This window comes from Schistocerca piceifrons, chromosome 1 (assembly GCF_021461385.2).
Source record: "Schistocerca piceifrons isolate TAMUIC-IGC-003096 chromosome 1, iqSchPice1.1, whole genome shotgun sequence".
Lineage (NCBI taxonomy): Eukaryota > Metazoa > Arthropoda > Insecta > Orthoptera > Acrididae > Schistocerca > Schistocerca piceifrons.
This window is the reverse complement of record NC_060138.1, coordinates 836,161,077-837,314,509: the sequence shown is the minus strand read 5'-3', so window position 1 is coordinate 837,314,509 and position 1,153,433 is coordinate 836,161,077. Positions and strand designations below refer to the sequence as shown.

The 1,153,433-nt window shown below is 42.2% G+C and overlaps 6 protein-coding genes, 1 long non-coding RNA gene, 1 other non-coding gene and 1 pseudogene across 16 annotated transcripts; 5 read left to right on the top strand and 4 right to left on the bottom strand.

The window, feature by feature from the left end:
* Positions 1–47,371: 47,371 nt before the first annotated feature.
* LOC124775519 (23 kDa integral membrane protein-like) lies at positions 47,372–57,931 on the top strand. The gene is made up of 5 exons (XM_047250355.1): positions 47,372–47,422; positions 49,536–49,715; positions 49,839–50,009; positions 52,876–53,079; positions 57,866–57,931. Exons 1-5 carry the CDS (start codon positions 47,372–47,374, stop codon positions 57,929–57,931), a joined length of 672 nt encoding a protein of 223 aa, XP_047106311.1.
* Positions 57,932–69,052: 11,121 nt separating this feature from the next.
* On the bottom strand, positions 69,053–114,474 carry LOC124714857 (ubiquitin-conjugating enzyme E2-24 kDa). 4 transcript variants are annotated; one of them, XM_047243056.1, is made up of 6 exons: positions 114,417–114,474; positions 113,608–113,742; positions 111,970–112,020; positions 111,767–111,899; positions 93,934–94,081; positions 69,053–70,883 (listed from the first exon to the last, which is right to left on the bottom strand). In XM_047243056.1, the coding sequence occupies exons 2-6, from the start codon at positions 113,736–113,738 to the stop codon at positions 70,786–70,788; spliced, it is 561 nt and encodes a 186-aa protein (XP_047099012.1). In that variant the 5' UTR covers positions 113,739–113,742; positions 114,417–114,474; the 3' UTR covers positions 69,053–70,785. The 4 variants fall into 4 exon arrangements, with proteins under 4 accessions (XP_047099012.1, XP_047099013.1, XP_047099014.1 ...); XM_047243057.1 differs by having other exon boundaries at positions 114,381–114,469; XM_047243058.1 differs by having other exon boundaries at positions 114,421–114,444.
* Positions 114,475–175,645: 61,171 nt separating this feature from the next.
* On the top strand, positions 175,646–323,968 carry LOC124775508 (probable cytochrome P450 49a1). The gene is made up of 11 exons (XM_047250344.1): positions 175,646–175,840; positions 193,222–193,312; positions 202,016–202,259; positions 209,189–209,305; positions 229,162–229,238; positions 238,531–238,732; positions 251,022–251,193; positions 284,157–284,326; positions 300,407–300,485; positions 319,416–319,625; positions 323,855–323,968. Exons 1-11 carry the CDS (start codon positions 175,646–175,648, stop codon positions 323,966–323,968), a joined length of 1,671 nt encoding a protein of 556 aa, XP_047106300.1.
* A 9,944-nt stretch (positions 323,969–333,912) lies between these two features.
* Trnal-caa lies at positions 333,913–333,987 on the bottom strand. The gene has a single exon. It is a non-coding gene; the product is annotated as a tRNA-Leu (tRNA).
* Positions 333,988–348,391: 14,404 nt separating this feature from the next.
* On the top strand, positions 348,392–440,935 carry LOC124714841 (RING-type E3 ubiquitin-protein ligase PPIL2). The gene is made up of 12 exons (XM_047243053.1): positions 348,392–348,526; positions 348,634–348,844; positions 348,974–349,117; positions 349,262–349,427; positions 371,990–372,126; positions 377,298–377,421; positions 377,752–377,900; positions 423,177–423,328; positions 423,543–423,732; positions 429,451–429,587; positions 440,553–440,639; positions 440,684–440,935. The coding sequence occupies exons 1-11, from the start codon at positions 348,495–348,497 to the stop codon at positions 440,635–440,637; spliced, it is 1,527 nt and encodes a 508-aa protein (XP_047099009.1). The 5' UTR covers positions 348,392–348,494; the 3' UTR covers positions 440,638–440,639; positions 440,684–440,935.
* Positions 440,936–442,725: 1,790 nt separating this feature from the next.
* LOC124714830 lies at positions 442,726–478,603 on the bottom strand. Its single transcript, XR_007005643.1, has 4 exons — positions 478,370–478,603; positions 477,853–477,928; positions 457,296–457,708; positions 442,726–442,998 (listed from the first exon to the last, which is right to left on the bottom strand). It is a non-coding gene; the product is annotated as an uncharacterized LOC124714830 (long non-coding RNA).
* On the top strand, positions 478,591–974,781 carry LOC124714763 (leupaxin). Of its 6 annotated transcripts, none has more exons than XM_047243050.1 (10): positions 478,591–478,730; positions 813,446–813,711; positions 964,449–964,620; positions 964,779–964,899; positions 965,184–965,331; positions 966,186–966,455; positions 966,552–966,725; positions 966,825–967,055; positions 973,650–973,770; positions 973,921–974,781. In XM_047243050.1, the coding sequence occupies exons 1-10, from the start codon at positions 478,718–478,720 to the stop codon at positions 974,064–974,066; spliced, it is 1,662 nt and encodes a 553-aa protein (XP_047099006.1). In that variant the 5' UTR covers positions 478,591–478,717; the 3' UTR covers positions 974,067–974,781. The 6 variants fall into 6 exon arrangements, with proteins under 6 accessions (XP_047099006.1, XP_047099005.1, XP_047099007.1 ...); XM_047243049.1 differs by lacking the exon at positions 478,591–478,730 and adding an exon at positions 535,640–535,739; XM_047243051.1 differs by lacking the exon at positions 478,591–478,730 and adding an exon at positions 670,673–670,694.
* LOC124723464 lies at positions 586,666–586,783 on the top strand (annotated as a pseudogene).
* A 52,852-nt stretch (positions 974,782–1,027,633) lies between the features above and the next one.
* LOC124790676 (X-box-binding protein 1) lies at positions 1,027,634–1,031,328 on the bottom strand. The gene is made up of 4 exons (XM_047257802.1): positions 1,030,945–1,031,328; positions 1,030,655–1,030,751; positions 1,028,144–1,028,478; positions 1,027,634–1,027,759 (listed from the first exon to the last, which is right to left on the bottom strand). Exons 1-4 carry the CDS (start codon positions 1,031,205–1,031,207, stop codon positions 1,027,675–1,027,677), a joined length of 780 nt encoding a protein of 259 aa, XP_047113758.1. The 5' UTR covers positions 1,031,208–1,031,328; the 3' UTR covers positions 1,027,634–1,027,674.
* Positions 1,031,329–1,153,433: the final 122,105 nt, after the last annotated feature.

Below are 1,153,433 nucleotides of genomic sequence, written 5' to 3'. Positions count from 1 at the left end.
GTTTAAGTGAAACTATTTGCAGTAAATGCAACCTCGTTGATACTGTACCTCATCGGTACACATGTGGAGATAGGATCATCAACTGTAAGAGGACCATGGAAAAAATTGCTCAAATAACAAGAACTTCAGCAAACAATGTAACGACTACCATTTTATTCAGACAGAAGAAACTTACTACTCTCAAGCAAGAAATAACACAGTGATTTGGTTAATGGGCAGATATAAAAGTTACATTTTTAACAACATCGGGAGTGATGAACATATTGAATACAAGACGTATATGGAAAATGAATTCGAGAAAACACTTAAGTATCCCAACGACAATAAGAAATATGGTAACATGCTCCAAATTTCAGAATGAAATTTTCACTCTTCAGCGGCGTGTGCGCTGATATGAACTCCAGAGTTCGAGTCTCGGTCCGGCACACAGTTTTAATCTGCCAGCAAGTTTCATGCTCCAAATTGTCTTCAACAGAATGGGTATAGGTTAGGGACACGTGGATTCCTCGTGGAGAGGCGATGGGTTGGGCCACGAAGCACAGAGAGGCCCTCTACTTCTGCGGCGCGTTCCCGACCCCAACCTCCCCTACAAGCCACGCATGAAAAATAAATCAGTAGTACAGCAGATACAAGAATATGAAGGCAAACATTTGGTGTCTGGTATAAAGGAATATATTGAGCTTCTTAATGGTACAGTTAGAAGACTAAAACTGACATAAATGACAAGGCAGTGAAGGACTTTGCGACGTTGCCGTTTGAGACTGTTCTTCTGTCCACGTAACTTACACTGGAGGAGACTTAAGAACATCTATCGAGTGTTTGCTGAATAAGTTGGGTCTGGGAAGTGATGAAGAGGAACCTCAGGCTGCAAAAGTAGAAAATGTGCATGCTGAACTGCCACCAGTTGTAGGTGGCAGTGAAGATGCTACATGTGTGCTACTGCTCATTCTATGAATGTTGTAATTTATGACTGCAATTAGCTGTCACCCTATTTATTAGTCATTTTTGTTACTGTTTTTGTGGAATAAAAAAATAAAAAAAGTGGTAACGTGTTTGCCAACCAGGTAGTGGGCCCGGGTTCGATTCCCAGCCGGGTTGGAGATTTTCTCTGCTCGTGGACTGGGTGTTGTGTTGTCCTTATCATTTCATTTTACAGCTATCTTTCGAGAAATATATGCGCACATAGTGTACAAACTGCCAGCGGCTGGCACAATTTTCTTCCTCTTATTGTCCGTACTTTCTAATGTATGAAGTACTTCCAAAGTTCCAAAATGTACTAGAATAAATGAAACGTCTATAAAACGCTGCACTGCACAATGTACTTGCGGTGAGACAGTCGCAATTCCTGTAATCCATCGCCCACGGCGTCTGACCTGCAGAGAAGCACTGCAATCCTGGGTCCATGGATAAATCACGAAAATCCGCCTCATTAGGGCACACGCAAACAGACCCGGCCTGCGGGCAGATCGGTGAGACTATATCCGACGGGCAGGGCCCACACGTTAGTGGGAAACGAGGGGCTTCAGATCGGCAGGTCTGATCCGCTAGAGATACCCATTCATGCGGCCAGCTATTCAGTTTCACAGACACCATGTTGATGAATTTAGACCAAGGTGCTCAATCCATGCAACAGATAACTTGCGCAATTACGCTGAGAACCAATACAAACGAGGATAGGTAACAAAACGAAAGCTGAAATTTTAAATTTAGCATTTGAGAAATCTTTCACGCAGGAGGATCGTACAAACATACCGCCGTTCGAGTCTCGTACAGATTCCCGTATGGAGGGCATAGTGATAGACATCCCTGGGGTTGTGAAGCAGCTGAATGAGATGAAAATAAATAAATTGCCAGGTCCTGATGGGATTCCAATTCGGTTTTACAGAGAGTACTCTACTGCATTGGCTCCTTACTTAGCTTGCATTTATCGCGAATCTCTTGCCCAACGTAAAGTCCTGAGCGACTGCAAAAAGCGCAAGTGACGCCTGTATATATGAAGGGTAGAAGGACGGATCCTCAAAATTACAGACCAATATCCTTAACATCGGTTTGTTGCAGGATTCTCGAACATATTCTCAGTTCGAATATAATGAATTTCCCTGAGAGAAGTTGCTGTCCATGCATCAGCACGGCTATAGAAAGAATCGCTCCTGCGAAACGCAACTCGCCCTTTTTTCACATGATATCTTGCGAACCATGGATGAAGGGTATCAGACAGATGCCATATTCCTTGACTCCCGGAAAGCGTTTGACTCGGTGCCCCACTGCAGACTCCTAACTAAGGTACGAGCATATGGGATTGATTCCCAACTATGTGAGTGGCTCGAAGACTTCTTAAGTAATAGAACCCCATTACCACACCAGACAGGTCAACATATGAGTGGACTTAGGCCTTAGACTCGCTTAGCGATTTTACGTATGACCAGAATTTTCTCGGGTTCTCGGCTAGATCCCAGCACGTTGTCCTCGACGGTGAGTGTTCATCGGAGGTGAGGGTATCATCTGGAGTGCCCCAGGGAAGTGTGGTAGGTCGGCGGTTGTTTTCTATTTACATAAATGATCTTTTGGATAGGGTGGATAGCAATGTGCGGCTGTTTGCTGATGATGCTGTGGTGTATGGGAAGGTGTCGTCGTTGAGTAACTATAGGAGGATACAAGACGACTTGGACAGGATTTGTGATTGGTGTAAAGAATGGCAGCTAACTCTAAATATAGATAAATGTAAATTAATGCAGATGAATAGGAAAAAGAATCCTGTAATGCCTGAATACTCCATTAGTAGTGTAGCGCTTGACACAGTCACGTCGATTAAATATTTGGGCGTAATATTGCAGAGCGATATGAAGTGGGACAAGCATGTAATGGCAGTTGGGGGAAGGCGGATAGTCGTCTTCGGTTCATTGGTAGAATTTTGGGAAGATGTGGTTCATCTGTAAAGGAGACCGTTTATAAAACACTAATACGACCTATTCTTGGGTACTGCTCCAGCGTTTGGGATCCCTAGCAGGTCGGATTGAGGGAGGACATAGAAGCAATTCAGAGGCAGGCTGCTAGATTTGTTACTGGTAGGTTTGATCATCACGCGAGTATTACGGAAATGCTTCAGGAACTCGGGTGGGAGTCTCTAGATGAAAGGAGGCGTTCTTTTCGTGAATCGCTACTGAGGAAATTTAGAGAGCCAGCATTTGAGGCTGACTGCAGTACAATTTTACTGCCGCCAACTTATATTTCGCGAAAAGACCACAAAGATAAGATAAGAGAGATTAGGGCTCGTACAGAGGCATATAGGCAGTCATTTTTCCCTAGTTCTGTTTGGGAGTGGAACAGGGAGAGGAGATGCTAGTTGTGGTACGAGGTACCCTCCGCCACGCTTCGTACGGTGGATTGCGGAGTATGTATGTAGATGTAGATGTAGAACTCACAGTGAAGATGATCGCTGAGCCCCACACAATCACACTGTCACAACTACGTTTTCGGGCATAGTCAACTTGAGCACACGCACTTTCACATACTCACTCAGACACAACTCAAACAAATATGACCGCCGTCTCCGGCTGCTGCGTCAACAGTCTCTGAGAATCAGATCCAAACAAACCACTCCTCACGCCTTCCTGACTCTCGTTGGCAGCTGCTAGGCTAGCGGCAAGAAGTGGTGGCAGCAATGACATCAAGCTGAGGGAAATGGTAGGAAGGGGAGAAGCAGTAACAATGATGGAATAGGGAAGCAGTGCACATATTCAGCTGCACCATTTCATCTTCTGAGACAGAAATGAGGTTTTTCAGTCTTTTTTTTCCAAACTTCCCTGATGTTTCCCTGACACATCTGAAATTCCCCAATTTCCAGAACTTGTGGCAACCCTGAATTACGACGAATAAATCATTAAACCATCACATGGGCGCAGTGAGACTCTCTAGCACCAGCACGAGTGAAGTGTTGACAATAGGGTAAACCCTGGTTGATGATATGAGTAACTTCATGTAGAATTAGTTTTATTCACCTTTGTGAATACTAAGTCTTTCTTATCAATATATAGTCTCTTACATTGAAGTTCGTAGAAGTTGCATGCTCCCTAGTTACATACAATGGATGTAAATGGGTCTGTTAATTTTTCTGATTGGTACAGAATCTTGAGATAATGCGCAGATGTGACCAAAGGGATGGGGAAACCTGTCCTTGCCTATAAGGTGAAGTGTAGAATTATACAAGGGTCATTCAGTAATTAAAGGGACAATTTGGTCTGGAGAAAAAAGTGTTTATTATCACAAAACAATACTTTTTCTACTTTTCAACAGAATCTCCTTAAACATTTATGCACTTGTTCCAACGGGCAACAAGCTTTTTTTTCGGCTGTAAAGAAATCTTTATCTTAATGTTTGAACCAATTTCCCACAAACTTTTTCACGTCCTCATTGCCCTGGAACCTCTTTCCACGTAATGCCTCCTTCAGTGCACCAAAGAAATGGAAATCATAGGTGCTAAATCAGGACTGTAAGGGGGATGTGGCAGCCCACTTTGTCGATGGTTTCACGAGTTAGTTGAGCAATATGAGGACGTGCGTTGTCTTTCTGGAGAATCACAACTCTCCTCTGAGATCCACAACGTCTCTCTCTCATGGCTGGCTTCACCTTGTTTAAAAGCAAATCCGAGTAATATTTACTGTTCATTGCACGGTACTCTTCGAGATAATCACAAAAAACTGGACCTTCAGCATCCCAAAACACCATCAACATGACTTTTCCTGTGGATGCTTGAGTTTTGAAATTTTTTCTTGACAGGTGAGTTGGTGTGCTTCCACTCCATGCTTTGTATTTTTGATTCTGCCTCATAATAGTGAATCCAAGCTCCACCACAAGTAATAAATTTTATTGAGGAAGTGCGCACCCTCTCTTTCATAATGTTCGTTTAGCTCTGTGCACACTCTCAACCTTGTTTCCTTGTGTAGCTGCGTCAACTCCTTTGGGACCTATCTTGCACATGTTTTGCAGTACTTCAGCTCGTTACAGCCAATGTTTTGAACTGTACCAGTACTAACTTGAACCTTATCAACTATCATTTCCACAGTCACACGGCGGTCGGCACGAATAATGTCATAAATTCTACTTTCAAGTGAGGGAGTTGAAACTGCAACTGGTCGGCCAGAACGGTGTTCGTCAGTCACTGAGTAGCGACCATATTTGAACTGCTCTACTCACTTGTAAAAATTTGCACGATTCATACAACCTTCACCATAATCTTCAGACGTTCTACAGTATACACTCCTGGAAATTGAAATAAGAACACCGTGAATTCATTGTCCCAGGAAAGGGAAACTTTATTGACACATTCCTGGGGTCAGATACATCACATGATCACACTGACAGAACCACAGGCACATAGACACAGGCAACAGAGCATGCACAATGTCGGCACTAGTACAGTGTATATCCACCTTTCGCAGCAATGCAGACTGCTATTCTCCCATGGAGACGATCGTAGAGATGCTGGATGTAGTCCTGTGGAACGGCTTGCCATGCCATTTCCACCTGGCGCCTCAGTTGGACCAGCGTTCGTGCTGGACGTGCAGACCGCGTGAGACGACGCTTCATCCAGTCCCAAACATGCTCAATGGGGGACAGATCCGGAGATCTTGCTGGCCAGGGTAGTTGACTTACACCTTCTAGAGCACGTTGGGTGGCACGGGATACATGCGGACGTGCATTGTCCTGTTGGAACAGCAAGTTCCCTTGCCGGTCTAGGAATGGTAGAACGATGGGTTCGATGACGGTTTGGATGTACCGTGCACTATTCAGTGTCCCCTCGACGATCACCAGTGGTGTACGGCCAGTGTAGGAGATCGCTCCCCACACCATGATGCCGGGTGTTGGCCCTGTGTGCCTCGGTCGTATGCAGTCCTGATTGTGGCGCTCACCTGCACGGCGCCAAACACGCATACGACCATCATTGGCACCAAGGCAGAAGCGACTCTCATCGCTGAAGACGACACGTCTCCATTCGTCCCTCCATTCACGCCTGTCGCGACACCACTGGAGGCGGGCTGCACGATGTTGGGGCGTGAGCGGAAGACGGCCTAACGGTGTGCGGGACCGTAGCCCAGCTTCATGGAGACGGTTGCGAATGGTCCTCGCCGATACCCCAGGAACAACAGTGTCCCTAATTTGCTGGGAAGTGGCGGTGCGGTCCCCTACGGTACTGCGTAGGATCCTACGGTCTTGGCGTGCATCCGTGCGTCCCTGCGGTCCGGTGCCAGGTCGACGGGCACGTGCACCTTCCGCCGACCACTGGCGACAACATCGATGTACTGTGGAGACCTCACGCCCCACGTGTTGAGCAATTCGGCGTTACGTCCACCCGGCCTCCCGCATGCCCACTATACGCCCTCGCTCAAAGTCCGTCAACTGCACATACGGTTCACGTCCACGCTGTCGCGGCATGCTACCAGTGTTAAAGACTGCGATGGAGCTCCGTATGTCACGGCAAACTGGCTGACACTGACGGCGGCGGTGCACAAATGCTGCGCAGCTAGCGCCATTCGACGGCCAACACCGCGGTTCCTGGTGTGTCCGCTGTGCCGTGCGTGTGATCATTGCTTGTACAGCCCTCTCGCAGTGTCCGGAGCAAGTATGGTGGGTCTGACACACCGGTGTCAATGTGTTCTTTTTTCCATTTCCAGGAGTGTATATTCACTAGTTTCTCGCTTTCAGCAAATAAAAACGAGTAACACAATGTTGTTCAGCTAATGTGGACGTTTCAAGCGGACTCGCCACCTTGAAATGTATTTTTGAGGTTATAAACAAATTAATGTTGATATTTCAGCTGATCAGGGCTCATCCCACTGATGCCAACTTAAAACCATATAAATACCAAACTTTCCCTGCTAACAGTTTTTTCCTCAGACCAATTTGTCTCTTTAATTATTGAATGACTCTCGTTGCACTGTTTTTACGTGACTGTTCATAAGTATAAATCTACACGTAATTGCGTTGAAAATATTATTTTGGTTGTAATTACTGTACTGTATATGATACATTGTAGTGTGCTCGTGCGAAATTAATGTTCCAGAATCACGAAAAGTGCAAGTGATCGAAAGCTGTAAGCAAATGTTACGTGAAAAGACAATGTATAAAAGTTGTAGTGCTATGTCAAGTGAAAAATGAGGGTTGTTAAAAAATCAACAACGAACGAATACACATTCTAAGAAACTTGCTGAACACAGAAGACAATCATTAAATAGGAAGAGGATGGTCTGGTTACTTACCAGACAGAATTCTGCAGCTGGTACGCTGGGCGTTGGGTCTCTTCGACTCTGCAGCCCCACGTAAGCCATTGTACGTCTCAAGACGGAATATTTGCACCCGCTGCCGACAAGGCACAAACTCGTATAAAATGTTCACTGTTAGTGACTGTTCTCATCGCTGGCTGCCGAGGTGACCAACATTGAGATCAGAGAGACCACACGCAACAATGAGTGTTGGGAAAGCAGCGCGGAGAACAATAATCCAGAAAGCGCTTGCAAAATGAAGAAACTTCTAGGAAATAAATATTGTATTAAACATGCTATGTAAACGTATGATGTGAGTGTTTAAACTCGGAAACGGACGAAAATGTGAATAGACAGTAACATATGTTCGTACTTAGCGTTCCTAATACCTGTATTTTTCTATATTTTTCTTTAGTTACTTATACGAAATTTTTGAACGTACACGTATTCTAAAAGGAATTGTCCCTAATAAAGGATTCGTCCCCAGATCAAATGATAAAAAAATTTAGATACAAATAATTTTTAAAATATCCAAAAAAACCGTAAATGTAACAGTTCAAAATCTCAATGAAGTGTATGTATATAACAGACATACCTGCTGTCTGCCGTAATCCGGAAGAACGCTAGTACAGTAGCGTCCCGTTAATCCGAACTAATTCGGACCGGACCGTATTCGGATTACCAATTAGCTCGGATTAGCTGGAATTACGGTGACGAGTTTCTAGAATGAAGTATACCAAGCAGATAGGTAGGTACACCATGGTAAAGAATGGGAACAAGTGTTGGAACAATGGCTCACTCTCATTCCCTGCCCTTATTGTTGTGCATTGTTGAGACCTTTGTAGTGCCTGAGGTCAGTGCACTGCCAGTTGGCTCGCAAAGCGCTTTTTTATGTTAGTTATCGATCGCTGGCAGGCGTAACAGTTGTATTGTATTCGTTCAGGTGTAGTGGTGTACGTATTTTCGTCATGAGTAAACAGAAACATGCAACGTTAACTCTCAAAGAAAAACTTGATGCTTTGAAGCGGATAGACAATGGTGAAACCGTATCTAAACTGGCAACGGAACTGGGTGTTGGTAAAGCAACCATTTGTGATTGGAAGAAGAACCGAATGAAGCTTGAACAGTCCTGTGCAACGTCTTCTGGAAAAACACTCGAAATTCGGCAGACTTTGAAACAGTCCTAGTTTACACAGGCAAGAGAAAGGGGAACTCTTTGAGTGGAGCACTGGTTCAGGAGAAGGCTGTTTACCTGAACAAGTTAATGAATGGTGATGAGTCTTTTAGTGCGATTACGGGCTGGTTGGACAGATTCAAAAAAGTCATGGAATACTTGGGTGAGTTTCAAAAAATGATAAGGGAGGGGAAAGTATTCTTCCCAGATGAGACTAGCCTTAATTTTAGGGCATTGCCAACAAAAAGCCTGGCATCAGAAGCAAAGACCATGCTCCTGGTTTTAGAATATCGTGTGACTTTAATAGCGTGCTGCTGGTAATCACAAACTGCCTTTAATGTTGATCGGCAAATCTGCTAGGCTCAGAGGTTTTAAAAACTGCAACATGAAGTCCCTGCCCGTATATTATCGCAAGCGAAAAAAGCATGGGTAGATGGTAAGCTGTTCAAAGAATGGTTTCACAGGCAGTTTGTTCCCTCTGTTCGACTGTTTTCTAAGGAAAATCATTTATCTCCCCGTGCAGTCCTTTTGATTGATAACGCGCCATCTCATCCCAGCACTGAGGAATTACGTGATGGAGAAATTGTGGCGAAGTTTTTGCCGCCGAATGTTACACCACTTCTACAGCCAGTGGACTAGGGCGTACTGAAAACATTAAAACTGATTTACAGGAAACAGTTACTACGAATGCTGATAAAAGATGATAGAATTCCTTTATTGGACAAAATAAAAAGGACCAATGTGAAGGATGTTGATTGGGCCGCAGGGGCATGGCAGAATATTTCAGAAAATACTCTGAGAAAATCGTGGAGAAAATTGTGGACATCTCTTGAATTTCAGGACAACCTAGTTGAAAATGAAGAATATCTACTACAAATGATACAGACAGTCCCTGTATGTGAAGAAGCTGGTGAAGGAGATGTAAAAGAGTGGATGACAGCGGATGGGGCATGTGTGGAGAACCTTACTGACGCTGATTTAGTTGCTGCTGTGACTCAAGACCAGGAAGAAGTGGACTGCTGTGACGGAAGTGACAATGAGCCTGAAAGCGACAAAATGGTTCAAATGGCTCTGAGCACTATGGGACTTAACATCTGAGGTCATCAGTCCCCTAGAACTTAGAACTACTTAAACCTAACTAACCTAAGGACATCACACACATCCATGCCCGAGTCAGGATTCGAACCTGCGACAGTAGCGGTCGCGCGGTTCGAGACTTAAGCGCCTAGAACCGCTCGGCCACACTGGCCGGCTGTAAGCGACAAAGGAGAGTTGGTGCCACACAGTGATGCAGCAGAATAGAGATGGGCAAACTGAAACACGCAACTGTTTCGAAACAAATGAAAGTAATGTTCCGATACGCTGTTTCGAAACAGTGAAACAGTTTGTGTTTTGTAATCTAATAAACCTACACATTTTATCATCTTGAATGTCTACTGTATAAGTATGTCCATATAAACACAAATGAGGTGCGAGAGCGCTAATCATGTCGCAGAAAGTATGAAACTATTACTTAGGCGTCTTGGCAGTTTCGTATTTCCTGCAGCAAATGCGCTGCTTTCATGTCGTGTGACTTTCATACTTTTCAATTGGCTGAGGACAGCTATAGCCGAAGATAGGAGAACCACCACGAACGGAACTGGAGGTGGGAGCAAACTGCAGAAACAACGGATATTCTACTGGGACTCCCACATTCCGTTAGTATCCTGCTAATTTACATGCACACAAAGGGAATCATTGCGGATAATAGGCACAGTGACTATAGACTCACAAATAACGCCAAATAATTCGAATAAACAACAAAATATAACAGAAAAAAATTTTGTCTTTCAAGGTGTTTCGAACCGTTACTATAAATTCACCGTGCTTCTCAGCCTTTCCCGTTCACCATTACACTATCAGTGATATGTCACAGAGACTGCTTGCAATTATACCTGCATCACATTTATGTATATGTCTAATAACTGTCACTTTACGCCATTTTTTATTCAAAATGTCGTAGTCTTACTTGTGTTTCTTAATATGATTACTGTACATGAACAGAGAAGAGTACGTTATAAAAAAAGTGTAAATTAACTGAATGATTTCACATATTTATTATTTTGAATGTGACTAGTATTCGTTGTTTTATTGTTTGTTTAGTGTTTATAAATCAGATGTTACGCCATTTCGGAATAGGACAGTCAGCTAGAAACGAAGATTTATTTTCGGATATCTTAAGCTTCATGCTATTGCTTGTCAAAAAGATTTCGAGACTCTTGAAAGAGTTTCATGAAGTGGTATGTTGTGTTTCAGTACCTGTGCCGAGCCCGAATCTCGTCCGACACAGAGCGGAATGAAACATCGCTGTTTCGATACAATTAGTCCGTTCCAAGCACAGGTGGACTGAAACAGCCTTATTTTGAAGCAACGATACAGTTTCTGTGTCTAGCTCGAGATCGAATCTGGTCCGGTTATCCGAGACAGGGGCGGAATGAAACACCACTGTTTCGAAACAGTGAACCACAGCCGTTCCGAAACACTGAAACAGTTCCACGTATCGATACACTGTATCGAAACATAGAAACAGTGGCCAAGTCTACAGCAGAAGCCCTTGATCTCGCGCTACGTTATTTGGAGCAACAGCCCACTGCTAACACCTGCTGATTTAATGTTTATGAGATGATGGCACAGCTGTGCGTCACATAACAGACTGTTTTGGTTACGCCAAAAAGCAATGACTGAGTTTTTGTCATCTGAAAAGTAGGGATAAAATGTCCGCTGTATTTTAGTAAGTTTGACAACTTTTCTTTCATTGTTATGCATTGTTTAAACCTTATGTTTTCTTACCAATTTTTGTAATACATGTTTACTGTATACTGTGTAACTTAAAACAGTGTGCGTGTACAGTAGTTTAGCGCACAGTGTTCCATACTTAGACTAACATTTTTCCTGTCTGGATTAACCGAACGTTCGGATTACCGAGGTTAGGATTAGCAGGACTCTGCTGCATTTCTTACGGCAGACATGGGGCAGATATAACGCCTCATTTACGCGTACGACGCCTGCTATGTGCTGACGTTTAAAATTATGAGATTCGATCTAACGAATGCTAAAAGATCCCAAATGAGAAAGAAAATCAAATAAAAATATTCTAACTTTATAAAATATGGAATTTCTTATGCATTCAGAATAAACCTTCCCTGTGAAAGAAAAATTATTGAGAGACAATACATTACATTGTAGACTGTTGCCCATTAAAGACGTGTTGTTACATGAAGTCTTATAAACTCTACATTGCATTATTTGAGTTTTACCGTGAGCTCTAGTGAAGATGCTAAACCAAAAGTCATTTCTGAATAATGAACAAAAGTTATTTTATCACGAAGGTGATAAATGCGGCGACTGCAGCATATCGCAGCTGTGCTAATAGCAGGAATACAGCTGCAAATGAAAGAAAATTAAGTTTGGTACATTTCGTGAAGCAATGCAATGAGAAGAAAAGTCCATTACTTTAAAATCTAGGCGATGCGGTCAAGAAAAAAGAGCTATAAAAAGGCATAGGAAGAAATTTCCTCCCGCGCTAAAGTAAAATCACTCGCAAGAACTTGGTAAGAAAATATAAGAAACTCAACACACCTTTAATGAAATATGCGGATTCCGAAACTGACTCGGCGTTTAACTGTAATGATTTTTGTAATTACAAAAATCATTTCAATGGACCCGTGAGTCAGTTTTGGAGTCCCTGTACTTCATTAAAGGTGTGTAAAGTTTCTCATATTTTCTGACCAAGCTCTTGCGCAGTGATCTTACTTTCGCGAATGAGGAAAATTCTTCCGACGATAGTCACGGTGTTGTTCATCTCCTTTCTTGGCCTTGTAGTCTCGATTGTAAAGAAATGAATTTTTCTTCTCAGCGTTGCTTTATGAAAAGGACAAAACTTCATTTGATGCCGCTACGATAAAATAATTTTTGTTTATTATTCAGAAATGACTTTTGGTGTAGCGTCTTCACTAATGATCACGGAAAAAACTGAAAAAGTGCAATGTAGAGTTCGTAAGACTTCATGTTAACAACAAGTATTTAATGTGCAACCGTCTACAATATAATGTATTGTCTCCCAATAATTATTCTTTTACCTGGAACGTTTATAACAGCAAATTTTATAATTTATAAAAGTAAAAGTTAAAATATTTTTATTTGGTTTTATTTCTGATTTGGGATCTTTTAGCATTCGTTAAAATGAATTCCATAATTTTAAACATCAGTCTACGGCAGGCGTCGTACACTTAAACGATACGTTATGATGTGCTCACTCTTGCCCGTCTAGCTACTGTGTGAATGATACCGCGTGCGACGCAGTGTGGCTGCTTCGTTGCGCCTGAATTTAGTTTCCGTTCGGCTGTTGTTTTCTTAAAGCTAACCAGTGGATCTCCCGATACTTTCGGACATTGCTTCTCGTTTGACTATTCATTTATTTGTTAATTCATTCGTCCATTGACAATTTGGTACAATAACATCGGACATGTCAGAAACATGCTGAAGTAATACTTACATATAAAATATTAACCAAATAGGGTAGGATACGGTAAGGATAGAGCAGGAAATCGGCCATGGTCTAATCAAAGAAAACACCCCAGCATTCGCCTTAGCACCAAGGGGAAACTACGGAAAACCCAAGTAAGGATGGCCAGACGGGGAATAAAAGTAAATGTGAGTCCAGTACATTAAAACCGGAGCAGCCACCTCGTTTGGTACATAATTGTAAGGGGAATCATAAAATACACCGTCCACATTGTGAGAGCTACATGCATAATAAGCAAATAAATGAAAAAGAAATTTTGAAAATAAAAATGTTACTGAAAAAATGAAAATACATCAATAAATTACGCAACACTGCACTGCAGAAAGTACAAAATACACAGAAAATCGACCGATGATGTTGGTAAAACCTGAAACTTTGATTCAAAACACCCCTCAAAAAATAAAACACTGGAGCACATTATATAGCGTTGCTAAAAGGTATAAACCACGAGCACACGAAAACCTGCCGACAACGTAACCATCACGAAAAGGTTAGCACCATATCCTTGCACAGCAGACTGTCATACTACATCTGAAACACAGGAATTGAAAGCCAACGGCAGAAACATTCTTTTCGAAGACAAAGACAGCACCGATGGTACATCAGTTAACAGAATCAAAAGAACGCAACAATGGATGAGAGCCTAGTAATCATATAAGCTAGCATATGCATTTATGATGCAGAATAAGAAATGGTTTTAACTCTGGTCTGAAAGCCTTTTCCATTTTCAAGCTCTTTAAGTACGTTGGTAGCGCATTATAGAGAATGGCACCAAAGTGAAGCACATGTCTTTGGGATGTTCTAACATGTTCTATATGGAGGAACCCACAGTTGCTTGTATTATAATTGTGGTAATCGGAGTTGATTAGCAGGTCACCAAGTCTAGCTCTTATCATCAATACGTAATTGTATATGTACAAGGAGGGAATAGTAAGCATACACAGGTTTTCAAATAGGGAGCATACACAGGTTCTTAAATAGGGGCTTGCATGAGCCCTAGCAGAGCTGTGTAACAAGATTGGAATAGCTCTTCCCTGTAATGTAAAAATTTCATTTAATCGCCTATTAATTTTACCCCATAAAACTATTCCATAAACTACAAGAGACTGGAGGTAAACAAATACAGCCATTCTAGCATAATCTGGGGAGAAAACTTCAGGAATAATTCGCAGAGCAAAACATGCAGAACAAAGTTCTGGGAAAGGTAAGTTACATGGTCTTTCCAATTTAAGTCTTGGTCAACATACATTCCTAAAAGTTTTGAGCATCGTACCCTTCTAGACATTGCGAGGGTCAGTGAAGCGAAATGGAAAGAAGACAATGATTTCTGTTAAGACAGATGTAGGGTAATATCAACAGCAGCAAAAAATTGTGTAACGGGAGTAGGATTCCTCATGAATAGGGAGGTAGGGCAGAGAGCGAGTTACTGCGAACAGTCCAGTGACAAAAGTTGTTCTTATCAGAATTGACAGCAAACCGACGCCGACAACGATAGTTCGCGTATATATGCCGACGTCGCAAGTGAAAGAGAAAGAGATAGAGAAAGCATATAAGGATATTGAACGGATAATTCAGTATATAAAGGGAGATGAAAATCTAATAGTCATGGGGAACTGAAATGCGTTTGTAGGAGAAGAAGTAGAAGAAAGGTTGCGGGAGAGTATGGGCTTGGTACTAGGAATGAGAGAGGTGAAATACTAATCGAATTTTGCAGTAAATTTCAGCTAGTAATATGAATACTCTGTTCAAGAATCACAAGAGAAGGAGGTATACTTGGAAAAGGCCGGGTGATGCAGGAAGATTTCAGTTAGATTACATCATGGTCAGACAGAGATTCTGAAATCAGATATTGGATTGTAAGACATACACAGGAGCAGATCGCAGTTTACTAGTGATGAAAAATACTTCCAATATGTACAAGAGCCGAAAGGGAGCAGTAAGAGCGGAAGCCCAAGAACGAACTGCGCGGATTATAAAGGGTGCAAGGCAGGGATGTAGCCTTTCGTCCCTTCTGTTCACTCTGTACATCAAAGAAGCAATGACGGAAATAAAGAAAGGTTAAAGAGTGGAATTAAAATTCAAGGTGAAAGGATATCAGTGATAGGTTCGCTGATGATATTGCTGTCCAGAGGGAAAGTGAAGAAGAATTACAGGATCTGCTGAACGGAATGAGCAGTCCAATGAGTACAGAATATGGAATGAAAGCAAATCGAAGAACGATAAAAGTAATGAGAGTAAGTAGAAATGAGAACAGTGAGAGACTTAACATCAGGATTGGTGATCACGAAGTAGGTGAAGTTAAGGAATTTTGTTACTTAGGCACCAAAATAACCCATGATAGACCGTGCAAGGAGGACATCACAAGCAGAGTAGTACTGGCAAAAAGGGCATTCCTGGCTAAGAGAAGTCTACTGGTGTCAGACATAGACCTTAATTTGAGGAAGAAATTTCTGAGAATGCATCTTTGGAGCACAGCTTGTATGGTAGCGAAACATGGACCATGGGAATACCGGAACAGAAGAGAACCGAAGCATTTGAGTTGTGGTGCTACAGAAGAATGTTGAAAATTAGGTTGACTGGTTAGGTAAGAAATGAGGAGGTTCTCTGAAGAATCTGTGAGGAAAGGAATATACCGAAAACACTTACAAGAAGGAGGGATAGGATGGCAGGACAACCAGTTGTAGAGGGCAAAACCTTTAAAGGAAGACAGAGATTGGAACACATCTCGGCTGAGGACGTAGGTTTAATCGCATTTAGGCTTAACCTGTTGACACTGAACCATAAATGCACGGACTTAAAGGACTTTATCAGTTGTAGTAGACAGAGATTCCTTAACTCTAACAGTATTATATTTGAAGCATACCAGGTCTCTGAATTCCGTGCAAGGCACGGAATGCCCTGGCAAATTGTATGTTGTACGCTTGACCGGTAATAAGCATGGTATAGCTCCGTTCCTTTATACAACTGCGTATCTATCGAACCTGGATAGTCGCGTTCTCGCTTCCCACGCCCGGGTTCCCGGGTTCGATTCCCGGCGGAGTCAGGGATTTTCTCTGCCTCGCGATGACTGGGTATTGAGTGATGTCCTTAGGTTAGTTAGGTTTAAGTAGTTGTAAGTTCTAGGGGACTGATGACCATAGATGTTAAGTCCCATAGTGCTCAGAGCCATTTTTGAACCTGGATTCTTATACTCTCCATTCTCGGATTCACATCCATTGTGCATACTGCTCACGCACTTTCAAAGTTCTTCGACGTACGTCCCGACATTCCACAATCATAACATTTCACAGATTTATTACTAAGCTTATCATGATACTGCGTACTGCTAAATGATTTAGGTGAAGGCTGGAAGTTACTCTTAATTTTTTTTTTCTTTTTGTGGGACACAATTTTACTTCCCTCTGCAGACATGATATCTATCACCTCTGACATGGTGGTATCCTCTCCCCTGGCCCTGACTATGGTTTTTGTATGCTCATGATGTAATCCCTGTATGAATACAGTTTGACCCAGCTTCTCAGTCCACATGTTGCTTGATTGTAAATCAGAGCATTTAGAACACTTTGAGTAGCTTCCTTGAGCTGATATTCCAATTGCCAAGTGATCCACCCTCGAACCCCATTGTACCGTAGTTTCCGATTTTCCCTGCTAACTAGCAAACATATGTTGTTGTTGTGGTCTTCAGTCCTGAGACTGGTTTGATGCAGCTCTCCATGCTACTCTATCCTGTGCAAGCTCCTTCATCCCCCATGGGCCTACTGCAGCCTACGTCCTTCTGAATCTGCGTAGTGTACTCATCTCGTGGTCTCCTTCTACGATTTTTACCCTTCATGCTGCCCTCCAGTACTAAATTGGTGATCCCTTGATGCTTCAGAACATGTCCTACTAACCGATCCCTTCTTCTAGTCAAGTTGTCCCACAAACTCCTGTTCTCCCCAATTCTATTCAATACCTCCTCATTAGTTATGTGATCTACCCATCTAATCTTCAGCATTCTTCTGTAGCACCATTTTTCAAAAGCTTCTATTCTCTTCTTGTCTAAACTAGTTGTTGTCCATGTTTCACTTCCATACAAGGCTACGCTCCATACAAATACTTTCAGAAACGACTTCCTCACACTTAAATCAATACTCGATGTTAACAAATTTCTCTTCTTCAGAAACGCTTTCCTTGCCATTGCCAGTCTACATTTTACATCCTCTCTACTTCGACCATCATCAGCTATTTTGCTCCCCAAATAGCAAAACTCATTTACTACTTTAAGTGTCTCATTTCCTAATCTAATTCCCTCAGTATCACCCGACTTAATTCGACTACATTCCATTATCCTCGTTTTGCTTTTGTTGATGTTCATCATATACCCTCCTTTCATGACACTGTCCATTCCGTTCAACTGCTCTACCAAGTCCTTTGCTGTCTCTGACAGAATTACAATGTCATCGGCGAACCTCAAAGTTTTTATTTCTTCTCCGGGGATTTTAATACCTACTCCGAACTTTTGTTTCCTTTACTGCTTGCTCAATATACAGATTGAATAGCATCGGGGAGAGGCTACAACCCTGTCTCACTCCCTTCCCAACCACTGCTTCCCTTTCATGTCCCTCGACTCTTATAACTGCCATCTGGTTTCTGCACGAATTGTAAAACAATGGTAGGCGTAATAACCAGTTGTCCACCTACTTTGATAATGCTCAATGATATTGTACGGGCTTTTGACCAGGTTGAGTCCTGTCCCTAAACAATATTTTTCCTTTGGTGGTGCCTACGATTTTCACTTTTACAAATTTTGACAGTAAATCACGCAAAGTGGAATCAAGAACCTCAACTATGCTTCTCAGTTATCCACGAACACACTAAAGCGACCTCGTCTACAGTCATAATTCTGCAGTAACAGTTTTAAAGCACCAGGTAAACTTACACACTGCGTGTGGAAGGCTGACTGCGTGGTTACCTTGTGCCATTCTCACAACTGCCTCTCTCACTGACTGCTAATATCGGTCGGCTGCTTTTCCTGTTGCTGCGCGCCACACACAGTGTTGCTGCAACGACTGCCCTGGTGGGGCACCTCAGTCATCCGGCCATGCAAGCGCCCTGACGAAGCTCAGGGCTGCCACTCGTGAAGGTCTGCGTTGTTACTCATGAACGCGAAGATTTGCGCTGTTACTCGTAATGTGGACTTCTTCTTCCCTCCGTGCCCTCCTTCTGAGTTCTTATTCTCAAAGCCGTTATCTATGCCGGACTTCGCGCTGAATTTTCACGGAAATCTCTTTCTCTGCCTGTTCCACTAAATCAAAGGCTACAACTGACTGTAACTGCGGGTCGTTGTATATTAATAGAATCAACTCTATGACCAATCTACTGTATCTGTCATAATGGAGATAGGTAATTAATTGCCTCAAAACCCCACAACTGGCACCAAAATTGGGTATACTATGTCGTGTCCTGTAGAGGGAGCTGGAAACAGGGCGGTTACCTGCGATTGTGGATCCGCGTGCTGTACTCCTGGATCCCTCAGGAGTTGCTAAAATTCTGAAAAAGGAAACAAAGCAACTACTGATGGAATGGTTCAAAAGGCTCTAAGCACTATGGGACTTAATATCCGAGGTCATCAGTCCCTTAGACTTAGAACTACTTAAATCTAACTAACCTAAGGATATCACACACATCCATGCACGAGGCAGGATTCGAACCTGCAGCGGTTCCGAACTGAGGCACCTAGAACCGCTTGGCCGCAGCGGCCGGCTGTGATGGAGAATCAAATTTTCACTCTGTAGCGGCGTGTCCACTGATGTGGAACTTCGTGACACATTAAAGCTGTGTACCGGACCAAGACTCGAACTCGCGACCATTGCTTTTGTGGGCAACTGCTCTACCAACTGAACTATCAAGGCACGACTCTCGACCGCTCCTCACAGCTTTACTTCTGCCACTACCCCGTTTCCTACCTACCAAACTTCACAGAAGTTCTGCAAAGCTTGTGGGACTAGCACTCCTGGAAGAAAGGATAGTGCAGAGAATTGGCTTAGCCATAGCCAGTGGGATGTTTCCAGAACGAAATTTTTACTGTGCAGTGGAGTGTGCGCTAATATGAAACTTCCTTGCAGATTAAAACTGTGTGCCAGCCTGAGACTCGAACTAGGGACTTTTACCTTTCGGTGGCAAGTGCTCTACCAACTAAGCTACCCGATCACGATTCACGACCCCTCCTCACAGCTTTATTTTCGCCAGACCGCGTCTCCTCACCTCCTAAACTTCACAGAAGTTCTCCTGCGAAACTTACGAGACTTGCACTTTTGGAGGGAAGGATATTGCAAAGACATGAGTTACGTACAGCCCGGGGAAGTTTCTAGTATGAAATTTACTCAGATGAAAACTGTAGGCCATACCGAAACTCGAACTCAGTTGGTAGAGCACTTGCGCACGAAAGGCCAGGGTCCCGAGTTCGAGCCTCAGTCCGACACACAGTTTTAATCTGCCAAGGAGTTTCAACTACCGACAGATTTTGTAAGTTAAGGAACTCAGCATGTTACATTCAGGGGACGGACATAAACTCTTGGACAAGGTGAAATGTTATAGAAAGAACATCTGAGGCACCCTGCTGAACTGCGTCTATCATCTACTTCTACCTGATCGTACGGAGCGACACAGAGGCTGCACTCCAATACTCTGAACACTGAAGATCTCAACAACAATTATTCTCCTGCGGCCGCTACAACACCCAGTGTAAAACTTATAGTGCCGTGCACTTCTTGCATCGCATTCCAGACTTCAAACACTTATTTCTTCTCGAGAATGTCCCACTGCACTCTCCCGTCACCTGTAAGTTGTCCTTTGACCCCAAATTGTAGTTGGACCTTGTGCTTTCCGCTTTGTTTTTGTGTGTACATGAGCGGTGGCCGCTGGTGTCCAGCAAGCATCACGCGGGTAGCATAAGACTAATATTTGCCAGTACTCTGAACACATCCGCTGTCTCTAATGCCGCCTGCCAAGCCGCACAGTGGGCCAGCTCGTATCAAAACCTGGGTATAACAGAAAAATGGATGTAATATAGACTTATATGAATCTATATGAATGTACAAAACTGTATTCTTTTCTTGATTCTCTGGTCGCTGATTAGGAATCCGATGCCGGAATTACAAAATTCAAAATGGTGCATCCAATTTGGCGGTTCGAAAATTAGAAATGAAGCTGATTCCAATAAAACTTCCGATATAAAGTATTTTGGGTCACTGATAACGAACTGGAAGTCTAAATTACCATATTGAGACGTTTTGTGCGGTATTTTACATTTTTCAATCGAAAAAATAGTCAACATTCGTCGCTTGCGCCGTTATTGCGTGCAGAAGGATTGCTATCGGGTTGTCCAGTGGGAGATGGTTCGGAAAGCAGATCTTTTACATCGGGTACATCTGTTTGTCTTCTGTCATCTGGACTCTCGCGATGAATAGTTCCGAAAATGCCGGAAGCCGATGGAATACGACGTGCATCGTTCTCTCACGGGAATATGTGCGAGTAAAATATTCCCAGTAACGCTGGGTACCCTTATTCGGAGCTTCCTACGCATCTTCATATACAAATGAAAGACGTTAGCTGCCAGTGGGCATTGTTTTGAATCAATAGGGTGAGTTGAAAATTTGTGTCACACCAAGACTAGAGCCCATGCCTCCTGCATACTAGGCAGATAAGCTAACCACTACGCCGTCTGGACACAGTGGTTACAGCAACTGCATCGGGCTTTCCTGCAGAATACGAAGATCATTCAACAACTAAAGAGACAATTTGCTCTGGAGAAAAAAGTGTTCATTTTTACAAAACAATACTTTTTCTGCTTTTCAACATAATTCCCACGATCACTTACGCACTTGTTCCAATGAGAATGACGGAGTAAGGAAGCAATGCACATACTCAGCTGCACCAGTTCGTCTACTGAGACAGAAATGAGGTTTTTCCAGCATTTTTTTCAAACTTCCCTGATATTTCCCTGACACATCTGAAATTCCCCAATTTCCAGAACTTGTGGCAACCCTGACTTAATGACGAATAAATCATTAAATCATCACATGGGTGCAGTAAAACTCTCTAGAACCTGCACGAGTGAAGTGTTGACAATCAGGTAGACCCTGATTGTTGATATGACTAACTTCATGTAGAATTAGTTTTATTCTTCTTTGTGAATAGTAAGTATTTCTTATCAATATATAGTAACTTATATTGAACTTCGTAGAAGTTGTATGCTCCCTAGTTACATACAATGGATGTAAATGGGTCTGTTAATTTTTCTGATTGGTACAGAGATGATGCGCAGATGTGACCAACGGGATGGGGAAACATGTCCTTGCCTACAAGGTGAAGTGTAGAATTATACGAAGGTCATTCAATAATTAAAGAGACAAACTGGTCTGAAGAAAAAAAAAACGTTTATTTTCACAAAACAATATTTTTTCTACTTTTCAGCAGAATCTCCTTGAACATTTATGCACTTGTTCCGACGGGCAACAAGCTTTTTTATTCCGGCTGCAAAAAAACTCTTCATCTTGATGCTTGAACCAATTTTCCACAAACTTTTTCACGTGCTAGTTGTCCTGGAACCTCTTCCTACGTAATACCTCCTTCAGTGCACCAAACAAATGGAAATCACTAGATGCTCAATCAGGACTGTAAGGGGGCTGAGGCAGTACTTTCCAGCACACTTTGTCGATGGTTTCACGGGTTAGTTGAGCAATATGAGGACGTGCGTTGTCTTGCTGGAGAATCACACCCCTCCTCTGAGATCCACGATGTCTCTCTCTCTCTCTCTCATGGCTGGCTTCACCTTGTTTAAAGCAAATCCGAGTTGTACTGGCTGTTTTGTGCGCTGCTCTTCGAGATAATCACAAAAAAATGGACCTCCAGCATCCCAAAACACCGTCAACCTGACTGTTCCTGTGGATGCATGGGTTTTGAATGTTTTCCTCACAGGTGAGTTGGTGTGCTTCCACTCCATGCTTTGTCTTTTTGGTTCTGGCTCACAATAGTGAAACCAAGTTTTATTGAGAAAGTGCTCACCCTCTCTTTCATAACGTTCCTTTAGCTCTGTGCACTCTCAACCTTGTTTCTTCGTGTAGCCGCCTCAACTCCTCTGGGATCCATCTTGCACATGTTTTGCGGTACTTCAGTTTGTTACAGGTAATGTTATGAACTGCACCAGTACTAACTTGAACCTTATCAACTATCATTTCCACAGTCACACAGCGGTCGGCACGAGTAATGTCATCAATTCGGCTTTCAAATGAGGGAGTTGAAGCTGCAACTGACCGGCCAGAACGGTGTTCGTCAGTCACTGAGTAGCGATCATTTGTGAACTGCTCTACCCATTTGTAAAAATTTGCACGATTCATACAACTTATACCATAAATTTTAGACATTCTGTAGTATATATTCACTAGTTTCTCGCTTTCAGCAAGTAAAAAACGAATTAACAGAATGTTGTTCAACTAATGTGGACATTTCAATTGGCCATCTTGAATTGTATTTTTGAGGTTATAAACAAAATAATGTTGATACATCAGCTGATCAGGTCTCATCCCAGTGATGCCAACTTAAAGCCATGAAAGTACCAAACTTGCCCTACTAATACTTTTTTCCCCAGACCAAGCTTTCTCCTTAATTATTGAATGACCCCTTATTATGAGTCCAGTGAAGTTGGCACCCGACTTTCGAAAAAACATACATTGTTTCAAAGTTCTTGATTGATATGTTTTAGTTCTGGAGTTCTCTGTAGAAAGTCTTAATAGTTGTGCAGTATTTCGCGAAAAAAAAATTATTCAGGTTAATTTTAATTTTGCAAAAAAAAGAATTCTCAAATATTTGCGAAAAAGATTATGGCCACAATTCAGAATAACTCCCCAAAAAGTGCTAGAAAACTCTAATGACATTTTTTGTGGAGGTAATAGTTTTGGTATAACTGCAATACACCTCGATAGCTGAGTGGTCTCTCCGGCACGGTGCTCTGCGTGTTCGGTCAGAGGGATAGCGCCCTCTGTAATAAGAAAACTGAGCGAATGGATCAACGATGAACTTGAACAAGCATCATGGGACGTCCGCCCCGAACAAATACAACGACCAGTGACGAACAAAATGAGATTTTTTAAGAAGAAGAGTGGTCAGCGCGGCCGATCGCTCTGCAAAGAGGCTCGGGTTCGATTCCCGGCTGGGTTGGAGATTTTCTCCGCGCAGTGACTGGATGTTATTTTGTCTTCATCATTATCATTTCATCCTCATCGACGCACAAGTCGCCGAAGTGGCGTCAACTCAAAAGACCTGCACCAGGCGACCGGTCTACCCGACGGGAGGCCATAGCCACACACATTTCATGTCATATAACTGCAAAGACAAGGGTCCCATTTTTGCTGTGTAGCACTGCCGCACAGTAGAAAAATGGCCATCCACTAAAAAAGTGCAAATACGTGCATGCAAACACATTCAGACCCGTTAACTGTATATTAAGATCGTGGGAGAACCATTTACGAAAGTGGGGCCGAGCAGAGGGATTTTGTAGAATTTCGGATAACATATCTGAAAAATGCGTTGTCGTCCGAGTCACTGTCTACTGTTAACTGTCACGCCACGTGCCATGTCAACTTGAGGCTGGAATGGCACCGCAGCACTGGGCAACTGTACACCAGTGCAATGTACACAAGATGTCGCGAACTGAAGTCAGAACACGCACCTATTTTTTTCTGCTCTGTCCAGGTTTTGAAGCTAGTTGGCCCAATGTTCGCCGGTGTTACAGATTACACATCCCCGGCCTGTCATAAGCCACAGCTCCAGTGCTTTTGGCTTAAATTCTCACAAAATACCCTTAAGCTTTTTTGCCTATACATGACACGTCACATTCGAAAGAACAGCAAAATATTTGTAAGAATCAAGATTATAAAAAAAATTACTACTCGTTTCACTATCAAGCATTTGAGCTATGCCCTTACATTCTTGTCTAATTTCATCCTCGAAAAAGTGACACATTAGAAAAATTGCCAAATAATTGCCAGAAACAATATTATAATTACAATCGTTGTTAGTTCTATTCGCAACAATGTAAGCTTTGCTCTTAGGTTTTTCTATGGTTCCTGCCCAACATTACCTTCGTGTCACATACGAGAAGAAACAGCCAAACATTTACGAAACCCAAGATTATAAATATGATCGCTACTAGTTTATCTAACAAAAATTTAAACTGTGCGTTCTGATACCTGCCTGACTAAACTCTCGTAAATCACAATATGTTTTTAATAAATAGAATAGTTTACACAATTTATGCAGTTTACTTAGACAACCACAGATAACTTTTGTGACAGGCCGATTGCATCATTCGCATAGTCAACTCATGACATCACCCAAGACGTCACTGATAAAAGCAGAAGAATGAAATCAGACCGTGCTCTCGAACCATGGAGGTAAAAAAAGAAGCGTAGTCGTACTATACAGGGTGGTCCATTGATCGTGGACGGGCCAAATATCTCACGAAATAAGCGACAAACGAAAAAACTAAAAAGAAAGAAACGCGTCTAGCCTGAAGGGGAAAACCAGATGGTGCTATGGTTGGCCCGCTATATGGCGCTGCCATAGGTCAAACGGAAATCAACTGCGTTTTTTTAAATAGGAACCCCCATTTTTATTACATATTCGTGTAGTACGTAAAGAAATATGAATGTTTTAGTTGGACCACTTTTTTCGCTAAGTGATAGATGGCGCTGTAATAGTCACAAACATATGGCTCACAATTTTAGACGAGCAGTTGGTAACTGGTAGGTTTTTTAAATTAAAATACAGAACATAGGTACGTTTGAACATGTTATTTCGGTTGTTCCAATGTGATAAATGTACCTTTGTGAACTGATCATTTCTGAGAACGCATGCTGTTACAGCGTGATTACCTGTAAATACCACATTAATGCAATAAATGCTCAAAATGATGTCCGTCAACCTCAGTGCATTTGGCAATACGTGTAACGACATTCCTCTCAACAGCGAGTAGTTCGCCTTCCGTAATGTTCGCACATGCATTGACAATACGCTGACGCATGTTGTCAGGCGTTGTCGGTGAATCACGATAGCAAATATCCTTCAACTTTCCCCACAGAAAAAAATCCGTGAACGTCAGATCCGGTGAACGTGCGGGCCATGGTATGGTGCATCGACGACCAATCCACCTGTCATGAAATATGCTACTCAATACCGCTTCAACCGCACGCGAGCTATGTGCCGGACATCCATCATGTTGGAAGTACATCGCCATTCTGTCACGCAGTGAAACATCTTGTAGTTACATCGGTAGAACATTACGTAGGAAATCAGCATACATTGTACCATTTAGATTGCCATCGATAAAATGGGGGCCAATTATCCTTCCTCCCATAACGCCGCACCATACATTAACCCGCCAAGGTCGCTGATGTTCCACTTGTCGCAGCCATCGTGGATTTTCCGTCGCTCAATGGTGGATATTATGCCGGTTTACGTTACCGCTGTTGGTGAATGACGCTTCGTCGCTAAATACAATGCGTGCAAAAAATCTGTCATCGTCCCGTAATTTCTCTTGTGCCCAGTGGCAGAACTGTACACGACGTTCAAAGTTGTCGCCATGCAATTCCCGGAGCATAGAAATATGGTACGGGCGCAATCGATGTTGATGTAGCATTCTCAACACCGGCGTTTTGAGATTCCCGATTCTCGCGCATTTTGTCTGCCACTGCTGTGCGGAATAGCCGCGACAGCAGCTAAAACACCTATTTGGGCATCATCATTTGTTGCAGGTCGTGGTTGAACACTTCCTGTTTCCTTAAATAACATAACCATCCGGCGAACGGTCCGGACCCTTGGATGATGTCGTCCAGGATACCGAGCAGCATACATAGCACACGTCCGTTGGGCATTTTGATCACAATAGCCATACATCAACACGGTATCGACATTTTCCGCAATTGGTAAACGGTCCAATGTAACAGGTGATGTATCACGAAGCAAATACCGTCCGCACTGGCGAAATGTTACGTGATACCACGTACTTATACGTTTGTGGTCCCATTAAAACATTCATATTTCTTTACATACTACACGAATATGTAATAAAAAATTGGGGTTCCTATCTTTAAAAGAAACGCAGTTGATATCCGTTTGACCTATGGCAACGCTATCTATCGGGCCAACCATAGCGCCATCTGGTTTCCCTCTTCACGCTTCACATGTTTCGTTCTTTGTAGTTTTTTCGTTTGATGCTTATTTCGTGAGATATTTAGTCCAGTCACTATCAATGGACCACACTAGACACGCTGTACGTCGCTTCGAAGCAAGAGCGGACGCCATTATAGGTAGCCCAAAATGTTAGCAGACTACTGTTCACGAGTGCTTCTTTTATTCGTTATTTCTGTCACGTGAGCGCAGTAACTGTTTTAAATATTAAAATCTATAGAGATTAAATGACTAACACATTGTCAGGAAGGTAATTTCGAACGTTCTTCTGTTCTTGAACGCGTGTTTGGCCTAGTAATACGACATACTCAGAGTGACGTCAAGGGGGAGGTGTCACCGAGGTGAACTATAGGGATGTGAATGCGGTGAACCTAATGTTTTGGGCTAGTTAAGATGGCGGGCATCGGCTTCAAGTTTGTGACGTAATGTCACCTCCCATATTTTTTACCTCCATGGCTTGACCTGATAGCTGCAAAAATAACTGAATCCTCAATTTGCACGATGCTGTGTAAACGAAAATTCTGGTAAACATATGCAAGCACGAGTTTAAACCGAAACTAACTGCCAAGGCCATAATTCAGTGCAAAGAAAACATGATTCAGTGACAGCTACAAAATAACAAGAACTGCTAAATAATGCATACCTTTGATCTCTCAGAAAAAAACAATATAAAAGAACAACTGCATACAAAACATCGGGCCTTCTGGTTCGAATTTTCGTGACATGAACATCCCGCATGTATCAACTAATCGGCGACGTGAACCAAGCTGCAGTTAAAAACATGTATGCTTAGGTAGCAGACTTGTGCAGCTTTGTATCGTATACAAGGTTTTACGAGCGGTCCGCTGTCACCTGCTACACGTCGGCAGGAGCCAATAAGTGAAGTGCCAGTATAGAACAAGAACGTACAGAATTCCTCTCCTTAGCTGCTCATGACGCTCCATCATCACCATCATTTTCCAACTCGAGTTTCCTGGGTCTCGTCTACAAGTGCTCGCCATCTCCTTCTGTCTACATACTTCCTCTGTTCTAGGATAACTTCCCATTTCTCCTCCACATCTGATCTTACAGTCTCCATCCAATGTTTTCTTGGTCTTCCCCGTGGTCTTCTTCCTACGAGGTTCAGGTTCAAATACTTTTTGGCAGGTCATTCCCTGTTCATTCTCATTATGTGCCCATACCACTGAAGCCTGCGTTTATTTATGACACTGGTAACAGAAACCTTAACACTAGTTACTTTTCTATTCACCTTATCCCTAATTTTGTCCGTTAGTTGTTTGTACATAGTTCTAATGAATCTCATTTCTGTTGCCTGAATTATGCTGATGTCTTTCTTTAGTAGGATAATATTTCTAAACCATATGTAAGGATTGCTACAAAATGGGTGTTGTACATGGTCGCTTTTGCTTTTCGTGGCTTTTTATCGTCCAAGAGAAGATTTCTGATTTGGCTGTAAAAATTGGATGCTTTCAGTGTTCTGCTGAGTACTTCCTGTTCAATGGTGTTGTCTTTCGAGAGATTTTAAGTCCTATAGTTCTCAGAGCCATTTGAACCATTTTTGTCTTTGTCATTGTCTTTGTCTTTTGTACTTGAAAAGGGAAACAGATTCTACTTTGACTCCTTCTAGAAATATACACTGAAGCGCCAAAGAAACTGGTATAGGAAATACAGAGACATTGAAACGACCCCTTAGAATAATTATACATGACTGTGTTTAAACTGACACACAATATTTTTAGCGCAACGCAATCTGACTTTCAAAAATCCCTACAAAAGAATGGCCCTGACTAACATTAACCTATACCTTTCACAAATCACTTACCTCACAAAAATCTTCGTTACTCGAACTACTGCAATACAGCGAGCTCCACTACTGCTAGCTAAATAAAAGATTCAAACTACTGAAGGCACTAACTACTAATAGGCATAGTTAGCAAATGAAAGATTTTGATAGAGAACAAACAATGTATTTACCTCAATAGTGTTCAAAAGTCATAATGTATATAGCAGTTCATGACATCCAGTCTTACAAATTTCAAAACTCCGCCATCTCTCTCCCCACATCCACCACTGCTGGCGGCTCACCTCCAACTGCGCAACGCTACGCGCTGTTCACATCCAGCTGCCCAACACTACAATGGCAGACAACAATGCAAACTAGCCACAGACTGCACACAGCACAGCCAGTGATTTTCATACAGAGCACTACGTAACGTTGCCAATAAGAAAACATAAACAGCCTACTTACATAGCCCCCATGCTCCCCACAAAAAATTTTACAAATTGTTTTGGGCACTGGCCAATACGTATTTGTTAAAATTTTTTCACAATTACAATAACAAAGAAATCAAATGCACACACTTATTGATACAATGTTGGTCAAAAGCTTTTCCCATCGTTTATAAAGACAGTCCTGATCGTTCATCACAGTAAAATTGCCGTTCCTTTTCTCAAAGTCTGAGCAGTAAAAGACAATGCACACGGAAGTAGTGGATTTCCATGCAGTCTTGAAGAAGTAGTGTTGTCCTTCCAACGGAAAGACAGTGCTGACTCTTGACATGCTGACAGGTAATGGGCCACAACAGAGCAAACCCACAGCAGAGTCATTCGACGTTTTGAAGAATATTGGTAGGTAGATCATCACAGAGCAGACCCACTGTAGTCCTGGTAGAGATTACGGTATTGGTGGGCCACCAGAGGTGCAGACCCACTGCAGTCCTTGTAGAAACAATGGTACTGGTGAGTCAGCAAACGTGTAGACCCACTGTAGTCCTTGTAGTAATAATGGTATTGGTGGGTCATCAAAGATGCAGACCCACTGTTGTCCTTGTAGAGATGGCCAGCAGCCATCTGCTGCGACTGTGCAGGTGCACAATCACCATTGAAGAGTCTTGCAGACAATATAGCAAGTCCATAACCACCACTTGTGCACTCACAAATTTTTTTTTTTGAAATGTCCTTCGAACCAGCAATGATGTTATCCAGTCCCTTGCTCAATTATTAACACACGTGCAAACACTATCAGTCCCTACTTCTCACATATTGTCCATATACTATGACCAACAGAAACGTGTGCAGTGAAATGTAACTTACAAGTTACTTAAATTGATGAACTGGTGTCAATTACAATTTTATAACATAAGAATACAATAACAAAGGTACAAAATAAATCATTAAAAACATAACAATACAGATAACATTTGTAGTACAGGCTCTACAAAAGAATCGAAATAACATATACATCAGTGTTACAGGAATTATGACATAAGTAAATACATAACAGATCAGAATAACTTTTGAAACATCAACTTCACACATGAGCATTAAAACAGAACAGAATAAATAATGTCTAAACATCTTTACAAAGTAAATAACACTTTATCAGAAAAATTCTACAACATATCTCTTATCAGATAAACACATAAAGACAGGAAGAACACAAATACACAAGGGTACACAAACACATAAAGGGATAAGACAAAAGGAAAGGACAGGGTTTGTTTTACTGCAGTATTTTGCATGGAGATCTCCCTTCATTCATCATTATTCTCAAAAAGTCCTATCTAAGCCTGCTTTCTGTATTCTGTTCACACCCTCTTTAAAAAATAGTTTTTTTCCACTGTACACTACTTTTTTGGCCAAACCATTTTCTTATAGATTCTCAATGCATTTCTTCCAATTCATCATAGTTAGTTTCTTATATAGTCTACCCCCTCTTAAGCTAACTTAAATCTACTGAGCTCAGATATATATACCAATTGACGAGGCAATGCAGCAGCACATAACAAATTAACACAAACCACAAGGACAAAAAAATGCAAATTGGTCAAAGCAAGCAGCAGTATTACAACTAATATAAGGCAATGAGCAGCAAACAAGAAAAATAAATCAGTAGTAAAACTGGCTTAACAGAGTAATGTAAAGTGAAATTTAGTAGCACTATGCCTGGCAAACAGCAGCAGCAAACGCAATAACTTATATCTAAACATGACAATGCTCAAGCAGAAAAAATATTACAGTAAAAATGGCCATGTTTAATACCTATGTCACATCTTAACACTAGGGTGATGCATCACCTTAACTTACACTACTAAATAAGTTACCCAGTCATTGACAAAAATTATGTATGCAATTCCTGTGAAGGGAAATGTCTTTTTGTGCTCCCTCGTTTTTTTGAAGTAGATTATAAAATGGTTATTTACTGGATCTGTAGGCATAAAATATCTATATTAGTACATCTATTAAATTTTATTTTAACCAATGCTGCAGTGCAGCTAGAAACTAGATATTAAACAAAATGAGTAAATTAATACATAAAGCAAGCCATATGGCATTTCTCTCAACTAGCAAGACAATAGCCATGAAATGTTTCTCATCGTTTCATTAGGCATTTTAGTAAATATCTTAAATTAAGAGCTCCACAGTATAATCATATGTTTTCAAGTTTGAGCATGTCGTATTTGCAATGCTTTCTACAAAGGAATGTCAATAGCGAGGATAATGGCCTCTTTTTTTTTCTCCACCTGTGCCTCTAAAAGGCACACACTAATGGCTTTTTTGCAGGCGACTGTCGTGCAGCTGGGTGCCCATGACTCATTACGTGAAGGTGGTCACTTAACTTTCTTACTGAAATATTTACGACACCAGTTTGCATTACAGTGACAGTCTCATATAAAAAATTTCACAGGTCCAGAATTTTGCGTTGCAAATGTGTAGAAACAAAATCCTATGAATATAACAGTGTTCAAAAAGTTTTCGTCGGCATTGTGATACATTCACGCATTTACACACATTTCATAACTCTTAAAGTACGATTCTTGGTTTCCAAAATCCTTTTCCACAAATCAGAGTCCCTAAACACTACTCATTATTCATATATGTATTCGTCGACACTTCTTCAGTATTTCATCATAATAAATACGTAACATAATCAAATTCCTCATATACGGTAGCATCATCTTATTGATAATAAACATACCTCAACAGCATAATACACATCGTCATCGTAAAAATAACATCATAACACCTCAGTCAAATCTCAAAAACGTCGTAGCTTCCTCCAACAATTTCAAACCCCAAAAAATATTCTCTGCTCATTTCAATAGTGTCATCTAACTCAAACATACTTTAAAATCATGCTCCCTTACCAAATACATCATTCAACGCTCTCATAGTATCACAATGGTTCCGAAAAAATATGAACAGTTCACAAAGTACAGACAAAATACAATCTCGTAAGTGTGAAGTAATCCAACTCTGTAATTACGTAAACATGTGTCACTGACGTAGTAAAAAAATGTTTATCTCTCAGTTAAATGATCAGATAGCTGCGTAATTTGTGTGTTAGAGAAATATGGTACCGATGTGTAAAGTTGTATAAGCAAATACTATATTAGCTAGGGCTCCTTGTGCTTGCCAAACACATGGTACACAAAGTAAGTGTGTACCCCCCTGAGGATTAATGTAATTATACCCTCAGGTGTTACAGATTACAGCAATGGAATGAAACGTATCACGGAAAACCTTTGTATCATTGTACTTCAAATATCTTTAAAAATAAATGTTTTAAGTACAAAATTAATCACTCAAATATGTGTACTGTAGCGCTAAACTGTGCATCTTGCTGTAAGATAATCTCTGTGGAAGTGTCGTAGTTATTTTCCTCCGAAAGCTAAGTTCTGCAGAAGCCAATGTACTTACCTCATGATAAACAAAAGTGAAATGCTTTGTGTATAGATACCTTAGTTATTACGCTTATTGCCATGATGAAGAAAGTACTGTGCTGTAACGTATTGTTGTGCTACAGAAAAGGCAGTCTCATTGTAGCTATACCACAAAAGTTACTACTAAAACATGTTTTACTTTCCAGAAGAATTCAGAAAAACTGTGCAGATATAAAACTGAAACACCGCAAAAGCAATTGTAAATTGTCACTCATTAGTAGCGTCGTGATAAAATCGTGTAGCTGTCACATGAAATATCCACTGTGTCATCTGATATCTCGCAGGAAGTATTTTAAAACCAGAATGTATTTTCAAGTAAACCAAAATGTTGCATTAAAATCTCATTAGCAGTACCAGTATATGTTCTAAGTATGTAAGCCTTATAGCCGTTACATAATCGTGCAACTAACAGGCAAGAATGTACACACACAATAACACTGTGACGTCTGTTCACTATACAAGGTGCATTCCTCCGATTTTTTTTCTCCGGACTGGAAAGAGATAGATCCATGCGCATTGTTTTAAAATGAGGCCGCCTTCATTGTCAATACATCCCAGAGATGGCAGCACTGTACGGTAGATGGAATTTTACCGTCAGCGGCGAGAAGGAGAACTGTTTTAAATACTTAAAATGGCGACGTTTTCCTTACTTGAATAGCGTACAATCATTTGTTTTCTGAATTTGCGTGGTGTGAAACCAATTGAAATTCATTGACAGTTGAAGGAGACATGTGGTGATGGAGTTATGGTTGTGTTGAAAGTGCATTCGTGGGTGTGACAGTTTAGTGAAGGCAGAACATCGTGTGACAACAAACCGAAACAACGTCGGGCTCACACATGCCGGTCTGACAACATGATCGAGAAAGTGGAGATAATGGTTTTGGGGGATCGCCGAATGACTGTTGAACAGATTGCTTCCAGAGTTGGCATTTCTGTGGGTTCTGTGCACACAATCCTGCATGAAGACCTGAAAATGCGAAAAGTGTCATCCAGGTGGGTGCCACAAATGCTGACGGACGACCACATGGCTGCCCGTATGGCATGTAGCCAAGCAATGTTGACTCGCAACGACAGCATGAATGAGATTTTCTTTTCGTCGGTTGTGACAATGGATGAGACGTGGATGTGGATGCCATTTTTCAATCCAGAAACAAAGCGCCAGTCAGCTCAATGGAAGCACACAGATTCACCGCCACCAAAAAAATTTCGGGTAACCGCCAGTGCTGAAAAAATGATGGTGTCCATGTTCTGGGACAGCGAGGGCGTAATCCTTACCCATTGCGTTCCAAAGGACACTACGGTAACAGGTGCATCCTACGAAAATGTTTTGAAGAACAAATTCCTTCCTGCACTGCAACAAAAACGTCCAGGAAGGTCTGCGCGTGTGCTGTTTCACCAAGACAATGCACCCGCACATCGAGCTAACGTTACGCAACAGTTTCTTCGTGATAACAACTTTGAAGTGATTCGTCATGCTCCCTACTCACATGACTCGGCTCCTAGTGACTTTTGGCTTTTTCCAACAATGAAAGACACTCTCCGAGGCCGCACATTCACCAGCCGTGCTGCTATTGCCTCAGCGATTTTCCAGTGGTCAAAACAGACTCCTAAAGAAGCCTTCGCCACTGCCATGGAATCATGGCGTCAGCGTTGTGAAAAATGTGTACATCTGCAGGGCGATTACGTCGAGAAGTAACGCCAGTTTCATCGATTTCGGGTGAGTACTTAATTAGAAAAAAAATCGGAGGCCTTAGAACTTGAATGCACCTCGTAACAATGCATTCGTAATTTCTGTTTAAATAAGTTCTCTTGGATCTTGATTGGATATTTAGCTTCAAACATTGTTGCATGGTAACAGTTTCTAAGTGTGACAATGCATACTAGAAATGTGAAGTGAAAAGATTTATGGCAAAGACAAAGTTAAAAAGCAGATTATCTTTCAATAAACGGTTTTACATGTGAAATGTGGTGTAAACCTTTACTCTTCCTAGTACGCAGAGTTTCAGCTTCAGTGGAATTATCATGTGGTATATGGTACATCGGTAAAGAATGCTAAAATTTTTCTCAAGGTTAGGGTCTATGTAATTTTTCTTGGAGCCAGCCGGCGCACGTGTCTGCCTGCGGTGCGAGTCATTGTCTGTCTCTTTGTTGCCGCGCGTCGTTACTGGGATTTGGAGGTCTAACATCTACAAGTTCACCTTGTCGAGAGGGCCCTGCCCTGTTTGAAACCCGCCTGTTCTGATTAAATTCTGGTCTGTTGTTACGATTATATCGTCTGTCGTCATAGCGGTAGATTCTGTAATTTCTTTCTTGTTGGTCACATGGTCTAGAATGTCTCCCTGAATCGTAACTGCGCTCTGAACTGTTGCGTCTGAAGTTATTCTGTCTCCCTTGATAATAATTGTTTTTGTTCCCATATTGTCTGTTTCTATGGTAATCTCTGTTGTCATATGGGTGGTGTCTCTTTTGGTCACGATTTGCGTTGTAAGAATAGACTTGTCGTGTCCAGTTATTGTTTCTGTCGTCACAGAATTGTGACGGATGTGACCTGTAGTGATTGTTTTCCTGTTTTCACATCCCGCGACTGTCTGTGTCAATTTCTAATTCTTGTAAGAGTCCCTGAAAAGCTTCAATAGCGTCTTTGCAATGTCCTGCCAAAATAATATTTCTTAAATGTTCAGGCAATTTCATTAAGCAAATGCGGATGAGTTCTGAAGGGCTGTATGGATTTATGCAACATGTCTTCAAAATATTTGAAAAGACTGGAAAATTCAGATTGTTCAAAGTGTTTCATCATCATGATGCTATGTTTTACTCGGTCTTGTGTAGCTTGAGACCAATATGCGGAGAGGAAGGCATGATAAAATTCTCCTTCACTGTGACAATCGTCAATGACCGGTCGCATTCTTACAGCTGGTTCATTCTCCAAGTATCCACACATAAATTCTAATCTGTGCTCTAATGACCAGTTGGGAGGAAAACAATGAGAGAATTGATGAAGCCCTGCTTGTGGATGAATGTCGTTGTCAGAATTCTTAAATGTTTTGAATTTACGTGTAGCAATGAACAGCTTATAGTCAAAATCATCGTGTCGGCGAGTCGCACATCGCTCATTGTTACTTCGTTTCGGCGGTTTCATCTCAAAATCCAATGCGTCTTGCCAATTTCTTTCATAATTTCCGAAGTGTCCTGTGTTATTATTTTGTGGTTGTTCCATATTTCTATGTCCCTCTTCCCGTACTGGAGCGCGAGTGTCCTCTGAAATACGTAATTCTTGTATTACTTGTGCCAACTGATCTTGTACTTCCTGGATTTCTCTTTTGTACTGTGTATTGATTTGATTTTGATTTTGTTTGAATTTTCTAATTTGTTCATACTCTTCAGTGTCTGTGAAGGCTACAGGTCATGTGTAATTCAGATCATCATCTACCTTTCTAAATAAGTTAGTGAACTGATCCGAAAGTTCGGCTACTTTCTCCGATAGTGAACTGTTTTCCTCAGTGTGTTTTTCTGAACCAAGTTTCAGAGGGTCCATTTGTGTTGAAATCGTATCTACTGTGTCCTTTAAGTTTTCCTGAGTTTTTGCAAGTTGCTTAACCGAATCGGTAGATGCAACTGAGTCAATTTTAGCTTGCAATGTGTCGGGATTTTTATGAACAATAGTTTGCAGTTCTTTTATGGCTGCTTCGTGATTCTGTAATGCATTTTCATGACGCGAAAAAATAGGTTGGAAATGCTCACAAATTTGTGTTTTTACGTCATTACAGACTTTTTGACATTTCGATTCAATGTTATGTAACTCAGTAGTTAAATCTTCACGTGTTTGTTCAAGTGTGGTGTCTAACTTCCAAAGATTTTGTTCCATTGTGTCTAACTGTTGCTGTGTTTGTCTCTGGTGTTGTTCCATTGTGTCTAACTTTTGAAGCTTTTGCAGTGTTTGTCTCTGATTTTGTTCCACTGTGTCTAACTTTCGAAGATTTTGTTCCTTTGTGTCTAAATTTTGAAGCTTTTGCTGTGTTTGTCCCATTAGTTGTATTAATTGTAATAACAATGCACTAGTGTCTGAAACATATTCCTCAGTGCTTTTCGGCAGTGAATTTGCACCGGCAACATTCACATTTTGACAAGCAGAAAATGTGTCTTGACTTATTTGAGAAAACGGTGAGAACCCAAAACCTGAATCTACAGTATTTGCGAGATTGTGTCCTGTCATTTCGGATTCCTGAGGTGAGCTATTGCCGACCGATCGATCGATAATGCTTCCCTGTTCACTAATTGTTTCACTGTCTACTCCATTATTTGCCGACCGCTCAATTTCCCTATGCACAATTACCATATCACTAGTTTGGACATTAGTTAATTCATTACACGGTGGCGCTAACACACTGCTTCGTCTTCACTGTCATTTCTCAGTTTACTTTGGAGCCTAGTATTACGTTTTTCACACGCCATTATTATCACAATATTTCACACGACAACACAGAAAAACACAATTTGAAGAGCAAAAATAAGAAAACACATTAACATAGCACTGAAAATAATATTTAGTTAATCGCAAGCGCAGCTGCGAAATACTTGGTGCAAATCTACATGCATGCCACAACTGTTTTACTGTACAACACTGAAAGACTGCAACTACAAAGGAGATTCTCTCTACAATTACGCGCTAGCAAAAAACAAAAGCTACACTAATTACACAAACTACAAGAAAAAAATCAGAAGATTCCAGTGAGGTATCCTCGGCTAAGGGTCGACATGAAACGTCCCCTTAGAATAATTATACATGACTGTGTTTAAACTGACACACAATATTTTTAGCGCAACGCAATCTGACTTTCAAAAATCCCTACAAAAGAATGGCCCTGACTAACATTAACCTATACCTTTCACAAATCACTTACCTCACAAAAATCTTCGTTACTCGAACTACTGCAATACAGCGAGCTCCACTACTGCCAGCTAAATAAAAGATTCAAACTACTGAAGGCACTAACTACTAATAGGCACAGTTAGCAAATGAAAGATTTTGATAGAGAACAAACAATGTATTTACCTCAATAGTGTTCAAAAGTCATAATGTATATAGCAGTTCATGACATCCGGTCTTACCAATTTCAAAACTCTGCCATCTCTCTCCCCACATCCACCACTGTTGGCGGCTCACCTCCAACTGCGCAACGCTACGCGCTGTTCACATCCAGCTGCCCAACACTACAATGGCAGACAACAATGCAAACTAGCCACAGACTGCATGCAGCACAGCCAGTGATTTTCATACAGAGCGCTACGTAACGTTGCCAATAAGAAAACATAAACAGCCTACTAACAACATATAAACAGGCAGAATACGGCTGCAACGCCTACATAAGACAACAAGTGTCTGGTGCAGTTGTTAGATCGGCTACTGCTCCTACAATGGCAGGATATCGAGATTTAAGAGAGTATTAACGTTATAGTCGGCGGGCGAGCGATGGGACACAGCATCTCCGAGACAGCAATGAAGTGGAAATTTTCCCGTATGACCATTTCACGAGTGTACCATGAACATCAGGAATCATCAAATCTCTGACATCGCTGCGGCCGGAAAAAGATCATGCAAGAACGGGACCAACGACGATTGAAAGGAATCGTTCAACGTGACAGAAGTGCAGCCCTTCCGCAAATTATTGCAGATTTCAATGCTGGATTATCAACAAGTGTCGGCGTGCGAACCTTTCAACGAAACATCATCTATATGGGCTTTCGGAGTCGAAGGCCCACTCGTCTATCCTTGATGACTGCACGACACAAAGTTTTACGCCCTCGCCCGGGCCCGTTAACACCGACATTTTATTGTTGATGACTGGAAACATACTGCCCGGTAGGACGAGACTCGTTACAAATTGTATCGAGTGGGTGGACGTGTACAAATATGGACACAACCTCATGAATCCAGGGACCCTGCATGTCAGCAGAGGACTGCACAAGCTGGTGGAGGCCCTGTAATAGTACGGGGCGTGTGTAGTTACAGTGATATGCGACCCCTGATACGACTCTGACAGGTGACACGTACGTGAGCAGCCTGTCTGATCACCTGCATCCATTCATTTCCATTGTGCATTCCGACAGACTTGGACAATTCCAGCAGGACAATGCGACACCCCACACGTCCAGAATTGCTACAGAGTGTCTCGGGGAACACTCTTCTGTATTTAAACACTTCCACTGGCCACCAAACTCCCCAGACATGAACGTTATTGAGCATATCTGGGATGCCTTGCAACGTGATGTTCATAAGAGATCTCCACCTCCTCGTACTCTTACGGATTTATGGACAGTCCTGCAGGATTCATGGCGTCAATTCCCTCCAGCCCTACTTCAGACGTTAGTCGAGTTCATGCCTCATCGTGTTGCGGCACTTCGGCGTGCTCGCGGAGGCGCTACGCGATATTAAGCAGGTGTACCAGTTTCTTTGGCTCTTCAGTGTACTTGATGTTGTTCCTTGCCTGTTGATGGTCGTTTCGACTGTCTTTATTTATTTTTAGTCCGAAATTTTTGAATGTGTTGATGCAATCATTAAGTTTCTTCTGTGCTTCAGCTTCTGTCTCTCCCCATACTATCAAATTATCAACAAAAACCAGGGAATTTGGTTCACTGTCTGTTTTCTTGATAGGTTTTATGATCTTGTCCGTTACTAACACAAACAGAAGTGGCGATAGGGCACTTCCTTGTTGGACACCTCTCTTTGCTTCAAACCATTATGTTGTCCATTACCTATCTAGACACAGCTGTAACAATTTTGGTATAGCGTATTGATTATATTAGTTAGGTACTTTGGTACGTTTAGGTCTTCTAAACATTTCCGTATCTTGTTTCCAGGAACACTGTCATACGCTTTTTCAATGTCCACAAATACAATCACAAGATTTCTTCCATATTCCTAGTATTTTTCTGTCAGTATTCTTACTGCAAAAATAAGATCCGCAGTATCTCGGTCTTTCCTGAATCCAAGACTCTCTTCCTAATCCAAGGTTGTACTATCTAAGCTTCATTCTATGATCTTTTATGACATCTTCAGGGTGTGTGACAGCAGCGTAATGCCTCCGCAATTTCCACATTTTCGTCGATTGCCCTTTTTGAACAGAGGGGTGATGATTCCATTACTCCAATCTTCTGGGATTTTGTTTTCGTCCCAAATCACTGATGACACTCTATATAGCCAGTTTAAACCTAATATTCCAGCTGCCTTTATCATAGCTGAGATCATCAAAGTCTGTCGAATTTCCATTCCTCATTCTCTTTAATGGTGTTTCTGCCTCACGCCATGTTAATGGGTGTCCGTTGGTTGGACTTCATTAATGACTTGACAGTCGTTGATGGCTGTGTTGTCCCCATCTCTGTTTGGCAGCATGTTGAAGTGCTTTTTCATTTCATCCCTGATCCCTTCCCTTTTCGTATTAAGTTACCGTTGTCTGTTACCAGTGCAGGGATATTTACATATTCATTTCGTTTACTCTTTAGTACTTTGTATTGTAATTTCCTACTGTCCTGACAGTCTTCCTCTCTCCTTGTAGTAAAGTGCTCCGAGCACTTTTCGTTTTCTTCCGGGATCAGTCTTATTTACAGCTAGTTTCTTTCTCCAGTAATCCTGTGCTAGATGTTCACTTGCTAATTCATTTCGTCTGTCATTTTTTTCTGTTTTCCGTGGTCTAATTTTCTTTTGAGTACGTTCCTTTGTTTTACTGCTGTCTTCACCCGATCATTCCACCAAGGTGTTTTCTTTTCTTTTGGTGTGGCACTTGTTCTTTCGCAGATCTCCATGGTTTCTTTAAAAAGGGTTTCTTTGAATAAAGACCATTCTTCTTCTACTCCCCCTTTCTCAGTTTTGGATAATTTGGCTGTTATTCGCGCTTCATAGTTTCTTTTCCTTTCCGTGTCCTTCAACAACCACGTCTTAATCTTTGGCATTTGTTTAAATTTTGGCACTTGAGCATATTTTTGGTCAGCAATTAATAGCAGGTGGTCGCTATCTAGGCACGGACTGGATACTACTTTAACATCTGTAACATACTGACCAGCTTTTCTGTCGATGATGATGAAGCCTATCATAGATTGGTTCAAATGGCTCTGAGCACTATGAGACTTAACATCTGAGGTCATCAGTCCCCTAGAACTTAGAACTACTTAAACCTAACTAACCTAACGACATCACACACATCCATGCCCGAGGCAGGATTCGAAACTGCGACCGTAGCGGTCACGCGGTTCCAGACTGAAGTGCCTAGAACCGCCTATCATAGACTTGAGCTTGCCATCCCAGCTGTACCTCGTTATTTTGTGACTTTCTTCGACGCATCATGAATATCTGGTGGCCAGAAAAAATATGTAATGAGGAGCTCTGGCGAATAACAAACCAGATACCTATAGAAGACCAGATACGAGAAAGTGGGGATGGTTGGGGCACACCTTAAGAAAACCAGATGGAGCCATCGAGAAAAAAGCATTGGAATGGAATCCCCAGGGATCAAGGAAGAGAGGAAGACCATGGGGCACATGGAAGAGGACAGTGGAAGGGGAAGCAAAAAGAGTTGGCAAGACCTGGGCAGAATTGAGGCAAATGGCCAAAGACAGAGACGAATGGCGATTTCTCCTGGATGCCCTATGCCCCCATAGGGGCCAAAGGAATTAAGTCAAGTAAGTCCTCTTCTGATACCACGTGTTCTGTGTGGTTAAGTTGTTTCGCACACAGAAATGAATTACATTCTCTCCTTTCGGGTTTTTCTTCCCTTAACCATGAGGACCGATGATGTTTTCACATCCTAGTGTTTCTTTACCAGATTGAGTATTCAGATCGCCCATAATGACGGTGTCCTCCTTTCGTATTTGTTCTTTATGTTCATTAAGGAAGTGCTCTTTATCCTCCGCGCTACATCTTGTCTGTGGTGCATATACTTGCAAAACAGTGTGTGTTCTACCAGCCCTTAGTCTCTTCCGGATGACCCTGTCTCTCGCGTATTTGACGTCTGCTGTATGTCTATAACTTTAAGGAGGACGAGGCAAATTCCATTTTTGGAGTCACTCTTGTTACCGCTCCAGTACAGAACATATCCATTTCTGACTCCACTGGCAATGTCCGTAAAACTACATTCCCCGCTGATGCAGCTACTTCCACAGCATTGTCTGTTGATTCGTTGTCTGCTGTTTCTGTTGCGGATCACAATGGCGACTTTTTGTTCGGATTTATCCCAACTGATTTTACTATTTTCTCAGTGCCCTCGTCCGTCGAAGAACCCCACTTCCTTAACATTGTTTTTAGGCGTGATACATGACCTTGCAATTCTTCTCGTCACCACAGCAAAAACTAATACTATGGCACCAAAGCCAAACCGGCCATGTGGTGCAGCGGTTTGCGATTTTTGGCTAGTGCTGCTGTGGTCCCATGTCCCTTTTCCGGCGACTACATAAATCTTTTGCGCTTGTGGAATGGTCCGGAAGGAGTTCACTCTGTGTTTGTGTGGCTATCTCAAAAGTTGTTCTTCTTGTTGTGGTCTTCAGTCCTGAGACTGGTTTGATGCAGCTCTCCAAGCTTCTTCATCTCCCAGTACCTACTGCAGCCTACATCCTTCTGAATCTGTCTAGTGTATTCATCTCTTGGTCTCCCTCTACGATTTTTACCTTCCACGCTGCCCTCCAATACTAAATTGGTGATCCCTTGATGCCTCAGAATATGCCTCACCAACCGATCCCTTCTTCTGGTCAAGTTGTGCCACTTCTCTTCTCCCCAATCCTATTCAATACCTCCTCATTAGTTATATGATCTACCCATCTAATCTTCAGCATTCTTCTGTAGCACCACATTTCGAAAGCTTCTATTCTCTTCTTGTCCAAACTAGTTATCGTCCATGTTTCATTTCCATACATGGCTACGCTCCATACAAATACTTTCAGAAACGACTTCCTCACACTTAAATCAATACTCGATGTTAACAAATTTCTCTTCTTCAGAAACGCTTTCCTTGCCATTGCCAGTCTACATTTTATATCCTCTCCACTTCGACCATTATCAGTTATTTTGCTCCCCAAATAGCAAAACTCCTTTACTACTTTAAGTGTCTCATTCCCTAATCTAATTCCTTCAGCATCACCCGACTTAATTCGACTACGTTCCATTATCCTCGTTTTGCTTTTGTTGATGTTCATCTTATACCCTCCTTTCATGACACTGTACATTCCGTTCAACTGCTCTTCCAAGTCCTTTGCTGTCTCTGACAGAATTACAATGTCATCGGCGAACCTCAAAGTTTTTATTTCTTCTCCCTGGATTTTAATACCTACTCCAAATTTTTCTTTTGTTTCCTTTACTGCTTGCTCAATATACAGATTGAATAACATCGGAGATAGGCTACAACCCTGTCTTGCTCCTTCCCAACCACTGCTTCCCTTTCATGCCCCTCGACTCTTATAACTGCCATGTGGTTTCTGTACAAATTGTAAATAGCCTTTCGCTCCCTGTATTTTACCCCTGCCACTTTTAGAATTTGAAAGAGTGTATTCCAGCCAACATTGTCAAAAGCTTTCTCTAAGTCTACAAATGCTAGAAACGTAAGTTTCCCTTTCCTTAATCTTCCTTCTAAGGTAAGTCGTAAGGTCGGTATTGCCTCACGTGTTCCATCATTTCTACAGAATCCAAACTGATCTTCCCCGAGGTCGGTTTCTACCAGTTTTTCCAGTCGTCTGTAAAGAATTCGCGTTAGTGTTTTGTATCCGTGACTTAGTAAACTGATTGTTCGGTAATTTTCACATCTGTCAGCACCTGCTTTCTTTGGGATTGGAATTATTATATTCTTCTTGAAGTCTGAGGGTATTTCGCCTGTTTCATACATCTTGCTCACCACATGGTAGAGTTTTGTCAGGACTGGCTCTCCCAAGGCCGTCAGTAGTTCTAATGGAATGTAGTCTACTCCCGGGGCCTAGTTCCGACTCAGGTCTTTCAGTGCTCTGTCAAACTCTTCACGCAGTATCGTATCTGCCATTTCATCTTCATCTACATCCTCTTCCATTTCCATAATATTGTCCTCAAGTCCATTGTCCTTGTATAGACCCTCTATATACTCCTTCCACCTTTCTGCTTTCCCTTCTTTGCTTAGAACTGGGTTTCCATCTGAGCTCTTGATATTCATACAAGTGGTTCTCTTTTCTCCAAAGGTCTCTTTAATTTTCCTGTAGGCAGTATCTATCTTACCACTAGTGAGATAAGCCTCTACATCCTTACATTTGTCCTCTAGCCATCCCTGCTTAGCCATTTTGCACTTCCTGTCGATCTCATTTTTGAGACGTTTGTATTCCTTTTTGCCTGTTTCATTTACTGCATTTTTTTGTTTTCTCCTTTCATCACTCGCAGCTTCAAATGAATCCGTGGTAGGAACGAAACTTATATAAAAAAAAATAACAGTCATTCCTTGTAGCAACGCAGATGGTACCCACAAGTTCCCCTTGTTCGTCACTGGCAAATCTAAGAAACTAAGGGCATTCAAAAATACACTCCTGGAAATGGAAAAAAGATCACATTGACACCGGTGTGTCAGACCCACCATACTTGCTCCGGACACTGCGAGAGGGCTGAACAAGCAATGATCACACGCACGGCACAGAGGACACACCAGGAACCGCGGTGTTGGCCGTCGAATGGCGCTAGCTGCGCAGCATTTGTGCACCGCCGCAGTCAGTGTCAGCCAGTTTGCCGTGGCGTACGGAGCTCCATCGCAGTCTTTAACACTGGTAGCATGCCGCGACAGCGTGGACGTGAACCGTATGTGCAGTTGACGGACTTTGAGCGAGGGTGTATAGTGGGCATGCGGGAGGCCGGGTGGACGTACCGCCGAATTGCTCAACACGTGGGGCGTGAGGTCTCCACAGTACATCGATGTTGACACCAGTGGTCGGCGGAAGGTGCACGTGCCCGTCGACCTGGGACCGGACCGCAGCGACGCACGGATGCACGCCAAGACCGTAGGATCCTACGCAGTGCCGTAGGGGACCGCACCGCCACTTCCCAGCAAATTAGGGACACTGTTGCTCCTGGGGTATCGGCGAGGACCATTCGCAACCGTCTCCATGAAGCTGGGCTACGGTCCCGCACACCGTTAGGCCGTCTTCCGCTCACGCCCCAACATCGTGCAGCCCGCCTCCAGTGGTGTTGCGACAGGCGTGAATGGAGGGACGAATGGAGACGTGTCGTCTTCAGCGATGAGAGTCGCTTCTGCCTTGGTGCCAATGATGGTCGTATGCGTGTTTGGCGCCGTGCAGGTGAGCGCCACAATCAGGACTGCATACGACCGAGGCACACAGGGCCAACACCCGGCATCATGGTGTGGGGAGCGATCTCCTACACTGGCCGTACACCACTGGTGATCGTCGAGGGGACACTGAATAGTGCACGGTACATCCAAACCGTCATCGAACCCATCGTTCTACCATTCCTAGACCGGCAAGGGAACTTGCTGTTCCAACAGGACAATGCACGTCCGCATGTATCCCGTGCCACCCAACGTGCTCTAGAAGGTGTAAGTCAACTACCCTGGCCAGCAAGATCTCCGGATCTGTCCCCCATTGAGCATGTTTGGGACTGGATGAAGCGTCGTCTCACGCGCTCTGCACGTCCAGCACGAACGCTGGTCCAACTGAGGCGCCAGGTGGAAATGGCATGGCAAGCCGTTCCACAGGACTACATCCAGCATCTCTACGATCGTCTCCATGGGAGAATAGCAGCCTGCATTGCTGCGAAAGGTGGAAATACACTGTACTAGTGCCGACATTGTGCATGCTCTGTTGCCTGTGTCTATGTGCCTGTGGTTCTGTCAGTGTGATCATGTGATGTATCTGACCCCAGGAATGTGTCAATAAAGTTTCCCCTTCCTGGGACAATGAATTCACGGTGTTCTTATTTCAATTTCCAGGAGTGTATAAACTTATCTTCCTGTTCGTGCTCTACTGCTGTTGGATAACGTACCATCACACCATCTGAGGAAGATTTGGTGAAAGGGGACATAAAAGCTCTCTTTCTGCCTACTAATGTGACCTCACTCATCCAACCAATGGATCAGGGCGTTAACGAATGGGTAAAAAGGCGATATCGCAGAAAGTATATCAGCTCAATTTTGGAAAAATCTGAAGGAGGTCATAACTTACTTGAGGCAATGAAATCCCTGAACGTCAAAGATGCTATTTACACAACCGCAGCAGCATGGGATGAACTGAAACCAGACACACTATGGAAATCGTGGCGTAAGCTTTGGCCACAAGTTATGACTGAAAATGAGCATACTGAAGATGAGCAAAACAGCGATGCACTGGAAATCGTTAAAGATCTACAAACTCTGGAGCCGAACGTCCCTGCCAATGAAGTTGAAGAGTGGATCAACGAATGTAACAAAGACTGTGACACTTTTGAAGAGCTCAGTGACGACCAGATTGTTGCCACTGTTAGCCGGGAAACTCTGAATGTGAACTCGGACGGCGAGGACGAACCCCCACTCGGATTTCACACAACGATGCAAAAAACGCTTTAGATATCGGCCTTCAATACATCGAGCAGAATCCAACTTCAACTCCAATGGACGTTTTGTGGATAAAAAAATGGAGGGACACTGCAGTTAAATCTAGACTAACATCTGCTAAACTTTTTTTCCAAGTAATTTCTTCGTTTTTACTGTGAAAACAATGCATACAGTATAATCATTTCTTAGTTTATACATACAGTAGTTTATTTCTTTGTAAAAAATTTCTTTTTGTATACACTGCTATAAAAAATTTTTAGTTTACACTATTTATCGTTTATACGTTATTAAGTACAGTACAGTACCGTAATTTGTTTGTCGTTTTTCCTTTCAAAACCAATACATATTATAGTGTGTGTAGACGTTTTTTAGTTAATATATTGTTTAACACTGTGTAAAAAACATCTTTTTATATGACTGTAGACGTCTTTTAGCTCTTAAATCGTTTAATTTTTTGTACTAAATGTCTTTTTATATTTTTTGCAATAAATATTAGATTTTTCGGATAATCCGACGTTTTTTTCTTTCCGACCTTGGTCCCGGTCCCGAAGGTGACGGATTAGACGGGTTCTACTGTAGTTCGTTGCGTTTGGTCTGGGCGGACGTCACAAGACATCCGTTCAAGTTGACCGTTGATTTCTTGACTCAGTTGTTTTATTACAGCGAGAGCGCAGCCCTCTGACCGAACACGCTGAGCTACCGTACCGGTTATCCGCTCGGCCGCAACGGACGGCAAGGCGCCCCACATACAATATATCGTTCATTCTGACATCTTTTAAAAATCAAATTTTATAGATAGAACAGCTTTTGTCAGAGTTTCTTTGGTAGTCTGGAAGTCCAGTTCTATGGGACAAAAGCTGCGAAGTTTTTGCAAATATTACCTTTATCGTCAATCAAATGTTTACCGTGTACATTTTACTAAATTTGCTTTGGGGCAGATACCTGGATCATGGTACACTTGGCAGCATGCCCCTCCTTCAATAATTTGCGCACAATTGACGTAACGAACAGCTGACGGTCGACATTTGCTTGCACCTTCCATTACATTCTCTATCGGCACAATCACATCTTTCTCGGTCTCATCATCAGCGCAATTTATGGCGCTAGGAGCTAGCTGTCGCGGCTTCCCGCGAAGATAATTTCGGCGATAGCTTTTTGTCATCACGTTGCAGGCTCGCACTGCGAGGTAACAACGTGCGCTACTTTGAACTGGTACGTAACTGCATCTACTCACGTGAACAATTTATTTCCTGCTGCAGCTGTATTAGCAATTTATCTTGTTGTTAATTCGTGTAAGGATATGTTATTAGGTTTCCTTGTGTGAAAACTAAAATAAAAGAAGCGCCCTGCTCTAGTGATGATACGAAAGCTGAGAACGACAGCAGCACTCCTTTTGGCCCATCAGTGGACTTCGAATACGGGAAAATACGACGCGGAAATACGCATTCTTCCTTTTTGAAACACGCATAATCATGACTTGGAGCCAACCATGGTCACGTTACCGATGGTCCCACTCCCCATCGCCCCGCCCCTTTGCTCTGGTGAAAACTGAATCACGGGATAGCGACACTGACAGTTCGCAGTTGACCGCGTGTGGGATTCTGTGACTGCACCTCTGAACTCCTGAAGTAAACAGCGTGTTAAGAGTTGTCGATTCGCGGAAGGATAAGTCGTCCAGATTTTATTGTGAACAGCTTCGCAGGAACAGCGATCCAGGCACTGGTTGGCGGCCAGCAGTGGTCGACGGCGTGTTGGGTTGCGTGGTTGTGTGTTAGGGCACATCAGGTAAGTAAGCTAAAGAAAAGTATGTTCTGTTATGTACCGTACGTGTAATTATTTTTACAGCTGCATAAACACTGTTTTTCTTCCCTACAGAAAGAAAAGCCAACATGTTGTCCTGTGGGATGTCTTGCGTGAAGTATTTACTGTTCTCTTTCAACGTGTAGTTCGTGGTTCGTAAGTTACTTCTAAAGAAGCTGAGAGATTGGAAAAGCTGTTTTACTCTTTTTGTGTCTGATAACACGTGTGAAGAACGTAACTGTCTTTTGCATTGAGAACTCGAGCATTGTTAGTCTTTGTTCCAATACATATAAGAAGCTAAACACGTATTTGTACGCAACAAGCTATATTTAAAGGTAGGTAACGATTGTATATACCGTCATCGCATTTGCTGCCACTATCAGAATAAACCCAAAAAAAACGGCGCGTTTCCGTTTTGGAAGAGATCACGTGCCCTGTGATGTGATTGACAGGAGAAAAATAGAGCATTAGCGATGACAGTTTTAGTGCTTCAGACGCTAACATGCAATATTTGTTGGTTTTTCGTAGCTATAGTTGCTTATTACGAAATCATACAGTTTCAGTGCTACTTCGCATTAAACATTTCTGATAAACGCATCATTTTTAGAACGGTTTATATTTATTTATTCGTCGGTACACCATTTGCTAAAATTGTATCGGACATGTCAGAAACAGAGAAATAATATGTGCATATAAAACACATACAAAATAGGACAGAATAAAGTAAGGCAGGAAATCGGCCACGGCCTAATCAAACGAACCATTCCAGCATCCACCTTTGTAAAAAGGGGAATCCATGGAAAACCGAAGACAGGATGGCTGGATGGGGAACAAACCCCAGTACTCTTCAATGCAACGCGAGTCCAGTACTTAAGACTAGAGTAGCCACCTCACTCGGTAAATGATTGGAAGAGGAATAACAAAATACATTGTCTACATTGTGGGTTCAACGTGCACAATAAGTAAATAAAGGAAAAAAATTGAAAATAAAACACTACTGAAAAAGTGAAAACACTTGAACGAATTACATGATACTCCATAAAAGTAGAAAATGCGCAGTAAGTCAATCAGTGATGCAGATAAAACGTGAAGATTTGATTAAAAACACAAGAGTGCATTATACAGCATTGCTAAAAGGTGTGAAGCACGGGCACATGAAACCAGCAGACACTAAAAAACACAGTTCGTGTGCTACAGAGACAGGAAGTGCCATAACGGTTTTAAAACATGTAAAATTGTTACAACTGAGTGACAAGCATTATATTTACAAGGAGTGAGGTTTGATTCTTCACCTAGCCATCTTTACCTGGGTTCCCCGCCCTCCTCATGAAACGTGACGTGCCAATTCTGGGAGTGTGACGGTAAAGAGACTCTAACAAATTCCTTTTTCTACCCTTTACAGTTTAGTGTTTTCTGTTGACATTGATGCAGAGCCATCAGTACATCCTGGTGGGATAATGCTAAGATTAGTCCCCGAAGCAATGACTGAGTTAACCCTGCTGTTTTCTTTAGCTTTTCACGTTTCTAATATTTGTTGTTTCCTGTAAAAATAAATGGTATTATACTACAGGCCCTTGCATGATTGGAAAAAGGACACTAAGGTAGACCATAACCGCCATCAACGTAGTAAAATGCTTAAGGTCACAAACAAATTGTTAGGCAACATATATGACACTATTTCTATTCACGGAAAATTTCAATCTGTTGATAATGGAAACTGGAAATGTTTAGTTTCCTATTACAGTTGATTTTGATATCAATAGGCGGAGCAAAAAATTGTGTGCTGCTTACAAAAAAACTCGTAGTGTGCCCACTTTATTTGGTCCTCAGCTCTGTGCACTTGAATCTGTAGACATTGGGAAAACATGAATCTCCTTTGTGTTCTTTTTGATTGCTGACAACTATAGCAGTCACACTATTTAGTGTAATGTAAAAACTGGTAAATACTTTTTGAATTATTAATTCTAAGACCACATCCAAAATACTTTCTGTATAGTTCTTCCGGTACTGCATTTTTAAGACAGGAAAGTCGCAGTACATAGTCATGTCTGTTCTTGCAGTAAAAAAGTGTTGATATAGATAATTCACAAGCTTTTGCTTCTTCAGTCCTATGTAGGCATGTGGAATATAGCACTTAATTATAGGCAAAAAAAAAAAAATGCCTAGTGCCTTGATGTAATATGTAATGTTGTAGCTATTAATCCAAGAAACAATTAAAACAACACTTAAATGATGATTAATTTATTTTTTCAGATTTCTGGTATGGTAATTGCTTTATTTGCTCTTCATGATATATCGTATTATGATCTATTCTTTGGTGGAAGTGTTCTTGCTGGATGTATGCTGCTAGTTACGGTTGGAGTCATTGTTTTTATAGTTGCATTCTTTGGTTGCTATGGAGCACTGAAGGAAAATCGTTGTATGGTAATTACAGTAAGTATATTTATGAACATAATGAATCTGATGCTTTCAGATATAAAGGGAATCAAAAGCTTGTACTGACAGTTGCTATGAATAGTTGCATACGTTAAGTATATAATTATTATTTCTATTCAGTTTTCAGTGCTACTTTTCATCATCTTCATTATGGAAATAGATGGGGGTATAACAGCTTATGTCTTGAAGGATGTTTTGAGAGATGAGATAGATACTCAGTTAAATAGCACACTTTCTACCTACAAAAACTATGAAGATATTCGAAGATCATGGGACATCTTGCAAACAGATGTGAGTAAATTTCATACTGACAAGCGCGGGCGCGCACCCACCCACCCACACGCCCCCACCCACACGCACACGCCCCCACCCACACGCACACGCCCCCACCCACACACACACGCCCCCACCCACACGCACACGCCCCCACCCACACGCACACGCCCCCCCCCCCCCACACACACACACGCCCCCACACACGCGCACACACACACACACACACACACACACACACACACACACACACACACACACACACACACACACACACACCACCCACACACACACACACACCCCACCCACACACACACACACACACACACCCCACCCACACACACACACAGATATATATAACATGCCACATGGGAAAAATATATTAAAAACCGGGAGTGGAAAGACTTACATTAGGGGGAAAAAAGGACAGGTATACACTAGCGCGCCCCCACCCACACGCACACGCCCCCACCCACACGCACACGCCCCCACCCACACGCACACGCCCCCACCCACACGCACACGCCCCCACCCACACGCACACGCCCCCACCCACACGCACACGCCCCCACCCACACGCACACGCCCCCACCCACACGCACACGCCCCCACCCACACGCACACGCCCCCACCCACACACACACGCCCCCACCCACACACACACGCCCCCACCCACACACACACACGCCCCCCCACACACACACACACGCCCCCCCACACACACACACACACACACACACACCACACATGCAAACACACACACACACACACACCACACACACACACACACCCCACACACACACACCCCACACACACACACCCCACACACACACACACACACACACACACACACACACACACACACACACACACATATATATATAACCTTCCACATGGGAAAAATATATTAAAAACCGGGAGTGGAAAGACTTACCTTAGGGGGAAAAAAGGACAGGTGTACACTAGCGCGCGCACGCATGCACACACATCCATCCACACATATACAGACACAAGCTGTATATATATGAGCTATATATATATGACGGGTGTGTCACATGTAATAAACTGAATAACATAGTTTTAAAACGTTGTTTTCCACTGAAGCAACTTAAGTAGTTATGGTCAACATGCCACCCCCCCCTTCCCCAACTCTCTCTCTCTCTCTCTCTCTCTCTCTCTCTCTCCTCCCCTGTATGATTGTTTTTATTTTGGTCAGAAGGCTGTTGGTTTACTTTGTGTGCTTTCACTCTAAAACAAATAACAGGAAACAATATAAGAATAATATAATAAAATAAATAAATACAAGAATGTTTTTTTTTCCATGCATGCTGCTACAACTCTATGGCCGACCCCTGCACCCCGAAAGGGATTATACGTTATGGTAGCCTTCCAACCCTTACCCATAAAGAAGATTTTAGTTTGGAACTGTGGGAGTGGCGTTTGAAGATATGGGTGTCAAAAGAGGGCATAACACCGATGAATTTCTTATGGGAAGTCAGAGAAGCAGCTGGGGAAAATGCTGAAGTGGCCAAGGCTGGCAGCTATGTTCAAGAATGTTCCAGGAGGTTCAAGAATGTTCAATGTTCCAATATTCTGTTGTGGTCGGAATATGTTAGTGTTCCAAAGACCAAGCAAATCTGGTCTTGTTTGGGTAATACTTCATCTGCATAACTGCATTTATTGTAGAGAGATCTCGGCAATATACATTTTGTAGTAAATTTACTTCTCGGTGTTTCTGTTGCCAATAATAACCCATTTCAGAAGCAAAATAAACCATACATTTTTTGTAGACTCCGCGTACTTGTACTGTGTGAGTGGCACATGCCAAGACAGTAGATCTGCATTTGGAGAGATGGCAGATCAGATACCTTTCTGGCCATTGAGATTTAGGATTTCTCTGGTTTCCCGAAATCCCTCAAGGAAAATGCTGGGATTGTTATGTCAACAAGGACACACGTGATGGTTCAAGTGGCTCTAAGCACTATGGGACTTAACATCTGAGGTCATCAGTCCCCTAGACTTAGAACTACTTAAACGCGAATTAACCTAAGGACATCACACACATCCATGCCCGAGGCAGGATTCAAATCTGTGACCGTAACAAAAGCGCGGTGCTGGACTGAAGCAGCCCAGAACTGCTCGGCCACAACAGCCAGCGACAAAGGTGATATCCTTCCCCAATCTCAGTTTGTTCTCCATCTCTGATGATCTTGCCATAGACGATATCTTAAACATAATCTTTCTACCATTCCGTCTTTGAGATGCTTAGAAGAGATATCTTTACACCACAACCTCCGAAATCTTAAGATGTTCGGAAGAAACAAGCAAAATGTTTTGACTTAATAAATTGTCATCCTATTGGCTATGTAAAACTGATGCATTGCCAATCTGTGAGCAGTGGAGAAATACCATTGTGATTGCCACTGGCTCTGATCTACACTTTAGCCAATGAAAGCTAATAAACACCCCTGTATGTTAGATAAGTTGAACAAATAATTGAGCAACAAATGATTTTCTATTAAAAATGTAACCTTTGCACTGTATTCATGTATTCTCTATTAGTTTTGTCAGTATATGGAATATCCAATATTTTTAGGGGTATGTTTGTTCTCTTGACTGTTCTTACCTCAAGAGCCTTTGCTTCAAGAAATATTTTCATGGCATTTGTTTTGTGCTTTACCCCATGTGCCGTTGATAAACATGTCTTTTTGTATGTTGCTTTATTTCTTAGAAATATTAGTCATATTTAACAACTGTACAATCCACACTTACAAAACTGCAGTTTTTGTATAAGCCCTTGCATCTTTTCAAGTACAGTTGAAATGTTTCAAGATTACTGTTACAAAGAGTAGAAAAAGAAAAACTTAAATTTTCATACTTTCAGTTCCATTGTTGTGGTGTCAATGGACCTGATGACTGGGCTAAAGCAAGTTTGAAGATACCTACCTCATGCTGTGATGGCCATGATGTTAATGAGCCATGTAAAGAATCAGTATATCAGAAAGGTTGCGTGGACTTCCTTGAAAAGTTCATCAGTCAGCATGCTGTAATTGTTTGTGGCGTTGGAGTAGGAATTGCTTTCATTCAGGTATATCTCGCATATTAAACTGTTTCCCATATAATTTGTAACAATTTTGCCATTGTACCAGTTAAAAAATTTAGTATTCCAATAGTGATATGACATTATTTGAATGCCACAAGAACCTTAATACATAAGTTGCATTTAGTGAGTAGATAATGATTTATCGTAATGTATCCCAAACCTTCTAGATCAGAATTAGACAGTAGATGGTCTTAATCTAGTATTTTGGAATAAGAAACCAATGGGTGGTTGAAGATAAAGCATATCTTGCAATCATTCATTTAATGTGTGATGCAGCAGGATGTACTGGCCAGAAAGCCAAACAAATGCAGAGAAAAGTTTAACGTGAGCTTGTCATCCTATCTGGTAAGTCTCCCCTGACCTGGGGTTCTGGGTGACTTCTCCAAACTCTACCCCTGTCCCTAAACCTCACCAGTCCTTTTCATTCACCACTCTTCCATTCTCTTCAAGAGGAAGCCACTGGCTCTGAAGGCTTGCAAACTTTAATACTTTTTACACGTGTGTTCTCCCACCAAGTGCTGAGTAGATTTTTTATCCATTCACTTACATTATAATTCATCCAGAATAAATGAGACAAAATTTGTTTCACTTATCTCCATTCTAATTTTATTCATGAGCATGTTTGAAACAGAGCAAGTCATTCTGTATTAGATTTGACACTCCTGTAAACACCGAAGAATGTTCTAAATGATGATTCAGCTTTTCATCAGATTCTGTGAGAAGCTGTAAAAGTTGGGCATAATTGCCTTTATTCAGAGACCCATGTGACTCATCACGTGCTCTGCATGTTATCTCTTTCACTGACAAGTAACATATCACATAAGTGTTTCATTATGTCCCTGCTCTTTCACATGAGATTATCTTGTAAATTAAAAGCTGTTTTATGATTATCCAACACGCAATAAATTCTCATCTGCATAAACATAATTTTGTTTTCAATTGATTACGGAGAGCAAATGGTTTTGAGACTGGTGGTGTTTTCTAATAGCTTTGTAAATGTTACCCTGCCACAGTAACCAACACTTTTCCAAAGGGATTTTTCATTTACGAACGGGACATGACATATGACATACAGCATTTGCATGCTGGGGAACCACTCGTTGCTGTTATACAGTTAGTATTGAATGTATAATTTCATTTTAGTTGTGATGCATATTTCGGGTGTAGGAACCCCCCCCCCCCCCCCCCCCACCAATTCTTGTCTCTTGGAAACTGCAAGCAGCAGAGCTGTCAATCAGAATCCAACAAACTGCACATTCACACTGGCATTGCTCTGCTAGAGTTTCCATGCCTTCTGCGTGGTATGCTTACCTTCCCACCAACTAGAGAATACCTGCGCAGTGTTTATTCCAAACTGTTAGAGCATTTTACGGCATTGAGATAACGTACAACTTTCTACCATAGAAGTAATTGTTATTCACCTTAACCAAAAGCACATTTTCCATATCACCAGAAAATAAAATAATTATCATCTTATATCCTCACACCAAGACCGCATTCTGCTCACTGTGGGACCTAGCAATGTGGAGAGTAGCATGTACCAATGCTCCATGGAAGTCACACGGCCATTTCTACAGCCCACCCAGATAACATTGGTCCACACGTGAATCCTAAAGGTGGGGTTTCACATGCAACAAAAATGATGCCACTTGGCCACCACTAATGGTGGCACCAAAGTTGCACGTGGAAATGCCCAGATTCCAGTGGAGCCACTCAGGTTACTCATTTCTAGCTAAGCCACAAAAGTTAAGGATGCTTTAGGCACCACTTTCCTCCTCCCACCACTGATAAGTTAGAAGGGACTGTCATATTTGAAACTAATGTGCCATATTTGATTTTTTTTCATATTTATACAGGTATGTTATAAAAATGTGTACTTTCAGTGGTACATAATATTAAGAATCTCTCCGAAACAAATTTGTTTGTGGCTACACAAGTATTATTTCATTAAGTGAAGGATGGTTTGTGGTTTTACAGCAGCTCATTTTATTCTAAAAACAGTGAAAATAAATGCAATCCTGGCGGTACATTCAGATAATAAGAATCTAGTACTGGAAACTTCAGTGATCTTTAAACAATTGCCTAGGGGATTTGAGAAAGGAAGTAACAAGATTTCTGTTGGCAGTAGTTTTTCATACTGAGTGTACCTGTTAATAAAGGAATTGACTATATTACAGTGTCTCTTAGTGTTTCACGGAGTGTAGCTCCAATATTAGTTTCAGAATAAATTTAATATTTTGTAATATTCAATTGATGTGGTGGGCAAGAGTGAAAATAATAGCATTTACATTAGTTTTTAGGGTGTCGTAAAGGGCATCCAACATATCACATAAAAACTTTGAAATTGTAGTTTTGAGAACGTGGTATAGGCCTAAATATTGGAAAGACGTAGTCACCATATGTAAAATATTAAAGTGACAGTTCTAGTTTTATTCGAGCTGGGACTGCATCTTTAATCAGAATATCAGATTTTTTAATAGAGCTTGAATCACACCTGTGCAGGTACTCGAAATTAGCTTTCATTATCCAAAAGTGTTTCATGTGTCTGTCTTCATTTATGGGTGCTACATCCATTACTTTGTTTGATGCTTCTGTATTATTTGTATGTTAATTCCAATTCCAAATCCAACATTTGTGTGTACTCTTCTTCTTGTTGGATTCTTGCGTTGGTTCTTACCTAATACCATAACCTGAATAACAACACAAATGTCCGTACGAATAATCCAAGCTGATGTCATATTGAAAATAGTACCATGACAATTTTGAAAGGAGCGTGTGGAAACAGAACACAGCACTACTGCTGTATCAGCTGTCATGTTACAGCTAAAGTGGCTGCAAAGGTCAATAGGCATCTTCGAGACTTTGTATCTACTGACACTGTCTGCTGAGAAATCCATAAAGCGAATATTCATGGATGAACTGCTATACCGAAACCATTAGTGATGACAACCAATGCAAAGAAGCTTAAAACATGGTGTCAGGAGCATAACTTCTGGATGGCTGATCAATGGAAATACGTCATACTGTCTGATGAGTCAACGATTTCGTTATTTCCAACATCGGGTTGGGTTTATATCTGGAGAATGCCAAAAGAAACCTACAATCCTGATTGCTTGATTCCAATGTTTAAGCATGGAGGTGGAAGTGTGATAGTGTGAGCAGTCATATTATGGTATTCTGTTGGTCCAATCATTGCTGTCAAAGGCTGTGTTACAGCCTGATTATGTGGACATTTTAGGTGATCAGGTGCACCCCATGATTCGAATGTTGTTACCCAACAATGACACCATATTTCAGGATGATGATGCACCCATTCACACAGTCAGGATAGTAAAATCATAGTATGAGGAGCATGCAACTGAACTGCAGTGCCTTCTTTGACTAGCACAGTCCCTGGACTTCATTATCGAATCCTTTTCAGCAGTATTGGAGCACAGACTCCAAAGCAGATTTCTGCCCCCTCGTCATTACAGGAGTTAGAAGAGGTTCTGATCGAAGAGTGGGGAGACTATACAATCATTATATGCCAGTATTCCAAGAAGAATTGCTGCTGTATTACCGGGAAATGGGAGCCAGCCCCTCATTAATAAACCATTCCCAAGTACAGGTTTTCACATTATCTTGCCTATCCCCTGTATCATTGGTGTAGTACCCCTAGATGTGCAGAACTGCGTATGTCGCGTCTTTTTAAAATTGAGGGCGAGACCATTTGCAGATAAACAGTCAATGATAGTTTTAAGAACCCAGTCAATTATAGTTTTAAGAACATCGTTTACCATTTCTTCTGTTTCTGCATGTATTCTTGGAGTGATTGCAATACTAGTGTTATCCACAAAAAGATCTAATTCTGCTTGTTGTGTATTAGATGGAAGATTCCTCGCATATATGAGGAACAATAGTGGATGAGGAACAAATGGTGAACTTAAGATGAGCCATGGGGAACCTCATATGTGATTTCTCCCTAGTCAGAATTATGCCCCCAGACTTCATTGGTTGAATTACCAAGTAAACGTTTCTGCACTCTTTTTGCACTCTAGATATGACCTAATCCATTGGTTGGCTGTACCATCAGTCCCATAAAACTTCAGTGTATTTGCAAGAATATTTATTGATGGAAAATTTGGTGAGTGAAGATGTTAATGGCACCCAGTAGAACAACTCTTATTTGTTCAGTATATTATTGTTGCCAAGCAGAGGTACTATTCTAGAATACATCACCTCAAAGATTTTGGAAGATGATCTGACAGTGAAACAGGGCGGTTGTTATTGACACCTCTCTTTATCACTTTTGTTAAAGAGGGGTTTGGCAACGGCATATTTCAGTCTCCCTGGAAAAATGCCTTGAGTTAATGATGAATTACATATTTCCAGTAAGTCTGGGCTTATTATATGGGAACAAATCTGTGGTACTCTGTTGGAAACACCATGGAAACCAGATGAGCTTTTACTGTTGAGGGAACGTATGTTTTTCTTAATTTCAGGAGGAGAAGTTGGTGATACAATCAGATGACTGAATTTTATGAGGGTTACTTCTTCCACGTACTGTTGTGATTTTTCTCTTGAACTGTGTCACTTATGTATGTAGTCATGTAAGATATGAGTTACATCACTCATTGTAATAGTCACTTAATAAAAAGAGGCCACAGTGAGTATAATCTGAAAGAAACTGGCACATTTGATCAGTAAAACAGCAAGTTTCTGTGTGTACCTTGTAGATGTTTCGATTGTGTCCTTGCTATTGGAAGGTAATCCGATTCACTTTTTTTTCCAGGAGGTTGGCATAATTCTAGCATGCTCCTTGGCAGAGTCAATTAAAAAAAGATACCAGGCTCTGTGAAGTGAATGGTCCTTTTAAGTATGTTTTAGTGATTATTGTTATTTGTGTGCATATTTATTTAATGGTACTCTTAAGTTTCGCTCATCTTTAAGATAGTGCTTTTGGAATCTCATATTTTGAATCTAAATGTAATTGTGAAGCCTGAATGGATGTAATTCTTACATGCACTGCTACTTCATAAGACTGTAATGTACATATCTTGATTAATATTTAGTATGGACAAGCATTTAGAAGATTTCCACATGTATCTTCTCATTGGCCATATCTTATTTTATATGCAGTGTTATATTTTTGACAATGTTTCCTATTTACTTGTATTAATTTTATTTCATTGTTGTAATACCTGTAGAAACAGGAGTCACAGTTTTACTGGATGCTCAGTATTCATGGGCTGCTTTCACAAAATTTAAAATAAATGTCAGATTTATGTATTTGATGAAATAAAGAATTTAAAAGCACACTTCTGGTCTGAATCACTTCAGTTTTGATGTCTCCTGCATTGGAACACCTTAAAACATTAATCAATCAAATTACAAGTGGAGGGTTTTGTTGTAATACTACCCATAATAATAAGTGTGAACACTCGAGTCAACATTTGCATTTCGAACTATTATGATATTGTAGTTAAAGTATGAAGCTGAAAAAATCAAAGTAGTTAAAGACTGACATAATGCTCCATACAAAGTTTCGTTTTCACAACAAAAACCTAAATCATAGGAAACAATAATTTTCAATGAGTTTATTCACATTTGTAAAATTTCAAATACATTCGCACTTTTGAATGGACTGGTTTGCATTCTATGTTATAACTGCCCAAGAAATGTGTGAAAATTAATTAGTAAGTAGCTCCATAAGTGCTCCATGTTTATGAAGGTGACTTTGATAAGATCAACATTTACTACATACAATGAGTAATTTCACAGAACATGAAACCGGCTGTTTCTTATGACGATATCCACAAACTACAGTTATTTAGATATCATTTCTATGATTGTAACACAAACCATTTATTAACACATTGACTTGTACTATGAAATAAAACAACCCTTTTGTTTTACATTCCTGTTTTGAAAGTTCCGTAATTCCAATGGTAACTAATAAGCGATTTCTCGTAATACATTAAATCTCATAAAATTTATTATGCCATTTGTTTACTAGTAGGTCATGCTTGTCCAATATATGTTCGCAATATTTTGCATTTACAAATGAAGCCATAATTAAGAAAATTTAGGCTAGCAATGTTATGTTTCAGTATTTTGTATAATATGATGTATGTCCTATGTAAAAGTCATTTTTATTGTATACGCCACTGTCAGCATAAAATAACAAGGTTTTGTGGATAGTTACTCATAAAAAAGTTAAACTTTTAATTGTTAATTTAATAAATTTACACTTTAGTTTTGTTGACCTGATTGTTAAAAAAACACACAAATAGAAGGAGAACAAGGCCCAAGGATGGTCAGTTGGAGACAGTTTTAAGACGCAACCACTGTGTCGCACGTCTGTGCAATAATCTAACTGTTGTAATGCAGTATTGTGACTATGTAGCTCATTATGTGGAGTAGGCTCCCATTGACAAGAAAAGGTGCAGCTTGTCATAAATAACCCACTATAAAACAACATGGTACCTGGATTATTTCATGGAATTCACGTAACTTGATCCAGATAGCAGATGAAATAGACAGAGGCAATGACTACTTCAGCAGCAGTAGGAAGCAGATTACTAAGAGTTACACCGAACAAAGATATGTGTAAGAAATCAGCTGAACTATGTGTGTCACTGCAGAACTAATTACTCAAGTGTAATGTTTTGGAAACTGTTCTAGCAGTAAACATTTGCATTTGTCTCAAAGTAATTTTTTGAGTGGTGGAGGCCAATGTGATCAATAAGATACACCCCCATGATCACACGTTTCTTGATGTCTATGGAACACAGGAATAACATTTTTTTTTTTGTTTAAATCAAATAATCTTTTTTTCGATGTTGAAAATTCTCGCCCCTGCAAAATGTCACTGCCTTCCCCATGTAAAAACAGTTACGTTACAACTATCTGTTCATAATACATGTTGTCATTACAGAAATTATAATGCAGAAAATAATTCCTGTTTTTTCAGGAATATGATTTGAAATGTACTCTTTTGGTTGAAACCTTCATCTGCCACAAAAACGGTAGTAGGTGTTGTACAAGTTGCTCTTATAAAATAAAATTCATGGGTTTGAGGAACCTGGAACCATGAATATAGCACATTCCATTATCAAATCACATAATTTGTTTTTAATATAAATTATAGTTGACTTCATCATTAAATAATATGTAAGGGGCAGTCAAATGAAAACTGAACACCCGCCACAACGGCACCATGAATGCTTCTATTAAATAATAAAATAAAATTTGCAGTGATACAAGTGGGTTTTGATTATGGCATACTGTGTTACATCATCTATCCTACTGGGAGATGAGACAGTAAATTCCTGTAGACTGCAATTGGCCACTGATGGATCCACAACCGCACCCACTGTTGTACTTCCCTGTTCGACTGAAACAGATGGCCATGTAAGTCTTTCTTCAGGTTGCCAAAGATGTGAAAATCACAAGGTGAAAGATCCGGCCTGTATGGAGGATGTTGCAATGTTTCCCAATCAAACTCTGGAAGTGTAGCTTTCATTCGATTGGTTGTGTGGGGGCGGGTATTATTGTGCAGCAGGGTGATTCCGCCCAACTGCATTCCAGGACGTTTTGATTTTGTGGTGCATCACAGTTTTTGCAAAGTGTCTTCATAACACTGCACATTCTGATTCCACGTTTGAGTAACTTTACAAGCAGAGGGCACCTGCAGTTGAAGGAGGTTATCATGACCTCACAAACAGCTTTGGATTCCTTCGGTGGGGGAAATGTATGTTTCCACTGTTTTCACACTGCATGCTTGGCCATTACATTCCGGGCTAGGCAGTGAAGCACCAGGCTATCAAACACATTGTTTAGCGTTGTGGTGTTCCCACTGGCTGATGGGTCATGACAGGGCAGCAAGAGCCATGCCAGCGATATTCAGTAAGTTTAATATTTGCAGCGTTTGCTGGCAGCCAGTACGAGACAGCAAGCTAGTAAATTTATCACATCTCCCATTGTTTTCACCGGAAGTTTGACTGCACAAGTTACTTGTTTTGTAAAAAATGTTCCTCTATTTAGTGAGGAAAAATTACAAGTTTTGTAATGATACATGCACAATTACATACTTCATCTATATTTATCAAATCCATGTATTTTCATACATCTAATAATAGGAAACTAAAGAGCCCTGTTTCCTTACATCCTTTTCATATTCTTCAGATTAAAGTGGTGAAATCCAAACAGAAAAACCTTGGATAGGTACAGAGAACAACTAAAAAGAAAACTTGGCAAAATGTCAAATGGCCCAGGGAAAAGTCTATCAAAATGTAGTTCCACTTGGCCTTGGTTTAATCACATGAATTTTAAAGATACCTTAATTCCAGAGCTATGCACACAGTTCCTTGACTGTGGAAACAGAATCATTGAGCCAGATGGCATTACCTAGAGAATTTTTGCTATCGGTCTGTCTGTCCCAAAACGAACATTCTGAGAGACCACCATCGATTCCCGTTGCCGTTTAGTGCATTATCATCAAAAAAGTTACAGGAAAACTTTTGCAACTAAGAAAGGACAAAATACCACTGATGAAGGCGAAGCACGACAGTCCTAAGATTACACTAATTGCTTGCTGATACGTGTCTAGAGGCTAATAAAACCTCTACCCATTCAGAGGCAAACATTTGTAAAACTTATTAAATAACTTTTTAGTATAACACATTTTTAAAACAGACTAAAAATAATTTCTCTTCACCCCACAAATGAAAATGAAACATGTGGAGCACATGCAATAGGTAATTTATTCATGAATAGTTCACCCAAGTCACTAACAATTTTATTGCAGTGCAAATGATGTGAACTGTCGTGCGATTTTCCTTGACGAAAGCTACTCTCTATGCTCATTATTATCTACTGCATGAAATATTACCGGTAATGTCACAAATTCATAAGCACATATTTTCAGGACTATACATGTGAGATTAGGAATCTGTATGGAGCTACAAGGAAATATTTTATACTTTTGAGTCTGCTTTAAAATGTGTTGTACTAGAAAAGTTTTAAATATTTTTTGTTTTTATCTCGCATGAAATCTTTTCGTAGATTTTAAACATTTTCATGAGATTACAAAAAACCTGTAAATTTCAGGTTAACTTCAGTTCCTCCTTTCGAGTCAACCAATATACTGGTATTGCATCCTCCTACGTATATCTTGCGACAAGATCATGAAAATAAAAATCAGAATAGAGCTCACACAGAGGCTTGCCAGCTATCATTTCTTACCATCTACATATACACTCCGCTAGCCACCAAGTGATTTGTGACAAGGGCACTGTTTGTGCAAATGTCATATCCCCCCCCCCCCTCTCTTCCACTCGCGGATCGCACGAGGAAAAGACAACTGTCTGAACAAATCAGTATGAGCTCTAATTTCCCTTATCTTTGAATGGTGGTGATTGGGCGATTTGAAACTTGGCGGTAATATTATATCCTCTACATCCTCGGAAGGCCAGATTTTGGAATTTAGTGAGCAGCCCCTTCTGTTTAGCACGTCGTCTATCTGCAAGTGTGTCCCACTTCAAACTTCTATGAGACTTGTAGCGCTCTTGCAATGGCTAAATGTACCAGTCACGAATCTTGCCACTCTTCTTTGGACCTTCTCAATCTCTTGAATCAGAAGACAAACAATACTCTAAGACTGGACAAGCTAAAGAATTGTAAGCAATTTTCTTAGTTGAAAGACTGCATCGCTTCAGGATTCTACCAATAAACCACAATCTATAGTTTGCCTTACCCGTTACTTGTGTATCTGATCATTCCATTTAAGATCATTCGAATAGTCACACGCAGATACTTGACGGATGTTACTGCTTCCAAAGACTGGGCATTTATTTTGTACTCATACATTAATGGGGATTTTTGCCTTGTTATATGCAGTAGGTTACACTTACTAATACTGAGAGATCTGCCAGTCATTACACCACACATTTATTTCCTGCAAATCCTCAGTGATTTGTTCACAACTTTCCTCTAGACAACAGCATCGTCGGCAAACAGTCTAATGCTGCTGTCAATACCATCAACCAGATCGTTTATGTAAATCGTAAAAAGCAACAGACCTATTATGTTGCCCTGGGGCACAATTGACGTTACACTTGTTTCCATTGGAGTCTCCCCATTCACGCTCTGTCTGTTAGAAAACTTTCTATCCCAACCGCATATGTCATTGGATAGACCGTAAGCGCACACCTTTTGGTACGAGCAATAGTGTGGAACTGAGTCGAATGCCTGTTGAATGTAGAGGATTATGGCATCTGCTTCCTAAAATCGTGCTGTTTTCTGCAAATGAGCCTCTCAGAGTCTGGAAAGGTCATTATGTCTGAACACAAAATATGTTCCATGATTCTACAGCAAATCAATGCCAGTGAAATTGGCCGGCAATTATGTGCATCCGATTTTCTACCCTTTTTATAGATTACTGTGACACAGGCCTTCTTCCAGTCCCGTGGAACTTTCCCCTGCTCCAATGATCTCGGGTAGATGATGCTTAAGAATGGTTCTATATTTGTACCAGTCAACATAAAATATCACAGGGGTACCATCAGGGCTAGATGCCTTCCTGGCATGTAAGGATATTAACTGTTTTACAATCCCAGATACACTAAACACTGTCAACCATCCTTGCGTTTGTTCAATAATTGAAAGGGGGAATGGTGCAGCAGTCCTCTACCATAAATGAGTTTTTGAAAGCTTGGTTTAGAATTTCGGACTTCTGTTTATCATCATCCGTTACATTACCCACACTGTCAGCAAGAGAAGGTACTGAAATATTTGTAGCATTCATAGATTTTACGTACGACCAAAATTTTTTGGGGTTATTTTTAGAATCTGCAGATAAAATATTGCTTTCAAATTCATTAAAAGAATCTCTCATTGACCTTTGGCAGCTGCTTTCATTTCGCATAATTTCTGTTTCTCAGCAGTGCAGTGACTACATTTAAAATGACTGTGCAAAATTCTCTGTTTTCTCAGCAACTTTCTAATATGTTTGTTGAACCAAGGTAGATTCTTCCCTTCCCCTATATTTTTGCTACACACACATTTCTCTAGCACGGGGTGGACAATACCTTTAAATTCCAACCAAATATGCTCAATATCTTTGTGTCCCACGGTGAATGCTTGGAACTGACTATGAAGGTATTCATTAACAACACTTTTATTTGCTTTCTCAAACAAGAAAACTCTACACTGTTTCTTTGGTTTTTTGCAACTTCCACTGGCATAGAAGCCATGACATTATGGTTGCTAATACCTTCTTCTTGATTAACTTTCTCAAAAAGATCAGGTCTATTTGTCACCAAGATATCTAATATGATCCCATCTCGGGTGGGTTTTCTAACCAATTTCTCAAGGTTGTATGTTGAGAGTGCTCCTAGAATAACTTCACACGAGTCTTTGCTTCTGCCCCCTGTGATAAATGTGCAATTTTCCCAGTGAATGGATGCCAGATTAAAGTCTCCATCTATAACTAAAGGATAATTTAGATATGTATTTCCTAGATACTCAAAACTTTCACTGAAACGTTCTGCGGTGTTGGTTGCGGATGCTGGTGGTCTATAAAAACATCCTAATACAATGGTCAGTCCTTGTCTCATTGACAGCTTTATCCAGACTATTTCACAGTCCAACCCAGTATCAATCTCAACTGCGTTTAAACAGCTTTTAACTGAACAACATGAAACAATCTTAACTGGAAAAGGGGATATAGTAGTGGTACACAAGTACCCTCCACCACACACCAGACAAGAAAGTGAGTTGATACTGCACTGTCATGTAGTTCTGAACCATGTTGAAAATTTCAAATCTCTAGCTCATTGGGGAGTTAGTTCAAAATCAATTGCAAAACTTGTACCAAGCATACAGGCAAGAAAGCGACCTAATAAAACCGTGGTAAAATACAGGGTGTTTCAAAAATGACCGGTATATTTGAAACGGCAATAAAAACTAAACGAGCAGCGATAGAAATACACCGTTTGTTGCAATATGCTTGGGACAACAGTACATTTTCAGGCAGACAAACTTTCAAATTACAGTAGTTACAATTTTCAACAACAGATGGCGCTGCGGTCTGGGAAACTCTATAGTACGATATTTTCCACATATCCACCATGCGTAGCAATAATATGGCGTAGTCTCTGAATGAAATTACCCGAAACCTTTGACAACGTGTCTGGCGGAATGGCTTCACATGCAGATGAGATGTACTGCTTCAGCTGTTCAATTGTTTCTGGATTCTGGCGGTACACCTGGTCTTTCAAGTGTCCCCACAGAAAGAAGTCACAGGGGTTCATGTGTGGCTAATAGGGAGGCCAATCCACGCCGCCTCCTGTATGTTTCGGATAGCCCAAAGCAATCACACGATCATCGAAATATTCATTCAGGAAATTAAAGACGTCGGCCGTGCGATGTGGACGGGCACCATCTTGCATAAACCACGAGGTGTTCGCAGTGTCGTCTAAGGCAGTTTGTACCGCCACAAATTCACGAAGAATGTCCAGATAGTGTGATGCAGTAATCGTTTCGGATCTGAAAAATGGGCCAATGATTCCTTTGGAAGAAATGGCGGCCCAGACCAGTACTTTTTGAGGATGCAGGGACGATGGGACTGCAACATGGGGCTTTTTGGTTCCCCATATGCGCCAGTTCTGTTTATTGACAAAGCCGTCCAGGAAAAAATAAGCTTCGCCAGTAAACCAAATGCTGCCCACATGCATATCGCCGTCATCAATCCTGTGCACTGTATCGTTAGCGAATGTCTCTCGTGCAGCAATGGTAGCGGCGCTGAGGGGTTGCCGCGTCTGAATTTTGTATGGATAGAGGTGTAAACTCTGGCGCATAAGACGATACGTGGACGTTGGCATCATTTGGACCGCAGCTGCAACACGGCGAACGGAAACCCGAGGCCGCTGTTGGATCACCTGCTGCACTAGCTGCGCGTTGTCCTCTGTGGTTGCCGTACGCGGTCGCCCTACCTTTCCAGCACGTTCATCCGTCACGTTCCCAGTCCGTTGAAATTTTTCAAACAGATCCTTTATTGTATCGCTTTTCGGCCCTTTGGTTACATTAAACCTCCGTTGAAAACTTCGTCTTGTTGCAACAACACTGTGTTCTAGGCGGTGGAATTCCAACACCAGAAAAATCCTCTGTTCTAAGGAATAAACCATGTTGTCTACAGCACACTTGCACGTTGTGAACAGCACATGCTTACAGCAGAAAGACGACGTACAGAATGGCGCATCCACAGACTGCGTTGTCTTCTATATCTTTCACATCACTTGCAGCGCCATCTGTTGTTGAAAATTGTAACTACTGTAATTTCGAAAGTTTGTCCGCCTGAAAATGTACTGTTGTCCCAAGCATATTGCAACAAACGGTGTATTTCTATCGCTGCTCGTTTAGTTTTTATTGCCGTTTCAAATATACCGGTCATTTTTGAAACACCCTGTACAAGGGTGTACCTATACTGAACTGGAGACAGTGAATTCTGTACAAAATTCTACTAAAAATTGTGTGTTTATCTTACCTCTATCATTACAATTTTTCTTCTGCTGTTAAAAAAATGTAAATGCCCTGTGACTAGGGCCTCCCGTTGGGTAGACCGTTCGCCGGGTTCAAGTCTTTCGATTTGATGCCACTTCGGCGACTTGCGCGTTGATGGGGATGAAGTGATAATGATTAGGACAACACAACACCCAGAGAAAATCTCCAACCCAGCCGGGAATTGAACCTGAGCCCTTAGGATCGACATTCTGTCATGCTGACCACTCAGCTGCCACGGGCAGACCTCTTCTGCTGTTACATTCTTCTGAAAAAATTATTTGTTTTGAAATTTTGTCTTGCATGTTCTGCAGCATACAGTTAAATTTATTGATTCACCCTGCAACACAAGTAAAATTTTTCAGGAATGTTTTACTTTTCCACATGAAGAAACAGAATGCCTAAATGCCTCTCACTATTTAAGGGATGAGATCAGCCTCGTATTTCTTCTGTACTTAAAGGTTCACTGCACTATCACAATGATACCAATAACACAGGCTGCACCTGTGTTATCTACGACTTTGTATGTCAGCTGTTCGAAGAGAAGGGATTCCTCTGCTGATGCAGCTCAGCTCGGCAAGGTAAAGAAAAAGCAATGCACACCTCCACTGATATGTAGGAACTTATTTATCTGTCCTCCAGTGTTTTAGGGTGACCTGAAACTGCCCGTTCTTTCTGTTTACAGTACCTAATGACCTCTATGTCTCTGGATGTTAAATTCTAATCTTGCTTCCTTCTTTCTGTTGCAATAGAAAACATGAAACAGAAAATCTAGACAAATTTGGCAAGGGGAAATCAAGCAATTGAGGGTAAAGTCCATCATATTGCAGTTCTACTTGCTCTGTTTCCTCATATAAATTTCCTAAAACAAACCTATTCCTAAGAGCTGTCCACAGTTCTTTGAAAGTGAAGATAGGGTTGATAAAAATAATTACAACTTCTGATACTACACTCTCTGTGTAACACGAAAGTGAAAATTTCAAGAAGGAATATGTTGCATATTAGTCAACCTAGCTGTAAAAGCATTTACAAAAGTAATTCTATTTTTTGGCATCTGCATTTTGCAATGCCACCTAGAAAGCAACTCAACTATATATAGTCCATCCACAGCAAAGTCTCAGATTGATTCCTCTCTTTTAGTTGCAAATAGGTGATGTACATTCTAGTAATTGTAGGAAGTGGACAACATAATTTCTCGCCTTTTATAATGTAATTATAAAACCATAACAGATGATTGCCCAGTGTGATCTGTCATTGCTGAGGGAAAACCCCATATGTAGAGTTTTTTGAACGTGGATGATTAAATCGCATGAGAGCCTGTAGGATTACACTTATTACTAGTAATTCTTTTTTGTATCCTACAGTATTCGCCAGTACACCAAATGTGTGCAGACTCCATCAGCTTGCAGTTGTGGTACTGACAACTCAGCAACTCTCTTGTGAAGAGAGACATGTCAGTGTCATTGCCATTTGAAAATCCCATCTGTACTTTTAGCAATATTTCACTTGCAATAATTAAGGTTCTAAAATATATCCAAATGTGAGCTTGACACTATAAAAGACTTTTTAAACCTAAGATTTGTAACTCAAGTGCATGTGCTTGACAAATAGTGTCATTTCATGACGACTGTGAGAATGAAAGTGTTAATGGTTTATTAACAAGTGAAGACACTACACTGTAGTTTGTACCAAATCTGATTTTTTAACTGTACACTTCCTTCAAAATTGAGAAATGTTACAGAACTGAAAAACCATACCAAAATAGAAAACAAGAATCTTTTTTTAACAAGGAAAGGACAGCTTTTCATGAAAAAAGTTCATAAATATGTGGGGGTACTCTCATATACTGCCAGATTTTTACAATGTGAAACTCAGAGAAGTGAGTTTCTGCTGTCACAGCCCAGCAACTGAGCGACGGTCGGCAACGTGTGCCTGCTAAGCAAGGCAAGTCCAGTACATCCCATCCTGGTGTGCAGTATGAATGCAGTCTTGAGCTGTGGTGAGCTACCTCACAAGCACCATTTTGGTAAACCACAGGTGTCTCAGAAGAAATCACCAGGAAAATTTTACAGCATTTTTTTTATTGTTGGATCCAGCCTCATCAGAAGGAGAATGAAAGAAATTGTGCAGAACTTTTGTACAATGTCTGATAATTACAAAATTTAATTGACTTTTACATCATTCTCCCTTAATTGTTAAATTCATTAGCTGGCTGTGTAGGGAAAATGAATCAGATCCTTACATTAAGGTAAGACGATACATTTAAAAAAAGATATGAAACACTACTTTTATGCATTTTTGAAGGGTTTGCAAAGCAGACTAAAGATGTTAGGTGGTCCCAACACGTAATAACAATTCTGAATTATGACAGAATCCAAAACCAATAACAAAATTCATGAACATACTGCCAACCACATAATTGACATAAGAATACCACTTTATTATCAATTTAAATTATTGTACACAAATTTCAACTACCTTACTTTGTTTTCAAGTTTACTGTACACACCAAAAACATTTTCAATATCTGGTTGCAATCATGCACACTGACAGGTATGTGTGTTGTACAAAAATTCTGAACATATAATAATGTAGAAAACACTTCATGCAGTGTAGTGTCCTTTCACACAGCAGTTTTTTTCCATGGAACGCTTATTGAAACAATATATCAGCAGTCAAAAAAATTTTGTTTAGCACCAGAGATGAGGATTACCAGAAACAGTTTGAGAAAAGTATGCTAAAAGAAGAAATTGTATGGTATATCTTGTTATTGTTCAAGCACTTCACTGATAAAAAATATTAAAATAAGTCTGAGCAAATTATTTCTTGTTTATATTGCAGGTGCACTACTGAACCAGCTCATTTATGGTGCTGTCAAGAATATATCATTCAAGAGATTAGGAACTATTCATAGTGCAGTGTTTCTTAAAAATCATTACACCACTCACTTCCATGAAACCAAAAATAAGTGATTTGCCTCACTCATACCATGGCATTACAATTCACTGCCTGTCAGAGATATACTGTACAGTAAGTTCCTGAATATGAGATTCACACACACTATGACCAATTTTTCTTATGAAGTACACGATTTTAATACAAATACTAACACATTTAAGCTGTTTACTGAACAATGAACACAACAAAACCCTGGTATACAAAATTATAATTAACTGTTGACAGCGAACAGGATAAAAAATCCATTCATTTGAAATGCTCTTTACATGTGGAACTGTGACATCATTTGCTCTTCAGTAATACATTAGGTGCAGTGGACTAATTTACACTGATGAGTGGTTGCCACCACCAGCATTGTTCTAAGTTGGGAGACTTTCACAGATTAATCACACAACACTAAATAGAAAATTTGAGAATGTTTCCATACTCTTGTCAGATTTTTTTTAAAAAAAGAAATATGACAAAACCAACCCACTTACACTTCAAAAACTGAATTTACAAATACACATTTTTCAAATTACAACAGACCATCTGATTTCAGAATCAGTACCATAATATGTAGTAATTCAATTACCAACAAAGAAAGTAATAAAGATTACAAACAAAATTTATTTCATCGTTGACTTCAACACGCACACCAGCTGTATGCACAGGCAAGTTTACACCTTTGTTATTTGTTTTTAATATTAACTGCTGTCCTCAAGTGAGCACAACAGACACTCCCAATAGAAAAGTCAACAATAACAGCCAGATCTGCACAGAAAGAGTTGCACTCAATGTTTCATACTGAATTATCTCAGATGGGAGCTAACCACATAAAAAAGTAAATTACTGTAATGAGGTACAGGTTTGAAATTTCGCCAGGTTACCCATCTGAATATTACTTCCACAACACATTTAACAGGAAACAATCCACAGAAAGCTATCTATTCTGAAGCCGCACATTACATTTAATATCCTTTTCCCTATCTTTGTTTTGATACTACATTATGAATAAATGATTATCTATGTTCAAAACATCTCATTTTCACAGGAGTTCCAAACAGTGAGAAAAACACCCATACACTGTGGCATACACACAATTATATTTTTGCCAATGAAACACAAATGCTGCACTGAATAAGGGCTGTTTGTCATTTATCACTATGTCTTTACAAAAAGTCATTGGAAGAGCAATATTTTTTTTTTGACACATCACGTTGCGTAACGTTTGGTCCAAAGCCTTGCAATACGATCATGTTCTTCTCTGTTCTGCAAATACTGTGTTGCTATGCTGCCAACAAGAGGGTCAGCTGGAAAAAAAATAACCAAATTACATTTTAAAAATGTTTAATATTAGGGATGAAATTAAGTGCAAATGGTGAGCAGCAGAATTACAAGAAAAGCATACAATTAACTAAAAATTCATTGAAGCATCAAATTATTCTGACAAAAATTAACATTTTGGCATTTAAATTTTTTCAGCAAAAAGTGGCACAAATAAAGTGATTTGGCTCATGGAGGAACAAGTACTGAATAACTGCATGCTACATTCATTGCTAAAGAAAAGCTATACATCAGTAAACAGTGGAATGTCAAATGACTCAAAAGAATCAAAGAAAGTCCTTGTAATTAAAACAAACATGTTAGCACACGCATACCTAGCAAAAGATGTGACAGTACAGATATGAATCGACTGGCCCAATTGCATTAAGTAGATTAAAACTGAATTGAAGTAGTACGTTGAAACAACATTTCTTAGTAGGTGCTTGGTCCAATGGGAAGAATGTTAAGTCGTCATAGGAACGGAGGGAATACTAGTGCTACCCAGTTTTACAAAATTAAAATGTTATTTAGCAGAAAGAGTGATGCACATTATAATGGACCACTATCATTTCTGATACAAAGTTGACACACAGTAGTTAATGTGTCTGCTAACTTTCTAAGGATCTGATTTTAAAACTGCATGCATTCATAGAAAACTGAACATAATCCCAGATTCATTCTTTCTTATGCCTGATGGGGTGTACAGCAACAACTTGCAAAGCTCAGATAGTAAGAAGTTTGCAGGAACAACTTGAAAGGATCAGATGGTACAACATATACAATTGCATAAGAGAAGTAGGTCACATAAGCTACATCCATGAATTAATGTTAAAATACCTTCAACTGTGCTGAATACACAGTGCATCCCACTACTTCATCAAATGAAAAGTAATGATGGTTTAACATCCTGCTAATGAAAAGACCACTAGAGAGATGGAGCACAAGCTCAGACTATGAAGGAAATTAATTGTGTGCTTTTCATGGAAATCATCCGAACACCTGCATTAAGCAAATCACAGAAAACCTGAATCTGAATGGCCGAACAGGGATTTTAACTGTCACGGTCTGAAATGAGAGTCCAGTGTCTTACCAATATGCTACTTTGCTCAGTGGTCACTATGGATTTTCAGCCCCACTGCAGAAGTAAACTGGCAGAAGAAAGCATATACTGGCCGCACCTGAACTGTCTTCCAAATAGTTTCCCCTGAGAAAATCTACTACCCTTATAATGGTAGAAAAGCTTACAAAAAGATAATTTTAATATGATGCATATCCAAAAACTTTTGAATGGCATTAGAGTACTATCATCTCGTGATCGTAGGGAGATGCTCACTAGTAAAGGTAAGGGCAGACAGTTACAGCCTGTGATACCACACGGCAAAACATCACATAGAGCAAGTAACTGCACAAATACATAGGATGAGCAAACCCTGTTACACTGAGATTAATGAAATGATAATTGTGGTCAGAATAAAGATATCAAGAGGTTATCTGTCAGTAATTGGAGTGTATGCCTGGAAGAGGGATGGGATGCTGACTCTGGAAACTTCTACTACATCCTGCAAAGAGCCCTCTGTACAAACAAAGATCATTGTCTGATAATAGTGGGGGATTTAAATGCAACGGTAGGTAAAACCCCCATGGCAAATGTTACTGATTGTGAAGAAAAAACAAAACAAATAATAATGGATACAGACTGAAGGCGTTCTCATTAAATAATGAGCTAAGCATAACAAACATATTCTTCAGGCATGAAGTGATCAACAAATGTAACTGTTAGCTAGAAATTCTGCCACAATTACAGACTATATAATTGCAAATAAGGAGGCTTGGTCTCTAGTGCAAGGCACAAGGGTCTTCAGAGAGCCAGATGTCTCTTCAGATCATTTCTTGCCAGTCTCAAAAATAAAGCTACTTAGAAGATATCTTCCAAACAGAAACAAAATAATGCCAATACAGCATTTAGGATACATTTACTTCAAGAAGAGAGTATCTGGTTACTAAATCAGAGAAGGGTTGAAGAATACACAAGTTTCATTATAAAAGCAGATAACATCAACCAGGAATGTAATAACATAAAAGAAGCACTTGGTAGAAGAAAGAAAAGTTTTTTTTCAAAAGGAGCCCACAATACTGGGATGATGGAATACCTAATGTAATGGAAGGTACAAAACATGCCTACTTAAAAATGTTTAATTCCCAACACAATCATGACCTGAGACTAGATTATAAAAGTAAATCAGCTCTAGTCAAAAGGAAAGTCAGGAAAATTGAAATCCTTAATTGGGAAAATATAACACATACTGAACATAATGTAAGAGGAAGACAACACAAAGTATAGAAAATAATTCAACATTTAAACAAAGAAGATAAAGACAATCTGCAAATAAACACAATATCTGGAACTAATTGGTTGCAACACTACAAAACACACTGGACAGATGTGCACGATAAACACTTAGTTCTGTCGGAACCAGACAGGAACATAGACCTAATAATGTTGGAGGAAATACAGGGTGCATTAACACCTAGCATGAAGAGCAAGACTTCAGGGTGTGACAAAATCAATACAGGGCTCATCAAATATGAAACAAATATGGCAAAAATAAAGAATATTTGATTTCATTAATATGTGCTGGCAAAGTGGTTGTATACCTGAAGAATGGAATATAGCCCAGATATGCCCAATTCATAAGAAAGGTAACACATATGAATGTCTGAACTACAGAGGTATTAGCCTTCTGAAATCATGTTATAAACTGTATGTTACAATTGAAAAAAAAACTACTATCCAATAACTGAAACTGTATTATCTGATGCCCAACACGGTTTTCAAACAGGCAGATCATGCTGGGACTGTATTTTCACCATGATGTAACTAATAGAAAAATTCAATTTTCCACTTTTTCTTGCCTTCATTGACTACAAATGGCATTTGATAAAGTATCTCAAAACAAATCATGGGAAATTTTAAGAAACAGAGGGATTTCATCTCATAAGAGCTGTACAGGATTTACAGAGCTGTACAGGGTTTATTTATGAAAAACAAAACACAAATAAAGGTAGCAGGTAACAGACATGTTATGGTTGAAATAAACAATGGGGTTCACAAGAGTGCCCCCTATCACTCACTTTTTTTAATATGTATATTGGCGAGGTAACCACAATTCGGGTACAGACAATGAAACATTTTAAAATAAATGATAGGGATGTTAGTGTACTTTTCCCTGATGACCAAGTAACTGTTAGTCTTACAAGAAGCTGTCTATAATTTAAGTAAAATAGTCAGGCAATACAATCTGAATGTCTCCATTGCAAAGACAAAAGCAATAGCTTTTTTAGGACACCCGCCAATGCGAATTAAGATTGAAATTGACAGGCGTACTATAGAGCAAGATAATATTTAGGATGCCTATTACACACAGGGTGAACAATGGAATACAAAATAAGTTACACCAATTTAACTGGGAAGGAAAGTCAACAGCGATACACTACTGAAGTTCAGTGAGGTTGTGGCTACATCAGCACTGCTCTATGGATGCGAAAACTGGACTCTTAACAAGAGAGATGAAAAGAGAATAGAAGCATATGAAATGAATTTCTTCAGGTACTTGGCTGGATATACTTTGATGAACAAAAAGAGATATGATGATACCTGAGCAGAACTGAATATGCAAAATACAATTGATACAATATTAGTTAAGATAGAAAGAAGATATATGAGGATTGCCCAGAAAGTAATGCACTGCATTATTTTTCTCAGTCAAAAATAATTCTACGAATGTGAAACATTACATATGTATTATATGAAGTCTCCACAGTGAGCACGCCAATTTTCTGTCGCTTCTGACAGATAGCGTGCCTGCAGGACACTTTCAGAACGGTGACTGTAGGTGATATATGTTACAAGCAATGTAGCCACAATTTCTCACTGCAGAGAAAGAAACTGTGGGGAATATTCTCAATGCTTGTGCAAAGGTCATGGATCACCGTGTTCTTACACTGTGAAGGTGTCATTCTCATTGATGTGAAGCCAAGAGGCGGTACCATTAATTCAGAAGCATATATCAACAAATCAACAAAACTCAAGATGCGCTTCCTGCGACTTTGGTGCCAAAGCAACCAAGGAGATGTTTTGCTGCAACACAATAATGCTCAGGCCACGCAAGTCTGAGGACTGCTGAACACAACGCAAAAATGGGTTGGACTGTGTTACCCCACCCACCCTATAGCCCTGACCTAGCCCTCTCGGACTTCCACTTGTTTGCGCCATTGGAAGACGCCATTCATTGAAGACACTTTGAGGATGATGAGAAGGCGATTCACACACTGAAGCGCTGGGTCTGCCACCAGGACAAGGACTGGTACTGACAGGACATACACGCCCTTGTTTCGCACTGGAGGAAGGCCACAGAATGGGATGGAGATTACATGGAAAAATAAGGTGTGTAGATAAAACACCATTCTGCCATGTGCGTAATTCCCATTATGTTCAATAAAGAATTGTTGAAGAAAAAAAATGTGATTCATTACCTTCTGGGAAACTCTCGTCGATTGTTTGCCAGATGCAGGAATCATTAAAGCCATATAAACCCACAGGCAATGAATAGCACCCACTGAACAATTTTTATATCTCATGCCTTACATGTATACTCAGCTTACATCAAGTGAAATTTTGGTAGAAGAGGAACTAGATGTCATTTTCAGAAAATGTATACTGGGCATGCTATGGGAAAACAGGGTTCAAGTAATAGAGAGAAACACTGGAGGCAAAGCAGAATTTAAGAAGAAAATACACAACCAAACGACACTCTCTAAGAATTATAAAGTTAACAACATTGTGCTGGTAAGAGTACATCCAAAATTGAGCAAGCCCACGTGGATGTCAAAAAATCCAGTTTGTCAAATTGTTTCAAACTAACAATGATACAATTTATTTATTTGTGTGTGTGTGTGTGTGTGTGTGTGTGTGTGTGTGTGTGTGTGTGTGTATTCAATGTACTGGGGATTGTTTTAATCATCAAAAGGAACAAGATTTTCTAAAAATCGTAAAAATTTGTGCAATTACAATAAGGGACCATTTTCTAAAATTTCATTTGGGTTTATTTCGTTTTCTCAAGTAGGGATAGAGTTAACCTGAAGAGATGTGGATTCTCACAGACTCCTAGTGGCAGACCAATATTGTTATGCAGCCAAACTCCACTTTCTTCACAGGCATGGTAGGGCACAGAGTCCAGTCAACTAATACTACTAGGGTAACAAGCAGACCAAGAATTTTCTACCATTTACATAGATTTTTTTGCTTCCTCACAATAGTAATGGGTAGTAATCATAAAGGGAATTATTTTGTTGTGGCACTTTATTGAACACTTACATCACACCACTATCTGTAAACTAAATCATGACTTCCCCAAAAGGAGAAAGCTTATTTGTTAAAAATTGTGAGTGAGTAGCAGAGAGGACATTTCCTTACAGATGGAGTGTCTCAGACACAGCCAAACAACTCGGCACATATTTAGCAAGTCACTTGTGTACAACCTAAAATGAAATGCTCTAAGTTATTTGCCCTTCCCCCCTTTCCTACAAAACCAGCCCTTAAGTTCATGCTGCACAATCATCTCAAAATACAGGGTGTATATGCCCAAGGACAACCGAGAAATCCAGGAAAAACTCAAGAAATTTTTTAGAATTCCAGCAATGTTTCATCGTTTTAGTTCTCAGTCAAATTTCTGTAATTTTGGCTGGTAAGAACTGATATCCTAATACAGAATTTAACATTAACCTGCTATTGCAGAATAACACTGCAACAATGAAATATATAGTAAGAGAATAACGCCAAAACAAAGCTTTGCTTGCAAAGAAAATGTGCCATTTACAAGAACAAAACACAGTGCACACACAAGCGTCTCCTGACACCAAATGTGTCAAAGACTTTAGGGTGAAGACGATGTAATATTTTGTAACAAAAAACTGCTTTTGATGAGCGTGATGTTACAACTGTTTAAATTTCTAACAGGTTGTATGAAAATATTGTGAATGGTGGTTTGAGAAGCCTTAATTCTGTGGCTTGGTGCTGAAAGGGCCAATGCCCAAAATCAATGTTTTTCAGTTATTGGCTCTACGACACTGTCCGTAAGGTCATTGTTTTGGTGTAAAAAAGGCCAATGTCCAGCTCCTTTATTAACAGAGATACACAGATTCATTTCGGGCATATGTCCACACGGAATGTCAGAATAGCATTAATGGGAAGAAAGGCCAATCTATACTTAAGCCAATTTGAAATATATTTTTGTATAAATAAAAGGGCCAAAGTGCACATTGGCCCTTTTAACCCATGTGTGTTTGTGACATTGGGCCCCGTCAAACAATGTGTATTGACATTGTTGTATAACCATGTGTTGACATCGTTGTGTAATTGTGTGTTGACAATGTATTGAAATCGCTTGTCGAGATTGCTTTGTAGTGTTTGTTTGAACGCCAGTTAGACCATTGTTACAAAGGTTACGAGATGGCAACAAGCGGGAAAAAGCTGCTACAAATGGGTTTGAGAGAAACTCCAAGCCAAGGTAATGAAAACTTGTATTATTCCTTTACTTTATTACACTTGACTCTTAAGCATTAGTTTTGTTTGCTTTACACTGTAATAATCAGTATAAAATTAGCAATTGTTAGTACATTTGTGTTTTAAACAAATTATTAGCATACGCGTTCTCTTCAGGTCTATCTCAGGAGCCCCAGCAACAGGCACTGCCGTGCACTGACGAAGAATTTTTACAACTTAGTAATGAGATTAATGTCACCAGCTAACCACCTGATTGTGGCGATGTAAATGACTTTTCCTCTGATGAGTATTTTCCCTCGGAACGTAATTCAAGCGATACAGGCAGTAAAGTGAATGGACAGAATGAAGCGAATGAACTGAATGTCATGAACACAACAAATGGAATAAATGCTTTGAGTGAATTGAATAATGATGAGAACGAACAGGACAATTTATTTCAGGAACAAAATGCATCGACAACGAAAAAACATGGAAGAAAGAAGGCTGAAGGATATATTACCAGAAAAAGGACGAGGAACCCAAATCCGTGGGCAAAAGAAATAAGGAAGAAAAGAAGAAATGCAGGGTTAGAATATAAAAATGCTACAGGAAAAACGGTTAAGGCCAAAGCTCTTAAAGCAACCTGTACATGTAGGCTGAAGCATTCCGAAAAATTCAGTGAAACTGAAAGACAAACTACATTTGCTCATTAAGTAAGGAAGCAAAAAACCAATTCATAGCAGGATTGGTTTGTGAAAAAGGTAAAGCTCGCCAAACATTACGAGATGGTAGAGAACTGGAGAGTAGGCGAAAATTCACTCGCCTCTATTCACTCCCTAAATCTGGTGAGCATACTGCAGTTTCTCAAAAAATATTTTTAAATACACTTGACGTCACTTTAAAAAAATCTGAGTTGTAACGGAGAAAAAAAGGAAATCGAACTCAGGTATGTGTGCTGAAGGTCTGTGGGGAAAGCATGGGAACCAGCTTGTCTCAAGAGGCACGGAAGATTATTCTCGATCATATACATATGTTTCCTGCCATTGAATCTCATTACTCTCTTTCACATACAGCAAGAAAGTACCTCTCACCCGATCTGTCAATTTCTAAAATGTAGAAACTATATGTGGACTTTTGTACAGAGATCATCATCATATCTCAGAGTAGGTCTTTCTACAGGCAGATGTGTGTGAAAAATTTCAACTATCAATTTAAAAAGCCCAAAAATGATACTTGCACAAAATGTGATAAATCTGATATGATTATTAAATCTACGGACCAAGAAGAAGAGTGAATAAATGCTGAAAGGTTGAAAAATGAACACCTTGACTTTGCCAAAGCTGTGTATAAACAAAAGGATATAGACAAGAAGTTGTCTTTGAAGGATAAAAAGCTAGCTGTCGTTTCCTTCGATTTGCAAAAGTGCCTAGCTACGCCGTTTTCAGTGAATGGAGTATCTTTTTACAAGAGGCAGCTCTGGACTTATAATCTCACACTATATGAGACAAGATGTAATCAAGCTAATCCAAAATGAAAAATGTGCTTCATTTGGGATGAAACCATTGCCAAACGTGGTAGCCAAGAAATTGCTTCGTGTCTGATGAAGTACCTAAACAATGTGTTAGACAGAGATGTATCGAAAGTAATATTCTACAGCAACTGTTGTTATTTTTACAACCAATACTATATGTGAAAGCTTACTTTTCACTGTATGTATTTTAATTTAAACTATTAACTTTTCCTGTTTGTGTGTCGACACTACTTAATAGTGATGTTGCTATTGGCTGACTACATCACATGTCCTAAGCTCTGAATATCTGTGGTCATTGGCTAGCGAGATCGCATGAGAAGCTATGACTGGCTGCCAAAAATGCATAGCAATCTAGATTTCAGTGCTTCGAAAGCAACCATGCTGTATTTGATGAAATCCGTATTTACACTTTCGTAATACCAAAACATGGAGTGTGCATGCTGCCACGCATTAAAGATCTTTCCAAAACATGTTTTTTGTTTTGCTTCATTGCCTGAAATGCTGGGAAGTTCTAAGCCAGTGTTTATAACATTTACCAATCAAAGGATTCACAAGCTTTGCATCTCCAAGGAAAAGTATATTGTCACTTAAAGTGAAAAAAAAATTTATTTTTAACTGGGAAAAAAACTGCATTTTTTTGTTTTGTTCACATTGTTGTTGCGGTCTTCTGTTCACATTATTGTTGCGGTCTTCAGCCTGATGACTAGTATGGTGCAGCTCTCCATGCTAATCTATCTCGTGCAAGCCTCTTCATCTCTGAATAACTACTGCAACCTACATCCTTCTGAATGAACTTATTTTATTCATCTCTTGTCTCCCTCTACAATTTTTAACCCCCATTGGAGGGAATCCAATGGTGATCTCTCGATGTCTCAGAATGTTTCTTACCTGCCGACTCCTCCTTCTAGTCTTCTTTTCTCCCCAATTCTATTCACTACCTCCTCTTTAGTTATGTGATCTACCCATCTAATCTTCCTCACTCTTCTGTATCACCATATTTCAAAAGCTTCTACTCTTTTCTTGTCGAAACTGTTTATCGTCTATGTTTCACTACCATACTTGGTTACACTACAGACAAATACCTTTAGAAAAGGACTCCCTAACACTTAAATTTATATTCGACATTGTACTGTATCGTATTTTAACCGGGGACCTAGAAACGACGGAGAGGCTCCGTCCCTTCGCCGCCCCACACCGAACCCAGGGTTATTGTGCAGTTCGGCCCCCGGTGGAATCCCCCCCCCCCGGGAACGTCTCACACCAAATGAGTGTAACCCCTATGTATGCGTGGTAGAGTAATGGTGATGTACGTGTACGTGGAGAACTTGTTTGGGCAGCAATTGCCGACATAGTGTAACTGAGGCGGAATAAGGGGAACCAGCCAGCATTCGCCGAGGCAGATGGAAAACCACCTAAAAACCATCCACAGACTGGCCGGTTCACTGGACCTCGACACAAATTCGCCGAGCAGATTCATGCCAGGGACCAGGCGCTCCTTCCCGCCCGGAAAGCCGCGCGTTAGACCGCACAGCCAACCCTGCGGGCTTATATTCGACGTCAGTAAATTTTTATGCTTCAGAAATGTTTTTCTTGCCATTGCCAGTCCACATTTTATATCTTCTCTACTTCGGCTAACAGTTATTTTCTGTCCAAACAGCAAACCTCAACTATTACTTTAAGTATCTCATTCCCTAACCTAATTCCCTCACCATCACCTGACTTAATTAGATGCCATTCCTTTATAATTGTTTTGCTTTTGCTGATGTTCATCTTACATCCACCTTTCAAGACACTGTCCACTCCACTCAACCACTTTTCTAAGTCCTTTGCTGTCTGACAGAATTACAATGTCACTGACAAGCCTTAAAAGTTTTTATTTTTCTCCCTGAAGTTTAATCACTTCTCCAAATTTTTCTTTGCTTTCTTTTACTCCTTGCTCAATGTACAGATGGAGTAACACTTGGATCAGGTTACAACCCTGTCTCACTGCCTTCTCAATAGGTGCTTTCTTTCCAAACCCTTTGACTCATTATAACTGACATTTGGTTTCCATACAAGCAGTAAATAACCTTTCACTCCCTGTATTTCACCAGCATCCTTCAGAATTTTCAAGAATGTATTGCAGTTAACAAGCTTTCTCTAAGTCTACATATGCTATAAATGTAGGTTTACCTTTCCTTAACTTATCTTTTAAGCTACGATGTAGGGTCACTAATTGACTAGTGTGTGCCAACATTTCTCTACAATCCAAAATTGATCTTCCCCGAGGTTGGCTTCTATCACTTTTTTGATTCTTCTGTAAAGAACTCGCGTTAGTATTTTGTAACCATGATTTATTAAACTGATAATTCGGTCATATCTAAAACTGTCAGCAACTGCTCCCTTTGGAATTGGAATTATTACTTTCTTCCTAAGGTCTGAGGCATTTCACCTCACTCATATCTTGCATATCAGATGGAACAGGCTTTAAGTATGTCTGATGGAATGTTACCTTGTTTTGACTTAGGTCTTTCAATGTTCTGCCAAATTATTCTCACAGTATCATGTCTCCCATCTCCTCTTCCATTTTTATAATATTGGATGCAAGTTCATCTCCCTTCTACAGACCCTCTACATATGCCTCCCACCTTTCTGCTTTCCCTTCTTTACTTAGGGCTGCGTTTTCCACCTGAGCATTTGATATTCATACAGCTGCTTCTATTTTCTCCAAAGGTCTCTAATTTTCCTGTTGGAAGTATCTATACTTACAATTGTCATCTAGCCATTCCTGTTTAGCAATTTTGCACTCCCTGTCAATCTCATTTTTTACACATTTGTATTCTCTTTTTCCTGCTTCATATTCTGCTGTTTTATGTTTTCTCCTTTTATCAATTAAATTCAACATCTCCAGCATCATCCAAGTATTTCTACTTGCCCGTCTTTTTACCTTCTTGATCCTCAGCTGCCTTCACTATTTCATCTCTCAAAGTTATCTATTCATCTTCTACAGTAATCCTTTCCCCTGTTGTTGTCAGTTGGCGCTCAATGCACCCACTGAAAATTTCAACACCTCAGGTTCTTTCAACTTATCCTGGTCCCATCTACTTGATTTCCAATCATTTTCCAATTTCTTCAGTTTTAATCTACAGTTCATAATCAATAAATTGTGGTCAAAATCCACATCTGCCCCTGGAGATGTCTTACAGTTTAAAATCTGGTTCCAAAATCTCTGTCTCGCCATTATATAATCAATCTCAAACCTTCCTGTATCTCCACGACACTTCCACATATGCAACCTCCTTTCATGATTCTTAAACCAAGTGTTAGTGATGATTAAATTATGTTCTATGCAAAATTCTACCACATAGCTTCCTCTTTCTTTCCTTTCACCCAATCCACATTAACTTACAATTTTTCCATTGTTTCTTTTTACTACCATTGAATACCTGTCCCCCATCAAAATGTTAAATTGTCTGAATAATTTCTTTTACCTTATCATACATTTCTTCAGTCTCTTTCATCATCTGCAAAACTAGCTGGCATACAAACTTTTACTACTGCGGCGGGTGTGGGCTTTGTGTCTATCTTGGCTGCAATAATGCATTCACTATGCTATTTGTAGTAGCTTAAACGCATTCTTATTTTCTTATTTACTATTAAACCTACTCCCGCATTACCACTATTTGATTTTGTAATTATACCCCTGTGTTCACCTGACCAGAAGTCCTGTTTCTGCCGCCACCAAACTTTACTAATTCCCACCATATCTAACTTCAACCTATCTATTCCTCTTTTTAAAGTTTCTAACCTACCTGCCAGATTAAGGGAGCTAACATCTCATGCTCTGTTCTGTAAAATGCGTTTCTCCTGATGATGACATCCTCCTGAGTAGTCCCCACTCAGAGATCCAAATAGGGGATTATTTCATCTCCACAATATTTATAAAAGTATGGCTGTAGTTTCCCCTTGCGTTCAGCCTTTCACAATACCAGCACAAGGCTGTTTTGGTTGGTGTTACAAGGCCAGATCTGTCACTCATCCAGACTGTTGTCCCTGTAACTACTGAAAAGCCTGCTGCCCCTCTTCAGGAACCATACATCATTTATGTAGCCTCTCAAGAGATACTGCTCCAGAGTAGTTGCACCTACAATATGGCTATCTGTATCACTAATGCATGCCAGCCATCCTACCAACAGCAAGGTCCATGGTTCAGGGGGGGGGGGGGGGGGGGGGCTGGTCTGCGTGTACGTCCTGAGACTTACAGGATCAACAGGCAATAGAAAATTGAGCATTTTTCTTCATTGTATGTGGGGTCTGCAATTGCATATTTTTCTAGAAATCAGGGGAAATAACTTTCAAGACACTCACTCACATACCCATAACATAAAAGCTGTTTAAGAAAAGCACTGCTGGCATAGCGACCAAGGCATCTGGCTGTGGAGCACAAAACCTGTGTGCGATTACCAAATCCAGTATGCATTTTTTTTAAATATATTTTTTTGTTTTGATTGTTTTCAAAGTGGTAGAAACAGAGAGGTTAATACAGTGAGTAAATCAATAAGGAATACAGAATGGCACATAAATTTCTCCAGTGACTGCAGTTTTTAAAGAATTAAAAACTTTAATGCTGGTCACTTTACAATTGTTCTTTCGGACACTGTTAATGTCCTCAATTTCCTTTGAACAGCTAGATGAATGGTACTTGTTAGGCAAACATTCAAAGCAAATATACTCACGGTACAAAAATCACCAATTAAATGCAATCTTCGTACAACTACATGATTTCTTTCGAGTATTTCATCGAGTGATCACCAATTTAGTATTGGAGGGCAGCGTGGAGGGTAAAAATCGAAGAGGGAGACCAAGAGATGAATACACTAAGCAGATTCAGAAGGATGTAGGCTGCAATAGGTACTGGGAGATGAAGAAGCTTGCACAAGATAGAGTAGCACGGAGAGCTGCATCAAACTGGTCTCTGGACTGAAGACAACAACAACATTTCACTAGCCATAGTTTGTTGTGAAAACACATCCCTTCCTGGACTTGAATCTTTTGTCGACAGAGATGTCATCGCCTAGAAGACCTGGCATTGTGGAATTGACATGAAGACTCAATGTAGACCTAGTTATGTTTATAGTAATATGCCATTTACATTGTATACACGCTCTTGTAGAAAAGTTTCTAATGATGAAAAATTACATGTATGGATGAAAGGACTTTGTGTACTTGCTGAAAATTTAACTGTAACTGGAGATATTGCTTTGTACTATAATTATTAATAAAGTGTGGTCCTTGACAATGAAAAATATTTCTTGTTGACAGATGAGTTTTGATTCATACCGTACACATAAAAACACTGCCTGATGTGCTGAAAGGTGATAATGAATTATACTGTGAATTGTTACTGCATCTGAGGCATTTTTAATTCCAACTGGTTTTCCAGAATCAAATGCAATTTTGAAGTACCGAAATAAAACTTTTAGCTTGGCAATAATAATAAACATCATGACTGGCATGTAAGTGACCAGTTTGGTGATGCCATGTAGAACGTTCCTGCAGTCAGCTGAAAATAACTGTTCTCTAAATTTTCTCAATAGCGTTTTGTGAAAAGAACACTGTCTTCCCATCAAGGATTCCCCATCTGTCCAGGAAGCCTCTCTATAACACTTGCGCATTGATCAAAAATACTGGGGACAACTCTAACAGCATGCCTCTGAACTGCTTTGATGTCTTCTTTTAATCTGACCTGGAGGGGATCCCAAGCACTTGAGAAGTACTCATGAATGAGTCGCACTGGTGATCTAAAAGTGGTCTCCTGTCACCACAGTTAAACTTTCCTAAAATTCTCCCAATAAACTGGAGATGACCACTAACTTTTCCTACTACTCATTCCATTTCATACTGTTTTCCAATGTTACATCTAGATAGCTAATTATATGACTGTGTCAAGCAATGCTGTATTCAAACACCACAGGATTGTTTTTCCTCCTCACGTGCATTAACTTACATTTTCTATATTTAGAACAACCTGGCATTAATCAAAGCAAATATAAATTCCATCTACGTCATCCTGTATCTTCCCAGTCAGTCAACGATTATACGAGGTGCATTCAAGTTCTAAGGCCTCCGATTTTTTTTCTCCGGACTGGAAAGAGATAGAAACATGCGCATTGTTTTAAAATGAGGCCGCGTTCATTGTCAACACGTCCCAGAGATGGCAGCACCGTACGGCAGATGGAATTTTACCGCCAGCGGCGAGAATGAGAACTGTTTTAAATACTTAAAATGGCGACGTTTTCCTTACTTGAACAGCGCGCAATCATTCGTTTTCTGAATTTGCGTGGTGTGAAACCAATTGAAATTCATCGACAGTTGAAGGAGACATGTGGTGATGGAGTTATGGATGTGTCGAAAGTGCGTTCGTGGGTGCGACAGTTTAATGAAGGCAGAACATCGTGTGACAACAAACCGAAACAACGTCGGGCTCGCACAAGCCGGTCTGACGACATGATCGAGAAAGTGGAGAGAATTGTTTTGGGGGATCGCAGAATGACTGTTGAACAGATCGCCTCCAGAGTTGGCATTTCTGTGGGTTCTGTGCACACAATCCTGCATGATGACCTGAAAATGCGAAAAGTGTCATCCAGGTGGGTGCCACGAATGCTGACGGACGACCACATGGCTGCCCGTGTGGCATGTTGCCAAGCAATGTTGAGGCGCAACGACAGCATGAATGGGACTTTCTTTTCGTCGGTTGTAACAATGGATGAGACGTGGATGTGGATGCCATTTTTCAATCCAGAAACAAAGCGCCAGTCAGCTCAATGGAAGCACACAGATTCACCGCCACCAAAAAAATTTCGGGTAACCGCCAGCGCTGAAAAAATGATGGTGTCCATGTTCTGGGACAGTGAGGGCGTAATCCTTACCCACTGCGTTCCAAAGGGCACTACGGTAACAGGTGCATCCTACGAAAATGTTTTGAAGAACAAATTCCTTCCTGCACTGCAATATAAACGTCCGGGAAAGTCTGCGCGTGTGCTGTTTCACTAAGGCAACGCACCCGCACATTGAGCTAACGTTACGCAACAGTTTCTTCGTGATAACAACTTTGAAGTGATTCCTCATGCTCCCTACTCACCTGACCTGGCTCCTAGTGACTTTTGGCTTTTTACAACAATGAAAGACACTCTCCGTGGCCGCACATTCACCAGCCGTGCTGCTATTGCCTCAGCGATTTTCCAGTGGTCAAAACAGACTCCTAAAGAAGCCTTCGCCACTGCCATGGAATCATGGCGTCAGCGTTGTGAAAAATGTGTACGTCTGCAGGGCGATTACGTCGAGAAGTAATGCCAGTTTCATCGATTTCGGGTGAGTAGTTAATTAGAAAAAATGAACTTGAATGTGCCTTCTACTTCCACACACTATAGCGTCATCACCTGCAGACTGCTTCTCAGCCTTTTCGTTAGATTGGTAATTTATATGGAGAACAAGAGCGGTCCTATCACACTCCTGATGATACCTTTATGTTTGATGAACACTCGCCATTCAGGACAACATACTGGGTTGCATTCCTTACAAAGTCTTCAAGCCACTCACGCACCTGAAAACCTATTCCATGTGCTCAGATCTTCACAGTGCCAAACATTTCTTGATAATCTAGGAACAAGGAATCTGCCTATTTTGTATCATCCACGGTTCACAAAATATCATGCAACAAAAAGGCAAACAGTTTCACATGAGCAGTGCTTTCTAAATCGATACTGATTTTGGACAGGAGCTTTTCTCTCGCCAGGACATCTATTATATTTGATCTTAGAATATGCTTCAAAACTCTGCAGCAAACCAATGTCCGTAATTTTGTGGTCCATTCTTCTTGTCTTCTTATATATGGGAGTCACCAATGCATTTTACTAATCACTCGAGGCTATGTTGGATGAGATATTCGTGATAAATGAAAGCTCAGTATGTAAGGGACCAATGTCAAAGTGTAGTCTCTGTAAAACCGAACTGGGATTCCACTCGGACCTTTGAACTTACAGTGAAACCCCACTTTTACACTTTTCAAGGACTTCAGAAAAAAATGGTGTAAAATTCAGGAAGTAAGGTTTTAAGCTATAAAAGTTGTGTATAAGATATCCCCTTGCACTTTATGTACAGGCATCAAATCACTTGTCAAGGACTTTTTTATTATCTAATAAAAACCGCTGATGTAACTGGAATTGATAACTGTCTCGGAAGTGAAAACGTTTGACTTAATTTCAAACGTCATTCATTACTTAAATAATGAAACACTGCACTAGTTACGTATTTTGTCATGCTTAATGATGTGTTTAGATAATTTTCTCTCATTGTCAAGTGCAAATAAGTAAATAAGTATTTTGTATCGTGTTTGAATGTGTGTTATTATGGATCTCTTGCACTGTGCTCGTCTTTTTGAGGTTATCGGGTACTGTGCCTCATCAGTTATGTAGACCCCCCCCCCCCCCACTACACACACACACACACACACACACACACACACTATTTTTTTCTGTAACATCACAAAAAATACATACGTAATTACTGAACTTGACAACGAGAATTAATTCTCGAAACACATTTTGCTCGCTTGAATACAATACGTAACTGGCACTGTGTTTACACGCGAAACATTTGAGCAACACAAAGTGAATGATGCTGTCAACTAGTGCTCCACGTGGCCATACGCTGTAACACGCTAAATATGGTTTGACGTAGGTGTCACGATGATCACAATGATCACAAAACTGCATTTGCGCATTAGAGACACTTTGGTAATGGTTGTGATTTATCATGATATCTTCATTCGAACGAACCTTGTTACTCCTATCAGCCACCAAGCCACATAGAGCTTGGCAGCGGTGGGAGGTACGGCACGAATTGTTACAACTTTTACTCATTTACCCATTCAAATCCACTGAGTGAGTGGCCTGGTGTCAAGAAACTTAACCACTTAATATTTGTAAACACTACTGGACAATCAACATTATGACATCATCATACTTTCTCCACAAACATTTTTTCAGAATGCATAAATCGGGGGAAAATTATAAATACGTTAATGCAAAATCAGGTGCAAATTAACATTGTGGGCACAGGAAATTTGACGGGATCGATAAAAAATGTCATAAACGGTGGGAAAACGTTAATTCTGGGAACACAAAAGCGGGGTTATACTGTATTGGTTTTCTGCACAATGGTAAAACAAAGGTATGCCTTTAGAATACTCCTACATGAATCATCATTAAATGCAAGATTTAAAACCTCTGCTTTCCATTTGCTGTCTTCTACTGACACCTGACTGGAGGATGAGTGACTGGACTGAAGCCTTCAACTTGCTAAGCGATTTTATGTGGTACCAGAATTACCTTATGTTCTCGGCAAGATATTTTCCTAAGGTACAATGGTGGTATTTATTTGCTTCGTGGATCAACTCTTGATAGACAGAGGAATTCCTATAACTTTGGCTGCTGACATTTTCGCAGTCTATTTTGAAGTAACAATAAAACAGTTTCCTCAGCATTTTCGGAATTTTGTCATTAAACCATGCTGGGCCTTTTCCATTTTTAATTCATGCACTTGGCAAGTATTTCTCCAAAGTGTGATTTACTATCATTTTAAACTTTGTCCCCAATTCCTCTATGTTCATCACATTGGGACTAAATTACGGCCGTTCACTGTATAATGCTAACAACTGTTTATAGGCTCTTTCCAGCTTCAAAACCTTCTTATCTTTCTTAATTGCTTTATTAAATTTAGAAGGAATTAGCATTATTTCATCAAAATATAAGAGATATTAGAGATAAAATTAGTGAACTGTCTGTAGATGTTGACTGACATCATACCAGGATACAGATTAGCAGGCTGTTTTTCAAGGAGTTCCTTGCGGAATGGAGGAGTGTCCAGTAAGTAAAAAACAGTATTCCATATGAGTCCATAGACATATCACAGCACTGAACAGATATTTGAATGTTGTGCAGGGGCATTTGAATTTAGTGAAACAAAACTTCTATTGTTGTTGTTTGTAAGTTCCCTAACTCTGACTTCAGAGCATTTCTGCTCAAGCTAGAGAGGGTTCTTGTTTCACTTTATACGAAGTACCAAAAATTAGTTACATGTTGTGACATCCACATTAATTTTGTACATAATTGTGCAAGAAAAAGGATGTTGGTAGATCTCCTAAACTCATAAGATCTGATGCAGACTGTATTTTTTCCCACTAGGGTGCACAGGGGACCAGTTGCACAGCCATAGACAATATTTTTATTCATTCTTCATTACTAGATGGGCATTCTGATAGTAGAAGGGTGATTGGCCTTTCAGACTATGATGCACAAGTTTTAACACCAAAATGCTTCGTACTCAAACAAATGTTACATATAATCACAAATTATGTAGGAAAGCTAAACCAACAGCAATAGAGTTTTTTAAACCTCGTTAAGGAACAAGAGTGGCAGGATGTTTATAGTTCCGATAACACAGATGACAAATATAAAGCTTTTCTTAACATATTTCAACTCTTTGAGAGATGCTTTCCATTAGAATATCCTAAATAGGGTACTAGGAGTATAATGCAGCCTGGGTGGCTGACTAGTGGGATAAGAATATCACGTAGAACAAAGTGGGAATTATGTCAAAAATGTTAGAAGTAGTCACAGTCAACCTACAGTAGCCCGTTACAAACAGTATTGTAAGGTGCTATTACAAACAGTATTGTAAGGTGCTTAAACATGTTATTAGTTAAACAAAGAGTGTGTGGTACACAAATAGAATAAGAAATGCACAGGATAAAATTAAAACCATATGGTCAGTTGTGAAGGAAGTGTGTGTCAGCAGCACAAGGTCAACAATATAAAGTCAGTTCGTAGTAAAATTATTTCTGTTACTGGTAAGTCAGATACACGTACAGTATTTAACAACCATTTTTTGAACATTGCTGGTGAATTAAATAAAAACTTTGTTTCTACAGGGAATCCTAACTCTCTTGAAAAATGCCTTTCGGAGATTGATGTCTGAAATACTCCTCTGTGATGCTGACAAGGGGGAGATTGAGTCAATAATTAAAGCACTGAAGACTAAGGACTCTCATGGATATGATGGAGTGCCTACCTGAATAGTAAAGTACTGTGCTGCACATGTTAGCCTTGTACTTAGCCATCTTTGCAATTTTTTTCTTTAATAATGGTCAGTTTCCTGAATAATTAAAAGTATTCAGTAGTAAAGCTGCTTTATGAAAAAAGACAAAGGGATAAAGTAGACAATTTTAGACCTATGTCTATGCCATCAGTTTTGCTAAAGTTACTGAAAAGGCTGTGTAAGTAAGGATAATTGATCCTTTTATATCACATAATTTGCTATCAAATGTACAGTTTGGCTTTAGAAGAGGTTTAACAACTGAAAATGCTACGGTCTGTTTTCTCCCTGAGGTTCCGGATGGATTAAACAGAAGGTTTCAAATACCAGGCATATTTTTTGATTTAACCAAGGTGTTTGATTTAGTTGATCATAAAAATATTGCTCCCGAAGTTGGACCATTACAGAATATGGTGAGTAGCTCACAATTGATTCACCTCTTACTTTAACAAAAGACAGCAAAAGGTCACTGCTCACAGTGTTGAGAATGGCTGTGATGTGGGGTCTGAGTGGGGACAAGGCACAATCAAATGGGGGGGGGGGGGGGGGGGGGGGGTGGGGTTGTGCACCAGGGATCTGTGTTGGGGCCACTCCTGTTCTTTATTTATATAAATGAAATGCCTTCTAGTACTACAGGTAATTTTAAAATATTTCTGTTTTCTGAGGACACTAGCTTGGTAGTAAAGGATGTTATGTGCAACACTGGCTCTGTTTCAAACAGTGCAGTTCATGATCTAAGTTGAAGGCTTGTAGTAAATAAACTAACACTAAATCACAGTGATTCAGTTTTTAGTTTCTAACACACAATTCAACAAAAACCGACATTTTAACTCCACAGAATTAGCATATGTTTAATGAAACTGAACAGTTCAAATTTCTAGGTGTTCAGATAGATTGTAAACTGTTGTGGAAAGCCCATGTTCAGGATCCTGTTCCAAAACTTAATGGTGCCGCTTTTACTATTCAAACAGTATCTGAAATAAAGTGATCGTTCAACACGAAAATTAGTTTACTTTGGTTATTTTCATTTGTTTATGTCATATGGTATTCTATTTTGGGATAATTCTTCCCATTCTCCAAGGATATTTTTGGCTCTGAAACAGGCAGCTAGTGCAATAAAGTGGCGTAAGTCTGCGAACCTCTTGTCGACTCCTATTCACTAGTCTGGGTATTTTGACACTGAACTCTCAATATATATATTCTTTACTGTTGTTTCTTGTTAACAATATCAACTTATCCCCAAGAATTAGCAGTTTCACTCAGTTAATACTAGGCATAAATCTAATCTGCATTTGTATTGCACTTCCTTAACTCTTGTACAGAAAGGCGTGCAGTATACTGCTGCGTCCATTTTCAATAAGCTACCACAAGAATTCAAAAATTTTAGCAGTAAACCACGCACTTTCAAATTGAAACTGAAGAGTTTGCTCGTGAGTCACTCCTCCTATTCTGTTGAGACGTTACTTGTAAGCTGATTCCTACATTATATTGTTGATTGTGTTTACTCAAACTAATGGCTAGACTTTTTTTGGGTTCATAAACATCTTCTTTTATCTGTTATTACTTTTATATTGTAATTTCATGTACTGATACTTTCCACGGCCTTTAAGATTTGCTCCTCAATTTGGTCCTACAGAACTAGTAGACGTGTAAATAAATAAAAAAATAATAGTAGTCATTGTCCCTATGATGAAATCATGATACTTAGCTTGAAATCATGATTACTAAGCTCAGCCGCTATAATGATAATGTCAATAAAATCAGGCTAGAAGGTCAAAAATTTTCTCATTGGATGTGGGTTGTTGAACTAGATGCTCAAGAGATTTTGGAAAACTGTGTTCAGAACTACTTTGCAAGACTTACTGCCCATACCACCTGCAACAAATCCATTGATATCCCAGTCTACACACAATAGCTATGCTATTGCCTGCAACTAATACGGCTTGATCAGGGTACTTCCATGCTACTGTGTGTAGAATTTCTTTGAATCATTCTATAATTATTACGACTTCAACGGATGGCTGATGAAAGCAACTGATGATTAAATTGAGTCACCTAGGCCACTTACTTGTTTCTATATAAATTTGCAATTTCGACCTCAGAAGCTGCAATATTTTTATTGACTGCAAAGAACACTTCCCCTCTTATGAAATTAACATCTCTTTTTGATGTACATTCCATATACCTCATTAGGTATTTAAAAATCTTTCTACTTCAGGTTTCATCTGGCTCTCAGTCACGAGCATAATTTGAGTGCAACAGCTCCCTGGAAGGGTTAAATCTGACTTGGCACAAAAATCTCTGGTCATCTACCGCATAGCAATAAAAGTTTGACACTTAAAAAAAAATAAAATTAAATTAAAAGAATTTCTGAATGGCAATTCCTCCTACTCAATGGATGAATTTTGAGATATGAGGTAGTAATTGAAAAAAAAATTATATTACGTAAAGAAAATTTATGTTAAACTAACACTTTCCACAGCATTATGAAATGTCGTTTCCATAATCCAGGGAACAAGTATTAATGTGAAAGGGGGGGGGGAATTGCACTCTCAGTAATCTGCTACCCAAATTGCTGCTTCCTTTATAATGCACTCATGACTTTATCTAGGTGATTCATAAAGCTCCCCACGTAGAACACAGGTACAGACATCTGTAACCAAAATAGTCACAGAATCAATGGAGTCTCTAGCTCAGACCTTTCACCAGTTCCAAACCAAAAACCCTGGTCAATACTGGGACTGACACTGCAAATTCTAAGCTCTACTTGGACCCCACAAACAAGGCCAGCAGTCTTCACCACTCGCCCTCCCCCGTACAAACTGAGGTCGGTCTCGGACCCCCAACCAAAAGGCATCATTGGTGCAAACAGAACCTCCAACTCGCACACTGTATAGCTGCTGGCAGGGCTGCCTGAACATTTCAGATATGCCACCCCCCCCCCCCCACCCCCCACACACGAGCAGACATACAAAGCACATGTTTGGCTTTTCTCAGTTCTGGAAGCTATTTTCCTAAGTGATTCCATAACATGCCTGACATTGAAGCTACCAATAAATAGCTAACCCATCCGACCATATACCTGCACAGACTCTGGTGAAGGAATGCCATTTGTCAACTAACAGGGGGAATGGGTGAGACCGGACAGTTGGGCAAAAGAAGTGATGTCCGAGGTGTCCTATGTAATGTATCAGTTTCTCTGCCACTGCTACACCCCAAGACAGCAGCCTTCAGAAGACTGAGCATTATCAGCAACATCTTCAGCTGTTCGTTAACTCCGACCAGCTCCTCCTGTGTCTGCGCACATCATGCATGTACCCCATCCACCCTACTGCACTAACACTGAAGGAATTAAAGAATTAAACTGTAGAGGTACACATAAGGAACTACATAATGGTGTTCACACCATTATCTATACCTTTCTGTATCCTAAAGTGTTTTTTGGGCCACTGACCATAAAACTTGTAACTGGCGTCCTTTGTAAAGATGATCTCTGCTACCAATTCCATATTACTGAATCACATTGTACTCAATATTTAAGATACTTCAAAATGAGACGAGAACAGTCATTTATATACTGCCTGATGTACTTTACAATGTAAATGTAATCTGTAGGTTTTACTTTGTAAATTTCATACCTGTCTTAAAAATGACTATTCTAGCATATTACATCGACATTCTCATTCTCAGGTACGTATTCAATTTCAAAATTGTCTACAAATGTATTAAACAAAGGAAACATGACGGTAGTCTAAAAGCTTAAACTAGTTATCACAGAGAGGACATACTGCATTTCAAAATGTAAGGAATTAAAATTTGCTTTTAAACTTACCTGGGTTGCAGTCAGTAAGCAGTGAACAAATGGATAGTAATACTTTTGATATTGTAAGAGCAGGTGACCAGTTGTCCTTCAATATATCTAAGCAGATAACCCCCTGGCTATTAATATTACAGTGATAAATACGAGTGCGAAATGTCACCTGAAAAAGAGGGGGAAAAATCTTTCAAAGAGTGTAGCAAAATGTTGAAGTTCCTACAAAAATAAGTAATATTCTCTTAAAATTAAAAACAGAAGTGCAATTACATTAATAACATAAGGTAATCTGTTCCAATTCACACTCTTTAATGAAAGAAACACTACAACTGTTGGGCACACTCAGTCACAAAAAGTAACTCCGTGCACTCTTTGTACACAAAGCTGTAAGAGCTCATCAAACAAAAAAACTAAAGCTGTAAGAGCTCATCAAACAAAAAAACTATCTTTTTTGTAACCAGGTCATGCTTCTCAGCCTCACTGTCTATCACAATCAACCTTCCAACACATAGAGCTGTGTGCAAACCACATCTAGTTCTAATGACTTTATAAGCAAGGCAATATAAAAAAAGATAACTTACAGTAAGGTACTCTACCAAATGCGAAAGCAAATTGTTGTAATGAGATAAAATTGTTGAAATAAAAACTTTAATGGTGTTCAAATATTTCTGTTTAAGGTTACAAAATATACTGTAAAAAGTGTATGCAACTGCAGAGAAACATTATCTGCAAACTAAGCCTAGTGGGCCACGATACAAACTACTGATTATTCCTCCAACAAGACTAAAAGGAAACTGTTTAAGTGGTTACGAACATAAGTGAAGTGGCAGTGGCTTGAAACTTCCTCACAAATTAAAGCTGTGTGACCAACCAGAACTCTAATCTGGTTTCGCAGACAATTATCTGACTGACAGTTATACAAATAAGACTCGTGGTGCATCTTCCCATCTTCAATTTTGTCACTACCTCTCTCCTTTATTTTGAATATCACCTTGAGAGAAGGGATTTGGTGGCAAACTTGCTTAGTCACAACATGCGAGTAGTTTGCAAAATGAACCTTTCATTCTGCAGCTGAGCACGCAATCACAAATCAAGCTTGCATAACAATGTGCAAATGTTATTTAATAGCAGCTACAGCTGTATATTTAAAAAAAAAAAAAAATTATATATCATTGTATGCCTGGAGTTACAATAAGCTTTTTCTTCTCTTTTTTCCTTTTTGATACAACAAAGGCTGCTACTAAATAACACTGACAACAGCTGTGGATGCCTTTTGTCTAAACTCTTAGACTACACAAGGGAAAAGGAATTTTATGGCATTACAGAGTACCTATTAATTAATATATATTGTTCCTTATAATCAACTGTGTTAGAGGATGCAACCAAAATGATTGCTCCTTAGAAAATAAATGATGAATATTTTCTTTTTTTTTTGTATGTTCTGTATTACATGAACACTTCCTATAGTCTGTGTAATCCCACATGATTTTGGTTCCAATAAGATGAGCATGCTGAACAAAACAAACAATCCTTAAGAGCTGACAAAATGCAACATGCGCAGTAAAGGTTCCAATGTGGCTCACAATTTGAATTCTTAATGAAGCCTCCTTACAGGCAAACACACCACTGAAGAGTGAAACTTTCACTCTGGATCATTTTGTTTGAGTTTAGAACTACAGCCCAAAAGGTTACACCTCAAAGCAGTTTCAGTCACAGAATGGATTCCTTAAGTATATCAGACATGTATGAGAATGAAACAGCTCAAAGGCTGACATGTAGCAATGCTTTAGAGGCATGACATTTAAGTTATACAGAATTCCAAAGGTGGGCTTGGCTTCTAATGGTTCAAATGACTGAGCACTATGGGACTTAACTTCCAAGGTCATCAGTCCCCTAGAACTTAAACCTAACTAACCTAAGGACATCACACACATCCATGCCCAAGGCAGGAGTCGAACCTGTGACCGTAGCGGTCGCGATTCCAGACTGTAGCGCCTAAAACCGCTCGGCCACCCCGGCCAGCACTTGGCTTATAAAAAATACTTTGCTCTCTCTATTTGTGGGATCTTATTTTTAACTTCCAATTTCTGCATGCTCTCTCATGAATTTCTTTCTACATCATTTGAATTTAAATTTTGAGGTATCACTGCTTCAATTACCAGTTTGTTTCCATTTTCTTTGTTCATCTTTTTGCTCCTTACATATCAATAGAAAATAAATGAAATTGTGTGGATTACTGAGAACACACTTGTCGTAACACATTAACACATTAGTGCACAACAGTTTCTTGACTTGATCCTTACAGTGTCCAAGTTACATACATAAAATTCATTAACTCAATAAAAGTAAACGAGTGGCTTTCTACAGGCGAATGTTTAAGCTCAGCTGGAAATCAAAACCAGCTCAGCCACTGTGCAGCCTCACACTGAAATGTTTTGAGCATAGGTGGAAGAAATGCAGACACACATCTATGTAAGTAATTTAGGAGCAAAGGAGCCACCTACCGAAAAGCAGAAGTGTTAGGCCATCAACAGACACACAGAAATAGAAAGAAAACTTGGTCTCCATTATCATCCATAGTTTCTTTGGCGAAGTTAGAATATGCCATTCCATATTCAAAATTCTTAGAACTTGGCGGCATAATATTAACTGAAAGTCTGGTACTGGAATATCGATCTTACGACGCAGCTTGCCATAAGCCAATTTGCCAGAGTTCATTCCTTGGGACACCACTATGACTCGGGGTCCAGACAGAGACCACTGACTATTCACACTATTTAAGACCAGAAAGGGAATCCTGGATAGTCAGAATCATGGGATGATGAGGGTAACACTGGTCTAGAGTTTGAAAACCACTCAAGGAGTCATTCCAGATAAGGAAGGACTCACCAGTGAAGGAACGGATACACTCAACAGCACAATAGATGGGTACCAACAACACAGTGAAAACACTCCAGCCATCCACCAAGGAGTGGCGTTCATTACATCCTGCACAAATATAAGCAATGTCAGTGAACCAGCAACTGTATAAACTATATCTGAACCCTGAAACACACTAAGAATGGAGCACAGTTGGCGGTGGAATGCCTCACACGCAGCCAAGTCTTACAGACTTGTAGGTCAAGACAGAGCTGTGGACGGGGGATGCACCACAGAGGTTTGTGAAAGCAAGCCAGAGAAGAGGTAATGGAGATATGAAGAAAAGGAGCGGTTGCAGATGGCGATCGTAAGCCCCAACCTGGGCTGGTGTGTGTGTGTGTGTGTGTGTGTGTGTGTGTGTGTGTGGGGGGGGGGGGGGGGGGGGGGGGAATCTCAGTACCTGGAAAGAGACTGGACCAGTGCTTCGCATGGCCTTAGCAGAGAAGAGCAGTCCACACGCCAATTGGTACTGCTGAGACATCAAAGACCACCAAGGTGCGGCCGATATATCTGCTTCAGTCTATGATGATGCAATTAAAATCAAATTGCAATGTCAAAATTTTTTTATTTATTTGAACTGTATCGAAAGAAAGTCAACAGAGTAGTGTTACGGAAACCTCTATAATTATGTCAATAAGCACAAGTGTAATGTCTGTGATAAACATTCACTGGAAGGAGAGAGTATTTTGCGAAAAATTAATAATTTTATGAAAAATAAAACAAAGAAATGAATGTAAGTTATAAATGTACTGACTAACATTCTAAGGGTATTAGGACACGTAATTAATTTAAACAAAATGAAATATAAAGGTGGAGAATCAGCTATGGGTTTTTGACCGGCAGTCTTTTGGGCGACCCTGGTGTGAGCACCACAAGGCAGGAAAGAACGGAAAACCAAAGCAGCCGAGCTTTAACAGTGTACAATCGGGCATGCCATGTTTGGCAATGTGATCCTTAAGCAATAACAATTTGTAGTAAAAGTGCATCTCCAGTTTATTTTGTGTCGAAAAGCAAGAAAATCCAACTGGTTTTATATTATGGAATATGAAGCCGATGATACAGCAAGTTAACATGGTTACCGCAAGTCGGTAGTAGTAATAAATTAATACCACCACTAGAGACATGAAGACCCCACACCAATTTCAACATCGACACAACTTCAATGAACGAGGCAAGACATTTTCGTATTAACAGTCAGTAACAGTGTATCATAATGTTACAGTCAACCTCACGGTTTGCTAAAGTTCTAATATAGTTTTGTTAAAGGTATATGTTAGAATCACTGTTCCAAAGTCTTATACCGATCAGTAGTTCCCAGTCCATTTCAATAAGGGTAAACTTTGTGTCACTCTGTACTGTCAAAATATTGTAGTGATTGATGTTATAATGTTCTTACAGTTTCATACAAAAGTAACTTCCAATAATAACTTTACTTTCAAATCGAAGAGACAAGAACTGTGGTGACTTTGATAAATCATTGTATAGTTCAATTTAATGAGCTTTCTTAATTTTAAATTTTCTTTATCAAAAAACTAACTTATCTAATTATTCAAAGTAAAGCTGGCAGCCATTAAGCCACATAAGAATACCTCAGTCTGCCTCCATCTTGTTTCCAAGTAAAATTGTTGCCACAAATCATTAAAGTAAATTTACTTCTGGCACATTAAAAGAACATAAACTGAAATAAAGTATCGAAATTGCTCCTTCAAAGCTGGCAACCACAACAGTCTTCATAGATATGGCTTTCTTTCAGTGTATCTGTCGCACGGTTAGGACTACATAGCTACAAGCTGTTTGCTACAGGGATGCAGATAAAACCAAATACAGGTACGCCATATAAAGTGTTGTGTGTATAGTAACTTGTGTGGTGCACAAATTCTGAAAAATCTAATCCCCTTATCCACACCTCACTTTGGAGAGAAGTTTAAAGCATAAATAGGTGCCTTGCAAATAATAGTATTCTGTTAGGTAACACATGTCAAAATTTGTGTTAGATTGTTGTTAAAGTTAATAATGATAGTGCAATATTGTGCAGTTTTTAAGAAAAATGTTCTACTGAATGAACTAAAAGCTGTATTTTTCTAAGATGCAACGTATGGTCAGCATGGGAAAGATGAAGATTCTTTTTATTGTCAGTCAGTCCCAGCAGGTAGCGGCACATGCACAGGGGGCTGTAAACCTGAACATTAAATGGATTCACTTTCCGTAGTGCCGCCAGCTCTGCAGAACAATGCAGAAATTATTCTGCACATTATTACTTGCGTATTATGCAATATTAGTGATCCATACAGCTAAATTTTGTCACATTCATAGTTAAAAACCATTCCTTTCCCTGCTATGTAATGTTCAAAATTGGTTTGATAACATGCAATTCAGACATTTAAAATACAAAGATGAATTGGTCACACATGGGATAGGCGGGTTCAGTTACAAGCTGACTAAGACGGGGAACCCGTGTCAATCAAGCATCAAAGACCAGTCCCAAAAAAATAATGAGAGTCCACCACATTGGAGGCCTGGTCGTCAAGGTACAGATCCCAATGGGGAAACACTGTACGGCAATGACAGAAATGCCTACCACAAAGTTTGGCAGCTGGAAATTGGAAGCTATGAGTAACAGCCCAAGACTGCACTCTCTGTATTACTTCCTGCAGTCTGCTTTCAGCAATGCTCATCGTGGATGACCAACAATAAATGAAAAAGTCGTCAGCATACAAAGAGAGGGACACCATAGGTCCCACAACCGCCACCAGACCACTGACAGCAACTAAAAAGAGAGGGAACACTCAAAACAGAACCCTGCAGAACCCTATTCTCCTGCAGATGGGAAGTGCTATGGGAAGTGCCAACCTGTGTCTGAAAAATGCGAGATGAAAAAAGTCCCGGATAAAAATTGGAAGCAGGCCATGGAGGCCCCATAACCTTTATGCAGATCGAAGAAGACAGCAACAAGGTGTTGACAACACCACGCAAAAGTCATTACGACAGCAAACTCCACGTGGACTAAATTACCTGCAGTAGAACAGGCTCAGCATAAACCACACTGGGTCAAAACCAAAAGTTCCTGGGATTCAAGGATCCAATACAGCCTTCGACTAAGCATATATTCAAGTGACAGAGGGGGCATTGGTTAAAATGATCAGATGATAGCTGTCCATCTGAAGCAGGGGTTTACCCGATTTCCGAACAGGCATAATGACACCTTCTTGCCACAGAAAGAAATTCCCACTCACTCCAGAAACGGTTGAAAAAGCAAGTGTATGATGTTGCGTAGCCACCAGTAAGTGTTTAAGCATTTGGTTGTGCACCCAGTCTGGTCCAGGAGCTGTATTGGGGCAGAGATCAAGAGCACTGGCGAACTCTTACTTAATAAAGGGGCGTTATAAGACCCCAGGCGACAGGAAACAGTAGATAAAGGAATTTGTCCAGATAGTGTTTCAGAAGATGGAATGCAGGTGGACAGTGGACTGACACAGATCTGGGCAAAATGCTAGGTGATAAGGAGTCCAGGCTGGCGGCAATAACACCATTCAAGGAAATTGTCGGGACACCTGCATGAGAACGGCACCCAAAATGTGCCCCATCTTTGTCCACACCTATATAGCAGCGTATCATCCCCAACAAATCCACTTCTGGCATTTAATTAGATAACGAGCTTGGGCACGAAAGCAATGCCCACCTGGAAGGGCATACAGGCAAGTGATGCTGAAGAAAAGACAACTGGAAAATGATCGCGTAATACTAATTGTCATGAACTCCCCACTAACAGAGAGGAGGAACCCAGGGCTATAGATGGAAACATCAATGGCCAAGGTAGTGCCATGTGGCACAATAAAGTATGTGGGAGCTCCACAGTTGAAGTAGAGATCAAGCCTTAATAACAGGTCCTCAACAATCCTGCCCTTATCAGTTGTTGCAGGGCCATGCCACTGAGGGTTGTGTGTGTGTTAAATCCCCTTGGAGCAGGAAGGGAGGTGGGAACTGTCAAAGGAGGGCAAAAAGAGCACAAAGTGTAGGAGGTCGGTCTGGGGAGAAGAACGATTGCGTATTGTCACACCAAAGTGTAAATGGTTCCTAACAGCCACCACTTCCAGTGTGGTTTGAAGAAGAAGCCAGGAACTAATAATGTCCACGTGGTTCAACGTAAAGGCACTAGCAGACAGTCGCAATGGGCCAACATGACTCCTACAGGAGGCTCGGAAACCACAATGGATGAGTAGCCACAAAATGAGATTCCTGCAATACAACACAAGCTGCAGAGTACAAAAAGAGAAGAGACTCCACTTCTGGAAGGTGATGACGGTAACTATTACAGTTCCATTGAAGGAGAGTAGTACAAGAGCCCAGATAGATGATGTATGGGCCAGAACTGACTGTTGTTCTGAGCAGTGTGCATCACCAATAAGGACGAAGTGACATCCATGAATGTAAGATCAGACCCTGATTGTAAGGGAGGGGTTGACACTCCCTGGGATGTCAGGGGGGCCTCATTCTGAGACTTATGAATCTTCTCCTTCTCCTTTGGAGGAGGAGAGTAGATGTGGTCACGAAGAGAGAAATTCGCAGTAGTATTAGGATCCAAAATAGAATGAGTAGCCTTGAAGCCCACAGAGCATCGGTCGTACATCTGACTAAATAAAAGGCTTCGTGTTCTGAAGGCACAGGGGATAGGTACTCCTGGAGGGAGCCCCATCCCCGACGGAATTTAGAGAAGGGGGCCAACAGAAGGGCAAGCAGCAGCTCCATGAAGAGAGGGAACCAGAACTGCCAGGGAGGAGGAAAAGAGAATGGAGACAGGGCGGAGGTAAGGAGGCATGGGGAGGTGGAGGAGGAAAGGACAAAACAAATGCAAAGGTAGGTGTTGAAGATACGGGATGAAGACAGCCAAATTTCTGTCAGGCCACAGAGAGTACAGACGGTAGAGAGACTTAAATTCCTTAATCTTCCTTTTAATCTAGTGAGTGAAGAAAGTGTGAGCCAGTATACTGCACACACTTGGGCAGTGGGGTGCAAGGACTCCCCACATGGGAGAGTTAACAGTCGCCACAAGTAGGAATCGCCTCACAGTGTGAAAACATGACCAAGACAGAGAAGCCAGGAACAGCACATGAGAGATGGGTTATAGGGCTTCATGTCACAACAGTAAACTATGACTCCCTCCAACCCTCAAAAACCAGGATGAAAGTGCCAGTATCAACATGATTGTCCTTAGGAGCTCTCTGGACTCGCTGGACGAAATGAATGCCGCACCATGCCAGATTAGTCCAGAGTCCCTCATTAGATTTAAGGAGAAAATCACTGTGGAAAATAATGCCCTGGATCATATTTAAGTACTGGTGAGGAGTAATGTTCACTGGCAAGCAAAAAGGGAAGCCGGCTGACAGACAGATGATGTTTTAATCAGTACGGAACCACATCTTACTACAAGAGTGAACTTCACCAAACTTATCTTCAATGTGTTCTACAAAAAAGAAAAAGAGTGATTTGGTAGCAGCGAAAGTCTGCACAAAGCCAACTGGGTACTCCATACAAGTGGGACTCAATGTACTTTTGCCAGTATTCACTGGAACATGGGCAGAAGAACATATGCCAGAATATCGTGACACAAAGTTGCAGACATCAAGCACTTCACATGAAATTTCATGGGAACAGATAATAGTCGTCGTCCTTTCGGTATTTACAGCCTGAATGACAGATCTATTTGACTCCTCCCACACATCAATGCTGGCATTTCGTGTTCCTTGTTCAACATTCTGATGACAGCTACTTCTCCTTTGATGTTAGTAGAAGTTGGAATGAAGCATACACAGCACACATTCACTGGATTCATTTTCTCCATGACCTTTTGTGCCAGCTTTTTTGATAATTCTTGATTTGGAACTTTCTGTTATTCGTAGTTCATGTAGTGTCTTCGTGGATGATTGCAATCTGCAATCAAGACTGTGTTGTCTTTTCACATGCTTTCCTCTGTTTTTGGAATAGTGTCAATGACCACATTCCTAAGAGAAACTTCTCCCAGTTTATAACGATCAAAAGAAATGCTGCCTATCATAATGTTTACAGTATAACCACTGGAGACTCTTCAAACTCAGATTTGTGTCTGACATATTAGCTTTTCAGTTTTCAGTTCACTGCAGACACAAAAAGGAAAATACTTGTTACAGTTATTGATTTATTATGTTTAGCCAATACTCAGTGCATCTTAGTATCTACACTGTGGTCTCCAAACCTAGTTACAGAAACACGAATAAAAATAACTGACATTTACTCTTGGTATTCAGGCCCTCGATGGCAGTGTATTTCATATTGAAGCTGTAGTGACTTCCACGTCTGCTCAAGGAAAATATCAGCTGTTGAAATTAATTCTTCCTGCTGGTAAAATAACTTGGCTACAACAACAAATATGTTCTTTAACTGCACGACCATAGAGTTACTTCCTTGATGATGCAGAAACATCCTGCTTAACTCACTTGATTTTTGCTTGTCATTTCCTTTGAATAATCTGAGCAATTTTCACTAAAGGCATGAGAGCGAGTCATCAATTTACGGTTTTGAGACCAAGGAAACCAACCCATGCAGATATTGCAGTTAAATTCTTCTTTTGCATTATGATGTTCTAGCCAAAAATTGGGCTAACTCTAGGGTAATAAGGTCACTCTCTGAAGTAAATTCTGTGTTTGGTTTCATTTCCAGCTATTCAGTGGCAGAGCTTCCATCAGATAAGATTGAAAAACAATACATAAATCTTAAGACCTCTTGCTACTTCCAGTAACCCAGGATGAGAAACTTATGATACTGCAAACTTGATAATAACGTCTTTTTCTACTTCTACTGACATTTTTGGTTTTTGTGAACGTACAATTTTATTATTAAGTGGTGGTACTGAATCACTTCTTAACTAGGCTTATCTGAGGGTCTACTCCCATTGCTGAATCTCCACACTACTTGAGTATGGCACAGAACACAAACACAGACCATTTCATAGTGCAAAACGATTAATAACTTACTAATCCATGCCAATTTTGGGGCACACTTGTGTTAGTATATAATTAACATTTTGTTTAATTACACCTTCATCTCAAGGTTATCACAGTGACTTGGCATTCACTTGTATTAGTACAGTGTGTATTTTAATGGTGAAATTAGTGTATTGAAAATAACAGTAAACATAAGAGACAAATTAATTACGAACAGTATGTTCTTTAACTTCATCTAAGACTGACAACATACAAGGTAGTCTACTGATTCCATTCCTGTAGAAACATATGCATTCGAAGTTAAGATGTCAAGCCAGGTTTGAAGTGCACTTTCGTCTGCAAATGTATTTTCTTGATGGATGTTCGATGGGAGAGAGAAAGATAAACATTTGAGGATGGAAGATCAAATGTATAAGCAAATGAGGGATCTTTCCAAATATGAACTCCTTGATAGTTTTCCTTGTGAAATCAGCAAAGTTATGGTGTAATGGCAACGCCTGATGCAGTTTTGTTGGTCGATTTCTTATTCTACAACCAAAAGGTGTCTCAGTTGTTGGCAAAAAGGCCAGTTGCAATGGAAAAGACACCAAAGAGGACTTTGTAGCACACAAAGTTTTTGTGCCACAAAATACACAATATTGTATATTCACACTGCCCTTTTCTTGAGGGCATCTCTTCTTGGAACTCAGCTGTCATTTTCTTTTTAAGAAGTTTAACATGTGGGCACTATAACTTGCCGCCAGTAACAATACCGCAGAGGAATGCTCAATGAGCAAACTGCTGATGTTTAGGCAAAAAGTCAGTAATAGGTACCCCCTTTATTTTTGTTGCTCTGAATTAGAGCATGGCTGTACGTACTACTACACCTAACTTCTGAACGTTGCAGTTCGTCCCATCAATTTTCGAGACATCCACATTGTAGAAGATCACATACCAGGAGGATCTTCACTGAAACAAGAAAATCTTTTTCTGACTTTATTTGTACGATAGCACTTCCATCACAAATGACACAAATGTTTCAAGCTGCTTCAGATGTCTGGCCCATTAAATTCACAGTGAACAATATGTCACATACAACTTTTGGAAGACTGAAAAATGAGAATTCAATATGTAACTGCATATCTGAAACTAAATCTTTACATGAAAAAATGACACTTCTTAAACTAGTGCGTGTTCACACTGTTTATTGATGTTATTTCAAATAGAAAATCAAAATGCAGTAAGAAGCAATTTGATGCTAACAATACAACAGCAGAAACATGCTGAACTGCATTGCATTCACCTGGTTGGATGGCATCAAAGTGCCCTGAGGTGAATGACTGCTATAGGGTTAAGAAACTCTCAAGCATAAACTGTTCCAATATTGAAGCAGCTGTGAGCTCTTTCATGGAAGGTTTTGCTATTACTAGTCCGTTAGAAAGTGAAGCAAATTAACTTTGAGTGTTAGATATTCACTTTCTAACGGACTAGTAATAGCAAAACCTTCCATGAAAGAGCTCTCAGCTGCTTATATGATAGAGGGAAACATTCCACGTGGGAAAGATATATCTAAAAACAAAGATTCTTTAACGTGCCAAACGAAAGCGTTGGTACGTTGATAGAAACAATAACAAACACAAGCGCACACACAAATTTCAAGCTTTCGCAACCCACGGTTGCTTCATCAGGAAAGAGGGAAGGAGAGGGAAAGACGAAAGGATGTGGGTTTTAAGGGAGAGGATAAGGAGTCATTCCAATCCCGGGAGCGGAAAGACTTACCTTAGGGGGGAAAAAGGACAGGTATACACTCGCACACACACACGTATCCATCCGCACATATAAAGACACAAGCAGACATATGTAAAGGCAAAGAGTTTGGGTAGAGACGTCAGTCGAGGCGGAAGGAACAGAGGCAAAGATGTCATTGAATGACACGTGAGGTCCAACTCCAAATCCCATGCCACTTTCCTCGACGTTGACCTCCATCTGTCCAATGGCCACACATCCGTCCACATCAAACCCACCAACAAGCAACAGTACCTCCATTATGACAGCTGCCACCCATTCCATATCAAACGGTCCCTTCCCTGCAGCCTAGGTCTTCGTGACAAACGAATCTGCTCCAGTCCTGAATCCCTGAACCATTACACCAACAACCTGAAAACAGCTTTTGCATCCTGCAACTACCCTCCCGACCTGGTACAGAAGCAAATAACCAGAGCCACTTCCTCATCCCCCCAAACCCAGAACCTCCCACAGAAGAATCCCAAAAGTGCCCCACTTGTGACAGGATACTTTCCGGGACTGGATCAGACTCTGAATGTGGCTCTCCAGCAGGGATACGATTTCCTCAAATCCTGCCCCGAAATGAGATCCATCCTTCACAAAATCCTCCCCACTCCACCAAAAGTGTCTTTCCTCCGTCCACCTAACCTTCGTAACCTCTTGGTTCATCCCCATGAAATCCCCAAACCACCTTCCCTACCCTCTGGCTCCTACCCTTGTAACCGCCCTCGGTGTAAAACCTGTCCCATGCACCCTCCCACCACCACCTACTCCAATCCTGTAACCCGGAAGGTGTACACAATCAAAGGCAGTGCCAGTGTGCCAGTACCCACGTGATTTACCAACTGACCTGCCTACACTGTGAAGGTTTCTATGTGGGAATGACCAGCAACAAACTGTTCATTCACATGAATGGAGACAGGCAGACAGTGTTTGTTGGTAATGAGGATCACCCTGTGGCTAAACATGCCTTGGTGCACGGCCAGCACATCTTGGCACAGTGTTACACCGTCCGGGTTATCTGGATACTTCCCACTAACACCAACCTAACAGAACTCCAGAGATGGGAACTTGCCCTTCAATATGTCCTCTCTTCCCATTACCCATCAGGCCTCAACCTCTGCTAATTTCAAGTTGCCGCCACACGTACCTCACCTGTCATTCAATAACATCTTTGCCTCTGTACTTCCGCCTCGACTGACATCTCTACCCAAACTCTTTGCCTTTAGATATGTCTGCTTGTGTCTGTTATGTGCAGGTGTGTGTGTGTGTGTGTGTGTGTGTGTGTTTGCGTGCGCGCACGTGCGAGTGTATACCTACCTGTCCCTGTTTCCCCCCCCAAGATAAGTATTTCCGCTCCCGGGATTGGAATGATTCCTTATCCTCTCCCTTAAAACCCACATCCTTTCGTCTTTCCCTCTCCTTCCATCTTTCCTGACGAAGCAACCGTGGGTTGCGAAAGCTTGTAATTTGTGTGTGTGTGTTTGTTATTGTTTCTATCAACGTACCAACGCTTTCGTTTGCTAAGTTACATGATGTGACTCACCAAACGAAAGCGCTGGCAGGTCGATAGACAAACAAGCAAACACAAACATACACACAAAATTCAAGCTTTCGCAACAAATGGTTGCTTCATCAGGAAAGAGGGAAGGAGAGGGAAAGACGAAAGGATGTGGGTTTTAAGGGAGAAGGTAAGGAGTCATTCCAATCCCGGGAGCGGAAAGAGTTACCTTAGGAGTAATGTCTGCTTGTGTCTGTGTATGTGCGGTTGGATATGGGTGTGTGCGCGAGTGTATACCTGTCCTTTTTCCCCCCTAAGGTAAGTCTTTCCGCTCCCGGGATTGGAATGACTCCTTACCCTCTCCCTTAAAACCCACATCCTTTCGTCTTTCCCTCTTTCCTGATGAAGCAACCGTTTGTTGCAAAAGCTTGAATTTTATGTGTATGTTTGTGTGTCTATCGACCTGCCAGCGCTTTTGTTTGGTAAGTCTCATCTTTGTCTATATAAAGACAATTTTCACAGATTGGTCATATAAAACTGAATGGCTGAAGGCTAGATCAGTGTCAGCAGCATGCTCAAGGATTGACAACACATCAGTTTTCCCATAACCAACAGGATTATGCTTTCACATAACCAATGAGTGAGAAAAGAGGCAATGTACTTCTAGTGGCGAAATTGAAGTCACTGTCCTGTTCGTTGGTTTTCGGTGCGCATTCATGAGAAATTTTTTATTATTACTGCATTGAATTCTATAAAGTGGAATGATATAACTGACTTGGATCTGCAATGTGATGTCATCTGTTGGTGCATGTCTTGTGGATTAATTGTCAAAACACGAAAATGTATCAAATGTGGGAGTGAAATGACTCAAAGAGTTGAAAGTTTGTGCGAAATGAAATAATTTGAAAGCACAGAAAAAGCCTCCAATTTTTAAGTGTTCTATCTGAATTAATTTCTGGTTTTCTGAAAGATATGAAAATTAGTATCTTTCTGCAGAACACATATTTATGGGTTTACGAGTGTAAACAAAAGTTTATATACCAAGAACTTGATTCAGCCAAGCAAACTATTGTCGATTGGGGATAATTTTGCACAGAAGTTCTAGTGGAAGTTCGCACAAGACAGAACAAGAAACTTGGTGGCGAAGGGCAGACTGTTGAGATGAATAGATCTCAGTTTGGCAAGTGGTAGTCAGGGAGGGAGAACAAACATGAAGAGATGTTTTTGGTGGTACCCAAAGAGGCAAATACAACTTATTTACATATTTTTTTGCTTGTGTCTAGGTTTCCAAAAGCTGTTACGCTGAAAATTCTTAAAGGGAATATTTTGCCCAGGATAATAGTATCATCAGACCACTTCTCCAATACACATGTCTAAAAACCAAAGGTTTCCAGCACCTTACTGTAAATCACAAATTGAATTTCAAGGATACAGAGACAGGTCCCATATAAATATCACATAGGGCACACGGAGTGCCATTAAATGGTCCCTACATGGCACAAAACAGTGGAAAACATTTTTCAATAGTGACCTCTGCGAATATGTGGAGGAAAGAAATGAGTCAGACCTGTTTTTATATTTTTGTGGGCTGTTGGATTGGTGTATACTTGAAGAGAATAAAATCTGTTTTAGTTTCATCTTTTCTTTCTTTTCAGTGGTAACTTATTTCTAACTATACAAACAGCAGTTCTATTAATAATATTGGTTGCAACAATGATTATGTCAGTTACTACAAAATGTTTGTTAATTCCAGTGGTAAAGACTGCTTTCCAGTTGGCAAAGACACTGCATCTATAAACAAACCTGTTTTTGTAACAGACTGATCTGTAGCTTACCCTGAGGTCGAGGTTAGGCTGGGATGTGACAGTATGGTTGTGACTTGGCAAAGCCAACAAATGTGAAAACTAAAAGACCTGGTTGCCGTGACAACAATTACATTTACAATATTACTATTCATGAATATTTCACTGTGTCTCTCCCCCCCCCCATGTTGTGAATTATGACACTGTGTTGAATAATGGAACTTATACTGCTTACTGCATAAAGAGAATTACATTAATGAAACTCACTGTGACAAATATTCCAAACATATTAAAAACTAGTAGGCTGTGCTTACATAAGCATCTCTCTAAGCATTTTCATTTTCTGCCAGCGAGCTGTTCACTTATTATTTAATAACCTTTGTTGTGACAAATATTTCCTACTTTTCTTAATGTGTCAAGAATTACAACGTTGTGGTTAGGCTGTGTTCTAATAGCACGGCATAAATTATTATGTGTGAAATTAGTAAGAATTACATTAATAAACTACACTGTTACAAGTATTTCATTGGGCCTTCTCAAATATATAAGGAATTAGGAGGTTGCCGTTAGTTCTGGAGATAAATGCACAGTTCTGAAACTAGCAATTATTATGTGTTTTAAAAACATTTTACTTTTTTCCCTTTGAGTGACTCAAGCATTACAATAGTGTCTGTATGGTAGCAGATACTACCACACTTCACATAGCCGCAAGTCACACAACAAGGAATTAAAATTTAAATCCTCATTACAGCAATATTTGACTCTTTTTAGGAACGTGTCAGCATTTCCGATATTGTGGTAAATTCACACAAGAATTTGAGTTTTCTTAGTGCCTTACATCCATGCACGTTCCTGCACACTCTGCTCTTGCATCTGCAATTAAGGAGCAACAGATGACACACTCCACTTTATTCCTATAATACCTAATGGCAAGAGCTGACAACATTGCTGCACAAGACACAGAAATATGCCACTGGTCCCATTTACAGCAATATTTCACTCTTTTTACAAATGTTTGATCACTTCTGATGTGGTAAATTCAAGTGAGAAATTTTTACCAAGTTACATACAGCATTTACCTTCTAATGGATGTATATTACTACTAAGACAGCGTCACTGATTTCAGTGAGATCTCCATTTGATACTGATTATGTTATGTAGTATGTTACACGAGAATAGCTTCTTCCACAATTGGTTAGTAATGCATAAGTCTAGGTTTTGGTCAAGATGAAGCACAGCAAGCCAGCATTTTGGGGAGGGTTGATGGTGGAGGCTGGGGTGGGGACATCCATGAACAGAGCAAGACTCACCACAGCCACATGTGGGGCAGTGGAGGGTGAGCACACTTTCTCAACTTTTGGAATCTGATCAGTGATTATAAATTCATATGATTACTAAGCATTAAGACTTTCTTACAGAAATATTTAAACTATCCTTACACGATATGGAGATGACGAAAATTTGTGTCAAGGTTCTTGACTGGTGAACAAAATGTGAATCGTGTGCAAACTTCAATGAAAATTCTGAAGTGTGTTCAAGAAAACCCACATATTCTCAACAACGTGGTTACCAGAGACAAAACCAGGTATTTCCAGTATTACCTGGAGACGAAAAAAGTTCGGAACACTGCACGAACATGTCTCCTTGTATTGAGGCATCTTCTAAATGGGGTCTGTACCCACTGCGCAATTGGTGAATGCACAGTTTTACATGGAAGTGTTCAAGAGGCTGTGAAAATGAGTCAGCTGCATGTGAACAGGCATCACCTATTCCTGGAAGCTCCACCACAACAATGTGCCATGCCACATTGCACAGTTGAGGCAGTAGCGGCTGGCTCAGTACAGTGTTGCCATACTGCCTCACCCTGCTGACAGATGAAATATGACTCTGCTAACTTCTTACTCTTCCCTCACCTGAAACAGGACAACATTTAGACTTCATCGACAATGTCAAGGTGGCTGTAACGAAGACTCTCAACAGCATTCTCGCCAGTGACCTCCAGAAGGTGTTTGCAGATTGGCACACACATTACACTCAAGAGTGCTGAAGCCCAAGGGTCCTACTTCGAACAGTTTTACATGAGGTGCGCCAATATGTGTAATAAAATCAGCTCTACTACTTTCTGATTGCACCCTGTACATTATGTTATTCAAAGAGAGTATCAGCACCCTCCAAAACACTATCCTCTGTTGCTTACTAATAACCAATATGTATCTAATATTTAACATTCCAAACCCCTGCAACCTATATGCAGTTTTAAGTTGTGTGCCTTTCACTTAAGCTTATTTATATCTGACGGAAATCAAACCATGATTAATCTTTATTTTAACAGGAGACAAACACTTCATTGTTTCAAGGTACTCATCTATCTTCTCAAAACCCCATGTACACCTGAGGCTACGGTCATGTGTGGAGAAGTATTCCACTAAACACAATCCATGGAGAACACTCCGCCCCAAATATCTATCACAACTGCACTATAGCTCCATTTTCCTGTAGGGATTGCTAATATACCTAACTGCTAAGTAACAAATCCATTATCATCAACTTTTATCAATGCTGCAGATTAACCTATTAACATGACCTTTATTCTGCAATCACACTGACTGCCAACTAACAACTAAACTGTCACTTTTCAGCCTAATCTACATTGAAGTGTCACCACAAGCAACATTTCGTTGTACTATCCCATTAATGACTTTTGCTCTGGCACAAAGCATAATAATTCCAACTAGGCTTCAAACTTTAGAATTTCTGTCTCCTTTATGGCAGTTGAACCTTGCCACACTGATGACATTTTAACTTCAACAATCTAAACACAAGATCAACTATGTACCAATTTATTTGAGTTTTGATAGGCATAGGATTATTAAACATGTTCTACAAACCTTTGGAGGTTTGAATGGGTATTCTGGAGAAAAATGAATATCCAGAAAAAATACGCCCCCTTCGTAGACTGATCCTGGTGGCCCCAATATGGTTGACACCCATTCATACAAATTATCACCTTTTGGACCAGCACTGGAAAAATAAAGTTTTGTAAAGCAAGCAAAACAACACAAAACTTGGCTTCTTAGGTGCATGTTAATACCTGCAGTTCGGTGGTGGATCCAGTGTGATTTCCGCTAATTCTTTCTGAATCCTGAAACAGTGAACAAGAATTAGAAACCACTTAAAACACACTATTTTTGTGGCTTAGCAACTAGAGACAACAGTGGGCATGTGCACATGTGTCTTTTTTCCCCCTAGTCTCATGAAGGACTCCATTCAATAGCTGGTAGTATCTAGTGATCTGATCACAACGTGCCTGTCTGCCACTGATTGCGTCCTCTATTCACTGAGTAGCCATTTATCCTCGTCATATTATCATCATCACTGAATCTATTCTGACAAACTAACTATTCAGTAAGGCTCTTCTCAAATATTGAACTATGCTGCAATGCCTGATTGGGAAAGTCCAGAATATGAACAGCAATAGGAAATTAGATTATGCATCTTCTCTTAAATGTTTGGCTGCAACACTGTTCAATATGAAAAACAGAAATATCTGTGGGATTAGTAATACTGATTACTTGGTAAATGATACTTAGCCTACTTTTAAATAATCTCAAATACTGAACAATACTTGGTTCTCTTTTGTCTCTTGGCCACCAGTAAAATCTTTACGGCCTACTCATATGAGATCTGTAATTACTTTCCAAATATCTTGCCACTGCAACTCTCATTCTAAACAACTTACTGGTTTTGAAGAAAATAAATTTTTAAATGTTGTCACCAAAGTTGCCAATTATTTATTGGCTGCAAGTAGTTTTGGGCTTGGCCCATTTTCTCAAGCCACATATGTTTTATTTACGATATGTTTGTTGCAAACAGTTCTGTTTATATCATCACAGATGTGTTTCAGATCTTTATTATTCAGCATGATACAATCCACCTGATATTTCATGTACAATGGAGAAATTTTTTCTTACTGCATTACACAGAGTACCGCACTTGCTTATTTTTTTACATTTTATAACCTTGACACTTGTTGATACAAAGAATGTTATAACACTCTTTGCATCAACATATGTAAAAAGTTACAGTAACACCCGGAGAAAAAAAAAGAAGCCAGACACATTGTAATCCAACTAGGACAAATTCTCCAATGTATATAACATATTGCTGTCACACAGACCACATCATTCTGGTAATGAGGCTCTGCGATACTTGTAAATGTGATGACATAAATAGAACTGTTAACAACAAACATTTCCTAAATATAAAATACATGGCTTGTGAAAATTGACAAAGTTCAAAACTAACCGGGCAATATATAACTAGCAGCTTCGGCAAAAATTAACATGACTTTTCTTCATTGTTTCAGAATGGCAAGCTAACATACTTAAAACCTTTATACTTAACAGTTAGTTTTAATCATTCCTTGCTTTGCCCACAGAACGAGACTGCACATGAAATACATAGTACTATTCTGCAAAACACTGGGGAAGACTTAGGCTTCGAAACTATGCAAAGAGAACTTGGCATATAATCACAATGGCCCAGCAATATAAATCTGTGGTTTAAATTACACTTCATACTAACGAGTTTCCTTAAGCTAGAACACACATGCCACAGCCTAGCAAGAGAACCTAAACGAAATAGAAGTTCTTGGCTCACATAAATTACAGGCACTCTTGCTGTTACCTCCAGTCCCCCTATCCCACAGAAACATCCTTACATCACTTACCTTTTTGCTGAAGTACTAAGCGCTTTCGACATCTTTGGATTTGGCTTAGTATCTTTATTATCAGTCTTATTGTCAGTCAATGAGGCTGTGCCACGGCCCCGCCCTGTTCCACTAGATCCTGCCCCTGACATCAGTCTGAAATGAAATGTATGCTTTTAAAGAATGAGACTTTGTATAACTATTACCAATCTTTACTGCAATACAAGTTATAAAGATGCTAAAAAGAAACAAAAACCCGAAAAATAAATAAAACAAAGCAGAATCCAGGGGTGCAAACATCTATCAGCAACAGTTCAATACCACAAGGATTACACATTATCCGCCATTTTGGAGAAATTTTATTAATACACCTACTCCTTCGATTTTCTCACGGGCTTTCTCTGATAACGAAGAACTGATGTCTCAAAATCAGAGCACGCAACTTAGTTACCAGGTGAATTGAAGCAAAACGAACAAAGATACGAGGCAAATGACAAGAGGGCTACCGAACCTAGAGGGAATTAAAAAAAAAATCATTATAAAGTCACTCAACTCTTTAGCACTTACGACGATTTTCTTTTTGCTTTGAATACATAAACTGTTACTGTTTTAACAACCCCAACAAACACACAATTTACACAAAATAACCGAAACGTGAGGTACAGTACGCTATTTCATTACACTAAATTTATCTACAAAAAAGTATTCTTCCCCAAAAAGAAAGTATCTCCTATACAACACTTTACTATACTAATAGCGAGAAAGAAGAGGCAGAGGCTATAAAGATCATGTACTTTTGTTGCAAAACACAAATTACAAAGTATATCTACCAACAGGATCGGCTTGCCGATCACAAAGCTTTCGGCCCAATCGCTGTTCAAAGATATCTTTGACTAGTTTGAAGGCAAAGTTCTTCCGTCAAAGATGGCAAAACATAGGGGGCAGATAATTTTTATGTAGTTGATGTGTGAAACTAATTAAAATACAATAGTATTTTATAAGGAGCACATTAATATACTCTAAAATGAAACTTTTTTCCAAGTTATTCAGCACTTGTTTGATATCTTTTGCAGCCACTTTGTGCATAAACAAATGGTTAAATTGAGTTAATAACTTTCTACAGTAAAGATTAACACAACACTCATGTCTGGAATTTTCAGTCATCTACTATTAGTAAGAGCAGCATAAAGCCGCCCTTCCATAGGCAACCACAAGTCGTACATGAATCCTTTCACTATTTCCCTATTTTCTACTGGCAGCGTATTCAGTAGAGAGTCAATTGAAATAAGACGTGTAGGTGTAAATTCGTAAAAACGTTAACAGAAAAAAACACACCCTTAAATACTGTTTATGCAAATAGATTTCTCGTAGAAATAATTTGAGAATATCAAACACGTTAATAAAAGCATTGTTGAAAAAGGACAAAGTGTTCTTCAATACGTATTCGAATGAGGAAAATAACTTAAGGAATTTTTTTCTGAGCTAGTCAGGTGCATATACAGGGTGGGGCACAATAAGTCACCCGTTGGAATTTAGATCCTACATGTATATTACTGGGGCAAAAGTTTTCAAATTGTGCGCTCAACTTCGTGCACTTCATGGAAATTACGCCAGATGTCGTTGCGAGTTCATCGCTTTTGTTGTGAGCCCGCCATTTCAGTTTTCCGCGATGGCGGACAAAGGACAGTTGACTGTCGCACAAAAGACAAAGTTTGTGTTACTGTTCGCTACAACGAACAGTGTTACATTGACACAGAGAAGGATTCGTGCTCTTTTCGGCGCACGGTGGGCTCCCAGGCCACAGACACTACGCAGATAACATCAAAAATTTGAAGGTACTGGATCTGTTTCGGAGTGTCAGCGGCCAGATGAACTACTGTACATTTGCCGCAAAACATTGAAGCGGTTCGAGTGGCTTTGAGTCATAGTCCGATAAATCAACAAGAAGAGCCAGTGCCGAGTTGGGAATTTCACGCCAACCTGTACAAACAGTGATTCAATCCGACCTTCGCTTGTATCCACAAAAGATGACTGTGACGCATGAGCTTATTGCGAGAGGTAAGGAGCGGAGACTGCAGTTTGCAAGATGGGCAATCGAGCAAGACCAAGAGGCAGTGCTACACCACACATGGTTTTCTGACGAACCTTATTTTTATGTGAACGGAGTTGTGAACAAACAGAACGTGATTATCCACGAATAATGCACACGAAAGACACCAGGAGAGGGTGTGGGGGGGGGGGGATCACGATGTCAAGCCATGGAATCATCAGTCCGTTCTTCTTGTATGCTACAGTAACCAGTGAACACATGCTGCGAAACCAGTTCTTTCCTCAACTCATTGATTCATGTCTTCTATTGCAGACACAATAGTTCATGCAGGATGGATCACATCCCCATACTGCCAACATTGTGCTTTATTTACTGCACGAAAGACTTGGCCTCAGGGTATTGTCAAACAGATTTCCAGAACGTTACGCTGGAGGAGAAATGTGGCCACTCCATAGCCCAGACATTAACCCATGTGACTTCTTTGTTTGCGGGTTCCTTAAAGAGTATGTGTACCGCAGAAAACCCGAAAATGCAGCGCAACTTAGGGCCATCATTGTGGAGTTATGCCACGCCATTCCAGAAGATTTGTGTTGCAGAGTCGTCACCAATGCACGTCTGCGACTTGAAGAAGCTGTAAACCAAAACGGCAGTCATATTGAAGATGATATTCATTAGGTTGTATTTCCAAGCTACATTCGTTACTTCTACATTAATAAATTACAAATCTTGTCAACATCAAATGTGTTATTCATGAAACAAATCAGGTGATTTATCTGTATATAAGATGACATGGCTGTTCGTCTTAAGGGGTCCTCATGCATTCAATAATATTGTCAAATCGTCGATATACTGACTGTCTGACAGCACATATTGACTTATTGCCAATACTAGAAGGATTTACAAGCAGGGTGATGTCTGTATAAGTATTCTCAGTATTTCCAATACATACTGAACATTTGAGATCAAGTATGGATGGTTTAACAATACTCTCCATTCAAATGTTTACGGAGCTTCATGAACCAGCCACATAGCGTTATTGTGCACTGTTTATGTTTTCAATTCACAGTTGTGTTTATTATCCTACAGGTTCAGGTTTTAGTAGTCTTTTGACACAAAACAGTTTTAACAGGCCTATGCAAGGACAATCTTTGTAAATAACATTTTAGGATGTCAACAGAGCATCGTAGAACCACACTGGTGAAATTATTAATTTGAAAATATAATACAGGTTGATGAACTACATAGCAGTTTGGAAAAACGCTTCTGCTTCGAAAAATGCGTTTTACATCTGCAATGAAAAGTAAGAGGTCGAAATGAATTTCAGTTTCACAAAATTGCCACAAACATTAATTGTCTGAATATATCCTTGTTAGTTAGATGTAATTGCTTCACAGGCTTCTGTAGAATATAACTAATTGTGTTTGCTGATATTAGAGATATAAACTTAGATCACTTGAACAGCCTTCTGTAGCCAGGAATCTCAAAGTAACTTCCAATCTCTAATCAGTTGGGACTGCCCCTCTCATTAACGTGTTTTGAATCTCTGTATTATTTGATACCAGCATTAACAACTTGTCAATGATGCACGACTCATCACAATGTATGTCATAAAATCTTTCAGGTCTGTGATTCTAATTTCAGTCATTAAATTAACATGTGATGAGCTGCTAATTTTTTTCAACCATTCTCGGATCCATTTCCTCTTTTTCATTATTTTCTCTTCCTTGCAATCTCTAGCTAATATAATTGCAGCACACACTTTCTCTTGGGCATTCGACGTCTTAACCCTGTAAAACAATGTTGTCAGCTGACAATTTTTGTCAGTATTATTGATAATGTGATGTTACTTCAATATACTGAATATTTAACAAACCAGTGTTGTAAATAAATATTGAACATGTGCAGACCTCCTTCAGTTACAAGTAACACTGAGATACCTGCAACTGGAAACTTCTTTATTATATCTGCAGAGGGTCTAGGCTTACTGAATTCTACAAGCATGTGGTAGATTAGAATGTAAAGCTTTTATCTCAACAGTTCTGTAGCATTTCCTTTTTTTAAAAAAAGTTTCAGATTTAGGAATATCATACTAGCCATAAACAATTTCTTCTAATCACTTATTTATAATAAAGTAACACAAAATCGCCTGAAGTGACGCAACATATTCCAAAAGTATTGTAACTGAGAGTGTGGACTTGCTTAGGTGCTTGTTACTGCAGCACAGTCGATATTGTAAACATTTTTAATTTCAGTACAATGATAATATTTGGATTAGTCATTGAGTGTAAATATTATGATAACATGGAAATATAAAATCTATTTACACCTTCAGAGATTTAAAGCTACTCTTGACTTGATTGAAGTCCCATGTAAATAAAATAGTGTTCTCAATGGTGTAATAACTGAATGATAATTGTTTTGTATAGCAGTCAAAAGTTTGGTTGATAAATAAAGTAAATAAAATGTTATATTTGAAGTACTCATCACCTATCAGAACCTTGCAAAAGTAGAAATGTTGAGATAAAAGCCTTAATCCAGGTTTCCACAAGTATGAATTGTTGTACATAGTCCTCCCCTTCGCCCCAACCATTACCCTTTCATTCAAACAAGCTTTTCCACATGCTGAAGTTGGAAAAGCTACTCACATGACTTTCTAGAGGCCAACAAGTGAAATAAAAACCAATTCACACTTGCCATCACACCATGTCAGATGATATCAAAACATTCCACAATGAGGTTCAAATGGTGAAATTCACACAGGCCATCAACATTATGTCATGTCCCATCACATCACATCAAGGTACCATGAGAAGAAAGTTTTGATGGTGTAGTTGGTGGTGGAACTCCAATGTCGTCTGCTAAATTGACCTATTTTTCTCGGTACTTACTCCCCTTGCACCAGTGTATTTCATGCTCTCATGTCTTCTTAATCTTTATTTTATCAGTTTTCGTTGTTTTCAAGACAAATTGCAAATGTCCCATGACGACTTGTATATTCTTTTCATTGAATTGAAAAGTGGAAAGTCCTTTGGCTCGTTTCTTTTCATTCATTTTTGATAAAATAAATCGATCACACACAAATTGAGGTAGACAGGGTCTGTTAATATAAAAGTTTAGATGGATTGATGAGGTCACAGTGGTTTTACATGCTGATTTCATTCCCCTTGTTAACATCCTTTAATTCACCCTGGTGCAGGCTATTTCAGTTACTCTCTGGGTCAACTTCAGAAATAAGAAGTACTGAGGATGGAGGATCTCAAACTGTGGCTCACCAAAGAACAGGGAGCTGTTAATATCGTTTGACAACCCTAAACTGGTGCAGCAATACTTTACCCTTTCACCTTGATTCAGGTGGCAGCAGAAAATGGAATGCTGTGAGCGAGGAAGGGCGCGCTGCAGCAGCTGTAATGTTCTTACGCCTTCACAAAAATTTGCAAACTATGCCGACTGATATCCTGATTATTAGAATGCGGGAAACTTCTCTATCAGAGCCCTGAAATTCCTGCTGATTTTAGTGTGGAGTGCACCTGTTCGCCGGTCTGGCCAAATCAATTTGACCCACAGGCTGGAAGAGCAAGCCTCTGCTCTGCATATCCTGAGAGGAGCCAGGCAGCGACTCAAACTATCTTGTTTGAAAAAAAGAAGATTTTAACTAGGGAGGCATTATTCGGTAAAAAACGTCTACCTAGTAGGGACCACAGTCCCTCATTTACGGAGATATCTAGTCTTTCCAGACTGCCCATTTCCAGTTTCAGAAAGCAGCAGCGCAGCTGGCCAGGCGGGGTGTAGGGTAAGTTCCAAGATCTAGTTTCGCATATTTTGCAGTTATGAGCGTGAAAGGATGGACGTGTTACCATCTCAGACAGGGAGTGGGGAGAGCCGGCCCCAGGTGACATGGCAGCTGACACCCAGCCCAGCTGGAAGGGCTAATGGAAAAACAGCTAGCGACGAGTCACTGTGGCTCATTTACTTTCACTTTCAGCTGAAGAATGAAAGGTGGAACACTGGGACAGAGGCTTGGCTGGAGGATGATCCCAGGAGAGTTTGAGCTTCTGCAGAACAGAGAAGTGGCTCCCATCAAAACACAGAGCATGCTGTAACTCAGGACACTGCAGCTGTTGATGTTTACTCTGGAAATTTGACATTACTTGTACTATTGTCTCTCTGTACAACAGGAAATGAACATTTCCCTATAGCCCTTCTGGTACAGAGAGACTACATTAAAGTGATCGATAGACATACCTTTTTTCCTTGTGGAAGATACGTTGCACAACCAGTCTGTACCACTTTACAGAACTGCATTACAAGGCAGCTGTTAGATTACCACAATCTGCTGTATTAGGGAGAACACCCAGAGTCTATTAACCAAGGTAAACAGCATTGATCAACACACCCACTTCAGTCTAAACCCATGGACAAAAAAAATGGCTCTGAGCACTATGGGACTTAACTTCTGAGGTCATCAGTCCCCTAGAACGTAGAACTACTTAAACCTAACTAACCTAAGGACATCACAACCATGCCCGAGGCAGGATTCGAACCGTAGCGGTCGCGCGGTTCCAGACTCTAGCGCCTAGAACCGCTCGGCCACTCTGGCCGGCTAAACCCATGGACAGTAAGGACCTACCTGTTCACGCTACTCCACAACTGAAATCTGTTCTGGACTCGATAGACCCATTACCACATCACTGTCATTGTAAAGTCGAGTTAACAATCTCGGACTGACCAAAATATATTCGTAATAGGTCGAGCTTCGAGAAGGACTACAAACAGAGTCTTCCTTCAGCAAAAGTGCATGTTGAGTTCGAGACTATACAGAGGAGAAGCCATAGTCCTGTGATCATTTAGACACCTAGTGCCACCACATTGATAGACTCAGTCTCACCCTGTTCCTAATGGTTCCTGGCCTGGGAGACGACGGTCTACCAGACGTCTCCAGCCAGAGATGAATCTGTCACATGCACCACACCCACTGTATGAACTGAAGCCACACTCACACCCACCAAGATTAACTGCACATCTCTCCAGAATAGTTGTTGTGATAGCGCATCCCCACCACTCCTGTGTGTCAATGTGATCACTCCACATTTCTCGTGTGACAGTGTAAAAACCTGTCACAGATCAGGTTATAAATCAATATTATTATTCATTTATGTCTATTATCTTCTTTTTCAGACGATGTATGTACTTAATTTTTTTTACTGTAGCAGTGAATAACGCCATGTACTCAACACTTTTCGTTATGATGCCACATGTACATATTATTTTTTACTATTAATTATGGACCTCAAATTAGGACATGGCTCTTTTTCTTTATGCTTACACTAATTATCACACTTGGCACTATCAATATATCGCATGTCTGTCATATGATTTTTACTTAAGAATAATATTCCGTGTTCAGTGCCTGTTTATCTTTTACTTTATGAATGTTGCAGCAAAGTAGAAGCACATACCATGTTTTCACATACTTTTTAGTGATATTTAGGTGTTGGCGTGTTGTTTGTCGTATGAGAATGTTGAAAACATACATCACAGTCACATGGAACTGGGATACTTCCTAACACATACATCTGTATTCAGTGTTAACAAATTTCTCTTCTTCAGAAGCATTTTTCTTGCTATTTCCAGTACACATTTTATATCATTGCTACTTCAACCATCATCAGTTTTTGCCACCCTAATAGCAGAACCATATACTACTCTCAGCATCTTTTTTCATAACGTAATTTCCTTGGCAACATCTGATTTAATTCGACTACATTTCATCATCGTTCTTTTCCTCTTGTCGGTGTTCATCATATATCCTCCTTTCAAGATGCAGTCCATTCCATTCAAATGCTTTTCCAAATCCTTTGCTATCTCTGACAGAATCACATTGTCATTCGCACATCTTAAGGTTTTTATCTCTTCTCTCTGGACTTTAATTAGCACTCCTGTTTTTTCTTTGGTGTCCTTTACTACTTGGTCAATTTACAATTTGAATAACATTATCGATAGGCTACAAATCTCTCACTCCTTCTCAGCCACTGCCTTCCATTTCATTCGTACCCTTCGACTATTACAACTGCCCATTCGTTTCTGTACAAGTTGTAAACAGCCTTTTTCTTCCCTTATTTTACTCTTATACCTCCAGATTTTCAAAAAGACTGTTCCAAGTCTCTGCCCACACCCAGGACTCAAGGAAGGATGGGCGGTCCCTGCCCCCCCTCCCCCCTCTGAGCTCACAGAGAAAGGAAAAAAGTATAATATAGTCACTTGTTTTTCTTTCAAGAAAGTCGATATTATCAGATTTAACAGGGTTGGAACTGGAACTTGGCTCTGAGCACTATGGGACTCAACTTCTGAGGTCATTAGACCTAGGACTTAGAACTACTTAAACCTAACTAACCTAAGGACATCACACACATCCATGCCCAAGGCAGGATTCGAACCTGCGACCGTAGCGGTCCCGCGGTTCCAGACTGCAGCGCCTAGAACCGCACGACCACTTCGGCCGGCAACTGGAACTTCTTTATGGTTTCTTACAAGTCATCATTTGGCTTCAAAAACATAAAAAATACTCAGTACCCACAGGTCTAGCCCCCCTAGAAACTATTCTATGGGTACCCTTGGAGTATTCCAGTCAACATTATCAAAAACCAGTTCTGTGTCTACGAATGCTATAAACATAGGTTTACGTTTCGTTAACCTATCTTCTAAGAGAAGTTGTAGGGTCAGTATTACCTCGCATGTTCCTACAATTCTCAGGAACCCAAACTTGTCTTCCCCTGAGGTCAGCTTCTACCAGTTTCTCCATTCTTGTGTAAACATTCGAGCTAGTGTTTTGCAACAACGATTTATTAAACTGATATTTCGGTTACACACACATCTGACAGCACCTGCTTTCTTTGGAATTGGAATTACTGCAGTTTTCTTGAAGTCTGAGGGTATTTCGTCTGTCTCATGCTTCTTGCAAACGAGATGGAATAGTTTTGTCATGGTTGGCTACCCAAAGCTAACAGTAGTTCTGGTGCAATGTCGTCTGTTCCAAAGGCCTTGTTTCGACGTAGGTCTTTCAGTACTCAGTCAAATTCTTTTCCCAGTGTTATATCTCCCATGTCATCTTTCTTTACTACCCCGTCTCTCTCTATAATATTGCCTTCAAGTTCATTTCCCTTGTATAGACCATCTACACAGAATAAATCACCTAAAATTTGCACCGCAAGTGTTGTGGAAATGGATATTGCTATTGATATGCGGTTTTCACAGAATGGACTGGCAATCAGAGGCTTGTATTGTTAGCCAATTAACAGATGGTGATAACACTATCAAAGCGTGTTTTTGTGCAAACATACACTTTTTAACATGGAACAATGCCTGTTGACATTAACAGATTAAATGTAAGGTAAATTAGAATGTCATTAGAGTTTGTTGCAGGATTCTAGTATGAGTCGTTTACGAGATATCGTATTTTGAAAAGTTCCTACAAGATGGTTCAAATGGCTCTAAGCACTATGGGACTTAACATCTTAGGTCATCAGTCCCGTAGACTTAGAACCACTTAAACCTAACTAACCAAAGGACATCACACACATCCATGCCCGAGGCAGGATTCAAACCTACAACCGTAGCAGCAGTGCGGTTCCAGACTGAAAAAGTTGCTACACTGACTCCTGGATACAACACCTGTAGTAGCATGTACTAAAGAACAACACGAGGGCATTCACTAGTTATGTGCGTTCTCACCAGTAACACGGCAATTGATCATCACAGGTTGTGTTTAAAATGACCATGGCAGTGGCAATATACGCTTTCTTAGTCTGGTATGGAACGACTACTGCACGTGTGCTAGCATTTCAGCAGGATGTCCGTGCAGGCTGGAGTAATGCGTCGTTACATATCATTGGGTGTAGTCGGTATGTCCTCACAGACAGCATCTTTCAGCTTCCCCCACAGAAAAAAGTCTACAGGCGCCAAATTCAGGGCAGGGGCCGACAAAGGTACACGTCCCCTTCATCCAGACCAATGACTGGAATACAGTTTATCTAGACATGCTTTAGTACTTCGTGCACTATGGGCTGCACACCCATTATGTTGGTAGCACAAGTTCCTCCTAGCCTGCAGCAGAATGTCTTCTACTACTAATGAAGATGGACTGTTAGGAGGCTGCAATATGCATTCAGGGTTCTGTCTATGAAAAACAGGCCTATGAGCTGATGGTTCACTATCCCACATCATATGTTTACACTCCATGGACGCTGACGTTCAACCTACGAAGGCAACAAAGATTGCCATCAGAACAATAGTGCATGTTTCGGTGACAATGACTGGTAAATGTGGTTTCATTACTAAACAAGATACATAGTACATATGGAGTATCCTGTCTTAATGCCCATGTACAGAAATTAAAAAGATTCTCATACTTGTTTCCATGCAGCTGTTGATGGAGAGATATGTGACTGCGATGGAACCTGTATCAGTGGCAAATGCGTAGGACATTTGCCTTACTCATGCCACTTTCTCTTGTGATTGTGCAGGAGCTAACGTGTGTGTCAACTGCAACAGTCCAACTGCAACAGTCACTTTTTTCTTTTGTTACGATTCTCATAATTGTTTCCATGCAGCTCTTGATGGACGGATATGTGACTGGGATGGAACCTACGTCGATGGCAAATGCGTAGGATATTTACCTGACTCATGCCACTTTCTCTTGTGATTGTGCAGGAGCTAATGTGTGGTGTCAACTGCAACAGTCGCTTGTTTCCTTTAGTTACGCTGTCTAGGTGTTACACTGCCACTTTCACGTAAATAGTTGAATAGATTGATGAACAATTGTGGAGGCAGTTGATGTCTATTGGGATCTTGCACCATACACCGTACAAGAACGAACTGCGTTCTTCCTACATTCTCCATACATCATGAACAGTCGGCCGCAGTGGCCGAGCGGTCCTACTCACTTCAGTCTGGAAGCACGCTGCTGCTACAATCGCAGGTTCGAAACCTGCCTCGGGTATGGATGTGTGTGATGTCCTTAGGTTAGTTAGGTTTAAGTAGTTCTGAGTCTAGGGGACTGATGATCTCAGATGTTAAGTCCCTTAGTGCTTAGAGCCATTTGAACCATCATGAATATGTCGGCTTTTTTGTGCACCGGTAAATCCCATCATCCACTCACGAGCTACTACTTGAATGTCATATTCTAACTGACTAATGAGTCGTAGTACACTCAAGGAACACGCAAGCAGACTGTAAGCAAACATAACAGTATCATATCAATAGCACTTAGCGTTTTCTGCAATATTCCCAGTCCAAGTTATAGATAATTCGCCCTGTATACTCCTTCCATCATTTAGCTCTGCCTTCTTTGCTTTAGTACTGGTTTCTCATCTGAATTCTTGATATTCATACATCTGCTTCTCTATCTTTCCCCTAGTGCAGTATGCTTCTAAACGCTCACATTTGTCCTCTAGTCATTCTTGTGCACCCATTTTGCGTGTTTTGGCAGTCTTATTTTTTAGACCTTTATATTCCCTTTCGTTACTTTATTTGCTGCATTTTTATATTTGCGTGTTTCATCAGTTCATTCATGATTCCTACTGGATGTTGTCTTTTTACTTTTCTTGATCCTCTGCTGCCCTCACTATCTCATCTCTCAAAGCTACTCATCCGTCATATACTGTATTCCTTCCCCCTGTTTCAGTCAATCGTTGTCTAGTGCTTCCTCTCATGATATAAGAATGTAATAATCACTAACCTTTGTTTCCGGTAACTCTTGATCTATAATGTGAAACACATACTCCTTAATAAACGTTTACTCTGCAGTAGTGATCAATATTGTATATAACTGGTATGAATGGACTTTTAGTCCATTGCTGATTTGTCATGTCACTTAGAGACTAATCACGGAACCAAAGTTTGAAAAAGGGCAGAGTAACAGAACAATATTGTAACATAATTTCAACTCCAGCCTTGGTGAATGGGTGAATGATTATAGCAGCTGGGCATTTGATGACTAGTTTGTAAAGTTGTAGATGAGCCTCAATCTGCCATAGCACCATGTTATGACTTTCAGCAACATGGCGAGCTTAAAGGATGAATGTGTCAGGTGGTTTCCCTGTAGATGAATGTGTGTTACTTTTTTTTGGACCTTTATTTCCTTGTTCTGGTTGACGAAGATACCTTTTGTTTGTTACCTTCTTTTCAGATGTTGTCAATGAGAGTAATCTAATTAAACTCGTCCATGTTACTGGGAACTGCTCAGTCAAAAGTTTGCTCATTTATGCCCCACTACCTTTCTTCTGTGAAGCCCCTCCTGCACAAAAGTTTTGTGCAAACAGGATGTGATGAAAAGTGGCAAGCCATTTGGCTGGTATATTTGCATTGGTATTTTACAAAATAATTCGATAGTACACAAGCTGAGTCAGACAGGGTCTGATAATATAAAAGTGTACGTGGATTATTGAGATTACAGCGGTTGTATGAGCTGATTACATTTCCTTTTTTTACATTCTTTAACTTAGCCCAGTGCTGGCTATTTCAGTTCTTTTCTGGGTTAACATCACAACTGAGAAGCACTGACGATACACGACGGAAAATCACAAGCGTGACATGGCAGAACCACCCACCTCTGGGGAAAGGGGAATTCGGCGTTGGCAGGGGATGCATGGGTAGAAGCTGCCCCTGTGTTTTCTTGGGGAAAGTCACCTCAGCTAGAGTCATACTGGCACCTGGCTTTTTGAGCAGCTTATTGCACATATCCACTTAGGATGGAGGAGCCGAAAGCTTTTGTTGTGGACGATAGAAATCTACCAGCAGGAAGTAAGCGTTAAGACCATGCTACAAAAAAATGTATTCAAATGATAAACATCTCCTGGCTGTCCAGAAAACATGGCAAAACACCTCTGACTTGTTGCAGGTTCAGAAGAAACCGGAGAGTTGATGGATTGCCTCGAGCACTGTTTCCTAGCTTTTCTCATGGCCTGTGTTGCAAGGCTAGCTACTGGTTGCGAGGGCACTGACTGATGAAATTGATGTGATGGCAACTGGACGTAGCACAAAAGCGAGATTACTGCTTTTTAACGTTTCACATCTGCTTGACAGAGATTTTGTTACTAGGAAAAAATTTCTCCATTGGCAGACTGATATACCTTTAACAAGGTTAATTGCCAAGATTCATGGCAGGAATAATGGTGAAGTCAATTTTGTGCGGATTAGAGATTTAGACTTCGTCTCTGATCTTGGCACTAAACGCATTGGTACTCTGCAAGCTTCACTATCAATTGGAACAGCAGACTCCATTAAGAGAGTGGGTCCAATGTTGAAGTCTTTGGTAGAGCAGTTCTAGCGACTTACTTGATGGCAGCCAGACACAGTATCACCAATCTACTCATATCACAGCGCCTATAATTGTGAGCATAACTGTAAGCTTCGGCATGTTAGGACAATCGTGAGCTTTAAGTTCATAATGATGTTTGGATTCCCTTTCTCATGTTTATCAGCACATTCTCATTTGCATGGGCTTCTTCGTTTCTCTGATCAAACAAACATCCACTGCAACTGATCTGTAGGCAGGTCCAGCTAAATTTCACAAATTCACATATGTGATTATGAGCTCATTCCTACATCACTGTGTAAGGTTGCCAGCTGACAGTTAACTTACCTACTTCGCATAGTTAATTTTGTAGACTTGTAACTCTTGTGATTTCATGACTTATTTAGATGCTTATCCATTCTCATGTCTTTTTGCAATGAACTAAAGAGCTCATTCATAGCATGCCTTTGATTTGAGTAGATGTTGCTTCCTTGACCATATTTAAAATTTTTCAGTGATAAAATGTGTATTCCCCACCTTAAGATTCACTGCTGAGCCACAATCTTTTATAGAGTCAATCGTTTAATTGTATATATTGATTACAGCACTGGTCTTAAAGGTGTGCTGACATCATGATCAGGCCTGATTCAGTTAACTTCATTTTCTCATACACTTGGGGTTATGCATAGGTTTCTTCCAAAGGTGAGGCCACACATCTGAAAGTGAAAAATGGTTTAGTCTTTACAATAACAGAACAGAGCTCATGCATACATTATGTATGATAAGAACATAAATTGATGAAACAATTTTCATTAAATAACCTTTCATAACTGAAAAACTCAGCTCTACTGAGGAAAAAGATGTAGATGTTTACGATGTTATTGGCTATATACAAAAGAAGTAATGTGTAAGATATACAGGCTCTGTGTAGCTCCCTATAAATATTGCTTGATAGGACTGTATGTATATATTTTCGCTAGTAAAAAAATGTCGTTGTTTTGAAATGTTGTATTACTTCTCAGCAACTTATCATATAAAATTGATCAAGAATATCCGTTATGAGGTTTGCTTTGGCCATTAATAAACTTTAACTTTGTTAGTTCCTCAGTTCTGATACTATACTCTGGTTTTTTGTTACACAGATAACCTCACTTTCACTGTTCAGCACTGTAACTGACAGTCTTACTTTTATCACTCATTACTGGTCTAAACGAATTGCTGTGACATGATGTGACTACAGAATACACCCTGTAGTTGACGTTACATGATGGGTTGTTGCATGACAGTCTAGTGTGAATCACCTGTTACTTATACAGGAGTTAATATGGTCTCACAACTCTTAGCTGAAGAGCTTGCTACAGGCATGGCAGAACTTGGATCACAAACCATTCCCCTTCAGCAATCACTTCCTTCTCCAACTCTACATGCTAGGTGACTTGATGGCCACGCTACAGTCTGTGGTTCACTTGTTTATCAGCAGTCAAGTGGGGTGGCCTCTCTTCAACTGTTTCCTCAAAGCATAGGCTCTTGCGCGTTCACTGGCTGTCCAACTTCGAAGAGGCATCACTGGTTCGTTAGTCTAGTTGCTTTTGGTGTTGTGTTCAGATTTACTCTCCTTCACATTGTGCTTTCGTTGTGGGCACCATTTTGGTTATTACTACGGCTATTATTCTGGTTTTGATTCTATCACTGTAGTTATTTCCTATTACAGTAACACACAATGTCAAAAAGGTGGAATATAAAAATCTGAGTTTAGAGCGAAGAGTGGGAGATTAACTACTTATTTGAATACAGTTTCGGTGAAAAACCCCATGTTTAAAAATCCTTAATTCAAAAGAAAGAAAGTGATCTTGTATGACATTTCTCTATGCTCCATGAAGTGCTCCATTAGTGCAATAAGACAACATGTTGACACAACTGGTGTTTCAGAAAAGTTGTTCTGCAGTTTGCACAAATGGTGCCCCAGTTATACTCGGTACTGCTAGCAAAAATAGTTTCGTTGGTCAGTTAAGTAAAAAATTGAATAAATTGCTTAACTTTTGATTCTATTATTCATTAGGAAGCACTATATTGGAAAAGTATAAGAATTCTATCTGCAATGAAATCTGTTACGAAAATTACAAATATAATGAGGAGAAAAGTTTACTCAGAATACAGTGACATAATCGTTCATTCCGAAATTCGTTGTTTGCGTGCAGAAAAATGCTTAGCTCTTTTTTTTGCACTTAAAAAAAGAATGTTTCAATTTTTTGAATAAAAATGTACATTCAGATACTACAGAATTTGAAAATAAGCCGAAAGATCACTTGCTTTATCAGAATTACAATTTCTAAGAGATTTTACAACTAATTTAAATGACTTTAATTTACATTTGTAAGGAATGGAACATGCTACTTCTGAATGTTTATGAATATTAATGGATTCTGGTGTAGGCTTACCTTGTCTAAATTGCAACTTATCAGCAAACATTTGTGCTGTTTACGAAGTTGCTGTCAAATGAAAAAAGAATACATGGAAGCAAACTTTTCAAGATTTACTTGCATTATTGATGAAGTCTCCAACGAGTTTCAGAGTAGTTTTAAAGATTACAAGTCTCTCAAGCTGAATGTCATTTTCTTTAATAATCCACTGAAAATTTGGCTTGAAAGTGTTAGGAGCGATCTTCAAGAGTAAGTGTGCAGTTTACAAAATGATCCATTCAAGCTATTCAGAACAGAAAGAGATGCAGCATTTTTGTCATGCCACAGGATCAGTATCCAAAACTTTGATTTATATTTGCTTATTTGTCTCAAATTCTTATACTTGCATCAATAAGGTGTTTAAAAATTTAGCTTAGTTTTATTTAACTGTAAGTTGACAAGTTCTGTAATACCAAAACTGTTGTTTCAGCAACTCATTGGAACGAAGGACGATACCTCATATGAAAGAGATAAGCACTACGATTCTGCCAGTGTGCAGATCTATTTGTAGTCATTTCATGTACGAAGGTACAGAATTGAGAAATCTGCTTGTGAGTGTCAATCAGCACCAGTATAATGATTTTTTACTAATTAATATACAATGAAGATCAGACAATCAATTTGTAGCTCTTGGTGAGGTGTTTTGTCTGGTACATTTGCACAGGTTATGGCATATTAATTCAGCAGTGAGACACACTTTAATTGGACATTCATTGACAATTGATGTGAAATCTACCGCAAAACAACTATACAAACAGCAAGGCAGTATACATTGGAGGAGGTCATACACACAGTTTATAATAATTAGTTCTTAAGATTTATTATTTTCATTGTACATTTTTATTTGTTTATGACTTCGCATATTATCATCCATAAGTAACAAACTATTAGATGTAGGTAAATTATGAGTAGTGGGATGGAAAAAAAGCTATAAAGGAAGTGATGCCAAATTAATGATTGTAATAATATTTAATGGCACAAAGTGAAAGAACCCTTTTGGAGAATTGTAACAAAGTTTCAATTTCAGATTTAATTTTTGTACATACTGTTACACATACAGCTTAATATATCATTTTAGATTAGGATTTCAGTGTGCAGCTAATGGCGCAGTCAAATCGTTCGTAAATACTCTGTATAGAAAGATATAAGTGAGTCTGGTGAAACTGCAAACCTCATTAAGTGAGAAATACGGAAATTTTGTGGAGGGGTTGGACTGTATAAGGGTGATGGCTATTATGATGTGAGGAGAGTTCAGTACAACCTGGTTGTGGCTGGACCTGCGCTGATCAGGGAGTGTTCTGTGTGAGCTCACTGAAGCAATATCTCGGTCAGGCTGAGCAGTGTTTCCAGCTGTGCACACTTTAGGAAGAGGAAAGTCTTACGGCTAGTGCAGTAGATGGAATAGAAAACTCAGGACCTAATCAAGTGCCTGATTATTTTCTGGCAGGTGACTGTGAGGACTTGTGATTCTCATGTGAAGTGCGTTTTGGTCTCTGTTTCTGAACATTTAAGTTGCACTTCGTGTCAGTGTTACCTGAGAGGAACGCTAGTGATTTTTGCTACAAATTAGCACCAACACTTGGAATTGAGCATTGTATGTCAGTTTGATTCTCATCAGGTGTAAGTTAGTCTTTGATTCGTTCCCCTTTAATGATTAGCAGTGAATATAGTTAAGCCATTATCTCCAAGTGATCTAGTTTATACTGTTTTTAGTTTTATTACTATTATTGGGATAATTTATATTGAATTCCATTGATTATGTTCTAAATTTACATTGTTGGCAGTAATTGTTGTAATTTTTTATTAGTGAACATACCAACAATGGGATTTTTCTCGTATTTTAAAATGAGACCACAATAGCCACAAATGTAGCATGTTACTTTTTATATCCTCTCTACGTTTATCAAACACTTCTTAGTACTTTTTGACTCTGGTTCTGTAGGAAAAGGTTTATACAATAATACTGTAAATAAATAATTTGCCATTAGTAGGCAATACTGTTGTTTAGCAAGTGTAAAGACAAACAATCTGTTTCTAGATGACTGGGAGGGAACAGCATTATCTGCTGACACCCGTGTGTTTATGTATGGCCAAGCAGATGGAAACGATAGAGAGGCAGAACCCAATCGTCCAAACCTGGTGTAAGCACAGTCTGCCGAAATCCTACACGTTTGTGCATCTGGAAAGATCTATGGTCATTCAAACGCCCAAAAAGGGATTGAAATGTTGTGTGACGTGGCTGGTGTCTGTGAGCATACTTGTTTTGGTATAGCCATGCTGCATCTCGACCGTTTCCATCTGCTTGGCTTTACAAAAACAACATCTCCAGTTGTTCCTGACATGAATACCGGACCCTTCTGCTGCTTACCATAGGCTGTCTCAGTCACACAGCCTGCAACACACAAGGTACACATGTCACTTGGTCAGAGGAACTTTCATTCGTCAGCACCCTCTACCGTGGCAACGATACTTTTCCAGATATGTGTTTCATTTTCAGTCAGGAATCCGTCCCTCTAGTTTGTTGGTTTTATTAATGTCACCCTGTATACAGGGTGATCCATTGATTGTGACCGGGCCAAATATCTCACGAAATAAGCGTCAAACGAAAAAAACTAAAAAGAACAAAACTTGTCTAGCTTGAAAGGGGAAACCAGATGGCCTATGGTTGGCCTGCTAGATGGCGCTGCCATAGGTCAAACAGATATCAACTCGGTTTTTTAAAATAGGAACCCCCATTTTTTATCACATATTCGTGTGCTACGTAAAGAAATATGACTGTTTTAGTTGGGCCACTTTCTTCCCTTTGTAATAGATGGCGCTGTAATAGTCACAAACATATGTCTTTCAATTTTAGACGAACAGTTGGTAACAGGTAGGTTTTTCAAATTAAAATACAGAACGTAGGTACGTTTGAACATTTTATTTCGGTTGTTCCAATGTGATACATGTACCTTTGTGAACTTATCATTTCTGAGAACGCATGCTGTTACAGCGTGATTACCTGTAAATACCACCTTGATGCAAAAAATGCTCAAAATTATGTCCGTAAACCTCGATGCATTTGGCAATATTATGCATATTATGCCGGTTTACGTTACCGCTGTTGGTGAATGACGCTTCGTCGCTAAATAGAACACGTGCAAAAAATCTCTCATCGTCCCATAATTTCTCTTGTGCCCAGTGGCAGAACTGTACACCTACTTGGGCATCATCATTTGTTGCAGGTCGTGGTTTACGTTTCACATGTGGCTGAACACTTCCTGTTTCCTTAAATAACGTAACTATCCGGCGAACGGTCCGGACATTTGGATGATGTCATCCAGGATACCGAGCAGCCTACATAGCACACGCCTGTTGGGCATTTTGATCACAACAGCCATACATCAACACGATATCGACCGTTTCCGCAATTGGTAAATGGTCCAGTTTAACGCGGGTAATGTATCACGAAGCATATACCGTCCGCACTGGCGGGGTGTAAGGGGATACCACTTACTTATGCGTTTCTGACTATTACAGCGCCATCTATCACAAAGCGAGATAAGTGCTCCAACTAAAACATTCATATTTCTTTACGCACTACACGAATATGTAATAAAAAATGGGGGTTCCTATTTAAAAAAACGCAGTTGATATCCGTTTGACCTATGGCAGCACCATCTAGCGGGCCAACCATAGCGCCATCTGGTTTCCCCCTTCAAGCTAGACGTGTTTCGTTCTTTGTAGTTTTTTTGTTTGATGCTTATTTCGTGCGAAATTTGGCCCAGTCACTATCAGTGGACCACCCTGTATACTGAAACTCCTAGAAACGATATTTCATCAGATGAGGCTCTATAAGAAAGGAAAAACAAAGTTAAGCATCTCACACCATTTGAAGTTGTAGAAAATATCTTGAATTTCGATAATCCATTAGATAATATCCTGAGAAAATCAGTGTGATCTGTAAGTTGTTCTAAAAACATATACAATATCTCTTTCAATATGGAAGAACTGAGAGTATGCCTAGAATTACTGCTTGTTTCAGGGTTCCACAGACTTCCATTAGAAACCCATTATTGGTCTGAATATGATGGCTTAGTACTGAAAATCGTCGAGAAAGCTATGTCACGAAATAGATAAATAAACAAGATAAAATATTAAATAAGATAGAAAATCTCTTATTTACTTCAATAATAAAGACCAAGCTCAAGACAACAAAAGTGGTAGAGGGTTCAAGGCTAGGCAAGTAATTAGAAATATGAACAAGTCCTTCCAGCAGCTTAAATGTCGATGAAATGTTAGTGAAATATTATGACCATCAGACACAAAAACAGTTCATTTGAGGAAAGCCTAAAACAATGGGCATTGTGTGCTTTTAATAATTACCGCTTCAATTTTGGTTTGTACTGTGATGAGGAAGTGACAAATAAAAGTACTGAACTTGGTACTGGATCTAGAGTAGTGTTAAATATGCTTGAGTGTTTTGGACATCCTCAGGATGATACTCGTATTTACTTCACTAAATATTTCGCTAGTCGAGATGTTTTGCTGCATCTGTAAAACAGGCATATTGTGAGAAAAGAGAACTGAATACTTCTTTCTTCAAGAAACAAAGCAATTGGAAAAATTTCCTGGTGGCACTTATGACTTTGACAGAAGTGGTAAAATCTTGTTTGTCAAATGAAATGATAATAAATGCATCTGTATTAGGACCAGTTTGGTACTGTGGAGCCACTCCTTTCTACAAGTAAGTGGACTAGAATAACTAAGTAGGAAACTAACGTTCAACAGCCACAGCTTGTAAAGAAATAAAATATAAATATGAGAGAAGTAGACCATTATGAGTGGCTTATTGGCCACTTCCTTATGCAACAAGAAATGGTATTGGTCTTTCTTTACAAGAATAATTGATATGGGTGTTGGGACCAGATGGGGCATATACCGTATACTACATGGAGCAAAGATTTCTAGATTTATTAGTTTGACGGCGATTTCTTGCCGTCCAGTATCTGAAAATTGCTGCCAATTGCAGAACGAGATGTCCCTTATCAACACCAAGAAGACCATTCCATGATGTATCATATAATGGAAAGGACTACGTTATGTCAACAAATGATCCCCAAAGGTGTTGCCAATTTGCTGGTTGCAAAGGCAGACCACTGACATTTTGTAAGAAATGTAACGTTAGGCTTTGTCACAACTGCTTTGAACTTCAGGACACAAATTAGACAGAACAATGTAGAAACAAAAAAGGTGGTTAGAAATGAAAACTATTGGTTTTTACAATGATAACTGTATCTAAAGTAAATTTTGAATGTACTGTAACAAAGCTTTTTCTTCTAAAACTGAAACATATTGGTAAGACAAAAATATATCAACAACGAATAACATATTTAGTATATGCAATTTTGTTTTGTACATGTAATTTACATTTACAAATAATAAAGCTGTAATAATTTACTTATGAAAATGGACAGTCGACAGAAATACCAAATCTAAATGTTTGAATAAAAATCAGGCAATTCTGTTTAGGATTTATTTATGTTACCGTATTGAACATCACTGCTATTATATAAACATTGGGAAACATTGTCATTTCCCAAAAAAATAAGTTGATAGGTAATGGGTTAATGTTTCGTAGCAGTTTTTCAATTCATTAAATTTTATATAACGATCTTACCTGCCACTACATTGGGGCTCAAGTCACTTTTAACCACAGAAAATTTTAAAAACAATGAACGTTTATTAGTGAAAACTGAAATACTGTAGTTGTGGGTCATGATTTAACATAATTTGAACCTGATAATGACTAGCAATTAATTGTCTTACTGCTTAATAGCATCATGAGCAATATTATTCCATCATTACAATTACTAATGTGCATCGGAAACGGAAGCTGAATTTGTCATCCCCAGTTATGTCAACAATAGCCATCAGTATTCAAATAACTTACGGGTTTGTTGCCGGGTGACGTCGTCGAACACCGCCGATATTTCGACAGGAGCACACCCTGCCATTCTCAAGGCACTAATGCATGGAAGAAGAAATGTGCAAGCAAATTTAATACCTCGGTTCACAGAGGAGAAACAAGGTAGACACCACACACAGAACAAGTGTCAACACAAACAAAGATAACCAACATCAGAAATATCGATAGTTACTATTAATCAACAGATGAGGTAGCACTAATTCTGTCCCTCCGCTTTTTGATGAGAGACAGAGCCGGATTCCAAGCAGCATTTGAACAAAATCCACCATCTCTGTTAATAAGGTTGCTTGATAGTCTGATTTCAACAGCTTCCTTAATAACACTCTCCCAATAGCTGGACGTGCAAGCCGGAATCTCTGTGTTGTTGTATTCCATAGGATGACCGCTGTCAAGGCAATGTTCTGCAATAGTGGATTTGCTCGGCTGTTGTAAGCGTGTGTGACGCTTATGTTCAATACACCGGTCTTCCACAGTCCTGATTGTCTGACCAATATATGACATACCACAACTGCAAGGAATACGATAGACCCCAGCCTTACTCAAACCAAGATCATCTTTTACGGACGCCAACAGGTCCTTAATTTTATAAAGTGGTCGAAAAACACATTTCACATCATATTTCCGCAAAATACGGCCAATCCTGTTGGAAATGCTTCCTGCGTAAGGCAAAAAGGCTGTAGACTTAGGTGCCACTTCGTTGCTATCGTCACTTACCCGTTGCACAGAAGGCTGATGGCGCAACGCACGTTTGATCTCCCTCTCACTATAACCCTTCTGACGAAAGGTGACTTCGAAATGTGATAACTCAGCTGCCAAACTTCCAGGGTCTGAGATAACGTGGACCCTGTGAACCGAGGTGCGAAGTACTTCTTCACGCTGAGCTGGATGGAGACAACTATCAGCTCACAGATACAAGTCAGTGTGGGTAGGCTTCATTTTAACAGAATGTCCCAACGTACCATCAGTCTTCCTTTCGACCAACACATCAAGGAAGGGAAGGCATCCACTCTTTTCCACCTCCATAGTGAACTGAATATTCGAGTGGGTTGAATTCAGATGTTCCAAAAACCGGTTTAAATTCTCACTATCATGAGGCCAAACAACAAAAGTATCGTCTACATATCTGAAAAATGCACGTTCCTCAAAGTCCTCCATAAACAAATTGGCCACAATAAGTGACAATGGGCTTCCCATTGCAACTCCATCAGTCTGTTCGTAGTACTGACCATTGAATAAAAAGTAAGTGGAAGTCAGCACATGTCGAAACAAATTTGTTAACTCGACACCAAACTTAACCTCAATTAGCTGCAAGGAATCAGAGAGGGGACATGCGAGTGAAATCAGAAACCACATCAAAACTGACTAAAATATCAGAGTCATTCAAACGCAATCCCTGCAATCGACGTAAGAAATCTGCAGAGTTCTTAATGTGGTGTTCACACCTACCTACTAGTGGGCTCAACAAACTAGCAAGATGTTTAGCTACACGATATGTCGGAGCACCAATATTAGAAACAATAGGCCTCAACGGGACATCCTCTTTACGGACCTTAGGGAGGCCATATAATCTAGGTGGTACAGCACAGTAAGAATTAAGTGTCTTGACAGTCTCCTGTGACAAAGAACTTTTCTTCAGGAGGTTATTTGTCTTTCTCTCAACATTCTTAGTAGGGAGAGCACCGATTTTGCGATATGCCGAATCAGAAAGCAGACACTGCATCTTTTGAATGTAATCGTGCTTGTTCAACAAAACGGTGGCGTTTCCCTTGTCCGCAGGTAAAATAACAATATCAGGATCATTTCTAAGTGAACGTAAAGCAGCCGCCTCAGCTGCTGTAATATTACACTTGGGTGGACAGGCCCCAGTCAACACACGACAAGCATCCCTCCTAACCTCTTCCGCAGCCTCGGAAGGTAGTTTATAAACAGCCTGTTCGATAGAACTAATAAAATCAACGACTGGCAAACTCTTAGGTGTCGGTGCGAAGTTCAAACCTTTCTCCAGCACAGACAAAGCTGCGTCGTCAAACGTTTTCTCCATGAGATTGATCACAGAACGTCGAGAATTAGAATTAGACACTGAGCCAAGGAAACGTTCAAACTTCGCCGAATGACGAGCAGTTACAGATTGAAATTCCCAGTCAGACTGCGACCAAGTGGCACAGTCCACCCAATCCCAAGAAAATTCAGAAACATTAGACGCCATCATTAAATGAAGGAAATAATTCCCACGAACAAGAGCTAAACCAGTGTCTTCCTTGTTTCTCCTCTGTGAACCTAGGTATTAAATTAGCTTGTACATTTCTTCTTCCTTGCATTTGTGCCTTGAGAATGGCAGGGTGTGCTCCTGTCGAAATATCAGCGGAGTTCGACGACGTCACCCGGCAGCAAACCTGTAAGTTATTTGAACATTCAGTTCGCTGGGAAAAGTTAAGGTCTCACAATAGCCATCAGTTTTAATTTTCAGACCAACATCAACATTTTATTTCTTTCCCATGCCATTAAAGGGTTTTGTCTCAACAGCTCTACCTTGCTTTTATTTTTAGAGCTAGTCAAACTTCTGATAGTTCACAGATGCTGTAAATGTAACATTTACTATGCTAGTATGGTACACGATTTTCTCTATAGCTGAAAAATTCATAAAGAAAGAAATCAGCAACTATATTGATCTTTATCATGACGAATATCAACACACAAATACAAACGATTTAGTGCATGCATACCTCTCAAGATGCTGATGAGGCATTTCAAGGAGATAAAATGGGTCATACTTTATGTAAAGCAAGAACGTAATTCAGTACAAAGTGGAACAGACAGTAATATGTATATCCAGGGAGATGTCAGTCCTGAAGAGAATAAGAATGTACTTAATAAAATAATTTGGAAAAGGGCCCATATCTCTGTAAGCAATAAGGAATGCTTATAACTGTTAAAAATACTTTGTTTTGGCATTCAGTTGCCTTTAAATATCAAATCATGGGAGTTGTTTGAATATTCTCTGTTCCCAAGCACATCTTGACAGCCATGGGTCGTTAAAACATCAGTTCAATTAGAAACACACCAAATTATAATACTTGCATTTCAAAGCAATAGGAACTCAAATATGAAGCTCGATGCATGTGAAATAGATAATTTAAAATTTAATGCATACTGAAGTATACCTTAATTTAGGGTTGTACCCAGAGGATAGTTTACAGCAAGATTGGTCTGATACTTCCTACAGCCTGGTTTTCAATATGTTTGCAAGGTTTCGTCCTGCATACTATGAAAGTGAAGAGAATGGGGTGTGTTTGTTGAACCCAAAAGAACTAAAGAAGTTTGTTCCAGGTGTGATTATAAATTGCTCAAAATAGAATGAGAGTTTTAAGACATGACATACGTGTTGAATTTGAAACCTGTGGAAACTTTTCACCAAATGCTGCTGCATGATCGCATCATTAACTGCTTTCTGATCACCAGAATTGTGAAGAGACTCCTAAAAATTAACAGGTGCAGTGTCGTATCTAAATCATTTCTCCATGGCACCTCCAACTGCAGACCTCATAATCAATGCTCAAGCCTTCCTCAACGAATATGGAGAGAGTTTGTATTTAAAGATGTTATCTTCACCGCCTTCATAATTGCTGGATGCATTACCAGAACAGTCTCCACAACTGTAGCTTCGAGAAAAATTTTCAGAGATGTGAGATGCATCAATAGAAGTAAAGTTGGGCTATGGTTAACTCATAATTATCACAGAGTACACTGGGATGAAGCTGGAACGACTTTCGAAGATTTGGTGACATTACTCTGAGATTTTAATCATAACAAATCGTTATAGAAACATGATATTTACAAGCCTGCAGTTACAAATCTAGAATCACATGAAAGTCTGCAACACCTCCATGGAATTGTTATGGCACAGAATAGTATGAGGAATAAATTTAAAAAGAAATTCTTAAAACTCATTCATGTTGCTCCAGTCAAGTTCAAGTCATGGCAGAGATACAGACAGAAGCAGGAAGCGACCCATATGTTGTAAGTGGGTCAGATCAGCAACACTTTCTGTTGAGTAAGGAATGAGTATTTAGCACAAAAGAGGATGGAAAATCAAAGGATGCGAGACAAGCATATTTTTTAGCTCATAAGGCATGTTGCAAGAAATTGATCTGTTTCACAAGAGTAAATAACGAGGGACCAACACACCAGTTAACAGCATGTTAAGTGAATGTAGCAGAACAAGGAACGCACTCAGTCATTAAGAACTGAACTTCGTGTCATAGCCTCATACTACCGTTCCTCTTTCCTTAAGCACTCCAGCTCTCCATCTCTTGACATAACTTGATAATTGGGATTGATGGTATTCACAGTAATAGCAGTCAATACCATGATTACAGTAGTGTAGTGAATCTATGTCCCAGATGCTGCAGCACAATCTATGAACTAGCCAGAGAGATACTCAAGATGATAGTCTTTACTGGGTGAACTCCATGCTGCTCACTGCCTACCATCTACTGTTGGGGAAACTGACTGTCTTCCAACAACACCACATCACAGAGTGCTGCCAATAGCTGACTTGAAAGTGGGAGCCAGGAACAGGGCCTCTTAGGCCCACACTCCTGTTCAATACTGAGGTGCCTTCGGCTGCTGAAACTTACCTGGAGTAGGGAGATCAACTGACCACATGACTACTGACACCAGGTGTCACAAATGGGTCATCAAGGTTTATCATAGAATCTGGAGTTGGACCAAATACACACTGCAGCCAGTGTAAGAACCACTTCGTGCGCTGGGCAGCCGTTGCCCCACTCGCCGGCAGCTGCCGCGCTGCAGGGTCGCTGACATCACCTCCTTGGCATGCTTACACTGAGCTGAGTCAACAGTTGTCAGCTAGAATCCGACATGCAGATGAATTAGCAACAGCCGAGGCTGCTGCATGGAGAACAGGGACTTGTAAACATTTTGAATAAGTACCTGAACTCTAATAATGTTTTACTGGTGTCGTTGATGCTTCACAGACTCCCAACAACTATAATGACTTCACACAGATATCTCTGCTCAATGCTCTGTAGTATGAACGAGAAGAAGAAGAAGAAGAAGAAGATGGAGATGTTTGCGTTAGATAATATAAACTACTACTAAGTTGGATGACAAATAAATGACTTTTTAAAACAGCCTCTTGTTTTACTGTTTCAAACATGCACTTCTATAGCTCGTGTCCTGAGCTGCAATGCACAGCCACCCCCAGAACTACAGAGTCCCACATGCGTGGCAGGTAGAAGCTGGCTTGTGACTGGCCAATTTTCACACCCACCACTTCTCCACCTAATCCCCTGTATTATTTCACTTTGTTCGTAACATCAGTATCATTGGCATCATAACCGTTCCGACAGCAGTAGTAGCAGCACCGATAGAAAAAATTGCATCTCAAGGGTAGCAGTAGCATGATATCCCACCTGGTGGATGACACTACAGTTGCATTTTTAATGCAACAGATAGCCACTTAGGAAGATGAGTGATGGCTTGGTATTTGAGAAGGAGGTCTTATGTACAAATACCAGTTATTTCTTAAATGAGCGAGTGTATGGCTGTATACATACACTGAGTACTTTTTTCTAGAATTGTTATATGATGCTGGTACCATAGACAATTCTCAGTATCAGCCTTGTCAGAGGGCTGGTGGCCAGACATGAATAGGTGTAGTGACACGTTGGCCACATCATCTCAGCGCATATATCATATACATACATAAATATATAGATAGATTATACAGGATGGTCCATTGATAGTGACTGGGCCAAATATCTCACGAAATAAGCATCAAACGAAAAAACTAAAAAGAACGAAACTAGTCTAGCTTGAAGGGGAAAACCAGATGGCCTATGGTTGGCGTGCTAGATGGCGCTGCCATAGGTCAAACGGTTATCAACTGCGTTTTTTAAGTAGGAACCCCCATTTTTATTACATATTCGTGTAGTACATAAAGAAATATGAATGTTTTAGTTGGACCACTTTTTCGCTTTGTGATAGATGACGCTGTAATAGTCACAAAGATAGAAGTACGTGGTTATCACGTAGCATTCCGCCAGTGCGGGCGGTGTTTGCTTCGTGATATATTACCCGTGTTAAAATGGACCGTTTACTAATTGCGGAAAAGGTCGATATCGTGTTGATGTATGTCTATGGTGATCAAAATGCTCAACAGGCGTGTGCTATGTATGCTGCTCGGTATCCTGTACGACGTCATCCAAGTGTCCGGACCGTTCGCCGAATAGTTACGTTATTTAAGGAAACAGGCAGTGTTCAGCCACATGTGAAACGTCAACCACGACCTGCAACAAATGATGATGCCCAAGTAGGTGATTTAGCTGCTGTCGCGGCTAATCCGCACAGCAGTGGCAGACAAATTGCGCTAGAATCGGGAATCTCAAAAACGTCGGTGTTGAGAATGCTACATCAAAATCGATTGCACCCGCACCATATTTCTATGCACCAGGAATTGAATGGCAACGACTTTGAACGTGGTGTACAGTTCTGCCAATGAGCACAAGAGAAACTACAGGACGATGAGAGATTTTTTGCACGCGTTCTATTTAGCGACGAAGCGTCATTCACCAACAGCGGTAACGTAAACCGGCATAATATGCACTATTGGGCAACGGAAAATCCACGATGGCTGCGACAAGTGGAACATCAGCGACCTTGGCGGATTAATGTATGGTGTGGCATTATAGGAAGAAGGATAATTGGCTCCCATTTTATCGATGGCAATCTAAATGGTGACATGTATGCTGATTTCCTACGTAATGTTCTACCGATGTTACTACAAGATGTTTCACTGCATGACAGAATGGCGATGTACTTCCAACATGATGGATGTCCGGCACATTGCTCGCGTGCGGTTGAAGCGGTATTGAATAGCATATTTCATGACAGGTGGATTGGTCGCCAAGCACCATACCATGGCCCTCACGTTCACCGGATCTGACGTCCCCGGATTTCTTTCTGTGGGGAAAGTTGAAGGATATTTGCTATCGTGATCCACCGCCAACGCCTGGCAACATGCGTCAGCGCTTTGTCAATGCATGTGCGAACATTACGGAAGGTGAACTACTCGCTGTTCAGAGGTATGTCGTTACACGTATTGCCAAATGCATCGAGGTTGACGGACATCGTTTTGAGCATTGATTGCATTAATGTGGTACTTACAGGTAATCACGCTGTAACAGCATGCGTTCTCAGAAATGATAAGTTCACAAAGGTACATGTATCACATTGGAACAACCGAAATAAAATGTTCAAACGTATCTACATTCTGTATTTTAATTTAATAAACCTGCCTGTTACCAACTGTTCGTCTGAAATTGTGAGCCATATGTTTTTGACTATCACAGCGTCATCTATCACAAAGCGAAAAAATTGGTGCAAGTAAAATATTCATATTTGTTTATGTAGTACACGAATATGTGATAAAAATGGGGGTTCGTATTTAAAAACACGCAGTTGATATCAGTTTGACCTTTGGTAGCGCCACCTAGCGGGTCAACCATAGGTCATCTGGTTTCCCCTTTCAAGCTAGACAAGTTTCGCCCTTTTTAGTTTTTTCGTTTGACGCTTACTTCGTGAGATATTTGGCCCGGTCACGATCAATGGACCACCCTGTATATACAGACGTCAAAGAAAGTTTTGCATCACCTCGGTTCCGAGAGTTCTTGAACCTGTACAGAAAACTGGAATAGAGATCAACATAAATATCATTTCTGCCCTTTTTATTGGTCATGAAAACCACACGATGCATATTGTATCACCATACAACGAGACTTTCAGAGGTGATGGTCCAGGCTGCTGTACACAGCTGTACCTCTGATATCCAGTGCAAGTCCTCTTGCATTGATGCATGCCTGTATTCGTCATGGTATACTATCCACAAGTTCATCAAGGCACTGTTGGTCCAGATCCTCCCTCTCTTCAATGGCGATTCGTTGTAGATCCCTCAGAGTGGTTGGTGGATCACGTCGTCCATAAATAGCCCTTTTCAATCCATTCTAGGCATGTTCGATGGGGTCCATGTCTGGAGAACTTGCTGGCCACTCTAGTCGAGCGATGTTTCCTGAAAGAAGTCATTCACAAGATGTGGACGATGGGGGCGCGAATTGTCGTGCATGAAGACGAATGCCCTGCCAATGTGCTTCCGATGTGGTTGCATTATTGGTCGGAGGATGTCATTCACGTATCATACTGCTGCTATGGCGCCTTCCATGACCGCCAGCGGTGTACATCGGCCCCATATCATGCCACCCCAAAAGAGTGGGGAACCTCCACCTTGCTGCACTCGCTGGACAGTGCGTCTCAGGCGTGCAGCCTGACCGGGTTGCCTCCAAACACGTCTGCGACAATTGTCTGGTTGAAGGCATATGCGACACTCATCGATGAAGAGAACATGATGCTAATCCTGAGTGCACCATTTGGCATGTTGTTGGGCCCATCTGTACCCCGTTACATGGTGCTGTGATTGCAAAGATTGACCTCGAGATGGACGTCGGGAGAGAAGTTGTGCATCATGCAGCATATTGCGCACAGTTTGAGTCATAACACAACGCCCTGTGGCTGTACGAAAAGCATTATTCAACATGGTGGCGTTGCTGTCAGTATTCCTCCGAATCATAATACATTGGTAGCCGTCATCCACTGCAGTAACAGCCCTTGGGAAGCCTGAGCGAGATATGTCATCGACAGTTCTTGTCTCTCTGTATCTCCTCCACGTCCGAGAAATGTCACTTTTGTTCACTCTGAGATGCCTGACAGTTCCCTCGTTGAGAGCTCTTCCTGGCACAAAGTAGCAATGCAGACGCCATCGAACCGCTGTATTGACCGTCTAGGCATGGTTGAACTACAGACAACATGAGCTGTGTACCTCCTTCCTGGTGGAATGATTGGAACTTATGGGCTGTCGGAGGCCCTCCATCTAATAGACGCTGCTCATACATGGTTGCTTTGCATCTTTGGTTGGGTTTAGTGACATCTCTGAACATTCAAAGGGACTATGTATGTGATACAATATCCACAGTCAACATCTATCTTCAAGAGTTCTGGGATCAGGGGTGATACAAAACTTTTTTTGTGTGTGTTTTATATATATATATATATATATATATATATATATATATATATATATATATATATATATATATATATAATGTTTGTGTGTGTGTGTGTGCACATAGTATTTTTTTAGGTGAAAAAACGCCAGCTTACACCCTCTTTACATTGTATGCCACAATGTCTGGGTAAGCCAACTCACACCATCTCAGAGCTCTGATGAAGATGATGGTGTGGCACCATATGTTGTTGATGGGCACATGTGTGTGGATCACTGCCTTTCTTGGCTTTACGACAGGGTTAACAGATACGTCACAGCAGGCAGATGCAAGAGGCCTCAGAGTAAAGGAGACAGAAGCCGGCTAGGCATTCTTCACAGGAAACTGTATGTGGACTATGGTGATACCGAAAGAGTCATTGTCCAGGCCACACGGTATGTGAAGTTACTACATGTTCATGCCATTGACGCCACAACCAGAACTGTAACTCCACTGACCCAGTGGAAAATCGGAAGGCAGATGACGATGTTGACCTTTTTGCCACATGACAAAAAGTTGTGGCCTATGGGATGGAAATTGCTGTCTTTTCCAAACAGTGTTGGGACAAGGCCCTCAAATACTGCCCATTTTAGCCATCCAGCATCACTTGCCACATAGGCTTACTTACCATAAATACTCCACACCATTCATTGTCCCCCAATTGGATTGGATCATCCAGCTGCCGCTAATAGACGCCACCTCCACTACTTGCTACAGGCTGCACCTGAGCCTAATGCAGCAGTGAGTTGAACTGGTGCCTTCCAGCTGAGGGGCCACTTGCTGGCTGATCACTGCCGACTTTGGGACACCTAACTGGGAATTTAGGTTTTGCACCTGGGCCTGACGAGCTACTGAGTTGCCGCTTGTCTTGTGTTGCCATACTCTACTGCTGTTGGCTCGCACTGTGTAGGCGCATTCTGCTTCTGCAGGTTACTGTTGCTGCTGCTCATGATGAGGAATGTTGTTCAACTCCACATGCTCACTGTATTGAGCCATGCCCCCTCGCTGCCAATGTGATCAACTTCAATGGACCCTACAATAGCAACCTGCTTCTAGCTCTTGAGCTGAACTTGACGCTTCCACACCTGCCGAAGTGCTGACGTCATGTCTCCATCTCGCTACTTCCTACTAACACTGTGAGCACAGCCACAAAGGCAACTTGCGAAGGTCAATACCTTCCCTACACTCCAGGGTCGATGTCTGACTTTGTTCACTGACAGTGACAATACAATCACTGTATCTAATGGAATAACTAAAAAAGCTGTATGTGCTCACTCTACTGACATACCAGCTTAACAATTCACCCCATCACCATAACTTGTGGCAGGGCACATGAATTAAATGCCATTCTGATGGCCTGCTACAACTGGTGACAGACGTGTTTTCCTCCTGCTATTGTCGAAAGAGGCCAACTAGATTTTGGTCTACTCCAACAGCTACAATGTTGATCGTCATCACCACAGTAGAGTTAGCGTAGAGAGTTGTCTCTTTTCTCCTTCTCATTACGTCTTGGCGAGTACATTGGTAGGTCACTTCGACTGTCACAGGAGTTTGAGGATTACATTTGTTACCCTAGATACAGAGTTAGATGTTACTCAGTTTTGGAGCAATACTAGATGGAACAGGACAACGAATGCTATATTGCCAAAGTTTCATGTGAATCGGTGCATGATGCTAATGAGCCTGCATACCCCTAAGGGTAAATCGAAAAAGTTTGTCACTTGGCGCCAGGGTCCATGTCAGGTTGCTGAAATGACCTCGTTCATCAGTGTTAAACTACAACTACCAACTCGCACAGCCATTGTACATATTGGGCAGATTCGTCCTCTTGGAGGTAGACTGGTCGATTACCAACAGTGAAGTCGGCACCCCATAAAGAAAGAGGAGGGGCTGAGGGAAGCATAGAGTAGCTACTTTGTGTGAATGGAGAAAACTTCCTCTAAACATATTGTGTGTGGTAGAACCACTGCAGAACAGTGATGAACTGGCTATACCAAGGTTCTTGTATGCAGGAGTGCTGTATGGTTACTGGAAATAGAGGTTTGTGCCTTTCATTGTGGATATTGCTACTGAGTACTTAAGGTTGTCTAAGGTTTTCATAGACGAGGATAAGCAGTACAGGATAAATTCAGACCATACCTATGAGCAAACCGCCAGTATAATTGCAGCAAAAGCAAAACTGGAACATTTAGAAGGAACAGAAAGAGAAGAAATGGAAAAATTACTATCGGGATTTTAAGATCTATTTAATCCATGGGGACCGTTACCAGAAACCCCCGCTATGCAGCACTGGGTTCCAAATGGAAACCAAGCATCTGTGTATCATAAGCTAGATAGGGTACCCAGCACCTAAAGCCGGTAATGGAAGACTTCATTATTCAACAATTACGTGTGGCATCACTGAGGAAACTACTGGTCTGTGGGGTGCACACATCATAGTAGTGGCTGAGAAGCCTTCACACATGCAAATATTGATTTTGTTGCAATTACAAGTATTTCAGTGCACATACAGCTACAGATGCATATCCAATACGAAATGTTATGGAAACCCTGGATAATTTGGGATGATGTAAATATTTTCCACAATGGATGTAAGGAGTGGATGTCATTAATTAGAGGTAGTACTAGAGGACCAAAAAGAAACTGCATTTGCAGTTCCTTGGGTTCATTACCAGTATACCATATGGTGTTTGTTTTGAAAAAATGCTTCAACCACATTTCAGCAGTTGTTGCACGGAATTTTGAGAAGGTTAAAGCCAAAACAGTCTATAGTATATCTTGATGATACTATTGTGTTCATAAAAGATGTGTAAGAACACGTGCAATAGTTGAAAGAAGTTTTTGAAAGGTTGTGTTCAGCACATCTGACAGCTAGAATAGAATTTTTTTTTTTTTTTTTTTACATTGGAAGGAGTGAATTACATGGAACATATAATTAGTGATGATGGAGTAAAAACAAATCATTTTACCATGACATCCGTTACTCCAGCAATCTCAGTCCTGGTGTCCCAATTTTCCTAATTTATTACAGCGTGCCTCATGACATTCCCTCCATATGTGCCCCAAGCATCCACACAGACCATATTTCACATTATTAGAGTATATATTCCACATGTCGCTGATTTTCATCGCTCAATTTATTTCTTCCAGTCTAGTGCACATTCTCAAGTTCCTCAAATGTCAGTGCGTTAGTCAGTCCCTTGTGGGAACCTAACATACGTCTTTGATTCTCCTGTTATGTACAACTTGATCATCTGTAATAAGTGCTCATCTGTCCAGAGTCCCAGCCTTACAGCCATTAACGGATTGTCTACAAATGCCACCACATCATTTCCTGCCTTGCTGGAAATTAGGATTAACTAGTCCAGTGCTAGTGGAATCTAATATGGGAACAGTCAACAGGACAGGGCCCTATCCTCCCTTACCACTTTCAGCTGTTTACATAGTTCAATACTATTTGCTTTTAATTGAGCTACTTGTTCTAATAAGGATTAAGCTGCTTCCTGAGTGATAACAATCTGGTTTCATGACTCAGCTATTGTGTAGCGTTTATAAAAGAAAATAGAACCAAAAAGGGAAGGAGAAAACAACAAATACAAATGTGGACAACAAAAGTATAGCCAATAATAACAGTGAACACTGCTTCTGATCCCTACATCTAATAGTCAGCCATTTGGACTCACTACCCTTCCTCGCACAATGGCCGTGTCTACAGCATGTACCACATATCATTGGGGTCGATTCTATACAGGGCGCACTATGATCTGATAAATTACATCTTACTGGACGCATGCCTACGTAGTCCCGCTGGTATTCCTTGAAACTGATTGTAAGTTTGTATCGAAATTCCAATGACATCGTACTTGCCAACACAACATACGAAGGAGAAAAAAAGTCTCTACACTCACCCTACTGCGGTGACGACGATGTACATTGCAGCTGTTTATGTCTCCCAAATCCAGTTGACCTCTTCTGATTGTACTCAGCAGAAATCATTTCTGTCACCAGTTGTAGTGGAGTGTCAGGATGGTGCTTATTCAGATCCCCCACTATGAGTCGTGGTGATGGGGTGATTTTTTCAGCCACACATGTTGGACTGATGTCTGTTATCTGTCAGTGGAATGAGAGAAAGACTGCTCCATTTAGTTATTTCATCAGACAAAGTGGTTATGCTGTTGCTCTCAGCAGCCAGTGTCACATGCCAGCCAGCAGCCTTTGCAGGCTTCGCAGATGGCTCACTGTGTTTGTAGGTGGCAGCGAAGTGGAGACATCGTGTCAGAACTTCAGCAGGTGAAGATATCAGGCGTCTGGGCTAGAAGCAGGCTGCTACAGCGACATCTGTTGAAGCCAGTCACATGAACAGGGGGGGGGGGGGGGGGCACTGCTCAGGGCAGCGAGTATGCAGAGCTGAACCAATGACCCCAGCCTCGGCAACAGTGGCAGTGACCTGCAGAAGCAGTGTATGTCTGTGCAAGGTAAGCCAGCAGCAGCAGAGTGTGACTATGCAAGACAAGCAGTGACACGGCAGCTGGTCAGGTCCAGGTGGGAACACTGGACACTCGTACAGGTGTCCCAGTGTCATCAGCAGTCAGTCAGTTGGTGGCTTCCCTGAATAGAAGACACCAGTTCGATATCCTGCAGTACCAGGCCTAGAAGCAGCTTGCAGCAGCTAGAGGAAGTGACGTCTAGTAGTGGCAACTAGATGAACAGTTTCAGGATGATGACAAGCTTACAGTACTGCTGGTACGTGGCTGCAGGTGATTACTGATACTGAATGGCCAAAACGGGCAATACTTACTTGAGCCTGACCCAACAATATTTTCAAAGGTCATGACTTTCCTCCACATGGGCCACAATAGAATTGTGGCGCGAGATTTGGCCGTGTGGCAATCAGGTCAACGTCGCCATCGCCTGGCTTCCGTGGCTGTGGCGTTGGGGCTTGAATGCATAGTAACTTCACCTCCCGCATGGCATGGGCAGTGAAGCCTGTGATGTCAGCATGGTCGGCATGGAGTTTCTTGTGAAAGAACGCCTATCTGGCTCCTGTTTGCTTCACTCCCTAACGCCTCTTGTGTTAGCCTTCAGTGACGGTATCTGCTAGCTTCGTCATGGGTCTCCATGGCCAAGCCAAGAGTGGCCATGGTGCAACACCACAAAGAAACCTATTCAGTACTTACTAGAGTTCAAAAGCTGAATGCTGTAATGGAGGATAGGGCACCTCGTCCAGATTCATCTTATATTCAGCTATAGCTGAATTCACTGAAGTGCCAAAGAAACTGGTATAAGCATTTGAATTCAAATACAGAGATATGTAAACAGGCAGAATACGGCGCTGCTGCAATGGCAAGTTATCAAGATTTAAGTGAGTTTGAACGCAGTGTTTAGTCGGCGCACGAGCGATGGGACGGAGCATCATAGTGGTATCGATGAAACGGGGATTTTCCCTTATGCCCATTTCACGAATGGACAGTAAATATCAGGAATCCGGTAAAAAGCAAATCTCTGATATCGCTGTAGCCGGAAAAAGATCCTGCAAGAATGGGACCAACGACGACTGAAGGGAATCGTTCAAAGTGACAGAAGTGCAACCCTTCCGTAAACTGCTGCAGATTACAATGAAGGGCCATCAACAAATGTCAGCATGCGAGCCATTCAACGAAATATCATCGATATGGGCTTTTGGAGCCGAAGGTCCACTCATGTATCCTTGATGTTTGCACGACACAAAGCTTTAGGCCTTGCCTGGGCTCGTCCCCACCGACATTGGACAGTTGATATCTGGAAACATGGTGCCTGGTCGGATGAGTCTCATTTCAAATTGTATCGAGCGGATGAATGTGTATGGGTATGGAGACAACCTCATGAATCCATGGACCCTGCATGTCAGTAGGGGACTGTTCAGGCTGGTGGTGGCTCTGTAGTGGGGAGTGTGCAGTTGGAATGATATGTGACCACTGATACGTCTAGGTACGACTCTGACACGTAACACGTACGTAAGAATCCTGTAAGATCACCTACATCCTTTCATTCTGACGGACTTGGGCAATTCCAGCAAGATACTGCGACACCCCGCAAGTCCAAAATTGCTACAGAGTGGCTCCAGGAACACTCTTCTGAGTTTAAACACTTCCGTTCACCACCAAACTCCCCTGACATGAACATTATTGAGCATATCTGGGATGCCTTGCAACGTGCTGTTCAGAAGAGATCTCCAACTCCTCGTACTCTTACGGGTTTATTAATAGCCCTGCAGGATTCATGGTGTCAATTCCCTACAACACTACTTCAGACATGAGTCGAGTCCACGCCACGTCGTATTGCGACACTTCTGTGAGCTCGCGGGGACCCTACACGATATTAAGCAGGTATACCAGTTTCTAAGGCTCTTCAGTGTAGTTAATGCACTTTCCAGTAAGGCAGGAGAGGATGTGCTGGCATTTGTGGTCAGTCTGCTAAAGGTTTCAGATGCTGTAGTTCTGGTCTGATGGGAAAATGTTACAAATGACCGAGTTCTGCTTAAAGGGAAAAGCAAAGAAGAATATTATATACCATGATGACGTGATGAATGTGTTGAAATTCGAAGAACTCAAAGATGACCTAGTTCAACGTTTAAAAAATCAGAATAGCTCTAGATTCTATCGTTGGCGACTGACTGATGTATCGCAAAGGCAGGATGAGTTTGTCGAAAACTTTGCTGACAGAATACAGATATTCAATGCAAATACCGACCAGTTGTCAGATAATGACGAGGTAAGTAGTGTCATTCAGTGGGAGGGAGGACATAGGGCATCAGATACGTTCTTAAGGGGGCTGCCACCTAATTTTTCATTTATGAGACCACTGTGCGCGCTGTGTGAAATCAGACCCAGTGATGTGTGATACATGCAGTAGGTATGGCCATTACGTGGGGCAATGTAGTGAGTCCACATGGCCGATGATTAAATGTAAAGATTGGAAACGGTATTCAGTGCTACAATAGGCTATATTTTTGTTGTTTACATTTGTATTTGTTATTTTCCCCCGGTTTTTGTTGTTGTAGTTATTTGGATGTAGGTTACACAATGGCTGAATCAGGAACACAAGCTGTTGTCGTTGAGGAAATTGAGCTGTGAGGCGTGGTCGATACCTCGTGCCCAGTGAGCTGTACACAGTCTTTGTCCACCAGAGGGTCTTTGGTTGGCGCACTCTGGGCAGGAGAGACAGATTCCAATAGGGGGATGGGAAGTCGAAGCTGTGCAGCCAATGTGAGCAGGCGTACAAGGGCCAACATGCTTGTTTCTTCGGGAGGCGTGGCCAGCATTTTTCTAATGGAGTGCTGAGAGCCGGCCTAGTGGGACAGAGGAGTGTGGCGTTTGTCACGGTGTGTTTGCCTGTGCAAGTGCTGTCCTTGGCTGCATCAGGTCTGTGTCTTCCTAGTGTTCCCTGCTCGGGAACAGAGATTGGCGCCACTTATTCCACCATGAGAATCGTTTGTGACAGTTCTTGAAATACCATGTATCATCGGCAGCTTGTTGTGTTGGAGCAGCTTGGTGCCTGTCGCACTGTGTGGTTTGAAATTGGTAGGCATGTGACTGCACGTTGATGGATTGGTTCTTTGCTAAACGAACCACTAATACACACTCAGCTCTCTTTGGTATAGTAGTTGGTCTGTCCGTTATAGTTTATTCCTCTTAAGAAAACTGTGAGCGCCATATTTCAAGTTCAGATTTAATGACTGTGACTTGTGTTTTGATTTTAAGGCCTCGTGGGCTGGGCTCTGCTGCAGGTGGGATCTTACCTGACAACTGTGTTGTAAGGACCTTTCATCTTAATACAACTGTGTTGGATTAAAATGAAAAGTTCGCTTTGCCTTATTGTAACTATCCTATTTCTACCTCAGAGCATATCCTGTGTTTTAACATACCACAACCACCTTGTAGAACTGCCAGAACTAGATTCTGTTTAATGCTCCGAAGGTATCAACAGTTGCTATATTTCTGATGGAATTGTTCCAGCAGTTCTTTTCTAAAGATAACTGAAGTGTCTCAAATTCGTCTAGACTATCTGACTGGCCGATAACCGTTCATGTAGAGACGGTTAAGGTGCTTGGTGGCTTGTGGACGTTATTTTCTGAAGGCCACTCTTATGTTCGTTCAGGTGTTTTAATACTTTCTATGGTTAATGCTTTAATAATTTTTGAATTTTTTTGTACCTCTGTTTGCATTTGCCCAGGTTTTGGTATCCTTGTGGTGGGCCAAAGGTTTATTGTTGTGTCCTCGCATAGTCTAAGACAACTTTGCTATATGTGTTGTAGTTATATAAATACTTTGTGTTGTTGGGGCCAGGGACTGGTGCCCAATGTCTACCTCTGAGTCTATTGTGGCACATGCGGCCTGACCTACTGTAATTTATTCATGTTTGATATACTTCCTTCTTGAGATAGGAAAATCTTGAAACGTGGTTAAAGATCAAGATTAGTCTCAAGTAAAATTGTATTCCTGAAAGTAGTATTGTTATAAAGAAAGGAGACATTTATGCATGACATTCTTTAAAGTTTTTATTCTTCTACAGGAAAGAGACATTTATACTTGGGTCTTGTAACAAGTTAGTAAAGCGTTTTGATGTTCAATAATTTGATTATAAGGATTGCTAAGTAACAAGTGATGTACAGTAAGTTTCCCAGTTTTTCTCTAGGACCTGAGTGTTGGTGTCTTTTATGTTGGTATACATCCTTATCGACCGTTTCAGAAATATTCCAGTATTTGGCATTTCAGTTAGCTGAGCTGAGAGCAGATAAAACAGGTATACATAAACTGTTGAAGGCTGTGTGAGAGAACAAGACTTTGTCCAGTTCAGCAGCTCCCATCCTAACTTCAGCTACCAGTGGCCTAGTTGGAGTAGTGAGGCACTGCCAGCATGAACCCAAACACGTTGACATCAGCACCAGTGTTTTGTGTGGTGTTTTATTACAGATGAGTCATTTGAATATGTTATTTGTTGCTGAAAGCAGCATCAGCATTTCCTTATCTTCAACGCCATTCCAGGAATCAAGGTCATGGAGAAGGAAGGGGGAGGGGACCAGGAATCATGTCATATAAGCATCAGCACTATCTCCAAGAATCATGACTCAGCAGCAGCATGTCCAGCCATGGGCCAGGGGTAGGAGAGGAGGAAGACCCTACACCTCCGTCATCCCCACCCTCCATACCCTGTTCTGTAGCCAGATGTGATACAGAATCTGACCTGCCTAAAATACCGAAAATTTTGTCAGCTATGTTTGCATTACTAACTTGCAAAATTTGTTTAAGGACTGGTTCACTGGTCATATTGGTAAATTTCATTTGAAACTACATATTATTCACCATGCGATACTGGAATGAATAGACAGCATATTTCTCTATAAACAACCAAAAAACACACATCTCTTATTAGGAATTCATATTTGTTGAAAATTACTTTTACGTTAAATACTATCCCACAAATACTGAAAACGCAAAATAAAATCGTGTTTCACAGTCCAGATCCTCCTGTCACCACCAAATGGCCGAACTGTGGAAAATGAGCAAAGTTCTTTCTTTGTAGCACGATTTACTTTGAGATTTTACTGCTTCTAGCAGATGGCTGCACTGTAGAAACATGGACAGTTCGTTCTTTGTTCCATGAGCAGTTGTCACTGTCGCTGACAGGTCTGCATCATAAGATAGCGCAATAAATACGATGTTTACACCGATTATGTAGGGCCAGTTGAAGTAAAGTATATGAAAAAACGCTGTAAGACTCAAATAAATTAATGACCTGTCACTTCATTACAAGATGATGTCTCTAATATAAATCATTCTATTCGCCAAATTACTAAGGTAACCACAAAAGTAAGGTATCCTATTTTTTTATAAGTACATAGACCTTTTTATTTGTACAATAGTTTACATCAATTTACAGATTGGACATTTAGCTATTTTTCGATGTAATCACCATTTATGTCGATGCATTTTTGTAAACTCTGTGGCAGTATTTGTATGCCCATGTCATACCAGCTCGGCGCCATGCTGTTCAGAAAGTTAAGAACCTCTTCTGTCACGTCGTCGTCGGAGCTGAATCGCTTTCCGGCCAAATGTTCTTTTAACCTAGAGAACAGATGATGCAGGAGAGCAACGGTTTGCCGAGCGATGTGTGGACGAGCGTTGTCATGGATAATGTGTACGCCCTTGCTCAACATTCCTCTTCTCAGGTTCTGAATTGCCCGTTTGAGTTTTTTCAGTCTCACAGCACCTGTCAGCGTTAATTATGGTCCTAGTGAGCATAAAGTCGATTAACAGTACTCCTTACCGATCCCAGAAAACGGTTGTCGTAACTTTACCGGCACACTGTCTTTATTTGAATTTCCGTGGCTTTGGCGAAGGATACTGTCACTAGCGTGATTGTTGCTTGGTCTCAGGTGTAAACTGGTGTGCCCTGGTCTCGTCACCCGTGACAATTGAGTCCAGGAAGTTGTCCTGTTCGACTGCAAGGCGGTGAAGATATACTCGGGAAGCATCAACTCGTTGCCGCATCTGGTCCTCAGTCAGCATACGTGGCACCCATCTTGCGCACACCTTCCGGTAGTTCAATGTTTCCGTTAAAATTCTGTGAGCGGTGCTTCGGGAAACCTCAGGAAACAACGTGCAGAGATCATCCAGGGTGATCCGCCGATCTTCATGCATGCTTTGCTCAACCTTCAACACTGTCTCCTCAGAAACTGACGGTCTCCCGCTCCTTTGTTCGTCGTGAAATTCGGTCCGACCAGATGCAAACTCTCTACACCACTTACAAACATTTTTGATATCCATGCACGACTCACCACACACTTCCGTCAAATGGCGATGGATTTCAATCGGCGCAGTGCCCTTTGCGTTCAAAAACCAAATAACTGCGCGCACTCGCACTTGGCGGTAACATCCAACTGGAGCTCCATTCTCAACGGCTGCGAAGCCATGACTGACCGCCTCAGCGTGGCGTGTGCATGTTTACACACAGGGCGTGAAGCACTCTTCACAAGAGTGTGACCAACTGCCACACAAACAGAGTTGTGTACTTATAAAAAAATAGGAGACCTTATTTTTGGGATTACCCTCGTAGTACCCAAAACTCTGTAAGTATGTACAGTACCCCAATACTAGATTTTCATGTCTAACAATAGTTGACATTTTAGAATTCGATGTTGTAAAACAAACCACACCACGATTGTAACTGCAGAAACATATGTGTTAGCTCAAACACTACGCCAAGCAGATGGGCGTGCAAGAAAATTTCCAGTCTGAACAAAACTATGAGGGTCATTCAATATGTAATGCCCCACATTTTTTAAAAAAGCCACTAATATACATAGACAAGGACATTCGTTGGTGCTTTACATTTGATGTCTGTCCTGAGCACCGGTGAAGTTCCGAACCGTTCTGGCAGATGGCAGAGCCGTAGTACAGCGTCAAAATGGCGTCTACATACGATTCACGTTACAAGCAGTGTGGTGTTATTGAATTCTTGTGTGCAGAAAAAGAAACCGTGGTGAACATCCTTAAACGTTTGTGTGCAGTGCATGGCAGAAACAGAGCTCCATGATCAGCCACACTCGGGCATCCTGTAACAGCCACTGCTCCAGACGTGCTGAATCATGCGGATGCCATTATTCGTGCCGACCGGCGCTTCGCGACTCGACAATTGACTCTACAGATGTCGGTAAGCATTGGAAGCCCGTCTGCAGTGATCGAGACTCTCGGATATTCAAAGAGGTGCTCACGATGGGTTCCATGAATGCTCACAGCGGACCACAATATTCAGAGAAAGGTTATTTCATCTGAATTGTTGGAGCTTAAAGACTTTCTATGGGGAACACACTTTGAAGATAACAAGAGTGTCAGTCACGCAGCGAAAACTTGACTACGCTTGTAGCACAAGAGCTTTTATGAGCAAGGAATACATGTTCTTCCGCAACATCAGCCTACGGCCATAGAACGTGATGGAGACTATGTAGAAAAATAGGACATGTTGATGAACATTTTCACCAAATTCTGACTCTTAACAATAAATATGTTCTGAGAAAAAAATGTGATGCATTACTTTTTGAACGACCCTCGTAACTGAACTTGCTCTTGATGTATGTCGCAACATATCCTCCAGTTAAATATTTAAGCATTTAAATTGTTCTCAAGCACTATTTTAGGAGGGACAAAGATCGTTTTACTGACTAGAAAAAATATAGCTAAAACTATTGACCGCCAATTATTGCTATTATTACAAATGACAGGCCAACTGAAGGCTATGTACAATAATAGCAGTTTGCAGTCGGAACTATGGTGACAAGGCTCTCTAACAGCGTTATATGCTGTATAATTTTCCACAGCTGTGAAGTCATATATCCCAAAAATGTCTGCAAAATACGCCGACAGTGCGAAAAGTGCGATGTTTACATCGAGTATTTAGGGCGCACTAGAGACTAAGTACAAGTAAAAAACTCTGTACCACTGAAGTCAATACCTAGGATGGCACAATATTCTAAAATGCGTCGAAAAATGTGATGTTTACATTGCAGCAATATCTAAATATGTAAAATGTATATTCAATCTTCGCAGCTGCATTGTGAGATACCATGGCACACGAAAATAAAAAAAGTTCTCAATTACACCATATACACACACAGACATGCAGGCATAATTCTCTTATTAGCTAAGAATGGAATAAGGTGCTTTATTGAAATATATTACTTATACTGCAGAACGAAAGGAACTGTGTTTACACTAGCAATGATGGTAAGACTGAGAAATATTTCCAAAGACTATGGCATAGCCGGTATCTCGGATGTAAATAAAACTACTTTAAAACTACTTACCGTAAGTTATGCGACGTCTCACGCTTTGCAGACACAATGAAACTCCAAAAATTAACTGCAGTCGCATGTAAATTGTCTGTAGAACTCATTAGAATGCATTGGCATCGAATATCTGTAACACCTAATGCAAGAGTTTGTATGACCACCACCCACTGCTATAAATGCTAAACAATTGGTGCAACACGTATTAAAGAGATGTCATATAGGTAGGAAAGGGGGGTCGCTACGCTTTCATGCACCTATTTGTGACTATTTTTAAGGTCACCTAAATACCCACTTCCCCATCTGAAATACATGCACATAGGAAATTTCTTAGAATTTCTGTCAGATTAGCGGATAAGGCAAGCAAATATTCTTGCAAAGAATTCTTATTAATTTCTACATACACAATTAAACATAGAAAACAGCCCTTTCTTTATGTTTCTTAGGTGTGTTATAATAACATTCAGCTCCATTTTTAACTTATAATTTAAATTTATAGTGAAAAGTTTCCAACCAGTAATTTGACAAATGCAGAAAAAGTGTGCTCACGAATTCTTATACATACCCGATATTTTTCCTGTAAAATGTTCGTTTTGTGACTTTAACATTTAGTTCCGTTCCTTCCAGCAAATATTTCAACCAAGACCAATTGGGGAGTTTCATTTATCTCTTATTTCATGGATGACGCTGTTGTTCTAACACTTTAATCTTACTGAATGTATGTTACGTACAAGCTCTTCTACTGCTCATTTTTGAGGAATTTCCGTATAGGACGTAAGGCTTATAACTTATGCAAACGAGTGTACCTCGGCTGTAGTTATTATGTTTATTTTAATCTCCATAAATGGCTGCTCAACAGTTAGATGCACGACATCCAGTCTGCCACATTTATTTACAACGTAACCACTCTTTTTAAGGCAATCCAAATGGGAATGGATGCCTATAAAAACATTTCGTGTATCCTTCCATTGAATTCGGCCAGTACACCAACACGTGGCCAGTTTCCATTGCTGTTTACCGTAAATGCATATATTTTATATTCCCTACCCATAGGCAGGTTTCTCCAAACATTGTGTTTAAAGGAATATGAAAGCCTTCTCTGCCCTTCTGCAATAGCTTCTTCTTTTTTCAGTAACTGGTTGTGTTCTTCCTTTATGATAACTACACTCCTGGAAATGGAAAAAAGAACACATTGACACCGGTGTGTCAGACCCACCATACTTGCTCCGGACACTGCGAGAGGGCTGTACAAGCAATGATCACACGCACGGCACAGCGGACACACCAGGAACCGCGGTGTTGGCCGTCGAATGGCGCTAGCTGCGCAGCATTTGTGCACCGCCGCCGTCAGTGTCAGCCAGTTTGCCGTGGCATACGGAGCTCCATCGCAGTCTTTAACACTGGTAGCATGCCGCGACAGCGTGGACGTGAACCGTATGTGCAGTTGACGGACTTTGAGCGAGGGCGTATAGTGGGCATGCGGGAGGCCGGGTGGACGTACCGCCGAATTGCTCAACACGTGGGGCGTGAGGTCTCCACAGTACATCGATGTTGTCGCCAGTGGTCGGCGGAAGGTGCACGTGCCCGTCGACCTGGGACCGGACCGCAGCGACGCACGGATGCACGCCAAGACTGTAGGATCCTACGCAGTGCCGTAGGGGACCGCACCGCCACTTGCCAGCAAATTAGGGACACTGTTGCTCCTGGGGTATCGGCAAGGACCATTCGCAACCGTCTCCATGAAGCTGGGCTACGGTCCCGCACACCGTTAGGCCGTCTTCCGCTCACGCCCCAACATCGTGCAGCCCGCCTCCAGTGGTGTCGCGACAGGCGTGAATGGAGGGACGAATGGAGACGTGTCGTCTTCAGCGATGAGAGTCGCTTCTGCCTTGGTGCCAATGATGGTCGTATGCGTGTTTGGCGCCGTGCAGGTGAGCGCCACAATCAGGACTGAATACGACCGAGGCACACAGGGCCAACACCCGGCATCATGGTTTGGGGAGCGATCTCCTACACTGGCCGTACACCACTGGTGATCGTCGAGGGGACACTGAATAGTGCACGGTACATCCAAACCGTCATCGAACCCATCGTTCTACCATTCCTAGACCGGCTAGGGAACTTGCTGTTCCAACAGGACAATGCACGTCCGCATGTATCCCGTGCCACTCAACGCGCTCTAGAAGGTGTAAGTCAACTACCCTGGCCAGCAAGATCTCCGGATCTGTCCCCCATTGAGCATGTTTGGGACTGGATGAAGCGTCGTCTCACACGGTCTGCACGTCCAGCACGAACGCTGGTCCAACTGAGGCGCCAGGTGGAAATGGCATGGCAAGCCGTTCCACAGGACTACATCCAGCATCTCTACGATCGTCTCCATGGGAGAATAGCAGCCTGCATTGCTGCGAAAGGTAGATATACACTGTACTAGTGGCGACATTGTGCATGCTCTGTTGCCTGTGTCTATGTGCCTGTGGTTCTGTCAGCGTGATCATGTGATGTATCTGACCCCAAGAATGTGTCAATAAAGTTTCCCCTTCCTGGGACAATGAATTCACGGTGTTCTTATTTCAATTTCCAGGAGTGTATATCCTCCAGGCACTTCAGTTTCAGTTTTTTGACTTCAGCCTCCTCCAATTCCAGTTTCCGTTTGCATGTATACAACACACTGGCTGCACTTAAAGCTGTAATTTCTCTAACAGGGAATGTTTTAAATGTGTTCGATACATTTACTCTTTTTCTTATGGTTTGGGGAATATCATTGTTTGTGGGTACCAGTCCAGTTCAGATATGTCTACATTAAGACACAAAGGAATTACAAATATGTGCTGCGAGTGGGAAATGGAAAGTGGAAAATTTGTGCCAGACTGGAATTCAAGCCTAGGTCTCCTGCTTATTGCCTATCATTGCCTTAGTTATATATGTGGTGTCTCTTCTAAGGCTCTGTGGTCTCTTCAGTGCAAATGCACACCGAGCTCGAACTCTTACAGGAATAGATGTGATGCCGAGAGTAATGAGGCTACTGAGTGTAGGCACTACGTCAGTAGTGGGTGGATAATTTGAGAATTTGGGTCTGACGGGAGGTGTGCTAGAGTCGTTCGTGCAGCTGCAATAACCACTGGGTCAAGATGGCTCAGTGGTCAGAACAGCTGCCTAGTAAGCAGGAGGCCTCGGATGGAATCCCTGTCCAGCACAAATTTCCTACTTTCCCCATCGATTTCAATCAATACCCGCTTGCAGCGAGGCCTGTATTACCTTTGTGTCTTAATTCCTAATGCCTACTGGATCAAAATGGTGTCTTGTTCTTTTGGATATATATATAGGGAAGGACGAATGATCCATGCTGCGGTTGCAAATTGTAGCTTCCTGACTGGTGATACCATGTTCTTTAGCAAAGGAGAACACAAAAGTTTCTCGTAGTGGCGTCTCACGGCAGTTCATAAAATCGGTGATATGGTTACCGATATTTTTGTGCACTCCCGAACTTGTGATTTGACATATAAGTTTATTACATATCCTTACCCTATATTTGGAGCTCAACCACTTCATACAGTCGATCCCAACTGCCTCGTCGTTGATCACAGTCACATTGCTGTTTCCCTGCCAATCTCCTTCCATGCAGATGTCGTGATTTGATATTGGATAGTCACACATCTCAATTTTATTACACTGAAGAGCCAAAGAAACTGGTAAACCTGCCTAATATCGTGTAGAGCCCCCGCGAGCACACAGAAGGGCTGCAACACGATGTGGCATGGGCTCGACTAATGTCTGAAGTAGTGCTGGAGGGGAACTGATACCATGAACTCTGCAGGGCTGTCCATAAACCCTCAAGAATACGAAGGGGTGGAGAACTCTTCTGAAGAGAATGTTACAATGCATCCCTGATATGCTCAATAATGTTAATTTCTGGGGAGTCTGGTGCTCAGTGGAAGTGTTTAAACTTAGAAGAGTGTTGCTGGAGCCACTCTGTAGCAATTCTGAACGTGTGGGGTGTCGCATTGTCCCATTCGAGTTGCCCAAGTCTATCGGAACGCGCAATGGACATGAATCTATTCGGGTGATCAGACAGGATGCCTACGTACGTTTCACCTGTCAGATTCGTATCTAGCTGTATGAGAGGACCCATATCATTCCAACTGCACTCGCCCCACAGCCTCCACTAGCTTGAACAGTCTCTTGCTGATGTGCAGGGTTCACGGAATCATCAGATTGTCTCCACACCCGTACACTACACGTCCATCTGCTCGATACAATTTGAAACGAGATTCGTCCGACCAGAAAACATGTTTCAGGTCATCAACAGTGCAATGTCGGTGTAACGTACCCAGGCGAGGAGTAAAGTATTGTGTCATGCAGTCACCATGAGTACTCGAGTCGCTCTTTGGCTCCAACGATGACGTTTCGTTGAATAATTCGCATGCTGACACGTGTTGATGGCCCAGCATTTAAATCCGCAGCAATTTGCGGAAGAGTAGCCCTTCTGCCACGGTGAATGATTCTCTTCAGTCGTCGTTGGTTCTATTCTTATAGGGTCTTTTTCCGGCCACAGCGATGTTGGAGATTTCATGTTTTACAGTATTCCTGATACTCACGATACACTCGTGAAATGGTCGTATGGGAAAATCCCACATCATCGCTACCTCGGAGATTCTGTGTCCCATCGCTCGTGCGCCGTCTGTAACACCACGTTCAAACTCACTTAAATCTTGATAACCTGCCAGTAAACGATCTAATAGCTGCGTCAGACACTTGTTTCGTTATAATGCCGTTGCTGTCCGCAGCGCTGTATTCTGCCTGTTTACATGCGCGCTTCAGTGTAAAATTCTTGGTAAAATTTTGTGTTGTGTCCTAGTACAAAAGGCAATGTTCGTCTATACAAAGATGCTGCAATATTCCAGGTAGTTCTTCCGTTAGAACATGCATTTTAGCGTCAGTTAATTCCACTTTATATGATATAGCCACAGGATTCCCATATTTCTTCGAAATGGTTTCCACTGCTTCCTTGTCAATTTTTTTCCAATAATCCCCTTGTCGTCACACTGCCGATCTCATGTATCAGAAATAATATGTATGTCTATTAGTGATGAACTTGGAGAATTTACTATTTAGATAATAGTTCGATGACCAATATATCTCCTTCTTTAACATTACAGACCTTTCCTTTTAGAATTGGTCATGACAGTCCATTTCATCACAGACTTTTAACTACCATAACATTATCGCAAAACGGTTCTGTAATGGGTGTAAGCACATTTAAATTCTTCTTGCTAAGGGACTTACCATTTTCGGTGTAATTTTTTGTTTCCAATTTCAGCAACAACATTGCACACGTTCTCCAGAGCAACCAAAACCCAAAGTGTATATTGGTTGGTCTAGTCTTCCTTCCTAATACCTGATGGATATTTAGAACTACCTAACATCAAATACCGACTTCTGCATGGAGGGCGATTGCCAGGGAAATAGCAAAAACATTTGGGATTAACTGTTTCACGTGGATGACTTGCAGCTGAAGGGTAAGGATGTATAATAAATTTATATGTCAAATCAGAAGTCCGGGAGTGCACAAAAATGTCGGTAATCACATTATCGATTTTTATAAAAGTGCCTTGAAATGTGACAACGAGAAACAGCTTGTAGGTGAAGGACAGAGTTCGAGTGTGTCTGTCACTAGTTTCGGGTGGTATTGTGAAATTTTTTTCCAGCTGGATAACACCAATTGTATGGTATCGTCGGTTTTTTGGTTGGTATTGCGATTTGAGGCCGTTATTGTGTAGCACTAGGCATATAGTTGTGTAATGAGGCCCTATCTCTATCATTAATTACATAATTAGGACTTACCTTTACTTCAGTTTCCCAACCAAAATAAATAAAGTACACTAACCTAACCTTCACGTGTCGTTATCCGGGACCGGGGGTGGGCGTGGTCGGGGACGAGGGGATTAATTGATCAATTTAATTAATTTTGTATATCAATTTGATATCAAAACTGGAGTGATGGCCCTGTCTCCCCGCTACTCCTATATTCACCTGACCAGAAATCTTGTTCCTCCTGCCATCGAACTTCACTAAAACACTATATCTAAATTTAACCTACTCATTTCCCTTCTTAAATTTTCTAACCTACCTGCCTGATTAAGGAATCTAACATTCTACGCTGCGATCCGTAGAACACCAATTTTGTTTCTCCTGATAACGACTTCCATCTGAGCAGCCCTCGCCTAGAGATCCAAATGGGGGACTATTTTACCTCTGGAATATTTTACCCATGAGGTCGACATCATCATTTAACCATACAGTAAAGCTGCATGCCCTCGGCAAAAATTGCAGCTGTAGTTCCCACTTGCCTTCAGTGTCCGCAGTACCAGCACAGCAATGCTGTTTTGGTTGACGTTGCAAACCCAGCTCAGTCATTCATCCAAGCCTTTTCCGCTGCAACTACTGAAAAGGCTGTTGTTCCTCTTCAGAAACCATACGTTTGTCTCGTCTCTCAATAGATACTCGTCATTTATGGTTGCACCTACGGTACGGCTATCTGTGTCACTGAGCGTCCCCACCAACGGCAAGGTCCATGGTTCATGGGGGAGTTTAATACATATGGTATATAAATATATACTGCATACTACATTTCCCCTTTATGGAGTATATACATTTTTAATACATGTATACTGCGTAAAGGGAAAATGTAATTAGCAAAAAGCTCCAAATGTTCCTGAATGATTTGCTTCATATTTTACGTGATAGTCTAATAAATATTCGGACAGACATAGATTACACATCTTTAAAAATATATGGAGTATAAAAACCCACGGTTAAAGGCGCTGCAGTCTGGAACCGCAAGACCGCTACGGTCGCAGGTTCGAATCCTGCCTCGGGCATGGATGTTTGTGATGTCCTTAGGTTAGTTAGGTTTAACTAGTTCTAAGTTCTAGGGGACTATTGACCTCAGCAGCTGAGTCCCATAGTGCTCAGAGCCATTTGAACCATTATAAAAATCCATAGCTATACTACTATACTGTATAGGTGGTCGTATTATATTCCTAGCGGCATATTTTAAAACCCATCCTTGAAACCATGTGAGCAGGCTTTCTCTGGGTAGTTTACATATATTTTCAAGAATCTGCCATTTCAGTTTCTTCAGCATCTCTGTGACACTCTTGCACGGATGAAACAAACCTGTGACCATTCGTGCTGCCCTTGTCAGTATAAATTCAATATGCCTTGTTAGTCCTATTAGGTAAGGGTCACACACACTTGAGCAATATTCTAGGATGGATCGCACGAATGATTTGTAAGGAACCTTCTTTGCAAACTGAGTGTCTTTATATGCAATTCTTTGACTTTTAAAATATGTTTTTTTTTTCCATTTCTTGCTCAGATCGTCATTCGTGGATTCTGCCCTTTTCCAAGGCTGCTTTGGAAACGTGTGAGTGTGTTTATTTGTGCCCTTGTAACAGACTACCAACGAACTGAATGCGAGTCCATTGTGCTTAACCACTGCACCACTTCGGCAGGTCAGTTCATACTAGAAACTGAACAAAATCAAAGCACCCGGTGAAGCCCTGTAGCCCTACGCGAAAAAAGGCCTGCAAGCTTGCGGCCAGTTTTTCCTAGTATGTAAAAGGGACTATTCTCAAAGAGTGTCTTTCAAAGAATGGCAGATGCCAGATTCTGAGCAAGTCCTCTGAAGAGTAAAAATACATGAAAAGCAAAAAAAAACATGAAAAAAACAGAGGTCAATGAGCCTGTGCACAAAACCATCTAGCCAGCTGAAAATTTAATGGACTTTAAGTACATATTCTTAAACATACCCTCTATTCACTAATTTGGCACCCTTCGGCTTTCCCCTATTTCCACACACAAACGTAGTTTGTGGCTGGGAAACCCTTTTAGTCCAGTTAGGAAATTGTGGCACCCTTTGAAGGATAGTCCGTGGACTTCCCAGAATGGTTCTTCATGGATGGAGGACGAAGGTCAAACCACACTCTCGTAAAACGGGACTGCCTCAGAGAATAAGTGTGGTTTTACTCAAAAAACAGTCCTGTCATTGCCAACCCAAGAAATCTCCAGCTCCCCCTCTGAAAGCCTTCTCCACTAATTTGGTTGCTGCTTTGAGCCTTCAACAATCTTTTTTAATGCTTGAGCCCACAGCAGCTATAAATTCCTTGAAAGAAGTATTTTCCAGCGTCACTCTGTCTTTTATTTGAAATAATCAAGTTGATGGTAAATGCTTCTAGCACGTCATGATAAATGCAGCACAACATGTGTGTTTCCTTTTCAAGAGATACTCTGACCTATTTCAATGTATAATGTAAGTTGGTACAGGGACTAAACCCGCATGTTGGTTGTGCACTTACAGTCTGGTTCGAAAGTCCTGTTACCCCCTCTTTTTTGGTCATGACGTGTATTTATTTGTTTATTTATTTCGAACATGTGACATCAGATGTCTAACAAACGTTGATACTTTAAGTTCCACCTTATTTAGTGATGCAGAATATCAGTGTGGATATCATCATTGTCAAGCACAAAATGGTAACCCGCCAGGTCATGTGTGCAATTTTCCGAAGGATAGACAGTGCGATTTCCTCGAATGCCTCCCTAACAGCTTGCCTCTATTCGTCAATTCTCTGGTGTCATTACATCGCAACATACTGCTTAATTAAATGGTTCAAATGGCTCTGAGCACTATGGGACTTAACGTCTGAGGTCATCTGTCCCCTAGGACTTAGAACTACTTAAACCTAACTAACCTAAGGACATCACACACACCCATGCCCGAGGCAGGATTCGAAACTGCGACCGTAGCAGTCGTGCGGTTCCAGACTGTAGCGCCTAGAACCGCTCAGCCACCCCGGCCGGCGCTGCTTAGTTATTCCCAGCAGGGAACTGTCGCATGATGTCAGTTCTGGACTCCTCGGAGGCCACTTGATCGGCACTGGCAAATGCACTAATACTCTCCCTATCCACCTCTGCGGTAACACGTCATCCAAGAATTCTCGAACACAGAGCGTAGCAGGCAGTCGATCCATCTTGATGAACCCAACTGTCATGAAAAATGTTCAGTCTCTGGAGCTCTGGAATAAACTATTCACGCAACATTTGCAAGTAAGAATGTTGATTCACAGTACCGTCAAAGAAACACGGTCCTTTGAGGTGTCTGCTGGCCATTCCAGTCTATATAATAACACGAGGGCGATTATTTTCTAACTCTTCACAGTCATACGGGTTTTCTTTGCTCCAGAAAAATATCCGTATTCCAACAAGCTCGATAAATTGCACATTCATCTCAGAAGAAGACTTTGCCCAGCTGTGGGTGCGTCACAAACGCATCGAGTAATCTTGAGCAAGCTTCATCTCTTCGCCGCATGTTCTCATCATTCAACTTATTTGTGGTTCAAACGGCTCTGAGCACTATGGGACTTAACATCTGAGGTCATCAGTCCCCTAGAACTTAGAACTACTTAAACCTAACTAACCTAAGGACATCACACACATGATGCCCGAGGCAGGATTCGAACCTGCGATCGTAGCGGTCGCGCGGTTCCAGACCGTAGCGCATAGAACCGCTCGGCCACTCTGGCCGGCAAAAGCAAGTCTTCTGGTCCAGACTGTATACCATTTAGATTCATTTTGGAGTATGCTGATGCATTAGCTCCATACCTAACAATCATATACAACCGTTCGCTCGACGAAAGATCCGTACCCAAAGACTGGAATGTTGCACGGGTCACGCTAATATTCAAGAAAGGTAGTAGGACCAATCCGTTAAATTACAGGCCCATATCGTTAACGTCGATATGCAGCAGCATTTTAGAACATATATTGTGTTCGAACATAATGAATCACCTCGAAGAAAACGGTCTATTGATACACAGTTGGCCGGCCGTTGTGGCCGAGCGGTTCTAGGCTCTCCAGTCTGGAACCGCGCGACCGCTACGGTTGCAGGTTCGAATCCTGCCTCGGGCATGGATGTGTGTGGTGTCCTTAGGTTAGTTAGTTTTAATTAGTTCTAAGTTCTAGGGGACTGATGGCCTCAGAAGTTTAGTCCCATAGTGCTCAGAGCCATTTGAACCATTTTTTGATACACAGTCAACATGGGTTTAGAAAACATCGTTCTTGTGAAACACAACTAGCTCTTTATTCACGTGAAGTGCTGAGTGCTATTGACAAGGGATTTCAGATCGATTCCATATTTTTGGATTTGCGGAAGGCTTTTGACACTGTACCACACAAGCGGCTTGTAGTGAAATTGCGTGCTTATGCAATATCGTCTCAGATATGAGACTGGATTTGTGATTTCCTGTCAGAGAGGCCAAAGTTCGTAGTAACTGACGGAAAGTCGTCGAGTAAAACAGAAGTGATTTCTGGCGTTCCGCAAGGTAGCCTTATAGGTCCTTTGCTGTTCCTTATCTATATAAACGATTTGGGAGACAATCTGAGCAGCCGTCTTCGGTTGTTTGCAGATGACGCTGTCGTTTATCGACTAATAAAGTCATCAGAAGACCAAAACAAACTGCAAAACGATTTAGAAGAAATATCGGAATGGCGTGAAATGTGGCAGTTGACCTTAAATAACGAAAAGTGTGAGGTCATCCACATGAGCGCTAAAAGGAACTCGTTAAACTTCGGTTACACGTTAATCAGTCTAATCTAAAAGCCGTAAATTCAACTAAATACCTAGGTATTACAATTACGAACAACTTAACCCTCTAGGGGTAAGGTTGCGGTTGGATCCGACCCCAGCGAGTCTGTTTTGTTTATAACTCCCCACTCCCTTTTCTGAGAGCGCTGTGGTTCCAGCTACCCTACCAGACAGTCGGCCCGAGAACGCCGAGGAGCCCACGTCAGTCTGGTGAGTGACCAGCAGCTACCCTCTCTATCCGAAACCTACATTACCCGCGCTCCAGTTGGATCCGACCCCACCTTACTGTTTACGTCACACTTATTAGTTTCTTTTGTGGGGAGGATTCAATTCCATATTGATGTTTATATTAGATCTAAGTTTTGTTTTCTCTTCTAGTATCTTACTAAAATGGCGCATCAACTCCTTAGAACTCCTGAGGAGATATGCAACGAGTTCCTCCGACAGGAGGCTGAGTCAGACGATGGCGACAATATCGATGCAGAAAACTGACGCCCTCCTCCAAAATAAACTCACATTTGTAGGTACATTGAGGAGGAACAAACCGCAAATGCCACCATCAATGCTGCTTTCCGCTCCAATAGGCTCTGCAACAATTATGTACCAGGACGACAAAACTTTGGTGTCACTTACCCCAAAGAAAAATAAAAAAGTTTTACTGATGTCGTCTATGCACTTCTCTGGAGAGATAAATGAAAAATCAAATAAGCCTGAAATTGTGGAGTTCTACAATCTAACTGAAGGAGGGGTCGTTGTATTAGATATACTTTGCCACAGCAGGACCACAAAAAGAAAATAGAGAAAATGGCCCATCCGGTACTTTTATGCTATTTTAGACATCGCTGCTATAAAAAGTTTTATCAATTACAAAAGCAATACCAAATGAACAGCTTTTAAAATGATGCGAGAATATCATTTCTCAAAAATCTTGCGCTATCTTTGACAAAACCTCTTACGGAAAAGAGGTTGAATAACACACATCTTCCCCGTGAGCTTCGTGCGTCTACTGGAAACTTTTAGAAAAAGAACTAATCGAATTAGACAAGCCTACCCAAGCACAGCCACTAAAGAAAAGAAGACGTGATTTTTGTGACAGATCATAAGATAGGAAGGGGAATGCTTTTTGTGGTAAGTGTAATCGTTCTGTATGTGGGGAGCATAAAGTTATTATATGCCCTGGCTGTAAAGAAACTGAGATGTGATAAATTGAGCCAAATATGTATTTTCAGGGCTGTATGTGATCGTTTCCAGGATAATATTATACATTTATTATTTGTTCCTGTTACATTATGTGTGCAAAGCCATTTATTATTGAGAACTTTATATTTCGAAACTGCTGACACTATAATTATTTTCTACAATTAGTAAGAGATGTTTCTCATTTAGTTCCTATCTTTAGAATTTCTAAAGCACTCAAGTTCCTAGTTGATGACTGAATTTATTGATTTTTACTATGTTTTCAATAATTTTATAGAGAATATTTCTATTAAGGTATTTTTTTGTAATCAAGTTCCTATTTTTTCCAAAGTACTTTATATTCTTACTTATTGACCATAAAAATAAAAATAAACTTGTTGTTATAACAAATATTATATGTGTTTAATTGATAACAAAACTTTTTCCCATTATTCATTTTTTTTATTTTACTCCGAAAAATCGATATTTGGAGGGTGGGGTTTGATCCAACCCCACCTAACCGTTTATGTCAGGAAACTTCACCTTACTGTTAGAGGGTTTCATTGGAAGGAACACATAGAAAATGTTGTGGGGAGGCTAACCAAAGACTGCGTTTTATTGGCAAGACACTTAGAAAGTGTAACAGACCTGCTAAGGAGACTGCTTACATTACACTTGTCCGTCATCTCTTAGAGTACTGCTGCTCGGTGTGGGATCCTTACCAGATAGGACTGACGGAGTACATCGAAAAAGTTCAAAGAAAGGTAGCACGTTTTGTATTATCGCGAAATATGGGAGAGAGTGTCACAGAAATGATACAGGATTTGGGATGGACATCATTAAAAGAAAGGCGTTTTTAGTTGCGACGGAATCTTCTCACGAAATTCCAATCACCAACTTTCTCCTCCGAATGTGAAAATATTTTGTTGACACCGACTTACATAGGGAGGAAGGATCACCAAGATAAAATAAGGGAAATCAGAGCTCTTAGAGAAAGATATAGGTGTTCATCCTTTCCGCGCGTTATACGAGATTGGAATAATAGATAATTGTGAAGGTGGTTCGATGAACCCTCTGCCAGGGTCTTAAATGTGATTTGCAGAGTATCCATGCAGATGTAGATATAGAAATATTTTTTCCGTCTGCTACAATTACAGATTAACAGTTTCCTTATTTTTTTTTACTTGTACTGTAAAACCTCTATTGTTCCAAACTTCATAATTCTAGGTCAACAGAAATTACCCTATGGGTTTTAATGAGTAGGTTTGCGAGTTTCAAAATATACGACACAAATGGCCACATGTTTTGAGGAAAAAAAATAAAAAACAGCTTCATGAAAGAAAATGACTTCTTTTCGGATTAATTTTCCCACTCTGCAGCAGTGTATGCGCTGATTTCAAACTTATTGGCAGATTAAAACTCTGCAGTACGCGTGTCCACTATAGGCAAAGTTCCCAGGGTCGCTTCCCGGTCAGGTACACAGTTTTCATCTGCCAAGAAATTTCAAATTACTTATTTCAAGACTGTGTCATGTTTCATAGTGCAGAAAGGAGTGCAGGTACACAGTTTTCATCTGCCAAGAAATTTCAAATTACTTATTTCAAGACTGTGTCATGTTTCATAGTGCAGAAAGGAGTGCAGCAGATTGGGTCAGGCAAGAAAAATGCTATCAGTTTCGTCGCAGTGAAATCAGTAACGGCCGATACATGTCAGTTCTGCGGAGGAAAAACGTAAAAGTGTATTCGAGTACAATGGAGCTCACTTCAGCATCTTCGCTTAACGCATCAGACTCCCGTTGTAAACCTTTATTTACATTTACTTGTAGCCAGGACACAGTACATGCAAGGCACACTTATTTCCGTCGAGAGCTTTGCCAGTTATGTAAGTAATAGAAGTGGCAGACGTTCGCGGCAGGAATTTCGTACCGGTGTGTCGATCGAATAGAAACGCACACATTGCGAAAGCGAACGGCGGAACTGCGCCGCTGAGTGTGACCGAAAGCAGCCGTTGACTGGCTTCGCAACTATTAGGAGCTTTCACGCTAAAAAAGAAAAGGGAAGTGCCAATAAGGCAAAGCGTAACAGCAAACAATCTCTCCGTTCAAATGAGACAACAGCGGTGGACTCTCTCTTGTCACTTATTCCTTTGCGTTCTTCCTGTTTGTATCTGCTGCGCACTGAGCCTGTTGGCATTGTATGGAACGGCACCGTCTAGAGCGTAGCGGCGAGTACAGGTAACATACGATAAGCTCCCGTCTTCGACGTACGTAACGTGCAGTAAATGTACCTCTTTCCAGCTGTTCGGGAGTTGACTATGCGAATCTCACTTGTGTTTCTTAATGTGTGTATGTGCGTGTGTGTGTGCGCTCGCGCGCTAAAACGAGGAAATCTAGAATTTTTGATAGTTGTAGCACTAACGCGACGCATCGACATTCATATGAAAGTAACGAATGTACGAAGGTGGAACGGTAAGTCTGGTAAATCTATACGAACTGATGAGCAAATTTGCTAGCGGCATGCCTGTTACGGTGTCTGACTGACCTAATCCCTCAGACTAAATGGTTCAAATGGCTCTGAGCACTATGGGACTTAACATCTATGGTCATCAGTACCCTAGAACTTAGAACTACTTAAACCTAACTAACCTAAGGACAGCACACAACACCCAGCCATCACGAGGCAGAGAAAATCCCTGACCCCGCCGGCAATCGAACCCGGGAACCCGGACGTGGGAAGCGAGAACGCTACCGCACGACCACGAGATGCGGGCAATCCCTCAGACTGCACTGTTTCATTATTATGCTTCATATTACGATTTAGGTACATACTTCCATGTCATATATGCCCTAAAACTCAAATACATCAGTCGAAAATGATGTGTGACTATACTAAGGGTAAAAAAGACGAACAAATTAAGGCTTCAGTGAGATTTGGTAGCAGGTTTGAAAATATTGTCGAAAGTATATTGTGTAAGCGAATAAATAGATTTAACATACGAGGGTTGGAACTTTAATAGTGGCAACTACTCGCACAAGATAGATACTTGTTTCAAAGTTTTACTGACCTTCGCAGAAGTCACCAGCATTGTGTATAACCCGTTGCCAGTGATGTGGAAGTCGTAGGATGCTCTTAGCAGCCCCATCAGTCAAACAAATCAGTAACAGCTTGCATCCACACATTGTCCTGTAAAATAATTTTCAGATCCTGCAGAAAGTGTCATCACTTCTTTCGCTATGCTGTTCGTTTTTGGAACACAACCTACGACCAGGTTATAGACAGAAGTGATGACACTTTCTGCAGGACCTGACCATCATTGCTCCAGCACCTACAGTGCAAGTTGTTACTGATTTGTTTCACTGATAGGGCTGCTAAGTGCTGTACCACCTACTGCACTCCCCTGACTTAAGCCCTCGTGAGGTCAACTCGAATTCTAAACCGAAGGAAACACTTCACGGAATTCGCTTCAGAAATGCTACAGATTCGTCAGGCAATAGACCTTGCCACTCTGTCAACACAACTGGCACTGCTAAGTGTGTCCCACGACTTCTACACCGCTGGCAATGGGTTACACACAATACTGATGACTACTTTGAAGGTCAGTAAAACTTTGAAGAAAGTATCTATTTTGTACGAGCTGTAAATACGTAATTGCCACTATTTAAGTTCCAACCCTCGTATATTAAATATGTTCGTGTCCGCTTATGGCTATTAAAAATTATTTTATTTTTTAGTTATTGTGGTTGCAATTTTGTATATTACTCATAAGTCCCAAATACAAGTATACACGCAGGAATAAAACCGTTAGACCAAACACTAAGCTATTATGAACTATGTCTACGTCACAGAGTACACAAATAACAAAAAACCACGTAAAAATGACGACAATGACATGATGTTCAGCGATTGTCGACTGAAACACTTCCATCGAATTGGCCACGTCACATTAATCCCCTTTTCCTATTCCACTCTGTCCTGTTCTTTCTTAAACAGTAGGTCCAAGTATCTATTTTGCTTTAATAATGTTACGAAAGTGTTTTAGTTAGGATCAGACAATGATGTGGACAAAGAGGGCTGTCATTTGAACGGTCAGCCATGGGTGACATTCTTCGCGTTTTGTTTTTTTTCTTCTTTTTCGTTTCGTCTCTGGCGAATCTTCACATCATTGAGAAGTGACTGCTAGAATGAAAAACTGTGATAAAAGCCCGGGGTCCGACCGGTTACCAAACAAGCGCTTTACTGCTAGACCAAAAAAAAAAAACTAACCTAAGGACATCACAAACACCATGCCCGAGGCAGGATGCAGGATTCGAGCCTGTGACCGTAGCAGCGCGGTTCCGAACTTAAGCGCCTACAACCGCTCGACCACAGCGGCCGGTTAATAAGACTATCAGGCTCGGCTTAGGTTCTACTATGAAAAAATGAGACCTATAGTTTAGCATGGAAGCCGAACCACGGTTAGCTTCTGGAGAATGTCTGCAACACTGAGAGGTGAATATTAGGTTAAAAAAAGTAAAAAATCAGTGTACTGACCGGAATTCGATCCCGTGACTTTGGGGTTTTCAGTCACACGCTTCACACTAGACCACCAGGCCCGACTCGCGTTCTTCTCAAGTTTCGTTGCTGTCTGGAATTGCCACAACTATGCCGCTTTATTAGTAGAGGAATTTAAATCATCATAGTTCAGCGCTTTTTCCACGAAATATTTATAACTTGTGTACATAAAGCTTTCCTAGAATCCGACCGCTATGGTCGCAGATCCGAATCCTGCCTCGGGCATGGCTGCGTGTGATATCCTTAGGTTAGGTTTAAGTAGTTCTAAGTTCTAGAGGACTGATGACTTCAAATGTTAAGTCCCTTAGTGCTCAGACCCCTCTACCCTAGAATTAACCTTCCTATTAGTGAAAAGCGGATCAAAATCCACACGGTAGTTCCTAAGATTAAGCAGAATATGAAGACAGAAGCTGGGTGTTGTGTGCCGTCCTTAGGTTAGTTAGGTTTAAGTAGTTCTAAGTTCTAGGGGACTGATGACCATAGATGTTAAGTCCCATAGTGCTCAGAGCCAAGACAGAAGCGAGCAGGGAATAAGCAAAACTTGGTTCCGCCAATAATAGAAAATGCAGTTTAAAAACAAGGCTCTGGCAAGGGTGTAGCTGCGTGCAGCGCGGGCCAAGAACACGTAACATGAAATCTGCACTGTGCCAGCGCTGCCACATTAGCTCAGCAGTTTGGCTTTAGAAGCCGAGCAGCGCGGACGCACTGGCCAACCGCTTCAGGAAAGAACACTTTGATTCTCCTATAACAGTCAATATACACGATCCAAAGCGCTGGAAATAGAACTCTTTTTCCGAGGTGAGGTTCAGATAACACCATCGGACATACTGGGAATATACCTTTCCATTCTCGGCAGTGTCGTACATTTGAAGGTCGTTGAAAAAAAAAATGGCTCTGAGCACTATGGGACTTAACTGCTGAGGTCATCAGTCCCTTAGAACGTAGAACTACTTAAACCTAACTAACCTAAGGACGTCACACATATCCATGCCCGAGGCAGGATTCCAACCTGCGACCGTAGTGGTCGCGTGGTTCCAAACTGTAGCGCCTACAACCGCTCGGACACCCCGGCCGGCTGAAGGTCGTTGAAAATGCGGCCGGTGGCAGGATCTTCAAACCTGCTCAACATGGTTTACGGTTTTGTCACGTTGACGGAAACGTCGGCGAGGAAACGGTGGCACATGTGAGCTTCAGCGTATGGCATACCATACGCGTGTTTCAGCTGCTTTTCGAGCCGCCGAGGGAAGAGATCATAGCGGCCTTCCGGCTTTACGATCACACCGTAGAATGCTGGGTGCAGTTCAGTACGTACCTCACTTTAAACGAGGTGAATCAGATCACGATAGACCTTCGATGTCACGTGCTGTCCTACGGAAACTGCAATGGGTGTCGCGCGAACGTTACATACGACGGTCAGCCCAAGACCTGCTCTGGGTGTCGCAAAGAGGGTCATCTACGCTCGGAGTACCTACAACGACGCATCACTACCAGCCAGCCGCCCGCTGAGACGCCTAGAGAGACACCACGAACAGTACTGCCTGTCATCTATGCGACGGCCCTCACTTCGCCGCCTACTGGTTGGCGACGGCGACCAACAGAGCCAATGCCGCCAAGTATACACCCATATGCTGCGACCGAAGAAACGGAGGCGCCTGCGTCCCACCCAACTCCTACAACATCGACACCTGCTGACGCCGCGTCGGACGCTCCCTCAACACTCATCGTTCCTACGACGGCTTTTGTGCCGGAACTTCGGGAATCTCTCCTGTCTTCCGATAATGAAGCAAGCAGCGATCACCAAAGAAGCTCAAGCAGCGGTGTTGCACGACCTCTGACCGGTACGCCTCACATTCCATCTGTGATTCAGTGACCGATAGCCCTGATGACACCTTGGTGACATCTGAAGATGATGAGGACTGCGATGTTACTTTGAGACGGTCAAACAGTGACAAGAGCGAAGCCTGCCACCATAGGCAGTGCTTGCGATGGATAGTATGGACAAATCTGAGGCGCCGACGACATCGGCCTGTAGCGGCCTCGTCGAGGATGCATCGGACCCCGCGCGCGTGCCTGCGCCAGCAGCTGTGGATTCCAGGGACACCCTGCGAGCGGCGCTGTCGGCAGACCCTTCTGTTGGCTACCGGCGAGATTCCTCCACATGGCGGGCCACAGCTTCAATCGTAACAACATAGTACCTTCACCTTCTACGGGAAATGATTTGGCCTTCAGACATTGACGTCACGCTGCTCCAGGAGATGCATTTCGCCGCCCTGCCGGATGTGGCCGATTACACCTCTTACGCCTCTCCTGGTGACGACCTTGGACGCAGAGTGGCGTTCGTGAGGGCATATCAGTTGAAGACGTCATGTACCTGCCATTTGCGAGTGATATGGCATTTGCCATTATGGGCACTCCCATTGTACACTACTGGCCATTAAAATTGCTGCACCACGAAGATGACGTGCTACAGGCGCGAAATTTAACCGACAGGAAGAAGATGCTGTGATATGCAAATGATTAGCTTTTCAGAGCATTCACACAAGGTTGGTGCCGGTGGCGACACCTGCAACGTGCTGACATGAGGAAAGTCTCCAACCGATTTCTCATACACAAACAGCAGTTGACCGGCGTTGCCTGGTGAAACGTTGTTGTAATGCCTTGTGTAAGTAGGAGAAATGCGTACCATCACGTTTCCGACTATGATAAAGTTCGGATTATAGCCTATCGCGATTGCGGTTTATCGTATCGCGACATTGCTGCTCGCGTTGGTCGAGATCCAATGACTGTTAGCAGAATATGGAATCGTTGGGTTCAGGAAGATAATACGGAACGCCGTGGTGGATCCCAACGGCCTCGTATCACTAGATGTTGAGATGACAGGGATCTTATCCACATCGCTGTAAAGGATCGTGCAGCCACGTCTCGATCCCTGTGTCAACAGATGGGGACGTTTGCAAGACAACAACCATCTGCACGAACATTTCGAGGACGTTTGCAGCATCATGGAATATAAGCTCGGAGACCATGGCTGCGGTTACCCTTGACGCTGCATCACAGACAGGAGCGCCTGCAATGGTGTACTCAACGACGAACCTGGGTGCACGAATGGCAAAACGCCATTTTTTTCGCATGAATCCAGGTTCTGTTTACAGCACCACGATGGTCGCATCCGTGTTTGGCGACATCGCGGCGAACGCACATTGGAAGCGTGTATTCCTCACCGCCACACTGGCGTATCACCCAGCGTGATGGTATGGGGTACCATTGGTTAAACGTCTCGGTCACCTCTTGTTCGCATTGACGACCCATGGATCTACCCTTCATTCGATCCCTGCGAAACCCTACATTTCAGCAGGATAATGCACGACCGCATGTTGCAGCTCCTGTGCGGGCCTTTCTGGGTATAGGAAATGTTCGACTGTTGCCCTGGCCAGCACATTCCCAGATCTCTCATCAATTGAAAACGTCTGGTCAATGGTGGCCGAGCAACTGGCACGTCACAATACGCCAGTCACTACTCTTGATGAACTGTGGTATTGTGTTGAAGCTGCATGAGCAGCTGTACCTGTACACGCCATCCAAGCTCTGTTTCATACAATGTCCAGGCGCATCAAGGCCGTTATTACGACTAGAGGTGGTTGTTCTGGGTACTGATTTCTCAGGATCTATGCACCCAAATTGCGTGAAAATGTAATCACATGTCAGTTCTAGTACAATATATTTGTCGAATGAATACCCGTTTATCATCTGCACTTCTTCTTGGTGTAGCAATTTTAATGGCCAGTAGTGTATATACGTATGCCCTGTCCGGCTCTGGCCATAGAAGGGACAAAGCTAAATTTTACTCTGAGAAGACCACTCCGCCCTTTCTTGGCCGCTATGAACTTTGTCTGCTTGGCGGTGACTTCAGTTGTGTTTTACATTGGAACGACCAACAACAACACTTCAACTCCTGCCAGGGAAAGCGTTTTGTCGTCCGAGACCTTTCCCTGCGTGACACGTGGGAGATTCGCCATGGTGATGCACAAGACTATACATATCAGACAGGTCACTCTGCGGGTCACCTCGATTTACGTCTTCCAGGGTCTTATCGATGCTTAGCGTTGCCCCTTGGCGTTCTCAGACAACTGTGCATAGCAGCGCGGGATTAGCCGAGCGGTCTAAGGCGCTGCAGTCATGGACTGTGCGGCTGGTCCCGGCGGAGGTTCGAGTCCTCCCTCGGGCGTGGGTGTGTGTGTTTGTGCTTAGGATAATTTAGGTTAAGTAGCATGTAAGCTTAGGGACTGATGACCTTAGCAGTTAAGCCCCATAAGATTTCACACACATCTGAACATTTTTTGAACCACTGTGTATACGTCGGCACCATCCTCCTCGCACAGAAGGTGGTGTGGTGCAGTCGTGTGCCATATAAATTAAACACCACACACCTTAGTAATCCTGACTGCTGGCAGCGTGTAGCGGAGGTTTGGACAGTGTGCGAACGCCGGTGTCCAGTATATATGACAGTGATGGCTCGGTGGCTGTACTGCACCAAGCCTGTGATGCGGCGAGTCTTGATGCAGTGTGGTAGGGAAGTGTCTGCACGGAACTGCCATACAACAGACTTCTGCTTCACTATGCTTCGTGACCTTGGTATGCAACCACCCTCTCCAGTTATTCAGTTGAATCACAACAGAATAAAGGCTCACATAATTGCGCTGACCCATCGCAGATTGCAGGCAGTGGTCCTCAGGTCTCTCACTGTCAAGATATGGCTTGGCAGGGAGACTCCTCAATGCACCAGATTGTGATTGAAAGGAAGCACCACGGGCAACATTTGGTCTTGGAACTTGTCACTCGTGGAGGGCAATGGGCCACCAACCAGGCTGGTATTGTGGCTGGCTTTGTGAAACATTTTAGCCACATCTACCAGTACAAACAATATGACGTTCATGATTTGGAGGCGTTTTTGACCCAAATCACTAGCACTATTTCAGGCATCGAAGTGGAAACGCTGATGGAGGACTTCAACTGTGATAACGTTAAGGATGCGACAGCGAAGGATGCTCCAAACAAGTCGCATAGGATGGATGGTCTTCCTGTGGAATTTTACTGGGCATTCCAGGATTTGATGGCGCCAATGCTGACTGCGATGTTTCATCAACTGTTGTCGGCAGCCGCCACAGCTCCACTGCCATTTGTTGAAGGCATTATCATCCCAATTTACAAGCCATCACAGAGGAATACAGTTGCCTATTACCGTCCCCTAACCTCACTTTTTGCCGACTATAAGATATTTGCACGTATTTTGGCGACACGATGTCGTTGGCTCCTTCCGAATATAATATCCACATGACAAGTGACGCCAGGTGGAACCATCAACGCCGAGATGACCACTTGTGAAAGTCAAGACATGACTGCTCTAGCAGCTATGTGCAGTATCCGTGCAGCATTGGTGGCCATCTATTTTGACAGTGCTTTTGTTCAGGTGCGATATGGTTACCTCATTGCTGTCATGGAGCCGATGGGTTTCCCTTCACTGGTACTCTACGATGTCTCTAGACCAGCGCCCACTTCCTTGTCCAGGTTAACAGTCATATTGCTGGGCTGGCACTGATCCGTCATACCTTACATCAGGGATGCCCGCTATCGATGTTCCTCTATGTTCTCGCCTTGGAGCCACTTATTGGGAGTCTTGTGACGCAGTTGTTGGGATTCGCCCTGCAGCAATACACGTTCCGCTGTCAAGCGTATGCAGATGATCTTTTACTGTTGGTCCATCACTGGGAAGAGAGCACACGTGCACTTGATCTGATCTCCACGTACGGCGACGCGACAGGCAGTGCTTTGGTGTTGCCAAGGCCATGGCGATGCCAATTGGCCATGGACTCATTCGAGAAGAACTGGCGCCTCTATCTTGTGTCCAGTGCTTCTGATACTTTGACATCATCTTTACGTCCACCATCTGTTGCACCGCAGCAGAAGACTTCTGGTGCGCCTTCCAAGATACATCACCTCCATTGCCTTGATGCTTTGCAACAAGTGGAATATCTGAACGTGCATGTAGTTTCCAAGAAGGCGCACCTAACAAGGTCCTTCCGATGACGCCAGCAATTGGTCACAGCCTGCAGGTCGCGTTGGGCTACTTCGTGACAACTGGTAACATTTTTAAGATCAAATATGACACGCTCACCCTTCCCTGGAAGTCCGCAGCTCGTGGACTAGTGGCTAGCGTTGCTGCCTCTGGATCACGGGGTCCCACGTTCGATTCCCTACCGTGTTGGAGATTTTCTCTGTCTGGGGAGTGGGTGTTTGTGTTGTCCTCGTCATTTCATCATTATTTCATCATCATCATTCGTAACAGTGGCTAGACCGGATTGACAAAAAAATTAGGCTGTGTAAATACTGAGACATTGCATGGGTGCTGATGACCGCACAGTTGAGCGCCCCACAAACCAAACATCATAATCACCTTCCCTGGAAATGTGGGGGACGTGAATACCAACGTCCAATGTAATGCGGCGGCCTTATATCTGAACATCATGAACAAACGGTGATCTCGGACAGGGAACTCACTCACGCAACACTTCTTGGATCTTTGTAGGCCAGCATCCACCTCCCCACTGGTGTCAGTAGGATATGTTGCGCCTCATTTTTCGCATCTGTCTGTCCTTCTTGTGGACCTTAGCTATGTCCGCACTGGCCTCCCATGTAAGCGCATCCCACGTCCTATGGATTTCTACATTCAGTTACTGTGTGGCGTACCTCGTAACAACGTTGAGATCAAGTATCAATTAACGAGGTGGACGGTGGTGTGGCGCAATCTTCATCAGCCGTCCTACCAACATGAGTCCGAGCGACATGGTATCACGCCGCCTGTGGAAAATTAGCCACTAACCAGCGTTTACATGAGATCGATTTAATGGACACTCCTTTATGCTATTCCTGTCTCTCGGTGGACGATGACGCCCATCGCCTGACCTACTCTGACGCTCGTGAAGTCTGGACACTGAGACAGCAAATGGTCGCCTGTTTCCTCCGCACCCCTCCATGTGTTGTCGAACCATACGCTTTCATTCGCCTGGAGAACGCGTGTTTCTCTGCATCCAAGACTCACACGACAGTCTGGGTCAAAGAACTGACAGTCGCTTACCTTTAAGGAGTCAGGGACAAATCGTGTCTCGATCTTTGGACCCTTCTACAGAATGAGCGTTCGGTGACTGAACAGCGGGCACTCTGCTGCGCTTATTTTACCAGTTAAGCCTGTGGGATTTTGCGCGAACCCCGCTCAGCTGGAATGTGTCTGTTGTGGTTGGCTCGACTGCTGTCGAAATGCATGTTCTTTCATGCTCCTGGCGGGGGCAGCACTGATACCGCACTGTCCTTTTTTTCCATTCCCATTTACCCTACCTGCCACGGCTGTGTCACATGATGGAATTTCATGGTTACAGTTAAGTATCTCTTCCCTTGACTGCCCATTCTTGCCGTCTTCCATATCAAGTTATTTTTAAAATGTTAGTTTCCTTTCACTTGGTGGAAAAGCTATTCACAAAACTGTATTCGTGAATGCAGTCTTCTGGCCACTGGTGTTGAATTAATGTGGAATGATATGGATGCAGTTATTCATCTGCAACACTTGAACAACAAATCTTCGAGATATCAGGAACTGCCTTGCAGCATCACTCGTACTTTGCCGAGGTGATTGGTGAATGACTTCAAACAGACGTCCTCTGTTCGTTGAGTCCATCTAGTCCTTGGATGACCTCTGTCCATTATTTGTGGATGAAGGTTATTCGTTTCCCAAAGGCGTTGTTCCAGGTGACAAAAAACATCCTTATCGAAAAGATGCCTCTGAGACTACCACAGACAGCAGCAGCAGCAGTTTGGCTATCGGATGCACCCAGCATCAAAGACATAATGACGTATTTGTCACTTGTGTGTGCCACTGGGAAGCCACCCAACAAGAACTTGATAGGACCAGCTATAGTTTTGCTCTTTGCTGTTAGTAGAAACATGCATGCAGTTTAATGCATTCTGCTGTCATGTGATAGGCTAGTGTCATGTACCAAAACTATGTCCTGCTTATAAAGGACCGGGAAATGGACGACTAAAAAATAAAAAAATTAACCTGACGGGGATTCGAATATTAGCTCCATGGTGGATGTGGGCGTGATGCTTCAGCTGTCTATTCAGTGAACTACGACAGCTGGTATGGTAGTGTGGAATGATACTTGTTGCTCTGTACGTTCTGATACGATGCTCGATTTGACAGTATTGCCAGCTCCTCGTTTTTATAAATGTGTTTTCAAAACGTAACCAATTCGACTTCCCTAGATGAGCTTTTGCCTTGAATTTGGAGGAGGAATCACATGAAGATTACAAGTGTGGCATTTTTTTCTTCACCCTTAATATAATTATAGAGATGAAAATAAACAATGTGCTTCTGGGTGTTTTACTGAATGTAGACTCGCTGCTTACAATTGCTATTTGCAGCTGTCGATACGCTACTACTACTGACTCATTGAGAGGTGATTACTAGGTTAACAGACTGCAGTAAAAATCTGTAGTCTGGTCACAAGGTTTATGGGTAATACTTGAAACATCAATCGTTATTAATAAAACATAAAACAGAAATACCAGGAATGGAGAAAAGTGATACTATAGAGAGCTTAAAAAATTTAAAAATGTTATTACAGAATTTTTAAAAATGACTGTATCTCAGGTAACACTAAACAATAAATTTGAAGTGAAAGTGTGTGAATTGCATGATTTTCAGTCAGTTATTTTTATTCAAATACAAACTGATACAAAATCATCATCTTCATAAATATTTAGCTCTAGTTTTTTAAATTATGTAATCTACGTTTTTGCATAAATAACTCACTAACTAAATATGCATTCATATTCCAAGATTCAGCACAACAAATTTTAAGTGAATAATTACTTGAATTATATTATCTGTTATTCATTGATAAATTTCAGTGCCATTCTCAAAGCACAAAAGTATAATATTAAGAAAAAAATGAAGATAATATTACATGAATGAAAATACTTTGTAAGTCTACTATGTACCAGAACTATGTAAAGCAGAAAAGGAAATATACAAATGAACTGGTCACAAATGTATATAAAGGATTACAAATGTTAAATATCCATATGTACAGTATATACAAATACATATTTTGTTCAGAGATAAATTCAGAAGATGACCGTTTTCGTTTGGCTTGACATTTATACAAATACTTGGGAACATCCCTTATGACAATCCAGCAGTAATCTGCAAAAATAATAGAGCTCCACTTTCTGGCATACTTTTCAAATCCGGCAATATCTTGATGAAATCGCTCCCCATGTTCATCACTTACTGCACCTGAATCTTTGGGGAAGAAGTCAAAATGACTATGTAAGAAATGCATTGTCAATGACATGTTGCAACCAAGTTTTTCATAAGATGACAACATGTTATCTACAATCACCTTGTAATTTATTTCTCGTTTGGTCCCTAAGAACTGTAAACATACTGTCTTAAAAACATTCCCATGCGTGCTTCTCATCACTTTGTATGATACCATCAAAAGTATGGTCTCTAAAAAGCCCTCGAATCTGTGGGCCTACAAAGATGCCGTCCTTTACTGTGGCATCACTTAAGTAAGGGAATTTTTGCCTTAAGTACTTAAATGTGTCACCATCTTTGTTCAGTCCCTTAACAAAGCTTTTCATGAGAGCCAAGTTGATGTGCAAGGGTGGGAGCAGATTCTTTTTAGGGTCTACTAGAGGTTCACTCTTAATGTTCTTTATACCTGGTTGAAGAGATTTTCTGGTGGGCTATTCATGTTTACTGTAATGAGATGCACGAGCTCTGTTACCCCTTCACAGAGAGAGCAGCAACATTTAGTATACCCTAACTGCATACCTAATAGCAGTGCAACCACTTTCAAGTCAACACAAATCTGCCATTGAGAGTCATTATACTTGATGGTTTCTAGTAAAATTTTCAAGTTTTGGTATGACTTTTTCATATGCACACTATGCCTAACAGGAATAGAAGGAAGTTCATTACGAATATGTAAAAGCACCGCTTTTAAGCACAACTTTGACGAATCAATAAAGAGTCTCCACTAATAAGGGTTGAAATTAATTCTGAGAGCCTTCATAAGACCATTTATGTCTACACATGCCACAAAACTATCTTGAATGTTAAAAAAAGGAGTGAATTGTTGCTCTCTTTTGCGGTAGAATGAAACAATTACATTGCTTTCCAGAAAATTGTGCTGCTGCAATCTTGATGCTAAAATCTCAACCTTAGCTTTAGAGAGCTCCAAATCTCTAATGAGATCACTTAACTCATTCTGAGACAATTTTTGTGGACCATCAGTGGATGATATATTTCGAAGAGACTCTGGATCTTGTGATGTACGTCGTTCAGGACATTCAGAATCCCCATCAGAAGTAATCTCGTGCTCTGTCGATGGTTACGGTATTGGCAATCCTTCCCCATGTAAAAACTAGACGTATGGCAGATGGAATGTTAGGATAGATCACTGTCCGCTTCTTCTTCTTAGATATTCCCTGCTTGATAGGAGAAACCATACAAATGTAGCAGTCACTGACATGGTTAATTGGCTCACGGCAGATCATGGGCACTGCAAAGAGCGTTGAACTTCCTTTCCCATGCATCCAATTCCTGAGGTTACTGGCAAAAGTGTTGCAGTCACATGTGGAGCCCAGGGTCTATCCTGATCACCTATTTTTCACCCAAAATAACGACTGTAAGCTTTTTTTATCAAATGAGCTATTTACTGCTTTTGTGAAGCAAATGTCACTTCCCCACACTCATAGCAAAATGTGTCAGCACTGTTAACACAAACTCATGGCATTTTTGTTCACTTCAGTAATAGTCAACTTGAACAACTGGTAGTTAATCTGGAAACAAATGTGCAAAAATTATTACATGCACTAATAAAGTCACTGGAGTTGAGGGAGACAAAAAGATCACTAAAATTGGTATCAAAATGTTCATATCCAACAATTTGCGTACAAAGTAAGACCAGGGACAATAATACAATCCATTGTTACTAGTTATTATGACTTTGACAAACCATTATAATATTTTATTTTAAACTTAACATAAAAATCCATATATAATTATCTCACCATAATAAAAGAGTGTAAATGGAAACTAGAGCTAATTTTAAATTGTCTTTGTGATATTCACGATCAGCACATTGGAATTGATAGGAAATGGCTATTTTCATTCGATTCACATTTGCATTGTTGCACAGTGATAATATACAACCTTAAAATTTGATAAAAATATAAACTATTTAATACTTGACTGCAATTTTACTAAGTGCAGTTTAGGTTCAGCATTTAATCACCACATTGTAGTTTGCCTACTTCAGGGCAACCTTGATTGATTTATAGCTCCCTCCTACTCCCCTTAAGCTATTGTTATGCTAATTGATTTATGAACCCCTATGGGTTGATTTATGACCCCATAGGGATAATCCATTCTTCTGAGAAATCTTCAACCTTTCCCCTCAACCTTGTCCTCCCTCAGCCCTCTGTAAAATCCCCAAACCTCTCATTCGCCGATGCAAGCACACTTTTCATATCAAATTCCTTGACAAATTAATTAAATTGATAAATTAATTGTCCCCTCACCCTCTGAGAAATCCCCAAGTACTCCCCTCCCCTACACCACTCCACCCCTCCCCTACCCCACTCCACCTCTCCCCTCCCCCATATCGAACCTGGTGGGAGAAAGACTCAACCTCTGCTGGAAAGGAAGTATCTCACGATACGAAATTGAAATCAAAGTCAATTACACAACAGAGGATATATTGTTTATTTATAAAATTCAATTTGCAGAGGAGGGATCTCTCTTTCAATTGGTGGGAAAGGCTCACATTCAGTAACTACATATCCTAATTACATAATTACACTGCAGTGGATCCACCTACGAGATCTATCCTGATCGTATCCCAAACCTACCCTGTTCTATGTTAAACAATTTGTGTTAGGTTAGCCAATGTGTGGACTACCGTTTATTTACGTAATTTATGGGATACAAAGCAGAGTACAGGATATAGTTTATTTATTTAAATAATTTGTCAGGAAATTAACTGCAGTGTGTGGAATAATGTTTATTTAAAAACTTTGTGGTTGCTAGGCATTATGGAATATTAAACAAGTGAGATGCTTTTTGTTCTGATCATGTAAGGAATACTGTCGTGATACACTCACCACAAGTAATTACGCTGTCACAGATCGCGCTAAACATATCTGGTGGAGCAATCATATCAGACTGCCAGGCCGAACACATCACACCATGCATGCCACTGGTCAGGGACCACTACAACTGCTGGACACCGCTAATCCTCCGAAAATAAAGCATCAGGAAGCAGCATGACTTTGAAATTTTGTACTAGACTCACTTCCTGAATCTATATATCCCCCCACTCTCTTTCTCTCTGTCTCAAGTGGTTACTTCTGTTTATGTGAACCAATTTCTGCAAAAACACATAGACAAAAATGCCGTCCCAAACTGTCTTCGATTCCATCCCCCTCCCTTCCCCCCTCCCTCATAGCTAATGCAGACAAGGCGCTGGTAGTCGGTATATCCCTTCGTTCTCACACTTCTACTGCTATAGAAACCTGTAGCAGATGAAACTAAGACACTCGACAAGGAGTAGGTAGCGTCTGTCAAGTGCCATACTAACCCCTCCTTTGTCCTGAACAAAGCAGCAGATATCTGGCAAATCCCCAGCCTTTCAGAAAATGCAAGGCTGTGGACGTCTTGGAAATATTCCCTCACTCTATCAGCTTGAGTGACTAATTAATTAACTTGATATCCTCTGTGTGGGATGGTTTTCCCTGCCTTTCTATAGGTGGATTAAAGGGCTGGAATATTTGGTGGGATTTGATTCTGAAACTGCTTGGTTTCCAAACCTTGCTCTTCCCTCTTCGATACTCTATTTCCCTTGCCTCCTATTGGTGGACACTGGCACAGTTAGCTCATTTGGTAGGAAGTCCATATGCTGGAGGTAGCTGAAAATTACAGGTTTCAAAACAGTTGCATGCTATTGTCCTTAAACAATCTGCGGAGGGGTTGGACTGTTGTGCGTTCATACAATACCACTACATGCAAAAATAAATTGGTTATTCTGGTATTTGATATTGCAATTGGGTTTTTAAAGCACTGTGTGATCCCTAAGTTGGTCTCACGGCTACACCAGGACAAAGATGGGAGGAAGAGGAAGGGTCTACCACATGACAGTACAGTAACAACAACGAATACAACTTCCACCTTTCCAATGTAAAACAGAGTCCACTGGACTGTATTCAAAAGCAGTAAAAATCACACATTTAAACCACATTCCATTCCATAGTTGTAGTCGCCACGGTTAGACGTCAGAGATCACTGAAAGACCCATACATCCCAAGTGCTTATGTTCCAATGTCCACACGCAGCACCCTAGGCCAGAGGTCGTGTATTGCTAGTTAATTCCTTCTGAACATACACACACACACAATCTTGATCCACACACTGGCTGCCAATAGGTGGGTAGCTGTGCACGCGCCATCTGGGAGAGAGCTGCACCAGCTCCAGCCATGCTGGTAGCTGCATGTCCAACACCTGGCATCCACACACTCACTGTACCAAACGCTCAGAGGTCAGAGGGGCTGTCACCAAGCAATCAACCGATCAATTTACATCAAGGGAATAACCACCCACTGCAAACATCTATCATATTGAATCTTCTCAAATATCCAAGTAAAATTCAGAGAATAATCACAACACACACGACCACGAGGGTTGCCAAACACATGCTGAGTATTAGTTCACTATTCAACAACCCAGAGGATGCTGTGATGGCCATCACTGGGACTTGTCCCATGCGATTGTGGACAAGAGCCGACTACTTGGCCAGCAGGAATATTTCTTTGTACCTGCTGCTCGTGACAAACATAAGTCAGAAATGTCCATTCGATTGGTCACTGGACACCTCCGCCATGCACCTGTATGTGAAACGTCCTCTTAGAAAAATTAATGAATTACTGTGCTGTTAAAGCCCTTACGTTACTTGATTTTCAAACAGCTGAGCAAAACTGAACATACTCAGACATTTCTCTCTTTACTTATTCTGATCATCACTAAACTGACACACAATATTTTTAGCGCAACGCAATCTGACTTTCAATAATCCCTACAAAAGAATGGCCCTGACTAACAATAACCTATACCTTTCATGAATCACTTAGGCTACCTCACAAAAATCTTCATTACTCGAACTACTGTAATACAGTGAGCCCCAATGCTGCCAGCTAAATAAAAGATTCTAACTACTGAAGGCACTAACTACTGATAGGCATAGTTAACAAATGAATGATTTTGATAGAGAACAAACAATGTATTTACCTTAATAGTGTTCAAAAGTCATAATACATATATCAGTTCATGACATCCAGTCTTACAAATTTACTCTCTCTGATGGACACACATCCAGATCATCCGCTTTCATAACCCCACCATCTCACTCCCCACATCCACCACTGCTGGCGGTTCACCTCCAGCTGCGCAACACTACACGCTGTTCACATCCAGCTGCCCAACACTACAATACAGAATATTTCAACAATACCAACCAGCCACAGACTGCGCACCGCATAGCCAGTGATTTTCATACAGAGCGCTACGTCGCGTTACCAACATAAAAACCTAAACAGCCTACGTACATAGCCCCCATGCTCCCCACAAAATTTTTACAAATTGTTTTGGGCAGTGGCCAATACAGATTTGAAGAAATGTTTCATGATTACAATAACAAAGATATCAAATGCACACACTTATTGATACACTGTTAGTCAAAAGCAAAGATTTTCTCGCAGTCCATAAAGACAGTCCTGATCATTCATCACAGTATTAATTACAATTTTATGCACAAAATTCTGAGCAGTAAAAGAAAATGCACACGCAAGTAGTGGATTTCCATGCAGTCTTGAAGAAGTAGTGTTGTCCTTCCAACAGAAAGATAGTGCTAACTCTTGACATGCAGACAGGTAATGGGCCACAACAGAGCAAACCCGCTTCAGAGTCAGTCGAAGTTGAAGAATATTGGTAGGTTGGTCATCACAGAGCAGACCCACCTTAGGCCTGGTAGAGATTATGGTATTGGTGGGCCACCAGAGGTGCAGACCCACTGCAGCCCTCGTAGAGATGGCCAGCAGCCATCTGTTGCGACTGTGCAGGTGCACAATCACCATCGAAGAGTCTTGTGGACAATATAGCATGTTCATAAACCACCACTTGTGCGCTCACAAAGTTTTTAGAATTGTCCTTAGAACCAGCAATGCTGTTAACCAGTTCCTTGCTGAATTATCAACACACGTGCAAGTGCTAACAGTCCCCTTTTTTTTCTCGCATATTCTGCGTGTACTATGACAAACAAAAATGTGTGCTGTGAAATCCAACTTATTTTGAAGAACTGGTGTCTATACAATTATAAATTTACAACATAAGAATACAATTACAAAGGTACAAAATACATCGTTAAAGAACATAACAACACAGATAACATTTGTTGTAGTACAGGCTTTACAAAAGAATAGAAATAAACTGATACATCAGTGTTACAGGAATTATAACATAAGTAAATAAATAAAAGAATGAAAATAGTTTTCGAAACTGTCTCGTTCACGATTTGCGTTGTAAGAATAGCCTTGTTGTGTCCAGTTATTATTTCTTTCATCGCGGAATTGTGACGGATGTGACCTTTAATTGTTGCATTCCTGTCTTCGCGTCCCGCGATTGTCAGTGTCAATTTCCAATTGTTGTAAGAGTCCCTGAAAAGCTTCAATGTCGTCTTTGCAACGTCCTGCCAAAATAATATGCCGTAAATGATCAGGCAATTTGATTAAGCAAATGTGGATGAGTTCTGAGGGGCTGTATGGGTTTGACAGGTACTGATTCTTGTACAACATGTCTTCAAAATATTTCACAAGACTGGAAAATTCAGATTGTTTGACATGTTTCATCATTATGATGCTATGTTTTACTCGGTCTTGTGCAGCTTGAAACCAATATGCTGAGAGGAAGGCATGATAAAATTCTCCTTCACTGTGACAATCGTGAATGATCGATCGCATTCTTACAGCTGGTTCATTCTCTAAGTAGCCACACATAAATTCTAATCTGTGCTCCAATGACCAGTTGGGAGGAAAAGAATGAGAGAATTGATGAAGCCACGCTTGTGGATGAATGTTGTTGCCAGAATTCTTAAATGTTTTGAATTTACGTGTAGTAATGAACAGCTTATAGTCAAAGTCATCGTGTCGGCGAGACGCATATCGGTCATTGTTACGTCGTGTTGGCGGTTCCATCCCAAAATTCTGTGCACCTTGCCGATTTCTTTCATAATTTCCAAAGTGCCTTGTGTTATTATTTTGTGGCTGTTCCGTATTTCTATGTTCCTCTTCCCGTATTGGAGTGCGAGTGCCCTCTGAAATATGTAATTCTTGTATTATCTGTGCCAATTGATCTTGTACTTCCCGGATTTCTATTTTGTACTGTGTATTGATTTGATTTTTATTTTGTTTGAATTTTCTAATTTTTTCATACTCTTCTGTGTCAGTGAAGGCTACCAGTCTTGTGTCATTCAACTCATCGTATACCTTTGTAGATAAATTATTTAGCTGATCCGAAAGCTCGATTACTTTCTCTGATAATGAACTAATTTCCTCCATGTGTCTTTCTGAACCAATTTTCAGAGTATGTACTGTGTCCTTTAAGTTTTCCTGAGTTTTTGCAAGTTGCGTAACCGAATCGGTAGATGCAACTGCGTCAATTTGAGCCCGCAAGGTCTCGAGGTTTTCATAATTCATAAACAGTAGTTTGCAGTTCTTTTATGGCTGCTTCGTGATTCTGTAATGCATTTTCATGACGCGAAAAAATAGATTGAAAATGCTCACAAATTTATGATTTTACGTCATTACAGACTTTTTGACATTTAGATTCGATGGTAAGTAACTCAGCAGTTAAACCTTCCCCTGTTTGTTCCATTGAGTCTAACTTTTGAAGCTCTTGCTGTGTTTGTCTCTGATTTTGTTCCATCGTGTCTAACTGTTGCTGTGTTTGTCTCTGATTTTGTTCCATTGTTGTGTCTAACTTTTGAAGCTTTTGTCCCATTTGTTGCATTAATTGTAATAACAATGCACTGGTGTCTGAAACATGTTCCTCAGTGCTATTCGGCAGTGCATTTGAAAAGCCAATATTAGCATTTTGAAAAGCAGAAAATGTGTCTTGACTTGATTGAGAAACGGGTAATGATGCAAAACCTGAATCTACAGGATTTGCAAAATTGTGTCCTGTCGTTTCGGATCCCTGTGGCGAGCTGTTGCCGACCGACCGATCGACAATACTACCCCCTTCACTAGCTGTTTCACTGTCTACACGATTATTTATTGCCTGATCCATTCCCCTATGCACAATTACCAAATTACTATGTTGAGCATTAGTTAATTCATTACACGGTAGCGCTAACATACTGCTTTCGTCTTCACTGCCATTTCTCAGGTTAGTTTGGAGCTTAGTATTACGTTTTCCACACGCCATAATTATCACGTATTTCACACGGTAACAAGAAAAGCACAATTTGAAGAGCAAAAACAAGAAAACACATTAGCATAGCACTGAAAATAATATCTCATTAATTGAAAGCGTAGCTGCGAAATACTTGGTGCAAATCTACATGCATGCCACGACTGTTCTACTGTACAACAATGAAAAACTACAACTACAAAGGAAATTCTCGTTACAATTACCCTCTAGCAATAAACAATAGCTACACTAATTACACAAACTACAAGACAAAATCAGAAGATTCCAGTGAGGTATGCTATGCTGAGGGTCGACATATGAAACGTCCTCTTAGAAAAATTAATGAACTACTGTGCTGGTAAACCCCTTACGTTATTTGATTTTCAAACAGCTGACCAAACTGAACGTACTCAGACATTTCTCTCTTTACTTATTCTGATCATCACTAAACTGACACACAATATTTTTAGCGCAACGCAATCTGACTTTCAATAATCCCTACAAAAGAATGGCCCTGACTAACAATAACCTATACCTTTCATGAATCACTTAGGCTACCTCACAAAAATCTTCATTACTCGAACTACTGTAATACAGTGAGCCCCAATGCTGCCAGCTAAATAAAAGATTCTAACTACTGAAGGCACTAACTACTGATAGGCACAGTTAACAAATGAATGATTTTGATAGAGAACAAACAATGTATTTACCTTAATAGTGTTCAAAAGTCATAATATATGTATCAGTTCATGACATCCAGTCTTACAAATTTACTCTCTCTGATGGACACACATCCAGATCATCCACTCTCAAAACACCATCTCACTCCCCACATCCACCACTGCTGGCGGTTCACCTCCAGCTGCGCAACACTACGCGCTGTTCACATCCAGCTACCCAACACTACAATACAGAATATTTCAACAACGCCAACCAGCCACAGACTGCACACAGCATAGCCAGTGATTTTCATACAGAGCGCTACGTAGCGTTACCAACATAAAAACCTAAACAGCCTACTTACATACGGCAGGCAGTAATTCCTACAGACCATGTTTTACAATGATAGAAATTCTTCTACGGAATAGAAGGAGTTGTCAAGATGAAACTTTTTCAGTTTGTTTTCGAATTTTACTTTCCTGTCTGTCAGTGATTTTAAATCATTGCGTAAGTGATCAAAAAGTTTTGATGCAGCTTTGTGCACCCCTTTTGGTGCTAAAGACAATCTCAACGTAGACCAATGAATGTCATTTTTCCTTCTGATATTGTAATTATGTACATCATTGTTCCATTGAACTGTAGTGCCTTATTTACAACAAACTTCACGAGGGAATAAATATACTGTGAATCAATAGTCAGAATGACCAACTACTTAAACATATGTCTACAAGATGATCGCGGATGAGCGCCACATATTATTCTTACAGCATATATTCGAGCAATGAAGACTTTCTTTCTAAAATATGAGTTGCCTCAGAACATTATCCCATTATGACATTACTGACATATGCAAAATATGTAATTTACTGGGTTTGTCTCTCCCCAAGATTTGCAATGATTCTAAGTGCAAATGTGGCTGAACGAAGTTGTTTTAGGAGTTCCAAAAAGCGCTTTTTCCAGTTTATGTTGACATCAGTAAGGATACCTAAGAATCTTGATAATTCTACCGTATTTATTATTTCATTGTCATGTGTTATCATTGGCATATTACCGGTAGATATACAGAACTGAATACGTTACGTCTTTTTAAATTTGAGGGTGAGACCATTCGCAGAAAACCAGTCAGTGATACTTTTAAGGACACTGTTCACCGTTTCTTCACAGGATAACTGCCACGTGAGTGGAGGAAGGACGCAGCCTAGCGAGGCGGCTGTACTCGTCGGCAGAGCCGGGTTGTGCCTGCGAGCGTCTCGGCGCGTCGGCATGAGTTCCAGAGCGTCGGCGCAGGCGGTGGTGGGGGCGGCGGGGGCGGCGAGCGCGCAGCTGGGCGGCGGCGCGCGGCCCTTCGCGCAGATCCCGGGGCCACGCGCACTGCCGCTCGTCGGAAACGCCTGGCGCTTCCTGCCGCTCGTCGGTAAGTCGCGGCGGCTACAGGCAGCCCACCCACTCCAATCCTGAGTCGTCCTATTACGGGACGAGGCTCGGTAGCTTGGCACCCGGTGCAGAGTTTTAACTTGTCACCTCCCCCCTTACCCCCACTAATCCCACACAAACATCAAATAATTTTTTTTGGTGAAGCAACTTTTAGACACAAGTGCTTGAGTCAGCAAAGTATAATGTTAACAATTTTATAAACCTTTTTAAGAATCGAAACAAGTAAATACGAGGTTTCTTGCATACGAGGTGCGACAAAGTAATGAGACTGATGTGAAGAAAAAAAAGATTGCTTACCGTTTTACTCAAGTTTAGTGTTGTCTCCTTCAAAGCTGTTCCTTTCTGATTGCACACACTTTTTCCAGCGATTCTGCCATTGATGGTAACATTTCTGGAACTCATCTTCAGTAATATTCTACAAAACCCTCGTCACAGCTTTTCGGACATCTTGTGTTGTTTGAAAATGGTGTCCCTTGACCGCCGTTTTGACTCTTGGACATAGAAAAAAGTCTCACAGAGCGATTTCTGGCGAATATGGTGGCTGTGGTAGTACTGGAATTTGTTTTGGGGTTAAAAATTGCTACACTGACAGAGCAGTTTTGGATGGCGCATTATCGTGATGCAGAATCCAATTATCAGCAATTTTGGCACACACACGAAGAACTCTTTTACGAAGTCTTTCTAAAATTTCTTTGTAGTAACATTGGTTAACTGTTTGTCCAGGAGGCACCCACTCTTTATGAACAATTCCCTTGGAATCAAAGAAGCACACAAGCATGCATTTCACTTTTGACTTTGACACGCTAGCTTTTTTTGGTCTGGGTGATCCCTCTGAGCAGCATTGCGAACTTTGGCGTTTTGTCACTGGATCGTACTGGAAAAACCAACTTTCATCGCAATTATGGATTGATTTCCATTTGCTCTAACATATCGGCTGCCACATTTTTCCGTGTTTCTCGCTGTTGTGGAGCGAGATTTTTGGGGACCATTTTTGCACAAATCTTTCTCATACCAAGATCTTTGGTTATTATTAGACGAACCGTTTCTCGATTGATGTTCAGTTCTTTTGCAATCATTTTCATGGATAATCTTCGATCAGATCGTACGAGTTCAAGCACCCTGGCCAAGTTGCCATTCGTCTGTGAGGTTAATGGTCGTCCACTGCGGTCTTCATCTTCAACATTTGTTCTGCCTTCACTAAACATTTTATGCCAACGAAAAACACGAGCTCTTGACATAACCTCCTCTCCAAAAGCTTTCTGAAGTTTACTGTAACTTGTCGCGTTTTCACCCAATTTAACGCAAAAAGAAATGGAATACCGTTGCGCAATATTATGCGATTCCATTTCCGTGATGAGAGACACAAACACGTGTTAACTTATCACAGCACAACTCACGACTGAGCAGTTGCATCAATTTGCCGCTTGGACTAGAAGCAGCTTATAGGCCAAGGTCAAAGATATTGTGCCTACGCAAGCCTGCAGGGTTGCCAAATCTTGCAAAGAAAATCTGTCTCACTACTTTATTGACGCATCTTGTAAGTCATAGCAACTGCAGTATATCCTGCAATGTTGTGACAACATGGGAATTCCACAACGTGCATTGAACCAATGTGTGGAACACACACAGGATTCCAGTACAGGACGTCAAGGCAAAGGTTGCAATAAAACACACACATTGGACTCTGTGTAAATTTGTTGTGCCTGAGTACAAATCGAACAAAAATCAATCAAAATCAACTAACGCTCTTGAGAATACTCCCCAAGTGCATCACACAGCGTTGCCAGCCACCGGGAAGGCGCTGAATACCATTGTCATTGCCATCAATGTGTGCCACATGTCGCTGAAATCTCGTGACGACATCCGCCCTGTTTACGAAGCATCCCCACGCAATGGCTTCTACCGTTGTGCTTTGAGTTCAAATCACACGGATTGGTATTCGGTGATTGGGGTAGGTGGTGGAGAATTTCCTACCCCCACCACTGTACACAGTTGTTGATGACGCCTGTGGCGATGGCTGTAGTGTTATTGTGGAGTATGATTGCATTATCCAGCAGTGGCGAACGCTTTTGCTGAAGTGTACATGTCAGATGGTTCAGCAGAAAGTTGTGCTAGTATTGGACATTGACAGCATGGCTGTCCCTAACAGGGTGACACTCCAGAAACTCGTGGCTGTCATATGCCAGAATGAGTATGACTTCCACAGGTGATACTCTTGTTTCCCACAACTGCTCATAGTTCCGCATGACACTGAGTAGCATTTCTAACAGCGAGAAAGGCAATTTTCACGTATGCTCGCTGTTCCACTCTGCTTACATCCATTTCGTAGTACGGCCAAGCTCACACTGAATGTTTCAGGCGCTGGTACCGAGCCATCCTCGTATGTGGTCGCAATCTGTTGGTTGATTTCGGTACTATTTGACGCGGGCTTTCGAATTTAATTACTGCGATTACGATACACCATAGTTGTCACGACAAACACTATGTAAAGATCGGCCTAAAACGCATATTTATACATAACACAGTTTAGTTGGTTATTAAGAAGCTTTACAGATAACCAAAGATCTTCTTTGTGACTTTAACACTTAGCTGAGAACCGCTTCCTCTGAACTTTTTCTGCTGCAAATCTTAAAGTTGCGCCATGCAAATCAATACTTTTGGCTATACTATTTCCGATTGACAAAACTGACACAGTGGACCTAAGATAATTCTTGATTAGTTTGAGTTTTAAAAAATTCTAATCAGATAACGCTAACGAAACATAAAATTAAGAAAAATCTTACCACCAAAATGAACAAATCTGGAAAATTCATACAGAACACAAACTGTAAAAATCTTAAAAACCTCGAAACAAGAGGCTCTTCTTTTGGAACTATGTCCCTTATGACTGAAACTTTTGCAAGAAATCTCAGTGTAACTGCCAACTACAGTTTGTACAATATGAGCTTTTAACGACACATTTTATATCAAGAAAACGAAATCCCTAAAAACCATCCTTGACACTACGAGAAGAAAAAATGAATTACAAAGAAACATTCGTAAGTAATTTCATTTACTTATGTACAGATTGATAACTATTTTATACGATCTTCTGCAGCCTATATGTTGTGGTAGAAAACTCTCTCATGTCGGACCACGCACGGTAACTCACGAACACTCGCGTTGGGTCAGATGTCTAGTAATGGAAGTTTTAAGTGAAACCATAATACCAGCAATGATTCAAATTACACTATTTCAAACATGTTGACAATACAAGAAAATACACTACAGAAGGAAGTTTCAGAATAGGCAAAAGAAAAATCTCTCGGGGCATTTTCATGTGACGTGAATACTCTTCTCTTTGCATTAAATAATTAAAAAACGTAAAATAGTTTTGAAAAGAGCACCGAATCCAAGACTGTTCTATTGCAATTACATAATTTTACAAGCGAAACAGCTGTGACTTTGTTGTAAACTCATACGACCGGCTAGATAACCTGAAGAAAATATAATTTAACGTACTAAGGTCGATAGATACTCGTATATTCTGCCACACATTTTGTGGAAAACCCTTTTTTGAATCCAGGAGACCCTAAACCGGATATCTCCTTCATTCAGAATCTCATTTCTTTTACGATCGTGGTATCGTCGCTACTAAAAAAAAATCAATGTTCTTTACTTTCCGATCTCAAATTTCCACATTCCTCAAAATACGCCGAGGTGTCAAAAGTCGTGGGATACTTCCTAATAAAGTGCCGGACCTCGTTTTGCCCTGCGTAGTGCAGCAACCGGACGTGGCATTGGTTCAGCAAGTCGTTGGGGGAGAGGGGGTCCTTGCAGAAGTATTGATCTATGCTACTTTTATAGGCATTTGTAACTTCGAAAGTGTTACCGCTGCAGCATTTTGTGCATGAACTGATCTCTCGATTATGTTCGATAAATGTTCGATGAGATTCATGTCGGGCGATTTGGGGGGCCAAATCATTTTCTCGATTTATCCAGAATGGTCTTCAAACGAATTACGAATAATTGTGACCCGGTGACATGGTTCATTGTCATCCATAAGAATTCCATCGTTGTTTGGGAACATCAAGGTCATGAATGACTGAAAATGGTCTCCCACTAGCCGAAAATAACCATCAGTCGGTTCAGTTGGACCAGAAGACTCAGTCCGTTACATATAAACACAGCCCACACCATTACGGAGCCATCACCATTTAGCACAGCGCCTTGTTGACAACTTGGGTCCATGGCTTCGTGGGGTCTGCACCACACTCGAACCATACCATCAGCTCCAACCAACTGCAATCGAGACTCATCTGACCAGCCCACGGTTTTCCATTCGTCTGGGGTCCAATCGATGTGGTCACGAGCCCAGGAGAGGCGCTGCAGACGATGTCGTGCTGTTAGAAAAGGCACTCTCTTCGGCCGTCTGCTGTCATAGCCAATTAACGCCCAATTTCACCGCACTGTCCTAACGGAGGCCATTGCCTTCTCCTTGGTGAGAGATAGTGCCAGAAATTTGGTATTTTCGACATATTCTTTACACTGAGGATCTCGAAATATTGAATTCCCTAACGATTTTCGAAATTGAATCTCCCATGCTTCTAGCTCCTGCTACTATTCCGTGTTCAGAGTCCGTTAGTTCCCGTCGTGCGGCCATAGACACCTGAGTACAAATGCACTGCCCTTTCATCCCTTGTGTACGACGTACTGCAGCTATCGCATATCGCTATCCCATGACTTTTGTCACCTAAGTGTATACTGAGGCACCATTGTACTGATATGTATGTGGAAAAATGGCTCTGAGCGCTATGGGACTCAACTGCTGAGGTCATTAGTCCCCTAGAACTTAGAACTACTTAAACCTAACTAACCTAAGGACATCACAAACATCCATGCCCGAGGCAGGATTCGAACCTGCGACCGTAGCGGTCTTGCGGTTCCAGACTGCAGCGCCTTTAACCGCACGGCCACTTCGGCCGGCATGTGTGGAAACCTTCAGTGTCCAGCTTTCCCTCCAGTGATGATAGTTCCGTGAACGGGAAACAGGTATTGTTTCAGCTGGTTGTTTACAATGCTTATTTCAAAAGTATAAGCGACTTTTTGAAAGAAATTTCCGCCATTAAACTGTAAATTGCTTATTCAGTAATTTCACACAATCATGATTTAGGCTTTATAGCCATTCTAAAGTGCAATTTGAATGCCATAAAACGTCGGAGCTGCTTAAATGACAGTAGAAAGTTACATATCAGTGAATTTTGTTATGTTTATGCATCCATTTATATAGATGAAACTTTTTCGAAGACTGCTGTAATTAACCGAGCGGTCTTGGGCGCTGTAGTCATGGACTGTGCGGCTGTTCCCGGAGGAGCTTCGAGTCCTCCCTTGGGCATGTGTGTGTGTGTGTGTTTGTCCGTAGGATAATTTAGGTTAAGTAGTGTGTAAGCTTAGGGACTGATGACCTTAGCAATTAAGTCCCATAAGATTTCACACACATTAGAACATTAGAACTGCTGTAATTTCGTTTTAATATTTAACATCTATTCAGAGAATATCTAAAAATTACGTCGACACATGCAAACTTTTGATGTGTTATTGGCTGTATAGTGGCAGTACCAGAAAACATGACATGAGGATGAAGTGCAAGCTCAAATGGTGATTAATTATTAAAGTAAACTGAAGAAATGAACGATAAGCTACACAGCTCATTGTTAGCCCATAAACGCAAGATGCCTTTACCAACTGAACACAGAAACAGCACGCTTTTTTGTCGCAAGGGTATAACAATCACATTGCTCTACAACCAGCTTTCTTTCGACACAGTTCGTATGTTTTATCATGGTGGAGCTGCAATAAACAAGAATACAATGATCTTGTTTGCACTGGACTATGTTTTCGTCTGAAGGGTGGATTATAGCGTGCAACTTACTCCAGATATCACTCCTCCTGTAATGGAACACATATGCCAATTTGTACTTTGTATCAGTTAATTTTTGTGTTACATTCTCCACAGTCTCAGAAAACATAGATTCATTAAAGGCCACCTGATCCCGACAATCGGTTATTTCACCATGTCAGCGCTACTTTACAACACCAATTCGTGTGCTCATATTCTATGTTAACATAATCACGACTAGCCTTCCGCATACTTCAGTAAGAGAGAACGAGTCGACGATTATGATGCGAGCGCAGAGCCACAGATCTGTAGAGGATACCCGTGGTGCTAGCTGTGGCATCTTTGATGGTTCTAGCGCTCTCTCGTTCGCAACGACGACACTGTTAGCTGCCTTGACGCCACCTTCTAAGCAGGGCTGTATCTCAACTATGTCGTCATAATCACGACACAGTGGACACTCCCATCGCTCAAGACAGCAACAACTGTTCAGTGAGCACTCAGGCACCCTATAGTATATCGACTGGACAACGATTATCCGATCTTAATACTGTAAGAATGTGTCTGGGACTATTTGGACCAGTGGGTGAAGCACTGCAATCAATATCCCTGAAGTTTCGTAGCTCTGTGGAATCTAGCGACCAACGAACAGCTTCTGCTGTACTCTGATCAGCCAGAACATTATGACCACCGACCTACTATCGATATAAAACCACCCAGGCGATAGCAGCGTCACCTGGACTCGAGTGACTGCTAGTCAGTTGCATGCACGGTGCATGTAGTACCAGTGAACGTGCTGGCCGAGTGGAGAATGGAGACGGCGCACGATTTATCTGAGTCTGACTGGGGGCAGATTGTGATGGCCCAGAGGTCTGGCACGAGCATTTCAAAAACTACACGACTTGTCAGGTGTTCGAGGAGTGCTGTGGTGAATGTCTTCAACACTTGGCGAAACAAAGGTGAAATCACATCCAGACGTCGTGGGGTTGGGTGCTCACCCATCATCACAGATGTTGGACGTTGAAGGCTGGGCAGAACGGTAAGGCAGGGCAAATGGCGAACTGTGCAAAACTAACATCAGACTTTAATGCTGGGCAGAGCACAAGTGTGTCTGAACACAGTGTTCCGAACACTCCTAATGGTGGGACTCTGCAACCAACAAGCCATGCATGTGTCAATGTTAACACCACAATATCAGCTACTACAACTGAAATATGCACTCGACCATCAGCACTGGACACTGACGCGGCAGCCGAGCGTTACATGGTCTGATGAATCCCAACATCTTCTTCATCATATCGATGGGAGGGCACGAATCCGTCATCCTCCAGGGTAACAGTTCTTTAACACTTGTACTGCAGGATGGAGAGAAGTGGGTGAAGGCTCCATTATGCTTTGGGGAACATTCATGTGGGCATCCGTGGGACCAGTGGAGCTCGTGCAAGGCACCATGACGGCCAGGGAGCATTATACACTGGTTGCACACCAAGTCCACCCCTTCATGACAATCATGTTCCCTGATGGCAGTGGCATTTTTCAACAAGGTAATGCGCCATGCCACAATATGATGGAATGGTTCGAGGAATGCAGTGGCGAGTTCCAGTTGATGTGATGGCTCCTTGACTCGCCAGATCTTAACTCGATCAAACACAGTTGGGATGTGATTGAATGTGGCATCAGAACTCATTGCTCCCTCTCCGAATTTACGGGAATTAGGTGACTTGCGTGTGCAGATGTGGTGCCAGCTTCCTCCAATGACCTACCAAAGCCTCATTGCTTTCATGATTGGTGTAAAGAATGGCAGCTAACTCTAAATATAGATAAATGTAAATTAATGCAGATTAATAGGAAAAAGAATCCCGTAATGTTTGAATACTCCATTAGTAGTGTAGCGCTTGACGCAGCCACGTCGATTAAATATTTGGGTGTAACATTGCAGAGCGATATGAACTGGGACAAGCATGTAATGGCAGTTGTGGGGAAGGCGGATAGTCGTCTTCGGTTCATTGGTAGAATTTTTGGAAGATGTGGTTCATCTGTAAAGGAGACCGCTTATAAAACACTAATACGACCTATTCTTGAGTACTGCTCGAGCGTTTGGGATCCCTATCAGGTCGGATTGAGGGAGGACATAGAAGCAATTCAGAGGTGGGCTGCTAGATCTGTTACTGGTCGGTTTGATCATCACGCGAGTGTTACGGAAATGCTTCAGGAACTCGGGTGGGAGTCTCTAGAGGAAAGGAGGCGTTCCTTTCCTGAATCGCTACTGAGGAAATTTACAGAACCAGCATTTGAGGCTGACTGCAGTACAATTTTACTGCCGCCAACTTATATTTAGCGTAAAGACCACAAAGATAAGATAAGAGAGATTAGGGCTCGTACAGAGGCATATAGGCAGTCATTTTTCCCTCGTTCTGTTTGAGAGTGGAACAGGGAGAGAAGATGCTAGTTGTGGTACGAGGTACCCTCCGCCACACACCGTATTGTGGATTGCGGAGTATGTATGTAGATGTAGATTCCAAGACGCGTTGCCACTTTTATCTGTGCCAAAGCTGTACATACCGGCTATTAGGTAGGCGGTTATAACGTTCTTGCTGACTGATCAGTGTATATGGCACATAAGTAGGAAAATCTGGAGTCTCTTGAACTGAGGCCATTATCCAGACACTGTTGGTATTGGGTCTCCGGAGGGTGTGTATTTTTTGTCCGGTGCGATTATGTTCCTGACCAGAAAACTCATCTCTAACGAGGTGCGTCGTGGTTGGGGACACGCTGCCAGCTGCCTGACGTATGGGCGTGCCTGTGCAGGCCAGTACGCGGTGGAGCGGCTGGACGAGGTGATGGTATCGCTGGGTCGGCACGGGCGGCTGGCGCGCTTCTCGGGGCTGGTGGGCCACCCAGACCTGGTCTTCCTGTTCGACGCGCGGCTGGTGGCGCACGTGCTGCGCAGGGAGGACGCCTGCCCCCATCGGCCCGCCATGCCCTCCATACAGCACTACAAGGCGCGCATGCGCAAACACTTCTTCGGAGAGACACCGGGGCTCATCGGAGTGTGAGTACAGCAATACACCACTGCGTCAGCCGACCGACACGCTGCGCACGGCACGGCTCCACAAGGAAGCCTGCAGATACGTCTATTTCCTAAAAATACCGTTACCATATTGTGAAACACCAAAACGAGTAAACCCTCAAAGGGATTTATCAACACGCTTTTAGGACAGTTCTAGTCCTGATCTCGTTAAGTGGGTAGGATAAGCTAAACACTGATGACGTCATATTATGTATAGCGGTACTAGAATGCATTTCTTTTGTTTTAAATAAAAAAGTGTGATTGCCATACCTATTACCTTTCGCATGGTCCACATGATCGTTACTAGGCTGGGATGCTTTTTTTTTTGTTTTGTTTTAAATAAGAAATTACGATTGCCGTAAAATAGTGTCTGTGAAGTTTCTATCGAGATCTGGACTGAAACTTCCTGGCAGATTAAAACTGTATGCCGGACCGAGACTCGAACTCGGGACCTTTGCCTTTAACGGGCAAGTGCTCTACCATCTGAGCTAACCAAGCACGACTCACGGCCCATTCTCACAGCTTTACTTCTGCCAGTACCTTGTCTCCTACCTTATAGATTTCACGGTAGCTCTCCTGTGAAAGTCAAAGGACCCGAGTTCGAGTCTCGGTTTGGCACACAGTTTTAATCTGCCTGGAAGTTTCATAACAGCGCACACTCAGCTGCAGAGTGAAAATTTCATTTTGAGAGCTGGACTAATTCCATTAGGAGAGCCGAATGGAAAATTATTAGTTGAATTTTATGTTCTCAAATGGCTATATGTCATATGAAAAGAAACACTAAAAGATATTATACATATCACGTATACTTTCTTTACTTTAGAACCAATGTCTTACGTGAATTTTTCAGTGGAGTGAATCTTGTTTAAAAGTTCTATTTGTTCACACAAATAAAATTTGATACAAATTAAATTTTACCATTGAAATGTCTTATACAGATTCAGTTGTCATTCTATGTTCTCCTTTGCCCGCTGGGTGTGTTTTAAGGAGAACAAACTCTCAAAACAAGCGCTTTGGACTGGCACTGCCAAGGAGAACTGCGGTATTTTAGTTACTTCAGTAAATTGTTCTTCACTACTGCACGACTCAATGTACTTGTACCATTTCTTCTGGCTTCGTTCAGATTGACCATCAGATGTCGCTGTGTATTTTTTCTTTTTAAACTTTGAAAACTGATTAGAACACATTTCGTCATTAACTTCAATATCTTCATCCACCAAAAAATTGAAAGATTTTTCCACATAAGTTCCTTTTGATCTAATCCCATTGTTGTTGTTGTTGTTGTTGTTGTTGTGGTCTTCAGTCCTGAGACTGTTTTGATGCAGCTCTCCATGATACTCTATCCTGCGCAAGCCTCTTCATCTCCCAGTACCTACTGCAGCCTACATCCTTCTGAATCTGCTTACTGTATTCATCTCTTGCTCTCCCTCTACGATTTTTACCCTCCACGCTGCCCTCCAGTACTGAATTGGTGATCCCTTGATGTCTCAGAACATGTCCTAACAACTGATCCCTCCTTCTAATCAAGTTGTGCCACAAACTCCTCTTCTCCCCAATTCTATTCAGTACCTCCTCATTAGTTATGTGATCTACCCATCGAATCTTCAGCATTCCTCTGTAGCACCACATTTCGAAAGCTTCTATTCTCTTCTTGTCCAAACTATTTATCGTCCATGTTTCACTTCCATACATGGCTACACTCCATACAAATACTTTCAGAAACGACTTCCTGACACTTAAATCTATACTCAACGTTAACAAATTTCTCTTCTTCAGAAACGCTTTGCTTGCCATTGACAGTCTACATTTTATATCCTCTCTACTTCGACCATCATCAGTTGTTGTGCTCCCCAAATAGCAAAACTCCTTTTATAATTTTAATTGTGTCATTTCCTAATTTAATTCCATCAGTATCATCCGGTTTAATTTGACTACATTCCATTATCCTCGTTTTGCTTTTGTTGATGTTCATCTTATATCCTTCTTTCAAGACACTGTCTATTCCGTTCAACTGCTCTTCCAAGTCCTCTGCTGTCTCTGACAGAATTACAATGTCATCGGCAAACCTAAGAGTATTTATTTCTTCTCCATGTATTTTAATACCTACGCCGAATTTTTCATTTGTTTCCTTTACTGCTTGCTCAATATACAGATTGAATAACATCGGGGAGAGGCTACAACCCTGTCTCACTCCCTTCCCAACCACTGCTTCCCTTTCATGTCCCTCGACTCTTATAACTGTCATCTGGTTGCTGTACAAATTGTAAATAGCCTTTCGCTCCCTGTATTTTACCCCCGCCACCTTCAAAATTTGAAAGAGAGTATTGCAGTCAACATTGTCAAAAGCTTTCTTTAAGTCTACAAATGCTAGAAACGTGGGTTTGCCTTTCCTATTTTCAAAGACCCCCCCATGAACCATGGACCTTGCCGTTGGTGGGGAGGCTTGCGTGCCTCAGCGATACAGATAGCCGTACCGTAGGTGCAACCACAACGGAGGGGTATCTGTTGAGAGGCCAGACAAACGTGTGGTTCCTGAAGAGGGGCAGCAGCCTTTTCAGTAGTTGCAAGGGCAACAATCTGGCTGATTGACTGATGTGGCCTTGTAACAATACCCAAAACGGCCTTGCTGTGCTGGTACTGCGAACGGCTGAAAGCAAGGGGAAACTACAGCCGTAATTTTTCCCGAGGGCATGCAGCTTTACTGTATGATTACATGATGATGGCGTCCTCTTGGGTAAAATATTCCGGAGGTAAAATAGTCCCCCATTCGGATCTCCGGGCGGGGACTACTCAAGAGGATGTCGTTATCAGGAGAAAGAAAACTGGCGTTCTACGGATCGGAGCGTGGAATGTCAGATCCCTTAATCGGACAGGTAGGTTAGAAAATTTAAAAAGGGAAATGGATAGGTTGAAGTTAGATATAGTGGGAATTAGTGAAGTTCGGTGGCAGGAGGAACAAGACTTCTGGTCATGTGACTACAGGGTTATAAACACAAAATCAAATAGGGGTAATGCAGGAGTAGGTTTAATAATGAATAGGAAAATAGGAATGCGGGTAAGCTACTACAAACAGCATAGTGAACGCATTATTGTGGCCAAGATAGATACGAAGCCCACACCTACTACAGTAGTACAAGTTTATATGCCAACTAGCTCTGCAGATGACGAAGAAATTGAAGAAATGTATGATGAAATAAAAGAAATTATTCAGATTGTGAAGGGAGACGAGAATTTAATAGTCATGGGTGACTGGAATTCGAGTGTAGGAAAAGGGAGAGAAGGAAACATAGTAGGTGAATATGGATTGGGGAACAGAAATGAAAGAGGAAGCCGCCTGGTAGAATTTTGCACAGAGCACAACATAATCATAACTAACACTTGGTTTAAGAATCATGAAAGAAGGTTATATACATGGAAGAACCCTGGAGATACTAAAAGGTATCAGATAGATTAAATAATGGTAAGACAGAGATTTAGGAACCAGGTTTTAAATTGTAAGACATTTCCAGGGGCAGATGTGGACTCTGACCACAATCTATTGGTTATGACCTGTAGATTAAAACTGAAGAAACTGCAAAAAGGTGGGAATTTAAGGAGATGGGACCTGGATAAACTAAAAGAACCAGAGGTTGTACAGAGATTCAGGGAGAGCATAAGGGAGCAATTGACAGGAATGGGGGAAATAAATACAGTAGAAGAAGAATGGGTAGCTTTGAGGGATGAAGTAGTGAAGGCAGCAGAGGAACAAGTAGGTAAAAAGACGAGGGCTAGTAGAAATCCTTGGGTAACAGAAGAAATATTGAATTTAATTGATGAAAGGAGAAAATATAAAAATGCAGTAAATGAAGCAGGCAAAAAAGAATACAAACGTCTCAAAAATGAGATCGACAGGAAGTGCAAAATGGCTAAGCAGGGATGGCTAGAGGACAAATGTAAGGATGTAGAGGCCTATCTCACTAGGGGTAAGATAGATACCGCCTACAGGAAAATTAAAGAGACTTTTGGAGAAAAGAGAACCACTTGTATGAATATCAAGAGCTCAGATGGAAACCCAGTTCTAAGCAAAGAAGGGAAAGCAGAAAGGTGGAAGGAGTATATAGAGGGTCTATACAAGGGCGATGTACTTGAGCACAATATTATGGAAATGGAAGAGGATGTAGATGAAGATGAAATGGGAGATATGATACTGCGTGAAGAGTTTGACAGAGCACTGAAATACCTGAGTCGAAACAAGGCCCCCGGAGTAGACAATATTCCATTGGAACTACTGACGGCAGTGGGAGAGCCAGTCCTGACAAAACTCTACCATCTGGTGAGCAAGATGTATGAAACAGGCGAAATAACCTCAGACTTCAAGAAGAATATAATAATTCCAATCCCAAAGAAAGCAGGTGTTGACAGATGTAAAAATTACCGAACTATCAGCTTAATAAGTCACAGCTGCAAAATACTAACACGAATTCTTTACAGACGAATGGAAAAACTAGTAGAAGCCAACCTCGGGGAAGATCAGTTTGGATTCCGTAGAAACACTGGAACACGTGAGGCAATACTGACCTTACGACTTATCTTAGAAGAAACATTAAGGAAAGGCAAACCTACGTTTCTAGCATTTGTAGACTTAGAGAAAGCTTTTGACAATGTTGACTGGAATACTCTCTTTCAAATTCTAAAGGTGGCAGGGGTAAAATACAGGGAGCGAAAGGCTATTTACAATTTGTACAGAAACCAGATGGCAGTTATAAGAGTCGAGGGACATGAAAGGGAAGCAGTGGTTGGGAAAGGAGTGAGACAGGGTTGTAGCCTCTCCCCGATGTTGTTCAATCTGTATACTGAGCAAGCAGTAAAGGAAACAAAAGAAAAATTCGGAGTAGGTATTAAAATTCATGGAGAAGAAATAAAAACTTTGAGGTTCGCCGATGACATTGTAATTCTGTCAGAGACAGCAAAGGACTTGGAAGAGCAGTTGAATGGAATGGACAGTGTCTTGAAAGGAGGATATAAGATGAACATCAACAAAAGCAAAACAAGGATAATGGAATGTAGTCTAATTAAGTCGGGTGATGCTGAGGGAATTAGATTAGGAAATGAGGCACTTAAAGTAGTAAAGGAGTTTTGCTATTTGGGGAGCAAAATAACTGATGATGGTCGAAGTAGAGAGGATATAAAATGTAGGCTGGCAATGGCAAGGAAAGCGTTTCTGAAGAAGAGGAATTTGTTAACATCCAGTATTGATTTAAGTGTCAGGAAGTCATTTCTGAAAGTATTCGTATGGAGTGTAGCCATGTATGGAAGTGAAACATGGACGATAAATAGTTTGGACAAGAAGAGAATAGAAGCTTTCGAAATGTGGTGCTACAGAAGAATGCTGAAGATTAGATGGGTAGATCACATAACTAATGAGGAAGTATTGAATAGGATTGGGGAGAAGAGAAGTTTGTGGCACAACTTGACCAGAAGAAGGGATCGGTTGGTAGGACATGTTCTGAGGCATCAAGGGATCACCAATTTAGTATTGGAGGGCAGCGTGGAGGGTAAAAATCGTAGAGGGAGACCAAGAGATGAATACACTAAGCAGATTCAGAAGGATGTAGGTTGCAGTAGGTACTGGGAGATGAAAAAGCTTGCACAGGATAGAGTAGCATGGAGAGCTGCATCAAACCAGTCTCAGGACTGAAGACCACAACAACAACAACAACATTTTCAAAGATAAGTTGTAGGGTCAGTATTGCCTCACGTGTTCCAACATTTCTACGGAATCCGAGTTGACGTTCCCCGAGGTCGGTTTCTACCAGTTTTTCCATTCGTCTGTAAAGAATTCGCGTTAGTATTTTGCAGCTGTGACTTATTAACCTGGCACTTCGGTAATTTTCACATCTGTCAACACCTGCTTTCTTTGGGATTGGAATTATTATATTCTTCTTGAAGTCTGAGGGTATTTCGCCTGTCTCATACACCTTGTTGACTAGATGGTAGAATTTTGTCAGGACTGGCTGTCCCAAGGCTGTCAGTAGTTCTAATGGAATGTTGTCTACTCCGGGGGCCTTGTTTCGACTCAGGTATTTCAGTGCTCAAATTCTTTACGCAGTATCATATCTCCCATTTCATCTTCATCTACATCATCTTCCATTTCCATAATATTGCCCTCAAGTATACCGCCCTTGTATAAACCCTCTATATACTCCTTCCACCTTTCTGCTTTCCCTTCTTTGCTTAGGACTGCTTGTCCATCGGAGCTCTTGATATTCATACAAGTGGTTCTCATTTCTCCAAAGGTCTCTTTAATTTTCCTGTGGGCATTATCTGTCTTACCCCTAGTGAGATAAGCCTCTACATCCTTTCATTTGTCCTCTAGCCATCCCTGCTTAGCCATTTTGCACTTCCTGTCGATCTCATTTTTGAGACGTTCTTATTTCTTTTTGCCTGCTTCATGAAGCAGGATCTAATCCCACAAACGAAGTAAAAACAATATAAATTGTTGACAGTACGAGATGAAAACAAAAATTAAAAGATTTTAATTCCCAAAACTAAAAAAATCAGGCATCCTGTGAGGATGAAACTTCTTCCGACTAATTACCCAATTTGGTTCTTAATTGGGACAACGATTTTACGTTCGTTTGAATCTGCCCTGATGAATGACTGAATCTTCAGATCTGGTTATAGCTGAAAGTGAGGCGAGAAAATTAGTCGTAGCTTCAGCCAAACCATAGACTAGTGGTGTTTAGCTGTTTCTCTGGTAAGAGTCGATGGCCATAGAACTGCTTTTAAAGGTAGAAATGGGATGATGAACGAGAATGCTCACATTTGAGACAAAAGCGTATCATTTTGAACAGGAGACTGAATGCTAAAGGCGTTAAGTATGTAGACTTCCACGACCGGCGTTGGTGCTAACTGGTGGTGGTGTGTTGCAGGCACGGAGAGCCGTGGGAGCACTTCCGGGCGCAGGTGCAGCAGCCGCTGCTGGAGGCTGGAGCCGCCAGACGTTACGTGCCCGCGCTGCAGCAAGTGGCTGACGACTTCTTGCACAGGTAGGCCCACTCCCACTTCCCTGCACCCACGTTCGTCGATATGTAACTGCTTCGATTAAATCCACTTGCAGAAGGAAAATCCGAACGGCACCTGGGTCAAGCAATTCCGCTCTTAAACTAACTGGCCTGGGTACTTTACTACGAGTACCTGGTACTGCCAGGCATTTTTCACCGATGTGTGAACTCATCTCCTTAGATCAACAGTGGAGATGCTTGAATGAGTAATAGTGGCTCCAAAATTACGAAACCTGACTACGCCTGGGAGAATCGAATCCGACTACATGTCCCTCCACACTGCATCCAAATAACGCCATTGGCAGAAGCTGACGCTGTAACCAGTATACTGCCCCTCCCGCCACCTACTATTAAATACTTATCTCTTTTCATTTTTTGAAATAAATCTTTATGTGTTAACGTACACGCACGTACATGACAGAGAGAGACAGAAGTATAGTCAATTGCGAAAAATGATAAAAAATTTAAATGCTCTTTCTGTTACTTGAGCTCATAATATCTTATTTAAATTTTTCCTACCTTACTTTTAATGTTATAGGGCCTCAAATGGGCGGTCTAAAATTAAAGCAACAAATCGCTATTTCCCCGTGTCTACATCTACATTTACATAATACATCTACATCCATACTCCGCAAGTCACCTGATGGTGTGTGGCGGAGGGTACTTTCGGTACCACTATCTGATCCCTTCAACCCTGCCCCACTCGCAAATTGTGTGCGGGAAGAATTATTGCCGGTAAGCCTCTGTATTGGCTCTAATATCTCGAATTTTCCCCTCGTGGTCAATACGCGAGATGTATGTGGGGGGAAGTAATATGTTGTCTGGCTCCTTCTGAAAACTGTTGCCCGAAACTTCAATAGTAAATCTCTCCGTGATGCACAGCGCCTCTCTTGTAACGTCTGCCAGTGGAGTTTGTTTAGCGTCTCCGTAACGCTCTCTCGCCAGCTAAACGATCCCGTGACGAAACGCGCCGCTCTTCGTTGGCTCTTCTCTATCTCCTTTATCAGTCCTACCTGATAGGGATCCCAGATAGATGAACAATACTCAAGAATCCGGCGAACAAGAGCCTTATAAGCCACTTCTTTCGTGGATGAGTTACATTTCCTTAAGATTCTTCCGATGAATCTCAGTCTGGTGTCTGCTTTTCCCACTATCTGGTTTATATGGTCATTCCACTTAAGGTCGCTCTGGATAGTTACGCCTAGATATTTCACCGCAGACGCTGTCTCCAGCTGTTTGTCATCAATAGTGTAGCTCTACAGTAGGGGATTTCTTTTCCTATGTATGCGCAATATGTTATATTTATTTACGTTCAGGGTCAACTGCCAGAGCCTGCACCATTCATAAATTCTCTGCACGTCGTCTGTAAATTCTTACTATCTTCTCGCTTTGCTACTTTGGTATAATCAACTGCATTATCTCCGAATAGCCTTAAAGAGCATCCTGCACTTCCTACTAGATCATTTATATGTATTGTAAACAGCAACGGTCCTATCACACTTCCCTGTGGTACTCCGGATATTACCTTTACACCTGTCGATTTAGTTCCGCTAAGAGCGCCGTGTTGAGTTCTATCTGCAAGAAAGTCTTGAATCCAATCGCAAGTCTGCTCCGATGCACCATAAGCTCGTTTTTTTTTTCATTAAACGGCAATGCGGGACGGTGTCAAATGCCTTACTGAAATGAAGGAACACGGCATCAACCTGAGCGCCGTTGTCCACTGCGCTGTGGATTTCATGGAGGAAAGGGCGAACTGAGTTTCGCAGAATCTCTGTTTGCAGAATCCATGTTGATTTTTATAGATGAGATGTTCATTTTCCAAGAACGCCATAATTCTTGAGCATAAAACATGTTCCATAATTCTACAACAGATTGACGTCAACGATATAGGTCTATAATTGCGTGGATCTGTCTTATGACCTTTCTTAAAAATGGGAATGACCTGCGCTTTTTTCCAGTCGTTAGATACCTTTCGTAGCTCAAGCGATCTACGATAAATTGCTGCTAGAAGGAGAGCAAGTTCTTTCGCATAATCTTTATACAATGATATAGATATCTCATCTGGTCCTGAAGCCTTTCCACTAAGTGATCGTAACTGCTTTTCAGTTCCGTGATCGGTTATCTCAATATCTGCCCTTTCGACGTTCGCACGACGATTGAAAGGAGCGACAGTGTTACGATCTTCCGTGGTGAAACAACTTCGGAAGACCGAATTCAGTATTTCGGCCTTCTCTCTGTTATCTTCCGTTTCGGTGCCGGTGTGGTCGCTGAGAGAATGAATAGATGATTTTGACCCACTTACAGATTTTACATACGACCAAACTCTCTTAGGTTTTTACTCAGGTCGGTTGACAACGTCTTACTTTTAAAATCATTGAACGCTTCTCTCATTGCTCTCCTTATGCCCTTTTCCGCTTCGTTCAGCTTTTGTTTGTCAGCTAGGTTTCTACTTCTCCTGAATCTGAGATGAAGTGCTCTTTGTTTACGTAGCGCTATTAAACCATGGTGGGTCTTTCCCGTCCTTTAAAACATTAATCGGAACATAATTGTCTAGGGCATATTGAACAATGCCTTTGAATTTTTTTCCATTTGTTCTCCACATCTTCGTCCTCATCACCGAATATTTGATGCTGCCTGCTGAGGTATTCTGAAATTTGTATCCTGCCACCCTTGCTGAGCAAATATATCTTCCTACCTTTCTTAACATTCCTTGTAGGACCCGCTGTCTTAGATGCTGTCACAGCCTTATGATCACTGATACCTTCCTCTACGTTAACTGATTCGATAAGTTCAGGTCTGTTTGTTGTCCGGAGATCTAAGACTTTACCCTCACGAACTGGTTCTCTAACTATCTGCTCAAGGTAATTTTCGGACAAGACATCCAGAACAATGCCACACGGTTCCCTGTCTTTGGCACCAGTTTTGATGGCATAACACTCCCAATCTATACCTGGCAAGTTGAAGTCATCCCCTATTACAACGGCATGATCAAGAAAATTGGTAATGATATTCTGCAAGTTGTGTCTGAAGCGCTGTACAATTACAGATCCTGACCCATGTGGTATATACAAGCATCCGATCACTATTTTTGACCATTTTCTGATAATCAATTACACCCAGCTTAATGCACATTCGGAATCCGTGATAACCTCACTAGATTTTATCAAATCTTTTACTGCAATAAACGCCCCGTCACCACTGGCGACTAAGCTATCCTTACGATAAACATTCCAGACTGAACTTAGGATTTCGTTCTCATTGACGTCTGGCTTCAACCAGCTTTCTGTTCCCAATACTATCTGTGCATTATAACCTTCAGTAAGCAATACTAATTCTGGGATCTTTCCTTGGATGCTATCGTCTAATTCACGGTGTAATCATACAAAATGTCCGCACAGTCATGTTCTGCACGGAAGATGGCATTCCGGTCAATGGACAACCACGTCAACAATTACGTCAGGGCACCTATCAAGCGGGCCGGTGTTTGTCAGGTAGTCCCACATCCATAATCGCTATGTATACAGTCACAGACGGTACAGTATGGCAAAAACAAGAAGCCTACCAGACTCTCTGCGGTTGACGGCCATAAGACGAATGGAAGCAGGACAGTCGGAAACTGATGTGACCCAAAGGCTTGATGTGAATCGTTCTGTTGTTCGTCGGATGTGGCGACAATTTACAGAGACCGAAACTGTATCCCAAAGGCCGACCACGTGTGATATCAAAAGCAGAGGACCGTTACCTGGCCGTAAGGACACGACAGTACTGCCTTAGTACTGCACGACAGCTGGCATCTGACCTCGCAGCACCCAGTGGACGTGTTGAATCGAAACAAACGGTGCTCAGAAGGCTTCTGCAGAACAGCCTGTACTGTCGGAGACCCTCTGTCTGTGTACCTCTGCGCCTGCAGTGAATTCGTCAACATGCCACATGGACGGTCGAATGTTCTTTTCGCAGCTCAGTCTCGATTTGATCTGCAGAGTGATTCTCGACGCATTCGCATCTGGAGGGAACGTGGGACACATTGTGGAAAGAGACCGATATCAAGGAGGATCCTTCATGGTGTGGAAATTTGAAAATTTGTGGTAAGGTCTTATGGAACCAAATTGCTAAGGTCCTCGGTCCCTAAGCTTACAAACTATTTTATCTAACTTAAACTAACTTATGCTAAGGACGACACACACACACACCCATACCGCGGGACTGCTACGGTCGCAGGTTCGAATCCTGCCTTGGGCATGGATGTGTGTGATGTCCTTAGGTTACTTAGGTTTAAGTAGTTCTAAGTTCTAGGGGACTGATGACCACAGAAGTTAAGTCCCATAGTGTTCAGAGCCATTTGAACCATTTGAACACACCCATACCCGAGGGAGAACTCGAACCTCCGACAGAAGGAGCCGAGCGGACCGTGACAAGACGCCTCAGATCGGCAAGGTTTAACTGCTGCCAGGTATCGCGACTAGATCTTGAGACCTCATGTTCGGTTGTTGCTAGGTGGTGTGAGCCCACACGGGTGGTTGCTGTTGTCTTGAAAACGAAAGATACTGCAGGCATGGCGTGGTCTGCTGCCTCTCACGATTTGAATCTCATAGAACATGTCTGGAATACGCTAGGCAGACAGGCTGCATCACGCCAGCATCCACCAACCACCCTCCAGGGCTTGTGAGAAGCTCTGCATGAAGAATGGGCGTTATTGCCTCAGCATGAGACTGATGACATGACTCACAGCATGCCCCGTAGTTGCCAGGCCTGTACTGCAGCCAGACATGGTAACACCCCATGCTGAGCACATTAACCAGTAGTCGGAATGTGTGTGCAAATCCGTTAAGTTGGAAAAAAACGAAGAACATTTTTCTCTATCGTTATGCATAGGGCACTTGTTTATGTTCTGTGCTCTTTACATTGGTTTTACTTTATCTCACCAGTTTAGATTGTTTTGTTGCAAAATAAACGCAACCTTGCAAAATTTCTGTTTGTTGCTTTAATTTTGAACACCAGTGATTTCTATCGTTACGTTGCGAAAATGCTCATTAAAATCTGAAAGTTGACTTTAAGTTATATTACTCTCATTCAATAATATGCTGAAAATTGGAATATATAATTTAGTTTATGTATAACTGCGCGCCTGTCTCACAATTTAAAGAAATTTAAATCTGCCGCGTAATGGCGGCGTATTGTTGCGCGCCAGCAATGTTATTTCTCGAAGCAGCGATCTTAAGTAAAATTTGAAAATACTTATCTATTCTACATGAATGGTTCTATTATTAAGCAGACAACTACAAAAGTAATGCTTAATACATATAATATTCTCATTTCTCACAACCATCTATGTACAAAAGCATGAATAATAATCGTCTGCTTTATATCCACAGAAATAGTACTCTGCTGTGCGGTCTTGTTAATCGTTTACCAAGAAGACGTAAGAGTTTATTACTCAAAGTACTATTCACAGACCGTCACACTGTTTATTCTTTACCTTGATAACTAAAATTCTCTTCCAATTATTCTCATATAAACAATGTTTACCGCATTTGCATCGTAACACCAATCATATTTTACACGTAATGTTCTTCACCTTGATGCGTTTAACATATTACATTATTTAATATGTCATTAATATGGGGATTCTATAACAGTGAGCATAGTGTAATCCGCTGAACAGACCCATATCAGAAATGTCGATTTGCACTAGAATTATGGAACATAGCCTATACTTTACCCGAACATTATGAACTACCTCGAAGAAAATGATTTATTGACAAATAGCCAATACGGATTCAGAAAACACTGTTCTTGTGAAATGCAACTAGATCTTTATTCTCACGAAGTAATGAGTGCTATTGACAGGGGGCGTGAAATTGATCCCATATTTTTAGACTGCCAGAAGGCTTTGGACACCGATCCTCACAACCGAATTCAAACCAAACTGCGTGCCTATGAAAATACCGCTTCAGTTGTGCGATTGGATTGGTGATTTACTGTCAGAAAGATCACAATTCGTAATAATTGACGGAGAGTCATCGAGTAAAACAGAACTAATATCTGGCGTTCCCCAAGGAAGTGTTTTAGACCTTCTGCTGCCCCTGATCTACATAAATGATTTAGGAGACAGCCCTCTTAGATTGCAGATGATGCTGTCGTTTACCGTCATGTAGAATCATCATATGATCAAAACGAATTGCAAAATGATTTAGACAAGGTATCTGTATGCTGCAAAAAGTGGCAATAAATTCGAAGTAATGAAAAGTGGGAAGTCATGCACAAGAGCACTAAAAGGTATCCGCTAAATTTCAGTTACACCATAAATCGCTCTACTCCAAAGGATGTGAACCCAACTAAATACTCAGGGATTACAATTACGAAAAACTTACATTGGAACGATCACATAGGTAATGTTGTGGGGAAAGCAAACCGAAGACTGCTGTTTACTGGCAGAACACTTAGAAAATGCAACAGATCTACTAAAGAGATTGCTTACACTACGCTTGTTCGCTCTCTTCTGGAGTATCGCTGCGTGGTATGGGATCCGTGTCAGTTACGACTGACGGGAGACGTCGAAAAAGTTCAAAGAAGGACAGCTCGTTTTGGATTCTTGCGAAATAGGGAAGAGAGTGCCGCGGGAACGATTTCGACTTGGGGTGGCAATCATTAAAACTTAGATGTTTATCGTTGCAACAGGACCTTGTCATGAAATTTCAGCCTCGATCTTTCTCCTCAGAGGATGAACATATTTTGTTGGCGTTCACCTACAAATGGAGAAATGATCATATTCCGCACCTAAAGATTTAAGTGTTCGTTTTTCCCGCGCGCTTTCGAGAATGGAACATTAGGAAAGTAGCTTAAAGGTGGTTCGATGAACCCTCTGCCTGGCACTTAATTGTGAATTGCAGAGTAATCATGTAGACATAGATGCATTATTCAAGGCCTAGTAGCAGAGTTCCAGCGTTTTTTTTTTTTTTTTTTTTTTTTTTTTTACTTCGTGTCAATGTAAAGCAGTACTTGTGGACCTGCGAATTACTGAAATGTATAAGCAAAAAATGGCTATGAGCACTATGGGACTTAACATCTCAGGTCTCAGGTCATCAGTCCCCTAGAACTTAGAACTACTTAAACCTAACTAACCTAAGGACATCACACGCATCCATGCCCGAGGCAGGATTCGAACCTGCGACTGTAGCGATCGCGCGGTTCCAGACTGTAGCACCTAGAACCGCTCTGCCACCCGGGCCGCCTGTTTAAGCACTTTTGTTGGGAAAGCATATCATGGCTGAAGTACGGCATTCCTGTGGATAAATTTTTTGGGGCGCTGTGGATCTCACATGCAGCTGATTTCCAAGCTGAATGTCGAGTACGAGGGTCAATGTCGACATTTTGCAGTGGAACATCTCATAGCTCCAATAAATAAAACGTCAGGCCGACTCATATCTGCGACACACGTTCATCCTACGCCAGTGCATACGCGGTTTCGAAATAAATGCATAACAGTTTCTCCAATTCTTATGACGGTGGGCCTGCATTAAGGAAACTGGATTGATGCTGGTTGAAAAGAATAACCGATTCCTGCTTCCCAGGACGTAATGTGTGAGGTGCTCGGGTGGAGAAGAGTTTGTACCTCTTTAATTCTGACGAATTTTGCATGAGAACGAGACATGCACTCGACCCCTCCTTACCTACCACCTAATTAACTATGCACACAACGGTAACGAAGGGAAATGATGGTGGACCCTGCTAGTTGCACATTCATAATAATTTAATAAAAATCGTAATCTACTCAGAGAGAAAGAAAGAGAACTTTATCATAATAAACAACAGGAAATGGGATTCTGCATATATCTACAAATGATGTGCGGCTTAAATATTACAATGATATTTATTATACATCAGAACATAAATGCACATGATTATCCCCGAGCGAGGTGGTGCAGTGGTTAGCACACTGGACTCGCATTCGGGAGGACGACGGTTCAATCCCGTCTCCGACCATCCTGATTTAGGTTTTCCGTGATTTCCCTAAATCGTTTCAGGCAAATGCCGGGATGGTTCCTTTGAAAGGGCACGGCCGATTTCCTTCCCAACCCTTCCCTAACCCGAGCTTGCGCTCCGTCTCTAATGACCTCGTTGTCGACGGGACGTTAAACACTAACCACCACCACCACATGATTATCGATGCATAAAGTATGTTAAAGGATAGGGTATTCTGAACTATTATGCGAATAAGAGTTGGTTCGAGAACAAGGGCTCCTACTCTCTGTGATGCAATAGCTTGACGGTAATGACTGGAGGTCCTAATAAATCAAATATTACTCCCTCGACTATATTGCAGTATCGCGATTAGTAGTGAGATCTCATATAGGATCGCATGGAGAAACAAGCAAGGTGGACTTGTGGCAAAGCGAGCGCGCGTGCTGCTGAGGACTTCAGTATAAAATAGATAGGTCCTACAATGCCGGAGCCGCAAAACACTTCACCAATCCTGAAATTTGTAGCAGGTCGTCGCGAGGCAGCTTTCTGATGGTATAGGCGCCGACTTCTAGTATGCACAACTCTGTTTCAACCCCTGGCCTCGAAGGTTGTTCAGAATTCTAAGTTCTGCCGAAAAACTGTGCGACTAAGTGGCATAACAGTCCGACTCCGACGAAGATTAGATCCCGAATTCTACTGCGCCCGCGCAACGCAACGCAACGCCAACATTGCTCAACTCCCTACCGTCCTCGAAAACCGCGAATCAGCGTTGAGTTCTGATTCCAAAATTCCCCCCACACTGTCTCAGAACATCATTCGCGCCAATAGCGACCGTTCGCTCCAATTTCGTTCAGGGCTTTATGACGTCAGCTAGCCTCAGTTTAAGTTGACCAGTCATGCCTCTGCTATTCAGCTGAGGGCACTGAACTTGCCGTTTGACCGGCTACGAAAACAACGTGCCTAGACCAGCAGCCATCCGGCGTCAGACAGTCGCACCCAGCAGGGTGCAGTCCACAAGTATTCTCAGAATCAAGAGGACAATGCAGCCAGTCGGTGCTAGGAATCTTCGTTCCGGACGCGCCGGAACGGTAAACACATAAACTGCGGCGACACTCAGACGTCTCGCAGGTCGTTTCGCCCTGCATTCAATAGGCGAAACTCGACCGACGTCAGTCATTCCGCCAGGCGCTTAACCCCATTGTACGAACCCCTCAGAATTAGGGCAAGTGCAGCCCCCAACCGGAAATGCAGTGTACCGCGTCCTCCGATGCTCGCCTCGCACAGGCCACACAGGGAAGTAACCCAACATGAATAGGAATCAAGTGAAAAGTATTTTTGAGCTCTCAGTACAAATACTCTCATTACAATAACCTTATTCGATCTGTTACCACCGTGCAATGACACAGAACATTAATAAAACTGATAAAATGAGTGGCGACATGCAAAAGAGGACATGGAACCTCTCAAGCGGACGTCGACTTTTCCGGCGAGAAACGTCGGAGAACGAACATTCTGCGATTACTGCAGGAAGGGCACCGGTTGGTGTGGCAGCGATACGTTTACGTGGTCCGCCACATCGTCATTAATTCATGCAGAAAATAATATTCTCCTGTTTGTTTTATAAATCCATCTTCAGAAATCACGTACGTGGTGCCTGTATTCCTTGTGTAGGATCGTGTATTTTTCGGCAAGGTGATGCGTCTCTAGACATAGCTAAAAGTGTCTGCAAACGGCTTGCTGAATGCGATCGAAATATGAAAATAGGTGCCCCTTATCTCAAGCCAACTGAACTTGTGTAGAACCTCCTGAGTTTCACGCTGTGCTTGACGTTCACCCTTCATTCAGTAACTATAGGTCTGAAGGAAGTATTGCCAATAGCGTTGGACCCGCCAGCATCTGAGTAAGTCATTCCCCGCTTCGACATATTCTAGACACCAGCAGCTGGTGATAGCACTGCGATTTTGACAGCATGTTATTCCAGCCACAGTATTAACACCACATTGGTATGACGACAGTAAAACAATTAATGCTATTACTAGCATTATAAATATAGCTATGCATCTTATATTTGCGACCATTGTCCCCCGCCGTTACTATTCCTTGTACTTTCGCTATCTGTAATCAATAATTCTTTTCCCAGAGAAATATAAAGATATGAGTGGCATTTAGTAAGTAATGCGACACGTTTTTCTCTGAAAGCAGGTCTGTTTTATTCAGGATTCCAAAACACCATATTATTCCCCACCTTTTTTTCGCTGAGAAACCCTATTTTTCAACATAATTTCCGTTCAGTGCGACAGCCTTACGCCAACTTACTGGGGCCTGGGACCGGTATGCTGCACCCGTCACCTCCCAATCACGCACGTACAGCTGCCTGTGGAGTGCGTCCTTCATTGGGCCAAACAGACGGAAGTCGGAAGGTGCGAGATCCGGGCTGTAGAGTGGATGATGAAGAAGAACAGTCGTGTAAAGTCTTGTGAGCTCCTCTAGGGTGCGCAGAGTTGCGCGAGGCCTTGTGGCGCGGAAAAGGGGAAGTTCGTTAGCACTTTTGTGACAACGAACTCGCAAAAGTCGTTTCTTCAGTTTCCTGAGTATAACACAATGTACTTCAGAGTTGATCGTTGCCCAATGAGAGAGGACGTCAAACAGAATAAGCCCTTCAGTGCCCCAGAAGACAGTCGCCATGGCTTTACCGGCTGAGGGTGCGACTTTGTGAAGTTTTTATTCGGAGGAGAGGTGATATGGTGCCACTCCGTGGATTGCCGTTTTGTTTCCCGATCGAAGTGATTGTCCCATGTTTCATCGTCTGTGACGATGTTCTACAAAAAATTGTCACTATCAGCCTCGTAACGCGCAAGCAATCCTCACAGATGGTCCTTCGTTGCTCTTTATGGTCTTCTGTTAGGCGGCCAGAAACACAGTGGGCACACGCTTTTGAGTATCACAACTGACGGACGAGTGTGTTGGCACTACCAACAGCGAGCGACGCCCAGTCGTGCAGCGAGGCGTTTGACTGTGAATTCCGTTCACCTCGAATGAGAGTGTCTGCACGATCACAGCTGTTTCCGGCCGGGCAGCACGTGGCAGATCGGACAGGTTTGCACAAGCTTCTTGTGACAGTGACAGACGCCTCGCCCAACGACTCATCGTGCTTTTGTTCATTGCCAGATGTCCGCAGACATGCTGCAAGCGCCTATGAATATCTGTGGTGCGCTGGTTTTCCGCCAAAGAAGCTCAGTGACAGCTGTCTGCTTGGAACGTATCTCCGTTACAGACGCCATTTTGAATGCATTCATATGGCGCCACCACCAAACGGAACTTCATGAAACTGTAGGGGCTGAAGGGGGACTATTTCATGATGTACCACAAGAAATTATCCTTTTGTTCAAACGCAACTGGCCGAGAAAAGAAACGTGTTGCATTACTTACTGAACGACACTCGTTCAAAGAGCGATAAGCAGTTTCTTCCATTGAAATGTATGAAAAACGATGAAGACGGGGCCGGGGGTCCACAAGAGAACTGTCGTATTCTGATCCGAAAATTCCTTCTGATGATTCGATGGGAGGGCATTAGGTGCTGTAGTGGGACCTCCTGCTATCATTAATTTATGCTCTACATTTGTTTCACTTTCTCCAATCGCAACCAGTTTACATTTCTTGAAAGGTGCTTCAATTCAACGTGACATCGTTGTCGACGACTCTGGGACACTTACAGTTCTGAAGGACACCCGAAGGCGCAAATGTGGTAAAATGGGTTAAAATTAGTCGTTAACAATATCCTGATTTTATCTACTTCAGTTTCTTCATTATGATCATGCAGTGGCTTCGGTCTGCAGTTGTATAAACTAATCCGTATGGGAAAAACTATTTTCTAAATAGTTAACTTTACGGTCTCATCTGTTAGAGCATAAGCGGTGTTGGAAAATGCAGGCCTACAGCGACCCTCCCCGACTTCTCACGACTACCACAAACTGTAAGCATCGAAGACAGAGCTACTTGTCTGGCGTAGCAGCGATAAATTATATACACAAACCTTCCTCATGAATCAATGTATCTATAAGTAAAGATCATATAAAAATCCTTGCAATAGTTCCTGAAATTAGCGGGGTAGCCGCTCGGTCTCGGGCGCCTTGCAACGGTTCGTGCGGCTCCCCCGTCGGAGGGTGGAGTCCTCCCTCGGCCATGGGTGTGCGTGTTGTCCTTAGCGTAAGTTATATTAATTAGTGTGTAAGCCTAGGGACCGATGACCTTAGCAGTTTGGTCCCATTGGAACTTGCCACAAAAAAAGCCTTGAAGTACAGATCGAAAAACCAGGGGGGGGGGGGGGGGCGCTTTAATTTATAATACGTATACATTATCAAACGGTTACTGTCATATGTCCTGTAGTCCCAATAAAATTTTATTGTCTTTTTCGTAGGTTAAAGACGGTTTCTCATTGACATGTGCAAGACTGCAGTTTATAGGATAATATATACTTCTTTCGTATATTGTAGTTCCTGTGGAATGGATAAAGGCTAAATATCTCTAGCTACAGAATGAATTTCACTATGTTAACGGCACCATCCAAAAATTACGTTAGGCAGAGATTTTACGGGTGTACAACTAGCTTTTAGCTTTATGAAATCCACAGAGGTGATGACAATAACGCAGTGTTAGCTCTGCATCAACCGTGCAGGGTCTACAGTATACGAATAATGTATAGATTACCCTGTAAGCTGTAGACATGAGCTTACAGGCGGCATGACACTACACATAAACGGTCTGTGATCTACGTAACAGTACTATAATAAAACTTCCTGGCAGATTAAAACTGTGTGCCCGACCGAGACTCGAACTCGGGACCTTTCCCTCTCGCGGGCAAGTGCTCTACCATCTGAGCTACCGAAGCACGACTCACGCCCGGTACTCACAGCTTTACTTCTGCCAGTATCTCGCCTCCTACCTTCCAAACTTTACAGAAGCTCTCCTGCGAACCTTGCAGAACTACCACTCCTGAAAGAAAGGATATAGCGGAGACATGGCTTAGCCACCGCCTGGGGGATGTTTCCAGAATGGGATTTTCACTCTGCAGCGGAGTGCGCGCTGATATGAAAGTTCCTGGCAGATTAAAACTGTGTGCCCGACCGAGACTCGAACTCGGGACCTTTGCCTTTCGCGGGCAAGTGCTCTACCACCTGAGCTACCGGAGCACAACTTACGTCCCGCCAGGAAGTTTCATATCAGCGCACACTCCGCTGCAGAGTGAAAATGTCTTTCTGGAAACATCCCCCAGGCTGTGGCTAAGCCATGTCTCCGCTATATCCTTTCTTTCAGGAGTGCTAGTTCTGCAAGGTTCGCAGGAGAGCTTCTCTAAAGTTTGGAAGGTAGGAGACGAGATACTGGCAAAAGTAAAGCTGTGAGTACCGTGGCTGAGTCGTGCTTCGGTAGCTCAGATGGTAGAGCACTTGCCCGCGAAAGGCAAAGGTCCCGAGTTCGAGTCTCGGTCGGGCACAACGTTTTAATGTGCAAGGAAGTTTCATATCAGCGCACACACCGCTGCAGAGTGAAAATGTTATTCTAGTACTATAATATTTTCCTTAGCTACATTAAACAGAACGATACGTCTTTGATAATGAAACTCTCTGTTCTGAAACTTGTTCTGTACTGACACGTTGTATTAGGTCAGTGCATAAGTTCGTAGCATTTTTGTTTTGCATGTCGGTGTTCGGGTTGCTTTGTGTTTATTTATCAAATGTCATTTTTTATTTGTGGTTTACTGTTGCTATTTGAGTTTACATATTGTCATTTTGTCGTTTGGAGAAAGTGAGTGGAGCTGTGGACGCTAGAAAATGGAATTCCATGTGGAGAAATCGTAACGTTTCCGACATATTCTTCAGTCTGAATTCAATAGACGGTGACAGCAGCGGAGGCAGCCAGAAACATTTGCGCCCCGTGTGGGGGATGATGCCATTGGACCGAGCACGGCAAGAGAATGGTTTTCTCGTTTTAAAAAGGATCGTTTTGACATTACTGATTCTCCACGTTCAAGAAGATCTTTGGGGTTTGATAAAAATCGTTTAAACGCATTGATACACAATTTTCCACTTCAGCGTGCTCGAGAACTGGCAAATGTGACGAACTACGATCATTCCACTATCGTGCGATATTTGTGCAGTAGGGAAAATTCAAAAACCGCGAGTCTCACTACTGCATGCTCTAAGCCAAAATCACATAAATCAGCAGTTGGCTATACATGCATCTCTGCTTGCACGTCATCAATTGGCTCGTGAACAGCACCGATCATTCATTGTTACTGGTGATGAGAAGTGGTGCCTTTACGCTAACATAACGAGAAGAAATTATTCATGTAGTAAAGGAGACGAAAACTTAATTGTGATGGGGGATTGGAATTCGGTAGTAGGAAAAGAAAGGGAAGAAATAATAGTAGGTGAATATGAACGGAGGAAAGGAATGAAAGTGCATGCCACCTGGTAGGGTTTTGAACAGAGCATAATTTAATCAACACTAACACTTGCTTTAAGAATCATGAAAGAAGGTTGTATACGTGGAAGAAATCTGGCGACACCGGAAGGTTCAGATTGATTGTATAATGAGTAAACATAGATTTAGGAACCAGATTTTAAGTAGAAAGACATTTCCAGGTGCAGATGTGGACTCTGACCAAACTTTATTTGTTATGAACTGTAGATTAAAACTGAAGAAATCCAAAAATCTAGGAAATTAAGGACATGGGACTTGGATAAGTTGAAAGAACCAGAGGTTCCTGAGAATTTCAGAGGAACCGTCAGGTAATGGTTGGTAAAGCAGGGGAAACGACTACAGTAGAAGATGAAATAATGAAGGCAGCAGAGGATCAAAGCGCTAAATAAACAAGGCTTAGAGGGAGCCTTGGATAAAACAAGAGATACTGAATTCAACTCACGAAAGAAGAAAACAAAAAAATGCAGTAAATGAAGCAGGCGAAAGGGAACAGAAACGTCTAATAAATGGGATTGACAGGAAGTGCAAAATTGTTAAGCAGGAATGGCTAGAGGACAAATGCAAGGATGTAGAAGCATATTTCACTAGGATAAAGATAGATGCTGAATACAGGAAAATTAAAGAGGCTCTTGGGGAAAAGAGAATCAGTTGTATGAGCTCAGGTGGTAAACCAGTTCTAAACTGAAAGGTGGAAAGAATATATTAGAGGGTCTGTACAAGGGAGATGAACTTGAAAGCAGTATTATAGAAAGGGAAGTGGACATAGATGAAGATGAAATGGGAGATACGGTAATGCGAGAAGAATTTGACAAAGCTGTAAAAGATCTTAGCCGAAACAAGGCCCCGCGGGTAGTCGACGTTCCATCAGAACTGCTGATAGCCTTGGGAGAGCCAGTAATGAGGCAACTCCTTCATCTGATGTGCAAGATGTATGAGAGACGAAATGTTCTCAGACTTAAAGAAAAATGTGGTAATTCCAATTCGAAAAGAAAGCAGTTGCTGACAAGTGAGAAATTTACTGAACTATCAGTTTAATAAATCATGGTTGCAAGATACTAAAACGAATTCCTTACAGAAGAATGAAAAAGCTGGTAGAAGCAGACCTCGCGGAAGATCAGTTCGGTTTCCGGAGAAATATAGGAACACGCGAAGGCAGGATACTGACCATCCGACTTATCTCAGAAGGTAGATTAAGGAAAAGCAAACGTACGCTTATAGCATTTGTAGACTTAGAGAAAGCTTTTGACAATGTTGACTGGAATACTGTCTTTGAAATACTGCAGGTAGCGGGGGTAAAATACAGGGAGAGTAAGGCTCTTTACAACTTATACAGAAACCAGTCGGCAGTTGTAAGAGTCGAATAGCATGAAAGGGAAGCAGTGGTTGAGACGGAATGAGACAGGGTTGTAGCCTACCCCCGATGTTATTCAATCTGTACATTGAACGAGCAGTAACGGAAACTAAAGAAAAAATATGGAGTAGGAACTAAAATTCATTGAGAAAAAATAAAAATTTTGAGGTTTGATGGTGATATTTCAATTCTGTCACAGATAGGACTTGGAAGAGCAGTTGAATGGAATGGACAGTGCTATGAAAAGAGGATATAAGACGAACATAATCAAAAGCAAAAACAGGATAATGGAGTGCGGTGATGCTAAGTGAATTACGTTAGGGAGCGAGACACTTAAAGTAATAGGGGAGTTTTGCTATTTGGGCAGCAAAATAACTGATGATGGCCGAAGTAGAGAGGAAAAAAAATTTAGACTGGCAATGGCAAGAAAACCATTTCTGAAGAAGAGAAATGCGTTAACAGCGAAAATGGATTTAAGTGTTAGGAAGTCTTTTCTGAAGGTATTTGTGTGGCGTGTAGCCATGCATGGAATTGAAACATGAACGATAAACAATTTAGATTAAAGAGAATAGAAGCTTTCGAACTGTGGTGCTACAGAAGAACGCTGAAGATTAGATGGATCCATCATGTAACTGATGAGGAATTACTGAATAGAACTGGGGAGACAAGAGTTCTGTGGCACAATTTGACCAAAAGAAGGGATTGGCTGGTAGGACACATTATGAGACATCAAGGGCTCACCAACTTATTATTTGGGGGGGGGGGGGGGGGGGGGAGAATCGTAGAGGAAGACCAAGAGATGAATATAGCAGATTCAGAAAGCTGTAGGTTGCAGTAGTTACTCGAAGATTAAGAGGCTCGCTCAGGACTGAGTAGCATGAAGAGCTGCATCAAACCAGTCTTCGGACTGAAGGCCACAACAGCAACAAGGAAAAGAAAGGAATGGTTGAGCCCAAACAAAGCAGCAACTCTCGGTACAAAGACCTGCGCGCGTTCATAAATGTCAGTGTTATGCATCTAGTGGTACAGCGGCAGTGTGGTGTACTACGAATTGCTTCCCCAGAGTGTAACCACCACTGCTCACATTTATCGTCAATATCTGAGACGTCTTGCAGTCACAGTCTAAGAACAACGATCAGGAAGACTGCGTGAAGTGATGCTATTCAACGATAACACCCTCCCGCGTTCTGCTAAACTGACAAAAAGCACTGTACCTGTACAGTAGTTGGGTTGGGAAGTCATACCGCACTCGCTTTATTCACTTGATCTTACGGCCTCTGATTTTTACCTTCTCCGATCTGTATCGAACAGCCTTCAAGGAACTTCCTTCCAGATGAAAATGCGCTCGGAACATGGCTCGACGAGTTCTTCGCCTCAAAACCGTGTGATTTCTACAGTCGCGGAATCGAAAAGTTACCCTAGCGTTGGCAGACTGCTGTAAATAGTGAATATATTACTGATGGCTAAAGTCTCTGATGTGTGTATCTGTTGTGTTTATTAAACTTATGGGAAAAGGCTACATACTTACACACCAACCGAATACAATAATGATAGGAAAAATGAGAGCCGATTCTTCTTCAACAGCCGAAACCAGAGAAGGTAGTCATGTTGGATGCTGGGGTCTAGAGCGATGTCGATGTTCTTTCTAATTTGAAAGGTGGTACATTGGGTTTAGGTCGGGAGTCAGGGCAGCCCAGTCCACTTCAGAAATATTATTATCTATAACCCATTGCCTCACATTTGCATTACCATGTAGATACGAAGAATCACCATCTCCTAACTGTTCCTCTACCGCACTTGGTACGCAATGCTGTAAAATGCGTCCATATCCATCCGCATTTAGGGTTTTCTCAACTTCAGTAATATTTTGCAGATTTTTGTAAGTACTACAAAAGTGAAACTTCCTAGCAGATTAAAACTGTGTGCCCGACCGAAACTCGAACTCGGGACCTTTGCCTTTGGCGGGAAAGTGCTCTACCATCTGAGCTACCAAAGCACGACTCACGCCCGGTCCTCAAAGCTTTACTTCTGCCAGTATCTCGTCTCTTACCTTCCAAACTTAAACTAAAAAATTGTTTTCTTGTTCATCCTTTACTTTTTAAAATCACTTTCGCAACATGAACTAGATAAATCCACTCAATTTTTGTTGTTGTGTTTACATGATAAACATCTATTTTCTTCTAGCATATAAGAGACTTACTGTCCTGCTGTTAGGTCTATAAACCGAAAATTAATCAAGGCTTTATAATGGAAAAATCTTTGTGTTCTGCCTTATGGCAGGTCTTGTTACGGGGGAAGTCTCGTCAGAGAGGTCCACCGCATGAGCGTCTAGGGAAGTGAATCCAGTGGTGGTTTACCGTTGCCTTCCACTGGTGATGATGAAATGATAATGAGTACAACACAACACCCAGTCCCTGAGAGGAGAAAATCTCCGACCGAGCCGGGAATCGAACCCGGGCCTCTTGGCGTGATAGACGGCCGCGGTGACCACGCAGCTATCGGGGCAGACTTATAATGGGAAAGTGGTCTTCAAATACGAAGAAATGATGTCAGAAATATATAAGAGTTAGACAAAATTATGAAAACACCAAAAACACAACATATTACCATGCCTAACACGGCGAGGGAACCCGTTAACAATCAAAACAGCTTCCAGTCATCTTGGAACGAAGAAAACACGGGTACCGTATGTTTTCAAGACAGATGTGATACCGTTCTTCCTGCCACATAGTGGCAAGTTGAGATAGAAATGATGGAGGTGGATAGCGACCACACTCTCTTCCCTCTAAAGTAGAACACAGCGGCTCGGTAACATAGAGATCTGGTGACTGTCGAGGCTAGGGGAGATGCGACAATTAATCCTCTTGCCCACAAAGGCAGTACTGGACTATGCAAGCTGTATTAACAGCAGTTCTGTCGTCTTGGGTAATAGCAGTGCCATTGCGGGAACAAACATTCTACCATGGCATGGACCTGAACAGCTAAAATGATCACATAATCCTTGGCAGTAATCCTACCGTGCAGAGTAACAGTGAGCCCATAGAATATCACTATATGGCTACGCAAATCATCACCCAGTCCCTGCATGTTTCACTCTTGAGATTTAAACTCGGCCAGAAGTTGGAAAGAGAGTGAAACAAGACTCATCTGACCAAATTACTCTCTTCCATTGTTCCATACTGCAGGTTTTATGGCTTCGGCACCACGTTTTTCTGTTACGAGTATTTGCATCACTGATGTGTTCCAGCTCGCCCAGCAGTTCCCTGCTTGTGAAGCTCTTCGTGTTCTTCAGATGTTGATAGGGTTCGAGAGTGTAACATTCAGCTTTGTAGCCACTTTTGCAGCTGTCGACATCTTATTTTTCATCAAAATTCTCTTTAATGACCGTCTGTCACTATTACTCAACACTCAGTTTCGACCGGGTCGTTACTTAGTGGTTGAGATTTTCCCGCTTTCCGTGTATGCGGTATTCATCTTTGATATGGTGCCTCGTGAAACACCAAACACTTCGGCTACCTTGGTTAATGAAGCACCTACCATATGAGCACCAACAATTTTCCCACGTTCGAATTCACGTAACTCAAACGTAATGCACTTCCAACTACACAGAACACAACTCTGGCCGTGACCGACACTTGCAACGTATTAAGGACATTGCAAATGTGCCGTTCGTGGTCAAATACGACGGCGCAACCTGCAGGCTTGGCCATCATCTGCATTATTTTTTGCCTAACCTCGTCTTTCTCTTAGCATAGCCTTTTATTATGCGCCGTGGGCTACCCCATGACAGAATGAATTAAAATATCGTCGACAATGACGGTTACTTTAAGCGTGATTGTATTACAGCGTTTCCGTGAACACATTCCTTTTAATAAGTGCTGTGGAGACACTCAGAAGGTGATATTTAGGATTTCTAAACTGCATTCAGTTTTTATATAATTAAATTATAATGTTTCTTCTTTTGATATAATCACCGGAAACAACGTGCACATTTTCGTTTGCTGCAGTTCATGCCATTTCTGCGACTGTTCATTTCTTCTTTTCGCAGGGTACATGAAGTGAGGGATGAAAATCAGGAGTTACCAGCTGATTTCATTGATGAGCTTTATACCTGGGCCCTGGAATGTAAGTACACCAAAACTTCTAAACTTGACATCGCATTTTTAGTTTATTTCGTGTAATTTGTCTTACAGAACTGCATCCTGTTAATTACTGTACATTTTTGCGATCCAAAGCAACTCCTAAACAGCTACATTACCAGTTGTCAAATAGAAACATGGTAACATAGATTTCATTTTCTAGAAAACTAGCGTTGTAAATTATCAGATTTCAACGTCGATCGGACCAAATTCTGATCTTAGAGACAAAAAGAATATATGTAACCTTTTGAATATTTCACAGCACTGTATAAAACGTTGTTAATATTCAGATGAAGACTATCAAGGTTTTCGGGCAGTCAGTAAAATTCGTTGTACTTGCTGTACCACATACAGGCAGGCAAAATCGCTCCTACTGTAGATAAGAAGCGAATATCTTCACGACACGAAAATAATCGCAGTCTGAATGAACTATACAGACAATGAATGATAAGAGCTGCAAGTAGCAAGGACGCACGCACGTACCAACACACACACATACACACACACACACACACACACACACACACACACACACACACACACACAGACACCAAAAATAATAATTTTTGTAGCAGCACATCTGTTTGTAATCCAAAGAACCTTTTGACTCGCTAGTCCCAGACACAAATGTTCTTCTGAAACTCACACATTATGTGATCAAAAGTATCCGGACACCCCCCAAAACATACATTTTTCATGTTAGGTGCATTGTGCTGCCACCTACTGCCATGTACTCCATATCAGCGTCCTCAGCAGTCATAAGACATCGTGAGAGAGCAGAATGATGCGCTCTGCGGAACCCACGGACTTCGAACGTGGTCAGGTGATCGGGTGTCACTTGTGTCATACGTCTGTACGCGAGATTTCCACACTCCTGAACATCGCTAGGTCCACTGTTTCCAATATGATAGTGAAGTGTAAACGTGAAGGGACAGGTACAGCACAAAAGCGTACAGGCCGACCTCGTCTGTTGACTGACAAAGACCGCCGACAGTTGAAGGGGATCGTAGTGTATAACAGGCAGACACCTATCCACACCATCACACAGGAATTCCAGACTGCATAAGGATCCACTGCAAGTACTATGACAATTAGGTGGGAGGTGAGAAAACTTGTATTTCAGTGCCGAGCGGCTGCTCATAAGCCACACATCACACCGGTAAAAGCCAAACAACGCCTCGCTTGGTGTAAGAAGCGTAAACATTGAACGATTGAACAGTGGAAAAACATTGTGTGGAGTGAAGAGTCACGGTACACAATGTGGTGATCCGATGGCAGGGTGTGGGTATGGCGAATACCCGGCGAACGTCATCTGCCAGCGTGTGTAGTGCCAACAGTAAAATACTGAGGTGGTGGTATTATTTTATACAATTATGTAAATTAATGTAATATGTTATTAATATACAATTAACTTTATATTAAGTTAACTTAAATATTAATTAGTTAAATTATCTAATTATAGAAAATATGTTAATTATATTATTATAATTAATATAATTATTTATATTAATATAATATTTTATATTTAATAATATTAATTATATTTATTATATCCAATTATAATAATATTTAATATTAATTTACATATTATTATATAATTTATAATATAATAACCTATTTTAAGCTAAAAACATAAGTAGCTATAATCCTAGGTAAATAAATGTATTAAAATAATCATTTAATAATAATAAAATAACATTATGGGTATTTAAATTTAATTAAATGTAATATATTAATATAAATTATTTATTATATATAATATATATTCAAATTATCCTAACCGAGATAAATTAATTAAAAATAACCAACATAATACAAAAAAACAAATTTTTAAAAAAATTTTAATTTATATATTAAATATAAATGAAGTGCCTGATTAAAGGGTTACCTTGATAGGATAAATCAAGTAAATAAAATTACCTTCATTAAAAATTACATAAGACAGAATTAAACTACCTCCTTTAGTATCAAAAACTAACATGCATCATATACCTTAATGTAAAAAGGTAAGCTAAACAAGCTAATGGGTTCATACCCCATTTATAGAGGTATCAATCCTCTCCTTTTTAATGACCAACAACTCTACAAAACTTCTCTTCCTATCAACATTAATGATAGGAACGATCCTGTCCATTTCATCAAACTACTGATTTGGAGTTTGAATAGGACTTGAGATCAACTTACTTTCATTTATTCCACTCCTAACAAGAAATAAAAATACAATAATAAATGAGTCATCAATTAAATATTTTATTGTCCAAGCAATAGCATCGACAATACTATTATTTTCAATTTTGCTGATTCAAATAAAGTATCCAATAGGATGAGAAACAGAATTTATTCCATCAATAATAATTAGACCTAGATTATTATTAAAGATCGGGGCTGCACCCTTTCATTTCTGATTTCCAGAAGTAATAGGAGCTTCAAGATGAAATAACTGTTTAACACTAATAACATGACAAAAAATTGCCCCAATAATGGTATTATCTTATTGTATTCAACTAAGAACTTTCATTTGAACAATTATCATTCTAAGAATTATTATTGGGGCAATAGGTGGTTTAAATCAAACATCTCTACGACAACTTCTAGCATATTCCTCAATTAGACACTTAGGGTGAATAATTAGATCCCTAACAGTTAGAGAAAACATTTGAGAACTATACTTTATTATTTACTCACTATTAAGATTAATTATGGTCTTATTATTTAAGCAAATAAATCTATTTTTTATAAACCAAATTTATTCAGCCAGAAATATAAAAACTGAAATTAAATTCATAATATTTTTATCTCTTTTATCCCTAGGTGGTTTACCACCATTCCTTGGATTTCTACCAAAATGAATTGTAATACAATCATTAATAGAAAATAACATAACAACTATTATAACCATTATGATTGTATTAACTACAATTACACTTTATTATTATATACGTATTAGATTCTCAGCCCTAATTATGTCATACACAGAAAGTTCATGATCTATAAAAATAAAGTCTCAAAAATCAAGAATTATTCTTCCTATAACAGTAATAATTTCAACAATAGGATTAATCTCAACATCAACCTTAATCTCATTATACTAAGGACTTAAGTTAACAAAACTAATAACCTTCAAAGTTATAATTAAAAGAAAAATCTTTTAGGCCTTAGTAAATTTTACACCTCTAGAATTGCAGTCTAGAATCATAACTGAATATAAGGCCTAAAACATGGTAAGAGAGAAACATCTCATAAGTAGATTTACAGTCTACCACCTTAAATTCAGCCATCTTACCGCAAAAATGATTATTCTCATCAAACCATAAGGATATTGGTACTTTATACTTCTTATTTGGAGCGTGAGCAGGAATAGTAGGAACATGAATAAGAATACTTATTCGTGCTGAACTTGGTCAACCAGGATCTCTAATTGGAGATGACCAAATTTATAACGTTATTATTACAGCCCACGCATTTGTAATAATTTTTTTTATACTAATACCTATTATAATTGGTGGATTTGGTAATTGACTTGTACCATTAATAATTGGTGCACCAGATATAGCGTTCCCAAGAAAAATAATATAAGTTTTTGACTACTACCACCTTCACTAACCCTTCTTCTTACATCTTCTATAGTAGATAACGGTGCTGGTACAGGATGAACAGTTTACCCCCCTCTTGCAGGAGCTATCGCACATGAAGGGGCATCTGTAGACCTAGCTATTTTTTCACCTCACTTAGCAGGTGTATCATCTATTCTTGGTGCAGTAAACTTCATTACAACAGCAATTAATATACGATCAGAAAGTATAACTCTAGATCAAACACCTTTATTTGTATGATCTGTAGCTATTACAGCCCTTCTCCTCCTTTTATCGCTTCCAGTATTAGCAGGGGCTATTACTATACTATTAACAGATCGAAATTTAAATACATCATTCTTTGACCCTGCAGGAGGAGGTGACCCAATTCTATATCAACACCTATTTTGATTCTTTGGACACCCAGAAGTTTACATTTTAATTCTGCCAGGATTTGGAATTATTTCTCACATTGTATGTCAAGAAAGAGGAAAAATTGAATCATTTGGAACATTAGGTATAATTTATGCTATATTATCAATTGGACTAATAGGATTTATTGTATGAGCACATCACATATTCACAGTAGGAATAGATGTTGACACACGAGCATACTTTACATCAGCAACAATAATTATTGCTGTACCTACAGGAATTAAGGTATTCAGATGATTAGCTACACTATATGGAACTAAATTCAAATTCAATCCACCGCTATTATGAGCTTTAGGATTTATTTTTCTATTCACAATTGGTGGACTAACAGGATTAGTATTAGCAAATTCATCACTTGACATCGTATTGCATCAAACCAGTCTCTGGACTGAAGACCACAACAACAACTCTTTTTCCAGAAGAAAAGAGAAATTCCATTCATATCCGGTATTCTTATCACTTCTGTCCGCAATTTAGACCTGTTTAAAGTATAGCATTGGCTTTTACTTTTAGTACGTGACACAGCTACTTGGGAAGCGGGCATGACAAGTGCAAGACAGGGACAAGGGACTGTCTGTATTTCAAGGCTTCAATCTGTACCAGACATTTACTATGATAAATGATTAGTAAATTATGATTTTGACTATGTACGGAAATGTTTTGTTTATAGGATGTTCTGATGTCTTGATAACGCTGTTTGGTATCGAAACTAGTAGCCAGTAGCCAAAACAAAAAAATTGCGACTATAAACTAAAGTAAATAATTATTTGTGTTTAAGAAGGCAGTTAAAACATACCTGTCTTAATCAAAACGAACAGGACAGTAAATAATTATGTGAGCGATATAAACTAGTGGTTGATAAAAAGATAGAGCTCGAAAAAAATTTAAAAATATGACTCTGCCGTACCACAAAAAACTTTCAGAGTAGAATTCCTCTAACTGCTCAAGATCTGTGATTGAAATTGCTAACCTCCTCTCATATTTCTGAGTTCAACACATACTTCATTATGGAGGAATAGTGACTCGCTTTCTCAGACACGTGGGAATACACAAACAATGCAGTTGAGACTCTGGGTTACTGTCGTAATTCTGATAACACTCTGCGTGGTCAATTTTTGCTGTGGCTCGTCTTTAACCATTATATGTCCAGAACCTTTTTTTGTCATTAAGTTATATGATTTTCACATAAATATCATTTATTAGTGGCCACAGATAACAACTGTAACACTCATTTGTAGTTGTCAGTTCTGAAAGGAGGTTTTCACAGTTGGCCAACAATGACCAATGGGCACATAAAGTTGTACACTACTATGGAACAAGAATTATCAAAATAAAAAAATGTCACGCTAATCAACTTCATAATCAGACTTTGTTATAACAGATTATGAACAATAATAATATTAAAACTTCCTGGCAGATTAAAACTGTATGCCCGACCGAGACTCGAAGTCGAGACCTTTGCCTTTCGTGGGCAAGTGCTGTACTATCTGAGCTACCGAAGCACGACTCACGCCCGTTCCTCACAGCTTTACTTCTGCCAGGATCTCGTCTCCTAAAGTTTGGAAGGCAGGAGACGAGATACTGGCAGAAGTAAAGCTGTGAGGACCGGGCGTGAGTCGTGCTTCGGTATCTCAGATGGTAGAGCACTTGCCCGCAAAAGGCAAAGGTCCCGAGTTCGAGTCTCGGTCGGGCACACAGTTTTAATCTGCCAGGAAGTTTCATATCAGCGCACACTCCGCTGCAGAGTGAAAATCTCATTCTGGAATAATAATATTAGGTAGGAAAGGAACATAACACATAAAATAATTGTGTATTAAACTGCGCAAAGCACTTGTTATGCAAATATAAGTAACATTTGCGGCACGATTTGACGATTCATTTCTGCAAAGCGCACATCTTCTTCTGACCTGACAACTACGAATAATATCTTGAATTAGATGCTTTCTTAGAGAAACAGATACAGCCGTCCTCATTTGCCGCTATGGCACAGACTGAGTTTTAGCAGTGCCGTACACTGAGGTGGCAAGAGCTCTGGGATAGCGATATGCACATACAGGATGTTACAAAAAGGTACGGCCAAACTTTCAGGAAACATTCCTCACGCACAAAGAAAGAAAATATGTTATGTGGACATGTGTCCGGAAACGCTTACTTTCCATGTTAGAGCTCATTTTATTACTTCTCTTCAAATCACATTAATCATAGAATGGAAACACACAGCAACAGAACGTACCAGCGTGACTTCAAACACTTTGTCACTTTGTTACAGGAAATGTTCAAAATGTCCTCCATTAGCGAGGATACATGCATCCACCCTCCGTCGCATGGAATCCCTGATGCGCTGATGCAGCCCTGGAGAATGACGTATTGTATCAACAGCCGTCCACAATACGAGCACGAAGAGTCTCTACATTTGGTACCGGGGTTGCGTAGACAAGAGCTTTCTAATGCCCCTATAAGGTTGAGGTCAGGAGAGCGTGGAGGCCATGGAATTGGTCCGCCTCTACCAATCCATCGGTCACCGAATCTGCTGTTGAGAAGCGTACGAACACTTCGACTGAAATGTGCAGGAGCTCCATCGTGCATGAACCACATGTTGTGTCGTACTTGTAAAGGCACATGTTCTAGCAGTGCAGGTAAAGTATCCCGTATGAAATCATGATAACGTGCTCCATTGAGCGTAGGTCGAAGAACATGGGGCCCAATCAAGACATCACCAACAATGCCTGCCCAAACGTTCACAGAAAATCTGGGTTGATGACGTGATTGCACAATTGCGTGCGCATTCTCGTCAGCCCACACATGTTGATTGTGAAAATTTACAATTTCATCACGTTGGAATGGAGCCTCATCCGTAAAGAGAACATTTGCACTGAAATGAGGAGTGACACATTGTTGGATGAACCATTCGCAGAAGTGTACCCGTGGAGACCAATCAGCTGCTGATAGTACCTGCACACGCTGTACATGGTACGGAAACAACTGGTTCTCCCGTAGCACTCTCCATACAGTGACGTGGTCAACGTTACCTTGTACAGCAGCAACTTCACTGACGCTGACATTAGGGTTATCGTCAACTGCACGAAGAATTGCCTCGTCCATTGCAGGTGTCCTCGTCGTTCTAGGTCTTCCCAGTCGCGAGTCATAGGCTGGAATGTTCCGTGCTCCCTAAGACGCCGATCAATTGCTTCGGACATCTTCCTGTCGGGACACCTTCGTAATGGAAATCTGTCTCGATACAAAAGTACCGCGCCACGGCTATTGCCCCGTGCTAACCCATACATCAAATGGGCATCTGCCAACTCCGCATTTGTAAACATTGCACTGACTGCAAAACCACGTTCGTGATGAACACTAACCTGTTGATGCTACGTACTGATGTGCTTCATGCTAGTACTGTAGAGCAATGAGTCGCATGTCAACACAAGCACCGAAGTCAACGTTACCTTCTTTCAATTGGGCCAACTGGCGGTGAATCGAGGAAGTACAGTACATACTGACGAAACTAAAATGAGCTCTAACATGGAAATTAAGCGTTTCCGGATACATGTCCACATAACATCTTTTCTTTATTTGTGTGTGAGGAATGTTTCCTGAAAGTTTGGCCGTACCTTTTTGTAACACCCTGTATACAGATGGCGGTAATATCGCGTACACAAGGAATAAAAGAGCAGTGCATTGATGGAGCTGTTATTTGTATTCAGGTGATTCATGCGAAAATGTTTTCGATGTGATTATGACCGCACGATGGGAATTAACAGACTTTGAACGCGGAATGGTGGTTGGGGCTAGACGCATGGGACATCCCATTCCGGAAATCATTGAGTAATTCATTATTCCGAGATCTACAGTGTCAGGAGTTTGCCTAGAATACAAGATTACAGACAACGCAGAAACCGACGGTCTTCACTTGACTATCAAGAGCAGCGGCTTTTAGTGGCGTTGTCAGTGCTAACGGACAAAGCAACACTGGTTGAAATAACCGCAGAAATCAATGTGTAATGTACGACAAACGTATCCGTTTGGACAGTGTGGCGAATTTTGTCGTTAAAGGGATATGGCCGGAGAGAACTGACGCGAGTGCCTTTGATAACAGCGCGAAATCACCTGCAGCGCCTTTCCTGGGCTAGTGACGTAATCGACGACTCTAGACGACTGGAGAACCGTGACCTGGCCAGATAAGTCTAGATTTCACTTGGTAAGATCTGATACTAGGGTTCGAGTGTGGCGTACACCAAACAGAGCCATGGACCAGAGTTGTCAACAAGACAATGTGCAAGCTGTGGTGGCTTCATAATAGTGTGAGTGATCAGAATGAGATTTTCACTCTGCAGCGGAGTGTGCGCTGATATGAAACTTCCTGGCAGATTAAAACTGTGTGCCGGACGAGACTCGAACTCGAGACCTTTGCCTTTCGCGGGCAAGTGCACTACCAGCTGAGCAACCCAAGCACGACTCACGCCCCGTCCTTACAGCTTTACTTCTGCCAGTATCTCGTCTCCTACCTTCCAAACTTGTCTCCGCAATATCCTTTCTTTGAGGAGTGCTAGGTCTGCATGGTTCGCAAGAGAGCTTCTGTAAAGTTTGGAAGGTAGGAGACGAGGTGCTGGAAGTAAAGCTGTGAGGACGGGGCGTGAATCGTGCTTGGGTAGCTCAGTTGTTAGGGAACCTGTCCGCGAAAGGTAAAGGTCCCGAGTTCGAGTCTCGGTCCGGCACACAGTTTTAATCTGCCAGGAACTTTGAGTGTGAGTAGTGTTTACATGAAATGGACTGAATCCTCTGGTCCAACTGAACAGATCATTGACTGTGATTATGTTCGACTGCTTGGAAACCGTTTGCAGCCATTCATAGGCTTCATGTTCCCGAATAACGATGTAATTTTTGTGGACGACAATGTGCCATGTCACCGGGTCACGGTTGTTCTCGATCGGTTTGAAGAATTTTCTGAACAGTTCGGGGGAACGATTTGGCCACCCAGGTCGTCCACCGTGAATCACATCGAATATTTATGGGACATATTCGGGAGGTCAATTCGTGCACAAAATTCTGCACTGGCAGCACTATCGCAGTTATTGATGGTTGTAGGGGCAACATGGTCAATATTTCTGCAGGGAACTTCCAGTGACTTGTTGAGTCCATGCCACGTCGAGTTGCTCCATTATGTCGTGCAAAAGGTGGTCCTGCACGATATTAGGGGGTATCCCATGACTTTTGTCACATCAGTGTACAGTGAAGTGTGGCTGAGTAAACAGGTGAAGTGTGTGCGCGCAGCGGTGGCGCGCGTGGCGCTGGACCGCCGATTGGGCTGCCTGTCTGCGGACGCGGCGAGCCGCGAGGAGCCGCGCGCCATCCTGGCCGCCATCAAGGACTTCTTCCCGCTGGTGGCGCACGTCGAGCTGCGGCTGCCGCTCTGGAGGCTCGTCGCCACGCCCGCCTTCAACCGCTACATCGCCGCCCTCGACACCTTCACTCGGTCAGTACCGCGCGTCAGTATAACACCTTAATGATCATTTATTACTCAACTGAAGTACACTACTGGCCATTAAAATTGCTACACCAAGAAGAAATGCAGATGATGAACGGGTATTCATTGGACAATTATATTATACTAGAACTGACATATGATTACATTTTCACGCAATTTGGGTGCATAGATCCTGAGAAAGCAGTACCCTTAACAACCACCTCTGGCCGTAATAATGGCCTTGATACGCCTGGGCATTGAGTCACAGCTGCCCATGCAGCTTCAACACGATACCACAGTTCATCAAGAGTAGTGACTGGCGTTTTGTGACGAGCCAGTTGCTCGCCCGCTCTTGACCAGACGTTTTCAGTTGGTGAGAGATCTCGAGAATGTGCTGGCCAGGGCAGCAGTCGAACATTTTCTGCATCCAGAAAGCCCCGTACAGGACCTTCAATATGCGGTCGTGCATTATCCTGCTGAAATGTAGGGTTTCGCAGGGATTGAATGAAGGGTAGAGCCACGGGTGGTAACATATCTGAAATGTAACGTCCACTGTTCAAAGTATTGTCAATGCGAACAAGAGGTCACCGAGACGTGTAACCAATGGCACCCCATACCATCACCCCGGGTGGTACGCCGGTATGGCGATGACAAATACACGCTTCCAATGTCCGTTCACCGCGATGCCGCCAAACACGGATGCGACCATCATGATGCTGTAAACAGAACCTGGATTCGTCAGAAAAAATGACGTTTTGCCATTCGTGCACCCAGGTTCGTCGTTGTGTACACCATCGCAGGAGCTCCTGACTGTGATGCAACGTCAAGGGTAACCGCAGCCATGCTCTCCGAGCTGATAGTCCATTCTGCTGCTAACGTCGTGGAACTGTTCGTGCAGATGATTATTGTCTTGCAAACGTCCCCATCTGTTGACTCAGGGATCGAGACGTGGCTGCACGATCCGTTACAGCCATGCGGATAAGATGCCTGTCATCTCGACTGCTAGTGATACGAGGCCGTTGGGATCCAGCACGGCGTTCCGTATTACCCTCCTGAACCCACCGACTCCATATTCTGCTAGCAGTCATTGGATCTCGACCAACACGAGCAGCGATATCGCGATACGATAAACCGCAATCGCGATATGCTACAACCCGACCTTTATGAAAGTCGGAAACGTGATGGTACGCATTTCTCCTCCTTACACGAGGCATCACAACAACATTTCACCAGGCAACGTTGGTCGACTGCTGTTTGTGTATGACAAATCGGGTGGAAACTTTCATGTCAGCACGTTGTAGGTATCGCCACCGGCGCCAATCTTGTGTGAATGGTCTGAAAAGATAATCATTTGTATATCACAGCATGTTCTTCCTGGCGGTTAAATTTCGCGTCTGTAGCTTGTCATCTTCGAGGTGTAGCAATTTTAATGGCCAATAGTGTATAACCACTTAACAAAGTGTTGTGGTGTCGCACAATAGTTAGCGTATAACCTGCCCTGTAGAAGATTGTAGGTTTGAAACACGTGTTCGAAATGTTTTCGTTTTTAACTCTAATCAAAAGAGTTTGATTATTATTTTTAGGCAATTAATAGGTTTAAACGTAATCTTTTTATTTCTGATTCTTTGGCGTGTCATTTTCATCATCATACTGACTTTTTTTTATCTGCTCTTATTTCTCTTGCTGTCACCCTTGTACGTTTGTAATTTGCCTATGGCGCGTATATTCTGCAACCAAGTGCCAACAAGTACTGCCTATCGGTTGGTAACGCGCAGCTTGTACAGCCAGTGTGTTTATGGTTTCAGGTAACCTGATAGCGACAAATAACAGTTTGATCTTAGAGCTGAAACTGAATTTTTTCTGTCTGTAGTTTGCTCGTAGAGGTTAGCTTTAATCGCCGCGAACAATGCGATCGTGATTTTAGTTCTGCCGCATATTGTAGACCACCGTTTTCTCGGATGCATTGCACATCATCACGAGATTGTAGTTTAAATTCAGTGCTACAAAATGTGTCGTCTGACGCAGTTCAATCATTGGTCGTTTAAAATCGGCTGTCGACTGAGCACTTCGCATTTCCGACGTAACCCGCTACGGTCACTTCCAGTGTTGCTCCGCGTTGCACATGAACAGCATTTATAAAGTGACTCGCCGTGTTTGTGTGTTGAGCGGTAACCAGCAGCCGATGTGTCAACTATCAAATAATTTTAATCGGACTATAGTTCGCCTGGTGCGAATTATCATAAATTCACAAACTTTCGAAGTGTTCGCTATCGTCACGCGTGAATATCACAGGTCCCTTCGACCTCCTCGGCTCTCATACATATGTGTTACTTCTCCTATTTATCAAAATCCGAATACGTCCAGCTGACCAACTGAGCAGGTGCAAGAGGACGGCCAGGTATTTAAGCTGTAGGGTTACCACGAATCACGTTTACACATTTTCGGCTCCCTGAATATAATTAAGAGCTATTGATGTTTACTGTGTGTGTGTTTGCGTGTGTGTGTGTGTGTGTGTGTGTGTGTGTGTGTGTGTGTGTGTGTGTGTGTGTGTGCGCGCGCGCGCGTGGATGTGTATGAGTGTGTGTCTTTGCGTGTGTGCGTGTGTTTTGCATCACTTTACATGCAAACTATCTCAGCCTTCCATTATTGTTGTTGGTCTTTTTTTCAGGTCAAATGTTTTATTCAGTAATAGTGATTTTGTTATGCAAAGCGCTGTTTTGCGCCGTTTTGTTGCTAATAAATAAAAACCAAGCTAAATACATTTATACATCAATATTTTGGACTTACTTCGTAATGATTCCGCTACTTTCAATGTTCTGTTAATAATTCTGGCAACAATTCAGGTTTTTACACTCAGAACGCACATTCTAGTCAGTAATTTAAACTATGTGACGCTTGTAAGAGATCTATTACGATATTATGATAGCGTTCAGTGAGCCCTATTTGTACCCACTTTGCGAAAATCGCTTGTTAAGATATTGATTTCAAATCTCATCTCTGTTACAATACCTTTGGTATTAAATAACTTAAGAATTACTTTTCCGATCGAGGGCGCGTTTTTATCCATGTACTTGTCTTATTTTTGGCTTTATAATTATGCAGCTGTCTTCTTTGTAAATAGTCGAGTTCAATTTTTATTGAATTAAGTCTAATGTAATATTTATGCTGGCCACTCAGTTCACCAGTGGCGGTTTCCTTCTTCACTTTTCTCGCCGAGGGTTTTAACCCATGGGTTTTTCCAGAATACACGTCAAGCATAAGTTTACCTGCTCGCTGTTCTGAGGACGTGTTATTTCTTGTACCCACAATGTCCACCAATCATGGAGGCTCAAAGGTGCCGCCATCTATTGATGACACGTCGATACTTGTATGGCTCCTCCAAGCTCAGCTCCAGTATGGCCTCCACCTCTTATTTAGCTGTTAAAATATACATTCCTGCCCAGCCACAGCCATTCTCCATCACAACAAGACGCTCTCTCATGGATGTGTCTGCTTTTTACATTTTGCGGTCATTCATATAGGGATATACCCTCCCAATCTAATTCATAAAAGTGGCAAAGAAACTGGTACTCCTGCTTATATCGTGCGGGCCACCGCAAGCACGCAGACGTGCCTCGGCACGACGTGGCATGGCCCCGACTATTGTCTGAAGTAGTATGACACCATTAATCCTGCAGGGCTGTCCATAAATTCATGAGAGTATGAGAGAGTGAATATCTATTCTGAACAGCACGCTCCAAGGCATCCCAGATATGCTCAATAATATTCATGTCTGGGGAGTTTGGTGACCAGCGGAAGTGTTTAAACGCAGAAGAGTGTTCTTGGAGCCATTCTGCAGCAATTTTGGGCGTTGAGGTGTCGAATTAACCTGTTGGAATTTTCCAAGTCCGTCGGAATGCGCAATGGACATGAATCGATGTAGGTGAACAGACAGGATGCTTACGTACGTGTCACCTGTCAGAGCCGTATCTAGACGTATCATTGGTCACATATCATTCCAACTGCACACTCCCCACACCACTACAAAGCCTCCACCAGCTTGTACAGTCCCCTGCTGACATGGAGGGTCCGTGGATTCATGAGGTTGTCTCCATACCCGTACACGTCCATATGCTCTATACAATTTTAAACGAGACTCGTCCGAGCGGACAACATGTTTCTAGTGATCAATAGTCCAATGTCGGTGCTGACGGGCCCAGGCGAGGCGTAAAGCTTTGTGCCGTGCAGTCATCAAGGATACCCGAGTGGGCCTTCGGCTCCGAAAGCCCACATCGATGATGTTTCGTTGAATGGTTCGCACGCTGATACTTGTTGATGGCCCAGCACTGAAATCTACAGCAATTTACGGAAGGGTTGCACTTCTGTCACGTTGAACGATTCTCTTCAGTCATTGTTGGTCGCGTTCTTGCAGTGTTTTTCCGGCCACAGGAAGTCTGAGATCTGATGTTTCACCGGGTTCCTGATATTCACGGTACACTCGTGAATGGTCGTACGGGAAAATCCAGACTTCATCGCTACCTCGGAGATGAAGTGTCCCATCGCTCGTGCGCCGACTATTACACAACCTTCAAACTTCCTTAAATCTTGATAACCTGCCATTGTAGCAACAGTAACCGATCTAACAACTGCGCCAGACACTTGTTGTCTTACATAGGCGTTGCCTACCGCAGCGCAGTATTCTGTTCATATATCTCTGTATCTTGCATGAATATCAAGAGCTCAGATGGAAACCCAGTTCTAAGCAAAGAAGGGAAAGCAGAAAGGTGGAAGGAGTATATAGAGGGTCTATACAAGGGCCATGTTCTTGAGGACAATATTATAGAAATGGGAGAGAATTTAGATGAAGATGAAATAGGAGATATGGTAATGCATGACGAGTTTGACAGAGCACTGAAAGACCTAAGTCGAAACAAGTCCTGGGAGTAGAAAACATTCCATTTGAACTACTGACAGCCTTGGGAGAGCCAGGCCTAACAAAACTCTACCATCTAGTGAGCAAGATGTATGAGACAGGCGAAGTACCCTCAGACTTCAAGAAGAATATACACTCCTGGAAATGGAAAAAAGAACACATTGACACCGGTGTGTCAGACCCACCATACTTGCTCCGGACACTGCGAGAGGGCTGTACAAGCAATGATCACACGCACGGCACAGCGGACACACCAGGAACCGCGGTGTTGGCCGTCGAATGGCGCTAGCTGCGCAGCATTTGTGCACCGCCGCCGTCAGTGTCAGCCAGTTTGCCGTGGCATACGGAGCTCCATCGCAGTCTTTAACACTGGTAGCATGCCGCGACAGCGTGGACGTGAACCGTATGTGCAGTTGACGGACTTCGAGCGAGGGCGTATAGTGGGCATGCGGGAGGCCGGGTGGACGTACCGCCGAATTGCTCAACACGTGGGGCGTGAGGTCTCCACAGTACATCGATGTTGTCGCCAGTGGTCGGCGGAAGGTGTACGTGCCCGTCGACCTGGGACCGGTCCGCAGCGACGCACGGATGCACGCCAAGACCGTAGGATCCTACGCAGTGCCGTAGGGGACCGCACCGCCACTTCCCAGCAAATTAGGGACACTGTTGCTCCTGGGGTATCGGCGAGGACCATTCGCAACCGTCTCCATGAAGCTGGGCTACGGTCCCGCACACCGTTAGGCTGTCTTCCGCTCACGCCCCAACATCGTGCAGCCCGCCTCCAGTGGTGTCGCGACAGGCGTGAATGGAGGGACGAATGGAGACGTGTCGTCTTCAGCGATGAGAGTCGCTTCTGCCTTGGTGCCAATGATGGTCTATGCGTGTTTGGCGCCGTGCAGGTGAGCGCCACAATCAGGACTGCATACGACCGAGGCACACAGGGCCAACACCCGGCATCATGGTGTGGGGAGCGATCTCCTACACTGGCCGTACACCACTGGTGATCGTCGAGGGGACACTGAATAGTGCACGGTACATCCAAACCGTCATCGAACCCATCGTTCTACCATTCCTAGACCGGCAAGGAAACTTGCTGTTCCAACAGGACAATGCACGTTCGCATGTATCCCGTGCCACCCAACGTGCTCTAGAAGGTGTAAGTCAACTACCCTGGCCAGCAAGATCTCCGGATCTGTCCCCCATTGAGCATGTTTGGGACTGGATGAAGCGTCGTCTCACGCGGTCTGCACGTCCAGCACGAACGCTGGTCCAACTGAGGCGCCAGGTGGAAATGGCATGGCAAGCCGTTCCACAGGACTACATCCAGCATCTCTACGATCGTCTCCATGGGAGAATAGCAGCCTGCATTGCTGCGAAAGGTGGATATACACTGTACTAGTGCCGACATTGTGCATGCTCTGTTGCCTGTGTCTATGTGCCTGTGGTTCTGTCAGTGTGATCATGTGATGTATCTGACCCCAGGAATGTGTCAATAAAGTTTCCCCTTCCTGGGACAATGAATTCACGGTGTTCTTATTTCAATTTCCAGGAGTGTAATTAATTCCAATCCCAAAGAAAGCAGGTGTTGACAGATGTGAAAATTACCGAACTATCTGTTTAATAAGCCACGACTGCATAAAAAACGCGTATTCTTTACAGAGCACTCCGTCTTCAGGCCACAAGTGGCCCATCGGGACCACCCGACCGCCGTATCATCCTCAGTTGAGGATGCGGATAGGAGGGGCGTGTGGTCAGCACACCGCTCTCCCGGTCGTTATGATGGTTTTCTTTGACCGGAGCCGCTACTATTCGGTCGTGTAGCTTCTCAATTGGCATCACGAGGCTGAGTGCACCCCGAAAAATGGCAACAGCGCATGGAGGCTGGATGGTCACCCATCCAAGTGCCGACCACGCCCGACAGCGCTTAACTTCGGTGATCTCACGGGAACCCCTTGTATCCACTGTGGCAAGGCCGTTGCCGTATTCTTTACAGACGAATGGAATAACTGGTAGAAGCCGACCTCGGGGAAGATCAGTTTGGATTCCGTAGAAATGCTGGAACTCGTGAGGCAGTACTGACCCTACGACTTATCTTAGAAAATAGATTAAGGAAAGGTAAACCCACGTTTCTAGCATTTGTAAACTTGTAGAAAGCTTTTGACAATGTTGACTGGAATACTCTCTTTCGAATTATGAAGGTAGCAGGGGTAAAATACAGGGAGCGAAAGGCTATTTACAATTTGTACAGAAACCAGATGGCATTTATAAGAATCCAGGGGCATGATAGGGAAGCAGTGGTTGGGAAGGGAGTGAGACAGGGTTGCCTATCCCCGATGTTATTCAATCTGTATACTGAGAAAGCAGTAAAAGAAACAAAAGAAAAATTTGGAGTAGGAATTAAAATCCATGGAGAAGAAATTAAAACTTTGAGGTTCACCGATGACATTGTAATTCTGTCAGAGACAGCAAAGACCCTGGGAGAGCATATGAACGGAATGGGCAGTGTCTTTAAGGGAGGATATAAGATGAACATCAAAAAAAGCAAAACGAGGATAATGGAATGTAGTCGAATAAAATCGGGTGATGCTGCGGGAATTAGATTAGGAAATGACACGCTTAAAGTAGTAAATGAGTTTTGCTATTTGGGGAGCAAAATAACTGATGATGGTCGAAGTAGAGAGGATATAAAATGTAGACTGGCAATGGCAAGGAAAGCGTTTCTGAAGAAGAGAAATTTGTTAACATCGAGTATAGATTTAAGTGTCAGGAAGTTGTTTCTGAAAGTATTTGTATGGAGTGTAGCCATGTATGGAAGTGAAACGTGGACGATAAATAGTTTAGACAGGAAGAGAATAGAAGCTTTCGAAATGTGGTGCTACAGAACAATGCTGAAGATTAGATGGGTAGATCACATAACTAATGAGGAGGTATTGAACAGAATTGGAGAGAAGAGAAATTTGTGGCACAACTTGACTAGAAGAAGGGACCGGTTGGTAGGGCATATTCTGAGGCATCAAGGGATCACCAATTTAGTATTGGAGGGCAGCGTGGAGGGTAAAAATCGTAGAGGGAGACCAAGAGATGAATACACTAAGCAGATTCAGAAGGATGTGGGTTGCAGTAAGTACTGGGAGATGAAGAAGCTTGCACAGGATAGAGTAGCATGGAGAGCTGCTCCAAACCAGTCTCTGGACTGAAGACCACAACAACATCTGAATACGCATGTCTATACCACTTTCTTTGGCGCTTCAGTGTAGTTTCTGCGTTAAAAACTTCATACCGACTATACAGCGAATTTACGTGTATTGCTGCCTGTAGGAATGACCATTACATGGAATAATCAAAGAATAGTGCTGTAGGGGACGCCCACTCCCGGGCTGGAAACCCTTACTGTTTTGTCAGGATGGAGGCCGAGGAACGTGTTTCACATCATCACAGGCAATAAAACAAAATCAAATGTTATTTCTTTTATTCCTCAGAATACATCCTGTCGCCGCGCCTTCCGCGGTGCCTGGTGGCTACATAAGCTGGATGGAATCTTCCGAATCCATAGGCAGACTCAGGCCTGCCTAAGATTGCTGCATCAGCTGTGGGCGCAGTCGGGTGACTCGGAGTGTGACGGGTTCCCTGCCGGTACGTTCGGAAGGTGCTTGCCCTCTGCCGGTCTGCTATGGAGTTCGGATAAGACATTGATAGCGACTCGTGTGTGTTTAGTTCGCATGCCGTCCTGTGAGTACTCTGCCCTTCTCACGTCATTGCCCACATTGTCCCATCAGATGGACTGTAATGTCAAATACTGTGATATGTTGAATGCTCATCCTGGTCCACCTGTCTCATACGCCGTCTGTCCTGAACGATGCTAGAGTTTCAGAGCTGGAATGGTGTTGGTAGACTCGTGGACTACCCATCAGTGGCGGCTTTTGTACTGGATGCTGATTCATCGTCATCTTTTTCTATGGATCGTTGTTCGTCAGAGGCAGGAACAGTACGACCAATACTGGAACAATCTCACACAAGATGTTACAATACAATATTCGGAGAATCGAGTGCGAACGACGTGAATGTCACCAACCTCATTGATCGACTGTAGTGGTGTGGAGAATTTATGGTGTCGACGAGTGGTTTTACTGTACGATGTAATTTATAATGACTGAATCGGTCTCACTCATCATGAGCGGTCTCCAGCTCTGCTGTCAATTTGTTTGAGTGTCATAACTGCTTCGTAAAAACCTTGACAGCTATTTCTGCGTCCTATCTAGTGATTCTTACGTAATGTTACGAGAATAACGGAGGTAGTTTGATCTGCACTTGCCGTACATTTTTCTGCTATGGACTGACACACAGAAGTACTGATGCCACATTCTTGGTGACTGACTAACCGTGTCGAAATGTTTACTCATAGTGGCTGGCTCGTTTTGATACGTCCGTGTGCTTGAACAATGTCGGGCTGTAGCGACTTAGAAAATTTTTCTCTCCCCTGATCCCTTACGACCTTGATACGTAACAGTACAATCCCCTCAGTACATAATATTGTCGTTCCATTACTGGAGTTCTAGCTTCTGGAAAATATTTCCATCTGTACCTTTGAAGTAAACGTTTTAGTACTATTCAGCTTCTCAACAGTCACCTTCACGAGCTTGTGTTATTCATTTCACTGGTTGTTGTGCTAGCAAATCGTACTTGAATTTTACTCTCTGTCTCCAATCGTCGGTGATTAAAAATGGTTACCCTGAAGCAATGATGGTGTTCGAATTAAGGTTGTTTTTCAAATATTAAACGCGTGTCCCGCTATACAGTGTGTCCCAGGAGGAATGGTCAGTGTTCCGGGGTATGACAGAAACGATCATTTAAAGCAAAAAGCTTCACTTACGGACATATGCCCTATTCCGAATTGCTTCTGTGATACAACACGTTTAAAGTACACTATTATTCATTTTCTGTATTATTCAATGCAATGTCATGTTTACATACGTACAAATGGCTCTGAGCACTATCGGACTTAACTGCTGTGGTCATCAGCCCCCTAGAACTTAGAACTACTTAAACCTAGATAACCTAAGGACATCACACACATCCATGCCCGAGGCAGGATTCGAACCTGCGACCGTAGCGGTCACGCGGCACATACGTACAACAGTTACTAAACATTACATCATGCCTTTTACAAAGTATCAATTGAAAATTACGTACGTATTTTAACACATACACCTATAAGTATCGCACAAGTCCCATTATCACTGTTATACAGTTCACAATAAATCTGAAAATATCTCGCCGTCAACTTATTTGTGCAGCCTTGGAAGAACAAGATGTGTTGCTTGCATGAGTACCTCTACACATTCCCTAATGAGGGTAGCAGCGACCATTATGCGACCAAGCTGTACATCTCGCGTTTTCATCTTTCTTTTGTACACCTCAGACTTCATCCAACCCCATAAACATAAATCTTCTGCCGTAAGGTCTGACGATCTTGGTGGCCATTTAATTGTACTGACGCAACCAATCCAGCGAATAGGGTAAGTGCGGTTGAGATGTTCCTTCATACGCCTGGTAAAATGTGGAAGGGATCCATCGTGCTGGAAGAACATTGCAGTCTGCGTGGCCAAAGGAACGTTCTCAAGGTGTTCAAGAAATTAACTTCCAAAACAGTGCAAGTAATTCTGTATCATGATTCGCTCTTCTAAAATGACTGAACACTCGTATCTGCATGTTGCCATTCATACACTTTAAGTGTGTTCTGTCTCGGAAGACATTTGGAATAGAGCGCATGCCAATGCGAAGTTTTTTGCATCAAATGACCGTTCCTGTGTATCTTTGAATTTGACCTCTTGTGACACTGTGTACAACCATAAGAATGAATCTACGTTGTTCATCAATTTCATGGTGATGCTAAATGCACATGGACGTTATCTTCAGGTGTAGCGATCAAAGCTACGAATGCTGATCCAGTTTTAATGTTCGGAAGCGACCCGCCATATGGCTGAATTATATCCGTGGTATCCGCAAGTGGCACTGCTGGTCTTGCCTCGTTCTCTTCTGGCGACACGCCCTCTGACATTCGGCTCAGGCAATTTTCTCCAGTTACATGGGAAGTTATGCCTTGGGTGATGCAACACTCACACTGACCTAAGTCAACTGGATGATCAGCTATACGTCTGTTATGGATCTATTCATACACTGACGAGCAAAGACATTATGACCACGTCCTTGGTAGTCCACCTTTGGAACGTGACAGGTTCTTGGTGTGCCTGTGGAAGTATTTGGCGCAAGATGTCTACGCACAGGTCACGCAGTTCCTGTAATTTACGGGCTGGTGGGTTGTGGGCACGGAGCTGACATCCGACAGCGTCCCAGATTACGTCAGTTGGTTGGCGAATACATCGACTTGAGCTGACTCTCATGCTCCCTAAATCTCTGTAGCATGATTTTGGCCTTGGGACGTCGAGAGCTGTCCTGATGGAAGATGCCATTGTCCTCGGATAAGACCAGAATCATGAAGGGACGCAGGTGGTCCACAACAGTGTTAACGCAAACCACAGTTGTCAAGACGCCTTTCATTACCAGCACAGGCCTCATGGAAGTCCAGGTGAATTTCCCCCATTATACAATACTGTCCCCACCAGCCTGCATCCGTGATGATGTGGGTGATTTCGAGCAGCCGTTCACCTTGAAGATGGCATGTCTGGATACGACCATGGGCCTGTCGTAGCAAGAAACGTGATTCGGTACGAACAGTTGACACGTTTCGTAGAACCACGGTGCAAACTCGACAATGCCACTTCAGCTGTAGTTGAAGATGTTGTTGGTTCGACATGGGAACGTGTACTGTTCGTCCGCTGCAAAGCCCTATGTTTAATAATGAACCCAAAACAGTGCGCTCAGAAACACTTGAGCTTCACATCTATCGTCACATCTGCCACAGATCGCCATCCATCCTGGTTTACAAAGTAGACAAGCCTCCGACCTCCACATTCTCTGGTCAGTCGTGGACGTCCATCACCTCGTCACCTGCTCGTGGTTTCTCCGTCCTTCAACCACTTTTCATTCATGCTCACGGCAGTAGCGCGCGAACGACTGACCAGTTTCGTCGTTTCCGTGATGTTCTTTCCAAGGGCCTTAGCAGTTGACACTTTATCGTAGTCGCTTATGTCAGTGGATCTCCCCATTAGCATCCCATATCGTCCAAAGAATGATTACCATTCGTTTCCGTTCCACTTTTATCGTTTCCTATGCGCGTCAAATGGCCACAGCGTTACCAAGTGCATTCATTCTCGTGATAGGTAGTGATCATAAAATTTTGGCTCATGTGTGTATCAGCAGCAGTCATACTGTGTGTGTGTCTGTGTCTGTTACGTCATTTTATAACTTGTTCTCTTTACATTTCAGTGTGTGTCTGAAATATATAAACGAGGCTATAGAGAGGATAAGGGACACGCCTGGCAGTGAAGACAGGGCCGATGGGGAGAAGTCCATTATCGAGAAAATACTGGAGAAGACTTCAGATCCGAAAGTGGCTGCCATCCTGGCGCTGGATATGCTTCTCGTCGGCGTCGATACTGTGAGTATTAAGTACATTCCTATACTGACACATAATTCTTTTCAATCTAGATTTCAAATTAGATGAAATGAAGATCTGTTTTCGTTTTTGACCCAGTATGTCCCTCAGCGTCGAATTTTTCAGCAACTGGACATATTTATGAAGCAAGAAACAGTCATCATTTAACCATATAATATATCACGCAGAGTTGAATGATCACACGAACAACTGTTTAGGGTTCAAACTTTACAGTGTTTCCAAAAATGAAGAAAACGAAGAGAAAATGTATTCTGTACTGTTTCCAGAGCAACGATACTAGGTATGAAAGTGTGTTGTTGTTGTTGTGGTCTTCAGTCCTGAGACTGGTTTGATGCAGCTCTCCATGCCACCCTATCCTGTGCAAGCTTCTTCATCTCCCAGTACTTACTGCAACCCACATCCTTCTGAATCTGCTTAGTGTATTCATCTCTTGGTCTCCCTCTACGATTTTTACCCTCCACGCTGCCCTCCAATACTAAATTGGTGATCCCTTGATGCCTCAGAACATGTCCTACCAACCGATCCCTTCTTCTGGTCAAGTTGTGCCGCAAACTTCTCTTCTCCTCAATTCTATTCAATACTTCATCATTAGTTATGTGATCTACCCATCTAATCTTCAGCATTCTTCTGTAGCACCACATTTCGAAAGCTTCTATTCTCTTCTTGTCCAAACTATTTATCGTCCATGTTTCACTTCCATACATGGCTGCACTCCATACAATTACTTTCAGAAACGACTTCCTGACACTTAAATCTATACTCGATGTTAACAAATTTCTCTTCTTCAGAAACGCTTTCCTTGCCATTGCCAGTCTGCATTTTATATCTTCTCTACTTCGACCATCATGAAATCGGAATTTCCCTATGGATTGTGCTAGCCGTCAGTGTAGGGCCCGTAAGACGACGTTTGCAGCGCCATCTGCTTCCTATAACGGCTGACGACGAATGTCGACACACAGTAACAACCCAAGCTCCATACATCGGTATCTCTTTCAAACCCGTAAACATGTCGAGTTTTGTGCCTACGAACTATCATTTGCAGACAGCATTGGATTTTCTGTTATCATTTGAAGAAAATTGCTGCAGAATCGCATCGAATGCTTGTCGAAGCTTTCGGCGAACATGCTCTTGAGAAAACACAGTGTTTCCAGTGCTTCAAAAATTCAAAAGTGGTGATTTTGAAGTGAGAAGCGACGAGCGCAGGAAACCACCGAAAAAGTTTGAAGACAACGAATTGCAGGCCTTATTGGATGGACATGATACTCAACAGGAACTGGCAGAACAATTGAACGTGACGCAGAAAGCCATTTCTCTTCTGTTGAAAGCTATGAGAAAGGCGCAGAAAGTGGGAAAATGGATCCGCAAAGATTGAATGAAAGACAGCAAGCAAATCGAAAGAGTACTTGTGACTGCTGCTCGTCAGATACAAAGTAAATTCGTTTCTCCATCGAATAGTGACAGGTGATAAAAAAAATGCGTGTATTTTGAGTATCCTAAGCGTAGTAACTCATGGGTGAATCCAGCAAACCATCGGCATCCACTGCAAGACCAAATTGCTCTGGAAAGAAGACAATGCTCTGTGTTTGGTGAGATCAGAAGCCTGTCATCTATTATGAGATGCTAAATCCTGGTGAAACCGTTATCACTAATCCCTACCAACAGGATATGACCTATTTAACTCGAGCATCACGTGAAAAACGACCGGAATATGGAAAAAGGCAACACAGTCATATTGCTCCGTGATAACGCCCCATCACACACAGCAAAGCGGGTCGGGGAAACGATCGAGGCGTTCAGTTGGGAAATACTGGGGCGTGGGGCTTCTTCTCCAGACTTGGCTCCGTCAGATTATCATCTGTTTGCTTCGCTGGGACAAGCTGTCGCTGAACAACGCTTCAATTCGTATGAAAATATACGAAAATGGCTCGCTGAATAGTTCGCTTCAAAAGAAGAACTATTTTTTTCTTTTCATTTTGGCGTGGGATTCATTGCCCGCCGGACAGGTGGGAGAAATGTGTAAATAGCAATGGAGATAATTTTGAACAAAATATTGTTTATCAGTATCAAACAACAGACGTGTTATTATTGCAACCAAATATCGGTTTCGTACTTCCATACCTGGTAAGTTCTTTATATTAACGAATTGCATAAGCGAGACATTTTACATGCAGTCACGCTATTTTAATTCGGCTCTGAAATTCATTGCTACAAATTATTCTTACAGATATTCATTCTGTGTTAATTTACACAATCGTTACTTGTGGTGCTGAAAAGAATTTTTCATAATTTATTTTAAAACCCATGATGTGGAAAAAATATCAAATGATCGCCCTTCGAAAACCAGGTAGAAACCTGGAACCTCCTGGCAGATTAAAACTGTGTGAGAGCTGCAGGAGAGCTTCTGTAAAGTTTGGAAGGTAGGGGACGAGGTACTGGCAGAAGTAAAGCTGTGAGGACGGCGCGTGAGTCGTGCTTGGATAGCTCAGTCGGTAGAGCACTTGCCCGCGAAAGGCAAAGGCCCCGTTCGAGTCTCGGTCCGGCACACAGTTTTAATCTCCCAGGAAGTTTCATATCAGCGCACACTCCGCTGCAGAGTGAAAATCTCATTCTGGAAGGTAGAAACCTCTCTGTATCTAAAACATAGAGACTTGTATCGTAGCTACCTCTGAAACGTCCCCTTTCAACAATTTTACAGGACTGTGCTTAACCTGACACACAATATTTTTAGCGCAACGCAATCTGACTTTCAAAATTCCCTACAAAACAATGGCCCTGACTAACATTTAACTATACCTTTCACAAATCACTTACCTCACAAAAATCTTCGCTGCTCAAGCTACTGCAATACAGCGAGCGCCACTACTGCCAGCTAAATAAAAGATTCAAACTATGGAAGGCACTAACTACTGATAGGGATAGTTAGCAAATGAAAGATATTAATAGAGAACGAACAATGTATTTACCTTGATATCATCACAAGTCATAATATATATATCAGTTCATGACAAATTACAAACCTCCGCCATCTCTCTCCCCACATCCACCACTGCTGGCGGCTCACTTCCAACTGCGCAACGCTACGCGCTGTTCACAGCCAGCTGCCGCTGCCCAACACTACAATGGCAGACAACAATGCAAACTAGCCACAGACTGCACACAGCACAGCCAGTGATTTTCATATTGAGCGCTACGTAACGTTGCCAATAAGAAAACGTAAACAGCCTACTTACATAGAGAAAACATAAACAGCCTACTTACATAGCCCCCATGCTCCCCACAAAAATTTTACAAAATATTTTTTGGGCAGTGGCCAATAATGATTTGATAAAATTTTTCATAATTACAATAACAAACATGTCAAATGCACACACTTATTGATACAATGTTGGTCAAAAGCTAAAATTGTCTCACAGTCCATAAAGACAGTCCTAATCGCACATAACAGTAGAATAGCAGTGTTCTTCTCAAAGTCTGAGCAGTAAAAGAAAATGCACACGGAAGTAGTGGATTTCCATGCAGTCTTGAAGAAGTAGTGTTGTCCTTCCAATGGAAAGACAGTGCTGACTCTCGACATGCAGACAGGTAATGGGCCACAACAGAGCAAACCCACAGCAGAGTCATTCGAAATTTTGAAGAGTATTGGTAGGTAGGTCATCACAGAGCAGACCCACTGTAGTCCTGGTAGAGAGTATGGTATTGGTGGGCCACCAGAGGTGCAGACCCACTGCAGTCCTTGTAGAAATAATGGTATTGATGGATCATCAAAGATGTAGACCCACTGTAGTCCTTGTAGAAATAATGGCGTTGGTGGGTCATCATAGATGCAGACTCACTGTAGTCCTTGTAGAGATAGCCAGCAGCCATCTGTTGTGACTGTGCAGGTGCACAATCACCACTGAAGAGTCTTGCGGAGAATATAGCAAGTCCATAAACCACCACTTGTGCACTCACAAAGTTTTTGGAATTGTCCTTAGAACCAGCAATGCTGTTATCCAGTCCCTTGCTGAATTATTAACACACTTGCAAACACTAACAGTCCCTACTTCTCACATATTGTCCATATACTATGACCAACAGAAACGTGTGCAGTGAAATGTAACTAACAAGTTAATAATGTCATGAACTGGTGACAATTACAATTTTATAACATAAGAATACAATTACAAAGGTACAAAATACATCATTAAAAACATAATAATACAGATAACATTTGTAGTACAGGCTTCACAAAAGAATAGAAATAAACATATACATGAGTGTTACAAAAATAGTGACATAAGTACATACATAAAATAATGAGAATAGTTTTCGAAACATTAATTTCACACATGAACATTGAAACAGAACAGAATTGTAAACAACTTTACAAAGAAAATAACATATTATTAATGCAACTTATATTTGAGGATAACAGTATTCCTCCTCATAGTGAATATAGCTTAGTATTAGAAGAGAAAAAAATTCTATGAAACAGTACACAGAGACAGGAAGAAAACAAATACTCAAGGGTACACAAACACATAGTGGGATAACACCAATAGGAAAGGACAGGGTTCGTTTTCAGTGTAACATTTGGTACTGCAGTCCAACCCAAAACTTCATATATCTTCCCTCTTATTTCATCCTTTGTTTCCACCAAAAAAAAATTCTATCTAAGCATGCTTTCTGTATTTATATGTTCACACATTTCTTACCTCAACATTTATTTCCAAGAAAATCCTACCTAAACCTGTTTTCTCAATGCATTTCTTCCAATTCATCGCAACTCATTCTCTTAGAGGCTACCCCCTCTTAAGCTAACTTAAATCTACTGAGCTCAGATGCTAAACTAAGGGACGAGGCAATGCAGCATCACATAACAATTAATATAAACAGCAATTACCAAAAAATTGGAAAATTGCAAAGCAAGCTACCGTAAATCTAAATTAACAGATAAAATGCAAAATTACAACTAATATGAGCCAATGAGCAGCAACAAAAAAAAATCAGTTGTAAAACTGGCTTAACAGAGTAATGTAATGTGAAATTTAGTAGCACTATGCCTGGCAAACAGCAACAGCAACTTATACCTAAACATGACATAACTCAAGAAGAAAAAATATTACAGTAAAAACAACAATGCAGATAAGGGAAATGTATATTCACATCTTAATGTCTATGTAATTAAAGTGGTGCACCACAAGAAGTTATTCTACCAAAAAGTTACCAATTACTTGAAAAGAAAATTATGAATGCAGTTACTAGTTCCTTCTTATTGTTCTTTCCTTTCCAAGTGCTCCTTTTTTAAAGAATGTGGATCATAAAATAATTATTTAATAGATCTGTTGACAGAAAGTGTTCACATTAGCAAATGCATTTCATTTTATAAAAGCAATGCTGCAACACAGCTGGAAACCAGATATCAAGTGAAATAAGCAATTACGCAAACCAAAGCATAAAAACATCATTCAATAGTCATGTGGCATTTCGTAAGTCAGTAGCTCTCAACTCTCATAGAAAGACACTTGTCATTATCAGGTTTGCAGATGTACGAATATTTCCCATCAATTCATAAGCATTTCAGCAATTAGCACAAAGTGCGAGTAAATATGTTTTCAAGTAACGAGGGTGTCGCATGAGCGATGAAAGGCACACCCTAATGGCTTGTTCTCCAGGTGTTTTCCTGTGCTCTGAAAGGCACGCGCTAATGGCTTTTTCTCCAGGCGTCTGACACAGCTGGGTGCCCACGACGCATTATGTGTAGGTGGTCCGTTAACTTTCTTACGGAAATATTTACGACAGCAGTTTCCGCTACAGAGACAGTCGCATATAAAGATATTTCACAGGTCAAGAATATGCGTTACAAATCTGTAGAAACAAAATGCTATTGATATAACAGTGTCCAAAAAAAATTTTCGTCTGCATTGTAATACATTCACGCATTTACGCACATTTCATAACTCTTAAAGTACGATTCTTGGTTTCCAACAACCTTTTCCACAAATCAGAGTCCCTAAACACTACTCATTATTCCTTACCTCATTATACATAAACATATTCGTCGACACTTCTTCAATATTTCATCATGAGAAATACGTAGCATAATAAACATTCCTCAACAACATAATACACATCGTCGTCGTAATAATAACATCATAACACCTCAGTCAAATCTCAAAATCGTCGTAACTTCCTCCAATAATTTCCAAGCCTAAAAAAATTCTCTGCTCATGTCAAAAGTGTCAGCTGCCTCAAACGTACTTTAAAAATCATGAATCCATACCAAATACATCATTCAAAGCTCTCATAGTATCACAATGGTTCCAAAAAAAAACATGAACAGTTTACAAAGTACAGACAAAATACAGTTTCATAAGTGTGAAGTTATCCAACTGTGTAATTACGTAAACATCTGTCACTGATATAGTAAAATAAATGTTTGTCTCTCTCAGTTAAATGATCAGATAGCTGTGTAATTTGTGTGTTAGAGAAATATGGTACCGATGTGTAAAGTTGTATAAGCAAATACCATATTAGCTAGGGTTCCTTGTGGTTGCCACACACATGGTACACAAAGTAGGGATGTACCCCCCTGAGGATAAATGTAATTATACCCTCAGGTGTTACAAATTACAGCAATGGAATGAAATGTATCACGGAAAACTTTCTTTGTAATTAAAAAATCTTTGAAAATAAGTGTTTTAAGTATAAGATTAATCACTCAAATGCGTGTCCTGTAGCGCTAAATGCGCGTCTTGCTGTAAGATAATTCTGTGGAACTGTCGTAGTTATCGTCCTCTGTAAGCAAAGTTCTGCTAAAGTCAATGTACTTACCTCATGATACACAAAAGTGAAATGCTTTACGTATAGATATCTTAGTTATTACGCTTATTGCCGTGATGAGGAAAGTACTGTACAGTAACGTATTGTTATGCCACGAAAAAGGCTGTCTCATTGTTGCTATACCACAAAAGTTACTACTAAAACATGTTTTTCTTCCTAGAAGAATTCAGAAAACTGTGCAGATATAAAACAGATACACTGCAAAAGCAACATTGTAAATTGTCACTCATTAGTAGCGTCGTGATAAAAATCGTGTAGCTGTCACATAAACTAACCTCTGTGTCATCTGGTATCTCTCAGAAAGTACTTTAAATCCGGAATGTATTTTCAAGTAAACCAAAATGTTGCATTAAAATCTCATTAGCAGTACTGGTAAATGTTCTAATCGTACAACTAACAAGCAAGAATGTACACACACAATTACACTGTGTCGTCTGTTCGCAATAACAATGCATTCGTAATTTCTGTTTAAATAATTTCTCTTGGTTCTTGGCTGGATATTGAACTTCAAACATTGTTGCATGGTAACAGTTTCTAAAGCATACTAGTAACGTGAAGTGAAACGTTTTATGGCAAAGACAAAGTTAAAAGGCAGATTATTTGTCAATAAATGGTTTTACATGAGAAATGTGGTGTAAACCTTTACTCTTCCTAGTACGCAGAGTTTCAACTTCAACGCAATTATCATGTGGTATACGTCGGATTCTGTAAGGTCCATTGTAAACTAGAAAGAATTTGTGACTCAAGTGTTTCTTCTTATGTGACAATGAATGAGCTTTAATGAGAACTTTCTGACCAATATACAACTTCTTTGCATTTGCTTTACCGTGTAGTTTTCTCCTTTTGTCTGCTGCAGATTTTATATTTTTAAGAGCCAAATCAATTATGTCTTTGTGTCGAAGTTTACGTGTATTCGGGAAAGGTACAAGCTCTCTGATTCTGTTCGGTGGTTCTTCATTCTTCAGTACAAGAGTAGGTGGTAAAGCAGTGGAGTCGTGAGGCATTTCATTCAGCACGTTTTGAAATAAGTGTAAATATCTGTCCCAATGCTGATGCTTTCTGTGACAATAAAGTCTACAAAGCTTATTGATTTCTTTCATAATCCGTTCGGAGGGGTTACAATGTGGTGAGTACAATGAAATAAAAACAGGTTTGATTTTATGGTTGCGAAGCATACGTGACCAAACAGCAGATCTGAATTGCGGTCCGTTATCTGAAATGACTTTGCTAACGTGTCCAACTTCACGTAAGAAATTTTTAACAAAGGCGTTGGATACAGACCGTCCAGTGGCTTTACGTAACGGTGTGAAAGAAACAAATTTTGAAGTAAGTTCAACAGCGACTAGAACGTACGAAAATCCATTAGATGTTCTGACAAGCGGTCCCAAGAGATCAACAGCCGCAAATTCTTTTAATTTAGAAGGAATAATAGGAAACAACGGAGCACGATGTGAGACAGTAGATGGTTTCGCCTTTTGACAAAGTTTACAAATAGACAAGACTCTTCGAATTCTTTTTTCCATATTGTTAAAATAACAAGTCGTTCGAAGAATATGATAACATTTTCGTGGGCCAAAATGTGCGTAGCTGAAATGAATGTACCAAATGAGCTTATTAACAAAATCGTCTGGAATGCAAAGTACCCATAGCTTGTCATCAACAGTGCAGCGTTTGAAGAGTATGTTGTTTCTAACCAGGTAATAATGCCGAATCTGTGTGTGTGTCTTTTCATGCCATTTGCTCTTGATGTCCTTCCAAATCGGATCTTTATCTTGTTCATGAGCAATGTCCTTTAAAGATGTGGTGATGAAGTTTTCAAAGGCGACTTTCTGAATGTAAAGAATACTGAAATTTTTCTGGAGGTTGCCTTCTGTGGTACTTTTCTCAAGCCCAGCCGGTGCGCGTGACAGTGCGTCCGCAACAATGTTCTCCTTGCCGGGAATGTAGACTATAGTGAAGCGGAATTCTTGCAGAAACAATGCCCAACGTTTTAACCTGTCATGATTTAATTTTGAAGACATAAGAAATTGTAATGCACGATGATCACTGTATACTTTTACGTGCTTACCAGAAAGAAAGAAACGGAATTTGTTAAATGCCCAAACGATAGCTAAAGCTTCTAATTCAGTAACGGAATAATTTTTTTCAGATTTTGTTAGCACTCGGCTAGCAAAAGCAATGGTTTTCTGAATGGTAGTGTCATTTTCTATGGCTTCTTGAAATAAATGGGCACCAAGACCGACTTTAGAAGAATCCGTGCTAAGGCAGAAATCTTGTGACAGATCTGGATGAGCTAAGATTGGCGCGTGAAGTAACGCTTCTTTCAAAGAATTGAATTCCAACTGTGCTTGTTCGTCCCAGTTCCAAATAGTATTTTTTCCAGTGAGAGAACAAAGTTTTGGTGTAGCTAGAATTTGCATATTCAGAAAACGACGGTAAAAATTTACGAGACCTAGAAAACTGCGGACTTGTCTTTTTGTGGATGGCACTGGAATGGCTCTGATTGCTTCTAACTTTTCAGGATCCGGCTGAATGCCTTCAGAAGAAATAATATGTCCCAAAAACCTCACCTTTGACCTACCGAATTCAGACTTTTCCAAGTTAACTGTAATTCCAGATTCTGCAAAAATATGTAACACGCTGTTGAGGATGCGATTGTGTTGTTCCCATGAGGCTTCTGCTATCAGAATATCGTCTACATATAAGGTGATGTGACGTTTTAAGAACTCAGGTAATATGGAATTTAGCCCGCGAATGAATGCTGCCGAAGAAATGTTCAAACCAAAGGGAAGTTTCCGAAACTGATAACAAACGCCGAAACAAAGGAAAGCTGTGTATTTTCTACATTCTGGATGAAGTTCGATCTGATAAAAGCTGGATCTGAGATCAATGGAAGACAACACTTTTACACCATTAAAATTTTGTAGAAGTTCTTCTAACGTTTGCGGCCTGTCTGTTTCAGGAATAATGATCGTATTGATTTGTCTCGAATCTAAGACAAGCCTGATCGATCCATTTTTCTTCTCAACAACATGTAATGGATTGTTGTATGAGCTTACTGCAGGCTCAATAATGCCCTCATTAAGCATAGATTGTATTTCTGTTCTAACACGGTCCCTATAATGCGCCGGAATTACGTATGGTCTAACACAAAATTTAGTATGCTCACGAACACGAAATTGGTATTGAAATCCCTTGATTGTTCCTGTTTTGTGAGTAAAAACTGTGGAATGTGCTTGTAAAATCTCAAAAAGGTCTTGCCTATCATTGTCATTACAATTCTCAATTGTTTGAATTTTATTCTGAATTAACTTATTAGTGTCAAATGCGCCGTCGATATCATCCCTGTCAGTACTTGCAGAGTGATTGTTAGTGTCTAGTTCCGTAGAAAAGTCCGAACTGTTGTCTAACTGAAGGTAAAGCCGATTAATTTCCTCGTCATGGTTTGAGAGCCAATCTTCAAATTTCAAAGCTATTGACTTACCTTCTTTTTCTAAACTTATTTCAGCATCGTGAAAGTTTAAGATTGCTTTGTATTCATTCAAAAAGTCTACTCCCAATATAATTTCCGTCGACAATAATGGAACAATGAGAAAGTTCATAGAGAAGCTGTGGCTTTGACAAAAGAATTCTAAATTGGTTTGTTGGCGTACATCTACACTTTTTCCAAAGATTGCACCTTGTAATTTAATCTCACGTAACGGAAGTGTGGGGCAATCGTTCGATTTGTTGCATTTGCTAAAGGCTGTTTCACTGATTACTGAAATGGGACTGCCAGAGTCAAGTACTGCCGTAAATTTTACGTCATTTACTGTAATGTGAATCACAGGATATGCAATGTTGTTATGTTTTACGTCGTGTTCTTGTAGTAAAATGTCCCTAATGTCTTCCATTTTTACGTAATTACTAGCTACGGCAGCTGCGTCGTTAGTTTCATACGTGCGTTTTGTGGCTGCCTGCGGTATGAGTCATTGCCTATTGTCTCTTTGTTGGCGCGCGTCGTTATTGGGATTTGGAGACCTAACTTCTACAAATTCACCGTGACGAGAGGGCCCTGCTCTGTTTGAATCCCGCCAGTTCTGATGCAATTCAGGTCTGTCGTTACGATCATATCGTCTGTCGTCATGTCGGTAGATTCCATAGTTTCTTTCTTGTCGGTCACATGGTGGAGAATTTCTCCCTGAATCGTAACTGCGCGCTGGTCCGTTGCGTCTAAAGTTATTCTGTCTCCCTTGATAGTATTTATTTTGGTTCCCATATTGTCTGTTTCTCTTATTGTCTCTGTGATAGTCATTACCACGGAGAGGTGATCTTTCCCTGTAGTTATTACTACTCTGCCAACGGTTGTCATACGGGTGGTGTCTGTTTTGGTCACGATTTGTGTTGTGAGAATAGCCTTGTCGTGTAAAGTTATTACTTCTTTCATCGCGGAATTGCGACGGATGTGACCTGTAATTGCTGTGTTCCTGGTTTCGCGTTCCGCGATTGTCAGTGTCAATTTCTAATTCTTGTAAGAGTCCCTGAAATGCTTCAATGTCGTCTTTGCAACGTCCTGCCAAAATAATATGTCGTAAATGTTCAGGCAGTTTGATTAAGCAAATGCGGATGAGTTCTGAGGGGCTGTATGGGTTTGAAAGATACTGATTCTTATGCAACATGTCTTCAAAATATTTCATAAGACTGGAAAATTCAGATTGTTCGAAACGTTTCATCATTATGATGCTATGTTTTACACGGTCTTGTGTGGCTTGAGACCAATATGCTGAGAGGAAGGCATGGTAAAACTCTCCTTCACTGTGGCAATCGTGAATTACCGATCGCATTCTTACAGCTGGTTCATTCTCCAAGTAGCCACACATAAATTCTAATCTGTGTTCTAACGACCAGTTGGGAGGAAAACAATGAGAGAATTGATGGAGCCATGCTTGTGGATGAATGTCGTTGCCAGAATTCTTAAATGTTTTGAATTTACGTGTAGTAATGAACAGCTTATAGTCAAAATCGTCATGTCGGCGAGTCGCATGTCGGTCATTGTTACTTCGTTTCGGCGGTTCCATCTCAAAATTCGGTGCACCTTGCCAATTTCTTTCATAACTTCCGAAATGCCCTGTGTTATTATTTTGCGGCTTTTCCGTGTTTCTAAGTCCCTCTTCCCGTGTTGGAGCGCGAGTGTCCTCTGAAATACGTAATTCTTGTATTACCTGCGTCAGCTGATCTTGTACTTCCCGGATTTCTCTTTGGTGTTGTGTATTAATTTGATTCTGATTTTGTTTGAATTTTCTGATTTGTTCATACTCTTCTGTGTCAGTGAAGGCTACGGGTCTTGTGTCATTCAGATCATCATCTACCTTTGTAGATAAGTTAGTGACCTGATCCGAAAGTTCGGCTACTTTCTCCGATAGTGTACTTATTTCTTCAGTGTGTTTTTCTGAACCAAGTTTCAGAGTATCGACTGTGTCCTTAAAGTTTTCCTGAGTTTTTGCAAGTTGCGTAACCGAATCGGTAGATGCAACTGAGTCAATTTTAGCTTGCAAGGTGTTGTGATTTTCATGAAAAATAGTTTGCAGTTCTTTTATGGCTGCTTCATGATTCTGTAATGCATTTTCATGCCGCGAAAAAATAGGTTGGAAATGCTCACAAATTTGTGATTTTACGTCATTACAGACTTTTTGACATTTCGATTCAATGTAACTCACTAGTTAAATCTTCACGTGTTTGTTCAAGTGTGGTGTCTAACTTTTGAAGATTTTGTTCCATTGTGTCTAACTTTTTGAGATTTTGTTCCACTGTGTCTAACTGTTGCTGTGTTTGTCTCTGATTTTGTTCCATTTGTTGCATTAATTGCAATAATAATGTATTAGTGTCTGGAATCTGTTTCTCTACGCTTTTCGGCAGTGCATTTGCACCGACAACATTCACATTTTGACAAGCAGAAAATGTGTCTTGACTTATTTGAGAAAACGGTGATGACCCAAAACCTGAATCTACAGTATTTGCGAAATTGTGTCCTGTCATTTCGGATTCCTGAGGCGAGCTGTTGCCGACCAATCGATCGATAATGCTTCCCTCTTCACTAATTGTTTCACTGTCCACGCCATTGTTTGGCGCCCGCTCCATTTCCCTATGCACAATTACCAAATTACTACTTTGAACATCAGTTAATTCATAACTCGGTGGCGCTAACACACTGCTCTCATTTTCACTGTCATTTCTCAGTTTACTTTGGAGCCTAGTATTACGTTTTTCACACGCCATTATTGTCACAGTATTTCACACGACAACACAGAAAAACACAATTTGAAGAGCAAAAATAAGAGAACACATTAACATAACACTGAAAATAATATCTAGTTAATTACAGCTGCGAAATACTTGGTGCAAATCTATATGCATGCCACAACTGTTTTACTGTACAACAATGAAAGGCTACAACTACAAAGGAGATTCTCTCTACAATTACGCGCTAGCAATAAACAAAAGCTACACTAAATACACAAACTACAAGAAAAATCAGAAGATTCCAGTGAGGTATCCTAGGCTAAGGGTCGCCATATGAAACGTCCCCTTTCAACAATTTTACAGGACTGTGCTTAACCTGACACACAATATTTTTAGCGCAACGCAATCTGACTTTCAAAATTCCCTACAAAACAATGGCCCTGACTAACATTTAACTATACCTTTCACAAATCACTTACCTCACAAAAATCTTCGCTGCTCAAGCTACTGCAATACAGCGAGCGCCACTACTGCCAGCTAAATAAAAGATTCAAACTATGGAAGGCACTAACTACTGATAGGGATAGTTAGCAAATGAAAGATATTAATAGAGAACGAACAATGTATTTACCTTGATATCATCACAAGTCATAATATATATATCAGTTCATGACAAATTACAAACCTCCGCCATATCTCTCCCCACATCCACCACTGCTGGCGGCTCACCTCCAACTGCGCAACGCTACGCGCTGTTCACAGCCAGCTGCCGCTGCCCAACACTACAATGGCAGACAACAATGCAAACTAGCCACAGACTGCACACAGCACAGCCAGTGATTTTCATATTGAGCGCTACGTAACGTTGCCAATAAGAAAACGTAAACAGCCTACTTACATAGAGAAAACATAAACAGCCTACTTACACCTCATTCGTACGAAAATATGGTATTGGAAATAATTTCTGGTAGGCAGGACGCAGCAAGTTATCTTGGATTGAGAGTCATCGACAGAAGTAGAAGTAACTTTGGGTGTACCACAGGGAAGTGTGTTGCGACCCTTGCTGTTCATGTTGTATATTAATGACCTTGCGGACAATATTAATAGTAAGCTCAGATTTTTTGCAGATGATGCAGTTATCTATAACGAAGTACTGTCTGAAAGAAGCTGCATAAATATGTGTGGGACTCGTATCAAATAGGACTGACAAGGGATATTGACTTATAAGGAGAAGGGCAGCACGAGTAGTCACAGGTTTGTTTGATCCATCGGAGAGTATCACAGAGATACCGAAGAACTGAACTGGCAGACTCTTGAAGATAGACCTAAACTATCCCGAGAAGGCCTACTTTAAAAATTTCCAGAAGCGGTTTTAAATGACTCTGGGAATATGCTATTACCCGATGCGTATCGCTGCTGTAGGGGTCAAGAGGACAAGATAAGATTAATTACAGCACGCACAAAGGCGTTTAAACAATCATTCTGCCCGCAAGCCATATGTGAAAGGAACGGGGAAAAGCCCTAAAATGTAGTATACTGGGACATACCCTCTGCCATGCACTTTACAGTGGTTTACAGGGTATAGAAATAGATGTTGATGTAGAAATGTTTCGGCTACAAGTGTCTGCAAAGGTAAGTGGAAGGTCTTCGTATTTCAGAAACGGTAGATTATAAAGCTGGAACGATCTGTATTTCGCAGGTACTCAGTCTATCCGAGCATATAAGGGTACATCCGAGGGACGGAAAATCACATCACGGCGACCTACGACAAAGAGCACAGCAGTGGCTGTTGTTCAGGCCTTGCAACGTCGTTAAGAAGTCGTTGTTTCACGAGTATCACAGATACTCCCTTGAAGAATAGTCAGTTTTTGTCGAATAGCATATCGACGTCAAAGAAATGAACACTCTCAATGTAAAATCCATATGTCTAAGCCATTCTACATCCACACGAACGGCCAGCCAGGACCACCGCTCATCAGAAACGAATTGGTATCAGCCGTTCAGCTTGAGAAATTTTTAGACCATTTGAAATACTACTTGCTGAGGAACATAATGATACAGCATCTTATTACTAGAAGAACTGATTACTGTAGAATCTTCCGAAGACGCAGGTGTATATATTCCAAATTAGAAGTTAAGAGACGACTGATCATGTGCCTGTGGTGTACACGAATGGGCTATTGAACACTTCTTTACCTTTATAATGAGTCGTCCTCTAACACACAAAACTGCGGTGTTAACATCGGACAGTAGATCTCAGCCCGAAAGAACATTCTGCGAAAAATCATTCCTACGAAGTGGAGAGCTCGTTCAGCTTGGTTAGGAACCTCACTTATTGCTCCCACTTTGCAACAGACAGTGCAAACATTCTCTAGTTCAACTCGGTAAATATCCTGTTGGATACATCTCTAATTAAAACTTATAGGGTGGTTACGAGAACAACACGAACTGAAAAACTTTTTTCCTGACGGGTGTCGCACTACCATACATACAATAAAAGGTGGCGGCAAGATACGAGATGAGTCATCCATTGCTTGAATATCGAACTTTTCCTACGAGATTCTGGTCCAGAAGAAACAGCCCAGAACAGTGCATCGAAGCCTGTGGGAACAAAGTCGAGGCTTCGTGCGCAGTAAATGCTCATCTCCTGAATATCCATTTCGCGGATGTCGCCTGCAATGGATAAGCTAAAAAGTACTGTACCGCTTGAGAAACTGTTAATAAGTAGAAGAACAGTCCCACGAAATAATAGTATTGACTGCAAGACAACGCAACGTTGCATACAATCTGACGTCCACTTCTGAAAAAAAAAATGCAAGATTTTCAAGGATTGTGTTGACTGGCACCAGTGCAGACTGAGGGGTTGTAGTGTTAGTGAATCATTTGACACAATCATCACGGCCATCGGCGATCAGGTAACGCTCAGAAGGCCTGTCTGTGCACTCTCTATTTTGGCTCTGCAGGTAGCACCAGTGCTGAGTTTAGAGGTGAACAATGGGTGGAACATTCGTCTCGGTTACAACTCTGCCCGTTACAACAAGTACGTACTCACGTTGAACAACTTCAGCCATTTGTACGGGGTCGCATTGTGGGCCTGCAGGAAGCTGGACGGGTGTATCAGTGCATTAGTGCACATGTAGGCGCAATATATCGATGGTGTTTCGCTGATTTTAACAGTGGTGTGGAACATCCCTACGCCTGTAAGACCAGATTGTGGACGTCCGCATAGTACAGACGCACGTCAAGATAGACGCATTGTGCTACCAGCGGCGTCTGACCGAACATCACCCAGGGAAGAAATCCAGATACAAGTTACACCTGCTGAGTCATCAGGGACATTGGGAACCGTCCGCTTGCAGCAGGGCTGAGATAACGTGTGCGTCTGGCCAGGTTCCCGCTGACACCACGACACCGCCAAGTATGGTTAATCTGGTGATATGAAAGAGTTGACCGGAGAGTGAAATGGCACTCTGTTATCTTCAGTGTCTGTATGCGAGTGATGGACATATACGTGTACGGCATAGACCTGGTGAGATGCCTATTCCAGAGTGGACGCAGCCACCACACACAGCTCCCCTCCCAGGTATCATGGTTTGGGGGGGCCATCAGTTACAACTCGCGCTCACATTTGGTGTTCCTGTAGGGCGGCTATGCAATGGCTACACGGCAGTCTGCATGGGGTCTTAATTAAATATGATTGAAATTATTTTTTATTTTTCGTTTTAGTAGCTGTAAGTCCGATTACGCTATTCTCGTAAACGGTTGGCCCTGACTAGAATTATTACGCAATCTGACTGCAACAAACAATGAAAGAAAATTTTCGTAAACACAGTTAATTAATTAAGTCCCCAGCAACTATAAAACCCACAAAACCAATAAGCACAAGAGTAACTGTTCTGTATGTGGGAGTGTGACTCAACGTACACATCTGGCACGGTTCTTCTCCAACAAGACAAGAAATTTAAATACCAATTATACTGACGTGATAAAAGAAAATTAGAAAAACTATAATTACGCAAGAAAACCAGAATTCACTCTAATACAAGAACACAAGCCATATGCTTTGTTGACTGAACCTGTAATGACGCATTATTTCAGACACACAAATAATAAAAGAACATTGTGGTTTTTACCTTCATATATATTGACGAAATGCACTCTGATCATTACAATAACATCTGCTATCTCTCACATCAAATAACTGGATAAAACATGGAACAAACACTCCTTACTACAACATCTCGACAAGCCTTGCCCACTAGCACATCTCAACACGAACTGTCTTCTACGAGCTCTGCCCACGCACTGACTGCCACGAGTTCTCACCTAGCACTGACTTCTACGAGCTCTGCCCACGCACTGACTGCCACGAGTTCTTAACAGGCACTGACTTCTACGAGCTCTCGACAAGCACTGTGGAGGCGGCTTAATAATACTCTTTGGCGCAATCTCTGGCGCAGTGGCTCAGTGTAGCCACCTTTCAAGTCATTCACGACTTGACAATGGCCGAGGAGAGCTTGCTCGATAGATCATTGAATTTTAACCGCCTGACACCACTGGAAGCACGAGAAGATTTTATTCGTTTTTAGTATGTCTTACCACCTCTGGCTGTGCATGACATCTTGTACACTGTACCAGGTGTATAAACCGTCAGTTTCAGTTTGTCATGACATAGCTACTGTTGTCACTTGTGAGTGGAAAAAAAAGTGCTTCGTTTGTACAGTGGGAATTACGCTTAGCAACATAAAACAGCTCACAAAGGAGGCTTTGGAGATCTACATATTACTATAGTTTTTGAAATATTTTAAGGATACGGGGATTCGGGAGTAGCAACTGAGTGAGCCCAATCACAGCTGAAAAAAAATTGGAGATTTGTGGTAAGGTCTTATGGGACCAAACTGCTGAGGTCATCGGTCCCTAAGCTTACACGCTATTTAATCTAACTTAAACTAACTTACGCTAAGGACGACACACACACACCCATGCCCGAGGGACAGCTGAAAAATTTCACAAATTGTTTAAATATAAACGATTTAATAAGGAACTCGTTAGTAAACTGAGTACATCTGATTATTCGGTTAAGCTCTGATAAAATGGGTATTACACAGTTAAGCTCCGCTAATTAATTTGAACATAATTAACATCAAGGTAGTTTAAATGTATCAATAACCTAACTTCAGCAAAATTATTCTAATTAAGGGGCGGATGAGCAATTAGTAAACTTAACAACCTATGGAATTCGAACAATAAGACGTAGATCATAACGCATAGTTTCTTTACTATATCAAAAGGCAGGCCAGACCTCATCCTGAAACGCTTCGTTCAGAATCTGCGATGAACATTTACATTCTATGAATGCGTCGTGTCTGTTCTTGCGGACGAAATATACAGTTGTAATTCTGCATAAAGTCCCGATTCAGATGATATCACAAGTTACTTCCCTTTCATTTTCTTCTCCATCTTCAGTTTATATAATATTTACATTCGGTACATGTACCGACAGGCCAACCCATCGGATACAGATTTTAGAGGTCTAAAACAGAGAAAAAACACAATATTACTACACATTCTATAATATCTTAATATAATTATATATAATTAAAAAAAGGTATCAGTGTAGCAACTTTCCCACAATTTAACACTGTAAACGGATTTACGAAATTTATGTTCCATTACTCAGTGAAGTACACTGTCACTTTGGCTGAGTCGCACACATTTAAAGCAAGCGCCAGCTCAGGTGGTATAACACAATGTAGTTTGCGGCGAGATACTGCCCAAGAGGTACAATACTCACACACACCGAGCGAGGTGGCGCAGTGGTTAGCACACTGGACTCGCATTCGGGAGGACGACGGTTCAATCCCGTCTCCAGCCATCCTGATTTAGGTTTTCCGTGATTTCCCTAAATCGTTTCAGGCAAATGCCGGGATGGTTCCTTTCAAAGGGCACGGCCGATTTCCTTCCCCATCCTTCCCTAACCCGAGCTCACGCTCCGTCTCTAATGACCTCGTTGTCGACGGGACGTTAAACAACACTAACCTAACCTAACTCACACACAAATTTAAATCACACACATAAGTTACCCTTTAAAATAAACAAAAGAACTCATAAATCTGTCACTTTGTACCCCAGTGATCGATACCGTACAGAAATATATATAAAAAGGCAGCCGAACTTCCACGAGCGCTATCAATATGGTCTCACACCAGTCATAAATCACTCGCTTTTGGCACAACAAAGTCCCGTTACGATGTAGTACAGCAGATGAGAGTTCACCATTAACTTCCGTTGTATGATGATAATGACTGCCGCAACAGTCTAGCAGCAGGTACACCTTAATGAAGTATCTTCGTGGCAGAAGTAAACCCTGGATTCACTGCATGGAAAGACTCCAAATTAGCAGCAGAAATACCACGAAGGAACCAACGACTTTATTGTGACTTCTCATCAGTCACCCTCAGACAGAAAAAGCCGCTAGTTTTCCAGGTCGGTAGTCGTCACCATCATGGGCAATGCTGAGGTGCTCGCCGCTCCAGCACACCGTCTGCCCATTGTATTTCTCACGTTGCTCTATCCATATTGCGCTTGCGCATGGACCTAATCCCTTGCCTCAAAGTACACTCATGCTCATAAATTAAGGATAATTGCAGAATGTGGTGCCACACAACGTGGCACTACACAAAACTGGCGCTAATAGCATAGGCACATAGGAAACACACACGACACAGATCCGTAAGTCCACGGTACTGGTAATAAGTTGAGAAAACCGTAACGAAACACATGTGCTACAAAACGCCACTGTTTCCTGTGCATGTACTCCGACATCAATATGGGACATGATCACTGTGCACAGGTACACAGGCCGCACAACGGGTTGGCATACTCTGGATCTGGTGGTCGAGCAGCTGCTGGGGTATAGCCTCCCATTCTTGCAGCAGTACCTGTCACAGCTCCTGAAGTGTCGTAGGGGCTTGAAGACACCCAGCGATACGTCGACCGAGAGCATCCCAGACGTGCTCAATGGGGTTTAGGTCTGGAGAACAGGCAGGTCACTCCATTCGCCTCATATCTTCTGTTTCAAGGCACTCCTCCACGATGGCAGCTCGGTGGAGCCATGCGTTATCATCCATCAGGAGGAAGGTGGGACCCACTGCACCCCTGAAAAGGCGGACATACTGGAGCAAAATGACGTCCCGATACACCTGACCTGTTACAGTTCCTCTGTCAAAGACATGCAGGGGTGTACGCGCACCCATCATAACCCCATCCCACTCCATCAAATCACGACCTCCGTACAGTTCACTTTCAAGGGCATTAAGGGGTTGGTCTTTGGTTCCTGGTTCACGCCAAATGAAAACCCGGCGAGAATCACTGTTCAGACTACACCTGGACTCGTCCATGGGAACCACTGTTCCAATGACCATGTACTGTGTTCTTGACACCAGGCGTTACAGGCTCTCCTGTGACCAGAGGTCAGTGGATTGCACCTTGCAGGTCTCCGGGAGAATAAACCATGTCTGTTCAGTCGTCTGTCGAATGTGTGTCCGGAGACAACTGTTCCAGTGGCTGCAGTAAGGTCCTGACCAACGCTACCTGCAGTACTCCATGGCCATCTGCGGGCACTGATGGTAAGATATCGGTCTTTTTGTGGTTATTGCGCACTGTGGACGTCCCGTACTGTAGCGCCTGGATACGTTTCCTGCCTGCTGGAATCGTTGCTATAATCTTGAGATCACACTTTGTGCCACATGGAGCCCCCGTGCTACGACCTGCTGTGTTTGACCAGCCTCCAGTCGCCCTAGTATTCTAACCCTCATAACGTCATCAATATGTGTTCTGTGAGCCATTTCCAAAACACAGTCACCATTATCACATCTGAAAACGTCTGCACATTTACTCGCTGCACCATACTCTGACATGCACCAACACACCTCTGCGTATGTGGGTTGGGTTGGGTTGTTTTGGGGAAGGAGACCAGACAGCGAAATCATCGGTCTCATCGGATTAGGGAAGAACGGGGAAGGCAGTCGGCCGTGCCCTTTGAAAGGAAGCATCCCGGCATTTGCCTGGAGCGATTTAGGGAAATCACGGAAAACCTAAATCAGGATGGCCGGACGCGGGATTGAACCGTCGTCCTCCCGAATGCGAGTCCAGTATTTAACCACTGCGCCACCTCGCTCGGTCTCTGCGTATGCCGACTGCTGCCAGCGCCACTTTGCGACTACCGCAAGTCAAATGCACCGCATAGTCATACCCCGAGGTGATTTAAACCTGAAAACCACCCACCAGAGTGTTGTTTCATCATATATCAGTATTATCCTTAATTTATGAGCATGAGAGTATTTAGTTCGACGAAACCCGTGCAGTTGGAGACGACGTGTGCTAAATGGACCAGCGTGATGCGCCAGTCAATCGCTATACAAGCCGACATGTGGAATTCTGTTATGTAGCTACACTTTTATTTGTTTCGCGCGATACTGTTCTTGTAGACATCTACACTAATTTAATGCTTGTTCCTTTATACTGATTAGCCAGAACATTATTACCACCTACCTAGTAACCCGGTATGTCCACCTTTGGCACCGATAACAGCGGAGACCATGGTGGCATGGAAGCAGTGAGGCCTTGATATATCGCTGGAGGGAGTTGGCAGCGCATCTGCACATGCAAGTCAATTAATTCTCGTAAATTCCGGGGAGGGGGGCGATGTGCTCTGACGCCACGTTCAATCACATCCCAAATGTTTTCCATCGGGGATTCAGATATGGCGAGTTTGGGGGGGGGGGGGGGAGCGCAGCATACCAATTGGAACTGGCCACTGTGTTCTAGGAACCACTCCATCAGACTCCGGGCCTTGCGACATGGCGCATTATCTTGCTGAAAAGTGCCACTGCCATCAGGGAACATGATCGTCATGAAGGGGTGTACGTGGTCTGCAACCAGTGTACGATACTCTTTGGCCGTCATGGTGCCTTGCACGAGCTCCACTGGATCCATGGATGCTCACGTGAGTGTTTCCCAGAGTATAGTGTCGCCTCCACCAGCGTGTCTCCGGCCCACAGTGCAGGCATAATGGAGCTGTTCCCCGAGAAGAAGACGGATTCGCGCCCTCTCATCGGCATAATGAAGAATGTATCCGTATTCATCAGACCATTCAGCGCTCTGCTAGTGCGCCAGTGTCCAGTGCCGATGGTCACGTGACCATTTCAGTCGTAGTTGCCAATGGCGTGGTGTTAACACTGGCACATGCATGGGCCGTCGGCTACGGAGGCCCGTCGTTAGGAATGTTCGGTGCACTGTGTGTTCAGAGACACTTGTGCTCTGCTCAGCATTAAAATCTGATGTTAGTTCCGCACAGTTTGCTGCTTGTCCTGTTTTACCCATACTTTTTATTTCCGCAGAAAAACTGTACACATGCCATTTAAAATAAAACATAACTTTGTGCTGAAGATGACGTTGTTTACATTCGAAGAATTGTGTATTCCTGTCCATTGTGTAAGCCCCTGACATAGGTGCATCCGTGGCCAATTGTATTTTTCACATTTCCTTTCGTTTCGGAAATATATGAGGTGGCAGAGTTAGTTGTGACACACATAGTTTTTAATGCACCATTTCAGTCAATACTTCGAAACAAAAATATATACATTTACAATACTTTAACAAAAATTATAGTCTTCCGATACGATTTCTTCAGCAGGACTGTAATTATTCAACGCCTAAAATTAGATATTCTCAACAAAAAATTTAATTACAAAAATAAATGCTCCACTTGAACATGCTTGTCGGTTTTTTCCGATATATTTTGGGAAATGAGCTCTTACGCTTGGAGTAGAAGAGATGTTTCACCTAATGAAGGGTTTCCATGCTTTTCGCAGTCCGGTAATTGGACATTTTTTTAAAATTACTTCCACTATGTTTATTCGTTAATAAACACGTTTCCTATCTTTGAATGTGTATTGTTTTATAGATAACGTATGTATTGAACAGAGCCATGTCCGAAATATGCAAAATAAGTTCTCGGTATCCTTTGAAGATTTTTCTCGTGACTGGGAAACAGGCCAACATCTTACCTTAACGATCAATTTCACCCATTCCCTAATGTATTCGAGAATGCATTTCAGTTTCATTGTTTTTCTAAACCGTTTTCCTATGTGTTAAACCATCACCACAGTTTCGTGATCCGTTCATATCACCTACATGTCACTCTTTGTCGTTCCATCTCAAAGCCAGCTTCTCCACAAACATACTTCTTTCTTTAAAATTTGTTTTTGCATATTTTTTCTCACATTTTGCCTATTTCTGAGTACTATCTCGATAACACTACTGTTTTCCTGGTGTAATTTTAAAGAGAGATTGGGGAAGGAGTATCAGTTGTCAAGAAATCAAGCACATTCCTTATTCAGTATCGAGTTTGACAAGTTCATGACACCATTCTTTGATGAATTATTATTCTGATCAGTTTTTTCCTGGGCAGTATATATTCTGAACCTATAAACCGCTGCTTTCTCACATAGTTTATTAATTTTTAATCCAAATATCGCTGTTTTATATGGATTAAATCGTTTATAGGCTAAACGCCCTTCGTATGCATTAAGGAGTTGTCTATAAAGACATTTTCGTCCTGTTTGTAAATTTCTTTTAATTTGTTTAATTTGATTTTTATAAGGCGTTTCATTATTGATTACATTAGATTAAATTCAGTTTTCGTTTCATAGACCCAAAAAATGAGAGATGATTCTCGTGGATGTGGAACATGTCAGAAAGTATGACATAAAAACATAAAACATTTGAAATAATACTTACTACCCTGATCATTTGTCAGGAGATTGTCGAAATAGGTGAATACAGTGCGGTAAACTGGAACAGCTAATATTTACAGATTTAACACATTGTCAGAATGAAACATTGTTATGCACTATTAATGAACTATTAATAAATTTATCATACACTTATCTGAAACCAAGTTTTTAATGGTTGCTGGCAATTTATTGAAAATGTGTGTTCCTGAATGTTGGACCCCTCTCTGGACCAAGGTAAATGATTTTAGGTCTTTATGTAGATTGTCCCTATTCCTAGTATTGATACTATGTATTGAGCTATTGTTTGAAAATAGAGATGTATTACTTGCAAACATGTAAGGATCTCGAAATTTGTTTAAGTCTAAAAAAACATTACTTTTTGAAATAATGGCGTTTCTACTAATGGCCTTTTAGACCAATTCATTTGTATATCTGGTTTTCTGGCTTGCGCCATCAAAATGCACAGTGCATGTAGGCCTTAATTTCGTCGAAAGTAACAGGCTGCCAAGTGTCACTCACTTTTCGTTTTCCCATTTGTTGTCTACTATCGTGCAAAGAGATTTGTTTCTGTAACAAGTATTTCCCAATATCTGTCATCAAACATAAGAGAATATATTTGTAATATTACTGGGTATTCACTTAAATGATTTGAAACAGGTGCTTTTAGGCAACAAGTCCCAGAATATTTCCAAATCGATGATGTGTTTTTCGCTTTCCACTAAATCAATGATACATTTGATTTAAGTATTGAATGCATTATCGTCGTCTATAATTTAACGCTTCGCATGTTTCCTGTTTTGTACAGCCACGTCGCTATCGCTGGATTCTTCATCACTACGTCCGTGTAAACGCCCATCTCTGAACATTGTGTAAGGGTTTATTAAATTTTTCTTCAATGGCGAAAGTACAAAACCATTAGCATGCTTGCTCTGTAACGTAGATTTACCAAAATGTGACCATTTCTCTTGGCGTAACGGTAAGAACTAAATCACAGTTGTAACTGACAAGTGTTTGGCCCATGAGTTTCACTCGCAATGTGTACATTTGAAACGATTTCGTTCCCATGAGTTGGGGCTCGTTATGTTTACATTTGGTCTTCATTCGTTTCCACGAGTCTGACTTGAAATATTCATGCTTGGTTCAAAATTGTTATAACGAGTCAGACACCTCAAAGAATGGCAAGGGGTTAATACCGGCGCTTGCAGAAGTCGCACCCTCTCCCGCCGTGACAAAGAAATTCCAGACACCTGAAGTCAATGCACAGTAGCTAGATTACCAAAATAACGATAGTAATTAGAGTTGCGCTCTACCACAACTACGGTTTAACAGTTTTGGTATAATACACAAATGACTTAGTAAATGGTAGGGTTATCGGTAGACTTGGTAAGGAAAGGAACATGAATGACTGTGTAAGACAACTGAATAAATGTGGGGGCCGATGACTTCTCTTCGTTTGTTTGTTTGTCTGGTTATTTGTGTTGCACATAACTAGAACTGCACATCTTTCAATGTTAGTCTAATGTATATAATCACAGAAGTTACGTGGTCAACTAATTTTTATTACTTATAAAATGCAGTTTATATTCTGAAAGGATATAAAATACACAATGGGCTAACACTGAATGAGGTGCGGTTCTAATTATGTGCAAAACAAATAACCATCAAGAGTTTCCTGTTATTATTGGTAAATACAGAAGTTGTTTATGAAAAACAGAAACATGTATAACGTAAGTTGGACGAAGTACTTAAGCTATGTTCGATACTTTTTGTTGAGTAAACTGCTTTTTCTAGCTCTATATAGAAAATCATATTGTCTTCTTTATTTTTACTACAACATCCCTCTGTTTCGCGGTATAAGTCGACAATATTCGAATAAAACCTGAATTAAAAGTCAAAATTTCAGTTTTGCTATAAATATCGTTTATTACTAAGTAAAAGAGAGGAGGACAATGGGGGGTGCCAGGCCACTCTGCATTGTTGCCAAATATATTCAAGATGGCGGTGATGACGTCATCCAAGATGGCAGCAGGTAGACTTGGCAACAGCGCATCACGTCATCCAAGATGGCGGATTTTGGTGGGAAAATAGCCCAATTGTGCTACGTCCACTAACCTAACCTCAAGAAAAAATGGCCAGAAGTTTCAATTTTGGCGGAAAAATAGCCCAATTGTGCTAGGTCCACTAACCCAAGCCTCCAGGAGAAAAAAATGGCGGGAAATTTAAATTCCAACAGGATAATGCATGCAAAACTGTACTTGTCTTTTATTATTATTCATTATTATTGATTATCATTTATTAACATTCATTATCATTTATTATCATTTGTTATCATTTATTATCATTTACTATTATTTATTATTATTGACCTGCCTCCACTAGAAGATTACCTCCAAATTCAAATTCCAACCTGATAATGGCTGCAAAACCTCACCTTTGTTTATTATTATTCATTATTATTTATCATTCATTATCATTTATTATCATTTATTATTATTTATGTTCATTTATCATCATTTATTATTATTTATTATTATTATTATTGGCATATCTCCACTAACAGAAAATCGCGCCAAGTTCAATCATTTATTATTATTTATTCAATACGCCTGATTTTGGCGGCAAGAAAGCTATTTCCGTTACAATCATAACAAAAAATCGGTCACAAGTTCAAATTCCAACACGATAATCGGTCACACATACTAAATAGGTCACCTCATCGCACTAAGTTTGAATTTTCTGGTAGTCACTTATTGTTTGACTCATAAGCTATCAAAATCTCGTCAAATAATAATAATAAACTGCACTTCCACTACTCTAAGTCAATTCCTGTGAATTCGTGGGAGATGGACTGAGGTATTTATTTCAAACAGTATGGTCATCACTAGTTCTCCAACATCACATCTTCGAGATCGCAGCAGCATCCACCGTGCTCGCTACGAGGTCTGGAGTCCAACTGTGTGTTAGTTCGTATCTCAGCCACCCGAGGACGTCGCCGTGACGTCATTTAAGATGGCGGCAAGAAAGCCAATTGGGTCATGTCCACCAAGTTTGAATTTTCGCGGTCACTTATGCTTCCGCCGCTAAATTATTAAAATCGCGCCACTTGTACTAACCTAAGTCACCAGGTGGGGAAATGACTCTTTATTTCAGGCATTACGGTCGTGCAGGTGTGTTCCAACTGACTTCGAGATGGTCACACCACGAACTCCAGAGCCCAAAAGGTTTAGTTCACGTCGTTGCCAGCAGAGGTCGGTCGGCGATAGCCCACGCGCGCCGCTGGTCCAGCCAGCAAGCCACCGCTGACGTCACAAGCGCCACTCGGCCGGTCGGTTCGCGATCCACCACGCGGCTTTGTGGAACAAGCAACGCCCCGCCACACGTTCGTCGCCAAAGTTGCTTGTTCGAGAGGGGAATCTGCCCTGACGTCACACCCGTCGATAGGCCAGTCGCAACCTGCTTTGCTGGTCAGTCAAATCTGGCCACGCATTTCTAAATCAGCACCCGGACATACATTATTAAAATCGCATCACTTTTACTACGCTAAGTCACAAGGTGGGAAAATGACTCTTTTATTTCAGGCATTACGGTCATGCAGGTGTGTCCCAACTGACTTCTCCATGCTCACACAGCGAATTCCAGAGCGCAGCTGACGGACATGCGGCCGGCTGAGCCCGCTCCATCGGCAGCTCCCTGGCCGGCTGACGTCAAGCGACCAGCGGTGCCCGCACAGTCCAGCGCCCGGGCACCGCGCCACGTAGGCGGCGAGCGGCGCCTCAGGGCCCCGCCACAAACGGTCAGCCGCGCTCGCCTCAGAGTCCGGCTACGTAAACATCTTTCCATGCCCGCGAGCACTGAACACTGGACAGGATGGAACCTGTCGACCACGTGCTGGACAAAGGACACGTTCCACCCCAAATTTATTTCTCTGAACGGGTTCGAACCTGCTAATACCTACCTCACACAACCGCTCGAGATGTTTGGAAAGTTCTATCACGTGACACGCTGAAAGCTATATCGGTCCTAAAGTTCGCAAATTCCCAGCACCGACGGACAGGAACCGACACGCTTGCTTTGTCCAAACCACCCTCACGCCACATACCGCACCACCAGCACGTGTGATGGAGCACAAAGGACGCCCTCAGCCCCATAAACTTTGCAATTCAAGACCGATAGACAGGAACCGACACGCTCGAACTGGAATGTTTTTTCTACCGAGTTGGAGACTTCCTTGACGTCACAACGAGCGATCGACCACGTGGCTCTGTCAGACAAAGAACGTTCTCACTAAGTTAACTGATCACATGATTCTCATTATTCAGCCCACATGCTTCGATTATCTAATCCAGGATCTTGGCGAAAACACACGTCTGTACACATGAGCCATCGCGCGCACCTAGCTTAGTACCTCCGCAAGTGAATCTAACAAAGTCCGCATGACTATTGAATTAATCTGATCAATTAATTAACCTCTCTGATGCGGAAAACTGCCACGTCCACCTAGACTTGGAATCAATTTTCGCCACTGCCACACCCACATGGACTTGAAATGAAATACCGACCACCACGTCATTTTACCCACCCGTGTTCATTGGCTAACATGTACTAATGCTTGCTTCCGTTTACTAACGTGCACTAACGTGTACTAACCTACATTAACTTATATCACATTCTGTCTATACAAATAAGCCAAGCTTCAATTCTGATTGTCAGTTCGTGTTTCGCTACCAAACACTAGAAAATTGTGGCAAACGAAGCCACTAACCTAAGTCACCTGTGATGACTCAAAATCGTCTGCTTTGCCTCTCTCACACACCACGAGCGCGAGACCGCCCACATCACATACTGGACCTTTATACTCGCGTCGGATATACTCCTCTATAAATATTATAGCTAAACTATGACCCTAATACTGTTGTTCAATCCACACGGTCTAGCATATGGCCAGAGCACACCCCCAGTACCTAAGCCGAGAACATTGCTCGCCCCATCTTTAGGTAACCGCTGAGAGACGGAGATATGCTGCAATCACATTCCTCGCGCTTTCGTAGTTACTCACCTCAGCAATTCGATCTAACAAACCCTCTAAGTAGAAAAAATAACAACCAACTCGAACTCTCTCATATTCTATATCGTCCCACAAATACTTAACATACATTTTATTTACGCATCGAGTATACCTATCACTCTCATACAAAAAACACTCGCCCTGATATACCTGGTATCATGTTGCACAGTCGTCAGACATGCAAACAGCTCCTAATTTCAGTGCACAATATCAAACTGCTCCTAAATAATGCAGTACACATAACTGTAAACACCATCAGTACTCGTAATCTGTCCAAATAACGCATAGCAAAATAACTCAACAGATGCGCGCAATCAACCTGTCCCTCACTAAGTCACACGTCTGACAGCTCTCTGTTCGACCCCTCAAACATGACTTGATGACAGCCACATTCACAGCTAACACCTGAGTAACTCATACCACCTACACGCCGAACATGACTATCCAAGCCAGGCCACGCGAGTCGTCTGTCACCGTCCTAACTCAGTGCGGTCCAACACACATGTTAAGGCCGCATTCCATTGCTTGCCGGCCTATATGTGACACACCTCCACCTTCACGTCCGTTGTCAGAATAGCCTAGAGCCAGTTCACACACACACCGTCCACACACATCCCAGCGCTTCTCTCCCCTCACAATCTAAAACGATCATTTGAAAATTGGAGTGTATGGATCTGTAAGAGCGAACTTTGATGTCCTCTAGACAACCGAATAGTGAAGTAATAGTATGTGTTGGGCGGCTTTGGTGATCAGGTCAGAATTTGAGAAGATGAATATATTTGGCAACAATGCAGAGTGGCCTGGCACCCCCCTTGTTCCCCTACTGATAACATGCAGAACAAAAATGTTCCCAATGTTACCTGGCCTCTTATACAGTGACGGAACAAAAAATCGCAACACCAAGGAGGAGTTGTGCGCGTAACCGAAAGTTGGTAGGCATGTTTCTACATCTGATAGATGATGTCTGTTCCAATTTCGCGTCAGTCGCGTGAGAGTGGCGCTAGTAGCGCCACTATGAGGATGTCAATCAGGTGTACTTTTGACCCGGGCCCCGGACGACCACGTGGCACTACCGAGAGGGAAGACCATCGTGTTTGGCATTTGACTCTGTCACATCGTACTGTATCTACAGCAGCAATCTGAGCAACAGTTGCCACGATAGTGGCACAACGGACTGTTACAAATCGGTTACTTCAAAGACAACTCCAAGCCAGATGTCCTGCACCGAGTATTCCATCGATCCCAAACCACCGACATTTGCAACTTCACTGGCGTCAAGCGAGAGCTCATAGGAGGGCAGGGTGAAAACACAATAGACTCCTGAAGTCAAGGCACACTAACTAGCTTACCAAAATATCGATAGTAATTAGAGTTGCGCTCTTCCATAACTACGGTTCAGTTGTTTTGGCACACTACACAAATGAAAGCCGGTTCTGCCTCCGTGCCAGTGACAGCTCCGTGTTCGTTAGAAGAAAGCCAATTGAGGACCTGCAACTAATCTGCCTGTGTGCTAGACACACTGGACCTACACCTGGAGTTACTGTGCGATTTTATATGACAGCAGGAGCAGTCTCATGGCTGTCCCTAGCACCCTGACTACAAAACTGTACGTGAATCTGGTGTTCGACCTGTTGAGTTAGCATTGATGAACACCATTCCAGGAGGTGTTTTGCGACAAGATAACGCTCGCCCACATACCACTGTTGCAACCCAACATGCTCTCCAAAGTGCTGACATGGTGCCTTGGCCTGCTCGATCACCAGATCTGTCTCCAATCGAGATCACAGATCTGTCTCCAGTCGACCACATGTGGGACATCACCAGACAACTCCAGCGTCATCCACAAACAGCAGTAACCCTCCGTGTACTGGCCCACCAAGCGCAACAGGAATGAAACTGCATCCCACAAACTGACATCCGGCACCTGTACAGCACAATAAATGCATGTTTGCATGCTTGCATTGAACATTCTGGTGGTTAACTCGATATTAGTGTACCAGCATTCCACATTTGGAATGACTTATCTTGCGCTGACATTAACCTGTGATTTTGCAATGTTAATTACTTAAATATGTTACCCAGACAAATGACTTCCCGCAATTTCATTATTCTGCGTTAATTATTTCTTGGTGCTGTGATTTTTTTCGTCAATTTATATCCTCACTCAGTTTGTTCACGGTTCCCTGCTTTCAGTTTGTAGAGGACGTAGTAATACACTGATTACATATGTAAAGAAATCTATCGATATGAGGTAACAACCGATAGGTATACAACACATACAACATGCAAGGACCACATGTACGACCTTAACTGACCCAAAGAACTAGGAAAACTACCGTAGTCTACGCTTACTTACGGTACTCTACAGCGGCAAACTGTAATATATCAGTTTATGGTCCTACACTAATGGCCATTAAAATTGCTACACTAAGAAGAAATGCAGATGATAAACGGGTATTCATTGGACAAATATATTATACTAGACCTAACATGTGATTACATTTTCACGCAATTTGGGTGCATGGATCCTGAGAAATCAGTACGCAGAACGACCACCTCTTGCCGTTAAAACGGCCTTGATACGCCTGGGCACTGAGTGAAACAGAGCTCGGATGGCGTGTACAGGTACAGCTGCCCATGCAGTTTCAACACGATACCACAGTTCATCAAGAGTAGTGACTGGCGTATTGTGACGAGACAGTTGCTCGGCCACCATTGGCCAGACGTTATCAATTGGTGAGAGATCTGCAGAATGTGCTGGCCAGGGCAGCAGTCGAACATTCTCTGTATCCAGAAAGGCGCGTACAAGACCTGCAACGTGCGGTCGTGCAATATTCTGCTGAAATGTAGGGTTTCGCAGGGATCGAATGAGGGGTAGAGCCACGGCTCGTAACACATCTGAAATGTAACGTCCACTGTTCAAAGTGCCGTCAATGCGAACAATAGGTGACCGAGACGTGTAACCAATGGCACCCCATACCATCACGCCGAGTGACACGCCAGTATGGCGATGACGAATACACGCTTCCAATGTGCGTTCACCGCGATGTCGTCAAACACGGATGCGACCATCATGATGCTGTAAACAGAACCTGGATTCGTCCGAAAAAATGACGTTTTGCCATTCGTGCACCCAGGTTCGTCGTTGAGTACACCATCGCAGGCGCTCCTGTCTGTTATGCAGCGTCAAGGGTAACCGCAGCCACGGTCTCCGAGCTGATAGTCCGTGCTGCTGCAGAGGTCGTGGAACTGTTCGTGCAGATGGTTGTTGTCTTGCAAACGTCCCCATCTGTTGACTCAGGGATCGAGACGTGGCAGCCATGCGGATAAGATGCCTGTCATCTCGACTGCTAGTGATACGAGGCCGTTGGGATCCAGCACGGCGTTCCGTATTACCCTCTTGAACCCACCGATTCCCTATTCTGCTAACAGTCTTTGTATCTCGACCAACGCGAGCAACAATGTCGCGATACGATAAACCGCAATAGCGATAGGCTACAATCCGACCTTTATCAAAGTCGGAAACGTGATTGTACGCATTTCTCCTCCTTACACGAGGCATCACAACAACGTTTCACCAGGCAACGCCGATCAACTGCTGTTTGTGTATGAGAAATCGGTTGGAAACTTTCCTCACGTCAGCACGTTGTAGGTGTCGCCACCGGAGCCAACCTTGTGTGAATGTTCTGGAATGCTAATCATTTGCATATCACAGCATCTTCTTCCCGTTGGTTAAATTTCGCGTCTGTAGCTTGTCATCTTCGTGGCGTAGCAATTTGAATGGCCAGTAGTGTATATCACAAAAATTAAACTATCAGAAAGTAAATATAGTCAGTTCATCACAGTTCTATTATAATACCGAAAAAATTAACTTCGCTTAGTCGCTACAAGAACTATCTGCACTTGTAAGAAATCGCCACTTGACGGAAGTAAGTGAGGAGACGACTTCACCTCTTGAAATGTCACGTGATGTTCATTTAGTGACGTGAGAGCTCGTCTTTCTTCTTTCTCAACGTTGTCCTCGTGGGCTGCGTGTGCAGACGTCCGTGGCGGCGGCGTCGACGCTGTACCAGCTGTCCCGCAACCCGGAGAAGCAGGCGGCGCTGCTGCGGGAACTGCGGCGCGCGCTGCCCACGCCGCGCTCACCACTCTCCGCCGCACACCTCGAGGGGCTGCCCTACCTCAAGGCCTGCATCAAGGAGACGCTCAGGTAATCGCCTCTCCCCACCTCCCCCACCTAGTGTAGCTCCCTGCCCTGAACTGTTGCAGTATTCCGAAATCAAATTATCTTGTGGCATTATTGGCCTGCAAAGCCACCTCAAGTTGTCTGGTCACCTGGTGCAAGTCTTTTTATCTGAACTGCGAGTCTTTTGTGATGAATCTGAGATGAAATGATTAGGACGACATAAACACCCATTCTCCAAGCGAAGAAAATCTTACACCCGTCTGTGAATCGTACCTGGGAGTCCGCTATCCGGAGGCAGCGATGGAAACCGGAAGACCGCGAGCACTGGACACCTGTATCCTATTGAGCTACGATGGTGCTTTCAGAAAGAAGGATGAAGTTAGATTCTTGACGACCAGGTCAATAGAAAAGGAGCACTGTTGAAGGCGTGGAAGGCAGAGGCAAGGATGCAGCCAACTCGGCATTCGTCTGCAGCGATTTTGAGAAACGAAGGAAAATGTACATCAGGAAGGCCGGATGGTAAATTTGAACGTCGTTCCACACGAAAATGAGTCCAGCACCTCACGCAGTTTTTCTTCCCACTCCGTGTGTCTGGTTACAGGATGCAAGTGCTGCGCACCAGCAGTGCATTCTTGGACCAAATCATGTACATGCTCGTGCGTATTCACTGATGAGAAACAGTTGTTGTTGGTGCTGCTGTCGTGGTCTCCTGTCCGAAAATTAGTCTGATGCGCCACGCCACACTAGTCGGTGCTGTGCTAGCCTCTCAATTTCTCCTTAACTACTGTAACCTACATCCTACATCCACTTGAACTTGTTACTGAAGTCAAGCATTGGTCGCTGTACAATTTTTACCCCTCGCCCTCAACCACTCCAACAAAAAAATTACAGCGTTAATGATATCTTGGTATCTCCAGGTGTGTCCTATCAACCGACCTCTTCTTTCAGTCAAGTTGTGCCATAAACTTCGCTTATCCCTTATTCGATGCAGTACCTCCACATCATTTATTGGATCTACTAATGCTGATCTCCAGCATTCTACTTTACCATCACATTTACTGTCCGTGATTCTCTTTCAGACAAGGCTACACTCCAGACAAACAATGTCATAAAAAAAACTTCCGAATACTTAAACTTATACATATCAAAAAAGTTTTGCATCGCTCCTGTTCCCAGAACTCCTGAAGATAGACGTTGTCTGTCGATATTGTATCACAGACACAATCCCTTTGACTGTTCAGAGATGTCACTAAACCCGCCCAAAGATGTAAACAGCCATGCACGACCAGAGCCTGTTAGACGGAGGGGGTCCTACAGAAGATCAGTTCCAGTCATTTCACCAGGAAGGAGGTACATTTCGGTTGTTGTCTGTAGTTAAACCATGCCTAAACGGTCAATACCGCGATTCGATCGCGTCCGAATTTTTACTTTGTGCCAGGAAGGGCTCTCAACCAGGGAAGCGTCTAGGTGTATCGGAGTGAACCAAAGTGATGTTGTTCGGACATGGAGGAGATACAGAGAGACAGGAACTGTCGATGACATGCTCAGATGGTCCAAGGGCTACTACTGCAGCGCATGACCGCTACCTATGGATTACGGCTCGGAGGAACCCTGAGAGAAACGCCACCGTGTTGAATAATGCTTTTCGTGCAGCCACAGGACTCAAACTGTGCGCAATAGGCTGCATGATGCGCAGCTTCACTCCCGACATCCATGGTGAGGTCCACCTTTGCAACCCTGACACCATGCACGCTGTACGGATGGGTCCAACAACATGCCGAATGGACTGCTCAGGATTGGCGTCACGTTCTCTTCGCCGACGAGTGTTGCATATGCCTTCGACCAGACAATCGACAGAGACGTGTTTGGAGGCAACCTGGTCAGGCTGAACGCCTTAGACGCACTGTCCAACGAGTGCAGCAAGTAGAGATTCCCTGTTGTTTTGGGGTGGCATTATGTGGAGCCGACGTACACCGCTGGTGGTCATAAAAGACACTGTAAGTGAATGCCATCCTCCGACTGATACTGCAACCATATCGGCAGCATATTGCCGAGGCATTCGTCTTCATGGACGACAATTCGCGACCTCATCGTTCGCATCCTGTGAATGACTTCCTTCAGGATAACGACATCGCTCAACTAGAGTGGCCAGCATGTTCTCCAGACATGAATCCTATCGAATATCTCTGGGATAGATTGAAAAGGGCTGTTTATGGACGACGTGATCCACCAACCACTCAACGTGACCCACCAACCACTCTGAGGGATCTACGACGAATCGCCGTTGAGGAGTGATACAATCTGGACCAACAGTGCTTTGATGAACTTGTGGATAGTATGCCACAGCGAATACAGGCACGCATCAATGCAAGAGAACGTGCTACTGGGTATTAGAGGTACCGCTGTGTGCAGCAATCCGCACCACCACCTCAGAAGGTCTCGCTGTATGGTGGTACAATATGCAATATGTGGTTTTCATGAGCAATAAAAAGGGTGGAAATGATGTTCATGTAGATCTCTACTCCAATTTTCTGTACGAGTTCCGGAACTATCGGCACCAAGGTGATGCAAAACTTTTTTTAATGTGTGTATGTTAGACTAACTGAGTACCCAGAATCGCCCAGGTATGTACTTCAATCTTGTTAGTCCATTTCCTCCTTCTCCCTCTGTCCATCTCCTCTTCCCCCTCCGTCTGTCCATCTCCTCCTCCCCATTGTCTGTGTCCATCTCATCCTCTTTCCTTTCTCTGTCCATTCCAACCTCCACCTCTTCCTGTACGTCCCTGTCTGCGAAATTCGTTGCGAGTAGTTTTAGAAATAAAGACAATAAATTAAAACGTCACCCATGATGTGGCATTTTTTCACGCATCTCAGTGTTTATGACCTTATATGTCCCGTACTATGTGTCGTACAATGATATACTTATCTGGGTACATTCGACGGTATTTGTAGATACTGTCTGCAGAATGTGTTGCAAATACAGTTAGAAGCAGAGAAGCAACAGATTTACGCGTCAAGCATGTGCAGCAATTTTTCATGCATCTTAATGTTTATGACGTCATATCTCCTGAACTATGGTAGGTAGGTGGTTCATACCGCCACAGCACAGGGATTGTTGCCTGACAGTAATGGATATGTGTACTAATTTTGGTTGAAATGGGTCCAGTGTTTAAGGTGGAGATGTGGAACATACACATATACGTACGTACATTTTTATAATGTGTATGAAAGTTAACCAATTCTTTTTTTATAGAAATACTTCTTACTGTTGCCAGTCTACATTCTATATTCTTCGGTCATCATCAGTTATTTTGCTGTCCAAACGGCAAAACTCATCTACTACTTTTAGTGTCTCACTTCATAATCTAATTCCCACAGCATCGCTTGATTTAATTCGACTACACTCCACTAACCTTGTTTTACTTTTTTTATGTTCATCTTGTAATTTCTTTTCAAGACACTATCCATTCCGTTCAACTGTTCTTCCAACTCTTTTCCCTTCACTGACATAACTTGCAACGTCCCCTTTTTATCAATTATACACGACTGTCCTTGACCTGACACACAATATTTTTATCGCAACGCAATCTGACTTTCAAAATTTCCTACTAAAGAATGGCCCTGACAAACATTAAACTATACCTTCCACAAATCACTTACCTCACAAAAATCTTCGCTGCTCAAGCTACTGCAATACAGCGAGCGCCACTACTGCCAGCTAAATAAAAGATCAAACTACTGAAGGCACTGACTACTGATAGGGATAGTTAGCAAATGAAAGATATTAACAGAGAACAAACAATGTATTTACCTTGATATCATCATATATAAATATATCAGTTCATGAAAAATTACAAAACTCCGCCATCTCTCTCCCCACATCCACCACTGCTGGCCGCTCACCTCCAACTGCGCAACGCTACGCGCTGTTCACATCCAGCTGCCGCTGCCCAACACTACAATGGCAGACAACAATGCAGACTAGCGACAGACTGCACACAGCACAGCCAGTGATTGTCATACAGAGGTGGCGTTACCAATAAAAAACCTAAACAGCCTACTTACATAGAGAAAACATAAACAGCCTACTTACATAGCCCCCATGCTCCCCACAAAAATTTTTACAAATGGTGTTGGGCACTGGCCAATACAGATTTGACGAAAATTTTTCACAATTACAGTAACAAAGATATAAAATGCACACACTTATTGATACAACGTTGGTCAAAAGCTCAAATTTTCTCACAGTCCCTAAAGACAGTCCTAATCGTACATAACAGGAGAATAGCAGTGTTTGTCTCAAAGTCTGAGCAGTAAAAGAAAATGCACACGGAAGTAGTGGATTTCCATGCAGTCTTGAAGAAGTAGTGTTGTCCTTCCAATGGAAAGACAGTGCTGACTCTTGACATGCTGACAGATAATGGGCCACAACAGAGCAAACCCACAGCAGAGTCAGTCGTAGTTTGGAAGAATATTGGTAGGTAGGTCATCACAGAGCAGACCCACTGGAGTCCTGGTAGAGATTGTGGTATTGGTGGGCCACCAGAGGTGCAGACCCACTGTAGTCCTTGTAGAGATAATGGTATTGGTGGGTCATCAAAGATGCAGACCCACTGTAGTCCTTGTAGAGATTGCCAGCAGCCATCTGTTGCGATTGTGCAGGTGCACATTCACCACTGAAGAGTCTTGCGGACAATATAGCAAGTCCATAAACCACCACTTGTGCACTCACAAAGTTTTTGGAATTGTCCTTAGAACGAGCAATGCTGTTATCCAGTCCCTTGCTGAATCATTAACACACATGCAAACACTATCAGTCCCTACTTCTCACATATTGTCCATATACTATGACCAACAGAAACGTGTGCAGTGAAATGTAACTTAATTGGAAGAACTGGTAACAATTACAATTTTATAACATAAGAATACAATTACAAAGGTACAAAATACATCATTAAAAACATAATAATACAGATAACATTTGTAGTACAGGCTTTACAAAAGAATAGAAATAGACATATACGTCAGTGTTACAGGAATTATGACATGAGTACATACATAGAAGATCAGAATAACTTGCGAAACATCAACTTCACACATGAGCATTTAAACAGAATGAATAATGTCTAAACATCTTTACAAAGTAAATAACATATTATTAATGCCAATTATATTTGAGGATAACAGTATTCCTCATCATAGTGAATGTAGCTTAATATTAAAAGAGAAAAAAAATTCTATGAAACTACACAGAGACAGGAAGAAAACAAATACTCAAGGGTACACAAACACATAGTGGGATAACACCAATAGGAAAGGACAGGGTTCGTTTTCAGTGTAACATGTGGTACTGCAGTCCATCCCAAAACTTCATTCTGTAGATCTTTCGTCTTATTTCAACCTTTGCTTCCACCAAAAAAATCTTATCCAAGCATGCTTTCTGTATTCTGTTCATATTTCTTTCAAAATAATTATTTCTGATTGTACAATACTCATTTGGGCCCAAATCCTTTTTATATAACTTCGCAATGCATTCTTTACCTATTCTCCATAGTCAGTTTCTCATATAGTCTACCCCCTCTTAAGCTAACTTAAATCTACTGAGCTCAGATGCTAAACTAAGGGACGAGGCAATGCAGCATCACATAACAAATCAACACAAACAGCAATGCAAAAAATGCAAATTGGCAAAGCTAGCAGCATAAATGAGCAAAAGTCAAATTCAATAACCCTATGCCTGGCAAACAGCAGCAACTTATACCTAAACATGACATAGCGCAAGCAGAAAAAATATTACACTAAACAACAATGCAGATAAGGGAAATGTATATTCACATCTTAATGTCTATGTAATTAAAGTGGTGCACCACAAGAAGTTATTCTACCAAAAAGTTACCAATTACTTGAAAAGAAAATTATGAATGCAGTTACTAGTTCCTTCTTATTGTTCTCTCCATTCCAAGTGCTCCTTTTTTAAAGAATGTGGATCATAAAATAATTATTTAATAAATCTGTTGACAGAAAGTGTTCACATTAGCAAATGCATTTTATTTTATAAAAGCAATGCTGCAACACAGCTGGAAACCAGATATCAAGTGAAATAAGCAACTACGAAAAGCAAAGTATAAAAATATCATTCAGTAGTCATGTGACATTTCATAAGTTAGTAGCTCTCAACTCTCGTAGAAAGACGCTTGTCGTAATCAGGTGTGCAGATGTACGAATATTTCCCATCAATTCATAAGCATTTCAGTAATTAGCACAAAGTGCGAGTAATCATATGTTTTCAAGTAACGAGGGTGTCGCATTAGCGATGAAAGGCGCACCCTAATGGCTTGTTCTCCAGGTGTTTGACACGTCCCATGTCCCCTTTTTTTTTCTACCTGTGCCGCTGAAAAGGGCTCGCAATAATGGCTTTTTCTCCAGGCGTCTGACACAGCTGGGTGCCCGCGACGCATTACGTGCAGGTGGTCACTTAACTTTCGTACAGAAATATTTACCGCTACAGTGACAGTCATATATACAAAATTTCACAGGTCGAGAATTTACTTTGCAAATGTGTAGAAACAAAATCCTATGAATATAACAGTGTCCAAAAAATGTTCAGTAACATTGTGATACATTCACACATGATTCACACATGTCATAACTCTTAAAGTACGATTCTTGGTTTCCAACATCCTTTTTCACAAGTCAAGAGTCCCTACCCACTATTCATTACTCCTTACCTTATTACACATATACGTATCCATCGACACTCGTCAATATTTCGTCATTATAAATATGAAGCATATTCAAATAACTCATATAGCCTCAGCCTATTAATCATAAACATACCTCAGCAGCATAATACACATCGTCGTCGTAAAAATAACATCATAACACCTCAGTCAAATCTCAAAATCGTCGTAGCTTCCTCCAATAATTAAAAAAAATTCTCTGCTCATGTCAAAAGTGTCATCTGCCTCAAAAGTACTTTAAAAATCATGAATCCATACCAAATACATCATTCAAAGCTCTCATAGTATCACAATGGTTCCGAAAAAATATGAACAGTTTACAAAGTACAGACAAAATACAGTTTCATAAGTGTGAAGTTATCCAACTGTATAATTGCGTAAACATGTGTCACTGATGTAGTAAAATAAATGTTTGTCTCTCTCAGTTAAATAATCAGATAGCTGTGTAATTTGTGTGTTAGAGAAATATGGTACCGATGTGTAAAGTTGTATAAGCAAATACCATATTAGCTAGGGTTCCTTGTGGTTGCCACACACATGGTACACAAAGTAAGCGTGTACCCCCCCTGAGGATTAATGTAATTATACTCCCAGGTGTTACAAATTACCGCAATGGAATGAAATGTATCACGGAAAACTTTCTTTGTAATTAAAAAATCTTGAAAAATAAATGGCTTAAGTACAAAATTAATCACTCAAATACGTGTACTGTAGCGCTAAATGTGCGTCTTGCTGCAACATAATCTGTGTGGAAGTGTCGTAGTTATCGTCCTCCGAAAGCTAAGTTCTGCAGAAGCCAATGTACTTACCACATGATAAACAAAAGTGAAATGCTTTGCGTATAGATGTCGTAGTTATTATGCTTATTGGCGTGATGAAGAAAGTACTGTACAGTAACGTAATGTTGTGCCACGAAAAAGGCTGTCTCATTGTTGCTATACCACAAAAGTTACTACTAAAACATGTTTTTCTTTCCAGAAGAATTCAGAAAACTGTGCAGATATAAAACAGATACACCGCAAAAGCAACATTGTAAATTGTCACTCATTAGTAGCGTCGTGATAAAAATCGTGTAGCTGTCACATAAACTAACCTCTGTGTCATCTGGTATCTCTCAGAAAGCACTTCAAATTCAGAATGTATTTTCAAATAAACCAAAATGTTGCATTAAAATCTCATTAGCAGTACTTGTAAATGTTATTTTTCTCGGAGCCAGCCGGCGCACGCGGCTGCCTGCGGTGCGAGTCATTGTCTGTTCCTTTGTTGGCGCGCGTCGTTATTGGGATTTGGAGACCTAACTTCTACAAATTCACGTTGTCGAAAGTGCCCTGCTCTGTTTGAATCCCGCCAGTTCTGATGCAATTCAGGTCTGTCGTTATGTCGGTAGTTTACATAGTTTCTTGTTTGTCGGTCATGTGGTGGAGAATTTCTCCCTGAATTGTAACTGCGCGCTGAACTGTTGCGTCTGAAAGTATTCTGTCTCCCTTGAGAATAATAGTTCTGGTTACCATATTGTCTGTTTCTATGATTGTTTCTGTCACATTCATTACTTCGGAAATGCGATCTTTCTCTGTAACTATTACTCTGCCAGTGGTTGTCATATGGGTGGTGTCTGTTTTGGTCACGATTTGTGTTGTGAGAATAACCTTGTCGCGTCCAGTTATTATTTCTTTCATCGCGGAATTGCGACTGATGTGATCTGTAATTGTTGTGCTCCTGTGTTCCGCGATTGTCAGTGTCAATTTCTAATTCTTGTAACAGTCCCTGAAATGCTTCAATGTCGTCTTTGCAACGCCCTGCCAAAATAATGTGTCGTAAATGTTCAGGTAATTTGAGTAAGCAAATGCGGATGAGTTCTGAGGGGCTGTATGGGTTTGACAGGTACTGATTCTTGTGCAACATGTCTTCAAAATATTTCATAAGACTGGAAAATTCAGATTGTTCGAAACGTTTCATCATTATGATGCTATGTTTTACACGGTCTTGTGTAGCTTGAGACCAATATGCTGAGAGGAAGGCATGGTAAAACTCTCCTTCACTGTGGCAATCGTGAATTACCGATCGCATTCTTACAGCTGGTTCATTCTCTAAGTAGCCACACATAAATTCTAATCTGTGCTCTAATGACCAGTTGGGAGGAAAACAATGAGAGAATTGATGGAGCCATGCTTGTGGATGAACGTCGTTCCCAGAATTCTTAAATGTTTTGAATTTACGTGTAGTAATGAACAGCTTATAGTCAAAGTCATCATGTCGGCGAGTCGCATATCGGTCATTGTTATGTCGTTTCGGCGGTTCCATTTCAAAATTCGGTGCACCTTGCCAATTTCTTTCATAACTTCCGAAGTGTCCTGTGTTATTATTTTGTGGTTGTTCCGTATTTCTAAGTCCCTCTTCCCGTATTGGGGCGCGAGTGTCCTCTGAAATACGTAATTCTTGTATTACCTGTGTCAGCTGATCTTGTACTTCTCGGATTTCTCTTTTGTACTGTGTATTGATTTGATTTTGATTCTGTTTGAATTTTCTAATTTGTTCATACTCTTCTGTGTCAGTGAAGGCTACAGGTCTTGTGTCATTCAGATCATCATCTACCTTTGTAGATAAGTTAGTGACCTGATCCGAAAGTTCGGCTACTTTCTCCGATAGTGAACACATTTCCTCAGTGTGTTTTTCTGAACCAAGTTTCAGAGTGTCCATTTGTGTTGAAATCGTATCTACTGTGTCCTTTAAGTTTTCCTGAGTTATTGCAAGTTGCGTAACCGAATCGGTAGATGCAACTGAGTCAATTTTAGCCCACAAGGTCTCATGATTTTCATGAACAATGGCTTGCAGTTCTTTTGTGGCTGCTTCGTGATTCTGTAATGCATTTTCATGTCCTTGACCTGACACACAATATTTTTATCGCAACGCAATCTGACTTTCAAAATTTCCTACTAAAGAATGGCCCTGACAAACATTAAACTATACCTTCCACAAATCACTTACCTCACAAAAATCTTCGCTGCTCAAGCTACTGCAATACAGCGAGCGCCACTACTGCCAGCTAAATAAAAGATTCAAACTACTGAAGGCACTAACTACTGATAGGGATAGTTAGCAAATGAAAGATATTAATAGAGAACAAACAATGTATTTACCTTGATATCATCATATATAAATATATCAGTTCATGAAAAATTACAAAACTCCGCCATCTCTCTCCCCACATCCACCACTGCTGGCCGCTCACCTCCAACTGCGCAACGCTACGCGCTGTTCACATCCAGCTGCCGCTGCCCAACACTACAATGGCAGACAACAATGCAAACTAGCGACAGACTGCACACAGCACAGCCAGTGATTGTCATACAGAGGTGGCGTTACCAATAAAAAACCTAAACAGCCTACTTACATAGAGAAAACATAAACAGCCTACTTACAAACTGAACGTTACCTTTCAGAAGCAAGTGCTCTACTGACTGAGCTGTCCCGGACCAGAACGCAGTTTTAATCTGCCAGGGAGTTTCAGACAAGAGCCATTGTGGGAGATATATCATTTTAGTCGACTTTACGTTGTGTTAATGTGAGTAACCTGGACCAACAGATTCTAAGGTGGCCCTAGCAACAACAGTAATAATTCCGAACTGAGAGCTCATGTAACATGTCTGGTGGATTGACCTAAAATTATGTAGATGTTTTCGAAGCCTACGAGTTTGACTACAGAGGTCACTGTTGCACTACTAGCGCCACGCGGAAGATACGTTAGACGCACCAGAATGCGTGCGTCTCAAAGTTAAAGATAAAAATTAAAAATCTCTTCCGAGTACTGTCGTTTCATTAGAAACGTAAAATCCGTTCGGTATACCTCAGTATTGTGGTCTGTTCGTTTTGTGTGGTCTGTTTCTGTATGAAAAACGGTGAACAAGCACAGAATCCGCATAAATGAGCCTGTAAAACAGACCAAATCTAGTACTCACGTTGGTCAGTGCACCAGACCAGCAGTCGTAATTCGCACAATAAATACGATCCGCATCTGTCTAACCTCCCTCTCTCGTAACGTAGCTTACCAGGCATTATTCTGAAGGAGCATGTACAAACCTAAGCCCTTGTATCCGGTCCCACTGCATACTTTCACCATTTGTTTTCATTCACATCCTCCATTTCTTCTTCGACCTACATCTTGCGAGACAACGGCGACAGTTATTGTTTTGAATATAGTTTTATCTTTCTTATCTTTCCACTTTTGTCGTTGATATAACAGCCCAAATGGGTTCCACAGGATTTACAATAGCCAAATTTGACCACCGAGGCATCAACGTGAGTTCATTATAATGCTCCTCAAACCACTGTAGCATGGTCCTAACTCCGAGACAAGGACAATTATGCTGCTGAAAGATGGCATCGCCGTCGGGGAAGTCTTCAAGCATGAAGGGATACAGAAGTATGTATGTATTAAACTGGGGACCTAGAAACGACGGAGAGGCTTCGTCCTGCCATAGCCCTCAGTGGTTGACAACCCCACAACAGGCCACAGCAGTCCACCCTCCCCACCGCTGCCCCACACTGAAACCAGGGTTCTTGTGCGGTTCGGCCCCCAACGGACACCCCCTTGAATGTCTCATACCAGACGAGTGTAATCCTAAATGTTTGCGTGGTAGAGTAATTATGCTGTACGCGTACGTGGAAACAGTGTTTGTGCAGTAATCGCCGACACTGTGTAGCTGATGCGGAATTAGGGGAACCAGCCCACATTCGCCGAGGTAGATGGGAAGCCGCCTTAGAAACCATCCACAGACTGGCTGACACACCGAAACTCGACACTAATCCGCCGGGCGGATTCGTGCCTTTGCACTCGGGAAGCAGCGCGTTAGATTGCGCGGCTAGCCGGACGGAAAAGGGATGCAGATGGTTCGCTGCCGTCAGTGTTTCTTCGATTACTACCACAGGTCCCATGCAAGAACAGAAGAATGTTTCCCATAGCATAATACTGCTCCCACCAGCCTGCATCCGTGGCGCACTGCACGTATGGAACCTAGATGACAGCGTCTTGGGAGACGACCGTCGACGTAGTGTAGCAAAAATGTGATTCCCGCGACGAGCCGAAACGTATCCATTGGTCGACGGTCGATTCCCGATGCTACCGTGCCTACTATAATCGTAACAGACGATATCGCTGGGTCAACATGTGAACACATAGCAGTGGTCTGCTGTGGAGATCCATGTTCAACAATGTACGATGAACCGTATGCTCCGAAACACTTGTCCGTACACCAGCACTGTGCTTTCTTGACAGAGATGCCACAGATCACCATCTATCCCACTTTACAGAGCACTCAAGCCTCCGAATCATACGTTCTGTAAAGAGTCGTGGACGTCCAACCATTTAGCGTCTAGTGGTAGTTTCACTGTCCCTCTACCTCCTTTCGTAGATGCTCACGACAGTTGCACGTGAACATGCGACCAGCTTCACAGTTTTCTACATACTAGTTCACAGTCTCTGCGTAATAATAATCTGCACTTTATCAAAGTCTCTTATCTCAGCCGATTTGCCCATTTGTAGCCCATACCTTTGGTAGGGTGATCCCCCGTCGGTGTTTGCACCGCTTACTGTTACAGCGTCACGTGCCCGCGACGCCACCAGGCGGCATCCAACGTCGCAATGGGGATTGGAAATAATCATTATGTTTTGACTTTTCAGTATATATATATACAGGGTGAGTCGCGTAAGACGTAACACCTCCTTTATTCCGGGGGCGATTGCACGTATCGGCGTGCGGTTTTCGGCGAATCATAGAGGACTATGGGGCACATAACGTTGGTACATGCACAATAATCACAACGTTTATATTGTCCCAGATAATGAGGCAAGTATACGTTTTTTAAATGGCACGCTATACTTTTTTTTACCATCATTCGAACGCTCTGGAAAAGATGCGTATAGCGATGTAACGCATGTTGCTATTGTGATTCAAACTTTGCTTAAAAGAGGGCGGATGAGGATGTACCTACGTAGCGTAGGCCGTGCATGCTGCATGCATAGAGCACGGCAACTCGGCCTGCGGGTCGCGCGAGACGTGTTTACAGTCTGCAGCCGCTTCCGACCGCCTCGACCTCCAATCGCACAATATTTCCCAGCGTCTTTTAAGCGAAGTTTGAATCACAATAGCAACATGCGTTACTTCACTGTACGCATCTTTTCCAGAGCGTTCGAATGATGGTAAAAAAAGTACAGCGTCCCATTTAAAAAACATGTACTTGCCTCATTATCTCGGTCAATATAAACGTTGTGATTATTGTGCATGTACCAAAGTATGTGCCCCATAGTTGGCTATGATTCGCCAAACACCGTTTAACATTTTAATGTTCGGATGATAAGTTGTCGTCTCTTTATCTAAGAATATATCATGAATGCAGCTAGCCGCTATCTTTGTGTAATGTCTTGTCTGTATAGACGTGTATCTGTTGCCTTTAAGATCCCTTCACCTTCACACATAAATCTATACAGTAAAGTAAGGCCCTCCCAGTTCTTGGCTGATCCGTGATAAGACAGGCGAAAAATTAGACTAATGGAGGATTAATAGTATTATCTCTATTTTCATTCGCTCTCTCTCTTTCTCTCCTTTATCTGTGTGCAGTTTTTAATATAATATTTCATTACGTGAAATCAGCCAAATAGGATCTTTGGTGGAGTCCTTCGTCTTGGTAAACAGCGGCTGGCTTGCTGTAAGAGATCTGTACATTTATTATTACTGTTAAACACTGCAGTCACTCGGGAGAATCAATCGTTTGGACAATTTGTTCCTTTTACGAAAGATTGCGAATTCCAGACGTGTACGAAGCCTTTTTGGTCGATTTAACACAGACTCAGTGAATGCAGGCTCTCTTCGACACAGCTGAAACTTCCCCACTAATTACAGGGCCAACTTGATCATCAAATGATTCAGAAAAAACTCATTCGTTCCTTCACTCCAGAACAAAAAAGTCACAAACCTTATTTATGGAGGAAATGGTGTATTAAATCCATCTACATTACATGTCCAGATCTCCGGTGATTCCACGCCTTAATTATTTTCCTTTTACGGTTTCTTCTCTTCAAACAAACCGCTAGTGGCACAAATGGTAATTGGCTCGCTTTAGCGAGAAGAAAAGCAGAATACGTATCTCTCAGAAACACGTCAATCCCTCAACAGATACTCCAGAAGCTGCCCTAGTTACCACTCTAACAACCATGGAGAATGCATATATGCATCTCTGTTATTTCAAAGAATAAACGGACTAGAAAATACTTTAGCGTCGTCGAGCTGTCGCCGCATATATTACGAGAAAATCAGATCAGATAACTTTTCCAAAGTGAATGAATTTGTATGGTTTGATTGAAAATGATTAATTGGTGCGTGGTAGAGGGTATTTTCTGTGGGGACATTACAACCGCTTGTCGATACGTGCAATCGTCCCCGTTATAATGGGGGTGTTACGTCTTACGCGACTCACCCTATATATATATATATATATATATATATATATATATATAGAGAGAGAGAGAGAGAGAGAGAGAGAGAGAGAGAGAGAAGAACAAAAAGAACAACACTGACAGTGAAACATGACGCTGGATACCCAAATTACCGGAAGATTATAATTCTTATTACAATGAAATCATTCAAATGGCTATAATTTGACATGGAGGCGCTTTTCACAGTAATCAACACAACCGTGGAGTACAAATTGCCCCTCCAATTCACCCCCATTATCCATGGAATTCTTAACATTTTATTCTACTTTATCGACCTGGAACGAAAAGTATGTTGACAGGACTCTCGACTGTAGCCATCCTTTTTTCTTATACTAATTAGCGCAATGGACTCTTACAAGGGAACCTCCCCATCGCACCCTCCTCAGATTTAGTTATAAGTTGGCACAGTGGGACAGGCCTTGAAAAACTGAACACAGATCAATCGAGAAAACAGGAAGAAGTTGTGTGGAAGTACGAAAAAATAAGCAAAATATACAAACTGAGTAGTCCATGCGCAAGATAGGCAACATCAAGGATAAAGTAAGCATAGGTGCGTCGTGCTCTCGTGGTTAGCGTGAGCAGCTGCAGAACGAGAGGTCTTTGGTTCAAGTCTTCCCTCGAGTGATAAGTTTATTTTCGTAAAGTTTTGATCTGTCCGTTCGTTCATTGACGTCTCTGTTCACTGTAATAAGTTTAGTGTCTGTGTTTTGCGACCCCACCGCAAAAACGTGCGATTAGTCGACGAAAGGACGTGCCTCTTCAATGGGAACCGAATACATTTGATCGCAAGATCACAGGTCAACCGATTCCTCCACAGGAAAACACGTCTGATATATTCCATACGACACTGGTGACGGCATGTGCGTCACATGACAGGAATATGTTGTCGACCCACCTAACTTGTACACTTGGCGAATGGATAAAAAGATTCTTCTACCTTTCCCGATTTAGGTTTTCTTGTGGATGTGATAATCACTCCCAAAAAAGTGATGAAAACAGAAGAGTTTGTGACATAAACTGAAAACAAAAAATTAAAATTTCCACTCGAGGGAAGACTTGAACCAAGTACCTCTCGTTCCGCATGTGCTCACGCTAACCACACGACCACAGCGCTGCTGAGGTGACCTTCTCCTAGATGTTGCTTGTATTGCGCATGGACTACTCAGTTTGTATATTTTGCTTATTTTTTCGTACTTCCACACAACTTCTTCCTGTTTTCTCTGTGTTTAGTTTTTCAAGGTCTATCCACTGTGCCAACTTAGAATTAAATCTGAGGGGAGTGCGATGGGGAGGTTCCCTTGTTAGTATAAGTTTGTGCATATCACGTCTGAAGTTTTTTTTTTTTTGGGTGTGTGTGTGTTGTCTATAGCGTAAGTTAGTTTAAGTTAGATTAAGTAGTGTGTAGGCTTAGGGACCGATGACCTCAGCAGTTTGGTCCCAAAAGACCTTACCACAAATTTCCAAATTTTTCTACCTCTGTAAAATCGAAACTTTCGTCTATGTCTTCGTTTCTAACCGTCACTGAAAGCCTAGCGCTATCGTCTCCTGTCTTCTCAGTTTTCTTTGTGTTATTCTATTACCGTAGCCAACAATGTTATCTTACGCTCTCGAAACTTATTTGATCGTCCGAATCCAAGAAACATTCTGATGATCTTCTGTTTAGATCGCTTTAGCTTCTATCAGTGGCTTAAATTTCTTCAGATTCTTGCAACTGGTATCACTTTTCCCGAAACGGGCTCATTCCCTGTTCTAAGTAACGACTGTCATCCGAAACTCCTCGAATTTATATTCCACGATAATGCTGATTACTAAGTATATTTTAAAAGAATACGTTATGTCACTTACAGAGGTATATATTCTTTTTTTCTTTTTTCAGAATGTATCCAGTTATAATCGGAAATGGCAGATGTCTTCAGTCTGATGCTGTGATCGAAGATTTCCACATACCTAAAGGGGTAAGGTATCAACTATGCCAAAGGTCAAATTTGCTGCTACGCACAGCTGCAGGAGCAGAATAAAAACTTCGTATCGGGGTACCATTTATACAGAAGTCTTGTTGCAGTTGTTGACTAAAGTAGTCCTTCCACTCAGCGTAAATGCTTAGTATGCCATTTTAACGCAAACGATTCACAGAAATCGAGGAATCGCACTTACACAGGGTGAGTCACGTAAGACGTAAACCCCTTTTATTTCATGATCGGTTTCAGGTATCAAAACGAGATTTTTGGTAGATGATAGTACGCTAAGAAGCAAGTACTTTGGTGCGTAGTAAAGAATTTTAACTCTTGTATCGATCGAGATACTGAAGTAGAATGATATACTTTCTTAACAGCATCCGAAAGCACCTGAAAAGACGAGTGCAGTGATATAATGATTGTTAATTCTGAGGTTGAAACTCTTCGCAAAAGAATCTGAAAAATTTTCTAAAACTGAAACGCAGGTCGGCCATTATCGGCTGTTGTGTCGTAAACACGCTAAGCTATTGTGTTGTAAACACGCTCATGCCACGCTGCGTCGTTGTATGAAGCGTTTCGACTGTTTTCTTATCTGCACTGCAGAATTAGCAGAAACTGCGTTGTCTGTCGGTAAGTCATTTCTGCTTCAGATTCTTGCAACTAGTATCCCTTTTCCCGAAGCAAGGCTCATTCCCTGCTCTAAGTAACGACTCTTCGAATTTATATTCCATGATAATGCTTATTACTGCGTATAAATTATTTTAAAAGAATACGTATGTACCTGTAGGTCATTTCTGCTTGCATTCAGGCTTCTACACCAATGAGTAGACGTTAGACTTGCTACTTTTCTACATCTACGTGATTACTCTGCTATTCACAATAAAGTGCCTGGCAGAGGGTTCAATGAACCACCTTCAAGCTGTCTCTCTACCGTTCCACTTTCGAACGGCATGCGGGAAAAACGACCACTTAAATTTTTCTGTGCGAGCCCTGATTTCTCTTATTTTATCGTGATGATCATTTCTCCCTATGTAGGTGGGTGCCAACAGAATGTTTTCGCAATCGGAGGAGAAAACTGGTGATTGAAATTTTCTGAGAAGATTCCGTCGCAACTAAAAACGCCTTTGTTTTAGTGATTGACACTCCAATTCACGTATCACATCTGTGACACTATCTCCCGTATTTCGCGATAATATAAAACGAGCTGCCCTTCTTTGTACTTTTTCGATGTCATCTGTCAGTGCCACCTGATGCGGATACCACACCGCACAGCAATACTCCAGAATAGGGCGGACAAGCGTGGTGTAAGCAGTCTCTTTAGTAGACCTGTTGCTCCTTCTAAGTGTTCTACGAATAAATCGCAGTCTTTGGTTTGCTCTAACCACAATATTATCTATGTGATAGTTCCTATTTAGGTTATTTGTAATTGTAATCCCTAAGTATTTAGTTGAATTTACAGCCTTCAGGTTTGTGTGACTTATCGCGTAATCGAAATTTAGATGTTTTCTTTTGGTACTCATGTGAATAACTTCACACTTTTCCTTATTCAGGGTCAATTGCCACTTTTCGCACCATGCAGATATCTTATCTAAATCATTTTGCGTTTTGATCCTCTGATGACTTTACAAAGCGGTAAATGACAGCATCATCTGCAAACAATCTAAGACGGCTACTCATATTGTCTCCTATGTCGTTAATATAGATCAGGAACAATAGAGGACCTACAACACTTCCTTGGGGAACGCCGGATATTACTTCTGTTTTGCTCCATACTTTCCGTCTATTACTACGAACTGTGACCTTTCTGACAGGAAATCACGAATCCAGTCGCACAGCTGAGGTGAACTCCGTAGGCACGCAGTTTGATTAAAATACGCTTGTGAGGAACGGTGTCGAAAGCCTTCTGGAAATCTAAAAATATGGAATCAATTTGACATCCCCTGTCGATAGCACTTATTACTTCATGAGTATAAAGTGCTAGTTGTGTTTCACAAGGACGATATTTTCTGAAACTGTGCTGACGATGTGTCAATAAATCGTTTTCTTCGGGGTACTTCATTATGTTCGAATACAGTATATTTACAAAACCCTACTGCAAATCGACGTTAGTGATATACGCCTGTAATTTAGCGGATTACTCCTACTTCCCTTTTTGGGTATTGGTGTGACTTGAGCAATTTTCCAGTCTTTAGGTACGGATCTTTCTGTGAGCGAGTGGTTGTATATAATTGCTAAATATGGAGCTATTGTATCAGCATACTCTGAGAGGAACGTTACTGGTATACAATCTGGACCGGAGGCTTTGCCTTTATTAAGTGATTTAAGCTGCTTCGTTACTCCGAAGATATATACTTCTATGTTTCTCATCTTGGCAGTTGTTCTTGATTGGAATTCAGGAATATTTACTTCGTCTTCTTCGGTGAAGGAGTTTCGGAAAACCGTGTTTGATAACTCTGCTTTAGTGGCACTGTCATCAGTGACTTCACCGTTGTTATCGCGCAGTGAAGGTATTGATTGCGTCTTGCCACTGGTGTGCTTTATGTATGCCAGAATCTCTTTGGGTTTTCTGCCAGATTTCGAGACAGAATTTCGTTGCGGAAATTATTAAAAGCATCTCGCATTGATGTACGCGCCATATTTCGAACTTGTGTGTAACTTTGCCAATCTTGGGGATTTTGCATTCTTTTAAATTTGGCATGCTTTTTTCGTTGCTTCTGCAGCAACGATCTGACCCGTTTTGTGTACCATGTGGGATCAGTACCATCACTTATTACTTTATGTGGTATATATCTCTCAACTGCTGTCGATGCTATATAGATCCTTATAGGGCGAATGTCAAATGCTGTCGGAATGGTAATGGAAAACTGCCTGACGATGCTGTTGTTGTTTCCACAAAAACCTGGAAACGTTCACACATATGAAATACTTTTCCTAAGTCACATATGCCATAGTTCCTTACATAAAAATTGTAGCTGCCCCTGTATCTATGTCGTATAGGAAATGAGGTTTATCTTAAAAGGTGTGGAGGGGGAACGGGGAGGGGGGGGGGGAAGCTGCCTTGGTGCAAATAACTACGGAGCCTGTTATAAGAGCTCTCCGTCCCACAGTAGCCGACTCTAGCTGCATTGCTTTCCAATTTCAGTACGTTTCTAGGACTCTTTGGTGCAAGCTTTTAACATCAATACTAACAAGCGCAATATCATTGTCTTTCCAAGAACTGCTGAACGCAGTTGTGACACGTATTCAGTTCCATTAAAAAACATACTTGTTTCAGTATCTCAGCTAACACCAGAATTCAGAGGATTGTGTGTGCATTGTGTATTAAACCGGGGACGTAGAAACGACGGAGAGGCTTTGTCCCGCAGTAGCCCTCAGTGGTTCACAACCCCACAACAGGCCACAACAGTCCACCCACCCCATCGCCGCCCCACTCCGAACCCAGGGTTACTGTGCGGTTTGGCCCACAGTGAACCCCACTGGGAACGTCTCATACCAGACGAGTGTAGCTCCAAATGTTTACGTGGTAGAATAATTACGGTGTACGCGTACATGGAGACAGTGTTTGTGCAGCAATCGCCGACGTAGAGTAAGTGAGGCGGAATAAGGGGAACCAGCCCGCATTCGCCGAGGTAGATGGAAGACCGCCTTAAAAACCATCCACAGGCTGGATGGCACACAGGACCTCGACACTAATGCGCTGGGCGAATTCATGCCGGGGACCGGCACGCCTTGCCGCTTGGGAAGCATCGGGTTAGAACGCGCGGCTAGCCGGGCGGGCTATTCAGAGGATTTTCTACACAAAACATTATATGCCCTTTAGCATACCATTAACTGTGGAAAATCTCGTTCAGAAAATAAAATGGATGTTACATCTTGCGTGGCTCACCCTGTATATTAATAATAGTGTTACCCGCTTTGATAAGAATGTAACTATTCTCTTCTCCTCTCATTGTCTGTGTATGGTCGTAGAAGCACACATACTTCTTTATGCATGCAGTCTCTATACTCGACGTCATTGCACTTCTGATGGCGAAGGAATCGTCAGTCGGCAGACCCAGATCAGCTGTCTGCACTCTATAGAAGAAGAAAAGCACCATCCGAACAGGCTTTGAAGGCGCGACGGTACCGACCGGACGCCGTGTCATCCTCACCGGATGCGAATACGGAGGACCACGTGGTCAGCACACCGCTCTCCCGACCATGGTCAGTTTTTGTGACCAGCGTCGCTACTTCTCAGTCAAGTAGCTCCTCAATTGGGCTCACAAGGGCTGAGTGTAACCACATTACCAACAGCACTCGACAGACCTGGACGATGACCCATCCAAGTGCCAGCCAAGCCAAACAGTGCTTAAATTCGGTGATCTGACCAGAACAGGACTGCCACTGCGGCAAGCCCGTTGGTGCAGTTCTGTAGGAGTGAAATAGTTTTTGTTGGTACTCGCCAGCTCAACAGCGTAAAGTTTTCCAGTAACAAAATAACACTAAATAATATACTAGCTTTCTCGGACTTATAATTCGTTTACGACTGAGTTGTGGTTGTCAAAAAAAGAATGTAGTGAGTTCATGAGTAAAAGCCTTGAACAGCGTGAGATCATTGGCAAGAGCGTGATGGAGAGCTCGCCGCCAACGTTTACAACACTCTGATACGTTCATGTATGCATGACGATTGCTTGGACTATCATATCGCGGCCGGGGTGGCCGAGCGGTACTAGGCGCTACAGTCTAGAATGATATTTCGCTTGTTAGTATTGATGTTAAAATCTTGCACCAAAGAGTCCTAGAAATGTACTGAAATTGGAAAGCAATGCGACCGCTACAGTCGCAGGTTCGAATCCTGCCTCGGGCATGGATGTGTGTGATGTCCTTAGGTTAGTTAGGTTTAAGTAGTTCTAAGTTCTAGGGGACTGATGACCCCAGAAGTGAAGTCCCATAGTGCTCAGAGCCATTTGAACCATTTTATCATATCGCCTCCAAAAATTACCAAACACCCCTGGACCAACTAAGTGCAAAAGTTTTCGCATTTGCTTTCTTCCTCCAGAAATGCCTTTTTTCCTACTTTAATATTTTTTTTGTGGGATCTAAAATTTAAAAACCTCTCTCACACCGGCCTGATTTAGCTTCACTGATCAGGATAGTAAAAACATGCGTATGTTAAGGGAATTTTCATTCACAAAACAGGCTTATCACATTCACACAGTTCAATACTGTTCTATCCTGATTAAATTGAGCTGAACTTAAATTCCATAAGGCAGTGAAGCCATTTTTAAGTCTCGGTGCGACGAAAATTGTCAGTCGATCTCCTGAAAACATTTGTAATAATTAATAACTTTCGGTGATCACACGGGGAAGATCGGAGATCTGCTGGTAAGACCGTGTTAGCCTATTTATTTGAAATAACTGGATATCTTGAGCATACAAAACGGCAGGTTCGTCCAGTGTAAATCAGATGTTCCCCACTGATCCCGTGCAACACAGCGTAGTAAGCAGACACTGTCAATAATAATAAGTTAAATAATACGCGAACACACTTACTTTAGTTCATGTATTAAATTCCTTCTCATACAGAATCTCATCAAGATGGCGACTAGCTCAACCATACATACATACACCTCCTCCTTCTTTCACGACTAATCAGCAAGCATTTCTTCATTCTTTTTATAAGAGAAAACATAGACAGCAGAGAAGCTATTCCATGGAGTAAATGGACGCTCCAAGGAATAATTGGGCTTGAAACTACTTTGCACTGATAATCGGTAAGATAAGAAGAGATATTTCGAGATATGTACTGAGTTATATAATTTATAAAATTTCTGAAAATATCGCGGAGAGACCGTTGCAAGAGACATTACACTACGACAAAATGAATGCTATTACACATCTATGGAACGATGTTAACGATCTTTTTGCTATCCAGCGTGGCAGATACCAATCGTCCATTGGTGGAACAGTGCGAAATCCACTCTCAAACTGAGAACTCCAGATCTGTGAGAAGATACATCTACAAAGGTTAAAAACGCAGCAAACATCTGAATATTAAAATACATCCAAGTGTGATCCGTCCAATGTTTCTTTATGACAATCACCACTCCAGCCAAAAGATCCCAATAATATAATAGATATACAAGGTGTGTTCCATAAGTAATGTGACCAAATTCATAAAATATCATTTATTGAATATATTCATACAAATAATCAAAAATTTTCAAAGTGGCATCCTCTTCCATTGATACACTTGTGGAGGCGTTGTTTCCATGCCAGGAAGGCATCCTGGAATGCCTTTTCTGGAATGTCCTTTTGAGCTCATGTAACATGCGCCTGGATGCTTTCAATTGTGTCCCAATGTTTTCCTTTTATGACTCCTTTTAACTGAGGAAACAAAAAAAGTCAGCAGAAGCCAGGTCAGGACCGTAGGGAGGCTGGGGAACCAATGTGGTCTTGGCCCTGGCCAGGAAGTCGTTGACAATGAAAGCACTGTGACTCAGCATGTTGTCATAGTGAGCTGTTCACGTGTCCTTGATGTCGCTTTGACAGTGGGAGACCCTCCTTTACAGTCTTTTGAGCACTTCCAAGTAGAAAGCTGAGTTCACTGTAGTCCCAGTAGGTATGAATTCGTGGTGGACAATGCCTCTGACGTCAAAGAAGACAATTAACATGGTTTTGATCCTGGACTTGCTCATGCATGCCTTCTTGGGATGTGGCAACGATGGGGTGTGCCACTCTGAACTCTGCCTTTTTGTCTCAAGGTCATACGAAAAATCTACAACTCATCACCAGTGATAACTGAGTTTAAAAAATGAGGATCATTTTCACACAAATCCCATCATTTCCCGGCATTGAAGCACGCACATGGGAAGAGTTTAGCACACACCTTTCTCACGTTCAAATCTTCGGTCACAATGCCGGAAACCGTTGTTTCTGACATGTTTAGAGTTTGTGCTATCAACTGAAGGCTCAGCAATCTGTCAGAGTTCAAACAATCGCGCACACGCATCATATTTTCGCCGACTAGTGCGGTTGATGGTCATCCACTGCGAGGTTCGCCGGTGATCTCCTCTTGGCCCTCCATGAACGGCTTGTGCCATCGGAAAACTTGTGATTCGGACAAGCACTCATTCCCAAAGGCATGCTGAAGTAATGGAAACGTTTCGGTTGCGGACTTCCCAAGTTTAACGCAAAATTTGATAGCGCACCGTTGCTCTACAGAATGATCCATTGTGCCGTGTTACATAAACTCAAAACGGGGTTGACGGAAACGCACGTCCTGATTACCCGGCAGCTCGCAGCCGAATGAGACAAAGAGCGTTTTGAAGCTAACACCCCCTTCCACTTAGCCCAGCCGGTTACAACATGCTGTGGTGCACCGTTGCGTCAGAAAAAATTAGTCGCATTACTTATAGAACAGACTCTGTAGTGGTTCTCACACACATCGCACCTAAGAGAAAAGTGGGCAGACAGCCTAAAAATTTATGAGGGAAGTCCCAATGTTTGCTCTGAGCAAAACATTCATACTTGTGGAGGCTGCAAAATAAAAATATTCTTGAAACTACGCAAAGCACTAATAATAGCCTAACAAGTTTACAGAGTGCTTGAAGGCAATCTGGTACGAAACTGGAGCAAAAGGACAAGTTAGTACGTTGTGGTCCTGGTAGTTCAACATCACTAGCAAAGAAAAATCGTTAAATAAATTTGTCTCAGGAAAAACTGTATGAAACAAAAGAAACATATAGAGGTTAAGCTCTATGCAGGTTTACAGCAGTTTACACCAAGAAACATATTGTTTACAAACTCGAAAAAACTGAGGCAGATAATACGGTCAATTTTTCGAATACTAACAGATCTTCTCGAGTCCATTTGCACAAAGTTGGCGTATTGGACACCTCATTGCCAATGTGATGACGAAACAGTGATCTAAATCACATTGTCTCTCATAACAAATATTAAACGAGATGCACAGCTAACGTTTTAAACGAATTCTTGAACACTGGTCACCGTCTACCGTTTCTGGACTGACTCACCTCTTGGAGATCCGGTATGGACTGTAATTGATTTTATAACAAGGTCCACACAAAAGGAAGACATAAAAATCCAGAAGGATAGATGGATGACGAATTTAACGATAGATACGAAACGAACTACACATACATTGATATTTATGCCCATCTATGTAATAATTTCAGCCTGATAGCAGATCTAATTGTAATAACATTTACTGTAAGCTAAGCAACTTAAATCTAGAACACTCTGTAAATGTGTTTGCGCACTCTTTATTGTTTGTATCAAAATGAACAGTTGTTACTTTACTGTATTAGTAGAAGCTCGTAAGCTGTGATGACTAACGGTACGTACACTAGAAGCCGACTAGAGGTCTATTGAAATAAACGGTCGTCAGCCTTGTTTCATTTCACGATATAAGTTTGGAAGACCACAGCTTCGGCTCTACTGGTCGCCAACCAAACTGCACTCAGAGAAATTCCAAGATGAGACCTTTTCACTGGAAACGTCTCCTATTAGACCTCAGTTTTCTTCTTGTATCTTCTTCACCAATCTCAACAAAGAAAAGAGTCTGAATGACACTTCAAAGATAAAAAAGAAACGCTTCAATTTACATTCAGCAATACGGTTTACTCTTAAAACTTTCTGGTAGATTAAGAAGCGGGACTCGAGCCCAGAACCTTTACTTTTACAGGGGATGCTCTTATTGGTTGATCCATGGACTACTAGCTAGCTGCCTCCTCCTCCTACTTTTCAAACTCATGACCCACCCACCACTTCTACCAATATCTCTCAGACACTTCACAGAACCTAAAGATGTCCTATATAGCTTGCTAGATTGTAGATTGAATAAAATAACTTTGTGACTGGAAGATTGCAGTGGCATGGGACAGTCAAGCTAGAGTGCAGCCAGCCACACTAGGCAAGCCTCTGCTTGTGCATACAAAATAGGCTGTGCAACAAGCACGTGGTACCTATGAAAGAACGTTGACTGGCTGGCGGCTACCCATACTAGACGACTAGCTATAGCGCCTATTACGAAGTTATTTGAATAGATAATTTTAAAACTAGGGCAACCACAGCTAAAATAGTAGTACATGATTGCTTGACATTTCATGCAGTGAACAGTTATTTTAAAATACCTGTGTTAAAACTATTAAAATGAAACTGAATAGAATGTCCAATGGTCCACTGTAGCTGTACTTGTTCAAGCGATTTATAAATTCACACAAGCGGTTCCGCAACTTTTGAGTCACATCTTCTGGTGCAAATATCCGTACAAAATAATTTTTAAAATTAGTGTAGTTATCTGAGATATCCTAAAATACTGACTGACTAGACGTAAACATGGAGGAAAATATTAAGCATCAAGCTAGGAAACAAGTGGATCACATATACCCCACAAGAACGGCCATATATATATAGCCTACTTAATAAATGCAAACTGTAGGTTCATACCGAAAAAAGTACTTACAAATGCTATGCCATAGGTTACAGAATGCCGCAGTGTAACAATTGGCGTGGCTAGGTAACGATTTCAGCACTCCTCAGTTGATAAGAAACCATCGTCAAATGATAAAAATACCATCGTCAGTGATGAAGGATTAGGACTCAGAAATGCTCCTTCATTTAAAACAGTGAAACAGTAACTCGAACGAAAAGTAGATGGGGACCATCGCCATGTGATGTGGATTAATTGCCAAAAACGAGAATGGCTTGTGTTAAATTGCGAACTGTACACATTCCGATTAATTTACACTCTTGTCGGACTATCTCAAGCAACGAAATGCTCCTCATAGATGTTATTCAGGGAACTACTGGGCCCTATAGTGACTGAAGAATGAAATGAAGTTAGTGATGAAAACTAGTAACTTTTATTCTTCAGTTACTACAGGGTCCAGTACTTCCCTGAACAACATCTATGAGGGGCATTTCATTGCTTGACATAGGCCGAAAATAGTGTATTTTAATCGGAATTTAACACAGGTCAGCCTCGTTTTTGGCAATTGATCAACATCACATGGCGATAGTCCCCATCTACATGTGAGTTACCGTTTCACTTTTTTTAATTAAGGATCGGTTCTGATTCCTAATTCTATTCTTTCGTTTTATAATTAATTTTCATCATTGATGATAGTCTTTCTAGCATTTGACGATGGTTTTTTTTTTTATCAACTGAGGAGTGCTGAAATCTTTGCCTAGTGACGCCAGTTGTTACACTGCGGCATCCTGTAACCTGTGACATAGCATTTGTAAGTACTTTCTTTTGGTACGAACTTACAGGTTGCATTCATTAAGTATATATATATATATATATATATATATATATATATATATATATATATGCCCATTCTTGTGGGGCGTATGTGATCCACACGCTTCCTAGCTTGATGCTTAATATTTTCTCCCATGTATACATCTACTCATTCAGTATTTTAGGTATATTTAGATAACTAAAATAATTTTAAAATCTGTTTTGTACAGATATTTGCACCGGAGATGCAACTCAAAAGTTATGAATCCAATTGTTCGGGTTTATAAGTGACCTGAAAAAAAAATACAGTTAAGCCGACCATTGGATATTTCATTCAGTTTCATTTTAATAGTTTTAACACGTGTATTTTACGAAAACGGTTCATTGTATGAAATGTCAAGCAATCATATATTTGAATCGAAGTATACCACTCACTGCAGTACCCAGCAGTTTAGTGTCCAGGAGAGCTTCTTTGGGGTTTGGTAAACAGAAAGAGGTAGTGGCAGGCGTGAAGCTGTGAGGGCAGTACAAGTGAGACGGTAAGAACATTATCCAGTATAGCTTAGGTTCAAGACTAGAGTCTCGGTCAGTTAATTTCAAACCAGCACAATCTCAGCTGCAGACTGAGAGATTTATTCTCCAAGTCTGTTTTATTCGACATGCACCTCTTCCAGCTAACTCTTAGCTCCCCGATCTTGCCGAATAAAAGCGCCTGATTGGGATAACTTGCTGTACAATGTTCTCAGAAAGGCGCAACCATCACCTGTCATGAAAGCGAAGCTGTCACCGTAAAATCACATGTTCTTGCGCTAAAATGACAGTTTGTCTTCTTAACTCAAGACTGCCGATAACACTCTGCCTTCCGGCCACAGCCGGCCGAGGTGGCCGAGCGGTTCTAGGCTCTTCAGTCTGGAACCGCGCCACCGCTACGTTCGCAGGTTCGAGTCCTGGAGTCCTGCCTCGGGCATGGATGTGTGTGATGTCCTTAGGTTAGTTAGGTTTAAGTAGTAGGGGACTGATGACCTCAACTGTTAAGTCCCATAGTGCTCAGAGCCATTTGAACCATTTTTCTGGCCCCAACGGACCCACTTCCTTCTCTTCAAGTCGGTCCATGAACTCCCTGGGTTACTGAGTTCAGAGCAAATGTCGAAATTTGTTAACCATTTGCTGTCTCTTACCGTTCAGAAAAATCATTGGCAGCTTTATCACTCACGGGAATTCTTATCGAGTCGACCCTTTCTTCAGCTAATAACAACCCTCTGTACAATGCTGTCGCCTAGCAGGATCACTCATAATGCAATTTTACGAGCTAATGACCAGGACTTCACGTGACGTCACAGAAAATTCTCTGAATAAGTGTCACCGCAAGGTTAGTCTCAAAAGTCTAGAAAATATTCACTATACGTTGAAGTTTTCCTGAGTGCCACATTGTTATCCAATTTGGGGAAGTTTGAAGGTGATTCACCAGTCTGATATACAGGGTGACAGTTATTGAACTGTATGAAATAAAATCGTCATAAAGTCTGAACGGTTTGCATTAGGTCGTTCAAACTGCACTGTTGGCTGCGGGACATGATGGGAATTAGTACGTGCTGTATGGTTTGGTTTAGTGACGAAGCCCACTTTCATTTGGATGGGTTCGTCATTAAGCAAAATTGTCGCACTTGGGGAACTGAGAATCCGCATTTCGCGCTCGAGAATCCTCTTCACCCTCGACGGGTGACTGTGTGCTGTACAATGCCCAGTCATGGCGCGTGAAGGTTTTGGAAGATGATTTCATCCCCATCATCTAAAATGACCCTGATTTCGACAATATGTGGTTCAGGCAAGACGGAACTCGACCCCATCGAAGCAGGAGAGTGATTTCCTGAAGGAGCACTTTAGGGACCATATTCTGGCTCTGGGATACCCAGAGGCCATTAGCACGGGCCACGATGGGCCGCCATATTCTCCGCATCTGAACACATGCGATTCCTTTTTGTGAGGCTATGGTAAAGGCAAGGTGTACAGCAATAACGCCAAAACCACTGCTGAGCTAAAAGCAGCCATTCAGGAGGTTATCGACGTTCCGACACTTCAGCAGGTCACGCAGAATTTCGCTATTCGTCTGCGCCATATCATCGTCAATGGTGGCGGGCATATTGAACATGTCACAACCTAAATCCGAATATCTGTAGTGACGTTTACATGTTGAATAAAGTGTGTACACACCATAGTTCGTAAATTATTTAGGTTTTTTTCATATAGTTCAATAATTATCGCCCTGTATCTCGCATACCAGATGGAAGAGCTCTCCCAAGGAACTCAACAATTGAAATTTTGTGTATTACAGGTGCCTATTTTCACTCAGTTTTTGCATTGTTAGATTCTTTTTGCTGTGCCACATCCACTTCCTCTTATCTTTTCACAATAATTTCATCAATTTTCTTTTCTTTGTGTGGTTTAAAATCTGTTCCTTCCACATTTCAGCTTTTCCTTCTTTGCTTAGTACTGGCTTGCAACCTGACATTTTGACATTCAAACAGCTTCTTCTCTTTACTGCAAACATCTCTTTAATTTTCCTGTAGCTGGCATAAATCTTTCCCAAACTCATGCATACTTGAACATCTTCGAGTTCCTCCTTTAGCAATTCCCACTTTACCAGATGTTTCATTTTTCAGATGTTTGTATTTCCTTTTGCCTGCTTCATTTGCTGCTTTTTTCAGTTTCATTTTTTCATTATATACATTTAATATCCTGTATGTTACCCAATACTTGCTGCTGCACCTTGTCTTTCTGCCTAGTTGTTCCACTGCTCTCTTACTATTCCATGTCTCAAAGCTACTCGTTCACCTTTTATTGTATTTTTTCAGTCAATCGTTGTCTAATGCTCCGTTTGAAACTCTCAACAACCTCTCGTTTATCAGCTTATCCAGAACCCATGTTCTTAATTTCATAGCTTCCTGTAGCTGCTTCATCTTTAGTCTGCATTTTATAACTAATAAATTATAGTTAGTGTGCGTAAGTGTTCCTGGAAATGCTTTACAGTGTAAAATCTGGTTTCTAAATCTCTGTCTCAACAGAATGTACTCTAAAAGAGAAATTAAAAGTGTATGATGATGGTTGTGAGGGTTGTTCCATGTTCCTAGTAAACTTAGACTCCTTGTATATGAGCGACTTTCTTGTCTCGATCGACTATTCATGGCAAACGAGTCTATTGCAGCGCCCCTGGCACTTTATTTCTATACTGAGACACCCTTGTGACGATTGGTTCTTTTGTTTAGATGATGGCACGAAACTGGCGACCGTTCTGCGTGCTGTCTACAGTGAAAGTGAGGTTATGGGGAACCCTCCTTATTTCAAAATGTCGGAATATAGTCTAGTAACATCATTAAAGAGCTAGCATTGACAGTATAGTTTAATAATAACCAAAGCCAAATTCATAGTGACTGTTCCTTACAAAGGTGTGTGGTAAATTTTTCACACAGTAGAAAAGTGGAAGAATAAGGAAAATGTGGTCCAAAAATTAGATAACACTATTTATCTGCTTGAGAAAATAGACCTAAATAATACAAACACATCAAACAATATTTAGAAAACAGAAGACAATGCTTTTTTACTTCATCTTTTGCATCTTGTTTTCTTTGTAAATACCAAATAACATCAGAAACTACTTTCTGCTTCAGTAGTGCTAACTTTTTCACCGCTAAAAAATTCAATTTACTTATTTATTTACCTTCTTGTCTATGTGTACTGTGGGTTTCTGCTTCGTCCAAGTGTTGCAAAATCTAAAAAACTTCTGGTTTCCGATATTTAATCTTTCTTATAGGAAAAATTCATAGAAGAATATCAAATCCTCTTTTAACCTCCAGAATGTATAACAAAAACAAACTAAATAATGAAATGTAGATTGAGAAGGCACAAAATCCATTACTGTAATGTGAGTGAACATGGCGAGAAACAGTTATAATTTCCAGTATTAGCAGACATCACTACTGTCCCTTGTTGCTGTGCATATGTGGTGCTCAGCATACTTGGGAGTTTATATACTTGGCGCATTCAGTTGATCATTGAAGTCACCGACCCACTAGCTATGTGATTGACAGCTGATGTACCACAGGCATGTGACATGCACCTACTATGAGTATTCCATTTTAACCAAACCAAGCTGCAGCTGTAGACTGCTATGTTGAGTGTAGTGGTACAGTTACAGTACAGGAAGTGTAGCAGCAGGCAACTCATCTGTTACAGTTCACAGTAATTATACAGTTTCACAATAATAATTTTATGGTATCTGACTGTGATTTTAGTCACTATTAAAAATCACAATCAGCGAGTAGCAACCAAAAGTAGTTTTCAGCATTCAATGTCTGAAGTTCATACATCTTTCTAAAAGCTTTGTGTCACGCTATCGAGTCTACTTGCTATTTCACTCACAACTAGAAGTCACAAGTAGCAACTAAAAGTAGCATTTAACATTCAATACTGTTTGCCACATGTCGACCAACGTTAGGACTTCGTTCTAATAACCTTGTGTCTCATGCTATGGATGTATAAGCTACCTCCAGTCGAAGTGAACAAAGAACCTAATTTGCTCTGAGAAAAATTTTGCACTTGGTGGTTTACCTGGCAGCAGCACTGATATGTTTGAGTAAAGTGTGATATTGATCACCAACCCCCTCCCCCCCCCCCCCCAATCTTGGTTTATATTTGTGTCAGTACACTTAATGTACTTTTCATGGTGAAAATTAATTCTGCAAGGTAAATTCAGGAAAAGTGTATTAGATAGTGGACAGGACCCTGACAGGTTTTTGGTGCGTTTTATACACATACCCTTTGGTTGTAATTAAACTTCCCCTATTTAACACGTTTTAACACAGAAACTAATTATGTATGAAAACCAAACTTGGTAGTATTAAGAGCAAGGACATCAGTAAGAGGAACAATGCAGAATCAGGTCAACTGAAACACCTGACCAGTTGCAGTGCACTTGTTGAAGTGCCAACATGAGCTTGGACAAAAGAAGTAGGGTATTATTGGTGAAGCTCTATTATCAAAACAACAGTAATGCTGCAACTGCCCTTCGAGAATATCACTGGCTGAAAGTATTATGGAAGGGTCCTCTTTCTCCATCTGCTGTGTGGAGCATGATGACGAAGTTCGAATCAATTCGAGAACTGGAGACGCTCCAGGAAGAGGCTGACGACCGGTTGCACCACATTGCAAATGATGAAATCTCTGTTGCTGTGGAAGACAACGCTGCCCGCAATTCACGATCGTCAGGCAGTGCGAGCGCTGTGTCATGACAGTTGAACAGTTGAACGTCCATTGTGCAGAAGGTGTTTCAGACCATTCTCAAATACTATCTGTACAAGACACATACCACACAGCAGCTTGCACCACAGGATGCACAACGATGTGTTGACTTTGCTCTCCATTTTCTCACAAGGATTGAAGTTGACGTGGGCTGGTGCTGGACCATCCTATGGATACCCAAAGCTCATTTTTCTTTGACAGGTGAGGTGAACACACAGAATTGCTGAGTGGGGCGATCTTCATTTCAAGTCACTGTGCATGAAGTTCCTCTGTATGTTGAACTTATCGCCACATGGTGTTGCTTCATGGCTACATTCATCATTGGCCCATTCTTTTTTGAACAGGTTGGCGCTAAAGGTGTAGTGAGACTGGCCAGCGTTGCTGTGATATGCTTCGCCAGCATGTCATACCCGTTCTACAGCATGGTCACCTGATCTCACTCCCTGTGATTTCTGGTTGTGGGGTACCTGAAGGACAGGGTTTACTAGAAGAACATTCATGCATGAGCTGATCTGAAGCACAGCATATCAAATGAGGTAGCCAGCATACATACAGACATGCTTTGTTCTGCTGTGCAGAATGCAATCCTGCACTTTCAGACTCTTCTGGATACTGATGAGCGCCATATTGAGCCTCTTTTGTAGCAGTAATGGTATCGGTGTGTAATGGTATAAAGTCTCCAGTTCTCGAATTGATTCGAACTTCGTCATCATGCTCCACACAGCAGATGGAGAAAGAGGACCCTTCCATAATACTTTCAGCCAGTGATATTCTCGAAGGGCAGTTGCAGCATTACTGCTGTTTTGATAATAGAGCTTCACGAATAATACCCTATTTCTTTTGTCCAAGCTCATGTTGGCACGTCAACAAGTGCACTGCAACTGGTCAGGTGTATGAGAATATGAATCATGATGACTGATCATGGTACCTGATGGCCATAGATGGAACTGAGGGGTGATGCTGTGACACATGGAAATCATGCACCCCATACTCTGGACCTTACTGCTACCAAGTCTGAGACTTGTACAGTAATTAGTATCTGTATTAATATGTGTTAAATATGGAAAGTTTAATTATAACCACTTGGTATATTCCACTTAAACGACGAAAATTGAAATGCGGGGCAGGGACAGGGCGACTATATAGCTTTTAACAAATGCATTTACTTGAATTCATTCACAAAATCAATATTCAACTCTACAGTTCACAGGTTAAGTTTTCTGTGTATCTTCAAGTATTTCACTTAAAACAATTCCTACGTGAACTTTTAATTTGGAGATCCATACTTTCCACTCTCTTCACATGTGTATCATCAACCTTAAAACACATAGCCAAGATTTTATCAGTAATTACATGGCATAAAATGTAGGGTTAAGATGCAGCTTTAGCTAGAGGAGAATGTAATTTTCATTGTTCTCTCACAGCATATTTCACATTTGTCCATAAATTTCTTCAGGGTAGGTGACCAGTTGATCAATAAATAAAATTCCTCCAACACAGTGAGGAAGGCCATTTGCAACACTGGCCGAAAACATTGGGGAAATTTTATTTATTGACAATGCAGTCACCTACCATGAAGAATTTTATGGACAGTTACAGGTAAACGGAGGCCTACAATTATATTTCACTTTTACTGAGCATCCCTATCAAAACTGCATAATGACTTCAATGACACATCGTTGAAATACTCAGTCTGCACACTTCACACGTAAGAACGTATCACTTCCATTCATTAGGCAGTTCACCTAGCCATAAATACCAGTTAGCAGATATGCTTACTGGCGACTGTTAGTTGCTACTTGTGTCTAACCACAGAGCAAAACCTGTTGTGATAAATTGCTGAAATCGGATTCTAATGTTGTAGAGACATATTAGGCGTGAATTGGTAAACTGCGATTTAAACTGTGATAAGACACAATCGAGAATTACAGTTACTGAAAAGTAGCATCAACAGAAATCACAGATATCAGGAAGTCACAATGTATCTGATGTATATAGCCATTTTCACACAAGTAACTAATGTGATGCCATAGCTTGTGGCTTTCTGTATTGGCACCATGAGCTACCGTTCACACAGGATGCCACAAAGTGTACATGGTTGCATAGCTTTCAGTATGGCAACAACTAAAATCATTTCGGTGGATAATAATGTTTTAGTGGAGATTACGACACTACAGCTGTGACAAGAATTAATATGAGGAAGACGAAATCCAGTGCTGGATCTGAAAACAGATTTCGCTTAGGGGCCACAAACATATTAATAAAAGAAATAACAGTCGCAGACGAAAATACTGTATGCTATGGCAAATTGATCAAGAGCTGGCATATAAATATCATCTGCAGACAGCTACTCTTCCAATATTTTAGTATATTATTGTATTCGCTCATGTAGGCATTTCGAATAACTAATTTTTAATTTAATAGCTGCCTAGAGAAAATTAAACATAGGCTGTTGTTCCTGAAGTTCCAGAAGCTGAGAAAGTGTATCTGCCAAAATGAAAACACACTGAAATCGAATGGAATACAGCAGCAGTTACTCCACGATAACTTTGACAGTATGTCCATGTTTTGAAATAAATCCACCAGTGAGCATTGGTGGAAGAAAAGTGGTGTAACACTGTATAACCAAGTTGAACTCTTCGTGGCATGACGAATGTTCATGATTTAAATAATGAAAACTGCACTAGTTACCTATTTTTTGGTGCTTAGCAAAACACTTTTCGAGAATTTATTCTCATTTTCAAGCCCATTTGTGCATTTCTTTACATCAATATTTTTGACGGTGTTTGTATGTGTGATTTTCGGTCTCTCCTGCGTCTTTTTGAGACTATAAGATATTGTGCCTTCCCCATTATACAGAATATCACACAGACGCAAATCATCACATATACTGTGCGTTTACAAAACATGCTACAAAGATATATATTTGTAGCATGTTTTGTAAGCAAACAGTGCAGGTGATGATCTGCTTACATGTGATATTCGTATAACAGAGGAGGCACAATACCTTATAACCTCAAAAAGAAGTAGGAGAGATCGAAAATCACACATGGAAACATCACCAAAAATATTCATGTAAAGAAATACATAAATGCACTTGAAAAACAGAATAAATTCTACAAAAGTGTTGTGTTAAGCATCGAAAAATAAGTAATTGATGCAGTTTTCATTATTTAAATCATGAATGTCACAGCTGTAGGCTTTCCTGAAACATCAAATATGATGAACGAAAATAAATTAAAAAAGTTGCATGTCTTTAGTTGCGCCACAGAAAACTGGAAGTTCACCTACGCAACTGCAGTATGCCATTAGCTGTGGCGACACTTTTATTGCATGTGTGAACCAGGCCTAACGCAGTGTCCTGTGCAGCATGTGCTGTGTGCCAGCAGACACATGTGATCTTCCCACACCTGTGCCTGGGCCGCTCGGAGCGCTACTTCCCACAGCCAGCCGCCTTCCTGCCAGAGCGCTGGACGGCAGCGTGGCCAGGAGGCCGGCTGCCAGACCACCAGCATGCCTCGCTGCCCTTCGGCCACGGGCGCCGCATGTGTGTCGGCAGACGATTTGCTGAGGCCGAGCTGCAGATACTCATCGCCAAGGTAAGCTGGCAGTGCCTGCACCTCCAGCAGTCCAGAGCACGAAAATGCCACAACTGACATTTAATTCTTTTTCATCACTATCTGGCCTTTTTATTGTAAGATCGATTCACACTGTGTGTAAAGCCCCTTCTAGAAGAGCAACTTGCTTGTCTCAAACGGCTAATCACAGTCAGTAAGTCCATTGGAGCGCCACTGGCCTTTTATTCCTCTTCTGAGTCTCGCCTGTCACGAGTGGTCATTTTCTTTTACATATATGCTGCAAAATTGGTAGCCTACTTTTTGCAGATGGTACTAGTGTCATAATAAATCACATTACAGAAAGCAATAGAACAGTTAGTAAATGATATTTTCCAAAGAACTATTAAGTGCTTCTCTGAGTATTGAATCCCCCTAAATTTTGATAAAATGCACTACATTCATTTCTGTACAACAAATAGAACCAATACCAACAACTAATGCAGAACATAAGCAGGAATCAGTGAGTAGGGTAGAATGCTCCAAATTTTTTTATGTTCATATTGACGAGAACTTTCGGCTGATTTGCAAGCAAGCACATGACACATACGCACAATGAGTAGTCGATTTTGCAAGAGAGTCGATCTTGAAAATCTGGTTAAAGTTTACTGACATGTCTTAAGGTGTTCATTGGTAGTCGTCTTCTTCTTTCAAAATTCAGTTGTTTTTTTGCTAGAAATTTAAATTGAGTTATAAATAACTAATCAGACACCATTAAAGTAGATTTTCAAGTTTATTGACACATATTTTCACTGTCTGTTTTGACAATGATGGACTTTTATATTGTAAAACTTCACTTTTGCGATAATGTCATGCAGCTGACGTTCGTGGAGTCATACCACCTGCTCTGTTCACCGCCGCTGCCTACCATCATGATATAAATTGTCTGAAAATGGTCGCATTCTTTCGGAAAACAGTAATCATTGTAAATAAATATTTTATTGCGGTCATGTTCTCAAAAACTATTGCAACAATGTTGTTCAGTAAAATCACATAGACTACAATGACTCTAAATTATACAAACACGTTGTAATAGCGCACTGTTCCAATACAATAAATCGTATCTTGACACAGAAAGTAACATAGTGTTTGTGCTCTTTGATTGCTAAACATGGACTGACTTCAAACATTTAGTTATGCATAATGGTGACTGACATGGAACTTCACATGATGAGTACTTGGTCCCAATCAAGTAGCACTCAAAATCTAATGAACTTGTCATCTACAAAATGTTTCACCATCGTCTACTTCCTTACATGGTTCTGAAAAAGCGTTTCTATGGTTCCTACCTCCTCTGTCATACGCTAATTTCTTGTTGAAATAATAAAATTTAGGACTAGAAAACAATACCATTTGCACAGTAAACAATTAAAAGATATTAACAAATACAACTCAGATCTGTAGTTTTTATGGCTCTGCAACCTTAGTCGATACAGAAATGTACAAGTAGTAAGACTACATTGTATAAAGTACTAGTCTCCTCTCAGGAATTGAGGCATAATAGCTCACTAGTTATGAGAATGACTTAACAGGAAATTCAGGGAGTCATAATTCTCCTAAGGACCAAACGCTGAGCAGGACAATCTACAAAATGTACAATCCAAAATTATTCACTTTACTAATGACCCTACATGTAGAGTTGGTGAGGGTAGTCAAAATTTAAGCATAATAACATTATTGACCACTAAAGATTGACCATAATCGATTAATGACAGTAATAACAGTGCTGTGTGATTAACCAAACTAAAAACAGATGTATGGAAAAAACCATAAGTATCCTTACATTAAATCAAAATTTACCTACAAAATCACTGGAGGGACTAGTTGGGACATTTTATGAAGTAATGGACTACAGAGAAAATCATGAGAAGTGATTAGATGTGTGAGACATCCAGTTTTAAGAAAGCAAAAAACTGTCTCATGTACCAAAATTAATAGTGGCCAGACTTGACCAAATGCTCCTACACTACCTAAGCTGCTAAAGTACTCATAAACTCAGAAACAATTTTCTATTGTTAACTAGAAACTGATGTGTTTATCAAAGAATGGTGTTACAATAACTGCAACCAGAGGCAGATGGAAAGATGAGAGGTTTATAATCTCCTATTGATGATATGATAATTACAGAGTACAATCTTGGTTAGGCAAAGCAAATATGATATGTCTTTTGCAAAGGATCTGTCCATGAATTTATCTTGAGCTATTCGGGGAAATGTTAAAGTAAAATCTGAATAGTTATTTGAACCAGTGTCCTACTGAACACAGGTCCTGTGTTTTAACACTACACTACCTCACTCAGTGTCAGAGACATCTCTGTGGTTTATTTGATGTTGGGTGATGTTTTCCTGGAAAGCTCTATTTGTGATTTTCATGAAACTGAAACTGAAATTAGTTTTTGAAAAAAGACATCACAAAATTTGATTTTTAACATTAAGTCACTTGCTGACTACATTTTTAAGAATCAGCATGTTGTAGTACTAATTTCTAACTTATATTTTTAAAGCAAGGGAGACTTTTTTAATATTTGCAAGTCAACTGTGTCTAACAGAAAACATTATTTTTTTAACTTACAACATGAGGAGGGAATCTCAAACTGTGGCTAGAAAGTTATAAATCGTGTGAAAAACTATGAAAACATTTATTCATGCAAAAAATATGTAGAATTTTGATAAAACAAAATTTAGTAATCATTTCATGGTAAAATAGTCCCAGAAATACCTGGATCCAAAAATAGTTACAAATAAAATATGTTAACACATTTAATATTTCAATGTATTTAATATGACTTGTCACTCCTTAATTTCAGGTACAGTGTGGAGCATAATAAATGCAATTTGTATTTCAAGGCATATGTTGTGTATCAATTTGGTTACAAGCATATTCAATGGCACAAAGTATAATTAAATTTACACTTACATGTAATTATTTCTTTTATATGTTCACATACTGTACTTAAAGGTTGTAAACAGTTCTGGAGCTTTCTAGTTTAAAATATGCTTTATTAATTGTTGCCAGTGTGGTTCAGAGATAATTATAGAGCTTTGCTTCAATACTTGTACAACACAGTATATCGTTGAATTTCAGAACAAAAAAGAATTCTAGTTTAAAAAAAAACTCCTGACTGGTAAAGTGTCACACCGTAGACCCTAAAGGTTGTGGGATCGATTACCTGCACACTCATCGAAGTTTTGTGTACCACTTTTCACTTGTTTCACTTCTAGCAATGTTCGTTAGTGCAAGAACTGACGAGCTGCTCAGTGGTTTGGAGTCCACATTAAACTGCAGATCCACCAGTAGGGGGGGGGGGGGGCGGGGAGGAGGAGGCTGCATTAGCAAGGCAACAGTGTACCACCTCCAGTAGAAGCAAGCCTAGTAAAACAGTGTGGTTTCCAAATTAATTTTCGTGTTGATGACATCTTATGAGTACCTTACTTGCTACTGATGAAGCCATTGTTCCACTTCCTGGATCAAAAAATTTATTGCTGCATTCTATAATTTCATTAATAACTTTTGAATGGTCCATTGTGCAACACTCACTTCTAAAGTTCACTCATTCCCTTGCCTGATTAAAATGTACAATCTTTCTGTGCATTAATTATAATGGTATTGATTATCTCATAAATTACACAGTACACAGAAAAGTATCAACTCTAAAAAGTTATATTATTGACACTTTGTAAGTTTCTATTTTATGTATCCAAGTAGGTAAATTGGAAGATATTATGCTTGTAACAGATTCCTTGTAACTTAATCAACCACAAAAAAACTCTTCATAGACATTTAGACACACTGAATAAAACCAATTATAAAGTTGAATGTTGTGTAGTCCTTTGCCTTCAATGATTAATTCATGTCACTGATCATATATAGAACATTCTATTTTCGATAATAATATTTGCTGAACAACCTTCAACCTTACATGTTCCAAACAAAGTTGTATTGAACAAAACATAATAAAATTTCTTACATCTGCTTTTCGTCTTAGATGCCGCATAAAATTACGAATATGTAGTTAAAACAACAATAATATATCTGTAAAGTTTTAAATACTCTGTTGTTGTCCTGGCCAGGGTCTATTTAACATTAATCTATGGAAGTAAATGTGATATTTCTATTAATCAATTGTAACACTGAGTCATGGTAGTTTATTACCATGACAGCTGAAGTTGCCACTTTCTCGCCTAACACCAACATTGTTTTATCCACTGTTCCAGATTGTACGCAGGTACCAGGTTGAATATCATTATGGTGAAATCAAATACAAAGTGCATCCAACATATGTACCTGAGAGCCCACTCAAGTTCAGACTTGTGTCAAGGCCAAACTAGAAACTTCTCTGCTGCAAGATGTATTTCACATGCAATGGTCACAAACAGCATATGCTAGTATTATTTCACTAATACCTATTTTAGAACTGCTGGTCAATATACCTAAGACCAGTTGAAAAAATGCAGTGATCTGACATACTGTGTTGTTGCTAAAATTAATAACAGTGCACAGTGCATATCAAGTCCTGCACTGTTTAAAAGGCAGCATATGTATAGAAACTTAAAAGTGATATGTATATATTTCAAAAAGAAATGTTTCAATTTTTATAATTTTGAGACCTTATTGCTTTAAGTATAATCATACATTTTTATATGAAAATATATTAAAAAGAACAGTTTGTCATCTTTTTCAAATTCAAAATGGCAATTCCTGTCTATCTTACATTATTTGTATGTAAGAATAAATGTATTACCATAAAGAAATACAATGATTTTTCTTTGTTCTGAATTTAGGATTGGTATTCTGTCTGAATGCAAGAAAATGACACAGTACTTTTAATACTATGTGAACAGATGACTGAAGGGGGAAAATTACCATAAATACTTCAGAGCAAAATATCAGATAATTGAGCCATCTTGTTTCCTTTATTTTTACATATTCGAAACCATTTCATCTTCAATGGTATTTGTGCATACCCTTCAATTATAACCTACGCTTTGGTCATATCCTTAAATAACATTAATGGAAGACAGGCAGACCAAGTCTTATTTCTTGCTTCAATTTCTCCAGCTAAAATACAGCTTTGTCTTTAGTGACCTTGACAAGGACCAGACGTTATATTATAGTCCTCCTCGCTCCATTTTATGTATAGTGAAAAATTCGATAAAACGCTACTAATCACTGCAAATACAGTAACACTGGGAAAAGCACAGTTATTCAGATGACCTTTACCCTGACTGCTTGTCTGCTTTTAGGGTTACCAAATGATACGTCTGAGATGAGTACCTGGCACCCAGATTTATTGTGATTTCCTGTATTATAGTAGTAATTCTGTAATTGAACACCTCAGACAAAATAGAGAGTAAATGTACATTAATTCTTAACCTTTAATGCTGTCCCTGAGATCTATGCATTCAGCAAGATCATCCTTCCTACATTAATACTAAGAAGCCTCTCCTTGCAGCCCTACAGTCACTAAAAACACAACTCACTTTCTGAAAACAGTTCTCTCACTTAATATTTTCACGATTTCTTGATTTTTATGTAGCACACATTCACAGGTCTGAATTTACTCTTCCAAATAACTCACTGTAGATGATAATTGTAACAAAAAGTCTACACTCGTTTTTCTTAATAAATGCAGCCAAAAAACCAAAATACAGAGAAAGTATCTCACTGAGAAACCCCTCTAGGTCGCTGACCTCGAACAACTGTATGTGGTTTCAATTCAACAAGTATGTGGGACTGTCCAGAGAAGCTTCTTGTTGCTCTGGTTCAGTAGCCATGTTGCATTTGGAATAAAGAAGTGCCTATGGTGAATCACAAATTCTCTATACAATTTGTATTAGACGAATTCCATGTAGGTTATTATCCAAAAATACTCATAAATCATGTCTGGCCTAAGCATTTGTTCTGCTACAGGCACATGCATTACACAGCTAGAACATCATATGGTCTTGAGGAAACATGAGCTGTGAGGAAAAGATAAAAATGGTTATGGAGTATGGTTCCATATCTGCAACCACCATATGACCTGATTAGAAACATCACGAATAAGTGTTCCACAAGTGTTCATAATCGCAGACAGTATAGTGTCTTAGCATCCAAGATTCACAGTCTCATACAATCTGTATCAAATCCAAGTTGAAGCATCGGCTCAAAACAACAAGAACCATGACTCAACCGACTATGTCACAAGTTCTGAATATAGTTTATAGTCCAGTGAACAGTTTCACTAACTCAGGCGTATGCTATCTCCTGTGATGCATTAATACAATCACTTTAAAACTCCACCAAAACTAGTGGCATACGTATATTTTAAAATTCATTGCATTGAACTGAAAATATATATGGGATATTCAAAAAAAGTACAGTACATTTGTAGTGAAACAGGGAAACTACAACCATAGTTCTTCCTGCAGCTTTACAGTGTGGTTAAATTATGATGGCGTCCTCCTAGGTAAAATACACCAGAGGTTAAATAGTTCCCCCTTCAAAACTCAGTGCAGGGACTGCTCAGTAGGACGTCGTTATCAGGAGAAACACACTGGCGTTCTACGGATCAGGGCATGGAATGTCAGATCCCATTATCAACCAGGTAGGTTAGAAAACTTAAAAAGGGAAATGAATGGGTTAAAGTTAGATATAGTGGGAATTAGTGAAGTTTGGTGGCAGGATGAACAAGACTTCTGATCACATGAATACAGGGCTATAAATACAATATCAAATATGGGTAATGCAGGAGTAGGTTTAATAATGAATAAAAAAATAGGAATGGGGATAAGCTACTATGAACAGCATTGTGAATGCATTATTGTAGGCAAGATATCACGAGGGCCACGCCTAACACAGTAGTACAAGTTTATATGCAAACTAGTTCCACAGATGATGAAGAGATTGTAGAAATCAATGATATGATAAAAGAAATAATTCCGATAGCTAAGGGAGACAAAAATTTAATAGTCATGAAGGAGTGGAATTCGATAGTAGGAAAAGGAAAAGAAGGAAGAGTAATAGGTGAATATGGACCTGGGGTAAGGAATGTAAGAGGAAGCCACCTGGTAGAATTTTGCAAAGAGCACAACTTAATCATAGCTAACACTTGGTTTAAGAATCATGAAAAGAACTTCTATACATGGAAGACACCAGAGGCACCTGAAGGTTTCTGGCACATTATATAACGGTAAGACAGAGATTTAGGATCCAGGTTTTAAAATGTAAGACATTACCAGGGGCAGATGTGGACTCTGGCCACAATTTATTGGTTATGAACTGTAGATTAAAACTGAAGAAACTGCAAAAAGGCAGGAATTTAAGAAAATAGAACCTGGATAAACTGACTCTGGCCACAATTATTGGTTATGAACTGCAGATTAAAACTGAAGAAACAGCAAAAAGACAGGAATTTAAGAAAATGTAACCTGGATAAACTGAAAGAACCAGAGGTGGTAGAGAGTTTCAGAGGGAGCATTAGAGAACGATTGATGAGAACAGAGGAGAGGAATACAGTAGAAGAAGAATGGGTAGTATTGAGAGATGAAATAGTGAAGGCAGCAGAGAATCAAGCAGGTAAAGAGATGACAACTAGTAGAAATCCTTGGGTAACAGAAGAGATATTGAATTTAATTGATGAAAGGAGAAAATATAAAAATGCAGTAAATGAAGCAGGTGAAAAGGAATACAAACGTCTCAAAACTAAGATCGATAGGAAGTAGAAGCATATATCACTAGGTGTAAGACAGATACTGCTATCTGAATGAATATCTAGGGGTCAGAAGGAAAACCAGTCCTAAGCAAAGAAGAGAAAGCAGAAAGGTGGAAGGAGTATATAGAAGGGCGATGTACGTGAGGGCAATATTATGGAAATGGAAGATTACATAGATGAAGATGAGATGGGAGACATGTATTTGCCTGGGAGTAGACAACATTCCACTAGAATTAGTGATAGCGTGGATGAGCCTGCCAAGACAAATACTTCCATTTGGTGAGCAAGATGTATGAGACAGGCCAAATATCCTCAGACTTCAAGAAGAATATAATAATTCCAATCCCAAAGAAAGCAGGTGTTGACAGATGTGAAAATTAAGTTTAATAAGTCACAGTTGCAGAATACTAACACGAATTCTTTACAGACATTTGGAAAAACTGGTAGAAGCCGAGCTTGGGGGATTCAGTTTGGATTCCATAGAAATGTTGGAACATGCGAGGCAATACTGACACTATTACTTATCTTAGAAGACAGGTTAAGGAAAGGCAAACCTACGTTTATAGCATTTGTAGGCTTAGAGAAAGCTTTTGATGATGTTGACTCGAATACTCTCTTCCAAATTCTGAAGGTGTCAGGGGTAAAATACAGGGAGCAAAAGGCTATTTACAATTTGTACAGAGACCAAATGGCAGCTATAAGAGTCGAGGGGCATGAAAGGGAAGCGGTTGTTGAGGAGCGAGTGAGGCATGGTTGTAGCCTATCCCTGATGTTATTCAATTTGTATATTGAGCAAGCAGTAAAGAAAGCAAAAAAAAAAAAATTTGGAGTAGGAAAAACTTGGAGGTCTGCCGACAACACTGAAATTCTGTCAGAGACAGCAAAGGATGTGAAAGAGCAGTTAAGCGAAATGGACAGTATCTTGAAAGGAGGATATAAGATGAACACCAGCAAAAGCAAAACGAGGATAATGAAATGTTGTCGAATTAAATCAGATGCTGAGGGAATTACATTAATGAATGAGAAACTTGAAGTAGCAAATGAGTTTTTCTATCGAGGAAGCAAAATAATTGATGATGGTCAAGAGTAGAAAGGATATAAAATGTAGACTACCTATGTCAAGGAAAGCATTGCTGAAGAGGAGAAATTTGTTACCATGGAGTATAGATTTAGGTGTCAGTTTCTGAAAGTATTTGTATGGAGTGTAACCATGTATGGAAGTGAAACATGGACGATAAATAGTTTAGACAAGAAGAGAACAGAAGCTTTCTAAACATCTAAACATGGTGCTACAGAAGAATGTTGAAATTGGGAGGGGGGGTAGATCATGTAACTAATGAGGAGGTACTGAATAGAATCGGGGAGAAGAGGAATTTGTGGCGCAGCTTGATTAGGAGAAGTGATCGATGGGTATGACACATTCTGAGGCATCAAGGGAACACCAATTTAGTACTGAAGGGAAGGGTGACGGTAAAAATCGTACAGGTTGACCAAGAGATGAATATACTAAGCAAATTCAGAAGGGTGTAGGGTGATGTAGTTACTCGAAGATGAAGAGGCTTGTTCAGCATACAACAGCATGGACAGCTGCATCAAACCAGTCTCTGGACTGAAGACCATAACAACAACATTAGGAGAGGTGGTAGTATGGCCCACAATAAGACAAAAATGTCCAATAAATGTGGGTTCTAAAATGCATTCCTAAAAAGAACTATGAGCACTTTCATATTCGCTATTGAAAAACACATCTCTTCCACTGCAGGCTCTTTCTTATTACGTATGCGTCAAACAAGTGAGGACACATTCCTCTGTTACAGTTATTGGATACAGCATGCAGTAATAGTCTCTTACTGTTGTAATTGTCAACCCCATTCCCAGTTCTGAGAAACTGCAGCATATACACGAGTTCTAGTGGAACCAGCTTGAGTTGAGATAGGTTTTTGAAATGCTTTTACATTGTAGTTTTATCTTTGCTCTTAGCAGCATAATTGAAGCCTATTATTCCACATGAAAAAGGATAGACATGGTCTTCTGTTATGGTCTCACAAATGAAAGCAACCGTCGAATACATGTTCCATATGGTGAAAAATATCTAGAACACAGGCAGAGATCACGCAGGATACGGTGACTGATACGCAGTGACCAGTTTTCGTCGAAAGCGCTGGGCCAGTTCATTCTTTTGTTCAGAAAGGGACCTGTTAATGATTGCCACTTCTGGACTGTTAGTGTTCGCTACTTTTCGGGTGATCGGTGATGACAGAATCGAGGCGCACAGTCTGCAGTGTTTCTCAAATGATTTTATGGAAACTATTAGGTAAAAAATTTCGTTTTTGCTTTACTTATAGCTTCACATGTCAGGTTCATGGATGTGACTATCATTTCGTAAATGGCCGTAGCTACTGTGACAGTTACATGGAAGTAAGAAACTTAGAGAAACTCTACAAAGTTTGCAATCAAAAATAGGATTCGCTACGATTTTGCGTTTGGTGCATATTACATAATATGTTACTGCCTATGGAATTCAACTAAGATATCTAATTTTTCTTTAGGCTTGGGTGAAAGTCTCAGTCTGTCACCAATTGATCTAATGTAGCACACTCATTTATGATCGCGCGGCGCGAGCGATGAAACCAGAATGGAATATCCACAACATTCCTCATATTTCATTAGCGTTTTGAGATATCGAAAAGAGATTTTGGCAAATGATAGCGCGCAAAGAGGAGAGTATTTTTCCGTGTGTTTATTATGCAATACTTCATTATCTACCATGTTGTTCAATTAACTACAGAATTTAATTCTTAAGGACCATCAATATCTGGTGAAACGAGAAGTGCTATGGATTTGGGAACAACGTAGTTGAATATATTACACGTTTATTTTGTACCGAGGATTTGGTTTTTCATGACCTGTCGACCTTATCTTTCTTCAGTTCCTCACTTAATAAACTTAATAAATCACTGTTTCTGTATCTGGACACACATTTGTGAGATGACATTTTGTGAACTCGTTTGTGTTTTGGAAAGAGAAATGAGTGAGTTTTACTCAAAATTCGCCACTCATTACACTTCTCTGAACGTTACAAATGGTTACCTACTCAAGTGAAAATAAAAGGCTGCATTTTCAGAGCAGTTCTCTTTAGCTACTAACCAAAGCAGAGATGACAGATCTTTTTATCTTTTTGAATGGTTGCCATGCAAGTGTTGACGTGGTGGGACTTCACAAAATATTTACAAAAAATTTGAATCTTAGTTTAGAACGGCACTTCCCCTCCAGCGCTCGGCATGCCCTGTACAGCGCCTGCCAGTAACACCCACCACTACTGCTTTTCCCACACGTGCGCTGCTGACTGTGTATCTACCAGCCGCTGTATTTTGTGCAGACCATATGATCGTCAGATCACCCTGCCAAACTGCAGTTTGGCCAATAGGTGTTGCAAAGATGTGGTGCAGATTCATTTTTCCCAACAAAGATATAATTCATAGATGAGGCTGGTTTCCTGCGAGTCAAGACTGTCAGTTTTCATTATCAGCATGTGTGGTGCAAATCCACATACAGTTGGAGAAGCAAACTGTGAGTGCTGATTTTCAGTGAATGCATGGGCAGAAATTATTTGCAATAGACTGGTAGGTTGGTTCAAATGGCTCTGAGCACTATGGGACTCAACTGCTGTGGTCATCAGTCCCCTAGAACTTAGAACTACTTAAATCTAACTAACCTAAGGACATCACACACATCCATAGACTGGTAGGACCTTGCATATTGCCAAACAGGTTGACTGGTGCAAGGCATCAAATGACTTGCCTTCTCCGATAGAGCAGGTACCATTCCAACAAAGGCTGATTTTGTGGTCCATGTGTGATGAAGCAGTAGCCCATTTTCTCAGAAATGTCTGGGAACACCTCACACAGACATTTAACGTTGAATGAATTGGTCGGGAAGGTCCTGTATGTTGGCCAGCTTACTCCCCCGTTCTTAACCCTTGTTTTTGGTTGTGGGGACTCTTGAAATATTCGGTGTAGGCTACTCAATTAATGATATACAAACACTATTGTAACACATCATCAGTGCCTGGCAGTGCATCTGTGACCAACCTGGAGTTTTTCACAGATTGTATGATTCCCTAAAACGTTTGCTAGAATCATTTCTTCTTATGAATGGACACTAATGAGCACCACTTTTAGCGAAGGCTCACTAGTGCAGGTCGTTTGCAATGGCAAGCACATTATATGAGAAGCTTTGCTGTTTCACAGCAACAGACTAATGTGTTCTCATATGTTTGATTATTTGTTTACTGCATTCTGTAGTCGTTCGTAATAGCGAAGATCTAGCTGTAGAAGAGATGTTTTTCACAGTAGCGAAGATGAATAAGTTCTCATAGCTTTTAAGGTATGCATTTGGGAGTTCATGTTCTCTTTTTTTTGTCCATACAATAACCTTTCAAAGCATGAAATACTTTTTTCAAATTGTACTTATACCAGCCTAGGAAACCAGGAAATAAAGATTCTTCTGTTGGACAGGGCTCACAAACTACTATTATTTGCACATATGACTTAACCTAAGTGTATCAGTACTCACTTTGCACTCTTCCCAGATGACATTGTTGTTTACACAGGCTGTCTCCACGTAATTTATGAGCCATGAGTTTACTAAATGGCACTGTCGAAATTTCTCGATGGCAAATTGAAATTAGTCTCGAGAAATTTTGTGCAGTTATGCAGACCGCTGAGTTTCACTAAATGGGAGGAAGCATGTCTTCTTCTCACACCTTCTCACAGCTTTAGTGGAACTGCAATTAAAGGACATGTATAGCTGTAGTTACATCAATTTCTTTCAGAATTAACCCATGCTCATAGTAAAAAGTGGGAAACAACAGCAAATTTATTCCTGCAGAAATTGGTTCTTCTACTTGTATTATTATGGGTCTGAACTCTAGGGTGAGGCCACACTGTGAAAAGAAATCAGAAGTTTTGCAGAAAAGGTGCCTTGCAGATCCATCTAGTCTGTCATAAAAACATTTACCACAACAGCCACAGTTAACACATCATTAAGAAGGGAACACAATTCCTTTAAATCAATACAAACAAGTTATTTCCTGAACTGATTTAATGCTGAAGAGGAACTTCTCTCAAATTAACCAAATGGAATAAGAAAATAAAATTTCACCAGTTGCAATATGAGCAGCTGAAAGATGTCAAAGACCACTTAGAAGGATGCACATGGGTATTTAAAACCAGAAAATGGAGGCAGAAAGGCAAAATTTATTAGTTCAATAGAATACAAGGGATTGGGCTCAGATGAGTAGTGTCTCTTCTATATTCCATGGGAGATACAAAGCAAGTTTGCTGTCCTCTCATACATGCTCTCTCTGATTTCACAATACCACCAAGAAGAAGACATTGCCTAGCGCAAAATAGTGATTTCTTCACTGCAGTACTTCTGATAAGCAGGTGATATATTCTATCAAGATATGCTAAAAGTCCATACAGTTTTGGACAAGGAAAATCCAAACTGGGCAGTGTCCACATTGACACCCAGTCAGACAGACTCCATAAGCATATCACATACTTTGGAATATTTATAAGCTGTTGAGCACCAAATGCATGAGACAGTTGTTCAGTAACACGTTTGTCCTATCTTATTCTACTTCAACAATGAGATTAAGTGAATGATCAAGTACTAACATTATTTACCTATTTCACTTTCACAGAACTACAAGTAGGCTACCGTGTGCACCATACAATTTTGTTTGAAGCTAACATTTTACCGAATCCATTTCATAGGATTTACTTCAGTGAACAGCATCAATTTCATTTCACCCCATCCTCTGTACTGTACACAGAGTTTTATAAAGTAAGATATGTTCCTTCACCGTTTAATAGACAGATATGCATGTTTTTAACTCCTGGCCCACTTCAAAACATATAATCATGTCCTAACAAAAATGTTTCTATTTTTACCTTGCAGTTTACTTGCATTTTTTCTTTGTGCCATCATTTCATTCATCCTTTTCGTTTACAGTCTACTAGCCAACATCCCTAAAATTTCTTTCCCCTTTGATTAATCCCGTTTCTGTTACTATCTGCCACTTTTTATGACTTCATCTCTGCTATGTTATTTGAGAGTAACTAATTATTCTGTTTTTGATTGTTATATCTATCCATTCTTTACTTCACTGTAAAATATTCTATTCATGACCACTCAATTCATATCCATCAACATGTCTACATTTTCCTCTGCAATTACAAGCACTGACTAGCCACAATCGGTTTCTGAAACCGAAAATGCTCAGAGAATCTCATCATTAACTCCCTTCTTTCTGCTATCTAAACACTAGTTGGCAAAAAAGGAAGGACTAATATACACAAATCGGGGCAGACTTCAGTTTATTGGTAGAATACTAGGAAAATGCAATCAGTCTATGATTAAGATTGCTTAAACATCACTCTGTGACCCATCCTAGAATATTATTCAAGTATGTTGGGCCCTTACCAAGCAGGACTGATGGGGATATTGGATGTGTACTGGGAAGAGCAATGTGAATGGTCATAGGTTTGAAACTTCCTGGCAGATTAAAACTGTGTGCCGGACCGAGACTCGAACTCGGGACCTTTGCCTTTTGCGGGCAAGTGCTCTACCAACTGAGCTATCCAAGCACGACTCATGCCCTGTCCTCACAGCTTTACTTCTGCCAGTACCTTGTTTCCTACTTTCCAAACTTTACAGAAGCTCTCCTGCACAGGAGGTTGGTCACAGACTGTCAATCAAACCAACGTGATGATGTTACCTGAATGCTTGCCTATCATAAACACTTTCATGCTGACGCTGTAAAGTTACATCATTGTCCGCCAATTGAAAACTGGCGATTCTGGGGAAGGGGTGGCTGCTTATGGACAGGTGTAAGAATATGATGTGATTTTAGAAAATACTTAATGATTTGAATATGAGCTGGAATGGATCTTACTGTTTTACATGGACTGTTATTTAATTCATGAAAAATCTTCCAAGTTAGTAAATTATAACAGTATATGTAACAATACTATTCATCAATAGCCTGAAATCCCCTACTTATGAATATGGTATCCATCTTGAAATAAATCTTTTTTGAGTCCTTAAATTATTCAGAATCTTAATTACTGGCTGAATTAATTAGTAAGAGGTGTTTTCTGATCCAGAAAGATTATAACATTAAAAATATATAGTCAAACTTCAGAATCTTGCAGACGTTTATGTACACAAGGCAATCGACATTATGAGGGTCCACACTTTTACTGTCAATTATTTCATAACTTAATTTGTTTCAGATAATTTAAAATATGTTAGCAGAAATTTCTTTCCGAATTTACTCCGAATTTTTCTTCAGAGTAGGTATTAAAATCCATGGAGAAGAAATAAAAACTTTGAGGTTCGCCGATGACAGCAAAGGACTTGGAAGAGCAGTTGAACGGAATGGACACTGTCTTGAAAGGAGGATATAAGACGAACATCAACAAGAGCAAAACGAGGATAATGGAATGCAGTCGAATTAAGTCGGGTAATGCTGAGGAAATTAGATTAAGAAAGAGACTTGAAGCAGTAAATGTGGTTTGCTATTTGGGGAGCAAAATAACTGATGATAGTCGAAGTAGAGAGGATACAAAATGTGGACTGAAAATGGCAAGGAAAGCGTTTCTGAAGAAGAGAAATTTGTTAACATCGACTATAGATTTATGTGTCAGAAAGCCGTTTCTGGAAGTATTTGTATGTAGTGTACCCATGTATGGAAGTGAAACATGGACAATAAATAGTTTGGACAAGAAGAGAATAGAAGCTTTCGAAACATTGTGCTACAGAAGAATGCTGAAGATTAGATGGGTATATCACATAACTAATGAAGAGATATTGAATACAACTGGGGAGAAGAGAAATTTGTAGCACAACTTGACTAGAAGAAGGGATCGGTTGGTAGGACATGTTCTGAGGCATCAAGGAATTGCCAATTTAGTATTGGAGGGCAGCGTGGAGGGTGAAAATCGTAGAAGGAGACCAAGAGACGAATACACTAAGCAGGTTCAGAAGGATGTAGGAGATGAAAAAGATAGCACAGGATAGAGTAGCATGGAGGCCTGCATCAAACCAGTCTCTGGACTGAAGACCACAACAACAAAAAACCAGCAAACTGGGAATTTCTGCCTTAGAATGAATTATAACAATATCTCCTCTGCCCTTGATAACCTCAAAATGTTTTTTTTAATTATGTGGGGTTGTCCTAACTTCAGTTAGCGATAACTTTCAATTGCCTGAGCTTCCAGTAAATCTAAATGTTTCATTGTAATCAAGAGGATAAATAAAAAATTCATCTAAGGCTTTAACTGGACTTTCTCATAAATAACAATTTGACATATACCTGTCCATATTACATATTGCATGTGCAGTCACATCAGATATAAAATGAAAGAACTAAAAAATTTAGCTGTAATCTATATTAACTACAGTAAACAGATACTTAAACACTAAGAAAACTGAGAGTCTGGGATTTCATACGCTATTTTTCACTCTCTCAATAAGTAACATGGCTATAAATATAAAGAATCTTCTGGATTACAAGTGAAACTTTTTATATTCTTGAAAATACTGAAATAAGTATGACTTATTCAAAGACACTACTGAAGCACCGTGATTTAATGGGTTAAGCTGGCTTTTCAAATTCATTAAAAACAAATACATACATATCTCCATCGCCAGCCTCAGAGGACAGTTGCTATTTTACGAGTATGGCCATGTCAGATGAATATTTCATCTGGGAATACCAATGGTGTTGAATTTAGTTCAAGAGCTTAGATAAGTTACTACAAAGATGTAGTGTACACATAAATATTGAGCTCAACATCGAATTTACCTCAAAAACATTAAAATCATAATGAAAGAATAGTGTGCAAATGATGAATAGTCGTTCAAAAATCATTTTTGAATGAATGAATGTGGATGAAGAATAGCTTCAAATCTGTGAGTGAAAACACACTGTGCAAATACCACAGTACTTCCAAAATACTGATAAGTCTTTACAAATTTTATAATAAGCTGATCCCAGTAAATCACGTGATAAAAAGAAACTTTCAAAAGACAGAACGAGATTCCCATCAGCTCTATAGTTATGTACATTATTTCATTAATTAAAGAAACGAATTGCAAAAATGCATTTTAATATGTTTATGTACATGTTGACACTTTGGCTCTTAGTTGTAACAAATGATGAAGTAAGCTAACATATAGGAGATATCAATTTTATTATCAACCCTGATATATTTTTATTCATATAGTATCTACAATCTCTACTAATGTCTTGTCTTTTTTTAATTATATCCATCTAAAACTCACAATCTGATGCTAGAGGGATGTCCTGTCCTTACATATGTTACATAACTGAACAATAGCAGTCCATTACTTTGCCATACATCTAGTTATTTAAGTAAATGACTAAAGTACTTGATAAATTAGCCATTGAATCGATGGACTGAGAATAAAGGAATTTACAATTGGTAATATCTACTGGTTGTTCTTCAACCTTGGTAACATCTAATGGTCATTCTTCAGTCTCTTTGGTAATGGTGGAGGAAATAACATGATGCCAGGCAATTAACAGCGTCTAGCTTCTCTGACTGTTATGACAGCTGGCTCCACATTGTGTCAATAAGATGTTTCCACATGTAATATGACTGTCATCAGCCGACAAAACTGTGTGTGATGTATTCATGCATAAGTTTTCATTGCATATGGAAATCAAGGTTTATTTGTCTAACATCATACCTGTGAGGGTAATTGTTCTCTATTACACAACATATTTCCAAAATAAATTTGTAGATTTTCTTTGTGAAAGGTTTTAATAAATACTTGATAAATTCCAGAGTTCTATTCTATATGTGGTGAGAAAAATTAAGATGCATTTTTTCAGGCATAAATACGTCTTTTGAAAATAAAACTCTATAGAGTAGCTATTTTACACTGTTAATTCATAGCTTTCTTAACAACTGATATGACAGTATATTATAAAATACATTATATGTTCTCACTTGCAAAAAAATGTCATTGACAGCTGCCTTCAGTTTATCGTAATTCATTCTATGCATCCCATTGTACCTAGCGAGGTGGCGCAGTGGTTAGCACACTGGACTCGCATTCGGGAGGACGACGATTCAATCCCACGTCCGCCATCCTGATTTAGGTTTTCCGTGATTTCCCTAAATCGCTCCAGCCAATTGCTGAGATGGTTCCTTTGAAAGGGCATGGCCGGCTTCCTTCCCCATCCTTCCCTAATCAGATGAGACCGATGACCTCACAGTTTGGTCTCTTCCCCCAAACAACCCAACCCAACCCCATCCCATTGTAAACTAACTGTAATGTATCTATTTGTTGAAATATCTACTAGCGGAAGAATGTATGCCCTGCCTGCTTCTCAGAATCATAAAATTCTTGAATGAAAAGTTGTTAAGAAATGATGACCACAACTGTTAAACCTATGACACCATCAAATGGAAAATAGCACAAAATACAGCAAAACAATCTAAAGATGACATTCAGTCTGAGATACATTGCTTGCCTTCACCATGAGCAGCGTAGCCAATGCTGGATAACTATCGAATGCAAAACTGCATATCGCAAGTTTCATCTACATACCGTTTATGGACTATCCTGTCAGTACTAGGGGGAACATAGACACATAGATGTGTAGTTGTAAAATGTCACATATCTTTCAAAAACAGTCTCTGTACACCAATGAACTGTCTCCAATGTTGTATGGACTGTCTGTTTAGTATTAAGTTAACTAAGGATGGCCTATAAAGCTGAAAACCATTTTTTAATGAGCTGTTAAAAATATTATTTTGGAATTTCAATATTGTGTAATTATATATGTATACACTTACAGGAGATTAAATAATATCTAAAGGACACAGATCTCAATGTGTGACTCTCTGCAGACACATGTCTAATAATGAGATTCAGGGCTATATGCAAATATAGTTAACTATACAACATAACAATATTGTAACTGTTTGTCATCACCAACTCATGTTAGTGCCTGCCTATCAGTCACCAAATAAAATTGTAAGTCTAACAGAAGGGATAGTCAAGACAGTAAATTATTTATTGGAACTGATCTTATGCCAAACTTCAGCCCTGATGTGTAAAATCGTGATTATCAGTGTCCAATTGCAGGCAGAAATCCAAGAGCACAGTGAAGTCGGGGGTCATAGGGTAATGATTCCTAAAATAGTATTTTAGTAAAAGCACTTCTAAAGTATATTTTTAAGGGGGCTTAAGTCAACTGATGCACATTTGTGAGATTTTTTAAAAAAAAGACAGTGTAATTTGTAAAACTTCACACACATATGTTTATTGACATTTTTATGTTACAAGATTCAAATGTGATTGTCTGACAATATATTGAATTTCTGATGTTCTATTTTGGTAATGTATTTAATCAATAAAAGCTGGAAACTTATGCCTTTTAAAAAAAAATACATGTAAAAGATACTGAAACTGCACACTCATTTTGTTCATATTAACATCATCTTGACTGCCTATAGCGTAACATATACAGTTCTGCTTTTCACAATACTATTGCACCATTTTACAACAATTACCAGTGTCTGACAGACCACTCACTCATCGTCTTGACTGTTGTTCCTTACAGGCCAAGTCAAAATCGCCTCAAAGAGAGATAGCTGTTCATCATACAAATAACATTTAATTTTTTTTCAAGTCCTTGATTGTATTAGACATAACCACTCCTGATGAATAAGCTAGTTTTCTGGTGCAGTCAATGGATCACATAGACAGTTCATACAGAAAGCGTGACTAATCAGTCCATTGATCTTTACAGAAGCTGTTATCCAACTCTTTCTTGTGTTATCGAAAACAGAATGTGAGAAAGTGCTGATAGAGAATGTCATATTCCCTTGCCTTCCACTGGTTTGAAATTTTTCAAAAACTCTGGTTCTCCTGTGTTACAGCTGCCACCATGACTTCAAGTCTAGCATTTCTCTCTAATGAGAAATTTACCTCATTTCGAACTGGTAAACAACCTCTGTGACATCTTGCAAGAAGTGCTGCCCTGTTTCCTTTTTACAGTGGCGAAATCTCTGACACAGGCTAAAAAGACTCAATGGAAATTAATGTTGAATTTTATAAAATTTCCGAGAATTGGTTAGGTAACACAGAAATCTACTGAGAGTGTGATTCTTATTCTGAGCCTAGCAGTTTTCAGAGAATGGACGAAATTTGTTATAGTCTTGTGGCATACTCTTGGAAGCACTCATTGTATTACAGATAGTAAGTAAGTACTACTGCCAATGTATAACGCAGTGCACATTTAACTTTGTGGACAACAAAGACAACAATGGACAACAGTCAAAACCATTGCAGCATATAGTTTTCCAAAAATAGACTACTGGTAATGTCATTTATGGATACGAGTAGAAAGTATTAAATGATATGCAGCATCGTCAGTGCCCCTACCTAACCTTTATTTTCAAATAGACGTGAGTTACTACTAATGTCTAATTACTTTTAAAATGACATGAGCCACTGACTGACAGGTGCGTATAAAAATAACAGTGTTTTTCAGAACCCTGTAGAATGTATGCTAACTCAGGGACTGATACCCCTAACATGTCAGTTTGTGCAGTACAAAGATAGTATTTGGAGCACTAGCAAACTCAGAATCATCCAATTGGGGAAGATGCTCTTTTAAATTATATGATTTTATATTTTTACATGTTTCTATGTCCAAATTTATCAGTTAATTTTTAGAGAATAATATTTTGGGGAAGCACTTTGATGAACTCCAGTTGTGAATATAAGTGTCTTGTAACTAGTAAATTACCATGTTTGTGTAACATGGAATATTGTTCCATGTGTATGGGCTTGCATCCTGCCTTTGTGTGGAGAACATTCCAACCACATAAAGACGTCTTTTCGCAAGCTGAACTTGCTTCCTGTCATCAACAAGCTCAGCACAGTTTATGAGTCCACAGCTTGCACCAACAAGCAACAGGCAGCTGAGTACTCCAAAACATAAAGAACAAGACTGCACCTGCTCCTGCTAACAAAAACACAAAAGGTAGAAAGACTGAATTCCCACTGTGAAAATGACTGGAAGAACCACTATCCCCCTCACTTATATTCTCGCAAAGCCACTGTCTGGAAATCGATGTCCATGAGCGTAATGCTAACGGAAATATTCATAATGGTGCATTGTCACTTCAGTTTTGTGTAATGTAAATTGTGGTGTTGTCAAAGTAGTGAACATTTGTTGCTTTTATACAGATGTGTTCAAATTATTAGACTAAAGACATTTTTTTTCAAAACGTTACATTTATTACACATTTACATCCGCATACAGATTATATTTATACATTCAATACTTTGTACGTATGCCTTTGTTCTTAATCAACATTTTTATTTTGTTTGGCATAGTTTTTATTAACTTTCCCCATGACATTTAATATCATTGCCATGGTACCAGATTTACTCTAGTTTCTCCATGAGATCTTGTTTGGTAGTTATTGTAAATTTCCTTATCCTCTCTTTTACAAAAGCCCATAAACCTTCAGTTGGGTTCATATCAGGGCTATTCCCTGGCCAAGGCAACACTTTCAGTTGCTTTTCATCCAAGTGCCTGGAAACACTTTTGGCTTTGTGGCAGGATCATGCATAAAAATGGCATCTTTTTTAGGAAACCACTCATTTATTTGGGGGAAAAGTTCCTTTCCAAGGATTTCTTTGTATTGGTCTTGCCTCATTGTCCTTTCAACAATGTATAATCTGCCAGACATCACACTCCAGACCATAACGGAAGTTGGATGCGTCACACATTGCTGCACTAGCTCAGCTTTGAAATGTTCTCCAGTTCTGCGACGAACATACTGGCTGCTTTCTTCCATAACAGTGAATACAGATTCATCACTGAAGCATAACTGAAGCATGTGTACAAACTCGCAAGTTTGAAAAGTTGGGAATGGGAGCATAGGAGACCTCAACAGCCCCAAAATTCAAATGCACATTTCTTCAGCATCAATAAAATATCATAATTTCAAGTCGAAACTCATAACTTTTGAGATCATACCCACTTAATTTACCATGTCATTGCACATACCCTAGCCCAGTCCTCACTCGTCCATTCCTGAAGTTGTTTAGCCCACTGCAGTGTTCTGGGTTTCATGGCAGGTGTGATTTTCTGTTTTTTCCTTCGTTGGCGTGCCTTTAAACCACATTCAAACAGTCTCCTCACTGTCACCAGGGAAACTTCAACAGCCAAACCTTTCAGCTGATGGTTCATGAATGTAGAAGTAAGTTTATGGTTCATTGTTGCCATGTTCGTAAGTCTTCTCATTGTTGTAGGACAGAGTTTTCTTTTATGTCCACATTTTTCATTCCTGTTTGGCCTGTATTCCCCACCTGTCAGCATGGAAAGTTTGATTCTGCTGACAGTTTTTGCGATATTCCTTGCTGTGCATGACGATTTTCAGCAAGAAGTGCTACCACAGCCGAAACTTCCGAGGTGAAACATCTTTTGTCTTCCCCATAACCTCACTTTCTCTTGAAACTCCACGATTTATTCCTATAACTAAGAACATGCAAGTTCACAAGCTATAGTATGTATGTCTTGTTAATGTAGCAATAAGTTGATAGAAAAAATAACAAGATGAAGTACACCACAGAAACATAAAACATTACCGTAAACACAGTTTCAAAACATATACACAGACAACTAACACCACCACGATTTGGAGGGAAAATGACAAATGTTACCAACTGTGAAAAATTCAGTGATATGTGAGTTGCTTGGAAGAGAAACTTCGTGACATAAATCAGACCATTAAAATCACAGTCTAACATAACAGTCACGACACTCGCTGCTGTAAAAGTTGTTACCGTTTGACAGCTGGAGTGACACTAGCGCTCTAAGCGGCGATAAAGGAGAACTTCAGATGCATCATAAGCATAATGTTTGTTTTGTATCCCTTTCCTACGTGACTTTCGAAAGTCCTCAAAGCGAATAACACTGTCAGAAGTGCTGTAATACGATAAATTTGCCATTAGAAACCTTCTGCTTTAATAGGCGGAACATATTGTTTCCAATCCCTCATATTATTTGTATGCCTTCCACATACCTCTGCAATGTACGCACTGATGGAAACATAAAACATTCTCATAAAACCCGTAAGCCTGAGTGCTGTAATGTAATAAATTTCCAATTTGCAGATGGCCTCCTAATCTGGCTTAACAACAAGTCAAGGGCACCTTTTTTGAATATGGTGATCCTATAGTTCTTCAAAATTGGTTTGTCCTTCTGATCCTTCTGGTACAGTTTCTGTTGCTGTCTGTACTTAAAATAATAGGCACTTTCCTTGACCTGTAACTGTTTTGCACGAAGTCTAGCGATCTGCACTTTCTGACACTCCACACGCTTTTTGTAGACACAGATAACTGCGCTTAAATTTACCACTTCATCGTCAAAGCAGGTCAGTGTTGACGATTCTGATGAATCTGGCACTGATATATGGAGAGTTGAACTGGCTGTTTCTGGGCCATAGATTGTTTTGCAGCTTTAGACGAATTGTCGAATCTTTCTGGCAGTTTCCTCTTCATCATGAGTTGATGTGACTTATTTGGAATGTAAAACAATTTGGTGAACTGCATTCCACACGAGTTTATTATTGTCTGCATTCATGAACTGGTTTTATTCGACGTGTAGGAGACAAAACCTAAAATTATTATAGAGATAAGATCTTCTCTTCTTTTGTTCACTAATCATTTTCTGCTCCTACTACGAAACATTAATCACCAATATACATTTATTTTGCAGCAAATTGTAACGATACAGTTTAGTAACATGATGGTATATACCTCACAGGGTCCTTAGGAAACCTAAAAAAAAGACAGATGTCGTATCTTCTTCCCCTTCTTGCTATAATTTATTGAGGTGCCCTATGCTCCCATTTGTAAAAACCATAGTACAAACTAAAATAAACAACTACCATTCGCTTTCGCTTTCACGATCGCCCCGATCTCAACAGTTTAACTTACTGGCAACTTGGTGCACTGCTGAAGCAGCAGGCAACAAAATCGAGATGAAGTGTTGCGACTGTTCTATTAGATTATGATTGAAACAAGTCAATTATTATCCGTTTCTCCCTATTTTTATGCCAGAAAACTTAAGAGTATCAAAAATAATTTTCAGTCTAATAATCTGAACACATCTGTACTTCTTAAATTATGTGCCAAATGTAAAACTGAAATTTTCAGACAAATGTTTTTCAAACTGTATTTCTTTGAGTTGCAATTTCTTGGAGTGTATGCTAAAGGGATGTGTTGAGTGCTAATATAAGCAAATTATTATATTAAAACATATGATATATTTGTGTTATTATTATTATTATTATTATTCAATACTCTCTTTCAGATTCTGAAGGTGGCAGGGGTAAAATACAGGGAGCGAAAGGCTATTTACAATTTGTACAGAAACCAGATGGCAGTTGTAAGAATTGAGGGGAATGAAAGGGAAGCAGTGGTCGGGAAGGGGGTGAGACAGGGTTGTAACCTATCCCCAATGTTATTCAATCTGTATATTGAGCAAGCAGTGAAGGAAACAAATGAAAAATTCCGAGTAGGTAATAAAATCCATGGAGAAGAAATAAAAACTTTGAGGTTCATCAATGACATTGTAATTCTGTCAGAAACAGCAAAGGACCTGGAAGAGCAGTTGAACAGAATGGATAGTATCTTGAAAGGAGGATATAAGATGAACATCAACAAAAGCAAAACGAGGATAATGGAATGCAGTCGATTTAGTCAGGTGATGCTGAGGGAATTAGATTAGGAAATGAGAGACTTAAAGTAGTAAAGGAGTTTTGCTATTTGGGGAGCAAAATAACTGATGATGGTCGAAGTAGGAAGGATATAAAATGTAGACTGGCAATGGCAAGGAAAGCGTTTCTAAAGAAGAGAAATTTGTTAACATCGAGTATAGATTTAAGTGTCAGGAAGTATTTGTATGGAGTGTAGCCATGTATGGAAGTGAAACATGGACGATAAATAGTTTGGACAAGAAGAGAATAGAAGCTTTCGAAATGTGGTGCTACAGAAGAATTCTGAAGATTAGATGGATAGATCACATAACTAATGAGGAGGTATTGAATAGAATTGGGGAGAAGAGGAGTTTGTGGCACAACTTGACAAGAAGAAGGGACCAGTTGGTAGGACATGTTCTGAGGCATCAAGGGATCACCAGTTTAATATTGGAGGGCAGTGTGGAGGGTGAAAATCGTAGAGGGAGACCAAGAGATGAATACACTAAACAGATTCAGAAGGATGTAGGTTGCAGTAGGTACTGGGAGATGAAGAGTCTTACACAGGATAGAGCAGCATGGAGAGCTGCATCAAACCAGTCTCAGGACTGAAGATCACAACAACAACAACAACATTATTATTATTATTATTATTATTATTATTATTATTATTATTGTAGGCAAATGTGCCATAATAAGAGCGAGGGTGGTGGTATGTTAAATTTGTGAAACTGCAGAGGAGACACTAAAAAACGGTGACCCTCCACAGAAACAAACCCCTATGTCTGCACTTGGCCTACAGTGTAGTAGATTACACTGTGCAACACATTTAAACTTTTTGTCTGCCCTCTGGATAAAATTATGGTTTTTCACTTGTTTTGGTTATTGGGAATAAGGATTAGAAAATAAAAATTCCTATCACATGCCGTTTAGCAAAAGCAGAGGTTTTAATTTATGAAAAATAAATAATTTTGAAACGTCCAAGACAAATATTTCACCCAAGGATAAGTTAAGAAAGACTTTTTGACAGTTTTCATTTGATTTCATGTTCTGCAGTGTCACTTATCAAGTACCAACTATATTCTGCCAATATGCTGCAGTTCTACCATATCACTAACCGCTTTTCCACTACTACAATGTCATAGTGAATGTATTTTCGTGCCCATCATTTTTATGTACTGGTGGTGTAACGATATATCGCTGGTGCACTACTGCTGTGGTGTAGTCTTAAAGTTCTGAGGGAAAAATTCAAATGGTAATCAAAGAAATGTGAGGTAACTTTGGTAACGTATGGTAAACATCTTATCATGTTAAGCCGGGTTCACACAGGCAACTAATATGACGAAACAGTTTGCGACTTTGTGTGGTGGCATCGTGAGCTACCGTTCACACAGGACGCCATAAATTCTATGTGCTTGCACTAATTTCAGTATGACATCAACTGAAATCATATGTGCGGATATGAATGTTGTAGTGTAGGTAATGGCATTACAGCTGCGACAAGAGCTAGATACAAGGAAGACAAAACTCAACCGTTGAATCCGAAAATAGATTTCTCACAGGGATAAATCAGGACCCGAAAACATATTTACAAAAGAAATAACACTCAGAAACGAAAATTCTGTGTACAATGGCAAACTAACCAACAGCTGGCATGGAAATATCATCTGTATACACACCACTCTTCCCAGATTTTAGAATCTAATTGTATTCGTTGATATAGGCATTTCGAATAACTAATTTTTAGTTTAACAACAGCCACATCACACTTGGGATCTATTTCTCGCATATAATCCACAATGTGTATAATGCCTGGTCTCACAAATCACCAAGTTTATATGTCTCGCTGTTTTGGTTACACATATTAAGTTCATTTATTTATTCATCCAAAAATCTTTTAAGAGTGTGGGAAAGGTCACTGGTTTGCAAATATTGCGCCCCCCCCCCCCCTCCCGGACAACACACACACACACACACACACATGCACACTGAAATCGACTAATGAAGTACAGCTGCAATTGCTCCACTATAACTGTGACAGAATGCTTGTGTTTCTAAACACTTTCAGCAGGGAGCAGTGGTGGAAGCCTATGGCACAACCAAGCCGAGTTTTTTGTGGCATGACAAACGTTGCGTCTCTTAAGTTGCGCCACTACATACTGGGGAGTTATACATGCAACTGCAGTATGCCACTAGCTGTGGCGACTCTTTTGTTGAGTGTGTGAACTAGGCTTTATTCACAAACTTTTAGTCTTCAAATTTGTGACTTTCGTGGCTATAAATACCAGTTAGCAGATATAGGCCTACTTATATTTCTCCGCTACTTTAAAATGCAATGAGTCACCATAGGTGTTACTTCCGGCTAATCATAATGAAACATACACGATGTTAAATCGCACAAATAGCATTTCAACATTGCAAAGGAGTGCAAGTTGTGAATTCTTTACTTGCGATTATAAACTGTGATAAATCGAACTAATAATCAAAATTACCGAAAAGTAACATTCACAGAAATCACTGATAACTGAAAGTCAGGAGGAAAGATTCAGTTCAGTCCATTCATTTTTAAGTTATCAGCAAACAGTTTGCACAAGGAGGCCAACACAGTATGCCATGTATATTATGAGACCGAAAGTACATTCAAATTCTCGTTTTCCTCCTACAGCACAAATTTCTCAAACGTTACAACGCGGACAGGGATCTCGGGTTGGCCTTTGAATGCCTTCTCAGTCGCTGGACTTAATTTACTTCCTATAGTCACGATAATAGTATTTGATACTTTACAATTTGCTGCAAAAGATGCCATGTTGGTCGACACTAAATTGTTGCTTGTCAAATCCTGAAGTAAAGCCCGGTCCACACGCAACGATCTGTCTGCGCAGACATCGGCGCAGATGTCTGTACATGCAAAAGATCACTGCAAATGTGGTGTGTTCACACGACACAAACCCCAATCTACTACTCGCCCGCCATCTGTCGGTGTAGAAAAGAAATATCAGTGGCAAGCGACTACGCTCCCCGAAAACGTCAAAATTTAATTCAGTTATTTTGAAAAATAGAAATGGAGGAAGTTCTGTTGTGGTCTGTGTTCGCAACTTGTGTTGCAAAAAACATTCAGACCAACCGCAGGAAACAGAGAAAGCGGTCAAAATGGTGCAGACAGTGGCTGCTAAAGCGAAAGCAGTTTTGTCACGTAAATTTACTGCGAGAGTTGCAGGGCGAACCTGTTTTGTTTTACATAACCTCGTGTTCCATTTCCTCGCACATTGGCACTCCAATTTCATCTTCAATTGTACTCCTGCTTGGTCTTGGCGTTTCTTGATCACTAAGAAAGCCAAGTAGATCAAAATACCATAACGTTGGCTGGTATACTTGTTCTACTCCTACACCAGATCTTCTAGATTTCTGAACTTTGGATAACTCTTTTCGGTAAACAGTTCGCTGACAGACTAATTTACTTGACTTGCCTTCATGAACTCATCTTTCAGGAAAGCGTAAATAGCTTCACATGTGTTGGGTATTATTTCACTCAATGCTTGTTTCGATATTGCAGATGAAAATTCCAAATCATTGTAGCTCCTTCCTGTTGCTAGGAACCTTAATGTTACTGCCAGGCGTTCATGAGGAGAAATTTCCCTTCTCATACAAGTATTTTTCTCATAATATGAGGGGTTACATGCTTTAAGAGATAATTATACGTTTCGACATCCATCCGCAAATAATTTCGCCAGTTCGCAACGAAATTATTTTTTTATTACCGTTTCTCTGTTTGCCGAGGCGCCAACTGCCCGCAATTTTTCAATTAGAGCATTGTATGCTGCTGTCTTTTTGTCTCGGTCACTATATTCTTTACTTTTAATCTTCCACAAACATGGGTGGTTTCTATATATTTCAATGAATTCACTTACAAACTCTCGAGAACACTGACGAGTATCAGCCATTTTAATGCCCTGTGCACACAAATACAAACACTAGACTGAGCAAACAGCTGTTTCGCGCCAGATTTGCGACGATCTCCTGTCCACACGCTCCAACTTGTCTGCGCAGATGTGGTTTGAACCGACAGATTTGAGAGGTTTCGCTCAAACCTCCAACTCCAACTTCCAGGTTTGCACACACCTCAGGTTGGTGCAAATCTTCTGTTCACACGCAACGATCTGTCTGCGCAGATGTGATGTGCGCAGACATTTGCGCAGACAGATCGTTGCGTGTGGACGGGCCTTTACTAAGTTATTGTAAAGTTGGTATCACGCAATCGACTTTCAATTGTGTCAAAAGTGTTTACTGTTCATAAAGTTGTTTTTGTGGTCGGACGTAAACAAGAACTGCAGCAAAATGGGGAAAAGACAGCACCAAAAAGATAAGATGTAATATTTGTTTTATTAAACTCAGAATCAAATGTAAACCTTCTAATTGGAAAAATTACTGTGCTAATCACGATATTATCTTGAGTTCAATTGTTCACATTTTCTAGGTACATTACCTATACAGAATGGACAACTCTGTATGGAGGAAAACGATCCGGTCCAGAAACGTCTAATTTCAGACGATTACCATTTGATCATTGTTGCCTGTGTTTGCAGCCATTTGAACACCCTTATTGTGATCAAGACGGGAACGTTTTTGAGCTGCAGGCAATCGTTGATTTCATAAAGAAGTTTAAATGTAATCCTGTTACAGGAAAGGTATTATTCTATATACCACAAAATTATTCAGACTGTTTCTTAGGTATTGTGATATATATTTACACCATACAGTTGTTATGTTGCTGTTTTGTCAGTTGTCGTCATTGCTAACTAATGTTATGATTTCAGCCATTGGACCCAAAAAGTTTAGTCAAGTTGAATTTTCATAAAAATGCCAAGGGTGAATACCACTGCCCTGTTTTGTTTAAGACTTTTACAAAGCAATCGCATATTGTCGCTATAGCTACAACAGGAAACGTCTTTTCCCATGAGGTGAGTTTGATTTGTAATTCATTTTCTCTCTTTAATTTAATTGAAATTCAGAGAAAGTTTTTTTTGTACTACTCAAACATAACATGCACAAGAGGGAATATCTTCCTTTCTTTTTTTTTCAAAAAAATAAAATAAAATAAACAGGCAGTGGAACAGTTAAACATCAAAGCCAAAAACTGGAAGGAATTGTTGACTGATGAGGCTTTCCAGAGGAAGGATATAATTACTATACAGGATCCCAACAACCTTGAAAAATTTAACATAGCAGAATTTTACCATGTTAAGAAAAATCTGAGTGTGGAAGATGAAGGTATGGTATAGTTACCCATTCTTAATTGTAATGCAAAGTTTAACTCTTTACATTTGTTTTTATGGCTACTATAATCAATGCTTATGGAAGAATAGTTTCTTAAAGGAACACGTTGCTTACCAAGCCCTATGACTTAGGTATAGAGCATGTTTTATAGCTGCTGAAATGTAAATATGGTGCACTTTCTGTTTGAGACTGAAACAGAAACAGTACGCTTTCCATACTAATCACTTGAAAGCCCTTTTAAACATCTGTGCTGTCTTCTTGTTGTGCCTCACATAGTTGTAAATTTAGTATGGTGTTAATTGTGGGTTGAGCAGACATTCTGGTAAAAGTAACATTCTCATATTCCACCCAGACAGAATAAAAGGAGAAATACCCATACACATGTGTTTTGGAAATATTCTTATTGCCATTAGCAGTAAGCAACAATATCATTTTCACTTCTGACTGCTTGTTTATGCACTAAATCCAAGTTTCAGTGTTCAGTTATACGTGTATCTGGCTATGTGAATCACTTCTCGAGTAAGAGAACCCCGCCACTAGGATCATACGTTGTAGAGCATTGTGGGATTTCATCTGATCTTTGTTTCACAGGGTTGCCAGAAGTTCTGGAAATCAGGGAATTTCAAACGTGTCAGGGAAATTTGAATAAAATACTTGAAAAATCTCTTTTTTGTCTCAGTAGATGTAATGGTTTGTTTATGAGGTGTCATGCATCATTGCTGGCTACTACCTACTCCCTCATTCTTATTGCTTGTCCCCTTCCTACCACTTACTCCAGCTTGCAGTCAGTGCTGCCACCACTTCTTGCCACTAGCCCAGCAGCCGCCGATGAGAGGCTTGGAGACGTGAGGAATGGTTTTTTTGCTCTGATTCTCAGAGATTGTTGATGTAATGGCCAGAGAAGGCAGTCGAGTGTGCATGAGTTGTGTCTGAGAGGTTGTGTATGTGTTCTCATTTTCTGATGAAGGCTATGGCCAAAAATTTAGTTGTGGGATTGTGCTTGTCTTTCCTACAGGCATGTCTGCAGATCAGCGATCATCTTTATGGTGAGTTGCTTCCTATCCTCATTACCACTGTTTCTCAGAGTATTTGCACAAGTTATCTATTGCATGGATTTATCACTGTGGTCTCATTTCGTCAACGTGGTGTCTGTGACACGTGAATAGCTGGCCACACGAGTTGACTTCCAAGACAGGCCAAAAATATAGACCATTTCTGTCAGTCTGAAGCCCATCATTTCCCACTAATGTCCAAGCCCTGCCCATCAGATCTGGTCCTGCTGATGTACCTCCTGGCTGGATTGTTTTGTGTGTGGCATAACGTAGTGGATTTTCATAGTTTATCCATGGACCTGGGACTGCATTGCTCCTCGGCAGGCTAGAGGCCACAGGCAATGGATTTCAGGAATTGCGACTGTCTCACCACAAGCACATTGCACAGAGCGGCGTTTTATAGACATTTTATTTATTCTAGTACATTTTGGCACCTCAAAAGTAGTTTATAGATTAGGAAGTATGAACAATAAGAAGGAAATTGTGGCAGTCACTGGCAGTTTGTATGATACGTACTCAAATATTTCCTGAAAGAAAAATCACACAATACTTGTAAAATAATAGACATGACACAGTACGTAATAACTGACAGTAATGAACATAGTAGAACCAAAATTTTATTGGTGGTCACCTATAGTGTTGGTTTACTCAACTCTTCCCTGCCTTACACACTTCTTTCAAGACACATACATTTTTCTGAGGTTATTTCTGAAATCAGTGAAGGTATTAAATCTGTCTTCCGACTCCATGGAAATGCGTATTTTTGTCACCAAATGTGTTTTGTTTTATTGAAATAAAATAACATCAGTGGCCTTAATGAAACACACATACTATTTGGCTTGCTTTCTCCATCTAAAGACAGTTCATTACAAAATATGTTCATATTAGTACATAAGATTTTTGCTCACACGGGGGAGAAATACAAAAGTCTTTGCATTTTTTTGAACTTATGTCTTTACTTACATTTGAGATCTCAAAATTTATCAGTGAAAAATACTAAAACTTGTCTAGAAATCATGGAATTTCACTTGGAGAAACTTGTGGCAACCCTAGCTCATTGCTGATGTATTTTTATACTAGTGAATAATGTTTCTACATTGTCCAAGCTGCACAATATGAATGTTAGTTTCTACAATTTATGTTTGCATAGACATGTAAAGTTTATTATGTTGGCCATGTAAGTCAGGTGCATCTAACTAGAATTAGAACTATTTGAGAGTTGCAAGTGAAATGGAAGGAGAGCCACTTTAAGTGTTGATTCGTACAATATGAAGATACCCAAATGAAGGAGAGATGTTAAAAAAAATCTGTAGAAGTAAACATAAACAGATGGTTAGTGCATAATCATCATGATGGCATTGCAGGAAGACAACTGTTTACATTTGGTTTGTCAGTGATACAGATACTGACATTTTACAGGTACTGTCAGCCTATTTCCCCGCTATAGTTCTGTTCCTGTATGTTGTGTTTGGAGAAGTTAGTTGCAGTTAAAGTTTCAGTACTTGTAATTAAGCCACTCTAGACTTTGGTGGCTAATGCAGCAATCATTTCTTGCAGGCTTGTCTGTGTTGCATGAAGCATCACAGAATCGTAATCTAAGCATATTACGTGAACTGTTCTCCATGGACCTTCAAAGCTGGCTTTGATTACTGATCTTCGTGTTGAGAAATTTGTGGTAAGGAGAAAGAAGATAGGAAAGCATCAAAATTGTATTCAGTAATGCTGTTGAAGATATGCAGCATGACAACATTTATTTCCTGTTGTTGGAAAATTTTAATGAAGCACCTCAAGATCCTCCTCCTAGGTGTGGGTGATATCTTGTTAGGATTATTAAATGAGCATGTGAAAATTGCTTTCCACATTGACATATTTGCAGTTTTTCAGCTATGTTCACCATGGCATCTTTCTGCGTAATGTGTATAAATCTAACGCCATTGTGTTTGTCAGATGCTATAGTTGATGGACTTAAGTATGCTCACTATGTTTGACGTATATCTGTTATGTGTGTATTTTACCTATTGTGTATGTGCAAATTTGTTTCCCTGTGCTTGTGCTCTTTACATTGTCCATTCTCTCTGTAGTTTCAACTTTGATGATCTTTATTTTTATAGAAACATATCCTAACAATTCTACAATTGGGTAAGCAAGATTTGTTATTAAGAACTTTCCAGAAAATAACATTTCGCTTGTGCATGTATTCCAGTGATGCTTCTTGTCAGCTACTTGCAGGTTGTTCATGATATTATGTAAAAATTGCCTTTGTTCTTTGATGTGGCAGTAACAAAAGGAACTGGCTGCCATTCACATTGTGTTGATTTGATTCTCCCAAAAAATCACTTGTCACTGTATCATACTTTCCCTGTGTCAGCGCATATCTTGGATAATCAACATTTTTATGTACCTCAGTAAAAGCTGGCCTTGCTTGTATGTGGTGAATAGCTTTCTAGATGATCAGTCTTCATTTCAGTTGTATTTCTGATACCTGTTCTTAATACCTTCTGCATGAATCGTTTTTCTATTTTTTTTGTCACCTTGATATTGACTACTAAACCAAATGTCCCATTCTCGATCTCAAATACTACCAACATTTCAAAATATAAAAGTCTTAAGGTTTCCCTCATGGGTATGGGCTCACTTTCATTCTGCTTACATACATGTAATTTGTGTGGAAGAGGGAGAAAAAAAGAGACACAGCACACATTTTAACCCATGAGATGACTGACTACCACAGAAGACAGAAGAATCAGCAGTGATTAAAGTACAAAAGGCAATAGAAATAATTGCATTAAATAACTAAAATGTATGCCATCTCTGATACTGACTCTGCACAAAAAAGTAAGATAGAAAAGAAAAATAAATAGAGGAAGCAATTGCCTCTATTACTAAACTAAAATTCTAGACAGCAGAGGAAATTAGCAAAAAAGCCTCTTGAGACCGAAATCTAGGAACCAGATACTAGCCTACAAATTAAGCCCAGGTTCAACTGTGAATGGTGACAGGAACTTATTAATTTGTGAGAGTGTTTTGATATTCAAAAGAATACAAATGAAAACACGGTATGAGGAAATAGATCATTAAGTAACACTGAAATGAATTTGAAAATACTGCTAAAATCAATTGGTTGCTGTTAAGAAAATTCAGCTGGAAGTGCAGCAAGTAAAAATTTGCCCACCAGTGGATAAATAAGGAGAAAGGATAAGAAAATAATTGTAGGTAGATTGGGTGATATGATTATGAAAATTCAATTCATTTGAAATTAAATGAGAAGGCAAGCTGTTAGCTTCAGAGGCACACGTGAGAACACAGTAGGTTTTCCCCTTAATGGAAGGAAGGAAAGTGAGAATGTACAGTAATGTCAATAGAGCTTTAGCTGATTAGGCCAAGAATTGGGCAGACATCAGCCAAGATTTCGTTGAATGAATCACTGTGTTATTCACCTAAAGTGATTCTTGCTCAATAGTTGTTGTTGTTTTTTTTAATTTTATTATTCAGTGGAGATTCCTGGTCCTTCCAAATGTTTGTAGATGTAACTTGCTCTGCCTTTCTTTCTATGACAGCTTTCTGCTGAAAACATCAGTAAAGTAAAATCATCTGTTTTGTTCGTAATCATTGTCTTCTGACTCCCAAATTCCAGACTTAATCCACCTTCCCTGCTCTCACCACACAGAATGAATGTTCATTGTATAGGTTTCAAATTTTGATTTGCAAGGTAATGTCGGGGGTTTTATATGATGTTTTGTTGCATAACATAATCAATTAAAACAATAAGTCAGTGGGATTTAACATGATGTTTTATATGACACTATATGTATCACCTTGTTCTGTGTCAACAGTCCGAAGTGAATGCAGTCCAGTGCAGGAATGCACGAATAGGCAAACAATCCAATGTGAAGTGGTATGGTGTGCCTCTGTCCTACGTGCACAGCCCATTCGCACTGTGGCCGTTACCGATATATGAGAAAAATTAGTTTTCCTATTTTCTTGCTGTAAAAAGTACTGTACGTTAATGAAACAAAGCTACATCAGCTCCTGAAGCAAGGGCCATTTTTATTTTTTGAGAATCTTTTTCTTTTAAAAAATTAAAACCATTTCTTTCAGTTTTGTGCTTTTTCTTCACTATACATAGCTTCTCATCCAATTCTAAGGAAGGTAATTGGCTCACAAAATCGATTTCTGTTTGTTATAGTTTCACATCACACCTTGATGATGAAGTGTTTTATTTTCGATATTGGTTATACATATTGTGACAGTTAATTTCTAAACAATGTATCACATAAAATTTGAAGGGTTTACAATGAAACATATGGTCACTGGCTGCTTTATTTTAGATGATGTATTGGTGTGTGCTAAAGGTAGCTAACATATCAGAATTGTTTTTAAAACAGAGATGAAAACATTATCTCACTGTGACATGGAGTAAATGAAAGTTAAAGTGTTTTACCCGAGTGCACTAGTGCAAAGTGCACTGCCTGAGCATGCTATGTGCAACTTCGCTGCACCTGACAATCAGTTGTGAGCCATTTGTGGAAATAGATGCAATATTCCACTGTCAGCATTCCCACCCAGTCGGCACAGTACATTTATTATGGACAGAGGAAAGACTTTTTAATGGAAAACTGATATCTTAAGTATCAAATACTGAAGAAACATTGTGTACTACAAAGAAGTGCAACTAAAAATCTGCATTTGGAGAGGCATATACATCGCGGATTTCATGATTTGTATGAAGAATTGAAATGTCAGCCTTTGCTTTTCGAGGAATACGCTCGAATGTTACCTGCAATGTGTATTATATTGTGGATGCTATAAAACCTGTTCTGCAAATGAATTCATTTAATACAGTTCTGCTAACTCGCTTTTCCTTCCAGAATTTCAAAAATTTTATTTCCACTATTATACAGAGTGTTACAAAAAGGTACGGCCAAACTTTCAGGAAACATTCCTCACACACAAAGAGAGAAAATATGTTATGTGGACATGTGTCCGGAAACGTTTACTTTCCATGTTAGGGCTCGTTTTATTACTTCTCTTCAAATCACATTAATCATGGAATGGAAACACACAGCAACAGAACGTACCAGCGTGACTTCAAACACTTTGTTACAGTAAATGTTCAAAATGTCCTCCGTTAGCGAGGATACATGCATCCACCCTCCATCGCATGGAATCCCTGATGCGCTGATGGAGCCCCGGAGAATGGCATATTGTATCACAGCCGTCCACAATACGAGCATGAAGAGTCTCAAATGCCCCCATAAATGAAAGTCAAGAGGGTTGAGGTCAGGAGAGCGTGGAGGCCATGGAATTGGTTCGCCTCTACCAATCCATCGGTCACCGAATCTGTTGTTGAGAAACTGAAATGTGCAGGAGCTCAGTCGTGCATGAACCACATGTTGTGTCGTACTTGTAAAGGCACATGTTCTAGCAGCACAGGTAGAGTATCCCGTATGAAATCATGACAATGTGCTCCATTGAGCATAGGTGGACAAAACTAAAATGAGCTCTAACATGGAAATTAAGCGTTTCCAGACACATGTCCACATAACATCTTTTCTTTATTTGTGTGTAAGGAATGTTTCCTGAAAGTTTGGCCGTACCTTTTTGTAACACCCTGTAGAAGTTTGTAAAGCTAGATGGACAATATCGATAATGAAGCGCAAGCCCAAGCCAATAGAAGATGACTTTAAAATAATAGCACAAACTTTTTGGGTCAGATGGCAATTCTCTGTCTTGGGAAGTATTTGGGGGGAAACACACTCACATTAAACAAACAGTAAATCTGGATCAATGTATTATTACCACACATCCTTCTTTTTGATTGGATTATTAACTGTCACTGATGCAAGTTATTGGTTTGTTATGGTGTATGCAACCGAAAGACTCAGGAGTTTTTGAGTACTATTCCTTTCAACATGCAGTATAAACAGAAAGACTAAATATATTTAAAGAATAATATGTACCAAGATCCAAAAGGACAAACACTGTAGGTGACGTTAAAGATAGATACAGCTATTGGTTATCTTTGGCAAGAATGGTGATCGAATGTTCTTTCGGTTGTATAACATCTGAATTTAGAAATTTTCATAAACCCATCAACTTCCTGCCATTCATGGTATGATATTAAATGGTTATTACAGTTTTTATTTCTTTGGTCCCACAATACACAATGTTCTTGAACAGTACTGACCAAAATTTCAGACGCTGTAAGCTGAAACGCAAACAGCGTCCACTTCACATGAAAATGTCGCACCAGTTGATCGCATCAGCTTTGCCACATCAGGCAGCATTGCTTGATATCCCATGCATGTGTGCTAATGTAGGACAGTTCAAATTTTGGTGACAGTTTGCTGTCTTCACAAAGTCGCTGCACTGTGTTCAGAACAGTTTGCTCACATAGGATACTGCCTGTGCTGCTAGTGTTACGCATGCGAATATTTTATAGCACACCTACCAATTTTATGACATACTGACCAGCAACTGAGTTCATGCCAAATATGCTCAGAATTTTAGGTTTAATAGCTATGACAGCTACAAAAGTCCAGATTTTGGACCAAGGAGATTCCTTGGTATTACTGATACATGTGGTATCCAAAGACTGGTTTGGTGGAGCTCTCCTTGCTACTCTATCCCGTTCAAGCCTCTTCATCTCTAAGTGACTACTGCAACTTACATCCTCCTGAAACTGCTTAGAGTAGCCATCTCTTGGTCTCCCTCTGGAGTTTTTACCCTCTGCACTTCCCTCCAGTACTAAATTGGTGATCCCTCGATGCCTCAGAGCATGTCCTACCAACCGATCCCTTCTTGTGCCACAAATTCCTATTCTTCCCAATTCTCTTCATGACCACCTCATTAGTTACATGGTGTATTCATCTGATCTTCAGCATTCTTCTGTAGCACCACATTTCAAAAGCTTCTGGTCTCTTTTTGTCTACATTGTTTATTGTCCATGTTTCACTTCCTTATGTGGCTACACTCCAGACAAATACTTTCAGAAAAGTCTTCCTGACACTTAAATCTAGACTTGATGTTAACAAATTTCTCTTCGGAAACACTTTCCTTGCCATAGCCAGTCTAGATCTTATGCTGTCTCTACTTTCTCCATCATCAGTTATTTTGCTTCCCAAACAGCAAAACTCATCTACGTGTCCCATTTCCTAATCTAATTCCCTCAGCATCACCTGATTTTTATTTAATTGCATTCCATTATCCTCGTTTTGCTTTTGTTGATGTTTATCTTATATCCTCCTTTCAAGACACTGTCCATTCCGTTCAACTGCTCTTCCAAGTCCTTTGCTGTCTCTGACAGAATTACAGTGTCGTGGGCAAACCTCGAAGTTTTTACTTCTTCTCCCTCTATTTTAATTCCTATTCCAAATTTTTCTTTTGTTTTCTTACTCCATGCTCAATATACAGACTGAATAACATCGGGGATAGGCTACAACCCTGTCTCACTACCTTTTTAAGCACTGCTTCCCTTTCGTGCCCCTAAACTCTTGTAACTGCAATCTGGTTTCTGTGCAAATTGGAAATGGTCTTTCACTGTAGTTTACACCTGCCACTTTCAGAATTTGAATGAGAGTATTCCAGTTAACATATTCAAAAGCTTTCTATAACGCTAAAAATGCTATAAACATGTTTGACTTACCTTAACCCATCTTCTAAGATAAGTTCCAGTACTGAGATTGGCTTCTCTCAGTTTTTCCATTACTCTATAAAGGATTCGCGTTAGTATTTTGCAGCTGTGACTTATTAAACTGACAGTTCGGTAATTTTCACACCTGTCAGTATCTGCTTTTTTGGGAATTGGAATTATTATATTCTTGACATATGAGGGTGTTTCTCCTGTCTCATACATCTTACTCAACAGATTGAAGAGCTTTGTTATGGCTGGCTATCCCAAGGCTATCAGCAGTTCTAACGGAATGTTGTCTACTCACGGGGCATTGTTTCGTCTTAGGTCTTTTTGTGCGCTGTCAAATTGTTCATGCAGTGTCATATCTCCCATCTCATCTTCATCTACATCCTCTTCCATTTCCTTAATATTGCCCTCAAGTACATCCCTTGTATGGACACACTATATACTCCTTCCACCTTTCATCTTTCCCTTGTTTGGTAGGACTGCTTTTCCATCTGAGCTCTTGATATTCATAAAGGTGGTTCTCTTTTCTCCAAAGGTGCCTAACGACAGCAGTGGAGATTATTCACCCCGGTACCTTGTCTGTACGCAGGTCGATGGTGAATCTTTTATGCAAACTAAGCCTCAATTTTTTTTGGAGCATTTAGAGGACAAGTTAGGGGAGGTGGAGGGCTTGTCCAAAATGCGCTCTGGGTCGGTTCTCATCAAAACAGCATCCTCTGCCCAGTCACAGAGGTTGCTCACTTGTGACAAGTTGGGGGATGTTTCCGTCACCATCACTCCCCATAAAAGTTTAAACATGGTCCAGGGTATTATATTCCACAGGGATCTTCTTCTGCAGTCCGACGATGAACTACGCGCCAACCTAGAACGACGAGGTGTTCACTTCGTCCGGCGCGTCCATCGGGGTCCGAGGGATAATCAGGTAGCCACCGGTGCCTTCATCTTGGCCTTTGAGGGTGATGTCTTACCCGAAAAGGTTAAGGTGATGGTTTACCGTTGTGATGTGAAGCCATATATCCCTTCTCCGATGCGGTGTTTTAAATGCTGGAAGTTCGGGCACATATCCTCTCGCTGTACTTCCAGCATCACGTGTCGGGATTGTGGACGTCCTTCGCATCCTGATACTCCATGTGCCCCGCCTCCTATCTGTGTTAACTGCGGAGAACACCATTCCCCCTGCTCGCTGGACTGTAGGATCTTCCAGAAAGAACGGAAGATAATGGAATATAAAATCCTGGACCGCCTGACCTACTCTGAGGCTAGGCGGAAATATGAGAGACTCCATCCTGTGCCAATGACGTCAACGTACGCCGCTGCTGCAAAGACGGTTCTTCCATCTCCTGTGTCTTCCCATACGGTTGGTTCTCTGATTGGTCAGCATCCAAAACCCCCCTTGATTGTGGGGGGCACTTCACACCCTGTTGCTCCTGCTCCATCTTCTCCAGGAGCAACACCCTCCCAACCATCGGGGACATCAGCTCCCCCTTCCCAGCCGGAGAAGCGTAAGACTTCTTCGGCTACTCTCGCCAGGAAGGGATCCCTTGGGGACCTCCCTTCGCAAGTTCCGACCAGTGGAAAAGCGGACGCCCGCAAGTGGTTGAAACAACCACCAGTCCCTGGTCGTAGGGCCTCACGGTCGTCGTCTGTCCCTGAGACAGACCCAGCGAAGCCCATGAAGCCTGAACCACCGAAGGCACAGCGAGACAAGCCGAAAAAGAAGAAAGTCCCCAAGACCAACGATATTGCGGTGGCACCCATCCCACCGCTACCTACAAGCTCTGCCTCAGAGGACGAGGTGGAGATTCTGGCGTCCGCTGAGGACCTCGGTCTCGCCGGTCCCTCGGACGCTATGGATGGCATTTGCGCGGTTGCTCCATCGGAGGCAGCAGGTGACCCAGCGGCGTAATCTGCCTTCCCAGTCCCGTCACGCCTTTCCCAACCATGGACAACACCATCCTCCAGTGGAACTGCAGCGGTTTCTTCCACCATCTAGCTGAGCTCCGCCAACTTATCGGCCTTCACCCTTTCTTCTGCATTGCTCTTAAGGAAACTTGGTTTCCAGCAATGCGAACCCCCGCCCTCCGTGGCTATCGGGGTTATTATAAGAACCGAGCAGCTTATGAAAGGGTGTCTGGTGGCGTCTGCATATATGTCCTTCACACTCTGCACAGCGAGTTTGTCCCTCTCCAAACACCTTTAGAGGCTGTCGCTGTTCGGGCGTGGACGCCACAGGCTGTTACCGTCTGCAGTCTTTACCTTCCACCGGATGGTGATGTCTCGCAGCATGTCCTGGCTGCACTGGTAGCCCAATTGCCGCCACCTTTCTTGCTATTGGGCGACTTCAATGCCCATAACCCTCTGTGGGGTGGGTCAGTGGCAACAGGTCGAGGCGCCATCGTTGAGCATTTATTGTCGCAGCTTGATCTCTCGCTATTAAATGATGGTGCCTTCACACACTTCAGTGTGGCGCATGGCACATACTCCGCCATTGACCTTTCAATCTGTAGCCCTAGCCTCTTACCGTCTGTCCAATGGAGTGTGCATGACGACCTGTGTGGTAGTGACCACTTTCCGATCTTTCTGTCACTGCCACAGCGTCACTCTTCTGGGCACCCTAGCAGATGGGCTATAATAAGGCTGACTGGCACTTGTTCTCCTCCACTGCCGCTATTGAACCTCTCTCTACTGATGACATTGATGCGGTGGTTCAATCTGTCACCACCGGCGTCGTTACTGCCGCCGAATCTGCCATTCCCCGTTCTTCTGGGTCCCCTCGGCGGCGGACTGTGCCTTGGTGGTTGCCTGAGATCGCTGAAGTGATTAAAGATCGCCGGCGGGCGCTCCAGCGTCACAAGCGGCATCCCTCCATAGACCCCTTATCGCCTTCAAACAGCTGCGTGCGCGGGCCCGCCTCCTTATCCGCCAAGGCAAGAAGGAGTGCTGGGAGCGGTATGTGTCCCCCATTGGCCTCCATGTCACTCCATCGCAGGTCTGGGCCAAGGTTCGATGCGTCTACGGCTATCGGACCCCTGTCAGCGTCCCTGCGCTCTCACTGAATGGCGCAGTTTGTACTGACTCCGACGTCATTGCAAACCGCTTAGCAGAGCATTTTGCTATGAGTTCCGCTTCTGCGAATTACCCTCAGGCCTTCCGCTGCATTCAAGAGCGGATGGAATGTCGGAGGCTTTCGTTTCGCACCCACCACCCAGAATCTTACAATGCTCCATTCAGTGAGTGGGAATTTCGCAGTGCCCTAACCGCTTGCCCTGATACCGCTCCTGGGCCAGATGGCATCCACTGTCAGATGCTGAAACACCTTTCAGTGGACTGCCAGCGACACCCCTCGATCTTTACAACCGTCTTTGGGTCGAGGGTGAATTTCCGTCGCAATGGCGGGACAGCATTGTCATCCCCGTTTTGCAACCTGGAAAGAACCCTCTGGAGGTGGACAGCTATCGTCCCATTAGCCTCACCAACGTTCTTTGCAAGTTGCTTGAACGGATGGTGAGCCGGCGCTTAAATTGGGTACTGGAGTCTCGGGGCCTTCTGGCTCCGTCTCAGGGTGGGTTCCGTAAAGGCCGCTCCGCCACCGACAATCTGGTGAGCTTCGAGTCGGCCATCCGTACTGCCTTTGCCTGCCGTCAGCACCTGGTCGCTGTCTTTTTCGACATGCGGAAGGCGTACGATATGACATGGCGTCATCACATCCTTTCTACGCTTCATGGATGGGGTCTTCGGGGTCCTCTGCCGATTTTTATCCGCAATTTTCTGTCGTATCGTACCTTCCGCGTGCAAGTCGCGGCCTCATATAGTTCCTCCCACGTCCAGGAGACCGGTGTGCCACAGGGTTCTAAGTGTCTGCCTGTTTTTAATAGCCATTAACGGGCTCGCTGCGGCCGTGGGAAATTCTGTCTCCGCTTCCCTGTATGCTGACGACTTCTGCCTTTACTACAACTCTACTGGCATTGCAGCTGTTGAACGTCAGCTACAGGGCGCTATCCGCAAGACGCAGTCTTGGGCTGTAGCTCATGGGTTCCAGTTTTCAGCAGCCAAGACCTGCGTTATGCATTTCTGCCAGCGACGTACTGTCCACCCGGAGCCGCAGCTTTCTCTTAACGGCGAACTTCTTTCAGTGGTGGAATCACACAGGTTTTTGGGGGTGGTTTTCGATGCCCGGTTGACTTGGCTGCCTCATATCCGGCAGCTCAAACAGGCGTGTTGGCGGCATCTCAATGCTCTGCGATGTTTGAGCCACACCCGCTGGGGCGCCGACCGATCTACCCTGTTCCGGCTCTACCAGGCGTTAATCCAGTCTCGTCTGGATTATGGGAGCCTGGCTTATGGCTCAGCTTCCCCATCTGCGTTGCGGGTGCTGGACCCAATCCTCCATAGCGGGATACGCCTTGCCACTGGTGCTTTCCGCACCAGCCCTGTGGACAGCATACTAGTGGAGGCAGGTGTCCCTCCACTGTGGTTACGACGCCAACAATTACTGGCTGCTTATGTTGCCCATGTTTTTAGCTTGCCCGGGCATCCAAATTACCGTGTCCTGTTCCCGCAGTCAGTCGTCCATCTGCCAGACCGTCGGCCCCGGTCGGGTTGTCCGATCGCCGTACGCGTCAAGGAGCTTCTCTCCGGACTTGGGTTTTTCCCTGTTCCACCTCCTTTCCGGGCACCTCTGTGTACACCCCCGTGGAGTGTGCCTCGCCCTTGCCTTCGGCTCGACTTGGCACAGGGCCCGAAGGACTTGGTCCCTCCAGAGGCCTTCCGCCGCCACTTATATTCCATCCTGGCCACGTATCAGGGCTCTGACATAGTTTACACTGACGGCTCGATGGTCGCTGGTCGAGTCGGTTATGCGCTAACTCTAGGGGACCACTCCGAATAACGTTCCTTACCGGCTGGCTGCAGCGTTTACACTGCTGAGCTGGTCGCCATTTTTCGTGACCTAGAGTATATCCGCTCCTGCTCAGGTGAGGTCTGGTGATGGCTATCCATGAGTCCCTGCATACTCTTGCGCGTTGCGGCCGCTCTGTGGTCTTCGTGTGGACCCCAGGCCATGTTGGCAATGAGAATGTTGACTGCCTGGCGAAAGAGGCCACTAGTAAATCATCTCTGGAGATTGGCCTCCCGGAGACTGATTTGCGGGCAGTCTTACGCCGCGAAGTTCTTTTGGTTTGGGACGCTGAATGGCGCAATCTGCCCACGCCCAACAAACTCCGTCCAATCAAGGCGACGACGACTGTGTGGCAGTCGTCCATGCGGGTCTCCCACAAGGAGTCTGTTGTCCTCTGCCGGCTGCGCATTGGGCACACTCGGCTTACGCACGACCACTTACTACGCCGTGAGGATGCACCTCTATGCCGCTGCGGCTCCGTTTTACCTGTGGCCCATATTTTATTGGAGTGTCCGCTTTTAGCTGTGCTCAGGCAGTCGTTCGCACTGCCTAACATGCTCCCTGCCCTTTTAACAGATGACTCTGCTACGGCTGACTTAGTTTTACGTTTTATTCGGGCAGGGGTTTTTATCATTTAATCTAAGTGTTTCTGTTTTATCTTATTGTTTTGTGTGGATTCTGGCCTTTGGCCTCCGGGTTTAAACTGATTTTTTAATGTGTTTTAAGTGGTTGGCTTTTCCTTTTTTTATTTCTATGGTCGGCCAACCACCGTCACACACTGTGTGATTTTAGTTCGTTTTGTCTGGTCTTTGTCTCAGTTTCTCTTGTTCTGTGTCGTCTGTGCTCTATTCTGTTAATCGTTTTTATTCTCTGTGGGTGTTTTTAGTACTTGGAAAAAGGGACTGATGACCGTAGCAGTCTGGTCCCTTTAATCCCACAAACCAACCAACCAGTCTCTCTAAAACTCTCTAATCGTCTAGTTCTTTCAGTTTATCTAGGTCCCATCTCCTTAAATTTCCACCTTTTTCTAGTTTATTCAGTTTTAATCTGCAGTTCATAAGCAATAAATTGTGGTCAGAGTCCACATTTGCCCCTGTAAATGTCTAACAATTTAAAACCTGGTTCCTAAATCATTGTCTTAACATTATATAATCTATCTGAAACCTTATAGCATCTCCAGGCCTCTTCAACCTGTATGACCTTCTTTCGTGATTCTTGAACCAAGTGTTAGCTATGATTAAGTTATGCTCTGTGTAAAATTGTACTAGGCGGCTTCTTTCATTCCTTACCCCCAGTCCATATTCACATAACTACTTTTCTTTCTCTTCCTTTTCCTACTATCATATTCCTGCCCTCAATGTCTATCAAATTTTTGTCTCCTTTAACTATCTGAATAATTTCTTTTACCTCATCATACATTTATTCAATCTCTTCATCATCTGCGGAGCAAGATGGCATATGAACTTGTACTACTGTGGTAGGCATGGGCTTCCTATCTATCTTGACTACAAAATAATGTGTTCACTATGCTGTTCGTAGTAGCTTATCTGTGTTCCTGTTTTTTTATTCATTATTAAAACTACTCCTGCGTTACTCCCTTTTGATTTTGTATTTATAACCCTGTTTTTACCTGACCAGAAGTCTTGGTCGCCCTGCCACCGAATTTCACTAATTCCCACTACATGTAACTGTAACCTGCCCATTTCCGTTTTTAAATTTTCTAACCACCTCTCGATTAAGGGATCTGACTTTCCATGTTCCGATCTGTAGAACACCAATATTGTTTCTCTTGATAACCAACGTTCTCCTGAGTAGTCCCCGCCCGGCGAACTGAATGCGGGACTATTTTACCTCTGGAATATTTTACCCAAGAGGACACCATCATCATTTATAATCATATAACCACACTGTAAAGCTGCTTGCCCTCGGGAAAATTATGACTGTAGTTTCACCTTGCTTTCAGTCATTTGCAGCACCAGCACAGTGATGCTGCTTTGGTTGATGTTACAAGGCCATTTCAGTCAGTCATCCAGACTGTTGCTTCTGCAACTACTGAAAAGGCTGTCCCTCTTCAGGAACCATATGTTTGTCTGATAAATCAATCATACCTTTTATGTAACCCATAAAGAGGAACTGAGTAATGAGATTTCAAGGGCCCAGCACCATATAGGTATTCTGTTTGAATTATGGTGACTATCCAAGTGGAAGAAGAAACTTAATTTTGTCAAGGGGAATCATCATCTTCTGCCAGATCATATTCTTTAATCTAACCCATAGTAGAGGGGTTAATTTTAATGCATCCAATATCTGAGGAATACTGAAGCATCTAATGGTAGACATACCCTTTAACAATCACTTTCGCCGCGCGGGATTAACCGAGCAGTCTAAGGTGCTGCAGTTGTGGACTGTGCGGTTGGTCCCGGCGGAGGTTCGAGGCCTCCCTCGGGCATGGGTGTGTGTGTGTGTTTGTCCTTAGGATAATTTAGGTTAAGTAGTGTGTAAGCTTAGGGACTGATGACCTTAGCAGTTAAGCCCATAGGATTTCACACACACAACAATCACTTTCTTGGAAGAACATTTTTTATTCAAATAGTTACTGTAGACATTAACTTTCAAGGATTTCTTTTTATGTTGTATGCATTCTCTCCGTCTCTTAGGGATAAACATTAAGAAAAATAACATGAGCCAGGAATCCTTAATCACCCTTACATGTCCCTGCAAGTTTCAGACCTATCACATGCAATAACAGCTGAAAGCCCTACAACTACTGCAGATTGAATGAATGTGTGTACTTTTGTTCCCTTAATACTTAATACACTGTTATTAGTGACGATTGAAGTTCTCAGCTAGTCTGATACTGATTTTTTAGGATTATAGTCAGAAGTTACTGTGATTTTCCAAACTGATGTATATGATTATTCTGTGCTCTTATTGTAACAAAACTGTCATCGTACACATCCAGCACTCTTTATTTTGCAAAATGTACACAGATACAACATACACACTGGCAAGATTGTCTTAATAGAGTAAATAAATTTCCTGAACAAATCTGTGATCATTTCAGGTATCTTGTCAATAAAGCTGTCTATGTTGCTTAATATTTTTCTTTATTTATAGCACTGTTTCAACTACTGGCTTCATAAGATCTGTAATAAAGGTTAAATGAACATAAAAGGCGGGGTTTTTGTTTTATATTATCAGGCTATAAAAGGTGAAAAATTAAAAAGTTAATTTGTAGAAAGTTCACTCACTAAAACTTATAACTTGTAAAACAACGTTCAGTGAACGTATCATTAAACTTATAAATAAGAATGTCATGAAGTGTCAACTCAGTGTAAAAAAAATTACAAAGATGCAAGTGCTAATCGAGAGTTGGAGCTAGTGTGGGTTATGTTGCCTTTGTCCCACCTCCTCCTAATGTCGTACTTATAAAATGACAATCATTAAAATTATGAACATTCTAAATTAAATTATAAAACCCAATTTAAATGAGTACAGTTGCACTTTCATAAAATTAGGTTTTGTGGGCAGCTAAATAACACAATTCTGTGATCTAAAACTGTTTATACCATGCCCAATGTTGTTGTCAGATGAAGACTTGAACATTTTCAAAGTGACACCCAAATCTGTACTGAACCATATCCACCAAATTGCATTTTATGAATTGCAGTACACAGAAAACTTTCTGTACATGCATTACTATTTTTAATAACCAGCACTATTCATGGGTTGAGTAACATAACATGGCTGTCATTATTACCAACTAAAATATCCACAGATGTTCCACCATGGTTTGTAGCTACAAAATATTTGTTTCTTGCATAGCCATATGAAATCTGATGTTCCTTCATCTACAACATGTGTATTTATGTTTTCAAAGCATTCCAGGCAAATACTGGACTGGTGTCTTAATAAGTTCCTATGTCATTTTTCTATAATGCTAAAAAATTAAACTAATGACTCTTTGACAATCCTCTTACACAGTGTATTTGATAATGATTTGGAGACACTTTAATCTTGTATGAGCATGTGCCAGAAAGTAGTGCCTCTGAATTTTTCATGCGAAAACTCTTAAAAGTTTTTTAAAGAAAACAACCACATTTAACATTCTACATCAGTATTCTTTATGTATGCATATTTATTTCTCAACATAGTCACCCTGGTGACAAACAGTTGATATGATACTGATGATATTCATATTGGTTCTCCAGCCAGAACATAATGTCATCTTGACCCAAAATTTCAGCAGTCCACCCGGCCACCATCTTCAGGTGAGTAAGCAGTCACATTAACTTGCCAGAACTGACATCGAACCACAGTGCTGGCTCCATTACACACCATCCACCACACGTGCGTGAATGTGACTGCCCTGTAACACAATGCATGGCAGCGCACCAGTGGTGAAAACTCACAGAAATGATAAAATCTGTATCCAACACTGTTGACATCTTTTGACGACTAAAACAAAGCTTTTTTTTTTTTTTTTTTTTTTTTTTTTTTTTTTTTTTTTTTTTTTTTTTTTTTAACAAAACAGGGTTCCAACTCCTACTTAGAGGATACCCCTAATCTCTGTTTCTGATATTGTCAGATAGCTAGATTTCAGTAGCGTGTTTCACTACACAATCCCAGTAACGTGACACAGGGGCAGTCATTTGTGTCTCATCTCATCGTACAGAATTTTATGTCCTTCAGTAAGACAATGTTCATCAACCAAAGATTTTTCTGACTGAAATAAACACATGTGGTGATGGTGCTTCACGTGTTGATCCTGGACCGTACGGATCTTTTGTCCACTGTAGAGTTCCCGGCAGTCACAGGGAATTTTGTAGACACTGGACGTCCTCAAAACCAAATCATCCTTCATCAAGTCCAGCAGTACTCTAGTCATAGCTGGTGGATGGAATACACTTTTAATATTAAAGCTCATTAAAATTCTTCCTGTTTTTGAAGATATGCCTCCTGCAAAAGGTAGGGACTGACAGTCCTCAGTCTTTTTATATGTTCATCAGATGTCTCTGAGAACACTATAATGTTATTAAATGACAAAGACACATCATCCTCTTCAGGTGATGTAGAAGATTATGCAGCATCCGTTCAAAAGTTGCTGGTGCATTACACAAACCAAACGGCATTGCCTTAAACTCGCACAGTCCCTCAGGGGTGATGAATGCAGTTTTCTCACGATCAGCCTCATCGACTTCGATTTGCCAGTGTCCTGAGTACATGCCCATGGTTGAGAAAAACTTAGCCCCCTTCAGACAGTCTAGTGTATTGTCAGTTCGTGGTAGAGGGTAAACGTCCTTTTTAGTTATCTTATTAAGCTTCCTATAATCAACACAAAAGTTCCAACTGCCATCCTTCTTCCTGACGAGAACTACTCTACGAAGGCTGAATGATGTCATTCTTCATCATTTTCTCTACCTCGACGCGAATTATTCGATGTTCTGTTGCTGACACATGGTATGCTCTCTGGCATTTTGGTTGATGGTCTCCAGTGCTAATCCAGTGCTTCACTGTCGATTTGTCTAATTTGCTCTTCACCTGTGGATTGAACCATTCAGAGAACTCTTGAAGAGTGGCAAGTAGCTTCTTCTGCTGTTCCTTAGTGAGATCTGGAGATAGTCTAGCTAGAAGATTTTGTCTCGTAATGGTAGCGCTAATTTCGCCCACAGACTCGGCATGGGAGGTTTCTACGACACTCAGCTGTTCTGTGATTAATGGCTCAGCATTTGCTACGCACATGCGTCTTGGAAGGATCTGCGGTTCATGGCGACAGTTAACTTCCCACAATTCACCGAATCCGTTCTTAAACGAGACGACTGAGGCTGGGATGACGAAGTTATTCTTCAGTGGTATGCTTCTCTTACATTCCACGACAACATCCATGGGTTGATGCATGGCATGACACATGACAGTTACCTTTCTAGTGCTGACTGCGGGAATGATCACTTCATCCAGCACACATTATCTCCGCACACTCGGATGCGCATCTTCCTGTCCACAGTATCTCATCTCGTCTAGCATAATCTTTGAGTGACCACAATCTATAATTGCCTGAGAAGCTTTCAAAAGGCCCATTCGAGAATAATGTCACGACTACACTCTTGCAAGACGATAAATTCTAAGGGCTGTGTATGGCCACTTGTACCCACATGAATGACACATCCTCCTGTAGGTTTTGCATATTTCCCATTAGCCACTTTCAGCAAATATGTTTTGTTGTTGAGGAATACGGTTTTCTGCAAACTGGTGATGCTATTTCTCCAAAATGACTGAATATGATGTTCCAGTGTCCACAAGAGCTTGGGCTGGTCGGCCATCCATAAGGATACCAATGTAGTTTCCTGTCATTTTTGTAGTGATCAACAGCAGAGAATTTTTCTCTTCGGTGGCCTCACCTCCAAGGCAGATCACACCCTTTAGTTTTCCAGGTTGCAGCAGCTAGGTGATCGGCTGGAGCTTTTATGTGGCGATCTTCTTGGTCATCTTTGTTGTCCCGGAGTTGGCGTGGGCTAAGATCGGTGTGCTGTCTTCTGGCGCAGTTGTCATCAAATATCTGCCACCTTTCTTGACAATAGCGCAACACATGTTCCGCTCGTCTGCAGTGGAAACATACTGGTTGGTTATCCTGGGTCCTCCAGATGTCAGTCTTCCTTGGTGCCCAAACAGGTCCCTCGTGCGGCATTGTAGGAATGTAAATTCACGTGGGTCTTGACTTTTTCACCGTTTTAGAGGGAAATGAAGAACGAGAGATTGGGTTCAATGTCTGTTCCACTTCCTCCCTTCTTGAAGCGTCTCAGTTTTTTGCTCATAGTGCAATCCAAGTGCCTTCTGAACTTCCTCTCTCACTATCTGACAAAGAACACCTGTGAAATCAGTTTCTTCCTCTGTAACGGACATCGATACGACAATTGGAAGCCGTTAAAACTCAGTTCGTCAGCACACCTGACGATGGCGACATGTCTGATCGCCGAAATATTGTGCCCGTTGGACACTATGAACCGGCAGTATACCCATGGACGAGCAACGAATATGCCGGGAGAAACTGAAGAATCACTTCTTGTGTGTAATTCTTTTTTGTTGTATTGTCTCGATATACTGGCACCATTTTTCGAAGTTGTCTGCTGTCAAAACCTCCTTCAGGAGTAGGGCTTGATACATGTCCTCAGCAACACCCTTCATGAGATGTGCAACCTTATCTTCCTCCTCCAATCTAGGATCCACTATATTACACAGCTCGAAGATGTCTTGAATGTAGGATGCTGTAGTTTCTCCTGGATGCTGTGCCCTGCACTTTAATTTATCTTCAGCCTTGCACCTCTGTCGTGTGTCGCCGAAATACTAGTGCAGTTCTGCCTGGAATACTTCCCAGCTTGTGCACTTCTCCTTGTTAATCTCATACCATTGCTTGGCAGTGCCCTCCAAGTAGAAAAATGTGTTAGCCAAACACACGGTGTCATCTCATTTGTTAAATTTGGTTATACCTTCAGCCACTTGTTTGGATGTTGGCCATCGTCACCAGAGAACCCGGAAGGATGTCTCCTGTGGTGGCACACAGTTGCTGTATTGTAATGTCCTCTTCTTTTCTGTCTCCGATAGATTGTGATCTGTTGAATATGGCTCGAACTTGGGTTTCTAGACATGTAAACGGCGCTTCTGTCATGACCGGATGGAAGCCACTGTGTCATCGATAATGTGCGCTATCACAAGTCCCAATACACAGTGCCTCCACCAGAATAATGTCATGTAGAAGAAGGTGTAATTAGATGAAAGACAAACACTAACTTCACCTAACGAAGGTTTATTCAGCACTTGCACATACAAGAGCGTGGAGCGAACTGCCTCCGGTCAGAACACTTACGGTATATATACAGTTATAGAACATTCCACTACAATGATTCTTGACATTTGTGGATACTTCTAGAATGTACTTGAACTGCATATAGAAATCAAAATTTTACGGTTCAGGTGAGTATTGAACCCACAACCTTCCATACAACAGTCTAGTATCATAACCACTACACCACGGTGACTGCGCTACTCAGCTTATTCTGCGAGAATATTGATTTATTGTTTCCATGGGTTTTCACCACTGGTGTGCTGTCGTGCTTTGTACTAGAGAGCAGTTATGTTTAGGCACGCGGGGTGGACCTACAGATGGTGTATAAAGGAGCTGTTGTTGCACTTCGATTTCAGTTCCAGTGAGTTAGTGTGACAGCTTATTCACCTGAAGATGCCGGCCAAGTGAACCCCCGAAATATTGTCAAGATGATGTTATGTTCTGGCTGGAGACCTGATACGAATATCAAGACACAAGTTCATTGATACCATCACTGTAGAATTCTTGTCTACATTGACAGAGCCTTCACTTCATCTATGCTTGCACCAATTCATCATTATCAAAGCAATGTCCTTGAACTTGTTCTTTAAGTTTTGGAAACAGATGAGACTCAGATGGTGCCAAGTCGAGACTGTGTGGACGATCATTGATGACAGTGAACTCAAAGCGTCGGACTGTTGGCATTTTCATACTGAAGGAGAAGGTGCTCCATGTGTGGACTAGCTCTTCGAATTTGAAACTAGATTATAATACATTGTTTCTCACGCTTCCACATAGTTATGTTAGACTCTACCATGTTACACACTACAATTGGGAGCTCACTAGTGGCAGGGGGCTGCAAATATGTAGACAAGAAGAATAAAGATGTAGAATGTGAATAAAATTTGTTTTATTTAGAAAGCTTGAAGAGTTTTCCCACAAAAAATTCGGATGCATTACTTTTCAACATGCCCTTGTATGATGTCCTCTTTAATAGAACTACTAGCAGGCTGTGATAAAGATCTCAAATTTTAGGTATTTTAACTGTTTTTTATATCAAAATGGGCTGAAAATATTGATTTTTATGTCCTGAATTTAAATTTTGTAGCATTATATAAAATTGCTTGTTTTATTGTTATCGGTTTCCAGATCCAGACGATGACCCATCAGCACGCCTGAAAACTGTAAATGCTGAAACACAGGCAATTTTGGATGAACTGAATCGTGAATACAAGGCACCTGAAACTAAAGTAGAAGAAAAGAAAGTTGCTGACAAATTTAATGCGGTAATAGAGTACATGTAAAGTCTCAATAATTCTGTGATTGTAGAAATGTTTGTATCGTACTCTTCTTGTTTAATGAATTAAAAAGGCCATCAGCAACAGTCAGACATGACTCTTTGTGAAATACTCACTTGAAGTGACCGAAGCACACACGGCACTATTTCACCAACAATCCTTGCCTTCATTACTTTCATTGGACGAGTAGCTTAGGCAATTATGCAGCAGTACAACTGTGTCTCGCAGAGAGACTGATGCAGTCTTGTTTCACCACTAGCTCTGATACTGAATTTAGATTTTGATCTGTAAAGCACATTCCAATATTTCAAATGCTGAAGCTACTCTTTCAAGGTTAGGAGGCATTGACATCCACTGTTTGCAAACCAGCATGACATGGAGACTTTTCTAGTGTCCAGCCCTTTGTAAGAGAGAGTTAAAAATATTTAATTAATTTGGTATCCAAGCACAGAATCAAACTATAAAAGAGATTATGAACCAAATAACTGCAATCACAGTTTGATTGCATATGTAATTTATGAACTGCTAAATTCTATAGGCAAATTTCCTCCACGAAAGTAATTTTTTCCATGATTCCAAAGTGAACAGTGTGTTGCCGAAGTAAAGGACCACAGCATGAGAAGGTCTGCATAATTTTTAGATTTCTGGAAATAAATTTAGTAAAATAGTTTCAAGATGATATGTTTGTTGGAAAGCAAGTCAGTGTTCACTGCATTCAAACTTGCTCTGATTCCATGAAAAGAGACCTTTTTGTCATGGGAGCATTGGGCTGGAGTTAACGCAGAATGACCAACTTAAAAGTGCAGTAGACTCCCCACTACTCTCCCTGAAAGGCTGCTGGAGTGTCAGCACTGCTCCCCTAATCAAGGTGGCTACAAGGTACTACTTTTTACCAGTGGAGTCACTCTGCAGTGTTAATCACAATGTATTGGCTTCAGTCCACTGTGATGATTGGTGTGCAAGTCTGCCGCCATTGTAGTTGCAACATACACTGGACTTGTTAACTTGAAGTCTGGTGTGCACAGGAAACTCATGATGAGATTTGATCACTTCTGTAGGTGATGTGCAGTATTTCAGAAGTCCCTGTAGCAATGTGTGCCTGTGTCCAGTTCTGCAAGCAGCCGACCGCCAGTGCACTGATGCTGTAGTGGTGCTTTTGGGCCCCCATCCTTGTTGTTATCTCTCTAACTGTTATTGCTCAGTAACTGCTTATTTATGTATCTTGTTTGTCCCAATAGATGTGTATGCAGATTTTGAATTAAAGTGCAGAACCTCTGTTATTCTTCTATAATCCTTCCACATGTGTCCAAGAAACTCTTAAGAAGCCACTATTGAAACCCCTTGTATAGGTTGCGAGCTCAATCACTGAACAATTCAAGGGGAGAGACAGTTTTTGCAAGTAACTCATGACCTGTCTGTAAAATTACAGGAGGAAGTGACAGACTTGTAGGTACATTTTTAATCGTCAGTAGGAATCAAAATTTGTCTTTTCATTTATTAGTCTTGTGATGATTGATTACAAAGCAGTGCAGTAAATTTTTCCAGGGCTTCACAGGCCTGGCACATGTGCCAGTCTGGGAGGGTTATAGAACAACAGCTACTGACTATTACGTAAGATCTTAGATGTGGTTGTTCATCCACTCCCAAAAATATACTGAGTGGGCTGGTAGATAGATGGTGTTTTCTTCAGCTATTCTCTGAACATGAAATAATACATTTTAGGTAGCAGCTTTCGACTATGTCTGTACTGATTTTCTCTCTCAAAATGAATGGTGCAGTTTTAAAAATTAATAATAAATTGATTTATTACTTTATACAGGCAAACCTTACATCATAAACAGCAGCAGTTGTCCAAGCTTTTGGTGTGCTACCCACTGTTTGCATGTTGTCTTTACTACAAAGGTGTAGCGTCTATTTCCAGGATGGCATTGCAACAGGAAAAGACTTTTGGTTGTCTCCATTTTGAAGTGACCAGGTCTGCGTTCATAGTGCAGCAAGAGTTTTGTGCACAGTTTAGGAAAGCCCCCCCCCCCCCCCCCCCCCACACACACACACACACACACACACACACACACACACACACACACACAAGAATAACGTAGGTAGGTGTTAAAATGTGCTAGGCATTTCATCTAAGTCGTCACAGGTCATTTGGTAAAGCAAGTAGGGAATTGTAAATGCCAAATGTTGTGGTTTTGTGTAAGTGGTTATGTTATAAACTGTACAAAGTGGGATTAGTGCAGGCCATTACAGTGGCAGACAAAGTTGAAAGGCATGACATTCGTGAAGAGTTGCAGTTAAAAATGGAGGATATTGGTTTTGTAGAAAGACTTATCTTCCATGTAAGTGGCAAAGTGAACACATACAATGTCCATATCTAGGAAGTGAGAAACCACATATGCTGATAGAGCATCAGCATGACTCTCCACAAGTGAACATTTTCTGTGCGGTAGCATGTGAAAAAGTCAATGGCCCCTTTTTTTCCAAACAAGTGTTGACAAATAATTCATTTTAAGACATTTTGGAAACCTAATAGTTAACCCAGCAGAACACCCTTTACGGTGATACATTTTGCAAGTGGACGGTGCTCTGCCCCAATTTCACAGGAATGTACAAGAGCTTCTTAATCGTGTTCTTCACCAAAGCTGGATTGGATGTGCTGCAACAGCCTTCTCCTGTGGCCACCCTGTTTGCTAGATTTAGCACCCTTCAATTTCTTTCTGTGGGGGTTTGAGTTTATGTCCTGCCAGTGCCCGTGCCCCTTGAGAAAGTGTGTGATTGGATAAAGCATGCACTGCAGACCATCACGGAGGACATGCTACACTGAGTGTGGAAAGAATCTGATTACCATGTAGATGTGTTTCGTGTGACCGAGGTTGCACATATTGAAGGATTGTGATTAATGCATCTAAAACTTGGGAGAGTTGCCACTGCTTATGCTGTGAGGTTTACCCATATAAAGTAGTAAATTGATTTGTTATTATTTTTTAAAAACCACACAATTAATTTAAAGATCAAAGTCCAGGTTAGGATATCAACAATATTATGAAAAGGATAGATTGCTACTCACCTTAAAGATGGCACACAAGTTGCAGAAAGGCACAATGAAAAGACTGTATACATGTAGCATTTGGTGAAAGCTTTCTTCAGAATGAAAAACGCAACATGTTCACACAAGCAACACATCTTGTACATGACTGCTATCTCCGTCCAGAATAAAAAATAAAAAGATAGCGTAAAAATGCTATACTTTCCTATGACAAGTCACAGAATACCAAGCCAAATATGACAGTAGAGCCTTTTCCACCATTTCTAATACTTGTACATTACTGAAACTCTTTAGTCAAACAATGAAAAAATTCAGGATGGAATTTAACAATATTACAAAAAGGATAGTTACTACTCACCATATAGTGGAGATACTGAGTTGCAGATAGACACAACAAAAAGACTGTCACACAATGTCTGGTAGTCTGGCTGAAGCTGCCAGAGACAGTCTGACCAAAAGCTTATTGTGTGGCAGTCTGTCTGTTATGCCTACCTGCAGCTCAGCATCTCCGCTATATGGTGAGTAACAACTATCCATTTCATAATATTGAATCTCTTTAATGGTACATTAGATTGCTGGTGCTACATATCATTTTTGAAAACACAACAGTTGATCTGAACCAAGTCAATAAGTACCTTGCTGTGATAGCAGAAAGCAGCATATAGAATATCTTATGCTTTAGCTAAAAATCCAGTTAGAGACTATGCTTCATTCCAAAACATTCGTTGTGTGTTTACATCTGAATTGGGTAATCTGAGTCATTCAATTTTTTAAAAATGTACGATGACTTAGATTACCTGCATTCCACGTACTCTGTCCTGAGTTTTTATCATTATAAATCAATTGTATTTTTTGGCAACTAAGTTGACACATGTTTTCTGCTTTTACTGATAAATACCAAAGAAAATGACATCTCAGATGCTATCAACTCATTCCTTGTGAGATGCAAATATTCACTTATATTGAATCAGTACTTCATAGAAAGTAAAATTTCTTAAACTTCTAAAAATGATGCTCAAGACATGCTATCATGTTAGTTAATTGCTACATGTGTGTGCTGTTGAGGCAAACCTTGCTGGCTCTGAATCTTCCTCTGCAAGAAAACTGAAGGCTGATATGTTGGATAAGTCTCTTCTCACTTGAAGATACCTATTTATCCACTTAGTAATTTTATAAAAATTTTATGAAACTTCTATAACTCATAGCTGTACAGGGTGAAACAGAACTCCACCAAAAAACTTTCAGAGCCTGTTGTATTTTGGTATAAAGGACGTACAGTCTCTGTCAACTCATTATGGAATTATTGCATTTTGTTTAGTTTCTTGCCCCAATTAGCTTTCTATCTGTATTGCACTGAAAATAGTGCACAGCAGTGCAAATTTTGACAATATGTGCTGTGTATCTTGTTTCCGTTTGCCCATGTTACGTAATGTTGACAACAGTATTGCTCTCATCAACTTGTTGCCCTCAAGTTTGCATTAAGTACTGCTCGGTTTTGTCTAGGGTTTTGTTTTCTGGCAGTGCTAGTCTATGTTAACAGTGATAGACAGCAGTACTATAGAAGGTTTACTGATGAAGAATTGGCCGATGTATACCTTGTGTATGGGTTCACAGAATGCAATGGAAGATCAGCACGACACTACATTGAGCTGTTACTGCACCAATGCCCAATCACACATGGTGCTTTTGCTTCTGACTGCTGTTGCGTTACTCATATTATTTGTGTTGTGTGTTTTGGTTATTGTATATCATGTACGTCATCAGTGTTGTGAAGGTACTTTTACAGAAACAAGAATGACCGTGGTAACAAACCAAATAAACCATAATTACATTATTACTCTGCAATGAGCACCTGGAGAAGATGGGTCCATTATACTGAAATACTCAGAAGGTATCCCTGAACAACCTCTGAAAGTTTATCGGTGGAGTTCTCGTTCACTCTGTATATCAATGGGCCTACATTTTTAGAATGTGTTGGAAGAAATTAGAAATTACTCAAACAGTTCATCATGACATTCCAGAGCAACATCACACCCTACCAGATTTAATGTATGTGGTTTTTTGTGTTACAGGTTATTTTCTAAGCTTATATTTTGTTATATTTTCATAGGCACATTACTCTACTGGTGCAGTGGCTGCAGGCTTTACTTCAACTACTATAGCACCAACAACAGTACATGAAGCTGCTATTATTGATGAAGATGTTGTACGTTATGAGCGTGTTAAGAAGAAAGGTAAGTGTAATAGAACTGTTCCCCAATGAATAAGGGAAAATTAAATAGAAGAATGAAGTAAATGCTCAGTAACTGCATGTATTTATAGATCATATAGATGTAATTTGCTTCAGTTCTTGTCTTCAAATATGATAAACTATGATTCACTGAAATTTAAGTATTGTTTGTATTTAAATGTAAATTGTTCATCTTGTATGATTGTGGTCCATGCAACTTTTTCATTCAATGGATCATGCCCATACAACCTGGAAGATTTACCAGCGCGTAAGACTTCTGGTTGTGAAATTTTTCTTGTGCATGTAATTCAGCTGAACAAATTTCTTTTTTAAGGTTACGTTCGGTTAGTAACAAATCTGGGGCCATTGAACTTGGAACTTCATTGTGATATGGTGCCAAAAGTCTGTGAAAACTTCCTGAAACTGGCCAACCGTGGTTATTACGATGGCACTAAGTTTCATCGATCTATTCGTAATTTCATGGTATGTGCAAACATCTTTTTTCTATTTAATCGTTTATGATCTGACAGGACTTCAAAGTCCCATTTTAGACAAATGAGTGTAAAACATTCTTCGTCATTTGAATTGGCACACAAATGTAGCACTCCCCTTATTCTTGCTTTGGTACATTGTTAATGCATCACAGTTCTTTCATGGATGTGTTATCTGTTCTATCAAAGCAATTTGAATTTCAGCGCCCGCAGTCCTTGCTGTATTTGGTTGTATGCAGTTGCAGGATGATCATTCAGTTTTTACTCCGTGCATTTACTGTGAGAATCCAATCTTCATAATTTTTTTTCCTGTTATTCGACAAGTAGATGCTAATAATTGACTAGAAGCGGAATATATTATAAATTTGTAAAGATAATTTGGTACTTGTAAGTCCCGTCAGGCCTATAGATATGTGTTTTTGCATGACGGGCTATGAGGAGAAAGTTGAAATATGAAGAGATACTGGAATTACTACTGGAGGATTTTCCATCTGACATCAGTACACTTGATAAGGAAAGCCATGATTCTGATAAATAACAGGTTTTAGAAAAATTCAAACGCAGCAGCGTACAAGTGCAAAAAAACAAAAAATCTTGCCACACTGTCCACCAGTCAACAAGAGAATATTTCCATGTGTTCTTGAGAAGCTGAAGAAACCCATTTTGAGGACGGTAGTGATTTTGAAAATGACCTGACAGACTGCGAACAAGAACGCGGCAAATACAAGCACAACAAGAGGGAAATAGCAAAAAGCAAGCTGCTAGTCACAAAGACAATACAGACTCTCCCTCTGCTGAAAATGAAAGAAATGCCAAAATTGTGAATCACAGTCTGAAAGTTTCTCACAAATTTAGGAGACAAAAGTTTGTAACAGATTTTCCAAAATTTATACTCCAAAAGGGAGTGATCGAGCAATACTTTTCCCAAAAGGGTTCTGCAACATATCTTCTTGACTGTTTTGTCAAGCAAAGTGATTGAAAATATTATTTTTAAAAGTAATCTATATATTGTGCAAAAGGGGAAACAGATTCAGCCTATAACTGAAGAAGAGCTTTACGGATTTCTTGGTCTTTAATTCTTCTGCTGTTATCATCATTTGTCACAAAAACTTCATTATTGGTGTTGTGATAGTGATCTGAATGTTCCAGTTGTCACGCAAATAATGACAAGAGAGAGACACAAACAACTTCAGTCTGTGATTCACCTGATTGATAAGTAACACACAACTGAAAACAACTACAAACTATAAAAACTCTCTCTAATGTCATCTGACAGAGAACTCAGTAAAATTTTACTATGTCTCTGTCTTCTGATGTATGGGGAAAGAAATACCATCTGCATGTTGGCATCAACCATTATGTGCTCATCCCCTTTCTATACCTAAGAACAACACAGACAAACTGTATAAAGTACATCTGCTAATTACAGCGTTGAACAAAAACTTTCGGAAACTACGGCTTCCATATCATATTCAAAGTATCGATGAGAGTATTGTTCAATTCAAAGGACGATCTTCCTGAAAACAATACAGTCAGTGAAATGTGGGTACAGGTTTTGGTGTCATGTATATATGTCAGGTTAAATCTATGAATTTGATGTCTACCAGGGTGAAACATCTGATAGCAGCAAAGAAAAGTTCGGACTTGGTGGAAGTGTGGTGCAGAAACTGACATTCTGCCTTCACTACAATAATTATGTAGTTGTGATGGACAGCTACTTCTCTTCTTTGGATCTTTTTGAATATCTAAAAGCTCATGGTGTATACGCATGTGTAACAGTGCATCCCAATAGACTTTGCCTACCAAAACTAAAGAATTATCAAGAGCTGCTAAGAAGTGAATTAGAGATTCAAACTTCGGAAGAAGGAATTACATTTTTCAGATGGAAAGACAATAAGAGTGCATATTTTTTATCTAATTTTCATGGAACTGAAACAGCCAACATAAAACGGAAACAAAAAGATGGTACAAAAGTTGATATGACAGCCCCAGTTATGGTTAGAGATTATAATTCACATATGGATGGAATTGATAAAGCAGATATGCTTCAATCCATTTATGACAGACTGTAAAGCTAAAAAATGGTGGCACCACCTGTGTTTTGCTGCCATCGATATCACACTTGTGAATTCATACATTATATAGTCAGATTTCAATGGACGAATAGCTTTCCTTCAATTCGGGTGTATGGTAACTCGGGGATTTCTGACAAAATGTAAAACAGTTTTGAAGAAAAGAGGAAGACCAAAGCAAGAAACGTCTCCCAGCTCTTTACTCCGTAAAAGAAGGCAGAAATCAAATAATGGAAAATGCAGGATGGAATGTAATAATATTATGAGAAGGAAAGTTGCCACTCACCATATGGAGGAGATGCTGAGTCACAGATAGGCAAAACAAAAAGATTTTCACACTTAAAGCTTTCGGCCATTAAGGTCTTTGTCAACAACACACACACACACACACACACACACACACACACACACACACACACGCGCGCAACTCACACACAAGACTGCAGTCTCAAGCAACTGAAACCACACTATGAGCAGTGGCACCAGTGCATGATGAGAGTGGCGACTGGCTGGGAGGAAAGGAGGAGGCTGGAGTGGGGAGGCGGAGGGATAGTACGGTGGGGATGGTGGACAGTGGAAATGCTGCAGGCTGGGTGGCGGGCAGGGGAGAGGTGGGGATGAGGGGGGGGGGGGGCGAAGTAGTGGAAAAGGAGAGAAATAGAAAGAAATAAAAAAAAAAAGACTGGGTGCTGGAATGGGAGCAGGGAAGGGGCTAGATGGGTGAGGGCAGCGACTAACGAAGGTCGAGGCCAGGAGGGTCACGGGAACATAGGATGTATTGCAGGGAAAATTCCCACCTGTGCAATTCAGTAAAGCTGGTGTTGGTGGGAAGGATCCATACGGCACAGGCTGTGAAGCAGTCATTGAAATGAAGGATATCATTTTTGGCAGCGTATTCAGCAACAAGGTTATCCACTTGTTTCTTGGCCACAGTTTGTCGGTGGCCATTCATGCAGACAGACAGCTTGTTGGTTGTCACGCCTATAGAATGCAGCACAGTGGTTGCAGCTTAGCTAGTAGACCACATGACTGGTTCACAGATAGCCCTGCCTTTGATGGGATATATGATGCTAGTGACCGGACTGGAGTAGGGAGGTGGTGGTGGGAGGATGTATGGGAGAGGTCTTGCATCTAGGTCTATTACAGGGGTATGAACCATTTCTCTCCTTTTCCGCTACTTCCCACCCCCTCTCCCCACCTCTCCCCTGCCTGCCACCCAACCTCCACCACTTCACTGTCCGCCATCGCCACCATACTGTCCCTCTCCCTCCCTGTCCCAGCCTCCTCCTTCCCCACACCCAGTTGCCACTGCACTGGTGCTGCTGCTTGCAGTGTGGTTTCAGTTGCCTGGAACTGCAGTCATGTGTGTGAGTTGCTTTTGTGTGTGTGTGTGTGTGTGTGTGTGTGTGTGTGTGTGCGCGTGTGCGCGTGTGTGTGTGTGTGCGCGGGCGTGCTTTCATGGGTGTGCATGCACGCATACTCGCACGCACACTTGCATGCGTATGTGTGTGTCTTGTTGACAAAGGCCATTGGCTGGAAGCTTTAAGTGTGAAAATCTTTTTGTTGTGCCTATCTGCAACTCAGCATCTCTGCTATATGGAAAGAAGAAAGAAAGGTTTCTCACCTTCATTGTTGCAAGTCGTGGTAGTTGTGAAAACTGTGCTGTTCATAATATAGAATCAGGCCTCATTCTGAATGTTCTCATTGTAGAGTATTTTTGTGTGTCAGTGAAAGAAAAAACGATTTCTATGAGTATCACTTTTTATTAAGTAGTGTTTGTTACTGTCTGTACAGTTTTTTTGAAAAAATTAATAAAATTTGCATAATATTCGGTCTGGTTTTTCTTTATACCAAACCCAGTGGTGGATTTACATATAGACCCACTAGGCATGGGCCTAGGGGCGGCACCTTAAGGGGGGGATGGTGTGCCTAGGGGCGTAAAATTTTTAAATCCGCCACTGACTAAACTTATTTCCTAACAACTAGAATACCACAGAAAAATTTCGAAATGTCAAAGTCAAAAAAGAAAAAATTCAGGCCATAAAGAAGGAAGTCAGATGTCCATGGTAATAGAAAATGTCACTACACGACTGTATATTCTTGAGTCCACAGAAGAAATTTTAATCTCATACAGCATATATTTAATCTCTATTTAATTCTGACCTATTTTGTCAAAGTATCACATAACCTGGAAACAAACTGAAAACCTGTGCTGCAGGGTAAGACACTCATTTTCTTTCATACATTTACTTAGTCAGTGTTGTAGTTCCTTATGAACAAGTTTATATTGATGGCAGCAGTGTGGGAAAAAATATGCAAGGATATCATTTTAGAATACCAAGGGCTATTTGTAGAAACTTCACTGACTAGAAGTTAATTTTGAATTTAATTCAGAAAATAATCCCAGCCAATGAATTTGCTATGTTGTGCAGTACTAAACTTAGATTGAATGAACAAGGTTTTAAATTAGCATGTAGTATCTGTAAAATCAATAAATAGAAACTATATAATTTTCAGTGCTTAAGGCTCTCGTACACAGAATGCTGCTCACCGTCATGGCCCAGAATGGTAGGGAAACAGCATTTGGAATATTCAGGTGGTACTGTTTTAAAACATTTATGTTCTCATAATTATCTGGACAGCCAATACCGTAGAAAATACATTGTTCAGAAATTGATAGGTTCTGTCCAGACATCAGGTGGTGTGGCTGATTTGACCTCGTACACATACTGTTGCCAACTATGCGATTGTGATATGTTTTTAGCTGTTTGCGGAGCATGATTTGACCTTGTACACATACTGTTGCCAACTATGCGATTGTGATATGTTTTTAGCTGTTTGCTGAGCATGATTCAACGTACTTATTGCAATGTGTTGGCAATGGATTTAGGTAACTATGTGTGTGGACTAAAGTTTCAACAGTTCACGTATTTTAGAACTGTTGTTATTCAATCCTAAAGAAACCATTGATGATGATGGAGGCAGAGGTATACATCTGCATTTTCTGCTTATTGGTACAGATTTCATTGCTGATAGACTTACAGTACCTACTATGTTGGTTCAACACAGACACAGCTGTCACACATGCAGTGTGGGTGTTCAGCAGCTATATTCTTATCCTCCTGTGAACACTGCCATGTGTAGAATTTAATAAAAATATACAGTTACTACTTTTCGGTCATAGAGAGCATTTTTGTAAGAGGTTCCCAATCATTATTGGTTACTGTTGAACTCAACATACTTACTGTTTACTGAAGAAGTTCAAATTTTGCTTTCTTATGCTCCCATTAAGTGTCTGTGAGATGCTTCTAAACCTTTTCACATTGATTATGAAACATCTCCAAAAATTTGTATGGAGCACTCATTACTTGCAATGCCGATAATTTTATTAATTTACCTTACGTATCAAACAAATCAGCAGTATGGGAGTGCATACTCACTTTATTTACTTACAATTTTTTGTGTGTATGGAGATTTCTTTATTATTTACTTCTTGTCAATTTGAACTTTGTTACATTATTGATTTGAGTTCACTGTGATCCAAATTCATTTTTTATTGTAATCTGCTTTATGTAATTGGCACTTTGTCTACTAACCAGGCATTTGTACAATGTGCACAGGGATATGATGTGTTGCTTAGATGACCCTTTTAATCGTTAAAATGTCACTCCGTTACTTCTATAAATCTATACTATCCCTTTGCAAAACATTTCCTCAAGTTTTATGTTCTAAGAATTTTAAATGTTCCATTTCTTTAATATTTGTTGATGATGTGGTAGTTAGTTGAATTGTATATCAGAAAATTAATATTTTGAATAATAGTGGTAATCCAGGTGAGACTAATGTAAGATACGTACATTGGATCTGAAACTTTTGGAACATGTTCAATTTCCAGTGGTTGACAAACAGATGTGAAAGTCCTAAATAATGGAAAGAATAGCTGAGTTGATGAATGCAACAGTAGGTAAATAAACTAGACTGAAAACGTTGCTAGGCTTTCAGATGATGTCTTCCTTCAGAGCTAATGACAGATACATGGGCACGGGAACGCGCATGCGCGCACATGCACGCACGCACGCGCGCGCACACACACACACACACACACACACACACACACACACACACACACACACACACACACACTCTTTCACAAGTACACTGAGCCAACAGTGCAACTCAACTGCCATATTTCAGTTATACAACAACATATTGAAGATGATGGTGAAAGTAGACAGAATAAGTACATTTTACTGTTTTCTTACAACAGAATTTAATTGTGATGTATAGGTGGCAGCTTTTGCTTAATTTTGCATTCAAATATTTTATGTGCTAATTCTGTTTTAAATTGCTTTGTAACCGTAAGCCTAAGAATCTAGTTTCTGTACTGTTACCAAGTAGTTCACCATTCTTCTTCTTCTTCTTCTTCTTCTTCTTCTTGTGCTCCTCATCCTCCTCCTCCTCCTCCTCCTCCTCCTCCTCCTCCTTATTCATCCTTAGTTTTTGTCCCATATACAGGTGAGGTCTGCTGCATTGGCTCTCTGTCACCTTTTTATCCTATCTTGTACCTGATCAGGATACAGCTTGTGATCTTGGTGCAGCATGTCAAGCAATTGCTGCCTAAGTCATCCTACTGGCCATTTACCATTTACTCTCAAACTAACTCCAGTCTTTGCAACTGTTATTGCATCTGTTCTAAGAACATGTGTGAACCATCATCTCTCATCTTGTCTACTATTGGTGTTACCCCATATAACTTATGAACTTCCTCATTTTTGACATGATCAAGCAGTGTTAATCCCAGTGTCTACCTGAGAATCTTTTTCTGTGATGGCAAGACATTGTTCTGCTTCTTTTGTTGAAGGTCAGCAATCTGCACCATACAACGAAACTTAACGTATTACAGATCAGAATACTTTCAACTCGAGCCTTTCTGGAACCTTCCAGTCACAGAGTACACCAGTCATAGAATGTCATTTGAATCACACTCTGCTGTGTTTGTACACAGAGATTTCCAGCAGCAGAAATTGTTGAGCCTATGCAATCAAAAGCCCTTGTTGTTGGAAGGTCAATCTGTGTTATTTATATCTGTGGTGAAATACTGCATTTTCTTTATGTTAAGTCTTAGATCTACTTCAGCAAGGTGGTTGTCCCAACCTTGGGCTTGACACTACAGATCAGTCTTATCCTTAGAGCCCAATAGCACATCATCAGCATACAGTAATGTGCAAGGTGGAAATAGTTTTCTGTAGATCTCTTGTGACTGTATGCATGCCTATGGTGAAGAGGAGAGGTGAGAGAGCAGGTCCCTCATGTACTCCTGCAGAAACAGGATGAGTTGGAAGTTGGATGTGCATTTGGACAACTACTGAGCACTGTTCTGTAGCAAATGTGTCACTTGGAATGATTTTTGCATCCACATCACTGTTCAGGAACGGAAGCTATTTGGTTTCATTTTGTTATCACTGTAGTAAGTAAAGCTGGGACATTTACTTCTTGAAGTAGGCATTTGTGATAGCAGATCGTGTGTCATTTCAGTATTCTTTCGTCATCTTCATTCATGTGTCCAGCACCATTGTTACTATGGCATTGATATCCATCCCTGTTTGAACCAACATGACCACCAAGATCACCAGAGACAATAAGAATATCTTCAGATGGCACTTTCAAAATCCTTTCATCGAGCGTCATACTGAAGTCACATTTTGTCCTCTGTGCAGCCTTTTTGCCGAGCACAACATGAGAGGATAGCAACAGAGTTACAAAATCTTGTGCTAACAATGATCTAAGCTTCGTTAACTGTGTTTGGGCTGCAATTATAAATAATTTTATACTTGTCACTAATCTCCTGTGATTTTGCGTCACCCCACCTGGTCTCCTGCCATTTGCAAATGTCACTTTCTAGATCTTTTTAGAGTTAGTTACATTTCCTTAGACCGTTTGAACAATTCTTGTATCAAAATGATGTGGAACTTCTACATCTACATCATAATCCACAAGCCACCTTACTGTGTGCGGCAGAGGATACTTCTGGTACCGCTAACTGATCCCCCCTTCCCCCTTCCCCCTTCCCCCTTCCCTGGTGAATGGTGTGTAGGAAGAATGATTGTAGTAAGCCTCTGTATTATTTCTAATTTGTCGAATTTTCTTGTTGTGGTCATTTCATGAGATGCATGTGGGAGTAATATGTTGTCTGGCTGTTCCCAGAAAGTGCTCTCGAAATTTCAATAGTAAACCTCTCCATTATGCACAATGTAATTGTGAGTCCTTGGCAATGCACCCACTCAACTTTTAATGGCTGTTGAGGAACCGGCCCCATGTGACCAAGCCATTTGGGATACGTGTTACTGACTGTCTCAAGGATCTGTATGTATCAGACCCCCAAATATACAATCAGGGATGGAATGCATTGCCACCTTGGTGTCTTCAGTGGCCCAAAGTGATTTTTAGCTTGACGTGGTACCTCCAGATTACATTTTTACAGCTTTGTTTTCTTCCATTTTAAGTACATACCACAGTTTTGCTGTTGTTTATACAGATTGACCCCTGCAAGATAATGTCCTCAGGGGTTCCACTGTTTCCCCCAGATAGGGTTTTCAAAATGTGTCTTCTGGAATAACTTACAAATTATGATGCGGAGTTACATGGCATTATGATGGCATTGGAGAGGATTCACAGACATCACTGTACAAGGTTTCTTGTGCACTACAAGCACTTCACCAAATTTATCCAGTATGTCATTGTTTCAGCTCATCCATGACTCCTTACCATGGCAAGGTGGTTTGCTGAGTACCTGGCTACATTGGAATACAGGGAAACAGTACGGTCAACAAAGCGGCCAAGAAAGGAAGTCAGTATAGTGTTGTCCATCGGTGTCTCATCCTGTTGCATGCTGTCATCCCATTTTCTGACAGATTCATCATGCATCAATGGGAGACTGAATGGCTGAAGGTGACAGGCTGTGTGGTCGCTCAAATCAACCACACAGGCATGGCAGACTTCATGTCGGCCTCACTGCTGGAGAGAGGTTCTGCTTACCAGGCATAGCCCTTTAACACATGGCTTCTTCCTCTGGCGGGAGGATCCACCAGGTTTGTGTTGTGCCACTTTAAGTTCAGCATATTTTGGCAATGTGTATCTTACACATTGATATCAGGGCGGCCCACAGTCTTGATGGAGATCTGCTCACCATCCTCACCGGTACTGATTCCAGTGTTGCAAGAGTGGTGAAATTTTGTGAACTGTCAGGCCTCATCCCTAAATTGATGGGGAAGGGGGTCAGATTTTAAATGCATTATAAAGTGCTCCACATGTGGGGACAACCTTCGTTCCCACCCATGTGGCAAATGGCATGCTGACTTTTCGTCAGGGCACTGATGACCATGATGTTGTGTGCCTCCACGTAAAATAATAATAATAATCATCATCATCTCTTGTAATGTCTTCAATTGGAGTTTGTTGAGCATCTCTGTAATGCTCCCACACCATTAAACAATCCCATGACGAAACACACCGTTCTTCATTGCTTCTGCTCTGTCTACCTTCTACATCAGTTTACGGAACATGGATACATGATTAGTGTTAATATTAATAGACGTATAGACGTATTATTTTTTAGTCCTGCTCATGTCACTACACCTAAAAACTAGTTTTTCCCCCATGGAATAGCGGGGGGCATTGACCAGGAGAAATGATTTAGGTTTCGATTTAAAACTTGCTTTGCTACGTGTCAGACAATTTATGGTATTGGGCAAATGATCACAAATTTTTGTTGCTGTAAATTGAACTCCTTTCTGAGCTGCTGACAACTTTAATGGTAGGTAGTAAAGATCATTTTTCCCTCCAGTGTTGTAAGTATGTATATCACTGTTTTTCTCAAATTTTGATGGATTATTTATGACAAATTTCATGAACAAATATATGTATTGTGATGGCACAGTTAAAATGCGCAATTCCTTGAAGAGACACCCACATGGTGACCATGGATGAACACCACATATTTTTCATACTACCCACTTTTGTGCAGTCGGTAATTTCTCTCTAAGTGGTGAATTACCCCAGAAAATTGTTCCGAGTGATATTATTGAGAGGCAATGTGCAAAATACATTAGGAAGTTGATTCTTTTGTTTTCAGGATTGGCAGTTAATGTACATATAAAAATTGGAGCATTCTACAGTATTTACTGGCTCCTATTTGTGCACTACACCAATAGTTACTAAGACTGTCGTTGTTGTAAAAAAACTGAATATAGTGTTTTCTCAAAATTTAGGGAGAGTCCATTTTCAGAGAACCACCTAACAATTAACTGAAAAACATCATTAGGAACCTCTTCTGTGGATTTCTCTCTAAGGGGCTTTATTATAACACTAGCATTGTCTCCAAAAAGTACCAATTTTGCTTGTTGAATATTAAGTGGGAGATCATTCACGTACATTTGAGATAGGAGTGGACCCAAAGTGAACTGTGTGGGACTCCCTTTGTGATTTCTCCCCAGTCACTAAAATTTTCTAGCCTTCCAACATTGTTTGAATTGTTCAGCACAACTTTTTGCATTCTGTTTGTTAAATATGAGTCGCACCAGTTGTGTGTGTAAAGTATTGCTTCCATAAAACTTGAGTTTTTCTAAGAGTGTAACATAATCTGCACTGAGGTGTACTGGGAAGATCACAAATAATTTCAGCTGGCAATATTTTAGTATTATTTACGACTTGTAAAATTTGATGAGTGAGTGTATAAATAGCATTCTCAGTCAAGCAACATCGCTGGAATTCAATCTGTGATATGCTGCAAATTATATAGTCTGTCCAAAATTGCTTTAAGATTGAAAATTAGTGCAGAAGTGGTGTGTATGTATGTGGGGGGGGGGGGGGGGGGTTGACCACATGGCAAGCCTGGGCTGCTTTTTACCAGTAGCACACTACCTGCAACCACAGCAAACTCCCAAATTACCGAACCTTCACCTCACATCACAACACTTCCTGCTTGCAGTGAGCTTTAGTTGCAGTCAGCTTGCTGTCCTTTGTCATCATTCAGCCCTGACTTTGTGTGTGTTAACTTTTATGGTTGTAGGAATTATTCTTTTATTTATTGTTACTGTTATTTGTTGTTACTGTTATTTGTTGTTACTATTATTGTTTGTTACTGTTGTTCATTGTGTGGTACTCAGTGATGTCAGCATGATGATGCTGAGTTTTAAGAGACATCCACAGTATAAATACAGGGTGTTTCAAAAATGACCGGCATATTTGAAACGGCAATAAAAACTAAACGAGCAGCGATAGAAATACACCGTTTGTTGCAATATGCTTGGGACAACAGTACATTTTCAGGCAGACAAACTTTCGAAATTACAGTAGTTACAATTTTCAACAACAGATGGTGCTGCGGTCTGGGAAACTCTATAGTACGATATTTTCCACATATCCACCATGCGTAGCAATAATATGGCGTAGTCTCTGAATGAAATTACCCGAAACCTTTGACAACGTGTATGGCGGAATGGCTTCACATGCAGATGAGATGTACTGCTTCAGCTGTTCAATTGTTTCTGGCGGTACACCTGGTCTTTCAAGTGTCCCCACAGAAAGAAGTCACAGGGGTTCATGTCTGGCGAATAGGGAGGCCAATCCACGCCGCCTCCTGTATGTTTCAGATAGCCCATAGCAATCACACGATCATCGAAATATTCATTCAGGAAATTAAAGACGTCGGCCATGCGATGTGGCCGGGCACCATCTTGCATAAACCACGAGGTGTTCGCAGTGTCGTCTAAGGCAGTTTGTACCGCCACAAATTCACGAAGAATGTCCAGAAAGCGTGATGCAGTAATCGTTTCGGATCTGAAAAATGGGCCAATGATTCCTTTGGAAGAAATGGCGGCCCAGACCAGTACTTTTTGAGGATGCAGAGACGATGGGACTGCAACATGGGGCTTTTCGGTTCCCCATATGCGCCAGTTCTGTTTATTGACGAAGCCGTCCAGGTAAAAATAAGCTTCGTCAGTAAACCAAATGCTGCCCACATGCATATCGCCGTCATCAATCCTGTGCACTATATCGTTAGCGAATGTCTCTCGTGCAGCAATGGTAGCGGCGCTGAGGGGTTGCCGCGTCTGAATTTTGTATGGATAGAGGTGTAAACTCTGGCGCATGAGACGATACGTGGACGTTGGCGTCATTTGGACCGCAGCTGCAACACGGCGAACGGAAACCCGAGGCCGCTGTTGGATCACCTGCTGCACTAGCTGCGCGTTGCCCTCTGTGGTTGCCGTACGCGGTCGCCCTACCTTTCCAGCACGTTCATCCGTCACGTTCCCAGTCCGTTGAAATTTTTCAAACTGATCCTTTATTGTATCGCTTTTCGGTCCTTTGGTTACATTAAACCTCCGTTGAAAACTTCGTCTTGTTGCAACAACACTGTGTTCTAGGCGGTGGAATTCCAACACCAGAAAAATCCTCTGTTCTAAGGAATAAACCATGTTGTCTACAGCACACTTGCACGTTGTGAACAGCACACGCTTACAGCAGAAAGACGACGTACAGAATGGCGCACCCACAGACTGCGTTGTCTTCTATATCTTTCACATCACTTGCAGCGCCATCTGTTGTTGAAAATTGTAACAACTGTAATTTCGAAAGTTTGTCCGCCTGAAAATGTACTGTTGTCCCAAGCATATTGCAACAAACGGTGTATTTCTATCGCTGCTCGTTTAGTTTTTATTGCTGTTTCAAATATACCGGTCATTTTTTAAACACCCTGTATTAACAAAGTGGTATGGCTTGACAAAACGTGGGTCAGTTCTGGTCACATTGTCATGCAGAACTGGACAGACGACTCGGATAAAGGAACAAGGGCAGTGCCTTCTGACGGGAGAGGGGGAGACTTATTCTTCTTCATGCAGGAACCTCACAAGGTTTTCTCCAACATGGATAGTCTCCTGCTTTTTAAATCAAAGAAAACAGGAGATTGTTACAAAGAAATGAACCATGTTACATTTACAAAGTGGTTCGAAGATTTGCTAATACTGAACATTGAAAAACAGTCAACAGTTGCTCTAGATAGTGCTCCTTACCATTCAACTGTTGTTGGTGAGGCATCTACTATGACAAACCGAAAGGATGAAATGATTGCATGTTTTCAGCTTCATAATGTTGATGTAAGTGATGACCTTAAAAAGGAGCAGCTTATGAAAAAATCTCTCTCCATAAGTCACAGTTCCCTCTATATGAATTCAGTGAACTGACTGAAAAGGCATGAGCATACAGTTATTAGGCTACCACCTTACCACTGGCATTTTAAACCAATAGAATTAATATGGGCCCATATTAAAGGTAGCATTGTCAGGAATAATAAGAAATTCACCCCCCTCTGCAGTCAAAGCACTCAAAGAGAAGCTGTCCGTAATGCCAGCTCTGAAGACTGGAAGAAAAGCTGTCAAACACACACAGGGCAGCATGGAAAGAGCATGGCAGAATGAAGCGTGTTTGGAAAATTTAATGGAGCAGATGATATTTTCGTTAAATGATAAGTGACAGTGATCGTGACACTTCAGGAATCCATCATAGCGGCGAGAGTGATAGCAGTGGAGTGACAGGCAGATTCAGGTACATATTTGGCGTGTGCAATTTACATCCATAAGTACCTATATAACAAAATTATATTGTCATAAGTTCTGAAATTTTAGTGAGAAGGCATTAACAGCAACTAATTCCAGTCTTTGACATCATCATCATCATCATCATCTCGGACAGTTTCCAGCCTCTGGCCGGATGTGTATGGAACATAGGCCTCTCCATCGTCTTCTGTCTTGCCACCATCTCTCTGTCTTCACCTTGGTCCAATCTTCTCCTTTCTTCTGCATACATTCCTCTACTCCTTTCAGCCATCTGTCTCTTAGTCTTCCTCTTGGTCTCTTTCCTTCCAGTTTCATCCTGGGTATCCTCTTCTCCTCCATTCTCTTAACATGTCCATACTATCTCAGCCTTGATTTCCCTATCTCCTCCTGTAATGGTTCCACCTTCATTAACTCTCAGATCCTCTCATTTCTTAACTCATCTATCTTTGTCACTCCAATACTGTTTCTCAAGAATTTCATCTCACTAGGTTGTACTTCGCTTTTCTCTCTTCCTTTCATAACCCAGGTTTCTGATGCATATGTCAGGATCGAGACATAGTATGGCTAGTATATAACCTTTTTACTGATTTGGGGTACATCCTTGCTTTATATCAGGCTTTTGACACTCTTCCGAAATGCTTCTGCTTTTCTCCCCCGCTCGTTTATTTCTCTGTCATATTTTCCATCTTCCTGTGTCAGGCTTCCTATGTACGTGAAACTCTCCACTCTCCTCAGTCGTTCCGCACCAATTTTTCCTCTCTCCTTTTATCTTGTTATAATAATCTCACTCTTACTTACACTAAATTTCATCCCATATTCTTGTACTTTTCGTTCCCATACATCCAACTGCTCTTGTACTTCCTCCTCCTCATTCCCCCAAATCATCAGATCATCTGCGAACACCATAGCTTTCATCTTCCTTTCACCAATTACTTGTGCTACTGTACTCATTATATCATCCATCACTAGAATGAAGAGTAATGGTGAAAGTGCACTTCCCTGCCTCGACCCATTCCTCTGTTCAATCCAAGCTGATCTTTCTCCTCCCACTTTCACACAGCTCACACTTCCATGGTACTCTTCCCTTATCTTCCAAATAATCTGTTTTGCTTCCACACTTCGCTTCTACATACACTATCAAACACTTTTTCAATGTCCAAGAAGGTCATTAGTAGATCTATTCCATATTCATAGTGCTGTTCCTGCAGTTGTCTTACAGCAAAAATTAGATCCACTGTAGACCTTCCTGTTCTGATGCCATGTTGCTCTTCTCTCATTCTTCCTTCTAATTTTGCCCAAATTTGTGCTTCCGAAATTTTCTCAAAAAATCTTTGCACAGTGACTCATCAGTGTTATCCCCCGATAGTTCTTGCACTCTTTTCTATTTCCCTTCTTAAAGATCGGGACAATTATTCCCTTCTTCCAGTCTTCTGGGATCATCTGTCTCCACACAATATTCATTACTCGATATAGCCATTGTATCCCCACCTCTCCTGCTGCTCTCACCATCTCTACACTTAGCTCATCCAGACCTGGTGACTTCCCTCCCTTCATCGTGCCCAGTGCCTCTTCCAAGTCTCCCCATGTAGGTCTTCTTCTATTTGCTGTTCCTCTTCTGTTTTCTCCTCGGCTTGTTCCTCCTTATCCAGGTCTCCATTCGGGTTCAGGAGTTCTTCAAAATACTCCTTCCACATATACTTCCGTTCCTCCTTATTCTCTACATCTTGTCCACTTTTGTTCACCATTCGAGCAAAATCTGTCATACTGTTCTTCCTCTTACTTTTAATCATCCCATATAACACCTTTTTTGAACCTTCACTATCCTCCTCCATCATTCTGGTCCACTATTCCATCACTTTCTTCTTTCCTCCACCACCACTCTTTTTGCTTCTTACTTGCTTGCCTGATACTCTTCTCTTGTCTCTAATGTTTTCTTCTGGAACCATAGCCTAACGAGCCTATTCTTCTTCTGTACTATATCCTTTGTTTTAACATTCCACTAGGGTGTTTCTTTCCATCTCTTTTTATTGCTTGTCCTCCCACATATTGCTTCCTCTGCACTTACTAATGTTCCCTTGAATCTACCCCATTCCTCTTCTACCGTTTTTGGTTCATACTTTGGGATGCTTTCCTTTACTACTTGTAGGTACTGTAGCCTGCTTTCTTCCTCCTTCAACTTCCATACACTTATACGTCTTTCCTGGTTTTCTGTCCCTTTATTATCCTTAGTACCTCTCAGGTTCATTCACTATCCAAGGCCTCTGATGGTATTACCTTAATGTCAATGATGTTCCTATTCATCTCACTATCGTACAGGAAGTAGTCAACTATAAACTTTCTCTTTAAGTCTTGACTGTACCAGGTAATCTTGTATCTCTCTCTCTTTTCCCAAACCAAGAGTTCCCAACCAGCAATCTATTCATTTGAGAGAACTCCAATAGTCCTCCAAATTCCTCATTTCGGCAGCTCCAACCCCCTGGTCCAAGCACATTTTCTCAGCGTTGTCTTTCTCTTCCAACGTGTGCGTTTAAATCTCCCATTACTATCATATTCTTCCTTCTCATCTACTTCTGCATTTCCTCTTCAACCTCTTGCTACTCCTCAGAAGTGCAACCCACCTGTGGCGCGTACACTTTTATTACCTCTGTGGTCATCCCCTTGAGTGATATTTTGGTCTTCATCATCCTATCACTTATTCTCTTCATTTCCTCTTTTAATCGATCTCTTACTACTATTCTGACTCCATTTCTCCTTCCCTCCTCATTTCCACTCCAGCACAGTCAGTAGCCTTTCCTCAGTTCTCTCCTTCCTTCTCCTTTCCATCTCATTTTAGCTAACCCCAATAGGTCTAACTTCCTTCTTTCCGTCATGTGGATTATGATTTCTGCTTTCAAAAACAGAACGGGCCTCGGAAGGGACAGATGTAATTGACGGCGAACTTGCTATAAATAAGGATTTGGAACATTAAATATACAAACATTGACTGGAAAGGTGGAGGAGATGGTAGTATTTGCAGTAAACACTCAAAAGTGAATACTCAGAATCCAGGTATTGATGGCTCTTGTTATGCAAGTATCGATATGTCTGATTGTTTGTACGTGGAGTGCATAGGGGTGTGAAGATGCCGAAATCGGTCATCTAAATAAAAACATCTGAAAACATATGGCTGTTTGGAGATTTTTCTGTGGTAAAAATATTCCAGAGGTATTTCATCTCAGGAATTAAGTCTGTGTCACTAGAGATATATGTATCTGTTTCAGTGTAATTGCTGTAATAAGAAGCCCTGTTATCTGTATCGCTTTTATTCTTTCTAAACAATAGATGTTGGCATATTTAAGATATGTTTTCCTGTTGTGATAAACATGCTTAATCTTATTTTTTGTTACATTACAAATGAGTAGGCAGATCAGACAAATTAATAAGTTTCACTACAAACCTATAGCGATGTGCTTCCCATATGGAAGCCCGATTAGTAGCTGATGCGCGAGTGGACCATTGAGCCTCATATTATTTTTTTTTTAACTTAAATTATCTTGCATTAGAGATCTCCAACAGATTCCTGGTTTCAGACATTAGAAAATATGATGTATTTGTAAGATTTCATTTGCTTAACATATTCAACTAACTTCAATAACAAAAAAAATTTCCCACCTGTTGAAAGTTAGGTAATATCATGAGAATATGCATTCTCTTAAAACTGCACATATATCATCGTAATAATTTGTTACCCCAGATAAAACTAAAATCAAAACACAGCTTAACTCTTCCAGAACACATTGATGCAATTTCCATATTTATAAAGTGACCAGTTTGCCTGTTTGGGAGAGCTGAATGAAATATAAGGCCACGCGTGTGCTCCAAGTGCGATGTGGCAGCTTTGCTGTGTGCTGCCATGTGCTCCTGCTGAAGTGTCAGTCCTAAAGTAATTTCGGACAGACGGTAGATTGGGACATCTATGGGTTCACTGCAGGTGGTACGGACAGATTGCTTTGTGAAATAACAGTGATGGTTAATAAAGTTAAAAAATCAACAAGCAGTTGTTTGCATCGCACTTAGACAATGAATGGACATCACTCAGTTGCAGTATGATGGAAGTAGAGGAACTGTGGGTAACGTTTAAATGGATTGTAAATTGCACTCTGGAGAAGCTTGTGCTAAGCGGATTAAAGATGAAAAAGACCCACCGTGGTTTAATTACAAAATTCAGGAAATTGTTAGGAAGCAAAGGCTGTTGCACTCACAGTTAAGAAGAGAACACACAAATGACAGGTAAAAGTTAGTAGAGATTTGTGTGGCTGTAAAAATATTGATGCGCGAGGCCTACAACAAGTACCACCATCGTAGCTTAGCAATAGATCTTGCTGAGAACCCAAGAAAATTCTGGTCTTAAATAAAATTGCTAAGCAGGTCGAAGGCTTCTATCCAGACAATTCTTGACTATTGTGGTGTTGTAATAAAAGATAGCCACAGGAAAGCAGAAGTTTTCAATTTCATACTTAAGAAATCACTTACGCATGAGGATCATACAAGCATTCCGTCATCTGAAAATTGCATGGACTCCCGTAAGGAGGACATCATACTAGGGGCCCCTGGCATAGAGAAGCAGCTGAAAGAGTGGAAAACAAATAAGTCAACAGGTCTGGATAGAATCTCTGTTTGGTTTTACAAAGAATATTCTGTGACATTGGCCCCTTTCTTACCTTGCATTCATCATGAATCTTTCGCCCAACACAGAGTCCCAGGCAACTGCAAGAAAGCACAGTTGACTCCTGTCTACAAGAAGTACTCAACTGCAAAATGACAGGCCAATATTCTTAACATTTTTTTTGCTGCAGAATTCTTGAATGTATTCTCAATTCGAATATAATTAAGTTCCTTGAGATGGAGAAACTTCTGTCTGCAGACCAACACAGTTTTAGAAAGCATTGCTTTTGTGAAACTTAGCTTTTTCTTTTCTCACATGATAACCTGCAAGCTGTGGATGAAGGCCAGTAGGCAAATTCCATATTCCTAGATTTCTGAAAAGCATTTGACACAGTGCCCCACTGGAGATTGTTATGTCCCACTGGAAATTGTTAACAAATGTATGTGAGTGTTTCCAGATATGTAAGTCACACAAAGACTTCTTAAATGATAGCACCTAGTACATTGTCTTAGATGGCAAGTGTTCATCAGAGACAAGGGTATCATCGGGAGTGCTCCAGGGAAATCTGATAGGAGTGCTGTGTTCTCTATATACAGAAATGAACTATGGGCAGTATGAGCTGCACTATGCAGCTGTTTGTTCGTGATTCTGTGGTATATGGGAAGCTGTCATTGTTGAGTAGCTGCAGAAAGATACAAGATGGCTTAGACAAAATTTCTAGTTGGTGTGTTGAACGGTAGCCAGCTCTAAATGTAGGAAAATATTAAGTTAATGCAGATGAGTAGGAAAAACAGTCCCATAATGTTCGGATACAGCATTGGTATTGTGCTACTTAACACAGTCAGGTCAGTTAAGTATCTAAGTGTAACATTGCAAAATAATGTAAAGTTAGGAAATGAAATGAGCATGTAAGGATTGTAATGGGAAATGTGATTTGTTGGCTTGGATTTATTGAGAGAGTCTTCGGGAAGTGTGATTAATGTGCAAAGGAGACCACATATAGAACACCATTGTGACCCAGTTTTGATTATTGCTCGACTGTTTGGATCCCTGCCAGGTTGTGTTAAAGGAAGACATCATAGCAATTCAGAGACATGGTGCTAGATGTGTTGATGATAGGCTCAGTCAACATGCAAGTATTGTGGAGATACTTCAGGAACTCAAATGGGAATCCCTGGAGGGAAGGTGACAGTCTCTTTGGGGAATTCTGTTGAGAAAATTAAGGAACTGGCATTTAAAACTGATTGCAGAATGAAACCAGTGTACATTTGGCATAACAGCCATGAGCTTAAGATAATTGACATTGGGGCTTGCACAGAGGTATATATACACAGTCATTTCTGTAGTTCTACTTAAATGTGAGACTTTTCTTGCGTATACTACTTTTTCAAACATTTTGGAAAGAGATGTCAGTAAGGCAACTGGACAATAATTATTTAAGTTCTTATTTGTCACCATTCTTATGGAGATAGTTAACAATTGTATATTTTAATCTGTCTGTAAAAGTACCCCATGTCAGTGATGCATTACACATATCACTAAGAACATTACTTATTAAGTTCGAACAACTTTTCAGAATTCTGTTTGAAATTCCATCAACATTATATCATAATTGGTTTTTTAGAATTTTTATAATTCTATTAATTTTGGTGAAGAATCTTGGTGCTAATTGTGGAAAGAAATTTTTAATATATTCACTTGATTCTTCAACTGAACCATTTAATCTCAGTTTGCTGCTACGAGGGGGAGTTGGAAAATAAGTTTCCCCTGTCGACTGTGTGTAGAGTTGTGTGATATGGGCGAAAGACGACACGGCAGGTGAACGTGCACGTGCAAGACACTGATACAGCATTGGGTAGAGGTCAATTGCGATCAAGCAGATGGTGCTGTCGCAGTGCCTGTGCAAAGCGCAGGCCAGCCATTCAGTCTTTTCCCGGAACTATGGAGAAAAGGTGCGTTTTGGAGTCGTGGTCAAAAGCAGAAGTGAGAGCTGTTATCTGCTATGAATGGGCACGTGAAGTATCAGGCACAGAAATTCATAACCGCCTTGTTGAGGTGTGTGGGTCAGGTGTGATCTTGAGGAGGCAAATGGTGCGGAGACGGTGCCAGCAATTCAGTGACGGACGTCAGCAAGTGCAGGACATAAAGAGACCTGGACGGACGCGCACGGCCACTACAGATGCAAATGTCAGGAAGTTGGATGACATGATTAAAGCGAACCAGCGTATCACCATCGATGGAGTAGCGGCAGAACTTGGAATCGGACATTAGTGAGCTCACAGGATTATCCATGACATTCTTTAATACAGGAAGGTGTCAGCACAATGGGTGGCCTGCCAACTGACCCCGACACACATGGAACAACCCATGGCATTCAGCCTGGAACAGCTCGTGCATTACCATGAATCTGGCAATGACCTGTTTTGGATTGTGACGGGGGGATGAAATGTGGGTCCACTATTACAGGCCCGAATTGAAGGCCACATCCATGGAGTGGAAACATCCATCATCACCTGTCCGATAGAAGTTCAAAAGCAGTCAGTCTGCAGGTAAAATGCTACTCACCGTTTTCTGGGACGCCACAGGAGTTTTGCTGCTGGACTTTCTGGAGGATGCAACCATCAATGCTGCACGGTACTGTGCCACTCTATCGAAATTGAAAGAGATGATTCAGAAAAAGTGGCCTGGCCTTCTCAGATCTGGCGTTCTGCTGTTGGATGACAGTGCGACACCCCACACGGTGACGGCAACGCAAAACCATATTGCAACTCTTGGTTTGGAATGTCTACACCACCTGCCTTACAGTCCGTATCTCGCACCAAGTGATTTCCATCTGTTTCCCGCTTTGAAGAAGACTCTCGGTGGAAGGCGCTTTGGCAGCAATGCTGATGTCATACAAGCCATTCAGTACTTCTTCCGTATGCGACGCCCTGATTTTTTCCTGGAAGGCTTTTTGAAGCTTATAAAGCGGTATGACAAATTTCTCAATGCACTTGGAAATTATGTAGAAAAATAAAGATATGTCTTATCTTAAATGTCTCATTCTCTTTTTTTTCCTTTCACACACAATTCTGACCACAATCGACAGGGGAAATTTATTTTCCAACTCCCTCACATATATTCAGCTTCTGATTTATCAGTCACACCATTGTCACTTAGTTTGTTATGGTGTCTTGTACGTGGACTAGTTGTCCTGCCTCGTGTTTGACAATGTCCCATGTAGATTTATTATATGGATTATTAACCTTTTGACTGCTACAGATGTGCTCTCTACATTCCGTGCTGAGAGCGACTTTGTTGTTGCTGTACTGGTTACCTAATGCTTCTACCTGTGCTGAGAGATGGCATTCCAGCTGCTGTGAGCTACTTATGATCCAATTTCAAGAAAACTATTCAGCAAAAAAATTTGATTTTTGTACATATCACAGCCCGATATCTTCGCTCAATAAAAGACTGAATTTCTTTTCGAAATTTGTTATAGTTAATGTGCTGTGTCAAGTTAAGTAAAGCCATTGCACAAAATTTTAAAGAGTTTGCATAGGTAAAAATGCATTACATAAACGTTATTTATCATTGATTTTAGCTCATACATTGCTGTGTACAAAATGTAGATAAGATATCAAAATTTTATATAAAATTGAGAGCAGAATGATACATCATTTCGTTCCTGAGTTACTGGTTTTTATATCCGATGGACGGTCACATGCAATGCACCCATTTCCATCTCTGTGCATCAGGAATGATGTGGTCGTAACCATCGTCATATTTCATAAATGGTTCAAGATACCGAAATGATGCTTTTTGCATAGCATGCAAAGAGGTATATAAGTTGTAAGAGATACTCAAAACTTTTTTATTTGCCAAGATATGCAAGTAACACATCTGCATCTGTGAGAGGGTGTACAGAACAGGACACATAAACACATCAATAGTGCTCGAGGAAAACCGAGGGGCTGCATTTAACCATGCCCTCAGCAGGGAGCAGTGGAGCATGACGAGTTAACTCATCTACAGCATTCAAAGGATTAATTTCTGTCAAGACATACTTACTCCTTGACATTCTAATGACTTTCCTTAAAATCTTACAGTATTTTTTGTAGTATACAAGTAATGCCACCTTATATAAATTTCTGTCTTCCTCATATGCAAGATTTTAGTACCCTTAGTTATCCATGGCTTACTTGTTTGTTTGTTTGTTTGTTTTTAAGGAATTTCTGGATAACTTTTTAGGAAAGTAACTTTCAAGTATGACACAAATTTGTCATGGAATAAACTGAAGTTCACATTAGCATCTCCTTCTATAATATCCCATACCACCTGTTTTAGCTCACTCTTAAAACATTGGATCCAGTTCTCATTAATAATCCTCGCTGCTTTGTATGAACCTGACTCAGGGCTCTAAGATGCTATATTGTTGTTCTTCATTAATTGTGCATCATATTCAATTCATGAACAATTACGTACACATTATTTATTTCAGCCTGAGAACTGTATATAAAAATGTTAGCAGTCAGTGTCTTACTGTCTTGCTGTATACAAGTTGAACAGTTGACTACTGAAATTAGATTGAAAGACCCAAATAATTATTTGTTTATTTTTCCTCGCCATATCTTTTAGGAAGTCTGCATTGCAATCTCGACAAACTATTAACTACTTTTTCTTGTCTGACAGGTAGCTGAATAATGCATCTAGATTTCTTATAAATAGCTAAAAGTCTCCTAGAGGAGATCTGTAGACTATTACGATCAAGGGACTGATGACCCCATAGTTTGGTCCATTTATACCCCCAAACCAACCATCCAGCTGTTACAATTACCAGAGAAATATTTTGCAGTAACATCTCACAGCCACATGCTTCTAGGTTCTGATCGACATAAAAACTGTTTGTTTCAATATTTTTGACTTTTGCCCAACTTATCCATACATTGCAACTCCATTCTTCATGTTAACTGTAAGTGGAAATGATGCTAGTGTCTATAATCCCTGATATTTAACTTCTTCATCTCTGTGGTTAGGTGGTGTTCATCCTATTGAGGTGCATTCAGTGATTTTTGTATCCACATCTTCCAATTGCAGCAATCGACACAGCACATGTATCAGACTTTTAGTCGAAAGCAGTCTACTCAGCTCTTTGTTTACATGACTGAAAACTGTTAACCCAGGGTTGGTCATGGCACTGTAAAACCTACACAGACCCCACACGAGTGAGTATTTTTGCTGCTCCTGTTTTCTCCAGGTTACCTTCAATGCTTAAGACAATATTTTTCAATCACCGTGTCGTGACACATTGGTGTATCGCGAATACATAGCAGGTGCATCCTGAGATTTTTAAAGTCTTTTAATCCTCCATAGATAAAATATCCAAATCATAAAAAAATTATTAACAAATTGTTTCTTGGAGTAGCCCAGTCTGCAAGAAATCGTCCATTATTATATGTGATTATATGCATTTGAACATGTATCATATCATAATAATTACATATTTTATGCATTCAACCCTAAAATGAACACTCCCTTATTCCAAATCTTTTCCAAAAAAGTCATTTGATCCTTTGCTGCTGCGGCTCCTGTTATCTTTGACTAATTGTGAGCATTGTCAGCTGTGTCAGTAATAAATGTCAGTGGTTCTCAAAATGGATTTCTGTAAATTCTGGATTATTCCTCTTTCAGTTCGCTGTGTATATAAGAGGGCTGACATTAACTGCCAGTCATTTTATTTTTTGGTAATAAGTCATCATGTGTCATCCGTTTCACTGCTCAGTACAACTTTATACTGGTTTCAGTAGTTTTTGGATATTTGCTAGTAGCTAGTGCACTCTTTTATTGTGGGCAGATCTGTGATAAGGGAAAAGTAAGTCTTAGAGGTCAACAGCTCTTCTACATCTGAGGATAATGGAGATGAATATACTAATATTCAAAAGAAAACAAAAATTGTGCCATCGTTGTTGTCTACTAACGAGAAAAATGTAAAACAAGGATCAAGCTAGGTTCAACATAAGAGCCACTATAAAGGAGAATATATAAATTTCAGATTTACGTGGACAGATGAGGAGGGCAGGCCTGTACTGAAATGTTTGGTGTGCGGCAAAATGTTGTCTAATGGGTCCGAGTTACATAACAAAGTGGAAAGGCATTTGGAATGAAACCATCACAGCATCTCTCAAAAACCACAAGAGTATTTTCAACATATGTGTACTTCCATCGACGCATCTCCTGTCATGATGGAAAAACGAATAAAGCTCTCAGATAAAGCCTTTCTGGTATAATTCGAAATTTCTGAAATATGTAAAATAAGGGAAAGGCAACCAGTCACCTATAGTGGAGCAGTGCATGGTGCACACTAAAACATGACAGAAAACTGCTGTTTTCTGTTATGTTTTACTGTGCTCCATATGTGGACCTAAGTAGGTGAGTGGGGTTGCCTTTACCTTATTTTACATATTGTTCCGTTCAGAAATTTCCATTATTGTGATAACATTTCTGAAATGATTGCTAACAAACAGAAAACCCATAACATCAGTGAAGAGGTTATTTTACTAGCATGTGCACACATGTTCAGAGAAAAAAAAAAAAAAAAAAAAAAAAAAAAAAAACAGAACACCTTAAACAACTAGAGGTAGGATATTCATATTCAAAGGACATGTACATTAATATGTTCTTCAGAAATGATTAGCATTTGAGTCACCTCGGTTCTGTGTGTCCTGTTGCCTAGTAGACAGAGGGTCTGCCATTGGCCCTGAAAACATGTTCCATGCTTGATGGTATTGATGTGTAGAAGGCATGAATGGTGTCCTTTGCTATGCCCATCCATGCTGCATTCACCTGGTTGCAAAGTTCATCTGTGTTGATTGGCGTTGGGTCACAGCATTGCACTTGTCATTTCATCATACCCTACATATTTTCAGTTGGTGACAAGCCCGGTGATCTGGCAGACCAGGGCAAAAAACTGACATCCTGTGACATCGAGAAGGCAAGTACTCATGCAGCAACATGTGGTTGTGCATTGTCTAGCTAAAAAGTGGCATCTGGGGTGTTGTGCAAAAAGAGTATGGCTATGGGCTGCAGGATGTCATTCACGTAGATCACACTGGCCACAATCCCTGGACAGTAACCAACTGTGATTTGTGGGTGCACCCAATAGCACCCCACACCATAAGGTCTGAGTTAGTGCTGTATGTCTTGTGTGAAGACAGTCACTATGATGCCGCTCTCTCTGTCTGCAGCATACTAACCAAGATGCGGCCATCATTTTCAAACAAACAGAACATGGATTCATCCAAAAACACTATCTGATCCCATTCCTGTCACCAGTGATGTCGTTCCACACACCCTTGCCATCTAGCATGTTCCTGCACATTCATCAGAAGTAGGTGGAAAAGTGGACAACGTGCACGTAACCCATGCCGTAATAAATGGTGACCGACTGTTATCCCTAGTAGTGTACAATATGTTACACTGTTGTGCCAGAGCTGAGGAGGACGCGCATCTGTCCTGGAATGCCATTTGGATAAGGTGTCGAACTTTTAGGGGGTGGTTTGTGTGTTTCGACATGGCCCATCTCGTTTTGTTCTACAGCCTTCCATGAACTATTCGACACACACCCTTTGCACTGCTGAAACACTTTGTCCTACACAAGCAGCTATTTCTCGGATGGATGCATCGCACTGTCTCACGCCAATAATGCGCCATCTTGAAACACTGATTTGATGGTACGTTTCACACATACATCTGCAAGGCATCCTGCATGTCTGCTCAATTTGGTTTATAGTAACAACGAGAGCTGCAGGTGTGTTTTACTGGTAGGTGGTGTTGCACTGCAATGTCAGTGTTGACCTCGAACCCATGGGCTGACATGGTTCAAATGCTAATCATTTCTGCAGATCATACTAATGTGCATGTCCTGCGAATATGAACATCCTACCCGTAATTGTTTGATGTGTTCTGTTTTTTTTCTGAGAATGAGTGTAAATAAATTGCTGTTGCCAAGTTTTTTTTGGGGGGGGGGGGGGGGGGGGGCGGGGAAGCAGTTGATCAGATTTCAAAACTACCTCCATCTTACGATACAGCACATCATGGACCTGTCGCTTTATTTTCAAAGTAACATTATAAAAAACTTAACAAACACGCAATTTGCTCTCCAGTTAGATGAAAGCACCGGTATTTCTGGGAAAGCTCAGTTATCATCTGTGAGATTTAGAAGCAGAAATTATTGAGCAATACCTGTCTTGTCAAGAACTGAAAACAGCCACCACTAAAGTTGATTTGCTGCAGTTTAGTGTTTATTTCAAGATAACAGACAAATTGCATTGCTGTATGTAGTGATGGTGCTGCTACCACAACAGGAAATATAAAAAGGTTTCTAACTTTTCTGTGGAATAAAAACCAATCAGCAGTAACTACTCATTGCTTTTTACATAGAGAGGCTTCGACGATGAGAACTGTGGACGCAAATTTTTCAGTTAATGTCATTCAAATGCTGTTGTTAGTTGTTCTCTCTCTCTCTCTCTCTCTCTCTCTCTCTCTGTGTGCTCAACAATGTAGAAACTAATATTGTAAAATCCTGAGTATTTGAGAAACTGTGCAAGGAAATGGGTGCAGATCATAAAGTGGTGTTATTCCACAGCAAAGTCCGTTGGCTTTCCAAAGGAAAAATACTTACCATAATTCTAGAGCAAAGACTAATTACTTGAATTTTTTGAATCTGACAACAATAAGTTTGATTATTGTGAATGTCATAATAATCCTGTTTGGTGTGGTGAGCTGGTGTACCTCTCCCAATATTTTCAACACACTGAATGCTTTGAATTCAAATACACAGACACGGTGTGAATCAGTGATGTCATCAAGTGATAAAATCAGCGCATTTTCGAAAAAATTTGTGTTTTGATTCTCGGTCATAGGATAGAATGATCTAGCAGCTTTTCCAGCTATGGCTACTGCATCAAGTGAGTTGAATACAGAAGGAACAAATCAGATAAAGGAACACGTAAAAGGGCACCTATCTGAGGTGCAAGAAGGGCTATCTATCATGAGTAGTGGCTGGTGTCCTTACCACGCGGCTGCTCGATGGCGGACGTTTTATGCCAACATACAGTGATTGGATCTCTTACACTGACTGGCCTGAGTGCATTTTGTGTGTTACCAAATACAATAATTTCATACACCTGGAGATGGTATTTTAAAATCCTAAAACCAGCCATGGTTTGAATAAATAATTAATTCAAATGAAGCAGATCTCTCCAAATTATCATGCCTTTCAGTTGCAGATGTCCTATGTACCAAATATTGAGCAATATCAGTTCAAATGACCTCTAGTAATACCAGCATGTCAGCACAGAAGTGACTATATTTGCAACAAGTGTAGCCAATGATGTGGCTGATGGCAATTACAAGGGCTAATACTCCAGTCATCCTGCCAGTCGTATCAGTCATTCCATTGATATAATTACGCATATGCCCTGCTTGGTCTCCAGGCATGGCATGGAGTGATACATATCCTGGTGTCATGTCACATAGGCAAACAACAAAGGCAGGTTTAAGGAGTATCATGGACTGTCTTTGCCTCTTGTGTCTCAGCTCAATGATATGTACTATGTCCTCTCCAATGGCCTTACTTATTACAATCTTGTGATAACTGACTACTTCCCAGACATGGGTTTGTATCCTGTTATTCCCAGTTGTCGACTTTTGTCTTGCGCATGAACATGGCTGTTTTCCTAATGTGGTTCCATCTTTGTTCTCCGTTCAGCCACATCTTGTGCCTGACGTGAGTGCATCAGCAGCATGTGTGTGGCATGTGGTTCGTATTAAAGAGTGCTCCCTAGCCTGACTGAGCTACAGTTTTCTCCGGCACCGATGTTTGAGTTATTTTGTAAATCTCTTAGAGTACTTTCATTACTAAGACATATCAGCCTTTAGAAGTTTTTTTGTTTCTGTTAAGCTCAAGAACAATCATGATCTGTTATTTTCTGTGTGCTATATTTGTACTTAATTTGTGTTCAGTAAAACCTTTGTTGTTGAGAAAGATTGTTGAAAAAGCAAACAAATACTTTTACATACTTTTTTTGTCAGTTGCCTCAAATCTTATTGCATGATACTATGGTTGTAAATAATGCTTCAGTGGCTAATTGGTAAATGTCAGACTACAAGTTCAAATGCTCAGGATTCATTCTATAATGACTCCTTTTCTTACTAGGCTAATTACTGTTTAGCTCTACAGGGCCATTATACTGAAATGTTTCCCCACACCACCCAGTATTGTCTTTCTATTTGTGTGAGTAACTGTATGTTCACTGTTGTGGGTAAATACATACAGCGTACACAGGGCGGTGTGTGAAACTGATGGCGATTACACGTTTCCGTTGTTGTAGAAATCTACTCCAGATGCTGCAGATACCGTGTTGAGCTGAAAGTGGTAACCAAAATACGGAGAAATATTCTTCGGGGCTCTGTTGCATAGCAATCAGATTGCTTTCAGTTCTGAGAAATGTCAAGTTACTATTGTGGATTTGAATGATCCATGAAGTGACTTCTTTTCCGAAGAAAACATCGAACTATTTCACTAGAACTGAACGCTCCCGTCGGAACTGTTCTCAACTGGTGTTTATTAGTCAATCACAATAGCAGTACATCGCTGGGTGTATAATAAGACGTACCTTCTTGAAATGAACAATATTTTATTGTTCTATTAACTGATTTCCTTCCATATGCACTTATATTTTACAATGTGAATCAAAAACTCGCAATGGCGTCGATTTTTTACATCACAAGAATGGCTCTCCTACCCTAAAAAATTACTCTTAACCAGAGCAAAAGAACTCTATATCCTAAGAATAATTATGTGAGCGCTGACCGCCACAGAGTAATAAACAATATCTTTGTCTCTCTCTCGCACTGTCACAGCAAGTTACGCTGCATGATACATCATATATGCCCCTCTTGTGGACGAACGTTTTTGGGCAAAAACAAACACGAGCGTTCACACAACACTATATCGGTGATTGTTTATGACGCTGTATTAATGTCCACTAGAGTATTAATGTCCACTGTATTTCTTATGATATTTTGGTATTAGTGAATGACTATCTAAATGTAAATTATTGATTTGGGTGCATATACTGCTGACAAAGCCTGTGCTGAATTCCTGATGCAGCATATATGTATAGCTTACATGCTTGCTTTTATTCATTTGTCGAGGATGGCAAGAGATGTGATCAGAAACCTTTTTCATCATCACTCAAAGCTTCTGTCACTCGCCTTGGGATGTCTCAAACGGATAATCTAGCCATTCGGCCAAGCCCCACAAAGAAAAACCAAGGAAAACCTCGGGGTAGATTTACCATCCTCGTATTTCACATTTGCAAAGAAAATTAATTGAATTACAATGGAAAATAAAAAAAATATTTACAATATGGATTTTTTTAAAAATGAATTTAAACACTGTTCACAAAAGAAACACAACATTGTTAATCTTCTGTGTCTTGAGGTGAACCGTCGACGCGTTGGTTTACGTCCATCTACGATTCCCTTCTGTCTGTCATCTCCTGGTAACTGATGGAATTCTATTCCCATTTCACCGTCTCCTCGTGGGTATTATGGTTTTCCGCATATGGTTAACATGAAAATAAGAGTCAGTGTAAGTTCTGTGGAAAAGGTATTTGATCTATGCTGAGCTGAAATAGAATCTAATCTAAAGTTCTTTCTAATTGTCTGTCCTGAATTCGAAATATTCGGAAGTCGTAAGGTGTTCTTCATTTCTATCAACAACCCTATAATGCACTGTACACAAACCCAACTGGTGCTGCCGTGTCAACTTATGCTCGTCATCTTTCAGATGGACTTTTACACTTGTTGATGTGCTTATAACTGAAAGGCATTTGCTCAGTTGGTAACTTCGCGAGTAACAATTGACATAACATAATTTACATACACAGGTATGTTACAACAATAGTACAATTATAAAGACAATGTTCATCTCAAAAGATTGAAACAAAGTAATAGGCGTCCTTTTAAAACTGAGAACGGGTTACCCCTTCCGAACAGCATGACTTCAGCTCAGCAAGTAAAAAAAAAAGCAAATACAAACATACACTGACATTGTTAAATTGACATAAGGAAAAATATCTTGCCATAGACCAGATTCATTTGAGTCACTAACCCATGGTCATTATGCATTGTGAAACCTGATTGAAATTACTTTCTACTAAATAAAAAAAAAAATTTAAAAGAAATCATTCATACTATAGCTAAATTCTCTGCATACTGAAAAGAAAACTTATCCTTACAGTGGAAAACTTATACATAATGTCTGCATATCTCTTGTACAGTATGCCTGAAAAGAAAAACTAACTACTAAATTGCAAAAAAAAAGAAACTATCCTAAGTATGATTCATAGGTTTAATGAAAATTCTCTAATCAATATTATTTGATAAGAATAGTATTTTCAATCTTCAGAATCTTCAGTCATCATGAAATTGCTTTAACAAGTGATGAGGATACATTCCTTTCACCTTTCCATTCTTCACATCCTTCAAAACATAAGTTCGTGGATGGGGTATTTTGGTAATCACAAATGGTTCTTGATACAATAATTGCCATTTTGTGTTCTCCCTCTGTATAAGTGAAGCCTTAGGATGAGTTTTTACTAAAACTTGGTCTTTCACTTTATACGTTTTTATTTTTCCAAGTCGATTGTCAAAATATATTTTCCTTTTTCTTGCCTTGTCCATTATATTGAGTAAGGATTGTCGTACTTTATTTTGTAGGTCTATTTTGTTAATAGCTACTTTAGGAATTGGTCGAATCCAGTCATTCTGTTCCTGTTTTCCAAACATCAGTTCGTATTGGGTGTATTCTGTCGTAGTATGTGGCATATTGTTTACAATTTCCTGAAAATCGTGAAGATAATCGATCCATTTGGGTTGCTGGTTGTGGCAATATGTTCTCATGAACCGGTTTAATTCACGAAAAATTCGTTCCACGGGATTCGCCGAAGGGTGGTACACTGATGTTAGAATTTGTTTTATACCACAACTGGCTAATGTTTGCCTCCAACGAAATCCAGTGAACATTGACCCATTGTCAGAAAGAATAGCCTCTGGTTTGCCTACTTTGACTATATAATCTTTGACCAGCTTCTTGGCTATGGATGCAGCAGTAGCTGATTTTAATGGATAAAGTTTGACATACTTAGTGAATATATCAAGAAAAGCTACAATATATTTGCATCCTCCCCTTGATGATGGTAGAGGACCACAGACGTCGACCGAAATGATTGACAGCGGTTTAGTGGGTATAATAGGATGTAGGAAATCTTTCACACAAAAATTTCCTGGTTTGGCTAGCTGACAAATTTTACATTTCCTTAACTGTCTGTGCACTTTCCTGCGAATGTTTGGGAAGTAGCAATATGCTTGAATCTTCCGAGCACACTTTAATACTCCAAAATGTCCCCAAGTGATGTGCGTGTGCAAAATTAAGTCATTCTCATTCTTCTCGGGAATACACACCTTCCAATTATCTGAATCAAGATGCCCTTTGAAAAATAAGACATCGTCCTCAACTTTGTACAGTCTCTTCAGATCATTGTTTCCAGGCTTTGCTAAAGTTTCCTTTATTGAATGCCAACGAGGATCTTCATTCTGTAGTTTTTCCATGTTCTTACACATGTCAAGTAAATGTTTCCTATATATTCTATCAGTCATTATAAGAACATTAAATTCGGACGGATTGCCGGTGATGTTGATAGTTGACAAATCTCCATCTGGCATTCTAGACAGTGCATCAGCGATGAAATTATCCTGTCCGCTTAGTTTCAAATTGAAACTCTTGGAGTGAGAGCGTCCATCTTGCTAATCTTGGATGTAATAATTTACATGTTTGCAAAAAACTTAACGCTTTGTGGTCACAGTATACTGTTGTCTTCGCTCCATATAAATAATAGTAAAATTTCTTAAATGACCAGACTACGGCCAATGCTTCCCTTTCGGTAGTCGTATATGTTCTTTCACAAGCAGTTAAGAGTCGGCTAGCAAAAGCTATTGGACAGAAAGTTGATTTCCTATCTATAATCTTTACTTTGAAGAGGCATGAACCTATTCCAATTTCCGAAGCATCTGCCATTAAACCGAATTCTTGGCTCATATCTGGATGATATAATATTTGTGAATTGACTAAGACATGTTTTATTGCTTCAAATGCATTCTGACATTGTTGCGTCCACACCCATGGAGTATTTTTGCGCAACAAGCTGTACAACGGTTCTGCATTAATAGAGTGGTCGTGAATGAAACGCCTGAAAAAAAGAGAGAACTCTGAGGAAGCCCTTTAACTGTCTTTTTGTTGTTGGAACTGCAAAGTTTTTGATTGCCTTTAGTTTCTCGGAGTCCGGTAAGATGCCTTTTCCATTTATAAGATGACCCAAAAATTTGATTTTATCTCGAGCAAAATGGGACTTTTGCAGATTTGCGGTTATGCCTGCTTCCTTGAAACGTTCTAACACTCTTCTCAATAAATCAACGTGCTCCTCCCATGTGCTCGTAGCTATGAGCATGTCGTCCACAAATAAAGTTAAATTGCTTCGAAGTGCAGGTCCCAATGCATGATCTAGAGCATTTATAAAAACTCCTGAGCTCACGTTTAGCCCGAAAGGTAAAACCTTAAATTGATAGCTTCTACCTGCATGTACTGCGGTGTACTTTTTTGATGGTTCGTCTAGAGCCACCTGCCAAAATGAACTTCTCAAATCAATATTTGTTAAGTATTTCATCCCCTCGAACTTTTGAATTAGCTCATTGATGTTTTCCGGGTGAGTTCGCACAGGCATGATAATCTTATTTATCTGCCGTGCGTCTAGCACGAGACGAACTTTTCCTCCCTTTTTCGAGACAACATGAAGCGGACTACAGTATGGACTCGTCGAAGGTTCGATCAGATCCCATTCAAGCATCTGGTGGATTTCCGCATCAACTGCCTTTCGTTGGTGCCACGGTACTGGATAAAAAATACGGCAGAAAACTTGGTGTGGTATCACATCTAAATGGCATGTGTATCCCTTGATTACACCAAGTCTTTCTTGAAAGACTTCATGATATTCCTGTAGAAGATCATATAATTGCTTTCTTTGGTGTTGTTGCAAATATTCAGGTTCTTGCACCTTTTCATATACCATAACTTCAGGGTTTAAAACTGGTTGCAAGTAATTAATTTGGTAATACCGTACAGGTTTGCTATGTATCCACTTTATTTGCAGCTTTCATCCCTGACAATACTTTCCATGGGTACTATATTCCCTGAGAAGATTCAGTTGATGTTTCTGATCCATTATTGTAAAACTGGCACGGCCTAGAGAAAAATCGATATACCAATTTCTCTCTCTAAATTCATCTATACCCAGGATACAGTCCTCAACCAATTTTTTTATTACAAGGAACGTGCAATTTATAGCTACATTTCCTATATCTAACTGGAGTTGAGACTGCACTTTAACCTGAGAAGACTTATGACCAGTAGGACCTACAATTCTACAACATTGAACAGGAAAAATCGGTGGATTTGCTTTATGAAGTATTCTTTGAAATAACTTCTCAGAAACGACATTTACTGCTAAAGTAACTTGCACAGTAATGCCTTCAATCGCCACCTGCATTTTCGCAACAGGTACAGTGATATGTTCCTCTTGACAAGGCATCATATCCTGCTGAAGTTCTTTTATTAATAATCTGCCTCCATTGTACCGGAAAAATTTGACGCTCGAATTTTCGCCCCTGAAAACTTCCTCGACTGCACCGTCGGGGCTTCTGACAGTCGAGTTTAGTTTGACGATTGTCCATTATTAGTAGATGTCTGCTCCGTTACGTCGGTTATTATTGGTGGTTGATTTCTCCATTCATTTGCATTATCATTTGGTACCCAACCTGAAGTTTGTGGTTGGTTGTGATATTCATGGGTTGGTTGCTGATATCGGCGTTTTTGCTGATAATTCCCTTCTTGATAGTATCCTTTCCTCTTCTTATTATTCTTCCTCCATTTCTGTTTATATGTTTGTTCACATTGTTGGTCATGATTACACTGGTCGGGATTTTCGTTACCAAATTTCACGTTTTTCTGGAAATAATTCACCTGTGGGTTTGGTGAATTGTGTGCAAAAGGTTTGTTTCCATACTGTTTGTTGTTACTATTGTATTTGTTAGGTTGGTAACTTGGTTGGTTATAGCGCACACGAGATTCTTCGAACAGAATGTCTATTGAATCCAATGTGGCTAGAAAATCTTCCACATGTTGTTCAGGCACATGTAGAAGTTTTTCCTTAACTTCAAGTGGAAGTTTGCCCTTTAATATTCAAATGATCCTGCGTCGGGATTGGTTCATTCCAGTATTTACTTTTATTTATATACTTCTTGAAATACTTTCTTAAAGATCCATTTTTGAAAGAAAAAGGTTGTGGGTCAAAAACTTCCTTACGTTGTCTTTCTTGTACACCTTTATTCCAGTATTTGTGCAAGAAAGCGCGTTCAAATTGGTCATAATCTTGACACCAATCGGATGCTTCTGACGCCCACATCGATCCATCTCCATGTATGAATCCTGCAACGTACATAATTTTTTGTTGCTCAGTCCACATTTGCGGCAATATCCCTTTAAATTGCTTGATAAATACCATGGGATTGATCGACTTCCTTTCGGGAATAAATATCTGTAATTGACGATATTTAAGCATTTTTTCTTCATTCATAGTCACAGGTGTATTCTGGTGGCTACTACACGGTGAATGATAATCTCGATAATTTGTTTCTGGTTGATTACGTAAATATGCACCAATACATGGATATCGTTGCATGGATTCGGTTTCACTGGTTTCATCAGGAATAATGTCTGCTTTTGATAAACTGCAAGTAGTATGTGCCCCTCTAGTATTAACTAGACCCTGCTGGCATGCTTTTAATGTATTTTCTATCTTTGCTTTCCAAGCAGGAAATTCATCTCCTATATTCTCCTTAATCTCTTTAACTTCTGCTTTAAGTTGTTCTTGTGCAGCTTCGTTGTTAACTTGCACGTTAGAAACTGTTTCTTTCAAGGTTTTGTCAACATAATTTCGCACTGTCTCGGTTTGCTCTTTCGCCCAATCTTCAATGTCCTTAGAAAATGCAATCTTATGTTCATTGAAAAGTTTCTCTATGTGTTTCTCGCCTTCGAGACTGAGAGTGTCTATCCTCCGAGTAAGCTCAATGACAGCTTGCTCGTTATCGTGCTTAATTGTATTCACGTCTTGCGCAATAGTGTTCTGTACATGAATAACTTCTTGCACTTGATGATTTAGTGTATCTTGACGACATAAGATGTCTTTGTATTTGTTTGTTAATTCCTGATACTGTTGTTCTTGTGTAACTATGAGTTGTGCCTGACTGGTAATCAAGTGACTCTGCTTTGTTTCCAAACTCTGGAATTTTTCAGTAATCTTATCATTTATTTCTTTTAGTTTATTAGATTGCTCCTGAGCCAAACTAAATTGCGCACTCTCCAATGCCTGGAATCTACGATTCCTGTTGTTTGCAAACGTGGATTGTGCCGTTGCAAGATTAGATTGCGTGGTTTCCAATGCCTGGAATCTACGATTCATGTCATTTGCAAACGTGGATTGCGTGGTTTCCAATGCTTTAATCCCTTGTGTTATGACAGTCAAACTTGACATCAGCTGGGATAACAAATCGGTATTCTCAGCAATTGGCGATTGCACTGGGCTTAATGAGGATTGTACCGACACAATTTTTGGTACAGTCATTTCCTTTTCGCACGCGTCTGTGTCAGAGATGAAATTCATGTTGTTTGTTGGTTGCTGCATATTTCTCTGGACTTCTTTCGACATACGAATGTCGGAACTAGCAACCGTTTGTGTCGACGGCACGAGCGCATTAATTATTGCTGGTTGCTCAGCCGTAATCGACATATCGCTAACTACGGCGGTATTAAATTCTGTGGCACTAGTTGACGATGCATTCACACTATTTAATTCATTTTGTGGCATTGTGATACGTGCTTGCTTATTGGCTTTGAACATAGATCTCGTTATCACCATGTAAATGAGCAATTGACAGTTTCTCCTCTAAATAAGTCGTACAAAAGTGACTATTAAACTTTTACACACGCAAAAATGTTAATGTCCTAATGCTGTTAATGTACACTTTATAATGTGACACAAAAACAGTGCATAGATAACACATAAAATGTTGTCTTACTATATCTACTGAAATACTGGAATTCTAGTAAAAGTAATATAGCAACTATATTTATACTTAGAAAATTTCTACATGAAGGGTTACTACAATGCATAAAAGCTCAAGAAAGCTAGTAATTCAAATGTTCTGGCCTTTTTGAAGTTTCTGCTCGGCTGCTGGGACGGCGCACTCGTTCTCTTCACAAGATACTCCCGCACGTTAGCGTTAGCATGAAACATACAAAGGACCATAATGTAGTTACTCTATAAGACTAGACATATATACACACAATGAAACATTAATTACTAAATTACTAACATATTTATATTGCAGGTTCACTATGAGTGTTGTATCAGGATCGTGTCCTGTCACGATCGCCATTTATAATGACTCCTTTTCTTACTAGGCTAATTACTGTTTAGCTCTACAGGGCCATTATACTGAAATGTTTCCCCACACCACCCAGTATTGTCTTTCTATTTGTGTGAGTAACTGTATGTTCACTGTTGTGGGTAAGTACATACAGCGTACACAGGGCGGTGTGTGAAACTGATGGCGATTACACGTTTCCGCTGTTGTAGAAATCTACTCCAGATGCTGCAGATACCGTGTTGAGCTGAAAGTGGTAACCAAAATACGGAGAAATATTCTTCGGGGCTCTGTTGCATAGCAATCAGATTGCTTTCAGTTCTGAGAAATGTCCAGTTACTATTGTGGATTTGAATGATCCATGAAGTGACTTCTTTTCCGAAGAAAACATCGAACTATTTCACTAGAACTGAACGCTCCCGTCGGAACTGTTCTCAACTGGTGTTTATTAGTCAATCACAATAGCAGTACATCGCTGGGTGTATAATAAGACGTACCTTCTTGAAATGAACAATATTTTATTGTTCTATTAACTGATTTCCTTCCATATGCACTTATATTTTACAATGTGAATAAAAAACTCGCAATGGCGTCGATTTTTTACATCACAAGAATGGCTCTCCTCCCCTAAAAAATTACTCTTAACCAGAACAAAAGAACTCTATATCCTAAGAATAATTATGTGAGCGCTGACCGCCACAGAGTAATAAACAATATCTTTGTCTCTCTCTCGCACTGTCACAGCAAGTTACGCTGCATGATACATCATAATTCCTCAGTTGGTCCTTAGATTTCTTTGGGATTTGTCACTTCTCTCACCCCTGGCAATTATTTGTATATATAACATATGCCAAGTTGTGCAACGTTTCAGAGTCCATGTTACACTGTAGCTTCCTCTAAAAATCCATGCTGGGTAAGTTACTGCGTAGTACCATACATATATTCAATTCAGTGAGAGAAGATCCCTTACAGGCAGTATCACTGTTGCCAGCTTTGAACTGTGAATTGCAAAATTCTGTCGCAACACTAACTGGAAACATACGAGGGTAATCCCAAAAGTAAGGTCTTCTATTTTTTAAGTACATAGACCTCTTTATTTCTACAATGGTTTACATCAGTTTACAGCTTGAACATTTAGCTATTTTTCAACATAATTGATGCATTTTTGTAGACGCTGTGGCAGTTTTTGTATGCCCATGTCATACCAGCTCACCGTCATGCTGAATCGCGTTCTGGCCAAATGTTCTTTTAACCTAGGGAACAGGTGATAGTTACTGGGCGCCAAGTCACGACTATAGGGTGGTTGGGTGATTATGTTCCACTGAAACTGATGCAGGAGAGCAACAGTATGCCGAGCAATGTGTGGGCGAGCATTGTCATGGAGAATGTGTACACCCTTGCTCAACATTCCTCTTCTTCGGTTCTGAATTGCCCGTTTTGAGTTTTTTCAGAGTCTCACAGTACCTGTGGCATTAATTGTGGTCCCAGCACTTCACCTCCGACGAGGAGGTGAAAGAAGAGGTTCATAACTTACTGAACAGCATGGCGGCGAGCTGGTATGACATGGGCATACAAAAACTGCCACAGCGTCTACAAAAATGCATCAACAGAAATGGTGATTATGTCAAAAAATAGCTAAGTGTTCAAGCTCTAAACTGACGTTAACCATTGTAGAAATAAACAGGTCTATGTACTTATAAAAAAATAGGCGATCTTACTTTTGGGATTACCCTCGTAGTTGCCTAGAATTGTGCAACATTGAGGTGTTGCCATGGAAACATACACAATATTACATTATTTAGTCATGTCAGACACACAAAGCAGCTGCATCAGGCCCACTTTAGCTGTCATGGATTTTCTCTGACTGAATGAAATTTAGTTGTGCAAGATAGTCAGCAGATTATTCATCTTCTCATTAAACTTGAGGCCAGCCTGACGATATTTCTTTTGAAGCCATTTCTTTCTTCAAAGTGGTTTCCATATGCCCTACGTGTTCTGTCCGATTGACTCATCAAAAATTTGATAAGTCTACTCATCTTCAACATAAAATTGGTACCATGTCTAAATCCACCAATACATTTGCTCTGTAGTGCCTAGTTGAGGTTCAGCATGTCACACTGATATGCAGTTTTCTAGTCTTCTGTTGCACTGTTTATCAAACTCACTAACTACATAAACACCTGTTGTTTGTAAAACCAAAATTTACAAACAGAAGCATTACAATACCATTGCCATCACTTAAGATGCTTTTAGTCTTCCACCCTGGATGTGCTTTTCTCCCCCCCTCCACTCTAAGAGAGACGCTCCAGTGCCATTGGCACTTAACTCTCATATGGCAGGATTCAAACTCCATCCAGCTAACTAAATATAGATTGTGTGTGGTTTTCATCAATCTCATAAGACAAATGTTGAGATGGTTACTTAAAAAAAAATTGAATTCCGCATTCTTATTCATTTTGAGCTTGCGCTCCATTTGTAATGTCATCATCAACAGGACCTACAACCCTAATCTTTCTGTCCAAAGCTACTTGGACATTTAATTTCATTGTTAGATACACTATGTGATCAAAAGTACCCAGACACCCCCAAAAACATGTTTTTCACATTATCACATTAGGTGGATTGTGCTGCCACCTACTGCCAGGTACTCCATACCAGCGACCTCAGTAGTCATTTGGCAGTATGAGAGAGCAGAATGGGGCACTACGCGGAACTCACAGACTTCAAATGTGGTCAGGTGATTGTGTGTCACTTCTGTCATACATCTGTATGCAAGATTTCCACATTCCTAAAAATCCCTAGGTTCACTGCTTCTGATATGACAGTAAAGTGGAAATGTGACAGTTAGGTGGGAAGTGAGGAAACTTTGATTTCATGGCCGAGAGCGGCTCCTCATAAGCCATGCATTACGCTGGTAAATGCCAAATGACACCTCGCTTGGTGTAAGGAGCGTAAACATTGGACGACTGAACAGTGGAAAAACGTTGTGTGGGGTGACGAATCACAGTGTACAATGTGGCGATCCGATGGCAGAGTGTGGATATGCCGAATGTCTAGTGAATGTCATCTGCCAGCATGTGTTGTGCCAACTATAAAATTAGGTGGTGGTGGTGGTGGTGGTGGTGGTGGTGGTGTTATGGTGTGGTCATGTTTTTCATGGAGGGGGTTTCCACCCCTTGTTTTGTGTGGCACTATCACAGTACAGACCTACATTGATGTTTTAAAGACCAACTGTTCAAGAGCAATTCAGAGATGGCGATTGCATCTTTCAACACGATTGAACACCTGTTCATATGCACGGCCTGTGGTGGAATGGTTACACGACAGTAACATCCCTGTAATGGACTGGCCTGCACAGAGTCCTGACCTGAATTCTATAAAACACCTTTGGGATGTTTTGGAATGCCGACTTCGTGCCACGCTTCACCTACTGACATCAATACCTCTCGTCAGTGCAGCACTCTGTGAAGAATGGGCTACCTATCCCCAAGAAATCTTCCACCACCTGATTGAACATATGCCTGCGAGTGTGGAAGCTGTCATCAAGGCTAAGGGTGGACCAAGACCACTTGAATTCCAGCATTACTGATGGAGAGCACCATGAACTAACAAGTCATTTTAACCCAGGTGTCCGGGTACTTTCGATCACATAGCGTACATTGTTGCCACAACTCACGTAGACACTAAGGCATAAAAGGTATTATCATAGTGTACATATATGAGTGATATAGTACTGTAAAAGGCTTGTAAACAAACCCTGTCAATGTTCTGGCTACTCTTCAGCGGACTGTTGCTTTCCATCTTATGCCAGCTCTGATCAACACTGTATTGAGTCACTGACAAGCACATAAATAAGGAAATGTTGCTAAGCTTCCAGACAATGTCAGAGGCAATTACAGAATATATGCGTGGCCATATCATCCCACATCCACATCTACGTGATTACTCTGCTACTCACAATCAAGTGCCTGGCAGAGGGTTCAGTGAACTAGCTTCAAGCTGTCTCTCCACCGTTCCATTCTCGAACGGTGCGCGAGAAAACGAGCACTTAAGTTTTTCTATGCGAGCCCTGATTTCTCTTATTTTATCGTGATAATCATGTCTCCCTATGCAGGTGGGTGCCAACAGAATGTTTTCGCAATTGGAGGAGAAAACTGGTGATTGAAATTTCATGAGAAGATCCAGTCGCAACAAAAAATGCCTTTGTTTTAATGATTGCCACTCCAATTCACGTATCATGTCTGTGGCACTATCTCCCGTACTGCGCGATAATACTTCGATGTCATCCGTCAGTCCCATCTGATTTGGATCCCACACCGCACAGCAGTACTCCACAATAGGGTGGACAAGTGTGGTGTAAGTCTCTTTAGTAGACCTGTTGCACCTTCTAAGTGTTCTGCCAATGAATCACAGTTTTTGGTTGGCTGTACCCACAACATTATCTATGTGATAGTTCCAATTTATTGTATTTTTCATTGTAATCCCTAAGTATTTAGTTGAATCTACAGCCTTCAGATTTGTGTGACTTATCACATAATAGAAATTTAGTGGATTTCTTTTAGTACTCATGTGAATAACTTAACACTTTTCTTTATTCAAGGTCAATTGCCACTTTTCACACCACACAGATGTCTTATCCAAATTATTTTGCAATTCGTTTTGGTCATCCAATGACTTGACAAGACGGTAAATGGCAGCATCATCTGCAAAACTTGACAAGACGGTAAATGGCAGCATCATCTGCAAAAAATCTAAGACTGCTACTGAGATTGTCTCCTGTGTCGTTAATACAGATCAGGAACAATAGAGGGCCTATAACACGTCCTTGGGGAACGCTGGATATTATTTCTGTTTTAATCGATGACTTTCTGTCTATTACTACGAACTGTGACCTTTCTGACAGGAAATCATGAATACAGTCGCACAACTGAGGTGATATTCCATAGGCACGCAGTTCGGTTAGAAGACGCTTGTGAGGAATGGTGTCGAAAGCCTTCTGGAAATCTGAAAATGTGGAATCAATTTGACATCCCCTGTCGATAGTACTCATTACTTCATGAGTATAAGGAGCTGTGTTTCGGAAGAATGATATTTTCTGAATCCATGCTGACTAAGTGCCAATAAATCGTTTTCTTCGAGGGACTTCATAATGTTCGAATACAGCATATGTTCCAAAACTCTACAGCAAATCGATGTTAGTGATATGGGCCTGTAATTTAAAGATTACTCCTACTTCTCTTTTTGGGTATTGGTGTGACTTGAGCAATTTTCCAGTTTTTAGGTATGGATCTTTCTGTGAGCAAGTGGTTGTATATAATTGCTAAATATGGAGCTATTGTATAAGTATACTCTGAGAGAAACCTGACAGGTATAGAATCTGAACTGGAAGCCTTGCTTTTATTAAGTGATTTAAGCTGTTTTGCGACACTGAGGATATCTATTTCTATGTTTCTCATCCTGGCAGTTGTTCTCGATTGAAATTCAGGAATATTTACTTCGTCATCTTTGGTGAAGGAGTTTTGGAAAATCATGTTTAATAACTCTGCTTTAGTGGAACTGTCATCAGTGACTTCACCGTTGTTATTGCGCAGTGAAGGTATTGACTGCATCTTGCCACTGTTGTACTTTATGTCTGACCAGAATTTCTTTGGGTTTTCTACCAGGTTTTGGGACAGAGTGTTGTTGTGGAAATTATTGAAAGCATCTCACATTGAAGTATGCGCTATATTTAGAACTTCTGCAAAACTTTGCCAGTCTTGGGGATTTTGCATTGTTTTAAATTTGGCACGCTTTTTTCGCTGCTTCTGCAACATCGATCTGACCCGTTTTGTGTACCATGGGGGATCAGTCCCATCACTTATTAATTTATGTGGTATATATCTCTCAACTGCTGTCGATACTATCTCTTTGAAATCATTCCACAACTTTTCTACGCTTATGTGATCAGATCAGAAGAATGGAGATTGTCTCTTAAAAAGGCATTAAGATAATTTTTATTGGCTTTTTTAAATAGATATACTTTGAGTTTCTTTTTGATGGTTGTAGGAATGTCCTAAGTGACTACATTACACTGAAACTGCAGCTGTACTACTGTTATGTGTGTATAAGGTGGCGTGGAGGAGGGGGGAAAGGAAGTGAGTAAACTGTGGCTGGGGGGGGGGGGGGGGGGCAGCATGCACACAGAACAGGAGCATGGCACCAGTGATCTCAGGCTGGCGCAAGGAGGGCGAGTTGCATGAGGTGCGCATTGATGTGGAGGAGTGGGCTTGGAGGGAATGACATAACAGAGGAAAGAGAGACTTTGTGAAGGTTGGTGTGAGTGTAAAATGACATAAGTGGGGGTCACAGGGACAGGGGTGGATGTTGGTGTGAGTGAGACAGGGGCTGGTGGAGATTGAGGAAAGCAGGATGATACACTATAATCAGAATCTTTTCCATCACGTTATTCACTGTTAACCATATGTCCATCTGATGTGTCTCAAAAAGCATAGTATCTGTTTTAATTGAAGGGCTGTCACACTGGTACAATTCACATAACTCCACTTTTTCAAAGTAAGACACCTTTCTCTCCTCATGTGCCAAGTTGCAGTATAGCAAATGGGACTGGCTGTGTCCCATTGATTTTCTAATTGAGAAAAATGTCCCTTGTATATTGATACACAATAATCAGAATCTTTTCCATCACGTTATTCACTGTTAACCATATGTCCATCTGATGTGTCTCAAAAAGCATAGTATCTGTTTTAATTGAAGGGCTGTCACACTGGTACAATTCACATAACTCCACTTTTTCAAAGTAAGACACCTTTCTCTCCTCATGTGCCAAGTTGCAGTATAGCAAATGGGACTGGCTGTGTCCCATTGATTTTCTAATTGAGAAAAATGTCCCTTGTATATTGATACACAATAATCAGAATCTTTTCCATCACGTTATTCACTGTTAACCATATGTCCATCTGATGTGTCTCAAAAAGCATAGTATCTGTTTTAATTGAAGGGCTGTCACACTGGTACAATTCACATAACTCCACTTTTTCAAAGTAAGACACCTTTCTCTCCTCATGTGCCAAGTTGCAGTATAGCAAATGGGACGGGCTGTGTCCCATTGATTTTCTAATTGAGAAAAATGTCCCTTGTATATTTGCCACTATTCTTTCATTTAATCATTAACTGATACTAGCATTTTCAAACCCTTCTAATAATTAAAACTTATAAACATACGAGACATAATTGCTGGCCATTGCTGAGTTTCACAAAGTGAAATATTTAGTGGTGCCAATAGAAGAGAGAAGTACTTGACACTATAGAAGTTTTTGGAACTAGTAGTTCGTTACTCAGAAAGGAGAGAGCAATAGGCTGGAAGTGTTAAAAAGGAAGGGCAGGTAACTCAAACCTCATGGTGTGATAGACCCACTTGTTTTGTGGATGAGAAAACGCTATGTAATATTATATTATTTCATTTCTTTCTTGCCGTACTTCTCAGTTAGAATTTTGCATTTGGTCTTAAGTAATTTTGTATGTTAATTTGCAACACACTGAAAAATGTGCTCAATCAGTCTTTAGTTCCATCATTACCTTTCCCAATTTTACTTTTTGTTCTCATACTTCATAGATGTATTCTTGTAACTCATTAGTATTTTCCAATATTACTTATTCTAACTACTTTATTTGCTCAGTAAGAGCTCCAAACCATTTTCAAATATTCATGTTCATGATAACCACTGTAATACTCCCCTTATGATTAAATAATACAGTGATTGTATAAAATGGACAACTGAGCAAAGTTACAGAAACACATTAACAAGCCTCTTGAATTTACCCAAAAAGGCTGCACTTTGCAATGTTTTATTAAGTCAAGTTAACATGTCATGTCCTGATACATTATGGTTGCTTCTAAAACAATGTTTGTGATATTCTATCAGTCATACACTGAAAAATCTGTTTTCGTTTTTCCTCAATACCTCTCACTATCCAATCACACAGACATGTTGCTGGATGTGTTTTGTCAGGTTCAGTACATGGAAGTCACAGTTAAAGTTGGAGCAGCTACTACAACCCCTTGGCTGCTGAATATTTAACTTGAGACTTAGTTGCACACACTTTGGCATATGTTTGTGTGTCTCCTCCCCTCAGAATGCGTTTCCTAGTGACATTTTTTGTCCCTACACATCTTTCTAGCCCAAAGGTTTTCACACATTATAAAGTCCATTTGGAACCTAAACTTTAAGAAAAGCCACTTGTTAAGAGTTTTTTTTTCTTTTCTTTCTGTTGTTGTTTCAGTATGTGATAAATATTTTAATTAAGGGATTGAGGAACTGTACATGTCACAGTTGTATTTATGATCATGTTCTTTTTAGATACAAGGAGGTGACCCAACAGCAACTGGCCAAGGTGGTGAATCTATTTGGGGAAAGCCATTTGAAGATCATTTTAAACCAAATCTCCAGCATACTGGTAGAGGAATACTGTCAATGGCAAACTCAGGCCCAAACACAAATGGATCACAGTTGTAAGTACAAGTTTTACACAGAGTATCTGCAGTAAACCATTAAAACTATTAATCCCCACACTAACAGTGGACTGAAATGACAGAATGTGAAACAGGAAGGATTAGCATCACTTGTGACAAGGATCACTTAGTAGAGTTATGAAACATGTGTAAATTAAATTTTTGTTACATTATTAAAAAATTAAAATTATTACATGTATGCTTTGTTTTACAGTTTTATCACATACCGTTCTTGCCGGCACTTAGATGGTAAGCATAGTGTCTTTGGAAGAGTTGTTGGTGGACTTGATACTTTGACTGCTATGGAACGCATTGAAACGGATAACAAAGACAGACCAATTGAAGATATTATTATTGAAAAGGCACAAGTATTTGTTGACCCTTACCAAGAAGCAGACGAACAGGTATATTACTGTAAAAGAAGTAATAGTATTCTGGTTTCACCAGTATTTCTTTAGCTTGCTTAGTTTGTAAGTGTTTATGTAGATTTACCAAAGATGTTAAACCATTGTATTCAAAAAAATGGAAAGTCCAGGGTAGAATATCAACAATATTATGAGAAGGATAGATTCTAATCATAATAAAGATGACACGTTGAGTTGCAGACAGGTACGAAGAAAAGATTGTTACATGGTGGAGAAGTCAGAGATAGTGGTCGTGTGTGTGTGTGTGTGTGTGTGTTGTGTTGTGTTGTGTGTTCCTTTCTTAAGAAGGCTTGGCTGAAAGCTGACTATGTAACAGTGTTTTTGTTGTGCCTGTCTGCAACTCAGTGTGTCATCCTTATTGTGGATAACAATCTATACTCTTCATAATATTAATAAACCATTGTGTTGAATACTTTTATTTTTACACTGTACTGAAAATGCAAACAATGGAATAAATGAGGACTGTATTGTGTAGGCACTGATTTGTACATTAGCATATAGAATTAACTGGAACATGATAACTCAGCTTAGGAACTCATATTTTTATTCATAACACTCAGGTACACAGCTACAGTGTCTCATTGTAGTGTATAAATTAACAAGGGTCTCTTCAAAAGGAAGGGAGTAACAGTGGTATGGAGGAGGAGGGATGGCAATGTCAGTGAGAAGGATTATGGCACTAGCAAGATCAGCCTGGTGGAGGCCGATGTAGTAGTGTGTTGTACAAAGTAATGTAAGAGCTGTTGGGGATACAGAATAGAGTAAAGAGAGAATGACAGCTGAAAACACTGTGTGGAAGTGGTTCATAGACTTTTAGAATAATGAATGGAGTCAGAATGAGAATGTCAGGATGAAGCAGTGAGGAGTAAAATATTGATGAGTGAGAGGACAGCAGGGGAAGGGGAAGAAGTATGGAGCTGCTTGTAGAATGGGAACTAGTAGAGATTGATGTCAGAGGGATTGTTGGGCCAAAGGGTGTATTGGAGGAATACTTTCCACACAAAAAATTTAGATTAACTGGTTTTGAGAGATGGAAAGGAGAGGTGGGTAACATTTTGTACGAGTTGTAATGCACAAGTTGAAGTTGACCACATCATTTTCAACAACATGCTGATTCTCTTCTGGAAGTGCAGCATAACTTACAAAGTCTGCTCATATCCTTAGTGATGTCACAGAATTTTTCAGCTAAATATTTTTCGTTCCTCACCTTTACCACCAATGCACATCAACATTCTACCTTCACAAAAACCATGCGTAACAAGCCTGGGCCTAAGTGCATGGTCATTGTCATGAAGATATTTGTGAACTGTTCTTTTATCCTGTAGAATCTCACTGCAGTAGATTTGCTTACGACTGCCAATTCTAATTGGTTGTAACTAAGAGAACAACCTCTTCCCTGTATTTGAATGTCTCCTGTCACTTGATAGGAAGTCCAGACTCAAAAATTTGTTTTGGGACGTCCCAACAGTGTTCACTGCCTCATGCTAGCACTGAACACCAACCATTCCTGGAGTTACAACAACTAATCCATGTCCCACTTACAAACACAGTCATATGTAAGTAAACTGACCTTTCCCATTTTCTGTAATAATGCTGAAAACTTGTACTCTAGACTCACACAGACACACATAGTTATTCCTAGAATACATACCCTGACTCATCCAATAAACTGTTTTTGGTGAGTGTGGCAAGACAATATATGTTATGCTGCAGAACTATTCATCCCAACACAGCAGTAACACACTTTAGAAATACATAAAAAAAAACCTCTGCTGTTTTGAATGGTTTATTCCAGAGTCATTGAGTAAGATGGTACGGTGGTTAAAACTTGGACTTTGCGTTTGGAAGGATAAGAGCTGAAATCCAGCAAGACCATCTAAATTTGGGTTTTTTATGGTTTTCCAAAACTACTACTTATGAAAGGACTGCATGGTTCTTATAAAAAGACATAGCCAAGCTTGTGCTCAGTCTCTAACGACCTCATCATCAATAGGACAGTAAACCCTAATTTGACCTGATTAAGTAATCAACTAATTCATCTCATGTTTTTTTTTATTGCATAGTACATAGCAAGTTTCATGTAAGTTCACGAAAGAAGCAATCATCAGGAATGTTAATGAAACACTGTTATACTGACTGGCTTTTTTCCCCTTGTTAACAAAATATCATATTTTGCTGTATTTCACAAATGGAAATGACAGCTACACTGGGCACTATGCAAAGGAAAGACTGTGATTTAAGATACGGAAAGAACCGTTTCCTTTCTCATTCACATATGAAACATAAGAAGTAACTATTTTATGCTAATATATATTTATGAGGTTACAAACTTTCAGGGATGATGGAAAAGGGTAATTATACCAGTATGAGGTAATGGAACACGGTCCAGAAACAACAAGTTGAAAGTTATAACAGAATACCATTCAGATACCAGAAATGAAAGAGGAAGCCGCCTGGTGGAATTTTGCACAGAGCACAACTTAATCATAGCTAACACTTGGTTCAAGAATCATAAAAGAAGGTTGTATACATGGAAGAAGCCTGGAGATACTGACAGGTTTCAGATAGATTATATAATGGTAAGACAGAGATTTAGTAACCAGGTTTTAAATTGTAAGACATTTCCAGGGGCAGATGTGGACTCTGACCACAATCTATTGGTTATGAACTGTAGATTAAAACTGAAGAAACTGCAAAAAGGTGGGAATTTAAGGAGATGGGACCTGGATAAACTGAAAGAACCAGGGGTTGTACAGAGTTTCAGGGAGAGTATAAGGGAACAATTGACAAGAATGGGGGAAGGAAATACAGTAGAAGAATGGGTAGCTTTGAGGGATGAAGTAGTGAAGGCAGCAGAGGATCAAGTAGGTAAAAAGATGAGGGCTAGTATAAATCCGTGGGTGACAAAAGAAATATTGCATTTAATTGACGAAAGGAGAAAATATAAAAATGCAGTAAATGAAGCAGGCAAAAAGGAATACAAACGTCTCGAAAATGAGATCGACAGGAAGTGCAAAATGGCTAAGCAGGCATGGCTAGAAGACAAATGTAAGGATGTAGAGGCTTATCTCACGAGGGGTAAGATAGATACTGCCTACAGGAAAATTAAAGAGACCTTTGGAGAAAAGAGAACCACTTGTATGAATATCAAGAGCTCAGATGGAAACCCAGTTCTAAGCAAAGAAGGGAAAGCAGAAAGGTGGATGGAGTATATAGAGGGTCTATACAAGGGCGATGTACTTGAGGGCAATGTTATAGAAATGGAAGAGGATGTAAATGAAGATGAAATTGGAGATATCAAACTGCGTGAAGAGTTTGATAGAGCACTGAAAGACCTAAGTTGAAAGAAGGCCTCGGGAGTAGATAACATTCCATTTGAACTACTGACAGCCTTAGGAGAGCCAGTCCTGACAAAACTCTACCATCTGGTGAGCAAAATGTATGAGACAGGCGAAATACCCTCAGACTTCAAGAAGAATATAATAATTCCAATCCCAAAGAAAGCAGGTGTTGACAGATGTGAAAATTACCGCACTATTAGTTTAATAAGTCACGGCTGCAAAATACTAACGCGAATTCTTTACAGACGAATGGAAAAACTGGTAGAAGCGGACCTCGGGGAAGATCAGTTTGGATTCTGTAGAAATGTGGGAACATGTGAGGCAATACTGACTCTACGACTTATTTTAGAAGCTAGATTAAGAAAAGGCAAACCTACATTTCTAGCATTCGTAGAGTTAGAGAAAGCTTTGACAATGTTGACTGGAATACTCTCTTTCAAATTCTGAAGGCGGCGGGTGTAAAATACAGGGAGCGAAAGGCTATTTACAATTTGTACAGAAACCAGACGGCAGTTATAAGAGTCAAGGGACATGAAAGGGAAGCAGTGGTTGGGAAGGGAGTGAGACAAGGTTGTAGCCTCTCTCGGATGTTGTTCAATCTGTATATTGTGCAAGCAGTAAAAGAAACAAAAGAAAAATTCGGAGTAGGTATTAAAATCCACGGAGAAGAAATAAAAACTTTAAGGTTCGCCGATGACATTGTAATTCTGTCAGAGACAGCAAAGGACTTGGAAGAGCAGTTGAATGGAATGGACAGTGTCATGAAAGGACGATATAAGATGATCATCAACAAAAGCAAAACGAGGATAATGGAATGTAGTCGAGTTAACTCGGGTGATGCTGAGGGAATTAGATTAGGAAATGAGACACTTAAAGTAGTAAAGGAGTTTTGCTATTTGGGGAGCAAAATAACTGATGATGGTCGAAGTAGAGAGGATATAAAATGTAGACTGGCAATGGCAAAGAAAGTGTTTCTGAAGAAGAGAAATTTATTAACATCAAGTATAGATTTAAGTATCAGGAAGTCGTTTTTGAAAGTATTTGTATGTATATGTACGGAAGTGAAACATGGGCGATAAGTAGTTTGGGCAAGAAGAGAATAGAAGCTTTCGAAATGTGGTGCTACAGAAGAATGCTGAAGATTAGATGGATAGATCACATAACTAATGAGGAGGTACTGAATAGACTTGGGGAGAAGAGGAGTTTGTGGCACCACTTGACTAGAAGAAGGGATCGGTTGGTAGGACATGTTCTGAGGCATCAAGGGATCACCAATTTAGTATTGGAGGGCAGAGTGGAGGGTAAAAATTGTAGAGGGAGACCAAGAGTTGAATACACTAAGGAGATTCAGAAGGATGTAGGCTGCAGTACGTACTGGGAGATGAAGAAACTTGCACAGGCTAGAGCAGCATGGAGAGCTGCATCAAACCTGTCTCAGGACTGAAGACCACAACAACACCACCTCTGACAGTGAATCTCTTCTACTGGAAGCTCTTTGCTCTCCATATTTTGGGAGAAGGTAGTATGGACCAAAACAAGGGGAAAAAAATTCCAGTAACATGGGCTCTAAATTGCATCCCTTAAGAGCTATGAATCTTTGCAACTGTGAAATGCATCTCTTCTACTGAACTAGTGTTCATAGCTTTTAAGGTATGCATTTTAGAGCCCATGTTCAATAGACAATTTTTTCTTGTTTGGTTCATACTACCTCCTGCAAAAATACAGAAAGCAAAGAGCTTGCAGCAGAAGAGGTCAGCTGTTAGAGGTATCAAAACAACTTTCAACTCAGTTGTTTCCAGACTAGAGTCCCTTACCTCAAACTGATATATTTAAAAACTGATACATTTACCTTTCTGTATCAGCTCTGAAAGTTCGTAACATCATTATGGAATCATCCTTATTTTTTCTCTCTCTGAAAGATAGGAGAGAAGCAGAGACTATGATACACAAGTGCTAGAAAGGGTGTGCCTCGTCAGAGTTTATCCTTTAAGTAAAATTGTCCTCACTCTGTAGGTTGGTGTGAGCATCACAGTACTGTACTAGGTATGATCCTATTGGAGAAGCCTGCCTTTTATATCTTTTATGAGGTGCCCAAACTGATCGGCCCTTTTAAATGTTCAGCAACAACTGTTAGAGCTTGTCAGTATAGTTTTGGTATAAACCCAGGCGTTGGTCAACACCGAAGAAGAGGAGAATTGTATTCTATGACTAGCCTTGACCTAGAAATTGATTCAGCTTCTCAGTTTCTATCTGCTGGGACGAATTTGGTCATACCAAACTTTGCACACTGAATGTGTAATATTTATCCTAAAATCAAAATTGGTTTAAAACATTGAGAATGTTTTTGTTGTTTCAGCTGATTGCTGAGAGAGAAGAAGAAGCCAGAAAGGCAGAAGCCGCAGCTAAAGAGCTGAAGAAAAAATCAGCAGGTGGGAATCTTAAAGTCTTCAGAGAAGGTGTTGGTAAATATATCAACATGGAAGAAATTTCAAAGTAAGTAATCTTTTCGGTAACAGTATTACTTATTGTACATTATTTTGATAAAAATCAGCACACATTTCCATAGATGAATAGTCATAGTAGATGTAGGCTCGGTTTTTGGTGCCATTAAGGACTTTTTCCTGAATAAGAGCTCTACAAAAGGTTTCACTCAGTCTTGGGAAGGGAAGTTACGAGCTGCTTTTTGAAGGATAAATAGTACTTCTTGAATTTAAAAAAAAATTAAAAAATAAAACACCTTGCAGTGACAATAATAGTACCACATAATTTATTAATTGTATGCAAGACTTACAAGCAGAAATACTGAAACATTTTATTTTAGTTATTGAATACAAACAAGCATATTTATTTTTTGTTTAAGTAGTAGAAAACTTCACAATAAAATAATATCATGCACACCATGTATGAGTTGTAAGCAAACAGTTCCTGAAATTCAGGTGATCAATGAGCAACAAGATTCGAAGAATGAAATTATAAAGTTGCTACAAAAGGACATTGAGGCATTAAAAACTGAAATATTCGTTACAAGGAAAGAAAATGATAGATTAATACTAGAAAAGCAGTCCTGCATGTGTGAAATCCACAAAATGGAATTAAGTGAAACAGAATCCCGCGTTTGAGAAAATTCTCAGCCAAATACAAAACAAAACTGTGAAGATGCACATGTGAGAAATGTGGCAGAAAACATACAGAATCTATCCACTGGAATATCGGTAAACAAATAGAAAACAGTGACCTACAAAAAGGACAAATGTAAAATTATTGCAGCAAACCCAACTGAAAATAGTAAATTTATTGTTATTGGCAATTCCACACTGAAAAATGTTACAGTTTCAGACTCTGAAATCAGTGTCCGTCCTGGACTTCGATCGCAACGGATCAGTAGACATTTTCAAAACATCTTTAGTTAGAACGAAGTGGAAATGAAAAAAGGACAAATACAAAGGTGTTTTAATTCATGTTGGGACAAATTCCATTCGGAACAGCAGAGAGGAAGAAATAATCAGTGAAAACTCAAAACTTGATTCAGTCAACCAAAACTGTTTTTACAAGTTCAAGAATTGTTGTTAGTGGGATCTTGCACAAAAGCTTGGTAAGTGATATGTATATAAACAGTGGAATTAGGAAACATTACAACAAGCTGGGTGTGATCTTCATTAATTCAAATAAATTTTTAAGCGATGAATGTCTGGGAAAGTATGAGCTACACTTGAATAGGTGAGGTTCAACGACTTTAAGCAAAAGCTCGCAGTTGTCTGCAGAATCACCAAAAGCAAGGGAAACTAATAATTTCTGAAGGGGGTAATAAATCAAAAGTGGCTTTCGAAAATAAAAACTGTAAATATAATGGAACTATGATGCTCTTCAAATCATAAATAAACCCAAAAACTCTGTTCTGATGCATTTGAATATAAGCGGTTTAACAGCAGAATGTCCATTTCTCAGTTACTCTAAAATTGATGAATTGCAAGTCATACTTCAGAATTTGTAAACATAAAGGTGGTATAGAATGAAATTTTCACTCTGCAGTGGAATGTGCGCTGATTTTGAAACTTCCTGGCAGATGGAATGGACAGTGTCTTGAAAGGAGGATATAAGATGAACATCAACAAAAGCAAAACGAGGATAATGGAATGTAGTCGAATTAAGTCGGGTGATGCTGAGGGAATTAGATTAGGAAATGAGACACTTAAAGTAGTAAAGGAGTTTTGCTATTTGGGGAGCAAAATAACTGATGATGGTCGAAGTAGAGAGGATATAACATGTAGACTGGCAATGGCAAGGAAAGCGTTTCTGAAGAAGAGAAATTTGTTAACATCGAGTATAGATTTAAGTGTCAGGAAGTTGTTTCTGAAAGTATTTGTATGGAGTGTAGCCATGTATGGAAGTGAAACATGGACGATAAATAGTTCGGACAAGAAGAGAATAGAAGCTTTCGAAATGTGATGCTACAGAAGAATGCTGAAGATTAGATGGATAGATCACATAACTAATGAGGAGGTATTGAATAGAATTGGGGAGAAGAGGAGTTTGTGGCAACTTGACAAGAAGAAGGGACTGGTTGGTAGGACATGTTCTGAGGCATCAAGGGATCACAAATTTAGCATTGGAGGGCAGCGTGGAGGGTAAAAATCGTATTGGGAGACCAAGAGATGAATACACTAAGCAGATTGAGAAGGATGTAGGTTGCAGTAAGTACTGGGAGATGAAGAAGGTTGCACAGGATAGAGTAGCATGGAGAGCTGCATCAAACCAGTCTCAGTACTGAAGACAACAACAACAACAACTGGCAGAGTAAAACTGTGTGCCAGACCGAGACTCGAACTCGGGACCTTTGCCTTTCACGGGCAAGGGCTCTACCAACTGAGCTACCCAAGCACGACTCACGACCCGTCCTCACAATTTTACTTCTGCCAGTTCGCAGGAGAACTTCTGTGAAGTTTGGAAGGTAGGAGACGAGGTACTGGCGGAAGTAAAATTGTGAGGACAGGTCATGAGTCATGCTTGGGTAGCTCAGTTGGTAGAGCGCTTGCCCGCGAAAGGCGAAGGTCCCGAGTTCGAGTCTCGGTCTGGCACACAATTTTAATCTGCCAGGAAGTTTCATAAAGGTAGTATGCTTAAATGGACACTGGTTTACAAAAGAATGCATAGAGGTTTTAAATAAAATCAAAAATTTTAAGTTTACCGGCAGCTATTGTAGAAACAACACATCTCATGGAGACTCCTGTATTTCAGTTGTCCAATTGAAAAATATATTTTTGAAAGTTGTTGTGTAGAGCTATATGATTTATATACTCTGATAATATCAGTTTACAAAATTCCTGGAAGTTCTGTCAATAATTTATTTGTTTAGAGTGTGGCTCATAACATCACAGTAAAAATTACAGAAACAACACGATTTAAAAAAAAAAATCACATATGTGTAAACAGAGCAACAAATAACAGTTTGTATATAAGGACACTGCCAATTGTAAATTTACATTCACAGAAGAGCAATCACAAGCAGACGTCCAGCTTAGATAACAAATAGTCGATTGCCTCTTGGGTCGCCATTAGGAAATCCTGTGGGTCACCCTCGTATGCCCTTAGTGGGCATTCGTGCACGATGTGTTTGACCGTCTGTCTCTCAGTGCCACAGTCACAAGCGGCCGAAGGAAGTTTACCCCATCTGTGTAAGGAGTCGGCGCATCTCCCACAGTTGGTTCTGATGCGATTAAGAGTTGACCAAACTTTGCGAGGGCAATCAAATCCTTTTGGTTTACTAAAGATGCATGACATACTGTGGCAGTTTACTGCTGTTTTGCTCTCCCATTCCTCTTTCCATCGGTCATTTATTTTAAAGTTGGTTTGGTGCAGAGCCTGTGCGGTCTTTAGTGGAGGATGCCTAGACCGGAGTCGGTTTCCTTGGATGTCGTGAGTATCTTCATGGATTTGTAATTGAGGGTTGGTCATGATTTTTTGAAATTCTCTAACCAGAGCGTGTTCACGGCGCAGGTTAGGAGGGGCTATGTTACTGAGAACAGGCAGCCACATTGTAGGAGTTGGCCTGATTGTGCCTGATATAATACGCATTGTTGCATTAAGTTGGATATCTACTATGTGTGTGTGTTTGCTGTTGAGCCACACTGGGGTCAATAAACTTTCTGTAGACAAATTTCACTCTATTTTAGAAAAACTAAATAAAGAAAGCAAGTAAAAGATTGTGATCGCAGCAGATTGCAAATTTATATACATTAGTTGAATGCAGTGACACAGTAACATTTTGTGATTTAATCCAGAAATCTGGGTTTAATGTAAACTTTACTGTGTGCACTAGACAAAAAATTGCAATCAGCAACCTGCATAGATAATACTCTTCCAAATTACCAGTTTCATGATACTAGGAAGTTTTCCCTAGATCTTCAATATATGATCACTCTGCTTTGTTTATAGAGCTCCCAGAAACATAGGAACTGAAGTCTGAATTGTATGTGACAAGGAATTTTAGTAAATAATATTTAGAATTTTTTGTGATAAGTGTCTGCAGACAGGCTTAATTGAGAGACACTTACTGGCCAAAAGCTTTAATAAGTGTCCTTAAATTGTGCCTGCCTGCAATTTAATGTGTTTTGTTTGTGGTAAGTAGCACTCTGTCTTTTCCTACATTGTTGATATTCCTACCTGGAGTTTTCGTTGTTCAGAAGTAAAGAGTAAATTGAATTGGTTTACACCAGGAATAAGAGTTCCTAGTGCCAGAAAAAAAGACAGCTGCACAACGAGCCTAAAGTAAATAGAAACCCTGATTTTGTAATTTATCTTAGACGTTACAAGACTGTCTTTAAGAGAGTTCTATTTGCTACGAAGAAACTGGCAAAAAAAAGTATTTTTAAAATCAAATAAAAAAAATAAATAAAACAAAGGCATTCTGCTCTCTTGTGAAGCCACAGGTGGGAATAAATGTTAGAAGTTCCGAAATTTCACAGATAACAATTAGTTATGATATTATTGTAAACCCTGTTCATTCGTCAAATTCCTTCAATTAATTCTTTTTAAATGTAACAAAGTCTGATGTAAATATGACAGCCCATAAGGACAACATTAATTCAGGCACATAGAACCCAACCCCTTTGAACAAGGGTGTCTCCCAAATGTGCTAAAATATGCTGAGATAAAGCTACTGTTTGGAAAGGGATCCCCAGAAAATATGGGGAACAATCTTTTTCTATCTTTTGTCCCCGTCTTTTCTAAAATAATGGAAAAACTTGTGTCAAAACAACTTGAAAATAACATTAGATCTAAAAATCAGTTTAGCGCAATAAACACCATCAGAGAATTCACAGAAAACATAAGCACCTTTTTGGACCAGGGCAAAAAGATTTCAGGAATATTGTGTGATCTAGCAAAAGCCTTCAATTCAGCGAACCACTCATTACTACTTTACAAACTACGAGCTACAGTAACAAGGATACTGCATTAACGTGGTTCAATTCTTATCTGACACAAAGGAAACAGAGAATTATTTTAACACTGAATTCAGTCAACAACTACTCTGAATGGAAAACAAGTTTCCAAAAGATCCCGCAGGATTCAATACTAACAAGGGAACCTCCCCATCGCACCCCCCTCAGATTTAGTTATAAGTTGGCACAGTGGATAGGCCTTGAAAAACTGAACACAGATCAATCGAGAAAACAGGAAGAAGTTGTTTGGAACTATGAAAAAATAAGCAAAATATACAAAGTGAGTAGTCCATGGGCAACATAGGCAACATCAAGGAGATTGCAAGCTCAGGAGCGCCGTGGTCCAGTGGTTAGCGTGAGCAGCTGCGGAACGAGAGGTCATTGGTTCAAGTCTTCCTGCGAGTGAAAATTTTAATTTTTTATTTTCAGACAATTATCAGAGTTCAGGCACTCACACATAATCAATATCGCTCTCCAGAATTCCAGGACGTGTTCAGATTTGCTTGGACATATGCAGGATTTGACGGTCTATACACGAAAAATTTGAAAACGTTAAAAACATATGTTTTGACAGAGCACAGAGAAAACTGTGCGACTGTGAAACTGTTGCATTCATTTGTTGCAGTTTATGTGACAAACTCTTATGTTTTCATCACTTTTTTGGGAGTGATTATCACATCCACAAGAAAACCTAAATCGGGCAAGGTAGAAGAATCTTTTTACCCATTCGCCAAGTGTGCATGTTAGGTGGGTCGAAACATATTCCTGTCATGTGACGCACATGCCGTCACCAGTGTCGTGTAGAATATATCAGACGTGCTTTCCTGTGGAGGAATCGGTTGACCTATGACCTTGCGATCAAATGTTTTAGGTTCCCATGGGAGAGGCACGTCCTTTCGTCTACTAATCACACGGTTTTGCGGTGCAGTCGCAACACACAGACACTAAACTTATTACAGTGAACAGAGACGTCAATGAACGAATGGACAGATCATAACTTTGCAAAAATAAAGTAAGTAAACTTTTCGCCCGAGGGAAGGCTTGAACCAACGACCTTTCGTTCCGCAGCCGCTCACACTAACCACGAGGCCACGGCCCGCTTATGCTCAGTTCCTCCTTGATATTGCCTATGTTGCCCATGGACTACTCACTTTGTATATTTTGCTTATTTTTTCATAGTTCCACACAACTTCTTCCTGTTTTCTCGATTGATCTGTGTTCAGTTTCTCAAGGCCTATCCACTGTGCCAAATTATAACTAAATCTGAGGGGGGTGCGATGGGGAGATTCCCTTGTAACTTGATACCTGTTCTTGTCGTATGTCAATGATTTACCATTAGATATCGATGCTCATTCAGTCATGATAGAAAAAACAACACTATTGAAAGAATTCCATATAGAGTATAAAAAATTCAACAAAAACTTGAATCCTGATTCCATAAAAATTGACTAAAACTGAATGTTGCAAAGACCCAGATAATGCAGTTTTCTCTAAATCTGCAGCAATGGGCCTGTAAACATAGCTAATAATAGTCAGTTGGTGACAAGAAAGTCATGTGAAGTTCTTGGGCCTAGACCTTGACAAAAGTCTTAACTGGAAGACACATATATACCTCATGACAAATTAAATTCTCTAGCTTTTGCAATGTTTATTTTATCTGGTGTCACTCATGGACACAAGGAAGACTGTCTACGGTAGTTACTTCAGTTTGGTTATTCAGTCTGGGATAAATGTCTGGGGAAATTCTACAAACACCACAAGGCTATTAATTCTTCAGAAGAAATTCATTAGGAACGTGTGCTGCCCATAAAAATGAGTTATGTTGCCCATTATTTAAGAAATTAAAAATACTAACCATTCCTTCATTGCAAACATTTCAAAGTTTAATTTTTGTGTACAACAACCAATGTAAACTTAAAAAGTATTGCTTCAACCATAGCTATGGTACTCATCATAAGGAGAACTTTGAACTTCCCTCACATCAATTAAAAGCTTTATGCTCAGACACCACTGTGCATAGGGCTAAAAATATATAACAAACTACAGTGTAGGATCATATTAAACATGGACATTGGCTCATTGAAAAGATTACTCCATAACATTTTAGCAGAAAAGTGTTACTACACTGTTGAAGAATTCATATAAGACAGTTTTGCAGTCTTAACAATAGGAAGAAAGATATAGACTCCTAATTGTAAACTGTTAATATATAACAAATATTTTAGTGTTATATGTACTTTTATTAGATGCACTTGCATAATTATTAATCTACACTCCTGGAAATTGAAATAAGAACACCGTGAATTCATTGTCCCAGGAAGGGGAAACTTTATTGACACATTCCTGGGGTTAGATACATCACATGATCACACTGACAGAACCACAGGCACATAGACACAGGCAACAGAGCATGCACAATGTCGGCACTAGTACAGTGTATATCCACCTTTCGCAGCAATGCAGGCTGCTATTCTCCCATGGAGACGATCGTAGAGATGCTGGATGTAGTCCTGTGGAACGGCTTGCCATGCCATTTCCACCTGGCGCCTCAGTTGGACCAGCGTTCGTGCTGGACATGCAGACCGCGTGAGACGACGCTTCATCCAGTCCCAAACATGCTCAATGGGGGACAGATCCGGAGATCTTGCTGGCCAGGGTAGTTGACTTACACCTTCTAGAGCACGTTGGGTGGCACGGGATACATGCGGACGTGCATTGTCCTGTTGGAACAGCAAGTTCCCTTGCCGGTCTAGGAATGGTACAACGATGGGTTCGATGACGGTTTGGATGTACCGTGCACTATTCAGTGTCCCCTCGACGATGACCAGTGGTGTACGGCCAGTGTAGGAGATCGCTCCCCACACCATGATGCCGGGTGTTGGCCCTGTGTGCCTCGGTCGTATGCAGTCCTGATTGTGGCGCTCACCTGCACGGCGCCAAACACGCATACGACCATCATTGGCACCAAGGCAGAAGCGACTCTCATCGCTGAAGACGACACGTCTCCATTCGTCCCTCCATTCACGCCTGTCGCGACACCACTGGAGGCGGGCTGCACGATGTTGGGCGTGAGCGGAAGACGGCCTAACGGTGTGCGGGACCGTAGCCCAGCTTCATGGAGACGGTTGCGAATGGTCCTCGCCGATACCCCAGGAGCAACAGTGTCCCTAATTTGCTGGGAAGTGGCGGTGCGGTCCCCTACGGCACTGCGTAGGATCCTACGGTCTTGGCGTGCATCCGTGCGTCGCTGCGGTCCGGTCCCAGGTCGACGGGCACGTGCACCTTCCGCCGACCACTGGCGACAACATCGATGTACTGTGGAGACCTCACGCCCCACGTGTTGAGTAATTCGGCGGTACGTCCACCCAGCCTCCCGCATGCCCACTATACGCCCTCGCTCAAAGTCCGTCAACTGCACATACGGTTCACGTCCACGCTGTCGCGGCATGCTACCAGTGTTAAAGACTGCGACGGAGCTCCATATGCCACGGCAAACTGGCTGACACTGACGGCGGCGGTGCACAAATGCTGCGCAGCTAGCGCCATTCGACGGCCAACACCGCGGTTCCTGGTGTGTCCGCTGTGCCGTGCGTGTGATCATTGCTTGTACAGCCCTCTCACAGTGTTCGGAGCAAGTATGGTGGGTCTGACACACCGGTGTCAATGTGTTCTTTTTTCCATTTCCAGGAGTGTATTATTCATAACTTTCTAAAACCATATATAAAAAGGTATTTTTGTAAATCATTATATTCATTTCAAATTTGATGTGTGTCCTGTACAGTATATCTAATGATCTGGCACTGTACGTAATGAGACTAATAAATCACTGTTCAGTTAGCCCACATAAATAATTGAACATAACTGTTGGTGGTTTTTTTTCTCCATTACAAAATTGTCATGGCTAATGTTAGAGAATAATTTTTCATTTGACAATGGGGAAAAATATATTGACATGCATTTTATTCTCATTTTAAGGTGAAGCACAGATATTTAGTTGTTCATTCAGCTTAAGTAACAAAGGAAAAATCATTTAAGAAAGAATGGCTGGAGTCCTTCAGTGGGAAAATTCTTAGTACTGTTGATAAACACACATAAAAATATAAGAAACTCTCATAATATTCAGAACTATTCATTGGTTCTCAAGAAAGAAAGAGGGATAGGGTGATTAAGAGTGGTAGGATGATTAGGGGTGGAAGGGACCCACCTGATGTGAAAACAAGGAGACGCAAAGATGAAAGAGGAAGTGTTGAGAGAATAAGAGGTCAGAAACAGTAAATTGGTAAGCATTGTTCCAGCTTCAGTCCAGAGATTATGATGATGATGATGATGATGATAGTGAGAAGTGAATATGAATAAAGAGGAAGAGAAATGAAATCAGTAATGTGATTAAAAACTTAGAGGTAAAGTAGATAGGGAAATTGAGAAGGTGACAATGAAGATGAAAAAGTAAAAAGCAATAAAAATATTTAAAGAAGACATAATAAACAAAAAATCAAGAGAAAAAAGAGGGAAGGAGAATTGTATGTTAATGGACATTGAGTCCAGGAGAATGTCGTGATGTGAGAATATTATGAAGGTTGAGTTTCCATCTCTAGCAGATAGGAGAATCCGAATGTCCTGAGTGGTGTGCCAGGCACTCATCTCCTTTGACTCATATTTTAGTTCAGCAACTGGATACTGAGGTCCCAGAACAAGACAGTTCTTTTATGTCCATTCATGCTCTCCACTAATTTGTTGGTTGTCAGTAAACAGTTTTTCTGTGTGCGTAAATGTCCAATGAGAAAACAGACAAAACAGGAAAAAGAGGTGGTAACTTGGTGGAAAAAAAGCAAAGACCTGCAATACAAGTGATTTGTTGGTGTAAAAATAAAGTACTTGAAATAACAGCATTTAAGAAGTGAAAGTATATGATGGAAAAAAGTGGAGCACTACATCAGTGTATCTTGAAAATCATTACATTGTGCATGCTCAAATAGTTATCTATGGTAGTAGTCAGAGATCCAGATATTAAAAAAAATTATTCTGATTTCTGATCATGACAAATCTAGTATAAAAATTCAGTTTTTATTGGCAATATCAATAAGTTTTTCCTCAGACATGATGATTGAGCATTGCTGAGGAAAAAAGCAACATCACTAGTTGATGACTTTCATTATATGAGGGAATATGAAATGGATTTTCGAGTGTCGTAACACTTCTGTCTGATTAGGAACAGATCATACATTATTATATTTGACCTCAAATTTTTCAAAAAGGATGCTATTGGCCGAAACCATACTACTTTTGATTGATCCCCAACTAGTATGCCAAAATTTGTGGAAATCAATGGGATACATTGTCTGACCTTTCCTTTTAAGTGCAAACTGCTTGACCTAGATTGTACTCAGTATTGCACTGTATATACAACTTAATTCCAATCAAAACAATAATGTAATATTTTAACAAAATTTAAATCTTTGGAAGAAAATTACATATTGTTCATTTGACTATATTATGAAAAGGATAGATTGCTTACTCACCATATAGTGGAGATGTTGAGTCGCAGGCAGGCAAAACAAAAAGAGTGCTAAACAAGTAAGCTTTCAGCCAATAGGTCTTTTCCTGCATTAGACACATATACGTACAAATTCACGCAAAAGCAACTCATACACACAAGACCTCTGTCTCTGGCAGCCAAGGTCAGCCTCGGCAGCCAGCGACGTGCTCATGTGTGTATGAGGTGTGTTTGTAGAATATGTATGTGTATATGTTATCTAATTCAGAAGAAGGCCTTTTAGCCAAAAGCAGTCTTTTTGTTTTGCCTGTCTGTGGCTTTGCATCTCCACTATATGGTGAATAGCAATCTATCCTTTTCATAATATTATCATTATTCCATTCTGGATCCTTCTTTTGTTGTCTGTACTTATTTTCCTAGCAATAGGATATTAAACTCTCGCAAAAAAGACATTTCTTCTACCAGTTTACTGATTAATGTAACTGTGGCAACCCTCAAATTTTCCATTTTTAAATTTTTTTAAAGGAATGATGCTGCAGAAAACTCTGGGGGTCCTCCAAAGAAGAAGAAAAACATTGGTTATAGTTTTGGTGACTTCAGCAGTTGGTGATCCAGCAGTTGGGATTTATCCATTATGACATGGGCACAATGGATTAAAGCAGTAATGGGTTGGAGACAGGTGGATCATTTGTACAGTATGCACCGAAGCTCACTCTGAGAGATGGGTCCAACACTCTTTGTAAGGACAATTTATGAGCAAAAATGTTTTAAATGTTTTGACTTCAAACAGCAGAGGTGTTCTGTTTTCCCCTGTAGTTTTCATGCTCTTTTTTACAATCATATGATTTGTGTAAAATATTTATTTTCTGTTTATGTGTAAATAAAAATGAAATGTTACTTGTTTTGAATATGTGTAGCTAATTCTCAGTAAAGTAATGAACTGTAGGCATTAGTTATAAGGTCTTACATTTTATGTGGTATCCTATACATAGAAATAAATATGACATGGATACTGGATCTGTAGTAGACATAGCAGAAAGCAAAAAACACAATTGGCATTCATTCATGAAAAGTAGAACAACAACGGCAATTGGGCAGATTTAAACTTACAGGTACTGGCACTAATATATTTGAGAGAAGGGGAAGGAGAGGAAGAGAAAGGAATGTGATAGAACCCAGGTAATGAAGAGAGAGTGGAAAGAAAGTGGTGTTGCTGTTTGAGATATATAAAGAGAAAGAAACGTAAGGGAAATAAGACAGGAGCTTTTGTTTTACTGTTTGACAGAGAGAACTGACTATATGTGTTAATTGTTGTGAGACGGAAGAGATTAAGTGCTGCAGTTTTCTCTTGGATGCAGCAGAGGACTGATTTGCATACAGAGTGCACGTAGCTTGTTCCAGATGTGATTGCAGTAGCAGAGGAGGAACTGTGAATTCTGTTGTTTTGTGCATGGTCACAGCCCGGTTATTAGGTAAGTCAGACCCTATGATGACATGACAGATATTTGGCCTCGATGAGAGACACTGGGGTTCATTCACAATTAGGAAGGGCTCAGGTAGACATAACACACGGTAGCTGCATAGGTAGTCTGCCTGCAACTATCCTAATATAATTATGAAACAGTGACATGACCGAATACACAGACGTTGCATATGTAACACGCACAAGCATTCATGGTTAGTTCTAACCATCTAGTGTTTTCACTATTTTCAATTCAATAGTGGAAGTTTGGCAGAATGGGGGATTGCACAAATGTATGTTTCATATCTTGTGCAAATATGATTCAACACTCCTGGAGGATGTAGAGGCAAGCAGAAGTCTTCCTGCATATTTCTTTACAACCACTCATAAAATGTGGCTTCTTCTGTAAGCTATATTTTCTGTTTTGTCATGAAACCATTGTGAACACTTATTCTTATGAAAAATTAAATTTTTTTGCTATGAGCATGCTAATTCATTGTGCCTAGTGCTATGTTGATACAGGAGTGAGAATGCTTGCAGTACTAAAGAATGAAGTGTCCGATTTTTTTTACCTATAAATTTGTCGTTTCGCTGTAGCAACTTGCGATTTGGTGGAACACTTCATTGGCAGTCATCAGACAGTGACTTAAAAATGTGTTCTTACACTCCTCTGGTAGGTAAAAATGGCAACATTCCAGTGTAGCCTCACAAAAAGATTACATGCAGAAAAGTTTTAAGCTGTAGAAAGAACAAATGCAGACATGTGATCTGAGCTGGGTTCTACTGTTTTGTCACATCTTGTAAATGGAATTTTCCAGCTGAGGGTGTGGTCACACTTCTAGTAAATTGTCTCTCCATTACTTATTTTTGATAAAACAACAAAAAACTAGGACACTGTTAAAGGGTGAACAATAGTTGTGTATGAAAACACCTCAAAAATAGTCCTTAGTAATGAAAGCAGTCGTCCTGCTTTTTGTTCTCGAGCAGTATTCTGATCATGTAACCAACCACATCATCTTATGACCCTACAGGAAATAAATGGTCATTAACTGATTGATGTGTTTTATTTATTTATCCAGGGACTATCTTACGAAGATGTAAGTTTTGTTATCATAATACAATTTAAACAAATAGCTCAAAATATACATACACATAGAGTATACGTTTACATGAAGACAGGGCAGTCACTTGGCTGTGGCACTGTTGAGGAAGTGAACTCCATCCTTACAACTATAAGGTCAGTATCTTTAACAGCTACACTGCCTCACTCGGTTGATCTATACACAATGTTCTTTGATTTTCACACAATTTGGTGCATATTACTTATCCTATAAAACATAGTTTTTCTCTACATCGTTGCACACACTAACGATATCCACTGGTGACTGCTGGACCACAAACCCCTTACACCAATTCCAGTCTGTCCGGAAAACTTGACTCAAGGCCTTGTAAGCATGCAACTATGCTGCACACACATTTTGATGTCCTCTTCTCAGCCCATCTGAAAAACTGAATCAGCATATCCCCAAGATGAGTGAGATGTTGAGCTCAAAAGAATAACACGAAATTTCTATCATATGCTCTTGATCTTGGCACATGATTTCCTTATAAAACTGTTAGATGGTGATCATGTGTTGTAATGGGACAGCATGTTGTAGGTATCCCCTTTCATTATTAACCACTGCATCATTTCAGACACTCTGGTTACAATTCTGTACATAAACTTTTACTGTGTCTTAGCTGCTATGGAAGTATTCCATCCCAGTGGAAACACTTGCGAACATCTAAATTTTCCATCACGTTCAAGTGCTGCCAACTGTTGAGCATCTCTATGAAAATATCAGCAAGTCAGTATAGCACAGGGCAGCAGATCACGACCACCAGAATACATGGATGTGGTTGATTTGCTACATTGCACTGTACAATTGAATATTATTGTTGTTGTTATTGTTGTTGTTGTTATTATTATTATTATTATTATTATTATTATTATTATCTTCTTTCCTTTCTCAGACGTTATGTCTGGTTAAAAATGGAAAGTGACGCGGACCTTGATCAAGCGTGACTTCCTTTTAACTGTACGGTATATGTTGCATTGCATTTAGGAACTTTCGGGTAATTGAACATGTATCAATAATTACAGATTTCTGTAGTTGTATAGATACGTTTGGAAGTAGCTGTATTGCATTGATGTACTGGTGGATATTGTGTGGTATGACTCCTTTAGTTGATAGTATAATTGGTATAATGTCAACTTTATCCTGATGCCACATGTCCTCGACTTCCTCAGCTAGTTGGATGTATTTTTCAATTTTTTCTCCTGTTTTCTTCTGTATATTTGTTGTATTGGGTATGGATATTTCGATTAGTTGTGTTAATTTCTTCTTTTTATTGGTCAGTCTGATGTCAGGTTTGTTATGTGGTGTTGTTTTATCTGTTATAATGGTTCTGTTCCAGTATAATTTGTATTCATCATTCTCCAGTACATTTTGTGGTGCATACTTGTATGTGGGAACGTGTTGTTTTATTAGTTTATGTTGTGTGGCAAGTTGTTGATGTATTATTTTTGCTACATTGTCATGTCTTCTGGAGGATTCTGTATTTGCTAGTAATGTACACCTGCTTGTGATGTGATCTACTGTTTCTATTTGTTGTTTGCAAAGTCTGCATTTATCTGTTGTGGTATTGGGATCTTTAATAATATGCTTGGTGTAATATCTGGTGTTCATTGTTTGATCCTGTATTGCAATCATGAATCCTTCCGTCTCACTGTATATATTGCCTTTTCTTAGCCATGTGTTGGATGCGTCTTGATCGATGTGTGGCTGTGTTAGGTGATACGGGTGATTGCCATGTAGTGTTTACTTTTTCCAATTTATTTTCTCGTATATGTTGATGTTATGTGATCTAAAGGGTTGTAGAAGTGGTTATGAAATTGCAATGGTGTAGCCGATGTATTTATATGAATGATTGCTTTGTGTATTTTGCTAGTTTCTGCTCGTTCTATAAAGATTTTTCTTAAATTGTCTACCTTACAAATGTCTGCTTGTGTGTGTGTGTGTGTGTGTGTGTGTGTGTGTGTGTGTGTGTGTGTGCGTGCGTGCGTGCGTGCGTGTGCGAGTGTATACCTGTCCTTTTTTCCCCCCTAAGGTAAGTCTTTACGCTCCCGGGATTGGAATGACTCCTTACCCTCTCTCTTAAAACCCACATCCTTTCGTCTTTCCCTCTCTCCTGATGAAGCAACCGATGGTTACGAAAGCTTGAATTTTGTGTGTATGTTTGTGTTTGTTTGTGTGTCTATTGACATGCCAGCACTTTCGTTTGGTAAGTCACATCATCTTTGTTTTTAGATATATGTCCATAATGTAGGTTTTTTATGTTGATAAATCCCCTTCCTCCTTCCTTTCTGCTTAATGTGAATCTTTCTGTTGCTGAATGTATGTGATGTATTCTGTATTTGTGGCATTGTGATCGTGTAAGTGTATTGAGTGCTTCTAGGTCTGTGTTACTCCATTTCACTACTCCAAATGAGTAGGTCAATATTGGTATAGCATAAGTATTTATAGCTTTTGTCTTGTTTCTTGCTGTCAATTCTGTTTTCAGTATTTTTGTTAGTCTTTGTCTATATTTTTCTTTTAGTTCTTCTTTAATATTTGTATTATCTATTCCTATTTTTTGTCTGTATCCTAGATATTTATAGGCATCTGTTTTTTCCATCGCTTCTATGCAGTCGCTGTGGTTATCCAATATGTAATCTTCTTATTTATGTGTTTTCCCTTGACTGTGCTATTTTTCTTACATTTGTGTGTTCCAAAAGCCATATTTATATCATTGCAGAATACTTCTGTTATCTTTAGTAATTGGTTGAGTTGTTGATTTGTTGCTGCCAGTAGTTTTAGATCATCCATGTATAGCAAATATGTGATTTTGTGTTGGTATGTTCCAGTAATATTATATCCATAATTTGTATTATTTAGCATGTTGGATAGTGGGTTCAGAGCAAGCCAGAACCATAAAGGACTTGATGAGCCTCCTTGGTATATTCCACACTTAATCTGTGTTGGCTGTGATGTGATATTATTTGAATTTGGTTGGATATTAAGTGTGGTTTTTCAATTTTTCATTACTACGTTTAGGAACTGTATCAATTTAGGATCTACTTTGTATATTTCCAATATTTGTAGTAACCATGAGTGGGGTACACTATCAAATGCTTTTTGGTAATCAATGTATGCGTAGTGTAGCGACCTTTGTTTAGTTTTAGCTTGATATGTCACTTCTGCATCTATTATTAGTTGCTCTTTACAGCTTCGTGCTCCTTCGCAGCAGCCTTTTTGTTGTTCATTTATAATTGTGCTCTGTGTTGTATGTGTCATTAATTTCTGTGTAATGACTGAAGTTAATATTTTGTATATTGTTGGTGGGCATGTTATGGGGCGGTATTTAGCTGGGTTTGCTGTGTCTGCTTGATCTTTAGGTTTCAGATAAGTTATTCCATGTGTAAGTGTATCAGGGACTGTATATGGGTCTGCAATGTAACTGTTAAATAATTTAGTTAGATGTGAATGTGTTGAGGTGAACTTCTTTAGCCAGAAATTTGCTATTTTATCTTTTCCAGGGGCTTTCCAATTGTGCATAGAATTAATTGCTCGGATGACTTCAAGCTGCAACATTATCACTTCAGGCATTTGTGGTATCATCTTGTATGTGTCTGTTTCTGCTTGTATCCACCGTGCATGTCTGTTATGTTGTACCGGGTTTGACCATATGTTGCTCCAGAAGTGTTCCATTCTGTTATGTTTGGTGGATTGTCTATTTTAATGTGTGTGTTATCTATTGTCTGGTAAAATTTCTTTTGGTTTGTGTTGAATGTTTGGTTTTGTTTCCTTCTATTTTCACTTTTTTTGTATCTTCTAAGTCGTTTGGCCAATGCTTGTAATTTCTGTTTCTTTTCATCTAATTGCTCTATTGCTTATTGTTGTGAGATTTTACCTACCCTTTTTCGTTTTTTGTCTGATATTTCATTTCTTATAAATTGTGTTAGCTGTCCGATGTCTTTTCTCAGTTTTTCTATTCTGATCTGTAGCCTGTGTTACCATGCTGGTTTTGTGGGTTTCTTCTGTGTATTGGTTGGTTCTGATCCCTGCCTAGTGTGTATATTTAGTGTAGTGAGTGCTCCTATATAAACCAGTAGTTGTAACTCTTCCATAGTTGTATCTTCATTTATTTTGTTGTGTATGATTGAATATAATAGAGGGAAACATTCCACGTGGGAAAAATATATCTAAAAACAAAGATGATGTGACTTACCAAACGAAAGTGCTGGCAGGTCGATAGACACACAAACAAACACAAACATACACACAAAATTCAAGCTTTCGCAACAAACGGTTGCTTCATCAGGAAAGAGGGAAGGAGAGGGAAAGACGAAAGGATGTGGGTTTTAAGGGAGAGGGTAAGGAGTCATTCCAATCCCGGGGGCGGAAAGACTTACCTTAGGGGGGTAAAAGGACAGGTATACACTCGCGCGCGCGCACACACACACACACACACACACACACACACACACACACACACACACATATCCATCCGTACATACACAGACACAAGCAGACTGTTGATAGTTGTTATTGTTGTTTCGACTTGTGGGTTATTTGGTAGTCTATGGAAGAATGGTCTAATGTCTGTATTTGTGTCTTTGTATTCTATATATGTCAGCTGAAATTTTTCTTCTATATCTAATTATGTGTGTCACTTCATGTTCTCTTTGTGCTTGTTCTGGTGGCTGTCTTAAGATTTCGTTTTTCTCTGATTGTTTAATTGATGCGTGTTGTTCTTTGTTTTTTTGCTCTGGGATGTTTGAGTCCATTACTGTATTTTCTTCTTCTTCTTCTTCTTCTTCTGATTGTGCATTATTTTGTTCTAGTATTTGTTGTACTTGTTGTTTGATGTTTTCTAATTCTGACTGGGGTATCCTGTTATTTTTGATTATTACACGGATCTGATCAGCTAGTCGTCGTTCTGTTAAAAAATTTACTTCTGGGTATCTGGTAATAAATGTTGTATATACTTGTGATCTGTATCCAGTTGTGTTGGTTCCTAAGTTTGTTGCTTGGTAATAACAGAACATGAGGTGTCGGTTAACTTCATCTGACCATCTCATCCTCCGTCTTTGTTTTCCTTCTGGAGTGGTTGCAGGAAGCATATCCTGCAAAACACCTCTATTTGGATTTAAATCATTTTCCGTGTGGCTAGCAGTGTCTTTACCATTGGGGACGGGCATAGGGTTCAAGCGTCGTCCCCGACCATGACTGCTCTTGTCCGAGGCTTCATCGTCCCCGACCATGACTGCGCTTGTCCGAGGCTTCATTAGTTCTGTCCTGAACCAACTAATCACACTAAAAGGGGGGTTAGCCCTATTAGTGGTTTGTTCTTTTCGTCGCCATTTACAACTAGCAGAACATACCGGAGGCCTATTCTTTTCCCGGGCCTCCACGGGGTTTTTTATTATTATTATTATTATTATTATTATTATTATTATTATCATCATCATCATTATTTTGCATGGTAGCTACTGAATGATCATTTTCCTATTTATTGTAATAGAGGCTATTTCATAATTAGTTATTTTAGTACATAAAATGGAGCCAAGTGTAGAAAGTATGCTTTGAAAATGGGTACATAGTTTTGTATAAATCTTGCATCTAAAATCATTAAAAAAACCACTTAAGAGCGTTATCACTTAAAGAAAAAATTTTCTTCCTTGAGAAAAAATATGGAACTGAAAGGGTGAAGTAATATTTAATCATGTAGTATGATTTACTTATGAAGATGTTTTTGCTGGATTTTTAACCAGATGTATTTGAAGTAAAAATATTATGAAAAGGAAAGTTGCTACTCACCATATAACAGAGATGCTGTTGCAGATAGGCGCAATAAAATGACTCACAAATAAAGCTTTCAGCCAGTAAGGCCTTCGTCAACAATAGACTACATACGCACACACACCTGCAGTCTCAGGCAACTGAAACCACACAGTGAGCAGCGGCACCAGTGCATGATAAGAGTGGTGACTGGGTGAGGATACGGAGGAGACTGGGGTGGCGGACAGTGGACAGTGAAGTGCTGCAGATTAGATGGAGGGCAGGGGAGAGGTGGGGAGGCGGAAGGGGGGAGTGGGAATAGTCGAAAAGGAGAGAAGTAAAAAGACTGGGTGTGATGCTGGAATGACAGCTGTGTAGTGCTAGAATGGCAACAGGGAAGGGGGCTGGATGGGTTTGGACAGTGACTAACGAAGGTTGAAGCCAGGAGGGTTACAGGAACATAGCATGTATTGCAGGGATTCCCACCTGCAGAATTCAGAAAAGCTGATGTTGGTGGGAAGGATCCGTATGGCACAGGCTGTGAAGCAGTCATTGAAATGATGGATGTCATGTTTGGCAGCGTGCTCAGCAACAGCGTGATCCACTTGTTTCTTGGCCACAGTTTGTTGGAGGCCATTCATGCAGTCACACAGCTTGTTGGTTGTCATGCCCACATAAAATGCAGCACAGTGTTTGCAGCTTAGCTTGTAGATTACATTACTGGTTTCAGAAGTGATGTTTGTAACAAGACTTGAGTAGGTGGTGGTGGGAGGATGTATGGGACAGGTCTTGCATCTAGGTCTATTACAGGGGCAAGAGCCATGAGATAAGGGGTTGGAAGTAAGGATGGACGAGTATATTGTGTAGGCTCGGTGGATGGCAGAATACCACTGTGGGAGGGGTGGAAAGTATAGTGAGCTGACATTTCTCATTTCAGGGCACGAGAGGTAGTCGAAACCCTGGCAGAGAATGTAATTCAGTTGCTTCCGTCCTGGGTGGTATTGAATTATGAGGGAAATGCTCCTCTGTGGTGACGGTGCGACTTGGGGAGGTGGTGGGAAACTGGAAAGATAAGGCATGGGAGATTTTTTTTGTATTTGAAGTAATCGTTTTCATTTCCATGGGCAATTTAGTATACAGTTTCACCCCCTGAAAGATAATGCTGTTTTGAGTTTTTTTAGTTTGTTTTTTCTTGGTAAATGTAAGTCCAAATTGGCTCCTGTTCCATGATTATGTATAGAATTATTATTGAAATACTTCCTAATGTTTTCCTGATCTGCACAAAAGATTCGTAGATGTACTCACTTGGTGCAGTAAGGATACTTTGTTTTTTAAACAGTTCTTTACAATGAACATGAGATACTCAGTCATTTCTGCAGTTTAAAAATTGTGTCAGTGTTTTGTGCCCCAAGAAAAGAATCATTAGCTAAGAATTGAGTGTACATAGAAATAGTATGTCACCACAGCAGATTTGCTTTTACAAACTGATGATAGAATCGTAAGAACATAAGATGCTGATATTCTTTTTGTCAGTGTCTTTGTGTGTTTTTTCCATATTAATTGACAATCCATATTTATACCTCAAAACTTTTTGTCTCATAAGACTCTATAGATTTATCATCTATGCTTAATGTGGTAGAGTTGTTTTCCCTCATTACACTGAAGTGAGTACTATTTGTTTTAATGTTAAATGTTAATTTAATACATGCTGCCCAATCATAAACAGCCTTAATGGTTTCATTGCTTTCTGTAACTAGGGTGTGTGTGTTATCGGAATAGAGAACGTTTTCTTCATGTCTAATACTATATGGGAAGTCATTGATATACAGTATATTAAGAACAGAATTTGACCAAATATGCTACCCTGTGGGACAACTGTATGTTTCTTGCCTGACAGGTTTAGAAAAAAATTGACCATGAGCAGAATTATCTCCACCATTTGCATTCTGTTTTCCAGGTAAGACTGGAACCACTCGTTTGCTGTTCCTCATACACGTAATGCTTCTAGCTGGTTTAGTTGTATTTTATGGTCAGGATTTCAGAATCCTTGGACAAGTCTTTGAATATGCCTGTAACACCGTTATATTAGTCAAGAGCTTCAAGTACCACTTCTGTGAATTCCATAATGGCCGATATTGTACTACTTCCACTTCAGAAACCAAACTGTACTTCTTTAAAAAGTTTGTATTTATTCGTGAAACTCGTAGCTTATCTTTCATGGTTGATTCAATTTTTTTCTGCAGACAGTAGAGAAGTTGGCTTGTAGTTTTCAGCACTGTCTGCATCACCTTTCTTTGGTGAGAGCATAACTGATGCGTGCTTCAGTCACTGTGCTAAAATATTTTAACTAACACTCATTAATGAGTTTTTTTATGCTGTTTATGCATACCTTCAGAACAGAAACTGGACCCTCATCTATACTGGATGATTTCTTATTTTTGATTTTCTTTACCATCTTCATGATTTCAAGCTTGTTTTTGGGAAACATCATCGTTGTGCTTGCTGTGTGTGTGTTTTGGGAAACTTTTTTACAACTTTCTGGAGTACCAGAGAAAAAGTCATTTAGAAAATCTTACAGTCCCTGAAGTTCAGGCACTCTTCTCTTGTTTCGCTCTTTCTCTTCCTTCTCATTTTCCAAGTGATACTTTTGTGGTAATTGTCACTTACACGTGTCAGTAGTTTCATCTTTTGTTCCACAATTTTCACGTCATCTCCACATGAATTCAGTCGAATTCTGCCAGACTTTTTATTGAAAAAATTAACAATAATTTTGTTAGAGATATGGGCTCTTATCTTCACAGGCATTAGCTGTATGTTGCATAACATTTGCATTTCATACAACTCTAAACCATCTTTTGTTCAGATTACAATTAATAGGGCAAGAAGTGAGCTGTGATCTTCGTTTAGTATCAAGTCTCTGTATTGTTCACTTACAATCAAAGTCCTGTGAATATTAGTGGTTAACGTCTGTCATAGGGATAATCATAATGATAATGGTTAGCCATCATCATCCTCTAATGTCACAAAATGTCAGGTGTGTACCTGTTTTGTGTGGATGTCTGTGTGTGTTGCACAGTGTTGTGTCATGTTTGTTCTGCTCTTATGAGTTTCAAATGACAGGAGGAAAACAGTGGTGACACATACTCTGTTCCTCTTTAATAGTACCAAGAGGGTTGACAAGCTTTCTATCCATATCAAAAGGACTGATCGTCATCAACAGTATGTCCGCCCCGGTAGCTGAGTGGTCAGCGTGACAGACTGTCAATCGTAAGGGCCTGGGTTCGATTCCCGGCTGGGTCGGAGATTTTCTCCGCTCAGGGACTGGGTGTTGTGTTGTCCTAATCATCATCATTTCATCCCCATCGACGCGCAGGTCGCCGAAGTGGCGTCAAATCGAAAGACCTGCACCAGGCGAACGGTCTACCCGACGGGAGGCCCTAGCCACACGACATTTCCATTTCATCAACAGTATCACATGGAGGTTACTGGTTTAATCTAGATCGTTAAATTTTCTGTAAGTTGTGCTCTGCGGCTTTTATGAAATACATTTTCATACACATCCCCACTTCTGCTTTCCTTTCCAGTCAAATTATGGTGACAAAAACATGTCTGACCACCCGTTTTCAGGCGCATTATATCCAGGGAAAGCACTACCAAGTTAACAATTTTTCTAGATTTTTAAAAGTATCGAAATATTACTCTTCCTTCATTTATTCTGTTAGTGGGGAAACATTTAATTGACTAGGAGTCATACCCACTGTTTTGTCTCTCACTTGCTTGATATAAAGAAATGGTCTGTAGATTTTCTTAGTGTAATTCATTCATTTTCTGTTTCTATTACCAAGGTCACTAAACTATCATATTATTTTAGCTGTAGGCTCTCTGATGTCCATTATTCTTTCTACCAGAGCAATCTGTTTATGGGTGCTTGTTAGGAGAGATGATGTGTTTTGGTCTTCATTAATAAACTGTGCAGAAGTATAATGGGCTCAGTATAAAATATTTTCTTTCCTATCTCACAGGTAAGGGTCTAACAAATTTTTCATGGTGATTCATTCAACAGATATGATCATCTAGGTCAGTGCTCCTAATAGCCAATTGTATCTCCCAGCCTTCTTCTTCTATCATACACGCCCAACAGAATTGTACTGTACCAAAATTGTATCCTGAATGTAATAGGCAAACAAAAAGACTATAGTTTTGCACCATAAAAGTATTCATTGATTAGCTTTGATGTTGATTCGCCATGGAGATGGTTCTTGTTATTTATATTATTAGAGCTGTACTTGCAAATGAAAATGTTGAAAAGTTATTTTTACCAAGGACAATAAGAATATATTCATTCATACAAATATTACAAGAAAACAATGAGAGAGAAAAGTTGTGGATTTGTTGAACTGAAGTCATAACATATACTTTCATGGTATTTGAGTTCAGAATAGCAAAGCCTAGAATTGGAGTCTGTTATGACATAGCACAGATCGTAATTGATAAATAGAACAGTACATGGATATGTTGCTTACATGAGATGTGTGAGATAGTAAAACAGATTTCCAAATATAGTTGGCTTTTATTAATTATCCTCTTGAAGTGTGGATCATTTCAACTTCTATTATGTATTAATTCCACCATTCCATTACTCCTCCATACGGTTATGATGCATGGAAGATCCCCAGAGAGTGGTAACATTTGACTCTTAAAAATTCTAACTGCAAGTCTTGTTGTTAAATGCTTCTGATTGTAGAGATGTTCAAACAACAACATTGTACTGGTACTCTTTAATTACATCAATACAAGTGTCCCAAACCATGGTTTACCATTCATAAAAAACAAATATGCCTGAAATACATGCCATAACGGGAATATCATGACAACATTTGTTGGCTTCAACAACTCACAAACAAACTGCCATCTTTTAGCCTAACCTACACGCCTCTGGATATGCTACAGAACAATGTAGAAGCAAGATAAATGTTGTCAGTTCTCTGTTATACATCTGTATTTGTGTGTACGGTGCCATGTGTGACAACATAATTATGCCAAGGGTCAGAGATGAAGTTCGGTATCCACTGGTTCAACACATCCTCTCATCTGTATTCAATAACTGAAAGATGCTATTGGCAATGTGACAAGTAACAATGTTCCAGTCTTAAGAGGGTTCTTACTCCATGTAGCTAATTTTGTTACTATAACAGTTATGATTGCTTTCATATAAGTATTAAGTAAGAACAGCAAACAAACTGAAGCTACTTAATATAACTGAAAGAGTAGCAGCTTTTTGTCCAAAGTACAAGGCGTACAAAAAGTCCGGGAACACTTTCAATTATTTATTGCACAAGAGCTAAACATTGTACAGATGTCATACATATTGCATATTGAAGAGAAACTCGAAGTATTTAACAAACATTCGATATGTGAACCATGAGTGACCCGGCAGACGTCAATACGGTAATCTAATTCTTGCCATACCCGTCCCAGCATGGTATCATCAACCGTGGCAGTCGCATCCCATATTCCCCCCCAGAGCTCTGCTACATCACGTGGTAGAGGCGGTACGTACACCAGATCTTTAATGTGTCCCCACAGAAAAAAGTCACACAGAGTGAGATGTGGTGATTGAGGAGGCCATTTCATGAAACAGCTTTCCCCTTCTGTAGCACGGCTGATCCATCGATGCGGCAGCTCCGTGTTCAGGTACTCATGAACTTCAGATGAAAATGGGGTGGAGCCCCATCCTACTGAAAGATGAACAGAGAGTCCAATTGCATTTGAGGCATAAGCCATTGCTGCAACATGTCCAAGCAGAAATATCCAGTGACTGAAATGATAATTAAATCAAGACCCTAAGCTGCCGACAGGCATTGATATACATCAACAGGGACTGTTGAAAATGTTTGCCCCGACCTGGACTCGAACCCTGTTGGCAGCTTAGGGTCGTGATTTAATTATCATTTCATTCTAGCGAGCTGCACGGTCACCGATGGTATTTATTCTTTGGGACGTGTCCAAAAGAACAGATACCATCTTCATATAGTTAAGGCTAAGCGGCCATTGACCACCTCCTGTGCGGATGCGCACGCATTGCCCGAACTCTTACGGGACTTGGACAGATTGTTAGCCACGAGTAATGAGTGTAATGGGCAGGGGCACTACAAATGTAGTGTTTGGACATTAAGTTGGGAATGTGGGTCTCACGGGGAGCGTGCAAGGGATAAGCCCTGCAGTCGCACATCATCTGTGCTTTCAGTGGCTCAGATGGATAAAGTGTCTGCCATGTACGCAGGAGATCCCAGGTTCAAGTCCCAGTCAGGGCACACATTTTCAACTGTCCCCGTTGATGTATTTCAATGCCAGTCGGCAGCTTAGGGTCTTGACTTAATTATCATTTCATTCTAGAGAGCTACACGGTCGCCGATGGTATCTGTTCTTTCAGACTTGTCCGAAAGAACAGATACCATCTTCATATATCCATTGTCAGTGCTCTCGGCAAGAAGAATGGCCCGTACAGTTTTCGACATGACAAGGCACAAAAAATATTTACCTATGGGCAATCACGCTCAAATTCGAGGCCTTCATGTGGATGCTTTGTACCCCAAATTTGACAATCATGCCTGTTCACTTTGCCATTAGAGTGAAAAGTGGCTTTGTTGGTAAAAACTTAAGTACTCAAAAATGCCATCCCCATCCTCATTCAATTGTTGCAACTGCAAACAAAACTCAAAACCCTTGTCTTTGTCGTCGACATTGAGCTTCTGCACTAGCTCCAATTTGAATGGTTTCATAGATAGCTTCTGTCGCAGGACTTTCCACACTGTCCTTGGAGCCATTTCAAGTTCACGGGACACACGATGCACCGATTTCCTTGGACTCCTTATGAATGTCTCTCGTATGCGCTCCACATTCACTTCACTCACACTGGGACATCCACTTCTCTTTGCCAGGCACAAGCAACCCGTCGTAACGAATCTGTTGTGCTTATTGTAAATGGCCTTCCTTGTTAGAACAGAACGTGATAAAAGAATGAATAGAATTTTAAGTTTAATCAGCTTAAAGTAGAAAGGGTATTAAAGAAAGGAGAGACAAAGAAAATAGAAGGTTAAAAAAATGACAGCAATAAAAATGCTACAGCTAACAGCACAAAATAAGTAGATATACAAGAGAAAGATATGGAAAAATATAATTACTGTCAAATATGTTGTGGAACATGCTACTTTTCAGTTTCAACTTGTGGCAGAAAATGACGGACAGCATACTGAACATGTCTTGCACCAGTCTCACAACTATTAGAAACCAATGCCATATCACTTTTTATGCAGTTTTTGGCTCTAGGACAAATAAAAATGTTACTTTGCCTTTTTATGCAGGTTTTGGCCTAAGGACAGAAAAATAGATTTTTCCCATCCAGTGTGGCGCAACCTTGCATTGGTGGGTGGGCTTGCCACAACTGTTGAGTGCTGAGCTTGTGCAGTTGTGCACAATGAAAAGTACGAATGGTGTAATGTGCAACTCAAACCATAGCCATGGCATTGTGATTCATCTGTCATTAGTAGCCAATACCATTTGCATTAATTTGCTTACCACACCATATAGTGGTAAAATTTGTGTTAAAAACTTTTTTTTTTCCCCCATGACACTTTGCCTACATCAATAATATGCTGTTCATATTTTGTGTCATTCTTCTTTCTACAGTATTCTGAAACTGGAACTTTAATTATGGACACCCTGTATAACTTTGTCTACTTTCCTTATGTCTGCAAGACTGCTGTGTAAATTAATGCAAGCTATTGCTATTCATTATTATTTTGCATTACCTACATATCTGGTTACTTTTGATTATCTGTAACCATTATTACTTAAAAATCTGTGTTTCTGTATCAGTGATAAATTTTGTTTATTCTGTATAAGACTTGCAACACGATACATCTAATATCATCGTAAAATGTGATCTGTGGCCAAAAATAAACTAAATTAAACTCTAATTGTACCCACAAAATAGCTATCATACAAAATTTTAAGTAGTTTCTTGAGCACTGCTCATCAATTTGGATTCTTTATCATATAGAGCAACATAACGAGAATAAGAAAAACAACATGTTTCATCATCAGTTTGTTTAGTAAGCATGGGCGCATCATGCTGATGCGTATCCAAATCCAGTGGCCAATGCTACACAAGAGAAATCGTACATCACAGTCAGATGTGTATTAAAATTCTGAGAACACCCTTAACAAGGAGAGCTAGGAAACATATTATTGCCTGCCACATAATCATATCTCACAAAATGAATGTGACAGTAAAGTCAAAGAGATTACTGACAGTCATGCTTCCTGTCTACCATTTTGAATGGGACATAGAAAAAGAGGGCAGATGATGGTAGATCACTTAAGTATCCTGCATTACATATCATAAGGTGCCTAGTGAAATTTGTAGATGGCAGACATAATACTAATTTTCTTTACAAATGTTATACAATGTATGTGAATAAACAAAAGCTCCTACATCATTTGACTGTACCATACAAAATCAATCATTAAGCTTATTCATGGGACGATTTTGGGAAATGTAATGGATTTACTAAGGATAGTGCATACAAAACTTCCACTGACCAATATTTGTTGGTTTAATCACAAATATATGCAGTGGTGGCTGTTGTGTAAGAGTGCATGAACACCATAACTTTTGACACATTTCCGATTTATTGGTTATTTCTCTTGGAATGCTGTTCAATATATGTAGCTGTGGAATCTGAAATACAGGACACTAAATCTATCATGCTATGCTGCATTGCTACTGATTACATGAAACTTGGCATCAGGGTAGCGAGCGCACTTTCAGTTGTGCACGTTTTAAGGAGCTTCTGCACATGCGCAACTGGCGTGATGTAATTGCCTTATGAATTTGATAAATAATGTGCAAGGTTCACAGCATGTACGACTAGTACTTACCATTCAATACTACCAGGTGGTAGCACACTGCAGCAGACTTTTATCCGTGTTCACTTGCCATAAATCCCACTAGATGGTAGCACACTCCTCACATATGCCAATTCACTCACTATACAGTAAAATTAGGTCGGACATCAAAATATGTTGTAGTTATACTGACAGTGAAACCTAATTTGTGGGATTCTGAATGATGCATAGTATATTAAGTTTTGGATTTTATCATACAGTAATGCATTTGAGGCCCTGAAAACATCATCATCAATTTTGAGACTGTAACATTTCTTCATGCTACTGATATCTGTTGATCTTATGGTGGGTCAGGTGTATCATTGACTCAGTATCAGGGGTGGGCATAAAATGTTAATTGGATCCTTCCATTGCCGACCAGACTCATCTCCTGATGTAAGTGAAACCTGTAAGAGAAATCATCAGTTTACTTGTATGTAAGTTCCCCTTTCATAATGAAATCATCGGTGGAGCCTATCTATCCAACAATTAATTGGAAAAATTACACTTTAGTTGGTGGTGGGCACGATATAGACAATCTGTGAAACTTTATTAAATGCCTTCGCTGAAAACTACCTAGAACAGATAGTTTGGAACCCCATTCATGATGGAAATATATTGGATCTAATGAGAACAAATACATCTGACCTCTTTGAGGATGTCCACATCGAAACGGGTATCAGTGACCATGACACGGTTGTGGCAACAATGATTACCAAAGTATGAAGTACAATTAAAACAAATAGAAAGATATATATGTTCAGTAAACTAGATTAAAAAAAATCAGTAGTGTCATATGTCAATGAGGAACTTCAATTTTCACCATACGGCAGGAGCATGCAGAGGAACTCTGGCTCAAGTTTAAAAGAATAATTGACTATGTACCTAGCAGAACCATTCATGGTATACAGTCACTCTAAAGAAACTTCTAATGTTGGGCTATAATCAGAGAGATGCTGAATGAAACGTGTTTGGCTGACAAGAGAGCAATTCATGATGCCTTCAATGACTACTGTAGCAGAATATTGTAGGGTGATCTTTCACAAAAACCAAACAAATTCTGGTTGCATGTAAAGGCTGTTAGTGGCACCAAAGTTGTGTCCAGTGCCTAGCGAATGAGACAAGAATTTAAATTGAGGATAGCAAAGCAAAAGCTGAAATACTTAACTCTGTTTTCAAATGTTCCTTTACAAAGGAAAAACTAGGAGAATTGCCCCAATTTAATCCTAACACCACTGAGAAAATGAATGAAATAAGTTTTGGTGTCAGTGGTGTTAAGAAACAGCTGAAATCATTACAATTAAACAAAGCTCCAGGCCCTGATGGAATCCCTGTGATATTCTATACTGACTTTGCAGCTGAGTTAGCCCTTCTTCTAACTATGATCTGTCGTAGATCCCTCAAACAAAAAACCGTGCCCAGTTCTTGGAAAAAGACACAGATCACACTCATCTACAGGAAGGGTAGTAGAAGTGATACAGGAAACTCCCATCCAATATCCTTGAAATCGATTTGTTGTAGAATCTTAGAACATATTATGAGCTCAAACATCGTGAGGTATGTTGAACAGAATAAACTCCTCAGTGCCAACCAGCATGGATTCTGAAAGCATCAATCATGTAAAACCCAACTTGCACATTTGTCACAGGATATACTGAAAGCTTTGGCTCAAGGCAACCAGGTAAATGCAGTATTTCCTGCTTTCCAAAAAGCATTGGACTCAGTCCCGCACCTACGCTTATTGTCAAAAGCACGATCATGTTGGGGTATAAAGTGAAATTTGTGGCTGCATTGAGGACTTTTTTGAGGGTGAGACACAGCATGTTCCCTTGGGTGGACAGTCATTGTCAGGTCTTTGTTTTGTTTTAGGACGAAAAAAACATCTAGGGTCATACGCACCCATGTCAAAACTGGAAAACATGAAGATAAAGCGAGGAGTTACAAACAACTACACATCAATCCCAATCAAAGGAAGAGAAGACAGCTAAAAACAGGGATACAGAGAAAGGCCTATAAAATATGCCATAGAGAAACGGAGGTCCAGAACTAAAAAATAAATGGCCTGCACCATATTGCTATGGATAAACAGGAAAACTCGATCGACAGCCTGCATGTTGTCCACTAAAATGGCCAATAACTCAGACGGCAAACCCAAGTGCGAACGTAAACAGTTAAAATGTGGGCATCCAACAGGAAATGGCGCAATGTGCACAAAGTGGTAGGGAATATGCCACTTAACAAATAGCAGTGGCTAAAAAGGCAGTGCCCAATATGCAACCTAGTTAAAATGACCTTGCAGCAGAAGGGCCAAAAGGAGGTCGTCCAAGCTGCTGAGAGAGGCTTAATAACTTGGAGCTTATTCCCATGAAGGGAGGACCAGTGGTGATGCCAAAGTGACACCACCACCTGACAGATGGCAACACGGAGTTCATTGGAGGGAATATAAGAAGTAGTTGGCTGATGTACGAGGACTGCAACCATGTCCGCAGCCTCTTTTCGTGTCAGACCAACATGACCAGGAACCCACATAAACATCACAGTGACCCCATCAAGAGTGATCAAGTGATAGCTTTCCTGGCCCTGTTGCACTAAGGGATGGGCAGTGTACAGTGCACAGAGGCATTGAAGGGCACTGAAAGTGTCAGAGCAGATGACACAGTTGAAAAGCCTTTGTTGCCAGATGTATTCCGTGGCCTTATTCAGGGCAAAGAGCTCTGCTGTAAATACTGAGCAGTGTGCTGGAAGCCGATACTGAAAAACGTCGCCACCAACAATGAATGCACACCCGACACCACAGTCAGCCCGAGAGCCATCAGTGTACACAAAGGTACTATCGCGAAGTTCCGTGCGAAGGTCATGAAACTTAAGTTGATAAAGTGAGGCTGGAGTTGTGTCCTTAGGAAGCAAATGAAGGTCAAGGTGAACATGGGCCGCCGTACTAAGTCAAGATGGTGAAGGGTTCACATGCACAGGGAAAGTGCAGGTAGCGTGAAGTCAAGCTGCCAGAGCAAGAGCCAAAAGCAAACTCCAGGAAGTAACAGAGAAAAGGGATGTGCCCCATACTGGCAATCAAAGGAGTCATCGAAGGAGGTGGAATAGGGTCGTCGGATGTAGAAGTAACTTCAGGTGTGTCCCAATGAAGTGTGTTGGGGCCCTTGCTGTTCATATTGTATATTAACGATTTGCAGACAATATTGATAGTAAAATCAGGCTTTTTGCGTTTCTACAATGGAAGTACTATCTGAGAGAAGCTGTACAAATATTCAGTCAGGTCTTGATAAGATTTCAATGTGGTGCAGAGATTGGCAACTTCTCTAAATGTTCAGAAATGTAAAACTGTGCACTTCACAAAACAAAAAAAATGTAGTATCCTATGATTATAATATCTATGAGTCAATGTTGTAATTGGCCAACTCGTACAAATATGTGGGTGTAACACTTTGTAGGGATATGAAATGGGATGATCACATAGGTTCAGTCATGGGTAAAGTAGGTGGTATACTGTGATTTATTGGTAGAATACTGGGGAAGTGCAATTAGTCTACAAAGCAGCTTGCTTACAAATCACTCGTGCAACCATTTTGAGAATATTGCTCAAGTGTGTCGGACCCATACCAGATAGTACTAACAGGGGATATTGGACGTATACAGAGAAGGGCAGCATGAATGGTCAGAGATTTGCATAATCCATGAGAGTGTGTCACAGATACTGAAGAAACAGAACTGGAAAATCTTGAAGATAGACGTAAACTATCCCGAGAAAGACTATTAACAAAGTTTCAAGAACAGGCTTTAAATAATTACTCTAGGAATGTACTACAGCCCCCTACGTATTGATCACAAAGGGATCATGCGGATAAGATTAGAATAATTACTGCACGCACAAAGGCAGGCATTCTAACAATCATTCTTCCAGCACTCCATAGGTGAAAGGAACAGGAGGAAACTCTAATAACTGGTACAATGGGACATACCCTCTGTCATGCACCTCACAGTGGTTTGCAGGGTGTAGATGTGGATTGTATATATGAACATTCACAAAAAGTTGTCTATTTATTTTTATTTATTTATTTCATGTTCTGTAGATCCTGGAAGCGAGTGAATTGCAAGGATATGGAACGTGTCAAATTGTACATAGTTCAAGCATAACTTGTATAAATACGTACAATAAAGATACAATGCAAATATAATCAATAGATAACAGCACAATCAATAAACAGAAAATTGTTTTTCACATATGTATATATATACGAAAGCGCTGGCAGGTTGATATACACACAAAATTCAAGCTTTCGCAACCAATGGTTGCTTCATCAGGAAAGAGGGAAGGAGAGGGAAAGACGAAAGGATGTGGGTTTTAAGGGAGAGGGTAAGGAGTCATTCCAATCCAGGGACTTACCTTAGGGGGAAAAAAGGACAGGTATACACACGCACACACATATCCATCCGCACATACACAGTCACAAGCACACAGTCACTAACAGAAAGTTTTTGTTTCACATGTTAGGGATGAAGATAAGTTCACTATTCCAAGGGAAATACAGAAATACCAATAAACAATTTTCATATGCCTATTCAAAACAAAATTAATTACACTATTTATACAACAACACTTGCAAGTTTAGTGATTATATACATTTTCTTTCACATATTCATCAATTGTGTGAAAAGGTACTCCTTGAGAGTTTGTTTGAATGCTGGCAATCTATTGTTAAGGCATTTGATGTGTGGTGGGAGAGCATTAAACAGCTTAATATTGGAGTAGTAAGCTCCTTTTTGAACCATAGTGAGACTTTTCAATTCAATGTGCAGACTGTTTTTGGTCCTTGTGTTATAGTCATGAAATTGGCTGTTATCTTTGTAGATAGAAGGGTTATTACAGACAAGGGTCAACAAAGAAAAGATATACTGTGAGGCAGTGGTAAGGATCCCAATCTTTCGAAACAAGCATCTACAAGAGTGTCTGTGATGGACACCACTCATTATTCTGATGGCATTTTTTTGTGCAGGGAAAATTTTCTTTGTGAAAGGTTGGTTCCCCCAGAATATAATAGCATATGACATTAATGAATGAAAATAGCTGAAGTAAGTAGCCTTAATGATATCTACATCAGCCACTGAAGCAATAACCCATAGTGCAAATATTGCTGAGCTAAGTGTTTTGTAAAGATGAAGAATGTGTGTCGACCAATTACATTTGCTGTCTATATAAGCACCCAGGAATTTTGTAACCTCAACTTTTTGTATTGCTTGAAATCTACACTTATTGTTAATTTCTTCCAGATTTCTTTGCGGAGTATGGAATCTGATATAATGGGTTTTATCTGTATTGAGTGAGAGACCATTTGAAGAAAACCAATTTACTATATCATTGAAAACTTCATTTGTAGTTTGTTCAAGATTGTTGTCTGTAAAATCATCAATTAGAATTGTAGTGTCATCTGCAAAAAGAGTAAATTTACTCTTGAGATCATTAATGAAGACAAGAAACAGCAGTGGACCCAAAACAGAGCCTTGTGGCACACCACAACTTTCTGTGCCCCACTCAGATCAGGCAGGTTCTCCAGATGTGCCATTCACCATTACAGTCTGCTTTCAGTCCTTTAGGTATGACTGGAGCCTTGAACCAATGGCACCACCCAAACCATAATATTCTGCTTTTTTCAAAAGAATTAGATGGTTTACACAATCAAAGGCTTTAGAGAGGTCACAAAAAAATACCTACTGGAGACATCTTTTTGTTCGTGGCTTCCAGAACTTGATTGGTGAAAGAGAATATTGCTTGTTCTGTACAAAGACCTGCACGAAAACCAAACTGACTTTTGTTTAGGATATTGTGGAAGCTGAGATGATTGACAATCAACCTGTGCATCAGTTTTTCAAGAATTTTTTAAAAGATAGTTAAAAGGGAGATTGGGCGATAATTTGTAACATTGTCTTTCTCACTTTTTTTAAAGAATGGTATCACTTCAGCTAGTTTTAGCCTGTCAGAGACAATGCCTTCTTGCAGTGAAGCATTGAATTTGTTGAGTAAGACTGGACTTATGTATTTATAGCACCATTTCAATATTTTACAAGAAATATTGCCCACAACTACAGACTTTTTATTTTTTAATGAGGTAATAATTCTTTCAATCTCTTTTACTGTAACATGAGATAAGGATGCCTGTGGGGGTCTATTACTGATAGCTTTCTGTAGAAGTTTGTAGGAGAGCCAATGACTCATCCACAGAACCTTTACAGCCTGTCTTCTCTGCTGCTGACAAAAAGTGCCTGTTGAAGACTGCTGCAACCATTTCAGGTTTCTTTACAACATTGGTACCTTGTTTAAGTTCTATGGGTGTCCTGTTCCCTGTTTTTTTTTTTTTTTTTTTTTTTTTTTTGCCAGTTTCCCGCTTTATTACATTCCAAATTGTTTTTATTTTGCTGTCAGACTTACTAATTTTAGACTTGATGCACATATTTTTTGACTTGCTTATTACCTCCTTTAGGATGCTGCAGTAAAGTTTGTAGTGCTGACCTTTTTTTTTATCATTACAAATTCTGAGGGAATTATATAGCACCCTCTTTGTTCTGCAGGATGTTTTTATCCCTGCAGTGATCCATGGCTTATCAGTGTTTACATGACTGTCTCTGATTACTGTTTTAGGAAAAGTGGCTTCAAAAATAGACATAAATTCATTTAGAAATGTATTATACTTCTTGTTCACATCTGCTTCATTAAAAAATGGACTCCAATCTCTCTCTTGCAGGCTGTTGTTGAAATATTTGATGATTTCATCATTTATTATCCTAAAAGATTTCCAAGAATTCTCAGAACTGTTGCACAGATTGATGTCAGTGAAAGTAAGCAACTGACCTCCATGATCAGAAAGGCAAAGAATTGGACGTACACTGATATTGGTGACTCTTGACTTATCTATAAATATATTGTCAATCAGACTTTGACAGTTCTCGGTAACTCTAGTTGGAAAATTTACTACTGTCATCAGATTATAAGAATCAACTAGATGTTCTAAATCTGCTTTAACATTGCTTTCATTCAGGAAATCTACATTGAAATCACCTGTAATTATTAGATCCTTAGATTTTGAGTACACTTGGAATAAGACAGAGTAACTGCCTCAGGAACACATTAGTGTTTTATATATATATATATAAATTAAAAAGTCATCATAATTATGAAAGCAGAATGTTTTAAAAGCACATTGTGGATGCAGAGATGTACAATTTTAAAATTGAAATATTCAATTAATGATTTGCAAGTGCACATTGGTATTTTGTAGTAATCTCTTGGCAAATAAAGAATTGTCTTCACGTGACAAACGCCACATAGAGGGCATTCCAAGACCCTGTCACATCAAGGTCTGTCGTATAGGTGAATTTAAACAGCGGCTTCAGTTATTGTGATCGCTTCTCAGTTTTGGTTATTGATAAGTTGATACCAGTGTCTGAGTTTAATTTGTGCAGGTATGTTCTTTCCAACAATTGGTTTATACTCAGGTGTATTTGTGGTTTTTTGTTTTTACTCACTGATCGCTATGTAAAAATTTTTAACTTCCAACACTGAAGATGATCACTATGTGATCGAAAATCGATTCTGGTATCAATAAAACATCAATATTACGGCCAACGCTGACCTTCCTTTTAATTTAACAACGCACTACTCCTAAAATTTGAGATTGTACTCTCCAAGGAATGTTCAGGCATAAATTAACACTCAGTACATACATAGTGAATTGACTACTGTAGTAAAATCAGCAGAGTTTGGGCTCCTGAATTTTAGTGTAGGTAGTTGTTCTTCCCATGTAACATGCACAAACTGAACAGGAAAGAAGACTGTTACATCATTATCTATGTACCATATATTGGCATGTAAGGTTCAAGGTTTGGTACTTGAATTAATCCAGTCATTGTCAAAACTCAAAGACACTAGCTGATAGGATTCAGATAGTGTGTGTGTGTTTCAGAGACATTGTATTGTGAATGTCATGAATTGCAATTACAGCAATTCAGAGGTGAGAATTTGTCAGTAAACTTGAATAAAGTCACGAGATAAAGTATATGGCATGAAGAAAAGCAAAAATGAATGAAAAAGCAGAATTGTGAAATGAAGACAGACCAAAATTAGCAGAGTGATGAGACACAGCAGGGGAGAGGCAGCAGAATCACAATAATTGCAGAAAAAGTGTAATAGAGAAATTAAAAAATAAGAAGTCAGCAGACATAAATGAGGTTCCAGTCTCCGTTCTGAAGGCAAGCATAGACAGCAAGCAAGCCTCATTAACTAATATAATAAATGAGCCCTTTACTTCAGTATATTTGTAGAGCACCTAAATCGCACATGAGTTATGCGCTTATTAAAGAAAGATAATGCGGAAGGCACTGAAACTACAGGCCACTTTCACTGATGTCTGCATTTCCACAAATGGTTGAATCAAACATGAAAGACAGACTAATCAGTCAGATTAATAAATACAACCTTTTCAACAAAATACAGGTTGGTTTCCAAAATGGAAGAAATACAATATTGGCCATTACAGAGTTCACAAAAATGGTACTTAAAGCTCTTGATGAGGATGACTGTGTTGCAGGCATATTCTTGACTTCGCCAAGACTTCTGACACAGTTACCCATGAAATATTACTAAACAGGCTAGAAACACTAGCTGTAACGGGAGTAACAAAAGAGTGGTTCCAATCTTATCTGGGAAACAGGTGCAAGAGGTAGAGTTTGTTCATGCATCTGCCAATGTAAAATTATTACTAAAACAATTTTCAGATAAGAAAAAAATGTGTCCCTTAGGGTAATGTATTTGATTGAATTCTGTTCTTAATATATACCAATTAGATGACCGCCTGCTTAGCTGGATGGTAAAGTGCTTGCCTCCTATGCAAGTGGGCCCGGGTTCGATTCCCAGCCAGGTTGGAGGTTTTCTCCACTCGTGGACTGAGTGTTGTGTTGTCCTCATCATCATTTCATCCTCATCACCAGCATGCAAGTTGCCCAATGTGGTGTCGACTGAAATAAGACTTGCACTCGGCGGCCAAACTTCCCCGGATGGGGGCCTCCCAGCCAAAAATCCCATACTCTCATTTCCATTTACCAATTAGATTAGATTCAGCATTTGTTCCATAGACCCAAAAATGAGATGACTCTCGTTGGTGTGGAAGAAGTCAGAAAGCATAACAAAAAAAAAAACATACAACATTTGACTATAGTACTCACTTCCCTGATCATTTGTCAGGAGACTGTCAAGATTGTGAAAACATTACAGCGAACTGGGAACTCTTAATATTTATAGAATTAATACACTGTCAGAACGAAATGTAGTTACGCATTTTTAAGAAATTTGTCATACACAAAATACCCAATTTTGCTATTGTTACCAAGTGCTGTCAAAACTTGAAACCTTACAGACATTTTTACTTAAGCTGGCCTAACAGTCTGTGTTAAGATATTCATCTATAGAGTAGAAGAAGTTCCCTGCCAAAAACTTTTTTAATGATTGCTGGCAATTTATTGAAAATGTGTGTTCCTGAATACTGGACCCCTTTATGGACTAAAGTAAGTGATTTTAGGTCTTTGTGTAGATTGTTCTTATTCCTAGTATTGAGGTATTCATTGGAAACAGAGACATGTTATTTGCAACAAATTTCATTAAGGAATAAATATACTGAGAAGCAGTGGCTAGAATGCCCAGTTTCTTGAACAGGTTTATACATGATGTTCTTGAATTTACACCACAAATGAGTCTTATTACAAGCTTTTCCACTCTAAAAACTGTTGCTGGGTTTGATGAGGTACCCCCGAATATGATTCCACATAACATAATAGGATGAACCTATGCAGGTTATTTTATATTTATGTCTCCTAAATCTAACATCATTCACATTGCAAATCCAGACTTGTTTAGGTGCTTCATCAATTTTATGGCATGGTCTTCCCAACTGTATTTATAATCGAATTGTAATCCCGTAAATTTAACACTGTCAACCTCTTCTATCTGCATGTCTTCATATGTTATACACACGCTGGAAGGAAAATCTTACAGGTTCTGAACTGCATATAGTGGGTCTTTTCAAAGTTTAATGACAATGGATTAGCTTTAAACCATTTATTAACATTATTGAAAAATTTGATTAACAGCCATTTCTAAATCTGTACTTGACTTGCTATTTATTGCAATGTTTGTATAACCTGCAAACAAAACAAACTTAGGATCTGGAAATGTAACACACAAGAGGTCATTAATGTGCACAAGAAAAAGCAATAGACCCAAGACAGAATATTGAGGAACACCATATACAATCCTGGAAATTGAAATAAGAACACCGTGAATTCATTGTCCCAGGAAGGGGAAACTTTATTGACATATTCCTGGGGTCAGATACATCACATGATCACACTGACAGAACCACAGGCACATATACACAGGCAACAGAGCATGCACAATGTCGGCACTAGTACAGTGTATATCCACCTTTCGCAGCAATGCAGGCTTCTATTCTCCCATGGAGATGATCGTAGAGATGCTGGATGTAGTCCTGTGGAACGGCTTGCCATGCCATTTCCACCTGGCGCCTCAGTTGGACCAGCGTTCGTGCTGGACGTGCAGACCGCGTGAGACGACGCTTCATCCAGTCCCAAACATGCTCAATGGGGGACAGATCCGGAGATCTTGCTGGCCAGGGTAGTTGACTTACACCTTCTAGAGCACGTTGGGTGGCACGGGATACATGCGGACGTGCATTGTCCTGTTGGAACAGCAAGTTCCCTTGCCGGTCTAGGAATGATAGAACGATGGGTTCGATGAAGGTTTGGATGTACCGTGCACTATTCAGTGTCCCCTCGACGATCACCAGTGGTGTACGGCCAGTGTAGGAGATCGCTCCCCACACCATGATGCCGGGTGTTGGCCCTGTGTGCCTCGGTCGTATGCAGTCCTGATTGGGGCGCTCACCTGCACGGCGCCAAACACGCATACGACCATCATTGGCACCAAGGCAGAAGCGACTCTCATCGCTGAAGACGACACGTCTCCATTCGTCCCTCCATTCACGCCTGTCGCGACACCACTGGAGGCGGGCTGCACGATGTTGGGGCGTGAGCGGAAGGCGGCCTAACGGTGTGCGGGACCGTAGCCCAGCTTCATGGAGACGGTTGCGAATGGTCCTCGCCGATACCCCAGGAGCGACAGTGTCCCTAATTTGCTGGGAAGTGGCGGTGCGGTCCCCTACGGCACTGCGTAGGATCCTATGGTCTTGGCGTGCATCCATGCGTCGCTGCGGTCCGGTCCCAGGTCGACGGGCACGTGCACCTTCCGCCGACCACTGGCGACAACATCGATGTACTGTGGAGACCTCACGCCCCACGTGTTGAGCAATTCGGCGGTACGTCCACCCAGCCTCCCGCATGCCCACTATACGCCCTCGCTCAAAGTCCGTCAACTGCACATACGGTTCACGTCCACGCTATCGCGGCATGCTACCAGTGTTAAAGACTGCGATGGAGCTCCGTATGCCACGGCAAACTGGGTGACACTGACGGCGGCGGTGCACAAATGCTGCGCAGCTAGCGCCATTCGACGGCCAACACCGCGGTTCCTGGTGTGTCCGCTGTGCCGTGCGTGTGATCATTGCTTGTACAGCCCTCTCGCAGTGTCCGGAGCAAGTATGGTGGGTCTGACACACCGGTGTCAATGTGTTCTTTTTTCCATTTCCAGGAGTGTATAATTAATATGCCTATGATGACAAGCAGATAGAAGAAGTGGACAGTGTTAAATTCTTGGGATTACAGCTTGATAATAAATTCAACTGGGAAAAGCACACCTCAGAACTGCTGAAGCGTCTTAACAAATCTCTATTTGCAATGCGAATTGTGTCAGACACAGGGGATATAAAAATGAAAAAGCTAGCATACTATCTTACTTTCATCCATAATGCCATATGGGATTATTTTTTGGGGTAATTCATCAAGCCAGGCTAAAGTTTTCCGGGCACAAAAACATACAGTAAGAGTTATATGTGGTGTGAACTCAAGAACATCCTGCAGAAGCCTGTTTAGGGAACTAGGGATACTAACTACTGCTTCCCAATATATTTATTCTTTAATGAAATTTGTCATTAAAAATATATCACTTTATAAAACCAACAGCTTAATTTATGGAATCACTACTAGAAATAAGAATAATCTTCACAAGGATTTAAAGTCACTTAGTCTTGTACAAAAAGGTGTGCATTATTCAGGAACACACATTTTCAATAACTTGCCAGCAGCCATAAAAAGCTTAACAACAGATGGAATTCAGTTTAAGAGAAGCCTAAAGGATTTATTGGTGGCCAACTCCTTCTACTTCATTGACGAATTTCTCTATATAACTTCTGCACAATTTCAGTGCAGTAATGTGCTCATTGTAAATAAGAGTGTGTGTGTGTGTGTGTGTGTGTGTGTGTGTGTGTGTGTGTGTGAGTACAATCTAAGTTCTGCACCATTTCAGTGCAATAATGTGTTCACTGTAAATAAGTATTATAGTAGTTATATTACATGTTTATTACCTTACTAATAAATAAATAAAAACTTTTTTATTTTAAATTCAGTGCATTAGTATTTGTAAAATGATTCTTTCATATAGTGTTCATTAAAAAATGACGATCATTCCACTTGAGACCTGTGGAATTTGTTTGAGTTGTAAATATTTGTCATGTATTGTTGTTTTTCTGACATGTTCTACATCCTGGAGGATCTCCTCACTACAGATCAATTGGAATGAAAGTAAATCTAATCTAATTCCTAGTCAGATGAAGATTGACCGCTTACTCCACAGGTACTTCACAACAACAGCCCTTGTTTCCTGTTAGTGAGGTAAGACTCAAACCATTTTGCAGTACTGCCAGTGACACAATAATATTCTAATTTACTTAAGAGAATGCTGTGATTCACAGAGTCAAAGGCTTTTGACAGATCACAGAAAATGCCAGTAATCTCTAATTTGATATCTAATGAATTCAGTACAATCTCACTGTATATGTAAATAGCCTTTTCAAATATTATTGAAAAATCCTGCAAAGGCAAAACTGGTTGATAGTTTGACAGTATGTCTTTATACCCCTTCTTGTAAAGAGGCTTAACTTCAAAATATTTTAGCCAGTCTGGGAATGTTCAACTGACAAGAAACTGATTACACAAATAACTTAAAATCGAACTCAACTCACATGAACACTCTTTGATTAACTTTGTTGATATGTTATCATAACCACTACAATACTTTGATTTTAAGAATTTTATGATAGATGCCACTTCTTTGGGAGAAGTGAGTGTCATTTTCAATTTACTGAAGTTATTTTTAGAGACTGGTTTTGGATATTCTGTTGCACTTTTTACTGAACCTGATAACCCCAAGCTGTCAGTAACAGACAGTACTAGTTTAAGAGGTTCGCAACACTATGTGCTTATTACCAATGTCTCATTTATTTTTAGAGTTGTCTGTTCCTCTTCCCTTCTGGCCCCACCCGTCTCTGTCTTGACTGTATCCCATGTAGTTTTTATTTTGTTGCCTGATGTAATTATATCTTTTTCTCATAATAAAGCTGTGTAGATTTCTGGATTACTTGCTTCAGCATTTTGCAATATTCTTTGTATTGCATTACAGTGCTAAAATCAAGTTCATGTCTTTGCTCAGTCTCCTAAAACTCTCAAATGTTGACTAATTTATTACCCTCCCGTACTCAGATTTAATAAATTTCATATCCTGACAAGTTCCAACGTGTAACATAAGACCATCCAGGCAGTATATGACATGGAGAAAAAGACTCTTACTCTTTGCTGATGACATCATCATAGTCACTGATTTAAAACATGAACTCCTACTTAGAGAAAATAAATGAAACCCTCGAGGATGTTTACAATTAAACAGTCTGCAATAAATTAACACTGAACATAAAGGAAACAAATGGTGTGTACTTCAGCATAAAGAGGGAATAGAAGTCTGTCACATTATGCATAGATGATAAATTTATAAACTGTTTTTAGAGATGCTTTTCATATGTACACGCAATTCTTAGCTATGGGATTATTTTCTGGGGATTGATGACACAAAACATTGGCTCAATTTTAAACCACACGAAGGGTTATTAGAATAAATACTAGGAGCAGTAGTCACGCTCATTGTAAAGAACTGTTTAAAAAAAAAAAAAAAAACTGGATAGCCTTACTGCACCAAGTGAGAGAAAATCAAGAAAAACATTAGGAAGTATCTCACTAATAGTTCCATACATAATCATGAACAAGAGCCAGTTTGGACTTAGCATTTACCAAGGAAAAACAAACAAAAACTCAAAACAGCATTATCTATCAGGAAATAAAACTGAGCACAAAACTGACACAGAGGTGAAAAAGATTACTAAAATACATCTGTTTAAAAAGGTAGCTGATACAGTCTTCATAAGTCAGTTACACTGCACAATTAAAGATGACTTAAAGGACTCAGGGCAGTGGTTAATAACGAAAGGGGATAGCTGCAACACCCTGTCACATTACAATACACAATCACAATCTAAACAATGTAGGAAAAGACAGACTGCCACTTACCATAAAGAAGACTCATCAGGCTGCAGACAGGCACAATTAAAAGATACTCCACAGCCTTCATCAGTAAAAGCAACAAAAACACACACACAAGCAAGCACACATCTCTCTCTCTCTCTCTCTCTCTCTCTCTCTCTCTCTCTCTCTCTCGCACACACACACACACACACACACACACACACACTTGATAGAAAATTATGTGAAACAAAATGATCAACAGGTCTAAAATTGTCTACATTATCCCTTTTTATAAAGTGCCTTTATTACTAGGGGTTAGGATAAGGTTAGTTACGTGTATGACGAATCAGGTAGTGGGTTTGGAGTCTGAAGGACATTGGGAAAGATAGTATTCAATAGTGATAAGACCATAGGCATGAGGGATGTTGGTATCTCGGGAGGTGGCGTGGAGTACGGATCCTGGAGGTAAAGGGGTGGGGATAGTGGAGAGTCGGTGAAGGAAGTGGTTGGTGTCTTTGACATGGGAGGCCTGTCTGCAACTTGATGTGTCTTCTTTACGATAAGTAGCAATCTGTCTCTTCGTACACTGTTGATATTCCCACCTGGAGTTTCCACTGTTTAATCACAATCCTATGATTTTACAAGGCAATCATGTGTCAACAAAGATAGGATGCCAATATCAATAGTGCACAACAGTAATTTCGTGTTACTCTCTTGAGCTCAATGTCTCGCTCATCTTGGGAGTATGTTGACTCAGTTTTTCAGGCGGACTGAGGGGAGGACATCAAGATGTGCATTGGAAATAGCTGCATGTTATGAAGCCCTGAGTCAGTTTTCCAGACAGATTGGACTTGATGCAAAGGGCATAGCAACATGTTTGGGGTCCAGGAGTCACCAATGGATATCCTTACTGTATGCAGTGATGAAGTGCAAAACTATTAAGACACTGACCTCATATTTGGGAGGATGTAGATTGGTCCATCCAGCTATTCTGATATATATTTTCCATGGTTCTCTTATATATTTCAGGCAAATGCCAAGATAGATTGTTCCTTCAACGCCATGGCCAACCACCTTTCCTGTCATTGTATAAGCATATTTATATATTGTGTGTGTATGTATATTTTGTGGTATTTATTTTCACCATATTATTATGACAAATCCTATATCATTGTGCAACGATCCTTGGATAAATAAACAAAGCAAATCAGCTAATATTGATGACTTCATTAAAATTTGCAATGTATTTCTCTTTGCTTTCGCATTAGAAAGATGCTACGGAAGTAATGAGAGCTTCACTGCAAATTTAAATGTAGGCAAAGCTTCACAGACAGACAAAAACCAAATGAAGCCAAAATTAGCATAAGAAGAGCCATGCATGAGGCATTCGATGAACTTGAAAGTAAAATTCTGTATACTGACTTTACAGAAAATCCTAAGAAGTTTTGATATTATTTTAAATCAGTAAATGGTCCAAACAGTCTGTGACCATAATCATAATGGCAATGAAGCAGAAAATGACATAGAAAAGGCCAAAATCCTAAATGTCCTTTCCTAAAACTGTTCCACAGAATAGGAACACACTGTGATTCTCCTTTAAATCATTGCATAAATGACAAACGACAGATATTGAAATAAGTAACTTCGGAACAGAAAATCAACTGAAGCCATTAACCGAAAAAGGCCACTGGATCTGAAGAGGTACCAACATAAACCATGCAAAAGAACTTGCACCTGTTCTAGCAACAGTGTACTGTAGGTCTCTGGAGAAACGAAGAGCTCCTCATGACTGGAAAAAAGCACATCATTCCCACTTACAAAAAGGGTCACTGAACAGACACACTAAACTATAGGCCTGTATCTCTGACGTTGGTCCACTGTAGAATTCTGAAACAGGTTTTATGCTCATGTATTATGAAATTCCTGGAGACTGAGTGTCTCTTCTGTAGGAATCAACATGAGTTCCGAAAGCAACGATTTGTAAAACCCAACTTGTTCTGTCCATCCACAACATCCAGAAAGGAGTAGATATAAACACCCAAGTTGCCATGTTTCTCAACTTCTAGAAGGCACACTGCTGCTTAGTGAACAAAATAAGTGCATACAGAATATCAGACCAATGGTATGACTGGACTGAAGAGTTTCTAGAGAACATAACATGGCATCTCATTCTCAACAAAGAGAAATTGTCAGGTGTAAAAAGTCACTTTTGGGCATAGCCCAAGTGAGTATTATAGAACCTTTACTTTTCACAATAAATATAGAAGACCTAGTAGACAATGTTTGAAGTTCCATGAGGCTTTTTGCACATGACACTGTTGTATACATAGCGGAGATGCCAAGTCACGATAGGCACAGCAAAAAGATTCATACTATAATAGCTTTCGACCATTAAGGCCTTTGTCAGCAGTAGACACACACGCACACATACTCACGCAAACGCATCTTGCACACACGTCTGCAGTCACTGCAGACTTCCCTCCTCTGGCATTGTTACATTCTATCCTGGATTTTCCATTGTTTGATTGTTGTGTACATAGAAGTCACATTGCTAGAAAATTGCAGCAAAATGCAGGAAGGCCTGCAGAGGATCCTTGATGTTTGCTGCAGAAGGTGGCAGTTGACCCTCAATGTAAACAAATGTAACATAGTGTGTATACATATACAGATATACCCATTACTGTATGACTATATGGTTACAGAATGATGACTGGAAGCGGTTACTTTGATAAAATACAGGTAGGGCAGATGCCAGAAAGATTCATTGGAATGATCCTCAGGAAATGTGATCCATCAACAAAGGAGATAGCTTACAAAACCCTTGTTCGACCAAAACTTGAACACTGCTCATCAGTCTGGGACCTGTAACAGGCTGGAATCCTAATCACAGATTGAGAGCAGAAATAGGAAAGATCCAAAGAAGAGCAGCGCATTTCATTACATGTCCATTTGGTAAAAAAAAAAAAAAAAGTCATGGAAATGCTCAGCCAACTCCAGTGACAGACACCAAAGAACAGTGTTCTGCAACATGGTGTGCTTTACTGTTAAAAAAGTCCGTAGACATACATTCCTAGAAGAGTAAATCAGTATACTGCTTCCTCCTAGTCACATCTCTCAAAAAGACAATGAAGATGAAATCAGAAATATTAGAGGCCACAAGGAGGCTCATCAGCAATCATTCTTACCACGAACCAGTCACGATTGGAACAGCTTGCAGAATGTAGCTGTAGCTATACATGTAACTATAAATGATGGAAGAAATACTAATAATAATCCAAACAATAAAAATTAGATGAGGCTGAAATCAAGACAAATAAACCAATGAACTTGAAGCAGAAATACACTGTATGCACTAAGGGAGATTAACTGTTAGTATCAATAAAAATTTTCCAAATGTGTGTGTGCATCATTTGTGATGAACTACCAATGTATCAGCTATTGTTACAAGCTGCTTTCATCAGTGTGACTGTTCCTTACTAAGCAGCATAAAGTCACATTGGCAGATTCCACCATGTTCGTTGATGACAACCAATAAAAATTAATACAGTGTATTCTCGACAGTAAGGATCTTACATCCCTTCCCCTTAATCCTATCACCCAGTCGCAATATAGTATGCCAGCAAGCCCAGCCATTTTCAGGTAATATGTAGCAACTTATTCTGAGCACAAATGTATTGAGGTATTTCAAACAAAATCATTTCCTCCATGCCAATGGACATAGGTTCCAGCAGCATCGATCACATGGAATCCAACTTTTACTTTCCTCGTATGACATCTTGAAAGTCATGGATCAAGACAGTCAGGTAGTGCAAGCATTTGACTCACTTGCCAGTACACGTGTTATTAATAGTACAATCACGTGATGTATCAGGTGAGATTTGTGACTGGATAGAGGATTCCTTAGTGGGGAGGACACTGCATGTTATCTTGAACAGAGTGTCATTGACAGACGTGAAAGTAACTTTAGGTGTGCCCCAGGAGCGTGTGTTGGGACCCTTCCTTTTCAAGTTGTATATTAATGAGTCTGCAGTCAATCTTAATAGTAACCTCAGACTTTTCACAGATTATGCAGTTAGTTATAATGAAATACTGTTTCAAAAATGCTGCACAAATATTATCAGATCTTGATAAGATTTCAAAGTAGAGCAAAGAATGGCAACTTGCTCTAAATGTTTAGAAATTTAAAGGTGTGCAGTTCAGAAAATGTAAAACTGTAGCATCCTATACTGCAATATCAATGAGTAGTAACAGAATTGGCCAACTCCTGCAAATATCAGGGTGTAACAATTTGAGGAAATGTGAAATGGAATGATCATATAGGCTCAGTCACAGGAAAAGCAGATGGCAGACTATGGTTCACTGCTAGAATACTAGGGAAACATCATCAGTCCACAAAGGAGATCACATACAATACACTTTTGCGACCCATCCTAGAATATTGCTCGCGTGTGGGATGCACACCAAATAGGACTAACAAGAAGGGGAAGCAGGAAGCAGAAATGGTCACAGGTTTGTTCAAACCATGGGAGAGACACACACGGATGCTAAAAGAAGTGAACTGGCAGACTCTGGAAGGTAGACACGAACTACCCTGCAAAAGCCTACTTGGAAAGTGTCTAGAACTAAGCTTAAGTGATGAGTCACAGAATTTACTACAACCCCCTACATGTCGCTCCCTTAAGGATCAAGCCTGCATAGAGGCGATTAAATCATCTGAATGGAAAGTGATAAAGCCCTAATAACTGGTATGATGGGAGGTACTCTCTGCCCTGAACTCCATGGTGGTTTGGAGAGTATGAATGTAAATGTAGGAAGCAGTAACCATCACACTCAAATTGTCATTCTGATGAAGGATGCATGCAAAAACAGCCAAAATATAGGTAGTTTTAACACATTTGACACAGTCATACACCCATAATTTTATTCAAATGGACCAAGCTACAGAACCTATGATTTTATTGACTGTTAGGATTCTGTACAATTGAATATGGACTGAATCAAAACGCCTGCAAACTTTTATTGATAATAAAATAAAAACAAGTAGTTGGTGTGTAGTATGGTTTATGACACAAGTTCTTTTCAAACGATTATTCTGTACATCCTGAGTGTTAGAAGTGAGTGTGTAAAAAAAAAAAAAAAAAAAAAAAAAAAAAAAAAAAAAAAAAAAAAAAAGAAAAGAAAAAGTTTCATAGATAAAGTGGTATGGTCAGAAAGCTCTTACATCTTGTTTTATTGTTCATACATGAATTCTCTCAAAGGTTTATATTCCAACAAACAAGCATGCTAGGGGCTAAGACCAATAAGACATTTTAAACAAACATGAGTGTGTGTGCCCTTACTGTGTGCAGTGATGCAGTGCTAAAGCTATGTTTTATCTTGTAAGTTATCTGATGCAAATGGTGTGTAAAGTAAAGAATATTATAGAACAGGGACTAACCGACTGAGGCAGCTTTCATTCAGCAAGGCCACAGCTGACCACCTGTCCTATCCTCATATAAACATATGTATATATCCTATGTATATTTCCAGTCATTTATTTTTCATTGTACTGTGATGATCACTGCTATATCATTGTGAGACAATCCCTGTATGAACAAATAAATAAATCAAATGCTATCTGCATAGAACATAATTGACAAGGAATGGAAAATAGCACTGCAGACTCCCGAATGAAATGGTATGAACGATTACATAGATAAATAGTATTATTATGTGATGGTGAAATGTACTTATAAATCTTGGTGACTTCAACAACATGTCTTAGGCTCACACTGGACTCAATCATAAAAAGAGTGGAGGAGGTGATTAAAATAAATAAATAAATACTACGCCTGGCAGAGGGGCAAGATTGTGAGATGTAATGAATGAAAAGAAGTTAGGAATCTCTCTGGGTTTAACAACTCTCATCAAATTTTATGGTGCTGTAGAATTTAAAAAAAGTTACATGAGAAATTGAAGTTAAACACACACACACACACACACACACACACACACAAGAATATGTCACTTTCTGTACTGCCTTTGAAGCACTTCCTAGTTTACCTTCTGGGGGGTGGCATGATGTAGATCTACCATCGCTTTTCCTGTAAGTGTAAATTTATATTTAAGTTCATTTTGAAAATCCTAAATTAAAGTCAGTTACATAATTGCACTATCATCCTCTTTCTAATCAAAATGTGCGATTTCATTTTGTAGCCTCCAAAACATTAGTAACTGTGCCAATAATAAGAGGATAGCAATTGCTCGACGCAACTTATTTCGACAAGTTTTTTTTTTTTTTTTTTTTCTCTAGTGGAGAGTGTCATGTCATATGCTATGGCGTGTCGGTAGGTATCGCATGCCGCAAGAGTAGAATAACAGTAACATGAGATGGTAGTGTTCATAATACGCTAATTTGAGGTTATTTGCAGTTTATGTTTATAATCACCCGCACATTTGCCTCAACTTGTGGAATTTAACATTCTGAAACTTCCCTTATGTGAAACGTGTGTACATGCTTTCAAATTCTTTTTATAGTCACGTACATCTGTTGTAACACTGCGTCAGGTAATATTTACTAGGTGCTGGAAGACTCGCTGCTCGTCAAAAGTTCAATGATAAGTTTACTAGCACCAAACACTTTACACCATAAGTTGATTTGACACTTGACACAGTGGTGTACATTCGCAAACGTTGGCAATCTTGATTGTGTGCAAACTGCACAGCGCAATATTTGTGCTTAAAGAGAAGCACAAGTATCGTGATTTCGGTGAACTTTGAGATTTGTGACTTTTTGTGTATGGTACAAAAACAATCGAGAAGTGGGTGTTATTAGCTTACTGCCTGAATACAACTGAAAGCCGCGTGATCGCCGTCCCCATCACAGATCTGGAATGGATGATTTAGGTAAATACTAGTGTTCATGTTTAGGTGAATTTATTTAAAACTAGTGCTTATGTAGGGAAGTATTGGTATAAATTAAACAGCTAGGTTGTTCCCATAACCTAAAGGTGGCGAAGCAAACAAAAAATATATTACCAACTGTGGAAACAGAAATTTGCTGCTCGGAAGTTCCGTCATTTCCGCGTGTTTCTGAGTTAACAGCCGTGGTTTTGGAACCAACTGATGTGACAGGTGGACAAACAGATCTCGCATGCGGAACAAATGAGCCACATCAAATTTCGTAACCAACCTTTTCTTTGCGTTACAATTATGCAAGAATCTGACGATTGTGCGTAAAGTTGACATATCAAGATTGTTCATATTGCCATCAATAAATAATTTTGAAAATCGACCTCATGTCATCTGTTGACACCTCCCTCTTGTTTTTTACATGTGTAGATGTTTGTTACTAACGAATTTCAACGCTGTGGAAATTGCTAACAATAAAAAATTCTCATTAATGAGATTTATCACACTACACCATTGATCCGAATTTACTACATTGTTCAAATTTTAATATTATAAAGTGCAATGTGAGTCGTTATAACGCCTTTAAAACCATTTGCGTGTTCAAAGAGTTTTCTGGAGTCTGTCATTTAGAGGTTTAGGCCTACTTCTACTGAACTTTAACGCCTGACTTGTTCAATCATGTATAACTCTTCCTCCATGAAGATTACATCATTTGTAACGGCAGGGTCTTTTTTCCAGTTTACTGTATAATGGTGACGTGTTATAAATAAAACCGTTTGTAGTTTCTCAGCTATTTGGCAAGTTTGGCAGTCTGTGAAAAAAACACGCACACACACACATTCGATGCATCTAGTTTGTGTAAACCGTCATTCAATTACATAATCTGCTTTGCGCTTTCTATACCTTTCATTTCTCAACGCCCGTCTCTACTTTGATTCTATGCCAAGTGTTTGTGTGGCTCATATTTTAGTTAACCGTTATGTATAATCTGATTTCTGTTTCACCTTTCTGTATGATACTGTAGTTACCTTTACTTCATCTTACTTATCTGTTGTTCATTTACATATTTGTTTTTGAGTATTCTGTTTTGTATATTGTTTCTAATGTGATTCTTAGTGGTAATTATTTATTTATTTACAATCCTGTATCGACATGGCTTTTGTTTCATTATTTTTCAACACCATTAGGTAGTAGAACATTGTTTGTTATCGTAAAACCCCAAAATCCAAGATCTTCAGCTTGTATTGTCATATTATATTCACTACCTTTCACCATGAATCGTAAAGTTTGAGGATGTGCGTGGATGTGTATATCAATGGTAAGGTTTCAAAGTGAAAGATAAATATTGATTAATTCTGATAGTATTGCTACAGTGTTCTGGTTATAGTTATCTGGAAGTTCTGTAGGTCATAATTGCTTTATTTCTTGCTGTGTTGTGGAAGAAGTTAATTTTGAATTTATGGTACACTTTCCCACTGAAAAAAACTAGGCAACATGCTGGCCATTTACATTATGTCTTAAGTTGCTGTAGTTTATTCCCTCTGTCCCCTCCACCCTCCTTCCCCACACTGCCAATCCCCCCACATGCTTACAGTGATTTATAGTTGAATAATAATAGAAATTCCTGGAAGGAGCAATACATAATATAAGGGAAAGGCAACAACTCACTTGTAGATGGATTATAAAATGAGCATCAAAAAAGTAAAACAAGGGTAAGTTAATGTAGTACAAGCACGTTTGGTGATGTTGAAGAAATCAGGTTCGAAAATGAGACACTAAAAGTTGTAGAAGAGTTTTGCTATTTGGGCAGCAAAGTAACTGATGGTGGCCCAAGTTGAGAGGACATAAAACACTGACTGGCTACAGCAATCAAAACATTTCCAAAAAAAAGGGAAAATTTGTTAACACTGAATACAAATTTAAGTATTAGTATGTCTTTTCTGAAGATAATTTTGTGGAGACTGTGCTTGTACAAAAGTGAAGCATGGATGATAAAGAGTACAGAAACACACAATAGAGAACAGCACACACTACTCTCTCTCTGTTATTACACATTAAGAAACATGCTACTGCTGTTTTCATACTGGTTGGTCCTTGACAACAAAGTTCTTAAGGAAATAAATGTATTGTGAAGAAAAGTCTGCAAGAGACTGTAGAGGGACAGCACATATAATCCTTATTACACACTTCTGCACATCAGACACTTTTTCCTTAATGATAAGTGACCTCAGAATAAGTCGCAGCTCCTTTCAAGGCTTTGATATGCAATGATAATGGCTGATGGTGTAGAGTGGAATGTTATAGTAGAGGTGATGGAAGAAAATATCATTGTTACTAGGTCAATCCCGCGTCCGGCCATCGTGATTTAGGTTTTCCGTGATTTCCCTAAATCGCTCCAGGCAAATGCCGGGATGGTTCCTTTCAAAGGGCATGGCCGACTTCCATCCCCACCCTTCCCTAATCCGATGACCTCGCTGTCTGGTCTCCTTCCCCAAAAACAACATTGTTACTAGGATCTAAGAAATATGCAGGAGGACAGAAAACTGTCCAAACATAGCCATGGAAAGTAGCCAGCCAATGTCTTCTTTTAGCACATTTGTGCTGTAAGTTTATTTCTTCCCAGTTTGATTCAGTATTTTATTGTGAGTTATTAGATCAACCCATGCTCTTTTTGTGTGATCTCTTTGTCATCCATGTTTCACTTTTGTACAAGCACAGACTCCACAAAACGTCTTCAGATAAGACATACCAATACTTAAATTTATATTCAGTGTTAGCAAATTTCCCCCTTTTTATGGAAATGTTTTGTTTGCTGTAGCCAGTCAGTGTTTTACGTTCTCTCAACTTGGGCCACCATCAATTACTTTGCTGCCCAAATAGCAAAATTCTTCTACAACTTTAAGCGTCTAATTTTGGAACCTAATTTCCTCAGTGTCACCAAACATGCTTTTACTACATTAACTTACCCTTGTTTTACTTTTTTTGGTGCTCATTTTATAACCTCTTTATCACACTATCCACTTAATTCAAGTGATCTTTGAAATCCTGTCAAGATGTCGCTGTCAAACCTCAAAGTTTTTATTTATTCTCTCCCTGAACTTTAGTTCCCTTTCCAGAGTTTGTCATGCCTTCCTTTATTGATTTTTCATTTTGCAGATTTGGTAACACCCAAGACAGACTACCACACCATCCCACTCCCTTCTCAACCACTGTCTGACTGGTAATAAATGGACTGTGATTAATGTACAAGTTGTTGATAACCATGTGCTCCATTTACTTTATCCCTCCAGCCTTTCAAATTTCACAGAGTGTATGCCAGTCATCATTCTCTAAAGCTCTGTTTATATCTGTAAATACTATAAATGGATAGTTTCTCTAATTCATTGCAGGCCAATGCTAACACACTTTGTTTAAAGAGATTTTAGTGAGTTTCTATTCTCTTCAAAACTGAGCTAGCGTTTAATCTCCAGTGATGTCATTGTCAGTGGGATTTTAAACATTATCAAAAACATTTGTTACGATCTCTCATAAGTTATGTAGTAAGGTGCTGGAGTTCATAACATTTATTTTGAGGAACATTGTTATCCCTTTATTGCCCTTCATTTTTTGGAATCAGTTGGCCTTTTTTATATGACACAGTATCAAAGTTCTGGAGATTCAGTTACTCTCAGATGGCCAATTTTTAAAAATGCTGCGTAGGATCTGCACTCTGTCACTTACAGTGTTTTTCATTCACTCTGATGGGAAGGTAGAAAGAGAATTTGTAACAAACTGTTTTTATGATACAAATATATTTCCAACAAATGCAGCACACGTTGCTTAAAGAGAGCATTGTGGTCTTCCAACTTCATCAAACCTAACACGTTGAGTAACATGATGATCACTGAAACCCTCATGACACAAGCTTATTGGTACATTGATTCATCAATCCCGAAGCTATCCTTCTTTCTCCCTGAAGGTAGACGAAATCCATTTCTTTGCAGCATTGCACTTGTTACTAATTCTGTATATTCATAATGTCAGTATGTAACCTGCAATGTTACTAAATGTAGACAACTCTCCCTCCCTCCCTCCCTCCCTCCCTCCCTCCCTCCCTCCCAACCTGTGTGTGTGTGGAGGGGGGAGAGACAAGATACACCCTGTTGACGAAGAACTCCATGTACACTGTTTTGAAAAGTGCAAACAGCTACATGTAAGATGATTCTGTTATCACACACTCCTGTGAATTAGAGAATACTTTCAGCACAATGTGTATGTTGTCATCAGCCATGGTGGTTTGCTTCTTCTTCACCTGTGAGTCAGAGGGTACCTGAGTTTCTTGCAAAAAATGCTGGCATACCACTTATATCAGTGAAGAAATGTGGTTTGTACATGATGGCACACCGGCGTATTTTGAAATTCCCACACAAGACCAGTCAATGTAAAGTTCCGGAAGAGGTAGGTTGGTAGAGGTGAACCACATGCCTGGCTGTCAAAATCTCTGTCTTCCCTAAAATGTACTCATTGGAGTACATCAACACCTATACTTTGCTAGTGATTGTGTTGTGCATAGTTGTTGTTGTTTTTATTCAGTCCTAAGACTGGTTTGATACAGCTCTCCATGCTACTCTATCCTGTGCGGAGCCTCTTCATCTCCAAATTACCACTACAACTTACATCACTCTGAACCTGCTTTCTGTATTCATCTCTTGGTCTTCCTCTACGATTTTTACCGTCCCCCCCCCCCCCTCCCCCCACTTTTCCCTCCCATCCTAAACTGATGATCCCTTGATGTCACAGAATGTGTCCTATCAATTGATCCTTTCATTTGGTCAAATTGTGCCACTAATTTCTTGTGTCACCAATTATGTGGAGTATCTCCTCATAAGTTACGTGGCGACCATCTAATCTTCAACATTCTTCTATAGCACCACATTTTGAAAGCTTCTATTCTCTTTTTATCTAAGCTATTTACCGTTCATGTTTCCACTTCCTAACACTTAAATCTGTATTCGATGGTAACAAATTTCTCTTCTTCAGAAATGCTTTTCTTGCCATTCCCTGTCCACATCTTATATCCTGTCTACTTGTACTTCCCATTATGTCACGTATTACGTTTTCTTCCATTCCATTCACAGCACGAGAAGAAAGAACGGTTTAAAGGCCGTGCACAGAGTTAATAGAATTTTGTCTTGACTGTAAAACATCCTAAACTATTCACTAAATAATGATTATTGAAACTGTAAGTAGGCGTTTGCAGGGTAGTTTGCATCCACCTTCAATTGTTACCAGTTCAGATTTTTCAACGTTTCCATGAGGTTCTTCCGTGAGTCAAACAAACCAATGACCATTCGAGGAACCGTCATTTGTGTACGTTCAGATTCCACGTTTATCCTTTTTGGTACGGACCCCACACAATAAATTCAGCAATACCATAGCTTGAGCCGTACGAATGGTACGTAAGCAATCACATTTGGAAACCGCATTTTCATAGTATTCTACCAGTGACCCAAAGTCTGCCACCACCTACACCCACGATTGAGCCTATGTGATAATTCCGTTTCATACCCACATAAATTGTTACCTCTGAGCATTTGTATGAGTTCACTTATTCCAGCCCCCCATGAACCATGGACCTTGCCGTTGGTGGGGAGGCTTGCGTGCCTCAGCGATAGAGATGGCCGTACCGTAGGTGCAACCACAACGGAGGGGTATCTGTTGAGAGGCCAGACAAACATGTGGTTCCTGAAGAGGGGCAGCAGCCTTTTCAGTAGTTGCAGGGGCAACAGTCTGGATGATTGACTGATCTGGCCTTGTAACATTAACCAAAACGGCCTTGCTGTGCTGGTACTGCGAACGGCTGAAAGCAAGGGGAAACTACAGCCGTAATTTTTCCCGAGGACATGCAGCTTTACTGTATGATTAAATGATGATGGCGTCCTCTTGGGTAAAATATTCCGGAGGTAAAATAGTCCCCCATTCGGATCTCCGGGCGGGGACTACTCAAGAGGGCGTCGTTATCAGGAGAAAGAAAACTGGCATTCTACGGATCGGAGCGTGGAATGTCAGATCCCTTAATCGGGCAGGTAGGTTAGAAAATTTAAAAAGGGAAATGGATAGGTTACAGTTAGATATAGTGGGAATTAGTGAAGTTCGGTGGCAGGAGGAACAAGACTTTTGGTCAGGTGATTACAGGGTTATAAATACAAAATCAAATAGGGGTAATGCAGGAGTAGGTTTAATAATGAATAAAAAAATAGGAGTGCGGGTTAGCTACTACAAACAGCATAGTGAACGCATTATTGTGGCCAAGATAGACACAAAGCCCATGCCTACTACAGTAGTACAAGTTTATATGCCAACTAGCTCTGCAGATGATGAAGAAATTGATGAAACGTATGACGAGATAAAAGAAATTATTCAGATAGTGAAGGGAGACGAAAATTTAATAGTCATGGGTGACTGGATTCGTCAGTAGGAAAAGGGAGAGAAGGAAACATAGTAGGTGAATATGGATTGGGGGGAAGAAATGAAAGAGGAAGCCGCCTTGTAGAATTTTGCACAGAGCATAACTTAATCATAGCTAACACTTGGTTCAAGAATCATGAAAGAAGGTTGTATACCTGGAAGAATCCTGGAGATACTAAAAGGTATCAGATAGATTACATAATGGTAAGACAGAGATTTAGGAACCAGGTTTTAAATTGTAAGACATTTCCAGGGGCAGATGTGGATTCTGACCACAATATATTGGTTATGAACTGCAGATTGAAACTGAAGAAACTGCAAAAAGGCGGGAATTTAAGGAGATGGGACCTGGATAAACTGAAAGAACCAGAGGTTGTACAGAGTTTCAGGGAAAGCACAAGGGAACAATTGACAGGAATGGGGGAAAGAAATACAGTAGAAGAAGAATGGGTAGCTCTGAGGGATGAAGTAGTGAAGGCAGCAGAGGATCAAGTAGGTAAAAAGACGAGGGCTAATAGAAATCCTTGGGTAACAGAAGAAATATTGAATTTAATTGATGAAAGGAGAAAATATAAAAATGCAGTAAATGAAGCAGGCAAAAAGGAATACAAACGTCTCAAAAATGAGATCGACAGGAAGTGCAAAATGGCTAAGCAGGGATGGCTAGAGGACAAATGTAAGGATGTAGAGGCTTGTCTCACTAGGGGTAAGATAGATACTGCTTACAGGAAAATTAAAGAGACCTTTGGAGAGAAGAAAACCACTTGTAGGAATATCAAGAGCTCAGATGGCAACCCAGTTCAAAGCAAAGAAGGGAAGGCAGAAAGGTGGAAGGAGTATATAGAGGGTTTATACAAGGGCGATGTACTTGAGGACAATATTATGGAAATGGAAGAGGATGTAGATGGAGATGAAATGGGAGATATGATACTGCGTGAAGAGTTTGACAGAGCACTGAAAGACCTAAGTGGAATCAAGGCCCCCGGGAGTAAACAACATTCCATTAGAACTACTGATGGTCTTGAGAGAGCCAGTCCTGACAAAACTCTACCATCTGGTGAACAAGATGTATGAGACAGGCGAAATACCCACAGACTTCAAAAAGAATATAATAATTCCAATCCCAAAGAAAGCAGGTGTTGACAGATGTGAAAATTACCGAACTATCAGTTTAATAAGTCACAGCTGCAAAATACTAACGCGAATTCTTTACAGACGAATGGAAAAACTGGTAGAAGCGGACCTCGGGTAAGATCAGTTTGGATTCCGTAGAAATGTTGGAACACGTGAGGCAATACTAACCTTACGACTTATCTTAGAAGAAAGATTAAGAAAAGGCAACCCTACGTTTCTAGTATTTGTAGACTTAGAGAAAGCTTTTGACAATGTTAACTGGAATACTCTCTTTCAAATTCTGAAGGTGGCAGGGGTAAAATACAGGGAGCGAGAGGCTATTTACAATTTGTACAGAAACCAGATGGCAGTTATAAGAGTCGAGGGGCATGAAAGGGAAGCAGTGGTTGGGAAAGGAGTGAGACAGGGTTGTAGCCTCTCCCCGATGTTATTCAATCTGTATATTGAGCAAGCAGTAAAGGAAGCAAAAGAAAAGTTCGGAGTAGGTATTAAAATCCATGGAGAAGAAATAAAAACTTTAAGGTTCGCCGATGACATTGTAATTCTGTCAGAGACAGCAAAGGACTTGGAAGAGAAGTTGAACGGAATGGAGAGTGTCTTGAAAGGTGGGTATAAGATGAACATCAACAAAAGCAAAACGAGGATAATGGAGTGTAGTCGAATTAAGTCGGGCGATGCTGAGGGAATTATATTAGGAAATGAGATACTTAAAGTAGTAAAGGAGTTTTGCTATTTGGGGAGCAATATAACTGATGATGGTCGAAGTAGAGAGAATATAAAATGTAGACCGGCAATGGCAAGAAAAGCGTTTCTGAAGAAGAGAAACTTGTTAACATCCAGTATTGATTTAAGTGTCAGGGAGTCGTTTCTGAAAGTATTTGTATGGAGTGTAGCCATGTATGGAAGTGAAACATGGACGATAAATAGTTTAGACAAGAAGAGAATAGAAGCTTTCGAAATTTGGTGCTACAGAAGAATGCTGAAGATTAGATGGGCAGATCACATAACTAATGAGGAGGTATTGAATAGAATTGGGGAGAAGAGGAGTTTGTGGCACAACTTGACAAGATGAAGCGACCGGTTGGTAGGACATGTTCTGAGGCATCAAGGGATCACAAATTTAGCATTGGATGGCAGCGTGGAGGGTAAAAATCGTAGAGGGAGACCAAGAGATGAATACACTTAGCAGATTCAGAAGGATGTAGGCTGCAGTAGGTACTGGGAGATGAAGAAGGTTGCACAGGATAGAGTAGCATGGAAAGCTGCATCAAACCAGTCTCAGGACTGAAGACTACAACAACAACACAACGGATATGACTGTGGGCAGAAGAAACATTCAATATTTTATTGCGTAGGTGGCAAGCATTTCTTCTATCTGATGGGCACTAGCATTAACAAAAAACAGCATCAAACGGGGCCCAAAAGTATTGATGGTTTCTATGAACAGGGTTCTACTTCTTAAGTAAATCACTATAGTCCTTTATATCCCAAGTTGTTTACAGTAACAGCAGAAGATCTCCGAAAAGCTTGAAGTACACAGTGATTAAATATGTTTTTAAGTAAAAATGTTTTTATTACCGGTAGCTGTTAAATATATTTAGTAAGATATGATAAATCACGCTGGGATTTGATAAATACTGGAAAGAGGAATGGGAGATTTTCCTTTACTATCACTGGAAGCTTTCACAACAGACACAAATGGTCGATACTTAAAAGAAAACAAAATGCACTCGTTTGTGAGGCCCTGGGTTTATCTGCATTAACTGTGAGCAGAATACCCCTTAGTGTTACACATTCCGTAGTCTATGGCTTGTTAACGAATTATTATGCTTAACCTTTTTCATGGTTAGTACTCTCACCTTTCATACCTGACTCACATTCATGGACGTCCGCGAAGGAGCAGCAATAACGTGGAGCACTTGCCTCCTTCTCATGGAATCTGGGATACGGAGCTTTTATTCATTACAGAATTCTCATACACAATGGTTGCCCATCATTTATCTGGGATATAATAAGTTTTTTTGTGTCACCTATAAAATTGTGTATGTCTTGTCGCATAACACGTCTCGAAACTGACGGATTCATTCGTATCACATTTATATCAATTTTAGAGTCTCCTCCCCCCCCCCTCGCCCCCCCAGTTCTTTTCCCAACACAAAAACACCGCGTATAAATTTCTGTGGATGCTGACATTCCGAGATATTATTTATGTATGCCTATAATAGAATATATCACCATACTTATTTTCAATTTTCCTTGCAATAGGCTACCCTCTTATAAGTATGGCATGCCGTGTTCGTTCTGCACACGTATGTTTGAGGCTCTCAGTTGTTTAATTGCAGTGCACTTTGTGTACGAAGTACAATTGTATTTTCTTTTGGTCAAGTGATTTCTGTTGACAGTTGGGCACATTAACGGCTACGTTGCAGAAGTGAACTGCATGCAGCCACAACTGCAAGTAAATTGAGTGAAAATTCTTTCTCCAGTTGGCTGTCTGTATTAGGTTATCTTCGGAATCATTGGCAATTGTTTTCTGGTAGCGGAAGGCCTGCAAATGCTTTCTGTTTACGTAAATTTTTGTTCAAAATGGTTCAACTTGCTCTGAGGACTATGGGACTTAACATCTGAGGTCATCAGTCCCCTAGAACTTAGAACTACTGAAACCTAACTAACCTAAGGACATCACACACATCCATGCCCGAGGTAGGATTCGAACCTGCGACCGTAGCGGTCGCGCGGTTCCAGACCGAAGCGCTTAGAACCGTTCGTCCACCGCGGCCGGCGTAAATTTAGGGATACCACCAGTTTTTGTGAAATAAAAATCCTGCCGAGATTTCATTCCTGTGGGCTGTCGACAGGAACGTTATGTTTTAATCACTCTTAATTTTCTTCCTTAACAACAGAGGATAATTTTCAAAGTGACACCCCTTATACTAGAAATTTATCGAATGAATTACCATCAGTCAACTTGTTGTTCACATTAATCATGGTATTGTTGGCAACAGGATATTTTAAAGGCACAAGTGTATCCGCTTACGTAACCAGTTAAGCTAAACACCCAAAGCACCACCCATTTACGAATAGATAAAACTGTTCTACAGACTCTGATTCAGACCTAGACAACTTTCATTTCGCAGTGTACTTCCGACAGAGCCACATGGTCACTTCACACGGATTGACACAGTTCGTCCTGTCGCTTACTCTTTTCCATTCTTTCGAAAATCTACTGCATTTCCTAACGATACTATGCGACTAGCGGCCTCAGAAGAATGGATAAGGGCAGATATGGGGTAACCAGAGTCTTATTAGGCCTCAGCTGATAGAGCACCGCCCAGTAAGGTGGCTGAGATTCGATGCCTGGTCCACTCCGCAGTTTTAACTTGGTACAAATGCTCTTAAGTTGTTACAAATGCTCGACACCGTATAGATTATACCAAGAGAATGTTATCTCACCCTAAGTTGAAGTGCTTCTATATACGGCATTTATTTTCAGCCACTATTCTTTCCGTATACAGTAAGTGGGATATTGTAGTTTTTGTCACTAGACTTACATTAGGAAGGAATGGGGTTAGTCTCCGTTCAGACGCCCTTCTATAAATGTTTCGTGGTTTTCTGTGATCAGTTTATACGGGAAAATCCGTTCTTTAGCATATCGGAACGGCTCATTGCAGAGCATGAAATAGTACGGCGATTCCATATAGTCATGATCAGTTTTTAAGGCGGTCGCACACGTAATCGAAGGCTTGACAGATATGCGTGATCAAGCGATTTCTTCAAACGATCTCGTTTTGATCAGCTTTCCCATTGTGATGCGGGAAAAATAGAGAGGAGGCGTGAAGTGTGGCTTGAAGACGGGTTAATGAAAAGAATAAAATGTTATCAGATTAAGTTACTCCGTGAGTTGAAAATACATCCACATGTCTGTTATAATAATTCCTGTATCTGTGGGAAAACCCCTATCGCTCTTAACGTCTTTGATGAAAATGTTATGTACAACCATAAGAGACACTCATGCCAATAATACGATTTCTTGGTAGTTAAAAATGGCCTGAAGATCCCAGATAAGCATGTATACACACATGCCATACGCGGGTTGTGACTGATGTACTACATTTCTTTCCGCCTGAGATTAATAAAAACAAACTTCCTTTTTTCCTTCAGTGTTGTTTAAAAACAACACGTTTGTCAGTGACAGGGCAGTTGCTTTCCATTTTGTTTAAAGTACATCCTTCTTTGCTACACAGTGTTACTTCATCTAGATCTACATCTACATGATTATCCTGCAATTCACTGATAACTGCCTAGAAGAGGGTTCATCGAACCGCCTTCAAGCTATTTCTCTACTATTCCACTCTCGAACAGCGTGCGGGAGAAACGAACATTTAAATCTTTCCGTGCGAACTCTTGACTTTTCTTATTTTATTACGATGATCATTTCTCCCTATGTAGGTCGGTGCCAACAAGTTGGTGATTGAAATTTCGTGGAAGATCCTGCCGCAACGAAAAGCGCCTTTGTTTTTATGACTGACGACTCAATTCGCGTATCATATCTGTCTTCTGTTTCGCGATAATACAAAACGAGCTGCCCTTCTTTGGACTTTCTCGAAGTCGTCGGTGAATCCTAACTGATGCGAATCCCACACCGCACAGCAAAGCTCTAGAAGACAGCGGACAAGCGTAGCGTAAGCAATCTCTTTAATAGACCTGTTGCATTTTGTAAGTCTTTGATTTCCTTTTCCCACGATATTAGCTATGCGGTCGTTCCAGTACTAATTGTGATCCCTACGGATTTAGTTAAATTGACAGCCTTTAGGTTTGTGAGATTTATCGTGTAACTGAAATTTAGCGGCTTACTTTTAGTACTCATGTTGATGACTGCACACTTTTCATTATATAGAGTCACATTTCACACCATGCAGATATTATGTCTAAATCATTTTACAATTGGTTTTGATCATTTGATGACTTTACAATACGGTAAATGAAAGCATCATATGCAAACAGTCTAAGTGGGCTGCTGAGATTGTTGCCTAAATCGTTTATGTAGATCAGAAACAGCAGAGGGCTTGCAACACTTCCTTGTGGGATACCAGATTTTACTTCTGTTCTAATCGATACGGCTTTCCGTCAGTTACTACTTTCTGGCAGGAAATCACGAATCCAGTCGCACAACTGAGACAGTACTCCACAGGCACGCAGCTTGATTAGAAATCGCTTGTAAGGAACGATGTCGAAAGCCATCTAGAACTCTAGCACTAATTACTTCATGAGAATAAAAAGGATTGTGTTTGACAACAATGATGATTTCTGAATCAGTTTTCGCTATTTGTCAGAAAATCGTTGTCTTCTAGGTCATTTACGAGGGTAATACCAATAGTAAGGTCTCCTTTTTTTTAATAAATACATAGACCTGTTTATTTCTACAATGGTTTACATCAGTTTACAGCGTGAATGTTTAACTATTTTTCGACGTAATCACCATTTCTGTCGATTCATTTTTGTAGACGCGGTGGCAGTTTTTGTATGCTCATGTCATACCAGCTCGCCGCCATGCTGTTCAGAAAGTTATGAAACTCTTCTTTCACCTTGTCGTCGGAGTTGACTCGCTGGGACTACAATTAACACCGACAGGTACTGTGAGACTCTGAAAAAAACTCAAACGGCAATTCAGAACCGGAGAAGAGGAATGTTGAGCAAGGGCGTACACATTCTCCATGACAACGCTCGCCGGCACATTGCTCGGCAAACCGTTGCTCTCCTGCAACAGTTTCAGTGGAACATAATCACCCACCCACCCTATAGTCCTGACTTGGCGCCCAGTGACTATCACCTGTTCCCTTCGTTAAAAGAACATTTGGCCATAAAGCGATTCAGCTCCGACGACGGGGTGAAAGAAGAGGTTCATAACTAACTGAACAGCATGGCGGTGAGCTGGTATGACATGGGCATACAAAAACTGCCACAGCGTCTACAAAAACGCATCGACAGAAATGGTGATTATGTTGAAAAATAGATAAATGTTCAAGCTGTAAACTGATACAAACAATTGCTGAAATAAACAGATCTATGTACTTATAAAAAATAGGAGACCTTACTTTTGGGATTATCATCGTATAGTGTTAGAGCACAGAATAAGTTCCAAAAACCAAGTGTAAATCGACTTTAGCGATATGGGTCTGTAATTCATCGGGTTACACCTGTTTTCTTTCTTGGGTATTGGCGTGTCTTGTGCAACTTTCCAGGCTTTAGGTATGAATCTTTCAACGAGAGAGTTATTGTACGTGATTACTAAGTATGTTATCAGCATACTCTGAAAGGAACCTAACTGCTATTATAAACGTGGATCTGAGGCCTTGCCTTTATTAAGTGATTTAAGCTGCTTCGCTACACAGATGTGTAACTTTGAAGTTACTCACATTTCCAGTTGTTGTTGGTGCGTGTTCTGGAGTATTTACTTCGTCGTCTTTGGTGAAAAATTTCGAAAAACTGTGTTCAGTAACTCTGCCTTAGTTGCACTGTCGTCAGTAACATCACCATTGTTATTGCGCTGTGAAGGTGCTGATTGCATCTTGCCGCTGGTGTACTTTACATACGATCAGTCTCTCTGTGGGTTTTCTGCCTGATTTCAAGACAGAGTTTCGTTGAAGTTCGCGCTAAATTTCGAGCTTTGTAAAATTTCGCCAGTCTTGGGGGTTTTGCGTTCTTTTAAATTTTGGCATGCTTTTTTCTTTACTTCTGTTACAGTTTTTTGACCTGTTTTGTGTTCCATGGGGGACTAGTACCATCTATTATTAATTTATTTGGTGTGTGTATATATCTTTCAATTGCCGTTGTCATTATTTCTTTGAGTTTAAACCACTACTGGTCTACGCTTAGATGGATTGGAAGCAATGGAGAGTGCTTCTTGGTAAGGCGTCAATCGGATTTTTATCAGTTTTTTAATACATTTATTTAGCGTTTATTTAAACAAAGTCTGCTGTTATAAAATTATACGTCTGCTGTTATAAAATTATTTTCGAATAAACATTACCAGCAATTAGCGGCCGACTTGTGTCATGTCGCTCGATATGGTGGCACTACGAAGGTTGCCTCACTATGCTTGTAGAAACTCGTACACGTGCACACTGTAAGCTTGCACAAGCTGCATGATTGAAAAACGATCAAGCCTCAAACACCCAGGACAGTTCGAATGCATGCGTAAAACTATCCTCCAAACTGTCAAACATTCTTGTACAAACGGCTTGATCACGCGTGCTTGCTTGGCTGTGTAGCCATATTTAAGAACTCCACTCATTGTTTACCAGCCAGTCGCATACGCACGCTCTTTTGCAGTGATGTTCGACGCGGAGGCAACCTGTTCGAGTCCTGGTGATGAAAGAAATTCCACCGTCACTATATGGCCTGGCGGCAAGTGTGTGTGTGTGTGTGTGTGTGTGTGTGTGTGTGGCGGTGAGGGGAGAGGGAAGAGAGAGAGAGAGAGAGAGAGAGAGAGAAAGAGAGAGAGAGAGAGAGAGAGAGATGGTGTAATATCTTGGATTAAATTTCAGCTCTGTCTGTCTCTCTGCTGTGTCATCGACTGACGCAGTATGACATTGTTGATGATGATCCGTCTGTTAGATGCGGTCGTCGAGGTTAACCCGAGAGGAGATGGCTATTCGTCTTTCATACTCGGTGTTCCACCAAGCCTCACACAAAATTTTTTGATACACCATTGAGGAACCCATTTGCTTGTCTGATGTGACGTTGAGTTGCACTCTATCGTGTCGGTTTTCGTAGCTTCTTCTGTTCTTAAAGGGGCTTTTCTTTCTGTGACATTGTCTGTTGTAAAAAGGCCCCATTTTTTATGTTTTAACTGTTGAGGACAACCATGTCACACTATAAACGACGTGTCTTACATGTCAAAAATTTCGTGCACTTGATTACAGAATTCACATTTCATTGTGATAGGCGTTCACATCGGAACAACTATAGTTCATTTGTGTCTGCGTATACACATCTCGATTTAAAACTAGGACTCTCGACATTTACAATAAGGAAATCTTGCAGCTACACAGCGAGAGTGACATTTTGCTTCTGTGTCAGTGTGTCGCTACTACGATAAGTTGTGGAAATCTCCAATACTGCAGAGACATTATAACGGACGTGCCCCAGGGGATATTTGCCCGACCTCGCTTCGTTAATAGCGGCTTCCTGCACGAGGCGGTACTGCGCAGTAAAGCCGGTTAAAAGGCTGCAATTGCGATCGTTCCTCGTAACGAGAGCGTCGTTCTGATGCCGCGAGCGCCTGCAATTTGGCAATTTAACCTCTCGTCATGCGGCCCACACCGGCGTGCGCGGAGTCTGCCGTCAAGACAGTGAGTGACTCCTCTTGCACACAAACCGAAACACAGGCGTCTTCAGCGAGTACGTAATACTCGTTGATTTCCCTCTGTCGTCGAACATCTCACCTCACGGCTTAGTGTATTCATCTCTTGGTCTCCCTCTACGATTTTTACCCTCCACGCTGCCCTCCAATACTAAATTGGTGATTGATGCCTCAGAACATGTCCTACCAACCGATTCCTTCTTCTAGTCAAGTTGTGCCACAAACTTCTCTTCTCCCCAATTCTATTCAATACCTCCTCATTAGTTATGTGATCTACCCATCTAATATTCAGCATTCTTCTGTAACACCACATTTCGAAAGCTTCTATTCTCTTCCTGTCTAAACTATTTATCGTCCATGTTTAACTTCCATACATGGCTACACTCCATACAAATACTTTCAGAAACGACTTCCTGACACTTAAATCTATACTCGATGTTAACAAATTTCTCTTCTTCAGAAACGCTTTCCTTTCCATCGCCAGCCTGCATTTTATATCCTTTCTACTTGGACCATCATCAGTTACTTTGCTACTTTAAGTGTCTCATTTCCTAATGTAATCCCCTCAGCATCACCCGATTTAATTCGACTACATTGTATTATCCTCGTTTTGCTTTTGTTGATGTTCATCTTATATCCTCCTTTCAAGACACCGTCCATTCCGTTCAACTACTCTTTCAGGTCCTTTGCTGTCTCTCTCATAGGGGCGCTAGTAGTGCCACTCCTATGCGACAGCCGCGAAAGTTTAATAGACATTATCTTTCACATGTAGGAACACGCCCACCAACTTTTGTTTATGTCGCACAACGTCTTCTTGGTGTCGCGATTTTTTTCCGTCAGTGTATAAAAATGCAGAAAATGTAGCAGTTAAAAGAGAATTACAGACATATAAAAAATGAGCTTGACAGAAAGTGCAAAGTGGCGAACTAGATATGGCTGGAGGGCAAATGTAAGGCTGTAGAAGCATGTATGACGAGGGGAAAGATAGGTGCCGCATACAAAATGATTAGAACATCGGAGAAAAGGGAACTCGGAGAAAGATCAGTTTGGGTTCCGGAGAAATATAGGAACACATGAGCAATGCTGACCCTGCAACGTATCTTAGAAGATAAAGGTCCGAACAAGCGCAGAGTGTGGAACTGCTTCTCTGTGGCAGATGAAACGTTAGTCGGATTGTGCATCCCCGTAGGGAAATAGCGAACTGGTCGGGAAGTCGGTGTTTATTCTGTTCGCTTGCCAGGGGTCACGACCAAGTCACTTTTTCACTGTGGAACATCTTACTGCTGTTCCTCCGTTAAACCGTCTCACGAAAGTTAAGATGGCAGGTGTTTACGTAAGTGACCACGGTATACAAAAGCGACTTAATCGCTCAACAGAAGAAAGACCGCTGAACCTGACGGTACACGAGTACGATTCTACGTATAGTATGCGAAAGAACTTGCCTGCCTTGTAGCAACTGTGTACAGTAGATCGCACTCCATTGCCATTTTCAAGAAACGTCGTCGGACAGACGTACAAAATATAAGCCCATTTCTCTGAAATACGTCGGTTGTATAATTTTGGAACATATTTTATTCTCGCGTGTTAAGACATATGTGAAGGTCGAATCCACGATATCCAGGAAGCAGTAGATATAGGCGCTCAGGTAGGTGTTGACTTCCGGAAGGTATTCGATATAATTTCGCACTGCCGCCTAGTAAAAAAATACATGCTTATGGAGTAAGAGATCAACTGTATTATTGGACTAAAGAGTTTTTAGCAAGCAGAACACACCATGCCACTCTCAACAGAGAGAAATCTCCAGACTTAAAGGTAACTTCGGGCGTAACAAAAGGGAGTGTTACAGGACCATTACTGTTCATAATATATTCAATATATTTAATTGACCTAGTGCATAACGTCAGAAGTTCCATGAGACATTTCACGGATGATGCTGTTTTATTCAGAGAAGCCGCAACGCTAGAAAATTGCAGCGAAATGCAGAGGATCCACGCTTGTCGCAGGATGTTTCAGTTGGCTCTCAACATACAGAAGTGTAATTTATTGCGCGTAAATAGGCAGAAAGATCCATTATTGTATGATAGCACGATAGCAGATCCATACTTGAAAGCAATTTCTTTCATAAAATTCTAGGAGTATATACTGTGATCAAAAGTATCCGAACACCCTCAAAAACGTACGTTTTCCATATTAGGTGCATTGTGCTGCCATCTACTGCCGGGTACTCGATATCAGCGAACTCAGTAGTCATTAGACATCGTTGATGAGCAGACTGGGGCGCACCGCGGAACTCGAGGACTTCGAACGTGGTCAGGTGACTAGGTGTCACTTTTGTCATACGTCTGTACGCGAGATTTCCACACTGCTAAACATCCCTAGGTCTACTGTTTCCCATGTAATAGTGAAGTGGAAACTTGAAGGGACACGTACAGCACAAAAGGATTCAGGCCGACCTCGTCTCTTGACTGACAGAGACCACCGACAATTGAAGAGTGTCGTAATGTATAATAGACAGACATCTATCCAGACCATCACACAGGAATTCCAAACTGCATCAGGATCCACTGGAAGTTCTATGACAGGCGGAAGGTGAGAAAACTTGGATCACACGGTCGAGCGGCTGCTCATAACCCACACATCACGCCGGTAAATGCCAAACGACGCCTCGCTTGGTGTAAGAAGCTTAAACATTGGACGATAGAACAGTGGAAAAACGTTGTGTGGAGTGACGAATCATGGTGCGCAATGTGGCGATCCGATGGCAGGGTGTGGGTATGGCGAATGCTCGGTGAACGTCTTCTGCCAGCGAGTGTAGTGCCATCTGTAAAATTCGGGGACGGTGGTGTAATGATGTGATCGTGTTTTTCATGCAGGGGGTTTCCACCCCTTATTGTTTTGCGTGGCACTATCACAGCACAGGTTTACATTGATGCTTTAAGCACCTTCTTGCTTCCCACTGTTGAAGAGCAATTTGGGGATGGCGATTGCATCTTTCAACACGATCGAGCACCTGTTCATAATGCACGGCCTGTGACTGAGTGGTTACACGACAATAACATCCCTGTAATGGACTGACCTGCACTGAGTCCTGACCTGAATCCTATGGAACACCTTTGGGATGTTTTGGAACGCCGACTTCGTGACAGGCCTCACCGACCGACATCGATATCTCTCCTCAGTGCAGCACTCCGCGAAGAAAGGGTTGCCATTCCCCAAGAAACCTTCCAGCACCTGATTGAACGTATTCCTGTGAGCGTGGATGCTGTAATCAAGGCTAAGGGTGGGCCAACACTATACTGAATTCCATCATTACCGATGGAGGGCGCCACTAACTTTTCAGCCAGGTGTCCGGATACTTTTGATCACAGTGTATGTAAAATGGTTCAAATGGCTCTGAGCACTATGGGACTCAACTGCTGAGGTCATTAGTCCCCTAGAACTTAGAACTAGTTAAACTTAACTAACCAAAGGACATCACACACATCCATGCCCGAGGCAGGATTCGAACCTGCGACCGTAGCGGTCTCGCGGTTCCAGACTGCAGCGCCAGAACCGCGCGGCCACTTCGGCCGGCACAGTGTATGTACGAAGCGATTTAAAATGGAGCGACCACAGAAAACAGAGATACATTGAAAGAATTCTGAGGATGTATAGTCCATTCACAAGGGAGGTAGCTTATATAATCCTCTTTTGACCAGTACTTGAATATTGCTCATCGGTCTAGGATCTGTACAAGATAGAATTGGTAGAGGAAACAGGTTCATTTAGAAAGCGCGAAAGCGTCACGTAGGTACTCAGCCGACTCCAGTGGCAAGAAAAATGATGTTGGTAGATCTCATAAATTCATATGATCTGGTGCAGACTATGTTTTTTCCAGCTAGAGTGCAGGGGAACAGTAGCTCAGCCATAGACAATATTTTTGTTCATTCTTCATTACTAGATGGTCATTCTGTTAGCAAAAGGGTGAATGGCCTTTCAGACCATGATGCACAAATTTTAACACTAAAAGGATTTAGTACTACAACAAACGTCACACTTCATTGCAGACTGTGTAGGAAAGTTTATCCAGCAGCAATAGAGAGTTTTTTAAACCTTGTCAAGGAACAAGAGTTGCAGGATGTTTGTAGTGCCGATAACATAAATGATAAATGTAATGCTTTCCTTAGCACGTTTCTCATGCTCTTTGAGAGTTGCATTCCATTAGAACGTTCTAAGCGGAGTACTAGCAGTAATAGGCAGCCCAGGTGGCTGACTAGTGGAATAAGGATATCATGTAAAACTAGGGGAAATTAAATCAAAATGTTAGAAGTTGTCACAATCAAGCTATAGTAGCCCATTACAAACAGTATTGTAAGGTGCTTAAAAACATTATTAGGAAGGCAAAGAGTATGTGGTGTGCAAATAGAATGGCTAATTCACAGGATAAAATTAAAATCATATTGTCAGTTGTTAAGGCAGTGTCTGGTCATCAGCACAAGGTCGGCGATATAAAGTCAGTTCGCAGTAAAAATATTTCTGTACTGATAAATCAGATATATGTGCAGTATTTAACAGTCATTTTCTGAGAATTGCTGGTGAATTAAATAAAAATTTAGTTTCTACAGGGAATCGTATAACTTTATTGGCAAATGCCTTTCCGAGACTGATGTCCGAAATACTCCTCTGTGATACAGACGAGGGAGATTGAGTCAATAATTAAATCACTGAAGACTGAGGACTCTCGTGGTTATGGTGGAGTGCCTAGCAGAAATAAAGTACTGTGCTGCACATGTTAGCCCTGTATTTAGCCATATCTGTACTTTTTCCTTTAGGAATGGTCTGTTTCCTGAACGATTGAAGTACTCAGTAATAAAGCCGCTTTATAAAAAGGGAGAAAGGGATAATGTAGATAATTTTAGAGCTGTTTTTATGCCACCAGTGTTTGCTAAAGTTATTGAAAAGGCTGTGTATGTAAGGATAATTGATCATTTTATATGACACGATTTGCTATCAAATTTACAGTTCGGCAGTAGAAGTCGTTTAACAACTAAAAAGGCCATATTCTCTTTTCTGTGTGAGTTAATGGGTGGGTTAAACAAAAGGTTTCGAACGTTAGGCATATTTTTTGATTTAACTAAGGTGTTTGATTGTGTTGATCACAAAATATTACTCCAGAAGTGGGACTATTACGAAATACGGGGAGTAGCTCACAATTGGTTCACTTCTTACTTTAGCAACAGACAGCAAAAGGTCATTATTCACAATGTTGAGAGTGGCTATGGAGTGGGGTCTGAGTGGGGTACGGTCAAGTGGGGGGTGCCCCAGGGATCGGTGTTGGGGCCACACCTGTTCCTTATTTATATAAATGATATGCCCTCTAGTATTACGGGTAAATCTAAAATATTTCTGTTTGCTGGTAGTAAAGGACGTTGTGTGCAACATTGCCTCGGTTTCAAATAGTGCAGTTCATGACTTAAGTTCATGGCTTGCAGAAAATAAACTAACGCTAAATCACTATAAGACTCAGTTTTTACAGTTTCTAACACACAATTCAACGAAACTTGACGTTTTAATTTCACAGAATGGGTATATGATCAGTGAAACTGAGCAGTTCAAATTTCTAAGTGTTCAGGTAGATAGTAAGCTGTCGTGGAAAGCCCACGTTCAGGATCTTATTCAAATACTTAATGCTGCCAGTTTTACTATTCGAATGGTACCTGAAGTGAGTGAGCGTTCGACACGAAAATTAGCCTACTTTGCTTATTTTCATTCGCTTATGTAGTATGGTATTATATTTTGGGGTAACTCTTCCCACTCTAAAAAGATATTTTTTGCTCAGAAACGGGCGGTTCGGGCAATAAGTGATGTAAGTTCACGAACCTCTTGTCGACCCCTGTTCACGAGTCTGGATATTTTGACATTGACCTCTCAATATATGTATTCCTTACTGTCACTTGTTGTTAACAGTATTAGTTTATTCTCAAAGATAAGCAGCTTTCACTCAGTTAATACTCGACAGAAATCAAACCTGCATTTGGATCGGACTTCCTTAAGTCTTGTGCAGAAAGGTGTGCAGTACACTGCTGCATCCATTTTCAATAAGCCACCACTCGGATCCAAAAATCTTAGCAGTAATCCACGCGCTTTCAAACCGAAACTGAAGAGTTTCCTCATGGATCACTCTTTGTACTCTGTCGAGGAGTTCTTTGAAAAATTAAGCTGATTCTTGTTGTACTGTCGATTGCGTTTACTTAAATTTATGGACTGGCTTTTTTCGGGTTCATAAACATTTGTTTTTATCTGTTATTACTTTTATGTTGTAATTTCATGTACTGACGTGTTCCATGACTTTGGAAATTTGCTCCTCGATTTGATCCTACGGAACTTGACGTGTTCTCGCTTCCCACGCCCGGGTTCCCGGGTTCGATTCCCGGCGGGGTCAGGGATTTTCTCTGCCTCGTGATGACTGGGTGTTGTGTGATGTCCTTAGGTTAGTTAGGTTTAAGTAGTTCTAAGTTCTAGGGGACTGATGACCAAAGATGTTGAGTCCCATAGTGCTCAGAGCCATTTGAACTTGACGTGTAACTACAAAGTTCCGAGAGTTTACGTCTTAGGAAGAGTCAACCAGTATGCACAGAGGTGACTTTTAATCATGGGATAGCGATATGCACATATACAGTTGGCGGCAGTATCGCATACACAAGATACAAAAGGGCAGTGCAGTGGCGGAGCCGTCACTTGTACCCAGATAATACATGTGAGAAGGTGTCCGGCGTGATTATGGGTGCACGACGGGAAGTAACAGACTTTGTAGTTTGGTAATTTGAGTTAGACGCATGGGACAGTCCATTTCGGAAATCGTTAGGGAATTCAATATTCCGAGATCCACAGTGTCAAGAACGTGCCGAGATTACCAAATTTCAGGCATTACCTCTCACCACGGACAACGCAGTGAGCGGCGGCCTTCACTTAACGAACGGGAGCAACGGCGTTTGGGTACAGTTGTTTGTGGTAACAGACAAGCAAATCTGCATAGAAATTAATTTGGGATGTCCGACGAACGTATCTGTTAAGGACAGTGTAGCGAAATTTGTCGTTAATGGGCTGTGGCAGCAGACGACCGATGCCAGTGCCTTTGCGAGCAGCACATCGTCTGCTGCGCGTCTCTTGGTCTCGTAGCCGTATCGGTTGGACCCTAGACTACGGGAAAACCGTGGCCTGGTCGGATTAATACAGATTTCAGCTGGTAAGAGCACATGACAGGTTTCGAGAGTGGCGCAGACCCCACGAAGCCATGGACCCAAGTTGCCAATGAGGCACTGTGCAAGCTGATGGTGGCTCCATAATGGCGTGGGCTTTGTTTACATGGAATGAACCGGGTCCTCTGGTCCAACCGAACGGTCATGGACCGCAAATGGTTATGTTCGGTTACTTGGTGACAGTTTGCAGCCATTCATGGGCTTCATGTTCCCAAACAACGATAGAATTCTTAATGGATAACAATGCACCATGCCACCGGGCCACAGTTGTCCGTGATTGGTTTGAAGAACATTCTGGACAATTCGAGCGAATGACGTGGCCTCCCAGATCACCTGACATGAATCGCGTCGAACATTTATGGGACATAATCGAGTGCCAGTTCGTGTACAAATTCCTGCGTCGGCAACACTTTCGCAATTATGCGCGGCTATAGAGGAAGCGTGGCTCAGTACTTCTGCAGAGGACTTTCAACTGCTTGAGTCCTTGTCACGTTGAATTGCTGCACTACGCCGGGCAAAATGAAGTCCGATACGATATTTGGAAGTATTCCATGAGTTTTGTAATCCCACTGTATTGCTTCCTCCTACGTATATCTCGCGGAAAGGCCATGAGAGTAAAATTATAAAACTGGAGAGATTCGAAATCACACACAGGCTTACTAACAGTAGCTCTTCCCTCGAACGATTCGCGACTGGAACAATAAACGGGGGGAAGTGACCGTGATACACAAAGTACCCAACCGCCATACCTGTAATATAGCTTTCGAAATATTTATGTATACAGGTTGGAGAAAGGAAACCTATGATTATAGCACTTGTAGATTTCGAAAAAGCGTTTGACTGTGATGACCGGAATATGCTCTCTGAAATTCTGACATTAATAGGTATAAAATATAGGTAGCTAAGAATTATCTGCAACTTGTATAGAAACCAGACTTTGATTATCAGCATCAAAGGACATGAAATGGCACCAGTACTTGAAAACGGAGTGAGAGTATCTTCGATGTTATTTAATGTGGATATTGATCAAGCAGTGAAGGAAACAAAAAGACTTTGTAATACTCTCAGTGAGGACAAAGGACTCAGAAGAACAATTGAAAGGTGTGGATAACGTTGTGAAATGCTGTTATAAGATTAACATAAACAAACGTAAAACAATGGTAATGGAATGTAGTCGAATTAAATCAGGCAGTGTTGAGGAAATTAGTTTTGGAAACGAGATACTGAAAGTAGTGAATGATTTTTGGTGTTTGGGCAACAAAATAACTTGTGATGGCCAGAGTAGAGACAATAAAAAATGCGGACTGGCAAGCAAGAAAAGCGTTTCTGAAAAGGAGGAATTTTGTAACATATAAATTCAGCTGTTAGGAAGTGTTTTCGCAAAAGAATGTGAGAACTAGATGGATATTGTATTGTATTGGACTGGGGACCTAGAAACGACGGAGAGGCTTCGTCCTCGCCGTAGCCCTATATGATTCCCAACCCCACGACAGACTACTGCAGTCCACTCACCCCACCGCCGACCCACACCGAACCCATGGTTATTACGGGGTTCGACCCCCAGTGGATCCCCCGGGAACGTCTCACACCAGACGAGTGTAACCCCAAATTTTTACGCCGGCCGCTGTGGCCAAACGGTTCTAGGCGCTTCAGTCCGGAACTGGCTGCTGCTACGGTCGCAGGTTCGAATCCTGCCTCGGGCATGGATGTGTGTGATGTCCTTAGGTTAGTTAGGTTTAAGTAGTTCTAAGTCTAGGGGACTGATGACCTCAGATGTTAAGTCCCATAGTGTTCAGAACCATTTTTGAAGCGCGGGTTTAGCCGAGCGGTCTTGGGCGCTGCAGTCATGGACTGTGCGGCTGGTCCCGGAGGAGGTTCGAGTCCCCCCTCGGGCATGGGTGTGTGTGTTTGTCCTTAGGATAACTTAGGTTAAGTAGTGTGTAAGCTTAGGGACTGATGACCTTAGCAGTTGAGTCCCATAGGATTTCACACAGTTTGAACCATTTTTGAACCACATGTTTGGGTGGTAGAGTAACTATTGTGTATACGTACGTGGAGACAGTGTTAGCGCAGCAATCGCTGACATAGTGCAACCGAGGCGGAATAAGGGGATCAAGTCCGCATTCGCCGAGGCAGATGGAAAACCGACTTAAAAACCATCCACAGACTGGCCGGCACACCGGACCTCGACACTAATTCGCCGGGCGGATTCGTGCCGGGGACCGGAAAGCAATGCGTTAGACCGCACGGCTGACCGGGCGATCATTGGATGGATAGGTCTAATGTCAAATGAAGATGTACTAAATCAGACTGGAGAAAAAATAAATTTATGACACGACCAACTAAAAGAATGGGACCGCGCGGGGTAGCCGAGCGGTCTGTGGCGTCTTGTCACGGTTCGTGCAGCTTTCCCCGTCGGAGGTTCGAATCCTCCCTTGGGCATAGGTGTGTGTGTGTGTGTGTGTGTGTGTGTGTGTGTGTGTGTGTCGTCCTTAGCGTAAGTTAGTTTAAGTTAGATTAAGTAGTGTGTAAGCTTAGGGACCGATGACCTCAGCAGTTTGGTCCCATAAGACCTTACCGAAAATTCCCAATTTCCAAAAGAATGGGTCAGTTCATTAGAACAGACCCTGAAGTATCAAGTCGTCATCGGTTTGATACTGAACGGAAGTGTGGCGTGTAGAAGTTTCAGAAGCAAACCAAAGCTGTAAAATAATTAGAAGGTCCAGATGGAAGCAGGTTGCAGTAATTGTACAGACATTAAGAGACTTTAAGAGGGTGGACTAGCGTAGAAACCTGTAGCAAACAAGTTTTCGGACAAAAGATCTCAACAACAACAATAACATGGCAGTCATGTTGCATTTTAATGGGCACAGACTGTAGTACTCGTAAAAATAAAAATAAAGGTATAGGTAATACAGCTCTCGTGACGTGTTGTTTCATGTACTGTAAGCTGCAGTTTCGTAAATCCAGAAATTACGTTGACGGCGTGACACTAGGCTTCTTAGCGGAAAGGTGCGTCACGTTTCTTAATAACACCACCCACGGGCACTTGCCTTGAAGGCGAGACAACTTTCGCAGAGCTATTAATATTGTTCGCACCGCCCGCTCGTAACCAGGGATGTGAATGTGGTAAACGTGACAATGTATAAACCTCAGATCTTCAGTCAAATTCGAAAAGTGGTCACAACCCTTCTTCCCATTATCGTCGTGTCATAGTTCTTTCCTGCTTATTCCTCCCCCACTCTCCGCCCCCGTAGAGTTTAAACGGCGAAACTGAAATCTGTTGGGCACTCCTCAAGGTCACACTCTTTTACAACGTAACGAAGTGCTTTGCTTATGGGAAAAATTGACGTGTTGAACCGTGACTTGCACGACACGTTAATCTGTACCGCCTCCTCTTCCGCTTGTGTACCTGGCTGAGTCGGTTCACTAGCTGGAAGAAGACGAGGGCATGCTACTTGCGTAGAATGTATAGAGTCCGACAGAATGAATAATAGGATTTCAGTCCTGCAGTACTGCGTGCCTGTTGCGCCTGCGCGAAACAAGTATGTGCACGCTGCATTGTGTGGGAGGAAGCTAGTTGTAGTTATGGCCCTGTGGAGTTCAGGGTATCGAGCATTCGTTGTCGAGGCTTATTTCAAAAATAACGAGTCTTCCATCTCAGTTCAGCGACTCTTTCGTCGTCATTTGGAATTGAAATGACGTGAAAGTGCCGGATCATCGAACGATTGTAGGATGGGTGCAGTAGTTCAGAACTACAGTGGTGGAAATATTTATTGCATCACCATGAATTACTTCGTCTTTTTGTCTTTTGCAGCAGTTTGCTTCAGTTTATACCAGTCCCATTGTTGCTAAACTTTGTTGACATATTCTTGCCTAAATAATCTCACTTCTTCACGCATGTTTTCCAATAAAACACAACTCCTTGTTGTTGTTTGGTTTTACATTGAAACCAGTGCTTATACTGCCATTTTCAGTTGAGACATTGCAGTGAGAAGATTGGCAGGTCATTTGAATTAACGCCAGAAAAGAAAGCTGCTATACTTGTTTATTCGTCTGTTGGTATCAGCACCAGGTAGATAGACTCTAAGACAGGATTTAACCAGTCTACGATTTCGAGGCTACTGAAAAAATACAGGGATAAAGGAAATGTTGATCGTGAGAAAGGAAGAGGTCGGAAAAGGGCGTCTACTGCCAAACAGGACAGGGTATTGAAAAGGCTTTCGTTCAACGATCGTCGCCTGTCATCAACTGAACTAAAGCGAGACTGGGAAGAAATGTGCGACATCTCAGTAACCAGTAGAACTGAGAGAAATAGACTACTGGAGGCTGGACTCTCAGGCACATGCGACATGGACACCAGAGATGTAGAACAAAGTGATCTTTTCAGACGAGTCCAAATTTAATCTGCGTGGCTCAGATGGAAAGTGTTCGTGCGCCGAAGAAAAGGTGAAGAATTTTTGTCATCATGCATAACATACAGTCAAATACCCACAAGGACAGATGGTTTGGGGGTGCATTTCCAGTCACGGAGTAGGTCATCTGGACTTCATCAATGGCACTGTCAACGCAGATGCCTACATAAGCATCCTTGAAAGGAAGCTTATGCCAACTATTAGAGACCAGTTTGAGGATGTTCCCAATTGCACTTTTCAGGATGACTCCGCTCCTTGCCATAGAGCTTTGAAGTAGAGCCCTATGATTACTACTTGTACCAAACACGAAGCAGATTACTTTCTTGGTTAATTATCACGCGTTTCTACATTTCAGGTAAAATCTTTCCTTCGACAAAATGGGGTTCGAGTATTAGAGTGGCCTGGTAACAGCCCTGATCTCAATCCTATTGAGAACTATTGGAAGGTTATGGGAAATGCTATCACCAAAAAGAAGCCACGGAATAAACGGGAGCTGTTGGAGACCCTTGTGCGTGTGTGCTTTCATGACTGAGGAGTACATTAGAAAGTTAATTCTTTCAATGCCTTCACGATGCCGAGCGGTGATTAAGGCGCGTGGTGGAGCAACAAAGTATTAAATGCAACAGTGTGTTCATATGAGGCAATACAAAAACTAAAATCTATCAGTGTTACGTTACAACATTAATATGCGGTGTTTCTTTCAACATTAGTATTCATATTTCAGATTAGCAAACAGAATAACTGATATATCCACTTACACTCATTTTTCAAGAAAGTGTTAAATTATAAAAAACAAACATTTTTATAGAAAAAAAATTAATGATAAAAACAAATTGACGAAAATTGCTGTGTATATTCATTTCTAATAGAAATCAAGAGAAATCAGGCAAATTTAGCTCAGTTATTCAATGATTGTCACAAAAATTGTTAATTGTAAGAGGTGATGCAATAAATATTTCCACCAATGTACGTCGTCCTTTGCGAAGAATAAAATTCCAGGGCGACGAAGGACACGGCGGGCCGCTGAGTGATTGAGGATACACGTCAAGCACTCATCCGGGGACTTCACCGTTCTGCTGCCAGACATGCCTTGTCGCTCACACTGTCAGGTCGTTCCCTGCGGCGCATCGTCCGTTATAACCTGTACTTCTGCCCGTACAAATTGCAAAACTAAATGAAGTAAAGTCGGCCGACGAACATTGACCTTGCACTGCCGGGAACTTGCCGACCCACAGATGCGAAACAACACACTGATGTCGGATGAGGTCATTTTTCATTTAGACGGTGGTATAAATAGACAGAATTACAGGTATTGGCCCCCAGGTAACCAAATAAGCCTTCTCGGCTGTATCAGAATCCTTTGCGGGTGATGCAAACTTTCGTTCGCCGGCTGGATGAATACACGGAACATGATGGCGACCTTCTCTGTGGTGTTATATTCAGAACCAAGTAAAGGGCATATATGATATGTAATGGCATATAGTTTTCTTTGTTTTCAGTGCGTGTTTCAATAAATTTGTCGGTTTATTTCAAAGTCCTGCCCTTTTTATATCCTATTGTTCATTGTGCCGCACCCTGTAGAACAAGGTTTCCAAAACTGTGTTCCACGAAACACTGATGTTCCGCGCGAATTGAGTAAGTGCTCCACGAAAATCTATTAGTAGCATGGCATTTTTTCGATATTTTGACGATACTCAGTAATTTTGAAAATTTCAATTGTTACTTATGACTTAAAATTGAAGTAATCACATGTTTTTCTCATTTTTTAAAATTTTATTAACCTTTAAAATAAACGAGGTGCTCCATCAAAGTATCAGAATTCTCTAAGTGTTCCGTCAGAGCATAAGTTTGGGAAGCCCTGCTGAAGAACACAACCGAATTATTGGCTGAGACTGCTTTATTTCAGTATCTAAAATCTTTTAGAAAACGAGATAGTAAGGCACGTCTTAAGACGACTTAAGCAACTTAACAGACGCATCGTGAAGACTGTTGAAGTGTAAATCGCCTTAAATTTGCGGGTAGAGTAGATGAAGCAGTTCTGATCTTCCACCTGAAGTCCGCAATCACGTCGACCGCGGTGTCTGTCACTGCAGGTAATGAAGACCACAACTCTGTTAAGATTGCCGATGCCCAGAGAACAACTTTCCTCCTCTCTGTATTCTCTACACCTAAATATGTAACCTAAGTGAAATGGTATAGAAGCTGATGTAGCTTATAATTGGATGCTACGGGACTTTTCTCCCAACGTAGGCGCTCTATCTTACGTTAAATCAAACAATGTAATTTCATGTTAGTTACTCTAAATGAGATGTTATACCGAAATCACTCTATAGACAACAATCGTTGAAACTTCTTGGCAGATTAAAACTGTGTGCCGGACCGAGACTCGAACTGGGGACCTTGCCCGCGAAAGGCAGGTCCCGAGTTCGAGTCTCGGTCCGGTACACAGTTTTAATCTGTCAGGAAGTTTCATATCAGCACACACTCCGCTGCAGAGTTCAAAATGGTTCAAATGGCTCTGAGCACTATGGGACTTAACTTCTGAGGTCATCAGTCACCCAGAACTTAGAACTACTTAAACCTAACTAACCTAAGGACATCACACACATCCATGCCCGAAGCAGGATTCGAACCTGCGACCGTAGGGGTCGCGCGGTTCCAGACTGTAGCGCCTAGAACCGCTCGGCCACCCCGGCCGGCCGCTGCAGAGTGAAAATCTCATTCTGGGAACAATATCGTTACTAAATAATCAGAAATTCCTGGTCACTGTGCCTTAAAAACGTCTATAGATTATGCAGGGTGTAAAAAAACTATCTACACAAAATTTTTGAGCGTTTAGAGAAGATAAAAGACTTTATGTGAAAAAATGTCGTAGGTACATCGTGTCACCGCTAGGGATTAATGAACGTTCTGATTCTAGCTATGTGTAGAGACAGTGTTTAAACTGCCGTGTGATGAGTATTGTTTTATAGATGTTACTGAGATGTCGTCCGTTTGCATTAAGGCACGAGTGGCACGCGCCTGCCAATGATTGTCGAACACGCTCAAAATGACCAGGTTTTTCACGAATAATGGCTGCAGCTGCAACCACACGGGCAACCAACTCCGCTGGAGTGTCTATTGGCATGAGGTCTCCCGTCGGTCTGGTGTAAGGGATCCTGTTTCACCAAGGCAACCATCAAGTTGTGGAAATGTGATATGATTTGGTGACCACCCTCGAATTCTTTCTGCATACAAAAGTTTAACTGCTCGAGCGTCATTCCTCCCCATAAATGAGATGCATGCCAGCTAACTCGGAAAGAGCGTAATCAGCCATCAAACATTTGTAAACATCACTAAAAACTTACATGTAAACATAACAAGTACAATAATAATGCAGCTATTTATTCAGGGACGTGGATACTATTAGCAATGATGAACATTTACCCTTCCTTGCAGTAAGACGTAATTGTGTTGTAAATCAAATTCGAATGCCAACGCGCTACAGACGCAGTAGTCAAAACATTTGGGAACGTTCGCCTAAGGGAATTACACCGTCAAACCCTTTAAGAGCACTTAACGAGGAACCATTGCACCAATAGATTCGTATAATATAAGGAAAGTGTTTCTTTTTATCTCCTCTATTAAGTCTATAAATTTATATACATACTCTTTCCTACACCTTATGCATTAAATTGAGTATATTGTCCGCGCTATCACGCTACCTAATTTTTTATATACACTTGGCCGGCCTGAGTGGCCGAGCGGTTCTAGACGCTTCAGCCTGGAACCGCGCGACCGCTACGGCCGCAGGTTCGAATCCTGCCTCGGGCATGGATGTGTGTGATGTCCTTAGGTTAGTTAGGTTTAAGTAGTTCTAAGTTCCAGGGGACTGATGACCTCAGCAGTTAAATCCCATAGTGCTCAGAGCCATTTTTTGATATACACTTGACATTCCCTACGAGATTATTTTGTAAGTTGAATCAGTAAAGAATTATATTTACGACGATTTTCGTCAACATACTCTAGAAATAGTTAAGGACTCTTATCTCAGTAGCATGCTCCCTAAGGAGCTTTACGCTGACAGCTAGTAAATAAGTAGGTAATATGTGTATAGTACACTACTGGCCATTAAAATTGACACCACGAAGATGACGTGCTACAGACGCGAAATTTAACCGACAGGAAGAAGATGATGTGATATGCAAATGATTAGCTTTTCAGAGAATTCACACAAGGTTGGCGCCGGTGGCGAAACCTACAGCGTACTGACATGAGGAAAGTTTCCAACCGATTTCTCATACACAAACAGCAGTTGACCGGTGTTGCTTGGTGAAACGTTGTTGTGATGCCTAGTGCAAGGAGGAGAAATGCGTACCATCACGTTTCCGACCTTGATAAAGGTCGGATTGTAGCCTATCGCGATTGCGGTTTATCGTATCGCGACATTGCTGCTCGCGTTGGTCAGAATATGGAATCGGTGGGTTCGGGGTTCGGGAGGGTAATACTCAACGCCGTGCTGGATCCCAACGGCCTCGTATCACTAGCAGCCGTGATGACAGGCGTCTTATCCGCATGGCTGTAACGGATCGTGCAGCTACGTCTCGATCCCTGAGTCAACAGATGGGGACGTTTGCAAGACAACAACCATCTGCACGAACAGTTCGACGACGTTTGCAGTAGCATGGACTATCAGCTCGGAGACCATGGCTGCGGTTACCCTTGACGCTGCATCACAGACAGGAGCGCCTGCCATGGTGTACTCAACGACGAACCTGGGTGCACGAATGGCAAAATCGTCATTTTTTCGGATGAATCCAGTTTCTGTTTAGAGGATCATGATGGTCTCATCCGTGTTTGGCGACATCGCGGTGAACGCACATTGGAAGCGTTTATTCGTCATCGCCATACTGGCGTATCGCCCGGCGTCATGGTATGGGGTGCCATTGGTTACACGGTTCGGCCACCTATTGTTCACATTGACAGCACTGTGAACGGTGGACGTTACATTTCAGATGTGTTACGACCCGTGGCTCTAGCCTTCATGCGATCCCTGCGAAACCCTACATTTCAGCAGGATAATGCACGACCGCATGTTGCAGGTCCTGTACGGGCCTTTCTGGATACAGAAAACGTTCGACTGCTGCCCTGGCCAGCACATTCTCTAGATCTCTCACCAACTGAAAACGTGTGGTAAATGTTGGCGGAGCAACTGGCTCGTCACAGTACGCCAGTCACTACTCTTGATGAACTGTGGTATCGTGTTGAAGCTGCATGGGCAGCTGTACCTGTACACTCCATCCAAGCTCTGTTTGACTCAATGCTGACGCGTATCAAGACAGTTATTAAGTCCAGAGTTGGTTTTTCTGGGTACTGATTTCTCAGGATCTATGCACCCAAATTGCGTGAAAATGTAATCACATGTCAGCTCTAGTATAATATATTTGCCCAATGAATACCCGTTTATCATCTGCATTTCTTCTTGGTGTAGCAATTTTAATTGCCAGTAGTGTATTATCCCATGTGACAGTGTGATGATGTTGATGTTTTCGAAATGTCTGCGAATCATATAACTGACGCGGGATGTGGGTACCAACCCGGCGTTCACCTATTCAGTTGTGGGAAAGGCCTAAAAATCACATTCAGACTGGCCGGCAAACCAGCCGCCGTCGTTAATCTGAGCGCGGATTCTATCCGGGGACGGCGCGACACCCTGAATCCCGGAAGTGGTGTCTGAACGCGCGCGGCTACCCTGGCGGGTCAACTTTTTCTATATCTAAATTGTATGTTTTCAGACATGTATTCCTTACCAAAACATCTACTAAGTTCCATTTTAACCCCCTAAAACCTCTAATAGCAAATGCGAAACATCCAGCAGAACAGTTTGGGGAAGTCAGCGAAGGTACGTGTACAAATAAACAGAAATTTCAACAGGTTAGGAGTCTTTTCTGTTTTAACTGCTATTCAGCATTCTATGGTACATCTAACAACAGCGACAGGTAAAAGTTGCAATGGGTATGTCATTTCCGCAAACATTAGCGTTCTCTGGCGATATAGGGAACATAAACGTGCAGTATTATGGGGATAGTTCCCAAAGGCAACCATGCCGAAGCCAACAAAATCACGTCTGAACTGCAGCCTGTAAGGATTCCTTTAAGCACACTGACTACATCTTCTCCAATGGGCATGTAGGTGACTAAATCTGCAGCCGACATTCGCCCCGCTTTGTTATCAGTACCGATTAACTGTGGCCTCTGGTCGGAGCAAAGTGGCATGAATGCTTCTGCGGCGCCTACTAGATGCAATCATACCACTACATAACATATTCTAGTGCAACTTGTAGAGACAGAGCAGAGAAGTGATGTTCGGTTTGTAACATATTCTGGACTCGCCTCCGTAACAGAAGTCCCTAATTAACGCTTGTGTGGCGGTAGTAGTTTTGAATGCGGGTCTAAAGGAAATTTTCATTATTTGAAACTGCGAGAAAGGGACACAATAGTGTGAAGTTCCGGAGTTTGGACATGTGACACTGTCTATAACAATTCGTCCGTTGGAAAGGTGACTTTAAGCTCGGTGGCCTCCTTCGCGCTGTTCGAGAGGAGTTACGCCATGTGCCAACTCGGAGTTTGTCTGTCTCCGCGTCCCCTCCTCGTACTCTACATCCACCCCCGTCCCTTCCACTCACGTACGTAAAACGGATCCAAGGACTAAAGATCTACACGGTAGAAATACACTCTTGACATTTTATAAAACTTTGCAGTAAGAACCGACAAAAATCATCTTCACTAGACTCTTTGAACCCGTAATCATCATGTTCAAATTCCCGACCGGCCATCCAGAGGTAGATTTCGGCGGTTTCCCTACATCGCTTAAGGTAAATGCCGCGATGGTTCCTATGAAAGAGTTCGGCCGCGTTCCTTTCCCAATATGAGCTTGTGCTCAGTTTCTAACGACCTCGTAGTCGACGGGACGTAAAATCTTTATCTTCTTCCGCCTTTTTGTAACTTCCGTGCGACCAGCAACGGCTGCTTTGTTACACGCGTCGGTCCGGCGTGAATTAGTATGCCGCTGCTGTCCGGAATCACTACAAAGGTCTTGGTCAATCCAACGTTTTAATTCCTGCTGTGTGACCTCGATGAAATTCAGTTAACTACCACACAAAATGTGGTCTTCGACGCCATCCCGACATACCGATAATGTTCACTCACCATAAACGATGTTATAAAAAAGACCAGCCTTTCAGCAATTAAAAAAATGGTATTGGAATAGTGTTCCATTCGCAGTAGGTACCTTCACTCCAATAATAGAAAAGCAATTTGCATCGTTGCGTTTACTGGCCTTTTCCAGCGCCTGATGAAAATGTTATGCTTCTATGTCACGTCTTTACGGGTGTTCAATTTAATTTTCCAATAGCGTACAAGGACCAGCGAAGTTTCGCAGATTAACGTTGTACAGTGTCCAGCGTTAGTGAAGTACAGTTTTCTATGAAAACGTGTTAATTTTTTCCATTTTCACACTAAAAGTTCTACAGGTAAATATGTTTCTGTTTGCACTGATAAATCACTGTTTGTACCCCAGCTGTCGTTTCATTTTGAGGTGACAGTACAACGTAACACGCACCTTAGACGTCCAGCAGTAGGAAAGCATTCTAGAAAAACATTTAGAAAATAGTTACAGGTGGTACTGCGTAGATCAAGTAATTTTGTAGAACTTTTTCGACATATAATTCTGGTGCGTTAACAAACTGTTTAAATGAAGTCACAATGCGCTACTGGTTGCAAAATCTTTATTTTAATCTGCTATCGACCACGATGTCATTTTGGAAAGAGCGTCTTGTAATGTTTTATTGCATATAGGGTGGTCAGAAATAGTCTAGAAAGCTTGTAAGGGCGTTGCAGGGTATGTTGTACTGAGGAATAATGATTAAGAAAAAAAATTCGATACGTTGCAGAGTTTCCGAGTTAATTGGCATTTAAGTTAGCCAATCGGGCCCTTGCGAGCGCAAATTCAAACTGCTCGCCAGACAATAAGTGTCAGTTCTTCGCATAGAATAGATGATAGTGGACGCGACTGCTCAGCCTTCGGCTCGGGTTCGATACTTCCTTACTACTGTTCCACGTATAATTTTTGTATCGCTCTACTGCCCAGTGTTAAGAAACCAAATGAAGAACACGTCTGGCGACACCCTCTCTGGTGGGTGGCTTGAATTTGTGCGCGCAAACGCCTGATCAACTCAGAAACTACGCTACATATAGAATTTTTTTCACAATTACTTCTCAGCACAGCCTACCCTGCAACACCATTACAAGCTCGTTAGACTGTTTCTGACCATTCTGTATAAGACAGCCACACATAATGTGTGAAAGCATTGTAAGATAATTCTTGAACACAGTCATAGACGGTCAATAGTACATTACACTTGGAACCGGAAGCGGAAACTGATTTCTCTTTGTTCAATTTGTTTTTTACAGCCAAGATTATGGATGTGTACCGCGACAGCTTTATGCATTGGTTGCCGTGCAATAGAAACACTACTGTCGTGTACAGTAAAGCCCATTGCCCTCGTGGCTACTTTACAAACCAGTCATTCCTTGGCCAGGTGTTGGGGACGCGCTGTTCTTCTGCGGCAAGAACGCGTGACGCAACCATGCGAGAAAAGTTGCCTGCTTCGAGCCTTGACACGCTGCGCTATTAACAGAGAGCCACTCTAGTAAGCATGTGCACAAGGATTGAGAACGGAAACCGACATACGCAATCCTGAAAACTTGGCGTTCATAGAAATGAACGCCGAGGAATGTTCGAAACGCATACAAGAGTGCAGCATTACTAACCTGTCAGGTTAAACCTAGGAAAACTTCGTCATCGATACAGTTCCCTTCGCTATTATCTTTTAAAATTCAAAGTCAGCGTTTAGTCATAGCACGAGTGGCGCGTACATTTGCAGTATGGAGTAGCACCGTCTGTTGGTTTCAATTAGCAGTTAGAGAAAGTGGCCTGGAGTTAAAGTGTAGATCATACTGAGACCTTATCCTTAAGTGGTCAATGGCAGCTGAAGACGCGGTCACAGTGCTCCCATACCACCGTAACGCTATGAATTTCCTTTCCCGTGAGGTCTTCCTTGTACTCCTTAACCTCCTCCTACAACCTAACAGCTACCTCCCCGGCTGCTTCTAGACTGGACTACAATTTTGTACAAAGAACTGGCCCCAGAGTACGCTGCTGTCTTCTGTCCCGTCACAGGACGCCGGGGGGAATGCTCTAGACTTGCTGAAGGTTCCGGTGGGCCACCAGGTGCGTTCGTGCGTGTAGGGTCATCGTCAATGGGCAGTCATTCCTCAGAATGGGCTCTGCTGACCTAATGATGACCAGAGTCATAGCATATTGTCACCCAAGATTCTTGGCGTCCTAGGATGTACACACGGCATTACCCTATAACAAGCATGGAGCTCTTGGACCTCCAGTGAAGGCAAAGGACCTTCAAATAAAGTTTATTGTATACACCCAAGGAGTCTGGCTTAGCAATGATCTGGCTTGGCACTGATGGCAAGCCTTAAGATTTTTTGGGGTCTTTTGAGAGCATAAGGCTGGGTAATGCACTTTTCGCTATCCTTTAACGTGGTCCTGAACCTGAAGTTGATATGTCTCCGTGATAATACTGGATAATGGGCATAGATTAATGTTGTCACCTTCACTGGTGGCCTCTTCGTGCTTGCTGAACCTAAAGGAGTTTGCAGAAACTGATGGCTAGAGTGCTGGACCCTAGCGACCTATGTCTCCATGTCAATGCATCAGATGTCCCCCTCTTCCTCCGGCTGTCTCAGTGCGGGAAAAGAAGATGAACGTCGATTCCAACGTTACCACCAAGGATGAAACCACTAACATTTCAACGCTGGCTACGGGAGACTCGTGCAGGAAAGTCGGCCCTAATCAGCACTTGAATGCTCCTCCAACTATGATGAAAGTCGGCAAATGCGGCTTTAAGTGGGAATGTTTGAAGTCACAATAGCAACTTCATGCCTTTTGATCTAACGTCATTACATGCGAAACTTTTGAGTGCATTTCATCACTTAATGCCTCGTGTAGGAAAGCCTTACATCTATCATTTAACAAGTCCATGGACCACGTCCATACATCCATTTCACATGGGGCTGGGATTCTCGACAAAACAGTCTTGGCCGGCCGCAGTGGCCGAGCGGTTCTAGGCGCTACAGTCTGGAACCGTGCGACCGCTACGGTCGCAGGTTCGAATCCTGCCTCGGACATGGATGTGTGTGATGTCCTTAGGTTAGTTAGGTTTAAGTAGTTCTAAGTTCTAGGGGACTGATGACCTCAGCGGTTAAGTCCCATAGTGCTCAGAGCCATTTGAACCAAAACAGTCTTGATTTATGACAAACTGTGATCGCCCTTCCCATCATGACTGCAAATGAGACCACATCTGTCTTACCACCTGCATCCGCGAGGGTACTCTGAAGCTGGGCTTCAGTAACCGCGACCTCGCCCGCATCTCGTGGTCGTGCGGTAGCGTTCTCCCTTCCCACGCCCGGGTTCCCGGGTTCGATTCCCGGCGGGGTCAGGGATTTTCTCTGCCTCGTGATGGCTGGGTGTTGTTGCTGTCCTTAGGTTAGTTAGGTTTAAGTAGTTCTAAGTTCTAGGGGACTGATGACCTCATTAGTTAAATCCCATAGTGCTCAGAGCCATTTTTTGATATACACTTGACATTCCCTACGAGATTATTTTGTAAGTTGAATCAGTAAAGAATTATATTTACGACGATTTTCGACAACATACTTTAGAAATAGTTAAGGATTCTTATCTCAGTACCATGCGCCCTAAGGAGCTTTACGCTGACAGTAGTAATACGTGTTAGATGATGTAATAATCTTCTGCAACTGAGTCATAAAAACTGTTCCGAAGTATTTACGACGTTTCTTTTTGTTTTTCAGGTATGTATCTCCAAGTGCAACGAACGAAGATGCAGTCTGGCGTGAAAAAGTCCAATTACAAGCAGGAAAGGGTGAATTGTAAAGTGACCTGGTTACAGGTGTCGCCTGTCGCTGCTGTTTTAATAGTGACGCTGGTTTGTCCTTATTTACGGTCAGGTTCACTTCTATCCAGTTTTCGCTCAAATCTAGAGGACTCTACCAACGGCATCTGTTACGAAGACACGTAAGTTTTTCAAAAGGATAAAAATAAGCAGTGTAGATGCATTTAAATGAGGTTTAATGTATGTATGACCTGGACATCGGTGGCAAAACACCTTTCTTGCTACAGAATGCATGTTCCGTTCAAAAATGTTACGCATATTCGAAGACACAATGCCTTGTAGCGTAGCGAGCTACAAGGTAGTTTCCATTTTATGGACTTGGAATTATCCTTCATCCAGTTCAGAGGAACTCGATCAATATTTGCTGTAGTTGCGCATGGTGTGTTGAAGATGTAGGCATCGGGCTTCAAAGGGAATTAGAGACGTTTCTCATAACAAAATGGAACTCGTGCATTATATCGCCATTAATGACGGAGCGCAAATAGTAGAAGTTTTCTCTTTTCTCATAAGATGCGGCAAAATTTTGCAGGTGCTTTGTTCCATTTTTCGTAGAAGAATGCGAACAGTTGTGTACCTTATTTATGAAGCAAATTAACAAGTTGTTTTGGTAATAACTTAAGTTCCATATAAACTCTTTCAAACTAAGTTTCAACAGCTACACAAGGCGCGGAATTCTGATATCAGAATAAGTACTCAGCGGCATACAAAAGAGGGAATTTCCTAGCCGGCCGCGGTGGTCTCGCGGTTCTAGGCGCGCAGTCCGGAACCGTGCGACTGCTACGGTCGCAGGTTCGAATCCTGCCTCAGGCATGGATGTGTGTGATGTCCTTAGGTTAGTTAGGTTTAAGTAGTTCTAAGTTCTAGGGGACTGATGACCACAGCTGTTAAGTCCCATAGTGCTCAGAGCCATTTGAACCATTTGAATTTCCTAAACGAGTTCGGGATGGTACTCTACTGAAAATAAACATGACACCAGAATTCACAACTGTATTGACAGCAGGTAAGTTGATATTACTCGTAGAAACGAAATTTCATGGCAAGTGGAAAAGTCGCAAACGTTCGGAGGCATCGTTATCAACTGTGCCCTATATTTTTACCTCCGGTGTTATCTGAATAGTGCTGAATGTGCCTGTGCACGGTATTAACGAATGTTGATAGATGGATAGCCACTCTGAAAACGCTTTCCCGAGGTAATGGTGTAACTGAACATTTGGTGTGCGTCAGTGACGTGAGATGCCGTGGTACTACGGTGATACCGACGTTATTCCGGAGAAGCTATGAAGTAGCATTAAACCTGTTAGAACACAACTTTCAGGGAAGCAACCGCTGTAGAAAGTCGTTTTCAATAATGCAGGAACAGCGTGACTTCCAACCGAATAGAAATTTTCAGTGCACAATTGTGAATGTATGAACCTGGGTTGAGACGATTTTAGATACAACTATTCTTGTAAAAAGTAATATCCAAACGTGTAGCACCACAGAGCTGTGTATCACTGTAGTAATGCCGCTGGCATCAAGTTCCGGTTGTTGGGGATGGGGGGGGGGGGGGGGGGGAATCCTCCTCAGCTCATCCAGATTTGGCTTCTGCGTGCGGCTGCAGGGTGGTTTGTGTGAAAAGACCACCTCCGATTGTCTTCACTACACTTGTGTTATACCACTTGCAGTGTTCCGTCTCTAATGACCTCGTCGTCGACAAAACGTTAAATCCTTACCTTTCATCATTACTCTGTGAATCACAGTTTGTCGCCTGCATATCAATCCTTTCTTTTTTCAGCTCTCTGTAAATATTAATTAAATACTTCACTGCACTGACAGTTTCTGGTTGTGGTCGGAAAGTCATAATTTCTATCCTTCATCATTTCCAAAAAATCGCTGTAAGGGGATGTGTAGGATATTAAATGCACGTAATAAACATATTTCTGTTTTGATATGTTTGTTGATATAATGGAGTTTCCTTATTTTAAAGGTTCTGTTCCCCTTTGTTGGAACATATGCTGGGTTCGAAACTGACAGCTCCTGAAACAAAAATTATTTACAGTGTCGAAGTGCCTTAATTTACAAAAAAAAATAAAAAATAAAACTTTCAACACTTAAATTTCAATCATCTACATTGCACCGTAAATACTGGTAACCTTTTTATAACGCTTAACACTTTATAATATTACTTCAAGTAAAGGCAAATGCTTAACACATTAGATAAACTGAGATTTTGTTTCACTCGCCAGAATGGCGTTATTGTTCACATATACATCTACAATTCTACATGATTAATCTGCTATTCATAATTAAGTGCCTGGCAGAGGGTTCATGAAACCACCTGTAAGCTACTTCTGTACCGTTCCACTCTCGAACAGCGCGCGGGTAAAACGAACACTTTCACCTTTACGTACGTGCTCGGATTTCTCTTCTTTTATTGTATGATCACTTCTCCCTATGTAGGTCGGCGCCAACAAAATACACGTGTCATCTTATTATCTTTTTACTCTGGGAGAGAAAATATTAAGAAATTACAGTCAAAACTATATTCGTACGGCAAAATACTGGGATTAAATAATATGTCGCTGCTTAAACCTACCCCACCCTTCGACGGCAACGCACCTGAGGTCATTTGGTTTGTGAGGACCGTTCCTGCGATGACCGACTGCAAGTCTCAACTGGTCTTAAACGTGATTTTTAGGGTTCATGTCGGAAGATACTGTTCCAGATCAGAGACAAAATTCGCTCTGCTCAACAGCTGTAAAAACGCAGGTCGTCCGCAGCTCGTGGTCGTGCGGTAGCGTTCTCGCTTCCCACGCCCGGGTTCCCGGGTTCGATTCCCGGCGGGGTCAGGGATTTTCTCTGCCTCGTGATGACTGGGTGTTGTGTGATGTCCTTAGGTTAGTTAGGTTTAAGTAGTTCTAAGTTCTACGGGACTGATGACCATAGATGTTAAGTCCCATAGTGCTCAGAGCCATTTGAACCATTTTTTGAAAACGCAGGTTTACTTTTACTTCCACACAGACTAACTGATCTCCTGTGCTCAAAAGAGCATTGAGAAAGCACTTTCTGGTCGAAATAACACATACTATAAAAACCCCAAGGGTGGCGCTAAACATTTCCTGAGAGGTTTAAATGAGGAAAAAGGAGTAATGAGATTAGCAAAATGGTTCAAATGGCTCTGAGCACTATGGGACTTAACTACTGAGGTCATCAGTGGCGCAGGGGGGGGGGGGGGGGGGAGTAGCAGTAGGAAGGGCCTTAGGTTCCTTCAACCACTAAGGTTGCTGAATCGTGAACAACGTAACAACATGCTGATCGGTGAAGATACAGTTCAACGTTCGGAGAAAGGAGGAGGATATTAAACAAGTTTGAAAATCGCTTTGCGGTACGCCAATAATGGTAGAGAGGCACAACACATGTATCGAGTATCGAGGAACTTTCCAGGATCGCCTCAGCCCATGACACCATTTTCGTCCGACTGCAGCAACGGCTGCGAGAAACTGGTACGTTCGCAACTATATAAGTGGGTTGACTGTGGTGCTCCACAGACGCGCACCAAGGTGTGGCGGCAGTGTGTATGAAAGCATGCGTTGCAGATAGACCTTGTTTAGCCAACAGCAGGGTCGCGACTTGAGCAGTTCGTGAAGAGCACACAGATAAGAGCTCACTGTCTCCGCTGTGTGCATACCGAGAAGCGGGAGATTTGAAACAGACCCCATCTTCAAACTTTTTTTTTACTTCCAAACGGTGCATTTCTGAATGCCAGTTCCTTACCAAAACATTATCTAATAAATCCCCTTTGCATCAGCGTAAATTTCAGCCTAAAGATGAGCCATGTCGGCAGCCGACTGTCACCACACATTCTCCATCGGAATGCCTCGTATTATACCGTGATCAGTCTCTGCACAAATCGTTTTTCCGTTCGCTTGCATCTTGTGACACAATTCCGTTCTTTAGGGGAGGCAGTACCGAGGCGGTCGTGTAGCCAGTACCGATAAGGAGAGCAGTGCAATAACGTTCACATTCCGTGCCACAAAGCTGTCATTCAGAGCTGATATGTGTACTAGTATCTGTTCCTTATTTATCTAATCTCACGCCTGATGTCTGACTTTAGATTTGTCACGTAGACACGGTGACACGCCAGTACCCTCAACAATCAAAGCGATAACACAGCTACGAAAATGTAATTACTGATTATAAGCAATTTAGGTTGATTTGCTCGAATGGAAATCTTCGAAAAGTGTTTGTTTTGAATCAGTAATTCCAGACAGACATGAAGACCATATGGGTGTGTTGAGTTCAACTGGTTCATAGTTTTATATGACGTTCCGGATCCCTTTGCCAGTGCTTTGTTGTAGTTGTGAAGTGTAATGACGCGGTTGGACGGTTGTTGTATGAGCCACGAAAGACATACTGCAGTTGGTTTAGAGTAACTACGCTTCTGTTTAGGAATTCTGACTCACACCAACAGTAGAAATAAATGTGTTAACTCCAATCGACAGGCACTCATTCACCGATAAGTTTGGCTGAAATACCGACTTCGTAATCAGACGATTCAGTATCGTATAGTTTTGTTCTTCGCACGTCTAGTGATACTTTACTGGAGCGAATGGCTGTACGGGAAAAATATCGAAGAGGACTTTTTGGAGGGTTCAGTGGCACAAAACGAGCGAGATGGCGCAGTTGTCAAGACACTGAACTCACCTGCGCGTGGACATTCGAAGCGCTATCCAGCACTCCGCATTTATAATTTCTTAGGTAGCCCTAAATGGTTCCTTTAAAAGGATACTGCCTGTTACCGCTCTGTCCTTGTTCTATCCATATTTGTGCTCCATTCCTAATGACCTCTCTTTGACCGAATGTTACATACTCTTCCTTTTCCCCCTCCTTATTATCGGCGTAATTTTCGCCGGGTGATGTTGTACATAGGCCTTGGCAGTGAAACGAAAAACTTCATCCTAGGTTATTGTGTCTCGAGTGACGGCTTTCATTAATATAAATCATCTCGTCATTCGTGGAGTGCAGTTTTTAACTTAAGTGTCTTGAAGTGCGGTAATTCTGCTGACAGCTTCCACTTGCCCGTGCCATACCCCTGCTTTGCAGATATGTTTGGAAGCAGCAGCAACAAATACATTTGACTGAGAGACTTCGTGAATATGTATGTATGTAACAGTTGTTAGACTTTTGTGGAATAGGCTGGGATCTAGTTTTACTTTTCCTGTTATCACCGTAATGGAGGGTTTTGCCATTTCGTTCAACATTTAACATCGTACCAGAAACATAACTATTTAGAGGATGACTGCAACAGTGCAAAGTATAATACTGTATTCATGTTAAGGTGTACGAAAGAATGGGAGGTGATGGACTCATGAGCGGACGCTTGGCCTTCCTCTCGGATCACCAAACAGTTCGTAACGTATTTCATTTCCTGTACCCATTGGAGTACTTTGAATATTCACCAAGTATTGTTAGGCTGTCAGATGATGTACACCCCACCTCGTTCCCACTTTATGGTCATAATTCTCAAGATGAAAAAGAAAAAAAAATGTTCCTGCGCCAGAATTCGATCCGACTACCTGCGGACCGAGCACCATTGCGATTTACTGATCTCAGTGCAGGGTGTACTTAAGAGCTTCCCTTCATTTATTCCGAAAAAAATTGTTAGGTTTTAAATGTCTGTCGATTATTTAAGGTGAGAGAAAGCTTTGTTATATACTGTTAGAAGATTGAAAATAAAGGATGGAATTGAGCATCTCGTCGATGTCGTAGTCATTACAGACAGAGAGAGCTCTCTCGATTGGGCAAGAGTGTCTACATCTATATATTATACATACACATTAAGCCACCATACAGTGTAACACTGCTAGTAATTCCCTTTCCTGTACCACTCACAAATGTAGCAAGGAAAACACGACTGTCTACATGCTTCTGCGCGAGACCTGGTTTCTCTTTGTCATGTCTCCGTGATCCTAAAATTTCTCAGTAGTGTTTCGCGCAAAGGAAGTCTTTTTTTATCTGGAGGGATTCCTATGTGAGGTCACGAAGCATTTCTGTAATACTCCCGTGTTGATCGAAACTAATGGCACCTAAATCCAGCTGCACGCCCACGAATTGCTTCGACGTCTTCCCGTAATCCGATGATCGTTTGGCTGGGGGAGCAGTCACTTACCCCCCCCCCCCTCCCCTTCCCTATAAGCCCTCCTGCGGCGGATTTACGGATCATATCAAATCCCACTTCGCACAATCATGGGCCTACTCTTGGGAGGGTGACAGCTGTCCCGTGGCGTTCTTCCTTCCGCCTCTCTCGAAAGGACTCGACCACCCTGTGTCGTCTCCGCATCGGCCATACCAGGCTGACCCATGGTTTTCTTTTGAGTAATGAGCCACCCCCACTTTGTGGTTGTGGGGCCTTCCAGTCAGTAGCCCACATTTTGGTAGAATGCCCCCTTCTAAGTACTGACTTTCCCGCACTTTACCTTTCATACTGACAGACGATTCCCGGATGGTTGAACTGGTTCTCAGTTTCCTACGTGAAAGTAGTTTTTATTTTCAGTTCTAAGGTTTTTAATCTCCCTCTGGAGTAGGGGCAGGGCGGTGAAGGTTGGGGTGTCTCCCACTGTGAGCTGTGTTTGGAGATTCCTGACTCCCCTCCCTGACCAAGATCCTCTTTCCTCTCCATTTTATTCTGTTTTCATCGCTTTTTAGATTTGGTTAGTCTCCTTTTACAATACACACGCCTTTGAATAGCAGGTGGTCTTGCCTGTACTGCATCAGAGGTGGGATATTTCCCGCCTCTAGCGTAGCCTTGGGGTGCCCACTTGCTGACCTCCCTCTTTTTGTTTTCACCATTGACAACACGATTGCACTTTTACGTTTTTTAGCCTGTTATCTTTTATCGTTATGACTCTTCTGAGATGTAAACCCGTATAAATGGACCACCTTTGAAACAATGGACTGATGACCTTCCTGTTTGGTCCCTTCAACCCCAATCAACCAACGAACCAGTAACTCGTGGGGATTCCAAATACTGGAGCGCTACTCAAGAACAGGTCACACAAGTGTTCTCTATATGCGGTCTCTTTTATAGACGCGCTACACTTTCCTACAAGTCTCCCAATAAACCGAAGTCTTCCATTCGCATTCCCTACAACCAACCTTACGTGCTCATTCGGCTCTCTGTCGCTTTACAACTTTACGTCAAGACAGTTCTAGGTAACTGCGTCAAGCAGCACACCACTAATATAGTGTTCGAACATTACGGAACTGTTTTTCCTACTCACTGGCATTAACTTACCCTTCAGAGCAAGTTGACATTGAGCACATCAAAAATAGTTCAAATGGCTCTAAGCACTATGAGACTTAACATCTGATGTCATCAGTCCCCTAGACTAAGAACTACTTCATCCTAACTAACCTAAGGACATAACACACATTCATGCCCGAGGCAGCATTCGAACCTGCGACCGTAGCAGCAGCGCTGTTCCGGAGTGAAGCGCCTAGAACCGCTCGGTCACAGCGGCCGGCTTGAACACATCAAATATATATTCTGTCCAAGTCATCCTGTAATCTCCTTCAGTCCCTCAAAGACGACACTTACTCATACACACAGCGTCGTCAACGGACAACCGCAAATGCTGCTGAGTCTGTCCATCAGATCGCGTATGTGTGTGGAGAACAGCAGCAGCCCCGTCGCGTTTCCCTGGGGCATATCTGGCGATAACTTTGTCTTTGATGTGTGAAGAAATGGTCGTGATCTTCTCGAAAGAAGTATTCCGGCGTTGTCTCTGAAAGATTCAGATAAGTCACGTATTCGAAAACGGTTATAGAGTTATAACCAGTGCGGATTTCCGCTTGACAATTTTTCTTGATTTGTGCTGAAGATTTGCCCCAGTGGCTTAACGCATAGGGCGCTAGACTGCGAGACAAGGAGCCGAGACGGCCATGGGTCGAATTCTTACGTCGGCTTAGCGACCGTTGGTCTGGTTGATCTGAGTTTGGTTTTTAGTCGCTTTTCCACATTCGTTTAGGGAAATGCTGGGTTGGCTCCCAATCTCGACCTTTGAAACAGAAAACAAAATTTGAGAAACGATAACACAGAACCAAGTGTACACGATTCACAGAGAAATGACAGACAAGACTCGTCTCGCGTAAGCTAACTGAAGAGAGTGGCGGGAAGAAGGGGATCCGCCGCAAAGATACAGAAATAATTGCAAATTATTAATTTGTGGAAAGCGAACCGCGTGACGATGGGACATCGACACGAGAAGGGAGTAGATTTCTAGTTCGAGCTGAAATTCCGTTGGTAGTGCTATTACTTTATCAAAGTATATTCTGTAATCATATGTGTATTGGTGAATATTTCAACCATGGCATTGGGAATGGGAGCGTTGCGGAAATATGATTAACAGCATTAAACAGAAATAAGGATTCTTACCCAGCTTTCACGTCACGTTTCTCTTGGCCACAAGACGGGCTTATCACTTCATCATATCGTTTATATATGCCACGGTTGAAATTTTCGGCCTCGGTCGAAATTGTTTTATTGTACTTGCAATGTATGAGCAATTGGACGAACCTTCTGTCAGGTGTATGAAATGTGTGACTAAACCAGATCGATTGAGGGAAATCGAATTGAGATCCAATACAACAGTGACTCTGGTGTACAGGGCTATTGAGGTGGGTCGTGGTACTGTTACGGCTTGCATGCCGTCATCGTACAAAAAGCTGACATTTGCATTCTGCCGTGGCTCTACGCAACGCTCCATGAATATTCAGTGTTCTGGCGGGACACCAAAGCGTGTTTGCCGCCAGTAATGCTTGTTTAGCGTAGTGTTACCGTCTTTTAAAATATGTAAAAGGAAACACTCTTGGCATCCTGCGCAATATGACGTTCTACGAAAACATGGTAACGCATATTGCGTATTCGTGCCAGTGGGAGAAAAGCGTATTTTTCTACAATAATCAGATCTTTTGTATGTTTTGAGCTGTCTTGTGCACAGCCGCTCGTAAACAAATCACTGAACGCGGCTGTCGTCATCTAGGAAGAGGATACTCATCATGAATATGTAGAAGATGGGAAACATGTGGTCCATCAGAAGGATGAAAAAAACGTTCTGGTTCATGTTCACGGTTATCTGGATCGCTCACGATACGAAAAAGACTCCCGGAATAGCACCAAACCGTCTCTGGCCGGAACTGTGCTCTCCAGACACTGCGAGTTAAACGCCTCATTGTACCGTCAGTGCAGCAGTAGCCAGCATCATTTGAAAAGAGAGAAAATCGCGCCTGGCCGAACCCCACTACACGACTGCAGTCACCTGCTGTCGAGTTTCTTTGTTGTTCGACCTACCGAAGACGTGTAGGTAGCCTTATTTGCTTCTGTGAGCAGTGATCTTTTGCAAGGTATTGGACTCCAGACGTCCACTGCATGCAGTTCCCTTCGCAAAATTCACTCAGAAATTGCTTGAGATGGTCCTGCATTCACTGACAGCACCAATTCCTGTCTGATTTGAAAGTGGTTGTCACTGACAAAGCACAACCCTCGTCTCCGGTCGCTGTCAGTTACAGTCTTTTTTCATGACTACTGTTCTTACGCTCTCTTACATGGCTGCGAAGTGGTACATCAATCTTCGTACACGCCTTGGACAATCCGTGTTGATACACCAACGCAAATGGGGCAACTCTGTTCATGACGCGGCCGTGGGTACATCGAAACACGATTTTCTTTTCTGTCATTCTGTCACGCCTTCATCTTACTGCACCGAATCTTACTGTACAGTCGAATGTCACACACAAACCGTTCCACTACCTGGAATTATGTCAGGGGTGGAGGTTCACATGACAAAATAAAGACGCACCACGAAGGAATTCCCCGAATGGGACCGTAATCGGTAGATGTGATGTACGTGCACAGACAAACGAATGACTATAAAGTGTCAGAAAAATTGAATAATGTATTCAAAGGTAAACAGCTTCACAAACTGAGCAAGTCAATAACGCGTAAGTCCCCATCTGGCCCCATCTTACATAAGCAAGAAGTTATTTGGCTTGGCATTGATTGACAGAGTTGTTGGATATCCTCCTGAGGGATGGCATGCCAAATTCTGTACAGTTGGAGCGTTAGACCGTCAAAATCCTGAGCTGCTTGGAGGGCCCAGCGCGTAATGTTCCAAACGTACGCAGTTGGAGAGAGTTACGGCGACCTTGCTGGACAAGGTAGGGTTTGGGAAGCACGAAGACAGTCAGTAGAAACTCTCGCCCTCAGCCGACGGGCATTGTCTTGCTGAAATTAAGCCCAGGTTAGCGTGGCATGAAGTGCATGCTGTGCTGTAAGCGTTCCACGGATGACAACCAAAGGATTCCTGCCATGAAATGCAGTGGCAGCCCACACCATCACTCCTGGTTGTCGAGCCGTATGTTGGGCGACAGTCCAGTTGGTATGCCACCGCTGTCTGGGGCGTCTCCAGTAACGTCTTCGCTGGTCATCGCGGCTCAGTTCAAAGCGGGACTCATCACTGAAGACAATTCTACTTCAGTCAATGAGATTCCACCCCGAGTGTGTCCGAAGCCACCGCAAATGGGCTTGTCGGTGTAGAGATCTAGTCCGCGCAAGGGGTGCCTGAGCACGGACCCCTTTCTGCGAGCCGCTTATTTAGTGGTCCTTGTGGTCACTGAAATACCAGTTGCACGTCGGATCGATGATAATGATGGATCAAGGGCTTTGAGAGTACCTCTCTGACTGTTGTTCCGTCCTCATGTTATTTCGTCTCTCTGGGTGGACCGCTTCTTTCTTGACATGGTGTTCGGCCGTGGTTCATCCATTCCTGCCAGCATCGTCGAACTGTGGCATTGCTCCTACTCAAATATCAAGCGATTCGGCTATTACTCCAACCGGCTTCTTTGAGTACATCTGCCAGTCCTCTTTCAAATGCTGACGTCTGCGTACATTGTTCAAGCGCCTGTCTGCGAGGCATAGTTTGTAACTGTAAAACGGAGCAGAAGGAATAAAATTCGAAAAGACTTTATACCCTGCTACCGATATGCCCCCTGTTTACGATCCTTGCCAGCTGCGTGGCGAAATTGCACTGCAGCGCCACACATTCATCCATACATCGGCCGACAAAGATCAATGTTGCATTTTCTGTCGATATATTTACGAATGGCAATTTGCGACCAATTTGCATAACTCCTTCTGATGCGGTTTTTTTTGTGCATTTTATCAAGTGAGCTTGTTAACGTAGGTGACTGATGACTTCATGTAGTGTTTACGTTTCTGAAGACGATGAGAGAGAATGGCCAGGGCGTAACTCGATGGCGCCATGTAGCCTGCTTCTCTCTAATGGCGCCAACGGTCCACTGTATGACACGTCATTCCAAGAAACACTTCGAGAGAGATTAGTATTTAATCTAGGAATCTGACTCACAATCTGGTGATCAAGAACTCCGCTTCGTCTTCTCTCCTCCCCACGCTCCGGTAACGTATGTTTGTATCCTGCTGCTTGAACTGAACTGGCTTCCGCCGAACTGAGAACTGCACCATCATGGTGATTTAGGAACTTAAGCCTTTGAAAGAGGTTTGTTTGTTTGTTTGTTTATTTGCAACATGCTCCATTGCAACTTTTTGAGATAGTACATGATGTATTGTGTGTGTGTGTGTGTGTGTGTGTGTGTGTGTGTGTGTGTGTGTGTGGGTGGGTGGGTGTGTGGAGTGAGTGCAATGTTTGTGTTGTATGATGATGAGGAGGAGGAGGAGGAGGAGAGAAGGGAGAGGGTGAAATCGGTGCCGGCACATAGCCTATTCCTTGCGAACAGCACCAAGGTGGCCGCCAAGCTTAACGTCCTTATCCGACGGACGGATCATCAACAGTGTCACATGCCCTCACTTCATGAAACACAACAGAGGGGTTTGATATTTAAATCAGGACCTTGGCGCCAAGTCTGGTGATCAAGAACTTTACGCCACCACTTCTCCTCCCCTTTTCTACCAGATACTGGCCCTGAAAATTTTGCCGCGCGGGGTAGCCGCGCAGTCTGAGGCGTCTAGTCACGGTTCGCGCGTCTTCCCCCGTAGGAGGTTAAGAGTCCTCACTCGGGCATATGTGTGTGTGTGTGTGTGTGTGTGTGTGTGTGTGTGTGTGTGTGTGTGTGTGTGTGTTGTCCTTAGTGTAATTCAGTTTAAGTAGTGTGTAAGCTTTGGGACCGATGACTTCAGCAGTTTGGTCCTATAAGAACTTACCACAAATTTCCAATTTCCACTGAAAATTTTGTTCCACCACCACTTTGAATCGGGTATCTCCTCTCTCCTCCCGAAGAGGCCATGAAGGCCCAAAGGTACCGACTCGCCGCCGTGTCATCCTCAGCCCACGGGCGTCGTTGGATGCGAATGTGGAGGGTCAGCATACCGCTCTCCCGGCCGTATGTCAGTTTCCGAGACCAGAGCCGCTACTTCTCAATCAGATAGCTCCTCAGTTTGCCTCACAGGGGCTGAGTGCACCCCGCGCGCCAACAGCGCTCGGCAGACCGGATGGTCACCCATCCAAGTGCTAGCCCAGCCCGACAGCGCTTAACTACGGTAACGGGAACCGATATTACCACTGCGGCAAAGCCGTTGGCTTTGAATCGGGTATGAAAGTTAAAAACTCTTTATTTTTCCGTTCTGCATGAGACGTGTGTGTAAAAGTAGAACCCATGAACATTCAGTCTCTTTATATGCTAGCAGCGATAGCCGTATGATGTAATTGTCCTAACAGAAATATATGGTAATATTTAGGTGCTCCCTGGCGCATTTTCTACAGCAGCACACGCAATGTAACATATGTTTGTGCGGTGGAAGAGCAACGAGACGTCAGAGCTCATGCTTGTCGGTAGCAGGAATCAGCAGGCGACCTCGCAGTTTAAGGAGCGGTGTCAACGCCTGAGAGCATCTGTCGAGTAAGGCGACGTGTGCGGCGGCTGCTTCTGCGAGGTTGCCGGATTTTTCGGTCATAGGACTTAGGCGAAAGTTGACGGCGTCGTTTTCAATTTAACAGCCAGTTCAAAACAATTTCAATGTATGAAATAGCAGAAATAATTCCAGAGTGTGTGGAGGAGGAGGAGATTAGTGTTTAACGTCCCGTCGACAACGAGGTCATTAGAGACGGAGCGCAAGCTCGGGTGAGGGAAGGGTGGGGAAGGAAATCGGCCGTGCCCTTGCAAAGGAACCATCTCGGCATTTGCCTGAAGCGATTTAGGGAAATCACGGAAAACCTAAATCAGGATGGCCGGAGACGGGATTGAACCGTAGTCCTCCCGAATGCGAGTCCAGTGTGCTAACCACTGCGCCACCTCGCTCGGTCCAGAGTGTGTCTCGTGGAGCTTGTGCTATAATGCATCTCGCTCTGGGGCTCTTTATGTTTATTCTGATCAGAATTCTTACAATACTTATGTCAAAACTACGAAAGCCTCTGTGCAAAGATCTATCAGAAAACTTTGGAAAGGAATGCACATTCCTGCTTTTCTAATACCTTGGCTGTGATATAATTACGATATTGAGCCTGATATCGATCACTGAACAAGTAGCACGTCATATGTGGTATAGTTCGAAGAACTTCCTCGTGGAAAACTAGGAAAGAAACAAGAGTGAAAGTTTTTAAAGTGATGCCTGTACGTCTTTGCTGTAATACAGACATGGTTGGTGAATACTGAATATCTCAATAACGTACGTGAATCAGAACTGAGGTTCCTGAGATCCCTGAAAGGCTGTACGAAACTGGGTGGATTTATAAACGGCGATGTGAAATAACTAAATATTTTTAAAATGGAAGAATCAACGAAAATAAGAAAAAGATTCTCACACCTGAAAGGAAAGCAAGAAGGAGGAATATCACAAGGAGTTTTGTCAGATAGACAGAATGGTATACGAGACATTGGTAGAATAAAGAAATATTGGCACAAACTTTCTCTGTGGCCGAACATGACTGTCGCTTACTGCTTGAAACAAGTAGAGGACGACCTTCACATTTTCTCAGAATAACAACACTTACAGTCGTAGATATAGCTGCATCCTTGAAGCACTTTGCGAATACTCCACGTAGCCCTTTGGAAGGCTGTTGGCTTTCACTTCGCAGGTTTTCAGCGTTGCATCCAGAGAGTCACATCAGTGCCCATGGCCGGTTTATTTCGATTTTGGGAAAGAAAGAAATCATGTAGTTTCTAGTGTCGGTTATAAGGATTATACAGGAAGACTGCACTGGGGCTTAAAAAAATTTACTGTCTTTTTCCTTACAAACAGGTGAGTTTACATCAATTATTCTTTGGATCGGAACCACTGTCGCCTCATACGTGCGAAAATTCAGCTAGTGATTTATCTATACCTACCTCGCTGTTAATGAAATGTTGCCTCCAATTCAAACAAAAATGCACTTTTTTTATTTACAGTAACGATATTTTCTTTTAGATGCAGAAGACTTATACTTACATTCTTCGTTCCTCTTGAACATAAGCCCACGCACTTTCACACATACGTACGTCTGTGGTGCGAAAATGTTTACGAATAGTGTATTTCGGAGAGCAGAATTGCTCCAAGAACCACAGTCCGCAGGTACACACACTGCGTTTAATGCATTTTCCGTAAACAAGTTTCCCAACACCGCTTCCAGTTGATTCTGTAAACTCTCCAATTCTGAAAGTACAGGTTTGGTTGCTGGACTTCAGCTTCCACTGTCGGCATCCACGCCATATCAACACAACACGACTTTTGAGTCATATTTTTTGGGGGTCAAGATCCTACTTGCTTTTCAAAATGTTATTAATGTGGGCGACGCGATCTTTAGTGGAATGAAGGAAAAGTAGTTCTATTCCAATGAGCAGGAAGTTACGCATTTCCTTTATGTGACTAAGAGAAGCGCATTTTAACTAAAAATAAATATGTATATTTATATATATTTACCGAAACAGAAAATCGACCTGATTTGAAACAACTCTGATTTTTACAAACCTGGCTGATTTGTCAAATGCCCTCCATCTCTCTCCCCCCCCCCCCCCCAATCTCTTTAGTGGCAAAACTCTTCTACACAATGAATGACGGGTAACAAAACATTTGCTAATTCTGTGCGCAAGACTAGTAATGTGTTTTTTACTCATTCGAAACCTTTTTCTTGCTATGCCATGTCTTCAAAATGTTGGAGCAATATACAGAGAAGCCACGCTCTGTCTCAATACTCTTTGTGTGCAGAGGAGATACATGTTTGCCCTTAACACTGCATTTCTTTGTTAATGGTAGGCACTGTGGGCACAATTGTAACGTCTGGTATGTGAGGTAGCACGTACATGTGCTGTGTACCGGAAGGTGCGGCGTTTGTAACCAGCAACGATAAATACGCACGTGTGCCAATACTTTTTGGTGCGACTGTATGAGATCGCGTCCAGAATCACTACCCAGATTGAATCTGTTGTGATCCGAGAAGAGCACGCGACCCCACTCCTGGTTGGTGAAGTACCTGTGCTCTTGGCACCAACGGAAACGGTGCTGCCGATGTGCGGATGTCAACGGAACACAACGTACTGATCGTCGAGCAAAGAGGCCACCCCCGCAGTCGTCATGCCACTGTGGCGTGTTAAATGTGGTTGCAACTGCGTTCGGTGTTTGACGGTGGCCTTTTCTTGCCTGTCGCACAATGTAACGGGCATTTGCTGCTGTATAGTATTTGACCGCGGTCGACAGCCTGCCGTCCGGGCAGCAGTGCCTGTGGTTCGGAATGGTCCCCATGCTCGCGAGACAATGCTCTGAGCAATACTAAACTTCAGGGCTGTTAAATCATCCAGATTTTGTCTCTAAGCCATGTTGTAATGAGGAACATAGCCCACAGTGCACCGTAACTGCTCAATCATTTACATAAGCCGTCGTTCCCGATTCCTTCAGCTGCCCCGTACTGCGGAGCCAGTTCCACTTGGCGATGTAACCACGCTAACGCCCGACATGTGACTTTCAATTTTCTGCGCACAACTGGGAGACCTCTGGCAACATACTCCGGCAGTATCATTGATTTCTACGAGCTATTAATAATACTGATTATAATTGAAGTGCATCTACTCACAGAGGTCCAGTGTGGGCTGTGATTATATCATGGCAATGAAACTTGGCATCTATGCTAATGCGTTAATACGGAACCGATTTACGCAGGAGCAAAAATTAGTTCCAGTTGTGGCCACGAGGTGGAAACGTGGCGCTGGCATTTGACGTGGGTGAACAATATGGCTATCGAGAAAAAGAGACCGCTGTTAGCGAAACTGTATTATGTGAACAGCAGCAGTTATCTTGCTCCACTGAGAGTATCGCTGATTGAAAGATCTGAGGAGAGATGTCATGAAATGGTTTAAAGAGGATGACGATGAAATTCGAAAACACTGGTGAGCTTTGTGTGACACCTGGAAGAGGAAGGCGTCTTATTCCAGTGGAAGTTAGTGACGAGTTTGCTGTTGCTGCAACTGACCAGACACAACATGCACCAGTTGGTCCTAAACCTCATGATCCACAGCATTGTTCTGAATTTGCTCTTCAGTTTCTGGCACAGACCGAAGTTCAACAACATATGACTGGGCAATATTCTGTGGATAGATGAGGCACATTTTACACTACAGGGTGCCGTCAATACCAAGAAGTGCCGAATTTGGGGTATTGTAAAACCGCGTGTTGTGCACGGAGAGCCATTACACCCGCCGAATGTGACTCTCTGGTGTGTATTCAAAAGCACGTTTACCCTCGGTGCGTTCTCCTGTCAAGAGAATACACCCAGGGGGGCCTGTCAGATTTATCGTGACGTCTGCCAGTTTTCGGGACCTCGTCGTGTATCATGTGATTCCTTCTTAGGAAGAATACAACTGTGTGGAAACCACTTTTGATGCAGGGTGGGGCAACATCTCATGTCGCTCGGCCAGTGAAAGATCCGCTTAATGCAATCTTCCACGAACGTGTTATCCCCAGAGGTTTTCCAGGTGCATAGCCTACAGGATTACTTGATTTGAATCAATGTAACGTTTGGCTCTGGAGACATCTTTTAGAACGCGTTCCTCAGCAACACGTTTTCATCAGCGACACTTTCGGTCTCTACCTGATCTCAGCCGGCCGGAGTGGCCGAGCGGTTCTAGGCGCCACAGTCTGGAACTGCGCGACCACTACGGTCGCACGTTCGAATCCTGCCTCGGGCATGGATGTATGTGATGTCCTTAGGTTAGTTAGGTTTAAGTAGTTCTAAGGTTTAGGGGACTGATGACCTCAGATGTTAAGTCCCATAGTGCTCAGAGCCATTTGAACCATTTTTCTACCTGATTTCGAGGCCAATATACCGGAACGTATTGCTCATATTCCAGCGGAACTGCTGCGGGCAGCAATTGATCACGTCGTTTAACGGATGTGCCCACGTTGAATAAATTGCGTAAGCGGCGGGTAACAATAAAATAAACGTTTTTCCTTTCTCACTTGTTTAATCTTTTCTGCCCACGTCCCATTCCTAGTCCATTACATACGCCTTTCTTGCATTCACACCGCCAGATTTGCACTTTTTGGCCAAAATTGTCGTAAATAAGTTCCGCATTAACGCATTAGAATAGCTACCAAGTTTCGCTACCATATGGTAATTACAGCCCACACCGAACCTCTGTGAGTAGCTGCACTTAATTATAATCACCGGTATGTTACATTACTTTATCTAGCACGTCCGTAAGTTATGCGGACCACGGTATTCTGCAGCGGTAATTGTATGACCGGAAGTCCGATAGACCCGATATGGTCGCCGCCGGCGAGTTGGCCATACTTTCCCTACACGGAGCCTTACACTCCGGGGCGCGCCCAGTTACCAGCTCCGGCACTGTGCAGAGCACGGATTTAACTGCCGCGGCTGTCAGTGCGGCAGCGTGCTGTGCTCGCGGCACGTACAGAAACAGCTGTGCGACGCGACCTTGCGGGCCACGGACCTGTTGCTGCGGCGGCATTCGACACCGACGCCGACGCCGAGCGGCCTGGCGTGCCGTGCCGTGCCGTGACGCGACGCGACGCGAGGCGAGGCGCCGTGTGTCGCGTGCTGGCCGCGCCCCCGCCCCCACCCCGCCGCCCCCGCGCGCCGCCCAGCTGCTCACGCCCGTGCCGGCAACAGAGCGGCCCTCAGTCTGTGCCCGGAGCCACGCGCACGCGCACTGCACCGCCGACGCAGCCGACGCGCGCGGACCCGAAATAAAGGACACCGGGGAAACGGCCGACACAAAACGACGACAATACGCGGCCGCTGCTGTCTAGACAACAAGGCACGCGCGCCCGGCCTGACGTTTGCGAGCCAGCCGCCGCCATGGACCGCACGATGTACGGCAAGGTGGTGCCAGGCACCTACTACCCCTACAGGTGCACGCTCAAGAACGGCTCTCCTCCCGGATGTGAGTACCGACTGACTGCCTGATCGCCAGCGCCGCTATCTGCCGCGCCACTGACGTTTCCTCGTGCGACTCGCGCTATCGATAGCCCCGCCATTGGCCCAGTGCTCCGATGGTAACCTCCGTCGCTTATCAACAGAAACACGCGAGCCTGTGGTCACGGATGGAGCATACATTCCGACATTCGCCTGCAGGCAGCATGCCATCGTTCACCTGTTAGCGTTTCGGCCAAATTAAATTAACGCAAGTGCTAGTAGCTACCGGTACTGGCGGGATCCTGCAAACTCACGGAGAAAAAAAAGCAGTGGATCGTTATCTCCGAGAGGATAGTTACTAGTTAAAGTTTAACACCTGTTTTTATTTCAGACTCTCCGTAAATCACGCTTTTATTTTGCTACCATACTTAGACACGTATTGAGTGCTGTCAAAGTAGTTTTGTGATCGGAGGGTGCCTTCTACCTCTCAGTGCTGACAGGAGAGTAATTAAAAAACAGGTTGATTCTCGAAGATAGCGAAAGAAAATTACTTTCTGTACTGTATATAAATCAATGGACGTCAGATTGCCTCTGTCTTGAGCGTAGGATTTATGCTCACATCCTCATTACAGACATCTCGTTGGTAAATCTGCTTCTAATCCCAGCTATTAGTAGTCACACTTATAAATGCTTTTCGGATCTGAAGATGGTAACATTGATTACCGGAACCGGCTATCCAGAATAAAGGTTATTATTAGCGACCTTGGAAAAGAAGTTTATCTTCAGCAATGAATTCTGTTTGCTCTCTGGACCTCCTGAAGCTTTGTTGGAACCAAGCGATTGTTTGAAGGTTGAGACCACTCTTATGAGTAGCGTCGGGATAAATGAATTTTGCTTTACTCGTTTTGAGAAACAAGGGGCGATCTGTGATAATACTACAGTGCGATAAACTTCTTTGCCAAGATCGCTAATAACCTTTACTCTCGATAACCGGTTTCGGTAATCAAAGTTTCCATTTTCATATCTGAAAAGCATTTAGCCAGTGTGACTAAACAAGTAATTTTTCTGCTGTTTTTAAGACCTATGCAATAACCTGTTTGTCGAGATATGCCTATTTCCTGTTATTTCTTTTATGTTGCACCCGACATTATATATTATAGTTGTTTTTTTTATGTAGTCACACTTATAAATGCTTTTCGGACCTGAAGATGGTAACTTTGACTACCGAAACTAGTTATCCACAATAAAGATTACCATTAGCGATATTGGAAAACAAGTTTGTCTTCAGTAATGAATTTTGTTTGCTCTCCTGCCTTAATAGTCCTTAAACATCTGCATCTGTATCCTTACCCAGCAGGCCTCTGCCAAGTGCATGACAGAGGGTAGGTTAGTAGGGTTTTTCCTGTGTCATTCACGTATGGTGCACGGGAAGAATGGTTAGATGTCTCCGTGCGTATTGAAATTAATCTAGTCGTGTCCTCATGATTCCCACGGTAGCGATACTGCGGTAGATTCCTAGAGTCATTATTTAAAGCCGGTTCTTGACATTTTGCAAGCAGGCTTTCTCGGAATAGTTTGGATGTGCTCAGTATTTGCACGTAGTTCGACAATTTCGACGTTAAATGTTATAAAGTTAACCGATATACAATTTTGCGCCGTAGTGGTGATGGTCTGTGAAGATATTTATTTTAGCATTGGTGTCTACTGTTCTCGGCGACGTTCTTAGGTTTATATCTCAGCTCTCTCCATTTTTTTCTTAGTTGGATGTTCTGCAGTTTGTGTACTTGTCGCAGCTTGTCAGGGATCGACTGCAATCGCATCCTTAATCATTAGAATCTTCATATTTATTGATGCTGGTAACTGCACTTGTTTGCCGGCTTTTCGCAGTGATATGTGCGGACTTTGTAGTAAACTTTCGCGCACTTTACCGGCTATATCTTGATTTACCTTCGATATCCAGCACGGCCTTTTGCTACATGATTTACGGATTAACTTTCTAGAAAGCGTTCGTAGCGCATTAGGATTGACGCCGCAGGAAGAGCAATGCAGTGCAGTGCTGATTATTAAATTATAAACATTCCCCTGTAGAAAGCTTTTGAAATGTGGTGCTAAGCTTTCGAAATGTGGTGCTACAGAAGAATGCTGAAGATTAGATGGGTAGATCACATAACTAATGCGGAGGTATTGAATAGAATTGGAGAGAAGAGAAATTTGTGCCACAACTTGACTAGAAGGGATCGGTTGGTAGGCATATTCTGAGGCATCAAGGGATCACCAATTTAGCATTGGAGGACCGCGCGGAGGGTAAAAATCGCACAGGGAGATCAAAAGATGAATACACTAAACAGATTCAGAAGGATGTAGGCTGCAATAGGTACTGGGAGATGAAGAAGCTTGCACAGGATAGAGTAGCATGGAGTGCTGCATGAAACCAGTCTCTGGACTGAAGACCACAACAACAACAACCGCTGTAGAAACTTGCGTAAAATTTTGAAATCGTCAGAAAGGTAGTGAGCAACAAACGTGTAATGTAACTCTTCGAAAGAACCGTTTGAAAATTTCTGCCTGAGCTGCTTCGAATCAGAAATAGACTGTCTTGTCGATTTCCATATTTTACAGTTTTCACCTGAAAGGCAGCAGTGAGAGGATGATGGGAGCAGGGACACAGCGTACAATTTTGACGTTCTTACTTTTTCCTCTGGAGACTATAACGTACATTTTTGTGACACAATGTGATGTTGAATTTTTCCAGAAGAAAGACGATCTTATTTTGAAATGGGGAACGCTTAACGAAACAAGTTTGAGCAATTTTGCTAAAGAATGTGCAGACGTGTGCGCGTCAGGAGAGCTAGCCACTGGCCGAGGGTGAGCAGGGGCCCGCGGACCTGTTGCGTGGCGCGCAGCACAGTGGACGCTTTGAGGCTCGCCGCGCCGCGCTACACTCATTATGACGCGGCGGCAAAAAGCACACGCAAACAAAAGCCGGCGCTGCCACGCCCTGTCTCACGTCGGCCGGCGCGTCGCTGCCTGCCTCAGGTGTCCTCCCGCCCCTGTAAATAACTCCTGCCCGCGATGGAAATTTCCACGTCGGCAAGACCGAATACACCATCGCGTGTGACAAATTATCGTGCCAAAGAAGCTACATGCTTCCTTAGGTTTACAGAAATCTTTAAGCTTGCAGTTACCTCCACAATTCTTGCTTAGATTGCGCTCTTTGTTGTCAATAACGCATTAACTCGTCGCTGTTGTACCTGCAATCAGCTAATTTCACTCTGTACTCTTCTTCTCGTCTCTGTTTGCGCTCCCGTTTTCACTACTCTTTCTTGCGGCGCGATTCACCTGGACGGCCGATGGCCCTTGATCCTCAGCGTGTTACTCTTCCCTTTCTTTATGTCGCGGCTTATAATACAATTCCTTACTTATCGTCCATAAACGTTGTAATACACTACTGGCCATTAAAATTGCTACACCAAGAAGAAATGCATATGATAAACGGTTATTCATTGGACAAATATATTATACTAGAATTGAAATGTGATAACATTTTCACGCAATTTGGGTGCATAGATCCTGAGAAATCAGTACCCAGAACAACCACCTATGGCCGTAACAACGGCCTTGATACGCCTGGGCATTGAGTGAAACAGAGCTTGGATGGCGTGTACAGGTACAGCTGCCCATGCAGCTTCAACACGATACCACAGTTCACCAAGAGTAGTGACTGGCGTATTGTGACGAGCCAGTTGCTCGGTCACCATTGACCAGACGTTTTCAATTGGTGACAGATCTGGAGAATGTGCTGGCCAGGGCAGCAGTCGAACATTTTCTGTATCCAGAAAGGCCCGTACAGGATCTGCAACATGCGGTCGTGCATTATCCTTCTGAAATGTAGGGTTTCGCAGGGATCGAATGAAGGGTAGAGCCACGGGTCGTAACACATCAGAAATGTAACGTCCACTGTTCAAAGTGCCGTCAATGCGATTAAGAGGTGACTGAGACGCGTAACGAATGGCACCCCATACCATCACGCCGGGTGATACGCCAATATGGCAATGACGGATATACGCTTCCAGTGTACGTTCACCGCGATGTCGCCAAACGCGGATGCGACCATCATGATGCTGTAAACAGAACCTGGATTCATCCGAAAAAATGACATTTTGCCATTCGTGCACCCAGGTTCGTCGTTGAGTACACCATCGCAGGCGCTCCTGTCTGTGATGCAGCGTCAAGGGTAACCGCAGCCATGGTCTCCGAGCTGATAGTCCATGCTGCTGCAAACGTCGTCGAACTGTTCGTGCAGATGGTTGTTGTCTTGCAAACGTCCCCATCTGTTGACTCAGCGATCGAGATGTGTCTGCACGATCCGTTACAACCATGCGGATAAGATGCACATCATCTCGACTGCTAGTGATACGAGGCCGTTGGGATCCACCACGGCGTTCTGTATTACCCTCCTGAACCCACCGATTCCATATTCTGCTAACAGTCATTGCATCTCGACCAATGCGAGCAGCAATGTCGCGATACGATAAACCGCAATCGCGATAGGCTACAATCCGACATTTATCAAAGTCGGAAACGTGATGGTACGCATTTCTCCTCCTTACACGAGGCATCACAACAACGTTTCACCAGGCAACGCCGATCAACTGCTGTTTGTGTATGAGAAATCGGTTGGAAACTGTCCTCATTTCAGCATGTTGTAGGTGTCGCCACCGACGTCAACCTTGTGTGAATGCTCTGCAAAGCTAATAATTTGCATATCACAGCATCTTCTTCCTGTCGGTTAAATTTCGCGTCTGTAGTACGTCATCTTCGTGGTGTAGCAAATTTAATGGCCAGTAGTGTACAATCCCTTACTTATCGTCCATATACGTTGTAATAGCTGTCTCGTAGTTTAAGCAACGTTAAAACGTATAGCAAGAGCAATGCGTTAAATTTGCACGTGAACATTACTTATATTGCAAAATTGTCTCAGTGTCAGGGCTGGTCCCTTTGCTTCTGTAGAACCCGTTGAAAAGATTTTGTCCAGGGTCGCTTAAATGAAAAGTTGCCGGAGCATTGTGTTGCTTTCTTCTTTTATTTGCATGATCTTGAAACACAGTTTACCCCCACATATTTCAAACTTTTCAAATAGAGATTGTGAAACGTACTTGAGCCGCACAAAGAACGTAATCGATCAGAGGACAACATGTACCAAACTCAATAGATGCTAAACCCACTCTTTCGCTATTTGAAGCAATGCTGACGCGCTTGGCGCTAAAAATACATTATACAGGGTGATTCAAAAAGAATACCACAACTTTAGGAATTTAAAACTCTGCAACGACAAAAGGCAGAGCTAAGCACTATCTGTCGGCGAATTAAGGGAGCTATAAAGTTTCATTTAGTTGTACATTTGTTCGCTTGAGGCGCTGTTGACTAGGCGTCAGCGTCAGTTGATGCTAAGATGGCGACCGCTCAACAGAAAGCTTTTTGTGTTATTGAGTACGGCAGAAGTGAATCGACGACAGTTGTTCAGCGTGCATTTCGAACGAAGTATGGTGTTAAACCTCCTGATAGGTGGTGTATTAAACGTTGGTGTAAACAGTTTACAGAGAATGGGTGTTTATGCAAAGGGAAAAGTTCTGGACGGCCGAGGACGAGTGATGAAAATGTAGCACGCATCCAGCAATGTTAGAGAATTGGCTGTTCGCTCAGCTCGAACAAGAAGCACAACAATTCATATTTCAGCAGGATGGAGCGCCACCACATTGGCACTTATCTGTCCGTAACTACCTGAACGTCAACTACCCGAGGCGATGGATCGGCCGCCAGGCAGCCTGTGACAGAGCACTTCATCACTGGCCTCCAAGAAGCCCTGATCTTAGCCCCTGCGATTTTTTCTTATGGGGGTATGTTAAGGATATGGTGTTTCGGCCACCTCTCCCAGCCACCATTGATGATTTGAAACGAGAAATAACAGCAGCTATCCAAACTGTTACGCCTGATATGCTACAGAGAGTGTGGAACGAGTTGGAGTATCGGGTTGATATTGCTCGTGTGTCTGGAGGGGGCCATATTGAACATCTCTGAACTTGTTTTTGAGTGAAAAAAAACCTTTTTAAATACTCTTTGTAATGATGTATAACAGAAGGTTATATTATGTTTCTTTCATTAAATACACATTTTTAAAGTTGTGGTATTCTTTTTGAATCACCCTGTATATTACGCGTCCAGCTTCCAGTACTGTCAAGAACAGGATGTAGTCCAAATTAGTATTAACATGACTGTGGTAATTGAATATGTTTCCAGATTTAATTTATATGTTGTTTTCTGAAAAAAATTATTTGCGTCCAGCTTTAAAGAGCAAATGGTTAATAACAAAAGTTGCAGATTTTGACAATATGAAAAATTGTAGCTTCCTGTTATTTTATAAAATCGATTTCATTGGCTAATAGAAAATTAGAGAAATTATAAATCAAGACACAAATGTTGTTTGTAGAACACTGAAACATAACAGTATTATGTTTACTGTAAATTCGTTTTTGGATCATTTCAGTTGATAATTGTGATTACTAATTTTCATGGTGCAAGCTCAGTATTACGAAGTGGATCGATATGAATAATTAAAATATGTTATCAGAAAAGTAATTTTCTGGTAATCAAATATGTTCAGAGAACTTTAGATGAGAAATATTTAATTTAAGTAAAAAATTTAACCCTAGCCTGGTCGCAGTTTTTACGGAATCGAACATTTCGGTCAACTTCCGAAAGCCCGGAGGAGGGTAGGTTTATTACATCCTGTAAGTTACGAGAAATGTACTTCAGTCGGTGTATGGCAACGACCTCGTACATCTCTAGCATTCCGTAACTGCAAGGTAGATCTAGTTTCGTACTGCCTCTGCAGGATTTCAGTATGTGACCGCGGGGCAGTAAAGAAGGTCTTAAAACGGCGATGCTGTCTTGAGACAGTAACGCAGATGCCGATTTCAGGACTTCGAATAGGGCACGAATTCCACCCAATTTGTCTGTCGTTCTTTCGATGTGGTACAAGTATGTTACAGGCGTAACTACACATTGATAAGCCAAAACATTGTCATCACAGGCCGACTTGAGATCAAATGCCGCCTGCTGCTCTTGAGGGCATGTGGCGCTGTATGGAATGTACACGCATTAAAAAAAGTTATACATCACCTCTGTTCCGAGAGTTCCGGAACCTGTACAGAAAACTGGAATAGAGATCAACATAAATATCATTTCCGCCCTTTTTATTGCTCACGACGCCCTTTTTATTGCTCACGAAAACCACACATTGCATGTTGTACCATCATACAGCGAGACGTTCAGAGGTGGTGGTCCAGATTTCTGAACACACTGGTACCCCTAATACCCAGTAGCACGTCCTCTTGCATTGATGCATGCCTGTATTCGTCGTGGCATACTAGCCACAACTTCATCAAGGCACTGTTGTTCCAGATTCGGCGTAGATCCCTCAGAGTGGTTGGTGGGTCACGTCGACCATAAAGAGCCCTTTTCAATCTATTCCAGGCATGTTCGATAGGGTTCATTTCTGGAGAACATGCTCGCCACTCTATTCGAGCAATGTCGTTATCCTGAAGGAAGTCATCCACAAGATGAGCGCGATGGGGGCGCGAATTGTCGTTCATAAAGACAAATGCCTCGCCAATATGCCGCCGATATGGTCGCACTATCGGTCGGAGGATGGCATTCTCGTATCGTACAACCGTTACGGCGCCTTCCATGACTACCAGCGGCGTACGTCGGCCCCACATAATGCCACCCGAAAACAGCAGCGAAACTCCACCTTGATGCAATCGCTGGACAGTGTATCTAAGGGGTTCAGCCTGACCGGGTTGCCTCCAAACACGTCTCCGATTGTCTGGTTGAAGGGCATATGCGACACTCATCGTTGAAGAGAACGTGATGCCAATCCTAAGCGGTCCATTTGGCATGTTGTTGGGCCCATCTGTACCGCGCTGCATGGTGTCGTGGTTGCAAAGGTAGACCTCGCCATGGGTGTCAGGAGAGAAGTTGCGCATGATGCAGCATATTGCGCACAATTTGAGCCGTAACACGACGTTCTGTGGCTACAAGGAGAGCAAAATTCAACAAGGTGGCATGTGGAGCGTCAGTTGTGACAGGTAGTTTTAAGTAGTGGACGTGTGACCGTGGTGTGCCAACCAACGGCATTGTGTCAGCATTCGCAATGGAGCAACTAACTGAACATCTCGGAGACCTGAGGAGTAGATTTAGCTGCTTAATTGGAAAGATATCCCTCATTTTATTAAACAATGTTAATCCCAGTAGTGTCACTCATCTGACTTAAATGTGGGAGGTAGCTCATCCGTAGCAAAATGGTTAGTACGGTTATGGCTAGCTATAAAATGAAAATAGCGGTGTATGTAGAAGAATATTAGTCGTTTGTCCTCGTGGGCGACAGAAATTTGTGTTATTTTACGCTGAAAGATCTTCCTATTGAAAGGGCGTCGATATTTGTTGCTGTATAGCAAGCGCGCCATCCTAGCGTACTCCTCTGAATCAGGGAATTTTCAACAGAACTCATAATGTTTGCAGTACAATTATTGAAGAATGCTTTGTACATCGAATTTAGTGCACAGTGTACACTGGACGATTTATCGTCAGTAAAATTCATTCTTTGCTATTGCTGACTGCGAGACACAGAAGGGTGGTGAGAGCACCTAATTGCAAGTGTTTCTTCCATCGTCCACGGTGATACATTTCGTACACGATGTGTGTGAATGCTGTGTGAAGTGTAGCAGTTCAGTGTAGATGAAGTAAATGGCTGCGTATAGGGTGTAGTGGTTTATTTCTGTTACCAGTGAGGGAGAGAGATGGGGAAACAGGATGCCGGTACATAAACCATAACTCTCCAGCAACAACACACGCGTCGCGCAGCTTGGTGTCATCTTAGAGGCGGAACACAATCGGTGGCGTCAGATGCTCTCGCTATGTGAGACAAGCGGGGAGGTCTGTGATGTAATCCGGATTAGGGTGTGTTCATCACAAGCTCTCTCCTCCTCCAAGTTAGGATAGCGATAATTTTCTTCACCGTCGCGGTTCGAATCAGCTACCTACAGATTCAGAGCAGTAGATCAAGTTAGTTACTTTGAATACAATCGCCGGTTATTTTTTGCGACAAAATTATTACACAATTCTTGAAAAATAAATGTTACTACATTTCGCTAGGTGTTATTTTATAATGTTTTTGTAACCTTTCGAACAGTAACATCTTTCTCGAAGAAGGAACAGGACTTTCACGGTTTCGTGTCTCTGGAACTGACTCGGAGTATAAACATTGCATTGTGAGGTGGTTCAGTAAAAGCGTGCTCTGGCGTCACCTTTGTGTACAGACTTGTTGGCAGCGCAGAACAAACGTATCACTGTATATGTGTTGGGCGTTAGTTTACGGCAAAGAACAAATTTAAGCTGCACGTGCGACGCTAGTTGCTTCTTCGTAAGGTGACCGACAGCTCTGTAGACATCGAAGGTACCGTCAGCGGAAATAATACCGCTATGCACTTTCTTCGTACTTGCTGACTCTTCTTTAGAAGTCATGTAATGGAGGTTCTGAGGATGTGTAGTGTGGGGCATGGGGCATGTAGATTTGCTGCTCGGGCGACAGAACCGAGGGCTGAGCAGCCTCGTGGCTGAGGGACGAGGCAAGAAGCGCTGAAAGCGAGCAGCTGTCGCGGCTGTGCCCGCTTTATCGTGGAGGCGCGCACATGCTCCGCGTTGAGGCCGTAAGAGTCTGGAGTGTTTGTCAATAGAGATACTGCCAGCCAGCACAGTGGCTAGTCTGTCGGCGCGCCTCTGGCTGCTCCTCGTACTGCCGGACCCATGGCGTTGCCACCCGACGGAGACGAAATATTTTTTAATGCTGCGGACATGTGTATTTGTGCCAGGCTACGTCCACTCCCCAAAAGCTCTGGAAAAATCCCAAACTTTATCGTAGCTTTCGGTTTTCGCTAACTTGTCGGACCGGTTAGCCGATTCCATTAAGGTGACTTGTCGGTGGCGGACTTAATTCGAACCGTATATGAGTGCGAGGTTACATTATCACGTATTCGTCCGTGTAATGTCATATGTTCTTTTCGGAGGGGGCTCATTGAGAATAGGTGCACACTGTTGGTCCAAAAAGTACCGAAATTGATTTAATTTCTGGCGTAAAAAGACGTCAGCGCAGTAACTGTGATGGCAGCTTCAATTAACAAATGTAAACAACGGAGCTGTGAGCAGGTAGTTTTAAGTAGTGGACGTGTGAACGTGGTGTGTCAACCAACGGCATTGTGTCAGCTTTCGCAATGGAGCAACGAACTGAACATCTCGAAATCAAGTGTTCAAGAAATTTTCCAGATTGTTTTGAAGAAGAGAAATGTGTGTGCAAAGTTCATCCTGCACCACGACTCCCCTATCGCGACTTGCTTGAAATCAAAAGCCCAGACAGTTCTTTGGTAGAAAAAATAATCGCGGATGACGGGACTTGGTGTTACCAGTAAGAAGATGGTTCAGATGGTTCTAAGAACTATGGGACTTAACATCTGAGGCCATCGGTCCCCTAGACTTAGAACTACTTAAACCTAACTAACCTAAGGACATCACACACAGCTATACCCGAGGCAGGATTCGAACCTGCAACCGTAGCTGCAACGCGGTTCCGGACTGAACCGCTCGGTCACAGAGGCCGGCTATATCAGTATGAAGCTACCACAAATGACAAACTACAGAATGGGTTTCTGATAGTTCACCAACGCCCCGAATAAGGTGCGAATGTGACGCACGAGTTCAACAACATCCCAAATGAGGACTGTACTGACATTTTCACTTGTTTGTATGAACGTTGTGTGCGTCGTACTCAAGTTGGGGGAAGGAGGGGGGGGGGGTGGAGGTCGCCTGGAGCGTTAAAACCACCATCTTAACTTTTTTTATTTTAGTCCCGAAACGTTTTGGACTGACGGGATATACAGGGTGATTTAGAAAGAAAGAACAGATTTCAGTTGTTTATTACAGACAACCTATGAAATATAGAAACACGTTGCACATGTCACTGATCAGAGGAAGGTTCAAAGTTTTATTTTCGTACGGGCACTATTAAACCATACACTCAACATGGGCACAATGCATTGCTCGAGGAACATCGAAAGGGTAGTCAATTTCATTCCACACACTAATCAACAGATCCCTGTTTATTGAACCGACATCTTCAACAATTCGATTTCACAGCTCCTGAAGAGTTGCTGCCACGGGTGCGACAAAGACTCGGTCTTTTATATAGCTCCATAAAAAAATAAAAATCGCAAGATGTGAGGCCTGGTGACCCGGGAGGCCAAAAGCAACGAACAAGATCTTGCCCACCCTTCTCCAGTGCAATCTTGTAGGATCGGGTTGTTAAGGTAAGGCCGCACCTTTAAGGTGACAGTGAGTCGGGGCGCCGTCATGCATAAAAATGAAACCATTGGAATCTTCATAACGTTGAGGAAACAACCAATTTTGCAGCAGGCGGACATTCCTGTCACAGAGTCCTCCGCAAAAAAGAAAAGGAACATAAACTTTGTGAACAGAAACGGCACGAAACAGGTCCAGTTTCGGAGAGTCTCTTTCATGTTCACGACGACGCCAAGATTTAGCGACCCCAAATTCTTACGCTATGGTGGTGTGCTTTACCCGATGGATGACACGTCAATTCGCCCGAAAAGATGACTCGTTCGGAAGAAGTGTCCTGTGCCATATCGTGGAGAACTGAAACGCAAAATTCGTCTCTTCTGTTATGGTCGCCGGGACGCAGTTGCTGCAGTAACTGCAACTTGTTTGGCTTTATATGCAGCCGTCGTTTCAGAACACGCCACACCGTTGCTTGAGGAAATTTAAGTTCCTGGCCTGCCCTTCTTGTGGACTTCCGAGGGCTGCGTGTGAACGCATCTGCGATACCCTCGGCATGGTCTTGGCCGACCAGCGCTCTTCCCTTTGCATATGCAGCCAACTTCCAAGAAATGTTTATGCCAGTGATAAATCTGCTTGAGCAGAGGCGGCTTCTTGCTGAATCGACGGCGGAAAGCACGTTGCACTTGAACAATGGAGAGACTTCGGGAAAATTGCAGCTCACACAAAAATATTTCTCTTGTGTAGTCACCATGTTGCTACAAATAAACACCAGCGCAGCTGTGTCAAAACTTTGAACCTTTCTCTATCCAGTGATGCGTACAATGTGTTTCTATCTTTTATAGTTTGTCTGTAATGAACCGCTGAAATCTGTTCTTTATTTTTGAACCGCCCAGTATGCCCTGATCATACTACATTAGTGGTAAATCGCATGGTAAAAAAAAATAAAAAAATGTAATGACATACGGCGCACAAATGGTCCGTGTAAATACACTCACTTACGCTGTGTATATTATAATTTCGTAAAACATTCATGGCAACGAGGTGAAGTGATATCTACTTCCAAGCACAACACGTATTAACAAATGTAGACACACACAAGTATCACGGTGAAAACATAAATCCAAAGTTCGACTTCCTGCATAATTTTGTCAATATCATTAAATTTTTGTATTATTATACATGATAATTTAAGTTGGTGGTTTCAATACGTAGTAACAGCTTCGTCGGTCTCCCCTTTTATCTAACCAGTGAAACTACAAAGCCTATTATCAGCCAGCAGGTATTATGTATTCATAGATAAATATGAGCCATTTGCATCGGAAGCACCTCAATTTACGTTAGTTAAAACTCAATAAAAATGGTTCAAATGGCTCTGAGCACTATGGGACTTAACTTCTGAGGTCATCAGTCCCCTAGAACTTAGAACTAACCTAAGGACTTCACACACAGCCATGCCCGAGGCAGGATTCGAACCTGCGACCGTAGCGGTCGCGCGGTTCCAGACTGTTGCGCGTAGAACCGCTCGGCCACCCTGGCCGGCTAGAATTCAATAGATTTCAGTATATGGAGCTGATTTACCGGCAGAATTCCACCTCTCGCAAACTCACAAATGTATCAGAAACGTACCTGTTACATTCTGTGGGTAACTGGTTACTGCCTTGCAAAAAAAAAAAAAAATAGTCTTAGTTTGCAGGGCTCAAGCTATATGACTACAGAGTTTCATCGTTTTAGACGTTTTATTTGTGTTAGCTCCAACATTTTTGTAAGTGATGTGGCGAATGAAATAGTTTATTGTGAACTAATTCTGGATTATAAACATTACAAATACGTAATTCTGCTTCCTTACGCATTGAAATCAGCAACAATAGAAGCGAAACTTTATCACTTTTTGCGTTAAAATGCGTGTAACGAGTTCTCTGTTAGCGTTTGTTTGTTAATGATGCATTTCACATTGAACGAAACAAAACAAAAAAAAGACAGTAACCATTGTCGGTGCGTGGCAACGTGACCTTCTGCAGTATGACTTTCAGCACTATTGGGCGTCAGATTTGAAGACCCACAAACAATATTGCAGGTGAAATCGGAAACTGGGAGAAAGGCAAACAGTACACACGCGTCATACTAAACGAAACAGGTCTAGATAAGTAGTTTATAACGGATCCCCAAGTATTAAAGGCAGTGAATTGTCGCTCTAATATCTCACATGTCGACGAGTCAGTAAAACCCATGACAAATGAGGAAAATAAATACGTATCTGTCGTCGCTTGCATAATGTATTACTGTCGTATAAAACTAATTTGGAAATCTACAATATATCCTCTTCGAAGTCGCGTTGATAGATATAGGTATGCAGTTTATATCAGCGAAAGGATAAGCAGTGACAATCTCGTCGCGTCTGATTCTGGAAGTAGTGAGCATGTAAGAAGGCAGCTGGTAGAGAGCGGCGATGTAGCAAAAGGGATTGCACCACGTGAAGCGCGAACCGATACCGTAATTCTGCCCATTCTCTCTGTCACGTGCGTTTCGGATTGCGCGTTGGACATTTAGTGTTACCAGTAGGACTCCAGTTCTGAGGGAGCCTTCAAACGTCTGACTACCTTACGAGTGAGTTAAATATTTAATAGTAAGTATGTAAGTGCGCAAAAGTTTAGAGAAGGTTGGAAATGGTGTTTAAAGTTTCTGGGAAGTCTCTAAGTGCTCTCATTCTCAAATCTGGATGAATATAGTCGGAGTAATTTGCGCGCCTGAGTTATGCTGCTGCAAGACATACACACAGTTTCTAACTGTAATACTTGTCTTACTTTGTTAAACTTTTAACATAATTACATTACGTCCCTCAATGAGTTGATTGTGACAGCATTTTAAATTTTTAAGTTCTGTCAGTAATTACATGAAATATTGAAAATCGAGTTTTTGTTGCGCCCGGAAGCCGTTAGATGGGTAAGCTGAACTGCGACTGATGAACTGGTTTAGTCGATTTATTTATTTATTTACATGTCAAGTTCCGTAGGACCAAATTGAGGAGCAAATCTCCCAGGTCATGGAACGTGTCAGCACATGAACTTACAACATAAAAGTAATAACAGGCCGGCCGGTGTGGCCGTGCGGTTCTAGGCGCTGCAGTCTGGAACCGCGTGACCGCTACGGTCGCACGTTCGAATCCTGCCTCGGGCATGGATGTGTGTGATGTCCTTAGGTTAGTTAGGTTTAATTAGTTCTAAGTTCTAGGCGACTGATGACCTCAGAAGTTAAGTCGCATAGTGCTCAGACCCATTTGAACCATTTGAAAAGTAATAACAGATAAAAATAAATGTTCATCAGCAATACAATGAGAATCAGCTTAATTTTTCAAGGAACTCCTCGACAGAATAGACGGAGTGGCCCATGAGGAAACTCTTCAGTTTCAATTTGAAAGCGCGTCGATTACTGCTAAGATTTTTGAATTCGAGTGGTAGCTTATTGAAAATGGATGCAGCAGTATACTGCACACCTTTTTGCACAAGAGTTAAGGAAGTCCGATCCAAATGGAGGTTTGATTTCTGCCGAGTATTAACTGAGTGAAAGCTGCTTATTGTTGGAAATAAACTAATATTTGTAACAAGAAACGACAATAAGGAATATACATATTGAGAGGCCAATGTCAAAATACCCAGACTCGTGAACAGAGGTCGACAAGAGGTTCGTGAACTCACGCCACTTATTGCCCGAACCGCCCGTTTCTGAGCCAAAAATATCCTTCTAGAATGTGAAGAGTTACCGCAAAACATAATACCATACCACATAAGTGAATGAAAATAAGCAAAGTGTCACTCACTTTCGATACCGTTCGAATAGTGAAAATGGCAGTATTAAGGTTTCGAACAAGATCCTGAACGTGGGCTCTCCACGACAGCTTACTATCTATCTGAACACCTAGGAATTTGAACTGTTCAGTTTCACGAATCATATGCCCGTTCTGTGAGATCAAAACGTCAGGTTTTGTTGAATTGTGTGTTAGAAACTGTAAAAACTGAGTCTACTATGATTTAACGTTAGTTTATTTTCTACAAGCCAAGGACTGAGGTCATGTACTGCACTACTTGAAACCGAGTCAATGTTGCACACAACATCCTTTACTACCAAGCTAGTGTCATCAGCAAACAGAAATATTTTATAGTTACCCATAATACTAGAGGGCATATCATTTATATAAATAAGGAACAGGAGCGGCCCCAACACTGATCCCTTGGGCACCCCCCATTTGACAGTACCCCACTCAGATCCCACATCACAGCCGTTATCAACATTGTGAATGATGACCTTTTGCTGCCTGTTGCTAAAGTAAGAGGTGAACCAATTGTGAGCTTCTCCCCTTATTCCGTAATGGTCCAACTTCTGAAGCAATATTGTGAGATCAACACAGTCAAATGCCTTTGTAAAATCAAAAAATACGCCAAGCGTTCGAAACTTTTTGTTTAGCCCATCCAGTACCTCACAGAGAAAAGAGAATATAGCATTTTCAGTTGTCAAACGTCTTCTAAAGCCGAACTGTACATTTGATAGCAAATCGTGTGATATAAAATGATCAATTAACCTTACATACACAGCCTTTTCGATAACTTTTGCAAACACTGATGGCATGTATGTGTGTGTGTGTGTGTGTGTGTGTGTGTATGTGTGTGTGTGTATTAAACTGGGGACTTAGAAATGACGGAGAGGCTTCGTCCCCGCCGTAGCCCTCAGCGGTACACAACTCCACAACAGGCTAGAGCAGTCCACTCACCCCACCGCCGCCCCACACCGAACCCAGGGTTACTGTGCGGTTCGGCCCCCAGTGGACACCCCCGGGAACGTCTCATTCCAGACGTGTGTAACTCCAATCTTTGCGTGGTAGAGTAATTATGGTGTGCGCGTAAGTGGAGACAGTGTTTGTGCAGCAATCGCCGACATAGTGTAACTGAGGCGGAATAAGGGGAACCAGCCCGCATTCGCCGAGGCAGATGGAAAACCGCCTTAAAAACCATCCACAGGCTGGCCGGCACACCGGACCTCGACACTAACCCGCCGGTCGGATTCGTGCCGGGGACCGGCACGTCTTCCCGCCCGGAAAGCGGTGCGTTAGACCGCACACAACTAACCGGGCGGGCCTTTATTCGATTATTAATATAGATTTTCACGTTAGCGCACGTACGGTTTTCTTTTCACATTAGTGATAATGATGAGTGACCTAAAGGAAATACTACAAATATTAGGTAAAGAAGCTACAATGAAGGCTTTTACGATCGGATGTTTCAGCTGCCGAGAATTCTTCCTGGTTGTATTGCCGTGGTCCATGGAACTCTTCTATCCCTGACGTTTCGTCCAAAGCTATGTTGGACATCTTCGGAGGTGCTCGTGGTTGTGCTGAATCTTGCCGACTGACGAGTCGGACGTCGAGGGACGGCCTAAATACCGACAAGGTTTATCTCTGCTATCAAATGGAATATTCCCGATATTTTGGCCGTTCCTCGACGTCCGACTCGTCAGTCGGCAAGACTCAGCACAACCAGGGGCACCTCCGAAGATGTCCAACGTAGCTTTGGGCGAAACGTCAGGGATAAAAGAGTTCCATGGACCACGCCCATACAACCCAGAAGAATTCTCGGCAGCTGAAACAAGCGACAGTGATGACACGGCAATTTAACGTAAAGATACAGAAACGGCCGTCCTGTGTGTATGTGGAGCGTACCAAACCGTTGCCAGTTTCCAGTTGGGAGCAAGGTTGGAGCATGCAGAGTGGGACGGAGACAGAGAGCTAACTTACGATGCCGCTAGGTGCATTAGTTGCTCATCACTGTGCTGTGAGCGTTGTTCTTGCCCGGCGTTTTGGGAGAGGAGGCTGCGTGCCGGCCTTGCCCCGCGGCGTGGGCCGCGGCGCCGCTCCTTGCGAAACTGGGGGAAGGTAAAGGCCCTGCCGCTGGCTGGCTGGCTAGCTGGCGGACCGCCCGGCCCCTGCGCTCAGTCTTTCGCGTTGAGCCCCGTCCTAACGATTCTGTCTACCCAACGTCCGCCTCGACAAGGCGCAGAACAGTGTTTCTCGAAACAGCTGCGATCTTTGTACAGAACAGTCTTTCTCGAAGCGGCTGCGATCTTTGTACTTCAAGCTTCTCTTTTCTGCTCCTTTCGAGAACGAGGGGGGAGGGGATGGGCTATACCACAATCACGGACCACAGCTGATTGCCCAGTGGTTAGCGTCGCTGCCTGTAGATCACGGGCTCCCGGGTACGATTCCTGGCCGAAGCGGCTGTTTTCTCTCAGAGACTGGCCGTTGATGTCCTCATCGTCATCAAGTAGCCCAAGCGGCATCAAATAGAAAGCCTTACACCAGACTACCTGACAACCCTAGACGGTATCTTCGCCGTAATGCCATACGATCAATTCATTTTATAACAATCACGTCTATCTTTTAACAGTTTAACGCACATATTTTCAGACAGCATCAGAACAATTCGTTTCAACCCTCTGAGTGCTGACAAAACACATTGTTCGCCACTTGTTTGTCGTTGACTGGTGCGGCGCGTCCATTTAAACCTCTGCTAAGACCGCACGTGAGTTAGGCGGGGCGCACTATTGGACATCGCAGATGTATTTTCTAGTTTTTTCTACCTAATGAACTGGTGCAATGATTATACAGGGTGATCCATTGATAGTGACCGGACCAAATATCTCACGAAATAAGCATCAAACGGAAAAAACTACAAAGAACGAAACTCGTGTAGCTTGAAGGGATTTTTCTATTACATATTCGTGTAGTACGTAAAGAAATATGAATGTTTTAGTTGGACCACTTTTTTCGCTTTGTGATAGATGGCGCTGTAATAGTCACAAACCTATAACTACGTTGTATCACGTAACATTCCACCAGTGCGGACGGTATTTGCTTCGTGATACATTACCCGTGTTAAAATGGACCGTTTACCAATTGCGGAAAAGGTCGATATTGGGATTGATATATGGCTATTGTGATCAAAATGCCCAACGGGCGTGTGCTATGTATGCTGCTCGGTATTCTATACGACTACATCCAAGTGTCCGGACCGTTCGCCGGATAGTTACGTTATTTAAGGAAACAGAAAGTGTTCAGTCACATGTTAAACGTCAGCCACGACCTGCAACAAATGATGATGCCCAAGAAGATGTTTTAGCTGCTGTCGACCTTGGCGGGTTGTCGATGGCATTCTAAATGGTGCAATGTATGCTGTTTTCCTACGTAATGTTCTACCGATGTTACTACTGCATTGAGGTTGACGGGCATCATTCTGAGCATTTATTGCATTAATGTGGTATTTACAGGTAATCACGCTGTAACAGTATGCGTTTTCAAGTTCACAAAGGTACATGTATCACATTGAAACAACCGAAATAAAATGTTCAAACGTACCTACGTTCTGTATTTTAATTTAAAAAACCTACCTGTTACCAACTGTTCGTCTAAAATTGTGAGCCATATGTTTGTGACTATTAAAGCGCCATTTATCACAAAGCGAAAAAAGTGGTCCAACTAAAACATTCATATTTCTTTACGTACTACACGAATATGTAATAAAAAATGTAGGTTCCTATTTTAAAATGGTTCAAATGGCTCTGAGCACTATGGGACTTAACATCTATGGTCATCAGTCCCCTAGAACTTAGAACTACTTAAAGCTAACTAACCTAAGGACATCACACAACACCCAGTCATCACGAGGCAGAGAAAATCCCTGACCCCGCCGGGAATCGAACCCGGGAACCCGGGCGCGGGAAGCGAGAACGCTACCGCACGACCACGAGCTGCGGACTCCTATTTTAAAAAAACGCAGTTGATATCCGTTTGACCTATGACAGCGCCATCCAGCGGGCCAACCATAGCGCCATCTGGTTTCCCCCTTCAAGCTAGATAAGTTTCGTTCTTCGTAGTTTTTTCATTTGACGCTTTTTTCGTGAGATATTTAGCCCGGCCACGATCAGTGGACCACCCTGTATAGTGCACTCGCATTTGGGACGACTGTAGTTCAAGGGAGTCCAGGAACGCAGATTTAAGTTTTCCTAAATTCGCGAAGGCAGGGTTCCTTTAAAAAGAACGTGGCCCATTTCCTTTCCTGCGATTCCCCAGTTCGGAGTTTATGATCCGTCTGTAACGACCTCGTCTTTGACGGGACGTTAAGGCCTAGTCTTCCTTCCTTTTTAGTGTTTTCCCGCACAGATTGTATTTCACCTGCGCATAAAAGTACCATTTCTTCCTCTTCTACTTGCTGTTACGTCGTCATACCAAGAACGAAGATTAAAGACTCCCATGAACAACGGACTGATTTGGGACCCAATAGGGAGTAAGGAAGTAAATCAGCTGTCGTCTTTTTCATGAAACCATCCAGGCTTAATTATGGAGCGATTTGCAGAAGCCGACCGCTGTGGCCGAGCGGTTCTAGGCGCTTCAGTCCGGAACCGCGCTGCTTCTACGGTCGCAGGTTCGAATCCTGCCTCAGGCATGGATGTGTATGATGTCGTTAGGTTGGTTAGGTTTAAGTAGTTCTACGACTAGGGGACTGATGACCTCAGATGTTAAGTCCCATAGTGCTTAGGGCCATTTGAACCATTTGATTTGTAGAAACCGCGGAAAATACAGTACCGGAAATAAATGCAACGCCTTCAAGGACAAGATCATTTCGTTGAGCACTGATGTTACATGTAGTTCATCTTCGTACGAGTATATGATATCAGATTCAAACAAAGTGAAATATACATGTCATAGTAAAGGATATCCGAACAGTTGCATCAATACACAGTGGATCCTCGCTCTCGCGTCAACGCCGGCGTGTAATCTCGCAGGCAAACGAATACAAAGGGCCCGAATGGCATCCCGCACTAGATAGTTCCAAGCCATCTGTTGCAGTTCGACAATGGTTCTTGCAGACTCTGGAGAAGGAGTAAGTTCCTCCTTGACCATTTTCTTCCATACGTGTTCAATTGACTAGAGATCTGGTGAACTTGCTGGCCAGGCAGTTGTTATGCACCATTAAGAACACGTAGCATCGCAGCAGCTGTGATTAGACGTGCGTTGTCGTGCTTGAAAAAACAGTAGCACGGGGATAAGGAACATTGCAATGTGGCAGAAACTTGTTACCTTACCCCCCGGAAAAACCAAAGCTGACAGCGAGTTCCAACTAATGGGCTCTCACGCCGTGAAGCGTGGAGTTAGAGCTGTCTGTTGTGGGCGAAGACACTCCGCAATAGACCACTCACCAGGTCTGCTCCGTACACTGTACGCCCACCATTCCCATAATGACAGAACCTATTGTCACCACTCTTGCCGACTCTTTAACGACACCAGAGTAGCAGTGCTTGGCGGTGTCGTGGTGTCAGCGTTACCTGGCTAGAGACACGTGTGATCTTAATCCTGCTGCAAGAAGGTGGTTACAGTGGTCCTTGGTGACACAGGAGGTGCAACGTGTGTCCGGCTCTCATCCCTGAATGATGTTCGGTCGACGACCGCTGCTCGCAGAAGACATGCGTCTATAGTACACGGACGTCGAGAACCTGGTGTACAAGCGTGGGAATGTTCTGCAGACAACTGTTGAAAGCAGCTACACACCATCGATTTATTGTGCCCAGCATATGTAGCATCTAGTCGATGCAGCCATCTAGCTTCCCGCAGGCATACAATGCGACCCCTTTCAAATGGCAGAAGCTGTTCAACAGGAGTACGTCACTGTTTACCACTAAGCACAGTTAACTGACTGCAGAGTCAAACAGAGTACATAGTCAGGACTTCAGAGCGCCATTTGATCACCGATGACTGTACCAAATGAATCACTACCAATACAATCCGTCAGTATTAACAGTTATACTGTGATGCCACTGAACATAGTCCTTGAGGGGTTGCATTTTTTAGTGCGGTGTATAAATCGTGATGACCGAAAGGGGTTGTGAACCTTGTACCTCCTGCGCTAGTCATCATTCAGGAACCGAGGTTGAAATGACCAGTGTGAAAAACCGATGTATTCACGCTGTCATTGCTCCTTGCAATATTTCCAGAATTGTTTGTCGCACCTGACAATTCCTGCACTTTAATTCTTCAGTCCTTCCATGATCGTTCCGCCAGAAGCGCCTGTTGTTCGAACAACTTTTAGTATTTAAGTCTGTCACGTTCGTTGCCAGAGACAACGCTACAGTTTCAGGCCATTTAAATTCCTTGTGCAAGTTCTAGTACCCGTCGTTCTACTACAAACCAAACTGCGATTTGTTATTTCTGAATACGTGTCTTTGATGTGGATTATCGCAATTGACGTCCCTCCAACTCACTACGCTGAGACCTGTTGCAGTACCCTTTGTATAGAGGGTGAACATTACTAAAACGGACAAACTGCAGGGACGGATTTCCCGACTGGAAATGGGAGACAAAAGGTCCCATGGGCATGTATTCGGAAATACGTTGTCGCCACAGTAGATGACTAATGAAAGTTCCTCTGTCCACGTCCCGTGTGTTTTCGTGTCTTGCAGGCTGTGTGATTGATGCAGCATACTGTAAGCAGCAGAATGGTCCGGTGTTCATGTCTGGGAGAAGCCGAGATAGTACGAGGGGCGCTCCAAAAGAAATGCACACAACTTTTGTAAAAATACAGTTTTCATTCTGCATGTGTGAAATTTTTACAGTGTGTAGATACATCTTTCCCGCTTGTTTTCAAACTTAGTTCAACCTGTTCCCGTGAGTGGCGCCGTCACAGCATGTCTTCAAGAGGGCTGCTACACTTGACGTTCGTCAGAAGCAACGTGCTGTCATAGAATTCCAGTGCTGTGAAAACGAGACAGTGGGAAACATCCACAAGAGGTTGTAAAAGGTGTATGGAGATGCTGCTGTCGATCGCAGTACAGTTAGTCGGTGGGTAAGCAGGTTACGTGATGAAAGCGGGCACGGCAATATTGAGGATTGTCCTCGCAGCGGCAGGCCTCGTACTGCACACACTCCAGACAATGTGCAGAGAGTTAACGAATTGGTGACTGCTGACAGACGCATCACAGTGAACGAATTGTCACGCTACGTAGGTATAGGGGAAGGAAGTGTTGGCAGAATACTGAAAGTGTTGGCGTTAAAAAAGGTTTGTGCCAGGTGTGTTCCCAGGATGTTGACAGTGGCTCACAAAGAAACAAGAAAAACTGTATACAGCGAACTTTTAGAACAGTACGAGAACGGTGGAGATGAATTTCTTGGAAGAACTGTGTCAGATGATGAAACTTGGCTCCATCATTTTTCACCGGAGACGAAGAGCCAATCAATGGAGTGGCATCATGCAAATTCACCCAAGAAAAATTCAAAACCACACCTTCTGCTGGAAAAGTTATGGCTACGGTGATTTTCGATTCCGAAGGAGTCTTGCTTGTAGACATCATGCCAAATGGAACCACTATAAATTCTGATGCATATGTGACGAAACTGAAGAAACTTCAAGCTTGACTGAGTCGTGTTCGAGCACATCGGCAAAAGCAGAATGTTTTGCTGTTGCACGACAATGCACGGCAACATGTCAGTCAAAAAACCACATAAACGATCACAAAACTCGGATGGACAACACTGAAACACCCGCCTTATAGTCCTGACCTGGCTCCATGTGGCTCATCTCTTTGGGAAACTGAACGACTCTCTTCGTGGAACAAGGTTTGAAGATGATGACTCCCTTGTGCTCGCTACCAAACCGTGGCTCCAACAGGTTGGTCCAGAATTTTACCGTGCGGGTATACAGGCGCTGGTTCCAAGATGGCGTTAGGCAGTTGAGAGGGCTGGAAAGTATGTGGAGAAATGAAAATATTGTTCCTAAAGGATGTATCTACACACTGTAAAACTTTCAAACATGTAGAATAAAAGATGGATTTAAAAAAATAGTGTGCGTTTCTTTTGGAGTGACCCTCATATTTTTATGTATGGGCAAGCAGATGGAAATGGTCGACAGGCAGCACGGCTGTACCAAAAGAAGTAGCCTCAGAGACACCACGCAGATCACACAACATTTCAAGCCCTTTTTGGGCCCTTTGTGATCATGGATTCTTTCCGACTGACGAACGTGCATGGAGGCGGCGGTCTGTATGCACATCAGGTTCGGAAAACCGATAATCTGTCTGTAGAACCCTGTCCTCCAAATCTGTTGTACACACAGTCCGCCGCCTCCCTGCACGTTCGTCTGTCTGAAAGTTTCCTTGATCACAAAAGCGCCCAAAAAGGGCTTGAAATGTTGTGTTATGTGCGTGGTGTTTCTGAGGGTACTTGTTTTGGTACAGCCTTGCTGGCTCGTGACCGTTTCCATCTGCTTGGCCGTACACAGACACCGTCTCGGGTTGTTCCCGACATGAATACTGGACCATTTTGCAGCTTGAAATACGCTGCGCAAGGAACACACGGCACGTTGTCAGAGCAACTTTCATTCGTCAGCGCCGTCAACAGTAGCAACAGTGCATTTCAGGACAGACGTTCGTAGGACCTTTTTACCTCCATTACTATTCATGAATCCGTCCCAGCAGTTTGTCGCTTTTATTAACCTTCACCCCTGCAGATGGCGTCAGTGTGGGCACGTGGTATCGCTACGTTGCTAATTCCGGTGTGGCGGTGGTCCTCAGTGTGTGTCTCGGCTGCTCGTATAGCACTTGCACGCAGCCGTAATTCACTGGAATTCCAACCATCCAATGGCCACCGTCCAACAGGCAGAGAGAGAACTGCCTGAAACGATCTGGAGACCGCGACCACACGAACTAAAGACGTCGCGAGCACGTAGCAGTTCCAGTCATCTTGATTTGTCTTGAATGCTTTCTGTTTATCACTTCATATGGGTGCAGATAATGTTCCAAAGCAATAGCTTACTTTAGGTGTTACAAAAATAAAAGGGGAAGTCTAATGTAAACGCGACAGATGGAGAAAAGTAAGTAAACTTTATTCTTTCAAAGATAATACTCCGAGGAGCGGAGACCCGCACCGCCGACTAGGCAAGGTCGTAGGTGGTTTGCCATTGCCTTCCTCCGACCGTAATGGGGATGAATGATGATGAAGACAACACAACAACATCCAGTTATCTCGAGACAGGGAAAATTCCTGACCCCGCAGGGAATCGAACCCGGGACCCCGTGCGGGAAGTGAGAACGCTACCGCAATACCACGAGCTGCGAACTTCAAAGATAATGGACATGTGTTAATACTATTGTCTTGCAGTGCGACGTGACGGTCTGTGTGTTCATGGAAAAATGTTTGCGTTGCCTACAGAACCATGGTTGAACCCAGGCGTGCACGTCTTCGTCGGAAGCAAATCGACGGCGACGAATGCCGCTCTTCAAGGCCACAAAAATATCTAAATCGTGTGGGGAGGAGGTGTAAGGTCTTCCCAGCGAAACTTGGACAGCGTAGTCGAAACGGTCTTGTCAATATGTGGGCGGGAATTATCCTGCAACAGAATGATATCGTCCGTCAGCATTCCTAGGTATTTGGATTTGATGGCGCGCTTCAATTTCTGCAGTGTACACACGTACCTTTGTGCATTGATTGTGGTGCCGTATTTCAGAAAGTCAGTGAGCAGTGGGCCCTTGCAGTCAGATGAAAAGGTCATCATGACTTTCCCGGAGCTGGCGTGAACGGCTTTGGATTTTTTTCGGTGAGGGTTAATCCATGTACTTCCATTGTTGGCTCTGACGCTCGCTCTCCGGATCAAAATGATGACACCATGTTTCATCTGCGACGATACTTGACAGGAAACGAAATCCTTCATTCCGGTACCGTTCTAGGTGCTGCAGTCAAGCTGTGGGGAACCCAGTTCGCACAGATTTTCCAGAACTTAAAATTCCCCATCATGATGGCGTGGGTGGTACCGTGACTGATGCCCAGCATGTCTTTGACCGTCCTCGTGTCAGCCATTTCTGACGGCAGGCCCTGCACCGCAGCGGGGATAATGGCATGATGAGCCTGACCTGACTGACAGCTGTCATGCAGTGACGCCCGACCTTCTCGAAGTCTTTCGCTTCACATAAACACTCGCGCACTTGACATAATGTGTTCGTCATACACAGCGGACATTCGGGCTTGGTTTTCACTCCCTGGCACTCCTTTCACAGTCAGAAACTGCACTACACCACGTAGTTCCTCTTTCCCGGCCTCCGTAGTGAAGTCGGACTGAGGCACACGACTCACTGACCTCACCCCGAGCACGTCTACCAGACAAATGGCACGGCGGTAAAAGTTCTTTCCAGGTCCCCAATAGAGAACAGTTCTATACATAGACCGCCTGCGTTATCATTGTTCTCCCCGTTCTCACTATAGTCTGTCTCGTTTCGTTTGATTTCACCTAGTAGGCTGTCATCGTGCCAAAGGACTTGCTTATTCACGACTAGCAATAAAGAACTACTTTCCTAGCACAGTATTACACTAATTACCGCTGCCAGACAGTAACCAGCTGTGACAAGTATGTACGTGAGTAAAGTTCTGGTTCCCTGCCAGCAGTTCACTTTCTAGATGAAGCCGATGAGGAACGTTAACACAGTCTTATTTTGTCCATCGCTATACTGCACGTGTAGGGGACACTGTACTGGACAGAATGTTCGTTAATAAAATAATTTATTACATCTGTTAACACTTCTCCCCAGTGCCAGCATTGTACCGTACGTGAGAATAACCTTGATCTTTTTTTCCCCTGGGGAGGGGCAGCGCGGACAACGACCCGCTGGCTACACCAAGTGCGTCTTTGGACTGATCCCAAAGCGCTCTTCACCTGTTAAAATCACTTCTACTGACAAAGCAAGTCAGTTTCACTCTTATACAATACGAAAACTTTTTCTTCGTTTAGTATTTTTAGTTTCATTTAGTATATTCACTTTACCCAATATAAACAGCATTAAAATCGTGATAAAACTGTAATAGCTTTGATAGTATCAGCTAATAATGTACCATCATGTGTGACAGTTTCATGTTTTTTTTTTTTTAATTGGTGATTGCACTATTTATTTTCTGGTTATTTTCTGAAGCCCTAAAGTGTAACCACAGAAAAACGGAAAAACTTGAAATAATTAGAAAAAAAATAAAGCCGTTATGAAAGTTTACTTCACGTTCAAAATACGCCGTATAGGACGGAAATTTTCATTAGGCATCACGTTTAAAAAAAATGACATCATACGCTGTCTAGTTTGCATGACGCGTTCAGTAAGTTTTTGCTGTAGCTTTCGCACATCGTAGCACGTGTCATATCGGGTGTTGGTGACGTTCTCTTCACTATTTTATCTTAATGTAACTAGTGTTCTTGGCATAGTTTGCTACACGACACTCTCCAGACATTCTTATAGAAAGAAGTCATAGGCCGAAAGATCTGGAGACCGTGGCGGCCAAGTGGCGTTAACATTCGCTGAAATTACGCGATCCCCAGGCAAACGATTTATTGCTGCCGCAAATTATCTGCCAATGTGCAAGATAACTCCAACTTTTTGAAACCAAGTGTGCTGAGTGCTAAATTCGGAAATGTGTGTTCCTAACGTGCTGGCCTATCGTTCAGACGGCATTATAACAGCAGCGCCTTGTTCACCCTCACAAAACTAAGGGTCTGACACTACATTACAGGACACTGCAAGTCGAGTTGTAACCCAGTTGTGTGTAATGAACCCAGTAACCGAAATTCTTGTGCATGTAACGACTAAACTAAAAATAGTTTCATCAAACATCCAGAGATTTTGAATGACTGTAGCCAACTGTAGTTTACAAAATTTACAGGCGCAACACAGCTGTTAGCATTCGATTTGTGGACGATATGAAGTCTGTACAGATCCATTAAAGCTGCAACGACAAGGCAAGTTTTCACACCAAAAGTAGATCACTGCTTCGATGACAGTTGACGCGGCACACTATTGTCAGGAGTTCGTACAGATTTTATTACACCGGTACTCCATTTCTTCAGAATTGTGAACGCACGTTGCAATTGCTTGTAAAAAAAGAACTTGACAACGGCAGCAAGTCGGTAACATGCACTTCCAGCGATTGTACCCACTGCACCGCTCCAGTGTTCCCTAATAACTAAATGTACGCCGCTTCTACGGTTTGACACCTTTCTCCTATTGTTACTACTACTTCTGCTGCTATTGCAGCACTGCCAACATCAGCTTCACGTTTTCCTATTTTTCTGCGCCGAGAAAGACTGTGCCAAATGCTTTAATTTTCCACTGTTACAGTTATGGTTTCTAACTTCACTGGCGAACCGTTAGTAACAACTTTTATATCGTGTTTTACCTCATGATGGCGGTCCTGTGCCTGTGTAACAGTCGGATACAATCAGAGGTCGTACTTATATTTTACAGAATTATAATACGAGCCTGACGATCAATCTAATCATAGTTTTAGGAAGGAGAGAAGAGCAACACGAATGGCCCAAGTTTGTTTGACGCGTGGAAACTGGAAATTTGTGGTAAGGTCTTATGGGACCAAACTGCTGAGGTCATCGGTCCCTAAGCCTACACACTACTTAATCACTACTTAATCTAACACACACACCCATGCCCGAGGGAGGACTCGAACCTCCGACGGGGGGAGCCGCACGGACCGTGACAAGGCGCCCTAGGCCGCGCGTCTGTGACGCATGAGTGTCACAGAGATATTGAAGAAACTGAACTGGCAGACTATTGAATACAGACGTAATCTATCCCGAGAAAGCCAAGTTACGAAATTTCATAAACTGGCTTCAAATGATGGCTCTAGGAACATACTGCAACCCTCTACGTATCGCTCCCATACGGATTATGAGGTCAATATTAGATTAACTGCAGCATGCACAGAGGCATTTAAACAATCATTCTTCCCGCTCTCCATACGTGAATGGAACGGGATGAAACCTTAATAACTTGTACAATGAGACGTACCTTCTGTCATGCACTTCATAGTGGTTTTCACAGTACAGATATAGGTGAAGAGTAAATGAATGAAAATCGTAAAAAAATGTAGTGGTTGGATGGAAGCGACGTTTGAGCTGTTAAGTTGTACCTGTTTGGTTAAATAAGTAGCGAACATTCAACACAGTGGACTGAAATCGAAGGGCTTCATGGGTTCGTGACATTTTGAATTTTTAAAACATTCACGCGAGGGCAACCTAATCTTTAAGCGAGCTGCTCGTGTCATTTAATTCTTGTTTAATGGCAGCTCACTGTGCACTGAACCGTAAGTGCGGAGGTCTTATAGTCTGATGGAGTAGGAAATCGTGTGTGGCCCTTCTGCGGCTGCAGGGAGTTCTTTCTGCAGCAGGTAGTGCGTGCGCGCCATTGTAGAGGCGGCGGGCGCGCCATTTGCGTAACCCTTGGCCTGAGGTTTCGCCGAGCCGCGCGGTCACTCTCGCTGACCCCGATCTGTCCGCCGCAGCTCGCAGCCTGCGCGCGTCATATGACACGCATCTGATGGGCTGCGTGCGCCATCCGCGAGCACCGTAAATCGGCAGCTTGCTCTTGTAATCTTTCGCTTGAAATTGGGACTCAAGGGTGACGGAAACAATATAAAGCTGACAGGAGCGGGAAGTAAAGAATTGCATAATGCGACGTCCTAATATCTACCCATCTACATTAGTAGTCTGCAAGCCACCTGACGGCATGTGGCGGATGGTACTTCTGCTACCACCAGCTGATCCGCGCTTTCCTGTTCCATTCGCGTACAGTAAGTGAGAAGAATGGTTGTCGGTCGGTAAGCCTTTGTTTTAGCTCCAATTTCTCGAATTTTCTCGTTGTGCTCAATTGGCGAGATGTTTGTAGGAGGAAGTAACATGTTGACCGACTCTGGCCGGAAAGTACCCTCTCGAAACTTTAATAGTGGTCATTTCCGTGATGCACAACGCCTCTCTTGTAGCATCTACCACTGGAGCTATAGCTGAGCATCTCTGTACAGCTCTCGCACCGACCAGCCGATCCCGTGACAAAACGCGCCCCTCTTCCTTGGATCTTCTTCTTCTTCTTCTTCTTGTCTCTCTCTCTCTCTCTCTCTTTCTCTCTCTCTCTCTCTCTCTCTCTCTCTCTCCCCCTTCCCATCCCTTCCCTTCCCTTCCCCCCTCTCTCCCCCTCCTCTTCTATCCTACCTGTTAAGGGCCCCAAATTGATGAGCAGTATTCAAGAATCGGTCGAACAAGGCCTTGTAAGCCACTTCTTTCTTCGATGAGTTATATTTCCTTCAGGCTCTTTCTACGAGCCTGTGTCATCTGCTTTTCCTACTATTTGTTTTGTGTGGTCATTCCACTTGAGGTCGTTCTGAATAGTTACTCCCAGATGTTTTGAGGTAAATATACACTCATGCTCATAAATTAAGGATAATTGCAGATTGTGGTGCCGCACAACGTGGCACTACACAAAACTGGTGCTAACAGCATAGGCATACTCTCGATCAGGTGGTCGAGCAGCTGCTGGGGTATAGCCTCCCATTCTTGCACCAGTGCCTGTCGAAGCTCCTGAAGTGTCGTAGGGGTTTGAAGACGTGCAGCGATACGTCGACCGAAAGCATTCCAGACGTGCTCGATGGGGTTTAGATCTGGAGAACTGGCAGGCCACTCCATTCCCCAGATATCTTCTGTTCAAGGCACTCTTCCACGATGGCAGCTCGGTGGGGCCGTTCGCTATCATCCATTAGAAGGAAGGTGGGACCCACTGCACCCCTGAAAAGGCAGACATACTGGTGCAAAATGACTTCCCGATACACCTGGCCTGTTTCAGTAACACATGCGGGGGTGTACGTGCACTAATCATAATCCCACCCCACACCATCTAACCGCGACCTCCATATAGGTCCATTTCAAGGACATTAAGGGGGTGGTATCCGGTTCCTGGTTCACGCCAGATGAAAACCCGGCGAGAATCACTGTTCAGACTATACCTGGACTCGTCCGTGAACATAACCTGGGACAACTGTTCCAGTGACCATGTACTGTGTTCTTGACACCAGGCTTTACGGGCTCTCCTGCGACCAGGGGTCAGTGGACTGCATCTTCTCCGGGAGAATAAACCATGTCTGTTCAGTCGTCTGTAGACTGTGTGTCTGGAGACAACTGTTCCAGTGGCTGCGATAAGGTCCCGAGCAAGGCTGCCTGCAGTACTCCGCGGCCATCTGCGGGCACTGCTGGTGAGATATCCGTCTTCTCGTGGTGTTGTACACTGTGGACGTCCCGTGCTGTAGCGCCTGGACACGTTTCCTGTCTGCTGGAATCGTTGCCATAATCTTGAGATCACACTTTGTGGCACACGGAGGGCTCGTGATACGACCTGCTGTGTTTGACCAGCTTCCAGTCGCCCTTGTAGTCTACCCCTCATAACATCATCAATATGTGTTCTTTAAGCCATTTTCGACACACAGCCACTATTAACACGTCTGAAAACGTCTTCACACTTACTCGCTGCACAGTACTCTAACATGCACCAACACACCTCTGCGTATGTGGACTGCTGCCAGTGCCACCGTGCGACGACCGCAGGTCAAATGCACCGCATGGTCATACCGCGAGGTGATTTAAACCCGCAAACCGCCCACTAGAGCGTTGTTTCACCATGTATCAGCATATCCTTAATTTATGGGCATGAGTAGTTTCCAAAAATTTGTCATCATTAGTGGATTTCTTTTCCTATGTATGCGCAATATGTAACATTTATTTACGTTCAGGGTCAGCTGCCAGAGCCTGCACCATTTATCATTACTCTGTAGGTCATTCTGAAAATCTATACTGTCTTCTGGCGTTGCTACTTTTTTTTTATAGACAACCGCATCATCTGCGAACAGCCTTAAAGAGCTTCCGACGTTTTCTACTTGATCACTTTTATATATTAAAAACAGTAACGGTCTTATAACACTCCCTTCGGGAACTTGGAAGTTGCCGTAACATCTGTCGATTTTGTTCCGTTAAGAGCGACGTGCTGAGCTCTCTGTAGTTAAGTCTTGAATCCAATTGCAAATCTGGTCCGATACTCCGTAAGCTTGAATTTTTTTCACTAGACGGCAGTGCGGGACGATGCCAAATGCTTCGTAAGTCAACGAACACGGCAGCAACCTGAACACTGTTATCTACAGCGCTATGGATCTCATTGAGGAACAAAGTCAGCCAAGTTTCGCACGATCCCTGCGGAAACGTGTTGATGTTTAGAGGAGATTTTTGTCCCCCAAAAAGTAATAATTCTTGAGCATAAAACATGTCCTGTAATTCTACGACTGACGTCAACAATATAGACCTATAATTATGTGCATCTCTCCTACGAGCCTTCTTGGAAACAGAATAACCAGCGCTTTTTTCCAATCGCTAGGTACCCATCTTTGCTCCGTTGAAGTAAGATAAACTGCTGCCAGAAGGGAACAAGTTCTTTCACTTTGTAGAATCTTATACGTATCTCATCTGATCCTGATGCCTTTCCAGTGCTAAGCGATTGCAGTTGCTTCTCTGTTCTGCGATCGGTTATCTCAGTATCTTCCATATTGACATTCGTAAGATGATTGAAAGGAGGGACCGTATTACGATCTTCCGCAGTTAAACAGTTTCGGAGAACTGAATTTAGTATTTCGTCCTTCTCTCTGTCACATTCTATTTCAGTGCCAATAGGATCACTGAGTGACTAAATAGGTGATTTCGAACCGCTTACTGATTTTACGTAAGACCAAAACCTCTTAGGATTTTTAGTCAGATCGGTTGACAAAATTTTGCTTAAACAGTCATTTAACACTAGTGTCTTCTTACTTCATTTTCGCTTCTTTCAGCATTTGTTTGTCAGCTAAGATTTGACTTGTCTTGACTCTCTGATGCTCTTCGTTTACGTAGCAGTTTTTTGAACACGGCTATGGAACAACTGGAGGTCTTTCCCATCCCTTAACACCTTGTTTCGAGCATACTTGTCCAAGCCATATTGAACGATTTTCTGTGCCCCACATTTCCATCGTCAGCACTGAATATATGATGCTGACTACTCAGATACATTTTGTATCTTGTCACTCTCAGTAAGCAAAAATATTTTCTTATCTTTCTTAATATTCCTTGTAATACCCGCAGTCACTATCACTGATACCTTTCTGTGCGTTAACCGATACGGTAAGTTCAGGTCTGCTTTTGCGAGGAGGTCTTAGACGTTACCTTCACGAGTTGTTCTCTAACTGCTCGTAGTAATTTTCGGACAAGACATTCACAATGATGTCACACGAGTCCCTGTTTCTGGTACCAGTTTTAATAGCAATATCTTGCTAGAATTCTCAAAGTCCGGCGGAATGCACAATGGACATTAATATATGCGAATGATCAGACAGGATGCTTACGTACGTATCAGGGGTCCCATATCACTTCAACTGCACACGCCCCACACTATTACAGAGCCTCCACCAGCTTGAACAGTTCCCTGTTGACATGCAAGGTCCATGTATTCATGAGGTTGTCTCCATACCCATATAAGTCCATCCGCTCGATACAATTTGAAACGAGATTCGCTCGATGAGCCAACATGTTTCCAGCCATCAACAGTCCAATGTCGGTGTTGACGGGCCCAGGCGACGCGTAAAGCTTTGTGTCTTGCAGTCATCAACGGTACACGAGTGGGCTTTCGACTCCTAAAGCCCATATCGACGATGTTTCGGTGAATGGTTCGCACGCTTACACTTGTTGATGGCCCAGTATTGAAATCTCCTAAATTTGCGGAAAGGTTGCACTTCTCTTACGTTGAACGATTCTCTTCAGTCGTCGTTGGTCCCGTTCTTGCAGGATCGTTTTCCGGCTGCAGCGATGCTGCAAATTTGATGGTTTACCGGATTCGTGATATTCACGGTGCTTTCGTGAAATGGTCGTACGGGAAAATCCCCCCTTCATCGCTACCTCGGAGATGATATGTTCCCGTGCGCCGACTGTAACACCACCCTGAAACACACTTAAATCTCGATAACCTTCCATTGTAGCAGCAATAACCGATCTAACAACTGCGCCAGACACTTGTATTATATAGGCGTTGCCGACCGCAGTGCCGTATTCTGCCTGTTTACGTATCTCTGTATTTGAATACGCATGCCTATACCAGTTTCATTGGCTCTTCAGTGTATATGGGCGCATACAGTTTAACGTGGACTCACTACAAGCTAATTGCCAGAGGTGAAACAATCAATGAGTGACAAACATTCCTAGGACTTGATTGGAAATCGAAATTTTGCCTTTAAAGTCGGGTTCTTAATTACAGAGCCACCGAGCTGTCCCGTTTACCAGTAGCTAGTTAATAATAACCACCGAGTTCATAGCCATTGTCCCGTTTGCAGTTTTCGTTGTACATTGTGATCTAAAAGGCTTCTTTTTTGTCGGAATCACAGCAGGTAGTTGCATTCACAAGGTCAGTCAATAGAACAATCCCAGAACGCTGCACAGGGCACCTACGCTACATCAACTATTGCAATTTCGATAAATGTGATGTTGCCGAATACGACCTCATACACAAACATACGATTTTACTTGATGAAATGAAACTCGTATCCTATGCATCTGCGTACTGGGATTGTGTCATTACCTCGGACAGCGGCTAAGCCCCTAGTGGTGTATGGAAACGGGTGCCTTGTACTGAAAAGCTAAAGAGAAATAAGTTGAATCATCCACTATATAACGAAATCCACATCGCTATTGCTATTGTTCCTTCATCACAGACATCGATGTAATCTCTGATAGCATATGGAAGTTCCAAGAATTCCTGACGTCTACGTTTCATTAAAGAGACCTTTGGAGATAGGAGAACCACTTGTATAAACATCAAGAGCTCAGATGGAAACCCAGTTCTAAGCAAAGAAGGGAAAGCAGAAAGGTGGAAGGAGTCTATAGAGGGTCTATACAAGGGCGATGTAGTTGAGGACAATATTATGGAAATGGAAGAGGATGTAGATGAAGATGAAATGGGAGATACGATACTGCGTGAAGAGTTTGACAGAGCACCGAAAGACCTGAGTCGAAACAAGGCCCCCGGAGTAGACAACATTCCATTGGGGCTACTGACGGCCTTGGGAGAGCCAGTCCTGACAAAACTCTACCATCTGGTGAGCAAGATGTATGAAACAGGCGAAATACCCTCAGACTTCAAGAAGAATATAATAATCCCAATCCCAAAGAAAGCAGGTGATGACAGATGTGAAAATTACCGAACAATCAGTTTAATAAGCCACAGCTGCAAAATACTAACACGAATTCTTTACAGACGAATGGAAAAATTTGTAGAAGCCGACCTCGGGGAAGATCAGTTTGGATTCCGTAGAAATATTGGAACACGTGAGGCAATACTGACCTTACGACTTATCTTAGAAGAAAGATTAAGGAAACGCAAACCTACATTTCTAGCATTTGTAGACTTAGAGAAAGCTTTTGACAATGTTGACTGAAATACTCTCTTTCAAATTCTAAAGGTGGCAGGGGTAAAATACAGGGAGCGAAAGGCTATTTACAATTTGTACAGAAACCAGATGGCAGTTATAAGAGTCGAGGGATATGAAAGGGAAGCAGTGGTTGAGAAGGGAGTAAGACAGGGTTGTAGCCTCTCCCCGATGTTATTCAATCTGTATATTGAGCAAGTTGTAAAGGAAACAAAAGAAAAATTCGGAGTAGGTATTAAAAAGCCATCGAGAAGAGATAAAAACTTTGAGGTTCGCCGAGGACATTGTAATTCTTTCAGAGACAGCAAAGGACTTGGAAGAGCAGTTGAATGGAATGGATAGCGTCTTGAAAGGAGGATATAAGATGAACATCAACAAAAGCAAAACGAGGATAATGGAATGTAGTCGAATTAAGTCGGGTGATGCTGAGGGAATTAGATTAGGAAATGAGACACTTAAAGTATTAAAGGAGTTTTGCTATTTGGGGAGCAAAATAACTGATGATGGTCGAAGTAGAGAGGATATAAAATGTAGACTGGCAATGGGAAGGAAAGCGTTTCTGAAGAAGAGAAATTTGTTAACATCAAGTATAGATTTAAGTGCCAGGAAGTCATTTCTGAAAGTATTTGTATGGAGTGTAGCCATGTATGGAAGTGAAACATGGAAAATAAATAGTTTGGACAAGAAGAGAATAGAAGCTTTCGAAATGAGGTGCTACAGAAGAATGCTGAAGATTAGATGGGTAGATCACATAACTAATGAGGAGGTATTGAATAGGATTGGGGAGAAGAGAAGTTTGTGGCACAACTTAACCAGAAGAAGGGTTCGGTTGGTAGGTCATGTTCTGAGGCATCAAGGGATCACCAATTTAGTATTGGAGGGCAGCGTGGAGTGTAAAAATCGTAGAGGAAGACCAAGAGAGGAATACACTAAGCAGATTCAGAAGGATGTAGGTACTGGGAGATGAAGAAGCTTGCACAGGATAGAGTAGCATGGAGAGCTGCATCAAACCAGTCTCAGGACTGAAGACCACAACAACAACAACAACGTTTCATTGTTCATCCAGGTAAATAAAGAACTCCAGGGACTGCATATAACACCCGGCGATGATGACAGAGGAAGTCGTCTGAAGCGTTAGTTTATATACACTACTGACCATTAAAATTGCTCACCACGAAGATGACGTGCTACAGACGCGAAATTTAATCGACAGGAAGAACATGCTGTGATATGCAAATGATTAGCTTTTCAGAGCATTCACACAAGGTTGGCGCCGGTGGCGACACCTACAATTTGTTGACATGAGGAAAGTTTCCAACCGATTTGTCATACGCAAACAGCAGTTGACCGGCGTTTCCTGGTGAAACGTTGTTGTGATGCCTCGTGTGAGTAGGAGAAATGCGTACCATCACGTTTCGGACTTCGATAAAGGTCGGGTTGTAGCCTATCGCGATTATAGTTTATCTTATCGCGACATTGCTGCTCGCGTTGGTCGAGATCCAATGACTGTCAGCAGAATATGGAATCGGTGGGTTCAGGAGGGTAATACGGAACGCCGTGCTGGATCCCAACGGCCTCGTATCACTAGCAGTCGAGATGACAGGCATCTTATCCGCATGGCTGTAACGGATCGTGCAGCCACATCTCGATCCCTGAGTCAACAGATGGGGACGCCTGCAAGACAACAAGCATCTGCACGAACAGTTCGACGACGTTTGCAGCAGCATGGACTGTCAGCTCGGTGACCATGGCTGCGGTTACCCTTGAAGCTGCATCACAGACGGAGCGCCTGCGATGGTGTGCTCAACGACGAACTTGGGTGTACGAATGGCAAAACGTCATTTTTTCTGATGAATCCAGGTTCTGTTTACAGCATCATGGTGGTCGCATTCTTGTTTGGCGGCATCGCGGTGAACGCACATTGGAAGCGTGTATTCGTCATCGCCATATTGGCGTATCACTCGGCGTGATGGTATGGGGTGCCATTAGTTACACGTTTCGGTCACCTCTTGTTCGGATTGACAGCACTGTGAACGGTGGACGTAACATTTAAGATGTGTTACGAACCTTGGCTCTACCCTTCATTCGATCCCTGCGAAACCCTACATTTCAGCAGGATAATGTACGACCGCATGTTGCAGGTCCTGTACGGGCCTTTCTGGATACAGAAAATGTTCGACTGCTGCCATGGCCAGCACACTCTCCAGATCTGTCACCAATTGAAAACGTCTGGTCAATGGTGGCCGAGCAACTGGCTCGTCACAATACGCCAGTCACTACTCTTGATGAACTGTGGTATCCTGTTGAAGCTGCGTGGGCAACTGTATCTGTACACGCCATCCAAGCTCTGTTTGACTCAATACCCAGGCGTATCATGGCCGTTATTACGGCCAGAGGTGGTTGTTCTGGGTACTGATTTCTCAGGATCTATGCACCCAAATTGCGTGAAAATGTAATCACATGTCAGTTCTAGTATAATATATTTGTCCAATGAATACCCATTTGTCATCCGCATTTGTTTCTTGGTGTAGCAATTTTAATGGCCAGTAGTGTACAAATCCGACCCAGCAAGAGGTCCGTGAAACATCTATCCAAGAATGTTCCCGGAAAAAACTACGTTCTCGTATTCAACTCTTTATTGTTTCAGAGACTAATTTCGACCATTGGCAGTAATGAATTACGGTTAAAAGAGGCTCAACGAAGCTACTGGAGACCACCTTTGTTATAGAAATATCTCTTCTGAAGAACTGGAGCTATATTCAAAGCCTATCCATTTCTTAGCGGTTGGAAAAAAAGACTTATAAGAGAAGCGAAGAGCAAAGACCCACTTCCGGGGCTTAGAAAAAGCGGCGCTGGTATCTTTAGGCGCGGCGCGGCGCGTCGCCAGGGTTGGCGGAAGTGCTTCGCCAGCGCGACTCGCCGCACCGCGCCGCGCCTTGTGCTGAGAGCCGAGAGGCTGCTCGCCTTCCCCAAAGAAAACCCCGGCCGGTCTGCCTGCCGGCTGTTGCCCCGCGGGACCAGCAGAAAGGCACTGCTCGTTGTGAGGCTCGGCTGCTCTGTGCCACGGCTCGAGTGCTTTCAGAGTTAAGTTGCTCTGCGGGTTTGGTCACCAGTCGCGTGTTCTACGGACAACTGGAACGCGTTACGCAACAACGAACCGTTAATGAAATCGAAGAAACACGACCAAACGCACATTCATAAAAAAAAGTTCACTTTGACTCCTGGAAGTTACAGTTTGCTCTAGGATACAGGGTGTTTCAGAAAGAATGACCTAATTTTGGACGGTAATAATTACGAAACATGGCAAGGGTACATAAACGATAGTTTGTAGGGGGGGGGGGGGGCTGTACCTTTGGGAATGGTGTATTTTTAATGTTTTGCAAGATGAATGGCGTCTTGTAAGTAGCCACAAAATTTTTTCACATGCGACCGTGTTATAAACCTGTGTAATACTGACTTTTAAAGCGTTTTCTCGGAAGAAACATCTGAATTCGCTATATTTTTTTCCTTTCCCTGAGAGCTTGGACGTAGGTATGGGCGCCCTTGTCATGTGGGATGTTCCGGGAAAGACATGTATGTTATTAGAATGGGCGTGGTGTAGTATTCCAGAAAATCAGGGTGAGCAGTGCTTTCAGTCCGGTGTGCTTTTCGTCGGCATTTTGGCATTGATCCGCCTGCACCCAAAAACATTCGTCGTTGATATCACCAATTTGAAGAGACAAGAAGCTTGTGGAAAGCTAAGATCTAGGTCGGCCTCGCACTTCTGGAAAGAATTCTGGTGGAAAGAATTCGGCAAAGTTTGAGCGGAGTCCACTCGCCCAGAAGCAGAGAACTGGCAGTGCGTCATACGACTATCTGTCGAGTGTCAGTGCGTCGTTTGGTGCATAAACCATACACGCAACAATTAGTGCAAGATTTCCAGATTGGTCATAAGAGGCAGCTACTTCAGCAATGCACTGCTAGAGGACGTGGAAGACGGTATATTTTTAACATGGTTAATTTTCAGTGATGATGCGACATCTTATGTTAGCGGTAAAGTAAACCGACATAACGTGGGCGTATGGGGACTCCAGAACCCTCATGACGTTATTGAGGACGAAGGAGTCTCATCTAAAGTGATTTTTTGTGCCATTTCCCATTAAAAAGTATACGGTCCCTTCTTTTTTTTTTCAGGAAAACACAAGGACTAGATAGAACTACCTTGAAATTCTGCAGAATTGGCTTTTTACATAACTTCAGGATGATTCTGATAACTTCATTCTCCAACAGGATGGACCTCCACCACACTGTGACAACGACGTACGTCAGTTTCTCACTGACACGCTGCCCCAACGCTGGATAGGGCGCACTGGACCACGAGACACTGCCCTGCGTTCTTGGCCTCCAGGATCGCCAGGCATCATCGCCCAGCGAATTTTTCTTGTGCGGATATGTGAAGGAAAATGTGTTCATCTCCCTTGTAGCTCGTGGCATAGAAGAAGTGAAAAACAGAATAATAGTCGCCATAACTTCTGGAAAAGCAGATGCATTTTGTAACGTTTATGACGAATTTAGCTACCGTCTACGTGTTGTTCGTGCTGCTGCTGGTGGACACAAAGATAATTTGTAGTAGCGTAGCTGAAACTTAAAGATTTTGTGAGTGTTTTGCAAACCATCCCATGTTTGCACTAAGTTTTTTATCAAAAAAGTGTTTGCGCGTTTACAACCCTTTCAGTATCACGAAACTCTGAAACATTGAGTAGAAGTCACATAAGGTTTACGTACCTATTGATGGTTGCATTTTCTCTGCAGGAGTCTGACCGCAGAATAAGCTCTTCTGCCGAGGGGTCTTCTGCGCGTTGCTATTCCTGAGCACTTCTGTGCGTCCCACCTTCAGCCAGACGCAACACTGGCTCTTACCAGACGTAACAGTAGCTCTTATCATTGGACCCGCAAGTGTAAACGCGTCACTGCCTCCTGTGTATAACAGTACATCCATTGGATTTTTTTGTCAAAGAAAGTTTTTTCTGAATGTCAGAAGAACCACCCTGTAATCGGATTTCATGCTTATCGTGGAAAATGGGTTTTTATTTTTGTAAAGCACTTATTTTTGGTGCAGTTAGGCAGCAGCAATTATTATAAGTATACAAGAAATTTATTCGCAATTACGAATACTATTAGACTGAGTAATTTATTGGCGACATATGAAAATTTATGCCGAATCGAGACCCGAGCCCGGATTCCCCGCTTTATACGAGCGGTCGCCTCAACTACTTCGGCTAACCGAGCATGCCTCCCGGAGCGATCCAAACCTTCATATGTCACAGTGTGTCCACTTGCTGCACTCGCACACTTACTGTGGTTCCTGCACAGGGTGACACCTATTTATTATTGTCGCAGCCTGTCTAGGCACGTAATACTATTTTTCGTCTTTCACAGCTTTGATGTCTTGGTACTTACTGGCTAGTTGAAGTTCCCAACTAATAGTGTTGCTCTATGACAGTAACGCCACTCCACTGAAATATACCCATGATGCATTTTGTTTTAATTACTTCCTCTGATTGTGATGCTTAGTAAAAGCAAGTCCAGCATCGTCGAATATTTTCATTTTCTTACTGGTTTCGAGAACTTCTTCCTCAGTCGTTTAATGAATTCCAAGATGTATTTAAGGAATCATCCTGTTTTAGATTGTTGCCGAAATTGTGATTTTCTTTAGTATGATAATTTCCTTGTGTTACGCGGAGGTCCAAAGTTCTGCTAGGCTTTCGTCACATCCCGACCGACGCTGAACAATGTTATCAATTAATGCGTAGATATTCAAGCTGCAAATGGTTTATCGACTAGCATATCAATAGGCATCACCTGATACAGACGGATAGATGTCACGACATAATGAGTTCTGACCGTAGGTAATGTTTTTAAAGGCTGAAAATGCCTCCGACGTGCAGGTGGCGCACTATTGGGAATTATTCATTCCACTGGGCTTCCTGGGAACTGCGGATGCCATGTATGATTGTTCACAAGCTGCTGACATAGCAGTTACACCTGTACGCTTAATTGTTGCCTGAGAAGTGCAGTTTTCGCGAAGCCACGTTGTTGACGTGTCAGGTACAATAGAAAAAAATAAGTTGGGATCTGTGTAAACACATAATGTTCAAAACGTATGCCGCATTTTTGCTCGGCAGTTATTTCGCTCTGGCACGAAGGAGTCTGTGGCTTTAGTGCTTATGTGCCGGACCCCTGGAACAAAACGTCGTTTTCCCGACAGAGTTGGAGACCTTTGTGAGAATGGCCATGGAACAGGAGAAGATGGCGGCTTTACCTTGGTTGCAGGCGTCCGCCTCACCGGAGGTCTTTCTCGGTGTACATTTGTGAATTATTTGTCCTGAAACTGTGTTCAACCTGCAGCGGTGTAAAAATCCAGTATCCGTCTGCAAAATACAGTCAGTGCGGTTTTTGTCGTGCTGTGTTCCCAGGCAGAAGTGTGTGTCTGTGTGGCGTGTTGATACTGTGACCGTTGGAGTGGGCTTAATCTCTGTTAAATGGGCAGACGTAAAACTCAGCTGACCCCATTGTGACTGCGGTGTTTAACAAGTGACGTAACGCAGGACGCGTCCAACTGCTGCCTCGGGCCATGCTCTCTTTTCCACTTTCTTGCTCTCATGATATAAAATATAGCTTGTGACATAAAAGCTAACTCATGTTACACAACACAGAAACAGCTTTTTCCGGCACGGAACAAATATTGTTCAGCTCGTCGTCTATTTCCAAATGACGGGGAAAGTTTGTGAAAGGGGAAAGCAAGGGAGAAGAGTATTAGTCTAGCGACAAGTTGTGCGTAGTACGTTGAATGGTGCTTAAAAGCTGTTTCGCTGTGTTGAGGACAGTATTTCTTACGCGGCTTAGTGGATGCATAACAGTTGCTCCATAATCGGTTCTAAATTCTGTTGGTTCGCATAGGGAGAAATATATATGAACAACTATCGTCACTTACACTTTCACTTACTTTCATTATACTGAATGATAATGAACCTTACTTTTTCTACCAATTTTTGCAAAGTTACGTAAAGCCGCGCGGGATTAGCCGAGCGGTCTCAGGCGCTGCAGTCATAGACTGTGCGGCTGGTCCCGGAGGAGGTTCGAGTCCTCCCTCGGGCATGGGTGTGTGTGTTTGTCCTTAGGATGATTTAGGTTACGTAGTGTGTAAGCTTAGGGACTGATGACCTTAGCAGTTAAGTCCCATAAGATTTCACACATTTGAAAGTTACGTAAGGACCTACCTCTCTCTAATCTTCTTTTACTGTTATTGGCAGCGTATTTAGGTACTTGGCTTATAACATTTGTTCTCTGTACTCGTCTTTTTCGAACATGAAGCATGTCTGTACTTTTCCGGATAAAAGTGTCTCAATAGACTTCAGACGATTTACTTGTCTGTTTAAACGCAGGCAGAGTTGCTTAGCACTTTATTCAGTATCATTATTTTGTTACCACTATTCTTTTCCTCAACATTTGCACTAATAATCTGGCGGTTATGTGAATTCAAATATAGCTTTTAGAAGGATTTGTGTCACGTATCGCCGGCCGCGGTGGTCTTGCGGTTCTAGGCGCTGCAATCCGGAACCGCGGGACTGCTACGGTCGCAGGTTCGGATCCTGCCTCGGGGATGGATGTGTGTGATGTCCTTAGGTTAGTTAGGTTTAAGTAGTTCTAAGTTCTAGGGGACTGATGACCTAAGATGTTAAGTCCCATAGTGCTCAGAGCCATTTTTGTGTCACGTATCAGGTTTGCATATTTTTTACCAGCAAAGTGAATCAATGGCAAAATCTATTTCATATTCAGCAGTGAGTGTCGAAGACCGTACGGTAGCAACGTCGTCGAGTTGTGGCTTGCCGTTGCCTTCCTCCGACCTGTGCCAGATGAGAATCTACATGCGCCTGATTATACCGAGTGCTCGTGCAATGTTTATTTATTTATTTGTTACATTATAGTTCGGTTCAAATGGCTCTGAGCACTATGGGACTTAACTTCTGAGGTCATCAGTCCCCTAGAACTTAGAGCTACTTAAACCTAACTAACCTAAGGACATCACGCACATCCATGCCCGAGGCAGGATTCGAACCTGCGACCGTGGCGGTCGCGTGGTTGCAGACTGTAGTGCCTAGAACCACTCGGCCACTCCGGCCAGCCATTATAGTTTCTTATCAGCAATTTAAACATAGGCTGTATTCATTCTTACACAAATTATTACTATCAGCAACACTAGTAACTAATTGTTTAACATTATACATTATTATGTCCAACACACTACCATTTCCTGTCACTATAACACTTTCTACCGTTAATACAGCCTAAACCTACTAGAAAATCTAATATGCCACTTATTATTATAATAATGTAGTGTCGTGTTTATCTTGTTATGTACAAGAAAGCATGGAACGAAAGGAAAGAAGACCTTGAAACCCGCTTCTGGCAGGTAGCATTATTGCCACCAAAGGACGGCGGATCTTTACGCCCTAGACAGGCAGATGGTGTCTCATTCTGTCGCTGCATAAAAAACTGAGGAGAGTTTTTGGGATGTGATACAGGATTTCAGTGCTAGCCCTGCCATGAGAAATTTTATGTCACCGCCTCCCGTCACCTTGATGATCAGATATCATTGAAGATAGTTCTTCCACATCCCGGATTCGAACTGGCTACCTATGAGACGAGCGCCGTGACACTAGTGGTCAAATAAAATATCGATCGCTGTTGTTCAGAACTGCTAGCATGCACCAGATTAGCACATGACTGATAAGCAACCATTGAAATTCTGTCAAAGGATCAAGTCCATAGTGTGCAAGCGGCACGACAGAACGAGGTCGTGAAACGGGCTTTTCAGGGGCCAAGGGATATTTTCTGATACTGATTACACGGACAGGAATGGTATGCTGAGATTACGTGTGTGTACGTTCGGCACCAGCTATAAGTCGTGACAGTCAGTACCGATAATATTGCTCTTGCTGTGATAAATTTCTGCTTTGCTCAATTCAGCCGAGTATTCTTCGAAATTTCTCACTGATAATAAACCGCTCACTGTGTAAAACAATTAAATAATACTTTTTGGCATATCGCATCAAAGATATATACTGACGTAAAGGGAAAGTGTTACACCATGAAGGACCTGTCCGATATTTACCAAACCTTATGGAGATGTCCGTGACATAACGAGTGATTACATTTTCATTCCACCCGAAAGTGGTGTCAGACATCAGTCATCACCACCCGTATGAGGAATGATCCCACGGGCACCAATAACCTCTTGTTTCGTTGTGGCATAGAAGTACACAATCTCCGAATGTTCTGAGGAATTTCTTACAATGTTTGAAGCACATGCTGTGTCTGTTTATGAAGCTTGCTGTTTGGAGGCTAGCATGAAAGTATATGTTTTTCCCTTCGCGAGATACGCTCTGTGGATGACAAAACAGGGCCAGTCAAGGATCTGTTCATCCGTCATGGCGCTTGTGGCTTGAACTACAGTGTGTGACCTTGCATTATCCTGTTGGAAAGTGCCATTTGGTACAATGGACGTGAATGGTACAACAACAGGGTTTAACATTCTTGCAGTATACGAGCTAAATTCCGTCTCCCTTCAACGTTTTCCGAATCAATCCTGTTGGCATATTCAATAACTCTTCCACACAATGATTCCGCGAGTTGGAGACTTATGTATCTCGAGAATCGCTGCTTCTGTGACCTTTCACTAGGTCATCTGTAAAATAATTGGCGTCGATCTGACCACCACAAATAGAACCACGGCCCATCGCTCAACACTACGCAATGCCATTCCCAGTTGTCTCTGGCTCGACACCATGCAAGTCCGTTGGCTGCAGTATGGTGTCAGCGATAAACGATGCACGGGCACTCGCAATCTCAAACGCAGCTTTCAGTAATCTGTTCCCTTCAGTTCGTGGTGATGCGCTGTCTGTAATCTCTGGTCGTATTTCAGCTGTTGTCATTAGTCTATACGTCATAGCCAGCCGAACTATCTTACGATCTTATTGTGGTGTAGTCCTTCCGAAAACGCCAGCGCCTTCTCCACTTGGCACACTGTGGTCCTGAGGGCACCAGGTCACATTCCGTTCTACACTCTAGCCAGCACTATGTGCGATATTTCGGTTTGATGCTCCATGCCCTTCCTGGCAGTTATTCGATCTTCCTTAGAGTCCTAAAAAGTGGTTCAAATGGCTCTGAGCACTATGGGACTTAACATCTGATGCCATCAGTCCCCTAGAACTTAGAACTACTTAAACCTAACTAACCTACGGACATCATACACATCCATGCCCGAGACAGGATTCGAACTTGCGACCGTAGCGGTCGCGCGGTTCCAGACTGAAGCGCCTAGAACCGCTCGGCCACCCTGGCCGGTCTCAGAGACCTAAAGATGACGCTAAGTCGCACGTACGCGTCCTCTTGACATGTTATGTTGCGATCCCACCTCCAAATTCCAGTAACGTTAAACACACCCAACAGCCATCTTATAATCTGTAGGAATGGTATGTATTTGCACAGAAAATTTTGAACGGAAATCCCACAGGCGTGAAATTCTGTGTTATCCGTCTGGTAGCAGACGGTCAGGACCATGTAAACAGCCGTGTATTTGCCTGGCATGGTATTTTGATTCTGCCTGTGCCCTGCATTATGAGAAAGAGTTTGCTTGAGCAGTTTTTACTGCTGTCACTTAGATCTCTGTAGTCCTGCTGTACAGTGTGATAAGCGGCCGTAGAAAGGCAAGTGGGCAGCGTGTGGTATATTTATAAGCATTACGCGGCCTCGCCTCTGCCCGTTACGCCGCGTGCCGGACGCGTTTGACCGGAGCGTCACGCAAAGTTCAAGGCCGGGCCACACGCCGCGTGTGGCGAGACTCTGCCCGTGTGTACATCTGCTGGTAATGGCACAGGGCAACAGTGTCTATGGAGCGAGCGCGCCGTACTGGACCTATCATCACCATCACACCGTAATTGTCACGTGACTTCCGTATAACACTGTTTGTTGACGTTTTCCTCTTAACCCGAAAGTTTAATATCACACCTACTTGCCCCGTGAATGGCGATGGTGAATAATTATTGCTACTACGGATGCAAATCGTATATCCTCAAAAGAGGAGGAGAGTTGCTTTTCACAGGTAAGTACCACGAAGGTCTGATCGTGGTTTCCATACCAGTAAGACGCACTTCGTGTGTGGAAAGAAATTGTGACACCAAGCAATAAAAATTTAAAAATGTACGCTAATTTATGTGGGAGCATGGCCAGATACTCACGAGATACGTGCTATATAAAATTTGTTGTGTGGCCATGCGCTGCCTGTCAGTACTAACATTTCTCACAATTTTCACCAGCATGTAAGATTTGTATATGACAGTCTGAGTCATTTCCTCCGAATTACACAGATCTCCAAGCCATTATGCATGTTTTAAAATGGTTACAGCAGGAAATCCTATTACTGGTGCCTATGGTACGGAGAACTCGTTGCCGCACCGATATGTTTTCGGAAATGGGCCAAATATTGCGCTTCGAGTCCAAGAGGCGTTTCATTTAGTGATGGTTGTCCACACGTTTCGTAGTCTGGCAATTGGACATTTTTTAATATTACTATACTTATTCGTCAATCGACGTATGTTTGCATTCTCTGACTGTTTTGTTTTTTGGACGATGTACGTATTGAATACAGGCATATCGGTCACATAAAAAGGTTTGGCCCGACTTTCGTTCCCACGAGTGTGACTCGTGATGTTTGGTCCGCATTTGTTTCCACGACTCGGGCTCATCAAAATACGACAAGGGGGTTAATATTTTAGTTTCCCTAAAGATGAACAAAGGTTAGTCAAATTAAGTAAGGACGGAAGGATTGCGTCCATGAAAATATTTCAAAGTGTGATAAATCGCTGATTTGCTGCATGTCATAGCTCAAGTACAATTTTGTTTTCAGTACACTTTCACTTTGCCGTACTAGTAAGCTACTGCGCAATAGCTCTGTAGCATAATATGTTAAAACAGAGAGTTCGCAATACGAAAAAGTGGAGTACAAAACAAAACAAAAACAGGTGTAGTCATTGTTTCTGCACCGTAAAAAGAAGCTACATCTGAGGTGTGTGACTTTCGCAAACAAGCCATCTGCCTTTGGGTTTATCTTTCCACGGCTTAAGCTAAGATAGTTCCAGACATCAAATATAAATAATTAAGTTGCCTAAGAGTCGCACGTGCAGTGTCCATGATTCTTTTGGACGGAATCTGTCAGTTCTAATGATGTAACAATATTTAAAATGTACAGGGCGTTTATGGGCAAACACTTAAGCCTTATGAACAGGATCTGTCAATTCTAATGATATAACGATATTCAAAATCTACAGGGCAAACCTTAAGCCGTATGATAATCTCGTGACCTTAAAGTATGTTATGCACGTCTGAATGCTCACTCCATGGATATTCGTACTCTGTGTGCGCGCGCCGAGTTACAAGCAGCTCTGAGACACGTGAGTCGGCGGGCAGCATTCAGTGCTTGCACACTCCGTTTTCAGAACCCCCCCCCCCCCTTTCCATTTCACGCACCTTTTCCCCTGACATTTATTTCGAAATTCGCTCACGGCACATCTGTTACAGTAGTGTTTAATGCGACATGGTTCCGATCTTTCTTCGTCATGGCAGCCAGCATTCCTGCAATCATTCATCAGGCCGGGTAACGGATCGTTCCTTATGCAATAGCGGCTCTGGATTCGCTAAGAATTGCGGTTATGAGAACTATGATCCGTATGGAACGAAACTTAGCGGCTCGGTGTTGTGATGCTTCCTCACTACTGACCGTCAGGTCGTGCCATGGCAAAAGGTACGTAGTGCTTACTCCAGCCCTCAACCACCTACCCCGCTGAATCTTTGGTAGTTGATTTAAGTTTTTGTACGTAATATGTGGAACAATAAAAGTCCAAAGTTTTCTTCACCAGAAATAGACCAGCTACTGGCGACTCCCGGAAAACACAGCTTTCAATCAGGCCGCTCATTGGTAAGACATTGGTCTCGAATTCGGGAGAGTGGCGCATTAAATTCCGGTCCGTCCATACGGACTTAGGTTTCCCATGTTTTCCCTAGATCGCTTAATGCTAGTGCCAGGATTGTTCCAGAGGTTGCACTGCTGTCCGTAGTGATAACACATCCTGTTGTTAAAAACCATGTCCCGCCTTTTGTAATGTCCAGGAGATCATCATAAATCGCGGTCATATCAGTGTAATTACTGTCATTGAATAACAGTGTTATTCCTGTTTGTCTCATTGTGTATTTCTTTCAATTACCTTCTGTACTATACTGTAACCGTTAGTTCTGTGTATGGTCCAAATTTCGTCGAGCTGTGTTACTTGGCAGTGACAGACAATGCAAATGTTACTTTATCACTATTCAGCTTCTCTTTATGAGGTTAAGTAGGATATGCAGTATGTCTCGCTCACAGTTTCAATCGTCGATGGTCCTCGAATAATTCAAGTCTCCGCGTCACATTTACGTAGACGACGTTTCATCTAAAAGTTACATTTATACTCCGCCACCTCCCTTTCCATTTGCAGTCGCCAGTGATGCGCGGGAAAAAGGACTGTTTGTAAGTCTCCATATATAAGGTCGATACCTTCAGGAGCGGATGCAGCTGTCGGTTCTGGGGTGTCCGTTTTTTTCCCTCCTCCCCGCCCCACCAACGCAGATGTTAACTTGTGGTCACCCGTAGTTGCCACATGTGCCCTAGAGGCCTACTATAATAAAGCTACAAAATGTATAAAATGTTATAGATGACAATAATATGCTTTAATATGATAGTAATAATAATTTGTTTGTTTCAATACTTAGTGCACCGCTTTAACAAAACACTCAAGTAATTGCAATTCAGAGAAATATAGCATTTGAAAAGTCTTAGTTCGAAAATGTGTGAAGGACGTATGGCATACAATTAATTCAAGAACGTTCTGTATCTGTCACTAACATTATTATTATTATTATTATTGTTATTACTGGCAGCAACTGATATTAACTTTACTGATTCTTAGACATTACTATTTACTCACATTGTCTCTCACACATTGGAATACTTTTTATTCTGTTAATACTATTTTATTACTATTTGTCACGTTAAAATTTTTGTTATTTCTTGGATAGGTATGACGTAAAAAAATACTGTGTGTGTCAAACAATGTTCCGATGTAAAAGGGAATCAGAAGTCAACTGTCCGATTAGCTTAAATAAATAAATGCAATAATAATCAACTTTCAGAACTTTTAAAGCGTCGTAATTCACATATTATACCGAAGTGTGCATTTCCGTTACCAGTATTTGGTTCAGCACTATGACTGTAGACCCAGACATGAAAGCCATGGTTATCGTGGTTATGTGAGAGTTTAAATGAGGGGAACGCCGTTTGTTTCAATCGTTTCCACCTACGTTCTGAACGTCAGACTTTCCTTTGTGCGCGCGCATGCCTTTGTGTGTGTATGTGTGTGGGGGGGGGGGGGGGAGTAGAGGGGTGTGGAGTGTGGATGGATGTACTGTATTTTATCGTCTCTCCTTTTCTGACTTTCTCACTTCCTTGACTTCCCGTCGATTGTCGGCTCTACCTGTGGATTTCCGAACCGTGTCTGAACCAAAGACGCGTTCTTTCAGTGTGGTTTCAATTGCGGGAATCCGAAATAGCGAGTTCACAAATTTTCGTGCATTACTAACAATTCATTTCGATACCCAAGTGCGGGTGATGTCATTGAAAACATTGAAAAACTTTGAATAGTGTCGGATTTGTTGTTGACCAGATAGGGTCAGCATGGAAATGAGCGTCGTCAGCTGGGTAGAATGTTACCAGCCACACTGTAACATCTACGAGGGCAGGCCCTCACACAGTAAAGTCAACAATATCCTGCGTTTAACGTCGTTTCTTGTAGTTTTCGCAACTATCAGTTGTAACTCTATTTTATTCTCCGAAAGTTATCTGTGAATTTTGGAAATCGTAATGTGTAAAAATATAAAAGCTCCTACCGGAATGTGTTTTTTGGAGGGGGGGGGGGGTCATTGACTCCATTACAGCCCCCCCCCCCCTTCACCCGCCCATTCTTTCTTGGATCTGCTCTTGTTCACTTTCGTGGTCTTCCCGGGGGACCGCAAATCCAGTTGAAACGAATGGGAAGACTCAGTGTGTTCGTAGATATTTCGCTTGGCGTTAAGGTTAGCAGAGAGAATAGATTCCGTTGTCCCGTAAGGCGTCTACGCACTAGGCCAACGAACGACAACCAATCGCTTCGTTTTCCGAGATTTGCTTTGTACCTGCGGGAAGACGGAGACGTTTTCCTCCGCTGGACATAACATCAAAGCATTGGCGGCTGGTTGACATTGGGACCTCTCTCCTATTGTGGACTCTGGGTCGAATGTCGGTTGGTTCAGTAACGATTTTGGGCCGGCCGCTGTGGCCAAGCGGTTCTAGGCGCTTCAGTCCGGAACCGCGCCACCGCTACGGTCGCAGGTTCGAATCCTGTCTCAGACAGGATGTGTGTGATGTCCTTATGTTAGTTAGGTTTAAGTAGTTCTAAGTTCTAGGGGACTGATGACCTCAGATGTTAAGTCCGATAGTGCTCATAGCCATTTGAACCATGCTGTGTCTGTAGAATGGGTGTGTATTTAAGTTTTTCAGGACAGCCACAAGTGGCACTTAGTACGTATTATTGATCGAATTCGCTGTGTAATTGAACTAGAGCATCATCAGAAACTCTGGAGTTTACAATTTAAAGTACAGTAATTGGCTATTAAACTAAAGTCAGTAAAGCATACTGAGTGCGACTTGTGGTTGTCAGGAAAAATTTAACTTCAACAGTCGCTGTTTCCCCTGCTATCGTTAAGAGTACTGGAGTATAGAGTGGAATATGGAGAGAGCATTAAAACCGGTAGAGTTTCATCGTGAATGGCAATGGTTATGGCCCCCTAGGAACTGTGATTACAAAAGCAAATCGGAAAGATTAGACGCTTGGAGGGAAATAAGTGACCTGTTGGGAACAAATGTGCACGATGTGAAAAAGAAAACCTTTCTGCCGTGAACGACGAGAAATAACAAACGGAACTGCAGGTACACCTCTGATGAAAGAGGTGTCGTCTTTGGAAATTTTAGGACCTACACAGTTCAAAAACAATTCGAAATTTGTAGCTTTCATTTGTGAGAAAATTGTGAAATAGCTATTATTCCAATTCGGGCAACGGCCTTGCCGCAGTGGATACACCGGTTCCCGTCAGATCACCGAAGTTAAGCGCTGTCTGGCGTGGCCGGCAGTTGGATGGGTGACCGTCCGGGCCGCCATGCACTGTTGCCATTTTTCGGGGTGCACTTTGCCTCGTGATGCCAATTGAGGAGCTACTCGACCGAATAGTAGCGGCTACGGCAAAGAAAACCATCATAACGACCGGGAAAGCGATGTGCCGACCACATGCTCCTTCCATACGCATCATCAATTGAGGATGACACGGCGGTCGGATGGTCCCGATGGACCGCTTATGGCCTGAAGACGGAGTGCTTTTATTAATCCGATTCAGCTTTAAGATCAGACATTAATTTTTGTCCCACTACACTGGTCCCTACTTTTTAAAAAAGCAAAATAAATGCTGCACACGCGACGACTGCTAAATCCCCTTCTTCCCAGATAATTTCGACGATCAAACTGTAATTAAATCGCTACTTTATAACAATAACAAAATGGAAGCAACGTCGGTAACAGAGCCAACTGCGATTTCGTACAGCCGAATCCCTTTGCCCCAAGCCCTTCTTTTGGAGTGGATGAGAAGCCTAACGGCAATGCATTGGCGACCGATGTTCGGCCGCTGTGATGATGATGATGATGATGATGATGTTTCGTGTGTGGGGTGCTCAACTGCGCGGTTATCAGCGCCCGTACAAATTCCGAATCTTTGCTCAGCCCAATCTCGCCAGTTCCATGATGATAATGAAATGATGAGGACAACACAAACACCCAGTTATCTCGAGGCAGGTGAAAATCCCTGTCCCCGCCGGGAATCGAACCCGGGACCCCATGCTCGGGAAGCGAGAACGCAACCGCGAGACCACGAGCTGCGGACATGTTCGGCCGAATACACTGTGTGTGGCGTGTTGGCCTTCGTTGGCCTAGTGTGCACGCGCCTTTGCTGTAGGCCCTCCACTGAGCAGTCCGCGCCGCTGGTGCAGAACAAGAGGCGGCGTGTTGGTGGCGTCGTCGCGGCCAGTGGGAACGCGGGCGGCGCTGGCCGCTGGGCGGTAAATCACGGCGGGCTCCGCGAGGCCAGGCTCAGCTCCAGCCGCAGTCGCAGACCCCGCACGACCCTAATTGCGGCCGTCATGCCGGGCGCGTAATGAGCCGCCCAGAGCCGCCCCGCCCCCACAGCGAGGCACCGCAGCCGCCAGCTCGCGCTGGATGCGGCCTTTCCTCCAGAAGGAACGGACGCCTAGCGACACGGTGTCGAATGAAAACTATCAATACTTTACTCATCGTTAGTATCACAAGAAAAGAAACGTACTCGTCGAAGCCTCGAAAGGAACGTATCGATACCTTGATTTGCCTATTACTATTTTTCATATACGAAGGGCGTTCAATAATTAATGCAACACTTTTTTTCTGAAATCATGTTGATTTTGCTATGTCGTCCGAACAAGACACAGCCAGGGCCAAAGCCACAGACGCAAAGGTGCGAGCTGGTGCCACTGCCATAGAGACCCGACACTTGCGCGAGTTCTATCAACGCCGCAGGCGGCGCTGAGGATGAAGAAGTCGACTTCGCCTCGGCCAATTGCCCACCGAGTACAATCCACCGATGACCGGACGACAGCGGACAGAAGCCTACTCTGAAGATAGAACGGCAACTCTGGCGCACTTGGTCATCGATCATCATCCAAGGCTGATTGAGACAGGGAACGTAGTTTAGTGAACTCTTCCCACTATTACTTCAACTTAGCCATTGAGAGCCTATTTCGTGTTATATTACATGCAGTGTTGCAGACTTCATTATTCGACAGATAAGTAAACCTTGCCCGCCCAGATAGCGGTGCGGTCTAACGGACTGCTTCCCGAGTGGGACGGCGTGCCGGTCCCAGGCACGAATTCCGCCCGGCGGATTAATGTCGACATCTGGTGTGGCGGTCAGCCTGTGGATGGTTTTTAAGGCGGTTTTCCATCTGCCTCGGCGAATGAGGGCTGGTTCCTCTTATTCCGCCTCAGTTACACTATGTCGGCGATTGCTGCGCAAACACTGTCTCCACGTACGCGTACACCATAATTACTCTACCGCGCAAACATTGGGGTTACACTCGTCTGGAATGAGACGTTCCCGGGGGGTCCACTGGCGGCCGAACTGCACAATAGTCCTGGGTTCGGTGTGGGGCAGCGGTGGGGTGAAGTGGACTGCGGTATCGTCGTGGGGTTGTGCACCACTGAGGGCTACGGCGGGGACGAGGCCTCTCCGTCGTTTCTAGGTCCCCGGTTCAATACATACGTACACACACACACACACACACACACACACACACACACACACACAAACCTTTTTAACTCATTTGTGTCACTTTGTCACTAATTTGTTGGAGTGTTGTAGAACCTTCGTTCTCCTGTCCTGTTACCTAACCCCGGGCCATAGCTGTGTAATAGTAGCAGGGAGAAATTGTCTTACCGGTGTTCCGCACCACAAGCCGTTTCACGCACTTACAAACTCGGCCTACCGTGACAACAGTGCCAACTCGACCTCCACAGCAGCAGCGACGAGACCTTTACAAAACGGGGGACGAGGGTATACAAAAGGTTTTATTCAGGATTTTGATACATCATTTTATTCCCCACTATTTTGGTTGCAAAACTCTTTTTTATCGTTGTGTTTGGTCGCTGCGGACGTCGCATGACATCCTGTTCAAGTTCGGTGGTTGATCCTTCCACTCAGTTTTTTTATCACAGAGGCCAACCGGCTCTCTGACCGAACACGCTGAGCTACCGTGCCGGCGAGATTGGACAGGTTTGCGCGACCTTGTTGCAATGATGACAGACAGTTCACCCAACGACCCACAGTGCTATTGTTCACTGACGGGTCTCGGCAGACATTCTGGAAGCGATTATGAGTATCTACGATGTTCTGGTTTTCCGCTTGGAACGCTTCTCCGTCCAGGCGCCAATTTGAAGGCTACGTACAGCGCTGCTACCCGTCGGAACTTCATGAAACTATAGAGGCTGAAGCGGGAATATTCTACAATGTCTCAAAGCAAATTTCGCATTTTTTGAATCGAAACTGGCCGAGAAAAAATGTGTTGCATTACTTACATTAGAGCAGACAGTCCCTGCCGCAGGATGTATTCTGAAAAAACTGTCAATTCAAAGTCAATATTTCCTGCTAATCAAGCTTCTGGAACACCACATTGCCTCTATATGCTTTCATAGGCCCGATTTTTAGAAATGGATTATCTCAAAACTACATTTTTTGATTGATACCCATTTCTCATCTGTGTCGCCGTGTGCTCGCCAAAAAATAGAGAATTATTTTGTAAAAGCTGTTGTTATGGTCTTCAGTCCATAGACTGGTTTGATGCAGCTCTACATGCTACTCTATCCTGTGCAAGCTTCTTCATCTCCAAGTACCTACTCCACCTACAACCTTCTGAATCTGTTTAGTGTATTCATGTCTTGGTCTCCCTCTACGATTTTTACACTCCCCGCTGCCCTCCAATACTAAATTGGTGATCCCTTGATGCCTCAGAATATGGCCTACCAACCAATCCCTTCTTATAGTCAAGTTGTGCCACAAATTCCTATTCTCCTCGATTCTATTCAGTACCTCCTCATCAGTTACGTGATCTACCCACCGTATCTTCAGCACCCACCTTATCTTCAGCATTATCCTGTAACACCACATTTCGAAAGCTTCTATCCTCTTCTTGTCTAAACTATTTATCGTCAGTGTTTCACTTCCATACATGGCTACCCTCCACATAAATACTTTCAGAAAAGACTTCATGACGCTTAAATTTATGCTCGATGTTAACAAATTTCTCTTCTTGAGAAACGCTTTCCTTGCTATTGCCAGTCTACATTTTATATCCTCTCTACTTCGACCATCATCAGTTATCTCGCTCCCCAAATAGCAAAACTCATGTACTACTTTAAGTGTCTCATTTCCTAATCTAATTCCCTCAGCATCACCCGATTTAATTCGACTATATTCCATTATCCTCGTTTTGCTTTTGTTGATGTACATCTTATATCCTCCTTTCAAGACACTGTCCATTCCGTTCAACTGCTCTTCCAAGCCCTTTGCTGTCTCTGACAGAATAACGATGTCATCGGCGAACCTCAAAGTTTTTATTTCTTCTCCATGGATTTTAATAGCTACTCCGAATTTTTCTTTTGTTTCTTTACTGCTTGCTCAATATACAGATTGAATAACATCGAGGATAACCCTGTCTCACTCCCTTCTCAACCACTGCTTCCCTTTCATGTTCCTCGACTCTTATAACTGCCATCTGCTTTCTGTACAAATAGTAAATAGCCTTCCGCTCCCTGTATTTTACGTCTGCCACCTTCAGAATTTGAAAATTCCAGTCAACATTGTCAAAAGCTTTCTCTAAGTCTACAAATGCTAGAAGCGTAGGTTTGCCTTGCCTTAATCTATCTTCTAAGATAAGCCGTAGGATCAGTATTGCCTCACGTATTCCACCATTTCTACAGAATCCAAGCTGATCTTCCCCGAGGTCGGCTTTTACCAGTTTTTCCGTTCTCCTGTACAGAATTCGTGTTAGTATTTTGCAGCCGTGACTTATTAAACCCATTAATTTTCACACTTGTCAGTATCTGCTTTTTTGGAATTGGATTTATTATATTCTTCTTGAAGTCCGAGGGAATTTCACCTGTCTTATACAGCTCACCAAATGGAAGAGTTTTGTCATGGCTGGCTCTCCCAAGACTTCTAATGGAATGTTGTCTACTCCCAGGGCCTTGTTTCGACTTAGATCTTTTAGTGCTCTGTCAGACTTTTCACGCAGCATCATATCTCTCATTTCATCTTTATCTTCGTCCTCTTCCATTTCCATAATATTGCCCTCAAGTGCATCGCCCTTGTATAGACCCTCTATATACTCCTTCCACCTTTCTGCCTTCCCTTCTTTGCTTAGAACTGGTTTTCCATGAGCTCTTGATATTCATACAAGTGGTTCTCTTTTCTGCAAAGGTCTCTTTAATTTTTCTGTAGGCAGTATCTATCTTACCCCTACTGATATATGCCTCTGCATCCTTTTATTTGTCTTCTAGCCATCCCTGCTTATCCATTTTGCACTTCCTGTCGATTTCATTATTGAGACATTTGTTTTCCTTTTTGCCTGCTTCATTTACTGCATTTTTATATTTTCTCCTTTCATCAATTAAATTCAATTTTTCTTCTGTTACCCAAGGATTTCTACTAGCCCTCGTCTTTTTACCTACTTGATCCTCTGTTGCCTTCACTATTTCATCTCTCAAAGCTACTCTTTCCTCTTTTTTCCCCGTTCTTGTCAATCGTTCCCTAATGCTCTCTCTGAAACGCTCTACAACCTTTGGTTCTTTCAGTTTATCCAGATCCCATCTCCTTAAATTCCCACATCTTTGCAGTTTTTTTTTCAGTTTTAATCTACCGTTCATAACCAACAGATTGTGGTCAGAGTCCACATCTGCTCCTGGAAATGTCTTACAATTTAAAACCTGGTTCCTAGATCTCTGTCTTTCCATTATATAATATATGTGACACCTTCCAGTGTCTCCAGGCCTCTCCCACGTATAGAATCTTCTTTCATGATTCTTAAGCCAAGTGTTAGCTCTGATTAAGTTATGCTCTGTACAAAATTTTACCAGGCAACTTCCTCTTTCATTCCTTACCCACATTTCATATTCACCTACTAATTTTCCTTCTCTTCTTTTTCCTACTGTCGAATTCCAATCCCCCATGACTATTAAATTTTCGTCTCCCTTCACTACCTGAATAATTTCTTTTACCTCATAATACATTTATTCAGTCTCTTCCTCATCTGCGGACGACTTGTTCTAATGTGGTAGGCGTGGGCTTCGTGTCTATCTTTGCTACAATAATGCGTTCACTATGCTGTTTTTAGTAGCTTACCCGCATTCCTATTTTCCTATTCATTATTAAACCTACTCCTGAATTACCCCTATTTGATTTTGTATTTATAACCCTGTATTCACTTGACCAGAAGTCTTGTTCCTCCTGCCACCGAACTTCACTAATTCCCACTATATCTAACTTTAACGTATCCATTTCCCTTTTTAAATTTTGTAGCCTACCTGCTCGATTAAGGGATCTGACATTCCACGCCCCGATCCGTAGAACGCCAGTTCTGTTTCTCCTGATAACGACGTCCTCCTGAGTAGTTCCCGCCCGGAGATCCGAATGGGGGACTATTTTACCTCTGGAATATTTTACCCAAGAAGACGCCATCATCATTTAACCATATAGTGAAGCTGCGTGCCCTCGGGAAAAAGTACTGTTGTAATGTCCTCTTGCTTTCAGCCGTTCGCATTACCAGCACAGCCAATACATTTGTCCCACCAGTGCTTCTACTGTTCGAAACACGTTTGTAGACATCTTTAGAAATGGCTGGCTGTTCCTCCCTCGTTTTTTTCTCGACTTCTTCAGTGTTGTCAAATCTGTGTCCTTTCATGCCCCTTTTCATGCCTGGAAATAAAGAAAAAGTTGCAAGGAGCCAGGTGAGGCATATAAGGTACGTGGAGCAGCGGAACCACGCAGTTTTAGCCAAAAACTGTGTACCAGAGATGGCTGTGGGTGCAGTTAACATGTTCGGGATTTTAAGTGCACCTTCACAATGTCCCTTCGAGACTCACCGTTGTATTTGGAATGCAAATCAAGAAAACAACGCGTTTACATAACAGAACTATCATAGACTGATATATTAATAGATAAGAAAGATTTTTTTTTCTTTTTCACAAAAACTCAGGACCCACACAGCTGTATGGGTCAGGACTAACTTACATATTTAAGTCATTTGTTGTTTTGACAAACTAGGTAAGTATTACACTTCTTGCGGTTATATTGACTGCGGCAATGAATGGAGTGCAAATCACCAACAGTAGGCCAGAGCTAATGTCCGTTAGCCTGTTATCAAATTGTGCAGTTCGTGGTTGATATATTTTGTGTGGTGTCTCTTCATCAGATCCATTTACGTGTTCTTCACCAAAGTATGAAGAAATTAGCGCTTCTCCAGTCACCTGTTGGAAATCAACTAAAGTCTTCCACTTTGTATTCATCTAATAACATCAGAATTTCCTCATCAGTAAGCCCTAAAAATAAAGAAAAAAACTAACGCATGTGAAAAAATATGGTTCAATGAACCATCTGCCAGGCACTTAAGTGTGATTTGCGGAGTATCGATGTAGATGTAGAATAAAATTCTTTCGTTTCTAGAAAATTTTTCACCTTCACATTGTGTCATCTCTGGAAGAATCCGTTTGAAAACATGCTATATGTAGAGACCAATATGAGAAAAACAAATGGACTACTGTTACTCAAAAGAAGAAGCGGAGTGTCCGCTTTCTATAGTTTATCTTGTAACTTCGGAATAAGAAACCGCTTTTCCTACTCGATAAGATATAACTATTAACAGTAGCAGCTGTTCTTCCTCAGTTGGTACTTCATTTAAGTTTATCATATAGATAAAAAAGTGCGTCTGTTGCAATTGAGTTTCTGTTGGTTTTTAACCAAACGTGTTTCGCGTATTCATAATAGAAAATGAGGCAATATATCTGCCTCGTTTCACTCCACCTCAGAGAAGACAGCTGTAATCTAAACTATACTTGTGGGTTATTGGCGTTTCGCGTTAGGACTTGATAAATACAATTACAGAAGTATGACACGTAGATCTTAAATGGTAATACACAATTCTATAAATAGGAAGGAGGAATGTTGTTCATTATTAATTACTGGTTTCATTTTTCGGCTAGACACTTTTCACTGATACACCATTAGACCTTTACTGGTGTGACATGCAGTCACCTGGGTTGAAACGGTATCACGAGCCGCAGTAGACAGACAGAAGGCAGTAAGATAACTTAATCCTTCCCCTGCAGGGAGGCCAGTAGAAGTGAAACACTAGCGTACTTAAAGAAGGATGAAGTCTGGGAGTGGCTGTGGTCTTGTTGACAAAAAACGATCCCGATTTTTATCGGAAGTGAACAGAGCCCAGAACCTTGTTTCTCCCAAATGGGAGTAAATTTTTTACTAGTTTCACAGCCACTCTTCAGCCTAACAGCAGCTTATGCTGGGCCCTTTGGTACAAAGATGTTAGCAAATTAGAACCCATCAAAAACACATTAGTGCTGAGCGCAAATGAATGGCAGTTGTAAAGTGCAATAGAAGGCAAGAAAAGGGATCGCATGTTGAGTAGTGTCTAAAGTATCTGTGAGAATTACGATTTGATGGCATGTCATACGTTGATGAGACGCAGTAACGCATAAAAGAGTGGTGCTACTTTGCGGTCAGGGGTGGAGAGAGAGAGAGAGAGAGAGAGAGAGAGAGAGAGAGAGAGAGAGAGAGAGGGGGGGGGGGGGAATAGAAAGAGAGAGAAAGTAAGACGGGCTGAAAAAAAGGGAGACGGAGAAAAAGAGAAGGTGGGAGAGGAAAAAGAGGGAGGGGAGAGACGGATTACATAAACAGTGCGATTAATGCTTACTTGTCGCGGCTTGTTTCGGATGCTGTACGAGATAATGGCTGTACAGAAAATGCTGCGTGAGAGTCGTTCGTTCTCGCAGCTCCCGACGATCAAGAGTTTCGCAACGTTACGCGATGAGGTGGACTCCATAGCCGTATACGCATGATTTGACCTACTTGCTCCTGGTTAATGGTGACAGCTGTATGGATGTGACTAACATGAAGCCAGGCCAGATAAACGCAAGGAGGAGTGCGAAACTTTCGCTCATGTGTATTTCGCAACTAAGTCTTCGTGCAACTAGGAACAGTTCGGAAACATGGGTACTAATGCTCGATTTCTCAATGTAAGACGAAAGGGAAGGAACGAGATACCGAGACGTAGCATAAAGACGCAGTGAATGCCATACATATACGATACTATCTAACATTTTCAAATCTGGGTATTGCCTTTTATCAATACTATATCTTGATTGATGCCAATCTCAGTCTCTTTTCGACATACGCTAATTTTCATAAGAGTCCGGCGTAATTACATAGTAGTGGGAAAACGCTAATTAATAGACTTTATGACGGTAATATTAGTTATGCAAAAAGATTTCAACTTAATGAACTCGACATTAAAGAAAACAGGTTAAAGCTTAACATCCCGTCGACGACGATGTTATTAGTGAAGAAGCACATCCACGTACTGGGAAACGAAATTCAGATGAACAATCCCAGCATTTAAGGAAAACAAGGAAAACTTGGATATGGATTACCGCACGAGGATTTGAAGCGCAGTCCTGCCGAACACGATACGTTAGGGACGGATGTACCATTAACGGATGGTCCTTGTGAGTATTGGTATGTTCTGGCAACACTGTGTCTGGTTCATCTACTGGACCAAATACGGCTTGAGTAACTCTCCTGGCACAGTTCTAACGTTAATGGGAACTTTGGAATGCTGCGCCTGTAGCTACAGATATTGCTACTTAAGCCTTCCACGAGAGGGTCGTGGCAACAGCAGGACTACTGTGTGGACATTAAAAAAAATTAAAATATGTGGCAGGAGTGGTATTTCGAGTATAATTGTATTTTTCTAAAATCTATTCGTAATTCGATTGGCCATTTGCCAGTGATATATTGATAGAAAATATTGTAACATACTCAAAAATAAATAAAGCAAAAGAGCATAACACTAATTTTTGCCCATAATCAAGTAAAGGGGAAGGTTTAGGTCATAGTTTAATACTCTGAATCATCCTAACGTTCACCTGGAATAATTTGGGAAAACCAACGCTGATCCCAAGGACGGCTTGTTGGATGCGGTAACATCTCAGAGCATTTTAATGACTTTCAAATGTAATATCATAATCAAACGTGTCAGAAGTACACATGAATAAACGATATCTACATCTACGTTTACATAAATAGTCCGCAAAGCACTGTACGGTGCATGGCGGAGGGTACCTTATACCTCTGCTCATTTCATTTCCTGTTCCACTCCCAAATGGAACGAGGGAAAACAGTCTGTCTAAATGGCCCAAATTTCTTTTATCTTCGTAGTTCTTACGCGAAATGTACGTAGGCGACAGTAGAACGTGCACTTTCCGGAAGTAAAACTAGTTTTTCTGGAGAAAAAAATCTTCAAATCGGGGTTTAAAATATATGGTTTATCGCTAACTCCGATGGAAGGGTATTGGGAATGTTGTTGCAGAGGGCTGGAGACTTGTTTGAACATCAGTAGATGCGGTAGACTAGTTGATGCTGTTGAATTTTGATTTATAATGACCAAATTTGTGTCGCCAACAGTCAATCTCACAAACGAATGGACGTAGTGCGGTATTTTTGTGAGAAGTAGCACTTGTTAAATGCAGATCTGTATTAGCGCCGTGAATTAATACATCATTTGAACCAGATGGCTCTCATTTGGGTTAAAAATATCCTTGTTGCGTGCAGTGAGATTAGTTATGCGACAATGGACACGCCTTCGCAGCCAAGATCGCTGACGCACGTCGACTCGGTGGCTCTCGATTCAGAGGTAGCCAGTTAGAATCTAGGAGGTACAATAAATTTTTATATCCATAATTTGGGCTCATAGTCGCCTACTAGATTAAGGGCCGTACGTTCAATACACAGTTTCATACAAATTTCCACACTTGCTGGGATCTGTTTCCTCACCAATGCCGCAGAAATACAACATTTAATCAGTACGCATGTCAAGAAAGTCACGTGACTGATGGGCAGATGGTCCACACTGTTGTACTTCCTCAGGGTAAGTGACGTTTATGACAAGAGGAAGAGCATTCGACGGCTTGATAAAGGTAAAAATGCTTGCCAAAACGTGGACCCACAGCGTGAGGTGACGCAGAGGTTAGATCACCATACTCGAAGTTACCGTACGGACATCCTGATCTGCATTTCCCGTGGTGTCCCTATATTGCAGGGGCAAATGACACCATGGTCCCTTTTAAAGACATGCGGTCGATAATCTTCCCCAATCTTCCCCTTCCCCCCCCCCCCCCCCCGCCCCTCGTTCGAGCTTGAGCTCTATCTCTGATGGCTTCCAAATCGACAGAGGTCTTCCACAGGAAAAGCATTGTCATCGAACATCGGACATCTACTGTTGATTGTCTACATGTCCCGTCCGCTTTCAGTTCATTTTCATTACGGCTATAACTACGTCGTCCACGCCAGTCCGTACTGTGATCCATGTATTTATTTTCCTGCCTATGTAGATATTATCATCATGCATCTTTCCATCACTCTCTGAGCAACTCTTAGTGTTATCCCTCCCTTTTTTTCGTTAAGATCATGCGTCAATTTCACAAAGGAAATCTGGGAATAGCCACTTATTGTATATTTTATCGTTCAGGCACGTCGTAGATTTAGTTAGTTTTGAAAATTGTAGTTTTCTGACAAAGCCAATTTGGATATTGTCTGAAACTGCTTTAAACATAATTCTTCAACTTGTACTATGACTTTATTGTTAAATTATACTATTTTGTCCTCATGTATTAATTATACTTCACTGTAATTTTATTTCATACGTATTTTCAAACTTGCTCAATTAAGTTACCCCATTAGTTGTAGAGGTTCATCTCTGCTAGGGGTAAAGCGTACAATGTCATCAGCAAAACAAAGGTGGTTCGACCTTGTTCCGTTAGCACATAGTATTCCTCTGTGTTCCCAATTTAAGAATACGGAAAGTTTCTCGTAGTTCTGCTGAAATGAAGTTTCCTTGCGTGTTTTTACTTTCGGTTCTGAATTTATTATTCTGCTGATGATATTTTGCGTTCCTAATTGTCTTTTGAACTGTAAGAACACTACCCTTAGAGAAATAGGTTGTGTGTAATGCTCACATTTGGACGTGTATGTATCATATATTTATATTAGCCGTTGTGAGGGTGAATATAATGTCTAGCGTTTTTTTTCTAGGAATATCTTTGCTATCCTGAAATGTGCCAGTGTATTAGGCCGGGCGTATGTTGGAACATAGGGTAGGTCAGCACAGAGCAGGAAAATCTACGCGACGCGGAAAGAGGGGGCATTCGGAGACAGTTTCTCAGCCAATATCGCGCAATATTTCCTTGTGAAGCAACGGCGAATGTTATGCTCGTAGTTCAGAGTCGGATTCTGATGAGGATATTTATATGCTGATGTAATTATACGATACTTCAAAACGGAAGAAATCGGAATGAAAAAGCGGGTAAATGAACTAGAGAAAAAACTCACAGTGAATTCGCTTTAACGTCTGAGTTTTCGGAAAGCAGTTGACTTTCTATTCTGTGTAGGTCGCAATAATTTCCACGAGGTAATTGTGACTCGCTGAAGTCTGTAATGTCCCACGCTCTCCGCCGCCTGCCGGCCGGTGTGGCCGAGCGGTTCTAGGCGCTTCAGTCTGGAACCGCGCGACCGCTATGGTCGCTGGTTCGAATCCTGCCTCGGGCATGGATGCATGTGATGTCCTTAGGTTAGTTAGGTTTAAGTAGTTCTGAGTTCTAGGGGACTGATGACCTCAGATGTTAAGTCCCATAGTGCTCAGAGGAAAACATTTGAACCATCTCCGCCGCCGCAAGCAAAAGGGGGAAAGAAAGACTCACTGTGTTCTTGAGGTAAGCTTTTCGTACAAAAATAATCTAAATGTATATGTAGTTAGTTTCATACTCATAAACCAGAGAAAAAGAGTGTTACGTAAGTAGTTTTAGAAACATAATTAGGAGAATTATTGACGATGTTTATGTCTTAAGCACAAGCTACAGCAATTAAAGATACAGTACGTCCATGGAACTATAAAAAGAAACAAGTAAGTCCTTCTTTTTATTGTTGTTTTGTGTGTGTGTGTGTGTGTGTGTGTGTGTGTGTGTGTGTGTGTGTGTGTTTTAACAGGAGAAGTTTCTCGAGTCTGTGGACGAACATTTCTGTTGCGAACGTGACCGAGTTCAGTGTTTTCGTAACATGAGTGGTGCAATACGTTGCAAAATAACACGTGTCTGTAGCGGTTGCCGTAAAATGTGTTCACCGCCTCTTTAGTGTCGCGGTCGCGTGACCTGGCGGTTTCTAGGACAGGAATCTTCCTACAGCGAGAATCTAGCAGGAAGTTTCCAGGGTACGCGGGAGACCCGAGGTCGTGGAGTCCAGGCGGTGGCATCGGCCAACTGCGCCACGCGAGGGACGCGGCCGCCCTGCCGGCCAGGCTACGGAACTACCGCGCTCTGGCCAGACGGCTGCTGCAGAGCCACTGCACATCGTAACAGCCAGAGCTCTCCTGTCCTCCATCCCTGAAGGCCGTTGCAGTATAGCGAAAATATTTGTATAAGGGGCGCTCAAAAAGTTTCCGTTTGAAGACGTTGCTGCAGCGTCTATGCAACGTACCGCAACTCCGATGCGGGTATACAGGGTGTTAAAAAGGTACGGCCAAACATTCAGGAAACATTCCTCACACACAAATAAAGAAAAGATGTTATGTGGACATGTGTCCGGAAACGCTTAATTTCCATGTTAGAGCTCATTTTAGTTTCGTCAGTATGTACTGTACTTCCTCGATTCACCGCCAGTTGGCCCAATTGGAGGAAGGTAATGTTGACTTCGGTGCTTGTGTTGACATGCGACTCATTGCTCTACAGTACTAGCATGAAGCACATCAGTACGTAGCATCAACAGGTTAGTGTTCATCACGAACGTGGTTTTGCAGTCCGTGCAATGCTTACAAATGCGGAGTTGGCAGATGCCCATTTGATGTATGGATTAGCACGGGGCAATAGCCGTGGCGCGGTACGTTTGTATCGAGACAGATTTCCAGAACGAAGGTGTCCCGACAGGAAGACGTTCGAAGCAATTGATCGGCGTCTTAGGGAGCACGGAACATTCCAGCCTATGACTCGCGACTGGGGAAGACCTAGAACGACGAGGACACCTGCAATGGACGAGGCAATTCTTCGTGCAGTTGACGATAACCCTAATGTCAGCGTCAGAGAAGTTGCTGCTGTACAAGGCAACGTTGACCACGTTACTGTATGGAGAGTGCTACGGGAGAACCAGTTGTTTCCGTACCATGTACAGCGTGTGCAGGTACTATATACAGCAGCTAATTGGCCTTCACGGGTACACTTCTGCGAATGGTTCATCCAACAATGTGTCAATCCTCATTTCAGTGCAAATGTTCTCTTTACGGACGAGCCTTCATTCCAACGTGATCAAATTGTAAATTTTCACAATCAACATGTGTGGGCTGATGAGAATCCGCACGCAATTGTGCAATCACGTCATCAACACAGATTTTCTGTGAACGTTTGGGCAGGCATTGTTGGTGATGTCTTAATTCGGCCCCATGTTCTTCGACCTACGCTTAATGGAGCACGTTATCATGATTTCATACGGGATACTCTACCTGTGCTGCTAGAACATGTGCCTTTACAATTACGACACAACATGTGGTTCATGCACGATGGAGCTCCTGCACATTTCAATCGAAGTGTTCGTACGCTTTTCAACAACAGATTCGGTGACCGATGGATTGGTAGAGGCGGACCAATTGCATGGCGTCCACGCTCTCCTCACCTCAACCCTCTTGACTTTCTTTTATGGGGGCATTTGAAAGCTCTTGTCTACGCAACCCCGGTACCAAATGTAGAGACTCTTCGTGCTCGTATTGTGGACGGCTGTGATACAATACGCCATTCTCCAGGGCTGCATCAGCGCTTCAGGGATTCCATGTGACGGAGGGTGGATGCATGTATCCTCGCTAACGGAGGACATTTTGAGCATTTCCTGTAACAAAGTGTTTGAAGTCACGCTGGTACGTTCTGTTGCTGTGTGTTTCCATTCCATGATTAATGTGATTTGAAGAGAAGTAATAAAATGAGCTCTAACATGGAAAGTAAGCGTTTACGGACACATGTCCACGTAACATATTTTCTTTCTTTGTGTGTGACTAATGTTTCCTGAAAGTTTGGCCGTACCTTTTTGTAACACCCTGTATAAGCACTGACTCGTAGACAAGGGATTAGTGCGGCATTCGTGTCTTTCTGACGCGCCTGCGGTTAATGTGGAAAGGATATTGCCAAAAGCGTCCGAAGAGAGCTGCCGAAGGACAAAAACCGGTAGATATCCACCAGAGACTGAAGAATATGTACGGGGCAGTGTGTCTGTCGAAAACCACCGTTGTGGACTGGTGTGCCAAGGGGATCTGCTGCTTCGTGATAGCGCACGTCCCCACATCGCAAATGTCGTAACGCAGAAGTTAAACCAACTCAAGTGGGAGAATCGTCAGCACTCAACCTATAGTCCTGGTCTCTCCACATGAGATTATCAGACCGTCACCTCTTTAGAAAAGGCCTTGGAGAGTCGACAATTTCTGTCGGACGAGGATGTGCAGCAGGCTGTTACGGGCTTCTCCATGCAGCAGGAAACTGTATTTATCACACGGTTATCTTCAATCTGGTGCATCGGTGGGATGAGTGCCTCAGTTCGCACGGCGATTTCGCCTGATTGGCATACCGATTCTGGACTGTACGGCCTTCGAACGGCAACTTTTTGATCGTGCCTTACAAACTGTACTATTATTTTTCCTGTATCTGCAAACTGCTTAGCCACCATTATTTCGAAAGCTTTGATTATTGATGTTTCTTCTTTTGCGTGATTGATCCGTCTGCCACGCTGCGGAGGAGAGTTCGATCGCCATTGCCATCAGGCGTATTTCTGTTGTGGAAGAGCTGGTACGAGATCCTATTGCTTTTATGAGGATAATTAAGGAGCTAGTTGAAGGAGAGCTACTGGTGCGGATGTAGCTCTCAGTAGTGCCGACAGATGTCCGCATCAAACCACAGCATCTGCTGCCGCAGAAAGGCCATTGCGATACTAAATACAAAATAATCATTCACCCAACAATCCGATGTGGGATCCTGGCATAGACAATAAATAGAGACCCACCAAAGACCCTAGCACATGGCCCCCCTCTCTGCCCCCCCCCCCCGCCCCCCACCGCGGTCCCACACGGCCCACCACAGCCTCATTACTCGAACTCCCAATACAAAGAAAACAGAAGGTACAATCAAGGAGCACCACACTAGGAGTGATCGATCTTGTGGCTCACAGGCTTCCGACGGTATCAAGTTAACGCTTAATAAGCCTGCGCGGGGAATATCGTCAATCTGTGATCCACATTACGTATGTCTGTACCCGAGGTATCAATGCACGCAGCTGCATTGTTGGGCAACTGAAAGCCAATTATTGGTTTACTGATTTTTGAATTAAATTTCTTTACCAGAAAAGACGAAATGGGGAAGATCTGCGGCTGGCCCTTAGTTGCAGATTAAAAGGCTGCGTACCATTGTGCGGAATGATGTATCAAATCTCTTCACAGTCCTTCATGGAGCGAGAGCCTGTTACAACGGTGATGAGGACCCGCCAATCGGATGAGAAGAAAGTCGTCAGTCGTCTTCTTGCTGTTCGAGAGCAGTGGGAAGAGTAATCGTACTTTAGTGTGTCCCATATATACAGACGAATGGGTAGCAAGACAACCGCACCTTTGTCAGCTGTTTACGATTTCAATGGGAAGTCAATTTTGTACAAGTTGGGGACTTTCCTTCGGCGTCTCATCCAAGAATTCCTCACTCCTAGTATCTTCACAGTTGGATCCGATTCGCTTTAACAAAACCTTGACAATTTATCATTAAATAGAAATGCTGATCGTTATAGCAGCTGACATGTCGAGTGCAACCATATGGCGTGGGAATGTGGAAATATGTTTTATTTAGTGAAAAATTACGGTCCACAGTGTGATGTAAACAAACAAGTGACAAACTAACAGTATCTACCTTCTTGAGCAATGGGATCTGCATCCATGGGAGATGATGATGTCCCATTTCTCGCAGAAGCGACGAAACGATCACCTAGCACTGGTTAAAACGCCGAACTCGTATTCGAGAGGTGCGGGATGTAAATTCTCGTCTGACAATCCAGATTTTTATGAAGAATGTAGCAACCAGTTTCTATCATGATAGAAATCTGCCAAGGACAGTACTTCTATTTATGGCATGTATCGGTTAGAAAAATGCGCCGATGATGACTGATATCAGTCGAAATCGATTTGCAACAAGGTAGATAAATTATGTTTCCGCGATTGGTTGCTACATTCTTCATAATTTTACATTCCACGGTCGCTGCACAGAAATGGAACCTTATGGAGCCCAAAATCCAGATTTTTGTTTTTATGTGGGTCACTTATATTAATGAAGCGGTTGCCAGGGGTGGGCGGGATAATTTCTCTGAAAAGAGCACGTACGATTTCCTTCCCATTACTTGCCCGGTCCAATCTTGTGTTTCTTCTCTAACGACGTCGTCGACGACTGGTAGGGTGAGCCGACCGGGGTGGCCGAGCGGTTCTAGGCGCTACAGTCTGGAACTGGGCGACCGCTACGGTCGCAGGTTCGAATCCTGCCTCGGGCATGGATGTGTGCGATGTCCTTAAGTTAGTTAGGTTTAAGTAGTTCTAAGTTCTAGGGGACTGATGACCTCAGAAGTTAAGTCCCATTGTGCTCAGAGCCATTTGAACTTTTTTTGTTGTGGGGTGAAAGATTTATTCCGCAAACAATCCCCTAGAGCCTAGACTGTGGGTGAGTCATTTCTTTTAGGGGCGCTTTTGCAGCAAGGTATCCAGGAGTGTGTAAAATAGGAAGAGAGACATTAACTGGACTGAAACTGTGAAATTAGGTCACGTTAGTCGTACCTGGATTGCTCACACGGTAAGAGCGTGGCTCGCGAAAGGCAAGGTCCCGGGCTTTGCTCACGTTCCAGTAGACGTTATTAAGGCCGCTTCACACACATCAGTAACGCGACAGTGCCGTGACCGGCCTGTTATACCGCCGACGTGTTTGACCGTATTGTTCTAGGAATTTAAAGGGCGTAGTCTTCACACTCGCCCGTGACGTGACCGTTAACAATGCGGTCCGTGCTCCCACCGACGCCGTATCGTGATCGCCGTATTTCTTGTGGCCTATATTTGCTCACTTCACGGCAGCAGCAAGATATCGTGCAGTAGTGTATCACAATAAACGTGAATGGCGAAAAACTTTGTGAATTAGTGCGCAACTACCCTGTGTTGTTGATATCTCCACTCCAAATAGACGAGCAAAGAGCTAAAGAATGCACTCTGCCACAAGAAATAAAACAAATTGTAAGTACATATGTGTGTATTTCTGACTTTAACATCAGTGAAAACAACCAGCTAGGTACAAGGTTTTGTTTGACAATGTTGGCTATAGCTGTAACATTGACTTTCCGTACGCCCCGAATCAATAGCAATATAGTTACACTGAGTGTCTGCAAGAGGCAACGAAGTTATGGAGAATGTACTTGTGTAATTAAAGGAACAATGATCCGGTGTTCAAAGGAGCCTGGATAGACATGTGTTCCCCCTCCAAAGCTGCTACAGAATTAGGAAAGTGCCACATTTCACAAAAACCATACCGATGTTCTTCCACATTTCTTCAGTCGGAGTAGGCATCAGTTTGTCCATCATATTATTAGTGGTTAGAGGCGCCATGTCACGGACTGCGCGGCCCCTCCCGCCGGAGGTTCGAGTCCTCCCTCGGGCATGGGTGTGTGTATTGCTCTTAGCATAAGTTAGTTCAAATAGTGTGTAAATCTAGGGACTGATGACCTCAGCAGTTTGGTCCCTTAGAAATTCACACGCATTTGAACATATTATCTGTAATAACCTTGCAGGTTTCTCGTACGATCTTGGGAACTGCGCTATGCGCCATGCGATAGCCAAATAAAATCGTGTTTAGCGCATCTCCGGTGGCCAAATATCTGAAAGAAATTGGTAGACATGAGGGATATAACAAACGAAGATTTTACTGGTGGTCTTGGGTGTAATGAATCAGTATCGCACGAAACACAAGAAAACACTGAAAACTATGCAACAGTAGCTAATAATGATGAATTTTGATTTTGAAAATTGGATGTTAATATTTCTTTGGAAAGTTGGCCACTGATTCTGCTAAGGTGTGCATAAACAGACTCTGAGTCTGAGATATTATTGTCACGAATACTAGCCAGCAAACAGTTTTTGAGACAAGTCGGAAGCCGCGCAACATACATGAGAGATCGCAGACTGCCGTGATCGTGCTAGTAGCGCCGAAGGAGACTTTGGTATATTAACTGAGGACTCTTTGGTAATTTGTCTTGTTGCTGCACGTAGTTATTGCTTGCGCAATGGAGGCATTTTGTCAGATCTGTGTATGTATACATTGGGAGTAATATTCGTATCTTTGTGGCCAGAGTCTTGATTATTGATAAGACATTGTGGCGTAATTAAAGATGTTGCTAATCATGCAGTAGAGCAAAAGGAAAGGTCTGTTTAAAGTTTGTCAGTGTTTAAATCGTCAATATTATGAATATAGTAAATTAAAGTCTCTATTAGTTTCTTTCATTTTTTTAAACCGCTTGAGCTTGTTGACCAAACCCCTCCTAATTCAATTTCTATGTAAAATACGGCAGTAGTTGTATCAGTAATTATGACCACGCATTGCACTCTACATGGATCGCAGTATTTCTTTTGAAATAATTTAGCATGTTATTGGTCACATAGTTGCAGCGGCAAGACGAGACAACTTGTCTGCTGTGTACAGGAGCATTGCAGTATAGTTGTCAGGAGACATAAGAGAATATCTTAAAGCTCGCAGTCAGATACTTAAGAATTGATTTCGTATCATTTGTGGGAAGAGTTATTAATTTGTTTTTTTTTCTTTTTTTTCTTAACCAGAATACTGTTATTGTCAGAAATGGCATTCCACAGATTTCCGTACGTCTTTTTAAAATTTACAACTTTCAATATAATACATATACTTAATTACTAATAAAGTTCAAAGTGTGTGTTAATTGTATTATATATTAACTAACTTCAAGCACACGGCGAACGTTCTCCTGGTGTGATGGTTTTTCTGTAATGTCTGTTTCGCTTTTTATGGTGAACTTCAAATTTGTTCAAAAATAAGCTGAATGAATTATCTGACATTCTGAAATGTTCATAAGTCTTTGCTCCATCATCCATCAGTTCACTGTACAGAGCCGCAAATCCACCGTGTGCTGCTCTATGTTTTCACTGTACAGAGCCGCAAACCCACCGTGTGCTGCTCTACGTTTTTTCACTTGTTTTTCCTTTTCTTGATCCAGAATCGCAGCAATCAGCACGAGATCGTCGTCCGAGAATTTTGCCACCCAGTCCGCTCAATTGCACCGCCAAAGTCGGAAAACCTTTGGCCACTGTGAAGAGGCGTCACTGCGGCATCACGGCCGGTACAATCACGGGTCGGTCACGGCATTGTCGCGTCACTGGTGTGTGTGAAGTGGTCTTAAATCTGCCAGGAAGGACCGCTTACTGAACGTCCAACGTCGGATGGCTGCTATGACAAAGCGTCGAGCGTCGACCTAAATTGTCACATCGGAGAGCAATTCGTGAATGAGTGTGTACCAGTCAACTTGAGGGAGCACTGTTTCACTTAGCGCAGTTTACGAAGGCGTGATTTCACGCAAAAAAGGTCTTGTTTATGAGCTGGCGTAATCAGAACAGTATTTTTGAAACGAGCTTAATATTTTTGAGATTTTCCGGAACTTCAGATCTGTAGCAGTGACTGCCCTCGTTTAATATATCCGTAATGAAGTGTCAAATGTTCGAATGGCTCTGAGCACTATGGGACATAACATCGGAGGTCATCAGTCCCCTAGAACTTGGAATTACTTAAACCTAATCAATCTAAGGACATCACACACATCCATGCCCGAGGCAGGATTCTAACCTGCGACCGTAGCGGTCACGCGGTTCCAGACTGGAGCGCCTAGAACCGCTCGGCCACACCGGCCGGCAGTGTCAACTGTTCTTCAGCCCCTTATACCTCATACACTGCCGTATTTCAGTGTGTACAGCGGATGCGAAGCGCACCACAGGGGCTAATTGTACACTGCCCGTCTGAAAAGTTCCGAGACTGGGTTTATTTCTGGCGTACAAGCGACGTCAGCGCAATACCTACGGTGGCCGCTTGAAATAACAACTGTAAACAACAGATGTGCATTCGACCAGTCAGTTTTGAGCAGGCAGTGTACTGCAGTGGACGTGCGGCCATAGTGTCAACGTTGTTGTGTCACAAATCGCAATGGAGCTATATCTCTAAATCGCGTGTTTGAGACATTGTCTAGAATGTTTTGAAGACGAAAAAACTGTGCACGAAGTTTCTCCCGCACTCCTGGACTCCTGAAAAAAGACAACGACGCGACTTGATTGAAATGCAAAACGCGGGAATTCTTTTTTGAAAAAAAGTCATCACAGGTGACGAGAATCGGTGTTATCAATACGAAACTACCATAAAACGACTAAGTTCAGAAATTCACATAGCGGTGTATGTTTAGACGACATAACCGACGTTCAAGCCAGATTGAAGCGCGAATTGAATGTCATCCCAAAGAAAAATTACTCTGGCAGTTTCACTTGGTTGTATGACCGTCCTGTGCCTTGTACTCCTGCGGGAGAAGTCTGTGCGGAACACTTGAAGCATTAAAACCTTCGCCTTAGCTTTGCTCGATTTTTCTTAATCCAACCTCGAAACTTTTTGGTATGACGGATCACTGTATGGTCGAAAACAGAGGGACTTCAATAGTTTAGATGAGTCTTTGTATGTTAGATTTTTAGCGTTTCCTGACGCATGTAAACACTAACGGAAGCCCAACACACAAACATATTCTATTTCAGTTTAAGCGGCAGTGTTATTTCAGAAATGGCATCCTAAGTCTAGCCTAAAAAGAGGACTAATACTTGTAAACAAAAAGTGTGCTGGCGGTTAGGAATGTGAGTAACCTCTGAACAGAATGAGATTTTCACTCCGCAGCGGACTGTGCGCTGATTAAAACTGTGTGCCGGACCGAGACTCGAACTCGGGACCTTTGTCTTTCTACCATGGTAGAGCACTTGCCCGCGAAAGGCAAAGGTCCCGAGTTCGAGTCTCGGTCCGGCACACAGTTTTAATCTGCCAGGAAGCTTCAACCCCTGAACAGTTAGCTAGCGGTAGCGGGACGCTCTCTTATGTACGATGTATTAAGATTCCAGACTTTAATCTGTTATTATACATATGAATCCTGATTGGAAGAAATCACGTTATTTGAAAAGGAAGTAAGTTTGGGGCTTAACATCCTGTTGACGATATCATCAAGCACTAAATTCACGTTACGTACGTATTAAATAATATCAAAACATGCTAAACTGATTGGTTTGGTACGCAAAGCATTTGAACGCCGGTATTGCAAAAAAATATCGTACTCTCTAAAGTTACTTTCGAGTATTCGAAGACGTCTGAAACCGTTGACACGTTTGATGTTCAGCAAAAGAATGGAAGATAGCGGTTAACGTCGTTTCGGCATTGCGGTCACTAAGGACGGATACTAGCTTACCACGCATATAAATCAGCAGTTGTTTGCTCCTGAAAAATATAATTTATCGCAGCTGAAACGAGGCTGTTTGAAGTGGGCAACTTCGGTATGCAAGTCCAATGTCTTAATAACGGCATCACCTTGCTTCCTTGGCTCTCATGAGAATGACACTGAAAATGCATCTACGATATCGTGTAATGTTTCATACTCGTTAATGATGGGAATGACGGATGGCACTGATTTAAACGCGTTGCGTGGAGAATAGTTGCGCACTCGACAGACGGAACACTTTATAGTTTAAAAAACAATACGTGGTGTCTTTTCTTTCGGATATGCCTGAAAGAACAGATATCATTTTGATCCTGCAACCAAAATGAATTAAGACGCAAACGAATTAAAGCCATTCGCTGCCAGCGGGATTTGATTTAAACATCTGAGGAAAGTTGAAAATTTTGCAGGACTGAGACTCGAACCCGGGTTTCCTGATTGTGGGCAGATTCGCTGACAACTGCGCCATATGGACTCAGTGGTCATCGCAACTGCTCGGATTATCCTAGCACGTCTACTGTCAGACCCAAATTCTCAACATGTAAGCACAGAAGTGATCATTGTCGACCCCCACCTTAGGTATATATGTCGTGTCTGTTCTTTCAGTCATATCCCAAAGAGTAGATACCGTTTTGAGCCTTCAGCCATTATAGATCAAAATACAAAGGAATTAAGGACATTAACTACCAGTGGGCATTGATTTATAACAGTGGGGAAGTGCAGATGCACATCAATTGGAAATTTGTGGTAAGAACTTACAGGACCAAACTGCTAAGGTCATCGGTCCCTAAGCTTACGCACTACTTAATCTAACTTAAACTACCTTACGCTAAGGATAACACACACGCCCGTGCTCGAGGGAGGACTCGAACCTCCGACGGGGGAGCCGCGCGGACCGTGACCAGACGCCTAAGACCGATCGGCTATCCCGCGCGGCGATGCACATCAAGCTCGAACTCTTACAGAAATTGGTGAAATGCCGCGAATAATGAGGATAATGGGCAAGGGGCTCTACATTAGAAGTGTGTGGGTAAGCTGAGAGTTTGGATCTAACGGGAAGCGTGCTGGGGTGGTCCGTCAGTTGCAATGACTGCTGTGTCTGGGCCGTACAGTGATCAGCGCATTTGCCTAGTGAGCAGGAGACCCAGGTTTGCATCCCGACGCGGGAAAATTTTTGAATTTTCGCCACTGATTTAAATCAATGCCCTCTGGGCGTTGCTGTCATTCATTCCTCTGTATCTATAATTTAAGAGACTGTGGTAGCCAGGCCATTATGCGGACCAGGAGCTGCACGATACGTTCGCTTTTCAGGCGCTTGCGGGAAATCCTCTGGTGAAGTAAATTTCACGTACATTCGATTTAGGTTTCTCTTGTTCGATCATCGCCGCTATTTAGTAACCTCGTCCATCAAAACTGGTTGTTTGAACGGCAACCAAAGTATTTACTTTATGCTTGAGTGATGTAGATAAAATGAAGAAGCAGTAATCCAGCAATCAAATTTATGATTAATATTGGCGTATTTTGTAAATCATACTTGCATCGTACAATAGATTGAAGTGTAACATTGTATCAGCACCTAATGCAGGCGCATTTTGTAAATCATACTTACATCATACAATAGACTAAACTGTAACGTTGTATCAGCAACTAAGTCCTTAAATAGGAGGTGTGTATAATTTCTCCATAACAGCACCCGGTACGAACTGGCATTTTTTGTCTCTAGTCCGATGGAAACACACTAACGGCCTACTTCGTGCAATGACCGGTAATACAGAACATCTCAGAAGTCTTTCTCTCATTACAAACGTTCATAAGACATGTTATATAAGATATAGACACATATGGCTCTGAGCACTATGGGACTCAACTGCTGTGGTCATAAGTCCCCTACAACTTAGAACTACTTAAACCTAACTAACCTAAGGACATCACACACATCCATGCCCGAGGCAGGATTCGAACCTGCGACCGTAGCGGTCGTGCGGTTCCAGACTGTAGCGCCTTTAACCGCTCGGCCACTGCGGCCGACTATAGACACATATCTTTTATTTTGAAGAGCAGGTAAGATATTCAAGTTTTTGTGGACACACCCAACTAATAAATTTCGACATCTGCTGCTTTCGTTGTCCGAAGGTTATCCAGGCGATATTCCAATTACACCAATGTGTTGCTGAACATTTTGTGAGGGATGGATGTTATGACGTTAGTAATTCTGCGCCCGAGGCCCACGAGAAAGACAGGACATGGCGCATACGTCACAGCACGTGACACTGCAGGTCTTACGAGTGCCAGCAGCCGTCTCCAGCGCGATTCTAAACTGTGTGTTAAACGCATGCAAGCCCTTGATAGCACATGAAAAACTTTAGACCTTTAGTGGCTATCTTTTCAGTTAAATTTCGATTTCCCGTGACCCGTGCACGGAGCTGAATGTTGCCGAAGTGTGGCGGACAAGCCAAATAGCGTGACATCACAAGTTCGTTGCAAGGCCCGTTCTGCGCCGTAGTGCTGCGATGTCGTTCACTGGTATTTGGTAAACCCCTTCCTTGACTTAAAACCAAAGGAAGAAATCGTGTGGTGGTATGTCTGGTGATTGTGGAGGCCAGTTGATGGGGCCACCGTCCATCTTCCCGGAAATGTATCCAAATAGGGTTGAACATCTAACCCTCAGTGAGGTGGCACAGCCGGCTGGGGTGGCCGAGCGGTTCTAGGCGCTAAAGTCTGGAATCGCGCGACCGCTACAGTCGCAGGTTCGAATCCTGCCTCGGGTATGGGTGTTTGTGATGTCCTTAGGTTAGTTAGGTTTAAGTAGTTCTAAGTTCTAGGGGACTAATGACCTCAGAAGTTAAGTCCCATCGTGCTCAGAGCCATTTGATTTGAGGTGGCACACCATCTTGTAGAAAAATTAAGTCCGGAATGTCCTGAATCTGTGGCGCAACTAATACGTGCGACATATCTAGATATGAATTGATTGTGATTGTCGTTTCATTGCAAAAAGAAGTCCTATGATTTTATTGTGCGTAAGATTGCATTACACGTTCAGCTTATGACTGTCTCCGACGGTCTCAAACACCGTTCAAATTTGGCAACAACAAAATCATAACTAGCACTGCAATCCGTTGGTTGGAGGGACCACACCGCACAATCTGCAGTTCGTACGCACGTGAAAGAAGTTGTTTATGTTGCAAACGGGGCACTGAGGTCTTCGAAATCTGCAACTCGCATGAGGCTCTGCGGACTGATTTCTTGAGACTTCTCGCGTAGAAGTCTCTCATTGTCTGAATTGTCTGCGCGGTAGGTCCAGGCCCGCCTGTTTAGGGAGATGACAGACGCTCCCTGTTCCCTTAAACACCGCATACCACATCTTCATGCTATCTGGAATTTTCTCTGGGCTGTTTTGGTGATTGTGTGTCGTGTTACCAGACGACACATTGGACTTTCTCCTCGTTTGAGTATATGTTTGCAAATCATGTCCGATTCGGTTGTTGTTACGTCAGTGGGCCCTGCGACAGACAAAGTGACAGTAAGAATGTATGTACACAAAAGCTTGAACACATGCATATCAAGATAAAAGGTATTAGTTCGCGTGTCACATTTTATGCCTTATGAATGTTTGTAATCAGGGAAAGACTTCTGGATACCCGATATTAGGATATAACTGAGTGGAGAGTGTTGCGAAACATTACTGAATATTGCATAGTTACATTGTCGCGCGTTTTCACCACCCATTCCACTAAAACAGACCAAATTGGTTGAAACTAACTTTGAGACTATAGCACCAACAGCAGCTAGTTTAAAACGAGGATACTGACAAAAATTAATGAATCTGTTGAGCGCGTCTTGCCCATCATTAAACTGTAAAACATGTACACTGCATCCGTGTTCTGAAACTTCCTACCGGACATTGCCGCATCAGCACTTTTAATGTATAGGCACGTCATTTCTAAGCTGTTAGTCCAGTACCATTGTTTGGGAACATGCCACTTCCCCAGTTTTCAGCGAATTTACGCATTCAGCAAAGACGAGTGAGATCCAGTCCGCGAAGAAGACACTGTTTTGACAAATTCTTGAGTACGGCCTGTCTAACTGACACACTTGTCAAGTAGGATTAATAGCGTTATTTGTAAAGGCAATATTTTGTGAGAAAAGTAGTTATGAATTCCATGCTAGACTTGCAATGAAACATAAAAAGCTTCCAATCTCATGCAAGAAATACTATCAGCACAGTATCTCATTTATGCTCTAATCGTATTTGAACAACTCTCTTGTTCATCGTGAATACGTTCTGATACACTTTAAAACAATGTTTATATAAAAATGTGAACATATTTTCCCATACAACAAAATTTTTCAGGACATTAAGAGCAGTGAATTCTTCCAGGCGGGAGACTTTTTAAGGCAAGCTCGTGTGTCTCCAAAAGCAGCCGCCTTGTGAGAGGGTGCCAGAGACACACGCAACTCGTGAGGAAGTCTTCAAGGCTGCGCCGCGTATGTGTTTGTTGACGTCCACATCTTAATCAGACCTCTGCCCGGAATGTGACCTCGTGTTCATGATCGGCAGCTCGTCCCCCTTATCTTCGCCTTTCTATTGCATTTGACCCGTTGGCATACGGAACGTCGTTCGAAATGTTTCCAACTAGAGCCAGATAGTGTTTTCAGTTCAACCCGTTACCCGGTTTCTTCTAAAACAGGATATATTCGAGCGCGTCCAAGTGCTGTTTTGTCCTATAGCAAATAGTGAAATTGCTTTGCGAACTTAGACTGAAGTTTTGCATTAAATCAATAATTTTAATATTCAATGTGTATCGTGCCGTGCCGTGCCTTGCCCTGCCTCTCCAGCGCATTTCGTGTTTGGTAAAATTTAACTGCGCCACCAGTTTTCTTCGATGCGGAAGAGTATTCTTTGTGGCCTACTTAAGAATACTTGTGCCTTATCTATTCTGTAACCATTATAATACTCCGTGTAAGATAATAATTAAATTACACATTGGTAATTAAATACATTGATAATTAAATTACATCTTAATACGAAACACTTGTTACGATTTTATCCCGACCTTTACATGAAAAATCTACAGCGCTCACCCGAACTGCGCACTCAGAATTTGTTTCCTTTCCCACTTTTCTCCTTCTGTACCTTCGTCCGTTATTTTGGTAGACGTTCAGAGATCTTGAAATACAGTGACTGAGGTCTAATGTTTACGCCGAGTTAAATAATGTAATAAGGAAGTTAATGACTGCTGAATAGAATAAGAAGAAAATACAACTTCCCGTTATGCTGTGTCTTCCTGACGCTTCTGCACGATGACCGAGAATCTTCTTTACGTTTTGTTAATTCGTCAAATCTTGTAGGACCCACAGTTTTGATAACACAAGCTTCTCTGCGGTGACTGCAGACACTGCGTCCGAAACCTCTACTTCTCTACTCCATATTCTCCTTCAGTCCCGCACGTTCATCCGTGTTCATACTATCAGTGCTGGCTTAAAATCAAAATCGCTGCTGCTCGTAATTCATCCATATATAAAAGTCCTTTCGTTTCATTTCGTGCTACATACAGAAATGGGTAGGGCAGGGTTGGTATCGATGCGTCGACTGGTAACTTGTGTCCGTCACAACTGGGGGAACGTATAAGAGATTATTTTAATATCGACGTAGCAATTCACGACAGCGCATATGATCTGTTACACTGCAGGCAACCAGTCGATATCTGAAGGTAGCGTGTAACCGCCGAAACGGGCTTACTGACATTTGAGTTCCCTGCGGTAGCCATTTAACACATACTCACAGTGTCAACGTTACATCGCGTGAAAAAATAAAAACAGCCACATTAGTTCGTTTCACGTTAATGCCGTCAAGATTCATTGTCGTGCCGCATAGGCATTTATTTTATTTTCTCGTACATGTTCTACAATCACATCTCCTCTTTTTTTCTGTCAAATAGTTGGCCTTCTCTGCGTGGTGCACAAAATGTCCTTTCATAAATACGAGCCTGAAAAGCATCTCAGTAAAGTGCAGTGGAGGGAACTAGGTATTGTTAAGCAAAGCCGTGCGATTTGCTTTGAACGAGCCTCTTGGAATTATATCTGATCTCAGGCCTAAGTAGGTCACTATGAACAAAATTTACGTCATGGTTTTTATTATATGTTTTCTAATGGTTTGTAAGTATTTTGGTAATGATTCAAATGTGTTTTTTTACCTTCCAAGGCGATATTTCTACTTTCGTCCTCCTTGTTTTCGAATACATCTTATTCGATTCCAGATGCGAACAAAGCACTCCAAAAAATAGAAAAAATATTAAATATATTGACACTTCTTTAGATGTGTATAATATCGAACAGCTATTACATTATAGGCCATTCATGCAGACTGCCTAGGCCAATGAAGGCAACCGGTCGCCTTGATTGAGCCGATGATACACGTTTTTATTTCCCAGATATTTCACTCACACCGAGTATTTATGACTTCTGTGTCTCCTACAGTGAAATGCAATGGATAATGTTCAAGTTAGCGTGAATATAAAACATTTATTACAGTATACGAGGATTTTATTACACATTTTCCTCAGGCGGCTCATCGAAAGCGACCTTCCACTAAGTGAATTTTATCCATAGTGGATGCTGTCGAACTCCGTGACTGTACCTTTATCGGGTGTAGAAAAATATCCGCTACCAGTCACAATAAAAGGTTTTTCATTCGTCACACGACCGGTTTCGGGCTTGCGCCCATCCTCAGGTTTTTATACTGTTGGAGACCAATAAAGATGAAGCACCACTAAGTAGAAAGGTGAGCCCAGCCGCTGCAGCCCGTGGTTGCGTGTCATCAGATGCGCCAGGAACACTCACACGTAGGCGACCCTCGGGCTGCGCTGTGGGCTGTTTCGCGTGAGTGCCGGCGCGTGATGCAACGCGGCCGGATGGGAATACAAACGAGCGCAGCGGCGCTGATGTCACGGCGCCAGGGGCGCGCGCCGCGCGGCCGACCTTCCAGCCTCGCGTCCTGCCGCGTGCGGCTGGCCCGCCTCCGGGAAACTCTGCTGCCGCTGCCGCGCAGCCGAGTCCCACTGCCGTACCAATACACTGAGGTGGCAAAAGCCATGGGATAGTGATGTACATATGTACAGATGGCGGTAGTATCACGTACGCAATGTATACAGGGTGGTCGGAAATTCCAGTTACAAACGTCTAGGACATGTAGGGGGTAGTCAGTACAAAACATTTTGAATAGGAACCCATTGTGACGCTACAACGCAGTCCTTGCTATGAAGTTTTTCGCTTACTTAACACATGAAACTGTTTGTATACGATGTATTGTGTAGTGTAAATATGTATTGTAAATACTATGTTTACATTATGTAATATTGAACACTGGCAAGTCAGGGCATATTTAGTTAACGTTGAGTCAGAGAGGTTGTTTTGTCGCGCCTCTGGGCGCGGGAGCGCGCCAGCGGGTAATAGTAGCAGTAACGCCGTGCTCGGAGTAAGAAGTACAGTCGAGTGCTGGTGTTGCATCTAACGGCTAGTGTGTGGATCTAAGAATGACGGGAAAGTAATGGTCGGCATATCTGGAAGCATGGCCGGGCAAGTTATTATGGATTAATGGGCATAGTGCTGAAGAAACGAGGACTTAAATGCGAAGCGCACTGTGGGCCCAAGTCGCAACAATAAAAGCCCGATGCCACATTGTGTCGCTGCCGTGGACTTCCGTCGATCCACCGACAACGAGGGAAGTAAGATCTACGTAATTTCCGTTGGATAAAATTGTAGAAGACTTGCCAGTGACTGTGCTTTTCTCTGAAGTTGAACAGTTAATAACAAGCACTTTATAATCGAAGTGTTGCAGTTACATTCCACCCGACAATAACACCAAGCAGGTTCCTTCCAATCCTTACCGTATTGAACCGAGTGTGTCACGCCATTATTAAGAGAAAATATGTTAATTATCAAATTATTTGCATAGACGGTGAAGAGTAAATTTCAGACTGGTTATCGTAGTTAATTGTTGCACTTAATAAGCTTACGCCAACCGTAGTAACTTAATAATAGACTGAAGTAATAAATTTGATTATTAAGATTTATTTCAATGCATATTCAGCTGAAGTTAATTCAAGGATATTTCATGAAACTATAAAGCTTATTCCACCTGGCAATCCCCCAATTAATGAATTATTATCATTCTAAACATAGTTAATCATTTATTGGCAATATATTTCATTATCAGTAGATTAAACTGTGCAAAGTACCTAATTTTAAAGACAGAATGGCAGTCCATTATTCAAAATCTTGATAGATAATTATCTGTGTTGTCAGCATTGCACTTAGCTGACAAATCATGAACAAAATAAGTGTACTTAGATTGTTATGACATTGTTTTATATGACTGCTGAGCCTGACACAGCACTTACGTAAAAGTTCCCGTTTCACCTACTGCGCTACAAACACGTAAACTTTATTTTTGACACAATTATTCACGTACTGAACAGTACTGTCGCTCATCAGTTGAGCTGGCGACCGATTTTTTAATTGCTTTTACAACTTAATCATTTCTTGCGGCAAAATTTCCACTGGCAAAATTTATTTCCAAATTACTTCCATTATTTCATTTACCGATTGTTATTGAATGAAATTACTCATTCAATAACGATCGCCGGCCGCGGTGGTCTAGCGGTTCTAGGCGCTCAGTCCGGAAGCGCGCGACTGCTACGGTCGCAGGTTCGAATCCTGCCTCGGGCATGGATGTGTGTGATGTCCTTAGGTTAGTTAGGTTTAAGTAGTTCTAAGTTCTAGGGTACTGATGACCACAGTAGTTAAGTCCCATAGTGCTCAGAGCCATTTTTGAATCAATAACGATCAAGTTATAACGTCTCCTGTTTCCCGCGGAATAATCATTATTTACTTCGGATTCGGATGTCTTATCCCGACGCAGGTCAAAATTCATAATGCACGGTCATTGTCAACTTGTAATTTCGCAATTCCTAGGAAGCGGGGGGTGTTATACCATGTCCGGAATAGTATCGTTTCCGTTTCTGCAACAGTTTCAATTCAGATGCGTACCTCGTCAACGCCTGCGCAGGGCAAGAGAAACGTCTCAGAGTTCCCTGTCCTGGTATGCAACAGGGTAGACACGATGACGTGTACTACGTCCAACGATCCCCAGATGTCACTCATTGTCTGCTTTGCTGTGAGACCGAGTCAATACCCGTGCATCACCGACAGATGAAACATGGTGCAGTGCACGTTTGCGGAATACACAAACATGCTCCTTGTGTATGGCGAAGCTGGAGGTAACGGAAGAGCCGCTAGTCGGCTGTATCACGAACGTTTTCCACACCGTCACACTCCATGGCGCAGACTGTTTGTCCAAGTTACACAGCGGCTACGAGAAGTGGGTACCTTCACCGTGAGGAGGCAGGACTGTGGTGCTCCACGGCGACGCCGCACTCCCGAATTTGAAGAAGGTGTACTGCGTCGCATTGGACATAGCCCGTCGACGAGTTCGCGAACAATTGTGCGTGCAATGGCTGTTAGTCACAGTACCGTCCTGGACGTCCTGCATGAGCAACAATTACATCCGTACCACTTATAAAGGGTACACGCTATGGGTCCAGCAGACTTTGCACAACCGTCGTCTTCTGCACATGGTTCCTGCACCGTTGCATCGACGCGCCCCTGTTTCCACTGTAGGTTCACAGGAGATTGTCTTCTGAATGCTCGAAATAGCCATGTCTGGGCGGACGAAAACCCCCATGCCACACATGTTCAGTGATTTCGAGACAGGTTTGGAATTAACGTGTGGGCAGGTATTCTGGCCGGTCATGTGATTGGACCGTATCTCCTTCCGTCCAAGCTCACGGGTCCCGCATACTTAGTCCTCCTACGATACGTAATGGACCCGTTCTTGGAAGCTGTGCCATTGAATGTCAGTCAGGAAATGTGGTTTCCGCATGATGCAGCACCACCTCACTTTTCACTGGCTGTCCGGAGACATCTCAACAGACGGTATGGTGAAAGATGGATAGGCCGTGGTGGTCCAACCGCGTGTCCGCCACGATCGCCAGATTTAACCCCTATGGACTACTTCTTGTGGGGTCGTATGAAGAGCCTAATCTATGAGACACCTGTAGAGACAGAGGAAGATCTGCTGGCACGAGTTCTGGCCGCTGCACAAGACACTGAAGAGACACCAGGTAGGATGGACAGAGTGTACCAGAACATGCTTCGGAGGTACAGTGTGTGTAACAACGTTGGTGATCGCCACATCGAGCCGCTGTTGTAATGCATCGGTACGTTGCGGCTGGTGCTGTAGATGCTAAATTCTTGTTGTTTTCCACTAATGTAAACCGTAAGGTGTAATTTGTAATGCAAATGCGAAAGTAATAACGGAACGAGTCACTATTCTTTTCAAATGGATTGCAACAATTGTACTGGATCACGCTTAATTACATTCCTCACGTGGGTGTGGATGAGATAATAATCATCTGCATTGAAACTGTCGCCGGCCGGAGTGGCCGAGCGGTTCTAGGCGCTACAGTCTGGAACCGCGAGACCGCTACGGTCCAAGGTTGGAATCCCGCCTCGGGCATGGATGTGTGATGTCCTTAGGTTAGTTAGGATTAAGTAGTTCTAAGTTCTAGGGGACTGATGACCTCAGAAGTTAAGTCCCATAGTGCTCAGAGCCATTTGAACCATTTGAAACTGTAGAATGGAAATGATACGTTTCCGGACATGGGTTCCTATTCAGAATGTTATGTACTCACTACACTCTACATGTCCTAGAAAGTTTGTAACGGGAATTTCCGACCACCCTGTATACGTGAGGTGCACTGGCGGAGCTGTCGTTTGTACTCGAGTGATTCATGTGAAAAGGTGACCGACGTGATTATGGCCGCACGACGGGCATTGAAAGACTTTGTACGCGGAATGGTAATTGGAGCTAGAGGCATGAGACATACCATTTCCTGAATCGTTAGGTAATTCGATATTCCGAGATCCACAATGTCAAGAGTTTCTCCAGGATACTAAATTTCAGGCATCACTTCTCACCACTGACAACGCGCTCTTCACTTTACGATCGAGAGCAGCGACGTGTGTGTAGAGTTGTCAGTGCTAATAGACAAGCAACACTGCGGGAAATAAGCAGAAAACGATGAGGACCATGCCACGAACGTATCCTTTAGGACAGTGCAGCGACTTCTGGCGTTAAGGGGCTATGGCGACAGACGACTGACGCGAGGCCCTTTGCGAACAGCACGACATCGCCTGCAGCGTCTCCCCTGGGCTTGTGACCTTCTCAGTTGGACCATAGATGACTGGAAAGCCGTGGCCTGATCAGATAAGTCCCGATTTCAGCTGGTAGGAGCTGCTGGCAAGATTCGACTGGGGCGCAGACCCCGCGAAACCATGCACCCAAGTTGCCAACAAGGCGCTGCGCAAACTGGTGGTGGGTGCGTTTACATTGAATGGACTGGGTCCGATGGTCCAAATGAGCCGACCATTGACTAGAAATGGCTACGTTCCGCTACCTGGAGACCATTTACAGTCAATTCGTGGACTTAATGTTCCCAAGCAACTATGGAGTTTTTATGGATGACAATGCGCCATGTCACTGGGTCACAATTGTTCGCCATCGGTTTTAAGAACGTTCTGGACAGTTTGTGCGACTGACTGACTGTCAGCCAGCACAATTTCGCTCAACCGACAACACTTTGATGATGATGATGATAATGATGATGATGTCGATGATTATGCGGCGCAAACTGCCACGTTTGGGCTGTTTTAGCAAACACCAGTTTTAAACCCTGCTCGTGACCCGGTTCAAAAGTAGGTCTGACAGTACAAAAAGATCGTAATTGGACGGTTTGTGAGCATAAAGAATGTATTTTTGTTCCTAGTCATCGCTGTTACTCCACGCTGACCTGACGATTGCGTCCACAGAATAAATTGTGTTGTATGCAACATGTTGACACGCACGAACTTGAACCTTTCGAGTTATTAGACGAAGCACACGACTTATAACGAGTGTCGTAGGTTTCTCAGGCGGTAGGGTACCTCCGACAATGCTGCACTTCTTCCCATACGTCGATGGCGTCTTTCGAGACTACAATGTACTAGTATCCATTGAAACGTCCCCTTTGAACAATTATACATGACTGTGCTAAAACTGACACACAATAATTTTTTTTAGCGCAACGCAATCTGACTTTCAGTAATCCCTACAAGAGAATGGCCCTGACTAAATTAACCTATACGTTTCACAAATCACTTACCTCACAAAAATCTTCGTTACTCGAACTACTGCAATACAGCGAGCGCCACTACTGCCAGCTAAATAAAAGATTCAAACTACGGAAGGCACTAACTACTGATAGGCATAGTTAACAAATGAAAGATTTTAATAGAGAACAAACAATGTATTTACCTTAATAGTGTTGAAAAATCATAATATACATAGCAGTTCATGACATCCAGTCTTACAAATTTCAAAATCCGCCGTTTCTCTCCCCACATCCACCACTGCTGGCGGCTCACCTCCAACTGCCAAACGCTATGCGCTGTCAACATCCAGCTGCCCAACACTACAATGGCAGACAACAATGCAAACTAGCCACAGACTGCACAGCACAGCCAGTGATTTTCATACAGAGCGCTACGTGGCGTTACCAATAAGAAAACCTAAACAGCCTACTTACATAGCCCCCATGCTCCCCACAAAAAATTTTACAAGTTATTTTGGGCAGTGGCCAATAATGATTTGATAAAATTTTTCATAATTACAATAACAAAGAAATCAAATGCACACACTTATTGATACAATGTTGGTCAAAAGCTACAATTTTCTCACAGTCCATAAAGACAGTCCTGATCGATCATCACAGTAAAATAGCAGTGTTTTTCTCAAAGTCTGAGCAGTAGAAGAAAATGCACACAGAAGTAGTGCATTTCCATGCAGTCTTGTAGAAGTAGTGTTATCCTTCCAACGAAAAGACAGTGCTGACTCTAGACGTGCAGACAGGTAATGGGCCACAACAGAGCAAACCCACAGCAGAGTCAGTCGAAATTTTGAAGAGTATTGGTAGGTAGGTCATCACAGAGCAGACCCACTATAGTCTTGGTAGAGATTGTGGTATTGGTGGGCCACCAGAGGTGCAGACCCACTGCAGTCCTTGTAGAAATAATGGTATTGGTGGATCATCAAAGATTCAGACCCACTGTAGTGCTTGTAGACGGCCAGCAGCCATCTGTTGCGACTGTGCAAGTGCCCAATCACCATCGAAGAGTCTTGCGGAGAATATAACAAGTCCATGAACCACCACTTGTGCACTCACAAAATTTTTTTTGAAATACCCTTAGAACCAGCAATGCTGTTATCCAGTCCCTCGCTGAATTATTAACACACGTCCAAACACTAACAGTCCCTACTTCTCACATATTGTCCATATACTATGACCAACAGAAACGTGTGCAGTGAAATGGAACTTACAAGTTAATAATATGATGAACTAGTGTCAATTACAATTTTATAACATAAGAATACAATTACAAAGGTACAAAATACATCATTAAAGAACAGAGCAATACAGATAACATTTGTAGGACAGGCTTTACAAAAGAATCGAAATAACATATACATCAGTGTTACAGGAATTATGACATGAGTACATACATAAAAGATCAGAATAACTTTCGAAACATCAACTTCACACAAGAGCATTATAACAGAACAGAATAAATAATGTCTAAACATCTTTACAAAGAAAATAACATGGTATTTGAAAAATTCTACAACATAAATCTTATTAGCTAAACACATAAAGACAGGAAAAACACAAATTCACATAGTGTAATAACACAAAAATACAGGACAGGGTTTGTTTTCAGTGTGACATTTGGTACTGCAGTCCACCCCAAAACTTCATTCCATATATCTTTCCTCTTATTTCAACATTTGTTTCCACCAAAAAAATTCTTTCCAAGCATGCTTTCTGTATTTATATGTTCACACATTTCTTACCTCATTGTTTATTTTCCATTATCTTACCTCATCATTTATTTCCAAGAAAATCGTACCTAAACCGGTTGTCCCTAAACCCTACTTTTTTGTTCATATCCTCTTTCAAAATACTTTTTTGGCCAAACCATTTTCTTATAGCTTCTCAATGCATTTCTTCCAATTCATCACAACTTGTTCTCTTATATGGCCTACCCCATCTTAAGCTAACTTAAATCTACTGAGCTCAGATGCTAAACTAAGGGACGAGGCAATGCAGCAGTACAAAACAATTAACACAAACATCAATAAAAAAATTCAAATTGGCAAAACAATTGCAATATTACAACTAGTATAAGGCCCTGTGCAGCAAACAAGAAAAATAAATCCGTAGTAAAACTGGCTTAACAGAGTAATGTAAAGTGAAATTTAGTAGCACTATGCCTGGCAAACAGCCACAGCAAATGCAATAACTTATATCTAAACATGAGAAAGCTCAAGCAGAAAAAATTTTACAGTAAAAATGGCCATGTTTAATACCTATGTCACATCTTAACAATAGAGTGTTGCATCACTGTAACTTGCTCTAGCAGACAAGTTACTAAGTCACTGACAAAAATTATGTATGCAATTCCTGTGAAGTGGAAATGTCTTTTTGTGCTCCCTCATTTTTTTGGAATACATCCATCATAAAGTTATTTTTTACTGGATCCGTAGGCATAAAATATTTATATTAGTACATCTATAAAATTTTATTTTAACCAATGCTGCAGTGCAGCTAGGAACTAGATATTAAACAAAATAGGCAAAGCAAGGCATGAAACGTCATTCACTAGCCATATGGCATTTCATAATGCAGTAAACAATCTTTCAACTAGCAAGACAATAGACATGAAATGTTTCTCATCATTTCATTTCAGTAAATATCATAAATTAAGAACTCTACAAATCATGTTTTCAAGTTTGAGGGTGTCGTATTTACGATGCTTTCTACAAAGGAATGTCAATAGCGAGGATAATGGCCTCCCTCTTTTTTTTTTTTACCTGTGCCTCTGAAAAGGCACACACTAATGGCTTTTTCTCCAGTCTCCAGGCATCTGACACAGCTGGCCGCTCAAGACGCATTACGTCAAGGTCACTTGGCTTTCTTACCGAAATATTTACGACACCAGTTTGCACTACTGTGACAGTCTCATATAAAAATTTCACGGTTCGAGAATTTGCGTTGCAAATCTGTAGAAACAAAATCCTATAAATATAACAGTGTCCAAAAAATATTCGTCGGCATTGTGATACATTCATGCATTTAGACACATTTCATAACTCTTAAAGTACAATTCTTGGTTTCCAACATTCTTTTTCACAAGTCAGAGTCCCTAACCACTACTTATTATTCCTTACCTTATTACACATATTCATATTCGTTGACACTTCTTCAATATTTCATCATAATAAATACGTAGCATAATCAAATTCCTCATATTGCATCAGCTTATTGATCATTAACATACCGCAACAGCATAATACACATCATCATCATAACATCATAAAACCTCAGCCAAATCTCAAAAAAGGCGTTGCTTTCTGCAATAATGTCAAACCCTAAAAAAAAATCCTCTGCTCATTTCAATAGTGTCATCTACCTCTAATGTACTTTAAAAATCATGCTCCCTTACGAAATACATCATTCAAAGCTCTCATAGTATCACAATGGTTCCAAAAAAATATGAACAGTTCACAAAGTACAGACAAAATACAATTTCATAAGTGTGAAGTTACCCAACTGTGTAATTGCGTAAACATGTCACTGATGTAGTAAAAAAAAATGTTTATCTCTCTCAGTTAAATGATCAGATAGCTGTGTAATTATGTGTTAGAGAAATATGGTACCGATGTATAAAGTTGTGTAAGCAAATACCATATTAGCAAGGGCTCCTTGTGCTTGCCAAACACATGGTACACAAAGTAAGTGTGTACCCCCCTGAGGATTAATGTAATTATACCCTCAGGTGTTACAGATTACAGCAATGGAATGAAACGTATCACGGAAAACCTTTGTATCATTGTACTTCAAATATCTTTAAAAATAAATGTTTTAAGTACAAACTTAATCACTCAAATATGTGTACTGTAGCGCTAAACTGTGCATCTTGCTGTAAGATAATCTCTGTGGAAGTGTCGTAGTTATTGTCCTCCGAAAGCTAAGTTCTGCAGAAGCCAATGTACTTACCTCATGATAAACAAAAGTGAAATGCTTTGTGTATAGATACCTTACTTATTACGCTTATTGCCATGATGAAGAAAGTACTGTGCTGTAACGTATTGTTGTGCTACGGAAAAGGCAGTCTCATTGTAGCTATACCACAAAAGTTACTACTAAAACATGTTTTACTTTCCAGAATAATGCAGAAAAACTGTGCAGATATAAAACAGAAACACCGCAAAAGCAACATTGTAAAGTGTCACTCATTACTAGCGTCCTGATAAAACCATGTAATTGTCACATAAACTAACCACTGTGTCGTCTGGTATCTCACAGAAAGTACTTTAAATCCGGAATGTATTTTCAAGTAAACCAAAATGTTGCATGAAAATCTCATTAGCAGTGCCGATATATGTTCTGTGAGCCTTATAGTCGTTATGTGATCGTGCAACTAACAAGCAAGAATGTACACACACAGTAACACTGTGTCCTCTGTTCACTATCACAATGCAGTGGTAATTTCTGTTTAAATAAGTTCTCTTGGTTCTTGACTGGATATTTAACTTCAAAAATGGCTCTGAGCACTATGGGACTCAACTGCTGTGGTCATTAGTCCCCTAGAACTTAGAACTACTTAAACCTAACTAACCTAAGGACATCACACACACCCATGCCCGAGGCAGGATTCGAATCTGCGACCATAGCAGCAGCGCGGCTCCGGACTGGAGCGCCTAGAACCGCACGGCCACTGCAGCCGGCATTTAACTTCAGACATTGTTGCATGTTAACAGATACTAAGTCTGACAAATTGTACTAGTAGCGTGAAGTGAAAAATTTTACAGCCAACACTAAGTTAAAAAGCAGATTATCTCTCAATAAATGATTTTACATGTGAAATGTGGTGTAAACCTTTACTCTTTCTAGTACGCAGTGTTTCAACTTCGACACAATTATCATGTGGTTACGTCGGTAAGAAACACTGGAATTTTTCTCAAGGTTAGCTTATGTTATTTTTCTCAAGCCCAGCCGGCGCACGTGGCTGCCTGCCGGTGCGAGTCATTGTCTGTTTCTTTGTTGGCACGCGTCGTTATTAGGGTTTGGAGACCTAACTTCTACAAATTCACCTTGTCGAGAGGGCCCTCCTCTGTTTGAATCCCGCCAGTTCTGATGCAATTCAGGTCTGTCGTTACGATCATATCGTCTGTCATGTCGGTAGATTCCATAGTTTCTTTCTTGTCGGTCACGTGGTGGAGAATTTCTCCCTGAATCGTAACTGCGCGCTGGACCGTTGCGTCTAAAGTTATTCTGTTTCCCGTGATAATAATAGTTCTGGTTGCCAAATTGTCTGTTTCTATGATTGTCTCTGTCATATTCATTACTACGGAAATGCTATCTTTCTCTGTAACTATTACGCTGCCAGTGGTTGTCATGCGGGTGGTGTCTGTTTTGGTCACGATATACGTTGTAAGAATAGACTTGTCGTGTCCAGTTATTGTTTCTGTCGTCACGGAATTGCGACGGATGTGACCTGTAATTGTTGTGTTCCTGTTTTCACGTTCCGCGATTGTCAGTGTCAATTTCTAATTAATGTAACAGTCCCTGAAAAGCTTCAATGTCGTCTTTGCAACGCCCTGCCAAAATAATATTTCTTAAATGTTCAGGCAATTTCATTAAGCAAATGCGGATGAGTTCTGAGGGGCTGTATGGGTTTGACAGGTACTGATTCATGTGCAACATGTCTTCAAAATATTTCACAAGACTGGAAAATTCAGATTGTTCGAAATGTTTCATCATTACGATGGTATGTTTTACTCGGTCTTGTGTAGCTTGAGACCAATATGCTGAGAGGAAGGCATGATAAAGTTCTCCTTCACTGTGACAATCGTGAATGACCGATCGTATTCTTACAGCTGGTTCATTCTCTAAGTAGCCACACATAAATTTTAATCTGTGTTCTAACGACCAGTTGGGAGGAAAACAATGAGAGAATTGATGGAGCCATGCTTGTGGATGAATGTCGTTGCCAGAATTCTTTAATGTTTTGAATTTACGTGTAGTGATGAACAGCTTATAGTCAAAATCAGCATGTCGGCGAGTTGCATATCGGTCGTTGTTACGTCGTTTCGGCGGTTCCATTTTAAAATTCGATGCATCTTGCCAATTTCTTTCATAATTTCCGAAATGACCTGTGTTATTATTTTGTGGTTGTTCCGTATTTCTATGTCCCTCTTCCCGTACTGGAGCGCGAGTGTCCTCTGAAATATGAAATTTTTGTATTACTTGTGCCAACTGATCTTGTACTTCCCGGATTTCTCTTTTGTGTTGCGTATTAATTTGATTCTGATTTTGTTTGAATTTCTTAATTTGTTCATATTCTTCTGTGTCAGCGATGGCTACAGGTCTTGTGTCATTCAGATCATCATCTACCTTTGTAGATAAGTTAGTGAACTGATCCGAAAGTTCGGCTACTTTCTCCAATAGTGTACTTATTTCCTTCGTGTGTTTTTCTGAACCAAGTTGCAGGGTATCTACTGTGTCCTTTAAGTTTTCCTGGGTTTTTGCGAGTTGCGTAACCGAATCGGTAGATGCAACTGAGTCAATTTTAGCTTGCAAGGTGTTGTGATTTACATGAACAATGGTTTGCAGTTCTTTTATGGCTGCTTCGTGATTCTGTAATGCATTTTCATGCCACAAAAAAATAGGTTAAAAATGCTCACAAATTTGTGTTTTTACGTCATTACAGACTTTTTGACATTTCGATTCAATGTTATGTAACTCAGTTGTTAAATCTTCACGTGTTTGTTCAAGTGTGGTGTCTAACTTTTGAAGCTTTTGCTGTGTTTGTCTCTGATTTTGTTCCATTGTGTCTAACTTTTGAAGCTTTTGCTGTGTTTGTCTCTGATTTTGTTCCATTGTGTCTAACTGTTGCTGTGTTTGTCTCTGGTGTTGTTCCATTGTGTCTAACTTTTGAAGATTTTGTTCCATTGTGTCTAACTTTTGAAGGTTTTGCCCCATTTGTTTCTGATTTTGTTCGAGCGTTGTGTCTAACTTTTGTAGCCTTTGTCCCATTTGTTGCATTAACTGTAATAACAATGCATTAGTGTCTGGAATCTGTTCCACTACGCTTTTCGGCAGTGCATTTGCACCGGCAACATTCACATTTTGACAAGCAGAAAATGTGTCTTGACTTATATGAGAAAACGGTGAGGACGCAAAACCTGAATCTACAGTATTTGCAAAATTGTGTCCTGTCATTTCGGATTCCTGAGGCGAGCTGTTGCCGAGCGATCGATCGATAATGCTTCCCTGTTCACTAATTGTTTCACTGCCTACACCATTGTTTGCCGCCCGCTCCATTTCCCTATGCACAATTACCAAATTACTATGTTGAACATTAGTTAATTCATTACACGGTGGCGCTAACACACTGCTTTCGTCTTCACTGTCATTTCTCAGTTTACTTTGGAGCCTAGTATTACGTTTTTCACACGCCATTATTGTCACAACATTTCACACGACAACACAGAAAACTACAATTTGAAGAGCAAAATAAAAAAACACATTAACATAGCATTGAAAATAATATCTCGTTAATTGCAAGCGCAGCTGCGAAATAGTTGGTGCAAATCTACATACATGTCACAACTGTTTTACTGTACAACTGCAACTACAAAGGAGATTCTCTCTACAATTACGCGCTAGCAATAAACAAAATCTACACTAATTACACAAACTACAAGAAAAAATCAGAATATTCCAGTGAGGTATCCTCGGCTAAGGGTCGACATTTGAAACGTCCCCTTTGAACAATTATACATGACTGTGTTTAAACTGACACACAATATTTTTTTTTAGCGCAACGCAATCTGACTTTCAGTAATCCCTACAAGGGAATGGCCCTGACTAAATTAACCTATACGTTTCACAAATCACTTACCTCACAAAAATCTTCGTTACTCGACCTACTGCAATACAGCGAGCGCCACTACTGCCAGCTAAATAAAAGATTCAAACTACGGAAGGCACTAACTACTGATAGGCATAGTTAGCAAATGAAAGATTTTAATAGAGAACAAACAATGTATTTACCTTAATAGTGTTGAAAAATCATAATATACATAGCAGTTCATGACATCCAGTCTTACAAATTTCAAAATCCGCCATTTCTCTCCCCACATCCACCACTGCTGGCGGCTCACCTCCAACTGCCAAACGCTATGCGCTGTTAACATCCAGCTGCCCAACACTACAATGGCAGACAACAATGCAAACTAGCCACAGACTGCACACAGCACAGCCAGTGATTTTCATACAGAGCGCTACGTGGCGTTACCAATAAGAAAACCTAAACAGCCTACTTACACCATTCCCAGACCTTGCAGAGGATTACTGTGTGATTCTAAGCGGACCAAATCTCTAGCACGGCTAACACCGGTAATTCTACCACCTTGTTGTGTTACGTTAAGCCAGTTAGGCAAACACTGATAGCCTCTTCGAAAGAAGTCAGTTCACTTCAGTCTGGGGTTCGGGATCCGTATTAAACTCTCACGCCACTAATCCCACTTCCGGAATCTCTCGATCGGACGCACAGCCCCAAGCTGGGCTACCCACGTCACTGTTCTTTCATATTCAACCGCCCAAATCGTTTCTTCTTGCCACATTTTTTTCAAAAATTTACATCCCATGGTCAGGTTTTTGATAAAAAATCCTATACGACCAACCATTATTACTGTCATATCTTGTAAGTAACAACATCGTCTTGTTTTCATTAAGGCCATTGTAAATCATCTGATTTGCGTCTAAATATAAATGAACATCTTTAAACATTTTAAAGCACATTGTTTACCTAGATGTTCGTAGTTCGTTTTTTCAACCACTTGAGTGAAGGAAGGTGTTTCATACAGCTGCGGACCTTATGACACAATGGTTATGAAATACAAATACAGGGAAAAACAGGCAAGCCAGTCATAGCATTGCTGTTAGTAGTGGTGAAATCGAGCTTACAGTCGAAGACGCCTCAACGACCTAGGGAAAACTCCGGTTCGTGTGCACTGCCAACGAACAGGTCGCGCTAGAACTCAGCAGATGGCTGGTGCACGTCTTGTATTTATTTATTTTCTTCTCGCCGAAAATCGAAAATCCAGTCTCGTTTTCTCGACTTTCTCCACTCATTCAGTTCTTCCCTAATTTCCGAATTTCAAAGTCGCTTGTATGAGACCACTTGGGCGGTTATTTATGATCCACGATTTACTTTCGTAAACAAACATTGGAACTGCCATTGTCTTACAGAATTTTCAGTCCTGATTATTTCCTCGTTTTATTTTTTAGATATCTGTTCCACAGTTTCCCAAACTGTGCTAATTTCTTCTGCCATCGTTATACACGTGACGTTGCAACCTAATTACTTAAGTGGTTGACCAGTTCTGTTATTCTGTTATTTGTCTCAAACTTTGACCGTAGAGGGTATTTTCCCTTAATAGCAATTGATTTTATCTTGTGTTCTGAATTCGTAAAATGAATCAGGACGGTCATTGGGAAACGTTAGGCGCGTTACGTGGAGAAGTTTAGTTCAAATCCTTCCCCAGTCAGCTATTATTTAGGCATCTGTAGTGTCATCAGATCACTGCAATGCCTTGTGGGAATGATTTCTTCAGATTACTTTCGAGTTTCTTATACCTTCTAGGAGTTAGCTATCTTTACTAGCCGAGTTTCCTCCGTTTCCTTCATCAGAACCGCTAACGTGTCTTTATGTGCAGTGGCTTTTTCTTGAATTCTAGACCTTTTACCCCTCTTTCGAAGTCACTGTTGGGTGTCCCAAACCTTTTTCTCGCTTCTTACCAAATCCTCTGCTTCTGTTTCAATATCATTCCACCTGCTCTTCATAAAACAAAGTGTTCCAAAATAGCACTTCTAATTTTCACTTTGTAGACTGAAGATTAGATGAGTAGGTCACGTAAGTAATGAAGAGGTACTGAATAGAACTGTGGAGAAGAGAAATTTGTGGCACAACCTGACTAGAAGAAGGGATCGTTTCGTAGGACACATTCTGAGGTATCAAGAGATCGCCAGTTTATTACCGGTGGGAAGCGTGTGCGGTAAAAACTGTAGAGGGAGACCAAGAGTGAATACATTAAGCAGATTCAGAAAGATGTAGGTTGCAGTAGTTACTTGGAGGTGAAGACGCTTACACAGAATAGAGTAGCATGGAAAGCTGCATTAAACCAGTCTTTGGACTAACGACCACAACAACAACAAGATATTACATTTTGGTGCTGATGGAATATATATTATCATACTTTATCATTTTCCACAACGTTCTCTTATGTTTTTGTCGTTGGGACATAATATTTTAGGTTTTATGTTTTCTTCTTCGTTTGTCAGTGTTTTCTCGTAAAAGTTGTCAGGGACTCTAGCACAAGCAGCTATATTACCGATGACTGACTTGTTGTTAGGGATTTTTACGTAGACGCAATTCCTTATCCAGTGGCTCTGTACACGTCCGTTCGCCACCGTCCACGCTTGTGGCGTTTTTTAAAATGCGCGCCTCCGTGAGCACGAAGTTCGTAGCATCGCCCAGAGATGGCGGAGTGATCTCAGGAACACGACGGGGCTTCGGTTAACATGACTGGAAAGAACAGGCGGCCGCCAAGCAATTCATTGTTAGTTACACGCTGACTGATGAGCATTTAGCTGTTGACAGGTGTTCTTCGTATGTTAAAAAGTCTTCAGACCTGTCCGTTAATTGTCGGAAACCACTTAATACTGTCAAGTTACTTATTTTTTTCGACGTGATTTAATCAGCTATTTCATTACTTACTTTTTTGACGCCGAATTTCTATTATAATGTGTAGCAGTGTAGAATAAACAGTGTCCTGAAAGGGTTCACATTGGGATCACTTTGATGCTTCCAGCTCGTGCTTCGCTCTTCCCTCCTGCAATCTGTGATTCACGTTACATAGAGGGCACGTGTATAGCGACTGTTGTTTAGTTTTCGTCAGTGGGTGATATACTACTTTGATGGTACTAGCACAGAGCAGTAGCACGTGTGAGTATGTTTAAAAGAAAGTAATATTGTTCGTCAGGATAGTTACGTAGAACATTGTGCGTGCATAGCTGCGTCATTAATTGAAGACTAAAAGTCTGATAGGTTACATTTGTAAAAATATATTCCATAATTTCAGTTATAGGCTAGTCACTAACAAACCAGCAGAGAACAAAAACGCGTATATGTTTTTTTTTTTTATTTCATTGTGCTTAGTGCTTTTTGACGATATGACACTGATTGACCTGCGACAGAGTGAAAAGAAGTGTGACTTTAGAAGCCAGCGGGGTACATGCACTACCTCGCTAGTATAGATGGCACCTAAGAGTACTGATTCTGTCTGACAGTCCAGTACCCTAGAAGAACATTGTTCCCACGTTCCGTAAGTCAGTGTGGAATGGTTTCGAACTGTCGTTACAGTCAAATTATCATAGAGATTTACTCGAGTGCCGGAATTGGAAACGGCTGCCTACGGGTACATAACACCTCCTCACCTCACGATTTAGCGACGACGTCTACGTAAGTTAGTTCTTAGGGAACATACATCTGAAAAATGTCAAGTATCGCCGGATGCAAGGAAATACACGAAGAGTTCCGTGTCATTCTATGTTCCTCGATTATCGAGAAGGAGCAACTCTTATAACTGATAGTTCAACTTTATATACTAAAAGAAAGAATAGTAGCTCTCGCGAAGTGGTCCACAATCCTGGCAGTCGTACACTACACTGAATAAATTCGGTACTAAGAACATACAGAGTACTGGAACCAAGTTCAAGCAGTGTAACATGATTATCAAACTAGAAGGATTATATGCGTAGAAGACTGACTTGTAGTTGACGTTATCCGTCTTGTATAAATAAAATGTAGGATAGAAAGAGAGATTTCTGACAATAAGTGGGTTAAATTGAGATACGTCTAACGAGATTTGTACAGCAAAGTGGAAGCAGTTACATAATTGGATATCGAGAGGAGGCCACGTACTCGTAACGGGACGTCCATCAGTTACATGAGCTCGAAATGGGATAGTGTGTGGGAGGGGGGAGGAGGTCAATGAAAATCTCGCGTTAGTTTTGTTAGTTCAGAGAATATACGTAGAATATATGTTATTATAACGGATAACGCTTTGTTTTGTATAACTAATCCCGAGCATAGACAATTTTAAAGTGTTCATCAATCTTTATGACCTTTCTGAACTGAACGTTTTGCACGTGTACTCGCACCAGTATTCTCTAATTTGAAACAGGTGCCACCCAAACGTCAGATTTCATTTGGGGAGTTCTCTGCCGCGCCGGTCGAAATAACTCCATGTCAGTGAATCATTCGTGGTAGTCAGCAACGCAAATAAAGCTGATATTGTCGTGTCCATCATGAATTTGTATCAACACTTTTACAATGCATATGTTAAGTGGCATACTGACAAAGTCCAAGCACGCATGCGAGCAAGAAGTTACAATATTTGTGGAAGGAAGCTAAGCTGAAGTTTACCGACAAGAATTCTCTTAATAATCATGTTAATCAAGAGACTGAAAAAGACACGTAATCTAAGGTTCAAAGGACGGTACAAACAATGTTGTGATTCATTTGCAAAGTAAATAAGGGTTCAATGACATTTAATGTGTAACAAATACACCAATAAAAGTTAAATCTTTTAGGATTCGTCAAAATGGTAAATACTGTTTGTTAAAAAACTGTTTAATACACTTCATAAATAAAATTTAGTTTGTTAACGTGTTTCAGTCAGTGATTAAAACAAATAAAAATAATTTTTACGTCGTGTGTTTACCCGATTGTGCGGTTAACCTCAAGTGACGGGGAGGGGAGGGGGGGGGGGGGAAATTCGACCACTCTTACAAACCGGGGGAAAGGGTCCAAATTGAAAAAAAAAACCGCACCTAATTAATGGACATCCCCAAACGGCCGATGACTGTCTAATGCGATCTGGAAATTTATAAGCCCACAGAGAAGAAAACGTAGAAGCGTTTCAGTAGCATCCCCGGCAGCATACCAATATATTTACTATCACAAATAGTTTTGCCACTTGAGCTGTTATAACTGACAATTAATTTGTGATAACTGCATGTGATCACTTGAAAATGGCAAAATAACTTAAACGGGTTGCGAAAATAAACACTTTATTACTTCGAAATAAATTCGCTGAATGTAACTTGGCTTCAGTTGTATTAGGACTAGAGGTACTATCTATTGGTGACACGTGAAAATTTGTGCTGGACTGGGACTCGAACCCGGATTTCCCTCTTATCACGAACGGTCAACTTATCCATTAGACTATCCTTGTATGCTTCCCCATCTGACCCAAACTTCCATACGTCACTCTGTCTGCATTCCTGTGCCACAGTCCCCGTACATTCATCACTTAATGCTGGCAGCACCAGTGAGAAAGAGACTATGAGAAATCGAGATCTTTGGTGTTATCGTCTTTTGCCCCCTCGGCATGTTAGATTTGCATCCATTCTCACTATTGAGGGAATGAAGAGCGTAGCTGCGAGCATTACGTGATGATTGTAGGGGATACTATGGTATGGGGATGTAGACCGTGTGACATACGGAAATTTGGGTCGGTAGGCAGACATGCATGGATAGCCTAATGTTTAAGGTGACCGCTCGTGTTAAGCGAAAAATCCGTGTTCGGGCCAGTGTTCGGCACAAATTTGCAAACGTCACCAATAGGTAGTACATCTATACCTAACACAGTTGAAGGGACTGCGAAGTAATTTCGGACGGTTGTCTATCCTCAGCAATGCATGTTCATCCAGACATGGAAGTAAAATATACGTCGTTAAGCAGTAACGTGCAGAACAAAATAAATAAGGAAAGTAAAGCATGTTGCACGAGCCCGTGACTAGGCTATTGGTTAGTGCGGTCTTTCTCCGTAGCAGCAATAGGAGGTGCTAGGATGGCGTGCCCATCGCCCAGGGCGGTCTTTTACTTCCAGGAAAGATCGCCGGTACTCATCTGAGTGAACCTGGTCCCATGCTAGAGGGCTTCCTATATGGATGTGAACCTGGGACCTCCAGGGTCGGAATCTCGTGCTCTAACCGCTAGACCACCACGACCGCTCAGAGTAAATAAAAATAAACCATCAAAATAAGAAATACCTCAGAATGATTTGGTCTTCCGGAAAACAGATTCATATACCGATCTACCAAGGTTTCAAAGTGCAGTCAGAACTCGGATAGAGAGAAACGATAAAAAGCATTTACTGATGGTCTCGAAAAAATGGCTCTGAGCACTATGGGACTTAACTACTGTGGTCATCAGTCCCCTAGAACTTAGAACTACTTAAACCTAACTAACCTAAGGACATCACACACATCCATGCCCGAGGCAGGATTCGAACCTGCGACCGTAGGATGGTCTCGAGAGATACTGGTAGCAAGAGAACAAGATCTGAACACTGAAAATTATACTCATTGTTGACTAGTAATCTGTAGAGCCCCAACTCAAATGGCGAAAACAAAAGGGGAAAATGAGGATGAAATCTCGTGCTCCCTGCAGCAACGTGCGAGGTTTACACTGCTTCTATGTCACCAGTTATGAAATTGTCAGTGTGTTCGTTTTCAAAGCAGTGCAATACGTTCTTGTTTTTTGCTGCATAAGTCTCTGGTGGCCATTGCTTCTTCCTGACCACTGTACTGCAGGGTCAGACGGTGATCAGAGGAGCACAGCTGGTGGGATAGTAAAATTAAGTTACCTCAATTACGACCGTGCTGTGGAATATGGATAGTAGTGAGATCGCTTTTTGTGTCTTGTGGTTGCTTCCCAGATACTGTTACATTGTTCTTAAACGTGAAATATGAGCATGGCGAAAAAAATCGAATTCCTCTGCCGCACTAGTTTATAGTCTCTGGTGTCTTTTAAAGATCTCGCTACGAAATGCGTTCACTGGATAGGTTCGTAATAATCGTTCAGTGCGCCGTACATCCCACACACGCGATGGGACTGTGTATGCGGCCTTTTAGGGCGGAGATAGGAGAAGGCATAAGCAGGACGTGCACGTAGGCAGCCTCGAACTGTGCACCGGCGCGTGGGGCGGCCGACTGGCCCTCCCACTCGCCCCTCCCCTCCCCACTCCCCCCTCCACCGGAGCTACCGGTCCGGACAGCGACATTCCAGCGCCTCGCCATTCCGGCCTCCAGAGGTCGCGTGCCGCTCTTGTGTTGACGCTCAGGCCGCCCTGCCAGCATCTGGCCAGGAAACGCCATCTGCGTTCCACTGCCTGCTGGTAGCCTCGTAAACTCAGGGCGAGGGCTCGGCTCAGTCACAAGTGCGGCTCTTCTAACGGGAACCGGTCCCATGTGTGGAAATACTTGTACTTTTTAGACACACAACAGTTTTCAAATATTCTCGTTCGTTTTCAGATTATTCAAAGCACGACCACCTGATGAGTATCAGTACGTGAAGCCGTATATCGTTTGTTGTTGTTGTTGTTGTCTTCAGTCCTGAGACTGGTTTGATGCAGCTCTCCATGCTACTCTATCCTGTGCAAGCTTCTTCATCTCCCAGTACCTACTGCAACCTACATCCTTCTGAATCTGCTTAGTGTATTCATCTCTTGGTCTCCCTCTACGATTTTTACCTTCCACGCTGCCCTCCAATACTAAATTGGTGATCCCTTGATGCCTCAGAACATGTCCTACCGACCGATCCCTTCTTCTGGTCAAGTTGTGCCACAAACTTCTCTTCTCCCCAATCCTATTCAATACTTCCTCATTAGTTATATGATCTACCCATCTAATCTTCAGCATTCTTCTGTAGCACCACATTTCGAAAGCTTCTATTCTCTTCTTGTCCAAACTATTTATCGTCCATGTTTCACTTCCATACATGGCTACACTCCATACGAATACTTTCAGAAATGACTTCCTGACACTTAAATCAATACTGGATGTTAACAAATTTCTCTTCTTCAGAAACGCTTTCCTTGCCTTTGCCAGCCTACATTTTATATCCTCTCTACTTCGACCATCATCAGTTATTTTGCTCCCCAAATAGCAAAACTCCTTTACTACTTTAAGTGCCTCATTTCCTAATCTAATTCCCTCAGCATCACCCGACTTAATTAGACTACATTCCATTATCCTTGTTTTGCTTTTGCTTTGTTTAATAAAATAAAATTCTTCCCCACTTGCGAGCTGATGCTGAAAAATTAAAAGTTCTGAGTGTTTTTTAAATTTATTCATTTAGCTGATAAGACTATACATACACTAGATGATCAAAAATATCTGGACGTCTATTAGTGAACATTAAAAGGGATATGTTCTTGATCTATATTAACGACATAGGAGACAATCTTAGTAGCCGTCTTATATTGTTTGCAGATGATGCTGTCATTTACCGTCTTGTAAAGTCATCAGATGATCAAAACGTCTTGCAAAATGATTTAGATAATATATCTGTATGGTGCGAAAAGTGTCAATTGACCCTAAATAAGGCCGGCCGGTGTGGCCGAGTGGCCCTAGACGCTTCAGTCTGGAACCGCGTGACCGCTACGGTCGCAGGTTCGAATCCTGCCTCGGGCATCGATGTGTGTGATGTCCTTAGGTTAGTTAGGTATAAGTAGTTCTAAGTTCTAGGGGACTGATGACCACAGATGTTAAGTCCCATAGTGCTCAGAGCCATTTGAACCAACGCTTCAGTCTGGAACCGCGTGACCGCTACGGTCGTAGGTTCGAATCCTGCCTCGGGCATCGATGTGTGTGATGTCCTTAGGTTACTTAGGTATAAGTAGGTCTAAGTTCTAGGGGGCTGATGACCACAGATGTTAAGTCCCATAGTGCTCAGAGCCATTTGAACCATTTTTGACCCTGGTATAAGGAAAAGCGTGAAAATCAGCTAAATTTCGATTACGCGGTAAGTCATACAAATCTGAAGGCTGTAAATTCAACTAAATACTTAAGGATTACAATTACAAATAACCTAAATTGGAAAGATCACATAGATAATATTGTGGGTAGAGCAAACCAAAGACTGCGATTCATTGGCAGAACACTTAGAAGGTGCAACAGGTCTACTAAAGAGACTGCTTACACCACGCTTGTCCGCTCTATTCCGGAATATTGCTGTGCGGTGTGGGATGCGCATCAGGTGGGACTGACGGGTGAAATTGAAAAAGTACAAAGAAGGGCAGCTCGTTTTGTATTTTCGCGAAATAGGGGAGATAGTGTCACACACACGATACGTGGAGTGGCAATCATTAAAACAAATGCGTTTTTCGTTGTGACGGGATCTTCTCATGAAATTTCAATCACCAGTTTTCTCCTCCGATTGCGAAAACATTCTATTGGCACCCACCTACATCGGGAGAAATGATCATCACGATAAAATAAGAGAAATCAGGGCTCGCACAGAAAAGTTTAAGTGCTCGATTTTTCCCGCGTGCCGTTCGAGAGTGGAACGGTAGAGAGACAGCTTGAAGGTGGTTCATTGAACCCTCTGCCAGGCATTTTATTGTGAATATCAGAGTAATCACGTAGATGTAGGTGTAGATATGTACATATGTCCACCCTTCGCCTTATGACGGCTTGACCTTTGCTGAAGACACATTCAGTGAGTTGTCTGAATACCTGTCGAGTAATATCAGTGAAACTGGACGCAGCGGGTCTGGAGCGGTCTGAACGTTCCAACTCATCCTCAAGGTGTTCCATTGGGTTCAGGTTGGAACTACAAGCAGGGCAGTCCATTTCAAGAATGTTATTGACCGCAAACCATTGCTTCACAGATGCTACTTTATAACACGGTGCATTGTCATGCTGATCCAAACTGTCATCCTCTACGAACTGTTCCTCTACTGTAAGCGCTACACAGTGCTGCAGAATGCGTTCATACCCTACGAAAAACACCTCTGTACTGTAACACAACCTTCTCTGTACTTCGCTGTTGGCACTACATATGAGGGAAGGTAACGTTCTTCAAGAATTCGATAAACCCAAGCCCTTCCATCGTGTTGCCGCGGGGTGCAGCGTCATTCATCACTCCATATCACCCGTTTCAGTCACCCACTGTCCAATGGCGTCGCTTTTTAAACAACCTCAAGCGTCACATACGATTGACGACAAAAGTGTGTAGCTTGTGAGTAGTGCTCGACCATTGAATCCCATTCTTCTAACTCCCTACGCACAGTCACTGTGCTACCTGGACTGTTTGTAACACTGCAGAGCTCACTAGTGATTCCTTCCACTGAGGCCGTGCGACATTGTACAACCACCCTCCGCATTGCTCGACGATTCCTGTCCGTCAGTACAGGCGGTCTGCGCGGTATTGGTGTAACTGTGGTTGTTCCTCCGTGTTTCGACTTCACCGTCTCATCAGCAAAACAGTCGACTTGGGCAGCTTTAGCAAGGTTGAAGTGTCCCTTCAAATGGCTCTGAGCACTATGGGCCTTAACATCTGTGGTCATCAGTCCCCTAGAACTTAGAACTACTTAAACCTAACTAACCTAAGGACGTCACACACATCCATGCCCGAGGCAGGATTCGAACCTGCAACCGCAGCAGCTGCGCGGTTCCGGACTGAAGCGTCTAGAACCGCTCGGCTACAACGGCCGGCCGAAGTGTCCTTGATAGATTTGTTACTCAGCTGACATCCCATGACTAGTCCACGTTCGAAGTCAGTGAGCTCTCCTGACCCAACTTAAGCTCTCCTGACTGCTTCTGTACAGACAGTACATTACTTCCCCCCTCCGTATATACTGGCGAGTCCGCCTCTCGTGGCATTTAGTGGTCAGGTCCACATTACATAGGACTGCCCAGATATTTTCGATCAGATTTGACCACAATTGCGTTAAAAATTTGATTGTTGATAAAAGTAATTACGTATTTCTTGATTTTGTAGTTGATTGCGTGTCGAATGCAATGTTAGTTTCACGAACAGCACGCAACAAATGATACAAAAATAGCAAATATGTAACTTAATTTGAAAACATCGTGTCTGCTTAGCCGACTCATAGTGTAAAAGAAATGAAATACTTGCCGCCGTTTCGATCGTCTCCTAGCTTTCTTCTTCCGTACATTTTGTGACCTCTGCTCCCGCCATTCTTCAGATCCGTCTTTGGACACATCTTGATGTCTGTAGACCGTTCGCCGGGTGCAAGTCTTTCGATTTGATGCCACTTCGGTGACCTGCGTGTCGATGGGGCTGAAATGATGATGACTAGATGCCTGGTGTCGTCTGGGAACAATGAAGCAGGTAATCAGATGCATCCAAATTTAGACGCCATTAAGGCATCAGCTCACCTAAAGAAGCAGGAGTCTAAGGCCACGAAAGATGGTAGCTAAAGGGCGTTTGAAATGTCTCCTTGTATTTTATTTATTCTGCGGTATGACGCGGCACTATGTCCGAAAGGATTTTTTCGGTAAATATCAAGCGCGAAAACCAATGTAGCAACAGCTTGCGATGTAGATTTTTTTTTATTGCGTAGCGCAATTTCAACGAGGTAAAATAAATAACAAGAGCTGCAAACCGTCACTCTCAACCACATCGAAGATAGAGGATACAGCTTATGAAAGACACAGGATACAGCTTATATATATGCCTGGACAGCCTTGGTACATTAACAAATCAACGCAGTACGTTCCCTGCCCAGAACAAGTTCGTTCGTTCTCAGGCTTAGTACAGCTGTACAACGCTTACAGGGTGATGTTCAGCTATCATCTTTACAACGTTATTAGGTTACTCATGTTATCCGTTCTCAGGTGTAAAAGTTATGTTGTCTCTCCACCGAGCAGAAGGTGTAGTATTGAGGAAGAAACATACCTAAACTTCATCCTGAGATGCGTGAAGTTTGCCCTCAAGCTGCCAATCTGTCCACCTTGCTACCCGCAGCCAGATCAGAAACAGAAAAGGAAATGATCCATCGCAAAGTTGGAGCATTTTTGTGTCGAAATTGATTTGCATGGCCAACTAGAATAATGTTATCGATAGGAAGGTCACATGCCTGCGGAGAGGCACAGCGCTCACTGGATGAGTCCCGCGGTGTTTCATATTCTCTCCGGTGTCGGTGTTCAGCTTCATGCCGCGCACGTATCGCAAACAGGAACGAAGTAGGGCGTGTGAACCGTACAGCCACTGCCCTTTTTCGCAGCTTCTGGCAACGGGACAAAGCGCATACACGACACAGATCTCTTACAGCGTTTATATAATACAATTGAAGCATTTTATGCAACGTGAGTTCTAGTTCTCACTCCTGAATAACTAATGGATTACTAATGAGGAACGCGCCTTCAATGACGAGCATTGTGGGAAAACCGTAACAAGTATTTAAAGTAACAACAAATGGGCTCTTGCCAGTCACATACAGCGATGAATCTTGTGATTAATATTACAATACTAGTTCCAGTTTTACGCCAATATCACAGCGTAAGACTAAGAAAAATGTGTTGCGGCTTCTATATTATCGGTGGAGTGTTTCTTAGCAGTATCCAGTTGTATTTTCGATGTTTCTGCAAGATTGTAGTAGACCGTGGATCACACTTCATACCTTTGCTGATGAGTTATATATCTTAAGCGTAACTTTCGGGATAAATGACCACGGTAAATGCATTATGGCGGCTCTCTTTTGTAATAAATCTGAATACAGTTTGCAACCCGCGTTAAAATTTGAAGTTATTATACAGCTTGACTCGGGTGAGCCGCCGCTATTAAAGATGTAACATAATCCCCTGAAAATATTAACGTACCAGCACAAAAATTATGACTGGGTCACTAGAATACGCGTATGACTTTGTGAAAAATCGTTTGCCGCCCCGGGTGTGACTCAACTCCAAAGAATACTAACTGTTAAAACATGGAATAAATAAATGTCGTAATTCCACAACCCCCCCATGAACCATGGACCTTGCCGTTGGTGGGGAGGCTTGCGTGCCTCAGCGATACAGATAGCCGTACCGTAGGTGCAACCACAACGGAGGGGTATCTGTTGAGAGGCCAGACAAACGTGTGGTTCCTAAAGAGGGGCAGCAGCCTTTTCAGTAGTTGCAAGGGCAACAGTCTGGATGATTGACTGATCTGGCCTTGTAACAATAACCAAAACGGCCTTGCTGTGCTGGTACTGCGAACGGCTGAAAGCAAGGGGAAACTACAGCCGTAATTTTTCCCGAGGGCATGCAGCTTTACTGTATGATTACATGATGATGGCGTCCTCTTGGGTAAAATATTCCGGAGGTAAAATAGTCCCCCATTAGGATCTCCGGGCGGGGACTACTCAAGAGGATGTCGTTATCAGGAGAAAGAAAACTGGCGTTAACGGATCGGAGCGTGGAATGTCAGATCCCTTGATCGGGCAGGTAGGTTAGAAAATTTAAAAAGGGAAATGGATAGGTTGAAGTTAGATATAGTGGGAATTAGTGAAGTTCGGTGGCAGGAGGAACAAGACTTCTGGTCAGGTGACTACAGGGTTATAAACACAAAATCAAATAGGGGTAATGCAGGAGTAGGTTTAATAATGAATAGGAAAATAGGAATGCGGGTAAGCTACTACAAACAGCATAGTGAACGCATTATTGTGGCCAAGATAGATACGAAGCCCACACCTACTACAGTAGTACAAGTTTATATGCCAACTAGCTCTGCAGATGACGAAGAAATTGAAGAAATGTATGATGAAATAAAAGAAATTATTCAGATTGTGAAGGGAGACGAAAATTTAATAGTCATGGGTGACTGGAATTCGAGTGTAGGAAAAGGGAGAGAAGGAAACATAGTAGGTGAATATGGATTGGGGGACAGAAATGAAAGAGGAAGCCGCCTGGTAGAATTTTGCACAGAGCACAACATAATCATAACTAACACTTGGTTTAAGAATCATGAAAGAAGGTTATATACATGGAAGAACGCTGGAGATACTAAAAGGTATCAGATAGATTATATAATGGTAACACAGAGATTTAGGAACCAGGTTTTAAATTGTAAGACATTTCCAGGGGCAGATGTGGACTCTGGCCACAATCTATTGGTTATGACCTGTAGATTAAAACTGAAGAAACTGCAAAAAGGTGGGAATTTAAGGAGATGGGACCTGGATAAACTAAAAGAACCAGAGGTTGTACAGAGATTCAGGGAGAGCATAAGGGAGCAATTGACAGGAATGGGGGAAAGAAATAGAGTAGAAGAAGAATGGTTAGCTTTGAGGGATGAAGTAGTGAAGGCAGCAGAGGATCAAGTAGGTAAAAAGACGAGGGCTAGTAGAAATCCTTGGGTAACGGAAGAAATATTGAATTTAATTGATGAAAGGAGAAAATATAAAAATGCAGTAAGTGAAACAGGCAAAAAGGAATACAAACGTCTCAAAAATGAGATCGACAGGAAGTGCAAAATGGCTAAGCAGGGATGGCTAGAGGACAAATGTAAGGATGTAGAGGCCTATCTCACTAGGGGTAAGATAGATACCGCCTACAGGAAAATTAAAGTGACTTTTGGATATAAGAGAACGACTTGTATGAATATCAAGAGCTCAGATGGAAACCCAGTTCTAAGCAAAGAAGGGAAAGCAGAAAGATGGAAGGAGTATATAGAGGGTCTATACAAGGGCGATGTACTTGAGGACAATATTATGGAAATGGAAGAGGATGTAGATGAAGATGAAATGGGAGATATGATACTGCGTGAAGAGTTTGACAGAGCACTGAAAGACCTGAGTCGAAACAAGGCCCCCGGAGTAGACAACATTCCATTGGAACTACTGACGGCCGTGGGAGAGCCGGTCCTGACAAAACTCTACCATCTGGTGAGCAAGATGTATGAAACAGGTGAAATACCCTCAGACTTCAAGAAGAATATAATAATTCCAATCCCAAAGAAAGCAGGTGTTGACAGATGTGAAAATTACCGAACTATCAGCTTAATAAGTCACAGCTGCAAAATACTAACACGAATTCTTTACAGACGAATGGAAAAACTAGTAGAAGCCAACCTCGGGGAAGATCAGTTTAGATTCCGTAGAAACACTGGAACACGTGAGGCAATACTGACCTTACGACTTATCTTAGAAGAAAGATTAAGGAAAGGCAAACCTACGTTTCTAGCATTTGTAGACTTAGAGAAAGCTTTTGACAACGTTGACTGGAATACTCTCTTTCAAATTCTAAAGGTGGCAGGGGTAAAATACAGGGAGCGAAAGGCTATTTACAATTTGTACAGAAACCAGATGGCAGTTATAAGAGTCGAGGGACATGAAAGGGAAGCAGTGGTTGGGAAGGGAGTAAGACAGGGTTGTAGCCTCTCCCCGATGTTGTTCAATCTGTATATTGAGCAAGCAGTAAAGGAAACAAAAGAAAAATTCGGAGTAGGTATTAAAATTCATGGAGAAGAAATAAAAACTTTGAGGTTCGCCGATGACATTGTAATTCTGTCAGAGACAGCAAAGGACTTGGAAGAGCAGTTGAATGGAATGGACAGTGTCTTGAAAGGAGGGTATAAGATGAACATCAACAAAAGCAAAACTAGGATAATGGAATGTAGTCGAATTAAGTTGGGTGATGCTGAGGGAATTACATTACGAAATGAGACACTTAAAGTAGTAAAGGAGTTTTGCTATTTGGGGAGCAAAATAACTGATGATGGTCGAAGTAGAGAGGATATAAAATGTAGGCTGGCAATGGCAAGGAAAGCGTTTCTGAAGAAGAGAAATTTGTTAACATCCAGTATTGATTTAAGTGTCAGGAAGTCGTTTCTGAAAGTATTCGTATGGAGTGTAGCCATGTATGGAAGTGAAACATGGACGATAAATAGTTTGGACAAGAAGAGAATAGAAGCTTTCGAAATGTAGTGCTACAGAAGAATGCTGAAGATTAGATGGGGAGATCACATAACTAATGAGGAAGTATTGAATAGGATTGGGGAGAAGAGAAGTTTGTGGCACAACTTAACCAGAAGAAGGGTTCGGTTGGTAGGTCATGTTCTGAGGCATCAACGGATCACCAATTTAGTATTGGAGGGCAGCGTGGAGGGTAAAAATCGTAGAGGGAGACCAAGAGATGAATACACTAAGCAGATTCAGAAGGATGTAGGTTGCAGTAAGTACTGGGAGATGAAGCTTGCACAGGATAGAGTAGCATGGAGAGCTGCATCAAACCAGTCTCAGGACTGAAGACAACAACAACAACAACAACAACAATCCCACAAGCAACCACCATGCTGATAAAAATTGCATTCTGCACTCAATTGAAAATAAGATAATCTCACTTTCCCTTCATTTTGTCTGTAAATGAAACTATGAGCTACTGAGAATAAATAAAATGATATATTCTGTAAAGGAAATCACAGGCACTGCACGTCGTAGTAATTTGTTGATCACTGCCTTAAAAAAATCAATTAGTTTTAACTTAATCAGTCCTAGCTTGGCACAAACGTAAATATGTCAGCTTGAAATAGATACAAATAAACGACTGACGAACACACAGTTAAGAAAATCTTTTTTGTGACAATGCTGGATTATAGATGCCTCTTCTGGCAAGGGGACCACACCTGCTCTTCATCACCGCTTTCATCCAACATTATGGTAAACGCGGGGCTTGGCCAGAAATGAAAGTAGCAGAAGTGCAAGTTTCATATAGCCAAAGGTTTAGAAAAAACATCATTTTTCGTGCTAGTCGGGTAGGGCGTGGCCCTTTTGTGTTAGGATACGGTATTTTGCAGACAGCAGTTGGGGCAGCGGAAGGAGTACAAAACATAAACTTAAGGGTCGTGGGATCGAGTCCCTACGTGAAAGTTTTGCTTTCAGTTGTTACGTTACTTACACTGCAAATAAACCGAAATATTGCTCAATATATTGTGGTCATTAATGTTTTCATAAAAGGCATGAAAAGGAAAGGCAAAGCAAAATTTGGTGAATGAGCACGCGGCAAAATATAGGAGTGTCGTCTGTACTTCATCACAATCTTGGAAAGTTATAAAAATCTTATATAAAAATGTTTTAATGACCTGAGTACAAAGGATTTATGCTCAAAAATAATATTGTGTTAGTTCGTTATGAATTTTCTTTCGTCTTCTTATGCCATCGTCAGATAACTTAATACTAAAGAGACAGTCCAGAAATCATCAGCGAGGGTTCATATGTGACATTTTATAACTGTATCGACATAGTCATAAAATATATCGGTATAGTCATAAAATGTCAAATATCTTTGTACAGCTATGAACTCTGGCTGATGTGTGGGCTATCTGTTTAGTGCTACGTTATCTGACGATGGCCTAAGAAACCGAAAGCAGGTTTATAAAGAACTAATAAAAATTATTGTGGAACATTAATACTTTATATTTAGGTTATAATGTCTCTATGTTCCTCCAAGAACCTACTGAAAATTGCATAAAATTAAAATTTTTTGAGTGATGTGATGCAACCTTACGTGTTGCACAAATTTCTTTTGTAATTGACTAGAGGGCAGGGCAAACAAATCCACCAGTTACACGACGAGATTTTTCAAGATGAACAAGGATTGCCATCAAGCAGTGTTAAGATGATTCGGCACGAGCGCAATGCGCTAATGCAAACCTGCGATGTCTCCCTTTATCATCTGGTAAAGAATTCGTTCAAAAAGCTTCAAAACTGCCCTTACCTCATTGAGAGATAAATCGCATCAGAGAAGACTGTACCAAAATACAATCAATTGCCAATATTTGATGAAATGATGCGATACGTATGGTTCGCGGTTACACTGTACCATGAAAGAGAGCTTTTTATGAATTAAAACGGAGTTTGTTTCTCTGTAGAAACTTGAAAACCACCATGAAATTGTAAAAATGCGGCTTTTATGAGGTGTACAAGATATCAAACTTAGTTCTCCCTCCCCCCCCGCTCTCCCATTTTTTACGATGAATATCACCACAGCATGTTTAGATCATCAACAGTAAAATAATGAAAGCAACTAATTTTAAATACGAAGTTCTCGTGTACGCTCTACAATCCCTTCCTGGCAGTTTGTTTGCAATCCCAAATTTTCATTGACGTTTACTTTTCGCCTTTTATAAAAGTATTAAAAAATACAGTATGTTGAGCATTGCTGTGTAAGTAACGTAAAACTTGAAAATGGTTCCTCGATCCCACGACCCATGGTTACCGTTCTGTACTGTTTTCAGTGCATCACCGTTGCGTGGAAACTACGCTATCGCTAAAGAGGTCATGCCCTGTCCGACCCGCGACCAAAAATGCTGTTTTTTCTAAACGCTTATCAGGAGCTCCATTTTCTGTTACTTTAATTTGTGCCTAAACACTGTATATACTGTAATCTGGATGGAATCAGTGGTGACGAGTAGGCGCACGAGTAAGAGCACAGTGCTGCGCCCACGCCGCTTTCGCATCCGACACCGGGCTACTGAATTCTCCGTAACTCTTAAGCTGGATGGCGGCTCGGAAGCTCTTTGGTGAGATTTTTTTCCAAAAATATTAAATAAAAGGATTTTTAACCACTTGCCGTCCTCCCATCACTCAGCACCAATATTAAATTTGCTACCTTTCCTAACTTATATTTGAAATTAGTATTTTGTCGTGGAATAAAAAAAAAAGTATGTAACTGGACCGTTACATCGCGTACTGTATGCCACGGTATTTTTGTGTGTTCAAAGAGGAAAATGAGGTAAAGGAGAAGTGGAAATTTGATACCAGTACGTTCATTCCAGACAATCCGCACTCCCCGAATTTCCTTACCAGTTTGCATTAACCGGGCCACGAGAACTGAAATATTCACCAACATACTAATGATTATCAATAATTTTTATTTCACCTCTCTGTGAGGGCGCTGAAGGATGTAATCCTTGATTTTCTGACACTAAGCTGTTCCCGGTAGCTCGCAGACAAAACATTGGGGAACAACAGTTCATCCACAGAGGATCATTTTTTATTCAGCATTGTATTCTTTTTCATGTGTCGTTTATGAGTTTTGAGCAAGAAAAATTCGAGAGTTTCTGAGAGTGAATAATAATATACATGGCGTGCAAAAATTTAACAGGACGTAGAGGATGCTCCACTGAACAATTTCACGTAGGGTAGTCTACCGGAGGTCCGAGAAGCCAACCCAAGGAGATAATACAAATAAAATGAGATTACTTGTGTATTTTTTATTTACATTACTTGCAGTTAACTGCAAATATCGTCACTGACGCAGTGAACGTACCATTTGTACTGTATCTTACAAAATGTGCCGAAACTGACGGACATAAATCTCAGTGCAAGCATGATATCGGCGAGCAAGAGTCTGACGCATCCTGACAAATATTTCTCGTGCGTTTGAAATCACATCACAGGCAGCTACAATTCTGGCAACTGATTCCAACTCCGTATCCACTGGGGTCTCATACACAAGTTCAAATGGTTCTGAGCACTATGGGACTTAACATCTGAGGTCATCAGTCCCCTAGAACTTAGAACTACTTAAACCTAACTAACCTATGGACATCACACACATCCATGCGCGATATACACAAATGACTTTAGATATTCCCATAGGAAATAATCAACGGCCTCGGTGGCCGTGCGGTTCTAGGCGCTCCAGTCCGGAGCCGCGGTGCTGCTACGGTCGCAGGTTCGAATCCTGCCTCGGGCATGGGTGTGTGTGATGTCCTTAGGTTAGTTAGGTTTAAGTAGTTCTAAGTTCTAGGGGACTGATGACCACAGCAGTTGAGTCCCATAGTGCTCAGAGCCATTTGAACCATAGGAAATAATCAAGGGGAATCAGGTCAGATGACCTCGCAGACCATGTGTTAGAACCTCCCATTCTAATCCAGAGACCAGGAAATAGAGCATGAGATGGTTGCTGACATTAACACTGAAGTGAGGCGGTGCGCCGTCATGTTGTATCCACATTCTCTCACGAGCAGCCAAAGGTACGTTCTCCAACAACTCCGGTAGAACTCTTTGCACGAACCTTAAGTACATGTGGCCATTCGGACGGCCATGTAGAAGATATGGCCCACTGAGATTGTCGCCTAAATGTCGGCCCAGATATTCACATCAATGATGGTGTGACTCTACTACAGCGTGAGAGTTTCCCTCATCCCGACCATGGCTATTCCTGCTTTTCGAAATACCGTCACGATCAAATGAGGCCTAGTCAGTAAACAGCACGATCTGGAGGAAATCTGGTAGATCAATCCATTGTTGGAGCAACCACTGACACAATGCGACCCTTGGTGCAAAGTCAGTCACACGAATTGCATGGACTCGTTGTGAGTGATATGGGTGTAATTGTTGTTCGTGGAGTGCTCGCCACACACTAGCATGTGCAGCGCCAATTTCACGTGCAATACCGTGTGTACCTGTAGTGGGATCCGCTGCAACACTTTCCAACACCTCCTCTTCAAAATCGGCTGTGTGAATGGCCCCCATGTTGCCAGGTCCCTCGTTTCTTCTTTCCAATGAATCAGTCTCCCGCATTCGTCGATCGAGAGAAATAAACAATCATCGCGACAGATGATGTCTGTTAGGAACTCGTTCCCTGTACAGGCTTTCAGCAGCGAGAGTATTGCAACGTACTTCCCCATACACAATCTGCATGTCAGTGAGTTCTGCGAAATTGTACCGGTATTGCTCCGTCATAATGTACTGTACGTCTCTGACTAGCACTGAGTAATTAATGGGTCTGTCGATGATTCGTAGCACGTTCTGTCGTGCGTCAATGTAAATACGATACAACAGAGCCACCTTATGGACAAGTAAAGTAAACAAAACCTGCATCATTACTTCCTAGTATTCAGGCTCGTCCTCCTTGTGACCTTGCAGGGAATGAAGAATGTACATGTAAATAAACAGCACAGTACGTGTAAACTTGTACGCATGTTAGTTGCAAATAGGCTGGAAAACAGTAATGCTGGACAAATCGGTACACAAGTTTACTTCCATGTCTCCTTAAGCTTGTTTCTTCGACTCCAGGTTCCGTACCTCAGATTGTTCAGTGGAGCATTCTCTAAGCTATGTTGCATTTTTGCACACTCTTACGGAAACATCCTGTATGTACACAGAATACTTCTTATTAAACGCAATAAATTTACACGAGGTATTCAAACAGTCTGCCTTGAGGGTTGTTGTAAGCCCAATATCTTTGTAACAAAGAAAGTCGAACTCAGTCGGATATCGACGATTTTTCCTCTGTATTCTGTGGTGGTAATGAGAGTAATATTAATGAACACAACAGCATTGACATGACCCTAAATATAAAAATTAGGAACGTTAAATCAACTAAACGCCGTGTTCACGCAGCAGTTCCTGTTCGACCTATACTGCATATCCCGAAGTCGTCAGGTTAGTTGCACTCTTGCAGTACCCACTAAAGTAGGGACGCACAGACTGCGTCCCGTCATTGATCTAATGGTTCAAAATAGGTTCAAATAGCTCTGAGCACTATGGGACTTAACATCTATGGTTATCAGTCCCCTAGAACTTAGAACTACTTAAACCTAACTAACCTAAGGACGTCACACAACACCCAGTCATCACGAGGCAGAGAAAATCCCTGACCCCGCCGGGAATCGAACCCAGGAACCCGGGCGTGGGAAGCGAGAACGCTACCGCACGACCACGAGCTGCGGACAATCTAATTGTGTCCAGCTCTTAATGTTTCGTTGGTCTAAATTTCTGTTTTACTCATCTTTTCATTCATTCTCGGGTAGTAGAGGGCTGGCCTGTGTAGAACTTCATTCTTTTGAGAGTAAATTAATGTAGGTATACTTGTCAAATAAAGTGAATGTTTGTGAAACAAACGATGAGAAGTAATTACGTAATTATTTTTCCCCTTCTTTCGGCCCTTACGTAATCCCAGTGACGGTTTTCTTGCCGAAGAGCCGGCCGAAGTGGCCGTGCGGTTAAAGGCGCTACAGTCTGGAACTGCAAGACCGCTACGGTCGCAGGTTCGACTCCTGCCTCGGGCATGAATGTTTGTGATGTCCTTATGTTAGTTAGGTTTAACTAGTTCTAAGTTCTAGGGGACTAATGACCTCAGCAGTTGAGTCCCATAGTGCTCAGTGCCATTTGAACCACCCTGCCGAAGATGCTAGCAAGTTTGTACACACCTGCTGTAAATGATATGTGACTTTTGCCCACAACACGAGTACTGATTGAAGGTGTTTCATTGAAGTTCACTATTACAGCATCCGTTTTTCTCACGACACACTTTCTACGATAAGATTGTACAGCACGAAGACTCTCCATTTCTCAAAGACTTCGATAACTTACAGCTAAGGCTCTGTGACGTGGCTGTCTCCTAGGCAATCGACTCTCGTAAGTGCGACGAACGTTTCTTCAGTTTCCCCTCGCCGCACCACACAACCCCAACTCAGCCAGTGAGCTCGAACAATCTGTGCATGCTGCACCCAGGATCTCTCTTGTAGACGACTGGTACGGCGCGCCAGTGAGTTAAGAGCGGAACAGCTACGAGTTTACTGCGCTGTGTTGGGTGCCATGAGCAGTGCGCCTCACTCATGCATGTAAATGTACAAATGACGAGATTAAGAAACACGCGTTCCCTTAGTAATAAAAGAAAAGAATACTTACGCGCGCACGCATTCATATTTCTATGTGTGTGGGGAAGAACAGGGGGTAGGAATTTCCATAAGCCTTCAGGAATGATTTTACGAGGCTCACCGCGATTCCAATGGCAGTCAGTCAGTAAATCCCAGCTTAGCAATACATTCAACATCCTCAATTATTTGTTGTATTTGTTCTAAACTCTAAAATTTTCGCCCTCTGCAGCTCACTCTCGTACGATGGAAGTTATTCCTTTTTCTAGTTAGGGTTTTCGTCATATTCCTTTCCTTGTCGATACTGCGGAGAACCGTAGTTCTACTACGGTAAGAAATCTTTAGCATGCTTCTGTACTTCACATGTCAAGTTGTTCGACTCTCTTGTTTCCGATTTTCCCTCCGTCCATACAGAGTTGTTTTGCAGACATACATTATCATAAAGTACCGTCTTAAATTAAGACCTACGGCACTAGAAGTCTTCTTTTGGCTAGGAATACTGTCTTTACCTACGCTAGTCAGTTTCACGATGTTTTCACTTCGCTCATCGTATGTGTGTTCAACAGTGTGAGCCTCATAAATGTTAAAAAAAAAAAAAAATCCGGAAACGACGTAGATGACGCTCAGAGACGTTATGTAATATAAGACACATGGCGCCGTAGATGTCGAAAAATACTCTGAAAGTGGATGAGAAATGTTGAACATGTGACGTCAGCAGATGACGTACTTCGCCACATGTGAAACGGTTGTGCTTGGTTGCATTCGAGCAAACGGTGCAAATTTCGAACACTTTTGTAAATGTGATCTGTTGAAAACATAGACGTTACAAAATTATTGCCCCCGGTGTAACCAAGGAAAAGCTGTTTGTATTTTGTGTTTCTTTCCGTTTCTCTCTTTTTTTCCTTTATATGCATTATGTAGTAAGGAAAAAGTAGGTGATTTACTGGTAATGACACAATTCAGAAGCTTATACTCATTTACGTGTGACGCAGTATGGGAGATTTTTGTTGTAATGTATTTTGCAATAAACCAACGGAGACCGCGAGATCGGTAAATAAAATAACAAATCATACTTCTCTGTGAACACATGATTGTCCAAGTCGATGAAAAAATACTGCCAGCCAGTAGGAAGACTCGAACTCTGAGTAGCATGCGCTAAAGTCGCACACTGGGGCCCGCAGCAACAGCTTGGGTTGAGACGAATAGGTGCGACAGCTCGACAGGCTCAAACGCTGCACGTGCGGCGACGTACGTCATGTGCTGACGTCACACAGTCAACATTTCTAATCCATTTAAAGGGTATCTTATGCGGCTCCGTGCGTCTTATATAAAATTACTTGTCTCGCCGTTATCTACGTCGCTTCAGAGGTTTCGAAACGTAAATAAGAAACCAACTGTTGAGTCTATCAAAGTCTGTAGGTAAGGTCGTAAAACGCTCCGTGTGTTATGATCAGGAACTGCATAAGGTCTATTATATCTCTTAAAAAAATAATGTAACTATTTATTTAGAGGAAACACTATACTAGTAAATTTGTTTGTCCTTTGATTTATCGTTATCTGTTACTGATTTTTAGTGAAGTTAGTTTTTACGTTTAGCTTTCAAAAAAATACAAAAGAGAGATAATAAGCAAAATAATGAACTTCGTAGGTTGCCAATTACGTATTATATCTGGTTTTATCGGGCGCCAGGCTCCCTACAAATTACTGTAAATGCAATAGTGTAGCATTACTCAGCTCCAGTTCACTGATCTGAAATTATTACTATCACAGAAAATAGACAAGTTTTAATAAAATTATTTCACTGGATTCCTTCAATTAATCTCACTGAATATTTTTACATAATTTCTTCCGCCCCGGTTATCAGACATTGTGCTGTGAAAAAATATTTTTAATGTACCGCGTAATTGCGGCTAATTGTTAAACAGTCAGAGATCACTGTTACTCGCTCCGCAGCAGCTGGAAACATGCTAAATAATTTTCATTAAATATTCTTTTCATAAGATAAATGTGGCGTAGGTTCTTGAAATAACGCACGGAGATCGCTTTATACTAATATATTCTTACTAGGAAACAGTTTACACCATTCAATAATTGCAATTACGTTACGACAGAAACAAATGCTAGCGCAGCACAATAGCTTGCGTACCTTGTTCCAGCTAACACCAGAACGAACAGAACAAAACAGACTAGACAGAAAAATGAGCATTGCATTGTGTTCTATACTCTTACAAAGATAATAATACTTCTTTTAATTACTTACACATTATAATCTCATACAATAAAAATAATGTCTTTTCTTCATCTATCGATCTATATTGTATATTTTTACAGTTAGTGTTATTACCTTTCGCAGATAAATCGATGTTTGCAGTTCATTTTGAGTCACATACAGTCAATTTTATTTATGTTTCACCTCGATAATGGTGAATATTGCAAAAGGGACACTACACGTCTCTGTGTCGTCCTTGTTGTTCTAGTCTGGCGATTTAATTGTTTTCTATCACAGCAAATCTGACTTCTGTGTCGAGTGCCTCCGTATAATCGCCTTTGAGCGACCTCGACTACAAGAAGAGACATGTGCTGTACAGTATGTGTAAATGTAAATTTTACTGTATGCGTAAAGGTAAATTGAATCGAGTAAGTAGATCCTTTGCCAGTATGTAGAGACAGGAGACAAATCATGTCGAAGGAAACAAGTCCGGAGACGCTCCGTTACGTGTGCTCGTGGGCCCAGCCGCGACGTATTTAGGAACGCCTAGGACCGGTACGGCGGCAGTGCGTGACGTCACGAAGTGTGGCCCAGATGGCGTCGTGACGCGCAGGCCTTGGTCCACGTCACACAGCGGCACTGCAGGTCCCGCATCAGCTCTAACCACCGCCGACCCCACTACTTGACTGTACGAGAATGTGTTGGCGGCGCTCTCACCTATCATCACACCTTTTTCTTATGGTACACGAAACGCCCAACTCGAACAGTTGCGTCTGTACATCGTGGGATAACAAGAACCGCAAGTAAAAGAAATGCACATATCATGAATACGGTCACAACTAATTAACATTGCGCATTTCCGGTGCAAAACGCAGCCACGAGTTCTAATCCCGTCTGGTTAATGGGTGGAGGTTTTAAGCTTGCCGTTACTATATGTTAGTGCATGTCCATTCCAAAGGATAAGTAAAAACAATGGAAATGAGAGCCTATAAGTGTGCTATAACACGTTGTCTGCGTGCAGCAGTCAACGTGTTAATGAAGTTCTTAGTTTACGACATGTCAAGCATGGCTATTACCAGAGAATTCATTCTGGCATAGGACGAAATTTTTTCGCAATCTTATATAAGTCGTTTTATGAAATAAAACTTTAAATAGAGGCTTCACTGCAAACCGAAATGGTAATAACTAGAAAACGAGTAACGACGGCCAGAAGGAAGCGGACAATTAGAGCAATGCATTGATTCATTTGTTCTTTATTGGTGTTCGGTCGCTCGATCAACCAACCATTTACAGAAAATAACCACTGAACGTGACAAATTTATTTAAGATACTAAACAGATCATGTAATAACAACGACCATTTAAATTCGAGTCTTACAGTAGAGAGGGCATAATTATAACTATGGGTAGTGTATCACGTCATAGCCACTAGAATCATTATTTTGACAAAGGAGACGACTTGCATTATTTTGCTTCGTATGTCTCCAGACGCTGTTTATAAGCACGCACTGAATATATACAGTATCCGACGAAAAGTATTGGTATACCTACTAATGGACGTAATTATGGGGTACCTCCACCATTCGCCGTTATGACGGTGTGAACTTGGCTGGGGTACTTTCAGTATGGTGTATGAAGGTCTGTGGAGGAATGCAGGCCATTATTCGTCAAGAACCGAAACCAGAGATGCCAGTGGTGTTGGACGCTGGCGGAAGTTCGAACTTATCTCCACGGTGTTCCATTGGAAACGGGTCAGGGCTCTAGGCACGCCATCCATTTCAGTAATGTTATTGTCCAGACACCATTACCTCACACATGCTGCTTTACAACACCGTGCATTTTCGTGCTGATACAAACAGTCATCGTCTCCCAACTATTCCTCTACTATAAGTAGTACACAGTGCTGTAAAATGCGTTTATATCCTTCTGTATGTAGCATTTTCCTAACAAGGGAACCTCCCCATCGCACCCCCCCTCAGATTTAGTGATAAGTTGGCACAGTGGATACGCCTTGAAAAACTGAACACAGATCAATCGAGAAAACAGGAAGAAGTTGTTCAAAAATGGTTCAAATGACTCTGAACACTATGGGACTTAGCATCTGAGGTTATCAGTTCCCTAGACATAGAACTACTTAAACCTAACTAACCTAAGGACATCACACACATCCATGCCTGAGGCAGGATTCGAACCTGCGACCGCAGCAGTCGCGCGGTTCCAGACTGTAGCGCCTAGAACCACTCGGCCACTCCGGCCGGCGAAGAAGTTGTGCGGAACTATGAAAAAAATAAGCAAAATATACAAACTAAGTAGTCCACGCGCAAGATAAGCAGCATCAAGGATAGTGTGAGCTCAGGAGCGCCGTGGTCCAGTGGTTAGCGTGAGCAGCTGCGGAACGAGAGGTCCTTGGTTCAAGTCTTCCCTCGAGTGAGAAGTTTAATTTTTTATTTTCAGACAATTATCAAAGTTCAGGCACTCACACATAATCAACTTCGCTCTCCAAAATTCCAGGACATGTTCAGATTTTCTTGGACATATGCAGGGTTTGACGGTCTACACACGGAAAAATTTGAAAACGTTAAAAACATATGTTTTGACAGAGCACTGGGAAAACTGTGCGACTGTGAAACTGTTGCAGTCATTTGTTGCAGTTTATGTGACAAACTCTTATGTTTTCATCACTTTTTTGGGAGTGATTATCACATCCACAAGAAAACCTAAATCGGGCAAGGTAAAAGAATCTTTTTACCTATTCGCGAAGTGTACAAGTTAGGTGGGTCGACAACATATTCCTGTCATGTGACGCACATGCCCGTCACCAGTGTCGTATAGAATATATCAGACGTGTTTTCCTGTGGAGGAATCGGTTGACCTATGACCTTGCGATCAAATGTTTTCGGTTCCCATTGGAGAGGTACGTTCTTTCGTCTACTAATCGCACGATTTTGCGGTGCGGTCGCAAAACACAGACACTAAACTTATTACAGTGAACAGAGTCGTCAATGAACGAACGGACAGATCATAACTTTGCGAAAATAAAGAAAGTAAACTTTTCACTCGAGGGAAGACTTGAACCAAAGACCTCTCGGTCCGCAGCTGCTCACGCTAACCACGGGACCACGGCGCTCCTGAGTTCACGCTATCCTTGATGTTGCATATCTTGCTCATGGACTACTCAGTTTGTATATTTTGCTTATTTTTTTCATAGCTCCACACAACTTCTTCGTGTTTTCTCGATTGCTCTGTGTTCAGTTTTTCAATGCCTATCCACTGTGCCAACTTATAACTAAATCTGAGAGGGGGGGGGGGGGGGTTCCCTTGTAAGAACACTAAGAGGACCGCACTTTAACTACGAAAAACACCTCCATACTGTAACACCACCCTCTCCGTAATACACTGCTGGCACTACGCACGATGCCAGGTAACGCTCTACAAGCATTCGCCAACCCAAAGCCTTCCATCGGATTGCCACAGGGTACAGCGTGACTCATCATTCCAGATCATCCGTTTCCAGTCATCCGCTGTCCAGTGGCGCCGCTCTTTGCGCCACCTCAAACATCGCTTCATAAATGTGCGGCTTATTAGGAGCCCCATTGTTTCCAATTGCTACGCATACTCATTGTGCTAGCTGGGCTGCTGTTAGCACTCCGGAAGTCACGAGTGATTACTTCCGCTATTTCATGCTATTTTTTACAACCACTCACAGCAATACTCGACGTTTGCTATCCGCCAGTACATGAGATCCGCGCGGTCGCGGTGTAGCTGTGGTTGTTCCTTGGCGTTTCCACTTCACAATCACATCACCAACGACTTGGGCAGCTTTATAAGGACTGAAAGGTCGCTGATGGATTTGTTACTCAGGTGGCATCCAGTGACTAGTCCACTTTTGAACTGTGAACTTTCCTAACCGACCCATTCTGCTATTACTCCTTCTCTACTGAGAGTGGCGTCCGGATACTATTGATCAGACAGTGCACATTACTTTTAGTTGTAGATAAATGGTATGTTATGGTGGAATAGTCGCATTCATGAAGTGAAGGGAGCTCTGTGATAGGGATTTTCATTTGCAAATAAATCCGTAATTTGTGACTGTTGGATGAGGCTGGGGTGATAGTTCTTCTACAGACATTTTTGATCACAATGGGGAATGACTCTATGCTTACGATTACCGCACGTCCATCACTCGATATTCTTGCACGGACAATGTGGCAGGTCTCTATCACAGAGAAAAAATACAAAACGAGCTGAGACTGACCCAGGAACAAAGATCGAGGAAATAGTTGCGCCATTTGGCGCCTCATTATGATTTTGTGCTCAGCTATGTAACTGGCACAGCAAAGTAATGGAACGGTAGTGCATCAACTGACCAATTTTGATACTGGTTCCCGACTTCACTACTGCGAGTGCCTGTTCCAGTCTGCGCACTAAGGGGAAGGGGAGGGGGGGGGGGAGGGTATGAAGGTAGATTATGCATTGCACTTTTTCTCTTATGAAGCTTGGCTCTGTTCTGGAAATTCTCTTCGGTTACATCAGGAATGTGGTGAGCAAAAAAATGAGTTCAAATGGCTCTGAGCACTATGAGACTTAACTTCTGAGGTCATCAGTCCCCTAGAACTTAGAACTACTTAAACCTAACTAACCTAAGGACATCACACACATCCATGCCCGAGGCAGGATTCGAACCTGCGACCGTAGCGGTCGCGCGGTTCCAGACTGTTGCGCCTAGAACCACACGGCCACTCCGGCCGGCTGTGGTGAGCAGCCGGTGCAACACACGTTATTGTACCGATAATTTTCCGCAAAGCCGTAACTTCCGCTAAGTATGTGAACAGTATACTGCAATTGATTTTCTTAGAACTAACATTTGGAAAATTTTCCTTTGTTATTTTTTTCTGCATTCTGTGGAATGGAGTACATTGCGCGGCAATTTTTACGTTGAGTAAGGTATAATACTTTTTTTCAAACGCTATGAACTTCTCCTATCCGACGTAATAATTATTTAACGGTTGAAGAATACTCAGACCAATACGCTTTTTTGATTTACTGTTCGTTTCTGTATTAGTGTACTACTGTATATTCCGTGTAAATAATCAGTTAGATTGCAACTGGAAGAGGTAAGAGTTGCATGAGCCGAACTGTCACTGATCCATTATTCACGAGTATCAGACTTTTGTCATTTGTAGATCCTAATATTTCCGTTCCACCTATGTAGTTCATTTTACTCCCGCACGCATGTTGTTGCGAATTGATGTCTCCACATTGCAATAATGGAAGTGGCAACTTGTTTGAAGAGATAATAAAAAAATATGTTTTTATTCATGCACAAGGAGGTTTGTGCAGGGCCGATTTTTTCCTGATTTTAGTAGTATAATAATTCTTCCGCCCCACCGATGAAGTCAAATAGCGGACGTGTGTATCATAAGAGCGAGTTCTCCTCTTTAGCGAAAATTTAACTGAGATTTCAACCAACTTTAGGTGAGCGTGAGTGTGTCTTTCCACGTTCACGTTTTTTTGAAACTCTACTAGACATTGCAGAGATTAATTATATTTCCTAACATCTACTGTATACGTCATACCTTAATATCAACTCCAAGTTCTCTTTGTTCCACTGTTGTTGCGATTGTATTAGGTTGATGCAAAAGTTCGTAACGTTTTTGTTTTGCTGTTGGTATTCCGGTTGCTATGGATTTATGTAGGGATAGTCATTTTTTATTTGTAGTTGACTGTTGCTATTTGAGTTTACATATTGTCATTTTGTCACTTTGAGATAGTGAGTGGAGCTGTGGCCGCTAGGAAATGGAATGCCAAGTGGAAAAATCGGAACATTTCGGAGACACTTTCCTATTTGAGTTCAGTAGAGGGATAACAGCAGCGGAGGCAGCCAGAAACGTTTGCGCCGTGTATGGGGATAACGCCTCGCCAAGAGAATGGTTTTGACGTTAGTGACTCTCCACTTTCAGGAAGACTTTCGGAGTTTGATGAAGATCGTTTAAAGGCAATAATCCACAATACTCGACGTCAGTGTACTCGAAAACTGACAGATGTGATGAATGGTGCTCATCCACCATCGTGCGATATTTGCATGTAGTGTGAAAGGAATCTGGTGCATGGGTATCGGATGCTCTAATCAAAAATCACAAATATCAGCGGTTGGCCGTATGTGCATCTCTGCTTGCTCCTCATCAGTTGGCTCGTGAATAACACCGATCGTTCCTATCCTGCATGGTTACGGGTGAAAATAAATTATGTCTTTATGCTAACATAAGGAAAAGAAAGGAATGGTTGAACCCAAACAAAGCAGCAAGTCCCCGTACAAAGACCTGCACGCATCCACAGAAGATAATGTTACGTAACTGGTGCGACAGCGACACTGTGGTGTACTATAAGAATTACTTCCCCGAGGTGTAACCATCATCTCGGTCCTTTATTGTAAACAACTCAGACGTCTTGCAGATGCAATCCGAGAACAGCGACCAGGAAGACTGTATGATGTTGCTTTACGATGACCCCCGCTAGACTGAGAAAACATTTTACAGAGATTGGGTTGGGAAGTCATTCCGTACTCACTTTATTCGCCTGATCTTGCGCCTTCAGATTTTCACCTTTTCCGCTCTCTATCGAGCAACCATCAAGGAGCTTCCTTTCGGGATGAAAATGCGCTCCGAACTTGGTTCGCTTAGTTCTTCGGTTCAAAACCACGTTATTTTTTCTGTCCCGGAATAGAAAAGTTGCCCCATTGTTGGGAGACTGTTGAAAATCGTGAAGGAGAATGTATCATTGATGACTAAAATCTCTGTTGTGTATATCTGTTGTGTTTATTAAACTTATTGGAAAACGCTACGAACTTATGCACGAACCGAATAGTTACGTCCTGCTTGATGACTATTAAGTGACGCAGCTTGGTGTGTATGGTTGGTTATCTTTCGGAGTTGGAGGGTGACAAGGTTTGATTCTTGTTGTACGGTGTACTACTAGACAACTCTGGTCGAAGTTCTGCAGATATATAGCATAGCTTTTACTTCTGTTTCCTTACCTTTATCCCGTACCTTCACGGGGTCAGATCTGGCGATGTTAGTGGTAGTGGGTGGCCGGATGCCCTTCGTGTCGCCATCCCTTGCCCCCCTTTCCCGGTAATATGTGTAGCCCAGTTGTCTGCGCCTAACGTTATCTGTGTGAAAATGTGCGAACGTTTTCTAAATGTTTGCTATTCGTGTAGCTGAGGGGGGACCTACGCACATATTCGGTTGGGAAACCACCTAAAAACACACCCAGGCTGGCCGGCACACCGACCATCATTGTTAATCCGCCAGTCGGATTCGATGTGGGCCGGCGAACCGCGCTGGATCACGGAAGCGGTGTGCTAACGCACGCGACTATCCGTGCGAATCATTGATAAATAACACAGTAGGCTTACCTGTTCTGAGGTTCATTAGTTCGAATCCACTATGGCCATGTCATTGAATGGTTTAATAGCTTTTCTGTGTTACGGATTGTACTACCTCAGTACAGTGCTGAAATTGATATAATTTTGTTTCTGTTGTATTCGACACCATCAATACGTCACAGTTTGAGGTGGGAGGAAGATTGGATGACCAGAAGCTCTGTTTTGCAATCGATGTATTCATCTATGCTTCTGTAAAAGATAAATGTTTTCGCCGAGTTAGCTTTTTTTCTAGTGGTGAACACAGTAATGTGACAAAAGGCGTGGTTGGTTCAAATGGCTCTGAGCACTATGGGACTTAACATCTGTGGTCATCAGTGCCCTAGAACTTAGAGCTACTTAAACCTAACAAAAGGCGTGGTGTATCTCCTAATATCGTGTCGGACTTCTTCCTGCCCGGTGAAGTGCAGCGACGCGACGTGACATGGACTTAACAAGTTGTTGGAAGTCCCTTGCCACGCTACCTCCATAGCCTTCCATAATTGCGAAAGTGTTGCCGGCGCAGGATTTTGTGCACGAACTGACCTCTTTCGGTTTTGTCCCAATAAATGTTCGATGGGATTCATCTTGGGGGATCTGGATGGCCAAATCATTCGCTCGAATTGTCCAGAATGTTCTTCAAACAAATCACGAAGATTGCGGCACGGTGACATGGCGCGTTGTCATCCATAAAAAATCCATCGTTGTTTGGGAAGATGAGCTCCATAAATGGCTGCAAATGATCTCCAAGTAACCGAACATAACCTTTTCCCGTCAATGATTGATTCAGTTGGATCAAAGGACCCAGTCCATTCCATGAAAACAGCACACACCATTATGGAGCCACGACCAGTTTGCGCAGTGCTTTGTTGACAACTTGTGTCCACGGCTTCCTGGGGTCTGCGCTACATTCGAACCCTACCACCAGCTCTTACAACTCAAGAGCCACGGTGTTCCAGTCGTCTGTGGTCCAACTGATATGGTCACGAGCCCAGGAGAAGCGTTGCGGTAGAGGCTGCGCTGTTAGCAAAGGCACTAGCGTCGTTTGTCTGCTGCCATTGCTGATGAACGCCGCATTTCGCCACACTGTCCTAACGCTTACGCTCGTCGTACGTCCCACATTGATTTCTGCGGCCATTTCACGCAGTGTTGCTTGTCTGTTAGCACTGACAACTCTCCGCAAAGCCGCTGCTTTCGGTCGTTAAGTGAACGTGAATACCGTCGACCACTACGTTTCCCGAGGTGAGAGGTAATGCCGAGAATTCTGTATTCTCGGCACATTCTTGACACTGTGGTCCTCGGTGTATTGATCTCCCTAACGATTTCCGATATGGAATTTCCTCTTTGCCTACCTGCAACTAACATTCCGTGTTGAGAGTCTGTTAATTCCTGTTGTGCGGCCGTAATCACGCCGGGAACCTTTTCACACGAATCACCTCAGTACAAATGACAGCTCAGAACTTTAATAGTGGCAACTATTTATTTACAGCTCGTACAAAATAGATACGTGTTTCAAAGTTTTACTGACCTTCAAAGTAGTCACCAGCATTGTGTATAACCCGTTGCCAGCGATGTGGAAGTCGTAGGATACTCTTAGCAGAGCCAGTTGTGTTGACAGTGCGAGTGGCGCGGTCTATTAATAGTGGTTACTATTTATTTACAGCCCGTACAAAACAGATACATGTTTCAAAGTTTTACTGACCTTCAAAGTAGTCACCAGCATTGTGTATAACCCGTTGCCAGCGATGTGGAAGTCGTAGGATACTCTTAGCAGAGCCAGTTGTGTTGACAGTGCGAGTGGTGCGGTCTACTGCCCGACGAATTTGTAGCCGTTCCGAAGCGAAAGCCGTGAAGTGTTTCCTTCAATTTAGAAATCGAGTTGAACTCACGAGGGCTTAAATCAGGGTAGTGCAGTAGGTGGAATAGCACTCAGCAGTCCCATCAGTCAAACAAATCAGTAACAGCATGCACTGTACGTGCTTTAGCATTGTCCTGCAAAATGATGGTCAGGTCCTGCAGAAAGTGTCATCACTTCTGTCGCTATGCTGTTCATTTTTGGAACACAACCTGCGACAATGCTGGTGACTACTTTGAAGGTCATTAAAACTTTGAAACGCGTATCTATTTTGAACGAACTGTAAATAAATAATTGCCACTATTAAAGTTCCAACCCTCGTATATCGGTCTATTTACTTACAAGTAACTATTGTCTTGAAATTGTGATATCTGCAAACACTTTTTTTTTTTTTCGAAGAAGTGGAGCTCCTCCGCTCCCGCACTCGGATCGTGGCCTTAACAAAATGTGCTGCTGTCACTTCTGCGAAAGGATTAGCATTTATTGATGGGTCACAGGACGCGGGACTGTGATGTTATCCGTGTGTCTGGGTGCAGTCACCCACTAATACGGTCTCATGTAGGAGGTAAGAGAATGAATGCGGCTTTCGGCAGAGACAAACAAGTAACACGGCAGTCGCCATGGGGAAGGAAACCCGTGCAGTAGTCTTAGCGGGTAGTAGGGCTGTTGGCGGATTTACCCTGGCAGCAGCGATAGTTAATTCCAAGGTGCGAGGATATGTTAACGAGGGTAGGTTACCCCCGTTTCTGGGCGCCGACAATGTCTTCTGCGCCAATGTCAGCGTATTTGTAAGATGCCAACGTCGTCACCTGAGAGGTCAGTTTGATCAAAAACTCGAACGCTCATCGCAGGATTACGTGCGGATTTTGTTTAGGCTTATGTGTGTGTCAGTCTTCCCTGTCGTTGCCAACTTGTGGCATGTATGAGCACAGCTAGCAGTGCCAGTCAGATTTGCTGTGATACAGTGTCTCGCCGATACTGAGTTGTCTTTGTGTTTAGCTTTAACTTGCTATACCCGGTTAAGAATCCCTAAAGAAAAGCGTTTTGGGGCGGTTATGTTTCTGCCTGTGGTTATGATCGTAGTTCACCAGATTTAGGATGAAGGATTTGTTCGAGTGTCTCGAGTTCCTGCACATTCTTGTGGCGAGTTTCTTGAATACCTCCATGAGGGCCTCGAGATGGCATTCATTGTGCATGTCCGCGCTGCGCCAATATCGTGTAGCAGTGCTTATGATTCGTAGGTCTTTGCTCTCTGTGACGTGCAGGCGGCGCAGATGTGTTGGAGCTGCATCACCCCAAAACTGGAGCTGAGTTTGTCATCATTGGCGCCGGCCGGTGTGGCCGTGCGGTTCTAGGCGCTTCAGTCTGGAACCGCGTGACCGCTACGGTCGCAGGTTCGAATCCTGCCTCGGGCATGGATGTGTGTGATGTCCTTAGGTTAGTTTAATTAGTTCTGAGTTCTAGGCGACTGATGACCTCAGAAGTTAAGTCTCATAGTGCTCAGAGCCATTTGAACTCATTGGCCTAAAAAGAGTCACGTGCATGAACCTCGACACAGTCCTATTCAATTTCTTTTGCCTGTTAGGCATTGGATAGAATTGTTTGAACTTTGCGAGTGCATTGACTGTTGTTCTCCCCAAGTCAGTTGCGGATCCATCCAGGCACCGAGGTACTTGACTTCCCTAAGGAATTGCATTGGACGTGTTTGTACTGTCATTTGTCGGCGGTGTTGATGTTTCTGTACGAGTTGCCTCGCATTTGCCGACGACGCCATTTTTCTAGCAGAGGTTCGACACTTCTGAGTGCTGTCTGTAGTAGTGAGTTAATGTCCGATTGTTCCCAGTCTTGCTCCAGGAAGGCGGTGACATCACCGTAGATGGCTACCAAAGTGTTGCACGTCGTTGGGATATCGTCAATGTGAAGGTTAAATAACAGGGGCCCCAATTGTTACCTTGGAGTACTTCGGCTTTTATACATCTTTTTACCTATATTTAAGCATGTTTGTTATTTGAATTGATAGTATTAAGCACGTTATTTTACGTTACGTTTAGCTTCAAGAATAGAAGTACGAAGCAGTGCCGCATTTGGCGGTGGGTATAGTGTGCTTGTAATCTTATTTTCCCCCACTCTGCAAACAGAACGTATGGACCAAATTTATAGTGCCTTGGTAAGCTAGCGGCACTGTAAATATATATTTTTTACATAACTGACCGTTTTTGCACACACATTACACCCAGTTTCTACATTAAATGTGTTTTGAGAGCTATTTGTTCTTTCAGAAGTCATGCTAGGGGTATTGGAAGGAGTGAATTTCTCCTTTTCGTTCTTAACGCATGCTCTAAATCCACTGCCATATCCAATATCTATAACTGTACCCGCATCTGGTAATCTACGACCGGCTCTGTTGTTACATTGATGATAACTGCGGCTGTGGCCACAGCTTCAGTTCTTGGTGCTGTTTCTGTAGGTAGTTACATGTTTTGTCGGGGTCATCGTAGTCTGGCACACTTTCAACATAGTTATAGTGTGTGTCGTAGCAAAAAAAAAATTATATATATATATATATATATATATATATATATATATATATATATATATATATTCAGACTTCAAGAAGAATATAATAATTCCAATCCCAAAGAAAGCAGGTGTTGACAGATGTGAAAATTACCGAACTATCAGCTTAATAAGTCACAGCTGCAAAATACTAACACGAATTCTTTACAGACGAATGGAAAAACTAGTAGAAGCCAACCTCGGGGAAGATCAGTTTGGATTCCGTAGAAACACTGGAACACGTGAGGCAATACTGACCTTACGACTTATCTTAGAAGAAAGATTAAGGAAAGGCAAACCTACGTTTCTAGCATTTGTAGACTTAGAGAAAGCTTTTGACAATGTTGACTGGAATACTCTCTTTCAAATTCTAAAGGTGGCAGGGGTAAAATACAGGGAGCGAAAGGCTATTTACAATTTGTACAGAAAGCAGATGGCAGTTATAAGAGTCGAGGGACATGAAAGGGAAGCAGTGGTTGGGAAGGGAGTAAGACAGGGTTGTAGCCTCTCCCCGATGTTGTTCAATCTGTATATTGAGCAAGCAGTAAAGGAAACAAAAGAAAAATTCGGAGTAGGTATTAAAATTCATGGAGAAGAAATAAAAACTTTGAGGTTCGCCGATGACATTGTAATTCTGTCAGAGACAGCAAAGGACTTGGAAGAGCAGTTGAATGGAATGGACAGTGTCTTGAAAGGAGGATATAAGATGAACATCAACAAAAGCAAAACAAGGATAATGGAATGTAGTCTAATTAAGTCGGGTGATGCTGCGGGAATTAGATTAGGAAATGAGGCACTTAAAGTAGTAAAGGAGTTTTGCTATTTGGGGAGCAAAATAACTGATGATGGTCGAAGTAGAGAGGATATAAAATGTAGGCTGGCAATGGCAAGGAAAGCGTTTCTGAAGAAGAGAAATTTGTTAACATCGAGTATAGATTTAAGTGCGAGGAAGTCATTTCTGAAAGTATTCGTATGGAGTGTAGCCATGTATGGAAGTGAAACATGGACGATAAATAGTTTGGACAAGAAGAGTATAGAAGCTTTCGAAATGTGGTGCTACAGAAGAATGCTGAAGATTAGATGGGTAGATCACATAACTAATGAGGAAGTATTGAATAGGATTGTGGAAAAGAGAAGTTTGTGGCACAACTTGACCAGAAGAAGGGATCGGTTGGTAGGACATGTTCTGAGGCATCAAGGGATCACCAATTTAGTATTGGAGGGCAGCGTGGAGGGTAAAAATCGTAGAGGGAGACCAAGAGATGAATACACTAAGCAGATTCAGAAGGATGTAGGCTGCAGTAGGTACTGGGAGATGAAAAAGCTTGCACAGGATAATATATATATATATATATATATCAAATTTATCACGAATATGCGGAGTCATCCGAATTGTGAATGTTGTTTACATAGCAAAAGAAGGATGTGTAGAGTCCCTCAGCATGGAACTGCAACAGAGGATGCGACTTCCCGGCGGCGTCTGGACTAATCTCATCACTGTTTGTGTTTATACAGCACAGCAGTGACACTTATTGTTGTGTGACGAGCTTAATATTGACCGTTCTGTTTCGAGAATAGGCAATGGTCGATTAGAAGAAATACCGTGGCTTCCCCGTGTAAAAAATGGTTCAAATGGCTCTGAGCACTATGCGACTTAACTTCTGAGGTCATCAGTCGCCTAGAACTTGGAACTAATTAAACCTAACTAACCTTAGGACATGACACATATCCATGCCCGAGGCAGGATTCGAACCTGGGACCGTAGCGGTCGCTCGGCTCCAGACTGTAGCGCCTAGAACCGCACGGCCACTCCGGCCGGCCTTCCCCGTATACAAAACTGTCCCAAGTTCTGGTTATTCCGTAGGTAGTTCCAACTCAGATAGGCTGCCAGCGTTTCTTTGCATATCGTGATTGCTCAGCAGTAATGTAATCACGTTCACTGCTGTTCGCCCAGGCATTTCGTGTGAAACAAAGTCGGTACGATTCCACTGGAGTCTGACGAACAGTGTTGTTATTGGTCACTGTTTTCAGTGTTCATAAAATGGAACTACACGAAGAGATAGCAAGTGAAGGGTCAGTTGGGGACGGTTTCTATACTCGATGTGTTTGAAAATGAGTTACCTACTCGAAACCATCATCCAAAATAAACAGCTTGCTGCTCTCGGTGAATCCGAATGTGAACTAGAGGTCAGTCTTCTATTTACAAGTACAGCGTATTTTAAGTTCGACTTATATGTCTTTTGATTCCAGAGCAAGTTCTTCCAGTTACATCAATTTTTTTTCTGACTTCCTGCAACTCTGTGGTTGTCACTGGGAATAATGATTTATAACTGCTCACATACATATATCCTGTTGCAGTTGTTGCAATTCTGCTGCTTAATTGCTCTAATTTACATCTAAAAACAGTTCAAACAGTAAATCAACATAACACAGAGAAAATGTTCTGCAAAAAGACTTTAAAATCAATTTCGTTTGTTTGTTTTTTGAAACAAGTTTATATGTTTGTGGATACAAATGGTATACAGGTTTTGTGTCTACTTTGTTGCCCATTTTTGATTAATTAATTCCTTGTGTAATGTAAATAATTTGAAAGATGTGTTAATAATGGTTAAGCTTCGCATCAGCTTTCGTTCAACATTATAATTTATTGTATTGCTGTGGAGTAAAAGATTTCTAGTTGAAAGTGTAAAAAGTGTGTCTCATTGGTAAAATACAAGATTGCTAATCCAGAGGTCTCGGATCCCATCGCAGGTCAGGTCTAGGATTTTTTTATCCATCACGTATCACTTCTGTCACCTCTGGCACTGTTTTTTAATGTGAAAAAGGCGTCGTTCCTCCCTGGTTAGTAAGCTACGTGAAACTGTAGGTCTCCCTAACGTAAGTCGGAGGAAGACAGTGTCTTACCGTCTCCAACAGGGCAACACTTGGTGCTTAGTACAACACTGTGGTGTTCAGACCAATCTTCGGGCTAATGATGGCTTTATTTTGTATAGTTTCTTTAAAAAAATATCAAGTATGCATATGTTTTGTAAGTTATTAAAAACAGGCGCTAGGCCGTTCAAGGTGTTGAATAAAATGTATTTTTTTTTTTTTAAATTGATGGTAGCCTTTGTAAAAACGGAGCATTTCGCTTTATTGAAGGTACAGGGAATGAACGGTAGGTGAGGAGAAGTATTGGAGGAATAATGTTTTGGAAAGAATGTGACTGAAGTCTTGGGATCAAGGGCGCCAATCCAAGCTCCAAGCGTGCGGAAGAGGACCGAATGGAGAGGAGGTTGAGGGGGGGGGGGGGGGAAGCATGAGTCCTGATAAGGAGAAGAGTAGTAGTAGTAGTAGTAGTAGTTGTTGTTGTTGTTGTTGTGGTGGTGGTGGTGGTGGTGGTGGTGGTGGTGGTGGTGGTCTTCAGTCCAGAGACGGGTTTGATGCAGCTCTCCATGCTACTCTATCCTGTGCAAGCTTCTTCATCTCCCAGTACCTACTGCAACCTACATCCTTTTGAATCTGCTTAGTGTATTCATCTCTCGGTCTCCCTCTACGATTTTTACTCTCCACGCTGCCGTCCAATACTAAATTGGTGATTCCTTGATGCCTCAGAACATGTCCTACTAACCGATCCCTTCTTCTAGTCAAGTTGTGTCTCAATCCTATTCAATACCTCCTCATTAGTTATGTGATCTACCCATCTAATCTTCAGCATTCTTCTGTAGCACCAAATTTCGAAATCTTCTATTCTCTTCTTGTCTAAACCTGCTGACACTTAAATCTATATTCTATGTTAACAAATTTCTCTTCTTCAGAAACGCTTTCCTTCCCATTGCAAGTCTACATTTTATATATTCTCTACTTCGATCATCATCAGTTATTTTGCTCCCCAAATAGCAAAACTGTTGTACTCCTTTAAGTGTCTCATTTCCTAATCTAATTCCCTCAACATCACCCGACTTAATTCGACTACATTCCATTATCCTCGTTTTGCTTTTGTTGATGTTCATCTTATATCCTCCTTTCAAGACACTATCCATTCCGTTCAACTGCTCTTCCAAGTCCTTTGCTGTCTCTGACAGAATTACAATGTAGTAGTAGTAGTAGTAGTAGGAATAATCCCCTATACCTTTGGAAGGTAGGAGACAAGATACTGGCAGAAGCAAAGCTGTGAGTACCGGGCGTGAGTCGTGCTTCGGTAGCTCAGTTGGTAGAGCACTTGCCCGCGAAAGGCAAAGGTCCCGAGTTCGAGTCTCGGTCGGCCGCACAGTTTTGGTCTGCCAGGAAGTTTCATATCAGCGCACTTTCCGCTGCAGAGTGAAAATCTCATTCTGGATGGATCTCTGCGCGAACTTCATAGTCATATGGGGTGGAGGGGGCGGAGCGATTAACGTTTCGTTGGGAAAGGATGTGGAGTGTGCAGCAATAAGGTCAAGGAAATGTGTTGGTATTAGCGCGGCAGAAAACCCTGATTTCTCTTCTTTCGAATATATGTGGCCGGATTTCCGATGGGACTCGAGTCCATCCCTGTAAGGAAAGTCCTGTACTGCGTTTATTGTCTTTGGAATCTGTCTTCTCCACGGTACGAGAGATGCAATGTTAGAAACCAGCGCTAGTCTGACGCTGTCGCTGTGAATGGAAAAGCGACGTAGGGATGGGGGGCAGGGCGCGCGCCGGGATGAATGGCACCGCACCGCACCGCGCCCCGCCCCGCCCCGCACCGCTGCGCTGCATACCGGCCGCTGCGGCGTGACGCACCCACGCGGGCCGCTCCCAGCCCGGCTGTCAGTGACGTCACGGTCGCGAGCTGCCGCCACGGCGCGCAGTGGGTATATTCTCCGCGGTCCAGAAAGGCGTGCCACTGCCGGCCGGCGAAAACGCACCATGGACGGTAAGTCGCACCGCAGCTGCCAGCGCGTCTGCCGCTCTCGGGTTTTCTGTCGGATTTCGTAGACGCATCAGAAATTAAGTACCGCGACGATGGTTCATTGGAATGTAATTTTTCCGCGTGGACGTCTATAAGTTTGTGGAAAGCTGAGATTCTGTCAGAGAGAGCGCAGTACCTTGCTCTGTACAGAGCAAGGGTTATGCGTCACCCTGTAGTAGGACCATTCTCGTTTGTGTTGTTTATGAAAGACCTAGGAGACGACCATATTCTTTCTGAGACGTTTCGCACATGTCGCGGTTTCTCCGAGAACGCGCCACCTAATAAAAATGCCCCAGAAGCCCCACGTCATAGCATGGTACAACGTTCTACCAACCGTAAACATGTAACAACTGCGTAATCATCGTGGGATTAACGGCTTACTGGGGCATGCAATGGAACAATCGTATGGGACAAAGTTCTTGTTCAAAGTGTAGTGTAAAGCAAGCGGAAAGGTTGCGTTCCGTGGTAAGAAATTAAAACACTGCACTTCGTTTACGAAAATCTTGTTTGGTATTTCGTGGGGTATTGCGATCATGAGGTTGCATTAATTGTGTATGAGGAAAATAGACAGTTTAACGCTTCGCGCATCGTTACCGGATTACTTATTTCTAGAAGAGTGGCAAAAGTGACGAATAAGGTCAGAAAATATGCCGCTCATAGCTAGACGCCAATCTTTTCAGTAAAATAGTCATTTCTTGGATACATACTCGAAAAAGGATGGAATTTCTGTCCATTAGGAGAACGCCCAGAACTGCTTTTCATGTGGATAGAATGGGTGACAGGCGAATCTAAAAATGGTCCCACGAACGTGTAAGTATTGAAGATAATATTAGGTTATCTACAGCTCTTCTGCCCGTTTCTCATCGATGAATGGAACCAGAAGTAGTCTCTGTAGCATAACACTGTGAAACGGTTTTACTGAGCGGTTTCCGTCAGTGGACGAGGTTTAGGTTCCGTACAGTGTAAATCAAATTTTATTTTTTCATTTTGCGATAAGCATACAGTTTTTCAATTCGTCGTACGCAGTATACCATTTACCTTTCTTTGACGCAATACTATCGTTAGCTTCAAAAAACTCTGTTTTTTATATTTGTGTATGATATATTACACTCTTTTATGACTTTCCCTTTCCTGTTCTAGAATCACGGTGTCGTCGTATCCTAAGTACACCGGGATATGACCCACGCTTTGCGAAACCTGCGGTCAGTTACTCCGACTAGATTGTGCAGTGTCTCGGGTCTCGTTCGCATTCGGCAGGAGCGTATTAATTTCACCAAATGCCGGAATGGTTCCTTTGACAATCCGATGCCAATTTCCAACCACGACGTATTCAATGACGAGCTTCTGTTAAGGCGAATGATTAACCGAGTTCTGCTGATAGTGCAGAAAACGAGATGAGGGAAAAATTTCTACTTCTGCGTTCGCAAGCCACCGTTCAGTTTCTGGCGGAGGGTAGTTTACCAGTATCATCCCCAATCCCCCTACTACCTACTCAGTTCGCGTATGCTACACTGGAAGAAAGACTGTAGACAGGCTTTTGTATGAGCCCAAATTTCTCTAATTTTGCCGTCGTGGTCATGGCGCGAAATGTGTGTCGTACGTGTCGGCATGCTTCTTGACTCATTCTGGAACGTGGGCTCTCGGAATCCTGTGAGTAAGGTGTTCCGCGATGGACAAGGTCTAGTAGCGTCTCCTGCTGCAGTTCGTTGAACATTTTGTGCATTTCTGTGACTTTCTCACGCCAGCTGAACAAATTCGTCACTAATCGTGCGGATATTCATTACTGTATTAACTATCGTGTATAGCTAGCTAATGATTACGAATATTGCAGTTGTGCTGTGGCGCTGACAAATATCAGAAGTCTCTTACAAACTTTAACCCTTTCAGACCTGAATTTTTTCTGCGGAAGGAAAATTTTTCTTTATGATTTAGTGTTCTTAGGTAATTTTTTAATGATTTTAGATGCATGATTTACACAAATATGTTGTTGTTGTTATGGTCTTCAGTCCTGAGACTGGTTTCATGCTGCTCTCCATGCTACGCTATCCTGTGCAAGCTTCTTCATCTCCCAGTACCTACTGCAGCCTACATCCTTCTGAATCTGCTTAGTGTATTCATCTCTTGGTCTCGCTCTACGATTTTTACCCTCCACGCTGCCCTCCAGTACTAAATTGGTGATCCCTTGATGCCTCAGACCATGTCCTACCAACCGATCCCTTCTTCTAGTCAAGTTGTGCCACAAACTCCTCTTCTCCCCAATTCTATTCAATACCTCATCATTAGTTATGTGATCTACCCATCTAATCTTCAGCATTCTTCTGTAGCACCACATTTCCAAAGCTTCTACTCTCTTCTTGTCTAAACTATATATCGTCCATGTTTCACTTCCATACATGGCTACACTCCATACAAATACTTTCAAAAACGACTTCTTGACACTTAAATCAATACTCGATGTTAACAAATTTCTCTTCTTCAGAAACGCTTTCCTTGCCACTGCCAGTCTACATTTTATATCCTCTCTACTTCGACCATCATCAGTTATTTTGCTCCCCAAATAGCAAAACTCCTTTACTACTTTAAGTGTCTCATTTCGTAATGTAATTCCCTCAGCATCACCCAACTTAATTCGACTACATTCCATTATCCTCGTTTTGCTTTTGTTGATGTTCATCTTATACCCTCCTTTCAAGACACTGTCCATTCCGTTCAACTGCTCTTCCAAGTCCTTTGCTGTCTCTGACAGAATTACAATGTCATCGGCGAACCTCAAAGTTATTATTTCTTCTCCATGGATTTTAATACGTACTCCTAACTTTTCTTTTGTTTCCTTTACTGCTTGCTCAATATACAGATTGAATAACATCGGGGAGAGGCTACAAACCTGTCTCACTCCCTACCCAACCACTGCTTCCCTTTCATGTCCCTCGACTCTTATAACTGCCATCTGATTTCTGTACAAATTGTAAATAGCCTTTCGCTCCCTGTATTTTACCCCTGCCACCTTCAGAATTTGAAATAGAGCATTCTAGTCAACATTGTCAAAAGCTTTCTCTGAGTCTACAAATGCTAGAAACGTAGGTTTGCCTTTCTTTAATCTTTCTTGTAAGGTAAGTCGTAATGCCAGTATTGCTTCACGTGTTCCAACACTTCTACTGAATCCAAACTGATCTTTCCCGAGGTCGGCTTCTACCAGTTTTTCCATTCGTCTGTAAAGAATTTCGCGTTAGTGTTTTGCAGCTTTGACTTATTAAACTGATAGTTCGGTAATATTCACATCTGTCAACACTTGCTTTCTTTGGGATTGGAATTATTATATTCTTCTTGAAGTCTGAGGGAATTTCGCCTGTCTCATACATCTTGCTCACCAGATGGTAGAGATTTGTCAGGACTGGCTCTCCCAAGGCTGTCAGTAGTTCTAATGGAATGTTGTCTACTCCCGGGGCCTTGTTTCGACTTAGGCCTTTCAGTGCTCTGTCAAACTCTTCACGCAGTATCATATCTCCCATTTCATCTTCATCTACCTCCTCTTCCATTTCCATAATATTGTCCTCAAGAACATCGACCCAGTATAGACCGTCTATATACTCCATACACCTTTCTGCTTTCCCTTCTTTGCTTAGAACTGGGTTTCTATCTGAGCTATTGATATTCGTGCAAGTGGTTCTCTTTTCTCCAAAGGTCTCTTTAATTTTCCTGTAGGCAGTATCTATCTTACCCCTCGTGAGATAACCCTCTACATCCTTACATTTGTCCTGTAGCAATCCCTGCTTAGCCATTTTGCACTTCCTGTCGATCTCATTTTTGAGACGTTTGTATTCCTTTTTGCCTGCTTCACTTACTGCATTTTTGTATTTTCTCCATTCATCAATTAAATTCAGTATCTCTTCTGTTACCCAAGGATGCACCCGTTTTCAATACATACTTTGAACATTTGGCTTCTTTTTATGGACGAAAATATGAAATTTTGAAATATTCACTGTTGTAATAAATAAACTGATAATTCAATAATTACCAAGGAGAATAACTATAAAAATTTTCAATTATACAGTGGAGTATAACAAACAGCTTCCTTGAATTCTGTTGGTCACACTAGCTGTTGCGCACTGCTGCATTCACTTGCTGATGTTTTTACAGTGATGCCCAATAGGTGGGAGTACTTTTGCATCACTAAAAGAATGAACATTCACAGACGTGTACTTGAGATTTCCATTGAGGAAAAATATAATACACACTAAATATTAATGTGCACAATTGTAGTCAGATAGTCCGAAGGGTTAAGTTTCAGTATCATTTCTGCCGATGTTCCTCATATGTATCCCCTTACTTCTCCCGTCTTTGTGTTTAAACCATGTGTCCTGTTTTGTTTAATGGGATTTCTTATTTCATAAGTACCATGTATTTCTTGTTATTAATTGTGTAAACTCATCTTTTTTCTTTTGCGTAAGGCTAATTAACTAATTAATTAATTTACGAAGTTTTTTACACTTTTGTACTTTCACACTGAAAGGTATTATCTTACTCGTCCGTTCTTTCTCTGAGTTATATTATTCCTGTTCTCAACTTCTCTATCATGTTCTGCAGGGTGTCCCGGTAGGATTAGTCAGTATTCAGTGATATGACAGGAACGATCATTCAAAGCGAAAGAGTCTTGTACATGTGGGCTCTAAAATGCATACCTCAAGAGCTGTGAGCTCTTGTTCCACTTCGATAATGTGAAACGAATCTCTTCCACTTCAGGCCCTTAGCTTTCAATATTTTTTAGATGGTACTATTGACTAAAACAAGAAAAAAAGTCCAGTAAAAATGGGCTCAGAAGTGCATACCTGAAGAGATGTCAGCACTTGTTCATCTCGCTACTGTGAAACACTTCTCTTCTATTGAACAAGTCCTCATAGTTTTTAAGGTATGCATTTTACAGCCCAAGTTTAGTACATAATTTTCTCTTGTTTTGTTCCATAGCGCCTCCTCCGAAAATATGAAAAGCATAGAGCTTGCAGGAGAAGAGATGGGTTACGCAGCATCAAAAATGAACAAGTGCTCGTAGCTCTTAAGGTATGCAATTTAGATCCCCTGTTTGCTAGACATATTCGCTTCGAATGATCGTGTCTGTCACATCCCTCAATACTGACTATTTCTCGTGAGACGTCCTGTATCTTTTGATCTCGTTATACGCTGGAAAAACTGCATTTGGCGTGTGGCTGATGTCAGAAATAGGAAAGATCAAAAAAGAAAAGAAAAGATCGGTTTTTAACAGGTCTGTATCTTATATTTTCAGCAGTTCTATTCGTTTTTAGTTTTGAAGCGTCAGGAACAGCAAGGTTGTGTGGAGGCTAAGAGATTCTGGACTGGAATTCCAATCTACATCTATACTTCGCAGATCACTATGAAGTGTTTGGCAGGGGACACTTCTCACTGTTAACACATACGGTTTTTTCCATTTCCATTAGCGTATGGAACGCGGCAAGAGGAATTGCTTAAAAGCCTTTGTGCACGTCTTCTGGCACCATACTGGAGCGGTGCTTGGGGGATGTAGTGTATTTCTAGAGTCCTCGCTAAATAATTGGCGTCTGTCTTCCAAGAGTCTGCAAATTCGGGGTTTTAAGGAGCGTTTACCTGACGCTCTCCCATGAGTCAAACAAATCTGTGACAATTCCTTCTGTCCTCCTTTGTATACGTTTGCTTTCTGGAAAAGTGGGGTTTAAATCCCCATTCTGCCACCCAGATTTAGGTTATTTGTGGTTCCACTGAACCACTTAATGTGATTGCCAGGGTGGTTTGTTTGGGAAGAACATGACCGATTTCCTTACCCACCCTTGTTGTCCATTGTGCTCCGGCTCCACGCATCTTTTTTTCCGACAACGTATTAGATTGGACTTATCTCTACACCTACGTATTTACTGCTTAAGTCACCGAAAAATGCATGGCCGGAGCGTACTATGGTAGCCGCCTTCCCGTTCATTCATGAATAAAGCGAGGGGAAAATTTCTGGTTGTACACCTCTGTACGAGGCGTAATCTCTTTCATTATTCTCAAGATCTCTACGAGAAATGAAAGATGACTGTAGTGGAGTTACTCCACAGTCATCTTCGAATACTGTATCTCGAATTTTACCGTATAGGGTATCTAGAGAAATGCGTCCCCTTTCTTTCAGAGATTCCTGTTGAAGTTCCCCTGGCATCATGGGTTATATTTTTGTATGGCTATGCCGACCTGTTGCAATCCTGGCAGCGCGCCCTCCTTCGATTTCTGTTATTCCTTACTTGAGAAGGTATCCAACGAGTGGAGCAATATTCTAGAATTCGCCACTCATGCGTCTCCTTTGTGATTTCCTTCGCGATGCACCCAGTTTTCCTAAATCCCTTCCACCAAATCTAAATCTTTTATTTGGGACATTGCGACGATTTAAATGTTTTATTTGATGTATTACGACTGATTTCAGGCCGTCTTTGCATTTCCCGCCGCATAGTAGCATTACCTCCAGGTATTTAAATGACGAGACACACTGCAGAAGTTCACCGGCAAACTTGTAATCTTGTCTTCAGATATTACAGTGTTCTTCACTTGATTGTGGACATTACCTTTGGGTTATCCATTTTTCAAGAGAACAGACAGCCAAAACACGAAATGGAAATAGTCTAAGCCGTTCTGCATTCTATCACAATCGCCATGCGGCGGTACCTTCATGTATGCAACAGCATTGCCTGCGAACAATCCGAGAGTGCTGTGTTAGCCATACTGATAAATTACTCTTATATAAGTATCAGTCAAATAAAAACAAAACAAATGGAAAAAGTAAGTAAGCTGTTTATTATTTCAAAAGTAATCCCCATAACCGTTAACAGATGTATCGCACTGTGAGACAAGACGGTCACTGCCTTCATGGAAAAATGTTTGCGGTTGCCTACGGAACCATGACTGTACCCAGACTAGCACCTCTTCGAAACAGTTAGACGGCCACGAATGTCATTGTTCAGGACCCCCAAAATAAGGAAGTCATACGGGGAGAGATCGGGGTTGTGTGGAGGTGTATAAGGACTTCCCAGCGAAACTTCTGCAGGGTGGTCGAAACAACCTTGGCAACGTGTGGGCTGGCATTGTCCTGCAAGAGAATGATACCGTCCGCGAACATTCCTGGGCGTTTCGACTTGATGGCGCGCGCAGAAGTACGTGAACACTTTGCAGAAATTGAAGAGGAATATCAAGTCCAAACGCCCGTGGATGCTGACGGACGGCAACATTATGTTGCAGTACAATGCCCACCCCCTTGTTGCTTTCCGCACAGTGCCGACATCTGCCGATGCGATTTCCATATTTTTGGAGCTCAGAAGAAGAACATTCGTGGCCGTCGGTTAGCTTTGGACGAAGAAGTGCACACCTGAGTACAATCATCATCCCGTAGGCAACCGCAGATATTTTTCCATGACGTTATTGACAGTGGGATGAGCGTACTAGCAGTTACGGCGATTACTTTTAAAATAATACACAGTTTACTTACTTTTTTCCATCTGTCTCGTTTTCATTTTATTGTCCGTTATACAGTCAGTTCTGTCATCAGAAGTTCTTTGAGCCAGTCACAACCATACAGAATTACGTCTCAGACATGTATCTTTGTTGTCAGTCGACGATATAGACGAGGGATGACATAGTGACTATGAAAGTGACAGTGGAAATGTAAATGAAAGTTTGGCGTCATTGGCCGGGAGGCCCCTTGTGGCGCAGGTCCGGCCGCCTTGGTGCAGTCTTATGACATTCGACGCCACATTGGGCGACCTGCACGCCGGGTGGGGATGGAATGATGAGGAAGACAGCACAACACCCAGTCCCTGAGCGGAGCAAATCCCCGACCCAGCCGGGAATCGAACCGGAACCAAATAAAATTTATAGGCGTAAATGACATCGTCACATTCAATAAAATGATGATAAACTGGTGAACACTGATGATCCGTAACGTCGGGTAGTCGCTGGCGTACTGTCTTAAAACTATTGTGGAGACACGTGCCAACATCTAGCGGTCACGCCTCCTCAGCTGCCTCCACCATAGTTGTAAGACAGTACGCCAGCGACTACCCGATGTTACAGATCATCAGTGTTCACCATTTTATGATTATTTTATTGAATGTGACGATGTAAAGAGATACTGGACTACTGTTCTTTTGAGTGACAACCAAGCTCGTAAGATTGGACGACTCTCACAGTCTACCATATACTACGACCCAGTTGGCTACGACCAGTGATAACAAATTGTCAATAGCAGCACGCAAGGGAAGAGCCACGGACGTAGTAAGTGCACTTTAACCGATAAAAGAATTAGCGTTGCTGTAATACAGCCAGATTGTTTATGAGGTGCAGTTGTGAATGTACAGGTCTTGGTGGGATGAACTGCGCGCCCGTGCCTGCTTTGCGCTGCAACTCCTGCTGTACGATCTAAGGTGGTAGAGTCAGAGCCACAGCTGTTACTGACCCCCCTCGATAGAGCCAGCAATTTAACAGTGTGTCAAGCAACAAATAACCACAAAATTTGTGAATATGAATATTAAGCTGGTTACACCAGGTGCTAAACAAGTGACAAGGTACAGTGAAATTACATGGATCAGGTATGGAATTAGAGCCGTGTTTAAACATAATATGTGGCTCAACCGCCAGTTGTGTCTGAGATTCCTACAGCTAACTAAAACTTTCTCTCCAATGCAGTGAGACGTAATAGGATTGTCAACGATTAAGCACATGTTGCAAATAAAGAAGTTAGAGAGAAGTCTATAAAGAACATAAATGATCTCGTAGTTCACAATCGAATGAAACGAATTCACAAGGATGACCAAATGCTGAACAATAACTTCATACTTTCAACGTGTAGAAAATCTGAGACACAAACAGTTCACAAAGGCAGAGCAGTACCTTATGAATAAAGGCGTAACATTTAACCTTCTTTCCAAACTACAAAGTAGTATCATTAAAAATCTTATATTTAACAGAAAAAGAACCTTCGACATGACACAACTCCCCAGTGTAGATCAAAACAGAATTACTTCTGAAATCTCCAAAATCATTTCTGAACAAATGAAGCGTGGCAACAAAGACAATCACAGCAGGAAATTACCAATATACACTGTGAAATATTAACAAGAAATTAAAAGCAAATGGTGCAATAGGACTAAAACTGACAAAGGCAACACATTAATTGTAATAAAAACTGGGGAGTTTAAAAAGAAAGTTTTTTTTTAAGGAACAATGAAACTAAGCAAAAACATAATCTTACAAACAAATTTAATGCACAAATCAGGGAAGCCCTTTAAAACACAGTTTGTCCTTCATAGATAAAGAAGGAAGAGTATGCATGATTACAAAACCCAGAGCGCAAACATTACATGCACAACCAAAGATTCATAAAAAAATGCCTATCCGACATACTACTAATAGTATTGACAGCTCCTCCTACATTTAATGCAAAAAACTCAATCATTTACTCAACACATTCTATATGTACGAGAAAAAATACACAATAAAGAATATGCTATAATTAGCTGAACATATCACAAATACTAGTAGTAAAAACAGCAAACTTGTTTCTTTTGATATTACTATTTTTATACAAATATTGATATTAAATAAACTACGGATATAATTGAAAATAATTCAATCAAACATAAAAAATTATGTCGTCGTGAAATCTCTGATCTTATTTAGCAACTTACTGCTTCTTTTGACTACTTCAGCTTTCGGAATGATATATACACGTAACTGTACAGTTCGACCGTGGGGAGCTACATCATGGCGGGAACCATGGCTGACGTATTCATTAACTGAATTTTCACATTACGAGAGTATTGAAGGGCGATCTGTTTTTAAGTGGAATAACACGGTTTAGTATGTGTGCAGCATATGTAAACAGATTTGCTTTGTGTACTATATTTGTATCGTATAACAAGCATCTGTGAGCTATAGGTATGGCCTTTTGGACAAGGTGCCGTGTGCTTTTAATTATTTTAGCGATGACAAACGTTTATAATATGCTGAGTTTTATCCACATGACATCTTGTGCTTGAGGTTCAGCATAAAATGAATGTATTTTACTACAGAAAAATGTTTAAGATACTTAAATGTACAGGTCCACTTCCGATTTTTTTATAATACCAAACTAAAACTTTTATACCAAATGTTACAGCTTAACTTATGAGAAATATTCCATGTATTGGATTTTCTCACAGATCTGAAAAGACAGCTGTTGTTGTTGTGGTCTTCAGTCCTGAGACTGGTTTGATGCAGCTGTCCATGCTACTCTGTCCTGTGCAAGCTTCTTCATCTCCCAGTACCTACTGCAGCCTACATCCTTCTGAATCTGTTTAGTGTATTCATCTCTTGGTCTCCCTCTGCGATTTTTACCCTCCACGCTGCCCTCCAATACTAAATTGGTGATCCCTCGATGTCTCAGAACATGTCCTACCAACCGACCCCTTCTTCTAGTCAAGTTGTGCCACAAGCTCCTCTTCTCCCCAATTCTATTCAGTACCTCCTCATTAGATATGTGATCTACCCATCTAATCTTCAGCATTCTTCTGTAGCACCGCATTTCGAAAGCTTCTACTCTCTTCTTGTCTAAACTACACTCCTGGAAATGGAAAAAAGAACGCATTGACACCGGTGTGTCAGACCCACCATACTTGCTCCGGACACTGCGAGAGGGCTGTACAAGCAATGATCACACGCACGGCACAGCGGACACACCAGGAACCGCGGTGTTGGCCGTCGAATGGCGCTAGCTGCGCAGCATTTGTGCACCGCCGCCGTCAGTGTCAGCCAGTTTGCCGTGGCATACGGAGCTCCATCGCAGTCTTTAACACTGGTAGCATGCCGCGACAGCGTGGACGTGAACCGTATGTGCAGTTGACGGACTTTGAGCGAGGGCGTATAGTGGGCATGCGGGAGGCCGGGTGGACGTACCGCCGAACTGCTCAACACGTGGGGCGTGAGGTCTCCACAGTACATCGATGTTGTCGCCAGTGGTCGGCGGAAGGTGCACGTGCCCGTCGACCTGGGACCGGACCGCAGCGACGCACGGATGCACGCCAAGACCGTAGGATCCTACGCAGTGCCGTAAGGGACCGCACCGCCACTTCGCAGCAAATTAGGGACACTGTTGCTCCTGGGGTATCGGCGAGGACCATTCGCAACCGTCTCCATGAAGCTGGGCTACGGTCCCGCACACCGTTAGGCCGTCTTCCGCTCACGCCCCAACATCGTGCAGCCCGCCTCCAGTGGTGTCGCGACAGGCGTGAATGGAGGGACGAATGGAGACGTGTCGTCTTCAGCGATGAGAGTCGCTTCTGCCTTGGTGCCAATGATGGTCGTATGCGTGTTTGGCGCCGTGCAGGTGAGCGCCACAATCAGGACTGCATACGACCGAGGCACACAGGGCCAACACCCAGCATCATGGTGTGGGGAGCGATCTCCTACACTGGCCGTACACCACTGGTGATCGTCGAGGGGACACTGAATAGTGCACGGTACATCCAAACCGTCATCGAACCCATCGTTGTACCATTCCTAGACCGGCAAGGGAACTTGCTGTTCCAACAGGACAATGCACGTCCGCATGTATTCCGTGCCACCCAACGTGCTCTAGAAGGTGTAAGTCAACTACCCTGGTCAGCAAGATCTCCGGATCTGTCCCCCATTGAGCATGTTTGGGACTGGATGAAGCGTCGTCTCACGCGGTCTGCACGTCCAGCACGAACGCTGGTCCAACTGGGGCGCCAGGTGGAAATGGCATGGCAAGCCGTTCCACAGGACTACATCCAGCATCTCTACGATCGTCTCCATGGGAGACTAGCAGGCTGCATTGCTGCGAAAGGTGGATATACACTGTACTAGTGCCGACATTGTGCATGCTCTGTTGCCTGTGTCTATGTGCCTGTGGTTCTGTCAGTGTGATCATGTGATGTATCTGACCCCAGGAATGTGTCAATAAAGTTTCCCCTTCCTGGGACAATGAATTCATGGTGTTCTTATTTCAATTTCCAGGAGTGTATTTATGGTCCATGTTTCACTTCCATACATGGGTACACTCCATACAAATACTTTCAGAAACGACTCCCTGACGCTTAAATCTACACTCGATGTTAACAAATTATTCTTCTTCAGAAACGCTTTCCTTGCCATTGCCAGTCTACATTTTATATCCTCTCTACTTCGACCATCATCAGTTATTTTGCTCCCCAAATAGCAAAACTTCTTTACTACTTTAAGTGTCTCATTTCCTAATCTAATTCCCTCAGCATCACCCGACTTAATTAGACTACATTCCATTATTCTTGTTTTGTTTTTGTTGATGTTCACCTTATATCCTCCTTTCAAGACACTGTCCATTCCGTTCAACTGCTCTTCCAAGTCCTTTGCTGTCTCTGACAGAATTACAATGTCATCGGCGAACCTCAAAGTTTTTATTTGTTCTCCATGGATTTTAATTCCTAATCCGAACTTTTCTTTTGTTTCCTTTATTGCTTGCTCAATATACAGATTGAATAACATCGGGGATAGGCTACAACCCTGTCTCACTCCCTTCCCAACCACTACTTCCCTTTCATGTCCCTCGACTCTTATAACTGCCATCTGCTTTCTGTAAAAATTGTAAATAGCATTTCGCTCCCTGTATTTTACCCCTGCCACCTTCAGAATTTGGAAGAGAGTATTCCAATCAACATTGTCAAAAGCTTTCTCTAAGTCTACAAGTGCTAGAAACGTAGGTTTGCCTTTCCTTAATCTTTCTTCTAAGATAAGTCGTAGGGTCAGTATTGCCTCACGTGTTCCAACATTTCTACGGAATCCAAACTGATCTTTCCCGAGGTCGGCTTCTATCAGTTTTTCCATTCGTCTGTAAAGAATTTGCGTTAGTATTTTGCAGCCGTGACTTATTAAACTGATAGTTCGGTAATTTTCACATCTGTCAACACCTGCTTTCTTTGGGATTGGAATTATTATATTCTGCTTGAAGTCTGAGGGAATTTCGCCTGTCTCATACATCTTGCTCACCAGATGGTAGAGTTTTGTCAGGACTGGCTCTCCCAGGGCCGTCAGTAGTTCTAATGGAATGTTGTCTACTCCCGGGGCCTTGTTTCGACTCAGGTCTTTCAGTGCTCTGTCAAACTCTTCACGCAGCATCGTATCTCCCATTTCATCTTCATCTACATCCTCTTCCATTTGCCGGCCGCGGTGGTCTAGCGGTTCTAGGCGCTCAGTCTGGAACCGCGCGACTTCTACGGTCTCAGGTTCGAATCCTTCCTCGGGCATGGATGTGTGTGATGTCCTTAGGTTAGTAAGGTTTAAGTAGTTCTAAGTTCTAGGGGACTGATGACCACAGATGTTAAGTCCCATAGTGCTCAGAGCCATTTGAATCTCTTCCATTTCCATAATATTGTCCTCAAGTACATCGCCCTTGTATAGACCCTCTATATACTCCTTCGACCTTTCTGCTTTCCCTTCTTTGCTTAGAACTGGGTTTCCATCTGAGCTCTTGATATTCATACAAGTCGTTCTCCTTTCTCCAAAGGTCTCTTTAATTTTCCTATACGCAGTATCTATCTTACTCCTACTGATATATGCCTCTGCATCCTTTTATTTGTCTTCTAGCCATCCCTGCTTATCCATTTTGCACTTCCTGTCGATCTCATTTTTGAGACGTTTGTATTCCTTTTTGCCTGCTTCATTTACTGCATTTTAATATTTTCTCCTTTCATCAATTAAAATCAAAGACAGCAAAGACTGTTAAAATTGGCTGTTTTGAATTAAAAAAAAGTGTTATCTTGGCCTTTGAAGGGTTTGTAACAAGTATTCATTAGCCATACTGAAGAAAATTTTTTGAGTGATTCAGACAGACAGCTTAGTCGTCTTGAATAGTACATTGCTAATGGGTCAATACATGGGTACGGATATAACATTTGTATAATTGACAAAGAAGTAGTAACATGAAAACGGTGGTGTCGCAGACGTAACAACCCTTCACTTTTCATGGAATTACCCTAATGCACAATAAGGTCAAATTCGCCAGTAAAGTCTAAGTGAATAACAATAGTAACTTTTTGGATGTTATAATAAAGAAAAGCTGAATACTTTGAAAATCTATTATATTGTGAGGAGCCTAATGACAGGTTACAGTTTCAAAAACTACAACATCAAAATCCACCGTCGGAACCACCTACAGTAGAAGAAATAGAAAAGATTATCAAAGCATTGAAGAATAACAAAGCACCAGGTGAGGATGGGATAGTGGCAGAAATGTGGAAACTAGGGGGCTTATCCGCATGTCAGAAAATTCACAAAGTAATTAAAGACATTTGGACAAAAGGAATCATACCCAGTGACTGGAAACAAGCATTGATCCACCCTCTCCATAAAAAAGGAAATAAAACAGACACCAACAACTACAGGGGCATATCCTTGTTACCAGTGACATACAAAATACTTTCTAAAGCACTTTTAAACAGAATAGAGGAACAAGCAGGACCTAATATAGGAGATTATCAAGCAGGATTTAGAAAAGGTAGATCATGTGCAGAACAGATTCTTAATTTAAAAACAATTTTGAGAGTGAGAGCTATACAAAATAAAAATACAGTAGTCACTTTCGTAGACTTCAAGAAGGCCTACGACTCTGTTGACAGACAAACACTATTCCACATACTTTATGAATCAGGGATAGATGAAAACACCAGAAGACTTGTTGAACAAACGCTCACAGATACAACATCAAGAATTAAGTTTCAATGCGAAATTTCTGAACCATTCAAAATCAAAACAGGAGTTCGACAAGGTGACGGACTGTCCCCAATTCTCTTTAACTTGGTTTTAGATAAAGTAGTAAAAACATGGGAAAACACATTAAAAAAATAGAGGCACAAAGGGTATAAGCATGGGCCAAGGAAAGAACAAATTTGAAGTAAAATGTTTAGCCGTTGCGGATGATATGGCATTGATAGCTGAAAACCGAACAGACGCAACAGTTATGCTTGATATGTTACACGAGATTGCTGAAAAGACTGGGGTAAAAATATCCTACGAAAAAACCGAGTATATAGAACACAAACATAATACAGAAAAGTTTATGAAAACAAAGTATGGAAAAATTAAAAGAGTTGATAGATTCAAATACCTGGGGGAGTGGATCCAAGCCAATGGACTGGATAACACAACAAATAAAGAAAGAATAAAAAAGTTGGATTTTGCATATAAATTAACACAAAACTACTACAATAAGAAATCAATATCCATACAAGCAAAGATTAAACATTATAATTCAGTTATTAGGACACAAGCAACATATGGATCAGAGTGCCTAACATTGAATAAGAAAGGCGAATTAAGAGACCTAGAAAAAAGAGAGAGAAAAATATTAAGAAAAATTCTAGGTCCTGAGAAAAACAAGGAAAATAGGTGGATTAAAAGGAGAAATGAAGACCTATACAAAAATACAGAAAAGATCACAGATACAATGAGGAAGAGACGGCTAAAATTTTATGGACATTTAAAAAGAATGGAAGAAACACGGATTACAAAGAAAATTTTTAATTACGTTAGTAAGCTGAAAAACACTGTAGGATGGATAGAAGCAGTAAAGAAAGACGCCAACAAAATAGGTGTTACAGAAGAAATAATACGTGACAGGAATAACTTTAGGCTACTTATAGAAAACGCAAACTATGAAGAAGATGCGCCAAAACCTCGACCCAAGAGAGTGTGGACAGATGAGCAGAGGCGAGCAGTTGGCGAGAAAATGAAGAAGTACCGGGAAGAACGAAAGAAAAAGAAACACCATAAGTCTTAAGTTGTATGCGGTCCATAGCTGGCCAGATTCATAATAAAAAAAATAAATAAAGAAAGAAAAAGGATTTAATGCACAAATCACGAAATTTTCTGGAAACCAAAAGCTACAGACACATTAATCAGTGTTGAACTCTGCACCTAGTAATCCATAAAAACCGTACTTTTACACATTGATATCGACATGATAAAGTTGCAGCTTGCTGAATACTAGATTAACAAAGAAATTGTAAAATTTAGCCAAAGTCGACGATTTTGAAGCACAAATGTTTAAGAATTGTATAAACAAATATTTAAAATTAAGAAAAAGTCCACCACCAATTATGTTTCTCTAGAAAGAGGGTTGGCTAAGCAAAGGACCAATCTCACATTTCTTCCGTATCAAGGGAAGCATTTTAAGCAAACTTTTAAACATATAAAAATAAAAATTGTATTTCGCATCAAGTGCAGTATTAAAAGAACTGTAAGACACACCTCATATAGAACAGAACCAGGCATTAAATCAGGAGTATGTAAAATTAGATGTTATGATTGTGACGTGATAGTCAGAGTGTCCCAGAAAGTACAACTTCAGTGTCTTGGAATTCGACTTTTAATTAACTTCCATTGAAGAAAAAAGAATAGTGTCTCATGTGCCAACTCAAAAAGTTTTATTCTGGTTTTCCAACCAAGTTGTACATGTGCTTTCTACGTAAACAGCTTTTGCAGTACCTGATGCACTGTGGTACGAGGGATTCACTGTTCTTTTGATGCCCTACGGACAGACTTCTATGGCGAATGCTGGAAAACTGTTGGAATTGTCTCTGTATCTTCTTCTCCTTGGCCTGCCTGCATAGCGCCTCAAATCCACACTCCATGTTGCATGAAGTTCCTCTACCATCTTCTTATGGATAGCCGAGAGGGTGGTGGTTTTGTGCATTGCATTCTGAAAGTTCTTTTAACTGGAGTGTCTGACTGCGTGCCAACAAACTAAACGACACACTGTGGCTATTTCTGTGCTGAATCACTTCTGCGATTTATTTATGATGCTCCTACCACCCTACAACAAAAAAACGTTTTTTCAGTAACGTTGAAGTTGTCACTTGGAAAGGCAAAACATTTATTAATTACTTTAAGTATAAAACTGAGTTGATGCAGCAGACAAACTTCACTTTTTGTGCGTAAGATAATTACAGTTCGAGTTATATGACACTTAAATTGTTAAGTACCTTCCGGGGACATCCGTTACATTCGGCAAACTGAAAAGAATTTTCTGAATCTCTTGGAAAAACACGAAATCTAACGAAAATAATCCAAATGAATTTGCGGTGCATCTCATACCCAACAAACGCATGTGGCGAAGCATTTACGATAAACACGAAGTTCTTCATTATCTAAAGAAAAGGAAGAAAATGAATAATCTTGTAGAAATCGAAATTTTCAATCATTTTAAAAATCAACCACGCACCCGAACAAACGTAACTGTAAAACGGAAGGCATCTCGACAATTTTACTGGTATTCTGCTTACAGCTAATCAAAACCAATGTAACTTCTATTAGTATTTCTCACAAAGACAGGTAGAATTACTTGTTCATAGTTTCTGCACTAACAAATAAGACCATACATACTAAGTGAAATTTTAAATTTTAGAACTTCTCATTTTGTTTCATCTTGTTTAAGAATAAATTATTTTAGTATTTCTACTCTGAAATTGCTAACCGCTCTCACTTTTTTTTTTCTGAACGGTTTCCCTCCTCATGCGCACAAACTACGTCGAAACATCAGGACAGTTAATTTTTTGTAAAGAGAAAGCATTGGAAAAACAAAATATGAATACTTTCATTTTTTTTACATGTAGCAGATTTTTCAAGGTAACTATCTGTACATTAATTACTGTCGTACGATTGCATTTCCATTTCACATCGGTTAATACGCAGCTGGTCACTGGATAATGGCTTAAAAAGCCATAACCGGTTGTGAAACTAAGGAAAATTTTGAATAAATGACAGCCTGAGTAGGAAAAAGACCGTTTCATTCAATCTGTGAGTCTTTTCAGTAATGCCGAGCTCTGTTCCAGTATCGTATGACGCTCGAGGGAAGTGGAATTTCCGTGTAACGCTGTACTACAAAATCTGCCTCAGTGAACCAAGAGCTGCGGTTTCCTGCGGTGACGAAGTTCCGCCGGCAGTATTTCCTGTGTCCTATGCTTGGACAGTGGAACTTGAAGTATAGGGAGGCTATCAGAATAAGAGTATCATGCAGATGTGTTTTCTGGGAAGTGCAGCAACACGTTAACCCTTCAGTTGCCAGCGACTGTATCCCTGCACAGCCGTCGTGTCCCCAGTGCTAACGACGTATGCAGGGTGGTCCATTGATCGTGACCGGGCCAAATATCTCATGAAATAAGCGTCAAACGAAAGAACTACAACGAAACTTGTCTATGGCGCTGCCATAGGTCAAACGGACATCAACTGCGTTTATTTTTAAAATAGAAACCCCCATTTTTTATTACATATTCCTTTCAGTACGTAAAGAAATATGAATGTTTTAGTCATCATCATCATCATCATTTAAGACTGATTATGCCTTTCAGCGTTCAGTCTGGAGCATAGCCCCCCTTATAAAATTCCTCCATGATCCCCTATTCAGTGCTAACATTGGTGCCTCTTCTGATGTTAAACCTATTACTTCAAAATCGTTCTTAACCGAATCCAGGTACCTTTTCCTTGGTCTGCCCCGACTCCTCCTACCTTCTACTGCTGAACCCATGAGTCTCTTGGGTAACCTTGCTTCTCCCATGCGTGTAACATGACCCCACCATCTAAGCCTGTTCGCCCTGACTGCTACATCTATAGAGTTCATTCCCAGTTTTTCTTTGATTTCTGGACACCCTTCTGCCATTGTTCCCATCTACTAGTACCTGCAATCATCCTAGCTACTTTCATATCCGTAACCTCAACCTTATTGATAAGGTAACCTGAATCCACCCAGCTTTCGCTCCCATAAAACAAAGTTGGTCGAAAGATTGAACGGTGCACAGATAACTTAGTCTTGGTACTGACTTCCTTCTTGCAGAAGAGAGTAGATCGTAGCTGAGCGCTCACTGCATTAGCCTTGCTACACCTCGCTTCCAGTTCTTTCACTATGTTGCCATCCTGTGAGAATATGCATCCTATGTAGTTGAAACCATACACCTGTTCTAACTTTGTTCCTCCTATTTGGCACTCAATCCGTTTATATTTCTTCTTTCGTTTTGGAGATGCTAATCTTCATACCATAGTCCTTACATTTCTGATCTAGCTCTGAAATATTACTCTGCAAACTTTCAATCGAATCTGCCATCACAACTAAGTCATCCGCATATGCAAGACTGCTTATTTTGTGTTCACACATCCTAATCTCACCCAGCCAGTCTATTGTTTTCAACATATGATCCATAAATAATATGAACAACAGTGGAGACAGGTTGCAGCCTTGTCTTACCCCTGAAACTACTCTGAACCATGAACTCAGTTTACCGTCAACTCTAACTGCTGCCTGACTATCCATGTAAAGACCTTTAATTGCTTGCAAAAGTTTGCCTCCTATTCAATAATCTCGTAGAACAGACAGTAACTTCCTCCTAGGAACCCGGTCATATGCCTTTTCTAGATCTATAAAGCATAGATACAATTCCCTGTTCCACTCATAACACTTCTCCATTATTTGTCGTAAGCTAAAGATCTGGTCCTGACAACCTCTAAGAGGCCTAAACCCACACTGATTTTCATCCAATTGCTCCTCAACTAATACTCGCACTTTCCTTTCAACAATACCTGAGAAGATTTTACCCACAACGCTGATTAAAGAGATACCTCTGTAGTTGTTACAATCTTTTCTGTTTCCATGTTTAAAGATTGGTGTGATTACTGCTTTTGTCCAGTCTGATGGAACCTGTCCCGACTCCCAGGCCATTTCAATTATCCTGTGTAGCCATTTAAGACCTGACATTCCGCTGTACTTGATGAGTTCCGACTTAATTTCATCCACCCCAGCTGCTTTATTGCACTGCAATCTATTGACCATTTTCTCCACTTCCTCAAACGTGATCCTATTTCCATCATCATTCCTATCCCATTCTACCTCGAAATCTGAAACATTACTGATCGTATTTTCACCTACATTGAGCAACTCTTCAAAATATTCTCTCCATCTGCCCAAGGCATCCACAAGATTCACCAGCAGTTTTCCTGACCTGTCCAAAATACTTGTCATTTCCTTCTTACCTCCCTTTCGAAGACTGCTAATTACACTCCAGAATGGTTTTCCAGCAGCTTGACCCAATGTCTCCAACCTGTTTCTAAAGTCTTCCCAAGATTTCTTCTTGGATGCTGCAATTATCTGTTTGGCTTTGTTTCTTTCTTCAACATAACTTTCTCTGTCTACCTGAGTTCTAGTATGTAGCCATTTTTGATACGCCTTCTTTTTCCTTTTACAGGCTGCCTTGACTGTGTCATTCCACCAAGCTGTTTGCTTCCTCCTACTTTTATACACTACTGTTCCAAGACATTCTTTAGCCACTTCTAGTACTGTGTCCCTGTACCTTGTCCATTCCTTTTCCAATGACTGTAATTGACTACATTCAACTAACTGGTACCTTTCTGAGATCGCTGTTATGTACTTGTGCCTGATTTCCTTATCCTGAAGTTTCTCCACTCTTATCCTCCTACATATGGACCTGACCTGCACTTTTGGCCTCGCAATCCCAATTTCACTGCAGATTAAATAATGATCAGTGTCATCAAAGAATCCCCTGAATACACGTGTGTCCCTCACAGCCTTCCTGAATTCCTGATCTGGTATTAGATAGTCAATGACAGATCTGGTTCCCCTGCTTTCCCAAGTATACCGGTGAATGTTCTTATGTTTAAAAAAGGAGTTTGTGATTACTAAGCCCATACTGGCACAGAAATCCAAGAGTTGCTGCCCGTTCCTGTTGGCCTCCATATCCTCTCCAAATTTACTCATAACCTTTTCATACCCTTCTGTTCGATTTCCAATCCTGGCGTTAAAATCACCCATGAGCAGAACACTGTCCTTGTCCTTTACTCTAACAACTACATCACTGAGTGCCTCATAAAAACTATCCATCTTATCTTGATCAGTCCCTTCACAATGCGAATATACTGACACAATCCTAATTTTCTTGCTAGACACTGTCAAATCTATCCACATCAGTCGTTCGTTTACATACCTTATTGCAACTACGCTGGGTTCCATTTCTTTCATGATGTAAAGCCCTACACCCCATTGTGCTATTCCTGCTTTGACTCCTGACAAGTAGACCTTGTATTCTCCCACTTCTTCTTCTTTCTCACCCCTTACCCGAATGTCACTAACAGCTAAAACGTCCAGCCCCATCTTACTTGCAGCCTCTGCCAGCTCTACCTTCTTCCAAGAGTAGCCCCCATTGATATTAATAGCTCCCCATCTCATTACCATTTGTTTGCCAAGTCGTATCTTAGGAGTCCCTGGTTTGTCAGTTAGAGGTAGGACTCCGTCACCTCCAAAGGTCCGAGGCGTTTTGCTCTGATTGTTGCCAGCATCATATTTAAAGTACCAGGGAAGCAGGTTGCTAGCCTTACTTGCCCCGAGTCCCATTGGGTTTTACCCCTAACGGCTGAGGGACTAACCGGTGGATTTGGTAGTCTTTGCCGTATGAGCACAAAGGTGACCACGACTCAGAATATGTCCGAGATGCCCAGCCTTATTCCAAAGTAACTGGTATCCCGACTGTCGGGACCACTTACTTGGCCACTCATACGTTGCCCGTGGTTCATGAACTAGGACATGACTACAGGAACCCACACCATGAACCACAAATGTTTTAGTTGGACCACTTTTTTCGCTTTGTGATAGATGGCGCTGTAATAGTCACAAACATATGGCTCACAATTTTAGAGAAACAGTTGGTAACAGGTAGGTTTTTTAAAATTAAAATACAGAACATAGGTTGGTTTGAACATTTTATCTCGGTTGTTCCGATGTGATACATGTACCTTTGTGAACTTATCATTTCTGAGAACGCATGGTGCTACAGCGTCATTACCTGTAAATACCACATTAATGCAATAAATGCTCAAAACGATGTTCGTCAACCTCAGTGCATTTGGCAATACGTGTAACGACATTCCTCTCAACAGCGAGTAGTTCGCCTTCCGTAATGTTCGCACATGCATTGACAATGCGCTGACGCATGTTGTCATTCCTTGTCGGTGGATCACGATAGCAAATATCCTTCAACTTTCCCCACAGAAAGAAATCCGGGGACGTCAGATCCGGTGAACGTGCGGGCCATGGTATGGTGCTTCGACGACCAATCCACCTGTCATGACATATGCTATTCAATACCGCTTCAACCGCACGCGAGCTATGTATCGGACATCCATCATGTTGGAAGTACATCGCCATTCTGTCATGCAGTGAAACATCTTGTAGTAACATCGGTAGAACATTGCGTAGGAAATCAGCATACATTGCACCATGTAGATTGCCATCGATAAAATGGGGGGTCAATTATCCTTCCCCCCATAATGCTGCACCATACATTAACCCGCCAAGGTCGCTGATGTTCCACTTGTCGCAGCCATCGTGGATTTTTCGTTGCCCAATAGTGCATATTATGCCGGTTTACGTTACCGCTGTTGGTGAATGTCGCTTCGTCGGTAAATAGAACGCGTGCAAAAAATCTGTCATCGTCCCGTAATTTCCCATGTGCCCAGTGGCAGAACTGTACACGACGTTCAAAGTCGTCGCCATGCAATTCCTGGTACATAGAAATATGGTACGGGTGATGTAGCCTTCTCAACACCGACGTTTTTGAGATTCCCGATTCTCGCGCAATTTGTCTGCTGGGCGGATTAGCCGCGACTGCAGCTAAAACACCTACTTGGGCACCATCATTTGTTGCAGGTCGTGGTTGACGTTTCACATGTGGCTGAACACTTCATGTTTCCTTACATAACGTAACTATCCGACGAACGGTCCGGACACTTGTATGATATCCATGATACCGAGCAGTATACAGAGCACACGCCCGTTGGGCAGTTTGATCACAATAGCCATACATCAACACGATATAGACCTTTTCCGCAGTTGGTAAACGGTCCATTTTAACACGAAGCAAATACCGTCCGCACTGGCGGATTGTTACGTGATACCACGTACTTATACGTTTGTGACTATTACAGCGCCATCTATCACAAGCGAAAAAAGTGGACCAACTAAAACATTCATATTTCTTTACGTACTACACGAATATGTAATAAAAAATAGGGGTTCCTAGGCAGTTGATATCCGTTGATCTATGGCAGCGCCATCTACTGGGCCAACCATAGCGCCATCTGGTTCCCACCTTCAAGCTAGACAAGTTTCGGCTTTGTATTTTTTTTCGTTTGACGCTTATTCGTGAGATATTTGGCCCGGTCACTATCAATGGACCACCCAGTATATGCGACAGCAACTGAAAGTGCCAGGAGTGGTACTGTCTGATATATAGACGTTTCGAGGTTTTCGTAAGAATTTCACACTGTGAAACACACGCTAAATGTGGACACTTGATACGCAAACCCGCCACCGTGGCCGAGGTCGCTAACTCTCGGTTGTGCTGTTGCGCTCGACCTGGGGGTAAGCCGGTTCGAATCCTGGTGGTGGAAAAAAGTTTCTGTGCCAGTATTTGTTAGACAAGGGGAGGGGAGGTGGTGGGGTAAAGTTCGTAATTACCAGACTTGCGCCAACGTCCTGGTTTAAATACCAAACTTATCCGCAGTGTCTCATGAAGTGAGGGCATGTGACACTGTTGGCGGTGATCCGTTCATCGGATGGGAACGTCAAGGTTGGCAGCCCCCCCCCCCCCCCGCCCCCCAACACATGGTGCTGTACAAACATTTAAAAAATGGTTCAAATGGCTCTGAGCACTATGGGACTTAACTTCTGAGGTCATCAGTCCCCTAGAATATAGAACTACTGAAACCTAACTAACCTAAGGACATCACACACATCCATGCCCGAGACAGTATTCGAACCTGCAACCGTAGCGGTCGCACGGTTCCAGACTGTAGCGCCTAGAACCGCTCGGCCACTTCGGCCGGCCTCAAACATTAAAACACACATACACACACACTACATACATGTAGCATTACAAATAGTGTGTTATGGCCACAGAGCCATCTCTCTTCGTCATTTACGTGAAAAAAGAACAGACGCAGAAGGCACAGTTCGCATGAACAGGAAAGGGAAACCAAAATGCAAGAAGGAATGTCGAATGTTTGTCAATGACAAGCCACACAGTTGCACTGTATTCATCTGTGAAAATGGAGCGCTAAGCTAATACCGAAAAATTTGAACTTAAATGTGTGCTACATTACAAAGAGTCTGTGGGTGCAGTGGATAAATACGACAAGCTTCTTAGCGGAACTGAATAAGTTCGAGAAACAATGAAATGGTACAAAAACTCCTTTTTCACACATTCACATGTGCTTGCTAAATTCTCTCGTTGTTTACGAGTTTCATACCGAAAGAGCCGGCCGGTGTGGCCGTGCGGTTCTGGGCGTTTCAGTCTGGAACCGCGTGACCGCTACGGTCGCAGGATCGAATCCTGCCTCGGGCATGGATGTGTGTGATGTTCTTAGGTTAGTTAGGTTTAAGTAGTTCTAAGTTCTAGGGGACTGATGACCGCAGATGTTAAGTCCCATAGTGCTGAGAGCCATTTGAACCATTTTATCATACCGGAAGAAATTCTCCCGTCACCGAATCTTATTAATCCTCATTCGTGAGGGACACCAAGAAAAAGCATCAGGAGTTAGTCGATCAGACGAAGAATATCCATTGCTAGTTTGAGAAAATCGCTTTCCAAGCATTGTTGAATCGTCAGTGATACAAAGTGGACATTTAATGATTTTAATCATATGCAACAAGAACAACAATCTAAAGGAGTCGTGTTACTGCTGTGAACAGTGTGATGTGGGACTTGGGATTATGTCTTGTTTCGAAATACAGTGACGGAAAAAATCGAATCCCAGAGAATAATGCAGAGTAATGAAATTTCTGTAACATTTTTCTCGGTAACATACGAGTATTTAAGTGTTTAGCTTTGCAAGGTCACAGGTTAAAGTAAGCGCGAGATAAGCCATTGCAAATGTGGAATGGTGGTACGTTAATAAACGGTGTAGTCGCTAGAATGTTGAATGCAGGCATGCAAACGTGCATGCATTCAGTTGTACAGGTGCCTGATGTCAGTTTGTGTGATGGGGTTCCATACCTGTTGCACATAGTCGGTCAATACAGGAACGGTTAATGCTCTTTGTGGATGACGCTGCAATTGTCGTCCGATAATGTCTCGTATGTGGTCTATTGGAGACAGATCACAGTTTTGCAGTCAGGGTGCCTGGGACAACCGCTAGAGTGCTCCTGCTGTCATTTAAAACCGCTCCACAACTCCAGGTGTAGGTCCAGTGTGTCTGGCACGCAGACAGGTTGGCTGCAGGCCCTCAGCTGACCTCCTTCTAACCAACATAAGGCCATCACTGGCACCAGTGCAGACCAGCTTTCATCAGAAAACACGACAGATCTCCACCGTGCCCTCGAATGAGGTTTCGCTTGGCACCACTGAAATCGCCAATGGCGGTGGTTTGCGATCAGTGGAATGCACGCTAGACGGCCGAGGTGGCCGAGTGGTTCTAGACGCTACAGAGTGGAACCTCAAGACTGCTACGGTCCCAGGTTCGAATCCTGCCTCGTTCATGGCTGCGTGTGATATCCTTAGGTTAGTTAGGTTTAAGTAGTTCTAAGTTCTAGGGGACTGATGACCTCAGAAGTTAAGTCCCATAGTGCTCAGAGCCATTTGAACCATTTTTTTGAATGCACTCTACCGGGCGTGTGGCTCGAAGCCGTCCGTGAAGTGACCGATTCGTAACAGTCTGTTGTGTCACTGTTATGTCAATTATTCCTCAAATTGTTGCAAATGCAGTACGATGCGCCAGAGCGTTATACCGAACACGATGGTCTTCCTTCTCGGTAGTGCTGTGTAGCCGTCCCGAGGCTGGTCTTCTTGCGACTACATTCGCGTAACCACTGCTCCCAACAATCATGTACAGTGGGTACATTCCTGGGATATCGCAGAAGGAGCATCCACCTTCTCGTAGCTCTATTACAAGACCTCGTTCAAGCTCAGTGAGGTGTTGATAACGGCATCTTTGTCACCGTCAAGACATTCACTTCCGTGAAATTACAGTGCCAAAAACAAATTATTACAAGAAAAAATGGTTCTAAGATTTATTAAAAACACATGTCACCATCTCCTACAATCGCGTAGCATAAGCCCCGCTCTAACTGCTGCTTTGAGCGCTCTAAGTGACTGGTGCATCGCCCTACATTCGTAGAAGTACCTCAGTGTACCACTAGGCGTACCTGTCTTCGGTGGTTTCATGGTAAAGACACTGGTACTTCCAACCAAGTTAACAAAATGGTTCCCGCGAGGGATTAGCCGAGCGGTCTAGGGCGCTGCAATCATGGACTGTACGACTGATCCCGGCGGAGGCTCGAGTCCTCCCTCGGGCATGGGTGTGTGTTTTTGTCCTTAAGATAATTTAGGTTAAGTAGTGTGTAAGCTTAGGGACTGATGACCTTAGCAGTTAAGTCTCATAAGATTTCACACACATTTGAACATTTTTGAACAAAGTTGTTGTTTCAGGCAGAATGATTAATAGCGTTAGGAGCAATTGTTAAAAATGGAGAATGTCTTATCATAAATTTACATTTTCTCTCTTATAAATTTATGTGGCCAAGATAGTTAACTTTACTTACCAGTTGTTATAGTGCCATTTCCTTCTGAGATGATCATTGTAAAATGAACGTAAATACATGTTCATAATAACATTCTGGAACTCGTTTTCCGTCTAGTTGCACAGACTGCCTAGTTAGATTGAACCGGAGGAAGACAGGAAAACACACAAACTTAACACTGCAGAGAAGTAAGGTGACTGAAACTTGTCTCCTACATACGAGCTCGTCAGATGTTCCTTAACTAGGAGAGTATGTAACGTAGAATCGTCTTTAATGGTTATCCTAGTAACAGATGTCCTTACCAGGTAGGGATCTTAACAACTTCAATGACAAATAATTAAAAAGTAATCTTCTAGGCCTGAAGTAGAGTTTTATGATTGTAATTTAGGGTTAACTGGCGAAACTGCAGTGACATTGCGAGAAAATGTGAACGTCACACTTCTCACCGATAAAGAGCCAATTAACGCTTCGCCCACGTGTGTCCACCACTAGACAAGGAAACGTTTCTTCGCGCTGCGCGATAATCATCTTTGCTGCTAGAGCTGCGAACGCTCTGCCACAATCATTGGTAACAGCTTGTCAGTGGGTACTAGTGAATCAGCCTATCGTTTTATCCGTCTCAACGGAAGAATCAAGCATGAACAAAAGGGAAAAAGAGGTTCGAAAATTTTCTGTTTGCTGATGATCTCAAAGATATTGTGATTGTAAACAGGGAAGGCATAATTTCTGGGTCCTTTTTCAACACTGCTAATACTCGAAAATATCGTATCTCTCGGATATTTCGCTAAATCTTTCTAAAACGTACACGGTGCTGAATCGGCATCCTGTAGGCTCCATTCCCGCAGTGTTTGCAATGTAGTCGTTTTTTTATTATAATTATTACGTTTTGTGTTTTTTATGCAGCTGCGGATGACTTTTGTTACGCAATGATTGTGAATACATTTCGATCCCTGTTTTAGGCGTATCTAATGAATTAAATGGATGTATTTTTTTTGTACTTTGTGGTACAGTATACAGAGGAAGAAACAAATACAGAGGGGGAATAAATGAAAGGTCTGTGCTGTTTGGAATTACTATCGACACAAAATTTGGATTTTTATTTTCCCATTACTAAGAATTCAACAACTGCGCAGCGACCAAATGTCAAATTTGTAATAGTGGTGGAGGCGTTTCAGATTCTTTTTCACGCATGATAGCGTTTACCTCATTTCAAATTCCCCGAAAGACGATCAAGCACTGTGGAACAGAATTTCATACACCAAACTGACTCAACGTCGATAGAACATGTTTTTCTCACTCTTTTGCATAGACTCATGAGCTACCTATACTGGAAGATCGGGGTTCAGTTCCTCGTCCAGTCATCCATATTTAGATTTTCGTGCGTTCCTTACATCATTTAGCAGACGAAAACGTCAGCGTTTAGTCTCTTCACTTAGGCCACAGACGATTCTCTCTTCCAACCTTGACTAGTTGAGGTAGTGCTATTAACAGGAGATTACACACGACCCGTCCAACCGAGCTTAGCGACACAGCGCTTAAAACGCTGAACTCGTATTCTCGAGGGGCTGACTTCCACTTCCGGAACGGTCATCCTCGGTTTGGTTTTCAGATTTACCTAAATCACTTGTGCTGAATGCCAAGTTAGGTCATTCTGAAAGGATACTATCGATTTCCTTGTTCAGTCCAGTCATGGACGGAACGTCTTTCTAACCTTCTGAATTTCTTGAGAAATAGTGTACTTTTTTCTCAACACCGCACCCATGTGATCCGCTACCACGGCATCGTTAAGAATGTACAAAAATGGGAAGAAATTTTGCGTTATGCAAGACACCATTAATTCATTTTTTCTTTACCCAAGCCTATTTCAGCACTTTCTGTGTAATCTTCGGTTGGTTTTTGTATGTTTTCTCTCTGGAAAGTAATATCACATGATAACATCTTGTAGAAGTTGTATGAATTTCATCATTAAGTTATTCATGTTGCTATGGGAGTCATAATTAGCCGTTAAATTTTACGTTGGTTTGCATATATAGTTGTACACTAATATTACACTGTTGAGCCATGACATGTTGTACGTTTGTGCTACACTGGAATTATGCCCATAACACTAATTTGAAAAATGAGATAGAGGTACAACTGTTCATAAGGCTCTCATAACAGGTGTAATTATTTTGCGGTCTTAGTTTTATATGCGTCATATATTATACAGCGTATTATGTTCGAAGAACAAGACATTTTCAGTATTATGTTTTTCGTCAATTTATGACTGAAAAACGCATTGTTGGAGTGTTCCTTCCGATTTCTGATGTAGTCCTGTTTCCTGCTGTTTTAGGCGCGTTGAAAATCTTGTTTACTTTGTCATTTTTGAGTAAAGTATAAATAAACAAACGCTGTCTTGTACAAGGCGGAATTTCTTTCCAAATTGTCTTTGCAAGCGAGGGAAGTGACAAGAGTTACAACGTCCAAAGGACGATTATAATAGACACAATTCCTACCGAACGCGAACGCAGGAGGTGGACGCATGAGCGGAGACACTGTTGTGTGGGTCCGTTTTTTGAAGACGTGTCGTGCTGTCTGAAAGGTGCAGCTATTGTGTGCAAAGTGCCACAAACAAGGTGTGGAGGGTCGCGTGCGATATCGCCGCACTCGGTCCCTCGCCATACATGAGCGATTTGCGTAGCATTTTCAACCAGTATTAGGAACGTCACTGTGTCGAGAAGTTCTGCTATGGAAAGGGATCTGCTGTGTTTAGCAGCATTCGCAGTTGATCCCTGTATCGCCACAATATCGCTTGCAAAAAATAAATAAATAAACGTGAATTGTAATTTATTATACTTGTTTTTAAATACTTTTTTTTGGAAGCTGTAGGTTACTTTACGAAATATATTGCATCTTTTACCGATGCCAATTTTTTTTGTGCAAATCTTTCTAGTGTGCTAATACAATTCGTATTTCGTTCGTTAGTCATCAATTCCTTCTGTATTCATTGGTCGTATAGTGTAACTTTATCGTAGTTGTAGTGCACAATTTGTTTTTCCATTTCGATGTGTCTTTATAAATGCTGTGAGCAACTTGTTCTAAAATGAAAAAGGGAGAGTTTGATTATAAGAAACGATACGGGACTCGAGTACAGCTGTAATAGATTTAAATTAAAATGACAGTATTACTGCACCTGGAGGTCTTTCTGTTTAGAAGTTAAAAACAATAATAGCTGTAATTGTGTCAGAAATAACTGAAAATCGTCAGATTGGGTCCAGTGTATCGTGAATATTAACATGAACTTCGCTGAAAGGTTTAAAGTAAACTTGAGTAATTTCAAGCAGGTACCCACCTCATACAGTTATAGTTGGTGGTGACTTCAATTTACCCTCGATATGTTGTCGAAAATACATGTTTAAATCCGGAGGTAGTCATAAAACATCATCCAAAATAATGATAAACGCTTTCTCTGAAAATTATTTCGAGCACTTAGTTCATGAGACCTATCGAATAGCAAACAGTTGTGAAAACACACTTGACTTCTTAGCAACAAATAACCATAACCTACTAACGAGCATCCAAACGGGTTAGGGATAAGTGAACACAGGGTTGTCCTAGCGAGACTTAATACCGTAACTCCCAAATCTACCAAAAATAAACGAAAATATATCTATTCAAAAAAGCAGATATAAATTTGCTTCGCGCATTCCTGCTCCTTCCGAATTAACAATGTAAATGTAGACCAGATATGGATTGAATTCAGAGAAACAGTGTCGACAGCAACTGAGAGATTTGCACCAAATAAACTAACATAGGACGGAGCTGATCTTCCATGAAATTCAAAACAGGTAAGAGCAATGTTGCAAAAACAACGGAAAAAACATGCCAAATTTAAACCAACGCAAAAGCCCAAAGATTGGCGATCTTATAAAGAAGCTTGAAATTTAGCGCAGACTTCAATGCGAGATGCTTATAATGGTTTCCACAACAAAATTTTGTCCCGAAACGTAGCAGAAAATCTAAAGAGATACTGGTGGTAAATAAAGTATGCTAGCGGCAAGACACAATCAATGCTTTCTCTGCGCGATGGCAGTGGAAGTACTAAGGGGGACAGTGCTACCAAAGCAAAGTTACTAAACACAGCCTTCCGAAAATCCTTCACCAAAGAAGACAAAGTAAATATTCCAGAATTCGAATCAAGAACAGCTACCATCATGCTTTACTTACATGCTTACTTAGCTACCATCATGCTTTACTTCCGGTCCAGACTGTACACCACTGAGGTTTCTTTCAGACTATACTGGTAGAACAGCTCCATACTTAACAATCAGTTACAGTACAACCGCTCGCTCGACGAAAGATCCGTACCCAAAACTGGAAAGTTGCACAGGTGACACCAATATTCAAAAAGAGTAATAGGAGCAATCCACTAAATTATAGGCACATATCGTTAACATCCATATGCAGCAGGATTATGGAACACGTATTGTGATCGATTATTATAAATTACCTCGAAGAGAACGATCGGTTGACACACAGTAAACACGAATTTAGAAATCATCGTTATTGTGAAACACAATTAGCTCTTTACTCACACCAAGTGTTGAGTCTATTGACAAGGGATATTAAATTGATTCCATATTTCTAGATTTCCAAAAGACTTTTGACTCTGTACCTCACAAGCAGCTTGTAGTGAATTTGCGTGCTTATGAGATATCGTCAGTATGTGACTGGATTCGTAATTTCCTGTCAGAGAGGTCACAGATCGTAGTAATTGACGGAAAGTCTTCGCGTAAGACAGAAGCATTTCTGGCATTCGCCAAAGTAGTGATATAGGCCCTCTGATGTTCCTTATCTGTATAAACGATTTAGGAACCAATCTGAGCTGCCGTCTTAGGTTGTTTGCAGGTGATGCTGTCGTTTATCGTCTAGTAAAGTCATTAAAAGATCAAAACCAATTACAAAACGTTGAAGATAAGATGTCTATATGGTGCGGAAACTGGCAATTGTTCCTAATAAAAGAAAAGTTTGAGATGATCCACATGAGTGCTAAAAGGATGCTCTCAAACTTCGGTTACACGATAAATCAAATATAAAGGCCGTAAATTCAGCTAAATATCTAGGAATTACAATTATGTACTACTTAAATTGGAAAGAACACATAGAAAATGTTGTGTGGAAGGCTAACCAAAGACACTTACAACATGCAACAGATCGACTAAAGCGACTAACCACACTACGCTTGTACGTCTTCTTTAGGAGTGCTGGTGCGCGGTGTGGAAACCTTACCAGATAGAATTAACGGAGTACGTCGACAGAATTCGAAGAATGGCAGCACGTTTCGTATTATCGGGAAATAGGGGAGAGAGTGTTACAGTTATTTTAAAAGCTCATTACCACCAACACAGTTTTGAAAGACTGATGTTGATTACATAAGTAATCGATAAGCACTTTTTTCCTTCAAATACTAGCACTTACACCTGACACAGTGTGGTGGCTGTGCAGCTTGTGAAACGAATATATGATCATCATCATCACCATATATACCACCCACTACACACATAGTTTGCAGCATACATCTGTGACAGCAAAACCGAGGCTAGATTAAATAGAGAAATGTTAAGAAGATGGTTTTACTGCTTCAGGTGCCTACATAAACAACCTGCTCCCCTGCTCTTGAGTAAGAACTTTCATTCGACCAACTGAAACAGTCTGAAAAATCCTTGTTGTTTAACCCACAATGGCTTGAATGCAGGTTATGTAATCAAAGTGCAGATTCTTCATGTGAATCTGTGCAGTTTGTAGAGCTACTTATATACTGATATCGCCAAATCTCGCTACCTAGGATAATTTTTTCCAGAAAAGATCTGTATGCGTATTGCGCATTAGTCAACTCGCGGCACGTCCACTACAAACACCGCCTGCTCACAGCTGACTGGTCGAACGCACATATGTTGTTTACACTTGTTAGTTCAAGCTGACTCCGTAGTTACTGTGCCGATGTTGCTTGTACGACAGGAATAAAGTCCGTGTCGGAACGTTTGGGACAGAACGGTGTGTTTCACACATGCTTAAATAGCTCAGAAAAATTACTTCTCCGAGTTGCAGGTAGTCCCTCAGTGGGCCAGAAACTGCTTTATTATTCACTTCGCAACAATAAACGAACGAACTGACAGCAAAAGACATCAGCAACTATAAAATGTGTACTACACTACCGTAGGGCCCAAACGAATTATTGTTGAAATGTGTGTGAAATCTTATGGGACTTAACTGCTGTCATCAGTCCCTAAGATTACACACTACTTAACCTGAAGTATCCTAAGGACAAACACACACACCCATGCCCGAGGGAGGACTCGAACCTCTGCCGGGACCAGCCGCACAGTCCATGACTGCTGCGCCTTAGACCAAACGAATTATTATTATTATTATTATTATTATTATTGGTGATAGTGGTCACACACAAAACATTGGCAGTCTGAATCTTTCAGTTTCTGCCATTCAGAAATAAGGAGTCCAGCAAGCAATTTACCTGCAGTAAGTACAGTGCACAGATTTTAACTTTGGTGTTTTTAAATGAAGTGACGGAGTTGTAGTAGCACTCACGATGCTGTGAGGATTGCTTCGTAATTCCATAAAAAGTTTGGTAGAAATAGGCAGTACCAATTGTTTCGTTGACTCATTAGTCCATGGTTCAATAAAACACGTACATAAATTAAATATCAGTATCTGTTTCGTTTTATAGTTTAGTTAAGTGCTGACCATGATAATGAGTGGGGAAGGGGGGGGGGGAGGCTAGTAGCTAATACCTGACTGCATTCAGAGGTAACGATTTCACAAAGGTTGACCAGGCGAGGTGGCGCAATGGTTAGAACAGTGGACTCGTATTCGGGAGGACGACGGTTCAAAACCGCGTACGGCCATCCTGATTTAGGTTTTCCCTTGTTGTTGTTGTAGCTGTTGTTGTGGTCTTCAGTCCTGAGACTGGTTTGATGGAGCTCTCCGTACTACTCTATCCTGTGCGAGCTGCTTCATCTCCCAGTACCTACTGGAACCTACATCCTTATGAATCTGGTTAGTGTATTCATCTCTGGGTCTACCTCTATGATTTTTACCCTTCACGCTGCCATCAAATACGAAATTGGTGATCCCTTGATGCCTCAGAACATGTCCTACCAACCGATACCTTCTTCTAGTCAAGTTGTGTCACAAACTCCTCTTCTCCCCAATTCTATTCAATACCTCCTCATTATTTATGTGATCTACCCATATAATCTTCAGCATTCTCCTGTAGCACCACATTTCGAAAGCTTCTATTCTCTTCTTGTCCAAACTATTTATCGTCCATGTTTCACTTCCATACATAGCTACACTCCATACAAATACTTTCAGAAACGACGTCCTGACACTTAAATCTATACTCGATGTTCTACAGACACGCTTTCCTTGCCATTGCCAGTCTACATTTTATATCCTCTCCACTTCGACCATCACCAGTTATTTTGCTCCCCAAATAGCAAAACTCCTTTAGTACTTTAAGTGTCCCGTTTCCTAATCTAATTCGCTCAGCATCACCCGATTTAATTCGATACATTGCATTATCCTCGTTTTGCTTTTGTTGATGTTCATCTTATATCCTCCTTTCAGGACACTGTCCATTCCGTTCAAATGCTCTTCCAAGTCCTTTGCTGTCTCTGGCAATTCTGCATTGGCATTGTAATTCTACAATGTCATCGGCGAACCTCAAAATTTTTATTTCTTCTCCATGGATTTTAATACCTACTCCGTTTTCCGTGATTTCCCTAAATCGCTTCAGGCTAATGCCGGGATGGTTCGTTTGAAAGGGCACAGCCCATTTCCTCCCCCATCCTTCCCTATTTCGAGCCTGTGCTCCGTCTCTAATTATCTCGTTGTCGGCGGGACGTTGAACACTAATCTCCTCCTCCGACGAAGGGTAGGAACCACTGAACTAGAGAAACGAGTCGGGGCCATATTGCCACATGTCGCTGCTAACCAGCCAGGCAGCAATATTGCATGCGCGAATCACAAGCTATCCCTTGGATTGTCTGGCATTTCCATGCGAGCAACGATCAGTGTTAGGTCGCTGCGATTTGCCCGCACAGGTGCGATGTGCAAAACGTTCGGTGGCCCATTCGCCGGCTCGCTGCGATCCGTCGCTCGTGTGTGTGGGAGGGCTTCGAGAGCCGTGGCGCCCCAGGGCTCAGCGCGGCCAGGAAGCGGCCGTCATCGCCTGGAGGGCGGCCAGCGCTCCCGCCCACACTGCCAGCCCAGCCCAGGCCAGCGCGGCTTCCTCATCAGCTGCATCTCTGCACAGCGCCGCGCTCGAGGTCGCCCACTTACCACTAGTACTGAGGGCGTACTACTTCATAGTGTTGTCAGTAGTGGCAATCGTCACAATAATTGTGACAGGCAATTTGCGATGTCCCTCATCTTGATCTGCTCCAGTACCCGGAAGCGTTCTTTTCAGTGCACAGAATTGGGAAGAACAGCTATGGTTTTGGTAGTTCACTCCTGTAGAATTCTACAGGAAGTCCACAATCTGTGGTCAGTCTCTGTGTTCTGATTACTAATCGATCTTCCCCCATTCAAAGCGGAGCACCCACATGAAACTAATCGCAGAGACGGCAGATGCCCGACTGAGATTTAATGTGTAACCCGAGCACGATCCCACGAGGAATTCTTGAGTGGAGGGATGGGGAATTATGCCAATTACATTACCTTAACAACCACTTATTTCAGCAAAGAAATGAATTGCCAGAACCGAGAACCCACTAGCGGGCACACTAACTGCAGTTGTGCAAGCCTGAAGGATATACTTCTTTCATGTCGTCCTAAAACTATTATAATCGACGCTTTCCGACGCGAAAGGATTTCATTCCGCTAATAACGGACAATTACCTAATCGCCGACGTGTAATCCCCGTGGAGTGCAACGCCAGAAATGGTAAACATCGGCAATAGCTCCCTCAGTTCACGACTGCCATGAGGACCACCAACGTCAACCTGCTGCCTTGCTAATAAACTCAGAAGCTGTTAGCCTGAGCTGCACAGCAATTAAATCTACAATATATAAAAAGCAAATTATGCAGCGACGTTAGCTATGCCTGTAGCTGCCTGGCTAATCAATGCAGCACTTAAAACCCATGAAGCCGCGCGGGATTAGCCGAGCGGTCTAGGGCGCTACAGTCATGGACTGTGTAGCTGGTCCTGTCGGAGGTTCGAGTCCTCCCTCGGGCATAGGTGTGTGTGTTTGTCCTTACGATAATTTAGGTTAAGTAGTGTGTAAGCTTAGGGACTGATGACCTTAGCAGTTAAGTCCCATAAGATTTCACACACACAAAACCCATGAAAATCCAGTCGACAACTACAACTCAAATGTGCTCAACAGGTGTCAAGTTGAAATGAGCAGCACCTAAAACCACATGAAACTTAGTCACAACTCCAACAACCCAAAGGATTCAATAACTGCCTACCTGATGCTGGCAACACTTAAAACCGAATTCATAACTGAACCCAAGTCCAAAGCCACTCAAGACAACTGTCAAAAATCAGCACAACCCACCGAAGCACACTCGCCGGCAACCTCTTGCCTCCCTACCGCGCCGGCTGGAATGGCCGAGCGGTTCTAGGCGGTACAGTCTGGAACCGCGCTGATGCTATGGTCGCAGGTTCGAATCCTGCCTCGGGCATGGATGTGTGTGATGTCCTTAGGTTAGTTAGGTTTAAGTAGTTCTAAGTTCTAGGGGACTGATGACCTCAGCAGTTAAGTCCCATATTGCTCAGAGCCATTTGAATCATTTGAACCTCCCTGCCGCCGCCGAAGCTCCACACGCCCCTGCCTTACGCAAGAGGGCATTTGCCTGTTTACCGTGCGCGTGACAGATTGAACCGGCGGGTCTTTCAAACTAAATCTCTAGAGTACCCGAGCGGAAAGGCGAGAGATACGCTCGCGGTAAGTGCTATACGTCACTACAGGAAGAATCCTCAGTAAGTGTATGCTCCAACAGCGAAGGAGGTAGTGTAAAAAACCCTCAGTCAATCGATAACTAAGTATTGCTCGTCCATTTGAGATCCATATCCGATAGGATTGATACAGGAAATGGAGAACATCCAAAGAATAAGAGTATTTAGTAAGCGAGAAAGGGTCAGGGGGATGCTCATCTAACTCCATCGGCAATCGTCGCGAGAGAGGCGTTGTACATCAGTGTGATTTATTGTTAAAATTTCGAGGGTGTACGTTTTTAGAAGAGTCACCCAATATATTGGGTCTTCCTGCGTATATCTCGTGAAAAGACCATGAAGGTGATATTAGAGCTCACACGGAGGCTTACAAATAATCGTTCTTGCAGCGCACCATTCTCGAATGGAACAGGAAAGGGAGGCTGTGACCGTCGCACAGAAAGTACCCTCCGCCACGCATGCAAGGTGGCTTGCGGGATGTAGACGCAGATGTAGCTTACGTGCGGCTCATTTATCTAAACGAAGAAAATGGAAATGAGCGTTTGGGCAGGTCCGGCCTTGGTGCAGGTCTTATTACATTCGACGCCCCATTCGCGATCAGCGCGCCGGATGGAGATGAAATGATGACGAAGCCAACACAACACCCAGTCCCTGAGCGGAGAAAATCCCCGACCCAGCCGGGAATCCAACCCGGGCCCCTTAGGACAGCAGTCCGTCACGCTGACCATTCAGCTATCGGGGCGGACTCTAAATGAAGAGAGAGTGGACAAATGTGATCAGCGACGCGAGAGGCTCCCCCCTGCACAAGAAAAAGGCCGATTTTTTCAAAGAAAAAACATTCCCTTAGAAACGGTGCGTGGATGAGTATGGAACAGCATCCACCGTTTATTGGTACCGGTGATTAATAGCCCATAGGTAATCCGCCATACCTGTCGTTATGGTAATACACTCTGTAATTCGTAGGTGGCTCTACGGGTATAGACAAGGGCACGCTGAATCGAAAAGGTTGAGAACCACGGACCAGAGATCTGGTATACAGCCTGTCAGTTGCCGTTGCGTATTGTAGTTGTAGATGGAGATGATCAAAGGATTGTCACTGGGTAGGACGACTTGAAGAAAAATCGTCGATCACAGTTTTTGTCCTGAGAGAATGGTTTATATCCAAGGATTACACTTCCCGCAATCGCCTGAAATATTTATGCGGATGCACAAAAAAATATGACAGCACTAATTTGGAGAACATGGAAGCTACAACAGTATAAACATTCTCTGTCGGTTCTTATCCGTCTTTAACTCTACCACCGTCCGCCCACTTATCCAAGACATAACCATTTTTTCCCCACATGGCGCCTGCATAAATTACGTACTAATGGCTGGTTAGCCTCCGTAGATGACTCCAAGTCTACGTCGTCCCAACACTTGGTCCACAATGGCTGTGTATCTCTTTTTAATCCTTCCGAACTGCCATTATCACCGTCGAGATAATCTTCCGACAGTGAAGGAAAGAGCTCTACTTCAGTTCCGTGAACTAAAGAACTGACGCTGGCCGCGTTGAAAGAATTGCTATGCCGTAGGCCTGAAACGTTGGTAATAACATTGCCACGGCATTTGAATCCAGCTCACCCGGTACAGTTGTATCACAGCCGAAAGAGATTTTTAGTACGAAAATGAATGAATTGTTTGTGCCGTTTGTTTCTGTAATTATATTAAAGTTACTCTGCCGGTGGTTGTATTGAGCCACCTTTGGATTTATTTTATCCCCTTCTCTCTGTAATGTGAGTATCGCTTGACTACGGCCGATTTTTATAACTCTTTATACCATCAAGACCATTGTAAATATTTTGGTGTAGTGAAATACGTAGCTTAATGACGCAAAAATATCCGTTAATAGTGCACGGAATATGTTCAAAATCTTGGTGGAGTTGATACATTTACTAAAGGGAAATCAGATAACAATGTCTTGCAGGTTAGGCTAGGTTACATATTAGGAAGTAATTGTACTGCTAACGAAGGAACAGTGTCGCTCTCATGCACAGAGACTTATCCACCCACCATAAGCGTCCCTACCTGCTCTCTGCTCTCCATGGTTCCACAGGTATTTGAATAAGCCTCCTGGTGCGCGGAGTTAGAGGCACCATGTCACTGATTGCGCGGCCCCTCCCGCCGGAGGTCCGAGTCCTCCCTCGGGTATGGGTGTGTGTGTTGTTCTTAGCATAAGTTAGTGTAAGTAATGTGCAAGTCTAGGGGCCGATGACCTCAGTAGTTTGGTCCCTTAGGAATTCACACACATTTGAACATTTTTTTAAGCCTCCTGTTAACTTCTTGATCGCATTTTCCTGTACCAAGCTTGGAAGCTGAGTTCGACCTCGTTGTACAAGGAGTTGACGCTGTAAGGTCAATGAAAGCAGTAGGAGGATAGCCTGGCACGGTCAAAAGCGCCGGGACGATGACCTCACTGTTTGGTCTCCTGCCACTAACCACCAACCACCAACCAATCAAGAGCGTCCGTACTATGGTTTGTAGCGTTGGAGGCGGGGGGAAGGGGGTTTATGAAGTTTTTTTAATATTCTGGAAGAGGAATGGTGACTTATAAATAACTATAAAAAAGTTTGAGTTCCGTCTCTGTTAAAAACCCTCGTAATACGGACCCTTAAGTCATTTTCTTGAAAGAAAAACACCTGATTGTGCCCGGAAGGGGGGGGGCGGCCGGAGGGGTGTGGGGGGCGGGAGGGGTGTCACGGCCCCCCCTTGCCGGCTTGCCAGAGGTCATTGACATTATCTTAGGATGGACGGTGAAAGTACAACATAAAGGTTTCTGAATAGATGTCAGCAGGAAGAACATGAGTGCGATGGATAGAGGAAGTGGAAGAGGATGGCGAAGAACCGCACTGGAGAAGGCTGAATGGAGAAAATTGTTGAAGAGCGTAAGCCCCCACACGAGGCTGTAAAGGAAATAGGAGAAGCAGCAGCAGCAGAAGAAGAAGAAGAAGAAGAAGAAGAAGAAGTTTAGAAATGTTCTTTCACTTCCTAATTATTCAAATACTACGTGCGATTTTATGTAACACCTCTCAAATCATTTCTCGAAGGAGGCAACACGTAGAACACTAATTCAATTGAGATACAGACCACAAGAACTGACCAGTAAGTCTTGAGAATCGTAGTAGCAGCTGTCTGTGGAGAAGGAGCATCTTTGAAAATATTTTGTAAGTATATGAGTTGTTACTTTTAGTTGTTGTAGTTTAAGATATTGCTGTTCTAAAAATTGACGTCGGCCGGAGTGGCCGAGCGGTTGTAGGCGCTACAGTCTGGAACCGCGCCTCGGGCATGGATGTGTGTGATGTCCTTAGGTTGGTTAGGTTTAAGTAGTTGTAAGTTCTAGGGGACTGATGGCCTCAAAAGTTAAGCCCCATAGCGCTCAGAGCCATTTTTTGATGCAATTTAGAACAATTCTTTGGCGGCGGATCTAGTAACCGTGTGGCGATCGATTTCAGTTTGTCATTTTGAATCACATTTGTAAATAGTTTTTTTCTGTTTTATTATTAAACATCCTGTGCAAACGTCATTGACGATGCTGCTGAGGAGCGAAGAGTGGTAGGGAATTAACATTTCCAAGCCCGGGTGTTCCGCATTACAAGCACCAGGACGCAGCGAAGAGCTACCAGGCACAAAGTTACGTATAAAATATTGGAAATAGAGGCGCTGTCTACGCCTACACATAGTGGATGTTCAAAATACGGCACGTACCTTTTAATATAGGGCTACCCTGTAGAAAGAAATTTACGGGCGACTGGTAGTGGTTTGTCAGATTGATATTCAAGCTAGCTTATTACACGAAAATAATGTGAATCTTCCTTTTTATCGTTTTATCGTTTTATGTATCCCTTCGCAAGTCGCTGAAGGACTTTCGTATTCCAGAAGTACGCCCTTCTTCAATTTCGCAGACAGAAGCGCTGATACAGCTATAAAGAGGATGCTGCAATTACGCAGTGTGGAGGCTGCGAGGAGGTGGCAGTGGCGGGGCGGGGCGGTAAGTGTGAGGGACAGGCAGGGCGCGCAGGCTGCAGCCGGCTTGTGAGTGGCGCAGCGCGTAGTGAGGGCGGGGCGGGGCGGGGCGCCCCTGCTTATTTTTGCTTTGACGTAACCATCGCGTTTGGAAGCCAACCAAGAAATCCAGGAACCGTGCTTGTCTCACTGGCACTTTATAGCCCGGTGTAGCAATCAAACTGCCTAATACACTACTGGCCATTAAAATTGACACACCAAGAAGAAATGCAGATGATAAACGGGTATTCATTGGACAAATATACTAGAACTAACATGTGATTACGTTTTCACGCAATTTGAGTGCATAGATCCTGAGAAATCAGTACCCAGAACAACCACCTCTGGCCGTAATAACGGCCTTGATACGCCTGGGCATTGAGTCAAACAGAGCTTGGATGGCGTGTACAGGTACAGCTGCCCATGCAGCTTCAACACGATACCACAGTTCATCAAGAGTAGTGACTGGCGTATTGTGACGAGCCAGTTGCTCGGCCACCATTGACCAGACGTTTTCAATTGGTGAGAGATCTGGAGAATGTACTGGCCAGGGCAGCAGTCGAACATTTTCTGTATCCAGAAAGGCCCGTACACGACGTGCAACATGCGGTCGTGCATTATCCTGCTGAAATGTAGGGTTTCGCAGGGATAGAATGAAGGGTAGAGCCACGGGTCGTAACACATCTGAAATGTAACGTCCACTGTTCAAAGTGCCGTCAATGGGAACAAGAGGTGACCCAGACGTGTAATCAATGGCACCCCATACAATTACGCCGGGTGATACGCCAATATGCCGATGACGCATACACGCTTCCAATGTGCGTTCACCGCTATGTCGCCAAACACGGATGCTACCATCATGATACTGTAAACAGAACCTGGAATCAGCCGAAAAAATGACGTTTTGCATTCGTGCACCCAGGTTCGTCGTTGAGTACACCATCGCAGGCGCTCTTATCTGTGATGCAGCGTCAAGGGTAACCGCGGCCATGGTCTCCGAGCTGATAGTCCATGCCGCTGCAAACGTCGTCGAACTGTTCGTGCAGATGGTTTTTGTCTTGCAAAGGCCCCCAACTGTTGACTCGGGGATCGAGACGTGGCTGCACGATCCGTTACAGCCATGCGGATAAGATGCCTGTCATCTCGACTGCTAGTGATACGAGGCCGTTGGTATCCAGCATGGCGTTCCGTATTACCCTACTGAACCCACCGATTCCATATTCTGCTAACAGTCATTGCATCTCGACCAACGAGAGCGATACGATAAACCGCAATCGCGACAGGCTACAATCCGTCCTTTATCAAAGTCGGAAACGTGACGGTACGCATTTCTCCTCCTTACACGTGGCATCACAACAACCTTTCACCATGCAACGCCGGTCAACTGCTGTTTGTGTACGAGAAATCGATTGGAAACTTTCCTCATGTCAGCACGTTGTAGATGTCGCCACCGGCGCCAACCATGTGTGAATTCTCTGAAAAGCTAATCATTTTCATATCACAGCATCTTCTTCCTGTCGGTTAAATTTGACGTCTGTAGCACGTCATCTTCGTGGTATACCAGTTTTAATGGCCAGTAGTGTACACTGTCTGACAATAGCACTGAAGGTAGTTAGCGACAAGGTGCAACAGGGACTACTTGGTGAATAGATTTTCGAATATTCTGTTTACCATATTCATATTTTATAATTATTTTAGTGGCGATTATATTTTTCGTATTTTGCTTAGAAACTACAACTATGTAAACACATTGTAAGTAAGCAAAACCTCCAGGAGATGTCACGCTTATACGGCTTAGCAGTGCCTCTGAGTTTGAGAACAGCCTCAATTTGGAGAGGAACAGAGTCCAAGAAATTCTTCAGATATCCTATATTCGGCTGGAGCAACTCATTGGTGATTTGATCTCGTAGAACTCCCAAATTGCAAGTATGTTAATTGCTACATTTCGCTCGCTGTTTTAAATAGTCCCAGACATTTTCTATGAGATTAAAATCGTGTTATTTAGTGGGTCAGTCGAATACATAGAAAGAAGGATAAATAGAAAGAAGGATCCTTTATTATATGATTATATGATAGCGGAACAAACACTGGTAGCAGTTACTTCTGTAAAATATCTGGGAGTATGCGTGCCGAACGATTTGAAATGGAATGACCATATGAAATTAATTTTTGGTAAGGCGGGTGCCAGGTTGAGATTCATTGGACGAGTCCTTAGAAAATGTAGTCCATCAACAAAGGAGGTGGCTTACAAAACACTCGTTCGACGTATACTTGAGTATTGCTCATCAGTGTGGGATCGGTACCAGGTCGGGTTGACAGAGAAGATAGAGAAGATCCAAAGAAGAGCGGCGCGTTTCGTCACAGGGTTATTTGGTAAGCGTGATAGCGTTACGAAGATGTTTAGCAAACTCAAGTGGCAGACTCTGCAAGAAAGGCGCTCTGCATCGCGGTGTAGCTTGCTGTCCAGGTTTCGACAGGGTGCCTTTCTGGATGAGGTATCGAATATATTGCTTCCCCCTACTTATACCTCCCGAGGAGATCACGAATGTAAAATTAGAGAGATTCGAGCACGCACGGAGGCTTTCCGGCAGTCGTTCTTCCCGCGAACCGTACGCGACTGGAACAGGAAAGGGAGGTAATGAAAGTGGCAAGTAAAGTGCCCACCGCCACACACCGTTGGGTGGTTTGCGGAGTATAAACGTAGATGTAGATGTAGAATACGATAGGGTGTTCGAATGCTCTTTGAACACTGCTGTTCTCATCTTGAAAGATGGGAGTATCCACAGCATACTCATTATGAAGATGAAAAAGAAATTGCAACTTGGTGACTGAGGACGTTGAAATAAACATCATGGTTTATGTTAATGCTAACCTCTGTGTGTGGGTTCCTCCTTGTCACGGTACGAAACCACCCCTAGAACATCTCTGAACCACATCCTGCCTGAATTACAGCGACCACACACTGTGGTTTAAACGCCTCGTTGGACCTTCGCTGCATCGACGCCTTGCATCATTTGAATAGAGGAAAAATCGCTGCTCACCGAACCACACTACATTCCCCCAGTCAGCTACTGTCCATGTTGTTTGGCCCTTTGAACACTTACAGCTTTACATGCCACTGTGAGAAACTGCCTTTTGCGAGGCGCCCGACTCCGTATACCCACTGAATGCAGTTCCCTTCGTGACGTTCGCTCGGGAACCGGTTGACATGGGCTTGCGTTCACTGACAGCAAGCAATTGCTGCTGGGTTTGAAACCGTTTGCTCTTGCCTCGCTTTCTAGCCCTATCCATTTGGGTCTTCGTACGCCACTGTTCTTATGCTGTGTTATACATGGGTGCAAGTGGAGTACCGGTCCATGTAGACACGCGGGCATTCTGCAGTATTACACCAACACATCGGGTAACTTCATTCACAGTCTGGTGATGGACAGGGACAAACACTCCAAAGTGACCAGTGCGCTCTTTTAGTGGCGGGGAGCTTAGCATAAAGCGTCCACGGCAAAGAACGTAAAATACAGGTTCAACTTCGACAGCAGAAGAGCCAGTGGCGTTGCCAGACTAGCGAACTCGAGTTGGAGGACATTGCAACGAATAGCAGTAGCACAGTCCGCAAAAATTTTACTTAACGTTGAATAACGGAAATTCTGCCCTACTGTTAAATACGGCGTCCTTACTCAGTGTTATGTCGTTACATTCTAATGCTGATGAAAGAAGGAATTATTGAGCTGTGCTCGGCATGCAATTACTCACCTCTGCGTCCGAGTGACTATAAAACAAAATATCATACTACCTTCAAGTCACGTTTGTTCGTGAACGATTGGAGTTCGTGTTGTCACTCCCATTTTAGCTCCAGACTGACAGCAGAAATTGTAGTTTGTACTTGAATTAGTTCTAATTACATCGTCAATGGAACGTGCAGTCAAGAGAACAGAGAACGAAAGCTGTTAATTGTCCCAGTACAGCAAGCACGAATAACCTTCGTGACACCTGACAGTTGTTTGCAAAACGAGCTTTAAGCATACACGTATATCTCTGTCATTGGTGGGGAATGCTCCCTACTGTCTCCCAAACCGACGTCATGGCCTGACTGAACCGCCCTCAGCCAGTCGGACATGTCCGAAAGAACAGATGCCATCTTCATATATAGGGTGGTCCATTGATCGTGACCGGACCAAATATCTCACGAAATAAGCGTCAAACGAAACTTCTCTAGCTTGAAGGGGGAAACCAGATGGTGCTATGGTTGACCCGCTAGATGGCGCTGCAATAGGTCAAACGGATATCAACTCCGTTTTTTTTAAATAGGAACCCCCATTTTTATTACATATTCGTGTAGTATTTAAAGAAATATGAATGTTTTAGTTGGACCACTTTTTTCGCTTTGTGATAGATGGCGCTGTAATAGTCACAAAAAATATGGCTCACAATTTTAGACGAACAGTTGGTAACAGGTAGGTTTTTTAAATTAAAATACAGAACGTAGGTACGTTTGAACATTTTATTTCGGTTGTTTCAATGTGATACATGTACCTTTGTGAACTTATCATTTCTGAGAACGCATGCTGTTACAGCGTGATTACCTGTAAATACCACATTAATGCAATAAATGCTCAGAATGATGCCCGTCAACCTCAATGCATTTGGCAATACGTGTAACGACATCCCTCTTAACAGCGAGTAGCTCGCCTTCCGTAATGTTCGCACATGCATTGACAATGCGCTGACGCATGTTGTCATTCCTTGTCGGTGGATCACGATAGCAAATATCCTTCAACTTTCCCCACAGAAAGAAATCCGGGGACGTCAGATACGGTGAACGTGCGGGTCTTGGTATGGTGCTTCGACGACCAATCCACCTGTCATGAAATATGCTATTAAATACCGTTTCAACCGCACGCGAGCTATGTATCGGACATCCATCATGTTGGAAGTACATCGCCATTCTCTCATGCAGTGAAACATCTTGTAGTAACATCGGTAGAACATTACGTAGGAAATCAGCATACATTGCACCATTTAGATTGCCATCGATAAAATGGGGGCCAATTATCCTTCCTCCCATAATGCCCCACCATACCTTAACCCGCCAAGGTCCCTGATGTTCCACTTGTCGCAGCCATCGTGGATTTTCCGTTGCCCACTAGTGCATATTATGTCGGTTTACGTTACCGCTGTTGGTGAATGACGCTTCGGCGCTAAATAGAACGCGTGCAAAAAATCTGTCATCGTCCCGTAATTTCTCTTGTGCCCAGTGGCAGAACTGTACACGACGTTCAAAATCGCCGCCATGCAATTCCTGGTGCATGGAAATATGGTATGGGTGCAATCGATGTTGATGTTGCATTCTCAACGCTGACGTTTTTTAGTTTCCCGATTCTCGCGCAATTTGTCTGCTACTGATGTGCGGATTAGCTGCGTCAGCAGCTAAAACACCTACTTGGGCATCATCATTTGTTGCAGGTCGTGGTTGACGTTTCACATGTGGCTGAACACTTCCTGTTTCCTTAAATAACGTAACTATCCGGCGAGAGGTCCGGACACTTGGATGATGTCGTCCAGGATACCGAGCAGCATACATAGCACACGCCCGTTGCGCATTTTGATCACAATAGCCATACATCAACACGATATAGACCTTTTCCGCAATTGGTAAACGGTCCATTTTAACACGGGTAATGTATCAGGAAGCAAATACCATCCGCACTGGCGGAATATTACGTGATACCACGTACTTACACGTTTGTGACTATTACAGCGCCATCTATCACAAAGCGAGAAAAGTGGTCCAACTAAAACATTCTGCACGAATATGTAATAAAAATGGGGGTTCCTATTAAAAAAAAAACACAGTTGATATCCTTTTGACCTATGGCAGCGCCATCTAGCGGGCCAACCATAGCGCCATCTGGTTTCCCCCTTCAAGCTAGACGAGTTTTGTTCTTTGTAGTTTCTTCGTTTGATCCTTATTTCGTGAGATATTTGGCCCGGTCACTCTCAATGGACCACCCTGTGTATACATTGCTGGCCTTCACCGCCGGTATTTGCATTCCTGTTGATTTTTGTTACACGAGCCTTAGACCGTAGTCCAAGAACCGTCTCCTAATGGTGTAGACGTTACCAGATGCTACAAAGGCTATATAGTAGTTTCAGATTACTTCCAGGAGGAACGGTCAGTATGCAGTGATATGACAGCAAAAAAATGTTCAAATGTGTGTGAAATTTTATGGGACTTAACTGCTAAGGTCATCAGTCCCTAAGCTTACACACTACTTAACCTAAATTATCCTAAGGACAAACACACACATCCATGGCAAGGGAGGACTCGAACCTCCGCCGGAACCAGCCGCACAGTCCATGACTGCAGCGCCATAGACCTCTCGGCTAAAAAAAGCTTGATATGGACATACGCCCTATTTCGAACAGTTTTTGATGTAGAGCACATTTAATTTATATCATTATTTATTTTCTGTTACATTGTCAGGTTTACACACATGCTCTAGTTAGTGAACATTACAACACGCATTTCACAAAGTGCCAATTTAAAAAATACGGATTCTTAACATATTTACCTCTAAGCATTATGGCTCAAGTCACATTACACCAGTTGTGCAGTTCACAATAAATGTTCGAATGTGCACTCTTGGGAAAACATGTATCACTTGTGAGAGGTACAAGTTTTCCACAAGTTAAGTTCGACATATTCCGTAGTGAGGTCAGCAGCGTCTATGATGAGACCAAGCAGGTCATTTCACCTTCTCACATTTCCTTTATACACCTCAGACTTCATACGACCATAGAAACAAAAATCTTATCTTGATGGACAGTTTATTGTACTACCACGACAATGCAGCGCTTAGGCTAAATGCACTCGAGATGTTCCCTCATACTTGTGGTAAAATGTGGAGAGGCTTCGTCATGCTGGAAGTACACTACATTCCGCGTGCCCAAAGTAGCGTTCTCAAGATGTTTAAAACATAAAGTTTAAAAAAAGAATGCAAGTAATTCTGTCCCGCCATTCGCTCTTCAAAAATGAGTGGACTTATCAGTATGTTACCGATCATTTCGCACCAAACGTTGATCGTAAAATGAACTTATTGGTTTCCACTGTAGCGTTTGGATTTTCCTGCAACCAGCGATGATTATTACACGTGTTGTCGATTGCAGCATTCCGTGTAAACGTGAATATTATTAACGGAAGCAAATGATGATTGCCATTTAACCAGGACAAAATTCAAGTCGTGGGGCATTGCCGCAAAGATTGTGGGCACGCTTTATATGAAATAGGTAAAAGTTTTCCACATGTTAAGTTCGGCATACGCTTGTTCGTGGGACATTGACACGTGCAGAAAGTCACCATTTGCTGGTAGTAGGACTACGCTGCAGTATTGTTGCTCTTGCGCAGGTTGTTGAACTACACGTTCAGAAGAAAAATGGGAGCTTGGAAGAAAACCTGTTTCACGCAATGTGCTGAAAACTCTGGTAAACACATTACGTTCAGGAATTCGACGTGTCGGGAAGGTCAGACGCTATTCTTCGACAGCAACAGGACCACTGTCGCAGAAGACGTAGACATACACCATAGGTGCATATTCTTCATTAGTGTAGATGTGTTGCCTTGTGTCCAGCGCGTTACAAACGCAGGTAACCGACGCTTCTCTCCAATAGACTGCACTCTCAAACCCTCCCACTACTTCACTCACAACACGCCATGGACAAACGCACGTTCAGCGATTTAGTTTAATCGCAGAAAGACATCCCGAACTTAACCTCACAGATTTGATTCATGTTGATTCGATGCGTAGGGCACGACCAGGACTTTAACATGTAAACAGGAAGTTGAACTGTTCTTGAGAAATTTAACTGTGAAAATTATAGGCGTGCGTATGCTGTAGACTTTGTAGAGCCGCTAGTGTTTAGGGGATCCGGAGACGAGCAAATAAGCACTTGAGTTTCATATGCACGAGGTCGAATCTTATAGCCGATACTTAAGTTTTCAATCCCACGTAATTCTAACAACTGATTTATTATTAGCATGAAATATGTTGTGTCAATTTCCAATCATTCATTTATTTTCTTCGTAATCTTTAACATGAAAAAACGAGGAAAAGTTCTCTTTTTCTTAAGGATGTTGGAAATTAAAAAAAAAAGGATACACGAGAACCTTCAATCAAATAAGTGTAGTCATTTTATTTACATTATTGTGACCACATTTTTTGTGAAAAATATAATGTGTAACCTATGCTGCACTGCACGAATCAGGACGATACTGATGGTAGGAACGTGGAAAACAGTAAATATCGCGACATACAGCAGATATAAGGAACGCCGAATCTGTGCAAATCCATAACTTTTTTTTTAATTTTGTTTAATTCATAAACGGTTCTCGGTCGTCACATAATTTCAAGGCGTACCACGCACATCGAAGCATAGCAACAAATATTGATGCAGATAACTCACAAAAAGTAGTTGTACCAGCAGCGAGCCGGCCGTTGTGGCCGAGCGGTTCTAGGTGCTTCAGTCTGCAACCGCGCTGCTGCTACGGTCGCAGGTTCGAATCCTGCCTCGGGCATGGATGTGTGTGATGTCCTTAAGTTAGTTAGGTTTAAGTAGTTCTAATTTCTAGGGGACTGATGACCTCAGTGTTAAGCCCCATAGTGCTCAGAGCCATTTGAATCATTTGTGAACCAGCAGCGAGATTCGCTCCTGAGTCACGCGCATATGGAACTAAGCGCTGACTGGCTCGGCTGCGGACTCGTTGCATATTACCGACGCCTAGAAAGCATCTAAGGGTGCCATAAATTTTCAAACTTTAATTTCTCGAGAAAGGTTGAAATTGCGTCTTCTTACTTACACATGCTGAAGTCCTAGTCGTTCTGTACACATTCTGTCAATACGACTGAAATCAGCGAGGGGAAGGCCGTACGGACTACTCGTAAGTGGTTGGAAACAACGAGGTAGGTTGGGCTAGAACAAAACGTCAAAGAGGCTGGGCCCGTAGGATACGTACTTGCGCGCCACTAGCTCAAAAACAAATGTATATTACATTTGTTCTATCTCAGAAATCATTCGGAGTAGGGCTTAGGTCCATATGCAGTTTCAAATGAGCATTTCTGTCATGTCCTTGAATATTGACTATTCCTCCTGGGACAACTTGTATAAACAATTTGGCTTTCTGCACTTCATAGCTTCTGATGATGAAATGTAAGGCACAGAAGCTAGCCTTGAACTACGGCCTAATGCCCGCACAACACAAATCACCAAAAAATGAGCTCACGGTTTTGGGGGTAGGGTTGTCTGGGGGAAGAGACCAAACAGCGAGGTCATCGGTCTCATCGGATTAGGGAAGGACGGGGAAGGAAATCGGCCGTGCCCTTTCAGAGGAACCATCCCGGGATTTGCCTGGAGCGATTTAGGGAAATCGCGGAAAAGCTAAATCAGGATGGCCGGATGCGGGATTGAACCGTCGTTCTCCCGAATGCGAGTGCAGTGTGCTAACCATTGCGCCACCTTGTTCGGTCTCACAGTTTTGGGGACTCCCCTAACGAGACACGTCGAGCACAAGAAAGTGAGGCAGTGGTGCCAATCTTCCTTTGAATTTAGGCTATTGAATACTCCCTCTGTGTCTCTCAACCACCCTTCCCTTCGAGAGCGACCAACCAACTACCGCGTGTTTTTTAAAGGTCCGATACGTAGTGGAGCGATCCAGCGGCAGTGCGTTTCAGAACAACCGACTGAGTGGCAGGCAGCAGTGGGAGTTGACCTGGGCGACCGACCGTGTCTGTATACGGCGCTGCCCGTGGGCGACCCGTCTCTGTGGGAGTCACTATATAGCACACGCCTCAACACCTGCGCCTCGTAGAAGCAAGCATCAGCCGCTAGTGCCAGGACCTCCGCAGCTACTGATCGGCGTGTCCCTCGAGCTCTTTAAAGACGCGCGCCAGAGCGAACTGTCAGCGTGCGTATGTGCGCCGAAGGTCGTGCGCCGTCAGAGGGGGAGGGAGGAAGCGGCATTTACCGTGGTCACGGGACGCGGCAGCGTCGGAAATAACGGCGGGGGAGCCGTAGAGCAACAAGCGAGGCGATACAGCGGGGTAGCCCCCGGCTGTAGTGCGGCTATTCTGGGCGGCGCGACTCAGCAGTTGGCACGCGCCGAGACTAGGTTAGCGAAAAACACGGCGCCAAGGTGCTGCGGACCGCCAGCGGGGCCCACCGCAGACAATCCCTAGCGGGCGCGCGAGCGGGCAGCACAGTCCATCAGCGAGCGACATGGCCGCCGCCGTGAGGGGCGCCTCGCCCCGCGGGTACTTCCACGCGACCACCACCACCACGACCACTGTCAAGTCGGCGTTCCGGGACTTCGCCGAGTGGAACAGATACCTGGGTAAGCCGGAGGACAGTGCGCCTGCGCGCCGCCGCGCCGCTTCCTACTTGTTGCTTCCCCGCTGGCTACTTGTTAGCTCACCCGCGGCATAAGGGGGTCGTTATGGTGCCTTGCCAACACTCGGATGGCGTCAGCTGCGACTGATGGGGCGCCGCCAGCCGCGGAAAATGGCGTCTGATGTATGGCCAGTGTTGTGACCGGCCCCTCTGTTATGGCTTTATTTTTCTGATGTGAATCACCACTCGTGCACTGCGACCGTGTGTGTAACGTTCAGAGTGGGCCTTTATTAAATACTGATGTAACGTGTCGTAGTAAAGTCACATTTGTTTTATGTAATTGATTCAGCACTTGTTCCAGTGCCTGTTCTAGCATGAATCTGGTGAGGCATTTTAGAAAGAAGGTGAAACTTCTTGGCGCATGTATGCTTCTCTTCAAGAGACCAGTATTCATGCTATTGTCATTTAGTCATTATTATTTCCTTTAAACCTACAACTGAGTTACTTTATCAGATTATCGTGGTGATTTCTTTTCGCAATTTTGATTGGTAAATCATACTGATGTGTAAGTTCGATTATTGTTCCGACACTGAATGACGAAAGACGTCAAACTATTGCACGGGCGTAACCAGAGATGCGTTGGGTCGTAATTTTTGTCCCTAGCGACAGGGTTTCCTAGACAGTGAACTCAAAAATAGAAAGTACAATAGGTCACCATCATGGATAATATGGCTGAGGCCAAGAGTTTCCATCAGTATTAAGTTCGTTCATAAGGTCGTAGCTTTTGTGGTTTGCATATTGATATTCCCGTTGCTGTGCGTTTATTTATCGATTCCCATTTTTTTTTTTTGTAGTTCACTGTCGGTGCTATTTGAGTTTACATGTTGTCATTTTGTCATTTGGAGATAATGACTGGAGCTGTGGTCGCTAGGAAATGGAGAGCGAACTGGAGAAATCTGAACATTTCGGACATGTTCTTCTGTTTGAGTTCTATAGAGGGGTGACAGCAGCGGAGGCAGCCAGAAACATTTGGGTCGTGTTTGGGGATAATGCGATTAGATAGAGCACGGCAACAGAATGGTTTTTTTCGTTTTAAGGAGGATCGTTTTGTTATTAGTGACTGTCCACGTTCAGGAAGACCTTCGGTGTTAGATGAAGATCGTTTAAACTCATTAATCGTCCATGATCCACATCAGAATACTCGAGAACTAGCCATATGATGAACTGTGATCCTTCCACCGTTGTGAGCCACTTGCATGCTTGGGGCAGTTTTAGAAATTGACTGTATTGGTACCACGTGCTATAAGCGAAAATCACAAAAATCAGCAGGTGGTCATTTTTGCATCACTGCGTGCTCGTCGTCACTTGGCTCGTGAAGAACACCGTTACTGGTGACGAGAAATGGTGTCTTTATGCCAACATAAGGAAAAGAAAAGGATGGATGGGCCAAAAAAGGGCAACAATTCCCCATACAAAGACCTGCGCACAGCCACGGAAGATAATGTTATGCATCTGATGGAACAGTGACGATGTGGTGTCCTACGAATTGCATCCCCGAGGCGTAGTCATCACTGTTGACGTTCACTGTAATTTTTTACAGCTGAGACGTCTTGAAGACGCATGCCAAGAACAACGACCAGAAAGACTGCCTGAAGCGATGCTACTCCACGATAACGCCCACCCGTATTCTGCTACACTGACGAAAAACATTATACAGGAGTTGGGTTTCGTACCCACCTTATTCACCTGGTCTTGCGCCTCCGGATTTTCACCTCTTCCGCTCTCTATCAAACAACCTTCAAGGTACTTCCTTTCTGGATTAAAATACACTCTTAATATGACTCGACTAGCTCCTCGCCTCAAAAGCATCTGATTTCTACAGTCCTGGAATCGAAAAAGTTACCCCACCGTTGGCAGACTGTTGTAAATACTGAAGGAGAATATGTATTGATGACGAAAGTCCCAATTACGTGTATCTGTTGTGTTTATTTAACTTATGGAAAAACACTCCGAAATTATGCAACAGCCGGCCGCTGTGGCCGAGCGGTTCTAAGCGCTTCAGTCCGGAACCGCACGCCTGCTACGGTCGCCGGTTCGAATCCTGCCTGGGACATGAATGTGTGTGATGTCCTTAGGTTAGTTAGGTTTAAGTAGTTCTAACTTCTAGGGGACTGATGGCCTCAGACGTTAAGTTCCATAGTGCTTAGAGCCATTCGAACCATTATGCACCAACCCAACAAATGCAGTGAAAGCTCGCTAACTACCGTATCTGCCTGGATATAGCACCGTTCTAATCTACTGCACTTCGAATAATACAACTTCTGTTACGCCTATTGTGCTTCTGGCGTGACTGCTAATGAATGGTTCGCGTGACCTAAGTCATCTAGCCATATGTTCTTTGTAACGTTACGGCGTCGTTCTCTTGTATCTGAGGGTGACGTGCTGTTTCCCGACTCTGTGTCATGTAAAGGAATATTTTTGACCTTAAGCTGACGACTAAGGCGATCAAAACATACGTGGTTGTTGTTCTCCCGATATTAACTATGGCCTTGAGCACCATGGGACTTAAGTTCTGAGGTCATGAGTCCCCTAGAACTTAGAACTACGTAAACCTAACTAACCTAAGGACATCACACACATCCATGCCCGAGGCAGGATCCGAACTTGTGACCGCAGCGGTCGCGCGGTTCCAGACTGTAGCGCCTAGAACCGCTCGGCCACTCCGGCCGGCTCCCGATATTAACCGACTTGCTCCCTGTACACCATATTATCATTCTGTATCTTGCATCATTGAAATTACCTACATTTTAGCGTCGATAGTTGTGTGGAACTGGTTACGTCGAAAATTTGTATTATGGTTTCAGCGTGCGGTAGTGTAGTTGTTTAGTTGTATGAGTCGTTCAGGCTGATGAAGCAACCTCTAAACTTTGTAAGGAATATTTTGTAACATGTAAATTGGTGCCGGACGAAAATTCCAACTTAGGTCTCTCGCTTATGCCTAGTAATCGTTTTAACCTGTTAGACCATCTGAGCAGCCCTGCAAGACCAATTTATCCTTTCAGTGTTACTGAAGACTTCTTCCCTGTTACTCCCACACACATCGTGGGAGGCCTATTGATTGTAGTGTGCAGAAGTAATAGGAGGAAACGAGCAGCGAATTTAACTGTAAGGTAGGGTCGTACTGGAGGCGTACCCATGATTTACAGGAGGTATGGGTTTGAATTCTGGTCTGAAACATATTTTCATTTGTCCTGACATATTTCATTCATCGCAGACAGCAGTTTTTAACGAATTAAACTGATAGTGTTTCATGTCTGTGAGTTCTATGATTTCATTCCAGTGGTTCCGTTCATTTCATGTTAATGATAGTTAATTCAGTCGACACTCTGTTTCGAGCTGTTGTTGTCAACTGAATCGCATTGTGTTCCGCACTAGGGTTGCGTGGAGGACGGTATACGGAATGAGCCACACGGTTACGATGCATCGATTGTTGTGGGTGCAGTTTCTAGAGATTTTGTATGTTGATCTAACTGAATCTCTCTCTTACATATATTCTGTAAGTGCCGTAGAACTGATATCGCTGTAACCTGTTAGAAGGAGGCTAAGAGGTGCGGACTTCAGAGTCGTGCAGGGTGCTCTCCTTGCTCCAGTAAAAGGACGACCCAGCCGCTGTCTCAGCGTTGCGTTGCTGGTTGCAATAGGCGCCTTATCACCTGTTTTGGGAGTCCGCTCTCCATTCCAAATCAACAAATGAACACAAAATGAAGGCTCTCACAACCAGATGTCGTAGCTGGTGGAAAAAATAACGGGTTGTATGGCCATGGTGCATGAAACTTTTTCGTTCGTAATAGTTCCATTACAGTTTTGTCCAGAACGATTGTCTGCTCTGGACGAAACGTCCGTCAATCCGAAAAATTTACTGGCAGCTTCGATAAATGAAATTAATCTGCATAGTGAAGTGGCGAGAGAGACGCGAATTTAGCACAGATTGTAACGACCTGTTGACATTTAACATTGTTTCTGCATGTGAATTGCATATCTTCACCAAAAAAAGGAACCAGTTTTACTTGTCAAGCTGGGAGTTTACTGCGTGTGAAATTCTCTCTCTCCTTCTCTCTCTCTCTCTCTCTCTCTCTCTCTCTCTCTCTTCGGTCATCGGTCTTTCGAGTGCTACTCTCCCTGTTTTCCTGTCGTGTGCTTTTCACTGCTACATAACTACTACAATCAAATTCGTCTACAGCTTTTTGTAAGTATAGTCTTTGTCTCTATTATCTTTTCCCTCTACCGCTCCTTCCAGCGCCAAGTAAATTATTCCATGATGCCTGGCAGACGTCCCATTAACTTGATGCTTCTCCTTGGTCTTCCATAGACTTCTTTTAACCTCTTCTTTTCAGTACTTTATCACTCCACGTAATTTCTAACGTTCTTAGATAGCGCAACCTGTCAAATGCGTCCAGTTTTTTCTCCCTTAGATCCTCCGACGCTCCCCACTTCACTTCCAAATAATGCTTTCTTTAGATGTACACTTTCAGAAACTTCCCTTTTTCATGTCAATGTCTTGACGTCAGTATAGCTTTTTAATGAAGAAGACTTCCTTCGCCTGTGGTGATGTATTTCTCATACCTTCTTTGCGTCGGCCATCCAGTGTAACCTTACTTCCTAGATAGCAGAATTCTTACACTTCTTCCATTACAGTGTCGTTCCCAGTTTTTATGTTAAAAATTCGTCTCTCCCGTTTTAAATGCTCTTCATCACATCACCATATTCTGTGCTAAGGGTGGGTACATTCCTTTCAGTGAGTCTTCTTCCTGAGATACTAGCAGAAGCGGTATAGCATCTGATAACCTTAGAATTGGTATCTGCTCCTCCTGAAAATCGTGAATTATTGAAAAAGAAAGTGGCCTAGCAACTTTAACCTGACAGCACTGTAAAAAGCGACCTACAATTACAAATACAAGTTGAATTCGCAATCAGAATGTTGGTGCTGTGATTCAGCTTTATTAATTTAACGTAATTTTGTGCTACACACACACACACACACACACACACACACACACACAGCAACGCGCGCGCCTAGAAATGCGCATAAATTCTTAAGCTCTGCAAAAGAAAAATCATCGAGCGACCACGTACTGCAGGTGTTGGACGAGGTTATCCGATCCGCCAGGTATCGATGTACCAGTCAACCTCTGAGAAGTCCACACCTAACACACAAATTCCGTTTTGATCTCAGTTTTGCTTATATGTTGAATTATAAACAGCGTCGTATAACCGTAAATAAACATTATCTCATTGCTGTGTGGTCCAATAAACTAAATCAGCTTCTCTTATAGCCTTGACGACGCGGAGACGCAACACCAAAAGGAAACAAAAGCATTTTGTTCTGCATTAACACATCAGCAACCAAGGTTCTTAGGTTGTGAAGAATATGACGTAGAAATTAATGTTTGCATTGCGTGCTTTCGAAGCAGAACTACTACCGTGTACGTAACTCTACCATACTCCGTAACGACACAACGTTCACATTGTGATTCCGTGACGTGCAAGAGAGAAACGCATATAAGTTCCTTTTGTATTGATGCATCTTTAGCGGCTGCAAGAGTTAAACGCGAACATTTAGTTCAAAAAAATTATGGATTGTTACTTGAAAGTAGCTTCGCAATAGCAACGTCTTCCTCGCTTGTGGCACTACATTTTTGTCGGTGTAAATACTTCGTTGTCAACATTTTATCCAATAGCTGCCGAAGCAGTTTCTTGGTTGACCGAGAGCATATATCTGATTTCTTTCCTTTTAATCCTTACATTTTCCTACTTGCGAGTCTTACACCTTTCTGAAATATCGTAGTACAAACATTTTAATAGCATCCGTTGCCTTGAATTTGGATAGAATTTGATCCGTACACAACATTTCTTTTGCAAAATATCACTGTATTGTTACCACTGATCGCGCAGAAGTTGCTGATTTGATATGTAGCCCGTTAGATGTAGTATCGGAAAGTAAATCAACAATGAAATAACAATACTGAATTACTTAGATTATGGCAAGTGGAAGTTAGCTGTCGCCTCGATGTCAACATCTTACATTTGTTTTTTTGACAACGGTAGCGGAGTATTGGGGATGGTGCTGTGGAGAATACTGCGAGCTTCCGTCCTGTCTCTATGCAGTAATACAGCGGCAGTAATAATCTCGTGTGGCTCACTGGCCTGATGCGAGTCTTTCAATTGGACGCCACTTCGCGATTTGTGTGTCCCTGACGTACCCCAGGTATCCAACCGGGGAAATGGGACCGAGAGTTTAACTTGAAATCCGAACCACGTGTCGTTTCCGGCGACTCCTCGCATCGTTGAGAGGTGTTTGACAGCGGCCTGATCGAAAGATGTTGTGCAAATTTTGGCGAAACAGTTTCCTGGTCGTTAAGCTTTCTGTTCGAAAGAACGAAAATTCATACCTTATAACGATTCAGCCTTTTAAAATGCACAAAATTTTCGCTATGTTCGACGTAAAAATGGTTGAAGGCTGTATCTGCAACAACGGATATTATACGTAAATAAATAATTTTAATAGTCAAAAGCGACGACTATGTCTCTTAAAAGTTTTATATGACTGTGAACCCCATACAACAAAAATTAATCAGTGTCCAGACAGAAGCCAGGTTAGAACAAGCTCGTCCGGCCATAGTGATCAGAAAGAGCCACATAATAGTCGATCGCGGCTTGGGCAGTACTCGGTGTCACCCTTCCCTCAACCAATACTGGATGACTAGGTCAACAGCGGGATCACTGAGGATAGCAATAAAATACGTCGTGGTACAGTGCCCCAATTACATTCAACGATATCCCGGATGCCATGGCGCACAACAGATAGACAAAGTCTTTCCCTGCGTTTGTTGGGGAAGAAGAGAAGCAAACCTTAATATTTTGCATTTGCTTTTCTGTGAGGTACATGTGTGGAATAGGTGGCTTGGCGGCAAAGAGGGAAAGTGTGAGACTGCAAATTCGAAAGCCCGATGTCAGATGGTCCCTCGGTCCAAGGATTTTTTCCTGCTACACTCCACTTCTTTTACCTCTAGCATTGGTCTACCAGTGAAAAAATCCAGGTTACACCTTAGTACTGCATTGATATTGAATTGTAGGTACTCCCTATAACTGGGTTTGCACTCGGTTTAAAGGTTTGATGAAGGCTATAGGACCACGCCCAGTAAAACAATTTCGGTATTCAAACCAGTCTTCTGCTTTGTACAGCTTTACGGTTTTTGTTTCAAGAGTAGATGGGGAGTGGTGTTACTAGGGTATAAACCGGCGTGCGTGCTCTGGGAGACAATTGATGCCACGAAAATGGAAAGAGGTCAGAGATGTATGGAAGGGTGATTGGACTGTATTGAACAACAGTTCCATAAGATCTACTTCTCCCTAGCGCAGAGACCATTCTTCCTCGTTTTCGGCTTGCACATGAGGCCGCTTTCGTCGTCCCAATTGGGCCAACTCATCGAAAGTGTAAAAAGTCTATTTTGCGTTTGTTGTTTTCTGTTACGGCTTTCCATAATCGGTAAAGAAATGACAACGGAATGGCGTTATTGTTGCAAGAAATGCGACTTTGGATTGTGTGTTATTCGATGTTTCGAACTACCTCATAAAAAAGTATATAAATGTGTATCTTTTACGTTATTGCAAAGTATTGTTGATGTCAGTAAACGAATAAACGGGCTTGATTGCATTGGCTTAGAAGCTTAAAGTTCTTTCACCTCAAAGAGACCGTAGACGTTAGTATTTGACACAAATTTCAACTTGATACCTCTACTTGTTCCTAAGAGATATGAGTATTAACAGACGGATAGACAGACGGCCTACAAAATTATCCTATAAGGGCTCCGTTATTACCGGTTGAGATACGGAACCCAAAAAATAGGGAGATGTCGGGAATGGGGGGGGGGGGGGGGGGGGGGCGGCGCCGGGGCGGTATACTCGTCGATACTCGTTGTTTGCCCTGGCCGCCACTTACTCTGCTTACGCCACTGCACATACACTCACCTTCGTCCGGTCCTTGATCTTATTTACCCGGCCTGTTACACTGAAGAGAGCCAAAGAAACTGGTATAATTGCCTCATGTTGTATAGGGCCCCCGCGAGCACCCGGAAGTGCCGCAACAGGACGTGTCATAGACATGACTAATGTCTGAAGTAGTGCTGATGGAAATTGACACCATGAACCCTGCAGGGGTATCCATAAATTCGTAAGTGTACGAATGGGTGGAGATTTGATCTGACCAGCAAGTTGCAACACATTCCAGATACGCTCAATAATGTTGGTGTTTGGTGGCCAGCGCGATGTTTAAACTCAGAAGAGTGTTCCTGGGGCCACTGTGTAGCTATTCTGGACGTGTCGGGTGTCGCATTGTCCTGGTGGAATTGCCCATGTCTGTCGGAATGCACAGTGGGCATGAACGGATGCAGGTGATCAGACATGATGCTTACGTACGTGTCACCAGTCAGGGTCGTATCTAGACGTATCAGGGGTCCAATATCATTCCAACTGCACACGCCCCACACCATTACAGAGGCTCCACTGGCTTCAGCAGCCCGTGGTAACATGCAGGGTCCATGGGTTCATGAGGTTGTCTCCATACCTGTACACGTCCATCCGCTCGATAGAATTTGAAACGAGACTCGTCCGACCAAGCAACATGTTGCCAGTCATGAACAGTCCAATGTCGGTGTTGACGTACCCAGGTGAGGCGTAAAGCTTTGTGTCCTGCAGTCATCAAGAATACACGAGTGGGCCTTCGGCTCCGAAAGTCCATATCGATGACGTTTCCTTGGATGGTTCTGACACTTGTTGATGGCCCAGCATTGAAATCTGCAGCAATTTGCGGAAGGGTTGCACTTCTATCACGATGAACGATTCTCTTCAGTCGTCGTTGGTCCCGTTCTTGCGGGGTCTTCTTCTGAACGTACCGATGTCAGAGATTGGATCTCTTACGGGATTCCTGATATTTACGGTACACTCGTGAAATGGTCGTACGGGAAAATCCCCATTTCATCAGTATCTCGGAGATGGTGTGTCCCATCGCTCGTGCGCCGACTATAACATTACGTTTAAACTCACTTAAATCTTGATAACCTGCCATTGTAGCAGCAGTAAGCGATCTAACAACTGCGCCAGATACTTGTTGCGGTCTAAGGCGCTGCAGTCATGGACTGTGCGGCTGGTCCTGGCGGAGGTTCGAATCGTCCCTCGGGCATGGGTGTGTGTGTTTGTCCTTAGGATAATTTAGGTTAAGTAGTGTGTAAGCTTAGGCACTGATGACCTTAGCAGTTAAGTCCCACAAGATTTCACACACATTTGAACATTTTTTTGGTACTTGTTGTCTTACATAGGCGTTGGCGACCAGAGCGCCGTATTTTGCCTATTTAGATATCTCCGTATATGAATACTCATGTCTATACCAGTTTCTTTGGCGCTTCAGTGTAGGTGATCGGAGCAGATGCGGAACGCCATCGCGTGATTACACGTCATCCGCTCCAGTGCCTTCGTGATCATGTTTAATTCTGCATCGACTACGGAGACTTATTTGGCAGCAGTCTCTTGCATAAACATTCAGGGTAAACGCGAGAACGGTTTAACCTGTTCTTTTACTTAAACCCTTCAGTGTAGACTACGACACGGCAGTGGTGCTCTGAAGTCGGGTCTCATAATAGAGGAGCAAGAAAATTCCACGAAGTACTTTATCTCGGCCTTGTTTTGCATCGTAAGTGCATACCGTACTTTGTCCAGAATGCCCACTGCGAGCGCGCGAGGGCTGACGTAGATATCGCGGAGGGGACGCGCTCGAGCGCTAGGGTGGTCTGCGCCGTGCGCCGGCCGCATGTTTATTTATAAGGCGTGGGCCGGCCCGTTGCTCAAGAGTACGCACGGCCACAGCATAGCACGGCACACGGCACAGCCCAGCCACCGCTGAGGAGGCGGCGGCAAGGTCGCAACACCTGCTGCCGCTGTGCTCTGCACAGCCAGCACAATCACATCTGTGTGTGTGTGCGCGCACGCGCCCCGGCCGTCGCAGCGCACTAGGCGAAGCGCGCACATTCTTGCAGTGCTGCGGGCTGTGTGGCGCCGAGTTGCCTTGTACATTCCTTCGACCGGTTTGCTCCATTTTACGGTGTTAACGGTTGGATGGCTTATAAAGACAGTTTGATAGCAGACCGGAACGTTTCTTGACGTGTACCGTTCACGACCTTGTGATCTGCCGTCCGAGTTTGTCTTACTAGGGAATTCTGGACGCTTCATTCGCGTGTGCAAATGTGTGTAGTGCACAAGCATCACGAGACAATAGTGTTGCAGAAGAATAATGAGCGTTTTATTGCTAAAGACAGCTTGAGGAGGTCAGAGGAAGAAGACACTTCCCAGGAATTTTATGGTACATTTTGTTGCCGAGCGAAAATTGACGTAGAGCCGGCCGGAGTAAAAAAAAAAAAAAAGTTCAAATGGCTCTGAGCACTATGGGACTTAACTTCTGAGGTCATCAGTCCCCTAGAACTTAGAACTACCTAAACCTAACTAACCTAAGGACATCACACACATCCATGTCCTTAGGTTAGTTAGGTTTAAGTAGTTCTAAGTTCTAGGGGACTGATGACCTCCGACGTTAAATCCCATAGTGCTCAGAGCCATTTGAACCATTTGAAAACTGACGTAGAAGAGTCACGGTAGTGTTACAGAAGTAGGCGATAAAACAGAGCGTTAGATTTTGTGCGGACGTTTCAAAACATAAAGAACGTAGAAGACACACTGTGGATAATGCTATCTCGCAACTTCTGTTTGGTATGTAACATTTTGCTGGCAACTACAGGGCTTGAAAGGCGCCACAGGCAGTAGCCAACGTCGATAATTACTACTTTAGTAACTTTTACTTGTTCGATACCCGAACTCTGCCACTTATCCAAAACTGCCCATACCGCCAGTAAGTGAACTCTGCAACTAGCAGCAACCTCTGATTTTCTCTTGCTCGCTCCCTGCAATACGTCAAAAGCAATATTGTAGTAGTGTGGCAGTTTTAAGCTGAAGACATTTGTACGACAATTTGTTACAAAAAAATTCAGCCATCGAAAAGCATTATCTTAACTACCCCGAAAGGAGAGGAACGAAAAGTCTTTAAAGAAAGATAATGCGATTTTATTCAGAAAGTACTTTAAAACTTGCTATAATGTAGAAGTTCTGTACCAAAGACATTTCAGTAAATGCAATCTGTCCATTTCACCCATCTCTAATGACCTTACCGCCGATGGGACAGTAAACTCTTAATTTCCCGTCTGTCCATTTCATCATTTTGTCGTTGCACAATTTTCTTGTGCTTGAATGCTTGTCTTTGTTTTTCTTGTCGCCGACGCTGTTTCGTGGTATATAAGAGTCTGTATGCATTCTTCTCAAGTTACTCACGAGAGTGTAAATATTGGGGAGAGCAGATCCAAACAGGAGTTGAAAACGAGAATTAAAACTCATTTCTCGCATTCGTGGTTCTTCAATGCGCAGAGAACTTGCCCGCTTAATTATGCAGGGTATTGCAGATAAGGTATTTTTCTCTGTAAGTTACAAAATAATAAATGAAATAAATATTTATTTAGTTAGGTGAACGTAAGAGAGTAACAACAATGAGTTATTTTTAAATACAGCATCTTTTTCCTATCACGTAGCTGATGTATTTAAACCAACTGTGTGCGAATCATTTCATTTCTGTCAATTTTACTTAGGGAGCTAGAAACGTTCAGAAGATTAGAGATACGGATGCAGCATGCTGTACATAACTGTCTGGATGTCCCCGAGACGGAATATTCATTTAAGTGAGATATTCAAACGAGTGGCCATTTTACTCAATGCACAGGTCAGTACGCGTTCTAAACGACCTCCGGACGAGATGTAAAGTTGTTGCTTCTGTCACGGAGCGATAAGTTTCCTCGATGCGCTGTTTGAAGTCGTGTTCCCTTAGATTGTAGAGTGAATCCTTACACTGTTGTATACAGGGCAGGGCGAAATACACAAACAAACGAGGCTCGGTTTGCCACGGATATTGACGTGAAATAAACATGGCATACAGATCCATCGAACACACTGATATGTTGCTGACGCTCGACGAATGCCGACACGATGCCGCCGGCCGGGGAGGCCTGCGGTTCTAGGCGCTACGGTCGCAGGTTCGAATCCTGCCTCGGGCGTGGACGTGTGTGATGTACTTAGGTTAGCTAGGTTTAAGTAGTTCTAAGTTCTAGGGGACCGATGACCTCAGAAGTTAAGTCCCATAGTGCTCAGAGCCATTTGAACCATTTGACACGATGCCAATGACAGTCATGGCTTATGCCATGAGATATGCTAGTCGAAGAGCTGCATCAGCCATTACGTTGTGAATTCAGGAATATGAGCACTAGTTTGAATATCTCATTTAAATGAAAATTCCGGCTGCGGAACATCCATTTGAACATAGTCATTTACATACAGCATGTTACATGAAACCACTTGAACTTTGAACGTCTTTAGCTCGAAAACCAAAAATTAATAGAAATTAGATTTAAATTTATTTGTAGGTAATTGATTGCAATACATCAGCTACATGATAAAAAAAAAGAGATGCTGCTTAAAAAATTAATAACTCGTTGTATAACTCTCTGTAAAGTAACCGAACAAAATTACGTTCATTACTCCAAAGAAAGAGTGAGGTGTCTTACGATTACCTATCTAAATAAATATTCCTTTAAGTTACTGTTTTTTAGTTACTTATCGGAAGCACGTCGTATGTGCGCGCTGTCCTACCTTAAGAGCAGTAGTGGAATTTGGGTGCGGGGATTAGTGGGACCCACTTCGATCTGTTCTAAATTGCGGAAATCGTATCTGCCCGAGAATTATGTAGCCGCGTCAGTAATGGAAGAAGAGCGCTGCCTAAACTGCGCGAGAATGGGGAAAAAATAGCAGCCACAAGTTCGACGGAGGTATGGATATGAAATATATTCAAATCCTTCATGGAAGCAACGGGAAACGTCGGTAGGAATGGTTGAATGGGAATGTTCGCACCGTACTTAAATATCACTCCAGTACACTATTTGAAAGCGAAAAATGTCAGGTTGTACCCGTGTTCGGAGACAACTTTAAATTGTCCTCCTCCGTAGCTGCGTCGTCAGCACTTCTGGCTGCTAGGCGGAGGACACGGTTTCGATTCCAGGTAGTGCCATACATTTTTCCTTGCTGGGAGGGCTGTAACAGGGTGACTCAACCTCGAGGTGCCAACTGAGGCGCTACTTGAGTGAGAAGTAGCGTCTCCAAGGTCAAGAAAACCGACTACGATCGGGAGACAGCTGAGCTGACCCCCACGCCTCTCCATACCGCAGCCGGTGACACTATTGGCAAGAGCATGACAGGGCGGTCGATTGGCTCCCATTCGCCCATCAATGCCAGAACGCGGAGCTTTGCTTTGCTTCATAACTGGCTGGACAAATCATTTCGAATGTCGGAGCAAGTTAAGGGCTTACCACCGTGTCTAGTAGAGCTCTATGATTTCAATCTAGGCTGCGGATTGGGGCATTTTACCTTTACCATACACACCACGTAACTCACTGCACTCTAACTGAATGCTGTGTTGTTACGCTAGCCTAAATTCAAGATTACCTGCAGATCTGGGACCATTGTTGGAAGCCAGTATGAGAGAAACGAGTGCCATGTGTCCTCTAAAGGTTTACTGCTTGTTATATGACGACTGTTCCTTGAAATCCGTCATGGTTTCACTTGTGGCATAGACGGTGGAACATACATGGATGAGCCAAAACATTATGACCATCTGTTTAATAGCGCGTTGGCCAGTTTTGAAACCCAATACAACAGCGATTCTGCATGGTATGGATTCGACAAGTGTGGTAGGTTTCCGGAAGTATGCGGCACCAGGGCCTACGCACATGTCACGAAGTTCGCGGGCCGGTGGTTTTTTGGCGCAGATTTTGTACCCGATAGGGTCTCAGGCGCATTCTTCCGGGTTGAAATAGGTAAATTTAGTGGCCAAGGCATCAACATGAGTTCACAACCAGGCTTCTCAAACCATTGTAGCACGATTCTGGCCTTGTCATATGGACAGTCATCGCTCTGGAACATGCCACCTCCAAGATATCGAGCGTGAAGGAATACAAGTGATCTGCCATAAGGTTCACATGGCCACATAACGTCAAGATGTCTTCGATTACTACGACAGATTCCATGAAAGCCCAGATGAATGAGCCCCATAGTGTAATACTCACCCACCGGTATGCGTCTGTGGCGCAGTGCATGATTCGATCAGCTGTTCGCATGTATGAAGATATATCCTCACAAGACCATAGACGGGGGGGATAACAAGTAACGTCCAGGCGACACCCGTTTCCACTCATGCACGGTCCAGTCTCGGTGATCCCGTGCCCATTGCAGTCGACATTTGCGGTTTCGTTGAGTCGACATGGGAACGCGTAGGGGTCGTCTACCTCGGAGCCCCATGTTCAGCAACATGCACTGATGGGTGTGCTCCGAAACAGTTCTGCCTGCACCAATCAAATCGTCGCCTATCCTGTTTTACAGAGCGGGAGCGCCAGGGTAATGTTCGCACCGCTGCGACGAATAGGCTAGGGGCCTCTCCGTACATATTTTATGAATAAAAGTTAGAGAGTCTGATTATCCGTTTACTATTTACCTGTACGTATTTTGGGCTCAAATCAGAGTTTACAAGTTTGAATGGACGGTGATCATAATGACCTGATAGGCCAGTCGCACGTACCTCTCTTCTAAATCTACATCTATAGTCCGCAAGCCTCTTTATAGTGTGTGGCGGAGGGTAGTTTGTGCATCACTGTCACTTTCTCCCTTTTCTGTTCCAGCAGCGAGTTGTGTGCGGGAAGAACAATTGTCTGTAAGTCTGTGCGTGAGACTCCTCTCATTTTACCTCCGACGTATTTCCGCGAGATTTTGGAAGCAATATATTGGTGTAATCATACGAAAGGTAAAGGTATTCAGGGTAGGTTTTGCTGAGAAATAATTGTTACGAAAAAAATTCGACATGCTGCGCCGTTTACGAGTTCTAGCACTGAAGTTAGTCAATCAGGCCGCCGCGTCCCCAAATGCAAGCGGAGCGCCAGAGACGGTGTCGTCAAACATGTTCTTTATTTGGTTTCCTAAAACGGATAAATCGATACAAAAATTGGGTACGGGACGGTCGTAATGATCCAACCCGAACCAAAAGCTGAGCAGTCTCGTGCGCTATCGTCTACGCTAAGAAAACAACTGACACTAATTTATTGTATCTGGCGGGACGCTTGAATCCGCGCGCGTAACGACCTGATCGGCTAACTTCATTGGTAATGAACTCGCAAACGGTGCAGCGTATTGAATTTTTTTCTTAACAATTATTTTTCTGCACAGCCTAACCTGCAACACCTTTACATGCTTTTCAGATTCTTTCCGACCACCCTGTATACAGGGTGAGTCAGCTAACATTACCGCTGGATATATTTCGTAAACCACATCAAATACTGACGAATCGATTCCACAGACCGAACGTGAGGAGAGGGGCTAATGTAATTGGTTAATACAAGCCATAAAGAAATGCACGGAAGTATGTTTTTTAACACAAACCTACGTTTTTTTAAATGGAATCCCGTTAGTTTTGTTAGCAAATCTGAACATATAAACAAATACGTAATCAGTGCCGTTTGTTGCATTGTAAAATGTTAATTACATCCGGAGATATTGTAACCTAAAGTTGACTCTTGAGTACCACTCCTCCGCTGTTCGATCGTGTGTATCGGAGAGCACCGAATTACGTAGGGATCCAAAGGGAACGGTGATGGACCTTAGGTACAGAAGAGACTGGAACCGCACATCACATCCACATGCTAACACCTTTTTATTGGTCTTTTTCACTGACGCACATGTACATAACCATGAGGGGTGAGGTACACGTACACACGTGGTTTCCGTTTTCAATTACGGGGTGGAATAGAGTGTGTCCCGATATATCAGGCCAATAGATGTTCAATGTGGTGGTCATAATTTGCTGCACACAAATGCAATCTCTGGCGTAATGAATGTCGTACACGCCGCAGTACATCCGGTGTAATGTCCCCGCAGGCTGCCACAATACGTTGTTTCATATCCTCTGGGGTTGTAGGCACATCACGGTACACATTCTCCTTTAACGTACCCTACAGAAAGAAGTCCAGGAGAACGGGCTGGCCCATTTATGCGTCCTCCACGTCCTATGAAACGCCCGTCGAACATCCTGTCAAGGGTCAGCCTAGTGTTAATTGCAGAATGTGCAGGTGCACCATCATGCTGATACCACATACGTCGACGCGTTTCCAGTGGGACATGTCCCTGCAGATGCTGCTCGCCGACCGTGGCCCGTGATTGTTACAACACGCAACTGAACGTCGGAGGTTTCAAGCGTCAAATTTAGGTTACAATATCTCCGGATGTAATTAACATTTTACAATGCAACAAACGGCACTGATTACGTATTTGTTTGTATGTTCAGATGTGCTAACAAAACTAACATGGTTCCATTTAAAAAAACGTAGGTTTGTGTTAAAAAACATACTTCTGTGCATTTTTTTATGGTTTGTGTTAAACAATTACACTAACCCCTCTCCTCACGTTCGGTCTGTGGAATCGGTTCGTCAGTATTTGATGTGGTTTACGACATATATTCAGCGGTAACATTAGGTGACTCACCCTGTATAAACTCTAAAAGGACGTGCTGGAAACGAGCTAAAAATTTAGGTAGCACCTGCAAAAACATCTACAAAACAATCTAAGGAGGCTCAAAAATAAGTTACACGACTACCAACAATGGATATGTAGCCCGATGATTTCGTTAATTTTTAGCTGGTTTCCAGCACGTTTCTGTAGTGTTACAGATGAGGCAGCTTTGATGATATTCGTTCTACAAAGTTAGTGAATCAGATAATGCCGAAATGCATCAAATCTTACGACTTAAGAAATAAGGAACAATGTCAATAATAATAAGTTATTTATTGATCCAGCTCTGTTTCTTTTTTCAGTCATCAGTCTTCTGACTGCCTTGATTGCGCCCACCACGAATTCCTCTCCTGTGCCAACCTCTTCATGTCAGAGTGATTAGTGTTTATGATTACTATTATTTAGCGTTTAGTGAGATGTCCTTATGTACCATAGATATAATCTAATATTGAGTTAGTTGTCATAAAGCCCCGTAGGGATTCTTCCCAATAGCGAATTCGTATGGAAGAGGACGTCATTCCATTAATACCTCGCTGGAAGCAGTATACAGGGCAGAATATCACTTGTTTTGCTAATTACGATGCCTTCCTACCAACAGTAGAGCCGGCGAAAGGAGATCCCCGACAGTTGCATTGGGCTTGGTACGGCTGCTCGTACGTCTCCTTCAACCTATCAAGTAACGCTATTTTCTACACGTCTCCATGTAACACCTCAGTTTTGTCGCAGCTCTGTAGACGATTATTGTTTTCGCCTGCAGTCATTTGCAGTTCGCAGTTGAAAGCTGGCTAGTGTTGCCACTTATCAGGGAGCTTCTTTCGCCGGCTGTATTAAAACTAACAACTGATTTACTGAAGCCAACAATCCGTCTGTCATAAGCTAATAATACACGGTGAGTCAAAAAGGCTTTTACAACTTCGGAATGATATAGAAATTTATGGAGATAACTTACACAGTCGGTAGATATGTCATTTTGTAGCAAACGACTTCAATACAGTCAAATGGCGGTGTGTTCATTTAAAAATTATTGTATGATTGTTGCCCAGGAACAACCTCAAGTTTGATTCACGTAGAGCATCAGTACCCCATTCCGCCACCAGGAGCGCCAGCGTAGTGCACAGTTCAAAAGGCTACTTTCACTGGCGCGGTATGTGTTCGCTGCCTGTTTTGGTTTTATGAAACGAACCCCGCAACAACTGTTCAACGTAAATTTTGCACAAAATACGCTAAAGAACCTCCGATCAGGCCAACAACGATTTACTGTTGGCACAAGGACTTTGTTGAGACTGATTGTTGATTGTGACATGATAAATCACCAGGTCACTGGTGTCGTGTATCTGGATGTTATTCAAAACTTTTTAATCCACAGATCGATGATGATGACCGAAATGGAATGGTTTACTACCAACAAGGCGGTGTACATCTCATTTCCTCACGGAAGTTCGAGGTTTCCTCTATAATCGCATCTCAGGTTCATGGATTGGCCGTGAAGGGCCAATCGCATGACCACCTCGCTCCCCAGACTTGACAATCCTATATTTCTTTTATTAAAGACCGTGTGTGTGTTCATGCCCTAGCAAACAATTTAGCCGACCTAAAAAATCGAGTCGGCCGCGGCGGTGGCCCAGCGGTTCTAGGCGCTTCAGCCCGGAACCGAGGGACTGCTACGGTCGCAGGTTCGAATCCTGCCTCGGGCATGGATGTGTGTGATGTCCTTAGGTTAGTTAGGTTTAAGTAGTTCTAAGTTCTAGGGGACTGATGACATCAGTTGTTAAGTCCCATAGAGCTCAGAGTCATTTGAACCATTTTGAAAAATCGAATGTGCGCCGCCGTTTCACAAATTATACCCGAGCTGCTGCAACGAGTGTGGGAAGAAATTGAATGTCTGTGGCATGTTTTCCGCATCGCAAACGGTAGCTACATCGAACAAAAATGACACTTGGCATTTTTATGTGAAAACTGAGGCTGCTTGCTATAAAATGACACATCTACCTAGTTATCTGAACAAATTTCTATATCATTCCAAAGTTGTTGTTTTTGACTCGCTCTGTGCCACGGACTCAGTAACGTTGGCCGCTGTTCCCATGCAGGCTAGTTAAATGTGGCCGTCATTACAAACGAAGACATCCTCATTTGGCATGTACGCAGAGTACTGCAAGGTATCCCGAAAACGCGAGCTCGTGCAATTTTTAGAAGTGACGCTGTTTAGCGGCACTCTGCAGTCCGTTATCGCGTGTGTCACGCGTCGCTCAGCACGCGCTGAGCCGCGCCGCCAGCCGTCACTTTTTGTGTGTGATGGGTCCGCTGAGCGACGCGACGACGCCCCGGCGGGCCTGCAGTTATTTGCACAGGCGAGGCGTCGAGGCGGCGGAAACTGCGCGGACGGAGCCGCGACCCGCGCGCCATTCGCACGGCCTGGACTGCAGGGTTAGGCGGGGCAGCGACGGACCGTTTGTGTGCTAATACTGCGCCGTCTGCGTTCCGGAAAGTGTGCCGCGCGCTCTAGGGTATTTCGTAGAATCTCGGAGATTACCAGAACAACTGTTGAATGCTTCCAGACGTTTCGGCACTTGAACTAGAGCTAAAATCGGAATTGTGCACTTTACAGTGGAACAGACTGTGTGTCAGTCTATAACAATATCGGTGCCTTCGAAGAATTTAGTCAGATATGGCGTAAGCAATAAGCTGGGCTGTTAAGATAGGATAGTACACTGTGTCGTGATCGCTGTTCGTATTGAAATACACTGCTGAATTTGGGCGTCTGCCATACTCCACTGAGCAGTAATTGAGGTCTGGGTATGTTGCCAAATTATGTCTTTATCTTTCACAAATACACACAAGTACACACGAAACATCAATACATCTTCTGTTGTTGCGGTCTTCAGTCCAGAGACTGGTTTGATGCAGCTCTCCATGCTACTCTATCCTGTGCAAGCTTCTTCATCTCCCAGTACCTACTGCAACCTACATGCTTCTGAATCTGTTTAGTGTATTCATCTCTTGGTCTCCCTCTACGATTTTTACCCTCCACGCTGCCCTCCAATACTAAATTGGTGATCCCTTGCTGCCTCAGAATATGTCCTACCAAGCGATCCCTTCTTCTTGTCAAGTTGTGCCACAAACTCCTCTTCTCCCCAATTCTATTCAATACCTCATCATTAGTTATGTGATCTACGCATCTAATCTTCAGCATTCTTCTGTAGCACCACATTTCTAAAGCTTCTATTCTCTTCTTGTTCAAACTATTTATCGTCCACGTTTCACTTCCATACATGGCTACACTACATACAAACACGTTCAGAAACGACTTCCTGACAAATGTATACTCGATGTTAACAAAGTTCTCTTGTTCAGAAACGCTTTCCTTGCCATTGCCAGTCTACATTTTATATCCTCTCTACTTCGACCATCATCAGTTATTTTGCTCCGCAAATAGCAGTACTCCTTTACTACTTCAAGCGTCTCATTTCCTAATCTAATTCCCTTAGCGTCACCCGACTTGATTCGAATACATTAAATTATCCTCGTTTTTTGATGCTCATCTTATATCTTCCTTTCAAGACACTGTCCATTTCGTCAACTGCTCTTCCACGTCCTTTGCTGTCTCTGACAGAACTACAATGTTATCGGCGAACCTTAAAGTTTTTATTTCTTCTCCTGGATTTAATTCCTACTCCGAATCTTTCTTTTGTTTCCTTTACTGCTTGCTCATCTTTTTCATAAAAGGAACTGAAATGTTCGACAGGTACCGAAGACGCAAACACTCATCCCATCATCCTGCGTGCTTTTCATTGGACTTTAAGAACTTCAGTAACGTGTAAACCCTCCGTGGGTGTTTATCAGTGCCTGTCACCTACGTGGCATGCTCCAGATAAGCCTGTGGAGGTTACCCTGTGGTATCCGTTCATATTTTTCAATGAGTGACCATGGAACTTCCTGGAGAGTGTGTGGTGGAACAGGACGATCACGAACCCGTCTGACAATCATGTCCACATATGCAAGATGGGGTCGGGACTCGCCGCAGGCCGTTCCATTACATCAGTGTCCAGGTTCGCGAAACATCTCTGCTAACGCTCACCACATGGGCCCTGGCATTAGGAGGAATTCAGTGCCACCACAGTGTGCAATAGCCACCACTTGGTCAACAGTGTGTGTTCGATGTACTGTCTGGTGGTAAGGCGATCATGGACACAAGACCCGTATGGCTGTCAACCCTGAAGCCTCGCCGGCCGGAGTGGCCGAGCGGTTCTAGGCGCTATAGTCTGGAACCGCGAGACCGCTGTGGTCGCAGGTTCGAATCCTGCGTCGGGCATGGATGTTTGTGATGTCCGTAGGATATCTTAGACTTTCCCGGCAATCAGGTCATACCTGATGAAGACGTCAAGTAATGACGTCGAAATATCGTGTTTGGAAGACGCTGATATCCGGCAGAAAACCCGATTTCCACGAGATGCCATCCTTAGGTTAGTTAGGTTTAAGTAGTTCTAAGTTATAGGTGACTGATGACCTCAGCAGTTAAGTCCCATAGTGCCCAGAGCCATTTGAACTGAAGCCTCTCCATAACACCACAGAACCTTGGAAATCTGTCGATTTCCTGGCAAACATTTGACAGGTGCCACTCACTACGGGTCTCCGCATATGAGTACTGCCATCACCTTGTGCCACAGGATTTATGGACTCTTCTTTGAATAACACTTTTCGCCAGGGACGAAGTTGCCAGTTGACATGGGAACGACAGAACTGAAGACGTGCTGCGTGACGTTGTCGTGTCAATTAGTGTCCTCGAACAGGACGCCCCGGTCGCAGGGTCGTTTTTCTTAATTTTTTCATTACAATCTGATCGGACTCAGCGGCTTTAGTGGCCCTTCTGAGATCGGTCTTCATGTCGGGTTGTAATGCGTTGGCGACTTTGTCCAACTCACCTTCTCTACTGACTCGTCCTCCAGTAGCGTGCCCACAACGTGTGGATGACATGTTCAGACGATTGGCATCTGCAGCAACACAGCCGAAAGTCCCTCCTTTTTGAATCAAACAGACCGCCGTTGCAACTTGCACTACATTAATACGTCGCATTGCACGTGCTTAGTTGCATATAACGTCCACAAATGACAACTGCCATGGGTGCACCTCACTAGAAATCACTGGCACAGCTGTACACAGGGGGATCACCTGACAATGCAGCACAAAATACTGCAATAGATGGTGAATGATTTCAGTTGTTTCCCGTATTGAAAGGGGAGACCTCAAAAAAGGGAAGATCTCAAACCATGCAATAAAATCACAGGTATCTCCCATATCAACACATATTTAAATTACGAGACGTTGATACACGTGTGTGGTTAATGATGAGGTTGTGTAAATGCAGTGGTAGAAATAGACGGGGTGGATTTGCGTTCATTTAATCGTTGTACTTTTTCTTTTACCAACGGCCTTGCCGTAGTGTTAACACCGGTTTCCGTCGGATCACAGAAGTCAAGCGCTGTTGGGCTGAGCTAGCATTGCGATGGGTCACCATCCGGGTCTTCCGTGCGTTGTTGGCAAGCAGGGTGCACTGTACCCTTGTGAGGAGAACTGTGGAGCTACTTGATTGAGAAGTAGCGGCTCTAGTCACGAATGACAGCGGCCGGGAGAGCGGTTTGCTGACCTCATGCCCCTCCATATCCTTATCCAGTGACATCTACCAGCAGAAGACGACACGGCGGTCGGTCGGTACCTTTGGGCCTTACAATGCCTGTTCGGACGGAGAGTTGGATACGCTTCACCTGCTGAGAACAAATTTGATTTTTAAGACCAAACACAAAAATGAAACCAGAGCATATTGCAATACACCAATACAACAAGGAAAGGGAGTACATTAGAAGTTAAGCCCATTCGCTAGACAAGAAGAGCAACACGATTATCCGTAGAGGAAGTAGCAATCCACAACAGACTTGAGCTGCCCCGTTGCACGAAAACTCATCTACAATGTGTGTATATGACCAGCTACAAGATAGGCTTCACGCGTAAGTAAACCGCCACGCCACTACGGTGGACCACACTTGCACTGGCGCGCGATCAGCAAACGCTTCATAGTTGAAGCCTGTGTAGGAGAAAATATGTGTAAGCCACCCGTGTTAAGTCATTCTTCACACTTTTCATAAGGGCCATGGCAGAAAAATTACAGAAATCGGAACATAAACGAGCACTTACCTACTGTCGTTTTTTCCGACCCACCATCCTCAAAATACTGATACTTCATATTCCATCTGCCAAAGTATCTTACTACGACTTGCCGGGTACTGATGTAGATTTAAAAACTTACTAATGTAGCTTTGATCTTTCATTACTATCATCAGCGCAGCAGTTGCAATGTCCAGGCTGTATGTATTCTACAACTGTCGTCGCAGCTACGTGCATTTTTACCTGTATGGTCGGTGACGTTTCCTGAGACTTCACAAATGAGAGAGATCTTGAATTGTGTCGTCGTGTAGCTTACCGACCTGCCACAAGAATATAGCGTGTGATACTCGTGTACGTTAGCACAACTGTGGCGTATACCACGGTAACTAAACCCATCCCTCACAAGACGGTCAGAGGGGAAAAAAGGTCTCTGCGGTTGCTGTGAGAGTGACGTCATTCCTCAGTGAGAGCATGTGACAGTGCACGTAGCCACGCCAGCGCCCAGACGGTACAGTAGACAGACCTCGTGTGCTTGTGTGAGAGGATCTGGCTTCCCAAAGGAAGCGCTGCGCTTTCATCAACTGAACGTAGACAGAAAACCATTATATAAAACTAGTAAGCGGTAAGCGTTACTGCATACTCTTCTGCAGAGTGTCATTAAGCACTATTTCTTACAGGTCAGCGATAGCATGTTGTTATTGTTGTAGTCTTTCTATCGTGCCTCATCATCTCCGACTACTGCGACCGACATCCTTTTAAACCCGATGACTGTATTCATCTCTTCTCTTGATCTCCCTCTACAATTCTTCCCCCCCCCCCTCCCCCCTCCTAGCATTTCCCTCCAGTAGTAAATTGGTGATCCCTTGATGCCTCAGAATGTGTCCTATCAACCGATTCTTTCTTTAAGTTTTAAGTCAAACTGTGCCAAAAAGTTATTTTGTCCCAATTATATTCAGTAATTCATTAGTTACATGACCTACCCACTTAATCTTCAACATTCTTCTGCAGCACCACATTTCAAAAGCTTCTATACTCCTCTTCTCTGAACTGCTTATGGCCCACATTTCACTTCCATACAAGGCTACATTCCAGTCAAATACTTTCCTAACACTTAAATTGATAATCAGTGTTAACAAAATCCTCGTCTTCCGAAAGGTTTTTCTTCCGATTTCCAGTCTACATTTTATATTTTTCGGCTAGCAACAGTTATTTTACTACCCAAATAGCAAAACTCATCTACTAGGCCACTCTTAGTGGCTCATTTCGTATTCTAATTCCCTCAGCGTCTCCTGATTTAATTCGACTACATTCCATTAAACTTGTTTTGCTTTTGCTAATGTTCAACTTATATCCTCCTTTCAAGACAGTGTCAATTACGTTTAACAGATATTCCAAGTCCTTTGCCGTCTCTGGCAGAATCACAATATCTCGGCAAACCTCAAAGTTTTTATTTCTTCTCGCTGAATTTTAATTCCTTCTTCAAAATTTTCTTTAGTTTCCTTTACTGCTTACTCAATGTACAGGTCGAATAATATCGAGAACAGTGTACGACCCTATCTCATTCCCTTCTCGAGTACTGCTTCCCTTTCATGACCCTCGATCCTTATGACAGCCTTCTGGTTCCTTTACAAATTGCATATATAACCTTTCGCTGCCTGTATTTTACCCCTGCTGCCTTCAGACTTTCAAAGAATGTATTCCAGTCTACATTATCAAAAGTTTTCTCCAAATATACAGAGGCTGTAAACATAGGTTTGCTTTTCCTTTAACTATCTTGCAAAATAAATCGTAGCATCAGTGTTGCCTCATGTATTCCTACATGTCTCCGGAATCCAAACTGGTCTTCCCCGACGTCGGCTTCTACCAGTTTTTACATTCTTTTGTAAATAATTCGTGTTAGCATTTTGCAGCGATGACATATGAAACTGATAGTTCGGTGATATACACACTTGTCAACACCTTCTTTCTTTAGAATTGGAATCACCACATTCTTATTGAAGTCTGAGGGTATTTCGCCTGTCTCATACGTCTGGCACACCAAGAGAAACAGTTTTGTTATGGCTGGCTCTCCCTAGGATATCCATAGTTCTGAGAGAATGTCGTCTATACGAGGGGTCTTTCAGTGCTCTGTCATATTCTTCTCGCAGTATCATACCTCCTGTCTCATCATCATTATCATCATCATCTACGTCCTCGTCCCATTCTATGATATTGTCTTGAAGTTGGTTTCCCTTGTACAGACCTTCTATATACTCTTTCTACCTTTCAGCTTTCCTTTTCTGATTCTAACTAGTTTTCCATTGGAACTCTTGATATTAATGTAACTGCTCTTTTTTTTCTCCAAACGTCTCTTTAACTGCACAATAGGCCGTATCTGTCGTTCCTTTACTTGCATACACTGTGGTGAGAAAAGTCATGGGATACCGATGTACACATATACAGATCGCAGTAGTATCGCGTACAGAAGATACAGAAGGCCAGTGCATTGGCGGAGCTGTCACAGGAAAAAATGCTCAAATGTGTGTGAATTCCTAAGGGATCAAACTACTGAGATCATCGGTCCCTAGTCTTACACACTACTTAAACTTAGTTAATACATAGGATTAGTAACAAATAGGATAAGAAACATTTCTCTACTAATAACCATTTGTGTGTGTGTGTGTGTGTGTGTGTGTGTGTGTGTGTGTGTGTGTGTGACTGGCGGTCAACGGCTCGATGAAACCATTCCGAGGTATTCACCGTCAGTCACACTCGGTGATGGTACTAACAAATCTCTCATCTATCCTATCTTCTTTTTATATTCTTCTTAAAAACAACAAAATTTTATTTATATTTCAACCTCAAATTATTGTTATTTTGAATCATTTTTTTTAAATGTTGTAGATAAAACAAAAGGAAAGAAAACTGTAAAAAGATGAAAAACGAAAATTGTAAGATGTACGACCTGTTTTAAACATCAGGTAACAGGTCTATAATTTGGCAATAAATAAATAAAAATAAATACTACTTAAACTAATTTATGCTAAGAACAACACATACAGCCATGCCCGAGGGCGGACTCGAACCTCTGGCAAGGAAAAAAATGGTTCAAATGGCTCAGAATACTATGGGACTTAACATCTAAGGTCATCAGTCCCCTAGACTTAGAACTACGTAAACCTAACTAACCTAAGGACATAACACACATCCATACCCGAGGTAGCATTCGAACCTGCGACCGTAGCGGTCGCGCGGTTCCAGAGTGAAGCGCCTAGAAACGCTCGGTCACGACGCCCGGCTGGCGGGAAGAATTAATAGATTTTGAACGTGGAATGTAGTTGAAGCAAGACAGATAGCACTTTTCATTTCGGAAATCGTTGGGAAATTCAATATTCCGAGATCCACAGTGTCAAGAGTGTGTCGAGAATACCACATTTTAGGCATTACCTCTCACCATGGACAATGTAGTGGCCGACAGTCTTCACTTAACGAGCAAAAGCAGAATCGTTTGCGTAGAGCTGGCAGTGCTAACAGACAAGTCACACTGCGTGAAATAGCCGCAGAAATTAATGTGGAACGTACGACGAACGTATCAGTTAGGACAGCGTGGCGAAACTTGGCATTAATGGTCTATGACGGCAGACGACCGACGCGAATGCCTTTGCTAACAACACGACATCGCCTGCAGAGCTTCTTCTGTGCTTTTGGATTATACCCTACACGACTGAAAAACCGTGTCCTTGTCAGATGAGTGCCGATTTCAGTTGGGAAGAGCTGATGGTAGGGTTCGAGTATGGTGCAGACCCCAGAAGTCATGGACCTAAGTCGTCAACATGGCACTGTGCAAGCCGTGGTGTCTCCATAATGCTTTGGGCTGTGTTTGTCTGTATTGGACTGGGTCGTCTCGTCCAACTGAACGGATCATTTACTGGAAGTGGTGATGTTCGGCTACTTGGAGACCATTTGCAACCGTTCATGGCCTTCATGTTCCTAAACAGCGATGGAATTTTTATAGATGGCAATGCGGCATGGCCGGCCGCTGTGGCCGAGCGGTTCTAGGCGCTTCAGTCCGGAACCGCGCTGCTGCTACGCTCGCAGGTTGGAATCCTGCCTCGGGCATGGATGTGTGTTATGTCCTTAGGTTAGTTAGGTTTACGTAGCTCTAAGTTCTAGGGGACTGATGACCTCAGATGTTAAGTCTCCGGGGTCAGGGATTTTCTCTGCCTCGTGATGGCTGGGTGTTGTGTGATGTCCTTAGGTTAGTTAGGTTTAAGTAGTTCTAAGTTCTAGGGGACTGATGACCATAGATGTTAAGTCCCATAGTGCTCAGAGCCATTTGAACCATTTGTTAAGTCTCATAGTGCTTAGAGCCATTTGAACTTATTTTTGAACAATGCGCCATGTCATCGGGTCACGGTTGTTCGCGATTGGCCTTAAGAACATTCTGGACAATTCGAGCGAATGATTTGGCCGCACTGATCGCCCGTAATGGGACGCAATCGAGAGGTCAGTTCGTGGAGAAAATCCTGCACCGGGAAATTTGTGGTAAGTTCTGTGGGACCAAACTGCTGAGGTCATCGGTCCCTATGCTTACGCACTACTTAATCTAACTTAAACTAACTTACGCTGAGGACAACACACACACCCATGCCCGAGGGAGCACTCGAACAACCGACGAGGAGAGCCACGCGAACCGTGTCCAAAGCGTCCTAGACCGTGCGGCTACCCCGGGCGGCTCCTGCACCGGCAACACTTTCGCAATTATGGACGACAATAGAGAGAGCGTGACTTAATATTTCTGCATGGGACTTCCAGCGGCTTGTGGAGTCCATGGCACGTCGAGTTGACGACATTGGGAGGTTTCCCATGCCTTTTGCCACTCGGTGTATGTTCTTATATCCTTACATTTGATCTGTACCCATTCGTGCTTAGTCGTTCTGAACTTCTTGTTAGTCTTATTTTTTAAACGTTTCTATTCAATTTCGCCAGCTTCATGTGCTGTATTTTTATATGTTCTTCTCTTAACAGTGAAATTCTGTATCTCCACACCGAGCGAGGTGGCGCAGTGGTTAGCACACTGGACTCGCATTCGGGAGGACGACGGTTCAATCCCGCGTCCGGCCATCCTGATTTAGGTTTTCCGTGATTTCCCTAAATCGCTCCAGGCAAATGCCGGGATGGTTCCTTTCAGAGGGCACGGCCGACTTCCTTCCCCACCCCTCCCTAATCCGATGAGACCGATGACCTCGCTGTCTGGTCTCCTTCCCCAAACAACCCAACCCTCTGTATCTCCTATGGTATCGAAGTATTTCTACTGGGCCTTGCCTTTTTACCTATTTCATCCTGTGTTGCCTTCACTATTTCATCTTTCAGAGCTACTCATTCGTCTTCTACTATATTCCTTTCTCCCCGTTTCCGACAACCGTTGCCTGCTACTCCCTCCGAAACACTCAACAACCTCTTGTCCTTTCATATTATCCAGCTCCCATCTCCTTAATTTCCTACGTTTGTGCTGTGTCTTTAGCTTTATCCTTCAGTTACAGTACCGTGACCCTGGTTCCGAAATCTTTGTCTTGCCGTTATATAATCAACTTGAAACCTCTCAGTGTTCCATACTTCTTCTATGTACGCAACATTCTTTCATGGTTCAGGTAAAAATTTTCGGCCTCGATACATCAGTTCTTAGAATCTAGTTTTTTGCGCTACGTCTACGAAAAGTACAAATTTTCAGCCTCGATATATCAATTCTTAGAATGTAGTTTTTTGCCCTATGTCTACGAAAGAAGCGTTCTTCATTAGTAAGCTGGAAAATATTTTGAGGTACTCAAACGTTGCAGTGAGTATTCATGTATTGCAGCAGAAATGTTCGCAGAGAACTCATGACAGACATAATGTCAGTTCTCGCTGTGTTGTGTCCAGCAGTCCATAGTCTTAGCTATGAAACGATGTTCGAATACCCATCATGACGTCGCAGCAGGAGTTTTTTTCCTGAGAAAAGGGGAAAGTTTCTCAGTTGCATTGACGCAATGCGCTTTCCAGCTCGGCATTGTGGGAAGAGGAAAATAATTCCAAGCACAACAAAACACTTTGTGGTGGATGAAGTGAGCCCTGAACTAGACACCGCTCACTCCCCCTCCCCCTCTCCCAAATCCTATCCAACTCTACATCCTCCACCGATGCGAAATCGAGACAGTGTGGAGTGAAAGGGAGAAGCAATACCGGGTAATCCCCGACGCTCTGCTCTTCGGCATGCCCGTCCGCTGCACATGTCCAAAGGGTACGTCCGAAGGATGCTGCAGTTGCGTCGGCACTTCCATCCGTATTAAATGCAGCTTCTGCAGTAGTGGTGACATCAAGATTTGAACGGCTGGGATAGTTGTATATCAGATCTCTAGTCCGTCATTATCGGCCTTTTTCGATACAGTGTGTCCTTTACGTAAAATTTTGCGATGAGAAGCTGTCTAAAGATAATACGAGTCATCATAATGACAGGTATAATTTTATAATTGCTATTAATCGACGGTATCGAACAGCAGTAGGTGATCAGCTGCATCAGTTACTCAAGCAAGTACGTTTTCAAGAGGAATGTTTTCTCTTTTTTTTTTTTTTTTTTAAGAAAAAGAAGACTGTTTTTCTACAACGGTTCCTTCGGTAACTCTTCATTCTGGGAATGACGTCTACATCTGCATCTGTATTCCGCAAGCCACCTTACGGTGTGTGTACCACTGTCACTCGTCCCCCTCCCTCCCCCCCCCGTCCCCTTTCCTGTTCCAATCTCGAAGCTGCACGTGCAGAATTTTAATAATGAACCACTAGCAGCAGTGCTGTATCGTCTGTAGCTGCTGATTGATTAATTTACGTTACAAATTTTGTTTATTTCAAAACATCGGAAGCTTTTTCTAGGATATCAAAGGCCGTCTCGTCATTTATTGTAGAAACTGTGTCATTAGTTAAAGGAATAGATTTCATCGTGAGTGTTTGGTTTCTGACATTTCGCTATTGGCAGTGAGGCTTTATAGAAAATAAGGAGGGATTTGACTGCGCTGACAGTTGTTTTATCCGAAAAACTTGGCTACACTGTTGCGTATCTGAAACTTTTAATACAAATCTTGGAAAAATAAAATTGGGTTGCTCTCTTTGTTAGGATGTATTTTTCTAAGGTGATGATTTAATGTGGAAGGCTTTATATCTTGATTTGAAGATGATGTTTTTACAAATAACGCACAAGAGTAATACACCCTTTCTAGTCGCGAGGTTGAACCCGCATTTCAAGTGTGCAATGGGATACTGGTGGCGACTTCTTTTCTCAGCCACTTCGAGAAAATATTCGCCCATAACGCACTGGCTGTGCCGCTTGACGAGACGTTATTGAATGTAGACCAGTGATCTCTATGCTACCTGGATGTTGAACTTCAGCCATTCTATCGTGTCAGGCATAGATGCTCATATTTCGTTTCTTGCCAAACTACAACATGGCTGCTAGGAAATGTCACCAGAACACGAAAAGAAAATACCTTTGAATTTCTCTCCCTCATAAGCATATTACTTCATATGTTGACATAAAGTTCAAAACAAGAAATCCGTCTGCAATTCTTTGTCACATGCAGACCGATGGAAATTTGTTTGCCAATCTACAATATGGCGGACGATGCAAAAGCCCATGTATTTGCAGACACGCTGCAGTTCTATATTCAGAGACCACACTTCTACATCCAGGTTGTATAGAGGTCACTGATGTAGACACAGTAAACCACACAGTACGCTCAGCATCAGCAGTTTGGATACTGACGCTTCGATACTGCTAAATGGGTGGTTTGGTGAGTTTCCTTGCCAGAGCTATTGCGTCACTCCGAGTGGGAAATTAAATTCACGTACGTATCTGTCAGTAACTAAGATAACAATATCAAAGCAAACGTAGAACACTCGGCTCTGGAGTTCCTCTTTACCCCCATTTCCTACCCTCCCCTCCGCCCCCACACTGCAGTGTCCTATTCCTTACAACGGCCTTCTCCTGCCCCATTTTTTTCCTTCGCCACCTCGAGCAGTGAAACCACGCCCCAGAGCGCTATAACATCCAGGGCTAGAACCACTTGTATAGACTATCGTTCAACAGTAAACGGACGTCATGGAGAAAGTAATTAAGCCCAAAGACGCAGATTTCCGGTTGGCGCAAGTGACACAGTTGCAGACTCTAGGCTGACGGGAATCAGAGATGACAGTGCATAGTCATCAAGGTAAGAAAGATAGGAAATGAAGTTTTCAGAATGAACAAGGAAAGGAATGTGTGAAAAAAGTAACTAGAAGCAGGGGCAGGATGATAGCTTATGTGTTAAGACATCAGGAAATAATTTCCGTAGCACTAGAAGGAAAACATTGTATGGGAAGGCAGAGATTAGAATGTGTACGACATGTAATTGAGGGTATTGAGTATAAATGCTGCTCTGACATGAAGAGATTTGTGTGAACAGGAGATCGTGGAGGGCTACTTCAAACCATTCAGAAGACTGATGAGAAAAGAAGAAGAAAGTGTCCCTAACGTATCATACGGAGTGTTAGAAGTTGCTTTGGGATCCTGGTCTCATTTTTGCTCACACAGTTATCGATAGATACACTACGTGGCCATTCTGTAACGTTTCCGATTCACGAGGCCCTTAGGTGACGTCTGCACTGTGTGTACAACGAGAGAATAACGAGGAATGCGAGCAGCGTGTTTCCAGGGTGGATTACGTCTTGCAGCGGGAATGTGACCCGGCATTCACGATCCCTGCACTCGTCTGTTTGCGACTTCCTTTTCATGGGGACAATTAAAGCAGGAAGTCTGCGCGATATGACCCCAAGCACTGCGAGAGCTGCTGGAATCCACACGAGCTCCAGTACAGCGCATTCCATTGAAGATGCTGCGCAGTGTTACGAATGGTTGCTGTCCTGCAGCGAGCGGAGATATGTCTGCATCTGTGCTCATTGTGTGACATTATTTTGAGAACATAATCGGTGTAGTATGCGCACTCATTTGCCCTTCATATCGTGAATGTCCTTAGTTAATAAATATTGGTTATTTTATTTGACGCTGCGTAACTTACCTCAGTTTCTATCGTCTTCTTCTTCTTCTTCTTCTCTCTCTCTCTCTCTCTCTCTCTCTCTCTCTCTCTCTCTCTCTCTCTGACGCTGATTCGTCTCCAGGCAGCGTGGAAATCACTCCGACGTGGAGCTAATCATCATGCGTTCGATGTGTCAGGCGTTGAACTCGAACCTCCTTTCTGCTGAGTGATCGGAGATATCATTCAGTACCATCCGGTGTTTCTTTGTGAACAGATGTCAATTATTTCGCCAGCTTTGTGCTGTCATAGCCACTGGGGTGACGAAGTAACGAGAATCATGCTCGTAGAAAAGATGTGTGAGAGGTGATTACAGCTTACGCAACTGAAATATTCAGCTTTGTGTCGTATTACGAGAGCCACAAGGGGGTACATGTTTTAAGGAATATAGAAACTTTCGAAACAATTTACAGTTAATATTACGACAGTGTTAACTATTATTGAAGTTCATCATTTCATTAGGTATTGTTGTGGTTTGTGTATAATATGAAGGATGTAGAAGTAGAATACAGATCTGGTATGTTATGGAATCTCTTGTATTATACTAACTGCAACTTACTTTTCGCGAAACATAAACGCAACGCTAACGAAGATCAGAATCGGTCATTAGGCTAATGGTCACTCCCACCAGAGCCTCTTGAAGCGTAAGCGGCCTTGCAGTGACGCCCCACTACAAGCGGACACGAGTTGACACGGTGAGTCAGGGGGTACGCTCACCTCGCGATGAGTTTTCTCAACAGGAATTTCCAACAGTCAGTCCCTACTGGGAACTCCTGCGCCTGACAGTGCAGTCCCAGTTCCCTCGCTTACGTAATCACTAGTCGTGTCGGTGGCGCGTATTCTGTTCATCGGACTTCAATAAAATAAAATCGCTGGAAAGGACGGAAGACACTTGCAGCGAGATGTCTATTTGTGACTGCTTTAGCTAATCCTGCGGTCGTGGACCGGAATTCCTGCATGTGACGTTGCAGCTGTTCAACAGATTTTTCTCTGCCTGCAGTTTTCCCTGTCTCTGAACTATCCTGTTTCTGTAAAGAATCTCTTCTTTTTTTATTTATTTCTTTATTTTTTATTGTTAGTCGTTTATGTGTTTCCAGTATATTTGCCAATAGTGTCGAACGCATGACAGTGAGCATGAATTGTATTTCACTTAACCTGTGTCAGAAGTCATAAACAAGCCATCCTAGTATGGTGCACTCTACTTCTTCATCAGCGTCACATACGTAACATCTGTGCACTGCCATTTAGTGAGATGGAAACCAGATCGAAACTGTAAGTTAGACGTGCGTTTTCTAACCGCTAGGTCAGTTGGTAACAAAGAAGGTATTCCGTGGCTGTAACAAGATCTTGTTACTTATGGCTCTGTGCACTATGGGGCTTAACATCTGTGGTCATCAGTCCCCTAGAACTTAGAACTACTTAAACCTAACTAACCTAAGCACATCACACACATCCATGCCCGAGGCAGGATTCGAACCTGCGACCGTAGCGGTCACGCGGTTCGAGACTGAAATTCCTAGAACCGCAAGGCCACACCGGCCGGCTGTTACTTATCGTGTGATCTGTTGGTTTGTTGCGACTGATGAATATGGAATTGAAAGGAACAGAATACGGCGCTGAGCTTGACGACACCTCTTGGATTTGGGTGACCATACAAGGCGTGTAAGCCATTTCTCATTAAGACACAAATATAATCCAGAGGGCATATCTTATTAACAGCTGTATGGCGGACACCTTTTGGCGATGAAAGTGTTTTCCATCGTAGAGGTTCGAACCAGCGGCCTCCAGGTTCAGCAGTACCCTGTTCAAAGATTTAGCAACCTCGTTCAAAAGCTAAAGATTTTTGATTGTTTTCTTTTTCCCTATACATGAGACACTTCCAAGATATGTAAAAGTCCATATTTATCGTACCGACTACTATATCAGTGACGTGATGTACACAATAAGCGCTTACACTGAGCAGTTAAATGAGGATGATGCTACTTTGTTTTTACTGCATTTGTAATGACTTCAAAGACTGAAAGTTGTTGCACAAGTATGTTCAGTTATATGGTATCGTTCGGAGATCATGAATACTGTGCTAACAATTACCTTGAATAGTCTGTCTTATGCATTGGTCTGCAACAGCATCAAGTGTCTTGAATGAAGTCCTATTCCGTCGCGAGGCTGTTTTTATTTGAGTAAAAAAAATATTTCATTGGGGATTAGTTAAAATCGTTCCGTACTCCCTTGGGTATTATCAAGCACGATCATACAAAAATATTGTTAAGTGATTCCATTTGTCCGCATGTCGTTATACACACAGCATTGTGGAAAGATCAGCTCGTAAAGGCGTCCTATATTGTCTCTGACTGGCGTAGTATCACACAGTCACAAATCTGAGGGTCTATATCTGCAAAGAATAATGTCCGTCCCATATGCGGGTTTAGTCACCGTGCCAACCCGCAAAGCATGTTAAAGTTGGCTGACATAATCTCCTGAAATCAAAACAATACTCTTCTGTGCTTTGACCTCGTAGACGTTCGTGGTATTTAAAGGTGTTGACCATACACCGTGTATGTTTATTTCAAGACATACCAGAATTGGCGAATGCTGGCTGCGTTACTAGCTGTATTCAATCACACATTGTCACGCGAACATGTATCACTTTACAAGAAGCCTTCCCTTTACGGTGATATAGTTGTTCACTGAAATGAAATGAAGTCCCATGCTTCTTTACAGAGCGTAGGGGAACGATGCGGGAGACCCGCACCGCCTTACTAGGCAAGGTCCTAATGGAGGTGGTTTGCCGTTCCGACCGTAATGGGAATGAATGATGATGATGAAGACGACACAACAACACCCAGTCATCTCGAGACCGGAAAAATTCCTGACCCCGCCGGGGATCGAACCCGGGACCCCGTGCTCGGGAAGCGAGAACGCTACCGCGAGACCACGAGGGGCGGACATAGTTGTTCATTACCGGATGAATTTTTGTAATGCACGGTATTCCCACACGATTATTGTGTTATTTCGTTACCTGCGCTGATTGGTCAAGCAATTTGGTTTTATCCACATTAGTAAATTCAACGTAATGAAAGAGGGCTAAATTACGTGATTCATGTCTCGTGACGTTACCGTGCTAAATAGCTACAAAGTAGAGATCTGGTAAAAAAGTAACACAAATAATAATGATAGTAAAACATCCAGCATCCTACATAACCCTTTCACACTATATATTTTTTTCTTTTGTTTCCTTTTATGCAAATACTTACTCCCAAAGTCATGCAACATATAATACTAATACATTATCCTCTTTCTGAGCTCAATATTTCACTCGTGATAGAGGGATGCTGACTCAGTTTTTCAAGGTAGCAAATGTCAAGGCACAAAATGGAACAGACGTCAGCTGATAGTTTGTGTAGTGTTGTGAAACAAAGTGTATGGAGTGCATGTAGTGACTGGAAATGAGATGAATGAACAATGTAGCATTAACCTTTTATCATCACTAAATAATTTATTTGTAAAGGGATATTGCGAACTAGGCCGAATCAGGTAGCGCTGTTTTAAACAGAATGGCTTTGTGACCGGGACGGTGGACGCTCCAGTCTTCATCCAGTCATCCTAATTTAAGTTTTCCGTGGTTTCCCTAAATTATTTCAGGCAAATGCCGTGGTGGTTCCTACTAGAAGGCCACAGCCGACTACCCGTCTCATCCTTGTCATTCTAAACCTGTAAGACTGTAAATTTTTATATATTTAAATTTCTTTATTTTCGTTCTAAATGGTAACATCAAGACTTGTCCAGTATCCTTATAATAGCTGTCTAGTGGTAAATAAAACTATTACAGCTACCGCCACCGCGCCGCCACCACCACCACCACCACCACCACCACCACATGCTAGTAGCCATCACCTTGCACAGTCTGTTAAGTAAGAGCGTGGTCGGCGTTACACACAGATGGTAAAAGTAATCGCCTTAGTTCTTTCACAGCCTTTGTCCTTCATCCAGTGTCCATAAAGCAATAGTTTACTTTGATTTCTTGTCTGAGATACACAAGAAGAGACACCATTTCTATGGGGAAATCAAAGTCATTTGTACAGAAGTGGGTAACATGGTATAAATTTGTTAAAAAAGTGGATGATTGTGGAGAATGTGGCTCAATCGGTTACGTGACTCCAAAAGTGGAAAAAATGATTATTTACCTTTTTCCGGGGCGTCAGGCGCAAGCACAATTCATTTTGAAAGAGCTGTCAACGACAATTCGACTCATTTGGAGGTCTCTTCCACGTGAATACATGGAGAGCTTGGTTTGGGCGCTGCCAATCAATTATTGATGCTGCGGCTGACGGGAGGTATTATTAATTGTAATTGCGTTTTTCTTTTGTTCTGATACGGTGTGTGTATAGGTTTTAGTTTCCCGTCAAATAAATTTTTCTACCCATTAAGCCGGTCACGATCTTACATAACAGATCGTAAATTAAAACGGTTTTCCTAATTTCCTGCTTCTTTTAGCCGTACGTTGCTATAATTTGCGATTATCAACGGTAGGAAAGCCTCTTCCGTCTGCAGAACATAATCCGAAGTTGGGCTGTCTGATGCTACAGACGACTCCTTGCTGTATACGAACCTGCTGAACCGACGTCAGTGGCCTTGTGCGTGACGTAATTACCAAGATGCGGCACAATTAAGCAATGCGCTTTGTACGAGTCGTTAGAGACGACCACGGGACCTCGAAGTTGCGCTGGTTGACTGAAGCAATGCGAAGTTTATTTCGAAAGTTGCATCCATGCCAGCGAAGATTAAATGGATCTTCTCGCCTTCTGAGTGGTAGATAAATGATAAAATATAGCGCGTTTCTGGAATTAAGCTTTTTAATTAATTCGAGGCTGGTCTCTAAGAAGAGCCGTGCATTAGCAATAAAAGTACAAAATTATGATTGTTGTCTATCAATGCTAGTCAGTGAAAACCTCGTAACAGCCATTTTGCTAGATTTTGCAAGAAAAGCATATACGATTTCATAAAAAATATATAAAGTGATACTAATAATGTTGCTGCATGTACAGTGATTGAAGCGATTTCATAAATTCACTGTAGCTCCATTCATTGACATATGGTCACGACACACCACAAATACGTAGAAAAACTCATATAAAGTTTTGTTCGGCTGAAGTCGCACTTAAGGTTTCTGCCGCCAGAGCGCTCGAGAGCGCAGTGAGACAAAATGGCGACAGGAGCCGAGAAAGCGTATGTCGTGCTTGAAATGCACTCACATCAGTCAGTCATAACAGTGCAACGACACTTCAGGACGAAGTTCAACAAAGATCCACCAACTGCTAACTCCATTCGGCGATGCCTCTGTAAGGGGAAATCAACGGGTCGGCCTGCAGTGAGCGAAGAAACGGTTGAACGCGTGCGGGCAAGTTTCACGCGTAGCCCGCGGAAGTCGACGAATAAAGCAAGCAGGGAGCTAAACGTACCACAGCCGACGGTTTGGAAAATCTTACGGAAAAGGCTAAAGCAGAAGCCTTACCGTTTACAATTGTTACAAGTCCTGACACCCGATGACAGAGTCAAACGCTTTGAATTTTCGGCGCGGTTGTAACAGCTCATGGAAGAGGATGCGTTCAGTGCGAAACTTGTTTTCAGTGATGAAGCAACATTTTTTCTTAATGGTGAAGTGAACAGACACATTGTGCGAATCTGGGCGGTAGAGAATCCTCACGCATTCGTGCAGCAAATTCGCAATTCACCAAAAGTTAACATGTTTTGTGCAATCTCACAGTTTAAAGTTTACGGCATCTTTTTCTTCTGTGAAAAAAACGTTACAGGACACGTGTATCTGGACATGCTGGAAAATTGGCTCATACCACAGCTGGAGACCGACAGCGCCGACTTCATCTTTCAACAGGATGGTGCTCCACCCCACTTCCATCATGATGTTCGGCATTTCTTAAACAGGAGATGGGAAAACCGATGTCTCGGTCGTGGTGGAGATCATGATCAGCAATTCATGTCATGGCCTCCACGCTCTCCCGACTTAACCCCATGCGATTTCTTTCTGTGGGGTTATGTGAAAGATTCAGTGTATAAACCTCCTCTACCAAGAAACGTGCCAGAACTGCGAGCTCGCATCAGCGATGCTTTCGAACTCATTATTGGGGACATGCTGCGCCGAGTGTGGGAGGAACTTGATTATCAGCTTGATGTCTGCCGAATCACTAAAGGGGCACATATCGAACATTTGTGAATGCCTAAAAAAACTTTTTGAGTTTTTGTATGTGTGTGAAAAGCATTGTGGAAATATCTCAAATAATAAAGTTATTGTAGAGCTGTGAAATCGCTTCAATCATTTGTAATAACCCTGTATAACTATATAGTAGAAGCCTAGTTATTTACAGATTAGAGAAATCCAAGCACTTTCAAATCTCTTCTTGGTAATAGAGTTAGAGGTATTCATTGCCTAGCTCGATATATTACCGTCTCAGCTGTTGTTACTGTTATGTATGCTGAGTGTTTGGGCGGTGTGTTCTTAGGCACCAGCTATCAAAAGGAGATAGCAACAGAAAACACATTTTTCCTTGTTACGTGAAACAGGCGCTAGTGTACATAAAGTTATAATTTTTAATTCAGTATCCTAACAGCCAACTTGCTGGTGACAGTCACCTAAATTGAGGCAGCAGTTAAGAGATCGTACTTGCTGTGAGCGTTGTTGTGGGTCAGCTAATCGACTACATCAGTATGACCATTGTTAGATTGTTCAGTCGCATAGGGTTTTAACAAGAAATTATGACATACCACGTAGTAAACGATTTCCATGTTGTTATAGTTTGCGTTGTACTGTTGCATTAATTCTCTGCAAGGTTCTTGAGCTTGAAGTTAAATTTCGCTGTTCCGTATGAATTGTATGAAATTTAATTATTATGAAATTACTTGTATTCGCGCTCCAGTGTCATCACCAGTTCCAATACCCAACCTAGTGCATAACTTTCTTACGTACAACAAGCAACTAAAAAATGGTTCAAATGGGTCTGAGCACTATGGGACTCAACTGCTGAGGTCATTAGTCCCCTAGAACTTAGAACTAGTTAAACCTAACTAACCTAAGGACATCACAAACATCCATGTCCGAGGCAGGATTCGAACCTGCGACCGTGGCGGTCTTGCGGTTCCAGATTGAAGCGCCTAGAACCGCTCGGCCACACCGACCGGCTCTGGTTGTTGGTCTTTCAGCGAACAATCATGAAGGAAGTTAGCATCTCTTCCGCTTTGGGAAAGAGCATTCGTCTTGTATTTCGGGGAGGGTAAGCTTTCGTCGTTTGCACGATTTGCGTGAATGATGAAGTGGTATGAAGAGAATGTAATATTTCTGATAGCAGAATATAGATGTTATAGGTACTTGTAAAATGCACAACTTAAATGCCGAACAAAAAGAAATACGATTGGCGAAAAACATCCGAAGCACTCAGTGGTTCACCTTCAGACACGACAAAGGCGATAAATTCAAAAAAATGGTTCAAATGGCTCTGAGCACTATGGGACTCAACTGCTGAGGTCATTAGTCCCCTAGAACTTAGAACTAGTTAAACCTAACTAACCTAAGGACATCACAAACATCCATGCCCGAGGCAGGATTCTAACCTGCGACGTAGCGGTCTTGCGGTTACAGACTGCAGCGCCTTTAACCGCACGGCCACTTCGGCCGGCGATAAATTCATTAGATGCATCTATCAAGCGGGAACGAAGTGAATAAGCACAAGCTTTGCATTTATTTCTGTTAAAACGTAACAGCGCTTTAAATTTACTTGAATGTAAGAAGTACGAATATGTGTCTATTATGCTGATCAAAATTAAAAATATGTGAAAGACATGACCAACTGCGTTGCTGATATTCGTTGTATCTCTAAATACATGGCTCATGTATCACTGCTATTTTAGAGGTTTTTGATATAATAGCCGAATAAATAATAAAAATCTGCCCTCTGACAAACTTTATAGCAGATATTATCAAGAACATATGTGACAGGTTGTATGCTTATCATATTTCACTAATCATACTGTATTGTCATTATCCTCCGTACATGTGCTTCAATAAAATCATAGAAATTCTTTCCTTATCACTACAGACATCAGGAACTATCTGGGATACAGCAGCTATTCAAGTGCTTCCCGGGTTCGATTCCCGGCGGGGTCAGGGATTATCTCTGCCTCGTGATGACTGGGTGTTGTGTGATGTCCTTAGGTTAGTTAGGTTTAAGTAGTTCTAAGTTCTAGGGGACTGATTACCATAGCTGTTAAGTCCCATAGTGCTCAGAGGCATTTGAACCATTTTTTTTATTCAAGTGCGAAACGTTTTTAACGTAAATGTCTCCAGCGGGTATTAACCATAGAGTAAATGCTAGTCTTTCTTCCTTTTATATTGCTCGTCGGTTACAGATGTACTGGTTTTACAAAATGGTTCAACTGGCTCTGAGCACTATGGGACTTCTGAGGTCATCAGTCCCCTAGAACTTAGAACTACTTAAACCTAGCTAACCTAAGGACATCAAACAGATCCATGCCCCAGGCAGGATTCGAACCTGCGACTTTAGCGGTCGCGCGGTTCCAGACTGTAGCGCCTAGAAGCGCTCGGCCACCCCGGCCAGCACTGATTTTACATTTCCCCGCTCAATTTTTATGAGAAACCAACGAAGGGCGTCAACTAAGGTATGTGCAGACTTAGGAAATGATGTTAATAAATGCTGGAGCTGCAGTTCATTGTCAGGTACACTATCTCGAACTTCTTCACACTGGCGTCCACATGCAGACAGTTGTCGTAGATTCGGCGAAAAAACAGTAGTTTGTAGACCTGCGACAAGTATGAGGAGGCTTTGCCATAGAGACGAATACAAAACAGTGTTGCGTGACTCGGTGAGGTAGACACACGAAGCAGCCGCGCCAACCACCTTGCAACTGTAAGAGATCTATTTACATGACTACATTCTTCTTTTCCTGCATCATTTTGTCTGTTTTCTCAAAATCAACGCACTCTTCATGCGAACCAATCATATCTGAACGTCACAGTTTTGCATCATGGCTGTTACTAGTGTTGTATCGAGTGAAACGTTTATGGTGATTATAAGCACAAAAAACACAGTAACGCAGCGTTCTTAGGATTGATTAAACGACGAAGGGAGAGTTCTCTGTCCTGGAAAAACACGCTGCTACGGAATCTTCAAACGCTCGCCGCGAACAGCGCCCGGACAAGACAAGGGGTGGTTGGTATTCGGGGAATTCAGGCACTTAGCGTAAGCTTGTCTCAACAGATAAAGCACTCTGTGATACGGCGTCCTTGTTTACTTTCGTTGTTTGTAAACTGATGTGGAGCACCGCGCGGCGGAGGAAGGATGAGAGGAGGAGACGTGACTGTTTTTTCCGTACTTCCCTTTGGTTCGCGTAGATGACTAGAAGGAGAGGACAGGGCTGTACGTACGGTACTAGGCAAAATTTCTTCAGCTGGTTCATTATACAGTATCACTTCCCGAAACATTAAAGCCATTGTTTTGTGTGCGTGTGTGTGTGTGTGTGTGTGTGTGTGTGTGTGTGTGTGTGGACGAGGCGGGGGCTTTTGTGCGTTGGTGAGACGTTGCGTGTTGAGCAGTTATAGCACTTAATAATGCAATAATATGATCTGTCTCCCTTAATAGCGTATCATAATTACTTCTTGTTAATCTACAGAGGGGTCCAAAAAAACGTGTCCACTGTTTAAAAGTCCATAACTTGCAAACAAATTGACGAAGTTGTCTCATTTTTGGTGAAAGTGTAGCTTGAAGTCCAACTTAAAGATATCACTGTAGGTGTTCGAAATGGTCACCATTAACATCCACACGCAAACGATGCCGCCGAACTGCAGCACGAACTACTGACTGCAACGTGTTCAGTTGGATATGTTTGCACATGAATGTACGGGGTATTCTCAAAGTTCATCCAATGTGCATGGCTTTTGAGGATAAACGACGTTCTTTAGTGTTTACCACAGGTAAAAGTCCAGAGGAGTTAGGTCTGGGGAACGCTTCACGCTTCTCACGCTTCTCACCATCTTGATGTTCTCTTTCTTGACTCGTATCAGTATTTTTAAGCGACGACAATCTAAAAGCCATGCTAGCATTTGTTCGCGTTCCATTTCGGGTGGGACTGGGCTGACAAGGGGATCGTACGAACTTCCCCTCGCCGATTTGATTCATATTGACAGTGTGTGTTGGACAGGACTAGGACTTCAACATGTGTAAACAAGAAATTTTGAGTTTTCTCAAAATTTGTTTGAAAGTTTGAAAATTGTGGGGCGTGCTTGAGCTGTTTGCTTTGTAGCGCCGCTAATGTTCACAGAGTCAGCAGCTGAGCGAGTAACCACTTAGTTTCATAAGCGGGAGGTCTCTGGATCGAATCTTGCTGCTGGTTTTCTTTTCTTTTTTCATGTAATTCCAGCAACAGGTCTATTATGACCGTGCAAAGTTTACTGAAGAACCAAAGAAACTGGTACACCTACCTAATATCGTGTAGGGCCACCTCGAGCTCGCAGAAGTGGCGCGACATGACGTGGCATGGACTCAACTAATGTCTGAAGTAGTGCTGGAGAGAACTGATACCTTGAATCCTGGAGGGCTGGCCATAGATCCCGAAGAGTACGAGAGGGGGAGGGGGGGGAGGAGATCTCTTCCGAACAGCACGTTGCAAGGCATCCCAGATATGCTCAGTAATGTTCATTCATATCTGGGGAGTTTGGTGGCCAGCGGAAGTATGTAAACTGAGAGGATTGTTCGTGGAGCCACACTGTAGCTATTCTGGACATGTGGGGCGTCGCATTGTCCTGTTGGAATTGCCCAAGTCCGTCGGAATGCACAATGGACATGAATGGATCGAGGTGATCAGTCAGGACGCTTACGTACGTTTCACCTGTTAGTGTCGTACCTAGAAGTATCAGGGGCCCATATCACTACAGCTACACACGCCCCACACCATTACAGACCCTACACCAGCTTGAACAGTCCCCTGCTGATATGCAGGGTCCGTGGATTCATCAGGTTGTCTCCACACCCGTACACGTTCACCCGCTCCATACGATTTGAAACGAGATTTGTCCGATCAGGCAACATGTTTCCAGTCATCAACAGTCCAATGTCGTATTGACGGGCCCAGACGATGCGTGAAGCTTTGTGTTGTGCTCCGAAAGCCCATACCGATGACGTTTCGTTGAATGGTTCGCACGCTGACGATTGTTGATGGCCCGAAATTAAAATCTTGAGCAATTTGCGGAAGAGCTGCACTTCAGTCACGTTGAACGGTGCTCTTCAGTCGTCATTGGCCCTGTTCTTGCAGGATCCTTTTTCCAGCCGCAGCGATGTTGGAGATTTGATGTTCTACCGGATTCCTGTTATTCACGCTACACTCGCGAAATGGTCGTACGGGAAAATCCGCACTTCCTCGCTACCTCGGAGATGAAGTGTCCCATCGCTCGTGCGCCGACTATAACACAACCTTCAAACTTCGTTAAATGTTGATAACCTGCCATTGTAGCAGCAGTAACCGATCTAACAACTGCGCAGGTACTTGGTGTCTTATAAAGGTGTTACTGACTGCAGCGCAGTATTCTGCCTATTTATATATTTCTGTAAATGAATACGGATGCCTATACCAGTTTCTTTGCGCTTCAGTGTATAAATATTTAGTATTTCATTTACTACTTTCCTAATCTTTAACATCAAAAAAGGAGAATTTGGAAATGAAGATAGGATACACGAGAACTTTCAATAAAATGAGTGTAGTGATTTTGTTTATATTATTGCATCGACATTTGCGACAAGTATAACATGTAACCTACGCAGCACTGCACGGATCGGAATGATACTGACTATAGAAACATGGAAAAGAATAGTTATCACGATATACAGCTGATGTAGTGAATTTTTGCATAGCCGTAGAATTTTTGAATGCATCTATTGCAGAACAGACTTGCTTTACAATCATAAACGGTTCTCAGTCGCCACACGTTATCAAAGCATAGCGCCGAATATTGGTGCGAGACCTCGCGCTTGTGAAATTAAGCGCTTACTCGCTCTGCTGCTGACTCTGTGGACACTAGCGGCCCTACAAAGTTTACAGCGTAAGTTAATAATTGGCAACCAATGCTGTACAATCGCAATAAAGTCATGAGATGTTCAATTGACTCTTTTATTAGAACAAGTTACGCGTTTCGGGATTACACCCATCTTCAGACACAAACTTCAACTACTTCCTAACCAACTAGGCGTACAGCCTTGACAACGCAAAGAAAGTGTCCAGTGACTTATGACTGTAACTGCAACACAATCAGTTTTGAAGCAGAGCTTGTGTCGCAGTTATAGTCGTATGTTATTGGACACTTTCTTTGCATTGTCAAGGCCGTACGCCTAGTTGGTTAGGAAGGAGTTTTTGTGTTGTCCCGAAACGCGTAACATGTTGTAATAAAAGAGTCAACTGAACATCTCACGACTTTATTGCGATTGTACAGCATTGGTTGCCAATTATTAACATAAAAATGATATCAGCCTCAGACGGGAGCTGACCTAGTTGATAATGTCGGAAGTTCCATGCGGCTTTTCGCGGATGATGCTGTAGTATACAGAGAAGTTGCAGCATTAGAAAATTGCAGCGAAATGCAGGAAGATCTGCAGCGGATAGGCACTTGGTGCAGGGAGTGGCAACTGACCCTTAACATAGACAAATGTAATGTATTCCGAATACATAGAAAGAAGGATCCTTTATTCTATGATTGTATGATAGCGGAAGAAACACTGGTAGCAGTTACCTCTTTAAAATATCGGGGAGTATGCGTGCGGAACGATTTGAAGTGGAATGATCATATAAAATTAATTGATGTTAAGGCGGGTGGCAGGTTGAGATTCATTGGGAGAGTCATTAGAAAATGTAGTCCATCAACAAAGGAGTTGGCTTACAAAACACTCGTTCGTCCTATACTTGAGTATTGCTCATCAGTGCCGGCCGCGGTGGTCTAGCGGTTCTGGCGCTGCAGTCCGGAACCGCGGGACTGCTACGGTCGCAGGTTCGAATCCTGCCTCGGGCATGGGTGTGTGTGATGTCCTTAGGTTAGTTAGGTTTAAGTAGTTCTAAGTTCTAGGGGACTTATGACCTAATATGTTGAGTCCCATAGTCCTCAGAGCCATTTTTTTTTTTTTTTTTTTTGCTCATCAGTGTGGGATCCGTACCAGGTCGGGTTGACAGAGGAGATAGAGAAGATCCAAAGAAGAGCGGCGCGTTTCGTCACAGGTTATTTGGTAAGCGTGATAGCGTTATGGAGATGTTTAGCAAACTCAAATGGCAGACTCTGCAAGAGAGGCGCTCTGCATCGGGGTGTAGCTTGCTCGCCAGGTTTTGAGAGGATGCGTTTCTGGATGAGGTATCGAATATACTACTTCCCTCTACTTATACCTCCCGAGGAGAACACGAATGTAAAATTAGAGAAATTAGAGCGCGCACGGAGGCTTTTCGGCAGTCGTTCTTCCCGCGAACCATACGCGACTCGAACAGGAAAGGGAGGTAATGACAGTGAAACGTAAAGTGTCCTCCGCCAGACACCGTTGGGTGGCTTGCGGAGTGTAAATGTAGATGTAGATCATACAGCGTAAGGACGCCTATAAGTTTCTGACTCGATTTTGCGTCTCCGTGTTTAAACATGTTGAAGTCCTAGTCGTGCCCTAGACGAACACCGACTCAAAGGAAGGCCTCGGCGCTTGTTGGTGACGTCACGTCAGCTAGGCACAGCGAACGCCAGGTCTGTTGCAGGCAGAAACGCCTGGGCGTGCTTATCACAAGAAATCTCTTATTTTTGGACAAAATGTGTGGTATTGTTTTGGATTCTGCAGTTTTATTTAGATGAATGATTTTCTTACTATCGTAAAGCTACAAATGAAGTTCATAGTTGTGTATTACTGAATCCTGTCGAAAGAAACGTAGATCAATATGAGAAAAGGCTTTGCCCCATTGCAAGCTTCGGAAATTTTACATTCAACTAACTGTATTTACTTGATACGTTTTGTTATCGAAACTTACCCCAACTCCCTTACATTGAACTTGTTTCTTTTATATTTATTTATTTATTTTCGTTTGACATCGTCACTGGAAATGTGAACTAATTTACATGTGTAAATGTCCAACTGTTGCCAGTCATTAGATTACAGTCGTTTTCAACGACAGGAATTCTAAACAGGAGACAAAATAGCTTCATACATCGAAAATACTGCAGAGCTTAAACTTTTTCAAAGATGCACATTAGAGAAGATAAATATTCCCCTCTTGCAACCGAAAGGAGAAACTTTATAAGATAAAAAAAATTATTCGATAAAACATGTATCTCTCTTTTACCTTTTCTTCTGTCCCCCACCGCCTCCCCCAACGTGTACAATCGCAAGGTTTCATTAACATTCAGTGCTCCTCACCCCATAGTCAATCAGGATACCTAAAGAAGAGCACCAATAAGTTCACAGGTTCTTGTAAAAGCAACCCTGTACAAACGTAACTTCCTCAGATTTACAAATAAGATAAAGAACCACCAATTCTGTTGCTGCTGGACCATAAAGTTGTTTTTGTATGTCAATCCTTAAAACAGGTGGAAATTTAAGTTCAGGAGTACACTATTTGTTAAGAAGTGTAATGAATGGCACAATTAATTGATTGCAGAAATCTCTCTGTGTGTTGGTCAACCACCGCCAACAGTTTCACATTTCCCTGTGTCAGGGAGGGAGACACCACCATTATGAGTATGCCTGCAACAGACCTGGCGTTCGCCGTGCCTAGCTGACGTGACGTCACGAACAAGCGCCGAGGCCTTCCTTTGAGTCGGTGTTGCCTACACACGCAGTAAGAATGAAATCGGCGAAGGGAAGTTGATAGTGTCCCCCTGTGAGACTGGGAGCGAAGAGCATGAAGGAAGCTACCGTTTCGTGCAGAACAGTAACCGGCTAAATCTGAGAGCACTGCGAGGGTATGCCGTGTACACGGCTGCCGGACAAGTGTGGTGCGCGCCTGTAAGAACGGCGTCCGCGTCGCGTCGCATTCCGTGGGACGCGGAAGCGCGACGCCGTTATCTGCTGCGGCTGAGCGCGGCGCGGCGCGGCTGGGTCCGGTCGTCCTCCTCCCCAGCGCAGCCCGTGGAGGCGCGGCGTCCCCGGCGCTGCCCCGCTGCCCCGCCGCGTCGCGCTGCCCGCCGAGCCGCCGCCAGCCGCCAGTCCGCCGCCGCCCGCCGCCAGCCATGGAGGTGCAGCCGCACCACGACCAGCTCGACACGTGCGACTCCTTCGACTCGGAGGTGCACCTCGTCTCCGTCGACGACATGCTCAGCATCGGTGTGTTTCTCCAGTGTTCTCTCTCTCTCTCTCTCTCTCTCTCTCTCTCTCTCTGGCCCGTGTGCTCTCGCTTCTGTGCGTTTAGATAGTCACTGCAGGCACCGTTGCCTCCGAACTGTGGGTCAGCTGAAAAGTGTGTCTCTCTCCTGGCCCCCAGCAAATGTAACACCACTTCCGATTACTAATAGGCAGCGTTTCCGAAAATGACTCATTCGGTTTGACAAGCGTAACTACGAGAGTAATCCCGAAGTAAGGTCACCTACTTTTTTATAAGTACATAGACCTATTTATTTCTAGCCGGCCGGGATGGCCGACCGGTTCTAGGCACTACACTCTGGAACCGCGCGACCACTACGTCGCAGGTTCGAATCCTGCCTCGGGTATGCATGTGTGTGATGTCCTTAGGTTAGTTAGGTTTAAGTAGTTCTAAGTTCTAGGGGACTGATGACCTCAGAAGTTAAGTGCCATAGTGCTGAGAGCTATTTTGTTTATTTCTACAATGGTTTACATCAATTCACAGCTTGAACATTTTTCGACATGAAACTTCCTGGCAGATTAAAACTGTGTGCCGGACTGAGACTCGAACTCGGGACCTTTGCCTTTCGCGGGCAAGTGCTCTACCAACTGAGCTACCCAAGCACGACTCACACCCCGTCCTCACAGCTTTACTTCTACCAGTACCTCGTCTCCTACCTTCCAAACTTTACAGAAGCTCTTCTGCGAACCTTGCAGAACTAGCACTCCTGAAAGAAAGGATATTGCGGAGACATAGCTTAGCCACAGCCTGCGGGATGTTTCCAGAATGAGATTTTCACTCTGCAGCTGAGCACTTGCCCGCGAAAGGCAAAGGTCCCTAGTTCGACTCTCGATCCGGGTCACAGTTTTAATCTGCCAGGAAGTTTCATGACTCATCCGATTTGACAAGCCTAACTACGAGGGTAATCCCGAAAGTAAGGTCTGCTATTTTTTTTTATAAGTGCGTAGACTTGTTTATTTCTACAATGGTTTACATCACTTTACAGCTTGAACATTTTTCGACATAATCACCATTTCTGTCGATGCATTTTTGTAGACGCTGTGGCAGTTTCTGTATGCCCATGTCATACCAGCTCGCCGCCATGCTGTTCAGAAAGTTTTGAACCTCTTCTTTCACCTCGCCCCAGCGTCTATAAAAAAAAAAAAAAAAAAAAAGGCAGACCTTACTTTTGGGATTACCCTCTAAATCTTGCATGCATTAAGACAGAAATTCACGATGTGCGGAAAGAAAAACTTTCGCTACATCTACACGTCACCTTATGACGTGCGACAGAGGGCACTTTTTGTACCGCTGTCACTTCCCGCTTTCTGGTTTTCCAGTCCCAAATCGCTCGCGGGAAGAACGATTGTTGATAAACCTCCGTGTGAGCTCGTATCTGTCTGACTTCATCCTCGCGGTTCTCTCGTGAGATGTAGTCAGGAGGAAGCAAAGTATTGGTTGTCTCTTCTAGGAACGGACGCCCTCGGAACTTCAACAGTGAGCCACGCTGTGATGCAGAACGCCTCTCTTGCAACGCCTGCCACTGAAGTTGGCAGACCATCTCGGTGACGCTTTCGCTTTTAGCAGGTGAACCTGTAACGAAAGGCGCTCCTCTTCTTTGGAAGTACTGCGTGTGACCTGTACGGGAATATACCGGGTGATCAAAAAGTCAGTATAAATTTGAAAACTTAATAAACTACGGAATAATGTACATAGAGAGGTAAAAATTCACACACATCCTTGGAATGACAAGGGGTTTTATTAGAAAAAAAAAAAGTTCACAAAATGTCCGACAGATACGCGTCGTTTGGTGATGATCGTGTGCTCAGCCGCCGCTTTCGTCATGCTTGGCCTCCCACGTCCCCAGTCCTCAATCCGTGCGATTATTGGCTTTGGGGTTACCTGAAGTCGCAAGTGTATCGTGATCGACCGACATCTCTAGGGATGCTGAAAGACAACATCCGACGCCAATGCCTCACCATAACTCCGGACATGCTTTTCAGTGCTGTTCACAACATTATTCCTCGACTACAGGTATTGTTGAGGAATGATGGTGGACATATTGAGAATTTCCTGTAAAGAACATCATCTTTGCTTTGTCTTACTTTGTTATGCTAATTATTGCTATTATGATCAGATGAAGCGCCATCTGTCGGACATTTTTTGAACTTTTGTATTTTAGTTTGGTTCTAATAAAACCCCATATCATTCCAAGCATGTGTGTCAATTTGTACCTCTCTATCTACATTATTCCATGATTTATTCAGTTTTCAAATTTATACTGACTTTTTGATCACCCGGTACATAATGGATGTACGAATACAGGTCGTAGACGCATGGCTGACGACATATGTAAGATTGGGACTGGCGGTGAGTCGTGCACGGATAGCCAAATGGTAAAGTGACCGCTTGCGATAAGCGGGAAATCCGGGTTCGAGTCCCAGTCCGGCACAAATTTTAAGTGTCGTCATTCCATTCTACAGCTGATAGTTGCCCTTATTCGCATTTGCGAATACATTTAATGTAGTCATTGGCCGAACGAGCGTTTTATAGGCTACCTCTTTTGTGAGTGGACTATATTTCCTGAGAATTCTCTCAATTCCGGCCGCTGTGGCCGAGCGGTTCTAGCCGCTTCAGTCGGGAACCGCGTTGCCCCTACGGTCTCAGGTTCGAATCCTGCCTCGGGCAGGGATGTGTGTGATGTCCTTAGGTTTGTTAGGTTTATGTAGTTCTAAGTCTAGGGGACAGATGACCTCAGATGTTAAGTCCCAAAGTCATTTGGAGCATTCTCTCAATGAACCATGCTCTCTCATCTGTCTTACTTTCGATTACCTTTGTGTGGTCGTTCCACTTCAGACAGCTCTGTGCACATATTCAAAAATGGCTCCAAGCACTATGGGACTTAACATCTGAGGTCATCAGTCCCTTAGAATTAGAACTACTTAAACCTAACTAACCTACGGACATCACACACATACATGCCCGAGGCAGGATTCGAACCTGCGACCGGAGCAGCAGCTCGGTTACGGACTGAAGCGCCTAGAACCGCTCGGCCACAGCAGCCGGCTGTGCACATATTTCTAGATATTTTATGCATCTGACTGCTTCCAGTTGCCGTTCTACAATCCCTTAATCATACGGTGATGGCTGTTTCTGCCTGTTTATGGATGCTTTACATTTGTTTTTGTTGAGGATTAACTGGCGCTATCTGCACCAAGCGTCGATCCTCCATAGACCCTCCTTTCTTTCGCTACAATTTTGTAGCGTTGTGACTTCTCTGTACACAACAGGGTATCACCCACGAAACCCTCATGCAAATTCCGAAGTTATCGAGTAGCTCATGTACCTATACACAGTGAAAAACAAGCGTATCATTCTGTATGAGCCCGAATTTCTTTAATTTCACTGTCGCGCACATTACATGAGATGGTTCAAATGGCTCTGAGCACTATGGGACTTAACTTCTGAGGTCATCAGTCCCCTAGAACTTAGAACTACTTAAACCTAACTAACCTAAGGACATCACACACATCCATGCCCGAGGCAGGATTCGAACCTGCGACAGTAGCGGTCGCGCGGTTCCCGATTGAAGCGCCTAGAACCGCTCGGCCACTCCGGCCGGCATGACGTGAGATACACGAGGGCGTTCTGAAATATAATGCCTTCTAATATTTTATGTGAAAAATCTTAAAGATATTTAAATAAAACAAACGTTATTAACATTCTACATATTTATTCTTAAAGTCTACAAATTTTGTTTCTCAACATAGTAATCCTGGCGATGAACACATTTCTGCCAACGAGAGACCAGTTTGTTGATACTGTCACGGTAGAATGTTTCACTTTGTTGACGGAGGCACAACCTCGCATCTGCTTGCACCGCTTCAGAACTATCCAGTGAAGTCGGCAAAGGTGTTCTTTAAGCTTTGGAAACACATGAAAATCGGATAGGGACCGTGAGGAGGATGATCTATGACAGTAAACTCAAAGTGTCGGATTGTTGGAGATGTGGCAGCGCTCGTGCGTGGTCTGGCGTTGTCGTGCTGAAGGAGAGGGTGCTCCACGTGAGGACGGACTCTTCGAATTCGAAACTCGATTACAGCTCGCAATTTCTCACGCTCTGACGTAGTTACTTTATATACTGCTATGCCACACTCTCCAATTCGGAGCCCTCTAGCGGCAAAGAGCTTCAAAGCAGCAGACATGGAGAGTAAATCTAAAATGTTAATAACGTTTCTTTTATTTAAAAGGCTTTAACCGTTTTCACATAAATTCATAGGCATTTCTTTTCAGCACACCTTTGTATGTTGGCGAAAGTTGTACGTTTTTCTAGTCGCATTGCATAGTGGGCACTCTGCTGTGAAATTTGTGGCTAAGGCCGCCGTGGAGCATAAAGGCTGCGCTCCCTAGCAGTTTGCTGATCATCTCTATGACACTCACACGCTGACTAAACAGACCCTGACAAATCGTACCGCTCTTCCCTGAATCCTTTATGCCGCTGCTATTAATACAACTTCGCAATTCCGCAGACACGTTGGGCGAGGCTGTCGCAGTTGTTGAATACTGCTGCAGTTATAAACCGACGTATAATGTGTGCGGTTCGACGTGGGTTAGAAATTCTTGTTATAACATTTTGAGCGCATTGGTATCAAATTTTGATGTATATCAACTTTCGTGACGAAGGGCGGCAGTGGTAGCCACTTGCCCTGATCAAGCAGTAGAGAACACAGTGTCGGCCCGGGAATCCAGTAAATTACCCTCAGTATGTTTAGAGTTTCGTAGTTATTTTGTGAGATTAATAACTCCCAGAATACAGTAAGAAAAGCTATTAATCTCCATACTATAACACAGTTAAGGTGCCGCTGTATACATTTCGGTTTATTTGTTGGGAATTGTTGCTGTCGTGTATCATTTCCGTTCCATTATGGGCTTGCTAAGCAACGGCCTTGCCGCAGTGGATGCACCGTTTCCCGTCAGATCACCGAAGCTAAACGCTGCCGGGCGTGGCTAGTACTTGGATGGGTGACCGTCCGGCCCGCCATGCGCTGTTGCCATTTTTTCGGGGTGCACTCAGCCCCGTGATGCCAATTGAGGAGCTACTTCACCGAATAGTAGCGGATCTGGTCAAAGAAAACCATCATAACGACCGGGAGAGCGGTGTGCTGACCACACGCCCCTCCTATCTGCATCTCAGGATGACACGGCGGTCGGATGGTCCCGATGGGTCACTTGTGGCCTGAAGACGGAGTGCTATTGCTATGGGCTTGCTACAGCTTTACCACAAATTTTTCCCTTAACTTCGTATAAAACGGTCACAGGTCCGCAAATATGACTCCTCACTGCAAGTTGCAGAGAGGTAGAATTTTGGAAAGAATAGGTGTAGTTTTACAAGAAGTTTTCGGTTAGCTTGCAAATGGGACTGAACATTTCATATTACTCTGAACATAAGTTAATATGTCGCCATTTTTTGTTGCTGGTTAAACGCCCTTATAGGGAAGGCTCGTTAGAAACTCTGAACTGATTCATTTGAACAGCGGCAAAGTAAAAAAAAACTGCTTGGAGCTGCTGTTAGAGACTTCCTGATGAGTCTTACAACCTTTTAAATTAGCGTCGTAAAGCCAACCTTGTACTTTTAGCATGTTCATTGGTGAGAATTTACAGGAGCGAAAGCTGTCCTTAGGAGCCTTTGAAACAAAAAAGACATCCCCTGATGTGGACCAGGACATCTGTGGGTCGCAATCAGTGTCATTGACACTTCGCTTTCTGCAGATGTGTACAACCAGCAGAATCTTAAAGTAAAAGCATTTCGGTCTCGGTTGGTACACATCTATTCACCAGCGTCACATATTGGTAAAGAACAGAGAACGGCGACGCCGCGGTAGAGGCGATGATTTGGAAACATAGCTATTTTTGAAAGATGCGGTTGAAATGAGAACTAAACTGTTACGTTCTCGCACACTTCATGTGTGCCTCGGACGGTTCGCTTTAGAGTTTATTTCCGCGTAATCTTCCTCGCGATCGCCGACGTAAACGAGCGTTCCGTCTGTTGACGGACAGCTCTGATGCACGTTCCGTTCTTGGCTGTGCTGTCTCGGTCGCAAACCATACGGTCGCGAGAGCTTGCGTGGCGTTCCCATAAGGCGAAGTCTGGGAAGAGCCCACGCACCTCGCCAGTGGCTTGGCGGACGTTACCGACGTCTGCGCTAGCAGTCCGCTGGTCACGTGCGGGCGATACACATCTTATCCTGTCAGGCATATCCCGCGATATGAAGAGCGGAAGGAGGAAACCCAAAGAGCGAACTTTCCGCGCGTTGTCACCGCTTCAGAATGTAAAATAGAAGCAGTTCACCTGAGCCCAGAAAAAGGTTTCCGCCTTGTTCACATTCTTGTTTTGTTTTTCCTGGTTTCTCAAAAGATTCTACGGCATAACCCCGCCACAGTTTCTACGTTCTTGTCATTCTTGGATTACATTTGTAGCTCATTGAGTTGACCGTCAGATTACAAACAGAAAGGCTTGAAAATTACTGCCGGCATTCGTGGCATAATTGTTCACTTTTAGTTTTTAATGAATCGCTGCACTATTGGAAGAACAGGAATGCTGAAATACCGCGGATTTCGTACCGTCTTGATGAAATTATTGTTTTTCCTTTTATTGTTTAGTGAATGAACACTGTTGTAGTCTTTATTTTGCGATGCCGCAAGTACTACTGTAGTAGGGTCGTTTCGTCGTTTTGAGGAAAAAATGTTTCTGTCGAAACATTTCCTGTAGCGTGGATCATTGACCTTTCCGCCCACCTTTCCGCCCACGCTGGTTTAGCGAGGTTTCAGCGGTTTCGCTAAATCGCTTACGGAAAATGCTGGCGAGGTTTCTTGAAAAAGGCTATAGCCTCCGTCCTCCCCATCTTTGTCCACCTGGTCTAGAACTCTTTACGGGTTTGATCTCAACGGGATGTGAAAAGCTGATGTCTTTTCGTGTTTGCCAAATATTTGTTCAGTTAATATCAGCGTCAGTCTCGTACTATTGCCGTTGGTCTCGTCCGTCTTTCACTGATCACAATCTGTTCAATCACCATGTTTTCGGCTTACGCGTCAAGACGTAGCACTATTTCTAACGTTTTCTTCTGATTCACTAACAAGGTACAAAAGTTAGTATAATCACGAAGAATTTATGTCAACATCTGAATAATGAGTACTGACTTGAGATCATTCAGCTTTCAAACGGACGTAAAGGAAGGGAGATTGTTAAATTTCCATCGATGACGAGATCATCAGAAATTCAGAACAAGCTCTGTTTGGAAAGATGAAGGAATCGCCAACGTCCTTTTCAAAAAGACCACTCTAGCATTTATTTGCCTTAAGCGATTTTGGTCAACCACAGAAAACGTAAATCTGCGTATCGGAACGGTAATTCAAGCCTTGCTCCTCCACTACTGAGTTGGGCTTATAGTATGGGCTAGGGTTTGAACATTACAATTATTACAGATACTCTACATGCGCCGTCTATAAACAACACACGGAGGTTGTCCGTACCTACTTTGCCACTGGTAACAAGTGAAGACAGGCAATTACAAAGTTTACCAGACGACAAGCATCACACGCCAACATGCCGTCGCAATTTGATACACATGCTGTCAGAGTGTAAGAGACCAAACGCTGTTGGCTTCCATAATAGATATTAATCCTCACTGGGAAACTCGTTCAGCAATACTTCGTACCCAGACACGATTAATTCTGAGTACCCCAAACGAATTAACTCTATTGAAATGAAATGAATGAATCTATGAGAATGAAATCAGTGTAGGTTCAAATGTTCAAATGTGTGTGAAATCTTATGGGACTTCATTGCTAAGGTCATCAGTCCCTAAGCGTACACACTACTTAACCTAAATTATCCTAAGGACAAACACGTACACCCATGCCCGAGGGAGGACTCGAACCTCCGCCGGGACCATCAGCACAGCCCATGACTGCAGCGCCTGAGACCGCTCGGCTCAGTGAAGGTGCAATGACATGAAATGTTACCAGTACAAACAGCTCGACGTGCGTAACCTGTAATGTAATAAATATGTAGTAACAAGCGACAATGTGTGCCGGGCCGGAAAGCGAATCCGAGTTCCATGCCTGATTCACACTTTCATAGTTATTTCTTTTTCTACTTACGATTTCCGAATGTTACTACCAGAGTTTCTTCCACGGTGTATGTGAAATAAATTAACTGCTCTGAAATTAAATGCATGAATCGATGGAGATATAATCAGTGAAGATGCATCGAAAATCATAGAGGGAAAATCAGTGCTCAAGTTTTGAGTGAGGTCTGGAGGCGTACTCAGGTTGCCTTATAGTTAAGGCGACTGCTCGTGATCAGCAGAAAATATAGGTTCGATTTCTCATTTTCAGCTGTCACTGTGATTTCACGTTTTGAAACGTTGTCCCGATACGAATTATTTTTCTGAGGGGCTGGTATTGATCGCCCTGTAAACAGCCCTGCTTGCCATAGTGAGAGTAGGTCCGACACATGTTTGCGCTTCTCCACTTGCTGTATATATTTTTCCAAAAACTTAGCCTGTTAAATGATGCTGTGGTTATAACGACGTGCCTGCTTGCTGCTGTGCATTCCATTGCTCGTTACTCTCCTCATTGCCGGCCGTTGTGGCCGAGCGGTTCTAGGCGCTACAGTCTGGACCCGCGCGACCGCTACGGTCGCAGGTTCGAATCCTGCCTCGGGCGTGGATGTGTGTGATGTCCTTAGGTTAGTTAGGTTTAAGTAGTAAGTTCTAGGGGACTGATGACCTTAGAAGTTAAGTCCCATAGTGCTCAGAGTCAACTCTCCTCATTTCTGTCACAGCCACGATTTTTTCGCCGGTTACCGTGTTGAATATCGATGTTGCCCGTCTGGAATGAAATCTGTTGAACATAATGTTGACTGAACTCCAAACACAGAGCCTCATGTTCCTGGGTTAGATAGTGTGGTATTCTTGAACTGACAGTTCTTCTGCCATAGAGACTCATTTATAATCATGGCCGATGATGGGGTTCTTCGAGATAAAATTAAGGGACATAGTTTTCAGTACTCGCTACAGACGATGCCGCACATTCATCCCACATTTCTTACAAATAATTACTCTTAGCTAAAACAGTTTTTTAAGAAAGTTGTTCTAATATTTTACGTAGTGTTGATAGATTCCAAGTATGCCTATTCTGTGAACCGCTCTGGAAGTGGCACGTGTTCTTCATCACGTGCAATACCACTTTTATTCGCATCGCTCTTACTTTGCCGCAGAGGAAGTCATGCCGGCCAGTAGGCTGAACGATGACGGACAGCCACAGCTCTTCAGGGAAGACGGAGCTCTGAGATTAACGTCCAGCTAACGGTCTCCAGTCACGAGTGCTTTTTTTGTTCTCGCTATATCGGTCCAATCTTTCATAACTGGATTTCACCTGATTAATACTAGTGTAATGAGGTACCTGTCCACAGGATTGAAGGGTCTATGAAAATAAAAGATAAAATGAAATCTCATTGTTAAGTATGAATATGCTATAGAAAACAACGTGTCAATTTCAGTAGAATTACACTCACAGCGTGCTCCTTAAGCGCAAAAGTTAATCTGGTTGGTCGACTTTGCTTAAACCGTTGCGAGAGATAACGATGTACAAATTAATGTTCCCCTGTTCCCATGTGGCTGCTGAGGGGTACTGGAACTATGTGAAAAGGTAAATGGTCATATTTCTTTTTGGCAGTAGTTGCTGTTAAAAGCGGGTATTGCTCTTCTTCATTCCCTTGCAATACACCCCGTCACTAGCTGTCTGCAGCTGGCATACTGAACATGGCTCTTCATTACCTTACTTTTCTTTTTCGTTCTTGTCACGCTGCGAAATTTCTTCCTGAATTTTATCGGCGTTATCCGTCTCTGCACTACCCTTATTTTCGTGTTCAGGTTCCTAAAGGGAGTCACTTTTCTGTCGATACACTTACGCGTACTCCATATTTTGCAGAGCGCTAAGGATCCATATTTTGCAGAGCGCTCAGGATCCGTGGCTCAGTGATGCCGGTTATGTCGAAGTTTTACAGCAACGCTTGTACCATCAGTAATTTTTTTATGCATCCAAAAATTTTGTGACCTGACATAATTTCAGGCTAAATCAATGAATTGTCGCATTGGAAAGATTGAGTTTTCTCTTCCTTTCAGCCCGTGTATTTATATGTATCTGCTAGTATAACTTTTGTTTACACATCAGTTCCGTTTGTTTGTTGCTATTTTTCTTCTTCGGATGATGTCTCACATTCTGAGCAAGGACGTAGTAAACTTAAATTTACTCCTATTTGATTTGTTGTGTTTCTTCAAAATTGTTCAAATGTGTGTGAATTGCTAAGGGACCGAACTGCTGAGGTCGTCGGTCCCTAGACTTACGCACTACTTAAACTAACTTATTCTAAGAACAACACACACCTATATCCGAGGGAGGACTCGAACCACCGGCGCGAGGGGCCGCGCAGTCCGTGACATGGCGCCTCAAACCACGCCGCCACTGCCCGGGGCTTGTGTTTCTTAAGCTGCATCTCCCTTAAGTTTAAATTTGAGCTAATTATTGTGCAGAATCAATATAGTTATTTATTTTTCAGTGCTATCATACACTTTAGACTTGTTCATGATAGCACCGTCCATTACTAACAAAAATATGGCGCTCGTTGACTTCGCTTTTGTTCTTCGGTTTGCATAAAGTGAATTTACTTAGTGGAAGGAGCTGAAATGGGAGAAATCTGACATCAAAAGGAATGCACACACACCCAGCCACACACACACACACACACACACACACACACACACACACACACACACATTTCTCTTCAGTACTAAATTGACGATTTCTTGATGTTTCGGAATGTGTCTTATCAACCGATCCCTTCTCTTTTACTCGATTTATGCAAGAAATTTCTTTCCTTCCAAGTTCTGTTCAGCGCCTTCTCATTAGTTACATGATCTACCCATAAAATCTTCAACATGCTTCTGAAGCACCACATTTCAAAAGCTTCTATTCTCTTCTTGTAATATGGTCCACATTTGACGTACGTATAAATGCAGACTGCAGACGAATACCTCCAGAAAAGAGTTCATAACGCTTAATCTACATTCAATCTTAACGAATTTCTTGCCATTGGTAGTCTATATTTTACACCCTCTTTACATCAGCTGTCATCGGTTATTTTGCTGCCTGAATATCAAAACTTATCTACTACTTTTAATGTCTCATTTCCTAATTTAATTCCCTCAGGATCGCCCGATTTTATTCGACTAAATTCCGTTGCCCTTGTCTTGCTTTTGTTGATATTCATCCTATATCTTACTGCAAAGACTCTGCCCTTTCCGTCCAACTGCACATTCCAGTCCTTCGTTGTCTAACAGAATTACGTTGTGATCGGCAAGTCTCAAAGCTTTTATTTCTTCTCCTTGAACTTTATTTAATTCTGCTTCATATTTTTCTTTGGTTTCCTGTGCTGTACATATTGAATAACATCGTGCAGAGGCAACAACCCTGTCTCACCACTGCATCCCTTTCATTCCCTCGGACTCCTATAACTGCCGCCTTGTTTCGGTACAAGTTGTATCTAGCCTTTGGATCTCTGTATTTTACCCCTGCTACCTTAAGAATTTCGAAGAGTGCATTCCAGTCAACATTGTCAAAAGCTTTCTCCGAGTCTACAAAAGCTATAAACGCAGGTTTGCCTTTTTTTAATACAACAGATAAAAGATAAAACGTAGGCCCAGTGTTGTAATATGTTTTCTTTGTGAGAGATAACTTTTTTTTTGGGATGGCCGGTAAAGTGCCGCGGCCTTCAGAAGAGGGCAGCAGCTGCGGTGTGGTGTGGACTGTGGTGTGGTGCAGCTGCGCGCGCCGCGCCTGCCCGTGGCCGGCCTTGTTATACAGGAAGCGCCGACACGACAGGACAGGACAGGACGCGGTGTGACGTGTCGGCTCGGCTCGCCTCGGCTCGCACATTTCTTGCAGCGGGTGACACACGCACTTGCAGCACGTGTTATCTGGGCCTGGGCGCGGCTGATGTCATGCCCCGGACAAGGGCGCCTCCCCCTCCTCCTCCTACGCCAGATAGCTGCGCCGGATAACAACCCTTCTATCCCGAGGCGTGCCACACGCCGCTATTGACCGAGTACTGCGCTCGCTTCCTGGTTCTACAATCTTCATCGTTGTCGCCTTCCGCTTATCCGCAAACTCGTTCCTGCTTCGAAATGGGCGTGTTCCGTCTAAATCTGTCAGCGTACTCTTTATCTTAACAGGAACTCACTAATGCGGTGTGTGTTTTTTCCTTTTTTCGGCTATAAAGAAACTTACTGCTTTAGTACGTCGCATTGTAGATCTTCCTATGACCGATAGATACGATATTTCTCAAGTGGGAGAGGGGGTTGGGGTTGGGTTGTTTGGGGGAAAGAGAGCGAGGTCATCGGTCTCATCGGATTAGGGAAGGACGGGGAAGAAAGTCAGCTGTGCCCTTTGGATGGAACCATCCCGGAATTTGCCTGGAGCGATTTAGGGAAATGACGGAAAACCTAAATTAGGATGGCCGGGTGCGGGATTCAACCGTCGTCATCCTGAATGCGAGTCCTGCGCGTTAACCACTGCGCCACTCAAGTGGGAGAAGTCCACGACAGTAAGTCAGTGCCGTATTGAACCCAGTTTTTTAGTTTTTAATATCTACATCTACACAGAAACTCCACAAGTCGCTGCACGGTGTATGGCGGAGAGAACGTCGTAACATCGCTAGTCATTCCCTTTCGTGTTCCACTCTCAAATGGAACGAGGGAGTAACGATCACCTGGATGCTTCTCTATTCGCGCAAGCTCATAGATTTGTGTCCTTACGACCCTTACGTTAGATAAATTTCAGTGATAGCACAATCTTCCTGTAGTTTGGCGGAAATGATAATTCTCCAAACTTCCGCAGCAGCGTTTCGCGAAAATATTGTCTTCTTTCGCGAAAGTATTACGGTTATAGGGACTCTCGTCCAACTACTCAAAAAATTTTAATATGTTTACATTTGTGACGTCATCAAGCCACACCTCTCCTCCTATCCTTCCTCTTCTCTCTCCTCCCCCCTCCCCCATAAATCTCTCCTCTCCTCTTCCCATCTCCAGCCCACTCCAGCCTATCACTGGGTAGTGTTAGAATGAAACAACCAGTCAAAATCCAAGCCCAGTAGTGCTAGTGAAAAAAAAAGGCAACGTCCCTTTTTCGTTGATGTAATTATTGTGACGTCACAAGCCAACTCCCTTTTTATGATGTCAACGAGAGATGAATGCGGAAAGTGTCAAAAATTAGCTTGGAGATTAAAAAAAAATAAAGGTAGCGGAAAGTAGTAAATTTAAAAAAATTTGCTTGCGCGCGCACACACATACACACACACACACACACACACACACACACACACACACACACACTAAATGAAGGATAGTGATAGAGATATCTACGTAAATGACGACCAGCATTCTCCATTGACCATAATTCCCTCCAGTGACCATAACTCTTCCCATCGACCGCCATTGTCCATCGGCCACCACTGTCCATCGGCCATAATTCTGTCACCTGATCGCAGACCGAACTCCGGTCCCTCACTGCTTCTTCAGCCGGCCGTTGTGACCGAGCGGTTCTAGGCGCTTCAATCTGGAACCGCGCTGCTGCTACGGTCGCAGGTTCGAATCCTGCCTCGGGCATGGATGTGTGTGATGTCCTTAGGTTAGTTAGGTTTAAATAGTTCTCAGAGACATTTGAACCATTTTTTTGTCGTCACTGTGCCTGTCCTACTCTAGTGTCTACACAGACTCGCCTTCAGATCTCTGGGGTAAAGAATATAGACTACACTGCCATACTGCTGAATCGAAAGACTTCCCTAGACTCAGTTCTGTTGCTCGTGGCAGAATGGTTTCTTTTTTTGAAAAGCAAGTGTATGGAATTCAGCATCAGATTTGTATACAGTGTTAACTTGTTGAATACAGTGAATATGGCGCTTTGAGTAAAAGGAGTTCACCTCCACTCCGTTACGCTGTAAGCTGAGCTGGTGTGGTATTTCTTTCATCAAACTGTTGAAATTTTAATAATAATATTCATTACTAATTGTACCTGACCTGCGTTGCAACGCTAGGGAAAGAAAGAAATGTATTTGGTTGTATAATCTGTTTATTGAAGTGCTTTTGGATGCACAGTATTTTTTGTTTTTCCGTTTGGTGCGTACACGAATAAGTCAGACGGTTTCTCGAAGCGTGAGCAAGCCACGTAACGTTCTCCGTGTGAGAAGCATGGATTTTCCAGATTTTTTCTACACACTTGTAGTTTGTTCGTGCGTTTTGTTGACGGTTACTGCAAGTGCAAGTCACACCGGGACCTGCAAACGTTTGAACTGGAACGGCATATCTACTAGAATCATTCGGATGCGTGGTAATACTACATCTTCTCCTTGGTCCCGTCTCAAAGCCGTGGTTTATTGATATTTCTGAGAAGAATGAGGCGCGCCACCCCAATTTTTAATATCAACACGTGCGGCGGCACGCCTGGAAAATCAAATCCAAGAATTCAGTCGTATAGTTTACAACTTCGTCTTAATTCATTACAGTATCGATGGACTTATAAGTTGTCGTCTCGCCTGATATTTTGAATTGAATACTGTAATTGATGGCATTGTCATCGCTGTTTTTAGATGCTAATATAGCGTTATCAGTGAGCCACGTATTAGAATGCAACGTTGTGTCGAAATTTCGAATCAATCGGTAAAGATACCTCCGAGATTTGCTATTAAGAACAAGCGAATTGAAAATGTAAATGTTTCTAATCGCAAATCCTGGGAAGTACTTGACCAATTTATCTAAAATCTTAACTCAACGTTGCATTGGAATACGCCCGTGGTTTTATATACTTTATTTTTGCCAGATGTGTTACGAATAGCTTTAACAGTAAAGAAGTAATAAACAAAACGTCATGCGGAACGCTGTAGTGTCACGCATTTCGATGTTTATGACGTCATATTTTCTGAATTATATTTCGTAGAGTGATGTAAATATGGCAGCACATTTAGCGATGTATGTGGATATTGTATGCAAAATAAAAGTCATGCCTGATGCAGCAGTTTTACGGCATATACACCGAAAATGCAGTAAGCGATACCTCTTCTTCATGCATCGTTTTGTGGGGGGTGTCAGCGAGTAAAATTTTCGTGAAGGTTTGAAATTATAAATTATGTTTAGTTTGTTGCCAATCGTTAAGCGTTCTCATCCTCAAATAGCAGATGGAAAGTCTGGGTATTTTCTCGCGGTGACATCCCATTGTTTATGACTTTTTTGTTTTTGAGCCTTCGTGGGCATACAGACAACAACTCACCAAAGTTTCATCGCAATCGGATGAATTGTGTTGGAACGCATAAAGGGGAAACATACAACGAAACATTAATTTTTATTTGTATAGATGATAATGAAATTTAGACGAAAGTAAATTATAATTTTTCTTTGTAGTATCTGTTGCTAGTGGCCCACGACAAGAATCGAAGTCTAAAATTTTGTGCTTTCTGTTTGTCTTAGAATGATCATCGTCAGGGAGATGATTAACCATGTGTCATTCTGAAGCAAATTACGGACAGATTGTGAAATAATGAATTTGTGTTTGTCGGCAACAAGTGTACGTGTGACTTTCACTTTCAGTTTGAGCGTTTTGTTTGTAGTTTATAAAGTCTTACGCATTTCTCCGTTCGTTCCTTTTCTGTACACGGTGGACATAATCATGTCAAGGAGAATTAATTCGTCTTCAGGTAGACAAGTCTTCCATACAATCAGTCAGTAGTATTCTTACTCATTTGTGCCGACTTGTGTGATTTGGGGAGCCACGTATTTGTGTCACACCTGTTTAAATATGTTCTGTCTGCCCAACTTACGTCCTGAGGGCGTCTTTCTACTCACAGGCGGTTGAGGACGCTTGTCGAGCGCTTGGAGGGAGCTTCCTTTTCCAGTAACAGGCTGTGACGCGGTTTGTTGGTTGCCTCTATAGAGAAGTGTTTCCCTCATTTATCAACAGGAAAACTCAAAAGCTTTTTAAGCCCACTAAGGTGGTAAATTGGAAAACGTGCGTAACGCAACTTAGGTTTCGATAAATATAGCACATTTAAGTAAGTAAACTCTATGTATCCGTATAGTAAGCGCGCATTTACTAGCTGAGCTCCTCATATGATTTAAATGCCACAGCAGCTTGATACGGCTATAGCTCGTCATTTGAAGCGATTGAGTTAAGGACACTGTGATTGTCTTTTGCGGGAATCCAAACTTAAAGTGCAACGAGTAGAATCTTGCGCACTACCTACTGGCGCTCCTTGTGTAGAATGCGTGCATAGTAATTGTTATCCCGAAGAGGAACTCGTGCAAAGTAGTCTAAAGTTATTGTGAAGTTATACGAATTCGAAAAATAATTCCCTAGCGTATAAGCCCTGAGTATGTGAACCTACAGGGTGGACCATTTGAATCCACAATGTGGAGGCCTTAAACGAGATTTACAATGTGCTTTTGAGGTTAAAGTGATTTTTTAAAGTGGGAACTCTGACATTTTATTCAAGGTTTGGAAAGGGCGGCATTTTCTGTATAATATGATCCATTGTTGAATGTCATGGCTAGTTAAATTGAGGTTAAATAAGTAAATATGTTTTAGTTATAATTGGGATTAGTCTAGAATAGGGGAGGGACACACCAAAATAACAAAATAAAATGTTAGATACAAACTGGAAGGGACATATCGAGGAAGGGGAGGCGTGGGGACTCATTAGACGACTTGTAAATCAATATCTTCGTTTTATTTATGGTTCTGTCTTGCAGATGTCACAATATTTATACGCTGTGATGTATTTATTTTTGACAATAAACAGGTTAAATAAAACTTAAACTTCAAATCTCTGTTTCCCCTTTCCAAATCTGACTTCACAAATAGGGTTTCCATGAAACAAAACTCCAACTTCGAATGAGCTTCGATAATTACCTCTGAAATCATGGTTATTGGTAATGATACGTGGCCCTTATGCCCGTTCCATTTTGGATCTAACATTGTATTTTGCTGTACCCCTCCTCAATTCCGCGTTAATCCCTACTAGAACTAAAAACGTATTTGCGTATTTGACCTTGACTGAACGTTGCCATGACCTTAAATAATGTATCATTCTGTACTTACAAGTTCGAGTCCTCCCTCGGGCATGGGTGTGTGTGTTTGTCCTTAGGATAATTTAGGTTAAGTAATGTGTAAGCTTAGGGACTGATGACCTTAGCAGTTAAGTCCCATAAGATTTCACACACATTTGAACATTTTTTTGTACTTAAAATTTGTTTGTGTTTTCAAATCTTAACTTTTACGTACAACATCTTGCTGTATCTCGTCTCCATCCTGATTTATTCCCCATTATTGGTTAAAATGGTCCACCCAGTATATTTATACAGGATTGTCGGAAGAAATCTGAAAATCTTACAAGGCTGTTGCATGGTAAGTTGTGCTGAGAAACAATTGTTAAGAAAAACGAAATCTATACGTTTCTCCGTTTCTGAGTTAATGAGCATTGAAGCTGATCAGTCATATCGCTGCGCGTGGAAATAAAAATGGCCTGCCAGAGATGGTGCAGCCAAACGTGTTCATCATTTGGCTTCCTAACGGAACCGCAACAAGGATCTAACGCAGTCTCGTTCGCCATCATCTACGCTATGAGAACAACCGACACTTAATGTATGTGGCGGAGCGCTTGAATTTACGCCCACAATGGCCTGATTACCTAACTAAAAAAATGGTTCAAATGGCTCTGAGCACTATGGGACTTAACATCTATGGTCATCAGTCCCCTAGAACTTATAACTACTTAAACCTAACTAACCTAAGGACATCACACAACACCCAGTCATCACGAGGCAGAGAAAATCACTGACCTCGCCGGGAATCGAACCCGGAAACCCGGGCGCGGGAAGCGAGAACGCTACCGCACGACCACGAGCTGCGGACAATTACCTAACTGCACTGCTAATTAAGTAGGAAACGGTGCAAAGTATCGAATATTTTTCTTAGCAATTATTCCTCGGTGCATCTTACCTGCAACACCATTACAAGCTTTTCAGACTGTCTCTGACCACCCTTTGCGAATCAATAACTTGTGTCATGGAAAATATGTGAAGTCTTTTTTAGTTTCGAGTAATATACCAGTGAACGAAATGAAACTGAAGTAGCACCTAGAAATCGCCACAAAACAAGCAATTTATTCGTACACGATTGATGGTGATGCAACTTCGAGCTGCAAAATATCGCTGGCCGCTGTGGCCGAGCAGTTCTAGGCGCTTCAGTCTGGAACCGCGTGACCGCTACGGTCGCAGGTTCGAATCCTGTCTCGGGCATGGATGTGTGTGATGTCCTTAGGTTAGTTAGGTTTAAGTAGTTCTAGGTTCTAGGGGACTGATGACCTCAGATGTTGAGTCCCATAGCGCTCAGAGCCATTTGAATCATTTTGCAAAATATCTTATTTGAGTCGGTGCATTTTGTCGAGGAACAATTTCACGTGTTACCAATAGGAGGCAACGGATTATTCGTAGCCTATTGATTTCTTGGAAATACTGATGATTTTGGTATTGAGTCATCTTAATGTGAATCTGTTTAATCATCTACACACCAAGACAAGAGACTCGGTAATGAAGAAACGATATATGCCGTGGAAGATGGTTCAAATGGCTCTGAGCACTATGGGACTTAACATCTGAGGTTATCAGTCCCCTACACTTAGAACTACTTAAACCTAACTAACCTAAGGACGTCACACACAGCCATGCCCGAGGCAGGATTCGAACCGGCGACCGCATCAGCAGCGCGGTTCCGGACTGAAGCGCCTAGAACTGCTCGGCCAAAGAGGCCAGCTGCCGTGGAAGAGGTTCTATAGCTCTCATATAATGTGTCATGACTCTACCTAGTTGACATCGGTACCCATGAGTGTCCCGGAGATACCAGATAAACATCGTACTTTATGTCCAGCCTTTTGCCTTCTAAGGCGCTCCAAATTCATTCGGAATTATAGCCGTCACCTACAGCGTACGCAAGCACAGTTCTAATACGACATACATTTAAACTGAAAGATATGGTTCAGGATGAATTTGGAACGTCAGCGCTTTACAGAATAAAAAACTGGTGTGTATCTAGTATCATTGGGATATTCATGTCAACAAGATACAGTCTTGTCATATTATATCAGAATACCGTACGACATGGCCTGTACTCACTCATGTACCCATTGCAACAAGGGTCGTTGACGATGTAGGTTCACACCGTAGGGTAAATTGTGGAACTTTATTTTGGACGAACGACTGATCGGCGTTGACGAATGCTACAAATCGCAGGTAGGCTGAACGTCAACAATCCACATCACGGAAGTTGCGGACGCTCTCGCAATGCCCCTTCCCTCTCCACACAGCCGGCACTGAATTCCGATAACACAGCGTCCAACCACACGAAGCTCAGAATACCCACAACTGTTCGTGGCGCAATTGGAAGTACATTTTGTTTGGCCTTTTTCTTTCCAAGAGTAAGCCAGACTGGAAATGTATCATCCAATGGGTGCACAGCAACTTGCTCGTGAGTTTCGCTTCAGTTAGTACCAGTGAACGTATAATTTTGGACTGCAAAGGGTTGACAAGCAAAGGGTTGGCAAGATTCTGCGCGAACACGATTCACTCGCGAAGCTTGTCTGTGAAAGCTGTTTCTGCTCCATGACAGCAACAAGAAATACTGATTATATGCCATTTATTTCCTCGTACTGGTATGAATGTCTGTGATATGCGTTCACCAGTATTAGTCATTTACACTTCGCCACGCGAATGCAATAGTTCGACGCGTCACGTAACGGGAGTGTTGCCAGGCTTTGTAGTGGCGGTCGGCGTGAAAGTCGAGCGCAGTATGGACGAGAGCGCTATTTTAACACATTTGATCGCGGTCAGATTGTGGCCGTCTGACGCCTAGGGTACTCCCCCCATCTGCAAAGTGATGGAGACACTCGGCTTTCCACGTTCCGTTCCGGATTACCGCAATGTGGGGAAGACCGCTGCTGCCAGAATCGAGTGATGTGTACATTGTGCTGATTACAGGAATTGCTCCGGATTCCTATAGCGAAAATATGGGCCACAGTGGAACGAATTACTCAGCAGTTCAGTTGTGGGCAAAAAAAAAAAAAAAAAAAAAGGCTCGTACGTTTACCTTACAGCATGTCACAGGGCGTAGGGATGAGCGCGGCTGGAGGAAAATAGACAGTGGAGCTCGAAGCATGGCAAAAAGTCACTTTAACTTGTGAATCATGGATGCACGCTTCCCGCAAGAGATGAGAATGTCGAAAACCACATGATGCAATGTATCCAACTCGGTAGCAGTGCTCTCTTCAGCCACGTGGTGGAGGTATTCAGTTATTCAGTTGTGAGAGGCATTTACATTAGGTAAACTGAGCTTTTGACATGTCTGGCATTGTCTAAGCAGTGAATGTGTGTGTGTGTGTGTGTGTGTGTGTGTGTGTGTGTGTGTGTGTGTGTGTGTGAGATGGTGGTGGTTAACAGTGGACAGTACTGCAGATAAGTCTTCTTACTACTCTCGTTAGATAGCTAAAGCAGGAAGAAAACAGTTCACAAAGCGAGTTTTAAGAAAGGTATGACAACGCTCGGCTGTAAAAACCTTCCTTTTTGCAATCCGAATTGCACTTGTGGGAGAATGTTATCGAACAGCACTCTTTGTCGTCACACGTCCTTATCGAATGAAATCCTGAGGGCAGAATTAGAGCGGCGAAGGAAACTAGTCAACCTTGTAGACAAGAAACTGCACACCTATTATGTAGTTCCTCCCATTGCGACTTGGAGCTCTTGCAACACTGTTTTATATTTTGTCCATTATAATTATCCGGACTATTATGCCGTGGTCGGTTGATGAATTCTGTGTCAATTCCCAACGTTTCGTCTCCGACTGCGGGAGACATCTTCAAGGGGGTCCGTAGTTCGATGGAAGGTCCAACACACTCACTAGCTCAGTCAGTAGCGAGCCAGTGTGTGTGTTGGACCTTCCATCGAGCTACGGACCCCCTTGAAGATGTCTCCCGCAGTCGGAGACGAAACGTTGGGAATTGACACAGAATTCATCAACCGACCACGGCATAACAGCCCGGATAATTATAATGGACATGATATTTCCGGCCGTGAAAGTCTACATTTTAGTATTAGTTTTATATTTATTTTATAAATATCTAAACATCTGAAATTTGGATGCATAATATATAATCTTTGTAGTCACACAAAATCGCTTCAGGTTTCTTAGCTTTTTCCGAGAAGCATCAGCATCATGATGTTTCAACATTTTTCGGAGCGACCGAGCGTGGTGGCTCTGTGGTAATACACTGGATTCGTGTTCAAGAGGTCGGTGGTTCACATCTACACCTACATGATTATTCTGTAGTTCACAGTTAATTGCCTGGCAGAAGGTTCATCGAATCACCTTCAAGCTATTTCGTTACCGTTCCACTCTTGAACAGCGCGGGAAAAAGGAACACACAAATCTTTCTGTGCGAGTTCCGATTTCTCTAATGTTACTATGATATCATTCCTCCATATGTAGGGGGGCGACAACAAATATTGTCACACTCTGAGGCGAGAGTTGGAGATGGAAATTTCGTGGGAAGATCCTGCTGCAACGAAAAACGCTTTTGTTTTAATGATTGCTACCCCAATTTACGTATCATATCAGTGGCGCTCTATCCCCTGTTTCGCGATGCTGCAGAACGAACTGCCCTTCTTTGAACTTTCACGATGTCGTCCGTCAATCCTGTCTGATGCAGATCCCACACCACACAGCAGTATTCAGAAGAGGACGTACAAGCGTAGTGTAGGGAGTCTCTTCAGTAAATCAGTTACGTTTTCTAAGTGTTCTGCGAATAAATTAGAGTCTTTGGTTTGCTTTCCACACAACATTGTCCATGTGTTTGTTCAAATTTAAGTTATTCGTAATTGCAATCTGTAAATATTGAATTGAATTTACAGCCTTTAGATTTGTGTGATTTATCGTGTAACCGAAATTTAGCGGATTCCTTGTGGGACTCATGTGATGACTGAGCACTTTTCATTATTTAGAGTCAATTGCCACTTTTCGCAGCATACAGATATCTTGTATAAATCGTTTTGCAATTCATCTTGCTCATCTGATTTAACAAGACGGTAAATGAGAGCATCATCCGCAAACAATGTAAGAGGGCTGCTCAGATTGTCTCCTAAATCGTTTATGTAGCTCAGGAACAGCTGAGGGCCTATAACAGAATGTTGGGGAACGCCAGATATTTTCTGTTTTACTCGATAACTTTCCGTCAGTCAGTACGAACTGTGACCTTTCTGACAGGAAATCCCTGTAGGTTTTTTTGTGGTTTCTGTAAATCACTTAATGCAGATAATGGAATGGCTCCTTTGAAAAGGACACGGCCGAATTGCTTCATTCTTCTCGTCATAGCAGAGCTCGTGTTCCGTCTCCAACGATGCAGACAGTCGACCATTTCTGTTACTGTCTATACTTCTCAACCAATGCAAGTTATAACCAAATCCTTTGGGATCAGAACGTGACGTCGTTGTTGTTGTGGTCTCCAGCGCGAAGATTGGTTTGATGCAGCTCTCCACACTAATCTGCCCTGTTGAACCTCTTGATTCTGCGCAACTAATGCAGCCTAAATCCATTTGAACCTGTGTAATATGTTCAAGATTTGGTTTCCATCCACAATTTTAAGCCCTCCGCCCCTCACTTCCTTCCAGTACCAAATTGGCGTTTCTTTGATGCCTCAGAATGTCTTATCAACGATCCTTTCTTTAACTTTACTTGTGCCTCAAATTTCTTTTTTCCCCGTTAGTACTTCCTCGTTAGTAACTGAATCTACCCATTTGATTTTCGACATTTTCTGTGGCACTGTATCTCAAAAACATCTAATCTCTTGTTGCCTGAACTGCTTAGCGTCCGTTTTTCTTTTCCATGGGCTGCACTCCATGCAAATACCTTCAGAAACATTCTGCCTCGGGCATGGATGTGTGTGATGTCCTTGGGTTAGTTAGGTTTAAGTAGTTCTAAGTTCTAGGGGACTGATTACCTCAGATGTTAAGTCCCATAATGCTCACAGCCATTTGAAGCCTTCAGAAACGACTTCTTAACATTTCGACCGTCTTTGGAGCCTCCTCTTCAGAATGACTAAACTCGAACCAGTCAAACACCCGGAAGGGTTTTATTCAGGTTGAGCGTTTCGTTGGCCGCTTTTTCCAGTAGATGTGCCGTTGGCTGCCAGCAGTATGGGCCTAGATATCCGCGACACCCTGCCAGCGCCTTGTTGATCCCGCCCTAGTTGGCGCAGGTGCTGTCCCTGTGAGCTCGGCTGTTGGCCCAGCCATTACAGCGGCCTGCAGTAATGCCAGACTCCGCTGTATATTATGGGGCTGCTGGCAGGTACGAAGGCCACTGCAGCCGCCGCGCCGGCCGCGTCATCATGCGCCGGCCACGTCATCATTGCCGTTGCGTAACGTTGGATGGAGTTGTTCGCCTCGATGTCGGGACGCAGAAATGAGGGCTGTAGGCCTCTCTCTATTAGCTACTGGTGCGAACAGTTTTATGTTCCGTGCTTTCTCTGTACTTGCCGTGTAGCAAGATATACCTACTTCATCGCTGAGACTTGTTTCGTGCGCCCTTAAACCTTCCACACTTGGGCGACCGAGCGTAGCAGACGGTCGCCAGGTCCTCCGATCTATCACTAGCTGTTCGCACTCCTGTGGGCAAATTGCTAATCGCACGCGACGAACCTGCCATGCGTGGCAATATGGCTAAGTGACTGCGTATCGTTTGTGTGGTTATTAAGTCGGACTGCGTGGTTCTGTTTCATTTCACTGTGCTCACCTGGACTAAGAAGTTCACATTAGAATTTATAATTACTCAGGGAGTTCAAATGGCTCTGAGCACTATGGGACTTAACTTTATATATATATATATATATATATATATATATATATATATATATATATATATATTGCTGGCCACCGTAAATGCAACACCAAGAAAGACAAGAGGTAGCACAACAAAATTTATTTTGTAGATAACATGTTGACCAAGTATCAAATGATTACGTTTACAGACGTCTGTGACATGTGGTTCCTGCCAGAATCAGTAGCCAGAGTAGCCGCCATTGTTGGAGATCACCGCTGCCACACGTCTCGGCACTGAGTCAAAGAGACGTTGGATGTGTTCCTGGGGTACAGCAGCCCAAGCAGCTTCCACACGTTGCCAAAGATCATCTGGTGTGGCAGCTGGGGATGTAATCTGGGTCACTCGTTGAGCAACCATGGACCACATGTTTTCTATCGGCGAAAGATCCGGAGAGCGAGCCAGCCAGGGAAGCAATTCAATCTGGTTATTGACGAAGAACCTTTGGACAATGCGTGCCACGTGTGGTCGCGCATTATCCTGTTGAAATATGGCTGTGGCCGAGCCCTGAAGGTAAGGAAGGACAACTGGCTGCAGCACCTCGGATTTGTAGCGCCGGCTATTTAAAGTACCGGCAATGCGTACTAGAGGCGTGCGAGAGTAATATCCAATACCGCCCCATACCATAATACCCGGTGCAAGACCAGTGTGGCGGTGCATAATGCAGCTGTCCAGCATCCTCTCTCCACGGTGTCTCCACACTCGAATCCGACCATCGTGGTGCTGCAGACAGAAGCGTGCCTCGTCAGTAAAGACAACGTCATTCCATTCTGCCGTCCATATCCGTCTGTCATCACACCATTGGCGACGGAGACGTCTGTGGTTCTGCGTCAATGGTAGACGAAGCAATGGACGTCTTGCGGACAGACCACTCTGCTGTAAACGGCGTCGAATGGTACGCGCAGACACTGGATGATGCGTTACAGACGCAATGTGCTGTGCTATGGTTCAGGATGTCACTGAGCGATCCGTCACTGCCATGCGCACAATTTGCCTATCAGCACGTGCAGTGGTGCACCGAGGTGAATGCGATCGACCACTTCGGTCCGTCGTACCCTCCTGCATCCAACGGTCACATATCCGCATTACAGTTGTTTGGTTTCGTCCAACACGACTAGCGATTTCTCTGTATGATAATCCACAATCTCGGTAAGCCACTATCCTTCCTCTGTCGAACTCGGATACTTGATCAAAAGATGTTCGCTGTTGTCTACGAGGCATAACTGATCGTCTTGTGAAACAACCACAAGGTAAACACACATGCCGAACGTACACTCGTCGAAATCGCCAAGCCTTAAATGGCGCTATTAGGTGGCGCCACAGGCGCGCGTGATGTGCGTCTGCGCTGAAATTCTAACCAGTTGCATATCTCGTCGCTGCAAACTCATGGTGTAAATTTCACTCGATTCGGATGCTTTCTTCAGGGTGTTGCATTTACGGTGGCCAGCAGTGTATATGAAGACAGTAACTGTTCTCGAAAGAACAGATTACTGTTGTTGACCGTGCGGCTTTTCCCTGGAATAAATGATGACTAACTGAAACCCTCAGCTGCCGACAGATGTTGTTGATATACCTCGATGTTCGGGGCACACATTTTCAACTGTCCACGTCGAGGTATATCAACAACACCTGTCGGCAGCTGAGGGTTTCAGTTAGTCATCATTTATTCCAGGGAAAAGCTGCACGGTCAACAACAGTAATCTGTTCTTTCGAGAACAGTTACTGTCTATATATATATATATATATATATATATATATATATATATATATATATATATATATATATATATACACAGGGTGTTACAAAAAGGTACGGCCAGACTTTCAGGAAACATTCCTCACACACAAATAAAGAAAAGATGTTATTGCACATGTGTCCGGAAACACTTAATTTCCATGTTAGAGCTCATTTTAGTTTCGTCGTCCACCCACGCTCAATGGAGCACGTTATCATGATTTCATACGGGATACTCTACCTGTGCTGCTAGAACATGTACCTTTACAAGTACGACACAACATGTGGTTCATGCACGATTGAGCTCCTGCGCATTTAAGTCGAAGTGTTCTTACGCTTCTCAACAACAGATTCGGTGACCGATGGATTGGTAGAGGCGGACCAATTCCATGGCCTCCACGCTCTCCTGACCTCAACCCTCTTGACTTTCATTTATGGGGGCATTTGAAAGCTCTTGTCTACGCAACCCCGGTACCAAATGTAGAGACTCTTCGCGCTCGTATTGTGGACGGCTGTGATACAATGCGTCATTCTCCAGGGCTGCATCAGCGCATCAGGGATTCCATGCGACGGAGGGTGGATGCATGTATCCTCGCTAACGGAGGACATTTTGAACATTTCCTGTAACAAAGTGTTTGAAGTCACGCTGGTACGTTCTGTTGCTGTGTGTTTCCATTGCATGATTAATGTGATTTGAAGAGAAGTAATAAAATGAGCTCTAACATGGAAAGTAAGCGTTTCCGGACACATGTCCACATAACATATTTTCTTTCTTTGTGTGTGAGGAATATTTCCTGAAAATTTGTCCGTGCCTTTTTGTAACACCCTGTATATATAGTTAAACGCTACCCAGCCATTGACCTTCGCCTGTGTGAATGCGCACAGGTTGCCCAAACTCTTACTGGAATCGCCAAAGCGTGCGCGAGTAATGAGTGAATGGGCAACTGTCTATAAGGTATAATACATATGTAGAATTGTGGACAGTTGGGAATGTGAGTCTCGCGGGGAGCGTGCAAGGGATAAGTCCCTGCAGTCGCGCTATTCATCTGTGTCCTCGGTGGCTCAGATGGATAGAGCGTCTGCCATGTAAGCAGGAGATCCCGGGTTCGAGAACCGGTCGGGGCACACATTTTCAACTGTCCACATCGAGGTATATCAACAACACCTGGCCATGTAAGCAGTAGATCCCGGGTTCGAGTCCCGGTCGGGGCACACATTTTCAACTGTCCACATCGAGGTATATCAACAACACCTGTCGGCAGCTGAGGGTTTCAGTTAGTCCTCATTTATTTCAGAAGAGTGTTCCTGGAGCCACTGTGTAGCAATTCTGGACGTGTGGCGTGTCGCATTGTCGTGCTGGAATTCCCTAAGTCCGTCGGAATGCGCAATGGACATGAATGAATGCAGGTGATCGGACAGGATGCTTACGTACGTGTCGCCTGTCAGAATCGCATACAGACGCATCAGGGGTCCCGTAACACTCCAGTTGCACACGCCCCACACTATTGAGAGCATCCACCAGCTTGAACAGTCCCCTGCTGACAGGCAAAGTCCATGGATTCATGAGGTTGTCTCCATACCCGTACATATCCATCCGCTCGATACAATGTGAAACGAGACTCGCCCGACAAAGCAACGTGTTTCCAGTCGTCGACAGTCCAATGTGGATGTTGACGGCCACAGACGAGGCATAAATCATTGAGTGCGCAGTCATCAAGGGTGTAAGAGTGTACCTTCGGCTCCGAAAGCCCATATCGATGACGTTTTTGTTGAATGGTTCGCATGCTGACACTTGGTGATGGCCCAGCATTGAAATCTGCAGAAATTTGTGAAAGAGTTGGACTTGTGTCACGTTGACCGATTTTCTTCAGTCGTCGTTGGTCCCGTTCTTGGTGGATCTTTTTCCGTGTGCAGCGATGTCGGAGATTTGATGTTTTACTGGTTCCTGATATTCACAGTACACTCGTGGTCGTACGGGAAAATCCCCACTTCATCGCTACCTCGGAGACACTGTGTCCCTTCGCTCGTGCGACGTTCAAACTCACTTAAATCTTGAAAACCTTCCACTTAGCAGCAGTAAGCGATCTAACAATTGCGCCAGACACCTTTTGTATTATACAGGCGTAGCCGACCGTAGTGCCGTATTCTGCCTGTTTACATATTTCTGTATTTGAATACGTATGCCTATACCAGTTTCTTTGGCGCTTCAGTGACTGACAGCTTGCGGCGTAGATATAGAAATTCATGAAAAGTTCGTAGCAGTAGTCACGTAACACGCGGTTCTATCTTCTGATTTTAAGTTACACAACTTTAAGTATTATTAAGTTTTTTGAAATTCTAAACACAGTAAGGAAATTTTAAGCCGGTGTTTCGACTGAAATATATGGGACATAGTTATTCTATAGCTAAATCCCTTCTCGTATCATGTAATCTAACTTTCCCTCGACCAATTTACAACAAGAATTATGTGAAACAGCAGTGTTGTTTTTGCTAACATTTCTATACATACATCGAGATTATAAAAGCATAGCGCGAATACTTGCAGGTAAACTTCATGACTATAAATAAAAAAGGAATTGACGACTTAGATTTATTTGCGAAATACACCCTGGAAAGATTCGCACAACACGCATGGTGAAGTTTTCTGTAACATTAGACATACTGAGAAAGGAATTTCAGAACAAGTCAAATCAATTTTAATTGCCGTTTACTGATTTTCTGGTTTTGGTAGCCATACGGAAATGCACTGCCATTGCTACTAAACACAGCAGTTCACTTGCCATAGCAGAATTTCACGACACAGTAGCGTTCGAAATACTGGTTGAAATTGCTTGGTAAATCGCTCGTCTGTGGTGTCCGCAACAGTCATCGTTTTAGTGTCGGGGAATATGTTACTAGTTTCATCAGTATTATTTCCGTATCAGAAGAGAATGGAAATTTTTACTGGAAAGTAGATTCATGTTGTGTCTCATTGTCTTGCGGTGATAACTACAGTTTTCAGGAGAAAACGTACATGTTATCTTCAAATGGTTCTAAGCACTATGGGACTTAACATCAGAGGTCACCAATCTCCTAGACTTAGAACTACTTAAACGTAACTAACCTAAGGACGTCACACACATCCATGGCCCAGGCAGGATTCGAACCTGTGACCGTAGCAGCAGCGCGGTTCCGGACTGAAGCGCCTAGAACTGCTCGGTCGCAACGGCCGGCACATGTTATCTGTCCCGGGTTCCCGGGTTCGATTCCCGGCGGGGTCAGGGATTTTCTCTGCCTCGTGATGGCTGGGTGTTGTGTGCTGTCCTTAGGTTAGTTAGGTTTAAGTAGTTCTAAGCTCTAGGGGACTTATGACCACAGCAGTTGAGTCCCATAGTGCTCAGAGCCATTTGAACCATGTTATCTGTAAGACTCTTACGATGTAACGGTGATATGAAGGAAAGCAGTAAGATAGTCATCTCACGCATTTACCTTCAGCGTTACTCGTTTCAAGCTGAAAAGTACAGCTTTTCTCTTAATCGTGAACTACTGAATTGATACCGATTCGAAGGATTTGTATTTAGAAATGCGACATCTCATATTTCAGGCTTGTATTCTACAATACCTGCAAAACCTTTTTGGAAGCTGAACGATGGTTTTCTTTCAGGAGCTTGTGATTCTTACATTTTGTGTTATGTGTGTGACAACTGGTAACAAGTAGACAACGAGAGATAACGAGTATTCGCTGGAGAGTACGCAGCGCGTTGTAGTTCTGAAAGAAAGGCATTTTCTTTATCATTATGTAGCTGCAGGTTTTCATCCACACCAGTTTTGTTTTAATTATTCACAATCTGTTCTCATTCAGGCTATTAAAGATGTCCAACATGTCGCCTAACAATCATGTTACCTTCATAAGGTGCCGTGGAAACTGTCAAAAGCTTATTGTAGGAAGTTACCTTGTCAAACCTTTTTTCTATCTGCAACCGGATAAGATTATGAAAATTTGATATCTCTGCACAGTCTTGTAGTCCACCCTTTTAATGTGTAAAATGGAGGCAGAGAGTGGGTTTATTTGTGTTGTTATTCAATTGATGTCCTATCCGTTGAATTTGTTTTCGCCCTTTCGGTTTGAATTTATGTAACGTTTTTGGTAATCATTTAAAATACCTACTATAGCCGAATTGCTGACGAAATATCGTAAGTTTTGCATGAAGCAAAGATCTGGAAGTAAATTGAGGTAACAGTATAAAATTATTAGTGTGGTATACATAGCGTTAATGAAGTGAAGTACGCACTGTTATTTCTTGAGATCCGTTGTGTACCCAGGACACTGCAGGAGAATCGCTATTCCTCCAGTTCCATGATATTCAACAGAGATTATGGACTCTCTGTTTCGTGAGCCATCCTGGTCTTCACCCATTAGTGAACAGAGTCGCCAGTGTTTAAACAAAGACGATATGATCGTTACTATTGTTTGTTGATGCCCAGTAGTCCATATGGCAATCCTACTGTAGCCTGCTGTCAGTAGTTTATCTTTGCATCTTTTGGTCATGTATTCTAAAATTACAGGTATTTTGTTAGTACCAGCGTAACATCGTGAGCAGCCTACGCGACTTCTGCGTATTTGCGGTTGGAACATCCAGTTTTCTGAAGGTGCCCGTGCGGTTGTCGTCCTTAGCCGCAGTTTCAAATTTAACGTGTATGGAGTTCCCGTATCGCCTGCTTTCGTTCAGTAAAACCTCTAACCGCAGGCTCTCAGGTATCGCGTCAGAAGTCTTTCTCTGGCATCGAAACGGGACTTACTGAGAGGGTCACGTGGATTTGAAATTTTAAATGAGTTTTTAAACGACGAACATAGCCGTGCTTCAGGCAGCATTGAACATACAAGTCTGCGATTATATTAATTAGTGAAGACGCACACGGGGAGGATTGTTGTTGCCTAGTTTAAAGCTGCAGATACCGTATAACAGAGTCGACGTAGAAAAAGCGTTAGACAGTGTAAAATGGTGCAAGATGGTCGTAAGTCTCGAGATGGTGCGTGGAAAATGTAGAGAAGAAAGGATAATACCCAATATGTATTAGATCTTATAGTTAAATATTTCCTTGACAGTCCTGGCAGTAATGATAATATGTAAGGGAAAAATGAATTGAAGTTTGTGTTGGGGAGGGCATTCACCTTAGATAGTTCGTGTAGCAGTGCTGAAAATCGTACTGCGGTGGTGTAATGGTTAGCATTTCTGCCTAGCAAGGAGACTCGGGTTCGAGTCCCGGCCGCAGAACAAATTTTAATTCATTTCATCTGCTTGGATCGTTATCGTAGATAATATAAAGAAACTTAAATGTCTCAGGGAAACATTTAATTATAAGATCTATAAGATCACCAATGGTACAAGGACGTCCCATTACGTCCAATGCTGAGGTGCTTGCCAATATCGGAGACCCCTGGCAGTAGTGACATCTGTAAGGGAAACACGAATTGAAGTTTGTGTTGGGGAAGGCACTCATCTTAGGTAGTTCGTGCAGCAATGTTGACCATCGTACTGCAGTGGTGTAATGGTTAGCATTTCTGCCTAGCAAACAAGAAGACACGGGTTCGAGTCCCGACCGCAGCACAAATTGTAATTCATTTCGTCTGCTTCGATCATTATCGTAAATATGTATTAGAGTGGATGATCAATAACGAAGTACTCGGAGTAAAAATAATGTAAGACAGGGATGAAGTATTTTATCCATAATATTCAATCTGTACATCGAAGAAGCAATGAGGGAAATAACAGGTACCTTGAGGAGTGGCTTTAAAATTCAGGGTGAAAGGATACCCATTATAAGCTTCATCCTCAGTTAAAGCTGCGAAGAATTACAGGTCATACTGAATGGAATGAACAGTCCACTAAGTACAGAATATGCGCTGAGAGGAAAGAAAACACCAAAACTGGTCACCACAAAGTAGACTAGGTTAAGGAACAGTACTGTCTTGGAAGCAAAATAACCTATGGCGGACGAAGCGGAGAGGACAAAAAATGCGTATTAGAACAGATGGTCCAAAAGAAGTCTACTAGTATCAAATATTGGCCCTTAATATGAGGAAGAAATTTCTGAGAGCATACTTCTGGAGCACAGAATTCAATGGAAGTGACTCGTGGACCGTCGGCAAATCGGAAAACAAGAGAATCGAAGCGTTTGACACGTGGTGCTATAGGAAGATGTTGAAAATTTTTTGGACTGATAAGAAATGATAAGGTTCTTCGCACAAGTGCCGAGGAGAGGAAAATGAAGAGGTAAATGAAATAAAAAAGAAAAAGGACAAGAGGGAGACACAGAATGATAGGAAACGTGATAAGACATCGGAGAAAAAGAGCGGTAGAGGATAAAAACTGTAGGTGAGAGATTGGTATACTGTGTATCCACAAATAATTAAGGCCGTTGGTTAGAAATGATGAAGATGAAGAGGTTGGCACAAGAGAGGGATTCACGGCAAGCCGTATCAAAAAGAAACACGCATCCGTGCACATGGAGGACAATTGGCGTTGCTTGAAAAGTTACTTTAGAGTATACTGAAATTGCTTGTGATTCGTTTAGAGAAGTAATTTGCAGCGTTTCTCTTGCGGGCTTTCAGATTTCAATATAATGTTGTCCTTGAAATTATGTAACATACGCGGCTAGTTTCCGTATAGCATATTCTTCGCGCAGTTCCACATGCAAAAAGCCTGGGGTAATATGTACGCGTGTAATGGGACATGAGACCACAGTGCTCTGGGACTATCACAAACGCGAGAGCTTTGATACATGCTATTCAGCCTTACAGTTGATGTGATGCAACCTGTTGCACATGCTGAAAACCATTCGTCTCAGCATGGTAGACAAATTCTTATCCTTGACAGCGACTATATACGCCAGATGGAAAATCATTATCGACTTCATTGAACCAGTGCAATAGAATCCGCTAGTAGCTCACTGGCAGGGCTAACAGCCACTGCATTTCGATACTACGAATACTGGAACGTTGTAATATATATTTTGGACTATGGAACCTTTCGTAATAATCTGGGCAACGACCATGAACATCGTTCTCATTTTTTTCTGTTCCATATTCTGCCGTTATGGATTATGTCTTTGTGTGTGTGTGTGTGTGTGTGTGTGTGTGTGTGTGTAAGACTATAGTACTAACACTACGTTCCAGACATTTAATTTCGTTGGTCTGTAAGTCCCGTCGGTCACGTATTTGTGCAAGGCTGAATTTCTTGCATATAACTGTGCACTTTACTTTCCTAGACAGACTCTTAGAAAATGTAGAATATACATTTTTTACACTTCTCTTCGCCCTGTGTGCAGTACACCTACGATTTTCAGTGGTGATCTCTAAACATTGAATATTACGTTGATAACATACACACACTTTTTAACGTAAAAGGACGAAGTTAGTATTTGTATTTGTATTTGTAAATCCACTTCTAAGCAAGAGACAGATATGATAATCAGTGTGTTTCTGTTCGATTGTTGTGTCTACAGAGTTGTTGTGTGAACTTGACCTGTAAATTCAAGGTTTCCTGGCCTCTCTAAAACAATGTGCGTATTTTGCTTCATACGAAGGCAGTGTGTAAATACTGGTATTGAAGTACAAACTAATAATAAAAGATTAATGAATATCCGATAGGAAAACTCCTTTTTAGCACATGACGTTTACGTAAATTGCTAAAGAACAACTGTAAATGTTATGAATGATAAATACGGCTGGTGCTGTGATATTAAATCTGTGTTTTTGTTTGATAAAAGGTACGAAGTGACTGGACAGTCTGAGTAGCGTATTATTATAACCACTTGCTTCGGAACAATACACGAGTAAAGACTAGATCGGAAACAAAATATGCAAGTTCTGGATGTAAGTTAGTGTTAACGTCGAAGTCAGTGTGTCGAAACAGAAGAATCGTCGTGATCTCCCAAGCATACCAACCGCCGTTTAGGAAGAGTACAAAAAACCTAATTCAGAAAACGGAATCTCATTCCATCCGGCCACGAGACCACTGCACTGTGCACAGTATGCAGCTGGTTACTGTCTGCTGCAGTAATGTCCGGTTCTTCACGACAAAATCACGAGGTCGTGAGAGACGGCCGACCTGTAATTGCAGAGGAGTAGGGAAAGGAATCAGCCTTGTCTTTTCCGTAAGAACCGTCCTGACTTTTGCCTTGACCGATCTGGGCAAGTCACTGTGCCGGGCCAGTCCAAACGGCTACTGGATTAGCCTGACGCAGCTGCAACGTTTCCGCTGCTGCCGAAAAAGGAATCACCGCGCGATACTTCACTTTATCAGACGGTGTGCACCATTTCGTTTTGGCTCCTCGTACCGGAAGAGCTGGTCATGTACCTGGAAAAAAAAGATAGGATTTTTTTTTTCGAGTTGGCGAACTTTATGACTACCCCGATTATTCCTGATTTTTTTTTTTTTTTTTGTTCTGGCAGATTGTATGCTTGGTCACTTATAGGAAGTGAAAAACGGGCAGTGTTTTTTGTACATTTCGTGTCATCAAAAAATAACTGTCATAGTTCGCACCTTTTAAGCTGAGTAATTCTAATGCGAGTGCTCCCTTCGTAGATACCTCAGACGTTAGAGTAGGTGGTTGTGATCCCCGTCATTGAGCCGCAGGCGACATTATGATAAGAGGCGCGGCATGCTCTGTGGAATGTGCCCTGCAGCGCTTAAGCGCTCCGAAGCACTGCCCCGCGTAATCCCCTGCGGTACTGGTCCCCCGATTGCCTGCAGTTATACCGCCAGCACTGCTTCCTTCTGTGCTACTGTGATCCTATCGCTAATCTCGCGAACTGTGTCTGCTTTAAGCACCGTCTTCCTGCTCGCCGTCCCTGTGGCTCACCAGTCTGGCGATTCTCCTGTAGGAGGGTAAAAGAACCTTAACCCCACGATCAGCGGCAGAGGACCATCCGATGCCGACCGGCCGCCGCGTCGTCCTCTGTCACATAACGTTACTCAGATGCAGTATGGAGAGTCAGGGTTCAGCACACCGCTCTCTCGGCCGTTGTTGGCTTTGCAGACCCTGAAGCCTCTACTTCTTATTCAAGTAGTCCTCTACTGTCATCATGAGGCTGAGTAGGTTCCTCCTCTGTCATCCGACCGCGGAAAAATACCTGGCAGTACATGGAATAGAACCCGGATACACGGCTTGTCAGTCAGACACGCTGACCACCAAGGCCGGTTCAAGAAAATTTCTCCACACAAGCGACATATTATTTGATGCTTTTACGCATTTTGCTCTTGTCATGTGTATAATAATCTACCTCTGTAACTGAATGGTACCGTTCACACTTTTTACTTGGTGAACTTGGGTTCGATTGCTGGTGACAACACAAATGTAAATTAATAGACCATTTACTGAAGAGGCCTCAAATGAAAATATTTCAGTAAAGGGTACTTTCCTTTGCGAACTCTTTCATGATGTTGCACTGACAAACAAATCAAGTACCGTGGGTGCTTGCGTGCGTGTTTGTGTGTGTGTGTAAAGGGATTTCTTAAGCTTAATAAATTTTAGCAATCATCAGAAGAAGGTTGGTCTCACGTTGCTGATCTTGAGAGGACCAAAAGTTTAACGGGAAATGTAGAGAAAGTTGAAGCTTGACTTTTTACGGATACGCAAAGCACTGACTGCGCTGGAAATCTCTAATTCCAATAAAAAACCAAAGTCCTTTCGTGGGCCGAACATTAAACCTTTGGATCTGTATCTCAGAGCTATCGTTACCAGTCCCACTTATTTTTAAAAATTTAAATATACAGTACTGGGCATTAAAATTGCTGCACCAAGAAGAAATGCAGATGATAAACGGGTATTCATTGGACACATATATTATAGTAAAACTGACATCTGATTACATTTTCATGCAATTTGGGTGCATAGATCCTGAGAAATCAGTACCCAGAACAACCACCTCTGGCCATAATAACGGCCTTGATACGCCTGGGCATTGAGTCAAACAGAGCTTGCATGGCGTGTACGGGTACAGCTGCCCATGCAGCTTCAACACGATACCACAGTTCATCAAGAGTAGTGCCTGGCGTATTGTGACGAGCCAGTTGCTCGGCCCCCATTGACGAGACGTTTTCAATTGGTGAGAGATCTGGAGAATGTCCTGGCCAGGGCAGCAGTCGAACATTTTCTGTATCCACAAAGGCCCGTACAGGACCTGCAACAGGCGGTCATGCATTATCCTGCTGAAATGTAGGGTTTCGCAGGGATCGAATGAAGGGTAGAGCCACGGGTCGTAACACATCTGAAATGTAACGTCCACTATTCAAAGTGCCGTCAATGCGAAAAAGAGGTGACAGAGACGTGTAACCAATGACACCCCATACCATCACGCCGAGTGATACGCCAGTATGGCGATGACGAATATACGCTTCCAATGTGCATTCACCGCGATGTCGCCAAACACGGACCTGGAATCATCCGCAAAAATGACGTTTTGCCATTCGTGCACCCAGGTTCGTCGTTGAGTACACCATCGCAGGGGCTCCTGTCTGTGATGCAGCGTCAAGGGTAACCGCAGCCATGGTCTCCGAGCTGATAGTCCATGTGGCTGCAAACGTCGTCGAACTGTTCGTGCAGATGGTTGTTGTCTTGCAAACGACCCCATCTGTTGACTCAGGGATCGAGACGTGGGTGCACGATCCGTTACAGCCATACGGATAAGATGCCTCTCATCTCGACTGCTAGTGATACGAGGCCGTTGGGATCCAGCACGACGTTCCGTATTACCCTCCTGAACCCACCGATTCCATATTCTGCTAACAGTCATTGGACCTCGACCAACACGAGCAGCAATGTCGCGATACGATAAACCGCAATCGCGATAGGCTACAATCAGACATTTATCAAAGTCGGAAACGTGATGGTACGCATTTCTTCTCCTTACACGAGGCATCACAACAACGTTTCACCAGGCAACGCCGGTCAACTGGTGTTTGTGGATGAGAAATCGGTTGGAAACTTTGCTCATGTCAGCACGTTGTAGGTGTCGCCACCGGCGCCAACCTTGTGTGAATGCTCTGAAAGGCTAATCATTTGCATATCACAGCATCTTCTTGCTGTCGGTTAAATTTCGCGTCTATAGCACGCCAGCTTCATGGTGTAGCAATTTTAATGGCCAGTAGTGTATATCCATAATTTAAAATAAATTAATTATCCTGTTTCGTGGTCCCCGTAACTTGTAACGATGATAATAATAATATAAAATTAAAGTAAAAAGGCACGTGTACAGACAGCGAAATGACATAGAATACAGTGACTTATGTGCACCTCGGAGTCTACGTCCGTCTCGGAGTCTTGGCTGGGATAGAGATGTATTGTGCTTACAGCTGCGGCGTGCGCGATCCTGGAACAGCTTTGCAACAGGTGTAATGGCTGAGGTGCGCGTCCACGCAGTCGTGGCGCGGCAGATGGCGATGACAGATCCTTGCTGCTGCTGCTGCTGCCGCTGCTGCCGCTGCTGCCTGTAGCCAGCTGCCTTTTGCGGCCTCCGTACTCCGTACCCGCGCAACCGCCGCCAGCCACAGGTCAATGTCCGCGCTGTCATTTGGATCGCCGCACATTTGCATTTCCTTTTGGAGTACAAAGCATGAGGTCACCAGAGGCGAAGCTTCAGTGCCGGCTGTTTACCGAAGGACACCTGCCGTTGCGAGAGAGGCTCGTATTTGAGGCAGGACTCAGTGCTCCAAACTAAGACAGCACGCAGGGCACGGCACAAGCGCACTTCCTTCAGCGTAGTTTTCCGGTCACCTGTGTTACTGTGAAACAGCCTGCAATCGAAGCAGGATGTTTGCCTTTCGCGGTCAACGCCCCGCCAGCTGAGCCTCTCGTGCCTCAAGCTTCAACATTCCAGTTTCTCTCTCGTACTCTGGCGAGCTTACAGATACTCTTCTGCCAAACCTAGCTTTCTCTTCGTCGGGTAAGGTGTTACAGAGATGTCACACTTCGCTTTTCTGCTTAGAAGTGGTCTGTTAATTTTAAACATCACGTTTCAGAATCTTCCAGTTTCTGGTACGACTGTGTTTTCACCGTCAGATCAGGTCTACGCAGTACTCTCATCGAGACATGGTTACATTACAGCCTCCTGTATTATAGACACCTGATCGACTCTGTTGGATTTCTTCACATACACCTGTTCCTTGTGGTTTCTTTGCTTCGACAGCATTGTGTAATCGTGCTTCCCAGACGGAGGAAATAGTTTTATTCCACGGTGGTTACTTCAGCATCATGTGTAGTCAGTTATTATTCTATTTTCTGTTCCTGTTCATTACTTTTGTTTTGGTTGCACCCAGTCCTTATTTTGTGTTCAGAAGGGTTCTGACTTCAGTCGAGTACTGTCAACTGCGAATCCTCTTAGTTTCATGTTTATTCCTAACGTTCGCTCAAAGTCGTCCACTTCTTCTTCCATACACATATCAAGCAACAGTTCCGATTTAAAATCAGGAGGAAGGATGACTGTGTCACGTAAGCTAATGACCATATATAATTCTTTTAAAATGAAAAAAAGTTAAATTGGTTCACGACTACTTTTCTCTCTCAGAAAATGCTTCTGTCATGTACTATTGTCCAGTTTTAGCTTCATATACTTCAGTAATCGATAACTAAGGCCATTTACCGATTATCAATTACAATATATCTTCACAGCACAGCAAAGTTAACTAAGACGCAACAAGAAGAGGAGAAAGTAAACAGCGATGCTATAAATAATGTTTTCCTCATTGTGGATGTGAAGAAATGTTATCCTTTAAACAATTTGTTGTGGTTTTCGACCATGTGGCAATCTGAATAATAATAATAATAATAATAATAATACACTTGACTGAATTTCATCAATTATGATGAGAAACCAAGGTACGATAATGTTCTAAAGTGATGTTCTTCGACAAATGTTCATTGCGTGTTTAGGAAGAATCGATTCCGTTTTGACGTGGTACTGTCGTAATACGAGTGGCCCCTATACGATATGCGTAACGGCTTCCCAGCGAAACTCCTGCAGTGTACTTGAAACAACCTTCGCAACATGTGGGCGGACCCAGGTTGTTTCGAGTACGTTGCAGAAATTTCGATGGGATGCTCTCACACATCCTCCATGCAGTTCCGATCTCTCCACATGTGACAACCGTACTTTTACGTATCTCATTCCGTCTGCCGCCACCAGCAGCCGAAATGGCGCTTTAAGCCTGAAGATGGTCCGAGGAAAGGGCCGAAAACCGGTTGGCAACAAATAAAAAATCTGAAAACGTGATCGAGACTTTTTTTATTGATTTTTAAAGTTTTATACCGATTGCTGTGCTTCAGTCAAGAATGATTTCTAAAATTTTAAGGTACTGTTTGTCGCTGAGAATATGGATAATTCTAAATATTTTCCACGGAAATCTGTTGCGGAAGACTGGCATATTTGGAGCAGACAATGTGTCCAGTATTTTTTTTTCCAGATTTCCGCCAACGTAGGCATCAAAGTGTCATACATGTTCCTTTCGGACCCTTCCCAGTTGCACCTAGCACTGCACGGTTGTATTTACCTGCTGCTATGGACACTGATCCCTTTGGCTCGAAGAGCATTGGAATATATAACGCTGATTACAACTTGTTTTAGACAACAGTCGGACACACGTCTGGGCATATAGAAAAGTAGAGGTTCCCTTGTGCATATTGGAACAGCCTGTACTGGTGTGCATCAGCGCTTTCTGCCGTTATTTCATGTGCAGCTATCTCCAGATTACCAGAGTTAATGCGGACCCACGACTGTACAGATAATCGGAAAACACGGGCAATCCAAAATACCCATATTTATACCGGAAACTGCTATTTACTGTATTTACAAAACATGATGCAGTTCACATTTGGAAGTCCACTGCATTATTTACGCGTTAATTCCCGGAAACTTACAACATAATTGCAAGGGCAGAACCACCAAATTTACCTCACGATGAAATAGAAAACAACAGAAAAATATTTCAGGGATGGTCTTCTGGTTGTAAAACTTGAGTGACATGAATAATGGTGTATTCCAAACGAAAATGTTGTTCCTAATTATAACAGAATACTTCTGCCTTTATTTTTTAAATCTCCCAACTTTGCACGGATAAACCGCAATCCGGATAATGAGCACACTATGAGTCCAGAGCTAGGGGTATATGCTTTTCCGGGAGGTTGTTTAATTTTGATAAAACCTCATGGCCATGGAAAGGTGCATTTACATAACTGCAAACATGCATAATATTACGATAGCCGTTTTATATGGGAAGAAATTGTTTAAATTACATGTCTCTGTAGATATGTGATTGCTGTAGGTAAAAACATAACGGGACAATGAAACAAGCAAATAATCCTAATAAACTTAGGTCTGGAAACCAGAGAAACGACTTTGTACGACTAAGCAGATAGAAGCCCTGAGGATCCAGACTGCCGATATTCACTCAAACACATTATAGTTGTTCGACGTGTCCCCAATTCATGTGTACACAGACTTCAGCATGTTTCCTCATCACGGCGTGCACGTTAAAAAATCCCAGGTGTGTTCGAAACGCATTGACAACTTTCCACAGTGCATTCGCGAAGGTCATCCACACTATCAACAGGGCTGGAATGCATCAAATCAAAAATCTGACTGCTTTAAATCGAGGGCCCTGGGAGGCAATGGTGTTTGCGAGCGAAACATTTAAATGTGTGTGAATTCCTAAGGGACCAAACTGCTGAGGTCCTCGGTCCCTTGACTTACACACTACTTAAACTAACCTACACTAAGAACAACGCATACACCGATGCCCAAAGGAGGACTCTTAACCTCCGGCGGAAGGGGCAGCGCATTCGCGACATGGCGTCTTAAACTACGCGGCCACTCCGCGCGGCTTTGCGAGCCACAACCGAAACACTATTTACCAGCACTTACGTATCCAGAATGATGACAAAGTCAAACGAGGGCAGTGTATCACTTTTGAATTTACGCCCCTGTTGCAATGTTTCGTACTAAACGTAGCATTAGACATTAACGGCGTTGTAACATTGGTATGACCGCACTTGTGCATACGTCGTATCGGGAAAACCGACTGTAAACAACAGCAATGGCCGCAGCACTTCGGATAAAGTGCGAAAGTAGTTATCTAACACACCATCTAAAACACCAATTTAAATTATTTGCAGTTCATCATCGAAATGGATATAATGAAATTATTTTCGAATCGTCGCAGATGTGACGCCATTTGGGGATAATAAATTAACTAGATGGGATTTGTTCGGATATTATCTCGGCTTTTTAATTCCCTCATTTTTATTTTTTAAGTTGATTAACGATTAACAAATCATCGGATTTGCAGAAAGACTTTACTACGTGATATATGACATACAGGTTGTTGTGTTTTTTTTTGTTTTTTTCTGTTTTTTTGTTTTTTTCCTTTCTTCGAAATCAGTTGTGATTTCCGACCTGGTGGTTTAGTAGGTTGGGACATCAGAGCGCATCTTAAATTTATTTGCACATTCTACTCTATATCATGCCAAACATTTTTGTATTTCATTATGCCACCATGTATCTTCGTCACGATGATCTTTACCAAACATAATCCTGTTGATGGTTCCGCTGTATTATGTAACCAGTCATTTTCTCTCATTAGCAACTGCTATCGCGTGTTTCACACATTTTCCTTAAACTGCACTACCGGAAGAAATGCAACACCCTCAAGGTGTGTATTAAATGGCACATGGGTCTAATATGTGGATTACATGAGGATTATAGTGTTCGTGACTTATTTGCGATGGTCATCGGCGATCAGAGGGCATTCAAGAGGCCTGTCTGTGCAACCTTTGTTTTTTTCTCTTCAGACAAAAACTCTGCTGAGTTTAGAGCCGAACAGTGCTTCCAACATTCATTTAGGACACAACCATGGCCTACCGCCGAGTACATACTCTGTTGAACAGCTTCAGCCATTTAAACGGGGTCACACTGTGGGCTTGCGGCGAGCCGGAAGGATGCTTCAAGTGATTGCTACATATGTTGGGCGCAGTGTATCGGTGGTGTTTGGCTGCTTTGAACAGGTCTCTGTGGAACATTCCCACGCCTGTAGACCAAGTTCTGGTCGTCCACGTAGTACAAACCCTTCTGTGAGCAGCGATGGCCCGCGGATCATCATCCAGGGACGAAATCCGGGCACATGGTGCGATTGTCGTGTCATCAGGAAGCGTTGGGAGTGTTCTGCTTGTAACACGACTAATAAAACGTGTGAATCTGGCCAGGCTAGCACTGACGCCACAACATCGCCGATCATGGCTACCCTGGTGACGCGATAGAGTCGACTGGAGAGTGGAATGGCGCTCTGTTCTCATCAGTGATGAGAGAAGAGTCTCTCTGTACGGTATTGCCTCACTTACAAGTGTATGGTGTACACTTGGCGAGGTGCCTATTCCAGAGTGCATTCGCCCACGACACACATGTCCCATTACAGCCTTCTTGGTGGTGATGCGGGTTGGGTGCACAAGTTAGAACATTTGCTGTTTCTGTTGGGTAAAGTAACAATTGCCCACTACACTGCTCAGGCTTTATCCCCCTGATGGGCCCATTTCGTCGATTGGAAGGTAAAGGGCTTTTTCCATAGGACAGAGCACGTCCACATATGTCAGGTGCGACGCGACGCGCTCGTGGTAGTGTCAACCACCACCTTGACCAGGAACATGTCCAGATCTCTCCCCAATTGAAGATATATAAGGACACGATGAAGCGGGAATTTACTCGTTGTGGAGGGCCTGCGAAGGCCAGTGCTGAAATGCAACAAAAGGCTCAAGTTGCTTAGGACGATATATCGCAGGGTTCATTCGCATAACTTGATCGTTTGTATGCGAGAAAACACGCCTGAGTTGCCGCCAGAGAGGCGTACACTGCGCAATGGTTCGACTCTCTGGGCACCGTTTACTGTGACGACACGTGTGTGTTCCGTTTGGCGTGAGTTTATGATATACATCTACGATGATGACCTACCTCTCACGTCAGTAGTTAATAAAAGGACATTGGCGTTGAGAGTTTTGCATTTTTGCAGGCGGTGTATAATTTTCAGTGTTCGGTATGGCACATTTTATGATTTGTGGCTGTAGATATAATGTACTGATTTTCTACATTTCCGATTCATATGTACACAGAAACTGGTACACCTGCCTAATGTCGCCCACGAGAGCTCTCAGAAATGCCGCAACACAACGTTGCGCGGACTCGACTTATGTCTGAAGTAGTGCTGGACGGAATTGACGCCCTGAATCCTGCAAGGTTGTCCATAAATCTGTAAAAGTACGAGGGGATAGAGATATCTTCTGAACAGCACGTTACAAGGCATCCCAGACATGCTCAATGGTGTCCATGTCGGAGGAGTTTGGTGGCCAGCGGAAGTGTTTGAAGTCAGAAGATTGTTCCTGGAGCCACTCTGTAGTAATTCCGGACGTGTAGGGTATCGCATGGTCCTGCTGGAGCCGGCCGCGGTGGTCTAGCGGTTGTAGGCGCTCAGTCCGGAACCGTGCGACTGCTACGGTCGCAGGTTCGAATCCTGCCTCTGGCATGGATGTGTGTAACGTCCTTAGGTTAGTTAGGTTTAAGTAGTTCTAAGTTCTAGGGGACTGATGACCACAGATGTTAAGTCCCATAGTGCTCAGAGCTATTTTTTTGTCCTGCTGGAATTGGCCACGTCCGTCAGAACGCACTATGGACATGAATAGATGCAAGTGATCAGACAATGTTTACGTACGTATCACTTGTCAAAGTAGTATCTAAACGTATCAGGGGTTCCCTATCACTCCAACTGCACGCGCCCCACACCCATTACAGAACCCCCAACAGCTTCAACAGCCCCCTGCTGACACGCAGGGTTCATGTATTCATGAGGTTGTCTAGTTCCCCGTACGCGTGCAACCGCTCGATACACTTTGACACGAGAGTCGTCCGACCAGGCAACATGTTCCCACTCATCAACAGTCCAATATCTGTGTTGACGGGCCCAGGCAAGGCGTAAAGGTTTGTGCCGTGCAGTTATCAAGGGTACACGAGTGAACCTTTGGCTCCAAAATTCCATATCGATGATGTTTCCTTGAATGGTTCGCACTCTCTGACACCTGTTAACGGCCCAGCATTGAAAGCTGCTGCAATTTGCGGAAGGGTTGCACTTCTATCACTTTGAACGATTCTCTTTAGCCGTGGTTGGTCTCGTTCTTGCAGGATGTTCGTCCGGCCGCAGCGATGTCGGAGATTTGATGTTTTACCGGCTTCCTGATATTAACAGTATGCTCGTGAAAAGGTCGGACGGAAAATTCCCCACTTCATCGCTGCTTCGAAGATGCTATATCACATCGCTCGTGCGCCAACTATAACACCGCGTTCAGATTTACTTAAATCTTGATAACCTGCCATTGTAGCAGCAGTAACCGATCTAACAACTGCGCGAGGGACTTGTAGTGTTATATAGGTGTTGCCGACCGCAGCGCCGTATTCTGTTTACATAACTCTGCATGTTTCTTTGGCGCTTCAGTGTATGACAGTGTCTGCTTTGGACGCCTGGTAAAATTTAATTGTGTGTGTGTGTGTGTGTGTGTGTAAGGCAGCAGCTGACGAGCCTCTTTGCTTGTTGCAGACGCGCTGCTGGCGGACCTGCAGAACACGACCCTGGGCGGCGCTCCTGCCCCCGGGCCCGGGCCTGCCCTCGGCCACGGCCACGGCCACGGCCACGGCGGCACGTACCCGGGCTCGCACGCCTCGGCCAGCCCCACGCCGCCCCCGCACTCCTCCGGCGGCTACGGCTCGCTCAGCGGCCGCGGCCACCACGTGCGCGAAACGGTCACCACCACCACGACTGAGTACCGGCCCGCCGCCGCGCCGCACCCGGAGCCGCCGCTCTCGGTAAGCACCAGCTCCATTCTATTTCCCGTCTGCTACTCGACAAAGCGAAATGTAGACCCGGCACAGTGAGAATTTGGGCACGTGTCTCCTATGAGAGTCAGCGAAAGAAAATCGCTGGCAACTGGCAGCGCTATTGCCAGCTTTCAACTGCAAAGCACAGTGGCCCGCAGGGGAAATCAGTAGTCATCTATAGAGCTACAACAAAGCTGAGGAGGTGCCATAGAGAGTATGGAAAATCGTGTTAAGTGACTGGTTGACGTAGTCTCGCTAAGATCCGTGCAACTGTCAGGGGTGTTCTTTCGCCGATTCTGCCATACACTATCTCAGCAGAAGTTCCAGATACATACTAGTGGACACTAATGTGCAGTGTGTGCATCCTTCGCCTTTACGACATATCAACTCTCCTCGGAACACCATCAGTGATGTGTCTGAGTGTATGTGGAGGAATGGCAACCCGTTTTTCCTCAACAGCTGAAACCAGAGAAGGTAGTGACGTCGGACGCTGGGGTCTCGAGAAAAGTCGACGCTCTAACTCATCCGCAGTGTGTTACATTGGGTTGAGGTCGGCACTCTGAACACGCCAGTCCGTTTCGGAATGTTATTGTTCACAAACCTCACAGATGCTGCTTTATGATACGATGCTTTGCATGCTGATACAATCAATCATCGTCTCCGAACAGTTCCTCTGTAGTCAGCAGTATGTGTTGATATCCTTCCACATTTACCATTTTCGTAACCCCGATAAGGGGACCAGTCCCTAACCACAAAAAACTCTATGACCACATACTCTATACTTCACTGTTGGTACTACACTTTCTTGCGCTATTCGCCAAACATCACTTGTGTCCAGTCACGCACTGTCCAGTGCCGTCGCTCTTGAACCGCTTCAAGTGTCGCTTATGAGGAACTGCTCGACCGTTGTACCCCATTTTGTTTGGCTCCCTAGGCACAGTCCTTGTGCTAGCTGGACTGCTGGTAGCACTTTGGAACTCTGGAGTCATTCCTTCCGCTGATTTCATCCGATATTCTACAACCACCCTCCGCAATGCTCCATGGTCCCTCTTCGCCAGTCTGGTCGTGGTTTAGCTATGGCTCTCCCTTCGCCTTTCCACAGTACAGTCACATCACTGAGAGTTGAATTGGCAGCTTTACAAGGGTTGAAATTTCGCTGATAGACTTCTTACTCGTGTGATACAAAATGACTGTCGAAGTCACTGAGCTCTGCTCACGGAATCACTGTGCTGTTACTGCTGCTCTGCTGACAACCACAGTACTGTCCGACTCCTTTTATACTGACGGGTCCGACTCTCGCTGCGTCTCGTGGTCAATTTCGCATTACGGGGGGATGCGCGGAGACCCTTGATCACATAGCGTTGGTGCAGTCGCGCTACATTTAGCTCGCAATGCATAGACTGAAAGTTGTATTGGAAAATAACTCTACATGCAACTGCGGCCTGTTGCTTTTAACGTCATTAACTTTATTGATGGTGACAAGGAGAAAGAAGCGGTAGCGCTGATGGAAAAGGTGATAGAATGTGCGAAAAAAGTGTTCAAAAATGGCTCAAACGGCTCTGAGTACTATGGGACTTAACTGCTAACGTCATCAGTCCCCAAGGTTACACGCTACGTAACCTAAATTATCCTAAGGACAATCACACACACACACACACACACACACACACACACACACACACACACACACACACACACACACACACACACACACACCCATGCCCGAGGGAGGACTCGAACCTCCGCCGCGACCAGCCTCTGCGATATTGTGAGCAATACAAGGAAGTACCAAATGTTTTATGGTTTACATAGGCCTGACCACAGCGTGATAGAACGCCACACCGAACTTCAAATCTAGCAGAGAGACCCTGAGAACAATTGTTTGCCAAAATAAACAACAAATTGTGTGTTTCAAAAAAGGTAAACTACATAAGAAAAAGGAAGTATCAGAAGTAAAGCAGCCTGTGGTTTGTTTAGGCAAAACATGGAGTCATACGTACTGTAAATAACTGCCGGCAGAATGATACTGTGGATGCAGAGAAAGGCGGTTGTCTGCACTACCTAGATGTTTCGGTTAGACTGAATAATAATGACTCGCTGTGGCATTCGGCGTATCAAAAGCCTCCTCATAGCAATTTGTATTTGCAGTCGCCGAATTGTCACCACTTGTCAAAAACTCTTGAGTGGGCTTGAAACACTTCCACACGAAGCTTACAAGGTCTCAGATCCGGATGTTCGCCTGAAGAGCTCGCCCACCTAAAGACAGTGTTCTGAGAAAATAGAAATTCTAGCCAGCAGATTAACATAACACTATCAGCTAAAACCAAAAACCAGGAAGTGGATAAAGAGCAGTGCACGCTGGCAAAATCTCTAGCTTTTCTTCCCTTTAGGGGACTGATGACCTCAGATGTTAAGTCCCGTAGTGCTTAGAGGCATTTGAACCATTTGATCTTCCCTTTGTTGGCAATATTTCATTCAAGATAGTCATAAACTCCGGAGATTTGAGGTTGAAGTGGTTTTTCTCCTACTATCTAAAATTTCATTCCTCCTGGGATCAGTGAAGGACGGTTTGTTCTTCCGGATGGCGGGAATTTACAAAATATATTTCCAGTGTCTTTTGGCTTACATAGGCCAAACCACACGCATCATGGTAGAACGCTGCATTGACATAAACGCTGCACTCGCTTTTTGCGACCAACCAATTCTCCTATGACTGAGAACTGCATCCTTTTTTTTCTTCTTTATTGTTATTTTGAAACCTGAAGTACAGGCAGGCCTGCAGCAGCGTACGACGCCGCTCTTTGGCCGCAGAGAAACACAGATATACAAATGAAGACATTTAGAGAAAAAACATGGTGGACATATAAACGGAGACAAACACTTTTTAAAATACAAGGTGCCGTTCACGGGCGTAGAGTCCAAGATAAAATTGTTCAAACACTTGGACACAGACAGAAACGAGAATTGTCACACGTGAACGTAGGTGCACAAAACGAATAACTCTGAACCACTTAAGCACAAAACGAATAACACTGAACCACTTAAGCACAAAACGACGGCACACACAGAACACGAGGCGTTGATCTTCGGCGCGCGAATGTTCACTAACCGTGTACCGTGTACCGTGTACGAGTCCGGGGACCTGCCAAGATAGGAGGAGTGAGGGTGGGAGGGAGAATAGATGCCATGGACAGGGGAGACAGGGGAAAGGGAGGAAGAGGGGGGGGAGCCCGTGGGAAGAGGGGTGAAGGGAGGGGACAGGGGAAAAGGAAAAGGAAAAGGAAGGGAGGGAGGGTGCCTAAAGGAAAGGACACAGGAAGTGGGGGGGGGAAGCATCAAAGTTGATAGGAGGGGTAGATGGAGGGGAGGAGGACATCATCAGGGAGGGGGAGCTGGCGGAAGCCACCTTGGGAGAGGGTAAGGAGGGTGGAGAGATGGAGACCGGGTGGGACGTGGGAATACAGGTGCAGCAGGAGGTGGGGGTGGGAGAGGATGGGTGAGACAAGCGGATGAGGAGGATCGAGTTTGCGGGAGGTGTACAGGATCCGTATCCTTTCAAGGAAAAGGAGGAGGTGGGGGAAGGGGGTGAAAAACTGCATCTTCGCCGGACATTTAATGATGATAAAACACTAATTTTGGCCAGGGGTAACATCATTTTCCGACTTCACTATTAAAGAATCGGTGGAAGTATGCATGCTGGAAAATCTGATGAACCATGATAGCGGCTACCTGTTGGACAATGCACCGAATCCCATTATTTCCACGATTTGCTCTAATCGAAGAACGTCAAGGGACTCCGATGATGGCAAGTAACAACAGTGTCAATTGAATTCCGCAGTTGTACCACCGATGGCGCTGCCCGCAAGATAGTGTGGTCCGTCTGCCACTACTATCTTAACGCACATACTGAATAAACACAGCACAGTAGTAAATTGCGGGAAGGGGGGAAGACTTAATCAGTCTTCGATTGCTCAACAGAAGATGACTGGCAGGCGCCCGGTCGAAACATTGTGGAATGTAGGTAACGACGACCGGCAGTAAGCCCGAAAATTGTTTTAATACAGTCCTACTGTCCGAGAAGTACCGTCGTAAAGAAGTGCGGCCATCGTTCAGTTGTTCTATCTGGGGCACTGGCATGGTAGCGTGTGACAGCATCGCACTGCTAAGAACTCTTGAAGTCTATCATTGCTACATACCTCACTGTTTCTCAAGCGTAAGCACCACTCTGATAGCACCCTATCCGGGATTAAGTTCGCTTTACCAGGTAATACTTGTCTCAGCAGGCATTTCCTGTGCAGTCTGTTTACGTTCGTGGTGCTTCTGTGTGGGCGCAAGATCTTTCACAACCAATGTCATTGCGCAATTTGGAGGTAGCGCGTCTGTTAGCGACTGTTGTGAAATGAATTTACGTTTCTCCAAGGGGTACATTAGAGTTGTCAGGTGCTACATTTATTTGTTAGCGTGTCTACCACAGAAACATGTGGAAAAATGCACAGTTATTCATACATACACACTACTTGTCAGAATGACACAAACCGTGTTTCAGTGGACCCAAAATTGCGGTGCTCCGTTTTTGTAATACGTTTTTAATAAGTCGCTTTCTTGTCAGTCTTTCTGTTCGGTAAAAAAATTTGCGATTGGTTTAAAACTAACTTCCTAATCAGCTATGACATGAAATGGATGGCAATGCAGTAGTGTGGCGGTGAGGACCACTTGCCTGTAATAGGCGAAGGGGTGTTGGTGAAAAAGGGATGACGATGAGCATAGCGCAAGATCTCTGCACGAAGGCTGTGCTTAACAGACTGGGTCACAGTAGCTACGAGCGCAGTGTGCGTATACGACCGCTACAGAAAGAGTCTGCGACAACTCATTGTATTTATACCAGTAGGTGCACCTCTGTAGCGGCGGCTTAAGCAGTTTCTGCCAAACTGGGCACACGTATTACTTGCAACCTGGAAAAAATTACTGTGATGCTAAGAAACCCCTTCCCCCCACCCCTAAGCAACCCTACGGTTGAAGGTGGGGGTAAAAATGGGTTATATGAAAGCACAATTCAGGGTCACCTGGAGCAGTTGCAATCAAATATGGCATATATGTGACTCGGTTTACTTCTGTTTTTATTAACGCGCTCTCTTGTCTGTCTCCTTCACTTTCCAGTACAAATTTTGCAAATGATTTTAAACCAACTTCCCGATGAGCTAGAAACTTTCAACGTGGCTCAGAACTGGATGACAATGTAATATTAACTCGCTTTGTTGTGTGCTGTGTGGCGGAGGGTACTTCATTTACGAGGGTCTTTTCCTGATGAGCTAGACTTGGAACTTTTAACATAGCTTACAACTGTATGGCAATGCAGTATTACGTGTGTACTACTGCCCGGCCGAGGCTGGCAGGAGCGGCATTTATATTCTCTTCGGCTAGAGGCCGCTCCTGTCGTGGTGTGCGGTCCTAGTCAGCGGGCTACTGGCTGGCGTCGTCTCACAGCCTTCTCTGCTCTTGCGTTCTTCATCTCCGTGCCGTCGCCTGTCGTTACGCCGGAACATAACTGTTCCATTTTTTTCGTCGAAATAGCACGTCAGTATGACACAAAATCAGCTATATCTTTTTGTTGGTCTGCAAGAAATAACCTGGTAGGTGTACGCTGAATATGGGGATTTGTGCTGCTGTGGGCTGCCGTTCGATGACGCACCGGCCGGAAATACCCGCGACTTTTAACAGGAAGTAGCGCCACCGAGGCAAGCGATCGTGATGTTTGGCCCCCCGATGGACAGAGGAGTAAACTTTTGGTACTCGACGTCTCATTTAGCAAAGGGTATCGCGTAGCCTGAGGACGAGTCTGCTATTAAACGTTCAGTCTGCAGGAGACTACCTGGGAAATGATGGACAGACTTAAAACTATGCCCTTGAATCGGCGACTATGTTGTCGTCCAGCACAAGTGTGCGAGCAGGGTTGCTGATGTTTCGTTCCGACAAAGACATAAAAGGCGAAACATATGATTCAACAGCGTTTCATGTTTGATATGACGTCCATGAAAGACTCCTTCAGAACCTACCCTACTTACCTCAGCCACTCGGCCTCAGCAAATCAGCGACATAATCTAGACCTAATTTGCGAATTTTCATCCCATTTCAATAACAGTTGTTTAAATCAATTCTGAATCAATTAGAAGTCGTTTTGAGGAAATCAAGTTCCATCCTTTTTTATTGAAGATCTATTTTTACTTTTGTTTCGCGCTTTTCACGCAAAGCATGTCTTGGGAAGGAGCAGGAAAGGGGTGGGATGGGGAGCGGGGAAATCAGTTTTCGCATGCTACCGCTAGATTTACCGATGTAGGTCTGTCAATTCGGCGAAGAGATAAAGTAGGTTACAGGACCGGCGAATGGCAGCTGTATCAGAGGCAAGTTTCAAATTTTTATGTGAAATATTAAGTTTTATACTATTTTAAGTAATCAGACTTTCACCTATTTTAATATAAAACTTACATGCTCTATGAGAGTTGCTATAGCCTTATGACGAAGGACAGAACGTGTGCACTTGCCCTGAATGTTGGTACCCGTGCAGCCACTTGCGCAATCTCAGATACGGAGTTGCGTGCTGTTTCCTTTTTGCGTTTCCTGAAATCGGTGCCCTGGGGTGTACTTCACCTGAGCCATGCGGTCAAGTAACTTCCTTGGTATGCTTTTTTCCACCGTTTATTTTCTAACCGTCGCAGAGCTTCGCAAACTTGATCAAATAACATATTGAAAGTCATTGGTTACTTCGATCTCCATCTCTGCGGCTGCCACGTAACTTTTCATATGTGTAATATTTATGCCTCTCGCATTATGATGTGTGACATCTTCGAGTTCAAACATTTGGTGTCCATAACTCCTGTTCATCTGAGCCGACCGATGTGGCCGAGCGGTTCTGGGCGGTTCAGTCTGGAACCGCGCGACCGCTACAGTCGCAGGTTCGAATCCTGCCTCGGGCATGGATGTGTGTGATGTTCTTAGGTTAGTTAGGTTTAAGTAGTTGTAAGTTCTAGGGGACTGATGACCTCAGCTGTTAAGTCCCACAGTACTCAGAGCCATTTGAACCTGATCATCTGAAAGAGAAAAACCGTTGAAGCCGTGGATAAACATTTGTACTGCAGATAAACAACTGCAGTGCACGTGATTAAAAGTGAAGTAAAGAACCGAGCAAAACAATTTGTAAAAAGTGGGGATATGGTAGAACACGCTAACACTATTAACGAGATAAGAACGTAGGAAAAGACTGACATCGGTGATGAGGGCGATGATTTTTTTTTTCCGAGCTGTGATAGTTACAGTTTGAATGCATTTCTTCCTATCGTACTAATTTTCTAAACCCCGATCTGGGCTACATAGCATTAAGATGGAAACGAGAAAATTATTACAAAAGTGCCCCGATAGCTGGTTTCTGTGTCACTAAAGAAAACAAGGAATGCGTTGTTATAAGGAAAATAGCTTACGCCAAACAGATAATCCATTTTTTGTAGACAATTTCATCTTCTCTCAGCTGTTTGTTTTAAATGTTTTACAAGTCCTTTCAGCAACTAGAATTGAGATGAAATAGAAAGTAATGGAAGCTTAGCGATTGTTAACAGGGCAGTCTTCAGCTTTTCGAATTTTCTGAGAAAAAGATCGCTCCCTTCAAACTTAAAAACTTACCTCCTATCAGCCAGCCATTGTACCAGCGTTATTAACTTTCAAAAACTGATGTAAAGAAAAACTGCTTATATTTAAAATAAAATAATAACAGAAGCTTTTTGGACCCTTTATGAATGAGTGTCCATTATAATAGTGAATGAGAACAAACGAAGAACTGTTGATAGTGTACAAACATTGCAGTGTTTGTGTATCCCGCGCCTTCTGTTATCCTTGTGGAAGCTTGAGAACGTGTTCGAAGTGTTTGCGAATCGTGTAACTGAGGCGTGACGTGATTGCCAGCCCAGTATTCACCTAGTTGGGTGTGGGAAACAGCCTAAAAACCACGTCGAGGCTGGCAGGCACACCGGCTCTCATTGTTAATCCCCCGGCACGCTTTCTCGAATCCCGGAAGCGGCGTGCTAACGCGCGCTGCTATCGGGGCCAGTCGTCGTCATCATCATCATCATCATCATCATCGGATGATATCAAACTAAATTCTGTGGCGCTGTCATCCAATAGGACACAGGCGTGCTGACCGACTGCTGCGTCGTTCTCTGTGTCACTGGACGGGCCGAGCGGTCAGCATACTGCCGCTCATTCCTGGTGGTCGATGTGGGCTTTCGAAATCTGAGCCTTCATGTAGCTTCTCAGCTGTCTTCAAGCGGTGAGGGAATCCTGTTCCATTCCTCGTACGAAAGAAAAAGACCTTTCTGATACCGAGAGTTAGATACTGTGTTCCCTATGGCAGTCACTCATTCCGACTGAAGACCCACGGACACGGATTCAGATGATAATAAATCCAGGAAGTTTCATATGCTTATTTCCAATACTTCTAACGAACCATTGTAAGTGCCAAGAAAGCGAAGTGTCATATCTCCCGTGTGCGTTGTTTGATGCGGCTACGATAAGGAACAATAATAATTTTAAAAAAATGCAATGTGAATGATCATCGATTCTTTCAAGTTACCATTTTTCTTTAACACTTACATGGACCAAAAATATAGTAAATTAAAGAGACTGGCAATCACTCAGAACTTACCGGATGGTTGGAATTAAAGTGCAGGTATTAACGGTGGTCGAGTGTGGCTGTAATTATCGTATGGCAGCGAAACTTGTTAGATACGCTAATGCCTAAATGCTGAACCGACTTACCTTGGAAAAAAATTGGTTCCAGATTTGGCCACCAGGTGCAAATACGGCGCTGTAGAAAGTTTGTATGCCGGTATGACACTCGTGCTGTTCTTTGACAAGCCATAACGTGAGAGAGCAGTATTATATATCGAAGAGAGGGGTCGTTCACTGTTAGTAAAGCTGTTTTATGTGATCGACGGCAATTAAAGCGCTGCATTAAGAGAGTATGGCAGACTGAAAGATCTGAGGAGAGACCCGATGTCATTAAATGGTTTAAAGTTGATGATAATGAAATTCGAAAACATGGTGAGCTTGGTGTGGCACTTGGAAGGGGAAGGCGTCCTACCCCGTTGGCAGTTATTGACGATGTTGCTGTTGCTGTAACTAACGATGCATCACGCGCCCCAGGTGCCCGTGGAGTGTCATGAAAACTGTCCAGTCTGTTTTACACTGGTACCCATACAAGATCCAGACTATGGAGCAACTGAAACCTCATGATCCGCAGCAACGTTCTGAACTTGCTCTTCGGTTTCTGACACTGATCGAAGTTGATGACATGTGCCCGAGCAATATTCTACGGAGTGACGAGGTACATTTTACACTACAGGACACAGTGAATACACATAACTGCCGAATTTCGGGTACCATTAAAATGCGTGTTGTGCACGAAGAGCCACTGCACTCGCCGTGCATGAGTTGTGGCTTGGATTCACGAGCATCTCGTTTTCTCTGTTCACTCTTCTTTGAAGAGAATACCCCCAGGGGGTTGTCAGGTGTACCGTGACGTTATCGAGACCGCCTTGCACGGCATGTGATTGCTGCTTTGGAGCAGCGCAATTTGAAAGATCTGCTTTATGCAGCCTTACACGAACGTGGTATCTCCAGAGGTTTTCCAGATGCATGGCCTGCAAGATCGCTTGATCTCAGTGCATGTTACTCTGGGAATATCTAAAAGAAAACTTATACGAGGGACACGTTCGGTGTCTATCTGATCTGAAGGCCAGTGTACAGGATTACGTTCCTCAGGTTCTACCTGAACTGCTGCGGGCATCTATTGATCACGGCGTTTTACGGATGCAGCATCTCGTAGACGTCTCCAGTGCTCACATTGAACAATTTGTGTATGTGGCTATTAATAATAAAGTCAACATTATACCCTTTTAACATGTTTGACTTTTTCTGCCTACATCCCGCTCCTAATCCATTACATATGGAAACATTTCGACACGTCTTTCTTGCATTCACAGCGCCAAATTTACCCCTGGTGGCCAAAACTGGAATACAATATTTTCCAGGGTAAATCAGTAATTAAAGAGACAAATTGGTGTAAGAAAAGATCTATATCTTTACAAAATGAGGCTTTTATTACTTCTCAACATAATTCCCACCGATATCAATATACTTATTCCAACGATGAACTAGTTTTTTAATACAGGACGCAAAGTAGTCTTTGTCTTGTTGTTTGATCCACTTTCCTCTTTGTTACTGAACTGTTTTCCACGTCTTGCAGTGGACCAGACAAATGAAAATCTGAGGGAGCTAAATCTGAAGTGTAGTGGTTTCTTCGGTCAGCTGAGCGGTGTGAAGGGGGACGAACATTGTCGTGTAGTAGTACACGCTGTTTTTTATGTCCCCGACGTTTTTCTCTCGTTGCTGGATTTACGTTGTTCAATAGCATGTCGTAGGCACTGTTTACTGTACGCCGATCATCCAAATAATCACAAAAGACGACATCTCGGGCATCACAAACGACATGTCACTGAGGTTCGACCGTTTTTGATCTGTTCTACCCACTTATTAACGTCTCCGCGTTTCGTACAACTTTCACCGTAGTGCAAAATGATTCAACAAAAGATTTTAGCCCGTTTTTCACCTTCATAAAGGAAACAACGAATCACTGAATGTTATCCAACTAATGTGAGAATGAATGAGGTTATAAACAAAACAAGTTTTATCCGTCATCTGTTCTGAGCTCATTCCAGTGATGCCAACCTAAGGTTATGAAAGTACAGAACTACTCCTACAAACTATTTCATTTCTACATCAATTTGTCTAATTATTAAATGTCCCTCGTAGTTCCTCATACAGACACTTTACAGCGTTCGTGACTCTGGAGTAATAATTTACGTACAGGCTTCAAAAAGCAAATTTCCGCCTCCTACGCTAAAGAACTGTCAGCTACAACTGCGCCAAGCGTACTACACTGCCAATTAAATCTTCTTGTAAAAATTACCAAATCCGTAAGCACTGCCGCTCAAGCTGAGGCTTCGCAGCACCCATTGCTAACATTTGACTGTACGACGCCGATAGAGGCAGGCTAGCTTTCGCCCATACGGATTTCCGTCGCCCAGATATCGGTGCCAAGTCCTGCTTTCTCTGTCCACCGAAGAGTTTGAAGATGGAAGCCGCTGCTGCTTCGTTGGCCCATATTGGTGCACGACTGCTGGCTGACCCAGTTGCTCTTCCCTGGCTGTGGCGGTCCGGATGGTAGACGACTACACGACAATTCATCGCATAGTGCTTCCCTCTGCATTCGCGTGCCCATCACTGGACGAATAATTGTCAGTCTTGGTATGGACATTTTATCGCTCGTACGTTTTCTACACAGTCCTTAAGTGCCCGATGCGCTGGAGCAGCTCAACGAGTAGATTCAGTGCTGATAACAGATACAACAAGTGTCATGTGGCATTTGAGAGTGTGCCACTTTCGATTTTTAACAACTTTAGAACGCTGTTTTCAGTATCAAAAGTCCATGATAATTCATGCTGCATTTCTCTGCGTCAGCGTGTCTTGTTATGAACACGTTCATTGTAATCATTCTCGTTTCAGCACCGTCTGATTCCTCGTGCGCTACTAGCTGACGTATGTCTGCAGACAGTTTTTCAGAGCGTTGAGTTTATGTGATTCGTCTATTTCATATCCCACGCAGTACTGCTCGTAGATTTTAACCCATCATGGACGATTTCAGAACAGTTACTTCTGGCATTAGCAGTTGGCGCATGTTTTCATTCGACGTCATACCTGGTATCATTATCTTTCCGCAACGTGGTGTCAGACAAAAAGATAAGAGTTTTAGGATACGGTTAATAATGTGTGCGAAATAATTGTCTGTGAGCTGTAGTAGTCATTCGTACCTTGCTAAACGTGCTAAAAGCATGAAGACATAATACATCGTTTAGTGACATACGTTTTATCACAGTGAAATCCACATCTGCATCCATGCTCTATTACAACCACTGTGAAGTGCATGGCAGGGGGTAGTTCTCATTCTACCAGTTCTTTCCGTTCCAGTCACATATACAGGGTGAGTCACCTAACATTACCGCTGGATATATTTCGTAAACCACATCAAATACTGACGAATCGATTCCACAGACCGAACATGAGGAGAGGGGCTAGTGTAATTGGTTAATACAAACCATAAAAAAGTGCACGGAAGCATGTTCTTTAACACAAACCTACGTTTTTTTTTAAATGGAACCCCGTTAGTTTTGTTAGCACATCTGAACATATAAACAAATACGTAATCAGTGCCGTTTGTTGCATTGTAAAACGTTAATTACATCCGGAGATATTGTAACCTAAAGTTGACGCTTGAGTACCACTCCTCCGCTGTTCGATCGTGTGTATCGGATAGCACCGAATTACATAGGAATCCAAAGGGAACGGTGATGGACCTTAGGTACAGAAGAGACTGGAACAGCACATTACGTCCACATGCTAACATCTTTTTATTGGTCTTTTTCACTGACGCACATGTACATTACCATGAGGGGTGAGGTACACGTACACACGTGGTTTCCGTTTTCAATTACGGAGTGGAATAGAGTGTGTCCCGACATGTCAGGCCAATAGATGTTCAATGTGATGGCCATCACTTGCTGCACATAATTGCAATCTCTGGCGTAATGAAAGTCGTAGGCGCCGCAGTACATCTGGTGTAATGTCGCCGCAGGTTGCCACAATACGTTGTTTCATATCCTCTGGGGTTGTAGGCACATCACGGTACACATTCTCCTTTAACGTACCCCACAGAAAGAAGTCCAGAGGTGTAACATCAGGAGAACGGGCTGGCCAATTTATGCGTCCTCCACGTCCTATGAAACGCCCGTCGAACATCCTGTCAAGGGTCAGCCTAGTGTTAATTGCGGAATGTGCAGGTGCACCACCATGCTGATACCACATACGTCGACGCGTTTCTTGTGGGACACACTCTATTCCACTCCGTAATTGAAAACGGAAACCACGTGTGTACGTGTACCTCACCCCTCATGGTAATGTACATGTGCGTCAGTGAAAAAGACCAATAAAAAGATGTTAGCATGTGGACGTAATGTGCTGTTCCAGTCTCATCTGAACCTAAGGTCCATCATCGCTCCCTTTGGATCCCTACGTAATTCGGTGCTCTCCGATACACACGATTGAACAGCGGAAGAGTGGTACTCAAGCGTCAACTTTAGGTTACAATATCTCCGGATGTAATTAACATTTTACAATGCAACAAACGGCACTGATTACGTATTTGTTTATATGTTCAGATGTGCTAACAAAACTAACGGGTTTCCATTAAAAAAACGTAGGTTTGTGTTAAAAAACATACTTCCGTGCATTTTTTTATGGTTTGTATTAACCAATTACACTAGCCCCTCTCCTCACGTTCGGTCTGTGGAATCGATTCGTCAGTATTTGATGTGGTTTACGAAATATATCCAGCGGTAACGTTAGGTGACTCACCCTGTAGAGCGAGGGGGCGATGACTGTTTAAATGCCTTATGTGCGTGGCGTATCTAATCTTATCCTCATGATCCCCATGAAAGGGTACATGGGGAGTTGTAGTATGTTCGTAGAGTCATCAATTAAAGCTGACTCTTGAAACGTTTTACCGAGCGAGGTGACGGAATGGTAAGCACAGTGGGAGCTGTGTGACACGTCGCATTGTCCTGCTGGTAGATACCATAGCGCCGAGGAAAAACAAACTGCATGTAGGGGTGGACATGTTCCACGAGAATAGAAACATACTGTACTTTTGTTGATCAATTATGCCTTCCATAATGACAAGATCACACAGAGAATGTCCCGGAATGTGACAAAAACGTTCCTCAGACCACAACGATTGCTGCTGTGTTTTTTTGTTTGTTTTTGTTTTTTTTTTGTTTATTTGGCCTTTGAGTGTGTACTCAATTTAGCCATCGGCAACACATAGTGACAATGTACACATAATTGAATAAACAAATACAGAAATGCATATTTACAAGAATAAAAAGCTTAACTGTCACAGTTTTGTACATAATGTTTTAAAAATGGAATTGAATTGAATTGGAAAATAATTAAAAGTGTCTTGGCTTACAATTCGCACCAATTCTGAAATATCTTCATCAGCAAGACATATTTATAATTTACGTACACCATTAAAACCTACAGATTGTAACCAGTACTCTTGATGAAGTTAACTATCACTTTATATAGACGAACGTCTTAAGTACACAAAAGAGAAGAAGCTGATTGAGGAAGATGGTAGCCCATACTCAGCAATGTCTTCAGAAAGACCAACCGTTCACGGTCAAAGTTGGGGCACATAAATAAGATGTGGTTGACATCAGCTTCCGACTCAGGATCACACACACTGTAAACGTTGATCCGATGTAGATGTTGTGGGAAAGAGGCATGATTGAAGCGGAGTCTTATGATGGTAGAAATCGTGGATCGGTCCAGATGTGTCCTCATGAACCACGGCTGTGAAGGAATCCGAGGTTGTAGCACTGCGTAATAACTGCCTTTTGTCTGTTGAGAAACGTTCCACATTTCCTGCCATTGTTGTCTTGCGTGATCCTTGATGTCACGTAAGTAGTCTGTATAAGGAAGGTGCAGATCCAGGACGGTACCTAAGGTCGCCGCTTGTTTGGCTAATGCATCAACTTCATCATTATAGAGGATACCAGAGTGGGAAGGTACCCACAACAAATGGATCGTCCGGCCAGTGCGTGTGCTGCGAATATATTCATATATCACATCCAAAATATAACTGTTGGTTGTTTTGTTCCATCGACTGTACTGAATGTTTTTAAGAACGCTTTGCGAGTCAGATACTATCAATATCTTGGGGAAGGAAGTGTTAGAGACAAACTCAAGTGCTTCCAAAGCTGCCACTGTCTCCGCCGTAAAAATAGAAGTGCTCGTAGGCAGTTTGAAGGTTTTGCTGTGTGTTTGTTTTCGGATGTTTCACGCCCTACTTACCAACGGCCATCCGGTGCAGCATAAAACGTGATTCGTATGAAAAGGCCACCTGTCACCTCTCAGTGGACGTCCAGTTGCAGTACAGGCGTGCAGATTCAGCCTTTGTCACGTCAGCCTGGGTGCATGAGCCATCCACCTGCTGCGGAGGCCCATACGCAGCAACGTTCTTTTGGATGGCGCAATTTTCCCATGCGCGGTATACTTTAACCACGGCGTCGGGCGAACAATTTACAAATTAGCCGTTTCGGAAACGCTTTCCCCCTTTGCTCGACAGCGGATGATGATGCCTTTTTGTACTTCAGGCAAATCGCTCCATTTCTGCATTACGACGACGACTGCACTGTCATCCACGTCCCCTCCCCCTCCGCGCCCCCCCCCCCCCTTCTCCCTCACCCGACGCGCTTTAGATATCCTCCACTACCAGTGCTGCCAGCGAAAACATTCTGTTGCCACCCACCTACATAGGGATAAATGATCGTCACGATAAATTATGAGAAATCAGGGCTCGCACAGAAAAATTTCAGTGCTCGTTTTTCCCTCGTGCCGTTCGAGAATGGAACGGTAGAGAGACAGCTTGAAGGTGATTCATTGAACCCTACGCCAGACACTTTATTGTGAATAGCAGAGTAATCACGTAGATGTAGATTCTCACTTTGAGCTGTTGTGTTGTTACACGTTGACGTCGAACATAGGCACTGGTCACGTTAATGTGACTGGATCGTGTAGTTACATTCGGTTGTTTCATTCGGCTGAAAAAACCTACTGAACGAAAAAAAAAACGACTGATCAATCGGTTGTTGAAACCAGTCGGTTGTCCCACCATTAGTCATTCCGTTCGAGACACCTCTTGATCTCAGAATATTCTCTATGATTGTACAAGAAACCGATGTCAAAGGTATTGGACGGTAGTTTTGTGCATCACTTCTGCTACCCTTTTTGTAGTCAGATGTGAACTGTGCTTTCTTCAAACTACTGGGCACGGTTTTGTGCGCTTCCTTCAAACTATTGGGGACCGTTTCGTGTTTCGGGGATCTACAGTAGATTATGATTAAAAAGAAAGGGGCTGTCTCAGCCGTTGTAGAATCGGATAATGATTCCATCAGACACTGGAGCTTACGCAATTTTAGTGTTTTTAGCTGTTTCTCAACGTCTCTGACACTAATGTGTATTTTACTCATCTTTGCAGTGGTACGAGAATTAAACTAGGGGAAGGCCCCTAGATTTGCCTTTGTAACGTAATATTTCAATACTATGTTCAGCGTTTCTGCCTTTGCTTGGTTACTCTCCGTTTCAGTTTCTGTCTCGTCCATGAGCGGTTGGACAAAAACTTGGATAGCACTAACAGCCTTTACATTTGACAATTTCTTCGAGTTTTTTGAGAAATCCTGTGATGATATTATGCTATAGTAGTTGTTGGAGGTTTCACTCTTTTCTCTCGTTACAACCAAACGCGTTTCATTCAGCATCTCTCTATCTGTAGCCCTATGTTTTGTTTTATCCCTATTATTCAGTAGTCACTGTTTCTTTAGAAGTTCTTTACAGTGACTTTGTACGGTGAATCGTCTCTCCAGTCACGAACTGTTCTAATAGGTATTGATAAGTGCATGGTCAACTATTCTTACAAATTTCCCACAAGCTAAATGTTTCGAGCCCCATGTTTAGATACTACACTGCTGGCTGTTTATTTAGTGTCCTGAACATATCAATCCTTCTACTTGTTTTAGTTGACTTTGTATGTTGCTACAACTGCTTCATGGTCACTGATACCAATCTGTATGTTGACGTATTCAAAAAAAAGTTACTTACACCTTACCAAAATGTAATTTTCCCGGTTGATAGTTGTATGATTGAAGTTTTCTCTTCCAGTGAAGACACTTTGAGCAGGGACTAATAAACTTATTTTTTCCTCTAAAGTTTTCAGGAACATAGGATGTGAGTCTGGTGGTTGACAGATAGATCCCATTACCAATTGTAGTCATCCATGATACTGAGTTTGCCCAGACGTCTAGTGCAGTATCCACTTTCAACCTCTACCTCCGTGGATCCGAATTACTTGTCTAGTCCCACAAATTCGCGAACTCCATTTGCAAGTAGGGTATCCATTCAATATACTCTTAAATTCTCCCTCTGTTTCATTGCAAACATGCCTAGATTTTACAGTGGAATGTATTTTATTCAGTAGAGAACGGTACCAGTTCTAAGCTTCGCGAATATCAACAAACACAAAATTTCATCTATTTTTACATCAAATCTTAGTTTATATTCTGTACCTATTAATGCTATATATCTAACTTAGCGTCATCTATTACGCACATTGTTGTTTTACCTACTACATGTAGCTTAAGTGTACATTATAATAATTTACATTCCAATAATTTTCCGAGAAAAGTGTTATATATGACCTTCCAGAGAGCCATACAAAAATCTGGTGATGTTATGTCTTGTCGGGATACAACTGTATGTTAAAAAAGCCCAGCTTCATCAACTTGCTGCTTAAAAGATTTATCAACGTACCTAGACAGATATCAACCGTTTGTTGCTCGCTTTGAAAACATCATGTGGTTTTTGTAAATGATTGCCAAACATTAATGCTGTCAGTCGTAAATTCGAATTCGGCTTTTATTCGGGGCACAGTAGCTGCACTACTTATGCAATGTTGTTATCGTGCTAAAGAGAACATGTGCAATTAAACATTCACTTGTGACAGCGTTTATCAAATCAGGACACTGTCCTTCTATAGTTTATTCTCAAGCTTCAGTAGAACTTGCTTGCATGCCATTGGCTAATAAGAATAGTGCGCTACATGAATTGGCTATTATAGTTACGAGATGAGTCGCCTGGTAAGCGCGCTTTGAGGTATGGGTGTCAACATCGTGAAAGTTTTAGAGTGTTTTCAATGCAACTGAATATCTTCCAGAGTACTCGTCGTCAACAGAACAGCCAACACATTGCCTGTGCTGTCGCAATTGTTGATATTCTGAACTTCAGGTTAAGGTTTTGATCTTATAACAAACTACGTCATTTGAAACATGCATTCACAGAGCATATTCCCTCTCTTTTTCTGCGAAACAGTAGCGTTTTTGTAGAGGTGACAGTTTGAGAATTTTGTTTCATAGTGGTGCTTCCAATGACTGGCAGCAAATTGCGTACTCCACATAGGCATATATTATTAACATGTTTGTACTTTGTTAGGGAGCTATAAGACGAATAGTTTGACATTGGTACGCCCGTGCTATAGGATGGTTAGAGTTAGCCATCTGCTATCTAGTGGAAGACTTTGGAACTGCGGACATACATGTAGTATCGCGTGTGGCGAGTAGATGGCAGAGCGAGCTGTAGGGAGCTCTGCTGGACTTGTGCCAGAGCGAAGGCGGAGCGGCGGTTCTCTCGCAACAGGTTGCCGAGCGTCACCTTCCCGATTTGGCACCGGCCGGCCCCGTCCCAGCAGTGCTTCCATGTTCCATAAACAATGGCTGTTGTGTTTACCAACAGGCCGGTAAACCCAATTTTCTTGAAATATTGGACGTGTTCACTGACGCGTTTGGTGTAGTTAATCTGTGAAGCATTATAAATACGCTAGCTTTGTTCTACTTTGTACACTTTTGTTTAAAGTAATTTTTACGTCTGAAATTCAACAAACGAAGCTTTATATATTCTGTTACGACCACGATATTTGCAGAATATCGAAATACGTGACGAATCTCTCAGCAATTCTGCCGTTCATCGGAAGTGTACACTGCGTGGCAGCAAACTGTTGGAGGAACAGAGAATGCCTTAATTTGTTTTCGAATATAGTACTTACGCTTTGGTGTTAACTAACCCAAGCCAGGTCATGGTATGGTGGGCAGGTGATTGTGTTGCACCGTGAGACAGTACCAATTCGCAATCTGACTGTGTAGTCGAATAAAGCTGTCACTATCATAGAATGTGCGCGTCTGCTTCCTGCATTTTAGCGAGGTATTTCTGCGTATTGCATTTATAAGAGACCGAACTAATACCGCAAAATGCGTCACTAAAAAAAATAACGAATCATCTCAGTATATAAGATCTGGTGATGATAATTTTCGTGGTGCTGTTTCGTCGTGAAACAACGTTCGTTTACGGTAATTTCCAAACAGAAAAAGTGTTTGAATTTAAGGCGAGCACGTCGTAATATTTTATTAAATTACTGATTTTGGACATGGCCACGAAAAAACGACCTAACATATTCTAATTCGTTGATTTTTTTTAAATCAGAGAATGACATGTCAAGATCAAATATGCACGTAATAACATGTTTATTAAATGAGGATTCGCATCCACACAGGCATTCTTTTGAATTTTTAATGGCGTTACAGTCGCAAGCCCTCAAAATTTATAGTGATTTTGTTATAAATAATTCTTAAAAGTTATTTACTCCTGGATTTCTATGCAGACTGAATCAAGGCACTTTCCTGTAGGTGGCCTTATTATATTTAAATGAAAAGCGAAAATGATAGCACAGTGAGCAGTATTTTGTCACTGTTGAAAGGTATGTCGAAATATAACAAAAAGGTAGTTTTCGACACGATTTAATGACTCATCATTCTGGGAAAACAATGATAAAAATAATTAAAACTAAACTGAAAATTATGTCCATTTCCCTGTTTATGTGAGCACTACGAATTTTCACTGCTGAAACAGTTGTGGATCAATAGATGTGGGAGTGACTGCAACCTCTAGTGTGTCGGCTACAATTTGAACGGCATTCAAGCGCTCTCAATATCGATGCGGCTCTTAACGTTTTTTGATGCGAACAACGCATAAAAAACGGAATATAAATGATGACATTTAAATATACATAAAAGTAGTTCTTTTAAAACCAAGTCTATTGAATCCAAGTCCTGTCGACTTGCCGGCCTTTCGAGCGCAGATTCTAGTGTATTAAAGTTCAGCCAATTATTGCATGTTTTTGATGTGTGGACTCCGCTGTTACTGTTACCGCGCACGGAGTGGATGATAGGTATGTCTTCTACATGATACAGCAACTGAACAATTGGTAGTATTCGTTCTTATGAGCATATTCCCTGGAGTCCATATCGGATGGGACTTCCCTAGCAGTCACCTAACCCCAGAGAGCCAAGTGTGTCCTTCCGCTTGGTGTTGTGGCAATAATGACATTTTTTCGTCAGACGGTACCGCCAAATTTCAAAAGTTTTGCGATCTGATAGATACTGGAGACAGAACACACTGCGTCCATGTTAATGATGAGGTATAGCGCCATGTTTGCTTGCATGCTTGCGGTGATGGGTGGACATAATCACACTCACTGCTACATCGAGGTTTTTTCCCGTTTTTGTAACTGACATGAATGGATACTTGATACTGGCATGTAAAATCCCTCGGCCTCCTTCCCTAGTTGTTGTTTGAGAGATTTCCGATTTTTGTCGCGTACGAAGACCTCCTTCACTCTCCGTTTATCTTACGCTCATTTCGCGCTTACCTGCGAGACGCCATTTGCAGTAACGAGTAAATCGGTCGATCATATCCCCGTATTCCGACAGTGCTGTGTTTAGTTACCTCATATGCGTAACGCATGCTTGGGGAAGAGCTACTTACCATTAATTATTTATTCATCTTTATATAGAATAGCTGTTGACGCATCTCATGTGTAATTCTTGAATATATTTCTCGCTGTTATCTGGAAACAACGAGCGCGAGGAGCTCGCTTTTATTGACGAATCCGACCAGAAAGAAGGACTGTGTACAGTTGCACTTCCAATAATTTGTTACTGAAAGATTCCTTTCACCGTGGCCGTATCGTACAGATATTGCAGAAACAAGACTTCACCTTCACACTGCGTGATTGTCTGCCCCGAGTTTTTGCAGGTTTGCCTTCGCGAAACAGTTTCTTTTCCGTTCTTGTACTCGTCCGGACACGTTTCATTACCTGGCCATCGTCTCTGGTCTCTACTTGTAGAATCGTTGAATTACTGGCTTTGAGCACTGTGGGACTTAACATCTGAGGTCATCAGTCCCCTAGAACTTAGAACTACTTAAACCTAAGGACATCACACACATCCATGTCCGAGGCAGGATTCGAACCTGCGACCGTAGCTATCGCGCGGTTCCAGACTGAAGCGGCTAGAACCGCTCGGCCACACCGACCGGCCGTTGAATTACTGATATCTCATTGCTTGTGTTCTCGAAATAGATTTTCTGCTGAAAATTTTGTATTAATTTTATCCAAAAACTTTCCTACATGACATTTTTATCATATCTCTCATATTACATGTTATTAGCGTTTCGTTGCTAGTTATATTGTTACAAAGTGACAGAAGTTTCGGTAACGTGCGTTCTAAATATGAACCCAGCATTAAAACTAAGCGCTGTTTTATACTGCAGCTGCTTGTTCGTTGTCACCCGATTCACCATAGTTTCAGGTAGCAATCCTGTTGGAACCTATTACGACTTGCGAGTAGACACTAAATCGTAAAATATGTGTGTTCGTATATATATATACATGAGGAGGTATGGAGCCAATATTTTGAAATTATGTGCTCGTTCTGAAGGTATCACCGTAAAAATGGTTTATGAAGAGAATATTGTTTCCATGCCATTTTTATTATTCATTTTTAGATGTGGCGAGTCCCTTTTATCCTTATTTACTGGTTGATTTCCCTCAAACTATACGTATGGTTTATATTATCTATAGTGTGGCTGTGATGCGCTGCGAAATAACTATCAGAATTTTTGTGCTCTGAGATCATAAGACGCTTTTTATAATGTTCCAGAAGTTGTGTCCTTTGTGCACTGCTTGGTATGCATCGCAAGTTGCCTGGTAGATGCAGTCTTCAATTAATTTGTCTGTGGCCCTTTTGTTTATCCTGAGCTTTTTAGGGTTCCGTCCTCAGTCGGTGAAAACGGAACCTTTCCAGGATCACTTTGTTGTCTGTGTGTCCGTCCGACAGCTAGGACCCATTTTTCTCAGTTGTGGGTAGAGGTGTCAAGTTGAAATTTATATCATATACTATGGTCTATGGTCCTTCGGAGTTGTAAGAAGTTGGAGCTTCTAAGTCATTTATGTCACATATTTTGATACTCTCAAACTCATTCATCAGAAACTGTTGAGTACTTCGCGTTGACCTAGAATCATGAAATTTGGGAGGGCAGAAAGCAAGGTTTCACAGTACAAGACAAGGAAAAAGATCCGGAAAGTGTTAATTTGTAATTATATCACAAGAAAAAAGTATTTTTTTCGTCATTTATTGTACGACTGACTTTCTGTCCGTCCGTCTGTTAAGACCCCTTTTTCTTAGAAATGGGCAGACGATCAAGAGACAATTTATGTCACGTAGTAAGGTCTATGATCCATGGCGGTGTAATAAATGTAAGCTTCTAAGTCATTGTAATCAAAAGGTACGGCCATTAAGATACATCTTTTGGTATTTGCGAACTCATGTATCTGTGAGGTACCTGCTGTTGGCCTGGAATCAGGACATTTCATTTTTGGAACACAACCTACGACCAGCTTAGAGACAGAAGTGATGACACTTTCTGCTGGACCTGACCATCCTTTGCAGGACAATGCTCAAGCACGTACAGCGCAAGCTGTTACTGATTTGTTTGACTGATGGAGCTGCTTAGTGCTATACCATCTACTGCACGCTTTTGACTTAAGTCCTCGTGAGTTCAACTCGATTTCTAAACTGAAGGAAACACTTCACGGGATTCGCTTCAGAACTGCTACAAATTCGTCGGGCAATAGACCGCGCCGCTCGAACTATCAACACAACTGGCACTGCTGAGAGTATCCTACGACTTCCACATCGCTGGCAACGGGTTACACACAATGCTGTTGACTAGTTTGAAGATCAGTAAAAGTTCCAACCCTCGTATAACCAGTATTTCAAGCACGGTTACTGGAAGGATGACTGAATATGATTAATGCATTTACAATCTAGTATGGAATGTTGGCATAGTGTTGACGTTTCCAAGCGAAAGGGTACAATACATGAAGTATCGGGCGTGTATTCCGGAGGCAACAGGGTTAAAATCACAAACCAGCCACTCTGATTTAGGTTTTCCATGTTTTCGTTAGAAAATGTAAGTATAATATCGGGGTAGTTTCTTCGATAAGGTCATGGTCGGATTCCTCCCACTTGCACGTGAAATTGGGCTGTGGACATGTCTCTAATGACAGCTCGACAGGAAAGTATAATACCCTTCGTTGAATGTATGTTGCTAGATTTCATACTAAATACAGTTAGTACCGCAGGAGATCTGGAATACCGTTGATTCGAATGTATAGTTGATTTAAGATATTTTTTGATGGCCCATTTAGTTGCTCACCTGTTTCAGGAGAACCACCAGTAAGCTCTCATCATCGATTATATAGAGAATGGAACTCCCATGTATAAAACGTCGTACCTCCCAAACTATGTGTCGTACAATGATATAATTTTTCAGGAGTATTCAGTGGGATGTGCAAAACGAGTTAGGAATTGATTTAGTAGTAAATAGACTATAAATTAAGAAGCAATGTCTGATGCTGCAGTTTTATTGCATGAACGGTGAAAATTAGCTACTGGTAAATTTTTTTCCGTTCTTCATTATGTAGGGAGTGTCAGTAAGAAAGTTTCGTAAAGGTTTGAAATCCATACATATTATAAAAATGGATGTACGTACGTACGTACGTGCGTGTGTGTGTGTGTGTGTGTGTGTGTGTGTGTGTGTGTGTGTGTGTGTGTGTGCACACATCTCCTCCTAAACCACTGGGCCGATTTCAACCAAACACGGTACTCATGTCCCTTACAATCAGGTAACAATCGCAGTCGGGGTAAGAGTCACCTACTTATCATAATTCAAGAGAAATGACGTCAGAAACAGTGAGATGTGTGATAAACTGCTGCATCATGAATGACGTTTAAATGTATTACTTCTTTCCTGCTAAATCTATTCGCAGCATATTTCGCAGACAGTATATACATATGCTGCCAAACGTACCTACCTACACGAAAATGTCGTGTATGAAACAAGAGTTCAAGAAATATGTCATAAACAACATGCATGAAGTTTTAATACATTCATTTTTTACTATTGAGACACTCCTACAGTCAAGTCAACCTAAGGAAACCCGTGACACCCCGCAGCCATTTGACAGCTTTCAATGCGCAGCGCAAACTGCTGTAGGCGAAAACGATAGCCGTCTGTAGAGCTGCGAAGAGGTGCTGCCATAGATACGTTTACAAAATCGCGTTGGAGACACGCGAAGCATCTTCTATCAGCGTACAGGAACTGTACGGGATCATGTTTCTTAATTTGGGTGCTGTATTTATACATTTGTTCGTTATGCATATTTCTTTTACGACTGTTTCAAAATTTCGAAGATGTTTGCATGAATACATGGACATGAAATTTTTTCGATTCCTCACTCCAAAGTAGTTCATTTTTTGTTTCCGTTTCTAATAGAAAACTGGCGAAGTGAATACCTGGGCTATGCTGGGTTTGTCAGCTAGCTGTTATGAAGTTCGTTGTAAGTCGCTAAGTATTCTCATTCTCAAATACTGGACGCATATAATCTGCGTCATTTGCGCGCCGTGATTTACGTTGCCTCAAGATATGTACACGGTGTCTGTCTGTAGTGTTCGATTTGTTGTGTTAAGCCTTTAACATGAGATTATGGCTCTACATGAACAGATTATGACAGCATTTTAATTTTTTTAAACTTGGTAAGTAGGTGCGTGAAATATGGAAAACGATTTTTTTTTTACCAGTGGAAGCAGTTAGATAGGGACCTGCAAATGGGATCGTGCCCCGGGTTAGCTGTTTAGTACTGTGTAGTTTCAGAGAATAAATGCTAGTGAAAATCTGCGCAAATAGGAAATCGAAAAAGTATCGACAATAATGAATAGTAGAAGACAATTCTCTCATCCACAGTTTGCAGATAGGTACAAAAGTAGATTTCTGGTATCTTGCACCATTATTGCCAGTTTTCAAGCGTGAGGTGTAAAAATCTGTCGGTATTGCGTGAAAGCCATAGCTGCCTAGAATTGCAGCAACACTAACACAGGAAACAAAACATGCCACGTGATAGGGTGTGGTTAACGCGCGAAGCAGCCGCGCAAGCAGACTTGAACTGCAAGGAAACTGTAGGCTGATGGCTTCTGTCTAAAACCTGAGCAAGTTATCACGACAACATGTTGGAGTTGGTGAATACAGTTGTTCGATGTTGGCAAATCATTAATACTGATTTCGATTTCACTATAGTAGAGCCAATAATAATTCAGCCCAAAACATCCATGTTTTTCATCAGTGGTAAATGATGAATTGATGAGATGGCTTAAAAAGGAAAATACAAGTACACGAAGCAGCGTATTTGTTAGGTAATAAATACAGCAAAATTTAGCTTTCACACTAGTTTTTATACATAATCTATAAAAACAACACTTTTTCTTTTCAGTTGTTGAAAGAGAGCAATTCCTGCTTTTCATAACTGTCTATCAAACGCTGGCAATGTCGGAGGTGTTTTTCTTTATTTTTTTTTTTTTTTACTGACGGCAATTTCAAGTTACAAGAAAATTCTTGATGGTTGTGAAGGCCTTCAAAGAGGCTAATGCATTTGGAAAGTGTATGTTCTTGAATCTAGGATCGAGCAGTGTCAGTATGGCTAATACGTTAACATGTTCAGTTGGTAGTAAGCACTTTTTGATTTCTATTATGACGTTACTCTTCAGATTCTCTCCAATAGGTCATTGGTTGCAGGGCAGCCAACATTTGATCACATTTCTATGATTTTAAGGAAGTTTAGTCGCAGTAAATTTCACCTGCACAGCTACAGCTACATCGCATTTTCTTGGAATGTGTGACAAAGGAAATATAAATATAAAAATGTGTCGTACATTGATGATTATTACTCTGTTATCTTGTACAGTACTATATTTTCTGGTAACTCCACATAGCGAGAAACAATTTTAAGAGCGCAAAGGCGAGTGATACGACTCATTTGTGGTGTAAATTCAAGAACAGCGTGCCAAAGCTCTTCAGATAGCTGGATACACTAACTGCTGCTTCTCTATATATTTATTCATTAACGAAGTTCATTGTAAGTAATATGTCCTTTTCTCCAATAGTAGACAATATCAACACTAGGAATAAAAACAGTCAATATAAATACTTGAAATCACTTTCCTTGGTCCAAAAATGGGGTTCATTGTTCAGGAAAACACCTTTTCAATAAGTTGCCAGTAAACATTAACAGCTTAGTTTCAGACAAAGCACACTTTAAACAGACATTGAAAGACTTTTGGTGTCCAACTTCTCCTACTCCATAGGTGAATTGCTTAACAGAAACTGTTAGACCAATTAAGGTAAAAATGTCCATTAGATTTTTTTTTTGCCACTTAGTAGCAATAGTCAAATCATGGTGTGTGACTAGTATATTAAAGATGCATATTTATATTTCTTTATGACATTGTATTAATTATGTAAATATTAGAAATTTGAGTTGTCATTCTTTCTTCGTCCCTCGCATTCCCTGGAGTGAAACCGCCTTCTTTCCATAGAAGCACGAACAGTAAAAAGCTTATATATCGACAATAGTATCGATTATAATACGAAAATTTTTAGAGATATTGGCCAGGGAATTTGAACTATGAATGTTAATTCGCGCCATTAACGTTTATAAGAATGATCACTGGCGAAGTACACGGAAGAAACAGGCGGTCAAGAAGGGAGTCAGGAGGATTATAAAAATTGCTATAATACTGGAAATCCCAGGAAATACAGGAGGGTGGGTCACCCCAGTTGGTTGCAAGCCAGACATGTTGATATTCAACATAGTAGCTGCTGGGGATTACTGCACTGCTTGTAATATAATTTTCTAGGCAAATTTCACGAGTAGCCATTCTATAGGCCGTGTGTCAGGACCATCTGCTAGCGACACATTATCTGCCGCTGTTAGCATTGGTGGCGGACTAGCGTGGCAATTAAAGATATTGTTAATCATTGGACGCAGTTGCAGAAATGTTTCACTCATAAAGAACGTTGAATTCCGCCTAGTGGATACTTGTTGAATTAGTTTGAGATTTCATTATTTTCTTAGCGCAATACTTGCTGCTTCATTCCGTATGAACCACAGTACAATTCTCTTTGCAGCATCAATCAATTCAGGCAGCTTTTCAGTCTTTTCATTGCACTTTTTTGCAACCAAATTGAGCATGTGGGCAAAACGCAATCTATGACTTCTTCTTACAAGTGCCGTTTTTGCTCCTTTAATCAGTGCACTGATTTCGTTACGAGAGGTATTTGCCGGCCGGAGTGGCAGAGCGGTTCTAGACGCTACAGTCTGGAACCACGAGACCGCTACGGTTGCAGGTTCGAATCCTGCCTCGGGCATGGATGTGTGTGATGTCCTTAGGTTAATTAGGTTTAAGTAGTTCTAAGTTCTAGGGGACTGATGACCTCAGAAGTTAAGTCCCATCGTGCTCAGAGCCATTTGAACCAATTTTTTGAGAGGTGTTTAAAAAAAAAAAGATTCATTAAAGTGACGAAAGGAGGGCCGATATCTTGTCTTTAATATCACTGTTACTGGTTGCAAAGATCTCATATCGATTTTGAAACTTCGTTGCTTAAACTTCCAGCATAGATATTCTGTAAATATCAGTCATCATTGAACATAAATATCAATCAAGACACAAAGGAAATAAAGACATTAGCTGCCAGTGGGGTTTGATAAAAACAATGGAGAAAGTTGAAAATTAGTGCCAGACCAAGAATCGAATTCGGGTCTCCCACTTAACTTGGCAGACGCGCCGACCACTGCGCCATCCGGACACAGTTGTGGTCGCAACTGCACGGACGACCTTAGCACGTCTCGCCGTCAGACCCGGATTCTCCACACACCACACATGCCCATTAGCACTGTTGCGGTCGGCGGCCGGCCAATTCCCATAGGAGTTCGACCGTGGTGTGCATCCGCACTGAAGGGATCTACATCTACATCTACGTGATTAGTCTGCTACTCACAATAAAGTGCCTGGCAGAGGGTTCAATGAACCACCTTCAAGCTGTCTCTCTGTCGTTCCACTCTCGAACGGCACGCGGAAAAAACGAGCACTTAAATTTTTCTGTGCGAGCCCTGATTTCTCATATTTTATCGTGATGATCATTTCTCCCTATGTAGGTGGGTGCCAACAGAATGTTTTCACAATCGGAGGAGAAAACTGAAATTTCGTGAGAAGATCCCGTCGCCTTTGTTTTAATGATTGCCACTCCACTTCACGTATCATGTCTGTGACACTATCTCCCCTATTTCGCTATAATACAAAACGAGTTGCCCTTCTTTGTATTTTTTCGATGTCATCCGTCAGTCCCACCTGATGCGGATTCCACACTGCTCAGCAATACTCCAGAATAGGGCGGACAAGCGTGGTGTTAGCAGTCTCTTTGGTAGACTTGTTGCACCTTCTAAGCATTCTACCAGTGAATCACAGTCTTTGGTTTGCTCTACCCACAATATTATCTATGTGATCGTTCCAATTTATGTTATTTGTAATTGTAATCCCTAAGTATTTAGTTGAATTTACAGCCTTCAGATTTGTGTGACTTATCGTGTAATCGAAATTTAGCTGATTTCTTTTAGTTCTCATGTGAATAACTTCACACTTTCCCTTATTCAGGGCCAATTGCCACTTTTCGCACCATACAGATATCTTATCTAAATCATTCTGCAAGTCGTTTTGATCATCTAATGACTTTACAAGACGGTAAATGACAACATCATCTAAGACGGCTACTCAGATTGTCTCCTATGTCGTTAATATAGATCAGGAACAATAGGGCGCCTATAACACTTCCTTGGGGAACCCCGGATATTACTTCTGTTTTACTCGATGACTTTCCGTCTATTACTACGAAATGTGACCTCTCTGACAGGAAATCACGAATCCAGACGCACAACTGAGGCGATAATCCGTAGGCACGCAGTTGGGTTAGAAGACGCTTGTGAGCAACGGTTTCGAAAGCTTTCTGGAAATCTAAGAATATGGAATCAATTTGACGTCTCGTGTCGCTAGCACTTATTACTTCTAGAGTATAAAGAGCTAGTTGTGTTTCACATGAACGATATTTTCTGAAACCGTGCTGACTGTGTGTCAATAAATCGTTTTCTTCGGGGTACTTCATAATGTTCGAGTACAGTATGTGCTCCAAAACCCTACTGCAAATCGACGTTAATGATATAGGTCTGTAATTCAGCGGATTACTCCTACTTTTTGGGTATTGGTGTGACTTGAGCAATTTTCCAGTAAAGACTGGATCTTTCTGTGAGCGAGTGGTTGTATATAATTGCTAAATATGGATATATATTAAAATTGGGACAAGGACGATCAGTATGGGAGAACCCGTGCGCAGGAGAGTATCGAAATTTGTAGTGATCCAGCGAGTGAAAAAAAAAAGAGGAGCCAGTCAAGGAGGTGCGCTCGGATGCCTAAAGCCGTCGGCATACGGACCGTGCATTCGAACGTTGAGCGTGCCGAGTTTCTGAAGTCATAGCGTGCAATAGCACGTTCGGGAGTCTTTCCAAACGTGCAGAGCAATATCTGGCATGTCAGATATTCTGAGCGTGCGTCTGAGCGTTGACCAACACAACGCCACCTACGTCACACGCACGCCGTCTGCCTTCAGTACTGAATTGTGAGGCGTCATATTGGCATTCATTTCAAGCCTATATGTATATATGCCGTTTCTGAGCACCAGCAAATTGAGAATCATTGGAAAACCCGTTGTTAGTTGTGTGATTCGTTCCATAAAATAATGACAAACATCATATTCGTGGTTCAAATGGTTCAAATGGCTCTGAGCACTATGGGACTCAACTGCTGAGGTCATTAGTCCCCTAGAACTTAGAACTAGTTAAACCTAACTAACCTAAGGACATCACAAACATCCATGCCCGAGGCAGGATTCGAACCTGCGACCGTAGCGGTCTTGCGGTTCCAGACTGCAGCGCCTTTAACCGCACGGCCACTTCGGCCGGCTCATATTCGTGGCAAGAGAATTGTTGTAACTTGCGTATTACGAGAGTCGGCTATTTGAAGGCAGCGACACACTGAAGATCCACCAAAAACGCATTGTTCTTCGTACAATTTGTTATAATTAAATTTCAATTATTAACATAATTATCTACGATTAACGTTTTTAGCAAGGCGTAACGCAATATGATTATATACAAGGAGCATGTTGTTGGATTAGCGTAATAAGTAGCGTCTCTGTCCAGTAATGAGGCTCCGTTAAGGTGGTGGTTCGCGTCTTAACACTTCCAAAACTTTTTTCCTTACATTCGCGTTTTTGTTGGGTTCTGATACTTTATTATTAGTTTAATATAAGTATATGCTATAATATTTGATGTTATGTAAATATAAGTTCACCTTTTTTTTGAGGGGTGACTTTCTTCAAAATTCAAATGTCTCTGAGCACTAGGGGACATAACATCTGAGGTGATGAGTCCCCTAGAACCTAGAACTACTTAAACCTAACTAACCTAAGAACATCACACACATCCGTGCCCGAGGTAGGATTCGAACCTGCGACCGTAGCGGTCGCGCAGTTCCAGACTGTAGCGCCTAGAACCGTGACTTTGTTCGATTGGCTTAATCTACAGGACAGCTTGCGCTACTTGTATAAAGGTATCTTTTACGCTTCGTAATTCACATGTTGCAAAAGATTCTGCAGCTGGGTAGGAAAAGTGATCAAATAAGACTGGCCTTGGGGTTTTACTAAAATGTGGGAATGATGAAATAATGTTTATCTTATGCGGAGAAGTATTCCAGATTTGTACCGCACTGTTTGTAATGGAACTTTTATAAACCTGTGTCGTTATTGATTGGACATGGTATTTTCCTTTTCGTGGACGATGGAGGAAATTTGCGTTTTAATAGAGCTAACGTGGGAATTTTACGCGGATCCGTTGAGTAAACAGTGTGATTTACGAACTACTAGAAACATCCCTCAACTGCCGCTGGAGTGCGTTGCGATCGCGTATACCACGTTGGGGCACACGTACCGTACGCACAAGTCGCATCGTTCCTGAGCGTTCAGGGGCACGTTGGACTTGGCACGCTCAACGTCAACGTTCGACAGCACGGTCCGTGTGCCGACGGCTTAACGGGCGTGGCGGCCCATCGTGAAAAGCGGGACATCGAGGTACGAGTCATGGGCCTTCCACGTGCCGCTTCACATGTGTAGAAACAGCTGTATTTGTCCTTCGTTGCTGTGACAGTAGGCCCTCAGTCGACCCACACCGAGACTCAAAACAGTGTTAATGGCTGGCAAGGGTTGGGGCGGGGCGAGCTGCCCGCGTGGCTGCAGCGGGCGGCATTTGTTTGGCCCGGATGGGCCGTGCAGGAGGTGACACGCGGACCGCCGAAGGCACGCCGGGCGCGCCAGTCACGCCGCCCCCCGCGCGGCGGGGACCGCATTCTCGCCGCGGCGGCCGTGCCGCAGCCCGGCTCAAGGCCACTCCGCCGATTTCACGCCCCGCCGAAGCGGGTCTACGTTTGTCCTCGCACTTCGGTAACCATTTTCTTCGGAAGCATTGAGATACACAGGGCGTTTAAGAAGAGCTGTCTCATATTCCTAGAGGAGCTACTGCAGTATTGGTCAAAACTTGAAAAAAAAAAAAAATAAAGACTCCCAAAGTCAATAGCTGTTGAAATATGGGCCGTTTTACTGGTGACGAGTAATGTCTAGATGAGGCAGGACTCACAATATATGAACGGTATCAGACGGATGCCATATTCCTTGGCTTCCGGAAAGCGTTTGACTCGGTGCCCCGCTGCAGACTCCTAACTAAGGTACGAGCATATGGGATTGGTTCCCATTTATGTGAGTTGCTCGAAGACTTCTTAAGTAATAGAACCCAGTACGCCGTCCTCGATGGTGAGTGTTCATCGGAGGTGAGGGTATCATCTGGAGTGCCCCAGGGAAGTGTGGTGGGCCCGCTGTTGTTTTCTATCTACATAAATGATCTTTTGGATAGGGTGGATAGCAATGTGCGGCTGTTTGCTGATGATGCTGTGGTGTACGGGAAAGTGTTGTCGTTGAGTGACTGTAGGAGGATACAAGATGACTTGGACAGGATTTTTGGTTGGTGTAAAGAATGGCAGCTAACTCTAAATATAGATAAATGTAAATTAATGCAGATGAATAGGAAAAAGAAGCCCGTAATGTTTGAATACTCCTTTAGTATTGTAGAGCTTGACACAGTCAGGTCGATTAAATATTTGGGCGTAACATTGCAGAGCGATATGATGTGGGACAAGCATGTAATTGATGGCAGTTGTGGGGAAGGCGGATAGTCGTCTTCGGTTCATTGGTAGAATTTTGGGAAGGTGTGGTTCATCTGTAAAGGAGACCGATTATAAAACACTAATACGACCTATTCTTGAGTACTGCTCGAGCGTTTGGGATTCCTATCATGTCGGATTGAGGGAGTAATTCAGAGGCGGGCTGCTAGATTTGTTACTGGTAGGTTTGATCATCACGCGAGTGTTACGGAAATGCTTCAGGAACTCGGGTGTGGGAGACTCTGGAGGAAAGGAGGCGTCCTTTTCGTTAATCGCTACTGAGGAAGTTTAGAGAACCAGCATTTGAGGCTGACTGCAGTACAATTTTACTGCCGCCAACTTATATTTCGCGGAAAGACCGCAAAGATAAGAGAGAGGGCTCGTCCAGAGGCATATAGACAGTCATTTTTCCCTCGTTCTGCTTGGAAGTGGAACAGGGAGAGAAGATGCTAGTTGTGGTACGAGGTACCCTCCGCCACGCACCGTATGGTGGACTGCAGAGTATGTATGTGGATGTAGATGTAGTAAATTAGTACAACACGCGCGTCTGGACAGATGCAGTCATGGAAGTGAGGCGTAGGAATGGTGGTAATCGCTGGAACAATCGGTTTTCGATTACTTTTTTTTTCCACACCAGCTTAACCTCATTCTTAAAACCGCTCAAAATAGCCGGTTTCTGAAACAACCGACTTTTAGTTTTTTCTTCTTTTTATTTTGTGCAATAAATGTAGAAATCGAACGTAGATAGAAACATTTTGATTCAGTTTCAATGTACAGAGAATCAAAATATTAAATTAACTAGGCAAATAAAAGAAACCTTAGTCCGTCCACTGTTTGCCGCTATTCTAGAAAAGTTATAAGTGGTTGAATATTACAAAATATCACCAGTATTCTCCATGGGTTGTAATGTTTCGCAACTCGGTTCAAAAATCCTGCTGCAATCAGGGATCGTACCACTATTTGGACATTAAGAGAAGTCAGTGCTAAAAGGTGAAAACTGAGGTTGAAGAATTTGTCCGTTTTCAAGAGCTACAAACAGGTAAAGGCATGCAGACACAGGCGGCAGATCAGATTCTTTCTACACTTACTTCTTTTATTGTATAAAAATGGTTCAAATGGCTCTGAGCACTATGGGACTTAACTTCTGAGGTCATCAGTCCCCTAGAACTTAGAACTACTTAAACCTAACTAACCTAAGGACATCACATACATCCATGCCCGAGGCAGGATTCGAACCTGCGACCGTATCGGTCGCGCGGTTCCAGACTGTAGCACCTAGATCCGCTCGGCCATTCTGGCCGGCCGGCTCATAAAACAAACAACAATGCGCTTTCAAACTTCATTAGTAACCGAGGTACAGAAAAGCAAATCTGGATGAGACAAATTCATGATATAACTATTTCATACCGTCTAACAAGATATCTCGGAGGAAAAAACTGAATATAGGGTTTTTGTGTTGTTGTTGTTGTCGCCGCCCTTCAGTGGTCCGCCACACGTAGGTACTAGGTTTAAGCTACTTTGCATCGCCGGTTTAAAATGCAGTGACATGCTGTTGCCTTTGACTTAGTCTAAAAGAAAGAGGGGGGGAGGAGGTTTTTGTCTGGAGATGATGCTCCACTCTTTCCCTAGTTCAAATGGCTCTGAGCACTATGGGACTTAACTGCTACGGTCATCAGTCCCCTAGAACTTAGAACTACTTAAACCTAACTAACCTAAGGACAGCACACAACACCCAGCCATCACGAGGCAGAGAAAATCCCTGACCCCGCCGGGAATCGAACCCGGGAACCCGGGCGTGGGAAGCGAGAACGCTACCGCACGACCACGAGATGCGGGCCTTTCCCTAGTCCTCCCAAATGGGTGGTGATTGGAAGCGAATACGCTGGTTCTTAAGGACGAGTAACTTGAGTATGCTAGCCCGTATTTCCAACATCCATGGCAGAGAAACTCGTAAAGCACTGCCATGAATCAGTGCCTTTCAGAAGCGCTGTTGGCGGGAACAGCAGATGGCCAAAACATAACAAAAATTAAACACAAGAGATGACTGTCAAAACAAAGGGGTGAACCCACTCCTGTCGCAGCAGGAGCACCTTGGCAGTGCTGGAAATACATAATTAGGTCATTCTTCGAATGGCAGACGTGTGAATAAGAACTACTGCAAAACTTTGTTCTTGCAATTTTATACAAACAATTTGGTAAAAAATATTTGCACCCTCACTGTGTGGCTTTGATGATCAACTACTTTCCGTTTCAGCCTATAATCAATAAGTTGTTTTAACATCTGTTTTGGTTTGGCTAAAGAAACAAAATTTAACGTGGCATCTGGAGATTATATATATATATATATAAAGACTTTCTTTCTTTTGCTTGTGCCTTTTCCCGCAGTTAGGCAGGGTCGACATGGTTAATCGGATTTGGCAATGTTAGTGGAAGGGGTGGCCAGTGCCCTTTCTGCCGCCAACCCGTGCCCCTGGGACGGAATCAGTGTACCCCAACTGTCTGCGACTAGTGTAATCCATGGAGTAGTGCGAAAGTGTTCAAATGTCTGTGAGCCGTGTAACTGAGGCGGGATGTGGTGACCAGCCCGGTATTCACCTAGGGGGATGTGGAAAACCGCCTAAAAACCACATCCAGGCTGGCCGGCACACCGGCCGTCGCCGTTAATCCGCCGGGTGGATTCGAGCTGGGGCCGGCGCGCTTACCCGAGTCCAGGAAGCAGTGTATTAGCGCTCTCGGCTAACCTGGCGAAACACATGAGAAGATAATTGTGGTGAGGAAGTTCACTGCGCTGCGCGGGATTAGCCGAGCGGTCTCAGGCGCTGCAGTCATGGACTGTGCGGCTGGTCCCGGCGGAGGTTCGAGTCCTCCCTCGGGCATGGGTGTGTGTATTTGTCCTTAGGATAATGTGGGTTAAGTAGTGTGTAAGCTTAGGGACTGATGACCTTAGCAGTTAAGTCCCATAAGATTTCACACACATTTGAACACTTTTTTTGTTCACTGCTTCACTCTGAATAGGGGTAGGGGTAGGAACAAAAATATGGTATACTATTTGCTGCGAATTATTTTCATATGTCTCAGGTGAAGAACAGCGAGAAAATACTTTGGTAAGTTTTCATTCCAGTCGATGACTATTAAAAATACGGTGGGTTACAGGATTCCGCCAAAGTTGCAACAGAATTGACGATATATTGTTGTCTGAACTGTTATCCATTTCTCATTTGAAGAAGCATCATCAGTTATGAATGAACCTACATTTCTCGTATTGACAAGTTTAATTATGCTTCTTTTGCCGAAAGACAGTATAAATTGCACGAACTCGCCTTGCAACAGCCATCGCGACAGAATCTTCAAATACGGTGTGTTATTAAACAAGCAATAGGCGACATGAGAGGAAAACCTCTTGTGCCGGTTTCCAGTAGCATACAAGAAGAAATGTCACGTGTATCTTCATACTAACAAATTCTATTTACAGTACTGGACTAAGAAAAAAAAGAATAAAGAGGAACTATAGCTTCGGCTATATCGACGTAGATATGACTGTCAGCTCGTATGTGAACCATGTGGCAAAATAGCCTGCTCGGTGTGTGCTATCATTTGACAAAATCTCGTTTCGTTATCTCGAACGGGTTAGGAGATATTAGGTAGGTTATGAATACTTCATTTTAGAGCGCGTGCGGTCGGGAGTGAACGCGTTACATACGATCCAGGTTATCGAGATGGGAGACAGATGAATGTTAGCTAAATTTCGTGCGCAGCAACATACGGTGTAATATGCACCAAACGCAAAATCATTGCGACTCGTATTTTGTAGCGCACGGCTTTCCGGGCGGTAAGGAGCGCCTGGTCCCCGGCACGTATCCGCCCGGCCGATTTGTGTCGTGGCACGGTGAACCTGCCAGTCTGTGGGTGGTTTTTAGGCGGTTTTCCATCTGCCTCGGCGAATGCGGGCTGGTTCGCCTTATTCCGCCTCAGTTACACTATGTCGGCGATTGCTGCGCAAACAAGTTCTCCACGTACGCGTACACGACCATTACTCTACGACGCAAACATAGGGGTTACAATCCGTCTGGTGTGAGACGTTCCCTGGGGTGGTCCACCGGGAGCCGAACGGCACAATAACCCTGGGTTCGGTGTGGGGCGGCGGAGGGGTGAAGTGGACTGCGGTGGTCGTCGTGGGGTTGTGGACCACTGCGGCTGCGGCGGGGACGGAGCCTCTCCGTCGTTTCTAGGTCCCCGGATAACATACAATACAATACGTACAACGTAAAAATTAGGTTTTTTTTTACCGAATAGTCTCTGTAAACTCGTTTGAGAAAGATTGCCGGACTTTCGCCTCTATTCTGTCAGCGCTGCGCGTCATCAGCCGGTGACACGCGAAGAGTCTCGTACATTCCGGCTCGCCGGCAGGCGTGAGGCAGAGCCAGTCGGCTGCCGTTGTATGCTGCCCCAGTAAAGAACAGGACCCTGTTTTCCGCGTTGGTTCAAAAAAATGGCTCTGAGCACTATGGTGCTTAACATCTGAGGTCATCAGTTCCCTAGAACTTAGAACTGCTTAAACCTAACTAACCTAAGGACATCACACATGTCCATGCCCGAGGTAGGATTCGAACCTGCGACCGTAGCGGTCGCGCGGTTCCAGACTGAAGTGCCTAGAACCTCTCGTCCACACCGGCCGGAGCGCTGGTTCAAGCGGCATCGCGCTGGGCACCCCTGCGCAAACAAACCGCTTTCCTTCTGTGCCCACCGTAAGAGAATCGTCGGTGAAAGGCACATGTCCGGCCTCGAGTCCTGGTCCGGCAAACAGTAAATTTCGTCCCAGCCTAGTTGCAGAGGGCCAGATCGAGGGGCAGCGGCCGAGTGTAAGGAGCGGCGCGGCTGGTGGCAGGCAGCGCCCGCCACAGCTGTGGCAGCGAGGCGAGTCGCGCGCCGCCCGCCCACAGTCCGAGCCGGCGGTCTGCGCGCCGCCGCCTTAAAAGCGCGACCCGCCGCTAAAATTAGCCGCCCCAGTGGCTTCACTGGCCGTCGCCCCCCTCGCAGTTTGTGTGTACGCCCCTCGCCGCTCCCCGGTAATTATTTGCGTCTGCGCGCATTAAGTTCGCGCCTTTTATCCGACGTACCGTGTGGTGCTGCTGTTGACGACGAGGTCCAGCGGCAGGTGCACGTCCAGTTTCTCCACCATCCACTGCTACCAACTTAACGTGGCCAGACTGATACGTTTATCGCACAGTCCGTTGCGTACGAATGAAGAGTTGCTCAGACATTCGAATCTGTGAGGCACTATTAGTTTCACACCGTTATACGAATGCTTGGCCTCAGTTGTTTTGAGACATGTCCGAAGGAGCAGACGCCACTCATTCATGTAATTGATTCGTTTCGATGGCCAAGGAACCCACAACTTATAGTGCAGATGTACAATTGTGTCCGACTTCCTGCGAGGATGGAGGACACGGTCGGAGCTGCGGATAAGTGGCGCAAGGTGGAAATGTGGGTCGGTCTGTAATGTCTCTTTCTGCTATAAGTCGTGCGACTAGGGCCTCCCGTCGGGTAGACCGCTCGCCGGGTGCAAGTCTTTCGATGTGACGCCACTTCGGCGACTTGCGCGTCGATGGGGATGAAATGATGATGATTACGACAACACAACACCCAGTCCATGAGCGGAGAAAATCTCCGATCCAGCCGGAAATCGAACACGGGCTCTTACGATTGACATTCTGTCGCAATGACCACTCAGCTACCGGGGGCGGACTCTGCTATAAGTTATATGAGGATTCTATTAAGTTCGTGAAGTTAAATTTCATACAGCTATAAATTTCGTAAAGCTATCTTTCATAAAACCTCGTAAGATAGTTCAAATGGCTCGAAGCACTATGGGACTTAACATCTGTGGTCATCAGCCCCCTAGAACTTAGAACTACTTAAACCTAACTAACCTAAGGGCATCACACACATCCATGCCCGAGGCAGGATTCGAACCTGCGACCGTAGCGGTCACGCCGCTCCAGACTGAAGCGCCTAGAACCGTCGGCCACAACCGCCGGCTAAGCCACGTAAGAAACAATTGCAAATAAGCAATATTATATTTGCAGGTTGCCAAATTAAACTTTAAATTCTGATCGACAATGAGCGCCAGGCTCCCTACAAATAGCGTAATAAAATTTATGCAAAGAGGCACCTGACCTACAATAAATTGTATCACTGAAAATAGTCACTTTACGATAAAATAAATCTTGTGATTTGATGCTAATTAATTTTGATAGTATTTTTAAATAAGTTTTTCTGCTCCGGCTTCGTCCTATTTCCTATGGAAATAAAAAGTTTAAATGCGCCGCGTAATGGCGGCCAACTTTCTCAGCTAGCTCCGCAGCAGCTGCAAAAAATGCTACACAAACTCATGCGTTATAACAAATGTCGCGTGGGTTCCTTAAATGATTACTCTGCACTCCAGATTAGCTTACTTTGTTTTCGTAACTCTTTTACACATCAATTATGTTCTAGTAATTAAACGAGAGCAAGACGAAAGCTATCGCAATACTATCGTACCTTCTGCACTCAAACAAAGATTATAATGTTCAGTTCTTTAGTTTACACATACGGTCTTATATCACGGAGAATAATGTTTTTTTTTCTATTATCAGACTCGATAAATTGTCTTTAAAGTTATTTCGTCACTTTGTCCGTATCAAAATTAGGCATTAAAGTTCACACAACATTACGTATGTATAGTTCTTTTGTCGTTATTTATGTTGTTCATGTCAAATGGCTCTGAGCACTATGCGACTTAACTTCTGAGGTCATCAGTCGCCTAGAACTTAGAACTAATTAAACCTAACTAACCTAAGGACATCACACACATCCATGCCCGAGGCAGGATTCGAACCTGCGACCGTAGCGGTCGCTCGATTCCAGACTGTAGCGCCCAGAACCGCACGGCCACACCGGCCGGCTTCATGTCAAATACATGAAAAGGGACACAATAGGTCGGCAGGCGTGCCGAGGTAGCCTGTCGTGCAAATGCAACAAAATGTGTCTCCCAATGGCACAGTGGTTAACGCAGCTGCCAAGAAAGCAGGAAATGCCGGGCTCGGATCCCAGTCCGGCACGCATTCTCACTTGCCGCCGATGATTCCCCAGGATGTCCAATTTCACACCGGCTCGTTTGTAGCACCTTACCTTCTTAAAAAGTATACACATTATGATGCAGTAAAGGAAAAGTGTGACACGACATTCAGAGAGCATAATAGCTGATAATGGATCAATTAACTGACATAAACGAAAAATATTTCAGGAATTAAGTGCGACTAGATGTCGCCCAACATGTGCACAATGAGTCCTCATATAACATTTGCACTATATATTTTATCCAGTTTGACGAACCATTTTAATCAGTGTGAAAAGTCATTTTCGTTTTACTTCTTATGTTTTCTCGTATGCATAGAGTTGACAGAGAAAAATAACTATCTTTTAGGCTTTCGTACTTCATTCGGTAAAAACGCAGCTCTTAAGGGATCGCTTTGTTGTCTGTCTGTCTGTCAAAAACCTGTTCTCTCAGGGTTTGTTAGGCGAATCAAAACCGAGCGCAGTCGGGAGGACGACTGTTCAAGCCCGCGTCCGGCCATCCTGATTTAGGTTTTCCGTAATTTCCCTAAATCGCTTCAAGGCAAATGGCGGGATGGTTCCTTTGAAAGGGCACGGCTGACGTCGTTCCCATCATTCCGTAATCCGATGGGAGCGATGGCCTCGCTGTTTGGTCCGCTCCTACAAATCAACAACAATCAACGAATCACGTTAAAATTAAGTCATATAGTGCCATCCACACACACCTCACGGACAGACTCAAAGCTACTACTCGATGTTATTTATCCTTCCAAAATGTCTCTGCAACGTCCCAACTTACAAAGGAAGTGCCTACCATTTCTAATGAGATGTAATTCAGTCACAAAGTAAGTAACTCACAAAGCTGTTTTCGATCGTTCGTGAGTACTGATCATAAACTTTGGGCCCTTACTCAGTAGCAGTAATAAAACATATAAGGGAAACTCAACTATAATTTCTGCATCTCACCACTTCTTCAATCATTAGGGCGAGGGCGATACAAGGATTTTTATTATACTAGAGTAACAGACCCCGTAAGAAAAGGGTTAAGCATAAAGTAGAGCCTCACTGTTAAAATTCCGAGAGCAGTAATATTAGTGCAACATATTACGTATATATAAGCTGCCTACCAAAAAAAAGTGAAGCACCTAGAAGACATGATCGGATGTTAATACAATTTATTATAAGCACACACCATCAGCCGGTATGTAAGAGATTAGGTTTGCAGTTCTCTGCGACTGGCAGGACGGCCACCAGAGTGCATCAGTGTTACCCGTATTTATTAGTGTTGTTGCCAGATTTGGTAGGATATTTATACTAAAGCCCCAAATGAGATATGTAAATAGCAGAATACGGCGCTGCGGTCGGTAACACTTACATAAGACAAGTGTGTGGCGTAGTTGTTAGATCGGCTACTGCAGCTACAATAGCAAGTTGTCAGGATCTGTGCTTTTTTGAACGTGGTGTTATAGTCGGCACACGAGCGACGGGACACAGCATTTCCGAGGTAGCGATGAAGTGGGAATTTTTCCGTACGACCATTTCACGAGTGTACCGTGAATATCAGAAATTCGGTAAAATATGAAATCTTCGACTTCTCTGCGGGCGGATAAAGATCCTGCAAGAACGGGACCAACGACGACTGAAGAGAATCGTTCAACGTCACAGAAGTGCAACTCTTTCGCAAATTGCTGCAGATTTCACTGCTGGGCCATCAACAAGTGTCAGCGTGCGAACCATTCAACGAAACATAATCGATATGGGCTTTCGGCACCGAAGACGCGCTCGTGTATCCTTGATGACTGCACGACACAAAGATTTACGCCTCGCCTGGTCCTGTCAACACCGACATTGGACTGTTGATGACTGGAAACATGTTGCCTGTTCGAACGAGTCTCGTTTCAAATTGTATCGAGCGGATGGACGTGTACGACTATGGAGACCTCCTCATGACTCCATGGACCCTGCATATCAGCAGGGGACTGTTCAAGCTGGTGGAGGCTCTGTAACGGTGTGGGGCGTGTGCCATTGGAGTGATATGGGACTCCTGATACGTCTAGATACGACTCTGGCAGGTGACACTTACGTAATGATCCTGTCTGATTACGTGCATTACGACGGACTTGCGACACCTCGGACGTCCAGAATTTAATACAGAGTTGCTCGAGGAACACTCTTCTGAGTTTAGACACTTCCACTGGCCAGCAAACTCCCCAGGCATGAACATTATTGAGCATATATGGGACGTGCTGTTCAGAAGAGATCTCTACCCCCTCGTACTCTTACGGATTTATGGGTAGCCATGCTGGATGCATGGTTTCAGTTCCTTCCAGCACTACTTCAGACAGTAGCCGAGTCCATGCCACGTCGTGTTGCAGCACTTCTGCGTGCTCGCGGGGGGGCCTGCACGATGTTTGGACTCTTCCCCCCCCCCCCCAAACACCCCCCCCCCCAAATGCAATGCTTACACGATATTAGGCAGGTGTTTCAGACTCTTTAATTCTTCCGTGTATAAGGGTCGCGAACAGCGTCAGATGTTGGGTGATCACTGTAAAGGACACGGAGATGCCGCGTTCTCGGGTTAGACAACGCTACCAACCCCTGGTAGTGTTTGGAAGGGTCCTTATTGTGGGTCTCCATTTGGCCAGTTGGTCAGATGGTGCAATGCCCAATATCAAGATTCATCGGACACTAGGAAGTGAAAGTGGCTCCACGTTGGACTGCGCGGGATTGTGAGGTTCTGACTGACCACGTCTGACCACGACAAGAGAGTGTCGCCGTTTTGTGAACCAACCACATAGTAACCCCTTCACATCTGTGCCTTTCATACGAGAAAAAGTATCGGGCTCCCTGCAGCGGTCTGTGTCGTCCACCGCCAGTGGTGGAAAACTAGCAGCAGCCGTACTAGGGAATTAACCGACGCGGCTGCCGTTAACACCACGACACAAACGGCTGCGTTTGGGGTGCTACCGTAACTGGGACGCATGGACTGCCAGTGAATGGTGTCTCTTTGTGCTCGAAATTTTGGAAATTTGTTCAAAAAATGTTCAAATGTGTGTGAAATCTTATGGGACTTAACTGCTAAGGTCATCAGTCCCTAAGCTTACCCACTAGTTAACCTCAATTATCCTAAGGATAAACACAAACACCCATGCCCGAGGGAGGACTCGAACCTCCGCCGGGACCAGCCGCACAGTCCATGACTGCAGCGCCCGGGACCGCTCGGCTAATCCCGCGCTGCTGAAAATTTGTGAAAAGTTCCTACGGGACCAAACTGCTAAGGTCATCGGTCCCTAGGCTTACACTCTACTTAAACTAACTAACTAACTTACACTAACGAAAACACACACACCCATGCCCCAGGGAGGACTCGTATCTCCGACGGGGAAGGGGGTGGGGGGAGCCGCGCGAACCGTGGCAAGGCGCCGAAGACAGCACGGCTACCGAGCGCGGATGGTCGTTGATGAATCACGTTTGTGCTTCCCTGTATGGTCATTGTCGTTGAGTATTGCGGCGATATAGGGAGGGGTCCCGTTTTTACAATGTTTCGGAAAGACACAGTGGTGTTACTCCTGGCGTCAAGCTATGGGGAGCCTGTGTGGGTATATGGGTAGAACGTAAGTGGGACCAGATCGGACGTGGCCTCGTTCCAGTGTCCGCAACTATTACATGAAGGACCAGTTACCACAGCTGTCAGCCATCTTGCCTCAGGAGGGGATATAACGTTCTTGACAGCTGAATAAGTGCATGTATCCCGGCAGGCTGGGTGGAACGTCATACTGATAAGTGGACTCATACTGTCAAGTTCTTTGTAAATTTACCTCGATTTTGTAATAAAAAAATAACATTACATACCCTCTCAACCCTTGACGTTGCTTTTTGTTTCATCCTCCCCTTTTGAGTGCTTCACGTTTTTTGTCAGGTGCTGTAGACCTCACGAAATGACCATGACGGTACAATCATATACACGTTTCTCCTGTACCATACAAGAACGGAGCGGGAGCGAGGATGTAGCAAATTATAGTGTTTTCCTGTTTACCCTTGGATAATCAAAATGATTCAAATGGCTCTAAGCATTATGGGGCTTAACATCTGAAGTCATCAGTCCCCTAGACTTAGAACTACTTAAACCTAACTAACCTAAGGACATCACACACATCCATGCCCAAGACAGGATTCGAACCTGCGACCGAAGCAGCCGCGTGGTTCCGGACTGAAGCGCCTAGAACCGCTCGACCTTGGATAATCACCTCAATATGGTTTTTCAATTAAATAAAATATGTCGCTGCAGATGACGATAATTGGTTTTGCCTGGGCATAGAAAAGAGACCCATGGGTGTCTTGTAGTTGCATCTCATTCGATTTCCGATGACACGGATGAACTGGTGTGACAGCATTATCGCCTGTTCTAACGAGCTAGTGCGCTGACACAGCAAGGGTGTAGGTACGCTTTGTAAACCGTGCCACCATACAGAGCACCTGTGATGTTCGATTCTTTGATCATATTTCACCATCATATGCACGGCTAACGAGGCTGCGTGCAGACAGCGGCAGAGATTTCCGTACATTTTGTCTCTTCTGTGATCTTACCAAAGAACACTGTCGCTCATACCTCTCTTACATGAACAACAGCGCAGAAACACCCTTTATCGTTCAGCCACTTTCTCGAAGATCTTCTCAGTAGCAGGAAGCCGACTTGGAATAATCTCCCGCACTGTACTGGACAACGGAGTAACATTTCCAGTTTCAGAAGACAGTTAATGACGTATCTCCTAAAGCAACAATAAGAATTACAATTGTCCCTCTACACACTCGATACTCGTGCACAACCTTCTTTCCAACCATATCTTTCTCATTTCCCCGTTTTCTTACCTGCTACAATCTCGTTGAATTTAGTTTCCCCATAACTCGCTATATCAGAAAACATTTATGCTGGGCATCTATAAATTCTTTTTGTATCTGCCACTATCACTATCTTCATTATTATTTATTATTGCTATTATCGCTATTAGTGGTAGCAGCCGTAGTAATACAAGTACTGCCAGTATTAACTTTATTAGTTCATAGTATTATTTTCTAACATTGTAGCTATAGACACTCTTCTTTTTGTTGTTCCGGGAAGTCCTACAGCTGTCGCCAGGCGCCTTGATCTCGCCATTCCTCCTCATCCTCTTCCATTCCTCTTCTCCCCATCCTTCTTGGACACAACTTAGCCACACTTTCCTAGGCCTTCCTCTTGTTCTCCGTCCAGTCGACTGCTGTGAAAGTACTTTCTCGGGTGCATTCTTGCTTAGATATTCATACATAATACTCGGGCCATACCTCGCTTGTTCTGTTAGTACGTTTCTAAGCCCTGGTAATTTCTCTATTTTCATTGGTATAGTCGGCTTTTATACTTCCGTAGTTATTGTCTCTACTTCTTCACCCTGGTTCTCCTGTATCTCCCACTTTATTTGTTAGACAATCAGATCCGTTAGTACTATTTGTTATGTGAACTGAAGGCAGAGTGGGGAGAAAGTAAAGGGGCTTTATGCGGAATCAGCGGCGACGAGTGAAAATCTGTGCCGGATCGGTATTCGAACCCTGCATATCCTGCTTACTAGGCAGTTGCGTTAACGCCGGCCGGAGTGGCCGTGCGACCGCTACGGTCTGGAACCGAGTGACTGCTACGGTCGCAGGTTCGAATCCTGCCTCGGGCATGGATGTGTGTGATGTCCTTAGGTTAGTCAGGTTTAATTAGTTCTAAGTTCTAGGCGACTGATGACGACCTCAGAAGTCGCATAGTGCTCAGAACCATTTGAGCAAAGTTGCGTTAACCACTGTGCCACCTCGACACAGTGTTTATCGCAATTGCACGGACTGTCTCGTTACGCCTCCCCGCATCGCCACCTAACGCCACCTATCGGCAGTCCCCATCAAAGTCCTCCGTGCTCGCTAATTTGAGATTGCCACTGGAAGTCGGGCGTAACTGTGAATCCGCGCTGAAGGTAGTGGATTCATTGCCCATTGAGGTAAATCAAGTATATGAAAGCATGATGTCTGTTCTTTCGACATTTCCAAAAGCACAGACCCCACGCATTCATAAAATACTATTTGTCATATTAGAGTTATGATATAAAAAAAGGTAATGTATGTATGAAACCTTGGTACGGCGTAAGAGAGGGCCTGATAGCCCTAATCAGATCAGGATAAATAAATAAAATGGAAATCAGTCACTCGATTAGAAGCCGGAATCCCTGCACTAATGAAAAAGCGCATAGGGCATTTTCCTCCAAATGAGATGCAGGTTCTGGGAGTGTGCAAAGGGTATCCGGCCAATTTTTTTTGGAATGAGAGCTTGGTAGCGGAAGTGGAACCGTGAGGGTCGTGCCGACGTGCTCTAGCGAGCGTGTCGTAGCGCTATAGTAAAAGCCGGGCCGCGCGCGCCTCGTATACGCAGCGCTAAGTTTAGGAGCGGCAGCGGGACGTATTTCGGGCCGGCTAAAGGCGAGTATGACCTGTCCTGTGGAAACACGCGTGACCCACATCGCACGGGCGACGCCCACCGCAGCCGCAGCCGCCCCGGCTGCCAGCTGCGCCGCCTTCCCCCCAGAGCGCGCGCCGGCAGCTGTGCTGCACGCTGCTCGCGAGGAACGCGAATACGAGGGTGGATCGACGATTCCGGTAAATTTCCATCGAAGAATGGAACATTTTTGTTGTGCCTTCGTGGTTAATAAGCTTGATTAGGCCAAGGATGGCATAAAGCTTGGGTGTCCAGCGCGTGGCCCGAAGTGAGCATCTGTCACACGACCGGAAAATATCCTTAAAATTCCGATTGTGTACAGTTATGGGGAAATGAATATTTTTCAAAAAATGGCTCTGAGCACTATGGGACTTAACTGCTGTCGTCATCAGTCCCCTAGAACTTAGAACTACTTAAACCTAACTAACCTAAGGACATCACACACATCCATGCCCGAGGCAGGATTCGAACCTGCGACGTAGCGGTCACGCGGTTCCAGACTGTAGCGCCTACAACCGCTCGGTCACTCCGGCCGGCGAATATTTTTCAGTCTGAAACTCCCGCCACGTGATGATGTTCTCTCTGGTCTGTCCCGGTTTCTCTCTCTGTATCTTGTTTTTTTCTTTCCTTTTTTTTTCTTTTTTTCCCTGTGCGACCCAAAATTACTCGTCTTCTTCCAAAGTGGCGCAGGTAAGCTAAAATGTTGGGCACCACTGGTACAATGTCCAGTGTACAGTTCTGAATTAGGGATGGGAAAAACCGACCGGTTAAAACGGATACCGATATTTCAGTTCTGAAGAGCCTGTGTTTTTATTTTTTACTACGAGGGTAATCCCAAAAGTAAGGTCTCCTATTTTTTTAATAAGTACATAGACCTGTTTATTTCTACAATGGTTTACATCAGTTTACAGCTTGAAAATGTAGCTATTTTTCGACATAATCACCATTTCTGTCGATGCATTTTTGTAGACGCTGTGGCAGTTTTGGTACGCCCATGTCATACCACCTCGCCGCCATGCTGTTTAGGAAGTTACGAACCTCTTCTTTCACCTCGTTGTAGGAGCTGAATCGCTGGGACCACAATTAACGCTGACAGGTACTGTGAGACTCTGAAAAAACACCAACGGGCAATTCAGAATCGAAGAACAGTAATGTTGAGCAAGGGCGTACACATTATCCATGACAACGGTCGTCCACACATCGCTCGGCAAACCGTTGATCTCCTGCAACAGTTTCAGTGGAACATAATCACCACCCACCCGATAGTCCTGACCTGGTGCCCAGTGACTGTCACCTGTTCCCTAGGTTAAAAGAACATTTGGACGGAAAGCGATTCCGCTCCGACGATGAGGTGAAAAAAGAGGTTCACAACTTTCTGAACAGCATGGCGGCGAGCTGGTATGACATGGGCATACAAAAACTGCCACAACGTCTACAAAAATGCATCGACAGAAATTGTGGTTATGTCGAAAAATAGCTAAATGTTCAAACTGTATACTGATGTAAACCATTGTAGAAATAAAATATGTACTTATAAAAAAAATAGGAGACCTTACTTTTGGGATTATCCTCGTAATAACCGGGTGAAAAAACCGAAATCTCTATTAGCCGTAGCAGAATTGCTACAATTTTTCGTTTTTAAATAAACCAGTTTTAAAGAAAAAATAATTTTATTCGTAACACTTGAATTGCTTTGAAATACTACTTTATTACAACAACAACAACAACAACAACAAAAAATACTGGTTCAAACGGCTCTGAGCAGTATGGGACTTAACATCGGAGGTCATCAGTCCCCTAGTACTTAGAACTACTCAAACCTAACTAACCTAAGGACATCACACACATCCATGCCCGAGGCAGGATTCGAACCTGCGACCGTAGCAGTCGCTCGGTTGCGGACTGCAGTGCCTAGAACAGCTCGGCCACAGCCGCCGGCGGTTTATCACAGAAAAAGGGAAAAGCGATCAGTGCTATTTTAATAACAATGCCGACAGAAGCGAGCAACAAACGTATGACGTAAGAACTGGTACAGGTTTGCTGAGACATTTATGTACCTGTTATCATGTAGTGTGACCTATTAGATGGTACGCGAGTGCATGCAGTGTGCGAGACATGATCCGTCTCGTCTTTATAGTAGCTTCTCACTATCGTCGTCGGGCGTCAGTTGTGTTACAGAATGACTAGATCACAAGTCTGGAATAACTTTAGGAAATGTGTTATCAAAGATTAAAAGATTAAAAATGGGGGGAACCATAACCAACTTGTGACATAATATAAGAAAAAATAATCTTGAAACGTAGCAGTTCATCCATAGATTACAGAAAAAGTAGAAAGCAGCTGATCTGCTCCCTGTGTCTACATAACAGACCTTTATCCAGAATGAAGCTAGGAGACGAGGTACTAGCAGAATTGAAGCTGTGAGGACGGGTCATGAGTCGTGCTTGGGTAGCTCAGTTGGTAGAGCACTTGCCGCGACAGGCAAAGGTCCCGAGTTCGAGTCTCGGTCCGAAATCCAGTTTTAATATGCCAGGAAGTTTCAGATCTGTATCTGCTGGTAGCCCTCGAAAACAGTCAAATTAACACAAACAGTAGTTCTTCGCCCTCAGTTTTCGCCTGTCAATACTGACTATACGTAATGTAAAAGTAGTGGTATGGACGCCGATTAAAATATGATTTTTGAGCAGAGTTCTAAAAAATTAGAATCAGTAGGCGAGAACTGCTGATTTTTTTGTAGTAGTCACCTACTTATCACTCTTCGAGAAAAGCAGCGAACGGTGGGCGGACTAAATTTTCTTTAATTTGCATATTTCGTTTAATATTTTGATTCTAAATCATTCTTGGAAGAGGGTATCAAAATTTTTGTTCGTTTTCTGTTGAAACAAAAAACCGATTAGTTTCAGCGGTTTTAATAGTCCGTTTAAACTGGCATTGAAAAAAAAACTATATAACCGAAAACGGGTTTTTCAGCGGTATTCGCCATCCCTAATCTGAATTGGTCAGTGTGTGGACTTCGATTGAAAATGGAGAAAACCGAGGTCCGTGCTGGTATTAAACATTTTCATTTGTAGGATTGAGCTGTAGCACAAATAAATACTGAATTGGATGAAGTTGAAATGGTTCAAATGGCTCTAAGCACTATGGAACTTAACATCTGAGGTCATCAGTCCCCTAGATTTAGAACTACTTAAACCTAACGACATCACACACATCCATGCCAGAGGCACGATTCGAAACTACGACCGTTGCAACAGCGCGGTTCCGGACTGAAGCGCCGAGAACCACTCGGCCACAGCGGACTAGTTTACGTGGACTCTGTACCATCATTCAATACCATTTACTTTTGGAATAATGAATTTAATTGTAGTTGGACAAGCGCCGAAGACGAAGCGTGCTCATCCGTCCGGTTTAGGTCAGCACAAAGGAAAACATTGCCAATATCCATGATACAGTAATGCAAGACCGCCGAATAAAGCGTCGTGAGACTGCTTGGGCTGTAGGTATCTCAGCTGAGGGAGTGCATAATATCGTGCGTGGAGAATTGACTGTGAAGAAGCTGTCTGCAAGGTGGGTGCCGCGATTGCTCGTAATCGATCAAAACTGCATCCCGCACGCATTTCAACACAATGTCTGGCGATGTTTAATCACAATGCGAAAAACTTTTTGCGCCGATTTGTGACTGTTGATGAAGCTTCGAATCCTTCATTACTCATCAGGGTCAAAACGACAGCCAGAACAATGGACAAAGGCTGGTGAAAGTGCACAAAAAAAGGGAAAGACCGTTTTGTCAGCTGGGAAGGTGATGGCCACGGTTTTCGGGGTTTCCCAAGGAATAATCCTCATAGGTCTCTTGTAAAAATGAAGAACATAACTGGACCCTATTATGCTTCATTGTTGAATCGTTTGAAACTTGAGTTGGCTGTAAAAAGCCCAAAGTTAGCACGCAAAAAAGTGCACTTTGTCCAGGATAATGTAGCATCCCACATATCAGTAATAACAGTGGAGAAAGTGCATGAATTTGGCTTTGAATTGTTTCCTTATCCACCCTATACACCAGGCTTAGTCCAAAGTGACTTCTTTCTGTTCTCTAAGGCCGTGTCCTACGTGAGCGACAGAAGCGAGCGACTTACGGATACGCGACACTCCAGCGACAAGCAGCAACACCGGGCGAAAAGCTTCGGTGTCCTGCATGCGAGCGACCATGTCGCGCTACAAGATGGCTGCTTAGAGCCAACCAGCTGTTTCTATAAAACGGCGTCCCTAACCTGTAGGATACTGTACCTGGAGAGTAAGGCTACAGAATTAGGTTTACTTAAGAAAATAAAGCGAAAAGGAAGCTGTGCATGAAATTTACAAAGGGAGGAATCTCCACGGAGGATTTCATAAATATCATCAACTACGAAGATCAGCCGGACAAATTTTTCGAATACGCGTGAATGAGCAGAGGAGCATTCGGCTATTACATCAATGAATTAAATACGAATGTTTTTTTTTTTTTTTACATGATCAAGAACTTTTAACAGCCAATAAATGCGGAGGAATGAATATTACATGACTAACTATGCTAAAGACAAACATAAATCCAGAATGAGATTTTCACTCTGCAGAAGCTCTTCTGCGAACCTTGCAGAACTCCTTTCAGGAGTGCTAGTTCTGCAAGGTTCGCAGAAGAGCTGTAAAGTTTGGAAGGTAGGAGACGAGGTACTGGCAGAAGTAAAGCTGTGAGTACCGGGCGTGAGTCGTGCTTCGGTAGCTCAGTTGGTAGAGCACTTGCCCGCGAAAGCCAAAGGTCCCGAGTTCGAGTCTCGGTCGGGCACACAGTTTTAATCTGCCAGGAAGTTTCATATCAGCGCACACTCCGCTGCAGAGTGAAAATCTCATTCTGGAAACATCCCCCAGGCTGTGGCTAAGCCATGTCTCCGCAATATCCTTTCTTTCAGGAGTGCTAGTTCTGCAAGGTTCGCAGAAGAGCTTCCGTAAAGTTTGGAAGGTAGGAGACGAGGTACTGGCAGAAGTAAAGCTGTGAGTACCAGGCGTGAGTCGTGCTTCGGTAGCTCAGTTGGTAGAGCACTTGCCCGCGAAAGGCAAAGGTCCCGAGTTCGAGTCTCGGTCGGGCACACAGTTTTAATCTGCCAGGAAGTTTCACAAACATAAATATTCAGATTGACAGTATTGAACAGAGGCTAGCTGTGGTCTAGGAGTACAGAGGGCTGCGTGCTCTCTGAGTCAAGGAATCAACGATCAACTTGAATGGAAGTCTTGTGACGTCTGCCCAGACCAAACTCAACGAACTATATCGAACAAAATGAAAAAGGGGCAGCGTCAATAACTGTGATGTGGTAGGAGAAGGTCCTCGGTTCGATTACAGGCCAATCTTATGTTACAATTCTGTATACTAAGTTTTATGTATACTGTTTACACTGCATCGTTAAGCATATTTTTAAGGTCTTGCCAAAGAACTTGATCTTTACACCTATTCCAGTGTACCACACACATTTAATTCCTAATAAATTACAATGTACCATGAAATTTTACAGATATTTGACGTTGCGAACGTAATTCATCAGCAGTCAATGTTAAGGCCAGGCGTTTCAATTACTCTAAATATTATCTAAAAGTAAAGCTCACAAAATTTTTGAAAAGAAAGTCAAATGTTGTGTGTAATGATTTGTCTAAAATATGAAATAAAAAATATTAGGGAAACGTTTAGTGCACCTCATTTTCTCTTCATGATTTCGAGCATCATTTAAAGGCACGTTGAACGTTTCTCTGATCTACTTATTTCTTTTAGACAAATCATTTCATAAAATATTTGACCGATTTCTTTCATTTTTTAATTTCAGAAAGTATGGTCTTACTGACTCCTCGTTTGCCTTCCTAAAGTGCTTGATTCGAAGGAAGCCTTTTTGACATTTAAATACCACACCAATGTATCTTTTTATGCTCAAAATAGCTGGGTCTTGAACAGATGAAATTTTTGACACTTCATTTACACAGCTTGACAGCAGCTTCTCGTGAAATATTTCAATTTTTCCTCAGCTTGTTAATTAAGTTTGCGTTAATTACCTTGATTACTTTCAAGCAGTTAAATATTTTCATGCCAAACTAGACCTCATGCTGGTCACTTTGATACCCCGTTTACCTGTTTCTCTCCCTTTGTTTGGCTATGAAAATTTGGACAACCCCTCATGGTGTAAGTTATAGGGAGTCTTGTTTTCGCTCTACTCAAGCGTTTACAAAAACGTATCGAGTGTTAGCCATATGATAAAACAGTCTTTCCTGCGTGCTGTCATTTCCAAAATTCGTCGTACCGATATCTTGAACCTTTTATGAGATACGACGATTTTTACGACCACTTGATTCCCGAAGCGCAGGAAAGGTTTCGACGCACCGCGAACGACCCGTCCGCGGATGTAACAACCAATATCTCAAGAATGAAAAGAGATATCATTCCGGTCTCAACTTTAAATACAATTTAGATATATTGGTTACATTTCATACGCAGTAATGTATAGCCTTAAATGAACTATACGAAAAGACTACACAGTGTGATTTTACCTCTGCAAATTCTTAAAAAATTCGTGCAGCCATGTACTCAGTTTCGTGCAGCACAATAACTACGGCGAATAACGAAAATAAATTCAGACCTATATCGTCTAAAGATATCAAGCTATAGGTTGCGGAAGAATCAAATTTTTTCACCGAATAGTTTTCTTAAAATCAGATGTTAAGCAATTCATAGCTGCCGTTGCGTCCGCTCATCTGCTTTGCCAAGAAGACACGTGGCTGTCGCTCTGTGACGCGCGTGCTGCAGCGACAATACTGACGTCGCCAGTTGCAGCGGGAGACAGGCAGCGACGCAGATGTCGCTCACGTAGGGCAACCTGTGCGGTTGTGTTTTGTCGCCTGAAGCTGTCGCGCGATGTCGCTCGCCTCTGTCGCTCACGCAGGACACAGCCTAACTTGAAACTTGGGCTTGCTAGGAAGAAATTTTCATCAAACGAGGAGGTAATAGTTGCAGTCAAAGTGTATTTTGCAGAATTTGCCGGAACATATTTTTCCGATACGATGAAAAAGCTGGAGGATCGCTGGACCAAGGGTATATCCCTGAAAGGACACTAGATTTAAGGTGAAATATTTACGGAACAAACACTTTTTTTAATTTTTACCATACTTATCAAACAACTTTCGTACATAATACTGCAAAGGATACGGCGCATACAGTACCACACTAGGCCCTGACGCAACTCTGTGTGTTGTCAGCACCAGGCCTCATTATTCGAGCTTCCTAAAGGGACACATGCACAGTAGCTATCGTCCCGGAAGTTTCTGGTTCTAATATTGATGGCATAAAAAAAACAATTTCATCACTGGTATTGGTCTGGGCATTTTAGCATTTCAGCTATTATGATCCACTGATATCTTAAGCGAACTGCTTCTGTTAGTCTGACGAGAAATTAGTCTTCCTGCCTATTTTATAACGTATAATTAACGTATCAAATCACAGCGTTTTCCTAAAGATTGATTCCTGTGAAGAATAGGTATAACTACACTGCATCCGATATTACTAGATCGTGTTGAGGTTGTCGGGTGTGACCCTGAGCTGTCCTGTTTGAATCCTTGTCATGGAAGAAGTGTACACCCCCAGAATTTGGCAGAAAATGGGCAAAAAGAGGTCTCATCGCTGCTGTTCTTACAAAGCAAAGCAAGTCGAGGCAAAGAAAAAAAGGCAAACAGCACATTGATGCTTTCAACGTGACTAGGCTGAATTTTTTACCCTTCATTGTTCTTATGGACTACAACTCGGACTCAAATCACCTCACTTCAAGGATACTTGATGTCGCTAAAACAATTCATGTTCATTGCAAAGCAACTGAAGTAGGGCAGCGAAACTCAGCACACATCTGCCAGATCTGGAAGTATTTGCCTGAAAAGGCTGCATATGACCAGCCCGGGAATACCATTCACGCATTATTAGTTTGCCTGTCGCCAAATGAACACTTATGTTGGCTTGAATGGTAAGTTATTCTTATATTAAGCCTCATTGGAACCGAGTGGAGTGGTACAGCGTGTAAGCAAATGGACTCTCATTCCGGAACAGAAGGGAGCGAAGCATTTGAAATGTGGTGCTATAGAAGAACGTTAAAAATTAGGTGGACCGATATCGTAAGGAATGAGGAGGTTTTCCGGAAAATCGGCGACGAAAGGAATATTTGGAAAACACTGACAGGAAAAAAAAAGGGACAGCCGGCCGGAGTGGCCGAGCGGTTCTAGGCGCTGCAGTCTGGAACCGCGCGACCGCTACGGTTGCAGGTTCGAATCCTGCCTCGGGCATGGATGTGTGTGATGTCCTTAGGTTAGTTAGGTTTAAGTAGTTCTAAGTTCTAAGGGACTGATGACCTCAGAAGTTAGGTCCCATAGTGCTCAGAGCCAATTGAACCATTTTTGAAAAAGGGACAAGTTGATAGGACATCTGTTAGACACCAGGGAATAACTTCCATGGTATTAAAGGGAGCTGTAGAGAGGAAGATTGAGCTTGGAATACATCCAGAAAATAATTGAGGACGTAGATTGCAAGTGCTACTCTGAGATGAAGAGGTTGGCAGAGGAGAGAAATTCGTGGCGGGCCGCATCAAACCAGTCAGAATACTGATGACAAAAAAAGGCGAATACTGTTATGGTATATCAAACACTTCCGCAACTGCCCTAGCCCCTACTCCGCTCGAGTAACATGAAGATCCGCGCCGAACTTAATGTCCACATCCGGCGGACCGATCTACTCGAGTCGGTGTAGTGCCCTCGGTGCACAGGACACTCAGAGATTTAGAATTCACTTCACACAACGGCACAGTCTGGCAATCAGAGAGCATACGCTACCGCTTTTTTGGCTCTTTTCGACCAAATTCTGTTTTTCCAACAAGGATTCGAACCACACAGCTCAAAGTCAGCGTCTACGACCTCAGAAAGATATAGCGACATCTGTCACAGAGGCGGTCATATGGGTCCTTCATAGGAGTGCGTGTTTATGAAAACGCTGTGATACGAAACATTATTATGTGTTAGAAAACACTAATTTCTTAGATTGTAAGAGAAGCATTTTGTTTAAGAAATCTGTGCACCACAATAGCTGAAATGCTAAAACGTAGTTCTGTTAAAATCTGCACTTTCGTTAACTTTAAAATCAACAACGCAAGCATTTTCGTAATATTTCAGACTGCTGATTTCATGCGATTCTTGTAAAGCCTTACTTTAGGATTGAATGGCAATGAATTAACTGCTTTATTTTCCAAGAGCCGCGGTCACGACGTACTTCGCAGTATACTGAGTGGATGAACTTTATTTCTCAAACAATTTTAAGCGGATAAGTGGTGGCGAAACGTATCTTTGAAACCGTAAACTCGGCAGTAAACGCTAGCTGAAGTGAGAATCTGACATAAATTTGTTCTGATCTCAGTAAAATCTCTGTGTAAAGAGTTCCCAGAGTCAACTGTCGACAGCGAATTCCTTTATGACTCTTGTTTTTGAAACCAGCCTGAGAGCTTATAAGTGTGAGATTTGTTTTCACAGTATCTATGAATAGGATGTTGGTTACTACAGCAGCTCGTTGGCACGGTATTGCATTCAGTGACACATCCACTGTCTACTCAGAAAGTATTTTTACTGTGATTTCGTTAGCGCTCACGTCTTAAAATATGTACTGTGGAGTTGTACTGCGCGCTATACATGTCGAGCGAAGCATTAGTTTGTAAATATTAATCAGTTAAGCTTCAAAAGATATTCCATGCAAATTGATTATGAATATTGTACTGTTATAAAAAGAAAAGGCAAGGAAAGGAAATCGTCGTAACAGTAGAGCAATGCGTGACGTGTGCTCAACGAAAAAACCAAGACACTTGGTGAAGAACTCATGGCGACGTGCCTGGAAATGCAATACTGTGGTATCACGAAAAGAGGCGAAGTAGCGTTAATTCATTTATAGACGACGAAACCAGACGATTGCCAGTCTTTGATCTAGATCAGACAGAAGACAGTCTCATTTCGTACTTTGTGGGTCGAGAGAATTGTTTTCTGTGACAGTTGGGAGTCGTTTGCCTCTCGCCTCTTTGAAGATGCTGGGCAAGAATCTTCTAGAAGCCAGTCGTAGGTAGTGGAGGGGAACGACCGTGCGTGACGCACATGTCTGTGGCTATTGGCTGCGTTGGCGTTGCTTGTTTGCACACGGGACGCTCCATTACGCTAACCAGAAAAAGGGAGCACGTAATTCAGGACTAGACACTGTGTTTGCTCCTCTTCCGCCCAGATTGTTTACACGACTGCCCTCTGAATTAACATTTTCATGACCAGGAAGACAAATATAATTTTTGTGAAGTTTAATAAAAAGGACAACTAAAGTATTCGCAATAATTATGGATTAACTGACAGCTCCAACTTCGAAACGAAAATTTACAAACCGTTAAAGTAAAGCATCATGCGACTTGATGGGCTGGTCATAACTATAATGGGACCCTATAAAGTCGTACAAGTATTAAAAAAACTATGTTTGGTATATTGCGCTGAGAAACCTTTCAATAAAAGGACGTGTTGCAGTTAGTGATGTCCAACGATCGAAGAAGCGATGTCTGAGTGTACGTAAAATATTATTATGTTGTCTCCACCGTCGCCTCCTGTACATAACCGTTCGGCATCCCACCGTCACGGGTGCTTTTACCGGCAGTTACAACTTACGCGTCTTTATCAGTTCAAACGATCAGTGTCACTGCGCTGTCACTTCTCGGAAGTCTGCCAAAATTTTCGTTTTCTGCTCCGTTAATCCCTTTATAACATTGCTGGAATTAAATTTTCATCCTTTACAACTGTCAGGATCAGATTTTTAAATTGAAGCCTTCATTTCGTGTCCTGTTAGCACTTATTTTTCACTGACCCGAGCAAGGAAACTAAGTTTCGCTACATATGTTTGTTTCATAAATCCAGAATAAGAAAGTCCTCGTCGGTTTGGAACAATTTTTAAAAAATCTTATTTTTATTGCCAGAAATATATGTATGAAATAGTTCCTAAGCTATTTTAGCGAAACCTCATCAAACGAAAAAATATTAGTGCTTTTACTTATACTCTTATTTGTTGCACTTAAAATGTGAGTGGCCGTATGCTACGCAGCGCGTAGTACTAGTAAAATTTACTTCATTACAAATCCATCTACGGAGTTGAATCTTCAGGTCAGCGATAAGTCTTTTTGACATCCCTTAAACTGTCATTAGTATTCTAAAGTTTTTTATGTTTGTTAGCAGGTTATTGAAAATGTTTGTTCCTAAATACAAGATACGTTTTGGACCTAAGTACCTTTAAATGTCTTTTTAAAGTTTTCTTAGTACTAGCGTTACTTTTGTGAACTGAATATTGGTTGGAAAAAAAGGAGGACCTGTTATTTACAACGAATGTTATTTTGAATATTTGTCCAGAGTAACAACAGTTGGCGTATACCTACGTATTATTCTTGAATTCATACCTCAAATCGTGTTCATTACACACTTTTGGATTTGAGAAACTTTAGTTTGAAATGAGGAGTTACTCCATAATGTGGTACCGTATGACATTATGTGTCGCAACTATGCAAAATGTAGGAACGAGTGATGATGATAGAGTAAAATTCATAGTAGATGTCCTTGTCAAAGGTCGTGTGGTAAATTGTCATCACTCCTCAGAACTGAAAGAATAGGGAAGGTATGTTTCAGACATATAGACGGTGTGTCTCCTATGGGTCGTCAGGGACATTTTCTCTGGTGTTTCGGCAGATGATTGTAGTATTATTTTTGCCGTGTGTAGCTGGAGTCAGACAAATACTGCCCATCACGTCTTTCATACGACGTCCAGCGTCGACGGGAAGCGTCGGTTTGTTTCTCATTACAAACAAAATTATTTTTAATCGGAATTTTGTGTGTCCATTCGATAGAACGGCTACAAATTAATGTAGTGCGTTATTCGTTTTATCGGTGTGTGTTAACAGGAACAGTAAAACACAAGGAATGATCAACTCCAGCAGCGACTGTTACTATGTGTAGATGAAAGGAATATCGCACTACACTTATGTGGGACCGCTCTGACGAATGGGCACCTAAAATTTCTCTTTAAAAATTATTTTGTTTGCAAACGGACGCTTTTAACCGACGCTATCTGTCAGGGCTGACCGTAGATACACGTTGCAAAAACTAAATTGCAGATATATGCCGAAACACCAGAGAAAATGCGCCTGATTACACTCTTATAAGAGACATCCTGTACATTTTCTTGTGCAAATAAATGCATAGCTGCAAACACATTAAACAGTATCTAGAACGCAGAAAATGGCACCTTTTCACGTTAATGCTGTGTATGGCGTTACTTAGTACTTATCTACCGCATTTTTAAAATGTGACTACGCCTATTCTGGCTGTTTTAGTTTTATTTCTAGACCATGCCCCCTTAGACATATTATAGATTCAGGTATAACTTCTGAAGAAGGCTCAATTACTTGGCTGAAACCTTGGTAAAGGTTGGTTTCAGTACCGCAATCGAGGCTGATATTTTCTTATAAATTACCTATGTTTTTGTTGTTTGTGGGATTGTATTTGAAGAAAAAAAAAACGAGATTTACATCTAAAATTCAGTTTACAACGAGGTCATTGGAGACGGAGCATAATCTTCTGTAAAGCAAGGAAAGAAATTGGCCGCGTCCTTTCTTTGAGAATCGTCCCTGCATTCGCTTTAATCGAGGCAAGGTTATCATGGATTTGAACTCCACCCCTTCAGAATGCGAGACCACCTCGTTAGGTGACTCATCATATCTCAATATAACAAAAAGCTCAGCGAGAACACACTACTAGAGTCGGCTTCCGGCCAATCTCACGGCGTAGACCGACAACCTGCGGCCTCTCTCAAATGGCTGCAAGGCAGCGTCATTAGGTCGAAACTGCTAGTCAGTGAATGGGAGCTTTCCGCTTCGTCTATTGACGCAGTGGAAAGAGATCGCTTAACAGCCGGTCATCTGTATCGGTAAGATGTTGCGGAATCCGTTGTTGCAGTTGTTCAGTTAGCTTGTTTCACCAACTTCAAAGAGAACTAATATGCAGACAGCTAGGACCTGGCACTTGCTACTCAGTGCTTCGCAGCTCCGCAACGTCTTCGCAGTGTGTTTCCACCTGCGATTTGTGTGCGTCGCTTGGTAGGGTAGCCGTTGCACCGACACGAAGAGTAATGGACGCTGCGGTGTCGGTGGGTGGGGTGTTTGCGTGCCCAGAGGCTTTCTCGTCTAAAATATCGCTCGCGTCGCTCAGGATGTGTGTGTGTGTTTGTGCCATTCCGTTCTGAATGCCAAATCGCCCGACAATGCCATGCACGCGCGGTCAAGAATAGACGTCAGACTGAGATAGCTCATCTATTAGCGTACTCGGTCATCAGCCGTTAGGGACGCGTCCACAAACATTGCGCAAGGTCGTCCCGGCGACAGCTGGAACGCCTTCAGACAGACTCAACCTGGCGACGCCCAGCCTTCTGCCTTCATCCGCGGTAACTGCCGTCCCATGTCTCGTCGCTGTCGCTTAGCGTTAACCAGACCCGCTAGTTTAGTAACCGCTGTGTTGGAAGCGCCGCTCTGTATTTTTTTTTTTTTTTTCTGCGTCTTACTCTCGACTACTCGAAATATTCAGTGTGCGCTTTACAGCCGAAAACCTGACTGTTGTGTTCTAATGGTGATATTCTGGCACATATACTGCAGTTATTCTTGTTCTGAATCTTCATGTTCTCATGGAGTATTACGTGATGCATAAAACTGCGGGAATTCAGTCGCAACGATACATTACCGAATGCTGATATTGCGTTGATGCAAAAGTTCGTAGCGTTTTTCCCTAAGCTTAATAAACACAATAGATACACGTATCAGAGGCTTTAGTCATCAGTAATGTACTCTCCTTCACTGTTTACAACAGTCTCCCAACGCTGGAGTAGCTTTTCCGATTCCGAGATGTACAAATCACGTGGTTTTAACGCGAAAAACTCGTCGAGCCATCTTCGGAGCGCATTTCGTTCCGGAAAGGAAGTTCCGTGTAGGTTGTTCGATAGTGAGCGGAAAAGGTGAAACTGTGAGGGCGGAAGATCAGCTGAGTAAGGTGGGTGCGGAATGACTCCCCTACCCACCTTCTGTATGGTGTTTTTGTTAATCTAGCAGAATGCGGACGGGCGTTATTCTAGAGTAGCATCATTTCATGCAGCCTTCCTGACGTTGTTCTTGGACTGCGTCTGCAAGACGTTTCAAATGGTTCAAATGGCTCTGAGCACTATGGGACTTAACATCTGAGGTGATCAGTCCCCTAGAACTTAGAACTACTTAAACCTAACTAACCTAAGGACATCACACACATCCATGCCCGAGGCAGGATTCGAACCTGCGACCGTAGCAGTCGCGCGGTTCCGGACTGAAGCGCTTAGAACCGCTCGGCCACCGCGGCCGGCAAAAGACGTTTCAATCATTGACAGTGTGCCAGCAGTGATGGTTACATCTCGGGGAAGAAATTCGTAGTACACCACACCATCGCTGTTCCAACAGATGCATATCATTATCTTTTGTGGAAGCGAGCAGGTCTTTGTATGGGAAGATGCTGCTTAGTTAGGGCTCAACCATTCCTCTTTTTCTTTTGTTATCTTAAAACCATTTCTTGTCACCAGTAACGATATAGGTTAGGAACGGTCGGTGCTGTTCACGAGCCAGTTGATATCGAGCAAGCAGAGATGCATATATAGCCACCTGTTGATTTTTGTGATTTTGGCTTAGAGAATGTACCCATACACAGGTTAGCCGAGTGCGCTCATGCGCTGCTTCGTGGGCTCGGGTAGGCGCGCCGGCCCTGGTTCGAATCTGCCGGCAGATTACGGACGAGGGCCAGCCAGGCTGGATGTGGTTTTAGGCGGTTTTCCACATCCCGCTAGGTGAATGCCGGGCTGGTCCCCACGTCCCGCCTCACTTACACGACTCGCAGACATTTGAAACACGTTCGCAGTATTTCATGGTTTACACTAGATGCAGACAGCTGGGGTACACTGATTCCGTCCCGGGGTGTAGGGGGTGGCGGCCGGAAGGGCATCCCGTCACCCCTTCAATTAACCATGCCAAATCCGTTTGTAACCCTTCCGACCATGCGAAAACTGTGGGACAAAGGCAGAAGCAAAAGAAGAAGAAGAAGAATGTGGTACCCATACACCAAATTTTTGAACGCTCCCCATTGTATGTAAATGTCGCACGATGGTGGAACGATCCCAGTTCATCACATTTGCCAGTTCTCGAGTATACTGGCGTCGATCATTGTGGATTAATGCGTTTAAACGTTCTATATCAAACCCCGAATGTCTTCCTGAACGTGGATAGTCACTTTTATCAAAACAATACTCTTTAAAAGCAGAAAACCATTTTCTTGCCGTCTTCTGTCCAATGGCGTTATCCCCATGCACGTCGCAAATATTTCTGCCTCCGCTGCTATCACCCCCCTATTGAACTCAAAGAGAAGAATACGTCGGAAAATGTTCCGATTTTTCCACTTTGCACTCCATTTTCCAGCGTTCACAGCTCCACTCGCAATTTCCGAATGACAAAATGAGAATACGTAAACTCAAAGAGCAACAGTGAACTGCAAACAAAAAATGAAAATCGATGAACAAACCCACAACAACGGGAATACCAACATGCAAAACAAAAACGCTACGTACTTAAGCATCAAGCTAGTTCCACCGTCTTCGGAACGAGCCTTGGATTGGCGCGATAGAGCGCTCTTACCCACCTTAAATGGCAGCAGGGTTTGCTGGTTCCCGGGTTCCAGTGCATTATCTGCTACTCCCAATTTTCCCCCGTTTTCTGGATGCCAGTCGCTCTTTGTGTTTTTTAAACCGAATGTTAATGCTTAGTAGTTCCTGTGTACACTTCATAGCAATTGACAGATTTTGTATACACTCGAGGTAGCAAGCGGCGGGTGCAGTTCCTTGCAGTTTTCAAATATTCATGCACCTTTCGTATCGGTTTAAACATTGTGTCAATACCGTGTCGTCCTAGCACTATGCTGATCTAATGTGTGACTGTTTTTACGAATGAAAAGAAAATTTTCCCTTAGCTGGTTCTCTTTCGCTGGAAGCTCCAAGTAGTGCCAAATTTACGTCTCTGTCGGAGTGAAATTGTTTCTTATATGATTGAGCTCTCTTACGGTTTCTTGTAACCCTATTCAGCAATGGTTTAAACGCTTTGCTTTTCTTCTTGGCATGGGGGTTGAAACTTAAGGTATCTTTTCGAGTGAGTGTGGTTTCTATAGATTTCATGCCCTAAGGTCTTGTCACTTTCTCTAAGTATCTGTACATCCAAACATGAAATTGACCATTTCTTCTCCTTTTGCATTATGAACTTTACGTTAAAATTAAAATCATTCAATAAACTTAGAAATTGTGGGAGTTAAGTCTTCGTCAGGTCATGTATAGTCATTAACGTACCGAAACCAGAAAGTAGGATAGCTAAACATGTTTAATTTTTGAAATATTAAATCCGTCATTATAGCCTCTGGTGATGTCATCAACATTAGGAGGTGAAACTTAAGAGAAACTTAGAATATTACCTCATGTACGCATAGCGAAAACATTAGTTTGTATAGTTCTCGAAACACAGATTAGTGTCAAATTTTTCATGCAAGTAATCTTAGTGTATCCTGTGCTGTCCATTTAGGATTAAAACAGGGTAAGCAACCAAGGACTGGCTTAAATTTGTGTGAAAGGCATAACAGAGAGCTACAAAGCAGTTCGGCATGCTTCTGTGCCACAGCTGTCTCATTTCAACTTCGTGGAACTGCGCATTTCAGCAGCTGCCGTAATAAACGTCTGCTCCACAAGGCACAAATAAAATCGCGTGGGCTGCGTCACCTGCGAGAGACTACTTTATTTCGTTCAGAATGTCGGACAATAGAGGTCAGTCGCGCGGACACAGATCCCTTGTTGAGCAAACATATGCACATTGTTTCTCTCGAATCATGCTGGCCATCTGTCTATAATCTCTACCCGTTGCGCTGTCTGATTGCGTCACTTTCTGTTTGTGTCCGTTTTTGTGCCAAGGTGTTAAAAATAAATGAGAATTTCTGGCTCTGCTGAAACATGGCCAGGCCCTAGTTTCGTTTCCTTTCATGAATTGCGGCGAAAGAAGTTGTCCTGTTCGAGTAACGAAAACTGGTACTGTGAATTTGTTTAAGTTATTGGTACGTAAACTGTGTAAAATTCTGATTCAGAGAGCCCAGTATGAAAATATAGCACAGATCCTCATGGCTGTGAGCCTTGCTAATGAAATAAAATCACGACAGTCACACAGAGATAAAGACAAACCTCTGAAACGTATCTAGACTAGTTAATATGAACTTTCATTACAGGTTACCTATCATTTGTGTAAATTTAAAAATTCGATCGTACAGTTAAGGGTGTATAGTCTATATGTGTAGTTAGTTATGTACATAGACATTTAATCACCTGCGACTTTCTGGTTACGCCCTTTTTTCTGTCGGGGACTGAAAGTATCAGTGAAACGTTTGTGACGATAGGAGGTGCGTAACTAGTGTCCAATATTAACTGAATTTTCCGATGGTGCTTGCAGAACATGATAATAATATTAAAAATGGGTAACACTTTCTAATGTTCTGCAAAATTATATTTATTTGGTCACGAACAGGCTTTCGGCTTCTCAGGCCGTCTTCAGGTGGCAACTGGATGTCGCGAACAGAGATAAACATGTGCGACTTACACAGATATGGTAGCACAGAAGATACAAAAAAAAGTATTTACATAGGGGAATATTACAGTAACTATAAAGGGTAAACAGGGTTTTCATGTGGAGATACATATAACAACTGACAAGAAATAAAATGAATTTACAGTCTGAATCAAGCATTTGTGATGAAAACTTAATTTAACAGTTGGGGGAAATGGAATTTGGGTCTGATCATTTAAGACTAGGCTGGCATTCTCTGTCATGTGCTTGTTGATTTCCATTATTTCCAGTAGGGTCATCTTCCTGTTCTCTCTCTCTCGTTCTCTCTTTCTCTTTTTTTTACGTTATAAGGATGGTTTTCTCCTAAAAGATGGTCAGCAAAGGTCGAATCTTTCTTCTTAAATCGCCAGCTTCTCTCATGTTCACACACTGATACAGTAATCCTTGCAGGCTCCCACCAACCGCACAGCCAACTTTCAATTCAATGTTACATCGCCTCATATCTGTTCCATTATCCAAAGCAGCCGTTCAAACAGAACTACAAACAATCAAGCAAGTCACTTTCAGCAATGGCTGTAGTTGATAATATTCTACGGAAGAAGAAAATGAATAAAATTACACCACTTCTGTACGTTGCCAACAGCAGTCACTTGATAGTTTCAAAGCCTGGTGAAAAATTCGGCATACTAGCAACATTTCAGACAATCTTGCAAGAAAGTTAGTCTCGCAATTGCAGATCTGCAGTTTATATAAACGACAATTCCAATATGGCGGATATAAAAACATCGCATACGTATTATCCAATATGGCGGATATAAAAACATCGCATACGTATTATAAACACTGAAATACACAAGTTTCACAAAAAGGCTAATGACTCTAACGGGACAAGCGTGGGAAATTGGGGGTTTTTGGGTGGGGACAAACTAAATATACACAAATGTAGCCACCGACCGCCATACAAAACCACGCAAAACAACGAAATAAATCAACATCACAAAACTGACCAAATACCAAAAAACACATTCCTATCCAGAATCGGACACTTCCCTTGACCTATGTAGCTCAACAGAACCTACCGATCACATCCTCCAATACAATAAAAAAAAAAAACGAACACTTCCCTTGCACCTACATACATCTACAACAGCTCCCAATCACATAAATTACGATCGAACACTTCCGTTGACCTATATAGCTCAACAGAACCTACCGATCACATCCCCCAACACCAACCTAAAAAACCAACACTTCCCTTACACCTACATACATCTACAACAGCTCCCAATCACATAAATTACGATCGAACAAAGATAATAATAAACAAGTGGTACTCGAGACCAGGCAGGGGGGGCTGCGCCCCCCCCTGACCCCCCCCCCCCCCCCCCCCGCCAAAAAAAAACCTCCCAACCTAACCTCTAACCTCGTATTCAGGGCTACGCTACAGATCAATGTGTAGGTCCCTAACGTCACGGGTCAAAGCCGACGCGTGAGATCGGATGTTTCTGTTGACACAAAACACACATCAAAAACAAAAAAAAACGGAACTTACCTCAAAAAAGTTCCAGCCCCACAAACTAGATTGGCCACCACAATTACACACAAATGCACCCTAACTAACCACTTTCGGCCTAAGAACTGACTTAACCGCCCCCCACATCCCCTCAATTGTGTTAGTGCAAGCCCCAGTATCATAATTCTTAAATTCTAGACTGTGGTTCACTACTAAATGATTAAATCCCCTGTCACCCAACCCCCTATAAGAAGAAAAAGCATCAGAAACTATTGTGGACCCGGGCTCTACATACTCCTCAATTAACCCCACTAATTCAGCCTTCGACCTCCCCTCCACAACCCTAAAAACACATTCAGTACCCCCACCCACGTGAACAACAGCCCCCCACACCCAAAGACCAGCCACAGACTTCCCCCTCCCATACTTCCTTTTACCAAACTGCGACTCGTCCACCTCCACAAGCACCCCATGCCCACCCAACTTACCCCTGTACTTAATAAATTCCGAACACACTTCACGACAAAAGGAATACCAGTCTAAAACAGTCCTCTCACTCACACCAGTCTCAAACGCGCAAAAACTCTGTGGGCATCTGTAACAAAAATAATATGTAATAAGCACAATCTCACGCATGCCCAATCTAGACTTCTCGAACCAGGTACCACGCCTTATAGAACGCCATACGCCATCTTTCCGGCAACACCACATGTATCCGTCGCTGGTCCGAGAGGCCGGAACTTTAACCAAGGCGAAGAGAACATTTAACAACTTCGGCGATTAAACCGAATAGTTGTAAGAACTTGATAAGTTCTAACGCTGTCTCGCCCATCATCGCCCTCAACCGAACACTATTAAGGCGGTCTTTCATATCCATTCCTAAACAAAAAACCACAACCAAATACACTCAATAACAAACTCACCCGACATACAGCAATGAGCATTAAATTAAAACAAACGAAAACCATGAACACACCACCAGAGAGCACCACAAACAAAAACAAGACTAAACTCCGCGCCGTAATGACGTCACACACCACAACACGCTTACGTCACGGGTCAAAGCAGACGAGTAAGATCGGAGGTTTCTGTTGACCCTACCAGAACATATCAAAATTCGTATTCCATACTAAGAACAAAATGCGACACTTGGTACAGACTGGTGTATGTAAACTCACTTGCAAGCAGTGTGAAAAAGTTTGTATTGGTTAATCAGACAGAGCTGTGGTTATTAGGTTATGTGAACGTGAGAGAAGCTGGGAATTAAGGAAGAAAGATTCGACTTTGCCGAGTATTGTTTGCAGAAAATCATCCTTATGATACACAATGTGAAGTTTCACATACTGACAAAAAGGCAAGATGAACTTACCGGAAATATGGAAATCAGCAAACACATGACACAGAATGCCAGCCTAGTGTTAAATGATCAGACTCAGTTTCCATTTCCCTCTACAGTTAAGTGCGTTTCCGTTGCAAATACTAGATTCAAATTGTAAATTCATTTAACTTCTCGTAATTTGTTATATATATCTCCACATCCTTTTTCAGGTAATGTAATTATTGTGATTTTTCCTATGTAAATACTTAATCGTTTTTGTGTCTCCTGCACTAATACTATCTGTGTAAGTCGTACATCATGTTTATCTCTGTTTGCGACATTCAGTTGTCACCTGAAGATGGCCTGAGAAGGCGAAAGCCGGTTCGTGATCAAATAAATATAATTTTGCAGAACATTAGGAATTACTTTTCCTTATTAAAATGTTTCTTACTGATTTTATATCTTCGCAAAATAAAAACACGAGGTGATGGACGCATCCATGCTGTACCTTTTACTGTATGTACTTACCTGCCCTTACTGTTGCCAGATATTCCATTTCCCAAATGCATACACCTGGCTGTCGAACGAGACCACGTCTTCAGAGAATGTCATCTTAGTGTCGGTGTTTGCTTCTCCTTATGCAACTACAGTGAAGCAGTTCTCGTGTCGACGTGCTTTCTACAAGTGTGTCTGGCGCTATGTATCTTGTGTTCTAGCTGTCTTTTTTCAAGCGTAGTCTTGAGGATTTACCAAGTGAAGCTAATCTTAGAAAAATTGGAGTTCTCTGAACTTACGCTATAAGTCCCCATGAATACCACAATATTGTTTTTCTTGTGAATCAATTTGTTTTTATGTTTTCTCACGTTTTACGGTTTATTTTGCCAGCTGTAGATTCGAATAAGAACTGTCGCAGTATCTGTTCTTTTTGTTACAGATACAACTGTGAAATAGCTGGGAAATGCTGAATACGTAATTTAATGAATATCTCATGAATCCCGGATGGCTATTATTACGTATAGATTATATTATACATTTGCGACATCATTTCTTGCCATTGCCTCTTCATTGGTTTATCCACATTGATCCACTTATTTCCCTCATTTCATGTACGATATTCAAGACGCTTATTCAGTCTAATAACTATCTCGAATTTTCCACCAAAATATTTTCTTGCGTAGTTCAAGTGTAATAGCTTGGTACGTGACAGGTAAGATCGTCGCGTCGGCAGAGGCTTTGTTCGCGTGAAACGTGAACTTCTATCAGTCTTTCCCCTATGCACTTGCTGTGCGTAGCCAATAGGGATCGTGGGAGAGGGATCACTTGCTGACTGCAGGCCGCGTCGGCTCCTAGCCACAGTTGCGCTCCCGCGCCGGTATCCATCCAACCATCCATCCATTTATTGGGTTGGTGTATGAGTTCGTGGCGTTTTTGTTTTGCATGTTGGTATTCCGGTTGCTATGGGTTTATTTAACTATTGTAACTTTTTATTTGTTTGCGTTTACGTATTGTCATTTTATCATTTGGAGATAGTGACTGCAGCTGTGTACGCTAGAAATTGGAGTGGCAAGTGGAGAAATCGCTACGTTTCCAAAATATTCTTCTGTTTGAATGTTGTAGAGGGGTAAGAGCAGCTAGGCAGACAGAAACATTTGCTCCGTGTAAAGCGATTGGACAGAGAACGGCAAGAAAATGGTTTTCTCGTTTTAACGACAATCGCTTTGGACATTAATGACTCTAGACGTTCAGGAAGACCTTATCAGTGTACTCGAGAACTGGCAGATGTGATGAACTGGGACCATTCCATCATCGTGAGACATTTGCATGCAGTGGTGAAGATTCAAAAATCGAGTATATGGCTACCGCATGCTCTAAACCAAATTCACAGAAATCAGCAGTTGGCTGTATATGCATCTCTGCTTGCTCGTCATCAATTGGCTCGTGAACAGCACCGACCATTCCTATCCTCAATTCTTACAAGACAAGAAATGGTTTTATGCTAGCACAAAGGAAAAGAGAATAGTTGAGCCCAAACTGAGCAGCACCTCCCCGTACAAAAACCTACGCGCATCCACAAAAGATAATGTTTTGCATCTGTTGGAACAGTGACGACGTGGTGTACTACGAATTTCCTCCCCGAGATGTAACCATCACTGCTGACACTTATTGTCAACGACTGAGACGTCTTGCAGACGCAGTCCAAGAACAACAACCGGAAGGCTGCGTGAAGTGATGCTACTCTACGATAACGCCCGCCCGCATTCTGCTAGACTGACAAAAGCGCTATATAGGAGGTGGATAGGGGGGAGTCATTCCGTACACACCTTACTCAGCTGATCTTCCGCCCTCAGAGTTTCACCTTTTCCGCTCACTATCCAACAGGCCGGCCGCGGTGGTCTAGCGGTTCTAGGCGCTCAGTCTGGAACCGCGCGACTGCTACGGTCGCAGGTTCGAATCCTGCCTCGGGCATGGATGTGTGTGATGTCCTTAGGTTAGTTAGGTTTAAGTAGTTCTAAGTTCTAGGGGACTGATGACCTCAGATGTTAAATCCCATAGTGCTCAGAGCCACTATCCAACAACCTTCATGCGACTTCCTTACCGGATGAAAATACACTCTGAATATGGCTTGACGAGTTCCTCGCCTAAAAAGCACCTACTTTCTACAGTCTCGGAATCGAAAAGTTACACCAGCGTTGGCAGACTGTTGTAAATAGTGAAGGAGAAAATGCTACTGATAACGAAAGTCTCAGTTGCGTGTATCTGATGTGTTTATTAAACTTATGGAAAAAAGCTACGAAATTATGCACCAACTCACTAACTACGACGTGTTTCCTTCTCAACTCCTTTGCTGACTTCAGTTCCGCCATTGATAACTTACATTTCTAAAGCATCACGTCTCGGCCCCGCCGTTATTAGCTGCCGCCATGCAAACTAACCTGGACACGCCCAGCTGTACTCCGTATAAAGAGTGAACTTCCTTTTTGTTCATAAAAAATATGTATCTTTTGATTTAACGGTCTCAGAAGCTGCTCCACTTTGACTATTGGACTGGCTCGCTCTGTACTTGAACAATGAGTGAGGCCTGGAGGCAGGCTGAGGCAGGTTAATTCTAATGTTTGAGGAGAAATGTAAGAGAGACTTCACGTTCGAGTGCCAGTTTTCAATGCTCACTAAAAACTCATAAGTGAATTTGTGGGTCGACAGCCGTTCTTTGGTAGCATCAGCCACCAGTGGCTGCATGTATATTCTTACAATATTTACATTTAAAAAGGCCAAAATAAATATCTGGATGGAAGTTAGTGTGTTCTAAAAGAGGAGAGAAAATATTGCTTGTCTTAATCGTTTTTATCAATTTTCCCACGTGAGATAACACAGTACTGTTCTTATATTGCCAGGCATAATTATATGTAAAGAATTCAGCAATCTCTACTGACCTGGAGAACGTTTTCAGTAAAATTGTACATCCGTACGCACAACTTACGGACGAAAGTAACTTTCGCATGGTGTGTCATTCCCAAGTAACATATCTGTATGAAACTTGAACCATACATAGAAAGAACAGCTGCAGTTTAGCACAGAAGGTAACTGAAAGAAATACGCATTGAGACGAACAGGAATGACAGTTTTTCCAAAGATAATTACAATGAAGTTACCTCGAGTGTACCGTGTTCAAAGATTTGGAGGTCAGTAGGGCTATGAAATATTAAGCCTCCTCGCTCCATAATGCCTAGATCACCAGATCGATCATGTCGATCAGAGTTTCTCGGTGCATTACCTGTTCCCCCTCTCCCCATATGAAGATACGTGCATAATTGTCGAAAACGATCTTTTGGTGGTCCAGATGTTTATGGTGTGGGGAGGCATAATGTTGCATGGGGTGCATTTGCAAGTCAGCGTTATAGTGAACTTCTTCCGCATATGCGTCTTCTCAGGGGTACTTTCGGCCCCGGCTTCATTTTCGTGAATAACAACGTGCGACCGCATCGCACTGCGCCGGTGGAGGAGTTCAAGGAACCATTCGGCGAATGGACTACCTGCCAGTTCCCCCGACTTACACCCCATCGATCACGTGCCGAATGCCTTGGGAAGACGTACTGCAGCACGTCCACAAACACCAGCGACCAGACAGTAGTTGTCAGCCGAGCGCTTCCAGGAGAAGTCCTTACCAATCTTGTGGCCAGCATGGGAGCGCGTTGTAGAACGTGCACTGCTGCCCGTGGTGATTATACACCTTACGAAGAACCGTGTCCCGCTTTTTGCAATGTCCAGGCGCTATCATAATCGTGTTGAATCACTGTATTTATTATCTTTAGGTAAAAGTGTCATTTATGTTCGTCTGATTGCGGATTCCTTTCAGTTGTCTTCTGTACTATACTGTGGCAGTTCATCCTGTGTATGGGTGAAGTTTCATCAGTCTATGTTATTTAACAGTCCCGCATCATGCGGAAGCTACTTTTGTCCACAGGTTTTTCAGACCAGTGTATAATACGAGGGCAGTTCAATAAGTAATGCAACACATTTTTTTTCTCGGCCAATTTTGGTTGAAAAAACCGGAAATTTCTTGTGGAATATTTTCAAACATTCCCGCTTCGTCTCGTGTAGTTTCATTGACTTCCGACAGGTGGCAGCGCTGTACGGAGCTGTTAAAATGGCATCTGTAACAGATGTGCGTTGCAAACAACGGGCAGTGATCGAGTTTCTTTTGGCGGAAAACCAGGGCATCTCAGATATTCATAGGCGCTTGCACAATGTCTACAATGATCTGGCAGTGGACAAAAGCACGGTGAGTCGTTGGGCAAAGCGTGTGTCATCATCGCCGCAAGGTCAAGCAAGACTGTCTGATCTCCCGCGTGCGGGCCGGCCGTGCACAAGCAGTTTGGAATTCCTGTGTGATGGTCTAAATAGATGTTGGCTATCACAGATTACGACCCTCTTCAACTGTCTGTGGTCTCTGTGACTCCTGCAATGGCGGAGCGTGCGAACACACTCGTTCGAGATGATCGACGGATCACCATCAAACAACTCAGTGCTCAACTTGACATCTCTGTTGGTTCACCAGTTGGGATATTCAAAGGTTTGTTCCCGCTGGGTCCCTCGTTGTCTAACCGAAAACCATAAAGAGCAAAGGAGAACCATCTGTGCGGAACTGCTTGCTCGTCATGTGGCTGAGGGTGACAATTTCTTGTCAAAGATTGTTACAGGCGATGAAACATGGGTTCATCACTTCGAACCTGAAACAAAACGGCAATCAATGGAGTGGCGCCACACCCACTCCCCTACCAAGAAAAAGTTTAAAGCCATACCCTCAGCCGGTAAAGTCATGGTTACAGTCTTCCCGGACGCTGAAGGGGTTATTCTGTTCGATGTCCTTCCACATGGTCAAACGATCAACTCTGAAGTGTATTGTGCTACTCTTCAGAAATTGAAGAAACGACTTCAGCGTGTTTGTAGGCACAAAAATCTGAACGAACTTCTCCTTCTTCATGACAACGCAAGACCTCACACAAGTCTTCGCACCCGAGAGGAGCTCACAAAACTTCAGTGGACTGTTCTTCCTCATGCACCCTACAGCCCCGATCTCGCACCGTCGGATTTCCATATGTTTGGCCCAATGAAGGACGCAATCCGTGGGAGGCACTACGCGGATGATGAAGAAGTTATTGATGCAGTACGACGTTGGCTCCAACATCGACCAGTGGAATGGTACCGTGCAGGCATACAGGCCCTCATTTCAAGGTGGCGTAAGGCCGTAGCATTGAATGGAGATTACGTTGAAAAATAGTGTTGTGTAGCTAAAAGATTGGGGAATAACCTGGTGTATTTCAATGCTGAATAAAACAACCCCTGTTTCAGAAAAAAAATGTGTTGCATTACTTATTGAACTGCCCTCGTATTAATAGGTTAACATCTTTTCGATAGTTTTCTAGCACTTCTCAATCATAATATAAGGTATCCCAAAGAGAATGACCCGATTTTAACTTGTAATAATATTGAGACAAATGTCACTAGGTAACTGAAACAGCGCTAGATGTAATCGGCATGGTGTAGAGTTTCAGAAAAAATCGGCTAGACGTCGCTACGATTGCTGACCTGGAGCTTGCAGCCAGTCTCGCGCAATATAGCGTCTGCGCAACAGAAGACGTATTATGTTATTGAATTTAGTCGTACTCAATCAGTGATCGCACTTCAGTGGGCGTTTCATATTCGATTTCGTGCTAAACCATCACCAAAGAACATTCGACGGTGGTATAAACAGTTTGAAGAAACAAGGTGTCCCTGTAAAGGCAAAAGTCCTGGCCGGCCACACGTTCCTGAACAAACAGTGAAACAAATCCGACGAGCATTAGAGCGGAGCCCCCGCAAGTCTACGTATTGTGCTAGCTGAGAACTTGCATTACCGCGCATGACAGTGTGACGTGTGTTACGGCGTCGTTTAGCGCTCAAACTATACCGGTTACAACTGATACAAGCTCTTCGAGATACTGAGAAAGTGAAGCGAGTGGACTTCAGCAATGCTATTTTAGACGACATGGAAGATGACACTTTTAAGTGACGGTTGATATTCAGCGATGACGTAATTTTCCATATTAGCGGTAAGGTTCACCGTCATAATGTGCGTATATGGGGGCTCGAAAATCCTCATGAAACAATTGAACACGTACGTGATTCACCAAAAGTGAATGTTTTTTGTGTTTTTTTTTTTCAAAGCAAGGTTTATGGACCCTACCTTTTTGAGGAAGAAACCGTAACAGGACTATTATATATTGCAATGCTACAGAACTGAATATTCCCACAACTTGACTCTGATAATTTCATCTATCAGCAAGATGGAGCACCACCGCACTGGCACAACAATGTGCGCAGTTTCCTCAATGCCAACGTGCCTCAACTTTGGATAGGGCTTACCGCACCGTGAGACCAGGCTTTACACTCTTGGCTTCCTAGATCCCCTGACATAACACCACGCGATTTCTTCCTGTGGGGATATGTTAAACAATGTGTTTACGTTCCTCCCTTACCTCGTGACATTGATGAACTAAAAACCAGACTATCAGCTGCTGTAGCTTCAGTGACAGACGACACCTTACGCTCAGTTTGGGATGAATTCGGATATCGGCTAAATGTCGTCCGTGCAGCCAGTGGAGGACATATTGAACATTTACCGGGTGATCACAAAGTCAGTATAAATTTGAGAACTGAATAAATCACGGAATAATGTAGATAGAGAGGTACACATTGATACACATGCTTATAATGACATGGGGTTTTATTAGAACCAAAAAAATACAAACGTTCAAAAAATGTCCCGACAGATGGCGCTTCATCCGAGCGGAATAGCAATAATTAGCATAACAAAGTAAGACAAAGCAAAAATAATCTTCTTTACAGGAAATGCTCAATATGTCCACCATCATTCCTCAACAATAACTGTAGTCGAGGAATAATGTTGTGAACAGCACTGTAAACCATGTCCGGTGTTATGGTGAGGCATTGGCGTCGGATGTTGTCTTTCAGCATCCCTAGAGATGTCGGTCGATCACGATACACTTGCGACTTCATTTGCCCCAAAGCCAATAATCGCACGGACTGAGGTCTGGGGACCTGGGAGGCCAAGCATGACGAAAGTGGCGGCTGAGCACACGATCATCACCAAACGACGCGCGCAAGAGATATTTGGCGCTTCTAGCAATACTTTTTTTTGTTCTAATAAAACTTCATGTCATTCCAAGCAATTGTGTCAATTTTTACCTCTCTATCTACATTATTCCGTGGTTTATTAAGTTTTCAAATTTATACTGACTTTTTGATAACCAGGTATGATAGATTTTTATAAACTTCTGTCTTTTCTGAGTAATTTAGTGTGCAATTTGTTGCTGTTAAGCCCTTCTTCCTTATAAATAATTCTATTTAAAATCGGGTCATTCTTCTTGGGAAACCCTGTATTATCAGCAGTGCACTCGTGTTTAATGTAACTAATGTATTCCGTTGACTTTTGAATTCACTGTTCATTTTCTTCTTTCCCCATTGTTTCTTTAATCTATAGCATCAGAACTGAACTCACCGAAATAATAAAAGTAGTTGTGCAGCCTGTGCTGAGCAGCAGGTAAATTAAGGGAAGGACTACAACTGTTATGCATCCCCAAGTGATGCCTAAGTATTTATACCTACACATTTTTACGTGCATAGCTTAAATAAAACTATAACATTTATACTGTTCGTTCAGGAGACTGTAAAACTGAGATTAGAATACAATAGTAGCCTAGAGGCAGGCCGTTAACCCCTATAGCTTCGACGCTGGGTGGATTCTCTAGGATGATGATCTCGGACATGGGTTCTTATCCTTAATTTTTCCTCATGACGCCTTCTACAAACGTTTTGAATTTTTCGCTGTCATTTTGTTACTAGCTGTGTGTGTCACAAATGTTTCATTTGCATCTTCAGCTACATAACTGTAACTAAAAATGTTGTACTTGAGCTTATTTATCTTATATAATGACGAAAATAACGTTTTCGTGAACCCGAATGACTGTCCGAACATAGTATGCTTTACGACACTTAGTCCAATATGAAGAGCGAAATTTCAACGTAGAATCAAAACTACGTACCATAGTGCATTGCCGGAGATGGAAGAAGCGACGAGAACAGGAAAAAAATCTGATGACTGACCAGGATACGAACCTCGAAGCTTTGGATTTGCAGTCTGGCCACCATTGACTGAAATAAGTTATAGATTTGTGATTACAGAAAATAATTGCTTGTGTCTGTCACCTGTGCTGTTGACTGAAAGAAGCTGACAAGAATATATGCTCTTAGTTTGGTTTATAAATGATTTTTATCATTCATTACACTTTTAGAATCACTATGTAATTGGGCAAATGTGGTTGCGCACTCACTTGTTACTGTTCATGCTTAGGCAAAAGTTTTCATTTAGTATGCTGCATGCTTTTGAAGACATAAAACAGCACCGCTGTTGTGTTCTGCCCTTACGTATGTATGGAGTAGAGTTTCGGACAGAGAGATCTATGATATAGACACACAGCAGTCAGCTGCAGATGGCCTGACGAAGAGTAACGTATGCAGGATGCTTGTTAGCGTGGTGCGTTGCAGGTACAGCGAGAACACATGCCGTATATGGCCGCTGCGTGTTCGATGTGATTCGCCGTTGTCTTCCTCCTTTGTTATCTGCGTGAACTAGGTAATGACCACCAAAGGCATGGCAGTATCAGATAAATATTTCATGCAGTTTACTTCTTGCGTAAGTTAATTATTTTTCTAGTTGCTTCTCTCCCTACTAATTGCCATGTTGGGGATCTCCTGAAAGTCTGGATTGAACGGGGATTCGAAAATAAGTTTCGTTTCTGCTATGTGGGATTACGGTACTTCAAGTTGCGACTACGTGAACGGATAAGAAACGCAGGCAGTGCCTTAATGCAGTTTTCCAATGACGACATGATTAAGAACTAAGTAGCAAGCAGCAGACTGTTAACGTGCAATAGGCTTTAAAGTCTTAAGAAATTTAGATTATAATTATCGCTAATATTCAAAAAGTTGATTATGTTGAACTGTTATTTACATTATACAACGTTTTGATAGTATCAGATTGCTTGAAGCATTATTAGTAGAACCTACTGCTAAATATCGAATTTAAATTATTTTTTAAATTATTTCAATGACAGGCGTGGTAAGGTATCATGTTGAAGAAACATAGATGGTATTTCGTAGATTTCGCGTGAGACAATGATAACGACCTTGCCGCTGCAGATACGCCAGTTCCAGTAGATTGCCGAGGTTAAGCATCGACAGGCGTTGCCGTCTGCCGTGTGCCGTTGGCAAACGGGATGCACTCAGTCCTTGTGATGCCAAATCGGGGAGCTGTTTGGTTGAGAAATAGCGGCTCCAAGTCACGAAAATTGACAATGGCCTGGAGAGTGGTGTGCTGACCCTTTGTTCCTCCATATCCAGATTGGATGACCCTTTTGGGCTTAGGATGACGCGACGGTCGGTCGGTATAGTTGGACCTTCCGAAGCCTGTTCGGACGGACGAGGAGGAGGATGATGAAACAGTACGATTTTTGGTACTGAAAACCAGTCTCTATTTAATGCGACTCTGCCTTACAAGACATTAACGTGTGATGCATCCTCTGGTTAAGCGATCATCCGAGCGATGCTTATCACAGTGTTGACAAGAAGCATCAATAAATAAGGAGTACACCCTTGAGAACTTCACACATTCCAGAGACTCCTCTCCACAGGGTACATGGAATAACGATTTATGTGATGTGTTCTTCAAACTGGTTCTGTTTCGGAAGGTGTAACCTCACAAATTTCGACTCTCAGTATTACTTAAAATATTTTCTCGATCTACTGACATATTTCGCTATACAGTTGGAACAACCAGCTGGTTTTCTTCAAAATACGTCAGTCTCAGATAATAACTTACCAGTGATTTTATTCGTATAACACAAACTATAGTACTCAAACTGAATAATACAATTTCCCGAGTTTTATTGAAATAATGTGAGCAAGCCCTTACAGACTATAAAAAAATATGTATAGTAATCATGAAGGCTTCCGTGGCTATGTCCTTGCGAGCTGTCTATTCATGGTTTTCCCCGGATGTCGGCATACAGTTTTTCTAAGCTTGTCCAATCCGCCACCATAAATGAAGAGTGACGCATGAAAACGAGCGTCAGATAAACCAATAATTGGACTTTGCGTCCGAAGAGCCAAACATAAAAGCGCACGTGCAGCACGAATAAATATTCTTTTAACTTCCTATTTTATTTAGAGACTGTTCCGGAGATTATGTCCAGTTGTCTGGTAGTGGAACAGAATAACAGTACCTGCTAACCAATACGAGTGCTGCGGGAGGCGATAATTAAAAAAATTGTTTTTTGTGTTATTAGTAGAAAATAAGGTAGCAAACAGCTAAAAACTGCACATTATGATGTTCTGCTATGTTAGGGACTTATATTTCCAATTTCATTCGTGAACTGGAATGGAAACGCCCTGAAGTTGCAAAAAAAAAAAAAAAAAAAAAAAAAAAAAAAAAAAAATTAATGTATCAAGATTCAACTTCCTATTGTATTCTATGTGACGAGAAACAGAGTATCAGCTTGGGTTCGATGAGGGTGGTGTGACGAAACGGTAGTGACTTCGTTGGAAGAACCAACGTAGCATTAGCTTGAACTGATTTACGGAACCAAGTGCAACCCTGTGAAGACTGTATGCAAAAAACGTGCTGGGATGTGCAAATCATTAGCATTTACGTGCTACGATAGAAATAGGAATAACGTCATCTACATTCTGTATATAAGGAAAGATTACGCAGTGACAAGGTTACAGGGTATCAAGATTTCCGCTTATCGTACCGCGATATTGTTGCGGTTCCGATGACTCGTGCGAATGTGGAATCGATGGGCTTAGGTGAGTCGTACTATCCGCCTCCAGGGTTGGTCCAAGAACACTCACTATTTGGTGACCCCATTTCCGTCGTACACTTTCAGCCGTCTCGGTGTTTGCTGCTCATTGTTATGCGCACTGTGTGCAAATCTTGGACTTGAGCGCCCCTCTAAGGTATGCACCCCAAGGGGCCGCTACTAAATGTTAACCACTCCTTACATGTAAATCTCACACTCGGGCTGCATATGGCGCCCGTATCTGCTTGGCGCGCAAGCGGCTGCTAGTGTCACTTGAGCTTTTAAACAGGGCTTGAGCAACACGCGGGGTCTCCACGGCCGAGGAGACAGGATCGTACAGCCACGTCATGTACCTTGTATCAGAAAATCAGCACATTTGCATCTAGGCAAGTATCTACACAGATTGATAACACCTCCATCACCACTGACATTGCGTACGACGACCATTGTTGCGGCATCCTTTGACATTACAGCAGAGAGAGCCGTGAGAACGATGATGCGCCCAACGAGAGTACCAGACACAGGAGTGGCACCACACTGTCTTCGTCAAATGAGTGCCGCTTCTGCATACAGCATTACAATGCGTGTACCCGTGTGTGAAGGCTCCGAGAAGCATGAAAATACACTCACAAGACAACAAAAACGACACACCACGAAGAAATTATCCGAATAGGACAGAAATCGGCAGATGTGGTGTACGCGACCAGACAGACAAATGGGTACAGTTTCAGAAAAATTGGATGATTTATTCAAGACAAAGAGCTTCACAAATTGAGCAAGTGAGTCCATCTCTGACCCTTAACCAAACAATTATTCGACTTGGCGTTGTTTGATGTCCTCCTGACGAACATCGTGTCAAATTCTGTCCAACTGGCGCATTAGATAGTGAGAATCCCGAGACAGTTGGGTGGCCCTGCGTATAAAGCTCCAAACGTTCTCAGTTCGGGAGAGATCCAGCGACCGTGCTTGCCAAGGTAGGGTCTGGCAACACTAAAACGAGCAGCATAAACTTTATTCGTGTGTGGACGGACATGGCCTTGCTGAAATGTAAGCCCAGCATGGCTTGGCATGAAGGACAACAAAACGAGGCGTCGAATGTCGTCGACATACCGCTGTGCTGCAAGTGATGCCACGAATAACAACCAAAGGGGTCCTGCTATGAAATGAAATGGCACCCCAGATCATCACTCCTGGCTATCAGGCTGGTATACTGGACGACAGTCAGGTTAGCATCACACCACTGTCCAGTGTCTCCAGATCGTACGCCTTCAACCTGAAATCTCATTGACTGGAGTAGAGCCGTCACCAGTGACGAGTCCCGATTTCAGTTGAGCCCTGATGACCAGTGAAGACGTGTCTGGAGATGTCTCGGACAACGGTGTGATACCAACCTGCCTGTCGCTAGTCATACAGCCGACAGCCGACAGCCGAGACTGATGGTCTGGGGTGCCATATCGTCTCATTGTCATCCGCGCCACACTTAGAGAACAGTGGTACTCCGACGATATTCTACGCCTCTTTTTGTTGCCCTTGGTGGCAAGCCTTCCAGGGCTGACATTTCAGCAAGATAATGCCCGCACACACATAACAATTTCTCCCGCTTGTCTTCGCGCTTGCTGAACCCTACCTTGGCCAGCGAGGCTGTCGAATCTCTCTGTAATTGAGAACATTTGGAGCGTTACTGTCAGGGCTCTCCGACCAGCTCTGGATTTTGACGATCTAACGTGCCTGTTGGACAGAATTTGACACGATATCCCTCAGGAGGACATCCAACAACTCAATCAATGCCAAGCCGAATAACTGCTTGCATAAGTGCCGGAGACGGACCAACGCCTTATTGACGTGTTCAATATTTGTGAAGCTCTTTCTCTTGAACAAATTATCCACTTTTTTTTCTAAAACTGAAATAATTTGTTTGTCTTTACTTGTACGCCACGTCTATCGATTTCCGTCCCATTTGGATAATTCCTTTGTAGTGCGTTGTTTTTTGTTTGTCATAGTGTGTATTACATTCGAAGTTTTCATCAGGATCAGCAACTGGCTTGATGGAATGGATTGCCATTGGATAGTCAACGTAATTACCACTGGTTCGCATAACCGGTACTTCGAAGTCGCCGTGACGTGATCTTTCAACGAGATAACACAAGCCCTCATGTTGCTCGCGCTTTCTTGACATACGTCGACAAAGAAGGTATGCTAATGTGGCTCTGGGCAGCACATTGTTGAGACCTCACGCCCACTGGAAACATCTGGTCATAGGTTGCCAAGACACTGGCACACCACCAAGCGCTAGTCGCTGAGATCGATGAACATAGAGCTGAAACCGCATGGAATGGCTTACCCACATCTGTCATCCAGGCTCAGCCGACTTGATACTGATCCTCGTAGAACCGTTGTTACTGCCAGAGGTGGCGGTTCTTTGTACTTAATTTCGCATTTTGTATACTCCCAAACCACCTACAAATTAATAATAAATACGATAACGTTGGAAGCCGGAGAAGTGAATTAAAATTTGTGCTGCGGCCGGGACACTAACCCAGGTCCTCGTACTTACTAGGCAGATATGCTGACCATTACACCACCACAGCATTATGGTCAACATAGCTGCACGAACTACCCAAGTCAAATACCGTCCCCAAAACAAACTCCAATTCACATCTCCCCTTATATTGCCACTATTACATCCAGTGCTGGGGTGCTATTCCAATGTCGGAGAGCTCTGGTAATAGTGACAATATAAGGGGAGATGTGAATTGGAGTTTGTGCTGGGGAGGGTATTTGACTTGAGTAGTTCGTGCAGCTTAGTTGGCCATAATGCTGTTGTGGTGTAATGGTCAGCATATCTGTCTAGTAAGTAAGAAGACCTGGGTGCGAGACCCAGCCGCAGCACAAATTTTAATTCACTTCTTCAGCTTCCAGCGTTATCGTAGATAAATTAGAGACTTAAATGTCTCAGGGAATATGTAATTAAGATCTAATGATTGTTGACAGCGTCATTGTGCCGGATTTTAAATATTTCCCATGTGCAAAACACAATACTGCTGTGTGGTTGTTGGGCTATACTGTCTACGCCCTCATCGGTCGGCAAATTCACGATGGACTCGCGCTATTGACTTACATTTGGGAACAACATTCTAAGATCAAAAACAGTGAAAAACAGCATGAATATTTTGCCAATTTCCTATCAGCTGCATTGCATCATGCATATGCGAAACGACTCTACACTTAATTTCCTTTGTGAAGACGTGTGCGAGCTCCTCTTATTTCCCTCAATTGTCCATTTAGTCTCACAATCGAGGTTCGATGATTCGCACACTGATCTCATTCTTGCGTCTTATATGTTGTTCTAGCAAAGATAAGTCTTGATATATAGTTAGAGTCAGGTGGTAAAGTAGAATCAGTCTTCATGTATGTGTGTATCGTGTTATACATCTACCTATATAATTGTGTGTATATATACAGGGTGTTTCAAAAATGACCGGTATATTTGAAACGGCAATAAAAACTAAACGAGCAGCGATAGAAATACACCGTTTGTTGCAATATGCTTGGGACAACAGTACATTTTCAGGCGGACAAACTTTCGAAATTACAGTAGTTACAATTTTCAACAACAGATGGCGCTGCAAGTGATGTGAAAGATATAGAAGACAACGCAGTCTGTGGGTGCGCCATTCTGTACGTCGTCTTTCTGCTGTAAGTGTGTGCTGTTCACAACGTGCAAGTGTGCTGTGGACAACATGGTTTATTCCTTAGAACAGAGGATTTTTCTGGTGTTGGAATTCCACCGCCTAGAACACAGTGTTGTTGCAACAAGACGAAGTTTTCAACGGAGGTTTAATGTAGCCAAAGGACCGAAAAGCGGTGCAATAAAGGATCTGTTTGAAAAATTTCAACGGACTGGGAACGTGACGGATGAACGTGCTGGAAAGGTAGGGCGACCGCGTACGGCAACCACAGAGGGCAACGCGCAGCTAGTGCAGCAGGTGATCCAACAGCGGCCTCGGGTTTCCGTTCGCCGTGTTGCAGCTGCGGTCCAAATGACGCCAACGTCCACGTATCGTCTCATGCGCCAGAGTTTACACCTCTATCCATACAAAACTCAAACGCGGCAACCCCTCAGCGCCGCTACCATTGCTGCACGAGAGACATTCGCTAACGATATAGTGCACAGGATTGATGACGGCGATATGCATGTGGGCAGCATTTGGTTTACTGACGAAGCTTATTTTTACCTGGACGGCTTCGTCAATAAACAGAACTGGCGCATATGGGGAACCGAAAAGCCCCATGTTGCAGTCCCATCGTCCCTGCATCCTCAAAAAGTACTGGTCTGGGCCGCCATTTCTTCCAAAGGAATCATTGGCCCATTTTTCAGATCCGAAACGATTACTGCATCACGTTATCTGGACATTCTTCGTGAATTTGTGGCGGTACAAACTGCCTTAGACGACACTGCGAACACCTCGTGGTTTATGCAAGATGGTGCCCGGCCACATCGCACGGCCGACGTCTTTAATTTCCTGAATGAATATTTCGATGATCGTGTGATTGCTTTGGGCTATCCGAAACATACAGGAGGACACTTGAAAGACCAGGTGTACCGCCAGAATCCAGAAACAATTGAACAGCTGAAGCAGTACATCTCATCTGCATGTGAAGCCATTTCGCCAGACACGTTGTCAAAGGTTTCGGGTAATTTCATTCAGAGACTACGCCATATTATTGCTACGCATGGTGGATATGTGGAAAATATCGTACTATAGAGTTTCCCAGACCGCAGCGCCATCTGTTGTTGAAAATTGTAACTACTGTAATTTCGAAAGTTTGTCTGCCTGAAAATGTACTGTTGCCCCAAGCATGTTGCAACAAACGGTGTATTTCTATCGCTGCTCGTTTAGTTTTTATTGCCGTTTCAAATATACCGGTCATTTTTGAAACACCCTGTATATGTACTCATCAGGGGAAGAAGAGGGAAAGTCAGAGAGAGAGTAACTGAGTAATAGGATGCGGTTCCACTAGGAGAGTATGTTAAGGAAATGAAAGAAAAAATAATAAATAAGTGAAATGTTGTTACTTGCTGACCTTTGTACTTGTTTTCATGGCCAGCAGTGTAGGACGGTGAGGTGAGTATCCCGTTATACCCGAGTACGATTTCAGAGTGTTGGTCAGCCGCCGTGAGAGGTCTCGACCGCTAGATTTCGCTAGTGTGGTGGCAACCTCCTTCCGCGGAAGACGTGTTCATCGGCGGCCGGCCGATGACAGTAATGGTGGCGTCGGCCACCAAGTTACTCAACCGGTTGCTCAATGCGCAGCGCTGGCGCTGGCCACCAGAATTATCTGCGGGCCGAAATACACGGGCGAGCGGCGCCATAACGCGCCGGCGGCAATAGATAACGCGGCGAGGTGGGCTGTGGGCGCCGGCCTGAGAGCCTGCCAGCCGGCCAGCCGACTCGCTGCCAGCACTGCCGCTGCTCGCCGCGGGGCGGGGTCGCTCCGGTCTTGTGGTTGCCGTGGCAGGGAACGCGCCCGGGAAAGCAGTTACATTACTTTAAAATAATACTTGTTCCACAGATCGTGAATACGACATTTCGTGATGAAGTAGGACGTGTCAGTTTAACATAAGGTTTCTCTGCACGATACTATTATTATTATTTATTACAATTTCATATTGCTACCCTTCAGTGCTATTTGGTAAACGACCAGACATTTTTGTGACAACATAATTCACCCCTGTCTGGGCCAAAGACAGATTTAACCCAGAGTATATCCTTTCTTCTAGTATTTTACTTATGCTCTTTGCTCTTATCTTTGAATTGGGGTGGTTTATTGTGGTGTGCGTACTGTAAGACCTTCGGTACATACACCATCAGATTATTTGACTTGTCGCTCTAACGAAGTAGGCGAGTGTCAGCAATATGTCTTGTGGTCTTACCGTGGCGTGTTTATCTTCTGCCGTTAGGTCAGACGATAGAAAGGCCACTTTCACACTTAGAGTAGCAGATTGCCGGTGACCAACTTTAAACAGAACTTGATTAATTTTCACACACATTTATTAAAATAATAACAAGCATAAAGCTTACTTAACTTGATTCTGGATGCTATTTACAATTGACAATCTGAAGTTCCTTTGGTCTTGGTACGTTAATCTTATTCTCACATATCTCTGATACTTGACGAAGTGTCTATACATTTATCTTCATGGCTATGTACAGGAATTTGATTAGCTTCTTAGGTGCAGACTGAAACTTGACTATAGACTGGTACAGACTAATGCAGACTGGTGCAGACAATTGCAGACTGACTACTCGGAGGCCTGTACACTCGTTATAATACCTTGCACGTTCATGTATCACTGCGCGAGTGTGATCCACGAGGAGAAAAGGTTCTACGTTAGCAGCAATCTCATTGGCTGCGTTGCATATTAATACGCGGATCGGCGGAAGGAGATCTCTAAGGCAGCGCCATCTCGTAGTGCGGAGACGGACGAGCGCTGCGCCTGCACTGTTGTGCTTAGCGGGGCGCGCTCTAGTGGGAAAGTTGTGTACGCGCTGACTACACAGAACTATGTACATAACATTTATTAATAACAAATTTGGGTGGGTTGCATTTCAGTTTTATCAAAGTGCGTAGGTATTGCCTCTTCCATTACAGCCCTGCATTTTTTAATGAACAGCTGGATCCTGTTTTCTCTACGACACCTAAGAATGGCTATTAGAAATATTTTCTACTTCTGACATTTTGTTAAGAAACTTTTTTCATTGATATTTTGCAAAAACAGACATAATGTCTGATGGGATACTGCAATCACTAGTTATACAATGTTACTTATAATCCGTCTCGATTGAAAAAATGTTTATTCACATTACCGGTTTCGGTTCCTCTACAGCCATCTTCAGATCTGCAATTTCGTTTACAGGAGTAACCCGTTCATACACAGCAACCTTCACAACAGCATGTCAAGTTTGCTGTGTGTGGATGGGTTACTCCTGTAACCGAAATTGCAGATCTGAAGATGGTCCTAGAGGAACCGAAACCGGTAATGTGAATAAACATTTTTGCAATCAAGACGGATTATAAGTAACATCGTACTTTTCATTGACTTTGATGGAAATACAGTCATCCTGTGTTCTCAGCTGCCCTGTTCCCTTTTAACAATAAAGCAAATTGTTTTAATTTTATTATCAGAGATGCTAATCACAAACATAATGCATAGACTTTGGGACTTTTTAATAACTTTTCTTAATACAATGCAGTAGTTTTTGTAATGTTCGACTGTTTCTGGATCATTATTTCTTCTAGCTATAAGATACATTTCCCTTTTCTGTTTATAAGATATTTTTATCCCTTTAGTAAGCCATGGATTTTTAGATGGTTTCTTAGAGTTATGTTTCACTATTTGCTTAGGGAAACTGTTTTCAAATATACTGACAAAGGTATCATGAAACAGGTGAAATTTTAAATTAGCATGAGGTTTCGTATACATTTCTTCTCCGTCTAACTGTTGCAAGCTTTCCCTAAAATTTGCAGTTGCTAAATCTTACTTCAATGCACTATTTTGGAGGATTGTTCTGTATTACTGTGTGGAGCTATGTTATATACTGTAACTAGGTGCACATCAGGATAAGAAGGACCATTCTTAACAATAAAAGTTTTTATTTGATTAGATTTATCTTGGTCTATAAAAATATTACCTGTCAGTATGGTGCTTTCCTGTACAACCCGAGTAGAAAAATAAATAACCGATGTCAAATTGAAAGAAGCAAGTAATGCTTCAGGGTCATGCTTTGTGTCAGACTCTCAGAAAATCTACATTGAAATCCTCAATGTTTTCAGAAAAAGCTGAAAATTCCGCACTGGGGAGCTATACACAACTGCAATTATAAAAGTGCCGTTATTTAGTTTAATCTGACAGGCACGTTCTTCTGTATGTTGCTCTAAACAAAAATTTTGAGTTTCTAAATGTTTCAAACTCTGATAAATTTTAACATTCGAGGCAATTCCTGCTCTCTTCGTTGAGTCTCTACTCACATGTGCTGAAAGCTTATATCCATTTACACTTACCTTTCCATATCTGTGACTATATTATGTTTGGACTAGCATATTGATGCTGTTAGGACAAGCATAGTGCATCTGTTCTACCCTTAGTTTCTAAATCTTCTAAACAAACAAGAAGCTCATCTAACTGAGCTACCCAAGCACGACTCACGACCCGTCCTCACAGCTTTAATTCCGCCAGTAACTCGTCTCCTACCTTCCACTAGCCCGCGAAAGGCAAAGGTCCCGAGTTAGAGTCTCGGTCCAGCACACAGTTTTAATCTGCCAGGAAGTTTCATAACAGCGCACACTCCGCTGTAGAGTGAAAATTTCATTCAAGAAACTCGTCTAAACTGTTTTTAAATCCCATGAAATTCTGATTCAGTATACTGACATTATTTTTCACTGTACTTCTATGGGACTCTCGTGATAATATCAGTATATATTTTTCACTGTACTTTTATGAACACCTTGTGATATTTTAACATCCCTAGTACCTGCGTGTTTGAGCTTCTCATTAAGCTTAATTTCATTCAGTGTTGAATCACTGGACACTGATCTTAGCCGATGAGTTTGAGTGCCCCCCCCCCCCCCCCTTAAAGATTTTCCCTTCATCCTGACCAGTTTACCCTTACCTTTCCTATTGAGAGGTATAAAACGCCTTGTGAAGACCTACCTGCCCGTAGTATCCTACAGGATCCAAACCTATGACTAATAATGTAGCCGCCGGCCTTAGTGGCCGTGCGGTTCTAGGCGCTGCAGTCTGGAACCACGAGACCGCTACGGTTGCAGGTTCGAATCCTGCCTCGGGCATGGATGTGTGTGATGTCCTTAGGTTAGTTAGGTTTAACTAGTTCTAAGTTCTAGGGGACTAATGACCTCAGAAGTTGAGTCCCATAGTGCTCAGAGCCATTTGAATAATGTAACCACCCAAAGCAGCTGATCTAACGCCATATTGACTCTCCTGACAGAGATGTCCAATTGCAGCTGACCACACCGCATGAAAGCAGGAACCAACATTTGTAGACAACTGCTCCCTCCCTAGCCATTGGAATACAACTTTTTAGCTTCTAAAATCAGCAATCATACGGTAGAAAATTTTAATCACTGGCTAAACATCACAAAGGGAGTCCCACAGGCTTCAATTTTGGGTCCTATTCCTTATATATGTGAATGACCTGCCACTTAACATTCAGCAAGCAAAATTGGTACTTTTTGCTGACGACACTAGTGTTATAATAAATCCCATCAGAGAGAAAGCAACAAAGAGTTGGTAAATGATATTTTTCAAAGAATTAAGTGGTTCCCTGAAAATGGATTGTCCCTAAATTTAAAAAGAAACTACCTTACATTCAGTTCTGTACAGCAAATATTTATACCAACAACTGATGTAGCACATGAGAAGGAGTTAGTAAATTGCGTAGAATGTTCCAAATTTTTTAATGTACGTAGTGATGAAAACTTGAACTGGAAGAAGCGCATCACCGAGCTTCACAAACAATTAAGTTTAAATATTTTTTATCTTCGTATAATTGCTAATGCTGGAAACAAACTTATCAACGTCGTGACATATTTTCATTTTTCCACTGAGTAGTGTCGTACGGAATAATTTTCTGGGGTAACGTCTCATTCAGAAAGAAAGTATTGATTGCACAAAACGAGCAGTATGAATAATAGCGGTGTTCACGGACGGACGTCTTCAAGGAGTTAGTCATTTCAATTGCGCCGTCACAATACATAAATTCAATGATGAAATTTGTCACAAATAATCTATCGCAATTTGACAAGAACAGTGATCTACTTACCCACAAAACTAGAGGGAAAAATGACCATTATTACCCACTGTTAAAGCTATCAGTGATTCAGAAAGGACTTCACTATGCAGCAACAAAAATTTTCGATCATTTGCCCAATAACATAAAATGCCTGACACGTAACGAAGCAACTTTTAAATCTAATTTAAAATCGTTTCCCCTAGACAACCCCTATTCCTTTGATGAATTTATACTTAAAAACTGATAGCCAATAGAAAATGGAAACAGTTAAGCTAGTTGCATGAGTATACTAAGAACAATAATTTGTTAATTAATGTTAACACTAACCATGTATACATGTCCAGTAAACTGAGTCATTCAATACCATTGTGATAAAAAAAAATCGTTCAAATAATCTATTGAATATATAGCTAACTAACTACGACTCTCAGATGATATTCTACATGGCGGAGAGCAACAACCTAATAACAGGATCAGAGCGCGCTAGAGGACGTCAAATCGTGCAAAATTTTCCAGATTGTCAAAGGTGGAAATTCAGCGTTATGAAACTACGGCCAATTACAACGACAACCAATCAGCGACGAGGGTTCGGATGTTTGTTGATAGGCAGACTTGTTTTGAGGCCGACACAATTATTCCCAACATGCCAGCAATTTTCGAGAGGGTGCGTCAATCATTTCTTCGACATTCTCAATTTTGTATCGGTGTTCGTAGCAGGAGTTTCGAGCATTTACTGTACAAAACTTGATTTTTAAAATTTAATTTATGTTTTCGTTTCTTTGTTTTACTGTACTCATTAGAATAAAAGTTCGTCCTTGCTCTCAGTACATTAGCACGAATTCAAATACGCGTCCTTAAGTTTCAACTGTTAACCTTAGATTGCTGAACCCTCGTAAAATTTACGATTACAGTAAGGTATGAAACAGGACATTTTGTGTTTAAATTGGTATGTAACATACCTTTGGTCATCTAATAATGGTAATTAACTGATTCATGACCTATACGTTATGGCTTCCTTTGAATAAAATGTGAAGTATCAAAGTTTATAATGGTTTAGAAACAGTGTAACATTTTCCTCCCTTTATTGTTCTAGGGTTAATAACATTGCAGCTTTACAGTAGCACTTGTCAGCTACGTCACTGCAGTGCAGCTTATTACCTTAACAAATCGATGGCACTGTGGTACTTTCAGGGTAGTTGACTTAATAGCCAAGCAATAAACAGCAATGTCCAAGCAATAACATTACAAGTAATGTGCGTCATGGATGGGAATTTAAACTGTACCTCGCTTTTACTACTTAGCTGAAATTATGTTATTTAGCTCTGCTAATTAGTAACTGCACTCTTTAGCATAACAGATACTACCTGGGAAATGTTAGCTTAAATGCACACACTTCCGCGCGTTCCTCGCTGATTGGCTGTCGTTATTTGTTCATAGCTCCATAACGGTGTATTTCCCGCGGCCCGCGAGAAAGGCCTCGGTATTTCTGACATGGTAACCAGGAAAATTTTGCTCGATTCGACGTCCCACTTCCAGCTCTGGCCCTTTATCAGGTTGTTTTCTCTACCTTGCATAATACGAGTACATACAAGTCGGCTCGATGTTCCTTAACGCAGCGTTGATTATAGCACCGATTCCTGTTAGCGAAAATACATTCCAACGTATATACAAGCAGCTGTGCGGTTAGACTGAAGACTTCACGATTGTAACTTTAGTAGAAAGTTTCGTAGTAACGTATAAAGTCTTTAGCCGACTGGGAATTAGTGCCTGTGTTGTCCCTCAAGATTATTTTTCCCTGTGTCTTAATGGCCTATCGTCAGCAACATTATCCGATAACAAGTTTCTTTTGTTTGCAGAGAATACAGAAGTTCCTAAAAGTATCAGATCAAGTATAGTTTTTGAATAAGCTGTTACTGAATTGTTATTTGACATAAATAAATACTTGCTAACCAATTTACTGTCTTAAACTTAAAAAAATCGTATTATATGGAGTTCACAACTTGCAAGAAATTTCCACTGACCGTGTGCGTTAGACATGAGGAGACGCAGATATAAGAGGTTCACATGATAATTCTTGGGGGTTACGACTTGATAATAGATTCAGTTGAGAGGATTACAACTTGATAATTAATTCACTTTGGAGGAACATACCAAACAAATAACTGAAACGACTAAGCAAATCTTTATTTGCTATGCTAATTTTGGCAGACGTACATCAAGTAAGAATATAAAAGAACTTATTTATTTTGCTTACTTTGGTTCCGTAATGTGATGCATCATATTTTTGGTAATTCATCGACACCAGCTTAATTTTCGTAATCCGAAAGTTCCTAATGCTAATTGTATATGGTGTGAATTCAGGGACGTATTACAGATCCTTCTGAGAAAAATTCTCTATACTGCTACGAACTGTATTTATTCCTTAATGAAATTTGTCGTAAACAATGAACTTATCTTTGCAACCAACATCTTAGTTCACGGAATCAGTAGCAGAAATAAGACAACACTGGATAATACTTAAAATCACTTAATTTGGGCCAAAAGGACGTTCGTTACTCAGGAACAGGAACACATTTTCAATGACTTGTCGATAACCATAAAAAGTTTAGCCACTAGTAAATTTCTGTTTAAGAGGAGCGTAAAAAATGTGTAAGTAACCATCTTGGCGAATTTTTGAGCAAGACCAGTTTATGATCTTCTCGTTACAGATTTACAGAACGAACAGAGAAACCTAATCAGGAAAGCTCTGTACAAGAAGTCCTTTGTGCCTGAAGCATGTGTGATTGGTGCAGTGCCTTCACTTTTAATCCCTTTGCAGATAGTTTTAGCTGCATTCTGCCATGTCCACAGATAATCTGAGAGCACACGTTATGCAATTAAAATTTTAGTGTTTGCCATTCACACCTTGACAAAGTATAGGCCTTTTGCAAAGAGTAGCAACAAGCTTGTAACAGAGAGAAATGTAACTTTTTGCGGCTCACTAATGTGTTAAACTTTGACTAATCAAGTAATGAGCCTCAGTTGTACCTCCAGGGATGTGAAGGGAAACGAGTACATAGGCTCAGTTGAAGGGGAAGAAAATAGAATGCGCTGATTCATTGACAGAATACTGTGAAAATGCAGTTGCATGGACTAACAAGAATTTTTGAGCACCTACAAAGAAAGGCGGTGGTAATGGTTTGCATACTCCATTTACTATCTTACAAAACACTGCGTAGAAAATTTGATTGTTGTTGATGTGTTCAATCCGAAGGCCAGTTTGACGCATGTCTCCACGCTATCTATCGTATGTAAAAGCCTCATCATCTTTGCATAGCTGCTGCAACCTACATTCATTTGAATCTCCTCATAGTGTTCAAGCCTTGGTCTGTCTTTATAATTTTTAACTTTATGTTTCCTTCCAGTAGCAAGCTGATTCCTTGATGCCGCAGTACCTGTCTTATCAAACAATCAATTCTATTTGGCACTTCCTCATTAGCTCTTCATCTACCCATCTAATTGTCAACATTTTTCTATAGATCCATAATTCAAAAAGCTTCTGTTTCATTTTTGCCTGAACTCCGTGTCGTCCACATTTCATGAGTAAAATCTATGAATGCTGTCCAAATCTGCCATATTGTTTCCTTACAGACCATAAAGATAGGATAAGACTAATAAGAGCTCAAGCAGAGGCTTACAATCAATAATTGCTCCCGAGCTCCATTCCTGATTGGAACTAGAGGATATTTTATTGTATAGTGCAGTAAAAAAGTACGTTGTGTGCCGCACGTTTCAGTGATGTGTGAGACAGAAATCTATGCAAAAATCAGCCTTATCGTCGTATGGAAAACCAACGTAGTATTTCACGCAAAAGCGCGGTACAATCTGTTGAACGCGTCCTCATATCAGGGAGGAATTGGTCTGGCCATTGACAGTTAGGTTTTATATGGTTTTGCTTTATGACTGTGGACGAACACCATGCAGGTTTCTTAGAAGGTCAATTCCAGTTCTTGAAACTGAGACTCTCCAACGACTTCGCCAGAATGGTTCCTTGAACCAGGCCATGCCCGTTGTAGTGCCTTACCTTGTCTTGCGGAGATTGTGATCCGCCTCCATTGGACTGAAGCTGCCAGTGCTACTTACCTATGGTAAGAACGTGCAAACAAGTCCTCTCTCAGGCGTATGCAGATCTCTCTTTTAGTAGAAGAGCAGGATAAGTGTCACTGCACTAAATCGCCCCACAAGCCTGTACGTCCTCGTTCGTTCTTATTCCGACGTCAGACACTCCCAGGAAACAAAGGGAACTGGAGGAAGTAGTGTATTTCTTGCTCGTTTGGAACTTGGCTTTAATCCAACTTCGTATGGGTGAAAGACTGATTAACAGTACGAATCCATCTTGCGCGAATTACACTTGACGATTCTTCCAATATACACGTGTCTACAGAAAAAGTGAAGCACCCAGAAGACATAGTCGAATGTCAGTGTAAATTCGTATACGTGCACACCATCAGCAATTATGTAGATGATTAGAGATGCAGTCCTCTGTAACTTGTAGAGGCGGCCGCCAGAGTGCATTAGTGTTGTACAGACCGAGCGAGGTGGCGCTGTGGTTAGCACACTGGACTCGCATTCGGGAGGACGACGGTTCAAACCCGCGTCCGGCCATCCTGATTTAAGTTTTACGTGATTTCCCTAGATCGCGTCAGGGAAATGCCGAGGTGGTTCTTTTGAAAGGACACAGCCGATTTCCTTCCCCTTCCCTAAACCGAAGGGACCGATGACCTCGCTGTTTGGTCCCCTCCCCCAAATCAACCAACCAGTCTTTTTCGTGTACCTTCCCTGGTGGGGTATATATGGGGAATGAAAGCATCAGATGTTTGGTGATCACTGTGAAGGACATGGAGATGCCGCATACTCAGGTTACCAGCTCCTGAGATAGTTTGAAAAGGCTTTAATTTTGGATCTCCATTTGGCCAGCTGGTCGAATCGTCCAGTACCCAGATTTGTGGGACATTCGAATGTGGCAGTGGCACGATGTTGGACTGCATACAAACGTGAAGGTGGACATACTCGTCACTTTCCGGTCGACAGGATCGTCGTATTGTGTACCAAGCACAAAGTAACCCTTCAAATCTCCGCCTTACACCCGATACTCCCACCAACATTCTGTGTCATCCTCCACCGTTGGTCTGAGACTATTGACAGGCGAACTAGGCAGTTACCGTCCAATGCGTAGGCTGCCGTTAACGCCACAACACGAACGGCTGCGGTTGAAGTGGTACCGTGAACGGGACTCCTGACGAATGGCGTTGCGATGTACAATACGACAGATGACCATCGTCGGCGAATACGGCGGCGGGCTAGGAAGAGGCACCATTCTTACAATGTTTCGGAGAGGCACAGCGTGTTACTTCTGCCGTCATGGTCTGGGGAGCCATTGGGTATGACTTTACATCACACTGGTAGTGATGAGGGAACTCAGACTGTTCAATGGTACGTCACGGACATCTTGCGTCCCCATATGTTGCCTCTGATGCGACAGTTTCGTGGTGCCATGTTTCAGCAGGACAGTGCTTGCCCACACACGGCACTTGGTTCAGTGAAGTGTCTGCGTGATGTTGCAGCACTCCCGTACCCACGAAGGTCCTCATATCTTTCCCTAATAGAACATATTTAGGATCATCTCAGTTATCAAATACGGCCCAGTGCCAACATGCAGGTTATTAAAGACCAGTTACAACAGTCGCAGGCCATCTTGATTCAGAACGGGATAGAATGGTTTTATGACACTCTTCCCAACTGAACCAGGCATGTATCCAGGCTAGAGGGGTCCAACCTCTTACTGATAAATGGCCCATACTGTCAAGCTCTTTACAAATTTGACTCGACTTTGTAATCACTCAAATAACATCACACACCCTCTCAGCCCGTGATGTTTCATTTCGTTTCCTCCTCTCCTTCTGGATGCTTCACTTTTTCTCAGACAACGTATTTTTCGAATTCGTAAAAAGACATATTGATATCAAGTTTAAGATAAACAGATATTTATGAATTATTTACACAGTCATCGGATAGTTTTCTGATATGAGGAACATACAGTGCCATTCCACCAAATGCCGTGTGAGCACTTACCAATACATTTTATTGATCCCGCATTGTTCCCTGTTACACGGCAGTCTGTGACTGGTACCAAGGCCGTGGGGCTTATGCTCTGCCTTTGCAGTACTGCCAAACATCATAAACGACCCAGCCAAAATAAACTGCGCCGCTCCGTCAGAGATAATCACTTTTCGCAATAAAGCTGCGGGACACGGCCCACCTGTTCAGTCACCTAGCAGGTATTTTAGCCGATGTCTACCGCCCTCAGTCCTGTTGGCTATGTTGTATACTTCAGAGATGTTCAGCAGAGGAATGGCACAATATTAAGGAAAAGAAGGCATTATTTCATTCATGATTACTGCGGTTCATCAAACAGGAGATATGACGTCCGAGAGTTGCCGATGAAATTGCATTCAACGAAAGTGCCTTATCGAAAATGGTTGCATTGTAAATCAGCATGTCAAAAAATGGTTCAAATGGCTCTGAGCACTATGGGACTTAAAATCTGAGGTCATCAGTCCCCTAGACTTAGAACTACTTAAACCTAACTAACATAAGGACATCACACACATTCAAGCCCGAGGCAGGATTCGAACCTGCGACCGTAGCAGCAGCGCGGTTCCGGATTGAAGCGCCTAGAACGGCTCGGCCACAACGGCCGGCTCAGCGTGTCAGCTTACCACATTGGATTCTGCGTTTTCTGTGAACATCTGCATGTGCGATCGTGGCTAATCGTAAGGTGACCATTGTTGTTTCCTGGTACTTACCTGAAAGTAATTGAAAAACTCACCTCAGTATCGACAGCAGTCGTCTTCGACGTATACAGAGAATACAGATTTTACGACGACTTCTGTGGTTCTCCTACTGAATACCTCGGAACGAATCTCTTGGTTCATGATAAGTCGCCGAAGAGTCTTTGCGAGTGCTAGTAACTTACTTGTCTCTGTAGATGTAGGAGTCTTTCGTTTAGCCGTACTGTTGCACAGACCAGCCTTAGAGTTTGTTTCATAATGAAACCGTACACAATGTGCGGCAGGAGGTGGTGTAAGGCGGAGCAGGTGAGAAGCAAAATCTTCAACCAGAACGTAATATCTTGCGATTATTGCTTGTGATCTTACAATGATATCTCTCAGAAAGCGCCCGAAGAACGCCAAAGAAAACTTATTGTTTACTTTTACAGTTCACAGCTTTCTGATTGCCTGTACGTCCTTGACATGAAAACACCTCTTGAGCTATTTTCTAGCGTAACTCATTATTTTTGTAGCACCACATGCGATTTTACTTACCACGCATGAGTCGATGACAGAGATCAGATTACGTTATTTTCCTGCCGTTTGTCTTAAAGTCTAACCGTTACCGTTAACATAAGCCTTCTTGTAAGTGGTGTATCAATGCGCATTACTGGAACACAAGTGAATAAGGATTGTCCATTAAATTTGAAGGATTCCTGAAGGCAACATTTGGCAGTTATTGTAGGATGCAGCCAACATCTGTGACGTTACCTTTGTGCGATCAGAAATTTTGCCGCACGGTTTTATCAACTGGTCTTGTGTGCGCGTCCACCCCTTAAGGGGAGGTTTACTATCTTTGGCCCGAAAAAAACATGTTCTTTGAGAATTTTTTTTCTGGTGATGTGTTATAGATATCAATGTCGAATTTGGTCAAAATGTTTATTGATATTTCCGCTACAAACTGGAATTTTTTCGACCGGAAATGTCGAAGAGCAAAGTCGGAAGTGCCGTCGGAACGAAACAAAATTTCGATGTAGACCTCCACGCGCGGTATGTTACAGGTCAGCCGGCTCGTCTGAAATCAAAATTGAGTTGACGTTAGCGGAGTATATAAGATTCTTTAGGAAGTTGTACCTCGCTTAAGTTATTTGGACCATAGAAAACAAAACGGCGGCCATTAGAAAAAAATTGTTTTTTTATAGTTGATGGATCGGAATAAAAGTGGGACAACGCTTAGACAATTTAGTTAGCTTCGTCGGAAACAAAGAATCATGCCAATCGGTTCAGTAGATTTGAAGTTACCGCTCGATAAAAAAAGTCATTTCGAGAAAAACGCGTTTGAAGTTTTCACTACATATAAATGAAATATTATGCAACGTGAGTTCAATCTGCTATTCCGGGTTCATAAACTAGTCCTTCCTCTTCCTCATAGAGGCGTTCTGCTCGATCTGGGCCATCCTGCGCTTCTCCAGAGCCGCTCGTACGGCCGGTGACAAGCGATTTTCGGCCGCTTGAATCCGGTGGTCGTCCGAATGCTTGGCGAACTTCGCCGAATACAGTCCCAGGGTGACGTCCATCGTTGTCATGGTCTTCAGAATTGCTGAATAGCCTTCGTTGAAGCTGCTCACTGCCAGGAAAGTCGCAATCTCCACCGTCTTCGCACCTGAATGCAAATGCTTGGGGGCTAACTACAAAACACACGCGTTCAAACTTTCATCTGAATTTTGTGTGTTTCCTCCCAAGCACCGGTACAATAACTCGTCCGCAGAAAGAAAAAAAAACTGGTGCGTGAAAAAGGCCGATTTTAGGCAGGTGCATTTTTTTGTTCAACCGCGAATAACAAACATTTCAGTTCCGTATTCGGTAAAACCGTTTCAGGGGTGGACTCTAAAGACTTTTATGGATCCAAAAATGCAATTTTAAAAAAATCGATTTTTTTAACGAAAAGATAGTAAACCTCCCCTTAAGGTAGTCTGTCATATTTTACCGCAGTGGATGTCCCAGAGGGTGCTGCCCAACATATCAGAGTCAGGTGACCAATTAAGAAAAAAACGACGTTTTACTCTCTTGTCTGATGAGTTGTGTTTGTATATGGCGTGATTTGCATCATGAACATACTCCTCCGCAGACTGTTTGAGGAGAAAGCCTGTCACTTCGTCAAGTGACACGTATAACAACAGACTGATAACTAAGACTTACACCCCGGCAAACAGAAGCTTTCATTTGCGGAAATCTGACTTCTTTTCCCCCTTCCCTTCCTCCTTCTGCCCTTACAAGATCTAATCGTAATGTAGGCGTTACTTCCTCTGGTGATCCACTGCTGGCCAACTCGCACATAGTTTCATGTGGAATACTGTACACGATTTCTTTCCTTGATTTATGGCTCAAGTGTGCGGTGTCCAAGGTTACGTCTTATCGAGAACGAATAAGTCCAAGTCTCTTGCCTCATATTCCGGACCGAGCGAGGTGGCGCAGTGGCTAAACACTGGACTTGCATTAGGGAGGACGACGGTTCAATCCCGCGTCCGGCCATCCTGATTTAGGTTTTCCGTGATTTCCCTAAATCGCTCCAGGCAAATGCCGGGATGGTTTCTGTAAAAGGGCACGGCCGACTTCCTTCCCCGTCCTTCCCTAATCCGATGAGACCGATGACCTCGCTGTCTGGTCTCCTTCCCCAAAACAACCCAACCCCTCATATTCCGGACGAATACCTGTCTTCCGTGGACAGTGCTCTTCCAGATGCACCGTCCGCGCTCTAAATGTTCCTGTTTCCACTAAATCCTTATATGAATGCCGTGGAAGAAAGCGTGTAAGTAACAGGGGATCATACAAGCAGCTGGTCACCGAATTTGCTCATCGCTCGCAATGTCACTGTGCACGCTTTATGTGACAATGCTGTCTTAGTACGATGCGCTTCTCTAAGGCGCCAGACAGACATATTGCTGTACTGTACTGTATTCGAGTCTCTCATTTTTTTTTCGTTCGACGCCTGGCGCTCTGGAATGCAGGCTCGTAAAACCTTGAAGTTCGATTTGTCGAAAATACTTGAAGCGCATCGTACTTGAGCAGCATTTCTTGCATCTTAGTACGCACAACAATCGAATGAGCTAAAATGGCTCTGAGCACTATGGGACTCGAATGAGCTAAATCTGTGACCCTTGTGGATGGGAAGAGCGCTTCTTAAGAAACGCTGGCGCCGGTATTCAGTTTCTCATCTGGCATGATATTAACCTGTCACAAAAGTTCTTACATGCTTGACAGGGAGCGGAACGTACGCATCACATTTTCCCCTACAGATGTACTGTCAGCTTTGACGTTTGGCACCAGTCTGGTTGGAATAGTCAGAAACTTCCGTGGACTAATGAATTACCCAGAAAGTGGCCGCTGCCAAAGGCTCCCCTTGCCCTCCTCCATCCGTCGCCAGCTCTGGTGACAAACAGCTCGGCGTCCCACAGCAAAGTGGCCGTGGCGGGGCGCACAGCCAGTAGCCAGCGCGTGCGGGCAGGCGGCGAACCACACTGCTGTGCCCTGCCTTCCGCCGCTTTGCCGCCCTGGCGCCCCATGCGCAGGTGCTCTGCTGTATGTCATTAGCGCCACACTGGCCAACTCCGTCGGCCTCGCGGAGTATCCTGTTACTTTGGCACAAACATTGCCTTTTCTTGCCGTAAGCACTCACACCCTACTACGTCTAGTTTCGAGATTTGTAATTTCATCGCCGCGTACATTATTAAAACTGAACTACACGGTAATAAAAAAGTAGGTGTTAATGTTCCGCAGTATTTATTTATACACACATCAAAAAAGTTTTGCATCACCTCGGTTCCGAGAGTTCCGGAACCTCTACAGAGAATTGGAATAGAGATCACCAACAACATCATTTCCGCCCTTTTTATTGCTCATGAAAACCACAAATTTCATGTTTTACCACCATACAGCGAGACCTTCAAAAGTGGTGGTCCAGATTGCTGTACACACAGGTACCTCTAATACCCAGTAGCACGTTCTCTCGCATTGATGCATGCCTGTATTCGTCGTGACAGGCACTGTTCATCATCAAGGCACTGTTGGTCCAGATTGTCCCACTCCTCAACGGCGATTCGGCGTAGGTCCCTCAGAGTGGTTGGTGGGTCACGTCGTCCATAAACAGCCCTTTTCAGTCTATCCCAGGGCTGTTCGATAGGGTTCATGTCTGGAGAACATGCTGGCCACTCTAGTAGAGCGCTGCCGTTATCCTGAAGGAAGTCATTCGCAAGATGTGCACGATGGGGGCGCAAATTGCCGTCCATGAAGACGAATGCCTCGCCAATATGCTGCCTATAAGACTGCAGTATGGGTCGGAGGATGGCATTCACGTATCGTACAGCCGTTACGGCACCTTCCATGACCATCACTGCGTACGTCGGCCCCACATAATGCCACCCCAAAACAGCAGGGAACCTCCACCTTGCTGTACTCGCTGGACAGTGTGTCTAAGGCGTTCAGCCTGACCGGGTTGCCTCCAATCGCGTCTCCGACGATTGGCTGCTTGAAGGCACATGCGACTCTCGTCAGTGAAGAGAACGTGACGCCAATCCTGAGCGGTCCACTCGGTATGTTTTTGGGCCTATCTGTACCGCGCTGCATGGCAAAGATGGACCTCGCCATGGACGTCGGGAGTGAAGTTGCGCATCATGCAGCCTAATGCGCACAGTTTGAGTCGTAACACGTCCTGTGGATGCATGAAAAGCATTATTCAACACGATGGCGTTGCTGTCGGGGTTCCTCCGAGCCATAATCGGTAGGTAGCGGTAATCCACTACAGTAGTAGCCCTTGGGCGTCCTGAGCGAGGCATGTCATACTTAGTTCCTGTCTCTGTGTATCTCCTCCATGTCCGAACAACATAGCTCGGTCCATTCCGAGACGCCTGGACACTTCCCTTGCTGAGAGCCCTTCCCGGCACAAAGTAACAATGCGGACGCGATCATACCGCGGTACTGACCGTCTAGGCATGGTTGAACTACAGACAACACGAGCCGTGTACCTCCTTCCTGGTGTAATGACTGGAACTGAATGGTTCAAATGGCTCTGAGCACTATAGAACTTAACTTCTGAAGTCATCAGTCCCCTAGAACTTAGAACTACTTAAACCTAACTAACATAAGGACATCACACACATCCATGCCCGAGGCAGGATTCGACTTGTGACCGTAGCGGTTGCGCGGTTCCAGACTGAAGCGCCTAGAACCGCACGGCCACCTCGGCCGGCGACTGGAACTGATCGGCTGTCGGATCCCCTCCGTCTAATAGGCGCTGCTCATGCATGGTTGTTTACATCTTTGAGCGGGTTTAGTGACAACTCTGAACAGTCAAAGCGATTGTGTCTGTGATTCAATATCCACAGTCAACATCTATCTTCAGGAGTTCTGGGAACCAGGATGATGCAAAACTTTTTTTGATGTGTGTATTTCGTTATGAAGCGACTTTAGACCTTCTACACTATCATATCCGTACACCTTGTTTAGCAATATGTTTATGACAGTCAGTCAGCGGGTTTAGGGATTTATATTCATATCTTTAGAGTTTAAAACATTCAATACATCATTACAGAATATTTCTTGTTTTCTATCCATATAAAATTCAAGCATTTTCGTACATATAGCCGTAAAATGGTCACGTACCTATGGCACAAACCATCTTTATACAGGGAGCAACTATCCATGACGTCGTTTGACAGTCTATTTAGTCCCGAGTAGGCTGATTATGTTTATATGAAATAGAGAATGGGGAAAGGAAGGGAAGGATTGGGTGGGTGACATCCAACCTTACAGACATTCTGGTAACGCAATGGCGAAAGTTGAAAATTTGTGCCGGACAGCTACTCGCACCCGGATATACCGCTTCTCATGAGTGGTTGCCTCAACCACTTCGGCAATCCGGACAGGGTCCCTAGCCGACTCAAATTTCCAACTTGTCGCACGCTGCATCCCTCGTCCATTAACTCACTATTCGCAAATTATTGACTTCCGGAGGATTTCGGATGGTACTAGTGCATCCGCTCTGAATCGTACATCAAGGAACCATCCAAAAGAACAGACACCACTCAAATATACAAATTTATGTAAGCGCGCAACGGCACCTTGCATTACTACAATTCTCTATTCCGCTGGAAGTCACGAATCCCCACTGATCCCTTCCCTTGTTTTCCCCACTTTCTGTTTCGTATAAATGTATGTATGCACCAGCCGCGTCAGCGCGAGTGGTGTCACTACCCAAATATATACATGCCTGATGATGGCCTAGGAAGCAGAAACCCGATTAACACCGAAATTTGTAATAAATGTTGCGCAACAGTAATACTGTTTTTACTGTGTGTTTCAGATTTTTATTATGTCTGTTTTCCCGCAATTTTTGACGGAGTATTCAATTTAAAAAAATTGTCGCCTGCTATATTACATGTGTACACAATGCGGTCTAACACGTCGAAACACTTTTTGTGGAACCAACAACCTGAAATGTGACGATCAGTTCAGGAATACGCTTTATTTCAATGTCTTATATACTCATGGTAGGGCTAACCTAAAAATGTTAACTTTGAGGATAGGCTTGTTGGTGAAATCTTCTAGAGATACCAGCCACGCAACAGGGTTATCTTGAGGCAACTATTTCACCAGAAGATGGCGAGTAGGAAACCTGTCGAAACGTAGCTTCAATACGACGCCGTGACTCAAATGATAACCCTGGAAGATTTAAGCAGTGAAATTTACTGAAAAAGGCTGCATTATTTTTGTTGTAACCGCGTTCACAACCACTCTTAAAAATTCCCTGTTTTTTTATTATACATAGCTTCCACTGTGAAACCATTTAAATATTTTGCTTATTGTAAACCACCGAAATAGACGCGACAACGCTTGAAGTTTCTGCACTTGTTCGACTTGACGAGGGCTCTATCTCCAGATGTCCATTTTGTTGTTTTATCCTATGCTACGCAGTAATGAAAATGAATGCATGGATCCTGTAACCCAATGGTAGTCAACCTGGTTCCTACCGCCCACTAGTGAGCGTTCCAGCTTCAAAATGGCTCTGAGCACTATGCGACTTAACATCTGAGGTCATCAGTCACCTAGAACTTAGAACTACTTAAACCTAACTAACTTAAGGACATCACACATATCCATGCCCGAGGCAGGATTCGAACCTGCGACCTTAGCGGTCGCTCGGTTCCAGACTGCAGCGCCTAGAACCGCACGGCCACTCCGGCCGGCGTTCCAGCTTCCACTGTGGACGGCAGGCGGTGTGTTTTAAAAAAAAAAAAATCATTAAGTTTTCATAAAATGTTGACAGAAAGTATTTGCTAAGTGGTTATTGTTATGTGCTTTATCTTGCTGTAAATCTGCTTTATAAATTTTCTTAAGTAAAATTGCTTCACTACTATATAAATCGCCATTACTGTGGAAATGGTGAGCGGTTAGAAAGTTTTACTACTGACAGAGTTAGAAAACTGGGCTGTAGATAAAAAAAAGGTTGACTACCCCTGTTGTAACCCATCCACTGACAACTGTTTGCAGGGGAGAAAACTTGTATTCTTAAAAAGAAACGAACTTACTTTATTATTTACCGTTAAATATATGTTGTGAGGATGTAACCTTCTGTTTTCCCCTGCAGAAGAGATAACATGTTGCTAATAAAACATTCTCGGTACGTAAACCAAGTGAAACTGATGGAAAAACTCGAGCTAACTGCTACAGGGGTCATACCCTTCATTTCCCATTAGTCTGACTTCTTGTCGTTTTGAGATCATTCATAACGAGTCTGACAAGTATTATATGTATCACGAACAGGTAGCATAGGAAATGAAGGAGAAATAGTAGGAACCAGCCACTAATTAGAAATGGTTCTTGTTCCCCTAAACTTGTGAAGTCGCCTATGTGGTCGTCTTGCATGAAGCTGGTTTGGTCGAATAAAATTACCGTAATGAGTGACATTCCGTATTACTTGTCGATTTATTTGGACAGACGCAGACAGCATGCAATGTCCTTACTGTGTCAGTCTTCGCATTAACTCACTTAGGTATCGTCGTGCTCGACTTGACGTTTCTCGGTTCGAATCCTGGCGGAGGAAGAAATTTTCATCACCAGTACTTGCTCCGCAATGAGGAACGGTTGGTGGCGTAAAATTCATGATGACTTTTTTTGTCTTATACAAGGAAGCAATCTACAATTCGTGTTTTATAAATACATTTGCTGTACCTATAGTTAAGTGCAAGGCTTAACTCTGATGGTCTTAGGTACAGCTCCCCACCACTCCCAGCCATTTCTCTATCAAAGTAACATTCACATCAGCCGAAGTTCCTGGCTCACTACGAAAGAAAAGTCGCACCTTGATTTGGAACCACACTCCGCCTGATGGTTGTTAATAACTAGTGAAACTGTATGCAGGTGGTTTAACATTTTCTAGCATTAAACATATTACAGGTTCGAGGTAACATGCTACCCCATATCCGCTTGTCTCTACTGAAAAAAATTATTGGCGTATTTTGTTAACGTGTGGTGCATATCTTCCCAGTTTGTTGTGATATCCTAGCGCCAGAGCCTTCAGTTCAATCAAACAGCTGCGCCTTCAGTCCAGAGTTCTAACTCTAACCTTTCGCATGAAGCCATATGACCTCCAAATGCGTTCAACAAAGTATTTTGTACTCGCGTGAAAATTTATCTGCTCTCTCGATTTCGGTGTCGTGTTTGCTGCGGTGCTTTATCCTTCTGGAAAATTAATAAGAAAATAATAATGCGACAGTGTTTATTCACTTCCTCATAGTTCATCTTCCTTGTATTCCTAAGCGGCACAATTTAAATCGTATCTGCGACATTTGAAGTTTTAAACCACTGGCTTTCGTCAAATTGTGGTGGCTTTTGGAAACCATATTCCTATTCTTCCTCTCCATCAATAAAATTTTGCTTAAAAGTCCATATAAAGGCTACGCTGATTACCATTATGGTCGCTTTCTATTAACATTACATATGCCGAATATCCAATTTCAACTTTAGTCTCATGGATGTAAAGTAACAAGAGGAGCATAGAACGTTTACGACATTCGGATGACAGAGGAATTCCAATGCAACGCCCCTGTCGGCACTCGCCATACCGAAAAGAACATGACTTGGAAAGTGTGTCTCTGGTGTGCTCCTACTGTGCACCACAGGGCACAGCCGTGGTGACTTGGTCAGCATAGAAAGTTGGAGGAAGGCCATCCGAACTCGCTTTCACAGCTTCTTTGCGCATCATTATCGTCTCAAATGCATCCATAACATTTTTTATCGATCGAATGTTTTACGCATTTAATTTGATTGTTCGCGCTGTAAGGGGGGATGGGTGCCGACGCGCGGTAACTATAACAATAAATGTGAACCACGGCAGAGTGTCAAAGGACTGCAGTGCACAGTGGTTGGCGGGGAGCCGCCGGGACCTTGAAGTTCGCTTCACACGACCCTATTCTATTTATAGCCATCCTCGGAAAAAGCTCTCGGGTTTCTGGCAGCCGTGTCGCTTTACGTTGCCGCGACACGAAATACGTACTCAGCGCGTGCAATTCGTTTTCCTGTCGCCTCCGGTGGCTCCAAATTTCATGTTTTGACGGTTCGTGTTAAACCCCAGAAGCGTCTGCGAAACGTATGAGACGGTGCAAGGAAGCAGCGTGTGAAGTCGTAAGGAGCAGACCAGGTTAGATATGGTAGCCGTCGCGTTGCAACGAGGTAGAGGTTGAATGCTATATTTTCCAACTAGTCCGCAGTGAGTGCAGTTCCTTCCAAGTGTTTGAGACGACGCATCGGGGGGCAACGCTCCCGCTTGAGTCTATCCTTACAAGACCTGTGGCGTTGAATGAGTATTTTCGGCAGAACTACGTATAGTTCATCTACAAATTAATATAATCGACGCTAATTAGTCTTCTTGTACCCTTTAATATGATTGACAGTAACCAAACGTCTCTCTCTCTCTCTCTCTCTCTCTCTCTCTCTCTCTCTCTCTCCGCCTCTGTCACATTTTCCACTTCAGTAGTTTCTTTTCTCCATCGTATCACGCCTACTTTTCTCTTGAAAGAATTCCAATGATTTGAAGATGGGAAAAACCTCAGACGTTATTCTACGTTCTTAAAATATTTTTCGACGGTTCTACACTGAATTTGTCGCTACCAGCAGAAATTTGGTCAAGTTATATCGACAAAAAAACTGAAGCAGGCGAACCGAGAAAGATACTTCTGTATCATCAGGATATCAAAGACTGACTCTGAAAAGTGAAGTGAGAAATAAAAAGTAAGCAAGCACAGACTGGATAAACTTTGATAAGCTCCGTCATTACCAGTAAAAACTAACCGTTACGTAGATCACCAGATAAACCGTCAATTTCATATTATGTGTGCAGATGAAGTAAAATGAGGTGGGGGGAAGCGGTTTTATGTTGCCTATTTAGAGCCGTTTTGTTCATGTTAAGTTGACTGTACATTCAGAGCATGCTCCAGATGAATTTTAAATTTTAGGGAACAATTGACAGCCACCGCGTGTAACTTCATATAAAGACTTGTAAATCGCTAACGCTTTGTATTTGGTGAAGCACGTGTGATAGCCCCGTCGTTATGGCAACTGTATGTCGTCACAGGACGCCGGCCGAAGTGGCCGTGCGGTTAAAGGCGCTGCAGTCTGGATCCGCAGGACCGCTACGGTCGCAGGTTCGAATCCTGCCTCGGGCATGGATGTTTGTGATGTCCTTAGGTTAGTTAGGTTTAACTAGTTCTAAGTTCTAGGGGACTAATGACCTCAGCAGTTGAGTCCCATAGTGCTCAGAGCCATTTTTTTTGTCGTCACAGGCTGTCTGATTTCGATAAGGTACGTTTGCATAGTCTCGCTGTAGCGCATTTTATTTCATATAGCCCCTAATCTCGAAATGAGGGGTGTTGTTTAATGTGCAGGACCTGGCGAAGTGGTTCAACTGGAGTCCCTCGTTTCATATTCAGGATCTCTCCTCGGTGCGGTCAACTCAGTTTAAAGTTTGCACATTTTGTACATTTGACAGAACTAAATTATTCGTCTACTATACATAGCACTAGGTAGTAGGGATCGAACGCTCCACACGATTCAGTCATTGCCCACCTCTGCCAAAAATTTTTATATGTGGAATTTAGTGTTCCGTAGGAGACAGGGACGATGGAAGTATAGCAGTTAATTGAATTAATAAGTGTCCCACGAATGACCAGTTTGCGCATATTAACAACACTTTTAGACGGACAGCTTGTTCGAACAGTGTGTGGTAGCACTCGTATAGAGTTCCCATCAAAAGAAACTGCTGTCACACTTTGTTCGAACAAGTTTTCCACCCGAAAGTGTTCACTCACTAGACGTGTTAATCTCTCGGAGATCTGCGACGGGGAACACTCAGTCTTGTGGGAAGAAATGTGAAACTGTCAGGGTAAAAATAAGCAACGGAATTGTAACGTAATCCTTATTAATAAAGAAAATAAATTTCCTGAATGAGTCCGCAATCATAGTGAGTATTTTGTGAATAAAGCCGTCTAGATCGCTTATTATATGTGTTTACTTGTAGCATCGTTTCGGCTGCTGCTATCATAAGATCTGTAATTAAAGGACTATAAGAACGAGAGCCTTTTATTATACATGATCAGGCCACTAAAGTTGAAAAATTATAGATTTAAAAAATTGTAAAAAGTTCACTCACCAATACTCAGTATTGTAAAAAAAGATCATTGTCATTATCAATACGACCAATGTGTAATCGGAGCGTCAACTGTCATGTTGGCTCAAAAAATTTTCAGTGATGTAAGTACTAGCCGAGAGGTTGCGTTAGTGTGCGGATTTTGCCTTCATTTGTTTTCTCTTCATACTTGTAAAAAATACGGACCATCTTTAAACTACAAGCATTCAAAGTCAAATTATGAAACACCGTATAAATGAGTATAATGGCGCATTCACAAAAGTAGTTTTTCAAATGGCGGCAATTTTAGTCCATGTGGGATTCAGCTTAATTTGACGACAACTATTCGTTTAATCTGCTTTACAGTAACATCTATACAGCAATCGCATAAACTTTAGCGTTAAATACACTTTGCCTTGACATGATGTTGTGATAATAGAAGTTGTATTTGCTCTATTCCTGTGTCCGATAAATAAAATCTGTGTGCTGTGAACTAAAAATTAGCCAAATAGTGTACTAAGCTGTGAATACTTGTAAAACAGATTTCAATGTAGAGAACCATCTGAGTATTAAATCAAAAAATTTTGGAGAGCGGAAGAACCTGGTCAGGTCAGGTCAGGAAAAGCTCTGCACACAGAACCGAAGGGACCAGGTAGGTAGGTCTCTTGGGGTGCAACCAGCGGCAGCTGCGCCTGCCCGGGAGAAGCTAGGCGAGGTGGTGTGGCCCAGCGCACCAACAGCAGGAGAGCACCGGTACGCCGCAGTTAGCATGCATCTCACTAGCAGAACTCGAAAAAATTCAAAAATAGCAATTAAAGCGAAATTCACTCTGTTCGTTCAACTTTTGTGGGTCCTCCAATACGCTGAAGGCATTCCCTTTCGGGACACTGTACAATACTACTAAGTTTTCACTTGCCCAAGCTAACCTTTGCTCTTGGGTTTTTAAGTACATCGTCAGTACGCTACTGCTCCCATCATAGGAATGCTCCCTACACCTTATCATGAACTTTTTCGCGATTTATTCTAAAATTTCTCGCAATCGTTGCAGTTTAGCTTATGCACTCCTGAGTCACCGTATTTCATCTACATCTACATCTATACTCCGCGAGCCACCTTACGGTGTGTGGCGGAGGGTACTTATTGTACCACTATCTGATCCCCCCTTCCCTGTTCCGTTCACGAATTGTGCGTGGGAAGAACGACTGCTTGTAAGTCTCCGTATTTGCTCTAATTTCTCGGATCTTTTCGTTGTGATCATTACGCGAGATATATGTGGGCGGTAGTAATATGTTGCCCATCTCTTCCCGGAATGTGCTCTCTCGTAATTTCGATAATAAACCTCTCCGTATTGCGTAACGCCTTTCTTGAAGTGTCCGCCACTGGAGCTTGTTCAGCATCTCCGTAACGCTCTCGCGCTGACTAAATGTCCCCATGACGAATCGCGCTGCTTTTCGCTGGATCATGTCTATCTCTTCTATTAATCCAACCTGGTAAGGGTCCCATACTGATGAGCAATACTCAAGAATCGGACGAACAAGCGTTTTGTAAGCTACTTCTTTCGTCGATGAGTCACATTTTCTTAGAATTCTTCCTATGAATCTCAACCTGGCACCTGCTTTTCCCACTATTTGTTTTATGTGATCATTCCACTTCAGATCGCTCCGGATAGTAACTCCTAAGTATTTTACGGTCGTTACCGCTTCCAATGATTTACCACCTATGGCATAGTCGTACTGGAATGGATTTCTGCCCCTATGTATGCGCATTATATTACATTTATCTACGTTTAGGGAAAGCTGCCAGCTGTCGCACCATGCATTAATCCTCTGCAGGTCCTCCTGGAGTACGTACGAGTCTTCTGATGTTGCTACTTTCTTGTAGACAACCGTGTCATCTGCAAATAGCCTCACGGAGCTACCGATGTTGTCAACTAAGTCATTTATGTATATTGTAAACAATAAAGGTCCTATCACGCTTCCCTGCGGTACTCCCGAAATTACCTCTACATCTGCAGATTTTGAACCGTTAAGAATGACATGTTGGGTTCTTTCTTCTAGGAAATCCTGAATCCAATCACAAACCTGGTCCGATATTCCGTAAGCTCGTATTTTTTTCACTAAACGTAAGTGCGGAACCGTATCAAATGCCTTCCTGAAGTCCAGGAATACGGCATCAATCTGCTCGCCAGTGTCTACGGCACTGTGAATTTCTTGGGCAAATAGGGCGAGCTGAGTTTCACATGATCTCTGTTTGCGGAATCCATGTTGGTTATGATGAAGGAGATTTGTATTATCTAAGAACGTCATAATTTTTTCAGTTGTGTGACTTAACCTCTTTCCTCTGGCTTTAATTTTCTCGTACATCTTGGCGATGTTGCTATTTCTGTACACTTTTGAATGACGTAGCTGCGTAGTTACTTGAAGTTCTTTCCACTCTCGTCCTCATTCAAAGGTAACTTGAGGAAGGTGTACTAATTCCTTGGGCGATGACGTTATTTCGTATTTATGATCATATCAGTGCTGGTTGCTTTCCTGTGTATACAGGGTGTTACAAAAAGGTACGGCCAAACTTTCAGGAAACATTCCTCACACACAATAAACAAAAGATGTTGTGTGGACATGTGTCCGGAAACGCTTAATTTCCATGTTAGAGCTCATTTTAGTTTCTTCCATCTACGCTCAATGGAGCACGTTATCATGATTTCATACGGGATATTCTACCTGTGCTGCTAGAACACGTGCCTTTACAAGTACGACACAACATGTGGTTCATGCACGATGGAGCTCCTGCACATTTCAGTCGAAGTGTTCGTACGTTTCTCAACAACAGATTCGGTGACCGATGGATTGGTAGAGGCCGACCAATTCCATGGCCTCCACGCTCTCCTGACCTCAACCCTCTTGACTTTCAGTCATGGGGGCATTTGAAAGCTCTTGTCTACGCAACCCCGGTACCAAATGTAGAGAGTCTTCGTGCTCGTATTGTGGACGACTGTGATACAATACGCCATTCTCCAGGGCTGCATCAGCGCATCAGGGATTCCATGCGACGGAGGATGGATGCATGTATCCTCGCTAACGGAGGACACTTTCAACATTTCCTGTAACAAAGTGAAGTCACGCTGGTACGTTCTGTTGCTGTGTGTTTCCATTCCATGATTAATGTGATTTGAAGAGAAGTAATAAAATGAGCTCTAACATGGAAAGTAAGCGTTTCCGGACACATGTCCACATAACATATTTTCTTTCTTTGTGTGTGAGGAATGTTTCCTGAAAGTTTGGCCTTACCTTTTGGTAACACCCTGTATAGCTATTTTGGTGCCTGCCAATATTGTTAGCAATTACAAGGTCCAGAAAGGTTATGCATTTATGTTTTTCTAGCTCGACTGTGAAGTAAATTCTCTTGTGCACGGCGCTCATCATCTTAGCGAAGCTCTTCGTTTTAGTTTGGTTGAAAAATCTGTTCTCTAGGCCATCTGTAAAAATCTCTGGCAATGTTCTGGAGAAACTATTGCCCTTGATAATCCGTTTGTCCGCTGATATGGATGGTCACTTTACTTAAAGAAGATACAAATAAGCACTGACTCCAATCTTTCTGTTAATTCTATGCGTTCCCCCTTACCAATCTTCTGCTAATTTAATACATTTTCTCCCATTATTCGAACAGTCATTAATGGGTGTATCTGTATAAAGATTTGTAATGACAAACAATGCCAGCATTGCCCCTTCTGGGATTTCACTTTGAATTGCAAATGACGCTAAGTCATAATAGTTCTTAACATTGAAGGAGCTTTGGAAGGTGTGTTCCAGTTTTGTTTTTTTTATTGCATTCCCTGTTCACTTTAAAATTCGCAGAAGATCTTTACTATAGGCCAAGCAGAAGATCTTTACTATAGGCCAAATTGGGCGGCCGCCCTTGGGCTATTAATCAATTCCGCATTCGTTTGGGGGGTGGGGGTTATATACACTTTAATCCTTTACGTAGCAACGTCGATTCAGTACGTGTCAAGTTTATGTTAGTAGGGTACAATAGTCTTTCGGAAAACTGATGTACCTCACTTTGTATCTTTTTCTATGACCTATGACATGGTTCTGTTAAACTCTGTGAGCGACTTACAGCGATGGACTAGCGGGTGCGAGCGAGTTACAATTAGGGGACCTTTTGGGAGTGAGAGGTGAGTTGCATGCTAAAAAGAGCGCGAATATGTTCAGATGGAAAATTTTTTGGAAAATTTTTTAAGATGCTGAGGAAGGTACTGTGAGGCATGTGGTACCCTACTGTTCAGTCAGATATTTTAAGCAGGGGCATATTCACCTTTTTTGTATTCCGATAGGACCATTTTTCCCCTGGTAATAAAAATTATGTTCTATTTGGATACTAATTTTAGTTTACACTGTTGGAATTTTCGCTTTGGATTTCAGCTTTCGTGAGATATAGTTTTCCACATACCTGAAAAATGTTATTCCACCTTACACTCAAACTACTGTTTTGTTGTTATTGTTCCAACGCTGCTCTTGGCTAGTCTTATTTGTTATATCACATTGCACGCCATGGGTTACTTTGCTCGTCAGTAAAACACAATATGCCTGCATTTGATTACGCAGATGTGTTGTGGTCTTTACCGGTATTGTGACAGCCTTGTGATGTTGCTTTTTACTGATTTGTATTCGTTGAAAAACAAACTAGCTTAGCGTGAGACACACACACATTTGAAAACATGATTGCTGTAGAAAGAAAATACTAGGAATGAAGCTGCTGTTAGTGTAAGAATCTCGAAGGATTTAATGTTAACAGTCGTTCACTGTTAACAATGGTTACGCGAGCACGAGAGTCTGGACAGCCAACGAAACGATTTTTCGGAAATACGGCGAACAGACTAATTTTCATTGGTACCAGCTTCTTTCTCTGACACACATGGTAGTCGTGCACAATTAACGTCCCTGATTGCGAGTATGAGGGCCTCTTTCGTCGTCTTCTTCTTCTTCTTCTGCCGAGGAATTCATTTAGTTGTTTTTACTGGAGAGAGGAATTCGGTGTAGGATAACAGTAATACGTATGAGGTATTTTTCAAACTATTTAACTACAAATGCTGTGGAGCTTTCTTGCTAGGTAACTCTGGTCCAAAGGGTAGCACTGCAAAGTCGCACTGAGTCATCCTGCCTAATGTGTCTGCGCAATGTGTTCTAGTGCGATAGAGCAAAAACGACACTTAAAAACCATTAATAAATGAACTACAAAGGATTCATTCAACTTCGTATAAATCGAATAAGACTTCAAGATATTTGAAATACATTCATGTCATCGAATATTATTTCCTTTTTATTTATCAGTCCTTTTTACCTATCTTCGTATATGATTACAAAACTCTTTACCAAGTACTAGTCGTTTTTACAACGGTGAGAAAGTAATTTACACCATACTTGAGTAGTATCCACCGATCACTCCCGTTTCCAAGGAGTCAGCAGGCTGAATCTTAGATTGGTAACCTTTAGTAGGAAAGAGTCACCAACCCGCGTCCGATTCGTAATTATTTTCTAGTATGAATCCATCATGGACGATAGTGCTAGGTAACAGATTAACACTTTTTGTCGGACCAGCAATTGGGCTGTGCTGGTTGTCTCTCTCGTGTCGCTCCTTGCCGTGCCGTGCCGTGCCGTGCCTGTCACGCTTCACGGTCCGGCTAAAAGCGGTGTCAGTCTTTTCTCGTTTTTGGTGTGTTTGTTTGTTCGAATTGCTATTGCTCTGCTTTCATCATCGTATTTCTTTTATTTCATTTCAAAACGTTTTACTAGCCTGTGTCGTCAGTGCGAAGGAAAAGAGGAGAGGCTCAGAATATAACGTCCCGTTCGACAGTGGATATTAGTGGCGGAGCACAAAGTTAAATTAAGAAAAGATATGACACAGAATAGACGGCGTCATTTTTCTAACAAACCGTTTCGGCGTTTGTGTAAAAGGATTTCGGGAACGTTGGGAATCTCAAATCAGGATGCCGTAAGGGAATTTGAACCCTGCTCCTATGCGAATCCAGGTCACCAATCACAATGCCCTTTGCCCTATAAGTACGCTCTGACTGGCGAACTGGATAGACAGTTACTGAAATTTTAATAGCCACACCTTTTATACACGAGTCCACACTGCACTGCTGTGACATATCCGAATATGAAAAGTACATTCTTTTTGTGTATTGAATTTCTATACGATAATAATAATATTCTACTTTGTTATAAGCTTTACGGCGGCCGCTATTTTCGTAGCTTTTTTTGCAAAACAATGTATCCATCTAGAACGGTGGATTACTAGCTTTCTGAGACCATCAGACATCTGACAATAAACGCAGCAAAAGTTAACCTAACTGAACTTTGAACTGAAAATTTTTGTTTCGTTTTTGAACTTGTTTATTTTTAAAATGACGACAGATAAATAATATGTATAATGACTTCAATTATAAACTGTAAAATTTATGTTACTACCGTATTAGAATGACCTTCCTCATGGCAAGACGTACCCTGCGGAAGGCCGTTGTAATAGGTCGTAACGTCGGTTTTACAGTTTACAATTAAAGCTTTTATACAATGACTTGTTACAACACACAGAAGAATTTGAATCATTGTGACACCGGCAGCGGAAACCTACGTAGTTAACTAATATGTAATTAACGTTTTAACAAATAAAGTACCCACATTTTGTAAATATTTCGGTAAACTAACAAATAATGTCAGATGCTTGGTACTGCTTATTTCTAGCAATCTTTATCATATTCGGTTTGGTTTCGTTAACGTACATTGGATGTCTTGCTCAGAGTTCATTGTGATTGTCACACACATGGTACCACACCCGTACCATATTCTTCAAGTAACGCTCAAACCCGGAATTTACGGCCCGTGGCGTAAGTATTCTTAAGGCTTTTCCTTTGATAAAGGATATTCGCTACGAACCTTTTGCCAAAATGTCAGTTCTGTTTTGCCAGAATCTGTTTTCAGTGTTTCATCTTCGCAAAGTCAAAGAAGTTGTACTGTGGCACTGATTTCACTATCTCAAAATATTCCTTCTTGCACTGGAATTGGTCTTAGAATTCAGGAATGTACATGTCCATTTCCCGAATAAAAAAAATAATAGCCAATAAAATTTATTTCTCACGACTTACCTGTGGACGAGAGATTACTCACTGGTTCCGTCAAGCGTCACCATTGCCTCTGATGGCATCGAAATATTCTCAACTTCAGCCCGGCCTTGGCGAAGCTTTAACTTGCGAAGAAAACTGACAATAATTATTCTGACACATTAAGTCTTTTTCCTTTTGCCGTATTCGTCCTTTCCAAGCACCAAAAAAAAAAAACAATTCCACGACTACCCCCCACCCCCTCCACCCCCGTCTTCCAATCTATCGACGAGATATGATACCGTTATTTCTCTTATGATGAAGCCAAGCAATGCCAAAATTATCGATTTCTTGCAGAATGCTAGCCATTTGACTAGCAAAATATTTTACTCACCTGCTTCTGTATCTCGTGAGGCAATCCAGAATGCGTAGACGAGGCAGCGACAGCCGAGATACCAGCTATGCTCGCAGTTCAGATAATGTCGTTGAGCTGTCAAGGCACATAAAACTGACTAGCGAGAAGTCGGGCCATCGAGTAGAAATATCTATGGACTGACCATTAAGATTCGCAAAACAGAAGTTGTGTCGCCAACATAGGCCTACAGTGCCTTGAAAAGTCACGTGATTTCGTCGTACTTACCTCTGAAATATAACTGTTTATTCTTTCTCGTGTTTCTATTTGCATACCCATCAGAAATTTCATTTTATCCAGGACAAAGTAATTATCCTCAAGTTGGGAACCACTTATTTAGAAGCTATCTTACAGCTTGGAACAGAGATAACACACTATTTCTAGAGGTTGCACTTCCCTTATGAGTAAGAAACACTTTTGCTAATGTATTAAAGATGGAAGCAGCATAGTAGTATGAAAGTATCTTATCAGAAATAGACCTGGGCGTGTGGAAAGTTTTCCCTACAGTGCATAATCGGACACGGAAACTGATATCGTTATGCGTTCATTGCAAGTTTATCGCTTGGATGAGAGTCTGTTGTTATTCTTGTCGTGGTCTTCAGCCTGGTCACGGGTTTTTCCTATCGACTGATCCGTTCTTTCAGTCAATTTGTGCCATAAAATTCCTTTTTCCCAATTCGATTCAATACCTCCACATTTGTTATTAGATCTACCCATCTAATGTTCAGCATTCTTTTACAGTACCACATTTCAAAAGCCTCTGTCTTCTTCTTGTCTGAATAATCTATCGTCCATGTTTCATTTCCATAGAAGTCTATACTGCAGATAAAAGACCTTCACAAAACCTAACTCATAAATTTATATTACGGATTAACAAACTTCTCTTATTCCGAAGTGCTTTTCTTACAATTGCCAGTCTACATTTTACGCCTTCCAAAGTCTGCCAATCATCAGTTATCCTACTGCCCAAACAACAGTACCCATCTACTGCTTCTAGTGTTTCAGTTACTAATCTAACGCCCTCAGCATCGTCTGATTTACTTCGACGACACTTCATTATCCTTGTTTTACTTTTATCGGTATTCATCGTAGCTCTTTTCAAGACACTATCCATAACGTTGAACTGCTCTTCCGAGTCATTAGCAGCTGTGACAGAATTATAATATCATAGGCATACCGCAAAGCTTTTATTTCTTCTCCGTGAACTCTTAATTCCCTTTCCAGATTTCTCCTTGGTTTCTTTCAGCTGTTGCTCAATATAAAGATTAAATAGCACGAGGGACAGGCGAGAACTCTATGTCATTAACTTTTCAAGTATGGCTTTAAGGCTTCCTTTCATGTCCTTAGACTGATGAAACTGCAGTATGATTTCTGCACAAGTTGTAAATAACCATTCGGTCTCTGAATTTTATCCTGCTTAAAGTTTTCAAAGAGTTTGATCCAGTCCACACTGTCAAAACTCTCTAAATCTACACTTCTGGAAATGGAAAAAAGAACACATTGACACCGGTGTGTCAAACCCACCATACTTGCTCCGGACACTGCGAGAGGGCTGTACAAGCAATGATCACACGCACGGCACAGCGGACACGCCAGGAACCGCGGTGTTGGCCGTCGAATGGCGCTAGCTGCGCAGCATTTGTGCACCGCCGCCGTCAGTGTCAGCCAGTTTGCCGTGGCATACGGAGCTCCATCGCAGTCTTTAACACTGGTAGCATGCCGCGACAGCGTGGACGTGAACCGTATGTGCAGTTGACGGACTTTGAGCGAGGGCGTATAGTGGGCATGCGGGAGGCCGGGTGGACGTACCGCAGAATTGCTCAACACGTGGGGCGTGAGGTCTCCACAGTACATCGATGTTGTCGCCAGTGGTCGGCGGAAGGTGCACGTGCCCGTCGACCTGGGACCGGACCGCAGCGACGCACGGATGCACGCCAAGACTGTAGGATCCTACGCAGTGCCGTAGGGGACCGCACCGCCACTTCCCAGCAAATTAGGGACACTGTTGCTCCTGGGGTATCGGCGAGGACCATTCGCAACCGTCTCCATGAAGCTGGGCTACGGTCCCGCACACCGTTAGGCCGTCTTCCGCTCACGCCCCAACATCGTGCAGCCCGCCTCCAGTGGTGTCGCGACAGGCGTGAATGGAGGGACGAATGGAGACGTGTCGTCTTCAGCGATGAGAGTCGCTTCTGCCTTGGTGCCAATGATGGTCGTATGCGTGTTTGGCGCCGTGCAGGTGAGCGCCACAATCAGGACTGCATACGACCGAGGCACACAGGGCCAACACCCGGCATCATGGTGTGAGGAGCGATCTCCTACACTGGCCGTACACCACTGGTGATCGTCGAGGGGACACTGAATAGTGCACGGTACATCCAAACCGTCATCGAACCCATCGTTGTACCATTCCTAGACCGGCAAGGGAACTTGCTGTTCCAACAGGACAATGCACGTCCGCATGTATCCCGTGCCACCCAACGTGCTCTAGAAGGTGTAAGTCAACTACCCTGGCCAGCAAGATCTCCGGATCTGTCCCCCATTGAGCATGTTTGGGACTGGATGAAGCGTCGTCTCACGCGGTCTGCACGTCCAGCACGAACGCTGGTCCAACTGAGGCGGCAGGTGGAAATGGCATGGCAAGCCGTTCCACAGGACTACATCCAGCATCTCTACGATCGTCTCCATGGGAGAATAGCAGCCTGCATTGCTGCGAAAGGTGGATATACACTGTACTAGTGCCGACATTGTGCATGCTCTGTTGCCTGTGTCTATGTGCCTGTGGTTCTGTCAGTGTGATCATGTGATGTATCTGACCTCAGGAATGTGTCAATAATGTTTCCCCTTCCTGGGACAATGAATTCACGGTGTTCTTATTTCAATTTCCAGGAGTGTACAAATGCTATAAACGGAGGTTTAGCTTCCTTCAACGTATCTCCTAAAATAAATCTCGATTCCCTACATTTCTCCCGAATTTCCTACATTTCTCCCGACCTGAAACTGATCTTCCCCAAGGGCGGCCTCTAGGAAAGCAGTGACATTAACGTGAGCTAAAAGGAGAAACAGCCACCTTAGAAAGATCCGCTGACTCAAGAATTACTTGGGACGCTGGACTCGCACTCGCAAGAACTGACGTTAAATTTCCCGTCCGGCCATTCAGATATAGTTTACGCGTACGCGCTTAAAGCAGATGCTGAGATTAAGAACGCGACCGATTTTCTTCCCTAACCTTCCTCAATCTTTCGTTCTTCCTTCCAGAGCATTTCCCAATCGCCCTGCAATTCATTATGTGTGCTGGAAATACGATAGTTTTATAGTACTGGGTATAAACAGTAGAGCGATTTACACAGGAAGCGAGTAGGTTCGGTTTTCTGATTGGGAGAGTATTACCGTAAAAGCTGTAACATGACCAAATCGAATTTGTTCGTTTGAGTAGTGCTTTCGTACTTCAAGTTGGTATTTATTACCCATGAAAATGGCTCACTGGTACAGCATATGACGGACGTGGTTGTATCATCTCAAATGTACTAGCAGACTGCTCGCTGTACGTTGGTAGTAAGCGAAATATAACAGAGTAGGTGTTCCTCCACACCACGAATCGTCCCTGAGCTACACACGACGGTTTTATCTGGGGAAGGCAACCTTACCTTTTTTGTGGTCGGGTAAGTTGCCAGAATTATTTCTGGAAAGTACTTAATCAAGTATTCTGTTTCAAAATAGCTGTGCCCGTTGCTTTAACACTTTGGTTTTCGAATTAAAGTTGCATGGCTGCATTAAATATCGATTTCTATCAGTTCTATCAGCGATTGACGGCTTTCAGAAACTGCTTTTTGTAATGTTGCCATTTTCACTTTTTCTAACGTTTTCTACAGATTTAATTTTTTGCTGGAATATAGACTCGCCAGTGCTAGCCCCAAAACAGGAGGCTGATCTTGCTAGTTTCCACATTGGTTGCGAACAGTTCTTGATCTACATAACTTGTGCGTTTATGAAGACAGCGTCTTGAGTAGCCGTGAGCCTGGAAATGGTAGGTAAACCAAATATGTATGAAGCTTTTTGATACAGCGTTTGGAAATACAATAGTTATGAAGTAACTGTTTAATTCGAACTTCAAAATTACCTACTTTGATCGAAGAGTCATGATTGTCTCTTGCAGTGGATATCCGTTGTTAATATCTGCAGAGATTTAAACTATGCTAACTTCACTGTTGCATGAGTTGGTCGTGGTCTTCTTAGTGGTAATAGCTGAGTCTTCTCAATTGTTCAATGTCCTTCACCTGCAAATTGCCGACCCCGATAGCTGAATGCTCAGCGTAACGGACTGCCTTCCTAAGGGGCCCGGGTTCGATTCCCGGCTGGGATGGGGATTTTCTCCGCTCAGGGACTGGGCGTTGTGTTGTCTTCATCATCATTTCATCCCCATCCGGCGCGCAGGTCGCCCAATGTGGCGTCGAATGTAATAAGACCTGCACCAAGGCGGCCGGACCTGCCCCGTAAGAGGCTTCCCGGCCAATGACGCCAGACGATCATTTCCATTTTACCTGCAAATTAAAAGACGGAATCATATTGTGAATTCTAATAGCAAACGTGCCGATTGGGTGGTGCAGTAGTTAAAACATTTCACTCATATTCGGGAGTGTCGGAGCTCAGACCTCTTACTCTCTTCATCCAGATTTTCGGTTTTCGTTGTTTAGCCCTAACGCCTTCGACATCGCCGTGACTTTAGAACCGAACCTTACTTGACTGTAACAGCGATAGCGACTCCGTGGTCGACTACGCACTGAAATATTTTGCCTCATGATTGGGAGCTTTCTCGTCGTATTCCAGTGATAAACATATCCCGACACTTGGCCTGAAGATAACGGGTACAAGACTCATCGATAATTTGCGACAAGACGACGCAACCACCCGGCTGATAATCAGAGCAGATTTTATCATTTTGTATCGTGCATATTAGAACACTGCAACTGTGGAACTTCGCGTCGTGTTGTCCGTTGTGAAACTGTGGTGTCAGTTGTGAAACTGTGGTATACATATGAACCTAATGTAGCCCCATTGTCGAGTCGGAAATGACAAACGTGTTGTCGCAGACTGGGTGAGCGACAATAATAGCCCTACAATTTGCGACTGTGGCGCAGTGTGGGCTGCTGTGTTGACACCGCGTCGCTACAAAGAGCGCCGGGGCGCCGCGCTGAATGGTCGTGTTGTTCAATTAGGCAGCGTTCCGCCCGGCCTGCAGGCTGTCCAGTCTGGGCAGCACTGAGACATACAAATAAATCTCGTCAGGCATTCGCTTCGGACCGTCGCCGTTTACGTTGACCGTTTTATTACCGTCACGGTCGCGGAGGTATTTATATCATCTGTGGCCGTTCCGATTCGAAGCAGGCTCGATCGCCAGAAATGTGAGCCAGTGGAGCGGATTAAAATCGCTGTGACAGCTCGCAGCTGCAGATGACGGGTTAAAATTAAGGCTGATGGCGTTTGTGTCGTCCAGTACATCACTCTCCCAAACGTATTTACGCCTTCTTGAAGCTGTGAATCCAATAGTTACAAACGGCATTTCACCCTCCAGCTGCAGCTAGTACGGCGCTTTCATTCGGCACATTTTATTTTTGTCTATCCAGGCGCTGGGGGCTTCTTCAAATAGTAGGGCATTTGGGATTTAGTGAATCTGTGACCGGGAAGATTTTAGGGGGCTTAAAGAACATATAGCGGTCAGCATATTGCCCTGAAGAATAGAGAACACAAATTCAGGATGGTTACATATCGTTCGTCGATTTTACAATACTATATTTCCAACAACACTGCGCGTAAACATAATATTTTACCCATCTCCAAGCCGAAAGTTCGAAATTTTTGTGTTGGCATTTGATCGCAGCGTCACCTAGCAGCAAATTTATACATTCTTGATAATATTTGCAATATAAGCGAAAGATAATAGCTGGTGTGTGTTTAATACGCACTAAGAGGTAGTGTTGTTGGAGATTCATGCCCATTTAGGGGGCAATGTGGACGTGATCCTATTGTGACGACAGTCTCAGAGTAACAGGGAAGCAGGGTGTAAATGAAGATACTGCAAATGGATTGCGTGCAGGTTTCGTACTTAGTTCGCGTTTACCAACACCAACAAAGAACTACATTGAAAAAAGATTTCAGTCGACTCGTTTAAACTTAAATTCGTACAAAACTGCAGCCCAATGATCCTGGAAACAGGCGTTCTATAAGACTTTTATCAGGCGTTTATGCCAATGTCACAAGCAGAAGACAGAGAGATAGAGAAAATGTATAAGGATATTGAATGGGTAATTCAGAACGTAAAGATAGATGACAGCCAATAATTATGGGGGATTGGAAAGCAGTATTAGGGGAAGGAACAGAAGAAAGAGTTACGAGACGATTTGGGGTTACTAGTAGTGTTGTGAGAAAGCAGGCAGACTAATTGAGTACTGCAGTAAATTTCGGCTAGCAATAGCGAATGCACTGTTCAAAAATCACAAGAGGAAGAGATGTACTTAGGAAAGGCCTGGAGATAGGGGAAGATTTCAGCTGGATTATATGATGGTCAGGCGGTGATTCCGAAATCAGGTATTGGATCTTAAGACGTACCAAGGAGCAGATGTAGATTTGGATCACATTTTACTGATGATGAAGAGTAGGCAGGAATTTAAGAGTGTCGTCCGAAAGTAGCAATGTGGAAATAATTGCGATACGTAGTACTGAGGAATGACAAGAAGCGTCTGAAGTTTTCGGCTGTGGGTACTGCTATAATGAACACCACAGTCAGCAGTTCAGTCGATGATGATGATGATGATGATGATGATTGGTTTGTGGGGCGCTCAACTGCGCGGTTATCAGCGCCCGTACAAATTCCCAACCTTTGCTCAGTCCAATCTCGCCACTTTCATGAATAATGATGAAATGATGAGGACAACACAAACACCCAGTCATCTCGAGGCAGATAAAAATCCCTGACCCCGCCGGGAATCGAACACGGGACCCCGTGTCAGTTGAAGAGGAATAGACATCTCTAGAAAGGGCGGTCACAGAATTTGGACAGACAAACATATATACAAGGAAGGTAATCGCGAAGAAACCTTGAGTAACATAAAAAAATACCTCGATTAATCGACGAAAGAACGAAGTACAAATATGTTCAGTGAAAGACAGGAACACAGCAATGTAAGTAATATGAGTTAAATAAATAGGAAATCAGAAGACTGGCAAAACAAAGGGGTGAGCATTTGTGAACAGTATGATGCCTTGCCAGTACTAATCGTTATCATTGTTGAAGCGACATTTAATTTATTTGGAAATGGTCGTAAGCACAATGTCCTTATTTAACTATCAGAGAAACTCCGCTTTCATAGAGGTCTAGTGTTGCAGCCCAAGTACACGAGTTTTGTACCTTTCCCAAGCGATATCGAGTACAGCAAAGGTTAGTGTGAAAACTCCAAATAAGCGTCGTCAGAGTGATAGTAAGACCATGTGTAGTGTTGTATCATTTCAATGTTACCGTAGTGCAGGTCACAAAGTGTTGAAAAACACAGTATGGAAGAGTTATTAATTAAACCAGACATATGTTAGAAATTATTTCAGCAGATTTTAGAGGGCTGAAGTGATCTGCTAGTTGTGCTGATTGCTCATAATGTTGAGGTCGTGGATTCGGTTCGTGGTATTACCCAAAGTTTTCCCTGTAACGGATATGCTTCAGGAGCCGCATCATTAACAACGGAACATCACCAACTTAACCAAATATTTTAAAGAGAAAGGTGCACACTTGAAAGATACCTGCCTCAGAATTCGATCCCGCGAAAAAATTTGGGCTATATTTCTGAAAGTACGCAGTTATGACCTGCAGAAAGTACAGCTTTTAAACTTTCGCGCGCACCGTTTGTCACTCGCTCCGCCCCTCTGCAGCCGCCTAATGCCCGAGCGCGAAGTTACGTACGGCGGCGTTTGTGAAATATCTTGACACTCGTAACGTGCTATGTTCAGCGCGTCAAAGTGCGCGTTTTCTATGCAGTAGCTGGTGCCAGAGATCTCTTTGCTTTGAATTTTTTTAATGTTGCGATTCACAAATGCATTGTACATTGAAGAAATTAATTAGTGTGTCGCTAAACAAGTACCATAGCGCTATTTAATTATTAACATCGCTGTTGTGCGTCATTTTCTTGGGTTCTAAAGCTGGGCGCTGATGAAGTGAAGTACATTTGCAGGAGGTGCGCTATTCTTAAACCTGATTGGCATCATTAAGTTGTAAATCGAAAATAATTAGCTTCATTTCATGTTCTTCAGTGACTTGGGTTGATGAATTGTGATTTTTAAGCATATGTATAGCAGCAGAATATCAGTACGGGTATTGAACGTAGTGGGTGGGGTTGACGTATTACCTACTCCTATTGTCCGTTCGAATAGGCCTCGGAAGGCCCAACGGAAGGACCGACCGTCATGGCATCCTCAGACGATCGGTGTCGCTGGAGGCACATATGGTCAGCACGCCGCTACTTCTCAATCCTCAGTTGGCCTCGTAAGGGCACCTCCTCGTATTACTGTATTTTGCGGAGAGCAACGTGACTTTTCTCAAACGAGATTTCAGGACACATTGGACGTAAGTGTTCACCTCTCCCTTCCTCTGCTTCAAATCCCGCGAATAGGGGGGCTCTGGTTGTCACTCCGTTGTGCAGTACTTGGCGCTTGGCCGTTAGGCGGCTGCAGTGGGACGCAGCGAGCGTCAAACAGCCGGTGCGCGAAGTTCAAAAGCTGGACTTTCAGGAGGTCATAACTGAGTACTACCAGAGTAACGCTACGAATTTTCACGCGGGATACATTTCTGGGACTGATATGTTGCAAGTGTGCTTTCTTCACCTTAGAATATGAGCTCGAGATCGTGATGTTTCCTTTTAAATGGAGGGGTTGTTTTCAAATCATGTGACCGAAGTGATTTCGTGCGATGATAGACAGCGGGCCCGTGGACGGGTGGTTAGCAGCCCAAATCCCCTTAAGGTATTCCCGATTTATTTGTTCAGTCGTTTCCGAAATCGTTTAAGGGGAATAACGGCATAGTTCTCTGAATAGGCTCCCAGTTTGACAGGAGCAGAGTACGTTCTCCATCGCTAAGGTACTGGATTACAAATGAGAGTTGAATTATAACCTTCTCTCCTTTCTGAAATTGAAAGACTTACCCCTAAACTATAAGTCGGAGAAGTTTTTTGTGTAACCAATGATGAAGAGCAGACATCCTCATACACCAGTTAAATTGTAAGTGAAACGTACAGGGAAAAGTGAAAGCATGTTAACTTCCGCTTTAAAAATCATTTTGTTTGTAACGGAAAACAAAGTTACCCTTTCCGTCTGCACTGACATCGCACGAAAGAAGAGATGAGCAGTATTTGTTTGGGCTGACTCCTGCTACATACTGCGAAAATTAAACTACAGATAAACTTCCGAAAATCGACAGAAAATGCGCATGACGACTCTTAGGTGAGGCACCTGCTGTACTTTCCTGCTCGCGTCACGTGTCTGCAACGCCACCAGGTGGCGTTTTGCCTCGCGATGGGCAGTGGCCGTAATGTTTTGGCTCATCAAAATGATTCAAATGGCTCTGAGCACTATGGGACTTAACTTCTGAGGTCATCAGTCCCCTAGAACTTAGAATTACTTAAACCTAACTAACCTAAGGGCGTCGCAGACATCCATGCCCGAGGCAGGATTCGAACCTGCGACCGTAGCGGTCGCGCGGTTCCAGACTGAAGCGCCTAGAACCGCTCGGCCACATCGGCCGGCTGGCTCATCAGTGTGGTTTATTTTTCCAGGGCTGACGGTAGACGTCAGACTCAAGCAGTGTGAACGCCAGGGAGACCAGAATTTGGTCATCATGCTCGTTAAACCATTAGTGGCTTGTCTCCACTGTATGAGTAGGCTAACTATCCTCTTGGAACATGCGAACAGCGCCTGCCCTAGCTTTCCTTTATTCCTTGTGACCATGAGATCTACAGGAAACCTCGTTGAAAATCTGTAAGGTCTGGCACGGCTCTAGGTTGAGCCAACACCACAAAGATCACAGACGTACTGGCAGCTCAAAGGGCACTCGTAGAGATGGAGTGTGAAGGGAAACAGAAAATAGTGTCAGCGCACTACTACGGGTAGTCATAAAATTGTAATTATCATCTCGAAAAAATTGAAGGTGTGTAATAAATTTTTGGTTTACAGGTACACGCCTGTAGTCCTGGTACACAATGAAATACGCGGGCAATAGTACCGTAGCACGCCGCTAGTGGAGCCAAAACAAACCCTCGCAGCCCATCTAATGTTTCAATGGGCTGCATCATTGTGTTGTGACGCGCCCAGGGGGCATGGTACAGTACTATAGCGCGGAGCCACAGGTTACTCTGTGGCGGGGCTTTCGGTGTGAGCAGCACTGCAGACATGTAGCTGCAAACAAAAAATTGATTACGTATCTTCATTTTTTCGAGGTGATAATTAGAACTGAATAGGCCTGATACTTATTAGATGAGCTGCGGAAGTACGGTGTTTATAGCAGTGTGTTCCAGTTATTTTGTACAAGCGATGTATCCAGAGATTATGAGAATGGCCAGAACAGAAGAATTGCTGCTGACTGAGACTCACGAAAACCCGTATCGATAGCGCAGCGGCCGGCCTCTGAGGAGGCAGGCAGCTGCGCGTGGTCAGCGGCAGGCGGCGGTGGCCGCTCTTCTATTTTGGCGGCGCGCCGTCGGCGTCGGCCCACGTACGCCCGTCTGCAGGCCACACGGCCGCTTCTCGGAAATTCCCGACGCCTCGCCCCCGTTCCGCACAAGCGCCGCTGCCAGCGCCTCTCGCGCTCCGCGAAAGGGCGTGGCGGCTCTCCGTCTCGGGGTGGACACACAGGCACCTGCGAGCTACTGCTGCGCGGTCTCACCACCCTGTTTATGAATACTTTTTTTCAGTCTGTTATCTATGTGAAAGAACAGAGCCACTGTTCCACATGCATTGACATGAACAAAGCACATAATGTTTTAACATAATTTCAAAAGTGTGGTAATAACTAAGAATTACGCTAAGCGGGGGAGGGGAGGGGGGGATTTACATAGAACAACTACATTACAACAGTAATAATACACTAATGGCCATTAAAATTGCTACACCACGAAAATCACGTGCTACAAACGCTAAATTTAACCAACAGGAAGAAGATGCTGTGATATGCAAATGATTAGCTTTTCAAAGCATTCACACAAGGTTGGCGCCGGTGGTGACACCTACAACGCGCTGACATGACGAAAGTTTCCAACCGATTTCTCCTACACAAACAGCAGTTGACCGGCGTTGCCTGGTGAAACGTTGGTGTGATGCCTCGCGTAAGGAGGAGAAATGCGTACCATCACGTTTCCGACTTTGATACAGGTCGGATTGTAGCCTACCGCGATTGCGGTTTATCGTATCGCGACATAGCTGCTCGCGTTGGTCGAGATCCTATGGCTGTTAGCAGAATATGGAATCGGTGGGTTCAGGAGGGTAATACGGAACGCCGTACTGGATCCCAACGGCCTCGTATCACTAGCGGTCGAGATGACAGGCATCTAATCCGCATGGCTGTAACGGATCGTGCAGCCACGTCTCGAGCCCTGAGTCAACAGATGAGGACGTTTGCAAGACAACAACCATTTGCACGAACATTTCGACGACGTTTGCAGCAGCATGGACTATCAGCTCGCAGACCGTGGCTGCGGTTACCCTTGACGCTGCATCAGAGACAGGAGCGCCTGCGATGTTGTACTCAACGACGAACCTGGGTGCGCGAATGGCAAAACGTCATTTTTTCGGATGAATCCAGGTTCTGTTAACAGCATCATGATTTTCGCATTCGTGTTTGGCGACATCGCGGTGAACGCACATTGGAAGCGTGTATTCGTCATCGCCATACTGGCGTATAACCCGGCGTGACGGTATGGGCTCGGTCACCTCTTGTTCGCACTGACGGCACTTTGAACAGTGGACGTTACATTTCAGATGTGTTACGGCCCGTGGCTCTACCCTTCATTCGATCCCTGCGAAACACTACATTTCAGCAGGATAATGCGCGACTGCATGTTGCAGGCCCTGTACGGGCCTTTCTGGATACAGAAAATGTTCGACTGCTGCCCTGGCCACCACATTCTCCAGATCTCTTTTCAATTGAAAACGTCTGTTCAATGGTGGCCGAGCAACTGGCTCGTCACAATACGCCAGTCACTACTCTTGACGAACTGTGGTATCGTGTTGAAGCTGCATGGACAGCTGTACCTGTACACTCCATGCAAGCTCTGCTTGACTCAATTCCCAGGCGTATCAAGGCCGTTACTACGGCCAGAGGTGGTTGTTCTGGGTACTGATTTCTCAGGATCTATGCATCCAAATTGCGTGAAAATGTAATCACATGTCAGTTCTAGTGTAATATAGTTGTCCAATGAATACCCGTTTATCATCTGCATTTCTTTTTGGTGTAGCAATTTTAATGGCCAATAGTGTAATAAAAACTAAAAAGAATCTGCCTACTACTACTTGGTCATCTGTCGCTTAGATTTCTGTTCATCGGGAATCCAGAAGGCACACACTACTGGTCCGTGAATACTGCAAACACTAATGAAAGTGCAGCGAAAATATGAACCACTGATCGCAGGAGACAAAGCCCTTGCAGCTGAAACGAACTAATACCCAATTTAAAAGCTGTTGAATATAATAACGCAAAAGTCAGCGTAAGGAGCAATAAAGCAAACAAAGGCGGAGGTTAATAAAAAGACGTGAAACAATTTTTTCGTCCAGAAATGAGTGCTGCACTTTCCGGCCGAAGTAAGGGCGACATGAAAGTCAGATTTAACAGAGGTGGTGTAGGGATATCAAATATTGACATGGCATTAAGGATATCCTTAACTGCACTTTTTGCGGCGCGGGATTAGCCGAGCGGTCTCAGGTGCTGCAGTCATGGACTGTGCGGGTGGTCCCGGCGGAGGTTCGAGTCCTCCCTCGGGCATGGATGTGTGTGTTTGTCCTTAGGATAATTTAAGTTAAGTAGTGTGTAAGCTTCGGGACTGATGACCTTAGCAGTTAAGTCCTATAAGATTTCACACACATTTGAACATTTTTGAACTGCACTTTTCATGCACAGTAACGGAGGGCAGTGAAATATGCGCAATGGGTAAAACCATAGAAGAGGAAATTCAAAGCTTTTGTTATTTGCGCTACATAAGGAATTAATTGAATGCAGGGTGGCCATTAATGTAACAGACAAACTGCAGGTACAGTTTCCTAACTGGGAATGGAGGAAAAAAGGTTCTGTGAACGTGTATCCGGAAACGCATCGCTGCTGCAGTAGATGGCGCTAACGAATGGAAGTTCCTGTGACCACGTGCCGTGTGACCCATGTCTGCTGCACGCTGTGTGACTGACGCGGCGTGCTGTAAGCAGCAGAATGGTCCGGTAGGTGTTCATGCGGGGACAAATCGAGATGGTGTTTGTGTGCGGCCAAGCAGATGGAAACCGTCGAGGGGCATCAAGGCTGCACCAAAACAAGTACCCTCACAGACATCAACCACATCACACAACATTTCAAGCCAATTTTGGGCGTTTGTGTGTGATCGTGGGTCCTTTCACACATACGAAAGTGCAGACGACGTACTGTGTGCACACTTGATTTGAAGGATGAGTTCTTCAGGATACTGAGACGAACCCTAGTACAAACTCCGTTTAGTGGCCTGCCAACACGGTGTAAGCCACAATACGATTGTGTGTATCCTGGACGACAACCGCAACTACCCCTATCATCTGCAACGAGTGCAAGAATTATCAGCAGCGGATTTCCCTCTAAGGGAAGTATTTTGTCGATGGTTTTAGCACCAGACTATCAAAATTAAAGGATTTTTGTCATCAGTCCTCTTTACCGCCGAAACAACTTTCACCAAAACTGGCATGATCAATCTGCATAATCGTAGTCTGTGTCCGCCCCGATAGCTGAATGGTCAGCGTGACGGACTGCCGTCCTAAGGGGCCTGGGTTCGATTCCCGGCTGGATCGGGGATTTTCTCCCCATCCGGCGCGATTGGGCGCCGAATGTAATAAGACCTGCACCAAGGCGGCCGGACCTGCCCCGCAAGGGGCCTCCCGGCCAATGTCGCCAAACGCTCATTTCCATTTCCATCGTAGTCTGTGGGCTACAGATAACCCTCGGGGAACGGTCGAGGCGTCTCATCAGCATCTATTCAGCATCAGTGTGTGGGCAGGGATTCTTGGCGAGCACATGTTTGGACTGGTTATTACTCCACAACGCCTCAACGGAGGATTGTACCTGGACTTCCTATGGAATATTCTGCCTGGGCTTCTTGGGAATATGCCTTTGGTAATACGGCAGGTTATGTGGTTTCTGCAGTACTTTTTCCTCCATTTCCATTCAAGAAGCCGTTATTGCAGTTTGTTAGTTTCATGTTCATACTATATGAATACATGTAACTGCGACCATCCACTTAAGAAATACTTGTTCAGTTCCATTTTCTAGTTTTCGAGCCTTTTAATGGTCTGCTTCATATGTGACGCTGCACAAGTTACATATTCATGTTTGTAGCGGCGGTATTGGCGGTACTGGTGTTGCTATTAATACCGTAAAAGGATCCTGAAAACGACCGAAAACTAGCTAATAGAAATAAAGAAATATTTCAGAAGTTACTAGTTGCAGTTATCCGTATTTATCTTCAACTAATGTACGATCACGGTGTCCTACAATATCCATAACTGGTAAGCTTAATAAGAAGGAAATACGTAGGTAACTAGGCAATGCTGTACGAAACGAAGACTTTGAACAAGAACTGTGCAGGAGAAAACGCTAGCCGGACCTGTGCTAAGGCAATAATTATCGCGCAAAGGAAAAGGTGTATGGGCGGACAAAGATTCAAATATGTAAGCGATTATTGAGAATGCTGGGTGTGTTAAGTAAAAAAAGGATGGAAAGATTAACGGAAAAATAGTAAGATGGCACCAATGAAGTTGAAAACCTGATAACATACACGTAAAACGAACCTTACAATAGGCTGCTGCAGAAGATAACGTGCGCAGGTAGATTAACGTAAGAGACATTAATTATAATTGAGAAAAAGTAGTGTTGGAGGCAGACTGAGAGATACCGGCATAGCTGCTGAACTGTCAAACTTCTACGTTGCTGATACATTGTATAAAATGAAATTTCGGTTCATTATGCCTTCTCACATTATCCATTTTCCAAGAATCTTGAAAGTGCACTATCTGATTAAAAGCGTCCAGACACGCCGGTATAGAGCGAAATTGACCACTAGATGTTATGAGAGACGCATCCGCCGGTATAAAGGGAGGCGGAGAGAATTGTGTTGTCTGCAGAGAAGCACAAACAAAGGTATGGGTCGGTCAAGAGAGCTGAGTGTCTTGCAACTTGGGCTACTGATTGGATGTCGCCTGAGTAACAAATCCAACAGCGTGTAAGGTACCTCTTACGTGAGGAAGACATTTTTACCAGTTTTAATAAATTACAGTCTCTTATTGATGTATTCGCGATAGTTAGGAAGTGCTGTAGTCTGTAGCCGGCCATGAGTCGGAGAGCATTTCCCTCGCTGGCTGGCTAGGTGACGAAGCGGCCATATGTCGCGCGTAGTGGGGTGGGGCTCGGCCCTGGACCGTAGCAACAAGCGTCAGCCTGGGAAATATACATGACGGGAAGTACCGCCATCTTGGCGCCAAAGTCACCGATTTTGTTTATTTATATTTAATAATTAATGTCATTTATGACAACATAAGTACTAGGAGAAGCCTCTGGATGTTGAAAACTATTTATCATAATTTTGCCTCGTTAAAATTCACACCCGTTCATTAACAAATGCATATCTTAGTAAGTATGAATTTAATCGGAAATCCACGAACTGTGACGAAACTAGTAAGAGATACGGACTGCACGCCATAGTCTGCAGTCGGCGTTAAGAGCTCTTCCTGTCTTGTTCGATGGTAGCCATGCTCTCAGTTACGAGTAGTTTGTGACATGAGTGTTTCATTACTGATCTAATAGGAATAAAAGTGATATTACGGCATACTGAATGTTAATTTCGAGTAAATAGATACACCAAAGTTGATCGACAGCAGCTTCAGATAATTAGCTTCCATCGCCAGAGACATCCGATACGCGAATGAAGAACCTGCACGGGACGACATTTACAAGAGCTGCACCGCGCATGCCGGCCGAAGTGGCCGTGCGGTTAAAGGCGCTGCAGTCTGGAACCGCAGGACCGCTACGGTCGCAGGTTCGAATCCTGCCTCGGGCATGGATGTTTGTGATGTCCTTAGGTTAGTTAGGTTTAACTAGTTCTAAGTTCTAGGGGACTAATGACCTCAGCAGTTGAGTCCCATAGTGCTCAGAGCCATTTGAAACATTTTTGCATCGCGCACAGGTAGGAGGAAATCCGACGACACGACCCACCAAGGCGGATCAAGGAAGGACCGACTTACACTCGCAAATTCCGGGTGGAAATGCTGACCAGTTATACTGTACGTCACATATACCACCCTCTACGGACTCGCGGCTAAGCTGGGTAATAACAGTATCAGTTTAGGAGCGAGGGGATCTTGCAAGCGGCAGTTCACCCCTTCTGACGCTGCACAAGTGATGTGATTGTGAAGCGGGAACGCGAAGGAACAAAGACAGCTACATCAAGACCAGACAGACCTCGTGTACTGACGGACGGGGGCCGTCCAACATTGTCGAGGGTGACCGTAAAAAGTCGCTTGAGATCAGAGGGAGGAATCACTCGTGACTTCCAAAGCGCTACCGCTAGCGTAACGACTGTGTGTAGGGAGTTAAAAGGAATGAGGCACAGCTCCTCATAAGCCTCGCATTTCTGAAGTGTGCGATAAGCGGCGCTAGAGTTGGCGTAAAGAACGACTTCACTGGATAAAGGATGGCTGGAAACGAGTGATGTGGAGAGAATAATCACTCTATGTCCTGTGTCTGGCGAATGTCTGGAGAACGTTACCTGCCATCTGGTGCTAGGATATGAGGATGTTTCAAGCAATTCAGCTGTGTTACCCTTGTTCTGTTTACGAGAACTCTAAATGCATATAGATATAAACATGTTTTAGAGCATTGTGTACTGTGTTCAGCAGAGGTACAGGTCGGTGACGATCATTGTTCCTACCAGCATGACAATGCACCCTGTCATAAAGCAGCATGTGTGCTGCAATGGTCTGTGGACAACAAGATTCCAGAAATGGTCTGGCCTGCCCAGAGTCCCGATCTGAGTCCACCTTGGGGATGAGCTGGAACGTCGACTTTTCTCCAGACCCCAGCGTCCAACGTCGCTACCTTCGGTTTCGACTCTTGAAGAAGAATGGGCTACCATTCCTCCACAGACATTTAGACACGTCAATGAATGCGTCCCAGCAGAGCTCAAGCCGTCATAAAGATAGTGCACATGCCCATATTAATGACCACGAATAGGTGCTCAGACAACTTGGTACATACCATCTTTGATCAGATAGCGTATGTACCAAGTTGTCTTTCATCCAAATCATTTCCCACAAATTTATTTTACGAGTGGAACTCCTTTTTCAGTACATTTCATTCGTGTTGAATGCGGACCGACTCGGCAATTGTCGGTAGAATAATACTTGTCTTGTCGTCAGTTGGAATCCGAACACTTCACTTAGTTTGGCGGTTGTTGTCACCAGCCAAAATATCAGTTTAGGCTCCCCGTTTTGTCGTCGGTGGTATGTCAGCTGTGCGTTTGTGCCATATTCAGTGCAGCGCTGTACACTATTCTGTGTGTGTTGTTGTGGATGAGTACAGTGAAAGAAATAAGTCCCGCATTGGTCGTATAACCTACTCTCTGGTTCTCCTAGGCTAACGTACACATGGAAACGGAAGAATCACTGTCCATAGTGCCGCATGCCCTCACACCGTGGTTCTCGTTTTGTTCTGCCATGTCGGTACATACTCTATTTTTATCCAATACTTTACGGCAGTACTTCTATTCCACATGCCGGCTAAATACCAGGTGGTTATAATATTGAAGTGTAGCTACCCACAGCGGTCCAGTGTGGGCAGTAATTATTGTAGGTCAGCGAAACCTGATTGATCCGGAACTAATTTACGCTTGAAAAAAATCAGTTCCCGTTTTGGCCACCAGATGCAAGTACAGCGCTGTACAGTGTATGACAGTATGCCATCCGGACCGAATGATGTGGCACAGTCGTTAGCACACTGGACGCGCATTCGGGACGTCGATGGCTCAAACCCGCGTCCAGCCATCCTGATTTAGGTTTTCCGTGATTTTTCTACATTGCTTCCGGCAAATGCTGGGATGGTTTCTTTGAAAGGACACGGCCAACTTCCTTCCCTAATCCGAAGGAACCGATGACCTCACTGTTTGCTCTCCTCCCCCAAATCAACCAACCAACCACCTCACGCCATCCGAGCTGTGTTTTGACAAAGCCGAACGTGACTGAACAGTATGGCTATCGAGAAGAGACAATGCGCTGTTAATGAAACTGTTTTATGTGGACGGCAGCAGTTACAGTGCAACATTGAGAAAGTATCGCCGACAAAAAGATCTGAGGAGAGGCCCGATGTCATTAAATAGTTTAAAGGAGGTGATAACGATATTCGATACTCGGGTGAGTTTGGTGTGGCAACCGGAGCAGGAAGACGTCCTATCCCGGTGGAAGTTGTTGACGAGGTTGCTGTTGCTGTAACTGACGATGCAGCACGCGCCCCAGGTAGTGCTAGTGCTCGAGCAGTGTCACGAGAATTGTCCATCCCGTGGTGAACAGTGCGGAAAGTTTTGCACTGGTACCCGTACAAGATCCAGACTGTGCAGCAGCTAAAACCTCACGATCTGTGCCAAAGTTCCTGAACGTACACTACGGTTTCGGGCGCGGATCGAAGTTGATGACATGTGGCCGGACAATGTTGTATGGAGTAAAGAGGCACATTTTACACTACAGGCTGCATTGAATACACAGAATTGCGAAGTTGCGGTACTGTTGAACCGCGTGTTGAGCACGAAGAGTCATTGCACTCGCCGTATGTGACTGTGCGATGTGGATTCACAAGCACCTTTATTCTCGGTCTGTTCTTCTTTGAAAAGAATACACCCAGGGGTCCTGTGGCTGAGCCGTGGCTTCAGCACGTTATCGAGACCTCCTTGTACAGCATGTGATTCCCGCTTTGGAAGAGCGCAACTGTATGGAAACCACTGTTATCAGGTAAGATTGGCAACACCTTTTCCCGGCCGTCTAGTGAAAGATCTGCTTAATGCAACCTTCCGACGGCTTGTTATCTGGAGTGGTTTCCCAGATGCGCCTGAATCCATGTGAATTTGGCTCTGAGATTCGTAAAACAACGCGTTTACCGAGGACACATTCGGGCTCTCTCTGGTCCGAAAGCCTGTGTACAGGAACACGTTGCTCAGGTTCCACCGGAACTGCTGCGGGCAACTATTGATCACTTCGTTTTACGGATGCAGCATCTCGTCGACGTCTCCGGTGTTCATATTGAACAAATTGCGTAAGCAGCGGTTTGTAATAAACATTATGGCTTTCTCAATTATGTGAGCTTTTCTGCCCGTGTCGTATTCCTAATCTGTTACACATGGAGACATTTCTACACGTCTTTCTTGCATTCACAGCGCCAAATCTGCACCTGGTGGCCAAAATTGAACAAGGTTTTTTGAGCATAAGTCCGTTTCACATTAACGTATTAGAGTATCTACCAAGTTTCGCTGCCATACGATAATTACAGCCCACTTTGGACTTCTGTGACCAGGTGCACATTATTTATAATCACCCTGTACTTGCTTGCTTTAGCGACGTCGCTACCATTCTACAGCGTGCTATAGGGACTTTTTCAAAATACACTCTGTTAGTGTAAGGGTGGTCGAAACTGGCTGAAAATCCCTCTAGACAAAAGATCGAGTCCATGGGAAGTAAGCCTAACAATTATTGAGGGCACGCTTAGCCATTCACAGTAACATTTGCAGTCCACAATATTTATGATCTGCACGCCCTACTTCGAATCCACAGACATGTCAAGCCAGGATAGGAATTGGTTTTGGCCTATTTATCTTATACCATTTACATTACAGTAAGAACGTCGTTTGTCGATACTCTACGGCTCACTTAAGTTAACCTTAGCAACTATCCACAGATTCTTCCATTGCATTCTTGACAACGGAGTAGTTGCGAAAGACTAACAGCTATGTTTTGATACGGACAGCGGCAAGTGTCGCCTCTGATTTCGTCAAATGAGGCACCTTAGCAGTTGTATGGAGCAAAAACCACTGAAAACGGAGACTGAAGAATAATTGGAGATATCCACTATGTTGAAGAGAGAAGGCGTTCCTCGCGCCGAGGCGTGTCGCGCGACGGTGATGTGGTGAGGGTTTGCCGTGGTCGTCCACGTGGCAGGAGACAGCAGCTACGGCAACGTGGGCCGTATCGGCGCTTTTAATCGTGAGCAGGTCGCAGGCATCCGATGCATGAGACATCCTGTTTCCCGGGTCGATGAAGTGACAGCGGTCACCATCGACTATCGCGAGTAGTAACAACAGCTAGACGACCCGCCCTGCATCAAACACTCACTAGTTCCGTGGCGGTCATCAACAGCCGTTGTGGCGGTCATATCATCCAGAGCCGTGGGGCTCAGAAGTCACCGTCACCTGGGATTAAGAGTATGGGAACTCGTTGCTTCGTCGAAAACAAAATGAGGCGGTGGACATCACTTCTCAACAGTGCGCCATTCTGGCGGACAGTGAAGGTATTCTAGTGATGGTGATGTTCATGTGGGATTGATTAAATGGTGCCTTTGAGAGACCTTCCATAGGGTCTCAATTGCGAACGATACAGAAAGCTATTGGCCGTGGCTCGTGTTTATTCGCATGCAACATGTACCCTCACCAAGACAATACATGCTCTCCCGAAATGTCAGAACGCTCCTCAGATTTGAGGGTGATAGTGTCGCCTCTAATGCCATCTCACTTCATTCCAATTCTGCGTATCTGCGACGTCATCAACCGACACGTATGCGCCTTGGACATAGTTCTCATCAGTTTCCGCAAGTTGTGGGCGGCAGTGGAGCAGTTGTTGATTAGGATGGCGTCTCGTGGAGTGTCTGGCACGATGCTTCATCGCCGTCAGTGCTGGGATTGGAACAGATCAGTAAAGCCCATACAGAAGTGTAGCAGAAACGTTCTGGGAATTTAAGTGGAAATCGTTGGAAGAAAGATGACATAGTTCTCACGAAACCCTTATTGGTAAATATAGAGAATCTGTATTCGAAGTAGACTGTGCAAATATCTGGCGTTGGGATCATTAGAGTAAGATATATTAGGGCACCTACAGAGGTATATAGTTGGTCATTTCCCCTCGCTCAATACGCGAATGGAATAGGAATGGAAATCGATAAGATTGGTACGATGCGCTCTACACTAGCTTGCGGAGTATAAATGTAGATGTCTTTCACTTCTTCACCTACTCGTGCCGCCACGTTACTAGTACTGGACTGTCTTGACATTGACTCTAAAGCACCTGCGTAATGAGACGACCCCCGATCCTGCCTGCAACTCACGAAAGGGAAAACAGAGATCGATCTCCCTTATACCCCGTAAATAGGTATAACGTTCTTTTACACAGATGAGCCAAAACATTAAGACCACCTACTTAAACCGTGTCGGTGACATCCGGAACGCAATTCAACAGTGATTCTGCGTGCCCCACGGCAAGTACTCGATAGGCTTCCAGAGGTTTGCGGCACCAGACGCCTACGCACAGATAATCTCATAATTTATGGTCGGTTGATTTGTGGGCGCGGAGCTGGCGCCGTGCCAGTTGGGTTTCGCTGGATTCAGATACACCGAATTTGATGACCAAGACATCAACGTGACTTCACTACCGTGCTGCTCAAACCATTGCAGCATAATTCTTGCCTTGTGAAACGCACAGTTATTCTGCTGGAAGATGATGTCGCTGTTGGGGAATACATCAAGTGTAAGGGGTTACAGACGGTCCCTGATAATGTTCATGCAGTCCACAGCTGACATGGTGCTTTCGATTACTACTGCAGGTGCCTTGGAAGCCAAGGTGAATGATAGCGTATCATGACACGACCATGGACCTAGTTCAACAATAAACAGGATTCATCCGACCAGGCGACATGATTCCATTGATCCAGTGTAATGTCGATGATCCCGTTGTTGTTGTTGTGGTCTTCAGTCCTGAGACTGGTTTGATGCGGCTCTCCATGCTACTCTATCCTGCGCAAGCTTCTTCATCTCCCAGTACCTACTGCAACCTACATCCTTCTGAATCTGCTTAGTGTATTCATCTCTTGGTCTCCCTCTACGATTTTTGCCCTCCACGCTGCCCTCCAATACTAAATTGGTGATCCCTCGATGTCTCAGAACATGTCCTACCAACCGATCCCCTCTTCTAGTCAAGTTGTGCCACAAGCTCCTCTTCTCCCCAATTCTACTCAATACCTCCTCATTAATTATGTGATCTACCCATCTAATCTTCAGCATTCTTCTGTAGCACCACATTTCGAAAGCTTCTATTCTCCTCTTGTCTCAACTATTTATCGTCCATGTTTCACTTCCATACATGGCTACACTCCATACTAATACTTTCAGAAACGACTTCCTGACACTTAAATCTATACTCGATGTTGACAAATTTCTCTTCTTCAGAAACGCTTTCCTTGCCATTGCCAGTCTACATTTTATATCCTCTCTACTTCGACCATCATCAGTTATTTTGCTCCCCAAATAGCAAAACTCCTGTACTACTTTAAGTGTCTCATTTCCAAATCTAATTCCCTCAGCATCACCCGACTTAATTCGACCCACTGATCCCGTACCCACTGTAATCATAATTGACGATGTTGTCGGATCAATGTGAGAACTCATAGAGGGGTCCTCTATTGCGGAACACCATGTTCAACACGGAACGGTGTGCCTGCGCCAGCACTGTACTCTATCGTCATATCTCCCGCAGATCGTCGCCTATCCTGCTTTAGAGGGCGGCCAGACCTCCGATCCCTATGTTGTGTGATGAGGTATGGATGTCCAACTTCTTGTCGGCTACTGGTGGTTTCAGCATTCTTCAACCACTTTCCACAGATGCTGACGACAGTAGCATGCGAACAACCGACCAGCTTCGCCGTTTCCGAGATGCTCGCTCCCAGGCACTGGGCCACAAAAATCTGTCTTTTGTCAAAGTCGCTTAAATTGGCGGGTTTTCACATTTGCGCCACTTATTGTCGCTAGAATGATTCCCCATTCGTCTCTGGTCCACTCATATACTTCTCTTACCGCGTCACGTGCCCTCAGCGCCATCCGGCAGCATGCAACCTCGCGGCAGGCAGTGGTCATACCACTTTGGCTCATCAGTTTAGAGAAGTGTAAGTAAAACCAAATCATGTTAAAGATCAAGTTTCGTTTGTATGGTCACTTTCTGCAGCAAGTATATAAATATTCGTTTTATAACTACACGCTTCCCCTTGTCGCAATATAATATTTATTTACCTTCCAGACTTAAAGTAAAATCGGCACATAAAAGTGCTGTAATTGTGCCTTCTGACCTATAGCCACACGAGAGGGAAAACATATTTTGGAAAGACGAACGAATAAATCGTAAATCTGTAGAAGGCGCCTTTAAAATAAAAGACGAAACGCACCCTAAACATAAATAAAAGTCATATTGCAGTCAGAGCTAGAATTTTTTGAAGTTACGAAACGAAAACGTTAAAAGTCGTTTTAGTCACCTCAGCAACGTAGTGAATGTTGAAGCACCAAGCTCGATAGATTATAAGGGCGGATGTGGAAGGTGTATCAATAAATAAATTAAAAAAAAATGGCTCTGAGCACTATGGGACTCAACTGCTGTGGTCATCAGTCCCCTAGAACTTAGAACTACTTAAACCTAACTAACCTAAGGACATCACACACATCCATGCCCGAGGCAGGATTCGAACCTGCGACCGTAGCAGTAATAAATAAATAAAAATTCCTGTTTCACTTGATAGGTACGTCCCTATTCCTTATCACGAATTACTTACCGACTTGATTTCTCGTTTATGAGTAGGTTTTAAATATTTTACAGTAACAAATATTTCGGTGTAAAGTTCACTGCCATATTTTCGTCCGCTCGCTGCTTACTTGAAAAGTTTCATAGTTACTAAATAAAACAATCAATGAATGAAAGCCATTAAGATGGATATGTCTCATGATCGCCTTGTTAACAATAAACAAGATAAGCAAGTTCCAGAATGAATTTTCACTCTCCATCGGAGTGTGCTCTGATGCACAGTTCCCGGCAGATTAAAACTGTGCCGGAGCGGGACTCGAACCCATGTCCTGTCCAGCTCTCAGTTTTAATCTGCCAGGAAGTTTTAACATTAATTAATGTTGCAGAACATGCATCGTTGTGTTTTCATTCGTAAGTTCTAAATAAAATCATATTAGCCAATTATTTTTGAATAAAAGCTAAACTTAGTATTTCACCCATCACGTTAAAGTATGAATAGTCACCAGATTTCTTTTCGTGCAATCTATAAAGCAAGGTGCCCAGACCTGTAGATGATAGAAGACACTAGACTGAATATTTTAAGCAAGGAGCCATTGCAATGAAATGAACATTCCAGGCCGTGTGTGGCCTTGTGTGAGCAATATGCGCCAAGCACGAATTTAGAAACTGCTCATGTTTCACAAAAAATCCTAAGGAACGTGGGTTTTCCTTGTAAGGTGGGATCCCCATAAATTGAATTCATTACAACCACCACCATCCATATACTATCCTCTGATGCGATGTTATATTGCCATCTGATTACAGCGTGTTGCATGATTATTTCATCCTTAAGGGTGTTCCGGATTGGCTTACCTCAACAGTATGTTTTTTCCACAAAGTGAGTCATATACTTAAAAAATTTCGTTGAAATAACCATAGGCGTTCCAAATTTGTGTGTATATACCCACTTCTCCACACCCAACTCGTAAATATAGGTGATATAATGTTTTGTCCTAAAGTAATTTTTCCCGAGATAGTGAGACATGCGGGTACAAACTTCGATAGGATTTACTCCAGTATTCCAGAGATATGTGCTATGTGTTACCGTTTTCTACAGCCACCTCTAGCCTTAAAAGTTAAATTTCATGAGGCAAGCATTCCAGAAAACTATGGACTCGACACTAATATCGGTTTTCGATTATTTTTGCATGCCATCAAGTTTCACACCCCCATTTCATCCTTAAGGGTATAAGGGTTGTCTTCTTCCACAATAATTGTGTACTGGTCCATGTCAGATGGTAATCACTGTTGATTGAAATTGATGCAGGTGTTGCAGAGTTGTACTGGACGGGGAAAGAAAGAGAGAGAGAGGAGAGAGGAGAGAGAGAGAGAGAGAGAGAGAGAGACTATTGAGTGTATTTAGAGTCCATGATTGTCTCCGTGGGCCCGCAGCTCGTGGTCGTGCGGTAGCGTTCTCGCTTCCCACGCCCGGGTACCCGGGTTCGATTCCCGGCGGGGTCAGGGATTTTCTCTGCCTCGTGATGACTGGGTGTTGTGTGCTGTCCTTAGGTTAGTTAGGTTTAAGTAGTTCTAAGTTCTAGGGGACTGATGACCATAGATGTCAAGTCCCATAGTGCTCAAAGCCATTTGAACCATTTTGCGTCCGTGGCCCAAATATTATGTCGTCATCGTCCTTCTGCTGCGGACGAATTAGGGGCTTCAGGTATGCAGGAAAGGCAGTGTGAAGGGTATTGACAGATGGAAGCTTTTTAACCGAATTATGAGGCGCTCATGAGTTCCGCAGTCGGTAAGATCATTGCCCTTAAAAGCAAGGGCCTAGGTTCGGTTCAAAATGGCTCTGAGCACTATGGGACTCAACTTCTGAGGTCATAAGTCCCCTAATACTTAGAACTAGTTAAACCTAACTGACCTAAGGACATCACACACATCCATGCCCGAGGCAGGATTCGAACCTGCGACCGTAGCGCACTGCAGCGCCTAGAATCGCATGGCCACTTCGGCCTGCCGCCTGGGTTCGGGTTCAGGTCTAGTACAGAATCGTAATCTGTCCGGAAGTGTCTTTACAACATAAGTCTCTTCAACTTACTTGCAGTGTTCGTACGTTTTTCCAGACAAACGATAATTCATTACATATTTGAAGTATGTGATCTCTACGAGGGAATTCTTAGATACGACACTCTATGTAACCAGAATTCCCGTCCTCCTATTCCGGTCCCAGCACCATGAGGCTTGTGCTGCATCGTTTTCCTAAACAACTTAAGATTAACGGCTAGGCGATTCCTTAAATAAGCGCCAGCAGATTTCTTTTACATTCCGCTGGATTGTGAGAGCTACTTCTCTGCTTGTTTGTCCGCGAGCAACAGAGGAATTCGGATAATATGAAAGGTACGAAATCATAGTGACGTTAGAATCAGTGTTGTTTATCCTCCGTTCCACCAGTGCATGGCAAGTTAACAACAGAAACGTACTTTTATATCTGTGGCTAGTATCATCCCGTATTACATGTTGAAGTTGGCTATATTTATATTTTAGTCGTCAGTCAACTAGTTTCCATTGCAAAAAGAATGTCGCTCCTATATGGAAATGAACCAATATTTCTTTCTGTGACAGTGAGCGACAACCTCTCTAGAACTATCTTGCTTCATCCGAGGAAAGTTGTTTGAAAAAAATGCAGACACGGGGGATGGGGAAGGGGGATTTAATTACAATCCTGTCAATATCTGAATGCTGTCGGTTAATAAGATGTCAAAGACACACAGGTATCGTATGTGTAAAAGGAAGTTAGGGGTGTGTTAATCGTGGGGATTTGTACGAGAGAAGCTGTCTCTAATTTGGATTGCACAGTTCTTCTGTGATTGTGAGATAGCGCAACAATTAGGAAAGGAAAAGGCGATAATATATCCAACCAAAGGAGTTGAAAATTTTCTATGAAGCGACTTCACACAGTTGTGAAACGCTAGGGTTGTATTCGGGAGGAATTGGAGACGAACCTCGGTTTCCTGACTGCGAACCATCAACGATTTCCTCTCATATCGCTGTAGACGTAGGGAATGGCAACCATTTCACATCCTACCCTCTTCCAAATAATTGTTATCAGTCAGAATTTCGTCTTTGCCAATTGTTGCCAATACGGATGGCGGTAGTTTATTTGTTGTTTGTATATTCTTTACGCGACGAGCAGAAATTACACGAAGACTGCATCCGTTTATTCCCTCTTACACTCGTTTCAAAGAGCCGTTCCTGAAAATATTTTCCGCTCATTTGCAGTGCGGTAATCGGCGGTCTGTCTGTTCCGTGCTGGAACCGGCTAAGGCTCGCCTTTCCGTCAGTTAATGTCAGAAAGTTGTAAAAAAACGGCTGATGTTACAGTCGTGTCAGAATAGATCAAAAGGAAACAAATGAAGAAAGGGAGAAAGTTAAGAAACTCTCTCGTCAGCACTGTGCTTATAAAACAAGGACAGGGAAAGAAATCAACAACTGCATCTAGCCTGAAGATTTAGCGAATCTGCGAAATCTGGATGGCACTTCGAATATTCGAATGTGACTGCTCCAAGAAACTAGTTCAGTCTCTTAATCCACGCGCCAAGTCGTTAGGAACGAGTAGTATCTACAATAGTGACGATACAGGAGTGAGGGAAGGAAGGAAGATTAGGGTCTAGTGTCACGTCGACATCGACGTCATTAGAGACGAAGCAGAAGCTCGGATTGCTTCAACGCTGGGGAATGAAATCGGCCGTGTCCTTTCAAAGGAACTATCCAGGCATTTGCCTGGAGCGATTTAGGGAAATAATGGAAAACCTAAATCTGGGTGGCCAGACGCGTATTTGAACCGTCGTGCATTATGCTAACTACTGCGCCATCGCGCTCAGTAAGAGCGAGGGACTGCTAATAGAATCTATTTCGTTTCCTAGTGAGAATTAAAGGAAAGGTAAAGCAGCAGGGTGTGACACCCGTAGTGCGTCTTTGAGGTGGAATATCGTTATATGTATACAACCCGAAGACCATCTTACTCAGTCAGTTACAGGGCGCCCTACGATTCAACATGGAATCGTTACCATAGCACCACTTGGTTTTGTCCACGTACACAAAGTACTGCCAGAGGTAAAAACCATGTTCAGTACTGGAAAAGTGGTAAAGAATAGCGAATTGCGAAAGTGTGAATAACATATCAGGCGTTAGAGCATTGATGCAGTATAATTCCTGACATACGAGCGCCATAATTCAAAAGTAAATCTTTAAACTGACTTTTTCTTAAAAAAAAGAACACTATCGTGAATATTATTCGACACTGAAATTGTGTTATTGCTCTCAATCCTGGCGCGAATTCTGGTATCAATGATCTCAGTTTGGCTCATACTGATTTCAGCCTAAAGCTTCATAATGAACATGGTAACATTCTGTCTACATTGCTAACGCAGACGAAAGTAGCACTGCGGTTTCAGCTTGAGGTTCTTGCTGCTACGTTGCAGATAACATGTTTCTCAACTGTACGTCTTTTGCCTGGCCCAAAGGAATGTTCCGAATCATCGAAACGCAGTTGTATCTTCCACTCTTTAAGATGGCTGCGTGGGTGCGTTCCGAAAGTCAGTTTTTTGAAAGAAACAAAAAGTTGTACGTCTGCGTTTGATCATCGTACCAATTATTAACAATGTGAAGATGCCACTGCGTATTTCTCTACTCTTTTCTGTTTCGCAGAACTTAAAATGCGCTTTAGGTACGTTGAAAACAGAGCCGATACCTCTGTGCTGCAATACAGTCAATCAGAGTAACTTTCTTGCTAGTGGGCTATATTTGTACCACATACTACTTTTGTTTCAAGTGGCTTCTATTCCACCACCTTGCATGATTTCGTGCTAAAGTAACAGTTTTATTACTTCTTTGATTTGAATTTAGTATTTCGGTTTTCTTTCCATTTTCTTATGAGGTCTCAGTGAATAGTAACGGAAATTGAAATTGTTAAACCATGAAGCACCGGTATGTATCAGACAAAAACTGCTTGCTCTCATTAAAAGTCTTGTGACTTCTATCACGATGGGAGATAAATGCAACACCATACTAAGAGCTGTCGTACTGTGGCTCTAAAAGCTGTTTTGATTGTGCTTTAATTTCATTGGCTGTGAAGAGAGCTTCCCGGCCACAGTGATTTATGTTGATCAATGACAGGTCGATACAAACATCTTGATGTTTCAAAATGTACCTGCAGTACTGAATTAACCCTGTTTGTTTTCACTTCTTAGTAACACCTGATTTCCTTTTGGCACGTTCTAAATTTACCCAGAGAATTTGATATAGCAAAATTACTATGTCCTTTAAGACTGGTATAAAGTTACCCTAAGTGGCAATGTAACATTGTACCAGTATTAAAATAGAGATTTTTACTCTAATAGGGCATAGTGTATGTTTTCGCTTCCCCAAGTACTCAGTAACTTTAGATGTAAAATGTTACAATTTCTGCTGTGATGTGCAACCTATTTCGTGTCTGGTCTTGCCAAAAAATGGTAAAAAGTGGCACGAAGCTATCCCGACTGACTGTATGTGAGCGCTTTCGTTTGTTCCTGTTTGCTAAGTTGAAACGGCAGAGCTCCGCATGGAACTTTCCTGGGTTCGATACCCCGTGTAGATACCAGTGATTACGGTCGTTGACAGGCGACGGCGAACGAACCACCTCTGTTAGTGGAATAGAACGACAGTACGAAGCTCCCTCACCGGCTCCCACCACTGAAAGGCGAACGCGGGATTTTGGTCACTGTAACCGTCTTACTATCCGACCGTCGTGGTGACACGTGCTACGGCACTTACCTGTCCGTGACGGTATTGTCTTCGCACTGGCTGTGTCGAGGACAAGACATTTTTAGCTGTGTGCGGAGCCGCAGTGGCCGGCGTGTGTCCGTTAGGCTTGTTGCGCTGTCAGCCGCGGTCCAGAAAACTGTAGCTACGGCGAGGAGGCGGCGTCGGCGGCGGCGCCGGCCAGTTCTTGGCGTCGGCCCTGGAGGGGCCGCTGACATTATGCAACGGGCGGGCGGCCGGCCGGCCGGCGCGGAAGACGCGCTGCAGCGCCGGTACTGTTACACAGGCCGCGCCGGCGGCTGGCGCGACGCCCGGCAGACGCAAATAGAGCGCGGGGGCGACCGCTCCAGCCGCGGGCCCGACTCACGCCCCACACTCGTCCGCCGCGTGTTTTAACTTTTTGTAAAAACAATGAAAGGAAAACATTTATCGTGAACAAATCGTTCTATTATTCCTCAAAATATACTAACGAGAATGGAAAGTGTTACATCACGAGCACCAGTCCAGTATGTATCACACATATTGGAGGGACACCAACAGATTGCTCTCATTAAAAGTGTATAACTTCCATCTAGATAGTTGATAAACGCAATACTTCATTACAGCCGGCCGGGGTGGCCGAGTGGTTCTAGGCGCTACAGCGTGGAACTGCGCGACCGCTACGGTCGCAGGTTCGAATCCTTCCTCGGGCATGGATGTGTGTGATGTCCGTAAGTTTGTTGGGTTTAAGTAGTTCTAAGTTCTAGGGGACTGATGACCTCAGAAGCTAAGTCCCATAGTGCTCAGGGCCATTTGAACCTCATTACAGTGAGGTGACGAAAGACATGGGATACCTCCTAATACGATTCAGACCTCCTTTAGCCTAGAGCAGTGCAGCAACGCAACGTGGCATAGACTCGAAAAGTCGTTGGAAGTTCCCTTCAGAAATATTGAGCCGAGCTTCCTCTCTAGTCGTCCACAATTGTGGAAGTGCCGCCGGTGCATGATTTTGTACACGAACTGACCTCTCGATTATGTTCCAAAAATGTTCGATGGGATTCATGTCGGGAAATCTGGGCGGCCATATCATTTGCTCGAACTGTCAAAATGTTCTTATTCCTCGGGAACATGAAGTCCGTGAATGGCTGCAAATGGTGTCCAAGCAGCCGAACATAAACACTACCAATCAATGACCGGTTCAGTTGGACCAGAAGACCCAGTACATTCAATGTAAACATAGCTCACAGCATTATGGAGCCACCACTAGCTTGCACAATGACTTGTTGACATCTTGGGTCCATGGCTTCGTCAGATATGCGCCATTCTTAATCTCTACCATTGGCTTTTACCAACTGAAATCGGGACTCCTCTGACTAGGCTACAGTTTGGAACTCGAGAGATGTTTTCGCCCACGGTATCCTGAAAAATCAGCGGTGGCGGAACATGCTTTAGAAAACGGACACCGTATTGCATTTTTTTAAAATCTTTATTCATCAAAACCAATATCATACAACATAACCCACCACCTAAAAACATTAGTGGGTCGAAATTACATACAAGGTTACATTTCAGCAGCATTTACCAAAACTCTATTTTCTATTATTAGTATCAACTACAGGATAGGAAGTTAGTTCTATGGGTATCTAAATGATCTACTGTTAGTGTACCATGCTATCTACTCAATCCTACTCTACTAACAATTGCATCCTGCAGCGTTACAGGTGTGCCAGTAAGAAGATATAAACCTACTATCTCATGGCCATGTCCACCGAGCTAATCTCAGTGTGCGTGCCCCTAGCAGTGGCCTGGCCTTAACGCAAATCGCTGCAGGTCTTTAAAAAGTATCCTACTAACTATTTCCTACAGGTAATTCTAGCTACTGGGTCTTAATCAGTGTGCATTGTCTATCATCGGTGTGTTCGCACCCTCCCCCTAGTCCTGGATGCGTCGGATCCCGATCGTCACGGCGGTCGGCCAGTACGCATCCTGGCAGAATGGGATGGTGCGTGATGTCACATATTGATTCTCTAACTACTCAGTCTCCCTACGATATTCTCTTAGGACCTTGGCGGATACCTCGCTGGCCAATTTATCAATGATGGTTGTGGTGTCACCGCCAGACACCACACTTGCTAGGTGGTAGCCTTTAAATCGGCCGCGGTCCGGTAGTATACGTCGGACCCGCGTGTCGCCACTGTCAGTGATTGCAGACCGAGCGCCGCCACACGGATGGTCTAGAGAGACGTCCTAGCACTCGCCCCAGTTGTACAGCCGACTTTGCTAGCGATGGTTCACTGACAAATTACGCTCTCATTTGCCGAGACGATAGTTAGCATAGCCTTCAACTACGTCATTTGCTACGACCTAGCAAGGCGCCATTATCATTTGCTATTTATCTTGTGATGCATGTACCGTCAGACCGATGTTCACCAATTATGGATTAAAGTTAAGTATCCGACAGCTACGTACTTTATTTGCTACACTCAAATCCTATAACTGTTCCAGACCTCACGCCAGCCTGCGTGAGCTTAAACACGTGCCTTTCGGCTTCACCTCCTAGTGGCTTGGCTGTCTTGCCAAGTCACAACAATAGTGAAGGTGATTGGGTCGCTAATAAGGTGAAAGGTGCCTGTATTTGGCAATGAATTTCTTAACTCAGCGGCAATTCATTGCCAAATACAGACACCTTTCACCGTATTCACCGTATTGCATTTGCCGAGACATCTGTTATTACGCGGGCAGTGTTATAAAAGAAGCGATCGAGTTAAAAATTTCTGGCAACACCCTCAATAAAGACGGCGGCCTGCAGCTAAGCACAGCTTGGAACCCGGCCATCGGAAGGTTGAAGCGGGCACGGCAAGTGCGCAATGAAAACATTACCACATATGGCGCTGGAGCGAGCACCAGTGACGTCACTGAAGACAGCGCAACTATATAAGGGCAGCAGCAGCAGCAGCAGCAGCAGCATCAATCATTTGACAGTCACCACTTGACAATGGCCGAGGAGAACTCGGCCGATAACTCGTGGATTTTAAACCACTGGACACGCCTAGAAGCCCGAGAAAATTCCAATAGTGTTTAAAGTCCAAACGATAACAGTCAGCAGCCCCGAAGAGGCACTGAAGATGATGTCCTGTTAGCACAGGCACTTGCGGCGGTCGTCTGCTGCTGTAGACCATTATCGCCACATTTCGCCACACTGTCCTAACGGATACATTCGACATCCGTTCCAAATTGATTTCAGCAGTTATTTCACGCAGTGTTGCTTGTCTGTTAGCACTGACAACTCTACACAAATGCCACTGCTATCGGTCGTTAAGTGAAGACTGTCAGCCACTGCGTTGTTCGTGGCGAGCGAGAGGTGATGCTTGAAATGTGGTATTCTCGGCACACTCTTGACACTGTGGATCTTGGAATATTTTATTCCCTAACCATTTCCGAAATGGAATGTTCCATGCATCTAATTCCAACCATCGTTCTGTATTCAGAGTCTATTAACTCCCATAATCACGTCAGAAACCATTTCACATGGAGTACCTGATTAACAATGCCAGCTCCACTAATTCTCTGCCCTTCTATACCTTTTGTATGCGATACTACCGCCATCTGTGTATGTGCATATCGTTGTCCCATGAAGTTTGTCACCTCAGTTCACCATAACGGAAATGAAAGCGTTACACCATGAAGCACCAATATGCTGCAGACAAAAACTGCTTTCTCTCATTAAAACTCTTGTAACTTCTATCATGACTGGAGATAAATGCAACACCAGACTAACAGCTGTCGTATTGGTGGCTCTGAGACCGACTGAGGTGCTACATTGGTTAGTGTTCTGGACCTGCATTCGGGAGAATGACAGTTCAAATCTGTATATAAGCCTCCTGATTTAGATTTTCTGTGATTTCCCTGTGCTACTGAAAGTGAAAGCCAGGACGGTTCCTTTGAAAGGGCGCGGCCAGTTTCCTTCCCATTCCTCAGAATCAGCCCGAGCTTGTGCTCTGTCCCTAATGACCTCGACGTCGACGGAACATTAAACCCTAATCTTTCTTCCTACCTTCAGGGCCAGAGTTCCATAAGCTGATAAAAACAGAATTATATTTCAGTGCAATGCAGATATTTCAGGAAACAAGCTCGAAAAATGTGCTATTTAAACGAGGGTGTTCATATTATTAATAAAGTTATGCTCTGGGTTGTTATATGGTATCAGTGATTTTAAAATTACGGTTCACCACTCGTATTTAGATTTTATGCAGTTTCCACGAATTATTTCATACAAATTATGGACGACTGACTGAAAAGGCCGTGGCCACTCCTTCCCCATCTTTCTCCAACTGAACTAGTTCTCTATCTCTAGTGATAACAGCGCTGAAAACTCCCTGAAGTAAAGTCACATGGCATTGTCGACCGGGAGATCACAAAGAGTAGGTTCATCCACCTAATTGGAATTGTTATGTTTCATGCACAATGACACCTTTCCATAGCAGAGTTGAGAGTTGAGTGTTTTAACTGTATCTGGTAAGTTAGGTGATTGTAATGAGTAGATGTAGAGTGTTCTCATGTTTGTGCTAGATGATGATAATGAAGATGGTCATGATGATGCTGATGATAACAAGTACAAGAACGAAGATGATGGACAGATCACTGTTGACAGTGTCAGGTGCCCTCACTTCATGAGAGGATGCAAAGAGTTTAGGAATTTAATCCAGGGCATTGGTGCAAAGACCAATGATCAGGGACTTTACGCCACACCCCTCCTCCCCTTTGCCATAAGGCAAAGGGAAAGCAGCCAAAAGTACATGGCATACCCAGACAGCTACCCATCAAAGTACACCTGACATTGCTTAGCTTATGTGCTCTGGTGAGTACACAGTGAGGCAAGGTCAGTGTCATGAAATGACACTAAACTCTAACCATCCTTACTATTTATATAGGAGATGCACTTTGAAAAGAAAAGACCAGAAGATGCAGATAAAAATTTATTATGAGCTCCACAACCATTTTTTCTCAAAGTTGGTATTATTTTCCAGGCTCTTTTTGTACCATGTAACAAACTTTTTTGACTCCCTGCTTGAGACACATCACCTTTCATTTCAATCACTCTGAAACTGAAGTTCCCAGCACTTTACTACTGTTCAGACTGTAAGAAACCAAGTGTGAAATGTAACATCTTCATAAGCTACATCTACTGCAACTGTCTACATACTGTGACAGAATTAATAGCAGTACAACATGTAGATGATGTTACTCCAGTCATAGAAACCATTGGGAAATAATGTGTATGTGCACATCCATATGTCTGTTTTTCCTCTAACTTAATTTTTATTGCTCATGTGCAGTGTTTATGTTGTTACAAGAAATATCAATTCAATTCAGTCTCTTAATTCACCCATTTACAACTTACATTTCACGGATGTAGCCAATTCGTAGCCAGTGGTTTACCCTCCACTAAAGTTAACAAGAGCAGTTTTTTTGCTTAAAGTATAATCTCTCCTCTGTAGTGCTCACTATCTGAGTCTGTTGCATCATTCTTATCATGTAAGATTTCTAACAGACTCCACACTACACAGTAATGCAACTGAAAAGAATTTTGCACTTCATATGAAACTGATATATTTCAGAACTGTCATAATGAATCATGGTATTTTATGCTTTTCTCACTACATGATTAATGTCTCTCTCCCCCCCCCCCCTTCTTGTATTGCTTTGAATGGTTATTCCAAACTAAATGATGGACTTTGGAAATGGCATTGTTGTGGTATATTTAAGTGGTGTTGCCTGTCAACAGTTTTACAATACAAATCACGCAACCTGTTGAGTTCATTATATGTTTCTAGGGCCCTGACTTGAAGCGCATTGATGCATGAAACTGTGCCACTCTGGAAGTCTTCCATCAAGTGGCATATCTGTGCCATATTCCATTTAGATTTATTTTGTTTCTTAAATACTGGAGTACATGAAGACCATTTCTGTTTGTTGATGAACAAGCTGCACAAATGGCATCAGAGACTGAAGAGTACAAAGCGTAGTGACAGAGCATCTTGGTCATAGTCACAGGCATACTGTTGTGTTCCAGTCAGTGCTATGCACAGGCAGTCCTGCAGCACTTTACATGCATCTATTGAAAACAATGAGTACGTACTTCTGAATTGCATGGTCCATTCCACCTGTAACTGGTAGACACCTTAGAAGTTTAACCATTACTGCTGGTACTTATAAAGCTATGTGATGAGAGTTTTCTGTTGATACTTGCAGCCATAAGTGTTTAACTCGTGAAATTAATTTTTTTCATTGTTGCTGTCACACTAAACGTATAGTATAGCAGATTATAGCTGCAGAATTAAGAGAATTTATACATTTATATTGGTTTAGTGACTCAGTGGTGAAGTGCCAGAACAGAAATCCAATGGTTTGGGTTTGATCTGTGGTCAATTCTAGGATTTTTATCCATCACTTTTCACTTCTTTCACCTCTACCAATGTTTGTTGATATGAAAACAGCTGAGTTGCACCATAGTTTGGAGTCCACAAGAGAATGTTAGGTTCCCATGTAACAGGCTGGGTATATCAGCACAGAGGTCAGAGGAAGGTAAAGAGGTACCACCTCCCAACAGTACTATGCCTAGTAAAACACTGTGACATTCAAAACAATCTTGGATTAATGACTGCTTTATTTTATTCTTACACCAGTCTCCATAGTGTCTTAAGTCTTTCAAGGCAGGAAATGCAGAAAATTTATCTAAGACAATGGCTGAAGTTTCAAAAATTATCTATCAAATAAATGTGGTACTGTAGAGTATATGTTCAGTCGGAGTGCACACCAGAACATTTACTCATTATTGTTATTTTTCATGATTTGAGTTTTGTGTTTGATGTATGGTTATTGAATTAACATAGAAATGCCCACATGATGGAATAAAGACAGGAAAATGTGATGAAGGAAAAGTTACTCACTTAATTTTCGTCTGTAGTAGTTATCGTTGTGACAAATAGTTATGAAATCATTGCTTACAAGCATATGCATTTTTGTGCACATGATTCATCTTATGAGTTTAAGATTAGGTTGAAAATATGATTACTAGATTTTGAAAGCAAGTGGATAAGATTTGGATCAGTGTAATCTCAGCATACTATACAATTTTATGCAAATAGTTATCATAATTTTTTCTTCTTTACAGCCGACATATCAGAATCAGCGACTGATTAATGATTCTGTAATGACCAGTAAGACAGCCTATCAACAAAGCACTCCTGCAAAAATGCCATCACTGAATAACAATCTTTCTGAACTGGACACACTGCTTCAAGATTTGAGCAATGCTCATTATTCAAGCTACACTGAAAGAAGAGGTAAGCAACATTTGTGTACCATTCTCCTATTGTTCTACATATGGTGGAAGATTTGTGCCTTGTCAAGGTATGATAACATATTGAATATAATTAAATTTGTGACTTCTGAAAGATTATTAGAAGAATAATTAAACTTCTTTAAAATTTGTGCTTTCTAGATATGAGCACAGTAAATGGTTCAACAACACCAACTGGACGACCTTCAAGCTCACAAGAAACTAGAGTCAGACCATCAGTTGATAGCCTACTTGATGAACTAAATACTGTAGTCCCAAATGGGTATGTCAGAACAAAAAATATTGTGTATTTGTATACACAGTTGCATTAATATGAATAACGAGAATAGAAGACTGGTTGGAATACAACTAAGTTAGCAAAATAACTGTAATTAATGATGCTATATCTTACTTGAACATTTTGCAAAGACTGCTGTTATTTTTCGTTTTGGGAGTGTCCCATATTCTAACTGTATTAAGTTTAATCTGCTCTGTTTCACAGAAAAAAGAATTAGAATATTAAATGTTGTAGAAAAAAAGATGATTTTCACTTGTGTTTCTTTTTAGTGATGTAAATGACACACATCAGCAGACAAGTTCTACGATAGTTCGGGAAGTCAGGACAGATATCGACTATCCGAAGACATCTAGTGCTGGTGCATCTGCTGCCACAAAAGAATTAGATATACTGATGGCATCATTGGCAGATTTCAAGGTGAACTATTAAACTTATATTTCCATTTTTACATTTGTCATAATTGGTAGAAATTATGTCAATTATTGTCATTGTGAATTAATTATCTCAACATAGAGTCAGACACACACTGTAAAATCATAAGTCTTCACATTACATTAATTAAATCAATAATGCTTCTTTATGTTGTTCATTGAGGCTGAGTTGTCTAATCAGTGTGTCTCTTAAGTTGTGAAATTCAATCATCTCAAATTTTACAACAACTTTAGTTACTGTAAAGTACTGATTAATGTACTGTGTTTATTAATTTTGCAGCTATCAGAGACCTGTGTGACCTCCTTTACACATATGCACAGTTTCTTGTGGGTGTGAGCGTATCCATTCTTGGCTCATGTTGTTGCTGAAAGCTAGAAATAGTTTGAAGCATGGGTGGGGCTGGGAGGGTAGGGAGGGGGTGCCATATGGTGAGGGGAAGAGGGAGAGGAGGAGAAGTGAGGCACGAGCTCAAGCCCTCAGCTCTGCTCCAGTGTTCAGTCCACTCCCAACGAGCAACCTTCTCAGGTCTCTCTCTTGTGGCATCTTCCTAGCATGTAGCTTTCAGATATTACAGAAAGTTGTAGCTGCTTTTCACAGATGAAATTCATTTAACTTCAGTCTTTGCTGTTTCCCAGGAATTCCGCAGTGCCTTGCAAATGAATTGTTGCTACTTTTTTTATTATTTTATATAAATGAAATCTGTTCAAATTAGTTAGAAAGTTCAGTTCAGCCTAATTATGAGTGTGGCTGTCTTTCTCTGTAATATGTGTAACACTAGTAGCTTAACTAGAAATTACTTTATCAGATGGGTAATTCATTTCATTAAATATCTTCCACAGATCAATGCCAGCACACATCAGCATCAGACAGTAACTGATTCACCATACGCCAAACCAAACAAAGCTACAAAAAGTTCTCCAGGACCCCAAGCTTCTCCCCAGATTCATACCCAGCAGCTGACATCGTCTTCTGCCACAACTGTTAGTAGCTCCAAACAGAATCAACTTGATTCTATGCTTGGAAACCTTCAGGCAGACATGAGCCGTCAGGGGGTCAACACGACTCAAAAGGGATGTTGCAGTGCTTGTGATAAACCTATTGTTGGACAGGTATGTCCCTAAATTTTTGCTCTGTGGACTACTATTTTGCGATTAAAGAAAATCCTGTGTATGTTGTTATGTTATGCTACATGCTATATTTTTCAGGTTATCACTGCTCTTGGTAAGACATGGCATCCAGAGCACTTTACCTGTACACACTGTAACCAAGAACTTGGAACACGGAACTTTTTTGAAAGAGACGGTCATCCTTATTGTGAACCTGACTATCACAATCTCTTTTCACCTCGTTGTGCTTACTGTAACGGCCCAATTCTTGATGTAAGTATTACTGAATCAGTCTCATTATAGTTAGTTGAGTGTAAAGGGTGCAATATTCAGAAAAGGAAGAATTTGATATATATGTAATCCTTATTCCAGAAATGTGTAACTGCATTGGAGAAAACATGGCACACTGAACATTTCTTTTGTGCTCAGTGTGGGAAACAGTTTGGTGAGGAGGGATTTCATGAACGTGATGGAAAGCCTTACTGTCGCGATGACTACTTTGATATGTTTGCACCAAAGTGCGGTGGCTGCAATCGCCCAATCATGGAAAATTATATCTCAGCTTTGAACAGTCAGTGGCATTCTGACTGTTTTGTTTGCCGGGTAAGATAGTGTCCTGTATAAAAATATTTCATTCTTTAATTCTTTGTCAGTAGCTCTATTGTTCCTGTAATCCATAAATCAAAATGACATTTATTTAACAGCTTTGTTTAGCTTGAAAATACTCATAATTATTATTTGTACCTTTCACAGCTTTTCATTTTCTCATTTTCTTTAGCGCACTTGAATGGCAAGGAAAACTTGCAGTGCATGCACATTAAATGTAAATTTTGTATCTTCTTTTTCATGTGTCTTTCTATTGATGCTTAGGATTGCAAGAAGCCAGTTACTGGTAAATCTTTCTATGCAATGGAAGGAAAACCTGTCTGTCCCAAATGTGTTGGCGTTGAAGATGATGGAAATGAGGAAGATGACGAAGAAGACTAAATGTCATACCCATATGAAGTGCCATTCTTGCCCCCCATCTTATTTGAAACCAATAAAAAGTTAAATAAAGTGAAATATCCCATTTCCTTTCTACATTTTGTGTACTATAAAAGAAGATATATTGACACACAACAATTCCCGTTACTCCACACACAAATCATTTGATTACCACTCTGTCATCTCACTTTCCATATAGAATGCAGCATTTTTTTTCTTTTAGTGAAAGGCACCTAGTATCCCTATTATCTCTTATCCTGAGTTTTATGTTGTAGTTACTTACACAGATATCATGTATTTGTATGAAACAAAATGAAATAAAACAAAAGAAAAGAAAAGAAAAAAATAAATAGAATTTAAAAAGAAAATAAACACAAAATAAAAACCAAAAATAAACAAAACAAATTCAAGAAAGTCTTATGGCTAGCATGTGCGTGTACAAGTTATTTGTTACACGGCCATGTGCCACACGCATGTTACCTAATTTCATGTGTATTATCATTCCTTTTATTGATTTATTACTTAATTAGCAACTCATGTAATGGCATGTGCTATGCATGTTACTGTTTACAAGGAAAAAATTCTATTCAGTACATACCGTAGCTCTGACCAACAAGCAAACAAAAACTTATCTTCAGATGCATGCAGTGGTTTTTATCTGTTTTGGGGGTACTATAATAGGTCACGAAAGACAAACATTCCTCTTTGTGTATATGGTAACATTAGTTGCGGACATGCCCTTGTAAGAACTGATTAAGCACTATATTTCAAGGCTGCATATAATCTCATAATCTTCTGTGTCACTAAATTGTTTTCAGTTTTGACATCTATACAGTGATTAAAATTTATAAAACAAAAGGAAAATGATTTTTACCTTAAAATATCGTAACATATGTTGAGATTTTGCTCAGGGAATATTAGGCATTGTACTATGGATTTAAGTAACAGAAAATATCAATGTCTTATTCAGCAACTTGTTGTATACAAAACATGATATTTATATTCATCCTGTGAGCTCCAGTTGCTTTATGGCAAACGATTATGAAACTATTAGACTGTATAAGAGGAAGGATTCAGTTAATGATAATTCTGTATTTAGCAACAAACTTGACAGAAATGCTAAGGTTATCATTATTTTACAAGTAGTCAGTTTTTAATCTTCATTGAACTGAAAATTTTAAAACTTTGATTACATTTCTTTTGTTGCCAAGATAGAAATTTTGTTGTTTGGTGTTGTAAATTCCGCATGTTCAAGAAAGACCACCCAGACTTGAACAATAAATAAAATGAGGAATACTGCATCCAAAACAACAGTTACTGAGTTTTTCTCTCCTATCTCCTTGTTTCTCCTCTCTTTACTATTTGTGAAATGTTTAATTGAAGCATTTTGTCTCTTTGAATGTCACTTGAGTAAACCACATGATTCTTTTGCTGTCCAGCTGAAGTCTACATAAAAATATGATAATGTATCTTCTGCCAGTCTTTAATGTAATTCATCAGAGTTTTCACTAAAAATTGAGAATGAAAATGAATTGTTGTATATGTGCAAGCATTGCCACAACTTGCATTCTCTGTAATGAATCTGCAACTCTACTATTTCAGCTTACTGAAAGATGGACTGTGAAATTATTGTAATGGTTTGAGAATTTTCTGAAACAGTGTGCTGTCTGTTGCTGCATGAGAGAGTCCATGTTGAAATATTATGAACAGATTTATAAATAGTAAAGATGAATGTCTTCTATATATTTTATGCCTCTAAACTTCTTTATAATGTCAGAGAAAAAGGAGGGAGAAAAATTAGAGGTGCAGTACTCCACACTTCCATAACAGTTTCATGTGTCAATCTAATACAAAGTATTAATTATGAGACAGTCTGTTAGTAAATTTACTACATTTGGAAACACGTTTTTACACACTTAAAAGATAATTCTGGTCCTCATAACTGATGATGTGCTAAAGTTATAATACAGGTAACCATGGAAGAGTTCTGTAAATTTTTGTTGTGATTTCCTGTCAGAAAGATCACAATTCATAGTAATTGACAGAAAGTTATGGAGTAAAACAGAAATGATATATGGCATTTCCTAAGGAAGTGTTTTAGGCCCTCTGCTGTTCCTGATGTACATAACTGACATAGCAGACAATCTGAGCATCCCTCTTAGTGTGTTCGCGGATGATGTAGTAAAGTCATCCGAAGACCGAAACCAATCACAAAATGATTAATACAAGATATCTATATGGTGTAAAAAGTGGCAACTAGCCCTAAATAATGAAATCTGTGAGGTCATCCACAAGAATACTAAAAGGAATATATTAAATTTTGGTTTCGTGATAAATCGTACAAACCTAAAGGCTGCCAATTCAACTAAATACCTAGGAATTACAATTATGAACTACTTAAATTAGAACAATCACATAGATAGTGTTGAGGGAAGGTAAACCAAAGACACTGTTCTATTTATGGAACACATAGAAGGCACAACAGGCCTATTAAAGAGACTGCCTTCACCATGCTTGTCCATCCTCTGCTAGAGAGTTGCCATGCAGTATGGGGTCCATACCAGACTGGATTGACAGAGGGCATCGAAGAAATTCAGAGAGGGCAGCTCATTTTGTATTATTGCGAAATAGGAGAGAAGGTGTCAAGGATATGAAATGTGAGTTGGCAATCATTAGAATAAAGGCCTTTCTCATTCTGGGATCTTTTCATGAAATTTCAATCACCAACATTCTTCTCTGAATGTGAAAATATTTTGTTGACACCCACTTACGTAAGGAGAAATGATTATTGTAATCAAATAAGAGAAACTGGAGCTCACATGGAGAGATTTTAGTGTTTGTTTTTCCCATGCACTGTCAGAGAATGGAGCGCTAGAGAAACAGTGTCAAAGTGGTCCAGCAAACCCTCCGCTGGGTTCTTAAGTGTGAATTGCAGGTAGTCATGTAGATGTAGAGGTAGATGCAAATGTTTGAGACAAGATGTTAACCCACCATGCAGACTTACATTTTGGTAATTAATAGTTGCAGTGTTTTTGTCTGATAAATGCACTGAATTCTAGACTATTGTTAGTATGTCTTGTGGGATTTGTAAATGGTGATGTAATGGTAGTGTCATTTATACTGATGCTGCAGTGTGGTGTTATGAAATTTTTATGCTAATCTGTATTTGATATTTCACAATAGTGTGCACTGTGTATATCAAGTAACAGTGTTAGATGGAAATTCTAGTGGGTTAAATATGCTGTAACCTCAAAACTTTGTTGGTTGTCACTCACTGCGTTGAGGAATGTTTGGACGTAGCTATATGCTAATATAAACAGATGTTAGAAGTTCATCAAGCATTTAAAGGCAATAAAATGAGGTCCAGATGAAGTTTGTTGTTTGGAGGCAGCACAGTACGAATACGATGTATCAATGAGTGAGGTTTGGGTCACTTTAAGGACACATTGTAGTAATTCAGTGGTTGCTACAGATGAGAAATGAGATAGACTAGTTACGGCTCCCTCCTGTTCATTCAGGGAAAGTGGAAGTTCAAAACCATGTCCGGTCACCCAAATTTAGGTTTGTTGTTTTATTCATTTGTGGCTCACTTTTACAAGAATATTGAACATGTCATGGTATTGCAATTTATGAATGATAAAAATAACATAATTCATATAACAGGCATTTGCATACTTACAGCTACATCTACATTTATACTCGGCAAGCCACCCAATGCTGTGTGGCGGAGGGCACTTTACGTGCCACTGTCATTACCTCCCTTTCCTGTTCCGGTCGCGTATGGTTCACGGGAAGAACGACTTCCGGAAAGCCTCCATGCATGCTCGAATCTCTCTAATTTTACATTCGTGATCTGCTCGGGAGGTATAATAGGGGGAAGCAATATATTCGATACCTCATCCAGAAACGCACCCTCTCGAAACCTGGCGAGCAAGCTACACCGCGATGCAGGGCGCCTCTCTTGCAGAGTCTGCCACTTGAGTTTGCTAAACATCTCCGTAACGCTATCACACTTACCAAATAACCCTGTGACGAAATCTCGGATCTTCTCTGTCTCCTCTGTCAACCCGACCTGGTACGGATCCCACACTGATGAGCAATACTCAAGTATAGGTTGAACGAGTGTTTTGTAAGCCACCTCCTTTGTTGGAGGACTACATTTTCTATGGACTCTCCCAATGAATCTCAACCTGGTACCCACCTCACCAACAATTAATTTTATTTGATCATTCCATTTCAAATCGTTCCGTATGCATACTCCCAGATATTTTACAGAAGTAGCTGCTACCAGTGTTCGTTCCACTATCATATAATCATACAATAAAGGATCCTTCTTTCTATGTATTCGCAATACATTACATCTGTCTATGTTAAGGGTCAGTTGTCACTCCATGCACCAAGTGCCTATCCACTGCAGATCTTCCTGCATTTCGCTGCGATTGTCTAATGCTGCAACTTCTCTGTATACTACAGCATCATCCGCGAAAAGCCGCATGGAACTTCCGACACTATCTACTAGGTCATTTATATATATTGTGAAAAGCAATGGTCCCATAACAATCCCCTGTGGCGCGCCAGAGGTTACTTTAACATCTGTAGACGTCTCTCCATTGAGAACAACATGCTGTGTTCTGTTTGCTAAAAACTCTTCAATCCAGGCACACAGCCCGTCTAATTTGATGAGGATGAGACATGTAATTGACCATGGCCTTATAGTAGGAACCATCCCTCTTCTTTTCTTGCAGTTATTTAGGGAAACCACAGAAGACCTAAATCAGGGTGATTGGATGAAGAATGGAACTCCTATCTTCCTGAATATAAAGCCAGTCTGTTTAAAACAATGCTAACTCGTCCAGTTTGTCCCTAGGGTATAATACTGTTTTCCAAAGAAGTTGTTTAATGTTGTAAAAGTCTAATGGTTCATTATTCATTCATTTCTCACATTGTCATGGCACACTATACACACAGTATCAGTTGACAGGACATGAAACCATAATCTTCTTTCTTTCTCTGTATTCTATTTGGAAAATTAAAGAATACAAACCCTATTAAATAATAGACTATGTGTGCACATGATGAAGTGTGTAAGTTGACATTTGTATTGTCAGTGCTTTTTAAAAGATCAGTTGAGGACCCTTCTAGATGACTGGTGTGAGGGACATAGTTGGTTTTCAACAGTTGTGGCATATATCTGTCAATAATGAAGGCTGGTAATTTTCTGTTTGGTGTTCTGCAGTCAGAGTTGCTCTTTCTTTCTCCCTTTATAACAACAAGATGACTATCTGGGAAGTGTTTTGGCTCAATCAATACATTTTATTTTGCCTGCATGGGTAATTTTTTCTGGGCATATTTTTTTCATGTTTCTTCATTACTGATACACTTATATGCAACTGCAGTCTTTCTCAGCATATTCCACTGATGAATTCTTCACGGGTTATCAGCCGAGTTGTGGCGTCGTCTTGTTGCAATGTTTCAATGAGTTTTGTACCCATCATCTTCTGGCGAAGTCTTCTGATGAAACTCATTGAAATGTTGCAACAAGACGACACCAACATTCGGCTGATAACCCGAGAAGAAATCATCTGTTACACTTATCACTCCTGTCAGCAGTGAATAATGAAAATGAGGTTTCCTTTTTTGGCTGAAGCTTACCTGAAGAAATTTTTTGGTATTTGAATGATAAGTGAATGTGTGGACATTTTTGTCTCACAAATTATCTTCCTGTGTCATTAAAATTCTTTGTACCTGCAACTTCTTGTAATGCATATGCACTGCTTCTGTAAATTCTTTAAATGACACTGGCCTTGTCATAGTATTTATTGGGCACTTATCTTCTCTTGTCAGATAAATTTCTATAAGTGAACAGACCCTGGCATTATAGTTTATTGTAGTGTTATTATATCACAACCAGTTTTCATAGGTCTCATTACACCGCTATTTTTTCTGGTGTTATAAGGATTTCTTGCAAGTTTGTTTAAATATTTTTATGAAGTGTCTCACATTATACTTATGTGTACCATTGTTGTTTTGTTGTCTATGTTTTATAAAAATTTTCATCATCTCTAAGTTCTTATTAACATGTTATGGCATTAAAGTTAAAACAAAATGCTAATATTTCAAGACTTTAAATGTGAGTTTCAGTAATTTTCTGTATTTTTGTTCAACACTTAATGTGTCGATGATTTTTTAATTATTTTCGTGTTTTTTATGCAGGACTGTCGACAGCCATTTCATGGTGGATCATTCTTTGATCATGAAGGTCTACCATACTGTGAGACTCACTATCATGCCAAGAGAGGTTCTCTCTGCGCTGGTTGCCACAAACCAATAACAGGTCAATATTTTGTATTATACAATTCACAGTTATAGAGACATGCATGGGCAAAAATATTATTACATTCCAAAATCATTATAATGAATATATATTTATCACAGCTTCATAGAGTTACAGGACATAATTCATATCTTCTTCTATTCATTGCAGGTCGCTGCATAACAGCAATGTTCCGCAAGTTTCATCCAGAGCATTTTGTGTGTGCATTCTGCTTGAAGCAACTAAATAAAGGCACATTTAAGGAACAAAATGACAAACCATACTGCCACAGCTGTTTTGATAAGTTGTTTGGCTGAGAAATTTAAAAAATAAATAACTGGAGAGAATTATTTTTATTTTTATTTTTAAAATGTGTAATTGCAGAAAGCTTAACTTTGTATTTCTTTGTATGTATTATTGTGTAAATCTGTTTTCTTTTCCAGTTGTATTTCTTATGTGTATAGAGATAGACGTTTCTAAAATGTAATGTTATTTTACTTGCCAATAACTACAAATATGTTTTTCGGTCTCACTGCACCATTTAGTAAGATTTTTAGCATTGCTTCTTCTCATTTTATGTTATATAAATATGTGGGACATAATTTTATTGTTTACTTCTTAAATTACAGCCATCTAATTTTGCAGGCAGTTCAGTTACCTTTTTTCTGAAAACATAAAGGTTTTGTAATTCATTTTTATAATTTTTATGAAAGTTGTAAGATTATGGTAGACAGGAGTTAGTGAATTGTATTACTAGTCTAAGAAATTTTTGGAAAGAATATATTATCTCGCATCATTTATTTTATGTTTTACCACTTTTCCTGTTTCTGCAAAATGCTGATAGAGGTGTGCAAGTACTCAGACAATGTATGACTCATGAATGTACAGAGAATAGCAGCCAGTTGATGTGAAAATGTATTTGTTGTTTATCATCTCCCTTTCCTCCTGCTACACAGGTATACTGTATTGTTATCATGTTTCTTTTTCTCATATGTGAGTGAAAATAAATAAAGTCTATATACATTAAAAATATAGAACTGTTTGGTTTTAAGTGTAATAGATATTTCTGCAAATTTATTTTTGTATAAGTCATTATGTATCTGTGTTTCCAGTTTGCCATATTAATTTTTTCAAACTGCCTTTTTTTATATGATTTATCCTCTTTTATGACATCTTTGATTTAAAGTGCCATCAAATTATATTTTATTACTATCACTTGAACACAATAAAAATGTAATATTTTATTCAGTGTCTTAAATTGTTCCTTTTATGAGAACCCTCAAAATAATGCTAATTTTTTCCTATGTACTAAACTTTTAAGAGAAAGTATAGCAATAGTAATGTGTGAAAAATGGATGTGTAATTTTTGAAATTGGGTTTCAGCTTAAAGAAATAGACTGGACAAAAGGAAGAAAGAAATCTGTGCTGTTTCCCACTTCATGTTGTGTTGAACTAGGGAATGAAAATTATCTTCTAATATGCAAGTAACTTCTGTGAAGTGACAGTAAGGATATATCTATTGTCAAATAAATAATAAGAGACAACAACAGACTCAATCAAACACACAAAATACAATTCAGAGGAAAAGTGGACTCCATACACAACTATTTCCATTAAATAATTTTTTAAAGGCTAACACAGTTTAAGTAGAGAAGGTTTTTACATTCTTCTATGAAGTTATGGAACAAGTAGTAATTTATGCTAGTCTCCAAAGTCGTGAAGTTCTTCCCACAAGCCTAAGTGCCTGTACTCCCTATTATAGTCTATAGTTTCTTACCTTAGCTGCCATCATATTTCGTATAAAGGCTTACTTTTCATATTCACATGAAAAGATCAACCTCTTCTTTCTGTGTCTGTGTATATGTGCTGTTTGTACCCCAGGCATTTAGTCCATATGGTGTTTAACTCTAATTGTATTAATTGACTAGCAAGGGAACGGAATTTATTTCTTATTAGAAACAATTTAAAAAAACAAAACTGACATACATAATATCTGAAATTAACAATTACAGCTGTAAAATAAAAACAATATGAGAAATATTTTACCAAGAAATAATGAACATTTTTAATAATCATTACATATAAATACTGAGGGTAATTGACATGCTTGATGATGATAGACCAAGAGATAGGGCAACTGACTAAATGTAGAAAGCAATACTGCATGCATACATATAGAAGAAAGACCGAGAAAGTAGATGTCAACCGCAAAATATTTATTTGGCTTTATTCTGAGAGAAGCAGGGCATTTGGTGCCAAAAGCATTCGTCAGATTGTTCAAGTCATAGCTAAAGAGCTGGTGAAAAAGTTCAAGAAATCTCGCTGAGTGATTTCTACATAAAGACTGAACTTTTCAAGAAAATGGCAATTTAATAATGTGTATGAACAATATTAGTATTTGTATTTCTGTGTAGCTCCTGTAAATTGTGATTTAGTGCTTAATTTGCACATACAATATGGGACAAGTCAGGTTTGAAATAGTGAATACAATTTATACAGTAGAACCCCTCTAATCCGTCACCTTCGGGACCGGGACCATGTTCGGAACGTAAAAAAGATCGGATTATCCGAAAAATCTAATATTTATTGCAAAAAATATAAAAAGACATTTAGTACAAAAAATTAAATGATTTAAGAACTAAAAGACATCTACAGTACTATAAAAAGATGTTTTTTTATACAGTGTTAAATAATATATTAACTAAAAAAGTCTACACACACTATAGTATGTATTGGTTTTTAAAGAATAAACGACAAACAAATTACAGTACTGTACTGTACTTAATAATGTATAAATGATATATACTGTAAACTAAAATATGTTTATAGCACTGTATATACAAAAGAAATTTTTTGCAAAGAAATAAACTTCTGTATGTATAAACTAAGAAATGATTATACTGTATGCATTGTTTTTACAGTAAAAACGAAAACAAATTACTTGGAAAAATAAGTCAGTGATACGTTTTTGTTTAGCAGATCTTATTCTAGATTTAGCTGCAGTGTCCCTCCATTTTTTATCCACAAAATGTCCATTGGAGTTGAAGCTGGATTCTGCTTGATGTATTGAAGGGCGATGTCAAAAGCATTTTTTGCGTCGTTGTGTGAAATCCAGGTGGGGGGTTTGTCTTCACCGTCCAAGACCTCATTCACAGTTTCCTGGCTAACAGCGGCAACAATCTGGTCATCATTGAGCTCTTCAAAAGGGTCACAGTCTTCGTCACATTTGTTGATCCACTCTTCAACTTCATTGGCAGGGACATTCGGCTCCAGAGGTTGTAGATTTTTAACGATTTCCAGTACGTTGTTGTTTTGCTCATCTTCGGTGTGCTCATTTTCAGTCATAACTTGTGGCCAAAGCTTACGCCATGATTTCCGCAGTGTGTCAGGTTTCAGGTCATCCAATGCTGCAGTGATTGTGTAGATAGCATCTTTGATGTTCAGGGATTTCATTGCCTCAAATAAGTTATGACCTCCTTCAGATTTTTCCAAGATTGAGCTGATATACTTTCTGCGATATCGCCTTTTTAACCATTCGATAACACCCTGATCCTTTGGTTGCATGAGTGAGGTCACATTAGGAGGCAGAAAGAGAGCTTTTATGTCCCCTTTCACCAAATCTTCCTCCGATGCATGTGATGGTGCGTTATCCAATAGCAGTATAGTACGAACAGGCAGATTTTTTTGCTTCAAGTGTTTTTTTGACCGATGACACAAACTCATCGAAAAACCAGGATTTAAAAAGGTCGCAGTCCATCCAAGCAGATTTTTGATTGCGGTAATAACCTGGCAAGAAAGATAAGTTTATATTTTTGTATGCCCTTGGCTTCTTAAATTTGCCAATGGCGAACAAGGGGAACTTGTGGGTACCATCTGCATTGCTACAAGGAATGAGTGTTATTCTATCTTTTATAAGTTTCGTTCCCACCATGGATTCATTTGAAGCTGCGAGCATTTTTGTTGGCAACATTTTAAAGTTCAGCCCTGTCTTATCGATGTTATACACTTGGCAGGGTAACAGTTGATTTTCTTCTACAATTTCTTGAAACTTAACAGAAAACTCCTTAGCAGCTGCGACACTGGCAGATAGTTTTTCACTAGAAATAGAAACAAATTGGACACCATGACGAGTTTTCCAATGTTCAAACCAGCCTTCACTGGCAGCAAATTTCCTTTTGGCTTCCAGTTTTTTGTGCAAAACTATGGCTTTTTCTTTAAGAATTGGCCCAGATATTGGAGTTCCTTTCCTTCTTTCTTGACAAAACCACATCCACAATGTGTTATCAAGCAGTTCAGGTTTAGGCTTTTTTAATGTTTTGCAATTCTTCAGTGTGTTTTCACCATCAATCGTAACTGTATAGGATTCAATGACTTTCATCTACATCTACATTTATACTCCACAAGCCACCCAACGGTGCATGGCGGAGGGCACTTTATGTGCCATTGCACTACCTCCCTTTCCTGTTCCAGTCGCGTATGGTTCGCGAGAAGAACGATTGTCGGAAAGCCTCCGTGCACGCTCGAATCTCTCTAATTTTACATTCGTGCTCTCCTCGGGAGGTATAAGTAGGGGAAAGCAATATATTCGATATCTCATCCAGAAACACACCCTCTCGAAACCTGGCGAGCAAGCTACACCGCGATGCAGAGCGCCTCTCTTGCAGAGTCTGTCACTTGAGTTTGCTAAACATCTCCGTAACGCTATCACGCTTACCAAATAACCCTGTGATGAAATGCACTGCTCTTCTTTGGATCTTCTCTGTCTCCTCCGTCAACCCGATCTGGTACGGATCCCACACTGATGAGCAATACTCAAGTATAGGTCAAACAAGTGTTTTGTAAGCCACCTCCTTTGTTGATGGACTACATTTTCTAAGGACTCTCCCAATGAATCTCAACCTGGTACCTGCCTTACCAACAATTAATTTTATATGATCATTCCACTTCGAATCGTTCTGTATGCATACTCCCAGATATTTTACAGAAGTAACTGCTACCAGTGTTTGTTCCACTATAATATAATCGTACAATAAAGGATCCTTCTTTCTATGTATTTGAAATACGTTACATTTGTCTATGTTAAGAGTCAGTTGCCACTCCCTGCACCAAGTGCCTATCTGCTGCAGATCTCCCTGCATTTCGCTGCAATTTTCTAATGCTGAAACTTCTCTATATACTACAGCATCATCCGCGAAAAGCCGCATGGAACTTCTGACACTATCTACAAGGTCATTTATGTATATTGTGAAAAGCAATGGTCCCATAACACTCCCCTGTGGCACGCCAGAGGTTACTTTAACATCTGTAGACGTCTCTCCATTGATAACAACCTGCTGTGTTCTGTTTGCTAAAAACTCTTCAATCCAGCCACACAGCTGGTTTGATATTCCGTAGGCTCTTACTTTGTTTATCAGGTGACAGTGCGGAACTGTATCGAACGCCTTCCGGAAGTCAAGGAAAATAGCATCTATCTGGGAGCCTGTATCTAATATTTTCTGGGTCTCATGAACAAATAAAGCAAGTTGGGTCTCACATGATCGCTGTTTCCGGAATCCATGTTGACTCCTACAGAGTAGATTCTCGGTTTCCAAAAATGACATGATACACGAGCAAAAAACACGTTCTAAAATTCTACAACAGATCGACATCAGAGATATAAGTCTATAGTTTTGCGCATCTGCTCGATGACCCTTCTTGAAGACTGGGACTACCTGTGCTCTTTTCCAATCATTTGGAACCTTCCGTTCCTCTAGAGACTTGTGGTACATGGCTGTTAGAAGAGGGGCAAGTTCTTTCGCGTACTCTGTGTAGAATCGAATTGGTATCCTGTCAGGCCCAGTGTAGTTTCCTCTGTTGAGTGATTCCAGTTGCTTTTCTATTCCTTGGACACTTATTTTGATGTCAGCAATTTTTTCGTTTGTGCGAGGATTTAGAGAAGGAACTGCAATGCGGTCTTCCTCTGTGAAACAGCTTTGGAAAAAGGTGTTTAGTATTTCAGTTTTACGCGTGTCATCCTCTGTTTCAATGCCATCATCATCCCAGAGTGTCTGGATATGCTGTTTCGAGCCACTTACTGATTTAACGTAAGACCAGAACTTCCTAGGATTTTCTGTCAAGTCGGTTTAAACTTGGAGTGAAGCTCTCTTTGCTTTTGCAGTAGTTTCCTAACTTTGTTGTTGTACCACGGTGGGATTTTCCCGTCCCTCACAGTTTTACTCAGCACATACCTGTCTAAAACACATTTTACGATTGCCTTGAACTTTTTCCATAAACACTCAACATTGTCAGTGTCGGAACAGAAATTTTCGTTTTGATCTGTTAGGTAGTCTGAAATCTGCCTTCTATTACTCTTGCTAAACAGATACACCTTCCTCCCTTTTTTTATATTCCTATTTACTTCCATATTCAGGGATGCTGCAATGGCCTTATGATCACTGATTCCCTGTTCTGCACTTACAGAGTCGAAAAGTTCAGGTCTGTTTGTTATTAGTAGGTCCAAGATGTTATCTCCACAAGTCGGTTCTCTGTTTAATTGTTCGAAGTAATTTTCGGATAGTGCACTCAGTATAATGTCACTCGATGCTCTGTCCCTACCACCCGTCCTAAACATCTGAGTGTCCCAGTCTATATCTGGTAAATTGAAGTCTCCACCTAAGACTATAACATGCTGAGAAAATTTATGTGAAATGTATTCCAAATTTTCTCTCAGTTGTTCTGCCACTAATGCTGCTGAGTCGGGAGGTCGGTAAAAGGAGCCAATTATTAACCTAGCTCGGTTGTTGAGTGTAACCTCCACCCATAATAATTCAGAGGAACTATCCACTTCTATTTCACTACAGGATAAACTACTACTAACAGCAACAAACACGCCACCACCGGTTGCACACACTCTATCCTTTCTAAACACCATCTGTGCCTTTGTAAAAATTTCGGCAGAATTTATCTCTGGCTTCAGCCAGCTTTCTGTACCTATAACGATTTCAGCTTCGGTGCTTTCTATCAGCACTTGAAGTTCCGATACTTCACCAATGCAGCTTCGACAGTTTACAACTACAATACCGATTGCTGCTGGGTCCCCGCATGTCCTGACTTTGCCCCGCACCCTTTGAGGCTGTTGCCCTTTCTGTACTTGCCCGAGGCCATCTAACCTAAAAAAAACGCCCAGTCCACGCCACACAACCCCTGCTACCCGTGTAGCCGCTTGCTGCGTGTAGTGGACTCCTGACCTATCCAGCGGAATCCGAAACCCCACCACCCTATGATGCAAGTCGAGGAATCTGCAGCCCACATGATTGCAGAACCGTGTCAGCCTCTGATTCAGACCCTCCACTCGGCTCTGTACCAATGGTCTGCAGTCAGTCCTGTTGACGATGCTGCAGATGGTGAGCTCTGCTTTCATCCCGCTAGCGAGACTGGCAGTCTTCACCAAATCAGATAGCCGCTGGAAGCCAGAGAGGATTTCCTCTGATCCATAGCGACACACATCATTGATGCCGACATAAGTGACCACCTGCAGATGGTTGCACCCTGTACCCTTTCTTATTCTTCCTCCAATCCTTAATTGTCGTAACACCTACATTCAGTTCTTTGCAATTTTTTGGAGTGATTCTCCTTTGTCCAGTCTTTGTAGCACTGCTAATTTTTCATTTAGTGAAAGAGTTACGTGTTTACGTTTGAATCCAGACATGTTGAAAAACAGACAACTGTACACACAATGAATCTACAGTAATAAGTATTGTAGAGAACATGGAATAAAGCAAACGATGATGTTTTTTAATCCCAACAAAGAATAAAACTGCACAATAACGTATAGTATAACAATATGCACAGCGATAGACATCGCACCAATGGCCCGACAGGCGTCCAGTCAGTGACAAGTTGGCACAGGCTCGCGAGCCTGAGCATGGTTGGACTAACCGGAATGACGGACCATCCAAGGTCAGATTAGAGAGGTTCTATTGTATTCAATACATGGTGCATATTGTAAATAATTTAGGAGTAAAGGAGACCACTCACCAAACAGTAGAAGCTTTGAGTCATCGACAGGTGTGCACATTCTTTTCTGTGTGCCTGCCAATAACTCAATGCTTCTACAATAAAAAATGAAATATAGTGTCCCACATAGCTCTTATGTATTCTAATTTGAGTCCAAATACATAAGAAGAGTGAAAATTATTATCTTCACTGATGATGTAAATATACTAATAAAAGTCCCAAAGTAAACTTAACAGGCACAGCCAAAACAGTAAATGAACAGCCTTATAACTGGTTGATATGAAACAGCTTAACACTTTAATACCACAGAAAGCTGCCTTACAGAATTCCAAATTACTAACAATAATTTACCCTCTTCATAAGGATTAAAGTTAATGTGTGAAATTCCCCATTGTCCAGGTAGACAATATACTAAATCCGAAACAACACATTTACCACCAAACTCAGTTCATACTTCTCATGCTGAGAAGTAAATGAGTTGGACAAAATAATATGAACACCCCTAAAAAGAAAGAAAACCTTTATTACTACAGCATTGACCCTCCTTTAGCATGAATTACAGATCAAGCAGAACACACACAGGAGTACGTATCTATTCCTTTCTCAAAAATATTGAAAACTGAGAAAGTAGAAAAGGAGGAAATTAAATGTGCAACTTAGCCTTCAGAAGCTTCATTAATATTCAGACCAGGGGTCTGAGAGGGCATCAAAAGTATTGTACTTCATCATCATGTTCATTGAACCAGTCTTGGACAGTTCCGAAAGTGTGACTAGGAACATTATTGTCTAGATATAGGAACATTATTGTCTTGATACACAGATTGTTCACTAAGGAAGACAGTCTGCAGTATCAGATGAACACATCTAGAATACCAACCTAGTCCTGCCCTATAACTCACTCATACAAGATGGCATGTGGGCCATGATCAGAGTTTAACATTGTGCCCCACAGCATCACTAAACCCCCATCATATTTACACCCAGACAATAAGCGTATAGGCTTCTGGAGGCATTCTCCAAACACATCAGTTAGTGGGGAATGATGTGAATGGCAATTTGTTGATCAGTCTGTCAGTTTCCAGTATTGTGGCTAATCTGTCTGTCTGTGGCAACAGTTTTGTTGTATCAAGGCAATGCATGGTGTAAACTGTATTGTTTTGTGAATGTTCACTGAACATTGTTCATGCCAGATATTTTTGAGGACACAGCTTTCTGTCACTGTTTGGTCATCTTGGATGTTATTTGGGATGCTATTGTCTTGCACTTCCTGGCCACGATCTTCTTCAATGCTCTTTTGTTTCTGTTAGTCAGCTGTGACTTTCGACCACAGTTGTGCGAGTCAAATGAGTGAGTGCCCTGTCACTGCAGCTGACATCACACTTCTACAGGCACCTATAGTGGTTACCATTTTCAATACTAAAGCTTTGGCAGGGTAGGTCCCACTGATCATGCATCTTTCGAATTATGAGGGCTCACTCACAACATGTTTTTAACATTGCAATTTATTTAATGTGTGACTGCTGTCACTGCTAGCAATAGACTGCTACAATTACATTCTTGTCTGTAGATTGGTACTCTTGACCACTATAAGGCAGGAGTATATGACAGATTTTCTTTAAGTGCTGTGTTTACACAGGTGTTCATACTTAAAAAAAAAAAATCAACCCTTGTATTAGTTATTTAATATCCAGACAAAACTGCTAGTGTATTTGGCATCTTTCTGGGTAATTTTCACAGATGATGTATCCAAGAACAATAAAGTACACTGGCTTCCATAAATCTTAACAATTTGAAATTTTAAATGGCAAATGTGATGAAATGTAGTTATATTGTAGAATTCATGACACCACATAAGCAAAATGTGAAAACACTGCTTAGGAAAATGAATTACATCAAAAATTATAATATGTTTGAGTTTTATAAAAAAGATGTATGAAAAGTAACATAAGTAGAAAGTGTCAATATCCTCTTCAGACCTAAGCAAAATTTTTCTATTAGCTCAAATATTTTTTGAAAAGGGTATGGCACATGGAGCACATGATCATTGTAGCGGTAGTTTTTTCTTACTGCTCATCCAGATGGAGATTTACCTAAGTCCAGCTGGCTGGACACTGGTTGTCAATTTGACTGTTCATCATATATGGTCACGATCAAACAATGGAAAATCCAGGATGGAATGTAATAATATTATGAGAAGGAAAGTTGCTACTCACCATGCAGCAGAGATGAGATGGACCACACAACTGGTGTGGTTTCAGTTGCCTGAGACTGCAGTCATTTGTGTGTGTGTGTGTGTGTGTGTGTGTGTGTGTGTGTGTGTGTGTGTGTGTGTGTGTGTGTGTGTTTTATTGACGAAGGCCTTAATGACCAAAAGCTATAACTGTGAGAGTCTTTTTGTTGTGCCTATCAGCGACTTAGCATCTCCACTATATGGTGAATTGAAAGTTTTAAGAATGGATCCGCTGCTGCTTACTGGTTTTTCAGGCAGGTACACGAAGGGTGGGGAGTGAGTCATTGCCTTGCCCTTGAACACCCTCTGACAGGAGACTGCATTTCCTTTACTCAGTTCATTGTGGCAGCTGGTTGAGTGTGGGTCTGTTAGGGCTTGTTTCTGGATTCTGTCTGCATGAAAATATTTAAAAATGGTCGCAAATCATTTGAAGATGAACCACGGTCCGGCCGTCCTTCCACTTCAAAAACAAATGAAAATGTTGTGAAAGTCCGTGACTTAGTGCACTCTGATCACAGACTTACAATTAGGGAGATGGCTGATGAACTTAATTTAAGTTTCTGTGCAGTTCAGTCAAGTGTCCACAAAATTCATTCCAAAAGTGTTGTCAAGCGACCAGAGACAATACTGACTTGAAGTGTGCCAAGATCTGATTAATCGGACTTAAAATGACCCAGATTTGTTAAATAGGGTAATTACAGGTGACGAATCATAGGTATATGGATATAACCTTGAAACCAAAGTGGAGTCTTCACAGTGGAAAACTCCAGGTTCACCATGACCAAAAACAGCATGGCAAAGTTGGTCGAAGGTGAAGACAAAGTTGGTGATTTTTTTCGATTCTACTGGTATTGTGCATCATGAATTTACCCCTGGAGGACAGACAATTAACCAGCAATACTACAAATGTGTACTTGAGCATTTGCGCGAACAGATGCGGATGAAAAGGCCTGCATTGTGGAAAGACAGGAGTTGGGTGCTACACCAAGACAATGCTCCGGCTCATCGTGCCTTCTCCATTGTTGAATTTTTGACCAAATTCAAAATTCCTGTGCTTCCACAACCGCCATATTCCCCTGATTTGGCCCCTGTGGACTTCTACCTGTTTCCTAAACAGATTTTCACTGAAAGGGAAGCGATATGACTCGATTGAAGACATCCAGGCAAATACAGAGCATCCTTAACACACTTCAGGAAAGCAAATTCCAGGAATGTTTCCAAAAGTGGAAACACCATTGGAGTCGATGTGTTCAGTCAGAAGGGGACTATTTTGGAGGGGATGCATCACAGTGGCATGTAAGTACCACCATTGTACAATTACAAGCCCATTCTTAAAACTTTCCAATCACACCTCGTATATAACATTTAGATACATTGAAACTTCCTGGCAGATTAAAACTGTGTGCCCGACCGAGACTCGAACTCGGGACCTTTGCCTTTCGCGGGCAAGTGCTCTACCATCTGAGCTACCGAAGCACGACTCACGTCCGGTACTCACAGCTTTACTTCTGCCAGTACCTCGTCTCCTACCTTCCAAACTTTACAGAAGCTCTCCTGCAAGGTTCGCAGGAGAGCTTCTGTAAAGTTTGGAAGGTAGGAGACGAGGTACTGGCAGAAGTAAAGCTGTGAGTACCGGACGTGAGTCGTGCTTCGGTAGCTCAGATGGTAGAGCACTTGCCCGCGAAAGGCAAAGGTCCCGAGTTCGAGTCTCGGTCGGGCACACAGTTTTAATCTGCCAGGAAGTTTCATATCAGCGCACACTCCGCTGCAGAGTGAAAATCTCATTCTGGATTTAGATACATTATTTACAGAGTATTACAAAAGTACAACACAAGAAAAGCAGTTACAGTGATCAATAATCCTGAAATTGTTGTAGAACATCAGAATAAGTTTTCAGCTGTTGAAGTCTAAGGAACATTTTCTCTCATTAGTGATACACAGATATATTTGCACTTAGAGCATATGAACTTGGTTTTACTCTGCAGCCCTTGTTTTGGCATCTTATTTATGTCTGTAATTGGGCAGAGAGGGAAATATGTACTCCCACTTTTCCTAACATCTCTGTTTGGAACTTTAATTATCTTTGTGCATTTCCAGGGAGCTACTTCATGAGAGTCAGATACAGTGTCTGAAGAGTAAATGTTCTGTCATGCTGCAGTTGTAGCTGAACTCAGGGATTCTCCAATATAAATTTTAAAATATAATAGATCCATAACTGATTTCTTGCTAGCACCAAGTGCCTCTTGATCCTTTCTGTACTTAATCCATGAGTTCATAATCGCAAGTTGTTGAAATGGAAGACTCATACAGGCCACTCCTTTGTGCATATGGATATTAGATAAAAAGAAATCATTCTGCCACATAGAGCCACACCTCCCATTGATTTGTTGTAACCACAGATACATTAGGGTTGAGACACTCCAATGAATTCTTTTGCTCTTCTGTCCCATCGTTTTACTATACTAGTGGTAGAAGCAATAGAAATGTTCTCATCTTCTCTGATGAACTCATCAAAGGAGCCTATACCTCTCTTCACCAGTACCTTGTCTCCAGTGAATTTTGACAGACGAGGGAATAAGGCTGGTTAAAATGGTTCCTACTGCATATATTTGTCTTTCTAGCATGAATTGTAGTAGTGGAATGAATGTGAAGTATCAGTCAAAATACACAACATACTCCCTGGGAACCTTGCTCTCTAGCAGCTTCTTCACCACAGAACCTCCTAAGCCGACCTATGGCTCTGGTTGCCCAGATGGCCATGTGCTAGCTCCCTCATAAATAAAGAAGTCAAGTATCAGTCCATCAGCTGTTGTCAGCACAAAATTCTTTTAACCAATTGGATTTGGCTTATTCTGTACATACTGTCTAAGAGATGTTTTGTAATGGAAAGGAATCATTTGCTCACCTATTGAATGCTACATAGAAGATGGCAATGACAAACATTTTCTCTCAACACTGCCAACAACTGGCTGCACTTTCCAAAATTTATTATTTACCTTGATTTCATCAAAAACGCTCAGATTATTTACAAAGTACAAGTGGTTCCTCAATTTGAACATATGATTCCTTGGTATTACAGTTACAGCAGGGACATTGAATCTGCTGCGAAAATACATTTCAGTCTTGGTAGTTTCAAACAACCTGTTGTTATGTGTGCACCCACAAGCTTCTTAATTTCAGTAGCTGTTGTATTTAAAGGAAGAGCTTTTATGTTTGTCAGCTCAGCAATGAGATGTCACGTGTCACTTCCAAAATACTATTCAGAATATCTTAGTTGTGTCTACAGTTCCCTGCCTAACACTGACCACTCCTTCTTGGCAATATAAGCTATTCAATCAGTAACAGATCGTTTTATTCCAAAGCATTTGCCTAGGTATGACCTATGATTTACCAACAGCTCCTTTTCTTGTAGCTGATGTGTTTGGACATAGATTCCTGCCTTTGATTTCATCCAGGAAGAAGAAAGTAAAAGTTAAAAAACTGAGTAATTTATGAAACATTATAAATTCAATATCTTTTCCTATTTTCAGTGCTTTTTGAGTATGTATCTCAGAAGGCATATATTGTAACAAATGAAAAGAATGATGTAAAGTTTACCGGTTCAGACAAACTGTCATTTCCTGCTTCAAGCACACATTAGTTTGTATTCGCAGTAATGTCAAGGCCTTCCTCATCTGAAAAGTCCCTTATGTCACTCATATCACTGCCCTCTTCTATTAATTTTAACATTTCTCTTTCAATTTCTGCTTCATCCTGTGTAAGTTGTGAGAAAAAAAAGTTGTGAACTACTAAAGGCAATTGAAAATTAATATTTATGAGATAATTACTGTGAACAGTTAATTTCATACATCTCACAATGTAAAAAAAAAAGCACAGACATATTTTACAGTAGATACTGTGGTCAAGGAAATTAGTCTGTGATCAAAAATGAACAAAGCTGTGACCATCTATGCAGCCGGCTGGACTTCATTCTTTACTCTTGTAAATAATGAAGTAGTGATGGTGTTAGGTTACTACATAGATGCAACATAATTTGTTGGTCTATTTACAACAAACAACAGCAACAATAAATAATAACAGAAAACTGAGTATGACATTCGTAATTATGTTTCTTTCTGAAAGACATTGCAGAGAGATCACCACCAGCAGCCGCCATGATGCAGTGAGTGGAACACCTCAGTGTAGCCAACAGCAGAAACCAAATATCACTGACATATATATATATGGAGGCAGATAAAATGTCCAGCATACTACACATGGTTATAGTGTTGAAAAAAAACCTGTAATTTCACTTAAAGCAAAATACAGAAATAACATCCAGCCGGCCTGATGCAGGGACAGAAGAGGATATATGAAGCAACAATACACCACTTGATATTATTACAATGGTATTTAATGAGCTGTTTCAGATGTATCATTCATCAAAGGTATGAGATATCAAAGATATGAGAAAGAGAGCTGCTACCAGTAGTGCACCAGCCACAAGCATTGTGGACTTAGGCTATGAGCTCAAGAGGAGATATGGCACTGGCCAGACTGTGTGCTCAATTGCTTGGTGTTGAAGATATTCATCATTGGGGAGAATCACATGAGGTGAGCTGCTGTCATCTTGTTTGATGGAAATCACCGCATTTCAAGCTGAATTAGTGATACACATCAGCATTATGGACATCATCTCCATATACCTTCACAGTCACATTCCCATGGGGCAAGACGTAAAGATCTTCACATCCACCCAAAATGTACCTTGCTATACACAGACACTGCCTGATGGGACACACCTGTTTTACAAATATTCATTGGATTATAATGAAGTCCATCTTACAGCCAAATTGGAACACATCTACTTTCCATTTAAACAGGTCTCATGCATGAATCTCAATTAATTTGAAATCTAATGAACATTTTGTCATGTCTTCTCCAAATACTCAATTTATGGTGAACAAGATTAGATTGTGGTTACAATAAGGGTGAAGTTTTGTTGCTCTGAAGTATAACAACAGCAAATATTGGTCAGTAGGACATATGGTATACAGTCATTCTGAAACTCCCACATGGCAAACATATTATCAGGGATCAGTTGCAGCTGTCAGAGAATGACAGAACAACTAAATATACATCCAAACTCAACTGTGAAGTACATGGCAACAGGTGCTTACCATTGTAATAGTTGTTAGAGCTTTTTCTCATCCCTTCATGAATGGAGCATGGGAAGAATAATTACTTAAATACCTCTATGCTCTCTGTGATTAGTCTAATCTTGTCAGACCATAGAGCTTTGTTCAGTTTTAATGATTTCAGTTGTTTCTCAGTGCCACTGGCATTAATATCAATTTCACTGATCTTTGCAGTGTTGTTACTGTTGTGGTCTTTAGTGTGAAGACTGGTGTGACACAGCCTCCATGCTACTGTATTCTGCGAAAGCCTCTTCACCCCAGAATAACTACTGCAACCTACATTCTTTTGAAATTGGTTACTGTATTCATCTCTTGGTCTCACCCCACAATTATTAACCCCCCCCCCCCCCCTCACTTCCTTCCAATACTAAATTAGTGATCCTTGATGTCTCAGAATGTGTCCTATCAACTGACCCCTCTTTCTGTTAAGTTGTGCCACAAATTACTTTTTCCCACTCCTTATTAGTTATGCAATCTAACCATCTGCACCTACATCCACAGGATTACTCAGCAATGAATAACTGAGTGCCTGGTAGAGGGTTCATTGAACCACTTTCAAGCTACTTCTCTACCATTCCACTCTTGAACAGCACACAGGAAAAATGAACATGCTCATCATTCCATGCGATCTCTTATTTCTCTTATTTTATTGTGATGATCATTTCTCCCTTTGTAGGTGGGCACCAACAAAATATTTTCTAACACTGAGGAGAAAGTTGGTGATTGAAATTTTGTGAGACGATCCTGCCACAGCAAAAAAACCTTTCTTTTAATGACGGACACCCCAATTCAGGGATCATATCCATGGCACTCACTCCCCTATTTGACGATAATGAAAAATGAGCTGCCCTTCTTTGAACTTCAACAATCCTATTTAATGCAGATCCTGCACTGCACAGCAGTACTCCAGAAGAGGGTGCACAAGTCTCTTTAGTAAACCTGTTGCATTGTTCTGCCAATAAATCACAGTCTCTGGTTTGCTTTCCCCACAACGTTATCTATATTATCGTTCCAATTGAAGTTATGTGTAACTGTAACAATATTACGAAAAGGAAAGTTGCTACTCAGCATATATTGGATATGCTGAGTTGCAGATAAGCACAACAAAAAGACTGTCAGAAATAAAGCTTTCAGTCAGTAAGGCCTTCATCAGAAATAGACAACAGACACACATACTTACACTCACGCAAATGCAACTCACACACAAAACTGCAGTCTCAGGCAACTGAAACCACACTGCGAGCAAGAGCAGCAGTGCATGATGGAAGTGCCGACTGGGTGCCAGTAAGGGGGAGGCTGGGTTGGGGAGAGGGAGGGATAGTAGGGTAGTGGTGGCGGACAGTGAAGTGCTGCACGTCAGATGGAGGGCTGGGGAGAGGTGGGGAAGGATGGGGTAGCGGAAAAGGAGAGAAATAGGAAGACTGGGTGCAATGGTGGAATGAGGGCTGTATAGTGCTGGAATGGGAGTAGGGAAAGGGCTGGATGGGTGAGGATAGTGATTAATGAAGGTTGAGGCCAGGAGAGTTATGGGAACATAGGATGTATCGCAGCTGGTGCTGGTGGGAAGGATCTATATGGCACAGGCTGTGTAGCAGTCATTGAAATGAAGGATGTCATGTTTGGCAGCGTGTTCAGCAACAGGGTGGTCCACTTGTTGCTAGGCACAGTTTGTTGGTGGCCATTCGTGTGGACAGACAGCTTGTTGGTTGTCATGCCTACATGGAATGCAGCACAGTGGTTGCAGCTTAGCTTGTAAATCACAAAACTGGTTTCACAGGTAGCCCTGCCTTTGATGGGGTAGGTGATATTTGTGACCGGAGTGAAGTAGGTGATGGTGGGAGGATGTATGGGACAGGTCTTCCATCAAGGTCTATCGCAGAGGTATGAGCCATGAGGTAAGGGGTTGGGAGCAGGGGTTGTGTAGGGATGGATGAGTATATTGTGTAGGTTTGGTGGGCGGTGGGAAGGATAGTGGGTAGGACATTTTTCTTTTCAAGGTACGATGAGGGGTAGTCGAAACCCTGGAGGAGAATGTTTTTCAGTTGCTCCAGTTCTGGGTGGTGCTGAGTTAGGAGGAGAATCTCCTCTGTAGTAACTTTCCTTTTCATAATATTGTTACATTCCACCCTGGTTTTTCCATTGTTTGATTTTTGCCTGATGGCTTTTCTTCGATTCTAACCCAGTGCTGTTTTCCTTTGTTACTATTTTCTAATGCATTACTCTACTCCATGTCTGTTCTTCTTTCTCTTCTTTCTTGTGTTTCTCTTGTCACCTTACAAACTGCACTGCACTCTCTACTTACGAGCCATAAAGCATCAACCATCTTGGCTACGCACAACAGACAGCTACAAGAGCATGCTGATTATTGGTGCAGCATCTTATGTGCCACATTACTCCCACCAATATCATTAATCCTATACCTTCGAATTGCTCACTCTCCCTGGATCACTCTCCCATATTTTCGCGTGTTATTTCCAACATATTTTCTGTGACACACGATCATGTATCTCATCCAATGATGCCCTCCCCACTCTTTCTCCATTCTATCCCAGTTCACACCCACTAATTCCACCTCATCCAGTCACATCTGCCATGTGTCTTCTTCACAATTTCCACCCTCAGCCCTGCTACCCACAGTTAAAAAAAAAATAAAAAAATAAAACATAAAAATTATATATATATATATATATATATATATATATATATATATATATATATATATATAAAAAACAAAGATGAGGTGACTTACCGAACGAAAGCGCTGGCAGGTCGATAGACACGCAAACAAACACAAACATACACACAAAATTCTAGCTTTCGCAACCAACGGTTGCCTCATCAGGAAAGAGGGAAGGAGAGGGAAAGACGAAAGGATGTGGGTTTTAAGGGGGAGGGTAAGGAGTCATTCCAATCCCGGGAGCGGAAAGAATTACCTTAGGGGGAAAAAAGGACAGGTATACACTTGCACACACACACACACACACACACATATCCATCCACACATACAGACACAAGCAGACATATTTGAAATATTTTGTGTGTATGTTTGTGTTTGTTTGCGTGTCTATCGACCTGCCAGTGCTTTTGTTCGGTAAGTCACCTCATCTTTGTTTTTATATATATTTTTTCCCACGTGGAATGTTTCCCTCTATTATATATATATATATATATATATATATTTGTGGCTTCAGGCAAATTTAAGTGGGTTTTCACCTTTCACTATCATTGACTCCCCCAGATTTCACCCTTCTACATCTGTTTCATCCTTCTCATGATTTTTCACATTTATTTTGGTGTATTTTTGCGAATTTTTTAAGACGTAATTCTACATTATTTACGCAATTTTTCGCATTTTTTTCACCACCATGGATCATTGCTTCTTCCATCTGCATCAATACAGAAAAGTTTCCTTATCTCTAACCAGAACCCAGTTCCACATAATGTCCCTACGTTGTTTCTTGGCTCGTTGTATACCCCAAAATGGCCTTACCATCAAATTACCCATCTCCAGCTGCCGCCCCTCTTCCCACAATGACCTCCACTTGTTCAGATTCCGCCAATCCTTTTTGTCTTGCAGACCTACTACACTTACCCCACCCTCTTAAATTCCATCCCACCACCACACAGAATCCAGAACCTAAACAGACCCATAACACCCATAACCCATAACATAGTCATGAACCTTTCCTCTAGAAGCCTTAGCTCCACAGAAATATCAGTCCTTTCCTGAGGCCTCACCTTTTGCCCCACTCCCAAATTCAGTGGTGCAGGACTTGATCAAACCTTCTCTCCTTCTCTTGGACCCTGCAGTGGAAACACTTTTTTGCCACCAACCCTACCAAACAGACTCAACCAAAGACCAATGCTGAACCCTGCCTAACACAGTTCACTCCGTCATCCAACCATGATCTACTCCCACTGCCCCCAAATCACCCCTGTTAACTTTCAAGAATTTCTTAACCTTGAACCTTGCCTCACTGTCATTCCCCAAATCTCTCAGCATGCAAACTAACCTTACATTCGCAGAAAGAACTGGATTTAACATCTAAAAACTGATCCCGACCTTATAATTCTACCTGCAGACAAAGGCTCCACCACTGTTGTTTTGAACTGCAAGAATTACCTGGCAGAAGCACTCCACCAGTTGTCAGATACTTCCGCCTACCAAACCTTGCCACAGTGACCTCATTCCAGAAATCCAGCAGGATCTCCAGCCACTGTTCAAATCCTTAGGCTCGTCCCAGAACCTCTCCCCAGAGTCCATTTCTCAGCTCACCCCTACCACTCTCTGCACTCCTAACTTCTACATGCTTTCTGAAATCCATAAACCAAACCACCCAGGATGTCCCATCGTGGCCGGTTACTGTGGCCCCACCAAGAGAATCTCTGCTCTCTTAGACCAACATCTTCAACCTATTACCCAGAAACTACCCTCCTATATAAAAGATACCAACCATTTCCTCCATTGACTCTCCATAGTTCCTGTCCATTTACCAAACAGTGCCCTGCTCATCACTACTGTGCCACCTCCCTTTATACCAACATCCCTAATGCCTATGGCCTTACCACTATTGAACACTTCCCTCCCTAATGCCCAATGGATTCCAAACCAATGATCTCCTTTCTAGTCACTATGACCAACTATATCCTCACCCACAGCTTCTCCTCCTTTGAAGGCATCACCTACAAACAAATCTGGGGTACGGCTATGGGCACATGCTTGGCAGCATCCCATGTCAAACTATTCATGGGCCAGCTAGAGGAATCCTTCCTAAACACCCAGAAGCCTAAACCCCTCACCTGCTTCAAATTCACTGATGACATCTTTGCGATCTGTATCAAGGGTGAGGATACGCTAAACACATTCCTCCAGAACCTCAACAATTTCTCCCCCATTTGGTTAACCTGGTTATACTCAACCCAACAAGTCACCTTCCTAGATGTTAACCTCTGCCTCAAAGATGGCTACATCAGTACCGCTGTCAATATCAGACTCACTAACCACCAGCAATACTTCCATTTTGACAGCTGCCGCCCATTCTATACCAAGAAGTCCCTTCCATACAGCCTACGCACCCATGGTCATTGCATATGCAGTGATGAGCGAGCCCTCTTGAAATATATGGAGGGTCTCAATGAAGCCTTCACAAACTGTAATTATCCTCTCAACCTTGCACAAAAACAAACCTCCCGTGCCATATATTTAGAGTCTCCCATTGTCTCACAAAGTCACACCATCAGGCCACAGAGGAGCATTCCCCTTGTAACTCAGTACCACCCAGGTCTGGAGCAACCAAATTACATTCTCCACCAGGGTTTTGACTACCTCTCATCAAGCCCTGAAATGAGAAATGTCCTGCTCACTATCCTTCCCAGCTGTCCCACACTGGTATTCTGCTGTTCACCAAACCTACGCAATATACTCATACATTTCTACACAACCGCTGCTCCCAGCCCCTTACCTTATGGCTCATACCCATGTAATAGACCTAGATGCAAGACCTGTCCCATACATCCTCCCACCAACAATTACTCCATTCTGGTCACAAACATCACCTATGCCATCAAAGAAAGAGCTACCTGTGAAACCAGTCATGTGATCTACAAGCTAAGCTGCCACCACAGTGCTGCATTCTATGTGGGCATGACAAACAACAAGCTGTCTGTCCACATGAATGGCCACCGACAAACTGTGGCCACGAAACACGTGGACCGCCCTGATCTGAGCATGCTGCCAAACATATCCTTTGTTCCCATAACCCTCCTGGTCTCAACCTTTATTAGCCACTGTCTTCACCCATCCAGCCCCTTATCAGTTCCCATTCCAGCACTATACAGCCCTCATTCCACCATTGCACTGAGTCTTTTTACTTCTCTCCTTTTCCGCTACCCATCCCTCCCCACCTCTCCCCAGCCCTCCGTCTGACCTGCAGCACTTCACTGTCCGCCACCACTACCCTACTATCCCTCTCTCCCCAACCCAGCCTCCTCCTTACTGTCACCCAGTTACCACTACCATCATGCACTGCTGCTCTTGCTCGCAGTGTAGTTTCAGTTGCCTGAGACTGCAGTTGTGTGTGTGAGTTGCGTTTGCATGAGTGTGTGCATGTGTATCCGTCATCTATTTTTGATGAAGGCCTTACTGGCTGAAAGCTTTATTTGTGACAGTCTTTTCATTGTGCCTATATGCGACTCAGCATCCCTGCTATATGGTGAGTAGCATCTTTCCTTTTCACAATAGTGTTACATTCTATCCTGGATTTTCCTATATTTGTAACTGTAATACTTAAATATTTATTTGAATTTACACTTTTAGATTTGTGTGATTTATCATGTAACTGAAATACAGTGGATTCCTTTTAGTGCTCATGCTGCATGCCCTCAGGATAAATTACGGCTGTAGTTTCCCCTTGCTTTCACTCGTTCGCAGTACCAGCACAGCAAGACCATTTTGGTTAGTGTTACAGGGCCAGATCAGTCAATCATCCAGACTGTTGCCCCTGCAACTACCAAAAAGGCTGCTGCCCCTCTTCAGGAACCACATGTTTGTCTGGCCTCTCAACAGATACCCCTTCATTGTGGTTGCACCTACGGTACCGCCATCTGTATCGCTGAGGCATGCAAGCCTCCCCACCAACGGCAAGGTCCATGGTTCATGGGGGGACCATACAGATACCTTGTCTAAATCATTTTGCAGTTCATTTTGAACATCTGATGACATTACATGACAGTATCATCTGCAAACCTTCTAAGAAGACTGCTCAGATTGTCTCCTTAATTGTTTATGTAGATCAGAACAGCAGAGGATCTATAACACTTCCTTGCAGAATGCCAGATATTACTTGTATTCTACTCAATGATTTTCCATCAGTTATTACAGAATGTGACCTTTCTGAAAGAAATCATGAATCCAGTCACATAACTGTAACACTCCATAAGGAACAATTTAATTAGAAGACACTTATGAGGAATGGTATCAAAAGTGTTCTGGAACTCTAAAAATATGGAATAAGTTTGTCATCCTCTGTCGATAGCACTCATTACTTCTTGAGGGTAAAGAGCTAGTCGTATTTCACGAGAATGATATTTTCTGAATCAGTGTCATCTATTTGTCAATAATTTGTTTTCTTCAAGGTGATTCATAATGTTTGAGCACAGTATATCTTCCAAAATCCTAGTGTAAATTGATGTTAGTGATATAAGTCTGTAATTCAAAGGATTACTTTTATTTCCTTTCTCAGGTATTGGTGTGACTTATCCAACTTTCCAGGCTCAGGGTATGGACCTTTCTATGAACGAGCAGTTAGAAATTACTGCTGAGTATGGAGCTATTGTACTGGCATATGCTGAAAAGAACTTGACTTATATACAGCCTGGACTGGAAGCTTTGCCTTTCTCAAGTGTTTTAAGCTACTTCACAACGCCAAGGATATCTGATTCTAAGTTACTATTGTTGGCAGTTGTTCTTGATTATAATCTTCAGCATTTTCCTGCAGCGCCACATTTTAAAAGCTTCTATTCTCTTCTTGTCTGAACTATTCAGTGTCCACGTTTCACTTCCATAGAAGGCCAGACTCGAGACAAATACCTTCAGAAAAGACTTCCTAACACTTAAATCAGGATTTGATTTTAACAAATTTCTTTTCTTCAGAAAATATTTTCTTGCTGTTGCTAGTCTATAATTTTATAGTCTCCCTACTTCAGCCATCATGTTATTTTAATGCCCAAATTGCAAAACTCATCTTCTACTTTTAGTGTTCCATTTGGTAAGCTAATTCTCTCAGCATCGCTTGATTTAATTTGACTACTTTCCATTACCATAGTTTTGCTTTTGTTGAGGTTCTTCTCATATTCTCCTTTCAAGTCACAGTCCACTCCATTCAAACATTCTTCTAAGTCCTTTGCTGTCTCTGACAGAGTTACTATGCTATCAGCAAACTTTGAAGTTTTTATATCTTCTCCCTGAAGTTTAACTCCTTCTCCAAACTTTTCTTTGGTTTTCTTTACTGCTCGATCAGTGAACAGACAAAATTACATTGGGGATAGGCTACAATCAAGTCTCACTCCATTCTCAACCACTGCTTCCCTTTCACACCTCTTGACACTCTAACTATCTTGTGGTTCCTTTGCAGGTTGTAAATGGTCTTTTGCTCCCAGTATTTTACCCCTGCTACCTTCAGAATTTGAAAGAGTGTATTTTAGTCAACATTGTCAAAAGCTTTATGTAAGTCTACAAATGCCATAAACACAGGTTTGTCTATCCTTAACCTATCTTCTAAGAGAAGTCGTTGGTTCAGTATTGCCTCACACCACATTCCTACACTTCTCTGGAATCCAAAATAATCTTCCCTGAGCTCAGTTCCTACCAGTGTTCACACAGCTGCTTCTCTTTTCTCCAAATGCCTCCTTAATTGTCCTGTAGGTGCTATCTATCTTTCCCCTAGTGATATATGCGTCCATATCCTCACTCTTGTGTTGTAGCCATTACTGGTTACCCATTTTGAACTTCCTGTCAATCTCATTTTTAAGACGTTTGTATTGCCTTTCATTTCATTTTTATATTTTCTCCTTTCATTAGTTAAATTCATTATCTCCTGTGATATCCAAGGATTTATACTAGACCTGGTCTTTTTACATATTTGGTATTCTGCTGTCTTTATTAAATCATCTCTCAAAGCTACCCATTCATCTTATAATGTATTGCTTTTCCCTGTTGTAGTCAATTGTTGCCTAATGCTCCAAATTTATCCAGAGCCCATCCCCTTAATTTCCTACTTTTTTAAATTTCTTTAGTTTTAAACAACAGTTCATAACCAACAAACCTGCCCACAGAAATGTCTTACACTTTAAAATCTCTGTCTTACCATTATATAATCAATCAATCTCTGTCTTACCATTATATAATCAATCAATCTTCCAGTAACTCCAGGTCACTTCCCTGTATACATTCTTTCACGATTTTAAACCATGTGTTTGTGATGATTAAATTATGCTCTGTGGAAAATTCTGTCAGGTGGCTTCCTCTTTCATTCCTTTTCCCTAATCCATATTCACTAACTGTAAATTTAAGTCCTCTGCCACATACCACCCTTAACTATCTAAATAATTTATCTCATCATACATTTCTTCAATCTCTTCATTAATTGTGGAGCTAGTTGGCATATAAACTGTACTACTTTGGTGGGTGTTGGCTTCATGTCTGTCATGTCTACGATATGTTTTCACTAAGCTGTTCATAGTAGCGTACCAGTATTCCTGTTTCCTTGTTCATTATTAGTCCTACTCAATATCAGTTTCTGTCTCACTCATATATGTCTGGACACTAACTTTGTTGGTGCCACTAACAGCCCTTACATATGGTGAGAATTTCAATGCGTCTTGTGATAGACGTTTTGAGAATATTCTGCTACGGTAGTAGCTGAAGACTTCATGCATTGGCTACTTGACAGCCAAACATGTTTCCTTCAGCATTTCTCTACCCACTATGCAGTAGGCTCTATTTCTGTAGAAGTTTATCTGCAGTGACCATAAGCCATAGAGGACCCCTCCCATTGTGAACTTCTCTGCTAGATACACAACTATCCAATGCTTGGTCAACTGTTCTCTTCAATTTGAACCAAGTTCTTCTACTTGCTCCTGTGTGAAGCTAAATGTTTGAAGTTCACTATTGAGATGCATCACAATTGCCTCTTTATCTAGTTAACTAAATATCTAATGGAAAATCTGGAATGGAAAAACAACAATACAAAATAGATAGACTGCTACTCACCACATACAGGAGGCATTGAGTGACCAGTGTGCCACTCATCACCTTCTCTTTGTGGTGAGTAGCACTCTATCCATTTCATATTGCTGTAACTGAACATACAAATCTTTCTACTTGCTTTAGTTGCTCTTTGTATTTTGGTGATCATTGTTGCTACAGATGCGTCATTGTCACTGATACAAATTTCAATGTGGACATCATCGAAGAGATCCCATCTATTTGTTGCCATTAGATCCAATGCATTTCTGTCATGAGTGGGGTTCGAAACTATCTACTTGCTTATTTCCAGTTTTATAGATGGATGTTGCTAGAGCAGATTTAGGTCTGTCAGGTAATATGCCCCAGAGTCATTACCTGATTACAAAAAAAGCTTAAGAGTAATTTTATGAAGCCAACACAATATTTTAGTATTCTGTTAGAAGCAACATCACTACTAATTTTTAGAGACTATGGAAGAATGTGCTAACACTGCATTACTAAATTAATCAATTTGATTTCAGCTAGAGTACTCGATACCATAACAGCATAATTGTACTTGCACATTCAGTGTACTTTCTACCTGAGTGTTTACATACATATAATTATATGACCTTCAGCTCAATCTCTACTTCATATTTAAGTAATACTTAAACAGTTATACTACATTATTTTGTGAAATAACGCAATTTAAACAAATAGTGCATCATCTTCATCATCATCATATTGATAGTAATGGTATTGAATCTACATGTTTCTTGCACAGCAAAAATCTTACAGATGAACACAATTCATATGAATCATTCTTCTGAATCTGCTCACTGTATTCATCTCTTTGACTCCCTCTACAATTTTTACTCTCCACTCTTCCCTTCAATACTAAATTTATGGCCCCTTTATGTCTTAGAATATGTCCTACCAAACAACCCATTCTTCTAGTCAGGTTGTGTCACAAATTTCGTTTCTCCCGATTCTGTTCAGTACCTCCTCATTAGCTACATGATCTATCCACCTAATCTTCTGCACCTTTCTGTAGCACCACATTTCAAAAACTTCTATTTGCTTCTTGTCTTGTCAGGCAGAGCAAGCTGCATACAGTAAACTGATATCAGTGGGCTAACATGCACAGCTATAATATATTATTTATTTGAATACTCTCTCACAATTTTTGGAATTTTCTTAATTCTTTAGTTCTTCCTCATTTCCTGGCCTTATTCCATATCTTTATGGGGTCAGAATTTTAATCTGAATTTGGCTATGTTAGAGGTAGAGGGTGGCCAGATGCCCTTCCAGTCACCACCCCTGCATTACATTGTGTTATATTGAGGACTGTCTAATAACCAGTCAGTAAATATAGGAAATATGCAACAGTATTTTGTAACTGGGGTCTAAAAAATTCAGAAAACTATCCACAATAGATACAGTCTTAATTTCCTTAAAAGAACATGCCTCCCAGTTTCATTATACATAAAATTACTTGATTTCCATCTTAATCACAAGCATAAATGGTCTAATATTTTGGTCAAAAGAGTTCCAGCTTAGTCAAGCCTTGTTACTGTGCAATTTTCTCAAATCCATTGAAAATGTATAGGTGCAGTGTAAAAGTGCTGTAATTTGATCAGGAGGGGGTGTCCTGTTTAGAGACTGACTGTCACCTGAATGATGCTTTCCTGGGTACCAGGGACATGTGAGCAGAGAGCTTAAAGGTCTCCCCATTACAAACAGACCTGCTGTTAAGTTGCACACACATGAAACTCAGTATTGTAGAGAACAAATGCCTGGACATATTTATAAATGTTTCTTAAGAAAATCTGACATGTAATATGCTAAGGAATACAGGCCAACAGGATGGCGCCATGCCTTCAGACAGTGTGAGACCAGCTGCAGAGAGTGCTGTCTAGCTTTGATACACCATGCTGGCCACTGATAACGGGAAGCCTATCCACCTGCAAAGGAGAAGCAAGGGATTTTTCAAAATAGGATCAGAACAGTCAGCACCCTGCAAACAAGACTGGCAGAGCAGTATTATCCAGTATCAATCATTCACTGGAGGGGGGTGGGCGTGCTGCAAATTGAGCCTACAAATGACAATATGATATGATGAGAAATTCAGCACCCTGAAGGATAAGAGTGGGAAAAGGAGATTACAACTCCTGAGTAGGAGCAGTCAGGGAGTTGTTCTGATCTTGAGACTGACTCTGGAGCTGATGCTCATTCTCATGCTGGTTTTGGATTGTGATGCTTCAGGTCACCCCTGATTCTGAATCCTGTATGTGTATCCTCATTCTGACTTCGCATTCTGGAAGTGTATCAGTCTCTTTTCCCTTTGACTTTCAGACTCTGAGCCTGATTTAGTCCAATACTCAGGTCCATGGGCATTTGACTGTGTATCCACTATTTGATCTCAGCCCCCAAATATAACTCGGACACTGCATCTGCAGTCTAATTACAGCAGGCATAATATACCATATGAGCATCAGGACACACTAACATTCTCTGCTGCCCAGAAAATAGAGCAGTGCTAACTGTCGACATGGGGTGGCTGACAAACTGCACAAGCAGTTAAACAGGAAGCAGCAGGCAGAGCACAGATTAATCTGCTCTGAGTAATGCATGAGATGTGAAGATGAAGCTACTGAATACCAGTCAATAGTCACACAACTGTTGTCAGCCTGTCTTGACATCAACATGTCATGTCGTCACTACATCAGCTGCCTATATCCTCACACACCACTGATTCCATCGATACCATGTAGTAAAACCAAATGAATAATACCTTCCTATATGCCCAGTTAAATTGACCTTGAGAATTTTGTATTTATAATTTATATGTTATTGTGCAAATGAATAAACACAACTGTTGTTCTCCATACCCCTCTCTTAACTGAATTCCATACTCTGTACTATGTTTTGGTGCCCAATGTTGGGCCATTTCATTTAATTTGAATCCATTACTACAGTTTGGCACCTAGTGTGGAGCCATATCGTTTAATTTCAGTCTATTACTGCTATTGATTCCACATCAAAATTTCTTGATGCTCATCAGATTATAAGCAAGAAACTCAATTTGGCATATTTGATTGCGATGACTTGAGGACATGCATACTAACTTATCTTTTGTATTTTCATTGCCAGTTGTTGTTTGGTAATATTTTTTGGGGCAATGCAGTTAAAGAAAATAAAATATTTATTCAAAAAATGAGCAATGTCCATAATGTGTAAATTAGATAACTGTGTACTTTTTGTCTTTAGAGATCTTATAATTATTAAACTCACTTTCCAATATTTTTACTCACTGATGGCATTTGATGCTTAACATGTAAGATGAACTGTGATTTACATAATGACAATACGTTAGACAAAAAAATATTTTGTAGGAGACTTTGCTTTCCTTTTTGCAATTCAGAATGAGATCCTGTGTCCTGGTGCAATGTACATTAATTACTTGCTGGCAGATGAAAAGTAAGAAATTTAATATACCTACAAATTCAAAAAGATATTAAAAATATGTTTTAGTAGCCAATTCTTCTATAAATTATCCAATTCTCTAACAACATGTTGATGACATTTATTTCTTGATATATGTACAGTCACATGAATACTAAACAAGCAGTATTAGATAAATAGCAATTTGTAACACACAGACTTTTCATGGGCAGACACAGTACATGCCAAAAGTGTTCTTACCAGGGCCACAAATAAAAACAGAGAGCGATATAAAATTAATTCAGAAAATCTGATTACAGATCCACATTGCTGGTGAGATGGTGAGTTGATTGATACGGAAGACAAACCTACAAAGTGACTAATTAAAATGTTCCTTAATTTTATCATGCCTTTTGGGTGGAGTGTACCAACATTTTTCCTGTTCACCATTCAATTAATATTAAAATCCCTCAAAATGGTGGGTTTCTTAAAATTTGGAGCCTTTAAATTCAAATATGGTCAGAGGAAAAACGAGCACACAGGGACACCAATTCATCATGTGCTTTGGAGAGATGGCACCCAAGTACGCTCGGTACCCTAGTCTTCAAACAGCTGACTTGCACCTCCAGTCCAGGAGACAGGAACTGTTAGCACCTCCTCCTCCAATTATGTTGAATACTGTCACCGTTTTGTGTATGTTCAAAGTGCACTGATGAGAGTTGCTCGTGGTAACAGAAGTCCTGTGAGACCATTTCTCAGCCCCCATCATATTCAGTTGCTTGAAAATGTTAGATGTGTCACTTCACGAGTAGCCGTTAAGTGGAAGTTGCAGTCATCTTAGTTCAAGGCTGACTTTTCATCACTTTAGAAGCAGTCTTCTATTGCTAAAGGGTCCCATGATTACTAGTCATGAACAAGTGACAACAAAGGTGATAGCTAATAAGCCATTAAGCAAATACCATGCTTGCATTGCATACTAGGAGTTTCTCTGCAGTGAAATAAACTCCCACAGTTTGCTTTTACTATGTTTGAAGTAATACTTTTATAATCACTCTCACTTTTGAGGAGATTAGTTCTTGACATTATTAAACTTTCTATGAATTTGTCTTGTATATTACCTGCCCCACAACTTGACTGGAGATCACAATTCATGCCAATATTTTTGACTAGAATGTAGTAACTTTTATAATATGGTTACCTCTGTTTTTGTTCTCTTTTGCTTACAATATATTATCAAAATAATGTCTTAAAAGGCCTATCACTGACTTCAACTTTCTCCTGTCTTCTTTTTAGTAACTCTACAAACATTTAGATAACCATCACACCTAGTACAAGGAGAAGAATCTGGATGCTTCTGTGATCAAAAAGACAAAACATCAGCAGATGAATGACTGTATTTCTAAGAGGGAAAACATGTGAGTGTATTTATCAATCTTTAAAGTCAGTCACTGCAGCTGCATTGATTGCCTTGATCACAGTAACACGCCGTTCTGTCCAAGTGATTAACAATTCTATAGTCTCTACAGAATGTGGCAATAGTGACAGGACGCTGCAGTTGTCCGGGTTTCCTTTTTTGCGAAATTTACTAGGCTGTATTATTCATGCAGACTCTGTCTCTTTTAAAAGCAATCTAGTCTGTGGTTGACCATAATTGGCCGATTTGGTTGCAGTAATGAAAGAGGAATCTGTACGCCACTAATCACACTGCAGGTGAGAACCGTATTTATTGAATCAACCCAAGATTACTTGAGATAGTTATTTCTTTCTTGCATGCCTATCCATACACTGTAGCTATCAGGGAGAGGTTGTGAAGCAGGACTGGCGGCCCAGCTGATTATGAAAGGGACTGGCCTGATGCATGCTGTGGTATGCCATTGCAAGTCCTGGCCTTTGCGGAAGCTGATACTACTGTCTTGGCCAGAAGTGTTTCCAGACTCTGCCTGTGCAGAGGAGTGGACAGACAACTCTGATGTCCCAGTGGGCCAGGGTGGTGTTCCTTCTCACCCCATGGTTGGTGACATCTCACCACAGTGGTCTGAGATGGGCATCTACAGTGTTCCTGGCATTCTGAGGGTGACGACATACCTGCACCCACAGCTTCCAACACCACTGCTGTCACTTAAACAGAGCATGATGACATTGAAGGAGTCCTCACACAGCAATGAATGCTGCTGGCCGCAGAAACAACTATAGACAATAGCAAGTACCACTTTACAACTGTCTGTTGTCCACAACAATTTGTCTGGTTTGTTGCTGGCCGGCATAGGTGCAAAATTAGGTTCTCAGATGCTGAGTTATAGGCACCTTTAGAGCCTCCAGATGCTAAATTAGAATCTCAGAACACTGAGTTATGGGCAACATTGGAAGCTCTAAGTAATAAATTAAGTGCAGAACTTAATACCAAGGTCGGTCAACAGTATTGAGCTCTAGAAACTGTAAAAGACATTTGTAGCAGCCTTTCAGGTGTACAGCAATGAATACACTTTCTGCCTAAATGCTCAGGCTATGGACCTTAGGAGTCTGGGGGAGGGAGGGCTTGGTCAAAGTGATTACAGATAGTAAGGAAGTGTGAGAGAATATTGAATCAAAATTAAATACCATAGACAAAACATTTTTGGGCATAGACAGACAGGTGATCACCATTGCCAATCAAATAGATGGACAGGGTACAGCACTCGAGTCACTTAGCGAGAGGGGGAAAATAGTAGCATCCTTTCTGAACACACACAATTATTCTCAGCTATAGAAAACAGAGTATAGAAGAGCAAGGGAAAATTAGAACAGATTCAGTCAGGAGTTACTGAAAGGATCAAGGCATAGTATGCCAAACTAGAGGTAAGACTAGTGAATAAGATTAGTGATAAGTTGCAGTGCAAGACGGCTGACAGAATTCTGTTTCTGATGTGGAAATCCCTGTGCTGCCTAACATTCCAGTGCTCTCCCCAACTTGAGCAGTCTCTTCAGGTGGCAACATTAATTGTGCAGGCGATTTTCTGGAATTGATAGTACTGCAGGTGGCTTCATTGTCAGGTGCTGGCGATTGTGCAGTTTAGCTTTGGGCACAGCATGTGGTAGCCCCAAAAAATCTTGTTCTCACTACTAACGTAGCTACAGGGATAGGAGAAATGACTTGAATAAATACATTCACCACAATGGAAAGGGTAACCAAGTTTCCTGAGAGAACTTATTTACAAAACTTTTTCAGGGGAGAGCTAGTAAATTCTGCACCAGAAAAACACTTAATCGTGTCATATTTTAGTCCAATTTTCATCCACAAATTGGGAACGTTCTAGAGATTTAAAATTCAAAAATTCACCCTGTGGACTTCTACAGAGTTTGCAGCACTGGATCTGTGAGTATCAGTCACCATCAATTCATGGAAGCCTTTGGTCAGCATCTCATATCTAAGGACAGTCTGTGGTGGCAGATAATGGGACAATACTGTGCATATTTTACAGAACCAAACAGGGAGATTTTGGCCCAATAGCAGAATCAGGTATGTCAACAGTGTTAGGCAGTCTCTGACAAAAGGCCCATCATACAGCCCTGGCAGCAGCAGAACACTCATGAATTTTTCCTTTGTTAGGTGTCAACAGTGCATCACCTGGAGCCTCCCATAGATCCCAAGGAGATGATATCCCTAATTTGTCACCAGATGCCAGACTGGCCATGGCGGTAGCTGTTTACTGCTCCCATTATTAGTAACAAGCAGTCACTCAAAGTCTTGTTGTGTCTTGATGACTTTCAAGAGGAATGAAATCATCAATTGCCTTGCCATCAGGGGGAACAAACAATCAGTCACAAACAAGTCACTATCATAATCAGAATAAGTCAGGTTGAGAAAGTGACCATCCAGCATGAAACCAAAGTGGAAACAACTTGTCGACAAACCAGAGTAACAGGAACATCATGTCAATACAGTTTATGAATAATATAGGATGAAAGTGTAAAGCAAATAACTGCAGGCATACGTCCCGCATAACAACAGTGTAATTGTGCTGCCAGTGATGACCACTGCTGTCACTGAGATCAATCTAGAAAACTAACAGCACAAACCAGTCATCCCTGCTGAGTGTGTGCACTGACTTGAGAAGGGAGCTGAATTGCCCACAGAATTGCTTAGAAGATTTGTTGGCAGCCTTTTCTATGATATCCAAGGTTCACTTTACCACAATTAAGGACAAGGTAAAACAGTGGTACAGATCAGAGCAGTGACTGACTGTCAGCCCAAACCTGTCACTAAACAAGTATTGCTGCAATTGTCTTTGCTGTGACCTATCTTGTATCAGTCAGCATTTGTTGTTAGCCACCTATAATTCTCATTGTTGATTGGCTGAGCAGCACAGATGCTATCATCGATTGTGAGAAGGCGGGAGTAAATATTAGCAAAAATGAACACAGCATGGTTCTTCCATTCTGTACACCATTTTTTGTGATGGGAGGGATGAGAAACCACTGTCCATAAGGCTTAACCAACAAAACTTGTTCAGAGATGGGTGTGAGGGACAAGCAGATACCTGTGCTGGCCCAACAGGACAGACATTCTCACACTTAATCTACAGGAGGCACTATTATACATGAATATTCAAGAAGGGAGTAATTTGATACTATAGCAGCAGATTATTCTTATCCTCAAATTGAGGCCATGCGCCATGGTATTTCAAGTCCAACCTGGTTGACTTCCATCACACACTTGTCACACTAAAGTTAAGAAAGGAGAGCAGTTTTACTCATCTCCAAACCCCATCCCTCTGCCCAAACAGAACACTATTGAAAAAAATGTTCCCCAAGCATTACAATAGGAAGTTATCCAACATTCCAATAGTACATACAATAATGCAGTATTAGCAGTAAACAAGTGGTGGTTGTGGGGGAATTAGACTGATCTTGGATGCTAGGTATCTTAATTAGGTGTCAGTTACTGAAAGGGATCATCCAGAGGCTGTGGAGGACTTACTGGCTCAGTTTGAGGGGGCAAAGTATTTCACCAGACTCAATATCACTGATCATAATGGCAAATTCCACTTTCAAAGCAGTCCATGAAATATACCGTATTTATTGTCAACAGCAAGAGCTTTGAATACACAGTTCTGCCATTGGGGCTAAATGTAAGTGTCTCTATTTTCATTCATGCTCTGGATTTGATTTTTGGTACTGATTTGCCCAGTTGATTCATGCCACATAACAATGACATAATGGTCACTTCAAAGAGTTTCATAGAACATTGTAAAACATTGCAAAGTGTAATACGAGCTGTGGCATGAACTGGTATGACCTTGGTACTAGGAAAGTGTAGGTTTGCCTGTCAAGAAGTACACTTCATAGGTCATACCTTGAGTAGCAAGGGTATGCGTGCAGGTGAAGAGAGGTTGGAAACTATCTGCCAATTTCCTTCACCCAAAAACCAGAGACATTGTGAATGACAATGCTGGAAATAGTGCCAATCTGACTGGACTATTAAAGAAGAACATTCCCTTTTGTCAGTCTCATGAACATAAATGTGAGAATTTGTTGGTAAAAGACACCTCACTCTGCCACCCTGATTTCAGCAAAAAGTTCTTCCTTGCCTCTATCATTTCACTATGCTATGGGTTCAGAGTTGTATCAAGAGCAGGACAAGGGGGATGAGAAAGAGCACTACTTGTCTTCTTTGCAAGTAGGATGTTGAGCGATTGTGGAAGAAGGTACAGTGTGACTAAGGAGTTATCATCAGTAATCTGGAGTTTACACTGGTTCTGGCAGTAATATCTAGATTCTAGATCATCAGGAAATGATAGTGACTGATCACCAGGCATTAACATTCCTGAAGAGCTGTCAGCACCTGAATGCCAGATTACTGTACTGGGCTCTAGCTCTCCAGGAGTTCAGTTATACTGTCCAGTATGTGCTCAGCAAGGATGACTTAGTTACAGATGCATTACCTCATCTTCCTCTGAGAATGTCCACTGAGGATCTGGACCCCCTGGAAAACAAGGAAATGGATATCCTATGGGTCAAGAAGATAGAGGGTGATGCTGAATTGAGGCATAAGCTTCAGGATGTAACTCCCTACTAGTTGAATGACACCAAACTTCTGGCTATTAAGAACTAGGTACTCGAAGATCAAGCGTGTGGGATGATATGAATGTACTACCATTTGCTGGGTGCAATGCTGTATGTTTGGACACACTAGAATAGTGAGAGAGGGAAACTCTGTGCACACATATATATAGTTCTTTTCAATAAGGACCACATCAGCCATTGTTATGGTGAGATACTTCAAGAAGTACTCTGACTCTCTAGGCAACCTTGAGATGTGGCAGCAAGGAGTAACAATACACCAGATGAATGTGTACCATTTGAATGTTGCTTCAGAGAAGGAAACCAGGCCTGACTATAGTGTTCAACCGAACATTCTCATTGGGTCAAATATATACCTCAGTTCAAGGAGATAATAAACAACCTGATTCACAATTCCGCTGGGTATAGATTGGCTGAACTGATGCTATCACGATCAGAAGTTACACCTGTTAGAGTGGTAGCAAGACTACCCCTTTCCCTGTAGAAGATCTTCAAACCACACCAGTAACGGCTTTAAGAAAGATTAGGATAAAGGAAGATTTGAGGAAGGTGGAACGTGATACAACCACTAAGAAACCTACTACCAAGGAGTGTGATTTAGTGCTGGTGAGAAATCACCACAAATTGGACCTGACTGAAAAGAAAATTGCCAAGTTTTGTCTAATTACAATGGTCACTATATAGTTAAAAAGGTACTGGTCAGTCACTCATATTTATTCATCAATCTGGATACAGTTGATAATGTTAAGGTATTTATCAGCTATAAGTTTCACCCTTTAAGATTTAGGTCCTACTGTCATTTTGGAGTATTTTGTTCTTACGTGCTTGTATGACCAATAGATATGTCATATGGATATTAGATTTAATGAATAGAAAGAGAAAGAGTGAGTATTAATCTGGGTGCTTCAATGTGTGTATGTATTCAAGATAGAGTGTTTAATTTTCTTGTTGTCATTTATGTGGAGTCATATAGCTGAGTGAGGACTCATCCGGCACTGGATGTTAAGAGAAAGGAACAGCAAGGACTATCTCTGGAATGGGTGTAGTGAAGTCCAGTTCAGAAAAAGTAGGAAGCTGTAAGTTAAGTCATGTCTGCCACCATGGGTAGAGAGCTCTCACACACACACACACACACACACACACACACACAGAGAGAGAGAGAGAGAGAGAGAGAGAGAGAGAGAGAGAGAAAGAGAGAGAGAGAGAGAGAGAGAGATTGGGGGGGGGGGGAGGAAGGGGGGGCAGGGTAGAACAGCTAAAATGGAACGAAAACACCCTTATGATCCATTAGGCACTTTGTCCACAGTACTCTCATTTTGGAATTTAAAAATTTCAAATGAAATCTCACCCTGAGGAGATGAGACCGGAGTGTTTTTGGGATGACAGTTACCCAGGGAAAGAATTTATGTGATTGTGCAGTAATTAGCAAAGAAGTAGTTGACAAGTCAAAGTGGAAGGAAACTTATACTGTTAAACATAGAAACGCAAAAAGGTGAGAGCCACTCGCTAAATGAGGAAGTGCCTATGTGTGGAAGAAGGCCACTAAACTAAAAAATGTAGCTTTTAAGTATGCGTCAATTACCATTGTTGCATCAAATACTTCTATAAATTATATATTAGTTATATAAATTATAAATATCAATCAACTATATAAGAATATAATAGAGGGAAACATACCATGTGGGAAAAATATATCTAAAAACAAAGATGACGTAACTTACCAAACGAAAGCATTGGTATGTTAATAGAGACACTAACAAATGCAAACACACACACGAAATTCAAGCTTTTGCAACCCACGGTTGCTTCATCAGGAAAGAGGGAAGGAGAGGGAAAGACAAAAGGATGTCAACCTGGTACAGAAGCAAATAACCAGAGCCACTTCCTCATCCCCTCAAACCCAGAACCTCCCACAGAAGAACCCCAACACCCAAGTACCCCACTTGTGACAGGATACTTTCTGGGACTGGATCAGACTCTGAATGTGGCTCTGCAGCAGGGATATGACTTCCTCAAATCCTGCCCTGAAATGAGATCGATCCTTCATGAAATCCTCCCCACTCCGCCAAGAGTGTCTTTCTGCCGTCCATTTAACCTTCGTAACCTCTTGGTTCATCCCTATGAAATCCCCAAACCACCGTCCCTACCCTCTGGCTCCTACCCTTGTATCTGCCCCCAGTGTAAAATCTGTCCCATGCACCCTCCCACCACCACCTACTCCAGTCCTGTAATCCGGAAGGTGTATACGATCAAAGGCAGAGCCACCACGTGATTTACCAACTGACCTGCCTACACTGTGAAGCTTTCTATGTGGGAATGACCAGCAACAAACTGTCCATTCGCATGAACGGACACAGGCAGACAGTGTTTGTTGGTAATGAGGATCACCCTGTGGCTAAACATGCCTTGGTGCACGGCCAGCACATCTTGGCACAGTGTTACACCATCCGGGTTATCTGGATACTTCCCACTAACACCAACCTAACAGAACTCCGGAGATGGGAACTTGCCTTTCAATATATCCTCTCTTCCCGTTACCCACCAGGCCTCAACCTCTGCTAATTTCAAGTTGCCGCCGCTCATACCTCACCTGTCATTCAACAACATCTTTGCCTTTGTACTTCCGCCTCGACTGACGTCTCTGCCCAAACTCTTTGCCTTTACATATGTCTGCTTGTGTCTGTATATGTGCGGATGGATATGTGTGTGTGTGCGAGTGTGTACCTGTCCCTTTTTCCCCCTAAGGTAAGTCTTTCCGCTCCTGGAATCGGAATGACTCCTTACCCTCTCCCTTAAAACCCACATCCTTTCATCTTTTCCTCTCCTTTCCTCTTTCCTGATAAAGCAACAGTGGGTTGCGAAAGCTTGAATTTTGTGTGTGTATTTGTGTTTGTTAGTGTCTCTATCAACATACCAATGCTTTCGTTTGGTAAGTTACATCATCTTTGTTTTTAGATATAACCAACTGTATAATTAATGAACCATGGACCTTGCCGTTGGTGGGGAGGCTTGCGTGCCTCAGCGATACAGATAGCCGTACCGTAGGTACAACCACAACGGAGGGGTATCTGTTGAGAGGCCAGACAAACGTGTGGTTCCTGAAGAGGGGCAGCAGCCTTTTCAGTAGTTGCAAGGGCAACAGTCTGGATGATTGACTGATCTGGCCTTGTAACAATAACCAAAACGGCCTTGCTGTGCTGGTACTGCGAACGGCTGAAAGCAAGAGGAAACTACGGCCGTAATTTTTCCCGAGGGCATGCAGCTTTACTGTATGATTAAATGATGATGGCGTCCTCTTGGGTAAAATATTCCGGAGGTAAAATAGTCCCCCATTCGGATCTCCGGGCGGGGACTACTCAAGAGGATGTCGTTATCAGGAGAAAGAAAACTGGCGTTCTACGGATCGGAGCGTGGAATGTCAGATCCCTTAATCGGGCAGGTAGGTTGGAAAATTTAAAAAGGGAAATGGATAGGTTAAAGTTAGATATTGTGGGAATTAGTGAAGTTCGATGGCAGGAGGAACAAGACTTTTGGTCAGGTGACTACAGGATTATAAACACAAAGTCAAATAGGGGTAATGCAGGAGTAGGTTTAATAATGAATAGGAAAATAGGAATGCGGGTAAGCTAATACAAACAGCATAGTGAACGCATTATTGTGGCCAAGATAGATACGAAGCCCACACCTACTACAGTAGTACAAGTTTATATGCCAACTAGCTCTGCAGATGACCAAGAAATTGAAGAAATGTATAATGAAATAAAAGAAATTATTCAGATAGTGAAGGGAGACGAAAATTTAATAGTCATGGGTGACTGGAATTCGAGTGTAGGAAAAGGGAGAGAAGGAAACGTAGTAGGTGAATATGGATTGGGGCTAAGAAATGAAAGAGGAAGCCGCCTGATGGAATTTTGCACAGAGCACAACTTAATCATAGCTAACACTTGGTTTAAGAATCATGATAGAAGGTTGTATACATGGAACAACCCTGGAGATACTAAAAGGTATCTGATAGATTATATAATGGTAAGACAGAGATTTAGGAAATGTAAGACATTTCCAGGGGCAGATGTGGACTCTGACCACAATCTATTGGTTATGACCTGTAGATTAAAACTGAAGAAACTGCAAAAAGGTGGGAATTTAAGGAGATGGGACCTGGATAAACTGAAAGAACCAGAGGTTGTACAGAGTTTCACGGAGAGCATAAGGGAACAATTGAAAGGAATGGGGGAAATAAATACAGTAGAAGAAGAATGGATAGCTCTGAGGGATGAAGTAGTGAAGGCAGCAGACGATCAAGTAGGTAAAAAGAAGAGGGTCAGTAGAAGTCGTTGGGTAACAGAAGAAATATTGAATTTAATTGATGAAAGGAGAAAATATAAAAATGCAGTAAATGAAGCAGGCAAAAAGGAATACAAACATCTAAAAAATGAGATCGACAGGAAGTGCAAAATGGCTAAGCAGGGATGGCTAGAGGACAAATGTAAGGATGTAGAGGCTTATCTCACTAGGGGTAAGATAGATACTGCCTACAGGAAAATTAAAGAAACCTTTGGAGATAAGAGAACCACATGTATGAACATCAAGAGTTCAGATGGAAACCCAGTTCTAAGCAAAGAAGGGAAAGCAGAAAGGTGGAAGGAGTATATAGAGGGTCTATACAAGGGCGATGTACTTGAGGACAATATTATGGAAATGGAAGAGGATGTAGATGAAGATGAAATGGGAGATACGATACTGCGTGAAGAGTTTGACAGAGCACTGAAGGACCTGAGTCGAAACAAGGCCCCCGGAGTAGACAACATTCCATTGGAACTACTGACGGCCTTGGGAGAGCCAGTCCTGACAAAACTCTACCATCTGGTGAGCAAGATGTATGAAACAGGCGAAATACCCTCAGAGTTCAAGAAGAATATAATAATTCCAATCCCAAACAAAGCAGGTGTTGACAGATGTGAAAATTATCGAACAATCAGTTTAATAAGCCACAGCTGCAAAGTACTAACACGAATTCTTTACAGACGAATGGAAAAAATAGTAGAAGCCGACCTCGGGGAAGATCAGTTTGGATTCCGTAGAAATACTGGAACACGTGAGGCAATACTGACCTTACGACTTATCTTAGAAGAAAGATTAAGGAAAGGCAAAACTACGTTTCTAGCATTTGTAGACTTAGAGAAAGCTTTTGACAATGTTGACTGGAATACTCTCTTTCAAATTCTAAAGGTGGCAGGGGTAAAATACAGGGAGCGAAAGGCTATTTACAACTTGTACAGAAACCAGATGGCAGTTATAAGAGTTGAGGGACATGAAAGGGAAGCAGTGGTTGGGAAGGGAGTAAGACAGGGTTGTAGCCTCTCCCCGATGTTATTCAATCTCTATATTGAGCAAGCAGTAAAGGAAACAAAAGAAAAATTTGGAGTAGGTATTAAAATCCATGGAGAAGAAATAAAAACTTTGAGGTTCGCCGATGACATTGTAATTCTGTCAGAGACAGCAAAGGACTTGGAAGAGCAGTTGAACGGAATGGATGGTGTCTTGAAGGGAGGATATAAGACGAACATCAACAAAAGCAAAACGAGGATAATGGAATGTAGTCGAGTTAAGTCGGGTGATGCTGAGGGTATTAGATTAGGAAATGAGACACTTAAAGTAGTAAAGGAGTTTTGCTATTTGGGGAGCAAAATAACTGATGATGGACGAAGTAGAGAGGATATAAAATGTAGACTGGCAATGGCAAGGAAAGCGTTTCTGAAGAAGAGAAATTTGTTAACATCGAGTATAGATTTAAGTGTCAGGAAGTCGTTTATTAAAGTATTTGTATGGAGTGTAGCCATGTATGGAAGTGAAACATGGACGGTAAATAGTTTGGACAAGAAGAGAATAGAAGCTTTTGAAATGTGGTGCTACAGAAGAATGCTGAAGATTAGATGGGTAGATCACATAACTAATGAGGAAGTATTGAATAGGATTGGGGAGAAGAGAAGTTTGTGGCACAACTTGACCAGAAGAAGGGATCGGTTGGTAGGACATGTTCTGAGGCATCAAGGGATCACCAATTTAGTATTGGAGGGCAGCGTGGAGGGTAAAAATCATAGGGGGAGACCAAGAGATGAATACACTAAGCAGATTCAGAAGGATGTAGGTTGCAGTAGGTACTGGGAGATGAAGAAGCTTGCACAGGATAGAGTAGCGTGGAGAGCTGCATCAAACCAGTCTCAGGCCTGAAGACCACAACAACAACAATTAATATTATTAATATAGAACAATTTACATAGTTACATAACTTGTATAAATAAGATGAATTGTAATGTAAACAAACCTGTAACCTGATCAAGGCTGGTCTGCAACTGAACTGTCACAGCTTTGTGTCACAAGACTGTCTTTCTGAGATGCCCCCAGTCAGACAAAGCAGGACTGAGGCAGTGATAATAACTGGTTAGTTCAGGTGATAACAGCTAGTGGTGAGTGGATGCCTCCTAGTCAACAGGTGAAGTGCAGACAGTATACTAAGGAACTGAAGTGTTGGGTTGCAGTGACTACCACCATGGTAGTAAGCTCTCATATGACTAAAGATAGTGGCCATCCTCAGGAACCAGTTGCTGCCATTTGGCTGTGTGGGTGGGCCCATCCATGGATTGAAGGTTGGTTGCTGCTACCTGTCCCCAGTCTAGACGCTGGGTCGCACCAAATACGAGTATTGCCCAGAAAGTAATGCACCGCATTGTTTTCTTCAACAATTCTTTATTGAACGTAATGAGAATTACACACACAAAAGAATGGTGTTTTATCTGCACTCCATCCCATTCTATAGCATTCCTCCAGCGCAAAACAAGGGCATGTATGCCCTGTTGGTACCAATTCTTGTCCTGGTGGTGGAGCCATTGCTTCACCGTGTGAATCTCCTCCTTATTGTCATTGAAATGTCTCCCACAAATGGTATCCTTTAATGGCCCAAACAAGCAGAAGCTCTCTGCAACATGTCAGGTGTGACAGCTGTGGATGGTGTCCCTGACTGCTGCAAATTGTGGAGCTCTGCTGAACCGCCTTCTGATGACCTCACCCTCAATGCCCAGTGACTAAATGTACTCCTGTCAACAGCAGATGCTCCATAGACTTTGCACAAGTGCTTGTGAATATTCCCCACAGTTTCTTTCTCTGCAGTGAGAAATTCAATGACAGCATGTTGCTTGTAAAGTACATCACCTACAGACGCCATTTTGAAACTGTCCTGCAGCTACACAATCTGTCAGAAGTGACGGAAACTTGGCACACTCACTCAGGAGTCTTCAAATAATACATATGTAACATTTCACATTCATAGCATTGTTTTCAGCTGAGAAAAAAGATGTGGTGCATTACTTTCTGGGCAACCCTTGTACCTGTTGGTATCCTTCCCATCTCTGCTGAGTCCACACAGTTGATGATACTGTGATGGCCAAGCCCATCACCTATCTGAAGGAAGTGTTGTGAGTAAGAGTATCCCTTTTGAGAAAGTGAAAGTTAAAGCCCTCTCAACCAATAAATAAGCAACCATGCCAGGAACGGCACAGTCAGTCTATGGAGCATGAAAAGTCTACAGAGTTCAGTAAGCATAATGTACAGCTACTGACAGAACCAGTGTAATTTAAGGTTTTGTAATGAGGGTCCCTCTTGGGACAAACTGTCATCAAAGAATAGAACAAATTGGCAGATAGTAAGTTCATAAACCAATGGAGACACTATAAAATTTGATAAAGGTTTATGTTGTTAATCTAAAATTTCTCTTGCAAAGTAAATCCTCACAAAGTTATAAGAGCCACCACTGGAACTTGGCTCCAGCTCCGTATTAGAATTAAGTTTTGTTTCTTGTATAGTGCAAACTGTAAAGAGATAATCCCTGAGTAGCCATTGACTGTAAATGGTGTAAAGAATATTTGAACTTCACTGTCTTTGTAATTTTTCACTCATGAATGTGCAATTGTAATTTTGTTACTGTTTTTATAAATTTTGATTTATGTATTGCTTAGTGAAGGTTTCCAATTCCTCATAGAGAACAGTTGTTACCCAAATTGGTATTCTGGAGTGGGTGGCAGTAGCCTGTAGACTTTTCATGGGTAAATATAGCACATGGAGGGGCTATCAAGACTGCACTTCCCAGTGCCGGAAACAAAGAAAGAAAGTGGCACAAAATTAATTTAGAAAATCCATTTCAGATACACATTGCTGGTGAGATGATGAGTTGATTGATACTGAATATAGGCCTATCAAGTGATTAATTGAAAATGTTTCTTAATTAAATTATTCTGTTTGGGTTTTAAAACTAATTTTCTCCAACAACAAACAACACTGATATTATTCGGGCAAGGTAAACTGTAAGGTGGAGGGGTAAATATCTTTCCTATTCGCCATTTAATTAATATTAAAATCCCTTAAGCTGGTGGATTGTCTTAAAACTTGGAGTCGTAATGTTCAAATATGACCAAAGGGCAGACAGTCAAGGAGGGACACCAATTTGTCATGTACTTCAGAGAGTTGCCACCCAAACACGCCTAGTAACCTAACCTTCAAAAGACCAATCACAGTAACACCCCATTATGCCCAAGTGACAAGTAACAGTTCTCCAGGCGCTACAAAATACTTAGTGTAATTGAGGGAACAACATGGCTTTTTCTTTGTCTTTCCTGCAAAGTAGGCTTTCCTATTAATTTTGTGATCACTTCTAGATTTTGTGAAGAGGCATATAATGTAGCAGTTTAATGATAACTAATTATAAAAAGGAATGAAGAATGAGTAGTGTTAATCAGTTCATTAATGATGATGTAATTAGAGACAGTGCTAATTACAAATGCAGCATACAGGATTTGATTTTTACAGCTGCTTCTCTTTGTTAATGTGTATTGTAACTTATTATGCATCCACAAAAATGTTCTTCTCCTTGATATGATCAATAAATCACAGTGCACAAAAGACTAAGTACAGGGTTATTACAAATGATTGAAGCGATTTCACAGCTCTACAATAACTTTATTATTTGAGATATTTTCACAATGCTTTGCACACACATACAAAAACTCAAAAAGTTTTTTTAGGCATTCACAAATGTTCGATATGTGCCCCTTTAGTGATTCGGCAGACATCAAGCTGATAATCAAGTTCCTCCCACACTCGGCGCAGCATGTCCCCATCAATGAGTTCGAAAGCAAGTTTTGCACTGAACGCACCCTCTTCCATGAGCTGTTGCAACCGCGCCGAAAATTCAAAGCGTTTGACTTTGTCATCGGGTGTCAGGGCTTGTAGCAATTGTAAACGGTAAGGCTTCTCCTTTAGCCTTTTCCGTAAGATTTTCCAAACCATCGGCTGTGGTACGTTTAGCTCCCTGCTTGCTTTATTCGTCGACTTCCGCGGGCAACGCGTGAAACTTGCCCGCACGCGTTCAACCGTTTCTTCGCTCACTGCAGGCCAACCTGTTGATTTCCCCTTACAGAGGCATCCAGAAGCTTTAAACTGCGCGTACCATCGCCGAATGGAGTAAGCAGTTGGTGGATCTTTGTTGAACTTCGTCCTGAAGTGTCGTTGCACTGTTATGACTGACTGATGTGAGTGCATTTCAAGCACGACATACGCTTTCTCGGCTCCTGTCGCCATTTTGTCTCACTGCGCTCTCGAGCGCTCTGGCGGCGGAAACCTGAAGCACGGCTTCAGCCGAACAAAACTTTATCAGTTTTTCTACGTATCTGTAGTGTGTCGTGACCATATGTCAATGAATGGAGCTACAGTGAATTTATGAAATCGCTTCAATCATTTGTAATAGCCCTGTAAATGACAAATACATCCAATGGCCAGTTTTAACAACTATACTACCATTAATTCTAGTCTGTGACTGGGGGAGGATGTTCTTGCAAGGAAATCTAGTTCAAAATGATGTATGTATGCTACAACAAATATTTTGTTTTGTATGGATCTGAGGATCTTTCAGCTGTCTCTCATATTAAAAAGCAGCATTCTCCCACATTTATTTCTCATTTAATGAATTTAAATGACATGGAAATTTCAAATGGGCTGACAAAAGATCTTAAATTACTTGTTTGTACGAGTATATTAGTATTTAATCTGCATGGGCACCAGAGGCATGAAGTTATTAAATGAAAAAATGAAATTTAAAAATAAATAAAACAAAAGACCAAACAGACAATGATTAAATGTATGTACCTGATGCAAAACTGAGACCACCATAGAGCTGTTATCAGAGAGGGATTTGTTTGAAATTACAGTGGAGGAGAGAATTCAGTATGTCATTCATGTGCACATAGTTAATATCACTATACAGTGCTTATTATACTTATCAGGATTCCATATTCAACATGAGTTACTATATTATAAAGGCTACTTTGATTATGACACAAATTTTCAGGGATGATGCAGGAGAGTAAAGGTATCAATTTGAGATAGGGAGCCCTGGCCTAGAAATTAATTGTTTGAAAGCTGTAATTGCAAATTAAATTTATGGTTGCACTGGTATCAATGATACAAATCAAAGTGAACAAATTTCCTGTAATAATTTTATTTATCTATAAAACTGTGCTGATGAAGATATTCTAAGTAAGATGTGCTATGTAGCTGGAACACCATTATACTGGAACGAATATCACATGGGATATCTTCTCAGAAACATGTTTACATTGAATCAGTTAAGTGAGGAGGAAGTAGATATGGATTTATTAACTGCACATTCACTATCTGCCTGCCCTCTCCAAAATTCACTGCAAATCTGAAAGGAAGATTAGTTTCTAACATTGTACCAATGACAAGGTCATCATAGGTGGAGCATGAGCTTGGATTATGGAAAGGCATTGGTCAGGTATTTCGCAATGGAACACTCTATATTAAGTGATTTAGGGAAGTTTTATTACTTGACCTTACCAATTTCAACAAGAGAAAAAAGTACCGGAATGAATAATTGTGATAATAAGGAACAGGAAACATTAAGTAGAGAGAAAGTAGAATAATACAAAAACTTACCAACAAATATGCAGTCAACACACAGTTTTAGTGCTATACCACAAAAAGTAAAGTGAATGTATAACAATAGCTGTAGGAAATCCAAAAGTATGAGTGTAAAATCGAAAGAAATGCTCCCCACAGGTGAGAGTATTAAAATCCTAATGGTTAAATGCCAAAGCATTGGCAACAAAATGCCAGAGTTTGAAGCACTTTTGAAAAGCAGTGAAGCTTGCACAATGTTAGGTACAGAAAGTTGGTTAAACCTGAAATTCATAGCAGTGAGATATTTGGGGAAAACTTGAGTGTATATTGAAAGGATAGGCAAGTGGGAAATGTAGAGAGTGTATTTGTCACAGTAGACAGGAAACTCAAATCCATCGAGATAGAAACTGAAGTTACATGTGACATTCTTTGGGCAAGACCCAGTATCAGAGGTGGGCAAAAATGATAACTGATCCTTCTATCACCCACCAGACTCAACTCCCGATGTAACTGAGAACTTTAGAGAAAGCTCAGTTCACTTGTATTCCCCAGTCATACTGCAGTTATTGGCAGAGACTTTTATCATCCAACAATTAATGGGGAAAATTACACTTTCATTAGTGGTGGGCACAGTAAGACGTGCTGTGAACCATTACTAAATGCCTTCCCTGAGAACTACCTAAAACACATAGTTAAGAACCCCACTATAATGGAAATACATTCAATCTAATGAAGTCAAATAGACTTGACCTCTTTGAGGATGTCCACATCAAAATGATACCAGTGACCATGACGCGGTTGTGGCAACAATGATTACCAAAGAACAAAGAATAACTAAAACAAGCAGAAAGATATATATGTTCAGTAAACTAGATAAAAAGTCAGTAGTGTCATGTCTTAAGGAGGAACTTGAAATTTTCAGCACAGGGCGGGAGCATGTAGAAAAACTATGACTCAAGTTCAAAAAAATGGTTGGCCATGGACTGGATAGATATGTACACAGCAGACCAGTTCATAATGGGAGGGAAACTTCATGGTATACAGTCACTGTAAAGAAACAGAGATTACTGCATAATATGTGTAAAACGAAGTGTAGGGCTATAAAAAGAAAGATGCTGAATGAAATGTGTACCCTCTGTCACAAACCTCATGGTGGCTCGTAGAGTGTAAACATAGAGGTAGATGTAGAAACGGATATTGTTTGCTTGTCTGAATTACATTTAGCCAGAGGACTAGAAAATCGTGATATAAATAGCTAACCAGTTGCAAACCAATGTAACTCCGGTAAGTGTAAAGTAGAATTTGTTACATTCATAAAATAAGTACAAATTTAAAAAATAAAAATAAGTGACTTCTGCATAGTTCAGCAACAGAAATAAGCAGTTGTCAGACACTACTGCAAAATGAAGTACTTGTAACAGGTTCTCACTAGTAACTGAAAAATTCTTTAATGGATGTGACACCTTATTTGAATTTCCACTAGATGAAAAGAAAGGATGATTGATCATTTGTGATTTTAATGTGTATTTCTTAAATGAGTCTTACAAAAAAGTAATCTAAAAATACAAATACGCACTTTGAGTTTTTTATCCTTTCTCACTTCCCCTTTTCAAACAATGGAAAACACAGGATGGAATGTAACAATATTATGAAAAGGAAAGTTGCTGCTCACCATATAACGGTGATGCTGAGTTGCAGGTAGACACAACAAAAAGACTGTCACAAATAAAGCTTTTGGCCTTCACAACAATAGACCCCACACACACACACACACACACACACACACACACACACACACACACACACACACACATGCGAGACTGCAGTCTCAGGCAACTGAAACCACACTGTGAGCAGCAGCACCATTGCATGATGGGAGAGGCGACTGGTTTGGGGTAAGGAGGAGGTTGAGGCAGGGAGGAAGAGGGATAGTATGGTGGGGGTGGCAGACAGTGAAGTGCTGCAGGTTAGACGGTGGGCAGGGGAGAGGTTGGAGGGAGGGGGGAGAGTAGTGAGTAGTGGAAAAGGAGAGAAATAAAGAGACCGTGTAGTGCTGGAATGGGAACAGGGAAGGGGCTGGATGGTTGAGGACAGTGACTAATGAAGGTTGAGGCCAGGAGAATTATGGGAATGTAGCATGTTCAGCAACAGGGCGCTCCACTTGTTTCTTGGCCAAAGTTTGCCAGTGGCCATTTGTGTGGGCAGTCAGCTTGTTGGTTCTCATGCCCACACAGATGCAGCACAGAGGTTGTAGCTTAGCTTGTATATCACATGACTGGTTTCACAGGTAGCCCTGCCTTTGATAGGATAGTTGATGTTTGTGACCGAACTGCAGTAGGTGGTAGGAGGATGTATGGGACAGGTCTTGCATCTAGGTCTATTACAGTGATATGAGCCATGAGGTAAGAGGTTGGGAGCAGGGGTTGTGTAAGGATGGACTAGTATTTTGTGTAGGTTCGGTGGAAGGCAGAATGCCACTGTGGGAGGGATGGGAAATATAATGGGCAGAACATTTCTCAGTTCAGGGAATGATGAGAGGTAATTGAAATCCTGGCAGAGAATGTAATTCAGCTGCTCCAGTTCTGGGTGGTACTGAGTTATGAGGGGAATGCTCCTCTGTGGCCGGACGGTGGGACTTTCGGAGGTGGTGGAGACTGGAAAGATAAGGCATGGGAGGTTTGTTTTTGTACAAGGTTGGGAGGCTAATTACGTTCTGTGAATGCTTCAGTGAGACCCTCGGTATGTTTGAGAGGGACCGCTTGTCACTGTAGATGTGATGACTACAGATGGCTAGGCTATATGGAAGGGACTTCTTGGTATGGAAGTGGTGGCAGCTATCAGAGTGGAGGTATCCCAACCTTATAATCCTACCTGCAGACCAACGCCCCACCACTGTTGTTTTGAACCGCAAGGATCACCTGGCAGAAGGACTCCACCAGCTATCAGGTACTTCCACCTACAAACCTTGCCACAGTGACCCTATTCCAGAAATCCAGCAGGATCTGCAGTCGCTTTTCAAATTCTTAAGCCCATCCCAGAACCTCTCCCCAGAGTCCATCTCTCTACTCACCTCTACCATGCCACACATTCCCACCTTCTACATGCTTCCTGAAGTCCATAAACCTAATCAGCCACGACGCTCCATTGTGGCTGGTTACTGTGCCCCCATTGAGAGAATCTCTGCTCTTGTAGACCAACACCTTCAACCTGGAAAGATACCAATCATTTCCTTCATTGACTCTCCACTGTTCCTGTCTCTCTATCACACAGTGCCCTACTCATCACTGTTGATGCCATCTCCCTTTACACTAACATTCCTAATGCCCATGGCCTTATCACTATTGAACAATATGAAACTTCCTGGCAGATTAAAACTGTGTGCCGGTCCGAGACTCCAACTCGGGACCTTTGCCTTTCGTGGGCAAGTGCTCTACCAATTGAGCTACCCAAGCACGACTCACGCCCCGTCCTCACAGCTCTACTTCTGCCAATACCTCATCTCCTACCTTCCAAACTTTACAGAAGCTCTCCTGCGAACCTGCAGAACTAGCACTCCTCAAAGAAAGGATTGAACAATATCTTTCCCAATGTTTGATGGATTCCAAACCAACAACCTCCTCCCTAGTTTTCATGACCAACTATATCCTCACCCACAATTACATCTGCTTTGAAAGTATTACCTCCAAACAAATCCGGGTTAAGACTATGGGTACCCTAATGGCAGTATCCTACGTCAATCTATTCATGGGCCAGCTAGAGGAATCCTTCCTAAAAACCCAGAATCCTAGATGCAAGACCTGTCCCATATATCCTCCCAGCATCACCTACTCCAGTCCAGTCACAAACATCACCTATCCCATCAAAGGCAGGGCTACCTGTGAAACCAGTCATGTGACCTAAAAGCTAAGCTGCAATCACTTTTACAACCATTCTATGTGGGCATGACAACCAACAAGCTGTCTGTCCGCATGAATGGCCACCAACAAACTGTGGCCAAGAAACAAGTGGGTGACCCTTTTCCAGAACACACTGCCAAAACGTTATGATCGTTCATTTCAATGACTGCTTCACAGCCCGTGGCATATGGATCCTTCCCACCAACATCAGCTTTTCTGAATTTTGCAGGTGGGAACTTTCCCTGCAATACATCCTGCGTTCCTGTAATCCTCCTGGCCTCAACCTTCGTCAGTCACTGTCCTCACCCATCCAACCCCTCCCCTGTTCCCATTCCAGCACTAAAAAACTGCCATTCCAACATCACACCCAGTCTTTTTTTTCCCGCTACTTCCTCACCACCTCCTGTCTAACCTGTAGCACTTCACTCTCCACCACCCTACCCTAATATCCCTCCCCCTCCCCACCCCAACCTCCTCCTCAGCTCCAACCAGTCGCCACTCCCATCATGCTCTGATGCTGCTGCTCGCAGCGTGGTTTCAATTGCCTGAGACTGCCATCGTGTGTGTGTGTGTGTGTGTGTGTGTGTGTGTGTGTGTGTGTGTGTGTGTGTGTGTGTGTGTGTGTGTGTGTGTGTGTGTGTGTGTGTGTGTGTGTGTTATCTGAAACCAAGTTTTTAATGGCCACTGGCAAATTATTGAAAATGCGTGTTCCTGAATATTAGACACCTTTTTGGGCCAAGGCAAGTGATTTTAGGTGTATATGTAGATTGTTTTTATTCCTAGTATTGGTACCACATATTGTGCCATTGTTCAAAAATTGAGACATTATTTACAACAAATTTCATCACAGAATAAATATACTGAGAAGCAGTGGTTAGAATACCCAGTTCCTTGAACAAGTTTCTACACGATGTTCTTGAATTTACATCACAAATTAATCTTCTTACATGCTTTTGCACTCAAAAAAAACTTTTTCTCAGTTTGGCAAGTTACCTCTAAATATGAAGCCCTATGACGTGATAGAATGAAAGTAAACATTTTTTAATTTTTGTATCTCCTACATCTGAAACCATTCGCATTGCAAAATACAAACTTGTTTAGGCACTTCAGCAATTCTGTAGTACGCCCTTCCCAATTGAATTATTAAGTTGTAATCCCATAAATTTAAGAGTCAGTCTCTTCCACCTGCATGTCTTCATACGCATGCTGGATGAAAATCACATATTCTGAACTGCATATCCATCAAAGGCAGGGCTACCTGTGAAACCAGTCATGTGACCTAAAAGCTAAGCTGCAATCACTTTTGCAACCATTCTATGTGGGCATGACAACCAACAAGCTGTCTGTCCGCATGAATGGCCACCGACAAACTGTGGCCAAGAAACAAGTGGGTGACCCTTTTGCAGAACACAAAGCCAAAACGTTATGATCGTTCATTTCAATGACTGCTTCACAGCCTGTGGCATATGGATCCTTCCCACCAACATCAGCTTTTCTGAATTTTGCAGGTGGGAACTTTTCAAAGTTTAATGGCAGTAAATTAGGTTTACACCACTTATTAATGTCAGTGAAAATTTATCAGCCAATTCTGTATTTGTACTTAACTTGCTATTTATTCCAATGTTCGTATAATCTGCAAATAAACTTAGCATCTGGCAATGTAACAGACAAGATGTCATTAATGTACACAGGAGAAAGCAACAGACCAAAGATGGAACCTTGGGAACACCACATTTAATTAACTCCCAATCAGATGAAGACAGATTGCTTACTCCACAGGGATTTTGAAATGACACTTTCTTTCCAGTTTGTTACAGAAGACTCTAAACATACTGCAGCAACTCCAGACATGACGATATTCTAATTTATTCAAGAGAATATTGAGATTCACAGTCAAAGGCTTTTGACAGGACAAAGAAAATGCCAGTAGCCTCTGATTTGTTATCTAATGAATTAAGTACATCCTCACTGTACATGTAAACAGCCTTCTCTGTATTGGGACCCTCAAAAAACTTTGACATTATGTTATTCATGGGCAGATGCTTAAGGCGACACCCGAACACACCCTTTTCAAATATTTTTGAAAATAGCTGGCTAGAGTGGAATGGGTCAATAGTTTTACAGCATCTTTTTTTCCCCTTCTTGAAAAGAGGCTTAACTTCTGCATATTGTACTGCTGTACATCTGCTTCAGGCATGAAAAAATCTGGGCCTGCATGGTGTATTTGCAACCTCGATGATTGACTAATCTAATAAGTGTCAGCAGTGGTGCAAACTGGTGCAGCACACATGCTTTGAGTATAGTCCATTGCACCACATTATCTATACATACAAAATTGTGACTACACAGTCACAGTTTAAGACATTGTGTGATGCCACAACATATCTTCAGAACTGCATCGATGGTATAATTTTCCTTTGTGAATCGAACCTGGCCTTGTATTAAGATTGTTTCATCAGTGCATTGTTTTACTCTAGTATTTATAATGCTTTCACAGCCTTTGCCAATTGTTGGCAGCAATGTTATTTATGTAAAGAGGTAGTATTCAGCAGTTCAAATTCTTGCACTGATTTATATAAGACTATTGCATAACCATCAGATTCTGAAGTTTGACAATATTATGAAATGGATAGATTGCTACTCACCATAAGGTACAGATGCCAATTCACAGATAAGCACAACATACAAGATTGCTAAACATGCAAGCTTTCGGCAAAAACGCCTCTTTGCCAAAATCTTATTTGATTAACAGTCTTTTGTTGTGCTTATCTGTGACTCAACATCTCCGCTTTATAAGGAGTACAATCTATTCCTTTCATATTGTCTTTCTTCCACCGTGGATTTTCCATTGTTGGATTTTAACTTTTACTGCAATCTACATGCTGAGTACAGTTTACATCAGCACACTGAGTGCTGTGTGGCCCCCAGCAGCCACATCAGATTCTCACACCTAACACTGTCCTGGCAGTGAAACATTCATCACTGAGTATGTGGCAGTCAGTATATTAATTTGCTTCTAGATTTAAGCTATTTTGTTTATAGGTTCATCTGAGTCATTAAATGATTTAAAAATAGCAACATCTTACAGTATGTAATTAGGTGGAAAATGTTAGGCAGTTATTGAAGGAATAACTAACACAAATATACATCAGTCAAAATCTCAGTACTGATCTGAAAATTAAATGTGTTGTACTCTTTACAATGGTTAGCAAGCAATTTGAGCTGGGAGGGAGGAGCAAATATAAAGGATAAGAAGAGAGTGTACTGTAAATAAAATTCCTGCACTCAAACAAGCACTTCAGAACTTAAGTAAGAGCTTTCTCCTTTGGTTTACACTTTTTGATTCCTGCATCTTCCTAACAAATTGCTGTGAGTTAAGTGTGGAAAGACAGTCTTTTGTTGTGCTTATCTGTGACTCAACATCTCCGCTTTATAAGGAGTACAATATATTCCTTTGATATTGTCTTTCTTCCACCGTGGATTTTCCATTGTTGGATTCTAACTTTTTACTGCAATCTACATGCTGAGCACAGTTTACACACACACACACACACACACACACACACACACACACACACACACGCACAGAGAGAGAGAGAGAGAGAGAGAGAGAGAGAGAGAGAGAGAGAGAGAGAGAGAGAGAGAGGGGGGGGGGGGCTGACTTCTGACTTCACACAGCAAGGAAACGAAGTGATGGCATCCTGAAAGTAACTAACTTCATTTTCTTGAATTCTGACATCCTTCAACAATGGTCATTTTACCATGCACAGCACAGGGCTTTCCAGAATCCACTGCACAGAAACAGAGTTAAATTACATCATCTATATACACAGTTTATTCACACATAGACAAATCCTTGAATACATGAAATGTGAATCATCGACTCAAACTGTACAAAAAACTATATGTACAACATAAAATACTTAAATAAGTTAATGTTAACATTAAATGCAGACTGACAAATTTAAACGAGATTGGGAAACAATTCTGTAAAACATTCATTCCAAAGATCTGATACACATTCAGTGGCTGATATTTCACTTTGTGGGGAATCCAGTGACTCATATCCACAATCTGACAATGGTGTTTCTGTATGACAAACTGCTGGAGACTCTGTTTGCATATAAAACGAGGAGTCCGACGATAGAACTTCAGATGAGTTACTGGAACAGGGAGAAACTGGTTCGTCTTTGCAGTCATTAATCAAAATTTCACTGTCTGTATCCTCTTCAGTTGTGACAACTTCTTGAACAGCTTCTTCAACAAGCATGCCTCCTTCATGTGGCACTATAATGGTTACAGTCTGAGTCGATTCATCATAAGTGCCATACACTGTTTCTGGTACACTGACAACTTCTTCACTCTTCACAAATTCAAGGGATGGTTCTTTGTGTGACTGACTGTGTGTTTCTGATGACTGGATAGGATTACTTAGTAATCTTCCAGTGGTTTCCACGTCTTTTGGTGTCTGCCCCACCACTTCAGCAGCACAATTGTCTTTCCCCGATTCCCTTGCCTGAAAAATAAATGATATCTTTACAGTTCAAATCAAATTACTTCAATATGTCTTAATAGCTAAACACATACTTATATCCAATACCTAATAAAGGTAATCATTTAACATAGCTCATCTTGAGCCCCAGATAACAAGAAACTTATGATTACTATTTGCCCAAGTTTCAATACAGTAACTATCTGCCCAAGTTCTATTACAGCTGCTATCACAACTTTCAAAATGCAACCACCTTTTTTACATAATCAACTCGCATGCGAGATTGAAAGCTCTTGATCAACTCAACTAGTATTCTGCCATTATCTACAAAGGCCAACCTAACTTATGAACTTTTTGTTGCCTCACATTAAGTCATTCTTCACAATTCATTTTCGAGCAAGAAATTACCTTGCAGACATCCTTCTTCTCTCCATCCACTGTACTATCTCCTTCTCCCAACAAACTGTTTGCCAACTCTTCCAGCTGGGTAAGGTAGTCATCTGAGATATCAGCGAGAAGAGCAGGAAAAGCGTCGTCATCAGGTGTCCCAGGCCCTGAGCCAGCTGCAGACTCTGCCCCTGCGGCAGAGGGGAGGTGGACACTGCAGGTCCAGCAACTGCAGGTCTGCAGCTGACTCCGAGCGCCTGGCAACCACACTGTTGTCTACGCAGTTCTTCATTCTGCTCAGATAACCGCTGATTCTCTCTAAGTAACCTCTCACACTGTGCTGACAACTGGTTTGTCTAGAAGAAGGAAAAAAAATTGATAGAATTTCAAATAATTTATCTTAAGGTCTAACATAGGATAGTAGGTAGGCATATCAATAACGCAGGAAAAGCTAGATTGCTACTTACCATAAAGGTGACAAGGTAAGTTGCAGACAGTCAGAATCTGGCACGAGTTGCCAGAATTGACTCGCTCAGTGTGTGTGTGTGTGTGTGTGTGTGTGTGTGTGTGTGTGTGTGTGTGTGTGTGTGTGTGTGTAAGGGGGGGGGGCGCTTGTGTGAATGAATGACATTTCTCTTTTTGCGATTAAGGCTGTGGCCAAAAGCTTAGGTGTAAGCATCTTAATTATGCCTGTCTGCAACGTCGTGTGTTATCTTAACAGTAAGTAGCTTTATCTTTCCTTATGTTCTTCATCTTAAGATCTTAGGTTTATATTACAATATACTTTAAATTACGTTTGAGTAACTTTATGGAGGGGGGCATGCATGTCTTCAGGAATCCCTTGTCAATATCGTCTCAAATATGTAAGTACATCATGAACTGCATACTAAAATAAACTCATATAAAACATGACTACACCATCTGGTAAGGTTTTAACCATCAAGAGGAACAGTTCACGTGGTAAAAGTTTTGTATCTATCTTATTGCTCTAAACATTTTAAATACAACAGTTTGCCAGTAAAACCAACACAAAATCAGCTTTCAGACTTAGAACTGGCATAGAGCCAAATCTGTTTCCACTCTAGAAACTTCCAATTGCTGGAAAAGTTAAAGCAAGGTGGTTGCTAAACAGCTTTTATGTACATGATAAAGGGCATATTTCTGTACACTGCATTACACACATACAACCGACAGCAGAAACTGTGTGGTGATTGTGTGTACATGTATTTTAAAGATATTGTCATACTCATCCCATTTAGTGTATACCAGGCACAGTATGTGCCACTGACGAATAAGTACTGGTCAGGCCAATGGTGTACAAGATGTCCTAATAAAAGACATGTGGCTTCACTTTATAGAAGTTTGACAGTGGCTATGACCTTACTGTCAATGCCACTAACAGTAAAGAGGAAAATTCTGAAGGCATATTGTTATACCATGTGTCACATTAATGTGGATGGCATTAGAAGCAGCTCTAGCTTTGACTGGCTACAATGAACTAATTTGATCAGCATCACTCTGAAGAAATCCTTCCGATATTTAATCATTGCAGTTTAGTGAAAAATTTGGGTGACTAGGCAGATTTAAAACCCATTCCATATGAATGCAAGTCCAGTGCTTAACCAATGTAAGCACAGGGTTTGATGGGACTTTGTAGTGCATTATAAGTTCTGGCCCTTTTACTGCTTTGATGTAACTTAAGGTTAGTATTTCCTCGTAGAGGACAATTTTTTGTCAACATAGAACTCAATTGATTATCTTAACCTCAGTTTATGAGATCCTCATTAGTTATAACTTTAAGGTACAGATGAGAGGAAGTGAGTTCTGGAGAAGTAAAAAAAAATTTTTTGTGAAACAAATGGCTTCATAAGGTAGAAGCCAAACTTTTCTAGAAAACTTCACATATCTAGTTGGCCGCATATAAGTTTTATTAGTAAGGCTATATTTTCATTCCACCTGCTTCTAATGGCATTCGTAACTGTCACCCTTTTGTACGCTACACATGCTGTAGCATGAGCTGCCTCTATCTTTCCATTCATTAATTCATGTTCTGAAACTAAATTCTGAGACTTCATCAGAGTGTGTTACTTTAGCACTGAACTACATACTGTACTGCAATCAGTTTTTGTCACCACAACCAAGGTTTCTGAGCGGGGTGGGGGGCAAAGTAAAATATACAAAAATACCGAGCTGGGGTCACACCGAGGGACAGTTATAAAAAAATTGGTAAAGATTATGGTTGTGAAGACACGACTTATCCGTAGCACGAGGGATCCAATTTGAAAAGTGTATTCAGAGGTATAAGAAAATAACGTATCTACACAGCAAACAATATACGTTAACAGAATATTTATAATAGACGTAAGGAAATTTAAGTCAGTATTATATCAAACATTTTATAAAATGAATGTTTTACGCAGACATGTTTTTTACAGAAGGGTATGAAGCCCATTAAGAACTGTACAAACATCTAACAGAACAATCAGTTATCTCTGGAAGCTAATTTTCAGTGCTGTCCTAAGAACAACCTACCTTTTCTCTTAGGTCTTTCACTATTGTTTCCAGTTCGTCCATTTTAGCCTTTTTTCTGTCTCTCGACGTCTGCGCAGCAACTCTGTTTTTCAGTTTCCTATAAAATGGAGACCACATGAATGAGTAAGACGCAAGCGAACAATCCAGAACATCGCAAAATACACCTCTTACAATGTTACGGGCAATGTTACGAAATATGTGGCTTCACTTTAAAACTAATCAGCTTTGTTCGTGAATTAATACTACCGTAATAGCAACAAGACTGTTTAATTTCATATAGGCCTACTTACTTCCGCTGAAGTTTTTCTTCTAGCGTTAAGTGGTCCAGTCTTCGTTTTCTGCTAGGCTGTCGCTTTTCTTCCACATTTATGTTGGTAGTTGGAATGCGTGGAATTTTTTCAAATGTGCTAATGCACGTCAATGGAGAAGAATTTGTGAAAAGCATCGCATCTTCTGGTTTTGTACATATAACGTTTCTCGGCGCAACTACCGAAGGCAGTTTGCCGATACAATTTGACAATGATGGTATAACAATTGTTCGTGTCGCTGACATCTTCGTAAGAAAGCCACTCCACAAAACAAAGATATACTAGAAACAGCACTATTAAGTTTGGGCCCAGCCAAACGTCACTCAGCACACCTAACCTCCACCACCGACTGCCACGCTTACACTACTGCGTAGTGGTGGGCAGGAAATCGCGTATCTGTTAGGAATCACAGTGACTGAGAAGTCACAGATATCACAGTAGCAACTTTACAGAATCTAACTGCGATTTCAGTCACAGTGAGCAGTCGCAAATAGTATTTCACATTCAAAGACGTGAGCCATCTATTGGTCGAATTTAGCACTGCTTTTTGCGATTTCAGTGACAAGTCGCAACTAAGAGTCGCAAGTAGCAACTAAAAAGCGCGGTTAACAGTGGCATCTGTTGGCCGAAGTTCGTACTACGTCCATCTCTGCGGTACGCTATGGAGTCCAACTGCGATTTCCGTGACAAGTCGCAACTAAGAGTCGCAAGTAGCAACTAGCAAGCGCGGTTAACAGTGCCATCTGTGGGTCAAAGTTCGTACTACGCCCATCTCTGCGGTACGCTATGGAGTCTAACTGCGATTTCCGTGACAAGTCGCAACTAAGAGTCGCAAGTTACAACTAAAAAGCGCAGTTAGCACTGCCATCTGTTGAGCAAAGTTCATACTACGCTATTCGCTACCGAGTCAAACTGCGATTTCTGTGACAAATCGCAACTAAGAGTCGCAAGTAGCAACTAAAAAGCGCAGTTAACATACTTTTCCTAGTGTCATCTGTTGACCGACGTACGTACTTCGTTATGAGAGCCTTGTGCCTCACGAGATCGATGTGCTGTGTGTGCATGTGAAGGGCTTATTTCAATAGTGGTACAAGTCCATTTTTGTTAATTTTGAGATATAGAGTCGTAAAGTTAAATGAGCGCTGAAAAATCTGCAGTTGAGATACCAGAAATATTCAAGCACATGGCTTCTTGCTAGAGATGAACCTTTATTTATGTTTGTTTGGATCACTAATTTCAGAAGCATTATAGACAGAAAAGTGTAGGTAATGGACTTGTACCACTATTGAAATAAGCCCTTCATATTATATGACGACATGCACATTCAGCATCAGTTATGGTTGGTCAAATACTGCTGTGACTCTGAATGTATTATATTAATAAGAAGCAACATTGCCTTTTTCTCCTGAAAATATCAAGTAACGTAACAAATATGTTTGATTCTGCTTCCAATATGACAGTTTTGGTTAATGCCTACAGGACTTTGCAATGTTAACACAGCAGAACTCAGACATCTGTATAAGTGTAGAGAAATGAAAACAGTCATATGAATGCCTCACTTTTGTTCCGACACAGTTCAAGACTCGGGAGAAAAGTTTTACACCTGGTGTTCTACATGGCAACTTCACACACAAGAACTTTTTGCCAGCACTACTACCACCTACATAAGTAAGCTTTTCCTGTGTCACTTTCAAGTAATGTACTTAAGCTATTCCTGATTTAACTGGAAGATCTGTACTTCCCACTTTCATAACAACAGCCTCAAAATGCATATTGTAGACTTCGGGATATGTTACAGGTCAGTGTCACACCAAGATTGTGGAGAAAGGGGGGGGGGGCGGCACGTCTGTATCCAACAAGTGTTTACCAATAAATAAGTGGCGGAAAATTACGGGTATAGGACGGCTTAACATGTGGAAAATGAGATTTTTATTATTCACTCAATGTATTTAACATTTATTATTCCTTTAAAATCGCACAACAACTTCAATAAAACACTTTAATCAGCCGCACACTTATTTCATAATTATATCACTTTTAAACTGCAAATCCTCTAAGAGCTGTCTTGAATCTTCACGAGTCTCTCTCAACAGCCTTGATGTGGATATATATGTACAGCAACCAGAAATCAGTCAGAACTGCGTCTGCAAAATCACAAGGATTATTAAACAATTTTTGCTGTCACTAATTACTAGCAATATAATTGATAGAGTAGATTGCTAATATTTGCTATATCACATTTGCTAATATTTGCTATATCACATTCGCAAGAACGATCTCACTGAAGTAATTAAGTACATCAAAACGCTTAGAAACTAACCCCTCGTCTGACGAAAACGGTCTAAAGACTGGCAATTTCTTCAGATCTGTTGACAATGATATTTTGAATTATCTCTTTACTGAGTGACTGAAATGTAGTTCAGGTACCTATGAACATAACAATATGTTAGAATTCATTTTCTAAACACGAACTATTACGGTACTGTGCGACTACTTACATATTAATTACACTATTAATATTTTCACAGTTGTTTCTTTAATACAAAATTAAAGCCAACGGAAGAATAAACGTAAAACATACTTACCAATGACAGGTTTGTTGAGATGCAATTTTCTGTGTGGACAGACGTAACTTTTTCATACGGTGGTACGTCGCAGAAATCGCAGGAGTCACAGAAATCGCAGAAGTAGCAGAAGTCACAGAAATCGCAGAAATCGCAGAAGTCGCAGAAGTAGCAGAAGTCGCAGAAATCGCGGAAGTAGCAGAAATAGCAGTGGCGGAGGGATACGCGACTTAAGTTCCTTAACACCGAGCGAGGTGGCGCAGTGGCTAGCACACTGGACTCGCATTCGGGAGGACGACGGTTCAATCCCGCGTCCGGCCATCCTGATTTAGGTTTTCCGTGATTTCCCAAAATCACTCCAGGCAAATGCCAGGATGGTTCCTTTGAAAGGGCACAGCCGACTTCCTTCTCCGTCCTTCCCTAACCCGGTGAGACCGATGACCTCGCTGTTTGGTCTCTTCCCCCAAACCAACCAACCAACCAACCTTAACTGCGACTCTTAACTGCGACAAATCACAGTTAAGAATAACAGATACTGAAAAGTAGCATTCACAGAAATCACTGATATCGGAAAATCGCAGTTTAGCCCATCACTACTACTGCGTTTCGATCGCTGCTTGCGGTACCCACCCACCGGCTGATGAAACTTCCAGAGTGCCTCCGCCAGCTGTATACGTCACAGTCACGTGGGATCCTTGTGCCAGGTGTATTATCCATTAATGTACTGATGCAAGAGTTCAAGCAGTTGCCCGGAACACGGCGCACAGCTAAAATGCTCAAACAATGTCTATGGAACAACTGATTGTCATTAGCGAAAACAATGAGTTACGTCATCCAGTGATTTACTATAAACTGCAGTCTACAAGCGAGACGATGGCACATAATGGCACTTCTCAGGAGAGATCAAAGTTGCGTTACTATATTCAAGTAAACTATATATTTCGCGTAATAACACGCCAAAATAGGAGCCGTCACAAAAAAAAAAATAGGTACTTCAAGGTCGTCTCACAGCATTGTTAGTTAGTGGTAATTTCAAATGTTGGTAAAAATTGCGAAAACAATATTAGACATCTGTATTTTCATGGTGGAGTATTTTCCAAAAGAAAATCCCTGCCAGTTGCTACGAAAAAAATCAAAATTAACGTTACAAGAAATATGGAAGAAAAATAATTTGTTACTTCAACCTGTTGATAAAATAGACCTACTGACATATTCGGACTGAAAAAAATATGAACATTCTGAAAGTTTATAGATGCATGTGATATACATTTTATAGTGAAGACATAAAAGTATACCGATATAAAAAAAACCGTAAGAAGTGTGAAACCGTTTCTCGTGTGCAACGAAAAATGTCGTCGCTGATGAATTTCTATTCTGTTGGACCTTGTACAACATTACAGCGAGAAAGCTGTAAAATTAATTTTGGTAACATTGGAGACTCTGTGCGTGGCAGCCCGCGAGTGCTTTTGTCGCCACAAGGATTTTTGTTCCGACGGCTCGCCTTAATACGACCTAGAATACCCCCTACCTCCCGAAGATTTTTTATTTGGGATTCTTACTGCCCTTCGTCACTGCAGCTATCATCCAGATCACCGATATACGCTACACAAAAGTAACTATAGGTTTTCATTCCACTAATTCCATTGAAGTCAAGCAAAATACATTTGTGCGCACTATGAAATACAAGTTTTATCCAGGTATACTATAAGACTATCGTCCTCAGGACGCAATATGTTTATTGTACAGAAAACGTCGTTCTTGCTGCGACAATGTCGCTGTACTTCATTAAAAATTTTCGTCCTTCATTAGGCTCTCTGAATCAAAAACCAAGTGAGCGGAAACGACAAAGAACGGAGGTCTCTGGTCACAGTAATTATTTTTTTCACCAAGATCACTCTGTATTTTCTCGACGCCGGCTATTCTCATCTGCCGCAGTACATAAATAAATTTCTACGCGTTAACTTAAGGCTAGCCGGCCGCGGTGGCCGTGCGGTTCTGGCGCTGCAGTCCGGAACCGCGGGACTGCTACGGTCGCAGGTTCGAATCCTGCCTCGGGCATGGATGTGTGTGATGTCCTTAAGTTAGTTAGGTTTAAGTAGTTCTAAGTTCTAGGGGACTGATGACCTAAGATGTTAAGTCCCATAGTGCTCAGAGCCATTTGAACTTTTGGCTAAAATCGACAAATTCGCTAGATTTCCGTTTTCATCTGTATACTTTCTTGGAGAATCAAAACACAAGTCAATGCATCGTTCCACGGAAGACTGAAACCACATGTGAACACACGATATCGCACGGATCCGCTGAATATTCAGCCGGCGCTAAACTACGGCACTGTTAACAGTGTGGCAACAAAGCTATGCGGCGGGCGAATCACAGGTCTTAGCGCCTGTGGACTGCATGTAACGGGTGTTAAAAATTGTACAACAAAATTTGCAGTCATGAACTAACGATGTTGATGAGATAAACATATTTCTTAGCAATGAGTGGAAGCATGTTTCACTTTTACGTTGTTATGAACTCTGCTCAATGAACGAGTATTCTGAGCTTTGATAAATATTGGGTTTTAACCTTACACACTATTTCTGTAGATTAGAATCAAAACTCGGAGGAAATTTCATTTATATAAAAGTATAAGTATGTAGTCGCTGTTTGGAATCTGAGTCGCGTAAAAGATTCTGAAGTGTCAGCTTCTGAGTCAGAAGCAGGGAAACAATTCTTATGGAAGTACAGATCTTCTGATAGCAACGTGTCTTTTTCAAACGACCGAACCTTACTCTAGGGAAATTCAAAATTAATGTGGTAATATGATTCTCTGTGACAATTTTAAAACAGATTTCCCACAGAGAAAAATTTGTAAATACATCTTGTTCCACGCTAAGATCAAGATTGGCGCCTTGTAATTATCCCATCTGACTACTGGACTGTGAAAGTTTCATCTGATGATCTCAGTATGAATGGGGTACTTACGTCCTGAACATTCGATTAAATCAGCCGGCCACAATGGCCGAGCGGTTCCAGGCGCTTCAGCCTGGAACCGCGCGACCGCTACGGTCGCAGGTTCGAATCCTACCTCAGGCATGGATGTGTGTGATGTTAGGTTAGTTAGGTTAAAATAGTTCTATGTTGTAGGGGACTGATGACTTCAGATGTTAAGTCCCATTGTGCTTAGAGCCATTTGAACCATTCGATTACATCAGGAGGTGAATCTGTTGGTCGATGTAAGCATCCAGTTATGATTGTCTGCCAACTCCTGATAGCGTTGCGCTAACAATCTCGCATACAGTTTCAATTTCTATTTCGGCAGATCAGAGCTGCTTGTCTACAGTGACAAATACACCATCCTCTTTACGCACACCTAAATTTTCCCCAAAAATCTCATTGCTGTCAGCTTCAAGTTTTAACAAGCTTTCTGTATCTAGTATTATGTAAGCTTCACTGCCTTTTAGGAGCACTTCTAACTCTGGAACTTTATATATATATATATATATATATATATATATATATATATATATATACTCCTGGAAATGGAAAAAAGAACACATTGACACCGGTGTGTCAGACCCACCATACTTGCTCCGGACACTGCGAGAGGGCTGTACAAGCAATGATCACACGCACGGCACAGCGGACACACCAGGAACCGCGGTGTTGGCCGTCGAATGGCGCTAGCTGCGCAGCATTTGTGCACCGCCGCCGTCAGTGTCAGCCAGTTTGCCGTGGCATACGGAGCTCCATCGCAGTCTTTAACACTGGTAGCATGCCGCGACAGCGTGGACGTGAACCGTATGTGCAGTTGACGGACTTTGAGCGAGGGCGTATAGTGGGCATGCGGCAGGCCGGGTGGACGTACCGCCGAATTGCTCAACACGTGGGGCGTGAGGTCTCCACAGTACATCGATGTTGTCGCCAGTGGTCGGCGGAAGGTGCACGTGCCCGTCGACCTGGGACCGGACCGCAGCGACGCACGGATGCACGCCAAGACCGTAGGATCCTACGCAGTGCCGTAGGGGACCGCACCGCCACTTCCCAGCAAATTAGGGACACTGTTGCTCCTGGGGTATCGGCGAGGACCATTCGCAACCGTCTCCATGAAGCTGGGCTACGGTCCCGCACACCGTTAGGCCGTCTTCCGCTCACGCCCCAACATCGTGCAGCCCGCCTCCAGTGATGTCGCGACAGGCGTGAATGGAGGGACGAATGGAGACGTGTCGTCTTCAGCGATGAGAGTCGCTTCTGTCTTGGTGCCAATGATGGTCGTATGCGTGTTTGGCGCCGTGCAGGTGAGCGCCACAATCAGGACTGCATACGACCGAGGCACACAGGGCCAACACCCGGCATCATGGTGTGGGGAGCGATCTCCTACACTGGCCGTACACCACTGGTGATCGTCGAGGGGACACAATAGTGCACGGTACATCCAAACCGTCATCGAACCCATCGTTCTACCATTCCTAGACCGGCAAGGGAACTTGCTGTTCCAACAGGACAATGCACGTCCGCATGTATCCCGTGCCACCCAACGTGCTCTAGAAGGTGTAAGTCAACTACCCTGGCCAGCAAGATCTCCAGATCAGTCCCCCATTGAGCATGTTTGGGACTGGATGAAGCGTCGTCTCACGCGGTCTGCACGTCCAGCACGAACGCTGGTCCAACTGAGGCGCCAGGTGGAAATGGCATGGCAAGCCGTTCCACAGGACTACATCCAGCATCTCTACGACCGTCTCCATGGGAGAATAGCAGCCTGCATTGCTGCAAAAGGTAGATATACACTGTACTAGTGCCGACATTGTGCATGCTCTGTTGCCTGTGTCTATGTGCCTGTGGTTCTGTCAGTGTGATCATGTGATGTATCTGACCCCAGGAATGTGTCAATAAAGTTTCCCCTTCCTGGGACAATGAATTCACGGTGTTCTTATTTCAATTTCCAGGAGTGTATATATGTATATATATATTCAAATGTGTGTGTAATCTCATGGGACTTAACTGCTATGATCATCAGTCCCTAAGCTTACACACTACTGAACCTAAGTTGTCCTACGGACAAACACACACACCCATGCCCGAGGGAGGACTGGAACCTCCGCCGGGACCAGCCGCACAGTCCTTGATTGCAGCGCCTGAGACCGCTCGGCTAATCCCGCGCGGCTTTGTTACAGAAGCTTCCCCAGTTAACTTAGGATTTTAGTACTGTCACCTGCGTGTGTGTGGGGGGGGGGGGCGGCATTTCACTAGATCTTGTGTGCACCCCACACACAGTCAGCTACTTGAGTTGCAGTCTGTGATGTGTAGTGCGCACCTGCCCCTTTTAGCGAGCCTTAAAGTTTTCAACCCTACGGCCCTAGTCTAGGAAGTCACAGCCTAACTTGTTACAGATCCTTCGCAGTCTCTGGTTCAACCCATCCACTCAGAACTAGGGGGTCACAATCTGATCTGTGGACAATGCAGCAGACTGTGAGTTTCATTGTAACTCCAGGAGCAGGACTGGCATTTCAACTGGCAGTCGCTGGAATGATCCAAGTATGACATTGGACAGACGACAGGCATCGTTTACCCCAACGTGTGCCACAATCTGTTGTTGTTTACATCCTGTTCCCTCAATGGTTGCTGGAGTAGCCTCTTCAATATCTTGAATAAGGTCCTCAGTCACAAACACTGAGTGCACATGGTGTTCCTTTCCATCCCTCTCTGCTATTTCCGTAAGGGGTGCCATTATTTGCCACACGTCTGAACTGCCGACGATTAATGCCCCCCTACCATTTTGTATTTGTCTTCCCTTGACATGGGACTCACCAGGTTTTCCAACACGTGGAATGGGTCTCATCGGCTCAGTTGCGATTTCAGTGGAAGACAGCCCTCGAATTTGTTGGTTAGGGGGATGGGTGAAACTCCCTGAGTTCTCCCTGGTCCTTGTCTCATAGAACACTTAGACCTACCATTCACATGCCACTTCCAGTCAAGTGGCTGACTAGTGACAGATCCTGTATTTCTACGGAATAGAAAGTATCCACAGGAATGGATGATATTAGTTGAGATACCTCTGGTATCCCTGGCACATAAATCTTTGGTGCCCCCAATACACTCATTCGCAGCAGCTTCCAATCGCTTGACAATTGTCAGGACTATTTCCAGCTGCTTACGAACAGCAACAAACTCTTCCTTTGCCCGAGAACAGCATACACGGTGGGGCTGCGTTTTGACTGGTACAATATTTTACAGATTACTAAACAAACAACTTTAAATTATGCATGCTCATTATCTTTAAATTCACGAGTCTGATCTATTACAAGTATTACTTGTAGCAATTTAGAACTGAAGCGATTAAGAGCCATAACGAGACACATATCATGACAACAGAAAAATTTGGTACAAAATTTGCTGTTTCTTAGAAACATTTTATGTTCACTAACAAATTCGACTATAGCGGTAATTTACTTTACCTGCAGACAATGTACATCTCCGTGACAAGAGAAAACGAATGTGACACGATTTGTTTGTTATTTACAGTAACTGTAAATCATGAACGTCGATTCCCTATAATACAGGTTATGCACAACTGACGAAAATTCTCGAGAATAAGCGTTTCCAAGCGTCCGTAAATTCTCAAAAGTGTTTCTTTTTATGCTAAGATATAATGAAATTAGGGAATGATTGGATTCGGACGAGGATACTGTGACCGAAAGTGTCTATGATGCACAAATAAGGTTTTCAGTTGACTATATAGTACAAGTTATGAGTCAGTGGACTATCAAACAGGTTTCAGAGTACCGTGGTCCTGTGCTGAACAAATACAAAACCTCAAGGCCATCCTCAAACACAGCAAGAGACGAACCAGGCAGTGAGGAGCTACCTTCCTAGACTTCCAAATGGCATTCGACCCCAAGGATAGAAAAGGCATTCGACTCCATGGATAGAACATCTCTCTTTGGAATACGAAGAGAACTGGGACCCAACGGAAAACTCAATAGGTTGGTGCAGGTCACCCTCCACTACACCAAATCCAAAGTAGAGGCATCGAGAGGAGTGGTGCAGTGGTTAGCACACTTGAATCGCATTTGGGACGACGAAAGTTCAAATCTGCAACCGTCAATCCAGATTTAGGTTTTCCATGTTTTCCCTAAATTGCTCCAGGCAAATGGTGGGGTGGTTCCTTTGAAAGGGCAAAGCCGATTTCCTTCCCTATCCGTGAAACATTCCGAGCTTCTGCACCTTCCCTATTGACCTTGTTGACGGGATTTTAAACCCTAGTTTCCTTTTTCTTCAAAGTAATGTTTAAAGCGTAACTTTCAGGGTTGAGGCAAGGAGACAGTATTTCATGTATATGGGACGTTCAGAACATTCCCGTTCGAAGGTCGTACGGTCCAGAATCGGTATCCCAGGCAGGCATAACCACCATGAGCATTGAGACAACCAACCCACCGCCGCACCAGGTTGATGATAAAACACTGTGTTCTGCTGCTTGAGGAAGTCAGTAACAGCCTGCTTCACATTTTCGACCGACAGAAACCGTCCAGCTTTCAAGGTATTTTTTAAGACATTGAAGGTGTGGTAATCGCATGGGAAGAGCACTATAGGGAAATTGCTCGAATGTCTCCCACTTCTGCGTTACGACATTTGCGAAATGCCGGCCGGAATGGCCGAGTGGTTCTAGGCGCTACAGTCTGGAATCGCGCGACCGCTACGATCGCAGGTTCGAATCCTGCCTCGGGCATGGATGTGTGTGATGTCCTTAGGTTAGTTAGGTTTAAGTAGTTCTAAGTTCTAGGGGACTGATGACCTCAGAAGTTAAGTCGCATAGTGCTCAGAGCCATTTGAACCGTTTGCGAAATGGGGATGTGCATTATCACGAAGCAGCAGCAGCAACCCTTGTCGCATGAAACTTGGCACGCCATTCCATAACAGTACTGCCCCACATTCTTCATTCTCCAGCAGATGTTTACTCGTGTTTGTCCTGTGGCAATCAAGAAAGGAATAACAGCACGTTGATCCTATTTTGAAACATTTGCTATTAACGGCGCCATAATTCACGTTTCCACATTTACAGGCTGGGAAGACACAAATGCTACACTAATCCCTTGGCTACATGTCAGTGCTATATGCTCGCATCGGATGTACCTGCTATGTTGCATATTCGCTGCAGCAACACCCTCAAATGGAAACTTTTTGATTGCTACTTAGATATTATTCAATTGTCTCGTAAAAAATCGTCAGGGGATGAATCAGACCTCTAACAGTGAACACCAGATTGAGGATTGGGATACAAACAGACAACCTAAGTATCCCATGCCTGGCTTTCGCTGATGACCTGGCCTTACTGACAAACGACGTGCGGCAGGCTTCTATGCAATTCCAAGCACTGCTTTTAATACCAGAGAAGACATAATTAATGCAGAATAGCTCTGGACTGAATTATTCTGTTTTTTTCTGGAGTAATTCTTGTTGGTCGTAGTACTGACCCTTCACTACAGTCGGTATGGGAACACTTGTGTGTTCCTGCTCTGAAGTATGCTAATTAACTCTTTCCGACCACAATTTCCTGTTTGCATATCACACGTGACCTCCTCGCGGAAGCGGGGAGTAAACAGAAACTGCCGTTGTGCTTTCACGGTATCACAGAGAAAACGCTTCGCACTAAGGCATACATTCTGACGACTTTATTTTTTCTACGCTCGGTATTTTTTCCTCTTCAGCACGATCTCATCAGTGCGAGCACTTCTATAGTTAGTTAGTTGGTTGCGTGTTCCATTGATCAATAACACGGTACGGTAGCCGTTATGATGTGGAACGTGTCAAGCGCACAAGAAATGCACATATGAAAGAAGATTTTTACAATGTAGAGTTAAGGATTAATATTTCTAATATTTACCCCATTCCCTTAAATGGCACAAAATGCATATACTATATTTATAGATTTATTTATTCCTATTCAAGAATTAATCTATGGTGTAGAAGGAGTTGTCAAGGGGATATGATTTCAATTTATGTTTGAAGCTATTTTTGCTGTATGTCAGACATTTTATTTCATCTGGTAACTTGTCTTAAAATTTTATTTTACTCCTTTCTGTGCCAAAGATAGGTTGAGTAAAGGATAGTGTAAGTCTTTCTTTTTTCTGGTATTATAATCATGAATGTCACTGTTGTTTTTAAACTGGTCCATGTTGTTGAGAACAAATTTCATTAGTGAGTAAATGTACTGTGAGGCTGTTGTCAGAATTCCCAATCTTTAAAAAGATGCCTACAAGATATGCGACTATGAACCCAACACATTATTCTAACCACTTTCTTTTGAGCAGTGAATACTTTTTGTCTAAATGTTGAGTTACCACAAGATATTATTCCCCATGACATCAGAGAGTGAAAGTGTGCAAAGTATGTTAGCTTACTTATTTCTATATCCTCAAAATTGGCAGTACACTTTCTGCCCAAAAGTGTTCAGATACTCCCATGCCGCGAGGAGTGACCGCACGGTTTTAGGCGCCATGTCACGGATTGCGCGGCCCCTCCTGCCAGGCATGGGAGTGTGTGTTGTTCTTAGCATAAGTTAGTTTTAGTAGTGTGTAAGACTAGGGACCGATGACCTCGGCAGTTTGGTCCCTTAGGAATTCATACACATTTGAACATTTTTGATACCCCTGCGTAATGCAGAATTGACTACTAGAAGTCAAATGGGGCGAACCCGCAAGTATAAAAGGAGACGGGCAGTAGTGTGTTGACAGTAGAGAGGCAATAATAGCAGAATGGATCGATCAGGAGAGGTTTGTGACTTCGAAGGTGGACTAGTCATTGAGTGTCACCTGAAAAAGAAATGCATCAGGGACATTTCAACTTTTTCAAAGTTGACCGAGTCAGCTGTAGGTGATGTGGTGGTCGTGAAGTAGAAACTTGAAGGAACAACCACAACTAAACCAAGACCGGGCAGACCATACGTACTGACGGTCAGAGACGGTCAAACGTTGCGGAGGATGGTTGTGAAAAAAAAAAAAAAATCGCGTGGAATCAGTGGAAGATCTCATTCATGATTTCCAGGGCGTTACCAACGGCCCAGGTAGCACAGTGAGTGTACGTAGGAAACTGAAAAGAATAGAGTACAATGATCGAGCAGCTCCTCATAGGCCTCGTAGTTCGGTAGTCAGTGGCCGGCCGGTGTGACCGAGCGGTTCTAGGCGCTTCAATCTGGAACCGCGCGACCGCTACGGTCGCAGGTTCGAATCCTGCCTCGGGCATGGATGTGTATGATGTCCTTAGGTTAGTTAGGTTTAAGTAGTTGTAAGTTCTAGGGGACTGATGACCTCAGAAATTAAGTCGCATAGTGCTCAGAGCCATTTGAACCATTTTTTCTGCAGTCAGTGCTAAGTGACCCTTGATGTCGTGTAAAGAGCGACGCCATTGGGCAGTGGATGACTGGAAACTAGTAATTCGGGGTGATGAATCTCTCTGTACCCTCTGGAAATCTGATGGATGAGTTTGGATTTGGCGGATGCCTGGGGAACGTGCGGACATCATGTGTAGTGGCAACAGTGAAGTACAGAGAAGGCACTGTTACGGTTTGGTGCTGTTTTTCGTGGTTACGGTGCGATTGCGTTTCAGATAAAGATAAATACAGAAGGATACGAGGTGCAACAATAAAGTAATGAGACTGATGTGAAAAAAAATGTTGTTTACTGTTTTAGTCAAATTTAGTCAAATCTCCTTCAAAGTAATTCCCTTCTGATTGCACACACTTTTTCCAGCGCTTCTGCCATTTATGGTAACATTTCTGGAACTCATCTTCTGTAATATCCTCCAAGACCCTCGTCACAGCTTTTTGGACATCTTGTGTCGCTTCAAAATACTGTCCCTTGACCGCGGTTTTGACTCTTGGAAGTAGAAAACAGTCTCACGGAGCGATATCTGGTGAATAAGGTGACTGTGATAGTACTGAAATTTGTTTTGAGGTTAAAAATTGCTGTACTGACAGAACATTATGGGATGGCGCATTATCATGATGCAGAATCCAATTATCAGCAATGTTGGCACGGACATGAAGAACTCTCTTATGAAGCCTCCCTAACATTTCTTTGTAGTACTATTGGTTAACTGTTTGTCCAGGAGGCATCCACTCTTTATGAACAATTCCCTTGGAATCAAAGAAGCACGCATTTCACTTTTGACTTTGACAAGCGAGCATTTTTTAGCCTGGTTGATGCATTTGAGCACCATTGCGAACTTTGGCGTTTTGTCTCTGGATCATACTGAAAAAACCAACTTTCATCACCAGTGATAACATGGCTCAACAATTTTGGGTTGATTTCCGTTTGCTCTAACAGATCGGCTGCCACATTTTTCCGTGTTTCTCGCTATTGTGGTGCGAGATTTTTGTTGACCATTTTTGCACAAATCTATCTCATACCAAGATCTTCAGTTATTATTATGAACCGTTTCTCGATTGATCTTCAGTTCTTGTGCAATCATTTTCACGGATAATCTTAGATCAGATCGTACGAATTCACACACCCTGGCCAAGTTGACATCCGTCTGTGAGGCTGATGGTCGTCCACTGCGGTCTTCATCTTCAACATTCGTTCTGCCTTCACCAAACATTTTAAGCCAACGAAAAACTTGAGATCTTGAAATAACCTCCTCTCCGAAAGCCTTCTGAAGCTTACTGTAAGTTGTAGTCGCGTTTTCACCCAATTTGACACAAAAAGAAATGGCATACTGTTGTGCAGTATTATGCGGTTCCATTTCCACGATGAGAAACACAAACACGTTTTAAGTTATTACAGCACAACTCATGACTGAGCAGTTGCATCGATGTGCCGCTTGGGTTAGAAGCAGCTTATAGACCGAGGTCAAAGATATTGTGCCTACGCAAGCTTTCAGGGTTGCCACATCTTGCAAAGAAAATCAGTCTCATTACTTTATTGTCGCACCTTGTATGTACTCAGTTTACAGCACTGTGTACTACTTACAGTAGATGAACAGTTCAGAGACGATGACTTTTTGTACCAAGATGGCAATGCACCCAGTCATAAAAAAAGCATATGTGAGGCAATAGTCTGTGGGCAGTAACATTCCTGAAATGGACTGACCTGCACCAGAGTCTCGACGTGAACCAAATGTAGTACATTTTTTTATGAGTTACAACGTCGATTTTTCTCGCGATTCCAGCGTCCAACATCACTATCTTCTCTGTTTTCAGCTCTTGAGGAAGAATGGGCTGCCCTTACTCATAGTTGGGTTTTACATCCATCCTGGGTGGCCTGGATGAAGTAATTCTGTTAATTCTCTTCGAAATACATGGTTAGGTTTGAGCTCAGGATACGTCCGAAGATGCTACAACATCAGGATGTCAATGATACTGGACGTTAACAGTGCTATTATTATTTAGTGTCGACAACGAATGTGGTTTTGTCTGGCAATTTCACATAAATACACTGCCTCCTCAGCTCACCTCCAGCAGTCTAGTTGTGCGGAATACTCTTACAGGAATATCACGCAACTGCACTGAAGAGAAAAATGCAGTGTACGGCAATCTTTGGAAGCGCTACCCACTCTTACTGTTTTCGTTTGCCGCCTGAAGCTTGATGGTGAATTTGTCAAGTATTTGGGATCAGCAGGTATTCCTCCAGCCGACACTGTAAACAGGTTTTTGTTACTTCGCAGCTATGCGCGGGATGACTGTGTCATTCTTCCATCTCTGTCAGATCATAATTCTCGGCATTTCTGTGAAGCAAACACATGAGCGATTGCTCTGTACTTTTGTTTGTATTGAACATCGCCCATGTCAGCTCAACCTGATGTGGACGTTTAAACAGTTTCCCCACTATTCGCCGTACAATCGTTTTATAAGTAATCTCTTGGTAGATTGATCGCATTTTCTTAATATCACACCGATTAAAAGAATCATTTCACTTTCTTTAATCATAAACGAACCTATGTGACCGTATAATTTCATATCTTATCAAAGGTATTGCGATTGCAGATACTTGTGTGACATTACTGACTAAACTTAAGTCTCATTAGTTTTGTCGTTAAAGGAGAATACGTTTTAGTCAAGTGCACAGATATCAGTTTCTCTATACTTATAGCTATTTTACAAGAATGCAGTGTGTTATCAGTTATTAACTAATTTTTTGTTTTGTTTTGGGATAACATTGCTTTATAGCTAATACTGTCATCCTTTAAAAATCTGTAGTTACGTCTTACGTTGGTGACCAATTTACAGTGTATTGCGAATAATAATGATCCCACTAAGCTTTCGTAGGATATAGCGAAGATGACATTTCCATCTCGTTCCCAAATTTACCACGGACAACTAAACATGTCAGTGCATTCTGTGAGAAAAGCGCCACATTTAAATCAGACATCTCTCGTGCAAGATTGCACAGACAAAATAAACCCGCGAACCACGGCCACTACGAGGAAAGAACTTACAATGACGAAATCAAAATCAGCCTAAGTATTGCGGGTTGTGGTGGGGAGCCAGTTTTAGCCGGGAAGTTCCACCTCGTGCCAGAAGACGAAGCGGAAAATCCGCTTCTCGCGGTTAAGGTTATGCAATATGAGACTTCTGCTGGAGGAAACTGAATAACTTAAAACCTCTACTTCTTTGCGTTCAAACTGAACGCGAAACGTGAATGAAGTATACGAAAGACCATCGACTAATTTTCATTTCATAGAAGGAAAGTCGAAGGATATACAGCGTGGAACATGCTAATGATAGCAATATTATAGTCACTGAGAAAACAGGAGAACTCCTTGCCGAGAAAGCAAATGAAACTCTCAAGGAAGTTTATGATTGGTCAATAAGTAATAAAGTGACATTGAACATAAAGAAAACTAATGCCATGAATTTCACTTTGAAGAGGAAAAATGACAATGTTAAATTAAATGCAGATGGCACCTTTATAGACTGTGAAACAAATCCAAAATTTCTAGGAATGAGTATTGATTCTCAGTTGAAGTGGTGTGAACGCACAAAGGTACTTGCAAACAGAATGTCATCAGCATATTATGCCCTTAGAATCCTATCATCAGTGTGTAACATGCAGTGTCTTTTAGTTACATATTATACATATGTACACTCAATTCTTAGCTATGGAATTCTTTTTTGGGGAACAAATGCACAAAATATGAACACAATTTTCAAACTCCAGAAAAGAGCTATAAGAATAATAACTGAAAATACTAGTCGAGCTCATTGTAAAGATCTGTTCAGAACACTGAGGATTTTAACTGCTCCATGTGAACCAGTCAGTTGTACACATCAAAAATAACATTGGTTATTACTACACAAACAGCTCTGTCCATGACCATGCAACAAGAGATAGACTCAACTTACATTTACCAAGAAAAAATAAACATAAAACTCAAAACAGCATTTTTTACGAAGGAATAAAACTGTAGAATAAATTACCAAAAGAGATTAAAGAAATTGCTACAATACACTTATTTAAAAAGGCAGCTAAAAAGTACGTGTTATGCAATACATTTTACACATTGAAGGATTACTTAGATAAAACAGAGTAGAGGTTTGATAAAAAATGTTATACAAATAAATAAATAATAATAATGATGATTATAAAATATCCAACATTCCACATAACACTTTCACTTTATGTTTTTTTTACTTTCTAGAAATACCCTCCAAGCTATGCATAACACAGTACTAACACCTCTTCCTCTTTCTGAGCTCAACATCTCACTCGTTATGGAGGGATGCTGACTCAGTTTTTCAGCATAGCAGATGGGAAGTTGCGGTACAGAAAATGGCCCAGAGATCACCAGTGTGTGTGTGTGTGTGTGTGTGTGTGTGTGTGTGTGTGTATAGTGAGTGAAGTGATATGAAACAATGTGTGTATAGTGTGTGCAGTGACTGATAGTGAGATATGAGTGAACAATGTGGCATTAAATTATTTAATAAGTTATTTGTAAAAAAAAGTATTGTATACCAGGAGTAAATCTAATGATTGTCTCTAACAAGAAGTCTGTAAATATATGTGTGCACGAATTTGCTTATTTTAAATTGATCTAAATTTGTAAATACTTTGACATGTCCTATATCCTTGTAAAAAGAGATCTACGGATGAATAAAGCTACTACTACTACTACTACTACTACTACTACACATATTCCAACGGAGGATTTAAAGCTGCTTTGTGACAGTTGGTTGGTTGTTGGTTGGTTGTTTGGGGAAGGAGACCAGACAGCGTGGTCATCGGTCTCATCGGATTAGGGAAGGAAGTCGGCCGAGCCCTTTCAGAGGAACCATCCCGGCATTTGCCTGGAATGATTTAGGGAAATCACGGAAAACCTAAATCAGGATGGCCGGACGCGGGATTGAACCGTCGTCCTCCCGAATGCGAGTCCAGTGTCTAACCACTGCGCCACCTCGCTCGGTTTTGTGACAATAAGAAAAGTATTTAGTCGTATCACTCTTTCAGGTGCCATTACCGTATATAAAAGCATCAAGATGCATTCCCCCACCCATACGGAATAACCCGAATAACGTGTGCAACTCATCGCTAATTTTTTTAATGCCATTCCTGCTTACCATGTGACTGAGCGTCTTACATCAAATAAAATTTGGTAAGGTTCTTCAGCTTAGAACGTCCTAGTTCCATCTTTAAACTTTCACTAGGGAAGCTATTTTTCTCTGAATGGTAGAAAGGTACTTTGCACCATTATTAGTAATTATTTTTCCTGAATCACTCGCAAAACAATGAAGGGAAAATATCTGTACGCCTCCATACGCGATCTGCGCTGTCATCCCATAAATTTAAGTCCTTACAGTAGATACACGACGAAGAAATTTCACTAATTTATGGACTATATTCAAACGAAACACCCTAATATACCCGTAAACATTTTTCTCTCTGCCAGTAATTTCAAATTAATGAAACATTATAGTGCTTACTAAACAGCTAGGCTACACCATTAGCAGAAGTTTGTGAATCCTTCCGCTGCTTGCTTCCATGCCGGCCTGATGAGGCACATCGCCACTTAAGAATGACTCTACAGAGGGTCTCACAAAACATTACGTGTGACCTGCCCTACAGCGGTGGCTTTTCAAGAGCTAGTGTTAAGTGAGTCTAGGAATATGAGGCAGTCCCCTCTGTACGTTCCTGTAAAAAGCGCAAAGACAAGATTAGGCGACTCACAGCACGAAGAGGGGCCTCTAAGCAGCCGTTTTTCTTGGCCTCCGTACGGGAAACGATCGGGAAGAACTGTTACGTAGGGCAATGGAAAGTTCTAAAACATTTAATTATTTTTTGCCCTAATTTTTATTCTCATAATTAATAATGTAGCGACGCGTAGAAAAGGAAAACTATATTTTAATGATGAACTACGATTTTGATGTATGTTCAGTCAATGGATTTAACGTGCCGAAACTTCGAGAAGTTGTAAAAGGGGTGAATGCAGAGCCACTGAAAATAAATGAAACAGCGTTTTCTTTTATCTGGTTCTTGTACTACCACTTTTCATCGTATGAACCTCTATCTGAGCGGATGTAAGTTTCGTAAAGCTATTTAAATCTATCTTTTGTGTCGATTCCGTTATTTATTCAAGCCATTACATTATCTTCTAATCATTTATGCTGTTATCTCCCCATGTTACAGGGAAGAACGGGCGAGGTTGTCGGCGGATTGCTCCGATTACTTAGCGTCCTTTCGTTTTAAATACTTTACAGTTAAGTGCCCGAACCTGCCAAAGATACGAGGCGTGTTTTTTAAGTAAGTACCGTTTTGAAATTAAAAAAAGACGTGCTAAGATATCTCAATAATTTTATTTTTACATGAAAGCCTGTACCTTAATCTACGCACTGGCGCCATTACAGTCTGATTCTTCTTTGTGAGTCAAATGGTTCAAATGGCTCTGAGCACTATGGGACTTAACATCTGTAGTCATCAGTCCCCTAGGACTTAGAACTACTTAAACCTAACTAACCTAAGGACATCACACACATCCATGCCCGAGGCAGGATTCGAGCCTGCGACCGTAGCAGTCGCGCGGTTCCGGACTGAGCGCCTAGCGCCTAGCGCCTAGAACCGCTAGACCACCGCGGCCGGCTCACATTGTGCACTTTTTAGTGAAATTATCTGTCTTCAATGAAGGTTCGCTCCAAGTCGCGGTTGTTCTATTATTCTAAATTGTCCTATTTGTAAACTGTTAAATTTTATTCTAGTTGCCCCTTTGAGTAACGCCTCATCTGTCGCTCATTTAGAGACTGGGGGGAACGCTTCAGTACCCTCTGCCTTGCACTTCACAGTGACTGACAGAGCATGTCTACAGATTTAGAATATTATATAACAACATATTATTGCTCCCCTTATCACTAATTATTGTACTCTGAGGCATAGTCATCTCGACATTTTTCTTCTCTGCCTCTAAATACATTCCACAATGTACCATGCTCCGAAGTGGCGCAGTGGTTAAACGATGGTACTTTTATTAGGAAGAGAGGGCAACTACCATCCTTAGGTTTCCCCAGATTACCTGAAGTAACTTATATCGACACGGACGGTACTTTTACCTCTAATCTCGCCTCCTTCCAGTCCATGTTGCGCTGACACTGGTCTGTTGTACCCTGAGACCCCATGTCCTTGTCTTGGTCCTTCAGACTCCTGCGTCCCATGTCTGAAACAGCGTTGCACAGCCATCTGCATGACCCACGCTGCCAGACTCTTACTGTAGTTACAGTCTCAAGCGCGCCTTGTGGGGTACTCCTGATGGCTCCATCATAAAAGTCCACCTTGAGCTACTTGGAGTCAACAGTTCAGATGATAGCCTCAACCATCGCTTCGGTTTCCGTAATTCTGGCTTCTGAGACATTTTCATTCTTTTGGATATATTTGTCAGTTTATGATCGGTCTAACCGGACGCCCAAATAATGTGTATCGATCTGAAGACTTACGGTATCGTTGTAGTGTACTGTGGAACGTTGGAAAGAAAGAGAAAAAGAACAGTGGAACTCGTTTAGTGTGTATGGTATGGAGATCCAAACGAGCTGCTGAACAGATAAAGTCCAACGTCTATTTCGAGCAGCTTTGTCAAGGCGGGACACATTGTGTTGGAGCGGGATTGTTAAAGAGTATAATCCTGAGATTGTTAATCAGCAGCGCCATGCAGGATCCGAAAAATTAATCGCCCCTAGAGTGTTACTTTTGTTAACTATGCAGAAATGAAACCTCTGCGTTAGGAACGCGATGATTGTCACTCTACCGTCTCTATCAACAAAGCAGCAGGCAGAAGTTACTTCCTTGTTCCCTAATCTCTTCAAACACACATGTACTTCGCTAGAAATGTGCGACACGTGCGCTACAATTTCGTAGGAATCTCCGAATAAATATTGGATTTCCATTCGTTCTCTCCACAAACAATTCTACGCGTTTTACTTCGAAGGACTTCGTAACATAATCGCCAAATGTTTAAACTGTGTGACCGAGTCAAGACGCTTATTATTAATACTGCTATAGAGTGCCATTGGATGTTTCTTCCTATTTTTGTTCATTACACTCCAGTTATCCACGCTTAACATGTCCTTTAATACTCCAAGGAAATCTGGACATGGTCTGTTGTATGCTGTTCTGCATTGCCCTACAGCTATTGGAAGATGACAAGCATTATGTAAGCGACGTTATCGTCAGCACTCAACCTGTGTTTGGTGTTCTCTGTGTTTGTCGTCCTGGGCCACACGCGAGGTACATCTTGTTTCTGAAAAACGTTCGCTTCTCACGATAACGAACAGATTTCTATCGTTCAAGATGATAGTAAATATGATCGCACATTTCCCACGAGCTGAGGTGGAACTGTAATTACGGCATTCGACTGGCACTTCTGAGGAGAAAGATTCAAATACCTATCCTATTACCTACCCAGATTTGGTTCTCCGTATTTTCTCTAGATCATTTGAGGCAAATGTCAAAGTGTTCCCTCTGAAAACAACAACAAAAAACAGTGGACTTCTCCAACCAAGCTTCTACTACTTCTCTTCATCTGCGTGACGTTAAATTCGAATGGGTGTTCCAACTTCTCTCTCTTAGGCAGTGCGTAAAAATGCAGTTGCCACTCGCAGTGCACAAAATATAGAATCTACCGGTTGGCCAGCGTCAACGATTTAAAAGATACTGCGAGACTAGATAGTGAAATACATCTCACGCGAGGAAGTCTTCTTAAATTCGTGCTGATTTCTTGAGAAAAAGTTTCGTTTTCATAGAAATTACCATATTACAGTTTAGCATACGTTCAAGGATTTGGCTCCATACAGATGCCAACGATATCGCACAGTAGTCGTCAAACTTTTTCGCTCAAGAGCCAATACTGACATTGTGTGGCGGAACCTCGGGTCGCACACATATCGATCTTACTATTAATTGGTAAGCTACAAAAATTAATGTGTTGCGACCCCGCAATAGACTAGCTACAGTAAGAGCCCGGTAAGTTGGCCGCTAACCCCGAAATGCTGACCGTTAAAAGTCGGTACAATTTGGAATACTTCGTGCCGGCTGTTCTCTGTTTCACACTGCTGCCACCCTCAGGGACCGCAGAGTTGTGAGACTGTAATTGTACTTATATTTAAATGCATCATACAGTGTGAATTACGATCATAAATGTTTTCTAAATGTTTTGAATATCGTTTTTCTTCTATTCGTTCCATTGCATTACAACAGTCTTAATTTGATTTATATTCTTTGCTACAAATACGTACTACATTTGAAGAGGGTCATCTGTGTAATGCGCATTCACCAATAAATGTTACTTCCATGTCAAAATTTATACCGCAGCAACTAATCAGTACGAGTGGCGCACTCCTGTGAGTTGTTAGCACTGGAAGACAAACAATAATACATTCCGCCTGTCACATCCTGTAACCCTGTAGCGGCCGTGCTGCCCCTGATGTAAGTGGTCAACTTTGCTTTACTCCTACCCGAATTCACCAAACTCGCTTAAAATTAAGCACATCTTAAAATACTGTTGTCTCTGTTTGAGACTGAGCAGGAATACTACACTCATAAGAGTCTCTTAACGTTAGTAGACGTTGTTCTAGGCGCGCAGTCCGGAACCGCGCGACTGCTACTGTCGCAGGTTCGAATCCTGCCTCGGGCATGGATGTGTGTGATGTCCTTAGGTTAGTTAGGTTTAAGTAGTTCTAAGTTCTAGGGGACTGATGACCTCAGAAGTTAAGTCCCATAGTGCTCAGAGCCATTTGAACCATTTAGTTGACGTTTTTGGACTCGTCTGTTAGTTGCTCTATGTTTGTTACTATAAAATAACAGCCGAGAACCGTTGGCAGTACCAGTACTTTATTCAGGCCGCAGTTTCACGATCACAGTTGCGATTCCATTCCCTTACCTTTGCTGTGCTCTTTCTAGTTACTTGGGATCGTTCGTTTCGCAACAGAGTCATGATAAATGTAAACCAGCCAACAGATGAAAATACTAATTCTACGCAGATAGTCATGACTTTGGTGCAGCTCTTCTGCTTCTATTTAAATTAATCCTTGATCTTTCTCCTCCTCCCCACATCTTTCATTTCCTACTGTTTTTCTCGTTCCAAGATGGCGATGCCGTCTTAAGTGGTCTTGTATACCACCCCTCTATGTACTACTACACCGCGAAATTTTCTTGTAGTATTGTTTGGTTACCGTGTCTTCTTTGGTGGGAGTAGGAATTCAGTCTCACAACCATGTAAAGAGCAAATCTGCTCAAAGCTGCCCCTCATTTCTCTTCCATTCGGCATGCGAAATTAATCCAAATTTTCTCATATTACTACTAGAGAATCGAGGGCGTAACATATCACGTTTTACTGCACTCCGATTTTTGCCCATATATAAAACAAGGCAAAAATGAAAACGTTGTGCAATTAATCCATCGCAACCCGGGGCAAGCGCCTCAAGGTTAGCGCAGAAGCTGAAACGCCTTCCGCCAAGTCCGAACATAGCGAGCTGACGAAATGGCTTGCAACAGGCTAGTGGAGCCTACGTCGGTTTGTATGCGGCGTACATTCTTTATAGGCCATTGTCTCTCTAACATTATTTTAATGGTCCCACCGAAACAAACGTTAATCACAACATTCTGTCTCTGACCTATCGCGGTTTAAATGCCCATAAAAATGAGCGTATCGCTATAGCATTCTTCTTATGACTCCAGAGCGAGTGAGGTGGTGCAACAGCAAACTCCACAGCTCCAGCTACATATTCTATGCTTCGGAAGTGAGCTATGATATGAAATGAAATTTACTTCTTACTCCACTACCACAATTCTTCCCTTTCCTGTGCCTTTCGAGATAGTTGCAGTGAAATACTTCTTTAATTTTAACGTCATGGAAAATCTGCGAGATATATGTGGGACCAAGTAAACATGTTACTTCGCTCTTATTGGAACCTGCGTTCTCTGAATTTCAACTTTTAGCCACTTGTAGTATCGACCACTGGCGTTGGACGAGCATTTCTGCAACACTTGCGTCTCTGCTAAAAGAAACCTTGATAAAACGCCCTGTTGTTCTTTGGATATTATTTATTTCCTCCATTAATCCTACCCATGCTTACGGACACCGAGGATTACTTCTCCATACAATTATTGTCATGTAGATTTCTACGCTTTCATTAAGCACTGTAGACCTTGTCTGTTCCCCTCCCGCTCCCCCCCCCCCTCCCCCCGGCCACACCGCTGTTGTGCAACCGATCTGCCGAGCGCCGTCTCAAAGGGTCTTCAGCCCAACAGAACGTTAACTCTATAGTCTTACTTGTGGAACGACTTTGTACTTTCTGCAGCGTTCTGTAGCTCGATATTTGTTAGTGATGAGTGTATATTTTCCCGCCGTCACTCTTTTGTAATAGCCTTCTGTCACGGTTGATAGTTTTCACAAAGCTTTTGTCGGATCACTTTCACGATTCTCATAACAGCACAGATGTAAAAAAGCTACTTTAAAACTTTAATGTGAGAGTTGGTTCGATTTAGGAAGTCCCTTAACGTTGATGATATAGTGTTATTTGAAAACCATCGGAATGATCTAAGGGTTATCCAGGTCTTCCGTCTTCTGCTGTTTTTCCCAACTTTCGTTGCACCTTAGAGTTACATTGCGATTTTTCCAAGGCTATCATTTTGCCTGTCACTTCTCCTTCAAAATGATCCTTTGTAAACTTACTATGTTTGAAATCGTGGCCATTTAGTTTCAGATGTCTTCCTTTTATTTGTATAAACAAAATTTTTGGCTCCAGCACTTCCTAAAACAATATTTCATAATTTGACACTTCTTTAATGTGTTTCAATGATCTTAATTTCATTACGGGAGAAGGCGCCCAGATTGAAGGATACTGTTTATATGACTTTTAGCCTACAAACGGGTGTGTCACAAGTATAAAATGAAATAGTCCACGTTTACTAATGTTTATTTGTGTAAATCATTCAAGGATTCCTTCTGTGTTTTATTACGCTCTGTGAACTAGGCGTACTCATATACTTTTTCAAAATTGATTCTAGTTATGGTTAGCTGTATGTACAGGTTCAAAGCACACTGATTGTATGTACTTCGAAAGGTCATGCTACACAATCGTCTCTTCTCTGTGATTACAGTGCCGTCTGTTAAATTTTTTCTCATTCTTCTTCTTCTTCTTCTTTCGAAACATTTGTTGACAAAAATTTTAAAGTATCTTCTCATATCCTGATTACGATATTTCCGACTACTTTTTTCTGTTGAACACGTTCTATCTATTGTTTCTTGAAACCCTGGCGTTCTCTTTAATGGCTGACATGGTCGCTTCTGCAGATTTTTTTTTTTAAGTACGTTTGTTAAATTATGGTCCCATTCTTCTGTCTGCATAATCTTCATTTTCTAAGTTGGTGATCTTGTTTACTAATTTAATCCGGTATACGTTCCCACTTCCACCAACTCAAATAATTTACATTTCTGGTTTCCTGTCCGATGAGTCCTCTTCTTTGTTGATGTTTCTGTTTTTGCTCTGAACCTTATGAGTCTATGATCACATGCGATTTGAAAGCGGTTTGGAATTGTTATACCCCAAACAATTACTGTATTTTACTATTGGGTAAAATATAAATATCATTTTGGTTCCATTTGGTTAGCAGCAGGTCTATTTTCCATGTGTTTTCTCCTAGAAGAATCTTTTTACACTCAATCGTTTTCAGTTTTTGTCCTTTTGCATTTACGATACCCATAAACATCGTATTGTGAAATTATTTTATTTATCTGTAAATCTTCGTAAATATCATTTACCGCCACATCAGAATTTGAGTAAGTTGGTGCATTAGTACAGATGACTTCCACAGAAGTTATTTTGCTTATTTTTAAAACAAATCTTGATATTAGGTATATTTTCTCGTTCCTTCGTAAAGCCCACTCCCAAATTTCCCCTCTGCTCTGATCCTCTGTGGTAAACCGTCTGTCCTGATTTTAATTCTTTCGCTATTCGTTTCTCGCCGTACTTCTCACAGTCCCAATTAACCCATATGGTTTCGTTCAACTCCACTAGCCAATCTTCAGATCCTGAAGCTCTGCAGTTTATTGTCCCTAAATAAACAATAGTCTGAAGAGTTGGGTTTCTAATATCCAAGTTACCGTATATTTAGTCAACGTTCTTTTATCGAAGTGCGTGCATAGAGGTAACTAGATAATTGTTCTGTACACTAAAAAACACTTTGGGTTAAATTTGCAGGCATGGAACACGTGGTGGAATTGGCGGTGCAACTAGTAAATTTTCTGAAGTCGCACTCATTATTACATCGTGAGTGCAACAGGTTTTGATGCAACTGAACGAAGAATATGGAGACATTATATATTACTGCAAAGTACGTCGATTAAGTCAAAAGATATGTCTGGAACGAGTTTTCGAATTAAGACCCGCAATTGTTGAATTTATGAAGGAAAAAGGAAAGCAAGAAAGAAAACTACAGGATCCGGAATGGATTGCAGACTTTGCATATCAAAATAGAGTTGACTGCAGACTGCCGTCAGTAAGAGACTGCAAGGTGGGAAGGAACTTATTTCCAATTTAATAGTATGAGTGTGGTTTGAAAAGTTCTTGGAACGGAATAGGAAAAAAGTACTTACATCACTGATTTTTATTTTATTTTCAATGTAGTTACCTTGTAGATTAATGCACTTGGTCCAACGATGTTCCAGTGCCTTGATCCCATCTCGAAAATGAGCTTCCTCCAGGCCTGCAAAATAATTGTTAACTCCAGCTATCAGTTCTTCGTCTGAAGTGAATCTTCGTCCACCAAGAAAAATTTTCAGTTTTGGGAAGAGACAGAAGTCTGATGGAGCCATATGAGGTGAATAAGGCGGCTGTGGCAACAGTTCATACCTTAGTTCGTGTAATTTTGCCATGGCGACGGCACATGTGTGCGGGCACGCATTGTATAGATGGAAGATGACTTTCTTCTTTGCTAAACCTGGTGTTTTTCCACGTATCTTTTGTTGCAATTTGCCCAGAAGGTTAGCGAGTACTCTCCACTAATTGTTTGCCCAGTGGGGAGATGACCTACAAACAGAATCCCCTTCGCATCCCAGAATACTGATGCCACGACCTTTCCTGCCGAAGGAATTGTCTTTGCTTTCTTTGGTGGCGGAGAATCAACATGTTTCATCTGCGTTGACTGTTGTTTTGTCTCTGGGGTGTAGTGCACCCAAGTTCCATCTGTAGTCACAAACCGGCGCAAATATTCTTGTTCGTTTCTCCTAAAATGGGCCAAACATTGTTCTGATATGTCCAGTCGTCGCGGCACCCATCTTGCAGTTAATTTTTCATTCCTAATTCTTCACTTAAAATGTGATATACCCTTTCAGATGACATCTGGCAAGCGTGAGCAGTTTCACGCACTTTCAGGCGGCGATTCTCCATGACAATTTTGTGCACTTTTGCAGTGATTTCTGGAGTAGTGACACACCTTGGCCGACCGCTGCGCGGATCATCATCTAAGCTCTCCCGACCAGGTTTAAATTCATTTCTCCACTTGGCAATAGTTGAATATGAAGGAGCAGAGTCCCCCAGTGTATTCTGGAAATCGGCATGAATGTACTTTGCTTTCATACCTTTCTTTACGAAGTACTTAATCACGGCTCGAATCTCGATTTTTTCCGTCTTCGCAAATCACTGCGCGGGAACAACACAGCCCCACTACCGCCACAGCTCTCTTCCAAGAGCAATGACGTGGCACTTTTTAAAAGGCAACAGTCCAATGAATATCAAGTGAACAACTCTTTGCGCTAGCACTGACCTCTCGTGGTGATTCCCAGAACTTTTCAAACCACCATCGTAAAAGTGGAAGTATGAAGAAAAAAAAAAAAAAAAAAAAAAGAAAAACGCGTTGTGGAAGGGACACCTTTTCCCTAAATTCACTGGCGTTAAAGAAAACGCGGATTTTCAGCAATGCAGTCTGCCACTGAAAGAATTCCAGGAACAGCTGTTTAATCATTTGAGGACACTGCCAACCTGACGTGGGGTGTCAGTTATTTACGAGAACGTTTGCCACTTCAATTGAAAGTGCCCATGTTTTAATGTATTCTACATGTACTCCATTTACAGTAAACTACGATAACTTCAGTACAATATTTAATTTGTCTTTGATAATCAAAAATGGCTCTGAGCGCTATTGGACTTAACATCTGAGGTCATCAGACCCCTAGACTTCGAACTACTTAAACCTAACTAACCTAAGGACGTCACACACATTCATGCCCGAGGCAGGATTCGAACCTGCGACCGTAGCGGTCGCGGGGTTGCAGACTGAAGCGCCTAGAACCGCTCGGTCACACCGGCCGGCTTTTGGTAATAGTTATAACAGCTATCATGTCATGTAAAAGTTTGTATTAAGAGAGCCTATACTATATATGAATTAAATATACGCCAGAATCTGCTATCAATTGTGGCCAGTGCAACCATAATGAAATATTGTTGTTCTGAATGATACTTTCTCGTATGATAGATGATGGTATTGTGGGATAATCAAATGTTCTTATTTGTATTGGCTGGTTTCGCTGCTAGGCTGTAGAAAGACTTCAACACAAGTCATCATTAATTGTGATCGCGCGAATTTTTAAAGCACTTTCATAAACATTTGCGGATGGCAAGGAAGCTGCACGGTGCCTGTATAGTGTTCTCAGCGAAGCATCGCTGTACTGTAATTACAATGAAAATCGAAAAACGAGGTTTTCCCCAAATAGGGATATTTAAAGACGACAGCTCCTACATACACATCCATCTGATCCTTGCGGCCTCGAAGTAAGCCTACAACTCATGACAATTGGTATAGTTCGTAAATGATGTACAACTTGTACCTTAGATAAATTTGATTTATATTTCCATATAATATGAATAAAAATTCTTAGTTTTACTCTCGGAAATCCACAGTACGGACTTATTTTACAAATTCCTCAGTATCCTCAATACGGCGGCCTTTAGCAACTAGTATGGGAGGGACAATACACTATGCAAATGCAGATGGAAGGGATCGATCTGCAGTGTAATTCCCGTTTAAAGCACAAATTCTTTCACGTTAGAACTGTCCAGGAGTTCCACGTTGTTTCCCTTGGGAAGAATTTCCATGTCACCACACTGAAGCTGTAAACATGGTACAAATGTTTTGATTATGAAACTAAATAACCCACGTTTACGTGGCAACCTGAGTGACGAAACCGTCTGTGACTGTACTTATGCCGACAGTTTGTACCAGATATAAATTTTATTAAGCCTTCAGTTTGCCAAAATTAATTAAATGATGCTAAAAGTTAATTCTAGTTACCGGGGCCGCGCGGGATTAGCCGAGCGGTCTGAGGCGCTGCAGTCATGGACTGTGCGGCTGGTCCCGGCGGAGGTTCGAGTCCACCCTCGGGCATGGGTGTGTGTTTGCCCTTAGGATAATTTAGGTTAGGGACTGATGACCTTAGCAGTTAAGTCCCATAAGATTTCACTCACATTTGAACATTTGGTCAGTTTACCGACTCCAACAATCCCATGGATCGTTATTTACATTGTTTTTCCGGCAGATGTGTACTACGAAATGTAATAGGATTCATGCATTTGTAATTGTTCTCCAAACTGCTGTGAATAAATGGCAAATCTTGGAATCGGTAACTAGAATTAAGGCATAGAATCAGCTCTCGTTACCAATTTCAGTATATGTTTCTTTTTGTGAATTTCCGTTAAGAATGTACTGATTTTTTTAAAATTTCTCTGTCGTACTGATTTTTTTAAAATTTCTCTGTCGCTTTTACCACATTTCAAGCTGTTGTTTAATATACTTTATTATTTATTTCATATTCTCATTGTTGTGTTGCATTTTAGTTTCTCCCCGCTCACTGTTCCGCAGTAGTCCCGTAAGATTTAGTAGTTATTATTATAAATGTATGCTGTTTCACAATATTGCGAATTCACCAGGCGCTATACCATAATTGAATTTGAAGGTTCTCTGTGATTTTATTACGCGCATAAATTACGATAGTAATTTATTTCACTAATTATGTTTTGTTCTTATTTATTTTCATTATCTTCAGTTCGTTTCAATATATTTCGTGTCTAAGTAAATAACCGCGTGAATTGTGATTGTAAATTTACCGTATGCTGCATTTCTTTGTTTGCGGATATCGTCCGCTGCTTTCAAAGTGTGCCTCTAAGCAGCCTACTTTCCTCTGTTATGACGTCATTGCTCAAAGCCCGCAGGTAGGAGCCGGCCGAAGTGGCCGTGCGGTTAAAGGCGCTGCAGTCTGGAACCGCAAGACCGCTACGGTCGCAGGTTCGAATCCTGCCTCGGGCATGGTTGTTTGTGATGTCCTTAGGTTAGTTAGGTTTAACTAGTTCTAAGTTCTAGGGGACTAATGACCTCAGCAGTTGAGTCCCATAGTGCTCAGAGCCATTTGAACCATTTGAACCGCAGGTAGGAATCGGAACGGGCTCTGACGTAGCCTGCTTGCCTGTGGTTATTGGAAGGATGCGAGCAGGGAACGGACGATTGGAGTTGTGCTCATTGGTAGATTCTTGAGCAGAGGACGCACAGAATACGGGTGCTTTTCAAGGCCGTGGGAGAAGACAGTGTCACTCTAGTAGCAGGCAATCATTCTCGCCGCAACTCTCTTCAGTGGCAGGCGTCTGTTGTCACAGAACCAAGACGTCCTGCAGTTATCTCTAGTGACGAAGTAGACAGACGGAGTTCACTTGGTGAAGAGACTGGGGCGAGACATCTAACTGCAACACTCGTTCTAGTCGTCCGTACGTACATAACGGTGAGAATATCTAGCGGCATCGCCTGGTTAGGGCGGAACGGAGTTAAATGTCTGCTACCGTTTCAGTAAATTCACGCAGACTTTTCATGACCAAGCGGACAGTTGTATGTATTGTCATGTTCTCTTTCCGGTTATAATTTGCAGTATTGGTACGTCAGGATGTTGATTTGCATCAAACACGTTTCCTTGTTAAATAATTATACCATTGCCTATTATAACTTAGTTACATATTTCACTTTGATATTTTTGGTGTGTACTGCTTTAGAAATTTTGTAATTTCCTTTACCGATTTGTGCACACTAAGAATCTCTATAAATAAAAATGTAAATATTCGTTTGTTAGAAATCGTGTATCTCCGAAAGTTCTTGACCGATTGCTTTGAAACTTTCACACAACGTTGCATTTTGATATAGGCGTGTTTTTATGTACCTATTTCTTTAATATATGATATATATGTAACTTTTTGAGATTTTTTGTAACACTTTTTCCCTATTATTCACTTTATAAAAAATATATATATTACGTATATTAAAAATAGGTATACAAAACACATGCGTATTCCAATTCAACATTGTAACACTATATATATATATATATATATATATATATATATATATATATATATATATTGATCGTGACCGGACCAAATATCTTCCGAAATAAGCGTCAAACGAAAAAACTGCAAAGAACGAAACTTGTCTAGCTTGAAGGGGGAAAACAGATGACGCTATGGTTGGCCCGCTAGATGGCGCTGCCATAGGTCAAACATACACTCCTGGAAATGGAAAAAAGAACACATTGACACCGGTGTGTCAGACCCACCATACTTGCTCCGGACACTGCGAGAGGGCTGTACAAGCAATGATCACACGCACGGCACAGCGGACACACCAGGAACCGCGGTGTTGGCCGTCGAATGGCGCTAGCTGCGCAACATTTGTGCACCGCCGCCGTCAGTGTCAGCCAGTTTGCCGTGGCATACGGAGCTCCATCGCAGTCTTTAACACTGGTAGCATGCCGCGACAGCGTGGACGTGAACCGTATGTGCAGTTGACGGACTTTGAGCGAGGGCGTATAGTCGGCATGCGGGAGGCCGGGTGGACATACCGCCGAATTGCTCAACACGTGGGGCGTGAGGTCTCCACAGTACATCGATGTTGTCGCCAGTGGTCGGCGGAAGGTGCACGTGCCCGTCGACCTGGGACCGGACCGCAGCGACGCACGGATGCACGCCAAGACCATAGGATTCTACGCAGTGCCGTAGGGGACCGCACCGCCACTTCCCAGCAAATTAGGGACACTGTTGCTCCTGGGGTATCGGTGAGGACCATTCGCAACCGTCTCCATGAAGCTGGGCTACGGTCCCGCACACCGTTAGGCCGTCTTCCGCTCACCCCCCAACATCGTGCAGCCCGCCTCCAGTGGTGTCGCGACAGGCGTGAATGGAGGGACGAATGGAGACGTGTCGTCTTCAGCGATGAGAGTCGCTTCTGCCTTGGTGCCAATGATGGTCGTATGCGTGTTTGGCGCCGTGCAGGTGAGCGCCACAATCAGGACTGCATACGACCGAGGCACACAGGGCCAACACCCGGCATCATGGTGTGGGGAGCGATCTCCTACACTGGCCGTACACCACTGGTGATCGTCGAGGGGACACTGAATAGTGCACGGTACATCCAAACCGTCATCGAACCCATCGTTCTACCATTCCTAGACCGGCAAGGGAACTTGCTGTTCCAACAGGACAATGCACGTCCGCATGTACCCCGTGCCACCCAACGTGCTCTAGAAGGTGTAAGTCAACTACCCTGGCCAGCAAGATCTCCGGATCTGTCCCCCATTGAGCATGTTTGGGACTGGATGAAGCGTCGTCTCACGCGGTCTGCACGTCCAGCACGAACGCTGGTCCAACTGAGGCACCAGGTGGAAATGGCATGGCAAGCCGTTCCACAGGACTACATCCAGCATCTCTACGATCGTCTCCATGTGAGAATAGCAGCCTGCATTGCTGCGAAAGGTGGATATACACTGTACTAGTGCCGACATTGTGCATGCTCTGTTGCCTGTGTCTATGTGCCTGTGTCAGTGTGATCATGTGATGTATCTGACCCCAGGAATGTGTCAATAAAGTTTCCCCTTCCTGGGACAATGAATTCACGGTGTTCTTATTTCAATTTCCAGGAGTGTATATCAACTGCGTTTTTTATTGCGTATTCGTGTAGTACGCAAAGATATATGAATGTTTTAGTCGGACCACTTTTTTCGCTTTGTGATAGATGGCCCTGTAATAGTCACAAACATATGGCTCACAATTTTAGACGAACAGTTGGTAACAGGTAGGTTTTTAAATTAAAATACAGAACGTAGGTACGTTTGAACGTTTTATTTCGGTTGTTCCACTGTGGTACATGTACCTTTGTGAACTTATCATTTCTGAGAACGCATGCTGTTACAGCGTGATTACCTGTAAATACCACATTAATGTAATAAATGCTCAAAATGATGTCCGTCAACGTCAATGCATTTGGCAATATGTGTGACGACATTCCTCTCAACAGCGAGTAGTTCGCCTTCCATAATGTTCGCACATGCATTGACAATGCGCTGACGCATGTTGTCAGGCGTTGTCGGTGGATCACGATAGCAAATATACTTCAACTTTCCCCACAGAAAGAAATCGGGAACATCAGATCCGGTGAATGTGCGGGCCATGGTATGTCGCTTCGACAACCAACCCACCTGTCATGAAATATGCTATTCAATACCGCTTCAACCGCACGCGAGATATGTGCCGGACATCCATCATGCCGGAAGTACATTGCCATGCAGTGAAACATCTTGTAGTAACATCGGTAGAACATTACGTAGAAAATCAGCATACATTGCACCATTTATATTGCCAGCGATAAAATGGGGGCCAATTATACTTTCTCCCATAATACCGCACCATACATTAACCCGCCAAGGTCGCTCATGTTCCACTTGTCGCAGCCATCGTGAATTTTCTGTTGCCCAATAGTGCATATTATACCGGTTTACGTTACCGCTGTTGGTGAATGACACTTCGTCGCTAAACAGAACGCGTGCAAAAAATCTGTCATCGTCCCGTAATTTCTCTTGTGCCCAGTGGCAGGTTTTTGAAATTCCCGATCCTCGCGCAATTTGTCTGCTACTGATGTGCGGATTAGCCATGACAGCAGCTAAAACACCTACTTGGGCGTCATCATTTGTTGCAGGTCGTGGTTTCCTTAAATGACGTAACTATCCATCGAACGGTCCGGACACTTGGATGATGTTGTCCAGGATACCGAGCAGCATACATAGCACACGCCCGTTGGGTAGTTTGATTACAATAGCCATATATCAACACGATATCGACCATTTCCGCAATTGGTAAATGGTCCATTTTAACACGGGTAATGTATCACGAAGCGAATACGTCCGTACTGGCGGAATGTTACGTGGTACCACGTACTTACACGTATGTGACTATTACAGCGCCATCTATCATAAAGCGAAAAAAGTGGTCCAACTAAAACATTCATATTTCTTTACGCACTACACCAATATGTAATAAAAATGGAGGGTTCTATTTAAAAAAACGCAGTTGATATCCGTTTGACCTATGGCAGCGCCATCTAGCGGGCCAACCATAGCGCTATCTGGTTTCCCCCTTCAAGCTAGACGAGTTTCGTTCTTTGTAGTTTTTTCGTTTGATGCTTATTTTGTGAGATATTTGGCCCGGTCACTATCAATGGATCACCCTGTATATAAAAATGGTGAAACGTTGTCAACAAATAGGAAAGTTGTATTTATGGCTTATTGGTTTATGATTAGAATACTGCTACAGAATCTGACTTTGCAATAACAATATACAAGGCTCGGGGTCAGAGGAACGGTGGGGAAGAGGAGATGGACAGAGGGATGAGAGGAAGAGAACAAAGAAAAAGGGAAGGAGGAGATGGAGAGACGATAAAAAGAACAGAGAGAGGGGGAGGAGGAGATGGACAAAGACAGGGGAGGAGAAGAACGGCAAAATAGGGGAGAGAAGGAGATTAGGACGTATGTCCAATTCCCATTCATATTAGAAACGAGTGCTTTCACTTTTCTTTCTTTTCCATTTAAGCAGATTGAGCCACAGCAATGTGTAGTCGGGCGCAGCCAGTTCGTAATAAATATTGGGATTTACCTGGGCTAAGGTTTTCAGTTGTAACTAGCAAATCCCTTTTATGAATTTAGCAAGCAGTAAATTGTGGTAATACGGGTACCCGGAATTCAATGCAGGGTCCACCCTGTTTTTCACTGATAGCGTTAATCAGATCCGTTGCGTAATTTGTATTAAGCATTTGCGTTTGGGGAGCGATCTGCCGCTCAGCAGACTGAATGATGCAGATCGAGTAGAGAGCTCACACCGGTATTTCGTAACCATTACAAATAACACGTTTTTATAAGAATTTGTACCGCATAAAAATCCTTGATATCCATCTGAAGCTGTTATTTTATGCTGGAGAACTGTGCTTAAAAGTTGACGTGCAGTAGTTTTGTAATCTTTGTATATGTATTGCCATCTGATAAATGAATTAACGTGTCCCATTGTAGACAAATTTCATACATTAAACTGCTCCCTTTTTTTAAATCAAAAAACTAATTTGTCAGTTAAATCACAGGCATCATAAAAACTGTGGATATTTACCGAACGTAATACTTTTTAACATTGTTCTTAATCAAATAAAGTGAATCAGCGCTGACTGACTCCTCAATACAAGTACAGCGCGCCTGTGTACACTTGGCTTGTCGTCTTCCTGGTATTGAATCGATAGAGGTCGCTGGAATTCAGGCTGATAATATTTTAATTCGTCTCATTTCCTTGGCGCTCAAACGGTATTGCGTGCAGTAGGCCTGACAACAAGTCGTCGTTGCTTAACGCTACGATCCGTTTCAGTGAAACATAATTTGTAGCAGAAAATATCACTTGTTTATGACCTCTTACGACCCAGCGTTTGTGGTCTGATATATCAAGTAGTTTCATCGGCGGTGAGTTCATTTAAGGGCCCACGGTCGATGCGTCGCTGGCTGTCTCGGCAGCAATATCACCCACAGTCGGTCGTTCTCATCGACGATGCCACACTTGGGGTATTTACCGTGGGAATTAAACCAGTAATTTGAACAGCACTGTGTTGGAAAGTTTTGTTATGAAAATTTACTTTTGTGTTTAGTAGCTATGTTTTACTTCTGGAACGGTTTTCGTGGATAGTGATCTATCCAATAAGGAAGCTTTCAGACATAGGTTATTTGTGACTTAACCATGCTAAAAGAAAACATGATTGGAAGTGTCTAAAATTTACGACTACATTTGATCAGGTCATTATTTATCATTAAAGAATTTTTCCATTATTCTGATTACATTTTCTTGCTTTATTTATACTGTGTGCCAAATAGTTCTTACCTTGTTGCTGGCAAATGTTTTTATTTTCTTGAAAATCACGCAGTGCCAACACTCTTGAGCCCTGTGAGAACAGCTGGTGTTTCAGGTCCCCGTGCAGCCATCCTCAGCGTATATGACATTGAGCTAATAATTCCGTTAAAACAGATTGCTCTGTAACTACGAGATATGATCTGAAGATGGGCTACAGTGTCCAAAACCGATCATTTTGAAATAAAACAGCTATCGATAGAGAGAAAATAAGCATACTTTGTATAGTTTGTCAACATTTATACCCATTCTTCCTCAACTCGTACATGAGAAAGAGAGAGAGAGAAAGAGAGAGAGACCCCACTACTGCATCCGCTCTCAACACAACACACGACGCCGCTGTCACCTTTTACAATTACGACGATCCCTCAGTCAGCCCTACAACAATGTCATGCAATGTGCAGGAACAAACTTGGTGTACAATGAAATGCATGACTATGTCGTTCTATCAGTTGGAAATCTGTATTGTGTTCATCTAGCTCCTTCAAAATAACCAATGGACTTACGGAATGAACAGGAAACACGAAAGTAACGTGATACATCATAATCCTTTACTTGTAAATAGTTATATAATTTAAATGTGCTGCCAGGGAAACTGCACGTCTCATATCAAAATATGTAGGCTATAGTTAAGCAATTATCAGTTATTTTATAGTCCATTGGTGACGCCTAATATCAGTAGGTGAAACACTTTTGTTAAAAATAAAACGGATAACGTTCGTTCTTATCTACATGATAAACATAATTGCCGTAAAATATTTGAGTACAACGTATCTTAGAGCACACAGAGTCAGGAATATTCATTAACAGCTTAGAGAAAGACAGTTTCATACACTTTCAGTACAACGATATACAGTTACGTTATGCCGTTTTGACATGTCAAGCTTTTGTTTTATGGATCAAAGTAATTATTGCAGATAGAACTGAAAATTAAGATTTTCATCAGTTGGCTCAAAAACAAATGATCTTTACCAATTGTGAAGTTACATTTTGTAACGGTGATATGAAGAAGAAATACTTTTTCCTGAGACAGGGTGACAAAGAGAAGGATTTCAAATATACAGGGCGGTTATAATTAAACTGTCACTACTTCAACCAGTGTAGACGGAAAGTTATTTACCGTACGGGCACCCAAATTTATAAGAATGACGTCCAGACTATGCAATGCAGCATTGTGGTTTTTAGCAGTGTTAGCAGTGACTTGCCCTTAGACGTCGGTACTGGTACGGCGATGTAGGAGCAGCTCGGACCACAGTGACCAACGACATGCAACGTGAACGGCCCTCGTTACTGTGATATGCTTCGCCAACATGTGATCCCTGTTCTACGAGGAGAGGTGCGTTGGACTCAACTGTTCCGATGCACGTTGGGGGTCTACCTCAAGCTCCTCTTGAGGTCACACGGTTACTCCTCAACACACTTGGAGAAAACCAAATCATTGGCCGATCGTTCCAAATGCCTGGGTTCCAAGATCACCAGGTTTGACCCCATATGGTTTCTGGATGTGGGGTTACCTGAAGGACAGGGTTTATCAACGGGACACCAACACGTATTGAAGGTTGAAGGCCAGCATAGCGAAGCAGGTAGCCAACATACCATCTGAGATGTTTCGGGCAGTAGTAGAGCAATCTCTAATGCTGCTCCAGGCTGTCGTGGATGCAGATGATCGTTACAATGAGCAACGTTTGTCACCTGGAACGTAAACATGGTACGCTGCTGACAATGTTGCCCTCACATGTAGAAATTCAAATGTGCAACTTTCGATCGTTTACTCGTTATTCCTCTTCCGCGTGACCTTACAAATGTTTCCACAAAGCTTCATTGTCTTACGATAATTCGTTTTCATGGGGCTTCTGTGAAGTAGCGAAAATTTAATTATATCCTCCCTGTAGATCTGGTATGAATTCTGAAGAGAATTGAGTAAAAATAATGAAACGCAATAAAAAATCAAATATTTGTACATAACTGCAGTTTATCAACTAATTTTCTCGTATGTAACAAGGGAAATGTGTTGGAGAAGCTATCAGACGTCATTGGCACGTTGCTTCCTATTCGATTTAGGCTAAAAGAAAATACAATAATGACAAAAGTACTGTGGAGCGTCAGAAAAACGATTAATAACGTCCTAAATCAAATTTCATAAAAAACAGAACAAACTGCAAAAACCACATGTTTCTGTGAAAGAAATATTACCAAAAATAGGTGTGCCCAATAAAATGTAAAACACAGAAGAGTGAAATAGTCTATTCTCATTAAAAGAAGGGGTTCTATTCTGAGGCATCTTTCTAAATTTGGGACAGAAATTTCAAAAATGATGCTTTTCATCATAGCTGTATGTGGACTTATCTTAGGAAACAGGTTGAGAAAACGCAAACCTATATTTATAGCTTTTGTAGATTTGGAGAAGCCTTTTCAGAAAGTCGACTGGAATACACTCTTTGAAATTCTGAAGGTAGCAAGGATAAAATACCAGGAGCGGAAGATTATATACAACTTGCACAGAAACCAGCCGACTGTTATAAGAGTTAACAATGAAAGGGAGCAGTGACAGAGTGAGAAGGGAGTGAGACAGGGGTATAGCCCATCCCTGATGTTATTCAATCTGTACATTGAACAAGCAGTAAAGGAAACCCAACCCAAACCAAACCCAAAAAATGGAGAAGAATTAAAGCTTGGTGAGAAGAAATAAAAACTCTGAGGTTTGCCACTGACATGGTATTCCTGTCACAGACAGCAAAGGATTTGGAAGAGCAGCTGAACGGGATTGCCAGTATCTTGAAAGTATGATATGAATATCAATAAAGGCAAAATAAGGGTAATGGAATGTAGTAAGAACCAGGCGATTCTGAGGGAATTAGATTACGAAATGAGACACTAAAAGAAATAAACGTGTTTTGCTACAAGGGGAGCAAATTAATTGATGGTGGCCGAAATACAGTGGATATAAAATGTGGACTGGCAATGGCAAGAAAAGGGTTTCTGAAGAAGAGAAATTTGTTAACATCGAATGTAGATTTACGTGTTTTCCGGTGATACCCTAAAGTGTAGCCTTGTACGGAAATGAAACGTGGATGACAAACAGTTCATACAAGAAGAGAATAGAAGCTTTTGAAATGTGCTGATACAGAAGAATGATAATGGTTAGATGGGTAGAATCGAGGAGAAAAGAAATTTGTGGTGTAACTGGACTAAACGAAGGGACCGGTTGATAGGAGACATTAAGAGATCACCAGTTTAGTGCTGGAGGGAAGTTTGGGGGGTAAAAATTATACAGGGAGATAAATAACGAATACAGTAAGCAGGTTCAAAAGAACGTAGGTTGCAGTAGTTATTCGGAGATGAAGAGACTTGCGCAGGATAGTGTAGCTTGGAGAGCAGTATCAAACCAATCTTAGGATTCAAGACCACAACAACAACTACATAGTAAGTGGAGATGACACATACACTCCTGGAAATTGAAATAAGAACACCGTGAATTCATTGTCCCAGGAAGGGGAAACTTTATTGACACATTCCTGGGGTCAGATACATCACATGATCACACTGACAGAACCACAGGCACATAGACACAGGCAACAGAGCATGCACAAAGTCGGCACTAGTACAGTGTACATCCACCTTTCGCAGCAATGCAGGCTGCTATTCTCCCATGGAGACGATCGTAGAGATGCTGGATGTAGTCCTGTGGAACGGCTTGCCATGCCATTTCCACCTGGCCCCTCAGTTGGACCAGCGTTCGTGCTGGACGTGCAGACCGCGTGAGACGACGCTTCATCCAGTCCCAAACATGCTCAATGGGGGACAGATCCGGAGATCTTGCTGGCCAGGGTAGTTGACTTACACCTTCTAGAGCACGTTGGGTGGCACGGGATACATGCGGACGTGCATTGTCCTGTTGGAACAGCAAGTTCCCTTGCCGGTCTAGGAATGGTAGAACGATGGGTTCGATGACGGTTTGGATGTACCGTGCACTATTCAGTGTCCCCTCGACGATCACCAGTGGTGTACGGGCAGTGTAGGAGATCGCTCCCCACACCATGATGCCGGGTGTTGGCCCTGTGTGCCTCGGTCGTATGCAGTCCTGATTGTGGCGCTCACCTGCACGGCGCCAAACACGCATACGACCATCATTGGCACCAAGGCAGAAGCGACTCTCATCGCTGAAGACGACACGTCTCCATTCGTCCCTCCATTCACGCCTGTCGCGACACCACTGGAGGCGGGCTGCACGATGTTGGGGCGTGAGCGGAAGACGGCCTAACGGTGTGCGGGACCGAATGGTCCTCGCTGATACCCCAGGAGCAACAGTGTCCCTAATTTGCTGGGAAGTGGCGGTGTGGTCCCCTACGGCACTGCGTAGGATCCTACGGTCTTGGCGTGCATCCGTGCGTCGCTGCGGTCCGGTCCCAGGTCGACGGGCACGTGCACCTTCCGCCGACCACTGGCGACAACATCGATGTACTGTGGAGACCTCACGCCCCACGTGTTGAGCAGTTCGGCGGTACGTCCACCCGACCTCCCGCATGCCCACTATACGCCCTCGCTCAAAGTCCGTCAACTGCACATACGGTTCACGTCCACGCTGTCGCGGCATGCTACCAGTGTTAAAGACTGCGATGGAGCTCCGTATGCCACGGCAAACTGGCTGACACTGACGGCGGCGGTGCACAAATACTGTGCAGCTAGCGCCATTCGACGGCCAACACCGCGGTTCCTGGTGTGTCCGCTGTGCCGTGCGTGTGATCATTGCTTGTACAGCCCTCTCGCAGTGTCTGGAGCAAGTATGGTGGGTCTGACACACCGGTGTCAATGTGTTCTTTTTTCCATTTCCAGGAGTGTATATTAAGAGCGACTCTGAAATTAGATCTGGAATGGTCTGACAAATGGTACTACAAAACCAGTATAGGATGAACGATCCAGTTAGAAGAACAAGTGGTTAGAATCCAAGATTAGGCAGTTTTTTTATTTAGGAATGGAATGAGGTGAAAGAGGGTATAAGAAGAGGGAGACAGGAAGATTTTGGCATATAATGCAGGATTTATTGAAATTATTGGTTACAGCATATACAGCTGAAAACATACACGAGACTTCTTCAAACTAAATGAAACAATACTGATTAAAAAGAAAACAAAAATCTTAAGAAACAATAACTCAAAAATAAAGTTTGGATTATATCATCGCCACTCAGCGGTGCAACTCGTCTATATGATTAACTACTTCATAGCACGTGTCATTACTGATGTAATGTTGTAGCATTCATACCTGTGTGTTAGCACTAAAATACTTCGTAGTATATCACTTGCCACATCCATTACTCTGTGGTAAATCGTATTTTCCCAGAAGTTGTATCTTTGATTGTATTACCACTTCGCGTAGAATGTTTGCTTTGTCCATTACACGCATCACCTGACTCCTGTCAGGAAAGTTCACCTCTCGATAGTGAGACTCCACTTGCAGAGAATTTTGTAACGTTCCTCTCTTGGAGTGTTCACAAGATTTACAAGATGCACTTTGCATAATCGTCAGTTTTCGATTTTTATTCTTCCACTGTGGCGAAATATTGTTGATGTTTTGGTGCCCTACTGTAGAAAACAGTGTTAGAAGCGCCCTATGTGAACATAAGTAACCTCCAAACGATGGTTATGGTACACTTAGGTGACAAAGGTCATGGGATACTTAATACTGTGTCGAACCTCCTTTTGCCCGGTGTACTGCGGCAACTCGACGTGGCATGGACTCAACAAATTGTTGGAAGCCCCTGCAGAAATGATGAGGCCTGCCGCCTCTATAACCGTCCATAACTGCGGATGTGTTGCCGGTTCAGGATTTTCTGCACGAACTGACCTCTCGATTATGTTCCATAAATGTTCGATGGGATCCATGTCGGGAGATCTGGGTGGAAAATCATTCGCTCGAATTGTCTAGAATGTTCTTCAAACCAGTCGGGAACAATGTTAACCCGATGACATTGCGCATTGCCATACATAAAAATTCCATCGTTCTTTGGGAACATGAAATCTATGAATAGTTGCAAATGGTGTCCGAACGTAACCATTAACAGTCAGTGATCTGTCAGTTGGACCAGAAGACTCAGTCCACTCCGTGTAAACAGCCCACACCATTATGGAGAAACCACCAGCTTGCAAAGTGCCTCGGTGACAGCTTGGATCCATGATTTCGTGGTGTCTACGCCACACTCGTATCCTACCATCAGCTCTTACCAACTAAAACCTGGACTCATTTTACCTGGCCACGGTTTACCAGTCGTTTAGGTTCCAACCGATGCGGTCACGAGCCCCGGAGAGGCACTGCAGGCGATGTCGTGCTGTTAGCAGAGGCACTTGCGTCGTTCTTTTGCTGCCAGAGTCCATTAGCGCCAAATTTCACCGCACTGTCTTAACAGACGCGTTCGTCGTACATCGCACATTATTTTTTGCGGTTATTTCAAGCAGTGTTGCTTGTCTGTTAGCACTGATAACTACGCAAACGCCGCAGCTTTCGATTGTTAAGTGAAGGCCGCCGGCCACTGCTTTATCCGTGGTGAGAGGTAATGCCTAACATTTGGTATTCTCGGCACACTCTTGACACTGTGGATCTCGGAATACTGAATTCCGGAATGGAATGTCCGATGCGTCAAGCTCCAACTACGTTCCGCGTTCAAAGTCTTATAATTCCTGTCGTGCGCCCATAATCGCGACGGACGCATTTTCACATGAATCACCAGAGTATAAGTGACAGCTCCCCCAGCGCACTGCCTGTGCCGCGCGGAGTGGCCGCGCGGTTTAGGGCGTCATGTCACGGACTGCGTGGCCCTTCCCGCCGGAGTTTCGAGACATCCCTCGGGCATGGTTGTGTGTGTTGTTCTTAGCATAGGTTAGTTTAAGTTTGTTTAAGTAGTGTGTAAGTCTAGGGACCGATGACCTAAGCAGTTTGGTCCCTTAGGAATTCACACGCACATTTGTACATTTGCACTGCCCGTTTACGCCTTGTATACGCGGTAGTACCACCCTCTGTAGCTCTGCATATCGCTGTCCCTGACCTTTGTCACCTCAGTGTATATGAATGGCTGCAGGTTAGTCGGATTATTAGTAATTCCCTCGGTGTTGTGGGCGACCTAAAGATGCACGTAATGTAAGTAGAATGATGTGAGGCCGTGCCGCAGAGGACCTAGGATTTCCTCTTTATTTTGGGAACAGCAACAATAAGTGTAAGAAACCATAAGAATTATAACAACTGTTATAACATGACAACGTAATTTTGTTTGATAAATATTTTCCGGTTCAACAGCAGCGTCAGATTTGTTTGTATACTCAATATTGCAACGAGTTCCATTGTCGTCAAGGCAGTTCTGATAGCCCTTGTGGGACTTTCGTATGTAGTTGGCTGAATTCGTTGAAAGGTTGAGTAAACAAATTCGTTAAAAGCTTGAGTATACAACCAAACTGACGCGATAAGAAAAGGAAATCAACATTTATCCAACTAGGAACGATGGCGATCCACACTGATCGGATTTATCGACTACTGGAAACAACAGCATCAGCTCTACCATAGGAAGCATTTAAGATGCTCCCAATATCCGTTGAAAGACAACGAGTATATGTAAAATGGACTGTCATTATCATCAGTCATGAATTAAGTTTATCGCCTGTTCCTCCCAATGTAGTCTCGGTCTTCTCATATTACGTTTTCCCCGAGGTTTGTAGTCTACTAGCTCTAACAGTTATCAGTCAGTTTTCATCCTTTACACAGGCGCCAACCATTTCTCCCCGTAATTCGTTGTTATATTCTTAACTAAAGTTGTAAGAATTTACCTTCTTGTACCTTCGTTTCTCGTCGATAAAGTCTTTTTCTGACTTTAATTCTTCTTAGGCATCTCATTTCAGAAGTTTGTATACAGGGAGTTTCAGTAAACGATGGGGAAACTTCAAGATTGAGTTCCTCATGTAACAAGAAGCAAAAACGTCTAGTAAACATGGATTCGTAAATGCATATCCTAAAAGCTAAGAGCACTTGTTCATATTCGATATTGTAAAACACATCTGTTCGACTGCAAGCTCTTTGCTTTATTTTTGGAGGAGGTAGTGTGGACAAAAAAAAAAAAAACCGTAAACATGGGCTCTAAAATGCGTACCTTAAGAGCTACAAGAAGTTGTTCAATAAAAAAGATGTGTTTCAGAGTGGCGAAATCAACAAGTGCTCTTAGCTCTTAACGTATGAATTTCAGAGCCCACGTTTACTAGACTTCTTTTCTTCACGCAGTATGAGGAACCCATTCGTGAAGTTTTGCGTTTTGCCGTCAAGTTTCGAAATAACTTGTATGTCGTTTCTTTTTTTTCGCTATTGTAAAGTCTCACTGCGATATTTCAATGCCGGTATGGCTATTGTTTTGCATAATTTCCTATTTGTTCTGTGCGTGCCTTATTTTTAAATTTCTAATGACAGTACCACATACTTGCCGATGCCCTCCGACTTTTTTCTCTCTTTTCCTGTTCTGAAAACAGTCGTCACTATCTAAGAAGGTAAAATGCTATGCTATTACGGGGTTTAATTACGTACTAGACCTACAATTTTTGGCTATGTCTCCAAACTTTTTAGTCCACGGGCCACATTGACTCCTCCACGAAGTCAAAAAGGCCAAGATCTACCTAGTGGGATTAAAGCACCCTAGCACTCCACGATCACAGTAATGTAACATGAAATCGCAAAAAAATCTAAGGTTGTGGGAAAAGCTAGCACTGAAACGAACTACGATTTTTATTTAATTACATAATTTTGATTGGTGGACGTACCTGACCGAAATTCTGGCGTATTTTATTCTGGCGGATTTCAGCGACAAAAAAGTATGTCACTGCACATTCTTCACGAAAGCGTCCTGCAAAGTTAACGAAATCTCAAAATCATTGTTAGCAACACTATTACTGCAAGACGTAACAGAGGTAGAGTATGTCAACGCATTGTTATTTCAAGCGGCGCAACAATAAGTTTAGTTATGCAGTCTTGCAGCGAGAAGCAGAGCCAATGACGCGGTGTATTGGTCGCGATAGGCCTCGAAACTCAATTGTTGGCAGTATAGATACCACCTCAAACATTTGGCGGGCCGGATACCGGGGATGTCTGGCCAGCTAATGCAGGCCGGTTTGCCAGCCCCCGCGGGCCGTAGTTTGGAGACCCCTGCTCTACAGTAACAACCTCTGTGGCCGAGCGGTTCTAGGTGCTTCAATCCGGAACCGCGCTGTTGCTGCGGTCGCAGGTTCGAATCCTGCCTCGGGTAGGGATGTGTGTGATGTCCTTAGGTTAGTTACGTCTAAGTAGTTCTAAGTGTAGAAGACTGATGACCTCAGATTTTAAGTCCCATAGTGCTTAGAGCCATTTGAACCATTTTTTGAACAATATGTATTGCAACAATCAGAGCTCAGAAATACATGGACATTTACTACCACATTACTTATTTGGAAACTAATATTACAAAGAACCTTGTCTTTGCTCAGAAGGCAGTACCAGCAATTGGCCACTGTACCATGGCAAAGAAAAATTTGTTTGTTTGGCAGTAAAAAACTTTGATCCTTAGGCCAAAAACACTCTTATTTTCGGCACAGTCATCTTTTACATCAATGCATATTGCCCAACATTTTTCCAATTAGTAATTTCCATCTCTCAAATGTGATTCTAGGAGGTTTGCGAAAATAACTATTTGCGGCTGTCATAATCTTGACACGGGACTCAAAACGTTTTATTTCAATGGTTTTCTTAAGATGCGAGAATGGATGTATGTCCAAGTATATCAAATCTATTGGACATGGTGTCACTTCCGTAATGTATTTGCTGCCCTAGCATCGAATTCGAGCAAATAAACGTCTCTCTATTACGTGAGTGTTGGATGTTCGTCGTTTAGCATTCTTCAGACCGACAGGAAGATGTCATCGTTGAACTATGACTCTTACTGAAGTCTATGTACGACGTGGATAGAAAAAAGAACATAATGCTTATTGAACACGATAAAAATATAGCTAATAGATTTCCGTTATTTGTGTCGCTGAAATCTGATCTGAGATGTTACCCACAATTCTCCTGCGATAGGAAGGCAGTTTGGAAGCGCTTTGGAATGTGTCATGGAGGCAATCGTTGCCTTTGTAAGGCTCCCGCCTCTTGGCCGTTAACTCCGGCGGAAACGGGGGCGGCAGTTGCTACGTGCCGTATTGATCACTTGGAACTTCCCGTTCCTGAATTATTTGTTGCATTTGGTGGACTCCTTTGTGTATCACTTTCTGTTCTGGTATACGGCTTCCGCCTAGGGTTTACAGTAAACAAAACCTGTTTATTCTGCTCGAAATAGTGGGTAAAGGTAGCCATTATCTGTTCAATAACCAGTTCTAGACAAAGCACATCGGCAACACGAAGTCAGGATTTTGTGTAGAACGTAATTTACGTAATTTTATCTGGATTTTTGCTATCTCGACAAAGCCCACGAGGCTGTGGGCCATTAGGCTTATCAATATGTAGATATTGATAACGATGGCGCGGTCCGACGCGTAAAATCGCACAGTTCACGGCAATTACGACAAATTTCAAAAGGATTATCATGAATCTAAGATCACCGGACGAGGTTTCAGGACAACAGTAGCAGCCACATGGGTAACTACCACACTGATATTTCACAATAATAAGAACAATTATTATTATTATTGTTATCCTGACGGAACATGGTATCAGAAGATCGATATTTCTACACTTAACTGATGTTCACTTACGAGACGTGATAGTTTATTCTTTTTTAGTTAAGTAGTCGGATTTCGAAGAATGTTGTTTGCATTTGTCTCACTTTTCAAAATTGCCCTAACTGCATTCTGAAAGTGCTGCAAGCAGAAACATTGGGTTGCTGCACAGTCATCGGTTTTTATTGTGTCCCCTAGTGTGCCTAAATCCGTCTTATGTACAAATAAGAAGATTCCTGATTCATGGTAACCACTCATCTTATTATCTTTTCATTTTATTCGGAAGTTCTCTCTGGGTTGCCATCGTCAATGAAGAAAAACAAGAGACTGCATGGATACATATCTTGTATGTACTGTAGCGTACTGTATAAGACAATAAGTCACGAAAAAATGGTATATTTTGTTATTATTCATTGTTTAATACTGATATTCAATGCTGATACTCCTAGAAAAAGAAGATTGGCATCTGTGATTGAAACTGTATTACTTGTTACAGTATATCGTTTAAAACAAAATTGTCACAGTAATGTTATCAAATTTCGTTGCTATTTCAACAATTTGTAATCACGACACCACCAGTCACTTGTATGCTAAGATACATGTAAATGTAAATACCCTGTGAGCCCTGCAACCAGAATAAAGAAATTCATTCATGTGCTGTGTCACTTTCCTAGATAAACTAAGATTACTTACATTTGTACGACACAAAGAGGACATCGTGCCGCTTAATTTTGGCTCTGACCATCTGCCCACAAGGTGTCCTACTTATCCCCTATTATAATGTCGACCACTTTTTAATTCTACTCATATTTCATTGCAGATCTGGCCGCCTAGCCTCACTTGAACAATGTATGATCAACGTCAAGTTTTGAACGTAAGCCAAATATGTCCGTTTGGTAAGTTATACTATGTAAATTCTCCTTATTTTATTTTATTTAAATTTTTATTCTGTTGAATGAATTATTAATGATCGCTTCATATTTCTATTTCAACGATGTTACGTCTGGTATGTATTTCAGACACTTTAAAATGGCTGCACAATCGGAACGGTGCCATAACGAAAATGTAAAATAAAATGATTTTGTAAGAAACGACAGCCAGTGAAACATGTCATTCCAAAAAATTTGTAAAGCTTGAGATTGTTAAGTTGCGGGGCTTGCCAGGTGAATGTCAGACACAAAATTTATTTGTCTTCATAACGAATTACGGTGTCGACTGCTCATACTATGTCACCACCGCAGCGTATACTCAACAAGGAATGTGTTGCCTGTAGTAGCTAAGATTTTTATGACCTGAAGATATTCATCAGCAATCGAAACCGTTAATCTGAATTATAATTTGCGTTAAGGACCATTAAGATTTGTATTCAGCTGGAGAAGACTTCGAGATGGAATCTGCCAGTGCACCACCTCTCTGTCCAACACACAATGTTTTGACAGTTTATCGTGCAGTCATCGTCAGGCAGTTACGGGAAATAGTAATAGGAAAACGCAGAATGGACTACATTGCCGATAGTGGTTCAGACACCTCATTTACAAAAATAAAAAAATCTACAATGTCTCTCGTGGCAAACATTAAACTTTGACCCACACGATATATAAGTTCAACATTATTATTTGTGACTGTGATAGAACTGAAGCTGACAAAAGCGTTAGCAACGGATCACTACTTCCGAACTTGCTTTCAGGACATAAAAAAATGGTGCAAATGGCTCTGAGCACTATGGGACTTAACTTCTGAGGTCATCAATCGCCTAGAACTTAGAACTAATTAAACCTAACTAACCTAAGGACATCACACACATCCATGCTCGAGGTAGGATACGAACCTGCGACCGTAGCGGTCGCTCGGCTCCAGACTGTAGCGCCTAGAACCGCACGGCCTCTACGGTCGGCTTTCAGGGCATAGTTAACTACATTCAGCCTTCATAAGCATCAGAGAACTGGTATATTTGGAATTACTTTATTCTTTTTTGATAAAAATTTGTTTGAACATAATAATATATGGGAGCTAGCTTCTCATTTAAGTCCACTATACATAAAGATTCAGGTGCGCCTACCGATGTCGTTTTATGCACACTTCAGCTTCTAACCACATGCATCCCGATACCTTACGGAAACATCCTTGTATTACGAATAGATTAGGTTACATACTCCCTCAGTTCAGTGTTTAATACGTTATTTACCTCACTGTTACCTCGTTTTAAGCATTAATTTTGCTTGTGACGCGAAAAGAGACAGTCAGAGTTGCAACTAAAATGAATGTTTTTTTAGTCGACTGAATAAACATTCATTTTAGCTGCAACTCTGGCTGTCTCTTTTCGCATCAAAATCTAAAACTGAATTGCTGTCTCGAAGTACGTGGAACGTTGTATTTATGCAAATTGCTTTCGCCCTTTGTTACACCCAGCCACAAGGTACGGCATAGGAACATAGTTGCAAGGTAGACAGACGTAGATAAATCATTTAAAGGATAGATATTTTGCGAACGGGCTATACCGTCTGTCAGGTGTGGTCACAGTCCTTTGCAACATGAGATTACTGGATATTAGTGCTATACCGTAAAGCAGCAGGGGAGTATCGACTTTATGACGGCTTCACACATTTGTTGGGCTGCATCAGACAATTCCAATAAGGACAACTGAATCACTCTAACAAAGAGAGAAATTAATGCTTAAAATGAGGTGAAAAAATGAAATGATCTTATGGCATTATTGGCCAGGAGGTACCACGCGGGGGAGTTCGGCCGCCATTGAAACGAGTTAACAGTAAAGTAATTGATGTTGTTAAACTCCGAACTGATGGGGAATGCACTCTGATATATTCAAAATACAAGCATGTTCCGAGCGGTGTTGCGTGGCGCATGTTGTTGGTAACGTAGGTTGCGTAAAACGGCATTCGTAGGGGCAGCAGTTAGTTCCTATACTGGATACTGCACTCGTGTTGCGAAACCTAAAGTGGTGCAACAATTTACAGTCTATGCTCCTCATCCATTTACGGGAACTTTCACTTCCTTCTTTTGTTTTCTCGTTTTTTTTTTATTTTTAATTTAAGTTCCTGATCAGACTTTAGTGATTAAGCCTGCATGCTCATGCAGAATAACGTCTGTTCGTGACAGTTAAATAACTATTCCTCCCATTTAGAGGGGCGACTGTTTACAAGTCGCTGCTGAGCATTGATTTTTCTCCATTTCCTGCCGAAATCGCGTTTTTTTTCTCTTTTTCAGATAAAAGATACCTCGGCCGGACGCACATAAGGACGTCCGCATCATCTACACCAGCTATAAACTTTGTTTGTGTCGGCTTAGTCTAACTCAAATTAAGAAGATAACGCCCATATCTGTAGGCAAACTACGTGTTTACCGTATCAACTGCGTTTGCGTTTTGAGACAGAAACAGCGAGGGAGACAACGGAGAGTGCGACCAGCAGACGACAGTAATCAGCCACACCAAAATGTCGCCCGCATTCGATCCACGGATGAGCCGGCACGCTATGACCTGCATTCGATCCGATGTTGCGTCACCCTTGTCCGGGCAGTGAGCCAGCACGGCATCGCTTATCACTGCGTTCTTTTGGAAGGATGTCGTTTTTGTCAGCCCGACTATTGTCCGAGAAATCAATTTGCCATTTTTCTGTTGGAAACGAAAACAAAACCAAAAAAAATGAACTGTGTTTGTAGTATAAAATTCATTTACGTGTCTTCGTGAAAATATCATTGATATTATGAAACAGTCGTACAAAGAAATATACATAATTCACAAATGTGTATGTACGGTATCCAAATTAAGGAACTTTGTATGTAAAGAACGAATTCTCTGTAATGTTTATTTAACACCTACATTAGACTCGGTATGAGATGATGCCGGACAGTTTTTGTACGCTGAGCACAGCTGTTTCGCGTATTTACAACGCGAATTTGTAACCGTCTCTATGGCAACGCCTCGTCATAGCTCTGCGCTTTAAAGCTATTGTTTTCACGTATGTACAGCCGTTTGCGTTTCGCGGATGAAAGCTGTCAAATGTGCTGCTAGGTTTCAAGGATTTCCTTAAGCTGATTCAACTGTAGGAGTGTCTTAGTGGCAAATATAAATGTATAAAAATTTCACGCATCATGCTGCTTTTTTCCAAGCGTCTCAGTGTTTATGACGTCATAACTCCGGAACCATGAGGCGTGCAATGATACATTCAGCGGCATATGTGGCTACTGTGTACAAAATGTGTTGCCAATAGATTTAGTAGCAAAGAAGTAGTAAATTTAAACGTCATGCATGATGCAGCAATTTTTCACGCATCTCATTGTTTACGACGTCTTAGCTCATGGAATATGATAGGTAAGTGGTTCACACCTCAACAGCGATTGTTGCCTGAAAATAAGGGATACGTGTACCAAGTTAGATTGAATTCGGTCAGTGGTTAAGGAGGAAATACGGAAGATACACACACACACACACATATATATATCCATTTTTATAATATATGCAGATAAGTTAACTGCATATATTGCTGAATAAAAACCGTTTGTTAACTTCTTCAGTCAGTTTTACATATTATGTGCTTCAAATCAACTATACACGTACAATGAATCATTAAGATAAAAGAATAATGAAGTAAACTAAACTCCTCCCGAACAGGCTATGAAGGCCCAACGGCACCGACAGGCCGCCGCGTCATCCTCAGCCCAGCCCACAGGCGTCACTGGATGCGGATGTGGAGGGACATGTGGTCAGCACACCGCTCTCCCGGCCGTATGTCAGTTTTGTGACCAGTGCCGCTACTTCTCAATCAAGTAGCTCCTCAGTTGGCTTCACGAGGGCTGAGTGCAGCCCGCTTGCCAACAGCACTCTGCAGACCCAGACGGTGGCCTGTCCAAGTGCTGGCAAAGCCCTGTAGCACTTAACTTCGGTCATCTGTTGGGTACCGGTGTTACCACTGCCGCAAGGCCGCTGGACAATTCAAATAAAAGCTCGCTGAAAATAAGAGGAAGAACAATACAACACGTTGTACTAGACTGACTTTTACATCACAACAGATATGCAACTACAACAGTGCCTTCTCGCAGATCATGTAGAACCAGGGAGAACTGTTCTATTTTCACAATAAAACTATTTCATAAACAAATTTTGGAGCTCGGTGGTATTTTAATGCTCTTTGTTTTCATGGAGGTTTTTAGACGAAGAGATAAAAGGCAGCTAAAGTTTAACATTCCATGACTTCTAGGTCATTGCAGACCAAACACTACCCATTAGTCAAGAATGCTGTACTTCTTTTTATGAGCCATTCTGGCATTTCTGAATACTGATTTATGGAAATTATAGGAAGCTTAAGTCAGCACAACTGGACAGTGCTTTAAGCCTCGTCTCCTTAATCCCCCTCTGCCCAACCCCATCCTCCCCCCCCCCCCCCCCCCACATCGATTCCAGTGTCTTCGTCACTGCACTACTTCTACTGGTTATTTGCAACAAAGCATTTTTACAGCAAGAATTACGAAAGGTTTTCATTTATAAAACTGGAGACTGAAACGAAACTACATTGTCCCAGAGACCTTTTCAAGTCTCAAAAATCTATGATGTATATATGCAGACCGAAGCAATGAATAAAAATTTGTATCAAGGCCACGTTTCAAACGCAAGTCTGCTGGTCAGTAGGCAGTTGCGCTAACCGCAACGCCACGCTGGCCCAGGCGCTTTGCAGAACCGCACGAATTAACAAAGCACGTCTGCCTCCCCCCTCCCCCCCCCCACTCCAATTGCCACTCACGCCTCAGCCCACCTGTATTCCTTCTAAACTCGAACAGCATCGCAGAGGCTCACCAACTTAATTGGAATAGCAAAATGGTTCAATTGGCTCTGAGCACTATGGGACTTAACATCTGAGGTCATCAGTCCCCTAGAACTTAGAACTAGTTAAACATAACTAACCTAAGGACATCACACACATCCATGCCCGAGGCAGGATTCGAACCCGGGACCGTGGCGGTCGCACGATTCCAGACTGTAGCGCCTAGAACCGCTCGGCCACTTCGGCCGGCTATTGGAATAGCACTTCAGCATCGAACAAAACGGGGGATCCTGCCTGAAACCCAGGCATAGGTGCTTTAATCAAATGAGACTATTTGGTTCCAGAGACATTTTCAAGTCTCAAACAAGTACGACGTATGTATGCAGACTGAAGATGAATGAAAATTTGTATCAAGGCAGCGAATTGTCTGAGAGTACGTTCTCCTTTGCATGCTCCTCTTCTTCTCCTTTCTTCGTGTATCAGAGATCGTAGACTTTTGTCTCGTGGCTGATGTGTTTATGCATCTTATCGTTTGGAGAAAATGGATGCCCTTCACCTAAGCGATCTGTCCACTTTCTTCCGTAGTTCGTTCTACGTTGCCGGCCGCTGTGGCCGAGCGGTTTAGGCGCTTCCGTCCGGAATCGCGCTGCTGCTACGGTCGCAGGTTCGAATCCTGCCTCGGGCTTGGATGTGTGTGATGTCCTTAGGTTAGTTAGGTTTAAGTAGTTCTAAGTATAGGGACTGATGATCTCAGATGTTTTAAGTCCCATAGTGCTCAGAGCCATCTCCCTACACTGGATCACATAATATCCTTAATGAATCTTCACTCTGCAGCAGAATGTGCACTAATTTGAAACTTTCTGGCGGATTAAAACTACAGGCCGAACCGATACTCGAACCTGGATCGTAAGTCGTGCTTGGCCGGCTCAGTCGGTGAGCACCTGCCCGCGAAAGGCAAAGGGCCCAGGTTCGAGTACCAGTCCAGTATACACTTTTACTCTGACAGGAAGTTTTTATGATATCTTTATTTCTACGGTTCATTTCCTATTTATTCTTGAGTACCTCACTCTCCTTTTCAAAGCTACATTTCTGCTTTCTATAGATAATATTCTCACCATCTCTTACAATAGAACCCATAACTCCCTTCTTTACGGTACACTGAGGACAGCCACGGTGTATAAGAAATGCATCATGGACAGTCTGCTTACTTTGCCTTTTTTCTAAATGTCTGAAAAATTTGCCATTAATGTAAATTATTCCTCTTATTTTTTCCAGTGTTTCCTTCTTCTTGATAAGGTTTAGCCAAGAAATTTTAATGAATTGCAGTCTTGATTTATTTATTTACTATTTTGAACCTAATAAGTTCTGACTCTCTAAAAGTACAACTGCTTGAAGTGTTACGACGATGGTCTCTAGCTGTCGAGTCGCGTTCGTGAAAAAGCTTTTTTTATAATTTTTCACAGTCATGAGCCATTACCTGGAGTCCAGCAAATAAAAAGTAATGAACCAGAACGTTATGGTCACCTGATAGTAGTCTGTTGGACCACCTTTGAAACGCAATATAGCAGTGATTCTGCTTGGCATGGATTCGATATGTAGCGTCAGATGTCTACGCACAGGTCACGCAAAACCCACAAATTAAGGGGACGGTGGTTTTTGGACTCGGATCTGACTGCGCCCCACATATGTTACATCGGCTTCAGATCAGGGCATATTTTGTGCCCAAAAGATCAACTGTCCTGTTCTTCAAATCACGATTCTGGTCTTGCGACACAGATATCCTGCTGGAAGCTGTAATCATGTCGGGGAACATATCAAGCATCAAGGAATGCAGGTAGCCTGTAATACTATTCACGTAGTTCACAGCTGTTACGATGCCTACGATTGCTACCAGAGGTGCCTTGGAAGCATAATATTGCCGACACTCGCTGCGTCTGTGTCGCGTTGCATATTTCGAGGAGCCGTTCGTCTGGATGACGTTGTATCAGTACACGTCCGTCGACCTGAGGCGTGATTCATCCGACAAGGCGACACGTTTCCATTGACGCACGGTCCAGTCTCGATGACCCTGTGTCAAATGAAATCGTAACTGGCGAAGTCGATGTGACAGCATGAGAACACATGGGGTTCGTCTGCTGCGGAGCCACATGTCCAACAATGTTCGCTGAACGGTCTGCTCCAGAACACTTGTGCCTGCACTAGCAGTGTACTGAGTCGTCAGATCTGCCACGGATTGCCCCCTATCCAGCTGTTTAGAGTGGGCAAGACTCCGATCTCTATCTTGTGTGCTAAAACATGGACATCCAGCACTCTGTCGCCCTTTAGCCGGCCGCTGCGACCGAGCAGTTCTAGGCGCTTCAGTCTGGAACCGCGCTGCTGCTATGGTCGCAGCTTCAAATCCTGCCTCGGGCATGGATGTGTGTGATGTCCTTCAGTTATTTAGGTTATGTAGATCTAAGTCTAGGGGACTGCTGACCTCAGATGTTAAGTCCCATAGTGCTTAGAGCCATTCCCATAGTGCTTAGAGCCATTTGAACCATTTTCTAACCGTCCTTTCTACAAGTGTTCACAAGAGTAGCAGACAAACAGCCGATCAGTTTCACCGTTTTCGAGATTCTTCTGTGGAGGCGCCGGGACGTAAGGTTCAACACTATTTCATCAAAAGTATCCGGACGCCCCCAGAAACACACGTTTTTTGTTTTAGGTGCAGTGTGCTGCCAACTACTGCCAGGTACTCCATATCAGCGACCTCAGTAGTCATTAGACATCGTGAGAGAGCAGAATGGGGCACTCCGCGGAACTCACGGACTTCGAACGTGGTCAGGTGATTGGGTGTCACTTGTGTCATACGTCTGTACGCGAGACTTCCACACTCATAAACTTCCCTAGTACACTGTTTCCGATGTGATAGTGAAGTGGAAACATGACGGGACACGGACAGCACAAAAGCGTAGAGGCCGACCTCGTCTGTTTACTGACAGAGACCGCCGACAGTTGAAGAGGGTCGTAATGTGTAATAGGCAGACATCTATCCAGACCATCACAGATTAATTCCAAACTGCATCAGGGCCCACTGAAAGTACTATGACGATTAGGCAAGAGGTGAGAAAACTTGGATTTCATGGTCGAGCACCTGCTCGTAAGCCACACATCACGCCGGTAAATGCCAAACAACGCCTCGCTTGGTGTAAGGAGCGTAAACATTGAACGATTAAACAGTGGAAAAACGTTGTGTGGAGTGGCGAATCACAGTACACAATGTGGCCATCCGATGGCAGGATGTGGGTATGGCGAATGCCCAGTGAACGTCATCTAAAAAGAAAATGGCTCTGACCACTATGGGACTTAACATCTGAGGTCATCAGTCCCGGGACTTAGAACTACTTAAACCTAACTAACCTAAGGACATCACACACATCCATGCCCCAGGCAGGATTTGAACCTGCGACCGTAGCGGTCGCGTGCTTCCAGAATGAAGCGCCTAGAACCGCTTGGTAACACCGGCCGGCGAACGTCATCTGCCAGCGTGTGTAGTGCCAACAAAAAAATTCGGCGGCGGTGGTGTTATGGTGTGGTCGTGTTTCTCATGGTGGGGGCTTGCACCCCTTGTTGTTTTGCGTGGCACTATCACAGCACAGGCCTAGATTGACGTTGCTTCCCACTGTTGCAGAGCAATTAGGGGATGGCGATTGCATCATTCAACGCGATCGAGCGCTTGTTCCTTATGCACGACATGTGGCGGAATGGTTACACGACAGTAACATCCCTATAATGGACTGGTCTGCGCAGAGTCCTGACCTGAATCCTATACAACACCTTTGCGATGTTTCGGAACGCCATCTTCGTGCCAGGGCTCACGGACCGACATCGATACATCTCCTCAGTGCAGCACTCCGTGGAGAATGGGCTGCCATTCTCCAATAAATCTTCCAGAACCTGATTGAACGTATGCCTGCGAGAGTGGAAGCTGTCATCAAGACTAAGGGTGGGCCAACACCATATTGAATTCCAGCATTACCGATGGAGGACGCCACGAACTTGTAAGTCGTTTTCAGCCAGGTATCCGGATACTTTTGATCACATAGTGTAAGTAGCTTATGCCAGTGTCTCTCCTTCTTTTCGGCCTGTGGCGTCGCTAGAATGATTCCTTAATCGTCTCTGCTCCACTTACATCGCTAATATACATGGTCAATTCACATTAATGTGGCCAGTGCCTATGTTCGACGTTTCGACGTCAACGTGCAATAACCATTTACAGACGGCACGTGACAGCGCTAGCAATGGAAGGTATACACTGACCAGCCAGAACATTATGACCATCGAACTAGTATCTATATAAACCCGTCGAGGCGATAGCAGCGTCACCTGGAAAGGAATGACTGCTATTTAGACACACGCACAGTGTATATACAGGGTGGCGCACGAAATGTGTTACCATTGTGTTTTTGAATATAAACTTTATTGTCAATACAATCTGAAAGAAACATATACTACAATGAAGAGCCGTCCATGGAGATTTGTTCTAACTCAGTACATGCTCAATATGTCCACCATTTCGTTTCCTAACTTCCTTCAAACGAACACTGAAGTTAGTGATTACCCTACAGCACATGTCTTCCGTAATTTCACTGCAAGCTTGAAGAATAAGTCTTCTGAGCTCCATTAAATCACGTGGACGTTTCGGGAAAATTTTTTCCTTTAGGTACCCCCAAAGAAAGTCACATGGATTCAGGTCTGGACTACTGGGGGGCCCAATTTTGTCCGTCATTGAAGCGACCTGGAAACCTGAGTGAAATGATCCGCATATCGAAATGCTCGTGTAAAAACTCCAACACAGTGTTTGCAGTATGTGGCCTTGCTCCATCTTGCATGAACCACTGCGTGTTGAAGGGCAAGGCAGTAGCAAGAAGCTGTGGAATGAAGCTATTGCGAAGCATGCTCAAATAACGCTCGCTGTTCACAGTTTCTTCAAAAAAAAAAAAAAAAAAAAAAACTGGAAATTGCTGCCCACGATGTAATCCTCGGAGCATAATGTTGTCATTCATGAAGCACTTGTGGGTTTTCAGTGGCCCAAAAGCGTACGTTTTGTTTGTTAACCACACCGTCTAAATGAAAATGCGCCTCGTCTGAAAACCAAACGTTGTTGAGAGTTTCTTCCCTATCCTCCGCCCACTGAGCAAACAGTAGTCTCTGCTGTTTGTTTTCTTCAGTGAGCTTCTGTGCACAGGTCATCTTGTATGGGTACATATGGAGGTCATTTTTAAGAATGCGTTGAACGGAGCGCCTGGATATTTCCAGTTGCACTGCTGCCTTTCTAAACGATTTCCCGGGACTTCTCTACGCAGCAACTCGTACCGCTTCAATATTGTCCGGCGAACAAACAGGCTTAGGCCGAGGTCGTTTTGCTTCCAATACTGTTCCCTCCTGTACAAATTTATCGTACAACCTGTGAATGGTCTTCTTGCAAGGGACTCATCGTGTGTTAAAGTGTTGTCAAAAACGCCTCTGAGTCACAACAAGGCTTTTCGTTTCATGAAAAAGTAAGACAATTGCCGATCATTGCTGTGTCGTCAGTCTTCCATTGTCAGCCATTGCCGCTTACTAGTCTCCTAGTGGCAGTATCGTGAATTACTCATCATTTCGTAACTCATTTGTTTTTCTAAGCTCTGCTAGTACTGCTGTAGAGATCCTAGCGGGATATCTAATGTGCGTCGTAAATTTTGAAAGAAACAATTGGTAACACATTTCATGCACCACCCTGTAGTATCAGTCAGCATGCTGTCCGAATGGGGAAGGTGCGCGATCTATCTGAGTTTTTCCGAGGGCAGATTGTATGGTCCGGGGGCTCGGCACGACTTGTAGGGTGTTCGAGAAGTGCTGTGATGAGCGTCCTCAACACGTGTCGAAACCAAAGTGGAACCACGTCCAGATGTCGTAGTGTTGAGCGGCCTACCCTTATTACAGATGTCGGACGTCGTAAGCTGACAGACCGTTAAAATAGGACAGGCGGCGAACTATGGCTGTGCCCAGTAAAAGAGTGTCTGAACACACAGTGCACCGAAAACTCCTAGCGATGAACCTCTGCTCCCGAAGACCCGTGCATGTGCCACTTTTAACACCACAACATCGGCAATTGCGACTCGAATGGGTATTTTATTATCGGCGCTGGACGTTGGCGCAGTGGCAGAGCACTACGTGTTCTGATGAATCACGACCTCTTTTTCATCATGCCGATGGGAAGGCGCAAATCCGTCGTTTTCCAGGGGAAGAGCTGTTTGACACCTGCACTGTGGGATGGAGAAAGCTGGCGGCTGCTCTGTTATGCCCTGAGGAACATTCACGTGGGCATCCTTGGGTCCTGTAGAGCTCGTACAAGTCACACAATGGCGAGTTCAGTTGATGTGCCGGCCTCCCCCCCCCCCCCCCCTCCATGCACACATACACACATCACTCTCATCAGATATGAACTCGATCGATGTCATCTGCGATGTGATTGAAATCGGGGTCAGACCTTATCGCCCCCTCCCGGGAATTTACGGGAATGTAGTTTCGGGTGTGCACATGTGGCGCCAACTCTCTTCAGCTACCTACCGAGACCTCATTGCATCCATGCGACGATGTGCCGCCGCTGTCATCCGTGCCAAAAGTAGACATACCTGCTACTAGGCAGATGGTCATAACGTTCTGGCTGATTAGTGTATAAAACCTGTTGGGGAGAAGAGGAAAACAATGCAGTCGTTACCGTAATGCGGAAACGGGGAGACGTATCTGCATCCAAAAGGGCATGATCATTCGCTTACGGGTCAAGGGTGGAAGCGTTTCCGAAGCGCTTAAGTTTGTAAATTGTTTGCGTGGCGTCAAAATGGCGCTATCCAAAACCGGCGCCGAGGCAACTGTGTGCACCATGGGTCATAGATAACAGGGATGAACAACAGCTGCATAAATGTGTACGGGCGAATAGAAGTGCAACTATTGAGCAACTGACCCCCACATGAACCAGCGGACTGCTAACAATGTCTTCTTAACGACCCTTCAGCGAACGTTGCTGCGTATGGGCGCCTGGTTCATACATCCATCCTGACTGCTACTCATCGGCGACGAAGGCAGAAATTTTCTCGCCAATACCGCAACTGCGCTGTCCTTAGGTTAGTTAGGTTTAAGTAGTTCTAAGTTCTAGGGGACTGATGGACTTAGATGTTAAGTCCCATAGTGCTCAGAGCCAGCCAATACCGCAACTGAATGGGCAGCGTGTGGCAGCAGGTGGCCTGTTCAGATGAATCACATTTTATGCTCCATCCGACAGATGGCCATTGGCGTGTACATCGTGAAACATCTGAAACGAAACACCCTACAACAATCGTCAGAAGGGTTGTGGCCGGAGACATTCTCTGAGTGATATTGTTATTGTGGAAGGCACAATGGATCAACATAATTACGCATCTACCGTTGGGGACCATGTTCACCTCCACATGCACTTTGTTTCTCCTCAGCACGATGGCATCTACCAGCAGGACAATGAAACGTGTCGCACAGTTCGCAGCGTAATTGCGTGGTTTGAAAGGCACCAGCATGAGTTTACTGTACCCTAGTCGTCGTTTTAAACCCAGTCGAGAATCTGTGGGACCACCTCGATCAGACTGTTCGCTCCATAGATCCTCAACCTAGCGCTACTGGCCGCGGCAATAGTGTCGGCATTGCTGCACATTCCTGTTGGTACCTCACTGACTCTCCTGTAGCGGCCCGCGCTGTGGAGGAGGCTATTCAGGCTTCTGACAGATGGTCGTGTTGATGTGACAGAGTTCTTCCCTGTCGCGTCACATGCCAGATGCTTCACCAGGCGGCATTTAAGCTCATGGTGGACAGTGGTCATAACGTTCTGGTTCATCAGTCTGTTTGTTATTAGGTAAGTTGTGTGTGTGTAGTTCTTAAGTCTTCTGCATCCACTATCACGATACATCATCTGCACACAAATTAAAATATATTGGAGAAGTACAGCAGAGTGAACGATTAATTCTCGGAACAACTCCTAGACTACGGAAAGGCCGCTTTCCGCGACATCCTTAGTCCAGGAAGACACTTTTGAAGCGGTGTCCGCGCCATTACACCGGCTGTTCGTTCTCTGTGCCTGGTGATTTTGCAGTTCTGTTTCGCGTTGTCCTTAGAAGTTTCCTTGGAAATTGATACCGCCATCCCTCCCCAATCTGAGCGTATGCTCCGTATCTAATTACCTCGTTGTCGACGGGACGTTAAACCCTGATCCTCCTTCCTTTCTTCGTGTTCTCGGTAAATACTACCTATGTCTGTTCCTGCCGCAGCGATAGCGTGTTTATGTATGCTATTCATCTCCGCCCGGTTGGCCGTGCGGTCTAACGCAAGGCTTTCCGGGCGGGAAGGAGCGCCTGGTCCCCGGCACGAATCCGCCCGGCGGATTCGAGTCGAGGTCCGGTGAACCGGCCAGTCTGTGGATGGTTTTTAGGCGGTTTTCCATCTGCCTCGGCCAATGCGGGCTGGTTCCCCTTATTCCGCCTAAGCTACACTATGTCGGCGATTGCTGCGCGAGCAAGTTCTCCACGTACGCGTACACCACCATTGCTCTATCACGCAAACATAGGGGTTATACTCGTCTGATGTGAGACGTCCCCTGAAGGGTCCACCGGGGCCGAACCGCACAATAACCCTGGGTTTGGCGTGGGGCGGCGGAGGGGTGAAGTGGACTGTGGTAGTTTTCGTGGGGTTGCGGACCACTGCGGCTGCGGCGGGGACGGAGCCTCTCCGTCGTTTCTAGGTCCCCAGTTAACATACAATACAATGCTGTTCATCTTATTTTCGTGATAAATAGGATTACTATAATTCCAATATTTCAAAAATATAGCTGTGATCAGTCAGCTATTTGTAAAGCCGTTTTCACCACATATGGGATTGGGACGAACATGAGGAAAGCTAGTCCAGACCGACGCTATTTATTGATCACAAACTTATTCATCATTGTTTTGCAGCCCTTCGTTGGCTGTGCATATGGATTAAATTACAGGCTACAAGAACCCCCTGTTACGCAAAACATTGTTTTCTCATACAGACCCAAATATGTTTCAGCACCTTTGTGCCATCGTCACTGGGTTTTCTTTATTAAAATCTGTAACATATGGACATGTTTTAAGTGATAATTAGACTCTGCATGGAGCACAGCGTGAGTGACGACAGTGCTAGCTCAGTCTGTTGAATGTATTAGTGTCCTAGCCCTTTCCCACCAACTTGGCGACTGTCGGTACTACCCACTTGGAATGCGGTTAGTCTCATGAACAACGGTTGCCACTATGTTTCAGTCCCACCGTTCCGTAGATTTAAACGTTATATTAAGAAACAGCAGAGTGTGACACGGCATTCGTGGTGACCGGTTTTAGGCAGCATTTCTGCAACTAGCAACGAGTATTCAGCTATATTGTCATGTATCGTGAGGACATAAGTAAACAAGCACTGATGTTCCATGCTGTGTCCTTTTTGCAGAATGTTCCACTGTACAGTTACTCTCTTGGCAATGGTAGGTACTAATATGGTCGGCCGGTGTGGCCGTGCGGTTATAGGCGCTTCAGTCTGGAACCGCGTGACCGCTACGGTCGCAGGTTCGAATCCTGCCTCGGGCATGGGTGTGTGTGATGTCCTTAGGTTAGTTAGGTTTAAGTAGTTCTAAGTTCTAGGGGACTGATGACCACAGACGTTAAGTCCCATAGTGCTCAGAGCCATTTGAACCATTTTGAGGTACTGTTATGCACTCTAAGAAGAAGAAGACGAAGAACAACAACAACAACAAAAAGAAGAAAAAACCACTCACCACGAAGGAATTATCCGAATCGGACGGCAATCGGTAAATATTACGAACATGCACAGACAAACAAATGATTATAATTTGTAAAAAATTGTTTGGTTTATTCAAGAGAAAGAGCTTCACAACTGAGCAAGTCAATCCGTGTTGGTCCACATCCGGCCATTATGCAAGCAGTTATTCGGCTTTGCACTGACTGGTAGAGTTGTTGGGTGGGTTCCTGAGGGGTATGGTGCCAGATTCTGTCCAATTGGCGCGTTAGATCGTCGAAATCTCGGTCTGGTTGGAGGAACCTGCTCAAAACATTCTCAATTGGCGAGAGATCCGGCGGTCCTGCTGGCTCAAGTACGGTCTGGCAAGCACGATGACAAGCAGTAGAAACTCTCGCCGTGTGCGGGTCGGCATCATCTTACTGAAATGTAAGCTCACGATGGCTTGCCATGAAGGGCAACAAAACGGGACCTAAAATATCGTAGCCGTACCGCTGTACTGTAAGGATGTCACGGAGGACAACCACAGGGGTCCTGCTATGAAACACCGCAGAACATCACTGCTGGTTGTCGGGTCGTATGGTAGGCGATAGTTAGGTTGGTATCCTCCCGCTTGTAATATCCATGCCTGTATTTTATTCAGAAAAATATTTGCGATATCATTGTGTGTGGAATCTGAATGAACATTCTCGTGATATCAATAAGAAGGACTTCATCGTTACTAAAATAATAAATAATTATTGTCAATTGCATAATTTAATATTCTGTAAGAAATCTCAGACAATACCCATGGAAAAAGATAATGAAAATCTCCGTCTTATGTTATCTATGAGTGTTTTAGAATAATCCTTCTTGTTGTTCTTCTTGTTCTGATCGGATGTGATTGATGTCTCGTAACACAGAGGTCTGTAAAAAACTATATTATGTTGTTAATTTAATATTTGAAAAATAGAGTTGATGTGTCATTGAAATGAACCTTCTCTGTTTGGGGTTTTATTTCCTTACGATTCTCGTCCTGTGTAAACGTTAAGTTTTCTGATCAGCTATAATGGAGCGCATCCATTAGCGGTATTGATCTACAGAGCGGTTTATTGGTAAATGCTGAATAATAAGCGAATAACATTGAAAAATATTTTTAAATAGTAATGCATATAGTGAAGGTACAAAAAAGATTTAATATATCTTATTCGTTAGTAGTAAAAGAGTGTCTGAAGGAGAATCGATAAGTGATTGTCTTATGTTAGGCGCTATCTTAGTGAAATATTGCAGCGGCAGTTTTAAAGTGAATTTTTAAACAGACATAAATGTTGTTGGTCATTATTGTGTATTGGTGGCCCAGAACCCTCTCTGAGGTAATAAATTCCGCTTAGATTCTGAATAATCTCTAAATATAGTGAACTTATGTCAACAGCATCTTACGTGATACCAATTATTATTTGCTGATGTATGACACCCTGTATTTCATAACGACTTTTTTTAAATATTTGACAGGACAAAATACATTAGTGTTGTGTGCGTGTGGTATTGTGTGACAAAACTGTTCATTTCTCTTAAAGAAAAGTGTTGCCACCTCGAATGAAAGTAGCGGTAAATTCGATAGACGATCTACAACTAGTAATGAGGCTATTATGCAACAGCACTGAAGATTGCTAATCATCATTACTCTTGTATAATTGAGATTACTTATCATACATTTAGCTTGTTTGCTGGTTATGTATGATCATTTTTGTGCATGAACTTAGTGCCATTTACACTGCTTGACAGACAATATTGCTACACGTTCCTAGGTGGAGATTTCTTTAACAAAATAACGATCACAGCCGGGAAAAGCAGTAACTGAATAAAACCTCATGTTACGTTAATAATAAGTAACTGGTTTTGTTGTAGTCTTGCTGAAATAGAAAAATACTCTACGACACGCCACAAGCTGTTCGGGGCGTCTGCAGACAGGTCTTCGATATCATCGGGGCTCAATTCAAAGCCGAACTCATTCTATTCCAGTCAATGAGATTCCAGGCCGAAGACTTGTCTGGAGACGTCTCAGACAGTGGTGGGATACCAGCTTCACTCTTGCCCCTCCATACGGCCCGGCAACCAGGAGTGATGGTCTGGTGTGCCATTCTTTTCACAACGGGATGCTGTTGATTATTATCCGCGGCACCATTACATCAAAGCTGTGCGCCGACGGCATTCAAGTCCTGTTATGTTGCCCTTCATGGCAAGCCGAGCTGGGCCTACATTTCAGCAAGATCGTGCACACGGCGAGCGTTGTCTTAGTGCTTGCCAAACCAGACGCTGACAAGCAAGGTCGTCGGATCTCTGCTCAATTGAGAAAGTTTGGAGCATTATGGACAGGGCCCTCCAACCAGTTCAGGATTTTGACGATCTAATTCCTCAGATGCACAGAATTTGACGCGATATTACTCAGGAGGACATCCAACAGATCTGTCAATCAATGCGATCCAAATAACTGCTTGGATAAGGAACAGACGTGGATCAACGCGTAATTGACTTCCTCAATTAGTGAAGCTGTTTCTATAGAATAAATGAGCCAACTGTTCTGAAACTGAAATAATTTTTTATCTATATGTGTACATACATCTACAGATTTCCGTCCCACATGGGTGGTTCCTCCGCAGTACGACCTTTTTTGGTCTTAGGGTGTATTGTTTTGATGCATAAGTGCATTGCGTTATTCTTTGTTATTTAGGCAAACTATTTGCAACGAGAGTACTTACTGACTCTCAATTTTTATTTGAAGTTTAAGGCTACATACTGAGTTTTCGCACATTTCAGATTAGTACCAGCTGTTGTGGACATAGAAAATAGAGTGGCGCGTTATACAATACAGGGGCATTAGTGGCTGGAAACTTCTGTGTGTGGGGAGATTGCTATGGCAGGAAAATAGTATTTTCATTTCAAGGAGGCTCCTTTTCGCATGACTGATTCTTCACACTCAGGAGGATCCATGGGCTTGGAAGACCGTTTAACCGCTTTGTGATGATACATTCAGTGCATCCGAGTATTGTCAAATGTGATAAACTGTGATCATTCAACAATCATATGACATTTTTGACATTTTCGTTCATTAACGAGATGAAAAGATACGGATGTGTGTCTACCGCGTGCTCTAAGACAAAACGACAAAACTGGTGGCTAAATTTCCGTCTTTGCATGAGCAAGCTGATGAGCAGCACCTGTCAGATATAATTTAATTGAAGTTCATGCTGTCGTAAGAAGAACTGTCGCTATAGCTGACAACAAGACTCAGTCAAATCCTTCAGGAAATCTTTGGGTGTTCTGTTCCTACTTTAGATAAGATCATATCAGATACACTGCTGATTCTACGGGCACAAAGCTGTTAAGAGATCATCGAGGATATGGAACATGTCAGAAAAACGAAATATCTAATGTATATTTATAAAATAACTAACATGAAAATGTCCCCCTCTCCAACCCAACGATCCAAAGTGCACGGAATTTATATATATATCTAAAAATAGGTATACTTTTTCATTTACAGTTCAATACAGTGCTTATCATAAACATTGAAATGTATTTACACTAAAGTGCGTAAGATAATTGCTAGATATTTTAGCAACGCAACACTAAAACGAAATTAGTTTATATGGCTTTGTTATGTACGAGTCCCTTCGCGCACAATAACGGATTATTCTCTACGATCCAGAATGGAAAGACAATTAAACATGGAGTAGATCACACACAAAAAAAAAAAAAAAATTACTGCGGAGTTGCACGGGATATGGGAACAAAACTTAAAATTCACGAAAATAAAGAATAAAATATTAAATGTACCTTAATTTTTTTCCTTTTGTAAACTCGCACAATATGTTCGAGTAGGTGATGTAAAAACTTCTTAGTTTGTTTCAGATTCGTTCACAGTTATGACTATTAGGACTGATAATTAATTGTTATAATGGGGGCGTTTGCTTTACCTAATGACGGATAAGAACCTCTGTTACGCTTTCGCTTTCTACAGACTGCTAATTAAGACTGGTATTCGAGTCCAATGATTTATAGTTCTCGTCTTCCACGAGGAAGATAGAAACATAAGAAAGTAGGCAGACATGTGCATTTCATCTTATCTGTAGGTAATCTCAGGCAGAGATTAATCACTGAATTTTTGCTTTAATTTTTTTTTAAAATCTTCGCAAATGTAATCGCGACACACGGTGGAACGCGTAAAGCATGTGAGATGTTACACTTATACAGGTAGCATTAGTGACATGAAGAGGTGCAGAAATCAAATATTACGTATAACTCGGTTTATGTGATACTATTATTGATATTTACGACAGCTGCAGCTGGTAAGAAATTCGTCAGTCGATTAGAAGAGTTGGCTGCTAAGAAATTCTTTGAGCTCCGCTTAAACTGCATTTCGTTAGTACTAAGCTTAATTGAAACTGTGTGTCCCTTAATAATGAACACCTTTCTCGACCGAAGTAAGTTATCTTAATTTTTAGGTAAATTGTCCTTGTTCCTGGTATTACGTGAAGTGACCTGTTTTTTTTTAAAGACACACATGTTGTTTATGACAAATTTCATTAAGAAATAAATGTACTGAGAAGTAGAAATTAGCATATCCAGTTCTGTGAACATCTTTCTGTAGGACCTCCTTGAATTCATCCGTTACTTGAAACCAACTGCAGCTACTCCAAGGGACCCAGATCCCATGCACTTAATGGAATTCTCATTACTTTTTACCCTGAATTCACTGGGTATTTAGACTCTTTAGCTCATATCTGTGGAGAATCTCCATGATTTCGAACAGATCGTCGTTATTAAAAAAGAGCACCGGTCACTAGTGTCTGTAAGGACGACAAAGGGACGGATCCATTGAGTTGTCTGCCGATACCCTTAACGTCTTCTGTTGCAGGATCCCAGAATATATTGTAAGTATTAACCCTATGGCAGTTATAGAGTAAGAGAGATTTCTCCCAGTCAGCACGGGTCCACGAAATAACTACTTGAATGAAACACCTAGATTCTCTCTCTCTGTTTTTGTGGTCGTAAGGAAATGTACAACGACTTAGACACTATTTTCACTTGATGTACTTAACGTCAGGTCTTTTTAATCGTAGATAAATACTAAATGATTCGCGCAGATAAGAGAAAGCAAACCACATACAAGGCACCAGTGCGGCCTATAGTAGAGTCCTGTTCCAGTGTTTGGAGTTCTTATTAAGTAAGAATAAGAGAAGATATCAAATGAATTCAGAGCCGTGCAGCAATGATCGTAACAGGTCTGTATACGAAAGTGCCGCAGAGAAGCTCATGGTACTAAAATGGGAATACCTAGAAGAAGCCGGCCGGGGTGGCCGAGCGGTTCTAGGCGCTACAGTCTGGAACGCGCGACCGCTACGGTCGCAGGTTCGAATTCTGCCGCGGGCATGGAGGTGTGTGACGTTCTTAGGTTAGTTAGGTTTAAGTAATAATAAGTTCTAGGGGACTGATGACAGCAGTTAAATCCCATAGTGCTCAGAGCCATTTGAACCATTTTGAACCTAGAAGAAAGGCGATATTGTTTTCATAAATTCCTGTTATGTAGATACAGGGAACCGGAGTTTTAAGGTAGACTGTGCAACAGTTTTTCTGTCTCGATATCATATCTCACTTGGAGATCATAAGAATTGGATAAAGAGAAATTCGGACACGTACGGAGCCACATACTTTTGTCATTGTTATTCACGAGTGGCTAATGGTGATATAAGATATCGTCCGTCATATAATGTATAGTGTATCGCGTGCTTTATATGTGGGTATAGCAGAATAATTTCCATAGTTATTTACAGGGTAATTTACTTCCGTTGACCATAGGTCGACTATTACTAATTTTTTTAAATGACTCCATACCGCTTGTAATTGTCAAAATAAACGAAAAATCAGGCATTGATAGTCGCATTCTGTGTCGAGTCATTAATAAACGATATTTATGTTTCAGTTACGTTACTTCTTCATATAGATGATATTTCTGTCTTACTGTAAAAGTAGCCATTTTGAACATTAGTATCTGTTGTATAAAACGTAAATAATGCGTAAAAGTAGTTCTGCTGAACAATTAGTGTTTCAGAGCGTGTTTGTTTTCTTCTTAATGACAAGTTACTCACGAGCATCTGTATCGTTTCTGTTTTTTTGTATTTAAAAAAAATTCTTTATTCAATTATTGTACTTATACATGTTAACCCACTACCTAAATAATTAGTGGGTCCTAATATCATATTTTACATTTTTGCAGCTATTGTTTCTACACTACAGGTAAGTACTTATAATTACTCTACACTACAGGGATCTCTAGTCTTCTATTATTTAGTTTCTACCTATGTCGTTTCAGTTTATAAAATAATCGTATTATTTTCTGAGACGAATACTTGTCACATGTATTCTCTAGTTGTACCTGACACTGACATGAAAATTCCTTGCAGCTGACTTTTTGATATATCATCAACTTTTGAGAACATCGAACCACGCCTGGCTACACATGGAACGCCTTCCACCACCTTTCTTTCGTGCCATTGTAAGATAAAAATTTGTCAGTAGTGTTCTATCACAGACCAGAGATCAGATTTCTACTTCTACCCTTCTGTTAACTGCCCAACCTTCGAGTCGCACGTATCCCTGATCTTCATAAAACAGGAAACAGGTAGTCTACCTTTTAATAATAACGTGTAGCATTAAACAAAAACGAGATGCTAAGAAGTCTCTCATGAGCACAAAATGTTATACCTCATGCTGATCCTGACACGTGGTTGAGTTGCGCTATGTGTCTGTATACCAGTCAAGGACGAACAGTCCAGATATAATGAGACTGTTGGCGTAATCACTAGTTATCAGTGGCCATGACCTCTGAACCGCTGACTTTCGAGAAAGTTACGTGATACGATTAAACGATTTGTATGGAAAGCAGAAGGCGGTTTGTGAAGGACAGTTTTTCCCTATTTGCACAACCTTTTGAAGGCTCATTTCAAGGCAAATTAATCGAAACTGAACTGTTACTTCTCACGTAAGTCGCACCAAATGAAATCCCAACTCCTCCACTTCAAAATATTTCTGATTCTACATTATTTAAAGAGCAGACGAAGAATTCCGCAAAGATTCTGTACAATTGACAAAGCAATCTGAACAGAAGTAGAATAAGAATTTTATTCTCTCGCTACATATAAATTTAAACCAACGATTTCATGAGGAGCAGACTCATCAAGTTCAAACAGCAAGATGCATAATGTGATAATTTACGTTATTTTTAAACGTAAGAAGTGAAATTTAGATACAGTGTTAATTGACAACTGCCACAGAATATTTCTATTTTATTCTGTGACGATAGTCTCATCATCACTCCCCAAAAAAACTGATCTAGCGAATAATAACATTTATGTGCAGCAATAGAGAATAATTTTTTATCAACACTAATTGACTTCGTTGAAGTTTCTTCCTTTGAATTTGTTATGGATACTTATGGTTATTTTCTGCGGAGTCTGGAAATAAAGTTTTAATCTGTGGAGTAGAAACATTAAATTCTTAAGTGGTGATAAATTACCTGCGTATTCATGCAGCAAGTGGATAAACCAGTTGTAACATTCATAAAAAGGGTATATAATACAAAAAAGTAGTAACTGATCAGTATATAGAAGCATGTGAGTTAATAATAAGATAGGTAGTATTTCTGATTATTGCAGTATACAGTTTCCCACTGGGTAATTGGAACATCTTGAAAAATTTTAATGTTTTATTATGTTGTCTGCCAAGCAGGAGGAAGGAATTTTAAATTTGTGGTGATTTTTGAGTGAATTTTTTCAAGGAACTGAAAAGTGATCTAGAAGCGCTTTAGTCACTTATATAGTACTAGTAATGAAAGTCTCTACTGGATTTTCTTGCATATCTGGATGAACAGACATTAATGACGAGTGACAGCCGTCCGAAAATAACTCGTGATAAATTCGCTGAATGTGACTGTCTTGGCCTCAATTGTGTTAGGTATAGGTGTACTACCTATTAGTGAGACATGAAAATTTTTGCCTGATCGGGAATCGAATCCGGATTTTCCATTTATTGCTAGCGGTCGCCTTAACGTCTTCAGATGTCTGTGCATGCCTTCCGATCCATCTAGATTTCCGTATGACCACTGTTCGGTTGTCCGGGAATCGTGCACGGATAGCCGAAGTGGTTGAGTCCTGCTCCAGCACAAGTTTTCATATGCCACTAATAGGTAATACGTCTACACCTAACACAGCTGATGCCAAAATATACACATTCATTGAATTTATTTTCAGTTAATTTTAGAGGTGTGCCAATCATCATTAATATCTGTTCATCCACACATGCAAGTAAATATTACATGGCGGGCACAAGACGATAATGTCAACATGTCAGTTTCTCATAATCTCGTTTTCACTGATGCGGAAATACAGAGCATAGCTGTGAGCATTAACCGATGAATGTAGGGGATTATGGTATAGGAATGTAGACATCGTCGCATAGCTCGGAAGCTGGGCTTGGTCCAGGAAGCGTCCACGGATAGCTGACGTTGTTAAGGCAACGGCTTGCGGTAAGCGGGAAATCGGGGTTCGAGTCCCAGTCTGGAACAAATTTTCTCATTTCGAATTAATTCCTTACTGGAGTCGCTCAAGATAGTAATGATCGTATAGATAATTTGTTCCTTCAACAAGCAGAAGTTAAGCAAACGCATGCCTACCCTGTGGCAAACAGATTATCAGATCATGATGCATAGTTAATCATTAATACGTAACTTGGCCCCATGTGGAGCTCAGAAACACTCAAAGGAAGTATTGACTCTTGATTATTTACAAGTCAACTGAAGATTTTAAAGAAAGCTTAAAAATGAGCCTAATATTGGCCCTAAAATCAACATATTTCTTAATGACTCTATAATGATTTTAAGTAGTTTTCCTAAAAAGACAATTAAATGCGGTACTGGAATGTCATTAAAGTAATCTTGGATCACTAAAGGTGTCAGAGTATTTTCACAACGAAAAGGGAGTATGTACAAAATAGCTGGAACACGTAATGATCCAGAAATACTTTCGAGTTATAAACTGTACTGTAACACATTAAGAAACGTTGTACAAAAAGTCCAGGAATGCACATCTAGTTTGAAATTAACAGATCAGACAATAAAATCGAATCAGTACGGAGTATTAGAGGATGACATATATGTGAAAGTACCAGAGATTTCCTGCGCACCATATATTTTTAATAATTTCTTTTTTAAAATAAATGAAAACACTAATGCAAATAGTTCAAAACAGAAAGCAAAACATTAGACTGAAGAAGCGATACAGAGGAGATGTAGTGAAATAAAAATTACCTTTACATCCCTTTCGGAAGTAAGGAAGATCATCATGACTTTAAGGAATAGAAGTTCAAATGGGGTGCATAATATCTCCAAGTAGATACAAAAAGTTCTGCCCTGTAATATGTAAAGTTCTTTGTCACATACGTACTGCGTCATTAGTCAGGATGTTCTACCGGACATATTACAATTTGCTGTTGTTAGGCATCTCTATAAGAAAGATGACTCCACAGATGTCGTTCACTCCCGAATACTACCACTTCTTGCATAATTTTCTAAAATTTTTGAAGAGGTGATGTACTCCAAGACTGTTACCCACCTGTGTGGCTGGGTGGTTACAATTGAAGTGCAGCTATTCACAGAGGTCCAATGTGAGGTGTAATTATCTTATGGCAGCGAAACTTGGTAGGTTTTCCAGTGCATTAATGCGGAACCGATTTACGGTGGAAAACAGTTAGTTCGAATTTTTGCTAGCAGGTGCTAATTTGGCGGTATGACTGCAAAATTGACGTATAGAAATGTTTCCATATGTAATGGATTAAGAACAGGATGTGGGCAGAAAAGATCAAACAGCTGAGAAACACATAATGTTGATTACATCAAAATTGCACAATCTGTTCAATTTGAGCATCAGAGACGTCGACGAGAAGCTGTACAGCGCCATATTTGCACCTGGTGGCCAAAATAGGAACTAATTTTTACTGGCGTAAATCGGTTCCGCATTAATATACATGTATACCAAGTTTCGCTGCCAAACGATATTTGCTATTTTCCTATGTTAGAGATATGGTTCGGATTGTCGTTATTCTGAGTGATTATAACATTCAAATCGCATTTACGGTCAATATTCTCACAAAATATTTCTTATTTTATATAATTAAAGTTTTAAAAAAAACATTAAACATCGGAATTTGGCCACGTGAGCGAAAACGCTCTGTTATTGGCTGAAGCTCTGGTGACGTCATAGACTAAGAGTAAGACAAAGCTATACCTGTGTTACTAGGTTTTTCCGCACTTTTCCTGCAAAGAGTTTAGATAAGAAGAACACGGGTTCGAATCCTAAAACGATCATAAATTTTTAAATGTTTTACACGAAATACGAAAATAGCGTTAGCAAGAACTCATTGTAGCAGTTATTTCGATGGTGGGATGTATTGTGTATAGCTTCACATTAACCTTGCAGTGATCTGAGAAATGTACAGCTGAGGATAAATGAATCTACTTTGCTTACAAACAACTATCTTTTTTTTGAAAAGTATTGCTAGTAGTGAAGATTCACTATACTCCCACAGCACAGTGAGGTGTTAAGACGATGAGGTTTTGTGTTTGGAGAGATATAAACCGTGTACAACATGAAAGTAAGACAAACGTAAGGGCAGTGCCGTTTGTTAGTGTAAGCTAACGTCAGCGTCTGAAACAGACTGAACTTCATCTTATGTAAACGATGAAACTTCAAAAGCTTAAACAATAAGGATCCTAGCTGGACAGTAAGAAGATAATATAAACATTGTTTCTAATAGAGTAAAAAGTGTGTGGTCACATTAACTAGAATATATCTTTCTCAACGTGACGCGTGTGAACAGCTATTGCGAATGTAAGTGCACGTAAACGACAAGGAAACGCAATAGCGCTCTGTTTCTAATCGGTGTGGTGAAGTTTTGTTATTGTGATTTGGTTTTCATTTGAAAGGGGAATCGACTTGTTTTCTAAATAAGTTCAGATATTTTTGCAGGGGAGATTCGAACGAGTGACGTATAGTTATGTACATGTAATAGATGACAGTCCAGCGCTCCATTAACAGAGCTACCAATGATGTATAAGTGACCAGATAACGATAAGTTTTACTAACAGTTAAATTTTTTCGACGGACGCTATCCTTCTTTGTAACTGTGGGAAAGCGTATCTCGGAGGTAAATTAATGTTAACTTTAGAGAGTAAGACATTTTTAATTAAGTAAGCGAACTTGGGCATCGACGTGGTGGCATTTTGCCGGTACAAAAAAAAAAAATGTTCAAATGTGTGTGAAATCTTATGGGACTTAACTGCTAAGGTCATAAGTCCCAAAACTTACACACTATTTAACCTAAATTATCCTAAGGACGAACACACACACCTATCTCCGAGGGAGGATTCGAACCTCCGCAATGACCAGCCGCACAGTCCATGAGTGCAGCGCCTGAGACCGCTCGGCCAATCTCGCGCGGCCGCCAGTACTGTGTACCCAATTTTCACGCACTTTCTCATTATCTGAAACCTCAAAAACATTTTTTCAAGAGTTTTTATGTGGGTATTTGCACAGTGTAGTACTACACACAATTTGTATTCCATTTTCCTAAACGTAAATTCCAAAACAAACCATTAATGTGAATTTGCTTTATGACAGTAGGACCAGTGAGCTAACCAGTGACGTCACAGGCATTACATGGCTCGAATGGAGCGTTTTAGCGGGCTTTCAAATTAAATGAATTTCATTTCCGTTTTTACGAAAGAATACTGAAATTCAAGAAGGAAAAAAAGCATGTTATGAGCATAAAATGACATAACTAACCATTTACGACGATTTTCAGAAAACAAATACCCTACTTCAACCCATACTGGGCGTCGGTGAGTAGCTGCACTTTAATTATAAACAGCTGGTAGTAACAGAATACACAGAAAATCACAGTTCGGATATCAGAAGAGCCCTCTATGGAGACAGCTATTTGTCTTTTACCGAGTATTTAACAAAATTTTAAATGCTAAAATATCGCCACTTGAGATCTTCTATGTCTTATCAAATGCAATTGACAAAGTTTTTGTGGAATACATAGTTCAGAACCTACGTGGTTAAGTTCTTGTTTAAGAGAGAGATCACAGAAAGTTGCTCTAGGCTGTTTGTGTAGTACAAAGAAGGGCTCCGCATCATCCGTAATGATCTATCATTTTATTTGACACAGGAGAAGTTGATCCTGATTGCTAGTGCTACTAGACGCATCAACAGGGAAAATCGTAAAATATGGTTTTGTGAAAGTTATTTATTGGTTTTGCACAAATGAGCTCGCTTTAAACATGGAAAAACACAGCTCTTCCATCTTTGTGCTGTTAAAAACATCCCACCTTCTCTTAGCTTCGTATAATAACAAGTAGCCGCAGTGCACTTTTATTTGCTTATGAAATTTATCAACGATCCATCTTAGTTTGAGAGTAACAGATAAATTCACAAAAACGAAACCAGAAGAAAAAGGGATCTGCATTTGCTTTAACGCATCTAACGTTTTCACAGAAAGCAGTGAAACGTGCAGCTATTAACATTCTATGTATGGAAATTAACTGCCCGACCGTTAGCGGAAGTGTGTTCAGAATTAATGTAGGTTAATGATGTTTCTCCTTGATAACCCTTACACCACAGAGGAAATCTTATGTAGAATTAATTAGCCATTTACAGAGAAAACAAATCCTGAAAATGGCAAGCATGTAGCCATAAAAATATTTTTCTAATTTTTTTGGGTTCTATGTTTATCCAGATGACACGATCCACGTAAATACATTTATCGTGAAGAAATGGTTCAAATGGCTCTGAGCGCTATGGGACTTAACTTCTAAGGTCATCAGTCCTCTAGAACTACTTAAACCTAACTAACCTAAGGACATCACACACAGCCATGCCCGAGGCAGGATTCGAACCTGCGACCGCAGCGGTCGCGCGGTTCCAGACTGTAGCGCCTAGAACCGCTCGGCCACACCGGCCGGCAAATCGTGAAGATGATCTATGGAACATGTACCTAACTTTTTTGTATTTGTCACAAGTTCAAAATAATTTCCTGCAAATATTTCGTGATTGTTATTTGTTAAAGCAAAGTGTTCATAAATATAAAGAGAGAGAATAGTAACCTCTAAACAGTGTCAGCATGAGTCTTCGTGTTATACATATTCAAAATAATTGCACTATGTAACGTTAATAGTATACTTAAATAATTTTAATTACCTCAGAAGTAGATGTTGATGACCTTTCTTGTGTCATTTTCAGATGCACAGAATAGTGTTGTCGTTGCAAATAAAACTATTGCTTCAATCTTTTGGCAGGTTGCGTGCATATGAAGACAATGACAAGTTTTTTCGACCGTGTCATCAGTACGCAGCCATCTAATTTCGATCATGATTTAATATTGTCATTGAGCCCCCGGTAGCTGAGTGGTCTGCCCGACGAATTGTCATACCTAACGGCCCGGGTTCGATTCCCGGCTGGGTCGGGGATTTTCTCCGCTCAGGGACTGGGTGTTATGTTGTCCTTATAGTCATCATTTCATCCCCATCGACACGCAAGTCGCGGAAGTGGCGTCAACTCGAAAGACTTGCACCAGGCGAACTGTATACCCGACTAGGGGCTTTAGCCACACGGCATTTCCATTTCCATTGTCATTGCAATCGGAAAACCATTTAATTATTTTGCCAAGTATTATGTAAATAAAGACCATGATAATTTTATTTCCGAGTGTATCCTGTGTGCTCAGCCTTCTAATTTCGATTGTTTGGTCTTAATTTGCGGTAGTTGTGTCTTTGCAACATTAACCTGAATCTCATTATCACTGTAGATGTGAGAATTTGAGCTATAGTTTCATTCTCTTTAAGTAAACAGGTGTTTTTACAGAAAACAGAATTGCTTTATATTTCAGAGCAAATTATATATATATAAAAAAAGACAGGACTGGACCAAAAATGAAGCCTCGTAGCTTTCCTCGCAATATCTTTCTGTAGGCTGTTAAATAATTTTCTGAAAGTGGTATTATAACTATCCTTTGCTTACATTTTGTTAAATGCAACATAAACTACGTCAGAAGACTGTCATGATTAAGTAGATTTGTAACTTGCAGTGTAAAAGAGAGTAGTTTACGTTATAAGATGCTGTTTTGTTAAAAATTCACAATGGCATAAATCACAGACACGCTTGCTTCCAGGAAGTCAGAATTATTAATTGCTATGATATTAAATTTTGGTACAAAAATCTGAATTAGAATTCACAGTTTTTATGTACTGGAAAAACAGGAACGGAATTATTTATTCCTAGATCTTCCTTTTACACAATTTAGAGTGTCTGAGACGCATTCTTGTTCAAATAATTGATTAAGCATTGCGGACGTGGATTCTGTTGTAATCACGGGAACTGCGTTAGTTACTCAGATGGGTATTCTATGGAGTTTTTAAAAGTTTTAAACGTCAATAGCACATTTTCTACAGGTTTTGCTATCATCTCTCAAATGCAGCAAGTGTTTCGCTATGATCCTGATCGAAAACAAAGACACTTGCGTCACTGAAACAATTATATATACACTCCTGGAAATTGAAATAAGAACACCGTGAATTCATTGTCCCAGGAAGGGGAAACTTTATTGACACATTCCTGGGTTCAGATACATCACATGATCACACTGACAGAACCACAGGCACATAGACACAGGCAACAGAGCATGCACAATGTCGGCACTAGTACAGTGAATATCCACCTTTCGCAGCAATGCAGGCTGCTATTCTCCCATGGAGACGATCGTAGAGATGCTGGATATAGTCCTGTGGAACGGCTTGCCGTGCCATTTCCACCTGGCGCCTCAGTTGGACCAGCGTTCGTGCTGGACGTGCAGACCGCGTGAGACGACGCTTCATCCAGTCCCAAACATGCTCAATGGGGGACAGATCCGGAGATCTTGCTGGCCAGGGTAGTTGACTTACACCTTCTAGAGCACGTTGGGTGGCACGGGATACATGCGGACGTGCATTGTCCTGTTGGAACAGCAAGTTCCCTTGCCGGTCTAGGAATGGTAGAACGATGGGTTCGATGACGGTTTGGATGTACCGTGCACTATTCAGTGTCCCCTCGACGATCACCAGTGGTGTACGGGCAGTGTAGGAGATCGCTCCCCACACCATGATGCCGGGTGTTGGCCCTGTGTGCCTCGGTCGTATGCAGTCCTGATTGTGGCGCTCACCTGCACGGCGCCAAACACGCATACGACCATCATTGGCACCAAGGCAGAAGCGACTCTCATCGCTGAAGACGACACGTCTCCATTCGTCCCTCCATTCACACCTGTCGCGACACCACTGGAGGCGGGCTGCACGATGTTGGGGCGTGAGCGGAAGACGGCCTAACGGTGTGCGGGACCGTAGCCCAGCTTCATGGAGACGGTTGCGAATGGTCCTCGCCGATACCCCAGGAGCAACAGTGTCCCTAATTTGCTGGAAGTGGCGGTGCGGTCCCCTACGGCACTGCGTAGGATCCTACGGTCTTGGCGCGCATCCGTGCGTCGCTGCGGTCCGGTCCCAGGTCGACGGGCACGTGCACCTTCCGCCGACCACTGGCGACAACATCGATGCACTGTGGAGACCTCACGCCCCACGTGTTGAGAAATTCGGCGGTACGTCCACCCGGCCTCCCGCATGCCCACTATACGCCCTCGCTCAAAGTCCGTCAACTGCACATACGGTTCACGTCCACGCTGTCGCGGCATGCTACCAGTGTTATAGACTGCGATGGAGCTCCGTATGCCACGGCAAACTGGCTGACACTGACGGCGGCGGTGCACAAATGCTGCGCAGCTAGCGCCATTCGACGGCCAACACCGCGGTTCCTGGTGTGTCCGCTGTGCCGTGCGTGTGATCATTGCTTGTACAGCCCTCTCGCAGTGTCCGGAGCAAGTATGGTGGGTCTGACACACCGGTGTCAATGTGTTCTTTTTTCTATTTCCAGGAGTGTATAACCGCCTGTTTTACAAATAATTAAATGAAATTTTCTGATATTGTAAAAGGACGTCGAATGAATTTTCCACCCAGCTTGATGTTAGAGATTTCTGGAGTGCCATATGTATGTAATACCGAGTTCGGACTACGCAGCCTTTGGTTTATTTTTGTGATACAGAGGGGTCTTTCTTCCGGCGTCCACGCATTAGGTGACGGATGCGGTTCTTTTTATAGCCTGGAGCTTCACGGGAGAGTGAGTGACAGTCTGTTGCAACACACTCCCTACTGGGCCGGGCTTCCGTTCCAACAGCTGTTGCAGCATGGATGCATGCATATTTATGCACAGAGGCCCTTTGAGAGGATGCCCCTGCTTTTTTTTTTGCGCGGATAGGTTGAAGAAGAAGTTTTCTTAAAAAATTCTGGTAAACTATACACTCGTCTTTTTTGATAGTGCGGCACCGAAGAGTTGATGGTGATACGCTTCTGCAAAACTGGAAAAACTGGTTCTAATACTAATGACATTGTCAACCGACTACCCAGGTTCCAGTGCACATTTGTGATGACAATTGTCTTATCTTTCGCTCTATTCGATACACTATTCCGAGTATATCAGCAGCAATCTGGGCTGCTACGAATTTCAGTTGTTCCCAAAAGTCATTCATAATCTGAGAAAATATTACGTCTTAATCCGAAGCATTCCTAATCGTAGATAGTAAGCTGATTTTGTCCAATCATTTCTTGCACAGGATGTCGAATGCTTTCCCACTACACTGTAGAAACCTTTTTTCTTGGTTTGACTGTTTAATTACACTCCTGGAAATGGAAAAAAGAACACATTGACACCGGTGTGTCAGACCCACCATACTTGCTCCGGACACTGCGAGAGGGCTGTACAAGCAATGATCACACGCACGGCACAGCGGACACACCAGGAACCGCGGTGTTGGCCGTCGAATGGCGCTAGCTGCGCAGCATTTGTGCACCGCCGCCATCAGTGTCAGCCAGTTTGCCGTGGCATACGCAGCTCCATCGCAGTCTTTAACACTGGTAGCATGGCGCGACAGCGTGGACGTGAACCGTATGTGCAGTTGACGGACTTTGAGCGAGGGCGTATAGTGGGCATGCGGGAGGCCGGGTGGACGTACCGCCGAATTATTCAACACGTGGGGCGTGAGGTCTCCACAGTACATCGATGTTGTCGCCAGTGGTCGGCGGAAGGTGCACGTGCCCGTCGACCTGGGACCGGACCGCAGCGACGCACGGATGCACGCCAAGACCGTAGGATCCTACGCAGTGCCGTAGGGGACCCCACCGCCACTTCCCAGCAAATTAGGGACACTGTTGCTCCTGGGGTATCGGCGAGGACCATTCGCAACCGTCTCCATGAAGCTGGGCTACGGTCCCGCACACCGTTAGGCCGTCTTCCGCTCACGCCCCAACATCGTGCAGCCCGCCTCCGGTGGTGTCGCGACAGGCGTGAATGGAGGGACGAATGGAGACGTGTCGTCTTCAGCGATGAGAGTCGCTTCTGCCTTGGTGCCAATGATGGTCGTATGCGTGTTTGGCGCCGTGCAGGTGAGCGCCACAATCAGGACTGCATACGACCGAGGCACACAGGACCAACACCCGGCATCATGGTGTGGGGAGCGATCTCCTACACTGGCCGTACACCACTGGTGATCGTCGAGGGGACACTGAATAGTGCACGGTACATCCAAACCGTCATCGAACCCATCGTTCTACCATTCCTAGACCGGCAAGGGAACTTGCTGTTCCAACGGGACAATGCACGTCCGCATGTATCCCGTGCCACCCAACGTGCTCTAGAAGGTGTAAGTCAACTATCCTGGCCAGCAAGATCTCCGGATCTGTCCCCCATTGAGCATGTTTGGGACTGGATGAAGCGTCGTCTCACGCGGTCTGCACGTCCAGCATGAACGCTGGTCCAACTGAGGCGCCAGGTGGAAATGGCATGGCAAGCCGTTCCACAGGACTACATCCAGCATCTCTACGATCGTCTCCATGGGAGAATAGCAGCCTGCATTGCTGCGAAAGGTGGATATACACTGTACTAGTGCCGACATTGTGCATGCTCTGTTGCCTGTGTCTATGTGCCTGTGGTTCTGTCAGTGTGATCATGTGATGTATCTGAACCCAGGAATGTGTCAATAAAGTTTCCCCTTCCTGGGACAATGAATTCACGGTGTTCTTATTTCAATTTCCAGGAGTGTAATTTGGCATTAACGTGAAATTCTTGGAAGAAAATCATTTCTTAAAGTGATCTAAAAATGTGTTGCAGAAGTAAGGTGTATTCGAGCACGCGTCGAAGAAAACGTTACGATTAATTCCTCAGAGAGAGAGATCAGATATGTATCCGTTCTAACGTCTCGAAGCAAGATCTTTTTCTGTTTTAAGATAGAATAATTCAACACCCTTTTTTTTAGGGTAACGTGGTTTTATTGGTCCGAAATTTAGTATTTTTGTTTGATTGTTAGTCACATGTATCATAAATATTTAATGTCCTTTTTTTCCAGCTGGGTAAGCCCTTCGTTAGCCTTTCCCATGTTCGTGCATTAATGGGGATATTTAGTTGTTGTTCCTTATGTGTTGCGCATCTTTTCTTACGTTTATGCTCTGCACCAAATTTTTGAGTGCTGTCGCACATACACTGAGGTGACTGAAGCCATTGGATAGCGATACGCACATATGAAGGTGGCAGTAGTACCGCGTACACAACGTATATAAGGGCAGTGCATTGGCGGAGCTGTCATTTGTACTCCGGTGATTCATGTGAAAAGGCTTCCGACGTGATTACGGCCGCACGACAGGAATTTACAGTCTTTGAACGCGGAGTAGTAGTTGGTGTTAGTTGGAGCTAGACGCATGGGACATTCCATTTCGGAAATCGTTAGGCAATTCAATATTTCGAGATCCACAGCGTCAAGAGTGTGCCGGGAATACCATATTTCAGGCATTACCTCTCACCACGGACAACGCAGTGACCGACGGCCTTCACTTAACGAACGTGGGCAGCGGCGTTTGAGTGTAGTTGTCAGTCCTAACAGATAAGCAACACTTAGTGAAGTAGCCACAGAGATGAATGAGGCATTTACGACGATCGTATTAGTTAGGAGAGTGCACCGAAATTTGCCGTTAGTAAGCTATGGCAGCAGACGACCGACGCGAGTGCCTTTGCTAATAGCACGGCATCGCCTGCAGCGCCTCTCCTGGGTTTGTGGCCATATTGGTTGGACCCTAGACGGCTGGAAAAACGTGGCCTGTTCGGGTGAGTCCCGATTTCAGTTGATAAGAGCTGACGGCGAAGGCCCATGAAGCCAGGGACCGAACTTGTCAACAAGGCACTGTGCAAGTTGGTGGTGGCTGCATAATGGTGTGGGCTGTGTATACATGGAATGGACTGGGTCCTTCAGGCCAACTGAACCGATCATTGACTCGAAACGGCTATGTTCGGTCACTTGGAGACCATTTTCAGCCATCATGGACTTCATGTTCCCAAACAGTTTTTATGGATGACAATGCAACAAGTCAGCGACCCACAGTTGTTCACGATTGGTCGAAGAACATTCCGGATAGTTCAGGCAAATGATTCGGCCGCCCAGATCACCCGACATGAATGCCATCGAACATTTATGGGACATAACAGAAGGATTAGTTAGTACACAACATCCTCCACTGGCAACGCTTTCGCAATTATCGACAGTATAGACGCAGCATGACTCAGTACTTCTGCAGGGGTTTCTAACGACTTGTTGAGTCCATGTCACGTCAAGCTGTTGCACTAGGCCGGGCAGAAGCAGGTCCGACACGATATTAGGACGTATCTCAGGACTTCTGTCACCTCAGTGTACACTTTACATAATACGATTTGTGAAACAACACAAAGGAGAAAATGAAGACGAACAAGAGTGATTACTTTCCTGTCAATTTGAAGAAATTGGCAAAAATTATAACTTAACCCAACAGCGCTGTAATACGGAATTGATTCTAGCTATCATACTACTCTGTTCTTGAATAATGGATGATGGCCTGATAGGAATGGCCTTGCACATTTTAACGCTGTAAAGAAAGAAATATACAAGGGTCATTCCAAAAGATATACACACTATTTTTTTTTTAAATTCCATCTTTTATTCTACATGTTTGAAAGTTTTACAGTGTGTAGATACATTCTTTAGGAACAATATTTTCATTTCTCCACATGATTTCCATCCCTCTGAACTGCCTTATGCCATCTTGGAACCAGCGCCTGTATACCCGCACGGTAAAATTCTTGACCAACCTGTTGGAGCACTGTTTGGTAGTGTGCACAAGGGAGTCATCATCTTCAAACCTTGTTCCATGAAGAGAGTCTTTCAGTTTCCCAAAGAGATGATAGTCACATGGAGCCAGGTCAGGACTGTAAGGCGGGTGTTTCAGTGTTGTCCATCCGAGTTTTGTGATTGCTTCCACGGTTTTTTGACTGACATGTGGCCATGAATTGTCGTGCAACAGCAAAACATCCTGCTTTTGCCGATGTGGTCGAATACGACTCAGTCAAGCTTTATTCGTGGTCGTCACATATGCATCAGAATTTTTGGTGGTTCCCCTTGGCATGATGTCCACAAGCAAGAGTCCTTCGGAATCGAAAAACACTATAGCCATAACTTTTCTAGCAGAAGGTGTGGTCTTGAATTTTTTTTCTTGGGTGAATTTGCATGATGCCACTCCATTGATTGCCTCTTCGTCTCTGGTGAAAAATGATGGAGCCATGTTTCATCACCTGTCACAATTCTTCCAAGAAATTCATCTCCACCATTCTCGTACTGTTACAAAAGTTCGCTGCATACCGTTTTTCTTGTTTCCTTGTGAGCTGCTGTCAACATCCTGGGAACCCAGCTGGCACAAACCTTTTTTAACGCCAACACTTTCAGTATTCTGCAAACACTTCCTTCCCCTATCCCAATGTAGCGTGACAATTCGTTCACTGTGATGCGTCTGTCAGCAGTCACCAATTCGTTAACTCTCTGCACATTGTGTGGAGTGTGTGCAGTACGAAGCCTGCCGCTGCCTCAATACTGTCGTGCCCGCTTTCATCTCGTAACCTGCTTGCCCACCGACTAACTGTACTGCGATCGACAGTAGCATCTCCATAAACCTTTTTCAACCTCTTGAGGATATTTCCCACTGTCTCGTTTCCACAGCACAGGAATTCTATGAGAGCACGTTGCTTCTGACGAACGTCAAGTGAGCAGCCATCTAGAAGACATGCTGTGACGGCGCCACTCACGGGAACAGGTTGAACTAAGTTTGAAAACTAGTGGGAAGGATGTATCTACACACTGTAAAACTTTCATGCAGAATGAAAACTGTTTTTTATAGTAATAGTGTGCATTTCTTTTGGAGTGACCCTCGTATATTTGTTGATTTGGTAAATAATTGAAGAAACGGAAGCAAAGGCAGAACTGAACGGCTCCGTGCCTGTCAGCGTGAACACGGCGAGCTGGCGGCCATGTGCCGAGTGCGCTGGCTGCCCGCTGTGAGTTTGCCTCGTGTTGGGGGCTCGCCGCCGTTATCTGTGGCTGCCTCCGCCGGCGGCACGCGTTATCCTGTACTGCATTAGCCCGCCTTATCTCTCTCATTAATTCTCGGCGGTGTTGCCTGCACGAGCTTTCCGACACCACCGTCCGTCATTTACTCTTGTTCCACCGCTTACGCCTTTCCGTCTGAGTATCTAAAGGAACACAAGGCAGCCAAATATTGACATGTGATTCATTCTTTTATTATTGTTAAGAAATGTGCGATTATAATAGCCTATTGGGCGTACTCTTGTCTATAACTAGACGCTACTTCACCACGGTGCACTACGGACGACAGAATGTCTCTTACAAGAATGTGTTCAATCTGTCGTCATAATTCAAGATTACAGATTTCCGACATGCTGTCGGTTGGAGCAGCGACCAAAAAAATCAGGAAAAAATTGCTTGCTTTAGTCTATAGCAGTGATTCTGTTTCACAGAGGAAGACTGCACTGTAGTTCTTTCTCTAACAATTAAATCGCTCAAAAGAGGAAAGGCCGCTGGATCCGATGGGATACCAGTTTGATTTTACACAGAGTACGCGAAGGAACTTGCCCCCCTTCTTGCAGCGGTGTACCGTAGGTCTCTAGAAGAGCTTAGCATTCCAAAAGATTGGAAAAGGGCACAGGTCATCCCCGTTTTCAAGAAGGGACGTCGAACAGATGTGCAGAACTATAGACCTATATTTCTAACGTCGATCAGTTGCAGCATTTTGGAACACGTATTATGTTCGAGTATAATGACTTTTCTGGAGACTAGAAATCTACTCTGTAGGAATCAGCATGGGTTTCGAAAACGACGATCGTGTGAAACCCAGCTTGCGCTATTCGTCCACGAGACTCAAGAGGGCCATAGACATGGATTCCATGGTAGATGCCGTGTTTCTTGACTTCCGCAAGGCGTTTGATACAGTTCCCCACAGTCGTTTAATGAACCAAGTAAGAACATATGGGCTATCAGACCACTTGTGTGATTGGATGGAAGAGTTCCTAGATAACAGAACGCAGCATGTCACTCTCAATGGAGAGAAGTCTTCCGCAGTAAGAGTGATTTCAGGTGTGCCGCAGGGGAGTGTCGTAGGACCGTTGCTGTTCACAATATATATAAATGACCTTGTGAATAACATCGGAAGTTCACTGAGGCTTTTTGCGGATGATGCTGTAGTATATCGAGAGGTTGTAACAGTGGAAATTTGTACTGAAATGCAGGATGATCTGCAACGAATTGACGCATCGTGCAGGGAATGGCAATTGAATCTCAATGTAGACAAGTGTAATGTGCTGCGAATACACAGAAAGAAAGATCCTTCATCATTTAGCTACAATATAGCAGGTCAGCAACTGGAAGCAGTTAATTCCATAAATTATCTGGGAGTATGCATTAGGAGTGATTTAAAATGGAATGATCGTATAAAGTTGATCGTCGGTAAAGCAGATGCCAGACTGAGATTCATTGGAGGAATCCTAAGGAAATGCAGTCCTAAAACATAGGAAGTAGGTTACAGTACACTTGCTCGCCCACTGCTTGAATACTCACGGGTGTGGGATCCGCACCAGATAGGGTTGATAGACGAGATAGAGAAGATCCAACGCAGAGCAGCGCGCTTCGTTACAGGATCATTTAGTAATCGCGAAAACGTTACGGAGATGAAAGATGAACTCCAGAGGAAGACTCTGCAAGAGAGACGCTCAGTAGCTCGGTACGGGCTTTTGTTGAAGTTTCGAGAACATACCTTCACCGAGGAGTCAAGCAGTATATTGCTCCCTCCTACGTATATCTCGCGAAGAGACCATGAGGATAAAATCAGAGAGATTAGAGCCCACACAGAGGCATACTGACAATCTTTCTTTCCATGAACAATATGAGATTGGAATAGAAGGGAGAACCGATAGAGGTACTCAAGGTACGCTCCGCCACACACAGTCAGGTGGCTTGCGGAGTACGGATGTAGATGTAGATGTAGATTCTCATCTTGGGGGTAATTACACCCTGAGGGGTAAAATGTAATTTTTTAAGGGGTAAAAGCTAAAGATTTCAGTTGCATTTAGGTCATGAAACTAAACTGTTTTAAAGGATTATTACTATTATCACTATTTCGTAAGACTGTAATATTAATTACGTAACTATGAGTAATTACATTTGTTTGAAATACGGTTCTAGCATTAACGCACGACACAGTGGTAGAGGTTACAGCTTTTGAGACGAATGTATGAACATCATCTTTCCTACATTCTCATATAGTCCACCCATAACACAAATTTTTAGTACCATGCAGCTATGACAACAAAACTGAGACATATGCGTCACATATGGTTAACTATTTTGTCGAAATACTTTCTCCGAGATGTAGGTAGTTCCCGCAATAGACTAGAAATGTCTTCATTATTCAGTTTGTGCGATTCGAGCATTATCCTGTTGGAAAACACATCCTGCAAAGCTGTTCATGAATGGCAGCACAACAGGACAAATCACCAGACTGACGTACAATTCCTTCTAACCAACGCACGACCATCAGTGGCACTGAGGCAGAACCAGTTTTCATCAGAACAGACAACTGTCATCCACCCTGCCCTCCACTGTGCTTTAGCTTGACGCCACTGAAGTCGCAAACGGCGGCGGTGTGGGGTCAGGTTCGGAGGTGTCCTTCAAGTAACCAATTTGCAACAGTTCGTTGTGTCACTGCAGTGCCAACTGCTGCTCCAATTGCTGCTGCAGATGCAGTTCAATGCGCCGGAACCATGCGCCGAACACGATGGTCTTCCCTCTCGGTAGTGGCACATGGACGTCTGGAGCCCGGTTTTCTTGGGACTGTACAGTCTCGTAACCACCGCTGCCAGTAATGATGTACAATGGCTACATTCCTGCCACGTCTTTCTGCAGTATCACAGAAGGAACATCGACTTTCTCGTAGCCCTATTACACGACCTCGTTCAAGCTGAGTGAGATGTTGATAATGGCGTCATTGTCGCTGACAAACATCAATTCACCACGTCCAGTCTCAAACGTAAGTAACGCTCACGACCGTTATAGCGTGTATTTAAAGCAAACCTGCTTTGCATCCTCAAATTTGCGCGACTGGCGCGAAAACTGAATAGACATCATTTTTGAGATGTAGAAACTCGCCTACCAACTTTCTTTTATGTCGCACAACTCCTTCTCGGAGTTGCGATTTTTTTTTCCGTCAGTGTATTTAATGGCTACTGCATTGTTCTATGGCCTGCACTGTATTATTATTAATGTTGTCAGACACGAAGCATTTGCAGCCTTAAGTTTTCCAGCTTTTGCCAGTTCAGAAGTAAGAAGTCCAGCAATGAAGTGATTTACAAACTGTAGGTCTAAGTATAATACAAAAATTTTAATTTGGTTGATTTTAAATGGGTGTACAGGGTGACAGTGAAGCAAGTCGCTAAGGAGAGGTATGATGCAGAGGACACTTGTAACAAGTGCCAACCTTCAGTGTGGATAGTTAGCTTTTTTTTATGAGAGCGAATTGTAGGTAGCATTCGCGATGCACTGAAATTGTTACATCATTTTATGAAAAATGCTTGTTAGAAACAAACAGTACCAGTTGTCTCACTGACTCATTTGTTCGTGGTTTAATAAAACACATACAAAAACTAAATATAATTTATTTAAAAAATGAATGTGTTTAAAGAGAATTGTTTTAGATTGTAAATTATAGTTAGGCACTAATGGTGATGGTATTGGGGGGGGGGGGGGGCGGGGGGAAGAAGGGGTGACCAGTTAATATCTGATTGCACTCAGAGTTAATGGTCTCTTAGTTGCGAACCACTGGTGTGTAGTCGCGATTTTCATTTTAATGTTATTACATTGGGGACTGTTTTATTCACTGTTTTCTTATTTGTCTTTTTAAATTTCGTATTCAATCTATTTACATGTTTTGTATACTATGCATTGTGAACTTCGTAAGAAGGGAAAAGAAACTCTGAACATGGGGGACACACTTTATCACTATTGGCCGCAGTTTGCGTGTATTTAAAGCTTAGCATTGGGTTTACTTTTCGTATGTATGATACACCTACTTGGGAAGCAAGAATAACGACTGCGCACCAGGGGCAAGGGACTGTCTGTAATTTAAGGCTGCACACACCATGCGTTTGGTGTTATGGATAAAAAATATTTTGTAAATATTTCTTAAAGAATTAATTTAACTAAGTACTGCGATTTTTTGATCATAGAATGGACTGACAATTCGAGATTCTAGATGGATAATAGTTTTACTTCTCAACAATGCTGCTTGCTCTGTTACTCCTCTACATAAAGCGGTTTGCATAATATTCAAATCAGACTATATTTTCTGAAATTGGTTTTAACTTCAAGCCTGTAAGGAAATTATATTACTATCAGAACATCTCAGTAAGTTTCACTAACAGAATGTTGTATATTTTAACATGACTCGTTTTGCTTTGTCTTACTAGTAATTTCACTTTCCGAATGTGGCGTATTAACTGGACTCACACTGTATGTACACTACTGGCCATTAAAATTGCTACACCACGAAGATGACGAGCTACGGACGCGAAATTTAACCGACGGGAAGAAGATGCTGTGATATGCAAATGATTAGCTTTCCAGAGCATTCACACAAGGTTAACGCCGGTGACGACACCTACAACGTGCTGACATGAGGAAAGTTTCCAACCGATGTCTCATACACAAACAGCAGATGATCAGCGTTGCCTTGTGAAACGTTGTTGTGATGCCTCGTGTAAGGAGGAGAAATGCGTATCATCGCGTTTCCGACTTTGATAAAGGTCGGATTGTAGCCTATCGCGATTGCGGTTTATCGTATCGCGACATTGCTGCTCACGTTGGTCGAGATCCAATGACTGTTAGCAGCATATGGAATCGGTGGGTTCAGGAGGGTAATACGGAACGCAATGCTTGATCCAAACGGCCTCGTATCACTAGCAGTCGAGATGACAAGCATCTTATCCGCATGGCTGTAGCGGATCGTGCAGCCACGTCTCGGTCCCTGAGTCAAGAGATTGGTACGTTTGCAAGACAACAACCATCTGCACGAACAGTTCGCAGCATGGACTATCAGCACGGAGACAATGGCTGCGGTTACCCGTGACGCTACATCACAGACAGGAGCGCTTGTGATGGTGTACTCAGCGATGAACCTGGGTGCACGAATAGCAAAACGTCATTTTTTCGGATGAATCCAGCTTCTGTTTACAGCATCATGATGGTCGCATCCGTGTTTGGCGACATCGCGGTGAACGCACATTGGAAGCGTGTATTCGTCATCGCCATACTGGCGTATCACCAGGCGTGATGGTATGGAGTGCCATTGGTTACACGTCTCGGTCACCTCTTGTTCACATTGACGGCACTTTGAACAGTGGAAGTTACATTTCAGATGTGTTACGACCCGTGCTCTACCCTTCATTCGATCCGTGCGGACCCTACATTTCAGCAGGATAAGGCACGACTGCATGTTGCAGGTCCAGTACGGGCCTTTCTGGATGCTGTGCTGCCCTGGCCAGCGCATTCTCCAGATCTCTCACCAACTGAAAACGTCTGGTCAATGGTGGCCGAGCAACTGGGTCGTCACAGTACGCCAGTCACTACTCTTAATGAACTGTGATATCGTGTTGAAGCTGCACGGGGAGCTGTACCTGTACACGCCATCCGAGCTCTGTTTGACTCAATGCCCAGTCGTATCAAGGCCGTTATTACGGCTAGAAGTGGTTGTTCTGGGTACTGATTTCTCAGGATCTATGCTCCCAAATTGCGTGAAAATGTAATCACATGTCAGTTGTAGTATAATATATTTGTGCAATGAATACCCGTTTATCATCTGCATTTCTTCTTGGTGTAGCACTTTTAATGGCCAGTAGTGTAACAACTGGTTTCATCTGACTTGCAGCAAAGTGCATCACCTTCATTACTTTCAACAGTATGGTAACGTCACTCTCGGTACCAAGCTAGAAATAATTCTACCTTAACTGAGGTGAAGAGATGTCAGTGTTCAGGTGACACAGCTTACAAAGTAGAGATTTGCGAATGAAAGTTGGTATTCTATAGCTCTGAAGACTCCCAGTCTCTACTTACATAAATCTGGGTGCGACTACGAGTGGACCGAATGTACAAGAGATATTCTTTTGGGAAATTTTTATCCGTTAGCTGTATAGGACATTTTCATTACAGTGACACATGCTTTTAAGGACGGCGGAGGAGAGCAAATGTATTAATCTGAGCTATGGAACGTTCATTCAGTAACGACTGACTAGAAAGCTACAAAGGCAAACGAGGTACAGATAACACTGCCGCGAAATATGAGGTCCTACGGTTAGTTGCTTGTGCTGGGCAGTAAATTAACGTTAGGGAGTAGGTAGACCGTCCACCATGTAGGCGTATGTCATGAGCCGTGGAGCCAAGATACTCGATTAATGCGCTGCAAATGGATCGACGTCTACACTGATATAAAAGTCTGAATGACCAGTGTCTGTGTTTACAAGTGAAGTGGACAGCTGAATAGCGCTAGTAAAATAGCACTGTAACTGGTTACGGAAGTAGCAGAAGTGATTTCCCTGTACAGGCGAGTTAATTGAAATTGTAGGTTTTATTGGACCAAATACTTACACGGGAGACATGTCTGGAACTGTTCCAATGGTGAAGGGAATCAATACAAAGACGACGGACGACAACGAACAGTTCAGGCTTCCGCTCCTGAAGAAGCACTGCTAGCTAATGTGGCTGTAGGGCCTTTCATCAGCAGTCCATCATTTGCACATGTATGGATGTTGGGTATAATACGAGAACAGCAGTTACACCACTACCCTTCACTGAAAGTGTAAGCTTTAGCTCCTGTTAAAGTCAGTCGTGTTGAGCCAATGGGTGTTGCAGCGTTGTACGGTCTATCCTCGCTTGTTTCATATTTATGCTTCTTGGATGAAGCGTATCTCATAAGAGGCGGAATGCCTAATACTAGCATTAGTTCTCTATGGTCCGCAAAGCATCCCCACTCTAGATTTGTGGAGAGCCGTCGACACAGATTTGCAAGGGACTTGTGACTGGGCACAGCTAGCAATCCGAAACTGCTTGCATCCCGCTTAACTGCAACACTATGCACTGTTTCGGATGGAGACACCCTCCAAGTTGTTCGATATATCTGAATGTATTTGGTTGCAACCTAATGGTGCCCTAGCTCAATCTTCGCATCTTGCCCGTGAACACCTGTGTCAGACGGTATCTGAAAGGTGACCAGCTAGTTCCCCTAATCTGACTGAACTTGAGTTCTTGGAAGTGTCCCGTACGTAAAACACATGGTGAGATTGAAGGGGATGTCTTGGCAAGAATTCCCGTTGCTTGTGACGTTGCTGGAACAAAACTGGATTGTTCTAAGAGGTATGACAGAACTTTGCGCAACAATGTAATGGATGAATACAAGTTGGGAAACCTTACAAATATTATGAATGCAACAGTTTGGGCAGTGAAATGTCTACTTTGATTTTTGTCTTCGTCAGCAGAGCAGTAGTAGATTTGATATTTTCTTATCACTTATGATTCGCTCATTTTCTGACTGTATCTCATGCTGACACATATTTCCTATTTCACCACTTCTGAAAATTGTATCGTCATCACGGAGACATTCTACATTAGGAGCGGATTCAAACTGCAGTCCGTGTATTTTAATGTATAATAGCCGTAAGAATACAAACTATTTATGCAGAGTGAACTTAATAAAACTGAGAAACTGCGGGGACGGATTCCCGACTGTAAGTGGAGGAAAAAAGGTGCAATGAACATGCGTCCGGAAGTGCATCGTTGCCAAGGTAAAAGGCACTGACGTATGAAGGTTCTTCTTACTACTTGCCGCGTGTTCCTTGTGTGTTGTAGCTGTTGCAGCCTAATGTAAGCAGCAGAATGGTACCGTGTCCATGTCGAGAATAAGCTGAGATGGTGTTTGTGTGCGGCCAAACAGATGGAAACAGTCAAGAGGCAGAACGGCTATACCAAAACAAGTACCCTCACAGATACCATCCACATCACGCAACATTTCAAGCCCTTTTTGGGCGCTTGGGTGATCATGGCTCCTTTCAGACAGACGAACGTGCAGGGAGGCGGCAGACTGTGCGTACACCGGGTTTAGAGGACCAGGTTGGAGACGTAGTACAAACTCCATTTAAGAGGTCCGCCAACGTGGTGTAAGCCACAATACGATTATGTGTATCCTGCATGGCAACAGCTGTTATCCCTGTCAGCTGCAACATATGTTGTGACGTGGAAACTATGGAGCTCTGTACTGTGTTCTGGGACGTTCTGTTGTTGTTGCAATATGTTGTTTTGCACGCACACCGTCTATTTCCGTATACATGTCGATGGACCTATTTTGATCCATTTCCAGTCAGGAATCCATCCCTGTGGTTTGTCCGTTTTATTAATGTTCGTCCTGTATAAACACATATACCGTGCATTTCCTCTTAGAAAACATCTCAGACGAAGTCTACCGGTAACACTAAGAGATACATAACGTCGTTCTCGCTAAAAAAAAAAAAAAAAAACAAAAAAACAAAAAACAAAAAAAAACCTGTGTGTTGTTGTTGGGCTGTTTGAGAACGCTCGTCAGGATAATTCTTCTGGCGACCATGCGCACATTCTGTCGAGATCTTTCATGTCTATATCTGATCTCGAGTACTTAAATTATCCCGATAAGGACAGTTTTTTACGGAAAGATAAGTTGCTTTTCAAGTGGATTGCCAGCGTCCGATTGCCACAGACTTAGAAGGCCATTACTCTGATGCGTGTCACCGAGAATAGCTTCTCGAGCCTTTCCTTTGCTGAAATTTAGGTCTCCAGATGAGTAACTTACTTCTCTTAATATATAAACCATCTGACAATGTTGATTTTCTAAGATTGTAGGCCTGCTCTCCTAGAAAGTGTCGAAGCTCTTCCGGGTCTGACTTGTTCACCGACTAATCAGGAACATATTTCCTCTCTCTGATCATGTAAAGTTTTGGTCACAGTATATGTAACCAAGCTTAGCTGCATATACAGGTGCAGAAGTGCTACCCCTTCCCCCTCCGAGCTGTGATATAGGAATACCTGCTCTACATCTATATCTGGACTTTATTGGCCACCACACGGTGTGTGTATACAGTGGACTTGAGTAAAGTTCCTTCCATCATACTTCATGTGAGTATGGTACGCAGGAAGAAAATAATCACTATTTTACTGTCGAGATAATCCTGTATTTATCTGATTTTACCTCGTGGTCACTTTGCGAAATATATGCTGGATGAAGTACACTACTGGCCATTAAAATTGCTACACCACGAATATGACATGCTACAGATGCGAAATTTAACCGACAGGAAGAAGATTCTGTGATATGCAAATGATTAACTTTCCAGAGCATTCACACAAGGTTGGCACCGGTTATGTCACCTACAACGTGCTGACATGAGGAAAGTTTCCAACCGATTTCTCATACACAAACAGCAGTTGACCGGCGTTGCCTGGTGAAACGTTGTTGTGATGCCTCGTGTGAGAAGCAGAAATGCGTACCATCACGTTTCCGACTTTGATAAAGGTCGGATTGTAGCCTATCGCGATTGCGGTTTATCGTATCGCGACATTGCTGCTCGCGTTGGTCGAGATCCAATGACTGTTAGCAGCATATGGAATCGGTGGGTTCAGGAGGGTAATATGGAACGCCGTGCTGGATCCCAACGGCCTCGTATCACTAGCAGTCGAGATGACAGGCATCTTATCCGCATGGCTGTAACGGATCGTGCAGCTACGTCTCGACCCCTGAGTCAACAGATGGGGACGTTTACAAGACAACAACCATCTGCACGAACAGTTCGACGACGTTTGTAGCAGCACGTACTATCAGCTCGGAGACCATTGCTGCGGTTACCCTTGACGCTGCATCACAGACAGGAGCGCCTGTGATGGTGTACTCAACGACGAACCTGGGTGCATGAATGATAAAACGTCATTTTTTCGGATGAATCCAGCTTCTGTTTACAGCATCATGATGGTCGCATCCGTGTTTGGCGACATCGCGGTGAACGCACATTGGAAGCGTGTATTCGTCATCGCCATACTGGCGTATCACCAGGCGTGATGGTATGGAGTGCCATTGGTTACACGTCTCGGTCACCTCTTGTTCACATTGACGGCACTTTGAACAGTGGAAGTTACATTTCAGATGTGTTACGACCCGTGCTCTACCCTTCATTCGATCCGTGCGGACCCTACATTTCAGCAGGATAAGGCACGACTGCATGTTGCAGGTCCATTACGGGCCTTTCTGGATGCTGTGCTGCCCTGGCCAGCGCATTCTCCAGATCTCTCACCAACTGGGTCGTCACAATACGTCAGTCACTACTCTTAATGAACTGTGATATCGTGTTGAAGCTGCACGGGGAGCTGTACCTGTACACGCCATCCGAGCTCTGTTTGACTCAATGCCCAGTCGTATCAAGGCCGTTATTACGGCTAGAAGTGGTTGTTCTGGGTACTGATTTCTCAGGATCTATGCACCCAAATTGCGTGAAAATGTAATCACATGTCAGTTGTAGTATAATATATTTGTGCAATGAATACCCGTTTATCATCTGCATTTCTTCTTGGTGTAGCAATTTTAATGGCCAGTAGTGTAGTTTGGTTCCTTGGTAGGCTGGTTGGTTGATTGTTGGTACTCTGGAGGGCTTAGGCGACGGAGCAGCGTAGTCACCAGTCCCTTGTTCAAGAGATCGTCTATCTGGAGTTAGCGTTGTCAGCCAGAAATTTGATCGAATTGTAATAGTATGTAGCAGTGGTGAACTGGGCCATCGAAAACGATATTGATGAGAAAGATGAACAATAATTTAAACAGAGGTAAAAGGTATATGAACCGGGCCGGCATGTAGGTCAAAAAGCAGGCTAGAGGTCTTTCAGGACTCGTGTGATCCCCGCTAACCCGCTGAGGCTCCTTCTACCTAGGAGATTGGTATTAGTGAAAATGAGAAGGCTAAAAATGTGATGAGAATCATATGGGACGACAGCAATAAAATAAGAAGAGAGAAATAGTCAGGCCAGTTGTAAGGTATCAGGCAAATCCAACACCTTCCATGAAAACCCTGACATGATAAGCAAAACCAGTAGTATGTCACATAGCTCCGAATAAATCGTGACATTAAATTAACCAAAGTAATACGAGCAACGAGTGCCACCGTGAGACAGACGCAGTTCCGAGGGGAGGAACGAGAACAGAAGCCGAGAGCAGAACCGCGTTAAGCAGGAAGGCCCTACGATAAGGGACGGACGGACACCCGCGTCGCCAGCTAACCGCTAGGACCACACCACCCGCAAGTTTTAGCGTGAGACTTTTTCGCGTCTCTGTTACGTCAGGACCACCCCCCAGCCAATGTTAAAAGCTAGAGCCCTCCAGAAGAACAGTATAGATCTTACGATAACACAAAAAGGGCTACACCACCCGCAAGTTTTAGCGTGAGACTTTTTCGCGTCTCTGTTACGTCAGAACCACCCCCCAGCCAATGTTAAAAGATAGAGCCCTCCAGAAGAACAGTATAGATCTTACGATAACGCTTAAAGGACCACACCAGCTGCAATTTTGGCGTGAGACTTTTTTGCGTCTCTGTTACGTTGGAAACTTTAAAAACATTGCCCCACCACGAAAAGTATAACGTTTCTCATTCGATAGACAGAATTTTTGTAGACGGAGCTTAAGGTTAACATTGAGACCCTGATTGGTCAGATGAAAACACAGCCAGATAGTTTTTTTAAACCTGCTTCGGTAAATTGTAGTAAGGAGAAGTTAGGAGAGAGTTGCTTCCGAGACGGCGAGGTGAGCGGAGCTGTGCTGCCCGCCGCCCCCTGACGAACACCGACAAGGTAATGAACGCACGCGATGCCGCATAACAGCGGATAAAGCCTCACTCAGAACTGCAGAAGCCCCATCTGTTACACCCCTTTTTTGCGTAATACTAGTGTCGATCGTCAATTAAAGCTCATCGTGTTGACATTTGCCACTTGAAGTAAAAATCTGAAATGCGATGATTTTTCTGTTATGTAGTTATTGAGAAGCCACATCAGCCACAGTAATTTACGACAAGTTAGATAAGTAATTAAAGATAATTGAGGGTCACTGTAGACCATTTTGATAGTTTTCTCTTTTGTGAAACTTAATTTAAACCTAGATTATAGATGTGATATGGCAGAGGTCATCCTTCGATCCATTGTAGAACTTGGAAACTCATTCAGGGAATATCGTTCACATTTTTGTTGAACACAGTTGGTTTTTACCATTCTGTATTAAAACATTTCCTTTAATCAATAGTGCAATTTATAAACAATGTTTTGTGAGTAGAATAAAATTTCCAATGGTAAACTTAACTGCTTTTTCGACGTTATTTAACCAGCTAACTAAAAATAGGAAAGCCTTGAACCCCTTCCACTAAATTTAGTTAGTATTAAGATTCTTTTACAGGGAGTGCAGTGGAGCTGACGCTGAAATCATTAAGTATTTGGTTATATCATCGCTAGTCTCACTGAACTCTCCTGAACTCTACATGTCATGTGTGGTCTGGCGTCTCCTTACCAGCAACAGGTCCCAGGTTCAAACTAGTCAATTCCCTAAAAAACACGCTCAGAGCGTCGTTGCGCGAAAGTGGTAGGGAGACACGATATAGAACAAACAGACACCACGCAGAATGTTAGACAGTATGTGATCGGAAGAAGTGATTTGTTCTTGTGTTGTGACGCAGACTCTCGGACTTTTAGAGTAAGTCTGTCAGCACTGAACAGCGCTGTTCTTGCGGAGTCTCTCTCTCTCTCCCTCTCTTTTCTGTTAACCCATCTTGGTGTTAACCCTTATTCGGCAAGAAAACTGCTTCCAGCTGTTTTCACAGGGACGCGACCTGTTTCTGGATATCAAACCATATCTTCAGGTGTGCGTACCTCAGTAAAACAGGAGCCCATAATATGGGAAACAGGGGGACTCAGCCTTCTCAGTGATATCACTAAATCGGTCATGTTCCTTTAAATAAAGGTTCACACTCAACTGATGTGACTGATTGTCAAATATGGATTACTTCAGCTACGATTGCCCACAACATAAAACAGTTTGTTGAGGTTAACCACTGAACACCACACACAGGTCGTAGGAGGGATTTGTGAGCGATATTCTTCTTAAATTGATTGATATTCCTTAGGATGGGAGGCGTGGCATCTGCGTTCCATACGGCTAGTGTTGTGTGCACCTTCCAGTTGGAATTGTTCTGAATATTCCACGTACTTGACACTTGTGATTGACTTCATTTGCGCTACATTAACAAGTGGTTACAACCTGGAACTGTTCTTACATTTCTTAACAGTGGTCTAAGACGTGACCTACCACTATAAAACAGCGTTGTCTGCGAACAAACTCAGAGAGCTGCAAACGTTATCTTCCAGTTCATTTGTATGTACCGCAAACGTTAACATTGCCGCCATACTTCGTTGTAATATGCTAGCCGCTACCATCTTTCCTGACCAGTGTCTGTTCATTAGGTACGACAGACTGCGGCCCTTTCCTAGAAAATCTTCTATCCAATTACAAACTTGACCCAATTATTCCTAAGTCGACAGGACTGACTGCGGACCTTTGGTACAGAGCCGAGTGGAGTGTCTGAATCAGAGGCTGAGACGGTTCTGCGACCGTGTGGGCTGCAGATTCCTCGACTTGCGCCATAAGGTGGTGGGGTTTCGGGTTCCGCTGGATAGGTCAGGAGTCCACTACACGCAACAAGCGGCTACACGGGTAGCAGGGGTTGTGTGGCGTGGGGTGGGCGGTTTTTTAGGTTAGATGGCCTTGGGCAAGTACAGAAAGGGCAACAGCCTCAACGGGTGCAGGGCAAAGTCAGGACGTGCGGGGACCAAGCAGCAATCGGTATTGTAATTGTAAACTGTTGAAGCTGCGTTGGTAAAGTACCGAGACTTCAAGCGCTGATAGAAAGCACCGAAGCCGAAATCGTTATAGGTACAGAAAGCTGGTTGAAGCCAGAGATAAATTCTGCCGAAATTTTTACAAAGGTACGGACGGTGTTTAGAAAGGATAGATTGCATGCAACCGGTGGTGGAGTGTTCGTCGCTGTTAGTAGTAGTTTATCCTGTAGTGAAATAGAAGTGGATAGTTCTTGTGAATTATTATGGGTGGAGGTTACACTCAACAACCGAGCTAGGTTAATAATTGGCTCCTTTTACCGACCTCCCGACTCAGCAGCATTAGTGGCAGAACAACTGAGAGAAAATTTGGAATACATTTCACATAAATTTTCTCAGCATGTTATAGTCTTAGGTGGAGATTTCAATTTACCAGATATAGACAGGGACACTCAGATGTTTAGGACGGGTGGTAGGGACAGAGCATCGAGTGACATTATACTGAGTGCACTATCCGAAAATTACCTCGAGCAATTAAACAGAGAACCGACTCGTGGAGATAACATCTTGGACCTACTGATAACAAACAGACCCGAACTTTTCGACTCTGTATGTACAGAACAGGGAATCAGTGATCATAAGGCCGTTGCAGAATCCCTGAATATGGAAGTTAGTAGGAATATAAAAAAAGGGAGGAAGGTTTATCTGTTTAGCAAGAGTAATACAAGGCAGATTTCAGACTACCTAACAGATCAAAACGAAAATTTCTGTTTCGACACTGACAATGTTGAGTGTTTATGGAAATAGTTCAAGGCAATCGTAAAATGCGTTTTAGACAGGTACGTGCCGAGTAAAACTGTGAGGGACGGGAAAAACCCACCGTGGTACAACAACAAAGTTAGGAAACTACTGCGAAAGCAAAGAGAGCTTCACTCTAAGTTTAAACGCAGCCAAAACCTCTCAGACAAACAGAAGCTAAACGATGTCAAAGTTAGCGTAAGGAGGGCTATGCGTGAAGCGTTCAGTGAATTCGAAAGTAAAATTCTATGTACCGACTTGACAGAAAATCCTAGGAAGTTCTGGTCTTACGTTAAATCAGTAAGTGGCTCGAAACAGCATATCCATACACTCCGGGATGATGATGGCATTGAAACAGAGGATGACACGCGTAAAGCTGAAATACTAAACACCTTTTTCCAAAGCTGTTTCACAGAGGAAGACCGCAGTGCAGTTCCTTCTCTAAATCCTCGCACAAACGAAAAAATGGCTGACATCGAAATAAGTGTCCAAGGAATAGAAAAGCAACTGGAATCACTCAACAGAGGAAAGTCCACTGGACCTGACGGGATACCAATTCGATTCTACACAGAGTACGCGAAAGAACTTGCCCCCCTTCTAACAGCCGTGTACCGCAAGTCTCTAGAGGAACGGAAGGTTCCAAATGATTGGAAAAGAGCACAGGTAGTCCCAGTCTTCAAGAAGGGTCGTCGAGCAGATGCGCAAAACTATAGACCTATATCTCTGACGTCGATCTGTTGTAGAATTTTAGAACATGATTTTTGCTCGAGTATCGTGTCGTTTTTGGAAACCCAGAAGCTACTATGTAGGAATCAACATGGATTCCGGAAACAGCGATCGTGTGAGACCCAACTCGCTTTATTTGTTCATGAGACCCGGAAAATATTAGATACAGGCTCCCAGGTAGATGCTATTTTTCTTGACTTCCGGAAGGCGTTCGATACAGTTCCGCACTGTCGCCTGATAAACAAAGTAAGGGCCTGCGGAATATCAGACCAGCTGTGTGGCTGGATTGAAGAGTTTTTAGCAAACAGAACACAGCATGTTGTTATCAATGGAGAGACGTCTACAGACGTTAAAGTAACCCCTGGCGTGCCACAGGGGAGTGTTATGGGACCATTGCTTTTCACAATATATATAAATGACCTAGTAGATAGTGTCGGAAGTCCCATGCGGCTTTTCGCGGATGATGCTGTAGTATACAGAGAAGTTGCAGCATTAGAAAATTGTAGCGAAATGCAGGAAGATCTGCAGCGGATAGGCAGTTCGTGCAGGGAGTGGCAACTGACCCTTAACATAGACAAATGTAATGTATTTCAAATACATAGAAAGAAGGATCCCTTATTGTATGATTATATGATAGCGGAACAAACACTGGTAGCAGTTACTTCTGTAAAATATCTGGGAGTATGCGTGCGGAACGATTTGAAGTGGAATGATCATATAAAATTAATTGTTGGTAAGGCGGGTACCAGGTTGAGATTCATTGGGAGAGTGCTTAGAAAATGTAGTCCATCAACAAAGGAGGTGGCTTACAAAACACTCGTTCGACCTATACTTGAGTATTGCTCATCAGTGTGGGATCCGTACCAGATCGGGTTGACGGAGGAGATAGAGAAGATCCAAAGAAGAACGGCGCGTTTCGTCACAGGGTTATTTGGTAACCGTGATAGCGTTACGGATATGTTTAACGAACTCAAGTGGCAGACTCTGCAAGAGAGGCGCTCTGCATCGCGGTGTAGCTTGCTCGCCAGGTTTCGAGAGGGTGCATTTCTGGATGAGGTATCGAATATATTGCTTCCCCCTTCTTATACCTCCCGAGGAGATCACGAATGTAAAATTAGAGAGATTAGAGCGCGCACGGAGGCTTTCAGGCAGTCGTTCTTCCCGCGAACCATACGCGACTGGAACAGGAATGGGAGGTAATGACAGTGGCACGTAAAGTGCCCTCCGCCACACACCGTTGGGTGGCTTGCGGAGTATAAATGTAGATGTAGATGATATGCGATTTAGTCGACAAATTGTTAAATAAAAGATACCAGTACTTTATACTGGGCAGGGAATGTTCAAAAGAAACGAAAGTAGCGTCAAGTAAGTCAGAAGGAACAGATTTGACGTCCTTAACATTAAGTGGGCGATTCCCTGCTGATGTTATAAACTTCCATGGACGATGGCAAAAGATAAATGTATAAATCTCAAGTAAGGGGACCTAGTCAAGAAACGACCGAATCGATAGCGAAAGCGAAAATCGATTCGAGTTCCGCTTTAGCCTCATGCAGCTTTCTAACTCAGGACCCCAACTTCCGATCCCTGATTATGACGTACAGAATTCCGGCTGAACACAATCCAATACACTTTCCCCTGTTGAGGGACAAGTAACAGCGCACGTAACTTAATGTTAGAGTGGCCGAAAATCCTGTCTACGGTACAGTAATAAGAATTGCATTCTCCTGCACAAGTTTCACAAGCTGCTATCTTTACGACATTGTTCAAAATGACGTCCCCAAACGTCAATGCAGGCATGGCAACGCTTCACAAAGTTCTGCTATATCCGTTCTCATATTCACGGTGTCATTTGAACAGTGCTGCAAGCGGCGAGAATTCTTACTAGAAGATTCTCTTCAGTCTCGACAGGCATCTCGTTCACAAGACTTTTCACATGGTCGCACAAGAAGAAGTCAAGTGGGGTGGAATGAGGTGAACGTACTGGCCACGAAACAGGATCTCCTCTGCCAATCCGCTTTTCAGGGAATGTCTGATCCAGGTGTCGACGAACTCTGACTCCAAAGTAAGGTGGGGCTGCATCGAGTTAGAACCGCAACCGTTAACGAATAAGTGAGATATGTTCCAGGACCCTGAGTAGTACGTCTCTTATAAACACTGTGCACAGTGGTGAATTTAAGCTAGGAAGAAGAAGAAACGGACCTAGTACCTAATCATCGACTACGCCTGCCTACAAGTTCACTGATTAATAATGTGTATTTATGGCTCTTCAGAACTGTTGCGTGGGGATTTTCGTCGGTGTTTGTGGCTCTGCACAGCTGTAGCGTGGAGATTCTCATCGGCCCAAACATGACTGTTGCGGCTATTTAGCATGGCGTCTCTGGTGAAACAGGCTTCATCCGTGAAAAGTCCATACAAAGGAAAGTGAAAATCGACTGCAAGGCGCCCCAAGAACCATTGGCTGAAAACGGCGCGAGGACGTAAGTCAGCAGCAGTCATAGGACGCACTTTCTGTGGATGGTACGGGTGTAGCTGTATTTCCCGTAATACTCACTTCAAAGTACTCTGCGAAACATTCATTTCACGTGCTATTGATGGATTGCTGATTGCAGGCGCCTCATCCACTCAAGCAAACACTGCTTTTTCCAAGTTGTGCGTCCGTGTAGTCTGTTATCTCCTTCGGTCGTTGTACATTGGTACCAGTTGCCCTGTTTCACTTAATCGTTGGAACAGTCTTACAAACATGGTATCAGCCGGATGTCTTCTACTCGGACATTTGGTCCAGAAACAACTTTTCTGCTTTTCTGCTGCTTCAATTCACTCGCCCGTACACGGAAAATCGTGTCAACGAGTTCCGTCGCCGGGTAAAACTCCATTTGGCTAGAGTTGGTCGACCTCAGTACTTCAGTCTACAATACACTGAACTACAGAATAGACACCATGCACCAAGACTGCTCATGCCAGTACACAGTCCGCCATCTGCATTGGATTAGTCAAGTTATTACCCTAATTTCTTCACCAAAATGCTCGTCGGAAATACCTACCCTACAATCTTACCGACAACAGTGCCGTTACATGTATTTCACTATCAGAGTTATCAGAAAGATTTCGCTTATAACTTCTTACTCTGTTGTTTCCGAAGCATTGTTGGTTACCCCAGATTGATACATCTAGCCTTGTCTATTATCCCTGAAAGTTTGTAGCATCATCAAGGTAGACCCGTCACTATCAGATCGTTCGTTGAACATGCAATTAACTACAGAAAAGTATAGTCGTAGGACGATCGTAAAGAATTTCAGAAAGACCTGGACATAATTTCCACTCGCGCTAATATCTGGCAGCTCTCTTTTAAGGTGATAAGAACAAGATAGCGCCATTACGTTACATCGTTTAACTACTTTTCGATAACACCAAGAAGCGACCTGAAATGGTACGAACACGTAAAATCGATATTACAGAAGCTGAGATAAAGACCATTTGTTGGAAAAGCATTGGGAAAGTACAACGCATATCTAAAGGGAATCGCTTATAAGACGCTAGAGCGTTTCGTTATAAAGTATTTCCCGGCGTTTGGAGCCATCAAATACGCATGACTGCAGACATCGAATGGATTCTGGCACACTGCTAGGATAAAAATGAGTCGCTACGGCCCATTCAGAAGAGTGTGGGTAAGAGAGATTCTCGAGCAATGTAAATGGGAGGCTTTGGAGAAAGGCGACGTCGTTCTTGGAGGAATTTTGTGGGTAGATTTGTAGAACCAGTATTCTAGGAAGTCTGTCTGGTAAATCTGCTCTCACCCTAGTATTGTTGTTGTTGTGGTCTTTAGTCCTGAGACTGGTTTGATGCAGCTCTCCATGCTACCCTATCCTGTGCAAGCTTCTTCGTCTCCCAGTACTTACTGCAACCTACATCCTTCGGAATCAGCTTACTGTATTCATTTCTTGGTCTCCCTCTACGATTTTTACCCTCCACGCTGCCCTCCAAAGCTAAATTTGTGATCCCTTGATGCCTCAGAACATGTCCTACCAACCGGTCCCTTCTTCTTGTCAAGTTGCGCCACAAACTCCTCCCCAATTCTATTCAATACCTCCTCATTAGTTATGTGATCTACACATCTAATCTTCAGCATTCTTCTGTGGCACCACATTTCGAAAGCTTCTATTCTCTTCTTGTCCAAACTATTTATCGTCCATGTTTCACTTCCATACATGGCTACACTCCATACAAATACTTCCAGAAACGACTTCCTGACACTTAAATCTATACTCAATGTTAACAAATTTCTCTTCTTCAGAAACGCTTTCCTTGCCATTACCAATCTACATTTTATATCTTCTCTACTTCGACCATCATCAGTTATTTTGCTCCCAAAATAGCAAAACTCCTTTACTACTTTAAGTGTCTCATTTCCTAATCTAATTCCCTCAGCATCACCTGACTTAATTGACTACATTCCATTATCCTCGTTTTGCTTTTGTTGATGTTCATCTTATATCCTCCTTTCAAGACACTGTCCATTCCATTCAACTGCTCTTCCAAGTCCTTTGCTGTCTCTGACAGATTTACACAGTCATCGGCGAACCTCTACGTTTTTATTTCTACTCCGTGGATTTTAATACCTACTCCAAATTTTTCTTTTGTTTTCTTTACTGCTTGCTCAATATACAGATTGAATAACATCGGGGAGAGGCTACAACCCTGTCTCACTCCCTTCCGAACCACTGCTCCCCTTTCATGCCCCTCGACTCTTATAACTGCCTTTTGGTTTCTGTACAAATTGTAAATAGCCTTTCGCTCCCTGTATTTTATCCCTGCCACCTTCAGAATTTGAAAGAGAGTATTCCAGTCAACATTGTCAAAAGCTTTCTCTAAGTCTACAAATGCTAGAAACGTAGGTTTGCCTTTCCTTAATCTTTCTTCTAAGATAAGTCGTAGGGCCAGTATTGCCTCACGTGTTCCAACATTTCTACGGAATCCAAACTGATCTTCCCCGAGGTTGGCTTCTACCAGTTTTTCCATTTGTCTGTAAAGAATTCGCGTTAGTATTTTGCAGCTGTGACTTATTAAATTGATAGTTCGGTAATTTTCACATCTGTCAACACCTGCTTTCTTTGGGATTGGAATTATTATATTCTTCTTGAAGTCTGAGGGTATTTCGCCTGTCTCGTACATCTTGCTCACCAGATGGTAGAGTTTTGTCAGGACTGGCTCTCCCAAGGCCGTCAGTAGTTCTAATGGAATGTTGTCTACTCTAGGGGCCTTGTTTCGACTCAGGTCTTTCAGTGCTCTGTCAAACTCTTCATGCAGTGTAGTATCTCCCATTTCATCTTCATCTACGTTCTCTATTCTAGTATACACCTTCCAATCAAAAGAATCTGGACACATATTAGTGGCCTTTAATATTGGATGTTTCCACTCTTCGTCTTTATGATGGTTCGGGACACTTTCAGTGAGGTGTGTGAATGTCTCTGGACTAACGGCAGCCAGTTCTTCGTCAAAAGCCGAAACCAGGGAAGGTAGTGGCGTTGGACGATGGGGTCTGGAGAGAGGCAGACGTTCTGACTCATCCCACAGGTATCCCATGTGGTTCACGGCGGGACTCTGGGCAGGCCAGTCCATTTCAAGAATGTTATTGTCCACTAACCATTATTTTAGCGACGCTGATATATGATAGGGTGTATTATCATGGTCATGCAATAATCGTCTCCGAACTATCCCTCTGCTGGACGCAGCACACCATGGTGCAAAAGTATGTTCATTTACTTCCGCATGTAAGTATCCTTAAGCGCAGTAATAGTACCACACACTAACCAAGAAAAACAGCCTCGTATCGTAATAGCATTTCCTCCACTGTTAGCACTACACGTGATGGCAGGGAATGTTTTACAGGCGTTCGTCAAATCCAAACCCCTCTTTCGAATAGCCACAGGCTATAGCATGATTCATGACTCCAATTCATTCGTTTCCAGTCATCCGACACCCAGTGGCGTCGCTCTTTACTCGACAACAATTGTCGCTTAGCACTGACTACAGAAATGTGTGGCCTGTGAGGAGCTGCTCGCCCATTGCACTTCATTCTTTCTAAATCCCTACCCACAGTCACTGTGCTAGCTGGACTGCTGTTAGCATTTTAGAACTGACGACAGTTTCTTTCCTCTGATTTAATGCGATTTTTTCCAATCACCTTCGGCAATGTTCGACGGTCTCTGTCCGTCAGTATATGATATTTGCCTCGTCTTGGTTTAGCTACGATTGCTCCTTCGGGTTTCCTCTTCACAGTCACGTCACCAACAGACCTGGGCAGCTTCAGAATGGTTTAAATGTGGGGGAACTCGGGGCGGAACGGGATACTTAATGTTTAACAACTTCTATAAAATAATGGCACACGAGGAAACACTTCTTAAAGTGGTAAAAAGACACCTTGTAGTGTAACCTAATGTACCTTATTTTGTAATCACTTAAAACAATACATTTTGCATTTTATACAATTTTTTAAAGGAAGTCTTGCAAATTTCCCGTTCCACCCCACCCATGGGGCAGAATGGGATAAGGGTATTTTTTGTTAAATTATTGCATAAACGTTGAATTTGAATTACGAATACCGTATTAAACTATGACAAAATGTTGTATAACAGGAAATTCAGACTAAGGAATGTGTAATTTAAAGAATTAAAATGTCATTCTTCAAAATAATAAAATATTTTAATGTTATTCTGAAAAATGTACAATGCTTAATAACCACCAAACCACTCACTACTAGCCCTTTCGACAACAGTCACAAACAGTATTTCCTCTTCATCTGCACTGTCTATGCCAGCACATGAATTGTGTGCCCATTCTGGCATGCGACCCAGCCCTCATTAGAAACGGAGTAGAAGTCCCCACAGCAGAGACACTCAGCATCCTCTCTCTCTGATTCTCTCTTCTCCATCATCTTCTTCCTTTTATTTTTCTTAAGGTGTTTGATGTCCTCTGATTTTTTTTTATTTTTATTTTTTTTTATTTTTGGGTGTACAGTTTGATATCTTTGCCTTGAGTTGCATTGCACCTGACGTCTCTGCCCTGACATTGTTTATATTTGCGCACCCTCCTCCTTTCTGTAGGCCTACTTTGCGCGCGACAGCATTCTGCAGTTCCTTCTTATAAGGAGAATCTGTTAATACGATCGTTTTTCCTTTTCGTCTTGTAGTCCGCCGAGTATTTCGACAGATTAGTGGGTTTGGAATGACAGCTTCGGGCGATATCTGGAAAGCTGAGTTGTTCGGCGGACATAGCTTGTTGGGAGAGTCTGGCATCCATGAACATCCAGGCTAGTTTTGCTTTCTACTTGCATCAAAATATGACGGGGCAGAACGGGACACTATCCCATTCTGCCCCGTCCCGTTCCGCCCCAAGAGCAGTTTTGAGGTTAACAGCTTTTATGGAGCGTAATAACTCACGTATTTAAACACGTTAAACAACTAAAGTATAACAAATGCCATGCACTTTAAAGAAATGTGTCATTTTAGGGTATACAATTAACAATTAACAGCTTACCTGGCGTTGAAATTCACCAAACGTTAGAACAACTCAAGCAGTAACGTGACGGACAACAATTCACTTAGATTTCGCACTTCAAACTAAAGCAGAATGGCTGCCCTCACTTCCCTTCCATTCGGAGAAGTAGTTACGTGCCCATACGACAGGTTGCAACACTGTTCAGTCTAGACAAGAGCGACTCCCCATTGTGCCCCGCTATCCCGCTCTGCCTCGAGTTCCCCTACCTAATGCGTCTGTTACCCGGCGACATCCAATGTGTAGTCCACGTTCCAGTCACTGAGCTCTCCTGACAGACCCATTTTTATGTTATTGCTTCTCTACTGACAGCACAATACATCCTGTCCTCTTGTGCACTGGTGGTGACACCCTCTCGTGACATCTGTTGGCCATTTTTGCATTGCATAAAAGTGTTCGGATAGTTTGGATCAGATAGTGTACCTCGCTTAGGATTCTGGAGAATTAGTTATGTGTTCCATAGATGATATGAACCATATTTCTATCCAAATGATGTGCAACGAGTCAGTTTATACACTGAAGCGCCAAAGAAACTGGTAGATGCATGCGTATTCAAACACAGAGCCATGTAAACAGGCAGAATACGGCGCTGCTGTCGGCCACGCCTATGTAAGACGACAAGTGTCTGGCGCAGTTGTTCGATCGGTTATTGCTGCTACAATGGCAGGTTATCAAGATTTAAGTGAGTTTGAACGTGGTGTTATAGTTGGCGCACAAGCGATGGAACACAGCATCTCCGAGGCAGCGATGAAGTGGGGATTTTCTCGTACGACCATTTCACGAGTGTACCCTGAATATAAGAATCCGGTAAAACATCAAATCTCCGACATCGCTGCCGCCGGAAAAAGATCCTGCATGAACGGGACCAACGACGACTGAAGAGAATCGTTCAACGTGACAGACGTGCTGCCCTTTCGCAAATTGCTGCAGATTTCAGTGCTGGGTCATCAACAAGTGTGAGCGTGCGACCCATCCAACGAAACATCATCGATATGGTCTTTCGGAGCCGAAGGCCCACTCGTGTACCCTTGAATACTGCACGACACAAAGCTTTACGCCTCGCCTGGCCCGTCAACACCGACACTGGATTGTTGATGACTGTAAACAAGTTGCCTAGTCGGACGAGTCTCGTTTCAAATTGTATCGAGCGGATGGCCGTGCGCAGTATGAAGACAATCGTATGAAACCATGGACCCTGTAAATCAGCAAGGGGCTGTTCAAGCTAGTGGAGGGTCTTTAATGGTGTGGAGCATGTGCAGTTGGAGTGATTGGGACCCTTGATACGTCTACATATGATTCTGACAGGTGAAACGCACGTAAGTAGCCTGTCTGATCACCTCCATCCATTCATGTCCATTGTGCATTTCGACGGACTTGGCCAATTCCAGCAGGACAATGCGACACCCCATACTTCCAGAATTGCTACAGAGCGGCTCCACGGACATTCTTCTGAATTTAAACACTTTCGCTGCCCACAAACTCCCAAGACATGAACATTATTGAGCATATATGGGATGCCTTGCAACGTGCTGTTCAAAAGAGATCTCCATTCCCTCGTGCTCTTACGGGTTTATAGACAGCCCTGCAGGACTCATGGCGTCAATTCCCTCCAGAAGTACTTCCAACATTAGTCGAGTCCATACCACATCGTGTTGCGGCACTTCTGCGTGCTCACGTGGGCTCTACACGATATTAGGCAGGTGTACCAGTTTATTTGCCTCTTCAATGTACTATATTTATACACGATTAGTGTTAATTGTGATGAATATACTGTATTTTTAATCCTATTAGGGTACAACACTGTCCTTTTCCGTCGATTCATATGGTAATAGAACTGGACAGAAAATTGCAAATTTGTATTGATAGCTTCCCGAAACTCAAACGTGGCATAAACCCCATCACTGCTACCTACACAGGCCTTCTCAGCCCTGTGAATTTCGCGAGCGAGCAAAGCTGGCTTTTAAGCGATCGGTATGTGTGAAACCTGTATTGTTTCCTACAGAGTCGTACAGTCTCACGAAAATAATAAACGGATAGAAGATTATTCGACAACATACCGACGATAGCGAGATCGCTGTGTAGTTTCGCAGGTCTGCGCTCAGACTGTTCTCAAAGAATAGTACGTCTTGTGCCTTTTTTTTTTAACGTTTGAGTGTGTGACGCTACGTTTTCCAGAGTAATCTCATCATCACGTTAGACCCACAGTCAAAGAATGAATTGGGTAGTCTATCCTGAACAGTTGTCTTTCTTCTATCGAGCATCTCCAGTTGTTTCCCGTTCCTCTTTATTTTTTACCCTTTCTTTCTGACTTTGCGCGACGGTCGGAAATAAAAACAATGATCTGGTCTTCTTCGGTACAACGATCTCTGAACTATTAAAGCATACTTCGGTTTCGCTACCGTTATACTTAACGAGCATCTGGACTGAATATATTAAAAACAGTAATATCAGAAATTGAGTCCGCCTTGATGCAAAACACTTTGTTATTCGTTTATTTCTTTATTATCCCAAACTAGTTTCGGCGACAAATATCACCATCATCAGTGTTTTTTTTTTAAATCTAAAACATGCATAAAATGGCATGGTTGTACAAACACAGGAAAACATTATTACATTTTTACACTTCGTCTTCTGAAATGTAGTTTTCTATTGATACTTTCATACTACCTTATTTATTGTATGTTACAGCATGTTTTAAGCAATTATTGACGCTGTTTGTGCTCTTTTTTTCTGTTGCCGTGTTTTTACTTAGCGAACATCATGTCATCTGCAACCATGTGAGCGGCTGTTAGTGAACAAATACTAAAAGGTGAACTTTCGTACGTCATTAGAAACAGAAAAAAACAGCACAAAAATATGTCGCAAACGGCGCCAATAATTGCTTAAAACATGCTGTAACATACAATAAATAAGGTAGTATGAAAGTATCAATAGAAAACTACATTTCAAAAGACGAAGTGTAAAAATGTAATAATGTTTTACTGTTTTTGTACAACCATGCCATTTTCTGCATGTTTTAGATAAAAGAAAACCACTGATGATGGTGACATTTGTCGCCGAAACTAGTTTGGGATAATAAAGAAATAAACGAATAACAAGGTGTTTTGCATCAAGGCGGACTCGATTTCTGATATTACTGTTTTTCTATGCAAACACGGACCAAATGGAAGAGTTCCAAGATAATATTACTGAATATATCATTTAGGACCAAAGTTTCTCAGGGAATTTTGACAACCCAGCAGGTAAATTTTAACTCCAAAATCGTTGAAAGCTTCTAGAATAGTTGAATTTACATTTATTTTGGATTCCACTGCATTTTCTTTTTTATCAGGAAGAATATGGCTTTATATGAATACACCATAAAGTTACCAGATTTCGTAATAGCTTTCTAGTAATTTCACGTAACTGAGGTGGGTTTTTCCTGTCTGTAATTGTCTTCCATGGCACGAAAATACCTATTACCTGACAAGAATACTTCCGAATATGTGCCCTAGATCATCCACATATGTCTCTCAAGGGTGAACATCTGCTGCTGGCCACTCAGTATTTTTCTTGTCGCTCGTATCAGGAACAAACACCATCCTATCTTCCCGCTCCACAAATGCGGTCACTAATGATGTAACGGCACAGTGGCCTCTACAGAAACGGAAATTTATGGTCGGCTTCATTGGTCGTAGTCAGCAGATCTCATACGTTTCTCTTGCAACTACATTGCTTATCAGCTAGGCAGCATGAAATGCGAAATGTCTTTCGATAAAATTTAGCAGCCTGACGACGATAAAATCGCAGTGACTGTGTTCCGTGGAGGAGAGGGAAAATCAGGCCTGAATCCTATTCGTAAATATTGAACATATAATAGAAACAGGCCTTGCATAGAGAAGGTCGAAGTTCGTTTTCTTCTTAGGTTCCTTCTTCAGTTCCCATCGTACATAGAAATCAAAGAAGCTGATCATTACATTTTGAAACCCATTTTATGTCAGAAGGACGTTATGCGCCAAAGTGGAATAGAATGAGTGTTCTGGCTTCAGATTTATTAAAAATAAGTGGTTCGAGTTTGAATACAATTTCAACATTTCTATCCAGATCGCAATCCTTGGGCCCTAGATACGCCCTTGTAGCGAAGCCTTCACCAACAGCAATACTGTCGTGCAGATTGCAGCTTACGCTGATGTGCAAATAAATAGACTGCCATTCCTAGAAACGGCTCCAGAGGCTGAGGAAAGTGTTTAAAAGTCGTGACGTCACCAAGTGACGCAACGTTCAAGGAAAACCTGCAGCACAAACTTTTTTTTCTTGTCCTTCTGCGTGCCGACGTCAAGGACACAACATGGTGAACTTCCTTTTCTCCACTACCAAGTGGACTTCGGTCTTGTACTCCAAGTGCCAGTCCCATGGCATGATTATTACGAATCCGAAAGCGTTTGATGTGGAACAGAGTTTTGGGACGCCCACATACTAGCACAATTGAAATTTAATTCTATTGCGCCGTCAATAGATGTGAAATGTGAGGTAGTACCTTTTGATTCCAATGGGACTGGGATTTATTACGATTACAAATGCACCACAGTGAGCCTTTGTGAATAATGTAAGTGTTACAAATTTCTGGTGCTAACACTACTGTATTTTCCGCCCGATTCACGACAGGTAAATATTCAAATATGAATATTCTAGTGTATTTAATGCATTAACCTCGAAATACCAAGGAGGAAGGGGAGGGGGGGGGGAGTTAGGGTACTTCATACCACCGTTTTGAAAATATTGTAATCTAGTCACTTACTTTGTATCTTAATATTAAAAAAATACTTATTGTTTTTAATGATTTCTTATACCAGATTCCGTAATTGTTTTGAATTTTTCAGTAAAACGTAATCAAAAAATTTGTGTCTTAGTAGTGAATGTGACTTTTCGCAACATATATTAATATTTTCAAGTGTAGGACCCTTTTTACACATCAGTGTATATTTAAAAAGTATGTGTGTATGAAACTCATGAAATCTGTATTTTTGTATATTTTTTGTGGTGGTTGTAAAGTACACCTCTTCTCTGTGCACACTTTACGGAAAATTCGTTGGTACCGCTAACATTGTGCTAAAACATGTTTTCAGGTTCTGGACGCTACTTATACATCAGTAATTATTTAAGAAGGATGCTGTTAACAAATTTTAATTTCTTTGTGGCAAGCATAAAGTTTCCCCTCCCCCCTTGGTAGTACGCATTATGGGAAAAACGTTGGAATTGTTGCCGTTAATGCAGATGCATATCACTTGTTTTATGTGGAGTTAACGAAAATCATGAGTACGCGGTATCGTCGTTTTCACTTGACATAGACCTTCCTAGCACAGGACCGCTTTTAACTGATAGCCAGCGACCGCGAGAAGACGGCGCCTGGGCTGTCAAGGTATACTAAGATTTTTATTGTAAAAGCAGGTCAAAATGTAAAACGGTCATCAATCCGGCGGTACTTTACTAGGCATGGTCTTATTCGAGGTGGTATGCTGCTGCCTTGAAATGACTTACACAATCAGGAAGACCCACAGATTATCTTGGACTATGAACCACTGCGCAACTCGGCATTTTTCAAATTAAAAAGCATTATTAGAGGTGGAAGAGCAGTTGAGCGGAATGGACAGTATCTTGAAAGGAGGACATAAGAGGAACATTAATAAAAGCAAATGGAGGATAACGGAACGTAGTCGAATTAAATCGGGTAATGCTGAGGGAATTAGGTTAGGAAATGAGACACTTAAAGTAGTAGATGAGTTTTGCTATTTGAGGAGCAAAATAACTGATGATAGTCGAAGTAGAGAGGATATAAAATGAAGACTGGCAATGGCAAGGAAAGCGTTTCTGAAGAAGAGAAATTTGTTAACATCGAGTATAGATTTAAGTGTCGGGAAGTCGTTTCTGAAAGTATTTGTATGGAGTGTAAACATGTATGGAAGTGAAACATGGACGATAAATAGTTTGGACAAGAGAATAGAAACTTTCGAAATGTGGTGCTACAGAAGAATGCTGAAGATTAGATGGGTAGATCACATAGCTAATGAGTAGGTGCTGAACAGAATTGGAGAGGAGGAGTCTGTGGCACAACATGACTAGAAGAAGGGATCGTTTAGTAGGACACGTTCTGAGGCATCAAAGGATCACTAATTTAGTATTGGAGTGCAGCGTGGAGGGTAAAAATCGTAGAGGGAGATCGAGAGATGAATACACTAAGTAGATCCAAAAGGATGTGGGTTGCAGTAGGTACTTGGAGATGAGGAAGCTTGCACAGGATAGAGTAGCATGGAGAGCTGCGTCAAGCGAGTCTCTGGACTGAAGACCACAACAACATCGGAGGTGAAAAAATGATGAATGACAGATAAGGATCCTACGAGAGGGGGGGGGGGGGGGGGGGATTGAACCCGAGATCTTTGGATCTAGCCCAACATTTTATTGTAACAATAAATGTGAAATAATTTTTGACCACGGTAAGCCCACTCTATGAAATGATGTAAATAATAACATAGTATTCGTGTATAAGAACATTCAGTTTTGTTACGAATGACGTGCAATTAAAATTACGTATTTACACAACATGTACTAGGAATGTAATAGATTCAGCTGTAAGAGAGCTCAGCACTCTTTGGAAGGCAGCGTTCTTCCGTGAGCGGGCCAACTTTAACCACAGAGGTACATTGTATGCATATGACGTTAACATAATTAAATTATTTCATTTCGTATGTGTAATCTTTCGAGTACGATGTACTGCGCTCAGGATCTTTTACATACATACATAGTTGGCAGCCGCCACTGCTGAATTTCCAACACAACTAAAGTTGTATGAATTATTACGGCGATATCAGTGTCATAATGTACTGGTAGTCGATCTGTTTCGTAAAGTGTAATGCTCCTTTCAGATTACAGTCTGATTAATATTTACAAGGTACGTGGTTGTTCTATTTGATGAAACACAACTTCGTCATTGCGATATTCTACGGCGTCTCATAGATAGTGCGGCCTGATGCAGAATGGATGCAGTCAGGACCTGCACTCAAGGGGCCACTTTTCATCAAGACAGCCATACTTGCACACAAACGGATTCCGGGCGGTATGTAGAGATCAGTTAACGACTTCTTTAGCTATTGCATCCTCTGTGGTTATTTGCATCATCGCCGAATACACGAACAAATTCTCCAGAAAGCTGTACAACAAACACCAGCAAACTACTAGTGTTGCTACATTGCGACACGCCGTAAAAGTAAAAACGTTTGCTATTAATACAAATAGAAAGTATCTTCCCAAGGATTAGTTTCACGTCTTGAGCAAAGAACTCTTCCAAGATTGAATAGTAAATAGCACTAGAATTTTTGAGTGATTAGTAATATTCAGAGGCTTTCCAAAAAACTTGCTGAGTTGAAGATTTTAGAGTACTTTTTTGACTTGAAATAAGACTAGTTTTAATTAGGCGCTTTGGGAGAGTGATCTATTTTAGTGGCCATCTGTAAAGAATGGGCCAATAAACAGTGATTCAAGTCGAGTTGGTTTACAAAAATAATTTTCGAGTTGAACAGTTTTATTCTCTTAAGCAATTTACTTATTTAACAAAAGTGAAAATTCATTTAGCGCATTTCAAGACGAAGCAAAACAAATATGTAATAAATGAGGGCAGAATAGACCGCGGACCACGGGTCGCGTGTGTCCCATTTTTTATCTAATGGCGGCCCGTCCCTGACTGTTCGCTGTGTTAATTTTTTTTTTTTTTTGTCATCTTTCATTTCCTTCGGAAAGGAGAGGGCGAATACATGAAGAACTTAAGTTCGTTTCAGTCCTGTTTGACGAATGACAATTTCGCGCAATTTTTGAGTCATAAGATGTGAACAACTTATTTTTTTAAAATTTTTATTGCGTTTACGCAGTGGCAGTGAGCGACACTAGGAAGTTTGTACACCCCTGCCCTAAATGAATGGTTTGAAAATATACGAGGCTGGAAACAAAAGAATATCTATTTATATTTTTCCATAAAAGAGAATCAAAACTGTTTTGACGAATTAATTGTGGAATATTTTTAGTAAAAATAAAAATAATGTATTTCATTTACTCAGTGGCAGTGAGCGACACTAGCAAGTTTGTACACCCCTGCCCTAAATGAATGGTTTGAAATAGTACGAGACTGGAAACAAAAGAATATGTATTTACATTTTTCCATAAAAGCGAATCGAAACTGTTTTGACGTATTAATTTGCGGAATATTTTTAGTAAAAACAAAAATAATGTGTTTCTTTGAAGTCCTCTTTTATCTGTGTTAAGGAGAAATAACGATTCTGGCGAATTCAAGAAGAGACAGAACGCCAAAAATTTTATTAGGTATTAAAGAGAATTTATTGCAGAGAAGAAGTATTTCACGTTGAGCTTTCCTACCATTTACATTTGCAAAGCTCATTTCGTACACGGACGTTTAAACTTCGGAACATCAAAACATCGCACAATGCATTTCCAATGGCGGCTTCGCACAGGCCATCCATCAATGGAACGACATAGGATAAGACATCAGAGTCAAGGTCTCTCTGGAAGAATGTTTAGTTGTTGACGTCAGCTGCTATCGAAAATAAACCTGTTTTCGCCACGCTCACTAATGTTATAGTAGCGGATTTTGTGCTTATACGTCTTCTTCGTTTTCATTTCATTGCTTCGTTTTGTTTTCGTGGCACGTCGTAGATGTACCATGACGACTTGGACATCTTTCTGCGGGGGTGTTCTTACACCAGAGATGCCAGATAGCTGAGAACGAGAAATGATCTGTATTTTACAATATCTGGACAGAGAAAAAGTCTGCATTGTATACAAATAAAAACAAACTGATGAAGCAATTTTCATTAAATTACCTATAAGGGTGGAAATCTCAGTTCTACAGAAGGGAAAAAAATACAGCTTTATAAAGTTATCTGCTACTTCGAAAGAAAAGAAAAACTCAATCACTAAGGTAAGTAGGCCCTATGTATTGCCTTACGAATCTTGATTGGTGTGTTTGTAAGTACAAATTTTAGCTAGCAAATAAATGTCAATGTTTCGAAATGTTTGGACGACACTTTTCTTGTTGTTCCATTTTCAACAGTTTTTCATGCAACTTTATCAAGAACATCCGTTATGAAAGTTACTTGACCGGCTAATAAACTTTATCATTGCTTGTTCCTTAATTCTGACGCTATATTAGGACTTCTCGTATCACCGATTGTATCTCATAACGTGACTTTCACTGGGCTAAGCGAAGTGACGTGTTGTCGTTTCGTCTAGTGTGAACACACCGATGTTTGACGGTGACGTCGCCTGCCGCTCCGTTGACGCCTCTTGTGAATAGATCTTAATGCGGCACATTTACTGAACGGTAATTGCCGCTAAACAAGCAGCCACTGCACAGCTCTTAGCGGCAAACGCTCGTGTCAACAGCCACGTTAGAGTTTATCCACACCACGACGACGCGGACATGGTGGTGTTCCGCATCTACTGCCACTGTACGGTGTTGTACTATAGGCCTGCGAGGAGCTAGATGGACCTAGACATTTGCAAGTAAACTGCTGTTTTTATAGAAAATTAATTCTACACCGTTTTATTGCAAGTAGAGAAGTTTATCCACTGGAGTGGCAGGGAGCAGATCCAGAGAGTGATGTTAGTACCACAATGTTACTTAGAACCATTTCTGTGTTAGTAGGTTTCAAAAGATATCAATCTCTAGATTTTTCTATATCTTTCAGGTCCAAGTTGTTCGCCAGAACAATGTTCGACGTAACGTGTCTGAGAAGAGAAGCAGATCCAGAATACACATTTGCAAGGGAAGTCACTCAATTGTCTGCGAGAAGTATTACGTTCATCTGCGCATAGAGAAGAAAAGGAACTGTTTTTTGGACATCCACAAAGAACAAGACTTATAAAGGTCGATATCAGATTTCTATTTGTTTTCCCACGTCAGCATGTCAATATAGTATATCTGTAATTATTCAGAAACCAAAAGTTAATTCTCCTGTATCCTTGAATTTGTACTGTAATTAATATTGTGGGTAGAGCAAACCAAAGACTGTGATTCATTGGCAGAACGCTTAGAAGGTGCAACAGATCTACTAAAGAGACTGCTTACACCACGCTTGTCCGCCCTATTCTGGAGTATTGCTGTGCGGTGTGGTATCCGCATCAGGTGGGACTGACGAATGACATCGAAAAAGTACAAAGAAGGGCAGCTCGTTTTGTATTATCGCGAAATAGGGGAGACAGTGTCACAGACATGATACGTGAATTGGAGTGGCAATCATTGACACAAAGGCGTTTTTCGTTGCGACGGTACCTTCTCATGAAATTTCAATCACCACTTTTCTCCTGTTGCCACCCACCTACATAGGGAGAAATGATCATCACGATAAAATAAGAGAAATCAGGGCTCTCACAGAAAAATTTAAGTGCTCGTTTTTCCCACGTGCCATTCGAGAGCAGAACGGTAGAGAGACAGCTTGAAGGTGGTTCATTGAACCCCCTGCCAGGCACTTTATTGTGAATAGTAGAGTAATCAAGTAGATGTAGATGTAGAATACATCACGCTACAAAATCTACATAAAAAGGCAATGTCCTGACTGACAGATTGACTCATAATCGCCCTGCCCAAATAGCTAAGGAAAGAAACTTGAAATTTAGAGAGGGTGTTCATCTTATACTGCAGGCATCGTTTCAGAACGGATGTTACAGCCCTAAAGAGATGAAATTAGGTGTGAAAGGTTTTTTGAAAATATGTCACTATTAAGGCAATTTTGAAGTTAGAACTGCAAACATTGGTATCTGGTTTTCCAGTCAGACATACAAAAATATTTGTTTAAGCATTTTTGGAAATTCTTCCAATAAGGTGGGAAAATATTGCGTGAAAATTTTTTAAAGTAAATAATTGTGAAATAACTACTAAAGCATTGGTATTTGGCCTATTGGTTACAGTTAAAAAAAAGTGCTTTGATGGTTTTAGAAATTCAAAATCCTAAGGGAATGAAATAGCGAATGAAAAGTTGTATGAAACTGTTCATTATGAAAGCTTTTTGAAAGGTAAGTCTATAAAAAATATTATTTGGCTTCTCGGTTGGAAATAAAAATATATCTATTTTATTGCTTCTGGAAATTTAACTCCTATGGACGTGAAATATGGGATGAAAGTTTTTACGGAAATATTTCATTATGAAAGCATTTTTAAACAATGATGCTGTCGCTCTTTGGATATGTCAGACACCGGCTCTATGTTCTATAATTAGATTGTTACAGACATGTTCAGATTAATAGACGAAACGATTATTTTTGATACTCTCAAGTTTTCTGGTGTAAAACAGAAGAGGAAAGTGTAAAAATTGATTTGCTTTAATGGTTTCATTGATGCCACGAAATTTCCCTTCCAAAAAACTCACAGATCACGGAATTTTTCATAGTTGGTAACATTTGTCAGTTTCCCTCCAAATCGTGTTGGTGTTAGTTGTCTGTGTACATGCCTTGAAACTGTGTTTACAGTAATGTTTTATGTTTCAGTGGCGTGCTTCAGCTTGTTATTTATTCTATCAATTCTTGCTCCATTACCAAGACATTATATAGCTTGTAAACTTGCATGTTTTTAGCTATAGGAATAAATCTTGGCGTTTCGAAAGACAGTGAGGTTATGGGGAAGACAAAAGATGTTTCACCTCGGAAAGTTTCAGGTGTGATAGCACTTCTTGCTGAAAATCGTTATACACAGCAAGAAATTGCTGAAAGAATGAGAATATCACAGAAAACTGTCATCAGAATCAAGCTTTCAGTGCAGGAAGATGGTGAATACAAGCCAAACTGGAAAGGAAAATGTGGACGTAAAAGTAAAATTAGTCCTAAAACAATGCAAAAACTTACAAACATGGTAACAATGAACTGTAAACTTACTTCTACAGACATGAGCCATCAGCTGAAAGGTTTGGGTGTTAAAGTATCACCTGTGACAGTGAGGAGGAGGCTGTTTAAATGTGGTTTAAAGGCAGGTTGTCCAAGGAAAAAACAGAAAATCATACCTGCCATGAATACCAAAAGATTGCAGTTGGCTAAAAAACTTCAGGAGTGGACAAGTGAGGACTGGCCTAAGGTATATGAAACGATATGGTAAATTAAGTGACTCAGATAACTAAAGTTAGGAGTTTTGGCTTGAAATTGTGATGTTTTATTGATACTGAAGAAATACACATTTCAATTTTGCGACTGTTGAGGTCTCCTATGCTACTATTCCCAACTTTTCTAACTTGCAGTTCTGTACATATGTCGGGTATGCATCGATGATGAATCTGTATTCACTGTGATGGAAGAAAGCAGCCAGTATGTTCGTCGCAAAACTGGAGAACAGTTCAAAGCTGAGTGTGTGCAGCAATGCGTGAAGCATGCAACTTCCGTTACGGTCTGGAGTGTGAAGTCTGTGAAAGATCCTGGCAGATTACACATTGTTGAAGAAACAGTGAGACAAGAACAATACAAAGAAATCTTTGAAAAGGAACTTTTCTCCCAAATAAATGAGTGGTTTCCTAATAAAGATGCCATTTTTATGGATGATAGGACACCTTGCCAGAAATGCAAAAGTGTTTCCAAGTACTTGGAAGATAAGCAACTGAAAGTGTTGCCCTGGCCAGGGAATAGCCCTGATATGAACCCAATTGAAAATTTATGGGCTATTGTGAAACAAAGGATAAGGAAATTTATAATAACTACCAGACAAGATCTCATGGAGAAACTAGAGGAAATACGGTACCATAACAATGATATTAAAATATCATGTGAAAAGTTAATAAAAACTATGCCAAACAGAATAAAATGTTGATTAAGAACAAAGCCATGCATACAAAGTATTGAATGTACAAATATAATCTGTATGGGGATGTAAACGTGTAATAAATGTAAAGTTCTGGAAAAAATGATTTTAGTCTAATAATTTGAACACGTCTGTACACGTCTTACAATGATAGTTTCTACGAAGGTTAAAAAATATGAACAAAAATCTTAATCTTAGGTGAAAATTAAGGTCCAAAGCGTCAAATCAAACGGATCGGGGTGAAGACTCGAGTGAGACATAGAATTGATGCCAAAGAAAATGAATGGAGATATTTTGGACATTTAGCCAGACAAATGACTGGTAGAGGGGCCATGGTAGTTCTTTGCTGCAGTAAGAAAAGCAGAGCTGAGAGGAAGATTAGGATTTGTATATACGCTCTTAATAAGCTGTTAACATTTGAAGTAAAAATAGAAGTCGGAAGAGAGAAAGGGCGGTCACAGTGATGAGATGAACGAAGAAAATTGAAGAAGCCTGGAACACCTATCTTTAACACGATGATGCGTGACTGTGGAAGGATGATTAATCAGTTTTGTGCGTCAGAATAATCTCTGCAATAAAATGATGACTATGAATTAGCATCGGATTTCGCCCTCATGCAATTAAATGAAGATAGGTTTGTTTCATGGAACGTGCTGTGAGCACTTAAGGCTTCGACAATGACGGCCGATCCAATGCATCATCATAAAAATTATTAAATGAAGATAAGGAGTAAATTAAATAATACAAATGAATAATGTAAATATTCATATCATTCCAGTTCAGCTTATCTAATTTAACATCGTAAGAGACAACCTTTAATTACATGCGTTCCCTGAGACGGCTACGACAGAAGAGAGAGAGTGCAAGACAGTATTGAGACATTAGCACTTTTTATAAAACAAAATCACATCGTAAGTAAGTCGCAGAACATTTCTGAGGTTGGGGAGATAGATACTAACTGTGAGATTACATTTAACGTCAAGTGGACGACGACGAAGTCATTAGCGATCGAGAATAAGCTCAGAATGGGGAACGATGCGGAAAAAAATCCCAGCTCTCACACTACATAATTTAAGGGAACCACGAAAAAACCTAAATCTGGATGGTCGAATTGGGTTTGAACCCCGTCCTCCGGAATGCGAGTAAATGTCTTCCTACTGCATAATCTGGTTAGGTAGAAAAAACCTCGACGAGAGCCTGGTGGAAGCTGTGCGGATGACATTATAAAATATACAGGAGTGGTATGGATGTATGCAGCTGAAGACTGTAATGCCTGCAGAAGTTCAGAGGAGGCCTTTATTCAGCAGTAGGTGTGAAATGGTTTTCTATGTACACTCATGCTCATAAATTAAGGATAACTGCAGAATGTGGTGCCACACAACGTGGCACTACACAAAACTGGCGCTAATAGCATAGGCACATAGGGAACACACGCGACACAGACCTGTAAGTCCACGGTATTGGTGATAAGTTGATAAAACCGTCCCGAAACACATGTGCTACAAAACGTCACTGTTTCCTGCGGATGTACCCCGACATCAATATGGGATATGATCACCATGCACACGTACACAGGCCGCACAGCGGGTTGGTATACTCTGGATCAGGTGGTCGAGCAGCTGCTAGGGTATAGCCTCCCATCTTTGCACCAGTGCCTGTCGGAACTCCTGAAGTGTCGTAGGGGTTTGAAGACGTGCAGCGATATGTCGACCGAGAGCCTCCCAGACGTGTTCGATGGGGTTTAGGTCTGGAGAACATGCAGGTCACTCCATTCGCCTCATATCTTCTGTTTTAAGGTACTCCTCCACGCCGGCCGGAGTGGCCGAGCGGTTCTAGGCACCATAGTCTGGAACCGCGCGACCGCTACGGTCGCAGGTTCGAAACCTGCCTCGGGCATGGATGTGTGTGATGTCCTTAGGTTAGTTATATTTAAGTAGTTCTAAGTTCTAGGGGACTGATGACCTCAGAAGTTAAGCTCCATAGTGCTCAGAGCCATTTGAACCATTTTTTTTTACTCCTCCATGGTGACAACTCGGTGGGGCCATGCGTTATCATCCATCAGGAGAAAGTTGGGACCCACTGCACCTCTGAAAAGGCGGACATAATGGTGCAAAATGACGTCCCGGTGCACCTGACCTGTTACAGTTCCTCTGTTAAAGACATGCAGGGGTGTACGTGCGCCAATCATAGTCCCACCCCACATCATCAAACCACGACCTCCATACAGATCCCTTTCAAGAACATTAAGGTGTTGGTATCTGGTTACTGGTTCACACCAGATGAAAACCCGGCGAGAATCACTGTTCAGACTATATCTGGACTCGTCTGTGAGCATAACCTGGGACCACTGTTCCAATGACCATGTACTGTGTTCTTGACACCAGGCTTTACGGGCTCACCTGTGACCAGGGGTTAGTGGGCTGCACCTTCTCCGGGAGAATAAACCATGCCTGTTAAGTCGTCTGTAGACTGTGTGTCTGGAGACTACTGTGGCTGCAGTAAGAT

Coding starts and splice junctions, on each gene's coding strand:
- LOC124775519 (XM_047250355.1), top strand. CDS start 47,372: ATGTTGTCCTGTGGGATGTCTTGCGTGAAGTATTTACTGTTCTCTTTC. Junction 50,010..52,875: donor GGGACATCTTGCAAACAGAT/GTGAGTAAATTT, acceptor TCATACTTTCAG/TTCCATTGTTGTGGTGTCAA. Junction 53,080..57,865: donor TAGGAATTGCTTTCATTCAG/GTATATCTCGCA, acceptor TTTTTTTTCCAG/GAGGTTGGCATAATTCTAGC.
- LOC124714857 (XM_047243056.1), bottom strand. CDS start 113,738: ATGTCAGGGGCAGGATCTAGTGGAACAGGGCGGGGCCGTGGCACAGCC. Junction 112,021..113,607: donor CTTAGTACTTCAGCAAAAAG/GTAAGTGATGTA, acceptor TCACTGTTTCAG/GATTCAGAAAGAATTAGCGG. Junction 111,900..111,969: donor GATCCACCACCGAACTGCAG/GTATTAACATGC, acceptor TTATTTTTCCAG/TGCTGGTCCAAAAGGTGATA.
- LOC124775508 (XM_047250344.1), top strand. CDS start 175,646: ATGGATAGTATGGACAAATCTGAGGCGCCGACGACATCGGCCTGTAGC. Junction 175,841..193,221: donor GGCGGGCCACAGCTTCAATC/GTAACAACATAG, acceptor GCGAGCGCGCAG/CTGGGCGGCGGCGCGCGGCC. Junction 193,313..202,015: donor GCGCTTCCTGCCGCTCGTCG/GTAAGTCGCGGC, acceptor GTGCCTGTGCAG/GCCAGTACGCGGTGGAGCGG.
- LOC124714841 (XM_047243053.1), top strand. CDS start 348,495: ATGGGGAAAAGACAGCACCAAAAAGATAAGAT. Junction 348,527..348,633: donor CAGCACCAAAAAGATAAGAT/GTAATATTTGTT, acceptor CACATTTTCTAG/GTACATTACCTATACAGAAT. Junction 377,901..423,176: donor GATCTATTCGTAATTTCATG/GTATGTGCAAAC, acceptor TGTTCTTTTTAG/ATACAAGGAGGTGACCCAAC.
- LOC124714763 (XM_047243047.1), top strand. CDS start 721,611: ATGGCCGCCGCCGTGAGGGGCGCCTCGCCCCGCGGGTACTTCCACGCG. Junction 966,726..966,824: donor GTAACGGCCCAATTCTTGAT/GTAAGTATTACT, acceptor TCCTTATTCCAG/AAATGTGTAACTGCATTGGA. Junction 967,056..973,649: donor CTGACTGTTTTGTTTGCCGG/GTAAGATAGTGT, acceptor TTTTTTATGCAG/GACTGTCGACAGCCATTTCA.
- LOC124790676 (XM_047257802.1), bottom strand. CDS start 1,031,207: ATGTCAGCGACACGAACAATTGTTATACCATCATTGTCAAATTGTATC. Junction 1,028,479..1,030,654: donor TGAAAGACCTAAGAGAAAAG/GTAGGTTGTTCT, acceptor TCCTTCTTCTAG/ACAAACCAGTTGTCAGCACA. Junction 1,027,760..1,028,143: donor AGAAGAAGGATGTCTGCAAG/GTAATTTCTTGC, acceptor TTTATTTTTCAG/GCAAGGGAATCGGGGAAAGA.